Raw genomic sequence first — 1,153,433 nt, 5'->3', positions numbered from 1 at the left:
ATGACAGTCTCTTCTGCTCCCAACAAACAGATAAATAAGGAAGACCATTTAAATGTATACAGAGTAGGGAAAAACAAGGAAGAAGCAGATGGTCGGAACATTTCAATGGCAGCTGGCTCTCTGTTTCACTCTTGCACTCTTTCTGTCCCTTGCTGGGAATAAGGAGGCTTTATAAAGAACCAAAGTTGCTTTCTCTAGAGCTGATTCAACTCAGAGGGGAGAGGGGGACACAGGGGAAACCATAAATAGATGCAGCTGTCCAATTCCTCAGGTCTGTCCCTGGGAGAATATTTACTTAGCTCCAAGGAAACAATTTTATTTGGCAGATCATGGTTTTAAAATTTCTTGCATCTGAACGCTAACATTTCCTCTAACTAACTGCCCTGTAACTTTAATAATGTGGCTTTTAGATAGCATTTTCTGTGGCTACTAGCTTGCCTGAAATTTACCTAGCCTGATACAAGCCTAGCTCACACCACATCTTAAAATGTTTAGCATCTTAAAAAAAGAAAATCCATTTCATTAAATAAGAAATGTTTGTTCAGTGTGGGCCTATAAGAAGTCATCTAGGGAGAAAGAAAGGAGAGAGGGGAAACAGGTATACACTGAGCTCTGATGTTCACCAAACGGCCAACTTTACAGTTACCAGTGGAGCGCTGGAGCTTCCTGATGTCCTGCCATTTTCATTTAATCAAGTTCCAGCTGTAGGGACAATGCCCTTCTTTCAAGCTCAATGCAGCACTTTGTCAACTGGGCCCTAAGGCAACATTCTGGGGCCATGATGTCTCAAAGATTGTCTGAAAAGGGCTCTAGAGGCTTCAGATGCAGAATGTGACTGGACCAGGGGCGGCTGCATATCCATTTCCTCATATCCATCCACCTGTGAATTTCAAGATCCACCTTACAGGCTCCTCTCCATTCATCCAAATGAAGATAATCTTGGCTCCTCCTATTCATTAAATATTCCCAGACATGCTAGACATCCCTCCTGGCTCACCTAAGATGCCAGTGTAAATGGCTCTCCAGGGCAGCCAAAGGCCACATCCATATGCCCTGGGAATGGAAATTCCATACATACTCTATATACAAAGACCAGCAACTTTCCAGGCAACAACCCTGACTTGGTCAGACGCTATTAATGGTAATGCCACTCTCCATCTTTCCTCCTAATCTCAGTAATGAAGGTACAAACCAAGTAAATGTCAAGTATCTTCTTAGAAGAGGTTTGAAGTTGCTTACAAATAGGAAGACTATTTTACTCCAGTTGTCCCTGAATCATTATTAATAGCACCTCCTTTACCCTTAAAAGTGTCACCATTTCAGTGATAAAATATGTAAGTACCATGTTTTTAGAAGAGTCACCATCATGGAGGTTATTACTTCAGAAACCGTATCATCCCTCACATTAACGTAGACAAAAATTATGTTGCTATAACAAAGAAACCCTAAAATACAATGGTTTAAAGAATAGAGAGATTTCTTTTTTCTCATCTAGTAGTCCTGAGACTAACTGTCTAGATTGTTATTCCACCATCTCTTAGGGGATTGAATTTGTCTACATGCTTGAATCTGGGTTGTAGTTTGGGTTTCAGCTCAAAGGAGGGGGAAAAGGAGTATGAAGGAGAGCATGCCCAAAGGTGGAAGGCCCAGAACCAAAAGCAGCACACATCATTTCTGCTGACAAGAACCTAGTTACAGGGCCATGGCTAGTGTCTGAGCCTAAGTTTCCTTGAAAGCAAAGCCTGCAGAAAATCCTTTTGTGCTATTTTATTCGGGAGTGCAGTGCCAAGAAGCAGAAGTGAGGAAAAAACAGAATGCAGTGACAAAGGAGTGAAAGCAAATATGAGGGTGCATTATGGAGCTGGCCAACTCTTGGTATCAAGTGTGACCATTTGTTCCTGTGGGACCATCTTTTGGGAGGTCATGTGAACCGTTGGAGAAGAATTTATTCACTGGCTTCCATTTCTTGCTGGTGAAGGGTTCAGAGGCATTAAATCCCCTGAAGTTTTAAGTTGTGTGTCTTTCCTTCCTTCCTTCCATCCATTCATCAATCCAACCAACACAATTTTATAGTATAACAGTTCTATGAGTTTGGATCAATGTATACAATTGAGTAACCACCACCATAAAGATAAGAAACAGTTCTTGATGATACGATAAATAAGATAAGATCTTTATGATAAGATAAAAATTCCTTTTAACTCATTGTAGTCTACCCCTCCTCTCACCTCAGCTGCTGGCAACCAGTGGTCTCAATTCTCTCCCTGTGTTTGGCCTTCTTTAGAATGTCACATAATTGGAATTGCACTGTGTGTAGCCTTGGACTCTGGCTCCTTTCATTTCACATAATGTATTTGATACTCATCCGTGTTGTTGCATGTATCAACTTACTCTTTTTTATTGCTGAGTAGGATTCCGTAATATGGATGTAGCACAGTTTGATGATCCATTCATGAGTAGGAAGACATCCAGGAAGGATCCAGTTTTGGATCCTTCTGAATAAAGATGCTATAAATATTCACATACATGTTTTTGTATGAACAGGTTTTCATTTCTCTTGTAAACCCCACAACAGTCCTTTGAGTTAGATATTAATGTCACTATAATACAGATGAAAGAACAGGGTCTCAGGAAAGTTAAGTAACTGACCCAGTGTCACATAGCTAGTTGAGTGGTGGAAACTGATTTGAATCCAAGTGTCTCAAGCTCATGGTATTTGAGAAAAAGACACATAAACAAACAGTTACATTACAGATAAACAAATGTACAATAAGTTATATAATAATACAAAATAAGTGCTAAGAAAATACAATGGAATCTGAGAAAAGTGTGCCTAACCCTTTTCCTTGGAGATGATTGTGGAAGTCTCCAGGGTGGACCTAAAATTCTGCGTCTTAAAGCATGAGCAGGTGTTCTCTAAGGGGGCAAGACAGTGGAAGGGCTAGAATGTCAAGTGTCCAGGGACGGGGCCTTAGTTTTGTTGTCTGCTACCTCCCAAGCACCTGGAACAGTATCTTGCATATAGTAGGCACTCAGTAAATGTTTCTTGAATGAATGAATGAATTTCAGGCAAAAGGCATAGCATATGTGAGAGCAGAATGCTTGGTTTGCCTTGAGTCCCCTCGCCTGGTACTGAGTCTCTCCTTCATGTGTGAGAGACATTTTCCAGCTGCTTCTCATGGAGGCCTTTGCAGAAATCTTGACATGAGTTTTAAATTTCCAGCTGTCCAGTGGCCACACCCTGCACTCTGAGCTCTGGGAGTCAAGAGTCTTTATCTCCAACAAGCCCCTTTCAACAAGCCAGGCTTTGACCTCTGTGAGCTGCCCCACTGTGCAAACAAAACAGAGATGTGAAACTTTGGAGGCGCTTATCTTCCCGTGTTCTGCCAACTCCTTGCACGTCACGGATTCTGCTCCTTGTCTCTAAGGCACCAGCTCAGGTTCTGGCCAAAGAAGGCTAAAGCCCATGGAGTTGCAGGTCCAAGGGGAGAGAAAAGGGAAAGACAAGCTATTGTTCCGGAAGCTCGTGCAAGCTGCACTGGGTGTCAGGAAGGCAGGTGGAGAGGCTCTGTCCTTTTTCTTTCTTTATTACAAAAGTACTACTCACTATGACAGAAATTTTGAAAACATATAAATCAAGAGAAGAGTCTGAAATTATCTCCATCCCAACAATGAAAGAGAAGCAGTTAACATTATCAGAATAGATACTTTTGTGTTTTCCAGGGACGTACACAGGCACACACGACAGAATGATACGTGTAGCCTGTGTCCTCACGTAATGCATTACGAGGAACATTTTGCATCATCATTAATTATTTGTCTACCGATTCATTTTAAATACCTGCATTTTGTTCAAAATTTGGCTTAACCAATTGTTAGGATAATTTTCATTTAAATACTTTGTTTTCAGAAAAAAAGATTGTTATGTGGTACTTAAGAGAATGGACTTTGGTGTGGTTTCGAGTGTTGTCTTCCAGCACTCTCTGGCTGCATAACCTTGGGCAAGGGACTTACTTCTGTTGTCCCATCAGTAAGATGAGGATGATAAGGGTCCCTACTTTACAGATCTCTTGCAGGGAGCCAAGGAGATGATTTGTGTGAAATACTTAGCGTGGTACCCACCACACAGGAAACCCTCCATACAATTTAGTTATAATTATTGGTATAAAAAAATAGAGAAAAACATAAAATTTAAAAATCACCTGCAATCCTACCACCCAGAGATAATCAGTGGTAATCGTGTCATATTACACTTGTGCTCCTGTAACCAGCGTATTGCAGGCATCTTTTCCTGCCAAGTAGTATTGTTCTGTAGTCTATATACCATCTTTTTTAATGACTGCAGTGTTCCATGCAGACATGCCAGGATATATTCTTGATGGAGAAGAAAATAAAGTTAAGCCCAGCAGTACAGAAGCCCTGGGTTACATGCCTGGCCCAATCCTCACTGTGCACATTTCACAACACCAGCTAAGAATAATCTCACCAAAAACTCAACTCTGAGGAGTCAGGAAGGATCTGAGAACACACATGTGTCCCAGTTTCCTAATCGGAGCTGACCTTGATTGTTCCAGGACATCACCCTTCACCTGCATACTCTGCTATTGGCGCTCAGAAGAGTGAAATGGGAAACAGCCAAATTCCCCTGGTGGCTCCTGCTGACTCAGCAAACAGGGTACTCCAGGAGGGAGGGTTCATGGCCCTCTGGCCTAGGAGGAGTTCAGGCTCTGCTGAGATTCACAGCCTCTTGGGGGCCAGTTAGGGGGGTGGGCATGTTTACACTGCCTCAGAGACCAAACAGCTGGCGAAATTGTAACTCCTTTCATTTTCCCCTGCTGCCTTAAAAAGAAATTTGACTATGTCACACAAAGAAGTTTCTTTTTCTCGTTCTTTTTCCTTTCCATCTTTCTTTCTTTCCTTCTACTTTTTTCATTTTTGTCTTTCCCTCTCTTTTTAAATTCCCTGCTCTCTCCTTCCCTTTTTCTCTCTCTTTCTCCTTTTTCTTCCTTCCAACTTCCATGACGAAGTACTTTTGAGGGAAAGTTTAAAAAAAGATAAATCCTTTACTTTCAGAGCTGGAAGGATTTTGAGGGGCGGGGGGGGGGGGGGCAAAGATTATTTGCAGCTGAAAGAACTGATGAAATAAATGGGCCAAAGGACTCTTTCTTATTCAGGCAAAATGTCCATGGAAAGTACTGAAAGGGCCGAACTTTATGGTGACCTTAGCAAATATATTTTTGGAAAAAGAAGCTTGGAGTTTGGTTTCTACCCAGGCCCAGGCCTCTCTGGTACTCTGTCCCAGCCCCGCCAGCTGGAGAGTCCTCTCCTGCAATCAAAGGAAGTGGAACTAAATACAGGGGTGGCTAAACCCCTAACTGTTGGTCATCTCCCAATCTGATAACTATCAGTTCTACATTCTCTTTCGAGTCATTGATCAATATATTGCACGAGATAAAGACTCGTGGTCTGCAATTAAAGCCTTCATTTCCATCCCTATTTATTTATTAGGAAGGCAATATAGAGTAGTACTTAAAAGCACAAATCCCAACTTGGTTATTTACATACTGGATGTCTTCAAGAATATGACAGCCTCTCTAAGCCTCTGTTTCTCCATCTCTAAAAATGGGAATAACAACGACACCCGTCTGGCAAGGCTGTGTGTGCAGGGGTTTGGCAGAGTACCTGCTCCAGGGGTTTGTAGCCATTGGTAGTTATTATGAATAATTCAATTAGCTGTGAATCCAACTCATCAAATTATCATCTAGCCCGCGCTTTCTACGAGGAAAAGCACACATCTGTTTATCAAATGTTCTTGCTGGAATTGAAGTACATAAAGTCTGGAATATTTATTGATCTATCAAAAATAAAGTATTAATAGAGGAAATAAAGTTAGGCCAGTATGACTTGGACTTATGCAAGCTTTCCGCCATTTCTGGCTGAGCTGTCTTTCCTAAATGTTCGTAAAGGGTGTGTTTAATAATTGGGTTCTGAATGGTAGATCCATTGCCTTCTAGTTTTTGGAACCCACATTTTTCTCATTTTTGAAAACTAGAATAACATATTCTTGTCTCCGGTTCCCTGGCCTTGCTCCCAGCCTCTGATTTCTCTAAGATTGCTGACAGTGGCTTTGTAAACCACATCTGCAAGTCCTTTCTATATTCTAGAATTTAATCCAACTTGAACTCATTAAATGTCTAGTTTCCCTCTTATTATCTCTTGTGCTATCTTGGGCTTCAATTTTCTCTTTAAAAACATGTTTCTTTAAATATATATATAAAAGTAATACATGTTCATGGCTGAAAATTTCCAAAATATGGTTAAGCAAAATGAAGAGGACAGAAGTCATAGTAATCCTAGCATGCAGAGGTAATAATGGTGCTTCCTGATTTAAGATAACACCGTCTAGAATTTTTTGGGTAGAAATTGATACGCATGCTGTTGGATCAATAAAGCATGAAGATTTCTCCATATAATTCTCTTTCTATAACCTTATTTTTAACGTTAGCATAGGGCCTCAGTGCGGTAACGTGAGAGAATTTTTCCTGAGCTCAGCCCCATGGAGCATTTTGGCTTTTCAGCTATTTGCTGTGTTGTCAATGTTACAGTCACTATTTCAGTAAAAGGAACAGGCGCTCAGTAAATACTTGCTGACGTCCTTAAGTAAGGAGGCTCCAGAGGCATGAGAATGTGGACTACAGAGTTAGAGTGCTGGGTCCTGAGGCTTCTCATCGCTATGCTAGATGGCCGACCTCAGGCAAATCTCCCTATTCTTCAGGGACTGACTTTTCCTTCTGAGAATTCTCTCCCATTAAAGGAAACAGACAGTGGCTCCTGGAATGGGCTCTAGTGAGGGTTAAATGTGACCCTGAATATAATGCCTATAGCACAGTGCTTGGCTCTTAAGGAGTGTCTAAAAAATGGGAGCTATTGTGGTTAATGTTATTTTTTGTTATAAGATCCTGTATAGTTCAAGGTCTGTATACTTTGAAAGTAAAGATGTTGTTAGAGGTCAATGAGTCCTTTAATTCAGGGATTTACATTTAAAGCTCAATGCAAAGCGAGTAGAATCCAATAGCGCCCTGTAAATAATATCAGCATGAGGCCTCATGTGGAGGCAACCATTTTATATGGAACAGTCAATTCTGCTGTGGTGGGACACAGACGTCCCTAAAAATTGCCATGCTTGCAAAGTAGTGCAATAAATGCCACAGGGCTTGTGGGAAGTGGCGTTATGGCAGTGGTTCTCAACCACAAAATCTCATGTAATTTTGCCTCTCTCCCCAGGGGGCATTTGGCAATGTCTAGAAACACTTTTGGGGACAGAGAGGAGGAGGTGCTACTGGCATCTAGTGGGTGAGGCCAGGGTTGTTGCTAAACATTCTGTGATGCACAGACAGCCGCACAGCTCAGGATCATCCAGCCTCAAATACCAATAGTGCCAAGGTTGAGAAACCCTGGGTTAGGGGCACAACACTAAAAATTTGTCACTGACACATTAAAAAAAAAGGATAGGAATCTGATTAAAAAAACGGTAACACAGTTTTATCTATGTTAAATGGTTAAGAAATGCATAAATACTGCATAAATGTTGCACTTTACATTGAAAAAAGACCTGGCGTTGCTTGTAGAAATAGGTGTTGGAAGGGTTTCAGCTTACGAGCAATTTTGAAGTGGTGGAGGCAGGGTTATCTGAAATTGGAAGGAAAGTTCTAGCAACAGATGTGGATGGTGTGGCTCGTAACACCGGTGGTGAACTGAGTAGTTGGTGAATGTTTGAGAGGGGTCTGTGTGTGTGCATTTTGCATATTCGCATGCAGCCCAGTTCAGCTGCATGCAGCTTACGGCTCATTGAATGTTTCTCACAGATGAAATTGCACACAAACCAACATGAAATTCAGTTATGCCCACCTCGTTCCCTAATATATCAGAACAAATCCATGTGTTGAAAATGCCTTATAGCAGAACTGACTGTACATATTCAATTGCACTGAATTGACTAAAATTATAATTCACAGCAACGATTCTCAAAAGTGTGACAGACTTCATTATCAAAGAGACTTTTAATTTCTAGAAATTACCTAACAGAAATGTTCCAGAGAAACAACTAGAGTCCTGTTTAGACGAAACCCATTCACATGCTGATGTATAGCGTAAGACTTTTCTGTGACCTGGTAAGTGGCCCATACTATTTATAACAAAGTCTGTTTAAAATCTTGTATAATGCTGAAATATATGAGTGAAATTATATGATATGTGGTATTTGCTTCAAAATAATCCAGGTGGGGACAGTGAGTGATGAGGCTAAGAGGAAACAGGATTGGCCATGAGTTCATAAATGAAATTAGGAGATGGGAACATGGGGCACGTTTATAATATTCTCCCTAATTTTGTATAATAAAAAGAAAAAGAATAGTTAGTTTAAACATTATGCATAAGCAGTGCATTTGCAAGCAGGTTCATGTAACTATTGGTTTTTAAGAGGCGGTACTGCTCCTTTTCAACATAGGGTTCATGCATAGCTGTTGTAATGAAATATCATGTTGAAAAGATGGGCCGTACTGAAGGTATGTAAAGCACGCTTACTTTCCACAGTTTCCAAAGGACCAGCTCTTATAAGTAAAGTATGATGATTAGTAAAATCAGGTGTCAAAAGGAGAAAATTAACACTCAAGTCAAGGTCAGTGACCAGGACCAACTGCTTGGAGTGGTGTTTCACAAGCTGGGAATATGAGAAGTGCTAACAGGGAGGTGAGACTGCGAGCCAGGGCTCTGTGTGGATTCGCCCTGTGTGAAACCTGACTCACTGGGTACCCTGGAGGTTAAGAGCATGGGCGGGACTTTGAGTCTGACCTCGCTGGCTGAGGAGGCCTGGTTCCACCAAGTGACCTTGGGCAAGTTAATCTAATCACTCTGAGAAATTTTGTTTACCTTCAAGTTTGTGAAAACTGGATTCTCTTTGCGAAATTGAAAAAAAAAAAGAGCAAGATTTAAGAAACAACAACATGGATGCCTGTGACAATAAAGGCACATCAGAAGAGACTTGCAGAAGCTCCTAAGCAATTTTGAGTCCCTCTTTGGAGGATCTGATGAAAATTAGAAGTACTCTCTCCTGAAAAATGCGCATATGAATTCACAAAAACATTTGCATGCAATGTCTGGAGGGTCACAGACCCCTTAACATCCATCCAGGGCTCTCGGTTAAGAACCTGGATGAGACGCTGCACGGACCTTCAGTCTAGAAGCCAAGGGGTGGAGACAGGTTAAATATGTTCCTGCGACTGCAGCTGCCCCTCCCCACCTATTTCTCCTACCTGAATTTCTCCTCCACTCTCCAAATTCTACCCCATTCTTCAAAGTCCTTCACTCTCAGGGAGCCTTTCTTAGCCAGTGCTATCTATAGAAACTTCTCCTCTGAACTCACAGTAAGGAAATTATCAGTGCTGCTATTTTGGCTCTTTGGATACTTCTCTCCAGATACCTGTATCTGCATGTGCATGTGTGCGTGCGTGTATGTATGTGTGTGTGTGTACATGTGTTGTCTGTCTAACTAGATTGCAAGCAACTTGAGAACAACACCGTTTATCACCTTCCTGGTATATTTTCCCAGAACCAACCATGTAGAAAACTAACAAACAGCCATGTGGTTTGAAAGTAGGTACTCATGAAATACGTATTCAATGAATGAATGAGTCTATTACTCCTTTCCCTAATACTTTAAGCTTAGCTCTCTCTGCTTCTATCTGGATCAGCTTTTCCTTAGGACTTCCCAGCAAACTCCCATTTATGTTTTGAATCTCAGCTCGGAATCTTCAGGAAAGTCCTCTGCCCTCTACTTTCTACCTCTTTTGCCTCCCTCTCTCCATGGCATCGCCTCCAGAAGACCTCTACCATGGACCTACATGCAGCGCACCATACGGCAGTGATTCCCCATGGGTGGTCTGTGCACTGCTGGGGCAAGTGTGAGGCATACTGGGTACGCGGTACAAGGAGGAACACGTTTACTTGCTTATGTGTTGATTTTAATAAGCGTTTATGACAATGTAATATATCAGACCCATCACTTCACAGAGTGCATTGATTAGGATGAGGCTAAGTAAAAAAGAAAGACAGAAAGTAGGTTTAAAGAAAGGTAGTAAGCAAGTGATAGTCCTCTTGCTTTGGTTTTATGGCAAAATTTGTGAAGCTGGGGTGAGTTCCTTCAGTCAGTGTTTTCTGAGCACCAGGCTGGCATTTGGAAAAAGCAGGTGTATTGTAACAGAGGTGTCTTTGTGTCCAACTCCCTTCCTAGGAGGCAGCTCTTAAGAGGGCAGGGCTGTGGCTCAGGGATGGTTGACTGAATTGAGTCATATACGAGGGAATTTAAGAATTCTCTACCAGCGTCAGCCTTGCCCTCCTCAAAGCACTATTTCATCTGCTCCCTGGAATAGAGGGAAAGCAGGAAGATGGGAAGGAAGATCTCAGCTCCTCTTTCCTCCAACACGTCCCCAAGTGGTCCACATAGACCATTTGAGGAGCCTATCCTAATCTAATCCCAGCAGATGCCTTCCTTTGCTTGTGTCTTCTGCCCATGAAAGCCTACTTAGGCATGAACAAAGAGCTTTCTTTGCCTTTAACAGAATTAACCAAGGGCCCTCAGAGTCTCTTCACCATAAAGACTAGTTTCGCCCACCTAGGAACAATGATTATCACCTGGGTTACTGAAAGAGCGGAAAAGCAAAACACGAAAATTGCACAGAGGAAGAACTTAGTCAAGCAGCACCTGCCAGAAAAGACTGGAGGGTTGAATGGAGGGCGAGGTTCCACAGGGCTCTTCCCCAGGGAGGCTGCCGAAACTTCCAAATTCTGAAGGTCTTTGTGTAAGAGGTGAGGGGGTGTGGTGGACCAAGTGAGTTGTGGCTGGCGAACAAAGAAAGGAAAAGGGAAAGGCTGCGCTTCCACTTTTCAAGGTAACATAGTTGAGAGAATCCAAGACTGAATTGGCTCTAATCACTGGTGATTCATTTTGAGAAAATCACAAAGGGCCTCTTTCCCTCCAGTTTCCGCTTTAGGGATTTCCCAGGCTAAGAGGGCAGCCCAGTTTGAGTCACTGAATTTAAGAAACCAAGAAATGATAACATGAAACAGATCAACTACACTCCTAAGGACTGTTAACCCTGTGTTTACAAGAATTCCTTTAACAATAATTTATCTGCAATCAAATCTGGGTTCTTGTTAAGTCTATTTCCTATGAGACTCATGCTTGCTTTTTTTGCACTATATCTTCCCAGTTTGTGTGAATGGTCAAAGGTTCACCTAGTAAAAACGACAAGTTGAAATTACAATCTATTATGTTTGCTGCTCATAACCAGGTATCATAAGGAGCATCTCTCCTTCTTGATGGAGAGTCTTTAATAGAAAGATTTCAACGGAGCAATAATATAATCTCACTTTTATTTGACTGAAAATAACCATTTTTGAATGCCTAGTGAATTCTATGCACTTTACATACGTTTTTTCCTTTATGTCTCACAAGAATCTAGTAAGATAGGTAATATATCCTTATTGAACTGTGAAGAAAACTAAAAACTAGAAAAGCTAAGTGATTGGTCCACGACCACCCAGCTAATAAGTGGCAGAGTTAAGATACAAACCTCAGGTTTTATGTCTCCCAAATGATATGTCTTTCCACTTCCCTTATCACCTTTCTAGAAACTCTATAGAGAAAGGACTTAAAAAAAGCAAAAAGGAATGGGATTTAGTACAACAGTCAAGTAAAACATGATTTATCACAAATATCCATAACATATGCCATATCTCTTGCTCTGAAGAAATTGAACAACCAGTCAGCCCCCAGGAGTCCCCTTAGGCATGTGCCCTAATATCTCCTGTTCATCCCCCAGTCAGATACCCTCAAGCCACGTCAACATCGCAATATTTATTTTATGAATGCTTGGGAAGATGGGGCGTGATCATTTATGGGACATGCGTTTTTTTTTTTTTAAACTAGTGAATTCCTGGTATTTGTGAGCACCAAGAGCACAGTGCTCAGCAATCACTCATTTTCATGAGGATCTGAGGTTCTGAAAAGAAAGTTTCATCATGACTGTGGATTCTCCATTGTCATTTCCAATTCTAGGAGTATCTTCTCTTACTATGAAATAACTGAACAACCAGAGTCAGTATAGATGTAGAGAGAGCAAAAGAGCTGACATCTCTAAAAGGAGCAGAAGATTAGAGAGAATAAGGGGAAGGCCAGTCTTTCATGGCCAGAGTTCATGACTCTTAGCCATACCCAGACCTGGTCGCCACGATGCGCCAACTGAAATACTCATGCCATCGTGTGGCTTTTATTTTCTAAGTATTGGTTTCAATGCTTAATGATAATCCATGGGGTATCATCTTCCCAGAAACAACCTCCTTATTCATGGACTGTCTGAAATTGATTGTTCAATTTAGCAGTGATAAAAATAAAATACAAGGGTTTTACACTTCTTAATTACCAGAGAGGAGAGTAACTCCAAGTTCCAGGCGCCAAGTCAGGCCTGAACGATGTTTCCTTACAAGTCCCAATCACATTTGTCCTGATTGCCCTCTTGGAGAGAGTTCTGCTTAGGAATTTTTAACTTTTCACTTTACACTGTGCTGCCACGCATGCATTTCTAGCCGCACTTATCCCCAGGCTAAATATCAGGGTAACGACTGCCCTTTGGTGATGTTGTCCAGACCCTCTTAAGCCCACTCTCACACTCTGCGGCATTCTTGTAGGCTGCTGGAAAAAACTGGAGCTGGCCAGGCTTATAAAAACTGAGGAATTTGCTTCCTCCTTAAAGATCCCATCACTTTAGCATTCTCTCCCTGGGAGGTTTTGCATTCCTTGGATCCCCCAACTCTCCAAGCATAGTCTTGAGGCTATAGCTTATGTTTGAGTTGAATTGAATCAAGATACCAAGGACACATCTTGTTATTATTCCCATTTATAGATGGTGAAACTAAGACCAATAGGTTAAAATCATTTGCCTGGTGTTTCAAATCTAATTGAACATAAGTGGTCAGGTTGGTACCGGATGAAATTCAAGGCTTAAATAAAGAGTGTTTTAGTGGTTGTCAGAGATACATTTTGGGAAGATGGATAAAGTTGGATGCTACATACCTAATGTATCAGGAGGAGCAAATGAAAGGGGATGGGGTACCAAAAGAGGGTGGAGCGGTGGAGGAGCCATGGGAGGACCTCTTGGAGTCAGGGACTATTAATAGCCAAGGAAGCGAAAGTTGTTTTTGCCGTTAGTAGTTGAATTTGAGCTCTTAAGAGTGAGGGCTCACACTATCACTTATTATGAGGAGCCTAGAGGAAGATACTTAAATTTCTCTTTGTCCCAGTTTTCTCATTTCTTAAAAGTACAAACACCACCATGTACCTCACAAGTTTGTTATATGGAAGAAATTAGATAATCGAGATCAGGGTTTCTCAACAGTGGCATTATTGGCATTTTGCGCTGGCTAATTCTTTATTGGGTGTGGGAGTGAGGCTGTCTTGTGCAGTGTAGGATGTTCAGTAGCATCCCTGGCCTCCCACTAGATGCCAGTACTATATGCCATACTCCCAGTCATGACAATCAGAAATGTCTTGACATTGCCAAATGGGCCTTGGGAGGCAAAATTGCCCTCAGTTAAGAACCATAGATCTAGACAAAGGCCTTAGTATACCGTAGGCATTCAGCCAGTACTTAACAAATCTTATTATGATGGTTCACTCCCCTGTCTGCTCTTTCTTCCTTTCCAAGATGTCTTTTCTTTGACCTCTTCCAAAAATCTCCATGTCTTCTATCCTATCACTTGCATTTAAAACCACCTCTGAGGAAGGAACCTGACAGCTGCATTTCCATTGGGAGTGTTTTCATTTTAATCTGGGTACAGTACCCTGAGCCAAGGACACCACCTTGAATGGGTTAAGTTTAGGCACCAGTGACCTGAGTGAGGCAAGTATTTTAAGGATGTTTCCTTCCTAACCTCTCAAAAGACAGTCTATGCAAATGAATATATATGTTACCCACTTGTAAGATGTGAATTAATGGCGCCCAAGGTGTTTTCTCTGGAACATTTGTTCTAAGGGATGGGAATAAGTGTTACGCAATGAGAGAGTTCAGTGGTTAAACAAAGTTGAGAAATTCTGGGTTGACTGAAATTAAACAGATCTCTTTACTTCTCAGGCTATCTCAGAGTCTTTAAGATGCTACTGTGCATCCTGATTATTCATGAAGAGATATGGTTTGTTACTTTTCACAAACTCATTTTTACATGGCACCAATTTTTGTAGGCCAGGGTTCAGCAAAATATAGCCTTGGGCTAAACCTGATCTACCGCCTATTTTTATAAATAAAATTTTGTTGGAACACAGCCTCGCCCATTCATTTACATGTTGTCTATGACGGCTTGCATACTACATCAGTAATTTGAATAGTTGTGACAGAGACCATTTGGCCTACCAAGCCTAAATTCTTCACTATCTGGCTTTATAAAGGAACAGTTTGTTGACCCCTAATGCAGGCTGAGTGGTCTGTGGGATATGTGCTGGGAAACACTAATTTAGAGAACCTCTGGTTTGGAAAAGATTTTAAAGGTCACCTAGCTCACTTGTGGCAGCGTGACTTCACAAGGACAGATCGTTCAGAGTCACCTGGGGAGCTTGTTAAAAGTCAGATTCCTGGGACCCTGTCCTGACCCAAAGAACCAGAATGTTTAGGGGGAAGGCCGAGGAATTGGGGTTTAACCAAACCACCCACCACTTCTTATGCACAGCTAAGTTCAGTGCCCCTGATCTAATCTGACTGCCACCCTAGTACTTGAATCTCCCCAATACCCTTGGCCTCCTTCATACCTCCAAAGGTGGGGAACTCACTACTTCCCAAACAGTGCGTTCTACTCTTAGCCTGGAATAATTATCAGAATGTTCTATATATTGGACACAAATATGTCCTGTAGGAATGTCTACCAATTGGCTTTCATTTCCCTTCACTCCCACTTATTGCCAGCTGTGGAGTGTATTTAAGCAGAAAGGTAGAGGGCAAAGAGGCCCAAAGAAATCTACATTGTTTTCTTCCTTAGATCTAGTATTCCTCAGGAAGCCTTCTCGGGCCTCTGCAGACGGAATTCAGCACCTCCTGCCCTGTACTCTCCAAGTGCACTGCAGGTTCCTCTGTTTGTACATTCTCCACATTTCTGCAATTTATTGTTGTGGTCAAAAGCACAGGCATTTGATGAAGTCAGATAAACCTGAGGTGCTCTCCCAGCCAGTCACTCCCTGGTGGTGGGCCCTTGGGTGAGTGACTTTACCTTAGGCCTCCATTTTCTTATCTGTAAAAAGGGTACGATAATAGTGCCTACCTGGGGATAGTTGTGAAGCTTAAATATCACAGGAACAGGTTCCTCAGAGCTGGTTCACACGTAAGGGCTCAAGGAGAGGATGAGGTTGATATGTCCCCCACTGGGTGGTGAACTTCGCCAGGAAAGGGACAAACCATAACTTATCTTCCTTTGAATCCCCAGTGCCCATCACACAATAAATGCCTAAAAAGAAAAGATTTACTAAAGGAATGATTAAATACTGAAAGAAGGCAGACAAGACAGTGGTCAAGAGCAAGGGGACTGGAAGCTCCTCTGTCTGGTTTCAAATCCCTTTAGCACCTGTTCCTTCATGTGTGGTCTTAAGGAAAGAGCTTGATTTCTCTAAGTTCTAGCTTACTCCTGGGTCAAATGGAGTCCTTCCCAGGGTAGTTGTGAATATTAAATAAAATCATGCAGGCAAAGCACTTAGCACATAACAAAAACTCAATAAGGGCTATAATTATAATAATTATTACTGCTATCATTTTTATTATCCCCTCAGCATGCCCCGGTGGTTGCTGGGATAAGAGGCTCGCCTGGAAAAGATGTCTTTGCTCATGGCGATGTCTTATCTCTGGGTTCTTTTTCTTCCTATCGTTAGATCCCATGGGAAATGCACAGCCAGGGAGACAGCTTGGAATTTGGGACAAGGCTAATGGAGGCCCGTGCAAATCTATCCTAGAATTATACATATAGTAAATCCTGTGGCTACACTAGACTGTGCAGGGTTAACTTTTCCCTCAATGCCATAAACCAGACACCCCTCCCCCCCCAACTGTTTGTAGCATGTTAGGTGCAGATTTAATTAAACTCCTAAACAAGGAAACGACAGTACCCAAAGGAGATGGAGGAATGTCTTGTGTCCAAACCAAATAAAGGAGAAACCATAAATACCGGGGCTCTGAGACATCAACATTTATACTCAGAAGGCTCTTCTTACTGCTAAACCTGACTCTTTAATCCCTCAGAGATTTGCCCTTGATTATCTCCCTCTGAGTTGAGGCTAATGGACAAACATGAGCACCTGGAGCTTTTACCACAACTGCTTGTAAAGAGGTCAAATAAGTTGAATGTTGAATGTCCTACTCTGCTCTGTGAGCTGGAGTAGGCCCTGGGGGCAAAAAATAGACACACACAATTCTTGCCCTATGGAGCTCATAGTCCAGTGGGGGAGATAGACATCAACCACAGAATCACATTGATAACTAAAATTAAAATGAATACTGTTCTGAAGTAAAGATTCAGGGCACTTTGAGATCATATGATGGTTGTCTACAAGGAAGATGGGGAAATCTTCCTTTGGAAGCTAATAAGATCAATGGAGATCTGTTGAACTGGCAGGAGTTTAGATAAAGGGGACAAGGGATTGGTTTGGAGAATGATGCCAGCAGAAGGAACAGTATGTGTGAAGGCCCTGTCACAGGAGGGAAGAAAGCATGTCAGAGGAACTGAAAGGAAGCCTGCTTAGTTATAAGAGCAAAGAACATAGTACAAAATGAAGCTGGAGAGGAGAGGGAGGCCAGATTATGGTGACGCGTAGCCACCCTAAACAAATATGGTCTTTATTGTAAGAGCAGAGAGAAGCCATTGAAATATTATAAGCAGTGGATTGATGAAATTTGCATTTGAAAAAGATCGGAAAAGACTAGATTGAAAAGACCAGTTGGGAGGCTGTTACAGTTGTGAGACTAGATTGAAGAGACCGGTTGGCAAGAGATGGTAGTGGCATGGAGCAGTGTGACAGGGAGTGAAAGCGAAGAGAGGTGGACAACAGACCAAAGAGATAAAACTGAGATGAGAAAACAACACTTTACATTTGAAAGTAGGAAATGCGTAGCTCCATTCTTCTAAAAAATAACAGGGGAATTTATAAGCCTCCAAGTTAGAAAACAGAAGGTTATTCAGTCTTATTGGGCAATACTAATGACATTTACAAATCCATACTGATACATTACAAACTTAGCTTAAAAACTATTTGTGAAATTTTTGATAAGGGTACCAAGACCACTCAAGGGGGAAAGGACAGTCTTTTCAACAATGCACCTACCAGTGGTGCTAGGGAAATCTGGATATCCACATGCAAGAGAATGAAGCTGGACCTTTACTTAACACCATATATGAACATTGACTCAAATTGTATCAAAGACCTAAATGTAAAACCTAAAACTATAAAACTCTTAGAAGAAAACAGGGCAAAAGATTTACAACATTGGATTTGGCAATGATTTCTTGGATATGACACCAAAGGCACAAGTGACAACCAAAAAAATAGACAAATTGGACTTTATGAAAATTAGAAAATTTTGTGCATCAAAAGACACTATCAGCAAAATAAAAAGGCAACTCACAGAATGGGAGAAAATATTATCAAATCATATTTAATAAAGGATAAATACACAAAATATACAGAGAACTACTGAAACTCAACAATGAAAAAACCTGATTCAAAATTGGGCAAAGGACTCAAATAGACACTTCTCCAAAGAAGATATACAGGTAACCAATAAGCACATGAAAAGATCTTCAGTATCACTAATCATTAGGGAAATGCAAATCAAAAGTACAATGAGATACTATCTCACACCCATTAGGATGGCTACTATCAAATAATCAGAAAATAACGTGTTGGTGAGGATGTGGAGAAATTGGAACCCTTGTGCACTGTTGGTGGGAAGGTAAAATGGTACAGCCGCTGTGGAAAACAGTGTGGTGGGTCCTCAAAAAATTAAAAATAGAATTACCATGTGATCCAGCAATTCCACTTTTGGTTATATACCCAACAGAATTGAAAGCAGAGTCTCGAAGAGACATTTATATACCCATGTTCATAGCAGCATTATTCCCAATAGCTATGAAAGCAACCCAAGTGTCCATTGACAGATGAATGGATAAACACAATGTGGTATATTCATGCAATTGAATATTATTCAGCCTTAAGAAGGAAGGAAATTCTGACACATACTACAACGTGGATGAAATTTGAGGACCTTATTCTAGGTGAAATAAGCTAGTCACAAAAAGACAAATACTGTATGATTCTACTTATATGAGGTACTTAGAATAGTCAAAATCATAGAAACGAGAATGTAGAGTGGCGGTTGCCAGGGCCTAGGGGGAAGGGAAAATGGGATATTATTGTTCAGTGGGCATAGAGTTTCAGTTTTACAAGTTGAAAAGAGTTCTAGAGATGGATGGTCGTGATGGTAGCACAACATTATGAATGTATTTAATACCACTGAACTTTACACTTAAAAATGGCTAATATGGTAAATTTTATGTTATGTGTATTTTATCAAAATAAAAACAAATCAAGGAATAAAATCTGGCACAAACTCAAGGATTCACTGTGAAGGGCACAAAATGGAGCTTTACTGCCTATGCTCTGGCTATTGGAATATATAATTCCATGATAAAAATTCCAAGTTAAGGGGCCAGCCCAGTGGCATAGCAGTTAAGTGTAGGTGCTCTGCTTTGGTGGCCCAGGGTTTGCCAGTTTGGATCCTGGGTGTGGACGTACACACTGCTTATCAACCCTTGCTGTGGGAGGTGTCCCACATATAAAGTAGAGGAAGATGGGCACAGATGTTACCTCAGGGCCAATCTTCCTCAGCAAAAAGAGGAGGGTTGGTGGTGGATGTTAGCTCAGGGCTAATCTTCCTCAAAAAAAAGAGAAAGCTACAGTAACGTAGAGGGTTTAACATTAGCATCAGAATCAGAAGATCGTGGGTTCAAATCCCAGCTCAGCCACTTCCTGGCAAGTGACTAATAATACCTTCATCCTGACCCTCAGTTTTCTCATCAGGACAGTGAGAATGATGAACCCGGCCTTGTAGGGTTATTGTGTGGTAAGGATTAAATGTTGATCATGTGTGTAAGTTGCCTAGGACTAAGCCTGGTCTACATATGTGTTAGCTCTTATCTTCATCAATGAAACACTGCCCAGTAGGAACAGACACAGAGAAAGATGAAGGTGATTTCTTTGAAGATCGGCAAGTTGTACCCTGTCTCCATTCCTAGCAGAATAGAAGATCATCTTCAACAAGGGCTGGTGGATTTAGAATCACAGGAGTAGAGAAACGTCTCAGAAGCCAAGAGATAGGGCAATGTGTTTCAAACTTTTGGATCACAAACCTCAGAAAGAAATACATTATATGCTGTGAGCCAGTAACACACTCCACCAGCTTCCATTTAATTTGGTTCTGTTTCATTTTTTAAAAAAAATTCTGGTCATGACTCACCAGTGATCTGACCCTCGGGTCACGACCCACGGTTTGAAAAACACTGGGTTAGGAAATTCATATGCAAGTCCTTCCAAGAAGCCTTCCTGGAACACCCTCGCCCCACGGAGGTTGTTCCCACACTTGAATTTCTTGTAAGATACCAGGCTGTGCCTCACCATGTATTCATAACTCCTCTCTTAGTCGCCTAAATACATTCCCTATTGCTGTGTCCTTCCTACTCCATGATCTCAGTCTCCCTTCATTACTTTACTTCCAGGAAACCTGATTTAAGAAGCTGGGACAGTTTAACATACATTTATGGTGGTTGAGGCAGGGGCAGGTGGCCAGGGAAACGAGCATCTATTCAAATTAACTGGCATTGGCCAGGCACCAGCTCTGTACCTTACACCGTGCGATGTTTAAGAAGTGGATGGGGCTCTTCCAGATTCCCAAAGCCGTCAAGGCTGAGCCTGAGTTCAGCGTATGGGAGCAGAGCACACAACCTTCAATGGGAGCCTCTGAGGGCTCCTGAACAGACATGTGGCATGATCAGAACTTTGTCCTGTGTGGAGGAAGCTTCCTCAGCAATAGAACAGGACCCTATTGCTTAAAAACAGAGAAATGGCACCGATGTCTTTGCCAGGCTCAGCTTTCTGAAATAGCTATTTGCACTGAAAATTTACCCCCATGTGTGAAGTGTACCAAGAATCAGGTGACAACTCTATGCAGGTGCTTAATTCCTATAGGCTTGAAAAGGAATTGATCTTGTTTCTGCGTGGCCGTTTAAGCTTAGAATGGGCATTGAAGACTGAGCAGCTGGGAGACCAGTCCATTGGTGAGTTCATAGGAGCCCTGCCAAGGTAGAGAACAGTGGGCTTGTTAGGAGGAGACAGAATTGGATTCCCACATTGCCTCTACCAGCTTATAACCTGCTTGACTATGAATATGTTTCTTTACTTCTCTGAACTTCTGTTTCCTCACTGGAAAATGGACTAATAATAATACCTATAGAATAGAGTTGTCAGGAACATTAAATGAGATAATGTAAATAAAGTCCCCGTACAGTCCCAGGCGTGTCATAAGCCTTTAATAAACGTGAGCCAGAGTTAGTATTTTTCAACACTTAACACGGCATAATTGAGGGAAAAAAGGCAATCACCTAACACAGCTTTTCTTCCATCAAGCCAAAAGGACATAGTTTCCTAGTGAGAAAAGGTGGGTAAGTTAGGCCTTGATTATACCTGGAGTAGTGAGAGATTTTATCTCAGGCGCCGCTGTGTTACAGTAATACGCAAACGCTACTTAGCTAAGGATCACCTGTTACCACTGCAGATGCTGTCATTTGGCTCCTGGGCCTGCTGCTTTGTAGGAGGATGCCTCTGACATCAGCCCCCTACCCCTGGGGGGACCTCCCCAGGCTTAGAAGACTTCAGCCAGCCTCAGAAGCTTTTAGGAAGGAAGTTTTGGAAGATCCTTTCTGGAGGTCTGAGGTATCTGCTCTCCCCTGTCCTCCCCTGGCTTTCCCACACCAGCCACAAGCCCTCCCTGCTCCACTGGGAAAGCACGCCGCTGGGCCACAGCCTGTTCCAACTCCAACCAACTCCCGAGGCCTTCATCCTCCTTGTGGACTTGATCATCCACAAATGGTATCTATAGAAACTTTAGATTGGATTCATTAGGATATCATATTCCCAGACCTGCCAAGTATTCATTATATTCACATACTTAGACTGCAACAGAACTGCTTTTTACATGGAAAACAGAGACAAAGGGATTTCAACACTTGTCCTTGAGTCGGGAGTGAACTAAGAATAATGGTTAACGTTTTCTTTCTGAAAAGTTTTAACATCTCTTACTCCATACTATTGACTCTGTCACATGTGTGTTTAATTAGCTAAACGTACAATGCCTCTGTGTTTTCAGACTGCAATTTTGTATACATCTGGCTTGATAAGGCGGCTGTAGGTTTTATTTATTTGGAATCTCTGATCTTCACTCACAGTAGCCTTAAGTTTCCTTTTATGGTAGACAATAGATTTTGAAATTAAATAATTAAGGCTGTATTGCCGAGAAGAAGTAGCTCCATTTATATGGATGGACTAATTTCCAAAAGTATTGTCCACTGAACCAAAAAGGAAGTGATCCACACCTCTAAAAGTCATTAAAGGGGCAGTCATTGCCTTGGACACATTATGTACTCAAATACTCACCCAGAGCTGATAATGCACTGAAAGGTGAACTAAATTCCAGAAAACGTGGTGAAATAATTTGATGGTTAAGAACATAGGAAAATAATAGAGTTATTGGAAATGATAGTGTGAATATTTGCACAGTAATATGTACTGCACAAAATGTTTTTATCCAATTGATTATTCATTCTTACAGTCAACATTTATTAATTGTCTGTGATGTGTCATCAATTTGCTAGACACTCTCATATTCATAATTTGTGAGTAATCCCAGGTGTGCTCTGCTTTAACCAAAACTTATGCATAAAAGTCTGAAGTGGTGGAACAGATATAGTGAGATCTAAACAAAAGTATATTATTGCATTCTTAAAACAACAATGGAAACTTTAAAATGTCTCCATTTACAAACATTAAAACTACACACATTTTGGGGGACTGTAGACTCTAAGATTAAGGGGCAAAGGGCATGGGCTTTGGAGTCAGAAATACTTAGTTTGAAATCCTTGAAATTAATTTAAACCTCAGCTTTGTTATCTGTAACTTTTGGAAGATATCAGTACCTATACAAAGGATGTGGTCAAGTACACGTGAATTAACTCAGCCAAGTTCATAGCACAAACACAGGGTAAGCTCCCAATATCTATATATTATAACTTCTATGTAATATAAGGTTTTTATTTGTGTGGCATATAAAATGAATTATTTCTCAATAATTGAAATAACTATATATTTCAAATATATGAGTTTGTTCTATTACTTATAATGTTTAAGAAGAATAGTTACATCTAGGAATAAGCTTGATAGGGAATATGCCAGCATCAATTATTTGAATTTTTGTGTTTTCAGAAGTCGCATCCCCTGAATAAAATCATTTTAATACTAACCTTATTTTCTTGGGCCACTTTTATCTTTCTCACTTGCTAAGCACCCGTGATGTGTGTTTGGGGTCTACAGAACCTCTGTGAGATAGAATCCCTGCTGTCACAGAGTTTACCTGCTAGGAAGACAAGATGTAGTTGAAAAGGAATCTTTTGGAATGAGGACTATTTGTGTCATTAAACTTTCCAGAAAGAAGGCAAGTTCATTTATTCCTCTCTTCATGGAGGAATTTTTTTCCTCCTTTATTTCTCTCTTTTACCCATTGAGCAGTGGTTTTAATGGGAAAAAAATACTCACACATTTTCTTAAATACTTAAGCATTTTCTTGTACTTTCAAGTGCGGTTGAGACTTTCATTTTTGAACAGAAAGCAAAGCTGAGAGGTCCTCTTACTGAGGTGGTTTAGGAAGTCCATAATCATTTTAACAGTAATATTATTTATTAGGTACCTACTGAGGGCTGGGCTCTTTGTAGGTGTTTTCACATTTAATCCAGAAAATAAGGATGGATTGTTACCTCCATTTCACCTCTATGGCCAATGAGGCTTAGAAATGCTTAGTATCTTGCACAAAGAAAAGGAGGCAAGGCCCAGATTTAAACCCAGGAGTGTCTGTTTTTCTGATATTACTCCTTAGCTCAACTCAAGAATATGTAATGCTGTTGAATGCAAATGTCTACTCTTTTCGAACATCTTCCCTGTTATCCTTTTTTCAATGGGTAAAGTTCTAGTGACTATTGTGTGACCTTTGAACCACAATCCCCTCACTTCCAATCTCTGGCAGACATTGCTAATGAAACTGGAGTTAGCCTCAGAATCCCTCTCAACACAGCATTCCAAAGCAGTCATTCTCAACCAGTTGACCATAATTAAAACTCAAAATCTGTGTGATGTCTCTCCCATAGCACCTTGTTAATGACTCTATTAATAGTGCATATTATACTATATTTTAATTATTTGCTTCCCTTTTAGTCTTATCTTTTATTTTAGTTGTGAGACTTCAATGACAGGACCATTCATCTTCCCAAATCCAGCATCTTCTACACAGTCTACCCCATAACACAGTAGGCACCCAGTAGAAGTTTTGTTGGATAAAATATAAATAAATACTGTTAGTTTAAACCTATTTGACTACCAAATGCTAAAATATGTTTTTGGTTAATAATTACAATGGCTAACATTTATTGAGCGTTTATTATTTGCCACATACTGAGCTAAGGTATTCACATATGTTAATTTGTTTAACTAAAACAATGATCCCACAAGATAAATATATTATCCCCATTTTATAAATAATGATACTGAAATACAGAGAACTTAAATGATTTGTACAAGGTCACAGGACTCAACCCAGGTATTCTGACCCCCAAACCCATACTTTTTTTTTAATTGAGTTCATAATAGTTGACATCAATGTGAGATTTCAGTTGTACATTATTTCTTGATTGTCACCACATAAGTGCTCCCCTTCACCCCCTTTGCTCCATTACCCGCCTTCCCCTGGTAACCACTGAACTGTTTCCTTTGTCCCAGTACTTGTTTCTATTTCACATATGAGTGAAATCATCTGGTGTTTGTCTTTCTCAGACTGACTTATTTTGCTTAGCATAATTCCCTCCAGGTCCTTCCATGTTATTGCAAATGGGGTGAATTTGTCTTTTTTTCTGGCTGAGTAGTATTCCATTGTATATATATATATATACCATATCTTCTTTATCCAATCATCGGTCGATGGACACTTGGGTTGCTTCCATGTCTTGGCTATTGTGAATAGTGTTGCAATGAACACAGGGGTCCATATGTTACTTTGGATTGTTGATTTCAAATTGTTTGGGTAGATACCCAGCAGTGGGATAACTGGGTCATATGGTAGTTCTAGTTTTGGTTTTTTGAGGAATCTCCATACTGTTTTCCATAGTGGTTCCACCAGTTTGCATTGCTACCAGCAGTGTGTGAGGGTTCCCTTCTCTCCACACCCTCTCCAAAATTTATTTTTAGTCTTAGTGATTATAGCCATTTTAACAGGTGTAAGGTAGTATCTTAGTGTAGTTTTGATTTGCATTTCCCTGATGATTAGTGATGTTGAACATCTTTTCATGTGTTTATTGGCCATCTGTATTTCTTCTTTGGAAAAATGTTTGTTCATCTCCTCTGCCCACTTTTTGATTGGATTGCTTGCTTTCTTATTGTTCATTTGTGTGAGTTCCTTATGTATTATGGAGATTAATTTCTTGTCAGATATATGATTTGCAAATATTCTCTCCCAGTTGGTGGGTTGTCTCTTTGTTTTGATCCTAGATTCTTTTGTGTTGCAGAAGATCTTTAGTCTGATGAATTCCCACTTGCCAAACCCATATTTTTAACCTGGTTATAGCAGAAAGCCCATCTAAAATGTACTGTTTTATCTCACAGAACATTCATATTACTGTACGACTGTCCATTACTACCTTTCAGGAACTTTGCCAGATGATCCCTGAGCTCTATTTCAAAACTTTCCCAGATAATCAAGTATCTCTCATTGTTCCTCTTCAGGTCTCCCCCCTACCCCCTTCCCCACCAAAAGACTTGTGAATTAATGGATGAGAAATGGATTAAGGTCCTGGAGAAGTCTGTCTCTCCCTTTCTAATTCCTTACCACCAGAACCATTTCAGGGCCTACTCTGTGCTGAAGACAGGTGCTATGGGGCGCAAAGATGAGTAAGACTTGTTCCCCAACATCAGAGTACTCACAGTATGGTGGAGAGGCAGCCACCTAATGACAATGGGGCTCTTATTGAGAGAAGCAGGTAATGCCATGGATGAGTGAGGAAGAGACACTCAGCTTTGCCTAAGAGAATCTTGAATGCTGAAAGGAACTCATCCAGAATCCAGAAGCAAAGGGAAAGAAGGGCATACCACAGAGAATATATGCAATGTTGTGCTGTAGAGTTGAAATCCAGGCATTTCAGGGACCTGACTTTGACTTCAAAATCCTTGGACTGTACCTTTTGTCCCTCTCAAAATGGTTTGGGACCTTCCAAGTGGAACTCCATTCAGTTTGCCCTGGAACTCCAGAGTTCTAGGTATTGAGCCTACCATTGAACATATGCTTCCTACACCAACACGTGGAAATATTTGTCTATTTATTTATTATTTTAATGCAGCGATTGATCATGGTTGTTGAAGAGGATCATGAGTGTTTGAGGATTTCAGCGCATCTTTTATATACCCTGAGGGTCCACCTTCTGAAATCAATGAATGCCGCACGAGTCTATTCTTTCAGAACCGAGACCTTCAAAAAGAGGCACATAACTTCCCCAATTTCCTATGAAAGACATTATTCAAGTGTCCTCAAGTGACAGATGGTCTAATAATCTGTAAAAACGTGCTCCTTACACTCTGAGGTCAGCTCTGTTTTACTTAAGAGTTTTCACTCACACAAGTACCATCTGGAGCCCACGTCCTCTATCTTAAGCTTCAAATAAATCCTAATTTACCTCAGAAATGTTTGCCAAGAGTCTGCTTGCTAGAAAAATTACGAGTTTTTCCTCTTTGAGTCATGCTTTTGCAATAGATGACACCTAGTAGGTATTTAATTAATGACTGTCCATTGGGGTACGCTTTAGGATGCTACAAAAGGTACCTGTTGGGAACAAAGATCAGGGAACTTCAGCTAAAGTTCTTTTTTTTTTTTTGGTGGGGGTTGCAGGTCTAGCAAGATTACACAATTTTCTTTTAGCTGGAGCATCCTAATCCTAATTAAAGTTGCATGTGCTACATTAACATTCTGACTCAATGCTGCTAAAGTTTCTTTGCCAAACATCTTTTCAGCTCTCAGATTTGAAAGTCTGGGGCACATTTTGATCTGATGATGTATATATATAGAAGAAGAATGGATGGATGCTTGAAGATGAACTTCAGATCCTGAAGGGATCATGTGATATTGTGTTCCTTGAAAAGCCTGAGGAATGCTTTTGTTGGGTCTACCCCACGGCATGTTGGTGGCATGTTTGTGGCTAACACCTTGCAAAGGGGAAACAAGGTCTTGGTGCTCATGCTTTCCCTCTGGGACAAAAACCAAGGTGCATATAGGATTTCATGAATAATTCCAAGGTGTTATGCAAGCCCAGTTCTGGGTCCAATGCACTCTGGAAAATGGCTTAACAGTTTCAAGCTAAGCCACTGAGAAAAGGAAGGAAGTGAATCTAGCCACTCATTTTGTGCCAGCCATTTGACCCACACGTGCTCTGAGCACTGGTTTGCTTGCCAGGACTGGAAATGGACCACTCCTGTGCTTTCGCATCGACTTCCCTCTGAGAGCAGGAAAGCATCCCTTTCCTCCTTAAAGTGGACCCGGATGCAGAGTCAACTAGTTTTAAGTCTTTGTCAAGCTTGATGAATAGTCTTTTAAGTCAATTCCTGGTAGGAGGTGGGTCCTATGTATATAATTTTTTATTATTTTAGAAATAGGAACATGAGTAATTCCTAAGTTTTGGGCCAGGAAGAAAATCTGGAACTTTACCAGGTTTTTCTTTTTATCTTTTAGGAGAACAATTATGAAAGCTTTTTAATAAGTTTATTTAGAAAAACATCCATAATTCTATTATCTAACAATGTTTTTACCATTTTCATTTTTAAAAATCTAATCTTCTAAATAAATATTGTAAAAAATGAAAGTGGGATAATGGTGTATAAAATTTTGCCGAATGCATTTTCTTACTAAAAGCTTATGATCATTTTCCTATATACTTAATTTCTAAATATTTTCAAAAACTTGATATTCAAATGTCACCTAATAATCCACAGAATCCTCTTTGAGAAACACGGTATAAAATCAAACCAGGAAATATATCATGACAGTTAATAGGGAAGGCTGCGGTAAGAAAGACCTGAGTTTGAGTCCTTGTTCTCCCACTAACCAACTGAATTAGCATGAACAATACGTCATTAATGTCGTAACATTTATTGAGCACCTGCTATGTAACAGGCACTTTGCTAAGGCCTTACATATATGAATTTCACTTAATTCTAGAACCCCATATGGCTGGTACTATTATTATTCCTACTTTGCAGAAGATGATACAGAGGCTAAGGAATGTTTATTACTTAAGCTTACAAAGCGAATACATGAACTTGATCTGGCCTGTGTCCACTTCACCGGACCGGGTTCCCAGCTTCTCCTCTAGCTGTTGGAGATCTGGTCCCTCTGATCTAATGCCTGGCTACTTCTCACTCCCAGCCTTAGCACCACCTCCAACGCTCATCTCTCCTCTTCACTCTTCATGTCTCCCGCTAAATGCCACCTGCTCCAGGGTACCTTCCTGGTACCCCATTACACACCTTCTTGGCAGCCTACATTTTCATTTAGAGCACTTACGGGATTAATTCTTTTTGTAACTGTGGGTTCAGTACATATCCATCTCCCCTGCTAGATTGGGGCTCCAAGATGCCTTGACATCTGTATCCCACCCCACAGTGTGACTAATTGACTCATTACTGACACATCACTCTCAATTCTTTAACCATCAATATAGTCAGTTCCCATCAGCTCATTTCTAATCCTGTGGCTTTCAGAGTGACAAAGAGATAATGAAACTGCTAAGTTACATTGTAGGACTTTGAGTGAGTAACCTTGGGAAGGAAGGGGTTTTGAAAGCCTTTTCCATTCCGTGTTTCTTTTAGAACAGAAGCTTGAATCTGTACACACCATTTTTGCCAAGGAAGGATGTGGATGTCTGTGGAGGGAGTGCTATTGCATTCACACCACTTTTTCAGCAACATGAGGCTGTAAGCCTATAGAATTGTCACCAAATAAAAATTTTAATATGCCAGGTCTCAGCCACAGAGCTTCTCCTGCCATGGGGAGTCAGGATGGAGGAGTAGAATAAGTGACCGTAAAGTGTGTTGTTCTCAGGCTCACTGATTCCGCACACTTCCTTGTGCAAAGGGGCACCATTGCCTCAGTCTCCATGGCCAAATAAATAAAGGAAACGCTGCAGCAAAGCTTGTCTTGAAATTCACAGTACACATTAGCACTTTAGAGAAGCCGAGAGGTCCTGCAGAGAAAAAAAAATCTATTTAACTTTGTTCAGTTCCTAAGTTTATTTGGCTGTGTTGAGCCACAGAATGCTGTCTTGGATTAGATTGCACCAAAAGCAGATCCCGAGATAAGGATTTAACTGCAAGAAGTCTTATTTGGGAGGTGAATTTATAGTAAGCACCAGGAGGGGAGAGGAGAAGTGAGATTGGAAAGGGAAGGCAGACAATCCAGGGTGAATTAATGAGCAGATTTACCTCTGTAGGCAACTGGGACTCAAGCTTGTTGGGGCCCGACGAAAAGAACACGTCTCAGAGTTGACCCGTCTCAGGAGTGAGGAAGCTGGGTATTTATCCACAAACTCTCATCAGTCATCAATTGAGGGCTGCTTCTGGGGTCACTAGCTCTCTGGCACTTCCAGCCTGCCCTGCATGGCATCCAGAGAATGACCTCAGGCAAAGAGTAGCAATGCTTGCAATAGCGCAATGTTCTTGTGCATAGGAACTGTGAGTGCCAAGGAGGATGGGACTTACAATGTGTGTCACACAGTTGTCTCCCGCTACCTTTTTATTTTTCATGCAGGGTACTGATTAATACCTGGCAGAAGTAGTACTTGAGGAACAAAATTTGGAAAACAGAACGCCTAAGACATTCAGACAGTTCAGTGAATTGCAAGAAGCTATCGTTTAGCTGGACACACAAAGCCAGTGCTGTTCTATAGCTGGTAAAATTCCAGAGGGAATTCCTGTAAATGCCACCAAATATCAAACATATAAATCTCAAGGCTCAGCAGAAATAGCCTTGGAAAATCATAACTTATGAGATGCTACATCAAAGCGCCTTCTAAGGATCCAAACTTAGAATCAGGTTCTAACTTGGTCTGTCTGTGAAAGAGAAAAGTCATCTTTCCCACAGCCAAGGGCACAAGGCATGGCATATTGTGTCCTATGGGTGGTAATGATGGGCTACATCCACAATAGGCTAGAGGTTGTCATATTGAGACATAGACACAAACAAAGACATAGGGATCCGAGGACCCCACTCTTATGAACATCTTACATTCTAGCAAAGTCAGACAATACAATATCAATAAACCAACAGAGGAAATAATGTAGGTGGTGGTGAGGGTTATGAAGACATCAAACAGGACAATGGGAGAAAGAGTGGCTGGGGGAGAATTACTTTGGGTTGACTGATCCAGAATGGCGTCTTTGAGGAGGTGAAATATGAGCTGACACCTCCTTGATTCAATGAACAGAAACAAGGGCATTTCAGGAGGAAGACAAAGCAAGTGCAAAGATCCTGAGATGGGAATAGATTGGAGTATTTGAGGACTCGAAAGAGGTACTTGGAGTACCATGAATGAGTGGTGGAGTGTGACTAGAAAAGGCTGACAAGGAATGCTGCAGCTGGAACTTGTCGGGTGAAGATTTGGTATATTTTCCTGTCCATTTCTTTGTCCTTGAGGAAATAGCCTCGAAAAACATCAGAGAACATTTCCTGAGTACCACATGATGCTCCCATGTTCCTAGATTTCTGAGAAACCTAAGGAAATTCATGGAGTTGTGTCTCCAGGCAGCCATCCTAATGGTCTCATCTGATTCTTCAGCACCTTCCACCAACATGTCAAGTGGCCTCACAAAATAAAACCAGTTCCTAAAAATTGAATGTCACCCTGCTCTTTAAAGGCTTTGTGCCCCAGTCCCAAAAATGCAATAATGTAAAGAAACAGGGCACAGTGTTGTAGGACCCAGTTCTTGTTGGAAGGACATCTGCTGAGTCTACACCATCTGATGTCACTGGGGGGGCCTCAATCCCGCCCCTCCAGGTGTCCTCCAGGGTGGCACCCTTCCGGATGCCATTCATTGACTCTAAAGGAAGGATTTCTAGTGGTGCAGCCACAAGGCTTGCGCAGTCCTGGCCACTGAGGATGATATTGGAGGGGCTGTCTCAGGAGGGTACTCAGTCTTGTATGGTAGGAGAAGGCTGATTCTTCACTCACCGGCAGGTGAGAGTCAGGTGACAAGAGGGAAGAAGAGGTCAGCTCTTGGCCTTTGGGGGCAGGGACATCACAGCAGAGGGCTCTGCCATTCAGTGGAGCATCATCTAGGAGCCTGGACAAATCTCAATTCTATTTCACAAGTGGTTATTGGGCGCCTGATGTATGCTGAGAAGTGTGTTCCTACAGTGTGAGTAAGGCACAGGCCCTGCTGCCCTCAAGGTGCTGTCTCGTAGCAGAAAGAAACACTGACCACTCCTGGTCATCCCAGGCGAATGAAATCAGTATCAAAAGGGACATTCAAACAGAGAACTTCAGGAGAGTGAGGGGAAGAGAAATGAATGAGCTCACTGGCTCTGTCTGGCTTGATGGCGGTTAATTGGGCCAACCAGGTGCATGCAGGACTATATATTTTTGTCACACTTGTGAGTTGGGCTTTGTTAAGCTGAGGAAGAGATGACAGTATGTAAGGTGACAGAGCACTATTGTCAAGAGACATGGGAAGTGAGCGGGACAGGAAAACAGCTCACGAAGAAATGAACAATAGCCTCTTGTCCCTCAGAATAATAACAGATCTGAGGGCTGGTGTTTGGACGTCCTCCCAGAGAGTTTTCTCTCTCTCATCCTCGCTACCTTTGCCTTTTGCTTCTACTGTTCCCTCTGCATCTGGGTCCTTCTCTCAGAATCTTGTTTTTAACATGCCCCTAGACAGACGCCCTGTTTGGGTGTGAAGATCAACGCTTACACTTACGCTTACCTTGGGCAGATGGTTCCACCTGTGTGCCTCAGTTTCCTCCTCTGTAATAGGTGGATGTTAATAGTACCTGCCTAATGCGGATTTTGCGAGGATTAAATGAGTTAACACACATAGACAGAACGGTGCTATTGGCATTGTTTGGCTAGGGTGATGATCTCTGGTCCCACTACCCATGGCCAGGGTAGCAGCCTCTCCTGGACAAACTGGCTACTTACCAGTGTCCATTTCCTTGGAAGGCAGCTAGGGACATTAGAAGCGTAAGGTCTCCTGGGTGCTAGGGACCTTTTCAGTTCCTTTCCTCTACATCACAGTATGTTTCAAAATAAATTTTAAAATTTTTAAATCTTATCACAAAGTAATATAGTTTCATTAAAATTATTTAGAAAAGAAACAGTCCAACAGAAAGCAAATGAGAATCACAGAGTAGAGGATGTGATTTTTATCTGCCTACATCCCCACCTTGGGGGAACCAGCTCTCGCAACTGCACAGTAATCCTGCTCAATCCATGTGGTTCGCATGGAGCTGACGCAGCCGCAGGCGTGGTTCAGTGGACCAGGCTGACTCTCCTCTGGGACTTCTGCTGGAGCTACAGAAAGATGCTTTTTTCTTCTGGGACCCAGGAGACATATGATTAATATGTTTGAAGCTTATGATGGTGAAAAATAGAGAAGATTCTAGCAGATTCTAGCTTTCTAGATGGAGAGAAAGAAGGGTGGGAAGTGAAAGATCCCCGGTGACAGTTTGAGGACCTGGATCCAGTGGTGCCTGAAAGTATATAACTTCTACATATGGGCCAAAAAGTTATATGAGCCAATATGCTTCTTATATTTTTTTCACTTAAACTAGTTTCAGCTGAGATTGTTACTTGTAAGTTAAATAGTTTTGACCAACCATCCAGAATTAACCATATTTCCATTTGTGTATATATCCTTCCAGTCTTTTTTTCCCTCCTTATTCTCTCTGCATAGTTTGTACAAAATGAAAATGGGCCTTAATCTACAAATTTAAATACTTTTTTCCTTCCTGATCCTGTTATAAAACTTACCATCTGTGATTAGCCTCCGAGTCTTTTTGAGAGAGGATAGAGGAACTTCTGCTGCCCCCAGCCCTGTTGCCCTTCTGCCCCCAGGAAGGTATTTCAGAGGGCAGGGGGCTATCCCATGACATCCACAAATTGGCAGTTCCTTCCCACGCTCAGTTCCATACCCCTGTGCTGGAGACCATCAGCTCTGATAGAGACTTTGGCCTTAGGTCAACTTGGACTCCTGCCTGGTCTTTCAAAGCTCTTTCCTTTTAAAGTCTCCAAACCCAGCATTTTCCATGATCATCTTACTGCCTCTTTTTTTTTTTAAGTGGAAAGAAATTCAAGGATGAGCATATTGTATATTAATGGTGGTCTAGAGACATGCAGCATTGGCAATAGTTTCAGGAATCCAAAAAGAGATGCACAGAATACGTTCCACTGCCAAATAACCATTTGGAGTATAATTGAAAATTGAAAATGCTGTAATAACATGAGAGGAATTATACCTGTGATTCCTAAGAAAATCTGAGGTGAAGTGGTCTTTGCTTTATAATTAGCAGGATGAGATAATATAAGTTCCAGAACATTTGCTGGCAATTATGGTGCTTGCTTGCCCTGCTTATAGCTCAAAAATAACAGCAAAGTTTGTTTTGCTAATCTCTCCCCTGGATTTGTGAATTATTTGTTTTTATTATCTTAAAGATAAACTGGAAAGAAAAATCCAAGGCAGGGGCAATTTTTATAAGACAGAACACTCAATTGTCTTTGGATGTGGATGCCACGCTTAATTTAATAAAAACCAAAGCAGACCATGTTGGAAGCTCTAATGGAGGAATGTGTTTATAATGAGGGAAGTGCCACAGGTCAGAAAACAAACATGGGCTTTGAAACCAAGGATGATGGTCCTACCCGCTCTTCCTTATTTTGTGGGGTGATTCTGAGGTAGTCACATCACCTTCCTGGATTCTGACTTCCCTCCTCTGCCTAGTGGTGGCCATCGTACCTGCTCTGCCCACCTCAGAGGCTGTGAAGAACAAAGGAGATAGCATGCTTTAGCCTATTTAGATTTTTTATAAATATAAAAAATTATAACATTATTATAATATTCAGGTAGTGTTCTCTAGAATTTATAGAGTGCTCCTACACTAACAGATGGTGTTATTGTTATAATTCCTAGCCATCTTCTCCACTTTATAGATCACTGATCCCAGCTGTTTGAGGAGTGAAAAGAGATTCAGTTTTCGAGTCAGACAGTTACGGATTTGAATCTCAGCTCTGGCTGTGGGACCTTAGGCAAGTTACTGACCTCTCTGGTCTTGGATACATCCTCTGTGCAATGGGAATGAGACCTAGCTGCCCGAAACCTTTCTGGGAGATATCAAATACACATACCTTTATTACAGTAAGCAATAATACTTAAATATTAGGATCCAATAGACTGATAGATGAGTGCACCAATGACAATGACATCATCATAGGTCTCATTTTTAGACCACTTTCTCTGCCTTGAGTGCCATTCCAAAACCTTCACATGTATTAACCCACAGACGCTCACAACAGTCTAAGAGGAAAAGGCTGTCATTCTCCCTTTATGGATGAGGAGACTGAGCCAAGTAGGGGTGAAGTATCTTGCCCAAGGCTATCCAGCTAAGAAGTGGCCCAGCCAGGATTTGGAGCAGGAAGTCTGGCCCCAGCGCCTGCCCCTGTAACCTTTATGCTGCATTGTCTCTCTAATTGCTCACACTCAGTGAGTGCTCACTCTGTGAGCATTGCTCTATTGCTCGTCTAAATCATTTACATTTATTAACTCAATACTTTCTGCAAACCTCCCTTAGACTTATTGTTTAGTTTAAAGAAAATGATGCCCAGTTAAGTTTAATTTTCAGACAAATGACAAATATTTTTTAATTCTAAGTATAACCCGTGCATTAATCGGGATGTACTTATACTAATACTGTTTACCTGAAATTTAAGTTAAAATTTAACTGAGCATCCTATATGTTATCTGGCAACCCTACCCTTAGATGAGGTGGGAACTAATCTAGTTCCAAGTACTGAGTGGACCTCAGAAAATAGTCACTCCTACCATTATTGTTATTTTCAGGTCATTTTGACATTTGTTTTCAATTGTTCCTCTAGCCCAACTGAAATCAGAAGCTATATGCCTGAAGAGAATAATAATTATGTATGTTCGTAAAACCTTAAAATAAGGGTGCCTCTCTAACTCTTTTACCAAAATTATCTAAATGGAACCTCAGGACAATCTTGTAAAGTAAATGTTATGTCCATTTAGTAATGAGAAAACTGAGTCTCAGAGCCATTAAATAATTTTCCCAAGGACACACAAATAAAAAACTGAGTGGGGCATCCCATTCTGGTCCCTAGGGTATGAAGTGATGATTTTATATATCAGGGTTTATAATGAAAAAATAGGTGGGAGTTTGGAGACTAGCCCCAATTTCTATTAATAGAAGGACACATGTGAAACTCAAGTCACAGTCACCTAGAGCAGTAAAACCAGTCAGCAGCAAAAGAAAAAGCAGAGGGAGAAAGCATCTTCAAAATCACTATTAAATTTCACAGTAGGATCATCACACATACTTCCTTTTTTCCTTGGCCTCAGTGATATTTCTGTGATGCCACATCCCTCAGTGATATGTCTGGGTCGTTTCCATTTATTGAGAAATTTCAACATGCCGGATACCTTGATAAGAACTTTACCATTCCAAAAAATAACCAAGAGGTAAAATTCCCATAGTATGTATGGGAAAACTGAAGCTCTGAAAATTAAGCACAAGGTTTAACTTCTAGCTAGAAAGTGATAAAGCTGAGCCTGCACCCCATCTTCTATTACTTCACAATCTATTCTTATGACAAATACATGGTACACGTGCTACCCTGCTCTCTTCCATGCTCATTGCAGGCATTACTAATCGATCATTGAGCTCCTTCCCCTTGAACTTGGAAATGACCACAGAGTCCTTCTATATACACGTTACTCTGGGCAGCCACTACTGGTCAATAATCACTGATATTCAATGTCATATCTATTAGCTACCCCTGGATCACTTCTTTCTGCTGACTACTTTTATCTTAATGGTTGTGGTGAAAACAAGAGTCAACTCTGCATGCTGTGTGATGAATGCTACTTTACACAGACTGTTTGGTAACTCCCAGAAATGGAATTCATCTGAGATGTGATGGTTCAGAGGCTGCAGCCCAACTGCCACTTATGAAGAGAGAGAGGATGCCAAGGGAAGAGCCCAGGGCTCTCTGCCACTGAGCTGATTGTGAAGCCACCATTTCCACAGTCTTGATGCTGCTGTGATGGTCTGCTGCTTCCCACAGGAGGAAAACTGCACTCTACTTGGCGCCAACTGCGAGGCCTAGAACTCCACCTCCTCTCTGAAGGACCGGGTTTCATTCTCAGATAGCATGCTCTCACAGGCGTAATGACTGGTTTGAGGCTGGGAGTGCCCTGGGATCATGACACGGTACAGATTTAGGAGAGCAACAGGTCATTACCCTAGCTTCCCAGTCGGTAAACCAAACCCAGTTGGTTCACTTCTTCATATCCCCAGTTTCCTCACTATCCCCTCCTCTAGCGCACATATAATGATGCTTTTCTTCTTTCTCTTTCTTGGGAGAAGGATTTAAGAACTGTGTGGACACACCCAAGACATTGTTGGTGAAAGTTCAGGATGAGACTATGATCCCAGTTAGGAATGAGCAGAATCATAATTAGAATAGAAGGGAGGAAAAAAAGGGAACATTATTCTTTAAATATGCCTATTTCTAAGATAATAGAACTTGTAGACTTCACGAACAGGACCTCCAAATTGTATTGAGCCCCAGCTTTCCACCACCTGTGTTGAAATCAGCATAGAACCAGTTTATCAGGGTCAAAATACACCTTGAGGGAATGGAAATGCTATTCAGAGTCCACAAATAATGCAGGGATGTAGCAAGCTTACGAAGGTGGTCAGAGGGTATGGTAATTGGAGGGGGGTACGCACCAGAGGAAAGGGAAACAAGTCAAGGTCTAGAGCAGACAGCCAGTGCAGGAAGGCAGCAAGTTTGAAGGAATTACTACCATGTACCGTTATGACAGTGAGTTGGATTTGTAAACACTGACATGGATAGTAGCTCAGAGTTTAGACTCTAAAGCCCAACTCTGATGATTGAATCCCAGCTTACCTTGTGCCTGCTGTGAGGTCTCAGTCAAGTCACTTATGTTCTCTAAGTCTCAATTTCCCCAACTATAAAATGGGGACAATAGCACTTGTCTCAGTGCTGTTTTGAGAATTCTGTGAGATAATTCATGTGAAATGCTTAGCACAGAGTCTGGCACCTAAATAACTCAATACACTTAAGATATTGCTATTATCTAAAGATATCCACATTATATTATTGAGATTTTTTAAAGTTGCATAATATTGTTTATTAAATTATCCCGTTTATACAAAACATTTTCTTTATACATATGTACTTATTCACCAAAGGAAAAAAAACATAAAAGCTTTGAAAGATGTAGATGAAAAACTGATAACCATAGGGACAAAATGATTTTTTCTGCTTTATATATGTCTATGTAATTTGGTATTTATCTTTACGACTGTGTATTATTTTTATAAGAAAATAAAGATAAAACCATAAAAAATAAATTAAGTGACTTCCTACTCTGAAGCTTGGGGTATAATGTGGGCTCTAAAAGAGACCAAGGTGGCCACAACATCCTTAACAAAAAAGCAGATATTCTCTACCAAGGCAAGCCTTAAGGTCAAGAAAATATGACTGCTTACGAAAAAGAATGAAAATGAACAGGAGGATGGGAAGTGCTCAGTAATACAAAATGGACGAAAGGTGCAGGGTGTGAGGTGGCAACATGACATCTAGTATTCTTCATGCCAAGACTAGATGTCACTCACCTTCCACCATTTCTAATGGAATAAGGTGCTTTGTGTTGTCTTCCATGAAGGTAAAGTTTATTCCTCTGTCCTTGGCTGTGTCTGGACGACACATCATGGGGTTGAAGTTTGGAAAAGTAGAAATGTATCTTGAAGGGACATTTCAGAGCCTATTCGCCAAGTGAAAGAAAGATTTGTATCCACCTTTGACTGAAGTATTCTGAGCATTAGAAAATAATTGTGAAAAATATAAAGATGAGCCTGCTGATTGGATTGACGTTTTTGAAACAGGCAATTAATCCAAGAAGCTGATTTCAATTGAACAGAGAGGGAATAAGGAATTTGGGCATTACTCTTGTTGCAATGAGTACTCAAAGTGTGATTTTTCAACTAATATTTGACGAGCGAAAATAGCTTTCTTGCCTTTCTTTTAGAGAGGATGTTGACGAGGTATGAAGCATCTGAAAGCTCCATTGTATTTCAGCTTCTGCCTGGGTCAATGAAACCATGAGCTTAGTGTTCTTAAGTAACTCGGGGGCTGGAACATCCACTTGCCAGGTGGCTGGTCCACATGGCTACAAGATAGTGTTGGCAGAGGCCTCAGTTCCTTTCCACATGTGCCTTTCCACAGGGCTGCTTGTGCGTCCTCCAGTATGGTGGCTGGATTTGCTTAAAACAAGTTATCCAAGAGACTAAAGCAGGAGCTACAAAGCCTTTGATGACCTAGCCTCAAAGTCACACACTAGCCTTGGAAGTCAGCATAGGCCAGCCCTGATTCACTGTGGGAGGCAAATATACAAGAGGAGTGAATAAGAGGAGGTGAGGATTATTGGGGGCCATTTTGAAGGCTGGCTGTCATAGGCACCAATACACACTGATCATTTTTAGAGCCCATTGGAAGCAATGTTGGACAGAGATGATACTCTTGACAGAGGTTATCAAAGCCCGGGTTAAGGGTTGGAAGTTTTGAATAATCACAAGACCAGACGGTGAGGCAGAGGATGGACAATTTGACCTCTAAAGTATATCTGGGCTCTAGTTTGGACCCATTTCCTAGTTATTTCTAAGCACGAGACGCTCTGCCCCAGGATTAAACAGAACATCAGTGAATGATTGATTCCTTCAACAAAATATTTATAGAGTACCTGCTATGCGTCAGATACAGCGCTGGGCCCTATAGCTACCCCTATCTAACAGTGCCTGTCCCAATGAACACTAGAAATACCTGCCTGAGTAGTGAATTACAGTTTTTCATATGAAAAATCATAGGATGCCATGAGGACTAAAATTAGCCAGGCAGTGTCAGGGAAGTGATATTAAACTGAGAAATAATGAGTAGGAGATGTCCAGAGAGATGGGAGTGAGGAGGGAGTTGAAGGTAGAGGGAACAGCATGTACCAAGGCCACGACGGAGGAACATGATAGGGTTACTCTGCATCCTCAACTGCCTCACCTGCACTTCGGAAGTTACTGATAACTGTGATTCTCTTGACTCGGTGCTTGATTATTGGGAGAAAAGTCTTCATCATTTAATACCCAATTATATCTTCTTTCACTTCTGGGTAAAGACATGCAAGTTGTTTTCCAGACACCCAAAGCATCAAGGCAAAGTTGTGGGGTACATCCTAGGAGAGGAAAACTTCTCATACATCTCATAGAATAGGAAAAATGTCAGAATTAGAAAATATAACTGAGAATTTTATTGCTTTTACTCTGGTTCCTTTCAATGCCTGAAATTAAACCAAGCAGTTCAAGAAATATTGTGAAGTAGCTGTTTAAATCTCATGACCATTGGCACCATAGCCATAAACACAGGCAAATCTTTCCAAGAGGATGCTCAGCTATTTATATGGATGATCAACTTCATTCTTTTTCTATGCTCTGAAATAACTGCAGATATAAAAATCATAAATGAACAAAAGCAAAACCATGTAATGGTCCCTTTAAGATAAAACTGGCAGTGTGTAACTAGCAATTACTGACTGTTCCAGAAATGACATTCTGTGTTCTGCAGTAAGAAGGAGAGTGTTTTTGTGTGTGTTTTCTTCCCTCCCAATCGGTTACAACAATGAGTCACCTTTACCTGCAAAGCTAGACATGTAGATTCGCTTCTTGTGCCAGAAAGGCAAGATGCTAGTTGGCTGGGATTTAAAATGAGAAGGGTAAAAATGTTTAATTTACAGATGTAATTAAACATGAAAGCTTCCAGGGAGGAAAACCTGTCCCCCAACCCCTATTCCTCACTTTTTAAAATGTCCCTATTGATCTTCATTCCAAAGAGGCTGTATACATTACAGAACTAAATTTTTTTTTTTTGAGGAAGATTAGCCCTGAGCTAACATCCGTGCTCGTCTTCCTCTACTTTATATGTGGGACGCCTGCCACAGTGTGGCTTGACAAGCGGTGTGTAGGTCCGCACCCGAGATCCAAACTGGGAGCCCCAGGCTGCCGCAGTGGAACGTATGAACTTAACCGCTGCACCACCAGGCTGACCCCTTACAGAACTAATTTTAAATGATTTGTGTGAAGCATCAATTTGCCCCAAATCAGAAAGATTGTGTAATGAGGACTGGTACAGACACAACTCCCAAGTTCTGTGTGACCAGATCGCACCCCTAAAGGGAACTTATTTAAACCTCTTTATATAAAGTCTGTCTCTTGTGCCCATCTATCTTTGGCCGCCATGAGGCACAGAGCAGGTGAGGTAGTGGAAACATAAGCTCAGAGGCTTCCTAAGAATATGATGCTTACGAACAATGTACACCAGGCCTGAGTTACCTTCTAAGACAACCCCTCTCTCCAGCCCTTTTCCCCAAAACAAGGTCTCCCCAGCCAAGAAACCTGACTCTTATTTTCATAATGCTTCAGGCATGCATAGCAAAGAGCCGCTCTTTCTGCCCCTATAGTTTAGACAAGACCCCTCCATCTGAGCTGAAAAGTTAGAATTTCACCTCTTTGTCTTTGTGAAACTGAGTAGTCAGAAAGAAAACAAGAGGGTAAATTCATACTACATCTTTCCAAAAATAAAGAAAAGAGTGAGTGATAAATGTGAGCACGTGATTTTAAAAAAGATCTCTCTATGAAGCTAATATAGATATAAGTGTGTATGTATTTCAGGCTGCCCATTGGGTTTTCTGGGCGTGGATGGATTCCCTTATGACTTACTCCAAGATCTCTTTAGTGGCTGCGTGTTCGACTCTAATTATGTTTCAAGTCCTGAAGCCCAATTTTCTCAATTTTAATGAAATGTGTCCAAATGTGACTCCCATGACTAAGCGACAAAGGAAGGATATGCTCTTGGATATTGGAGGTGGTGATCAGACGACAATAAGCCAACAGCGTTATAGCATAAAGCTGAAAGTAGGCAGCGGGTGGAGAGGGGGGATGGGAGGGGAGGTTTGAACGCCAAATTAACAGGAAGCACTCTTTTTTTTTGCATAGGAACCAAACGAGTCTGTTTTCTAAGAATAAGGGAGACATTTTGACTATTAGTGGGAGAGTTTTCAGTTTCTCTAAAGGAATTTTCAGGGGCATGTTGTTCAGCAGCAAATATTACCTAAATAAGACTGTTTGTCTAGAAGACCAGACTGTTTTTAATTCTGTGTTCTGCACTATGAGTACCAGTATTCCAACAGTGATAAGAAGTCAAGTACATTCATTGTTTCAGTATCTCTGCTTTCAGGGTTGCTGTCTTGAGGACAGATAGTCACAGTGGACAAAGGCAGATGCTTTCAAAGAGACATTCATCTTTGAGTCTGCTTGTATATCTCCTGTATACCACCCACAAAAAGACTTCTATTCTCTTTTTACTTTGCTGTTAAATTTTCCTAATATCTTCATGCTTCAGCACCAGCTTCTTCATCTTTACTTTCACAGAGAGTTTTATAATTTCTCAAATTCATTCCCATAGAGAAGACAATGACATCCAGAAAGACACTATGAACGTGTCCTCCTGTCTGCTCAGCACACCTTCCTTCATCAGAAAAGAATCCACTTTAATTTGGGAAATAGTCCTTCCCTAGCTTTTGGTTCTAACCTTCTAACTGGAGTTGCCAATCAATTTAGCCCACCTACCTGTTTACAAGATGAGCATGTGACCCAGCTGGACCAATCATCATGCCGCACCTGTGATTGGCCTGAGAGATCCACTCGTGATGAACTTAAGCCAATAAGAGTCCTGTCTGGAGTTGGTACAGAGGCACTCCATTGACTCTGCTGATGAAACTGGGAAGAAGTGAGCCTGGAAGCTGTCATCACACCTGCCTCTGGCCATGGGAGGAAGCTGATTGAAGAAATGGAGCCAACACTCAAAAAGAGGTAGAACCCAGAGAGGGAGTGAGCAGATTTTGAGACCCATGTCTGGCATTGTTCATTCAGCTCTTCATTCAGATATGGGAGCTACCCAAGATTCTTCCAACTAATCCCCCTCTTTTACTCCTTTGGTAGTTCAGATTGGGTTTCTGTCACTTCCTGATGAATGCGGGTTCTAACTGCATCGAGAAGCACTTTGTGCAGTAGTCTGCACAGAGTAGGCCCCTAGTGTATGTGGGTAAATTAAAGGACAACTGTTTTTTGGGTTTTTTTTAAACAAATGAACTTCAGAAAGCAGAAGAGGGAATTTTAAATTGGATGACTGTCTGATTTCTATTGTTATTATTAGCACTAACAGTGATATTATGTCAGGTCTACTAATATTTCAGGTCTTACTGTGTGAAGTGATTAAAAGTATAGACCAGTGCAGTCCAAAGGAAATATACTTGAGCCTCATATACAATTTTAAATCTTCTAGGAGCCACATTTTAAAAAGTAAAAAGAAACAGGTGAAATTACTCTTAATATTCTATTTTATTTAACCCAATATATCAAAAACTTATAATTTTATCATATAATCAATGTAAAAATTATTAATGGGACATTTTAACATGCTTTTATTTTTTGTGCTAAGTGTTCAAAATCCAGTGTGTATTTGACACTCATAATACATTTCAGTTTGGACTAGCCACAGTTCAAGTGCTCAATAGCCATATGTGGTTTGTGGCTACTGTATTGGACAGCACAGTCATATTCCCTGATTTTAATACTCATTCCTTGACTAACTGGTTCTGTGACTTTGGGAGACGTATCTGATTTATTTGAGCCTCAGTTTCCTCACCTGTCAGATGGGGATGATAATCATCCCTCCATCATAGGGTGGATAAAGATATAGAGATAAGTGGGTTGGATGAAGTTCCTGCCCACAATGAGCTATATTCTAGTCGGGAGCATGGACAACTTACTGGTATAAATATAGGTAAACAGAATAGTGTCAGAAAGTGCTAGAAGACAATTTAACAGGCTATTGAGATGGCAAGTAATTATGCAGGGGATGGAGAGAAAGGGGCTGCTTAGAGAGGGTTATCAGGGTGAGCCTCTCTAAGAAGGTGATCAGTTACCTGCAAGCCCAACAGTGAAACAGAGCCAGTCACATCACCATCCAAGGTAGGAGGCCAGGAGCCATGTTCCGGGAACCCCCAAATTGTCTTCCAGACAGAAATAAATATCATGGCAAAGACTCCTGTGCTATAACCCATATGCCAGCAGACAGCACCAAGTCATTCTCTAAGTTTCAGTGTGATGAAATGCGGGCAACAGCTGGTTAGTGTCCTGCATGCTTTTCTCAGGCAGCCCCTGCATCTGTTCCACCCCCCTCAAGAAAGAATTAAAGGCAAAACAAACTCCACTGACAGAAGGAGGTGCGGGCCTTGGTGGCATGAAAACAGTCAAAGCGAGGTAATTGCAGGCTCTCTGGGTTTACAATAGGCTCTTACAGGTGCCATGGGGCAACCCCGACAGATCTTCCTCACGAGCGTGGGGTTTCGGGACTATCCTGAGCTTGTGAGGTCCTGCAGAGACTCACTCTCTGGGCGGTGCACCTCTTGCCTTTGCTGCTGCCAAGTTGTCCTGGCTCAGGGCTGGGCCCGCTGCCGGCTGTCTTGTTTTTATTCCCTTTGCCTGTTTCTCTTTGAAAGCAAATTGCCTCCCCGGGCTGTTTATGACATGTCTCAGGCAGCTGGCCTGGCAGCCTCTAGGGTGGTTTTGGGTTTGCCATGCAGGTAAGAAAGCTTGAGAAGGTTAGCTGCTTCTTACATCAACGAAGCGTTCAGAAAAGGGTTTGTGCCAAGCCATTGCTCAGCGCCTTATGTACATCAGCTCCTTTCATCCTCCGCAAAACAACCCCGAGAGACAGATATTACCACCCACAATTTGCAGTAGAGGAAACTGAGGCTCAGAAAGTTTAAATCATTTCCCCAAAGCTACCTAGCAATGAAGCCATGACTCCAAACTCTTTGCTATTTCTCCTGCTCTGTGCTGAATGAGAACCGTTTATGCTGGAGAGAGGGGAAGTACATAGAGCGAACTATGAGTCTTTCACGGGTAAGAAACTCAAACAAAGGAAGAACTCTGATTCTACTCAGACTCTGACTTCACACGCCCAGGTCACTGCGTGAGGATTTTTCATTTTGTTCCCAAGTCTCCTCCAAAGACTACAGATAATGCGAAGAAAAGACACTTCAAGGGCATAGGGAGTGCATCACTGGGAACAGAATCCAGAGAAAGGGAAGAAAGAATTTGGATGTACTGCACAGCCAGATGCTGAATTCATTAATAGAGGCCTTTAGGAGAGTTTTTAGAAGCACAGGATCATAAGATCGGGACCAAAATTCTAACAAGAAATAGAAAGCAAAACCAGATTGCATGATGCATCCTCGAAAGGTCATACTTCCCACCTGCAGCAGTAATTGCAGTTTAAATTTAGTCCCATCATACAGGGACTATACATACACCCCTGGAGGCCTTGATACCTACCCTTTCTATCCCAGCTTACTCACACTGCTTCCTTGTCAGCTTCAATGCTTTCTTTTTCCTTATCGTCTTTGGTTATCATTGATCTCCCTGACACACTTGACAATGCCTGTCACTCCCCCTTCTCAATACTGTATCCTTTCCCGCCTTCTGTGACATCATATAACAGTGTTTTAATTCTATATTGCTGTGTAACAAATTAACACAAACTGATTGGCTTAAAACAACACATGTTGCTTTTTTTTCCCTTTTGTTTTGGTGAGGAAGATTGGCCCTTAGCTAATATCTGTTGCCGATCTTCCTCTTTTTGCTTGAGGAAGATTGTCACTGAGCTAACATCTATGCCAGTCTTCCTCTATTTTGTTTGTGGGACACCACCACAGCATAGCTTGATGAGCGGTATGTAGGTCCACACCTGGGTTCCGAAACCAAGAACCCTGGGCCACTCAATCAGAGCACGTGAACTTAACCGCTACACTGGCCCTGTGACACACATTTCTCATCTCACAGTTTCTGAGTGTCAGGAAGCCAGGCACAGCTTGAAGAGGTCCTTTATTTCAGGGTCTCCCACAGGCTACAATCCAGGTGCTGGTCAGAGCCCTGGTTCTCCCACCTGGGGCTGGATCTGCTTCTGTGCTCACTCAGGGGTTGCTGGCAGGCTGCAGTTTCGTGGAGGGTTAGATGGAGGCCTTCAGCTGATCCTTGAAGGCAGCCCTCAGTTCCTTCCTATATGAGCCTCTCCATAGGGAGCTTCCTGAGAGCAAGTGAGAGAGCAACCACAAGACGGAAGTAACGGTCTTCTATAACCCAATCATGAAAGTGACATCTCAATACTTTTGCTGTATTCTATTTGTTAGAAGGAAGTCACCAGATCCAGCCTATACACAAAGGGAGAGGATTGCACAGGGCTGTGAATACCAGGAGGTGGGGACTGTTGGCGGCCATTTTAGAAATCTACCTACCACAAAAATCACGTACAACCTCTCCATTTATACCTATACCTGATACACCTAAAGGTCCGGTAGATGATGGCCATGTGTAACATTACATTCTCCTGTTCTCCTGCCTCTTCCACATCCCCAGGACGATGGAACAATTATTACGCCATTGGACACAAGAAACTTAAGGATCCCTCCTCCACCTGACGTCATACACACACTTTTTCCCCCCACTGGGAAGCCAGAGTAATCTTTCTAAAACCCAAATTTGATCATGTCACCTCCTGTTCAAGACCTTTCAATGGGTCCCCAATGTCCTTAACATGTCCTTATCATGGCTTTAGAGGCCCTGCCTGTCGAACCCAGACTTACTCCTCTAAGCTCATTTCTCTCCACATCCCCTCTCTCCTTTTATGTTTCAGCCATGCTTATTTTCTTTTATTTCTTTAAACTTGCCATTCTCTCTCCCTTTTCCAGGCCATTGCTGAAAATACTCCCTCACTTCAAGCCTTTGTACCTCCAGAAAAGGGGGAGTCCCTCTGATCTAGAACCTTTGTGAGGGCAGAGATTATGCCAACTAGTTTATCACCTCCTCCTCAGAACCCAGCAGAGCACATGATGGCAGACGACAGTCATGGGGTAAAGACCATACTCTATGGAAGATGGTAGCAGCGGTTTAGTTCGCCCTGACATCACTCTGTAGGCAGAGGGGCCATGGGACTTGTGGGGTACAGGATTTGCTTCTCAACACTGCCCCCTGAACTCTACCTCATCCAGGAATGCCCTCTTTCAAAACAGAAAGAAGTGACATCATACCTTCAGGGCAGCAAAATGCTTGAAGCAGCATATATATCGAGTGCTTTTGTATTGGGGGTTCCTGACAAGTGTTTATGAATGAATGAATGACTTAAGGGATCCAAATACAAAGAATACCCGTTAATCTTGCAAATGACATTAGCCAACATTCATTAAATACTTGTGATATGTCACGGTCAATGCTAGGCATTTCCCATAAAGTAGTCCCTCATTTAATGCTTACACCAGCATTATGAGTAAACGTAATTATTCTTATTTCATGAATGAGGAAGATGAGGCTCAAGGAGGCAGTTACTTGTCCACAGTCATACAGATAAAAGTAAACTGAACTGGGGCAAAATAATGATAATGACAGCTACTGTTAACTAAGCCTTTACTCCAAGCCAAACTCTACCAGTACTTAATATGAGTGCTCTTAATGCTCCTAGCAACCCAATATAATGCATACTATCATTATCCCTAAATTAGAGGAAAAGAAACTGAGGTTTAGGAAATCTAAGAAGACTGCCTCTGTTACACAGCTAGAAAGAGGCAGCACTGGGATTGACTTTTGTCATTACATACTTTCTTACGCTGCTTTTTAATAAAGAACTTCATTTCCAAATATGAAAAATATAAGTGAATATGTTAAGACTATAAGCTGATAATAGTTGCCCAGATTAGCCCCTTTTTTTCCCCTAAGGAAAAAGGCTGCTGTAAATGTTTAAGAGGCTCAAAATCATCACTTTAAGAAAAACATGAAACATATCTTACAGTGAGTTTTAGGTCTACTTGGTAGAGAAATCAAGATTAATTTAAAACCAAACATTAATATGCTACTCACCAGCATGCTATTCAAGAAAAGAAAAATACGTCAATATATAAGAAAGTGAAACGTCTTATTTCCTATTGTCTTGAAAACAATTACTAAAATGTAATCGAGGATTTCCTTTCTCCAGCCTGGCTTCTCACTTGTACCCTAAAGGTGATGGCACAGACAGTCACTATGGGGATATCATGACCTACTCTTGTGGCTTTCTAGTGTCATGTCTCTTCCCTCCCCAGCACTGAGATTTGAACCCAGGCCTGCCTGGTGCCCAAATTTATGCTATTACAACCACACACACCACCTCTCCAGGCCGCGGTATCGACCACAAAGCATGGGGAAAATTTGTCCCTCAAATTCCAAGATGTTTGAAAGCTGTTGGGTGCTTGCGCAAGGAAAGGCCACAAACTGTCTGGATTCCAAAGTAATTATACCAGGCTCCTCCGAGGCCTTGCTGGGTAACTCAGCGGGAAGGTTTCCCAAGGTTTCATGGAGTCCAGCGGTTTTAAAAGCAGACTGATAATCAGAATCAGCTGGAAGGTCCATAAAATACATATTCCCAGGGGCCGTCCCAGACCCATAAACTCATAATCTCCAGGCCCAGGGCTTAAGAATCTGATTCAAGAAGCTTCTCCAGGGTTCTGATGGCCAGCCAGATGGAGCTGCCAGTTTGCCCCATTCCACGAAGCCCCCCAACTTTGCCACCTCCCCCTTTATAAACTCTGAAGGAGGCTACCCCATTGCCAACTGGTGATTAAGAATAAGCAAGTTCAGGCTGAAGAATAGCAGGAAGATTTTCTATTTCGTTGGAGAGATTTATCATTTACCTACCCTGTCACATGTCAGGTTCGACAGCCTATTTCATTTGATTTAATCAAAACGCATATTCTTTTCGAGACACCACTTATAAACTCCCTTTCAGAACATTAAGTATACAATGATGATGATGATATCTATAGCCATTTATGGGGCACCTACTATGCGCTTTATATATGTTATCTCTAATCTCAGCAATTCTACAAGGTACATTTTATTCTCCCCCATTTGCACATAAAGAAACCAAGGCTCAGTGAGGTGAATTAACTTGTCTCAACCTGTCTATCCAGCAAATGGCAGAACCAGGATGTGAATCCAGATCCTTTTAACTCCAGAGCCCAAAGTCCTTCCACTCCCCACTAGCTTTGTCAACTTGGGCAAGCACTTAACCTCTCAATGCCTTAATTTCTCCACCTGTGCAAAGAAGGAAATAAAAAAGTACATAACTCACAGTCTTGTTGCTTAGATTAAAAGAAATAATTTATGTAAAACTCTTAGCACAGTAATATTAGATATTACAATAGTTGTTTTTTATGCCAAGGTTTCTCAAACATCTCTTGGAAAGCGCTGGTCCCCTCTAAGTAAAAAGTTGCAGATAATTTCAGCGTGTGCTGCAAGCTATGTCTGCCTCTCAGCAACTCTCAATGCTTATTAGCACGTTAAGGACTCTGAGAAGTTCCACGGGAAAGAATCCAGTTTCACTTTACCCCAAGCTGGAAGATATATATATATTTAAATCACTTAATTTTCACCTAATATTTTGGTCCTACCAAGAAGGAAAGAGCCTTTTACGCCCGATTTGGAATGGAATTGCTTTGACAATCTCATCCTCCACTAGCGCTTGGAAAAGGCCCTACTGGAAGAACATACCATTAAGAACTTGCTTTGATACTGGCGGCTAATCCCATGGCCCAGCTTGACATTGTCTCTTAGCAACGTCCTGTCCTTTTCCCCTTTTCATTCTTGTGCCTGTAACGACACTTCCTCTCCTCTGGTTTCTCTTCAGCCTCCGGCTTTCACGGCCCCTTAAGCCTCATTTACACAGAGAGAAGCAGGAGCTGAAGGCCCCGTGCGCATATTTATGTTAATAGTACTAAAGGGAGGAACAGCCTGTTCTGGGGGCTGCTTTCCAACTGTCACATAAATCAGTCAGAAAAAAAAAGTTACTATTTTCACAAAGACACTGCCAGAGTGGAGCAGCAGGTCTTGGCAAGGCTTCATCCCCCCCCCCCCTTGTCCCCTTAAGTGCGTCGCCCTCAGTCGTCAGGAAGGAGGGGATGAAGGATTTCATAGACAGACGCAGAGGATTTCCAAGTCAGAAGGGACCTTTGAGATCATCTAGTGCTAAATCACATGGAAACTTCTAGTAAATACCTAAGCCTGGGTCCTTTCCCCAGAGATTCTGGTGCTGTTGTTTGGAGGTGGGGCACATGAAGGATTTTTAAAGCTTTCCCGGGGACTCTAATGCGCAATGAGGGCTGGAAGTCCCGATGTAGTCACAGCCCCACAAAGAGACAGGACCAGGGAATACGAGGCGTCCCTTAGATCACACAGGGAGTTAGTGATGTGGCAGAGCCCCGACCCCTGGCTGTGTTTTCTTCCACAATGTCGCTAGGTTCTGAGGGCTAGCTGCAGAAATACTAGACAGTGGTATTGTTAGGGTTGTGCATCCAAATCACTTGGGGAGCTCTTTTAAACTTGCTTTCACCCACCCTGCTCCACCTGGACCAGCTAATCCCAGAATCTCTTGGTGAAACGCTACAACACAGCTTTTGAAAAAGCCCTCAGTGGCAATTTAGACATGTATCTCAGTCTAAAAACACCAGCCGGATGGGAAGATCACCTGTTTTGGAATTAGAAAAACTAGGGTTCAAAACTGGTTAAACATTAACTGTGGTTCTTTGGACAAGTTGTGGGAACTCTCTAAGCCTCAGTTTCTTCATCCGCAAAATGAGGTTACACACTGACTCACCCATTCTTCAATTTCGTAATTCAAAGTCACTTCGCTTTGGAAGTCATGGCTGAGCTTTCAGACAAGGCCAGTCACCTACCCTCCCAGGATATGATCCCACAGAGAACACTCTAAACTTCTCGTTTGTAACAGTGACCACAATTTGTTGATAGAGCAGTATGAGGCTTAATACGTGGTTTTTGAATGAATGAATAAGTAGTTAATAATGATGTAATATATATCAATATTATTCACTCTCAGTCTCGACCACCAGTATTTAAGTTCAATGAGATGAGGCGTTGAGCTGCTTTGTTCACTGTTGCATCCAGAGTGCCTGTGTGAGGCTAGCGCTCAGTAAACTTTAGTTAAACAAATGGCTGAAAAAAGTTACTAATATATATGAAGCACCTGGCACAAAGTAAACATGCAACAAATGTTAGCTGTTATAATAATTGTCTTCAGATAGGCCCAGTGTCTTGCCCAAAGACACACAGCGGAACTGAAACCTGAACTTGTCCTGGACTGCCAGTCTCATTTTTAATCCGTCACATCCGTCTGCCTTAAGATTTTCATATTGGGTGTGGTGGGCGGAGTCTAGGAAAAAGTGGCAGTGTCTTGCCCACTAGAATGAGCTGGAAACCCAACTGGTTCTTGCACATTCCAGCCTCCACTGATGCCATCCATGTGCATTCACACACATCTGCAGACAACAATGACTGTTGGTATGGAGCTCCGTCATCTTCTCTTAGAAGAGCTTTGGATCATAAACTCCTTGAGGGTAGTAACTGTAGTTTTGGCTCCCACCACAAGATAGACCCGCAGGAACTCTACTGTTTGCTAATGGCAGGCCTGTGGTTGCAGCACTGTCTTGATCCCAGCACCAGTCAAACCATATACGTGATGGGGCCAAACACCTGTGATGATTTCCAGATTTCCCCACTGGCCATCATGCTGTCTGTGATTCGGGGGAAGTTGGTGACTGGACAGGCACAGAGAGGAGATGGAATTCACATTATTGGCTACTTAAGCATACATTGAGAAGGGAGTTCAGAATAAGCCTAAGGGTGGGTGTTTCTGGGAATGACTCTGGATGATCCCTTGTCTCTGTCTACACTAGCATGGAAATCAAGAGCTTCATAATTTTTCATCTTAACAGCTTTCATTTAGTGAGAAGTTATTGTGCCCCAGAGCTATGCCAAGTGCTTCACAGACATAATCTCATTTAATTCTCTTGACTCGGAGGGGTTGAAATCATCAGTGTCTGTATCTTTCAGAGGAGAAAACTAAGGCTGAGAGTAATTTGCTACAGATCACAAACACCAGTACGAGCCAAGACCAGCACTGGAAGCGGGCCTAACTGATGATTCCAGGGCCTCGATTCATTCAACAAATATTTATTGAGCACTACTCTGTGTCATGTTGTTTTCTAGTTGCAAAGAATATATTACAGACAAAGGTCCATGTCCTGATGGGACTTAGGTTCTGCCAGGAGGAGACAAACCATAAATAATAAATCTAAACACAATGTAGATTATGTAGTCTGTTAGAAAGTGATAATGCTATGGAAAAAAATAGGGCAGTGAAGAAAGGATGGGGAGTGGGTTGGAGGTGTGTGTTGGGGGGGCGATCTGCGATACAGGTTTGCAGTTTTAAATAGGGTGAACAGGACAGGCCTCAGTGATAAAGTCACATTTGAGAAAAGGCCGAAAGACTTTAAAAAGGTCCAGGTGATGCTCTGTCCTGACATCTGTGCTAATTCTGCCCCTAACGTGATGGGTGGATGAATGGGTGAATGCAACTACCACAGATGAAGCACCTGCTATGTCTCAAGTGCTGTGCTAAGCGCTTTATCCACCTTTCTCACTGAATCCTCACAAGAACCCTATAAGAATAATAGCATCTCCATTTGTCAGATGGGAAAACTGAGAATCAGAAAGGATAAAAAATATTGTCCAAAATGATTCAGTTAGTAAGTGATGGGGCTGGGATTTCACCTCAGCTCCTCCACCTCCAGAGCCCCTGCTCTTTTGACTACCATGATGCTGAGGAAGAGTGTGGGGCGGCCGGGGGGCTGTGAGCAGGGAGGCGCAGTGTTGAGCCCGTCTCTGACTTGGGAAAGTCACCTGCATCACTGCCCTCAGGGGCAGGGCTGCTCTGAGGCTGGGTGCTTTTCTGGTGGTCCTAGGTGTTCACAGCTGTAGGTGGCATGGCTGACCTGTGGTGTTCTCTCCATGTTGCGTCTCCCTTGTATGTCCTCATGTTCTTACACATGATTTTGAAATCTATTTCTTTGGTAGTCAGAGCAGACAGATGTAGAGAAGCAGTTCCTGAAGAGCTTTGGCATTTGCAAATGTCAGCAGATGCATGGTTTGTGAAAGCGCCCAGGAGGGCTGCTCTTTCACGGAGGAACAGTGACACCCCAGGCACGAGAGGCCAGAGGCTAAGCATCTTTCTAGGATGCTTTTGGAGGAACTGCAGATAAACTTGATAGAGTCTTGTTCTTGACTTGGCAAGTGTGGCTCTCAGGAATGACCTCCTGATCTCATTTGCTCACACTGCAGTTTCTCCTTCCCAAGCAGATTAGGAGCCCAGTGGTCTAAGAGGACTTTACTTGTGGAAAGCAGGTCTACCTGGCCTACGAAATATGGATCTTCCTTAACTTAGGATGAGATTTTATCCCAAGATACTCATCATAAGTTGAAAATATCCTAAGTCGGAAATGCATTTAGGACACCTAACTTATTCCACCATCACAGCTTAGCCTAGCCTACATTAAACGTACGCAGAACACTTACATTAGCCTATAGTTGGGCAAAATCATCTAATGCAAAGCCTGTTTTATAATAAAGTGTTGAATATCTCATGTAATTTATTGAATACTGTACTAAAAGTGAAAGACAGAGTGGTGGTGTGGGTACAGAATGGTTGTCAGCGTATCTGGTGTTTGCCTTCGTGATTGCGTGGCTGACTGCTGCCCAGCATCATGAGAGAGCATCATACTGGAGAGCAGTACTGCATATTGCTAGCCCCGGAAAAGATCAAAATTCAAAATGTGAAGGACAGTTTCTACTGACTGTATATTGCTTTTGCATCTTGTAAAGTTGAAAAATTGTAAGTCGAACCGTCGTAAGTTGGGGACCGTCTGTATTCTGTCCCCCTCCAGCCTCAGGAGGATAGCAATGCAGTCATATCAAATGACAGCCACTTGGAAGTGTGTGAGCAAAAGAGGTGGGTCCCTTGAGTGACTTTGGTCACTCAATAACAAACCTGCCAAGACAGCGAGGCCTGAATTTGAAGTGAGTAATGCGTGAGCACTTTGAAAAGTTAGGAGCATCATAGAAAAACACTTTGGCCATAATGACAAAGAAGAGGAAGAGGAGAAGGATGCCAAAATCCTCTTTCTGGGCAGCCCAGAGTTTCACAGCCTTGGTCTACCCTTTGACCCCAAGCCCAGCCCCAAAACATAGATTCTGTCCTTTGCACCCCCCCCTCCCTGTACACAAAGATATTCAACATTTATATGTAACGATGACAACTAATATGTTAATACATTTTTCAGTTTTGAAAACACAGCTGATGGGCATTGGGTTGTTTAAGCACATTCAAGCGACAAAACAACCCAGTTAATGGGATGTGGTGATTTAAATCTCTTTTTGCAAAGGAGGAAACTGAGGGAACAGACTTTCAGTGACTTGGCAAGGTCAGAGCTGGCGAGTGATGGGAATATAACTTAAGCCCAGGTGTCCTGAGTCAAACGCTCATGCTTTCTCCCCAACGAGGAAATGGTGTTTGGTACCAGATTCATTCAGAACAGGAACAGCATATTCACACTCTACCTGTCTGTCTCTTCTTACTCAGGGTCTCCACTGTTCTCTCTCTTCTCTCTCTCCCCACCCCCCCAACTTGCATTCAAGTTTACTCCAGGGTAAAATGTGCAAAAAAAGCTTCATTATAAGGTGATGTCACCTACAACATGATCCTGTGGCAGAGACCCCAAGAGAGGCAAGGTAATGAGACCTTAGTAAATTACTCCAGAGCCCTGAGCTGGCTGCATGCCCTGGTGCCTCACAGCAGGTAAAATTCTCATTAGGAGCAGCAGCTAGGATGGCATCCCATGACAGTGTAGGCTCCCGCAGAGGCAGAGATGATCCGGGTCACACAGAGTCAAGGCCAAACCCCTAGTCCCCTTCCTGGTGGGCCCTTTACATTCATCACACTTTGTTGCATTTGCTTGCCCAATGCCTATGGCCCCACTTGGCTGAGCTGTATAGGGCAGGGACTGTATTTGCCTTATTAACCACTGTCCCCTTGGTCCTTTGCACACTGTCAGGCATTGGGTAAGCCCTCACGAATATGTGGGAGATAAATGAATGAATGAAGGATTGATGGAATAACAGTAGTTTCATATGTCATTCTTCTCAGGAAAACTTGCATTTTGAAAGAAGATTCCAATCAAGGATGCATCTTGACCTCATTAGAATTTTCACATGGAAGGAATTACACATGGAAAGCCCATTCTGGAGTGAGTATGATGATAAGTGCATCTTTCTGGCATTTCTCAAAGAGTATCCAGCAGATGCTTTGGCATTAAATCAGTCTCATTACCCAAACCAAGAATGGTCAGACCTCAAAGAACAGGAACTTTGGGGAAGCTGAGAAAAAAGGCAGCTGGGGTTTGACTTCATTCCACTCAGATGTCCTCTCTCTGAGCCTCTGGTTATTCTATCCTGAACACGAGACAAACGTACAGAGTACAGAGGTCCGGAGTCACAGCCTAGAAGGCCAGGTTCTTGTGGGACAATAAAAATCTGAATCAACTGCTGGCCCTGCTGGGTCTGTCTGTTATTGGAATTAAGTCCCTCTTTTCATTTTATTCAAACTAAAGAAACTTTCTGGCAGGGTGTCAGGTTTCAAACAGAAATGTCAGCCAGGGGCTCACAAGGCCAAGGTCTGAGCAAACTTGAATCCATTTATGCTTTGGGTAAAAATTGATATGGAATTTAGTGGTCTGGTGGGTCCATTTGTTAAACGCTCCTCATTTGCATATCCTGAACTAAAAACCTGCAAGGAGCTGTGTATAAAATCAACATCAGAGGCCAATGTGACTTCTTCTACGCAAAGTGAGTGCACACCTGTAGATGAGCTGTGAAGGGCATCCTGTAGTGATTTTCTTCGCCAGTATAAAAAAAAAGAAAAGAACTTGGACATGTTCTAAGCTCAGATTCAAACCTCGATCTGTGCTCCAATCAAAACTAACACTATGATAATAATAATCATCATCTTTATTCATTATATAATCAAAATATTGAATATGCCAGACTCTGGGTTGTACACCTTACATTTATTGATCACTTAATCCTGTTGATGATTCCACGAAGTAGGTTTTATTATTTGTTCTATTTGATAGAAAATGGAGCAGAGGAACAGAGGTTTAGGAATATGCCCCAGCTTGCAAGCCAGCAAAGACCAGGACTGAAAGCTGGATAATTCACCTCCAAAACCTCTGCCCTAATGCTGGTCAAGGGACTGGTCGGATAATGGCTCCAACATGCAGAAATATAAATAAGATGCTCGTTCTAGGTTTAGTTGGAATTTCATACCCAATACAGCATTTCTCAGAACTCAGCCTCCATTCTATGGCAAAGATAGGTAAGCTGCATAGTACAACTTGGTTTATTCCTTCAAGTTTCCGGTAAAAAGAGAAAGCACTAGGATAATTAACTGGAAAATTCAGTATCCAAATGCTTTTGCTTTGTACCGATACACTGGACAGGTCAAGATTCCCCCCGTTCCCTGGGATGCTGAAGAAATTTTTACATCACTTCTTTGCACTCTTAGCAATTGAGCGGGGGATACAACCAGCGATTGTCTAGGATTCTACAGCCACGAAGATGAGAATAAAGAACAGCTTGGCCGTAGAAGATGCCCTGATGGGGGTTTGGCACTAAATGGTTCACTCCTACACACTTGCTCTTTGCTGCAGGCTTGAATCAAAGCCGAACCTAATGAACAAATATATGAAAAGATAGCCAACTCCAGCAACATGGATGGGAATGCAAGCTTAATGACATTGTTCACTTATCATTTTGGCAAAAACTTCTGAGTTTGATAATATCAATCACAGGAAAGATGAGGGAGCAGGTACTTTCTGCTGATGAAAGTGTGAATTGGAATGACCATCTTGGAAGGCATTTGGAAATATTAAAAACATATACCACCTGTGAGCCAGCAAGTCTATTTCTTGGTACCTACTTCCAGGAAATACTTATGCACATTCACAAGAATATTCATCGCAGCATCATTTGTGGCATCAAAAAATTAGAGATAACCAAAATATAATATATTCATGTCACGGAATGTGAAACAGCTTATAAAAAGGTGGATCTCTATGTACTGAGAATAAAAAATGCTTAAGACACATATTGTTCGTTTAAAAAATCCACACACGTGGTATCCTTCAATTATATAAACATACACACACAAAACCAATGTATAGAAAAAAGGAATGGAAAAATCCACATCGAACTCAGAGATGAGATTACCCCTGGGGAAGTTCCAGGGACGGGGAGCAACGGTCACAGGAACCATCCATCATTCATTCATTCAACAAACATTGTTTAGCACCTTCCAGGCCAGGCACTGATGCTGTTTTGTGATCAAGAAAACAGATAAAATCCTTGCAACCGGGACACTTACATCCAAAATGATTGTTTTGTTAGGTATGTTTATAGAACAAGGATGTATTTATATATTACTTACGTAATTAAAAAGAAATAAAAATAAAAGCAAATTTAAGAAAAACTCACATTTTTATATTAACAAAATGTCAAGTGACTGTTTATTTTAGCTTTTGAGAGTACTTGCAAGTAATCCCAAACCATAAATGTTGTCTTGCTAACTGCCACGTGGCTACTGTAATTCTGTAAACAGTCCCCTTTGGACGGCTGGCACAGACAGAGGTGCAGTGACAATCTCTCATAGCACAAAGACTTGTGCACAGCTGGTTCATTCATTCTGTTAACTTTTTTTTGGAGCATCAGTGGGCAAAAAGTATGAGGAAACCCCAATTTGATTATTCATATATTTACCGAAAGACACATATAGGAATGGTCTTAGCAGCACTATTTGTAACAACCCCAAACTGGAAACTACCGAAATGTCTATCAATAGTTGAAAATATAAAGAATTTACTGTATTCACACAAAAGAGTATGATACAGCAATGAAAATCAATGTATTAAAATGCAGCAATGTGAGGGGCTGGCCCAGTGGCATAATGGTTAAGTTTGTGCTCTGCTTCAGCGGCCCAGGGTTCACCAGTTTGGATCCCAGGTGCAGACCTAGCACCACTTATCAAGCCATGCTGTGGCAGGCATCCTACATATAAAATAGAGGAAGATGGGCACAGATGTTAGCTCAGGGCCAATCTTCCTCAAAAAAAAAATAAATAAATAAATAATAAAAATTTTAAAAAATGTAGCAATGTGGATGAATCTCACCGAGAGAGTGTTCAGTGAAGGCAGCCTGATACAAGAGTAATACACTATACAATTCCATTCATATGACATCAATAACAGCAAAAATAACACGTGATGCTAGAAGACGGGATGGTGATTTCCCTCGGGAGGGGGCAGTAGCTGGGTACATATGGAGGCTTTGGGGCATACTAGAGATGTGCATTTCTTGCTCTGGGTGCTGGTTAGATGAGTGTGCTTAGCTTATGCAAATTTGTTGAGTTTTATAGTTATGATTTGTGACTTTTTTGTAGGTATGTTCTACTTCCATCAAAAGCTGACAAAAAACAGAATTAGAACGTAAAACCCTGGAATCCAGTCCGTGTTGTTTAAACCTCATCTTTGGCAAGACACATGCCTTCTCCAGGCTTAAGTTTTAGCATCTATAAAATGGGAGAGGGATTTGCTAGCTGATCTGTAAGGGACCCTTCCAGCTTTATGGTTCTGTGTACAACCTCTTCCTTCCAACATCCCATTTCTGAAGCAATGAAAAAAATAGAGAATGAGCCTTGGGCCATTGGGTTTGCTATCCGAATTTGTAGAAGGCTTACAATATCACGTATGTCCCGTTTTCGGGCATTTGTTGTAAATTAAAGACAATCAATGGACAAGGCAAATTCTGTCTTCCAGGAAAATGCACGTAGTTAATTCTTTCCCAAAGTGTTCACGGGATAAGTGTGAATGCGCCAAATGCTGCTTCTGCCAAGCCTCTTCCTGTCATGCCAGTTCATAGACCCTGCCATGGGAGAGTCAGCAATTGCAGAGGCGGGGCTGTTCCTGGTCGGAAGGAGGCAGCTACTGTGCTCACTACTGACTGCTGTTTGAATAGGCACTTCCTCTCCGAGGGGAGTTGGTTCATAATTTTCCTCTTCCGCTACTGGAAGTCCTTGAATGGCAACATCACAGCTTGTACCCATTCACAACAGGAAAGTTGGACATCCGCAGACAGTCTTGGCACGAGAATCTAGTCCTGTGTGTCAGCTTCTATATTAGAAGCAGGAAAATGATTTCTATAGTGTAGACCATGCTGTAATCTTCACACAAGGTGTTGGGCTCCAGGCGGGGAACCTTTTCCTATTTATCCAAGCCTCACAGACATTTGCAAGGCAGGGACCCCCAGGAAAGCAACACTTTAAGGCCGCAAACAAACACATTGTGTTCACTCTATTTAACCTCAAGGAAAGGAAAGGTGCATTGGGAGCAGGAGACAACCTCTGGTGAGCAAGCTCATTGTAGGGGTGTTATCCTGTTTAGGAGAGCTGGGCCTCATGCGAAGGGTTGGTTCTCACAGAATGCTGAAGTTAGCAGCTGAAAATAGGCACAAAATCTAATAGGGATCTTTGGTCATCTAGATTGGTTCTTCTCAAATGATCAGAGGTGAATGACAAGTTTTTTTGTTTCATTTCTAATCATTCACTAGTCAATACATTTTTTAAAATATAATAAAAATGAGTGACTAAGAATGGAACAAAGAGGCAAAATACAAGCCCTAATTTTTTTTTGTTTTTACCTGAGGAAGATTTGCCCTGAGCTTACATCTGTTGCCAATCTTCCTCATTTTGCTTGAGGAAGATCTGCCCTGAGCTAACACCTGTGCCAATCTTCCTCTATTTTGTATGTGGGTCGCCTCAATAGCATGGCCACTGATGAGTGGTGTAGGTCCACACCCAAGAGCCGAACCCAGGCCACTGAAGCAGAGTGCATCGAACTTAACCACTAGGCCATGAGGCTGACCCTCAAGCCCCAGTTTTTAAGTATTAGTTTCAACAGACATTATTCTGTTGACTGGCTATAAAAGTTCATAAATGCTTCTTCTTGATCTCAGTGCTGGTCAAATAGACGTGTTTAGTTTATGAAAATTTGTTGAGCTGTATGCAGTGTCTGCACACACTCACTGTGAACTGATGGCAGTCTGTGAATTTTAGGAACACTGCTCGCTGGAGGCTGTGTCACTCTCCCAAGAGCACTCTTCTTTGGGAATAAATAGAGTAAACACAATGTCCAAAGTAGAGGAAGGAACCAGGGGACAGGATATTGTGATGAAGATGGAGATTCAAGATAGGAGGATGGAAGAAGAGGTAAAAAGTAGATTTCTCTCAGAAATCAAGATTTGAATGATGAAGCCATTTTTGCTGAGGGTGGGAGGAACCTGCTGTTTTCATAGAAGTAGGACCTACGGATGTTAGTAAATCATCAGATTAGTTATGTAGAAGGAGGCAAGAGATCTCTGCTCATTGTGTTCAGTCAATCCAGATGCTAATCTGCAGCTAGGCACCACGTGAGATATTAAGTTCTCATTCAGGTCAACCTGGGGACACAGGGCAGGTAAAGCGTCACTTCTTTCCTCATTTCCTATGCAGGAATTGCAGCCGGAAAACCGATTTTTACAAAATCACTTTTCCTATTTCACCAAATACCAAATATAAGACCTCATGTCAATATAATAGCAGTTAACGATTCTTGAAAGCAACTTTGGAATTAGGGGCAATTACAACAAAATATTAGGAGAATGAGTTGTAAAACGATTTATTTAAAGTCACAGGAATAATTTCTCCCCGAAGCAAGACAGCCATTCTTGTATTGTTCTGGTACTTTGGAAAAGAGACAGATTTAAGTAGGTAAGACAAAAGACTGAAATTCTACAAGCATTTTCGTTTCCAGTCCAAGACAGCTGCTGGGTGATATCACCGAGTGTGAGAACAGCCATGCATGGAGGGAATTACCAGATGAAAAGCAAGCAAACCCGATATGGGGTGTGTAAACGTGCTTTCTCAGTCTCTTTTGATTTTCCTGATAGATAGACACACCTAAAAGTGAAGTTACATATGTGGATGTTTATATGAAGCATGAAGGACACAAGAAAGGGTCTGAGACATGAAAAAGGTGGAGGAAGATAAACATTTCAAGATTCAGATCATATTGCTGCTCAATTCAGAGAGTCTCTAAGGAAATAGCTAGAAGGGCGATTCAACTCTCAGCTTCCTTCCAAGGAATGACGAGTTTGCTGCAAGCGCAGGAAGTGCCAGAAAAATGCCAACTTGTGTCACCCTAACATCTTTCTTAAGGCTGAACGTGGACTTCGGAAATGTAAACTTTTGGCTATAGTGAGCACAGGCCGCCCGGAGGGGTTGATATTAGGTTCTTCAGAAGGACTGAGGGAAATCTGAGAGGAGATCAAATTAGACGCTCACTAATTAGAAAATGTACCGACACCAGAGTTTGATTTGCAACGAGTGGCAGCGTCAAGTTTTCCCTGGCACCTGAGGTGAACGGAGAAAAATGAAATCTCTGAAAACGCATTTGGGAATGATTTCACTGGAGACAGACAGAGACAGCAACTGCTGGAGGGAAGAAGAGAGGACGACAGACAAACCAAAGGGAGATTCTGTAATGGAGAAGACCTGCCGTGCAAATAGAAAAAGAAAGGTCTAACTTTCCTGCCTCAGACCAAACAGCTTTCAAAGGCCACCTTCCTCCTAGTGGGTGGAGTAAAGTTGCTTAGAAAAACCACCAATGCATTATACATCTTTAAAACTCTCCTTTCTGGGTTTATAATTTTCAAAGAGGCAGCTTCCTGCAAACTTAAGTAATGAATGTAAGATGATGCTCCTTTTGGGGGTTGTAAAGACAATCTAAGAACAAGTCATTTCAGAGTAACAAACTTCACAGCCGGAGAGCATTTCCATTGTCTGACGCACTTACCCTTGAAACGTACATTCTTTCACTCTTACCTGGTTGGGTCATTATTTTACTTACCTCATCAGGGAAATCACTGTTTAAAAACCGAATATAAACGGCGAAATAGTTTTCTACTTATCTTTTCCAAGATAATGGCTTCCCTCCCCCACTTCCCGCCAGAGAATGGTTAGGCCCATGTAGGTGATGAATTGCTCCAAAGAGTCTGACAGTCCCAGAGAGAGGAACAAGCGTAAAAATAACCAGCTGATTACCAATAGGGAGCAAATTGGCCACTTGAGAATTCAGTGGCTAGAATGACAAATGAGAAAACGAAAATCCTCATCAAGAGACTAAACTTTCTGATTAGTCCAAGTGCTGATGATCGCTTTCCGTGCCTCTCCCTCCCTGCTGTGTGATGATTTACATCTGATTGGACATCATTCTATATTGGGGGCAGTCATTTCTAAAAGGGTGTTTGGAAGACTTTGAAGTACTTAATTATAACCAGGAGGCATTTGGAGCCAGAGCGGTGAAATGGAAGATGCTCTGTCTTGGGCTGTGGAATGTTCATTTATAGAAGGAGCCCATGTCTGGTTGGTTTGGTCTGGTTTTTCATTCCATCACCCCATAAGGCAGCCTTCCAAGGTTTTCTGGACTCTGGAAGAAAATAAAAATGAGAGTATTCTTGGCCAAGGGATCCACATTCAAGGCAAATTCAAAGATTTCAATATGTGGATAGATTGAGTTTTCTGTTAATAGTCAACTACTAAAAATAAAAGTAATTTGGAAATCCTTTGAAGGGAGGCCCCTTTTACTAGCCTCATTTGAACAAATCCATCAAGTGAGGGAGGGTATATAGTGAACCATTGACATGCTAGCTGTCCTCAGAAAAGCTTAAATATATCAGCCGTCTAAGTCAAATATGCATGAAGAGAGAAAACAGGACCCAAACTGGGCATAGCCATAGAGCTATAGGAATTAAGAGGAGAAAGAAGGGGATTTTAAGTTAGGTAATCAAGATAAAATTCAAGGAGGAATGGTGATAGATATGACCAAGGATTTGAAAGATGAATAGAACTGTAGTAAATTTCTGGGTGAGAATTGCTTGAATGAATAATACTTATTATTATTTTAATGATTTGGTACAGATTGAATAGAATGATTTGCTGTGAGGAAAGGGGTCCGCAAAGATGAGTCTGGACGTAAGTTTCCCATGTATGAACGGGCTTTCAACACCAGGCAGAGAATTGGGTTAGGTCTTGGGAGCACTGGAAGAACATTAAGGGTTCTGTGTAGAGTGAGAACTGTTTTAGAGGTCTGTTATCTTCATATAATGAAAAGAAAAGCAAAAGAGTATTCTCTGGAACTTCACCAACAGGTCAGATCGGTTGGTAAGATCGCCATTTGATTCTTCTTCAGTTTTAACACCTGTGCCATGAGAAGAAGAATGAACTAGCACAGTGCCTGGCACATGGAAGGACTGAACAAATACTGCTAAAAGGATGAATGAAGCTGGAGTTATTTAGACCCAGAGTACTGTTATTTCTTAGAACAGTTGAGGAAGACCTGAGGTTACCTCAGCCCTCTCAAGTGGCAGCAATGAATAATTTGAAGAGGAGCAGGTTAGGAGTTATATGAACCTGGGCATTTAACGTCAACTTCCTAGGTCTGCATTTCCTCACGTGAAAAGGCAAAGGTAAGTTTTATGAATGGGCTCTAATTGCAGGAAGTTTTTTGTTTGTGTATTTTTTGGGTGAGAGATGCCATGTATAGCTTGTGTTGGATGCTCAGAGGAGTCTATGATCCAAGACAAGGTTAAGAAACTGTGGATTATGTTCCTTTTAAACTATAAGTGGCTGTGATTCTGAGAGTCTGAGGATGATTTTCCTTCTTGGAAGGACAGTTGGAACATCTGACACCACAGCTCTGCCAATTTTGTCACCTTGTAGGAGGCCTGTGGCTGATTGGTTTGACTGAAATTAGGAGGAAAGGATTTTGTTCCTAACTGTCAAGCCAGCCTTAGATTCCCCAGCAATTTAAGGAGCATTATTGATCTAATCAGCCATGCTGGGCTGTAATTGACTGTCGAAAGAGATGAATCATTGAAAGTCACTGGCTCCCATCAGAGTGTGACATTGGCAATATGTAACCTCGGACACAGCCCTTTTTTTGAAGAATTATATTTTTTTGCTCTACTTTCTTTCTTTACAATGGCCTCCATCATAAGGTTATTGGGAAGAATAACTAGTTAATGATGCAGGAAAAGCATTTGGAAAGATGGTATACTTTTGCTCTTAAGGCTATTGTTCAAAACAATATGCAATAAAATTTTTGTTGAATGGGCACACTCAGTAGTCGCTCTGATTTGAGGACTTGTCAATAATGATATGATGCTGACCAGAGGAAACATGAGCAGTTAAAGAAAATGTTAGCGTTCCCCAAAAGCTAGTGTCAGTTTAAAATTCCAGCCTCAAAAGCTAGTTCTGGCAACTTATAATGAGGCAGGGCTTCTATTAATGATTTTTGGCTTAATGTATTAATGAATAGAGATCTGAGGGATAAAGGACTTACAATGTAATAAGGAAAACTCAAGAAAAGATTGGGCTCTAATCAAAATAAATTGTGGTTTTAGATTGATTTTAATGAATTCAACTCTGTTTCCGTTTATTTATATCAAAAAGAAATGGATTTTGGTAAGCTGATTCATGTCATTGAAAAACAATAATGGATATTATATTTTAATGTAGTAATAACCTGCAAATGCCAACTTAGAAGAAGAAACCATAATCAGGCAAGAATGGATATTCTTGGGAGAAAAAATTTTTGCCTATAAATGTCAGCAAATTTATTGTCTCTTTTTGAATAGTATCCTTCAGGTTTAATTGACAGGCTGTTCAGAACCATCAAAAAAAACCCCTAAAATGGTGATGTTATGCATAATAGCGCTGAAGTTTATTATGATTACCTTTTCTTTCTGTTTTTCCTCCCTCTCAGTTTCTTTTATTGTCTAAGTAATAATGATGTTCTTTACTCTTCGTTAGGCAACCTAAACTGAGAGGAGAAACTTTCCTCCAAGAAAGTGCATCAAGTCCAGTTTTCTTCACTTATGGAGTTCTGTGAAGAATACTGTCAAATAATGAGTCAAGAGCACTCTTTTGAGCACCTAACTCTTCTAGATTTGTCCATATCTTAACATTTTTAACTCTTTTCAGCATGAAAGCAGAAAACTTCTACTCGCACTATAGCTTTCTTTCTTTCACTTCAAAATTTTTTTTTAAAAAGTACCTAGCACCACCCAGATCAATCTTCCCCTAAGCATAGTAACTATTTCCAGTTGCCCGGAAATGAAACCTATGGGTTAACTCTGGAGCCTGGTGCAATACCATAAGACACTGTAGGGTATACATAACAAAATGTTTAGCTCAACTCCCATGGTATCAGCAGTAGGAAGTGCCCAATAAAAACTTCTAAAGTAAAGCTGAAAAATGATTTCAAACATTTTCTTCTATTCTGTAGATCGTCTTTTTAATTTCTTGATAATGGCCTTCAATGTACAAAAATCTTTAATCTTTATTAAGCCAAATTTATCTATTTTTTCTTTTGTTGCTCATGCTTTTCATAGCAAATCAAAGAATCTACCGCCTAAATGAGGTCATGGAGATTTACTTCTATGCTTTATTCTAATAGCTATATAGTTTTAGCTCTTATATTTAGGTTGTTGATCATTTTTAGTTAATTTTTATGTATGGAGCGAGACAGGGGTCCAACTTCATTCTTTTGCATATGCTTATTCATCCATTTCAGCACCATTTGTTGAAAAGGGTATTTTTACCCCATTAAATGGTCTTTGTACCCTGGTTGAAAATCAGTTCGCCAGAGATATTTGGGTTTATTTCTGAACCCCCAGTTCTTTTCCATTGGTCTACATGTCTATCCTTATGCCAGTAGCACACTGTTTTGATTACTGTAACTTTGTAGTAAGTTTGGAAATCAGAAAATGTGCCTTCCAACTTTGTTTTACTTTTCAATATTGTTTTTGTCTATTTGGGGTCCCTTGCAATTCCATATAAATTTGAGGATTGGCTTTTCCATTTCTGCAAAAAGACTATTGGAGTTCTGATAGGGATGCACTGAATTTGTAGGTTGTTTGGGGGAATATTGTCATCTTAACAACATTAACTCTTCTGATCCATGAACACAGAATTTCTTCCCATTTAATCAGACCTTTAATTTCTTTCAGCAATGTTTTACAGTTTTCAATGTGCAAGTCTTTCACCTCCTTGGATAAGTTTATTCCTAGGTATTTTATTCCTTTGGATGCTATTGTAAATGTAATTCTTTTCTTAATTTCCTTTTCAGATTGCTCATTGCTGGTATGTAGGAACATATCCAATTTTTCTATGTAATTATAAACTCAGCAACTTTGCTGAATTTCTTTATTAGGTCTAGTATTTTTTTTTATATGTGTGTATTCTTTGGGATTTTCTACATATAGAATTATGTCATGTGCAAATAGCAATAGTTTTACTTTTTCCTTTCTGATATAGATGCATTTTATTTTTTATCTTGCCTAATTGCTCTGGCTAGGACTTCTAGTACAATATGGAACAGCAATATTGAAACCTGCATCCTTGTCTTTTCCTGATCTTAGGGGAAAAACTCACAGTCTTTCACCACTGAGTCTGATGCTGGCCACAGAGTTTTAGTACATGCCCTTTGTCATGTTAAGAAAGTTTCATTCTATTCTGAGTTTATGAATATTTTTTGTCATGAAAAGGATGTTGATGGTCAAATGCTTTTTCTGCATCTATTGAGATAATGTGGTTCTATTCCTTAATTTTCTCAATATGATGTATCACACTGATTTTTTTGTGTGTGTTAAACCACTCTGGCATTCCTGGGATAAATCCCACTTGGTCATGGTATGTAATCCTTTTCAGTGTGCTGTTGCATTTGGCTTGCTAGTATTTTGTTGAGGTTGTTTACATCTATATTTATAAGAAATATTGGCCTATAGTTTTCTTTTCTTGTGGTATCTTTGTCTGGTTTTGGCATCAGAGTAATACTGGCCTCATAAAATGTGTTAAGAAGTATTCTCTCTTTTTCTAATTTTTGGAAGAGTTTGAGGAGGACTGGTGACTTCTTCTTTAACGTTTTGTGGAATTCACCAGTGGAGCCCTAGGGTCCTGGACTTTGCTTTGTCGAGAGGTCTTGGATTACTGATTCAAACTCTACTTATTCTAGGCCTGTTGAGATTTGGTATGCCTTCTTGAGTCAGTTTTGGTAATTTGTGTGATTTTAGAAGTTTCTCCATTTCATCTAGGTTATCTCATATGTTGGATTACAATTGTTCATAGTAGTCTCTTATAATCCGTTTATTTCCATAAGGTCAGTAGTAATATCTTCACTTTTATTTATTTTAGTTATTTGTATTTCTCTTTTTTCTTAGTATAGCTAAAGGTCATCAATTTTGTTGATTTGTTCAATGAATAGACTATTGGTTTCAATGATTCTCTCTATTTTCTATTCTCTATTTCATTTATCTCTGCTCTAATCTTTATTATTTCCTTCCTTCTGCTGCCTTTGGGCTTAGTTTGCTCTTCATTTTCTACTTCCTTAAGAAGCTAAGTTAGGTCATTGGTGTGAGATCTTTCTTTGTTTTTAATGTACGCTTGTAGAGCTCTAAATTTCCCTCTGAGCACTGCTTTCTCTGCATCCTATAAGTTTTGATGTGTTATGTTTTCATTTTCATTTGTCTCAAAATATTTTTTTCAAAATATTTTCTACTTTCCCTAGTGATTTAATCTTCAACTCAATGATTATGTAAGAGTATGTTGTTCAATTCCCACACACTTGTGAATTTTCCAGTTTTCTTTCTGTTATTGATTTCTAACTATATCCCATTGTAGTTGGAGAAGATATTTTGTATTATTTCAGCATTTTTCAATTTATTGAGAATTGTTTTATGGCCCCAAATATGGTCTATTCTGGAGAACGTTCCATGTGCACTGGAGAAGAATGTGCATTCTGCTGATGTTGAGTTGAGTGATCTTTATTTGTCTATTAATTCTACTTGGTTTATAGTGTTGTTCTAGTCCTCTATTTCCTTATTGGTCTTCTGTCTAGATGTTCTGTCCCTTATGGAAAGCAGAGTATTAAAGTCTTCAACTACTATTGTAGAACTATTTCTCCCTTCAATTCTGTCAATATTTGCTTCATATATTTTGGGACTCTGTTCTTTTGTGTATATGTATATGTTTTGCAATAATTATTATATCTTCTTGATGAGTTTACCATTTTATCTTTACATATGTCCTTCTTTATCTCTTGTAACAATTTTTGGCTTAATATCTATTTTGTCTGGTACTAGTATAACAACCCCAGCTCTCTTTTGGTTACTGTTTGCATGGGATATTTTTTTCATTTTTTTACTTTCAACCTATTTGTGTCTTTGGGTTTAAAGTGAGTTTCTTGTCAACAGCATATAGGTGGAACATTTTAAAAAATCCATTCTATCTCTGTTTTTTCATTGGTTAGTTTAATCCATTTACATTTAAAATTATTACTGATAATGAAGGACTTAGTTCTACCATTTTGCTGCTTATTTTCCGTATGTGATATCATTTTTGTTCCTCAGCTCCTCCAATACCGCCTTCGTTTGTGTTTGAATGATTTTTTTCTAGTGTACCATTTTGAATCCTTCTTCATTTCCTTTCCTGTATAATTTTTAGTTATTTTCTTAGCAGTTACCATGGGGATTACAGTTAACACCATAAATTTATAGCAATCTACCTTAAATTGATACCAACTTAGCATCAATAGCATACATTAACTCTGGTCCTATCCAGTCCTCCACCTCACCTTTGTTATTATCGTCACAAATTACATCTTTGTATATTATGTGCCCATTAACATAGATTTATATTATTATCTTATGCCTCTGTCTTTTAAATCACATTTGAAACAAAAAAAGGAGTGACAAAACAAAAAAGCAATAAGACCAGCTTTTGTGTAGTTACCTTTACTGTGATAGAACTGTACCTGTAGGATTCCCTTTAGCATTTCTTATAGGGCAGGTCTAACAGTGAAGACCTTCCTTAGCTTTTATCTTGGAATGTCTTAATTTCTCCTTCATTTTTAAGAGATAGTTTTATCAGATATAGAGCTCTTGGTTGACATATTTTTTTCTTTCAGAATTATAATTATATCATCTCACTGCCTTCTGGCCGCATGGTTTCAGAGGAGAAATGGGCTGTTAATCTTATTGGGGATCTCTTGTGTGTGATGAGTCACTTCTCCCTTGCTACTTTCAAGATTCTTTGTCTTGGCTTTTGACAGCTTGATGAGAATGTTTCTTGGTGTGGATCTCTCTGAGTTTATTCTGCTTGGAGTTTTTTGAGTTTCTTATATGTGTATATATTAAGTATTTCATCAAATTTAGGAATTTTTCTGTTGTTATTTCTTCAAATATTTTTTCTGCTCCTTTCTCTCTCTCTTCTCCTTCTGGGTTTCCATAAGGCATATGTTGGTATTCTTGATGATGTCCTAAAGGACTCTTGGGCTTTGTTCATTTTTCTTCCTTATTTTTTCTTTCTGCTCCTCAGATTGTGTAATTTCAATTGCCTTATCTTTGAGTTTGCAGATTTTTTCTTCTGCCTGCTTAAATCTGCCATTGAACATCTTTGGTTAATTTTTCACTTCAACTTTTGTACTTTTCAGCATTTCTATTCAGTTCCTTTAAAAATTTCTGTCTCTTCATTGATATTCCCTACTTGTTCCTACATTGTCCTCCTCATTTCCTTCAGGTATTCATCCATGGATTCCTACAGCTCTTTACATATGTTAATACAGCTAATTTAAAGTCTTGTCTTGTATGTCCAATGTCTGGGCTTCCTCAGAGATATTTTCCATCAGGTTTTTTCCCCTGTGAATGGGACACATTTCTTATTTTTTGTGTGCTCTGTAATTTTTTATCAAGAACTGGACATTTTCAATATCATAATGCGGTCACTCTGGGAATCAGAGTCTCCTTCCCTAAGGATCGCTGATGTAGATTGTAGAGGGGTGTAGTCATTTGTTTGTTTAGAAACTTCTCTGAACTATTTTTGCAAGGACTATCTTCCTTGTCATATGTGGTCCCTCCTTGGTCTGTGTTCTGTTATCTCAGCAGTCAGCTAGTGGCCTGACAGAGAATTCCTGGAATGCATGTATCCAACAAAGAAAGAAAGAAAGAGAAAAGCAGTCTGTTCTTCTAATTTCCCCTGACAGATGCTGCCAGGGAAGCTGCCTCAGTCTCAGAGGGTTGAAACAGTGGCCAACTCCTGCATTGGTCCCTCAGTGATCTGTCACTTGTTGCAGGGCTGGGGAATGAAGAATGGTAGTTTCTCTGTGACATGTGAAATTCACCAAAACTCACCAGCCTCTAACTTCATTAAGCACCTCCCAGATACTTCCAGAGTTTGACTAGACTCCAGATTTCCAAAATAGTTGATTCTGGCTAGTTTTTTTTTTTTTTTCATTGGCATGGCTGATTCCTGGAGTTTCCTCCTCCATCATCTTTCATGAAACCATTTCACCATCTTTCATGACATCATTTTCATGACTACAGTGTAGTTTACAATTACCTTTACTGACACTCCTTGCTTTTTTGTGTAGATTCAAATTACTGTCTGATGTCACTTCTTTTCAGCCTAAAAAACTTCCCTTAGCATTTCTTGTAAGGCAGATCTGCTATCAACAAATTCTCTCAGCTTTTGTTAATCTAGGAATGTATTTATTTTGCCTTCATCATTCAGATTGCACAATCTCTATTGATCTATCTTCATGTTTGCTAATCCTTTTCATCTGCCAGATAAACTCTACTTTTGAGCTCCTCTAGTGAATTTTTCATTTCTGTTATTGAACTTTTCAACTCCAGAATTTCTATTTGGCTTATTTTTATAATTTCTGTTTCTTTATTGATATTCTTTGTTGGGAGAGACACTGTCCTCATATCTCACTTCAATTCTTTAGACATGCTCTTCTTTAGTACTTTGTATTTATAACTGCTTTAAAGTCTTTGTCCACTAAGTCCAACATCTGAGTTCCTTCAAAATAATTACTATTACCTATGTTTTTCCCATTGTATAGGCCACATTTTTCTGCTTTCTTTTGTTGAAAACTGGACTTTTTAGATAATATATTGTAGTATCTCTGGATATTGATTCCAGGTCTGCCCCTGCCCCCAGGGGTTGATATTGTTGCTGTTGTTTTCCATATCATTGATTTATTTGTTTAGTTACTTGGCTGAACTAACTCTGTGAAGTCTCTTTCCCTCCAGTGTGCAGTCTCTGGTGTCCCTCCTCTTATTTTTCTTCTTGATTTTGCCTTTTAGCCTGGCTAGTTAGGGGTCACTCATGGATTACCATAAGCCACTTATTGGTCAAAAGTTATGCTTAAGCCCTTTTGGCAATTAGATTTTTCTCTTCTCCACTGGATGTATGAGTAGCGTAGAGGCTGCTTTCACAGGTAAAGGAGTTTACATTTGGCCCCCTGTTCATCCAGGGACTAACAGCTTTGATTTTCACTCCCCACCCACTCCTGAGAGAGTGCGGCCTTGGGCACACAAGGTCTTCCAGACTGCTAAGGATTTTGTGGTTTTATTTTTAAACCTAGCTTCTTAAGAGTTGCTCCTGGGTAAGAGTAGCTTATTGTCCGGCTAGTGTTTAGTTAGAGGCTGTCTTTAAGGCCCTAGTGCCAGTTTCAGTTTGCACCCTTTTTGATAGATCTATGTGCAACTTAGGAAATGTTTTCAAGTCTGCCCCGTGTCCTCTTCTTATTGCTCCTGAGTGGATGCAGTCATTCACTTGTGTACAGCCTTTCCAACCCCCAAGGTTGACTGTGAACCCTGAAGGGCTGTTTTTGGTTGTCTTTTCCCATGGTTCTCTCTACTAAACTTCTGATTGCTCTGCTGTTTTACTTATTGCTACCAATATTGTGGAGCTATAAGCATCCTCTTAGTTGCTCTCCACCAAGGTTGCCATTGTTTTTGACAACAGCCTAGGCATGGAATTCACCATGCTTTATTCCAAATAAAGTCACTCTCCTCAGGCAGAGCTGTAGTAGCTGCTTTCTCCCTGGGCTAAAGCTCTGTGACACTGCACAAGAGCTTAGGATGCAGACAGAGGCCCACTTCTCCTGGAGTGACACCCCTACTCTATGAGCAGGCACTGGGGAGGGAAGGGTGGTGGCTCATGTTCTTCTAGGCTTGATCTTCTTGGTATGGGACTCCTGCCCTACCAGGAAGCTGCTAAAGGATGATTAGAGTTCAACACTGTTGCCCTGCCACATCTAGCATAGCTTCTGTCCCACAAGAGGGGGCTAGGTGGAGGAACAGAACCCCAGTCCCCTCTGAATAGAGCTTCTGCAACATGGGGCTTTTGCGGGAGGATGAAAATTGCCGGCAGCCTGCCCCTTCCATGGTGATTCCATAAGATGTAGCTGGGAGGGGAGTGTCATGGCTCAAATGTCACAGATGCTCCCTCTTCTTATTGAGATTTAGTAAATTTACTTGAATGAATATTTCTCCACTTGCTGTATGCCCCTAGGAAAATTTCAAGAGAATAATTATAATTTTCTCTTGTTAAATGGTTGTTTTGTTGAGCATAGTTTGCTGTGTTCCTCACTCCATTATTCCAGAAGTTGGTCTCCTATCCTATTTCTTAAGTATCATCTATGAGCTAATGATGTCCATGGGCTTATCTCTAGCCCAACCTTTCATCTGGATACCAGACTTCCATACCTGGCAGACTACTTGTCATCAAGTAGTTTTGGTTTTTCTTCCTCAAAAAGATTCTCTACAGGTCTTCTCTATTTCAGTAAATGAAACTACCATCGAGCTAGTTAATCAAGTCAAAAATCTGAGCATCAGCCTGGATGCCTCCCTCTTATCAACCACATATAATCCATCAGCAAGTCTCGCTGGTTCTGTCTGTCAAATATATCTAGAAACTGCTCATTTCTCTTCACTTCCATGCCTACTGCCTGAATCTAAGTCATTCCCCTGTCCTGGTCTGTTAAAATAGCCTTCTAATGGTCTCCACTTTCATTCCTGTTTCTTCTCTAATTTGTGCCTCACACAGCTCCCAAGGAGATCATTTTATATATAATATCAATATATTTCCCCTGGCACATTCTCTTTACCACTGGTTTCAGCCCTGTATGAACTGACTGCTCTTTACCTCTCCTTCCAGCTTTATCTGGAGCCCTACCCTTGCCTTCTCTGTTACAGTCACACTGTCCTCCTTCATAGCGCTCTTTCCTCTGCCCGGGGCTCTCTCTCCTTCTCGCTTTGCATGGCTGCCATTTCTCTTCTTTTTTCTAGCTTAAATGTCATCTCCCCTGAGAAGCTTTCTAGGTAGCTTTTCCTCTCTTATTCTCTGTTGCTTCATCTCATCCATTTCCTTTGCAGTTCTTGACATAGTTTTGTAATTATTAATTTGTATAATGATTTATTGTCTGCTGCTCCCACTAAATGGTAAATTCCAGGAGAGCAGGAACCATACTTGCTTTGTTCATCACTCTGTAATAAATACCTACTACTAATAGTAAGAACTCTGTCTTACCAAGCACTGAATATGTGCCAAGAACTGTTTTAAGATACACATAAATATAAATGTATATATATATATACACACACACAGATATATACGCATACACATATATATACTCATATATATACCTACACACAAGTGCATATATTTATATACATATATACACACGTACATACATACACAAACACACACTCATTTAATTCTCACAACAACTCTATGAGATAATTTTACTGTGTTCATTTTATAGCTGATTGAAGCACAAGGAGGTTAAGTGACTTGCGCAAGGTCACACAGTGAGTGAGCAGCTGCAGCCGCTGCTCCAGTCTGTGCCTTTAGACTTTTCAGCCGCTTCTCAGTGCAGTGCCAGGAACAAAGTCAGTGCTCAGTTAATATTTGTGGAATGAACGAAGGAGTGAATACAATGAAGATGCTATCATCCCCTAAAGCAGGGCTGTAGAACAGAGCTTTCGCAGATGATGGAAAGGGTGTACGTCTGTGCTGTTCTCTACGGCGGTCACTAGTCACATGAGGCTGCTGAGCACTTGAAATGTGGCTATTGTGACTCAGGAATTAAATTTTTCATTTTATTTAATTTCAATTAATTTAAATTTAAATAGCTACGTGTGGCTACTGACTACCACATTGGACAGTGCAGTCTAAGACTTCTGTGAGGTGGTATCACTTTTGATGTCTTCGAGTTTATGCAGCCTTGATGAATTTAACTCGGAAGATGGAACACAAAATTCCCTTCTGCATTTCTCTTTTCCCTAGCGCCTTCCGCCCCCGGTTTTTCAAACATCCTTCATCCTCCCACTTTACTTCATTCCAGCCTGTAGAACCAAGCCTCCTTGCTCATGTGCAGCTCCAGTAAAGCCATTTTCCCACCTCCTCAGTGGTGGCCTAAACAGTCCTCTGAAAGTATTTAGCGAGTCAACAGACATTTAGAGCCTGATGGATGGAGCACTGGCCCAGTCCTGGGGAGGGGGCGAGGAGACAGAGACATAAAGACAATTAGACAAGGTCCCTGTCCAATAGTGAAGTGGGGCTTAGACTGATAAACTCACACATAGTAAGGCTTCCATCAAGTGGGTGCAGTGGGGCAAAGGCTGACTATCTATCTAGGGTTGCAAGCTCAGGGGTCCAGGATGGCACTCTGGAGGGTCCACTTTGAAAAAATGACTGTAAAATGACACTGATTCCACTTCCTCCTGGACCACAAGAATAAATGGATGGAGCCAGGTTTGCTTTCAAAATCAAGCTCATGATGGACCTGAGAAAGTTTTACGGATGTCTAGAAAGAGACCACTGGCCCCGATGGAGAGAACTGCTGTTATATTTCACCCCGATGGCTGGGGCTGATCGGAGGAGCTTGACCCAGTTCTTGGAACACCACCCCACCTTTTATGGAGAGAGAAATAATTAAAGAAATAGTGGATAAAAACCAGACTGAGACCCAAATATCAAAGAAAAAGAGGAAGAAGGAAAAAAATGGTGCATATTAATTGTCCAACTTGTGGGCAATATTACTCATATTCTAAACAATATCCAATAATTGGGGTAGTGAAATGCATTTCTTTCCTCCCACTATTTGCATATTTGGAATCTCACTTACGCTATATGTAGGTTAGAACAAAAAGATGTTGCTTTGTTTGGATTTTGCGTCTTCTGTGGAATCCATTAGAAAGCAATGTGCTTTTGTGTGTCAAAGAGCAGAAAGGCTCCACTTCCTTTTTTCAAAAGGATTTGGGCAGAAGTCTGACTACTGTATTTATTCTGCGCAGCTCTCCTTTTGCTTACTAGCTGTGCTGGTTGTAGATGCCATAAAAAAGCAGTGAATTTCCTCACCACAAAGAATGTCCTATCTTAGGATGTATCTTACAGAATCATGATTCTGAAAGTGAAATTTTTAGTCACCTAAATGTCACTCTATAAATAGGAAGCGTTTAAACACGTAGAGATACCCAGATGATGCCTCGCTGCTTCAGTTTTCATCCACGTATCTATGACCACTGCACGCGTGGAGTGACTGTTTGTTTCATTTTTCACAAACTTCCTCAGTTTTACTCTTTTCAAATAAAAGTAGTTCATTAAATGAAAAATCAAATGAGATTTCACTGTGAGGGCTTTTCAACACTTTTCTTATAAATTACATCGCAGGTCAGAACATCAAAATACAAACAAACAGAAAAGAACTAGATCAACTGTCCCCGTCTACTCTGGACTCATGGAAATGATGCCTAAGAAATTAACTTCCTACTGGGGAGTTAACGCCACACTTTCCCAAAGTGTGTTCCTGAGAATACTAGTTCCGTGAATTGTGCCACAAAGAAAGCATTCCATGGCGAGTGCGCTAAGCCCATTTGGCCATAAAAAATGCTTGAATTGTTTTCATAAATATTTCCAGCCTTCAGGTATACCCTCCACCGCGCATTCCCACTGCCAAATAAGAAGTCCAATGCAAGCAAAGATTAAACCACATTCCTCCAAACACGCATATGTAATAGCAAATAAACACAAAAAATGGAAATGCATATTGTTCTTATGAGCTCTGGGCAGTCCCAGTCTGCCTTTAGGGTCTTGCATTAGCCTCTTGCATAAAATGTTCACTTTGCCTAAGACACGCTGAGACCACCATCTTTAGGTGGCTGGGCCAGCTGAGTGTAGGACCATGTCTAGTGACAGAGCCCTCCATGAAGTGGGGGTGTAGGATGTTCAGATCCAGAGAGCTGAGGTGAATAGCTTCCCCAGTTCACACACTCTATTTGTAGAAGGATGATGGGGCCACGCAAGCGTTCTAGCCCATAACATATCTGAATGCCACTAATTTTAACAATTAAAAAGCATTTCTATTTCCCTTTTGCAAATTAACAAAACCCATGGTGGAAATTACAATAGCGATATTCAGAAATGTCTGAGTAACTACCCCTGAGGTTGGATTCTTGCTCAGCGTGCCTCAAATGCTAATTTTTCTTCCTGGGAAGGCTAACAGTAGTTTAGACATGCATGTGCTCACATATAAAACATTACCCTGTTTATGTTAAATGCTTACTGAAGTGAATCACAACATTGATCTAATAATGGATGCTTGGGTAAGTTTGAAAAGCCTCTTATGAATTCGCAGAACTCAGAGACATGCTAAAGTTTCTGATAAGTCCTGCAAAAAGGGAACTTTGGCTAAATTTTAAAAATTCAACCTATTTGGCCTTGGAAGTGTCAGACACGTGCATCTGAGGAAAATCCTGATTCTGTGTTCCAAAGACACCTACTTATCTAAACTTTGTTTCCAAGGTGGATTCTGAATAAGAACTGATGTTAGATGTCATTCCAAATCCAGCCAATTCTTTATGTGTGAAGAAATGGACATTCTGACTCATAAATCATTGTCTCGTGAGTCTAATGTGCAAGGATCTGCCCCTTAGAGTCTAATATCCTCTGCCTAACAGGATAAAACTGAATTTTTGGATCAGCAAAATTCACAGGTCATAGCAACCCTTCACTGAGGTCGTAGTATAGAATACACCAGGAAGGTGCTATGATAAGAAGATGACATCTATCGTTTAATTGACTCCTTTCAATAATAGACAAACGACATATTACCACCATCCTTTTATAGAAGAGGAAATTGAACCTGTGAAACCTAAAGAAGTTTCTAAAATCATTGACCAATGAAGTAGCAGCATTAGCATTCAAATACAGAGCAGGCCATCATGCTGGCAGCTTTGAGACCAGACTCCACACCTGTAGCCAGCCGCTTGGGTTCCACCTCCTCCAAGTCTGGGCTGCAGCAGCATACCAGTTGCCCTTAGCCAGAGCCGGCTTTGTGGTTGTGCAGTCTGTGCAATTGCACAGGGCCCCGTGCTTGGTTTAGTGCTTTGCTCTTGCTGTCTTGAAATTCTTAATAACTTTTGAACAAGGAGCCCTCCGTTTTTATTTCACACTGAGCTTCGCAGATTACATAGCCAGCGCTGTCCATAGCGCAGAAGCTATAATTGACTCGCGATTTAACAGCTGCATAGAATGCAATTGCTACCTAGTCTGCAGGAAAGTCCTGGAAGCTAATTTTGGAACATATTGTCCAGTCTTAGGTTATGAAAAAAGATTTTGCCTTATTACAATTCTAGTAGAAATAGGTAAGCCAATTTTTAGTCTATTAATTTCCCTGGGAAGAATTTAAAAATGAAATATCTACCACTTAAAGTTTAGTTAGGTGATGGCGTCAAAAAATAAAAGGGGAAATACTATTGCATGATAATTGAGGAACACTAAGCGTGAAATGGATTGGGTTCTAATGGGGTGCCATTGGTCCTGGCCAATGACTGGTGGGACCTGGTGTGGCACAGCACGTTGTGTGGTGTGGCATAGATGTCAAAAGCAATGGCTGTGGAGCCAAACTACCCGGGCTTAACTCTCAGCTTTGTCACCAACTTACTGGATGGCCACAGCAAGTGTCTTCCCCTCTCTGAACTTTGGTTTCCTGATTCTAAAATGGAGACGGTATTTATCTCAGGAAGGTTGTATGAGGATTAAATAAAGAAGAGAATGAAAACCTGTAAAATGCTTAACACAAAGCGTGGCACTTAGTAAGTACTCAATAGGTCTTAGTTATTAATGCTTTTCATCTCAGGTGCTATCTTAGAGTCATTTCTCAGAAATTCTCAAAGCACCGCCCATATCTAGTATCTAGCAATTAGAAGGCATACAATATATATTCAATGAACAATTAAATTTAAAAACAGCAAGTGGTACACCTATTAGAATGGCCAAAATCCAGATACTGACACCACTAAATGCTGGCGAGGATGCGGAGCAATAGGAACTCTCATTCATTGCTGGTGGGAGTGCAAAATGGTACAGCCACTTTGGAAGACAGTTTGGTGGTTTCTTACAAAACTAAAGGTGCTGTCACCATAGGATCTAGCAATCACACTCCTTGGTATTGACTCAAAGGAGCTGAAAACTTATGCCCACAAGAAAACCTGCAAACGGATGTTTATCAGCTTTATTCCTAATTGCCAAAACTTGGAAGCAACCAAGATGTCCTTCAGTAGGTGAATGGATAGATAAACTGTGCTACAACTAGACAATGGAATATTATTCAGCATGAAAAAGAATGAGCTATCAAGCCATGAAAAGACATGGAGGAAACTTAAATGCATATTATTAAAGAAGCCAATTTGAAAAGGCTACATACTGTATGGTTTCAACTTGATGACATTCCGGAAAAGGCAAAGGAGACAATAAAAATTTTAGTGGTTTGCAGGATTTTGGGGGCAGGGGAGTAGTGGGGAGGGAGGCAGAGCACAGAGGATTTTTAGGATTTTTAGTGAAAATGCTCTGTATGATACCATAATGGTGGATACTTGTCCAAACACGTGGAATGTACAACGTCAAGAGTGAACCGTGGGGTCGGCCTGGTGGCGCAGCGGTTAAGTGTGCACGTTCCGCTTCTTGGCAGCCCAGCATTCGCCGGTTCGAATCCCAGGTGTGGACATGGCACCGCTTGGCACGCCATGCTGTGGTAGGCGTCCCACATACAAAGTAGAGGAAGATGGGCACAGATGTTAGCTCAGGGCCAGTCTTCCTCAGGGAAAAGAGGAGGATTGGCAGCAGTTAGCTCAGGGCTAAACTTCCTCAAAAAAAAAAAAAAAAAAGAGTGGACCATAATGTACCTCTGGACTCTGGGTGATAACAATGTGTCATTGTAGGTTCATCAATTGTAATAATTGTACCACTCTGTGGGGGACGTTGATAATGGGGGAGGCTATGCGTGGGTGGGGACGGGAGTATATGGGAAATCTTTGTGTCTTCCTCTCAATTTTACTGTGAACCTAAAAATGTTCTAAAAAATAAAGTTAGAAAAACCCAGCCAGTAGCCATGGATAATTTCTGAATAGCAGAACTAATCATCATATCAGACCTACATAGTACATCAGAGCTTGATAGACTGGCCTGATGTTCCCTCACCGTCCAGCTGTTCACCAAGGACAAGTCAGTTAACCTCACACTTCCTCAGTTTTCCCAACTGTAAAATGGGAATAATAACAGTACCTTCCCTGCAGAGTGTTTGGAGGAATGAATGGGGTCTGACACTTAGTGAATAGTCAATAAATGTTAATTCTTTTTCATAAACCCTGTAGGAGGCTCTGATGCACTGTGTTGAATGAAAATATACATTTTGGGGCCAGCCTGGTGGCGCAGCTGTTAAGTGCGCACGTTCTGCCTCTCAGCTGCCCCAGGTTCGCCGGTTCGGATCCGGGGTGTGGACATGGCGCCGCTTGGCAAAAGCCACGCTGTGGTAGGCATCCCACATATAAAGTAGAGGAAGATGGGCATGGATGTTAGCTCAGGACCAGTCTTCCTCAGCGAAAAGAGGAGGATTGGCAGTAGTTCTCTCAGAGCTAATCTTCCTCAAAAAAAAAAAAAAAAAGAAAATGTACATTTTATTAAAATCCCCTTTTTTGCTACTTGAGGCTGTTTCTAAACCTTGTGACATTCAGCTGTACATTAAGCACTCGTCAGTCTTGGAGCTCTTCCACTATCTGTGTAACTGCGAACCTTACCATGCTCAGTACATAACACACATGGTGTCACATCTTGTTTGACAAAGCAGATTGCTCCACACAAGGGTGGCAATTCTCATTTGCAAATTCATATCTAATTAGCTCTCTAAATGCAATTTGCAAATTGGATCCAAGCAAATCATTCCTGGCATTCTTTCTCTGGTGATAAGATGAACAGTGGGCCCATTCTGCAGTTCTCCAGAAATGCTGCATTTGGTGGGAAAGTTGTGACTACATGTTTCTCGGGAAATCCTAGAAGCAGCTCTTCCTGGCTGCCCACAGCTGTAGTCTTTGTCGTTCCATCCACAGTTATGAAAGGATTGCCAGAGTTTAGTGGCAAACTTACGGAAATTGAGGAGGCAAAAGAGAGCCAATGTAACTGAAAGAAAGTCTCCAAGTGATATTCAGTCACGTGGGGAGAGACATTCAGCAGCCAGAACTGAGACCTCACTGAAGTTCACGTGGTACAGGCAGAAAAAATAAAGAGTGGCCAAATGAACATCATTTGTGGGCAAGAGGCAGATCTTTTGTGGGTAGGTGACAATAGGTTTGGGGAAGAATTTCATTCTAGGAAAACTGGGCATAAGGAAGCAATGGGAAACAGAATCCTGACTCAGAGGAAAAGGATGAAAGGACATTTATTGCATTTCCCTGTCCAGCATCCATATGCTTTTGGTGGCAATGCCTCTTTTGCTATCAATACCTCAGTTTACTTTGGGGGGTCTTCTAATCTGTGCAATTCAGGTGCTGCTGACACCCGTCCCTCGTGGTGATGTGGGAGGGATAAATGACCCGGGTCCAGCCAGAGGGAATTTTCAGAGCTTTTGCTGAAACACTTTGGAAAATCACTTTCTTTCTGTTTGGATGCCAAGCTGGCGGGATATGAGGCTGGGGCTGCTGCCATCACCCAAAGGGGGAGCTTGCTTGAGAATAAAACCAACACAGAGGAATGAGAGTAAGGAGGTGAAGAGAGGTGGCTTCGCTGGGTCATTGATTGAGAATCTGCAATCATCCAGCCATGAATCCCCTGGACTTTTCAGTTTCAAGAGTCAGGGAATTCCCTTTTTGCCTAAGCCAGATTGAGTTAGTTTCTGTCACTTGCAACTGAAAAAAGTCTGACTCATTACCGAGTTAAAGGGGAAGTCTCACCTACTTAAAATATGTAGTACTTTTTCCTCTGCCACCAAGTAGCTTTAAAGTGATCTCTATGTTGGTCTGTGGTGGCCATATTTTCCCAGCCATTTCTCCCCCAAAAGAAAGATAACTGATCACACAAGAAGAATTTTACTCACAGAACAATGGAGCAGAATGTTTGAAGATCAGAACTATTCTGAAAACCTGGGACATGTGAAGAACATACACTTCCCGATAGTAACAATCACACAGTCTCGTTCCCCTGGTGACCTCCGGAGGCATGCATTTCAAACTCACATTCCTCCATTTAGAAATCAGGCTAAAAATATCTTCCCTACACTCTATGGGTAGAGACTGAAACACATTGCTCAAAGCTGTTGCACCACATACCTGCAGCAAACTCTAAGTTGGTTAGCCAATATCTGGACCGTGGAGAGAGAATCCCAGGGGAGAATTCAGCCCCGCACCCCTCCTGCCATAATGTCTGTTGGGAGTGACCCACCTCAGTAATTTCGTTCTTCAGTATCTCAGTAAGCACTTTACTATGCAAGGGTGACACACCTTATGCCATAGAAAGATTCTCCCGAGAGGCTGGGCAAACCCAAATTTGTTCACTCTAGTCTGATGGTCTTTACATTACACATGATCATTTCAGAGATAATCCATTTCCAATTCTTACGGATTGGAAGTTGGCAATGGACTCCTACCACTGTGCCTTCTGGTGTGACTGATGGAATCATTAGTTTGCTTTTGTAATCCAGAGGGCTCTCACTGGATTTAGCACTTCCTATGTACCAGGCACCATGTCAAACATTTTCCATGCATTGATCACTTAAATATTTACAAAACCTCATGACATAGGATCTATTGATGTCTCCAATTTACAAATAAGGAAACTGAGGCTCAAAGTAGTTGAGCAAAATCCCCAAGATCACACACTTAGTAAATGTTGGAGCCAGGGCTAAATTCAAGGGCCGTGCTCTCTACTCCCCATAATCCATGTTCTGAATGCCTACTGTATCCAGACTCTTATGAGAACTTTGGTATTTTATCTAGGAACATCAGTTTTCATTTTTATGACTCAAAAATATTTAATAAGAGAATTTGGAGATAATTGACTCGGCATAGGTGTAGCAGGAATACACAACAATGAGAGTTACTTAGCACCTTGCCTGTGCCAGGCACTGTGCTAGGCTTTGGGACTACAGCAGAAGACAAGAGAGACACAGTCTCTGGCCTCATGAAGCACGGACAGAGAAGCAATGATCAAGGAAGGCCCATGGTGTTGCAGGGGAAGCTGAGGGTTGGGAAGTCAGATACTTCCATTCTGGCATCCACTGTACTATGCTGCCAGCTGGCGATGGGCAGTTGGCAGAGCTGTTTGCCCTTTGTGGCTTCAGTTTTCCAATCAGTAAAACAGTTGGGTTGGACTAGATCATCCCCAACCCCTCCTCCAGACCTGGTGTTTGTTGAGTCTCAGGCTCTCTTCCTGGGTTCCCGAAGGGTAAGCTATGTAAGCAGACACATGTAAGCAGTCTCACAGGGAATTCTCATGTATGAATTGTGATTTGGACCCTGGTATTCAAAGCATTGGCAGGACTTTGGAGCTTATCAGAAATGCAGATCTTCGGTCCCACCTAAGATCCACCGAATCAGAATCTGCATTTTAGTGACATCCCTAGGTCATGTTTGGGTACACGTGCAGAAGGGTTCCTAGAAAGAGGCCAGTCGGGTTCATCTTAATACCATGCTCAATCTGAATACCAAAGAAACCACAGCAACCCCTTACCTATTTGTTATTAGCTTAACTTCTCTTATGGTCAGTTTTCTTAGCCAGCAGAGATCTTTAAGTGCTGCTCCTAAAAGCATCATCTGGAAGGGTGTTTTTCAAGTTAAGTTTGGCAGAGCCCTAGGCTTCAGTCCTCCAGGGCCACCCCCAGGTGGATTGTGCGAGGCAGTCTGGACTGAGCTGGCCTCCAGGCTACACACTCTACTTCGAACAGAGCTGCCCCGCTTTGATCAGTTTTAGAAATTGGGATTACAGCTTGAGTTCCTTCGAAAAGAGGGTTTTACTGCTTTTTAAGTTTTTTCTCAACCAACATTGTGCTCCACAGTGCTCCTCAACGACGCTGGTACATTCCCCATGTTACCCAAGAGATGGGCTTAGCAGAAAGAACCTGGCTCTGTTTTCCTGTATACTTCCCTCGGGGGCAGAGACGTGATCTTCAAAATGTCAAAACCCTCTCCTGTTCCCAGGAGGACTGTTAAGTTACTTTCCTATCCTACTTTAATATGCCCTGCCCAAGAAAGACACTAATGTGGAAAATTCTGAATTCAGCTGACACGCCATACCTAGTTTATCTTCTAACAGAAGCTCCATGTATCTTTTCTTACAAACCAAAATGTTCCCACCAGTCAATGGGAATTTGATCCTTAAGGTAAACATGAGCCATCCGTGTCTTTCTTCAGACCAAGTATTTTGGGGACATCTTTAGTGATTAGCATTGCTTGGCAGCCCTAGAGTTAGAGCGTCTCAGAATTTACTTAATAAAGAAGTCACAAGAGGCCTAGGAAAGTTTTATTAACACTTAATGAGTGGTTCTCAATTGGGATGCACATAATAATCACCTGGGGAGCTTTGAAAAATTGTGATGCCTAGGCCACACGCAAACAAATTATATCAGAATTTCTGGGAGTGGGACTCAGGCTTCAGTGAGAGTCTAGATGATTCCAATGTGCAGCTGAGGTTGAGAACCACGGACCAGTGCACTAGATCTGGGAGCACTGGAGACGCATGCTCACTGACCCTCCTCCTGCCTCTCTTGGTTCCCTCCTCCTGCGTCCACATGATCATTCTTTCATTCAGCAGCTATTTATTGGAAATCTGCTATGTTCTCATTTGAAGCTGGGAATCAGAAATTCCAAACTGCTGTCCTTGTGGAGCTAAGAGTACTTCAAACAATTTTTGTTTTTTTCAATTTTAGGTATGAATAGGTGCTATAAAGGAGATAAAAGAGGGTATTGGTGTAGCATGTAGACATAGCCTCTCTGAGAAGGTAACATCTGGGTTCTGGGTTGACATTTGAATTTTGGGAAGGACAGAGCCATAGGAAGAGCTGGGGAAGAAGCTCTTCAGCAGAAGGAATAATAAGTGCAAGTAATGGGAAGGAGCTCGGTAAATTGAAAGGACAGACAAAAAAGTCAGGGTGGCTGGAGAAAAGCAAATGAGGCATAAAGTTAAAGGAAATGAGATCACACTGGTAGCCAAGAACCAGATGGTGTAGAGCCTTATTGACCATAAAAAAAAGACAGTGGAAGAGATAATTTGATAAATAACTTTAACAGTGGGAAAATACCTACACGAAAGACCATACCAATCACATAAACAATGGCCTATATTCCAACACAATGCTTTTGAATTTTTTATTTTACTTTAGTTTTTGGCAAGGGGGAGACAGAGGTGGAACTGTTCCTTGGGGCCCATGTTAGAATTGCCTGGGAGAGGGGTGCATTCGAGCTGTGTGGCACACATTGTCCCTCTTCCCCATAGGTGCAATTCTCCTACACTCCACTAGGGATGTGACCCTCTACCCATAAGTGAGCGACTACTGCTATGAGAGGGGGCCACATCCAGTGGTAGTGAAAACCAGTGATGGGGGCCAGCCCCATGGCCGAGTGGTTAAGTTCATGCACTCTGCTTCAGCGGCCCAGGGTTTCACCAGTTCATATCCCAGGTGCGGACATGGCACCACTCATCAAGCCATGCTGAGGTGGCGTCCCACATAGCACAACCAGAAGGACCTACAACTAGCATATACAACTATGTACTGGGGGTCTTCGGGGAGAAGAAGAAGAAAAGAAAAAAGAAAACCAAGAATATGCACCCTCAGGATTTTCAGGTCTCTACCTGCAGTCCAGTTCTTTCATCCTAAACTTCAAACATTTGTACCCTCTAAATATCTCTATCAGGTTGTCCCGTAGCGCCTCAAACACAACATGATCAAAACTGACTCATCTGGGGCCGGCCCGGTGGCGCAGCAGTTAAGTGTGCATGTTCCAATTTGGATCCCAGGTGCAGACATGGCACCACTTGGCAAGCCATGCTGTGGTAGGCGTCCCACATATAAAGTAGAGGAAGATGGGGATGGATGTTAGCTCAGGGCGAGTCTTCCTCGGCACAAAGAGGATTATTGGCAGCAGATGTTAGCTCAGGGCTAATCTTCCTCAAAAAAAACCTGACTCATCTTTGTTTAAAAACAGACTGGTATCTCCTCCTATAATCTCTGTGCCAATTGGTATCAACAGACAGTGGTTGAGGCTGGATCATCTCATGGTTTCTTCTCTCACATATCTGTTGCCTAGTCTGGGATTGCCAGAATAGCTGGGTGGGAGGCAGTCAGGTCTCTTTATTCCCTTGTGGCTACCTTGGCCTTCACAGCATGTTGAAGGGTTGCAGGTTGGTTGGCAGCTGGTTTCTCCCTGAGTGTGTGTTCCAAAAGACAGGAAGCGGAAGCTGCCAGTCCATTAAGGCCTGGACCTGATAATAGTCACAGTACCACTTTTTCCATATCCTGCTCAAAGCAGTTTCTGAGCTCACCCAGATTCAAGGGCAGGAGTCACAGACTCACCTCTCAGTGGGAGGAAGGTTGATAAATTTGTGGCCATGTTCTGTCCACAATATATAAAAAATACACACACACAGTGTCTGGTACATACTAAATTATAATCTTTCAGATAGAATCTAGTATAATAGTAACTGAATGCTATCCTAATTACCTCCTCGTGATGTTCTCCAATTTTGTCATAAACTTAGTGGAAGATAGGATCAGCAAATGTGGGGGGAAAACAGGGAAAAAGTGACCAATATAAGCATTGAAAACAAACATTAACTTCCCTGTCAGAGGCATGAGTCACCCTCCATTTTTTGGGCACTGTGGGACTGCAGGAAGTTACTGTCATAATTCTTGCAATGCAACCATTGTGAAGTCACACAGAATAGAGGGTGACCAGGAAGACTCATCTCATTGCCAATACAGGGTGTTCTAAGTGCTGTTGTGTTAAAAGGTGGCACCATCAGCAGGGAACAGGATACACTAATGTGACAGTGAGTCACCGACTGAAATCATGACTTCTCAGGTTCTGATGCCTGCCAAGCTGGGAGCAATAAACTTTGTCACAGTGTCTCATCCCCTCCACGGAAAGATCAAAGAAGTTTCATCTGGGGGCATATATTAGGACAGGAGAGAACTTGGTGCCTCAACTATTTTTATATTAGAGTAATATTTGATTCTTTTTAAGGGCAAGAGGGATCCACAATTTTTCTTGAAATATATTAAGAGGAAAAAGTGAAAATGAGCCAACCTAAGCAAGTAGCATATTAGATTTGGAGACAATTCATTATGACCAAGTTGGGTTTATCCCAAGTAAGTAAGGCTAGTAGACATTAGAAAATATAATTGATGCAATTCATCACATTAATATATTGTGGTAGCCTGTCTCTAAAGATGGCCTCTTGGCATTCTATCCTTGTGTAGTCCCTCTGGCTCTGAATCTGGGCTGGTCTGTGACTTACTTTAAACTAACTGAATGTGGCAGAAGTGATGCTATGCCAATTCCAGGAATATACCTTAAGAAGGCCTGGCAGTTCCTGCTTTGCACTTTGGGCCGCCATGTGAGAACCCAGCTGCCCATGTAAGAACTCAGCTACCCAGCTGGAGAGACTTTGTAGAGACTACATGTAGAGGCCACAGAGAGAGAAAAAGACCCTGAGGCTACGTGGAGAAAGACAGGTCCAGCCATCCCAGCATCCCAGCCGCACTGGGACTTCCAGCCATCTCCACCAAGGTGCTAGACATGTAATGAGCATCTGGGACATTCCAAAGTCCAAGATGAGCTTCCAGATGACTCCAGCCCCTGGTACCATTTCACTGCAACTACCTGAGAGCACCAAAACAAGAGCAGCAGAAGAACCGCCTTGCTGAACCCTCCCAACCCACAGAGGTATAAGGGATAATAAAATGGAAGTTCTTATCCACTTAATGCTGGCCTGGTTTGTTACAAAATAATAGATAAATGAAACATTAGAAGAGAAAATTCGTAAGAGTTTCTCAAAGGATACAGAAATGCAGAAAAAGCTTTTGAAAAAAATCCTATATTCATTCATCATAAAAAAGAAAATCTTGTAGCAAACTAGGAATAGGAGGGACCTAACTCCTTTAATCTGATAAAGGAGATCTACAAAAACAACCCCATCCGTCATCATACCTGAAGGTGTGTTCCCACTTGGAGATCAAGAAAAAAACAAGTTGCCCACCATTGCCACTTCTAATCTGAATTATACTGAAGGTTCTAGTCAGTGCAGTGAGGCAAGAAAAAGAAAAGGCATAAGGATTAGAAAGGAAGAAACAAATTTGTCACTTAAAAATCATATGATTTTATATGTATGAAACCCAAAAGAAACCACAGATAAATTATTTGGATTAATGACAGAATTAAACATGTTTTCTAGACATAAGATTTATATAGAAAATCAGTTGTTCTACTGTATATGGCAAAAAAAAAAAATTTTAAAAAGATAGCATTCATAATAGCATCAAAATATGTAAAAATAAATCTAACAAAAGAGTTAAGACTTCTACTGAGTAAATTATAAAGTATTATTAATGGACAGTAAAGAAGACCTAAATAAATGGTCATAGATTGAGAGCCTTAATAGTGTAAAGATATAAATTCTCCGCCAATATAATCTCAATCAAATTTTCAAATTTTCAACAATAGGATAAGATGAATATAAAATGTATGTGGAATTTCAAAGGGTAAATAAGATGAATAAGAGCCAAGAAGAGCAACAACAATATGGATGGTGTGCCCCACCAGGGATCAAGAATTGCTGTGATGTTAGAATTAACTGTGGATCAGGGATGGGCAAACAGACCAGTAGAACAGAGCAGTGAGCCCAGAAATAGACCTATGCATGTAATATGTACTATGGGCATCTGGCATTTGCTATATGACAGAGGTACCATGGCAGTTTGGTAGGGAAAGGACAAATTTCAATAAATGTTGGTAGGACAATTGGGTGTCCATATATTTTTAAAAAAGAAGAAGAAGAAAACAAAATTATACCTCTACCTTATATCATATACAAAATTCCAATTAGTTTATAATCCAAATAGGAGAGGATAAACTATAAAACTTAGAAAATAGTGTAGAAGAATATTTTCATGAGTGTAGGGTAGATAAGTATGTCTTAAACAAAATACGAGGAACTATAAGGAAAAGGTTGTATCTTTCACCTCATTGAAAAAAACTTTATCAAAAGATGCTATTAAGAGAGTGAAAAGAAAAGCTATAAATTGGGGAAACATATATAACCAACAAAGGGCTTTGTTATTCAGAAGATATAAGAAAAACTCTCCCAAAACAGTAAGAAAAATATAGACAATAGAAAAAATCTGAAAAAGATTCAAGCCAAGAGAAAATCAAAATGAGCAATAAATTTATGAAATGTATTCAACCTCATTAATAATCTGACATATGCCAATAAAAACCAAAATGAAATACTATTGTACATCTACTTATAATAGATTGTACAACAGATTGACAACAAAATTTATACTCTGAAAATACCAAATGTTGGGAGAGGGTAGAACATTGGGCATCCTCATACAAAGCTGGTGTAAATAAGATAATCACCTATTTTGGTGTTATCTACTCAAGTTAAAGATATCTTTATCCCGTGATTCAATGATTTCGGTCTTGGAGTACACCTCAGAGAAGTGAGTGCACACGTGCCCTAGGATTATTGCAGGCTGTTAGTAGTGGTGCAAATCTGGATGTCTATCCTGAGTCGAATGAATAAATTATGGTATATTCATACAATGGGATGCCATGAAGCCATGTGCATGGACAGACTACATGGATAAATCTTACAAGCATACATTGAACCAAAAAAGTCAGAAGCAAAAATATGATTCCATTCCTACAAAAATTTAAAAACAGATATTTTGGGATATTCATTCATATTTGGTAAAATTCAAAAGAAAAGAAGGGAATCATAATGGTGGTTACCTCCAAGGAAGCCTCAGGAGTTGTGATGGGGTGAGGTTCATGGGCTGCTGGCAATGATCTTTTCCTAGCCCGGGGTGGTAATCATATCGGTATTCTTTTTTTTATTGTGGCAAAATATACATAATATAAAATTTACCATTTTAATCAATTTTTTCTCTTTTTTTGGTGAAGATTAGCCTTGAGCTAACATCTGTGCCAAACTTCCTCTATTTCGCATGTAGGATGCCACCACTGCATGCCTTGATGAAGGGTGCGTAGGTCCATGCCCGGGATCTGAACTCGCAAACCCAGGGCTGCGGAAGCTGAGCACAAACTTAACCATTATGCCACCGGGACGGCTCTCATTGTAACCATTTTTAAGTGTACAGTTCTGTGGCATTAAGTACATTCATATTGCTATGCAACCATTGCTGTTCATCTTTAGAAGTATTCAACGAACTGTAAAAATGTTTTACATACTTTTCTAGGGGTTTGTTATATCTCACAAGAAATGAGGTGAAAATAGTACAAAATCAAAGGTGTGTGTTAAAGATTTAGTTATAGAGGTGTTAACCATAACACTGTTGATAATAGGAAAAACAAATCTGAAACACTGAACCACTACTTTGGATTCCAGGAAGAGATGGATGAAATGCATCCTCACACACAGAACCACAGAAGGGAGTTCGTGCAGCCTCCCGCAGTGATATCATGGAAGAATATTTCACGGCATCTAAAGACAACTAAGGTGTATAGTAAGGTGGGAAAAGTTACTTATAATACATTATGCACAAATGTTCCAGTGTTTTAAAATAAACTGCAAATATTTAAGCACAGAAGACAACTGGGAGAAATACATTATAATGAGAACTATGATTCTGTTTGAGTGGTGGTTTTATGAGTGATTTTTGTTTTCTTCGATTTGCTCATTGGTATAGTTTCAATTTTGAGCCATGAATGTGGATTCCTTTTTGCGTGTGAGGAAGATTCACCCTGAGCTAAAATCCGTTGCCAAGCCTCCTCTTTTTTTTTTTTTTTTTGCTTGAGGAAGATTATTGCTGAGCTAACATCTGAGCCAAACTCCCTCTACTTTGTGTGTGGGATGCCTCTACAGCGTAGCTGATGAGTGGAATAGGTCCACACCGGGATCCAAACCCAGGAACCCTGGGCTGCTGAAGCGGAGCACACAAAACTAACCGCTCTGCCACGGGGCTGGTCCCCCTGGATTACTTTTTAAGGAAATAAAAAGGAGACAATACATTCCAGTGGGAAAACAACAACAATGACAACAAAAGCCTAGAGATCTCAAAACGAGAATAAGAAACCTGGTATTAGCTAGTAGGTCTATTTAGAAAACGCCTGGATTCCTATCAGATCCCATCAGTCCATTGGACTATAACTTTTCCCTGCCAGTTACCTTTTTCCGACCTGCTGCCCTTTTCCCGCAGTCCTAGCTCTGATAGTAAAATCAAATTCTCGCTGTCTGCTTTGGGAGCAAGTAGGGCAGTGGGAGGCAAGGTGATCCTCTGAGAACAGCCTGCTCCTGATTAAAAGGAAGTGAAAATCCTCCAAATGTTGCAGGGAGAGTTGATAGATCATCCTTCAGTTCTCCTCCATCTGGTCCACTGCCTCTTATGGAAACCAAGACAGGAAAAATGAAGTGACCCCAACACAGGAAATGAGGGTAGTCATTCGGAAAACATAGCACCAGCTCCCCGTAAAATGTTTAGGGTGGGGTGGGCAGTGAAACAAAGGGCACCAGTCATAGTGCTCATAACTGACTTCACACTGGGTAGGTAGGTACCTGAAGACACCAAATGATGGGTGAGTGCAGAGGTCTCCACAGTCAGTACACAAATATTCCCAATAACCAGGGTGGGTTCACCCTGTACATACCTATTAGCTCATCAGAATGGAATTCCCAACTGGTAAGCTGCGGTACAGTGGGTTTCCCCATGCTATTGATCTCCTCAGCCCCTGGCGCTGTGGCCTTCCGTCTGGGCCAGCACTTCATAAATTTATAGAAGAGAAGAATTCACAGAATATTTTATGGATGGTAAAGATAGTCAAAAAATATCAAGTGGAAAAAAATGTTACTGATCCATTATGTATATGTGTGGCACACAACTGCTATAATTTTTATTATACTTGTCTATGGGTGTCATGACATACAAAAGATTGGAAAGTATTGGAGGTATAGGTCATCCTCGCATTAAATAAAGTCTGAAGAAAAGAAGGGCTGGGGAGTGGGAGTGGGAGAGTGGCTTGCAGGTTGAGGTACTATTTTTCAGTGGAAGTCTAGTTATTATTAATAGGAGTGCTGTAAAATAGATGTACAGTGAATTTGGGAAAAGTCAAGTTAAATAAGAGTATACGTGGTTTCAGGAATTCCTTGGGTCTTTGACTAAAATGCATTGTGACTGTCAAAAAGTAGAAAGAGTATGGAGTTATTGTGCAAAATCTTTTTGACCATAGATATCATCAAAAGAATACACTTTGGAAATTGCTTCCATAAAGTGATCCTTCTCTTGCTGCTTTATCCACGCACGAGAGAGTGTGTGCTCTTCTTTTGCACGGGCTTCATTGCAGGTGTGATATAGAACAGGTTTGTCTCCACATAACGTTTCCATCCTCTCCCATCTGATGATATGGCTGTCCCACACTCATTTTTCCTTGTATTTATGACAAGTGATAAACCTGATAAAGCCCAAACTACTAACAAGTATCGGGGTTTTCATTAACCAGACTAATTTCAGGGTCTCTGCAGAATGACCCTCCAGAACTCGGAGGTAGTCTATTGCTGGAGCTGTTACTACTTTGCCAGAGAGTACACTTTGTCTTTGTTTTCAGTTTATTTTCTTTCCTGGAAGAAAGAAAACAAATGGGCTCAAAGAAACGAACAGAGGAATGTGTAGAAATGCCTTAAAAATGGCATCTCCATAACTTTGCCAAATAAATGAAGAACGAAGGCATAATTTATCTTTGTACACTTACATGCTTGTCACGCATAACTGTCATCCTATCGGGCACTCTTGATTCTCTTTGAAAATAATGGGATATAAATATCCAATCAGAGGGATTGTCCTATAGATGGAGTTTAGTCATGCTGTAATAAGGACTAAATTGGTTAAGAACATGGCTAAGAATTAGCCTTATAAAACAAAGTAGCCTTCTTTCTTCACTTTTTCTGAGCTCTCAGGTCGCCTTCTATTTTTCAGTAATGGAAACTCCAGCCATATGAGCAAAATTCAAATGAAGTAGACATGCCAAAAGAAATAGAACTTAGCACTTATTCTTTGCTCCTGCTTCTACTTGGAAGGTGTCTTTCCCCTAAGAAACACGTTTAAAAGGATATAAAAATGGCTTTCCATTTTTGGCCAGAAGCAGAAAATAAAAGACAATGGAGAAAAAATATTAGCTCAGCTTTTCCAGACTTGAAATAATGTGTGATTTTTGCTGTTTTTCCAACTTTTGAGACCAAGTCTGGTAGAATGCTTAATTCATTCAGCTGGTGAATCACCTTTCCTTTGTGGGAATAGTAATGCCAAGCTAAAATTTCTCCATATGAGGAAGGAAAACAAATTTAAATGCAGCAAAGCTGGGAGTATATTAGTAAACGGAATCATTCTGTCTCTAGTTCATTAATTCTCCCTTCGTTGTTTGGAGGGCCTGTGGGCTGTGCATCATTTAAATGGTACCTTAGGTGTTTCACTGAGACATAATTAAAATTGATGTTGTCGTCTGGCGTTTCCTTGTTCAATTTGTCTAACTCTTTGCAAATGGCAAAACAGAGGTCTTCATTATGACTTTGTCTTTTTTCAAGAAATTGTCCCAGATTTCCTTGAGGTGGTCTGGAAAACCATTTGGCCAACTGGTCACCAAGTTCTCTGCAGGGATTTCCTCAGCAATATATCCAAGCGGTCCATTTGAATGGACCTGCTGTGACAGGCAAGGCAGTACTCCCAAGACATTCTGTCTCATAGTTGAACAGCATTAGTGAATTTTAAAAAAATCTTCCTTATATTTATTTATTTCCTCAAAAGATCTGTATCAGGCTCGTGCTATGAACCTCCCATTGACATAAGGCTGATAGGCAACAGATCCCATCTCTTAGAGGAACTCACCGTTTAGCAGAAAGGGAGATACCAAGCTAGTAATTAATAATAACATGTAATGAGTGCATCAAGAGGAAGTAACCCGGGCTGTGGAGTTAACCTAGGGGTCAGGAAGGCCACCCTCCCTGAGGAAGCAAATTCAAGAAACCTCCTGAAGGATGCTGAGTGAAGATGGGGCTGAAAAGGGTACCAAGAGAAGGGAGAGACATGAGCTATAGATTATGGGAAATAAAAGAGTGGGGCACTCACTTTCTGTCTTTCACATTTTGGTCCAAGTTTCGCCTTGAGTTTTTACGTAGACTCAGACCACTTTCTCCTCACAGAAGACTATTAATAAGATTCTGTTTTCTACTGTTTCAATTCTTTTGTGTTTCTTCAGAATACAATGACTTAAAAATAAGAGCTATTATTTGTTGAGCATTCACTTTGTGCCAAGTCCATCGAATTCTCACAAAACCTCCTCTTTCATCCACATTTGAGGGAAACTGGGATTCAGAAGGTTACCCAGCCAGGTAATGGCTGAGCTAGGATTCAAAGCCAGATTGGATACATTTGAGTGCAATATTTTAACTGCTTTCCTGGGATTCTTCATGTTAAGATCTACAAACTGTCATCAAAACGATAGGAGCAGTGGGGGAGGGTGATGTTTGTTAAAAAGACAGATTCCCAGGGCTCACCCAGCTGTTGAGTATGACTCTCTGAGGATGTGGTCTGGGAATTTGCATTTTAACAAGTTTTCCAGGTGCTTCCCTTGCATTTGAGAATCACTGAACTTCATCCCAGTTCTAGGCATTTGTGAGAGAGAAGGTGGGGGGGGGGGGGGGGGGCGGGGCGAGGAGGAGGGAGGGAAAGATGGGGCAAGAGAGAGAAAGGAGACAGACTACTGCCAATGCAATTTACTGTATGCTTGTCCGTGTCCTTGGGATGCTCTTCTGGCCGTTTGATGAAATGCAACAACGCAAAATGGTTATGATTTTCAAACTGCAAATAATTTAGCCTAGCACACTGGCAAGATGTCTAGGCAAGGCTCAGAGAGCTGCTTATTCAGGCTTCGGCCAAGCTGTGAAAAGTGAGGCTTTTTCAGAGGAAGTGAGATAAGACAAAAACTTACAAAAACAAACATCCTGAGGCCGGTGTTCAAAAGGCCACTGGCAAAATCTATAGTCTAATGCGAAGTGAGCTAAACAAACACATTACTGAGCCATCCAGGAAACGTGAAGCAGATGCCTGGAAGCGGGATGTGTGTTTTCAACCTGGGTAGAAATATCCTGGGGAGTGATGATATGGAATCAGACACAAAGTTCAGATAAAAACAACAAGGGGGATTTGCAACAGGCAGTGTATCCAGGATGGACAGGGGATGCTCCAGTGAAGTGGTTCAGAGCAAGTTCAGGGTAGGAGGGAGACCAGTGCTCCAATCTCATTTAAAGCTGTCTGCCCAGGTTTCCGCCGCCTCATGGGATCCCCTGATGGTAACTACTTAACTGAAGAACGGCGGGAGAGACCCAGTGGCCAGGGCCAAAGGCTTAGAGCTTTTGGATGTTGAAAAGAATCTGGTGCTGCCTCCCCCTCCCATTATGTAATTTAAAATAAAAACAATACCAATTCAAAATCTGAACAAAGGTAGTTCACAGCAACAGTCGGAGTTTTCCTCTGAGACTAAGTCAGTGCTTTTTTGGAAATGGAAACTAGCAATTTCTGGCAAAACACGGTTTTTGTGCTTCACTGGTGCCCTTTACACAAGCTTAATTTGGAGAGAGAGCATTCACAAAGTGCTTGTCAACCTCCCTGGCATCAAGGAGGCACTCAGTGCTAGTTATTACTACTTTTAATAATAATAACATATGTTCCCCATTACACTTAATACGGCTTCCTTCCCTGTAAAAGAGTGCTAAGGCTCTCCCTTTTGTGGATGCATTTTTGCTAGTATTTTACTATTTGGCATTTTTTTAACCTGGCTCTGCAGAAATGAGGAAGCTGCCCCCAGCCCCCCTCTCCTCAGCGTCAGAGTTCAATTCTCTGACAGGTTTCCCAGAGTCCTTTCTTTCCTACACTTTCCCCGTCCCATCATGACATTTCATTAGTTATCATTTTTTGCTTGCTTTTAATTAAAGAAACACTATTTTCACTCTTCCTGGAATTGTCAACTGAATGCCATCTAACTCTTGACATTTATTTAGGAAACGTCATTTTGCAGAGTTTTTATAGCATGAATATTTGATAACTAGAGTAATTCAGGGATTTCTCCACGCACGGTCTCATTCCTCTTCTACTGTAAGATCATACCAGTCAGGTCAACCTTTACATTCATTATGACTCCATCACACTGAAATTTCAACTGCATTTTGGATTGACATAATCAGTAATAATTGGGAAAATTACAGTATATTTTAAGATAACCATACATATTTTTGTTATGCCTTGAAAAATTACATGTACTTTCTCAACAAAAAGCTTTTCCTTGGGAAGTGATTTCTTTTGCTACTGGCAATTTTTGAACATTGTAGTTGTCATGGTAATGTCTAATTATTATTACAAGTACATTGTTCCATATCTAGATCTGGGTATAGACAAGATATACTCCAGGGAAAAAAAAAGGACAGTGAAAACTCTTTGCCACTATTTCCTTTGTTAAAAAGTTGCATTCAGGTCATTTAATTCTACCCATGACATCAAGGATGTCTATTTTCATGAAAAGCTGGATTTACAGCAGGAAAATTGGCCCTTTCCTTCTGATGCCTAATGATTCGTGGTTGTTAGAGAACTCTTTCACAGAACAAAGCTGATTGGCTTTGTTGGTAGAGTTCGCATTCCACAGCATCTCTTAGGATCACCACAGGGGGCAGGGATTTAGGTCTTGGAAACTGTGTTTGGGCTCCAAGTTGTCCAGTCCAGTTTTCTGCAATCTCTGAGGGCAATTGTAAAAGTGCTAAAGAGGCAACCAGATGAGTGGAGGCCAGACACACGGCCCATGAGCCCATGACAAGACCCAGGGGGCACTGGGAGTCTCAGTTCTTAGTCATGAAGCACAGATGTCCCCTGGGAAGGGAAAAAGAGAAAAGTGGACCATAAAAAGGGTGACCAACAGGCACATAGAATGGTTTTAACTTTTAATAATTATATAGGCACGTTCTCTAAGTCAGTCTTGGGATAGCCCAGCTTTTCTGGCCTCAGAAGCATCTCATTGACTCACTGAGGGCTGTTAGAGGATTTCTCCTAATCACACTTACTCTTCTTACCTGAGTTCCTGATTCTCTCATTTAGGTCTGTACCTAAGGGCCAGTGTTCGGTCATCTTGGGGCAGATCATGTTTTAACACACTTAAGCTGAGCACCTACTGTACCTACTGTGTTCTAGGCCCGGGATTAGAATGACAAATACACCATGCCCTGAGTTCTACAAACGCCATCCATCAGGTTAATATTGGGGTGTAGGGAGAAGACTGTTGATATCGTAAGGTATATCCACAGTTCAGAAACTTTAAAGTAAGAAAAAAAGAGTATCTTAGAATCGGGTGCTTGTGGAATATTCAAGAAGGTAGTTGTAGTAACAATAAGGCTTTAAATCAGACTGATTTAGGTTTAAGTCGTAGATCCACCATGGATGGGTGAACATGAACAAGTTAATTAACCTCCTCATGCTTCATATTTCTCATCTTTAAATTGGGATAATGGAAACTCACAATTTTTTTGAGAGGATGAAAATAATGTGAGTAAAGCATCAATATTATCATCTTCATCACTGTCATTTTAAGATCTGAGCTAAAGATTCAAAATGTGATGGTTGTCAATGTACAGGGACTAGGTAAGGGAGTAAAATAGTGATTAAGAATTTGGCTGGCCCCGTGGCCAAGCGGTTAAGTTCGCACGCTCCGCTGCAGGTGGCCCAGTGTTTCGTTGGTTCGAATCCTGGGCGCAGACATGGCACTGCTCATCAAACCACGCTGAGGCAGTGTCCCACATGCCACAACTAGAAGGACCCACAATGAAGAATATAATACAACTATGTACCGGGGGGGCTTTGGGGAGAAAAAGAGAAAAAATGAAAAAATAAAAAATAATAAAAAAATCTTACAAAAAAAAAACCAAATAACCAGCTCAGGAAAAAAAAAAAAGGAATTTGGAACTTGATACCTGCATTTCAATCCAAGCTCTGCTGCTTCCTAGCTATGTAACCTGGGGCTTACTTAACCTCTCAAGGACTCAGTTTTCTTCTTGGTAAATGGGAATAACAATAACACTAATCTCCAATAGTTAATATAAGGATTAAATTAATGATTATACATAAAATTAGTAGCCTAATGCTTGGTATGTGGTAAATATTCAATGAATATTAGCAATTTTTCTTGTTATTTTTTCTTTTTTTGAGGAAGATTAGCCCTGAGCTAACCTCTGTTGCCAATCCTCCTGTTCTTGCAGAGGAAGGTTGGCCCTGAGCTAACATCTGTGCCCAGCTTCCTCTATTTTATATGTGAGATGCCACCACAGCATGGCTTGATAAGTGGTACATAGGTCCATGCTGGGATCTGAACTGGCAAACCCCCGGCCACTGAAGTGGAGTGCACGAACTTAACCACTAGGCCAGTGGGCTGGCCCCTCTTGTTATTATTTTACTATGCTTATTTGAAAATTTTTTTACTGTTGTAAAATATAAATAATATAAAATTTTACCATCTTAACCATTTTTAAGCATACAGTTCAGTGCATTTAGTACATTCACGTTGTTGTGTAATCATCACCACCATCCATCTCCAGAATTTTTTCATTTGTCCCAAACTGAAACTCTGCACTCATTAAGAAATCACTCTCCATCCCCCCTTTTCCAAGCCCCTGGTAACCACTGTTCTGTTTTCTGTCTCTGTGAATTTGACTATTCTAGGTACCTCATATAAGTGGAATCATACAATATTTGTCCTTTTGCATCTGGCTTAATTTACTTAGAATAATGTTTTCAAGGTTCAACCACGTTGTAGCATGTATCAGAATTTCTTTTCTTTTTAAGGCTGAATAACATTCTATTGTATGTATTTACAACATTTGTTTATCCTTTCATTCACCGATGGACATGTGGGTTGCTTCCACCTTTTGGCTATTGTGAATACTGCTGCTATGAACTTTGGTGTGTACAAAACTCATTAAAATACAGCATCAGGGAGCATGAGAGAGAAGCAGTGGGATGTGGAGAAAACCCTAGGGAGCCCCAACATTTAAAGGGCAGGCAAAGGAAAACCTGCTCCTTCAGGAAGTTAGATTCCTTTAAGGGTTTTTAAGTAGAGGGTGGGTTTGGTGTCATTCATGGGCTATTTGCAAAACCTGTCAAGGGTCTGATTTAGGACAGCGGCATTGTACACAGGGGAGAGCAAACATACATATATACCAAGGAAGTATCACAAAAAGAGATCATACCAGCAAGAACGGCCATAATCAGAACTTTACAGCCCCTTCAAGGATTTGCTGTCCTTAGGTGCTTCCAATGAGCCTCGCACTGTGCTAAATTCATTACATTATACCTTTAATCTTCTCTGCTCCTCCAAAGAGTACCATCCCCATCTAGCAGATGAGGAAACCGAGCATCATTATGTACCTGCTGTAATTTCACACAGCTAGCAAGTGGTCAAACCAGCATTTCACCCTGGGGTCTACCCCCTGCTAAAACATGGGTTCAAAAGCAATGTGCATGGTGCCAGTTCTGAACAAGGGGAGCATTCATTTCACATTCAGCAGACTCTTCTGAATCCTTGTCTCTGGCCTGATAATCTCTTGTCCTTAAGATATTTGCAGAGTCAAACGGGGTCCTTGGAGCATCTAATGGACTTGACACACTTACATTTATACATTCATATGTTTTTAGCTTGCCAGGGAAACCCAAACAACAGCTCAGCATCTGATTTCCCTGGTCTTTTCTTCACTGGATGTTCTAGTTATGCCTTAGGGATCACAGCATGGAAAAGCCATACAAAGGGTAGATGAGAGGCCAGGAATTTTCCCTGACCATAACCCTCTTCTGTTTCAGGTTCTATAAAAAAGGCAACTCAAGAAAGAAAATCACTTCTAACATCATTTGCTGCTTTCCAAAAATATGAATTCTTATGAATCAGATGTGTGGCACAATTGTGGCACACCACACAATTTACTACTTCAAGGGGGTCCCTGAAGTTCCACTTTCCTCCTGGGTGAGTTCTCACGCCTAATGGGAGAGACATAAGTAGCCCACACCCTGAATGTTTCCTTCTAGAAATACTTGACATGTGACAGATTTAGTGGTGACCCCTCAATAATTAAGGTGTTATAACATGTTGAAAAGCCATTTCGAGAGATTCACCAGGCAAAAATAATTTCCTTTCTATAAAATGGTTATAATTTTATAACCAGCTATAATTCTAACAGGATTGAAGTAACAATCAAACACTAGGATACAAGTAAATCTGTTTTGCATACTATGTATGTAAGAGGTTCTTATTATTTATATTAAAAATGAACTTGTTTTACCTTTGATGTTACGAAGTTGAAAGCACTTTGCATCAGAAAGCTATTGATGTCCCATGTCAAAATCTAAATTAAATATTTAGCTTTTCCTTGTAGCGTGCTTACACACCCAGGAAATTGGCACATGTGATTATGAGATTGAAGGAGTGATCTACAGCCGGGTTTCTCAACTTGACAACGATCACTACTGACATTTTGGTCCAGATAATTCTTTGTTGTGAGGGCTGTCCTGTGCATTGTTGGGTGTTTAGAAACATCTCTAGCCTTTGCCTGCCTTCACCCATGAGTCATGACAATCGAAAAGTGTCTAGACATTGCAATGTGCCTTGGGAGGCCAAATTGCCCGAGATTGAGAAACATGCTCTAGACGATGGAGTTGGAAAGGCTGGCATATCAGCGTGGGTGATAAATTGTATATGATTTTAGATCTTTCAGTGTTGTTTCTGCTTAATGGGACAAACTCATTTTAATCCTTCTCTTTGACAAATCTGAGAAATTGAATTGAAGGTTCTATAGTGCGCCACCGAATTATATGGCTGACTGCTGAGGCTTCTAGGGGATTAGCCACGCTTGGCTAAATTAGCATTTGGGATTATGTCAGCGTGGGGACCCAGAAATGAGCAAAAGTAAAAGCAAATGTGGTGGGGCTTTATTTCCTCTGTCCCAGATATTTTATATTTTTGGTATAAAAAAAGACAAATGGCCAACATTGCCCACACACCACTCAACATAACACACACACACACACACACACATACATACACACACAATTGCTAAAGCCCCCAAGATCCTGAGCTCTTGTCTTCTGGGTGAAACTGCAAGAATTCAGAGCCCATCATCAGACTACTAAGGAGTCATTTCTTTTTTCTTTTGAGAACAGAAAGTTTTACCAAGTTCTCAACCTCTGAGGAGAAGTTTATCGAAGTTTCTTGATGTTGCTACCTATTAAATAAGATGTCAAAATCCTTAGAGATTATCAGTTTCAGAGATACCTAAAATATAAAATATGTGTCATACTTGGCCCTTCAGTTACCCCTTTCTCTGAAAGGCCACCAAGGACTCTATAGTTTAATTTAGCCTTCAAATTAAAGGCAACAAAAATGTACAGTAAGTAATTCACCCAAGGTCATATAGATGGAAAATGGCAGACTAGGAAGTGAACAGCAGAGAGATTTTAAAGTCTCTTTTCCTAAGTTATTTTTCATCACTGTCTCCTAATTTCTATCTTTTTTTTGTTTTTTTTCTATTCTGCTTCCCTTAGCTTATTACTGAGCATTCTGTCAACACAGTGCTTGGCTCGTAATAGATGCTCAAGAAATATCTATTACTCACTGAAAGAATGACTCAAACCATAGATACCAAGGGAAATAAATCAAAGAATCTCCCATTGAAGATATTATTGGCCTCAGAAGAATATGGCATTGTGACCATTTGAAAGTAAAAGTGCTGATTGACATCACTTTAAATTCATGGCCACAGATTTCAAATGACTGTCCAACAGTGTCTGGCAATCCTACTGTATAGGACGTCCAATTCTCTACTTTCTCCAAAACAATAAATGAATATCCCTAGAAACTCCAAAGACATCTTTGATGGACAAACAAATTTACAAGTAATTGTTGGCCCAGCACATTTTTTAAAATGTCTGCTTTAGATGGAGCCTGTCCACAAGCAGTGGAACATGTAAGAGCCAATCGAAGGTCTCTACTGGAGCTTTAAAATTAGCAGCTCTTGAGCCTTCACATGCTGCCATTTGAAAACAGATGTCATGCCTTCCTTTCTTTTCAGATATTCCATGAACATATGCACAGAAATATGAGAAACTCATTACACTGGTTATTCTCTGCCTCCTCCATTCAACCTGTTGTCAAAGAAATGGAAAAGAGACCAAGGGCAAGTGCATTTCCTGATATCCTTGCCTGAAGAGCTCACTACCACGGCAACTACGTGCACTACACATCACATGCAAACACGTGCAAAACCCGAGAAGTTCAAGTATCTTGCATATTACTATAAGCACAGATATGGTGCTTTGGACGCTCGCAATCTCTGGCAATTGACAAAGCTCAATGCCGTAATAATGGCTTTCTGGCTTCACTCATTATAATTTCCCCTGAGAATGCTTAATGGAATTCATGCAATACAATCAGACTTATACAGACATTTCACATCCATGTCAGCTTTGACAGCGGTCCAGATGAGCACAGCCAATGACAAGGGAACAGATAAATAAACACATCTCATATTTGTTCCTCTGCCCTGCTGCTCTTGAACTACTGCAATCCCCTACTATCCTAATTTCCTGCTTCCACTGTATGTCCACCTTTCTCCTCCCCAAATAAGTGTGAACATTGCAGCTGGAGTGATATTTCTAAAATATAAATCCAGACCATGTCACCTCCCTGTTTAAAACTCTCCAGTGCCATTTCATTCTCTGGGACCATCTGGACCCTGCTTGAACCACCCTCCCACTGTCCGAGTACCGTCTCGCCATAAGCTCCAGTCAGCCCAAGCTCTTCTCTGTCTTATAAGAGCAGCCCCAGCCGGAGAAACTTGGCACCTGTCTCCTTCTGCCCATCTCCATTGAGATGGTACTTCTTTAGATGCATCTCCCCTAACGACATCATCTACATAGGTCTCCTCCTCCATTCTTCATCAGAGTACCCCAATTACATTCTTCACAGCAACGATCTCAGTTTGCAAATATTTGTTTATGAACAGTTGTGTTTACTTAGTTTCTTATCTCTTCACTTGAAGACTGTAAGAGATGGTATCTCTTTCACTCTCTGCTGTAGAGCAACTTTCTAACTGTGCCTGACATGGAGTAAGCGCAATAGTATTGTTTAAATGAACAAATATATACCGTTATAGACAGAGGATGGCACTTTGACAGGACACACTTCCCTGAGAACAGACCACATTTAAGCGTTCTGCCTGATGATTATATAGACCCATTTAGCATTCTTTGTCTTTTCTGCTCTGTCTTCTTGCCCTTTTATCAAGTTTTGGATTTACAGAAACTCAGGGTTTTCCAGTGTGGTAAGGCCCAAGGAAACCCCCAAACAGTCTATCACTTGTATTTCATTCCCAGATTTTTGACCCCTGTATATTTTAAGAGAAATTTAACCTTGATTCATTTATCATTGGTGAAACCTATTTCATCTAATTGCCCTCAATTTTTTAAAATCAAAACCTTCTTTTGCTGCCACAGGAAGTCATATTTTGTCAAGACTAGATGAACTTGAACCCGGAGAGGTTTGAATTCTACTGCAACCTCAAAAACCACAAAAATGGAAGATATTTGGAAAGTCAAATATGTCCTTGTGCCTCATCGATAGGGCCTAACATTTTGTTCATCTTGGGAAGATTTGTGTGTTACCAGTTTCACCCCTACCATAGTTTCTTGGTACAGACACGTGACGTTATGTGGGGACTCTGACTTTAGAAGGCAGTTTTCACAGCAACCTCTTTTAGCCTTTTGAGTTTCTAATGTAACCTTTGAAAACAGCTGGTCCAAATTCCATCTTGTCCCAGACCCACACAGACCTCCTCTGCATTATGTTCAGTTTGAGGACAAAGGAAGTCGAGGGAGGAGCACTGAGCAAGATGTGATTCAGCCAAGTGATTACAGCTGTTTGCAAGCAGCCACCCAGAATGCAGATTTTGTTGTTGTTTTGTTTTTTCAAAACCTTTAAATGACTTATGGATCTGTATACTTTTTAAAATTTTTTCAAAGCTGAAATAGAAACTTAACACTCCTGCCTGGTTTTCTACCCATTAAAATAAACCCTTGACATTCACGAAGGATGCCTCCCCATGACCTGGTTAATCCCAGAGACATGAAGACTCCTACAGCCATTCATTTCCCTCAGTGAGGTACACTACAATTTAATTACATAACGTGTGTGATACCGCCCCACTTTGAAGGAGAGTTGTATGTGGGCAGTATAGTTTAAGAGAAAAGAGATCCAGCCCTCAGTCTGGAGTCAGTCTTAGGTTTATACCTTAGTGCTTTCACCTATAAATTATTATTACCTTGACCTCAGTTTTGCCATCTGAAAAGCAGGGCTAAGTAATAGCAACTTACATGGTAGAGAGTTACTCTGAAGCTCAAATAAGTTAATCAGGTAAAGAGCTTAGCACAGGGCCTGGCTTATATTATATACTCAATAAAGAGAAGTCAGTATCATTATTGCTCTTTTTTCCCATCCTGAGCAAGGAATAGGTAACAGCAAAGCTCTCTGAGGTAGAACCTAGACATTTGATCAGGATCGTTCAGTAGGTAAGCACCCAGGGGTATGCATTAGCCTTGGCATGTACAATTCAAACTCCTCCCCAGCAAAATGGTGAGTGACTCCATGGCATGAATCACTCACCATTAGGGACTGCTTCCAAAGAGGCTAAACTGAAAGTGTCAAGTGTCTACTATTTTTTAAATTTTATGTCCTGGAATTTGAGATATGAAACTAATTAAAATTCAACTACATATGAAAATATTTTTCATCCAAAAATGAAGCATTTCCTTTAAAATCCCATGTTTGAAAAATACCAGAGGGAGGTATTCCCATACACTACCAGTGGGAATAGAAATAGAAATTGGTATAACCATTTTGGAAAATGGTACAAAAATATTTATTGAATTTTAAAGCCCTAGCCATTCTGCTTCTCTGTATTTAACACTAGAGAAATGCTTGCATCTAAGAAGACATATACAAAATATTCAGAATAGTGTGGTTTGCAGTAGTGAGAAACTGGAAACAACCAAAGGGTTCTTTCACATTTAAGTAAGAGAGGCTAATTCCCATAAGAGATAACCCTAAATAAATATTACAACAGATCAGCAATTTGATGTGGGGTTCATGGGCAGCCTATGTGATGACCAGTGGCCCAGCCTTCTTTCATCTTGTGACTTTGCCATCCCACAGGACCTTGGAATCTTCTGCTAAGTCCTTTGCATCTAGCTGGCATGTGGGGGATGAGAAAGGGCATGGAAGACTTCATGAGGTTTTAATAGATCAGGCCTGGAAGTAGCATACATCACTTCACTCCACAATCCACTGGTCAGATCTCAGTACCCTATCCGTACCTAATCATGATGTGGTCTAGATACAGGTTCAGGAAGAAAGGGAACCAGGACTTTCATGATCAACTACTTAGTTTCTGACACAAATACTACAAGAATATTAAAAGAATTAGGTAGATCCATTTATCCTACTATATGAGCCTGCCAAGACATACCATTGAGTGAAAAAAGAAGCAAGTCACATGTCATTGGATAGGTTCCCTGGGAAGCAGACTATGAGATGCAGTTTACTGCTCAGGATATTTATCAAGAAATATTCTTGCTATCGACATCTAAGGAAGCAGGATTGGGCAGGGCGAAAAGTTAAGCTGAGATGTAGCCGCAACAGCAGCCTCAGTCATCCCATGGAGATCTCTGAATCTAGAAAGCTTATTCTGAGTTGTCTCGAGTTGGCCAATGTAGCAAGACATTTATAGTCTTGCGTTAAACTTGTATAAGAACTTGCACACTGATATCAAAAGGAACGGAATCAGTTGTTGGATATTGGCTGCCTCTAGAAGGGGCAAGGCTGAGGGTGAAGTAGCTCTGCAACTAAAGTGGTCCCCGAAGGGGCTGAAGCTGAAGGCTGTCTGTTAACAGCATTCCCAGCTGAGGCAATGAGTCCTTCATTGAAGAGGGGTATGGGCAATGCATCACAGTGTCTACCACGTAACTAAACAATATAGATAGTCTATTATTACCGTAAAACAAAACCAACCGACATGCTTATTTTCTCTGACTAAATTTCTACATAAATACATAGAAAAAAAACCTGGATAAATTTAAAAAACTGTACATTTTATATAATAATAAACAGGTGTCAGGATTGTTGTGTTCCTTTTGAGAAAAGGAGGAAGGTCTGAAACTGAGGGAGAAGTTCTAATAAATCCTCAACCATATCTGTAATGCTTAATCTTTTTAAATAAAGAAAATGAGTTGATATTTTACTTATGTAATGGCAATTTAATAAAATTGCATTTGAGATATGCCTATTATACAAATAAATGTTATAAGGATATTGATCAAAACAATATTCTAAAAGGAGCAAGACTTTCCATTTCAAAAGCATCGAATGGAAATAGCTCTTCTTTATTCATTCACAGATTGATGGACTTGCCTTCTCTCTTCTTCCTCCCACAGCTTTTTGGCCTTTTTATTGCTCACTAACATCTCCATCAAAAGGTGACTGGGGTTGGGGGCGCTGGGTGTGGGGAGGAGAGGAAGGAAACTAGAATCAGCAATTTCCATTACTTACTAGCAACTCTGGTAAATAGGTTTAGTGGGGGAAATGCTGAAAATCAGATATTTGGATTATCTAAACCTGTCAACCATCCATGTTACACCCTCTTCCCATTAGCACAGACTCATGAGAATTGGCCATAATTGCATTTGCAGGGATGGCAACTGAAACAAGATTGTTTTCAATGATTATGTGGTTAAGATTAAACTAAGTTTTTTTCTCTTTCAAATGGCGTATCCTAACCGGGCATTTTGAGGAAAGAGACATTTCCTATTGTGTTCTCACCAGTTACACATCTACACATCTTTAGGATGAGATAGTTAATCTAGATAGACCAAGACAATTTCCTTGAAACTGAAAGGGCACTTTATCTTTTGTTTTGGTCTGGTAATAGAATAGTTTATTTGGGATGTCTAGGTAGCAAAAAAAGGGCATAATGTAATCAATAAAAAGACACATAGTAAATATTTGAATAAATATTTTTTGAACTTAATGGAATTCAGTATTTTTATAGTGTCAGTGTTATAACTCTGTCTTTAAAATCTCTGTTATGACTCTTCAGACACTGGGTTTTAACCAAACAACTCAGTCCAATGCAAAGATGAACAATTTTCTCTTGGAATTACAATGCTGTGTTGGAAAAAACTTGGGATAAAATGCAAAAGACTAGGATTTCAATTCCGATCACCACTTATTTCACTTAGTGATTTTGAGGCAAATCCCACAGACTCTGCCTCAGTTTGTTCAGCTATAAAATTAATATACAAGGGTAAATCCTATATTTAATGTTTTATGCATATGGTTGTATTTATGATTTTTACCCTGACCCTGGTATTAATGAGCTATAGAAGGGTTTCATTGGTATCAAATGAAACTGACTCTTGACTTAACCACATATTGGTTGTTCAATGTTAGGGAAGTTAAGTGGCTTCTGCAAGATTCTGTCTAGGTCTTCATTTGTACAATGGGGTTACATATAATTCATTTACCACTAGATTGCTGTGAAGGTCAAAAGTGAAAAAGCATAATGCTGTGCCTGGGCTATAGCAAGTCTATAATAAAAGGGAGTTATCCTCAAGTCTCCTCTATCCCTATAATAAGACCCACTCTGCTTTTCTCCTTTTCTAAGAAAAAATACACATTGTAAAATAAGCATTCTTCAAAGACAACTTGAAGACATCTGGGAATTCCAAAGGGTAAAAATTCCATGAGTTCATAGAAGCTTCCACTAATTCCACTGATCTAAAGACAAAAAGGAGAGAGTCAACTGTGTGCCCAAACTCATTTCTGATGATTTCTTCCATCCTACCCTTTCTGTCTCTGGGGGTGGTTGTACCTGTGAAAAACATCAAAGTTGTCAGGAACAGAGTCAGCTTTCAAGATTGGAATGTCAGAATAGAGTCTTCTTTTCCTCAGACTAGAAGAGGCTTGGTTGGGTAAGAGTTTCTAGGTCTGAAAGAAGACAGAGCTGGGATATAGGAACGGATACAGATAAACAACACAGACACTTTGAGAGAGTGATACATCAGGAGAGACTAAAATAGGGCAGGAACAAGATCATGAAGCAAGATGAGATAAGAAACCAAAGGACCTCGTCTATAAGCTCTAATGTGTGTTGCAACTAGAGGCTGACTACATCCTACAAAGTTCCAAATTACGTAATTGTAATGCATAATGGGCACTTTCTCATAAAAAGGAAAGATTTGTTTTCCCTTTTATGCCTGAAGTGAAAAGTGTGAGAAGTAGCCCCATTAGAAAGTACAAAGTGTCATCATGTGAGCTGGTATATTTCAGATGTGTTAGACTGAAGATTATAAAACTGGATTGATTTTACATAGAGAAAACCTTGTTTCTAAAGGTGTTGAGAGACAAGTTGGACACAGGTATTAAAATGCTCAGGTGGTGTCTTTTGTTGTGACTATAGATCATTAAATAATAGACAGTTGGGCACAGAGCCGAAGAAAGGGGTTCTATTCCTCACTAGAATGTAAGCTCCAAGAGGGCTTGTCTGTTTTGTTTGCTATTGTATTCCCAGTCCTAGAACATGCCTGGCCTTTCATAAGTGTTGAATTAATTAACCAACTATGAGGGCTTCAGAAGGAACCTGCACATCTGTGAAATGAAGGGGGTTGGATTAGACGTTCTCTAAGATGATTCTAGTTTTAAAATTTTATGGCTCTATCAGAAACTACAAATGAAAAATGGTCCTGACATTTTTCATCCCCACCTCGTTTGTCACTTCTTCATTCAATGCCTGTGTGATCTATTCCAGTGTGGCTACCTGTAGACAATACCCCTGGTGGGATACAAGATGGCTTCAGTCCATCTTCACTTCACTTTTTGTTTATTTTTAAAGTTATTTGCTTATGTTAATATGTATTAGAAAAATATGATTAGTTTCTCAACTCCATTTATGATAATGTTGTAGAGTTTACTTTTCAAATAAATTTAAGTTACAAGCAAGATAACGTAAAGAAAATATTTTAAGTAAATTATAATGTGAGTAATCCAGAGCAGAAATCACCAAGGTGGGACTCAAGCAACTGCTGTTTGGGAAATAGACATTTCCATCAATAATTATGGCATAAATCTTAAAACCTAAGTTTGATTAGTGCTCTCAAAGGGAATAAATCACATCTAAAGTAACCATAACATTTAGCTGGGAGCCCTTTAGCACTTTATCTCTGTTTGTGGTAAAATAACTGCCTTAATTGTACTTTTAAAAAATATGCTTCTTCTTCTTCTGGCTATGATGGTCTAACTGCTATTGAAGAGACTACCCACCATAAACAATTTGAAAACTGGAAAAAATACATGAAACCACTGTTTTCAGACAGTGGACAACAGGCAGCCCCAATTATGATCCTGAAAGAAATGAAACAAATAAGGTGAGGACATAATAGCCCCCAATTTTTTGCCTGCAGATCCTTTCCACATTGCCACTCAGGGAAGGAAAATCCAGGTAGAACATGGGAGCTTGCTGAAATGAGGAGACAAAGGTCAAAGATTGAGGAAGCTGAAGTAACTGGAATTTGCAGGGCAGAGTACTAGAAAGGAAGGGGACTGTAGAAAAAATTTCAAAAAATATGCATAAGGGTGCCTTTGAGTTTTGGGCTAATTATTAAGCTGTATAAGGCAAAACTCCACAGGGCAAATAATAATTACTGAGGAAAGAACAATAACTGAAAAACTATAAACTGAATGATATCTCCCATTAGGCTGACATAGATTCAAGTTCCAGCCAGCCAGAGTGGAGAAACATTATTGAACCCATGCAGCATTCAGTAGAGACCAGAGAATGTCCATGCCTCAGTAGTGATGCAAAATTATTCCTGGAATAAAGACTACTCTGTACCTTTCCTAACAAATCTTAAGAACAAGGCTCAAAAAGATTAAACTAGGGGCCAGCCTAGTGGTATAGTGATTAAGTTCGTGCACTCTACTTTGGCAGCCCAGAGTTCACAGGTTTGGATCCTGGGTGCAGATCTACAGACTGCTCATCAAGCCATGCTGTGGTGGCAACCAACATACAAAAACTAGAGGAATATTGGCACAGATGTTAGCTCAGGGCCAATCTTCCTCACACACACACACACACACAAAAAGATAAACTAATCTACACAAAATTTAAATGCTTGCCAGATCAAAAAACAACCCTCTTTAAAGGAACATAGTAAAATCCAGACATTCAACAAAGTAATGTCAACAATGCCCAGCATCCAATCAAAAATTACTAGACACCCAAAGAAATAGGAAAAACCTTTTCTCCATAATCAGGAGAAAAATTAGGGAACAGAAATCAATAAGTGACCAATAAGTGACAGAGAGGATGGAATTACCAGATAAGGACTTTAAAATAGCTATTGTAAATAGTTTCAGTATTTATTTTAAAAATGAATATAATAAGAGAAATGAAAACTCTCAAAAGTAAAGAACTAATGAAACTTTTAAAACAGGAAAATATAATATCTAAAGTGAAAATTTTACTTAATGTTTGTAATAGCAGTTTGATGATGCAGAAGAAATGTTAGTGAACTTGAACAGAACAGATTAGGGAAAAGATAGTCTTTAAAAAATCAGTACTGTAACAATCAGATGTCTGTACTAAAAAATATCAACTTTAAACTCTACTTCTACCACATACCAAAATAAACTAAAAACAGATCATAGAACTGAATGTAAAATCTAAAACTATAAAACTTTATGACCTTGAGTAAGCAAAGATGTCTTAGGACACAAAAAGTACTAACTATTAAAAAAACAAATTGGTAAATTGGGCATTATCAAAAGTAAAAGCTTTTGCTACTGACAAGACCATTAAAAAAAAAAGTCAAGTCAAAGATTGAAAGAAAATATTCATAATACACATCTTTAACATAAAATTGTATCCAGAATACAAAAGAGCTCATAACTCAATAATAAAAAGATGACCTTATTTTTAAAATGAGCAAAATATTTGAACATATACCTAACAAGAGAAAAAATATGATTGGTCAATAAACGCTAAAAGATATTTCACACCATAGTCACCATAGAAATGCAATTTCAAACCACAATAATACACCACTCTTTACCTACTAAAATGGATAAGGTGAAAAAAACCTGACATTACCAAGATTTGGCAAGGAAATAGATCTGAGAATGTTACACATTGGTGGTGGGAGTATAAAATGGTCTAAATAGCTTAGAACATAGTTTGGTAGTTTCCTATAAAGTTAAAGTTACCGTATAACCCATCACTTCATCTCCTAGGTATGAACCTAAAAATAATAAAAACAAATGTCTACACAGACTGCTTATATATGTGTATATAAATGTTCATTGATACATAGAATATGAATGAATCTCAAAAACATTTTGCTGAGTAAAAGTGGCCAAACACGGAGGAATACATATCACATGATTCCATTTGTATGAAGATCTAAAACAGGTAAATTTAGATTATATTGATAGAAATGTAATGACAGCTGGGGTTGGTTCGAGAGGTTGTCTCGGCAGGGGCAGAAAAGAGTATTTTAGTGTGTTGGAAATTTTCTTTCTTGACTTGGGTGATGGTTACCTGAGGATATGCATACATCAAAATTCATTGAACAGTACATTTAAAATGAGTACATTCATTCCGCTGTATGTAAATTATGCTTCAATAAATTTGATAATATATGTATATTTATACACTTATAGGGCAAAGTTATTATAGGTTTCTGCCTATACATCTTTTGTATCATATATGTTTTTGATATTTCTTTTTTATCAGATTTATGTTATGTCTCTCCTTTCTTACTCCTGGTAAGTTTCAGCCCCTGCCCCCATCACTGTGCATGACCAGCATAGACCAATACTGTAAGTGATAGCTATTGTCATATCTACAAATACCTTCAGTTATACAAAAAGAAAACTTCATAGACTGTTCCCAGTTAGGTGGCATACCCCTGAAAGGTTTATGGTATACCAACTGAGCCCCACAGATCTACAAACTTCTAGCTCATATTAATGCCACAATGCTTAAGCTAATTGTTCCTTATGCAGATCTTTAACGACTCTGCTTTTATTTTTTCCTTCTTCTAAGCACAACAAACTAAGGATGTTATCCTAAGTCTATGCTCCTGCATGCCATGCATTGGTGAAGGGAGGCAGGAAGAAGCTTGGAGTAAGATTCAACATGCTTTTCATGATCTGAAAGCCTCTTTGGACCAGAGATAACACAGACTGTGAATTTTGGTGCCAAAAACATCAGACTTTTGGTTTCAGCCCATGATTCAGAAGCTGAAAGTGTGTCAACTGGGTAATAGTATCCAGGAATAATTCAGTCCAATTGTCTTTGTAGAGTGATGGATAAAATGAATGTCAACGACATTAAACAGCCAGAAAACAAAAGTACGTTGTCAGCTAGCAACAATAAGAGAATCTTAACAGATGTGATTTATACCATTACTGTTGATGAAGTTAGTAACCTTTAGCAAGGAGACATAGAATCAATAGCTGCCTGAGAGTTTGCAGCTGCAGAAATTTAAGTGGGAATTGACCAGGAAGTCAAGTGTAAGAAGTGCTAGCAGAATATTTAACCAGAAGAAAAAAATTTAAGGTTAATTATAAATAAGTGACCAAAAATGTGCTATTAGAGTAATGATTCCTTCAATTTTGTAGAAAAACTGGACTAATGTTTCTTAAAATAGCAAATTTAGAGAATTATACATTGATGGATTCATAGAAAGGACTTTTGGGTATTTAAACTGTGGCTTTGAAAGTGCAACAGGGGAAAATATATTTTTAAAATTCAGTGCATGCACACCTATTTATCAGCGTACCGTCTATTTCTCTGCTTAGATTTTATGGTGTTATTGTTGAGTTGTTTATCATACAGGCTACTCAACTGGACCATGGTCCATTGATGTAGAGAGTTAATCAGCAGACTAGATAAGTGATAAGGCCTCAGAGAAGAAGCACAGAGAGCTCAACTCCAGCACAATGAGCTGTTAAGACCCTCGGGAATGTATAACTGTTAAACAAAACAAGAAGGCCAGATTGCTCAGTGAATTCTATGGGATCTAATGGGAATTTCAGAGTAAATTTATTTTTAAGATGTGTAGGAAGCTTAATAATGCAAAGTGCTTTTTCTATTCCAAAGCAAATCATCTCTCCACATCTTTTCATTACCACTGATCAGTTTGCCTAAAGGATTAGGAAGGGAAAGGAGGTACTCCAAGTAAAATGGTCCTTCTTATCTTTAAATTTTGCACTTAAAACTCCTTTCAGGGTCCAGCCCTGTGGCCGAGTGGTTAAGTTTGCGTGCTCCGCTTTGGTGGCCCAGGGTTTCACCGGTTTGGATCCTGGACGTGGACATGGCACCACTCATCAGGCCATGTTGAGGTGGCGTCCCACATGCCACAACCACAAGGACCCACGACTAAAATATACAACTATGTATCGGGGGGATTTGGGGAGAAAAAGCAAAAAAAAAAACCTTTCACAGTCTCTTACAAATCTATATCCTCTCTGCTGTCACCACTTAAGTGAATCTTTTGGCTTCAGGAAATTTAGGGGTGTTTAAGATGCTCACTTTTTACAGTAGTAAAACATCTCTACAAACAAGCAAAAAGCTCACCAAAATTAGAAGATGCCATCAAACTCACAAAACGATCAGGTAATTTTGAGTAACTTCAGGGCTTCATGCAGCAAAAGATGTGTTTATATCCGCAAACATTCCATATCCCTGTTTCAAGATGTTTATTTAAAAAGTGATCGTAAGTAAACCTTGACTTTTTACAACTTTGTGATATTTATCCCCTTTCTTACCCTTAGCAAATATATCACCTTGATGTCAGAGAGTTAATAGTATCCTGCGCATTTTAAAAACTAGTGACTATTTCATTTTAGACTCAAGGTCCAAAGACAATTGGATCTACCTCTGAATAAGAGAGTAACATTCCATAGAAGGCTGGCTTGCTTTTCATTGTCTTATTCAGAAACCACGAATAAGACATTGCATTCAAACAAAATGAAATTAAGAATGACTTTTATGAAAGAGCATAACATTTTTAACAGTGGCCTTTTTGACTTAGGAAGCTTTGACTGAGGGTTTGAACGCTTTGTTAAGCACATTAACTTTTTCTGTGGGACTACTCTATTGTTAGCTTCCTACATTTGTCCCAGTGATAATAGCAAGCACAAGGACAACTACTTTTTCCTCTGTTCAAGTCACCGTTCTAAGTCCTTTGCATGTAATGCCCTGGATTCTCTGAACAATCTTATGCATTAGTTATCATCATCTCCATTTTACAATTGAAGAAACTGAAGCACAAAGAATAATTAACTTGCCCGAGATCAAGAGCTTAGGAAGAGATGAAACAGGGGTTTCAGCTTTGCACAAACTAACGTTCCTAAATGTACAAGGAGCACAAAAGGAGCCCGTCCATGAAGCACCACCTGTGGATGTCCTTCAGCTGAAAATACCAGCCAGGTTGAAACAGCAAAAACCTAATTAATTGATGACTGGTAGGGTCAATATCTTTCTATGTCCAACTGGAGAACTGAAAAGATCTCTCTTATAGTTAGTCTCTGTGAATTTGTGGTAAAGAAGGACCAAATTCCAAAAGCAGAGCAGGGTACCTTTTGAAATATAAGAAGGAAATTTTAGAATCACTTTCTAGTGGTACCTCTTATGGCTGAAAAGTGATCTCCGTTAGAAAGCGACTTTAAAAAAATCAGCAACAGTTTAACTGCAGCTTAGTAAATGGTCAAAGATGATGGATTTTCTGCTCTGTTAGTATGGAGTGGGGCGTGGTGAATGTTTGCTAAGCAGATTGGCACTTTACATGTGGCATGGCAGGTTAGGTTAGGAATTATGTCCTTTCTATAAATTTGGAAGCTGAGGCTCAAAATGTGTTAAAAGTCACGCAGCTACTAGGTGGTAATGTTGGGGACTCATCTCCTGGTCTATCTGGTGAAAAACACTCTCACTCTTTCCACTGTCCTCTACTTTGAATCCCAAAACAGTAGCTCTAAACACAAATAAGAATAGATATCACTGTCCAAGATGAGTTTCAGTTGCCAGCTTATCTATTGAGATAGACATTTTGGCTTTGGAAAAGAAAATTACTGGTTAGTCTTTCACCTTCATTTCAATTTCTTCTCTTTCAGTTTATACATGAGATGATTACCTTAAAATTTTAATGTTTGCAAACTGATCAAATCTGATGATCTCAGATTAGCTATAGTATTTTCTGAACAAACAAGGGGTAGGAAGGGTGGGAAAATAACCCGACCTGGTTCTTGAGATCAGAGATGCTTAAAGGCATGTGTGAAAATCCCCCGGGGGAAAATATTCACTATTTTTTACCGTTTCAGCTCAGTTTCTGTTGCCTAATCATTTTCTTATCGCCAAAGATTGCATATTTACACAGGTGCTTCTCTGATTTAATTGTTTGGAAGCAGTCACTGGAAGCAAAGCTGTGTGACTCAGCTTTGGTGATGCGGTCCAGCTGGGGTCTGACAGGTAAATAATTACCACTAATCAAAGCCTCAGTGAATTCAGGTCCTTCAAAGTCAGATGTGGGGGAAGGGGGGTAGAGATTATAAATGAACTGTTAGGAATATCAGGAGAAATAAGAGCTGGGCAGTCTAGTGTTAGAGGCAAACAACAAAGAGAAGACTTAACAACAGTAAGACTCAGCGGATGCATGTGTTGTACTGCAAAGACCTCTAGCTGAGGCTCTGTTACTCCCCATTCAGCCATCGTTAGCTCCGTTACCTTAGGACCCTCTCCAGAAAACTGAGTCCAATGATGAGCCAGGTCCTTTTCAGTCCTCGCAGGCTATAATCTCATGATTCCATTACAGGGAATTCAGATTTCTTGACATGAAGAGAAAAAAAATTCTTTCTCTGTGTCAGTAAATATTGTTTAAAATAAAAATCAAGAATTAACACATTTTCTCGTTAAGAGCAAACCATATGCTCTGAGTGCTTATTACGTGAACAGACTTAGGTAGGAGGCTGTCCCTCCTCTGGGGCCACTGGATTTCAGCAGCGATTTCCATGGAGTTATTAGGAAGGATACCTTCCCCAAGGCCTGAGCCCCTCCATGATGCATTCATGAGCTTTGAGGACATTTGTTCAAAAGTCAGCCTGTAAGGCCGTAGAAAGCCTTTCCGCCTCTCTTGCAGGCCATTTTTCAGCTTCCTGGTAATGAACAAAACAGGTCTAATAATTTTCAATAAGATGCTCAGGAAATGTGTGGTGCGAGATGCAGCTTTCAAGCAGTTGACACAGAAATCTAGTTCAATCAGTGTTCAGAGCCATGCCTGAAGACACCTTTTGTGTTTTGGGACCAGCCAGGATAGCTGTATCAGCCACAAGGTGATATTTTGACTGGTTTTCATCAATTTGACTCAGGTGGGGTTTTTTGTTTTTGGTGTTTTTTTTTTTTTTTTTTTGTCTTTTTCTGCCTCTTGTAAAAGCATTTGGCTTCGAAGCAGGAAAAGAATTTTTTAGTTGTAACTGAAAGTACTCTCTTATTGTCTCTCATAAAATGTGGGTTGGAGGATCTACCTTATGGTTTGGCTCCTGGATAGAAGTAAGCAAGAGCCCAACAGCAGGAGAAAATATCAAATGACCACTTGAGTTTCTCTTCTTTAGTCTGAAATTGTGGTGTATACCCCTTGGCCCTGAGCAGAATTCCCACCAGGGCCTTGAATGTGGGGGTCTGGGAGAAACACATGCTCTCTTTTGTCAAAATAAGTACCCCAAATATCACAACCCCAAAGAAAAATACCAACATCTTAAGGAAATGGTTCTGACTTACTGAGGTCTTCTGAGATGCAATCCTGTGTGCTGACTCAGGGAAACTTAGGGCAACATGCTGAAAACATTTGCAGGCCTGGAAAATAACTGGTTTAATAAGTCAAGATGCTTTTAAGTTCCAAAAAAAATTACATAAAAACAAATAAACCTCCCTTTTCAAAAGTAATGTTGTGGGGTAAACTACTCCTGAAATGAAAAAACAAAGCTTGCGATCAAATGCAAATTCAGCTTTGTGAAACTCCTAAACAATTGACAAAGAACATCACCACCCCACATCCCCAGTGGACGAGTGGAAATATCTATTTCATGACTTCAAAATACTTAGATGAAAGTCAAATATTTAGTCAGTATCCCAGATGTATTTTCATCTGAGTGCCATATATCTCAGTACTCCCAAAGGGATTTTCCAAGTGTTCCATATTCCTGGATGATTTTATGATTTAAAAAAAAATTTTGTATTGCTATGCAGCAGACACTAGGATATAGACCAAGGTTTCTTAACCTCGGCACTATTAATACTTTGGGCTGGATAATTCTTTGCTGAGGGGCTGTCTGCATTGTAGGATGCTTCAAAGCATGTTTAGTCACTACTCATTAGATGCCAGTAGCACTCCTCCATTTGTGACAACCAAAAGTGTCTTCAGACATTGCTAAATATCTCCTCTGGGTGCAAAATTGCCACCAGTTAAGAACACACTTTACTTACTTTTGCTAATTCAATCCCAAATACACCCTATAAAGTAGGTGCTGTTGATATCCTCCTATTTCTTCATTGTTTATAAATAATGAGAATGTGGCTTAGAGTCAATTAAATGATCTGTTCAATTTCATAGTCTAGTATGTGGCAAAGGAAAGACTTCAACTGGATCTGCAAAGTTTATACTCTATCCTAAGACATGAACCCCCAGGATTTGAGTTGAATGATACTTTAGGTACTTTCGCTGTAGCCTAAGATTTCTAAAACTACAGAAATAAATAAATCAACACTTTCTTGAAAGAGAGTCGCAAAATAACTGTGTTCGAATTTTCTCCCAATTCAAAGACGTTCGTTGGAAGGCAGGGAATTACCACATAGTTAGCCATACCTGGATGTGGGCAGCTGAGACATATGTAATTGCTTCCGTTTGCTCCTTAACATTTGTTGGTTATTTCAGTTACTTGAACAGATAGATTAAAGAGTCTGCCAGCTTCACCTCAAAGCAGACTGCCACAACACTGATTGGCAACAACTACATTGTGACAATGGAAAGAGAATGGAATTTGGGAGTTGGGCACACCTAGGATTTTCTGCTCATTAGCTCTGGGAATTTTGGGAAATTGAGTAACTTCCTTGAGCTGCTGATTCCTTATCTGAAGAAGAAGGATAATCATAACTATCTTGCAAGGTGGTTGTAAGAAGTTAACAGGTGCAAAGCCCAGGACATAGAGTTTGGTATATAATAGATGGCAGCCATAATCATGATCCATTTAATGGTTGTGAGACAATGGAAATTTTTTATTTTCGCTGGGGAGTTGGTCAGGAATAGGGACTCGATAATATTTATTGAGTTTTACTGTATACCAAGCACTGTGCCAAGTGCTTTACCTGAATTATTTCATTTCATTCATGAAGTTCGTTGCCTACTGGTTATATTAGGTACCGCTTCTTTGGTTTGTTTACTTATCTGTCATCTGTCTCCTTCACTTACAGGAGAGCAAGGAGCATGTCTCTGTTATTCACTGTTGTAGCCCCAGTACCTCACACCCCAATCAATGCTTGTTGAATTAATAAATTAATGGCCTAGTGAAAGAAGAAAGATCCCCCTAGGAAGGATCTTTGACTCTCTTTTTCTACCACACACTGTTGATTCTTTCATGGCAGAATTTCTGGGATTCATCATTTCTCATCATTCCTACAGCCACGAGTCTGCTCCTTATCCTCACTGCCTTGAGTCTGAACTCTTGTGGCCACATCATAATTCTCATGTGGTTTCTAGCCTCTTCTCACTCCCACCCATGCTCCTCACTGCTGCCACAGGAATCTTCCTCATACATCCCCATCAATGAATTATTATCATTGACCAGGTCCAGGCCAGCATCTTCAACTCAAAATCAAAGACTTTCATGATTGATTCTAGCTTGCCCTAACCCATCTCATCTTCTACCATTTACTAATGTTATCATCTATTCTAGGGAAACCATTATCTGCTTGAACATTTTGGCACATGAACTTGAAGATCATCCTGCCACGTGTTTAGCATATAGTTTATTGAGTGCCTCCTTTGTATCAGGCACGATGTCATAGGTTTCCTTAGCTTCCTCCTCTAGGGATCATGAAATAGGTGAAATCCACAACTGTTAGTGTGCTACAACACAAAACGTGATTCCTGTCCTTTAGGGCTTAAAATGTAATTAAGGAGAAAACACCAAGACAATTGTAATACAATATCAATCAATTTGAAAAGAGTTGTAAAGAGTGCCAGGTAGGCACCTGGAAGTTTCTGTTACCCACACTTGTAAGGTTAGAGAAAGCTTCCCAGGAAAGAGAGGATATAACCTGACATCTGACACCTGAAAGATGAAGAAAGCTTTGCTAGGAAAAATAGTTTAGAGAGAATAGCATGTGCTAACCCTCCAGAAGGAGCAATATGGCTCATTTGATGAACTGAAAATAGTTGAGAATATCTGGAGAGCAGAGTGCAAAGGAGGGAGAGGAGAGGGGAGGGATGAGAAATGGTTGGAGAGGTGAGTGGTAATCCCAGATATGGGCTTGTAAGCCATTTCAACCCCACTCTCAAAACAATGGGGAATCACAAATGAATTTTAAGTAGGTTAATTGAAATGTTACTATTTGAGACTTTCAAAGGGGATGGCACTGCCAGGGGCACTTAAATCAAATGAGATACTTTCTTCCTTATCCTTATAAAATATAGCCTCATAAAGCAAGTCCATTTCCTGGCAGGAAAAGGGAATGTCAACTACAATGTAGCAAAACGGTTTTTGTCCCAGGAGTCTGGAAGAGATCTGAAAAGCCTACGTTCAGGTCTTTTCTGGGCTCTGTCAACAACTTCGGTGCTTCTCTGTGCCTCAGTTTCCTTGTCTGTCAAAGGATAGAAATTAACTGACTATATAATCTCCTAGGCCTCTCAGCTCCTTCCTCCTCTGAATCCTGGCCTCTTCAGATGGCCATTTTAAAGCCAAAAATTTGCTGAAAAGAACCTTCTGAGGAGCTCGTTAAAATCGTAGAAGCCCACACCTCATCCTCTGAAATGTAGATACTGCAGGTGTAAGGTGGGAGGGGGAATTTTTTTTAAAGTGCTGCAAATGAATCACGTATACTGATCCTTAGGCCAAACTTTTGAGAAACCCTGTGATAGAAGGATGAGTCCCTTCTTTTAAACAGAAAAGAGGCCTGGGGAGGCCCACTCTCTCAGGAATTGGCCCCTGAATAGCTAATCAAAAGGAGCCCCCAGTACCCAATTATACCTGCAGAATGTAGAAGCCAAATTAGAATAGATCATCTCATAGAACTGAAATGGACAGAGTAAATATCACCCCTTATTGATTTCGTGCTGTATGCCCTGCCGTGTGCCGGGTACTTGACACCCATCATCTCCTCCAATTGTCACAACCAGACGGACAGCATCGCCAGGTTCTAACGTTAAGGGGCTTAAACATGGAGAACGAGGCCAGTGGCATTTGTGGGTGAAAAGGAAGCATCGCCGAAGGGGACAGACTTTGGTTATCTTTTCTGGTTTCCCTTCATCTGGTCATTATGTTTCAACCACGTGTTGGACAGATTTACCCTTTGCTTTAGTGCTGCTTCCTCAACATCTTTTCATTTTAAGCGAAACAACCATCTTGTCAATATATTACCGTAATATGTGATTGAAAATATGCCACTCTTTGAGAATGTGCTCAAGGGAATCAATTTCCCATCTCCTTCCTGCCTTCCAGATATGCCATGAAGTAGGCAAGATCAAACTAAATGCGTCAAAGAATTCACCTATGGAAATCTTTGCAAGAAATAATCCATCAACCTGTGCGATAGTCAGGCTCTTAAAGCCAGGGTGACTCGCTGCATACAAAACCACAACTGATGTCGAATTCAAATCAGCCTAATACCAGGTACTCTCAAACAATGAAAGAAATGGAAGATAAGGAGAATTTGATTCAGAATTAACTGAGGAAATAGATGTTCTCGTATTAAGAACTGTTCCTCGTTATCACCATCAAAATATTCTTGTCATCAAGGAAGATGACACAGGAGCCTGAATAGGATTGATATATGAAGCTTTAAAGCAACATTTGCCTTGATTTTTAGTTTAAGGTCATCATGCCTCTTTCTGCTGCAAAGATTAGTTTCTAGAGGGAACTTATTCATCAATGTCCAGTACCAATTACATTGCCAGTGTAACCCCCATGGAGAAGAAGAAAGCTCCTATCTGAAATGATAAGGTGGCCTACTGAGGCAAAATGGACTCAGAGACAGACAAACCTGGATTGAAATCCTTGCTCCACCACTTTCTAGCCGTGTGTCTTTGGCAGGTTGAGAAACTTCTTGGAGCCTGGAGCCTGAACTTCCTCATTTATAATGGGAATAATAACCAGTACTCTGAAGATGTACCGTAAAAATGAGAGGTAACATGTAATATGCCTAGGACACAGCTTGATAAGAGAAGGCATTCCACAGACAATAACCATGATAATTGAGGGGCCTTCGAGTGAATTGGTTTCCTTGAGCTGGATCACAAATGCCACCATTCCCTCAAGACACGGGTCTGTTAAAAGTGAGTTTATGAACCTGCAAAGCTGTGCATTCTTTTACAGACACCCCTGAGACTCAGCCAAAAATAGGCTGCCACTTTCAAGAATCTCCACTGTAGTACAAAGCCTTCCTTAGAGTTTAGTAGCAGGCATTGTTCTAAGCAGGAATTTTCAACATTCTTATTGCCCAAAACCCCATGACACTGTGTTTCGAGACTCTTGTATATCAAACAGATGATACTTATTAAATAATAAACTTATTTTCCCACTCTTTATTACTTTAAGGCATAAATAATTTTCTCACATAGGTTTTGAATTGACATCATTCATTCATCAATAAGTATCTGTGGACTACAATGTGTTACATGCTGGGATTACAGTGTGGGCCAGGACTTGAACCTTGCTCACAGTTTGATGAGGAGACACACAAGTAAAGGACTGAAGAATGGCGAGAGATAGTCAAAGAAGAAGACATAGGAAGAATGCTTTGGGTAAAGGGAACAACACATGCAAGGCTTCAAGGTGAGAAATCAAGGTGAACTCCATAAAGGGAAGATTTGGAGTAGGGCTGAACGTGACCGTCGCAGTGTATTTAGTCCTACAATGCCTCATATTGGTCAAGTATTTGATTTCAGTTAGACTTATTGCACATTTCCTCCAGATCACTGGTACTTTCACAGACCCCGAAGAATTTCTAGAATCCCAACTGAGAATAATAAAGGGCTTTATGCCAAACGAATCCAAGCTAAGTTCCCAATTCCACAGTTGATGTCTACACAAACTGGAGGAGGCCACATATCGTCTTTGAGCCTCAATTTGAACATCTATGAGTGGAAGAATAATAGCTACCTTGTTGAGTAGTTGTGACCATTAAATATAATGATGATTCAGTTAAAGTACCTGATGTACGCCCTGACACATGGTAGGCGCTCAGTAAATCACAGCCATTAGCCATCACTGACAGCTGAAATCTGTACATTTCCAACTGGCAAACACTGATAAATTGCCTGTGGATCAAAACAAGGTATATCAAATTTACAGTTTTATGTTTTGGAGACCAAAATCTCTCATTGATAACAATCATACAATGATAATACTCGTTACTATTGAGTACTTACTCTGGGCCAGACATTGTGGGAAGTATTTATCTTAAATTCTTAATGAACACTTACAACCATCCTACGAGGTCATTTGAATTTCATGAAACACTGTTCCCATTTTCTACAAAAGAATAGAAAAAAGTTCATGAACTCAAATATATGTTGACATTTTGGATTAAACAAAGTTAAACAGGTTTATTTCCTTCAGAACTTCTCAGGAACTTTAATCTGACAATATGCATTATCAAATCCAAGATAGAGGAAAAGAGTCTAAAGCGTTTTCCAAATGTGTTTGACCATTAAATCCCTTTTTGGTAGGATGTATATTAAAATACCTTTTAAACCATACTTTGTGAAAGGCTAAAATAAGAATTATCAGCTCTGGGTCTCAGAGAAGTTAAGTAATTTGCCTGATGCCACACAATTAGCAAGCAGGATGTGCTATGATTTGAAACCAGATCTTTCCAACTCCAAAAACCACACTCTCAACCACAGAACAATTATTTTCAACATTGCCCCAATTCTTATAAACTGTTTAGGCTGCAAAAACCTGGGCTGCTGTTCTTAGCTCTCACAATTCTAGGTAGAATGGCCTCCTAAACAGGGCCACAGAAAACCTTAGGGTATCAAGTCAGGAGTCTGAGAGGATGGCAGTCAGCCCCTCTGCTGGGAAAAGGCAAAAAGGACCCCAGGACCAATTCTTTCCTGCTGTGGAGAGTTGCTAAGCCCTGGACACAGAGCTCAGCTGGACATCTACCTTTTTGCTTCCAATAGTACCCCGGGTACTTCCCCCATGTCTCAGGACTCATGCCCCACCTACAAGGCCCAATTCTTCTCCACACCTCTCCCTATTTTCATGGTGCTTAGTGACTGGTCACAGCTGGCCATTCCTTCGGCAAAGGCAACCGCAGCCCACCGCTGAGCATATTGCTCAATAACTCACTTAGCCCAAACCTAATAATCCCTCCACAAAACTCAGAGAATATGAAAAAGAATTACCCCATCCAGTTCCCTTGGCATTATGGGAACAGATGAGACTTTCATTGACTCCAGCAGTCCATGTGTTTGAAGGTCAAACAACACCTGGGTATTTCTTTGAAATAAACTAATTGAGCCAGGATGATTTAGAGTCAGTCTTGCTGAAAGCTCACTGGATCGCCAATGGTAAGGCAGGACCTGCTTTTGAAAACGCTGGATCCTCCAACCCCAGCTTTGTCAAATGGCAATGAATATTTGATGCTGTTCGAAGATTAAGACCTAGGCCAAACTGAGTAAAGAGAAAAAGAAAAGACTGCTTTCAAACTGCTGTGAAAAGGAGCCTTGGCCCCAGGTGTTCAGGGTGGTAAAGAAATCAGAGCCAGCCAAAGGAAAATCAGGCAGAGGGCCTAAAAAGGAAGAGTTCTCAGCCACCAGTGTGCATATAAAGCACCTGGGAAACATGTTAACAATGCAGCCTTCCCAGCTGGCTTTTCCCCTTTGTTTCCTCTTTAGCTGGTTTTCATGGAAACTCTGTTTATAAGAACAACACAGAATTAACACGTACAAAGACCAGTTTGATTCAGAATGGGAGAAAAACATAGACTTCACTTATTTGGTTTGCATCCCATGCCACCATGTACACCAGTTGGTTGGACTGGTTTGTGCCCAGGCAGCTTCTACGTGAGAGCCAAAGGTGGCCTTAGGGATGGAAAACTCCCTCCCTGCTTTGGCTTGGCCTTCCGGGTTCACAGACACGTAGGACCTGGTACTTCTCTGTAGCATTTATTGGCATTGTGGTGAAATATTTCCCCACTGGATTGTTAATATCTTTTTTCCCACTAGACTATCAATTCCATGAGGGTCACACCCCTTCTGGTCACTATCACATCCTTGGGACCTAGCACAGAACATTCAGGTCCTCCCTTATTATTTGCTGAGTAAATAAATGAATGACATTAGAAACCAATGACAAGGCTAATAAGAATTTTCTGGAGCCAATATATTTGGAGAAGAATAATTTTTGGAAAAAAAATTGAGACATTCCACAGGCATTGATTTTCATCTTATAATTAAAAAATGTACATTTTTGTCAAGAATTATGCTGTTTGGTTTTAGCCATGGTCAATCATTTTGACTGAGGGAGATTTTGGAAACTGGAATAATGATAATAACAGTGGAGTCATAATAATAATGATGGTCAAAGCTAACATTTATCAAGGACTTGTATGCCTTGGCCCTATGCTAGGTTTTGTCCATGTATTAGCTCATTTAATTGTCTCAACAAGCCCATGAGGTAGGTATCCCATTTTATAGAGTGAGGGGACCGGGAGCTGACCATGAGAATTCCAGTGGGTCTGTAAGGAAAAGATCATTCATTTGTGCATTCAGTCATTCAGCGAATATCTGAGCATGGCTCTATTCTAGTACTAAACACTGCAGACAGTAACAAGCAAAAACACACACTGTCCCAATTCTTTGGGAGTTTATAGTTTAGTAGAGGAGACAGATGTCAATCAATAACCATACGAATAAGAAAAAAATACAACTGTTTTAATCACTACGAAGGAGATTATGATCTATGGCATTAGGGGGAATTAGTTGTAGTCGGCTTTCTTGAGCTAAGACCTGAAGGAAGAATAGACATTAACCAAGGAAGGAGGAGAGGGGAAAGCTTTCAAGAAAGAGAGAAGAGCTGTTCAAAGGCCCTGTGGTAAAAGAAACATGATGCTACATGAGGGAATGAAAGAAAGCTATAGGAGGTTAGAATGGTGAGAGCAAGAGGCCATATATCAACAGAAAGGTAGGTGGGCTCTGGAGCAGTGGTTTTCAAATGTGAGTATGCACATTAGAATCATCTGGAGGACTTGCTAAAACAATCTGCTGGACTCCGTCCCCAAAGTTTCCAATTTATTAGATTTGGGGTGGAGTCCAAGACATCGCATTTTAAACGACACACCTGGGTGATGCTGATGCATTCTGAGATGACACTTTGAGAACCACTGCCCTAGACTATACAGCACTTGGTAGGCCAGAGTTTCAGGATTTCTGATTCTGTCCTAAGGAGAATGGAAAAGTACTGAAGGATCCTAACCATGGGGATGACATGACTCAATTTATATTTTCAAAAATGAAGTCACTCCAGACACAGAGTAAAGACTGTATGTAGGGAGGCTAGTGTGGATGCAGGTAGACCAATCAGAAGGTAAGTTGCAGCCATTCAGAAAAGAGATAATTGTGTCTTGGACTACAGTGATGACAGTGGAGATAGAGAGAAGTGGATGGATTTGAGAGAGATTCAGGAGGGTGATGAATATGAGGACTATGGGAGAGAACTGTTCCTTGGCTTCTGCTTCAGCAATTAGACAGTGATGCCCTTCACGGAGTGAAACCCTGGAAGAGGACCAGGCCTGGAGGAGAAGATCATGAGCTCAGTCTTGGCCTTGCTGAGTGTGAGGTACCTTTGAGGCATTCAAAAGATGGCAAGTAGACAGTTGATATATGGGTCTGGAGTTAAGTGGTGAGATCAAGACTGGAGATAAAAATTGTGAGTCATCTGAGAATATGTGTGATATGAAACCAGGGGGGTGGATGAGATCACCAGGGAGGGAAATTACAATAAGAGGAGCAGAGGGCCTCGGGGCTCCAACATTTAATGGCTGTGTAGAAGAAGATGAGCCTACAAAGGAAAGAGACAAGGAGTAATAGGACAAAAATCAGAGAGAATTGTGCCCTGAAGCCAGGAAAGGGCCGCAGGAGTAGGCAATACTGCAAGTGCTGCTCAGAAGTTCACTAAGATGAGGACTGAGGAATGTCCATTGAATTTAAGAAGGTGGAGCTGACCATGATGAGAACTAATTTGGCAAAGGGAGAGAGGACAGATGGGTAGTAGGCTATAGCTGAAGTTCGGGAGAGAGAGTGTTTCATTCCCAACCTTCACTTGGCAATATTTTCAATCTCCTCCCTCTCCAGTTATAGCCCAAACCTATTATTTCCCTTCCCCCTTTCTGCCAACTGAATCAAGTTACCTCTTTTCTTTTTTACCTCTTATTTTCTCTTCCTACCTCTCCAATTTGACTTCCAGTCCCATTACATTTTTATTAAATACTATGTCCACTTTTTATTTGTTGTACCAACTCATAGAATAATTGCAAAAATTTACCTGCTCTTTACAAGAAAGATCCCATCTTCTGTTTTTCATTAAAGGATATCTCAAGAATGCAAGGCCCTAGGTCCCATTCTTATTTCTCTCATTGGCCAGTTGCCTTTGGAGAATGGACAATCGTGGGGAGATTTGTTGGGTGGGCCAGTGGAAGGTAAAAGCAATGTAGAGTTAAAGATCACAGAAGCCCTTTACTTTTGTGAGGAGTCTATCTGAATGTCTGTGAGAAAAAAAAAAAAAAATTTCTGGCCCAGATCACTCCCAGTTCAACAGAACTTAGAGCTTGGGATTCAGAGCCACTTAGGTTAGGATGCAAACCTTGGCTCTGCGTCTTACCAACTGTGTAAACTTGCACAAGGTGCTCAGCCTCTCTGAGACTCATTTTTTCATCATGGAGATAATAAGCTTAAGGATATATATCTTAAAATATGGTTGTAGAGGATTAAGTGTTTGGCACAGTGCCTGACTCATGTTAAGCAATTAACACATTGTGATGGTGACTGTAGCGGACCAAGCAAACACAGAGAAAGATGAAAAGCAACCCTACAAGATGGTGTTATTTTCTGAAAGTTTCCTTAAATCCCAAGTATTTATTTGGGCTTTTCTAGACTAGCCCCTTTAAAAAACTTTTAAATACATTACACTTTTAAATTCATTCACTACGGATTGTGCCTTCTTCGATCAATTTTATATTCTTCCAAAAAAAAGAGCTTGTTGAAGTTGCTTTTTAAAATTAAATACTCCCAAGTTTTTACTGTTTAGCTTCTATTTAAATAAAAACAAGTAATGAGGTGGGTTATAAATCAAGGGGAAAATATATTAATTGAACTGGATGGTTTTGTTTACGGTTATGCAGATAAAACAAACATTTTTTTTAAAAAAAGTATGGCCTAATACATTTCCCTAGGGAAAAGAACCACAGCAGACAATGAAATGTATACCATTCATTCATTCATTCAACAAATCAGTTCTGAACATTTACTTGGTAAAAGGCCCTGGGCTAGGATCAAGACCAAAAGAACCAGATTTTGTTGTTTTTAAATTCCCATCCTGCCAGATACAGCTTTGACTCATTGTTTAAAGTAGAAATAGAGTCAACAGATTGGATGCCAAAAGGAAGCAAAGAGGTGTGATTTACCCATGGATTTTCTACAACTTGGACAAGAAAACCATTAAATTACTGCATTGAGCTTTCTACCTCAAGGTCATTAGCTACCTATTGCCAAGTTAACAGCAACAGAAATGTCATTCAGAAAAATTTCTCTATTTAGTAGCATCACTAATCAACTTATGTGAATAAAAATAGTAATAATGGTAATGAAGATGATGATGATGGTGATGGTGATGACGATGATGATGGAAACCTTTACCTTTAGTGTTTGAAAGAAGTGTACATGCTTACCTGTGTTACCTCTTTTACCCTGGTAAAAACCTCTTGGAGGGGACACTATTATTAACTCCACTTTATAGACAAGGAAACTGAAGCTAGGATGGGTTAAGAAATTTGTCTAAGTTCACAAAGCTGAAGTGGCAGAACTGAGATCTAAAACCATGTACTCCATGGTCTAAATCTCCTTTTAAAATTAACTTGCTCTTGGGTCTAAAACTAAAAAAACTTCTAGTTCTGGATTCTAAATATTCTACATCCTTATTTACCCTGGCCATTGACTCTTTGAAGCTCATAATGGTCCTCACAAATCAAGTGTGAAACTCCCTTTTCTACCCCTAGCACCTTTTTCTTTATTTTGAGCTGCTCTGCAAAGCAGCATGGGTACTCAGCTCATTTTTCATCTTCCAAAGCTAGTCTTCCCTACCACCTCTATAAGCAGGGGAGCCCCATCTAATTGGCCCTTGAGAGCTCTGTGCAAATTAATCACTCTGAATCCCGAAGCTCAGCAAACTTTCTCATTCTAACCCAAGTGTAACAACTATTTCTGGTACCAAAGGAATGCTTTCATGCATTACCATGAAGACCTTTGAGAATAGCCAAAAGGAAATGGCAGGACTGTTCTTAACTGTAAGGTCATCTAGTGCTGGTGGCCTGGGGACCTAAGGAAAAGGGATATTCTATCCTTGGGGTAAGATTTTCTAGCTATAAACTCGTTTTATTGTATTTATTGTTTTTTCAAGGACAGACTCATCTCCCTAAGGAACATTTTTTTACTTTCATGGGTCATTTGGAATTTTCACTGAGACACAACCCTAGTGAGTTAAGCTTCAGATTCCTGCACTGTTCAGGGGGTTACTTTCTTATCATATATATACATTTTTAAAAAATATTTTATTGAGATCACATTGGTTTATAACATTATCTAAATTTCAGGTGTATATCATTATATTTCAGCTTCTGTATAGACTACATCATGTTCACCACCAAAAGTCTTGTTTCCATCCATCACCGTACATACATGCCTCTTTACCCCTTTTGCCCTCCTCCCACCCCCTTCCCCTCTGGTAACCACCAATCTATTCATACATAAGATCTAGTCATTTCATGCTAAGGGCCTGTGCACTTTATGAAGTTCTGAAGCACAAAGATCCTACTTTCCATTCAGCATAAGTTGTTGTGTCTTTAAAACAAAGATATTCTTGGTTTCCATTTGAATAAACTATTTGGAGCACTTATTATATGCCAGCCTCTTTGCTGAAAGGTCATATATACCATTCCTTTTATAATTCTTGCAAGAACTGTTGGACATGAGAATTATTATTATTCTCATTTTATTGCTGAGAACATGGTTAAATAACTTGCTTAAAATGTTGACAATTTTTGAAGCTAGGTGATGGGTACATGAGAGTTTATTGTACTATTTTCTCTAATTTTATATATGTTTTAAATTTTTTATAATACAGTGTCCTTGCTGTTGCTTTTACATTAACTTCCCCAAAGGCGCCAGACTCACGAGTAGAGCCTGTGGTTTCAAACCCAAGTCTATTACTCTGCAAAGCCGAAGCTCTTAAACATGACTATCCTGTTGACTATCGGCCACTTGACAATGTTAGCCAACATCAAGCTGATGCCAAAACAACTTCCTAGAAAACCAAAAGCCAAAACAAAACAGGTCAGCCCATTTAATGTACTCAGCCACAGGCAACCATCCTAAACTGATTCTTGGATTGAAATTCCTGAGTGTATCACATTACAAAAAGCATTTCCTAGGTGAAAATGGCTGAGCGTTTTCTCAGACCAATCAAAGCTGCCTGCTCACCATAAATATGCTTTATTTATTTGTTTATTTATTTAGTATGCCATTTGTGGTATAAACAACCCCCTCTTAATGGGTATTGCAGACCCAAGAACAGCAAATATGGCATCTGGCTGCACTCCCAGCAGAAAATGAGCACCATATTTGCCATTTCCTGGTTATTTAGCCCTCAAGAGACAAACTCATCTCAATTAATGACCGGGGGATCTTTCAGACTGGGTCTAGATGATCCTTTTATTAAACACCCAGCAGCTATACATAGCTCATATTTCCATAACCAATCACTATTGATTTTATGGCTTCATTCTTTTGTTTCTTAAAGTGGTGTATAAAAATATGTTTGTTTGCTTAGTGAAAGCAGTAAGTTTATTTTCTCCTGGTAGATTTCTGTAAGCCCCCACAATACATCTGTCATACTCAGATATTGGGAAACCAGGCCTAGGATTCACCCTGGCACCAATTCTCCAAGAACATTCATGAACAACTTTTAGCTCCGACTGTTAGAGACTTTATCCCCAGGCCTTGCCATTTCATTATGTCCTTGAGGAAACATGAGATTTTGCCCTCTTGCCAAAGTTTGGTTTAAGTGGACCTCAGACTTGCCTGAGGGATGGTTTCTGGAGAAGCACGGAGTTCTGGGAAGCATCAACCACGTGTCAGGGGCTGGGGGAAGCATTATTCAGTTTGTAAAAAAAGAAAAAGAGACTCTGTAGAGCTTAAGAAGATAAACGGAAAAAAAAAAAAAGACTTGGGTTGCGTTCTTATCAGTAAAATGGCTTATTCAGACAAATCTTCTCAGTGGAGACCCCTCTGATGCTGTGGTTTCTGAACACGAGGGAAACATTTTGAGCCACTGACAATGCTGATAAAGCAGTCATACAACAGCCGTTTTCGTGGCCAAATCTGTTGTTTTGTAAATATTTATATCAAATACAAGTTATTTAAATATTGCAAAATATATTAAAAGGCCTATCTACCTCTTATTAAAATAGATGCCTGAAAATTGATATATTTCAGTAAATATTCTCTTGGCAATAGGGAGGGAAGATCAAAAGTTGAACAAAGGTTCTCTCCACTCCATACCCATCCCAGCCCCTGCCCCCACTCCCAGGGAATTTAAGCAAACGTGTCCTTGGAATTCTCAGGCTTGATGTCTTAATCCAGGAGTTTTTATGCTTATCAAACCTACATCCCCTTTCTATTACAAATATTTGATAACATAACCAACTTACACGCACAATTTGAAAAATATTAACATGATGACCACACTGTAATATAGAGGAGAAATAAAGAAAATTAATTTACAATAAAATAACATTTTAAAATATGTTTCAGGCATGATTATACTAAAAGATATACTAATGCTTGGTCCACTTTTAGCAAATCACTTTGGATTTAAGAAAAGTTAAAAGTACTCACAGAATGTGTCCATTCTTTCCCTTTCCGTTTCACATTTTGAAATGAGAACTAAATAAGTACATCCAGGTATGCATGCATAGAATTACCATGAGTACAACAGCTATAAACTCAAACTGATACTCAATCCCAAATTTTCACAAGTGGTATTGTCATCGGTGATACGATTTTCTGAAACGGTGAATAATGCTTGGTAAAACAATGAGAGTAATCAATTATAACCTACCCTCTGTAGTTGCATTCCTGGAAAATGTAATGATATCAGACCATTATCTATCTGTCTATCCAGCATCACCTATCTAGTCTAGGTTCTACATAAGATAATCATATGGGTTTTTCAACCAAATCAATGTCCAGCAGAATATTTGAAAGTCATACAGGACTCAGGAGAGTTTCCTATTTTGTGTATTCATCTCACACATTACAGGATGCCTAGCACTCCCAGACTCCATCCACTAATTGCCAGTATCATCTGCCTAATTATGACAACCTAAATCATCACCGTAGATTTTCCAAAATGCCTCCTGGTGGTAGTTCTCCCTTTGAGAACCAATGTCTAATGGAAACACCAATGCTTTGCTGAGCAATTTGTACTATGGTTCCCACAAGGGATGCCCTATCCTCACCTTCCTAGATAGATCCTTCATCGCTTTTAGAGCTCAATAAATTCATTCCCTCACCTCTGACCTGGCATGCCACTAACCCTTCTAGCTGGACCAGATTTTGCCGATCTCTGAATTCCCATTACACTGATTATTTCTGGTGTTCACATCAACAAGTATTATCAGCTAGCCCATGCTGATACTTGAAAGTTTCATATGAACATGTCTTATCCCTCCAGAATAACTGTAAATTCCTTAAAAGCAGTCTTTTCAGTATTTCTATTAACATAGTTCTGTAGAGGCACTTGTGGAATGAGGTTGAGTTAATAAGCTAAAAGTCTGAGCAAGTGGATTTTATACTTTCGGATTTGTGAAAATGCAAATTGGGAGCAATCCAGACTCTAACTCAATCTTCCAAGTCATTATTCCACCTGGATGTTATTCCCATAGTACAAATTCACTCTGATCCCAATTCGTGGTGCCTGACACTCTGACTCATACTCATTTTGAACTTATTTCTATGAGTCTCAGAAACCCATCCAACTACTTCTCTAACCCAATATATCTCAAACTGTGGTCTGTGAACACTACCTGTGTCAAAATCAACTTGAGATACTTGTTAAAAACAAAACAAAACAAAACAAACAAAACAGTACTGGGTGTCGTCCCCTGGAATCTACATTTTGAGAAACACTGCTCTGTATAATATACTTCCATTCAGTTAAGCTAATTCCTTCATCATGAAATCATTCATCCATGCTTTTTGAATGTGAACAGGGCTTTTACATTAAAGAGAGAATCCGGTCAAAATGGTAAGGCAGCCTCTCAGTCCTACCTTAAAATCCTACAGACTACAAATCTAATGAAAACCCAAGGTCAAGGAGTGGAATCATTTTGGCAGTTGACTTTTAGTGATACTGTCTAATTTATTTCAGGGTTTCAGCATTTGGCATTTTCTCATTCCATCAATATTTTCCTGATGTGATGCATTATTTTGCTAATCAAAACCTCTATTTCATTCCCCGATATACTCAAATATATATGTTTGAGAAAAATAAATTCACACTAAAAGTCCTTCAGGAGACAATTTCCTAGAGGGAAAAATCAAGAATGGGTAATTCCTTGCAATGCATTTCTTCCGCTGGATTTGAGACTCCAGGAGGGCAATGACCGTCTATTCTGTTTACCCCGTCCCCTCTTTCCTTCCTTGGGCCTGGCACATATTGGACAATTTATAATTTATAAGAATGAATGAATGAAACAGTCATATAAAAATATACTGACTGAAACACTCGACACTAATGACAAGTGGTCATTCATTCATTTCATAACTATTTGTGCATTTCCTACAGTGTGGATTTAGCTCTGTGAGACCACTGCTGCTGCTTGCAAGAAGTTAACCTTCCTGTAATCTTAACAGCTACATTTATGGAGTATTTCCTCTGTGTCAGATGCTGTGTTGAGTGTTTCACAGATATTATCTCATTTAGGCCTTATCAACCCCAAGGAGGCAAGTACTACTCTTCCTATTTTATAAGAAAACTAAAGTTTAGAGAAGTGAAGCATCTTTATACTTACAAGCAGAAGAAGCAGAATTCCAACTCACATCTGTCTGCCTCCAAAGTCTGTGCTCTTACTCACACCACCCTTCTGTTCCAAGTTGGGGTGATCTAAGATATGGGTACAATAAAAGCCAATGATCAGAGAGCTGGAGATCAGAGGGATGAACAGGATGAAGTGTGAAGGAGCTAACAATAACTGTGGAAGGGATGAGTTCAGAGCCAGAAGTGATGAAAGAAGGTGGCAATGGAGGTGTGGTGTTGAGATCACTCTTGGAAGGAGAGTGGGATGTATCAAATAAGAGAGGGTATGCTGGTGATGGAGACCAAGCAGGAGGCAGTACTGTGCCCCCTAAACAAACAGGTAGGGGTGGAAACCCCTGGGGAGGAAACAGAGTATATGATTCAAGAGCTTGTAGGAGATTCAGCTGGAAGCAAACACCACAGGGGAGCCCAAGCAGCAGCCTGAATGATGCCTCGTGAGTTTCCTTCAAACAACTCGCGTGCATCTCAAGCAAGCCTGTCTCCTTTTTTTCTAGCTCAGCTGACCAAACCCTGTGAGTCATGCCCTGGCTTCTCGCATCTGTTCTTGGCCAGTTGTCTGCAGCTACCCAAAATGAGGGCAGATGAAAGATGAAATTACCTATCTGAGTTTCACTGTAGGCTCGGCCAACTGCGATCATTGATTGGGAAATCTCTGGAATTCAGGCTCAGTTTGGAGAGTCACCAAGAAGTGGATTACAGCTACAGAGGGTTTACAGCCACAGAGAAGCGGATTATAGCTACAGAGCCCACCCCAGCACCATGGGCAGAAACAGCAGGATTTAAGGCCATGGCTAATAGAGGACTACCCTCTAGGTGAGCTGTGAAACATTCACCTCGTGGTCCTTGTCCCTTCTCTGAGTCTAGAGAGCCACTGATGCCATTTCTTCTCCTTGCCACCTCCCCATGAAGACATGGCCTCCAGCCTCCTTCCTCAGGCCTGTTTGTTTGAGAAACAAGAGTAGGAGGCTTAGTTCTTATGTTCGGAGTGTGTAGGAGTGTGCACCTCTGTCAAACTCGGTGCAACAAGGTGAATCCCTCACTCACCAAGAAGTGATACTTGTCCTCTAGTAAAAACCTCCAAACCAAATTTAACGCGATATGAAATGTTAAATACTTAGGGAAAAGTCACCAAACCTATATGTCAGGCCCAGTACTAGGTATTTTCTGCAGAACTGTCTTGTGTAATGACGATCACAACCCTATGAGGCCAGCTCTATGATCATCCCTGTTTACCGATGAGAAAACTGAGGCAGAGCAAGGATAAATACAGTCAGTTCTGCTATAATGCTGGTTTGGTCCAACATAATTGATACGTTAGGGAACAATTTGAGCCTAAGGTGAATTTGTGATTTTCATGTTTGTTTATGCTCAATTGTCACTGCAAGAAACACTGAGTGTGGGGCCGCCCCGTGGCCGAGTGGTTAAGTTCGCATGCTCTGCTGCGACAGCCCAGGGTTTCACTGCCTTGGATCCTGGATGGAGACCTAGCACCACTTATAAAGCCATGCTGAGGCAGCACCCCACATAGCACAACCAGAAGGACCACAACTAGAACATGCAACTACGTACTGGGGGGCTGTGGGGAGAATAAGGGAAAAAAAAGGATTGGCAACAGATGTTATCTCAGGTGCCAATGTTTAAAAAAAAAAAAGAAACACTGGGTGAATGCAGAAACTACTCAGCTGAATGGGCTGTGTGGAAATACGCAAGACACACATCTGTGCACACCTCAGACATCCATCATCCACCTCAGTTCACCACCGGTGTGAGGAGCCACACCACCCACATCGGATGCTACAACTTGCTGTCCCGTTTCAGATAACCCTGCTTCCACCAAGTCACAATAGCTCATAAGCTGCAGCTCTTCCAACACCCATTTCCATAAGCAATGCCAGGTCTTTTTCAAGGCAAAGTGCAGTATTTCTTGTCATATTTATGTATTTCCAAACTATTTAATAAGTGTAAACTGTCTACCCTTTATCAGACTCCTTTTTTAAAAAATGTATTACTGAATAGGTTTTGTGTGTTGTCTGCCTAGCCTCATTTCCCCATAAGCTCTGTGGTTTGTATTGCCAGATTTTTCAAAGCACAGTGCTTTTTAGGAATACATATGTTGTGCTATAGCATTACCATGTGTAACTTTTCTAAGGTCACATGGCTAAGTAATGACCCAGTAGAGATTCAAACACAATCTGCTAAGGAACCCAGCCTAGCTTCTTAACCCCTCTATTTTTCTGCTGTGACATATATGGTCTCTTCTAATCTTCATGGCAGCCTTAAGATGATCTTATAATTCCCATTTTACAGTCGAAGAAATTGAGATTCAGAAAGTAACTCGCCCAGGGAAAGCTTGGACCACATTAAACATAGGAGTAATTCTGAAACTCACACTCAGGTCTGTTTTTCCCTAAGTACTGACCCAGGTCAGGATTCCAGAAGTCTGTATAAATGGTAAGAGTTTGTGAAGAAGGGGTGATGCCACAGGCCTAAACAGGTCTTCACTGACAGATCACTAATTCAACTCTCCTTGACTAGGTCAGGAATAGATCCACAAAATTTGGAGCCATTATCTGAACTATTTATTTTTTCACTCACTTTTTTGTTGTTGGTATTCTTTGGTTCATCATTCTTTCCTCGAGTATTTATTGAGCAGTATAATGTTCTCTCTGTCTGAATGCTCTAATTCCAATACCTAACCTTTAGGTCTTATCTTAAGCATCATTCCCAAGGCTGCCTTCCATAATCTATGTCCCCCCAGGCCGGGTTAGAGGTTCCCTTATTAATAGCATCCTTTGTGGGTCCTCCCCAATCCTTACGACTAGTGAAGATGGCAGGATTATTTGTGAAGAGTTCTTCAATCGTCTTCCCCTATGTGATGGTAAGCTCAATAAGAGCAGACCATGGTTGTGTTTTTGTTCCTGTGTATCCCCAGCATGCAGTACCATACTACAAACATGGTAGATGCTCAATAAATACTTGACTGTTTTACGGATAACCTTGGACCTGGCACTGATATAGAAAGAAGCCCAGAGTACAGAGAACATCTTCAACCTAGACAGGCGCCTTTCCAACAATGAAAATTTTAAAGGTTATTGAAATTCTTGTGCTGGAAGGACAAGCACAGAGGACTGTAAAGAAAAAGTAGCTGACGGATAGAAAACTGATGCACAATGCCTTCTATAAACGGACCATGAAATCATCAGGTTCCTTGGTCTTTTATTTGTTTCTGGATGGAATCCCAGGCAGGGAAGATAACCTTCGCCTTGGAACAATGTGGCGCATCATATGTAAATGTAATGAGATGATGAATTATTCTGGTGTCATTATGCCCATGATTTATGGGGAGACATTATCTGCTAAAAGCCCGGGCTGAAAGAATATTGATTTCACTTTTACCGAGACAACTATTTAAAACTTTTTAAAGACAGCAAATGATTGTTTAAAAGACCAACTTCAAAAAGGCCAGTTTCAAACCATTTGGTGCGGAGGGGTGGGAGGAAGTAGAAACAGTGATGCAGCTACTTTAAGAGCCAGACAAAGTGAAGTCTTCTCCCTCTGTATTCTCCTGGCATACCTTGTACTTCTCCTTTGCAGCGATCGGATGCACTCACAGGATTTTGTACCAAATTCTGCTTTAGGACCACTGCTAGGTTCAAAGCTGAATTTTATTTTTTCTAGGCAGATAATTTTCTTTATCCTTTTCACCCCATTTATTTTGAAATCCAGAGGGAGCAGGTTGATGCTGTTCGGTAGCGTTGGGGGTGATGATGGTAGGGACTTTTCCTTTCTCCTTTAAATGAAACAACACAATTTTCTAAATCACATACTATCGTGCTGATAGTAAATTGCTTCCCTGAGAATGTAGGGAGAGCACACATGGTGAATTTTTAAGAAGGAGGAAATGGCAATATGGAATAGAATGATAGAATTGGGTCTATGCTAGTGAATTTGAGGAAATATTTTCTTGTACTCTATACCATCTGGTACTCTATGGCTGAGTTTTCTGTCACACAAAAGGAAGAATGTTAATATTTGTTGAGTACCTTCAACATGCCAGGCACTTTATAACCATATTTTATTTAATCCTCTCCACAAATTTTCAGGACAGCTCCTTTGTGTTCATCTATAGATAAGGCATCTGCGGCCTCGAAATGGTAAGTCGACGGTTACAACAACAGTTGACAGAGCCTGAGTGTGTACCCAGTGCTATTTGGTTCCTAAATCTCTTGCTCCTTCCAGGACCTTCTTTACATCTCAGTTCATAAGATCGGGTGTCCTCACCATGGAAGAAATTTTAGTCTTCAGACTATGTTGTTTCAAGTGTGGAGTTAGCAACCAAGTCTTTCTTTTTGTCTACCTGGTTAGTTAAACATAACTTTTATTCCTCATTTCCTCATAATGCTGGTCAGTTGAGACAGACAGATTAGATAGACATATAGATATATAGATAGACAGATATCATCAACTCATCACCTGTTGATCCTGTGGACTGAATGTTAATTCTTTTTTTTCTGGGTCAAACTTCTCTGCCATAAAATGAAAATCCTGAAGCTGTAGAGAATCTTAGAATCTATTTTAGGCTCCACAAATTGGTGATGTATGGGCTGAATATAACCGCAGGCATGGTTTTGGTTGTTGCAGCTATTCATTGGTCATTTTCTTTTACTTCTCTTATGTCTATAAACTTATGAGATATAATTCACATATGATACAATCACCCATTTAAAATGTACAATTCAATGGTTTTTAGTATATTCAGAGTTGTAGAACCACCACCACAGTTAACTTTAGAACATTTTAATCACTCCCAAAAGAAATCCATACAAATTAATAGTCACTCCCCATCCTCCACACCAAATCTCCTAGCCCTTGGCAATGACTAATCTAATTCTGTCTCTCTATATTTGCTGTTCTGGACATTTCATATAAATGGAATCATACAATGTATGGTCCATTTGTGACTGGCTTCTTTCACTTAGCACAATGTTTTCAAGGTTTATCCATGCTGTAGCATATTACTATTTCTTTTTATGATTCAATAATATTCCATAGTATGGATATATCACATTTTACTTATCCATTCATCAGTTGATGAACATTTGGATTGTTTCTACTTTGGGGCTATTATAAACAAGGCTGCTAGGAAGATTGGTGTACAAGTTTTTTTGTTTTTTGTTTTTTGTTTTTTGCTTGAGGAAGATTTGCCCTGAGCTAACGTACGTGACAACCTTCCTCTATTTTGCGTATGGGTCACTGCTGCCACAGCATGGCTGATGAGTCGTGTGGGTCCACGCACAGGATCTGAACCTGTGAACCTGGGCTGCTGATGTGGAGCACGCCAAACTCAACCACTATGCCCTGGGGCTGAGTTTTTGTGTGGACATATATTTTCATTTCTCTTGGGTATGTATCTAGGAGTGGAATTGCTAGATCATATAGTATAGTAACTCTAAGTTTAATCTTTTTAGGAACTGCCAGACTATTTTTCAAAATGTCTTCAAAATTTTAATTTCCCACCAGTAGTGTATGAGGATTCCTATTTCTCCATATCCTCGTCAACACTTATTATTACCTGGCCTTTTTATCATAGCCATCTTAATGAGTGTTAAATGATATCTCATTATGGTTTTCAATTGCATTTCCCTGATGGCTAAAGATCTTTGCATGTGCTTATTGGCCATTTGTGTATCTCCTTTGGAGAAATGTCTATTCAGATCCTATACCCATTGCTTAATTTGGTTGTCATTTTATTGCTGAGTTGTAAGAGTTCCTTATATAACATAGATGCAAGTCCCTTATCAGATATATGATTTACAATTATTTTCCCCCATTTTGTGGGTTGTCTTTTCTCTTTCTTGATGGTATCCTTTGAGTGCAAAAGTTTTTAATTATGATAAAGTCCAAGTTATCTATTTTTTTGTTGTTGCTTATACTTTTGGTGTCATATCTAGGAATACATTGCCTAACAAAGTCACAAATATTTACTCCTATATTTTCTTCTGAAAGTTTTATAGTTTTAGCTCTTATATTTAGGTCTGTGATCCATTTTGATTAATTTTTGTATGTCATGTGAGGAAGAGTCCCAACTTCACTCTTTTGCATGTGGATACCAAGTTGTCCCAGCTCCATTTGTTGAAAAGACTATTTTTACCTCCTTGAATTCTCCATGTCCCATTGTAGAAAATCAATTTACTGTAAATGTGAGGGTTTACATCTGGATTCTCAATTCCATTGATCGATCCATCCATCCATCTATCTATCTACCTATCTGTCTATCTATTCTTATGCTACTACCACACTGTCTTGATTACTAGCTTTGTAGTAAGTTTTTAAATTGGTATGAGTCCTCCAACTTTGTTCTTCCTTTTCAAAGTTGTTTTGCCTATTCTAGATCCCTTGAATTTCCATATAAATATTAGGAACATTTTGTCAATTTGTGCAAAAAACTAGCTTTTATTTTGAAAAGGACTGCATTGAGTCTGTGGATCAACTTGGGGAATATTGCCGTTTAAACAATATTAAGTCTTCCAACTCATGAATATGGAATGACATTCCATTTATTTATGTCTTTAATTTCTTTCAGCAATACGTAGTTTTCAGGGTAAGTCTGTACTTCTTTCATGAATTTATTCTTAAATATTTTATTCTTTCTGATGCTAATGTAAATGGAATTCATTTCTTAATGTCATTTTCACTTTTGCCATTGCTACTTTATAGCAATAGAATTGATTTTTGTATATTGATCTATGTCTTGCAAACTTGCTGAACTCTTTTATTAGTTTAATTTGTTTTTATTCTTTAGAGTATTCTAAATACAAGATCATGTCGTCTGCAAATAGAGATAGTTTAACTTCTTACTTTTTAATTTGGGTGCTTTTTATTTTTTTTCTTGCCTAATTTCCCTGACTAAACCTCAAGTATAATGTTGAATTTAAAGTGGCATAAGTGGACATTCTTGTCTTGTTCCTTACTGTAGGGGGAAAGCTTTCAGTCCTTTGCCTTTAGGTATAACATTAGCTATGGGTTCTTTGTAGATGCCCTTAGTCAGGAAGGAAGTTCCCTTGTATTCCTAGTTAACCGAGTGTTTTTGTCAGGAAGGGGTTTTGGATTTTGTCAAATGCTTTTCTGCATCTATTGAGATGATTGTATGTGTTCTGTCCTTGGTTTTATTAATATAGTATATTGCCTTAATGGATTTTGGGATATGAAACCAAACTTGCATTCCTGGGGTATAAATCCCACTTTGTTAAAATGTATACTCCTTATTTAATTTACTGGATTCAGTTTGCTAGTCCTTTATTGAGGATTTTGAGTCTCTGTTCATAAGAGATATTGGCTGTGGTTTTCTTTTCTTGTAATGTGATGGTTTTGGTGTCAGAGTAGCACTGGCCTCATGGATTGAGTTGGCAAATGTACCCTTCTCTTCTATTTTTTTGGACAGTTTGTGAAGAATTCGTATTAATTCTTTAAATTTTGCTAGAATTCTTTAGTGAAACCATACGGTCCTGGGCTTTTCTTCATGGGAATTCTTTTACTTACTAATTCAATTTCTCGTCATAAGTCTAATCAGATTTTCTATTTCTTCTTGAGTCAGTGTTGGTAGTTTGTAAATTTCCAGGAATTTGTCCATTTCATCGGGGTTATCTAATTTGTTGGCATACAGTTGTTCGTAATATTCTTTTGTAGTTATTTTTATTTCTGTAAAGTTATTAGTAGTCTCCCCTCTTTCATTCTTTGTCTAGTAGTTTGTGTTCTCTATATCTCTCTTTTTTCTTGGTCAGACTTGCTAAAGCCTTGTCAATTTTGTTGGTTTTTTTCTAAGAAGCCTGAGCAGTTGCATGGTCACCTTGGGATGACAGTCTTTTTAGCAGGGCTTTCTTTGTCTCTTTCTCTGATCTTTCTGTTAAAGTGTCCGCCTCTTGCGGCATCACACCCAGCTGTTCGGCTCTACTAATTGCTGACATAACTCTATTGTTTTGGCAATGTGGGGGAGCATAAATTGCTCCACAGTCTGATACAAATAAATTCAGATCCCTTTGCATATTCCTTTGGAGGAATATGGGTCCCTAATGAGTTTTTGGCACCACCACAGCAGCTTTGGACTGTAGCAAAACCTAATCCTAACTAATACACCATACTAGTTCCTTGACTGAGTGACTCATGGTCACCCAACCCCTCCCTTTGTACATGAGGCAATTGAAACATAGAGAATGGAAATAACTTGCCCAAGATTACTTCTAGTACAAAGAGTAGGATCCAGCACCGAGGTTTCCTAACTTCATATCTTTTCTCCATCACTTCATGTGAATTCAAGAAAGGCACCTTCATTTTAATATATTCCTGAGCCAAACCTGAACAAAAGTTAAAACTACTATGGCAGCTTGACTATAAAAATGGCTGTAAGTCTTCACTTCTCCCGGACTCAATGCCCTCTGCAAATTCACTTTGCAGCCCCTTACATGAAGAGGTAGAGTCCATTTCCTTATTGCTTAAGTGTGGGCTGGCATTGCAATTTTCTTTGGCCAATAAAATGTGGTGGAAGTGAGGGAGCTCCAGGTCTCAGCCCAGGCCTCAGTGGGCCTTGCGTCTTCCTCTTTCTCTTGGAACCTTGAAACTTGGAAACAAGTTTAGCATCACCTGCTGGAAGATAAAAGATACATGGTCCAGTCAATGCAGTACTTCAAGGCAAAAGCCAGACAACCACCAGGGATGTGAGTGAAGCCATCCTAGACCACCAGCCTCAGCCAACCTGCCAGCTGTCCATGAACACATGAGCAAGTCAGCCAAGATCAGCCAAACCTGGCTCACATCAGCAGAAACACCCAGCTGACCCATAGACTCTGAAGCAATAATAAATGGCTATTGTTCTAAGCTTCTGAGTTTGCCGGAGTTACTTTTTACAGTGCAATAGCTCATTGATAAAGCTGCCAAAAAAGAATAGCAACAAAATGTGTTATAAATATAAAATATAAACAGTCTACGGATTATATGCAGTTTTGAATTATCCTTACTTTTGACCTCATCTAAATGTGATATGCATAAACTGGTGGAATGTGAGATAATTTAAAAATAATATGTATAAACCTTTAAAATTTTAACAGCTATATATTTAAATCAATGTATATTAGAAAACACTGGTTTTCTATGAACAAGAGTCATATAAAGCTTTTGCCTTATATAAACTTTTTAAAGGAAAAAGTATCCCAACTTAAAGATATTAAGTAAACAATGGTACAAGTGGTAGGCAGAAATAGTAAAATGAGTGAAGTTGGAAAATAAATCCCTGGGTTTGGGAAACATTGTAGGAAGGCAAGTGACCTGAAGTGGGCTGTGGCATTTTAAGGATTAAACAAAGTGCTTACCTCAGCATTTGGCAATCCTTGGAGAACAGTGGCCCGAAGGAATTTACGTTCTAGGTGTGGGACTACAAAACTAGCATAAGGCATGTTAACGTGATGAAGAAAACAATTTTGTCAGGTAATTCCGTTTTGTACACCTAGCCCTATACCTGTATGTGGCGAGCATGTATACAGACATACCTTACTTAGTGTTTACACAGGGTCTTATCTGAGGATCTCATTAACCTTCACAGGCTTTAATTAAACCCCACAATACCACTGGTGAAACAGCTATTATTCTGGATGGGTAAATTGAGACACTCTTAATCAAGGCTCCTCAAAATGATGAGGCAATCTGCCTAAGGACAAGGAGGAAATGATTATCTAAGCTGTGAACAGAAGCTGCTAGTCTTTCTCTTAGGTTCCGACTCTCACCACTTAACCTCAGGGCCTGGGGGAGGAGAAAATTGCCTCTTTTTAACCGTTTCTTTGAGTAGTGTGAGATTGTCTCTCTCCCTGGGCCTTCCTCATATTAAAGAAAGAACAACTTGCTTGTCTTTTTTTCTGTTTTTAAGTCACAGATAAATAAGTTCTTTATTCCTTCCCATGGAGCGTATCCCAAACAAAGGGCTTTTTCAGAAGTGTTCTGGAATGATCTACCTGTTGCTTTAAGGCGAACACCAAGACTCTGCTTTTAGGGAGCATTTTAATCCTTTATCTTAAAAAGCTCTTTCAGTATAAAGAAGCTTGAAGCTGTGCATGTTCTGTGCTAGGGTTAATGATCCACGGCCAAGCGTTATCTTTGGCTCATTTAGACTTCCTGGAACCATGAGTTCAAATCCTGCCAGATCAGCTTGGGCCTTCATCCTTCCAAGTTAGGTAAATGGAGCAGAAGACAACTTACCATGCTGGATTTGTTGGTTAAGACTTTGGAAGCCAAGGGTTTAATTTAAAGGTTTGGGGCTGTTGGTTCTCTACAAAAAGCTCTTGACTTTACCTTGGATCAGTAGATCAAAGCTAAAGGCTGCTAGGTAAGCACCTCTCTAAAAGGACTAATAATATTTTCTTTTGGAAATTTTTGCCAGATTTTTTTAACAGAAGCTATACATGAATGTTGTCTAGGATAGCAGATAATTTCTCTTATGTTGTTTACCTTGCATTTAAACACAACACACACACACTTGAATTGTTCTTAATACATATGATTTATTTATTTATCTCTTTTGTTAAATGTTCGTGCTGACCTGGAACCAGTGACTCATGGTAGCTCGTAGGAAACAGTCACTAGAAGCCAATGGGAGTGTTAGGAAAAAGATGGTTTTGATTATGACCCTTCATGTCACTTTCATTGACTTTGGGGAAGTCTCTCAACTAATCTATATCTTAATGTCCTCATATAACCTGAGGATGATTATCACTGCCCATCTCACACAGCTGCTATGAACAGAATGCACCCGAAAGCATTTTGTGAGCTATGGAGAATTATGGAACTATAAAGGGTTAGTTATTCGTGTGATGATTGTTAGTACATTCATTACTTATATGTTAATGTACGCTGTCAAAATCTGTCTGAAAAAAAGTGTGTTACTTCTAAATAATCCAAACTCTTCCTCTAGTGTTTTATTCAGCACACTACTTTGATTGTGAGTAACCTTATGTTAAACTGTCTTAAACCAAAAAGGAAATTGCTTGGCTGGTAGTGGAGCCACATTCAGTGGTCAACAAGATATAACTAAAATAATGGAACTTTTAAGAGTTTTGCTATGTGTGTTAATAGCTTTGTAGTTATGTTTTTGAAAACTCTTTATCCATTATTGATACAACCTTCAGTACCTATGGGAGAAATGAAAGGATGTCTAAGATTTGCTTTAAAATACTCCAGCAAGAAAAAGAGAGGAAAGAAATGCCGGGGATAAGGAGGGATATATTGGTAAAATGTTGATAACTGGTAAACCTGCATGATGAGCATAAGTCAGAGTGGGAAGTTCATTATACTTATCTCTCTATTTTTATGTATATTTGAAAATATTCATAGTAGTAAGTTAAAATATAACATTTTTAAATGTCACCACCAGGCTTCAGTCACCACTTCTCCATCTTCAGCTCTTTCTTCCTCACTTGGCACTGTCCTCTCTGACGTGATCTCTCTCCTTTGGTGACAGGCATGGGATGCTCAAGCCGAGTAGTCTTTTGTTTTTGTTTTTCTTATTGAGGTCACATTGGTTTATAACATTATATAAATTTAGGGTGTACATAATTATATTTTGATTTCTGCGCAGATTACATTATGTTCACCACCCCAAGACTAATTACCATCCATCACCATACACATGTGCCTAATCACCCCTTCGTCATCCCCTCACCCCCCTTCCCCTCTGGGAACCACCAATTTATTCTCTCTATCTATGTTTGTTTGTTGTTGTTGTTGTTGTTTACCTTCCACATATGAATGAGATCATATGGTATTTGGCTTTCTCCATCTGACTTATTTCACTTAGCATAATACCCTCAAGGTCCACCGGTGTTGTCGCAAATGGTAAGATTTCATCTTCTTCATGGCTGAGTAGTATTCCATTGTATACATATGCCACATCTTCTTTATCCATTCATCCATTGATGGGTACTTAGGTTGTTTCCAAGTCTTGGCTATTGTGAATAATATTGCAATAAACACAGGGGTGGATATATCTTTTTGAATTAGTGTTTTCATATTCTTTGGATAAATACCCAGAAATGGAATAGCTGGATCATATGGTAGCTCTATTTTTAACTTTCTGAGGAAGCTCCACACTGTTTTCCATAGTGCCTACACCAATTCACATTCCCACCAGCAGCATACAAGTGTTCCTTTTCTCTACATTCTCTCCAACACTTATTTCTTGTCTTTTTAATAATAGCCATTCTTATGGATGTGATTTGCATTTCCCTAATAATTAATGATGTTGAACATCTTTTCATGTGCCTGTTGGCCACCTGTGTATCTCATTCTCAAGAAAAGATGGTGCCATTTTTTTCTCATTGCTCCAGTAAAACTCCCAGAAGAGTCTAATTTGGCTGACTTGGGCCACATTTCAATCTCTGAACTAATCATGGTGGCCAGGGACAGAAGTGTTCTGATGTGGTAGCCTAGAGAATGTAAGGCAGGATAGTGCAGTGGTTACATCAGGCTAGACAACCTGAGTCCAAATCCTGCCCCTGTCACTTACCATGACTGGACAAGTTATTTAATGTCTCTGCATCTCAGTTTTTTCATTTATAAAATAAGGATAATAAGAAAAGTACCTACCTCCTGCTGTCATTGTGGGGATTAAATAAGTTAGTACATATTAAGTGTTTAGAATGGTGACTGGAATATAGGGAATCTGTTAGTATTGATAAGAAATTTTCATATATGACAGCTATTCTGGTTTAAACCTGATTAGGCCTGAAATAAAGAAGCCTGACTTACAGCCTGTCCAATATACATTGTACATCTGCTTTAACCATTAAGATAAGGAAGCGTTAAACATTATCTCAAAGAAAAAGAATGCACTCTTTGAAGATAAGACTCTATGATGCCAGTAACGGTAATGTCAGTAGCAGTGCTCCTGAAGATAAGTTTCCTGTCATGTTGACCTGCTAATCTGTAACTAAATATCTCTTTGAAACTCTGATGGATATGTATCCTGGGTGGTTTGAAGTGTGTTCTTTCTTCTAAAAAGGTATAAAACTGTACTAAAAACCACACTTCTCTGGAACGTTGTCTTCCTTTGTGAAGACTGCCTTCCCGGGCTAGTCCTCAGCTTGGCACAAGTAAATCACCTTATTTCTCTTATCTATAGAATAGTTATTGGTTGTTTGCATTGACAATATTAAATAAATAAGAATATATCATTATCTGCCAATCCCTGTAGTGGTAAAGGTAAAGTCATTCCTATGAGAACCATGTGGGACTGGTTACCAGGAACAAAAGGAAGGCCAGTTTCCAGGATACGGGATCTGACAAAGCAGCTGGTCAGATAGAAGCCCTACAAATCCCACCATCGTATGCACATGCTTCAGTGCTCTAGCAAATCTTTTCTCCATAGAGAATTCAAAGATAAACTTCACTCTAAGTCTGGTAAAATGACTTCAAATTCCAAATTAGAAGGGTGTAAACTAAGGTCACTTTCCCAGATGTCACTTAAAACCCCTCCTAGAAGCATTCATTTACATTCAGACAGAGCATTCATTGACATTAGTCTTATCTATTATTAACTTGGGCTTTAATTTAACATTCTACTGGCTATTGATTCTTGACTTAGGAAATTGAAACTTCAAGTCCTCTGAAAAGCTCTTTAATTCAGACATTTGATTAATTCCAATAGTTTCACATCATCTTCTGCTGTGAACCCTGTCCTAGGTTTTAAGCATATTGAAGGAGAAGACTGCATTATTCATCATTTTTATTTTAGCATATCTGGCACAGAGCAGTCATTTATTGTAGACATATTAATGGGCTCTATGCCTGGCTCTGGGGATGCAATGGTCAATGAGAGAGATACAGCCTATGCATTTGTGGGCCATAGGTTTAGTAGACGAAAAGGAAATATTACAAAGTACTAAGAATCCAGTAGGGTGACCATTAGGCTGGAAGAATTCCAGAGACATGTGAGGATATCTCTTAGTCCAGGAGTCAGGAATACTCTCCCGTGAAGAGACGGTTAAGTGGAAATTTGAAGGAATTGATCTGGGGAAATGGATGGAGAAGACTCACTCCAGGCAGAATAAAGACATGTGTGAGAAGAACTTGAGGACTGGGAAGACCTGAAAGCAGCTGATGACAGTAATAGTGTACACTGTGGAAAGGAGACTGGCCAAAATATTCTATAAGCTTCCTCTGAACAAACTAGTATTTCACCAGGTCAGTCATGTCACACTACTTGGATAGAGGTCTTGATGTAAGGTTCCTTTCTCACCAAGCCTGGAACAACTTAGGTATAAACTACAAGTGCTGACCATGAGAACGTACCTCTCAGATCTCCTACTGCAGGGAGCACAGTTGGTCGTGGGTAATAGCATTTGAGCTTTGACCTGCCACTGCATTGCACTGAGGCTATTCTTTCCATTGGCTCCCAGTCAATGACTGAGCACAGCACGGGTACTGAGGCAGACCCATTCCTGGGAGACGGGTGCTCTTCTGATAGGCAACTGTGGCTCGAGGATTCCCCTTTAGCCATGCTGAAGAGCACTGCAGTGTAGACTCTTCCTACCCAGGCTTTTTCCCTTTCCTCTTGTCTCACAGGGTCAGACTTACATGCAGTCTGATGGCTCTCCCCACCTCCACCAGCTCCCTCGCAGTTTCCCTCACGGGCACTTCCCCCAGTAAAGTGCTTGCACATCTAATCTTGTCTTGGTGTCTGCTTTCAGAGGACCCAAACACTCCAGACAACCACATATGTATTTTATCCCGTAAAAGGAGATGGCACCAGCAGTTACAAATATTTTTTTCCTGTTAGCCAGTTAGCCATAGATATGGAATCCCAAAGAATATGTAATGAATTCTTTTCTTAAGGTAGAAGAAATAACCATGGTCCAAGTTGTAGAGGGTTTGTAACCCAAGAGATAGAGAGAGAGAGAAAGGGAGAGACAAGGAAAGATAGGTGACAGGGAGAGGGAGGAAATGAGGGGAAGGCAGGAAGGGAAGGAAAGGGAGAGGAAGCGTGGAGAGGCAAAAGGGGAGGAGTAGGACGGAGAGAGAGGGGAGCGGGACTCAAAAACAAAATAACTTTGGTGGAGGAAGGGGAGGGAGAAATATAATGCCTGTCCTTAATTCTGTTGGGGAAAAAAATCTCTTGTCCTGGGAAGACCCAGTCTTCTCTTTAAGAAGAAGCTTCCATCACTGTAACAGAAAGGAACTGATGTGATCACTTCAGTCTAGGACACAGAGAGGCAGTCTTACAGGAAAACGATATATAGGAGACAAGCCTACATATCATATAGATTTATAAATCCAAAGAGTCTAACTTTTGCAGCTTAAAATAACTGATTTTCTTTTTCTTTTTTTTTTTTTTTTGCCTTTATTTATTGGGAGGCCAGATCACCTGGGGACCTCTTTCACCCCCTTCCCTTTCAGGGTCCAAATATCCATCTCCAAAGACTGAGACGGGAAATGTGAGGGAGCTGAAAGCAATGACAGTCTATGCCTGACATCACACCCAAGAAGAGGTTAGACCTGGAGAAGTGGGTGTTGAGGATGTGACATCTGCACTGTTCACTGTGGTAGCCACTAGCCACCTGTGGCTATTTGCCTTTCAACTTAAAATGATTAAAATCAAATAAAACTTAAAAATCAGTTCTACAGGCACACTAGTGACATTTTTAGGACATAATAACCACATGTAGCTAGTAGCTGCCATATTGGAAAGCACACACAGAGAACATTTTCATCATCACAGAAAGTTCTATTGGAAAAAGCTGTGTTAAAGAGATGATGGTACAGTGAGGAAAGGAGCCAGGGGAGGGAAAAGTGAGGGTCCAGGGAAATCTTCCTCTCTGACAACTGGCTCTAGGGTTGGCCCCATGCCATGACCGGAGAGATGAACAGTTTAAATCGATTAGGAAAACCCCTCCCACACATTCAACCTGTCATGAGCTCTCTGTGAATTGGAGTATAGAACTTGAACCTTGAATTCAAATGTATTAAATATTCTTAAGTATTCCAAGTAGATCCTAAAAATAATTTTTTTTAAACTGATTGTGCCATGCTTTCCTTCTAGAACAGAGTTTCTTGACCTCGGCCCTCTTCACATTTTGGGATGGCTAATTCTTTCCTGTGGGAAACTATGCTGTGCATTTTAAGTTGTTAAGCAGCATCTCTGGCCTCTACCCACTAGATGCCAGTAGCATTCCTGCCTCCCCATTGTGACAAACATAATGTCCAATGTCCACTGGAGGGACAAATCACCCCCCTGTCGAGAACTCTTGATCTCGCATATGATATCTGTATCATATGGTGTCTGTTATATACTGATGTGGTCTTGGCCTGATCAAAAGGTAAGTGCTACCTCCTACCATGAGCCAATACTAAGCAGTGGACTCTGACTGACCTGGCAAAATAACACTTTGTTTAGAGGAAGCTCATACAATGATTTCGGCCGGGAGATGAGCTAACCTCAAAATAAGTACTTGAAGAGAGAAACCAGCCCCCAAATGCATGGTGTGTACCATGACTGGGATTGACTTAAGTAGGCTAAAGAAATCATGTAATTTTCTGTGTCTACAATCTGTAAGTAACCCACATGTGTGTTTCTTTTTTTGGTATCAAAAGCTAATTCTAGAATAAAATTCATGGTTACAGTCATTTTAAAGTGCATCCACACTGCCAAAAGTCTAAATAACTACATTTTTCACTCTAAAACTGGAAGGCACTAAATAATACACCACTATTTTTTAACCTAAAGATTTTCATACTCAATTCTAAGTCAAAAATATGTTTGCTGACATCTACGCTTTATGAAATAATTCCCGTGTGATAATTATGTACCTGGAGCAGAATTACCAATGCATTTGTCTTGAACGCTTAATATATTCTCTGGGAGGTGCCTTGAGAATTTTCAATTCTGTTGCTGCCAAGAGAAAGAGGTATTAACCATTCAGGATGAGACACTCACGTTCGATTCTGTGCATAAAGAAAATCACAACTAAGACTTTAAGACTTAAATAGATTTTTCTCCAGAGCCTACAATAGTCACTACTATTGAAAGACTGTAGATTCCTTGAGAATAGGGACTGTGCGTCTCGCCAGTACCTCTAATTGTGTCCTGCACGTATTAGGCACTCAGTAAATTATTTGTTCATGAGTAAGCTAGCTCAGAACTAACCCTCTGAAGATATTGCTATAAAACTTGAACCAGGATATGTCTCTTGATTCCCAACTGATTTTGTTTTCTAATGCAAGCAAGGTAAGAGGGATGATGGTTAACAGACTGTGTCACTTTGTATCCAAGAGCTCAAGTCTATTTTCAGCGTCCCTGCTCCACCCTTTTGTTATGTGTGAGGTGATCTGACTAGGTCCCTAATTTTTCTGAATTTCAATTTCCTTACTGATAAATTGAGACTAATAATGCCATATTATTTTGAGGTTTAAATGCGAAAATCTACACAAGGCTTTTAGCATACAGCCTGGCACATAAAAAGTGCTTTCTAAATGTTCACTATAACATATTTCTCCAATAGATCCAAAAGGGTTTTCCATTCTTTTTCAAAAATGATGGCTGCATTTCTTTAAATTATTAGTTATTATCTTTTGGAAGTCGAACTTCTCAACACTTAGCTTGAGAATTACAATAAATTTGGGGATCTGAGAAACAATGTTTTCTAAGTATTTATATATTATTTAGGAACAATTCCAGTGGCAATGAGAGGCCGCCTTTTTAGTAACAGTCTATTTATACCCTTAAAAAAAAAAGCAACCCATAACAAGTGTATGCTTAATGTTAAGAAGAGGTGGGGTGTAAGTGGTACGGCTTTATTAAGTATAGTAATTTAATAGTCCTGTTTAGGTTTGGAATTTACATTGCACTGAATTTATAGATCAATTGAGGAGGATTGATAAAGAGATGATACTGTCTTGCCATCTAAGAAGGTGATTTTTTATTCACTTAGGATTTCCTTACATCTTTCAATGATTTTTGAATTATTTTCAAAATTAGTTTTGAATTATTTCCAATTATTACTGAAAATTTAATTATTTTTCAAAATTAGTTTTTGTGGATTTGGGAGTGGAATATTATTATTGTTACTACATTTTCTAATTGACTAAAGCAGAAACAATAGATATGCTTTTGGATGTTGATCTTGTATCCTGTAAACTGGCTGAACTAATTACTGCTGAAGAGTTTGCAGATTCTCTTGTATTTGCAATGTTGACGTCATATGCAAATGAATAATAATTTTATGTCTTCCATTTTAATTTTTATATATTTTTTCTTGTCTTATTTGGCAAGAATGTCCACTTAATATTAAATGTAAATAATATCCAAGGGAAATATTTATTTATATTTTCCTTTGTTTAAAAAAATGCTTCTAGGGGCTGGCTCTGTGGCTGAGTGGTTAAGTTCACACGCTCCGCTGCGGCGGCCCAGGGTTCAGATCCTGGGCATGGACATGGCACCGCTCATCAGGCCACGTTGAGGTGGTGTCCCACATCCCACAACTAGAAGGACCTGCGACTAAGATATACAACCATTTACCCGGGGGGGAGGGGTGTTGGGAAATAGAGCAGGAAAAAAAAAGGTTGGCAACAGTTGTTAGCCCAGGTGCCAATCCTTAAAAAAAAGAAGGAAGATTGGCAACAGTTGTTAGCCTAGGTGCCAATCTTAAAAAAAAAAAAAATGCTTCTAATGTTTAACCATTAACTGTAGCGTTTGCTATAGATTTTTCAATTGCAAAGAATTCGTTTTTCTAGTACAAGTGGGCTTCATCACATCGTTGGATGCTTCCTTTAATTAATAAATAAATAAGCAGATTTCTGAGGACTTACACAGAAAACTTTAAGCAATGAACAGAGTTTTAGTTTAATAGTAGAAAAAAGGAGAAAATGATAGCTAAAAGGAAAGAGAAAGCATAAGAAATAGAAATGGCTACTTTGATGGAAAAAAAAATTAGTTTCTGTTGCTTTCCTAAGAGGTCAGTCTGGACTGATTCCTTCTCACTGAGTCATTCCAGGGTAATGAGCAGAGTTGGTAGGGTGCTGGGTATTGGGTGACATGCCTGTATTGCACTGTTTTGCCACTTTCAGTATTGTGAGACCACTATCGGTCCAAAATGTGGCAGCATACAAGAGATTTCTGGCTTGTTTTCTGTATCTACTAAGAAGCATGGCCTTATTCACTTGAGATCAACAAATTATTCTGTGTATCGAAAATTGCCAAAGAATTTAGGATATTTAATAAGTGATTCCCTATGACTTCTTCCCTTCATGTTTAGCCATAACTGCCAGATTATTTCCTAAGTGTGGGTCATGCTTACATTTGCCCATTCACCGCCCTGGCCTACCACACCCCATGGTGCTGCAGCCTGACCTACGTGTTGTAACTTTAGATTCCTTCCCTCTTTCAGCCTCAAATGGATCCTTAGAGCAATGGGGTGTTCCTGTATTTATCATTTTATAATTTTCAAACAAATATTCATAGTTGCCATTTAGGCATTCTTCTCTCTTCTAGACCCCCCAGCCCAATCCTTCATCCTCAAGCCTCAGAGGTCTCAGTGTCTGATTTCATGAAGATGGTAGCCAGCAGCCTTGTCCACATGTCAATGTTGTCTTCTCTTGTAGGAAGAAGGCCGTTCTTTCTCTTTGCTATCAGCCTTAGGGGTAAAATGAACCTCCGTGGCCCCTGGAAAGAATGTATTGCTCAGAATTCCTTCAGATAGAGAAACAGTTCAAGAAGGGCTGGACCTTCTGGGACCACTCAACATGGAAGCAAATCTTTTGGTTGTCACGTGCTAAGACATGGGTTTCTAGGATCGAGGAGCAAAGTAAGATTTTGATGGGCTGTTCCACGTGCCACTGAGTTGCCTCCCTCTCAGTTTATAGCATATATATTTTTTGTCGAAAAATATCACTTTTATTAGTTTTCAGATTTATTAGCATACAGTTACTCAGAATAACCCTTACAATGTTTGAAGTCACTATTCTAGCTTTAGTCTGCCCCCTTTTTTTCTCAATTTTGTTTTTGCGTGCCTTCCTTCTTTGTTACTCTGTTACTTGTCCTAGAAGGTTGTTCTTTCTTTGAAAAAGAAATTTCTAATAATATGAGTAATATATGGTTATGATAGAATTTTTTGTATAGAAAAGTATAAAGATATTAAAATCATTGGTAATAATAGTAGTAGGTAATATTTATCAAAGACTTAACATATGCCAGCTTCTGTGCTAAGTACTTTATATGCATTATCTTATTCTATATTTGCAACGAGTCAGGGATAACAGCCATTAATTTTGGCATACTTTCCTCCAGGCTTTTTTTAAAAAACAGACTTTGTTAGAACAGGTTTAGATTTATAGAAAAATTAAGGAGATAGCACAGGAAGTTCCCATATAATGTGAAGCCAGCTTCCCTTACTATTAACATCTTATACTAGTATGATACATTTGTTACAATTAATGAATCAATATTGATACTTTATTATTAACTAAGACCTACAGTTTATTTAGATTTCCTTAGTTATTACCTAATGTCCTTTTTCTGTTTCATCCATGTTACCACATACTAAATAATCAGGTCACTTAGGCTCCTCTTGGCTACAACAGTTTCTCAGATTTTCCTCGTTTTTAATGACCTTGACAGTTTTGAGGACTATTGGTCAGGTATATTATAGGATGCCCCTCAACTGGAATTTTCTGAGGTTTTCCTCTTTATAAGACAGGAGTAAGGATCTTTTCTAGAAACTGTTAATTGGAGTTGAATTGGATGAATTCTTTCCCTGCTAGTGAGACAATTGTATAGTCTTTCTCCTTCATCTGCTTCTGCAGCGGAGTACATGATCGGATTCCAAATGCTATCCTGTCTAGGGTCCTGAGATAAACATACTTCATCATAATGCATTTTTAAAACTGAGCCTATAATTTTCCTTTCTCATAGCATCCTTGTCTGGCTTTATTATTGTCTTTGGTCATGTTCCCTGGGAAGCAAACCCTGGGACAGAGATTTATGTGCGAGAAGCTTATTGGCTTCTTAGGATCGATTCCTATGGGGGTGAGGACAGGGGGAAGTGTGAAACGTGATGCAGCTGCAGTGGAGGCCTCAGGAATAGAACTAGGAGGGTCCTTCAAAGTTGTCCCAAATTAATTCAGTGAGGCCGGGCTCTTGTACCATCGCACCTGCTAGTCTTGGATGTGGGTTCCCAGGGCAATTCCTGGAAAGGAACTTAGCTGTGAGTGGTGGGCAGCCATCACTCCTAGCGGCTTGGGGAATGCATGCCTTGGTCCTCAAAAGGGGACCTGGGAAGTTTGCCCTACTATCCACTCCAGTAATCAAGAATATACTTTCCTCTAAACAAGATTTGAGGAGTTTCCCTTCTGTAGAGTGTTAAACAATTCATAGGAGCTAGAAGTTATCTGTTCTGTTGACAGTGTGGTAACACTTAACTTAGAAACCATCTGGGACATGAGTGCAGGTCGGGGGAGAGGTAAGGGTAGATAGATGTTTGGCTCCTAAATCAAGCGCTTAACAGCTTAATACGTCCTTTTTCCCTGCTCAAATCAGGGTTGGCGATTTATATTTTTTCTAGAGAAATATCAATTTTATTAAAGTTTTCAGATTTATTAGCATACAATTACTCAGAATAACCCTTACAGTATTTGAAGTCACTATTCTCTCTTTAGTTTGTCCTCTTTTCTTGTTGGTTTTGTTTTGCGTGCCCTCCTTCTTTGTTACTCAGTCTTGCCAGATGCTTGTCCATTTTGTTAATCTTTTCAAAGAACCATCCTTTGTTGTTGCAGAGCATCTCGATTGTTTGTTTTCTGTTCCATTAATGTTTACTCTTATCTTTACTAGTTTCTTCTTTCTTTGGGTTTACTCTGTTCTTTTTGCTAACTTGAGTTCTGGGCTCATTGCTTTTCTACTGTTTTTTGTTTTTAATATGTACATTTAAGGTTACAAAGTTCCCCTCTGAGCATTAATTTAGCTGCATTGCATATGTTTTGACTAAATGTAATAGAGATTTCAGTTGTCCTACAATTCCCATCCAACCTTCTTCCTTTCATGAAAATATACTCAATTTTTAGATTAGCATATGACTTCTCAACTAAGGATAATATTTCTCATCCTCTCTTGCAGCTGGGGTGGCTACATGTTGGGAATAGGTAGAGATTAGGGCTCCCAAGCATTTGTTCCAGGACTTTCTGAGGACTAGGTCCAATTTACAAGCAAAATGATTTACAGAAACTCCAGGGTGGTCAGCCATACAGACTGCCTAGTCAGCTTGGAGACCTATTTGTCAGGCTAGCAGAGTGTGGGAAAGGATACTAACTACAGACTCCAGGACTGCTGCAAGGAAGGTTGCAAAATGTAGATTTTTGCCTGGAAGCCATGTGTCCAACTAAAATTTGGGGAGTCCGTCACTGAAAAGCAAAGGGAAGAATGGATATTGGGAAACTATTGGCACTATCTGCCATAACTACCTACCAACATACAGGGGATGCAGCTGTGTGACCTTGCTTTGGACAATGCAGATGTGAGCAGAAGTGATACAGACACATTTCAGTTCCCGTCTTTAAAGAGAACAAGCATGCCCTCTCCTTTCCTTTTTCTCCTTCCCTACTGGCTGGAAGTCAGCATGATGGCTGGAGCTGGAAGTTATGTTGAACCTTGAGATGAAAAGAGCATGTTGAGGATGGTAGACCAACGAACTAAAAGGCTCTAAGAAAGACAGGACCTAGGTGGAGTCCTTTTGAAGAGCTTCCCTAGAGTTTTCCAGCCTGAGGAATGAGTGTCAAACCTGGCCATGGTGAGCCTCAGGAGCTGGTCATCAGGGCCTCTCAGCAGAAAGGCAGGGAAGGAATACAGCTAGGGGTGGTAGGCAAAGCAAAGTCTACCCTCACCTGCTGTTTTATTTTATCGTGTTTTTTACGGAAGAGTTATTTATATATTGCTTGCAAAATAAACGCTGATTTTAAAAATCTAAAAGAAATCAAAAGGAAAGAAAGATTTGAAAAGAAGCCGACATTGGTTACCCAAGAGATAAATGTGGCATCCTGGATGGTGGCATGGTCAGTGTTACAGGATGAGGTTTGAGGGCATCCACAATGTAGCAGAGCTCTGATATACCTGAATGCATCTTGCCTCCCCTCTTTCCAGCTTTGAAACCACGGAGAAGCCTCTGTTTCACCGAACCCATAGGACCATTCTGAGGTTTTAATGATATTGTAACTATGGAGTGCTTTATTGTGCATGGCATATAGCAAGTACTCAATTAGTGACAGCAATTCTTATTTCCAGAACATTATAGCACTTGCCTAGCTCTGGAATCCTCTCACTACCATTGTCTCAAGCCCATCAGTGTCCTTTCTCTTTTTTCCCCTCCCAACATAGAAGGACTTGACCCATTCTTGCCACCAAATTCTAACATGGTCATAAGATTTCTTAAGTTTAAGGATTCAGTTTCTAAAAAAATGTCAGAACCCTGTTTTATAGAAGCTTAAGGATCAAATTTTCATAAAACAAGTTTACATTGAATGACAAGTACCTGTGTCACGAGCATGTCATTGTTAATATTCGTTTCTATGGTGAACTACACTGAACGATAAGGCATTCAGACAAATAACCTGATGTCATGGAAAAGGGGATAAAAAGCCTTCTTTACTTATTAATTCTTGACTCCAAGTGCCCTTTGCACCTCTTGGCTCACCATTAGATCAGAGTAGTTATTATTATTACTGAAACATAAGGCTAACATTCCCATCATCACTGGGGTTAAAATTTGCATACTTCTGCATAATTCTCACGCACAGCTGCTTGTGTGCTTTGTCTTTCATCTTGGTTTGCTCAATTCATCTGGAATTTCTTAAAACGGGACTATTCAAAATAACAGTCTTGAAAGAACTGCAGGGGGAAAGTTGAGGTCAACATTTTAGCAGCATCCTTCACTTAAACAGTTTCAAAGCCTCTTGAAGACATGAGCAGTTTTGACTGAAAAGTCTAATATCAACCACATGGGCTCAATGATTGCAGGACAAATTTTTCATTGTATTATAAATCTGCCGGAAACAATAACAAAGGAGGTTGTCAATCTCTTCCTTACTTCTTGTTGGCATTTTGAAATTACCCTCTTTTCCTTCCTGATTTCCCAACAAAACAAGGGTATTCGGCATTGTCACAAGTTCTTATTTGTCAGTGATGTTCCTTTAATAAGCTGTTGAAACTTGTAGGCCAGATGAGAAGAAATCACATAAAAACTCAAGCCATTTTTAAAAATTAGGATAGACTAAAGGGACGAAATGACTTCCACTTAATAGGGGAAGCAAAAGAAACTGTTCAGCACCCATTATGCAAAACGAAGGAAATGCAGCATAACACAATAGTTTAAAAGGAAGGACATCCGAGTTTTAGTCTTGGCTTTGCCTATAACTTGATGCATTTCCTTCAGCATATCACTCAGATTTGCATTAGTCAGGCCTCTTGGTTTCAAGTGATGGAATCCAACCCGACTGGCAAAAGAACAGATAAAAGCAGAGGTAGAGCAGAGCCGATTAATTGGTTCACATAAAAAGTACAGGGGTATATTTGGTTCAGGTGTGGCTGGATCCAGGCACTTAAATGATGTCATTGAGAACATGTTTCTCCCTATCTGTCAGCTCCCTTTTCCTGTGGATTGGCTCCACTTTTGGGTAGGCTTTTCACATCCTATGGAAAGATGATTATGGGCAGTTCTAGCTTGTGTCTATCAGTTCAGCAATTCCAGTGGAAAGAAAACATTGCTTTCCACATCGTTTCCATTAAAGTCCCATGGTCTTTGGAGAACCCCTTTGGATCCTAGGCCCAACCCTGAACCAATGGAAAATGCAAATTGGCCAGGTCTAGGCTACATGCACAACACACCACGGAGAGTAAAATTTGGGAGGGGGCATTTGCTCATGGGAAAATCAGGGCACTCTTACTTGAAAAAGTGGGGAATGCATGATAAATGGTGGGCAGGCAGAAACAATACACTTCCTCTTCAATCTCTCCTGGATTTCAAAGTTCTCAATAAAATACAGAATTTAGAGTTGATGATATAAAGCTGTTTACTCTAAGATTCAAACTACAATATTTTTAAGAATCTTCTGAGAAAGAAGTTGCTGATTGAAATCCAATATTCATTCTCCTCCTCTACCTTTAATAATAGAACCCCCTAGGGGCTGGCCCAGTGGCGTAGTGGTTCGTGCTCTGCTTCAGCAGCCCAGAGTTCACAGTTTGGATCCCAGGCACAGACCTACACACCACTCATCAAGCCATGCTGTGACCACGTCCCACATACAAAATAGAGGAAGATTGGCACAGATGTTAGCTCAGGGACAATCTTCCTCAAGCAAAAAGTAGAAGATTGGCAACAGATGTTAGCTCAAAGCTGATTTTCCTCACCAAAAAAAAAAAAAAAACAGAACCCTCTAATTTGTGATAAGTGGGTAGCCGTCAGCAAAGGACTGTTAATTCCCATGCTCCCATGTAGCTAAGTGTGGCCGTGTCACTGAGGTGGTAGTCTGAATGATGGCCTCCTAATAACCAGGTCCTAATCTCTGGAACCTGTGAATATTCCCTTCCATGGTAACAGACTCTTTGCAAACGTGACTGAGTTAAGAATCTTGAGATGAGGAGATTATCCTGGATTATCCAGGTGGTTTCTAAAGGCAATCACCAGTTTCCTTACAAAATAGAGGCAGAGGGAGATTACATACAGAAGAGGAAAAGACAATGTGACCACACAAGCAGAGATCAGAGTGATGTAGTCCCATTCAAGGAATGCCGCCAGTCACCAGAAGCTGAAAGATGCACGAAGACTCTCCCCCAGAGCCTCCAGAAAGAGTGCAGCCATGTGGACATCGCAATTTGTGAGAGTATAAATTTCTGTTGTTCTAAATCACTGAATCTGTGGTAATTTGTTACAGCAGTCATAGGTAACTAATATAACTGAGTTCTGGCCAATAAAATACAAGCAGAAAGGGAGGTGTCCAGCTTCCTGCTCATGTCCTTCAAGGGAAAGGTGCTTGCCACCCTTCCTTGCTCTCCTCTATCCAGTTGGCTGCAATGCAGACACCGGGAGCCATCTTGTGCTCCGCCCATTATGTGAATAAGGGTAAGGTGCTAGGATGATAGAGCAACAGGCTAGAAGGAGCCTGACTCCCCAATATCCAGCCTGAAATCCCAATTTGAGAGAGAAATAAAATTCTATCTTGCGTAAGCCACTGTATTCTGGGGTCTCTTATTACAGCTAATCTATATCCTAATGAAATTACCATTTCTCCCTGCCATGAGACTGCACCAAAGACTTCCAACTCCAGGGAGTGTGATTAACCCAGAGGCTGCAGTCTGAAGTCCGCTATCACATTTGCACCCAGACCTCACTTCCCGCAAGCTGCCCCCACAATCTGGGTGTGACGGGGATACTAAGGCAGTCTCATTCCTGGGAGACATGGCACTCCTCCAACAGCCAATTTGGCCCCAGGCCTCCTCATTGGCTTTGCTGAACCTCCCTAGACAGCACAGCAGTCTAATATGCTTTCAGCCAACCTTCCTTCCCCCTCCCTTTGCTTGGGCAGATGGTTTTGCCATCTGATGGTGCTCCCAACCTTACCAGTTCCTTGCCCATTTTCTCTCACAGGTGTTTCCCCTAATTAAATCCTTGTTCATTTGATCCCATCTTAGAATCTGCTTCTTAAGCTAACACACTGTCTTTTCTCAAAAGTTCAAGAACAATGAGGTCCTCCGGCAAAGTAAGAAAAAATAAGAATCTTATCAAGTAGTGAAAGTATCTTGTCATAAACGAATTTACCCAAGGTAACTCTCTGTGAAACGAAGAAGATTTGGCCATCTTATACTTTACTTTCCCCAAACAACCTCTTGATTACTTCCAAATTCTCTCCTGCCACTTGGAAATAAATTTGGAGGGCAAAAGAATTTTCTCCCAAGATTTGGCAAACTGCATATTATTGACTATTCCAAATAACTGAATGAAAAGTAAAATTCCGTCCACTATCCAATTGCTTTGATTAAATATCAAACATCTGGATGGTTGATGGTAAGCAAGTAAAGGACTCAGGATGACTGAATTTTTCATTAATCTTTAGCCTGATTTAACTCAGTGTGGATGCAGTCCATTAGCTCTGAATTTCTGCATGTTTGTTCGTTTGTGCCTACATGGGTGCTAATCAAAGCCTGGAGGTACAAATGTCCACAACATATGAAGTCTTGTTTAACTCCCCCAATTAGAAGTCCTTGTTCTGTTCCATTTCAGTCTATTGTTTGCACCTTTAGTTGTAATTTATTTCTTTCTACTTGGGTTTGTCTCTTGGATTGTCATACTTTTTACTCCTTTTAGCAGTCCCATAGCTATTCTTCACATGTCTGTCTTCATCACACATTTGGTGAACTGAATCAAATGTGAGAGAGTCGGGAAATGGGGCGCATTAATATTGCTGGAGACAAACGCTTCTTCGATGGATTCTGGCGCAGGAGTTGGGAACATCCCTCCAGGAGTGGTTACTGGAAAGAGAAAATATGCCATTGAGGGCATCTTAGGGATGGAAATGTCTGCTCTTTACAAAGGCTTTGGACACAAAACCGAGCAGAGAAAATTGAGAACGATGAGTTCTAATCCTTCCACATGTGGTATACTTACAACTGTGCCAACTGAGGGAAGACTCTCAGAAGTGTGTCTTGTTCATTGTTGGGTGGAGGGCGGGAGGTGTGTATGTGCTGGGGAGGGAGAGTCATGCACTGCTTTTTTTAACTATTGTCAGACAAAACACAAAGTTTTTCTATTGCACTTCTGAAAACAGGTTAGATATCTCCTTTTAAATGATTACGATGGAGAACTGTTACTGACATAGCTCCCAACTAAACATTTGTTTAGGTCTCAAAGGTTTTTCTTTTTTTAATATTAAACTAAATACAATATCTGGTCATGGTAGTAATAAATTATTAGAAAAATAGTAAATTCTTAGAATATTGACATATTAGTCATATTAAACTGGGAGGTGGAAAGCAGAGTTCAATTTCTGGATTTGAGTCTGCCACAAACTAGCAATTCAACCTAGGATTAGTCATCTAAACTCTCTGAGACCTGGCAACCTTATCTGTACAAGTGAAAGAGTTGAAGTATTACAGAGGTTGAAAACAGGTGATTTATGGGCCAAGTGTTGCCTAAAGATGTTTTATCTTTGGCCAGTCAGCATTTTTCTAACTGAATTAGTTCCTTAAATATAACTCAAAGCATATTGCCAGGAAAAAAATAAATTTCTGGCTTCTTTTGAAAAATCAAAAGATATGACCAACCTCATCCTAGATTCCCAAATGGCAACCACTGGGCAAAGTCAATAGTCGCAAGTATACCTGGTCCACTTCACTCATTTATGCCTGACTATACTTGGCAGCCATTTGAGTGTGTGGCTCCTATGCTCCATGACCTGAAAGGCCCTTTCTAGCTCTAAAAGTTTATGAGCCTGGAATATAATTGAGAGTCTAGAAACAAACCCATATATTTATAGTTAATTGATTTTCAATAACTGTGTCAAGACAATTCAATGGGAAAATGATAGTCTTTTCAACAAATGGTGCTGGGACAACTTGATATCCACATACCACAGAATGAATTTGGACCCCTTCCTCACACCATACATAAAAATTAACTCGAAATGGATCCCAGACCTAGATATAGAGATGAAACTATAAAACCGCTAGAAGAAAATATAGGAGAAAATCTTCATGATCTTAGATTACACAAAGTTCTCTTAGATGTGATACCAAAAGCCCAAGTGACAAAAGGAAAACAGATAAATTGGACTTCATCAAAACTGAAGAAATTTTGTGCTTCAAAGGATACCATTAAGAGAATGAAAAAGACAACCCATAGAATGATAGAAAATATTTGAGAATCATATATCTGATAAAGGACTTGTATATGGAGTATATAGAGAACTCTTACAATGCAAGAATAAAATGACAACTCAATTAGAAAATGAGAAAAGTATCTGAATAGACATTTCTCCAAAGAAGATATACAAATAGCCAACAAGCAAATGAAAAGATGCTCAACATTATTAACTATCAGGGAAATGCAAAAGAAAATCATGATGAAATATGACTTCACATCCACTAAAATTGCTATAATCAAAAAGACAGATACTAACAAGTTTTGGCAACGATAACAAGAAATTGGAACCATCCTGTGCTGTTGGTAGGAATGTAAAATTTGCACCCACTTTGGAAACAGTCTGGCAGTTCTTCAAAAGACTAAGTTTTGAGTTATCATATGATCTAGCAATTCCACTATTAGATACATACCCAAAAGAAATGAAAATATATGTCCACATAAAAACTTGTACATGAATGTTTACTGTTAAATTATTCGCTATAGCCAAAAAGTGGAAACAACCAAATGCCCATCAACTGATTAATAAATAAACAAAATGTGATATGCAATGGAATATTATTTGGCAATAAAAAGGAATGAAGTACTGAAACATGCTACAACATGGATGAACCTTTAGAAAAGTACACTAAGTGAAAGAAAGACACAAAAAGCCATATATGATATGATTCCATTTATATGAAATGTCCAGAATAAGTAAATACATGGAACAAAAAGCAGATTAATGGTTGCCAGGTGTCTTAGGAGGAATAGAAAGTGACTGCTAATGGATGTGGGGTTTCTTTTTGGGGTGATGAAAATGTGAAATTAGAGAGTGGTGATGGTTGTACAACTTTGTGAATATGCTAAAAAAACACTGAATTGTATAGTTTAAAATGGTGGATCATATGGTATATGAATTATGTCTCAATTTTAAAAGTACATGAGCCTCCAGTAAGATCTAAATCTTCATCTCCATTATCCTTAACATTATCAATATCATCAAATTATTTTCCCCTGTCATAGGTTAACCAGTACGAGCTATCCACTTCAATTTTGCATGAAACAGTGAATTATGGCTAATGTTGGACTACATTTTACTTATGAAAGAATAAGCCTTGAGCCTCTCCTTTCAAAAAAAAGGAAACTTTGGGGAAATTTTTTTAAAAGATATATATTTTACTCCTCTTCTCAAGTTTAAAATTTTTTGTATTTTTTTCCTCAAACATCGTAACTCAATAGGACCACACAAAATATTTCTCCTCCTGTTTGCAGGCAGTTTCTGACAGGGAAGACAAGTCCTAATGATAAAGTGATTCATTTAAGTTTTAACATCCTTTTGTATAATTACTCTTAAGACTATGAGCTCATGGTCTCTTCTGAATTTAGGATCAAGCTGGGGTATCTGGAACATCACAGTACCTACAGAGGTTCATTTCAAGCCACCCACACCCCCCACCACAGTACTTAAACATTTGAGTAAAATGGCCAATTGTCTTGTAATGGGACTACAAAAAAAAATTAATCTCCTAATCTAAGGGGAGGTGTGAAGACAAGTGAATTATACCATCTCCCCATTATTTCTTCTTGACCAAGCACAAAAGGTAGTGAATTATTTAACAATATCTAACCAATCTGGAAAAAATTCAAGCATTAAAGGTGAAAACATGTTTGCCCTTAGAAAGGAGTTTATATGAGAGTGACCATGAATACAAATGTGTGCATATACAATAAGAAGTGGGAAAAAAATATGGTATTTTCTAAGTCAGCTACTGTTTGAATTGGTTGGACTAGAAGGAATGCAGCTTCTCTCCTTTGGCAGAAAGTTTTCCTTTGTTTAGAAAAACATCTTTATGAGTCTTCTCAACCCCCTAGCCTAGACAAGAGCAATCCAGAAAAAGAAGAATAAAGTTGATTTACCTAATAAAATAAAAACAATCCCTTAAATAGTAATTTCCCCAACGGCATTGGGCAAGGGGACTCCTTCAGATCCAGCCCTCTGCCCTGCTCTGCCCTGCTCTGCTCTGCTCTGCTCTGTGTTTGCCTGTCCTCTGTGGACAGCATTAAACAGAATCCATAGCCCTCTGGGTTCTGCCAGAAGGAGGTAACTGCCAAAGATTGGAGAGTGGGAGGAGGGCAAGGTCAGGGTGTTCATTCCACACGCTCTCTTCATGCTGGGCCTCTGGCTAGCAGGAGCTAGGCAATTCTCTTCTACCGGGCCTCTCTCCTTCAGGATTCCAGAGACTTCTCTACCCTTGTAACTTCAGTCCTAAGAGTGGCCACAGCTCCCTTTTGTCGCCAGCCACAGAGCGCTTCAATATACGGTCAGTTCTGCCCATAAGCGACATAAGTGTTCTTAAAAATCATCATGCTATGCGAAATTGTGCAATAGAAACCATGGGGCTTATGGGAAAATGGGGTTAGAGGCACACACACAAAAACTGCATCTGTGACATTTTTAAAAATATAGGAACCTAATAAAAAGTGTTATACTTGTTACATGATTGAGAGATACATAAATACAATAAATATTGCATTTTACCTGGAAAAATGTCCTTGGAGTTTGCTTGCAGAAGTAAGCTTCAGAAGGGCTGCAGCTGGTGAACTATTGTGAAGTGGAAACAGGAGATATTGTGAAATGGGAAGGGAAAGTTGTGCACAAGATGGGGACGGTGTGGCACATAGCAACCTGGTGAACTGAGGTGGATAGTGGATGTTTGGTGGAGAGACGTGCACATTTTGTGTATTCCTCCTCTGCTTGGTTCAACTAGGGGCAGATTTCTGTGTTCACCTAATGTTTCTCATGGATGAAATCACACACAGGCAAATGCTTAACGACGTTCAAATTCTTCACGAATACATCAATGGCATTGGAACAAATATGTGTTTTCAAAACAAGCGTTATAACAGAACTGACTGTACATAGTTCTTTTCCTTCTCCGGCCTATGACCTTATAAGTAAAGATCCACTCACTACATTCTTCTCAATGACCACATTTGACTATGTCCTCTGTTTCCTGTCAAAACACATGGAGAGAGAATCAGGGCAGTGTGGGGACAAGAGCTCTGGCAATATGTTGGGAATTCAGAACCTGAGGCTCCAGACAGCCTATAAGAAATTCCCATTGGAAGCAGTTGCCAAGGAACTATGAGAGAGAGTGATGAATCTTAATGAAATTCTAGTTGCTTTGTGTTCTATACTATCTTGCAGTCTCCGCCACAGCCTGCCCCACCTCCCAGCCCCTGTATATGCAACAGCTCTGTGTTAGTGGGGCTTTGGGGAATGAGAGGGGAGAAGAGTGCTGTGTGGGACATGAAGATGGGCAGAAAGGAGAGGGGTCACAATTGCTGAGAAAAAACAATTGAGACACAAACTCCTTTCCCCAGAATCAACCAAAGAAAGGTGATCTTTCGAAGGCACCAGGCAGTCCACGTTCTGCTAGTACGCATGTTCTGCTAAGTGTACTCCATTGATGGAGAATTGGATTCCACATACAGGAAAAGCAAATATGGCTTTCACTTCCACATTTTCCACCAAGAAAAGCTTCTCGACAATATTTTCCATTTCACAGGCACTTGTTCTGCAAGTAACAAAAATCTAGGAGTAAAAATACTCCATTTTTCCTCCCTTCAACAAGCATTTTTATTTTTTACCTGGGTCAGAACATAAATATAACCTAGTCTTTGCCCAAAAATATTGCATCAGCCATAGAAGCATACCCACATGAAGGGATTATTAATCCTCAAAAAAAACATGGCAGAATTTGATGAAAGCTGAAATGTATTTTCACAGATGGTTGTGCTATGGTGTATTTGATTTGAAAAATATTAAACAAAGCAATACCCCATTTCTGTTTTATTCCCTGAAAGCAATTATTGCATAAAAAGGTAGACAGGCAGGACACAGTTAACAAACAAAGACTAAAGGTCGTCATCGGCTTAGAAATGTTCTGCAAAATAAATGAGAGCCACTCGCCAATAATATAACTGTAAAACACAGAAATGAAAAATCTATATTGTGAACATACACATACTTACATCCTACAACACAGTTTGATGAAGCAAGAGATAAATGGTCCAACATTGATTGTTTTTACAGGAATATGACAACCCCCCAAAGAAGAGAAACAGAACGTCTCTCTCTTCACATAAAAAGCAAATTACAGATGAAAAAAAAATTCACTACTCTTAGAGAAAGATTCAATTAAAAGAATATGTCTGGCTTTGACAGGGCACATTCCAGGCATAGTGTATTTCCATAGAAGTTGGTCCTAAAGGAAAGATTTGAATGCTGCAAAAGCCTATGGAACTTTTCAAGCCTTGACATAATTTCTCAGTGAGTCTAAAGAAGGATTTCCGCCTCCTTAGCCCATATTTTTCCCTTAACTGATCCTACAAGGTGGTGTTATACTTTTGACAGTGTATTTCCTTTCTGAAAATCTCATTGTAGAATAGCTGCTTGGTAGATATTGAATAATAATTAATACTGCCTTATAGCAATACCACAACATACAGTGCTTTATCAAGGAGTGTGTGTGTATGTGAATGAGTGTGAATACACATGGTTAAATGGCAGGATGAAATTATGGAAGGGAAGACCAGAGGCATCTCATCATGTCCCATGCAATAGTGCAAGGACTTCACAAATGGCATTATTTAAACAGAAGGCAATTCTAACTCTGGGACATCCATTTCTATCTTCAGAAACATTAGGTGGGAGCTATTGTCTTTGTGTTGTTCAAAGATTGAAGCCAACACACAGAACCTCTGAAAGTCACAGGATTTTTGAGCCAAAACTTCTGCACACACTTTCCTCTGCCTTGTCACCGTTCATCCACTTTGTACAGAGTATCATTAAGGGTTTCTAGACATCATGTTCTGGATCTTGTTACAATGCTCAGAATGGCTGTCAGTGGACAGGAAAAGAGCTCCAATAGTCAGGCTTGAACTGTGCGAATAAATATACCCATTTGGGTGTTATCAAGCTGTTCCGTTTGTCTTATCATTTCATTCTTCAGCTGACATTGTGACCCTTGGAAAACCAAAGAAGGCATTTCTTCAGTTCTTTATCCTCGACCTCAGGGCAGCATGGGCTTTATTCTCTGTCCCCTCTTGCCCTTTGGAGATAATCGCCTACATTTTGGTGCCTATATTACATATGTTTCAACCTGTTCTCCAAACGGTAACTGTTTGGGATTAAAATAGTTCCTAAGAAGCATTTTCAGCCTTTCCTTGAACTCCTGCCAATGTGTGGCTCTGCACAGAAAGGAAAATGCTGAGCATTAAAAACAAAATGAGGATTAGTCAGAAGAGATAATAAATAGCACATTCCTACATGTGGCAGAACCAAAAAGAAAAAGGAAAAAAACAACTTGTTTGTATTTTAATGGTTTAACCATGACAACCATTCGAGGTTTTAGTAAAGGTACTAGAAATATAGGCCTGTGTCAAGGAGTTAGAAAAGATTGGTAAGAAGCTTTATCATGCAAATCATATCAAATCATCGATATTGTTTATGCAACCAGATTGAGAGTCCAGTTCAGTATTTGCACAATACATTAATTGCAATGCAAATATTAATCGAAGTAGTAAGTGATATAATAAATCATGACAAGGATGATAACAAAGCAAGGAGTTGGAATGAGGTCTGGAGGATCCAGTTCTGTCCATATTATGCTAATGAAGGGGCAGGGCAAACTCTATCCAGACCTTTGTCAGAGTCTGCGTGTTGGGGTGGAGAGTGGCTTGGCTGCCACTTGGGAAGAAAGAAGCGTAGTGGTGAAGTAATAACAAACACCACCACAACTAATGTAATCTTCAAAAAAACCAACCCTATGCAGTGGATGTGCTATTTCTAGCCCCATGTTACCGATGAGAAAATCAAGACATAAAGAGAGAGGTTAAGCAACTTGGCAAAGGTTACACAGTTGATAGACGGTGGAGTCAAGATTTCCACCGGAGCAGTAGAGCTCACAAGAATCCCTGCTCAAGCCCACACTCTCTTGTCTGTACGAAGGGGCTGGGAAAGCTGTGCCCTTTATACCATGTACCATGACAGGAGCAGGCGTTTAGCCAGTCGCTCATGCATTCCTTCACGCGCTCAACAGATACACCCTGAACACCTACTGTGTGCCTGGCATTAAAGCTAGAGACTGTGGTTTAATGATAAACAATCAGATGAGCTCTCTGCTCTTTTGGAATTTAGTCTGGTTGGGAAGGTTTGTGGAAAAACCCAGTCTGTCTACAGCGCTTGGAGGGAAACACACTAAAGTGGGTCTGGAAGTTTAACGTGCCTCAGAATTATCGAGTGCTTATTAAAAACACAATTGCTGGACCTCATCCCCACAGTTTCTGATTCAGTAGGTCTGTGTTTAGGCCCAAGAATTTGCATTTCTAACAAGTTCCCAGATGAACCTGATAACTGCTGGGCTAGGAGCTATACTTTGAGACCACTGTCGAAGGGTTATTTGGCTGAGGGAGAAATATTTCTTTCTGTTGTATTGTGCATCTGTTGGGGGTAATTCTGTTCTTAGGAAGAAAAGTCACTGACCTATATAAATATAATTTGAGGCCTGCCAGGAAGTATCTCTCCCCCTGCCTTAAAATGTCAACATGCTCCCCAGGATAACATATCTAGCCACCAACAGCCGTTCACAAACGGGATCTGACAGAATGAGACATAGATTAAGTAACTCTTGATACCACAGAGTTGAAAGGAAAAGTAAAATATGAGGCCAGAGTGTGATGTCTTGAGTACATTACTGAGGAATTGGAAGGTAACAGTTAAGATACCGACACTCTAAAGGGATGGGGGTGATACTGGGAAGAAGAGAACCACTGCAGGGGAATTTTTCACCCATTAATCCAAGAAAACCGTTTCATCGGTACAGATAATGATATACTATCATTTAATTGACATGATGATTAAAATTGCCTCCAATTTCCTAGGTCTAGTTTCAACAAACTCTGAGTATTTCTTCTCTACAAAAGGGGGATTTTCCAGATTCACGGCCTTCTTGTCTATTAGAAAGAACCATGGTGAGAGTGAAAGGAAGTATTGAGAAAGGACCAATTTCTTTGAAAACCATATGTAGATATAAATAGTAGCATTTTCTGTGAGCAGAACAATGATTGATATATATATACGATTTTCTTTTCGAGAAAGAGTTGATAGGTTAATGCTACAGGACAGGAGTGCTTCCATTGCGGAAAGGAGCAACACAAGTGTTGCCGTTTGGCTGACCTTCCTTCCAGATCAAGTAGAATGAATATCTAATATTGGGGATGCTATTTTTTTGTGCTCTGCAAACAGCCTTGTGCTAAAGGCATGAAGGAGCATAACTAGCTAGGTAAAAAAATATCCAACCTTAAAGACAAAAGCAAGTGATTTGGAAAGTCATTTATGAGTTGGTTATCTGTAATATCAGCTATCTGATTACCTAGGTAATTAATGGTTAGCTAGTTTTGTCAGTCACCAAATCTGACCTATACGTAGATCTAATGTGTTAGTCTTGCACATCTTACTCCTTGTTGTTGTACCTTTAAACGTTGAACTTGAATGGCTGAAATGGAGCATCTGCTCTTCTGTGTGCCCTCTGCTTTCCAATATCTTTTGCCTGAATTGTGTGGCACCTTTAAGTTACTGGCCAATCCCCTGGAGAGACTTGAGGTTTTGACCCCTGCTATGTAATTTACAAAATCACCCTTCAACTTTGGCACTACTTTCCTATTACTTCTAACTACCTCATATTTTTTCTTCATTTCATAGTGAAAGGACAGGTTTTTCCATAAGAATTTTAATTGTCCCTGGGTGAGTGATATACTACTATATGAAACTTTGGGAGGAAATAAGTTACTCAGTAAAAGTGCAGAATTACCTTGTTGCATGATTCATGGTATGGTCCAGATTGTTGATCTGTTCTTGATAGGCGTGGAAATTTTAAGCTGATTAAATGAAATATTAAAACTGGGAAGTATTTTGTATTTTAGCAAAATGGGCATCTTACCACGAGACATGAAATAGCCAGAGAATATATTAAGTTTTAGGAGGTTCAGAGTGGGCTTTTTTTAAAGGGAAAAAAAACACCGAGAAAGTTGAGAGAATGTGAAATGCCCCAAGGCATATTCATTTTCATTCTGTGATGAATAGGAAATATAGTGCAGTAAAAGCAGAATTAATGATTCAAAAACAGCTGGAGATATTGAAACAAATTAATCATCCTTACCTAACTCTTATAACTGGCAAAGGGGCAAAGTGGGGTTGAAAGCTGGCACCTAAAGGGACACAAAATGTTGACACTGAGAATCCGTGACCAGTCAGTTGCAGGCCATTCACACACAACTACAACAAAGCCTGTAAGTGGCAAATCTCACTCAGGAATAATTCTGGGGTGATGGCCACTCGGAATCACTGTGAAATCTGAAATGTGGACACTTTTAAAGGAGATGCAGCAGTATTGCTTTCAAGGGCAAAGTCTAATAGCAAACGATTCCCCCAGGCTGGAAAGGTCCTCCTGGACCTGCTAAGGGGTAAAATCATTACAGGCCAGGGACTGCCAGTCAAGTTGGATCAATCACTGTAAACAAGTTCATTTTTAAAAGCTAAACATAACCCCTGCTATCTTATCCATGCTGTTTATGTGACCATTTTCTTCAAAAATGGTAGAAAAGTTTATTTTAGCCCAAACTCTTTCTTGAGTGACAAATTTGACAAGATTGGCATCCAATGTATTCAAGTTGCCCAAAGATGTTAAAAGTTCTTACCTCACAATTGGGGAAAGGCTGAAAATTGAAACATGTATATATGTATGTGTGTGTGTATGTGTGTGTGTGTGTAAAACCTATCCTTGCCATCTTCTCTATTGCTATAAGTTTTTGATTGCATAGACTGAATTCTAGGAGGCAAGTCTGGCCTCCAACTGTTTGTTTTGTGGGTTTTCTTCTTGGGTGTCTAAGGAGGCTAAGGGCCTCGTGACCAGGGCCTATCCTCACTAATGAATTTGCTGGTGACTTTTGAGCTAATTGAGAACTCATCTGACAGCTCTGTTTTATATCATATGTATCCCGACATCTATTTTGGATGGGAGAACTGTATTCATGTCCAAACCTATTTCAACATCAACTTCTAACCAAAAAGCTGTCTTAATAGAATTTCCAAGACCAAATCACTTGTTTAATTCTATACCCAGTGACTTTCAAGAGTGGAGTGCCTATCAAAGAACACACTAATTCATGATGTTTGCAAATGTCTTCGTGTATTTGGTCGGGGTCAATGTACAAATGGCTTGCTCAGAGATTCTGGAGAAGAAGCCCTCCTGGGACTCTCTAAGGAGGAAAGGAAAGCACTTACCTCAAGTACATTCTCAGGACCAGGCCTTGAATGATAAGCTTTATGTTTGTAATATGTGAAATGTCGCCTTCTCACTGAGCTTTGCTGACCGCTCTATTTAAAATTACACTCCCTCCTACTTAATTTCCCTCCTTAGCATTTATCACTTTGCATCATAAAACTTACATGCTTTGTTAATTTTCTGTCTTATTCCTCCAGAATATAAGCTTCATGAGAGTAGGAATTTTGTCCACTTCTCATTGTTCTATCCCTGGTGCCTAGAACTCTGTCTGGCAGGTAGTAGATAGACAATACATCATTGTTGAATTAGTGAATGAATGATCAAATATAAACATCTATGGATGTAATCTCATTATCTTGTGTGCCAATGGACTCTGCAACAGAAAGACCTGGGCCGGAACCATAGTTCTGCCATTTACGATCTAAGTAGCTTTAGACAAGGGACAATCTCTTTGAGTCTCAGCTTCTTCATCCCTGAAAGGCAGATAATGATAGTTTCTTTGCCATAAGGTTGTAGTAATAACAAAAAAAGAACATTCCAAGACACACTTTGCCGTGATCTTTGGCACACTGTAGATGTTCTAAAAGTGATGGCTGTTATTATTGTTGTTGTCTTTATTCCTAAACCATAAACTAATGCAGAATAATCCAGCAAATAGGCAGAATTCCACACTTACATATTTCTTCCCCCATCTTTTCTAAGAGCTCTGACATAGGGCTAGGAAGAAATTGAATGGTGAAGAAGCTGCCTTTCTCTTGTTCATGTTTTGCAAAACCCTTTCTTGGGGTTGGGGAGTGGGGAGGGCCTCCTAGACGTGACCCCATGAAGGGCAGCGTGCAGCAGCTGGCCTGGCTGCTGCCAAGTTGTGTGCTTTGTAAATCAATAGGGCATTTGGGTCTCAGGCTATCCACTCTGTTACCTTCCTCAAGTCTTAAACACACTTTAAAAGCAATTATTTTGCTTCTAGCTTTGAGAAGGAGGACATGAAGAGAGGCCTGGCTGAGGCAAAGCTCATATTTCAAGGCATGTCAGGGACTGAGATCGATGACTTGCAGATAACAGTGGAAATGGATGTAAAACATAACCACAGGTAGACTCATGACCAGGCCCACACAGAGCTCTCCCCCTGCTCAGAATCAAGAGGAAAGGGAGCCACAACATTCAAAAACAGGAGCACAGAGTTTCAGAACGAAGGAAGGCTCAATAACACCTGATCTTCAGGGCTCCTGGAAATAATAGTAACGTCTTGGAATTGTGCTACACTGGGGTTTTATGAGCAGAGATGCATTCAAACACTGCCTACTTTCCTACATCTTGGTCTCTGTATTTAATTGCTTGATTAGAATTAACAGGAAAGACTACTTTTTAAAAGCACTTATTCTATGTCTAAGTGCATGTTTGGTCCTTGCAACAAGCTATTGAAATAGGAAATATTTGGTCATGTGCCCATTTCACAGGTAGGGGCTTAAAGAGATTAAATCACTTTTCTGTGATCATAAAGCTGGTAGCACAGTCAGAATTGCCACCTAGGTCTGCCTAATTCCAGCTCCTGCACCATTAAACACTCTGCTTTATGTCATAATACCGCAAACGAAACGAGGTCCCCCACGATGCTTTCAGAGCTCCCAGTACTTCTTCTCCATAGCACTAACCTTAATTTGTAAAGAAATATAAGCGTGTGATTACTTGCCTAATGCCTGACTCAGTGCTAGACAACATATCCTTTTTTTTTTCCTTTGGTATCACTGTATTTGCAGCACAGAGCACAGACCTAATTCATGACAGAAGCTCAGAAAATATCTGTTGAATAGCGAATAAATACAAAGTAGACATAAAATAAGATTTCAGTTTAAGATTGAAATTCATTTAGTTTTTTAAAAATAAATAAAAACACTCAAAACTCACTTATTCTTTGATTTTTTCACCCCTTCTAAGGATAAAATCAATGTGTAAGAGTTTCTAAGAATCCTTCACATAGTTATTCCACAATAACATGGAAAATTCAAACAATGTGTAATTTATCCATTTATTGCCTGATGCGTCTACTAAACAGCTGCCAGCATGTATCTATCTTGTATCCTCTTACCTCTTTTCATTCCTAGTTCTTAGAAGGCACTCTAATATTTGTGGAACAAATCAATCAAAAATACTGCTGATCAGCTGTTGCTGATATTTTAATAAAAGTAAAAATGCTGGCACATTACAACCATATATAAATCTTTTTCTGATCTGTGTGAATTTAGAGATTTTTCAGAGCAAGTTACTTTGTGGCCATTCAAGACACAACAGAACAATGTCAACCTAATTCAAGGAAGAAACTCTGTGGTCATGAACCCAGGCTAAAGAGAGAAAGCCTCGCTATTTTAGCTTGATTTTCCCAAACAAAGTTGGGAGGTAAACCACAGCTTCTGACCACGTATTTAGACATTTGGAAAACTGGCTGAAATTGCTTACATGTAAACAGCAAGAGATTAATACTGTGCTTTTGAAACTGACTTTCATGAGTTCTGTGAGATTTCACCACACAAAAGGCTAAAATGATTGTTCCCAGAAGTAAATAAAAGTAACGTAAAAATTTATCATATCCTTCATTTATCTTTCTCTCAGGAAAAAACAAAACAAAACAAAATGAAAAGCAAAAAGAATCTGAAAGGAAAGGAGTGGTGATGAAGCATAAAGATGGAGAAATGTGCTATCAAGCAGGAAGAAAAGCTTTCCAGTAAAATGCTGAATAAAAGATGGGAATACAACGTGAGAATCAAGAAATCTAAGAGACTGGATGCCGAAGCAGAGGAATGAAGCTCCCGGCTGGTGAGTCAAATGCTACAATAATCCAATTTTAATTATACGTGAGTCTCATCTCTGCTATTTGTTTAATTTCATTCTCCTCTGCAAATACAGAGACAGCTGTTTCCCTTTTGACACAATTATCTTTGTCTAGAAGCTTTCGAAATGTCCCTTTGAAAGGTTTGCAGAACTTACAAGAAGCCTGAACATATTAAGTGACAGATCTTTTGAATTTTAGACAAGGAAAGCATTTCACTCGATGTTTGAATATAAAAACCTTAAATCTAAAAGCCAGAGAATCAGGGACATTGAATAAAACACTGAGATTCAAAGTGGGATGAAGAGCAGCACTTATTTGATGTTGGAAGTCAACAACCTGATTATTAGTTTAATTATACTATGAGTGAAAAATTGACCCAAGGTGTCAACCCATTGGCTAACAAGCAACCAATCAGATTGTCGTTATTGAGAGTTTTAACAAAGATATTCAGAATCTATAGTCAATTGTTGATGGGCACTGGAACATAAAGTCAAGTAGAATTAGGACTAGTGGTCATGTTGTCCATGTCAGTCAACAGATAGAAAGAGAAAACTGAGGAAGTCAGTCAAGTGAGAAAAAAGACCCAAAGACACAAAAGGGGAAAAGACCATGAAGGAGACATAAAGACTGAATGTGTGGCTCCAGAGAGAGAGAGAGAAATATCTTCCATTCCTTTCAACTTTCCACCTCCTCTCTCATGAACACTTAGTATCCAAATTTGTGACAAACAAGTAATGGCCAATATTATTGAGCATATATCCAAGACATCGTCCATCCATTATTTCATTTCATATTCAAACAACCCTATGAAGTCAGAACTATTATTATTCCCATATTGTAGATGATAAAATTGAGTTTTACAGATTAAGTAATTTCCCACACAAGTCTCATATTAGTGACTGGGAGTCATATGATTATAACCCAATTCCATCTGATTCCAAAGCTCACACTCTTAAACCCAACTATACACTGCTTGTTGTATCCTTTAATTACCTTCCTCTTTACTTGAACAAGCTTGACAGTTTCTTTTATAGAAATCAGCCATCCCTGATTAAGACAGAAATAAAAATTCCAGACACTGGGCAAGGAGGGAGACCTCACTAGATACTGAGGTTGTGACATGGAGGCAATTCTGTCTCCATACCAACTATGGAGACAGTAGGAAGATCAATGGTTGCCAGGGGTAGTGGGTGGGAGGGATGAATAGGTGGAGTACACAGGATTTTTAGGTCAGGGAAACTATTCTGTACGATACTACAGTGGTGGCTATGTGTCATTATACATTGGTGTGAACCTATAGAATGTACAACACCAAGGGCGAACCCTGCTGTAAACTAGGGACTTAGAGTGGATAATGATATGTCAGTGTTGGTTGACTATAACAAATGTCCCACTTAGGTGGCAGGGGATGATAGTGTTGTAATGGAAGAGGTTGCGCATGTGTGGAGATGGGGTATGTGGGAAGTCTCTATGGTTCTCACTCAATTTTGCTGTGAACCTAAAAGCCCTCTAAAAAAGAAAGTTTACTAATTAAAAAAAATACTTTGGGATATAAGGATTCAGCTTTTAATATGTTTTTCTACCTCACTTTCCTCCTTTCCAGATTTTTACATTCGGCAAGTTGATTGGTATAAAACACACTTCTTGTTACACATAGTGTTCTGTTGTTCTCTCAAAACAGTGTTCTGACATTTTTTTTTAAATATGAAGTATTTTTTGTGATCATGTAATTTTTTAAACAGGGCAGGAGAAAGACAGGGAGAGAGTACGCTTTCAGTCACAAAGCAAATGAAGCCAAGGAAGGTGTATGCTTATGTTTACTACCAAGTAAATGTCAGAGGACAGTTACATTTGCCAAATTCTTTGCGTGTATATGTTTAAGGCTGTCCAGATGCATTAGATGAACACAGCATGATGATGGTCATACTCTCTGCTCTATATTTCACTTCTCCGCATTGGATCACCTGAATATAAATGAAGGTCAGAACATTCATTTAAATGCAGTACTGGGTGTGCTTTTGAACAAACTGTCTAAAGAATGTTCCTTTCCACACACTGGATTTTCCACCTCTTTTCTTTGGCTATGTAGGGTTTCTGTTGTAGAGAAATTTGAAGGAAGCTCAGTAGAGGGGAAAGAATATCCAATTTGATCCTGGAGTGGCCATTGGCTGGCTATGTGAGCCTGGGCCAGGCACTTGCCTAATGAAATTGAAAACCGTATTATTTACATCACAGGGTAAGGTAATAATAAGACTGTAACTGAGATAGAGATATAATGGGCTATCATTAGAGTCTTTAAATGTTTGTGGAAATCATTGGATGATAACAGAATTGTTTCAAGGAAGAGCCACTTTAAGCTCCACCTTAGCTGAAGGAAAAATTCAGTTATTTACTATGTGCACAGCACTTGCTTTCTCATATAATGATCTCTGCGAACTTACAATTGCACTTTGGGTCTTTTGATTCACAAGATAACAGAAGGTGCAGGATATCAAGATCTGAAGGTGACTGCAGAGAAAGGTGTTACCACTCTCTGCCTGCCTCAGGCCCCTGTGCAGATCTGGAACAAGTTCACTCAGCAAAGGAGAAGAGGATGGAGAGGGCGTGTTGCATTGCAGCTGGGTCCCCGCCGTACAAGAGGGTGCTGACTGGGAGCAAAGAAGAGGCGCTTTTCTCCTTTAACTGGGTAAAAATTATAGGTTCCTTGTTCCAATCTCACATTCCTTTAGTTTGTAACATCAGAGGCAAGTTTTTCATAAGCTGTGTAGAGACACATACACATTTACTGGTAGTAGTAAAAATTTGTAAAAGAATAATTTGAAAACAAATGAGACTTTCAAGAGAGAAGATGTAAGTATTCAATGTTCTCCTCCCTCCTAGCAGGTGAACAGCCTACTTCTAAGGAGGGATGCCCAACTTGAGAACATTTGTGATCATCAGCTTCTCGTGAAAGGAAATCAAGTCATAAAGCCAAGCCAGGGTGTCTCAGAACAAAGCAGAGAATTTTCTGGAGTTGGGGGTATGGGTGCATGGAGCTGAGGAGCAAATGCCAGAAGTCACATCCAATGACTGAGATCTTCCCAAAACGAGGAGCATTACATGGGCAGAGGGCATCAAGTCACAACGACAGAGTGGGCAGAGAAACCCAACAACAAATAAAGGGTATCATGGTGAGCAGACGGTTATTAACAGCATCTACAAGAGCCCATGCAGGTCTGCAGGCACTTGTAGCAATTTGGCATTAAAAGGTGCCAACAGGGTGGCCGGCCCCATGGCCGAGTGGTTAAGTTCACGCACTCCGCTTCGGCGGCCCAGGGTTTTGCTGGTTTGGATCCTGGGCACGGACATGGCACCACTCATCAGGCCTCGTTGAGGCAGCATCCCACATGCCACAACTAGAAGTACCCATAAGTAGAATATACAACTATGTACTGGGGGGATTTGGGGAGAAAAAGCAATAAAAACAAAAAAGATTGGCAACAGTTGTTAGCTCAGGTGCCAATCTTTAAAAAAAAAAAAAAAAGGTGCCAACAGGGAGGAGCAGAGAAACCTCAGGTCACCATATGGCACTCGGTGCCTCAGGGAGTGATAATACATGGAGTTAATGAGAGGTGGGGATAAAGATTAACTAAAGACTAACAAGACCATAGAATTTATTGCCCAAACAAGGCCAGGACAATTTGGGGAGTGAAAGTGGGGACTATGAATAATCATACCAGGCAACTCAGCACATAGGGGCTCTCCACCAAGAGCAAACAATGCTAGAGCTGAACGTTGGCTCTCATCAAGCCATTGAGGCTAAGGGTTCAGGCTGTGGAGTCAACTGCCTTGGTTCAAACACGAACACTGCTACTTACTGACTGTGTGATCTTGGGCAGGTTGTTTAACCTCTCTGTGCTGTGGGAAGCTGAGGCAGCTTTCCACATGCCACAACTAGAGGGACCCACAAGTAGAATACACAATTATGTACTGGGAGGATTTGGGAAGAAAAAGCAGAAAGAAAAAAATTTTTTTCTTGAAATAAAGTGAAATAACACTTCATGGAGTTGATAAACAAAAATCTCATTAATTGCAATGTCACTAATTAAAAAAAATTGTGTGGTTACTTGAACCAGTGTGAAGTAAAGTTATGCATACAAAATTTGTGATGATCATGCATGTAAGTATAAATTTCCAATAATCCAGATTACAGTTGGAAAAATTAAACTCTAGGAGGAAGAACTTTCTATGCCTTGTAGAATAAACCTTTCAATATTCATATGTAACTATTCTGCCATTTTATTAAAGCAGGAAACCTCAACATTGAGGCAGTCCTTTCGCTGGTTTCAGAGTACTGACTCCTTCTTTCATTTTGGCATTTCAGAACCTTGGTGTGATTTCCCACCATTTTTATTTTCTAGCCTCTTCAATTTATGAGCATTCACTCTGATCATACTAGTTACAATTCATCCCTGACAATGGATAGCAATTTATGAAACAATTATTGTATGCCAAATGGAATGCTAACTGCTTTATGTAAATTATTTCAATTAATCTTTGATGTTGGGACTATATCATCCCCATTTTACAGGGAAAGCAGTGAGGCCCAAGAAAAGTTTTCTAAGTCACCTGTGTATGTCATTGAGTAGGAATCAAACATAATTCAATCTTAACCAAACTCAGGCTCTTCAGTCCTACCATAGTAAGTGAACTAACTATACAATTAGAAGCAGTCTCTCTATCTCAGCCTGTTCACTATGAGCAAGACTAGATAGACTTGCACAAGTTTTAGCTATTTTTCTCCTTGACCAATACTTTTGGAATTACCAACATATATCTCTCCCCAGCTTTGTAATGCCCTCCAACCACACCCCTCCCCCACCAAATCTCACTATGGAAGGTTTTACTTAAAATCTGCTGTTCCCTCTAATAATAATTCCCCTGCTTTACAGAATGTTCTCTCCCTGGCCATAGAAACAAGGTATCTGTTTGATTTTAATCACTCTCCTTACAATCTCAGCTTAAGGGGACACAGGTAAAAACAAGAAAAGGAGTCAGCTGAAAAGACAAAGTTCTTGGCTCCAAATTAAAAACAATTCTGAACACTCCATATCTGAAAAACGTGCAAGCAATTCTTGGGAGGAACTTGGAAAAGAGCTTGCCTCTTACAGTAATATGTCAACTGTCAGCCTCTTAACACTGGAGTTTAAAGATACACACTGTTCTTGTTACGGAACACGTGTTCCTGAGGCGACATCTGCAGCAATTTATGACTCCTTCAAAATCAGTTGCTAATTTCACCTATGTTTGAAATCCAGAATTTATCTGTGTTTCGGGAGGCATATAAAATGATCTTAAATGAGATAATACGTGTAAAAGCCAGTGAAAAGCTAAAAGCTGCTTATACGTGCAAGTATGATTGTTATTGAAAGAGCATTAGTTATGTAATGCATGTCAATCCCTTACACAGTATTCTCCTGGAGAAATGTTACGCCTTTAAAACTATTCCAGTAAATCTCACTTTAAACGAAACACAGACAGACCTTATTTTCATATCTCTTGTTTTCATTCTCTGAGTGTTGACATATTTCAAACCAGTGAGTGAGTCGACGAGGTGTTCAAATGGAGCAGTGCGGTCTTCCCTCCAGAACACTGTCACCAGTTATCTGTAATACAGCTGACTAGGACACAAAATGCAGAAAATAACTCTTTATTATTACTTGTACAATCTTTTCAGCTCAGACTCCACTAATTTGAACATTTCAATTATTCAAACAAGTCTATGCTGAAGTTTTTCTTTCCGTTCTCTCTGATGAAATTGGTTGTTAAGCAAATGAAAGTATAAATAAAGAGTTCAGAAGAGAAAGTCAAAAATATTTTTTTAAGTTTTGAATACATCCCCGTGCAAAATAACAAGAACTGTAATGATTAAATATAGGTAATCATGTATTACCTAAAATTTCATCTCTTTAAGAGAATTTTTAGTGGTCGCCCTCAGGTTTACAATATACATACTTAATTAATCCATCTGCCTTCAAATAATATTATACTGCATCACATGGCATGCAAGATGGCATTTAAATTGGTTTCCTTATATAAATAGATCGAAATGAAAATACAGCTTGAGCTATAAAGCTTGACATTTCAGTCTATTTGCATTAATTCAGACTAACCATTCACTTTCCGTCTCTTTACTCTCAGTTTACTCTTAGATTTGGGGGTACTGGAAATGTTCTGTATCTTGATTTGGGTGATGGTTACATGGGTGAATATATATGAAAATTCATTGTGTACTTTATTACATGTATGTTATACTTCAATTTAAAAAATATGACGCACAGTCTGAGTCTTCATCATTGTTCCCCCAGAAGGCAGTACCACATTACAGAAAATATGGATGGCACATATTTTGAAGGCTGTCTGGGCTCTTTGTGTCAACACTCAGAGCTCAAGAGGCTAGAGTCTCTGTTGATTGGTTATTACCACTCTAATCCTAGAATGCCTTTTCATCCCAGCCAGCCAGTTTACAGATGCTGTCTATTGCTCAAAAAAGCCAGAGTCGCATGAAGGAAAAGGAATCTTAATCACTGAAACAATAACTTACAGCCCACATTACAGCTGGGGGATGGTAGCAGATATTTTGTATTCCAGTCAGGTGTGAAGAATGCCATCTTGTTAATGATGGGAAATCCCAGCAAACTGAGAATGATTCACATTCACTTATTCATCGAGCACTTACTGCATGCTTATTATGTGCCAGACTCTGTGCAGGAATACACAGTCATTATTCCTAGGAGCTCCCTGTATTTAAGGATATCCAAGCAATCGCAAGCCAGCAACATGGTAGATATATGACAGAGGGAATTGCAGAGTGCCATCACAGGGTAGGGTTTGGGCTCTCCTCCAGCTAGAGAACAGCAAAGGGCAGTGGAGATGGAAATCTTCTTGGAGCATATGAAGCATGATCATTGGAAATAGTATCAATCTAGTGCCAGAATTCATCATTCTCCTACTCTCTCCCTTCTAAACATACTTCTCTCCTGTCAGATTTACCTTACTTACACCATTATTCTTCCAGTTGCTAAAGCAAAAAATCTAGGAGCCCTGCTCGTCAACATGTGTATCAATAAAATGTCTGACTATTTTATTGACTGAATTATATCAATCATTGTCAAGCTAATTGTGCCATTTAAAATCATTTTTAAAGAAAAGACTCTCATCGAGTTGTTTCACTGGCCAGGTATACTTAGTATATAGGTGCAAATACTCTTTGAACTGAATTGGTTTTTAATCTAGGCCCAGTTGAACTCACTTCAGAGACAGGCTTACCCACCAGAGACATGGAAGCATGGCTGAGAATCTAAGATATGATTTCAACACATGATAAAGCAAGGCTGTTTCAACAGCGTGGGAGGTGCAATTCTCTAAACAGCCAACACCAGCTTTCCATATCACACTACCTGGCAAATCATTGTTTTCTTTTCAATAATCTTTGGCTTACCATCCTTAGGCAATGGGAAAAATTAAAAGGGAAACTTCGAGCCAGAAGGCTGGTGGAAATCCCCTAGTTTTCAATTCTGCTCTACTTGGATCCCCAAAATGATGTTTCAACAAATAAAGATGTCAGAGTGAAGGTAGACTCCAGAACTAGGAAAAAACCCATGATTAGATCTCCGATTAATCTCATGGCACTTCTTCCCCTTATGGATGCCTATGGAAAATGAAAAAAACAAAGGAAAAAAAAAAGAACCGTTGTTCTTTTTTAATTTGGGATTTGGGGCAAGAAATTAAATGCCAATAATTTGGGGTCTGTTTTTTACAAATTGAATGATACTTTAGAAATAAACTCTTACTCAACCCTTCCAATATAATTGATCACCTTTCCCTCAGTTGTCTGATTTTAAATGTATGTTAACAAGTGGTTGAATCCTTTCTCTAGGGCTTTGATAAGGGTACATACAGAAAAAAGAAAAAACAGGAGCAGTGATCCATGCCAGTCTCCAATGGTCTGAAAAGTTCCTAACTCAGTCCTAGAGAAAAGGCATAATATGATAGAGAATGGGGAATATGGGGCCAAAATCTAAGTCATATTCATGTATTTATGTAAATATTTAAGCGTGTGTATTAAGAAATTCAATATACCTTACTGAGTCCTTACCTTGTGACAGGTGCTATGCTAGGTGAACAATGGTGAGCAAGACAGATGCAGTTTCTTCCTTAATGGGTTTCAGAGTCTAGGAAGAAAATGAGAATATAATTAGATATGCAAATTACTGTATAATGTAAAGTGGATATGCTATGAGGAAACTGAATAATTGGATATATAAGACTGAAACTCAGAGGAGAGATTAATAATGGAGATGAAAAGTTGGGGGAATCAACATACCAGTGTTTTCCTAAGGCTACTAGAAAAACATTGCTAACCTAGGGTGAGGGAATAAATACAAGACACAGGGAACCAAAGAACACTATGATTTAGAGTGTGGCTCAGAGATGGAGAAACCAGCAAATAAGGCTAACTGAAAGACCTAGGAGAAGAATCAGGAAAGAGCCATAACACAGAAGGCAAGTCAGTGGTTCCTAGGAGTGAATATTAGAGTCAAATGGTGTGGAGAGGTCCAATGAAATTAGTACCTAAAGTGCATATTGAATTTGACAACATGGAAGTCACTAGTGACCTAAATAAGATCACTTTTAGTGGTGCAAAAAAGCAGAAACCAGATCAAAGCAAGCTGAAGAATAATGGGGATTGTCCAGGCCAAGTTGATAGAATGAACACACATCTGATTCGCTTCCTCCCAAAACTGCAGTAAGACTGCAATAAGGGGACTTTTTAAAAAAAGATACAAACCAAAAAAGATGGAGAGAACAGGAGAAAAGACAAAACTTTGGAAGCTTGAAAGCAGATGGATGAGTGGGAAATGGCTTAGCAGCCTCGGGAAAACTGAATTCCAAGCTAGTCATGAGGAAATATGAGCACAAACCAATTCATACCACAGAGTCTCCAACAGACAGAGGAATTAGCAGCAGCTGGTAACTCCAGAACAGAGGGGTTGGGGAGCTGACTAAAATGAAAAGGACTGCGTGAAAGTTGTTTGAAAAACAGATTCCTAGATTCCCTGTCCCATTTCACTTTGTTGTGTAACTGGCCCTCCTCTACCCTGCAGAAGTCTAGAGGGTTTTTCTCTATGGAAAATAAGAGAGAAATTCTCTGCATTAGTTGAGAATGTGAATGTTATACTAAAAACAAGGCAGATTAAATGACTATATGCATATTGAATGCTGAACAAGGTCATCCCCTGTCTTTCCCTGCTTGGCGTCAAGATCACAGGGATTCAGAACATCCTCCTTGAGGCCGGAGATAGGAAAAGGCTTCCCTGGGGAACTTGATCAAATCAAAGGAAAAGGATCTAAAGATATTTAAATTGAAGGTTCATCCCAAAATGACCCACCTGGATGCCCTGAAGTAGAGCTCAAAGTTAACAAGCCCCGGCCACATACACAGGTCATCTCATCAGTTCAGCAGTCCCACTCTTAATCATGGTCAAGAATCACTAGACGTATGGAAGACAAATATCATTATAAAAAACACGTATATATGTATATATAAAGAAACTTGGAAGACACTACACAGAAGTAAATTTCCAAAAAATTACCATTTTTAATACCTTCAAAATGGTAAAGGAAAGATATTGCTTTCATAAGCAAAACAAGATGTTCTTGAAAATTAAATACATGAAAACAAAAATGAAAAATTGTGTAGAAGAATTAGAAGATAAAATTAAGAAAATCACTCAGAAAGGAAAGCAAAAACATAAACAGAGGAAAAAAATAACAAAACTAGAAAAAAGTCCAGAAAGTCCAACTTTCAAGAAATAGGAGTGCCATAAAGAAAGAAAATAAAGCAGTAGAAATCATCAACAAAATAACTCAAGAGTTCCTAAAGGATATTAGTAACCAGATTGAAAGGGTCCACTAAGTACCCCAAATAAAAGATGAAAATAAACATACCACTGGGGATAAAGATGAGATGCTACAAAGTTTCAGAGAGAAAAGAAAAAACTAATAGGTCAGAAACAAAGGATCAGAAATCACAATGGTTTTGGATTTCTCAATGTGGCACTGGAAACAAGGAAAATGATTTTCAAACTAGAATTCTGTACTCAGCTAAGCTACCAATCAGTATGAGGATATAAGGATCATGGTTAAACATGCGTATGCTCCCAAAGAAAGTGCCTTCTGTGTAACTTTTCTTCAAAAGCTGCCAAAGGATGAGCTCCATCAAAAATGAGAAAATAAACTAAGCAAGAAGAAGAAATGGGTATGGGAGACTCAATCACAGGAGAGAGATGAAGGGGAGAATCCTGGGATGGCAGTGGGGTGAGATCCCAGAGTGACAGCCATGCAGCAGACACAGAAGGCTCTGAGTCCAGACTGGATCAGTGTGACTATGGAAACAGAAACCCTGAAGCTGCCATCTCTATGATACCCGCTGCCAGTTTATCCTGACCAAAGGATAGAATGCCTCAGATTCTTAAGTGTACTTGGCCAGAGTAAGAAACATGCTGATGAGTTCCTGTTCTCCGCGTTGTCCTTGCTGCCTGGATCAACTGAGGACATTCCGCCATCCAGGACAATTCTGCTCCGACATACTCTTCAAAGGGAGATCATGGTTCACTTAAAAGCAGAATATACAGAGTAGCCCAAATCTTTTGACCATATTTCTGCTGATGTCAGAAGCTGTTCCAAGTTCTCCGACTGTGGGGAGGTTTATGTTTTCCTGGTCCTCTCCTGCCCTTGCTCGCTTACTTCTCTAGAAGAGATTCTTAGAAATTTCAAGAAAGTTGAAGCCAGACTATGACTCAGAAATGCTGTTAAGCTTCTCTTCTCCTGAGTCCTTCCTGTAACAATGAAAATATTGTCCCTTTCTTGCATAGCCGAGCTTGTGTTTGCTTCTAAGTTTTTCAAAACCAACCAACAGGTTAATACATATAATGATGGGTAAGGAGATAATTAACACAAAACTTATAATACACTTTCTTTGGGAGTTGAGAAGGGGGCAGTGCTTAACTGAGGAAGGACGCAAAAGAGGATTCTAAGATGTGAATAGTATACTATTTCTTAAGTTGGAAAATGGATTTATGGGTATTCATGTTATTTTTATTCTTTAAACATATAAATACATTTTATGCACTCTTCTGAATATGTAAGATACATTTGAGAGTTTCAAAAATATTTTTTATCATAAAAAAAAGAAGAAAGAGAAATTGAGAACTGAAGTTATATGGTTTGCTTATGAAGGGAAACAAAGGAATGAGTTAGTAGCCACAGGAGAAGGTGGAGTCAGGAGAAGATTTTATTATGATGGGAGATTTGAGAGTATGTTTTTATGCTGAAGGGTTTATCTAACAGATAATTCAGAGATGGCAGGAAGCACCAGAGTGCCAAAGAGCCAAAGCCCATTGCTAACCTTCTTGCCTATTGCTTTGTAACATAAACACTCAACTATAGCCATTTGTTCCATTGTCCATAATCTATTTGATATATATATATATATTTTTTTTTTTTCTTTTTGAGGAAGGTTAGCCCTGAGCTAACATTCGCTGCTAATCCTCCTCTTTTTGCTGAGAAAGATTGGCCCTGAGCAAACATCCGTGCCCATCTTCCTCTACTTTATATGTGGGACACCTGCCACAGCATGGCTTGGTAAGCAGTGTGTAGGTCCATGCCCAGGATCAGAAGCGGCGAACCCCCGGCCTCCGAAGCAGAGTGCATGAACGTCACTGCTACACCACTGGGCTGGCCCCTTGAGAATGTTTTTAATACGTCACCCAATATATTGATGTATGGGTATAAATTAGATCTAATCTAGAACCTAGGGTCAGGTGATTAAACCTGAAGAATTCTAATCAGGTTAGTTAGCATTTGAAACACTCTAATCAGAAGTCCATAATCAAGCAGTTGTACAGCAAACGTTTCAAATATCTGTATCTAAAGTTGCATCAGAGGTTTCAAGAATCAGCATAACAGATGCTGGAAGTAATTTTTTCATTGGTGAAGTGAATGGTAGTCACGGAATGTAGTAGATTCAAAGTGCTATGCGGGAAATTTTACCCTTACAATAATGGGGCTTGACAATCTGGTGAACCCAGTAGCCTAACAATGCTTCTACAGAGGTGCCATTGGTGGTACGTAGGCCTCCATCATGGCTGTCTCTGTTCCCTGTTACGACCAGGTTAGTTAATCCTACCATCAGAGCATGGCCACATTTGTCTTAGAGTGGCCCTCTTGCTCAAGGTGCTATTTAGAGAACCTAAGACAACAGAGAGCAGAGTTAGCCACAGGATTACAAAAGCTTGGTAGTAAATGTTCATACAAGAGGCATAAATTGGTTTGAGCCTTGCTCTCGTTAATGGCATACCACATGATGGAAAAATTTGTATGTAGAGGAAGAGACATCCCCTTGCCACCCAGCCCTCGTTGTCAGAGACTACCAGTATTTACTGAATGATCTTGACAAATATGATTGAACAAACTAGGCCTATTTGAGACAATTGACCAGCTTACTCGCTGGATAAACAATGCTCAGACTCAACTTTCGTTTTGGATTCAAGCCTTTCCTTTACTACCTCCCTGCTCAAAATGTACTGTCTTCTCTTGTACACCAAGCCCACTCATCTTATTACATTATAGGAACCATTCAAATAATTAGATAACTCATATGGTAACACCTCCTGACAACTCAGCTGTGAGCGCCAAAATAGCAAGAATGCTGTCGTTCAATTTTTAAAATAATAATAACAAACCCACAACGAAGAATATACAACTATGTACCGGGGAGCTTTGGGGATAAAAAGGAAAAAATAAAATTAAAAAAAGTCTTTAAAATAATAATAACAATTACAATAAGAAGAATCAATCTCTGTCTCCCCCTCTCTCTCTCATGCTTACAATGTGTCAGGCACTGCTTTATGTGTTTAAGATAAATTAAGTCCTATAATCTTCACGGTAGCCCTAAGTGGCAGGTACCACCAACATTCACATTTTATAGAAGGGGAAACTGAGTCAAAGAATAGTTAGTAAGTTGTCCAAAGGGACACAGGTCACTTTGGTCATTCAAACCAAGGGAGTTGGGATCTAGAACCCAAACTCTTAACCACTATTGTGAGATTTCTAACTTGCAGAACTGTAGGATAGCAAATCTGTGCTGTTGGAAATCCATAAAGTTTGTCATTGTTACATCAATAATAGAAAACTAATACAACTATACTACCTCCACACCCATTCAAACCACAATTCTTTGCATACAATAAACTTTAAAAAGTGAATGAATGTGTATTTGTTGAATTTATTACAACTACCAAAAAGGACTTAAGAGCGCAAAAAACAAAAATATAGTTATTATAAAGAAAAATTATGTAAATGTGAACTTCAAATAAGTGGCAAGGCCACCAATCAGAGACAAGAGACCTTGATTCTGGACCTCGTTTTGTCTAGAAAAGCCTGCAAGACTTGAGTAAGTTTCTAATTTCTCTGGCTCTCAGCTTCTATGTTGAAGACTAAGGAAGTTGGACCAGGTCATCTTATACTTCTTTCTGGTATTAGAATGTCTTCCTAAATATATTTTCTTTCTTTCCATTTGCTTGGATCAAATAATAGTGTGCCCCAATATTTCCTCTGAGATAGCCAAAATATATCATTATGAGCAGGGCCAATAATCAGATTCATGATGAAAAGCACAAGGAAATACTCAAAGCTGAACTTAAGGACCACTGTCTCATATAAGCCTGAGGTTTCTTCCTTCTGCTTTAACTGATCCTGCTTAGTGGCTTGCCATTCATCACAGAAACTGATCACACAAACCACAAGGGCGTTGATCATATTTCTTGAGTCTATGCATTTGTATAACCTCATTGTCTCTACAGAGTGTACAGAATTTCTGACATCATCTTTTTCTCTGCTGAAAAATAATAGATGTTTACATAATACTAGTGATACTGGTCTTCTGATGGCCAGCTCAGTGGTTTACAGTTTCCAATAGAATATGCTTTTATGCATTGTTTTTCTAACAGTACTGTTACTGTAAAATATAATGGGAGAGTGTGCTGGGGAACAGAGCCCCAGAAGGGGGGGATAGAGAAGGGATGAGAGAGGAAGTAGAGGCTACGGTTGAGGGGGCTGGAAGTTGCTTGAAGCAATTTGGGCTGGTGTCCAAAATTGACAAAACCATTTAAATTTGGGGGGTTGTGCAGCTCCAACTAGAATTCAGTTGAGCTAATGAAAAAAAATATGACAACTAGATGCAGAAAACTGAGCAAGACAATCATTATGTGCAGAAGCTTAGAGCCCTCAGGACAAATTTCTGTTGCAAATCTTTGGGCAGACAACATAGTTTGGGCACAGGATACATGCCTCACAGCCAAGCAGAGTAGCCAACAACGGGCAGAACATCCAGACAAAGGGAACCCTTGCCAGTCATGTGGAATTCTTTTTTCAGCAAACAATGGGATTACACCCAATCTGAGTTGTGGAAAACACAGCCCAGACATTCTTCTTTCTTTGAGTATCTTAATATAATGAAGAGATAAGGATATGTGAAAGGGCAAAGAGGAGGAGAAAACTTTATGAGAGACACAAACATTGTTGGACGACTAGGCAGAAAAGAAACAAGGAATAACAGGGATTTTTGGAGACAGAGGCCTTGGGTACCAAAAGGAAGCAAACGTACAGGCTGGGAAGAAAAAGGAAAGAAAGACCAAGAAGAAGAGGAAGTGGGAGGAAATAAAAAGTGAGAAAGAAGCTTGTGGAGAAAGAGGAACAGAAAATAGAAAAAAAAAAAGTGAAAAGAGGAAAGTAAGCAGAAAAAGAAGAGAAGAGAAAGTAGAGGCCTGCCTTCCATCTTTTCAGTGATGCACATTAGCACATTGAGGACCTGTCTCTATATGTCTGATTCATCATTGCGTCTACTTTTTTTCTCACTTTTTCCCACACCAGAATGGGAAAAGAAAGGAGCTGACGGAGATGCTTCCAGGCTCCCCTTCACTTCCATGGTGAGGGGAACGCACAACGTGATTTTCTGTCCCACCAAAACAACAAAAAAATGGGGTCTCCACAAAAGATACTGTTATAAGACAGCATAAAATGGGGTCCCCCAAAAGGGAATCAGGGTGCTCTTAGGAAAGGCAAATGATGTTGGGCAACCAAAATACAATCAATGTCTGCAACAGAAATGATTCTCTGAGCTAGTCCTGTCTTGCACTGAACTCTAACCACTCACAACTTAGTGAAGGAGAGACATGTTTTACAGTCTGACATCTAAAATTATACACATTTATTGTAAAATGCATTTACAACTGATTAAATGGCAAATATTTACTTTGCAGACAGGTATATATTCAACATTTATCTTATACATGAAATTTGTCACTCTGTTAAGTAGTTGGTTATTAAAATGTCAAACTCTTGTTCCAAGACTATGCTTTTATAACTTTAGGATAATTACGTACTAACAAATATTGATGTCTAGAAATGCTAAGTGAAAAAATAAGCTGTAGATCAATATACATAATTTGATATTATTGAATTAAAAAAACCTATAATTGTAGATATATGTATTAGGTTATGATTGGTTTTTCTGTGGTAACTAATTAACCCTGAAATCTTAGTAATCAAAGACAATGGAGGTATGTTTGGCTCATGGTACATATATAGCACAGATGTGCAGGACAAGGAAGGAGCTCCAATCCATACAGCCACACAGAGACTCAGGCTGGCAGAGGTTCCACCACTTTGTATCTGCACTATTTGGAACATGGGGCCTCCTCAGTCTTTGCAATGAAGGAAGAAAGCTTGTGGAGAACTCATTCTACTATTATATGCATCAGCCCAGCAATGACACACGTTACTTCTATTTACAGCACATGAGCCTCAGCTAGTCTCATGGCTCATCTGAGCTTCCTAACGTTTAAAAGTTTTTAAATAAAAAGCAAATTCTACATTTGCTAGTAAATAAAAAGTATTTTTAAAACTGTTAATTGTGAGCTATTTTGAGATAATCCAGTTAAAATGAAATTGGTAAATAAGTGGTTAAAAAGCAACATACAAATAGTTTCCATCAATGGCTCGGCATCAAGAACAGGCATAGTTTCCAGGCATCAGCCAGGGCTCTGTATGATTTAGTGGCTGCTGTTTGATCAATGGCTGAAGTGATAGAGTGGAGAGCTTGCTGATTAAGTTCTCGGATAAAGCTATGTTAACTAAAACTTTGGGAGCTGTGATTAAGATCCAAACCAGCCTGTCAGAAGTGAGCAATGGCCAAGTGTGTGATGTGAGTGTACTTGGGAGTGAAGAATGAATCTCTGAAGATGGCAAGGGTCAGACAAAATTACTTTGGTGCCTCTGGGTTCAGTGTAACTCCCATGCCAGATGAATGTCTGGAATAAATGGGGCAGCTCCAAGAAACGTAGCACTACTCGGGCATTCCAAGTGTTAAGAAGAGACAGGAACATTCAGGGCTTCCTGTATTCAAAGTCATCAGGAAAAAAACAATTCCTGAATATGGTGGTCTGTGTCCAGCCACGTGCTACAGTGGCAAATAAAGCAGGCATCATCACTGTCTTCACAGAGCTCATAGTCTAACTACTTTGTTTAGATCCAAGCCTTCTCTCTCCCAGTACCTCGCTTGACTATTCTTTTAAGGCCTTGCTATTCAAAGCGTGGTCCAGGAACCAGCAGCAACAGACTCTCCTGGGAGCTTATTAGAAAAACCAAATCTGAGGCCCAATCCCAGACCCACTGAATCAGAATCTGTTTTTTTAACAAGGCTCCCCAGGTGGTTCATGTGAACATTCAAATGCGCAAAGCACAAGTCCAGGTTCTGTCCGCCTCCTGCACCCACTCTATGAAGGAGAAAGGCTCTTTAGATACTTAGCAGTTTCCTCGCCTTCAATTTTGCTTAAAATGGATAGACAAGAGAATTGAAAGAGATATGAGAGGCCAAGCAGAGATCCACAATGAAGAGATGAGCAGAGCGGGGAATGCAAAGAGAAAGTTTCAGGCAGGGTGAGTCTGTGGGAGACATTTGGGGAAATGTTGAGACAGGAAGGAGAGAGAGATGGAAGGAGGGCAGTCGTAAATAAATAGAGAGCACATTTGAAGAAGTATTGTTTGCAGTGTTAAATGGGTCTCCATCAGCCATTCTTTGAGAGACTTCAAAAAAGATTTAAATTTCTTCTTCACTATCTTTAGACATCATTACTGGTGATTCTTCTATGTGAAACCTGATGAGAGGGGGCTATTATGGCTCCTGGCTTTAGATGAATTACATATTTGTGGGCTTTCCTTGTGCTTTTCTAGCCAGGAGGGTAAAGGAAGGCAATAAAAATTCAAAATAACTCCCACAATCTAGAAATATGCAGTTACCATTCCATACCATTTCCAAAAAGGAAGGATTTTTTTTCATTATTTCACAGTGTTTTGTTGTCTTTCATCCCTCTTTGCACTAAATTATTTAATAACGCTAAATTAGAGCCAGATCCCCAAGTAGCTGTAATTTAGCAGTTACAATAGAGAGAGAGACAAGATAGATCCTTAAAGCTGGTTTTAGCTCTATTTATAAGGTTAGTGTGAATGAACTTGTGGAACTAAACTATCAGTAAGAATATTTCAGCCTTGGTTTTTAGCTAAGTGAATTGCTTCAGCATCAACAGCCATTGTTCTTCCTATGTACATAACAGAGTATTGATTTTGGAGCCTAAATGAGTGAAGGTGATAGTAGAAAAGGGAATTTATAAACCACATGGTAGAATATAATAACCCAGGCACTTGTGACTGCTGTCTATAATCTGCGCACTTCAATAAAACGATACAGTGAAAAAAAAAATCTGTTGTGAAAGATCTTTAAAGGTTATTGGAAATGAAGTGATGGTTTTCCTTGGAAAATAACTCTCATACTATTTTTTCAGATCAGGAAAAAAAATCAGAAACTCTTCCTGGCTCTTGTGCCCTTTTTGGTGCTTGTCTGATTTGAACTCAAGGTTGGGGATTCTTGTGAGAACAAAAAGAAAGGATTTTGTTTTAATTTAAGCATAGCCTTTGATGCTGCATTACCTACACGTGGTGACACACAATCCTGCTTGACTTATATTACCATGTATTTAACTTCAGAATAATTTCAAAGGTCTTCATGGAATTAGGTGCTCCTTCTCTCTGAGATGGTATTTAACTAGCCCATGGAAAGGGGCCTTTAAAACACACACACACACACACACACACACACACACACACATAAATACTGGATGGTGAGAAAAGTGCTGAACCTCATCAAAATATGGTACATGTAGCATGTAAGAGTTATTATCACTAATTGCTGGGGTGGATATCACTGAAGTCTTCTAGATAAAACAAAAAATGAGGGCAAGAGAGAGAAAGAAAGGGAGGTTGCTGATCTGAACGTGCTTTCCAAAGACCTTATCAAGGCTATAATATTTCAAGTGTTTCACAGGCTATAATTCAAACACAGTGAAGGCAAGAAATTGTTTGGGGTTGATGACTGCTCTCAAAGCTCACTATGTAAACCTCCAAGACATGAGCACCAGTTCCCTCAGTAGATTTAAATCCTCAGGCTGTGCTCCACTGTCAGTGTGTTTTCTGACTTGGGTGTCAGCATACGAACTCTAATTAAAGTTAATACACTAATCCCAGGTACTGATCTCCAATCCTTCAGCTACTAAATCCACTGCAGAAATTGGCCAAAAGTCAAGGCCAGGCAGTTTCAAGGTGAAATAAAATGCTGAGAGGTACAAGATCCTGTCCGTCTTCTGTTTAAGTGGTTTCTCATGGCTTTTGGGATTAAGGTCAAAATCTTTAGGATGAATTACATGATCCCATGCAACCTGGCAGCTCCCTAGCTCATGCTGCACCCCCTCCTCCCTTAGCTTACTATTCTTCAGCCGTCCTGGCTTTCTCCCACCATAGTGTCTTTGCCTGCATCACTACTCCTCACCCACTGTCTTTCTAACTCTCTCTCCATCCTTTAAGTTTCAGTATAAATGTCAAGACCTCAGGAGAAGTCTACCTTCAACATTCAAACTAGGCAACTAATTTGTTGCTTCTGTTATGTGACCCCATGAGACCTAAAGTTTTCCATGATAACATTCACCACAGCTACAGTTAAACTGCTTTATAAACAATTATTCTTTTTTTCTCTCTTTTTTTTTCTGAGCATGATTCACCCTGAGCTAACATCCATTGCCAATCTTCCTCTTTTTCTGCTTGAGGAAGATTAGCCCTGAGCTAACATCTGTGCCAATCTTCTTCTACTTTTTTTCTTTTTTATATGTGGGACACCACCACAGCATGGCTGGTGAGTGGAGTAGGTCTGTGCCCAGGACCTGAACCTACGAGCCCAGGCTGCCAAAGCAGAGCACATGGAACTTCAACTACTTGGCCAAGGGGCCAGGGACATGCAAGTATTCTTTTCAACTGCCTCTTCTCCTAGGCTTTAAATTCCATATTCCCATTGCTGTGTCTATCACACTCATACACAATGAACATTTGTTAACTGAATGAAAGAATAAAATGGAGACGAGATATGAGTTAGTCTCATAAACTACCTTATTCCTTTGTCCGTACATCTCTAAGAGCCCCTTTTGCCAACATTGTAATTTCTTTTTTTTTTTTTTAAGGATTGGCACCTGGGCTATCAACTGTTGCCAATCTTTTTTTTTTTTTTCCTGCTTTATCTCCCCAAAACCCCCCTGTACACAGTTGTATATCTTAATTGCAGGTCCTTCTAGTTGTGGGATATGGGACGCCGCCTCAACATGGCCTGACGAGTGGTGCCATGTCCGCGCCCAGGATCCGAACCCTGGGCCGCCGCAGCGGAGCGCACGAACTTAACCACTCAGCCACGGAGCCAGCCCCCGTAATTTCTTATTTTTGAATCTGTCTCCTCCATTTAATTGTATGACCTTTAGTCAAGAGTCTTTGTCTGGTTCATGTATAGCTGAGTGCCTGGCACACAGAAAGTAGCTCAAAAATAAACTGCTTGGAAAAGAATGGGAGGAAGACATGGACACAGAAGATGGATGACAAGAAGGAAGGAAAAATGATAGGGATGTGGTAGAAAGAGAAAATAATAAAGCGTAGAGTTTCTAAGGCCCCAAAACATGGTCATAATCTAGATAATTTTTACTAAGTCCTTAAAACAAGTTACATGAAATACAAGTACAAGAGCAAATTCATGATTAAAACCTTCCTTTGGAAGAAGAAAAGGCTTATGCAACCCTTTTGGAGTACAGGCCTGACAAATGTGGCATGCTGACAGCATATGATAAATAAGACTGATTAAAAAATTGTTTTTTACAAAGATAAACAGAAGGTTAAAATTCCTGGTGATAATACTCAAACTATTAATAATTTTGATTTCAGGTTAATACTTTCTTGGGGGAAGAAGAGAGGACTGCAGAGGGCATTCTAAATAGTTAGAAACCAATGTATGACCACTGATATTAATGATTCTTGGGAAAATTCATGATGTCACTTGCTTTGAACAATATGAGGACCAGCTGTAAGTGTATAGAATGAAGACTAATGACTAACTGTTCACATGCAAAACTCAGACTTGCTGAAGAGGACTTCTTAGGGAATACCAAATTGGTAGGTTAAATTGTTAGCTCATTTTAATTAAAAGTGTGAAAAGACATTGCATTTTGCAAGATGATATTCAGCCAGCTGTCAATTCTTAGCTGAAAGAAACTCACCCAAAGAGTTGTTATGGTGCCAGAGCTTTCAAATATATTTTGCAGGTATTTTACTGTTGATTCTTTATTTTTAAAAGATGTGTTCAAAGCATATTTCGCTATACTCAATACATGGTCCTCATCAGAAAGTCTCCGATCATCTCATAGTTTACACTTTTTATCTTTACTTACTTATCCAAGACAATACGTTTGTTCACTGTCCTCTTCTCAGAGGAGAGGAGTGTTACCAATATGTCCTACTTCCTTGGTGTTTTGGGTTTTTTTTATTCCCTGGTCATATACTTCTGTTGACCATCTTATGCTTTTTGGAGAAAAGAGGGCAAGTTGATGAAATCTCTTAGTAAGTACTTCATTCACCTTCAAGAAAAGATGTCAGAATATCTTGGTTGGGCAGTCTCTTAAGTCAACCCCAATGAGTTTCTGACATAATTAGTCAGATTTTTGCCCAAAACAGACACAAGCTAGCTGAACTCTGCATGTAGCAGCAGATGATACCAATGAGTTGGATTTGGAACAACGGTGAAAGTGGCCGCCTTTGAATCCTGGATCATTGGAGTGATATCCCACACAGAAGCTGGTAACCATAAATCAAGCAAGATTCCTCCCTTTCCCTCACCCTACCCTCTGTCCAGTCTAACTCCAATCTCATTAATTTTACTTCCAAAATACATTTGCACCCACTACCTAAGCTATTACGGTGGTCTCCTACCTGGGCTTCCAGCTTACATCCTTGGTCTCTTCGATCCATCCTCCACATGGCAGCCCAAGGGATCTTTCAAAGACACATATCTGATCATTTCACCCCCTTCAATGATTTTTCCCTGCACTTAGGAAAAGGAAAACTCTTTACCTTTACCTAAAATGTCTTGCCATCCTCTCCAAACTCATCTTGTATTACTGTCTATCAATCTTCTTCACATTTATTTTCATCTTAAAAGTTAACATTTATCAACACCATGTACTTGTTTACCCTGGTGTCCTCACTCATCCTGGGTTACTCACCTATGGTAAATGGCACTTATCTGCGTGAGACCCAACTCCTGTTGGCTTCAGAGGTCAGCGGAAGGAATTGGAATGTTATTTTAAACGAGAGGAGGAACCATTAGAGGGTCTTGGTTAAGGTATGATCTGATCTGATTTACATTTTTAAATAGTTCACTCTGGTTCTGTGTGGAGAATGAAATGTAAGGGGGCCAAAGTGACAGCAGGTGAGAACCAATGCCAAGCTCAGGGAGAGGAATACTTGGTTGTTGAACAAACAAATTAACAATGAGAATTAATAAACAGTAGAATAAAAGAATGAGTCAAAACCAGGGGTGACTTATAGCCTGGAGAAACTCACCCCATATCCATTTGTGACCCTTTCCCTCAGAAATCAGGACCACTGACCACTCCTGTTCTGGATGTCAGCTAGCCTTGTGCTCATATTTCAGACAAAGTGCATTTTATGATTAATCTTAATCCTCCTAACTTCCACAGAAGTAAATCATCTAAACATTTTACTCGGGGGAGGAGAGATGGTAAATGATCTCTCCAAACATCCCCTTTAAACTTCTCTCGATGAAAGCAAATTTCCAAACCCACACATTCAAGTGGAACTAAAAGATGGAAAACAAATGCCCTACTTCTGCCTGTGAGATCTCGGAGATGACCCACATGTCTGTCATCACTGAACAAAGGTTGTAGCATTCATGAGCTCTACCCTCATTCTTGCCTCCTCTTCCAGCTAACTATCATCCAGAAGCCAGACGTTGTCCAGACTAAAATATGAGATTGCTGTGGTCTCTTCCACCTGAGTCCTCGCATAGCTTCTTTTTCTTTTCTGAGCCTTGGTTTTTCACTCTTGACATGGATGCCTCTCCTTGATTTGCAAATCTCCTTCTGTGGTCTGTCTAAATGGCAAGTTTCTTTGATCTATAGCCCAGTCAAAGGTAGGATCTGTATTTCCAACATCCAGCACAGGCTGCCTCCCTGTTGACATTAATCTTCTGCCTTTGCCAGGTCTAGACAATAGGGGTCGGAGAGCGTTAATCTGAAGATTCACCAGACACAAAGCCATAAATCTGCCCGAGGGTAGGTAGACTTGCAGCATTTTCTATTTGCTCCTCTAAGAAGACTCTAGGCTCTGCCTGATCCTCCATTGCCTTTGCCCTGAAAGATTGAATTACTCACAACGTCAAAATTCAGTTTCTTCAGAGCATCTCATATCCAGCAAAGATGAGAAGGAGAACAAAAGTACCATCCATTCACTTCTGAAACTGAGTCAGAAAACCCAAGGGGAGACCTTGTAGAGATACGATATTTGAGTGTTTGAGATATTTTGTTTTCCAACAGAGTAAAGCAAGGGAGATGTTTCTCATTTTATACTCGTGTTCCTAATGAGCAATGCTGAAATTTATCTAATTGCAGTATCCGAGTGCTTTTTTTTTTTCTTAAATGTATGTTATGGTAAAAGTTCTTAATTAAAATCCACATTATAAGGTGTTCACAAGAGAATACTACCAGTAAGTTGGATATCTGCAGTACATTTTCACAAAATTCAATTGTTAAATAGTAAACCTGAAAAGTTTCCTGCACACAAAATGATAGATTAGGCAATTGTGCCTGCAAACTCAAAGGCATCATTATATCTTGTCTGCAAGCACAACTGATAAATGATTTCTCTTGCAAAGGGATTTTATATTTTTGTTTTGACTTTTGTTTCCCCTGAGATTAACTGGATTGTCAACGTGTGTGGCTATAGACTTTAAGATCATTTTTCTTCTTCTCTGTCTCTCTCTCTCTTCTTTTAGACAAAGAAATCTTGGACATACTAAATAAGTCACATCTTTTAACCCTTTCTACTTGTTCTGGCTTGAGAAAACTTCTGTCGTAGGATGCTCATTCTATGGACCGGTTGACAATTTGAGATAGCTTCCAGTGCTAGAGCTCCACAATTAGTAGGCAATTCCCTGTGTCAATCAAAGGAATTCTTTCTTGCACCTCTCCAGATAAAGTTTGGACTCCTTTATACTCTTGGGATCCTCTATATGTTGATATCACTTAAAAGGGATACCTTAATGTGTACAGAAAGAAATGTTTCATTTCATGTGCCAAGAATGAGTTGCTAGTAGCTTCTTAGAACTCTATGCTTAGAAGGATCCTGAGGGTACTTCCTTTCTTAATAGGAAAGAATGCCAAGATCATCAAGGCTGACTTCTATAGGAATGGGAAGTTCACAGGGGCACAAATTGCCTTTTCACAATCTGTTCCCTAATGTGTGTTTTATATCGACAGACTTTGTCTTGAACTGCCCACTTTGACCCATTACTTGCCAAAGTCTCTTAACCAAAGATTATTTTCCAGTTTATCTCTACATCAGGGAATAGACCCTGGACACTTACTTCAACCTCAACTTACCTGCAATGTGGCTTATTCTCTCTGCTTCAGTTTCCAGGCTAATTTTGTAAGTAGTTTGTATTAGAGTAAGTCTACGTGAGAATTTCATAATGAATTATGCTCCCCTGATAATATATTTACATTCTCATTCAAATTTGGGACTTTAAAAAACGTGAGGAAATGACTTTCCCCCATCCATATGCACCCAGAGTTGTGTGGCTCACTGCATCATACCAGAATGGTCAGTTCCACCTTATTAGGTCAGCCCTGGAAATGCATTCTGACTTTTTCTTTGCTCATGAAGGCAGTGCTCAAGAAAGTCTTGTAACCTCAGGATTAAGGCCCTATAAGAAGTGAACTGTAAACCTATGCACAAAACGGGCCAGCATCTTGTAAATATAGAGAAAAGATTTTGGTTGCAATTTTTGCTACTGTACACTTTGTTGATTAACACAAGCTCAGCATTCCACATTAAACACTCATGCAGATTTCAGCTCTTTTAAAAATTGGTAACCAAGAAACACAGCTTAAGAAACAAACTTCCTACACAAAAATAACCTGGGAGGAAGGGGAAAGAGTCACATGTAGTAAATACACATTTTAGTCAGCACTAAACATGAAACAGATTAATTATCCAGAAACAGACAAAATTGTCCTCTAAATTGTTCTTCTAGTGCACCGGCTGTCCATTGACTCATTATTAAATTATTTGCCAGTCAATGAATTTTCTTTTCTTCAAATGCTTTTTGAGCTGGAAGGAGTTGGCATTGATGAAAGGCTTTACGAAAGGAGAAAGGTTATATCCACACGATCCTGAATCAACTGGTTATAAAATTGAAAATTCTGTTGAACCACAAGGAAGTTTTCTCTATTCCTCTTGAGCTGGGTCTCTGAAACTCCAAAAGACATCTTGCTTGTGATATCTGAGTCTGGAAAGCAGCTTGCTAGTGTCTAAAAATGGACAGTATTTTTGAGTCTCCACACTGGATTATATTTCTCCCAATGAAGAGTAAAGTATTTGAACTTCTCTGTATCTCACCTGTGAAGTGGGGGCTGGAGGTGGTGGAAATTCTCTCACTTATTCTGAAAGCATGTGAGTAAGTTCTCTGTATTAGGTTTTACTAGGCTTAATACTACCGAGAGAGAGGGATAAATTATTCCTCTTGGCTGCTCTTAAGTTACCCTGGAATAAAAATCAGTTTGAATTTCTCTTCTGGTGAGTCAAAGGGGTAAAATTAAAAGAGTCAAAGCACTCCAATATGTCAACAATAAATTTCCTTCTTCACTGTAGATGTGTGAAGAGATCTCATACTTGCTAAAGGTATCAATGATGTTTTGCGTTTCTACAGCACTTTAGAGGTGCCTTGTAATTCTATACATATTATCTATATATAGCTATATGATTGACAGGTAGATAGATATATATTGTGTATCACTTTATTCTATACATGTGACCCAGGTATTCAGGCTGCGAATACTTTGTTCTTTCTATTCCACTACTGATTTACAAGGAAATATCCTCCTGTCTCTTGGATAATTTGCCTCCTTAAGAGAACAGATAATTTGCATGAGTGACCCTCAAGTAGGCAATAGCTAAAAATAAAAGCATAACCCAAGTCCTATGCTTTCAACGTCAGAAGAACAGAACAGGAACACACATGTATGACATCAGGACCCAAGTTTCATATAAAGCTGATTTCAGAAGAAGCACTCAGGGTGTGCATTAGTAAATCTTTTCTCTGGTTTTTAGACTCCACTGTCTTCCACACAGGATGTTTACCTCAGGTTAGCTTTGCTCCTGGTCGTGAAATGGCTGCTGCACAGTTCCATGCTTCATACGTGAATGAAACAAAATCTAGCAGAAAAAAAGACTGCCTCGTCCTGAACTAAAACAAGAGTCTTCTGACTCCAAGTCGGTGCTCTCACCATAAATCATCAAATTCCTTATTCAGGCCACAAACCACTGTTCCATGAAGTTCAAGACTTCTTAGCTCATTGTCCAAGTAACCTCCTCCTGGTTCCCTAGTACATATTAGGTAATGATGTTAACCTTGATAGAAAGAAGCAAACTCGATAAAGGAAAGGTGTGGCATGTTTTCCCATGACCCCGAGACAAGCCAGAGGTTTTGAATAAGAACCACAGTCCTAACAGGTATCCAAATGCACCTTCCAGGCCCTGGTTACAGAATCTTTCTGAGAACTCCTGCTCCTCAGAGAAGAGAGGAGGAAGTTAACAGGTTTCACTTTGTCCACGGGACAAGATTGCTTATACCGCCTCTGTTTCCCAATCTATCAAAAGAGCATCTGTCAGTCCCACTGAATGAGACAAAGTAATGCTGTGTTGCCGGGGAAAGGAGAAAACCAAGTCAAGAGAAGCAAACCATATACACCAACTGCTCTAAATGTGACCTCTAGTCCAATAACAAAAAGTCCTAAGTTCAGTGTGCTGAGGAAAGAGCATCCTTACTAATAGGTGAAGTACAACTTCTCTGTGGGAAAGGGCCCCCACAAATCATTGCTTTCTCTTCTCAAGTACCTATTAGACCCTTTCCAAAAGGTTAATCATCTTCACCATGGGGGACCGCCACTGTGCGAGTCTAAAATCTATGACTTGCAAATGGAGATTGGCAGGGTGAACCACAAGGTCTGTCATCTGCACTCACCTCTGGTCACTGGTTCAGATTCAGGGCAGTCTGCCCCTATGGCTGGGAGGTGAAATGAACACTTTGGTAACTGTCATGAGTGTGGGGGTGCAGGCTTAATGAGTTGGTGTTCCTTTGGACTTCTACTTGAGGTATTTGTATGTTAGAGGGTAATATTGGTATATTAGAAGACGTTTTGTGCAGACAAATCAAAGTCTGTAGGGACTGGTCTTAGAAAACCATCATAAATCCAGACCTTTACCTCCTATCCTTTTGCCCTGCCTAAATAGTGGAGAATGCCTCCTCTTATAACCATTTGCAACACCTCTGTGAGCAATCTTTTGCAAAATTTGTCATGCCGCAGTTTAACTGTCACTTCTTCAAAGAGATCTTCTTGAATCATTAATCTGAAGTAGCCATCCAATATTCTTTTCTTCACAGTGCTTATCTCCAAATAATTTTGCCTTCCATATGTTTACTACCTCTTTCCCTGCAAGAGAGTGTACACTCTGTGAGAACTGGAGCTTTATCTTTTGCACCAGCTAATTTGAGCTTGTCTGCTGGTCATACAAGATCCAAACTAACAGAGGCTTCAATAAGATAAAAACTTATTTCTCTCTCACATAGAAGAATCCAGAAATAAGCTGTCCAGGGCTGGTGACATGGCTCCAGATCTTTGAGGGCTCAGGCTTTCTGAATATTTTAAGTCTGCTGCCTTCAAAAGGCTTTCCTCTCAAGGTTCAGTCATGGCTTCTGTTTTCCAACCAGCAGGAAGGAAGACTAGGTGAAAAGAGGCAAGCTCCTCCTTATTTTAAATATACTTCCAACGTGTCATTGGCCTAAACCGAGTCACATGGTTTCATCTTCTGCAAGGGAGGCTGGGAAATGCGGACTTCATTTCTGAATAGGCCCAGCCAAAAAGCAGGGGTTCTAGTGTTAAAAAAGAGAAGGAAAACCAATGCCAGAGTGCAATCAGCAGTTTCATTCACATCTGTCTTATTTATTGCTCTATACCGAGGACCTGGCCAATGCTTGCCTATTAAAAAGGTTCAAAAGCCATTTATTGAATGAAAATGAGTGAATGAATGGCATTCCTTGGCTTATATACTCAAAGACTTCCCGTTGTTTGTAGGGTGAAGACTCAAAACCTTAACATGGCCTACAAAGACTTGTATGATCTGAATCCTATACACCTCTCCAGCCTTCCATTCTCCCACCATTCCCTCCCTCTTTTGGCTCCAGCTATGTTGACTTTCCTCAGTTCCTGGAACATTCCAGCATCTCTCCAGGTCACTATACATGCCATTTCCTTTACCTGAGATGTTCTTCCAAGTTCTGTTCATCTAAGTATTTCCTACACTTATCTTGTTTCTTTTCTATCCCCAATTCCTAGAAGAGTACCTAGGAAATAGGAGATGCCCAATAACTATTTCACGATAGAACTTAAACATGTTCTTCCTCAGAAACGGCTCTCTTACTCTCCAGACCAAATTGTGGTCCCTAATTTTATATTCCATAGCATCCTGAACTTTTCCTTTGTGATACTATGTACTCTTAAAGTTATTTACTTAATTATTTAGAAGTATTTATTAAATATCTGCCATTCTCCCTGTATAAAGATCCTAGAGGTAAAGGATTATATCAATCTCATCCTCTGCTATATCCCCAGAGCCTAGAAAAGTGTGTGGCACATAGTGGGTGCTTCATAAACACCTGTTGACTATGGATGAATGCCTAATTTGTGTAAGCTACTATATGAAGCTTCCGATGAATCAATTAAAATGACCATTCTTTGTTCTCATGGAGCTAATGTTCAAAGAAAGACACACAAGCATAAATGTACATTCAGAAAATACTATGCAATAATATTTGGTTGAATTAAACAGGCATTTAATGAGGACTTGTTTTTTACAAATGAATAAAATTATTGCCCCTCAAGGAGCTCACAGTCTAATAAGGAGAATGAATTGCTAATCATCTCACAGTGTCTATTTTCCACTTTTTCCCTTTAATAACATAATCTCCACCCACTCACCCAAGTGTCAGCAGGGCACATGGTTGCCTTGCTAGAGACTACTTTTTCCAGCCTCCCTATAATCAGGTATGAACATGTGATCAAATCTGGCCAATGGGATGTGAGCAGCAGTGATGTAGGCAATTTCTAGACTACCATCTTCTAAAGGAAGCTGTTTGCCCCTCTCCTTCCTTTTTTGCCATTTCAGGTGGCTAGGAGATTACAATAACTAAAGCCATTTCCTTGGGCCTGGAGATAGAAACTCCACATCGAGGATGGTGCAGCCACTCTGGACTGTTCATTGTTTGACTATTCTGTGAGAGACAAATAAAAACTTCCACCTTATTTCAGCCAATTGAGGTCTCTCTCTGTTACTGCAATTTAACTTATATGCAAATAGAGGGGGCAAACAAATACAGTACGGTATGTTAATGCAACAACAATAGAAGCATGAGATAGAATCTAATTTGCCAAGATATTAGTGTCTAAAGATGAAATTTTTGCATCATCTATATTACCTAAGTCACCCAGGAAGCATGGTAATAGTCAATGTCTCTCATGGCCTTTAAATGATTCATCAATTTAATTCCTCCAGAGTGTTGAGGAGGTCTGAACTACCTCCTGAACAAGGCATTAGACATCACTGTCCATGTTGGCGAAATCTCTGAAGTTATTCACCCATTTTTCCTCTTTGTTTTGCCTTCATACCCAGACTAATTTCATCCACTGCCTGTTTATGAGTGAAGCAACAGGGGTCTCACCTGTTGTATACACTTGAACTCATATAAGTGAGGTGGGCATATGATGGTCCTCCATGGAAGTGGCCTAGAGAACTTAGTGCTTAACTCTGTGTCTATGAAGTGGGGCATGTGATGCTTCAGATAAGAGCTTTGCAGATGCCACATGAAAGGAAAAAATAAATCTGTTCATATCTATAACAAGACATGAGATTCAAGATGTTTAGCTTACTGGATTTGCTAAGGATCCCCTTTGAGCCTGCTTCGGATGACTTTGTATATCCCATTACTCACGAGCAGCTCTCCAGAAGTTGTGATACATCTCAGCAGCCATGGTGACCAGTACACCTGCACTGGCTGTGTCCATGTATTTATGACACATGTAACATGCTGTGACACAGGCTTTGTCAAAAGCAGTAGACAGAAAATATTTCACATTGTCTACAATGAGCTACTTACAAGAATAACCTGTGAACTCCTGATTTATTAGGCAAGTTGACCTTATTTCAAACTCATTCTTGTAATAATAATTTTTTAAAACCCTCATGGAAATCAAATTATAATTCAGATGACGATGGGGGAATGAGCTATTTGGAAAAGCTTAGCGTGCCCCTGCCTTTGAAGGAAACAAAATGTTACCTAAATGGTAAGTATTTTAATTTTTCACTTTAGCACATCCAGTTGGCTTATAATAAGGGCTTACGGCCAGTGAATTCATGCCCTGCTCCAAATCTGCACTGGGGTGCATTTCATCTCAAAACAAAATCCCAGAGTCTATACCTCATTACACTTTTCTCCTGATAATTCATGAAGATGCGGTCAGGATAATATGAACTCCCTACATCAACAACCCAACTACCTCCCTGTGGTAGATTATCTGCAAAAATGGCCTCCCACCATCCTTCCTATCCCTGAAACACATGCCATTCCTCCCACCAAGAGGTGGAACCTATTTCGCATTTCCTTGGAACTGGGCTGGCCTCATGATTCTCTTCACCCAATAAAATGCAGCTAAAGTGATGCTGTGGGCCTTCTGGGCCTACACCTTAAGAGACTTGGCAGATTCTGCTTTTGCCTTCTTGGGATTTGGCCACCATGTAAAAAAGCTTGGGCTAGATTGTTGAACGATGAAAGACAGAAAGAGCAGGTCAGTCCATCCACTGTTGTTCCATCTTTTCCTAGCTCAGGCCCCAGACATGTGAATGAGGCCATCTTGTCTCCTCCGGCTCTAGTTAAGACCCTTCCCCAGCCCCTAGCCAGCACCACATGGAGCAGAGATGAGCCAACCATACCAAGCCCTGGTTAACTTGCAGAATTATGAGCAACTAAGTGGTTGTAGTTATTTTAAGCCACTAACTTGTGGGGTAGTTTATTATATAGCCATAGATAACTAAAACAGACAAGAAACCTGAAGCACAAAAGGCCACTACAGCTAGTTACATGGCAAAACTAGGATTTGAACCCAGGCAACCCAGCATCAGAAGCCACCCCTTTAACCACTATTCTATGTTGAGGGCTTGGATGTAAACAAAGAGCGAAGCAGAATGACAAGGTAGATCAAAACCACAGACTAAGAGGCAGGTACAAATAAAGGAAGGGAAGACAATAAACAAAACAAAAAAAGATCAGGCCAGGGATCCGAGGTAATGGAGTCAAGAAAAGGATATAGGAAACAGCATTGTTTTCAACATGTACTTTTGCCGTTTAACCCCTGTCTGAGGCAGGACACATTTACCTTGATCTTCCTGCACACATACTATCCCCTATGAGTCCTGCAGGAAAGACAGCAGTTAAGAGCTTGAACTCTGCATTAGGTATCTCCAGTCTCAACCCCCTTCATCTTAGTTCTGTGCTCCTTGTCCTATCACATAACATCTCTGAGCCTTAGTCTACCCATCTGTAAAATAGACACAATAATTTGGTCTAACTCATAATTTGTTGTAAGGAATAATTCAAATAGTATACTCTTGGTATAAATCTCAATAAATAAGAGTTAGTTTGATGGAAATGTACTCCATACTGTGGCCCAGAGACCTTCCTCCTTACATTTTTGGCATTGTACTTTGTTTGGTTTGGGTTCAAATCTTCCACATTCTATCTCCAAATCCAGGTGCAGTGTCAGCCACCAGATGTCTGTCCTCCCACACTGCTGTGGGCTGGTCCCTCCTTATTCACACACTGCTAAACTGCCATAGCTGTTGGGCCTATAAGTTCAGAAAACTATATTTTAAGCCCCCAATTGATTGCCAAATCTGAAATCCCCCTTTCCAACTCGGGAATCTCGTTTTGTATCTATTGCCACATTAAACAGTAAATAAATTACCCCCTGATCAAGGCAAGAGTTCTTTCAAAATGTCCTCCCCTTTCCTTTCTTCTTATCATCAATCTTTGTTGCTAGTCAGGTCATTTTTTTTAATGACTTCTAAGCTCTCTGCTTCTATGGGCTTCTGATACAGTCTGCTCTCTCTCTTAGCCTGTAACGCCCCAGTCCTCCCTCTTTTTTTCCATTATCTCAAATTCCCCAACCACTAGAGTGATACCAATAAGCCAACAACTCACTTGGCTGCCAGGCCTCTTCTAAGCACTCATTAATTGGGCTGGTTTGAGAGCAACATGCCTTACCACCAGATGCAATTCCTTTCCCTCACTTTTCATTTTCCAGGCAAGGTGCCTACACCTTGGAGTGGCGGTGATGGATTAGTTTTCACTTTAATTTATTCCAGCATGCATAAAGAAAGAATGAGGATCCAAATTCCCTTGATTAATGTACCAATCCACCCTGAGAGCTTTCATTTTTGCTTCTAATCATGTTTAGAAAGATTCGCCCATGGCGTGCAATATATGGTAGGCACCACATTTCGCTTGAGGCAATATTCTTTCCCTGAGTTTCTTCAGGCTCAGTGTGGGGCTTCACCCTCTGAGCTGGGGTGTCTTGAAAACCATCCCTCGCCTTAGTTCCACCTTGAGTTTTGCATCCCTGCCTTCTTCTTGGAATATCATGAGAAGCTTGACTTTTAAAAGAAACACAGGATGCACTCTAAGAGAAGCTGGCCCAATCAAATGAGAATGCCTTACATTTCCAGCAGGGAGAAACAATTCCTACATCATAAAGCATCAGTGGCTTCTACCAAAAATACTGGTAGCATTTCCAGAGGGTTTCCATAGAGACAGAAAGGAGATTTTACTCAGGAAAGGAAAGGGGAATGAAGTCCAATGACATTTACTCACTCCCTGAAAACTTGAAAAACAACAGATGAAAAGACAAATCAAAAGTCTCCTCACAAACCTATTTTCCTTAAATAAATGAGAGAGATGAAGGCCCAGAAAGAGCTAACCCAACCCTGCTAGCTATTAGAGAATAACAGGGAGATTCCATGAAAGCATCAGAAAAAAATGTGAAGATATTTTTGTTTCAAAGCCATTTTTCCATATTTTTATTACAAAGTATACAAAAATTATAGAGTAGGTCTGAGTTTGTGGAGGAAAAAGCTTTCTTTGTTCACAGAATGCCAGAAGAATAGATGATAAAAATGTGAGCGTTTTCCTTTCTTTGGGATCTAGTGCATTGAAAGTGGGAGGAGCAGAGAGGAAGAGCCAGGCAGAGGCTAGGAATCTGGTGATAGAAACATGGCAGCATCTGTCTAGTTGAAGACAACTTTGTTAGCAGCAACTTCACACTGGAGACACTCCCCTCACAGGGACTCTTATGTCCCCCTCACTCCCTTTCTACTGCCCTGGCCACGTGCAATTCCCCTCCTGCACCAGTGACCTTTTGATGCTTTGGGAACATTGTTCATATAGTCCCTCTTTTTGAATTCCCTTCCCTTCTGACTACTTTCTCTACCCCTCAGAATCCTATTTGTCCTACATAGCCTGTTCAAATGCATTCAGTATCTCCATGAAGACTCCTCCGGGGCATCTAGCTGCAATTTCTTGTTCCTTCATTGGAATCCCATCATCATCATCACAACTATCTCTCACTGAATGCTGGCTTTTGCGTTTTACTTTGTGTTCTGTTATTCAGCAAACATGTTATTCCAGATATTTGTCATGTGATTATTACTACTTGTTTGTTTGTGGTGGGTGTGAGGGATGAAGAGAGATGAAACTTGTGCTCTCAAGGAAACATCTATCAGAATGTCATAATCATAATAAAATAATAATTTAGTCATTGCAGCTACCCCATGGCTGATACATTTACTGCCCACTCAATCCACATTTCCCTGTCCTCTTGTTTTAGAGGGGGCTTTGTGGCTAATTCTGACAAATGGGCTGTGACCAGATGTGACATATATCTATTCCAAGCTGAAGCATTTAAGAGCTGAGGAATGATGATCCTCATTTCCCCAGCTCTATCTCCTTTTCCTGGAAGCCGTGCATTGAAGTGGCAATGTCACAAGATTGAGGTGACCTAGTTCACTGCTAAGACAGTGGATGGACAGTTGTTGCCCTGGGGAGCCACGTGACTCACATTAGACTTTATATAAATGAGAAATAAACCTTTGTTGGGTTGAGCACCTGAGTTTCGGGGGCATTTGTTAGTGCAGCACGGCCTATCCAAATGAATGCATACCTAAGAGACAAGTGTTCTTATCATCCTTGTTTCTAAAGGAGAAAACCAATGCACGGAGAGGAAAGCCATTTGCATGAGGTGGGAACAGAACCACATTCACTCATTTGCATGATCAGATCAAAACGAGACCAAAATAGCCAATTGGAAAAATGGAAAGCTAGCCAAAAAACTGATTACTGAGAGAAAACCACATTCACTAATATGGAGACTGTATTTACTATTAAGCTAAGCCTAAATGACACCCAAAAAAATCATAGAAGAAGGGAAAACGAAATCTTTCATAGAGATACATTGATTCGCTAGGTTGCCTCTCTCTCAATTTTTTTCTTTAATCATTAGGCTTTTTGCATGTATTCCATGCACATGCTATCTTAGCCTGTATATTGTGTCATGCTAGTAAAACTACTAGATTTTATATAAGAACATTTATTGATTGAAACATTCATTCATTATACATTGATTAAGTGTCCATAATATGCTGAGCACGCTGATAGCCACAGTTTGGCAATGAAAAACACAAGCATGATCTCTACCCTCATAGAGCTTACTTACTTTAGTAAGTTTAGGAGAGAAAAGAGAAGGTTATCAGATAAACACAGGAATGGGTGTGTAATTGAAGACAATGATCAATGCTTTGAAGAAAGGGAATGTAGTTCCACGAGAATACGTAACTACAGAACCTTACGTTCACTGGGCCCAGCAAAGTGTTCCTTGAGGATATGGAACCTGAAGAAAGATCTAGAAGACAAGTCAGAATTTAATATGGAGTCAGAGTGGGAAAAGAGGAGAGCATTGTAGACAGAAGGAACAGGAAGGATAAAGGCTCAATGCCAGGAAAGAGCAGTTTGAGGAACTGAGAGAAAGTCAATGTATCGAAGATTAGAGTATTTACAAAGAGATTATTGAAAGATGAGACTCAAAAGATAGGCAGAGATCAGATAATGGAGGGAATTTTAGGCCAGACTGGGGCAGTCCTCTACTTGTTTAGCACCCCACTTGTCTTGGGGCACAGAGCTTAAGGAGAGGATACTAACTCTTCTCTTAAAATCCTTTCTATCCTTCTTTCAATAAAAGAACACTTATTTTTTTGCTATGCACAAGGCACCCTGGAATAAAATCTACATTTCCTAGTCCCCTTTACTAGTTATAACCTTGACACTAAGGGGCTTATGGGATATAAACAAAAATGGTGTGTGCAACATTCAGGACGTTTTCTTAATGAAAGGAGGAGTGCTTTTTGCCAACCCTCACTCCTTTCTCTTTACTGTTGGTTAGAATACAAATGTAATGTCTGGAAGTGAGCAGCCATCTTGGATCATGAGATGTCTGTGAGAAAGGGAAATACATGTGACAGAAAAATAGGATAAAAGAAATCTTGTTCTCTGATGCCATACACTATCATGCCATTCCTGGATGAACTTCCTCTAGCTTCTTCAGGCATGAGAAAGAAATTTACTTCTACCTCCTTTAAGCCAATGCTATTTGAGGATTTTTTGGGTTATTTCCACTGAAAGGTAATCTAATTCAGTGCTGAGTATTAAATAAAGACTTACTAATCTCCTCTAAAATGTTATTGCACAATTTAGGAAATTGGCATAATCACAATTGGAAGATAAACATTCCATCAAGAATTCTAAGCCAGGAGAAAGTTTATTATATATTTTGAGTAAACTCTTTGAAAGTAAAAACCATATTTTCAGAAGACGAGCTGCATGACAAGTTAAGAGATGTGCGTTTAAAAGAGAACCACTTACAAGAAGACATTCTTCAAATCACTGGATAAGTGAGCAAGTCAGTTTCTTTCAAAACTAACTTGTAATGGGTGGAAAGAAATAAACATCTTCCAACAAACTGAGCAAGTCTGCTCAGACCATGGCAGCTAACAACCAGAGCAGTAGGCATCTTCTTTTATTTCTGTCTTTCCAATGACTAAGACGTTTTGTAAAAATCAAGCTTCTGTCTCTGTGTATAACATGGGACATGGCTAATCTGGAAATGAGAATGGGTGTTGTTCCAAACTCTTTATTATTTGCCTTCTATGCCCTATGTTTTCCTACCTGATAAACCCCATACAGAAAAAAAAGAACAGTACTAGACTTGAGTCAATGAACCCAGGAATTCGATCAGAAGATTGAACCATGGAGGATAGAAAGCACACACACCACTTAACACAAGAACACTGAGTAAGAGACATTTAGAAGAATTGCTGCCAGAGTTTTTAGATATCAGAAGCCTGGAGCATTTGAAGCCTCAACCTCTAGACATTGGGAAGATGGGCAGCATGCACACGACAAACACATTATTCCTTAACTTCTGAGGAGGTACCAGCATTAAACTGCTCAGCTAGGCATGAGCAAAGGTCAAACTTTTCTTCCATGCCTCCCAAGAAATATCCAAGTCTGTAAAAGGTGGAAATGATTGTGGGTTAAACAAACTATTTTGAAAGGCTCAGTGGTCTGGTTTAACGCTACATCAATCAATAAAAGTAAGAGCAGAAAGAGGCTCAGTGAACACAGAATCCAACTCAGCACTGACAATAGAGGAAATGATTGCGATGCAGAGAGAGGATGTCGTCACACAACTGGAGACTGCAGAGCTGGAGCCTCAGGAGGGCATTCTGCTGCTCAGCCTTCTCTCCACGGCATCATGCCATGCAGCGGTGCCCCCAGCCACACTGCTTTCATCTCTTCTACCGGGACTACCCATTGTGCAACATCAAGGTGTCCTCAGAAGCTCTGAAAACGAATGTGAGTGCAAAGTCATGCTGGCTTCTACTACCACCTTTCCCTGCCTCCTCCTGAACTTTTGGGAACGACTGTGTCCTGATACTTGCGTGGGCATGAGCGATGTGAGAGAAAGAACTGTCACCATTTACTGGCAGGCTCACAGCGGAGGGAATGGCTTTGCACGGGCCACAGCCTCCATGCTTCCTTCACTTAGCAAGTCCTGCCAGAGAAAGAGGAGAGAAATGGGATATCAGACCACTGCTCTTGCTATCCCCATTTTGCAGATGAGAAAACCAAGGAATAGAGGGACTAAAACACTCCCAGGATTCAAACCCAGGTCTCCTGATTTCCAAGCTAGTGCTCTTCCCATTATGATACTCTGCTTCCAAAAAATCTCAGTATAAAATTATCTAAAAATTCAGAAAAGTCCCCAATCCCAACAAAATAAAACAAGTTTCTCTTACAGGTTGAATTGTGTCCCCTCAAAAAGATATGTTGAAGTCCCAACCCCTAGTATCTCAGAATGTGACCTTATTTGGAAATAGGGTCCCTGTAGATGTAATTAGTTAAGATGATGTCATACTAGAGTGGAGTGGCCCCTAATCCAATATGACTATTGTCCTCATAAGAAGGAAGCCATCTGAACACAGAGACACAAAGGGTGAATGCCATGTGACGACAAGGTTTGGAGGGATGCATCTAAAAGCTAAGGATGCTAAAGACTGCCAAGCGAACCACTAGCAGTTAGGAAGAAGCAAGAAGAATTCTCCCCTACAAGTTTCAGAAGGAGCCTGAAAAATCCTTCTGGCCCTGTGGGCCTAGCCTCCAGAAGTGTGAGACAATAAATATCTGTTGTTCTAAACCACCCAATTTGTGGGAGCTTATTATGGCAGCCCTAGGGAATTAATACAGCTCCCATGTAGACAATTCATAAACAAAGGAAAAGCATAAACAGTTTGGTGTCTGGTAGAGAGACAAAAGCACCCATGTGGGATCACTTGGCCTCAGGCTGCAACTCCAATTCCTTGTATGACCTTGGGTAAATTACTTCCCTTCTCTTTGTCTCCATTTTAACAGCAATAAAGTAGAGATGGTAATAGTAGCTTCCTTGTAGTTTTAGGTAAAGATTAAATGAGGCTATGCATGTAAAAACACATAGCACATAATAAGGACTCAAAAACATTATCATCACCATTATTATTAATTTTTCAAGGCAGATTTAAACACAAGGAGAGAAAGAACCAGGGACTAATTCACAAACTTAACAGAACTCTCAATAATCAACCTTCTGTTCACAAATATTACAATTTGCCCAATAAGGTAGCTACTAGACACATGTGACTATTTACATTTAAATTAATAAAATGAAATGAAAACTTTAATTTGTCAGGTACACTAGCCACATTTCAAATGCTCAACAGCCGCATGTGGCTAGCGGCTACTATATTGGAGCGCAGACTAGAACATTTCTAGTATTACAGAAAGTTCATGTCACCACCCTCGCAGCTTTAAGGCCTAAGGTGGAGACTTTGCAGAGACAGAGGCCAAGATGTTAAGGGTGTGTTATTTTCCTCTTGGCTTATAAAGGATTTCCAATGCTGCATCAGTAAATGTCCATTTAAAAAAATATCTTTATCAGCAGTAAACATAAAGCCTGTTCTTATCATAACTTCAAATAGAAGGCATAGCTACCAAGACCTTTTCATCTATAGTTGGAGATGTTAGGAGCCATGAAATGGAAAGCGTATTAATCATGTGAATACCAGCATAAATAGCTTCCCTAGCAGTGTCCACAAAAATGGAAAAGGCTTTGGATTTTAGAAATAAAAATTGGTACAAACACATGTAAACCAAGCCCCAAACTTACTCCAGATTAAGAGAGGCCATTCTGGTATAACATGTTGACCACACAAATACATTTTTAAAGTTTAGCACCTGGGATAGATTAAAAACCACATGGGGAATTGTGGCCAGAGCAGAGTTTACGAGTCTCCAGTTAGATGTCACCTAAAATGCTTTGTTCACTGTTAATTGGCCTATCAAGAGGACATTATACAATGAACAGCTCAAGGGACATCCCATGATGTCTCCAATCTTCACACAATTTCTGGAAGGGGAAAGAGTATAATAAGCAAATCATTCTTGTTTCAATCAAGAGAGGGAAACCATAGTTCAAGGAAAAGAAAATCAAAATAGAGAAATAAAGTTCAGTTTCCTACTAATCAGAGAAGACATTGATAAGGATGATCGAATTCTTGGACAAAAGTCCAAAACTCTACAGAAGTCACTTAATCCCAAACATAAATGGGGGCAATAGTGTCATGGTGCTGCTGAGCAGACGTGTAGATAAATTAGAGTTTAGGTCCCTCTGAGCCTTTTATGGCAGGAGAAAGACCTGACCAATGGAAGTGATAAGGCATAGACATGTGTTGGAAATAAACCCAAAAGGGTCATTGTGGAAGCCCAGTGGCCTTTTCTTGTCCAGCCATGTCTTAGCTCATGGACACATCCCACCATCAAATGAGTTCCTAGGATGACAGAGGAGACCAGCCATGGGTGCCTGCCATAGTCACTCTGTCAAAATTTGTCCCGCCTCAGGAAATGATCACATCCCTTCAGTCAGCCACATCAACTATTAAGGATTCTCTAAGTTATCTTCTCTGTCTCATAAATGTCAGTGTGGGAGGTTGGAGGGTCTAGGGAGCAGGCAACAGTAAATTTCCTCCTGACACCACTATTCATAGAGCCTCCCTGAAAAGGAAAAAAAGAGACAAAGCAATAAGATTAATGAAAGAGAAAATGATCCACACAAAGGAAGGGGTCAGAGAAAGAACACCTGAAGAAAGAGCCTTTCTTAAGAAGGAGGAGCCCTCTCAATACAGATTCACCATTGCCTCTCTGACAGCTCAGAGAAATGGCAGTGAGTTCAACTTCATGGCCACAACCCACCAAAGCTCTGTATTCCTTTCTTATTACACCCACGTGTCACCCGGACAGATACAGTCACCTCCTTTCCTGAGAGGGTTTCTGCACATGGCAAGGTGGCCTCAAGTCAAAGGCATGCTGCAGGTAGGGGGACACACAGTACAACTCTTTGAGTTTATGAGGTCAGATCCTCAACTGGTCCTACCACCATTATATTACACAGAAGCTATCCTACCCCTGCTACGTGCACTGTTAAGAAACACAAGCTCTATATTGCATGATTTGTTTCTGGACACTGCCTCCCTACATAAAATGGGTTTGTTCTGCTACCTGAGCAACATATTCTAGCCTGTTCAACCAGCTAGAAAACATATGCTTTAAGATGGTGTATACATGTTGCAAGATTATGACTAAATTCAGTGATGAAGGTTGAGATTGGTAAAAGACAGTGGTATCAGAAAATGACTCCAAAGATCTTAAAACTCCTTAGTGGAAATTCTAAGAACAATGAATAGCCCAATAACCCATCAGAGCAACAGAGGTGGCTGTTTTTAATGGCATATTGGTGATAAGATCAGAAATAGGTGATAATCTAACTTAAAAGAGGTCTCAGTTTTAAGTCAACCTGGGCCCCTGTCTCAGAACTTCAGAAGCCACCTCTGGAGGTTCTCAACCCCCAGGTCTATCCCTGCTTTTTTGTCAATGTCTACATAGCCTGATGGCTTCCTGATCCCCACGAGAGGATATCCTGGAGACTATGTTTTGCTACTCTTAACCCTCATCTGCCTACATGTTATAAAGAGCAGAGCAACAACCAAACTTTGTTCAGCTGTGATCCACATGAAGGACAAAAATCGATGGATAGATCCAAGGATAAGCACAATTCACTAGCAATACTAACAAGATAATCCTAACAATAACAAAAATTACTGCATGCTCACTACATGCCTGGTACTATTCTAAGCAATTGACGTAATAACTCAGTTAATCCTCACAAAAACCATATGAAGGAGGTGCTATTATTATTTCTATTTGACTCATAAAGAAACTGAGCCACGGTGAAATTAAATAACTTGCCCAAGGTCACATATTCAGGCAGAAAGTTTCCAGATACTCCGCTCTTGACCACTAACTGTACCACTTGCCAAGGAACATAAATGTAACTGCATCCTTGTCTCTCCTTATAATAAATCACAACTAAATGCAAAGAGAGTGAGAGGTAGCATGAGAATGAGAACTTTAATTCACACAAAGATATTTTTAAAAAGGAAATTGTCTTCAGATGTTGGTACGGAGAAGCATAGATTAGTATCAAATAGCTTGAGAGACCACGTATACCTGTGTATCCCAGCTCTATGGTCAAGTTCAATGCAAGACATAGAGCAGAAGTTGCCAGTGAGAGCCTGTATGCAGGTTGTGAGTATAGATGTGCTGTTTAGCCCACATGATATTTCCAAGTTTTTAAAAAATGTGCTGCCAAAATGTGAAAGTTAAAATTTTTACATAAATATCCACATTTAAGACTTTTCTAAGAGAATCAAGGTTGTCAATGCTCCCTTAGGCAACACATCGTGAGAGGTAAAATGTGGGTTTGTCTTTTATATGGGGCATATGCTCTAGTTTGCCATACTCACCACCATTCCATATTGTCTTATGCCTGGCAACTTCTCTCATTTATATTTCCTACCAGGACATCATAAAACACTTGAGCATGTGGACCCTGATTTAGAAAAAAGGAGAAGTCATAGAGGAAAGGGTCTGAACGAAGTGGTGAAATAAAGGGATTCTAGCTCTAGCTGTGTGACTGTAACACTACCTCATACCCCATACATTCATTCTTTAAATGTGAGGTGAGGCTAGATACTGTTTAAGATTGGACAGGTTTTAAAACTCAGATAGGGAATTCAAGCAGGAAATGTGATGTCACAGCAGTGAGAAATGATGAGCTGGTCACTATTTCAAAGGCCATGTAGGACAGGCTTTTGCTGTGCACGGCATGAGAAAGAGAAGAAACGGCCTGGGCAAGTTAGATGGGACATTTGCCCACCTTTGGGGCATGAGAGGGAGTCCCCAGTGTTGCTTCTCACTGGTGTAGTTAGCATACTCTTCAAATAACAGAAAATAACTCTTCGTTTCATACTGCAACGTTCTAAGATTCTCAATTTCACCTTGGTATTCATAGGCGAATGGTTTTTTGCTTATTTACTCAAGTGTATATACACAAATTCATTAATTCATTCAATAAATGAGGACGGAGCTCTGGGAACTGTGCCGGGCACTATGATATAAATCTACAAGGTGAAATAGTAGGTAAATAGGAACTAAAGCACATTTTTCCCAGATGGCTGCCATTGTGGGGAAGGTTACTTGCAGTACCTGAAGGTCACTGGTAGTTAGCCACGAATGACTGAGGCCACCCTTCCCTGGGATGCATCCCCACTCTTCAGGGAAATGACTGATGCTTCACAAAATACGGAGGGTGACAGATTTTTATGGGAAAAGAAGAGTCAGAACTTCATGTTAAGATCAAACATAAGACAAAATCTGGAAGACTGAATAGATTCAGGAAGCAGAAAAAGAAAAGCAAAAATAGCAATGCTACAAAATCATGGGGAAGGCTTAGAGCCTCCTTGAGCTGTGGAAGCTTCAGCTTAAACATGATCTCATCAGAACACCAGGACCTCTCTAATGGTTGACCTAAGGTACCATTTTCTACCCAGGATGTCTGGACTGTGCAGCCTACATTCTGATTCCAATCTCTCAGTCCAAAACCATGCATGGAAAGGCCCTTCAGCCAAGTGTGCTTAAGAGACACATCTGCTCCATGCTCAGTCCCATTCCACACACAGGAAGGCGCTCATTTCCATCCTACTTCAAGGGGTCCCTTTGAATTTACAGCTCTGGGAGTACTATGGGAAGGTACACACAGTCCTCAGATGGAGGTAGAGAAAGGCCTTGTGGCTTGGGCCAGTGTTGTTCCCGCTACATAGTCACTCCTGTGTGTTCTTAGAGTACACTGAGTGAAGATTGCATTGTCAGTCACCGGAGCTCCTGGCGCAGGCCATGTGAAGTTACTAATTATGTGAGAGTGAGCACTGTGCCAATAAATGTTCTGACCCAGTGCTGCTTCTCTGGGCCATTTTACCTCCTAAGCAGATCTTAGGTGCCACCAAATCCCTTCTTCCCAGAGTCACAAGCTTTCAGCTCCATTCTCTGTGCTCTTCTTCCCATACACTACCACTCAACTACGCACCCCCCCCCCCGCCCCCCCCCCCCAATCCTATTTCCTTTCTTTGGCTCACTAGGAAATCATCACTGCCTTATTTAAAGCAGAAACTAAATTCAGCAAGCAAAAATTGTTTTCCATTCCCTTCAGGACAGGGTGAGCTTGGTCTTTAAATAATAGAATTCTTTAACTCCACTTCATGGAAATTAGAGGAAACATTTACTTGCCATCCTTCAGGAAGACACGTCATTCTCAGATGGGCTATGTCACCTCTTCCAAAGTAGCAGCAACAACAACAAAAAGCCTTTCATACTAAAACAAGTTGAACCTTTACCTACAATTGCATTTGTACATGTATGTAGCTTGCCCTCTGGCTAAGCTAATTAAATTAGAAGAAAGTGCTACTTTTTTTTAAGTTCTTTATTTTGTTGGAGCCCGGTAAAAACTTCAATATGGACCAACAACAGCTTCCTTATAAACTGGCCTGAGTTCACAGGCCTGGGAATAATCATAGGGTCAAAGCAATACCTTGAATTCAGATAAATCTGAATCCCAGTTCAGATTTCAATTTAGATGCTTAACAGTTAGGTGTCCTTGGGCAACTTACTTAACTTCTAGAAACTTCCAATTTCTAATCTAGAGAATGAGAGATAAAGCCTCCTTACTCTGCACGGCCCTAGGCAATACACCAAAGCTGATATAAGGACAAACACCCAGCACAGTGCCTGGCACAGAGTAGGGAAAGGGCACAAAAGTAATAGTAATGCCTTGGCATGATTAGACAGCAATTAAAACAAGCAGAGATGGCTCACATTTACCACATCCACATTTAATAGAGCGCCCAAAGAAAGACTGAGGCTTCAACTGTTGCCACAAACCATGTTTAAAAAAATAATTTTTGGAGGATAAAATAAAACCAAAGATATATCAAAAAATTCACAAAAACTAAATAAATGGAGAGATATTCCACATTCATGGACAGGAAAACTCAATATCGTCAAGATGTCAGTTCTTCCCAACTTGATCTATAGATTCAATGCAATCTCAATCAAAATCCTAGCAAGTTATTTTATGGATACTGACAAACCAATTCTAAAGTTTGTATGGAGAGGCAAAAGATGCAGAATAGCCAACAGAATGTTGCAGGAGAGGAACAAAGTTGGCAGACTGACACCACTTCACTTCAAGACTTACAATAAAGCAACAATAATCAAAACAGTGTCATATTGGTGAAAGAATCAACAAATAGATCAATGGAACAGAACAAAGAGCCCAGAAATATATCCACATAAACATAGTCAATTGCTCTTTGGAAAAGGAGTAAAGTAAAACAATGGAGCAAGGATAGTCTTTTCAAAAAATGGTGCTGGAACAACTGGACATTCACATGAAAGAAATGAATTTAGACGCAGACCTTACACCCTTCACAAAAATTAATTCATAATGGATCACAAATCTAAATGTAAAATGCTAAACTATAAAATTCCTAGAAGACAACATGGGAGAAAACCTAGATGACCTTGGGTGTTGTGATGGCTTTTTAGATACAACATCAAACACACGATCCATAAAAGAAATAATTGACAAGCTGGACTTCAATTAAAATTAAAAACTTCTGCTCTGCAAAAAGACTCTCAAGAGACTAAAAAGACAAGCCACAGACAGGGAGAAAATATTTGCAAAAGATACATTCGATAAATGACTGCTATCAAAAATTTACAAAAAGAAAAAAGGGGGTGCCGGCCCCATGGCCAAGTGGTTAAGTTTGCGTGCTCCACTTCGGCGGCCCAGGGTTCGGATCCTGGGGGTGGACATGGCACCGCTCATTAGGCCATGAGAGGTGGCGTCCCACGTGCCACAGCTGGAAGGACCCACAACTAGAATATACAACTATGTACTGGGGGGATTTGGGGAGAAAAAAGAAGGGAAAAAAAAAGAAGATTGGCAACAGTTGTTAGCTCAGATGCCAATCTTTAAAAAAAAAAAGTACAAAGAATTCTTAAAACTTAACAATAAGAAAACAGGCAAACTGATTAAAGAATGGGCCAAAGACTTTAACAGATAATTCATCAAAGAAGATATGTAGATGGAAAATCAGTATGTGGAAAGATGCTCCACATCATATGTCAGCAGGGAGACACAAATGAAAACAACTATGAGATACCACTGTCCATCCATTTGAATGGACAAAATCCAGAACACTGATAACACTAAATGCTGAGAAGAATGTGAAGAAACAGGAACCCTCCTTCACTGCTGGTGGGATAGCAACATAGCACAGCCACTTTGCAAGACAATTTGCTGGTTTCTTACAGAACTAAACATGCTCTTAGCACACAATCAAGCAGTTGTGCTCCTTGGTATTTATGCAAAGGAGTTGGAAACTTATGTCCACACAAAAACCTGCACATGGATGTTTATAGCAGCTTTATTCACAACTGTCAAAACTTGGAAGCCACCAAAATGTCCTTCAATACATGAATGGATAAACTGCGGTATAGCTAGATGAAGTGAGCTACGAAGAAGTAAGCTATGAAGCCATGAAAGGACATGAAGGAATTTCAAATGGGGGCAGGATAAGTAGGCAGGGGACAGATGACTTTTAAGGAAGGGAAAATACTCCATATGATATCATAATGATGATACATGTCATTATACATTTGTCTAAACACCAAGAGTAAACCATAATGTAAAGTACGGACTTTGGGTGATAATGCTGTGTCAGTGTGGGTTCATCAATCACAACAAACGCACCACTCTGGTGGGGGATGTTGATAATCGGGGAGGCTGTACATGTACAGGGACAGAGGGTAACTAGGATATCTTTGTGCCTTCCTCTCAATTTTACTCTGAACCTAAACTGCTCTAAAAAAATAAAGTCTTAATAAAAACAATTCAGTTATTGAACATAATGGATTCATTTGGCCAGTCTATATTTGATGTGGGGTCGGTGAGCTGAGGAGTCGAAAGAAAGATTTCTTAGACTCTTAAGATCTGGCAGTAGTGCTCTTTTATTTAGAGAATAGTATAGAATAGCATGGGGACAGGACCCATGGGCAGTCAGAGCTTCTGCTGCCGCTTCTGCTGCCCCTGCTGGCATGGGGACAGGACCCACAGGCAGGCAGAGCCACTGCTGCTGCCCCCGCTGGCATGGGGACAGGACCCACGGGCAGGCAGAGCCGCTGCTGCTGTCCCCGCTGGCATGGGGACAGGACCCACGGGCAGGCAGAGCCGCTGCTGCTGCCCCTGCTGGCATGGGGACAGGACCCACGGGCAGGCAGAGCAGCTGCTGCTGCCCCCGCTGGCATGGGGACAGGACCCACGGGCAGGCAGAGCCGCTGCTGCTGCCCCCGCTGGCATGGGGACAGGACCCATGGGCAGGCAGAGCTGGTGCATGGGGACAAGACCCATGGGCAGTCAGAGCTCCTGCTGCTGCCCTGAGTTGAGGGTTAGGGCTAAATTTAAGGCATAGGTATGTGAGTCATCTCTTTACGAAGACAAAGGAAAGAACACGAAAAAAAGTTAAAATGGTATCAGTGCAGGTGGGGTCTGGTCGTTGGGTGATCCCATGTCTTTTAGACAAGAATCAAATCGGATTAAGTAAAGGTCAGAAGCCACCACCCTAAATCAGTTACATGAGATTGCCAGACAGCAACCAACTTAAGTTCTTGCCTTCCCCATTAAGAGTTTCTAGAGATAAGGTCATCTCTCTTCTTCTTCCTGGTACAGAGAGGGAGGCACCTTTTACAGATAGAGATTTACCTTACAAATGTAAATGTGTCCCAACAAGGGCAAGTTCCATTCCCCAGATCCTCCTTCCCTGTCCCAGTTTATCAAAAGCAATCAGCCCAAAACAATCCCGATGCCAAAGAGTCGTATCTTGGGGTGGCCAATTTCAGGTCCCTACAAGCTCATCCCCCGCTTCCTTCACAAATGCAAATGTCTCTCAAAAGGGCAAGCAAAATTCCAGTCCTCGGAGCCTGCTTCTCATCTGTAGTTTTAAAAGTAACCAGCCTAAAATCCTCATCATATTGAGTAACTACTTTATACTAGATGAGGGCTAAGCACCGGGGTATAATGGCGAAAAAGGTTAGTTTCTGTTATCGTGGAGCTAGGGAAGACAGAGGTAGATAAACAAGTGCCAATATTAAATTGTGGTAGTGCTCAGAAAAGAAAAGGATGCTCTGGAAGCATATGCCTAACAATGCCCCCGTTGGGAAAAGCAGCTTTCCTGGAGGCTGGGCTGAGATCTGCAGTGCAAGGAGGAACTAGCAAGGGGGAGAAAATGGATAACAGCTACAGGTGTGGAGGTGAAAGCAAATGAGCCCTTTCAAAGGAAGGAAAGAAGTCAGGGAAGTCATAGAATGCACGGAGGCCAGCAGGAGTGTTTGGGTGCTGAGCGCAGATGGAGGCAGAGGGCCAGGCTCAGGAGAGAGGAGTTGTTTCCAAACGCAATGGAAGGCTATCCGAGATTGCAGCAGAAGAGCAGCTTATCTTTGGGTAGTGGGACCATGGAAGACATTTTCCCCCTAAATTTTTTGATTTTTTACAACTTCTATAATGAGCAAATACTGTTATGTAATTTAAAAAAATTTTTTAAATAGTTCACTTTAAAAAGAAACAAATACATTAAACCATACATTACATCAAATAGGCAACTTTGGAGAGGAGGTCAGTGATCATCACCAAGAAAGCAAACCCACAATTTAAAAATGGGAAAGGGGTAAACATAGCATCTTTGGCTCAATGGATCCAATCAAGAGATTTAGCTCAGCTGAGAGGCAGACCAGGCTCTAGACCCTTCAATATGAAGTTCTCAGAGAGTAGTATCTTGAAGATGTCAGAGAAACAAGCCAGAAGGAAGCTTACGTGGAAATCTCCTAGGTGGTTTTCAAACATTTTTAAGAAAAACCTTTTTTTTCTTTTTCAAATGCAATCTTAAACATAAAATAAGTAGAAGATTACTTGCAGGTTGAACAGGATGGGAAATGCGATAGGGAAACCCCCGTGTGATGACTTGCTCCCTTTTATTTGCTAAGGTTAATCCCTCCCCGAGAACTCCAGGCCAGGGCTCCTCAGAACAGTTTGAAATTTACCAACCCAGATTTGGAAGAAACTGCAGCCCACAGAGGGGAAGCAGAAGCTTTTAGCACTGGAAAGGATTTCCACAAGGATGTGGATTAGTACAGAGTGGGGGCAAGAACCCAGGCACGTGTTCTGCACTCATTCAGGCTTCCTCCACCCACAAATAAATAAATAAATAAATGCCAGAAATTAAGGTGTTCAAGTCAAAGAACTGGCATGCAGCCAGAGTAGGGCACATCGACATAGCCCTCCCTACCTCAGTTCCAAGGGCCCAGGCAAGTCTGCAGGAGGTCATACCCCACCCTCCAAAGGATCCTTCAGGCAGTTCTGTATATTAATTTGGATTCCAACTCATTGAGCTTAAACAACAACAACACAACAACAACAAAAGGGGGTCTTATTGACTTATTTAAAAGGCAAGGCTAAGGTCAGTTGTTCCTGGCATGGCTAGATCTCAAAAGGACTTTCTCACCATCTGGTGACTCAGCTTTCCTCTGGATTGCTGTACATTGAAGGCAGATCCTCTCCACCAACAGGGCCACTGACAACTCAGGGTTTAAGTTTCTTGATATCTAAGCTCCTAAAGACAAGTGCAACTCTTACTTGATAATTCCAGCCAGAGTCCTCAGAAACACTTTGATGGGCCTGATTTAGGACAGGTGCACACACAGCCCTGAAACAATCATTATGATCGGGGAAGCGTGATCTTTGGATTGGCCCAGCCTGAGTCTTGAGCCTCAAAGTAGAATCATCCCTATCTGGGAATTAGGGGTCCGTGGTTTCTAAATGGACGCTTGGGCTGCTGCTAAGGAAAGAGGCAGGAATGCCTGGCCAGCAAATGCAAGACATAGCCTTGACATTTCATGTCTATACCAGGTCATTTCCTACTTGCAGAAAGTGAGACTATTTATGCAAAAGGACACTCTCAGAGATACAGATGATACTACTTTTCTATTCACTGTTGCGAATAGTCAAATATTGCTTACAATCCTATTTGAATCAAGCCCCAACACAACTAGATTGTATCAACTAGAACTGAAATGAAATGAAGTCAGCTGAATTAAAAGATTTCTATGTTTTACCTGCAGTCAGATGAGTCCCAAACCATTTCTGAAAATGAAAATCCTAAGCCTGGTACTGGCATTTATTCCTTGTACCTACTACAGGTAACTAGAGAAAGAACGAGTATTTGAATGTGTATTATTAGATTTATTATATCCACCTTTAAGATAAAATAAAAGCATTTAAAAGTTCCAAACATGACATGAATTATTTTAACACCAAATTTTAAGAATGTTTATAAAGTCCACAGTCGAAAATCTTGTACATATATGTGTATATATATAAATCATCATAGAATTAATGGGTGTTTTCTTTAAGGCATACCATCTTTTCAGAGCACAGAAAAATACTTAGCATCTGCCTTTGCCTTCCCTGGACCGTGGGCATGGAGAATAAGGTCAGATGCATGTTTCAGAGCTTAGACATTTCAACTCTTCTACTCCTTGGGTTTCCAAAATAGCTCTCAAGTTTCTTCAAAGGTTTATTCACAAAACAGAGCTAAAACGTAATGAGAAAAGGCTGAAAGAAAAGCTCTAACCCAAGGACATCAGGTGGCGTGTGAGAAGCACTTTAATGACAAAGCTGAAATTGACATCTGTTAGCACCTTTCATAATGCCCCCTGGAAAACGCACTGAATCCATTTAACTCTTGGCATCCGACAAGAAGGGATTCTCCAGGTCCAGCAACTATTAGATCCTGTAAGTGTAAGCCACAGAGTGGCTCTGATGAGATAAAAACAAAAGAAAATGAGCCAAAATGAAACTCACTTCTCTTCTCTTTGCTTGTCCTACCCTGAAGGGAAAGATGACGAAATCCGAAATCCACACGGGCTAAAGTGCTACGCAAGCGAACCATGGGTAAGGGCCTCGGGTCAAACCAGGACAGGAGACTGACATCTGTTAATGTTTGGGGATAGTAACATTCTCCAGGGACCTTTAGAAACAATGCCAGCTTTGAAATAGTGCTGGTCACTTCCCCCCTTCCCCCCCATATACACATCATCCTTCAAAGTTTAATAATGAGAACCAAACCTCATGCCACACTTAACATGGCAACATAACCATTCCATGACTTTGCTATGGAGAATCTATTTTTTTAAAGTAAAAACTTTATCAAGTCAGTAGAATATAGGTTAAAAAATACACATGGTAAGTAAATTGAAGTATTGGGTGGCCTGAGGCTTAAAATTATATTTTCCCAAAACCAGTTTGGCAGAATCTTTATTCTCACTTGGATTACTCCTTCTATCCAGAGTAATCCAAGTAATGCAAAAGTGTGTAAACATGTTTCTTTTACCCACAGTGAAAGATGTCTGTGAGTACCTCTGCAGGGAGAATGAACTCAGGGGCAATACTGTGGAACACCAAGGAGACTTGTACCTTTATCTCAAGTCTTCAAGTCTTGTTCTTTTAGCTCATATTTTTTGAGGGCCTAATATGTGCCAGACGTTAGGAATACAGAGACGAGCAAAAGTTCCCCAGCGGGCGAGTCAGGGAGGTAAACACATAAATGATTTCAGTCCGTGTGACTACTGAGAGCAAGACATCAGCAAAGAGAGGGAAGCTAATTTAGCCAGGCAAAGGGGACATTATTCATGAAGGGTCACTGGGTAGGTAGCCTTTGACCTTTGAGAGTTAAGTAAGAATTCACCAGGTGGAAAGTGGTGTTGAGTGGAGGGGACAGAACAAAGAGTGGGGAGTATATTCTAAACTAGAGAAGTCAGATGGATTTTATCTCAAATCCCAACACTAATTGATTGGGAGTGGCTGCTCAAAGCATGGCAATGAAAAAGACTGTGAAGCTATGTGGCAGACGCTATTGAAGTCCCACTCTATAATCCACCCCGTAATCTACTCAATCCACCCCGAGTACATCTGTGGCCTCAGTGGACAGTTCTTTTACATGCTGACAGCCTCTCATTTTAACCACCTGTAGCTTTCTGCTTCTCTGAGAATTTTCTCTGATCCTTTCCTATCCCAAGGGCAAGCCTGAAAGCATTGAGGATTTAATATCCCCATGGGCAACCTTCATCCAATGAGGCATGAGAGCTGGTGGGAAAATATATAAGCTTCTCCATGCCTTGGTGCCTCAGTTTTCAGGCACATCTTACACAATCCTCAATATCTCTCCAATGAGATTGAGCCCAGTTGTCCACACTAACATACCCTTTATTGACTTTACCTTCTTCCTTGACTCATTTTCCTCACTCCCTCGTTTAACTTCCTAGGATTACCTTTCAAACATTACGCATTAGTTATCTATTGCTGCAGAACAAGTTATCCACAAAGTCATCAGCTTAAAACAACAAAAATTTGTTTTCTCTTGTACTTTCTATAGGTCAGGAAATGAAGAGAAGTTTAGCTGTGTGGTTCTGGCTCAGGGCACCTCATGAGGTTGGAGTCAGTTGAAGGCATGACTGAGGCTGGAGGATCCACTTCCAAGATGGCTCACTCAGATGACTGGCAAGGTGGTGCCAGCTGCTGGCAGGAAGCCTCACCATGTCAATTCTTCACAGAGTTGCTTGAAGGTCCTCACAACATGGCAGCTGTCTTTCACCAGAGGAAGGAATACGAGAAAGAGCAAGGAAGTGGTCACAATGTCTTTTATAACTTAACCTTAGAAGTCACACACTGTCACTTGTGCATTATTCTATTGGTCAAACAGGCCAGCCTCATGCAATATAGAATAGAAATACACAAGGGCATGGATGTACAAGGGAGGCTAGGTTCATTGGGGAACATCTTGGAGGCTGGCTACCACACTTTATTTTCGAGTGTAACAGGAAAGTTTTGTTCTGTTCCATTAGTGATGTCTGCCTTGAATGGGACGTGGGTGTGCTGTCGTGCATTCATGTGTACATGCATGCTAACGCTCCATTACCCTAAAATTCTTGTATTTAATCTCCAAAACTTTCAGAGATTAACAAAGGTCTGAAAACGCACCCCCATTTTAGATGTAATTGTCCCAAAATTAAGCCAACCCCAATTTCCTACTAATTTGTTCTTCATTTTGGTATTCCTGTTGCTGAGCAGGTCTGGGACAATACCTTTCCACTTCATATAGAGACATTTTCAGATCTTTCAGTTTATGACAATCCTAGACTACTTTGGTCACCAATACGAGTTCAAAATTATAAAGACATTGTTCTTTCTAATTTGTAATTTACATGCATTCTTTGGAAAAAACTAGTCACTGGGAAAAAGCAACAGAAAATCTAAATTATCCTTCAAGATTACCATATTCATATCCACATGGGAATTCCACAGTATAAATCAGATTTAAACAAACAAGTTCTGCCTCCAGATCCCTTAAAATCTATAAATGATATCAGATAATTCAGTTTGCAGATGACAGTTTAAAGCCTTCCTCTTTGTCCTCTTATGACAAACCCAAGATAAATATATCTAAAGTAGAATTATTGTCAAATGGACAAAGTGGTTCACCAGGAGAAACTTACACTTGATCTACGTTTCAGCCTCTCCTTGAAATAACTTGTCAATCCGTAAAATGAACAATATCCTTGGTTTGTTCCCATGGAATACTTAAAGTGCAATCTAATTTCACAGTTACATTTCCTCAGGTGTACAGCCTGATATCAAGATCACAGAAGCATGGAAAACTTAAGTTAGCAAACACAGAGCAAAATACAAATATCTAAGCATATGAACACCTAAAAACTCTCAAAGTTAAAACTGTTGAAATTTATGTGCCCTCTCTTTTTAATGATGCATCTGGTTATTTCCAACAGCAATTAAAAGCATCCCAGCAGGATATTATCCACTTATAACATATGCTTGTGCATCCAAGGGGCTGGGAATAAAATGTTAACATTAGAACATTAGAATAAAATGTGAGCATTAAATAAACAAAGATATTCACCTGGAAAGGAATAGAGCCAACCAACAAGAAATACAATGGAACAGTTTAGGTTTAAAGTCACCTTCACTGCCAAAAGGCTCACTCTTTTGTTGGTTATCATCTTCTATTATGACACTTGGTAGAAGAGTCTGAGTTCTTTTTCAAGGAGACACCAATCTCTTTTTTACCATTCTCTAAATTAGGGGGAAAAAAATGCTTAAACTCTGAGAGGTATAGGAGTTATTTAGGATGCCGGGAAGACAGATTTTAATTAATTTAATCACAGTGAAATCTCACAATCTAAAATAATTACCAGTACCTAGCCAACAAACTATTATCTGTTGAAGGTAATCAGTAGAGGGAGCCAGACTGGACAGTTAACAAACTAACAAAAGCCTTTTTATTGTTGTAGATTGAGAGCAGAATCATCAGGCCTGGATTATTCTGCCTTAACTTCCCTTTCTCTTTTTCTCTGCCAACCCACGCTCAGCGTAAAATGACCAAAGCAATTTGGCTTTATTTATGGGTGAATTCCATCTCCATATGGTGTCTGTGAAGAAATCCATTTTGTTTATCCAGTTCGTAACAGTGATACGTGATGATTACATTTTGTTTAATATATGTTTGCTGTGTTGCGAAATAGTTTGGCTCTCTTAAAAATGGAAGTTAGAAACTACTGAGTTCTGCCGAGTCATTCATCCAGAGAAGACCAGAGAGCGTTAATTGAGAACAGTTGTGGAATGCTTTTATCTTTTTTTAATAACAGCTTAATTGAGATAAAATTCACATACTATATAATTTATCCTTTTAAAACATACAATTCAGTGTTTTTTGCGTATTCACAAAGCTGTGCAACCATCACTACTATCTAATTCCAGAACATTTCATCATCCCCAAAAGAATCCCCATACCCTTTGAAAGTCATTCCCCAACACCTCCTCCACCCAGCCCCTGCACTAATCTATTCTATGTCTCTATAAATTTGCCTATGGACAATTCATATAAATGGAATGCTACCGTATGTGGCCTTTTGTGATGGATTTCTTTCACATAGTATAATGTTTTAAGGTTCATCCATGTTGTAGCATTCTATCGTGGTATTCACTCTTTTATGGCTGAGTAATATTCCATTGTATACATATACCACGCTTTGTTAATGCATTCATTAATTGATGCACTTTTGGCTGTTATGAATAATGCTGCTATGAACGTTTGAATAACATTTTTGTACGGACACGTGTTTTCAGTTATCTAGAGTATATACCTAAAGTTGGAATTTCTAGGCCATATGGTACCTCTGTGTTGAATTTTGAGGAACTGCCAAAACTTCTTCAAAGTAGCTGCACCATTTTACATTCCCACCAGCAAGAAATTTCTAATTCCTTATCCTCGCCAATATTGTTATTGTTTTCCTTTTTGATTATAGACATTCCAGTGGATGTAAAATGATATCTCATTGCAGTTTTGATTTGCATTTCCCTAATGACTAATGATGCCGAGCATGTTTTCATGTGCTTATTGACTATTTGAATATCTTTTTTTGAGAAAGTTCTATTCAAATCCTTTCTCCATTTTTAATTAGATTGTCTTTTTATTAGTGAGTTGTAAGAGTTCTTTATATATTCTGGATACTAGACTCTTATCAGATATATGATTTGCAAATATATTCTCCCATTATCTGTGTTGTCTTTTTATTTATTGACAATTTCTTTTAAAGCATGAAAGTTTTTAATTTTGATGATGTCCAATTTATCTATACTTTCTATGGTCACTTTTCTTGTCATTTCTAAAAAACCACGCCTAATCCAATGTCATAAAGATTTAGTTTAAGTTCTTACATTTAGGTGTATGATCTGTTGTAAGTTAATTTTTGTATATGATGTGAGGTAGGGATACAACTTGACTCTTGCATGTGGGTATCCAGCTGTTATACCAGCTGTGTTATCCAGCTGATATGCACCAGTTATTGAAAAGACCATGCTTTCTCTATTGAATTGTCTTAGCACTCTTGTCAAAAATCACTTAAACATAAATTTCAGGGGTTTTCTCTGGACTTTCAGTTCTAATCCATCAATCTGTCTGTCTATCCCTATGTCAGTATCATCTTGATTACTATAGGTTTGTAGTAACATTTGAAATTAGGAAGTGTGAATTCTCCAGCTTTGTTCTTCTTTTTCAAGATTTTTTTGGCTGTTTTGGATCCCTTACTTTTCCATATGAATTTCAGGATCACCTTGTCCATTTCTGCAAAGAAAGGCAGCTTGGATTTTGAAAGAGATTATGTTAAATCTCTAGATCACTTTGGGGAGTACTGCATCTTAACAGTATTAATTCTTTCAATCCATGGGCACAGGATATCTTTCCATTTATGTAGGTATTCTTTAGCTATGACATCTGTTAGTTTTCAGTCTACAAATCTCACTCTTATTTTGTTAAATTTATTCCTGAGTATTTTATTCTTTTTGATTCTATTGTAAATGGAATTGCTTTCTTAATTTCATTTTCAATTTATTTATTGCTAAATATGGAAATACAATTGATTTTTGTATACTGATCTTGTGTCCTGCAACCTTGCTGAACTTGCTGAACTAATAATTTTGGAGGGAATTCCTTAGAATTTTCTACATAGAATTTCTGTGGCTTTCTAGATTCCCAAGAAGACGTAAAAGACTTTCAAAGTCTCCTATGGACCTCCCATCCCTCAATTTTTCCTTTCAAGTTTTTTGGTCTACCTCTTGTTACCCCAAATGATAATCGTACCTCAGGCCACTGTAATGTTAAACAACTGGCACTGATTATTTCCAACAAATACCCTGGGGATAATGCTCTTCATACAGAGTAAGTTCTGAGTCAGGTTAAACAAGAACAAGCTCTGAGAATGGAACTTTTCAGCAAGGTTCCAGACAGGCCAAATAGTAGAAATTCTATACGGACTGGGCTTTAGAGGAGCTCCAAATCATTTTCCCCCTCCAAGGGCTCATAGGCTGCTGGTTGCCATAGCTATCAGAGTGCAAGGCTATTGATTGTTAATGCTACCAGAGCTGAGGAAGAGGATAGAATTACGGTATTTTAAAATGCCATATATCTTGCTGTACCTACTAAGATTCAGCCATTTTTCTTGAATAAACCCTCCTTAGATTGTTATAAACCTTTAGTTATTTTCCAGAGTTCCCAAAAAGATGACTTTGACAGTTTTTGCAAGTGTTCTCATCTCTTTTATGGAGGAGTAAAATTTTCGTGGTCTTTATTGCACCATTCCAGAAGTTAGTCCAATGCCTTTGTTTCTTGTATTTTTAGATTCCTACTCCAGAATTCTCAAAAGAGTGGTGAAAGATAAGAGGTGAGCCAGTTTCCTTGGAAAATGCATTTTATAGGAAGTGGGCAGGTGGACTAGTTGCCAATTCTAAAAAAATAACAAGGAAAAACTAATACGCCAATGAATCTAATGTATTGGAAATATATTTTTTTCAGTGACAACACTGAAACGTAGCTTCAGCATTGTATGTATAAACTTCTTTTCTCTTTGCTTACTATTAATTCAGTACCAAACAGAATTGAAAATAATATTTTCACAACACCAAGCATTCAAGCCCATAACTATACATCCTCTTAGTACTCACTAGTGAGAGTGAAGAGGGGAAATTCCCTATTTTTGTTACTTTTTTCCATGTGCAAAGGATGTCTCAACGCTGTGCTACCAAAATGAGACATGTTGTGGCAGCTACTAGAGATGAGGCAAAGTGCTGAGAAAATTAAACTCTTTCAGACTTGCCCTAAAAGACCTTAACCCTTTAGTGTGACAGCAGCATCTCAGGGATTGCCCACAAATTCATTGGAAGGGAAACAACAAATCCCACTGCTAATATCAATATATACATTATTGCAGTCTTGGATTATGTAGAGGTAAAACTTTTAAAAATATTTTTTTAGGATAGCACTTAATATCCAACTTTTAAGGTTATGTGGAATCTAAACATTTGTGGAAAGTGCTGAATGAAACAGCAATATTTCAATATAATTATTATATTTCATGATACACTATATAGCCACTGATCAGCTCCGGGAATCCATCCTTATCACTTCTGAAATTAGCAGAGAAAGGGTAGCAGGAATTATTCCCCTTCAGATATCTCCAGAGAGCAGCCCTTGCTCCTTCTAGATTTATAGCCCGGGCACCCAAACCAACAGCTGCTTCAGTATGATGGGAGCAAAGTGAGATTCTCAGCTTAGATACGGACAAGCACTGAGGCAGGGAAGGTGTACTATGTTCCTTTTTTGATTCGGCTAATTGCTGAATGACATTTTAATAAGCACCAGAGATAGCACAACCTGCTGTTTATGTTAAAATCAGCCCCAAGCTGCAGACAAGAATTTTAACTGTAGAATCCAGCAGGAACGCCCCGATACCAAGGTTGGGCAAAATGAAAACACCCTAATTGCTGCATATCTTTGAAGTCCATAACCAAGAGATAGGAAAACTTTCTCCCCTTCCTATAGGAAGAATCAGTTCCAAAGGCTGGAGCAAGGACAATTTCCCTACATGCTGTTAAAATCTCAATTAGAAATTTCAATTTGAAGATTCTGAGAGTTCTTTGCACTCATTTTATCTGAACTAACATTTTAGACAGTTGGTTTATGATCTTCCAGAAAACCTTGTTTCAAGATAAGCCCTTTCGTCTTTCAAATGGCTTTGGGGCATCTTTCTCAGTGCCAGGAACACAGCCATCCATTTCACAAATGATGACATTACTTGGCCTTCCTTTTACAAACATCCTTCCTATCCACAACAAAGCAGTGAATGTTTCAACAGCATCTGAGGCCTACAAATTGTCTCTGTAAATCTCCCCCACGAGGAAATCAATAGGTGTTTTCAGAAAGTCAAAGAGTTCTCCCATATACTAATAAGCTGAACACCTTGGGGAAAAAAAGTGTTGGAGGAGTTCACTTCTGTGATGAGTGTCTTATGATCATCCCTTGGCCTGTTTTTCTACCCTAAGATTGAACGCTGAGAGAAGACAATTTTCCTCCAAAACAGGCAAGGCAGTTGTTAGCCAATGTGACCTTGAACAAATCACCTAAGCCTTAGTCACTCTGATCTCCTTATATTCAAATGGGAATAACAGTACTTCCCTAAAGGGTTGTACTGAGGCATGAGTTTATGTAAAATGCCTGCCTCATGCCTGGCTCCTAGTCAATGCTCAATAAAAGGTAGCTCTGATGATGACAAGGATCAGATTGATGATGGCGCTGATTGATGATTGGCAAAAAAGATAATACCTATGATTAGGTGACATCAAGATTTAGCTCAGAAACTCCCTACTCTTTTGACCATCTCCTTTTTCCTTCCCTTACAATGTTCATTCCTCAACACTCAATGAGTCCAGATCCCCAGACAGAAAGAGAATATCAACAGTTGAATAAATTTAAACATCTGCAATTTAAAGAGGACTGCAAGAAAACAATGAGCAAAGTACTCAACAGGATGAATTCAGGTGCTGGAGCATCTGTCCAGAGCAACTTTTTGTGGCTAGCCAGGGAGGAAGGAAGGAATGAATGAGACTGAAACCGGCAAACAGCCATTGATGATTAAGTATCTAGGTACTAAAGTTCTTTTCCTTTTTGCAATAACTGATTATAGCTTTTAGCTGTGTAACACACCCATTGTTAACTGTGCCGTTTAGGCAGTATGCTATCTGACTCCCACTAGGCTCCTATAGATAACATCTCCCTGGAGCCTGGGTCACCATGGTAAGAGGTGTGTGAGCTGTTTTTCAGGAATTAGAACTCCTTGTCCACTTCAGGCCAGTTGAGACCACCAACTCATCAACTGGGCCCACACAGATGTCCAATAGGTGACCTTTTGACGTCAAGAAGCTAAAAACTCCACCCTGAGATCATGCTAACGCCGCCATTTTGTGAACAGGGGTCCTATGAAGAGGCGTGGAGTCTGACTACGCTTGCGCAGATCATCAATTACCGCACCTCTCCTCACCTCCAATCACCTCTCTCCACACTTCATACCACTTTGTCCCCCATCCCATAAATATCCCTGAGTCCCAATTTTCGGGGAAGCAAATTTGAGGCTCATGCTCTCGCTTCCTCACATGACTGCCTTGTGAGTAAACTCTCTCTGCTGCAACCTCGTCGTCTTGGTGTTTGGCTTTCTGGGCAGTGGGCAAAAACAAACCTGGTTCGGTAACAAGACCAAGTGAAAAGCAGAAGAAACAGAGCTCAGTTGAGAGCCTACCTGCAAGGATGGTGAAGTTAACTCATAGATATCACCACAGTGAGCAGCGTTGCTGGAAGAGCTGAGCCATGGAGACTTTCCCTAGTGTCGGAAGAGTCAACTATTAGACGAAGCAGCACGAACCCAGTCTTCCCTTCTTCCCCCAACCCTCCTCCTCTTAATTTTGCATATAGATTTGATTACTCAATTTAACTTTTTAGTCAATTAAAATATTTCTTCCCTGCACTAGGGTTATCCTATTTATTAGATGATAATAAAACTCATTTGAAAAACTAAAGAGAAGCATTTAATTCCAATTCATATAGGAAAGTGCATTTATAGATATTGTGAAGAAAAGTTAAGATCTGAACTTCTAAAATTTAAATTCCAAGCTTTTGGGGGGTGGGGGGATGGGCTTTGCTTCTGTTTGATTTGAAAGATATGGATATTGATGATCAAAACAAACTTTTTAAATTAGTCGATACAAGGAGGGCCAATCTGATATAGCAGTAATCATACAGAAGTTGCAGTCCAAAGATCTGGATGCAAATTCCACCTCTTGCTCTAATGCGCTGTGTTACTACTGTGAGAAAGTCCTTTAATTTCCCCAAACTCAGTTCTCTCACTTGTAAAATGAAAGTACTTGATAACCTATTTTCTTTTGTCCGTGTGTGTTTTAAAATCTTTATATGTGCCTATAAAAAAAGCGCAGGGGTATGTCAAGATAACAGCAACTTCCCCCTACTCGTTACCCAGAATTCTCACTGCTCAGAGGTAACTACATTTAACAGTTTGTATGCATCCGTATATACGCGACAAAGACATATATCTTACAAAATAAATGTCTACTATATCAACTATTAAACAATGCTTTTTATTTCTAACAATATTTCATGAACTTCATTTCAAGTGAGTCCAGGTAAATCTACTTCATCCTTTTTAAATGGTACATAACGTTACATTGTGCCATGGTTTATTTAACTTTTCATCCATTTGGAGATTAAGGTTGTTTCTATTTTTGGTTTTTAGCTGATACAAATAAGGCAGCAATGAACATTCTTGGACAAATATTTGTGTGCACTTAGGCTCATACGCCTGTTGACAATGGACGTTATAGAATGCTTCTAAGAAATTCATTTTTTTTTTTCTTCTTTCCTAACCATATTCTTTGGTCTAAAAACATGTTTTAGAGAACTGTAGCAAGTGATTCTGAACGACCTCTCTCTCTCTCATAAAGAAACTTGGATACAAATATAATGACATTTTACTGAAAATCTGACAGAAAGCCTGAAGAGGGGTTTTCAGAAGGTGTTATTTGATATCAGCAATAATGGGATCCAGTTTAATGTATCAAGCTGCTAAGAATTTTAAAGAAATATTTAGAGCTTGTTGAAGGAGAATAACACAAAGTAATGGCATAGTGGGGGCAGGGGAGAGAAGTTAATCACCTAAAGAAAATCATGCAGAGTTCAGCCGAGAAGAAAAATCTCCTTTCTGACTGACATAACCGAGCACAGAGAATAATTCAACTTCAAAGCCGAAACAAAAAAATTCACTACTCACCATAATTTCGGGGTAAAGATTGACAGTTTGCTACAAAAGTTAATCTCCTGATTCATGTTCAAGGCGTTGACTCAGTAGAATACCATCACTTATAGTATTGCCTAAGAACTAAGGAAATTTGCTTTTGGAGATTTTACAACTTCCTGTATTTAAGAACAAAGGTCCCTAAAAAAATGAGATGTCGTTTTAGCTGTTCACGCCTCTTTCAACTCAAATACTGCATATTACATCAAGTCGACAAAATACGGTAATTAAATCCAGTAAAATTTACTACAAAGGAAATGTAGAATATGATGGATGGCATATTCACCTGTTTCTGAAGGTGGAGTATCAAGTCAAAGAAGGGAAAGTCGGGTCAGAATGACATGGCCACCGTCTTATTTTCTTCCAACGATGCATGTATCCAACAGTGCCCGTTTACCTCTCACATGCTTTATTTGTACAGTGAGCATCCATCTTCATCTCAGAATGAAACACGTTTCCTAGATGTGAGGGAAGATTTTCAAGTTGATAAGTTATTTATGCATCAAAATTTTCTGAAAGGAATAAGAAAAGTGCAATGAGAAAATTACCAAACCCAAATCTTTGAATAGACACATAAATGCTTTTTTATCTTTTAAGGAAACTTCTTGAAAGGGGGTGAAATGAGTCCAAAAACTATTCTGGTTGGGCCAATCTCTCACCACAACTAGTGTGTTCTTTCTCTATGGCTGCATCACTGAGGAAGTTCTGAAAGTGGCATATTCAAAGAGCCTAGGGCTGATAATTTTACGAAAATTACAGTTTTTACTGCTCTGAAATTATTTATATTAATGCACTCTGAAGGAAGTCCTGAGTCTATAATAAGGCCGTATAACATGTAACTGAAACTGAAGTGTTTATGATTTCATAATATTCCGTCCTTACTTTTCCAGTATTATACTTGCAAATACTGAGAATACTTTTGGTATTGTAAAAGTATTCTAGAGGTTTTCAACATTTTCAGAGTTTCAGAACTATTCCTGTATGCGCAAAATTTCCAACATAGGGAAACGGGTATGTTTTCTATAAATCTCAGAGAAATGCTAATCTTAGGCAATAATGTTGCACTTGGAAATATGTCATTAAAGGAGGTTATATTCTACACAGCGCCCTCTTGAGAGAGAATTCTAGTCTAGATGTTTTCTGTTACCCACCTGACTTCCATTCACTCCTCTTTTGTACCCTGATTTTCCTTGTACCACCCTTTCCATAGTCTCCATACGGTGGTGTCCATCATCTCCATAGCTCGAGGGGTGGACATGTGATTCAAGTGTGACCAGTCACAGCATCACATCCCTGGCACCATAGTGATTAGTTCAGGGATGAACAAAAGAGCTCAATCCAGGCTGGGTAAAGCCAATGAGTTTCAACGCCAGGACTCTATTTTGGAAGAGAAACTTTCTATTTCCACGGGGCTTGCTTTTAAGTGATGCATACCTTCCCAAGCAAACCTTTTCTTATTCTGCTTTTGGCCTCACTCTCAACTTGCTAGAAGCTTTTAGAAAATGAAATCAACCTCAAACTTGAATATTTCACTCTTTTTTTTTGTTTTTCCTTGTTTTGATCATTTCTACCTCCTTCAGGTTGCTGATTTTTTTTTTTAATTTTGCTCTGGCCAATTCTCTCTATATCTTATTCTTTTAGAACCACAGTATCCAGGAACTAACTAGAAAATAGAAAAAAAATTTTTTTGCTTCAAATGGATCAGGATTTAGACACCATGTGGAATTCAGTTGGAGTGTTTCTTACATGTTCTTTGCAAAAATAATAAAATAAAAAATAAAACTACCACAATCAAAAAGCAGCCAACACAGCACTTTTCTTTTTTTCTTGAAGCTTGGCTGGGCATCCTGCAAAACAAAGCAATTTACTGGCAATGTGAAGTTCATGTGTCAGTTACAACTCTTTCACTTTTGTGGGGCTGAAAACTTGAACTGACTGAAGTTAAAGTAAGAAAGAGAGAAAAGAAAAGAGAGAAGCTATTAGCCCCTTTTTCAGAAATGTGTAGAGTAGAGGTTAGCTTTGGGATAAACTGGATTCAGGATCAAAATGATATTATCAGGACCCATTTTCCCTCCCTATCTCCCCTGTCTTCCACTATGTTGGCTTTATGGTCAGAATCCTCATGGTGACACTGAAAAATCAGGGCTCTAGTACCCCTTATAGCTAGAAAAAGAGAAGGCAAAGACAATCCATTCGTTAATTCATTTACTCCTGTTCTCTCCATGCAGTTGTTTTCTGCTTATAAATACATATCTGATCATGACATCCCTAAGATGGTGTCTCCAGATCACAAGTCTATATGGCTTTCCAACTCATCTCTCCAAAGTTAACTAAATCAATCAGTATGACTAATTGCAACAATTCTGGAGAGAGGCTCTGTTAGAAGCCATCTGTGTCTTCCTCTAGTCCAACCAAAGGAGCCATGAAAGTTACCTATTCTGAGCTGTAAGGCAGAGTCTCTAAGAAAGCAGAAGGGCAAAATAGGAAATGATAGACCTCTCAAGCACAACATAGTCTCGACCACAATACACACGCACATTTCAAAGCCACTTAGGGCCTTCCTGTTATGCCAACCTATTCTCCCATGTGGTATAGGAATGGACATGAAGTTAGACAACTCTCTCCATTCAGCCTAGGCAGAACTCCCACTTCCAGCCTCTCCCATGTGTTCCCAATGTGCAAACCCCCTCACAGACCACTGCAGTAGAGTCAGTAAATCTTTCAGAATACTCTAAACACAGACGAGTCCAGTAAAACCCTTGGCCAACTCCAGCTTGTTTGCTAACTAGTACCAGATATGCCAGATACAATAAGTTCAAATCTTGGCTCCATCAATTATTAGTTATGTCGTCCTAAGCTAGTCACTTAAGTTCTCATTGCCACATTTCTTGACTGTAAAATGTAACCTCCCTGATCTTTGTGGTCCTTCCTCCATAATATTCTGTGTGTCATGATTTTCCACAGCAGGCCTATTTGGTGGTATTCTCTTATACTTAAACCCCTATTATGCTCTAAGTTTTCTACTACCAATTAGCACCCAAATAAAAGACTCAAAAGAGCATCAGTGTGAAAACCTGAGTTCTCGACCCAGGCCTGACCCCAGTCGTTGTGCTGTCTTGAGGAGACGCTAAACTCGGCCCCCGATTTTCACCTATAAAATGAGGCAATTGGAGTAATTGTCTCCATGTTTCCTTCCAGTTTTATTCTAATAATACCTCTTAAGTGTAACAACTATTTTAAGACTGGAATTGAGGTAACTTAAACGTTAGCGTCATGGAAAAATTAAGATGCCTTTGTTAAATAAAGGAAATCCCAGGATGCTGTCAAATATGGAATTCTCTTGTATACTTGTGGCTAGAGAAAAAAACTTAAGAGAGCAACCTCTTAGCAAAGCTTCTGATAAACTCTGTGAGGTAATGTCCTGAGAGAATATTAAGATCCTGGAACCAACACAGCAGAAGGAAAGAGAATTCGCAGAACCCTTTCCCCTGTAATACGTTGCTGGTCTTTCGTGGGTCTGTATTTTTTCCCCCTCTTGATTCCATTTATTGGTTAACTACTAATAGTTTCCTTGGCCTCATAGTAAGCTCCATTTGTGATTTATAAAATGGATTCCAAAGCAATCTTTGTTTTGTTGCAGGTAGAAAATTGGCTTGCTGTACCTATGGCCTTTTGGGTTCAGAAGGAGACTTAACCTGAGCAGAATATTATGTCTGAGTAAGGAACCGAGCAGCCCCTGGGCCGCCACAGCCATATATCCATGGTATGCCAGGAAATAGGCTTTTGTTCAAGAATCATTTTCAAGTCACTGCCCAGGTCTCTCCACAGAAGCAAATGCCATTCTGTCAGGATTTTCTCTCTGACCTGTGCTTGAGCACACATTCCCCCACAGCATCAAACAATCTCCTGCAGAAGACTCCATCCTCAAACCATTTCATCAAAGATGTGAACAGATAACGCCGAGCTCCACAGCAGAACTAATTTTGAGTATGTGCCCTGTTTTGTGAACCTAATCACATCTTCCATATAAAAAGCAAGAAGCCAATTAGAGAGGCAAAATTCATACATGGGTATGAATGAGCATGATATCTGATGATCTAAAGAAATAAGGAGGGTGGAAAAACATTTGTTGAGCACTTACTACTGGCCAAGCTTTAAATGTCTTGTCAAATTAAATCCAAATAAGAACCCTGCAAGAGAATGGGGGCAGGCTTTCCTGCCCTTTTACAGGATTATAAAGCAACTTGCCCAAGGTCACTTAGCTAGGAAGTTGCTGAGCCAGGATCTGAACCCAGATCTGCTTGGCTTCAAAGCCTGTTTTTTTTTTTCTTTACCTCTAAAATGCCCGAATACCATTTGACATAATTGGGAGAGCATGTGCCTCATTTCCTAATTTAGATTCACACTGATGAATATTATATGAAGTTTCCTATATACCATGGCTTCTTTCTATAGCATTTTCATAATGCTCCAGGAAGCAAAATTTTTCTCCAAATGAGACTCAGAATTTTAATATCCTGCTCACTTGAAAAGGCTGATCACACTCTGCATTCAAAACAAAATAGCTCCCCCTACAGTTTTGGCTCCATCTACATCCTCAACTTTGTCAAAGAAGGCCAAGAACCCTCAGGTCAGATGCAGGAAGGAGGAGTTGTGTGTTTGACCCTTATTGATGGAAATAATTATTAGTCCATCTGCTTAGAGAGCATCAGCGGGTGCTACTCAGGACAGGGAGGTGTCCCTTTAGCATTTTCCTCACTCATGTCTTCATCTCAGCAGAATAAATCTGTAACTGCTAAGAGTCTTGTGCTGATTTTGACTGCCGCAAAAGTGTGCTTTCTGGAGGCTGAATTCCCTTCTGACTTCCAGCGCATAGCTGGCAAAGGCAGTCTGTCCGCCTTCCAAGTGCTGACATTCCTCGGTGACATCACAAGTCCCAGCTCTGCCTGGCACCCGCTGCCTCCCCAAAACTGTTGAGAACATCACAGAGCTGTGCGTCAGCATCCTGTCGAGACGCGGTACTAACGTGCTTTCCCATGGGGCCGCAACCAGGCAAATGCCACTGATGACGCAAGGGCTGCTGGGAACTTCTCTACAGTGTCATGGGTGCCAGGGAACATCACGAATTAGAAGTAGTCTAATGTCATTTGCTCTCATCCTTATCCCTTCCAACAGCAAGCTGTCTCCACTTCCGTTCGACTCCCTCTCCGAGGGCATTTCCCAGGGAATACGGGGGCTGAGGGTGGGAGACAGACCCTTCATGTATCCATGCAAAACTTACCTAGAGAATGAATGAAGTAAGATGGATAATCATCAGACCCCCCCCCCCCCCACACACACCTAACTGATAATGTTAAGGATTATTAAATGAGAAAATGCGGCTGAAAAGTGCCCTGTAAAATTGAAAGCATGTAAAAATAGTCATCACTGCCATGTAATGAGTTCTTCAAGTGAACTAACCACTGTGTTAACAAGTTTACATGTAATATTTCATTTAATCCTCAAAATAAGCTTATGAAGTCTGTTCTACTAATAGACCCATTTTACAGAAGAGGAAACTGAGATTTGGAGAAGTTAAATAATTTCACCAAGGTCATACAGGTATCAAAGTGCACAGCATGGAATGGAATCTATATCTGTTTGACTCCAAAGTCCATGTTCTTAGCACTCTGTGGTAACACTTCCCCCAAACAGAAATGCCAGTTGTTATGTAGCTATTTACGATGGAAAGTAAAATCGGATCCTAGGAATGATACTTAGATACCCAGATACTTGAGAAAACTGAAATTTTTAAATATGGCATGCTTTCCCCATAAAGTTGTCCTTTGCCTCCACAAATTGTCTCTTACCTTGATGACTGGACATGAGAGTTAATGTGTATAGAATGATTTGTGGCTTTTCCACATATGCCATTTTACTGGATCCTCCCAAGAATCTAGGAGAAACAGAGGGCAGGCATTACTATTATTCCTACTTCTACTTCCTAGAAAAAACAACTGAGATTTAAAGAGATTAAGTGACATGGCTAAGGCCCTATAGTTTCATAAGAAGAGTCTCCCAATTTCCAGTTTCCAGCTTTTTCTACTTCCCTGAGATACCTGGCTTGGGAACAAATGGTGACTTCAATCCTTCTACCTCCGACCCACAGCAAACCCAGTCCGTCAGACCTGCCTTCCTCCATCTCAACTAAAGATATGACTGTCCTTTCATCCAACACCTCTAACCAGGGACAGGATTAAGTCACTTATTTGCACTAATCCTCCCTGCCTACCCAGATTTGACAAGTGACTTCAGAAAATTCCCCAAGTTTTCTTGACCAGCTGAGAGGGATGAGCAATGGAGAGAATTACAAGGCAAGAGGGATGATTGGGAATGTGGCAGACTAAACATCTGGGGATGATATTGTCTAAACTGGTGAATTTATTTTAATCAAGTGGCTTAGTTCAAGCCATGATTAGCTCTCCCATGTTAATGGTATCAATGGAATGAGCTCCTAAAAGTTTCTGCTGCACCCTGTCTGGCCACTTGGATCCATTTTTCAGCAAAGCCAGTGCAATCTTACAAAAATGCAAGTCTCTTTCCAATTTGAAGCCTTTCAAATGCTTCCTAAGGCTTTTAGGATTAAGACACCAAATCCTTATAAAAACATATGACCCCAGCTTACCTGCCCAAATTCTCAGGTCACTCCCCCAGATGGTGTCTTTCCCTTCTGAGTCTTCATCCTGTCCTCTTTGCCCAGTGTACAGGAATTCTCTTTACAACCTCCCTGACGATAAGTCCCAACCTAGGCAGCCTGGCAAGATAGGCATTCCCTTGATAGACACACTGAATCATCATTTATCTGTTGAATCCTAATCAGCTCCTGGAGCCACAGAGATCTGGGCCCAAATCCCATTCTATATCACACTTGCTGCATGAGCTCTATCTCAGAGCCTCAGTTTCCTCATCTGAGAGATAGGCAACATCATAAAGTTGTAGCAGTTAAATGAGAACTTATGTAGAGTGTTCCAAATAGTCCCTTACACATCGTAAGTGTTTGATAAATATTAGTCATCATCATTATTATCATCATCACTTTCCCTCCATAACTTCTTCACTTGGCTACACTCCCCAAGTTTCCTCAACCAGTGCATAGTACTATAAACTATTTAAAAAATCAAGTCCCCACTTGACGGAGCCCAAGACCTTCTTATCTAGACAGAAAAGGTCCCGGATTATGACTAGAGGTTCCCTAGCCCTGCTGCCAAGTTTATGAGAAGTTTACTAACCAGGAACACAAGCCTGCTGCCACACCGCCTCCCAATAAGCCATGCCCACACCTCACGCCCATGCACACAGATCGAAGGGTAAATTAATTTCCCAGTTTAGTTGCTTTTGGAAATGGATTTCTAATTCAGCTTGAGTTTATAGTACATCAACCCTCTAAGTATATAGAGAATAGAAGAGAAGAGAGATGACAAGCTAAGACCAGGGGCAGCTGCACAAGAACTTCCTTTTTAACAGAAGGATAGAGAAATAAAATAAAATAAATAACGAAGGGAAAAAACCTGATGTAGTATTCTCATTTGTGTTTCAGGTTCACAGTGAAAAATCAATATGGTCTCTGTCTTTTCTTTCAAGAACTCAAATGCTTCCTACTTCAAAGCATATCTGCTTAGTTACTACCTTTCACAAAGACACAAAGTGAGACTTTAATTTGTGCAGGATGAACTGAATTTCCGAAATAAATATATGGGGTGTGTATATGAGAAGAATCTATGAATGCCAATGCAATGAAGCACACCGCCCTGCATTGATGCTGTGAGCACGTAATCGTGCTCAGCAGGATACGGGTAGACGCTACCACTATTTCATCATGCTCATGTTGACAATCTGAATACTGCACCAGATGTATCACGAAGAAGCATCATATTTTCTTTGTACCTACAGCCTCTCCTAACCATAAAGAAATGTTTAAAACAGGCAAGTGATAAAAACTGTGAGCTTGTACTTTTTTTACTCAAATGTAGCATAGTGACTACAGTGATGACACAGATCAGAGAATCAGAGAAAAGAAAGATCAATTTTTAGAGCATAAATTTACATAATTCAAAATCAACTTACCATCCAAGGAACCCAGCTCATCTTGCCTTATCACCTCAGAAGAGCAGCCGATTCAAGGCAAAGAGAGGAAATTAATTTCTCAATTCTCACTCACTTTACGACTCCCACTCCCTCCTCACACCATCAGGTCCCCATCAGGTTCTGCTCCAAGCAAATAGAGCTCAAGAGAAAGTTTACAGTAACACGTTCTCTCTCCACCTTCACGGCCTTTCTCCCTCATGACAGCCATCTACACTTTCTCTCCTCAAGGCACTCAGCACATTGCTGGATAAATCATTGGGACTCCTTTGGTTACAAATGACAGAAACTAAAATTAGTTAAGCTAAACTGGAATGTCTGGCTCAAATAGTGGAGAAGTGCAGAGGTAAGCTGGCCTTGGGGAGCCCAGTAACTTAGACAGTGTGACTACGTTTTACCATCTCCCTCCATCTCCCATCTCAGATTCTACTGATGTCCACCTTCTTTTCTACAGATTGGCTTCTTCCTAGTGGCCAGGTTGAGGGATGGAATGATAAAAGAAGCGTGAATCCAGATGACAGGCTAGCATCATCCCTGCTTAGTCACACCAGAGCCTCTCTATTCCATCATTTTGTTATATAAAATTTCAGGGAAGGAGTCTGACTGGCCTGAACTGGGTCATGTGCCCATCTTTGAAGCCATGGAAATGGGCAACTATGATTGACCAGGCCTACTGGAATGTGTGCCCATTCCTGTGGCCACAGGGCTATGTCCTGTGATTGGCAGCTCCCCAGAACCGCATGGAGCAGGAGAGGAGCAATTCCTACAAGAAGGAGATTGTTGTTCTGAGAAGGCGAATGGGAAGGCAAAAATAACATTCACTAGATCATCCCAGTAAGCCTTTATTTCCAGGATACTCACATACTCCGACTCTCTTTCACCTTAACCCAGGATCTCTGCTTCTCGTTAAATATTCCCTGTAACTGCCTTTATAAAGACAGACCTTTTGGATCCCACCTTAACACCCCATTTCAGCTCATTTTCATATTTAAATAAATTCATCCTAGCAACCAAAAGTAAATAAAAAGCAATTTAAATGTTTACTACAGTTTGATAAGGAAAAACGTCAACTTAAGAATTACTCTTCTCACGTCCAGAAAAATATTCTCTTACCAGGCATTCGCTCTTTCTCAGACTCCAAGATGCACAAAGGCAGCTCTCAGAGTCAGTTACCTGCCCTACTCCACCAACGACTGCTCTCCAAACCTGCCCTACTTTTCATTCCCCCCTTAATATTTCCGTTATTTTTCTCCTATCATCTGCTCTTTAGAGTAATTAGCCAGCATCTCCAGACTTCACCATTTACAGTGATGTATAATAAAGACCATGAAACTGGTGATCAAGACAGAACTCTATTTGGTGGGGCAAGAAATGCGGTGGAACCAAACTGGCAAAGTCAAGTTTTCCTTTAGCAGGTGTGGAGGGAGAGGTCTGTGAATATGCACATGTTGATATATTTTTCCTGCTATATCCCATTCACTTAAAGTCCAGACAGTTGGCAACAGCCACTCATTTCACAACCACGCAGGGTTACACAAAGCATGTAGCATACACCATGTTCTCATGAGATGTTACACGATAAAATGGCTTTGTATTCAAATAAATTTTGGAAGTGTTTCACAGTATAACCCTCCATTTGAGATTGATGATGTATCTTAAAGGTTCTTATAAATTCTGCAGTAAAAAAATGTATTTAATTTCTTTTACCAGGCACTTCAGAAATTAATTGGTTGATTAAACTCTTCAAGATAATACCTATTAAGAGTCTTTGGAATATACTTCGAAAATTATAACACCACGAGTTCGTGGATAATAACACCATTTTGGGGAGAATGTTTGCTTTTTCAGAAGACTCACCCAAATGACAAAGCCCTAATGGTGGAGATGTTGGGCACAGGGCTGGCCAGTGGGAGGTACTTGGAAGCAGGACCCTCTGATATCTCATCTTCCATTGCCTGTGTATGGCTTGGAATTGCTTTCCATACACCACTGCTGAGTTCCTGGGCACCATGGGTAAGAGAAGAATAATTCTGGTCCCACTGGAAGGCCTCCCACCCATTAAATCAGTTTAGTGCTCTTACAGCTGTGATTGCACCTGAGCTCATTAGCAGTTTCCTACAAAATGGACCAGGGGCTGTTTGTCAGTGTTTCAGCAACCTTTTCCAGGCTCCCCCGCTTTTTGGTCCTCTTGAACATGCACCCTCCATCTTGCCATTTCTGGTTGAGAACCTTTGGCTTCAGACTGGGTTTCTATCTCTCTGCCTACCCCCATTGATTTGATGTTTTGTTCCAGAGGTCTAGCTCCAATTCCAAATCTACTCTCATACCCCAAAACTTAGGTTAACCTTGCTCTATTAAACTCTGATTCCAGAATCCCAGCTCAGGGATAAACTTCTAAATCACTGCTGGTCTGCAAGGGAAAAGTAAAAGTTCCTCTCAATAAATTTTACCTCTTTCTTTTTTTGAATTTAGTTCTTCCTACTTGCTTGATAGTCATGTATATACACGACCTAAATCCCTTCTCTACCTCCTCCGAGATCTCAAGCTTCTTGAGGACAAAAACCTACTTTTTTCTGTATTCTTTGCAATGCCTGGGGAAAGTTGATTGCATGCAGTAAGCACTCAGTGAATGTTCACTGGCTCAATGACTAGGAGAATGAATTATCTTTTATATAGCATATGGAATTTTGCTTTTGAGGACCAAGAGAAAAGACAAAATATTTATAAATGCAATGGATAAAAGTAAGATAATGTTACCTCGTGTTAATTTAGAATTCCCTGATTCAAAAGCTGTGGTAATTGCCATAGTGTGGTGATTTTTCCCCCCCTCTCTCTACCTCCAGGTACATCCGGCAACGTCTGCACACATATTTCAACGTCACAACTGGGATGAGAGGAGCAAAGCTATTGGCATCCTGGGAAGCCAGGAATGCTGCTAAACATCTTACAGTGCATAGGACAGCCCCCCCACAACAAAGAATTACGTGACCCAAAATGTCAACAGTGCCACTACTAAGAAACCCTACCATAGAGGTCAAGCAAAAGCCCTCCTTTTCACTGCCCAATAACAAAAGCTTGCTAAAGAAATTAGTAGCCTAAAAAGACTGCAAGTAGAATTCAAGCTTTTTCGAGTGCTTAAAGTCACCTGATTTGCTTTCATCTAAGAGTGGTCTTCATTATTGTTATTATTATTCCACTCTGTAATCACCCAGAATGCTTTGCTCATGCTATGTGTTTGACCACTTGGTGAATTTAATTGCTTAAATGCTTTCTCTTCTTAGAGATGCTTTTGTCTATATTACAGGGTAGGAACTAAATTTAATTCCCTAGTCATAGGACAAATATTTACCACAAACAATAGCATTCCAACATTTTGAATCCCAAACTGCCAGAATGGCTTCTATAAAAGAAATTGTTAGCAGGAATGCTTGGTTGGTATTTAAAGACCCAATTTCTCATAAGCCAGACAGCACACACACAAATTACCGCTTTCTTCACTTGACAACTGCTGTTTTCATCTTGACACATCCACTTAAAAATTATTTCTGACAAGAATCTTAACAGCTTTAAATCAGCCTAATTAAAGGTAATATATTTTTGCTAGGAAAGTGTTTGAAATTATACAGTATTGCACAGTTCTCTTTTCAAATCAAGTTACTGAGTGCATTAGTAAGCGCCAAAAACACCTCCACTGACATATGGCCTTCTATCAAAGGGAAACAGTTCTAATATTCCTGTGGACGTTCCTAACTGCAAAGTTATAGGTGGCAAAAATGGTTGGAGAGTTTTTCTGTACTGGATCAGCACTTGGATCTCAAATATTACTTTATATAGACATGGTAGGCAGCTTCTGATAGGGTTCCCAGGGATCCCCACCTCCTGCCACCCACACCCTTGAGTAATCCCCTTCCCATGAGTATAAACGGGACCTGGTGACTCGCTTCTAACAAAAATAATAGAGTGCAGATGATGGGGTGTCATTTCCATGTTGAGGTTACAGAAGAGTCTGACCTCCATCCTGCCAGCTTTGTCTCTGTTGCTGACATTCTCTCATACTCTCTCGCTTCTTTGCTGCCGTGTTGTCAGTTAACCTATGGAGAGAACCACACAGCAAGAAACTGAGGGTGGTCAACAGCATATGAGGAAGTGAAACTCAGTCCAACAACCCACCAGGAACTGAATCCTGCCAACAAACACAGGAGTCACATTGGAAGCAAATCTTTCCCAGCTAAGCCTTGAGATATCTGCAACCCTGTGAGAGACCCAAAGCCAGAGGACCCAGCTAAGTTGCACCTGGATTCCTGATCCTTGGAATCTGTAAAATAATATGTTGTCATTTTCAGCTGCTAAGTTTTGGGGTAATTTGTTGTGCAGTAATAAATAGATAGCTAATATACTATATAACCTCCAGAACTTTATCTCTTTCTTTTAATCTCTTCATACATAAAAGACCCATATCTCCTATGCCTTGATGGACCAGGGCCTTATGAAAACTGGACTTCAAAGGTTCAGTTTTTCCCAAGTCTTAGAGCAAAATATAACAGCACAGTCAATTTGATATAATATATCCATCAAAGCTGTTGTTACAGGTCAGGTTCCCAGGAAGTAGACTGTGAGATGGAGATTATTACCACGAGAGAAGATTATTAGGGAATCCATTAAGATTGATGGTGATGGAGGGAGAGAAGGGAGCAGGATTGAGCAGAGGGAGAAGTTGGGTGATGATACAACCACAACAAAGGCCTCAGCCTTATCCAGAGTAGCATCTTTACACATAAAAGCCTAAAACTGGGAACAATCCAAAATTGCCCATCAACAAAGTAAATTCAGACAAGGAATACTATGTGGTAATAATAATGAACAAACTACTTTAAGCTCAACAATATGCATGACTTTCACAGACATAATATTGATCAAAAGAAATCAGACACCAAAGCGTAATTACTGTATGATTCCATTTATATGAAGTTCGGGAAATGACAAAACTAATCTATGGTGATAGAGGTCAGAATAGTGGTTTCCTCTTAGGGGAGAGGGGTTAGTGACTGGGAAGGGCCATGAGGGAAGCTTCAAGGGTGTGGGGCACTGGAAACATTCTGTCTTGATCTTGGTGGCTATTACATAAGAATAGACATATGTAAGAATTTCTCAAACTGTACACTGAGTTTTTGTGCAGTATAATGTATGCATGTTATGACTTCTTTTAAAGGGGAAAAATAACTGTTAGCCTAAACAAAACAACAAGTATCTCAACCAAATATGTTCATCTTCTTTGGCCGACAAGCTAAAGTTGCAGCCACTTTTTAAAATAAACTTTCACAGCTGTATGGCCATACGTATACCTCTACCTGTAACGTACAGGACACATGCACCAATACAAAGGGAAGACACTTGTATAATGACAACAGTCTTCTCTGGCCACTTTAATTGCACATACTTTTCATTTTCTCTGTTTTACCTCTTTGATTTTTTTCAAATGAACATTGATTCTTTTTTGTGTTAAGGGAAAGAGTGATTATGCCTTAAAAATGCATTGTAATTCATTGAAGAATGGGCTAAAAGAGGCTGAAAGTGAGGTTATACATGCTGTAATCATTTAGAGTCTGTGTCAAAGAGTGAGGTGAGGAGAGTGTCTTTTTCAGGACATGAGAGTGGAGATCAGTACAGAATGGTGATGGGGAAAAGGTGCCGTGTTAAAAACCAGCTGAAAATGACCCAAGCTGAAATGCGAGGCATTCAAATGGGAATGTCCACTTTGAAGGACCTCAGCATAACTGCTGACAACCAGTTAGGGATTTCTGGCAAGCAGCAAGCAGAGACAGTGAGGTTGTCTTTACAACATGGCTCTGATCTCCCAGAAGGCCAAGAGAGAGCCCAATCCTCTGACAATGACAGGGTCTCTCTGTGGAGGCAGCCGGGGATGCTGCACAGATGCAGACTAGACAGATGCAAAGCCAGAAAGCCTCTCAGTCATCTTCAGATGTCAGAGTAACCAGGATGCCAGCCCTGTTGCCTGGGAATACCCAGAGTAAGCCACAGTGACAGGTAGATAAGGAAGGGCGTGAATTTGTTAGATTCCAAAGACTTCTAGCCACTCTGCCCCAGTGCCTACTGAAAAATTTCACAAGGATCAGACTGTTCCCAGAACCCCTTATGGTGAAGTATCACGTTCTCTGCCAGGGCAACTCAGGATCAGGGATCCCCAGGGGCGGCCGAGGGAACACAGACATTTCCATGTAGAGTTTTTGTAATAGGGGGGAAAAGATTCTTTCTCTCACAAAGAAATACTGAAAGCTCAAAAAAAGAAAAGATTTAATTTCTTTATCACATAGTAGAAATAAAACAATAACAAAAATAATAATTTAGGAAAAACAATAACAAAAATAATAACTTAAGGATTTATATTTGTGGAAGGAACAGAGAGATAGGGTGGTGGCTGTGAAAAATGCCATTTGGCGTTGTAGAAGCAAAAATAGCCTTATGATTAAGAGCCCTAGTGCCGGTTGCATGGCCTTGGGCAATGTACCTCTCCATGCAGCAGCGTCCTCCTGTATAAAGTGCAGAGAATGATCACACCCATCTCATAGATTGTTGTGAGGAATAAGGTGAATAACATAAGTCATGCGCACTTAGTACAATGCCCGGCACTTAGCAAGCACTTAGCAATATATGTTACATGATACACATTCTTGTCACAATCCTCGCTACATATCTACACTTCTCTTTTGACATTTCATTCCCATTAAATTCTTAGTGTAAAGTCTTCTTTTCATGCCTCTTATTGTGTGCTCTTCTTTCTAAAATAGAGTCTAGCCTTATAAAAAATATATATGACAAGCCAACTGGAAGAAGGTCACAGTAAATGAAAGCAGTGTAGCACATTGCAAACCCAGACAGAAGCCTAGTTAAGACAATTATGCAAAGTTGGCTTACCTGTTTTTTCCCTTGGAGAAACATCAGAATCTTGACTCATAAAATCTGGTATGACCCATTTGTCTAAGTACCTACACATGAGAATACCCAGATGTGTTCTTTAATCACAAAACCAGAGAGGCTCACAGAACTAGATAGAATCCACATTCTATGAGGAAAGCCACATTGTATAAAACTGGTAATAAAAGAGACTAGTCTCTAGCCACTCCTCACTGAGGAATTGGTGATGACTTCTAAACAATGAAGTTGAAGAAACAGTTCTCAAACTTTGGTAACAGAGAAACTTTTTACTTTCTGTTTAGGTATTGGCTAGAAGCACAGTCTCATAGTTAGAAGGGTAGTCTTTGGCATCACAATACCTGGGGTTCTAAACCCAGCATCAATATTTGCTAGATGTGTGACTTCGGTGTCATTAACATCTCTGTGCCTCCATTCTGTTATCAGTACATTGGATTAATAGTCGTACCTGTCCCAGAAGATGATTGTAAGTATTAAACTTACTTACGATAAGGTAAAGCACTTTGCACACAGCAGGTAAATCTTTAGCTATTTTTATTAATTAATTCTTGAACAATGGATTTCCTTTATTAATTTTTTACTTATATTCACTTTAGAAATTTCAGAAAATCAATTACAAGAGAGAAAGACAAATTAAAAGAAAAACGAAAAATCTTCTGTTATCCAACCTCTCAGAGATAACCACTGTTAAGGTTTTAGAAATGTTTTCCTCCAGTATTTTTTTAATTTTTTAATTTTTCCTTCTTCTCCCCAAAGCCCCCCAGTATATAGTTGTATATTCTAGTTGTAGGGCATTCTAGTTGTGGCATGTGGGATGCCACCTCAGCGTGGCTTGATGAGCAGTGCCATGTCCACATCCAGGATCCAAACCTACAAAACCCTGGGCCACCAAAGCGGAGCACGTGAACTTAACAACTTGGCCACGGGGCTGGCCCCTCCAGTCTTCTTTTTAAATATACAATTTCAGAACTAAGACCAAAGTGTACATGGTATTTTATAACCTAATTTGTTTCCCCCAACCACCAGTTATTGAGGGAAAATGTCATATTTTACATTTAACCATACATAATGAAAAAGTCCTTGTCATTAAATATTCTTTTACAACATTATTATGCCTAACACAGAATATTGCATTGCCTCGAAGTAATTATTTAACCATTCCCCTATTACTGGATATTTTGAAGGTTTCCAAATTTTCACTAATTTTTTAAAGTGATTGACCATCCTTGGAGGTAAATGTTCACCAGATCTATGATCCTTTCCTTAAGAGACATACCTGGGAGTGGAGTTTCCCAATATCAAAAAGAATAAACATTATTAAAGCTTTTGGTGTATTCAGTGGATTTCTGTTGGAATGCATTATTCCTTCCAAAATGCTCTTTATAATTCTGGCTGGGAGTATGTGATGCTACAGTTGTTTGTCTCTAACCAACAGGATCTTTTTTCAGTTCCATTATGAAACCCACATTCTCTTCCGTGTGTCAATAGGAAGGGCTTTTCAAACTCCTTCCGAGAGAAAAGAATCCTTTCATGTTGCCTTTAAGTGGAATCGGATTATGGAAAAATATGAAACCCACAATACTTATTGTGCAACCTCTGGCAATAGCATCTCTAGATGTTGTCTTTCTCACTTGAAACTCAGTATTTTGTGTGTTTCACTGTTTACCAGTTTGGTGCTCAGCTGGAATGAAGAGCTTCAATTCCTCTTGACTATCTCTCCACTTTTTCCTTTTCCACTTTCTGGACTGGCATGTTAATTTTTTATAGGCCAAAAAAATTAAAAACATGAAATTCCCAAATGTCAACAAATTTATAAACTGGTTCACAAGTCAAATTTCCTCTAGTGGCTTCTCTTTACAATTAGAATAAATCTCGACCCTTTACACTGACATGCAAAACCACAGAAGACCGAGCTCCTGGCCAGCTCTCCAGCTGCACCGTTGCCTCTCTCTCTTTGCCTACCAAATTAGTCGCACTAAACATTCCTCAGGTCGTTTAACACTCCAAGGACATTCTGACACTAGAGTCCATGCGTGAACTTTTCCTAGTGCCTGGAAGGCTTCTTTGCTCCTTCTTGTCATTCAGATCACAGCTCAAATGACATCTCCTCATAGACCTTCCCTGGCCACTCAATCTTAAGATGGCTGTCATTCACTCTTTCTCATGTCACCCAATTTAATCTCTGCAACGCACTTGTCATTTTTCTGATCTAGAATAATATCAAAATCTTAATTGGCTTGTATCTCTTGGAAGTAGTGCCTGGCACATAGTAGGGGCTCAATAAATGTTTACTAGAAAATCTTGTTGAATGGATTATGAAAAAAAATTGCTTATTATATCTTGCTTGAAACTTCCAGCAAAAGTTGAGTTCTGGAAGGAGGGATGTTGTAACGACAATAAGGTGAACCTCTGTGAGAGGAAAATCTATGGTACAACTAGCCTTAGAAAAGTAATAATAAGCAGATCTACACATAATGGACAGGAGGAGAGAGGTTTAGGGACTTTGACAGAAAAACTTCCTTCTGATCCTCAAAAAGGAATGGAAGGAGAGACGGAACAGGAGCTAGTGCAGAAGAGAGGAAGGAAAGGAAGAAGGGGAGAAGGCAGGAAGGGCGAGAAGAAGGGATGGAGAAAAAGAGTGAATTCAAAGTAGTCCTTTGAAATGCTCTGTGGTTGAGATCTTACAGAGGCACAAGCCACATTTAACAGACCCACAGAAAACAAGAATGATGCATTATAGGGCCAGGCAACCAAGGAGAGTTTCAAGGAGGAATGTGAACTGAGCTTACAGATTTAGTAATGTTTTTTTACAACAGAAAAATAAGGAAAAGAGAAACATAGCAGAGCCTAAGCAAAGGCAAGTAGAAATAACAGTGCACAGCTGGTTCAGAGAAATGGAAATCATTTTGAGGGGCTGGTATATGAGGTACAGAGGGCGATGTGGAGGGAACCCTGACTGCTAGTACCTCCAGAGTGGACACATGCATGCCCCTGAGAGTGGTCTCAAGGCCTGGCCAGTTCTGACCTGCAGAAGAAGAGAGGCCTGCCATGTGCTCCCTCTTCTTCCTGGTTCCCCCTCTGATTTTTCTTTTTCTTGACATCTTTATTGAAATATAATATATAAAACATCCAATTCATCCATTTAAATCTACCCTTCAGTGGTTTTTAGCATATTCGCAGAGCGGTGCACCCATCACCTCTATCTAACTCCAGAACGTTTTTAACACTCCAAGGAAGAAACCCCACGCCCATTAGCAGTCAGCCCTTATCCCCACGCTCACCCCTGGGCAAACACGAATCTATGTTCTCTTTCTACAGATTTGCCTATTCTGGATATTTCATATAAAAGGAATACATGATCTTTTCTGACTAGCCTCTTTTATTTAGCATAATGTTTTCAACATTCATTCTTGTTGTAGTGTATATCAGTACTTCATTCCTTTTCGTAGCTGAATAATATTGCGTTGTATGTTTATACCACATTTCATATATCCATCATCAGTTGATGGACGTTTGTATTATTTCCACTGTTTGGCTATTATGAATAATACTGCTATAAACATTCATATACAAGAATTTCTGTGAGGGGCCAGCCCGGTGGCATAGTGGTTAAGTTTGTGTGCTCCACTTCGGCAGCCTGGGGTTCACTGGTTCAGATCCTGGGCACAGACCTACACACCACTCATCAAGCCATGCTGTGGCAGCATCCCACATAGAAGAACTAGAAGGACTTAAGGAATTATAACTAGGATATACAACTATGTACCAGGGCTTTGGGGAGAAAAAAAAAGAGGAAGATTGACAATGGACGTTAGCTTAGGGCCAATCTTCTTCACCAAAAGAAAAGAAAAGAAAAGAAAAAAGAATTTCTGTGAGTGTGTATTTTCATTTGTCCTGGGTATACACCCAGGAGTAGAATTGTTGGGTCATATGGTTAACTTTATCTTTAACCTTTTGAGGAATTCCCTATCTACTTTCCAAAGTGGCTGCACTACTTTACATCCTCATCAGCAATATATGAGGCACCAGTTCTTCTACATCCTTGTGAACACTTCCACATCTGTCACTTTGATTACAGTTTTCCTAGTCGATGTGCAGTGCCATCTCATTGTGCTATCGCATTGCAGTTTTGACTTGCCCTTCCCTAATGACTAATGAAGTTGGGCATCTTTCATTATGCTTATTGGCTATTCTATTCTGCCCAGTCTATTCTTCACGCGGTAGCAAAATTATAGCATTTAACCCCCGGCAGGTCTCAATACTCCCTTTCTTAAAACTTGTAAAGTTTCCTAAAACTTTACAAGACTGCCCCATTACACTTCAACTAAAATCTAAATCCCTCCCACAATATAGCGCCTGCATGATGTTACAACTTGCAATTATTTTACTGATTTGCAATTATTTTATAAATAATTTTAATTTACTAAAATAATTGATAATTATTTTCCTAATGTTTCTTTCTGGGGTATATGTCAATCTTCCCTGTTCAGAAGGGCAGAAATAAGGTCTGCCTGTCCTCCATGAATCCTCGTGTCAAGAACAATGCCTAGCATATGGTAAAACGAATGCTCACCAAATGCATGAATAATTAGGAAATTACAAAAACAAATCATTCCCCCAAAATATAGCTAGATAATGCACAGTACTATGTGAATGAAAAGTGACATAAGTGCGTGTCCTTCATTTATTTAGATGAAATAATAATGGTGTATTTACTTCTCTCATAAAAAAATATGCACTAGCTATTCTAGAAGTCAAGAATATAATGAAAGTAGACATACTTTTTGCAGTTAATTCACTTCAATCACAGTCTCTAAAGACTGTTGTCTGCTGTTGTGATATTTTCAACCAGCATAACTCGTATCCACGTGCTGTTTGCCACTCAGCAATGTAAAAAAAAAATAATGAATTAGTCAGACAACAGGCCTATTACCATTATGCAGATTTATAACGCAGACTTTATTGCATAGATTGGTATTGATGTGTTTATTCTGGTTCTGTTAACAATGAACGTGTAAGAGCCAAATGAAAGTGTCAGCAGCTCCAGCGAGAGTCTGTGTCTTAACACGTTCCATGGATATTGTGATTCTCCCACAAGGCAGCCTTTGTTCAATAAAACATAAACGTCATTTTGAACTATGCTGCGAGGTTTAAGTTTCTTTGGGGTTTTGAGGTTGGTATTGCCACACCCTAAGAAATTCATTTAAGGTAATTGGAAGTTAATAGAGAAAGAAATTATTCATGCAATATGTTACTAAAAATGAAAAACTATCAGTTTGATGGCTTGTGATCTTTTACATGGAAAGCAACTTCTTCCCTTTTCCTTTCTAAATCTGTGACTTTGTGGATTAAAAAGAAAACATAACAGGAAGTAGTTCCCACGTAAGCCTCACTGACCTCTTCCTCCGTACTTTTCTGTATATTCGTCCCCAAGAACTCATCTTGTTCTTCAGTTATATGAGCTTATCTCCTCCATCAACCCACTCTGTCTTATCTTGAAGCATCCACTTCTTTCCACCATCTCAGTCATCACCGGGTGTGGGACACTCATGTTTCTCCTGAACAACAGCAGCCACCATCTTACTGCTCCCCGCCTCCACTCGTGCCCCCCCGACCCCACCCTCCGCCCAGCAAGTCAGGTCATGTCACTGTCCATCATTATTGAATGAATGAATGGTTAACCCACGGGGGGGACGCAGCAATTCTAATAATCATCTTCTCATATGTATAAAGCATCTGTTCATATCCTCAAACCACACTTTGATGAGGGTGGGTGGGATTATTATTATTAACGTTGTTTCGATTTCACAGATGAAGAAACTATGATTAGGGCAGTGGGATGATGTGCTCAGGGTGACACAGTGAGTTTGGGCGCAGACGGAGCCGAGACTCTGACTTGGAGTTCCGAATTCCCAGTCCTGTGTTCTTTCCACGGCTTTTTGTTTCCTCTGCCTTCCCCCACCCCAACTCACACACACAGACATGCAGGCACACATGCATACACACACACACAACAATTTAAGTGAAATCTAGGGTGCCTAATCTGGTTTGAAGCAAATCTAAAAGCTATTTGTTTTTCTGTCTTCAGACAGAGAGAAGCTATTGCTTGCACATCTGCGATAGCAGATGTGTGCAAGTGTGAGATTATTTAATTTCCAAGATATAACCAATCATGCTGTCCCCAGAACCACCTGAGAAGAAAGTCCCAATCTCAGAACATGCACACAGCCCAAATTATCAAGACAGCCACTGAGATAAGAAAGCCATGATCTCCTCTCTCAAGAGGGGCCTCAAATTACTGTTCAGCTGAGTGTATCTAGAAAATGGGAAAGATTAGAATGCCCCTTGACACTTTTCTTCCTTTTGAGCAAGTTATTAAATGAGACAGAGCTCTTTGGGAGGCTTATTTTTCTTGTAGCTCACAGAAGGAACTTACAGCATGATGAAAGGACACTCTGATTAGGCAGGGCAAAGGAAACTAAAGCTGAGAGAGGAGACTGGAGAAAATTTAATAAAAAATAAGAAGGAGAGAATCATACAATATCTTCATACCAAAATACACATTTGAACAGGAGGCAGAGTATGACAGTGCCACAAGACTACTTCATTGTGCTACCTTATCTCTTATGAAGCATCTTAATCCCCTTTTTCATCCAGGACAAGAATGACACCCACATCCTCTGGAGAAGATGGTTAGGTGAGTATAAAGGAGAAAATACTTCGATGGGTGACTTGAAGAAGCTAGCTACCGGATGGTACATTTTCTGTAATGCTGATCAAAAAGTGAGCTCAGGAACTAATGGGAACTAAAGGGTAATCAGATGAACTTATCCCAGAACAAGGAGTCAAGCGCAAAAAAGAAAAGGGATGAATCAGGGCTTGAGTCACAAATACCTACGGAGTTGAAAGAGTCTTCCTCTTGACCACCCTCCTTGGTCCCGCCAGTATGCAGTGCCTCTTCCCTGTCCCTTTACAGCTTCTGCTTAATGAGTGCCACACCCCTCCCAGTTCAGTTTTTCTTTTTTCTCTTGCGTTCTGAGGAATTGTAAAGGGGTTGTAAAAACCAGCTTTCAGGTGCCTAGGTGAGTGACAGCAGTGACGCACTGATCTGCCAGGACCCTGTCTACACCCTGTCATATGTCATTGTCACACCGCACTCCCCACTTTCACAGTAAAAGGACATCTCTCTCTCTCAGTTATTTAAACCCTCAATTCTTGTGACTCCTTGGGACCTTCAAAAATGTTTATTCCCTCCTCCTGCAATGTTTTCTTTTTTTTCTCATCCTTCCTTAGGCCCCTGGCTTGACTCCGCCCTCTCTCCCCCTCCTGACCAGACCTGATTAATTCACTTTGTCTTATTCTCATGGTGTTTATCACAGGAGACAAAAATAGTTGATGAAATCATAATTATTTATTGTTTGTCTCTCCTGTTAGAACATGATCTAGTTTACCTACAACTGGAATCCCAGTGCTTAACTCATTGCCTGACACATAGTAAGTGCTCAGTAAAAATTTGTGGTTCCTTTTGATACCTGTCACCCTTCAAAACCTCCCCACTACATCATCTTGCCCAAGTTGTAGCTCAGTATATACTGACCAGAGGGAGGCAATTAGACGCTAATCACCAAGATACAGTAGGGCCACCCCCCCCCCAACAGAAACCCACCTCCCTGACATGTACGCCATCCCTCCTGCTGCATAGCCAGAAATCTAGGAGTCATTCTTGATACCTGTCTTTCCCTCACTCTCACATCTAACCCATGACCTATGACTGCCAATTTTATCTACTATCTATTGGCTCTGCCAACCACTCTCCAGGTCCTCTTCACCATACTGGTCCAAGCCACCATTCTCTCCCAGCAACAGCCTTCTCCTCTCTGGTCTCACTGCTTCCCTCTTGCTCCTTTCCCCTCCATTCACTTAACAGGCAGAATGTTCCTTGTGAAACATCTACCGTGCTACCTCACCGCCTTCCATGACTTCCCACTGTTCTTGGGATAAAGAACAAAAGATTTAATTGGTCTACAAGCCCTCATAGAAATGACCACTGTGCACCTCACCCACCTCAAACTGGAGCCAATTCCCTTTGTGTACAGCCACTCTGGCCATCTTACTGTCCTGTGGCCATGCCAAGCCTTGGTGTCTCATGACCTTGTGCTAATGCTCCCTCAGTCTTCAGTGCGCTCTCTCCCTCCCCCACCACATTAACCTCTACTCATTCTTCAGATTCCAGCTCAATCGTGCTGCTGGGGAGAGCCTTCTTTGACCACATTCCCTCCTGAGTCTAGAGCCAGTTCCTTTCCTTTACAGGGTTTAGATATGTTTCTAAATGTGTATAATTATGCATTCATTTGGTAAGATTGCTTGAGTAATGCCAGTCTTTTGTACCAGACTCTAAGGTCCTGGACAGCAGAGACTTGATATTTTAATGCTCACCATTATATCCTCAACATGTAACACAGTGCCTAGCACTAAATAGGCACTAGATAAACTTTTGTGGATGCATGGATGGATAAATAAATGAATAGTCTGAAGTGCCATTTGTCTATCATCTAAGCCAGGCACTACAAAATCTCCAGAGGGGCCAAGCAGACAGCATAAATGTGTGAATTATGCTGGAGGTTGGTAAAACGGAGCAGTAGAGAATGCATTGAAATTTAAAATTTTCTTGAAACCCTAGGTTGGCCAAACAAAACGTTTCTCCACTTTTTTGCAGCTTTTAATTTAGGCCTTTGAGGAGATTGTTCCAGGAAGCTCCTCTCTTCGGTCCCACCTACTCAGCCCTCAGGGAAGAAGGAGGGCTTTGTCGCTGACAGGTCATGAGCACAGATTCTGCCCCAAGACGTCTGCTTTCAGAACGCAAGTTCTGTTCACAAGGAACAAGGGGTATCCATACAAGTCCAAGTCCATGAAGAAGGCCATTCTGCAACCCAGAAGCCAGAGACTGGAGTTCCCACATCCACTTGTTCTGATTCATTTCATGAAGTTTAGATGACTAAAAGAGGTTTAAAACTTAAACATGTGGTATAACCTCAGCAATTCATTTGTTCAATTTTTTTTTTAAAAAAAAAGAATGAAAAAGTTAAATTTTGTAACAATAGTATGAACTCAAAAACATATCCTGGGAGCAAAAAGAGAATTGTGGCTTTGACATTCTGCCTTTTATCTTCATGGGAAAAGCAAAAGCTAAGCTGAAAAAAATGTTTCATTTTGGTAAACTCATAAGCTATTGCTTCCCCACAACTTTAAGTGATTTTTGCTGATCTGTGCCCTGACCACATAGAAATGTTCAAACAAAAACTCAAGGTCATTTTCACTTATCTTTCTTATTCTTTTCTACAAAGAAACCTCAATATATTCTAGGTTTACATATGATTTTATAAGATTTTTTCCCTTACAAATCTCTTTTCCTTTAGCTGCAAACCACCTGATTCTGATTTTCCTTTGCCATAAATCTGAATTTTTACATTTTATCTGGTATTCACAACAGATGGGCTATGAACCAAAAAATAATAATAATAATAATACAATGGGAGGAAAGAGAAGATAAAATTATTGGGCAAAAACTATACAGAAGATGAAACAACTCTCAGAGAGGATACAATGGGGACACAAGGGATAGCCTAACAACAATCAATCTGACAACTAACTTTAAATGGGGAAAAAAACATTTTCTTAATAAAACTATAAAGCCAGCTGTGTGCACCTTTAGTGTTGTTGCAATCCGGAAAGAGAGAGGATACCTTGGCATTACGTCAACCATATTTTCATGTCCTGCTATCAAGGATTTCTTCCCACCGCTGTCTCTATGCTCTCCAGCCATAAAAGAGGGCAACATCTTTAATGATGTGAAATCCACCAACTCCCGAATTCCCGACCCCCCACTGCATGTTTCCCTGAGACAAAACTCATCAGACATTTTTTACCAGCCTCGCAAGAAGATGTTATGGAAACCAATGTCCTTTCAAACCTGAGTCTAGTCCCTCCAAACATTCTAGGGGAAGGACAGGCGACAGCAGGATCAACTGAGTGAAGATGTGCCCACAAGTTTTAAAGTTAGGCTAAAATTTATGATTAAAGGCAGAAGAGCAATTTATACTATGATACAAAACATTTAAATAGGAAAATTTCAACTCATCGTATGTACTATGCCTACATGACGCCAAATAGTATACTTGAAAATCATACATTAAAACAGCTGTCTTCATGTTAGTGACTTGCTGTCCAATTTATATAGGGTCCCACTCCTGCAAAACTTTTCCGCTGTGTACTATTGTCTTATTTTTTAATCCCTTAGCAGAAATTCAAAAGCTGCCTTTATCTGATAGAAGAATTTCATCTCTCATGAGAAAAGCCACTGATAAAACTTGACTTTCAATCAAAACCAAAACTTCATTTCCAAAAACCTCTAGGACACAGCTTTCAGCAAACTTAGAAAAACATCCAAATGGGAGTTTTCGTTGTTGTTGTCAATTTTTAGAAGGATTTATCCCTTTTGTATTAAAAGCTCATTTGGTCACAAGTAACAGAAATTCATTGAGTCTCGCTTTGGGGTAGGGAATGAACAAGAATACACTGTGGAACTCAAGGGCAGGAAATAGCTCAGGAAGAATGGGATCCAAGAACGGGACAGCCAGTCTCTGAATCTCTTGATCTCTCTGCATAAGGTTCTGTCATCTCTGCATCTCTGTGCAGTCAGCTTCAGTCTTTTCTCTGTAGGACAGTTTTCTCTGCCACTCTAGGCACACATGACAAAAACTGGCCATTCCCACAACTGGAAAGATTGCAGGTCCTCTATTGAAATGATTAGACAGACTATCTTTCTTGTCTCTGAATTCCCAGGTGGAATTCAACTGCCAATCAGCTTTCAGCAGAGGGGCAAGTTTTCATAGTAGAACAATCTGGAACTACTCAGGCAAATTATATACATGCATTTCCTGTGACCTAGAGATTCTACTCCAAGGAAAATTTCACAAAGGTTCACAAAAGGACATGAATAAAGATGTTCTTTGTACACTATTGTGGTGGCAAGAAGTTGGGTTTCCCTTACTGGGAGAGGAGATTAGGTAAAATTCAGTGGATGTACATTACAGAGTATTATGCAGCAGTTAAAAGCAAAGGGCTACACGTAGCCACGTGAAAGATCTTTCTTGAGGGCACAGCTTTGTCACACACCATGTAAGCCTCATATGGACAGAACAGAAATCCCAGGGAGAAGGGATGCAGCAGGATGCTGGACTTACAGTTGCCCTATACCACAGTATTCCATGGAGAGATTTTCCTGGGCAAGAGTGCAGCCAGATGTATCATGGGCTGTGCTTCAAGAGGGAGATTCACCCATTCTTATAGGGCTTATGAGTTGCCTTGTATACAATGCCAAAACAGGCTGTGTGTGGGTGTTGACTATCAGGGGAGTTGCATGCCCATGCTGATAGCACGTGGAGAAATCTTTGGGAAATTGATTTCTCATCCCACTAGGAAAGGGGAGGAGCCCCCAATTCTAGCCAGCTTTTTCCAGTTAACTGGAGGAGAACACTGGATCCTGCAGTTATCATCCTATTGGTCACTGAAATTTTAAATGCACAGTGCTTAGTGAAAAAAGGTAGGAAATAGAAAAAATGTTTATAAAACAAGAAAGAGTACCATTTGTTTAAATGGGAGTGGGACATGTGCAAATGAAATGAAGTGAATGATGAACAAATAGAACAAAAGAGGATCGAGAGTTTGGAGGATGGTGGCGTAAGAGAATCCTGAACTCGCCTCCTCTCATGGACACAACGAACCTTCAACCACATGTAGAACAGTTCCCTCTGAGAGAGATCTGGAAACTGGATAAAAAGGGCCTCTACAACAAGGGACAACACAGAGATGGGTGGAAGAGGCAGAGATAAAGCCCTGCTGAAGAAAAAACCACATCCTAGCCGTGGTGCTTCATGGTTAGGAACAATCTCAAAGGTACGGAGCTTTCCCCAGAGGAGTAGGGGATTCGAGATCTGCATTAGGCACCTCAGCCCTTAGATCCAGCACAAGAGAGACAAGATCCCAAAATACCTGGCTTTGAAAACCAATGGGGAATACACCCAGGGAAACTATAGAACTTCATGGAAAGGAAAACCTGCTCTTAAAGAGCCCATGCACAGACTCACTCAACTTGGAAACCAGCACAAAAACACAAGATAGAAAAGTGCATAGCCCATTGGTAAAAGAAACCCATTTACTAAGCTGAGAGTGCATCCTAGAGAGGCAGGAGGAGGCAAGGCTCATCCTGCAGGGACTGAGACACTGTCAGCTGCCATTATTGTGACCTAGTCAGCTGTGCTAACACAGATGCTGGCAGGCACCATTGGAATCCTTTCTCTGGTCTGTTAGTGCTATGGGTCTGTCCTGCCCACTAGAGTACCCAATGCAGTCAAGAGCAACCTGGCAGTGCAGGCAGCCTGCCCCAATGACCTCCCCCACCCACCAGCAAGCCCCCAGCAGACTTCACCACAGGGCTTTACAAACAGCCACACAGGGCATCTGCCCTGCCTACCAATGCCTGACATGGTTGCACACAGCCAGCCCAGGGCCTGCCCCACCCATCAGTGCACCTGAGGCAGCCGTGCACCACAGGGCCAGGTAGCCAGCTTGTACCAGAGGCCTGCTCCATGCAAAGCTAACTGGCAACAGCTGTGTGCTCTGCAGCTAGCCTCACTGGAAGCCTGCCCCACCCACCAACACATCCAAGGCAGCTGAGTACTGCAGGGCCATGCAGCCAGCCACACTGGGGGCCTGCAGCAGTTGTGTACCCCCAGTCTTAGCAACCAACCACTCTGGGGACTTGACTCACTTACCAGCAAAACTGCAGTAGTTGTGCACTACCAGACCTCACAGCCAGTTATGCAAGGGGCTTGCCCTACCCAATAACATACCCATACAGCCACACATGGCCAAGCATCACAACCAACCAGCCCAGGGGCCAGTCCAGCCTACCTGTGCACCCGCAGCAAGAGCAACCCCACCACAACAAAAGTATATATGTAGCCCACACAGGGAACACCCCTGGAGCATTTGTCAAGGATGATGAGAAGGAAGCACACTGTTGGGCCCCAGAAGGCATCTCTTATATAAGGCCATGTTTCCAAAATTGGAAGACATAGCTAATCTTCAACAAAGAATTAGAAAATATAAAGAAGAACCAATCAGAGCTAAGAATACAATAATGGAAATGAAAAATTAACTAAAGGAAATCAACAGCAGAGTAGAGGACACAGAAGAAGGGATCAGTGATCTGGAAGACAAAGTAGAGGAAATCACTCAAGTTGAACAAAAAAAAGAAAAAAGAATTAAAAAGAATGAGGACATTCTAAGGGACCTCTGAGACAACAGCAAGCATACTAACATTCGCATTGTAGATGTCCCAAACAGAGAAGAGAGAAACAAAGGGGCAGAGAACTTATTTGAAGAAATAACAGCTGAAAACATGCCTAACCTGGGGAAGGAAACAGACAGCCAGGTACAGCAAGAAAAGAGAGTTATCAAACAAGATGAACCCAAAGAGGCCTACACTAAGACACACTAAAAGTAAAATGTCAAAAATTAAAGATAAAGAGATAATCCTAAAAGCTGCAAGAGAAAAGCAACAAATTACATACAAAGGAAACCCCATATGACAATCAGTGGACATTTCAGCAGAAACCTTATGGGCTAGAAGGGAGTGGCATGATATATTCAAAGGAAATATGCCGAAAGGGAGAAAACTATGACCAAAAATACTCTATCCAGCAAGGTTATCATTCAGAATGGAAAGAGAGAGAAAGAGTTTTGTAGACAAGCAAAAACTAAAGGAGTTCATCACCATTAAACCAACCTTACAAGAAATGTTAAAAGGACTTAGTTAAGAGGAAAAGAAAAGTCTACAAATAAAAATAAGAAAATTATCAAAGAAAAAATATTTCTGGTAAAGGCAAATATACAGTTAAGGTAGCAAATCAACCACCTATAAAGCTACTATGAAAGTCAAAAGAAAAAATACTAAACTGTCTATATGTAGGATAAAAAGTTAAGAGATATGCAAAAATAAAGATGTCAAATATGATGTCAAAAATTTAAAACATGGCAGGGGGCAGTAAAAGTGTAGGGCTTTTAGTAAGAGGTCAGACTTAAGAGACCATCAACTTAATATAGATTGCTATTTACATAGGTTATTATACATGAACCTCAGGCTAACCATAAACCAAAAGCCTATAATTAATATACAAAAAAAAATTTAGAAAGGAACCCAAACATAACACTAAAGAAAGCCATCAAATCACAAGGGAAGACAGCAAGAGAAGAAGAAATGAAGAGAGAACTGTAGAAATACCCACAATGGAAGTAACGAAAATGGCAGTAAGTACATACTTTTCAATAGCTAATTTAAATATAAATGAATTAAATGCTCCATTAAAAAGATATGGGGTGGCTGAATGGATAAAAAACCAAGACTTATATATATGCTCTATACAAGAGACACATTTCAGACATAAAGACACAAACTGAAAGTGAAGAGATAGAAAAAGATATTCCATGCAAATTAAAATGAAAAAAACCTGGGGTAGCAATATTTATATCAGATGAAATAGACTTTAAAACAAAAACTGTAACAAGACAAAGAAGGGTATTACATCATGATAAGGGATATAACACAGAAAAATCTATGCACTCAACATAGGAGCACCTAAATACAAAACGCAAATACTAACAGACATTAAAGGAGAAATTAATAGTAACACAATAATAGCAGGGGACTTTAACACTGTGCATAAATCAATGGATAGATCATTCAGACAGAAGATCAATAAAGAAACATTGGCCTTAAATGACACATTAAAACAGATGGACTTGATAGAGATAAACAGAACATTCCATACAAAAACTGCAGAACACACATTCTTTTTGAATGCACATGGAACGTTCTTCAGGATAGGTCACATATTAGACCACAAAACAAATCTCAATAAATTTAAGACGATTGAGTCTTTAAATTTAAGCATCTTTTCTGACCACAACTGTGTGAAACTAGAAATTAACTACAAGAAGAAAACTGGAAAATTCATAAATATGTGAAGATTAAACAAAATGCTACTGGACAACTATTGGATCAATGAAGAAATCAAAGGAGAAATCAAAAAATACCTAGAGACAAATGACAATGAAAATACAACATACCACAATCTATGGAATACAGCAAAAGCAATACTAAGAGGTAAGTTTACAGCAATACAGACCTACCTTAAGAAACAAGAAAAATTTCAAACAAACACTCTAACATTACACCTAAAGGAACTAGAAAAAGAAGAGGAAACAAAGCTCAAAATCAGTAGAAGGAAAGAAATAGTAAAAATCAAAGTGGAAATAAATAAAATAGAGACCAAAAAAACAACAGAAAAGATCGATGAAACTTTGGAAACAAAGAGCTGGTTTTTTGAAAAGATAAACAAAATTGACAAACTTCTAACTAGACTTACTAAGAAAAAAGAGAGAAGCCTCAAATAAATAAAATTAGAAACAAAAGAGGAGAAATTACAATGGATACCACAGAAACACAAAGGATTCTAAGAGAATACTATAAAAAGCTATACGCCAACAAATTGGATAATCTAGAAGAAATGGATATATTCTTGTAATTAAACCACCATCCAAAATGGAATCAAAAAGAGAGACTCTGAATAGATTGATCACTAGTAAAGAGATCAAAATAGTAATCAAAAACTTCCCCCCTAAAAAATTTCAGGACAAGACAACTTCCCTGGTAAATTCTAACAAACATTCAAAGATGTAATACCCATCCTTCTCAAATCTTTCAAAAGTTCGAAGAGGAGGGGGCTCTTCCTAACTCATTCTATGAGGCCATCATTACCCTCACACCAAAACAAGACAAGGACAACACAAAAGAAAGGACAAAGGATAAAAAAAGAAAATTACAGGCCAATATCTCTGATGAACATACAGGCAAAAATTCTCAACAAAATATTAGCAAATCAAATATAACAATACATTAAAAGGAGCATAAACCATGGTCAAGTGGGATTTATACCAGGGATGCAGGGACAGTTCAACACCCACAAGTCAATCAACATGATACACCACATTAACAAAATGAGGAATAAAAATCACATGATCTCAATAGATGCAGAGAAAGCATTCGACAAGATACAGCATCTATTTGTAACAAAAACTGAAGAAAATGGGTACAGAAGGAAAATGTCTCAACATAATAAAGGTCATATATGGCAAACTCACAGTTAACATCATACTCAGTGGTGAAAAACTGAAATCTATCCCTCTAAGAACAGGAAGAAGACAAGGATACTCACTCTCACCACTCTTATTCAACATAGTACTGAAAGTCTTAGCCAGAGCAATTAGGCAAGAAAAAGAAATAAAAGTTATCCAAATTGGAAAGGAAGAAGTAAAACTGGCAATATCTGCAGATGACATGATTTTATATATAGAAAATCCTGAAGAATCCACCAAAAACCATTAGAAATAATAAACGAGTACACTAAAGTTGCAGGGTACAAAATCAACCTACAAAAATCAGTTGTATTTCTACACACTAACAATGAACTAGCAGAGAGAGCAATCAAGAATACAATCCCATTTACAATAGCAACAAAAAGAATAAAATATCTAGCAATAGATTTAACCAAGGAGGTAAGATACCTGTTCACTGAAAACTATAAAAAATTGTTGAAAGAAATTGAAGAAAACTCAAAGAAATGGAAAGATATTCCATGCTCATGAATTGGACAAATTAACATAGTTAAAATGCCCATACCTCCTAGAGCTATCTACAGATTCAGTGCAATCCCTATCAAAGTCCCAAAAACATTTTTTATGAAAATAGAAAAAAGAACCCTAGTATTTATATGGTATAAAAAAAGACCGCAAATAGCCAAAGTAATCCCAAGAAAAAAGAACAAAGCTGGAGGCATCACTCCTTGATTGTAAAATATACTACAAAGCTATAGCAATCAAAACAGCATGGCACTGGCAGAAAAACAGACACACAGATCAGTGGACTAGAATTGAGAGCCCAGAAATAAAACCACATACGTATGGACAGCCAATTTTAGACAAAGGAGCCAAGAACATACAATGGAGAAAGGAAAATCTCTTCAGTAAATGGTACTGGAAAACTGGACAGCCACATGTAAAAAGAAATGAAAGTAGACCATTATCTTACACCATACACAAAAATTAACTCAAAAATGAATTAAAGACTTGAACGTAAGACCTGAAACCATAAAACTCCTAGAAGAAAACATAGGTAGTATGCTCTTTGACATCAGTCTTAGCCATATCTTTTTAACTATCACGTCTTCTCAGACAAAGGGAACAAAATAAAAAATAAACAAATGGGACTACGTCAAACTAAAAAGTTTCTGCACAGCAAAGGAAACCATCAACAAAACAAAAAACAACTCACCAATTGGGAGAAGATATTTGCAAATCATATATCTGATGAGGGAATAATATCCAAAATATATAAAGAACTCTTATAACTCAACAGCAAAACACCAAACAACCCAATTAAAAGATGGGTGGAGGATCTGAACAGACATTTTTGCAAAGAAGATGTTCAGATGGCCATAAGGCACATGAAAAGGTGTTCGACATCACTAATTATTAGGGAAGTACAAATCAAAACCAAAATGAGATATCACCTCATGCCTGTCAGAGTGACTATTATTAGAAAGACAAAAAGGGCCCAGCCCAGTGGCACAGTGGTTAAATTTGCACATTCCACTTTGGCAGCCTCAGGTTCACTGGTTTGGATCCCAGGTGTGGACCTACGCACCACTTGTCAAGCCATGCTGTGGCAGGCGTCCCACATATAAAGGAGAGGAAGATGGGCATGGATGTTAGCTCAGGGCCAGTCTTCCACAGCGAAAAAGAGGAGGATTGGTGGCAGATGTTAGCTCAGGGCTAATCTTCTTCTTCTTCAAAAAAAAAGTTAAAAAAAAAAAAAAAGACAGGAAATAACAAGCATTTGAGAGGATGTGGAGAAAAGGGAATTCTCGTACCCTGCTGGTGGGAATGCAAACTGGTGCAGCTACTATGAAAAACAGTATGGAGATCCTCAAAAAAATTTAAAAATAGAACTATCATACGATCCAGCTACTGGGTATTTATCCACTACTGGGTATTTTTCCAAAGACCATGAAAACATTAATTTGAAAAGATATACGCACCCCTATGTTCATGGCAGCATTACTCACAATAGCCAAGACCTGGAAACAACCTAAGTGCCCATCAACAGATGAATGGATAAAGATGTGGTACACAGACACAATGGAATACTACTCAGCCATCAAAAAGATGAAATCTTGCCATTTGCAGCAACCTGGATAGACTTTGAGAGTATTATGCTAAGCAAAATAAGTGAGATGGAGAAAGCCATGTACCACATGATTTCAGTCATAGGTGGAAGAGAAGAAAACAGCAACAGCAGAAAACACTTAGATACAGAGAACAGATGGGTGGTTACCAGGGGAAAGGGAGACTGAGGGAGACATAATGCGTAAAAGGGAACATGTGTATGGTGACCAATGGCAGCTAAGCTTTTGGTGGTGAATACGACGTAGTCTATACAGAAATCGAAATACAACGATGAACACCTGAAATTTATATAATGTTATACACCAATGTTACCTCAATTAAAAATTAATTTACAAAAGAACAAAAGAGCATCTTTCATGGAACAATGATGATAATGTGGCAACAACTGATGAGTACAATTAATTGAAGCCTTTCTACTGGAGGTGCAAAAACAGCAACAAACAAATTTTTAAAAATAAATAAATGAAAGACTTATATGGCTGTAATTTCAAAAGAGCTTGGGGTCTCAGGCTGAGAAGACAGCCTCAAAGCTATATACAAAAGTCTGTCACTAATCATTTGTAGAGACATTAAATACGGATGCTGAACCAGAAATGAAGGTTATTTTACAATGGAGCTAGAATGACCTTTAAATAACAGCCTATCTTTGCCACCAGGATATTTTCCACTTTCTGGTAGACTGCTAGGAAATAAGATTAACTCTTCCTTTCTTTGAAGGTGGTAGTGATGGTGATATCAAATATCCTCTTGACCTCAAAAATCACATAAATAACAGCTCAGCAATGTAATGCTTCATTGTTGTCAAGGAAAATCTTGTCCACGACCAGTTAAGCATTTGTAGAGAAAGAGGAAAAGAAAGTATCTGGCAAATATTTCATAAATCACTGCAGCTTGGAAATGTGTCTGAAGGCACACGGCATAAATTGACTTTGAGACTTCTGATCTTAAAGTCTTGAACGTGCTCAATATCCACAAGAACACATCTATTTCAACTCTCATCACTTTTTCAAATCAACTGGAAATAAGTCAAAAGTGGACACAAAGAATGTCTTTGACTAATGTGGACTAGTGCAACTTTCCCACATCAGAGGACAATTACACACTGATTTTTAACTATGAACTTTCAATTATACGCCAACTTATATTTCCAATTTTTGCCTTGTATCAACAGACCAAGATTGCCAGAGGGAAGGTTTCAGGGGGAAAAGTCCTGATTAGAGGCAAGTTAGGGCTGGAGGAGCAGTTGAAAACAAGTCTGCTCTTTTCCCCAGAACTTCTTGGGCTCTCAGAGATCGCAGATGTTTGGATCTGCAGGAGAGAGGCCCCTGGCCACCAACAGGCAAGTAGAAGGTCACTAGTTTCACGATGTGCACAATGTCATGGTGACCCCTCGCTTGGGTCTCAGGCTCCACAGTTTATAGTTTGGTTGTTAAGTGACCTCTGGGAGTTTATTGAGGACCATTGGTTCTCATTAGAAGGCATTTTTTTTAGCTCCAAGTTTTTTATAGTTCACCTCTAAAATTCTTCCAAAGGGCACTATGTTTATAAAACATCTCAACATCCAAGAACTTGGCTGAACCAAGGCAACCCTGGGAAGCAGGTAACATCTGGTTTTGTATTCTGAATCTATCAGCCTGCTGTCCAGTGCTGCTCTATTATTAAAACCTTCCCTCCCCAACTAGATAGCCAGTCATAGACCCTGTACTCTTAGTCCTCAAATACTCTTAACTGCTTCCTCCCCTCCCCTGACTTGGGTTTGTGCTAGCAGACTGTTGATAATAGGATGAATTCACAACATGAAAGAGTCAGTAGGTGCCAGTGTCTTAAGACCCAGATTCTCAAAGTTAGGGGTTTATTAATAAGCTGACCTGGTAGTAAGTAGCATCTATTCTGATAGCTCAGTGCTCGTGCCACATTGGTTGTTAAATACTTTAACAACGCCCTGAATGTGGCGTTTTTTAAAGCTGTATATACCATTCCTTCTCTTCTCTCCGGTTTCTTTCTTCCCTTACCCCGACTCAAGATTCTACCTCATGAATCAATGCCAAACTGACTTACTGTGACTGATGAAGGTGCGTGGTAATCTGCAGGGGTTTTGATTTGGAAAATGATGTCCAAGGACCAGAGCTTAAACGTTGCTGCAGTGGTTCTCAAGTTTTGTTGCAGATTAGAAAATCACGTAGGAGGGGCAGGCCCAGTGGTGAAACGGTTAAGTTCTCATGCTTTGGTGGCCTGGGGTTTGCTGGTTCGGATCCCGGGCACGGACGTATGCACCACTTATCAAGCCATGCCATGGCAGGAGTTCCACATATAAAATAGAGAAAGATGGGCAGAAATGTTAATTCAGGGCCAATCTTCCTCAGCAAAAAGAGGAGGATTGGTGGCAGGTGTTAGCTCAGGGCTAATCTCCCTCAAAACAACAAAAAAAAAGAAAATTATGTAGGAGAGTGTTTTTTAAATTCTGATGCCCAGTTCTACCCTAAATTAATTAAATTATATTTCCTAGTAGATATTGAATGGCATCAATATTTTGTTAAAGACTCTCCTGGTGATTCTAATATGCAACAAAGGTTGATAGCCACTAGGTTTGCTATTTCCAGATAGAAGATTATATCTGTGCTTTAGGGTCTACAATGCTTTAACTCAAAGGAAAATTTTACAAGGGAATTTTAGGTACTCTGAGTGAGCGGAAGAAATAGTTTGGATCCGTTTGGATATCACACAATGTAATCAGTTTCTTCTTCCATCTAGGCATGGGATGCTAGCATTGTGTCTTAAATTCTCATCTTTTTTAACCAACAGGGAAATCAGACTGGCTGAAGACTCTGGTGAGAGATGCTGCGGTACCCACTGGGGTGTGTCTGATGAAAGCCTTCTCTTGGCAGTTGTGTTCATGCACGGAAAAGCAGACTCCTTGATACTGTGCTGTTGAGCGTTGACATCAAAAAAAGAAAAACCAAACACCAAAACCTATATCCTTAAGACACTCTACTTCTTCATGCTTGATTTACTCCACTTAAGTTCAGTCCATGCTGGCATTTCTATATTAAATTGTTTTTCCCGCTGTCTTATATTTTAAAGCCCTTTGAGAAGTCTGACATTAAATTGGCCACACAATGGAAAAATTGGGAGAAGCAGACTCCCTCCCACCCTCTTTTGTTAGCATGATTGTTTTTGATTAAATCAAGTCCCAAATGAAAACCATAGGGGCCTTCCATCACAGACATCCATCATAAGCCATGTTGAAGGCATTCTCACAATCCTATTAGAAGCCCTACTCATGAGAACACAGAGAAACTTGCGTGGAAATTCTGATATCTCAGAAATATTTCTGGGGAGCGAGGCTGCAGATGGAGGTACAGGCAAGAGCCATTCAACTAAATGGCTCAAGATTAGAGAAATATCTCCCTAAAATAGCATTTTTTATTAGAGTTTTTCCAAAATGATATCACCACAAAATGCAAGTGGTTATTTAATGTCATATGGGTTCAGTGTTTCTTCTCTTCTCAGTTGCTTTTGTTTATAATTGTGAATATTTTCTCTCTTGATTTTGATGCCTCCATACCAAAGACCATACACCATACACCATACACAAAGTAATGTTTTTCCCCAGAGGGGATGGTGGTCAGAGGATCTTTATTTGACACAGAAACTGCCATATATTTTCCTAACCACCTGCAACAAAAATAATAAATGCAGCAATCTCTCATTCTGCTCACCACCGATGCTTACTGACAGTGCCTGTTAAAACGTTCAGCTTCTAGAATCTAGCTCTAGCTTCTTCATACAACTATCACTTAGTAAGTCTTACTATAGGCCAAGCATGATGTTCTCTGTTTTAAATCCATTTTCTTGTATAATCTGCAGCACAGATATTATTCCCCACATTTTACAAATGAAGAAACTGGGCTCAGAGTAGGTAAGTTACTGGTTCAAGGCCACACAGCTAGTAATTGACAGACCCAAAGAATGAAACTCCAGTTTGTCTCACTCCAAAACCTATTAGCTCTTAATGGCAACTCTATATTCCCTCATGAGACAGAGACTATTAAGCAAAATCTGAAAGCAAAAGCAAATGCACGCATATCTTCTGTCCTGAATCCTCCCAGGGCCATCTTGAAGGACACCGGGTGGAGGAGGGTGGGGTGGGAGGGGATCAGATCTTTCACGTAGAGCAGGTTTCTCCACCTCTCCCTATAGACATCTTGGGCTGGATAATTCCTTGTTGCAGGGGCTGTTCTGTGCATTGTCGGATGTTTAGCACCCTGGCCTCTACACATTAGATTCCAGGAGCAACCCTCTCCCAGTTGTGACAACCTAATACGACTCCAGACATTGTAAAATGTCTTCTAGGGGGCAAAATCACCACTGGTTGAGAACCAGCAGCGTAGACTAAAACAAGAATGGGGAGCCCTAGAACTGTGCTTGGGCAGCAGCCCTCCTCCACCCCATTCATTACCAAAAGACTCCAAATGAAAATTGGGACCCAAATAGAGTGAATCAGATCAAAGCGAACAGATGCTACCAGGAGAGCAGAGGGATTTGAGATTCCTCTAAAGCGCTTACGTGCCCATCAGACTGCCTGGATTGCAGTCTGCACCACTCCCCAAATCAGTGAATCATTACAGATAGCCCCTGTTCATTCTTCTAGGAGCCATCCTGTTGATGTCACCTTGCAATGTCTGGTTTATGTCGCACCGTGACAGATCTGCTTTGTGCTGAAGTCTACGTTTCCTATATCTCAAAAAGAGTACAGAAAATGGAGGCAGCAAGAGAGTTGGCAGGGGTGAAGTCTTGAGGTTAATGTATAAAATCTTACTACTAGTCTGGTTTCTTTCACAGCATAAAGCTTATTCCCATTCTACAAAATGTCCCTGTATAATATATTCCAAGGACTTTTGACCTAACATTATGCAAATCGCTGATTCCCCCCCAAGAAAACTAGGCAAAATAAGCCACAGAAAGTTTTTTCAATCTTGGGACATTAAGGCTTAAGTTAGAATCAAGACTCTGAGTGTCTCCGTGTAATGAATTTTAACCTGAGCATGAGGCTGTGTTGGCAAAACAGAGTAACTATGATACAGATTTAATTTATTTGTTGGTCTTGGCGCACTGATCTTCTTATCTCCCCAAGTGTTGGTCCTGGTGGAATTGCAGATACTTTCAACTTCAGTTCCAGGCGATACCTAAGATGAAGGCAAGCCATTTCGTTAACAGTTGATAACAAGTAAAAAGGGAGAGGGAAAAGGAATGTTCGAAGATTCCAAAGGCATTTTCTCCAGAGCAACTCTCTTACAAGTTCATCTGCAACTCATTTTCTGTTTCAAACAAGCTTAAGCTGGTGGGCTCTGCAGAATTACACACAACACTGAAAAGCTTTATAGCTCGGTCTTTTCAGGATCCTTTTGCCTCCTGCCATCGCTGGATATCAAAGAAGGTGTAGTCCCCTCGATGTCATGCAACAGGATGCTACTAGGTTGGCTGCCAGCCACTGGAGACCTGGAAATGATATTCACGCCACACGACACTTCTCTCTTGGCACTTTGGAGTCCCAAACTGAACCAATGGCATTATGTCTCTGCTAGAAATAACTCCAAGGGTTTTCCTCAAGTGAACTAGAACCCAGATACATGCTTGGCCTCGAAAGCTCTTCCTGCCACTGAGCGGAGCCGAGAGAACGAGTTATTTTAGGCAGAAGAACTTCCTTTGAGCTCAGGACAGCTCTGCCCCTGCCAGATGACTCAAGGGGTGAATCTGATTTTTCCTCCTCCTTGCTAATTTTCCTTCTGATGTCCAGGCCATGTGCGTGTCTCACAGACATTTTTACAAGTAGGAAAGCAAGGAAACAAGAAACAAAGCAGCTCCTTCTCTCACCCCACTCCTTGAAACATTCTTCTGTTAAATAAGTCTCATGGAACTAAAAAAATCATTGGCTGAAATCAGCACATCTGAAAACTTTTGACTTTTCTCTATTCAGGATCGTGCCATCCTTTGATTGTATCAATGACTGTGGGGTGGCAAGCTGTCATCCTGGTGCTTGGCGTTGAAGATGGTACATTGGGAGCACTCGATGCATGTGTACACCAGATAGATCCCAGGGTCCAGTATGGCCAGTCTTGTCAGAGTTCAGAGAACAGCAGTCAGTGGTACACAGTCCAAAAATCAAAAGGGAATTCAAGTACACAAATTCCTTACCTGGTTCCCCAAAGAAGCGCTAATTGAGGGGCCCCCTTACTGGTCTCCCTGTTTCCTCCATTACTCTACAGCAGTCTATTTTCTGTAAAGCAACCAGAATGATCACATGGAAATTAGGCCATTTTACCACTCTGCTTAGAACCATAAAATCCAAAGTCCTGGCCTGGCCTCCATGAGTTTTATCATGGCCTCCATGATCCGGCCCGTGAACAGCTGCCTCATAGATGTCATCTCCTACCTTTGCCCTCTCTGTGGCTCCAGGGCAGCCCTCTGCTTTCTTTCTTTTCTTTGAACACACAGAGAAAACTCCTGTCCTTAGATGGTTCAAATGTCCACTGACCAGAGAGGCCTTTATTGACCAACCAATAGAGCTCTCCCCCAGCATCCCACCCAGATTGTTCTCTATCTCCCTTACCCTTACTTTGTTTCTTGTCATATTAAACATTAACAGGCATATTTCTTATCTCATCCCTGAAAGGTCAACTCTGTAACAGCAGAGATTTTGTCAGTCTGATAGTCAAGGAAGGCTTCTCTGAGGAAGTGACATTTGAGCAAAGACCTCAATGACCCCCGCAATGACAGAAGGGATCAAGCTGAGGGGAGAGAGCTCCTATCATTACAGAAACACAGAGACTCTGAGACACGACTGGGCTTTGCAATTCTTAAAACCAACAAGGAAAAACATGTTCAATAATTTTAAAATATTGGCTTCTTTTCTTTCCAGAAAAAGACAAACTTCTCTTTCCAAAGCTGTATATTATATTGATAGAGTTAGGTGAAGGCTTTGTATTCTCATAGGTTTACAAATTCTCTCCTCTGAGCATGAGTCTCGATAGTAAGCTATTTGGGCCAATAAGTATTTAGTGAAAGAGAGAATGTCTGGGAAAAGGAAAGCCCTGACTGCTAATCCACCCCTCTTCTAGCCCCCAGGAAGATTCTTATCTGGACTTTTTAAATGCTTTCTCCCCCGTATAAGTCCATCTCTGACCCTTTTAGAAAATTGGAATTAAGCAAATGAGCTGTCATCTTGACCAGTATCAAAAAGACTAGTTTTCAGAACGAATAAGGTAAAGCCTAATTCTCTTAGAAAAGACATCCCAGAGCCTTTCCTCAGAGAGTCTAAGTGCTTACTCCAATGTTCTGTATTACTGGATGTATTTTCCTTTATTAGGGAGAGACAGGATTAGAGGTGTTATGAATCCTTAAAATGTATATGAGATACATGTACCAAAACTTAGCTTAGAGCAACGAATTATCTACAAGGTAACACCTTTGGGGTAGATAAGAGAACTGAGGCCAGGCATCTGTAATTCAATTACACCAAAAGATCTGAGGTGGTCATGTTTTTAAGAGGCTTTGACCTCTTTGTGTGCCTCTTAATAAGGAGCCATAGGGGATACCAGGCCCATCTATCACACAGCATACAGGAAAGAGCCTTAGAAACTATTTCACCCCGAGGTGATGGCTTAATCCGTTACCTCTCCCATAGACCTTTGCATTACAAGTGCATTTTGCTGAAAAACTTACTTAGCATCTGCTGTGAACCAGACCTTCTGTTCACTGATTAAACTTGTCATGTTTCAGTGATTCTTAATAGGATGAGGCTATTAGAATTAGGCTGGGGGCGTGGCATAAGTAGTTTGAAAAAAATATGTGTATTAATTCTATTATTTTCAGAATACAAACTGTAGAAATTAAAGCTCAAACAAAATCTTCTTGGCTAGTGGCCTTGTGCCAGTTGCCCTTAGATCTTGAACTTCACTGTTTCTGCTTCTTTTCTTTGTCCCTCACCCCTCAGGGTGGTCTGAGCTTCACGCAGGTGCTGTCTGGTTGCCCACTCCTAGTGGCTTCTCAGCCTCTCTTCCGTCACCCATATAACCAAATCTCTGTACAATATCCTCTCAGTTTTAAGTACAAAGAATATTTTATTTTTCTGATTGGCTCTCAGTTGATATAGAGACCACACATATCATGTCCAAGGTCATAGTTAAAACAGGTAGAGCCGGGAATGAAACTCAAGTCTGCATGTATTGAACACCCACACTCTTTCTACTCCTTCTTGCTGCTGGGATAAATTAACTCACTTAACAAATATTTATTGAGCTCCCACTGTCTGCTAGGCACTATAGTATGAAGTAGATAAATGAGATTCTGAAAGCAAAGGCTTGCAGCTGACAAAGACCTCAGAGGTGGCCCTAGCTTGGAGCCCATGTTTATAGAGGAAAAGCAGTAAGAGGATTCCCTTCCAAGTGTCAGCCTGGCTCATTGTTCTCCCTGCGTCTATGGCCCCATGGTCCAAAGAGCAACTCAGGCAGTGAGGGGATGCTTCATGGACCTCAATGCCCAATAAATGAATCCCAAGAATCTCCTAATTTTAGAAAATTACAATGTTCATTTACTATAACATCAGGAGAGGCAACTGCTCAGAGATGGTCAGAGGTATCTGAACTCCACAGTTCCCATCACCCAACTCACAAGTACATCCTGCCTGAGCTCACTGGTGTGCTCTCTTATTTGCTTGAGTCCCTTAAACCGTCCTCCACCCCATCTCCCCCTGGAATACACTGGCAGGGAGTTTGGCCTGAGAACAAGGTTGTCATAAAATTCATGTTTCCTTGTTGGTTATCTGTGTATTTTTTCTGGGAAAATGTCTGTTCAGATCCTCTGCCCATTTTTCAATTAGATTATTTGTTTTTTTATTATTGAGATATACGATTTGCAAATATCTTCTCCCAACTGGTAGGTTGTCTTTCTGTTTTGTTGATGGTTTCCTCAGCTATGCAGAAGCTTTTTAGTTTGAGGTAGTCCCACTTGTTTATTTTTTCTTTCATTTCCCTTGCTTGAGGAGACATGATATTCAAAAAGATACTGCTAAGACGAATGTCAAAGAGCATACTGCCTGTGTTTTCTCCTAGGAGTTTTATGGTTTCAGGTCTTAAATTCAAGTCTGTAATCCATTTTGAGTTAATTTTTTCATACAGCACAAGATAACAGTCTATTTTCATTTTTTTGCATGTGGCCATCCAGTTTTCCCAAGCAAAATTTACTAAAGAGACTTTCCTTTCTCCATTGTATGGGGGCTTGCCCCACCCAATGAAGTGCCCATCACAGGACACAAGGCCAAGCCTCACAACCAGCCATCCCAGGGGCCAGCCCAGCCTACCTAAGCACCCTCAGCAATAGCAACCCCACCACAAGACAAGTGTACATGTAGCCCACACAGGTGACACCCCTGGAGCATTTGGCATGGGTGATGAGAAGGAAGCACACTGTTGGGCCTCATAAGGTATCTCTTATATAAAACCATGTTTCCAAAATCAGGAGACATAGCTAATCTACCTAATACCTAGAAATAAGCACAAATAAGTAGGCAAAATGAGGAAACAAAGGAATATGTTTCAAATAAAGGAACAGGAAAAATCTTCAGGAAAAGAACTAAACAAAACAGAGATAGACAATGTACCTGATAAAGAGTACAAATTAATAGTCATAAGGATGTTCACTTCTCTGGGGAGAAGAATAGATGAATATAGTGAGAATTTCAACAAAGAATTAGAAAGTATAAAGAAGAACCAATCAGAGCTAAAAATACAATACTGGAAATGAAAAAGTCACTAGAGGAAATCAACAGCAGAGTAGAAGACACAGAAGAACAGATGAGCAATCTGGATGAAAGAGTATAGGAAATCACCCAAGCTGAACAGAAAAAAGAATTTAAAAGAATGAGGACGTCTAAGGGACCTCTGGGACTACAAGTGTATGAATATCCTCAGTATAAGTGTCCCAGAAGGAGAAGAGAGACAAAGGGACAGAGAACTTATTTGAAGAAATAATCACTGAAAACTTGCTTAACCTGTGGAAGGAAACAGCCATCCAGGTACAAGAAGCACAGAGAGAATGAAACAAGGTGAACTCAAAGAGGGCCACATCAAGATACATTATAATTACAATGTCAAAAATTAAAAATAAAGAGAGAATCCTAAAAGCTGCAAGAGAAAAGCAACAAGTTACATACAAATGACATTCCATAAGGCTATCAGCTGACTTTTCAGCAGAAACCTTACAGGCTTGAAGGGAGTGGCATGATATACTCAAAGAGCTAAAAAGAAAAAACCTAAACCAAGAATACACTCCCCAGCAAGGTCATCATTCAGAACGGAAGGAGAGATAGTGAGTTTTTGAAACAAGCAAAAAATACAGAGGAGTTTATCATCACTAAAACAGCCTTACAAGAAACGTTAAAGGGACTTATTTAAGTGGCGGGGCGGGGTGGGGGTGGGGGGGGGGGAGACCATGAATAGAAATAAGAAAATTATCAATGAAAACATATTCTTGGTAAAGGCAAACATACAGGAAAGGTAGTGGATCAACCAACTATGTAGGTAGCATGAAGATTAAAAGACAAAAGTACTAAAATCATCTACATCTATGATAAGAGGTTAAAAGATATGCAGAAATAAAAGAGGTAAAATATGATATCAAAAACATAAAATGGGAGGAAGTAAAAGTCCATGGCTTTTAGTAAGAGGTCCAACTTAAGAGACCATCAACTTAACACAGGTTGTTATATATGAACCTCATAGTAACCAAAAACCTATAATAAATACACACAAAATAAAGAGAAAGGAGCCCAAACATAACACAAATTGGTTCTGATCTTCAAAATTGTAATAAACACTCCTTAATGTTTCTTCCCAAGCTAGTTATGAGCAATCTGAGCACAAAGGCTAAGACTTGGAGTTTTCTTTGAGAAGCAGCTTGAATACTCCTCTCTCTTCCTATACCCTTCAATCCAAAGAATAGGAGCAAGGTCGGAAAGGACAAGTGTTTAACTCAGTGATGTCCATGAAAGGCATCTTACATGGGTGGGAGGCTGCTGTTTAGAACAGCTCTCAGGTCTCGTGGCTAGAAGCATGACACCATAGGTATTCACCTCCTGGAACTCCAAGGTAGAAATGGTCCTTGAAGCCATTTTGAAGTGGCTTGCTTGAATATATAATTCCACTGGATATAAATGTGACATGGGACATGATAGCCAAAAACTTGGCTTATTGGTCCCCATTATCAGATCCTCCAACTCTGATGGGAGAGTCCTTTCCTTCATACCTGCCCATAGGAATGATACACTTGTATTTTCTGTATCCTAGCCCCCTGCCTTGATAGATGGTTCTTAGTTGTGAACTACTGAGAACTTCCTATCTGGACTTAAATTATTTTTAGCAATTTTATCTGAAGCCCCAGGTTAGATATTGTGGTTATCTCCAAATATTCATTCCATTCCTCCCCCACAGGGAAGCAGATATACAGTTTGGGAAGATTGACCTCATGCCCAAGACTACTCCAGGTAAGTTGTACTGAGGTTTCCCAGTCTTTCACTTCCCCTGGGAGGCAGCCTGGTGGCTAAGAACACATGTTCTGGTGTCAGAGAGCCTGAGTTCTAAACCTAATTTTGCCTCTTACTCTCTCTGGGTTTTATTTTCTTCATCTTATCACATTGGGGATAATCATGGTACCCATTTTACATGCATGTTGCAAGGGTTAAATGAGACTTATCTGTGTAAAGTGCTTTTAACAGTGCATACAGTAGACATTCAAAACATGGCATAACATTGGAATATAATAGGGCTCAATACAAGGCAGCAAGTGTTATAATTATATTGGTGGCATCAAGGTTACCAGAAGAGTGAGTCCTTGCATTCATAAACCAAAAGAACAGAGAGTAACAAGGCACAAGGTTTCAAATGGGAGTGTACAAGTTGGGTGGAAAAGAGAGAGCTTGTCTGGGACCAATTGGCTTGTGTGTCCCACTGCTGGAATGATGATGGGACAAGGAAAACAAGCTAATAGGCCTTTTGAGTTATTCTTCCGCCATTGTCTAGAGATCTGATGATGTCATAACAAAGTCTTAGTCCTAAGGTCATAGCAACTCAGAAGTATCAAGCACAGTCCTCTAATTTTACAGATGGAAAAATGGAGGTCCAGCAAAGGTGAAATGACTTGGCTACAGTCATACAACTGGTTTGTGGTAGAAGTAGTGATGCAGTAAGATCTCATGTCAGCCAGGCCAGTATTTTTTACCCACCAGCCAGGAATCTAATTAGCTTTGATTATGATACTGCCATGAAAATGTTCAAGGTGTCATGAATTGCAAGTCAACTTTATGCATTAACAAACTCTGGTTTAAGTTTTTACTGTTAAGAAGGCAAATGTGACACCACGAGTTCCTTCCCATTAGTGAGAAGACAGAAAGCAAACATTATTATGCTAAAATTTCCAAACCGTTGAGTCATCAAAAAGAATGTACTCACATTAGGGCATCAGTCTATACATAAAACAGAGCTAACCACAGAACACAAACTGGGTACAAGCAGAATGGGGAAGGGTGGGATGTTGAATAACAAAAACGGTCTGAGCTAAACCAGAAGAACTAAAGGTGCTCTCACTGCCCCAGATTTACCATTTTGACCCTTACATCTGTCACGAGACTTGGGACACAAAGACCTACATTTCAACTCTCTTCCTCTTCTTAGCTATGTGACTGGAGCCAGTTGCTTGAACTCTCAGGGCTCCAGATTCTGCTTCTATAAACAGGAGATAATAACATCTGACTCACAGAGTTGTTTTCATGAGGCATTAGAGAGAAATTGTTGACAATGTCCAGGATAGTGCCTGGCCCGTGGCATTTGGCACTGCCTTTCCCAATCCAGGTATATCCAAAGATACTCATTTTCTGGAAAAGTAGTAATTACTTATTATGCAGCAGGTCTTTCCTAATTGGGCTCTTGTTATGTTTTGTTTTAATGACTTTTCCAAATTAAATAGAAAGCAAGGAGCTGGTTTAAATTACAGGGTCACCACAAAATAGCTGAGACTGTAGATATGACCTATTTTTAAGCTGCCACAGCATAATTGGGAATATTTTCTTTGTCTTGGGAAGAAGCCAGAGCTGGAAGCCTCCTTTCCTCTGCTTTGTGGGTCATACCAATCAAGGCAGCCACTTTGACAGCTCTGAGGCTGTGGCCCATGCCTGGGAGCTTCCTCTGACATTTCTGGGGCGCTCCCCCAGAAGGCTTCCTTAGCACCCTGCCCAGCATTATTGAAATTTCCTCTATCTAAATTAAAGCTCCAACCAGGTGATCATAAGTGCATTTATGATGCTACTGATGCAACCTCTAATGCCATCTGTTGGTGGTGGGTAGGGTTGATAGCCTTCTGGACCAGTGCATGGCTTTACTGGATTCTACAACAATCTGTGGCAAATTGTCTCCAAAGATGGTCGAAAACTCACCTTATAAGGAGTACTAAAGGAAGTTCACTAGGCTGAAAAAAAGGATTCCCAGAAGATAATTTGAATCCACACAAAAAACGAAGTACACACCAATAAAGGTAATTATGTGATTATAAAAGACAGTGTGAATACTTACTTCTTTTACTTTCTTCTCTTAACTAATTTAAAAAGTAACTTATCCAAAATATATATATAATTGTACTGTTAGGCCTATATCTTATAGAAGTATAGAATATTTGACAATAATAGCACAAAGGTAATGGGTTATGGCAAAGCTGGTATTGGAATAAAGAAATGACACCTGACGGTAGCTCAAATCCACAGAAACGAAAAAAACTAGAAATGGCAAATAAGAAAGTTAATATAACAAACTCTATAAATGTATACTTGTCTCCTTTTTTCTCTCAAGTTTGTTTATAGACATAAAATTACATAAAACAATAATTATAACAATGTATTGCTGGGTTTGTGACATATGTAGGTGCAATATGTGTAACAATAATAGCACAAAAATTAGAAGATGGAATAGAGCTATATAGGAATAATGTCTCTTTATCTCTCTGGAATTAAATCTGTACAAATCTGAAGTCGATTCTGATAAGTTCAGATGTATGTCATAAGCCCTAGAGTAACAACTAAGAAAATAACTAAAACAAATATATAGCAAAAAGATCATTAAGAAATTAAAATGTTTAACTATAAAATATTCACTTAATGCAAAAGACAGGAGTAAAGGAAGAATAGAAAAACAAGAAAGCCATGCACTATATAGAAAATAAAAAGTAAAATGGCACACATAAATCCAACTATATATTAATAACATTAAATGTAAATGAATCAAGCAATCCAATTAAAAGGCAGAGATTGTCAGACAAGATACAAAACCAAGATCCAACTGTATACTGTCTATAGGAGATACACTTTAAATTCAAAGACACAAATATACAGAAAGAAAAATGATGAAATAAAGACATGCCTGGGACTGGCCCAGTGGGGTAGTGGTTAGGTTTGTGCGCTCCACTTTGGTGGTCCAGGGTTTGCAGGATTGGATCCCAGGTGCAGACCTACACACTACTCATCAAGCCATGCTGTGGTGGTGTCCCACATACAAAAAAATAGAGGAAGATTGGCACAGATGTTAGCTCAGGGCCAATCTGCCTCACCAAAAAAAAAAAAAGATGTGCCATGCAAACAGCAACCATGAAAAAGCAGGAGTAGCTATACTAATATAAGCCAAAATATATTTTAAAACAAAAAATGTTATTAGAGATAAAGAGGGATATTTTATAACAGCAAAAGTCAGTCAATTAGGGAGATATAATAGTTATAAACATCTATGCACCTAAAAACAGAGGCCCAAAATACATGAAGAAAAACAGAAAGAATTGAAAGGAGTAATAGACAATTCAACAATAATAGTTGGGACCTCAATACTTCACTTTCAATAATGGATATAAGTAGGATATCAATGAGGAAATAGAAGATTTGAACAACACGATAAACTAGTAGACTTGACAGACATCTACAAAACCAACCAACCACAGGAAAACACATTCATCTCAAGGACACATAGAACACTCTCCAGGATAGACCATATGCTAGGCCATAAAACAAACCCCGATAAATTTAAAAGGATTGAAATAATACACAGTATGTTGTCTGACCACAATGGGATGAAATTAGAAATCAATAACAGAAGGAAATTTTGGAAATTCAAAAATATGTGGGAATTAAAGAACCTACTCCTGAATAAACAAATGGACCAAAGAAGAAACCACAAGTGAAATTAGAAAATACTTTGTGATGAATGAAAATGAAAACACAATACACCAAAACTCATGGGATGCAGCAAAAGCAGTGGTTAGAGGGAAATTTCGAGCTGTAAATGACCACATTAAAAAATAAAAATATATAAAACATAAACTTCCACCTTAAGACACTAGGGGGAAAAGAAAGAATAAAATAATCCCAAAGCAAGCAGAAAGCAGGAAATAATAAAGATTAGAGCAGAAATCATAAAATAGAGAATAAAAAAACAGTAAAGAAAATCAACAAAACCAAAGACAAGCCACCAATAATTCCTCCTTCCCTGTACCCACAAGTAGATCTTCAGATGGGAATCTATTTCTCTTCCCTTTGAATCTGGACTGTCATTGTAACTTGCAGTTAACCAATCAAATATGGCAGAAATGTCACTTAAAGAGGCTACCATACTACGTAAGTCCAGGCTAGCCTGCAGTGAGGGAAGCCTCATGGAGAAGTGAGAGGACACAAGGTGAAAAAGCAAGGCTTTCTAACCATCAGCCGGCACTGAGACCTCAGACATGTGAGACAGGACTTCTGGAGCCTTAGAGCCCAGCTCAGCCACCAGCTGAGTGGAATATCATGAGCTATCCAGCCAACACCATGTGGAGCAAAAGAACCACTCAGCCAACTGACAGAACTGTAAGAAATAACACATGGTTGTCTTAACCACTAAGTAATATATAACTGAAAACAGTTTTTAAGTTTAAAGCTCATAAGTAGAGAAACTTCTGGCATAGTAAATGTTGGCTGAATCTCAATGTTATGTCTCTATAATGTTGACAATAGAAGCACCAGATCTTCTGGTCCAGTGGTCTTCAGCCTCCCATAAATGAAGCCAGATGAAAGTTAAGTTTCTTTGGTTGAAGCAAAGATGGTGGTGAAGAGCCACCCAGAAACCCACCTGTTTGACCTCTCTAATTACCCCTCAGAGGTTTCCCACCGCCAAAACCTTTGAATAACCAAATACTAACACCACTTGAAGCCCCATGATTTACGACGATGCTGTGATTTTACAGACAAGGCACAGGGGAGAGGGAGCTGCTCAAGTCATACAAAAAGTTACTGGCTGACTTGCAACCAAAAAGTCAGGTCTCCTAAATTTCATGCAGGGTTTTTCTGAAAACTACTTCATCTTGTGCTCACTTTTTGGACTACTTCTGACTGTTACAGGCCAGATAGAATATAGCAGTTAAGACGTTAACTTCCGAGCCACATTCCCTTGCCAGCTCTGTGACCTTAACTTCTCCCAGCAGCAGAGACCGACACTGAGTCCCTGGCATGGCAACATCCCCTGGGGTGATAAGCCAGTTACCTGGTGGCAGGTTGATTACATTGAACCACTTCCATCATGGAAGGGGTAGTGTTTTGTTCTTACTAGGCTAGACACCCACTCTGAATACAGATTTCCCTTCCCTGAACTCAGTACTTCTGCCAAAAATACTATCTGTGGATGTATAGAATGCTTTATCCACATTCACGTTATTCCACACAGCATTGCTTCTGATCAAGGAGCTCATTTCAAAGCAAATGAAGTGTGGCGATGGGCCCGTGCTTCTGGAATTTACTGGTCATGCCATGATACCCACCATCCTGAAGTGACTGGCTTGATAAAAAGGTGGAATGGCTTTTTGAAGACTCAGTTTCAGTGCCAGCTAAGCAGCAGTGCCTTGCAGGGCTGGGAAAAAGTTCTCTAGGAGGCTATATATGCTGAGTCAGCATCCAATATACAGTACAGTTTCTCCCATAGCCAAGATTGATAGGTCCAGGAATCAAAAGAGGATCCACTGGCAATATACCCCTAGTGATCTACTAGCGAAATTTTTGCTTCCTTTTCCTTCAGCCTTATCCTCTGCAGATCTAGAGGTCTTAGTTCCAGAGGGAGGAATGCTTCCACCAGGAGACACACCAATGATTCCATTGAACTGAGAGTTAAGACTGCTGCCCAGCCACTTTGGGCTCCTCATGCCTCTGAATCAACATGCAAAGAAAGGAGTTACTGTGCTGGCTGGGGTGATTGATCCTGATTACCAAGGAGAAACTGGACTGCCACTCCACAATGGAGGCAAGGAAGAGGATGTCTGAAATACAGGAGGTGGAGATCTCTTAGGGTGCCTCCTAGTACTCTTCTGCTTTGTGATTAAAGTCAATGGAAAAACTACAACGCAATTCAGGCAGGACCACTATGACCAAGACCCTTCCGGAGTGAAGGTTTGGGTCACCCCACCAGGTGAAAAACCACAACCGGCTGAGGTGGTTGCTGAGGACAAGGGCACAAGGAGTGAATAGTGAAGAAAAGCAGTTATAAATACCAGTTATGACCATGAGACCAGTTACGGAAACAAGGATTGTAATTGTCATGCATATTTTCACATTTTGTTACAAATGTGTATGTATGTGTGTGTGTGTGTGTATATTAAGCAAATACCTTTTCTTCTCTCTCTTCTTCCTTCCTCATATAACATAAGTTGTATTAACTTTATGTCACAGTATTTAAGTTACAGCATCTTAAGGAACAGGGAACACCACCCAAGGATTTGCACCCTCTTCTGGGGAAAGTATGTGCGTGTTTTTGGTTGTTAGCAGGAAAATTGTATCATGTTAGGCAGAAGTACGACCTTGTTATTCTCTTTATTTGGAGACTGTGTGGTTTAAGAGGATGTGTATAGGTGCAAGCTTAAAAGGGTTGGACTGTGATGTCTAATTTTTTGTGTCAACTTGGCCAGCCCATGGTACCCAATTTTTGGTCCAACAGCAGTCTGGATGCTGTTGTGAAGTTATTTTTCATACATGCTTAATATTTAAATCAGTCAACTCTGAGTAAAGCAGATTACCCTCCAGAACGTTGGGCGGGCCTCATCCAATCAGCTGAAGGACTTAAGAGAAAGACAGAAATCCTCTGAGGAAGAAGGAATTCAGCCTCCAGACTGCCATTGGCCTCAAGCTGCAACATCTAGCCTTTCAGCCTGTCCCGCAGATTTTGGACTTACCAGCCTGCAAAGTTGTGTGAGCCAGTTCCTTAAAATAAATCTTTCTCTGTCTCTCTCTCATCTCTCTGTCTCTCCTCTCCAAGTAAAATATATGCATATACATTATATATATTCTCTTATCATTCTGTTTCTCTGGTGAATGCTGACTGATAGAAACACTACATAAGTGTATACTATTATATTATTATGATGTACTTTATTATTTTAGGTATCTTAATACACCATCTCAATTTTCCTTTAGACTATTACATCTACTCCTATCTATGGAACACTTCAAATCACATTAGCAGTATCAATCTCTCTTTAGTAAAATGTAAGACCTTGAGAACAAAAACTGTTTTATCCACCTTCATATTCCCATGGCAAAGAGAGATAATCAATAAATATTTTTGAATGAATGGATGAAAAAAATTCTGCCACTTGCTCTTAGCTCATGTCACATTTGTCTGATCAATTCTTTCAACATAACTGATGGCTAAACTGTGGTTATGCTAAAGGAAAGAAAGATTGAAAGCAACTATTTCAGTGAGGAGTCACTTATCATAGGATCCATAACTGTCTTATCATTCTTTAGCTATCATCTGTTAGCTAAAATTTCCCAAAAGATCTTAATCATAACACCAAAAGAATCCATTCAAGTTTCCAAAGTCATTGCTACAATGTAAACTGTCTCCTGGCTGAAAGTGCTTAAGAAATATGATACTATGCTTTGAAGAAATGTGAACAGCTCTCAAGACTTCATGACTACTCAAAACCAGAGAGGCAGAAAGAAGCCAGAACCCAATAATGCTCAGTTCATCATCCTTCTTTAACTGGATCGTGTGGAATCCGCATGGTGAGCATTTAACCTACTGCAACTGGGTTATCTATTCTCAGTAGCTTGTTCTATCTTCCAATTTTAGCATATTTGCTGAATTGGTGCAAACCGAAAGACAAGCAATATATCCAGAATAATCAGCATGCACTTCCATGAGTTAATGAGAGTCAGTTGCTGGAATTTCAACAGGAATAGTCTTTTAACTATCATTATAATTAATAATAATAAAGATAAGTAATTTTCTAACCAGTAAGAGTGAAATCACTCAACACTCGAAATTGACACTTATTCTCAGTCAGGATTATAGGCTTAACTTTTTAGCTGATCGGGAATCGAACAATTCTTGTCACTTTGAGGAAATGAGCTTCAGGATTTGGGAAATTTGGTTCATAATGAATCACAGAATTCCAAAGTCTCAGAAAGTCAGAGCTATGAAAATTATCTACATTCACTCTCTTTAGAAGAGGTTGATACGCATAGACGTGGAAATACGCCCAAGATATATTGTCAAGTTGAAAACAATAAATTGTAAGATGATACACATGATATCAATTTTTCACAAACATTACAACCACAAAAGTGGAAACAAATAGAAAATATGTTTTCTGGAAAAATATGTCTTCTCCAAAATAAAAAAAAAATAGAATAACACGTATTCTGAATAAATCCAGAAGAATGTACATTAAAATATTGACATTGATTATTTCTGAGGGAATAAAGTTGTGTAATGATTACAAAAACAACCCCAATTATTTCCTCTTTCTGTATGTTTGCTGCTCGCAATATAATTTTGTATCTCTTCCCACCAAAATGTGGAGTCAATTTCTCCTCTCCTTGAATCCTGGCTGGCCTTGTGACTTGCTTTGGCCAATAGAAGCAGCAGAAGTAACAGTGTGCCAGTTGCAAATCTAAGCCTCAAAAGCCCTCTGCTTGCTCTTGTAGAGCCATGCTCAGCCACCATGAGAATAAGCCCCAGACTAGCCCGCTGTGTGATAAGACAGGCATAGTCCAGACATCCCCACTGCTGCACTTGACAGCCAGTCCCACCAGATTTGCAAATGAGGCCATCCTACACCAGTCAGCCCCCAGCCAAAATACTCGCTGACCACAGACACATAAGTAACCTCAAGTGTGATCTTCTACGGTTGGAGCCGATCAGCAGAAACACCCAACTAACATTTAGAGTCATGAGCCATAATAAACACATTATTTCAAGCCACCAAATTTGGTTGTGATTTGTTATGCAGCAATAATTAACTGAAACAACCTAACAATCTTTTTCTATAATGTTATAATTTTACGATGAGCATATATTGCTTTTTAAATCAGAAAGCAAAATAAAGATTTTAAAAATATCTAACCCTTTAAAGAGAAGAAACATAAAGCGCTGAAGAGGAATTGCATGATTGGTTAGAATTCTGGCCGCAAGCAACAAAAACCTAATTCAAATTTTAGGTAAATCAGCCAACTTACTAATTCACAGGACTCCGAGGCCCTAGAGTATCTCCAGTTTTAGTAATGGATGAATTTAGGTGATCAAATCATATTTGTCTGGAATATGTTTTTCTCTTCTTTTACATTTCTTCTCATTTGGCTTCATTTTCAGACAGGTGCTCCTCATAGTGAGAAGTTGGCCATCTACAGGTTTAGCAGCCTCCTACCTAAAAGAGAATTCTCCTTTCCTAAAAGCTCTGGCAAAGCTTCAGGATTCACTCTAACTGCCCCATTGTGGGTCATATGCCTATCTCTCATTCAATCACTGTTTCCTTATTGGCCAGGCCTGTTCATATCTCATCCCCAAATCAGGGATGTACGTAGAGATTACCCCAAGAAGGAGAAAGGGGGAATTTGACAGGGGGGAAAAAACAGAGGCTCACAACACCCAAGGACACAGAACTAGTAAGTGGCCAAGTTGGAACCAACTTCCAGGTCTTCCGATTCCCAGCACAGCCCTCGAAAATGCCGATCCATACCCTGGTATCGTATGGTATATTCTTCTTTGCCCTTACACTCTTCCTCTATCTGGCAAGCAGTTTAAAAGAATTATGAAATGTGGTGCTGCTGTGAAACCTCATGACAAAATACTGTGCTTTCACACATTGAAGTAAAGTAGCCATAGCCCCTTATTGGGAAGCGACAAAACTTACATACATTCATTCAATAACTATCTTGTAGCCACCAATACATGCTCTATCAACATATAAATGAAAAGCAGTACAGACACCCTAAAACGGGGTTAAGTTTAATTATCATCTCACAACCCATCTGTTTTGCAAACCCTCCCAAGTAGAGTGGAAAAGATGTCTTATCTCACAGAAGCATACAGAGGCCATCATTTAATACAGGAGATAAGCTGAGGCTTTAAAAATAAAAGCTTTAAAGAGGCTTTGACTATGCTCACATAACCTTCATGTCTTTCTGCTGCAGTTTCAAAATATTGACATCACATTTGCCACAGCCTCTCTTAGCCAAGCCTCCTGACCCACTACAAAGTCAAAGAAAATTAAGACCCAGAGAGAGAAACCAACATGTTCAGGTTCACTGTTTGACTAGATGTCTGTCAGCTCTGATCATCCAGGAGTGGAAAGGATTCTGACCCACAAAGTGGGAGGCAGAGACATTTTTCTTCCACATATATTGATATCACATAGACAAAGCTGGTACACGTTGGAAAATATTTGATGTTCTCACCAGCCCCAAATAAATGTCCTTCTCTGATTCATTCGGTAATTAATCACAGACTGCCATGTGGCATTTCTTCTTTCTCTGGTTATTTTGAACTGGGAATTTAATCTTTATACTTTACTTTTCTAATGTTTGCTGTACTCCAATTAGATTCAGTGCCTTGGGGGCAGGGACTCTGTATTAAGCCAGTGAAGACCAGTAGATTGCTCACTGCATGCCAGTTCCAGTCAATTGCTGGTAATTGGCGGGACGTTGGGAAGTGTGATGCCAGGGCTCTGTAGAAAAGAGGGCTGAAGTCGTTGGTAATGCCTGCCGTGGGGCTCACACGGTGGGGAGTGGGTGACCCCAAGTTGGCCAGGCCCTTGACACCTTGCAACCCTCACCCCCAGCTCCCTTCCCATTTGACCCCACAGCTATGTATCTTTCACTTAACATTAGTCTGTATTCTTTATCCAGGATTCCAACATCTGTATGGGCATGGATGAAAAAAGTTAGGTCAGTATCCAATGTATACGCAGATATTCCTTTTAAAAATCAATTTCTTTTGTTTCCTGATCAGAAAGTTATCGTGTGCTTTGTGTAGTAAATTTAGAAAATAAAGGGAAGATTACAATAAATATAATAAAATACATAAAAATGATTGTAATTATGTCATCCAGGGATAACCACTGATATTTTTTGAGTGTTCCTTCCCAATCAATGTATTTTTCTATTTGGGTTCCCCTCAAATTTGGTCTATATTTTTTAGTAGTTTTATCACTTAGCATTGTATCTTGAACATTTTAAATGTCATCATTCCCCCCACAAAATGCGTTTACTCCAAATAATATTCCTTTGTGTAGATTTTCATATGTTGATTTTCAATTTATTTAGGCTTTATTTGTATTAAAGTATATTGGTTTTGATAATTTAGATAACTATTTATAGCTTTCGTAAGAGAAGTTGCAATTCTCACTGTATTATTACAGTAACTGAAACATTTTCAGGGGTTCTGCTTCCAAACTGGAAAAATATCCTGAATTCATACTCAGCCAAGATAAGAGTTGGAAACACAAATGCTCTTATAAGGAGAGGAGAATAATAGTTAGGTTGTGTGTTTCTATTAGAATATAATCTGGAAGCAAATTGCATCTTTTTTTCTGACGGAACTAAGAATTTACACTAAAGCCATCTGGTTATCTTTTTATTTTTTTCCTTAATTGTTTCTAGAGTCTCCACATCCTTGAAGCCAAGGGGTGAAGAATCATATTATCAGCAGAGAATTTCATTAACCTCATGGCAGGTAACACAGTCCTTACATTTCAATCAGGGAATTTGCCACAGAAACTGTGCTTGGCGATAGATCAGGGAGAAAGAAGAGCCAGTAAGAGCCAGAACATTCTAACAAACATCATCCAAGGTAGGTCACTTGTAGACATTCTTATTATTTCATAAACTTAAAAAGAAACTTTAAACTATTATTAGTGTTTTTTTAAGTTACTTAATGTTGATCTACATTACCAGTTTTTAAATTTAACTGTGCATAATAATTACCTGGGGGGGGGGCGGTGTTAAAAATTCAGATTCCTAGGCTTTACTCCAAACCTACTAAATCAGAATCTTGGAGTAGAAAGAAGGAAGCCAGAGAATTTGTATTGTAAAAAGTTCTCCAGGTGATTCTGATACAACTTATGGGAAACCACTGTCTCAAAACAAATAAGTGTAATTGAGAATCTCAGTCAATAACCTGTTATTTGGTCTGCTTGCTTTGATGTCAAACAAACTGAATAACTTATCCTGACAAAATAGAGGGGTCCCCCCCAAGCCAAGTAATACATATTAAGCATTAATATTGTGTTCATCTATGTCTTCAACCAATGGGTTATTTCTTTCACTAGCAAACCATAGGGCTCTGATAACTAGTCCTCCACACACATCCCAGAAGTTTCCATAAACTCCTCAGCAGCCAATTGGCACATCTAGCAAACAAGGAATACCGAAGATTATTATCGTGTTGATATAGTTCCAGCCAAGAGCAAAGAAAATTGACATTTTAGTTGGCCTGAATGGTTTTAGGATGGGAAAATATACCACATCTGGTTGACATTTTGAAATACCAAAAATAAGTGAAGGATCTTCATTCACTACTCTCTGCACGTGAATCCCTAGCTGGGTTTTGGTTTGCTGAGAAAGAAAAGTATTTCCTCACTTAAGAAACTCATAGAGTAATGAAGAGAACAGAATTTATTCCAAATAACAGGGGAAGAACATAAGTCACTTCATAATCAAAGGCTAGATTGTGAGGGAAGCATCCTAAGTACCAGAGGAATTTGGTGAAGAGAAAAACTATATGAGGTTTGGTCTGTATAATTACATTAGCCTTGCAGATGGCAACTTGCCTGCAATTGAGTACTTTCTCATGATCTTTATTTTAAATGTCTCATTATAATACCGTCTCTGGAGCCTGAATGGGTTAACCATTTTTGTCGGCTGATATATTTGGGGAACTTTGCGGAAAACCTGATTTCAACCATAAATCAATCAGTTAAAACTCTCAACATAAAATCCATTTAAAGAAGCAATTGTAATTCACTCTCTTTCTGCCTGTACTATGATAATTTTTCACCCCAGGAATCCAATTGTGAATTGTCCAAAAGAGGTCGCTTTCAGAATAGTTTGTCACATATAATAGAGAGGAGACTTTGATCAGTTGCAGGCAGCCAGCATCGTTTCCCTACGTCATTTTGGAAGAAAATTTTTGTTTTAATGTAATGGAAACATTAGCATTTGGAAAACAAACTCTGCTGAACACTGCTATGAATATAAATAGACTAAATACTAAATATAACTTCAGTATATTTTTGTTACAAAAAAGAATTTTTATGCCTATAATTCCACCAACCAGAAAGAATTGGTGTATAACCTTCCAAAGTTTTTCCTAGCATATCACATGCACACACACACACACACACACGTAGATATATATGTATTGCATCTGTGATAAAAAGATGAACTCTTGCCATTTTCGACAACATGGATGGACCTTGAGAGTACTATGCTAAGTGAAATAAGTCAGATGGAGAAAGGCAATTACTGTATGATTTCACTCATATGTGGAAGATTAAAAAACAATGACAACAGACAAACACATAGATGAGGAGAATAGATTGGTGGTTACCAAAGGAGAAGTGGATGGGGAGAGGGTGAGAGGGTGAAAGTGTGAAAGGGGCACATATGTACAGTGACAGATGACAACTAGACTTCTGGTGGTGAACACGATGCAGTCTATACAGAAGTCAAAATGTAATGATATACACCTGAAATTTATATATCATTATGAACCAATGTTACCTAGATAAAAAAAAAGATTAAGAATAAATGTAAAATTGCACACATTTTTATAAATAAGAAATCATGCTATACATATACTTTGTAATGTTTTTCTTACTCTACATGTGAACATATTTTTCCCATATCAAAAATGTTCATCTACAATACCACTTTTAAAGGCTAACTTGAATTCTACTATACAGATCTGCAAAAACTTATTCAACCAATTCCACATTGATAAACATTTAAACTTTTTTCATAAATTGTTTGCTATTGTATAAAACACAATCCCGAACATCAAAAAGACAAATATTTTTACCAGTCATGATTACATTCTCAGGATAAATTTCTTGATGTGGAATTTGGGGGCCAAGTGTGTGTTCGTGTTACATATAATACCAAGTGTTCCTGGCCCTAGCCCAGACCAGAACCATTTGCCTGAGTTCTTTGCATGAGAGAAGTAACTATAAGACAAGCCAATATTCTCTAAGTAATGCGTATCTCCTGTCCTAGCACACATTGTAGTGCTAAACACATTACTCAACTGAAAGACCGCCTCCCCATCACAGGCCAGGCTGGGGAAGGTCAATGAGGTGAAGCACCGGGCACATTCCATGCATTCATTCCATAAGCGTGTATTAAACACGTCCTTTGTGCAAGGCACCGTGTTTGGTGCTGGCAATTCAAAGTCTACTGACCAGCATTCTGAACAGAGATCATCACAGATTCCCATACATAATCCTAGAAGGATGTGATATATGCTGTGTGAGAGTCACATGCAGGGTGACCTGAAAACACAAAGGACAAGGTGACAGGCTCTACCAGAGTAGTCAGAGTCACAGATCATAAGAAGGTCCCTATTCTGAGCCTAAAGAGAGAGCAGAAGTTTTCCAGGTAAACAAGCACACAGGGGAAGGACATTACAGACAGAGGGAACAGATATGCAAAGGCTCAGAAGTCTGAGTGGGAATGGTATGTTCTGGGAAATGGCAAGAAGATTATGTCTACAATAAGAAAGGCTAGATCCCAGCCATCAATAGGACATGAGATTGGAAATGTGGCCTAGGTCAGACCTCAAAGGCCCCTAAATGCCACGTTAAGGACTTACGGTACCAAAAGACTTTTGAGAAATCTTTTTCTGAGAAAAAAAATTTTGAGAAGGAGATTTTTCGTCTTTAAAGACATGATCTGGGGCTGGCCCCATGGCTGAGTGGTTAAGTTCGCACACTCTGCTTTGCCGGTCCAGGGTTTCGCCGGTTCAGATCCTGGGCGTGGACATGGCAGCACTCATCACACCATGCTGAGGCAGCATCCCACATACCACAACTAGAAGGACCCACAACTAAAAATACACAACTATGTACTGGGGGGCTTTGGGGAGAATAAGGAAAAATAAAATCTTTTAAAGACACCATCTCCTTTGACCAATGAAGGGTTAAACATAAGACTTTGGAGTCACCTTATGCTGGAGATAATATCTATTTCACAGGATTGTTGAGACAATTAAAGAAGTTGACATTTGTAAAGAACTCAGCACAATGCCTGAGCTATGCTCTGCACTCAATAGATAGATGCAGCAATAATAGGCATAATGTATTATTATTCATCCTCACAGCAACCATTTGAAGAAAGCATGAGCAGAAAGGAAGTTTGCAAGGACTAAAGGACTTGCCTAAATTCCAACGAGTAGTTAGTGGAGAAGCTTGAACTCAACATCGAGTTTTGTGACTCTAAGTCCAGTGCTCCCTTTTTTTAACATGACGATGTGTTGCCTTCCCAATGTCCTAATTGGCCAGCACATTTTCTCCTGAAACTCGGCCCAGATGGAGCAAAATAGAAGCCCTCTAAAAGACCCTCTCTCTAACCTCTCCAGGGAAGCAAGGCTAAGAGAAAAAACAGAGATGGGCTAACCAGTAGCCTGGTTGAAAACAACAACATCAATAAAAAAAAAGGCTACACGGCAACAACAACAACAGTATTAATAATCGCTAGTTTTTATTGAGACTATACTAGGGGCCCGGTACCACACTTTACACACATTATACCATGTAACAATTCCCCAAATTAAGCACTATTCTACAGACCAACAAACTGAGGATCAGAGAGGTTAAACGACTTGTCCAAAGCTACAAAAATAGTAAGTGGTACAGTCAAACATGAGCCACATCATTCCTAAGCCAGTACTTGTATCCCCTGTAAACATTTTCTCCCAACAATCAAGATGGCACACTTCTTCAACAAAAAAAGACAATTCTACATCTTAACAGAAGCCATCATCAGCTTTGACACAGGCTTTTTCCAAAGCTGATGCTTCTGTATTGGTCCCAGAAATCACTAGCTTCTTAGGCCACAGAGTGACCCTGGCATGTTGCCATTTTGTCTCTTGCAGAAAGACAATCTCCCATATGAAAGGTTACATCGGGAAAAGGCTCTTCACTTCCATCATGGGCTGATAGTAACATCTGCAGCTGAGTATCCTCACCTGGCAGTGTGTCTAAGGCTGGTGATTAACGGAAGGGGAGAGTGACATTTACCAAATCAGGTTGTATCCTCCATGCAGAGGAATGAGGAGCCCAGTAAACGGAGTGATTCACTGAACCTGCTTTGGCAATCTGTGAAGACTTTATTCCAGACGCACAGTAGGGAAAAACATACTTAAATCTTGCCCACAGAGCTCTCCGGGAATGAAATCTATCATATCACTGTAGGAGGAGAGAGAGAAATCAGCTCTGCAATTGTGTGCTGCGTCCAGCGACCAGTCACTGCTGTCAATATTCAAACTTCCCCTGGATGCATAATGAGACGCTACCAGCAATGCCTGCGCATGCAACACAGTACTGGCCAATGAGCAGAGGACGCTCCCCGGGGCAGTGAGCAGCTTTGCTGTAGTAGGAAACAGCCTCAGTGCACAACAGACGAGAGGAGGGCTTGCTTTAAAGGCAGGATGCTTTTTATTCTCTTCCTTTAAAAGAGGGAGAACACACTGCATCCATCTTCCCTCGTGGTAGCTGTTATCTCCCTAAACTGACTGCAAGCTTGCCATGTGGTCCAGCCTCCTCTGCAGTGGAGGTGGGTCAAATGCATGGTGGTATCATTGTTGGGGGAGACAGGAAAGCTTCGGTAACTCCTTACTGCCTCATCCCCTTCCCTAACCTTATTGCCAACTTAATAATATGAGTCCTAATCTTTGTTGAGCCGTCACTATGTGCCAGGCACTGTGCTAGGTTTTTTTAGTCTATAAACTAATCTAATTTGTAAAACAACCCTCCAAAGTGGGAACTATTATTATCCCTATTTTACACATGAGGTTTTTAGTAACTTGCCTGGGGTCACTCAAGTCAGGAGCAGCTTTGCCAGGTTTATATAGAGCCTTATAACCTAACCACTAGGCTCTACCATCTCAAGTGCCTACCCTTGGTTCTGCCCTTGAAGGTCATTGCTAAATTACCATTTGTCCAGAAAGGGTGATACTGAGTCATTTTTTACTTCCCAGTTCATTTCCTTCATACTATTTATCACAGTGTGGACATATCTTATTTCCTCTTTGCATACTTATTATTGTTCTGTTTGCTCTGATAGACCATAAGCTCCAAGAGAGACAGAGATCTTACGTGTCATGTTCGCCAATGACTCACTAGCACTTAAAACCATGCCTAGCATGTGCAAGACTTTCATTACATTTATTTGTTGAATGAATGGTTTGTCATTAATACCCTCCATTTTAAGTGGGTATATGGGTCATGAGCTTCTCCAAGGCAGGGCCCAGGTTTCATGCATTTCCATGCTCTATTGTCTAATTCAGGACCCTGCTCATAGTGAGCATGGAGTTAATGCTCATTGCCATGTGGTAGCGCTTTAAGAGCAGATATCTGCTTTTTGGAGCAGATAGACCTGAGCTTAATCACTCACTAACTGTGTGACTTTGAGAAAGTTACTTAAACAATCCGTGCCACCACTGTTGCAACATCTATAAAATAACAAGATGATGGAGAAGATTAAATGATAAAAATGCTGGCACCTAACTGTGTCCTAACATTAGTCGTTAAGTTCTTTATCTTCTGTGTCTGGAGTAATGTCAAGCACATAGTACAGGATCAAAAAACGTTTGCTGAATGATTAGAGGGGAAAAATCAGTGTTCCAGGAGGTAGGGTTCCTGAGAGCTCCCAGTCCCTGTGGCCAAGAGCATGCCATACAGGGCTGTGGATGAGCTTAGCCTACTGTAGTTAGTTGAACAGTGGTCTCCTCTCTCCCAAATTCATGTCCACCCAGAACCTCAGAATGTGACCTGTCTGGAAATGGGGTCTTTGCAGATGTAATTAGTTAAGGATCTCAAGATAAAAACCACCCTGGATTCAAGGTGGCCCTTCTTCCTTTTAAGAGGAGGAGAGGACACAAGGGGTAAGGCCTTGTCAAGAGGCAGTGGCAGAGATTGGAGTTAGGAACCCCTGGAGCCATCAGAAGCTGGAACAGGCAAGAATTCTCCTCTAGAGCCTTCGTAAGGAGTGTAGCCCTGCTGACACCTGGATTTCAAACTTCCGGCCTCCAGAACTACAACAGAATACACTTCTGTTGTTTTGAGTTATCCAGTTTGTAGTAATTTTTTATGGCAACTCTAGGAAATTAATACAGTGGTGAATATAGATGTTATTTGAGAGTATAGCTTAACCTAAAACAAATAACTAAAAACAGAACAACTGCAAATGGCCCCTAATCGAAGCAATTCAGAGAGGAAGCAATTCCTCTCTGGGAGCAAGCTTAATGAATGAAAGTCTTAATTCATAGATAAGATGAATTGGAGAGTGAGGACCTTCTCAAAATGATTCATCATGGGATCTTCCTACAGAACAAGATTCAATTTAGCAAAATGCGTTTACCCGCAAATTTTCATCCCACACTTAGTGAGCAATATAAGACACAATTATAAAAACGACTGTCCTGTGGCCAGCCCCGTGTCCGAGTGGTTGGGTTCACGTGCTCTGCTTTGGCAGCCCAGTGTTTCACCGGTTCGAATCCTAGGCGCGGACATGGCACTGCTCATCAGGCCACGCTGAGGCAGCATCCCACGTACCACAACTAGAAGGACCCATAACTAAAATATATACAACTTTGTACTGGGGGACTTTGGGGAGAAAAGGAAAAATAAAATTAAAAAAAAACACTGTCCTTAAATCAATCAGAGTCCTTTTCTTCATTGACAAAATGAGAGATCCTGCTTATTTACCAGACTTCACCCTTTGTGGCCTTTTATTTTTAAGTAAATTATTTCATTAAAGTGTAACATACATACAGAAAAGAGCCCTACATATATAAGTGTGTGGCTCAATGAATTTTTACAAATTGTTCACACTCAAATAATCAGGTAAGAAATAGAATGTGACTAACCTTCTAGAAGCCTCTCTCCTGCCTCCTCCCAGGGACTACCCCAACCACCATGAAAGGTAGCCACTACATTGACCTACATCTCTGATCAGACTGGTCTGTTTTGAGTATTATATAACGGAATCACACAATATTTACTCTATGTCTGCTTGTTTTGCCCAACATTACATCTCTGAGATTCATCCATGTTGTTGCATGCAAGGTAGTTTGTTCTTTTGTATTTCTGTGCAAATATAACACAATTTATTTATCCATTCTGTTGATAAAATTTGGGTTGATTCCAATTTTGTGGCTATTAAAAATAGTGCTTCTATGAACATTCTTATATCTGCCTTTCAGTGTATAGATGAACACATTTCTTTAGGGTACTCAACACATTAGTGTTGAATTACTAGGTTATTAGATATGCATACATACATTCAGCTTTCTGACATACAGTCAATTTTAGTTGTGTTTTTTGGTCGATGTGTTTTGTGGTATTTCATTGTGGTTTTAATTTGCATTTCTATGGTAATTAATGATGTTGGGCATCTTTCAAATACTTTCAAATATTTATTGTCCATTTGTTTATCCTCCTTTGTGAAGTGCCTGAACAAGTTTGACCACTTAACAAAAAAAATTAGGTTGCCATCTCTAACATATTTTTAGTTTTAGGTTTCCCACATAAGTATTTTACAGAGATCGTGGGATAAACATTTTAGCTGGCCGAGTACTATAAACAACAGGCCGACAACAGGAATTCTATTTCGCTATGTGGTTAGACTACCTCCCTTTGTTGTTAGACAAACAAAAGCCTTGAGAAAACACAGGGCAGCTGAGTCCTGAGGCTAGAGGTCCAATTTCTGCCACAAAACTGGAGATACTGCAGCAAACATGCTGTGGAATTTTCCCAGGAGCCAGTTGGAGAGTATTTTAAATCCTTAATTTCCAAGTCAGCAGCCACGTCTCCCTTCTCATAAGTAATTTGAATGCAGCACAAATGATTCCAGGTCCTTGTAACCAAACTGATTCAGGACCTCCGAGATACCCATCCTTTTCTTAGCACGGGGAGATCTCATCCATCAGTGATTGTGTTGTCTTGGTAAGCAGAGGTGAGGTTTTTCCAACATCAAGCCCCGCAATGTTCATCTATGTCCTTTCTTTTCCTAGTAGGGCAGTTGATTCTCTTTGTAATTTTCACTTCGCTTTTTGAGAAAATATTTTGTTATAATAAGTATGATTGGTTGGCTTAGATCTGGTTTCTGTCCATACTGATGCTCAGTCTGTTCGTCACTGGAATGATCACTTTGAACTAGTTTGTCTTTGTTGATGGTAAAATGATATAATTTTCCAGGATTAAGGCTGTGTAAACAGTACCTAGAATAGTAGTTTGAGTTCTCTTGAAGAGAGAAGAAACTTTTATACTCAATAGAGAGATCATGGTTCCTATTGGCATTTCAGACCTTGAGCCTAGAGGCAGCAATACAGGAAAACCCTGGGGAAAAAATCTGTAGAATTGAAAATGCAGTCCTCAGGCATTTTTATTAGGAGAGTTTCCCAAATACCATTTTGAAATGTTACCTGAGACACTCCAGAGCAGACTCAGTCTCAGGGGAAGCTAGAGGTAAATCAGGAAGGTCAGATTTTTGCCACTTACCAAGCTATTTCCAACAATGACAGACGTAAGTTTCTACCTGGGGTTTCTACCCTGAATCTAGCGCTAGAGCTCAAAACCAAAACTGGTGACAAATAGCTTTGCTGGTTCTGCGTCCAAATATATCCTAATGAAATAATAAAGGACACGCACAAAGATTTGCAGGCAAGGATGATCATATCAGTATTATTTATAGTGGTAACATATTGCCAATTACCTAAATATTAAACAATAAAAGATGGGAGTTATATATGATCTTTTCCTTATTTTTGCTTATGTTTTCCTTCCATTTTTCCACAAAAATATGGATTTCCTGTTTAATGAAAATGTATTTTTCAAAATTAAAGGATATTGAAAATCAAATGAGATAAAGAAAAGAATATAGGAGAGCAATTACAAAAAAGTATTTTATAATCTTTGAAACAGAGCTTTAGGGTCAGGCTGGGCTTCCAACTTGAAGCAATTTCTTTTAGGAAAGGAGAATAATGAGATGATAGTAGATGAGGCAGCTGGTTCTTGCATAGACTCCTGTTTGACAGAAAACAGTAACAATAGATTTGTCCTTGGGGCTAGTGATAGTTACCGCTTAAGTGTTATTAGATGTCAGGCCATGTGCCAGACGTGATGGTTATGTGTCTCACTTAATTTGGGCAAAGATGTGATGCAGGCACATTTCATGATCAACACATCCCCCCTGCAACTCCACCCTTCCTATCGACACTCCCCCATCCTCCCTCCCCGCCCGCCCTCCCGCCCCCCGTCTCTACTCTCTGCCCTACTTCCAACCCTTTGAGTTAGGGATTGGGTGCCACCACGCTCACTTCCCGCTCACCAGAATTATTACCTAATCTCTGCTATTCATTTGAAGCCTTCTGGACCTTCTCTCCTGCCCCACAGTCGTGTTAAGTAGAGCAAAGTCATTCATTCATTCATTCATTCATTCTTCCATTCAACATTGAGTCAAGACCCAAACCCAGGCAAGCCAGCTCCAGAATCACGCTCTTCGCCTCTCTGCTCTACCAGCCTTGGCACACACCCAAGCTTTGATCTACAAAGACATAGGTTCAAATCCCCATGCTTCCAATTTCTAGCTAGCTGGGGCCCTGGGCAAATCACTAAGCGTCCAAGGCCACAGTGCCCTTATTTGTAAAACAGAGTTTACTGAAGGTAACTGTTTCATAGGCTTACTGTGAGGGGTAAATTAAATAAGACAGTGTAGCCACAGCTCTTGCCCAAAGCCTGGCATATGGACAATTCAGTTAGATTGATTATAATCAAACTGAAATATTGGTCCATCAAATAAGGTTTCTAAAAAAAATTTATGAAGTGTTAATTGCAACATTTGGAAAGTGTCTGAAAATGAACCCCGTAAATGGAGCCATTTGGTAAGTATATAAATACAGAGTTTCTGTTGAGGTCAATTTGTCCCCCATCATCCCAAATTATCATTTTATAAAGGGCTAATTGAGGCCCTTCTGTTCTGGGAAGTAAGCGTCTCTTCTAGTAAACTTTTCTCTGACATGCCTCTCTCTGAGGTGTAATCCTCTGGTCTCCTTGATTCCTCCCAATAAGTTTTAAAATGGGATTATGTTATCTCATCATATTCAAAAATTTGGCACAGTATTTGAAACAAGGAAGGACTCTCTGAGATTCTCTCTCCTGGTGTTTCTCAATTTTTAATGTGCACACAAATCATCTGGGGTTCTTATTAAATACGATGCAGCTTCTGATCCAGTAGACCTGGGGGTGGGCCTGAGATGCCGCATTTCTAGGAAACTCCCCCATGATGTGATGCTGCTGGTCTAAGGATCACACCTTGAGGAGCAGAGCAACACAGCTCCAGTTCTCAAATGTCCCCATTCATTTGAATCAACCCAGAGCTGCTAAAATCCTGATGCCTGGTCCTCAGCCCCAGAGATTCTGATTTCACTAATGTGAGGTACAGCCTGGGCAGTGGATGTTTTCCTTGTTAGTAGCTATACATACAAGATTTTTAGGAAATGGTAGCACATTTTTATTGAAGCATTCATGGATCATAAGTGCACGGATTATACTGTGATCCCCAGAACAATAGATGTGTACATACAGCCCAGATTGCTTTCTGTTAGGTAAAATCCCCACTCTAGGACAACTACTATTTATTGGCTATTTACCATGTACCAAGTACTTTGCTAGAAGACACATACATTTCACTTGGCTCTAAAACAATCTTCTAGGGTGGGTATCATTATATTCATTTCACATTTGACGCTCGAAAACTTTAGTGATTGCCCAAGCTAACACCATCAGTGAGAGGCAAAGCTGGGATTCAGAACCAAGTCTATCTGATGGCAGGATTTGGCAAAGTGTGTGTTTTTGATTTGAGGTATTAGGTGTTTACTTGAGGTGTAGCCTCATTGAGGTATATTTGACATACAATAAACTGCACGTATTTAAAGGTTTAATGAGTTTTGAAATATGTCTACATCTGTGAAATCATTATGACAATCAAGAAAATGACTCTGTCTCCCCTAAAAGCTTCTCATGCCCCTTTGTCATCCCTCTCTCTCTGTCCCCACTCTACATGCAGGCAACTACCATCTTTCTGTCACTATACTTTGGTTTGCATTTTCTAGAGTTTCATAGAAATGGAATCATAGACTGTGTCCCTTTTTTGGCTGCTTTCTTTTACTCAGCATATCGATTTTTTTTTCCTCAGCATACTGATTTTAAGATTCATCCATGTTGTTGGGTGTATCAGTGGTTCACTCCTTTTTATTGCTGAGTAATATTTCATTGTATGGATATACCACAATTTGTTTATCCATTCACTTGTTGATGAACATTTTAATTGTTTCCAGTTTGAGACTATTACAAATAACACTGTGATGAGCATTCAAGTAATATCTTTGTGTGAATATATGCTTTCACTTCTCATGGATGAATACTGAGGAGTGAAATGGCTAGGTCATATGTTAACTGTATTTAACTTTTTGAGGAACTGCCAGATTGCATTCCAAAGTGGTTGCACCATTTTACATTCTCAACAGCAGTGTATGAGAGTTCCAGTTGCTGCATATTCTTGCCAACACTTTGTATGGGTCAGTCTGTTTTTGTTTTTGTTTTTATTTTGGTGAGGAAGATTGGCCCTGAAGTAACATCTGTTGTCAATCTTCCTCTTTTTGCTTAAGGAAGATTGTCCCTCAGCTGACATCTGTGCCAGTCTTCCTCTGTTTTGTATGCGGGACGCCACCACAGCGTGGCTTGATGAACAGTGTGTAGGTCCACACCCGGGATCCGGCCCACAAACCCTAGGCCACCAAAGCAGAGGAAGCAAATTTAACCACTTTGCCACCAGGCCAGCCCCTAGGTTAGTCTTTTTAATTTTAACAATTCCTATGTATATGTAGTGATATCTCATTGTGGCTTTAATTTGCATTTCCCCAGTGACCAATGATGCTGAGCATCTTTTCATGTGCTTATTTCAAGTGCAGGCTTTTACATTCAGCATCACTGTTTCCCAAACAAATACAATATGATTCTTTTTAAATGAAAAAGTAAAATCACAGTAATCCCCAAACTTCACTTAAATAACTTTTGTAGTGATATTTATTTCTATTATAATATTAACAAAATACTGATATAAAACCAGGCAAACACTTCTTATAAATTGTACATGACTAGAAAAAATTAAACCCAGACAAAACTAAAAATTCACACTAATATAAATAATAATGTAAGAAATGATGATGTTTTCTGACTTTATATCACCACTTGCAAATTTACTTGAGTCGTTCATGCAGTACCCCATGATAGTATGTGGTCTTCCTGTGGCGGGAATTCATAATGTATGTGTACGATCTGCCTTCACTCTTTAGCCTGTGACAATCAAAGTAGTTCTTCCTGGCTCCAACACAGTCATAAACACCAATGCAAATGTGGGCACTGGCCTTGCGTGGCAATACTTGGTTACAAGGAGAACCAGATGATTCAGAACATGCTTGTACTGTTTTTGTTAGATTTTCGTCAAAATGAAAAACACAATATTGAAATACCCTCGTAGCAAACAAGTCATCCTCTAAAGACAAGGCTGTGAATTCCATGCTTTGGCACACACCTTAGTTAGAAAAGCTCCATGCTATGGTATGGTGTCTTGTGCTATCTTCGCTTGAACACACATGCCCCTGCACCCTGTATCCAATACTCTTTGCACTGTCCCATAGTACTAATGGCTCTTCCAACAATTTATATTTCATTCTCTCACTTGATTCCCCCCCTCAAAACTCTGCAAGGAAGGCAGAGCATCTCCCTTAATTGCAGATGAGGAAACTGAGGCTGACAACGCTAGAGGAGCCCTCCCATAGTCACATAACAGAACCTGGTGGAGTCAAGACTAAAGCCGGTTCTTCCAAGTCTAACTAAACATCTTTTTTCCTACATCACATGACTTCCCTGACATTATTACTAGAAGAAACATTCTGGAGAACATACAAACCTGGGACTTTTTTAATAGCTCTTCTTATGATCAAACAACCAAATGTTTTCCACCCATTTCATTTCCGCTAATCCAAAACAGACTCAGTGCCCTTTCCCCTACAATTCATGTCTATTTTTCTTTATTTTTCTCTTTATCCCCTTCAATAGGAAACACAAAGTCCCGGGCACACAACTGGGTATGACACAATCCAGCTGCCACCCACCATGTGGCTACTGCCCATCATGTGAAAACAGGGACCCCTTCCTCTCTCATTTCCACAGACCAAACCCTGGTGTTTTTATAATCACGTCAGCTTTCAGTATCCTCAGCACATTCACAAATGTCATTAAGGATGCCACATTTCTTTTCCAGGTGGAACTTTTCAAATAAAGCTCTAAAAACAATTACAAAGCCATGACATCTGCCATTCATTGAGCTTTGTTTCACACCAGGCATTATGCTAAAAACTCGCACGTGCCTCATCTCCATGCCATGTCCTATGAGGCAGATACTATCTTACTCCCATTTTGGAGACAGTGAAATGAGTTGAGAGAGTGCCAGTGTTACACAGCTAATAACTAATGAAGCCAAGTATCAAACCCTAGTCATTTAAGTACCAGTAACGCATGCGTTTCATCACTATGCTAAGGATACCTCTGAAAAGCCAATCCCAGTCTCCTCTTGCTGTAAGAAATAGTTCCTTTCTCTGAAAATTCATAACCCTTCAACTCTATCTCACTTGCCCTACTTAGTGCTTCTGACCTAGCTCTATCTTGATTTGTGAACTGTGCCCAACTCTCCCAGAGAGTCTCATTCAGGACTTAGCACACTGCCATACCTGTAACACACTTTTAGTAAATGTCTATTCATTTTTTTGGCTCGTTGGCTAGACGGGTAGGTGGGTGGATGGAGAGGACCCAGTTGCTTTCATCTCCCCAGTATCCTTATTTCTGGAACTGGCACCCACCACCATTGCCAACCATTCCATGAGTGGTTAACCATGGTGTCCACTCCCTTCCCTGATCACATGAGCAAAATTATTCCCAAATTTCCCTGCATTAGCAACTAACCCAGAAGGGGCAGTTGATCCAACACACTCCTTCCCTGTAGTCATATCTGGACACAGGTATAGAGAAGTACCTCTTCCTTCCGAATGGCTTAACTGTGACAATGTGACTTTGGAATAGTCAGAGCTCATTTTTTCCTCACTTTCAGGAGAGAACCTGTGTGTAGGATGAGGGAAACATCATTTGAACCTATGTATTCAGCCAGTCATGCCTGAAGCCTGAACCCCCACAAGACTTACCTGTTAAATGAGCCATGTTTGGCTTATACTCATTTGAGTATCAGCCATTTCCAATTTCAAGTGTCCTGAAAAATACAAGAAAATAAAGGCCTAGTTAAGCACAGTTTTATTTATGTAAATTATAACTAGTTGTACTATTATTATAATGAAATTGCTGATAGTTGCTGCTATCGTGAAATTGCTCACCTAAATGAAAAGTCCAGAAATAAAACTGATTTCAGGGTAGACTCAAACAACACCATGAAGGACCTGGTTCCTCTCTGTCTCTTCAGTTTGATTCCTCTCTTGTTGCTTTTACCCTCAGGCTTCACATGGTGGGCCCTTGGTGGTTCTAAGCTCTCTCTTCACGGATACATAATGGATGCAGCAGTTCCGGCATAAACGACTCATGCTACATCATCCAGAGAAAGAAGAAGAGTATCTTCTTGTAGTTTCTATAAGACGGCTTGGTAGAAGTGAGGCTGCCAATCTTCCACAATCACGTGATTAGAAATGGGAAGTCTACATTCCCCAAAGTAAAACCCGTGTATTTGACCACAATGAGAAGGCAGGACTCACACACATACACACACACACACACACACACATACATACACACAAAGTAAGAGAGACAGACAGACAGAGACAGAGCAAGAAGAGAACAAGTAAGGCAAAAATTAACCATTGTTGAATCTAAGTGTAGAAGGTATATGGATGCTCACTTCAGTGTATTATTTTTCAACAATTCTATGTCTGTAATTTTCATGATAATGATTTGGTGGAAAAAAGAAGGTATGGAGGTCGTTAGCGCTGTTCACCAAGTATTTTTAGTTCTTTGCCTTCAGGATATGTGGTGAGTTTACACGTCCCAGATTCTTTGAATTTAGAGGTGGACAAGTAAGTTGCTTTGCCCTATGAGATGGGAGCTACTGTCACTTCTGGAAGCTTCATAGGCCCATTTGTGATTCTCTCTGTTCCCATCCCACTGCTGCAGTAATCAAGGAAGCATATATGGAGATGAAACCTCCCTCACCTGGGTCTCTGAGAGACTCTTTGAGAACAACCCCCAGACAAACCACAATGGACGTGAACCTAAGCAAGAAATAAACCTTTCTTATTATGTATCACTATGATCTGGGGCTTGTTTGTTACAGCAGTGACACCTAGATCATCTTGGCTGATACAGAATAGATGATGCGCAGGAAAAACTATATTCCACCCTCTAAAAACAAGACATTTTAACCATAAAGTTTTAACTCTTAAATAGGAGCTTCCAAGCACATGCTCAGAGGAGACTAAAAATATTGATTTTGTTGCTGTTTCAAATGATCAATTAAACTATGACCCAACACTAAAACACAATGTGTTCACTCTTTTAAGATATCTGTGCTGTCAAATAATATTGGAAGACAATTTCAATTGCTATATTTCCTTCTTTTCTATCCACCAAGAATGCATCCCAGAATGATGTCAGAACACCAGCCAGCAGCTCTGCAAAATGCTACAATCTGTCCTATTAGCAGATTGCTCATGACTCAGTAGCAGCGATACGAGCAGCCAGCACGTTGTAAGGCAGATCACTGCCCATTCAATCTAACTGTGAGACAAAGAAAAGGGGCAAATGTACCTGGCCGTTAGGAAGTTTCTGAGAAGTTATAATAGGCAAGTGGAATTAGAGTGAATTCACCAGTAATATCAACCAGAGAAGCAGATGACTTCTCTTCACTACTTGGAAGAAATCTTCCTTAACTACTCAAAACCCTTTGCACCAATTCCGCAAGCATTACCTTTTGTGGCAAGCAGCATTTGGTGGGTCAGTATTGGATTTTGTTTCAAGTGGTTTAAGTGACCTCTCCAAAGAGAAATCATTGAAAAGTGAAGTCACCTGGAGTCCAAACTCAACATGGAAAAAAATTCGCTGAGAACAGAGAACGAACAGGTAAATGGCCTGATGGATAGGTCTGTATGTGGGGGCCAGAAAGGATCAGAGAATTTAGGGGTAATGATGGCTCTGTGTTAGCTGCAGCATGGGAGTGGCTCTCAGGCACCTTTGAGGCCCTTCCTGCTGTGCTACCGCTCTGCAACTTCTTCAGCAGCCTGTACAAAACCTTCACATTTGTCTAAATTGGCTTAACAGCCATCTGGTCTCAGGCAAGTTATCTAAAACCTCCAAGCCTCAGTTTTCCCATATATAAAATAGGATTAAGGCTGTTGTAAAGATTCAATGAAATCGAAATGTAAAGTGCTTAGCAAGGCCTGACATATAGGAAGAGCTCAATAAATGTTAGTTGCTGTAATTATAATTTTTACATCTTCCTTGGAAGGACTTTGTGTTTCTTTCTGTGTGTTGGCTAGCTTTTTCCTTTCTAACTCTTCAAGGGCTCAAGTCATTATTTTTCTTTCTTTTTGATTCAAGAACATGGAACTATGTACCAGGCACTTTCCTCAAAGGTTGGTGACAATGATGAATGAGACAGATTTTCTTGTCCCCAGTAGACAATACACAGAATGTAATGTGATCAGAATGTAATGCAAAAATGGGCCATGGCACCATGGAGCAGGGGCACCTGAGTCCACCTGGGATCCGTGGTCCTACCCTGAGAAGGTGATATCTCAATGGCATCCTCTCCCCAGGCCCAGCTCCATCCCCAAAGGGACCTGCAAACACCACTCCATAGATGTTAGGAAACTAGAGCAAAACTCCCCTCCCAGCCTGGAGTGCTGTGAAAACCAGCCTAAAGAAAAGATCTTCAGGAGGCAGGGGTGACCTAGACGCTAGGGCACTGGGCCTGGGGTGCTTGAGACAGGCATGTTTCCAGGGTTTTCTTGCTCGTTTATTGAAGATATTCATACCAAAACCCATAAAGATAAGGCTTCCATTCCACTAGACATTTCTCATTGCATGCTTGTGTCATATAGCTTCATTTGACAGTCTCCCTGCATTTTGAATCTGAATTTATTGTTTCACCAAAACATGTACACTATATTAGCATGACCATACATTTTGATTTGGCTGCTTTATCCTATTCTATCCCTGTTGTCCTAGTGTAATTATTAATAACATTCTTGTTCACTTTCAAATGTATCTCAGTGGAATGATAAATTACAATTTTACAAGCAACCTAATTTTAGTAAATCTCTCTAAAATTAAAAAAAAAAAAGTTTAAGGGTATTCTGATGCTGCCAATACCTTAAAATTACAAGAGTTCAACTCATCTTCAATATCATTCATATGATAGATTGACAGAATCATAATGATAATAAAATTATTTACCATTTATTCAAAAGCAACTACGCTAGTCATTATGCTAGCGACCTTCCTCGTCTTATTTCACACATACTCTTTATAGTTTCATTTATGACCAGCTTCTATAGTTGCGGAAATGAAGTGCAAGACAGGGAAGGGGCTTGCTGAGGAATCATTAAGGAGCAAGCAGAAGTAGGCTGCAGAGGGAAGATAAAGTCATGGTATCAGGAGGGAATGGGGAAGATACTAGAAGAAGAAGAGGCAAGCAAATAGGGATAAAGCAGAGACAACGAGGTCTGCTTAGTTCAAGGCCCGTCATCCTCCTTGACTAGCACCTTACAGAAGTTGAAACACTAATGCTTCTTGGCTTTGCAGCTTGAATCAAACATTCAGCTGCCCAGTTGCTTAAGTGAAGCCCTGAAGTTCGCCAACCCTAGAAGACCGAGATACAAACCTTAGCAATGATAAAGTTTCTTCTTATCTCAAGTATCCATCTCTCCTGCTCCCACCCCAGCTTTTCCTTGGCCTTGCGCCATCTCTCTAGAGCTCCCTAGAGCAATATCAAATTTTAAAGGTAAGCGTGACTTTTAAAATCCAAGGGTCATTACAAATGGATTCAAGAGTTGTCATGGGCTGCAAAATTCCTGATATGGCTCAGTTGCTGAGGACTAATTTCCTCTCTCTACTCAGATTAGTCTACTGGCTAATACCATGAAGCATGTGGATCTGATCACCGGGAGATGGGTTCCGATCTCTCCTCTTGCGTTATTCACATTCTCGCTGCCACTAGCACGAGTCTCATTTCTATCATGATTAATCTAATCCCTCCGTTTCCACAACTAATCACATCTTCATAAAGTTAAATTTAATGTAATTTGACGTAACACTGCCCTCTTGTGCCTTACCACATGAGGGGCCTTTTTGGGGAAAGATTTATCTTTAATTAAAAATAAAGTTTATAATTTCAGCACCTTATTGAACACTATGCTGGGGAGAGGAGAGGAAATTTTTTGTCTCCCGTCATCATTTGTCTTAGTCTTTTGTTACATTGGTTTCCATCATTGATAATTGCTGGCCAAGGAAATCATCTCTAAGGGCAGACTTTAACATAAATCCACATGTGATTATTTTAAGTAGCACATGGACGGAAATAGCAAACAATGAATCCAGGTTGCCCAGGAATGAGGAGTGCAGGAGAAACTGAGTAAGAAATCAGGAAATGAACAGAATGTTATTAAATAGACTTGCCACAGCTGGCTTAGTGATTTCAATAGGCTTGCTTAATGGGAAAAACAATCATAGAGAGCCCTTTAATTGCTTTTCTGCTGAGTTCCTTTCCACATCTCCATGTTTGCAGAGATTAATTAGGAGTTCCAATCACAACCTAAAACTAAACTCAGTAAGACAGATCAGAGAATTAAAAAAAAAAAAAAAATGGTGGCATGCTCTGGAGACTTCTGAGCAGCATGTCTTATACAATTGATGGTCAGTGGTTCCAGTTTGCAAAAGATTATTTGCAAGGAATAAATAATATAAGGGCAGAACATAACATCAAATAACTCACAAATTGCCACTTTTTGAGTCTTATCCTCAGCTCAAAAACTGGGTCTTAGTATTTTTCTCTTGATTAGCCACTACTCAGCACTCTGGGCAAGAAATAATGGGGGGGAAAATGATCCAGAAAACCTTGGATGTGGTATAAATCACCGAAGCAGGAAGGACGCAGCCAAGCTGACCGCAAAGATGAGGTGAAACAGACAGGGACGGGAACCGCAGAAACACCTCTGCGGGCGAGCCTTGTGTTCTTCTGGGGACAGAGCTTCTGAGAACTGTTCCATTTCCATTTGGTTCTCTAACTCCAGCGGCCATCTCTGTGATGATCCAGAAGATGGATGCTTTGGCCCGTGATAGATGTCTGAGGATTGGGTACAGCGTATGGGTGCCTAAAAAGCCAGTCTCTGTGGGTCTTTTCCCCTCCCTTATTCATGCCCTTTTAGGCCAGGCTTTGCTTTCTAACGAACTCTTTTTACCAAGTCCAGAAGTTCCAGATTTGCCTAAGGCTCTGGACTTCCCCTTGTCTTGAACTATCAAGAAGCCTGCTTTCCCTTTATCTTCTATTCTCATTTTGTTGTTCTTGTTTTAAGTATTGCACCCAGCTGGTCTGTTGTTTCACACAGAGTCCATCAGGGTTCCACTGACAGACAGGCAGCAGTGCTCCAGGAAGTTTTGCTAAGCTCATCTCACCTCGTTTAGTGGGTGAGACAGGTCCCTCTGAGGAACTTTCTCTCTCCCTAAGGAAGGGGCCCCTAATGGTGAGCAGGGGAAGGGGAAGAGGAAAGGGGAAAGACAGGAGGTTCTTTTCTAAGGGAGGCACAACAAAGGTGAAAATCAGAACAAAAGAAGGAGCTCAATGTGTTGGGAGGATTTAAAAACATAGTTAAAATCAAACAAGCAGGAGGGAGACAGTGTCATATGATGAGACCAGGAAGACCCGTTTTGTGCCACTTTTCGGGAGACACTAAGAACTTTTATCATCATAATAATGTCAGGCTCCCCTTTCTTGATCCTTGGTTCCTGTTCTCTCGAAGCACACAAAGTTCTGCACCCAGCAACTCCCTCCACCCATCAAAACTACATCTCAACCACACAGCTGACAGAATGTTCCCTTCCCAGGGAGAAGTCACTCCAAAAGCTTGATGAGTCACAGTAGTGCCTGAGCCTTGGCGGACTACAGAGCCCACAGAATCTGTAGACAGCCTGAGTTCACATCCAGGGCTTCACTCTGACCTTCAGTTTCCTCATCTGTAAAGAGAAAATATTACCAGTACCTTCTTCACAAGGCTTTTGAGAGGGTTTAATGAGATGGTAAAAGTAAAGCACTTAGTACAGGGCTTAGCGTGTCATAGAGGAGTAGTCTCAGCTTTCATTTGCATTTTGATCATGGGACCAAGCTTTAGGCAGAAGGAATAAATCCCAGCGGCATTTGGGGCAAGATGTCAAAAGTCAGCTGGAAAAGGAGTCATGTGCAAATCTCCAACTTGGCACATTGAAGGGCTGGGTTTACTCTCTCATAAAGCAAAGTGGGAGACACTTCATAAACCATGTAGCCTGCCTTGGACAGAAAGGACAGTATTTCTGTTGTGGGGGGGGGCACTGATAGTGTTTCCTTTTTTTTCAGACTGGCTTACATTTACTAATCTTTTGGTATTAAACATGAAAGGCTCTTGCAATAAGAAAGCATGATTTGGGGCCGGACCAGTGGTGCAGCAGTTAAGTGCACATGTTCCGCTTCAGCGGCCTGGGGTTCGCTGGTTCCAATCCCGGGTGCGGACATGGCACCGCTTGGCACACCATGCTGTAGTAGGCATCCAACATATAAAGCGGAGGAAGATGAGGATGGATTTTAGCTCAGGGCCAGCCTTCCTCAGCAAAAAGAGGAGGATTGACAGCACTTAGCTCAGGGCTAATCTTCCTAAAAAAAAAAAAAAGCATGATTTTATAATTTAAATTTAAAAATTCATTCTTCAATGGAGTTTTTATGAGCATGGATACTTGCAATTTTTTCTTTAAGAATTTTGCACCAAATTTTGGATATTAAAGTCATTTCCCTCCCTTTACCATATATTATGGTCATTTTTCCTTTGCAGTAGTCTTTATTACTATTAAGTGTAAGGTAATAATCATATTTGCCAAATAAATCATTACCTAGTATGTATATAGCAGTGATTTAGAGTGTATGTGCGTTGGAATGGGAGAAGGGATAGGGAGGGGGGCAAAGACTGATGAGTTTTAAATCCGGAAAAGAAGAGTCATACCCACAGTTGACTACTTCACAAAGTGGGAAAGAATTGGTGCCATCAGAGGTAGGGACCAGGGGTTCTTAGCCTTCAATATGCGTCAGAATCACTTGTGGAGTTTTAAAAAATTGCAGATGCCTCTGCCCCACCCCTAGGGATCCTGATTCCATCTGTCTGGGGCAAGGCCCTGAGTGTGACGTTTCAAAGGCCCCTCAGGTGGTTCCGATGTGTGGCCAAGCTGGAGAACAACCAGTCCAGCTAGACAGGTGTGGGGAGTCGGAAAATATGAGGTTATTTGCCCTTGGAAAGAAGGAGAGAGTGGCTTGAGAGAAGAGACAGCATTTTCCACGTCAGTAGTTGTGAGACGAATGCCAGTATAACACATGTGATGTCATCTATATACCCAGACCCAAATAGGCGCATAATTATTGGTCAGTCTTAACTAAAGAACCAGATAGGCATGGTAACCACTCCACGTCAGATATGAGAGATTCTCAAGAAAAACAACCAAACACAAATGTGCAAGGATGCATTTGATAGTCCACCAAGCAAGGGTAAAGCACTGCTTGAAGGAAAACAGAAAGGACTTAAAACTGTTAGAAGTTTGGAATTAGTACAACCCTGTCGTTCTAGAACTACAAAATGGTAGAGTGAAAAAGCACATTCTGTGGTTATTGGAAATGTTGCTTTCAGCCTTTCAGCTGAGAAGAGAAAAGGGGACAGATGGATGATGTGAACGTGGCAGCAATACTGACTACCATGCAGTGTCTTCCTTGAGGATCGCAAAGCAAAAGAGGGAGGGAGCTCTGATTGCTTCTCTAAGGCTTCTGCTTTGCTGAGAAGATGAGGAAATAGGAGGAGACAGCCCAAACTCCACCATTAAAAACACTCTGTTTCTGTCTCTTTCCATTGTGCCTCCATCACACTTCTCTCTGTGTTGGAAGGTACTGGAATGGCAATAGGCATCTTTGGGATTGGGCTGAAGTTGGAGATACATTTGGTTTGGATTTAGTGGGATGTATTTATGTGGATCACTGTCATTTCCATGTAGTAACAGGAAGGTACAGGACCAGAGGTCGTATCCCGAAATAAACTTGTCCTATACTACCCTACACCTCAAACACACAGAAAAAAAAAAAAATGAAATGTATAGAGCCAGAGTCTCATACACAGAAAATTCTTTTAACTGTTAGGTTTTCCCAAATTTCATGACAATTCTAAAAATCTATAATATTGTCAAAAATTTTGTGTCAAGCTGAAACTAACTTTTATAAACCACAAATAATAAAAATTAAATTTTGATCAAATATGTTAGAGAAAAGACTGACTTATCTTTCTATTCTCTCCTTAAAAACAATATTATACATTTATATGAAAACGAGGTCCACTATAGAGACATATCAGGCAGTTGACTAATAAAAGTATATTGTTATTTTCCAGATTTTGTGTGATGTTTTTGATATTTGTCAGCTTTTTGAAATCTATAATTTGTTGTGATTTCTTTTCTCATTCTAAAAAAAAGAAGTCTGTGTTTACATCACTAGAATTTTTGCCTCTCCTGAAATTTGGAAAAGAAGCATCCAGGTGAACCTTCTAAATGTTGCAAGTATGCATCTAGTCGCTAATCTTAGGAGAGCAAGAAATGCTGTTTCTTTATTTATTTAAATCAAACTATCTGATTCCCAGTACCCAGCTTGCCATGGGATCAGGAAATCCTCAGTCATTGTTGGTGTTTCTGCCCTCCCATGGCTGTGCCAAGGTCCTAGGGTCTTAACCAACCCCAAGCATAGAGGAGGATGGGGGATGCTTTGTACATCTGTTAGAGCATCTGTGGCACATTGCTTCTAGGGAGAGGTTCCATAACTGCCGTGCTATCCTGAGGACATGGGAATGTTAGACTAGTCCTGGAGCCCTTGAGCTTATGGTCCTGTTCCTGGGTTCCCTGGGTAGACATCACCCCTCCCCAACCCAAAGCCACAGCCTTAGATGGCTCTGCTAATTTCAGCCCCCACTGAGCTTCATCATCTTTAGGCATGTCCCAGTTCCGAGAAATATTCCCTTATTTTCTATCCTTGACCTCAAACGTTCTCCCTCTGTCCTACAAGCTTGGATCCTTAGTCCCATCTCTTCTACAAGCTTAGGATTTTCAAAAAGGCAAGAACAGTGTTGTCTTCAGGCAACTTTAGCTCTCAGTCTAGGGGGAAAAAATACTGAGTTAAAGGAAATATCAAGAGCCTGGCTACTTCTTGGGACAGAGAGAAGAGGGAAATACATGGAGAATATTGACCAAAAAAATATTTAAATAGTATCTCAAATTTAAAGAACAAATCTGACCACAGCATTCCCTAAACTACATCTTTTCAGTGGCCATCCATCACCTAGTAGATAAACCATCTAACCACCATTGACAAGACCATTTATGATATTTCCTCTGACCAATAAACTCTGTGGAAGTGCTTTACAAACTTTAATGTGCAACAAATTGCCTGAGGGTCTTGTTAAAATGCGGATTCTGATTCAGAAGGTCTGGAGTGGGCTCTTCGATTCTGCACTTCTAACAAACTCCTAAGTGATGCCAAGGTTCCTACTTCAAGGACCACACTTTGAGTAGGAAGGGACCACAGCTTTCTCTTCTGAGCGTCTTGCACATAAAACCCTTCCCACCACATCACACAATGCCATTGCTTCTTGGTGGATTATGGGAGAACCATCTGCCTCAGAATTACATAGGGCCTTTTCTTTAAAATGCTGGTTTCCTAGATCTCACCCTAGATTTACTGCTTCAGAATCTCTGTGGTGGGTCCTGGTTTCTGCATTTTTTTTATTGAGGTAACATTGGTTTATAACATTATATAAATTTCAGGTGTACATCATTATATAATGTAGACCAATGTCTTACACCATACACAAAAATAAACTCAAAATGGATTAAAGACTTGAATGTAAAACCTGAAACCATAAAACGTCAAAAAGAAAATGTAGGCAGTACACTCTTTGACGTTGTTCCTAGCACTGTCTGTTTGATATCATGTCTCACCAGGCAAAGGAAACAAAAGAAAAAATAAACAAATGGGACTACATCAAACTAAAAAGTTTCTGCACAGCAAAGGAAACCATCAACAAACGAAAAGACAACCTACCAATTGGGAGAAGATATTTGCAAATCATATATCTGACAAGGGGTTAATATCCAAAATATATAAAGAACTCATACAACTCAACAACAAAAACAAACAACCCAATTTAAAAATTGGCAAAGGATCTGAACAGTCATTTTTCCAGAGAAGATACACAGATGACCAACAGGCATGTGAAAAGATGTTCGACATCACTAATTATCAGGGAAACGGAAATCAAAACCATAATGAGATATCGCCTTATACCTGTCAGAAGGGCTGTAATTAACAAGACAGGAAATAACAAGTGTTGGAGAGGATGTCGAGAAAGGGCAACACTTACTGCTAGTGGGAATGCAAACTGGTGCAGCCACTATGGAAAACAGTATGGAGATTCCTCAAAACAGTAAGAATAGAACTACCATATGATCCAGCTATTCTACTTCTGGGTATTTATCCTGGGATCTGCATTTTAACAAGCTCCCCTAGCGACCCTTTTGCTTCGTAACATTTAGGAGCCTTTGCTCTGGCTTTACCGAATGATTAATTACTCAGTTTTCCTAAGGTAACTTTCACTTTCCTGCCCCCAGGTCTTTGCATGATATACTGGAGCCTCCCATGTCATCACCGAGCATCATTTTCCACCTCCTGTCTGTACATTTTACCTGGACTATTCCTATTAACCTTTCAGAAGCCGTCTTGGCCCACTGCCAATCTGGAGTGAGTACACTTCTGTGCTGTTTTCAAGCATTTTTTATCATTTATACACCATGGACATTACTCAGTGCCAAGGATGGATAAATGGATAGATAGATGGATGGATAGATAGATGACAGATAGATAGATAGATAGATAGATAGACAGACAGACAGACAATGAATGAATCAAGGGCAGATCTGTCTTTTGATCCAGACACACAGGGAAGTTTTGCTTGAATGAAATTCTTAAGAGTTGCTTAAAGTAGATTTAATGAAATGCATGATGACAAAGTCACTGTGCACACTCATTAAAAACTCACTAACAAATGTCAAGTGTCTCTTCCTCCCAGGAAGGGCACTATGCCCTCTATTTTGCCCTCCATCCATGCTAAAGAGGTGACGATATAATGTGTTCTTAAAAATCCACTTGAGAGCATTTTCTTCCACCTCCTATGCATGCACTTTTATTCAATCTTATGTCATCCACAAAGCACATCTCAGTTTCTAGCACCATAGCTGCTGTTTTACAAGTGAAATTACAGCAACAAGATCAGCTGGACTTTAGTAAGCATTTTTTACAATCCAGGGACTTTATTGATCACTTTTACTTTAAATATCTCTTATAAACTACATAAAACCTAACATATGCTCCTAAATAATATTGTATTGTGTTCAGCTACAAAGTGCTCAAGACTACAAAACGAGGAAACTGAGGTTAAGGTCAAGTCAGCTACCCAAGGTCAAACAGTTTGGTACCCAGAACTGTCTAACCCCAGAGGCAATACTTTTAACCTGTACATCACAGTACCTCCCAGAGAGCATGCTTTGGTCACGCATGGGCACATCATTCGAAGGATTTGGAACGTTCGTTTGGATAGAACTTTGGATTTATTGCCATTTCACTGGAGGACCATTGGGAATTTTCATCACTGCAAACTCTTTGAAAGAGGAATCTTCATATTACATCCCAGGAGGTAAATCACTCCACTTAGCCCCAACTCCCATCCAGACCTCTGGGATTCTCACCCTCCTGGATAGTCTTATGTTTCCACACTTCCATGTCTTATGTTATTAAAGCAAAGGAGGAAAGCCAATAGGTGTCTTGTGTTTAGTAAATGGTCAGTAAACTAACCAAAGAATTCCACAAAGCCTACCGTCTCCCCCAGCATCAAGGTGTTTTTTTCCTAGTATTATTTGCAATTTCTGGAAGGATGATGCTTTCAGGTATAGTTTCTAGGTCTGGCCTCTAAAATGTCCTGCTTGATCCTCCACATTTTTTCTCTTTCTCCATCTGAAGGCTGGATCTTGCCAGGGTGATTGTGAAGCCATGTTCAAGATGACAGGGCTACAGCATAGAAGAAGCCAAAGTCCTTGGATAGTAGAAGCCTGCATTTCCACAGAACGATTACATGAATAAGCAATATTGAATAATATTGTATTGTGTTCAGCCACAGAGAGCTCAGGACTAGTTTGTTATACCATGTTATGGACTGAATGTTTGTGTCCTCCTCACATTCATACGTTGAAGTCTAATCCCCAATGTGATGGTGTTTGGATCCCAATGTGGGGCCTTTGGTAGGTAATTAGATCATGGCGGTGGAGCCCTTATAAGCAGAAGCCAGAGAGCTAGCCCTCTCTCTTTCCACCATGTGAGGATACAATGAGAAATCAGCAGTCTGCAACCAGAAGAGGGCCCTCAACAGAACCCAACCATGCTGCACCCTCAACTTGAACTTACAAACTCTATAACTGTGAGAAATAAATTTCTGTTGTTTTTCAGCCACACAGTCTGTGCTATTTTGTTACTGCAGCCTGAGCAGACTAAGACATAGCACATGGCATTACTTACCACACTGATGAATACAACCAAATTCCTTGAGCAGCGAATCAACCTCTGTTGAGCTAATACTTTCCTTAACCTTTAAGGCCATTTGGGGCAAGATCTTTTGTTACTTTCAGCCCAAAGCATCTTAACAGAGAAACTCATGTCTCCACAGCTTCTGCTTTCATACTTATATAAACAAACCCATGAAGAAGTTCACAGAACCAAGCCCAGGATCCTCTCTGTTTAAGAAGATTATCAAAGTATATACAAAATTTGTTAAGACTCTCCAAGTGTGGTCTGCCTTCTAATCCTTCCATGTGATTTTGTGCCCCCCTATTGGCAAGATCTCCTTCTGTGCTTATTTCTTCTGGATGAATCAAGTGAATTCTCCTAACCAGCATCCTCTTCTAGCCATCCAGGGAACATATAGCAATGTGGGTTTTTGCAGTAGGAATTCTAGAATCTCTCTCTAGATAAACCTATTGATCAGAACTTCTTGAGTAGTTCCCTCAGATCAAGAAGTAAACTAGATTTTCTTCTGAGTCTTATTTTCTCTGCTCTTGGTTCAGTGCGCCGCCCCCCCGCGCCCCCCCACTTAGGAGGAGGGCCTTTGAACGTCACTACCTTCCTTCCTTTATGGCACACTTTTATCCACCAATGGATGAAGGGCCACAAGCTTGGCCTTTCCCTATTGCAGGTGTTCCAACCTTCTCAGCCTGGTGGCTCCATTGTCCCACCTGGGACTGGTGTGTCCATTGATCTACCCACACTCCAAGACCTCCCAGACTACCTCAGCTGGTCTTCCTGCAGCTCCCACAGGATATGCAAATACAGAACACATAGAGAGGAAATAAAATATTCCCAACAAGCAGAGTTACAGGTCTAAGGATAGGTATGGCAAGTATCTACATATTCCCTCTCCTTATGGTGTTTTCCCTTATAAAGTGAAATACTTTTTCTGAGCTCCAAAGCCCTGCTTGAAACTCCTCATCCTTAGTCCCTTCCCACATTAGAGCCCACCACTTCCTCCTTTATGAATCCTATTATGTACCTACTGTCCTTTGGCGTGCTCACTGATGCAGCAGGGTACAGAGGTTAGGAGCTTGGACTCTGGAGCCAGACTACCTTGGCTTGATTCCTAGTTCTATCACTTACTGGCTATGTAACCTTGGACAAGTAACCTCTCTGAGCCTCAGTCTCCTCATCTGCAGACGAGGATAATAATAGTAGTACTGGCTTCATATGGTACAAGTGACTACTACTGAGGAAATTCAATTAACATGATTAGAAGAGCACCAGGAACAGAGTAAGTGCTCAATAAATACACATGTAGCTCTTTGTACATCTGTGTCAGCTTTTTCTTAGATTACAAGCTCCTTGAGATAAAGAACAAAATCTTATTCACCTTTGTATTCCCAGTGGCCCTAAGGAATGCTCAGTCTGTGTTGGTTGAATGAATGAATGAGAAATAAGTACTTGAATGAATTTCCTGGTGTGTCTATGGAAATTAAGCAATTATTTGGAGACTGTCCCTCTGAAAAATACAGTTTTATAGACAGAGAATTCCAGTCTTTGTGTCATCTGTCATAACCCAAGCCAAGCTTGATTTAGTTTTCTCTGTACCAGTGAGCTTTCTGATGGCTTTTCTGCTTCCACCCCCACCCTCAACCCCACCCATCCCCTGGCCTGGGTGAAAACACCCTGCCTATCCAACCACAAGGGAAAGGTTGAGTACATTAAATCATACTAGGAGGCCATTAAAAATATGGCTTAGAGTGTAGACAACGTAGAGGAGAAAATTAGCATAATCGAGGACAGACAGGCTGAATGGTGCCAGACAGAGGAAGAAAGAGAACTAAGAATTAAAAAAAATGAGGAAAATCTCTGAGAGATAATGGATTCAATGAGGAGTAAGAACATAAGGATCATAGGAATTCCCGAGAATATGGAAAAGGAAAATGGAGCAGAAAGTGTGCTTAACGAAATTATTGAAGAGAACTTCCCAAATCTAGGGATCAATGGAGAAATGTGTGTAGAGGAGGGTTTTAGATCTCCTAGATTTGTCAATGTAAAAAGACCTACCGCAAGGCACATAGTAGTAAAGTTGGCAAATAGGAATGATAAGGAGAGAATACTCAGGGAAGTAAGGAAAAAAAAGAGAATAACCTATAAAGGAGCCCCTATCAGACTGTCAGCGGATTTCTCTACAGAAACCCTACAAGCTAGGAGAGAATGGAGTGATATATTCAAAGCTTTAAAGGATAAAAACCTTCAGCCAAGAATACTCTATCCAGCAAGAATTTCCTTCAGATATGAGGGAGAAATTAAATCTTTTCCAGACAAACAAAAGTTAAGGGAATTTGTAACTAAAAGCCCTCCATTACAAGAAATCCTCAAGAAGGCTCTCATACTTGAAAAAAGAAAAAAGGGAGAAAGGGGAAACAATCCACAGACTAGGGAGACCGATGGATAGAACCAGAACAGGATAGCAAATATTCAACTATAGCATCAGGGTAAAAGTAAGGAAACTACCAAAACAAGGACGATCTTAGCATTCTAACTACAAATTAATAAGACGAGTTGGAATAAAAAATGAAAATAATTATTTAGGAGGGGAAGAGCAAAGGGTCTAAATCAGTATTGGTCAAGTAGGTAAGAGACCACCAGAGAATAGACTATATTATACACGAGATTCTAAATACAAACTTCAAGGTAGACACTAAAATAAAGTACAGAACAGAGTCACAAATCATAGATAAGGAAAAATCTAAGAAACCCAGCATAAGAAATTACAGTATTAAATGGGTAGTCTAAAGCACACAGGAAAAGAAACACAGGAAAACAAGATAATGAGTGACAGATTGACAGCATTAAGTCCACATGCATCAGTAATCACTCTCAATGTGAACGGATTGAACTCTCCAATAAAAAGACAGAGAGTGGCAAAATGGATTAAAGAACACGATCCAACAATTTGTTGCCTCCAGGAAACACACCTCAGCCCCAAGGACAAACACAGACTCAGGGTGAAGGGGTGGAAGACAATACTTCAAGCAAATAGCAAGGAAAAAAGGCAGGTGTTGCAATTCTCATATCAGACCAAGTGGATTTCAAAATAAGACAGGTAAAGAGAGACACAGAGGGACAATATATACTGATCAAAGGGACACTTCATCAAGAAGAAACAACGCTTATAAATATCTATGCACCCAACACAGGAGCACCAAGATTCATAAAGCAACTATTAACAGACCTAAAGGAAGATGTTAAAAACAACACAATAATAGTAGGGGACCTCAACACCCCACTCACATCAATGGACAGATCATCCAGACAGAAAATTAACAAGGAAATAGTGGAGCTGAATGAAAAACCAAAACAATTGGACTTAATAGACATATATAGATCACTCCACCCTGAAAGAGCTGAATACACATTCTTCTCAAGTGCACATGGAACATTCTCTAGGATAGACCATATGTTGGGAAACAAGGCAAGCCTCTACAAATTTAAAAAAATTGAAATAATAACAAGCATCTTCTCAGATCATAGTGCTATAAGGCTAGAAATTAATTACAGGAAAAAAGCTGAGAAAGGCACAAAGATGTGGAGACTAAACAACACACTACTGAACAAGCAATGGATCATTGAAGAAATTAAAGAAATCAAAAAATACCTGGAAACAAATGAAAATGATAGCATGCCATACCAACTCATATGGGATACAGCAAAAGCTGTATTAAGAGGAAAATTCATCACAATACAGGCACATCTTAACAAACAAGAAAAATCCCAAATAAGCAACCTTAAAGCACACCTAACTAAACTAGAGAAAAAAGAACAAATGAAGCCCAAAGTCAGCAGAAGGAGAGAAATAATAAAAATCAGAGCAGAAATAAATACTATTGAAATGAAAAAGGCAGTAGAAAGGATCAATGAGACAAAGAGCTGGTTTTTGGAGAAGATAAATAAAATTGACAAACCACTAGCCAGACTTACAAAGAAAAAAAGGGAGAAAGCTCAAATAAACAAAATCAGAAATGAGCAAGGAGAAATAACAACAGACTCTGCAGAAATACAACAGATTATAAGAGAATACTACAAAAAACTCTATGCCAACAGAATGGATAACCTAGAGGAAATGGATAAATTCTTGGACTCCTACAATCTCCCAAAGCTCACTCAAGAAGAGGCAGACAATTTGAACAGACCAATCACAAGGAAAGAGATTGAAACAGCAATCAAAAACATCCCAAAGAATAAAACCCCAGGACCAGATGGCTTTCCTGGGGAATTCTATCAAACTTTCAGAGAGGATTTAATACTTATCCTTTTCAAGCTATTCCAAAAAATTAGGGAAGATGGAACACTTCCTAACACATTCTATGAGGCCAACATCACGCTGATACCAAAATCTGACAAGGACACCACGAAAAAAGAGAACTACAGGCCAATATCACTGATGAACATAGATGCAAAAATTCTAAACAAAATTTTGGCAACCAGAATTCAGCAATTCATCAAAAGAATCATACATCAGGATCAGGTGGGATTCATACCAGGGACACAGGGATGGTTCAACATCTGCAAATCAATCAACGTCATACACCACATCAACAAACTGTTGAATAAAAACCACATGATCATCTCAATAGATGCAGAGAAGGCATTTGACAAGATCCAACAGCCATTTATGATAAAAACTCTGAACAAAATGGGCATAGAAGGAAACTACCTCAACATAATAAAGGCCATATATGACAAACCCATAGCCAACATCATACTCAATGGGCAAAAACTGAACCCCATCCCCCTGAAAACAGGAACGAGACAAGGATGCCCTCTGTCACCACTCTTATTTAACATAGTACTGGAGGTCCTGGCCAGAGCAATCAGGCAAGAAAAAGGAATAAAAGGAATGCAAATAGGGAGGGAAGAAGTGAAACTCTCGCTGTTTGCAGACGACATGATCTTATATATAGAAAACCCCAAAGAATCCATTGGAAAACTGTTAGAAGTAATCAACAACTACAGCAAAGTTGCAGGGTATAAAATCAATTTGCATAAATCAGTAGCATTTCTATACTCCAGTAATGAACCAACAGAAAAAGAACTCAAGAATACAATACAATTCACAATTGCAACAAAAAGAATAAAATACCTTGGGGTAAATTTAACGAAGGAAGTGAAGGACCTATATAATGAAAATTACAAGGCCTTTCTGAGAGAATTGGACGACGACATAAGGAGATGGAAAGACATTCCATGCACATGGATTGGAAGAATAAACATAGTTAAAATGTCCATTCTACCTAAAGCAATCTACAGATTCAACACCATCCCAATCAGAATCCCAATGACATTCTTTACAGAATTAGAACAAAGAATCCTAAAATTCATATGGGGCAACAAAAGACCCCGAATTGCTAAAGCAATCCTGAGAAAAAAGAACAAAATGGGAGGCATCACAATCCCTGACTTCAAAACATACTACAAAGCTACAGTAATCATAACAGCATGGTACTGGTACAAAAACAGGTGCACAGGTCAATGGAACAGAATTGAAAGCCCAGAAATAAAACCACACATCTACGGACAGCTTATCTTTGACAAAGGAGCTGAGGGCATACAATGGAGAAAAGAAAGTCTTTTCAACAAATGGTGCTGGGAAAACTGGAAAGCCACATGTAAAAGAATGAAAATTGACCTTTCTTTTTCACCATTCACCAAAATAAACTCAAAATGGATTAAAGACCTAAAGGTGAGACCTGAAACCATAAGGCTTCTGGAAGAAAACGTAGGCAGTACACTCTTTGCCATCAGTATTAAAAGGATCTTTTCAGACACCATGCCTTCTCAGAGAAGGGAAACAATAGAAAGAATAAACAAATGGGACTTCATCAGATTAAAGAGCTTCTTCAAGGCAAATGAAAACAGGACTGAAACAAAAAAACAACCCACTAACTGGGAAAAAATATTTGCAAGTCATATATCTGACAAAGGCTTAATATCCATAATATATAAAGAACTCTCGCAACTCAACCACAAAACATCAAACAAACCAATCAAAAAATGGGTGGGAGACATGAACAGACATTTCTCCAAAGAAGATATACTGATGGCCAATAGGCACATGAAAAGATGCTCATCATCACTGATCATCAGGGAAATGCAAATCAAAACTACACTAAGATATCACCTTACACCCGTTAGAATGACAAAAATATCTAAAACTAATAGCAACAAATGTTGGAGAGGTTGCAGAGAAAAAGGAACCCTCATACACTGCTGGTGGGAATGCAAACTGGTGCAGCCACTATGGAAAACAGCATGGAGATTCCTCAAAAAACTAAAAATAGAACTACCATACGATCCAGCCATCCCACTACTGGGTATTTATCCAAAGAGCTTGAAGTCAGCAATCCCAAAAGTCCTGTGCACCCCAATGTTTATTGCAGCACTGTTTACAATAGCCAAGACGTGGAAGCAACCTAAGTGTCCATCAACAGACGAATGGATAAAGAAGATGTGGTACATATATACAATGGAATACTACTCAGCTGCAAAACAGAGCAAAATCATTCCATTTGCAATAACATGGATGGAACTTGAGAGAATTATGTTAAGTGAAATAAGCCAGCGAGAGAAAGATAATCTGTGTATGACTCCATTCATGTGAGGAATTTAAAATTATGGACCAAGAACAGTTTAGTGGATACCAGGGGAAAGGTGGGGTGGGGGGTGGGCACAAAAGGTGAAGTGGTGCACCTACAACATGACTGAAAAACATTAATGTACAATTGAAATTTCACAAGATTGTAACCTATCAATAACTCAATAAAAAAAATTGGAAAAAAAATAATAAATAAATAAATAAATAAATAAATAAGATTCAAACATTTGATGATAGCCAATAGACCTAAGGGTCTCCTCCCTGGCATAAAACCTGAATATAAAAATATTAAAAAGCAGACTATATAAAAAAAAAAATATGGCTTAGATATTTCATCCTTCTACAGAAAGATGTTTGTATAAAGTGTTAAATGATCAAATTAGGTTATAAAACTGTATTGTAGAATTCCCATTTTGGCAAAATATATCTTTCATATACTAAATGTCTAGACCTGTGGTTTTTACCTGCACATTAAACCTTAAAAAATGATACCTGCCCAGGCCCACTCCAGACCACTTGAATCAGAATCTCTGGCCGTGAGGTACAGGCGTTGGTCTTCCTTAAAAGTTCCCCAAGTGATTCTAAAGACATAAACTGACATGTTGTCAGTGGCTGTCCTGCCTGGTGGGATTGTTCGTGTTCTTATTTTCCTCTCTTTGCTTATCTTTTTTTTCCTTCCTATTAGTACATCTTGCTTTTGTCGTAAGAAAAAAGTCCCATATACACTCAAAGTAGAGGTGGGGAGGAGGGTAGAGTTGAAGCAATTTTACCATCAGCTAGCCCCTTACTAGAAGGCAGAGAGCTGTAGCCCTTGCACATTGTATTGTTTCAATTGCTATTCCACGGGAACTCACAGGAGCGGCCAGGGGCACAAACGCACCATTGTCCTGCAGACTGGTGCCAACCAGGGGAGAGATAATTAAATGATAAGCTGCGCCACTCTAAAACACTAGCCTCGTTTTTGACATTTAGTAACATCCTTGTTAGTTAAAGCCCAGCTTTATCTGTCAACTGCCATCAGACCTTCACCAAAAGAAGACACAGTGAGCACAGGAGTCTGCTGATAGTCCAAAAGGTTGTCTAAGATGAGACAGACACCAATGGCCACTATACAGACAAGTAAATCCAACCCTCTCCCGTGCACAGAATTTGAAAATAATCTCTGAGTTGTCTCAAGATTTCAAGATAATCATAAATTTAGGTAGCCATATTTCGGTGGAGAGGGAGATCTGAGAAAGCCCACCTACAACAAGTGCAGGGCCTGGGGCAAGAGTACAAATGGAGGTCCGCATGCTGTCTGTGTTGTAAGTCAAGCTAACAACCTGTTAAATAAAAGGAGACTAAAGAGACATGACAACCAAATGGAACGTGTGATCCGGGATTAGATCTGTTTCCTCTAACGGACATGGATGGAACAATTGACAAAACTTGAATGTGGGCTGCAGATTAAAGGATAGTCATTTATTAATGTTAATTTCCTGACGTTGATGGTTGCATTGTAGTTATAGAGGAGAATGGTCTTGTTTAGTCAAGTATGCTCTAAAGTATTGGGAGGTGATTGGGCACTATATTTGCAACTTACTCTCAAGTGGTTCAAGAGGGAAAAACAGTTGCTTGCACTGTTTCTTCAACTTTTCTGTGAGATACAAATTTAAACACTGTTTTTGAGTCACCCTCATCCCGAAATTCCACTATTATTGACATTACTAGTTCTCTCCACTGGAAGAAAGCATTATCTTCTCTTGACTCCTCTTCTTAAACTACTAATACTCCTGGGGGAGATTAATGGATTCTTTTATCTATTATTCATTCATTCAATAAAATTTTACCCATCTATTCAGTAGATTTTTTAGCACCTACTATGTGTCAGGGACTGTATTACACAGTAGGGATATGTTGGTGAGCAAAATTAGTCTTGATCCTAGCCCTCATAGGCTTTTGATCTAGTGAAGAAGACACAAGTTAATCCAAAACTCACACAAACAACTATAAAATTCCACTCATGACAAATATTGCAAGGAAATATGTGACACTAAAACAGAATCCAATAGAGGAATTAACCTAGTTAGTTTGTTTGGGGCACTGAAGATAAAAGGGTGAACGCAGTGCTATATTTACTTTTTAGTAGCTCATAGCATGTTAAAGGAAAAAACACAAAATAGCTTATAGATGCGATGTCTAATAAGAGTGATATGAAAATATACGTTGGGAGCTCAAAGGAGGGTTTATCTTAATGTAAAGATTAGGTCATGGAATAGTACCATGATCCAAATCTTGAAAAATGAGTAGTCAGGAAAGTGTACCCACATCCAAGAGATTCATGTGAACAAAGGTAATGTGGGTAGTGGGAGGCAGGGAAGCAAGCTCTTTAAGAGGCAGGTAAACATCATTGTGCCTTCCACACAGACCCTCTGAGAAAGAATGATGGATCTGTGGCTGCAAAGGCAGGTTAGGATGGGATTGAGAAGGATCTAAAATTTGGCCTTTTTTTCTAGGCAATGTAGAGCCACTAAAAGTTTGTAACTAGAGTTACATGGCCACTTCTTTCTTTGAAAGGTAATTTCACTCAACCACAGAATTGGGATGCCAAAATGTTAAATAAACAAATGAATGGATAAAGGAGTCTTACACCTAAACAGCTGACTTGTTGAAAAGACTCCTGAGAAAAGCACAAGATATATTCTAACATTTACCGCTGGTGTGCACCCCAGTTTTACATAACACAACCTCATTTACCAAATGCCTACTCTTCTACCGCAAAGGGCTGAATTGTCCAGACTCCCACCCACAAGGAACTCCAGTTCATGCCTGAAGCAAGTCTCTCAGAATCCCTGCCACAAAGCTTTTACCAATAAAATGTAAATTGCTGTGGGAAATAAGACTTTACGGTCTCTTATGGTCATTTTTACAAAGATGTTTTCTAATTATAAATACAGGAGGGCGCATACAAAATATGTTAATTCGCATGAGTCAAAACTCTACGTTGCAAGTAACAGCAACCCAACTCAAGCTAATATAAGCAAAAGGAAATGTATAGGATCATATAACTGAGGGATCAAAAGGTTAACAGACATAGGCATAGTTTGATCCAGAGGTTCGAGCACAATGAAAGGAATTCTGTATCTCCCTCCATTCTTACATATTTCCGAATCTGTTCGTCTTCATTTCCAGATAGGCCCTCTCTTCATAGAGGCAAACCATCACCAGCAGCTCCCATTTATATCCTGCATGTGTAGGATTCTCAGCAGTAAAAACAGCCTCTTTTCACAGCTTTGGCACAAGAGCCTCAAGGAAGACTCTTACAGAACTAAAACAGATCAAGTGCGCATCTGTAAAGCAATCAGAGTGTCTACGGGGAGAGGTTAGTCTAATTGGCAGATCTGAGTCAGTGTCTACCACTGAGGGAATTGTTTCCTTACAGAAAAAAATTTTAAAAAATTTATTTCCAGAAGAAACAGGATAATGTGGCACCAGGCAAATATAACCAACAGATGTAGTCAATTTTGAAGATTGGCTCATGCGTCTCCACTCCAGCTCCCTTGTAGCATGCCCTAATGGATGCTAGAGGCTGGAAAGATAAAACCTACCTATCCCAGACTCCCTCACAGCTCAGGTTTGCACAGGGCAGTTTCTTCCAGCAGATACACTCATACAAAATTTAGCAGCTTATGTTGAGTATTCTGGCAAGTGCATTCACGGGAGCATTTTCCTGTGACAATTATAGAAGGTCTCCAGCTTCATGGGTAGCAAGAAAAAGAATTCAGGTCATCTAATTTGCTGGTAAGGGTCAAGGCTGAGGCAATCTGGTCTGGGAGCCCACAGCTGTGGTGGTGGCTTTCTAATCATCTCAGAGGTTGCAGTTCCTTTGGTAAACCACTTCTGACATCTAGTTTTGAAGACCTTCCATAAAAGTACAGCCTGAAGCCTGTTCCTTCCGTCCTTCTAAGAATTTTATAAGCCCCTAAATCTCTGTATATTTAATCTCTTTCTAATAAAATCAGGTAGATTATTTCCTGTTATCTGAAACTGGACCGTAACAAATACAGTTATCCACTATAATTTTTGAATAATGCTCTACAAACAAAAACTTTCTTCTGAATTCTTTACATAAATAATGGAATCATGGAATCCAGCTTAGTGGAGCTATTTCTATGCCTGCCATGAGCTCATCCTATTACTGCTGGGCCCCAGCAGTTTGAGACATACTTTTTTATTCTGACAGAATTCACCAATTTTCTCTTCATCTGTATCTAATTTGCTGTTAATTTCATCTTTTTTGTTTTCTGCTTGAGGAAGATTAGCCCGAAGCTAACATTTGTGTCAATCATCCTCTACTTTATATGTGGGTTGCTGCCACAGCGTGTCTAACCAGTGGTGTAGGTCCATGCCCAGGATCCAAACCCACAAACCCAGGCCACCTAAGTGGAGTGCACTGAACTTAACCACTAGGCCACAGGGCTGGCCCCTAAATTCATCTTTTAAGATGTTAGTTTTTGTTACTGTAGTTTTCAATCTTCGTACTTCTATTTGGTTCTTTTTAAAATCCATTGTCACTTTTCCAGTTTGCTGAAAAAATGTTTAATTTTTCAAGAATATTTATTTAAAAACATGTTTGCTCTTTCCAACATCGGGTAGGGCCTATCTCTATTGTCTGTCTGTGTTCAGTCATGTGTAGTCCCCTTGTGTGCCTGGTTATCTGTGGATATAAATGTATTTGCCCATAAATGTATTTTAAAAAGTATTTCAGAAATAATTTCAGAACTCAAATCACGTTACCTTCTTCCAAAGAGAATTTTTCGTTTACTTTTGTTAGACAACTAGGGGCATTAGGAATCTGGAATCACCTCTCTCCAATTTCAGGAACTACCCAGACAATTCAAAGATGGGCTGTAGACTCTAAGAGGCCAGATTTGCTCCTGGTTCACCTTTTCTAAGTATGGAGTAGCCCTTTATGTTTCCAAGCCAACATATAGGGCTTTTGCTAGGTGGGTCCTGAACTCCAACTTTTAACCCCCTAGACCCGTGAGACTGTCAAAACCAGTGCTCGGTCCTCAGCTGCCTCTTCCAGAATCAGCAAGTGCACCCAGAATGAAAGCAGCCAAAAATGCTGGTTTCACCTCTCTAGAGTGCTCCTATCTCCTGCATCTTGGCCCAATAATTTCTTATAACCTAACTAGCTCTCTAAAACCTTCAAACAGATTTTTTTACATATAATATTTTGTCCAGATTTCTGGTTGTTATCAGTGGGAGAATTGTTCCAAATTACAAAATCTGCCACAATTGAGGGGCATTTTACTTTTCCTGAATCCAGAGACAGCTTTTCAAACTCAGCCTAACTCAGATTATACAGAGGTTCAACAGAAAATTAGAAACTTGTATAGAATATTCCAACTATTTTATCCAAAGCGGTAGAAAATCAGCCTGGGGACACTTAAAGGATGAACCAATCATTTTTTCTTTTTTTTTTTAAGATTTTATTTTTCCTTTTTTCTCCTAAAGTCCCCCAGTACATAGTTGTGTTTTTCGTCGTGGGTCCTTCTGGTTTTGGCATGTGGGATGCTGCCTCAGCATGGCCTGATGAGCGGTGCCATGTCCGCACCCACCATTCGAACCGGCAAATCCCTGGGCCACTGAAAGAGAGCGCGCGAACTTAACCACTCGGCCACGGGGCTGGCCCCAACCAATCATTTTGAAGAACTTAATGGCCAAGAACTTTTGTCTTCCTTCAAACAGTGACTGAAAACTCTCTTGTCAAAAAGCATTCTTCTCGTGGTAAAACAGGCAGTTTTCACACAAGGCTGCTGCTAGGAATGACTTCATTACCGACAACTGCTCTGCTTTCTCCTCACTCCTAACAAGCTGAGAGATTCTAGAATGCTTCTCCCAGGAAGCTTCTTTTTTTTTTTTTAGTAATATTTCATTTTTAGTTGGCAGGGCAGAAAAGATGTGTTTTTGGTGAAAATAATTTCCTCTCAGTAAGTAAAAATAAAAGTAAGGAAGGGGCTTGACTCAGATATGTTTCAAAAGAATGTAAGTTTTAAAGATATAAGAGACTATCATCTTGTATATGTCTTGCTTTGGCATTTGCAAGAAACACTCCTCCAGAGAAACTCATGTCTACTTTTAATACTTATCAACATCAGACCTGGTCACAGCCTGAATCTCTTAACAGTCACTTGAGAAATTATTTGCTTCTCTCATGTTGCTGAGGTATGACAATCACGGAGCTTAAAGCCATTTGAGAGGTGACAAATCTTGAAATAGCACCGAGGGAAGCCCCAGATTTTCTGGTTTTGCTTTATGAGCAAAATTTTTCATTCCATTCTATAAGAAATAGAGTCCCTCCAGGCTGTTCCTCTGGTAGACAGATTCATTATTGCTAGAAATCAGAGAGCGGTTCCCACAAAATGCTAAGGGCTGTGGTGTTGATTGTATTTATTAAGCAATCAAGGATAAAATATTGGTTGCAATGTTTCAGAAATCACACAAAATGATCCATGGGAGGCAATAACTTTTAACAGGTGGGGGGCGGGCTAGAGAGACTGGTCATGAGAGTTGCCTAGAAAAAAGAGAGTTATTATTTGTTGTTAATGAGAAGCCCTGTAAATTATTGACATGAAGGTGATATACTGAGCAACAAGACATAGTCAAAGGACCAAGAAATTAAAAGTCATATAAAATGAATGTCAGAGAACATAAAAATCTAAGCCTTTGAAGGTTAGTTTTTCCATATGGATGTATGTAATAGAAAAAATGAGTTTTTCCCACAAAAGTGGAATAGAAGTGAGCTCAACGCCCAGTTGTCACTTACTAGTTGTATGAGTTTGAGCACATTTCACAGTCACTCTACACCTCAGTTTGAACATCTCTAAAATGGGGTTAATAATGATTGCCATCCTCACAGGCCAGTTGCATATGAAGAACTTAGAGCAGTCTTTGGCATGGAGTAAGCAATCAATATTGTTATTGTTGATATTACCACATTATTCTTAAGCTAGCTTGCCGTGAAATCCAAAGTACAAAAGACAGAATGAAGTGGTCCCCCGACAAACTGATATTAGTCAAGGAGAAAGAAAGTACACTGTTTTAAGATAGATTTTGGGGCATTATGATAAAACATCCTTAAATCAAAATCCACTACTCGTGATCCGGAAGTGTAAAGGAAAATGCCTCGCTGACATGTCCCTTTGAACTGCTGATTTTAAAAAGTTCTTTTAAACAAATAAAATAGTGGAAAGTAGATTATATGGACTGAACATGACCAACTTCAACAGAAATGGGAGTATAGGTACATGGTCACTATACAAAGGTGACTCTACTCTCAGCCTTGCTTAAGACAATAAACTATGTTCACCTTGGCACAGAGCTTTTTGTAAAAGTAACTGTCTGGGTTCTCCTCCTGTTTCTCTGACATTTCCAGCTCCACATGGTTGGCAAAGTCTTCTACATCCATTTGTCTCTTAATTTGTGTTGTTCCCAAGAGTGGTGGTGGCTTACTCTGCTGGATAAGATGTACCAGTCAGATCCCTTCACTTGCACATGGCAGGACCTCACCTTGATTTGGGTTGGCTAAAAAGGGTATTATTGTTCATGTAACTAAAAAGGCTAAGGGGTCTATGGTGTTAGCACAGTGGAATCCAGCTTCTCAGCTGATATCCATCTGGAATCAGTTTTTGTCATGTCTCAACTGTGTTTTCCAAGTTGGTGGCTAGCTCTCCTCACAGCAGCAAGTTGACCACCAGATGCTGATCTGCTTAGCAACACCAGCAGAAAGAGAGGAAGCTCCCTTTTCTAATATATCCATCATATATCTTGGGGCTGACTCTTAACTTGGGTCCTGTGCCCATCATTGTACCAATCACTGTGCCAAGGGGGAAGAGAATACATTTAGCCAGATCTTGATTACATGTCCATCCCAGATAATAGGAAGTGGGAATCAGTCCCCTCCAAACTACCAGTCTGAGTGCAGCGGGTACAGGAACCCAAAAAGAAGAGATGTGTTCAGTCAGCAGAAGAGATTCTGTGCAGGCAGAATAACAATTATTGTGTACATCAGGTGTTCCCTGATCTGGCGCCACCCTCCACTCCCACCCCTCTGGACACTCCCTGCCAGTGAAACCTAATGGATAGCCTTCCTCATCTCCATCCCTTCATAAGGGTAATTCTCATTCATCCTGTAAGATTCTGCTGAGTTATTACTTCCTCCAAGAAGTCTTCCCTGCCTATTCATGTCACCATAACACCAGGATGGATCAGGAGCCCCAACAATCCTATGATTCCCTTTGCTTCTCTCTATTGTGGTACTTACACATTTATACACCCGTCTCTGCCCCTCAACTAAACTCCTTGAGCACAGGGACTGACTCAATTTCATATCCCTTGAGTTTAGCTCGGGATCTTACATACAGTAGACATTCAGGTTTTGTTGAGTGAATGAATTAATAAAAGAAATTTCAACATAAGTTCAGATAAATAATTACACACACACAGGTGATATTCAAAAGAGTTAACCCTTAAATTCACAGACCAATCGGAAAAGATACTGGCTGTAGGATTGGGGCAGGAGCATAAAGGCACCCTCCAAGGGCCAAGTGTTGCCACTTCAGCTGCTGGATCGAGGGGAGACTGAAGAGCACTCAAGGGCATCAGCTATTTACCAAGTGCTATGGAAATATTTCAATATTTCATTGGCTTCCATAGTTGTACTGGTGCATACTTGGTGCTTACCAGCTGTGTATATGTTTGTGTGTATTTATATGTACAATATAGTTAATATACGTATGTATGTATGAAATATAAGATTTCCATCAGTCTGCATCTTACACATTCTCTTTTCCAAAAACTTCCAATAGTATCCAGGCAGGTATCCAGATTTCCAAGAAATGTATCTTTGCCTGGAGAGATACTATTACTCTCTTTCCCATTAAACTTTCCATCAAAGAAGCATCTGCTCTGACCTCATCTCCCAAAGCAACAGTCCCTGAAAGATCCTTTGAGATGGCTCAAAGATGATGCTTGTCTTAGTGGCACTTCCCCCTCTTGTAAGCAATCTAGTCATACTCATAGCTGTCCCCCAAACTCACATTCATTTCCCAAGAGGGTTCAAAACCCTCCTCTAAAAAGAACAGACATTAGGATTCTCAAGTGATCGAAAGGCAACTAGGGTTTGGGAAACCTTCAGGGAAGCTAATTTTGCATTCACAAAGGAGGCAACAGTGGTCAGGTCCTGCCAGTGGGTGAATTTACAACATATAATTCTTTCAGAATGAGATATGCAAATTAAATCAATTAAATCCTGGCTGTGCTTGGCCATTCTAATGCGCACACTCATCGCCACATTAATTGAAACAGCACTGAAGGAGTCTTAAATTCAGGGTAATAAGTTGTGTCTGAGATAATCAACAGGCAATGCATTCATATTAGGACTGAGTAGGAAGCACTGATTCTAAATCGTTCAGGAATCCAGCACTGCATGAGAGAGAGGCTAGTCAGGTGGTGCCGATAAGCAAAAAGGAGCTCCGTTTTTCAATTCTATTGGCAAGAGGCACAACTTACTCAGTAGAGGGGCTATTTTTTTTCCTCTGGACACTGAGAAGGCATGAGGGTGAGGAAGAGCAGTCACCAAGACCTTGACTTAGCAAGAGCTGAAAGGAAAGAAATTTCAGAATAAAAGGGCCAATAACTAGAATTCAAGCCAGAAAATGTCTCTACCACAAAGCAGTAGTAGCTCAAGACAGAATCCTGGTGTTATCCTGGATTCCTCCTATTCTAACGATTCCTCTCCATCAGCCAATCCAATACTAGATGCTTTTCCTGTCTCCTAATTATACCCTTAATCCATCAGCCTCTCCTGACCAATGCTGGCACCACCACAACCCTAGACCAAGGCATTACCATGTCTCTAATTGCTCCCTCACTGGTTTCCCTGATTCCACTTTTGTTTCCCCTCAATCTATTCTCCTTGTAGAAGCCTTAGTGGCTTTTATAAAAATCTGATCATATTACTCCTTGCCTTAAAATCCCTCAATGGTTTCCTATTGCACTTCGAGTAAAATCCAAACTTCGCATCATGATCTAGTTGGCCAAGCATAACGTTTCCCTTCCTGCCTCTAACCATGTCTGGGTGCCCAGTCTCCCCACTCCAGCTCCACTATCCTTCTCCACTTACTAATTATAGCCACAGTGGCCACCTTTCAGTTCTTCAAATATACCAAGCTCTTTCCTTCCAGTCCTGTTTCTTCTGCCTGGAATATTCTTCCCTAATCCCTCCAGCCTCATCCCTAACCTCTCTGTGCGACTGGCTCCTTCTGATCTTACTGGTGTCACCCTGAATATGACCTCCTCAGTGAGCCCTTCTCTGACTATCATACTCAGAGAACGTTCCTTTCCTACTCCAAAGTCCAACACCGTGCAACACCACCCCCACAAAAAGAAAGTTTGATACCTCTAGGGTTTCCTCATTATTCCCTTTAGCTTGTTTCAAGAGACTGAGAAACAGAAACCCCAATTTTGACCCTGGCCATCTCAAGCCTGTCAATACTGCTGCGGTAGTGGTGGGAGATCTACTCCTGCTGACATCCATTTCCTCGATCAGCAGGCACGCTCCAAAAGGGGCAGCGTGCGGATGGCGGGGGACCCACTTGAACTGATTTGTCTTCAATCCAGTCAACAAGGCAAGGCAATTTAATCTCACATTTAGTACCTCTTGCTTTGCTAAGTGCATTCTAACAGAGTTTTAATGATCTAACCCAGGGAGCACTCTATCTACATATAAGTTGATTGGTTGAGAACTTTGATTTCCCCACTGGAGACCTCACTATTAATCCATGATTTATTAAGCTATTAGTCAAAGATTTCAACATCTCAAACATGTTGTCATTAATATTTAAGCTACCCTCTTATCTCTCACTCTTCTCTTCCACTTCTTGGAATGACTTCTAGGGGCTGCCACCTCTGGGTATCTGGCCCAAGACACACTGGCATCCCCATCTTACCTCATGTTCTGAATACACCATTTAGCCTTGAATTCTGAATTATCCAAAGAGCCTTTGACAGAATTGCCACCATAGTCTTAACCAACTTCTATACTTCTTAATCTACTTCCACCATCTTGGCCTAGTAAGGCCTTTTAATATGCCTCATGGCCACTTCCTGTTTTTTCAACTGATTAGCCTAACCCACTTAATCAGATCCATCCTCTGCAAACTCACTCATTTTTGCAAATACGTTCAAGAATATGATGCAAAAGAGGTATATACAATGGACGCCACCACTCTGCCAAACATGGTACATCAAACTGCTCATTTTGTATAGTTGTTTTTAAATGCTTGTTTTTTTGTTAAGGAAGTTTGGTCCTGAGCTAACATCTGTTGCCAATCTCCCCCTTTTTTGTATGTGGGACACCTCCACAGCATGGCTTGATGAGCAGTGCTAGGTCAGCACCCAGGAACCAAACCCACAAACCCTAGGCCACCAAAGCAGAGCACTCAAACTTAACCACTATGCCACAGGGCCAGCCCCTAAATGCATTTTTTAAAACAGACTCTTACCTTTTTTTATCCTTCTCTGGGGTTAAAGAAGAGAAGTCTAGGAGGAGCTAATAATCAACTTATTATTAACACTGTCATATCCTGTTAAAAAGCTACTTTCTTCATACTAATACTAGTATAGATAATAAGCAGTATCCCAGAATTTAGCGTTCCTTCTTTCCTCTTTCTCTTTTTCTGTTTATTTCTTTAATTGGTCAAAATTCCTAGTTTCAAGAAACCAAAACCAACTCTCAATGTTTGGAGATAAAACGGAGTTCATTGGGAGAAATCGGAAACTCACAAAATCAACCAGAATTCAAGAATGAGGATTAGGAAATGTTAAAGAACCACAGGACATTGGGAAGTTGGGTTTCAGGAATATTTTGGCCAGTTACTACTGTCACAAATCTTAAATGACAACCATGCCTAAGTGAATGCTAATGGACCATTTCCTTTGTGGCCTTTGCTCAAGATTGTAAGTCCTTGGTGAGAGAATATGACGGGCTGAGCCAGCTCATGTGTATATGCTCTAGCAACCAGGCAACATGGAGACGGGGAATCAGCCCCAAGAGTAGACGGTGTGGTGTACTGCCAGCTCCTTCCTTCAGGACCCAGGCCCTCACCTCCCAGCTGCTGAAGATGTCGCCTGCTGATGGCTCACAGATGAATTCTTCCCCAGGAATCATCTCCCACTAGGAGGAGCTGCCTCACCAAGGGCACATCCATTCCTTGGGGAAGCCTGCATTCAATGCGTGGCTGATACAGGGACACAAAGGCCTAATGCCTGTGCCTCAATTTGGGACATCTCTGAAGGACCATCCCAGATTCAGAGCTCTTTGTGGGGTTGGCTGACGTCTCTATGCAAACTACATCACAGTTCCAGCTTCATCCTCTGCACAGCCCTGCTTTCCTCACTCCCTTACAGGTATTGTTCCTAAGAGTACACCCCAGTGAATCACCTACAAGCAAATGTCTGCCTCAGGACGCGTCTTCAACCTTTGACAGCCCCCCTCCATTTCCTAAAAAGAGCTATACACAATCGGAGAGTCTATCATAAAGAAGACAGAGCTTGGATACTGGGTAACCAAATAGAATGGCATATGTTCACTACATGTCCAAACACTTTTAGATTAAACTAGTGTCTAATCTAACTGCTATGGATTATAGTTTGCAATTTATAGTCCTGTTTCTAAAATCCTGGAAAATTCCTATCAAGTCAGATGAGTTTCCTTACACTCCCCTGATCCCCTCCATTGCCCATTCTTCCTCCTATATCGCACTCTTTCCTATATCTGTATCTATATATTTCTATATCTCTCTATATGTCTATCTCTGTCTCTAGAGATGATGATGGAGATGGAGATGACAATGGAGACAGAGATGGAGATGGAGACAGAGATGGAGATGGAGACAGAGATACCGAAAGCCATTTTACTTGTCTGTCCTCATGCTCTTCTCCCTTCTTGGGATTCCTTCTTCCTTTCTCGCCCTGCCAGTATAAATCCTACCTATTCTTGTTTATAAAACCAATCCCTCACATTTGAAAAGCATTTAGATATTTCATAGTACTTTAATATACTCTAAGCAATTTGATCTCACAAAATTACCACAAAGAAAGCAGACCAGACATTATTATCACCATTTTACCCATGGGGAGACCTGTTCTGGAGATGTGAGATAACTCATCCAGACTCATTCCTCCAGCACATCCTTTGAGAATCCTCCAACCTACTTCGACCCTGCTCTAAGCTACTGTAGTAATTATAGTTTGTACACTAAATTTGATCCAGAGTGTCAGGTATCATTCTCCTGATATTTCTTGCGTGGATGTGTTTCATTTCTGTCTAGCATTCCCTTCCTCCAACCATCCCTTCTCTGCCCCGGGCTACATATAAGCTCCCTGAGGGTCTGCTCAGCTGGAGCACAGCATCCAGCATGGTAAATGGTTAGACACCCAGGGACCAACCTTGGCGTTGGCACTTCTTCGGCTATTGACCTTGAACAAGTTGTTTAACCCTCTGAGCCTTAGATTTCTCATCTATAAAAGGACGAATGCCTACTTTGCAAAATCATTGTGAGAATTAAATGAAATAAGGCATTTGGAAAAACTTATATCATCAGTCACACAGTGGGCGCTTAATAAGGGATCATTTTTCCTTCATTTGCACTTTCACAGTGTTGGGCACACCAAGGTTATTTAATGAATATTTATTAATTTGCTGTTAAAAGAAATTATGGACATGATCATAATAGGAAGAAAAGGTATGTAAAGAAATAGGCAATGGTCTTGAAAACAGTTACTAAAAATGTGTTTAGTGTCTACTTCACACAAGCCCAAATATTTATTTCAGTCACATCATCTTTTACAAAACACCAGCTAACTCCTCTGCCTTTCCACCAACCGTTCATCCAAACAACGGCACACATTTGTGCCTGTATCCTCGTTACAGACCATCACAGTCCATTAACACATATTGCATTGTACATATTACTGAAACACAGTGTTTTATAAACCAGGAACCACTCTCATTTAAAAAATTTGGTAACTTCACCCCAAAGAACAGGTGATTATCCAACGTCACACAGTCAAAAAGTTGCAGAATGGGAGCTAAAATCCAGATTTTGTGAGTCTGAAACCAGTATCTTTTCCTCTAGTCCACAAGTAGACAGTGTTATTTTATAACCAGGTTGCCTTTTTCTCAGACCCATGGTCAAAACTCTAAGTTGTACATCAAAAAAGATGAGATTCATGCTAGTTTCATTTTAGCAAAGGTTCAAAGTCATTTGGTTGCCAGAAATAGATACCCACTCAGGATGCCTTAAATGAGAAGAGTTTTTTGTTTTTGTTTTTGTTTTTGTTTTTGTTTTAAGAATCAGGAGTATCTTATGGAATCTCAAGGCTGTTGAGAAACTGAGAACTAGACAGGCTAACTCAAACCAAGGAAGCTATTTTCTCTGCCTCGTTCATCTCTGTTATTCACTGCCACATTGTCTCCTGCTCTATCACTTCTGCCTCTCTCCCTACATGTACACATTCTTCTCAGACTCAGTTATCTCTGCTTCTTCATAACCATGATCAAGACGCAACTGCTTGAATGCCTTATATTGCTTCCCAGTTCCAATGCCGCGAACTAACTCACAATCGTCTCTGTGTCCCGGTTCCAAATCCCCAGGTGAGAACATCTGCTTGACTGAGCCCAACCAATGGAAAGACCCACTTTACTCAGGTGTCTATCCTCATCCAATCTGCTGGAGTCATGGAAGAGTGTAGTTATGTAACATACTCATGACTGCAGGATGCTTCTTTGTGTGTGGAAAGGGACAATTTCTCAGAGAAGGAGCAGCCCAAAAGTAGCTACTAGAATAACCTTGGATGTTAAAATGACCACCTGTATTAATCATCTGGCTCCTCCCAAACATCTCAATGATGGGCCTCTCCATTGATGCATTGTGACAATCAATCCAAAAAGAGACGTGAACTCTGATAGTGCCACAGTCCTGAGAGCGCACCACTCAGATCTCCCTTTAAGAGAGACACTGGCATCTCAAGGAGATATTTGCACATCCATGTTCATTGTAGCATTATTCACAATAGCCAAGAGGTGGAAGCAATCTAAATGTCCATCAATAGATGAATGAATAAAAAAATGTGGTATATATGTACAATGGAATATTAGCCTTAAAATAGAATGAAACTCTGACACATGCTATGACATGCATGAACCTTGATGACATTATGCAAAGTGAAATAAGTCAGTGACCAAAAGACAAATACCGTATGATTCCACTTATATGAGGTATCTAGAGTAGTAAAATTGTGATTGCCAGGAGCTAGGGGAGGGGAAAAAGGAGAGATGTTCAGTGGATACAGAGTTTCAGTTTTGTAGTTTTGCAAGATGAAAATGTCTTAGAGATCTCTTGTACAACAATGTGCACTGGTTAACACCATTGTATACTTAAAAATGATTAAGATGGTAAATTTTATGTGTTTTTGACCACAATAAAGAAAGAAGGAGAGACTGACTCACAGGGAGTGCAGTTAGCTGTCAGTCACCACCTGTAGGTGCCTTCAGAATCTGCTTCAGTTTTCAGCAGAGGCCACCCAGTTCCCAGGCAGATCCCAGCCAATGACAGAGCACAATGATGGCAGAGGACTCCCCAACACTGGATGCCTCTCCAGGTCATCTTTGCACCAGAGCTCCCTTTGGGCTGGCCAAGACTTTCTCAGAGCTGTTCTACATTCTGAGGCTCTTCCTCCTTCCTTTCCCCTTACTTTCATCAGTGTCAGCCTGCCTCACAGTCTGAAGGTTTTCCCTGCCTACTCTTGCTCCCTTTCTATCTTTCACAGGCATTATCCCCAATAAATTTTAAACTTCTACCTCTATCTTGGCATCTGCTTCCCAAGGAGCTACCTGTCATAGGTCACTAAAATTGCACACAAACAATTTTTCCCACACACCCAGGAGAGAAAAGTATGTGCAAGTGCATGCATACCCATGGTTAAGGATGCTACATGAAGAAGCCCCTCTGAAATCTAACCTGACCCCCCGCCCAGAGAGCTTTAGCTCTCCTCTATTCCCATGGTATCTCTCATAACTCCATTATCACACTTAGCCATTGTGTCATAGCTGACACAAGTCCATGATCCCACTCTGAATATCCTCCTTGAAGACTAAGGGCACACCCCATCTATTTCTGTATCCCCAGCACCTGTCATGGTGCCTGGCAGATAGAGATGCTTGGAGAAATGTTTGAAGAAGGAAAGAAGAAAGGGCAGAAGGGAGAGTGTGAAGGAGGAAGGGTTAAGAGACAGAAACCATTTTTGGTACATCTGAGCACATGGTTGATGTCCAAAAATGCTCACCCCCAGACTGCATGTATACAGTAGTCTGCTCCTTCCTGTCATCCACCCAAGAGTCCACAAACATATATACTGAATGTTTACTGTGTGCCAGATGGAGGAAGAATGTCTCCACATGTGGCCTCTGTCCTGAGCACCAAGACACAGTGGCATTTGAGTCTACTGCAGTCGACTGGTATTCATGTTTTCCTCAGCACTATTTGGTCAACAAAACATCCCGTACACACCGCTGATTTTGACACATGCGAGGAAGGGTGAGGGTCCTCACTTGGGAAAATGGACATTGAGGTCACTGTTGGTTCTCCCAGGATGGTACAGGGAAACATTCCACTTGATGCATTAGTCATTTTCAAGGATAGCCTGAGTTTTCTCTTCACTAATTATGTTGACCTTTCTAGAGGCAAAGATTTACACTGTGAATATATTACCTGTTTCAAAAAGTCATCTGTTTGTAAATGAAATGGTGCCGTGGTGCCTGGGGAGATGGGCCGACATGAGCATTCCTTCCATTTGGAAGATTTTACCGCATTTAAGGCGTTAAAAACAATTACCCCAACCATTATAAAATCTTGGGACTTTTTTAAAGAACAAATACTACTAAATATAGCCCAATTTTAGCTCCATCTTTAAAATTTGTTTTGCTGACTCATCCTTGCTTTGGGTAGATTTCTAAGTTCCAGAGGAGAGTGACCAGTAAGTGACAGAGATTGCTTCAGTTCGGTGTCCCTTAGCAACCATAATTTCACTTTCCTGTTGCCATAACAACTATAGTTTGAACATCAAGGTCATCAAGCCCACAGAGCCTCTCTTAGGAAGCTGAGTCTTTCACACTCTCTAGACTTCTCTTCTGTTTGCTCTCACAGGAGATGTTTTATAGAAAATGACATTTGCTTCTCCCTTCCTCCACTCCACCATACTTTAGAAAGCAATCTATTTAAATAAACAAGATAATCCATAATAAAGTGGATGCAAAGACCTTACGTTGTAGATTAATAGAGTCACTGTAATCTGACATTTAAACTGTGCTATATCTTCAAACTGTTCCGTTTTAAAAGAATGGAGAGACCATATGGCAATGGGAAGTAGCTTGAAATTCTGAAAGCCTTGGGTACCAGTGTGACATTTGTCACGATTCTTAGCATTCACTTAGGTCCTCTAGCTCATAGTTTCTGGAAAAATGAAGAGGCCGAATTTGATGATCTCCACGTTCCCCTTCAGTTCTCACATTCTGGGAACCCACATTTCAATAGGTCACATTTTGCAAAGGCTTGCTTTTAAGTGGCAAATTGAAGTTAGTCCAAGCAGAGGCAGGCTTGTCCACCTCTCATGAAACAACCGGCTTCGTGGAACAAAGGCAAAAGGGCCCTCTCCATCTGAGCTTTTGTGCTCATTCGTAAGTGTGCGTGGTAGAGCCGGCGCTCCCGAAATGTTGAATCACCACGAATAATTACGCAGCAGGGGAACTTCCCCTTCTTTGCGTTCTCTTAAGAATTATAAATAGTCGACATTAAAAATGACTCTTCGCCTCAGCTCTCACCCAAAATTCAGAGGAACTAGCTAGATATTAGCATTTGGAGATAGTATAATTTCATAGCTCTATTAAGGCAGACAAATAAATCTCCCAGCAAAACTGATTCTACTTTTGGGGAAAGAAAGGTCTACTTAGGCTCCTGCATGAGTAAGTGATCCTTAGCACATTCCTCGCTAGATAAACTCCACTTGCCAAGCTTTCCAAGTGATCATTGTTAACCACAACCACCTTCTGACATCTGCACTGCTGATCTCACAACGGGTTTCAATGTGTATCAAATAAATTTGATTCTGGACACGTGCATTTTGCTCATTTATTGACCCAAAGACTTCGCTTTTTTTCCCTTTACTTTGTGTTGAGTTTTTTATTTAAAAAATATTTCACTAGTTGAGAATAGTTCTTATGCTATTGTGCCTTTTTCTATTTGCCAAAGTGTTTATGACATTGTTATATGTTTTCCTTTTCTTTTTTTCCAAAAAGCAGTACTAGCTGGGGTTAATGTTTGAAATTATCATCTTCCCCCTTTCTGGTTCTGCCAATCCCTACTGAAATAGAAGTCTTAATGCTTACTAATCACGGCCTTCTCCCCCTGCCAACATGTACACCTTGAGAAGTTGCCAGGAGAAATAAGGTACCAAGAAGCCCACTTACATAGTTGGAAACTTTTCCCTTTGGGAAAAGGAAGAACATTGCAAGAAAGAAAGGCTGCTTCCTTGTTGCCCTTGTTTCATCTATGCTTTCTCAGGAGGAAAAAAATGACACAGTAAAGGAGGCAGGACACCTGGAAACTCATCAGTGATTTCCTCCTGAGGGCATGGAGATCTGAGTAGTGTGTTCAGTAGAATTCGAAGATGACAGACGCACAGCAAATGATAAATTCCTTATAAAACTGCTAATTAAAAAAATGGTGCCTGGCACATAGTGGGAACATAACAAATATTTCTAGAATGAATACATGAATCTCAATATCAGTAATCAGCATGTCCTGAGTGGAAGTAGAATAATGTTGCAACAATGAAGAATTAAGTCAAATTCATCCACTCATGGATGATCCACATAATTATATCCCACATTTACAATTTATATGGCATTTTTGCCTTTCAGCGCTCTGCTACACACTTTCACTGGTACTCACAACATCCCAATGAACAGAAAGTTTTCCTACTCCCATTTTATAGGTAAAGAAACTGAGACAGACATTATATAACTTACTGGAAATTCATGTAGGTAAACGGCTACAGAACTGGGGTTTAAATTTAGTTCTCCTGACTATCAGCCCAGTGGCTTTACTCTAAAGGTGGAAGTTTTTATACAAAGTGGGATGAATTTGGAATTAGAATTCCTGACCTATAAAATACAGTTGTGGAGCAGTTTTTTGTGTTTTTTTTTTTTTTTTTTAACAAAGGCATCAGTTAGGATTCCTGGCTGCAAGCAAGATAAACCAACTGTAACTGCCTTTAGCGAGAAGGACTAGTTGGAAAAAGATAAATGGCTCAGTATCAATGGGCAGCTAGAAAGTAGGTTCTAGGAGTGGCAAGGGCTCTGGGGACCAATTTGCTGGAAGCAGGAAGCACGGTAACTCCCTCTCTTCAAAAACAGTCTGGTCAGAACATTGCACGTGACACCGCTGTTACTGCTGCCATTGCCACCAATGGCCATGAAAATTCCTCCAAACATTTTCTTTGTGCTTATATCACTAGATCAAGATTAAAGTTCCAGCAGAGAGTGTCTGATTGGCTGAGCTCAAGTCACACATCTGCCTCCTAGCTCTTTCAGGTAGAGGACGTAGAGGAAAGAGCAGGCAGAAGAGGAATCCGCTTTCCCATTCTCCATCCCCTCCGGGCTTCTGTAGCAGGATGCTGGTACATGGAAGCCCATGTCCAATGGAGGAGGGGTAATACTCCAGGAAAAAAAAGCTGTAGCTTTAGGAAGATGAATGATTACTGAACCAGTGAAAGTCAAGTGCTTGCTCTTTCAGGCTATAGATGAATATATTATCTGAAAGAATTTTACTAGGAATTTAAAGCCTGAATGTAGAGAGCTGGGCCGCCTACCATCACTAGGACCCTTCTTGGGGTCCCTGGGGTAACTTAGTGAACATAGAAGCTAGTGGGACACATAGAATCCTAGAAACCCTGGTTGACTTTGTGAGATACGCTGGCATCATGGGGGGAGACATCTTAAGTCCTGCTTCAAAAAGCACGCTTCGTGGGGCTGGCCCCATGGCCGAGCGGTTAAGTTCGCGCGCTCCGCTGCAGGCGGCCCAGTGTTTTGTTGGTTCGAATCCTGGGTGTAGACATGGCACTGCTCATCAAACCACGCTCAGGCGGCGTCCCACATGCCACAACTAGAAGGACCGACAACGAAGAATATACAACTATGTACCGGGGGGCTTTGGGGAGAAAAAGGAAAAAATAAAATCTTTAAAAAAAAAAAAAAAAAGCACGCTTCGTGTTGGTTAAGCCCTGCTCCACAGTGCAGTGTCTTTCATAATGCTCTCCCAGTTCACTAGGCTCCTCTTCACCATAATAAGCCACAGCTCCTAACTACAGTGGGGTTCTTAGTAGGAAAAAGGGGGAGAGTAAGCTGGCACCAGTAATTTTTGCCTTCGCTTTGAAGTTTACCATTGTGGGCCTCAGTTTGTGATCTAGAGAGTCCTTCCAGTCAATTAGCTCCTCTTTCTAAGACAGTTTCTACATCTTCAGAACACATGGCTCTGGTGAGACTTACCACATCTTCCCTTGATCTTGGGACAGACATGACCAAACCCTGGACAACTCAGATAATCCCTCCTCCTGGAAATAGTGCTTGGTTCAGGACATGGGCCCGTTATCCAAGTTAGGCCAATGATATTCAAGCCTACTACTTGGGATGGAAGAATCTAGAAAAAGTATCTTTTTTACACTGTGATGACTAAATTGTGAGGATGCCATCCTGCAGCCAGGGGCAGTCTATTTACCACAAGGTAAAAGCCTAAGAGTGAAGATAATAGAGAGAAGCACAGCTGAGAAGTGGAGAAAAGCAGATTTTGATCCTCAGTGTTTGAGCAGTTGAATGCAGCCATCCCTGCACCCAGTCCTGAATCTACACGTGAGTTTTCAATTATGTGAGTCAATAATTCCTTCTTCGTAATTGAGTCCATTTGAGTCATATTTCTTCCATGCTTGCTCTCCACAAATATAAGAACAATAAATCCATCCATTCATTCAGCAAATATTTATTGAGTGCCAAGTGCTCTGATAGGTACTGGGGATACCGTAATGTGCAAAACAGACATGGACTCTGCAGTCTGGGGGTGGAAAGAGACACTAGTCAAGCCAACACACAGATAAATATGCTTTGGAAAATTGTGATGAGTGCTGAGAAGGAAAATATAGAGCGGTAGCAGACTGCGAAGAAGCCTGTGTGACCTCTGCCTGGACACAAAAGAGATTATGAAATGTCTACAAGTAAAAGAGAATGTCGATGTTAGAGAGAAACAAAAAGTCATCTTCAAGAGAGACCAAGAGAAGTAACAGGCAGATCAAACCAGCTAGAGAACACAGTTTCACTCCAATTTTGAGTATCCCTCTTCTTTAAAAAAAAAAAAACATTATGGTAAAAACACTCAACATGAGATTTACCCTCTTAACAAATTTTTAAGTGCCCAATACAGTATTGTGAACTGTAGGCACAATGTTGAGCAGCAGATCTCTAGAACTTATCCTGCATAACTGAAATTTTATACCTGTTGAACAGCAACTCCCCGTTCCCCGCTCCAGCCCCTGGCAACCACCATTCTACTCTCTGTTTCTGTGAGTTTGACTAGTTTGGACACCTCGTAAGTGGAACCATGCAATATTTGTCCCTCTGTGACTGACTTATTTCACTTAGCCTAATGTCCTCCAGGTTCCTCCATCACATATGGCAGGATTTCTTCTTTTTAAGGCTGAATAATATTCTACTGTATGTATATACCACATTTTCTTTATGCATTCATCCATGATGGGCATTCATGTTGTTTCCACCTTTGGCTCCTGTGAATAGTGCTGCAATGAACGTGGGAGTGCAGATATCTCTTCGAGACCCTAATTTCAATTCTTTTGGATCTTTTTTAAGTTTCCTCAACCTAGACCATGAATATAGAGCTGAGAAGAAAAAGTAAGACCTCCGAGCAAGGAATACAGTCTTGTTTAACTCTGGAATATAGTCTAAACTCCAAATGAAGAAATTTCACAGAGAAAATCCTAAGCGAACCCAAATCTAGGGTCACTTTGTTTTCAATGAAGGACTCCGCGAGCATCTCTTATTTCACCAGCATTGGGCTAGGCCCTCAGGGAGGCAAAGGAGAACAATAAAACACTCTCATTGTCCTCAAGAGGCTCACAGTGTTTGTACAGAAGAAACAATAAGAGTAGTCAGTTATCCAGGGGCACAGTTGTGTGAAGCAGGCAAACCATGTTCAAGGACAGTGATTCTCAGCAGAAAGGAAGGAGATGCTTGATAGTTGGAAAAGCATTCAATAACACAAAAACATAAGCCTTTATTAAACATGTTTGTGGCTGGTACAGATACAGAGAAGACAGTAAAAAGTATTGAGGCAACGTGGGTTTTAAAAAGGTCTAGAAATTCTTCATCTAGTGAAGAGGTACAGGGCAGGTACAGCAGCAATAGAAGGTGGCACTTGTTAGGTACAGGGGCTTTGGGGTCAGATGGATCAGGGTTCAAATCCCAGCACTGCCACTCACCAGCTGTGAGGAAAGGGACTCTGGGGCATAGGACTTCCCCTTTCTGTGTATCAGACCTAATTAAACAATCGAGATAATAACATTGCCTCCTTTAGGCATTGTGATGACGAGATGAGATAATTATTGGAAAGGCCTTTTTATTGTCTGGTATACAGTAAATAATAACTTAGCTATTATCATTACTATCACTGTTCTGGGCTTTGATGGATGGGGAAGGTGTGGATAGATTTGCCTCTTAGACTAACATTGACTTAATAGCTAATAACAATAGTTAATTTGTAGAGAGTATTGATTGCATGCCAGGCATGGGCTGAGCTCTTCTCACATTCATCCTCACTCATAGCACAACAGGGAGAGTACCCATTATTACCCCCGTCTAGCAGGTGTCAGCACTGAAGTCCAGAGAAGTTAAGTTACTAGTCTAGGCTCACACAGCCTGAAGCAGTAAAGCAGGGATTAACTCTACACAATCTGACTCAAAGTGTCCCCACTTTACCCCTATGCAGCACTGCTTAAGGCAGGCTCTGGAGCCCAACCAATCCTCAGAACTTCCTACAGAGATTTTTTTTCCAAAGACTTATCTCAGGGCCCACACTCAAGTCTTCCATTCAGTATGTCTGGTGGGGGTCCTAGGAATCAGTATGCCTAAAGCTCCCCAGGGGATTCTGAAGATCAAAAGAATTTAGAAACCCCAGCCTTCGAGGACCGTGACTCTGATGACCCTGGCAGGAAGTTAACTGTAGCTGCCTCCTCACCCCCCAGCCTCCAGAATAGAGAGTACAACATCTCCCACCAATGTCAAAGAATCGTTTTCCTGCAGTACTAACTCATTTGGGACCAGTTATAACTCAGCAGGCAGGGACTCATTCCAGGTGCCAATTCCTTACATCAAATCAAGAGCTTTCTTTGCACAGACTTAAGGGCCACTCAAACATTAATTTCAGGTCTATTATAAATCACAGGTTGAAGCTTGTGCCCACAGCCCTTTAGAATATCTTGAGCTTTACAGACTGATGAAGTCTGTGACCCAGCTCTCCTTCAATTTGCCCCACTCCCTCCCAGAATGTTAGGCTTCCCATTAATGACCGTCCCTGGTCCCCCAGATCATGGTCAGGCACCAGCCTCTCAATCACTGTCAAGGAGATAGCAAACATTCTCCATGTGATTCAGAGCCAAAAGGTCCCACTGTAAGTCTCTGGCAGGCTCAAAGCAGAGGAGTTAACTGCTTAAGTGGTCTTGTTATAGGCTTGGCACAGACTCACAACAAGTAAAAGCTCTATTTTATTTTCTGGGAACATTTAGAATGAACTTTGCTCTCAGCTGGCCGCCTAACCAAGACTGGAAGTTGTTCCCTATAGTCTGTAAAAACCACCAGACCTGAAGGCTGTATAAATGTGGCTGTCAGCTCAGTCTAAACGAAGCTGTCACTTTCACTCTATGATTCCAACAAGTCATGAAAGACGTGCGGTACCCATACCCATGGATTAATAACACAGGCACATATATCCAACAGCATCCAAAGTCAATGGGCACCAAGTCAATGTTTAATCCAGGCCAGGAGTTTATATGCAGCGGAACCATTCAGCTGCTAAACTCTTTCCCCCTTTTTAGTGTGATATCCCAGCAGTCATTGCTGCCGCCTGCAGCAGCAATAAACCTTGTTTAGACAAGTGTTTGAAGCACATTGTTCGCACAACAATGGAAAGAGAGACACACTGAGCAAAACCTCCGGTGCTTTGACTGATGTGTGATACAGCCTAAAGTGACATACTATAAAATATTTAGTTGAAACAATGCACATAGCTGGAGCTCTTATGCAAATGTAAACACTGGCACCTACATAACGATTTCTTCATTATCTGCTGGTGGTTTTTCTGCACTATTGCTTTTGTTCCATCCTTCTCAATAGAGTACTTTGGGGGGCATCCTTCACTGACTTTCATGTATTTTTAACATAGACTTTTAACTCTATTAAAGATTAAAAGATTTTTAACTCTATTCAAGAAGTCTCGGGGCATGTCCTTTAAAATCCCCAAAACCTTGCTTTCTGCACAAGGAAGATATCAGGGTAAACAATGCTATTTGATGGCAATTTACTTCAATCTGTGAAACGGATCTTTCACGATGTAAATGGACAAGCGAAAAACTGACCTGCCTTCCAGATCACCCCGTCCCCACCCTCAGCCCTGGAATGTGTATTTAAAACATATTCTAAGCATGTTAAATAGCCCATCCCTGAATTCCAGATGACCAAGCAAACCATGAAATGAAAGGTAAGCAGGTGAACTTGGGGCATGTCTACACTAAGATTTTTCTATCCCTATTTCTGATTTCTCTCTATAAATGTGTTCAATATAACCATGCACTATTTCTGTGTCCTAAAATTTATACTTTTGTGCCACTGGGGAAATTTATTCTCTTTTAGTATGTGTTATTTCCATATTTTTACAATCTATTCTCTGCCTCTATTTTTCTTGGTTAATGACATTCGAAATTCACTTTGCCGAACCTGTTTAATTCTCAGTGTCACAGTGATTAAACACATTCAAGTGACAAACTTGTTTTAAGTATAGCCTTTGTGATGGAGACACAGCCTCTACTCACAAAAAACTAAAATCAAAATAAGGCATGCATCTCAATCTTTCCTCATTGTTCCAAAGGAACAATATGCCCTTCACAACGGTCACCAAATCATCATTTGATAACACATTTTCTAAAATGCTGTGGCAACCTCCTGGTTTGTATTGTTTGTTTATCTGTTTGGACTACTTAAAGGCAACAACAATCCCTGAGTTAGAGGCAAAGTTAGTCATGGGATCTAAAACCAGAATAATAGAGAGAGAGAAAGGAAAATAAATCTTAGTGGACAATTGGTGGTAGTTTCCCATGATTCTTCCCATGCCTTTCTTAACAGCCTTGCATTTACATTTGGAGATCCACGTGGTTCTAGGAAGCTGACTCCACCCCAAACTCCAGCAGGGGAGCATGAGACCTCCTCTGAGCCAATCCACACGTTATGTCCTCCTGGTCAGTGATTGGTTCAGGAGTAGGTAGGTATCTAAAAGAAGGATGTGGCTGTGAATGGGACGGAGACCCAAAATTAACAGTGACTTAAACAAGATCAATGTTTATTTCTCTATCATATAAAACTCAAGCTGGTATGATGACTCTGCTCTGTAGAGACATCAGGGGCCTGAGTTCCTTCTGTCTTGTTGCTCTTCCTTTCCTAGAGTTCTGCTTTTGTCTGCATGGTCCCATGATTGCTTACAACTAAGAAAGCTCCCATGTTTCCTCTTCTTTACTTTAGAGGCAAACACCAAAATTGCACACGGTACTTTCACTTATATCTCATTGGCTAGAACTCAGTCAAATGACCACAATAGCAGCAAAGGAAGGTAGAAAATAGAGTCTTTTTTCAGGCATGTATGTGCCCAGCTAAAATTCTATTAGCAGGAAAGAAGGGGAGAATAAATACTATATAAACTATTCCAGCTCCTCATGTTTTGGCTTGGAATCCAGGAAAATAGGTGTATATCTTCCCCCTGGATGCATGATTTGCTCAAGTGGGAACTTGAGTAACAGCAGCAATTTTTGAAACCACAAGGAAATCAACATGAGGATGAAGCTGACACACAGAAGAGGGCAAAATCAAGAGAATCTCAGAGAAAAGTATCTAGACATCTAATGATGCCATAAAACTCTGGATCAAACCACATCTGGCTCTATCTCCAGACTTTTCGCCTATATCAGCTAGTAAATTCTCCATATTTCCTGGAACAACTTGAATTGAGATTTTCCTATTTTCGATCAAAACATCCTAAGATATAGAATGAGAAAGGAACAGAGAAAGAGATAGGGAGAAACACTGCAAGAAATACCGAAAGATGCCTAATAGCCATTAACCCAAAATCTTGACAAAAGTCAAGAGTCTTGAAGGATGTAAACTATTTAAAACAAAGCAGCTGAATATTACCGAAAGCAGGGAAAGATCCAAATATTACCAAAACTTCTTAGAATAAAGAATAGATGACAAAAAATAGCCAAGAAGTATAATGTTTTAATTCTTTCCAAAACTGTTAGTGTGGCTCGAACCCTACTGTCACATCACACTTTGCTCCACCCCCTTCCATAAAAGAGAGTTTGTTGGGTGAGATAATGCCTTGAATATAAAAGCCTCATTAGGTTAGCAATTATTCTAGATCAAAGCCTTGGATAGATGTTCCTGGCCTTGATTCTTCAACAAATTCTATTTGTTGGTCATGAGAGGCCTTAAAAACTAACTTTACAACTTCCTAAGTATGTAGTCTAAGGCTCCTTTAACTCTTGGCCCTGATGACAAGACTTAACAATTACAACCCTTCTGGCCTTTATTTTTCCCTAAGATTGTCATCATGAAGTTATTACTCAAAACTTACAATATAAATGCAGAAGAAATAGGCACAACGTTTAGGAAACTATGAAAGGAGTTTGTTTTTTCTATAAGATAACTCAAGGTTGACTAAGATGATATGTTTGAATAAAAAGGAAATTTAAGAGATGAGAAAATATAAGATGGAAGAGATTATATTCTTCACAGTCACAAATAAATGAGAGGTAGAGGTGAAATTAGAATTCAGATATACTTGTGAAATAGACATCCCACTCAAAATTCCTTTCATTTTATCGTTCTCTAGACTGAGAAGACATAGACAGTAGAGGTAAGTACTGACAGAAATATGGTTTAAAATTGGTATTCTCCTACTGCAAAAGGTCATTCAAATTCAAAAACAAAAGCCAGACATTCCAGTAGATGTTTTCATATATTATTTTGCAGGTGAGACAGACGGGGGAGGGAGCAAGACTGTCAGAGTGCAGATTATGCAGCAGGACATTCACTCATTCATTCCACAAATATTGATTGCTGCTACTACATGCAGTAAACTGCTCTGGGCGCGGAGGATACAGTATGATATAAAACAGACAAGAAACCTCTGTCCTCAAAGCCCTTATGTAGTGATAAGGGCTAAGAAGAAAAAGTTGCAAGGGGACTAGGGCAGTCTGTGATAGCAAGGGAGGGCTGTCAGTTTTCAGTAATGTAGGCAGGGAAAGACCCTCTGAGAAAGTGACCGTATCGGTTGTCTATTGCTCAACTGTAATTGCATAACAAATTGCCCCAAAACTTTGCATCTTAAATCAATAAACATTTATTGTCTCACCATTTCTGTGGATCAGGAATTCAAGAGCAGCTTAGCTGGGTGGTTCTGACTCAGGGTCTCTCATGAAGTTGCAGTCAAGCTGTCACCTGGGGCTAGAGGCACCTGAGCCTCACCTGAGGCTAAAGCATCTGCTTCCACGGTGGTTGGCAGGCTGCAGCTCCTTGCTGTGTGGACTTCTCTATAAGTTTTTGAGAGTCCTCACAACATGGCGGTTAGCTTCTCCCAGAATAAGTGATGAGAGAGGGAGGAGAGCACCTAAAATGGAAGCCATGGTTTTTTATAACCTAATTCCAGAAGTGACATACCATTTTGCTGTATGCTCTCAGTCACACAGATTAAACCTGGAACACTGTGGGAGGTCACCTCACAAGAAGTGACCATCAGGAGGTCTGAATCGCTGAGTGCCTTTTGGGAGGCTGGCTAACACTGACATTGAGCAAATAGCTGAAAGAGGTAAGTTCAAAGTCACATAACTTCAGACAAGACACTTAACTTTCGTAAATTTCAGTTTTTTCCCATATACACCAGAAATTTTTTAAATATCTACGCTGTCGTCATGTTGAGAAGACTTAGATAATACACGTAAATTTCTTTAACTCAGTGCCTGGCATCCCATAAATGAGCAGTACATGTTAGCTATTACTACCATTATCATCACTGTTGATGTAATTGTCTTTATCATGTTCATTTTACAGATGAGGAAACTGAGGCTTTAGAATTTAAATGCTCACTGATGGTCATACTCCTGAAACAGATGATAATTACATTCAAGCTTTCTGAACCCAACAGCTTCTCTCTTTATTTCATTGTGTCCCCTCATAGATACCATGGGAAGGATGAATAAAAGAGTTTTGAAGATTAATCCAAAGCAGCAATTAGAAAAATTAGAATTATATGAGGGGATAAAGGCAAAAGAAGATTCAAAATCTACCCCATTGTCAATAACCAAACAAGGCTGTCAGGAGTGCTTTTGACTTAAAGTAATAGAAAACCTAATTCTCTGTGGCTTAAACAAGAAGTATGAAGGTAGCTAATCGCTAGCTCTGATTCTGACGGTTACCTTTTGGCTTTTCATCTTCATGCTTGTGACCTCATAGTTACAAATTGACCTCTGTAGCTACTGGCATCACATTCACAGTTAAGGACGAGTGAAGGGTAGAAGCCAAAGCTCTGCTTTCAAAGATGCTCTGCGGGCTTTCATTTATACCTAATTCGTAGAACGGTGTCCCTGGCTATGCTAGTACAAGGGTAGGTAGCAAAGGGATAGCTTAAACCAGTCCTGATCCACCCCCAGGCCCAGACACATTTTTGCCCAGATAAAGTCTAGGTTCTGATTTGGAATAAAAAAAAGTGTATGTCTTTCTTAGGTTCTGCCACAGTCAGGTGGACTCCCCCACAGAGAAGTATCCATAAAACATGGTCGTTTGTCCCACATTTACCAGGTTAAATCCATCCAAAGTGAAATACTTTCATGACAACTGGGAAGAGTTATCATAATTTACTAGCTTCTAGGTCAGAGATATAAAAATTGCACATGAGCCCTTGGGTAAACAGGCACTTGCCCATTGGAAGCACTTAACCTTGTTTATATGGTCTCTCAGAGGCAGATAAGAGAAGTCTGGCTTCATCTGGATGAAGGCTCTTAAAGGGAACCAACCAATAAAGCCACTGGGCAACTCAACCAGGGTATACTTTTACTGCCCCCACATTTCTAACCTTGCTTCCCCTCACCACACTGCCCAGGGTGTCATTCCGTGGTAATTCAGGATACCACTTCCTGCTCTCAGGAGCTAGCAACAAATGTTCTCAGGATTCTGAATCACAGATATCATGCACATCAACATCTAGCACGGAACAAATCACTTTTTTCATTGTTTTTCAAATTTGATGCCTTTTGTAACTATTTTCCATTCTTTGTGGGGCCAGAGAGATCACAGAGATACATTCTACACTGGAAACATTATCAAAAGCTAACAAAAGTACCAGACAGACTATAAGAAAAAATGAGCCTTTTTCTCCAATTATTAAATGAAATCACGATGCAGAGGACTTTTCAAATTAATTCAGAGAAAGCAGATGAGTTTTTTTAAAAAGTCCTTGCCATTGAAGTCACGAGGTGGTGTGTATATTAGAAAGAGCAAAGAGCATCAGAATGCCTGAATTCTAAACCCTGTTTGTCTAGCTATAAGGCCCAAAGCATGGTGCAATTCAGCTGTGTTAAGGCTGAGATATTTTCTACCAACACCACAAGTTTGGATGGCGGGCATGGGATTTACTAAAAAGAAATGATATTTTGTGTGGAAGTGCTAAGTAGCTACATTTTATTGGGTGACAAATTTGTGAAAGATGCTACAACACACACTTTACCCTCATTTCATTTGAGCCCAATCTACACGGTAGATACTGTTGTCACTATTTTAGAGTTGAGGGAATTGGGGACCAGAAGAGCTAAACTGACTCAGTCTTGACTATATGGACAGAAAATCATAGAGCTAGGATTTAAATTTGGATCTGTATGGCTCTTCCCACCACGGGATTACTATCTTCAATTGAGAATCTCACACACACACAAGGATGCAGTGACTGTACTTACATTCTCTAGTCTTGTCTACTTTCCGAAACATCTCACTGTCCTTCAGATCTACCCAAGATAATATTTTAGAATCTTTAACAAAACCCACAACTTGTTCTAGTAGCTCTGCCCTCTTCCCACAAATCCATTATTTTAAGACACACACACCCCCCTATATACACAAACACAGGCCATTTTGAATCTTACAGTTTGGGGTGAACTATCAGAAGATAAATAAAGTGACTTAGAAGAAATTGAAAAAAAACATGAAAGGAATAAAATTGCTGAAGCTACAAAACTTTTAGAAGCTAATAATCTTGGGACAGAGAAGTTTATTGACATTTTGGATAGATATAGAAAATCAAAGAGATGGGAATTATGAGGAGAAAATGATTCTGCCTTTTAAAAATAAGAGGAAGAAAAAAGAGCAGCATAAGCTAGGGAAATAATTATAATGGGATATATTTAGTCTCAGAAAAAGTTCTTTGATAACCAGAAAACACTACATTATAAAGTTAGAGATTTAATACTCATAAGCCCATTACAGATAGAATCTTTACCATGCTGGAAATAATTGAAAAACAGTCACGCATTTGACCACTTTATGGCTTCTTTGATTTCTCCAGGCCATTTGAAGAGTTGAATTCTGGAAAAGATTTGAAAACTGGGCATACCAACCCTGACCAGCTAATTGCCAATGAAGAAGAATGAATTACTCTGCAATTATATTAAAGGTGAAAGAGGTCCCAGGGAACAATTCTAACAAAAAATGGACTGACATGGGATAAAAGCTTGATTAGTGACAGCCATGACTATTAAGATGTTGAGCTTGAGTTCAAAGGAAGGACAAGAGCAACTTTATGTTTGACAATCTTTAGACAAGGTCACCACCCTCCACCAAGTGTATGCCAACTTATTCAGGTATGACATTCCCTTTCATACATCCTTTCTTCACCCACCAAAGTTTAAAAAATGCTATCAGATTTGTTTACCACGACTTGTAGAGGATTTATCCTTAAGCTTTTGCATCCAAGTCATTAGTTCGGCCATTGTCAAGTAACAGATAAATTGATGACAGGGCAGCATAGATAGACTCATTCTCCTGGAGTTGTAGGTGGCTAGCCACCTTATGGAACTCATTAATCCCACAAGGGATAGAGCTTGAAAATAGAGATAGATTACAAGCAGGTTTTGACAATTCTTGGATGACAGATCATAATGGGTTATTAAGAAGAAAGAGGTCCAACAATTATCCATTGAGCCTCTACTAGGGTTACCACATAAAATACAGCACACCAAATTACATTTGAGTTTTAGGTAAACAATGAATAATATTTTAGTATAAGTAAGTCCCATGAGTATTTGAGCCATTCTTATACTTAAAAATGTATTGTTTAACTGAAATTCAAATGTAACCGATCATCCTGATTTGTCTGTTTGTTTGGCTTGTTTAGCGGCTTGTTTTTGCTAAATATGGCAACCCTAGTCTCTATTGGTGTAGAGTTTCAACTCACATGAGGCTAGTTCCTTAGTTGGTAAGTGAGAAAAAAATTGCCTGTCTTAAAAATTATCACAGGCAAGTCTCTTCAATCACTCAAAGTCAAGTCTACTTGATTTTATACCATTGTACATCTCTCAATAATTCCAAACAGACCATTTTCCCTTAGTGTTGAAAAGTTCTCCGTTGCATACCAAATGAAGTCTTTGGATTATATTTATGGGCCATGCTGTATAAAAAATAGATATATTACCTGTCTTTTAAATTAAAGTTTACGTTTATCAAAATAATATAGGTTTTGGTTTTAAAAATGCCAAATAGTACACTTACTGACATGATGAAAATTGACATTCCTCTGCCCAACCTCTCCGCATACTTCAGACCAATTCCCCATAGGCAGCAAACACTCAACTCTTCTAGCTGCTTTCCTTAATATTTACTTCCATATTTACAAACAAAAACACTATACTATTGTTTCTTACCCATTTTAGACATTAGCTGCACATTTTATATTACTTCTGAGCCAATCGTATACTATGACCATGACTTCTTCCTTGGACAATCCTTCATTTTTCCTGGAATCAATCATTGCCTTGGATCTTTTGGTTTGATTGTTTGTTTTTTGCCTGATTTTCTAAACACAAACTGTTAGTGTTTCCCGAATGCTCCAACAGCTCTGCCACACCTATGAATAATATTTTCCATTTACTCAAACATATCAGTTGCAATTATTCCCTTCCCCAGAGATCTCCCTCCCCAGAGCTTTCTACCCACTTTGATCCATTCTGGACCCCCCTTGCTAGACCTGCTATTCGACTAACATTCTAGGTCTTTTCCTTTGCAATTCTCCCGTGTGGAGTGACTTTTCCTGAATTCCATGCTTTCGCTGTTGCTATTTACCCAATTGTTTAAAGGAACGTACCCTCCAGAATCTTTCTGGGGAAGGCTGCCCTGAAAGTAAGTATTTTGAGTCCTTGCAAGTATGATAATGTCATTTGTCTATTCTTAGTTGAGGTGCGGAGTAGAATTTTAGCTTGAAAATAAGTTTCACTCAGGATCTTGTTGCTCCTCTGCTTCTCGTTTCCAGGGTTGCTGAGGGTGAGAAACCTGATGCCGTCCTGACTCCCGATACTTTATATGGGACGTATTCTTTTTCCTTCTTGAAGCTTTTAGAACTCACCCTTCAATCTTTGGGTTCTGAAACATCAAGATGATGTGTTTTTATGTGGGTCTGATCTCATCCATAGGGCTGGGGTCTTGTATTCGTTTCCTGGGGCTGCTGTAACTAAATACCAAAAGCTGAGTGGCTTAAAGCAACAGAAATTTAATCTCTCACAGTTCCGGAAGCTAGAAGTCTGAAATCAAGGTGTCAACAGCTTGGTTCCTTCTGGATGCTCTGAGGGATAATTAGTTCCATGCCTCTCTTCTGGCTTCTGGAGGTCTCTAGAAATCCTTGCATTCCTTGGCTTATCGCTGTATCACTCCAATTTCTGCCTCTGTCGTCATATGGCCTTCTTTCTTGTGTGTCCTCTCTGTGTCTCTATATGGCCTTTTTTTTAAAATTATTCCTCTTCTCCCCAAAGCCCCCAATACGTAGTCATATATTCTAGTTGTGAGTGCCTCTGGCTGTGCTCTGTAGGACACCGCCTCAGTATGGCCTGACGAGTGCTGCCATGTCCATGCCCAGGATCCAAACCGGCAAAACCCAGGGCTGCCAAAGCAGAGCATGCGAACTTAACCACTCAGCCACGGGGCCAGCCCATCTATACGGCCTTCTTATAAGAACACCAGTCATTGGATTTAGGGCCCACTCTAACCTGGTATGACTTCATCTTAGCTTAACTAATTACAGCTTTGAAGACTGTATTTCCAAATGAAGCCGCATTCTGACGTTCTGGGTGAGCATAAATTTGGGTGGGAACACTATTCAACCCCAACAGTGCTCATGGGTCCCTTTCATTTTGGAACTCCCCTCCTTCATTTCCAGATGTTTTTCTTAATTAATTGACGTTTTCCTTCCCTCTCTATTCTATAGTTTTGTTCTCTGAAATTTCCATTATTTGTACCTGGACCTCCTAGAATCATCCTCTAAGTTTCTCATCTTTTCTCTGTTGTCTGTTTCTTTTCTTTTCTTTTTTGTTATGCTCTTCTACGGAACTTTTAATCTGAACTTTTGTTTCCATTTCATTTCAGCATTTAATTTCCAAATCTTTTCTCTTTCTCAGATTTTCCCTTTTTCATAACCCCTGTCATATCACAGATGCAATATCTTCTAATATCTCAAGGGATATTAGTTACTGGTTGTTGTTTCTGCATTGTTATGGTTTTTAAGCTTTCTTTGGTTCTTGTCTTCCAGGAAGATGAACATGTCTCTCTCTTTCAAGTTGAAGGCTTTCCTCACATTCGTGATGATTCTTTGCTGTCCTTACTGAAAAATGAGATACTAAAAAAGCAAATTGGAATCTCTACATGTATGAATGGAGTTGCTTAATGGAAGAGTTGCACTGCAGGGTGATGACACAACAAGCCACATCTCACATCTGATTTCTCCAGAAAATAAATATCCCGTCTCTTGTCAAGGGTGGATAGGGAAGGGGAGTCTATCAGCTGAGCAGGGTGGAAGAGGGAATCTGGGCCCTAATAGCACTATATTTTTTTTCCAACCAATTTCTCTGTTTCTTCGCCCCTATTCATCATCTCTGCCCTTGTTAACAGCTTGTTGGATAAATACAGAGTTAAAAAGAAGTTACTATTTTTTAGGGCTTAGTGTGTACCAGCCACTTTAGCCGATTTAAGAAAGTTCCATTTGAGGCTGCCATCAACCAAGTCTTCTCATCAAACAGTGCTTTTTGAATGATGATAAGAACAACTCAAAACATCCTACCTTATATGATGCGAAACGGAAGAGATGGCGTTTGCTAATAGTCCATCAAAGCTGCACTGGAGAATTCTAGAACAGGAATGGGGTGAGGATGCAGTGGTAAATGGAGTTGAGAAATCCTTAAATGGCTAGGGATACAATACCAGTTCAGAAATAATATTGGTATTAGACTATAGAGAGCTAAGGACAATGGCAGGTGATATGTGGGAAGGATGGAGATTACCATGCGCAGGACTCTAGTGGTTAAGAACAAGGATTTGAGTTTGAGTTCTAGCTTTCATGTCTCCTCACCAACTCTGGCTTCAATTTCTGTCTTTGGTTGAATTCTCCATTATTGCTCTGAATCTCTCCCTTGCTTGTGCTTTTCTGGAGTCAGGCCATGGTGAATACCACCCCAGTGCCTTCACTCCACAGAGTACCCCAGACAGAAGATAATATATGAGCTTCTCTACAGATGGTTTAGAAAAGAGTGATGGGGCAGTAGTGGAGAGATGGGTACTCACAGCACTTTCAGAAAGATTGACTAAAGATTGGCTTTTGGCCATCGTGGTTTTTTTTAAATCTCTCTCTGCAATGCCACTGGCTCTTAGCTTATCTCTAGCTAATTTGCTGGCTAGCTCTCTTTCCTCCAGAGCCCCCTCTGCCTCTTTCCATGCTTGCTCCTGGGAGCTCTCAGATTCTTATTTTATTATGAGCAAAATTTAGTTTTCTTTGTTTCAATTTTCTACCTTAAGGAACTGTACAGAGACCATCATTTTGTTGATAAATGGCCTATTAATGTATTTTGCTAAGCAAAAGGTTATCTGACCCAGAAAGGAATGTTGCCACCCCTTACAGAGACAGATGTGGCTACACGTTTTATCAGTAAAGAATAGTTCTGTTTTTCTCCCACCTTCATATTGTACGGTCGCATTTTTATGAATAAATATGTGTGTATGCACATACACATCTTCACACTTCATATACAGACCAGTGTGTGTATATATTATAAATATATATATATATATATATGACACATACAAACTTACATGCATGTATAGAGAGAGAAAAAGAGAAATTTGGAATGGTTTTTACCAAAACTCTTAATAATGGGTAAGAGATGATATCTCTGGGAAGTATGATGAAAGAAGAGCTTTGGTTTTCTCTATTTTTACAGGGACCTATTACTCAAATAATGAGAAAATAAAAGCAAAACTATCTTCATTTAGAAAAACAAAGTAAATTGAGTGTGTGTCAGATAAGTAAGAAATATAAAACGTCTAAATAGAACCACAGAGAATTTAAAGAAAAAGATATTTATAATAGGGAGGGCAGTGAGCCATAATCTTAAAAAACTCATTAAACAGAGGATAACACATCTTATGTAACATTCCCATAACAAAACAGAGGTCCTAAGTGCATTTCATGAAGCATGAAAAAAATACAGCTAAAGGTTAATGAAAAGCCAAAGTGAAGGAAGTTAGTTATAAGACCCACAAAATCTGTGCAATCTGGAATTGCATTCATACTAAGGAAGTGGGCGGCTCATACTTCCCTTCCCAATTTACCTCCTCATGGATATCTCTGGTTTTTCTACCAGATTAATCCAGCTCGGATCACTTTCTTTATGGAAACATGTTAAACAAGTTAAGTAAATTAGCCAATTTGGTTGGTTTTATAGAAAATGATGATTACGTATGCAATCCCACATCCAGTAGAGGCCCAAATTTCATTGCAGTGGTTACCATATGCTCACTCGATTTCCCCTTAACACTCTGAAATTGATGGTACCATTGGAAAAATATATGGATCCCAAGAAGGTAGAAATAATCTCAACGTTAAAAGAAAGAAAAAGAATAGGGCACAAGTCAAATAAAGGAAAAAAAATCCTGAACTTCTTAGTTTTTTCTGATTATAAAAGGAAAAAATTATTAAAGATGATTCTTTAAAAAGTCAATGAGGTGACAATAGCAAAAGAGGTTGTTTGGACTAGCTCTCCCACTGAAAATGACTAAAACTGCTGCGTTAAACGTTTTTAATCTTTTTAACAGCACCAAACAGCTGACAAAATAGAAAGGAAATAACAAATAAGCACTAAAATAAGAAAGGTAAATGGAAAACTTCATAGTTTCTTTAGCTCTGAAGCCATTTGCCAATCTGGAAGAAACAAAACTACGTTTTTGATGCCCTTATGAGATGCCGGAAACAAAAGTTAAAGCATGGGGCCCATTCAGTGTTGTGTGTCTGGTAAACCACCTCCCATGTGCCTTAAGCTGACATCTCAAAGGGCTCCAGCATCTGGGAAAGGATAAACCAGGAGTATAGCTGCTCCCCTTTTTCCACCCTAGAAGTTTTCAGAGAGCTATACCTTGGCTCTGAGCAGAGAAGGAGAAAGAGAATGAAGGAGAAAACAAAGAGATTTGTCCCTGACAGAATAGAAACCATGGATAGACTTTCTCAAGGATTTACAGCCCCAATTTGGCAGCATCTAGGTGGTCCAAAATATATAAGCTATGATTTTAACTTAAACTAGTTCTTCAGTCATCAGGACTCTCTCCCCAGCCCTGTCACCCTCACACACACATATACAAATAGTGTTTAAGGGCAGTGAACAGCACAAAGATAAGAAGTACATAAGGAAGTAATATACCACGAGTGAGAACCAGCAGAAATAGACACTGAAATATTCAGATATTGCAATGATGAGATATGGATTATAAAAACACTATGCTTCTATGTTTAATGAAACAAAAGATAAATTTGAAGATAAATGAAGGATATAGGAAATTACAAAAATTGTTACAGCTGACTTGAAAAAGATCCAAACTGAATTTGAAAAAATAAAAATACAATAACAAAAATTTAAAACTTACCATACGGCTTGGGCAGCAGATCACATAAAGAGAGAATAAGTGAGCTGGAAGAGAGAATAGAAGACACTTATACAGAATGCACCGCACAGAACAAACAACTGGAAAAGAAAGAGAGGCTTAGGAGAGGCCTGGGCCGTAATAGGTGTTCAACACATATTTTTTGAGTGTTCTTAAAACTGAAGACACACATTTTACTGATGAGATTATTGTCTGGCTTCAGATGTGAACTGGCTTTTCTAGATTGGGGCTTGAAGAGGATCCTGGAAAAGGACTATCAATTTCAGTGACTGCAACTGGAAAAATCGATAGGATCAACAGACATTTCCTGAGAGCTTACTAATGGCCAAACACTGAGCTAAGCATCAAGTTAAAAATATATACATCACGCATAAAATATGTGTTCTTTTTTTGTAAGAACATGAATTTCATAAGAGTTTTGTAAGGGCAAGATGGACCTGATTTCTAACCTGATTCTTCTACTTGCCTGCTGTGCAATTTTAGACAACTTATGTAAAATCTGTCTGAAGCTCATTTCCTCAATTTGTAAAATGGAGACAAGAGAATCAAAAGAGACAATGTACAGAAGGCAATGGCAGTGTGCATGGCATATAGTAGATGCTCAGGAAATGTAACTGCTTGCCTCATTAAGTAAAATCATTTCTGATGCACTGAGCTTGGAGAAACTTATGTATAATATTTAATTTTAAATTGATTGTGAATCCACTTAATCTCCAAAGCCAATGAAGCACTGAAATTTATCTTTTGATTTTGACATGGTTACCTAACAATTTGTGGAGAATATTGCTAGTGCCGTCCCCAATATCCATCTCTCTTCCTAACAGAACCCAAAATTTATTTGTGACAGTAGCATGTTGAGCTAATGCTTTACTTCCCCGACCCTCAGAAGCCAGGAGTGTCCATGTGGTATAAATCTGGTCAATGAGGAATTAGCTAGGCTGCCGCATGAGGCTCCCCACAAGCCCCTTTGGCCTTTTGCCCCTCCATCTCTTTCCTGCCTGGAATGCAGATGCAACTCTTAGATGTGCGACAGCTGCCTTGTGAGCAGGAGAACAAAGCCATACAAAGAGGCAAAGAAGGAAGATAGAGCGAGCCTGAGTCTTTGATCCCTGGGCTGCCATGTCGACCTAGCACTGCCTACTCCCAGACTACTTCTCATGTGAGACAAATAGATCTGTTACTCATTTAAGTTTTATAGGTTTTTTTCATTACAAGCTGTATTAGTCAGGGTTCTCCAGAGAAACAGAACCAACAGGATGTATATACCAATAGATACATGGATAGATAGATAGATTTATTATAAGGCGTTGGCTCACGTGATTAAGGAGGCTAAGAAGCCGCCAGGTCTGCAGTCAGCAAGCTGGAGATGAAGGAGAATCAGTGGTGTGAGTCTAGTCCACGTCCAAAGGCCTGAGAACCAGCCAAAGGTAGAAACTCCAGTCCAAAAGCCAGCAGGCTTGAGACCTAAGAAGAGCCAAGGTTTCAATTCAAGTCTGAAGGCAGGAAAAGACCAATGTCCCAGCTCTGCACTCAAGCAGGAGGAGTTCCCCTTCATCACAGGAAGCTCAGCCTTTTCCTTGTATTCAGGCCTTCACCTGATTGGATGAGGGCGGGCACATTAGGGAGGGCAATCTGCTTTAGTGAGCCCCCGAAGTCAAATATTAATCTCATCAAGAAAACACACTCACAGACACACCGGAATGATGTTTGACCAAATATCTGGCCACCTTGTGGCCCAGTCAAGTGGACACATAAAATTAACCATCACATAAACATTCAGACACAATCCTGATACACCAGTCTGGACCACCTCACAGCACGTATAAAAGAAAATCCAATCCTTCATTTAAGAATTTTCTTTTAATGAGGTGTCCCCTCCCTCTACAATTTTACTTTTAGAAAGTCCACAGAAAGGGTAGTAAAACATGAACACAAATATTAAGAGAGTTAAGAAAAGTGAAGGAAATGAGCTACCACGGCTTAAAATGTTAACTGGCCCTCAAAGAATAGGAATAGTAAAAGTCTTGGGAATAGGTGGAGAAAACACTGCCAGCCCCTTCCCCAAGGGGTCCGTCACAATTGCTCCCAAAGGAACCTTGAAATCTCCGGTGCTCAACCCAGAAAATGAGACATGAGCCACAGGTTCCACCCCTGGCCCCAAGAGAACAGAACCATGCACCTCGTCAGCGTTACAAAAGCACTTATGATGTAAAATTCAATGTTCTTTTTGACCGTTTTCCCTGATACTTTTGAATTTGTGTGTAACGAGCATATAAAGCACATATTTATTTATACATTAAAAGTGGTTTCATGAGCTCAAAGGAAAGGTCCTAACTTACATGTGACACTTAGTCATTCAGTTACTTGTTGGGTAAATTATTGAGTGAATTCTAAGTGTCAGGCTCTGAGGACACAAAGCCAGGCACTTTGTCAAGAGGTTTAAGGAAGCAGCTCTGTCCTCTAAGAGTTAATAATCTAGTATAAACACTGATATACATGGAAATACCTCATGACACAAAATGAAAGGATTAATCCAGGACATTCTCAGACAGTAAGTATTTATGTCACAGACAAATTAGCTTAGCATTGAAGCTGATGTTTGCAAAGAAGAGTAATTGGAAATGTAATGAAATGTGTTTCCGAGTAAACTTCCATTCCTGGTCTAGCTGAGCAACCTTGGGCAAATTGCAGAGCCTCTCTGAGCCTCATTCTCCTACTGAGGAAAACAAAGATAATATCTAACATTGCAGATTCTCTGACGATTAAATAACAGCTTATAAAATACATAACACAGTGCCCAGCATGGAGCGATTGGAAAGTGATGTTAATAGCTGCTTCTGAAATTATGACAAGTGCCTGAACAATATTACTCCCACTAGACAAGTAAAATTTTGCGTACTACACGTACGTGTGATTTTCACAGACTTAGCTTTCTTCTACCAAAGAGTTAGCATCTCTGAACTATCTCTAGTGACTCAGTTCTCATCAAGGCAAAATGTTTTGTTTAGGCAAATAGTATGGAAAGAAACCAAATTAAGGGATTCTTTAAATGTTTTTGCCAGTCATGGAATTAGCTCTATGTGTTTTGTGTTATCAACCGCTGGTCTCCTGAAATCCCTTAGTCACTTCACCTTCTCTTTAAAATGAGCAATTCTAGATAGCTGAACATTATATTCCAGATTCTTTTTTTAATGCATTCACATTTCTGTTTAACATAATGGTTTTATGCATTTGTTTACTCATTCATTAAAAACACAGTTTGAGCACCTGCTAAGAGATAGGCACTGTTCTGAGTTTAACGTGTTAAATAATATCACCAAGACAGACACAATTCCCAATCCCAGGTGCCTTAGTCAAGATTGCTGTTCCATCCATGGTCCAAAATATTTTCCTAGATCCTTTCATATCATGGACTTTCCTGGCCAATCATTGTAAAATTTCATCCCTTAAAGATGATCCATAAGTACCCACTGTACTCCCATCTTTATTTCTAGCCTACAATTCATCAAGACTATTTGAATTTCCACTTTTACTCGCTAATCCACAGTGTTTTGTGTTAGTGGGTCCCAGGCTAAACAGAAGTATTGATGCTTAACGTTGATGGTTGGAAAACTGCTCATGTCAAGGTTTGATTGAACAATAAGTCACTCCTCTGACACAAATGAGGTCTTAATGCAATGTGATGATGACACATGAAAAGGAGGCTTTCTGGTAAATTCTTTAGAGTTTTCATCAACTCGGCAGGTAGGAGAGATTGAATATTTGCTCAAAGCATGTGTTTATCAGCGACATATGCACTAAGACGTAAGCTATCATTTTTCCAAGCAAGATTTTCAACTCAACTACTTTCATGTTACAAGACATTAAAGGCACTGAACATTCACTGTGTGAATTATAGCCATTTACTGCTTGGGGAACCAGTGGGTAATTCTCTGCACATCAAAAGATGTTGTCACCAAATTTTCCATCTCTCTCTTGACATTAATGCTGGCCTTGGCTGATTCCCCCATGAAAGACTAGCATAATGTCTTTTGAAATGACCTTTTTTGCCTTATGTAACATTCACAGACCAGGTATTCAGAAAAACCTTAGCATATTTCTGGGAAGAGTCGAAACCATGTTTTGTTTTAGATGTTCCTCCTCTTATTCATGGAGAGATGAGATAAATACATTTCTAAAAGTTCAGCAAAACTTTTTCAGAAATTCAACAAAAACTCCTGGTAAGTTGAGAGATAGATATTCCTTCCAGGCCAGCAGCGCTGTCCCAGACAACTGCTTAACAAATGGTGGCACAAGGTCTATATTGATGTCCTTTCTGAATCGCCTAATTCATACCCAGGAAGTAACTCACCCAGTGGGGCCTTGTCGCTTTGTTTAATCATCCACTAGCCCCTTCTTAGCCCAATCTGATGATAGAGCACATTATTGGCGCCCCACTGCTGGTCAGCAGGTAGGAGCGCCCCGGGGTACTCACAGGCTTGGAAATTCTCTGCCTTTCACTCTGCTTGTCCTGCTTGTCTGTGGGTCTCCACAACAGTCTGAATGATTGACTCTCTCTCTCTGTGTCTATCTTTATCTCTGATTCTTTCTTCCTCCCTAACTCTCTCTCTCTGTCACTATGTGGGTCTCTCTATCTCTGCCTCTCTCTGGTTGCATGTCTCTCTCTTTTTATTCCTCTGTTTATGTATCTCTTTCTGTCTCTCTCTTATTCTCTGTTTCTCTGTCTCTCTCTGAGCGTCCCTGTGTGTGTGTGCCATTCTCTCTCTTTCTGTCTCTCTCTCATATGCATGTGCATGCATACACATACAGCCAATGGCATAACTGTTTTACCTTTATTATTAACCCCAATAGACTGTTACATGTCTCCCACACTATTACAGGGAAAAGCAAGTTTCCATGCAGAGATATTTTATACGTTATTAGAAAACAAAATTCTAATACAAGCAGAAGGCAATTCTTCATTATCCTCTACATGCAGGATTTGACATGAGGACCCAAACATGTAATGAAGCTCCTTCTTGTCACTTAATCAGTAGTCCAAACTATCCCTAAAGTGATCCTCAAATCCACAGGTACATCTCTCATTGGGTATAGACTGAATAAGTCATATATTTATATTTGAATTTACTATTTTTTTTCAAATACACACAATTCAAAGTTTCTTAATGTAGAATCCACAGATGTCCACAGTGGGGGTTCATTAACCCCCCTGAAACTGCATATAATTTTCTACCTAAAAGCATTTTTCAAGAGAAAAATTCAAAGCTTTCAATAAGACTCCCAAAGGAGTCCTCATGACAAACACACACACAAGGTTTAATCACCAATGAGGTTGTCATTTTCAAAAAATTATAAATTCATTGTGAAGATTTTCCTTTGGGTCAGTATATGCCTTATCAAACAAGGGATGCTAACAGGCACACATCCACCATCATACGGAAGTTCACAAAATGTTTTTACAATTAAAACAGAGCAAATCAGTTTTAGAGACTTATAAATTCGGCCTACAGGGAAATTTTTCACTTGGCACTGCTGTCGTTTTTTAATCATTTCTATACTATTTGAGAACTATTTATGACATAGTCCAAATGAGCTCCATCTCCATAAATTTTTACCTTCCTGAATATTTCCACAAGAATCTTTTCTAATACAGCTCTTTAAACAGACTCTCACAGGAGAGGATAAAGACATGATGCATTAGCAAGTAGTACATTCTATTCCCTACAATTAGTCCCACAGAGGAGTTGTGTTAGAGAAAAGGTTGAAAAGGTTACCTCTTGTCTTGCTTCTCAATGCAGGATGAGTTTGTGTATCTGGCTTCAACTCACAAAATAAAGAAACTATAGAAAATGGTCAAGGTTAATTCAATGGAGATACTTCACTTTAAATACAATTGTCATTTCATTTCTAAAACACTTCTAAAAGGAAATGATTGCTTGGGAAATGAGTACCTGAGCAGAGAATTGAAAACAAAAACGGGTTTCTTAGCAAAGATGCTGGCCTCAGGAAGCAACATAAGACTAAGGACGGAAATGTTGTTCAGTAAGTTCCACAATGCCAAAAGGGCAGATCTCTCAAATTGGCCTTCAAGGTTCTCTAGACTATAGCACTAAACTTCAGATCCATCGTTCCCTCCAATATTCTTCAACAGCCAGTTTATCTCTTTCCTTCCCCCTTGAACCCAATATTCTAATAACCCTCCATTTCTTTGCTACAGTGGCAGACAGACTACATGATCCCCAGCATGCCTGGTATTCACATCTGTGTATCATCCTATCTCCTTGAATGTGTGCTTTCAACCAATAGAATATACCAAAGAGGATGGAATGTTACTCCCATGATTATATTATGTTATATAAAGCTCCATATTGCTGGCAGATTCATTCTGGCATTCCTCTCTCTCTCTCTCTCTCTTTCTCTTTCTCTTTCTCTCTCTCTCCATTGCTCACTTTAAAGAACCCTACAGCCCCAAGGGAAAAAATGCTGCCAACAACTCAATGGAACTTGGAAGTAGATTGTTCCCCAGTTGAGCCTCTGATAAGAACCCTGCCCCGGTCAACACCTTGATTGTAGCCTTGTGAGATCCTGAGCAGAGAACCAAATCAGGCTGTGCCCGAATTTCTGACCAACAGAAACTGTGAGATAATAAAATGTGTGTTGTTTTAAGCTGCTAAGTTTGTTACACAGCAAAGAAAACTAATACAGTTAGAACTGTGCTATCTTTCTAGGATGCTTTCACTCCTTTGAAATCCTGTCCCTTGTCAAGAATCAGATCCAAAATTTCTCCTTCATCTTTTTCTAACCTAAAAGCTCACAATTTATCCCAAGGCTTCTCTCGCTGTTTGCTTTTCAGCCTCTTCCCAATACTCGTTTTCCCACATGGGTGAGTCTTGGCCTTGATGTCTCACAGGGATTTCTCTGCATGTTTCCACGTGGATCACTGTGACTTCAAATATACATCTATATAATCTACTCCCTCCGCCGGATAAGTTCTTCACGGCTTTTGTGGTCCCGCTTCCTTGGACCCATCACTTCTCCTTTTCTTACCCCTCAGCTCTCTTCCTCTCTCCACAACAAAGGTAATCCCTAGTATCTCCCTGAACTTTAGTGAGACCCCAGCTCTAGACTTGTGGCCTGGTTTCTTCCTGACTCTGAATCCAAGCTGATTTCCCCAGCCAACCAAGCCCTCTCTCACAAGCTTGAGAGAAGGTGTCAGGGCTTGATTATGAATTTTCCCATCAGTGGGCACAGCTCTCTAATCAACTCAACAAGGCCCTCACCACTGGTATTCTGGAGCAAACAGCTGTGAGACCAGCCTCTCATCGGGCACCTGGCCACCTTTTTAAAAATTCAGTGCTCAGATGCAGGAAAAGATGAGCCCATGTTTGAGTCCACATTCAGGTCACGACAGATCTACCTGCACCTAATAAACATCAGGTAAGTGTAGCGCTAGCCTCCAATCCCCACAAGATATTATTCAGTTCGTATTAGGAAGGGTGGAAGTATAAACTGGGGAAGTCTTTTTGCAGGGCAATTTGGAGTGTCTGTCAAAATATACAATTTTATACACTTTGACCAAGCAGTTCCATTCATATTAATATCATAGAAAAATATCCTCACAGGTGCACAAAAAGACAGTACAAGGCAATTCAATGGAGCATGGTTATTAGAGTAAAAATTTGGAAAAATTTTGAAGATTAATGAAATATACTGTGATATATCCATATAGTCATACTATGGGATGATATTCAACAGTTAAAAAGAATGCTGGGATTTTGCTTCTAGGAAAAGGGCATAGACATATTTTTACTATTCCTCCTGCTACATATAACTAAAAACTCTGTACATTATTTGTAATACAAACAGTAGAAAACTCTGAAAGAGGGATCTGTGATCAAAAGAACGACATGGTAGTAAATGCCCTGGGTTTTCTTTTTGCCTTATATATCCCAGAATTGGAGTTAAAGAAGTCAACAACCCAAGCCATACGTGAACGTTTACAACATTTCTAATGGCCCCAAATTGGAAACAACCAACATGTCCTTCAATGGGTGAAAAAGTTAAATAAAACTTTGGTACGTCCATACTATGGAATACTACTCAGCAGTAAAAAGGAACTAACTATCAATACATAAAACAACACAAATGAATGTTCAGAGCATTATGCTGAGTGAAAGGAGTCAATCTGAGAAGGTTAAATACTGTAATATGCCATTTATATACCTTCTTGAAATCACAAAATTGTAGAAATGCAGAACAGATGAGCAGTTGCATGGCTTAAGGAGGGGTGGCGGGGGAGGGAAGTAGGTGCAGCTATAAAAGGGCAACATGAGGGGTCTTATGTGATGGAAGTGTTCTATATTTTGACTGTAGCAATGTCAACATTTTGGTTTTGTACTTTAGTTTTATAAGATCTTACCACTGGGTGATGCTTGTGAAAGGATCTCTGTATTTTTTCTGTGTGTGAATCTACAGTTATCTCAATAAAAAGTTTGTTTTTTTAAAAAAGATTGGCCCCTGAGCTAACAACTGTTGCCAATCTTCTTTTTCTTTTTTTCCCTTCTCCCCAAAGCCCCCCAGTGTATGGTTGTGTATTCTAGTTGTGAGTGCCTCTGGTTGTGCTATGTGGGACGCTGCCTCAGCACGGCCTGATGAGGAGTGCCATGTCCATACCCGGGATCTGAACCAGCAAAACCCTGGGCCGCTGAAGCAGAGTGCAAGAACTTAACCCCTTGGCCACGGGCCAGCCTCTAATTTTTTTAAAAAGGAAATATTGTCTCTAAGATCTCTGAGATGTATTGTTCAAAAAGATTAAGCTGTGGAACATTCCCCACAGTATGACCCCATTTGTGCTAACAATATTAACTAAGCTTTATGGAGACCTACTGGGGGGCAGGCACTGTTCCAAGCTCTTTGCCTACATTCACTCACTTAATCCTCACTATAAGGGTGATTTTTACTTTGTATTAATTGACTGTTTACAATGAGAGTATACACATTGCTTATGCATTCAGAAAATCCAAAATAATAACAATTTAAGGACGTATCCTTTTGGCTTGGAATTTAAAATCTTTTATGGCCAAAGCCCCTTGCAACATAGTCCAGCGCTCAAAGTACTTCAGGGCAACCATTACCCCCAGGAACTCTTCCAGGCCCCTTCTCAGGACATACAAGTTGTCTTAAGGGTTTGGCCTCCGCCTGGTCCCAGCCTCAACTCCTGCCTCTCTTTCCACAAACTCTTATGCCTCAAACTACTTGCCATGCACTGTCACATCACTGTGCCCTTGGTCATGCTGTTTCCTGCTCCAGGAATGTCTTTCCATCGCATTTCCATACTCATGCTCCACAGCCGACATATAACGTCAAACCTCCCTCCAGACCGTACTCTCCATGATTGGATGGATCATTTCTTACTCACTCTTTTCTCAGTGAGTCCTCACAGCAACCCTCTGTAAGAGAGTCATTTACTATCCCCCTTTTACAGGTAAGGAAACTCTGATTAAGAACTCATTCAAGATGTATCAGTTATCTATTGCTGCATAACAAATTACCTCAAAAGTTAGCAACTTAAGACGATAATATTTATCACTCACAGTTTCTGTGTGTCAGAAATCTGGGCACCAATGAATCTCTGGCCCACATTCTCTCGGTTGCCAGGGCTGTGGTCTCATATCAAAGTTTAACCAGGGAAGGGTCTGCTTCCAGCTCACTCGTGTTGGTGGTGGGAATAGGTTCTTTGTAGGCTGTTGCACTGAGGGCCTCAGGTCTCCACTGACTATTGGCTAGAAACTGTACTCAGTTCCGTGCGATATGGGCCTCTCCCTAGGGTGGCTCAGAGTGGCAGCTTGCTTCATCAGGGGAGCAAGTAAGAGGAGTCAAAGAGAGAACATGCAAGCAAGAAAAAAAGCCACAGCCTTTTAAAACCTAACCTTGGAAGGGCTACACTTTTGCTACATTTTACTTGTTAAAGCAGGTCGCTGGGTCTAGCTCTTACTCATGCAATAGGATTACACAAGGGTATGAACACCAAGAGACAGGGATCCAAGGGAGCCACTTTAGAGGCTGCCTATACACAAGGGTACACAGCTACCAAGGGGCAGAACACAGATATGCATAAATATTTCCAGTATTTCTACACTGATGCATAGTATCTTTTATCTGCCTGTGTACATGGCTAGTGTTCTCTGTCTTGCCATATGCATCCTTATAATAAATATGTATTAGGCACCTACAATGTGCCAGGCACTGTCTTGGGTGCTGAGGGACAACAGGGAACAAACAAAAAACCCAAAAAGTGTAAATTATATCAGATGATAAACAAGATAAGAGAATAAAGATAGATGTTGAGAAAGGTAATGGTCAAAGAAGGCCTCTCTGAGGAGTAACATGAAGGGAGAGAGGGAGCAAACCATGCAGAGATGTAAGGGAAGAGAGTTCCAAGCAGAAGAAACAGCAAATACAAAGTCTCTAAGTTGGGACTATGCCTGCTGTGCTCAAGGAACAGAAAGGAGGCCAGGGAGGTGCAAGGGAAGTGAACAGGAGGGAGAGAAGGTCAGTGGGGTTGGCAAGGCCTTGCAGATCGGGGGAAGAACTTTGGTGTTTTACTTTAAGTGTGTTGGGAAGCCGTTGGAGGGTTAAAAAGGTTTCTTTTCAAGACCAAGTCATGTAGTGAGAGACCACAGTATTTTTTGAGCCTCTTTCTGACCCTCACCATTGTCCTGACTTTAACAGTTTTTCTTTTATCTGTTTCAAAGGAAGGAGAATTTACACATCGTCAGCACATGACACACCCACGCAGCATGGTACCGAGTTTCTTTGCACCGAAGCCTTAGTCCTTTTTCTCCTCTTGGCTTCACGGGGGAGGTCAACAGCAAGTTGCCAACAAAATAGCAAAGAGATTTTTTGCCTCTTTTTTTCCTAAGCGAAACTCCTGATTTTTCTCTGAACAAACACTATCCAGTTTGACTAAGAACACATAAACACTAGCCAAAACAAAGTCCAAAGCCCCGCCAGATGAAAACAAAGCTGAGCCATCTAGAGCACCTGTGTAAGCAAACACTCCCACACCGGCCAGTGTGCACACAGGGAGTCCCTGCAGTTTAAAGTGGCTTCGTGTTATATATAAGTTTCTAGAACTATACTTCTTGGCTCATCCTCTCCTTCAGATTTGAGGTAAGCAGATTGATAGCTCTGATGATCTGCAGGGCAAGTATAAAGCCGGGTTTCTCAGCCTTGGCACTGTTGACATTTTGGCCTGCACAGTTCTTTGCTGTGGGGGCTGACGTGTACACTGTCAGATGTTTAATTGCATCCCTGGCCTCCACTCACCAGATGCCAGTAGCACCTTCCCAGTGCGACAGCCAAAAATGTCTGCAGACATTGCCAAATGTCTGTGGGAGAGCAAAATTGCCCCAGTTGAGAACAGTTTCCATAAAAGCTCAGGTATGTGCCCTTGGGGAAGTTATAACCTTCTTTGGCTCTCAGTTATTGACCTAGGCTGTGGGATGAACATTATCCTACATGCCTAACGATAGGAAGTTGGATGATATGGTTCCCTGAGATCTCCGTCCACAAATCCACGCTTATGTGAATCTGTCATACTCAATGAAACCAGTACATTAGATTGAGAGCAACCATATGAAACTCTGAGCTCCTTGAGGGCCAGAATGGAATCTTACACAGCTCAGTGTACTAGTGTCTAACCCAGTGAGTGACATGCAGTAGGTTCTCAATAAATACTGACTAAGTTATTATTAAATATTATCCATAATATTCTTCTCAGGATTGGCACTACTAGACCTCTTGTACACAGCACATAGTAGGTTCTTAATAAATGCTAAACAGTGTTATTTAATGTGGTGAGGTTACCTTAAAATCAGGTCCTTTGTTAATTCAAAAATGTTCAAGTTAACCAACTTTGTTGATCATTGACAATGATCCAAGTACTGGACAAATGGATATGAACGGAACATGGCTCCTGCCCTTCAGAGAATCGTGCTACAATGGCATAAGTGAGCCCCACATCACGTGAGATTCCACTCTACAATGAAAGATGTTAGAATCAGGATGACAGTGTTTCAAGGATAACTCTGCATTGTTCTGGCAATCTTTCCCTGGTATGTATTTCCAGGGTAAGGAATTGCAGAGAATTGAAGCATATTCATACAATCAGCTATGTTTTATAGAAATTAAGTCATTTCTTGGTTAACTCTTCAGGAAATGGATCACATATTTCCCCACCTTCCTAACTGAATCACGTGCATAAGTGAATCCAGCAATGGTTTCATTTTGAGTGCCAACTTTGACATCTATTGGCATCCAAGAGAACTATATTAAGAATGATTCTGAGGCCACATTCAAGCCCACATTCAATGTCTGCCATGGATCCAGCATGAAGAAATGGTAGCTCACTTCCAAGAATTGACCATCTCTCACTTAACCTCTTCTTAATAAGTCAAGATTACATTGTAAATATACATATGTACATTGTAAATAAAAACTTCATCAATTGACTTGCTTGGGCCAAAATCCTTCAAATCATCCTGGACTCCTCTTTTACTCTTGTAGGCCACATCCAAATTGTCAGCAAAGGCTAATGGCTCTACTATTAACATATATCCCCCTCCACTCCTTCCACCCTGGTTCAAGTCACCACTGTCTGTTTCCATCGCTGACTACTCTTCTTTCCACAATACCCATCCAACCACTATTTCTTGAATCTTCCAGGAACTGTCTCAACTCAGGACTTTTGAGCTTCTAGTTCCCTCTATCTGGCATGCTCTTTCACCAGGTAACTTTACAACTTGATCCCTCACCTCTTCCACCATTTCAATGAGGCCTTCCCCAGCCTTCCTACTTACAATTGCAACCTCCACATCCTCCCCTTCTCTCTACCTCTTTTCCCTGATTTGTACATATCACTCATCATCACTTGACATCCTATATATTTTTATTGCTTATTTATTTAGTGTAGACATCCCTCCACTGAAATATATGCTGCCTAAGACAATGATTTCTCTCCATTTCATTCACTGTTTATATCCTCAGCACCTGGAACAGGACGAGCACATGGTAGCAGCTTAAAAAATATTTATCAAATGAAGAGTGGATAAACAAATGGATGATCAGGGCTATAATTCAGTGATAGTCAGCTATTGTTGGTACTTCAGGAGCCTCTTTGTCCCTACACTAAATGACATTATATATAATACTTTGGTTACTTCACTATAGCCAAAGGGTCTGTTTGAGCTTCACTTTCTAATATAGTAACTACCATGCACTTGCGGCTGTTTAGATTTAAATTTACACTAATGAAAATTAAGTAAAATGAAAAATTCAGTTCCTCAGTCACGTTCGCTATATTTCAAGTGCTACATATGCTGGCAGCTACCATATTGGATAGGACAGATATAGAACATTTCCATCATTGCAGAAAGTTCTATTGGCCAGCACTGGTCTGAAACATTCACTCTGACTACCCAAAAGTAATTACTATAATTAATCTGCTAATTTAAGAGAGCAACTAAATCAGTTTGTTAAAACTATATACGTGCAAGAGCAAAGTGAGTTTCAATCAGGGCCTGAAGAATTCTCCTATGAGATTGTGTGCCTGGGCTTTTTGACCTATACTTTGTCCCTCAGAATCTTTTCTTCCTGTATTTTGGCTTTTCATTGCTGTTCCAAAGTGATGGGTTTGCTGGGTAGACGGCCTGTAGATAAGTGAGTTGCTACAGTGTCACCTCACCACATAAAAAATTGCCTCCATAACTCAGAACTCTATTTTGCCAGTCTTCGAAGATGAAGGACACATGACCACATGACACAACTGTCAGAGATAAAGGTGGAGTAGGATAAGATTCTCTTTGAGCCTGGGGTCAGAAGAGGGGTAAGTGGATAGTAAGAGAGGAAGTAGACCAATTATGAAGATGGGCAGACAGAACATTACGACATCAATGGTAGTTGACATTCATATTGTGGGATAAACAAGTAGAGGAACATGTGTACATTTATTATTTACAGCTTGAGGATTCTTGGCAACCCAGGAAAAAAAGGTACGTGAATCTGAATGTCCGTTATCAGCTTTTATTTCAGTAGGTCATGGGACCCGCAAACTCTTCATCATTGATCCCTCACACACATGTTCCCTCTAATGCTCTTTAAATAATCCAGCCAAGCCATCTACAGAGGTCAGGAAAGGCAAACTTCCCTGGAAAGGAAACATTTTCCCCTGCCTGCCTTCAGCTCTCTCCTCTCCTGAGGACAAACAGATCTGTCACTGCTGCAGGGAAGTCCCTACTTCAACGCTTGTAACTGTCACCTTCACCAACAACCTCAGTCTCTCACCCTCTTCTTGCTTAATTACAAACTGCTTTCAGGTCCACCTAAGGAACTGTACCTACCCCTGATTGACAACAAGCCTTGAGATCCCTCAAGGCTAAGATCAGAGGTTGAGTTCGAATGAGCTACCAGTATAATCTGACCTAATTTTAACCCTGCTAAATAACTAAAGGATAAAAACTAAGAAAACTTCTAAAAAAGAAACTCAAGTTATCTTTAAATTTGCAATTAAAGTTATTTATTTGGAAAACATGCCATGTTGTATCCCCCTCTTTCTTCCAGTCTGAGGAATACTTTTGTTATTTCATAGCCAAAATGTTCCTATCATTTTCTGAAGGCCAAAATTTTAACATGGTGGCCTGTCACTGTTTAATATTTGTTTCATGAATAATACGATTGCATCCTAATTTCATTTCATGGTTAATTGGTTCGTCCTTTATCTGCGCCTCAATTCCATATTTTAGAAAGCTGGCCAGTGGATCTTTGAGGATTCTGAATAAATCCTGTTCACCTGTTGTGTTCCCCATGATACCTCACAGAGAATCTGACCATGAATTGGTGTGGAATTCTTGAATGAATGTATGAATGAATGAATGAATGTAGAGTAAGTGGGTGAAGGAGTCATCACAGGGGTTTGTTAAATGGCCAATCCTGGCCTGTGTGTCTTCCTTGGAGAATGCTCTCAGATCCTGAAGCACATATACCAATGGGGCTTGATTATCGTGCAGAATAAGCTGGCTTGCCCCAGCTCAGGAGTAATTGGGAGCAGATGAAGGAGAGATACTATGAGAATACTGGAATGCAACACAGCTTTCATATAATAATAAGGACCCAGCTAGACACCGTGTTCCTGAATGGGTAAAAAGAACAAAGTCTCTTTGGACTTTACCCACTTCTTTCAGGCAAAGAGTATTTGCAATAAGCAGAATGTACCAGGGAAAAAAGACAACAAGAGAGTGCTCCCTTTAAGTCACATCCTGGCACCTGGATAATCTTGGCTGAGATGGCTCGCAGTCACGCCTCTGTTGGTTTCTAGATGGCACAGTGAAATGCAGTCTGGCTCTAACTTAGCAGGTTACCATGCCAATGCCAAAGTGGCTAAGTATCAGAGACCCTGGAAAGAAAAAGTAGAGTCTGAGGAATGCGCATGGTCTCTGAAGCCAGACTCCTTGCTCTGCCACTTACTAGGTCATACTTGGCCGTGAGACCCAGCCAAGTTACTGAATACCTCTGTGCTTCAGTTTTCTCATATGAAAACTGGAGAGAATAATTGTACCTACTTCGTAGGGCTGGTGTACAGATTGAACAAGTTGATAAATACAAAGCACTGAGAATAGCGCCAGGAATGTAGTCAGTCATCAAAAAGGGATTGATGCTATGATGACAATGCCAATGATGATGATGTTGGGAATTCCCATTCTAGGACATAGCTTGTTATATGGACAGATCTGGATTGTGTTCATAATCCACATGTCCTATTACACATTACAGATCAAGGGGTTTCACGTATTTCCACTTAAGTACCCACATGTGAGACGATTCTGCAGCACAGATGTTCTGGGCCATCACCATGAAAGTGGAAGGCAGCAGAACATAGTGCTTATGAGTCAGACTGGCATGAGCTCAAACCCCAGCTAAATCACCTATTATCTATGCAGCATGGACAAATTAGTCAATCTCATTCAGTTTCCTCTTCTCCAAAATAGAGATAGAAGCAGTGCCTATTTTCCTAGTATGCCAAGCAGATGAAATAAAACACCGCTTGTAAACTTCTTAGTCTTTGGTGCAGAGGAAGTATTCAACAGAAGGTAGCTGTCATAACTCAGGCTTTTGGTTAAGATGCTGGTGGGGAACATCGACCTGTTTCTTTGATTCACAGTACTTTGATTCAAAGAATCATCAACACTCTGAGCTGGAAGGGGCCTCCAGGATCCTTTACCTCATGCTTCTTCCTTTACAGATGAGAAAATCTGAGGCCTAGAGAAGGGAAGTCACTTGCCCAACTCACCTATCTGGCTAGAGGAAGAACTGGAGTTGGAAAATAGTTCTCTTTACTTCCTGGCCTGAGGCTCTTTTAGCAACGCTGAACTGACCCTATGCGTGACCACAGTCTTCCTCATTCTCAGACACAGTTTTCTTCACCATTTCTCCCTGTAGCAGCTGCTATCAGTGCCCCATCATTATCCCTGAGTACTTGTTGCTCAACTTATGGTTTCTGTGTCTGGTGGAACATCTCTGAGGATGTTCCACACTGTCTCCCAGGCATTCACCCCCAGGGACTGCGCCGTGGTTGCCCCCAGAGGTAGCCTGCTCACTAACACACCTTGTGTTGGCTTCCTTACTTTTCCTGTCTCACTTCCTTGTCACCTTCCCAGTGCTTCCTGAGATCAACATCCAAATAAACTACCTGCACTCAATGGCTTGCCTTGTGGTCGGCCTCTGGAGAAACACAACCTAAGACACAAATAGGATGATTGTTTTGAAGAGGGGGGAAAATGGAGGAATAAAATAACAGGAAAAAATTAGTACAAAATAAAACACTTTTCTTGAAGAGTATACAAATACAATCAGGGCATCACAAAGAATTGAATCAGAAAGTATAAAACAGGGGCTGGCCCCGTGGCCGAGCGGTTAAGTTCGCGCGCTCCGCTGCAGGTGGCCCAGTGTTTCGTTGGTTGGAATCCTGGGCGCAGACATGGCACTGCTCATCAAACCATGCTGAGGCAGCGTCCCATATGCCACAACTAGAAGGACCCACAACAAAGAATATACAACTATGTACTGGGGGGCTTTGGGGAGAAAAAGGAAAAAATGAAATAAAATCTTTAAAAAAAAGAAAGTATAAAACAGTCATTGGGAGCTACAAAGACTAGACAACCTCAAGTTCAAGTACCCGGCATGTCTCTGGGTCAGACTGTCAGTCAATGGCAGAGTAACTGCACCCCTTCTGGTGATAGACCGGCAGCACACACAGCACCTCTCTCCATCAGCAAGTACCCATTACTCTGCCAACACATAAAATATCCTTTCTGTTTTCCTTCCCCCCTAAAAACCTCCCTCTCTTCATGTATTCCTCAGATGTACATTCCTAACCTCAGGAAACCCAACACCACATTTGCCTTCCCCAACACACGAGCAGCCAGGGAAATCTTTCTGATTGTTTCTGAGCTCAACCTTTAGAGCCAGGAAAACTGGTTCAACTCCAGCCTCCAGTGCCACCACTACATAGAATAAGCTATTTCACCATTATGAGCTCCAGTTTTCTCACCTGTAAAATGGGGGCACTAATACCTGTCTCAAATAATGTTGTGATGATGCAACAACACAATGTCTGTAATACATATACTGGCGTATGGGAAGAGCTTGGCAGGTGGAAGCAGCAAAGAAGCTGTGCTGCTGTTGTTGTTGTTGTTGTTGTTGTTGTTGTAGTTACATAATGGCCTCACTCATTCCCACTGTCATGACCTCTGGAGATTCTTTCAGATGTGGCAGGTTCTCTTCAGCGAAGGATGACAGAAGCAAGCCTTCCTCCTTTTACATCATGAAACACTCATTTGGAGTCTTTCTTTGAGCCACTGAGGGAGGAGGGAAATAGTTCTCTACAAATAGAGACAGCACACTGACAAACCTGAAGGGAAGAGGCCTTGGGAACAGAACCAAAGACTATGGAAAACCCAAGACAAAAGCTATTGTGACAAAGTTTAAAGCTTCCTGCAAAAATGATGCATGGTTCTCCGCTTCTAATTTAAGGTTCACAGCAGCTTGCTGGAGATCTTGAAGAAATGACGTCATTTCTCCTTAGTTGTCATTGTAATCAGGACAAAGTCAAACTAACACAGGAAATTCAACAGGGAGATGAACAGTACGATATCTGTTTCAAAATATGATCGCCACACAGTCGGAATGCTTCCGTTTTGCATTGAGAGGAGGAAGTATTATTTGTAATCCTGCAGAAGCCCGTCTAATATAATGAGCATGGGATAGCAAAACAAACTAACTACTTCTGTCTGAGGGTGGGCCAACACTGTAACTGATAGACCCTAAAACGCATAGTAGCACAAACCCACTAAAAGTTTATATCTTACTTTATAACTGTTCTGGGTAGGTAACCAGGGTGCAGGGGGTCCTGCCTATGAAGTTATTTGGGAACCCAGCCTGGCAGAGGCTCTACCAACTTCAACACATGACCTCCATGGATGCCTGGGAATTGTCTCCATTTGATCCAGCTGGCAGAAAACAGAGCCTGGAGGAATGTATGTGACAGGCTCATGGGCCAGTGCTGAAGTGGTGCTCATGGCTTCTGCCCAAGTTCCATTGGCTAGAACTCCATTTCATGGTCTCACAGTACTTGAAGGCAAGAAGATACAAAAGTTGGTATGCAGTCCACAGTTTTTTCCACAAACTCCAGATTATGATTCAAGAGCCATGACTTTGAGACCTAACTACCAACTAGCTGTGAGAAAGCAATTCAACATCTCCGAGTCAAAATGAGAGATGCGGATGGTTTTTACAATGTGGAAGGAGGTGTCGAAAGTCTCCTGAGTGAATTTCTCAAACTACACAGTGAGATTCCAGTATGGCTTCTCTAGCTCTACCCACCAAGTGAGATTCCAATATGGCGCCACAGGAGTGTGTCACTGGTTGAGAATCCCTGGAGTTGGGCTCCCAGCACTGATGGTGGTGAGTGGCATCAGAGGTTGCAGAGGTGGAAATAAGCTGGCATTAGCGGTTCCCTAAGGTTGCTTCCAGCTCTGACTTCCAACAATACTCTTGCATATAAAAACAATTTGGCAGTTATTTCCCCTAACAACATATCAGTTGCTGTAGAGGAGAGTAGAAGCTGTGGTTTGTGCTTGTCCAGCATGTTTTTCTCTTTGTCTTTTTCTGGTCACAGAACACAAATCTCTGAAGCTGACATTGAATGCAAGCAGAACTTAGGTAGGAAGGAGGGAGACAGATCCCTGAGGACATTATTTGAGAACCTAGATTCAAATGTACTGAAAGACAACAAATGTCCGGACTTCCCAGGATCATGAACCAATAGCTTTTGTTTTTGACTTGTACTCTCTTGAATTGGATTTCTGTCATTAGCAAACCAAGAGTACTAACTAACCCAAGTTCTTTATCATAAATAAACTAGGACTAACAAAAACATAACTTGAACATAAAATGAGTTCATCGGAAGGGTCTTAGGATAAATCACAGAGGCAAAGGAAGAACATAACAACCAGAGAAGCTTGGGGGACAGCAACGCCAGCTGCTCCCTCACTTTCTTCCTGGGATATTGTCAAAACATGACTTAGCTCCAGATGCCTTCCATCTATAAGTACCACTGTTTGAGCCTTCAAATGCGTTGGAGAAAAATTCTGATTGGCTCCATCTGGGTAAGAAGTCTCCACTCTTAGACAAGTATATCTCAACCTTGGCACCATTGACATTTTGGTCTGGATAAGTCTTTGCTATGGTGGCCTGTCCTGTGCATTGTATGGAGTTTAGAAACATCTTGAACCCTACTTACTAAATGCCGGTAGCACCTGCTCCAGACATTGTCCAAAGTCCCCTGTAGGGCAAAATCATCCCTGGCTGAGAGTTATTGCCTTAGACTGATCAGCTATAACTGGGAGTAGGTAACACCAACACAGCCATTGGGAGATTTGGGGTGAACTGGGCAGCCATCCTAGTTTATGTCTGCTAAAGAGATTTCTACCTTAAACTTCAAACTCCTGTCTTCTGGACATATCCAACTAGATATCATAAAACCAAAAACCAATGCAGAGTTTCATCTTGGACCTGCTCCTTCTCTTGTTTTTGCTATCTTGACAAATAGTAAAACCATCTACCCAGTCACTCAAGCTAGAACATGAGTCTCACCTCAGCTTCTTTGTCTCTCCCACCAGATTTCCATGTCAACAAACTGTCCAGTGTGTCTCACAATCCTCTTTTCGTTGCATCTCAGTGGTCACATTCCTAGATGTGGCCCACATCATTTTTAGCTGGATGTTGACAACAGCTTGCTAGCCGAGCTCTCTACCATCACTCCTCTTTGCTATCTGCCTTCCAGTCAACAGAAGGATCTCCCCAGAATTAGATTTTGTCCTGGCACTCCTGTGCCCAAAAGGTTGTGTGCTCTTATTTCTGTAAGTGACCAGTCCAACTTTCTAGATTGGTATATAATGTCATTCCCTATCTTGCCTCAGATTCTTTTTCTCTGTTTTACTTTCCTTTCCTCTCCCTTCTCTATTCTTTGTATTTTAGCCACACCAAAAAGAAAAATCAATATTTCCAAAGATATGCCATGCTTCTGTAATGCCTTTATACAGACTACTGTTCTTCCTTGCAACAGACTTTCCTTGTCCTCCAAATAAACTTCTCATCCTCAAGGATCTTTGGGACCCTGTCCACCACATTCTCAAAAAGAGTCACTTGTGCCCTTGTCTATGTCCTTGCAACACTTTATGCTCTGTCCACTATAACACTTAGTAGAGTTGGACTGACTGACTTACCCGTCCATCTTCCCCTCGAATTGATAGCTTCTCCAGTCAGTGGTGCCATCTACCCAGCACCTAATAGAGTACTGGACATCTAGCAGACACCCAGAAAAGTTTTCCTAAATGGGTTTGTCCATTGAAAGTTTAGGCTATTACTGCAAGGGCAGCGTAAAATTGGTAAGCCCATGGGCTCTGGAATCAGAAAGAGCCACGTTCCGGGGTGGCTTTTCCACACCTGCTGTGTGGTACTAGACAAGTTCTCCTGGCTCCCTATATCCGTTTCCTCATCTGTCATGTGGGGATAGACACACCCAGTGCTGCCTAGGATTGTTATGAAGCTCATTAAATAAGGGTTAAATAAGGTCGCCTCTGTTGAGCACTTACCCCATTGCCTTTGCATATTAGCTGCCATTATTCTCACTATCACCACCAATATTATCCATTCCTACTCTGCCAAAAGGCATTCAGGTCCTCCGTTGAAAAGCCATTACTGACTACAAGTTGGAAGAGAGCCAGAAAAAACTAACCAGAGTTGAAGGGATGTGGCCTGGTGACATTATCCAATACAAGCTGTGCAGGCAGTAGTTTAATGAGGCTGAACATCAGCATAATGCCAGACTGTTCCAAGGCTCAGGACATCAGAGCAGCCCTCATACTGTAGTGGGGAGTCCTTGGGGAGGGTAAATCTGGCTTTAATCTCCTACCTGTCAAACCTTAGGCAAATTGCTTCTAGGTCTCAGTGTTCTCACCTACAAATTGGGCACAAAATTATCATCTACACCTTCCAGGGCTATGGGGAACTATAAACGAGACATTATATTGTCATATTGCAAAGTCAGTTGTAATCATTCTTCATCAATCAGGTGTCCAGCAGAATGGGCTGGGCTGAGCGATTCAACCACATGCAAGACCAGAGCGCTCACAGAAGCAGGCTAGAAACTTGATCTACCACTCAAATAATTTAGCACGCACAAGGCCACGAGGCTGACGGGATCCACATTAGTGTACACACTAAAAAGACACCTTGGATTCTTTAAAGAGTGGTATTTCAGAGCCCAGAGAGGGGAAGCTTGAGACCCAAGGTTATAAGTAGGTAGTGGAAGAAACCTGACTAGAACCTAATCGTGGACTGTCTCTCAATGGAAACAGAGGCCCTGGAGTTGTAACAGAGAGCAAATATTCCACTTAAGATTTTCAGTAAAAATACAAATATCCCCTACTATGTGTCAATCACTTTATTCAAAACTATACACACTCTATTCTTAATTCTTCCCCAAATTCTAAAATGGTAGGTATTCTAAATCCCATTTTGTGGGGGAAACTGATGCCCAGAGAGGCTCAGTGATTTGGCCTGGGTCACACAGCTTATACACAATAGAGTAAAATTTGAACAATGCCTCCCTCCAAAGCTTGAATTCTTTCCACTCTGCAACATTCTGCCTTATGTTCAAGATACATTACCACTTTGAAACATTAATTGCCTTAGTCACTTTCTCCCGGGCTTGGTTAATTTAAATTTTGCAGCCAACACAACAGCTGCTCAAACGTGATTCAAAGGACTCCAGGGCTTCTCTCAAGTTGAAGACCTCGGAGGGATTATGGAGGAGGAACAAATGCAGTTTGTCTCCTAAGAAAGAGGTAATCCAGACTAAGCGAGACTGGAACCAGGCTCGTCTACAGGCTACTTTCCCAGCCAGAGCCCTGGGAGGTCAAGGTTGACAGGAAATCCCAAATGAGAAACTGAAGTGCTCAGCTGCACACCAAGAGGGTTGCCAAGAAATTAATTCATTAAAGAACAAGCTTCGGTGCCATGAAAAGCACACAGCTTTCGATAAGGGCAGAAATGAAGCTCATGGCCAAAAGTCTGGGGACCTCCTTGCAAGGAGGAAGTGGCATCCTTCATTTTGCAACATCGGTGGTGTCCAGCTGGGGGCTCCCTTTAACAGCTGGCTCTCCCAGGTCAAGATCATTTCCATGGTTACAATGGATATTTATTCAGCATCAAAAATGAGTAGTCAGTGTGCATGTATCTGTGTGTGTGTGTGCATGTGTGGACCAGGGGAGCAGAGGTGGAATTGAGGAAAACCTACAGAAATAGGCAGAGCCGAAAATGAAAATGTCCAGTGTTAAAATATAGAAATGCCAAGTCTTTGAGACACGAAATTTGAAGGGATGTGGCCATTTTAAGGTACAGAAAGTCAAGAAGGGAAAATAAATGACTTTTTTTTAACCTCATCCCTTTTGCAAGAACAAAGGACACTCACTATGTTATGTTCATAGAAAAGAGGCAGGAATTCATGCTGTCTTTAAATTAGGATAATCACTTCGAGTCTTCCTCTGTTACTGCCAAGTTGGTGCCGAAGGAGACTGGTAATTTTGTCTGGGAGGGAAAAGCTACAGAGAACTTGAGGTGAAGCAAGCAATTAATCCAATATTGACAGTGAGGTTTGCTGGCTGATAGACTGACAGCTCATGTGTGATCTGGCTCCTGGCTGCCTAGCAGTTCCACTTCCCTCGTATCAGCCATTTTTGGACGAGGAAGAGAAATCAGAGAGGTACAAGAAATAAGCTTTTGTCAAGGGGTCAGAGGATCTGGGTTTCAATGGATCTAGAATTTCTACATGGGAAGGACTTGCAATAGGGTGTGGGGAGTGTGGAAAATTGGAAGGAGAAAGCTGAGAAAATTATCTTAAAGCTGCATTTGCATCACTAGCACAAAGCTTTTCCTTGGACTATACGAGTCTGTGCAGTTGATTAAATTTGCTTCTTACTAGCCATGTGTGATGTTGGACAAGTTACTTAACGTGGCCAAGCCTCAGAGATCTATCAACATTTATTGAAGACCTACTATGTGCCAGGCATTGTCCTAGTCACTGAAGAACCAGTGGTGAAGCAGACAAAACTCCTGCCCTCAGGGAACTTACATTCAAGTTGGGCTAAGAGACAACAAACAGAAGGATATACTCTGATTCCAGGTAGGGCTAAGCTGGATAAGAGAATGAGGAGTAAATTGGTTTAGAAGAGGGAAAAAGCTGTTTCGGAAAGAGTGTGTCAAAGACTGTCTCTGAGGAGAAAACACCTGAGCAGAGAACTGAGTAGGGCAGGGCTTCTCATCCTCGGCACTGCTACCTTTGGGGCTGGATAATTCCTCGTGATGGGAGCTGTCCTGTGTAACATAGGATATTTAGCAGCATCCCTGCCTTCGACCCACTAGATGCCAGTAGCACCCTTCTCATCTGTGACAACCAAATATGTCCCCAGACATCTGACACATGTCCTCTGTGGAGCAAAATTGTCCCGGTTGAGGACCACTGGAGAAGCATAAGGGGGAAAGCAATGCAGCTGCTCCAGGGTGGAGTCTCCCAGGCAGAAGGAAGAGCACATGCAAAGGCACGTGAGAGGTGGGAATAAGCAGGTGGTTTGGAAGAACAAGAGGGAGTTTTGAAGGCTAGACTACCGAAGTCAGAGAGGAAGAAAGTGGTTGGAAGTGAAGTCAGAGAAGTAGTGAGCGGCTAAATCACGCAGGACCTTCGAGATGGCAGTGAGGTTTGGAATTTGAGTGGCAAAAGCAACTATTGGAAGGTTTGAGCAGGGAAAGGATTTGACCTGATTTACATCTTGGAAAGATTATTCTGTCTGCTGTGGGGAGAACTATAGACAAGAAGCAATGGGACCGCGTATAGATGCTCAGGCAACTAAGGAGTGATGCTGGTGCCAGAGACTGTGGTGATGGCAACAAGGATATAGGGAAGTTATCAGATTTTGGTTTCATGTTGATGGAAGAACTGCCAGAATTTGATGATGTATTGGATGGGAGAAATAAGGGGACCAGAAGCCAAAGAAGTTCCTAGTTTGAGGTGTAAACGTTTGGGTGGACCTGCTGCCATTACACCAGGCTGGGAACCAATAGCACCTGGACATGCTGACTTTGACACGCCTCTCCAGCATTTAGGTGGGGGTTTCTGCAATGCTTGGCACATAGCAATATTTTCATACCAAAATGGAATAGTTGATAGGAAGAATTATTTGAGTATTTGGGATCCATCACCCATGAGAAGGTGAGTTAATCTTCACGACTCTCCTGTATTTATTAGACAGTAAATCAGTGGCAGAGTTAATTGGAACCAATCTCTTTACAATATTTTTCTCTATGGTTTCTTACGCTCCAAAAAAAGTTGCGCTCCAAGGAGAAAGATGACAGACTCTGAGAGGCTGACTACAGTGAAAAGTGATTTTCAAGGAGTTTAAGGATGACATTTATATTTAGAACAAGCTGGGCTCCCTGTTGTTGAGTGGAGAAATTGCTATTGGTCACTAATTAAATACATCCCTGCTGTTTCTCTCCGTGGAGCGTGCTGCATGCATGTGTCCACGTGAAAAGCACCTCCATCCCAAGTGGGTGGCTGCCATTTGGAACATCTACCTCTGCAACTTCAGCTTTTTGCTTCTTTGAGATTGTTGTTTTCTCTGCCCTCGCCGTCTTAGTCCATATGGCACATCTTTTCCAATTATTAGCACAAGGAACTTTAGTTTTAGATTCTCTGGATTGGCAAACTTTTTCTATAACGGGCCAGAAAGTACATATTTTAGATTTTGCAGGCCACCCAGTCTCTGTCAAAATTATACAACCTTACCATCGTGGCACAAAAGCGACCACAGATGATATGCAAACAAATAAGTGTGACTGTGTTCCAGTTTATGTTATTTACAAAATCTGGCCACGAGTGGGATTTGGTGCCTGGGATGAAATTTGCCCAGCTCTGCTATGTGGGATTAATCTCTTTGAGATGGCACCCAAATCATCTGTAGAGTGACTTCCATGTGTACAATATAGCCTGTATTAAGACAGTCATTCAGAAAACAGCCTCCTAATCTGCTGAAAATCTGTAGTAACACATATAGACAGTATTTTTATCTTTTCTTTTTAAGTCTTATGTTAGGAAACTCATTCATTTGTAATTATAATAGGAGAGATATTTGGTATCATATCAGCTATATCTATTACTACAATGAAGCTATACAATAAATCACCCCAAAAGTTAGTCTCTTAAAATGGTAACCATCTATCATTTCTCCAAAGTCTATGGATCATCTAGATGGTTCTGCTAATTGGGTCTGGTTTGCTGATCTTGCCTGGGCCTGCTCAAGCGTCTGCAGTCAGCTGGTATGTTGGCTGGGCCTGGCTGGTCTTGGATGGCCTTCACTAGGATGATTTGGTTCTGCTCCACGTGGTCTCTCATCCTCCAGAACACTGTCCAGGGCTGATTCTCACAGCATGGCTGGAGTCTGAGCATGAGCAAGATCCATTATGCAAGAGAGCAAGCGAAGTGTGCAAGACCTCTTGAGACTTAGGCTCCACACTGTTGTGCCATCATTTCTACTACATTCTTTTGGCTAAAGCAAGTCACAAAGCTGGCCCAGAATCATATTGAAATGGAAGCATAAACTTTCAGGTCAAAAGGAATGAATACAGAGAGACCATTAATTGGGGTCATCAATGCAGCTGGTCTACCACTGTGGCCACTCCAATGCCACTTCATTACAGGCACGCTTTGTCAGGATTGCAACACCTCATGGCATCACTTAAGCAGGGGAAGAGTGGGAGAAATCAGATTCTTTGAAAATCTGTGTTCCAATATGTCAAATTTTTAGAATAGCTGAAAGATGGCATTGTTTATTTTCCTCTATTTAACCATGTTTAAGAGAAGTATTTCATAATTTCAGGGGTGATGGTCATAGGATATACTTTTCCCCAAAAGTCAGGACTTAGAGACAAGAAGTCTTAAGACGTAAAATAGCACCAAAATCCTCTGCTGGATGGGCAAACTAAAGGGAAAACTCCAGAAAACAAAAAGCCTGTCAGGAAACCAAAACACAGAGCATTGTGTTCCCCACCCCTTCATCCAGACAGTCCCCCTGTGGGCACAGGATGCTTTTTATTTGGCCGCCTGAGTGGTTTGGACAAAAATCTTCCACCAGGAAATCAAATCAAAGATGTTTCATTTCCTTTGTAGCAAACTCCATGGGAACTATATTCATTCAAACCCTTTGGTTGCAAGTAACAGAAACCAACTTGAGCTAGCTAAAGCTTTTTTTTTCTTTTTTTTAAGCTTTATAAGGATATAGGTTGTCTCTCAGAACACAAGGACAGAGATGCGGCTGAGCTTCAGGAAGAGGTGGAAAATTAGCCAGAAACCAAGATAGTGCTCTCATTCTCTCCTCTGTTCTTACTTTATTTCTCTACCTGTGCAGATTAGCTTTTTCTGTTACTTAGCCCACGTGCTAGAAAAAAGGCGTGGAAATGACTGTCCCATTGTTCTCGTGTTTTATTTTTCTCGGCTTAGGCTGAACTAGAGTGTCTAAGTCCTAACGCCATCTTCCTGAGAGACTGGATCCTATTGGCCCAGCTTGGGTCACACAGCCACTCTGGTCCGACCATCTATGACCAGGGTTAGAGACTATGCACATGGTTCCCAGGGCTCCAAGTTTTGTGGGTGAAGGGGGCACTTAAGGAGTTGTTGGGAGCTGCAGAGGCATATCCCAAAAGCGCTTATGACAGCAATTCTCCCCAGCTTTAGGAACAAAGAGGAATTCATAAGAATAAGAAGGAAGAAAAGCAGTCAATCTTGTGATATCATTCAAACCCTCTCACCTGTACAGTCATCAATTCTTTATGTTTTCCTATTCATCGGGCACAAATGGCTGTTAATGATCTAACACTGAGAAAAGACTACTAAGAGTTTACTACTCTCTTAGTTTGGGTGGCCCTAGTAGCAGACCCTGAGTTAAGGATTTGAGGCAAATAGCTTATTTGGGAGGTGATTCCAGGAAACGCCAATACAGAAGTAAGAAAACTAGACAGAGACCAGAAGGAACCAATAAATGGTGAGTTAACAAGAGAATTACTATTGTGGGCAACTGACGCTTAATCTTGCTGGGGAAATGAAAAACAGTGTAGGTTGTCCGCCCAAGCCTTGTTGAGGATGCTAGGGTTGGGATGTTGAATTCCCTGGCACTGCCAGCCTGCTGCTTACATGATAAGAACCAACTCTACTGGCCAAAGAAAGCTCACAGGCTTCATAACTCAGGTTCTGGCCATTGGCAGTCCAGCTGGTGTGCACTGAAACAGTTTCCTGCCATAACCAGCAAGGCGAGCAGGTGTGAAGAAGTAGGGAGGGGCCACCCAGGCAGAGAAGGGACAAGATCTGACCTACTTCTAAAAAGGCCCACACTGGAAGTGGGGTAAGCATGGAAGCAGTGAGACCGACCAGAAAGCCATTACATTAGTCCAGGCTCAAGAGGCTGGTATCTTGAAAGAGCATTATTGGTGAGGATGGGGAGAAGTGGTTGACAGCTGGTAAGAGTTATAAGGAAGAGTCCACAGGAATTACTAAGGGATTAGAAAGTGACAAGGATGAGTCCGAGGTGGGTTTTTTGTTTTGTTTTTGTTCGGTTTTGCTTTGTCTTTTTTGGCCTTGAATGAGTAGAATTTTGTTAGGAAGGCATCCCAGGCCAAGCAGCAGTCAAGGTGGAGGCAAGTGCCAGGACATGATGCCTTCCAAGACTGGGTGCCTGCGGGCTCTGATGGTGAGGGAGCTGCCGGAAGGTTAGATCGGGGTCTTATTCCAAGGGGCACACACTGCCTGGTCCTCAGCAATGAGTGGCCACTGGAAACTTTTACAGGGAAGAGTGACATGATCAGCTGTGTGTTTTATAAGGTTATTTTGGCAAATCATGGAAATCAGATTATCAGAGGAAAGAGTGTTGAGGCCAAGGGATCCAGTTACAAGAAGTTGAAAGAAGGAGAGGAAGAGGGCAGACGTGACACAGAACTATTGGCAAAGAAGCAAGAGGGAAGGATTTAAGAAGCATGTCAAGATTGCAGAGGAAGAGTGAAAAAAGCTAGTGATTAGATTTGGGGCTGGAAGAGAAAGAACTGGGTCAAAGAAGGCTGAGGTTTACCGCTGGGTTGACATGGAGGATGGCAAAGCTCTTCCCTGAGCTAAGGGATGCAGGCAGAGAGGCAATTTAAAGAGGAACCACTTTATCTTCCGTAGGGTTGCCAGACAAGATGCAGGAGGCCCAGTCATGTTTGAATTTCAGATAAACAACAAATTATATTTTTAGGATAAGCACTGCCCATACAATTCTTGGAGCATGTTTATATTAAAAAGTGATTCATTGGTTATCTGAAATTCAAATGGAATGGAGCCTTCCGTATTTTCACTTGCTAAATTGGCAGGCCTGCTCTTTGCACGTGCTGAATTCGAGGCGTCTGTGGGCCAGGGAGCAGGTGGAGACATACGTCTCACTGAGGAACGGGGTTGCAGCTAGAAGTACAGACCTGAGAATCACCTACAGAGGATGATTCACACCACACTTGGCTGTGCTTTGGAATCACCTAGAAAGCTTAAAAAAAAATAAAAATAAAAGCACTGATGATCAGAGATTCTGTATTAACTAGTCTATGGTGCAATCTGGCACCAGGATATTTAAAAGCTCCCCTAGGTGACTCCAGTATGCAGCAAAGTCTAGGAACCACTGATATAAGCCATGGAAATAGACAAAATCACCCAAGTAGAAAAGAAGGCCCAAGATGGTTCCCTGGGGAGCCATCAGCCTATAATGGGTACATAGGGACAGGGAGACAGCAACCGGGGCAGTGGAGAATACAGGTCCGGGAGGGAGGAAGGAAACACCTGAGGCAAAGGTGGAGCGTCAAGGAGGGAGCTGTGTTCAGTGCTGCAGAAACACAGGAGAAGGACAGCAGGAAAGGACCGCTGGGACAGGTGGCCTTTGTGGGCTCAGGGTGTCATACAGTCAATGTGGAAGCCAATTGGAGGGGCTGAGGAGCATGAGAGGTGAGCAAGTGAACTCATCAATGGACTTGTTGATATTTGGAGTCAAATCCTTGCTTTCCTGTCTCTTTACCTAAAGAGAAAATACCACCTTTCCTCCTAGGTCTGCCCAGGGGACAAAAGCCAGATGGAAAAAGGTGCAGTGAAGTTTCTTTTAGCTTGAGGTCTGGAAAGAATACAACACTGACTGTGAAACAATCCAGCATCATTGCTTCCCAGCTCCATGACCATGGTTGCAATAGCAGCCTCTGGGAGCCTCAGTTACCACATCCATAAATCGGGGATAAGCGTGCCTATCTCAATAGGTGCATGAGGATTGGATGGAGTGTGCAGCTCCCAGGACAGGGCCTGGCACATGTTAGCTTCAATTTTTTCCAAACTACAAAAGGTTATAGAAATACATGATGATGATGACAATGACAATGGTGATGGTTATAAGGGGAAAAGGAAACAAGCAAATTCCAAAGGGGTTAAAAGATAATCTACACAGAAAATAAAGATTTCCCTAATATGGGTTGTGGTTTACTTGAGAGAGTTTTAGCAGTCTCCTCATGATGCTTTCCTCTTGGCGGGGGAGCGTGGGTAGGGAGGAGGAGGGAAGAGACGGAATGAATGAATGAATGAATATGAATGAGAGAACACACCATTTCTCTAATTTACTTATTGGTGTTTCAGAGGTAATACCTCGAAGTCTTCCATCACTACTAAGATATTTTAATTTCCCTTGGGGATGTTTTTTCTCTTCATCTCACCGCTAAAAGAGAATCTGAAAACAGCCATTACAAATGAGGTTTGCATCTTTCCACTGTGGGCCACTCCTGCTCCTTCCAGTATCCTTCCTCCCAGCGAATTTACTGCTCAGGCAAGTGAGCAGGCAGGCAGGATCAAAGCCACTTGCGATGGCTGAAAAGTGCCTAATATGCCTAATTAAAGTGGTTAGGACTCAAAGCGGGTTTTTTTTTTTTTTATCACTAAAGCACCTTACAAAAGTTAACTTATTCATCCTCATAACACCTTCTGAAGCATGTATTATTATTTAACTCACGGTGAAGCTTCCATTGGTGGCTGAAATTTAAATCAAGGCCATTTTATGGTGAGAAGTAATCCACCTGAATATGTGACCAAACTTAGGTTGGCTATAGATGTCACAAACTGTTCTTCAAGAATCCTGTGTGTTATGACTAGGACATGTAATAGACTATTTCAGTGGTAATCTGAAAAAAATTAAAGGGAATTGTTTACTGAGATATCCACTGTTTCAAAGAAACATTCAAATCAGCAATTTTGGAGGAATGCAGGCTTATTTAAAAATGACATCTGCAAAATTAAGATGTCAATATTGTTTGAAATTATTTCCCTGGCTACAAGGCCCCAGCAAATTTCCATCATTTGGCCTAGAGCAGCTTTGCTCAATCTCTGCACTACAGACATTTTTGGCTGGCAATTGTTTGTTGGGGGAACTGTCCTGTGCATTCAGGACACTTAGCAGCTTCCCTTGCCTCCACCCACTAGATGCCAGCAGCACCCCATCCTGCTCCTCCCCTAGCTGTGACAATCAAAATGTCTCCAGACATTGCTAATTGTTCCCTGGAAGGCAAAACTGCCCTTGGGTGAGAACTTACTGGCTGAGATGAGAGGTCAAAGTATTTCTCTCCAATATTGCACACATCCAGACAGTCCTTGTAAATTTACAAGGAAAAATAGGTTTTTTTCTTCTTTTTTTTTTTTTTGGTCTTCCCTGATCTAAATGAAGTCTTTGATCTAAATGAAGACAGAATTCCAGATTTTCTCATGGTATAGGGGACTTGTGTGCATGCACACAGATGGTTCCTAACGGATGCACAGAGTGGTGAATGTTGCATTTTGGTAACTGGATGCAAATCCCCCTGGACAACTCTGTCTGGGTAGCAGCTGGAAACTGAGCTGGGGGTGTCTCCTTGTGGCCTGGAGCCTTTTCAGTCTTCCCAGGTTTCCCACTGGCAATGCTAATTTTCAAGGAAGGCTTACAGCCCACACAGGACATTTCTGGTCTCGCGTGCCTCCTCCAACTTTGTATCCTCAAATGCCAGATTCTCCCACTTTCTTAGCAGGGAGAGAAGAAGCTGAAAACTCCGTGGGTTCGTGAGAATGAATAATTGGATAGCAACCTTTTAGAAATCAATCTCTCGCTTCTCTATGCCTCCCCATCTCCATTCTCTCTCCCTTGCCTTCCCACACTTCCCAGAGGCGAAGGAAATCTTGGTCTCTTTTAGACCAGGGGAACAAAATCATGCTATAGTTAAGCTTAAAAAAATTGTAAAGGAGTTTAAGCCATGGCAGATAAAGTTAAAGGGATTAAATAAATCCATACTATATGTGATGGCCTGAATTGTGTGCTCCTAAAATCCATATGTTGAAGCCCTAACCCCTGATGTGACTGTATTTGGATATAGGGCCTTTACAGAGATAAAGTCCAGTGAAGTCAAAGGGACTTTGACTGAATCAGAAAGGACTGGTGTCCTTGTAAGAAGGGAAAGAGACACCAGGAGTGTGCGTGCACAAGGGAATGATCATGTAAAGATACCGTAAGAAGGCAGCCGTCTGCAAGCCAGGAAGAGAGCCCTCACCAGAAACCACCCCTGGCGCCTTGATCTTGACTTCTAGGCTTCAGAACTGCAAGAAAATAAATTGCTGCTGTTTAAGCCCCCCAGCCCGTGGTATTCTGTTATGGCAGCCTGAGCAGACTAAAACACTGTAAAACGCTATTCAGTAGTTTAAAAAAAAGGCACAAGAATACTCACTAACCTGGTAAAATCTACAAGATGTATTCACTGCTGAACAATATGTACCTTATCATTCACTTGTCACTTTAGGACCCCCCACACAAAAACTATCTGTATATATGCTTTAATGCACTTGCACATATCTAGTGATGTGCTTGGCAGAAGAGCCCCAATTTGACCACAGTGGCTAGCTCTGGGGAAAGACTGGGATTTGGGAAGGGTGTGATCAAGAGCTCTTATCTTACTATTTGAATTTTGTTTTTAACAAAGCAAATGTAGTATGTATTACTTGTATCATAAAGCAAATTCCAAAATTAAGGTTTGGTCTCACCTGCTTTTCCCAATCTTTTCAAAGCCTGAATCGTGTTCTCAGCGATGCCCACACCTGGCCCCTCCTAAAAGTAGCCTAAAATCATAGAGAATGCGGAATTCTTTCTGTTCTAAATTCTATAAACGGACCAGGCCATGTCCCAACATGTAACCTTCCATGACATCATGGAGGAGGGACACAAAGGAACAACACCTTCCTCAAAATCCAAGTTAAAGTTCATCAATAAGAAGGACAATAAAGACGTTTTCATTCTCTAGGCATGCGCCTTTGGGATTTCTCATTCAATTCATTTCCATGGAATTCAGGAAAACATAGAAAAAAATTTTTTAACAAAAACGAAGCATAAAACAAAAACACTCCAGACAAAATACACCAAAGTAATAAAAATAAACCCCCATGAAATAGATTTCTAAGATAAAACAGAAATAGGTTGAGGGGAAAAGACATCATAAGCCAGACGGGGGATTTCATGGGGTTCATGACATTGCTCAATAACTTTGCCCATCTATCTACAGGAAATGTTTCCCGGTGTTACAAGTTTCCAATAAGACCAGCCTGTTAAAAGAAAGTGACTGGCAGCGAAGGTACTCCCAGACCAAGCATGCTTTCAATAACCCAGATGTCGGCTCTTGCAGGAAGAGTACATAAAATATCTGCTCCTTTGTTAAAGGGACACCAACACATGATTTTCCCTTCACGTATTTGTGGTTAGGAATTTAGTAGGTTTTAGGATTATAGAGATGTTGAATGTGGCCTGTTCTTACTGCTATTCGTTGTGAGAGAGATTTCACAAATTGGAGGGGGGCACTTGGTCCCCTGTAAATTGCTCCTTTGGTCTCTCTTTTCTCTCCCAATGGGAACAGGCAGTGGGTCTCTCTCCCTAAGGCTCACGTTCCAGGTCTTACTTCTATCTTTTCCTCCCTTGCTATGCTAGATCTTTAGTCCCAGGGGTCTTCGCCTCACTCCTGGAAATAAGCTCCACTCCCTTTGCCATGAGGCCTTTACCCAGGTCTCGCTTTCTCCTTGGAAAGTCCTTCTGCCCCCAAGTCTTCTTTCTTTGCACCATCCAGCCTGACTCCTCCTCTTACAGACACTCATGGGCACCACATATAACTCCATGGTTCTTACCACAGTCTAACTCCATTATTTAATGTCTGTCTGTTCCACTAGACTCTAAACCTCAGGGAGGCTGGGGCTTTCATTGCATTTATTTGACACTGAGTGCTCAGCACTATACCTGGAAAACAGTCCTCAGTACATACTTCCTAACAAACTGCTTTGAACTAAGCTGTACTTTCAGGAGATAATGGAAGGAGTTTCAGTAAACTAAGACATAATTTCCAAGGTTAAGTGGAGAATCCGCCTCATAAAATTCCTTCTAGAAGGAGTGGTCATAGGGAAGGCTGTCAAATTGATGGGGTGGAAAGGCAGATGAAACTTTCACTGGTCTTGCCACATTCAGCAGCCAGGGAAAGAAGGATATGGCCTAGTTCTAGATTTCAGGACTATTCCAAATGGATTCTTGAGTTTCCCCTTGTTCCTGAGTTAGGGCTAGTCACGTCAGTGGTGGAATCTGCACCACTGGCCTGGACCAATGTTACAGTCTCTTATGTTAGTATCAGAGATCCCAGGTAAGTTTCATTTATTTCCAACAGTATTTTCCCATGAATTTTGTTCTCCTTAAATTTTAAGGCATGTATGTTGTTTTGGTCATAGGAATGTTACACTCCACTTATTCAGCCACGACATAATTGCTTTTCAGCCCCAAAGTTGCCTACTAAAAGTAGTTGTGGGGGGAAAAAAGCATCATAAGAAACTTGGAACAATTTGTTAGAAAATAATCTTTCATCTTCATGGCTGCTAACTGCTAGTTATTCAATATTCTCTCTCTCTCTCGTTAGGTTTTAACATACCACATGTCCCATTTAATAAGAGCATTAAAAAATTTCTCAAATGAATTTAAGTGAAATTACTCTCGCTAAATCTTGGTTTAAATGATGGTGCTCTGATCTCTTCTTGTTGAGAATGTAAAAGTCTCTCAATTATCCTTATTAATGAATAAGTTTAGTGGTGACAGGAATATTAAACAGAATTCACAATTGATACATAAATGCGCATTACCTTTATATTTGGCTAATAACTCCCTGGAATTCGGAAGGCTTCTTAGTTTAATTTGGGAAAATAATCTCTAACCATCTTTCCTTTGAGCTGCTGCTATATTGCAAACCAAAAAAGGCAACAGTGGACACTATGATGAAGAAAGAAGCAAAACACACCCATCTGATCCCAGAGTTTATGAGGTTAATGCAAATGAAGGGTGTAATAACTGCCTATTAGAATCACCTGGGACCTTTAAAAAACCCAGGCCACACCCCAGGCTAATTACATCAGGATCTCTGGGCGTGGGCCCAGGCATCAGCATTCTTAAAACTCCCAGGTGATTCCAGTGTGCAGCTAAGGCTATGAGCTGTTGGTTTAGCAGCTATGCTGTGCTGGGTAACTCTCATCTGATGAGATAAAGGTCTGCAGCCTGCAAGCACTTTGCTAAAAACAGCTGTTTGCAATGAAAGTACACACAGTCTCAATAATATCAGTGTCACCAGAAATAAAAAAGAACTAGGAGTTACAATATATCCCTTCAAAAGTACTTAAACCAAACCACTCAAGGGTACCAAGTTTTACACATAAGGTTGGTCGCTGCAGCATGTTTTGGTAATCCAAAAGTAACTAGTTAAATAAGTGGTCAATTTCAGAATATGAAACTACTAAGAGAGAGTAGAATAATTCTATTTATTGAGCGCCTACTATGGGCACTCACTGTAAACAGGATCCTGTTCCAGGAACTTGGAATTCATCAGAGTTCAGGACAACAATCCTTGTCCTTATGAAGCTTACATTCTAGACAAGGCCAGCTACATCATTTGTGAGGCCCAGTGCAACTGAAAATGTGATGCTCCTTGCTCAAAAATTACTAAAATTTCAAGATGGTGACAGCAGAGCATTAAACCAAGCACAGGGCCTCCTAAGTGCAGGGCCCCATGTGACAGCACAGGTTACCCGGCCATAAAGCCAGCCCAGATTCTAGAGGAGGGAGACTGGTGATGAACAATAAAGATAATAAGCACATATATTACACAGCACGTTAGACGTGGTAAGTGCTGTGGAGGGGCAAAGAGTAGAACAAAGGGAAACCCAGGTGCAATTTTAAATAGGGTGCTCGGGGGGCCACATTGCAGGAGTGCCATCTGAGCAAAGATTTGAAGGAAGCAAGGGAGTCTGCGGGAATATTTGAGACAAGAGCTTTCCAGGCAGGAGGACTGGCTTGAGCAAAGGCCCTAAGTAAGGCTGGCAGGTGCCTGGAGTGCAGCTGGAGCAGAACTGGTGAGGATGCAGCAGAGAGAAAGGAGAGACCGGATCACGGAGGGCCTTAGAGCCAACTGCAAGGACTCTGACCTTCCACTTGACATTTTAAAGGAATCGCTCTGGCTGCTGTGCAAAGAGTCAGATAGAAAATGAGAATAAAGGATGTACATGAGATTATATATATAAATATATATATACACACACACACACATATATTCTAACATGGAAAGTTTTCCACAATATATATAAGATAAAGGTACAGTCCATAAAGTAGTGTGTACTTAATGGCCCATTTTTTTTTATAAGAAAATCCCAAACTATATATATAAGTAGAAAAGATCATAAATGTCACAAACCAAGCTGTTAATAATAGTTACTCCTGTGGATTGGGACTGACAAGTGGTAAGGAACAATGTCACATTTTACTTTACTCTCCTGACATACTTCAATATTTTATTATAAGTATAAATTAGGATTGTAAATATTAAAAAAACCCACTGCTTTTCAGAGTAGAATATCATGGGAGGAGCAGTTTTTCTCTCAACACGCAAATATGGGGAATGTCTGAAAAGACTAGATAACACTTCATTGGGCTTCTTTAGCTTGAAGAAAATGTGGTTAATCTCAAAAAAAAAAAAGCCATGAAAACAAGATTACAAGGTTTGAAACCAGGATCTGAAAAAAAATGGTAGCGGGTTGGGGATTTGTAAACCTGCAGAAAATCAGGTAGAATAGTAAATGATTGACTTTATCTAACACCAGTAATCAGGTACAAAGTGTTTTGCGTGTATTAACAAAGGGATAGGAAAGAGGAGGTAGGATTTAGGTTGGAAAGAAAATGAATTCTTGTAATAAGAGGATGATAAACATGGGCCTGTAGACTTTTCAGCTATGAGAAATCCCGCCTTACTGAGGATGGTTTTTCATGATAAGGGTTGCTGCCTGGATTTGCACTAGTGCCTTCCTGGACTCACTCCCGCCCTCCTCTAATCTGCTCTCCTGCTGTTCTGAAGCCATCTTTCTCAAGCTCAAACCTGAGCTGGTCACCACCCCCTCCCCCAGCACACACACAGCTCACCAGGGCCCTGCTCAACTCTTCAGTGGTCTCCCGTTACTTTCAAGTTTACAGTGCAGAACAAGCCTGGCCTGGCCTTCATGGTGTGATCCATTTCTGACCATGCTCTCTCCTTGGCCTCAGGCTGTACTTTCCTCTCTTTCACCAGTTAACTCCTTCTTTTACTCCTGGAATTATCACCTTCCTCAGTCTGGCTAAATCCCCTATTAATTACTCTCAGAGTTCCCTGATCTTCTGCTTGGTAGGTGGTTTATATGTATTTGATTACATTTGATTGTTTGTCTTCCTCCACCAGACTGCAAGCTCTTGAGACCAGGAAGCAGGTATTTCTAATCCCACCATGTATCTGGCACAGAGTCAGTCCTCAATGTGTTGAAAGAATGAGTAATTGAGTAAGAAGCCTTGCCTATTATACGTGTAACAATTAGCAGCCTTTCTGAGCTATTCTCCCTTCAACTCTATGATCCTATGAGATCAAAGTGACTTTATTCCCTGAAGAATAAATATACTTAAAAGGACAGTGCTTATTGGTATGGTGTTTACAGTTCCACACTGTGCAGACTAACTTGCTATTTCCTCCAGGGACGTGACAACGAAGACTTTTCAGTTGGGCGGAAAGGTGATACCGTAAACGGTAGCAGTCATGTGCAATACTTGAGTATTTACTATTAATACGGCCTTGCTTATATTCATTTACTTTCAAAAAGATCTTGCTTGTGCTTTGGATCCAACGGTCACCTAACGTCTGCACCATGAAACCATTCTGCGTCTGCTCCTGATGATGAGCACAACGCAAAAGACATCATTGGGTGGAATTGGTCAAAAATTTTTCACGGAAGGCCCACTCCTGCAAAATACCCCAAGTAATTTTGTTGGAAAGGGCCCAGCTTTGTCATTTCCTTTCTCAGAAGCTTACAAGCTTCTGAAACGTGTATTCCAAGAGCACTAGAATCTTACCGTGCTGAACACCCACGGTGCTGATGATGTTGCCTGATTATAAAAAAAAAAATCACCTGAAGGAAATTGAAAGGGCTCTTCTTTTCACGATCAATGCAGACCATCAAAGGTGGTCTCGCACGCCCACCAGCAGGAAAAACCCTGACAGCAATAATTGAGTCTCAGTACGTTCTTTTTAGTGTGGCTATTTATGGCAGGCAAAGAATTCCTGCGACATAAGGGTTTTACAAATAGCTTCAATTGTCAGTTAAGCCAGGGGCCATTTCTAGATGCCATCTTTAACAAAACAGATACTAGGAAAGTGAGCAGTGTCCACAATTACCATGTAGGTGACAAAATAAAGCAAAATACAGCAAAAGAGATGGATTCTAGGAAGACCTACTATTAAACACAACACCCTTTTGGATGCCCAGGAATTTAGGTTCTACAGGAAAACACTAACTACTAAGTCATACAAAGGAACAATCCGGAAACTACATGAAGGAAATTGGAAAGTCATTGGAAACTACATGATCATCAAGACATGCGTTAAACTCACTCACTGGTTAACCTTTTCATCTAGTATGACTAGTTAGGAGTATGTCTAACTCCACACACCTCTCTATCTCTGAAAGTTATGCTTTCTATTTTCACCTTAACTTTCACAGCACAGCATTTTGGTTTCATATTTCAAAACACTGGTAAGTGTAATTACCCCTGTGAAGCAGCATCAGTCACACTGTCCGTTAGCTTTACAATTAAAACAGAAGGCCTTCTTCCCCATTTTAACAGAGTGAGAAAATATTTCTTCATTTTGATTGGAAAATAAACCAGGACAATGAAAAAGAAAATATTGATTGCTATGCAGAAAATTCTCCTCAAAAAAAAAATTTAGTCTTTTACTGAAGATTTTTCTGATTGTCAGAGGTGTGCTAAGCATTTTGCATTTATGTTGCCCACTCCATGAGGTATGCCTCTTTAAAGATGAGTAAACTGAGGCTTAAAAAAAGGTTAAGGAACGGGCCCAAGATCACACAGTTAGGAAGTGATGAAGCTCTTGGCTTGGTAGGTTTTGCTTTATTACCAGGGTTTCATCCCATGCATGCAGCTCAAACTTTCATGTGCACTCAGATTAGCTGGGGATCTTGTTAAATGCACGTTCTGACTCGGTAGGTCTAGGGGTGGGATCTGAGACTCTGCATTTCTAATATGCTCCCCAGTGGTGATGAGCCAGCTGGTCCATGGACCACACTTTGAGTAACAAGACACTATACTACTGAAAAACCATAATTCCTTCTCTTTCAACAGAATAGTATGATACTTCATCAAGTTGGGAGCCAGACACTCACTTGATTACTTGACCCTGATATATTTGAGACAACACGAAGACAAGAAAGATATCAACCCAGAAGCAATAGTGGTTATGGAATGCATACATTTCCATGTATTTTTACAGTAAAAATGCATTAAAAAATCTTTCACAAAAGAAACTTAAAAAATACAAGTAGGGTGTTGAGTTCTCCCCCCAACATTCTTTCAGGCATCAACTGTGTAATGGGTGGGAGGGGAATTCCTCAATGGTTTGATTTAATCATACAAAATACTCATCCATCATCTTTCATCAAGACATTTACATGAAGTGGGGGATTAGGGAAAGTAGGCTCACAAGAATCAGTCTCCAATTTAAGGTTACAGTAGTTCAGAGAAAACTCTATCTTTCTGCTTAATGCATAGTCCCTGTACAGTACAATATTTCCAAAGCAAATCTGATGCGTGGCAATCAGATGAAACTGCCACACCAAAAGTCTTCAAGGACTGAGCCAAGCCCAGATGAGTAGCACATAGATTTTAAAATGTCAAATATCCTCTCTGACAACAAGAAAGACGTCAAGATGTTAACTTCACGATGTACTCCAAAAATCCACCTTGATTTCATTTATCTAAAACTCTGGACCACAATGAGAGCATCGATCATTTAACATCACAGATTTTGCTAAAAACAGTGAGACAATTCCTAGCAGTGAAGCCGTGAGAATAAAATCCCCAAGTCGGCTCTTAGGAAATCAATGAAAAAGAACATCATTATTCAGTTGTATTCTCTCTCAGCCTTACTACTACAGCTCCACGTATGCTTTGTATGGAAAACTTGAATAACAAAAATAGCCGTCACAGACTTCCTCCTTTTTTAGCTATAGAATGTACATTGTGTCTGTTCCAGGAAAGGAACTTGCTTTGTGCATGTCCAGACAACTACAGCTACTCATTCTAATGTTATGTATAAACCCATAAGTCAAATAAAGCTATGAACGATGTAATATTTATATATGCATAGTGTTTTATAAAAAGATTGGCCCACATACTGCTTTTCATCAATACAGAAAGAGCATTAAGTCCATAGCACACTGCAAGAAATGAGTGAAGAACAGAGAACGCCAACAAGTGCTCAATAACTCACTAGCAGGCTCACCACGGAGGAAATGAGGATATGCAAACCAACTAAAGCTTTAGAGAATCACTTATATAGTCTCCCATTTTAAAACAGCTTTACATACCTGATTTAGTTTACATTAAAATATATCCCAATGAATCAATTTGTTCCATATTCAGAAATATAAACACATATCACATTTCTCACAGCTAAATTTTTTGTCATAAATTCTCTTTTATACAAGAAAAAAAGGCAACAGTTGTTTTTTTTTTTTTAAACAGGCTCTATTAATTACAATTTTTAACTCTGTACACACAATGATTGGCTGGTTTTCTCCGTTTGCTTTTTTTTCCTTTTTCCTTTTTTTTTTTTTAAACAGTACCATGAGAACAACAGTGATTGACTTGCAAAGTTTTGTGTCTGTATGGAAAATGCAAAACAGTACTACAGAAATACACAATGCACTGTAAGCAGCGGTTTGCTGTAGTGGTCCAACAGGTACAAGCAAACGTTTTGGCTCAGCTAGGCAGTAATCCATTTCAACCACATCCCGGGGCTACAGCCGACCCAACCACACCTCCTGCGGGATTGCAAAAGAAGGAGTCTTTTTAAAAAGACAAATCACTCCGTTTTGTTCTGCTGTCCAAAGACTCAAAGGACAGGGTCATGAGGGCAGAGGTTTGCCAACTAGATCTAGAACCACTGGGATTGCATCCTTCTTTCCCCTTCAATCATCATGGAGACTTTTATTATGGATTCAAAGGGAAATTGGCATTTCTAAGAATAAGCATCCCCAACCCTCACTTCTTTAAATATCAATAGAGAGGTATCTTCCACTACAGCTCATTCCCTCCTCCTCAGTTTGGCAAAGGGCAACCTGGGGCTTATGCTAACAAGGGGGAACATACTTTCCATATTGGGGATTCTTCCGGCTCCCTCACATTGGGCACACTGTCCCTCATTCCATCTACTATTCGGTCTCAAATCAGACAAGATAACATAGAAGATACGCGTTGTCCATTCCTTCTAGTAGTTGAGCAAAGCTGTGATGGCACTGCCTTAATGAGATCTTATTAGATGTTGGTGATGCTAATGAACCTAACCAACTGTGCTTGGGCTGCATTTGGGTAACGGAGGCCAACTTTCTCCTCTGCGCCTTTAGGCGACGAGGGAGAGTACCAACTATTTTCTAAACCGTCTATAACTCAAGAAGCTAACATTGCTTTGTGCTGTGTAGTTTAGCTATAAATATCCTTCATTTGCAATAGTAGTCTCTTCACACAGTTTGCTTAATTTTAGGATCATTGACAATCCTAACCCATCCCAAAGAGTCCTCAGCTTTCACAAATAGAACTTTTGCCTTTTTGCTCCTTTTCTTTTTTAAGAAAAACTCCTAAGTACAGTACAGCACTACATCACTACATAACAGTCTACATCAAATTAAACTTAGTAATTTCCCTTACGTAGAGAAAATGATCAACAGCCCCATTTAACCAGGAGAGAAAAAGATTGCCCCAAAAAGGGAACAATTCTTGACAATTCTACAGTTTATGTAGAAACAAAATTTATATCCCTTTGGGGCAGCATTTGGCAAATAATTTCCAAAAAAGTATGCATTTAAAAATACTTTCTTTAATATTATACATCAGGCACAACACTTTTCATATATATTTTTTTCTTATAAGATTTCAAATCATAAAATGTTTGTTGCTATTCATAGGATTATCAGGTGTCAGATGCTTCATTAGGTAAGAAACTAAATTATTTCAAGTTTGTGACCTTCCTTTTAGAACCTTTGACACGGTAAAGGTTGGAATGTGATTCAGAGTCTCAGATACTGAGGTCGGTGCTACATTCTTTATAAGGTCGCCTTCTCTGCTCCGGGGGATGTCTGGAACTTCTGCCGGCATCCTGTTTCAGACTCGTCTCTTCCCTTTCTCGGTGGCTGACTTTGTCCTCTCTGTTCCTTTTCTCAAGTGACCGCTCTCGCCTCCGCTCGGGGGACCTTGCTCGCCTCCGGTCAGTTGATTTTGCTCTCCTTTCAGGCGAGCTCCCTCTCCTTCGCTCTGGAGACCTTCTCTGATCCAAGAGTCTTTCGAGAGACCTCCTCCGACGGCTGGGAGAGCTGTCTCTTCTGCGGGTCGGTGACCGCTCTCGCCTCCTCTCAGGAGAAATCTCTCTTCTCTTCTCATGCTTCTCCCTCCTCTCCAAAGTATTGTCAGCACTCCGGGTGCCTTCCCTCCGCTTCTCTGGAGATCTCCTCTTGGGGCCATTGGTCACCATCCGCTCAGGCTGTGCATCTCTTCGTCCCTCCAGTGCCCGGTCCTTGGGTCGGCATGCCCCACTGTCGGGTTTTCTAGAAGTTCCATTCCATGTGTGATGTTCATTGGGTTGTCTGTTATACTCTCTGCTGCTTTTTGGATCTTTCACGTGTGCCCGCTTTTCCCCATGTTGTGATGATTTGTGAAGATCGGGTGGATAACTGGACTCCAATGATGGATGCTGTCGGCGGTCGGATGGCCCGGCCCTCACTTCCGGAACACCTTGTGGACCGGCGGGGGGGCCGTTCCGGTCGCTGCTGGGGTCTGCGGGGAAAATAAATGAGAGCAACAGTTTGGTACAAAGGACCTTCAGCTCCTGTCCCCACTCCCACACCTGAGATCTCATTAGTCACAACACACACACAACTGTTAAAAGCAGTCAGAATCAAAGCCAACTGAATCTTGGTTAAGTATAACCGCAACTAGTTAGGGTTAAAAACTAGTGTTTGTGGCTTTCAGGATCTAGCCTACTGTTCTCTATACTCAAGACATGGATCATTAAAGAACTTATAACATCAGTCATGACTTACTTTAGTCTTTAAGGACACAACACAAATAGTCTGTCTAGAAGTATCAAAACTTCCTCGCCTTAACTACCCCTTGTTTTTCTTTTCCCAGCCACCCACCCTTCTCTGCGGCCCACCCCTCCTCCAGCCCCATGAAAAAAAATATTCTTTCCTTTAAAAGATACTTGTTTTGATTTGCTTAAAAATAATCTAGTCTATTTACTTGGAGGAACATGAGGGAACTTTCTGGGGGAATGGAAATAGTCTACGTCTTGATCTGGATGGTGATTAAATGGGTGTACACGATGGTAAAAATTCACTGCACTGTATACTAAGGCTTTATGCATTTTCCTCTATTCAAAATATACTTCTATTTAAAAAAAATCACCCAGAGAGGTGGGCAAAGGGGATTACAGAAGCAACATGTTGGCCAGATGTTGATAATTTAGTAGTTGGCCAATGTGATGTATGTGCGGGTCCATGAAACATTCTCTCTACCTTTGTGCATGTAATTCAACTATTTTTTCTAATTTTGTGTAAGTTTAAGGAGCTCTTTTTAAAATGTGGAATCTTCTGACAGATAAAAGGGAGTGGAAGGGAGGTTATCAGGTACACATTTGACAATTAGATGGGGTTCACATAAAGTCTTCAAGTTTAGAGGCACTTTTCTTTATGCTACACAAAGCAGCCATAATTACATCTATGAGCTGTGCAGATGCTGGACTGCTTCTTACAAGATATCTACAGATTTAAAAGCAAGGCAGCTTTTTGGGCTCCTATTTATTATTAAACTATTTGAAATGACACTGAAAATGTTTATGTAGCATCTTGAATTTACGAAAGCTCTTTTCAAAACAGGGATGCCAACAAGTCATACACTTTATACCATTGCAGGCAAGGCACCTGAAATGACGTGCTGCAGCGTGGAGCACAAAACAGGGTGACAGTCACAGCGTGAAGGAGGTGTGAAGTGGGTGCTCTTTAAGGATCTTTCATGGGGCAACAAAATCAACATTAAGCAATTAATCTGTTTCATGAATGATCTCCCAAAACCTTGGGTGGGTTTAACTAAAGCAGGAATATAGCCCAGAGCAGGGGTCGGCAAACTTTTTCTGTAAAAGGCCAAAGAGTAAATATTTTTGGCTTTAAGGATCACACAGTTTGTTACAACTGCTCAACTCTGCCACTGTAGTGTAAATGCAGCCTTAGACAACACAGAAAAGAAATGGGCGTGGCTATGTGCTAATAAAACTTTACTTACAAAAACAGGCTGTGGACAGGGTGTGGCCTGTGCTGTGGTTTGCCAAGAGATAAGGGTCCAGCAGTAAACCTCATCTTCCTGGCTAGCCAAGCCCTATCTGCCTGGGTGAGAGCTCTGTGATAAGAGCTTTATTCTTTCTGAATGCTGGCTACTAAAATTAACACAAACAGGTTCTTACAAGGTCTTCTTAAGATTCGGGTGAAAGAAGGTACTTAGATCACTATCATAAGTCTAACCCGGGGGTGTCTTACACCTACTTTTAAGATAAGGGACAGCAAGACTTCAACAGGGTCAGCAGTGTACTTACAATTCAAAGAACGCAGGGTGCTCAGAATGAATTGCCAAACATATCAAAATAGAGCTAAGCAGAAGCAATGAGGAAATTAGGCCACAGCACAGAAACACCTAGTATTGATTGAGCTACAAACCGTAGTTTGATTATGGCCCATAAGGTAGAAGCAAGCCTCCCCGAGCTTTTCATTTCTCATACATGCAGCGATATTAGGAGGTATCATCGCTGTAGAAGGGAGGGCCCAGCACCAAGAACAGTCAGAGAGAAAGAGAAAGAGAGAAAGAGAAAAAGTTGAACGTTTAGATTCCCTATAACAACGAGGAAAGAAAAAAAAATCTGCATTTGTTAACATAGGGCAAAGAGAGTTTATTTGTCCAGTCAGACAGTCTAAGGCAACACTCAAATAAGGCTGCAGAGACCGCAATCAGAAGAGTGACGTTTCAGACAGCCATAGAAGGTGACTCGAGAACCCAGACAATGGATGCATCCTTTTATCTTTCTTTTTTTTTTTTTTCAAACAACTGGAACAATGACAGGCTGGCATAGGAGAGCATTAACAATAAACAACAAAAGAACAAAGTTCCCTCCCTCCCTCCCCGCACCCCCCCCCCGAAGACCGTGGCAGTTAAATTAAGTACAAAAAACTCATTACAAAAATAGCCTCACAGAGAAGCAGGTTCCAATCAAGTAAGAAAAATATTGGAACTTAACATATTATAACCCATTTGTGACTCTAATCAATAGAATTAGAGAGATTTAGTCCAAATGACACATGGAGACATTACAGCAGCACAACTCTGGCATGTTCAAACCTTCTTGGAAAACCAAGTATTTAAATGATCTTTATTTTTAGCCCAAAGAACATTTGTTAGTGTTGGATTTTCATCCTCAGTGCAACAGACATAGGTTTTGAGAAGGTACACAGGTTACTGACGATGACTCTCAAATGAAATATCACATCCGACAGAAGCATAGGGAAGACAGAAAAGGGAGACAATGTTACACAGTTTCAGTGGCATCGATACACCTATCAGAGGTTTAGTACAGTGCACAGCTGCAACATATTAATGTAGTCAAAACACCTCCCTGTGGTTGGTCATGTCTTAAGGGGCCTCATCTGATACCCACCCACCCCCCACCTTGGGCCCCTCATATTTTGCACCTGTATGAATGTCCAACACCTGGGAAGGCTGTCCTTCAAAGGAGTTATCTTTCTCCTTCAGCTGCATCTGAATTAAGAATCTCGTCAAATCCAAAATGCAACTGGATTTGTGCAGAATGACTTTCAAAAAAGAGGGTGATAACAGATAAATCCCTAATAAAGGGGACCAACGTATATGGGGACCATTCAATCACAGTTTCTATAGAAACTTTTGTAGACCTTTGGTTGGGAAGAAAAGCCCTACATCTAGGGCATAGCTTTTTTTAAAATTTTAATTTTAAACAAGAATTCTCAAATAAATAGGACATCATTATTATAATATACAATATTTTGCCATCAGAACACTAAGCTAGGTAAAGATCATTGCTGTTTACTCAAATCACGTCCATAGGTATGACAAAGGAAGTCTATGTATAACCTGGCTTTCCCCATAGGAAAGGTAAAGTAACATGCTTCCCTCATGATGAGCACTGGGAATCTAGTTCATCCTTTATCATTTAAAAACATATGGCTAATAATCAACAGTTTTGTTTGTTTTATAGTAGTGGGCTCAGGTGGTCTGATTTGGGGGAGCGACCAGTGACGGGATGCAGAAGTATTGTATACAGTGTAAAGCAGGTGAGCAAGGCCCCCAAATCATCTCAAAAGCTCACGCCTCTTAAATAAAGACATCAAGTAACCAAAAAAGAAAGCAAAAGAATTGTGCCTCAATATATCACTCAGGAAACCTGCTTTCCTGCTTCTTAAAAGGAGTATAGTCATTTTGTGCTAACAAGTGGATCTGAGAAACAGTTTGGCACAGTTCAAACAAACATTCCTTCGCTCTTGGTCGGACTAGACAAAATGTTCTCTCTGATTATCAGAAAGGGGGCTATAAAGATCTCGTCTTAGCCATGCCCCAGTCCACGTAAGCAAGCAAAAGGATGAAATGTGTAGAGATTTCAGAACAAGCGAGGCAAATAATCATATGGTGCGAGAGGCTGGTAAGACACTGGTGAATAGGGGAAACAAAAAGACTTTCCTGCTGCAGTTCTGGAGACAAAGTCATGGAGTCATGCCAGGGAAGGAAGGAATGTTTTCATAGTTTGACCCACCATATTCTGGTACCGAGCCATCTCCTCGCTTCAGAAACAGACGCACCCTGCGGCCACCATTCTTAATCAGTTCTATAGCCCGAGAATGCTTCATGTTTTTGGTGGTCTCCCCATTGATCTCTAAAATTTCATCACCAATCTGCCAAAGCAAGAGAGACCAAAGTGAGAAGATCACAAAAGGGTTTCACCAGCCATTGCGGTGCTTTATGATTTAAAATTCTTTCATTTATTGATTCACCAAATATTTATTGAGCATCTTCCAGAAAATCTATTGCTTAAGATGCCGCAGAGAAAAAAACAAAGCCCTCTCCCCTCATGGAGATGACATTCTAATGGAAGAAAGACAAGTAAATCAGAAAAATACATACATGCTAGCTAGTATAAGCTAAGGAAAAAAATCCAGCAGTATGGGGAATATTAATTGTGGAGGGAAGGAGGATGTGGTAGGCAGCTTTCAGGATGGCCCCCATGAGCCCTACCTCCTTGTGCTTACATCCTGTCTAATCACCTTCCCTTTTGAATGTGGGCTGAAATTAGTGACTTGCTTCTCATAAACAGAATATGGCAAATGTGATGAGAAGTCAGTTCAAAGATAAGGTTACACAATAATTTTGGCTTCTGTCTTACTTGCCCTCTTTTGTTCTCTCACCTATTCACTCTGAAGCATGCTTGTGAGCTGCCCTACAGAGTTCATGATAGGAAATGAGGGCGGGCCTGGGCCAACAGCCCAAGAGGCACTGAATCCTGCCAACAACACTGTGTGTGAGCTTAGAAGCAAATCCTTCCCCAGGTGAGCCTTCAGATGACACCACGATCCCAGCTGATAAGCTGACTGCAGCATTTCCTGTGTGTCAGCTACTATTCTAGGCACTGGAGATTAAGGAGTAAACAAGACACGTCAGATCCTTGCTCTCAAGGAGCTTATCTTCTAGAAGGCAGAAAAGGAAAAGCACTGGCTTTGGAGTCTAAGGTCTTGAATGTAAGTCCTATCACTTGTTAGCTAAGTGATCTTGTTCAAGTCTTCTAAGTTCTTGGAGTTCACATCCTCATCTGTAGAAGGGGATGATAACTACCCATGTTTACCAAGCTGAGGGGGTCAAATCGGATAATACATGTCAATGTGTCCTGTGAACTATACAGCACTATACAAACTATAATGATAATGGTATTTCATTCAATCGGAAACTATTTTAAGTGAGTAAAGACACATTTATGGTCTACTTTCTCAATTAAAAAAAGTTCATTAAAAGATTCAATCTGAAGAAACTTAAAAGTCAAGGTTGTGTCTTAAGTACAAGTATTAAGTTCCTTCCCCACACTTGGTACTTTTTTCCTCTTTCTGCTCTGGACCAATTTCATTCACTTTTTTCCTTTCCTGACCTGACCATATTGATTTCTTTTAATTCACTGCAAATTGCTCCCTATGTGTACGTCTCAATCTATGTGACCTATCTATAATGAGCAGAAGATTTTTCTTTTTTTCATCATCTAATCTGCCCAGGAGAGCAACACATTTGTACACAGTAACAGATACCTAAACAGAGCAGAATGGACTTTTGCTGTTTGTATATTTAAAATTTGCAGCTTTGGCTACTACAGAGCCACCTTGAATACGCACGCCATGGAGTAGCTGGCCCTCTGCTGAGGCAGAGCTGACTCGCTCCTGAGAGCAGGGTAATGACTGGCGACTAGCTAGAGACTGAATGGCGTTCACCGCCCAGAACCTACAGAACTACACAGCTTTCCTGCTCTCTAAGCATCCTGATACACCCAGGAATTCCTATGAAGTGATGTGCCTGCCTCAGGAGATGATGTACAAGAACTATGAAAAGGGGATTCAGAAAATACCTACTTTAATAAATTTATAAGTAATTTTAATCCTTCATTTAACCCCAAAGAGTTGGAAGGTCTCACCTAACCTTCGCAGCTACAGATAACTATGCTTTAGGGAGAACTTTATGCTACGGTGGGAGGCATGCATTTAGGGCACCCTGAAGCTGTAGAAAATGCTATTCTCATGAACATGACGGTTACAGCCATTTAATGTCAAAAAGTCACTGCAGACAATTTATTTACATCTATTCCAGACTCCTCTTCCTACTTACCCTCATCTTTCCACACCTTTCTGCAGGACCATCCTCTGCTAAGCGCAGAACATAGAGGTCCATGTTATACTCTCGGCCCCCTCGAAGACTGAAGCCAAATCCCTTGGCTCCTCTTTCCAGTTCCACAGTGTAAAAATCTTGCTCCTATTGAAAGAAATTAAATGCAATCATTCTGGGAGAGCTTATAGCCACACGATTTCTCTCCATCTTTTCCCAAACATTCTCTATTATGCTGATTTGACAAAAAGACACAGTATCCCCCTCTTAGTGATTCTCAATTGTTTATTAATATTCATTAACCTTAGAAGTTTGGAGATCCAGAATTTGAAAACATTCATGAGTGTGCCTACAGACTGCACACCAACATGCATATACTAAAATTTAATCAGTGAGGCTGCAATTAGTATTTGCAGCAGGAAAATTCTTCATTACAGGATACCATCCTGCACATTGCTGGATGTTCAGCTTCCCTGCCCTACCCCCAGAAAACGCCAGCAGTGCCCATCATTTGGATATCAGCAACAATCTCCACACATCTGGGGAGTGGTTCATAGAGTAGAGGTGAGTAGAATCATGAATGGATTACTGAGGGCTCTGAGAAGGCCAGTATAAAATGAACCTATGTAACTTCACACCATCCAACATTTCCCAAATTTGCTTCACCTGCTATTATTTGCGCACCCTCTATTACTACTCTGCGGGACAGGTACTCAGCTCTACGTGTCTCACCTGAAATTCAAGTCTGAGAAACACCTTAACAAAAAGACATTTTCCTGGCATAAATACGTTTATGAATACCATGAGTAGATGTTAGCTGTTTTGTTCCGTCTCTGATCACCAAACCTTGAGACAATGATGGCTTTTTATTTTGTTTGTTTTTCCCCCTAGAAAAGGATATCTAGGAATATTCTTCAAAGGTAGCAAAAATAAAATGTCATTTCCTAGACAACCAAATGTGAGTACGTATTTAGTATATTCCCTCACAAAAGGTTATTTATTTTAATTGAGTGTACTGTATAAAAGCTATCTTGTAAAATAGCTTCAGAAAGTTGGAAGGAAATGTACAAAAGCAAACAGAGAGAAAAGAGAAATGGTCCTCACCTGTGTTGCCTGGGGTGCTTTGAACTCAAACTGAGATTCCGGCTTTGGTTTGGTGGTACTCCTGCCAAAGCAAGAGAAGTTACTGTAAGAGCAACCCAGGAGAAACTCAGACAGAATCAAGGATGAGTATCGTCATGCCAGGAGTCACCTTTTTCCCTTTAAGTTAACAAAAAAAAACCAAAGCCATGTCTGACCTGGTCTCCTGGGGCCCCTGCTGAGAAGGGGTGTGTGTGGTGGTGATGGTGGCAATCTTCTCCGCATTGGTCAGCAAAGTGGCATTCGAAGACTCTGCAGGGTGAGACAGAGCATAATGAAATGAGGGCCCCAGAGAAGACATCATCAAACTAGGAGGTATGCCAAAGTCCCAAATTTGAATGACAAGTCTGGCTTCCCTGTCACCGTTTCAGGCAGTTCTGACTTGAATTTCTAAACAATTAAGAGTCTAAAGAACCATTCTAAGATCTTCTATGATGTGAGCCATGTATCTCCATAACCCTCCTCCCAACGAGACATCCCCACAAATGAAATAGAGTTTGTCTAAGAAAATGCCACTCTAAACTTGTAGCCAAGGTAGATGTCTCTCACTCCTCCCCCGCCACTTAGAAACAGGAGTCCCTTCCAAACACTGCACCACACCAGTACTACTACTCAGAATTTTATAGGCTGATAATAAATGTCTCTGCTAACGTTCCCGCAATTTATCAGCAATATTTCGTGAGTCTGCTTGATTTCCTCATGTGAATATTAAAATCAGAAGTGTGCTAACATCTTGTTAAATATACACACACCATCTACTTTCTTCCCCATTGCTTTTAAAGAAGCACAATCAAAAATGTGGAATTCTTGACAGGTCTCTTCTAGTATCACTCATGAAAAATTAATTTTAAAACTTGCATTAGCTAGAGTCAGAGTTTGTAAATATAAGTTGTATAAATCGTGAAGCCACCCTAATGTAATGAATATGATTATATTCTTATGTAAATTGACTTTCTTCCCCACTAACCACATTCATAAGCAACTTCATTAATCTCTAGTAGTTTGGAGATCTAGAATTTGAAAATACTCATGAGCATGCCCATAGACTGCACACCAACATGCATATATTAAAATTTAATCATTCATATAGTAATGGTTTTATGTTCTTTTATTAATTATCTCTCCATCAAGATCAAGGCAGATAGCAAGCAACTATGAGCAAGTTGCCCTTTTAATATTTATTTTTAGGTTGACTGTTTGAAACCTGGCATAAATTTTCTAATCATGAAAATGCTAAATGTGGTTAGGTTCTAAGATTAGCCTATAAATGCTCATTTAATTCATAGTGTGCTATGAAGTCTAGAAGTTTCTAGGAGTCCTATGGTTCACAGTAGGCATTCTAATGTTTGTTGAATACATGTATCTACCCACTACGTATAACAGAGTTTCTATGGGAAAAAATGTTAAGTGTTCCTAACTGGGATACCTGGAATCCATCTCTGTCCAGGGCAGTCCAGGGTGATAAGACATCCCACAAATTTCAGTTACTTGTAGTGTATCTTCCACTTTAATTTCCTAAGGATATCACTTAGCTTGGGTCGGGCTTCCTTTTATTTTAATTTCATTACACATAGCTCTTAAAAGCATGGGCCTGAGATTCAGACCGGGGTTCAAATCCCTCTTCCCCTGCCTCATTTCCTCATCTGATAGGAGGGGATGGTGACAGGAATTCCCTTCTCTTGGATAAAAGTGTAGGAAACGTCTAGCGTAGTACCTGACCTAGAGAGAGCACTTAACACAGATTGACTGCACCACGGCCCTTGCTACTACTCGTGCATTTTATTACTGTTGGAACTTGTCTAAGTTATTGAAACTTTGCAAAATGAGAAAGTTGAAATATGATTTTAACAGTCTATATGCCAGCAATAAAGCCCATGGTTCTTATAGCTAAGGCACAAGATTAATTAGAAAACGTAACTAGATCAAGTGAACTGTAATGTGAATCCAATTCCTGCTTTAGGACCACGTTTCCCACAATCTGTTTTACCAAATGTTTCTACAGATTCTGAGGGAAAAGGAACCTGTGGTCAATGAAGGGTGAGAAATAATAGGTGAAACAGAAGGAAATGTTTGTGAGTGTGTGTGTTTTGTTTTTCCCCTGGACTCCTCAGAGCCTTGACTATGCCAATAGGCCTTGTGACCCTCCAAGCAGGGGACCTGGTGCTTCTCAAGATAGGTGGTTGCGAGGTCATATTCTTGAGTCAGACCATCTGGCTTTGCATTCTAGGCTCTGCAATTTACTGGCTGGGATTTAAGCAAAGTTACTTTAAACTTTCTATGCCTCAGTTTCTTCCTCTGCATGTGGCAGATAAGCAGTATCTAACAAAATGGGTGCAAAGATTCTCTGAGAGGACAGTGTTTGGGATTGCACCTGGCACATAAGAACTGCTCAAAAATGATTAGCATATTTTTTATTGGTAGCATGTACTATTTTTATCACAATATTAAAAGCATATTATTAGTACATTTTTATGATTGCAGTTAACTGGCACAACCAAGGCGATAAATTTAAGTGATATTTCATAAAGTATGCCCACTGTGTCAGCACAAAGGGCTTAGAGACTGCACAGCCTGTCATTATGATTTGCCAGAAGTTTCCTAAACCCATGTATTGGTCCTTTAAAAAAACTTCAGATTGTTCAATGTAATTAATTTTATGGAGATGGCTCTGGGAAATCACAAGACTGTTTGGGCCATGGGGAAATCATAATCAGGATACCAAAAAGAACGTTTCTTTGTAATTAAAGTGATTGTAATGACTTAACTGGGCAGAGTTTCCCCTCCTTGAGTGTTCTTGTGTGTTTTTGGTAGCCAGAGTTTTCTAGGAAGATCAGATTCCATTTTCAAACAATTTTTATATTTCTGCTGCTTTCATGATTTGATATGACAGGTAATCACCAATACACATAGAAATAGAATTCTTTTATTAATTTCCCTCCTACTCTTCACTTGCTATTTTTCACATATTTATATGTAAATCTGTTTTGAGTTGAAGCTTAACTTTAAGCATTTTAAAAATGAACATGTAACATGAAAATACCCTATTTCAGGTCCCTGAACTTTCCTCCTTTCATTGTTTTCCTTAATCTATGAACAACCACCATTTCTTGATCATTCATGACATGCCAAACACTTTGCTAAGTGCACTACCACATGCACTGTTTCATTTAATTCTTACAACTCAGTGAAATAAGTGGAATTATTACCCCCATTTTACAGATGGAGACACTGAGGCTTAGAAAAGCTAAGTAACACGTCCCAAGCCATCCGGAGAGTAAGTAGAGGCACTGGGAATTAAACTCAGCGCCTGCTTAACAATTAACTTTTAGTCTTACCCTGTTTACAAGGGAATTATGTGTCGGTATCAAGGAATCATATCTAATTGGTATGTTCCTTTCAAATAAGCAGTGCTTTTATTTTACTGCACAAATACCACCAACTTCACTAAGCACTGTCACAGATTAACTAAAATACAAAATACCCTGCTTTCACTGTATGTGCTGAAGTTCTAATTTTTTAAAATACAGACATGGAGCCCATTATTACAAATTTATAGCTCTATCTCAAAGCAAAATTTGCCCCATATGACAGAAAAAACAAGAAGAAGGGCCGGATGTAAAGAGCATAATCCAGCAGTGGTATTATGAATGGATATCAACGTATTTGACTTTTAAAACTCAAAGGCAGATGGAGAGATTGGCTGTTTCTATGATAAATTCCAGAAAGTGCCCTACATCCTTTATTAAACAGTGCTTACACCTATTTTAGCTCCCCCAGAGGAATGAACACGGATAGGACTACACTTTCCATAGCAATCGTGTATCAAGAAAAGCACAGCCCAGCTCTCAAGGCGCTGTCACAGTGCTGTGCTAAATCAGGGCACTAACTTCTGACAGGAGCTTCTATCTTGGGTTTCAACATATCTCCGTGACAAGTGATTACAATTCTAACCTTGCGTCCATGTTAATATCCTTAGCCTCCCTTACAGAATCCACACTACAAAGCCAAGCAAATCAACAAAGGATACAATCATTCCTCTCATAAATATTTTAACACCTAAACACATATGTAATAAATACCTGAAGGAGGCGTTTGGAAATTTGAATCCCATAAATATTTGACAAGTTTGGGGAGATGTTTTAAATGTGTATGGTTGAAACCTTGTTCCTTTTGCCCGAATATATGCTATTACATCCACAGAGCCTTAGATTAAGAAACTTAAATTTGTACTATTCTATGCCTTGGCCAAGGAAATAGCAACGTCTGTGTTGCCAAGCCCTACCTCCCACACAAGCAAATGCTTCGATTCAGAAATGTGAGGTACAAATTTAAGACCATAATTTAAATAATACATTTTTAAGTTCATAAATATTTTCATTATCTTGAACTTGATTCAATTTCATGGTTCCTTGTTAGCCTGGCTCAGTCAGGGTCTGCCCCATCTGATTCAAGTCTCCCTCCTGCCCAGACTTCACAGGGTATTTCTATACAACACAGGTGATAGGCAGCATGTGTGATGTGACTTGTAAAATTTCAAGTTCAAATTTAATATGTTCAGCTATTCTCTGGACCTTTCTGTGCTGCCATTATATATTTACTATCCTTTGCCTATATCTCATAGGAGAAGAGGTTCTGCCCTCACTTTACCTCCCACCCTGGTCCAAAAAATGGTAAAAACCAAGATGCTGAAGACTCCCTTGATCCAGTCCTGTCCAAGATCTGGGAAGGTAGGCTTTCAAACAACACAATAATGCCAAATAAAGGAGAGTCCTATTTTGGAGCTTTTGTTGAAGGGGTTTGGCAGAGAAAGAGCGAAATGGGAGACGTGGAGTGAGGGAAACTATAGATCAAGATAAGTGAAGATGGAGAAAGAATGAGGTGACCGATGACAAGAAAAAAGAATTAGGCAGCGTAGGGGGCCGGCCCCATGGCCGAGTGGTTGGGTTCGCGTGCTCCACTTCAGCGGCCCAGGGTTTTGCCGGTTCGGATCCCAGGTGCGGACATGGCACCACTCATCAGGCCATGCTGAGGCAGCATCCCACATAGCACAACCAGGGGTGCTCACAACTAGAATATACAACTGTGTACCGGGGGGCTTTGAGGAAAAAAGAAAATAAGATTGGCAATAGATGTTAGCTCAGGTGCCAATCTTAAAAAAAAAAAAAAAAGAAGAAGAATTAGGCAGCACAAACTAGATAAAACAGTGGATTCAGACTGGGATTCCAAGCACTGCCCAACCAAGAGAGTATCTTCCTGAATCAGTGCCTCCTAGAATTTCTGAGAACAGTACTCTAGACAAGATGGATTTAAGAGCTTAGAAACCATTCTTATTAAGAACTTCAGTCTCTTTGTGAGGACCACGTAACAAAGTGTCTTTGGGCTACTTGCTGAATTAAACATTAGAGAAAAAAATCCGAAGGAGACCAGAGGTCCCTAACACAGAGAGAGCACCTCCCTTTTACCCTACAATCTGTCATGTCCAACATGCTTTCAGAGAGAGCAAGTGGATCTAGCATGATTTTCTCTTTTTCAAATTGTAATGGTCACTCTGTCTTCTATCTGTTGGCAAAATCCTCCTGGATCCCTCCAGCATCTCTCTAGAAATCTAACTCTCCTGCCTCAACTCTAATTTTCAAGACGGCAATTTTTGGCTCCATTTAAAAGATGAGCATCACAAATCCACCCTCTGCCGGACTTCATTCCCTTCACCTGGCCTTCAAAAATTACAAAGTAACTGATGAAGAGTTTTATTATCATGGCAATGAATTCCTGAAATACCTTGGGATAAAATCACATCCTCAGCAGCACATCAATCCTTAACTACGCTGTACCAACTTTAATGTTCACTTTCTTCCAACCAAGATTGTGTGTGATATGTCTATTTGACTTTTATATTTATGAAGTAGTGAAGTTCAAAAAGTGTCTTTTTATTGACAACTGTTATTGGGTAATCCACCTTGCATTACATTTTTTGGCGTTCAGGTTTTCCAAAAATATTTTCTACTTCCTTAAATTAAGTCAACACCTAGTACATGCACAGTAGTATAAGTCGCTTCTTCATATTTATGTCTTTCGTGATTTCAGACTCTTTTCTAAGCCCCTCCCTCAAGAACTGCTTTCTTTCCTTTCTTCCTTTTATTTCTTATTCCCACATTAAGACTGACCAATATAGATCCAGCAAGCCAATTCCTACATCCAGTTCTGTTGGGTTAGTTTTTTGAAATCTCTCCATGGCATGTAGATAAATGTGTCTAAATTTATATACTACATTTGGCTCTCTCAACCATTTCTCACTTAATTTTTCTGGCTTCTTTCATCTTTTCCATTAGGAACCTATGTTCTATCACCTTGTGAACACTTTCCTAAACTGTAATAGCTTTCCGGAGTGGTGAACTGGTGGAATGGACTCCAGACCAGATGGTAAATTACTAACCGTGCATTGGAGGCAGGCTGGAGTAGACTATCATTCAAGCAGCTATTTTCCCCTCCACATTTGGTATGGAGTATTTCTGGTGTCGAGAAAGTTCTCCGTTCTTGGAACCAACAATTTTCAAATATTTATTGTTTGGTTTTGGACTTACTTTTTCTGAAAGGCACAGCTGACACCACTCATACTTTCAACGAATAAGGCTCACTTTCTAACAGTTAGTATATACAAATATTCATTTGATGAATTACTTTCAGATAAAATTTCTGATTTTCGTATTTTACAGATCAATGGCATAGAATTTTTATCACACCATCTCCACAAACCACATTTTCCTACTGAAAAATACTGACTTTTAGAATATATATTTTATTTTATTACATACATAGCAAGAATGAAAAAAAGACACTGAAACATTTTGGGATAAGTGTCTGTATCACTTTCCACCCAAGGGCAAAGTCTGCCTAGAAGAGAAGAGAGTCAATATCCAGGACTTAATTCTCTGAGGAATCTATATTTAGTGACATCAGGGTATCAACTTCGTTTGTATTAAACATGAACAATACGATGAGTATCGATATTTTTTGCCGTCTAACTTTTTATTGTGAAGGGCTGTCCTGTGTACTGCAGGATGTTTAGAAGCATCCCTGGCCTCTACTCACTAGATGCCATTAGCATTCACTCCAGACAATGCCAAATGTCCCCTGCAGGTCAGAATCACCACTGGTGTAAAAGAACCAAATATCTGAATTTAACCAAACAAACCAGAATACGACTAGTTTAATGTAGATATAAACCTATCAAAAATACAGAGATTTAATTCTTTCTTCACCCACATGCAAAGATTAGGGACAAACCCTACAACTCTCCCAGTAAATAAAAAAACTTGATACAGTCATTTATGCTAAAAAGACATAGTACTGGCTCTATGTTGTCATCACGTAGGTTTTATGATGTCACCATGTTATACAGTTAAATTTTAGGGATTGTTTAAAAAAATCATTAGTGATTTCCAGACAGAACATCAGGGGATCTTTACCACCTATATTCAAACTATTTTATTGTTTTAAAGATGAGGGCACCAAAACCAAAATGAATTGGGGAAAGTGGAAGATTTTCTGAAATGTTTCTTTCTGCCACAAGACAGGGTCACTGGGCTAGAGGATTAAGTAAAGAGGGTGAGGTAAGGTTTAGTAACAAGAGCTCACATTTGTTGGATGGGTATGTTCAGTTAGGGATGAATAAGGCTGCCTCTAAATCAACACTAATCAATTACATGAACACTAATTATAAAGAGAGAGACAGACAGAGAGAAAGATATAGAAAGAGACAGAGATAGAGAGAGACACAATAGATATACTTTACCATCCCCAGGAATGATGCGGAGGGTAACTGTGTTTCCCGCTTCCTTGATTAGGTTGACAATGTCTGAATGGGACTTGTTGGTGATGGAACATCCATTTACTGCCAAGATCCGGTCTCCTACTTTCAGCTTGCCACATCGGTCAGCAGGGCTCCCCTCAATAATCCGACCTATTTTGTGAGGCATAGCCACACATGCATTGCCTGCTTTGATATTGAGTTTTAATTTTTTTTTTTTAAGTTACGTGGGAATATAGTGAAGGGAGGAGAAAAAGGGTTGAAAAGGGAAAGAGAAGGTTAAGTGTTAATTAATTAAAGCATTAAGCAAATGTTATTAAAGGAGGGCTCTGCGCCGATGGTCAAAACATTGGCAATATTCAGGGCGTCTGTGTAAGAAGCTACTGCCCTGAAATGATAGCTCATTGCTGCAGTCCTTTCCTGATTCAAAATGAAAGGAAAACCCCAGCTTCCTGCCTTAAATCAATTACAAAATTTGGGATATTTAGCAACTTCAAAGATTCTCAAGAGCCCAAAAATAACTCGCCGTTGGCTTACTTTGGGACTGCAAATGTGAACTCCAGAGCTGGGATGGATGCTTTTATGCATTTTGTGTTCATGTCACTTCATTTTTTGCCAGCTGTTATTTAAGCTTCTGCCAATGTTTTGTTCTTTCTCCATTTAGAAAAATAATCACTGGGTGTCTGGTGAGGCATGAGACTCTGTAGCACCAAAAATTCAATCTGAAAACACCTAATGGACAAACACTTAGACTTTCTGCCTTCTATCCCGAATGATGGAAGCTTTAGAAAAAGGGCACAATTACAAGAGACGAGTCAAGAAAGCACCAACTTTGACACCTATTTTTCCTTTTACGACCTTCGCTCAATCAGCCTATTTCATGTGTTTTCAGGGCAGGGCCCAAATAGCTCACTAGCTCAGAAATCCTCCTCTTTCCTTACAAAAATCCCCTCAAAGGAATATGAACATCTAGTGCCTCCTTTGGCTGAGGACAGCGATCCAAAGCTAAGTTCCATTCATTCTTCAACCCTTTTCCTTTAATAATTTCCTTTCTCGTTATTAGCTACTACACAGCTACAACATGAAAAGCCAGGAAAACTGCTTTTGAAAAGAAAGGTTTATTGTGCACTTTGAGGCATTCCATGTCACAACCAAGAGCATGCTACCTTCTAGAGAGAAGTGTAAAATTGGCTTTGAGGCCTGACATAGGGTTTCCAGCTAATTGTTTACTGAGTTTCAAAGCTTCTCGTGCCTTTGCACCTATTTTGAGAATCTGTCTTTCTGAGGACTGTGAAGATAGTTATGCAGTTGAACCACCGTTTGGACAGGGTGACAAAATTAACATGGGAGACATTGAAACTAATTGAGTAGGTGCTTTCATTATAATTTGGACCTTGGGGATAAAATGAGCTATAATTTCTTTGAATTTCAGCATATTTGCCTGAGTTTGTAACACTGGATGTAATCTCAAAGTAAAAGAATTTTTAACAAGGAAGTTAAACAGTCTTTTGAAATCTAATAGGCAGGTGTGGTGAAAAGCTTCCATACTCAATTCAAGGTCTTGATGAAGTTCAGCCCATGCCCAAATACAACTGGCATGAGAAAGTGATCAAACAGCAGGTATGAGATAAGCTCTGCATAGCTTGGAATAGAAGTCTCATGCAAGGTATTAGAGAAAATTTAATTTGTTCATTGTAAGAGCCAGAGGAACACAATCAAAGACCAAATTGTTAGTGAAGACATTCAATATTCATTAAATAACACACAGCCTCCCACCTGCCATATTTTCTGTTTCATTCTAGACAGTGAAATTGAGAATTCCGAAATCCTGAGAACATCACAGGGTACATGAGGATGGTCAGATTGTGGATCTGAAGAAATAACTTTGGATTTCTCTGCCCCCTCTGCCTTTCTTTTTAACTTAAGCAAAAAAGTCTCCAAAATTAATTTAAAAACAAAAAAACCTTGCCTTGATGTCGTCACCCATCCATGACATGCAGTGATAACTTTATTAATGCAGCTCACAAAAGCGCTGTTAGTAATGGGTGTTTGTTACTGCAGCCACACATGCATAGACCTGGCTGACTCCCTGTCTCCTAACGAACGAACCTCAGGGGAAAATAGTTTTAGCAGGAAGCAACACACCAAGACTAAATGGAGATAAAGGGAGTTCTACTGGATTAGAAAGCTAAAGGGATGGAACACGCCTAGCTGATGTTAGCCAGCAAGTGACCTGGGCTACTGGTCATCAGACTCCTTAAGGATAAACCACTTGGGGATAGAGCTGAGGTAAATTTCAAAGTCTGTACAGCCCTTCCCTATCTCTCATCCTATTTCATATTAATTAACAAACGTGTTTGGGGAATAACAAATGACTTTTTATCTAATTAAGAAGGAGCACATTTTTGGAGTATATATTTTATAACCCATCCTAAGAGGAAATAGATTTATAGATTATTAGTTCCTGGAATCATCTGGGTTCCTATTTGTCTCTGCTGGTGCACCCAGCAGGGAGCTAACATTCTGAGAGGGTGGCAATTGCATTTCTTCATACTCTGCTGAAACCCCCAACATCTGGATGAGACAGAAAATCACCCCTGCTAGACTTGAAGGGCAGTAAAGACAAATGGTTCTTGACTCAGACTTTAACCAGATTCTTAACCAGGCAACAGTAAAAATATTATTTAAAATTAAAATTTAAAAACTTTAGATGGGGATAAAGTAGAGAAAGGACATAGATAAGGTGGAAAGGGCATTTCATGTAATATTTTTACTCCCTACACCCCCGTTTTTCCCTAGGCATTTTTAAAACCATATGCTTCTTTTAAAAACTCTTAGATCTTCTGAGGCTACTGCTATTAATGATATCCTATTCAGGATCCTGCAAAAGGCTTTCTCTGGCAAGAATTTCTCAGACTGTACGCTGTATTCAGGGGGTTGCTCTGCAAATTTCACGTTTGCTTAAAGTTGTGTGCATGTGAACAAGCATTCAGAACGGAAACTGAAGGGTTAAAAAAAAAAACAAAACCCTAACCTTCAGGAGGGGAAAAGCTACCAAATAAACTCCATCCCCAATTAAGACTTTAATTACCTGAAGCGAAAAGCATGAATGCATTTCTGTTAATGAGATTTTGGCCTTCTTTCACTTGCAATAGAACACTCCCCAGCATCCTAGGAAACACTAGGGAAAAGAATTGTCAACACTCACCGAAAGTCGTGCCCGCCTCGGGCCTGCTCACCGACGACACGATGACGAAGCCGAAGCCCTCGTTCTCCCCGCGCCGGATCTCCACGTCGTAGGGCTGCACCACGGTGCTCACCACACCGCTGCCACCGCCTCCGCCGCTGCCGATGCCGCTGGTGCTGCCACTGCCCGAGCTCACCGTGTTCAAGGAATTCTGGCTGCCCTGCGGGGTGCGCTTCTCCTCGGTCAGTGAGGCCGGCTGGTTGCTACTGTGATGAGATGAGGCTGGCGAGGGCACCTCGTTCTCTGTTTTGGGGACTGTATCAGAGATGCACCTCTCAGTTACCTGAATTTGCAAAAAACATGCCCTGCCACCCCTTCCTGCTTCTCCCTGCAACTCCACTATGTGCAAGAAATCAAGAGATGAACTGAGGTGAGACAGGACCTGGCCTCACAGAACTGAGATACAGTATAGGAATCTAAAACAGCTTCTCTTGATAAGTATTTACCTTTCAGTGTCTACTGACATCGTCCCGTGGGCAAACACCCAAAAAGTCACCTGAATTGTGTATCATTTATAACATACTGTATATATATATATCAACATCTACACTCAGGCTTAAGTCTGCAGCAAGCTCTGCCCTCTCCAAAATCTTGCCTGGTGCACAAGTCAAAGGAAAACGTACAGGAAGTAAGTGTAGGTGTGGTCTATACAAACGATGACCGCCATCTTTGCCTCAGAGATAGAGCCTTAGGCCGCACGTTCATATTGTCATAACCCTCAAGTCACATTTCTGCTCAGCTTTCCAAATAGCTTTGCTTTTGATTTTTTTTCCATCAGGCAAGAGACTGTAAGTTGACTTTACCATTAAGGCTGCCACATTGTGGGATTTGTGACACCTGTCAGAGGTATACCTTGTTTCTCTTCCTAGCTTCCAGATGTCAATTATCTACTCTGATCACACAACTAGATACATTAGCCTTCCTTAGAATTCTAGTTTTATTAAATTCCAGTTTTATTGCTTTATCCAGTGACAGGGTAAAGCACTCCTAAATAGCCACAGTAATAGGTGGGACCAAGTTAGGTTTCATGGAAAAAGCAAAACGTTTCCAAGTTTGGATAAGACAATATTTATTCCTAAAAACTTCTCCCTTCATAGATTTCTTTTTTATTGTAGTAAAATATCCAGAACATAAAATATACTTTTTTAACCATTTTTAAGTGTGTAGTTCAGTGGTATTAAGTATAGTCACACTCTTGTGCAACTATCACCACCATCCATCTCCAGAACTTTTTCATCTTCCCAAACTGAAAGTCAGTACCCATGAAACACTAAACATTTCCCCTCCTCCAGCCACTGGCAACCACTATTCTATTTTCTGTCTCTATGAATTTGACAACACTAGCTACTTTATGTAAGTGGAATCATATAATATTTCTCCTTTTGTGACTGGCTTATTTCACTTAGTCTAATGTTTTTTCAATAGATTAATATGCCGTTGACCCAGAGCTAAAAACTCAAAATATTTAAGATTTTAAAAATAAATCTGAAACAAAAAATCACATTGTTCCAGAATTTTTATTTGCGCCAGTGAAGTCAAAGTTTTCATCTCATCTCAAAAGCCATTGCTAACTGACTGCTATTGGCTGCATGAAATACAATGTTGAGAGAGGGTCGGAGGCCAGAAATGAGCTCTAGGGTCATAATCCACGACTAATTAACACTGTTTTCCATGGCTGCAGTAGGCAGGACTCTCACACTGGAATCTGATATATTAACTCTGTAATTAATTATATACCATTTAAATGACTTATACGAGTTTTTTATTTTAACAAGGTGCCAGTTAATTTTATCTGATAAGTATCTGTTTCACTAATATTAATGCTATGGAGAATTCACAGTATTTCATGTCATACTTCTTCAGTAGTTCAACTGATACAACACTTAATCTGCTTCTTCTGCATTGTGGGTTCCATCTTGAATATTTTGAGGTGGGGGCTGCAGACAAAGGTGAACCACCATTATGTGTGCTTGCAAGAGGCTGCAGAGTGAATGGAAAGGACAGACGTTTACACAATGAGCTGTCTCACAATGGCAGTCTGTAAATCATGATTCCCAAGAATGACAAGGAAGAAATGCTAAAATCTGAAAGCAGTTGGAAGAAGGAGGGAATTTCTGAGAGTTTCACAGAGGAAGGTTAAATTTAAGTTGGGCCTGAAAGAATATACAGTATTTTGAGAACTCAAGTACTTGGAAGCTTGCAGGCAGGAGGAAGGAATCAGAGATGACCCAGAACTGGCCAGCTCTACAACTTTCTTGTAGAAGAAAAACAAATCTCAGTTTAATACATATGACAGTCAACAAGCAAGTAAGGTATCAATAACTATTTTATGAGCTTATTTTGTAACACAAACTTAATTTTTGTTTTTTAATTTGAAGCTACAATTTTTCTGACTGTCATAATGACCTCTTTTATTGAGAAATATCATCCAATGAAGAAGGTGACTAAGTTCTGGCTGGCAAGGAGATGGGGGAAAGTAACATATATTCAACTAGTCCTCTTCTAAAAACCTCTGCTGAACATGCACCAATGGCACACTAAAGTACTTTTGAATGACAGGTGTTGTGCAGGGTTTGAGAGGAGCAAACCATCTGGAAATTCTGAGCTTAATCACATTTGAAAACATTTGCTAAAATAGATGCTTGGAGAGGCGGACACAGGACAGGGGTCTTCTCTGTGCATGAAGTGACAATGCACTGTCTGAAGGAATGAATGAAAAACGTACCCGCAAATACCACTTTGCGCCGCACTGTGAGGTTGACGTGGCCTTGCTTGGCAGCTTGTTGCATAAGCTGGACCACAAGCTGGTGTGATTTTCCAATTACTGGTGTCCCATCCACACAGATTAATTCATCCCCAGACCTCAGGCGGCCGTCTGTATCAGCAGCACCCAATGGGACAATGTGACCAATATAAATCTGTTGAGCAATTGGATCATGGATGAAACATTAACCTTTTGGTTTACTATTATACTGATGGCCTTCACATCTCTTAGAACAACTCCATTCATTCATTCATGTCTGCATTCATGCCACAAACATTTATTAAGCACCCACTAGGTACCAGGCATTGTGCTAGGTGCTACAACAGTTCTTAAATGGTGGAAAAAGTAACTATTTCTTGTTTGGTTCCTTGACATTTATCTGTGATCTGGTGTGACTCATTCTTTTTCCCCTTTGCAGAAATAAATCACTACTTTTCTTTAAAGGGCCGGCACTGTGGATAGCAATACGGAATGCACAATAAATATTGTTAAATCAAAGAATGAATCAAGCAAAGTCGTTTGACATCTCCATTTCTGCATTCTTTTAGCACCTGCTTGCAGAGCAGTCTTTATATTTAGGGTCTTGTGTTATATTTACCATTCACTAAACTTTAGCTAATATATTTGTGCTTTCCTTCCCTTCTCAGTAGATAATACATGCTATAACTACCTTTACATGGCATTTATAGTTTATGAAGAACTTTGACAAAAGGCTAGTTAAGAATATGAACCCTGGAGACAGACCCTTTCCAGTCCCTCCATTTACTAACTCAGTGAGCTTGACCCAGTTAATTAACCTTTCTGTAGCTTTATTTTATGATTTGAAAAATGGAGATAAATTCATAGATTTGATGGCTAAATGAGAGAATGTACGTTAAAAGCCATTAGCACAGCATCTGGCACATAGGAAGCACTAAATAAATAACAGCTATTATTATTATGAGGGAATTAACAATACTTATCTTTAGTTCTCTTTTCTTCTTTCAAAAGAATTCTGTGATGTTACACTAAATTTATTCTAAAGGCACTTAAAGGTTAGTGCCTCCTGACCCTTGTCCAGGGTTCTTTCTCTACTTTTATAAAGACAGTGGTCCTACTTTCTCTAATCTCTCATAATGCCTTGTGGAGTCCTCTCTACACACTAGCTACTCAATATACAAAGCCAACTATCTGCCCACAGATTTAAAAGAACTGGCCAGAAGGATCAGGCCGCTGTTTTTCTTAGTTGATGCCTATCCCTATTCTGATTTTTGGTTCTGTTTTCTTTGACGGAGAGCTCCAGATCCTGCAGCACCACTTTTCACAAACACACATTTTTTAGAAAGGATTTAGTCCCTTCTTTCTCAAGATACAAGGAGCTCTACAAAATCCAAGGAATAAGCCCTCTGGCTGGAGATGAAATAGTACTACACCTAGCTGGACTCAAATCTTGGTGATTTGTCACTGCTGACAATTTGCTTTGAAGTCTTAGAAAACGGCATTGGAGGGAGAGGCAGACAAGAGACTCACAGGTTCCCCCGGTTCATTTCCACCCAGAATCCTAAATCCAAATCCAGTCTCTTTTCTCCAGAGGAAGATGTCCTGTTCTTGGTAATCTGGAACTGCAGAGAGGGGAAAAAGAAGAGAGAGATTATTTCTCAGATACAAGTAATCATACTGCTATGGTGAACACACTGACAGGACTAGTACTGATGATGTTTGACCAGATGACAGATTTCCAGCACAGACAAGGAAACAAAATAATCTGGACAAGTGAAACAAAAGAGGGCACTGGGTGAAAGTAAACAGTGCAAAGAGTCATTGAGCCTAAGTTTTTTCAAAGGACTAATCACTGTTTGATAATTTTTAATCAAGTCCAAGCCATTATCCCTGACTAAGCCAGAAGTCAGTGTTGACCTCTCTTCTCAGTATTGTTGCAAGGGGAATTAAGTAAATTAAAATTATCATGCATTGCACCACAATGTGGGTGTCCATATCCAAGAAGAGAGCTCATGTGAAGTCACAGTGACCTCTGAAGCAGAGGCTGACTCTGAGGATGTAGAAGTCCTCTTAAGTCATCTGATGCTATATCAAGTAGAGAATGAAAGAAAACAGCTTAGGTTAAGAAGAGTTTTCAGGGGCTGGCCCCATGGCCGAGTGGTTAAGTTCATGCACTCTGCTTCGGCGGCCCAGGGTTTCTCTGGTTCAGATCCTGGGCGCGGACATGGCACCGCTCATCAAGCCATGCTGAGGCGGCATCTCACACGCCACAACTAGAAGGACCCACAACTAAAATATACAACTATGTACTGGGGGGACTTGGGGAGAAAAAAAGCAAGAAAAAAAAAAAAAGAAGATTGGCAACAGTTGTTAGCTCGGGTGCCAATCTTTTTTTTTTTTTTTTTTTTAAAAAAGTGTTTTCCATTTTTTTTAAAAAAATCACTTTTTCTCTTATAATCAAGACCAGCAATGCGAATAATTTGATGTTAGATCATTTTTGCCAAAAAAGTTACTCTAAACATCCTAATATTTCCAGATTTACTAAATTGACTATGATTTTAGTACCATTACCAGAAAGCAGCCAGCCTTCCCTATCCTTGAAACCAATGATGACAACAAAAATGTTCTGTATCAATGAACCACATTTCAATGCTAAAATGACTGACTGTTTTACTGGAGAGTTTGCCTATAATATTTCAAAATTATAAGTATTAATTTATTATCCAGTAACTTGATATTTTACTTTTAAAACTCAGTAATGGTCCAGGGCTTTAAAATAAAAATCTCATTTTTTAAAAGAAAAGTAATTTCCACAAGAAAATGCTTACTGTACATAAAATTGTTCTTTATACCACCCTGTTAACTAAGGTAATAAAAAGCGGCTATTTCTATTTAATTCTTATTTAATATTTTAATGTATACATAGTGTGTTTTATGGTCTCTAAAATGACATCTATTTAAAAAGAAAAAATATAGTTTAGTGGCAATGAATCCTAAAGGAGATTTTCAAATACTGTTCTGCAGACTTTCTGGTTCATTTAATTAATTGGATTTTGGGCTGAAGGAGTGTGTAGGCCTGAGAATTTAATTCTTGTCTTCTCAAATTTTGTACAATGGGATAGGGAAGAAGAAGGCGGTTGTTTAGATTTCTAGTTGGCGAGAGATAGCCCTTTTTAGTGACTCACCCACAAGCTTACAATGTACAGTGAATGAGTATGCCAAGAGAGAGGAAAGAAACTAAACGAACAGGTAAGTAGAATCCAGAGGAGTTTGAATGTGATATTTTTGCTTGAGCTATCTTAACGCCATGGCTTTAAATGGTGTTTTTTATCCAATGCTCTTTTAAAAATAATTGCTGAGGTTAAGCTGCAAGACGCTATGGAATATGGAGTTAAACTACATTATAGGACTCTCATAAACAATTTGAGAATGATATTTTCTTGAGCACACTAAGGTAACAATATTTTCTTTCTGTTCGAGTAGCTGGCTAAAGGGTATTTGCAGTAATAGCCTCATTGAAACAACAAATTAAATCAAGTTGGGTCTCCATCTTCGGTTCACTCAAGCAGGAGGATTATTACCAAAATAGACCACGGATGCTTTCCAGCCAGCACTAGGTTCCTGGCAGAGTCTGCCTGAAGTCTGCTGAGCCTTTCTGTGAACAAGGAAAGAGCCTTTGCAGAGACTTCCAGCCCAGACCCATTTTTCTCAGCATCATTTAACACAGGAACACTTGCCCATCCTACAGTGACACCAAATGTAGCAAGTTTCTGCCTTATATTGCTCATTTAGGTATAAGCTAACATAATATGGGTGGTTGCGGCCAACAGACTTAGGCTTATCATACAGTTTAGTCCATAGAAAGAAAGCATTTGTTTCTCTCTGAGAATCAATGGGAAAATGGCAAATTTATGTAAAGAGCTTCTTGTTGAAAAAGAAGATGCCCAATGACACTGAGGATGTTGAAGATGCCAGTGATGCGCCAGGAAAACACAGACACAGACACGATACACCAAAACACAGACAAGTTACAAAGAAAGTCTTTTGGCACCTTAACTTTGGCATTTTAACGATTCTACTCTTCCACCAACCAAATGCCACGTATACAAGAATATACTTCAGTGATAAATCAGTCCTGCTACATATTACAGAATTATAGAATTTCTCTCTTGTGTGTTCTGCTGCCACTTCTTCCCAGGGGCAATGAGGTTTCTAAACGACTCCCCCAAAATACTTTGTTCTCTTATTTCAGGCAGATTTTATTAGAATTAAATTTTAGGAGGCAGCAGGGTAGAACCATCTTTCTGATATCAATATCACTTTTTCTTTTGAGTGAAGCTAAATCAAAAACAGCTAAGAAAATCTTGTCTAGCTTTCTTCATTTTTAAGCCCTTGCATTGGGGACAGTCTCAGCAGTTAATCTCCTGTGGTAATGCCAATGACAACTCAACAGAGCGGTCAAAAGACTTCCTTTGATAATTAGGAAGAATGGAATCACCAGGTTCGCAGAGAAAACTCTTGGTATTTCCATTATGACAGACACACGTTTCTAGACTTGGTGAAAACACACCTATCATTTTCTATTTCACATTGTCTTTGGTCTACGCTTGGTCAACAAAAACACCAAAACACTTCCTTCATGGTATTTCTCTTTGTGAGTTTTCCCCCAGCCTCCCAGACCAATGGGAACATCAAACAGGATGAATAATAATGGAGAAATAAAAGTTTTCAGCAGATCCTTACTCTGACATTCTCCAAAATTCGTGGAATTGATTTCTCTTTCTCTTTCACCCTTGCTCAATCCCGACGCAGGCGAAGGTGACATAGCTGGAATATTAATTTCACAATTTTGCAAAGCTTAATGTATGTGCTTTCTCTTAGTTCATTTTAATTTAGTTTTGATTGATAAGGAATGAGCAGTTAAGCTTTCACAGTAAAGGTCATGGCTGCTGTGGATTTTAAAAGACTATAGTTTGATTCTGTTTTTCTTTTTCATTGTGCTTTTCTAGTCAAAAAGCTAGAATTTACAATTGTACCACTGAGAATTTCATAGAATTACCATTACCATCTTAGACTCTTCAAATTTAATTATACCCTAAAGTACACATTCTTGTATGACTTTGTTTTAATCATGTCATGAACTTTAGGTTTGTTGAAACTCTTCTTTCTTTTTGAAAAAAATTAAGTATACTTTTGTCACTGCCATACTACAGCATTTATTTAAAAGAGTTTCAAGTTTCTGACGGAATTCATTCTTGTGCTAATATCTGTTCAGATGAATTCTAGGCAGTTCAACTGGAATAGTCTTTTATTTAGAGACACAAATCATCAGATCTGGACAAGATCTGAACAAACACACATATAAGAACTGTCATAACAGCACTTAAAATCTAGATGTACACTGAAGCTCTTTAAACTCCCTATGATAAAGGAGCCCATTCACCAACTCCAAATTTGTAAACATGTCCCTCCTGAGCAGGATAGGTTTACAACATTGGTTAATATGACAGCTTTGACATTTTCTCGTTCCAAAGGATTTTGTGAACAAAGTTTCAACTGCAAGCTTTAGACTTTTTTTCTAGCAAACACTGATTGGATACTAGGCTGGTCCTCCTGAACATTCACTAATAAGATTGCATCAACATCATTTTTAAAGACATGTGCACAATTGGTATGTTACCTAGAGAAAATACAAAAGGGGCAACATGGCTTTTAAGGGACTTTCATGCTTGCGTTTGTTTTTAATTAAGCATTTAAGCCCTTCAAAGGAATTTATTAACATATCTGCCATTCAGATGGATTCATTTTGACACTGCTGTTTTGACAGATGGCTCTACCAAGAATACAGTATTTTGCACAGCATTTAGACCATGTGAAGGAATTTGATCAGAGATTGTGTTAATCTTAACACTGCTCTTCACAATAAAATGAAGTTAAGAAAGTACATTTTCAAAACAAAAAGGGAATAAAATAGTTCAATGAAGGTGCTACTGCTGACTTCAATTTTCCTGGAATACTTTGCTCATTTTAATATGTCTTGTGGGGAGGGATAGGGAATCACTTCTAACAAGGCTACCCTTTTTTTTTTCCCCAAAAGACAAAATTAAAAAACAACCTAAGCGAACGGCAGAAACTGATCTGGGGTAAAGCAAAATACTGATTAAAAGACAAGATTGACGTAGGTTCATTTGTAGGTACTGTGAAAGAAGAAAATCTGTGACAGATACTGAATAATTACCATTGGGGGGAAGTCTCATCATTATCCTCATTTAGTAGTGAGGAAGAAATCCACGTGAATCTTAACATCAATTAGGTTGCTACAATCACTAATTACAGAGCCTCCAATCGCCAAGAAGAACTTGATGCTCATTTGTGCTGCTAAATCCTATTCCTTGCATGTTAAGGGAAAGTGAAGGCACAAAACTGGCCCTGTTCCAAATTGTCTGACCGCCACCCGAGCAATCTTGATGCTTCAACAAGCAGCTGACTATAGCAAGAATACATATTTTTCTTATTTTTTTTCTGAAGAAAACTTTTTAAAAAGTTTTATTAAATACCAAATTCTCAAGAAATTTTGCTTCCATGAAGGTAAAAAATGGCATTTGAACTAGAGCCTCCTATTAAACGTTGTTAGTGCCGTCAAGCCTGACTCCTAGCAACCTGTGTACAGCAGAGCAGAAGTCTATCCGGTCTTTTTGCGCCATCCTCTCCACCTTCCAGTGCTGTATCAGACAATGCTCCACTGCTGTTCACAGGGTTTTCACAGCAATGTTTTTGGAAGTGGGTGGCCAGGTCCTTCTTCCTAGTCTGTCTTAGTCTGGAAGCTCTGCTGAAACCTGTCCACCATGGGTGACCCTGCTGGTTTCTGAAATACTGGTGGCATAGCTTTCAGCATCACAGCAACAGGCAGCTGCCACAGTATGACCACCTACTGACAGGTTGGGGGGGGGGGCTTCCCTGACCAGGAAAAGAACCCAGGTGGCAGTGTTGAGAGCGCCCAATCTTAACCACTAGACCACGAGGCCTAACCTATTAAACGGATGCATTAGAATTGTCTGTTAATCCATCATGCACCCCTATCACTTCAGAACATGACTTATCACAAAAAGTCATACATGGGAAGCTCAGTCATAAATGTGTGCTATACTGAGAAAAGCAGGGGCAAGTCAATAAAGGAGTAGCTCAACATCCACTGAGATTGGGCCATTGATTGGAGGAGCTGCACGGTTAGAGAGAACTGTGAAAGGACTGAAGAAATACTCCTCTCTGGAAAACACTTCTTCAATGAGATCACTATAGTGAGTGAGAAGACACAGTGAGAACAGACCCCCAGTTCACACTTAGCAACTACTGCTTATGAGGGGTGTTCCAGACGGAACTTCATTTCCTTTGGCCTGGAGTCAGGCATCCTCTTGGGACCTTTCTAGTCCAGGGACCAAATAAATCCCTTCTCAAATTATCTGGCTTTTGTCAGCGTAGTGAACCCTTGGCCAAAACAGTTTATTTAATTCCTCACACTGCTACAGTAAGGAGGCAAGATATCTCTCCCTTGAGGAGGAAAAGGGTGGAGAGACCCCTGAGTGACTTCTAAAATTTGATAGTCAGCAAGTCTCCAACTGGCCTTGTGCCCCCACCTCCTAACTGCTGAACTGCACCCAGTACTGTGGCCAACTTTCCTTCTCAGAGATGCTGGCCTCAGTCCCCTGTTCTGTTTGGGTCACAGAGGAGTTGCTTCAGCCAGCAGAGGAAATGCTTCATAGCCAAGTCCGAGTGGGTGGGCGAGAGGCTGGAGCACCTCCCACCACCTCTGTGCCATGACTCTCCATGGAGCTTTGCCTGAGAGAGAACCACAACTGTGGCTATAGACGAAACCTCTGCTGAGGGGGGCAGGGACAAAGAGGATGGCAAGACGATTCTCTTCTCTCTTGCGGTTTTCATTAGGCCCTTCACCAAACTTGGTCTCCTCCCTCATTAAACATTCTCTCCTATCCCTTGACAAAAAGAGAAAATGAAGTGCATGTCCTGCCTTGTTGCTTCATCCTGACCCATCACGCTCATGACTGAAAACGTCAGTAAGAGCAACAGCCAAAAAAGGGCCCGTTCGCATCTCATATGATTAAAGCATTTTAGGAACTTTCATTGGTAATGGTAAGATAAATGAGTATTATTTATGGTGAATCATCTTTGGAAATCATTTCTTAATAAAAAGTAAGAAATTAAACATGAAGGCAATATTAATCTTAGGTTTATAAGAGCCAAAAAGTTACGATGTACGCCATCACTAGTTAATATTTATGGAAAAGGTAAAGCCAAAGGAACATATTTAACCACAGTATCAATAATTAAAGCACAAACCACAAACTGCTTGTTTTTTTCTCTTTAAGGGGAATATTTAGAGAGACTAATAATGGTAAAAAAAAAAAATTGCCAGTATCCTTAAAATCTAAGAGTCCTCTAAGAAAGCATTTAATTTCTTCTCATTACTCATGCAATCCAAACCAATCATATTTATGTTCTATTGTATATCAGAGCTGTTTCACAAGAGCATGTCACAATCTCCACGTGGTGAAAAATTAATGAGACAGCAGCTCTTATCTTCTACTTCTTTTAACTGAAGGGAAAAATAAATCCATTTTTATCCAGGCCTTTTATGTGATGACTATCCATCTCTACCCCCTCCCCAAAGTGAAGACATAATGGAGCCCCCAAGAATAGCCAACAGATGCTATCGCTGCTGTGGGAAGCTTTCACCTCTCCCCTTGATTCACCTCAATCCAGTTTACACAATGGAAACCAATTTTCAGTAAGCCTCAAGAGAAAGTTGGAGCCCTGGGGAGGGGTCTTGGGAAGACAGGAGCCAGGGTGCTACTCACGTCGGTTTTCATACATGCTCCTGGACTGGGCCCAGATTTTAAAAGGATCTGGTTTTTTCTGCCCAGAGCTGTCGGTTTGGTCAGGAGCTGGAGCCTCTGCAGGAGGTGGGTACTCGGGGAGCACCTGTGTGCCGTGGCTTGGGGACGCCGTGTGCAGGCTTCGGTGGCTGGAGACACTGTGCTGAGAACTATTCTGGCTGTCTTTTCTTTCCAGTGGTTGCTGAAAGTAAGCAAGAGAGAGGGGCAAGAAGAGATTATTACTGGGTCTCTGAGTGGGTGTTTTCCACCGCTTGTCTTTGCTCAGCTCTTCTGCACACATACACATAAATATATCAACAACACTGTGGCCTCCACCTTTCTCCAGCTAATGCTGAATGCAGATAAATCCCCAGGTGATTGGCAGACAGGGAGAGGGGCGGGCCAGATGGAAAGACATAATCACAAACCATACTGCTCTCTGGGCTGTAGCAGAAAACAAATCCAATTTTCATCATATGTTCTCGGCTAAGACTCTGGGGCTGTTTATTACAAGAAGTATCAGTTTAATATCCTCATTTTTTGGTTGATGTTGTTTTAAAAGGTCCTGGGGCGAGGGTAGAAGTGGGGAGAATGTAGGAGACTGTTGTAATTATTTCTGTGAGAGAGGATGGTGGCTTGGACTAGGGTACAAGGCCAGAGATGGACGGAAGTGGTCAGATTTTGGATATACCCTGATGGTAGAGCCAACAGGATTTGCTCATAGGTCCTATGGAAGGTGAGTGAGAAAGGAATCAAGGATGACTTCAAAGTTTGGGCCTCATCCAAATGAAAGACTGCAGTAGCCATTTACTGATATGGCAGAGAGAAAGGGGATAATTATTTGGGCCTGTGCAGTTAGAAGAGAGTTCAGTTCTGGGCTTATAAATTTGAGCTGCCTATTAGACATCCAACTGGAGATGGCCAGTAAACAATTAAGTACGTAGGTTTGAAGTTCAGGGGAGAGATACAAGAAGTATCAGTTTAACATCCTCATTTTTTGACAAAATACATGACACGAAATACTATGAGGTTTAAATGTAAGGCTATAATATCCAGAAGAAATACAATCAGGGCTAAAAACGTTCGTTGGGACTCTACGTCTTGCATCTTTCAATAATAAAATACTCAACTCTTATCTAAGGATTTTCCATCAGTTCTTCTAGACTATAAGAAAAAGGAATCAGATATTTTAAAAATCATGCTAGCATTATATGTGCACTTGTACTCCTAAGTATATAAATAACTATTATATGAAGAGCTTTCATAATCCTTAGCCAATCAATTTTGCAGGCATCACATTTCACCTCTTGATCTCCTGACACTACTGTTGGTTGAAAACCAAGATCGAACCTTATATATGGGTTGACCTCAGGGAGTCAGCCTTGTTAGATTTGTAACTTGTCCAATGTCCAAGTAGTATTCAAAGGGAAAGAGTTTCATTTAAATTTCAGTAGAATAAGCAGGTTCCTGTTTCTTAAAACTCACTCAGCAAAAGACCCTTCCCATTTTATGAAATGCTCTTTGTTTGAATGGTGATTCAACAAAGAGCAAAAACTAATGGGAGAAAAAATATTGGGTGTGATATAAAATAATTTCAGTTATTTTCTCCAGTAAAAGACTGTGGTAAGCCCAGGTGTTTAGTTTCCCCCATTCAAAACAATCCTGGAGTCTTGCCTCTCACAAACAGAAGCTATGTCTCTACACTTATCTGCTTAAAAGCATCATAAACGGGTAGAGGATAGCAAGGGCCCTCTCTGTCCTCTCTTACAGATCCTTATAGCTTTTTAAGTAGTTTATAAGATCTTTGACCCAGAGCATCTCAGTTTGCTAAAGTTCTTAACAGCATCAAAATCTTCCCCTTGGTCTTACAATCAATCCTATCAAAACTGTTGTTCCTTGCTCTCTCCTCAGGTATCCCCCATCTTTCATTCCTTATCTCAATGGAAATTTCCAAGGTCCCTTTCATTTAAATCTCAGGTCCCTCTATACTCTCTCTCTTTATATTCCTTGCTTTGAAATTGTATCTAAAGAAGCTCAAGGAGGACAAAAACTTCATCTGCCCTTGACTATTACAGACTACAGATCTAAATATAGGTTTTGGCAAGGATTCAAAGTTGAGGAAAATTGGGCATGTATTTCATGAAGGTAAGATAGACCATTTAAAATTATACTTGGTGTGCCTGTGGGAGAAATTTGAGGACCATGCTTTAGACTGGCAAAGAGGTCTTGGTAAAACTGTACAAGAGGCTTAATTCACTCAGACTCAAGAGGACAACAAACTCTAGTGAAGATGCCAGGAAAACACACTGATGTCTGGGGAGGGACAAACACTACCCTTAGCCCATGTCACCATTGTTCCCTTTTGAGGATAAAGTGCTCAGCTCAGACATGGATGGATCAGCATTCCAAAGACCTGGAATAGAACCTGGTTCTACCAACTTCCAAGTGTCCCCCCCAACAGTAAATTTTGCTCTCAGGGTCAGCCATCTGATTCCTGCCCAGAGAAGGTCAATACCTGCCTTCTTGCTTCCCCTGGAGACATGCTGAAGATTTTCAGAGTCAGAAAATGCTAATGACAGATACAATCCCCATTCCCTTTTGCATGTGCATGGGAGTTTGTTTTTCTCTTCACTGTGGTCTTTACAGGCATCTGGATTATAAATGAGCATATGCATCGGCTCATTTTGGGTGTGTACACACACTAGCATAAGCACAAAAAAGTTGGAATCAGGGTGGGTTTTCCCCCTCTTATACTTTACTGCATTGCCTATTTTTCATTTTTATAATGCACAGAGAATGCTTTTTATAATTGAGACAAAATTTAAAGCTATTTTCATTTTGAAATGAACTTTGGTAAGGAGAATTAATGAGAACTGCTATTTTCTATTTTTACACTTGGGTAGTGTTTCGTTTTTGTTCTCCTCTCAGGAAGGAGAGAAAAGATATTTTAAATGTAAAAGCAAATAATTCCCAATAGATAAAGGACCTCCGAGTTTACCCTGAGACTTGTATTCCCTCCCTTCAAGTGCTGGCCCTTTCTGGGTTCCTCAAATGAGTAGCAAATGCCAGATTGTGGGGTCAGTCCATGGACACTAGAGTCATGTCACAGTTAAAGTCCATCTTTGACCCTGGAAGCTCCAGTCTCCTCGTGTTGAGACTACGCTTCACAAAACCTCCCTGAGACCTAGGGTGAGCTGCATGGCAGGATTACCGGAAGGAAACATCACACTCTTCTTCCTCTCCTGGGGTTCCTTGGAGTCCCTGGGAAGCCAACTTTAACCTCTTCCACTCACTCCCTCTTCCTGAACTGGAGGAAAATATCTTTCAGGCAACCCTGCCCCAAAGACAGTCTGATAAAAGGGCTGCACCTTTCTCCTACAGAGAATGCACATGTGCTTTGACACACATACCCACAAATGCATGCACAGGCATTCTCATCTCACCTCCCGGATTTCTAAGATTCTTTGATGGCTGTCCCAGTGTACAAATCTCTGACACGGAAGACCTGGAAATCTTGAGTTTAACTGAAGAGACAGCTGTGCCATAACCAGAGTGGGCAAATGAAGTCTACTGGAAGTGGCATGGGCCATTCTTCAAATTTTAATACCCTTTCTCACCTCCCCAATAAATGACTCATTTAGGTCCAATTTAATGCAATTTAAAATGACAAATGCAATCTGGAATGAGTCTGCAAAACTGCCTCTCAATCAAACTGCACCTCTGCATCCCTTTCAAGTGTCATCTAAACTTTGTTCCTAAATTTGGAAAATAAAAGGAAAGCAGCATCTTGAGAATGTGCTCTAAAAACTGCCACCACTAAACTCTCACTAAATGGCATATTCTAAACCACACTAATGGGCTAAATACACAGTAATCTGGAAACTTTTTGGATTTCCCCCGATAAGATTTAACCTCACTTTAAGTTTCCTTTCAAGTTCTTGTTGGCACTCCGGACTTGTCTTTTATCTAGTTACAGCCCAGAATTGTCCAGGAGAAAAGCCATGTTTATATATTTCTTAAATTAAAGTCAACCTGTAGCCGCTTCAGTAGTCTGGTTGATCTCCCAGAAGACCTGGGTCATGAGAACAAATTCACTTCTGAACTAGTTAGAGCCCAGGATCAGATTTGCATCTAATGTGATTGTCTTTCACCTCATCTTTCTAGGTGAGAAACTGGCCAAAGACAAGTATCTATCATTAAAGATATACTTTCAAGTCTGTTAAAGTAACTCTATGCATACTAAGAATATGGATGGAGGAAATACCTAGTACACCAATGACACAACATCCAGCTAGGCTCCCTTGAGTAAACTACTTATTCACTTATCTAATCAACACATACTAATCACCTACTGTGAGCCAGATTCTGAGGGATACAATGTATTAGGAAGAAAGGGATAGTGCCTGAGGTCTTGGAATGGATACCTGAGTGTGTATCTAGGTGTGTGTATATGCACGTATGTGTATAAAGGCATATTAACCACACAATCAGAATAGATTGATAACAACGTACTGCAATGTCCTCTAGACAGATGGTAAGGAGAGGCCTCTGGAAAAACACTCCATTAATGGAAGCAGCTTGTGCTAAGTCTTCAAAGCAAAAATGAGCTTGGATTGTTTGAAGACAGGCAAAAGGGTAGTGTGCACAGCGAGGGAGTAGGGTGGTCTGAGATGAACTTGGGGACCAAATAATGCAAGGGCCTCATGGGCTACTTTAAGGAGTCTGGGTTTCATTCTTAGTTCGGGGGAGCAGGAATCCTTTAATGAATTTAAAGCAGGGATGTGCCAGGAGCCAATTTACTTCCAGAAAGTTTGGCCTCACTAGTAGGTGGAGAATGGGTTGGTGGGGATAGGAGTGAAAGCAGAGAGCCAGTCAGGAGGCTACTGAGCAGTCCACGTGAGGGATCCGAGGTGGTTTATACTAGGAGAGTAGTAGAGATGAAGGAAAGGGACTAGTAAAGTCAAAAGGCATTTTGGCGCCAGACTCAATAGGCACTGCTGACAGACTCAACGGGGGAGACGAGGAGGAAGAGGAGATCTCAGAAACATGGATATCCACCTCCCAGTTCTCCAGCTTGACCAACTGGTTGGAAAGGGGAGCCACATATCGAGATGGATATTTCCAGTGCCAGCTGTTGTCACTATGCTGGTATTTTTTGAATCAAGATTTTTATTTCTGAATATCAAATCAGAGCCAACTAGGAGGAAAGAAATGGGCTCAATTTTGAAAACTCCATAAAAGTCCTTAGCCACACACTATGGGTGAATTCGTGTCATTTACCAACCTCCCTAGAACGAATGGTTCCCTTACTACTGACAGGCAAGGGAAATAGGGAAGATGCAATGGTTTTTATAAATGGAAACAGGAAAATAAATCAGCTCATCAGTATTTCACAGAATGATTTCAAAACAGAGGTACTTATAAAGTGAGCTGAAAATATTTACTTGGAAGAGCAAATGAATACAGACAGCACTTAGGAGCTTAAATGATGAAGAGAATTCATGTGGCTCAAAAATGACAAATCGATCCATTTTAAAGCAAAATTATTTACAGTTCACTTATCTGCCAAGACTGAAGGCCACTGCAGCAATTTACACGGACAACAGGAAAAACTCCAAGTGCTAATGAGATAGTAGGCCAATGTCATTAAAGGTTGTGCGAAAATCAGAGACTCAAATACAAGGCAAAGCAGAGGATGGTCCTTCTTTTGGTCTCTTTCTTTTATCATTTATGGGTCTAAGGCAAACGATTTCTTCCCAAAAGGCAGGCAAGAGGAGTTAATGGAAAAGAGAAGGAAGGTATTGATTGGATGTGAAAATGAATTTTGGTTCACACTGAATGTTTTAAAGAAATCTAACACAATAGCAAAGTCCATTTTCTAAAGCTCCAAAGGGGTGAGGATTGAGCTGCTGTGAGAAGCGAGAGGCAAGGACCTGCTTAAGTAATCCTGCTCCTTCGCCCATCTGCTACTCTCACTGCTTCTCCCTGTAGCATGGAGGAGCTTTGATGGGTTGTACTACTGCCCTGGTTGTTGGACAAGTGGTATGGGGAAAAGAAGGAAACTAGGTACTGAGACAACTAGGAGAGTCTGAGAAAGAGCCAGGGGACATAAGACTGGAGTTTTCAGGCCAGGGTCACTCACTGTGTACATTATCGAAGATCTCTCCTTCACATCTCTTAATGACTAGTTGTCAGCAATGTCCTTAAGATCCCTTCCAGGGCAAAGAAACAGAGGACAATGGACTAGCAACCTGTCACTATTGCTACCTTTTGGCTTGCTACGAGGTTTCCTACAAAAAGGTTGTTGAAGAGACTGCCCTGCCCCCTGTTCAGTGTGCCCTCTATGGAAACTTGGAGAACTTTTTAGTAACTGGGAAAATTTTGTCTTTTTAGTTAACATGGTATGCTCTCTTTGATCTGACTGTTAACAGCTAAGTAAATAACGCGGTTTCCTATGTTGCTCAGGCTGCTGGGGAACTCCGAAAGATTCCACAGCTCAATCATAGCACCTAACTCAATCTTGGGTCTTTTATATGGCTTTGTACAACTACTTAACTTTGGTTATTATAATTAAGAGCTGAATGATTTTCATTATGTGTGCACTTGGTTCTATATTATATTTCTGCTTTGTTAACTTTTGGAAGCATATGCTCATCAGACTTTAAGCCCCATGAGGAGGGTCTGTATAGATCTGCCCATTTGTGTGGTTATTGCTTGTCTCCTCCCAGTTCCATGAGGACAGGAATGTTTTCTGTTTTAGTTCCATTGTATACTGGCAGTGGCTCTGGCGCACAGGGATACTCAATAAATAGTTGTTGAAGGAACAAATGCATAAAGATTTTTGGTGATTTGTGACAATGAATCCTTTTTTTGAAAGGAGCAATCAATAAATCATTTGTTTGTAAGTTCCAGGAAGGTGCTGTGACCATCTTATTTATTATAGTATTTCCGGTACCTTCCGCCAAACCTGACACTTAGTAGGTTCTCAATACTACTTCACTAAATAAATGAATGGATGGATGCATGCATGCATGGCTGGATGAGTGGGTAAAAGATGAATGTACAGATGGATGAATGGATAGATGATGGATGGTTAGATGGACAGATGGACAGATGAAGGAAGGGAGAAAGAGAAGGAATGGCTGGGAAGCGAATTAGTGAGAAAACAGGTGAATATGGACTTAAAATTCAGGGTTTGGTATGATATTTAAACTCTCACAGACAAAATCCTTATGTGTTATTTAGACCAAGAGTCTCAGTTAAATAAGTTTCAAGCCAGGATGATTAAATTGGGCCACGGAATCAGCTTCCCAGTGAAGTCTAAAACCTGACAGCAAATATGTCTTATTTTTGTCTCTGCCGTTTGGCAGAAAAATCCCTGATGTTGTGGATGTCCAGATATCAAATTAATAAAATTTCATTAAGACACTGCCATTGTCTCCAATGAGTATTAAACCATATATTCAACATTTAAACTAAATCTCGTAGGTGAAATTGCTTATTAAAAGTAAGCTATCCAGGCTATCCAGGAGGCGAAACAAGATCAAAAAGATAAGTCCTCCTGTTCTAATAAAAACCCAACTACTTAATTATTAAGAACATTATTTTGAAAAAAGGTGTGAGGGCGAAAGGAAGCTGTCAGTCACATGACCAAGCCAATAATGTCAGGAGCCTCTAGGAAAAAAGAAAAACCACGGCCTTAGGTAAAGAGAGTATAGTCACAGAGCTGATAGTAAATCTTAGCGTATCACAGGCCAGGCACAATCAGTGTGCATTTCATTACGTAGCCTGCATAACTGACCTTATCTGCCATCATGTGAATGGCTTTCTGGAGCCATGATGTCCAGCTTCCCCATGGATTCCCTCCGACCCCACGAGAAAAATCCCATAATCATCTGTCTCTTTGGCAGGACATCATCAACATCCAAACTGGGAAAGGGAAACAGCTTTCAACCCACCTGTACAGAGCTCCCACTGATCACAGATGTTAGCAAAGCTCCTCTGGCAACAGCAGACCTTGGCAGATATCCCCCAAATTTTGTACAGCAGCTTCCAGAGCGTGCCAACAATGCTGTGAAACCCATCATCCCTGTCCTGGCACAGAAATCAGGGCAGGACCAGCCCCAAGCTGGGGGCTCATTCTTTCCTAACCCAGCAACACATCAGTCTCTTAGCTTGTGGTAATTAAGAGCCAGCAGACTGTGGGCAAAGCAGTTAAGAGAGCTTTTTTTCTAGGAATGCAGCCTGAGTAATTGGCTTGCTGCTTGCTAATGACATGACTTCTACAAAAATAAACTGTCATAGGGAATTCTCTTAACTGACTTGGTGAATGCAGGCTCTCTACCTGTCTGATACCCTGTGAGTTCAGCAGGGAATTCCAAAATACTTTGGGGAAGAAGAGATGCAAATGAATCTCCAAAAATCCTCCTGCACAGTTAAGTTTAAATGGGATGCAAAACAAAAAAAGACACCTTGCTACCTGATGTCATGCTGCCTCCACAAAACTGCCCTCTCTCCCCCTGTATGCTCCTTGTCAAGACTCCATTCCACGTGGAGTGTGTAAAATAAGTCCACGCATCACAGAGCATGGTTGGGGATGGGGAAGAAAAAAGGATGGTTCCCTCTAATTCAAGGCTCATGTGACACATCTTCTAGATTTGATTCTATTTTTCTAAAGGCTGAATAGGTTTCTGACTATGACCCAGGGATGGGGAGACACGTGCATGCATGTGAGAACACACACACACACACACACACACACACACACACACACACAAACACACACACAGGTTTTAGCATCTCTGTGGTTCCAACATGGGCTCCGACCAGCACTTTTCTGCCTGGATCTTAACACAAACTGACAAGGAAGGAGCCCTGAAGTCACATGTTCCAATCACCATGGCACTATGCCATTGGAATCACATCAATTATTGCAGACTTTCTCTTTGGAGAACTTAGATGTGGGGCTTCAGAATGCAGGAAGCTCCCTCTTTCATCTTAATAAACTTCTGCCTCTCACAGCCAGGCTTGGAGACAGGTGGAAGGAATTCAGCTGCAGCACCATGAGCTGCAAAGTTTTAAAGGTTCTCCCTTCCTGGATGGCAGAAGGCTGCAGATTTTCCCTCGCCCAAATATTCAAGCCACATGGTAGTACCCCTCTCTATCCCAATGTTAATGAATTGGGAAGCCTCTTCCACCCGGATCAATTTCACAGGCATCCGAGTTCCAGATTTTGAGTTTTTAAGTAGCATTTTAATCTGTTGCCAGTGCCCCAGGAGCAGAACCTCACACTACCAAACAAAACACTACAGCCTCTAAGCTATTAGCTAACATGTCAACTAGGTGATGCATCTTCAGGGAAACCAGATTAGAAAGGACAGCAAAACATTGATTTCTTTTTTTTTTTTTAAAGAATCCTATACCTGCAGCATAATGCTGCTAACGCTGGCAAAACAACAAAGGACATTTCCACAGCAAGGAAATGTCTTATTCTTAGGGCTGGGGCACTGAACATTGTTCCATGTGAGCATGGACACCTATACAGGGCATAGCCATTCTTCCTTAAACCTACAGGCTTTTAAATTTTGTGAACAGTTCATCATCCAGTGGACAAGAAAGCTCAAGGAGAGAATCTACTCATGCGAACGGCTGGAAACACCAGTTGACAGCAATGCTACCCGGTTAGCAGGTGGAGTTTTTTTTTTTTTTTTTCCCCTCCCAAAGGAAACAATAGCATTTGTATCAAGTTAAAACATCTAAGAAACTCATCTATTTGAATGAGAGTTGTGATGCATTTACATAGAGAAGATTCCAACCATGAATTCTTTCTCCTGGCTCCTGCAGCCTGCCCACAAATCACTAGACAGTTCAAGACAAACCCAAATACCTTCTATAGCAAACAGATCCCCAGAACTCAATATAAGGAGCCCCCGTCCAGTTTCCCCCATCCACTCTAAAACACATTTAGTGAAGTCAAGCCAGACCGCGTCCCCTCCCACCACCTGCCCCCCTGCCCCCAAACAAGCACTAAGTAACTGACAAGTCCTTACCGACTTTGGGCTCTTCTTGGGAACGGGCAGCCCTGGAAAAAATGCAACAAGGAGGGGAGAGGGGAAGAAATCATTAGCATATAAATGTTACCTTTTCCTTAAAGAATAATCCCCAGGTGTTTCATGGCAACCTAGCCATCTGCAGAGTTATGTCAGATTTCTCCCCTAGCATCGGAGTTACCAGGCTGTTCATATCGAATCAAAGCAGAGGGAGGAGGAGAGCGAGAGGCAGGAGATCTATCTGCATTAGCTATGCTGACTTGTACTGCAGCAGCCTGGAGGCTGGGAAAAGAAATTCACAGACCTCAGCGGCCTGGGAAATTGAACACTTGGACAGAATCTCAAATGCTCTTCTGGATTAAGAGAGACTTAACTTACAATTAAGTCCAGGATATTTCCTTTCCACCCGATCCACTTGTCAATTGAAGCGGACCAATCAGGAGAGAGGAAGGGGTGTATATTTAGTTTCAGAGGAGTACATGGTTAAAATTAAAATTTTTTCCTTTTTTTGGTCTTTTCTTTCTTTTTTTCTCTCTGCCTTTCAGGAGAGGGAATGCCTTCTTTATTTGGATGAGCCAAACACCAAAACAAAGACAGATGCTCTTTTGCCAGCACAGAACACAAATCCAAGTCCGTCTAGGACCCACTCCGGATCCTCGGCACACCTCTCAATACCTGTCAGTCATCCAAGCAAACTCCTATTCAGCTTGGACTCGAGCTGGGACTAGACCCTTAAGGGGAGAGCAGGTCGTTTGGGAGTGAAAAAGAGAAATTTCACAGAGCCGAGAGAAAAACATAATAATGGAGAAAGAGAAAAGGCAGAGGAGACAGAGGTGGTCTCTGAACCTGGCTGGCTCTTCCAAAATCCTGTCCTTAGTGGGAGGGTGAGAGCTGGAAGGGACTCTGATCTCCTCACTTCTAGGAAAGTCAGCAGTGATTAAGGGCAGGCTTATGGGAAATCTACCACCAGGGGAGTGCAGCAAAGGAGGGCTAGAATGGAAAATAAAACCACATATTGGTATTTCAAAAGTAATCGTTTCTGCAAGCTGCCCTTTCATTTTCAATTTTTAAAATTTCTTATTTGAGCAAAGGTCAGAATGCAAAACGCAGATTCCATCTGTATTAGGCACAAAAGATACACTTAGGAGCTCATGATTTTGCACTGAAAACTTCAACCTTTTTTAGACAGTGATCCCTATATGTAGGGTGATGATTTCAACTCTTTTGGAAGGGGCTTGTCAAACCATGAGCCTTGCTAAGTTCAGCGCAAGTCACGCGAGGCCATGGAAGTGGGTGGGTAGGAGGAAGCCACCCAGAGGAGCACGGCAGAAGTGCCCAGTGCAAGGAGCCATGATAGGAATTCCTTGTCCTCAAAGGCATAGGGGCAGTTTTCTGGCAGAGCTCATCAGAGCTTCAGAACGAGGTCACTGCGGTCTGGCAGAGTGGCTCTCAGACTTCAGAGTGTAGAAGGAGCACTTGGCAGCTTGTTAAAAACGCAGAATCCCTGGGCTTCACCCTCAGGGGCCCAGGAATCTGCAGTATGAGCAAATATTCCAGGAGATTCTGATGCGGACCACATTTAAGGAAACTATGATATGGTAGAAAGAGTATTTACCCATTCAAGTCAGGCAACCTTCAGGAAGTTGCTTTAGAGCCCTTTATGCCTCAGTTTCTCAATTTATGAAATAGAGATAATAAGCCTCACTTCACCAGATGCTTGTGATAATTAAACAGCAAAATCTTTAAAAGCCTTGTACTTGGCACAGAGTAGGCCCTCAAATGTCCACCCCTTTCACCTTCCTGTGCTAATTCACACCATTCAGAAAGGCAGTGGTTATGGTTATCTTACTGTAACTAGGGAAAATCATTTGCTAAGCATGTGAAAATATAAAAAATATTGTAGAGGAAATATTTTACCAATGGATGAGAATAACTGTGTTGAGCAATTTAGATATGTCATTATTCTCAAAAACAATTATGAGGTGCTTTTATTTGTTCATTAATGTGATTCCCTTAAGGAATTTTATCAAGTTATATTAGTGTGAGTCATTGTATTCAGTTCAAAATTATACAATATTACATTCACACTTTTCCCTAATTCAGACCGACCTTCTTGGTTATCTGGAATAAGCAATGTTTTACTGTAGTTAGCTTCTATTAGGCTTGACTTCACCCAGGATCCCAATGATCTTCTACAAAAATCTGTAAAGAATCCCCAATTAAGCAGGAAAGGAGTCAAGGAAAATGGCTTCAATCCACACTCTGCTAATCCTTTATAAGACTCTGACCATCCTCAAGTCCCTATCCCTTAAGATTTTCATATATAAAATAAAGGGCACTTTCCATTCTCTATCATAAGAAACACGCGCACACACATTCAAAGGTGCATGTACAAAGATGTGCACTGCAGCACTGATAGTACAAAGGAAACCCAGAAACGACTAGATGTTCTAAATAAGCTGTGGGACAGCCAACTTATAAAGCAGTCTGCAGAGGTTGAAAGGAATGAGCTTTCTGTTTGGGTAACAACATGGATAATCTCCACATCATAATGTTGAGTGAAAACGACACGCTGCAGAATGACAGGTACAGGAGGAGACGGGGATTAAACATACTCAAACACACTCACGGCATCTACCCTCCATGACTGTCTACACCAAACTGAGAAGTGGGATATTTCTGGGGGGACAAGGAGGACCAGAGATCAGAGGGGTTAATTTCAGCAGATTTTAGCCTTAATCTAGAATTCCTTTTCAAGAACACCATTTTCACATCTTGCTGAGGCAATAAAATATTAATTTAAAAACAAACATTAATTAACTAACAGCCCTTCCGTTAATTGTACAAAGCCAACCAGTCTGAAGCACATGGGGGTCATCAGTTATAGTCTGTTTCCTCTGAGGAAGCAGTCCATGGAACATTCTAAAAGATCTCAGCTCAACTGACACAATGTTTTATTTTACAACAAATAAAAACTTCTTTGAATTTAAAGAGGGATTTGTTCCTCTTGGCTAGCCAGTTGCTGAAAACCTTCTTTTTATATAAAAAGCCATACCTTTTACAGGAGCCAAAAGTGGCCAGAAATTAGTATTTAAAAAGTAAAAAAAATCAGGAGACTCCACTTCACCGTTTTTTTTTTTAAAAAAAGAAATCAGATTTGTTTTAGGTCTATATACTCATTAAATCAAAATCTAATGAATATGAATGCTGGAACAAAACTCCTGATTACAATTCATAATTTACTTTAGCCAAAACTACTCAGATGTATTAAAAACAGCATGGAGACCTAATGGAAAACACTCAAAAAAGGTCACTGTTAGGCAGAGTTCTCCAAGACTTAGAAATCAGAGGATGTGGCTCTTGTCTAGCTAGAGTTGACTGCAAGGCTATCCATACTGGATAGGTGACAGAAAGCAACAGGATCCCACACTTCATGGCACATCAGTGGTCTTCCTTAGGACAAGTGCACACTTTGTGTTCCCAGTGACAGCAGGAAGCGTGTGTTTATAAACTGTATCACATATTACATATGAGGCATATGGGCAGAAACAGCACCATCTTACTGAGCTCGTCTGTTCCCTTCAGGGAAAGGAAGGGCAACTTTGAGAAGAAGCAGAAGAAAGAGTCCACAGATGGCACCATCTGCTCTTAGAGCCTAGAAGGTGACAAAGGCTCTTCAGAGGGATCCCAGAAAACTTTTACAGGGAAGTACACATTCAAAGTATGAGTCTTAAGTGTGATATAGAGAAGTGGGAAAAGCTTGCGACCTGAATTTCTAAAGTTCTCAATGAAAAAGGTGTCCCTTTGGAGAAAACAACTGGCAAATTCTCTGCCAGTGACTCGGGTTGACCAATTAACACGAGGGGGAGGAATCTCTATCCTTTTAAATAACAAGGTCATAAACTACGCTACTGAACAGGTTCTCATGTAACTAAATGACAAATGTTATTCTTGGTGAAATTTTATAATGGTTGTACACAAAAATTTATACGAAAAAAGTAAATATGTAACAGAATACACACAGATTTGGAAACAAGGACTAGGAAGGTTATACACCAAAACAAGTGTGTTCTTCGGCTCAGGGGATCTTGGATGCCTTTATTACCTCTTTTAGTATCTTCAAGAAAAGCTTTATTTATTTAAGAACACATACATACACACACACACAGATACCACAGTAAACCAAAGTCTGTACTGCCTTTTTAAGTAAGATGAAAGCAGCAAATTTCAGAACATTTTATTGCACTTTTAAATCTCTAGAGCCATCACTAACCTCTACATCCTTCCAGAGTTGCTTACTTTTTCCCCAAAATGAATATATACATATACAGTTTCTTTAAGCACTCTGTTGAGATTAAGACTTCTGTTTGTTCTACTGACTAAAGGGCAATGGGAAAGACTTGGAGAGCTAGCTCAGCTAGCAGGGGAAGCCAAACAGAAGCCAAGCACTACCAATTCCGCACTGAGTTCAACAAAACTTGAGTTGCTAGGAAAGAGACTGGACTTCCCTGGACCAAATTCTTTCTAGGTTTAAAGCAAGTGAGAATGTCAATCAACCTTTCTAACCGAAAGAATAGAGAAAAATTGTGCAAAGGACTTTGAAGGGGTGAATCCTAATGTCAGTGTCATATGCAAAATAGGTCTTCAAATAATAAAAATGTATTATGTCATCATGATATTCATTCCCCTCTGCACTTGGTTTCTAGATTTGAGCATTTTAATACAAACATTTTGGTTTCCTCTTCAGTGTTCTAACAAACATTATGTTGCTAATCAATGTCATTGAACACATGGGATTGTTTAGAGTTTTGCAAAGGAAAATGTTGCATTAGAACTGGTGTCCTGGATCTGAATCAGGCATTGCAATGTGCAAGGAGCAGGGAACTGTTATATATATTTAGAGAAAGAAAGAGACACACAGTTAGGTAGTTCGTGGAGACCACTGAAAGCTATGGAAAAGAGAAGGCTCAGAACCTGCTCTTATGTTCCAAAGAGTTAGTAAGACTGCTCCTGAGCACATTTTCATCTCAGACCCCACCAGCTTTGTCTCTTATTCTAAAATCTATCAATACATAATCCTAACTGTAGGACCCAAAAATTATAGCTGACTTTAACTCAGTTAACCCATCATTAGGAGTCTGTATTAAGGAAATAATCAGAGAGTCTCACAAAGATTTATATAAAAAGATGTTCAACACAGTATTACATAAAGAAGATAAAAATTGAAAACAATCTGAACTTCCAAAAACAGAGGACTGAGCAAACATATTGTCATACCAACAAGATAAAAAATTACAAATCCATTAAAAATGCGCACGATCAAGAATATTTAGTGGCAAGGAAAAATAGAAATGATATAAGACGTGAAAAGCAGGATAAAAACTGCACATAGAATATAAGCTCATTGTTAAAAAATAGATATATGTATATATCACACACATAGATCATACACCCAAAGACTAGAAGGCAAGGCATTAAAACATTGTTTCTGAATGCTAGGATTAACAGGTGATTCATATTCTTATTTTCAGTATTTTCCAAGTTTTCTAGATTTTTCCTATAATACAGCTATAATCATAAAGCACCAAGCATCACCGAAGGTCGCAGCTGCACTGTGTGTGCTTGGACAATGGTATGTACCTATTGGCTTCAGTGCAGTGCTAGATAAAAAATAACTGGAGTTTGTTCTAGCTCTGTCTTGGCTCAATGACTGCCATTTCTACTCAAGTGTCTGTGCTGCTAAATTACTGGGCCATGGCCTTGATTGAAAATGGGAGAAAAAGCTGCTTGAGCCTCTCTCAAGCAAAGCTACACAAAAACACAATTTTGCATATAATTTCAAGGAGTCTCTGAAGCCTTGGCCAGTGACCTTGAGAAGCCCATTTGACTGGGGCCTACGATCCTCAGGTTAAATCATACTTGTCCAACCACATGGCTCTGGTGTTAGATCCAATGCCTAGGGTGAGGCTACCTTCAGCTAAGTTTGTGCCTCTAAAAAGGACAGCAGGTATAAAGTTTCATTGCTTGCTTCTCCTTCCTCTTTCTTGGGAAGATTTAAAGAGCACATCGAAAAAAATTTTGATGAGAGAAACTGCATTAAAGAACACACCAGAATACTAACAGTTATCAGCAAAAATGCTGCTGCATGAAAAGATAATGAGCCTAGTAGGTAACGCTTTTACTGGGGAGGGGGGATTAGTATGATGATGAATCAGAATACTAAGAGATCAAGGAGGTACAGATGTGGAGGGATGCAGGAAAGACAGAGTGAGAAAATCTGAGATTTCCCCGGCAACACGGAATTGATGGTTATTTGTCTGCAAACCAGTGGCTCTAAACAATTAACATTAATGACCAGTAACCCTTCTCAAGAAAGCCATCTGCATCACTCTCTGCCAGCCAGTTTTTTGTTTGTTTAATACAGAATATATAAACCATGAAATAAATTTAAACTGCCCTCACCTTACCGATAAAATGCTAAGGACAGTCCAGAAAACCGGAAAAGGAAGGTACACTCATCAGCCCTAACATTTTCCACTGAGGGCAGGAGGGAAAACAAGGAAAAATCACTCACTCATTTAACCAAACTGTGCTGAGGGATACTATGTGCCAGGAGCTGGCATTAAATAAAGCAATGAACGAGACCCACAAGGACCTGTTTTCACAGTGCTCACATTCCGTAGGGCAACAGAGAATAAACAATTTAGCAAATAATTTCAGAGTGATAACTTGAGTGATGAAAATGAAGCAGGATAATGGAACAGGCCATGTTGGGATGCACAGCTACTTTATACTGGGTGGTCAAACACGTCTTTCTTGAAGAGACAGTATTTGAGCTAAGACCTGAAGCATGCGAAGGAACCAGCCATGTGACTATTCATCCATACAAGATTTATTGAGCTCTGCCATATGCTTAGGGAAGCATTACTGAAGAGACAAAGGTAAATCAGACATGGCGCTGACCTGGACGAGTTCATCGTCTGTCTTAAAGAGAAAGAAGCAAAGTGACGGTTATAATTCAGTGTGGTCAGTGCTAAGTGCCATGACAGAAGAAAGCACTGTTGCTCTTGGGAGCAGGTGAAAAGAAAGGTAATCCAATGTGAAGAAGAGGGCAGAAGGGATGAGCTGAACGCTGAAGGAGGGCCAGCATTTAATCACGGGGTCAAGGGGCTGGGAGCAAGAGGCAGTGATTGATGCTTGACTGAATAATGATTATGACCTTTTTTAAAGCTCAATCAGTGTGTCAGCATAAACTCAAGGCCAAGTTTAAACTAGAGTACATTCTCACTGAAGGACCTTACAAACACTATATATCACAAAATTGAATCCATAAAACAAAATGAAAAATAGTTCTAGCTTAGACACATTTGATTTTTTTCTCCTTCCTCTGGCCAAATACCATCATCAACCCTGTGGTGTAATTTTTCAATGCAAATATGATACCAGCCGCCAAGAACAGGAGCATCAGACCCAATGTCTCCAAAAAGATGAAGACATTCTTTCCTTTGGGGACCTAATAACAGTCATTATGAAATATTATGGCCATCATAATTTAGAGAGATGGTTGGACTTCAGATGTCTGGAATAAGTAGGTCCCAATGCTATGTCAGTTGGCATTTGTTAAGAAGATTAAGAATATAGTTGTACAGCTTTACAGCTACGGAGAAACCTGCTTCAATTACACAGTACATATAGCCGAATAAATATGTCCCAAAGAGAAATAAATGGCTTGCAAGGCTGGTGATTGCTAATGGTTTACAGAGCCTTTCACCTCAAAGTCATAAGCCTTGAACTGGCACAGGTGAGGAGAGACCTGAAGTCATTAATACTTTGGGCTGCTCAAAAACCTACGTAAGATGGATGGATTGTCATCATGCAATTCCTAAGAGAGAAATGGTCACTTCAGAAAAGGTGTCACTGAAATAACATAGATAGTCTTGTTGTGGACTCCCAAGAACACCCTGAAAGGTGAAAAACTTGGCTTCTCATTTGTAAAAAAAGAATCTTCAAAAGCAAGGGCTGATGCAAAAGTAACAAGAACTGAGAGCTTGCCTGTGACAAACGTTTATTCTTCATAACTGCTGTCTGATTTAATTTCTAATATCATCCCTATTTTAAAGATGAGAAAATTGAGACACTGATGATTAAGTAACATGGCCAAGGTCACACAGTCAGGTGAGCAGCTGAAAGGAGATTTGGTCTAATGCCAAGCTTGTGCTTTTAAACACTGAACTATACAGTCGCAAAGGCGCTTAATCCACTTTGGATCATAGCCCACTATGAAGGGATTAAAACAACAGTGTTTGTACGTACAAAATGCATTCATAGAAAACTTTGCATACAGCTTCACAGACTACATAGATATCAACCTATAGGTCAATTGGTCAAGGTATCTTGGATCCATAATTGTGAGGTGAACTAAGGAAAAGAGTTTCCTTTCTACAGATATCATGGGAGTCTAGGTGTAGTCAGTCAAGGTCTCAACATGTCTCTGAGAATCTACTCCAAGTCAAAGTACCTAAATCATTGATCATTCAAGGCTACATACGCTAAAAATATAAGACAAGTCTGAACTGGGGGCAGGGAAGCAAGTCTCTAAAGCTACACATGTAACAGGTGGGCTGGGCACCAAGCCCTATGAAATACAGTTTCAAAAGTGGGTAGGAGCTTTTTCTAGCTTGCAAATGTATTCTGACACTACCTGACTAACAAGATTTTTTTAAAAAATTGGGAGTAGGGAAAAAGATGGAGTGAGTCAGAAGGAGAGTGAGTTATGGCTTCTTCTCTCCAGAAGGGGAAAGAAAAAAAATCGTCAAGTTACAAAGACCACTAATTTGTCATGATGTACCATGAGGCCAATTTTTCTTCTCCAGGGAATATCACCATCAAGAGCTACTTTTTAAGGGTAGAATTAAGCCAGTTTCTCAAATGGTTCCAGGAAATCTCTCTAACTCTGTGTGGGTTGGAAATATTTGTAATTAGGCTGTTTAGGCATAGGGTCTTGCCTCACTCCATAAATGCTTCCACCTCTGAGGAAGACTTCCTAACTGCCCGACTGACAGCTTCACCCTTCTACCGCCTATATTTCCAGTCTGAATTGCTCACTGTGCAAATGCTTACGAGATGACCCTGCTACCCATTCCCCTTATTGACAGCCTATAGAAATTTCTCTGGACTAGGAGACTACTTCTGGCCTGGAAGCTCCAAGGCAGTTCCTCCAAAGTTGAAAGTTTGATTTTTAGCTGCATAGGATGTATGGGGGGGATTATTAAACAATAGCTCAAAATAGTTCATTGAAAGAAAACACCAAAAAGGATTCCTTTTCTGGGTTGGAAAAACAGGATGCTGTGTGGGCCCTTATTTTAAGGTCACTGGCTGCAAAGGGAAACCTATCCCTGTAATTGGTGCTGAGAAGCTTGTAGGTTAAAAAAATATATGCCAGGATCCCTGACTTTTAGGTTGACTCTTATCTTGGCTGCTTATTTTTAGCAATGCTAAGTTAGGCACAGGACCAAACAAGAGATCTAGGACAGTATCCCAAATTTTATCCCTACAGGACACCAAACTCCTAAAATTTAAGCACCCTCTTGAGGCTGCTTTATCTCTCCCACCACATACATTTCCAAAACGTATCCTGGATCCATCCATGTGAGTCCATCTCCACTGCCACCACTTTTTCTCGCCTAGATGACTACAAAAGCCTAAAAACTGATCTCTGCTTTATTCTTCATCCCCGTTCATCCATTATCCACACAGAAGCCAGAGACATCTTTCTACAGCATAAATCAGGTTATATGGTCTCCCAGCTCCATGTCCCTGTGGCTTCCCAACACAGTTTCGATGAAACACCAGCCCTTTTCCGTGTCCACAAAGCCCTCTGTGATCTGACCCTGCTTGCCTCTTTAACTTTATTTCCACTCCTCTTCCCCTTGCCCATCTGCTCCAGCCAGACTGGCGCTCTCCACTTCTGGGCTAATTCCTTTCATTCCTCTAGGCATTTTCACTGGCTGTACCCTCTGCCTGGAACACCCTGCCTGCAGATCCACGTGTGGGTGTCTTCTCGTCACTCAGGGCTCTCCTCCAACATCACTTCTTCAGAGAAGCCATCCAGGGATCCAGGCCATCAGCAGATCTGAAGTGACCTTTCTTGTCACACTTTATTTACACAGCCCAGTTTCTTTGTTTTCATAGACCCTATGACTCTCTAAAATTATTTTGTTTATTGTTTATATTGTTTATTGTTATCATTTACTACGTAAATGTCATATCAATGTACATATCAATTACTATGTAAGTGTGATCATTTACTAGTCCCCAGCCCTAGAACATTATCTGGTCCCGTTCAATAAACATCCTGCCAATGAACGCGTGAGCGAGCGGAGCTCATGAAGTGCGTTCGTGTGGTAAGGGCTGTAGGAAGAGCTGATGAGGCGAAGGGGAGGGGCGGCTTGGCCTTTCTTTTGATCACCCTCATCACTGCTGTGACTGCTTAACAGCTCTTGATCCTTGGGCTGCTCTTTGATTTACTAGTGAGCTGCCAGGCTCGGCTCCACTCACCGCTGCCTCCCTCCGTGCAGAGAGCAAGGTTCTGCTGTGCCACCTTGCGTTCTAAATTCCCATCACAACGGATGGCTCATGTCTCAGAATTAACGGAAGCCTCATAAAGAAATCCAAACCCTACAGCTCCTAGCCCCCAGCAAAGGGATATGTTCTCAGGGACTCTGTGAGAGTCTAAATAATTCTTCAGTTAAGGATATCTTCAAGTCTTTCCTTTGAAAAGCACCTTTTATGACAATACTGAGTGAAAAGGTTTCAAATACCTCGCCCTTCCCCACAAAAAGCAAGCAAAGACTGAAGAAAAAGATATTTCAGTTCCTTTTCTTCAGCCAAATCCATGAATCTCTTGAGTAGTTTTAACAGCCTTATTTGTGTGACAATCACTTTTCTACCAAAACGTACTTCTGCAAAATTGGAGGGAAATCTTCCCGTTTGCTCTGTAAGGGCATCTATTATTTGGCCATTTCAATTAACTTTATCATCAAACTGCTTAATTGCGACTGAAGCCACCCCTGGCACCATAACAAACTCTACTCTAATCTCTTAAATTTAGGAAATCATATTAGCCTTAGAAAGCATAGGTCGTGGTTAACAACGGCAGGCAATCCAACTTGGAAGTCTTGCAGCACTGCATTATTCAAAGCGTCTGGAGTCAGACCTAAAGAGCCATTTACTGAAGGGTCAGGTTTTTCCAGAGAGCAAAGGACAGATGATGAGCAGCCTCATTCGTCTCCCATGGAGATATTAAATGTCTTCAAAATCCTCTTGCTGAAACAATATCTGAACTGGTCTAAGTGATTATGTGAATTAGAGAGGAAAAAAAGCTGTTTCCTTGACTTTGTCAATTTCTAATGAATTGCTCGCCCATATAGCTATTGGAAGCAGCCGAAACTCATGCTCTGTTCAACTATAAGATTTCAGGTTTCAGTGAGTCAATACTCATTTTGCCAATTGGATTTGCTTAAGGCAGAATATGGGAATCAGTTTCACCCACACACCCCCCAACACACACACTGTCCCACTCAGGACGAATCTCAATTAGAAATAACTTTTATAGGTCAAGTACATTTAAGACGCAGGGAAAATTCAAGAACTGCAAGGCCATTTAATCTGGGAACAAGATGTATCATAGGGCACTGCCTTGCAGGAGTACTTTGCATTTATGACAGAGAACAGTAAGTAACAGAAATTCACACTGGAAATGAAATACATGCTTACTCAGTAAGCATTTACAGTGATGAAGACACTCAACAAGTTTGTCACTGCGGAGAACAAATGCCAGGAGCCTTTGCTTCCTCTCCTGTCTGATTCTGGCTGTTTCCTGTTGCATCTTTCTTGGTAAATAAGGCTCTAATCAGGCTTAGAGTCGACACAGATGGAGAACTTAATGCAAGCAAACATACTGGAAATGGATTTTTTAAAGCTGTCATAAAGTTTTTGAGGTTGCTTTTTACATACTAGAAATCAGCCCTGGATATTTAAATATCCACGCGCGGTCCATCCAATTTTTCTCTCGCTTTTGCATTTAACATGCTCAGAACAAAAGAATTCATGAAAGAGTCTGACCAGTATGGGTAGTATTATGTAAAGGCAACACATAGGAGACTTATGAATCTATCCCTGGTCTGAACCCAACCTCAGCTTCCCCCTATGTACATAAGGGTCCGTGGAAACAATGGTCAGAGGGGGAGTCCCCATTGCCTTTCCCATAGTTGGGATTCCAGATCCCCACTCACATATGATTTCAGTGCATACTCTCTCCTGTCCCACCCATCCTTCCCAACTTCCTGAAGGCCTTCTTTCCTGCAGCAGCAATTTCTAGATTTTAGATTTCATGGACCAGCAAATTTTCATAAAATAGATTTGAGCAAGTAACCACAATTCACCAATTCCTTATTTTGAACACTAAGAACATTATAAAGGGGGAGACAAGTAACGATCAACTACCATTCCATAACTAAAAGTGTATTTCAGCAGAAAAAAAGAATGGGAACATAAAATCTGTAAACGAGAGTCCTCCACCGTGGAAAAACTTAACTTCATGAAGAAGCTGCTACTCTGTCCTGATCTTTCTCGTTTCACTGTCTACTGAAAATCATGCCACCACACACTAGAAAGAATATATCTCCTGCCACCTTCTCCCTTGAGGCTCCTCCTTTTTGCCTTCCCTTATCTTTTCTCTATCCCAGAAAATTATTCCAGAAGTATTGAAAACACTAGGACCACCTGAGCATCTCCTCCACCTCCTTCTCTTAAGCCCCATTCAGGCTGACAGAGCAGTAAACCCTTCATCAGGACAGGGTGGTTCTGCAGGTACGATAAGCCCTCCTCTTGTTCCATCCTCAGTACAGTGCTGAGGAAGGCACAGTTCCACTCATATTTCAGATGACAATGTGGGAGGCTCAGGGACATTGCCCATGGCTGGCCCAGGCTGCACTGCTAGCTAGTGGCAGAGAGGAGGACTGAAGGGAGATGGTGACAACTGGCCAAGTCGCTACTTCCATTACTGAGCCTATGCAGAAGCAATGACTGCGAAGAAATGGGGAATAGTCAGATGAAATTTCTTCCATCCAAGTACCACAAAAATTAAACCATAAAGTGATTTCATTTGCACCTAAAAAAAAACCCAACAGAACACAGCATTTCCAATAAGCAAAAACAAGACGGGTGTTAAAGAGGTGATAGCAGTGGTTCTCAATCAAGGTTGATGTTGCCCTTCAGGGGACACAGGCCATGCGTGAACACAATGTTGGATATTACCAGTGGGGAGAAGAGGAGGGGGCTACTGGCATCTAGTAGGTAGAGGCCAGGGATGCTGCTAAATATCCTATGATGCACAGGTCAGCCCCCACAGCAAAGAATTATCCAGTCCATGATATCAATAGTGCCTAGCTTGAGAAACTCTGAGATAAAAAACAACTGTCTCTTCCTCCTTCAATCACCACAGTCTTAAGTCAAAGCTGCTACATAAACTACTAACAAACTACGTAAACAAAGAATCCTATTAATTCATGGGCAGTGCTGGTATTTTTTTAATGCAATCATTTCCCACTTTGGTAAATAGTACCTATGGCAAAAGGAACCACAGAGAATAATTTTTAATTTAGAAAAAACATAAATATCTAAAGGAGCATAGACCTAATTCCAATTATTTCCAGATGATTTTAAAAAACTGATTAGTATTTATGCAACTATAAGAAAGCTATTTTAAATACAGCTTTTTAGATAGGTACATCACGCCCAGGCCCCTGAACATGTCAGCTGTCAAAATAAAGGTCTAATAAAAACCCAGGTTGCTGAACGAGGTGAGCTGATAGCCAACAGCAGGGGCAGAAAGGGCCTCCCTCTATTACAGAGTCTTATAATTGGTCCACGCTGCAGTGTCCTAGCTATTCTGACTGCTTCCTCTATGATACAGTGAAAAAGGATCTTCTGAACTTTGCCTCAAATATGAAAATCACAAAAATAGTATATTAGATTATTTCACAGCAAAGGTAATATACCAAATGAGATTTCTAGAAAAAGAATTAGCACAAGAAAATGGGGAGGATGTGATTAACCACACTGTATTTTAGATGTTTGCTTGCATGTCACTCATGTATAATGAGAGATTAAGACAGTGCTGAAATTCGTTGAATGAAAGAAGGAATGCATAGCGTTTACTGCATATGGTGAGAAAGAAAGAACACTGAGAACATTAGAAACACGAAAAGGAACAGGAGTATGAAATAAACCCAGGTAACAGCTCGGCACAAAAAAGGCATGTTGCCAGTGGAAACAGCACTCCTAAGGACCCAATGCTATTTTCAAAGACATTAAGATTCTACCAACGAGATTTCTGAACCAAAAAGGATTATGTTCACAAAGAAGGGACATGATTAATATCTGAGCAGGAATACAAATAGGGGAAATACCAGGCAAGGGATAAGGTGGGGAACGTTTCTAAATCTGCAGGTGGCAATGCAAAGACAGTCTCAATAAAAATCATGGAAACACTTAACTCCAGATGGTGGTAAAGAATGTGTGATTTAATTTGAGGCAAATGAAGGAAGGTGGAAAAAGATTACACAGGGCAAACTCTGCCTCAGATAACAGTTTTGAAAATCTTCAGAACTGAAAAATGCTTAGAATAGAGGTGAGGAAGATATCTCTTTCAACAAGGAACTCAATGGAGTAACGTCGCAAAATTATTATAAGAAAAGGGAGAAGCTATCATAATACTCTCCCTCATCGCAGAGACTTTTCACATGGGAGACACCATCCAAAGAAGCTGATAATTAACACATTAATTTTCATATGGAACCAAAGTAAAGGTAGAAAATAAAAGTATATAAAAGTATACAAATTAAAAGTATATAAATAAAAAGAATGGGAAAGTAGCACTTCCTGGAATTTGGAGATGATAATGATAAAAAGAAACTCCTAGGAAATGGGTCCAGAGCAGGTGTACAAACCTCCCTTAGTGCCTTCACACATGCTGTCTTTGGGTCTCAAACTCAGCTGTCTGAGCAATGGGCAGCTAACGTACAAAAGTGTGCCAGCCTAGAGGGAAGACAGAAGAATGGCAGGACTGTGGCACATTGGAATTGTTGGTGCCAACTAAATGCATTTAAATTTAAGAATATTTTCTAAAGAGACTACTAAAAGATACATGAGTGGGTCATGCCAAACACTGCATGGACCACCAGTTTGTAACTCCAAATCCTTCTTATGCTTCAAAGCTCGAGTCTAGTTGTTCTCAGTAAAGGGCAATTTTACCTCCCAGGGGCTCGTTTGTCAACGTCTAGAGACATTTTTTGTTGCCACAATTTGGGGGGTGAGGGGCAAGTATGTAACTGGCAGCTACTGGGTAGAGACCAGGGATGCTGTTAAATACCCTACAATGCACGGCACAGACCCCGGAAAACAAGAATAATTATCCGGCCCAAAAGGTCAATAGTGCTAAGACTGACACAATCAGCTCTAGTCTCATGTCATTCAAAAAGGCTCCACCATCACCCCTCGTCCTCCCTGATTTGCTGCTTGTCCAAATCTGCACCGCACAGATTCAGACTACATGTAACTGCCGGTAAAATTCACGTGTTCGTCTTGGGTCTCCCTCACTAGGTTCTGAGAACCCTGTCTTCTCTCTCCTTCTCCTAGAGCTATGTACACAGAAAGTGTTCAGTCCTTGGTGAAGACCAAGAATGGGTCGACTGGGAAGGGGTGTCACAAATATTATTAGAGCTATGAAATTAAATAGAAAAGAAAAACAGCTAGAGCATAACCTCAATTGATTCTACCAACAGAAAACCTCAAACATACAGCAATTTCAATAGTGTACTTTTAGGAGAAAAAAAACCGATCAAATCTAGTCCCATTTTCTGCATAGGTTACATATACTGTCCCAAAGGCCACCGCCTCCTCTAGGATGTTGGGTCCTGTCCCCTGCCCCTTCTTAAAAATCTCACTCCTGCAATGATTTCCTTTCTCCCCAGCATCTCCAGTTTCTGTCTTCTGAGTTATTTCTGTCAGCATACAAGAATGCTGCAGTATCTCCCGTCTTAAAAACCAAACTAGGGGCCGGCCCCATGGCCAAGTGGTTAAGTTCATGCCCTCCGCTTCAGCAGCCCAGGGTTTCGCCGGTTCGAATCCTGGGCACGGACATGGCACTGTTCGTCAGGCCACGCTGAGGAGGCGTCCCACATGCCACAACTAGAAGGACCCACAACTGAAAATACACAACTATGTGCCCAGGGGGCTTTGGGAAGAAAAAAGGAAAAACAACATCTTTTAAAAAAAACCAAACCAAACCAAACTCTCTCTTTTGAATTAGCCCCCTCCAGCTAGGAGAACTGGCTCTTTTCTCCATTCCACTTTACAGAGAAACTCTTAAACAACTTGTCCAAATCCCTATCCCACTTCTGGCTTTCACCCACACTCCAGGCTGCTGCGTTTGCACACTTCACAGACCGTGTTCTTGGAGGCGACGAATGCCATCGGCAATGTTTCCATTCTCCTATGCCTCCACTCCTTGATGCCACCAGTGCGGCTAGAGCCTCCTGGAGACACTTTCTTCTCTTGGATTTGGAATACCACGTTCCCTGTTCTTTCTCGTGTTTGCACTAGCTGTTCCATCTTGATTTCCTTTACTCTGAATGGTATATGTCCTAGGGTTCTGTCTTGGCTCCTTCTCTTCTTTCTGCTCTTTCCCTAAGTAATTTCATTCAGCCCCATGGGTCTAAATACCCGTGAATATGGCCCACAATGAGAAATATACTTTGTAAAACGTTCATGTACATATACGTGTCTCTATGTATTTATGGGTATATACACAAAGTAAAGGTTTCATGAAAAAGTACTTATCTTTACCAAGTTTGAGGTACTCTGATTGCTTCTATTCTGTTTTACTTTTGAGAAAAACAGTGGTTGTAGCCCAATACATTGGTTTCATGGCCTAGTAATGGGTCACAGCTCACAGCCTGTAGCACACTCATTGACAAGATAATGGCTTATAAATGCCTGTCTCCTGCCCTAACCTCGCCACCACTGAACCCCAGGACCCAGACATCTGTCTATGTTTCTGATCCACTTGGATGTCGGATTCACTTGCATGGACATTTCACAATTAACGTGTCTGAGAAGGGACCTTGATTCCAGGGTTCAAGGCCCACTCACTCCTACCTCAGTATCCACATCTTAACAAATGGCCCCTCTGTCTATCCAACTGCCCAGGCCAAAAATACAGGGGTCAATTTTTGCCTCCTCCCTTTTCCTTTCCTTCTTCAGCAGAGGTCAACATTATAGCCTGTGGACCAAATAATGTTTTCTCGGAACACAACCAATCCATTTGCTCAGCTATCGTCTGCTACACGGGCAGAGGAGAGTGGTGGTGGCAGAGACCAATATGGCCCACAAAGCTAAAATATTTACCATCTGGCCCTTTTCAGAAAGAGTTTGCTCACGCCTATTCTGCAGTCAACCTAACGAGTCCTGTTGACTCTCCTATACACATCCCCAATCCCCCTGACTTTCCTCCATCTCCACTGTTATCACTCTAGCCCAAAATGCCAACACCACTCTCGGTCTACTACAACAGCCCTAATAGGTCTTCCCACTTCACATCTGCTCCTCTAAAATATATTCTTCAAACATATGACTGTCTTAAAATATCAATGAGATCTTGTCTCGTCGCTGCTTAAAACTGGATCTCACACTGAAAATGAAATTTGAACTACTGATCCTGGTCTCGAGTCTCTGAACTCCATCACCACTCTCCTTCTTCATCTTTTGTCACTCGCAATGGCCTTTGTTCTATTTCTTTCTCAGGGTCTTTGCATTTACTGTGCCTTCTTCACTTCCGCTCACTTCACCTGGTTTTATTTTCTTCCTAGCACTTCTCTCTGGCTGATGGCTTCTTGTTCACCTGTTTATTTCTGCCCTTCCTGAACTCCTTCCTCTAGAATAAAAGTTTCATGAGATCAGGGGCTTGGTGGTTTTCTTTGCAGATGATTCTGCTCCATTTCCCAGTACCTGGACAATGCCTTGCACACAACGGTGACGAATTTGTCCCCCCTCAAAAAGGGAAAACAAAGCAACTGTTTTACATTCAAATTCAGACCTGTAAGTAGCACAGAATGATAATTCCACAGCCTGCTAGCCAGGCCAATAATTCTAACTTGAAATTCCTACACTCATCCAGAAAGGAGAGAGGATGTCACCACTCCTTAATGAGAATTATAAATCACACACATATTTATAGTAAATAATGCACAAAAGCAAATAATTTGGTGCGTTAACTTTACCTTTAAGGAGCATAACACATTCCCTTACAGAAAAAAAAAAAGGCAGAAGTTTTAGGTGTGCCAACCACTTGGCATTATGAATATAACAGGAATATACCTCAAACTGTCCAATCTAGTCTAAAACTGCATATAAATGTTAGAAAAAGTAAGTGCAGCCTGCTCAGGTTTGAAAATGATAAAACCAAAAATCCCTTAAAAATTTTTAAGAGAAAAACCAGAGTTCCTTAAGATGCTGAAGGTGAGGGATAATTTTTATCCATGATATAATGGAAGACGGAACCAAAATAGAGACATTTTTATATTTATCTCATCTCTTGCTATAAGTCATCTCAAATACAAATATGCCCTAACAGTCTATAAAGAATTCTCAAATAAAATCTTTGGAAACTTTAAACCAAGGCAATAAACCAAAATAGCAACTTAAAACTGCATTAATAATAAAGGCCAGAAGGCTCCTTACTAGCAAATGCAAATACCGTCCTATTTAGCACCGTGGAAGTGCTAGAAGTTTGCTAATTTTAACTTGAACAACTTGTAACAGCTAGAAGATATGAAGCAGCACACTGGACTTGACAAGGGGACTTGATTTGCAAAATTATTAGAAAAACTAAGCAGCATAGGTAAGCAGGGAGGTCAACTAGTTTGAGAAACCGAATCAGATAAATATGCCAAGAGACTTCAACATCTTCCTTTTTAAACAGAGCTCTGACCAACTGTAAGTTGCTGACAGCTCATGTGGCAGATTATACATTATTTTATGTATTAGAATGAAAGGTGAATTTTTCTTGTGTTTTAAAGTTTCTTGTCCTTTTTGGATTAAAGAGACTTTACCCTAATAAAATACTTCAAGTTAAGCTCCTTAAACATCAGTCCAATGCAAAAGATGAGCTCCTTCCTGGCCAGGTGGAGGCCCTGGGACCTGTTAACCCTTGATGAGGCCGTCCCACGGTGGGGACAGAGCAGACTGCCTCAAGGGCTAATACGTTACAAGTCTTTTAAGTTCTCTGAGTCTCAATTCCTTGTGATCCCCTAACATCTAGTTAATACGCATAAAGAGCTTAGAGCAGTGCCTACACATGGAAAGAATTCCACAAATAGGACCTATTATTATTATCTGTATAAAAAGAAATCCATTCACCATGAAGTTGCCTTCCATTCCATATTCTTCTTCTATTCAAAGGCATAAAACTAAGAGAAAGAGTAAAATAAAGGATATTCAACATCTCACTCGCGAGGGTAAAATGATCACAATCTCCAGAGCAGCGCTGTGCAACAGGACTTTCTCGTAGGATGGAAATGTTCTCTAGCTGCACTGTCCAGTATGGTAGCCACTAGCCACATGTGGCTACTGAGCACTGTAAATGGGGTCAGTTGCATCAAGGAACTGAATTTGAATTTGTATTTAATTTTAATTAATTAAATAGCCACATGTGGCTAGTAGCTACTGTACTGGACGCTGGAGAACATGCTTAATTGGACCGATATGATTCACTGACATGATTTCCCAGTATCTTGGCCTCTAGACATGCTCATCAAGGCATTTCCCCATGATCTGGAGCAGTCGGCGACACAGAGCGTGGGCTTTGCAGGCAAACAGCCCTAGGTTGGGATTCAGGCTCTGTCACTTTTTCACTTTGTGATTTTGAGATGGTCAATCTCCCAATGCCTTTGTTCTCAGCTATAATGATAGTGCTCACCTCAGAAAGTTCTTTCCAGGATTAGTGTTTATGAAAACAAAGGGCTTGGCATCAACTCCTATTTTTCATTCTACATATATGATTTTCTGAATTCCTACAACGCGCCAGCCACGACCTGAAATGGTGGGAATAAAGCAATGGTTGAGACCAAGGCCCTGCTCTCATGGAGATCACAAATAAGTATCAGTGCCTGGATGGAGAAGGACAGAGCAGAAAGTGATAGCAGTGGATCTACTTTATTTCCTGTGGAGTGGTCAGAGCAGGCTTCTTGGAGGAAAGGACTTTTGAGAAGCCTGAAGGACACACACAGACAGCCCTGTGGCTATCTGGGAGAAGAAAAATACAGACAGAGAGAAAGAATGAGTGCAAGGCCCTGATGCAGGACTTCAGAATTTACTCTGAATGATGGGAAGCCATTTTGACACGAGGAGTGACTTGATCCAATTGACTTTAAATCACTCTAGTGGGAGAATGGACTGTAGGAAGCATTTAGACCTGTTGCAAGGCCACTGCAAGGCCAGGAGCCATATGATGGATGGCAGGGGGCTGGGCAAGAGGTGGGAGGTAGACGGAGCCTGGGCATACTGAGAAGGGAGAGCCGATGAATTTGCTGATGTGAATATACAGAACTCCATCACTATTAGGATATCACTCTGCAAGCAACCTGAATTCCTGTTCGGAGGCCCTGCTGCTCAATTTGAGAGATTCTGGCAGTCAAACGCTTAAGTGGTGCAATTTGCAATTCATTCTCCAGTCCAAGACCAGAGGGCAAAAAGAAGAGGGGCGCCTGATCACCCGGGTTTAACTCTCTGGTGCACAGCTCACCGCGGTCCTAATTATGGTTTTGCATCATTTCAGAAGGAAAAAAAGCACACAGAAAGAAGATCTAATGCTAATGATGGGCTTGCATGATGAGATTAGATATTGCTCTCCCTATTTGGATCAATGATGATTTAATAAACTAAATACCATTAGTAAATTTTGATGAAAATTAAGTGGCATCAATTTGCCCATGGACTTCAGACCTTATTCATTGCTTCACAAGTAAGATATACTCCTCGACAGTTACGGTATTGGAGTTTCATATCCATAAGCCAAGAAGCTGCATAGCATAGCGGTTAAGAGCCCAGTCTCTGGAACTGGAATTCTCAGGTTCAAATCCTGGCTTCACCACTAACCAGCTGTGTGATTCTGGGCAAGTCACTGAACTTCTCCAGGCCTCAGCATCCCCTTCTCTAACAGGGAACTAAGATATTACTTACCTCAGAGGGCTCTTTTGATTATGATATATAAAGTGTTTAGAATCAACTATGCCTGGAGCATTGTGGAAGTGTTTATTTTTATTACAAGTGGCTTAAGCAAGGAAGAGTAAAATATGCTTTCCCAGCCAAACCAGAAATTTCCCTTTTGCTTTATTCTAAGCAAATTTAGCTGTGGAGTTTCAACAACTAAAACAAAAACAATTTCTTCAATTTTTTTCGTAGCATAGGGACTAACAATCACTGCCTTCATTCCCCAGAGGGTCTACTGAGAATCATAGCGCCAAGTGGTAAACTGGTAGCTGCGCCAACGCAGCCACAAAGGGGTGTTGAGAGGTTCTATCTACGTGTGTGTGTGTGTGGTGGGGTGTTGCTTGTACTATGGTGAAAAACCTGGCACACAGTAAGTACTCAATCCCTGATAGTAGTAACATTATCATTACCATCACCACCACCATTGTCATATCTAATTTTTGCCTTTTAACATCTCTTTATCATCTTTCTAAAGTTATGAAATATGACTATAAAGCCAGAGGATTAATTTTCTATTGCGACTTGTGAAGCACGTTTAACTTATTCAGCGAGTACCTACTAAGACTTTACCACATGCCAGGTTCCCCGGGAGGGACCAGAGATACAAGCATAAAAGTTGGACCAAGTCTTGCCCTCCAGGAATCCTAACATTTCATTACGATACAATCAGATCCTGAAATTACTTAGTGACCTGACAAAAGCATTCAGTAGACAGTTTGTGCAAACCGGAAAGCAAAACATCAGTCTGTTACTGTTGTGATCAGCAGAAGCCATGAGGAGATGGTGCTCAAAGTGGGCATCTCCAAGATCAAGTGCTCCCTTTGATTCTCCTTATGTGAAGTAGAAAAACGTAGAATTTGGGATCCGAAATGGACCTTAGGGAAGACTGAGAAATCTGTTGCTTATAAAGTAGACTCTAAAAGGAGACTATTACTCAGAAATGAAAATAACTATTTAGTTTTATAAATTTATTTTCCCCCAAGTTACATATCATATAATCAAAATTAGAAGAGTTCACGAGGTCAGGAGCCTAACATTGGTTGCAACTCTGACCGCACATCAGAATCACCAGTGGAGCGTAAAAGAAAAAAAAAAAAAATAGATGCCTGGCAGTCATGCACTGAAATTAAGACACTGTTGGTCCAGGCTAGACCTTTTTTTTTTTTTTTAAATAAAAAGCTACTCCTACCCAGTTGCTTCTGATATTAGTCAGTGTCAGTAAAATATCACTGATTTATCATATGACTACTTCTATGTCAGGAATTAGCATAAATGCTACCTTATTTCATCTACATCACGCACATGCAAAGTAAGCATTATTATTCCCATTTTTTCAGATAACTCGCCTAAGGTCACAGTAAAGGCAGGAGCTGGCACTTAAACTTGCGTCATCTGGCTCTAGAATCTTCTGGTCTTTCCTCTACACATCAATGAGGTCATTCTTTTTTTTTGTTTTTGAGGAAGATTAGCCTTGAGCTAACATCTGCTGCCAATCCTCCTCTTTTTGCTGAGGAAGACTGGCCCTGAGCTAACATCCATCCCCATCTTCCTCTACTCTATACGTGGGACTCCTACCACAGCATGGCTTGCCAAGTGGTGCCATGTCCGCACCCGGGTTCAGAACCAGCGAACCCCAGGCTGCCAAAGCAGAACGTGCACACTTAACTGCTGCGTCACCAGGCCGGCCCCCAATGAGGTCATTCTTTGCAGAAAATTAGAGCCAGAAGGAGTCACCCTAAAGATGATCTGGTTCAAAACTTTCATTTTATTTTTTTTGATAAAAAAATGAGTCTCAGGACAAGAGTAGTAACCTGGTCAGAGATACAGGGCAGCTAAGGGCAGAGACTGAACTAGAGGTGGGCTCCCAACATCCCTAGTTCAGTTTTATTTTCAATACACGATTTCTGTCAAAAGCAAAACACACATTCTCCACTTTCATAAAGTACTGCTGCATCTTCTCTTGAAACGGAGTATTCTAACTCAACCCAAAACTGCATCTTAAAGAGTGTCCCCACCTACTAATTGGTGTGAATTAGCCAAATATATCAAATATTTTACACAGAGGAGCATGCGTAGTTATGCTACATATAATTCCTTTTTTTAAAAGGTAAAAAAAAATCCTTTATGGGACAAATTCTATATCTTTTGTAAATTTTTTTTAAGAAAACTATTTTTTGAAAATAGTGATCACCTTCTCACATGATTTTCCAAACACCTCAAAAAAGTCTCTAGACTCACACTGGCGTCAGGTGACAGGCCATCTGAATGCAAATGCTATGTAAAAAATAAAAAAATAAAAAGCATTCTCCTGACTGGACAGCAGAGGGAGAAGGAGGAAAGGACATGCCACGGGAAGATGCGGATCCAGGAACTGGAAGAAGGCGCTGCCTCTTACAGAACTTCACTGACAGACCAGCAGGCAGGGATATGTTTACGGAAAAGAGACTTGGAAACAAATCAGTAATGGTTCCAGCCGCCAGGGCGCGTGGGTGGACACCCCAGCAACTCCAAGCCTGACCCAGGTAACGATCTGACTCCAGAAATTGACAAATGACATTTCAACCTGTTTGATTTCCAGGTTGTGGGGGATGAGGGGTGTTTTCAGACGGGGAGCATGAAAAATGCTAAAAAACAAAATGTACCTGATCTTGAAAAAACAAATATCAAAAATAAGCTTGAGAGATCAAGAACTAAAACAGAACAGAAACACAGTCAGTTCTGCCCCCAAAGGAGAAATGTCAGTTCTTTAAAGCATTGAAAGACTCACCCTTGAGACTGGAATTCTTAAATCAAGAAGAGTGTGGATTTAAGGAGTTTATCAATCTGTTCGCTAGAAGTGATGACAGAAATGAGATGTATTAGAAAGAAGCAGTGAAGTGGCCGTTTACCTTCTCATTTAACCTGGCTGTTGTCTTTGTTGCTTCATCAAATCTTCTCATTTACACCCCATCATACAGGAGGGATGATTAAAATGTCAGCCCCGATTCAAAGAACTGATGTATGGCAGAAACAAATATATTCATACGCTTTCTAGAAAGATTAATAGTAGCTGGTGCTAGCCTGCCAAATGCACATGTACAAACTTTCTATCCTATACATAAATCAAACACAAGGCATATGGTGTATTTTAAAGACTGCTGATGTTACAGTGATTTTAAATTACTCAGGTTCTGGAATAAACTATGTAGATGTTGACTAATGTGGCAATATATTCTGGATCTGCCTATATTAATTTAATGTTATAAAATGTAACATGGTATCAACCAAAAGAAGGTCTTAGAAATTAAGGAGAGAGAATAAACACATTTGAAATCAAGGGGTATGTTTCTAGACATCAGCTGTTTGCTAGTTTGGGCAAATTCACTACAATATGGTTCCAGTAATCGTGTAAATTAGTAGATTGTAATGAGACTTTATTTTTTGATTCACTCAAAAGTGAATTAATGGAAAAGAAAAACTCAACACATTGATAAAAGAAATGAAGGAGCAAATAAATGAAGTAGGAGAGAAAGGTGGTTTGGGACTTTCAAATGAGCAGCGGCTGAATCAGAGACGCTCCTGATGTACCCGGAACGACTTAAAAGTTTCCAAGTTGTCAGCCACAAAAACCAGCAATTATGCAAAAATCAGGGTTATTCAGAGTTAAGTTGGGCAGAGCACTGGATTAGAAACCACATAGTTGAGGTGAACTTTTCAGTCCTGCGGGCTGGCACCTTCCTACCTTTCGGGGAAGTGGTAAAAATGAGATGAGAGGTGCGTGCTGGTATGAAAACTGCTTTTTGTGAATTGCTAACTTGTCTATAAGTGCCAGGTATCATTATCATTATCATCATCATCATCCTCATCCTCATCCACATCCTCATCCTTACACTCAAGTAACTTCCTAGTACAGCTCGGTCACTGTTTAAAAAACAATTACCTGTACAGTCAAGTGATCTAGGTACAAGAAGAGACTTCAAAATTGTATCGGTGGAAATAACATTTTTAAAAATAAAATCTGCACAATGGCTTTTAGGAATGAATGAACCCTGTTCAAGAAGGGTTGACTGAGCATTTCGATCCACACCATTGCTCTGAATTTTGGATTTCCTTCCAACAACTCCAATCATTTTGATCACAGAACACACAGCTTCATGAGAGCATGAGAACACGGCTGCTATGACATAAACGAGCTCCTCTGTTGCCACAGAACCAAGGAGAGATGAAAGTTTGGTTCCTGATCTCTTTTCAGAGGGTCAGAATATGCCATGCATGAAACAAATCATGTTGGCAAGGATCAGGGAACAATCAATCTCACACTCATTATGTGAGATGATCCGTCAAGACTAGTCACAAATACATATCCGGGAGCAAGACATTCCAACGTTGTGACAAATGTTTCTCAGTGTGAGGTCCTGGGAGTTCTGGTGGGGCAGGGGGTGGCGGGTGCAGGGAAGGGAAAGAAGGAAGCCAAGTGTCTCAAGATTTAGAATACCTCACTTCCCTGAGACCCATAACCCCTTCATTAAAATGTAGGTATGTTGAGATATGTTTTTTAAGATGACTGTGGAGCTATTTGTTCCTGTCAAGTGTAGATAATCATATACATATTCATTCATTCATACATTCATTCAATACCTATTCATTCATGAATGCCTAGCAGGAGTCAAGTAATGTCTTAAATCCTAGGGTTACAGCTGTCAGCAAGTAGGCACAGGCCCTGGCTCTGTGGATTTTATAATCTAGTGAAAGAGAGAGAGCAACAAAGAAAAATAAATAAATACACAAAACAATGACTTGTGACAATAGTAATAATTGTGCTACCAGCTCTGAAGAAACGGGGTGATGCAGCAGAGTGTACACGGAGGTGTTGGGGGCTATTTAAGATAAGTGATCAGAGAAGCCCCCTCTCAGGAGGAGACTTGAATGAGACTGAGCCAGCCAAGTAAGAGCTGGGAAAAGAGCATCCCAAGCAGAGGGAACAGGAAGTGCAAAGGCCCTGAGACAGGAAAAGGCTAGGAGCGCTGAAGGCACTTCGGAAAAGAAGCCAGGTAGCTAAAGCATAGCAAGGAGAGGAGTGTGAGATGAGGTTGGAAGAGTGGTCGAGTTTTCTTTTTTTTTGCACGCACACTGTGCAGCCAGGGTCCGGGAGACTTAAAGGATACAGGTTTAGAAATCTTAATGGTTTGTAAAAGGCAGAATCTGATTTACATTTAAAATTATCACGCTAGCCATGCGTGTGTAACTTAATGTATAAACACAACCCTAAAAAGGCTGGCATTTGGAGAAATCAAAAGGCATTTTGAATGCATTTCCAAATATTTAAACAAAAACGATCTTCAAGGAGTAGACATTTAAAAAGCCCCAAATAGCCATCTGAAGTCCAGTAAGCTAAACAATGGAATGTGGTTTAAAAAATCAAAGAACAAAATAAACCTCGTACCTCCTCGTTGCACCAACAATGTGACCTCACTTCCCTTCGGACATTCAATCAGCATATCCACAACTTGGTTGTGAGTCAGTGCCTGCACGTTCTTCTTATTAACTTCCACTATAAGATCCCCTTCTTTCAGGCCTCGGCACCTTGGACTGTCAACAATCTGTTTCACCCTTTGGCCGCCACCACCAGGACTGTCTGCGATGGTAAAACCAAAGCCCATCGGCCCTTTGACTATATGAACAGTTATGAGTTCCGGCTGAGTGGCTATGGAGGAAGCCAAAGAGACAGTGTCATTGGGGTAACCATGGGAACCATTCGAAGCCACGTCAGCCGGGCTGCTTGGCCTGGCATCCTTCATGCCGTTGACTTTGCCTGTTTTACTACTGTGACTAGCTGGCGAATCGTAGGTCTCTTGCCCATTCACAATAATTGGTTCTTTATCCAAAATGGCCACCGAGGTCACTAAACTCGTATTGGGGTCATCTGGGTCAAAAGGCAATGGATAACCTCGGCAGAGTTCAAGGTCCACACTGGCACCAATGGGAATGGACTGAAAGATTTTCACAACTTGCGCATGTGTGTGTCCCAAAACACAGGTGTCGTTCACACTGACAATTACATCTCCTGCAAAAGGTAAGAGTTTGGGGGTTACAAAAAACACAGTATCCAGAAAAGTTATATCCATATTATAATATAAAGTCCTACCAATAGGAAGTTGAACTGCAACTGGATTTGGGGGTAGTATCATAGGGCACAAAGAAACTGCTTCTATTACTTATTTTAACCGCTAATAAGGCATTCTTTTAGCATCTAGTGTCTTCCCTGATAAAGAAAGTATAATGATCATTGAAAGAACACTAGGGCTTTATTCTAAAATAAATTCTCACTGCAGAAATCCGTTTATTCAAATAGATCTACATTTTTAGTAAATTACTACTTTATGTACTCAACAGCACCCTAACAGTTCCCCAAAGTTAAAATGGCCTCAAAGTTTTCAACTATACCAGGGGATACATTTATGTAGCAAAGGAATCTTGCTCATTTCCAAACTTATTAAAGGACATTTATAAAGTTGTGAAATCAAGATGCTGTTTGGTCTTGTTCAGATGCCAGGTAGAAGTCTCACCACACAGGACACGCTAAGGCCCTGTGGTGTCTCTACCTGTTTCCATCTTGCCGTCCAACGCGGCGGGACCATCGAGGACCAAGCTCTTGATCTGCAGAAACTCGTCAGGTTCATCCCCTCCAACAACCGTGAAGCCAAAGCCACGACTGCTTTTCCGCAGCTTTGTGTGAATGAACTTGCCTTTCAACTCAGAAGGGTTTCGTGTAAAAAAGGGTTTGCCTGGATTAAAACGAGAAAAGTACAAGGAATGTCAACACGAGTCGAAAGATGAATTAAATAAGAAATGACACAACTTACAGATAACTCTCCAAGTGCCTGAGCTGGGGCATTTGTGCATATAGGTGTCTTAAGAAGGTGCTCTCTTGATTTCAGGAATAAGGGTGATCCTAAGCCCCTGGGTTCAAGGAGGGTGATAAGGTGCATAAAGCCTGTCAGCATGAAGCTCTAAAAGAAAATATAAGCAAAGGATGGAATTGGTGTCCATCGGCTGACACACTTCCCTGGCGTCAGTTCATGTAATTTGACAGCAATTGAGCTGCCATGAGATCCTGCACAGAAAATGGAGTGGGTCTGTGTTTTGTGTCTTTTGTTTTGTTATAGTTTATATTTTATAATATGGCCTCCAATGTGGTGCCTTGGGCTTAGCTTCCACTTGTGAAACCAATTCAGCAAAAACTTCAGCTTGTAACCAAACAGAAAACTCATTGTGAAAATACACAGATATTACTAGGAAAACATATTATAGTCACAAAGAATAATTTGATAAAAATGCAGAATCACTACTTTCAGAATTAATAGTCATAACTTTACTTTGAACTGAATTCTAAATTCAACTGATTTTTCCTGTTAATTTGCATCTTTTAACCATCTATGAAATAGCCCAGGCATGTCCACTGCTAAAATTTATTATTTAAAAAAAACTTACGACATGTGTCTTAGGACACTTAAAAAAAACTAAACTAAACTAAATAGTCACTAACAAAAGCCATACAGCACCAAATTCGGCTGTCATTTAAAATAAACAGATAGCCAGCTAGCTAAATAACTTCCAAACATGCTACCAAAGGTTTTATTGTGTTTTCTTGATAACATTCACAAATAAAATTTTGTACACAAACCAAAAATTTTACTTTGGCTTTTATTAAGTGGGCACTTCTCTGTAATTGAGAAACTCACTAGAATCTCTCCAGTTATCCTAAATACCGTACATAATTCATGCTCAGACTCTCAACTCTCCTAATTATACTTCCTATCTCCTGCCCTTGCCATAGCTTCTCCACCTGCCCTATTTCTTTTCTATCAAAAATGTTATAAAAAAAAAAATCCAGGAGAAAAAGTCTCCATACCCCCCTGCACTAGAGCCTGGCACCCAGGAAGGAAAGTTATTTTTGGTTAACTATATCTCAAAGGCTTTTGTAAAAGGTCTCTGGGCACACATACAATTTTTAATTGCATATTTCAAAAATTTCTGACTCTTAAAAAGGCTCTTTTAAATTGCCTAGAGTCACAGGTCTGCTCACCAATCGCCTCCTCTGGTCTAATGCAGTCAGTCCCAAGGCAGGCTGAAAGTCTGACAAACTACAGGCCAGTCACCACGGCTAAAGAAAGGCAAGACCTAGCAGGATTCACCACGCAAAGGCACCAGGCACCAAGCCAAGGCACCAGGACGGTGATGTCAGCTGCAGTCGGGGCTTAGGGGGAGACAGCAGCCACAGCAATTATCAGATGGAAAACTGAGGACAGGTGAGACTTGACTTTGGGAGGTGTGTGAATGGTCTACATTCTTGAGGCTGAGGCTGTTAGGAAGTCTGAGGAGCTTCAGGGCAAGCACATCTCAGTTACGCAGAGACATCGACACCCGTCACCTTCTCAGTGAGGTTTCCTTGGCCACCTTTAAAAACTGCAATACCTCCTCCAACATCCCCAATCCCCCTTTCCCACTTTATTTTTGTCACCATCCAATACAGCAGACATCTGACTTATTCGTTTGCTGTTTTGTCTCATCCTCCCCCATTTCCACACAAGGGGGCGCTGCACTGCACACATCTACTAGAATGTAAGCCCCACGAGGATTCCTGCTTGCATATGGAGAGAGCAGAATACTGGCCATTTCATTCTTATGGGCTCCAAAAACTTACAACGAATGACTGAACAACAGCCTAAAGAATGAGATTTAACATGTCTTTGAGAAGGCTGGAAAGAGGTGGTTGGGTATTTAAGCTTTTTACCCTTATTACAGGCAAACTGAGAAAATGTGCCTGGCGGTTTATCTGACTAAATTTCTTTAAAGCCATTAGCATATTTGCGCTTAGAATGTTTTCAACTTAACAGAGACACGAGTAGAGCTTTGAAATTACACCAGTGACTTCCTTTTTTAAAGCTTAACTAGGGAGGGAAGATCAGAAGGTTTCCCATTTATGCACATTTTATTACGTTTTATGTATGAGTGGGTCATCAGTTAATGTAGCTATTGAAAAGAACTGCTTGTCTCCCCACAAGCAGTGGAATTGGAGCTCTCTGCTGCAGCCCTGTGGTGCATGTAATTTTCTAAGAGATCCTAGTCAGTTGACAGCTGTCAGATCTGGTTATGTATGAGAATCACTGGAGTAGCTTTTTAAAATGTACAAATTTCTAGGGTCTACCCTAGACTCAATCAATAAGGATTTCCTGGGTTTTGGCCCCAAAAATCTGCTCTTGAACAATCCACAGGTGCTTGTGTCCCTGACAGGTTGGCACTATTCTTAGCACTAGCGTTTAACTACTCAGACCAGTGCTGTACAACAGCATTTTCTGTGACAAAGGAAATGCTCTATATCTGCACTGTCCAATATGGCAGCCACTAGTCACACGTAGTTCTTCAGCCCTTGAAATGGAGCCAGCAGGACTAAAGAACTGAATTTTTAATTGTAATTAATTAAAATGTAAATGGCAACATGTAGCCAGTGGTATCCAGACTGGATGGCACAGACTTAGACTATGCAATGAGGTCCCCCACAAAAAACAAAACGACAAAAAGGCTTTAGCCAGAAGTTAAACTATTCCTCACGACAATGAAGTTTTTAAATCTGCGCTCTACTGGCTGTGTGGCCTTGGGCAAGTCACCAAACCTCTCTCTGCCTGAGTGTCGCAGGTGTAAACGGAGATAATGATGGTACCAACCTCACATGACAGTTGTAAGGAATAACTGTGACAGATCACACAGGTAAAGGAATTAGCGAGGTGCTTGGCCCATAGTAAGAGTTCAATAAATGGGAGTTGTTGTTCTGAGTGACAGTGGTAGTGCAGCGGGTGTGAAGGAGGGAGAGCTGCAAAGTGTCTCTCTGAGCTTAAGGTGGAAGCTGGGGAGTTTTCCTAATAGCAAAGCTCTTTGTAAATTATCATTTGCTGGGATGAGAAGTACGCTCTTGGTCAGAACGAAGTGTAGTTGAGCGGTAAACTTAGCAAAACTCATAGCAAACAATCTAACCAAGTGAGCTATAGAGCTTCTTCCTGACAGTACTATCAGGAGCGAGATCAAGATACTCCGGCAGCAGGCAGGTAATCGGAGGTGGTGTAAGCAATGATGATAAAGTCCAGGTTAACATTTCCCACAGTCATAGCTTGGAGTCAATGGGCATGGATTCTAAACTGGCTTGCCTGGCACTGATCCTATTCCAAAGACGATGACTGTGTTTGAAAGGTGAGGATCAACACGGAGACTGCACAGGAGAAGGGCTCTAAGAATAATAAGTAGTTCCTGGGAGGGTTCAGGGAGCCTGAAGATTCCCAAAATGCCAGGGGACCCAAGAGGGCTGAAGAAGAAAAGAAAAAAGAAAAAACACCTAGAAAAGGAGGAGACAGAATCTAAGATGAAGCCCCTAATGCAGATAAATACCATCCAGACTCTTAACTCAGTTGGTGCACTTAAGGATTTAGTGCTTACGACCTGAACCTTGAAAGCTTTAATTGATTTAATCTCTAAGATAATTCTTCGAGGAAGTTTGGCTGGTTATCATGCCTGCACGTATGCACGTGTACATATGTACTCTGTTTTCACTCAACAGTAAATTTCAGAAGCTAGAACTAAAGGGATTATGTCTAGATTGGAGATCCTACAGGGAAAAAGCAGTCTGCTGCTCCATGGGCTTTAAAATGTAAAGAGGAAACTACTGTTAAATAACTGGGCACTAATTATAAACTGTTAAATTTCTATAAATGAGAAGTATAAGATGGAAAGAGTGAATGTGACAGGGGAATTTAGCAAAACTTCAGATGAGTTGGAGTTAGGAAAATAAGGAGTGAAAGCAAAACGGAGCTGCACACAGAAGGAAGAGCATATGCAAAGGCTCTGACGTGGTCCACAGTTTCACCAGTTCGAGGAACTGAAAAGAAGGTTGGTATAGCTAACTTAACAGTGAGGGGGCAAATAAGATGACACGAGGCTGCAGAAGGGATTTTATATTTAAAAATATGAAGGAGGCCACAATCATGTTGTTATTAGTTAATATGTAGTTGTTAATATGTAGTTAATATGTGTTGTTAATATCTAGTTAATATGTTCTTTTAAAGTATGCTTTTTTTTTTGTTGAGGAAGATTGGCCCTGAGCTAACATAGGTTGCCAATCTTCCTCTTTTTTATTTTCCCCCTCCCCAAAGCCCCAGTACATAGTAGTATATCCTAGTTGTAGGTCATTATAGCTCTTCTATGTGTGATGCTGCCACAGCATGGCTTGATGAGCAATGCATAGGTCTGCGCCCTGGATCCAAACCAGAGAACGCGAGGCCGCCAAAGCAGAGCACGCAAACTTCACCACGCAGCCACGGGGCGGGCCCAAGTTAATATGTTATTATCTACTACGTTCTATCTTTATTAAAGCCATTATCACCATAAAAAAAGTACATCCAAGCCAGAAGAAATTATTTTACATCAATTGATAGTAATACAAATCTCATGACGATATCAACTAGCAGGGAAACAATGTCTTTTTATGAAAATTATAATGGAGGAATCAAAATTAGGGAAAGGAATTATTCTCCTTATCTTTTTATGTCTAATACAGTTATATCTCTTTAAAAATGTAAAGAGGAGGATAACAAACTTTTACAGCTGTTTCTGTACCACAAACATTCATTCCCCAACTCTATCAAATACAATGCTTGTTCTATTTTTCTTACTTAAGAGAAAAAAACCAAACCAAAAAACAAAAACCCTCAAAACTTCCTCTGTCATTTAAGAGTAATGGGGCCTGGAAGCAGCAAGATCCTGGAGTTTCCAATTTTCAAGCCTGAACCTCACTAGGGAGCTCACACTATTTGTGAATATAAATAAGTGAGACCCAGTGAAAGGTTGTAAAACATGCATAAATGTCAAAACTGCAGTAAGAATAGGGGATGAGAATTTAAAACTCAGTATCAAACCATCTTACATTTATAGGAAAATTTTGGTCAAGTGCAAACATGTTGACTAGAATCTTGAAATATCTAATTCTGAGTTTTCAATTTCTCTTATTTAACACAATACTAAATATCTGTGGTCTCAAAATCAATGGTTTGCAACTCTGGGATGGTTTTGCCTCCCAGGGGCACTTTGGTTGTCACAATAGGGGCAAGGGTGCTTCTGGCACCTAGTGGGTAGAGGCAAGGGATGCTGCTGAACATCCTACAAGGCACGGGGCAGCCCCACAACAAAGAATTATCTGGCCCAAAATCTCAACTGTGCTGAGGTTGAAAAACCCTGGTTTAAATTGATCGTTATGACAAGCAGTCATTATTTTTAGAGCATTACAAATAGCTAAGGAAATTCATACAGAAAAGTTTCTAATCTTTTTGACAAGTCTGATTAACAATACATTTAGAATTTCTATAATTACCGTTTTTACTATCAAAGGAATGAGTCGGGAGTTACAAGATTCCACTTTTTTAAGTATCTTTAAAAACATTAGATTTTTGAGCTAAAACTATGATGCAATTATAAAAAACACTTTACCCTGAAGCGGAGCTTCTCTGGCTGGCTCCGGATTGCTTGGGGGGTGGTTTGGAATTACAGGAGGCACAAGCGATGAATGGTCTTCTGTCCATTCTGTAAGAAAGAGAAGAAACAGTTTACTCATTTTACTTTAAATGGCTGGTTGACTTACTAGGATTCACCTTCTCTTAATTATAAAACTACTCAAATCAATAAAACCAGAGGCAGAGAACTTAAATTAAAAAGAAATTGGTATCTGACCCCACTCCATGTTAAGAATATCAAGATATTTCTCTCTGTCTCTCTCTTCTAAGACCTCTGGGGAAAGAAATATTGTGATATAACCAATAAATCTCCAGTTCTCTCTGGCTGGAGAGTTCAAAGTGAGACCAAGTAAAAAACATCAGGAAAGATACAGAGTCAACCACAGCCAGCCCAATAAGGGAGACACTTCTCTAATGCAACTGGGACATGGGCTGGGCTGCTGAAGCCTCTTTGTCTAAGGTGGTGAAGGAGGATTTCAGCAATTTGCTAAGGTGCTATTTCCTATCATCTCTGAAATCCAAATGGGACTCATTACCAATACTCCTGGGTCCTAACTATAGTCTTATTCACTTTGAAGCCCAGAAATAACTCACAGTGAGTGACCCCTGAGATGTATGCTAGAGTGCCTTTGCAGCTCAGCTAACATATTCGATTGGACACTCACATTCAATGGTACACTTGCACTCCCCAAACTATACTTTGTAACACTACCAAGTTTTACCAGCTCAGGAGAAATATTTAAAAGAACATTTTCTTTAAAATAGAAAAGAGATTAAGATAGAAAGGAGAACGTTTCATGAGGTGAATACATACACACACGCAATCACACATAACATACATGCTCACTCTAAAATATAGTCTATGGCAATGGTTGGCAAACTATGGCCAACCAGCCAAAATGGGCCCAATCCCTTTTTTGCGCAACTTGTGAACTAAGAATGGTGTTTACCTTTTTAAATGGTTGGAAAAAAAATAAAAAGAAGAATATTTCATGACACATGAAAACTATGTGAAGTTCAAATTTCAGTGTCCATACATAATGTTTTATTGGAACACAGTCATTCCTATTTGGTTACATATTGTTGACAGCTGTTTTCATACTACAAGGAGAAAGATGAGTAGTTATTACAGAGACCGTATGAACAGCAAGTCCTACTATATTTACTATCTGGCCACTTACAGAAAAAGTTTTTCAGCTTCCATTCTATAGCCTATATTTATTATATTCAACGTTATAATATGAGAAGTGTTATATTTGATATTCATATATTTGATATTCACATTATAGTGAGGGGGTTGTGAGCCTATTATTTTAAAAGATTGCCAAGAAAAACTAGAAAAACTTAAGCATCTATTAATTAAAAGATGGCTAAATGAAGTGGAGAGATTCATAAAATGGAATATTATACAGCCATTAAAAACCGTAAGGTAAATCTATATTAACCAGCTTTGAAATCCATGCAAGAAATATATTTAAGTGAGAAAAAAAAGTCACAAAACTAATATATATAAAAATTATGATCTGGTTTTTATTAAAATATGCATATTTTGTACATCCCTAGAAGTTTTCTGCACAGTGTTTATTGCTGAAGATGGGATGGGAGTAAGCAGGGGAGAGTTTAATGTTCTACATTCCTGAATTATTCATATTTTTACAAAGAGCATGAATTAACTTGTAATTTTTTAAAAAGCATTCAAAATTACCAGCTTTTTCTCATTCTTACATGTAATGTTCCTAAAATTAAAAGTCAGTTTCACACCCAGTAACTCCTCTTAACATGCTAAAAGTGGTTTGGACTTGGACACCTGTTGCTGTGCAAATGCTGCTGGGACAAGAGAATTCACCACCAGAAAGTTCCCTAAACTTATGACGGCTCCTTTCTAAATTAAAGTGGAGACTGGAATCCCTTTGAATTGGGTCCCCCACTTTAGCTGTCTGGGTTCTGGGCAGGGAGAACTCTAGCAGAAGCTCTGTATTCCTCCCGCAAGGAGATCAAGTTCCCAGCACGGCAGGAGAAGGATGTGATCGTCATGGAGGCCTCTTCCGACCACACGGGGGTGTGAGCGCCCAGGCTTCGCCTCGCTCCTCCGCCCACAGATCAAGAGAAAGCCAACCTTCTGGCTGCTGCTGTTGCTGTTGCTGCTGCTGCTGCTGCTGCTCAATCTGCTTCTTCCGTTTGGCTTCTAAAACCGGGTTCTCATATTGTGTCTTCCTGTTGATGTGGCTGAAGCAGAAGGCAGACAGTGTTCAGTTAGGAAACATTTCATCCCATGAGCAAAATGCCAATCAGGCTACGTCCCATGATTAGAACTGAGCAGAGCAGTTGGTCTGAGATGTTGACTATCTTGTGTCAAAATGTGCAGTTAGAAAGAAGAAATAAAAACGCATGGTTTCCACTATTGACTTCTTGTATGTACCAAGAATTGTGCTACCAGTTTTACACGCATTTTATTTTAAAATCCTCAATAAATGCCAGGAGGTAGGTCCTATTTATATTCATCTTTTATGGATAAGGAAAGTAAATTTCTGAGCAGTTAAGTAATAACTCACCTAACATAATGTAGCTAGTAAATAGTAAAGAGGCAAGCAAGCTCGGGTCTGTCTGCTCTCAAATCCCAGGATTTTAACCACTGACTCACTCAAATGTCTAAGGAATCACCTGACAGGGGACTGCTTTAATTCACCAAGAATTAGATTGTAGAATTATTAAAAAATGAGATTAAAGTGGAGACGTGATGTTGTCTGTAACATTTAATGCAAAAACTGCTGTGTAACTTTCTACAACAGAGTCTGCAGAAGCATGAGCACTCATCCAAATGACGCAACGAAAACAAGGACTCCAGCAACATCTGTCAACTACTGTGATCAATAGACATGGAGGCAGGATTAAAAGTATATGCCTTAGGCAAAAAGACTCCAAATGCAGCTAACCTAAGCAAATGTGATGTGCTCAAAGTGACAAAGACCCAGATACTTCAGATGGCTCCAAAACTAATAAGGCTATGGCAAAACAAAACTACACATACATACGTGTACATCCGGACATATAAATATATATTTTTTTGCCATAGCCTGTATGTATATGTATATACACACACATCATACAAACATACACACACAAGCATATGCATATTCACAGATGTATTTTTTTCTTCATCAAAATCATACTTCATTAGAAGTTTTGGAACATACCTATTATGTGATTATTTAGAACTTGAAATATTTTTTAAAGCCAGGCTTTATGTTTTAAAGCCAGGCTTGTCAAATAGGGTGGACTAACTTATTACCCTTAACTCCTGTTATAGGACTACGTGTTTATTTCCTAATTCTTATAGGCAATTTCATGCTAAGAAATAGTCTAAGAGAACAGGCATGTGGATCTGAAAAGACATAGGAAGGAGAAGTATATAGTAAGATAACACGCTTCTCAAACCAAGTCTCTCATCCATCAAAGCTGTCGTCACTTGTTCCTTTTCTCTCTTAAGGCACAAATTATTTGAGGGAGACTTAAAATGAGCCCCAAAAAGGCAGAAACCCCACTGTACATCTGTGAGAAAGAGGATCTGCAGAGCACACAACAGAATTTTATATGATGAGGGTCAAAGAAATGCCTGAGCTTGCCTTTCTGAAGTCCCAAATCATCAATCCTTCTTGTCAGGTCAAGAGGTGGTAACATGAGTATTGGCCAAGGACACTTGCTAAACTGGACTCATAATTTTTTTTTAAAGATTGACACCTGAGGTAACATCTGTTGCCAATCTTCCTTCTTTTTTTTTTTCCTTCTTCTTCTTCCCAAAGCCCCCTAGTACATAGTTGTATATTCTAGTTATAGGTTCTTCTGGCTGTGCTATGTGGGACGCCACTTCAACAAGGCTTTTTTTTCTTTTTTCTTTTCTTTGGAGGAAGATTAGCCCTAACATCTGCCGCCAATCCTCCTGTTTTTGCTGAGGAAGATTGGCCCTGAGCTAACATCTGTGCCCATCTTCCTCTACTTTTTTATATGTGGGACACCTGCTACAGCATGGCTTGATAAGCAGTGCATAGGTCCGCACCTGGGATCCAAACTGGTGAATCCTGGGCTGCCAAAGTGGAACATACAAACTTAACCACTGTGCCACCAGGCTGGCCCCTCAGCATGGCTTGATGAGTGTTGCCATGTCCGTGGCCCAGGATCTGTACTGGTGAAACCCTGGGCCACTGAAGTGGAGCACGTGAACTTAACCACTTTTCTATGGGGCCAGCTCCTCATAATTTTTTATAATAAGATGCTGAGCACTTTACGGCCTGGCATTTTTGCATCATATATTCTTATCACCAGGATATTACACAAGTGACTTTTCATTGCCAGCATCGCGAGGGATAGAAAGCTTGCCAGTTATCTTCACTGTGGCAGGTGGGATTATGATAATAGAATATTCATATGGTATTTGTTTCTTTCAAAAGGATCTTTTATTAGTTATTTCTCATTTTTCTCAGAGGAAATGATATAGAGCGTATTTTTTCAGTGTTTAATCTCTTGAGTTTCTTTTATTTTTTTTTAGTATCATCCTACCAACAGATGGTTCTGATGAAAGGCCAAAGTGTGTGCCCAATGCTAGACTAAGGTACATAATAAAGAGGTCATGATAAGGGTTTGAGACACTTAAAGATGGAGAACAGGAGCCATGTCTATGGTCCTCAGGCAAGGGAGAGGCAAACAGGCATAGAAAATCTTGCAACTTAGGCTAGTTCTCAATTTCCTTCTTAATCTTGCCAGTATTTCATACATTATTAACATGTGTCTGATCCTTTTAGAAAGTCTGAAGTAATAAATAAGTAATTACTGAGAAGTTCAGACATTGGCAGGGCAAAATACACAAAACAGGTCTTCCTCCTAAAGATAAACAATGCGTATTCATCTGGTCTACGGAATCCTTGCTTTGCTCATTCATTCACTGATTCACCCATTCATTCAACTAACACTTATTAAGAACCTGCCATACACCAGGACAATTTTGGGCCTTGGTAATACAGTGGTAAACAAAAGACATGGATCGTGCCCTCGCGAACTGTATAATTTACCATCTTCAAATTCACTTAATATTTTCTCATTCGTTGAAATATACATATGTATTTTCTTTACAAAATCAGTATTACATTATTATTTAGTTTGTACATTATAATGGTGGCAAATTCTGTTCAGAATAAATGTACATAATCACAGAGGGGTGCAAACTAAATGGTGGATTAAGAGGCACTTACTCTACATAGTAGATACCATAGACAGGGTCTTCAATCTTTTCCCAACCAGCAGGCAGTTCTGAAAAGTGAAAGAATATTTAGAGGAAGAAGAGCATATCCGTCAAGGGCCTAGGGATTTTCAACACTTGAGTTAGGCAAAAAGAGAAAGACTCATAAAGATGCGTTAAATCCAATTAAAACTGCATATCCTAACAAAAAAAAAGTGAGAATTATTTTTATGAGTGTATTTTTCTACATGAAGAGCAATTCTTTACTGATATTTTGTGCAAGCAAATAAAACAATAAAATGCAGCTTAGGTGTCTTCCTTCTAAATGAACTATTAAATTTTAATGGAAATATAGTTAAAATTTGCTTTGAATACCTAGCTCCTATCTTAAATATTTACCATTTTCGCATTTTCTTTCTAGACTACCTTACCATACAAGCAAAAATGGATGAAAATTAATTTTTTTTTTCATTTTCAATACAATAGTGCTGTTTTGGCTCTACTTGGAATAAAATAAAATTTGCATCTTGTTTTTTCTTTGTTCCTAACTGAAATGCTACCAACTATATAAAAATCCCCACATGGAGTTGGGTTTTTGAAACGCACCCACCGATCACTCGATTGCTACATTTTGACAGGCCCATTTTCACCAGCACTTTGCCTACGAAAGCAGAAACACAGGTCCTGCATTCTGAGAACTCACTACCTAAAGCGGAAGATTTTATTCCTTCAAATGTGGTGGAAAAATGGCATTGAGGGATATATGTGCCTTTCTGAAAACTCAACTGTGCTCTACTGGGCTTTACCTCATAAGGTTTTGTATCAAAGGTCAGAACGTTATTAACTAGTTGACAGTAAGTTCTGTTATAACAGGAACCTATTGTAAAAAAGCCCACTGTACCAGATAATTTGAGTTGGTGAAAGAAGCAACTAGGTTGTGTTTCATGTCATTAAACAGTTCTTTTAGGCAGAGCAGCAATTAACAATTTCAAAGCCACTCTGATATGTACGTAGTTAAGGCAAGCTTGCATAATACCATACTGCAAAGTGAATCATTATTCCTAGAAGTAACTATTAAGACCACCTTGAATGGAATATTACAAACACTTGAAATATCACTTACTTTTAAATACTAGATTTTTTAAATTCCAGGAACCATGTGGTCACTATTTTCACATAGTGACAGTTTCATTGGGGCATACGGCTTACATATGCCACGAACAGTCCCACACTGAAATGAAGTCACGTGCATGCACCCAAACACACACAGGCTTAACTACTCAAAGTTTATGTTTTGCTCAGATTTGGCTGCACATCAAGAAACATTAATTTCATGGATTTTGCTCCACATGTTATTTGTTTGCAAACAAAAAGACAAGTTTTCTCCCTTTTCTTCTAATTTTTTTTTTTAAAACATGTAGCAGGTTTTAAAGAAGTCTTTGAATTCTGAGAGACATAAGCTACTAAAATGCAAGACAGGTCCAATTTGCAGTCGTTGATACAACGTGGCACTTTTATACGCAGAGTCTTGTGGACTGATGCAAATCAAATGCCTGGGAAACGGTTTCCCCTTACAAAGCTGGAAATTACCATTTAAATGAAAGCGAACCAGGAAAATATTTCCAAAGAGCTGGGAAATCAAAGATTAAGAAAATGCAAATTGGTGCACAGTCATCTTTGTTCTGGCATGGGGCAGAAGAATGGGTGGGTGTGAGGGACCACATTATATTTAATGAACCAAATCTCCAACCTTAAATATTTGGCCGGATTATTTTTAGATAAAATTAGGAAAATATTAAGAATTCAATTCATTCCATTATTAATTTGTCAAACATTTATTGAGCGCCTACTGTCTGCCTGTGGGTGTACTAGGCACCAGAGACACAAAGATAATTACAAGTGCACCATCTGAGCAGACAATTCAAACACAGCATGCTAAGTGGTTTGAGAGAGGTCCGAGGAGGGTACAAGAAAAGAAGACACCTTTGACTTTGTCCCGTCACCTGGTCAGTCACTTACGTTCTAGAGTTGAGAAATGAGGTCAGTCAACCGGTATTTCTGGAGATTTGTAAATTAAAACACATCTTCCAGAACAGATCGGTAAACTCCAGAAATTTTCCAGTTTTTCAAGCTAAAACTCATTTAAAATTGAAAAGATAGATCTCTCACTTCCAATGTGGTGATTAACTTAATAACAGGAATTAGCCTCCTAATGCTTAAAATAGAAATGGGTCATGGATTTAAAAAAGGAAGATATTTGTCCTCAAAGTTGCCATTTGGTTCTAAAAACTGAAAATGGCAGAAAATATTGAAGCCCAGAAAATGATAACATTACAATTTTTTTAAACACTGAAGATGCCTGAAGAGCCACCCTACTATGTTTTAACAACTGTTGGACGTTAGACCAGACTGTACAACCTGTCACACCATTTCAGGCCGCTAAGACCCTGTGGGGGCTGCCCAGATCTGGGATTAAACCTGAGCTCTACCATTCCATAAGTCTGGTGTTGGTCTAGTTACTTAACATCTCAGAACCACATGTTTCTCCTGGATTTACCTCAAAGGCTGACTATAGATTAAATGAGGATGCTTGTGAAAATTTTGCACAGCACCGGGCACACAAGCTCAATAAATGGCAACTGTTCTAGGAAAGCACAAAAGGAATAGGACGGATTTACATAGCCTGCTTTCTTACTGTTCCTGCCTCTGAAAATCTCATGCTGTACTCATCATCCTCACTGAAGCAAATACGGAGCAGTGAAGTGTCCTAAATTCTTTAAACCAAAGATTTGTCAACACACAGACTGAAAGTCATATTCACAACTGTGACTTAGTTTGGGTTGGGAGGGGACCTCATGTCCTTGTCTCTACCTCTCCTAATTGGGTTCAGCACATGAATACCTTATAATTCCAAAAGAAGGTTCTGCAAGTGCTTTTTGATTCTGGGGAGGTGTCTGCAGAGAGTGTGATAAATTCTGCAAAGCAAAAGTACATAATGGAGCTACTGACCCACCTCAAACAACAGAGTTCAGAAATGACAACTCTATAATCAAATGATCTGTGTCCAACATCCAAGCCAACCGCCCCCGCCTCCCAGAGGCAGATTACAGAGAGGGTTTCCTTGTTACATCTGGAACCATATTGTTCACCGAAAACCTGACAGTTGCTATTGTTTGAAATTAGGACCCTCTTATTAAGAAAATGGGCAGTCGGCTTGTCAATAGAATGTGGAGTGAACACAACAGAAAACTGTGTGTGTGTGTGTGTGTGTGTGTGTGTGAATGTGCGTACACATCACTCTTTCCACAGTAGACATGTGCAGGCAAAAATCAAGAATCCTATCTCTAGTCTACCTACAAGGACACATTTCTATAGTACACATATTCCTGCCTTGTCCAATATTAAAGGCAAAAAGTACCATAAGGAATGTATTGAAAAATCCAACAAGAGGGAATTAGTTAATAAATAATACAACTGGTAAAAACAATAATATGTGATGACCACAGCGACAAATATTGAGAGACATTCTCATTAAGTCTCCTCACAACCACAATGGGAGCTCCTCCTTCAGGCTTTCTGTATAGATACGGAAAGAGAAGCCAAGAGAAGGTGAATGATTTGTCCAAAGTCATACAGCCAGGAAGTGGGAGTGCCAGGATATGAAGCCAGGCAGCCTGATCTGACCCCAGAGACAGCTCCACCACTTCACCAAACCATCACCCAGAATTATGGCTTTGACCATGAGAAGGGATACCATGCAGCCATTAAAACTTACTTTTTGCAGTCTTTAACAACATAGCAAAATGTCCACAATGTTACAGTTACATGGGGAAAAGAACAATACAGAAACTTTTCTCTTAAAACTTTCAACATTCAAACTTCCATAGCCCTATGCACAGCTGTATTATCTCCACCAGCTGCCCACAGATGGCAGTGGTCACTCACATATAATAGGCAGGTAGCAAGACTTGAATCACTTGGTTCAACAAATGATTGAGGCACTAATTTTGTGTCTGGAAAACCTAGTTCTGTCTTTTTCAATTACTTCATCTAATATCACTGGATTGAGAAATTTTTTTTGATAAAATTAGTTTCAAATGGTTCTATTACACAGGTTGAACCTCAAGTCATTCCGACCACAATGACCACAAGGCCAACGTATTAAACATCTTTAAAAATAGATCTATCAATAGTTATCGAACATTGCTGGCATATCCATCAATTACAACATGATACGTCCCAAACATTAAGAAAAATAGAGTTAAATTCTATTATATCATAACACTAGTCAACCATGACTGATTATCTTTTTGTGCATAATAAAAAATAAAATGACAACAATAATCTGCATTAAATATTTATATTTTCAGTTCTTAAAGCAATCTCAAAAATGCTATGCTGACTGAATAAACTCAGGACAGTTCCATCCATATTGATCTTAAACAACCTTCTGGTTAATTTTCAATCAGCCAAGGCTTTCATGTGCAATTTAGTCGAAACTTGTGCTTTCCCATCTACCCTTCTGCAGATGCATCAGATGAAATGCGAACTAATTTTAATATTGTTAAAAGCTGAACATAAAACATTTAACTTAGCAGGGCACATAACTTAATATATTCCAACAGCAAAGATAAAAGAGTTTGGCATTATCTGCTCATGTAAAATATTTCTAAACTGTAATAGCTAGAGTAGACAAGACCTGATTTACATTGATATACACACTCTAAGGAAAATGGCACATAGAAACCTTGCATCTGGTTTTCAAGCCATTCACTACAGTTACAAGTCAACATGTGGCCTGCGACTTAAGAACAACTCAATGCTAAGACTTAACTATTCAATTAATCATTGAAATTGTTGGATTGTCGTTACTCCCACAAAGATCTCTAAATTAGTCTGGTGGGTTTTGTTTTGCTTTTTTGTATTCCCCATGTAAACACCCACACCAAATGAACACAGAAATAGGCCAAGATAGGTTATATGGGAGTCCAAGCAACACAGCAAGTATCTGTCTCCTTGGTTTTTTCTTACTCTTCAATTTATAAGACTACCTAGCACCAATTTTCTAAATCTCATTCTAGTCTCAATTCGCTCAGACTTCTTTGTAGACACAATTTATTACAACTCTGCGTGATGCCTGCAGTCAGACACATGGGTTGTAAGATTGACCTTTCAGGGATAAGCAGGAATGAAAATCATAAATGGAGAAGCACAAACTAAAGAAACCAAGAGATTAAGCAATTCACCGGAGACAAAACCATTTAGGCAATCATGCAGCAGTAGCCGGCTGGGAGGGTTTACCTAGTTCACTGTCCAGCTCCTCGGTGTGGACCCCTTCTTCTCCAAAGGAATAGCAGGAATGAGACAGAAAAGAGAGAAAGAAAAATTCAGACACCAGCACCAAGAAAGAAACTCCCCTCAGAAAAACAGCAGCAAACACATCACTCTGTTTTGTCCTTACCTGCATTGTGGCTTATTTCATTGGCTTGGCTAGTAAACTCAAGACCTCAGTGTAAATCACAAGACAGGAAGAGCTGATACTGGCAACATAATTATACGGCTCATTTCCTTGCACGTCAAAAGAGGGTTTGATTGGTTGTAAAAGATGACAAATACCTTTGCGGTTTCAATGTTCTTAAGTGGGAACACTTAAAACAGACCTTATTTCGAGCAAACAAAGATGTTAGATCTTTCAATATTAGTCCTTTCAATCCTTCAATAATCCTCCAATTAGTGAGGCAATTATACTCACAATTAAAGCATTACTTAACTTATAAGTAATACTGCTGCCTGAAAAATGGAAGGTAAGGTGAAATCGAGAATGCAGATTGTAAAATGAGTTACACATCAATGCTTTTCGATAGGAGTTAGAAAGATGAGTTATGTCATGATGATGTACATTAGGGAAGCAAGGCTCAAAGGCTGCCCTGAAAGGAGTATTAGTGGCCAGAGTTTACTTTATATAAGATTTATAAGTCAAACAGCTCAGAAATATTAGAATGAAAATGTTCTCAATAATTTCAATGAGCAAAACAAGTCAAGATCTTTCCCAGTCTTGATCTCCTCTTGCTAACATCTTATTATTACCGAGAAGAGAACACAGGACAGCATACAAATCATTTCATTCATTAAGTCTCTCCAACTACAGAGCGGGTGGCTGTCCCCTCCACTGTGAGCTCCAAGAACACAGGGATCAAGCCTGTTTTCACTACCACAATATGTTCAGTGACTAGTCTAGTTTTTGGTACATGGTAGATACTAAATATTTCTCAAATGAATGAATGAATGAATCAATTAATCAACAATTGACTTTAGTAACCAACATGGCCCTATCCATCTTGTAAACTCTTCATTTAAAAACTAGCCAACGGCCAACACCAAGTTTTGACACTAGCATTTTTTCTTAAAAAGGAAATCTGATTTACATAAAATCTTCATTCATTTCTTTAATAATTATTTAATGAGACCTACTATGTGCCAGTCACTGTTCTAGGTGACAGAGATATTAAAATGAGCACAATCAGACACATCTCTACCCTTTTGGAGGAGGAGACAAGTCCAAAGCTCACATAAGTGAAAATAAAACTGAAACTATGATAAGCTCTCTAGAGTAAGACACATAATAGAATGAACTAATCATATCTGGGGGCAAGGTCACAGAAAAGTCCCTGAACTGCAATCTGAAGGTTACGCAAAATTTAATAGAAAGACTTAGAGTGAAAAATGACTAGAATTTAAGTTCTCCAAGAGCAGAGCTTTTTGTTTGCTGTGTTCATTAATACATCTGAAGTCCCTAGAACACATGTGAAACAGAGAAGACATTCAATAACTATTTGTGTAATCTAAGAGTATTCTAAGAGAGAACTGCATCTCTAAATGTCATGGCGCAGGAACAAGTGGGGATGAAGGGCAGAGAGTGGGGAGCAGCAGAGTAAGATAAGCTGGAGAGGTTGAAACACACAGGGCTTGGAGAGGCAACATGAGGACTGGCATTTACTGAGCAGACTGACAGCACCATTGAATAGGGCTTGTCGGGTAGTCAGTGATAAACAATCACATTTACATTTTAAAAGACTGTTCTGAGTGCAGGGTAAGAAGGAGAGGGGCAAGAGCCTAGGTGGGAGATGAGCATGACCTGGACTAGGACGGTAGAGGTGGTGAGGAAAATGGTGGATGGATTCCAGAGATGTATGGGAGGTAAAGTGAACTCAGCTGGACATGGGTTAGAAATGGGGGTGAAGAAAAGTAACAGGTCAAAGGAGACTCTTAAAAATGCATGGATTTACCCAAAACTGAGATAGGGAACACTTACAGAAGACCAGATTTGGGCAGGGGGAGATCCTTAGTTGTGTTTTAATCATATCGAGTTTGAAGTCTCTTTGAGACAAACAGTGTGATTAACCAGGCAGATCAACTCTGGCCTATAGCTCAAAGGCAGGGTGGCAAGGCTTCTGATTGAACTAGATACACAGAAATGACAAAAGGAGTTGTACACTGAAGATCAAAATCCCAAACTAGTTTCTTACTTTTTTGAGATAGGAAATATAAAATATAAAATTTTTACAGTAAGTATGATGCTATACTGTTACATTCCATGTGCATATGACCTATAGAAAGAAATACAGGAACAATATTGTGGCCAAGAATGTTATTCTTCTTTGTGTCATCATATAAACAACACAGGGCAGCTTTGTGTTAACTGGCAATTGAAAATACGGGTATGGGAACTGATACTTGTCATAGTGGTATAATCTGGTTATATATTTATACTATTTGTGTACACAGGCACACAGACATACATATAACTTCTACTAAAAATAGAATATATGAATTCTAATGTTGAAGGGATAATTACTGAACTAACTGTGTTTGGTATGAATACATACTTGTGCCAAAGGAAATAACATTAACACCAATAATGAGAATCTAAAAATTAACTAGATTTGGTAACAAAACCATTTAGTAATTCTACTCAATACTTTTACTACATTCACAGTTTTTCTCAGTAAAACCTACTGGAGTCTTCTATGATCTATAAAATTATATTAACAGGCATTTTCATACATTCCCAGTCTAACTATAATGGATACTGACAGTGAAGATCCTATGGTAATAAGAGTGCCTAACTTACCTTCAAAATCATCAGGCACCAAATACAGAGTAAATTTTGTTCTATGAAATTTTATGGCTAAATGTATTTTATGTTCTGATCTTTGAAAATTGGTTACCTATGTATTATATATTAAACAGGTACTTGAATAATCAGGACAGTCCATTATCCTATAACCATGCAAAATAATGCAGCTGACTACACCCGTGCCATTCCTTCTTTAGGAACAGGGCTAAGCAACCAAAACAAAATGTGTCTCAGTCACGCCTCTTCAGTCAGAAGATTTGTGTTTCCACGTGAAGTGAACACACAATTCTATGCTCATTTCATATAATCTGCAATCCATGTATAACAGAAGGATCTTGAAGAACAACGTTTTGACAGTATTATACTCTACAAGCTTACATTTTCAAACAAATCTCAAGTTTATATATACAACAATTCTGCCCCATAGGATAAATTAATAAAGTTTCACCAGCTTACAATAAAATATGCATCCAATAATTATACCACTAATTCAAATGCCAGAAATGAATAATGAATAGCAAAGCGAACCATTTCCCTTTTAATTCGTCCATGTCGGAAAGTAATTTTGGTAGAACTTGGGATAGATTTCAGTGTACTGAAAAGGAACATATTTGCTCTGTCTTAACTTTTTTTTCATTTTGGAAAAGTAATTAGAAATCCCAAAGCCTTGAAATAAACTTCTTTTAATCGTAACTCTTAGAGCCAGTTGATTCTTTTCAGAGATTAATGGGGAGAGTGGGGCTAGGGGTAACACCTCAGTCTTTCTTGGAAGAATACATTTTTCATATATTTAGGATGTAGTCTACGTTACACAGAGATTCCCCAACAAGTCAAGATCTGCTTTCCCTATTCCAAGACTGGGGAAACAACATAGTCACGAAATACGTAGAGTTCAAGAAAAGCTCCTAATTTTGTCCTCTAAGACTTTCATAATATAGGGTTAGGGTCCAACAGGGAAGTTACTGGGGCATCGCTGGTTTCTATCTTCCTAGAGACTTTCTAGAGTTCTCTCCAAGTTCTGGAAGGTGGAGGTTGGATCTTCATTTGAATAGTTTCTGACTGCGCTAAAGTTCTGTTTCTAATGGAGATATTAGTATGCTCTGCCTTTACGTGTGAACAAATCATTCGTTTAAAAACAATTCTACCGATTTTCCTCCTGCTTTTGGAAACCACAATACATTTACTAGAAACTGGATTACCTTTTAAAAACTCATTGTTAAAAGATGGTTGACCTTGCTACAACTTTTTAAAATTTGCACGTGTGAACAAGCCCCCAATTCACTAGAACCAAGACCTTCCTAGCCCCTTACCATCATCTTCACACTCTTCCAGAGGCTTCTGCTGCTTGTTCAGGCACCGAGGGTCTAACCAAGATGTTGTTTTTGTATTATGGCTGCAATCCAGAAACAAAAACAAGGAATTTGTTTGAAAAGAAAATAAGCACAAAGCCCAATGACAGAAGAATTATATATTCTTGAACATTTGCTCTTTGACCAAAGCAAAGATATTTTTCAACAGCAACCCAGACCAGAAGAAAGCCTGAGTTTGGAATTATAAAATGGCTTGCAAAGGATCTTAGGTAGGCTTTTTACTTACCTAAGAAATAATCATTCCATTATGGAGAGCTTAAAATGTAATACCAGTTTTATTTTTGAAAAATGAGTTCCAAATGACACTGCTTATCTATATCACCTACCCTTGTCTAGACTTACTTTAGGCTTGGTATTTGCCAAAGAGCAAAGGCCAATTTATTTTAAATTTGTTTATGACTTAAATCTTGGATGCTGGAATTCACAAAGAAGGCTGCTATTTCACTCCTTAGATTACACAAGAATTCTCACGACAGTATGAAACTACCTCAATTCATGCAAGTGGCTCAAAGCTGTTAAGACATATGATTAGAGTCCTTCCTAAATTTTGCTTCAGACATAGTGAAGGCAATCAAAAATTACCTATCATAAATAGAACCTGGGCCAAGAAACAGAGAAGCTAAACATGTCACCCAATTTTCTTCTGGAAGGTACGGCCTAACTCTACATGAAGTGTTCCAACAGACACTGACTGGGCCCTTAAAGGTCTGAAAGTTTACAGAGCATTCCCAAGAATCTATATTGCCCTTCAGTCATGTTAGAAATGTCACAAGAATGACTGGAAGAATTGCCCCATAGCAGGTAAATACACGGGGACAAAGTTCTGCACGAGCTCCCAGTCCACGCTATGCAAGCTAAATAGGAGAGACAAAGAGCTACAAGTCTAGTCGTTCTAGCTGCAAACCAGAAAGGAAAACAAGAAACTAAAAAAAAAATTTTTTTTGCAGGTCAAGTAGTAACCTAAATTTTTCTGGAAGTCTGAAGTTTAGGTTGTAAATACATTGCAAAAATTGTCACAGTTCTTTATTTTAGATTTGAATCTTATTAATTGTTGAAAAATCATGGCTTAACTGAAAAACAGAATGTGCAAAGGCATACACACATTATCTCAACTCTGTTAAAAGAAAAACAAACAAACAAATGAAAGGCAACATAGTAACAACTATCACCACCAATGCTACTTATTTGTCCAGTTACAGCTACCAGAATTTGTTCTTTTATATGTATCAGTTTATTTAATCCTTACAATAACTCTATGAAGAGTGTCATTAGTAGTCAAATTTTTACTCCCCATAAAACAGATGAGAAAACAACAGAGAGGTGAAAAAATTTGCCCAAGGACACTCTGTTGACACATGGCAGAACTGGGAACCAAACTGAGGGAGTCTAACATTAGAACCTACGGTCAGCACTATTCACACAGTAAGATAGTAAAAATGGTGAGTACTGGGAGGGAAGATTATGTATGATTTTTTTTAAAATACTTTTTTTATTTTGAGATAATTGTAGATTCACATGCAGTTATAAGAAAGAACACAGAGAGATCCCACATGTCCTTTACCCAGATTCCACCAATACTAACATCTTGTAAAACTACATAGTACGACGTCACAACTAGGACATTGATAAATAGTCACGATACAAAACAATTTCATCATCACAAGGATCCTTCACGCCCTTTGGTAGCCGCACTTGGTTCCCTTCCAACCTCTTTTTCCAAAAGCCATTTTTAACTCCTGCCAACCACTAATCTGTTTTCCATTTGTATAATTTTGTCATTTCAAAAGTATTACTTAAATGAAATCATACAATACGTAATCTTTTGAGATTGGCATTTTTCATTCAGCAGAATTCTCATACAGGCTGTTGCAGGTATCAATAATTAATTCTTTTTACTGCTGAATAGTATTCCATGGCATGGATGTACCACAGTTTAACCAATGAAGGGACATCTGGGTTGTCTCCAGTTTTTGGTTATTTGAAATAAATCCATAAACATTCACATACAGGTTTTTGTGCCAACATAAGTGTTCACTTCTCTGTCCAAATGTGCAATTCCTGGGTGGTATGCAAGTTGCTTGTTTAGCTTGTTAAGAAACTATCAAACTATCTTCTAGAATGCCATGCAATTTTACATATCTACTAGCAATGTATGAGTGATCCAGTTTCTCTGCATCTGTGCCATCATTTAGTGTTGTTAACTATTTTTTTATTTTAGCCATCCTCATAGGCGTGAAATGATATATCATTGTGGTTTTAACTGGTATTTCCCCAACGGTTAATGATGTTGAACATTGTTTCACGTGCTTATATGCCATGTGCATATCCTCTTCAGTGAAATGTTTGTTCATGTCTTTAGCTCATTTTCCACTTGGATGATTTGGTTTTTTTACTGTTGAGTATTAACAATTCTTTATATATTCTAGATACCAACACTTTGTTAGGTACAGGGGTTGCAAATATTTTCTGCCAGTCTGTAGCTTGTATTTTCATCCTCTTATGAGGGTCTTTGGTGAAGCAAATGTTTTTCATTTTAATAAAGATGAATTTATCAATTATTTCTTTTAGAGATATTTTTAATGTCAAGTCTAAGAACTCTTTGCCTATTCCAAGATCTCAAATATTTCCCCGTTTTTCTCCTAAAAGTTTTATTTCTTTATGTTTTTACACCTAAGTCTGTGATGATCTATTTTGACTTAATTTTTTTTTTTTGCATAATGTGTGAGGTTTCGGGTGAGGTTATTTGCTTCTGGCTATGCACTTGCTCCAGCACCATTTTACTGAAAAGTCTATCTTACCTGCATTGAAATGCTTTTTCATTTTTGTTGAAAATCAGCCAGACACATTTGTGAGTCTGATTCTGGGTTCCATTGATCTGTGTCTATTTCTTCATCAATACCACACAGCCTTTATGACTGTGGCTATTTAACAAGTCTTGATATTGGACAGACTTATTACTCTGACTTTATTCTTCTTTTTCAAAATTGTTTTAGCTATTCTACTTCCTTTGCCTTTCCACATAAATTTTAGAATAAACTTGTGTATATCTACAAAAGAAAGTCATTGAGATTTTGACAGGAATTGCATTAAACTCTTATATCCATCTAGGGAGCACTGACATCTTCACTATATCAATCATAGTCTTTCAATCTGTGAATAGAGTCTGCCTCTCCACTTATTTAGACTTTCTCTGATTTCATTCAGCAGTGTTTTGTAGTTTATGGCATACAAAGTCCTGTACATGTTTTACTAGATCTATACCTAAAGGGTACTCCTTTTTTGAAGTAAATGTGAATTGTATTTTATTTTGAATTTTTTGTCCATGTGTTCATTGCTAATATATAGTTATACAATTGCTATTTGTATACTTATCTTTTATCTTGCTGAACTCACTTCTTGAATTCTTTTTGTATTTGTTTTGTGATTTTCTATAAAGATAGTCATGTAATCTGCAAAGACGGGTACTTTTATTCCTTCCTTTTCACTCTGTATGTCTTTTATTTCTTTTTCTTGCTTTATTATCCTGGCTAGAACTTCAAGCATGATGTTAAATAAGAGTGGTGAGAGCTAATATCCTTGGCTTGTTCTCAATCTTGTAGAGAAAGTACTTTCTTTCAACATTAAGTATAATGTTAGCTGTAGGGTTTTTGTAGACATTCTTCAAGTCAAGAAAATTCCCCTCAATTCTTACTTTTCTGAGAATTTTTAGCATGAATGAGTGCTGAATTTTGTCAAACGCTTTTAGTGTACTGATGAATATGATGTGATTTTTTTCTTCAGTCTCTTAATATGGTGGATTACATTGATTAATTTTTCGAATATTAAGTCAGTCTTGATCCCTGGAATAATTCCCACTTGGTCATGCTGTATACAATTCTTTTATTATATTGCTGAAAGCTATTTGCTAATATTTTATTACAGATTACTGATCTATATTCATGAGGATATTGCTCTGCAGTTTCCTTTTTTCTTGTTATTGTCCTTGTTTGTTTTTGGTAACAGGATAACACTAACTTCATAAAAATAAGTGGGCAGTGTTCTTGCTCTTCTACTTTCAGGAAGAGATTACACAGAAATAGTGTTAATTCTTCTTTGAATCGTTCTCCAGTGAAAGCATCTGATTCTGGAGATTTCTTTTCCAGGAGTTTTTAAATGACAAGTTTATTTTCCTTAATAGTTACAGGGCTATGTAAATTCCATACCATTGAGTTCCATACCAATTCTGTTCCATACTGGATGAACTGTGGTAGTTTGTGCTTCTTGAGGAATCGGTCTGTTTCATCTAAGTTGTCAAATTTATGTGTGCATACTTGACGGCAGCATTCTCATCTTTTTGATGTCTTCAGGGTCTGCAGTGATTCCTTGTTTAATTCCTAATATTAGTAATTTGGGACTTTTCTCAACTTTTCTTTGTCAGTCTTGCTAGAGGTTCTTCAATTTTATTAATCTTTTGAAGAATCAGCTGTTTGTTTCACTAATTTTCTTCACTGTTTTTGTTTCAATTTCACTGATTTCTGTACTTTCTTTCTTTCTGTCTAATTACCTCAAATGTAATTTGCTCTTCTTTTTCTAGGTTCTTGAGTTGGGAGCTGACATTGTTGATTTGCAACTTTTCCTCTTTTCTAATATATGTGTTTAGTGCTATAAATTTACCTCTTATCACTGCTTTGGCTGTGTCCCACCCTTTTGAATATGCTGTATTTTCATTTTCATTCAGTTCAATTTTTTAAAAAAAATTTCCCATAAGGGGCTGGCCCAGTGGTTAAGGTCATGCACTCTGCTTCAGAGGCCCAGGGTTTCACCAGTTCGAATCCTGGGTGCAGACATGGCACCGCTCATCAAGCCATGCTGAGGTGGCATCCCACATGCCACAACTAGATGGACCCACAACTAAAAATACACAACCATGTACTGGGGGGCTATGGGAGAAAAAGGAAAAATAAAATCTTTAAAAAAAAAAATTTCCCTTGAGACTTTTGCTTGACCTGTGAATTATTTAGAAGTGAGTTGTTCAGTTTCTAAGTGTTTGGAGATTTTCCTACTTTATTTGATATTAATATGCAACTCTTGCTTTCTTCTGATTAATGTTTCAAGATATATTTTTTCTCAGACTTTTACTTTCAATTCACCAATATTGTCTTATGTGAAGTAAGTTTTGTAGAAAGCACAAAGTTGGGTCATATTTTTTAGTCTCTTCGCCAGTCTCTCTCTTAACACCTGTATTGAGTTAAATTCATTTAATGTAATTATTGATATCTTAGGGTTTAAGTCTTTCATTTTGTACTTTATTCTGTTTGTTCTGTTTTTTTCCACCATGTGAGGACACAGTGAGAAGATGGTTATGTATGAACTAGAAGTGGGTCCTCATCAGATATGAATCTGCTGGTGCCTTGATCTTGAACTACCCAGCATCCAGAACTGTGAGAAATAAATGTTTATTATTTAAGCCACCCAGTTTATGCTATTTTTGTTACTAAAATACTATATTATTTTAGCCCGAAGATGATACAGTATATGTGTATGTTTATGTATGTTTATGTATGTATGTATGTGTTTATATATCTCCATCCATATCCCTTTACCTACCTTCATTTATAATAAAATTGTCTTAAATGCTTTCCCTACATACATTTAGAAGCATATCAGACAGTGTCATAACTTTTACTTCAACTTTCAAGTCTAATTAAAAACTCAAGAACAAGAGAAAATTTATTCTATTTACCTGTACTTTTACTCTTTCCATTGTTCTTTCTTCCTGATAGTCCAAGATTACTTCTTTTATATTTTTCTTTTTGTTTACAGGATATCCTTTAGCCATTTATTTAGAACAGGCCTGCTGGTGACAAATTCTCTTGGTTTTCCTTCATCTAATAATATCTTGATTTCTTCTTCATTTTTATGGGATATAGAATTCTGGGTTGATTCTTCTTTTCTTTCAGGACCTGAAAAATGCTGTGTCACTTCCTTCTGGTCTCCAGGGCTTCTGATGAGAAATACGTTGTCATTTGAACTGTTTCATCCATATAAGCAATGTGTCATTTCTCTCATTGTTTTTAAGATTTTCCTTTGTCTTCAGTTTTCAGAAGTTTGACTATGATGTGTCTTGGTGTAGTTTTCTTTGGGTTTATCCTGTTTGGGTTCATTATGCTTCCCTGTAGGTTTATTTCTTTGGCCAAATTTGAAGAATTTGTTCTTCAAGTGCTTTTTCAGCTCTACCTACTTCCTCTTCTCCTGGGACTCCAAAAGAAGCTCTGTTCTTTTTAAGTCAACTTTCTCTCTGTTGTTCAGATTGGGTAATTTCTATTTTCCATCTTCAAGTTTATTGATTCTTTCTCTCTCCCCTCCATCCTGCTGCTGAATCCACCTACTGAGCTTTTTATTTTGATTCTTGTATTTTTCAGTTCTAAACTTTCCATTTTTTATATCTTCTATTGCTCTGCTGAGACTTTTTTTTACTGAAGCTTTCTATTTTTCTACTTGTTTTAAGCACGTTTATAATCATTCATTGAAACACTTTTATGATGGCTGCTTCAAAATCTTTATCAGATCATTCTAACACCTCTGCCATCTTGGTGTTGGCATCTACTGATTGTCTTTTTTCCCTCAATTTGAGATTTTCCTGGTTCTTGGTGTAACAGGTGATTTTTAAAAATTAAAACCTGGACATCTTGGGTATTACGTTATAGCACTTCGGATCTTATTTAAACCTTCTATTTTAGCTGGCTTTTCCTGACACTACTCCAGCAGGGGAAGCGGTGGTACCACCTGTTATTTCTCAGTGGAGGTAGAAGTTCAGAGTCCCCACTTGGCCTTCATTGACACCCAAGGGGACGAGGAGCTTCTTGGTACTGCTGAGTGGGGATGGGAGTTCCAGGTGCCCCCTCGGCCTCCACTGATACCAGCTTGGCTGGGAGGGGCAGGAGTGCCTCATTACTGCTCCCAACTTGGCTCGCACTGACTCCACAGGGAGGGAAGGAGGCTCTTTATTACTAGATGGTGGTGAAAATACTGACTCTGACACTACTCCAGCAGGAAGAGGGAAGCTGCCTCATTACTGCCAGGTCAGGGTGGAAGTCCAGCCTTCCCACTACATGGTCTCTTGAATCCACATGGAGATTGGGCAAGTACTCACTACTGCCTTGGTACAATCAAAGTCCCAGCTCTCTTCTGAGCCTTTTTTAACGCTACCCTGGCAAAGAGGTTTGGGCTTCCAGTTACAGCCTATAGAGGTGGAGGACTAGGCTTCCCACTTGATCTTTGCTGGCAGGGGTGGGAACACAGGTTTTTCTGTGCTGTTACTGGAGCCAGCGGTCATCGACTAAAAGTGTTCTGTCCTGTAGGATGTCCCATTCCAGGTCCTCTAGCTAGAGAAGGCTTTTTTTTGTCTCCACCTGTTGGTTTTTCTGGGTTACTGGCTTCTTCAGCTCTAAGTCTGGGATATACGAGGTAAAAGGAAAACTCAGGGAACTCGTCACCTGTCATTCCTTTGATCCCAAGCTCCCTAGCAAATCTGCCTTAATTATTCCTGCTCTCAAAGTCTTCCTACGTTTATTTTCTATATAATGCCCAGGATTTGTAAGTCTGTGCTTGATTTTTAATGTTCTTTTAAAATTTCACTATGTCTTAGATTTCCCATAAACTGCAACACTAAAATACACACATATACATAAAACAAGGTAGATCTGATTCTACAGAAATTTAACTTGCTATTCAACGTAAGACACTCTAAGATGAAGTTCTTCAGAATAAAGGACACCTGAAAATTCATTAAGCATGAAATATAATTTAGGCTAAAATATAAATGGTGTGTATCTAATCACTTAATATCTACCGAATTTGATAGCTGCAAACCAAATCCCATAGTTGTCGTACACTTTTGTATAATTTTTCTACTAAACATTAGGCCAATGAAACATTAGCCTAGCATCAGTTAAAAGTTAAATTAGATTACGAAAAGTAAGCAAACCCCTGTACTGTCCTACACATCAGCCAGAGTCTTGGGGGCTAGTATTTCACTAACCATCCAAATAATCAACTTGCTTCTGTCAAATTATCAAGTCAGTCTTGAGCAAAATTATCGGTACATCCTTTTCCGAGAATTTGAGTTTCACACATTACTTTGTATCAGGAATGCCTGTTATGCTTTCCTTTTCCCAACACAAGTCTCCCTTACTAATAGACATAATTTCAAAGGTAATTTATTGCAAAAGCTAAGTACAAAATCTTGAGCTCATAGTTGACATCCATTTTTTATAACAACGCTTAAACTCCTCTGTAATAACGAAAGAGGATGATGATGAAAATGGTAACAGTAATAATAATGCCCACTGATTAGTACTAGCTCAGGTACTTTACATCCATTATCCCAGTTAATTCTCATGACAATCTGACAGGGTAGGTATGATTCATAATATTCATGTCCTTTACAGATATGGAAAATTGAGATGCAACATGGTAAACTCAAGTTCCCAAGGTCACATAACTACTAAGTGGTGGAAACAATGACTTTTCAGGTGAGCTCTTAACCACTAAACTTCCCTGATTCAAAAGAAAAGACTACACCTTCCAACCCTGTCTTTAATATGCATTTGCTGTAAACATGAACATAGAAACGTGGGTTGTCCCCTTCTTCTGGCTGGAAAAGAACACACAAGCACTAGTTCTCTTATCTCAGATTTCCTAGGTAGGTTCTGAAAGAGTGTGTTCTGAGACCCAAGCCTTTCCCTTACTCCCATGTCTTTAGAAAAGTTATGTTTTCTTATCTTCACTGATTTTTCTAATTACAAAGCATATGCTGAGATATATATTTAAATGGAATTATATATTCAAACCACACAGAAATGTATAATGTGGTTAGAAAATAAATTCCTTACTTAACTTAAACTCAAGTGTTAATAGATACTTCCAGAATTTTTCTATATAGAGAGCTATATCTACATATTCATAGAAACTAATGTACACATATAGTACAGAGCACAGGTTTGCATATATCCATATATTTTACAACAGTGAGACACTTCATATATTGTTCTGCAATGCCCTCTTTTGTTACTGTTCACTGAACAGCAGAACTTCAATCAATTTGAGTATAAGAGATTCATCTGTTTTTGTTTATTTTACAGTTTAGGCATTTTCTGTTTTAGTGATACATAAAACTATGGTGAATCTTAATAGAGTCAAAGTACAGCAATTTCAAAATTGACTATTGTTGGTTAAGAAATCATATTATCTTAGATTTTCTAGAATGGTTTCAATCGTATATATTTTTTTCCTTTTCAGTAAAGGTTATTTATTAAATGTTTAACTATATAGAATTTAAGTTTTATAATTTTGAAAGACTTTACACATGTATATATTTTCAAACTTCAATCCACACACTTTGCACCATGTAAAAAAAACAAAAAATGGATCAAAAAAAAGAAATATAAATAAAAAAAGAAATATAGCAGAAAATTACTGCTTTATTACTTTGGGTTAGGTAAAGATTTCTTAGCTACTACACTAAAAGCACAATTCACAAACGAAAAAAATTAATAAATTAGACTCCATCAAAATTATGAACTTCTGGCCCTTCAAACGACACAATTAAGAGAGTAAAAACAAAACCCACACTCGGAGAAAATGTCTGCAAATCACAAATATGATAAAGGAATTGTATCCAGAATAAATGAAGAACTCTTAAAGCTCAATAAAAAGAAAACTGAAACCCAATTAAGAAAGAAAGAGCAAGGATTTACCTATTAACGGCTAAATATATTCTTTACATATTATACTATAATTTATATATACACCCTAATTTAACTAACCCTTTAGGGAAATTAACAACCCTATGCTTCCTCAAGTTTTCCAGACTCAATGATTAGGATGCTATGCTAATTGTTTTTTTTTGTTTTTAAACAAAGCTTGTTAAATTGTATAAGAGAATCAGTGTGTGATCAATCCTTTTAGATTTAATTTACATCTGTAACTGCTAGAGAGAGGGAGGGAAGGAGATGAAAGAAAGGGAGAAATTGAGGTAGAAATAATGGTATACTTTACTCTATAAAATAGACTTCTCCATTTTCGGTATAGGCCATCTCCCAGTTTTCAGGTAGAGGACCTAAATTATCCTCTGCAGAAAGAGGTAGGTATTGAGGGAACTTCTGAGAAGGGTCCGTGATGGGAGCAGCGATGAGGCTACTATTCACAGGTGGTAGCGCTGTTTCTTGGAGAGTGTGCTCTTCTTGGTCACCAGAATCGGCTGTTTAATTATGAGGAGAGAGAGAGGGAAAAAAAATCATCCATCATAGCCCAAACCAGGGAGTTCACAACTGTAAGCATCTATATTCTTAAAAGCCCTCGTCCTTTCCCAATTGCTGACCACTGACTATATTCTGTTTTATTTAGATGAAAGTTCTTTTAATAGAAAGCACCACAATGATGGACCAAATTTATTTTACCTAAAAAGAAAGAAGAGAAAAATATCCTTAAATAATGCATTGCTGACACTTTTGGGAATGTCAAAGAAGAAACAAATCCATAACTCAAATCCTAAAGTCTCTTAAACTAAGAAGCCATCAAAACACAGACTGAGTTGCACAAATCAGAGGTATCACTTGATTTCATGACTCAGAAGACTTGGGGGCAAGAAGAAAGTCCACACTGAAAACACAGATATAAGGGCGTTATTGTCCATTTTGCATAAGCTATTGAAAATATTTTTGGTAGACACTGGCAAAGATCAAAGACTGACAAATAAAGCTGGAAAGTATACAAAAATTTAGAATATGGTGACAGTTATACCAGTGAGTCAGATGTGAGCCTCTTTTGGAAACATGAGGTGAATGTTTCTGTGAAAACCAAGACAGTTCCCCCTAGAACAGTATTATGTAGGTGGACTGATTTGATTTGTGTCTTAAAAGAAGGCTCTAAGTACATAAGTCTCCTTGCCTTCTTATTAACTAGAAACAAGAGGTGATGTCATCGAAATATCCACAAACAGCATTGTTGACATTCTGGTTGAATTTTTATAGAAGCCAATGATATTAAATGTCAGTCTCCATGGGGCTTTAAAATGTAATAATCAGGGGATATAGTTATTTTCTATCTCCCAGAGTAATTCTCCTGTAGACATTTCTGATTTACTGAAAGCAGACTGAGGAATAATAACATGTTGATTTCAAATCTTTTCTCTGATGAGTAGTTCCCAATGACACACATGAGAATGAAGGTAATCCAAAAGTTGGATGGAGGACATGTCACACCTATTAAACAAGCACCTCCACCAAAATTCCACCACCATTGAGGAGGTTGCCTGTGTTCTTTCCCTGACCCGTACCTATCCCGCCTTCTTCTGGTACCACTACTCAGATCTTCCTTTGGAAATCACCCCCTCCATACCAGGTCCATGCAGTCCAGGTAGGGATTGACTTAACCCCACTCCAAGCTTATGCGGTGGGCCCAAGTTGCATTCCTATCACTCTTGCCTTTGTGATTGGATCAGGCATATGATCCAAGGCAAACCAATGAATGTCAGGCATGGAAGTGTTTGCTGGAACCATCAAGCAAGAGGTGGCCTCTTGATACTGAAGTTATTAAGCTGACAGGTTCTCATGCTGTAGGGGCTGGTGACCATCTTGAGACAGCTTGGCAAGACCTGCCTGGGAATTAAGCCCACATAGACGGAAGCAAACATGAAAGATAGAGAAAGGCTAATATCCCCAATTGAACCTCTGATTTCCTCTCCCAAGAACAGTTCTGTCTCTGTGCATCCTATTGGCTTTCTTGGCGTAAGACAGGAATCTGAAGAAGACAATCAGGTGCCACTTGGCTTTCTCTTTTGGGCAGAAACTAATGATCAGACTGACTTTAGCAATAATGACCTGGGCCCAGAAGTTTTTCTTTGATGCCAGAATTTCAACTGGGGATTTTATGGGGTCAGATTTCCTGAGGTGTGGCTTCTAGAGGCAGACATTTATAGTAGTTAGAAACAGGAAAAGCATCAAGACCTATAGTCAACTACCCCTACTTTGTTGTTGCTTTCTACCAAGAAATCTACTTAATAAATGGAGGACAAATAAAGGCATACATGCTTGTTGGGGACCATCCAGTCAGCCTGGCAGAACTATTTAACTGCACATTACCCTCAAGGTCCTCTGTTTCTGTGACCACATTTATTTTTCAGGTTATATCCAGATTTGCTATTCCTATTTGTTGAAAGATCAAGATATTAAAGTATTAGCTATTTTTAAAAGAAATATTGACCTTTTGTCATAATCTGCTTTCATATCAGTGAGGACTACCCATAAATGGATAAAATGTGTAAGTGCATGAAACCAGCTGATTTCAAAAAAAGTACATATTTTAAAAGATGGCCAATTTCTCCTAGATATTGCAACTATGGGTCAGCCACTGGCCTAATCCATTCTCATTAAGAAAATGGAGGGGCCAGCCAGGTGGCACAGTGGTTAAGCTCGCATGCTCCACTTCGGCGGCCTGGGGTTCACGGGTTCAGATTCCCAAGCACAGACCTAGCACCACTCATCAAGCCATGCTGTGGTAACATCTCACACAAAATAGGGGAAGACTGGCACAGACATTAGCTCAGCGACAATCTTCCTCAAGCAAAAAGAGGAACCAGGCCTCCTCCTTCTTTATCCACTGCTTCTTACAGAAGGGTTGGGCTACTGTTATGACAATAAAGCCATCAAAACTTTTTTAACTGTCATCTTGAAGAATTTTAGGCTTTTGAGTTTAATGAAAGAGAAAACCTCAGAGAGGCCCATACAGGCTGTAGAAAGCATTCAATTAACACAAACTTTTTCCTAAACATTCTATTAGACTTAGTAACACAAAGGGGAAAATACAGAGTTTACTAATTTCTTCTTTATTGGGGCCGAGTCAAAACAAGCAATGTCCGAAGTGTGGTGATATCAGAAAAGGCCAGTATGACAGAGGAAGATCTCATATGCTGCATATACATATACAGCAATAACACTAATATTTAAGTATAGGAAAAACAGAAGAAACAAGATGTTCTTCAAAGTCACAGCATCATAGACTGGAATTACTCACGTCTTAACACAGTTGTTAGATTTTGACTTGCTGTAAGTTCAAACCCTCATACTGAAAAATATTCTTGAATGGTTGTAGGTCACTGCACCAACCCAAGGAACATACGTTATAGCTTCTGTGAATGAGGCTCCCTGGAATTGTGCAATACCCAACCTGGATGGCCTTACCCAGAGACCTTGTCCTTGAAGACCCCTTCATAAAATACAGCATACCTAAGCTTGCAGGTAGATAGCCCTGAATGTATATATAAAGATATAATACAATCAGTAATATATACTATTTAACATAGAATGCATTTGCAAGATATAATCTTAGAGTATTTACTATTTTTCCATCTTTCTCTCTTTTAGGGCGTATAGTAAAATGTGCATAAGTTAAGTGAACACATGATCTATTTCCACTGTAGCTCTCCTTACAAAGGTGGGAGATAAAATGATGCTGCTAGCCTTCCATATAGCATCAACTGATATTAAACTGTTAAGCAAATTCTCATATTTCTCTTTATAAGAAATCAGCTATAAATATGGAGCAGTGGCAAGGCCAAGAAATAAATAAATGAAAGGCAAATACTCTTATACATATATCATTTTGGAGAGAAACAAACAATGCTGATTATTCTTGGTTCCCTTCCACAGACATTTCCCTCCAGCCCTTTAAGATATTTGAGTGAAGTTAAACAGTCTTGCAAAGAGGCATGAAGAACAGACTAGTGAAAAGACCACCTCTTCCCCAAGCATTGTGTGGTCACAGTTTGAATTCTGGTGAGCCTTCAGAATTCCTCTTGTGAATAGAAATGTCATAACTCTTTGCAAGGCCATGTCGGGGGATGAGGGTCTGGTCTTTACCTGTAAAGCTACTGCTCATTTCAGGAACGTCATCCTCCTCCTCATTCTCCGCAGGGACTATGCCAGCATTTTGCATATCATTGTAGGACTTGGTTCGCTTTGGGGTGGACTGCTTGGAGCCAGACTGAAGGCTTTGCAAGGCATCCGTCGTGATCACTTTCCCACTGACTGGCTGGCTAGGAGGTTTGGGTGTCCCATAATAGTTTCCTAGGTGATGGAGAGACACATTTGCATGTTTCAGAAAGAATACTTTGTTTTTTTCAAGTCTTCACATCCAAATCTCTCAGCACATTAAAAACAAAATCTAAACTGGAAAGCCAGAACAAACTGTATTTTACTTCTGGAATGGGCTAGAAAAGATGGCATTCCTACCCAGCTAGACATGGTGATTTCAGAAGCAAGGAGGAAAGCTGCATTGTTTTGGTTCAAAGAACCTACTAGAGCTAAAAACAAAGGCTGCTGTGCTGAATAGCAAAACTTCATCCTCGTTATATTTGAATTTCAATTGGTCACCTTTTTACAAATATGCACCAGCATAATGCTGAATCCAATTTAGAGTGAGTCTCATACAAAACAAAAAAATTAATTATTGCTGGCACCCTTACAGGCCCACAAAGTTGAGGTCACCTTCCTTTAATAAGGGGACTCCTCAACAGCGTACCAGGGCAATATTTAAGAAGGAGAACAGTGAACACCACGTGGCGCCTCTTTAAGTGAATGGCAGGCTTGACTCTCAGGGTCATGCGGGGTGGCAACAAACGTTTGCCAAGTTTTAACAGAAAACTCTGTGTTAACAGTGGCATGGTACCCCTTATGAGTAACCCTGTTAGTAATTACTCATGTTCACTTTCAGCCACTTTTTCCCAAAGTTTGGCTCAGGTCTGATGATAGTATGCTAAGTGACTCTGAGCAGTACCTGGATGGATTTTTACATTTTAATTTTTTATTTTAATTAGTGCATATATATTTTAAATGCACTAGAAAAACATAACTAGTAAGTTATGGTAGTAATATAAAGTCAATTTCAAAAAAATTAAGTGAGGACCAAACCGGTGCATAGTGGTTGAGTTCACATGCTCCATTATGGCAGCCCAGGGTTCACGGGTTTGGATCCTGGGCATGGACCTACACACCACTCACCAAGCCATGCTGTGGCGGCAACCCACATACAAAATAGAGGAAGATGGCACAGATGTTAGCTCAGCGACAATCTTCCTCAACCAAAAGAGGAGGATTGGCAACAGATGTTAGCTCAGGGACAATCTTCCTCACACACACACACACACACACAATTTAGTGAAAAAGCAATATTTTTTAAATTGACTTTTCTTTTTAATCTTAAAGTTTTGTTAAAAAAGAAATAACAGGCCCAAAATGGAGTCACTTGGGCTAAGCCCCAGGACAGCAAAACCAAGACTTAATATCTAACCTAACTGCAGTTTCATCCTCTCCTAGGATTATGACCTTTAACCAGTCAATCTGAAATTACATGACCAGCACTATCAAGGTCATGTACATGACAGACCCCTGCCCTTCCCCTAAAGGAAGGTGCCCTTGCCTGAAACAATACTTTCTTTTTTTTATGACTTCCTTGTCCCATACTCTTTTCGCCTTTAAAATTCTTCCATTTTGTACAGCTCCTTGGAGCTCCTTTCTGTTTGCTGGATGGGATGCTGCTCAGTTCATGAATCATTGACTGAAGCCAGTTAGATCTTCAAACTTACTCGATTGAATTCTGTTTTTTAACAGATTAAAAGGCAGCTACATATGAAAGACTAATCAACTGAATAAATCACAGCAATGGTAGTGATGAGTTTCCTTTTGAAAACAAGTTAAAAAGCAAGTTAGTTTACAGAAAACTTCAAGCAAATAATAGACTTTACATTCAGATATGGAAAAAAATCATGAAGGTGATTCATGAATGACCAAAGTTTGAAAAATACAGCTTATAATCAATAATATTCACTGACTACATGATAAAAAAATCAATATTATAATGCTATTGATCCATTTCACCATTTCACATCTTTAAGAATAAGCCCAGAAAGATAAATCATACTGAGCCCTTCAATAAATCCTAAGCAACGTGCGCACTTCTATGTCTAATACAGTAGAATTTGTAAATACTAAGTCCTCTACATGCTGTTTTTTCCCAAGGCTCTCATCCCATTGGCTAACCTCAGCTTACAATTACATAAAACACACATTTTATGATACAAGCACACAAGTGAAAAGGAGACAGTAAGGTGCTGCTCTGCATGAGACACAGAGGTGATGAATTTGTTTCTGTCAGCCTTTATCTTTATAAATAAAATTTTGTATTAATACTATTTCTTTTAAGATACTTTCTTGAGTCACCAAAATTATGAACGTACACACCCACTTTCTTTGAGAGTGATGTAACTGTGTGTGTCATCAGTGGAACTCTAAACACACAAATTAAGAGGAGCAGCAGACTGGGACCAGCCCGGTAGTGTAGTGGTTAAGTTCACACGCTCTGCTTCGGCGGCCTGGGGTTTGTCGGTTCAGGTCCCAGGCACAGACCTACACACCACTTGTCAAGCCACGCTGTGGTGGCATCCCACATACAAAATAGAGGAAGATTGGCACAGATGTTAGCTCAGTGACAATATTCCTCAAGCAAAAATAAAAAGAGGAAGACTGGCAATGGGTGTTAGCTCAGGGCTGATCTTCCTCACAAAAAAAAAAAAGAAGAGTAGCAGACTAAAGGGGACTGTGTTTGAAGGTGAAGGACACTAGACAGAAATCCGAGAAGAACATTCTGGTGGCTGGTACTCAACTCAATCATTACAATTCTTTCGCAGAAGGTGATATATCAATCTCTTCAAAAAACTTCTATCAGGTTTCCCACTTAACGGTACAAGAACTGAGCAGAACCAGCCAGAAGAAGGCATACCATGTGTGTTTAAAGGGGCCAATTTATGTGCAAGGAAGAATTAGTACACATATGAACCAAGATTCATCTTGCCTTTCCACAAAGGTTACCTTAAAGGATGTCCATGCATTCACTGAAGTTGAGACTAGGCTACCTATTGACTTGTTCATTGAGTGAAGGCTATTAGCAAAGTTTAGGAAGGTAAAACAGCTAACAATTTAAAAAATAATCTTCACAGTGAACAAAAAATAGAAACAAAGCTCTACTGAATTTAATTTTAATTCCTTCTGTTCACTATTATTCCGAAACATCATGTACATTTTGAGTTAGAAGTTACACTAAGACCAACGTCTACAAATAATAATCTTCCACTGAAAGATGTGACTAAAGCATGGGATCCTTTACTCAGAATTTTATAATTTTACAATCGTATCACTCATTTTCAGGGCCACTGAACCAAAATTCATAAAACCACTGTCATTTAAAAATCAATTAGAACTTAAACATCCTCAGTTTATGAAAGAAATAAACGTCTGAAAAATAAAAGCTATGCCTAAATTTGACAAACGTGTGTGGATTTTCCTCAGTTTTCAAGTTCACAGTCTTTCTTAAGTTAATAAATGATGAGATTTCTCAATGCAACTACAAACTCCCCTAAAAAAGAATCCACTTATTCATTCTTGTTGCTGTTTCCGGAAATTAGTTTAAGATTGATTGGAGACAGATACAACACATACATCAGGTTGAAGCATATGTAATTGCTGTTGTGGAAGACAAGCTGTTGAATATCAGCAGCTTCATCTGGGTTAATCTAACGTGGAGGCATTAGCAGCACTCAGCACCCCGCAGTGGTAGACAGCCCAGGGTTCAAATCCCAGCTTTACCGCTAATTGGTTTGCGACCTTGGGCAAGTCATTTAGCCATTTTTTAAAGTCTTTGTCCTCTTCTGTGAAATCGGGATTCTAGGAGTACCTAGTTTCTACCCAGAGTATCTGTCACGAGGATAAAATGAGACGGTCCATTTAAAGTCTTTAGCCCATGCTAAAGTCTGCCACTACAGCGAGGCTTGATAAATGTTACTTAACGTTGATAGTGTATGTTTCTAATCTTCAAAACCAGGCTCATTACACCTTGTTGGGAGGATTAATGAGAGAATGTGTCTGAAGTGCTTGCCAAGTGGTAACCGAGTGCTATTCCTTTAAAGGAACAGCAAGCACACCTGCCAAAGACCAAATAACCTTGGACAAGTTTCTGACACTCAGGCCAATTATTTTCTCTGTGAAATGGGAATGGTAGCACCAGCCCTAGCGACCTCACGGGATTATCGCGAAGATCAAATTACACAACTTTCTTAAAGGTACCCTGTAAACTATGAGGTGCTGTAAATATGAGACAGTGTTATTATTCAAATCTCTCCAGCATTTCTTATTTCCCATACTGCCTACAACCTTCACAGAAAAGCTTCTACTTAGTGGTCTTCTAACTGCAGAGGGTTCAACTTTCCTTTGCAGATATGGGGTTTTTTTTTCACATATTTAAAAAATTAACTTGAATGAGTGACCAACATTTAAAGACTGAATGTTTCCGATTAAAATCTGGATATACTGGGAAGGGCTGCTTGACAAACCGTAATGTCTGGTTCCTTGGATTCTGTCCCTTACAGGCAAGGTCGATGACAAGTATGGGACCAAAGACAATTCACCAGGAAGACACTCACTGAATTAACTCTTTCTGCAGAGAAGTTTTTGCTCCTACCCTTGGTCTGCCCCAGCCCTTGTGAGACCAACACGTTGGCCTCAAACTAGGAGAGTGCTGTGAGGTTGTTGCAATGCAAAAGCATGGGCAGATAAAGCGGCATGGACACAGTGAAGGATCTAAGAAAACCTAAAACTTCAAACAATCCTTAAAAACTCACAGATTGGTCTTTGAGTAAATTGATTTGGGGTGAAACTGGTTTTGGTCCCTGAGCTTTTGGCCGCTGGGCTTATGCTGTGATCCCATGTTGTCTTTACCACGCAACAATGGGCAAGATGGGTCTTGCACTCCCCCGTCTGCCACAGTGACCCCGGATCTCCACTGCCTCTGCCCACTCTATTCACTCCCTCACTCCACCTGGCCCCCCAGGCACGTGAGGGCATGACTCCTGCCTTCCGAAAACTCTCCACCTTATCAATAGTTTCCACTCTGGTCATAATCAGGCAAGCCTAGCCATGGCAGAAACACAAACCTTACAGAGAGTATGCAGAAGAGAAACGGATCATTTAATGGTATTAAATAAAAATCATTTGAAGAATTATAAATGATTAAAAAATTAATTTGGGTTATGAATTGGCAGGCTGCACATTTTCTAGGAGTTATGAACCCAACTGTCCCACAGTCCCCACATTACTCAACACATCCTTCTTGTGGGGGCCCGGCTCACTCCCAAGTGAGAATGTGCGTGTCTCTGCTTCTATTTTCAGAACTGGCTCTTCGATGAAATTCAACAGGGATGGTGGCTAGGGGGCGGAGGGGCAGGGGAAGACGTAAGAGGAAGCCACTGCTGGTCGTAATTAACAGGCACAATCTTTGGCCATGACCAAGCCAAAGAAAATATTTTCTGACACACATTTAAAAATTAATGGGACTGCAAATCAATTTTTAGAGCTTGATAAAATATTTAAGGAGGACAGTAACCCTGAGTTTTAAGCCAGAATGAATCAAGTCTATGCAGCCTCTCACTTTGTACAAATTTAGTATTCATTCATTCATTCCCTTTCAGAGAAACTATTTTAAGCCAGGCACTACGCCAGACACTAGAAATAAAGTGTAAAAAGGTGACTAAAACATGATCTTCACAAACGTTCTGCATGGTATACGTTGGTTTTCTTAAACTTTGTGCAAACAATAAAGTTACATTAAATGGAGAATCTGATTCAGTAGGTCATAGCGGGGCCTGAGATTCTGAATTTCTAACAGGTACTCAGGTGATGCTGATGCTCATGCTGATGGTCCAGGGGCCACGCTTTGTGTAGCAAAAATAAACGAGTCAGAGAAAACCATTCCTCTTTTGTAGGTGAGGAGCACGGAGGCCCGGAGCAGCAGAAATGCCTTCCTTAGGGTCGCTTGTCTAATCCAGGGTAAACAGGACTCAGGCCCTTTGTCCCTCATCCCATGCTTCTTTCATATTTTGTATGGGGGCGGGGGTAGGGGAGACTCATCTATCTTCTTCCTACAAGACAAGCTTTTGAAAATAAGAAGGAAAACAGGAAGGTAATGACCACAAATGGCTAGGAATCCAGAGCATACATTCTCAGTGGGCCAATATCACCCCAAGGGGCAAAAACAGTTGGGATTTTTTTGCGTGTGTGGGAGTGGCTGAAAAAACCTTACTCTTTTTATGTAAAGCACAGATGTATGTATAGTACCTAAGTACACAGACATCCAGCATGTCTGTTTTTGCTTTGGCCTCAAGGTCGCACATGACTGAGCCTTGTCAACTCTGCACTCACGTTTTACAGCAACTCTCTCCTTGCTCTTTCTATTCTAATCCCTTTCTTTCAGCCCCCCATGCAACTGTGGCCCCCTCATCTCACAGCTCTTGCACTACTCTTCCCTCTGTTTAACACTCTTCCCTTTGCTTCTTGTCCCATTATTGCCCGCTCATCCTCAAGGATTGTGTCTCTGACCTCACAAAGTAGATAAAAGCTGCCCTTCTATGTTCTCAGGGAACCATGTACCTCTCCTTCCCAACACCGTTTGCTATATTTGTCAGACTGTTTGATTCATCAATAACTATCTTACCTCTAGACTATAAGCTCCATGTCGGCAAGGACCACATTTGTTTTTGTGTACCACTGCATCCCCAGACCTAAATATGGTGCCAGGCACACACTGTCACTCAATAATTCTTTCCGGAATGAGTAAATGAACAAGTAGAGACAATACACATGAATTCCAGTCTGGGATCCTCCTCAATACCTATATTGTGGATCCAGTTTTTAATAGCATGACTCATGGCAGTTTCTTTCCAGTCTACCAATTATATTTGAATATATCAGATCTGCATCACTTCACTTTGCCACTTGCTTGCTCAACACATGATGGTATCATTCATAAAACTCCCATCACTTTCCTTTCCTTTTCTTTTTCCTACCTGCTCCACCCTACACAACTATGATTTATATACACAGGACAATAAGCCATTGTCCTATAATTGCTAGTGCCATTTGGCTTTGAATATAAGACCAAAGAGGGCAGCATACGCTAATAGCTTTGAGCAAGGTAAGGGTTCTCTCTCTTTCCAGCCTCAGTTCCCATGGTATAAAGCAAAGATAAGAAAAGTATCCATCTAATAGGGTTTTAGCGGAGATTAAATTAGATAATGTATCTAAAGTATTCAGCACTGTGCATGGCACAATATTAGCATGTAATGAACCCTAGTAGTCTTAAATGTTGCCTGATGTTGTAGGTAGATAAAAGCTCTAAAAGGTAGAAGAGGGTATCATCAAAATATATATTCAGGGGGCCAGCCCAGTGACACAGTGGTTCAGTTCGCATGTTCCACTTTGGCAGCCCAGGGTTCACCAGTTCAGATCCCGGGTGCAGACCTACGCACCACTTACCAAGCCATGCTATGGTAGGCGTCCCACATATAAAGTAGAGGAAGATGGGCACGGATGTTAGCTCAGGGCCAGTCTTCCTCAGAAAAAAAAGGAGGATTAGAGGCAGAGGTTAGCTCAGGGCTAATATTCCTCAAAAAAAAGAAAAGAAAAGAAAAGAAAATACATATATTCAAAGAACAACATTAACAAAGTTACTTTTATTCTGTACCTATCATAGGTCACTACCCATACATTCACTTACTCTAGTCTTTATTAACAATTCTACAGAAAAAAGGCATCAATATTCCCATTTTCAGATGAAGAAACAGATTCACACAATGCATAAGTGATGATTAGCATTTAAACACAGATTTGTCTGTCTCCAACATCTATGCTCTCAACTCCAGGAAATTTTGGGGATCTCTGAGCAGGGAACTAAGCAAAACTTCCCTGTCCCCAGCCTCCTCATGTTCATACACAGAGGAACAGCCAATTGCAGCACAGATTCCCTTTGGTTACTTTCATTATCAACAGAGAACATTCCATGGTGGTGTTTGCCAAAAGAGCTTATCACAACAGACGGCCTCCAAGGCCTGCCAAAGAGAAGGACTCCAGACGGTCTCGTTTTCCTCAATGACAAACAAGAACTCTCTTCACCCTGCTTTATCTCTGTGTCCCCAAAAAGTATACCCTTGGCAGCTGCTTTTTTGCAGACCTTCTAGGAAGCAAAACAATAACATTATTGAATGCTGACATCCCCCTTCCTAATTAACATGCAGAAATATGCAACCCATAATTCCAATTTGAAATGTCACCCTGGCACTGCACTTCCATGCTGAGGGAAAACCTTTGCAATGCTCCAAGTGTATAATCAGCCTCTTCTACCCAGAGGCATTTGTAAAACAAGCATGTTTGGACCCCACCCCCACTGAATAGTTCATCCCTTGTAAACTCTCTCCTAGAGAAGTCCCAAGGGCTGGCTGAGGCAGCAACCTGTCTTGCTGAGTGAAAATGTCAACAGAAAAAAAAAGGAAGGCAAGACAAAAGGGACATGTGCTGATTTATTTCAAGCACCACATCAAATGCCACAATTAGTTCAATGCCACCATTAGGAAGTTGGGCCAAGAAGGAAAAAGATGTTTATTCTTCTTTGCCTTACCTTGCCTTGATGTTGATTCTGTCTAGAGACAGAATAAGGAGTTTGTTCAAATTCCAAAGCAAAGATCAATTACAAGCTCCACTAATAACTTCTATGCTTTGTGGGGGATGATAGTTCGGTTCCTTAAATAGCCAGGAAAGGACTCTGTTAGAACAGACACAGCTCTCAGGAGTACAGCTGGTGGGTGGTGGAAAGTTTTGTCACGGAGCCCCCGCCCCCTCCAGCAAACCTGGCCTCCTCCAGAGTTTCTTATCTCAGCAAATGGTAGCAGCATCTATGCAGTTTTGTAAGACAGAAACTAGGAGTCATCCTAGGAGGATTATCATCACCTGCATCTGCGCCGCCTCCTTACAATAACCATTACCAAGTCCAGCTTTTTCATCACGTAAGTATCTCTAGATTCAGCAGACTTATCACCACCACCACCATCAGCAATGCAGTCTAAAGCTAACTCCAGCTAGGGTTGCCAGAGAAAATGCAAGACTGCGTGTTCTGTATTTTTATTTGCTAAATCTAGCAACAACCATCAGAGACCATCTCAATTCTACTTTCACAGGGGAAGCTTTTCCCAACTCTACAGAGATAAACTCTCCCCATCCTATGGTCTCTTTTATACATCCTAACACAAGTACTGTTGAATATTTATTTCTGTGATTATTTGAATAATGTGTCTTGTGCGCTAGACTATAAGACTCACAAAGACAGCAAGCATATCTGGTTTTGCTAAGTATTTTATCTTTAATGCATTAACAAATGAATGAATAAACCAGTAACAGAGTCTATAAAAGAAGTATCCACTTCCAGGCAGCAGACACGGGAAATACTGGCATCCCTGTCTTGCCTGTGACATGACCTGGGTGATGGGCATTTGGCCAGGTTTTTTCCCCAATTCCATTTACTTTCTTAGACCAGCCTCTCTATGGATCTCAGTTCTATCTTCCAAATAGATGAGCTCGACTACATTTCTAGCTTTAAAATCCTACAATTCTGCAATTCTAAACTCCAAACAAATGTTGGACCTGAAAGAATATTCTGAAGGTTACCAGGCCTTGAGGTTTTATTGGTTTGCTCTACTTGTCTGTCACATCACATGACACTGAATTCAGCCTCAAAAGAAGATCACCCCTCCTCCGAAGTAACATCCTCTTTGGGAGGACTCAAAATTATGCTTTTCAAAGAAGTTTCTCTCTTAAAGATGTTCTCAGCATTGTGAAGTTGGCTGGGTGGGAAGGGAAGGGTCTTCTTGAATAGGTCCTCACCCTTCCTTGCAAAAGCTTTCCAAGAGCTTTCTAGAGTTCATTTCTAGAATGAAAACTTTTCATTCTAGAACTGCCCTGTAAAATATGGCAGCCACCAGACACAAGTGACTATTTAATTTAGTTTAAATCAAATTAAATTTAAAAATCAGTTTCTCAGTCACAATAACCACCTATGGCTAGTGGTAGCCATGTTGGACAGCTCAGAACACTAAACATTTGTATCACTGAAGAAATTCTATTAGATAACATTGGTTCTAAAGGAAGCAGGGCACAGTTCCTTGCCCCTCATTCTCTAGGACCAACGTTTTGACTTTCCTTTGGTTCATCACACTCAACTCTCTTTGGATTCAGGCCTCGTTGCCAGTGCTGACTTCTAAACTGCAATACTGTCCCCTCAGCTTCTCATCTGAAATCCTCTGAGAAGCTTCAGTTCAAATGTCACTTCTTCATGGGGACCTCCTCTGACGAGAGATGAGATGTAGTATCTTTACTATATGCTTTTCTGGAGCACCCAGAAGTTCCCTTCTCAGAACACTCATCACTTCTCTTGAAATTGCTTAAAGTTAACTTGCCTTCCAAGACTGACGGACTGTAGTCAAACCCTGGAGCCGGACAGCCTGGGTTTGAACCCCAGCTCTATCTCTGCCTCAGCATGTGAACTTACAAAAGATAACTGTCATCTCCAGGTCTCCCATTCCTCTTCCATAAAAGGAGGTTAAACTGTATCCACCTCAGAGGACTGTCGGGTAATCAAGTGAGTTGGTGCATATAATACACTTTGAAGAGTACCCAGCACACAGGATACACTAGACAAGTGTTGGCAAAAATAACTAACTCAAGCAGAGCTGTTTTAGTCTTCTATCCTGGACGTTATACCCCGTGCCTGCCTCGGGACAATGTCTGAACCAAAGTAAATGCTTAATAAACATTTGTTGAAACACCGTATTTGCAGAGAAGGGCTTGCTTTAAAACTGCACTGCCAGAAAAGTACTCTAAAGATATATTCAAAACAGTGTAGCGAGATATTAGCACAGGGACGCTCATTGCAGCATTGTTTATAAAACACCAGAAAAAGAGGGAGTGGAGAGGATCCCAAATGTCCCTCTGCAGGGGACTTGTTAAATAAGTTACATATATTCATACACTGCGACACTGTGCAGCATTTATAAAGAATGAGGTGGGGGGCCGGCCCGGTGGCCAAATGGTTAAGTTCGCGTGCTCCGCTTCAGCGGCCCAGGGTTACGCCAGTTCGGATCCTGGGCGCGGACATGCCACCGCTCATCAAGCCATGCTGAGCTGGCATCCCACATGCCACAACTAGAAGGACCCACAACTAAAAATACACAACTATGTACCAGGAGGCTTTGGGGAGAAAAAGGAAAAATAAAATCTTTAGGAAAAAAAAAAAGAAAAGAATGAGGTGGAACTGTATGGGTTAATGTGAAAAGATCTCCAAGATATGCTAAGTGCAAAAGGCAAGAACAGACTGAAATAAACAAGAACACATATGTACATGCTGTTTATGTGTAAGTTTTCCGCATCTTTGCACTTGATCCTTTAACAGCAGTTCCCTATGGGGAAGAGGGGAAGTAATTTGGACTTAAATATGTTTATATCCTTTACTATAGGAAGTCTTCCATCATGCACATTTATTACATATTTTTATTTAAAAATGTTTAAAGAGTCTTGCTTTAAAGAGTGTTCTGTGTAGTTGTGGCACATTTTTCCTCTCTAGAACCAGGACAGGCCGAGAGAAAAAAAAATTGAGCAGGGAAAAAAGATGGTGAGTACCTGGGAAGTAGATGAAGATATTTTACTGGCAAATCCACTGGTTTACTGACTAATAATAGAAGGGGGAGGGAATCCACTAGGGTGGCCATCTCAGCCCAGTCGTGTGTGTAAATATAAGAGCTAACGCTGATTGAGAGCTTACATGTGTCAGACGCTGTGCTCAGCCCTTTCCAATTATTGTCTCATTTAATCCTACCTGTGAGGAAGCACTATTATTATCCTCATTTTACCGAAGGGAAAATGGAGACACGGAGCATTAAGCAACTTGCCGGAGGGCACACAGCTCAGCAGCAGAGGGGCTAAGACTCAAACTCAGGCAGCGCCACAGCCTGCATGCTTGTTAAGTGTCCAGCAGACAGCAGCACCGTCGAGGGATTGGTCCAGGGGAGGCAAAGACAGAGGAAGCTCTCTAAAGATCTATCCAACCCTACTCCTGTGACAGTATCTGGCATTTCATAAAAATTCTATTTTGCTTTCAGCTTATTAGAGTCAACATGATATACTCCAGTCGGTTCCAAAAAAGTATGAGCTGTCTCGTATGGTAGGGAAATTACGCAGCTGAAAGGTCAAAGGCTAAAGAACACTGCACAGTCAAATAGCCAAACAATGGAATGGATTAATGCTGGGCCCAAGGAAATTGCAACTCGAAAATAACCAAGAGACATTCACAGAAAAGGCACTTTTATAGAAGACGATCAGAAATTTTCCCAAAAACTTTTCCCTGTTGCTACCCAGCAGGCAGTTCGGTGAAAGTATTAAGGGGTTATTTCTGCAACTTTTTGGTTACATCCAGGATATTCTTCTTAGGGTTTTCAGGAAAGAGTGTGAGACCTGAAAGTCAAACTGAGCTGGGTTTGCTTCTTGGCTCTAGCATTCTAGAACCAGTTGTACAACCTTGAAAAAGTTCCTAGATGCTATTTGGCCTCAGCATCCCCATCTAAAAATTGGGTGATAATAGCTACCTCTGTCAGAGCAATAAAATTAAATGGGAAAACAAAATGACTCCACCTATATATCACTTGGAACATAAACATCTCAATAAACTGAGTTCATTTTTCTTTTTCCCAAATTGTTGGCTAAGTCACATGCTTCTCCTTTTCAACCCAATAATCTTTGGCTTTGCACAACCACTCCCACACTTGCCCTATCCCAAAATGCCAATGGATGTTTTTTATATTCTGAGATTCAAGCTCCCCAGATGGGCATAATAATTGATTTCAGATAAGGACAATTCACTTTCTGCTAACCAAAGAGGATTCATACTTGATCTATCCTCAGCCACTTAAATTTTTAACTAGATTCACATCTACATGACAACATGTTGAAGAAGCTCCTGGCACATCCACTTAGCCCCCCTCTCGTCCCTCACCTCACTCCCAGGCCTTCAGGAATCATCCTTGCTTGAGCATTCTCAGATCCCCTCCCAGCCCAGCAAGCACTGGTCAGACCCCAACACCTCAAGGAAACTAAGACAACTGATAATAAGCAATACTCAAAGGAAATATTCCTGAATTCACAATCAGGAATTTGATTAGCATCCAAAACATCTAAACACTGTCTAACGTATATTTACAATTTGGAAATCAGCAGTAGGTACAAAGATAACACTCTTCCCCTTCTCTCTCCAAAGAATATCAAACCAGAATCAGATCTCTAAGATTTATGATCTTCTCTTAACTGTCGGCCAATGCCTGGAACAGGAGATATTATCACATCAAAGCTATAAAGTTCCTAATAAAATAATAGCCTACTCTGTATTTACCCTTTGTTTTTAAGCCTAATCTTGAAAATGCCCCTGTGATCATCCAATAAATCTAAATTTTGAGAGTTTATAAAGAGTTACATATAACATAATAACTGGACCAAGTTAATAATTTGACCTAGTTAATATTATACCCCTTCTATCTCATCAAATAATAACACTCCGAACAGTAATCAAGTTATAATACTGTTTTCAGGAAATGTAATTTTAATTTTTTCTCCACATTTGGCTTTGAGCTTGCAGTCCCATTTGTGAGATCTCATCCTATAGATACATTTTCACCTGTGTGAAATGTCCATGTTACTCCATGCAGTAGTGTTTTGAGTATTTAAAATTGAAAATGACCCAAATGTTTATCTGCAGGGAATCAGTTAAATAAATTATGGTATGCCCAGACAAAGAGATTACACAGCCACTTAAAAAAGAAAGCAAGAAGGGCTCTATTATTGAACTGCAAAGACTTGTAAGACATACTATTAAATAAAAGAGCAAGATACCAAACAGCCTGTGTTGTATACTACCTTTTGTGTAAAACAGGGAAGAAATAAAAAAAAGTGTATATATACATACACACATGCATGTTTGTATTTACGTAAAGAAATTTGAGAGGAGTGTATTATATGCTCAAAAAATACATTAAAAAACAATTAGTGGTAAAAATGACATTCCAGTCCTTCGAGATTAAAACACTATCTAGAAGATCATAGTTTGTGGCTGACCATGATTCTTTTTCCTCTTCTAATACCATACATGCCCACATACACACATATATTTAGATTAATAAAGGAGAAAACTCCTAGAGAAAAAGAGCTCCACAAAGCCTTCTTCCATGTATTTTATTATTATTAATCACATTAAGGTGAACTGCAGTCTCCTATAGTTGTTAAGACCTCACTAGCCCCCAAAATGTTTTTGCCTCAATGGCCCTGGATCCCCTGAAGTACCCAAGAGAAAGGCATCCTCAAGGCTACCATACAGATAAGCTCACCTTCATAGGTGCCAACTTCCAGAAGAGTCCCACTCTGCTCAAGGTCCAAGAACTCCTTCACAGTCAGAAAGTTATAGTCCACGCCAGGCACTTCTCCTTCTCTTGGAGATCGGGTTGTGCCTGCAGGAGACAAGACAAAGGCACAACAAATCATCAGTCCACTAAAACAGGAAGCTCCGCATCCAGGTGTAATTAAAATAACCTGTTCAGTAAGCTGGAGTACCTAAGACTGCACACCTACCCGCCCGGATAGGGACCTGGGAAAGCCAACTTATTTCTAACAGAATAGCATCCTCACTTCCACTCTTCAGGGGCCTGGGACCCTCAAAGAGGAGAAAGAGAAAACAAAGTACAGCTAGGTAACTCGAGGAGAGCTTTATCATTTTAAAAATGCACTGAATGAAAATGGTGAACTGGATTTTATACAGACAACATTCACAATCAGCAGCTTTTATGACTCCAGTAAATACTAAAAAGTTATCCTCCTTAAGCTCAGAGCCTAAGGGGTTTATATTTTTATCACAAGCTTCGAAATTCTTGGGTTCCGCAGTACATCCGGCAAGTTCCAATGTAGTAAGCCCTTTGAAGAAAATGACACTGACTGCATAAACACATCACTAGAGCATTCCAATTGCCCAAGATCTGTGGTTGGATATCTCCCAGGTATTAAAATGCTGCGGCTCTCCATGTAATTAATATGTTTGGTAAAAAGAGGCCACCCATTAAGTTCTGACTAGAGAGAAAGGACACTGCATTTGTTAGGAAATTCTCCAATTAATCTGGTCATTCTCTCAATGACTAATAAATAAAACAATTCTTCTTAAGAAATACTATAGGGCCTCTAGAGTATTTAAGTAACCCAGCTCAGGTGCCGGGCTGTAGAGCTATCATTTTAGCCCAATCTCAACCAAAAGTGTGGAAGCAACGTGGAAGGAATGTGGTTTACACATAAATCAAGAAAAGAAAATAAGCCAAGAAGCAATTATGTAGTGCGTACTAGGAACCTATGTTAAATATTATGGGAGACCAAAAAAAGAGTAAAATACATGATTTCTGCTCCTATATTCAAGTTAGGAGATACGATTAACTTGGCTCATTTTGCAAGGCACCATTATGTATGGTGCCTTAAGATTAATGTTGACCTATATAATGAGCAGGGATTTTTCTGTATTCCTAGGAACTTAATAATCGGGGATTTCCCCCTATTCCTAGGAAATTTAAAGCAATTAAATAGCCAACTGTATGAACCTAGCGGCTCTAATGTTCCCAGCACAGTGCAGTCTCTCTGCTCACCTGCCCATGGGAACGATCGTGGCCAAACACCTACAGTGGAGACCCAGAATTCTAAGTCAAAAAACTTAACACCTAGTGCATATTTTACTCAGCGTAAATACATTTTAAATGAACCCAATTTTTCTAATATCTGAAATCAGAGGTTTTAAACAGCTGCCAATTGTCCATAAAACAGTTGTTTTACAAATGTTTGCTTACCACGCCCAGCATACTGGGGCTTTCTGGTAAAGAAGCCTGCTTGTGTAGATCTGGAAGTCTACGCTTGTACTATTTCCTAATTTGTTGCCACTTCTGGCTCCCCTGACAGATGGTGACAAGCTTCTGAGGTAATTCACAATTTTTAAATTTATATCTCCAGGGTCAGGCACACAGTAGGTACTCTGGAAACATAAAGAGTACCATATACTTCTGATGAACAGGTGTCTGGAGCGGGAATGATGGGTTCACGGTTTGGCTTCCCAACTTGTGGTCTTGGGCACGTTCCTCAGGTTCTGTTATTTCTTAGTTTCCTCATCTGCAAACTAGGGATAACAACAGTACCTACACTATAGGTTTGTTGTGGGTATTGAATGAGATAAACCTTTTAGAAGGCCTAGCTCAATAGTCATTGGTACATATTACAGTTTATATTATCGTTAGAATGAAACGAGTTGATAGAATATTATAGTTCAAGTGATATATATATATATCACTACATGGATCATTATATGTTTAATCTTTTGAATAAATATTTATAGAGGCCCCAGTACACACCAGGCACCAATTTAGGCACTGGGGAAAGACTGGTAAGCAAGATAAAGCTCCCACCCTAATGGAATTTATATTTTACTATGAAAGATAGAAAATAAAGATATATGTGAATACAGCATATAATTTCAGATGGAAATAATTCTCCCATAGGAAACCTGGGTGAAAGGACTAGAAAGCATCTCAGAGCGACAGGAGCTAAAGGCTTGAAAGTGTTTGGAGGAAGGAAGCGCGGTGGGGAGCAGGGAAGCTATTTTAGATGGGCGATTAGGAAAAGCCTGGCTAAGGAGGTGCCATCTACATTGAGAGCCATGCAAAGGTGATGGGAAAAGCACTGTAGGCAGAGGAAAGGCCAAGGGCTTTGACGTAGGAACAGGCTTGACATGTTGGAGGAAGGGCAAAAAAGGCCAGAGCAGTTGTTCAGAGCAAAGGACAAGAGGTTAGAAATGAGAGCAACGGGCCAGCTGATGTAGGCCACAGACAACACGTCATATTTTGTTCTAAGGATGATAGGAAGCCACTAGAGGGTTGTGAGCAGGGTCGTGACATGATTCATTTTTAAAAGATCACTGAGTTTTACAGAGACCAGGCTATGGGCAGAGTGTAAGGGGAAGTGGGCAAGACAGAAGCAAGGAGACCAGTCAAGTGGCTATGACAGCGTCCAGGGGAGAGAGAATCAGGCACGGACAAGAACAGCAGGACGTAGGAAGTAAGAAGCAGTCAGATTTCTATCACGAATCGTGAATATCTTCAAACAGCTGTTAACACAGTCCACAGGAGAGACAAGTTAAAAGTGTGCCAACTCCTCAGGCCATGCTAGGTCTGTATTTTGAAGCCAGAACGTGCTGATGGAGAGGATGTAGTGAGTAAGAAAAACAGAAGAATAAAGACTGACATCTTATTCTTTGACCTGGGCCAATGGGTTGTCCCATTTACAGAGATCAAGAAGACTTTTGGACATGTAATGTTTGAGATGCCTATTAGACACCTAAGTGTAGAGAGCTGTGGACAGTTGACCACATAAATCTGAAGAGCAGAGTGGAGGTTGGGACATAAACTTGGGAGTGATCAGTAAACCACCAGCCTTTGAAGGCAAGAGACAGAAAGGATCATTTAGGGAGAGAGTGTGCAGAAAAAGAAGACAAGAAATTTGGGTTGAACACTAAAACCTTGTAATTTTTAGAAACTGAGAAAAAGAGGAAGATCCTCAAAGGAGACTGAGAAGCAGCAGTCAGCAAGGCAGGACCAAAGGAGGCGGGTGTGATGTCTTGGAGCCAAGTGAAAAAGCTGTTCAGCCGGCTACTTGGAAAACACAAACAGTCGACATCATATTGGGAAATCCCAATGCAGGCAAGAATAGAATCTCTTTGAAACTTGCTGTGAAAGGATCTGTCTTAAATATGCTCTAGACGGCAACTCTCATACTGGGTCTCTGCACCAAAATTCCATTAACTGAATCCATCTCCACCCATAAAAAGATGAGCATAAATAAAACCAAACAAAAGACTGTTGGGTTTTGAAAGTCTTCTAAAACCAGACAACGTTCGGTTTTTCCTCCTTCTGTAGCCATCTTATCTTTGCCATTTTTTTCAACCAGGATTTTAGAACCAATTTGTCAGATTTACTTTAAAGACAACAATAACCCCTGGGTGTTAAGTTCCTGAAAGGATTCAAAATAATCAAGAACTTCAAAAATGCTACGTTTTAGATGAAAAATGAAACTAGCAGATTTCCCATGTGAATAAATATGGCCTTTGAGCTGCAGGGGAAGGGGGTAGGGGGAGGGTACATCTCCACCCACAAAACCTTCAGGGTTTATTACCAGCCAGAACCTTTCCACTCTGCAGGCGAGCAGGAGGTTCACTCCCGGTTATCCTCTGAGCAACCCGCCCTGGGTCCGGGCCAACAGGACCAGGCTCCATTCAGTGACGCAAGGGAGAAAAGGGCCTGGGAGGGGACCCCGCCTCCTCTTTTCTTCTAGTAGAATGACAGGCTGCCGGCTGGACACACGCCTGGCAGATGGCATTTCAAAGGGTTTTCAGGAGCCATCTGGGGTGGGTACAATTATTACAAACCACACTTCTAACAAAGCCAGAAGGGTTACTTCCTGGCAGAAGAGAAGTAAAACAAATTCTATCATGTTTCTCAGGGACAGCATATTAAAAAAAAAAAAAAAAATCAGCAGGCTGACAAACTGGGGTTTCTACAGCTTACAACACAGCCTTCCGCTTGTCTAGTTAGAAATGAGGCCAAGAGTATCTTGCAGTTATTAGCTTTAAACAAATAAACACAGTGCCCACCTCCTCACCTTCAAAAAGACAAAAAAGACAGAGATTATCAAACACTACGAAAAGAATGATAGCTTCCATTTATTGGATGCTTACTTATGTCCCAGGCAAGGTGTTAAGCACTTAACCAATACTATTGTGTTTAATCTTCATAAGATCAGCAGAAGTAAGGATTATTATACTCATTTTATTGATGAGGAAGCTGATATTCAGAGAAGTAAAGTAACCCGCCGAAGGTCACATAACCAGTGAGGGAGAGCTGTGATTCGGATGAAGACAGCCTGACTTTAGCATCTCTTATTCTAAACCATCAATGTCCAACAGATCTTTCTGCCTTGATGGAAATGTTCCATATCTGTGCTAACATGGTCGCCACTAGCCACACGTGGTTACTGCTAAGTGGCTAGTGTGACTGAGGAACCAAATTTAAAATTTTATCCAACTTTAATTATATTAAATTTAAATAGCCACATGTGGCTAGTGGCAACAGGGTTGGCCAGTGCAGCTCTAAACCATGAGAGTATCTGAGTTGCCTGCATTGCACAATGTCCATACAATGCCCCCAAAGCATATCTAGCTCTCAAGATAATAACAAGAAACATGCTTGCATTCAACAGCAGACATCTTGCACTCACTCAGGAAAAATTTCCTTTTAAAAACCCCTATATGCTTTGAAAAACGATCCAGTCAAACTCTGTTTTGTACTAAAAATTGTTTGGTTCCTACTGGCTATGGTTTCTCAGAAAAACATTTCCTTAGATATTTGTGACAGCATGGTTTTAGCAAAAAAAAAAAAGGACCAAAACAAAAGCAGTCTTTCAAAACAAAAAATTGAGTGCCCATGAACACGGGAATGACTGAATGAAACATGGCAGATCCACCCTCAGGAAAATGTTTTTACCATGTGAAGAACTGTGAGATCTACATGCAGTTATCAGAAGGCATGCCTATGATGTACAGTTGAGTGACACCAACAAGTTACAGAATAATATGTAAAATATTACTGCATTATTGTACAACACAAAAAGAAGCCCTATGGATGCTGTACGTTTTATGAGTTAAAACATAGTTAACTGGATAGAATAATACTAAACCCTTAACAGTGGTACCCTCAGGAGAGTGGCTTCAGAAACGGGAAGTGACAAAATGACTGTTTCTTTAAATAGCTCTCACACTCTGAATTGTACCAATAGGTATGTAGTTGTTGGGCATTTTATAAATTGTATGAAATAACTATTTAAGGAATCTCGAAAGATCTGATTCTTGAGCATCCTTTCAAATATCTCCAATATTAACTTAGTCCTCGCAAAAACATGCAAAAGCATATAGGCTCCAAGTGAATCAAACAAACAGGTGCCAAGGTTTCCCATCTCATAGAAAGCCAGCATCAACATCAACAACACTTGCCTTTAGCTATAAATAGGAATATACTACAAATAAAGTTGAGGAGAAGGTGGTACTATTTTTCTCCCTGATTTTGTTTTTTAAACCTCAAACTGCTCATCATTTAAACAGAGTCCTTTTTAAGTGGCAAAATACCTACACTTAGGTATTTGTACCACAGTAGTGAATATAACCCTTTCTGCCACCAGATCATAACTTAACAAATTAATCTGTGCTATGCCCTACTGCATGTCTCAGTATGAATCAGCAATGCCCCCAAAAGTTCGCCCCTTAAAGCTTGAGTGGCTGCTTGCTTCTCATGCACATTTTATGGTTCATAAACTTTTAGTGTACTTGGCTTAAGTGACCCTTGCTGGGGAAATCAGAAAGTCACCTTTCTTAGCAAACTCCATGGCTACAGAAAAGAAACTGGATCCGGAGCTCATCTGCTCCCTTCTTACTCGAGACATTCTCTTGAAATATCCAGTTGAAGCAGGAAAAAAAAAAAAATCCTAGTGATGAGACACTGATATGCCATTTCCTCCTGCTACGTGTTCCCAACACCATCAGATTTCGAGGGAAGCCGTCACTCAGCAGCTGTCCTGAGTCTCAAGGCCAGATTGCTAATAGAAGAATCATGACCCTACTAAGATTAAATTATTAATACTCAATGGCATCACCTGCTGTTAAATTAATCTGGGTCTTGCTTATCAAAATCTAACACCACCACTTCAAAAAAAATTGTAGTCACCTTCACTGCCTCCATGTTGAACAAAGATCATTTCCTATAATAAAACGATTGTTTACATTGCTTGAAATTGGCTAGATATCCAGGACAGCCTCACGCTGTTCACTCTTCAGTTGATGGAGATGGAGCACAGTTGAATGTGTTGTTCCCACAAATTCATCCAGTTACCTACCATCACACAATTTTTGCCATATTTCAGGACCAGCAATACTATTTACTCATTTTCCCTTCAAATCAAACTGCTTTTTAAAAAACTTAAACACATTCACATAAAAAGGAAATGCTTAACCATGACACACCTATTAGAATAGTTTTAAAAAATTCTTACAATATCAAATGCTGGCAAAAAAGGAGCAACTGGAACTCTCATACAATGTTGGTAAGGATACAAAATGGTACAGCCATTGGGAAAAGAATTTTGGCAGTTTGTTACAATGTTAAATATAAATTTACCATATGATCCAACAATCACACTCCTAAATACTTATGCTAGAGAAATGAAAGCTTATGTTCACACAAAAACCTATATACAAATGTTTATAGTGGCTTTATGCATAATCATCCAAAACTGGAAACAAATCCAAATGTCCTTCAACTGGTGAATGGATACACTGTAGTACATCCCTACAATGAACACCACTCCACAAAATCCTAGATGCACATAAGTACCCGAAAGAATGTCAAATATACTGTGCCAAGTGAAAGCAAAGCCAGGCTCAAAAGGCTACACACTGCATATGATTCCACTTACATAATATTCTACAAAAGGCAAAACTACAATAGGGATGGAGAATAAACCAGTGGTTGCCAGATGGGGTTGGACTTGACTACAAAGAGACAGCACAGGGGAATGAGGGGAGGGGAAAGGGAGGAGAGAACTGTTCTGTATTCTGATCGTGATGGTGGTTGAACACCTATGCATTTCTCAAAACTTCCAGAACTGTATGCCACGAGGATGAATTTTACAGTTTATAATTTTTTTTAAAGGAAACATTTAGCATTACCTCAAATGAAGAATCAGTTGCATCCTGTCATAAATAGTAAGTAAAAGTAAAGGCAATAAAAATAAAATAAAGCCATTTCATTTTATCTAGAGCCTAAGGCTCCAAGCCTGAGGTCTGCATTCTCTTATTACCAATGGGAGATTGACAAACATTAGAAAGGTGTTAGAGACCTGCTAGCATCAGACTGAGACTTGCTCCTTAACATAATTATAAAAATTAGAAAGAAAATCATCTGCTCACTACTGGATTAAATGTTCAAGTAGCATCTAAAACACTGTCCCAAATCACCTCATGCTGTCTTAAAATTGTTTTGAGAACCATTAGAACTAGGCCTCTAACACCTGGGAAAACATCAGGACAGAGGTTAGAGGCTTGAGTTTTAAAGTCGGAAAAACCTAGTTTCAAAGTCCAATTCCACCACCTCACTCTCTACAGAATTTAGATTGCTGACCTCTGTAGGTCTCAGTTTCCTCACGTACAGGTGAAGATGAAAATAATAAAAATAAAATAATTAAAATTTTTAACTGGAAGTAACAAAAATATCCATACTCAGGGTTCTGTGTTAACACCAAATGAGACAACACCTATGCAGATCCCATCACAGAGTCTAGCATGTAGTAATAAGTATCCGAAACAAAGAGTAGTTGATATTCAGCTGACTGATTTGGCTGGCTTGGAAACTGGGCTGTGAATTTCAAGAACACTCTTGGAAATACAGCCATGAAGAAAAATCTCTATGCTTATGATGTAGATATATTACAGATTATTTTGTATTCACACAAAATATCATCAACATCAAACGTGAATCATTCTTTGGGTTCTGGCCTTCAGTTAATGCAAGCTTCTTTATTCTGGCTAGGAGTTTACCTGCCTATTTTACTATTTCAATCCTCTCTGTTTCAAAATAAAAATAGGGGGAATGTGTGTCCTACAGCTAAGCAATCTTTATGTTTTCACCCTGTAGAAAAAAGTCCTGACTCCTTGGCTCTGATTCATGATCTTGTCTTCTTTTCACCATCCGAGAAGTACAAATCTCACAGCATGTGCCATTGCAAACTTTTTCTATGAGTAGATGCCTTTTCCTTAGGGAGCCAGACCAATCACAAGAAGGATGTACATCTCCTTACTCCTAAAGCAGAGATTCGGAAACGACATGTCCACAAATACTGACCACACCTTTACGTGATTCACAGACTTAAAACACTAGTGACTTTTCTATGGTGCCTTCAACGCAGCAGCAGGCACCCAAACGTGGAGCCACTAGAATGTGTACTGCACGCTATCTTCCTGAATTTTTTAATAAAAAGCACTCACCCTTACCAAAGCTTTTGTATCACGAATAGTGATGGTGACTAGTTAGCACCAGTTAACATGAAGTATCCACAGGGATCTAAGGACAGAAGACCAATAGACCTTTTCTTGTAAGAAACACGCATATGTTTAAAACAAGTCCATCTAGCTTCTTGCTTGTATCCTTTCAAACCTACATTCCTTGCGAAAGGGGATTTAAGCAGATTTTCTATAATTGTGGGGCATATTGGAAACAAACAGAAGCACTAAAGGAAAGGGAAAGAAGAGCTAGAGACAGAGGAAGCACAGGCTAGGCCATAATATATGACTGCTATAAGTATCTCCTGATTAAGGAATACTGAGCAATAATAATATTAACAGCTACTGTTTATTGAGCATTTACTACGTGCCAGGGAATTGCTAAGTACTTCACAGACGATCCTGATGCTTGGCTGAGAGTAAAGTAGTTTGACTTTATTGGGCTCCTGGTTCTGGGGCTTTCAGGCTCAGACTGAATTACACCACCAGCTTTCCTGGTGCTCCAGTATGCAGGGGGCAGGTTGTAAGATTCCTAGGCTTCCATAATTGCGTGAGTCAATTCCTCTAATAAATCTCTCTCTCTCTCTCCCCTCGCACATACACACACATATATATTCTATTGGTTCCGTTTCTCTGGAGAACTCTGACGAAAACACAGGGTAAACTGATCCCTTCAAGGAGCACCATTTTAACTAACTGGCCATTCCCCCTCTCCAAACACCCCAACCATCATAACAAAGGTCAGAAACAGTATCTTCATCTTTCTATCCTGGATCATAATACAGAATACTCAGTAATTATGTCTTGAATGGAATACTGCCAGGCTACTCAACAGTGGGTGTGGAAAGATAATTATTTCATGCCAGCCACAACTCGCATGCTTGGGATCAGAAGACCCTTTCAGGTTCCATCCTGCATGTAGGAACATGTGTGATGAAGGCACAGGAATCTCGTTAACAGATCACACCTAAAACACTTGAAATAAATAAGGACTTGGCATTTATTCCATTGTGCTGATGATTTGGAAAAGCGGCTTAGATTTCAGAGATAGGAAGCATCAGACCTGGATTTCATGATCTTGCTTCTAGCTCTTCTCTCTACAACTGTGACTCGGGATGAAGAGTAAGAAGTTGTGAGTGCCAGATCCAAGTGAACCACACCAAGTCAAAGGCAGTTCTACAGGAACGGTTTTTTCTTGCAGGTCAGTTGTCCTTTGTTACTTACGATAAGTTTGAACATGTTACTTTTCAAGGAGATCTTCACAATGCCAAGGGTAAATGTGGACCCTGTGCTGAGTGAATCACATTATGATACAAAAAAGAGGGTCTATATTTGCCTACAGAAGGCTTTGGCAAGCAACTGGCTCCTAATAACAAATGAAGGCAGCAACTTAAAAAGGAACGAACTGGTAAGAGAAGAATCAGGTTCTAGTTCCAGCTGTGCCATTAAATTAATTACGTCATTGACCTTAGGCAATTCCTTTTTTAGGCACTCAATGTCCATCTGTAAAACAGTACGGTAACCACTGCCCTGATTTTATCACAGAATGATTATGAGATAACAATTCCTGCACAAGCATACAAAGTGGTTGGCAAATTTAAGGCATTTAAAAGTTTTGTGCATAATAAAAATCCGTATTTAGGCCAAGATTTACTCTTTATAAGCATTATCTCATTTAATGCTTCTAACAACCCAATAAAATAGGTACTATTATTATTCCCATGTCACAGATGACAAAATGTGCACAGAGAGATTAGATGACTTGCCAAAAATTACAGAGCTGGTAAGTGGCAATGCCAGGATTTGAACCCAGGATTTTAATGCCACAGAGCAGTGAAAGCTCCTGAACACAAAGAAGGGGGATGGGGTCAGCTGAGTCTCCACAGCTCTTCACCTGAGCATGAGTAAGTCATCACCTGTCCTCACCAAAGAAAGACAGCAGGCAGTGATGGAGCTGAGTGTGAGGGAGAATGCCCCTCCCCCACAACTTCCCTGATCCGAAACCCACTTCTGAGGAAGTCTTACTGCCTCTTAACCAGAAGAATGAGGTAAATCAGGCAAGAATCCATTGACTAGAAAAGTCAAGTAATAACTTGAACCTGAATATTAACCACTCTTCATCTTTTATGCGGGGGAGGGAGCTTTGGCACATACAAACTCATGGAAACCCTGCATTCATTAAAAACAGGAAAGTGAAAATTCTCAAGCTGTCATTGATTCATTTCAAACATTCAGCATTCAGGAAATAAAGGATAAAGAATCTCCAACACTAATTACACGCTTATCAAAAATCAACTTTTGAGGATTATCTTAAGGCATTTTTGTTCAGAAAGGAATGCGGCAATTCAGTAATGCCACATCCTAGTACTAAAGGCTGTCTATGATAAAAGGGGATTAGATCAGACAGACTTTCACCATTATGACAGGTAAGACTTCCACTTTCTCTGAATTAATGACAGCAATTGTTTGCGTAAAATGCAATGAACTAATTCCAACAACTTGAACCAGATAATTTCAAAAGCATGAAAGAAAATGATTATTTTGGTGAAAAGCTATAATTAATTAAGAATGTCAAATTTCCACAAATTAGGTGACTTTGTAAGCCCAATGTTGAATATTTCTAATATTTGGCAGCTTTCTTTCTTTAGTTAATGAAATAAAATTAAGAGTGACTGCTAATGGGTATACGGCTTCTTTTGAGGGTAATGAAAATGTTCTAAAATTAGATAGTTAAAATGGTTGCTCAGTTCTAGGAATATAATAAAAACCACTACTGAGATGCAGACATAAATAGAAAGACATCTCTGTCCTCAAGCATATTACAATTTAGTACGGTTTTTTTACATTTCCACGAGTAATATATGAAGTATAAGCATATTACAATTTAGTAGGGTTTTTTTACATTTCCACGAGTAATATATGAAGTATAATCATTCTTCAACAATCTAATAATTGCTTCCATGAGTCCTCCCGACACACAAACCAAGAGCAAGTGTGAGATCAGAAATCACTGACCAGGTTACGTCATTTTCCTAATAATTATAGGGGCCTGGAGTTCACCCATAATGGCAGTATAGGGAAATCGTTATAAAATCTAAAATCAGACTTGGTCAGTTCAAATTCTAGCTCTGATATTTACAAACTATGCAGCCACAGACAAGTTAAACATTTGGGGCCTTGGTTTCCTCATCTCTAAAATGGGAATTTATAATACCTGCAACAGAAGGTTGTATAAGGATTACATAGGATGATACATGTAAGATGCTTAGCCTGGTCATAATATGCATTCAATAAACATTGGCCATAACAACAAAAGCATCGTCACCATTACTATCACCACCACCACCACACTCTGCTTTTAAAGGGAAATGTTTGTGAAAGAAAGAAAAGAACCTAGCTACTGACCATTTATTATACTGCTATCAGGAAACACCAGTTTTCTATACATAATGCCTAATTCAATTCTCCCAAGAGAGGTACTTTTTTACTACCTTCACAAAATTTCCCATCCTTAATCACCATTTTTCAAAGCCTCTCACACAAACATATACAACTCACAACCACAACTCTTTGGATTATCTTTTGATAAGAAATCACAAGTCAACATATTCTTGTTGTGTTATTTTAGTTAATTATTTGTCATTAAGTGCTAGCATCTATCTATAAGAAAATGTCTATTTATTGGAATACACTATCTGAATTGGAGAACCTCAAGTCCCCTATTCCATGTTACATTTTATTCTTCATATGATTAACTCATTCTAATTGAAATAATGTAATATTTACTTATTGAACAAATACTAAATGACTGGATAGAGAGAAATCAATTTATATCTAGTACCAACACAGAGCAATTATAAGAGCAATTCAAGATGGACATAAGAAAAAAGGAGTTAGTGTTGATTTAATAAATACATTGGTTCTCAGTTGACCTAGGTGTGATAGTTCTCGAAGCCTTCTCAAGTGTACAGCCAAATATTTATCACCGCGTACATTTTATTTTGGCTCCCATCAAGTATAGGTACTGATATGTCAAAGTAAACAAAAGGGAATATTGTATAAAGGGATATAATACGCTGAAAGAATAAAGAGGAGTTGGGTACAACAGTAAGCCTATACCAAAGATTATCACTGTACTACTTATGTGTTTCCTTACTGAAACACGTAGGAGTATGGCCTTTATAGTATGAGAGAAAACATAGTGGGATCAGTAAAATTTACAGGATTCTATTTCAGCACAGTGTTGAAGAGTTACTGCGTGAAGATCATAAAAATGATGATCTTTTCCCATTTTTAACATATACTTTTTTCCTCCTTTTTTTTTTAAGAACAGCATTCACCTTGAAAAAGCTTCACTGGCACCAAAATCTCTAACATTCAAAAAGTGTCTTATGAGCAAAGACTGAGAAACATGAGCATTTGAACATCACTAAAGTATGGGTTCCCAAGCACATGAATTCACTCTTGAGACTGCTATTGTTCATAAGCCTCTTAAGGCTTTTCCCCCATGAATGATGACATCAGCAGATTCCTAGAAACCCGAATTACCGCCTTGACTTCCCCCTACCCTAGGACCATCCATTACCTTATCTAATGCTTGCCAATTATCTCTGTAACTCTAAGCCACAATCCAAAAAAATATGGACTTGGAGCAACTGCAAAATGATCTAGACCCAGCTGATTAACTATTATTACCCTCATTTCGATTAGTTCACTTCTCAATGAGCAATTACATTCTCACATTATGTGGTACTTCACTTGCCACAACTATGGTTCATTTTATGTTATATACTACACTTTCTAGATAGGTGAGTCCTATAAATCATTATTTTTCACTGTGACTGTTAAGCGAAATTAAGTAGCTTTTAAAGGTGAAATTAAGAAAAAAAAAAACTACTAATGCTTCTAAACATCTGCCTGGAAAATGTAGACCATGATGAAGAGAAGTCTGTGCTGATGTGATAAACTGAACAGCCGGTCTTTGCCCACACTGACTTTTAAAAGAATTATTTCATTAGAATACTATAGAAGGTATTAAAGGTATTATTAGAAAATGAGCGGTCAAGTTTTTAAAAGGCAAAATCAACTAGAAATCTTTATTATTATAAATTAGTCGGAATAACTATTACATAAAAACAATAAATTATTCTACATCTAATAGAAATCGGTCCTTTTCAAACAAGCCTTATTTCAGAGATGTGAGGTGAGTGAGTGCATTGCCTTCTAAGACAGCCACATCATTTTAAGGCTACAGGATTCTCATTAACCCAAAAATGCAAATTATGCCCTTGTCATCTACACAAACTGGACCTGATGTGAGTCCAGATAAAAATCAAATCAAGGGTCAAATCAATGACAACTTATTGGAGACCGAAATTTTTAAATCGGGTCATTAAAAGCTAACAATATCTTAGTTGTGACATATGAACAATCTATTCTTAGAAAAAAATGGAGTGGTTTTATTTGTCTTTATTTTTTTTTTACACATATTAATTAAATGTCATATCACACAATGCTTACTGGTTCTCACTCTTGGGTTTCATCTAATTCGTCATCCCTGTCAAGAGCGCCTGCTGATCAAGGGCAAAGAGAGGGTAGAGACAATCTTTATTTCCCCGATTTGGCAGCAGGGTATGACTGCCATTAGCTTCCTGTCAGCAGGTGAAGTCCTGGCGATGTGATAGATGGTGCTGGAGCTCTTACAAGGAGTTTCCACCAGATACCTGCCTCTTAACCTATTTACCCAGCAGTTACACGCTCATCTTCTAGGAAACCCACATTTTTGCCCAGAGGGGAACAAAGAGTCAAAGTCCTTACTAAATACAGAAGCTACAGCCATGGCCTTCCACAGGCCTGGCTTCTCCAAACAAAACCCAAAAAAGGTTATTTAAATGAGCCAGCTGGGAAATTCAGAAAGCTGCTTCTAATCTCAACGTGTAATACATGTTACACCTGAAAAGAGTCAGAGGAGATTAAAGCTATCCATTTTAATAGTTAGCAACTTTACAAAATTTTGAGCAAGAAATCTTTTGTTTTACATACATAAAACAGGGAATGAGACATTTAAGAGAAAAGAAGTGGTTTTCTAACCCTTAAATGAGCACCAATGTCAATTAATGACAAGTACACCAAAATAAATGGAAATGGTAAACAAAAAATTCACAAAACAGGTTCTAATTAAATTTGAGTGGAAGTGGCTAACTTTAAAATCAATAAGCTTTAATCTCTCGTTTCTCTCTTCAGACATAAAAAGCACATGCTGTAGTGTGTCCCCAGCAGAGGCCCTTCACACCTGGCAGTAGTAGTTGGTTCCAGGCCACAGCTCCCCAGAACCAGCCTCATCCCATCTAATAGGGACCAGCACCCACGGGGCAGCACCACCTCCTCAAAGGTCTGAGCTCTCAGCCACTAGGGCCCCTCCCCTGAGCCTCCGGAGGCGAACAACCCCAACCTCCTCTTTTGGATCCTCCAACCTGAGGAGTGCAAGCTGCTTCATGATGTTACTGTCTTTGTGTTGAGAACTCAGAGCGCTCCTTCAGCTTTTTCAGACCTCCAACGCCAATTCCCTATGATACCTTAGAGTCCCTCTGTTGAAATACCTAGTATGGTTTTTGTTTTCCTGATTGGACCCTGACTCATATATTATAAGATATTACAATATATTTTTAGATTCTAAGCAACATTTAGAATATATCTTCTTACACTAGAGTGTCAGCTCCATGAGAAGAGGGGGTTTTGTCTGTCTTGTTACTGCTGCATCCCCAGCATCTGGAATAGTATCTGGTGAGTGGTAGGTGCGGAAGAAACATTAGTTGAATGAGTGTATTCCTCTAGTTAGTAGCTTAAAACTAACCAGAAGATACTGTCTAGGTATCAGCCTTAAGCCCATCTTGTACCCAACACCTTCCCGACTTCACCTAAAGCAGGTCCTCCCTAATTCTTCTTCACAGACCACTGCATATTTCCTTCATAACAATTTTCAGAATCTGTAACAACATCTATCTGTACACTTGTTGTCTTTCTCTTTCACCATGATATTAACACCATAAGGACTAAGGTTATATAGTCTATCCCACTATAACCTCAGTGCTAGCACAGACCAGGCATGCAGTATTTGCACAATTATTTGTTAAAAGAAAGGTACACTGGGGCTTAGATAACTTCACAAGACAGTAAGCCCTTTGAATGTTTCCAAAAAGAACTGGTAGGAGGAGACGAGAATTAGCAGCGACCTCAATGGGAGCCCGCACTCTGGAATTCCTCAATGTGATTTGGAATTCGAAATGGCTGTTTGTTAAGCCAGACTTAATCTCATAGCATTTTGAGATATTAAGTTATATTCATAAATTAAAATACTTGACGAATGTTAATACCATGAAAAAATCAAAACCTGTGTTGAAATCAAGTTCTTCCATGAATTCAATAAATATTCACTAAATACCTACTAGGTGCCAGGTATTGTTCAAGGGACTGCGATACATACAGCAAAAACAAAAATCAAAGTCTCTGTCCTCATGAAACTTACATTCTAATGGGTGGAGATGCACAATAAATAAGCTAATAAATATGTAACATGTCACTCAGCATAATGGAGAAAAAGTAGAGTAAGAGTGATAGGAAATTCTGGGTGGTGGAAATGGCATCACAATTTTCCATAGTCGGGAATGCCTTGCTGAGAAGGTAAAATATGTACAGAGATCTAAAGGAAGTGAGGGCAGGAGACAGTAAAACGCTAGATCAGAGAGATGATGAAGACAACACAGGGAGGTGCAGGCCACCACAAAGACTTCAGTTCTTACTCAGAATAAGATGGGAAGCCATTGGAGGGTTTTCACCAGAGGAGGGTCATGAGGTTTTACAGACTTTAAAGACATCAGTCCATCTACTAGGGTGAGAATAAACTCCATGACGGACTAGAGTAGAAAAAGGAACAATAGTTTAGAGGATATTGCAGTAATTGAAATAATAGATTATAATAGGATAAGAGAGCCACTAATAACTCCCATTAAAACATGGAGTCCAATTCTCTCCCCTTGAATCTGAATCTGCTTAGCAACCTGCTTGACCAAGAGACTTGCTTGACCAAGAGAATATGGAGGAAGGGGCACTGTGTTATTCTCAGGCCAGTCAGAATTCTTGCAGCTTATGATTTGGTCTCTTAGAACATAACAGCCATGCTAGGGGGAAGAGACCCCTGTGGAGAGGAAGTGAAGTTCAAACCCAACAGTCCCAGCTGAGCTCTCGGTATAGCCAACACAACTCTGCAGCCACATAAGTCGGCCCCCTTAGAAGCAAACCCTCCAGTTCCACTTGAACCACCCCAGCCTACTCTTAGCAGAGTAGACACAAGCCGCCCCACTGAGCCCTAGCCTAACTGCAGATTCATGAACAAAATAAATACTTGTTACCGTTTTTCAGCAACTAAGTTTTGGAGTGGGTCGTGACCCAGCAATAAATAACCAAAATAGAATTCATGGGGGCTTGGACCAGCACAAAGGAAAAAGTAAGCTCCTTAGCACTTATTTGGGAGACATTATATTAATCTGGTTAAGAACCTGGGCTTTGGAGTCAGAAGGACTTGTATTTGAACTCAGCTATGCCACCTCACAGGTGACCCTAGGGAAATTAATTGATTTTTCTCAACTTCTGTTCTCTCATCTGTAAATGGGATTAAAAGAAAAGGGCCTAGTTCCTTGAGATATTGTGATGTTACATTGGGATAACGTATGTAAAATACTTTGCCAGTGTCTGACACATAATGAGTACTCTTTAAAAGAAAAAAAGTAAGCTAGCAAAAGGATTGATTTTCCACCTTTTTAAAAATGGCAGTATACAATTGAACATTTTCAAAATGGAAACTTCTGTGGCATGACTCCCAATTTCCATTACATTAAGAGCCCAGATGCAAAAAGAATTGGTCCCAGGGGAATTACTGATCACAGTGAACTACCCATCTTCTAAGCATGAACTGTGTTTATTAAGACTTCATATGATTATCTGCCAAACTGCCTTTCAGAAGCCCCTCATGACTGGGGCAGCGTGGTGCGAATGGAAGAAGCTAAGTAAATAGTACCAACTCTCAGCATAATACCTTTCCTAAATTTTAAAACCATCACATCTGTTTTGGCACAGATGTTAGACAACTCAGCAGAGAGCAAACTATTATGACACCAATTTATGAGACTTCACAAATTCATAAAAGAAAGAACATGATTTTATCATTGCATCCAAAATCTTACTGCTGATAATTAGTGCAAACTCCTTAATAAAACCCTACATATGAGATGTAACATCTACCACAGACAGCACAAGAGACTTCAAACAGAAAGATCACTTTACCACTTTATTAACCTGGGCTTGATAACAGATCGCTGTTTGAGATATTCACATCCCATTTCCACTTTATTACAGAGATTACACCGAATAGAGAGCTGATTTTAACAGTAAAAGTCTTTCTGTGGCATTTAGCCAGAAGCAATAAAATTCTGACCTAACAGCTATAGCAAAATAGAGAAACCTACTGCCATATATCTCTATATTGAACAACCAGCCTTCAAGACACATAGTTGGAAGGACGCTGGAAAGGAATATTGCTTAAAAAATATCAATAGCCCGCGATTTAGGAGCAAATACAACAGATGTTTCGAATTGGTTTAATAAATATTTAAATACGTGCACCGACATGCCATTAGTTTGTGAAATACAGATTTCAGAAAATATTGACTTGAGGCCTGTACTACTTACCGAGTAAATACACAGTACAATGAATATTCATGAACAATGAAAATTCACTGTTTTAATGTAAATATGCATACCTGAGTTCTTGAGTGATTGAGCTTCCTATTTGGTGGTGGTTAGATTATGATAAATGTTCTACTTCTTACCATATGTTAATGACTAATTTAAGGCACAAGAGCTTTATGAAAAGTCAAGTTCTCATTTTAAACTGCAAAATGTTGAAATGCATTAGAAACTCATTACAGACTAACAGTCATAAAACTTTTCATTTTACAAAGAAGCCGCCATTTATCTGCTGAAGCAGAAACCAAAATTTTGTTATTTTTAAAAACTTGTACCGGCTGTTAAATTTAGTGCTTATTTCAACAGGATTTAATGTATCTGGGATGTGTTCCTCTATCATTTCCATTATTCTTCTTTATAGCTACATAAGCTTAAGGTAGCAATGGGTTCCCAAACCCCCCTTTATTGCAGTAGCAATAAAGAGAACATACTGTTACAGAGGAAGAAAAAGCCCAAACAGAATTTCATCCCTCCTCCACTCTCACAATGGTCTTTGCCAAGAACTACGCTTTCTCCCACAGCATGGTCTGCAAATGTTAACATATTTTCAGCAATAAAGAGATCTGACTCAAGCAATTTTGGAAAGCACTAGGTTTAATCCAATTAAACAGAATTCTTTACTGCAAGACTTCTTCAAAATCTTTAATATGCTAATACTCATTGAGAGTTTCCAAAAAGGATAAACTATGCTTTGTTTACCCAACACTTTCTTCATTGGGCATTTCACAGGACTAGGGTTTCTTGGCACACACACTTTGGGAAACAACAACACAGGCTGGTGAAGTTTGAGTACATTTTCTCTAATCCTATAGGCAATTTACTCATGTTTTTTGAAGGACTCAGTATCAAGAAAAGATTCCTATTCTTATTTTCTCCACCACATAAGGTCAAGTGTAGGATGAAATCTCACAATGATTTATGCGATAGGGCATACCTTCTTGACCCAGGAGACAACAGCAAATACAAACCTAATTACATCATTCACCTGTTGGAAGTCCTCCAATGGCTTCCCAAAGTCTACAAGATAAAACTCAAATTCTGTAGAGTTCTTGAATGTTTTTCCATGACCTATTCCTGCTTTCATCCCCAGTCATATCTGTTAGGACTCAGGACCTCAGTTCTGGTGCTTCTGGCTGCCCACAACCCCCTCCCAAGTAAATACTCCAAAGACAGAGAAGTCTTGGCTAATTTAACTGAATGTGTCATGTACCATGACTGTCTACACTTGGAGACTTGACGCCTATTATTCCTCTATCAGAAAACAGTCCACCATTTCCTGCTGGATGTTCTTTGGCTATAGGCTCAGCTTAGACATCAGTTCTTCCAGGAGACCTTGCCTGGTACACAAAGGATGGACTGGGCATCGTTACTATGGGTTCTCAAAGCATCCACTCCTTCCTCACACCAAGACTTACTACCATTGAAATGACCTGTTTCCTTGTTTCCTCAACCAACGTATCTATTCCCTGGGTGCTAATTACAAGGTCTGGGCACACATATCAGGTCTAGTAAAGAGTCCTTTACACCACAATCAATCAGTAAAGTATACGTAGTCACTCAGAATGTATGACAGCCCACAATAGCCACTAAACAAATTGTTGCTGAACCAATGCATGCTCTGTTTTATGTCAAGAGTAGAAAATTCTACTTCACATGCTAGGGATGTTTAATGAGACAACGCTCTAGTCTACATCACTGTGAAGGTCCGAGAGAGGGTTAGAGTGCAATCACTATAAACGCCATTTCACGTGGGCAAACTTAATGAGTGAAGTCAGAAGGGACAGTGGGAAAAGAAAAACAAGAACATGAGAGAAAAAAGCAAGGTGAAGAGTGCTGCTGTTTCTCCATTTAAATGAACTTCTGTCCTGAGTGAACAGGACATGGGGAGCTGCTCTCTTACTGGTCGCTGCTCCATGTGCATCTCAAAGTGAGCATCTTACCCCATGGAGCATTAGACACTGCACAAATTAAGAGAATTTCAAGGAAGACCTTGACCTTAAACAATTTTGCTTATCTTATGTGCTTGAAAATGGACTCGTTTGTAAGTTAGGACTCGACTGCACAAACATTCTAAGAAAGAATTCTTCTTTCAGTGCTGGCAAGAACTGGAAATAGTGGGTAGAACTAAAATGCAAACACAAATTAGCCACAGGAGCTAAAATAGCCCTTCCATAATTTTGTGTCATTCAAGATAACAAGCATAACTACTTCCAGAGTGTACATCTTGGGAGCTCTTGCTACAGAAGAGTTGATGATATATATCCTCTTACTTCTGACACCAACAGAAATTCAGATTTAAAGATCACATAAAACACAGCCTTCAAGTTACTACAGTGGCTGTTACAAAGTAAATGTTCAATGAAACTTAGAGACAGGAAGGAAGGAAATGAGAGAGGGAGAGAAGGAAAAAGGGAGGAAGGGAAAGAAGAAAGGAAAGTTGGTTTTGGTCTCTGGGATAGTTCTGTTATTCCACAGCAATTTTTTACAACTAAAATTGTAATCTACACTCTCAAACCACAAAGCTCGGTATACAATAGAAATAGATAAACACTGCCCAGTGGAAAATATCCGGCGTGTTCTATCTGGAAACAATGGAATCTCTTACAGATTCCAAAAGAAGAAAGACAAAGTGCCACAGGTAAGGCAGAAGTGCTCATTTCTAATGAGCAGCTCATAAAATTGCTGGAGAATTCTAAGAGACAATAAAGTAAGTTTCTTTTGCACAAGGCTTGGCATTTTGTAGGACGTAATAAATATTAGTCTCTAGCTCTATTACTCTGTTTTTGCACATAGAAAAGTGAGAGGCATTTAGGATGGATTGTCTTTTGTTCAATTTCTAGAGCAAACACTGAAGCATATCAGAGCATCATTCAGTTCCACAGTTGGCCATGACAGAAGGGAATGGGATCAGGTCAAACAGGGACATAGAAAAACTGAATAAATGCTGCCTGCTCCACAGAGTGTCAACACATCCTGCTCTCCTGGTCTGCTGCGTGAGTGTGGAAACAAGCAAGCAGTATTGAAGTGTGTAGTCCTTACTATAGAACAAAGCTGAGCCAAACAACAGATCACAACAGGTGGATATTTGATGAATCAGGCAATGCAGAACTCCTGTGGTCACTTGCATTCGAACTCTCTCAGATCCATGGGACTCTCTCTGGAGGTCAGAGCTCATCCATAAGGTTTTGGCTGTGATCCAGAAAAATGTAATAGGAAAACTGGCAAAGCTCCCAGCCCAGCCCATTAATAATCTGCAAACTGTGCGCCCTTCAGATCAAGCACTCAAGACCACAGGTCTTGGAGGTGCAGCCTCACACATGTCTTCCAGAAACAATTATTTTAAAATAGAGGTTCGTTTGTGCTGTTTGCTATAAATGGTTCTCCTCTCCCCTCACCCCAATCTCCCTCAGCCATAATTTTAAACATCTACCTGCAGCTGCACCTCTAGATTCAAATTTAAACATTCTCATCTCCCTATGATGAGTCCATGGTCCTCTTCCAGCTCACTGCCATCAATCAACAAGTTCCCCAGATGCAGCCATCCCTCTGCCCTGACGTCAAAGCTGCCTCACTTGTGGAAAACCTTCCCGGGAAAATTCCAATGTACCGAACAGAATACCTTCCTCAAATCAGTAGTCCAATCGATACCTTCATAAACCCCAACAACCCTCAGTAGGTTTGCCCCCCGCCTCTTCTCCCCTGGAGTATTTACAACCAAGCATATTATCTGCTGTACTGAGGTAATCCACAGAGAAATAACTGGCTAATCTTTGGATTGCTTTGAGAATCTGTAGAACTAAGATAAACTCATGATACTCAAAGGTTTCATTTGCACCATAGGATCAACAGTAACCTGAGAAATGTAAATACTAAGTTTAGAGTATTGAGTTTTCAAGTCTACCAAAGTAGCTTCGAGGAAGATAAAATGACATCGTAACTTAAAACATTTACTACCGTCTGGAATAAGCTTATATACTCCACTGCATTATCTTTTGAGATTAATATGGAGTATTCCAATCACAGATACAAAGAAGCTCTGATTTGTAAAACTTTATGAAAAAGCAAAAGGAGAACAAAAAAATTATCTTGTAGATTAATAATAGAGTAATAGAGTAGAACGTGCCTAATTCTTAACATCCTCAGGTTCAATGATGAAAATCCAATTCGTCATTACACAGATATTTACTGAGCAGCTATATGTTCAATCACCCCACCCGATGTAAGAGATGAAAAAGACATGGTCTCCTGTCCTCACCATGTTCACTTCCCTGGGAACCCTCAGTGACTTCACTGAATCTGAACCAGGGAGAGACGAGTTTTTAGAAAATGTGTAAAGAAAAAGGCTTCCTAACCTTTACAAAAACAACAAAGAATCTTTTGTTACATATAAGCAGTTTTTTAAAGAGTTAATCTTACATTCTCCATTTTCATCATAATTGACATTACCATCATTAATTAGACCTTCAAGTTAGTAATATCTATTGTGCTTTTCACTCGAATGACAGGAAGGGATAGTTGGTTCTTTTTCTTTTTTTTTTTTGCTGCCCTCCCTGATGTTCAGTTCACCGTGAAGGTGTTGTTGATATCGTTGCCATATTTTACCAAAATGGATGCTCAAATTAAGGTAACTTGGGAAGTTATTGCCTGTAAAACAAATGAGGCGTCACTGAAATGGCTACTTCTTGCTTGTATATCATTTGAAACTTAGCAAAGTCAGGGAGATGAGTCCCACGAGTGTACCTCTAGTAGAAGCTCCAGCTCTTACTAGCAACGCAGGTTACACAGTAATTATGCTACCAAGCTGTCCAGAATTCCTTATCTGCATGCGAATTAGTTCACATGTGCTACAGCTGCTATTACGACAGTATTAAAACAAGAATTTGATAATGCAACTGTCCTCTTTATGGAAACACAGTTCAATTACTCTAATAACACACTGCATATACCTGCGACTGCTCACCCACTGAAAAGCCTAATTCCCTCCTCACATGCCCAGACTCTGCATCTGACCCACCTCTGCATGGCTTTAAACAAATACACGAACAGCCAAGAGGGGAATTTCCGGGCAACCTTCTACAGAGCCAACTCCTTCAATGCCGTGATGGGAGTGCTCCCTCAACTGACAATATGGGTAATCAGTGATTACATATTCCCCCAATCTTCTAAAGGTTAAAAAATTAAACAGCCATCAAACCCACAGCTGTTTGCTCCTAGCTTTGCCATCAATCATTACTATTAAGTCCTGGGACTTTCAAAGGCCACCAGGAGTAGCCTTTGAGAAAGAAAAAAAGAATATCAAGTCCTTAATACCTGGCCTAAGATACATCCACAAAACTAAGAATGCAGGCTTGAAACCCTTTAGAACGGTCATTCTATTTCAGGAAGGCTAACATTCACTCCTTCCTCTGATGATTTTCAAGATTTTTCAAATAGCCATCCTAAATCATTGCTTTTAGGCTTAAACTGCAGAGAAGTAAGTACTCCTTGGTCACATCAGCGGCCCCCTCCCGAGGAAGCCAAGTCCCAGCCAGCAGTCCTGGCATTTCCACAGCTCGCTGAGCTTGGGATATTAAAATGAAGACACGTAGCAGATCTAATATCTAGATCTAGATATTCACAATATTGTTTTCAAAGTTAATTACACTTCAGAGAGATTATAAGTACCAACTGGCAATTTTACAAAAAAGTGGGGAATATTGATCTTCATGTAAATTAAAGTTATTTTTATAGACTGCCTTTTTTGGTTGACTGAAAGAATACAAAGACTTTAAGAGGACCATAAATTAATCTAAAACTGCTTATTAATTCCTTCTTGCCCCACTTTTATCATTTGCATTAAGGAAGAACTGAAACACCTTGAAACGTAGGTGGCTTGAAACTTAGACTTTTTAAAACTAACAGAAATATCGTATTTTCACATCACATTTCTTTTACTCCATGTCAATCGATACAGATTCATCTAACAGCACAAAACGTTTCCTCAGAACTGATTTTTTCAAAGTAGTATGATTGCCATCCAACACTGTGCTACTTTACAAAGCTGAAGTCCTCTGTCCATTCATTGACCAGATCCAGCACATACACCATGGTGGGGCCAGGGGCCAGAGCCTGAGGTCACCATGGATGAACAAGGAGGACTGCCAGTCACCATAGAGCTGAACATCCAAGGAATCTGGCACTCACAGAGACTGCACCTCTCTCTGCGAGGCACTGGACAGGTTACAGAACGGCCTGCACCTCAATTTCTGAATCTGCAACATGGAGAAAATGCTCTCCACCACAAAGGGCTGTTGCAATTACTTAAACTTGATAACCTAGTTAAACACTTTGCACAAGGCCTGGGAGAGAGCAAATGCACAGTAAATGTCAACTCACATTTCTTTTCCCTCTTCCCAACGTAAAACTTCACCACTAGACGAAGACATTACTTTTAGCTATTCAAAATATTGCCATTAATTAAAGTCTAATTAGAATGCATTCTTTCCTAAAAATAAAAAAAGAAACCCCGGATTCTGCTCCCATTTTAAAAGTAGAAGGTTTTGAATACATATTTTCATAGTGGTAAAAGACACAAAACATAAAATTCACCACTGAACCATTTTAAACTGTACAATTCAGCGCCATTTAGTACATTCGCCATGTTGTGCAACCATCACCACTATCTAGTTCCAAAACATTTTCACCACCCCAGATGGGAACTCCATACCCAGTAAGCATTCACACCTATTTTCCTCTCCCCTGACCTCCTGGCAACTACTATGGATTCACTTATTCTGGATATTTCACATAAATGGAACCATACAATACACGGCCTTTTGTGTCTGCCTTCTTTCATTTAGTGTAATGTTTTCAAGGTTCCTTCATGTTGTAGCATGCATCAGGACTTCATTCCTTTTCATGGCTGAATAATACTGTTATATGGATATATCATATTTTGTTGATCCACTCATCAGTTGATGGACATCTGGGTTCTTTCCGCCTCTTGGCTATTGTAAATAGTGTGCAGCCATGAACATTCATGTATAAGTTTTTGTTTGAACATCTGTTTTCAATTATTTTGAGTATACACCTAGGAGCAAGACTAGGTTTTGAATATTTTAAACACATATATACACATATTATCATAGATAGATACATACATAAAACACAAACATAGACACACATTCATATAACATACACACATATAATATATCCACAGATAGAATTACTAGGTATTCAGACTAAACACACACATACACATAGTGTGCAACTTCTGCAGTAAGCCTTTGCTATACTTGTTTGGTTAAGGCCTTTCCTGTTCCTTTCTCCATCATTAGCTGATTTTGACACACTCCCACCTTTACATTTGTAATCTCTTAAATGACTTTATGACCTCTCCATACCCCACCCTCTTATATAGTACCCATATATCCAAGAGAGTGCCTAGCTCGCATTAGGTGCTCAGTAAGTGTTTGCTGAATGAATGAATGAAGCAGTGCCTTGCAGATAGCAAAGATACAGTGAGTACCTGAGGGAAAATCAGCTCCATAATCATATCCAAGGTTAAAATAGAGAAGAGCATCCTTTAATGTTCAGAGTACCTTCAATGTTACTTACTCAACACCTGTCACCAATGTCACCCATGTTGTTGAACGGCAAGTGTTAGCACAGACCTTGATTTCTCTTTTCATCACAAAATTCCCATATAGCACAGTGGTTAAAAATATAGATTTGGGGGCCAGCCCGGTGGCGCAGCGGTTGAGTGCGCATGTTGCACTTCGGTGGCCCAGGATTCGCCGGTTCGGATCCCGGGTGTGGACATGACACTGCTTGGCAAACTATGCTGTGTTCTCACATATAAAGTGGAGGAAGATGGGCACGGTTATTAGCTCAGGGCCAGTCTTCCTCAGCAAAAAGAGGAGGATTGGCAGCAGATGTTAGCTCAGGGCTAATCTTCCTCAAAAACAAAAAAAAAAGATTTGGAGACAAACAGCCCAGTGTTGGAATGTCCACTGGCCATGTTATTGTTTGCAGTTCCCATAAGCCTTTATTGCCCCTCTAAAAAGTAAAGATAATAATCCCATGCTTTTATGTTGCTGTGAGAATTGAATGATGTAATTCATGTGAAGTACTTGACAAAATACCTGGCACATAGGTAGTGCAATCAAGGGTACCTCTTACCATTAATTAAGTAGGTTCCAAGCATGCACTAAATCTCTCTTCTCACTCTAAACCCTCTTACAGCATGCCAAAATCTCTGGGAAAATCAACTCCAGCTGCTCCAATCCAGACCCATGGCTCTACATTTATCTACGGGTGAATCTCAAACTTATAGCTAGAGTTTCAGTCTGAGCTACCTACTTGCCTATTATCCAACTGTGTACACGAAATCTCCGCTTAGATCTCTAAGGACGGCTTAGAATTAACATAGTGCATGCCCAAGATATTATTACTAGGGGAGGCAGGGGAAGGGTACACAGGAACTTCTGTACTGTGTTCGAAACTTTACACATCTTAAACTATTTCAAAATTAAAAGTTATTAATAATACTAAAATTAACATGGCCAAAACTGAACTACTAGAGATTTGCTCTCCAGCCCCAATTTCCCATCCATCTCAGTAAATGAACAACGCACCCAACGGCTCAGGGGAGGCGCTTAGGTGTCACCCTCCAGTGATACAGAGCAACATTAAGAGCATATGCCCTGGGGTCAGATTGCAGGGTCTGAATCATGATGTTGCTTCAGTTTCCCGCCACGTGACCTTGGGCATGTTACTTGACCTTCCCATACTTCAGTTTCCTCATCTGTAAAATGAGAATAATAGCACCTATGGCACAGAATTATTATGAAGAGTCAGCGAGTAAGTCAATTTAAATTAACTCATTAAATGAGTGAATCAATACACTAAAGTGCTTCAAATGGGGCACAGTGCATTGCAAGTTTTTTTCAGTAAATAGCAATTATTATTTTCCCTTTGCCTTACACCCACACCCAATACGTACTCTAAACCTGACCTCTTCTCGCTCTCAACAATTTTAGTATAACTCATCACCACCATCAATTCCCATAAATCTGCACAGCCTCCCACCACATGTCTCTGTTCCCACTCTTGCACTCCTACAGTTCATTTTCCATAATTGTCAGAGTAAACTTTCTAAAACCTAAATCAAATCATCTTATCTTCTACTCCAATGGTTCCTCATTGAGAGCAAAATTTTTAAAAAGAAATCCTAACAAAGGTCGCAAAAGTCCTGTATTATCTCATGCCTGCTTTCCTCTCTGACTTCATCTGCCTCCACTCTCTTTTCACTAATCATCAGCCACAATGGCTCTGAACAGGACAAAGCTTTAGCACTTGCTGTTTGTGGCAAGGATTGCTTCCTGACCTCCAACATCCATTCTCCTATTATTCCTTAGTAATAAACTCCCAATTTCTCATGACCACACAACGTCCTAGAACACAGGCTACATTTCCAGCCTGTCTTGTGGTGAGATATAGCTAGGGGACTACATTCTAGCCAATGGAATCTAAGTAGAAATATTATGTGCAGCTTTCAGGAAAAGACCTGAAATCAAGAAGGCACATCTCTCTTTTAGCACTTGGGCAGACTGATAATGCAAATATGGCGCCCAGGGTTGGACAGCCATTTTGGAGCATGAGGTTGGAAAAATGCAAAGCAATGAGATAGAAAGAGCCCAAAGCTGTGGAGGGCAAAGCAAGAGCACAGAAGGAATCTGGGTCCAGATGAGAATCACACTGCATCATCAGCTCTAGGTTATTGCCCTCTGTATTGCTAATGTGAGGGAGAAATAGACAATGCACGTCTATCTGGTTTAAAATACTTTAAGTTCTCTCCCCACTTCACTGTAGAATGATTTTCCCCACAGATCCCTGCATGGCTGCCTTTTTCTCATCGGTCAAGTCTCCTCTCAACTGGCACCACCTTAGGGCACCTTCCCTGACCACCTTGGTTCAGTCTTCCCTCTCCCCAGTGTCTCCACCCTACGCTCCCACTCTATGCCTTCTTCTTTGTTGCACTCAATAACACAAGAAATTATTTATTTACTTCTTTAACGTCTGTCTCCTTTCATCAAAGGTAAGCTTTTTGAGGGTCCTCTGTACACCCCTCCCCAGCATTCAGAACAGCTCCTGGCTTGCAAAAGTAATGAAATACATATCTTTTGACTGGCTGACCTAGGATATATGTAAACGACCTAGTTTTGTGTTCCCCCCAAATACTGGGTTCCTTTCTTTCTCATCTCAAATGAGTGGATTTAATTCAGCTGAACATTTATTGAGCACCTACTGGGTGGTGACACTGTGGTAGACACTGGAGAAACAAAGATAAATGAGGCATGGTCACTGCCCCCCGGGGCTTCATAGTGTGACAATAATGTATTCCACATTTCTTAGCATACATTTAATATTGGAGGAGTAAATAGTAAGCTGACGGTAACTTTTGCTCTGTGTATACTCAGAAAGAAGTTTAGACTTCACCCATTGTTTTTTCATTTCCAGATCTAGTTTTGAAACACACCACAATCATTACGTTAGTGTTTTGACTATCACAAAATGTGGACATCTTCCAAAGCACAGTTTCAAAATGTCACTAAACACCCAATTACTGAAAAATTCTATCATTGCACCATCCTCCCTTCAAAATCACTTTCCAGAATTCAGACCTTGATTATCCCCCGAGAACAGTTAACAAGTAGGATTCTACCAAGTCTTTTTAACAACACCCAATGTTCCCACAAGAGGTAACTCCAAATAATCTCCAGCATAAAAACATTTGTGCATTTGAATAAGGAATTATTCATGTGGTTAAGATTGTTATTTGGTTTAATTCTACTTAAGGTGGAAGCCTTGAAAATTAAACCTGCAAAGTCTTGTGAAACCATTACACATATGATCTCTATCCAATCCAAAATTCTCCACTATCATCTAAGATCACTTGTGAAAGCTTGCATCACTTGGATAAATTCTAGGCTTGGAATGTTCTATAAAAAGCATGATCACTAATGGTTCTATTTCCAGATTGTGTTATAATATGGAATACAATATAAAAGACCAACTTAATATTAGATAATAATTTAGAGTTAAAAGGTACTGTTGGCTAAGAGTATGGGATTGGAAGGAGAAAGATCAAGAGTCTGAAACTGGCCTAAGCCATGTGACTTGGGCAAGTGTCTTAATAACCATTCCAAGCCTCAGTTCCACAAGCACCAATGTGACAAATAAACGAGATGAGGAAATGAGATCACGGTGCCTGACATAAATGCTGACTGTGATGTCAGTGAGAACAATAACAAGGATGACAAGAGAGTCAGCATTTGAACCCAGGTCTGGCTGCCTCCAAACTGCGATCTCAATTCACTATTTCTCGTTCAGTTTTTTCATTCCTCGTTGCCAATCTACAGCATCTAGAGGCAGCATCAGCTCTGATTTTTAAGATGCAAAAGCTGCAAAGCTTTGCAGGGGGATGGGGACATGTTCAACCCCATCACCATGGCAGGTAATTTGTGCAGCAAAAAGGACAGAGAGGGAATAGAGGGGAAGTGCCAACTCTCCATGTAGGGGACAAGACATCATATGGGCCTGCAATTAGGGAGGAAGAAGATTGCCAAGGGCAAAAATAACCCTGGCAAAATGCAGTGCGGCTGGGTAGGAGATGTCAGCCCAGGTCAGCTTTTTCTTGGCGGTATTCTTATTCTCCAAGAGATTTTACTGTCACTCCCTTACCATGGATTTGAAAAGGACTTGAAAGATGAGAAGGAAGTCTGATGATAGTGGATATTTCTAAGGCTAAGTCATTAAAACAATTTTCCCCTTTCCTAAAAGCCTGGTGCATGAACAACTCTTCAAAGGGAAGAAGTGCTTCAAGAAAAGATCATTGTTAACTTTGAGGAAGCTTAACAACCTCACTCTCCTCTCCTGTAAAAAAAGGCAGATGAACTAGATGAGACGGCTTGTCTCTCAGAGCTCTGAAATAAGCTCCTGAGTGCAAAGAGCAAGAAACAGTAAAGGGAGAGGAAGAAGGAAGCTATGTGGATTCATCCTGCGGGTCCCGATGAGAGAAGTTTATGTTCAGAGGAAAAGGGAGGGAACACTGAAACAGCATCCTTAAGGATGCGCTTAGACCTCAACTGTATTTGTATAAGTATACAGGTATGTTTCACACGAGGAAAACAATGAACAGTAATCTATCAAATCCAGAAAGTAAACCAAATGTTCACTTTCTTTCTATTTTAATGGAATGAAACTATCAATGACATTCAAATACCATGACTCATTGAGCTGAAAGCTATTTTATGCATTTGACTACGAGGGACGATTCAAACAAAAACAGCTAAGGCCTGTATTTGGCAAAGCGAAAATTAATATTTCTTAAAATAGAGAGCAGTTAGGTAATCTTGATCTTAATTATGACATGTCAATATTTTTTCCTTGACAGCTTATAGTCAAAATCACCCTTGATTGCTGCCTCTCTGGTTAAATAGCAGCTGAGGAAGCTGGCTTGGATTCAAGGACCATGTTGGATTAAAAAAAAAGTACACAATAAGCGCTAGAATCACACCCACTTGGTGAGATGCTCACACCATGAGGGGCACATGGAAACTGAAAATAAAGTAAAAGGGTTGACTCGAGCCTTAACTCCTCTGCACTATGAAGCCTCTACCCACTGTATTGGACTGTATTATTCATGTTTTTCCTTATATACTGTTGATTTTGTGTGTGATACATACTCATGTCTCAATATATATTATTATTCTTGTTCTCATAGGATCTTCCCTAATCAGCTATAAGTTCTGTGACAGCAGGGTTCATTTCTGTATAATAATTCCTAGCACGTTGTAGATTCCTAGCTTCTAGGGACACCCACATAGAAGTTTCTCAAGAACCTTGTATTGGATAATGTGAATTAAAAAAAAAGTGACCTGTTAATAAAACATATATATATATATATATATATATATATATATATATATATATATTTAAAGCCATGAAAATACTGCTTCAGCTCTCCCTTCCTAGTGATTTCTACAAAAAAAGATAATGAGCTTTCTGGTAGAACCCCCTATAACAGTTACGAAGGTAAAATGAAGCAGAAAGAATTCCAGGGTTTTTTCAAGGGAGCCAATCCTTTTAATTGTGTGGAGAATTTATATTGGGAATGTACCGTTTCTAGTCTCCATTCTCATTTTATTGCAACCAGCTCCCAGCTCCTGAGATCAGCACATGACCCTGACCTAGCTAATTGGCGGAGTCTTTTCTCTACCCAAAGTATTTGGTCACACGGCCCAAGTTAATCCAACTGGACTCAATCTCAGGACTCTGGCTGTAACCATTAAGAAAAAGAAATTCACGTTTCACGAAGGTTGCTAAGCTGCAAGGATGGGAGGCTTAAGTTGCTAGAAACAATTCCAATCCCACCAGAGATGAGCCTGTGAATAAAACCAGCACAGCAGAGGGCAGAGCTGAGACACAACAACAGATTCATGACAACAACCTTTGGGTATCTGGATTCAGTCATGTCTGAAGGCAGATAAGTTTTTGGACTTTTCCATTAGATTAGCCAATAAAGAGTCAGTTTGAGTTCAGATTCTGACTACGGTAATGGGGAAGGAGCTAAGTGAAACAGGATCTAAATAAAACGTGGGTGTTACTGAGGATTAGCATAGGTTTGCAAGATTCAGATCCTTCATAATAAATCCCAATCTATTTTCTCTAACCTCATCTGCCATCCTCCACCATTTGAATCCATGCATTTAAATAACAGATGCACTCCACTATCTATGGCCCATGAATAGACCATGTACATTTATGCCAACATGCATTTGCTCATGATATTACGTCTCCCGATGAGATCCTTCCTCCTTTCTCTTCATGGCAAACTCCTATTGATAGTGCAAAGCCCACTTTCCCATGGCAGCCACGCCAAACACTCATAACCAAAAACAACCACTCCCTTTCTCCAAGCTCCCTTTGCATTTTCCCCACAATTTATGGCATCTTATCACATTTGCTACATTGGATTACTGGATTAGTGCATTTGTCTCTCTCCTTGCTCAAACAGCCCATACTTAAGAACTATAACTTATTCAGTTTTGTCTCCCCATAGTTTAATGTTCAATAAACAACTGTCGGAAGGAGAAAGAGATGAAAGAGGGACAGAGAAAAAAATATTTTCTGAACAAGAGTCTCTAGCACCTCAATACACCTTGTAACAAAAGCAAAAATCAAAAGATCAGTATTGGATTCAAATAGCTCCAAAATAACTTTCCAATCTTTCAATTTAGGCTGAAGAATCACTAGATTATGACATGAATACAGAGGAAACAATCACTGTTAAACTAATAGTCAAATTAGGATTCCATGTTCTCCCAAAACTCTTGAAAAGAATACATTTAAAGAGACAGAGAATGAAGTTACTGCTCTGTTAACTGGAAGCACTATTGTTTCTCTCGCTCTGCCATTTTCCCTAACCTACAGGTTGGAGCATAAGGATGAAACCAGAGGGCAGAATTATGGGAATCGGGAATACAATGGCCTTAAGACCTCCAAATTCTCAATATAGTCAATAAAATGCCTCAGCTAAGAATAACACTTTAACTGGGATAGACTCAATGGGAAATTCCTTGGCCAAACGAAAAGGTACACATCACACTTTCAGTGCAGTGAAGAAAGACCGATCTCTCTCTTTCTCATCCAAAAACATTTGTCTTGTGTGTTAAGCATTTTCTGAAAGAAATACATATATCCAGAAATCCCTTATAGGTCGATTCACACCAAGGTAGGCTGGGTTTAACTGCAAGATTAACAAAGCTCTTGGAAATCTGGAAAATAAAATGTTAGGGCTATCAAAAGCAGCATGTAATTGAGCTGAAAAATTAATTACAACCTCAATGTAACTCTCTTCAATTGCTAAGATCCGCTAGACACTGTACTATCATTCGACTCTCACAGAGCAAGATTCCTGTCAGAACCAGACAGATGTGAAGGGCAGCAGTCAGACCCAGAGCAGCCACTTCCTCTCCACTTGGTCCTCAATATTTTTCTTTTACGAAACAAGACACACATACCAACTACTGTCAAAGAGAAAACTCTTCCCCATGATATTGCCAAGGGGCCATCTGAAATGGATACCCCCATTCTCTAGGGAACATGAACAACAACAACAAAAAATGCCTGTGTCCTTTTAACCTGCATCCGCATGTGTGATCGTGGGCCAAAGCATATGTACTCAATAACGGGGGTGTAAGGAAACACATGTTAAATAACTCACTGCAGCCCCACTCGGATGAAAAGTAGACCAAGCCTTTCCATGCTATTCCTAGACACAAAGGGAGCTGGCTTCCTTTGCACTTTAGCAGACTGTGTACAACTAGTTAGCATATGAAGAGAGGCCCATGCCTGTACCCACTTTCTGGAAACAAAAGCAGCCTGTCATCAATATAAATACAGTTTACATACCAACGGTTTCTAATTAACCTTTCACCAGTAGTTTTGACCACAAGTGCCTTTTCCTTCTTAGTCTCAGGAACACAGGGAAGGACCAGCTCTAGACTTCTCAGCCTTCGCCAATGATGGGCTTCAAGGGCCCATAAATTCAACCAAGTCTGGAGGTGAGTATCAGCCCTTCCTCAGGAACTATGTGAACTCAGGCCAGTAACTTAACCTCTCTCGTTTCCCATACGCTTACTTCCATAGAAAAGGCCTAACAGCTATCTCCTAAGAGCAGTGGGAATATTAGATTAAAATAACATGTGGAAAGTGCTCGTCACTGAGATGGGCTCAAAGGGAGAGTCACAAACCACACACAGTGACAAGTGGTTGTTAGATCTCCAGCCACATCTAAGCTATGATGAATATTCTGTATCAACAATCAAAACCAATAAATAGGAGAAGACTTCTTAATTTACATTAGCCTTCCTGGACCACTCTATCCAAATAACCACAAACCCCTTTACTCTGTCTTCCTCACCCTGCTTCATTATTTGCTGAGATAACAGCATGTATCGCTCCCTGGCATTTTACATTTATTTGGGGTTTATTTTCTGTATCCACTCTCCATAATATAAGCTTGGCTAAGTTCACCGCTATGCCCCCAGTGCCCATAACAGTGCCTGGCCAAAAGGAGGCCCTCAATAAAATTTAGAGAATTGACACAATGAATATAAATCAAAAAACGTACGGGGTTTTAAATTTTTATATTTGTTTTTGGGAGACAGCTGTATTTTATTTAAAGGATTTTTAATATTGCAGGCTGCTTTAAGTCTGAAACAGGATTATCATCTGTTTAGGACACAAATGTTTACTGGACAGCATATTTCACAAACCTGCCTGCTTGGTGCCAAGGAAGAGGCAATGATTAATCAGATTCTGCCCTTAAAGATGTTTTAGAAGAATACAGCTCACACACACTGGGGTGCATCAATGCACAGTACATTAATTCCTCCTTCACTGGAAACTGCCCCTCTCTCTTCTTCCACATGGTGACAGCAAATGCAGTCAAGCTGGTAAAATGCAACCGCCAGGCTGCTGTGTGAGGGAAGGAGGCGGCAGATGTGCAGAGCAGCAGAGACGCTGACACAGGACTTCAGCGCTCCCTATGGCGCAACAAGCCCCGATTCCCAACTGTCACTGAATCTCTGGATAGCACAAGTACCAATCTTTTTTTTTAAAATAAATAATTAGGCAACACATATGAAAAACTTTTTTTTTTTAAAGGAACATCAGCCCTGAGCTAACATCTGCTGCCAATCCTCCTCTTTTTACTGAGGAAGACTGGCCCTGAGCTAACATCTGTGCCCATCTTCCTCTACTTTATATGTGGGATGCCTACCACAGCATGGCATGCCAGGCGGTGTCACGTCTGCACCTGGGATCCAAACCAGCCAACCCCGGGCCGCCGAAGCAGAACGTGTGAACTTAACCACTGTGCCACCAGGCCAGCCCCTGGAAAACTTTTTTAAGGTATGTACTTTTCTAGGGAAATCCTCAAAAAACAGAAATCTAAACATACATTAAAACATGAAGATGTTTATCAGAGCTAGTTAAATAGGAAAAACTGATTTTTTTTGGGGGGGGGTCTGTGTGTCAGGAAGATTAGCCCTGAGTTAACGCCTGTTGCCAATCTTCCTTTCTTTTGCTTGAGGAAGACTGTCCCTGAGCTAACATCTGTGCCAATCTTCCTCTATTTTGTATGTGGGATGCTGCCTCAGCATGCTTGATGAGCGGTGTGTAGATCTGTGCCCAGGATCCAAACCCACAAACCCTGGGCCGCCAAAGCGAAGGACACAAACCTAACCACTACGCCATGGGGCTGGCCCTGATCAACTTATATAGGATCATTACTGAGCAACTTTCTAGTCTCATGGGACACGATACCATTTAACAATTAAAAATATGTATTTGAGGGAAATCAAATTTTATAAGGAAATAGTCATGATACATCAAATGAAAGAAGCAGGATACAAAACTACATATACAGGATAATCCTAATTATCTATGTCATGTGTGTGTGCATAGTGTGTATATGTGTGTGTGTGTATGTGTGTATAAATGGAGAGAGGGATGTAGATGTATATAAAGGAAATTTACCTGCATGTTCACAATGATTATTCTTGGATTGTGGAATTAGGAAGAATTTTTCTTTTATTCTTGGTACCTTTCTGTACTTGTCAGATTCTCTAGAATGAGTAATTACTATTTTACAGACAAGATGCTGTATTTTACTTTAAAATATTACTCAAAGGCTCTGGAAAGTCCTTCTGTTTATAAACAACTAAATTGCAAATGCTTCAAAGACCATCAGGAACATACTGGTAGTTGAACAAACAGTTTATTACTCATTGCAACAGAGAGAGTGCAGAATACGGGGAATTGCGGGGTGGCTCAACAGAGGGGACTGCAAAGGGCTCTTATAGGATTTGGGCATGTGTCAGGTGGCTTTAAGTGATCTGAGGGAGGGTTCAAGGAAGCAGGTTTTTGTTCTGGTCTGGATGCTGCTAAGAAGTGGAGCTAAATCTTATCTAGAATGCAAGAGGAATGAAGCAACTGTACAACTAGAATTGCAAAAATAAACAAGCGACAGTCAGTCATATCCGTCAAGATGGGAGGATGTTTGGTCATTTTTGTGGTCCGGACAATTTTTATATTTTTTTCTTTGTGAAGACATGATGACAGGCGCTCTTGTCCTGATCCATCACCAATGCTTAACTGATAGCGGTGGGCCAGCTCCAGAATGTCAAGGAATATACGTGCTGTTAGAAATACTGAGGAATAAGTAGTGTGATTAGTGTTCTCTCTGATAATAAACATAATGCAAACCCGATAGCGTTATTTTGTGGATTAAGGACTACACGTGAGTGTAACTTACAACTTACAAAGTGCCATACACATGTTAACAGGTTGCTAACATCTTCACCATAATTGTCATCTACAATCAATCTCTTCTAGGACATAAGGATCAGTGTCTTTTTGGAAGGCTGCCACAGAAACTGTGCATTACGTTCAGTTTACCAAGATGGTTAAGGATAGAAATTAAGACCCAAATCTTAGAAATGGACACATACTAAAATTTTAGACCCAACTTTTAAAATATATATTTCTTCCTAACTAACATGTCATTATGAATCCATAAGAAAGAACAGCGTAACAACTATCACAAAACATGGTACCTTAAAAAGAAACTTAAGAATTGAAAGAAAAAGTGGGCAAAGGTAAAGTGGCATAATGTGGGCAACAAACTTTCAAGGGTTCAGCCAAAACAAAACAAAAAAAGAGAAAGCAAATACCAGATATTATTAGCGTTTGGGGTATATGTGATATTAAAAAGATAACGTTCAAAAAAGGTATATACACAGAACTCTAAACAGTTTCCTCCTATATTCTCCCGGGTCATCCTGCACTTTGGAGACTACCCCGCTAATGGACCTACACGAGAGGTCAGAATTCTGGAAGTGCATGTAAAATGCTTCTCAAAGACTAGGAAGTACCCATCTTGAAGCAAAAATGGCTTACTTTGAGACTTGCCCTTATTGCTATGAAGTTATAAACTCTTAGGTGACTCATACTCTACCCATCCATTCATTTGAAAGTATCTATGGAGTTCCTGAGAGGGACCATGCTCCATATAAGGCATGGGAGGTCCACGGAGAATGCTCCAATGGACAACAGTAGGGTCTCCTTCATGAGCGCTCTCATAGGCAGGATGATGCACCACTTACTATATAGGAATTCCATCTAGACACCTTGACACCCCCAACCAAAAAGATCCATGCTTATCATCCTATCAAAGGGTTGCAGGTATTTTAACAAGGCAAAGAGATTAAACAGCCTATAGTAAAGGGTAATGAGAAGGCTGAGATACACAGAATAAAAATTAAGTCCAAATTCAGAGGAACCAGATCCTCTGAACTTTTTTGTTTTTAATTAGTCCATGGTACAAAAAACCAACCAACCTCCCTTCCATGCCCAGCCCTCCAGTCCTTCCCCAGACTGCCATTGTTTTCTACACACAGGCACACACGCGTGAAGTAGTTCCCTCTCATCCATGGTTTCACTTGCAGTGGTTTCAGCTACCCGCGGTCAACGCAGTCCAAAAATATTAAATGGAAAATTTCAGAAATAATTCATAAGTTTTAAATTGCATACTGTTCTGAATAGTGTGGTCAAATCTCACACTGTCTTGCTCCCTCCCACCCGGGACGTGAATCATCCCTTTGTCCAGCATATCCAAGCTGTATATACTACCCGCCCACTGGTCACTAAGTAGCCTGTTATTAGATGACTGTCATGGTATCACAGTGCTTGTGTTCAAGTAACTCTTATTTGACGTCACATTGGCCCCAAAGGGCAAGAAGAGTGATGCTGGTAATTCAGATCTGCCAAAGAGAAGCTGTAAAGTGCTTTCATTAAGTGAAAAGGCCAAAGTTCTTGACTTAATAAAAGAAAAAAAATCATATGCAGTGGTTGCCATGATCTAAGATAAATTTTACTATAGTATATTGTTATAATTGTTCTACTTTTATTATATGGTGTCGTTAATCTCTTACCATGCCTAATTTATAAATTAAACTTTATCAGAGTTATGTATGTACAGTTTTTACCTGTACATAAATATACATATATACAGGGTTTTGTACTATCCATGGTTTCAGGAACCCAGCGGGAGTCTTGGAACATATCCTCCAAGAATAAGGGGAACTACTGTATTCGCTCATTTAAAAACATACATGGCAATGAACTATAGACACAGTTCAACACCTCACTTTGACTCAGAGCAATATTTACTCATTCATTCAATTATTTATTGAGCAATCATTAAGTGGTAAATGCTCTAGGAAGTGCTAAAGAAGTAATCAAAACAGACGAAATTCTTGAGCTCATGGAGTTGACATCTCCGTGCATATACAACATGTCATTATTTCAGGTACTGTATATTCCCCTCATTGTAAGTATATGCTACAATTTCTTTAACTGGTCCCTCACTGATGGGTATTTAGGTTGTTTTCCAGTTAACACATTCTTTTTTTATAAACGTTGGTCTTAAAGCATCCTCTTCATTTATAAATATTTTGGCCAAACACTAAACAGCTGTTTAAAACTTTTTATACCACGTCAACATTGTATTTTGAAAACGTTTCATTCAATGACTTCTCACTTACCAACATCTCTAAAACCGTTATCAGAGAAGATACTCACTCCAGAATTGTTTAAGATTTTGGTTGATTATTTGTAACAGTTTAGCAGAATATGCTACAGCTTTTAAGAGTCTATGAAGAAAGTAAATGTCATAGTCAACTCATTTTTTTCCCCTTGCAACTGTTAGGTGTGGTGCTAATTCTTCCAGCTGGTTTTCAGAACAGTTTTAAAATTAACTTTGAAGTTTCCCCACCCCTTAAAAGTCGAGTGATTGCTTTGCCAAGAGAAACAGAGCTCTTAGTGAACAAGTCAGAATTCACGAAGTTCTTATAATTTCAAATGTAGACGTTCTGGACTGTGTGTGTATGTCCACACAGACACACGCATGCATGCAAACACGAGTGTGGGTGTACATGTGTGCAAGCAAACTTTTTAAGCTAAGATTTGTAGAGGATCTATGATGCATTGCAGCCCAAGGAGTGATGTTGTACCATACTAATCCAGGTATTACAGAATAAAAAGAAATCCAATATAGGAATCTATACTGATTTACAAAAAAATAAAGCCAAGAGCAATATTTCTTGAGCACTGCGTGCGTCGGGCCCCGTGCTGTTTTAAGCACATCTTTTTATTTGGGTACAGAACAACCCACTTTACAGATGTGAAAACTGAGGATTAGAGAGGTTTAGGTATTTTGCCAAGTTCATTCAGCCCCTAAGTGATAGAATTGAACATAAATCCAGACAGCCTCTGCTTTAAAATCTCTAACTGATTATGGCATTGTGTTCCTGCAACTATAAAATACATCTAACAATAACTTTATAAATTATGTGCTAGGCATTTTATACCCATTACTGTACAACATACGACATAGGATTTGCACAGGTTAACTCACAAATTCTGTAAACGTTGGATCCAAGATTCAACCCACAGCTATCTGATCCTATAGTTACTGTTCTTTTACCCCCCTCCTGGTATCCCCAGAATAATGGAGAAGTTCTACTGTCCACCTTCTGCAAAGAGGCAGGGTTAAGAACACGAGCACTGAGTGACACTGACCAGATTCAATCACAGCACAGCCAGGTGGTTGCTGTGGACACTGCACACGTTAATCTCCCCGTGCTTCTGCTTATCTGTCAACTGGGGATTCTTGGTGGCTCTATGTAACTAAGAGCATAACATTTGTAAAGAGCCGAGAACAGTATCAGCCCTGTGCTTAGGCACTCCATATAGCCCACTGTTGTGGTTATACTGCCCATATTCATTCTATAATAGAGCTACAATCACATATGTTCTATCCCACATCCAAACCACCACAAGACCACCTCAGGGCACAGCCTGGGGTTGAAATGCACCAGATGCTGTAGAAAAGCGTTGTTATTAGGAGAAAATTAAAGACAACATTCAACTGAGGAGTAACTGGAGTAATTGAGAAACTCCCAAACTCCTATCCAAGAGGTCCTCAAGCAAAGGTCTCTAAGAATGCCCCAACCCAGACCAGAATTCATACAGCCACTGATGTGGATCCGGTTTGCTCTGGAGGAAGAAACTCTGCTCACAGCAGACAGGCATGGTTGCCAAGAGTTGCATTTCCTGTGAGTGGGCAGGGAAGCCATGGAAACTAGAGCCATGGGGTATTTAGGGGCATCCCAGGTGAAATGGAGCTGTCACAGCCTCAGAGCAACCTTTTGCCCAGAGATGAAAATTCCAAATAGGGGAGGAGATGGGACAGCTGACAGACAGCAAGCCGAGATGGTCTGGGGAGCCCTACCATCCCTCATTCTGTGTTGGGGACCTCCAGAGCTCGGGGAAGGTGGGAGAAAGACGGCTCTACAACGGGGCTCTGCACAAAAGGGCCTCCTATTTTTCAGTCCCTCTCCATTTTCTCCAGCTGAGCCCAGTTTTACGCAAACAACACTCTTAAAGAAGCTCAAAATATCGGCTACTGGAGAAGTAGGGAGAGAGAGGGGGAAGGCGGGGAGCCAACAGTTCATTAAGTGGCAGCAAGCCAGGGAAGTGGAGACGGCGGGAATGGGAGGCAGCGAGGGGGAAGGGACCCTGATTCGGAACGCACTGGAGGCAAAGCAAAGCATCCTCCAGAAGACCCTAGTCCCTAAAGCAGCGCGAGCCTGGAGAAGACCGGCCGCTCCCGGATCCTTCCACCTGCCCCTCCGCGGCAGCCAAGGCTGTCCCCGCGCGCCGGCCTTGCCGCTCAGCTGTGCGGGCGGAGATGCTTGCCCAGAAAACATGGCTGGCTGGAGCATCCGCGATGCGCGCGCGACGCGTGGGACCGTTTCGGTGAGGGATGCAGCCAGCGCCCGCCGGCTGCGAGAGGTCGGAGGTGGGGAACTTGAATACCCGGGCTGGAGGCAAGTGCAGCGCGTTCCAGCTGCTCCCTGGCGCTCCCTTCCTCCCTCCCCTTTTCCCTCCTTTCCTTTTCTCCTCTTTTCGTCTTCCCTGCTTCCCTTCTTCCTCATCTCTGCCCAGCCTCCTTCCTGCCTCCCTGACCCCCGCCTCTCCCCTCCTCCTGCTGTCACATCCAAGCCCAAGGACAAAACCCGCCCGCCCGCGCGCGGTTACCTGCGGTCTCCAAGCGGCCGCGAGGTCCGCCTCGGTCACTGCCGGAGCCCAGGCGCGCACTCAGCCGCCGCCCGCCTCATCCTCGCGCATCTGAGCGGCCCTGGCGGCAGCTGCTCCTTTTATGGGGCCCGCAGGCAGAGGCACTGCCCAGGCGTCCCCAGCCCGCTCACTCGGGCAGCAGCGGCGTCAATGCGCGCTATTCACACTCAGGGACCGCTGCTGGGTCCCCTGGGAGTGCGCGGTCTCCCGCCCACCCCTATGCACATGGCCTGGGGTGGGGGTGGGAGTATGGGGAGATAAACATGGCTTTCAGGGCACCCAGCGCGGGAGGGGGGGTTGTCACATGGTCCCAGCTCAGGGTAGCCAGGGAAATATGGGCCCACTATGAGTTGCTACAATGTTGGAAATGGATGTGGAGATGCGGGCCAAACAGGAGAGTCAGATTTACTTTAAAATACAGCAGGAGTAAAGCTGAACCTTCCATCACCATTACCATCATCATCAGCATTATTTTACTTATAATAATTATTCAATAGCACCTGTCATTTTGCTTAGTGATTACTATAAGCCAAAAATATTCTGTACTGATGCAGATCATGTTTAAAGCACTGTGCCGGTATTCCAGTCCACCACCCCCATTTTGGTTAACACAAATCCAATTCTATCTCCAATCTTCTGGAAACCTATATTGGCTCCAACCCATAGAATAAAAGCTAACCACCTTAGTTTAGCATTCAAGGTCCCTTAAAAATCTATCCTGGCTCTACTCTCCAACCCCAAAGCTGATGCATCTCACCCTCATGCAACCCTAGGAAGGGTAACTACTTGTTTTCCCTTTGAAAGATGAGAAAGATGAGACTCAGAGAGGTTAAGTAACTGCTAAAAGTCACTCAGCTAAGAAGTGCTTGGAGCAATGTCCCAAGTCAGTCCAAGTTTAAAGTCCTGGATCTTGGTCTCCCCCTGCTACTGCCTTTTGTAAACTTTTAAGGCCAAGAGGGCATGCCTTTTGAATTCTGGAAGATATTTCACCTCTTCTTTAGCAAGAATAAAACCTAAAAAAACTGGACTCCCTGGGCCAAGAAAAAATAAAAGTCCCAGAGAGCCCCCTTTGAACCTGTCACCTCAGACCAGCTCTTTCTTTGATTCATGTAGGATTTTAGCTATAATATCAGGTGGACCTTGGCAATAGTGAGTGGGGCATTCATGGGAAATAATCCATTTGACTCCATTGCGATTGGCCCCTAGCATGCTCACATCACTACCCAGGACAGCAAATCATATCCTGAGGAGGAAGCCAAAAATCAATTATTTGATATACTTTACATACTGTTAAAATGATTTTTCCATGTGAATTATGGAAGCAGAGGACGATAAAATCCACACTGCGGGTCTGAAGCAGGCCTCCCCTCAAGGGTGTAGAGATGTATTAGCCAAAAGAGCTGCCCAGGTGTCTTTTTTAGCAGCCACATGGGAAAGATTTGGCAAGAGGAGTTCCCCCAAGCAAAGCTGCTATCATTTCCCTATGTGGAGCTCATCAGAGGACTAGATAAGCCTGATTCTGATAAGACGCAGAAAAGGTGTGTCTAAGTTAGGAACTCCAAGAAGAAGTGGGCGGGGGCGGTGGTGAATGACTCATGTTGAAGGGAAAGTGATTTTCAATTTTGAATAATTATATTAGGTCATTCATTGTGCGGAATGGAGCGTGTGTAGTACGAGCAGCGTTCCTGCTCAGAGGGTTCTCAAAGTCTGAGTGTGAGGAGACAGAAAGCCTGTAATCAGAAGCCTGAAGCACCCAGCTCTCCATGAAGAGGACTGGAGTAGAGCCTGCCCCAGGTAACAGGGCTCTGAGTGTGCGGGTGCCTGAGTCCCCATTTCCCAACATCACCATCCAATTACCATGGTTACCATCTAACGCCGAGTCTTCTAAGCTTCAAGGGAGTGGGAAAAGAGGAATTAAAAGCAAAGGGAAACAAAAAAGCCACTTTACAGGACCCTAAAAAATGTGACTTAAAGAGATATTTGAACCCACATCCAAAAGAAGCTTGTGTCTCACGTGGGGGTGGGAGACTGGCTTTTCCTTTGAAGCAGCCAGAAAAATTCCTGACCACTCTCAGATTCTGAGCTACACCACCTCTCCTTTCATTTGTGCTTGTGGTAGATTTTCTTAGAAGCACTCTCAGTGTTGCCGGGAAATGCCACTGGGAACAGGAAAATGAGGACTTTGAGGGTGACGTCACCATCCTTTTGTCTATCTCCACTCATATATATGAAAATGGGCTTCTTTTGAACCAATCTAGCCTTTTTTGGGACTAGATCCTCTGAATGAATTACTTTGGGAAGGGCCTGTGAAAACTGAAATTTGCATTTGCCTGTAGGGGGTAGTTTGGCAAATCTAACAATTCTGTAGCCACTCCTGAACATTCAACGTATCTCAAGCAGATGCATGTGTGTGATCCTTGGTAAGGATTATGAGATGAATTCCCAGGTTTTACGTAATATGCTGACCAATTCATGTCTCCTGCTATGAAAATTTCTTAGGGAGAGAAACTGTATCCTAATACAACTTGGGGTTTTTGCTCATCTGTCCGGTGCAATAATACATCTCAGGAAGGTTTGGTCCCCACCTCAAACATAAATAGCAGTTCTTGATACTCGATTGAAGGAGAAAAGAGAAAAGAAGACACCTTCATTGTATTTCACTTGATTGCATTACCACCATTCTATCTCAAACAGTAATAGTGGTTGTTGTTCTGCCTCCCCCCACCCCCCAGCTCCTCCAAATGGATGGAAAATGAAGTCTCATTTAATCTATCAGCTGTGCATGGTATAACAATATTAATTCATACGTTTTGGAGTTTGAGTAGCTAGAGGCAGTTTCGACATCAAATTCAACTGGCCACACAGAACTTATTTTCTCTGTGGTAGGTATGAGTCTTGTCCTGCATTTTGGTGGTTGGCGTTTATTTTTTTTTGTTTTCTTTTTTTTTTTTTAAAGATTGGCACCTGGGCTAACAACTGTTGCCAGTCTTTTTTTTTTTTTTTTCTGCTTTATCTCCCCAACGCCCCTGTACACAGTTGTATATCTTAGTTGCATGTCCTTCTAGTTGTGGGATGTGGGACACCGCCTCAACGTGGGCTGACGAGTGGTGCCATGTCCACGCCCAAGATCCGAACCCTGGGCAGCCGCAGCGGAGCGTGCAATCTTAACCACTTGGCCATGGAGCCGGCCAGTGTTTATTTTTTTTAAGTGCAAACATCATGGCCCTAACATCAAACAGAATTAATTCAATTTGGCTTTGAAATTTTTTTCTTAAAATATAACATCCTTTTCCCTTTATTCATTCAACATATTTGTGGAGTGCTTCCTATGTGTTGCATTGTTCTGGGCCCTGGAGATGCAACAGTGGACAGACAAAAGGCCCTGGCCTTCATGGGATTATACACCTGTGCTGACCAGAATCCTAACACCAGGACTGCAGTTGTACCCAGAGCTAACTCACAATTATTAACCTTAATCATGGGGTAAGATAACAGGAAATTCCAATGAATAAATAAGCCTAGAAAAGATTTCCTTGGTTGTAGGATATGCTATGTATTCTTTCTCTCGACTTTCTAATTGGTTTTTAATATGCATGAGGCTACAAACTGACAGAGATGATCTAATTTAGACCTTGGAATCTGGAGTCTACCTGTCCTGGGAGGACATCCCCAGTCCACACTCGCTCTGTAACCTTGAGCAAGTTACTCCAGTCTGCTAATTCTCAGTTTCTTCATTTGTACTTTTTAATGGGGATAATAAGAATACTTTCCTCAAGGCAGTATTGTAAAATTAAATGAGATAATATAGGAAAATCATTTGGCCTAGATCAGTGTTTTTCAACCTTTTTTCATTATCCCTCCCACCCGTGAGCTTTTTTGGGTTTTCTCCCACAATCCATCCCCCTCAATGAATTATTTTTTGAGAAATAAGAAAAGTCTTTATTAATTAATTTAAAATAACAATAGTAAACCCATTGCATGATAACATAAAGAACATATTTTTATGAAAAATAACTATATTCTCCAAAACAAAACATTTATTGAGAAGCATGGCATTGCTTTACATTTTTTGCAAATGTCTGGCAAAGAAACTTTTATACTCTGTTATATTAAAATCCATTGGTCTGTCTTGCACTTTGAATGGATCTATTATCCTGCATGTTTGTTTAGGTACTGCAGACATATCTATACTTACTCATAAAAAGAGTAAAATTTCCTCCCCCCACCATCCCCGCCCCAAGAACCAATGTTTGCCCCCTTAGGGATGACATCACTCCCCACTGAGCAGGCAAGGCCTAAGGTCTGGCACATAGTGCTTGCTAAATCCTAGAAAATATAATTGTAATAAGAAAAATAAAATAAATATAAGACCTGATGCCCCCAGACTAGGGAAGGATGCAAAGTCTGGTGAAAAGATGACAAGAAGCACATCAGCCCTGCCACCCAAGAAGCCAAAGCCAGAATCCAGTGGCACAGGAGGCAGCACGTGGTGGGGGGGTGGGGGTGGGGGTTGTTGAGACTGAATCAAGACTACCTTCTTGCTGATGAGAAAAAAGGCAAGACCCAGAGCAGCCGGGCAGCTGGACAAGCAGCGATTACAACTCTTAACCAGTCAGCTAAGGCCACCCATCACTTGCATGTGCAAAGAAGGACTAAGACAACACCAAAGTGCTCCAGGATAGATACCTTTGCACACAGTTCTCCTTGCCTGAAAAATCCTCTTTAGATCTTTCTCTCCATCCATGTCCTACCCCTCCATCAAGTCCACCACAAGTCCCACTTCCTTCATAAAGTCTTTTCCAGCACAAAGTCTTATCCAGCCTTCAGTCATCAGACAAACCTAAATTGAAGGACATGCTACAAAATAACTGACCACAGCTCTTCCTCAAAAATGTCAAAGTCCTAAAAGACAAGGAAAGACTGAGGAACTCTCTCAGACTGGGGGAGACATGACAACTAAACGCAATGCGGGATGCTAGACTGGATCCTGAAACAGAAAAACGACATTAGTGGAAAAAAATGGTGAAATCCAAATAGTCCTTCGTTTAGTTAATAGTATTGTGCCAATGTTAATTTCCTGGTTTTGATCACTGTACCATGGTTATGTAAGATGTTAATATAAGGAGAAGCTGGGTGGAGAATATATGGGAACTCTCCATACCCTTTTTGCAACTTTTCTCCAAGTCTAAATTATTTTGAAATAAAAAGTTAAAAAAATAAACCCACACGGTAATTTGCTCACTCATTCTTGCAATAAGTGTGTCATGAAGGCTTATCCTATGGCTAGGTCCTTCCAGAAGCTTAGGAATCAGCAATGAACCAAACAGATGAAAATCCCTAACATACAGATATCATTATATTCTAGAGATTTTGCTCCTCGTCAGAATAGCTATGGGGAAATACCTACGGGCCTTGTCTACTAGTGCCATGCCTCATTTCATATGCTGTTGTCATGTCCCCATAGCAGGAGTGTAAGTTGCTCATGGGCAGAGTATGGCTGATGTTCTCTGCCTTTCATTCAAGGGAATGGATGGGAGGGGAGAGCTCTTAAGTCCATTGCCTGGCATGTAACACATGCTTAGAATAGTGTTTGGTTCTAGAGTAAATCTTTGATGAGTGAAAAGAGGTGCCATTTAAGAAAATATGAAAGCCCTTGACACAGAGCCCAGCACAAAATCGGTGTTCAATTAACATATTTCTTGCCTAGAATACAAGAATGATCAGTTGTTGGTCCCCTTAAACTCTCAAATGCTAAATTTTATGACGTCACACTGAATTCTTTGACAAGTAAGAGTGTATGTGTGTTTGTGTGTGTGTTAGAGAGAGAAAGATTGTATGAGAGAGAGTTTAGTGAATTCTTTTTGGAGATAGTGAGAAAGTGAAACAGAGACCTGAACTAATACATCCTGATGGATCCTAACACTTTAAAAAATAAATTAAGCTGAGACTTAAAAGATTTCAATAACTTGCTTTAAAAGACAAGGATAAGCAAAAGGGAAACACCAAGAGTCCTCTGTCCTAGTTTGCCAGACTTTAACTACTCACACATAAATTAAAACAAAACCGGTCAGATGGCTCTAAAAATGCAGTGTGCTTTTGTGAATCATTTTTCTTGGCAAAGACCTCCCTGCTCATCCCATACCTGAACCACCTGACATATTTACTCACTACCTGCAATGATATCTCTAAGTTCAGAGTCCGTTCTGTCATGTATTCCATATACCTGGTCCTCTTCCAGAGTTCACTCTATTAGTGAATGTTACTTCCATCCATCCCATTCTAGAAGCCAGAATGTCAGCAATCATCCTGAATAACCCCTTCCCTGCAGCTCTAAGTTCTGAAAAATGTTCCTCCTAAACGTATTTCACATCCATCCACTACTATATCTACTGCCAATATTCTCATCCACCATGATCTTTAGCCTGGAGAACTCTACAGCATCCAAACTGGCTTCCCTACCTATAATCCATTCTGCTCACAGCAGGCAGAGAGTTTTTAAAAAAGAGTAAATCTGATTATGTCATTCACCAGCTTAAGTCTCCAAAGAACAAAATCCTTAATGTGACCTGAAAGGACATGTATGGTCTGGTTCCTGCCAAGCTCTTCAGCATCATCTCTCAGCACATGAGTCTAGCTCTTTTTGCTCTATCCACACTGGCCCTCATTCACTGTTTGAAAACATATCATTCTCTGACCACCCAGGACAGGTCTCTACCAAATCACCCCCATGCCACCAACTCATCCTTTGTATCTCAGATTGAAAAGCACCTTCTCAGAAAAGCCCTCCAACAACCCCCACACTCAGTGAGTTGGTGGCCTCCAAGATGACCATTAATGATGCCCACTTCCTGGTATTCAGACTCTTGTGTATTCGCCACCCACAGTGCACCAGTGTGACCAAGAGAATGTAGAAGTGATGGTATATGTCACTTTCAAGGTTAGGTTATAAGACATAACCACTTCTATCTTGGTCATGTGTACACTCTCTGCTCCCTTTTGGACTATTTGCTCTAGGGAAAGCCAGCTGTCATGTGAGCAGGCCAGAACTGAAGCCGCCTGCCCAGAGCCATGTAAGCAATCTTCAAAGTACACTCTTCAGCCTCAGTCAACCTTTAGGATGACTGGAGCCCCAACCAACAGCTTGGCTGCATCCTCATCAGAATCCTTGAACCAGGACCACCCAGTTATACCACTCCTAGATTCCTAACCCTCAGAAACTGTGTGAGATTACATGTTTCTGGTTTTAAATTGCTAAGTTAGAGGGTAATTTCCCTTTTTTTTCTCCCCAAATCCCCTTAGTATATAGTTGTATATTTTTTTTAGTTGTGGGTCCCTCTAGATGTGGCATGTGGGACGCCGCCTCAGCGTGGCCTGATGACCTGTGCCATGTCGGTGCCCAGGATCCAAACTGGCGAAACCCTGGGCTGCCTAAATGGAGCACGTGAACTTAACCACTCGGCCACGGGGCCTTAGGGGGTAATTTCTTATACAGCAATAGATAATGAATACAGTTGGTTAAACGTTACTGTCATACCCTCTCCAAAGAACCTACCTTATTCCTCTCCTTTCTTCTGCATATCCTATTTAGTAATTATATATTTATTGAAGTAAATTGATCAATGTCAGTCTCCTCATCAGTTTTGTCTGTCCATCTCACCATGGTATTTCCAGAACTTTGAACCAGGCACAAAGTGGACCCTCAAAGACAAGAGGTGATTTAAATTTTCATAGACTAACACCTAAAAGGCTTTGTTCAATAACGTAATCACCTTGCTAAATTTGTTTTTGGCAGGAAGTCACCATACGTAATATGAGCCATAAAATTAGTCAGTAATTAATGAGATGGTCATGTAGACAAGTCCCCCAACCACAGCCTCATTCACCATTAATGTCACTCTGCAGCATGCCTTCAACAGGGAACACCTGGTGCCAAACCCAAGAGTCTATTAATAACAATAAAATAGCATCTGATCCAGGTCACCAGATTGTAGTCTCTCTCCTGTCACTGTCTTGCAGATCTATGGAAGTCCAGGACACTAATAGGCTTTCTCACCCTTGAAGGATAATTATCATTGTTCTCCACATTAAATATAATGTCATCCTAAGAACTAGAGGTGGATGCTGTCAAAGCCCAACCAGGAAACCAAGTGCCCCTGTTTGTGTCTAATAGTTTCTATTTTGAATTGGTTGATTTTCATTCTTCACAGTTGACAACCATTTTGTTGGCCTCCCCTCTGTAACATTAAGACTGTTGGTCACAAGTGGAATCATTTTCTAAGTAAAATACAGTCTTAGTACCACGAAGAGATTTGACAGACCCTCAACACACAATGTTATTCAAAGCTGGTCAACAGATTTTATTTTCCCCGTGCATCATTCCCTCTGAGCCACTTCTCCAAATTCAATTCTTGTGGTTAGAGAAAGCCCACCTTTCACTTTCAAGAAACAAAGGAGCAAAGGGTTGGCCATCACTTCCAATGGGTTGACTGTAGAAGCAAGTGTTGTCGAGCCTTGCTTGAATATACATTTTCAATGGGAATGCGTGCTTAAAAGAAAATCAGATTTAGGACCCCATCCTGATATATTCAGTCAGAATTTCCAGAGGAGCCTAAGAATCTGCATTTTAAACCTGTAACTCGAGCAATGGACTACATTATCAGACATAAAAGCTCATATGTGACCTAAAATCACTTCCACTACAATGGGCTATGAGCTTACATATGCACATATTTGCTCTAATACAAATGATAGAAAACTGAGGAGAACGATGAACATTCCAAAGCAAAAAACTTTAGGAAATTCATTCTCACATACTACTACGCTGCTAGATTAGGCTTCTCACAAAGCAGCGGAAAGGATGAAATTATACACACCCCGCACACTCGATAGCTCAAATCCTTTTCAGAATAGGTGGGACTAAAAAATAAAGTCATGTAACAATAAAAATAATAATACTCATCTTGGAGTTCACTTTCCTCAGTGAACTCACAAATAAGGAACCAACTTTAATATCTCCTTAAGACTATCTCCTTCAGAAGGGGAGCATTTGAGGGAAATTACCAGAAGATTTTTTTATGCCACTTATTACTATAAAAAATAAATCGTGTTCCAAAGCAGAGGACTGAATAATCTTTACACTTTTCTTAGCCCTTCTTTCTTATTCTATCAGGGGTCATAAAGAAGCAGCTGTTTTTTACCCCACCCCAACTTCCAACATACTTTGAACAATGCTTTCTGAAAATCTGAGGAACACTTCCATGTGATCGGCTGATTCTACAATGTTTTCAGTTTCCAAAATGTAAATTATCTACGTGAAAATATTTGTCTACATTGTGCTTTACATTTTTAAATTGACTTTTACTTTAATTTTTTTTCCTTTGCTCTCTGTTGAAATATCTCTAATATTCCTGTGGTGCTTGCTTAGTGTATGCCAGGTGCCACACTATGTGATTAATTGGTTCTTTTACTCTACCCCAAACCCTCACAAAGAAAGGAGTTTTCCCTTTTTCTACATCAGAAAATAGAGGCTCAAAGAGTTTAGAAAACACGTCTAAGTTCACATGGCCCAATGGTGATGAACAAGAATTTAAAACAAATTTGAATGATCTAGCAATCCCATTTCTGGGTATATATCCAAAAGAAATGAAATGAATATCCCAAAGAGACATCTTCACTTCCATGTTTATTGCAGCATTATTCACAATAGCCAAAATATGCACGCGCGCACACACACACACCATACACACACAATGGAATATTATTCAGCCATAAAAAGGAAGGAAATTCTGCCATTTGCAACATGGATGAAACTGGAGAACTTTATGCTAAATGAAATAAGCCAAACACAAAAAGACAAAAAGTATATGATCTCATCTATATGTGGAATCTAAAAAAGTCAAGCTCATAGAAGCAGAGAGGAGAACAGTGGTTGCCAGGGGCTGAGGGGTGGGCAAAATGAGGAGATGTTGGTCAAAGGGTACAAACTTTCGGTTATAAAATGAGTAAGTTCTGGGGATCTAATGTACAGCATGGTGACTATACTTAATAAAACTGTATTGTATACTTGAAATTTGGTAAGAGAGTAGGTCTTTTTTAAATATTGTCACCACACACACACAAAGGTAACTATGTGAGGTGATGGCTGTGTTAATTAACTTGATTGTGGTCATCATTTCAAAATGTATATGTATATTAAATCATCACATGGTACACCTTAAATACATACAATTTTTATTTGTCAAATATACCTCAGTAAAGCTGGAAAAAAGTAAAAATAAAACAAATCTGACTTCAAAGCTTTTTTGGCAAAATACAAAACTCCATATATATAGAATAAAAATCGTTAATATCTTCCCATTGTAGCATTAAAAATACTGGTTTAAGACAAATATATAGGGATTCTCTGGCACATGTCAGTGTTGACTTTTTTTACTTCAGAGAAAGGGACACATTATTGCCACTACATCAGTCTCAAATTACAAGTGTCCATTAGGATGGTGCAAGGAAAAATGTACTCCTATCACCTATTCTATCCTTTAATAAGGAGAGACTAGAACTGCTAGAGCAAATTCTAAAGACAGCTTTGGAGGCTAAAGAAGCCAGTCACCTGCAATTAATTTAATAGGATTAGAGGAAAAGTGAATTGTTTCCTATCCCCCATGTTACCAGATATGGAAAGATGGACACATAAAAGAAACAGCACTGCGAAGGAAAAAGCAAAGACACCAAGTGAAACCCATGTGCTACAAAGCCACAGTGATGAGTTGTGCCCACGCAGGAGAGTTTCCTGCTGTGGTACCCACTAAAGACAGGAGAGCCACGTGGCAAATCTTCAAACCCTTGCTAAGTCTGGGATGAAGACCGCTCGCTGATTAATCCAGGTGGGAAGTGCTAAAATTGCTGATCTGAGCATCAAAGAAGGTGATCCATGAAGATAAATTTTTGCATCAGTACAAATGAAGCCCACTTTTTGAAAATGCTCAAGCCAGTACATCTGCCTCCAGGAATTCTTATCAACACAACACAACCAGAATGGCAGATATGTAAAGAAAAGATAAAAACAAGCTGTTCAAGGCACTGTCAAGCTGTCAAGTGTTAGAGCTAGTGCTTTCCCTATTTTTTTTAACGGACTCTGTACCTGAAGGTGTTATGGAGACTTTGTACCTCTAGGTGGAAAAAGCTTTTACGGATCTTCAAACACTGCTACGAAAACTTGGAATATATAACAATGATATTTTTTTCTATCAACAGCTTTTCCCTCTGTGGCAGAGCTTTGAGTTATGGAGAACAGATCATGTTACTGAAGTATTTTGAGAGCTTTTTTTCCCTTCCATACTGGTATTTGCTCCCTCATCCTCAGCACTAGGGTACCCAGTGAGAGTATCTATGGCCGAGACAAATGAAAAATAAAGACACTAGCCAGACTAAGGTGGAGGATACTAGCAAAGGTTTAAGCCTTAAGGAACTGTCCATAAACTAAGAAGAATTCAAAAAATTCTACTTTACATATTTTTACAAAGGAAAAAACTACCACACAGAAAAAAATCTAAACTCAAGAGGCAAAATTCAAGGATGTGCTTGGTTTGAGGTCAAAGGACCCTGAGATGCTCAAGAACAAGCTCTGGGGGGTCCATTAACCCCCTGAAATCATAGGTGAATTTTAGGAATATGCCCTCATGGGCAGTGTTTATTCAAGAGGGTTGATTGATTTTATCCTATTATAAAAGACACCTGACACCCCTCAACATTAAGAATTAAGTTCTGGTTTCCTCTAGAAAAGACCCAGAATCTTAGGATATTCAAACTGACAGGGCCTTTACACATAATGTATATCAATTCTCTCATTCTACACATGAGAAAACTGCGACACATAAATGTGATGTTTACTACCTTCACTTAAAAAAGATTAAAATATGAGTTACTCACTTTTTAAATCAAGCCACTGCTATACAAAACTTTAGTAATACATTTAGACAGACTCAGTTAAAACACCCCTGAGCAGATATACCCACCTCAACTGTAACAAGCAATTCGTGTGTATTTAACATATTTTCTAGAAAATAAAACTGTAAAGCATACCATGTTTAACCAAATCTAAGGTAACAATTCTAATTTATGAATCAATAAGGCAGAAAAAATACTGCCAAGCGAATGACAACATGCCCTTGATAGCAGAATGCATTTCAATTTCTGAAATGTTAAAAAACTACGCATCTTAGATTTGATGAAATATGATATTGCAAAAAAGTAATGCCTTGATTTATGGCTCGTGAAAGAATCGAATGTGGTAAACTTCCTTTCGTAATAATTAATAGGTAAGAAAGAACCTATGCAACATTTCATACAGTAAAAGTCCTCTTTCCAACACGTTTGAGAACAGCGTACAATGAGTTAATCAAAAGAGCTGCACAAAAGAAGAAATTATATAAAATCATTCGTGCATACTTAAAGTATCTTATTTGAACACACAGTGTTCATTCTTTCACCCATCTTTTAAAGTAGACTGAGAACTTTTTTGAACCTCTGTTCCCTGTTTAGGATTCTAGAGGGTCTTTCTTGATATAAACTATACTTCTAATTTAGAGTCTATAATTTCCAACATGGGTTCATTTGAAATGAAGTGATAATGTAAAGACACTTGCAAAGCAATGCGAATGCTTTAGAATTTTTTATGACTTCTCTTTCTAGTTTACAGTCCTTCCTACACCTAATGTAACAACAATTTTTAAGCAACCAACCTTTATCAAGTCTTCCTAAAGAATTCAAATAAGTTTTCAAGGAAACAGCAGCTCTCTCTTTTTTCTCCTCTTATATTTCATGGGTTTATGTAATATTTAGTTAAATTACATTATTAGTAACAATATAATAGCTATAAGCAGGCTTGGGAGTAAACAACAGACTATTGGAAAGCACGTTAACTCATAGTGGGAAGAGCAGCTTTCGAGGTGGCACCCACTGATTCTTGCCTCCAAGCATTCAAGCTCCTGTGTAGGCCCCCTTCCCACATTAAATAGGGTTGACCTAATATTGCAGAAACGATGGAGTGTGATTTCTGAGGTTAGGTCATAAAAGACATTACAACTTTCAATTGGCTCGCTCTGTCATCTTTCACTCAAGGGAAGCCAGCTGCCCTGTCATAAAGTCACTTAAGCATCGCTACAGAGAAGTCCACATGGCCTCCTGCCAACAACCAGCAGGAACGAACCAGGCATATGAATGAGTCACCTTGGAAGTAGATCATCCCCGAGTCAAGCCTTTTGAAGCCCACAGCAACCTGGGCTGACATCTACTGAGATCTCATGAGACGCCCGGGCCTAGAACCACCCAGCTAGGGCCACTTTAAGATTCCTGATCCACAGAAACCATATGAGGTAACTCATTGTTTTAAACCACTAAGTTTGGGGATAGTTTGTCACACGGAAGTGATAACTAATACAGAAGCCTACTAGCCAATGTGGGCAGTCAGCAAGCTGAGGGCATCTTTCAGAATGGAGAACAAGTTGGTTAAGTGGAGGTTTGTTAAGAGAGGTTCTCTGGATTTCTGCACTACTGAAGGCTACCAAATATCCCTTTACATGTGAGGCTGTTGTCTCCTTTCCTAATTCCCCAGTGAGGTACTAAACCAAAGATGACTAATAAGTTAAGGGAGTATGATAATGGCACCAGTAAGCAACAGGGTTGGGCTAAAGAAAAGTGAGCCCTGTACACAAATGCAAGTTGGAAGGAAGTGGGTATGGGAAAAATCACACCTACCCTGTACTTGCAGCCTTCGTGACGGCAAACCAGGGCCCACAGCCAGACATGCCACCTTAACACCTACAAGTGGCTTCCAGCCAAGAACCTCAATCCCATCTGCTTTCCTCTCTTGTACCGCATCACACCCCAAAGGTCTACAACAGGGAGCGATCAGCCCTTGGAATAGTCAGGCTCGAAGGAGTGGGTCTCTGAAGCCCATATACAAATCCGCTTCATAACAAAACAAAATCAGGGGCAGAATTAACAAGGAAAAAGTGATCCAGAAAATACCTACATTTCAAAACATCCAATCCAGTCTATCTTCGTAAGGAAAGAAAATCAATTAGCAGAAACTATTGACATTTTATTGAAATCCCCTTTTTATGAAATACAAAAGTAGGCTAAGGTATTTTATAAGCATGTGTTAGGTGAAGCAGGCTTTTAAGACCTCAAAATTCACAGAAGGGCAAGGGTGAGTTCTGAATGGCAAAAACAGAAATAGATGCCATGGTTCTCACGTGTCCTGAATATACTTTATTTCTTATACTTACAAAGGCAATATTATCACTACAATTCCACAGATAAGGAAAGAGGTCATCAAGATGAAGAATTTAACCAAAATCACATAGTCAGCCTGACTTCAGTGCACCTATTTTTTCTGCTAGACATCACGAAGGGGCAGCCAATGCATAGATGCATCTCTACTTGACCTTTCTCCCTTTGGCACTGGTCAAAGCAGAGGCATTGGAGCTGCTCTCTCTAGGATGGTGGTGGATGCCCTCTATCTGCCAACTTCACCAGGTGAAAGGAGGGTAGAGAGGTTGCAGGGAGAACTGAAGTGGAAAATCAGAGCTGAACTCCAGCTCAAAATGAGGAGCCTAATTTTGGTAAAAACACAGATAATTCGCCCTTTAGTTTCTTGGCCTCTGGAACTGAAATCACTCAGCCAGCACAGAAGGTAGAATCAAGAATTGAATTCAAAACTCAGCCCTGCCTCTTATAAGCTGTGTGATGTTAGGTAAGTCAGATGAGACCAACATCATCAGGTTGTCATAAAGATTAAATGAGAATGTATATAAAGTAGTTGTAAACAGCAAGCACCCATTACACAGATGGTACTGATCACTAATATTATTGGTGCTTACATGCATAAGTTTTATAATCATTCCAACCTGGATATGAACTCAGACTCAGCCACTTACTAGCTGGGTAATCTTGGGCGAAGTACTCCACTTCCCTAAGACCCAATGTTTTCATCAGTAAAATGGGGTTAACAATAGTGCCATCTCATTGGGTTGTTATAAGGAGTTGTTATAAATTCAAGACAAATATTGCTAACAACTAATGGTTACTGAATGCTTACTTATATCAGACCATTATGCCAAGCCTTTATATTCATATTCTTTATCACGGTGATAAGCCTTCATAGTCCTTATCTTCTCACCTAATAAGGTAGATACTAGTGGCACTCGGGAAGTACTTAATAAATGCAGCTTCCAGCAACAGCACACATGATAAGTAAACACTCCTCCAAGTGGAGGCTGGGCTCCGGGTGAATAAAATGTTGGCCTTTGATGGACAAATGGACAGCACAGCTCCTGCATTTACCCTTTTCCATTCCTTCCCTCCGATCAAAACCTCCTTCCTGACTAGGTCATTAAAAACCAATTGGAATAAAGTGCAGGGCTGGCAAGTAACCTCATGAATTCTGGACCAGCTCCCCTGCCTTACACAAGGCTACAAAAATAGGTAACAAATCTTTTAAGAAAAAAAAAGGCAGAACAAATCTATTTTAAAAATTCCTTCCTTCCTTTTACATCACAATGTGCTTCACAACGGCCCTGATTTCAATATTTCCACTGCCATATTCTGCCCCTGCTTCTGGCCTCCTTCCACATCGAATTCTGATTTTTCTTGTTCGCTGAATAGATCTAACCAAGGCAAAGAGACAATTAGATGGCATAAAAATGAATGAATTTTTTTTTAAAAATCCCTTATAAATAACTGTCTACAGAAATCTTGAAATAACTGTGGATAAGAATTGTCATCCAATTTACAATACTAACAACATGAAGACCAAAATTTAAAAAATTGTGGGCCATGCAATGGCTATTCCAGAGTCCCCTGGGAAATTAAAAACAGTCACAGCCTCGCCTCATGTTCAATAGCAACTTAAAGATTTATTTGCTTAACATTTTGATGGCCTAACAGTATTTCTAACCTTCAGCTGAGGTCTTTAGCAGAGGGAATACTTGTCAAAACTGCTCTTAGATGCCCTCACTAATGTTTTATCATCATTAAATGCCTGTGAGAGAATAAGTTTACCAGTCCCTCACTGCCAATCAACTCATCAATGGCAGAAACATAGCATGTTTCCAAAGGCTTCAGACCAAGTGGGACAACTTAAAAACAGAGATGAGCCAGCAGGGAAGTACTGGTTCCCCAGAGCACGTAAAAACGATAGACCTTCAGTCAAGGCCAGCGCAAGTGCCAAGATATTGTGGAGATTGTCTAGTTCTTCCTAAACCTGGATAGGCACCAACACAAGCCCACATGCACCTGTGCATACATGCAGACACATACACACATGTGCGTGCACAGCAATTCATTAACAGGTTAAACACATCTCTAGTGACAAATGAGCAAGAAAAAAGCGTGCAAGATGTAAGACACCTTTTTCTCTTTTTTCTTATTATCAGATGCTGTGACCCATATCACATGCAGGCTACCTGGTAGTAGAAAATAAACATTTTTATTAATGGCCTATCATATCATTCCTTGCTGTTAAACCACAATATAGCGTGCCAGTACCAATTAGAAAATATGTAGGAACACTCGTGGACAAAAATTATTTCACAAGACTAGAAGTAGTTTAAAAAAAAAGCACGCAGTGGCCATTTGCATTCATGATTGTTAGGTCAAAGAGTTTGGGTTGATTTAACATCTCAGATCCTCATCTTCTTTGGCCTGACAATGTGGTTCAGTTTGGGCAAGACTATTCTCATTAAGAAACATTTATGGAACAAGTGGGGCATGCAGCAACTAAGAGAAAGTCTGTCACACAGTGGATTCAGAGGGAGCCCTTGCCAATTATGTGGCAGTTACAGGAACTCGAAGAGAAAAATGTCAGAACATTTTAAGTAGAAAGAAAAATAAAAAGCAATTTTGGTTATTATAGGCACACATGTTACATATCGACATATAGCATCTATATACATACAGAAAAAAGACAGGAGGAATGTAAACCTCAGGTCATTAACAGTGACTAAGTAGTGGGGTTCACAGTGATTTTTATTTCCCCCATTTTGCTGCTCTGTATTTTGTTTCCCCAGTTAACACAAATGATCTCTGCAATAGTTACCTTAACTGCAAACAGCAGCAAAGGCAAAAGTACACACTTCATACTAATAACCTGGGGAAATGTGTTTCCAGAGTTATCCAAGGCTTTGGCTAATGAGACATGTTAACTCAGAGGTCAGTTTTCTCAAGTCAATGTTACTGGGTTTTTGTTGGTTTGTTTTGGAATGTCGATCATATGCTGGTGCTCAAGAGTTTAGGCATTTAGCAAAATCAACCCAAAGTATCAGATAGATAGATTTAATTAGCAGTGCTTCTCTAAAAGCAGGCAAAATGGACAGCACCTCTGAGATGTCAGAAGAGGACCAGGAGGCTTATGACTTTTTTTTTTTTTTTTTGAGGAAGATTAACCCTGAGTTAACTGCTGCCAATCCTCCTCTTTTTGCTGAGGAAGATTGGCCCTGAGCTAACATCTGTGCCCATCTTCCTCTACTTTATATTTGGGACGCCTGCCACAGCATGGCTTTGCCAAGTGGTGCCATGTCCGCACCAGGGATCTGAACCGGTGAACCCGGGGCCGCCGAAGTAGAACATGCGTACTTAACCACTGTGCCACCCGGCTGGCCCCAGCTTATGACTTTTGAGGCTTCTAGTACAAACTGTCCAAAAATGGTTATAAAAATTGTGGTTTATCTTTAGACATATTAAGATAAAATATTAAAAAAATACTATATCACAAATTAAAATCTTGCAAATGTATCTACACAGCTATATTTCAACCTTCATTTGGAGATAACACCAAAAGCTAAATTCGAGGCCATTCCTGCTCCCTCCACAGCCACCTTGACTGTGCAAAGTGTGAAAAGGAATGCCCTGCCCCTCTCCAAAGAAGAGAAAATGCCTCTACAGAAGGGCAGCTACTAAAATTAAAAAACTAAAAATTTTAAATGTGCTACTACTAAAAGCATTTGGTGGAAAGGTCTATAATTGTGTCCTTCACCATTTCATCAAATCTAACTGACTAATTAAAGAAGGAGAGGAGGAGGAAGCAGCAAGCACTCTTCATACACTACCGTAACATGTCCCACTGGTATGTTATATTCACGTTTAATTGAGGCTGAACACGACTCTAGCAAATCTCTTTAGCAACTAAACATTTCCTTCAAAGGGATGTCTGGATATAAATCCTGACATCAGCATCCATGTCAACACCAACACAGAAACCTTTAAAAACACCATCCTAAGGAAACCTATTTACCAGGAAAAAGACACAACCAGAGGGACAATTAACGTGAAAGACTACCACAGGGCCAAACATCCACCTAAGACCAACTCTTTATAAATTCTTCACACATCTGGATGAGTGGCAGGCAAGTGTACCTTTCAGTAGCGAAGCAGGAAGTGTTTCACCATCTCATTCCCCCCTCCCCCCGCTCCCCAGTTCAGATCCCAAGCTTTGCAGCAACAAAAATAAAATAATTTTTGACTGGGAAAACATGCGTTTTTTTTTTCCTTTTGGTGGTTCACAGTAGCTTAGAGAAGCCTTGTTATTATATCCAACCAAGCAATCCGGGTGAAGCCATGTTATGGTTTCTTAGGTAAATCCTTAACCATAATCAAGTCAGGGCACAGAATGGAGTCATGTCTGTGAAACGCGGAGTCAGGGAGCCACCGCGCATGAGCAGGGAGCTCTGACTTGATGGCCCGTGCTCCGCTCAGGTTGGGTGATTTGCCAATAGATGTAATTTCTCCAGCAGCGTACTGGATAATAGGGACCGCACAACTCAGGTCTGAAATATATTCATTCATTCTGCTCCTGTTTAGCACCTGCTTTGGGCAAACTCTGTGCAAGGTGCTATATATTGGTTCCCAAGAGAGAAGAACCACTGCCAAGTTTGCATTTGGATTTTAATCACAGTGAGTAAGAAATATAAGTGCAGGATGCCTTGAAAAGTCTCTGATAATGCTCCATCAATTTCACTTGTAGAATGAGCCAAGCCTTTAAGTAGGAGGGCTGTCCAATTAGTGTGAGTTCCAGGGTTACTTTATCCTTGGCGCTTCCAAGCTTTCTAGGACCTATAGCAATGAGTTAACAATATCCATGTGTAATTTTTATTATTCATATAAGGCAACTGACACAAAATGGCAGCCCATGTGCTAAATCCAGCCAGCTGAGAAATTTTTTGTCTGGCTCACACAGTGCTTTCAGTTGTTTTTTAAAATTAGTTGCCAAGCAACCCAAGTGTCCAGGGATGGATGACTGGATAAACAAAATGTGGACTATACATTCAATGGAATATTATTCAGCCTTAAAAAGGAGGAAACTTCTGACACACGCTACCATATGGATGAACTTTGAAGACAATATGCTAAGTGAAATAAGCCTAACACAAAAACACAAATATTGTATGATTCCATTTATATGAGGCACCTTGACAGTAGTCAAATTCATAGAGACAGAACGTAGAATGGTGGTTGCCAAGGGCTGTGGGGAGGGGGAAATTGAGAGTTGTATAATGGGTGGAGAGTTTCAGTTTTGCAAGATGAAAAGAGTTCTAGAGATTCATCTACAATGGTGTGAGTGTATTTCACACTGCTGTACATTCAGTGTGAATGTAATATGACTTAAGTGTATGCTTAATGATTAAGATGGTAAATTTTATGTTACATGTATTTTAACACCATTAAAAATAATTAGTTGCCAATAGTTAGAAATTGGGATAAGTCACAGAAAAAAAATCCAGACTTCTAGCTTGTCTTAAACAAAGGAGATGATCTGGCAACACGGGGCCCGCACTGCTGCCTAGCATGGATGGCTGGAGCAGAGTAACGATGTTCCCTTTATGTGCTCCAGGGCTCCCAAGTCCCTACCATCCCTGCTGTCAATGTGCACTGTATGTTTCATTTATTTATGTCAGGAGTTCCCAATAGGGGCTGTGCAGAGTGCTTGTGTGTATGAATTATGACTCCTACACCCAGTTCTAGCCAGAGCACCTTATCAAAACCCATAAGAGCTGCGTGTGCCCAGAGAAGCACACCACATCTTATCAGAACGAGTATATTAGGGTTGCCTGATTTACGAACTCACAAAGCCTAAAACTACATGGACGGAAGTAAGAGAGCCAGTATGTGCAAGAGCTCTAACTAAGACTGATATATTGGCACTCACTAAAGATGAAAAGCCCTGAGCTCAATGGCACGCACTCACACTGCAGGGATGAATGCAGCCCTCCACTCTCCTAGCACCGGAAGGTCCAGTCTCTGAGCAGAGGTGCTGGACCTTGCTCTGGCCAGAGCCCTCATCTCAGAGTCAATTCAGAGTGATGGCCTCGGTGGCCACTGGCAACACAAAGATCCTTCTCCTTCTCTGTGGTGACTAATGGACCCCTACAGACACCCACCTACAGACAATATCCTGTAGCCTGCTAACCCCCAGCCCCAAGGAATGTGTGTGTGGCATGTATTAATAGGAGGATTTAGCTTAGGAAGATTCATTTTATGTTGGACAAACTTTTGTTGAATTGAATATTTCTATAATAATAGAAGTCACTTGGAAAGGTTACTTCGGAGCAGTTTCCATATTACTTTACATCTAATCACAGGGCGTGAATATAAAGTGGTTTGCAGGTCTTAGACCGTATAGATTTGACAGAAGGGCAATGCCTACCCAGCCCGGCCTTCCTCCTCCAGCAGGAAGCCGTTAGACAAAGTGTGGATATGATTTTTGTTGTCACATGATGAAGGGTGGGCGATACTAACATTTAACATCCTAGGGCAGGGATGTTAAATGATCTCCGATACTTGTGACAGTATCACGCAATGGAACTGTGCTACCCAAATGGTCAATAAGGTCTTCAAATTAAAGAAAGAGAAAATCACGCTGGCACCTGTAGGCCTTTCAACATGTGAGCCAGGATATGGAACTAGTACACCGATGTCAGGATACCAGAGCTCAAGTCCAATGCCAGGCTGCTCATATGAACACCTTGCGTCCACCTGCAAGCCTATAACCCTTCTGAACCTCAGTTTCAACATCTGTAAAATGAGGCTAGTGACCCCCGCCTGCCTTCAAAGTTTTCTGGAGGTTCAGATAAAACATGCACATCACAGAGTTTTTTAACTGTAAAGCAAAGGACACATTTAAAGTTTATTAAAAAAATAAACTGTGGAAATAACCCAAATGTCTATCAATGGAATGGATAAAAAAAAAAGTGATATATTTTTCAGGCCCCCAAAAGGAAAGAAATTCTGACACATGCTGGAAAGGATGAACCTTGAAAACATTATGCTAAGTGGAATAAGCGAGATAGAAAGGACAAGTATTATATAATTTCACTTATATACCTTGAATAGTCAAATTCACAGAGATAGAAAGGAGAAAGGTAGCTACCAGCAGCTGGGGGAAAGAGGGAACATGGAAGTGTTTAATGAGCACATAGTGTCAGTTTGGGAAGATGAAAAAGTTCCATAGATAGATGCTGGTAGTGGCTGCACAACAGTGTGAACGTACTTGCAACTGAATCGTACACTTAAAAATGATTAAAGTGCTAAATTTCATTATGTATATTTAACCACAATCTAAAAAGTTAAAAAAATAAGCTTCCTCATTTACAAAAGTGAATATATATATGTTCATTGTGTAATCAGAAAATGCAGACAAGTAAAAGAAAATATAAATCCTTCCACAACTCAGACACAACCACTCTCATTATTTTGATTGATATCATTCGAGGATTTTTTCTTTTAAGGATCCTTTAAGGTTAAAAATGTTCAAGAAAACCTTATCAGGTGAATGTTGACTCCTATACTATTTTTACTGAAATAGTTGGGACAAGGCAAGGAGGAATTTGCAGCATTAGAAGGAGGGTGAGGGGCAATACACCCTTCTCAACAGCTAGGTGAGCTCTGTTCATTTCTGTAATGCTTCTTAAGGAATACATGTTTAATCAGATCAGATTATAAATACAACAGTGAAAGAAAAACGTTATAAATTGATTAGAAATGAAGAGTTGTACTAAAAAATAAGGAATACCAAACATCAGGAAATATTCTCTATCTGTAAAGCTTCTAAATCAGATCAAACACACTGAAATGTTTACAAATGAAATTATATGATGTCCAGGATGTGCTTCAAAATAATCCGGTGGCGGGGGAGTCCACTGGAACGGAGGCACAGACGAAACGAGATTGGCCAAGAGTTGATCATTGGTATAACTAAGTGATGGGTCTATCTAGATTTTACCATTCTTTCTAGTTTGGGGCGGTAGGGGTGGGGGGGGTGGCAGGACAGAATAAGCAATGCATAGAGACTAAACAACTATTTTTCCCACTACCCCACTCTATTTCTAGCTGTCTAGTTGTTTTAAGTCTCAAAAAACTCAATGGTCCAAGAGAATACGAAAATTTAAAAAAAGCCAGCAAAACCAAATTATCAACTATTGAATAATAAATTCAATGCTGCCATCTGTATCTGTAGAAAAGTGGGTCTAAATGTTTTTAAGAATCAGATGCATTTACTGATTTTGTTACCTTGAAGAGAGCAGGCAGAAAGGTCATCTCTTTTTCCAGAAACCTATAAACCAGTTTGCTCTTTATTGTTTTTCATTAAAATTTTAAACAGGAAATATGTTCCGGCAAATGAAAAACCCAAATGCACCTGCCGACATTAGGGATTAATTGCTTGGAAAATTCCATTATAAAAATTGCAGTGGTTGAAACTAAGGGGCATTTTTTCCTCCTTTACTCAACTGTATGCGAGTTACTTTGTATAACTTTCTATCAAGGCAATACAAATATATAATAGAAATTTTCCCTTAAATTTTGTATTTTGGAAAACATAGATGAAAGTAAGTGTTCTTTAAATGGTTTTTAAAATTATGAATACATATAATGAAGGGATATCACGCAAAGAAAATTGTGTAGTGTTATTTTGAATCGCTAGCTAAAATTTCAGAAGACTTTTTTTTTAAGGTATGCTTCTTATTTTCTTTTCTTTTTTTTTGATGAGGGAGATTGGCCCTGAGCTAACATCTGTTGCCAATCTTCCTCTTTTTTTCTTTTTTCTCCCCAAAGCCGCAGTACATAGTTGTTGGTCATTCTAGTTCTTCTTTGTGGGATGCTGCCACAGCACCACAGCTTAATGAGCAGTGTGTAGGTCCCGGCCCAGGATCCAAACTGGGGGCCCCTGGGCTGCTGAAGCAGAGCATGCAAACTTAACCACTATGCCACGGGACTGGCCCCCAAGAAGACTTTATTAATTAGACCTCTCTACTTAATAAGTTTAATAAATGTACCTTGCAAAAGCACATAATGATTACTAGGATATACCATAGGATTATGAAAAAAAAAAGCCATAACCAACCAACTTTTTAAAGTAATTCTTAGGGTTCTTTCTTACATATCGTAGGTCAAAGAATACAGCAAAGTGTATTTGGATTTCAAAAGGCATTTGGTAGGGTTTTCTTATTATATCCTTGATAAGGGAGGAGCCATAGGTGACTGGACACCTACATTCAAAGAGTATTGACTGATGGATCAATTTTGAGAGATGTCACCAATCTCCAGAGTTGACTGCCTTCCCATTCAGTGATGTGTGTATATCTTAAACGAAAATACAAATAGCATGCTGATCAAAAATAGCTCTAAGATAGTGCTGATAATTTGATACATAAAAGGAGTATTTAAAATCATTTTGTCAGGGGCCTGCCCTGTGGCACAGCGGGGCGCATGTTCTGCTTCTCGGTGGCCTGGGGCTCGCCAGTTCAGATCCCAGGTGTGGACATGGCACCGCTTGGCATACCATGCTGTGGTAGGCGTCCCACATATAAAGTAGAGGAAGATGGGCATGGATGTTAGCTCAGGGCCAGTCTTCCTCGGCAAAAATAGGAGGATTGGCAGTAGTTAGCTCAGGGCTAATCTTTCTCAATAAAATAAAATAATAAAAATAAATAAATAAATAAATAAAATCATTTTGTCAGTTTAGACAAATGTAGCCAACCTCACAAAAAAGATTAAAAAATAAAAGTCCTATTCTTTGGGTGGGTAAAAAGAAAAAATATAGTACACATGCACGAATGAAAAAGAAACATTGAGGAGAAAAGGAAAGGAAGGAATTATCCTTTAACAGAGAAGTAATGTGAAAAACAAGGAAGGAACTCATCCTATTTAATTTTGACTGACAAGAATGAGGCAGATCAGATTGGTTTATAATACTGATCTCTTAATATGTAGTAGGCACCATTCTCCTTACCTTACAAGTAATATCTCATCAATGCCACTCTACAAAGAGGATACCATCATTATCCCATCTTTATAGATAAGCAAATTAAGACTGAGAGAGGTTAAACAATGGTCCAGGGTCACATGACTTTAAATGAAGAGAGCTGGATCTGCATCCCAGGCTAAGAAAGCAGGTCATGCAAACATCAGAAGCTAAGAACAAGCTAAAGGTGTCAGAGAGAGAGAAGGAAAGCCAATGTGCATGGGATGAAATCAGGGGAAGCTGGACAACCAGCTGGGGAGTTACTGCTGACCACTCCAGTGGAGAAGTGAAGACTACAAGGCCACGAACATAACCACTCCTTCAGAGTGGTTAAGCAGAGGCAAGGAACACCTGTCAAACATGGAGACAGGGCTTAGGCATTGAATGTAAAGTTGAACCTGGAGTTCTTTGATCCTATAAATAGTAGCAGCATTAGTAGTAGTAGAGGAGAGGAGCACTTACTGAAAATGCTCTATATGCTCGTTTCTTTACATTATTCTTTATCCTTATAAAAATATTGTTCATTAGGTCTTATGTCCATTTTAAACACAGAGAAATCAAAGGCCCATAGCAAGTCGGTCAACAGGACCAGGATTCAAGGTCAAATCTGTCTAGTTAGAAAAACCCATGACTACTGCACTACTTTCCCTCCAAAAGGGGCAACCAGACGATAGGAACATTTGTTTTGATCAGCAGTTTCAGGAAGGATGAAACTCTGGCCAAAACCAGACTGTTTTTCTCCAACTTACACAGTTCCCAGAGGTTTAGCCTATCCATGAATTTCAATTTAGGCTTGCACATTTTTTCACAATTAAAAACAAAGCCACACATGTTACAGATACAAGAAGGAAAAGTTAACTGTCCTATCCCATCCTCCAATCACATGCCCAAAATAACTAATGTTAACATCCTGGTGGTATGTTCACTCCTTTCATACGAAACTATATAAACATAGCCAAAGGGTTTGTTTCTTCTCATCAGAGCTGAACTGTACATATTGCACAATATCTCACATGAAAATTGATATAAAAACTCTAAATAAAATATTAACAAATCAAATCCAACAATAAATAAAAAGGATAATAAATCATGACCAAGTAGAGTTTATCCCAGTAAGACAAGATTGGTTTAACATGAGAAAAATCTATCAATATAATTTGCCATAATTAATAAACTTAAAAAGAAATACCATATGATCCTCTCAATAGACACACAAAAAGCATTTGACAAATTCCAACATCAATTTCTGATTAAAACAACTCTCAGCAAACTATAAACAGTATGGAACTTCTTCAACCTGATAAAGGGAATCTATGAGACACCTACAGCTAACATCATCCTTAATAGTGAGAGAGTGAATGCTTTCCCCCTAAGAGTAGGAACAAGACGAGAATATCTGCTCTCCCCATTTCTATTCAACATTTTACTAGAGATCCTGGCCAGTGCAATAAAGCAAGGAATGGAAATGAAAGGCATCCGGACTGGAAAAGGAAGATGTAAAACTATATTTTTTTCTCAGGTAGCACAATTATTTCTGTCAGGGGTTGGCAAACTACAATGTTTTTATAAAGAAAGTTTTATCGGCACACAGTCATGCCCACTCACTCATGCACGGTCCGTGGCTGCTTTCCCCCTACAATGGGCAGTTGAGTCGTTGCCACAGAGACCACATGGCCCACAAGACTAAAATATTTACTATCTGGCTTTTTAAGAAAAAGTTTGTTGACTCTTGACCTAAATAGAAAATTTGATAAAATCTACAATAAAACTATGAGAATAGGCAAATTTAGCAACATTGCAATTTAGCAAATTAAGTTTTCTTTTTGCAAATTTAATTTTCTTTAAGTACATACCTTTCTCCCACCCTCGCCCATTCTGGGGAGGAACAGAAACCTACCTCCTGCCCCCATCCATTTGGGCGATTACACATATAAAGCCTGAGATGGTGAGGATGAAGTATAAAAATGCTATTTACAAAGGGGAAGAAGGTACCTCTTGCTACTTTAGCGTTCAGACACCCCCATCCCCAAGCCCCTTTTGCTTCTTTAGAAAAAGTCCCTTGGAATCAATCTGAGTGCAAATCAAGCCCTTCCTCTAGAGGGGCAGCTAAACCCCAACATGGCTAGGAAGCTCTGAGACACATAAATGATGTGACTGATTATATATAATGTTAATATACAAAAATCAATTCTATTTCTACATACTTGCAATTTTCAATCAAAAGTTTAAATTTTAAAATATTATTTCTTTTTTTTTTTAGAGATTTTAGTTTTTTCCTTTTTCTCCCCAAAGCCCCCCGGTACATAGTTGTATATTCTTCGTTGTGGGTCCTTCTAGTTGTGGCATGTGGGATGCTGCCTCAGCGTGTTTTGATGAGCAGTGCCATGTCCACACCCAGGATTCAAACCAACGAAACACTGGGCCGCCTGCAGCAGAGCGTGCAAACTTAACCACTCGGCCACGGGGCCAGCCCCTAAAATACTATTTCTAATAGCATCAAAAAATTAAAAAGGGCACAAAATTAGGAGATAAATCTGACTAAAGATGTGAATAACTTGTATAAAAACTATCAAAATTTATTGTGAGAAATTTAAAAAGATGTACCCTGTTCATGGTCAATATTTTTAAAATGTCAATTCTCCTCCAAATTGAGCTATATCTATATATTCATTGCAATCCCAACCAAAATCCCACCATACTTTTTTGTAGAAATAGACAAACTCTCCCATCAATCAAGTAACAATTATTAATAACCCATTCAACAATAATTTGTACGCATCGTAACACTAGCCCTCTGGATATTCAGCTCAGGGCACTAGGACAATCAATATAGTGACACTGGTGTCATAATGTATGTGACATACTAACATGAAACTGGTAATGATCCACAGCAATCCCATGCAGACATTGCTAATCAATTACTGCACTCTTCCTCTCTAAGCATGGATATAGGATTCCAGTTCTACTAGCTTGGAGCTAGTACAAAAGATGAACCCTCTTTGCCATTCCAGAGATCTAGTGGATGCTGCTGATTGAGGAAGGTAAATACTCTTCTACCTTCATCTTTTTGCCTAGCTTTCTCTGTGCTATTTTACAGCTTTGCCAAACTCAAGGGAAATGGGTTTTGTATTGCTACCTATATTTAGTCTTGCATTTAAATATGTTTACATAATATTCTTCTTTAAGAACCAATATAGGATTCATATATTCCAGAAACCCTCCTATGGACTAAGCCCATGTCATTTTAAGTTTGACTTTCTCCAAATCCTTTCAACACTAGATTCTGTGATAGACAATGCCATACTTAGTTATCTGCTGCTGGAGTTATTCTCTGAGCCTCATGCTTCTCACCTGTAAAATGGTGAAACTGATCTCCAGATTGCAGAGTTGTTTTGAGAACTAGAGATGATGTATGGTTACCAGCAGGATGTAAGCTCTACAAACACTGGGATTTTGTCTCGTTTGTGCCCCACTGTAACCCCAGCATCTGGCATAAATGCTAAGCACATAGGAAGCATTCACTAAATAGTTATTAAATAAATGAATATGTAAATAGTCTTTTACATATCATGGCATATAAAAACAAGTTCGATTCATGCACACAGTTAATATTCTATAAGAACTGAGCTTCTTGAGGACAGTTATTCTGGGAGCTCTTTTTGTCCCCTGGAATCATATTTTACGCATGGCTTCTAAAGTTAGAAATTAAGGCAAATATTATGAACAGAGCTGGACTAGGGTGAAACGAATGAGGCATAATCCTAGGTTGCAAATTTTAAGGAAGTATGAAAAAAACCTGAGTAATTGAGAGAAATGGTATTTTCATGCAATGTTTTTAAAAATCAAAATGAATGCAAAAAGTCCATGATAGGGGCCAGCTCAGTGGCATAGTGGTTAAGTTTGTGTGCTCTGCTTTGGCGGCTTGGGGTTCACGGGTTCAGATCCTAGGCACAGACATACACATTGCTCATCAAGCCATGCTGTGGCGGTATCCCACATACAAAGTAGAGAAAGAGGGGCTGGCCCCGTGGCACAGTGGTTAAGTGCGTACATTCTCTTTCATTGGCCCGGGGTTCACCGGTTTGGATCCCTGGTGCAGACATGGCACCACTTGGCAAGCCATGCTGTGGTAGGCGTCCCACATATAAAGTAGAAGAAGATGGGCACGGATGTGAGCTCAGGGCCAGTCTCCCTCAGCAAAAAGAGGAGGATTGGCAGCAGATGTTAGCTTAGGGCTAATCTTCCTTAAAAAAAAAAAAGCAAAGTAGAGGAAGATTGGCACAGATGTTAGCTCAGGGCCAATCTTCCTCACCAAAGAAAACAAAAACAAAAAAGTCCATGATGAACAAAGTGTCAGTTTTAAATAAAGATGAGTTAAAACAGTGCCATGCGGAGCCATACTGAAGCCTGAGGCAAAAGGAAAAGAAATCAGTAACACTGACCCTATCTTTATTTAAAATAAATTTGATTTTTAAAAAATATTGCATTAAAATATTATTTCTCTTGATTACTAAGTTTTTTAGCACTCCCGAGGTGCCCAAGGTGAATGCCTCACTCCACCCTAATCCCTGCCCTGCTTAACAGTCAAAATTGCTTAAAAAATTCCCTAGACTGTCCACAAAATATAATATTCTACTCTCAATAAATTCAACTCAGTCAGCTTGTCTCCAGCGTTGAAACAGCTCACCGTTTCTCTGGGTGAGCCCTGGATGAAGACGCTGGCCTACATTTAATGAGCCATGCTACATCCAAAATGTGTGTCTTTAACCAGCAGTCACACTCAGTGGAGGGAGGTGCTGATGCTATGGGAGGCTCCTGGCAATGGAGAACAGCAGAATCGTGTCTCCCATGTCACCCTTTCTCCAGGCACAGCTCCTGAGGCAGGTGGACCCACCTACACTGTTTTATTTGTCTATCTTCATTCTTGTTTGTGTTCTTTCTCTCCCTCTCCTTCCTTCTTGGTCTTTGTCTCTCTATGTCTCTGTCTCTCTCTCTCTGACACACACACACTCATTCACACACACATATTTGCCTGTGGACTCTGAATGCACAATAAATAAATTATGTGACTCTACTGGAAATGCAGTACTGCCTGCCCCTTGGCTCCACCCAGCATACCTGCTTGTTGACCGACTGACACTGTCCTCAGGAGCCTCAGTTCCTGAGGCTCCCAAGAATCACAGTGATTTCCTCAGGCCGCCGAGACAAAAGGCGACTCTGGCAGCCATGCGATGTGTTCCTTTTGCTTTCCTTAAGTACCCATACCATGTTGCTTCCTACAAATTCACAGTTTTATCCTGAGATGAAATCGCACCATTTCTGCCAGGAATCACACACGGAAACATGGTTCTGTTTTGTTTCTGGACATACTGTATTTGATAAAATTAGAAGGAAGTCACCATATCAACATTTTCACACAAGAAGAAAGGGGAAAAAAGAGGAAAGTAAAACTCAACCAGCTATGAGATCCAGTACAGAGAAGATATGAGGTTCCAAATCTTGAGGTATAAAATATCCTCTCCTATTTCTCTTTGTTCCTACTGACGGCATCTAGCCAGTCACCAACTAATATAAGAACGGGATGCCAATTCTATTAAACATATTTAAACTGACATGGAGAGTCAGTCACAGGGTAAAAGGGAATCTCCCTGGTCCAAGTCTGTGAGTGAGAACAGATATTTCCTGCAAACTCTCTGAAATCTGCTCCATTTTGGAGGTCACTGATACAAAATATGGGCTTGGCACTGGGCCGCCCATAGCAGAAGGGAAGTTGGATAATTACATTCATGTAAATATTCATGAGATGGATATTCTTGAAGTCAAATCAGGCATTGTCCAGCACCACCAATGTGCAAATCCTGGAGTCACAGAGTATCAGATTCCACCAGTCCTTCCCAGGTACTTTCCAGATGAGGTAACAGAGGTTTAGCAAGGCCAGGTGACTTGTCTTAAGGGATACTGACATCAGGTAAGACCCTCCACCCAAGCTTCTGCCAAGGAACCATGATATTTTCTGCTGCCCTGTGGTAGAACCATTTGAGCCCAAGGGTGGCACACGTTCAGGCCTTATATAGTCCCTCCCCATGGTGAGCGCAGTCAGACCCCTCTCCCCATTACTACAAGATAGGCCACATTACATGAGTGGCTTCAGAACTGCAGTCACGAGTCACACAGTCACAAATGCCCACTCTTCTAAGACCATAACAGGGAGAAATGTGGATGGAGAGAGATTCATAAAAAACTCACTCAGTACTGGGGCATAAAAAGGCCAATGAAACTGGACAAGTTTATTTGCATTCTTTCTTTCTTAATTAATGTATCCTTTTTCTAATTACAAAACCATAATGATTACACAGGCTATTTTTGCCTGAAGTTGCAAAGCCTTCTTCTGTATTGTTCACTGGTGTATCCCCAGTCCAGGTCTGAATCTAACATAGACTAAACATTTCCTGAATAAATTAAATATATATATATATATATATATATATATATATTTGTTCATTGAGAAAATCCTAAGAACATGGAAAAATGTTTAAAATGAAGTAAAACTCTCCAATCAATTCACAACACAAAGATAGTGGCTCTTTCATTTTCAGATATTCTGTTAAGAACGTATTCTATACACGTACATACAAGTTTTCAATCTAATTTGAGATTAGACCATATATAGAATTTTGTATCCTACTTTTTTTTGCCAACTAACATTATATCTTGCTTTTAATTTTAGCTTTCCCTTCAGTTCTCTCTTTGTCAACTCAAGCGCATTAGCAGCTAAAGGCACCAGAAATGAGTAAATCAACACACAGTGAGCCAAAGTCAAACACCAAAAGTTCTTTCTGGAGTTAAACAACTTGGGTGGAATAAAATGAGTCTGTCTGAACCAGCTCTTCCTTACTCCTAACACAGGTCATTTTTTCCATTAACAAGTCAAGCAAACATCAGGACCATTATAGTCATAGTGAACCTTGTGGTATTCTCTGCACAGAAAGGAGTATATCTTTCTACCAAAGAACGGATAAAGAAGTGAACTGAAGGACAATAGAAAAGATGTGCAGACAACAACCTTGGGTATCAGATTACTCAACCACCTCTAATGCCTAGACATTGAGAAGTGGTTCCTATAAGAATCACAGATTTTTTTCCAACTATTTTGTTATGCACACACTGGTTTCTAAACGTTAATTGTGCGTTTCAATTCAGCAGACTAGCCCACTAATATCTCTGCTTGGATCTCTAATAAAGGGGACTCAAAATGTTCAAAGTTGAACAATAATGTTTCCCTTCAAACCTGCAACCTGCTCCATCTGAGTAAATGATTCTAGCTTTCCTCTGGGCTCAGGGCAAAAATCATGATATCATCCTTTTCTCCCTCTCTCTCTCTCACGCCTCCCACCAAACCTCTACCTTCAGCATCGACCCAGAATCTGACCACTTCCTACGCACCCTGGGCAAGTGCCCATCGCTGCTCACCTTGACAGCTGCATGAACCTCCCAGATGGTCTTCCTGCATCCAAACTTGCCTCTCTACAGTCTCATATCCACAGAGCATCCAGAGTTGTCCTTTAAATATTAGGGTAACAAAAGGGCAGCATGAGGGAGTTTTCTGGAGTAACAGAATGACTGACTCTGTATCTTGACTGTGATAGTGGTTACATAATTGCATGCATTTGTTAAAGCTCATAGAACTGTATACCAATAAAGGGTAATTTTACTGTAGCTTTAAAAAAGTTAAACCAAAAATGTAAGTCAGACCACAGAAGTTCTCTGCTCAAACACCTGTATTGTAAAAGGGAAGTCTGCACATGATCTGATTCCCTATTACCTCTCTGACTTTACCTTCAAATACTTTCTCCTCTTGACACTTGGGTCCAGGCACACTGGCTGCCCCCCTGCTGCTTCTCAAACAAGTTAGGTGTGCTCCTGCCTAAGGCGTGACTTTGCACTGGCGGTACCCTTTACCTCGAATGTGTCCTGCCCACCCTATCCCCCCAAATATTTGCAAGGTTAATGCCCTCCATTCCATCCTCTTGCACAAATGTCACCTTCCCAATTAGGCTCCTTTTAAAGTTGCCACCTATCCCTCATCAGCATTCCCAATATCCTGACCTTGCTCTCACTGTCCTTTTCCTTTCACAGTCTTTTATCAATTTCATACATACCATATAACTCACTCACTTATATTTTGTGGCCATTGTCTGACTCCCCATTATCCACACCCGGATGCAATCTTAGCTCCTTGAGAACAATCATCTTTCTTCTGTTCACCAAATATATCCCCAACACTTAGAAAAGTTCCTAGAACAGAGTAGGTATTTCATAAATACCTGTTGAATAAATGAACAGACACAGTTGGTGCCTACTATGTGAGGCACTGCACCAGCCCCTGTGGTAGATTCAAAATGTCACATGACACTTATTCTGTTAAATAAATGCAGTGGGCTACATAATCCCCAAGTCCCCCTCTAGCTCACAAATTCATTCCAAAGGAGTGTTTTCAACTATATAATAGTCTCCACCAGAATATAAGCTCTTTGGCAGCAGGGATGTTAGTCTGCTTTCTTGCTGCTGCATCCCCGGCCCTAGAACAGTGTGTGGCACATAGTAGGCACTCTGTATTTACGGAAAGAGTGAGCTCACTGTGGAGAAGAAACACAGCTCTTGCTTGTCTTCAGTTTCTGATTCTACTCAGCACATAGAAGGAACACGAGGCACAGAGGAGGGGGTCAGCCCTGGGTAAGCTCAGACTAGTCTCCTAATGACCTGTTCAAAAAATTCTTGGAATATTAGCAAAGGGGGTGATTTTAAACATGCCGCAGAAGCACTTAACTTTAGGTGTTAGCCCTCTGGAATTCCTATTATGCACATCACATCAGAGACAGGCTCACTGATGTTGACGTACATGAGGATTCTGAGCACAAGAACGAGGTCAAATAAGACTCCTGTGGAAAGCAAGATTCTCCAGAGAAATTGCTGGGTTTTCCTTCGCATTCTGACCTTTTTACCTCATTTCTCTAACTTGAACTTCACACCAGGGCCGACGTGAGCCCAAATACCTAGGGAAGGAACCTCTGCCATCATCTATCCCAAGCCCCTCTGAATTCCCAGAATCCTCAAAGCCTTTGCTTCCATGAACATGAATTTTCCAAAGATGGATACACCTCATTAGCAAATGGACCTTGCCATGACATATGACTTTAACTTCTACAACCATCGTCACACTCAGTCTTTCAGCATTGTCCAGTAAAGACATAATGTGAACCACAGGTGTAACTTTAAATTACATACATAACATTAAAAAGAAGTAAGAGACATAAGTGAAATTAAGTTAATAATGTATTTACTCTAAGCCAATATATCCAAACTACTATAATTTCAAAATGAAATCAATACAAAAATTATTAATGAGACACTTTACCTTCTTTTTTCATATTAAGTCCTCAAAATTTGGTGTATATTTATTTTACACTGATGGTACATGTCAGTTTAGACTGGCTGTATTAGAAATGCTCCAGTAGTCACATATGGCTCATGGCCACCATATTGGACAGCAGAAGTCTAGATGTTAAGCTCCTTCTCTTTCAAGATGCTGTTGTTGCTCTCAGATTCGTACCATTTAAAGATCTTATAACTGATTTTAAAATGCCTTCTAACCTATAATGACATCACTTTCACTATTCTTAGCTTCAAAACATGCTTCTTGCAAGGCAGTTAAATGAGACGGCGTCACAGTAGGAAGGGCTGCTATGCATGGCAGAACCAGCCTGTCTCTGTTATTCCCAAATAACATGTGTGTTTCTCTGACCTCTAACCGGAACCCATCTCACTGAATTCCAATGACTTCCTTCAGTTTCTTTTAGTGGTCTTTCTTATTGATGACAGAGCAAGTGTGTGCTAACAGCAAGGGTTTTTGAAACAGCTATGCCAACAACAACAACAACAAAAAGATAAACTAAACAGCAACAGAAAGGAGGCTGGAAGTAGGAGAAAGTTCAAGTGCATTTACCTTTTCATTATTACATCCCTGTAGACCAGCTCTTGGTGTTCTAATAGGTACAATGAAGATGAGGCTTAAGAAGAACAGGGCTCTTTAAGGACTCAAAGAAATGTTCTAACGGAGTTTTTAACGATGAGGAACTAAAAACACATTCAGGTTAGGCGGTTATTCACCTGGTGAGAGAGTTGCTTTGAAAAACTGTATCAAGAAGAGTTCTGTCATTTTCTCCTTGAAGATGAGATATTGCTTCTACTAGCCTCTCAAAGGTGAAAGGAATTACTAGAATACGAAACGCAGTTCGGATTCAGAGAATCTTCCACAGCAACAGTGGTGTGAAGTTTGTAGCTAGATGGAACATAAAATAATTAACACATCACTCAGTCTTCAGACTCTGACATTCATGACCCCTATTTCCATTTCCCATGGCCTCAAAAAGCTCGTTTTACAAGAGAAAGCAAACTGGTTTCAAGTTAAAGTTCTCCCTTTTGGTGGAAGGTTGGTTTCAAGTATTGCTCAGCCTAGAATGAGGTATTCTGGCCCAGTTCTAACAGCTGACTCAGCAGACACCAGCTGGAACAATGGTTTTTTAGGAGACCAATCCTGGAATTGGTGAGGCTCTGAAAGTACCCTGCCAAAGTCAGCGATTTCTTAAAATCTGGGTCACATTATTGGAACTCAGATGCTATATGTACAGGCTCAGTTTCCTGGAGAAAGGAAAAGACCAACCTATAATACACCCACTATCCTAAAAACAGCCGAGATATAATTGACAGCAACCTCCAGTAGAATTGAGGGATAAGCAGTGGTTGACACAGGGCTGGGAAGCCACTGATTTACACTGCAATTACTTGCAGATATCACATTCAAGTGGAAAAGAAACCTAAGAACAAGTCATGGGTCATGGCCCTTTGGGCCTCTTTTTTTTTTTAAGATTTTATTTTTCCTATTTCTCCCCAAAGCACCCCAGTACATAGTTGTGTATTTTTAGTTGTGGGTCTTTCTAGTCGTGGCATGTGGGATGCCACCTCAGCATGGCCTGACAAGCGGTGCCATGTACACGCCGAAGATCTGAACCAGTGAAATCTCAGGCCGCCGAAGCAGAGCGCGTGAACTTAACCACTTGGCCACGGGGCCTGGCCCCCTTTTTGGCCTTTGAAAAACCATGTAAAAGCAAAGAGAAGAAGGAGGAAAGCACATGGCATGACAAATGCCTTATGCCTTCCCTAAAAATAAATTTGAAGATGATGGATAAAAAGATATCAATGACTACAGCACAAAAATAAAAGGAAAATGTAATAAAGGTACAACTCAAGAAATACTCCTAGATTCAGGACAGGGCCTCACAAAACTCTATCCGTGATATTCTTGGTGAGTCAAGCACAAACAGTACTCATTCTTTTCTTCATACATTTATTCATTCAACCAGTTCACTCAAGCCTTGTATGCACTGGGTACTATCCTAGACACTGGCACTACAATGGGAAACTGACAAGGACCTGCCTTCACAGACCCTACACATCCATTGTGGGGAAGGCAGACATGGCTCCATAATTTCACCTGAGTCAGTAATACTGGTAATATTTGTAATAAGAATGATCATTTAGCAAATGCCTACTATGTGTTGGGTTCTATACAAGGTACTCATTTAATTCTAACAACCATCAGCAATTAAGTATTAAGACCATTTTATAGATGAGGTAACTGTGTCTTACAGAGGTCAAATGATTTGCCAAGGTCATCCAGATAGCCAATGACAGAATCAGGATGTACGTCTAGACTTGTCTGACTCCTATTATAAGCTTAATGTTTGAAAATAAGCTGTTTGTAAATAAGGTTTGAAAATATCATCTTGGTATTTTAAACAAATCAGGCAGGATAGCAGGATTGAGTGATTGTGCATTCCAATAAAATCTGTGACTGAAAAAACCCCAATTTAAAACACAGATAAAGGATATGAACAGACACTTCACCACAGAAGACACGTGGATGGCAAATAAGCACAGGAAAATACATTCGACATCTTGAACCATTTGGAAAATACAAGTTAAAATCACACTGAAATACCATCACACTATTCGAAGGTCTAAGAAAAAAAAAATTTTTTTTTTTTTTTAATTTGAAATACCAAGTGCTGGTGAAGATGCAGAGCAACTGGAACTCTTCTGTGTTGCCAAAGGAGAATGCAAAATGGTATAGCTGTTTTGGAAATGAGTTTGACAGTTTCCTATAAAGTTAAACATTCTTACCATACAACCCAGTGATCTCACTCCTAAGTATTTACCCAAGCAAACTGAAAACCTACATTCACACAAAGACCTGTCCAGTACACACTTGACTCTTTCCTTGGGGCTCTGAGCCTATTCTCTAGCTTTTGTTGGAAGGTCTTTTAGTGACTTTATTAATATCCCCCCAAACTGGAAACAATTCAACTATCCTTCAACTAGTGGATGGATGAACACACTGTGATCCATCCAGACAAGGGGATGCTATGGTGCAATATGAAGGAACAAATGAATGTTACATGTGGCAACATGGGTGAACCAGAAATCCATCTTATCAAGTGAAAGAAGCTAAATCCAAAAGCTTCATACTGTATGATCTCATTTATATGACATTCAGAAAAAAGCAAAATTCTTAGGAACAGAAAATAGATGTGGTTGCCTGGAGGTGGGGGAGGGGGTTGACAACAAAAGGGCTGCAGGAAAGAATTTTGGGGTGACAGAATTATTCTGTATCTTGAATGAAGTGGTGGTTACAGGCCTGGATGCATTTGTCAAAACTCAGAGAAGTGTATAGCAAAAAGAGTTCATTTTATTGTAAGTAAATTCAAAACGTGAATGAAAGTCACTTCAAAAAATTGTGATTTTAACCTGAGAAATTAAACACCTCTCACAGATACATTAAAATACTTAAAACTCATCTAGATTAAAGCCATCTCCAACTGCAAGAAGTTTTCTTAATGACAAAATGTTGGAACATACATATTTTCAAACTGGCAAGTAAGAGATTTTTTTTCTTTTTTTTTTTTAACACCTTCTCTCTGGTTGGCAAGCGGAACAGATCGCTCCAACACCTTCACTCTGCATGCTGGCAAATGCGAACACAGTGCAGGGTAGCTTCTGGGATGGGGGCGGGGGGGGAGCGGTGCAGGTTTCTCTCCAGCCTGTAATAAGTCACAAAATCTGCTACAGCTAATGTTTGTCTTTACAGAGGAGAAAGCGCCAATAAGCTGTAATTTTCCAAAGGCTTGCTGGTTTCCCATTCAGGAAGATGCACTATAGGAATAATTTGGTCAATTGCCCAGGGAGTTTCTATCCTAATCTACTGCTGGGTAAGTGCTTTGCTATCAAAGTTGTGGTTAAAGTCCTTTTGACATATTTTGTCACTCCCCAATAAGATATCCTTGGCCCAAAAGTCTCCCCTTAGCTTGCTGCTCTTTTCCTGTCACTGGAATATTATCCACGCCCTCCATCCCACTTTTTTGCATGACATATTATAACACAAAGACACCAAACGGAAGCACTCAATCAGAGTAATTTTACGAATTACTCTCTAGTTTAACACTTTCTCTCTGGTTGGCAAGCTGGAAAGAAGCTCACCTTGGCAGTGCTGTGAGAGCGATACATCTGGATCTCAATTCTCCAGCGCACATTTGGCTCTCTCCCTGGGGCTGGAGAGCCTATTTTCTTGCTTTCCTTAGAGACTCCTTTCATGAACAGCCCCAAAGCTCTGGCTCATCTGCCTACCAAAGACTCGCTAAAAACCCATATTACAAGCAATTCAAAGCATGAAATGAAAATTGATGCTTTCAACTTGGGTAACGACAGAAATGGGAAGCTGCCAGAGACTCTGTGTTCCTTTATTTTCCATGTTAGTTTTCAAGAATACAGATACCAGCATGTTATATGAGAAAAGAACGTGGACCGGGGCAAAGCATGCCTCCCTAAATTTGACCCCATTAAGGCAGAGCTTGCACAGGAAAAGACAAGTCTGGTAGAGTTGTATTAATAGCAAAAAGAAAAGCTTCAGACTCGACACTCACCAGAACAAAGATGATAAGCAACTCCCTGTGTATAAAAGTTCATTAAAACAGTGAATTACTATGCTCTTGACTGGGAATCAAGTCACGTTTTTCAATCTGGACAGTACAGATGAAAGCCTCCCCACTCGACTGGTGAGAGAGGCAGTTCAAGTTCTATGTCCACACAGTTTAAACATCTGTGAAATAAGAGGGTTGAGCAAGAATAAAATCTCAGAGTTCTCTTGCAATATTATGCTCTATACTTTTAGGAATTAGAAAAGCAGAGAGGGCAACATATTGTCTGTTTTCCTCTACTAAAATATAAATTCCATGAGAGCAATCCTTGTACCCTTGGTATCTAGCAAAGAGCCTGGCATATATAATATGCTCAATAAATTTTTGTTGAATGACCGAATGAATGATTTCAGACTCAGGGTAAGTTTGCTTTGCTCCATCATTTGACTATCAGGTTCTGTAATTCAGAAATACTTACACACCTAAGTTGTGGTTTCATGGTAGACCCCAAACATGGATGAGACACTGAACTTACACTTGCACTTGTATTCTACATAGGAAAATAAGAATTGTTTGCTTGAGAAGAGAACCAGGCAGGCAGTAAAATAAATCCACTAATGCTATACAATGGTTCATAGCAGGGAGAGGTCACAGGGCACAGTGCATAGCTTGTAGTCTGCAGAGAAGGCCTCCCCAAGTACATGGACATGAAGTCTTGGCTGGTTAAGAAATATGAAAAGTGGCGGAGATGGGCATTCATTTCAAAAATAGGCTATTAAATTGGGCAGCAGGATAAGGTGCTTCTGGACTTTTATGCATTAACAAGATACTATGAAAACAGGTCCAAACTTAAACTTGCAATTTGGACACCCACTTATCGTATGTCACCTGCACCCCTCCCAAGCTCATTTATCGCATACTCTGCTAAACATCTCCATTCAGATGCCCCTTATGGCCTGGTCACTCTTCCCAGGACCCTGTATGCCATCTTGGACTCCTCCCTCTCCCTTGCATCTCCTGTTCCATCGCTCACTAAGTCCTCTCAGTTCTCTCTCCTGAACACCTCTTGGGTCTCTCCCCTCCTCCTTTGCGTTAACTTCAGCTTTTACTTTGACCATAGCTTTCCTGTTGGCCCCTCTCCATTAATGTCATCCCCTAAATCAAGGGTCAACAAACTCTTTGTGTAAAGGCCCAGATAATAAATAGTTTAGGCTTCAGAGGCCATATAGTCTCTGCCTCAATTACTGAACACTGCCATTGGAACACAAAAGCAGCTATAAACAATACATAAACAAGTGATTGTGCCCCAACAAAACTTTTTTAACAAAAACAGGCAGCAGGTCGAATTTTGCCTCAGGACCACAGTTTGATGATCCTGGCCTTAGATGGCTGCCAGAGTGGTTTACAAAAAGTACAAATAGGACCATGTTATTCTCCTGCCTAAACTCTTCTAAGACTCCCATTGCCCTCAGGATAAGTTCCAGGCTCCTTAGCAGGACAGATAGGGACTACAGTGTCTCTCCCTCTGCCTGTCCCTTACAACTCTTACCACTGCACATTCAACAATCAATGACTTGATGCTTCCCAGAAATGCCAGCCTCTCATGCCATGATTTGCACATGTTTGGGTATCCTTCCTGGAATGTCTCCACTTGTCCATCTGGGAAACTCTTGTCCAGCCTTCAAACCCACAACCAATGCCTCTTCCATAAAACATTCCCTCACCTGAATTCTGGATGAAGTCAAGCCAATCTCTCTATTCCCCAAGGACCTTTACATTCTTTTATAGCCCATGTGACATTGGACTGTCATTGGGCATATATGTGTCTCCCACCAGCACCAATTCCATTGGACCCTCCATCAGGGTAAAGGCTGTGTTTTGTACGTCTTTGTGTCCTCCAGACTTAGCAAAATATCTAGCAGATAGCTGGGTCATAGCAACTGTTTGTTTCACTAATTAGTAAAAACATCACAAAAATTCCAACTTGCTGCTCATTTGACCTTGTATAACTTTAAAGAAATCTGAATTCTCAAGACTCTAACTACCACGGTTATACCAATGATCTTAATTCAATACTTGCTATTAAAAGTTATCCAAATGTCAGAATGAACTCTTCTTTCTCAGGATGGTATAATTCAAAATTTCCCCTCTTAAAGGAGATGTACTTTAAAACTGCTACTTAGCTGTCTCCCCATTAGTCTTTAATTAGCTGCTTGAACAATGCTGAATACGTTCCCTCCTTTCGCAGAGAGCTAAGTCCTCAAGCAATTAGTTTGTCCTACTCAATATGACCTGTATCGCCATTGTTCCCATAACGGCAAACCTTCACAGAGCAGGGAAAATTCCTCTGTCTTCCAGAAGCTGGACAGAGCCTCTGAGGCCAGAGGACACAGGAGCTTGTAGTAAAGATGATAAAAAATCTTTCACCTACCAAAGTGGCAAAACTTTAAAGGACTATACTGAGTTTTGGCAAAGACGAAGGGAAATGAATACTCATATACACATTGATGGGAATGTAAATTATACAATTCTTTTGAGAGAGTAATTTGGAAGTACTTTCTTTTTTTTTTTTTTCTTCCCAAAGCCTCCCAATACCTAGCTGTATATTCTAGTTGTGAGGGCCTCTGGTCATGCTATGTGGGACGCCGCCTCAGCATGGCCTGATGAGTGGTGCCATGTCTGCACCCAGCATCCGAACTGGCCAAACCCGGGCCAGAGCGCATGAACTCAACCACTTGGCCACGGGGCCGGTCCCTGGAAGTACTTTCTAATCCTAAAATGCATACCCTCTTAAACTCAGTGATGCCACTTTTAGGAGTTTAACCTATATAAAGATTCACAATTGGACACCCAGCTCTATGTTCAAGGATGTCCCTTTCAGCATTGTTTCTAGCTTTCAAAAACTGGGGAATGATGACCTAAATCATGGTACAACAAGGTTTTCCATGAACGCTACACTCTGTGCCCGGTGCCTTCCTGAGAGTCCACGTCTATGTCTCATAGACATCTCAAACTCTCTAAGTGCAAAATGAAACTCCACATCTTAAACCAAAAGATAACTCACCCCCAGCTTTCCCCACCCAGCAAATGGCAGCTCCATCTTTCCAGTTGTCAGGTTTAAAAACAACCTGGCGTCATTCTCAACTCTTCTTGCTTTCTCCCAGCCCTCATCTAATCCATCAGACAATTCTTTGAGGTATACTTTCAAAATATATGCAACCACTTCTCACACCACCTCTACTACTACTGCTTTGGTCTGGCCACCATCGTCTTGCACCAGGATTTCAGTAACAGCTTCCTACTTGTGCTCTCTGCTTCCACTCCTCCAAATATCCTTAACACATTACCTAAAGTGAGACTTTTCAACTGTTAATTGAGGCCAGTCATTATCCCAGTCAAGATCCTGCAATGGCTCCCACTTCACTGAGTAAAGTGGATAAATGGTCTAAAATGTCGGGCATGATCAATCTGCTCTCCCTTACACTCTGACCTCTCCTCCCACACTTCCATCCATTGCTTTGTCTATTCCAGCCATTCTGACCTCCCTGCTCTTCCTCAGACAACGTAAGCACCACTTCAGCCACACAGCATTTGCACTTCGCCCAGATACACACATGGCTCCTTCCTTCACTCATTCAAATTTCTGCTTAAATCCTATTTTCCCAATGAGGTCTATCCAGACAGCCCTCTTTAAAATTACAACATGCCCCATCACCACAGTCTTGACCACCTTACTCTGCCCTGCTGCTCCCCACCCCATATCACTTACCACCTCCTAATATACTAAATAAGTAAATTATTTTGTGTATCTACTGTTTATTGTCTGTCTCCCAGACTAGAACATAAATCCCATGAGGGATCTTGTATCTGTTTTGCTTGATAATATCCAAAGCACCTGGAGCAGTTCCTAGCACATAAAGGTGGCTAAATAAATATTTGCTGAATGAATAAATATATCTTAGAGCTTTTCAGAGAACAAAATGAACCAGCCTTACCAAATAGCCACCTAATCAATGTAGGTTCCATTATTATTAGAAAGAGTGAAGTAGGCATACACTTACTGATGTGGATGTTGCCTATTTGTAACGGCAATGAGAAACACCAAGCTGGACTTGTGTTCAAAGAGTTACTACAGCATTGTTCCTAATACTGCAAAAAGGAAACGATCTAAAAATCTCTCCATGCAGGTAATGGTTAACTAGTTTATACCAACCTCCACCCACCCCCACGCTTTGAACATCAGGGAGTTTTTTTACCAAGAATTAGGTAGAAATATTTGTATTATCATATTAAGATGTCAATTTCAAGTGGGAAAAAAGTGACTTACTGACGGGACAGGATGTAGAGTATGATACCATTTTGTTTGAAAGAAAAAAAGCTGTGTGTGTATACACTAATGCAGAAAGGTTTAGAGGAGACATCAAATTTTTACAGACACATAATAGTTACTTCTGAGGATTGGGACGGGGAGGGGGAGAGAATGAGGACTAGCGTGCATATTTATACTGTCCTGTTCCCTTGTACTTGACTTTTTTGCAAGCAATCAAGCAAACTTCAGTTTTGCCAACCACAGTAATTTTCAGGACCCAACTTCTCACAGCTGAAAGATTTCATTTTAACTAATCATTTCAACCTTATTCCCTATTCCCTGATCTTATTAGGACTAAATTAACATGGATTCTAATACAAGCTCCAAGAGGGGAGGGGGATTTTTGTCTGTTCTGTTCACTGCACTATCCCCAATACCTTAAAAGTGGCTGGCACATAGTAGGCGTGCAAATATTTATAAAAGTAAGTTTGTTCTAATATGAAATCACCTCCAGGCAAACACATAAGCAGTAAATGAGAGAGTGCAAAAAGGTACGAAAAGAAATGGCAAAGGCCTCTGTAATCTAGAATAATAAGCCTCATAAAAAGGAGTTAAATGTTTTAGACTTTTTAGCTTGCCTTTTAGGTCTCTATCTGCAATCATTATGTATTTTTAAAGCAACTCTCTTTGGCAATGCTCCACAATTAATTAGAAAATTACAGCACTTACTGTCTTATAGGCAAGTTATTTCATATGGTTGTTGTCAAATTTGCAGATTCCCACTGATCTAATCTTTACTATGGCAAAGAAATATACCCAGTGCGGTGATTCAGACCCAGGGCCTACAAGAGGGAGAAAGGTGGTAGGAAAGGATGATTCTTTAATCAGGAGAACGACATCAACTTTTAAGATCAGTTAAACAGTGGGAGAAATCTACATGCTTTTTTATTTCCAATAGAACTACAGGATAAACTAATGGGTTTGTGGGAAAACGTATGTGTTATTAAATACAAGAGGAAAACCATGTTTCCTTTTGCCATTTTTAAAATGATTTTTCACGGAGTTGTACTTTTTGCCCTGTTGTGGTAATAGCAACTCCACTCTAGGAAACAGCTCAAAGTTCTTAACAATGACTGTCAAAGTTCCTGATGTATCCACTCATCCAAGTATTTACTGAACACATATTATGTGCTAAACACCGAGCTTAGAACTGGGCTAGAGAGAGAGAAGCAGCAAAACCTCCACAAACAAAAGTGTGAAGCCTCATAAAATGGAGTTAAATGCACTATACTTTTCTGCTGCCCTTTCAGGTCAGATAACAACAAACATGAAAGCTTTAAAAATCTTTACGTTCAAGAATGTTCAGCCTAGCGATTCATTTTTAAGCCCAAGACCTCCCCTTTACTCTCATGCTTAAGATCTTCTCAAACATCCTAGTAAAAGTTAAGTAATGTTTTTCCCCATTCTGTTTGTACTCTCAAATCTGACAGCCTATTGAAACTTGACGGGATGTCAACTTCATTGGAAGGAGTAAAAATCAGCAACAGCAGCTCAAGAACGGTATCAGGAAAGAAAAAAAAAAGATATGTAGACAGCATTCAGTCATCAACTCACAGGCTATTGGAGAGTGAAAGGATTTAGTGCCATTTTTATCAATATAGAGTCACATATCAAATAGGTTTACCAATGAAAAACGGCACATCACACTATTCAGGGGCACTGTTTGGGCCTCATCCTGGCTGTGGGCACCCTAAATTTACCATGTAGACGTGCTGGAGGCCAACAATGGCAGAAACTTGTCATCAAGACCTGGTAAGCAAGGGAAGGCCAGCAAAATCTTTGTCATTAGTGTTTATAATACTTCAAAAACCTAAAAGTCATCCAGATCCGATCTGCTGTCAGACACAGCCGTCAGCAGAGTGACTGAATTAACGGTTGGCATTGCTGCCTTTTCTTCCCACCAGACTTCTCAAAAAATGCTATGACAGCTTTTCTGGTGCCAGAGGGTGTCAGTATGACTGCAAGGGATGTGCTTACATTCAAATATTTGGGGTCTGATTATCAACATGAGAAACATTAAAAAAAAAAATCGAAGAAACAAACATGCTGAGAAAATGGTGATTACCAAACTAACTGAATTTTGCCATGAAAATATAGTTGCGAAGAAAAAAATACTTGGGGTGTTTTGATGGGGGAATCTTTTGATTTAGCTTTTTCTAGTACTATCATCTCTATATTTACTTTTAACTTTAGAAATGTTTTACCTTTAGTTATAGGTGTCTCCCAAATTCTTTTCCCTATAGCAACTCTAATAAGCCAGCATCCTGGGTCTACATACTTATTGGGATCATTAAATAGGCAAACTCAGTAGGTATCACATCACCTGCTTTATATGACACAGCAGAGGGTCAACAGAAATTACAATTTTTCAATAACTGGTGTCAATTAATCACAGTGGTTGGCTCCTTTCTGAATATGGAGATCTCATTCCCTCTCTCCTCTTTTTCCTCTCCTCTAACCAACATCCATATATCAAGAGTGAATGGAAAACAGTGGGGAGAGGAGTTGTTCCTCATCAGAAGCCTTTACTAGATGCGTCTTAGTAATATCAGCTATAGCCATGGCTTCTATGGTGCCTTTAATGCATATGTATAGTTGCTGTTATTATACATAAGAATGTCAAAGATCTACAGCTGTTTATCATAAAAACAGTCCTATGTACTGGAAAAAATATAGTGGTTCAAGGAGGTTCTTTTTGTTAATGAAACTGTTATCTGCAAGTTTTTAGAAAACATAGGGTCAATGGGTTGGTAGCGCCTGCAGACACACCATGGACCACATCACCAATTGCTTCTTCTGGCCACAGTTAATTTAAAAGGGAGTGAGGGTCTGGTCTCCGCCGGGGAGGTCTCATAATAAACACAACTGCCTGTGCTTTTGCTCAGCCAGGAACAGCAGGTGAGACTCAGGCTAAAGGCAATAAGAGACCCATTCAAGAGCCACAATTAAGTGACAAGAAAAACAAACTGATGCCATTTCTCTTTATTACAAGCACAATAAATCCAAATACCAAAACTCAAACTTTTTTTAAATGCTGCCACAGAAATACAACTTGAAGTATGCAGCCTAAGAAAGAAACTCCATAGGGATGCAAACTAGTAACCTTTAGTACTTAACTTGGTGGGGTGGGGGTTGGGGTTAGAGACGAGCGTCCCTGGCAGGATCATCTCCCTGTGCCCCGTGCCCTTTCCCAAAATCAAGAGTAAAGGCATTGGGAGGAAAGAGCAGACTGCTTCTGTTTGCTCAGTTGAGAAATGGAGGAATTAAGTCTCTGTTGATACCATTAATCTGCTAAAGCTTTCAACAGCACTAAAATTCATTGGCAAGTGATGAGCTGTGTTTTGTTGATGAGTTACAGTGCAAGTTGAATCATGAAAAGAACCTAAGGGTATAGCCAATCAATACTTGAGGGCTTCCAAAGTTATCACAGAATGCCAATTTTCAGACGGTAATAGTCTTACGGATGATAAAGACAAGCTTTTCTCAACTAAGAAATACATTTCTTTTCCCATGAGAAAGACAATATGTTATTCTTGGGGTTACCAAGTACATATACATGGGTTCACGTACATTGTATATATACCCACACTTAAATATTTTTAATATAAAAAAAGCCATAATGCCCTCATGCAAAAGCTTTGAGTTTTATCTGAATCCCCAACAAATATGTCTGAACCTTTTAAAAGCATTGACTCCTTGTTCAAGAGAAGTAAGACAACAGACAACAGCAAAACCCAGCAAGGGTTATTTAGGCCAGCATACACTCATAAGGAGTCTCCTAAATAATTCTCAATTGATAGAGCCCTGAGCATGGTAAACTCTAGGAAAGAGGAAAAGACACTACATACCTAATTCCTATAGATAAGCTACACATACCCTCACGTAATTTGGCTTAGGCACAAACCCACTCCCTTTATGTGTGTGAGACAAAGTCTATGTACCAACACCATGGACATGACAGCTTCCTTGCACCAGGTACCCAGGTCAAGTTAGACTTAGGACTTGGGAAGAGAAGGGAGGGCTAGACTTCCTGCCCCTTTAAAAATCACCCAGCCTTTCTGGCTCGGCCCATTCACTTACAAGAACCAGACAGGGAGAATAGCCTTTCAGCTTCCAAGCACTCAACACGCCAGACTAGATTCCGCTTTCTATTTTCTGGATGCCCACAGACATGCATATCTTACCTAGATAAGACAGAGCTCTGATATACACATGTTAATTTCCAGGAAGCAAAACTTAAAAAGCCTTCTGCACATACATTGTTTCTTTTTGAAACAGGAAAACCGGAGGGGGGGGGGGGTCGCAGCTTTTTCCTTCTTTATTTTCCCGGGAGCTTGCAAAGCCTTCCAAAGTGCAAAGGCATTTGCCCACCGAGCCTGGGCAAGCAGCTCTCCCTCTCCCCCGCCTTTCCCAGCCTGGGCGCCGGAACAATGCTGCAACATACATTTACCAACACCTGCTGGAGCTTATTAATATGCACGGAGACGTATTGATTTTTCCCCCCTCCCTTCCCCTACCCTCCACACTGAGCAGGCTTTCATCTCCTCCTTTACCATCCATGAGGAACTCATTTCGCCGCCCTCCCTCCCCCTCCGCCTCCCACTCCCAGTCCCCATTCAGCCAAGCCCCTCGCTCCAAAAGCCCAGGCTGACGAGCACACTTTGGAATGCACTTCATTAAAATTTAGCTGCCCGATTCCAACCTGCAATGCGGAGGAGGCAATACAAAGCGCGCGCCACACTTCCTCCAGCATCCCCTTCAAAAGCCCCATTGTTCGCCAGGCATCTGCTCCAGAGCCCGGCCTCTCCCTACCCAATGACCCCTGATTTTTTTTTTTCTCCCTCCTCCCCCCCACCCTACCCGTCCAAACGGGCCTGCCCGGTGAATTAAAACGCAGCCGCAGCCATCTGGCCCTCCCAAGCTGGCCCGGTTTCTCCCCGCCCCTCCTCCCTGGTCCACACACCACACACGGCATCTTCACCTCCATGGATGTTCCCACAACCCAAGCGCAAACCTCGGGCGGCAGGACGCCTCTGCCACCGCCTGCCTGTCCCTAGGCTTCCTCCAGTGGCGGAGCGTTCAAATCCAGAGGTGGGCAGGGAGCGGTGGCTGGGGTGGTGAGGGGGCGATCATGGACCACTTGTACTTGCCTGTAAACCCCAGCCCAATCGCCAAGATTAATCCTTCCCTTTGTGAGCCTGAAAGAGCCTCCCACCACGCTGGTCCTCGGCTCTGCAGAAGCTGTAAAGAGAGGCGGGGGTGGGGAGGTGGGATCCGAACCCCTTCCTAGGCGAGCTGGGGGCGCCTGGGCCACCTGACCACAAGAGCAGTGTTGCGAGGGAAGAAGGCTCTGGCGGCAGGAGCAGCTGACGGTGCGAGAAGGGAGAGAAGATGCCCAAGCTTGCGCCTTTTATATTACTGGCGACATTTCTAACACATGACAACAATTTCCATCTGTATTTAAGCGGAGAGTGTGAAAAAAGAGCATTACATCACAGAGCCCGGGTTCCTAGAGGCTGCCGGATATCTAGGCCAGGGGGATTAGGGCCGCACCTGCGGAGCGGGCGGGAGCTGAGCGAGGCGGGCACTGCCTCTCCCGCCAGGCATGGCAGGTCCCCAACGCCCGCGTGGTCCTGGGGGGAGCCGCTGGCCAAGGAAAGGCGGGAAATAGGGCTGCTCCATTTACAAGATGCAGGAGGCTGAGGGGATGGGTGTTTGGGTAGGAGAAGGAGGGGGAAGGTGGCCACTCTTTCTCTTGCTTAGGGATGCAAGCCTGATTCCTAAGAGCAAGGGGGAGCAGGCTTCCAAATGCCTTAAGGTGGGACCCACTTCTGCTCTTTTGCCTCTTCCCCAACTCTGAGGAAATTTCAAAGGTAATAACTCTCATATTTGAAATAACAGCTCTCCTTGGTGTTAAAATAAAGGTGGATGGAGAGGCTTAGAATATTAATTTGAAGAAGGCACTTTCAAGGAACAGACACTTCAAGAATTAAGGGTAGAATCTGGTTCAGACTCAAGCTGTTTCTTTACTGCTTATCTGTGTCATTCAAAGTCACTCTTTAAAAGAATCTGTAAGAGCCCGGAGGTATTATCTCCATTCTGTTTCTAAGGAGACATCCCTTCCCTACTCTCCCATCCACCTTAGTAAGAAAACTTTATGAAGAGACCTCTGGCTTTGGAGAGGTAAATTTTCTCTACTGTGCAATGGTCAGAAGCCACTCGTCATAAGGCAAAGAACGAACGCCCACGGACTCTCAAAGGAGGCAGTCAGTCCACTGCTGCCTTTCCCTAACCTAAGTGCTACAGCGTTATGTGCAGCCATCCTCCAGGAATCCATTACAATTTGGACATGAGGAGATAAAGGGGCTGGAAGATGCTCTGAGGTGAAGAATGACAAGAAAACAGGAAAAGTAGAGGAAGGAAGCAAGGGATATTTCTCCCTGTGGGGGGTAGGGAGGAGGACAGTGCAGAATCTAGATTCAAAATGGGGGGAGGACCAGCTTTCAAGTGATGGGAAAGCAGTGTTAAAGATGAGGGAGAAAAAGGTGACAGGGCAGCTAAGCCTTCAAATAACAAGGTAACAGAGATCTTTCCCTGGAGTGCAATATCCGCTGGATTTCACAGCAGAGGAGAAAACAAAATGTGTTCCTTCCCATTTGCTACTCAGTAAACAGTCTGTCCGTCTGAATAATCCAGGGTGCGGAAGGACTGCATTTCTAATGCTCCTTGTCCTGGTCACTCACGCTAGTCAAAAGACTCGCCTCCGAAGTCAGACTCACTGGATTCTAACCCTGTCTCTCCACTTCACTGCTGTGTGAGTGCAAATAAGTTACTTGCCAGGGCTGTGCCTGTCCCTCCATGTGTAAAAAGTGGAACGTGTTCTGAGCATAATACATGCCAGGGGCCGAGCACAGTCACCATACAAAAAAGGTGCTCACTAAATGTCACCTCTGATTACTAGCATATCATCATGACTTTATTTCTCTGTAAAATATCCCCCAAAAATGCAAGCCCCCATCCTCTGTTCTTGCAGGGACCTGCAAACTGGAACAGCTCCCAGGGTTTCAGTTAGCGAAATGCATACCCCGGATGTCACTCGACCTGTCAGAAAAAGTAAACGAGATGCCTTCAAAGAAAAACAGATCTGTTTGCCTTGTTGTTGTTTCACGTCTACTTTTAGGAAGGCGACAAGGCCTTAAGAGCTGAATGTGAAGTATCAGCTTACATTTTTGATTTGAGAGAAACAATAAACTTAAGGGAATAATTTCTTGATCAACCATGTACATAATACATGTGAGCACTTACATCATTTCCCCTCTCAATCTTCATCAAAAAAGAGAAGAGAAAAAGGAAAGCAGATTCTGCATAAAACTTTCAAAAGCCTTTAGCCACAACCTAATGCTGAAAAATGGAATTTGTATTTTATTAGTTTTCCACAAGAAAATGATTGTGCGGTACAAATTAAATTGCTCTTTCACAAGGAAGCTCCATAGAGACTACACCGAAGGGAACAAAAATACAAAAGCCATTCTCTTTATGAAAGAAAGAAGGGAACTTTTATTCAATAACTATTCAAGGATGTAGCTTTCTAATCTTCAATATGGGGAGAAAAATAGCCCTCATTTGGTTTGGAAATATCCCTAGCAATAATGAATTATTCTCAATCATAGCTCCAAAGACCAGTTTTCTCTATGTATAAGTGAAGCACAAGAAAAAGATTCCATGAAAATCTACTTGGTTATCAGAGTACACACTTGATCTTAAAATTGAGGCTCTGTGAGCTTGTGTGGTCTCCAGCAAAAGCCAGGAGAGATGCTTAATTGCATTTCTTCTGAATTCTCTTTTGTCACACACACAAAATTAAAACCAACAGATCCTGGGCTAGGCTTCCTTCATGGGTGCTTGACTGCTAAATCTTAAGGTTGAGCAATGCAGTGTCTTGAGGGCACAGTTTAGAGTGGCAATGAAGTGTAGGCACTATATTAGCAATTTTTAACAAACAACTATGTGAAAAGGGCCAAGAATTTCCTTCAGTGAACACATTCAAAGCAATTAGAGAAATGATTAAGAATCAGACCAATTAAATATTACGGAAAAGTGACCACTTGGGAGGCAGTAAAGTGCAGTGGTTATAAGAGTGGGATCTGGGGCCAGACTAGCTGGGTTCAAAATCCACCTCTGATTCTTGGTGTGAATCATTGGGTAAGAGACTTTAACCTGCAACACCTCCACTTTCTCTTATCTGTAAAATGGGAATAAAGAGTTCTGGCCTCATAGGATTGCTATGGCAACTAAGTGAGTAAATACTGGGCAAGGAACTTAGATGAGTTCCTGGCACAGAGAAAAGTGCTCAGTAGTGTTAGTTATCACTGCCACCTCAATCCCTGCTAACTCGCAGGTGGGGATTTCCTCTAAAAGCTTAGTCTGCAAATGCCTTTCCACAAATGTTTATTGAGCACATACCAAGTACCCAGCACTGTTGGATGTAATAAAGAGGTCTAATACATCAATAGGGTTGGAAAAAAGCCTTTATGAGTTAGTATTTTTTAATAGAAATGTCCTTTGGATAAAATTATATTGACATAATACAGGTCACATTCACGGAGTAAAATGCAATAAAAATAGAAATTAGAAAAAAGGGCAAAAATTAACAATAATAAGATAAAATATGTGGGATGTACCCAAATTCCTACACAGAAGGAAATTATAGCCTTAAATGCATTTATTAGAGAATAACAGAGATAGACAATAAATGAATTATGCTTTCTACTCATGAAGCTATAAAAGTAAACATGAAGTAAACTAAATTTAAAAAAGTGGACAAGTCAGCAAATAGTGCAGAGACAATTGGATATTCACATATAAATGAATGAAGTTGGAAACCTACTTCATACTATACACAAAAATTAACTCAAAAGGGATCACAGACCTACATGTAAGACTTAAAACTATAAAACTCTCAGAAGAAAAACACAGGAGTAAAAATGACCTTGGGTTAGACAATGACACCAAAAACACAGGCAACAAAAGAAAAAAATAGATAAATTATATGACATCAAAATCTAACGGTTTTATGCTGAAAAAAATACTACCAATAAAGTGAAATCACAATCCACAGGATGGAAGAGAATATTCGTGAATCATATATCTGATAAGGGATTTGTATCTAGAATATACATGTAAAGACTTACAACTCAACAATAAAAGACAAATACAATTGAAAAATGGGCAAAGGACTTGAAGAGACATTTCTCCAAACACAATACACAGGTGGCCAAAAAGCATATGAGAAGACGTGCAACATCATTGGGCATTAGGGGAAGGCAAATGAAAACCAAAATGAGATACCACTTCATACTCACCAGGATGGCGATCATTAAAAAGTCAAATATTGGCGAGGACTAGCAACTCTACTCTTAGGTATATAGCTAAGAGAAATGAAAACATATGTCCACACAAAAACTTGTACATGAATGTTCCTAGAAACATTATTCATAGTAGTCAAAAAGTGGAAACAACCCAAATGTCCATCAACTAAGAAACGAATAAACAATATGGTATATCTATACAATGGAATATTATTTAGCAATAAAAAGAGATGAAGTACTGGTACCTGCTACAACACAAATGACCCTTGAAAACATTATGCTAAGTTAAGGAAGCCTGACACAAAATGCTACATACTGCATGATTCTATTGATACGAAATATCCAGAACAAGCAAATTTATAGGAAGAAAGTAGATTAGTAGTTACCTAGAACTATGGGAATTGGGGGGAAATGAGGTATGACTATTAATGGGTACAGGATTCTTTTAGGGGTGATGAAAACATTCTAAAATAACACTGTGGTGACAGTTGTACAACCTTGTGAATGCACTAAAAAACAGTGAATTTTTAAAAATGAGTGAATTGTATCATATGTGAATTATATTCCATAAGTTGTTTTTAAAATGTAGAAAGAGGGAATAATAAAATTAAGGTAGAAATATAGATCAGTAACTGTAGGCAATAAAGAAAAACAATCAAGAGAAAAAGCTATTTCTATGAAAGAACTTTATAATAAAATTGAAAAGCCTTTGACAAATATGACAAATGGGTGGGGGAAGGAGAAATCACAGTTTCTTTAGAACAAGAAAGGAGTCATTACAAATATACAAGAGATTTCTTTTCATGCATAAGAGAATACCATGTACAACTTTATACCAGTTAACTTCAAAATCTAGAAAGAATGCATCATTTTCTAGGGTAATAAATTAATGAAACTACCTGAAGAAGCTGTAGGAATCCTGAGTAGAGCAATGACTGTAACTAAAATGAAACCAAGTTAAAGAATGAGTGCCTCTCTCCCTTTTCCCAGCTTCTATTTGGAAAAAACATGTCCCAGGCCAGAAGGTTTTATTGATAGATTTTACCAAGCCTTCAAAGAAGAATTTGGCACCCTTTATGTTAATCAAAACACACATTCTCTCTCTACTATATACTATCTGTTTTCTATAGGTTCATACATATGTATGAATGATTAGAAAAAGATCTCGGAGGAATATTTTAAAATGATGATCTATGGTTACCTTTGGGGAAGAGGAAAGAAGAAAGCATGAGGGTGGGATAGTCAAAGAGGATATTGAAATTCACTGTGATGCTTTTATTTTTAATTAAAAAATTCATATGTATTGCTTACATAATAGAAAAATTGATAATTATTTGGAATGAAAAAATTAGTCACTGATGATTTGGAAAAAATGTTCTGTCTGGTTGACTGAACCATGGAGAGAAGGTGAGAGGGAGGCATTATTGCCACCTAATGGCAACGTCTTCTAATTGTAGGCAAAAATCTCTAAGAACTAAAGTCTAAATACTTAATTTGCAAGCCTCAAGACAAAGTTAGAGCAGAAGTAACAAATAGGAACAGCCTTGTAATTTTTATAATACCAAAATTTTCTTAGTTCTAAGCTGTCATTAATTATAAGATACATCTTTGAAATAATATCTTTCGGGGAAAAAAGAAAACTACTACATTAAATATGTATATCTATATTCAACAACATTCAAATGCAGAAAAAATATATATCCGAGAACAAAGAAATAAAGTTATATGAACAAGGGAGACACTGATAAAAGTGAAAAACGGTCTCAAATACTAACATTTTAAGCCATGTTGTTTAGATTTTACAACAAAGTTATGCCTGAAAAATGATGTTTAGTTAGATATTGACATTAGTTTATAATGATTATTTTAAAAATAGCAAATTTTTGGTTATTAAGGAAAATATTGTTGGTTAGGAAAGAAAACAAAAGTGCCTCAATATATCTGATGCTATTTATTTATTTGTGAAGAAGATTGGCCCTGAGCTAACATCTCTTGCCAACCTTCCTCTTTTTGCTTGAGGAAGATTGTCACTGAGCTAACATCTGTGCCAATCTTCCTCTATTTCTTCTGGGATGTCCCCATAGCATGACTTGACAAGCAGTGCTAGGTCTGTGCCCAGGATCCAAACCTGCAAACCTGGGGCCACCAAAGCGGAGCGCATGAACTTAACTACTACACCACCGGGCTGGCCCCTCTGATGCTTTTTAAATTGACCAAGGGGCCTGAATATAACATAAAACAGAAGATTGATATTGAAGTTGCTATTGTTAATTTTTTTCGTGGCTTATGGAATATGATGACTTTCCTATGTCAAAGACAAATGATAAATCACTTCACTTTGGGTATTTATATACCCAAAACGATGGGTATTTTCCTTATAACCTTTGATTTCCACTATAAAAAAGAAAAAAGGCCAGCTTGAGATGCTATTTTCCAGCTAGATTTTAACTTAGATTGCCAAGAAATGTGAGGAAGTGATCTCTTCATGAAGAAACGACTCCATTGACAATTCTCTGGCTTTTGTCAGTCAACTGGGGAACTAAACACCAAATGGGGAATAAACAGAATTCCTATGGCTGTAAATTTCAACAAGAAATGGGAACAGAATAGACATGGAACATTTACCTTAAAGTGTCACTATTCTAGCATTACTTCTCTTCAAGGTGTGAAAGATGACCATCTTCTTAGATGGTAGTCAAATGAACATTTTTATAGGTTTTCCAAGACAATGGAGCAAAAGCAAGCTTCCAGCTGTTATGCCCGAAAATGGCTCATACAATACAAATATGCAATTCAAGATAGCTAATGAGAGAAGAATGATTCTGCAATGGCACTATCAAAGATGAAAGTTCCAGGAACTTCAGACTTTTACTGCACAAGAGATATTGTCAAAATTGACTCTTTAAATTTGTATGACTAGATCTCTCTACAAATGACCTGTTTTACGAGACCACATCCCTCTGTCTTTAAAACTGTGCAACCTACATTGAACCTACAGTATCATCTTGTCTTTGACTCTCACTGGCTTCGGGACACAAATTAGGACTCAAAAGTATATTCACCATGTGCATGTTAGAACTTCTCGCTACCCTCATATACCAACCAAATGGGTTTCTGAATAAATCTATCACAATGAATAAATAAAAGGGGCATGAAGTACAGATTTGATACGTGCCAGGGAGTGTGATGTGAAAGGCAACTGTGTTCTTGATGGCCACGTACCACTGGAGGGAATGCTCATCCTGGAGATATACAAAGACTCAGCGATGGAGAGCCCAAGAGTTGGCAATAAAAGAAAAACTAGCCCTTGTAGGCCAACTAGACCCTTGTAGGGGTGCCTCCTACCTTTAGAGCATGCTGAAGAGCTTTCAGCAGATCAGAGTTAATGAGGAGGAGAGAACAAGTAAGTCTACAATATGCACCTACCATGTGAATATGCCCATCAGGGTGCCTCATGTTAGTAAAATATAAATTGTCCAACTTGGCCTCGATGATGGGTTAGTTATATAACAGATTTATCTCAACTGTAATTGCTGTAATAAACATCAAGTATTTTGGTCGCAGAATTACAGAGACCAAACTCTGCAATAAAGCCTATTTTCACCCACAACACAGAGAAGAAGTCTAGCAGGTCCTCCGATGTAGCAGGGTGGTTAAATTGAAAAGACCCTTTCCTCCTCCTCTGCCTCACTCCACTCTGCTCACTAAATAGTTGTCATGGAAATAGACATAGAGTGTGCATTTCTACTCATCAGATAATATAGGTACCTAAGGCAAGTTCCAGTAACTGCCTGTGCCCCTACTATGATTGTTTCTGTTCTGATTCTATATATTTTAGAGATATATAATCACAGTAACATAACTCATCGGAATATGGTTTGGGATGCCCAGGTCATCTCCAGCACACATGAATCTAGTGTACAAATGACATCCTACACCGGTTCCTACTAGATCAGAGGATTCTTTGCTCCTTTCTGACCTTCCCACCTCCTGTGCAGGTCACACTACTCCCTGAAACTGCTATTGCCTCTGCCTCTGAGCAGCTTTTCACTTGGGCTGGCAACATGTCTGTTAAAAGAAGTAGTATCTTCAACATCATCACCACCAGTATCTCCCAGATGGGAAGTGCTTATTGACCAAGCATGCGCAAGGCCTCACACAACTCTTTAAGGGAGGTATTGTCCTTCCCATTTTGCAAATGAGGAAACTAAGTCTCAGAGAAGCTAACTCACAAGGGAGGAAGAGGAAATAAAAGACAAACTCCCCACCACTACCCAGGGCAGGTAGATTTATTTATTTTTTTTAAAGATTGGCACCTGAGCTAACATCTGTGGTCAATCTTCTTTTTTTGTCTTCTTCTCTCCAAAGTCCCCCAGTACATAGTTGTATATTCTAGTTGTAGGTCCTTCTGGTTGTGCTATGTGGGACGCCACCTCAGCATGGCTTGATGAGCAGTGCCAGGTCTGCGCCCAGGATCTGAACTCACGTAACCCTGGGCCACCGAAGCAGAGCACGCAAACTTAGCCACTCGGCCACCAGGCCAGCCCCTGGTAGATTTCTTTAATTGAGTCCTATCTACATTTTCTCTTGTTCTCTCCTTTTCAGAACCTCTATTCTGGTTCTCATTTGTCCCAGTTGCAAGGACAAAATTCTCAGAAGAATAAGTATGACTTCTAGTGTTTCTTTGTAAGAAAGCAGTCACTTTGGCCTATGGTGTAAATGCGCGTGGCCACTGTCTTTCCTTTTGTACTACGAGTATAAGAAAGAGAAGAGGACATAGTGAAAGAGAAGACAGAAAAAAATACTCGAGTGTCTTAATGGGCTGTCCCTCTGATATGAAAATGGAATTTTTTTTTTATTTAGATGCTATTCACCCATGCCTTCTTTGTGCTTGGAACTATGCTTGGTGATTAACATAAACTTCTCCACACTATTCTCACCACAATCTATAAAGCAACTATTCCTGGCCCCATCCTATAGATGAAGCTCAAAAAGGTTAGGCAACCTGTCCAAGCACAGCTAATAAGCAGCAGAGCTGGAATTTAAAACCCAGCTCTGTCTACAAATCAGCAAGAAAAAGACAAACAACTCAATTAAAAGGAAAAACGGGAAAAGACTTGGACAGGAACTTCACAAAAAAGGATATCCAAATAGACAATAAGCATTAGAAAAGGTGCTCACTATCATTCTACGCCAGGAAAATGCAAATTAAAATCGTAATGAGATACTACCCTACATCCACCAGGATGATGCAAAATCAACAAGACTGACAATAGTGAATGTTGGTGAGGATGTGGAGCAATTGGAACTCACGCACAGTGTAGGTGTGAGTGCAAATTGGTGCAATCACTTTGGAAACTGTTTGGCACTATCTGTTACAGCTCAACATATGCCTCCCCTGTGGTACAGCAATCCTACTCCCAGGTGGGAATTGAGTACATCTGTCCACTTGTCTAAGAATGTTCTTAGCATTAGCTAAAAGCTGGAGACAATTCAAATCAGCAGAAGAATGGATAAATAGTTCATGGTATATTCATACAATGTAAGACGACAAAGCAATAAAAAAAAAGGTCAAACTGCTCTACATGCAAACAATATCGAAGAATCTCACAGAAGTAATGTTAGCAGAAGTTAGGAAAAAAGAATACCTATTGTATGATTTCATTTATATGAAATTCAAGAACATGCAAAATTAATCTAGGGTGTAGTCAGAATCATGGTTACCTCTGGGAGGGAGGGGAAGTATTCAATGGAAGGAGACAAGAGAGAGCCTGCTAGAATGCTCAAAGTGTTGTGTGTATTGATCTGGGTAATGGTTATATGAATGTACATGTGTGTACGTGTATATGCTTGCTTGTGCAGGTGTGTGTGTAGAAATTCATTAAGCTATGCATTCAAGATTTATATAACTTATTATATGTATTTTATACCTTAATTAAAAAAAATTGGGTTCTCTTAGAACCCAAATGTGCCTAGCTCCTGTTAACTGTCATAACTGTTATGCTACACTGCCAGAGTCTGGAACAAGGGGAAGAAATGGATCAGTCTGTAGTGGAAGGAAAGGAAAGAAAGAGAAAGGGAAGGAAATGGAGGGAGGGAAGGAGAGTAGGAGGGAGGAAATAAAGGAAGGGAGAAAGAAGGTTGATGTGCCAGGCCAGGCCTCTAAAGCATATAATATGAATTCAGAACAAAACAACAAGTATTACATCAACAAGTTATTTTTTTTCAACTACTCAATGTTCCTCAGAGACACCATATTTTTTAGTTATATCTGACAGTTTGTTTCTTAATTTGTAAATGATCCACATCTACAGGGAACTAAGAAGGCACAAAATTCCTTCACAAGATCCCAGACTGCGGTGGATTTGCCTGGAGTGTCTAATTTAACGTAATGCAGGATGCTGAATGCCCACCTTTCAAAAGGTGGCCAATGGGAGGACCAGACTGAGCAGCAAACATGAAATTCAATCAAACCTGCATTAGCCACAAAATTCTATCCACTGGGGAAAAAAACACGAAGATCTCCAGAATTGGCAGCAGCCACACAGGCAACACTGTCAGAACTTAGGCTGAATTTCCTTTGAGAGATGGAAATAAGAAATGTGTAACCCTCAAATCAACTGACGATGAAAACTAGAATACAGCAGTTGTAACTCCTAACAATCCTGTAAGGTCTGCCTGTAATGATCCTATCTTATGAGATGGGAAAGGAGAAAAATGTCAAGTTCATCTATGTACAGCAATGATTAGAAAGCCAAAGTAATAAATCTTTGACACGTCAGCAGCTTGCTGACCTTGAAAATGACTTCTTTTCTAGTATCACCAAATTTTGTCTCACTTTTCAAAGCAAAGCACTTAAGACAACAGTATTGCCCCACTTCTAACAGACAGGTCATGAGAGAGGAGAAACACCCCACTGGAAATATGGTAACTTCAGAAGAAATGGCCCAAAGAATACAGTTTTCCTTCTTATGACAGGAATGATGAGATGTACAATGAGAGGGATGTGCCCTGGGAAGACTGGGGTTCCAGTAGGGCCCATCTTGCTTGTTTTGATAGTCCCTAGCTAACTGTACCTACCCTGCTTAGGCTTCGTCCTTTAACAAGCAACTGAACCTGGATCTGAAACAGCCAAGCGCTGGTCCGAAGGAGTCATCATCGCATTGCGTCCCACACAGACTGAGGTTGCTGAGGAGGGGAAGGGGCAAGAAGGTCACTTGACCCAGGTCTCCTGTTCATGAAGGGCCTCAAATTTAGACTTTTGTTGTTCTCTTCAAATAAAGTTATATCTACAGTTACAAAGATACACTAAAAGGAATGAAAGATATTTAAACTTGGGGTCTATTGTTAGATAACACTGCCTTTAGCGTACCTTGAATTAATATTTTACACATCTTGCAATTAGTGAATAGCACAATTAAACTGCATTGCTATGTGTATGTTAAAAGCATTAATTAAATGCGAACATTAAAACCATGTCCTCACTTTTGCTTCAGCATTGGTTTTTGTTGTTGTTTTTAAATATTTCAGGGGACTCAAAAACAGAAGTGGTCACTCAATGCCTAAGAGGTCCTAAGGAGTGGGCACCATCCGTAGGACTACATTATCTTGGGACTGGGCCTTGGAGATTAGGATGCTTAATGTGCCTTTCATACCCCCTAATAAACAGATTCCTTTTTAAAGAGGAATTAGACCTACAGATATTAAGTAGAGTCACTTGCCCAAGGTCACACGAGTAGATGTTTCCCAATTTCCCCTGGGAAAGAGGTTCCACTGCATTTTCTTTTGCCTTTCCTTTGGTGTTTATTTCACTTCCTGGTCACATTGATTGATTGGTCTCAAGACTAGGCTTGGTGCCCATTCTTGTACATCATATAGTCCTGGGCTCAACCCATGATGGGATTTACCTCACTCTGTTATACCTCCCTCTTGTGTGTCCTCCCCACTATACTGGGAACTCCCTGAGAGCAGGAAATGTAACAGCTTACCCCTAAATGCTGAACAGCTAATACTGTGACCAGCTCACAGTGGTGTTCAATACGTGTTTGTTGAATGGACAGATAAATCAAATAAGTGAAGAAGAGCTGGATGAGTAGATGGATCAACTGATTGATGGAAGGAAAAATGAAAGTAATAACAGTTACTACCCAATAAGATCCAATTTTAGTACTGTCTCCATCATTTAACTAGCTGAATCAAGAATGGAGAGACCTTGTAACTGGATTGGATTAGGCTTCTGGTGATCAAGGATCCAAAGGATATTATCCTCATTGGAGTAAGGCACCACTTCACCATATTTCCACAGTTGAGATACGTACCTCCCAAATGAATGGCGATTTGATTCTCTTATAGGCTTAATGTCTAGCTGAGTATCTGCTACTGGAACTCAGCCACTCCATAAAGCTGTACAGTCAGGGTGCTGCCCACCACCAAAGGTACCATTCACATAGATTATAAACTGAATAGTGCCCCCTGGAGTTGTATAATGTGGTGGCATTGAGAGAATCTAAGAGTGGGAAGTAAATGTATTGGAGATAATAACAAAAGACATGGCTCCCCTCACCCAAGAAAAGGAATATGTTTAACTAGTGATTCTTTTTCCCTTTTTGTCCCCCAGATTTTCTCTAGAGCTATAGGCAGTATAGAGCAGTAGGCAGTAGGCACTGCCTAGAGCAGTAGGCAGTGTGAGCCACTGGTTAAGAGGGAAACTTCTAGGGGCTGGCCCCATGGCGTAGTGGTTAAATTCGGCACACTCTACTTCAGCAGCCCAGGTTCGCAGGCTTGGATCCTGGGCGCAGACCTATACCACTTGTCAGCCATGCTGTGGCAGTAACCCACATATAAAATAGAGGAAGATTGGCACAGATGTTAGCTCAGGACAACTATTCCTCAGAAAAAGAAAAAAAATAAAAAAAAAAAAAGAGGGAAACTTCTGGAACAACAGCATAGCTTTACTGCTTATTAGCTGTGAAATCTTGAGCAAGTTATTTTTTTTGTTCCTCAGTTTCCTTGAACATGGAAAGTAATAGCATCTACATCAAAGACTATTGTGAGGATGAAAAGAGTTATTACGCTAATATAGAATAAAACCTAGCACATGGCAAGTGCTCAATATGTGTTCATAATGATAATTGTTATTTTTTATATTCATCTAGAATCCCATTAGCAGATATTTAGGATCCATTTAAAATAATTTTCCTAACTTATATTCTAAATATATTCAGTATGTATATATGTATCTATACATATAGATGACGCATACACAGTCTGAGCAAACAAAATGTAGTGGTTCCTAGTGGGAGCTTGAGTATCCATCTTGACTGCCTAGGTTCCCATCCTATTCCACAGTTGTGAGTCTAGTCACTTAACCTCACTAAGCCTCAGTTTCTCATCTGTAAATGAGAATAACTACTTACTTCATAGGATTTCTACAAGGATTACATGAGAAACTATAATTAAAACACTTAGCATATACTTGGTATTTCATGTTAGATTTTTATTTTCATGTGTGCACAATGTCTTTCAGGCTAGTCTCTCTCTATTTTAATTGACAGGATCTATCACAGTACCAACAAAATTTCAATTCTAGGCTAAAAACACTGATATCAATAAGGGGGAAAAACAAAAATACAACACATTTAATCCCCTTTTCCAAAAACTAAATTGGTTGCTTTTTAATTTTTTTTGGTTTGGTATGGGATTATCTTTAAAATACTTTATTGGGAAAGAATTTGAAACTTACAGAAAGTTGCTAGAATAAGAGTAGTAGAAAGAATGCTGTAATACTATTTACCTAGATTCACCTATTATTAACATTTTAACTCCTGGCTTGTTACTTGTTCTCTCTTTCCCTCTCCCAACACGTAATGTATTTTTAACCATTTTTAATGTTTTGTAGCCTTTCAAGAGTGAGTTGTGGTTACCATGGCCCTTTACCCCTAAATACATTAGAATGTATTTCCTAAAAATAGGGAGGTATAATTGGTTAATTTTAAATGCAATAGGAAGATATGTCACTGAGTGGTTAATAAGCCTACTTTATTCATATTATGGTTGAAATAACACAAGTGACATTTTCTTGCTGTTCAACTTTAAGGTAATCATTTGGGGTAGCTCATTTCATAAGGACCTTAGGTAAGCCCATCAGAGCATAATTGGTGAATTATCCTTACTTGGATCTTAGCATAAATGTACATAATCCATTAGAGAAGCCAGAAAATTTATTTGTGCATATTTTTATTGAACACATTTGATACAAGGAGATTTCTTTAAAAATATATTGTACTTCATTCTCTTGACTTAAATGATTCTCGGGAAGCTAAACTTTGGCAAAATATTTTCTTAAAAATAAATAATAGATGGTAAGGATACTGTGAAAACTTCCATGTCCCTACATAAATCGCTGTGGAAATTGCTTTATAATTGCAACAAATTTTGATGAATAATGTCAGCTAAAATTATAAAGCAATTAAATAAATTAACATGGCTGCCAAATAGATATATTAGTATCCTACACCCAGCCAAGGACTAATCCATATGTTATTAAGAGAAGACTCTTTTTTAAATTCAATATGTTAATTTAAAACAAGAGTCTTTAAGGTGACTGCACCCAGAGAAATAAACTAAGAGTTTGAACTCTTGGAGGCAGTTACAAGTGGGTTTGAGTCCGGGTCCCATCATTATTAAACTGTGCATCCTGGAATGAGCCATGTACCTAAGCTCTCCATACCTCAACGTCACACTCATAATACAGGGATAATAACACTTTGCCTCTCAGGGTTTGGAGAGGTTAAAAGAGACGAAACTTGTAAATCACTTAGCACAGTGCTTGGTAGATACAGTAAGCACTCAATGAATGGCAGATGTTATTATTAAGCAGTGAGGTTGGTCTAACATGTTTTCATAAGAAGATTATAAATTACATCAATTCTCATTAAACTTAACTCTAAAGTCCTAGGGCTTTCCCTTCTTCTACACCCCCCGAGAACCTAAGAACAAAGAACACCAGCCAAACCATGTTTATATGAATCCGTTAACAGACACATACAAATCAAGTCCAGTGTTAGGAGCTTTTTAAGTTTCCAGTTTTTCTTTCCTTTTTTCTCCAATATGACTCCAGCCACTTAGCAAATATACAGTGGAAATTATGGTTAACAATGTATAATAAGAAATACAAAGAAAAAGAACATTGGGGAATTAGCTGATGCTGGGAATATGCAGAGAATGTGCTGTTTCAAGCAGGCCTATTATTGGCAAAATCATCCAATTATTAATCCTCACTGTGTTCTCACCTGGCATTTAATGTTGGGTTGTTTCTCAACAAATGTTGGAAAATCTAAGTTGCTTGTTCCCCCCCAAAAAGAATTATATAAAGCGTCTATAAAGCGTAAAAAACACAATCATACAAATAAGGCCCAAAGCCTAATGAGAACTTGAAAAGAGAAAAGGAAGAATGCTGGGCTTGAGAAGTCATGTTAAAAAGGGATGGGAAAGGGGGAAAGGAAGAAAGAAGCTTGATCTAAATAGAGGACCTTTAACTCATGAAGTGCCATGCTCACTACTCAGTGCTTAGGTACTTCCAACAAATGTCAATAAAGGTAAGGAGTAAATGGAGCCCCAGAAAGCCTGAGTTACTGCCCAAGCCAACAGAATGGCTAAGCAGTAGAAACTACCAGCCTCTCCAGTCCGCCATACCTGAAAACCCATCACACCTGAATGTTCTAGCCCCAAGGAGAAGAGGAAGTGTTTGATTCAGGAATGTCCAAGTCCTTCTATGAACTCACCGATGGGGTAACCCCCTTCTCCTTGGTAAGAAGTAACAGATACCACACTAGTGGCTTCAGTGCTCCTAGGGGCACTGTAGAAATGAGAAGTGCTGTTTTGTTTTGGGTTGACCCTGATGGGGTGTGCTCCTGACATTTATCAGGTGGGTGTTACCAGAAGAACCAAGAATCTTCCTACTTCCCTCAAGACCTTTCAATGCCCCACCAGACATTCACATGGATGAAAATTTGTTTATAGTTATCTGAGCCCAGACTCAACTCCAAATTACATCTAAACAAAAAGTATTTTATTCTAATCCCATTATTTTTTCATTTGATACAAAACTCCTTACTAGACTTTTGTGTTACTTGGTGAAACACAAACCATATTCCCAGCTTATAGTTGGTGGACTAGGAAATTATGTATAGGAAGAGATACAGCAGGGGCTGGCCCCGTGGCCCAGTGGTTAAGTTCGCGCGCTCCGCTGCAAGCGGCCCAGTGTTTTGTTGGTTCGAATCCTGGGCGCGGACATGGCACTGCTCATCAAACCACGCTGAGGCAGCGTCCCACATGCCACAACTAGAAGACCCACAACGAAGAATATACAACTATGTACTGGGGAGCTTTGGGGAGAAAAAGGAAAAAATAAAATCTTTAAAAAAAAAAAAAAAGAAGAGATACAGCAAGCAAAGGGGAAAATCCCCTTAATACGGAAAATCTTGTATTTAAAGTGTTTTCTAGTTATATAATACTGTGTTAAACACTATAAAAAGTACAAAAATAATTCAAAAGCCTAAGAATTCATCCCTACCCAAGAACACGCTTTGTTGCCAAGACATCCCATTATATAGGGTGTTTCTAGCAGCACCACATTTAAAGTCATCTGTTAAAACAACATATTATGTAGGATGGAGAACCCTATACCACAATAGGAACCACTCACTTCTTTGTTCTCATTCTTGGCTTCTTTAAGGACAACCCAAGAGGAAACCAATGCAGAACAAATAAGTTTTGATGGAGAAGGAAGGAAAGGTCAGGGGAAGGCAGTAAGTGGATGGGTCAGCACGTAGAAGTCCCCAGACCACAGACAAACCAAGGGGCACATGGGAAAATACTGTATTCATGCGTAGAAGGGAAGGGGAGAGAGAGTTGAGAACTGATGGAGAAGTGATGAGACAAATACTGATTGCATTATAGGCAACAAACATTTGTGATTGAATAGAAAAGAGGCAAGGATTAGGAGCCCAATGGGCTCAAGTTCAGATCATTAATAGTCTGTGTGTCCTCGATGAGGCCAGAGTCCGAGACAACATATATACGAGCATCACGGGAGGGTACCTAGTACACAGTAAGAATCCAAAAACTAGAGAACTATTATTATTGTTACTTCACAGTTCTGCAAAAGGCTAGGCTTTTTTTTTCTTTTTTCTTTTAACAGGCTAGGCTTTTTTTTTTATTGAGTTAATGATAGGTTACAATCTTGTGAAATTTCAGTCGTACATTAATGTTTGTCATTCGTGTTGTAGGTGCACCACTTCACCCTTTGTGCCCACCCCCCACACCACCTTTCCCCTGGTAGCCGCTAATCTGTTCTCTTTGTCCACATTTTTAAATTCCTCATATGAGTGGAGTCATACAGAGATTGTCCTTCTCTAACTGGCTTATTTCACTTAACATAATTCCCTCAAGGTCCATCCATGTTATTGCAAATGGGACGATTTTGTTCTGTTTTACAGCTGAGTAGTATTCCATTGTATATATATACCACATCTTCTTAATCCATTCATCTGTTGATGGGCACTTAGGTTGCTTCCATGTCTTGGCTATTGTAAATAATGCTGCAATGAACATTGGGGTGCATAGGACTTTTGGAATTGCTGACTTCAAGATCTTTGGATAGATACCCAGTAGTGGAATAGCTGGGTCATGTGGTAGTTCTATTTTTAATTTTTTGAGGAATCTCCATACTGTTTTCCATAGTGGCTGCACTAGTTTGCATTCCCACCAGCAGTGTATGAGGGTTCCTTTTTCTCCGCAACCTCTCCAACATTTGTTACTATTAGTTTTAGATATTTTTGTCATTCTAACGGGTGTAAGGTGATATCTTAGTGTAGTTTTGATTTGCATTTCCCAGATGATCAGCGATGATGAGCATCTTTTCATGTGCCTATTGGCCATCAGTATATCTTCTTTGGAAAAATGTCTGTTCATGTCTCCAGCCCATTCTTTGATTGGGTTGTTTGATGTTTTGTCATTGAGTTGTGAGAGTTCTTTATATATCATGGATATTAAGCCTTTGTCAGATATATGACTTGCAAATATTTTTTCCCAGTTAGTGGGTTGTTTTTTTGTTTCAATCCTGTTTTCTTTTGCCTTGAAGAAGCTCTTTAGTCTGATGAAGTCCCATTTGTTTATTCTTTCTATTGTTTCCCTTCTCTGAGAAGGCATGGTGTCTGAAAAGATCCTTTTAATACTGATGGCAAAGAGTGTACTGCCTACATTTTCTTCCAGAAGTCTTATGGTTTCAGGTCTCACCTTTAGGTCTTTGATCCATTTTGAGTTTATTTTGGTGAATGGTGAAAAAGAATGGTCAATTTTCATTCTTTTACATGTGGCTTTCCAGTTTTCCCAGCACCATTTGTTGAAAAGACTTTCTTTTCTCCATTGTATGCCCTCAGCTCCTTTGTCAAAGATAAGCTGTCCATAGATGTGTGGTTTTATTTCTGGGCTTTCAATTCTGCTCCATTGATATGTGCACCTGTTTTTGTACCAGTACCATGCTGTTTTGATTACTGTAGCTTTGTAGTATGTTTTGAAGTCAGGGATTGTGATGACTCCTGTTTTGTTCTTTTTTCTCAGGACTGCTTTAGCAATTCGGGGTCTTTTGTTGCCCCATATGAATTTTAGGATTCTTTGTTCTAATTCTGTGAAGAATGTCATTGGGATTCTGATTGGAATAGCATTGAATCTGTAGATTGCTTTAGGTAGAACGGACATTTTAACTATGTTTATTCTTCCAATCCATGTACATGGAATGTCTTTCCATCTCCTTATGTTGTCGTCCAATTCTCTCAGAAAGGCCTTGTGATTTTCATTATATAGGTCCTTCACTTCCTTAGTTAAATTTACCCCAAGGTGTTTTATTCTTTTTGTTGCGATTGTGAATGGTATTGTGTTCTTGAGTACTTTTTCTGTTAGTTCATTGTTAGAATATAGAAATGCTACTGATTTATGCAAAGTTATTTTATACCCTGCAACTTTGCTGTAGTTGTTGATTACTTCTAAGAGTTTTCCATTGGATTCTTTGGGGTTTTCTCTATATAAGATCATGTCGTTTGCAAACAGTGAGAGTTTCACTTCTTCCCTCCCTATTTGCATTCCTTTTATTCCTTTTTCTTGCCTGATTGCTCTGGCCAGGACCTCCAGTACTATGTTAAATAAGAGTGGTGACAGAGGGCATCCTTGTCTCGTTCCTGTTTTCAGGGGGATGGCACTCAGTTTTTGCCCATTGAGTATGGTGTTGGCTGTGGGTTTGTCATATATGGCCTTTATTATGTTGAGGTAGTTCCCTTCTATGCCCATTTTGTTCAGAGTTTTTATCATTAATGTCTGTTGGATCTTGTCAAATCCTTTCTCTGCATCTATTGAGATGATCATGTGGTTTTTATTCCTCAGTTTGTTGATGTGGTGTATCACGTTGATTGATTTGCGGATGTTGAACCATCCCTGTGTCCCTGGTATGAATCCCACCTGATCATGATGTATGATCCTTTTGATGAATTGCTGAATTCTGGTTGCCAAAATTTTGTTTAGAATTTTTGCATCTATGTTCATCAGTGATATGGGCCTGTAGTTCTCTTTTTTCGTGGTGTCCTTGTCAGGATTTGGTAGCAGCGTGATGTTGGCCTCATTGAATGTGTTAGGAAGTGTTCCAGCCTGCCTAATTTTTTGGAATAGCTTGAAAAGGATAGGTATTAAGTCATCTCTGAAAGCTTGGTAGAATTCCCCAGGAAAGCCCTCTGGTCCTGGGGTTTTATTCTTTGGGATGTTTTTGATTGCTGTTTCAATCTCTTTCCTTGTGATTGGTCTGTTCAAATTGTCTGCTTCTTCGTGAGTGAGCTTTGGGAGATTGTAAGAGTCCAAGAATTTATCCATTTCCTCTAGGTTATCCATTTTGTTGGCATATAGTTTTTCGTAGTATTCTCTTATAGTTCATTGTATTTCTGCAGAGTCTGTTGTTATTTCGCCTCTTTCATTTCTGATTTTGTTTATTTGAGCTTTCTCCCTTTTTTTCTTTGTAAGTCTGGCTAGGGGTTTCTCAATTTTATTTATCTTCTCAAAGAACCAGCTCTTTGTTTCATTGATCCTTTCTACCACCTTTTTCATTTCAATAGCATTTATTTCTGCTCTGATTTTTATTATTTCTCTCCTTCTGCTGACTTTGGGCTTTACTTGTTCTTCTTTCTCTAGTTCAGTTAGGTGTAGTTTAAGATTACTTATTTGGGATTTTTCTTGTTTGTTAAGATGTGCCTGTATTGTGATGAATTTTCCTCTTAATACAGCTTTTACTGTATCCCATATGAGTTGGTATGGCATGTTATCATTTTCATTTGTTTCCAGGTATTTTTTGATTTCTTCTTTAATTTCTTCAATGATTCATTGCTTGTTCAGTAGCGTATTGTTTAGTCTCCACATCCTTGTGCCTTTCTTGGCTTTTTTCTTGTAATTAATTTTTAGCCTTACAGCATTATGATTGGAGAAGATGCTTGTTATTATTTCAATTTTTTTAAATTTGTAGAGGCTTGCCTTGTTTCCCAACATATGGTCTATCCTTGAGAATGTTCCATGTGCACTTGAGAAGAATGTGTATTCTACTGTTTTAGCATGAAGTGATCTATATATGTCTATTAAATCCAATTGTTTTACTGTTTCGTTTAGCTCCACTATTTCCTTGTTGATTTTCTGTCTGGATGATCTGTCCATTGATGTGAGTCAGGTATTGAGGTCCCCTTCTATTACTGTGTTGTTTTTAACATCTTCCTTTAGGTCTGTTAATAGTTGCTTTATGAACTTTGGTGCTCCTATGTTGGGTGCATAGATATTTATAAGCATTATTTCTTCTTGATGAAGTATCCCTTTGGTCATTATATATTGTTGCTCTGTGTCTCTCTTTACCTGCCTTATTTTGAAATCCGTTTTTTGTGATATAAGAATTGCAACACCTGCTTTCTTCTGCTTGCTATTAGCTTGAAGTGTTGTCCTCCACCCCTTCACTCTGATCCTGTGTTTGTCCTTGGAGCTGAGCTGTGTTTCCTGGAGGCAACAAATTGTTGGATCTTGTTCTTTAATCCATTTTGCCACTCGGTGTCTTTTTATTGGAGAGTCCAATCCATTTACATTGAGGGTGATTATTGATGCATGTGGACATAATGCTGTCAATCTGTTGCTCATTATCTCGATTTCCTGCATTACCTTTGTTTCTCGTCCTGTGTGCTTTAGCCTACCCATTGACTACTGCAATTTCTTATGCTGGGTTTCTCAGATTTTTCCTTATTTATGTTTTGTGGCTCTGTTCTGTTTTTTAGTTTAGTGGGTACCCTGAAGTTTGTATTTAGAATTTCATGTATAATATAGTCTATTCTCTGGTGGTCTCTTACTTACTTGGCCTAGACTAATTTAGTCCCTTTGTTCTTCCGCTCCTAAATTATTATTTTCATTTCTTATTCCAACTCGTGTTATGAGTTTGTAGTTAGAGTGATAAGATCATCTTTGCTTTGGTAGTTTCTTTACCTTTATCCTAATGCTATAGTTGAATATTTGATATCTTATTCTGGTTCTATCTATCTGTCTCCCTACTCTGTGGTTTGTGACCCCTTTCTCCCTTTTTTTTTGAGGTATGAGAGCCTTCTTGAGGATTGCTTGTAGTGGAGGACTTATGGTTACAAATTCCCTTAACTTTTGTTTATCTGGAAAAGATTTAATTTCTCCCCCATATCTGAAGGATATTCTTGCTGGACAGAGTATTCTTGGCTGAAGATTTTTATCTTTTAAAGTTTTGAATATGTCACTCCATTCTCTCCTAGCTTGTAAGGTTTCTGTAGAGAAATCCGCTGAAAGTCTGATAGGAGTTCCTTTGTAGGTTATTTTCTTCTGTCTTGCTGCCCTGAGTATTCTTTCTTTGTCTTTCATTTTTGCCATTTTTACTACTATATGCCTTGTAGTAGGTCTTTTTACATTGACAAATCTAGGAGATCTGAAAGCTTCCTCTACACACATTTCTCCCTCAATCCCTAGATTTGGGAATTTCTCTTCTATAACTTCATCAAGCACACTTTCTGCTCCATTTTCCTTTTCCACATTCTCAGGAATTCCTATGATCCTTAAATTCTTTCTCCTCATTGAATCTGCTATCTCTTGGAGATTTTCCTCATTCTTTTTAATTGTTAGTTCTCTTTCTTCCTCTGTCTGGAGCCATTCAGCCTGTCTATCTTCGATTATGCTAATTTGCTCCTCTATGGTGTCTACATGGGGATTCAGGGAATCCGTATTCTGTTTTATCTGGTCCATTGTTTTTCATCTCTAGTAATTCTGTTTTATTCTTCTTTATAACTTCAATCTCTTTTGTGAAGTAACTCCAGAACTCGTTGGCTTGTTTCTCTTTCTACCTCATTGAGTTTTTTGATTATAGCTACTCTGAACTCATTTTCACTTAGTTTACCTATTTCCATGTCCTCAGGACTTAATTCTGTGTTTTTATTGTTTTCCTTCTGGTCTGGAGCTTTCATAAATTGCTGAATGGTAGAGGAGCGGTTTTTACACATGATGGTAGAATTCGGTTGCAGTTACAGCCTGTTGCCTCTAGATGGGGGTCAAGGGCCCTGCGTTCTGGGCTCTCTGCCTTCCGGCAAGATGGCGGCACCCAGCACGGTTTTCCAGGGCGGGGAGGGGCAGTTTCTCTCACACACGATCTGGATTCAGATCAGCTCTGTTCTCTGGACTCCCGGGGCCCTGGCTTTATGGGGTCCCCACGCACAGAAGCTTTCCCCTGTCAGCAGGTTTCCACTGTACCAGCAGCAGGAGTCCTGTACAATCCCCCAGTCGTGCAGCCCCTCCCCCGTTCCTTCCTGCACCCACGGCAGCGATCCCCGTCTCTAGCGGAGGGAGCTAAGTTCTCTCCTACCCTGTTTCAGCTCCTCCAAGGCCGGCAGCAGCCTCTCCGTCCTCCGTCGTCTTGGTGCTGTAGGTCTCTGACATTCTGGCATTAGGTTTATTAGCTGAAATTCAGTTTTTCCAATCCTTTGTTGTAGTTTGGAGGGGAGAGAGTCCCAGGTCAGCTCACCCCGCCATTTTGCTCCACCTCCAAAAGCCAACAGGCTAGCCTTTTTAAAGGCCAAAGCAATCTTTTATTTTAGATAGCTCTTACTTTGGTCAGAAGACACGGGCAATAATCACAGGGAGAAAGTTTCCATCAACTTTTATCTGACCAAGAGGATCAATTTATGCTTTCAAAACATGTCTAGTGTATAAATTACGACCTGAAGCATTCTACTTGTGTCAAACACAACCTGAACATAGAGATGCACATTCCAGGAGAGGAGCAATTTTCCAACATCCAGTTCTTTATCTTGGCCTCTTGCTGATAAACTGGTCTAGTTCATATCATCAGCTCTAATTGCAGAACAGGTTGATTCTAGGCAAGCAGCACTGGAAACAGCTGTGCATAAGAGAAACTAATAGGTTCAAATAATTTCAAAGATAATTTATGTCCTTGACATCACAGTCACAACAATAAACAATGCCAACTGTTAGCAGATGCCAACATGCCTATTTGAATAGGGCACTTCTACAAATAAAGACCAGAATCATCTATGTTTACCACATCAAATTCAAATTTCCTTGTAGATCAAACATGTTTAATCCTTTTGTAAACTCCTTTAAGTCAATGATCAATGCCTCTTACACAGGTTACAATCATCTCAGTATCAGCGAGAGCCTTGATCAACAAAGTGTTAAGCTACAGAACAAAACTGACTTATCCTTTCCTCTTTCAGATGACTTTGCTTGAAAAGAAAGATAAGTTCCTGAGCGTTGCGCCCAGAGAAGACAGGAGGGATGGGAGGGGTGGTGTTCAGCATTCCAGAGAACCAGGACTCCTGGATGAGCTATATCTCTCTTTGACAGCAGCAGTATAGTAAATGACAAGCCCTGTCAGGTAACGCATTTATCTTCACGGAGAAAGCGGCCATTCCAAAGCAAGAATCTCAGATGTTGTCACATCAGCTAGGACGAGAAGTCATAAAGCAGAAAGCTACCATGGCAGGAGGTACAGCGCTATCTAGATTGTAATTAGGAGGAGCTGTGAATGGGCATAGCCACTCCAAGCTCATGGGAGCCTCGACTTTCTTCCTCTGCACTTGGATTACCAGCCAAGTAATCAGTGGAGCCTTTATCGGCCATCTCGGAGCTCAAGCCTCTGAGCTGCCTTTTATGCTGAAAGCTTCATGGCAAGAGCAGCCCTGCTGTTTCTCCCAAATGTTAAATACCCAAGAAAAAAAGATAACAAGAAAAACAAAGAGCACTTATATCCATTTCTTCATTTGTTCATTCATTCAACAATTATTTATTCTGTGGTCCAGGCACTAAGCTAGGTGTGGGCTGGTCACTGAGGTAGAGACAGTCCCCCAGCTGAGATTAGTTAGATTCTAACAGGACAGACAGACACACAGCAGGCACTGCAACCAGTCACAGTATGTGCTTGAAAGGGGTCAGAGAGGGTGACTCTGGGAGCAGTGAAGAGGGCAATGGGTCCAATCTATGGAGGCCTTTCTGGAGGAAGTGGCATCTGCGTTAAAGCTTAAAAGGCTGTGAACTGGTCAGATGGAAAGGTAGGGAAACAGGAAGAAATAGTATGTACCCAATTACAAGAAGATACCAGGTGCGTGTGGGGAATAGATAAAGTTCGTATGACTGAAGCACTGAGGGGGACAGGGTTGGGAATATAAACAGAATTTGAGGGGCAGGAGACAGGAATATTATCCAGATGCTTCCGAGGAATGAGAGAAGTGAGCAACATGGGTGACATTCATATGCATTTCAAATCCATTTATTTCAAGGTGGTTTTCCACAGGTATTCTAAGAAGAGATCAAATGAAAAATAAGACAAATTGAGATATCCCAAGAGAATCTTGTAATGATTTTTTAAAAGCTGAATAATCATTAAGCAATTATTAAAATTCTATTGTACATACCAGCAAGTTACTTGAAAATCAGAGAGAAAATATTTATTTTTAAGGTATGGTGCCTTACAGAGCCCCCACCCCAAGACATAAAACCTCATGATGTTAAAAAGCTAAAACTATAAAATTCAGTGGTGAGAAACTTTTTTCTTTTCTCTTTCACTCTCAGTGGTCCGTGTTACACTGCTTTAATCACACCACTTTTAATGACATCCAGCACAAAAATTAGAACTGCTTTAACCCTGACCATGCTACTTGCTAACTGTGTGACCCTAAGCGACCTATAACCTCTGAGCCTCTGGTTCCTCCTGTGGACCCATCTTGTAGGGTTGCTGGCAGTATTTGGGGAGGCAGTGCTTGAGGGAGGTATTTCTATTTCCATTTTACTGAAGAGTAAATGAGACTCATGGAGGCGCCATGACTTGCGCCAGGCACACAGCTACGGAACACCCTCAGGCTTCACACCAGGGCTTCTGACTCATTCCACATCTAGTTCTCTTTCCTGTCATAATTTTTCTTTTGGGTGGTGACTTTTCTATGGTAAATATAATTAAATTTCAACTACGATGACCTTTTTCACAAAGTAGAAATAATAAAGGTTTTTGAATGAAGGCAAAATAAAAGGGGAGTGGAGAAGAAGATGAAGTGTAGCAAAAATAGCCCTGGATGAGCACTATAAATGGGTGAATTGTACGGCGTGTGAATTATATCTCAATAAAGTCATTAAAAATAAAAAAAATTGAGGGGCTGGCCCCGTGGCCGAGTGGTTAAGTTCGCGCGCTCTGCTGCAGGCGGCCCAGTGTTTCGTTGGTTCGAGTCCTGGGCGCGGACATGGCACTGCTCGTCAGACCACGCTGAGGCAGCGTCCCACATGCCACAACTAGAAGAACCCACAACGAAGAATACACAACTATGTACCGGGGGGCTTTGGGGAGAAAAATGAAAAAATAAAATCTTTAAAAAAAAAAAAATTCATTGTCTTTAAAATAAATAAATAAATAAAATTGAAATAGCACTAGATGAGAAGTGAGTAACATGGTATTTAGAAGGGGTATGATTTCAAGGAAGTTACATTTATTGCTTCATTTCTTACCTGTAAAATAGGGACGCTACTACCTGCATTGTCTTTGCCAAGGAATTATAGCAAAATAGAATTCTACGTGGTACAATACATCATGGCGCTCATAAGGCTTTACTACACTCTGATGATACCAAAAAGAACTTGAGAACAAAGGGGTTTTCTTTGTTAACATCTAATGACACATGAGGCTCCTAAAATGTATAGGAAAAGAAGTCTACCCCAGCTCGCAAGCACCTGTTCATGAGGTCATCCCTTCTCAAAATACTGAAGTCACTGAAACAGCAGCAGCAGGAAGTTCTGGAAAATACAGATTACATGAGCTTGTTTCCCTGTGGCACAGTTACAGCATCATCGGGAGGATCCACTCTCCAAATCAAGGGCTTCCCAATGCATTAGCACGACAGGTTGGGAGGGACGTCTGGTTTACCAGTCACATGGGTCAAAGAATCAAAATAAACACAAATGTGGCTGGAGTCATCCAAGCCTATAACAGAATCCCAAGTCACCCCTGGTCTGCTCATGTTCAAAGGCGCACACGCTGCGCCAGACTCGGAAACAGACCGCTTCTGAATTTCCTTCTCATTTTATGAAGCAAACGTAAAATAAAATGTTACTTGTTTTCTCTTGCAGTAGGAAGACCATTTCCACATTCCAAGTTCCTGACTGACTGGCTTCACAGAAATGAAACATCAATACCAAAAGCTTTACACAAGCAAAGACAAAACATGATTTTCCACTGTTTTTAAAAGGCTGAGGTCATTTTTGCCCCATTTCCTACATAGTGGTAAGCTTAAAATCAAGCCATTTAGCTTGCAGTCAGGTCCAATAAATCAGTGGAAAAAATAAATGGGAAAGCATGCCAAAATGTAACCATAGTAACACCACAGATGCGTCAAGAAATGCTGTGCTCATTTACTTCATTCCCCATTTCTTAAATTGGAATCTAAGTATGGGAAAAATTATACAGAGAACAATCATGATTCTGCAGTTACTGAATTCTGCAAAATTGCATTCAACCTGCTGGACTAGAAGTAGAGAGGCAGCTATGGTATAGCTACAGAAACAGGCCCGGAAGGCTTAAGAGTCCAAAAGACCTGGATCTGCCACTTCTTAGTTTCTTGATCTTCCTGTGACTCTGTTTCCTCACCTGTAAAATGGGTATTAAAAATCCCAACCTTGGGGCTGGCCTGGTGGTATAGTGGTTAAGTTTGCGTGCTCTGCTTTGGCAGCCTGGGATTCACAGGTTCAGATCCTGGGCATGGACCAAGCACTGCTCATCAAGATTGGCAACAGATGTTAGCTCAGGGCCAATCTTCCTCACACACACACATAAAAAAATCCCAACTTAAAAACACGTAAAAAAATCCCAAGAAGAGTTATTCTAAGAGTAAAACCAGTGAGTATATCAGAGGCAAGGCAACAGTGGACTTAGGAGGCCTAAAGCCCTGGTCACCTTCAGCCTTGTTTTGATGGGTGTACTTTAGTGCCTTGGTTTCTTGATCTATAAAAACAGAATAACTCCTACCTCACTCAGGTGACTAACATTAGGAGTAATTATTAATCCAAGTGTAAGAAATTATGATCAGGATATCATTAGTGTTATAGTTTTCAATTCAAATGCTGAAAGACCAAAAGAAGTGAGGGCCAGAGATTCACATTAATATTATCACACATTTTCTCTGTGAAATGCAGCTCTGCCACTCAGCAGAAAGAGGCAACCCTGGGCACTAACCCAAGTTACTTGCAGTCAACCTCTCTTCCTCTTGGCACCTTGGTCTTATTAATAAGTAAAATGGAGGGTAGGGGGCTATGTTAGAATATGATCTCTAAGGGTCCCAGTCTAGACTTACAGTCTAAGTCCTTGCAGATCTATTGCATGCCTTGGATTAGTTCTGTTTATTATCTTGGACTACTATCAGAAAACATCAGCACTTTAGCACATCGCTAGCAATATATTATTTTTTAAAGAAAAACATTTATAGCAAACAAATCACACCAATAAGCAGGGCACTTTGAACTTCAAATTATTCTTCCTTTCTTTTGCTGGTTAAAAAATGATACTTCTAAAAAAAGTGTTTAAACTTTGAAGGACAGGGTAGTAGCGAGGAGAAAAGAAAACTTCTAAGCAATAAAATCAGAATCATTCTTTCTTCTTATTTTGAATGAAATTAAACAATTGTATGTCTTCCCAGGATTCCTACCTTATGATTTAGCTGTATAGGAATGTAGTTTGGTAAAGCATAGTATCACTTCTCTACAACTGAGCTGCCAATTTATGTACCCCGAGGACCGACTGACTTCCTTCTTTCCCTTAACACGAAAACCTTGCTTCCATAGTCCCTCTGTTCTATGTCTTGCTTTCTCAGATTTGGTCTGATCTAATAGTTCTGGGGCGTTGGGTTTTTTTGTGTGTGTGTATGTGAGGGAGATTGGCCCTGAGCTAACATCTGTTGCCAATCTTCCTCTTTTTGCTTGAGGAAGATGTCACTGAGCTAACACCTGTGCCAATCTTCCTTTATTTTGTATGTGAGATGCTGCCACAGCATGGCTTGATGAGTGGAGTGTAGGTCCACACCCGAGATCTGAACCTGCAAACCCCAGGCCACTGAAGTGGCGCATGCAAACTTAACCACTACGCCACTGGGCCAGCCCCAGGGCTTTGGATTTTTTAATCTGTTCAAACAAAATTACACATGAAATCCTGGTTTATGAGTCTGATAAAGTTGGCTGAATGGAGAAGGAGGAGGAGGAAGAGAGTCCACTGAGACATTCCCTTTGCTGAGCGACTGTTAGGGACCCACTGACCTCCACAGAGGTCAGTCTGAAGGCCCCTGGCCTGGCAACTCCATTAATAACAATGGGTTAACATTTATGGAGGCTTACACCATGCCAATACTGTACAAAATGCATTTATGTACTTGATCCCATTTACTCCTCATAACAGTCCTATAATGTTAGTATGACTGAGATGTCCTTTTCACTGATTGGAAAACAGACCTTACAGAGGACAAATAATTTGCCCGGCATTACAAACTAAGAAGTGGCAGAGCTGGAACTCAAAAGCCAAGTAATTCATCTTGTGCTATGCTGATTGTCCCACTGTCGATTATGATTCCCTAGACTTACAGAGTCTCTAAGTGAGCAAGCCACCAAGTGTTCCAGAACCAGTTGTTGAGCTCTTCTTTATTCCCTCAACTTTTCCCCCACCCAGCCAGCAGTAAGATGCTCAAACTGGCTACTTACAAGGCACAGCATGGCGGTAAAGGTTGTCCCTTATGGTCTGCTGGAGCTCATGATCAGGAGACCCTTTCTGGAACCGCTGATTGAGAAAATGTCGCAGGTCCTTGTTCAGCTTTCCTCCTGCAGGAAATACATAAAACAGACAGAACGTATCAACGTCAGGGCTTCCTTAAGACGGAGCAGCCTGAGATCTGTGTGCAGGAAAGCCACATGAAGCCATTCTAGTCAGCCACTTCAGTCACTAGGAGGACTTATTTTAGGTTTCCCTCTGCAGGGGAAAAAGCAAGTAAGAATGTAATAAAGATAAAATGGTATTGAAATAGCATTAATTTGGGGGTCCCATTTCATATAATACTAGAAGGCTAAAATAACAAAGAATTTAAACTAGGCTATTACATTTAAAATATGTGCCATATACACTTGCAGATTCTATTAGCAAGAGAGTAAATGACTAAAACCTTAAAGAGGACAATCTAGCAATAGCTGACGAATTATAAAATGTTCTTTGCCCAGGGATCCAATTGGTAGAAATTTACCCTATGCATATACTTGCAAAAGTCTGCCAAAATCTCAGTCCTGTTTATTGCAGTATTTTTGTAACAGCAAATAAATAAAAATGAAAACAAAAAACTTGGAAACAATTACCAAGGATCAACTAAGTAAAGCATAGTTCACCCATCTAATAACTATTCTGTGAAAGCTAGATCTTCATGTGTTGATAATGTGGGAAAATATGTGGAATAGTGGATAGTGTCTGATCCCTTTTGTGTAAAAAGGAATAAAGAAAAGGAGAGACCATGTATTAATGGAAAGAATCATTATGGAAGGAAGAAAGCTTTAACAAGTTTCCTTTAGGGAAAAGGACTTGAGCTCGGGAAATAAAGGAGGAGATGTCATTCTTCATTACATAGACAGATAAAGATACATGTCTTACTATCCAGCGTTGATTTACAAACAGTAGATACATTGCCTTTTTTATTATTGTTGTTGTTCAAGCAATAATTACCTGGGTGAGTCTATGTGTTTCTGTCTTCATAATTCTCTACACTTAACAAAACAAAAGCTAAAAAAAATTATACTGTTACAAAAATGTGTCATAGAAAGGAGAAGGTAAGTAAATGTTTGTTTAGATTACAAACACAAATTATAGTCTATAGGATCAGCAGAAGGCTTGTAGATCAACCTAGCTAACATTCATTCTTAATGGAGAAAGATGCTTCAGTGACAGCTAAAAATAACAAGGCTAAGATTGTCCTTCCATTTTTAGACAAGATAAAAATTAGGTAAGAGCATTTGTAGCCTTAGAGAAACAACGCTGAAATGCCATATCCATGTGAGCCACAAAATTCATGTCTTCAGATGATAACTTCCCGATGGTCAAAAAGAGTAAATCATGAAGATGACAGGGATGGTTAACATGACGAAATGCCCTACCTAGGGCAGGAAACTACTGAATCTTATTCTAATATTATGTTCAAAACAAGATTTCCTGCTATAGTTGATCATTTTAAAATAGACTAACGAAATCTGATTTGAACTATTTTATTCTAGTTGTATTATACCCGCAGTTTCAAGTGGCCAAAAGGAAAATACCCATATTCAAGTCAATCTTAGGTGATTCAATAAACATTCAATTATTCATCAAATATTTATTGAATAAAGAAGACAAACACCTACACACTACACTCACTCCTCCCTAAAATGGACACAAGGTTTGAAGAGAGAGTTCACAAAAGAATATATACAACTGGCCATTAAGCACATGAAAAGATATTCAATGTCATTAATTATCAGAGGAAGCTAAACTAAAACCACAATAAGATCCCACTATGAACCTACTAGAATGGCAAAAATTAAAAAGACTGACCATATCAAGTGTTAGCAAGATTGTGGAGCAACAGGAACTTGTATACACTGCTAGTGCATACACCAGTGCTGGTGGTCTAGTGGTTAAGATTCGGAGCTCTCACCACCACAGCCCAGGTTTGCTCCCTGGTCAAGGAACAACACAAACCATCTGTCAGTTATACTGTGGCAGCTGCGTGTTGCTGTGATGCAAATACAAGCGGGGGCACCCATGGTGGACAAGTTATAGCAGAGCTTCCAGACTCAGACAGACTAGGAAGAAGGACCCGGCCACCCACTTCCCACTGGCCATGAAAACCCTATGAGAAGCAGTGGAGCACTGTCTGATACAGCATCAGAAGGCGAGGGGATGGTGCAAACAGACCAGGCAGGTTCCACTCTGCTGGACACAGGGTCGCTAGGAGTCAGAATCTACTCAACAGCACTAACAACAACAAGGTGGGGATATAAAGTAGTTCATCCTCTTGGGAAAACAATTTGGCAGTATCTTATAAAGTTAAACCTTCACTAACCAAATGACCCAACAATTCTATTCTTATTTACAAAAGAGAAATGAAAACAAGTCCACACACACATGCAAAAACACGTAGATGAATCTTCACAGCAACTTTAGTCATTATATAGTAGCCCAAAATTGGAAAGAACCCAAATGTCTATCAACAGGTGAATGAATAAACAAACTGTATTATATTCAAACAATAGGATGCTACACAACAATTAAAAGGAACAAACTAAAACATACAGTAATACTGATGAATCATAAACACATAATGCTAGGCAAAAGAAGCTAGACATAAAAGAGAACATACTGTATGATTCCATTTATTTAAAAAGTTTTAGGTCAGCCTAAATTAATCTATAGTGACAGAAAGCAGTTCAGTGGTTATCTGGGACTGAGGGTAGATAGAGACTGACTGCAAATGGGCACAAGGGAATTAAGATCTATGGAGTGTACCAATGTCAATTTCCTGGCTTTGCAATTGTACAATAGTTATGCAAGATGTTACCACTAGGGGAAACTGGGTGAAGGGTACATGGGACCTCTGTACTCTTTTTTACAACTTCCTGCATCCCTACAATGATTTTAAAATAGAAAGTTTTTTAAAAGGGAGAGCATAAGGGAACTTTCTGGAGGAGATACCAACAGAGCATATCTTGATTATGATAGTGGTAACACAGGGTTATACACTTGTCAAAACTTTCGGAATTCTACAGGTAAATGGGTGCATTTTAAAGTATGTAAATTATACTGTAATGAAATCTTCAAAAGTTTGAAATATACATAATTATTGAATGACTATGTGGTAGGCACTGTTCTAAATGCTTAGTTCTCAAATTCCATTAAAGTTGAACTGAAAGAAGAACAGAATAAATCCTGGTGTTAAGACATACAGGCCTGGGTTTAAATCCTGGCTCCACTGTTATTAGCAGGTGAGCCCAAGCACTTTGCTCAATCTCTCAACCTTACTTTTCTCACCTGCAAAAATAGAGCACTGAAATAACAGTAGCTCCATCACAAGATTGTTGTGAGGATTAAATGAGATTTGGACAGTGCTCAGCAAAGAGAAGGCACTCAATGAAAGACGGAAATTATCACATTAGAATTTAGAGGGGACAGTTTGAGGTGAGTGGGGAAAGAACTGAGGTTAGTCCAATGATGGACTGTTACTCGTTTTAAAAACGCACATAGACACAAAACCATTCTATTGTCTCACAAATAGTCAGAAACAAAATACAGACCTAGGGAAATTTGGATTACTGGATATTTCCAGAGTTTCTGGAAGCGAATAAAATTCTACTTGTGCTAACATGGTCTGGACATATGTAAACTGGTTAACAAACATTTTGGGTGTACTTAATATATTCCAGGCACTGTGCCAGAGTTGAAGTTCAGAAAATGAAACCAACTCGTAAATCACTGATATTAGTAGTCACACCCACCAACTGTACCTCTAGGCATAAGCACCGTGGAATTTGACCAAAAGGGTAACAATGTTTATCAGCAAAATCTCCATTGCCTAGAGTCTAGGGTTTTATCTATATTCTCCTTAGGAGACCACAGTTCAAGACATTAAAAAGACAATGACAGTTATCATTTAAGCTATGAGCAGCAAAGATGTCTATGGGATCCGAAGGTACTACTCGAGTCAAAAGCAAAATTTCAAGGAAGATTCAGGATATAGTTATCTCTTTATTCTATATCTAACATAGGTTCACACATCCTTATGGATCACAAGCAGCATGGATCAAGATAAACTATGGATTGGAAGGCATTCTTAAGACACAGACACTCTTGGTTTACACTTGAGCTTTACATTAAAACTAGCCAAGATAGCTAAAGTTTATGATCATCAAACTAAAACCGCTCTCAACTGCGGATGTGCAAAAGGGCAGGGTTAACAATGCTGCCGGTTAACATTTACTCTGTGTTCCGTGACATTTGTAAGCGAAAAGCCTCAACCTTCGCATTACATTAAGAATACTATACTTTTTGGCATCTAATCTCAAATTAATTGGCAATTATTCAGGGGACATGTCTATAAATCTTCTCCTAATTGTCAAGGGCAGTGAGCCAATGAAATAATAAGTTGCAAGAGAGAGTGTGTCACAGCATCTTCACTTTTTTTGAAATTTGAGATTTGTTTTGCAAATGGAAAAGAGAACATGGGTCAGGAATACGTGGAACTTTTTTCCAAGAAAAGGATTCAGAGCTTATTTTAAGACAATTTTATAATTTAAATGGGAAAAATGGAGCTTAGAATGTCCTAGACTTGTCATTATTTTTCATTTCCATATCTATATATCTGGAATTCTGTGTCTTTTAAACAACACATCTCTACTTTTTTTCATTTACCTTGGTTTACAGAAATTTAACCATGTCAATCAATGTAATTTTTGTTAATTATTTTAAAAGTTGTATAATATTCCATTTAAAAAATATACTGAAATTTATTTCCTCTTCATAATAAATTAGGCTATTTCCAATGTTTTTGACAATACAACCATGCTGCAGTAAATGTCACTGTCATGCCTTTTTCTTTTTTAAACAAATGTGTGGATTTTCTTTTCTTCTAGACTATCTCAACCTGGAAATGGACATAGATATCTTCAACTTACGTCAACATTGCTAAATTCTCCAAAATGGTGGTGCCAACTTACCTTTCCAACACCAGTTTTGGAGGTCCTGTTTCCCCACACTTGCTATTATTAGGGTATCGGGGTCCCCGAGACCACTCCCAGATTTGATGCCTCACTAGGAAGATTCACAGGACTCTGTATATAGTTGTACTTATAGCTATGATTTATTACCACAGAAGGGTACAAAGCAAAATCAGCAAAGAGAAAAGGCTAATGGGGCAACAAATGGGGCAAGCAAACCGGTAGAAGTTTCCAAGAGTCCTCTCCCAGTGGAGTCACACCTTTAATTCCCCATGCAACAAGTTGTGACAACACGTGTGAAATGTTGTCCACAAGGGAAGCTCATTAGACACTCCAGGCCCAAAGTTTTATTATGAGCTCGTCACATAGGCATGAAACAAAACTCCAGACTCTCAGAAGGAAAGTATAAACCACATCTTTTGCACGAACAGTTAAGGCTTAGTCAGCCACTCTTATCGTTTCTGGGAATGGAAAGAACCTTCCTGAAATGCAAGTTGCAAGATTCCGGCCAAGAGCCAACTTGGTAAGCAGGCCTTCAAACTAATAGTCATCAACTCTTTTCTGCACAATCTATCTTTTAAATATCTTCCTAATAAAGATAAAATGGTATCTTGGTGTTATACTCATTTACAATTATTGATTACTAGTGGAATCGAGGAATCTCTCTTTTTTTTTGTCTTTTATGTTTTCTCTTCCGTAACCTGCCAGTTTATATTCTTGGTGCATTTTCTGAACAAACTGTCTTGTTATTCTTGATGAGATTTTCTTTATATATTCTGGATATGATTCATTTATCAATTATTCATGTTGTAAATTTTGAATGTCATTACTTAAACATGAAATGATCCCCAAACATAATGGAATTGTGTTGTTTCTCCAACTTTTCCTCTCCCACGCTAGATAGTTTTCTGCCAGCTCAACCAGAAGCATCATTTTCCAAGTGATGGACTATTGGAGGAGTCTGCTTGGTCTGATCTCCACCTCCCAGGATTTAAATCCTAAGGGAGAATGCTAGTCAGGAGAAATAATCTTCATGGTCAAGAAACTAGGTTTCCAGAGAGAACATTTTTGAGTCCTCTGAAGTCATCCATTTCTGACCGAGAAGCCAAAACACAACTCTGTGTCATACGAGCTCCAGAACATCCACCCCTAGAAGGCAAATAATAGTGTTTCAGCACAACTAGAATTTAAACTTTAATACATATCAAATTTTCAGTGCCTAGGAAAACTTGCAAAAAGATATTAAAATAATCACACTTCCAGGTGATTCTGCTTTAGCACAGAATTTCTTCAAGGAATGATTATAGTTGCAGGAATGATATATTTATGAAGGCAACACAATGGTTTGTACTTCAGTGCAGTACGCTATTAAAGTAAAAGAATGTACCCTTTCAGCTGTTTAGATTTATAAAGGAGAGTTTTTTTCACACAAAATTATAAATTGAAATACAAATTAATTAGTTTTATAGTGGCTTACACTTAGAATCTGAAATACAGTGAAATGAGCTTTGTCTGAAAAACGTTTGTTATTTGTTTCTTTCTAATACATGTTTTCTAACATTTTTCTTACTGGAAAAAAAGTTAATTATTGAGGAGTTAGTGTTTAATGGGTACAGAGTTTCAGTTGAGAAAGAGGAAAAAGTTCTGGAGATGGATGGTGGTGATGGTTGCACAACAATGTGAATCTACTTAATGCCAGAGAACTGTACACTTAAAAACGGTTAAAATGGTAAATTTTGTTTTATGTATATTTTACCACAATAAAAAAGTAATATAGATTAACTACAGGATTTGAAAATTCACAAAAGTACAGCAAAGAAAGTTAACCTGTAAATTCATTTGTTATCACCAACATTTTGGTACTGGATATCCTGTGTATGCACACACTCACATATACACTTAGAACACACTTAGAGACTTGAGGACAGTCATTCACTCACTCAACAAATATTTATTAAGGCCCTCAGTCAGATACTCTGTGGGCACTGAAGATACAACACGACAACACAGAGTTCCTGCACAGGGACTGACACGCCTGTTTTAGGAAGGATGGATGTCGCTGGCCTCCAGGCAGAGGTAATTGTTAAGATGAGAACTGAAAGGAAGACAAGAAGCTGGTTAGCCCTGCAAGTGTGGGGGAAAGATCACCGTAGGCAGAGGGAACAGCACGTGCAAAAGTTTCGGAAGTAGACGAGAGGTTGGCCTGTTAGAGAAACAGCAGGAAGCTCAGGCAAGCGTGGCACAGAATGAGGTTAAAAAGAGAAGACGAGGCCAGATAACTTGGTGCGTTGCAGGCCAGGATAAGGAGTTTGCATTTTATCCTCTGCTCAGTGGGAACTACTGAAGGGATTTTGGTCAGGGAGGTGGAAAGGGCTGGTCTAAATTTTGAGATTAGCTTTGCAGCTGTGTATTGTCAACAGTAGAGGCAGGTGAAAGGATGAAGCCAAAGGAGCTGACTACACACGACCTGAAGTGGCCTGGACGAAGGAAATGGCTGGGAAAGGAGGCAGGAGGGGACTGAAAGGAGATAATTTAAAGCTGGAACTGATAGGGTTTGCCGACGTGATGGAGGAAGATGCTAAATGCAAGGGAGGAGTCAAAAATATAGTTTTAATAGCTACATAGTATTTTACCTTATCATTCCATCACAAACTATTTAACCATTACCAATTATTAAGCTCATGAATTGTTTCCACTGTGATTATCTTCCTTGTACAAAATCTCTATTTCTGATTATTTTCTCGAGATCCTTGAAGTGGAAATATTGGAACAAGAAGCACATAAAAATGTTTAAGCCTCTTGATACAAATTCCCTCCAAAAAATTGTATCAGCTTCTCTTTATCCAGCTTGATTTTAAATGGCTCCAGAGTAGCGGTGTTAATTTGTCATAATAGTATCAGTTTCATGTTAATAGACATTTAAATGTCTTCCCTTTTTATAAAAATTACTATAAACAATGCTATAATGAAAAACCTTGAATACGAATTTTTGCTGAAATTTCCTAGAAGAGGAATTGTAATGAGTAATAAACATTATATTTTAAAGATTCATGATATATATTGACAAACTGCTTTCGAGATAAGTTATACCAGTTTCTACTGAAGTCTGGAAGAAATACAATATCACTAACCTGACAATTACAGTATCAAAATGAGAATGATTTTTCCCCTTTTAACTTTGTGATTTTTAAAATTTTCCACCAATAATTCAAATCGATGGGACACTGTATTAGAGAAGCAACATGGATGATAAAACTAAGTTTCTTTTCATTTTGAGAAAATGTTGGTTCCAGTGAGAAAATTAATTTGGAGAATGGCCAGTTGAGAAACAATGAATGAATTCCATTATCATATGTATTTAAGTAAAAAAATAAAGACAAAGTAAACAACCCCTTGCTTCTAAAAAAAAACCCACACAAATTATGAATACTCAGTGTGCCAGTTCCTTATAGAATTACTTCCAAGCCACCTTCTCCCAAGCACTGGTCTAGATCAGGGGTCAGCAAATGTTTCTGTAAGGGCCTTGGGCCAGATAGTACACATTTTCCAGGTTTGGGAGCCCATCTGGACTCTGTCCAACTATTCAACTCTGCCTTTGTAGTATGCAAACAAGGTTCTTTTCCAGTGAAATTTTATTTATAGAAAGAGGCAGTGGAGTTGGCCCACAGGCCTTAGCATGCTAACTCCTGCCCTGGATGTTGGCCCATCATCCCCAGGTGAGCAATTCTCCTTATGCAATTCTTTGGGGAAAGATGGAGGGTATTCATTGTCTCCACGTTAGCCTAAGCTGCATCACCCAGAAACTTGTTGATGTGCAAATTATTGCTCCACCCAAGAGTTGCTGAATTAGAAACTCTGAGGGTGAGGTTCAACAATCCATGGTATAACAAGCCTTGCGGGTGATTCTAAGACATGCTGGAGTTTATGAACCAGGGGTCTGAGCCACAGCAAAGTCCCCTAACAAAATGTGGGGAGCTAGGCTCGGAGAATGAGCCTATTTCCTTATTTCTCATATATGTTCCCATCTCTCAAAAACCTTAAGTGCTGCCAATCCACGACTGCGCTAATAATAACACCTTATAATAAACAGGCACAGCACAAACGACTCCAGGCAGGTAGTACTTCATCAGACATGCGGAGATTGAATCCATCGCCTACTGGGACAAAGACAGTTGTTCTTTCAGTCATGTTTCTGCAGAACTTAAAGAAAAAGAAAAAGAAAAATGTGTGGTGTGTCTGCGCTGTGAAATAGAGGCTGCGGTGCAGATTTATGTATGCTGATGAACCTCTAGAAACTACTGTTTACATTTAACTCCCCACCTGGACAAGCACGAAACAGTTTGCTAGCACTTCAGGACACCACTTTATTATTATTTCCTGCCTGCCTTCTCTTTCTTTTCCTCCCGGTGAAACTATTTCTAACAAATTTCAATCCCACAGTGAGAAGAAACCGGAATTAAACACGGAAAGAAAAGCAAGGTTTAAACTCCATCATCTCTATTTTTTCATTATTTCCAGCTTTTTGTGCTTCTTATATTTATTCTAGATAGACTAGGATAGTAAATCTGTAAAATAAATAAATAAATAAAGATTTATATAGAGAAAACAGAAAGATAATGTGGCCTGTTGGCAAAGTAACATAGCAGATATGAGTTTATGTACAGCGCAACCAACCAACTACATGAAATCACCAAAAGCTGAAGTCAGATGTCTCTACACTCAGAACCTTGAGTGTAATCTGAAGACGTGTGCATACCCTTCAAGAAGACACTAAATTCTTTTTTTATTTTTTGCTGAGGAAGATTTGCCCTGAGCTAACATCTGTACCAATCTTCCTCTATTTTGTATGTGGATGGCTGCCACAGCATGGCTGATGAGTGGTGTAGGTCCACGCCCATGATCCGAACCCATGAACCCAGGCCACCAAAGCAGAGTGCGCTGAATTTAACCACTACACCACGGGGCCAGTCCCTAGAAGACATTAAATTCTTAAAAAGACACTGCTTTGGGATCTAACAGAACTCTGCTCAGGTGACCTGCTGGACTCGAGTGATGACAGCGAACATTTCTTGAGCACTTTCTACAGGCTAGGCACAGTGCTGGGTAATAACTTTACAATCCCCACTCCAATCCAATGAGGTTGGTTCTATTTTCAGTCCAATGTTACAAAAGAATAAACCAAGGCTCACAGATTGCCCCATCACCCAGGAAACATGGCAAAATGGAAATATGTGTAAATATAGAGAGATGAAATGGGTATGTCAAGATATTACTAGCTGGTCAATCTTGGTGACGGGACTATATATTATGCTGTTCTTTCAATAGCAGTCTGGGTTTGAAATTTCTCAAAATAGAAGAGTAAAATAAAATTATTTTTCTAAAGCAGTTACATTCACCATGCCACCAGAAAACATCTATGTAACCTCAATATAAAAACCAAAGACTCATATCCCATCTAAACTACCACATTATAAAGCTGTCCCAATATCCTCTTAGATGCCCAACATGCATAGAAAATGAGAAGGTGACATCTGAACGGCACTGGTTTCTCGAGAACACTCAGCCGGTGAGTATAAGCAGTGTTCCTTCCCAGGAACCAGCACCTGTACTCTTGGGTCTCAGGACACTGCTGATAAGTTTTAAGATGTTTTAAGTGCTTTTATGCAAATGCAAACTGAGATCCTATTGGCATTCCACAGCCTGGAACATCCATAGTAATTAACGCAGCTGTTACTCTACCCTCCCAACCTCACCCCAATTTATTCTCAGACAGGAATGGACAATCTGGGTCACAAACTGTATTCTAGTGTGGTCTGATATCATTCCCACAACAGTAGGCTGGGGCCAGAGTTCCAGGGGCTCTGATCTGTACTGGGAAATCTCATACAAACAGGGTTACAGTAGAGCACATCACTCCAATTTCTGCTGGATGATGAGAACAGAGAGCACCAGCGATAGCCACATCATTTGATGGGTCTGGAAAAGATGAGACAATTTCTCATCAGCAGAGCACCCTTATGAGTCTATTCTTGGCACAGAGGCCCTCTTTAAATATCTTTCAAAACGGGAAACAAAAGATAGAATCACAGTATCTGGTCTTGATACCAGCTCAACACAAGGTTGACATAAGGGAAGCCATATTGTAGAAAAGAAACCATATTGTAACTTTGAATGACCTCTGACGACTAACTCAGCTGGATATATACCTCCAAGAGATCTAACTGCTCTGTAGATTTTATGACCTCTGCTTATGTATGTACCCCCCAGGTGCAACAAGATGATAACTTTGTTCTTTTGAGTTCCTTAGGAATGTGATGACCCCCAGACAGAGAGTCTATCTGGTGTGGCCACTCCCAGTCTGTGACACCAGAAAGTCCACATTCCTAACTCCCTCCCCTATAACCTAATGGCCTATATAACTGCTTCAAGATTCTGTGCCCCGTTAAGATTGTTCTTTAGGACATTAGTCCCCCCATCTTCCGATGTGCTAGCTTATGGCTTAATAAAATGCCCTTTCTCTGCCACCATCTTGCCTCTTGACAATTGGCTTTTGTCTTGTGGCAAGCAGATCGTGCCCTTTGTGTGGTAACAGTCCCAGACAGGAGAAAATGGACAGCAAAACATCTCAAGCATGAGCAAGATCCTGGAGCAGAGGAAGGCAAAATTTTTCTGTAAGTTCAGATAGTAAATATTTTAGTCTTTGCCGGTTGTAAGGTCTATGTTCCCACTACTCAACTCTGCTTTTTTAGCAGGAAGTCAGCCATAGACAATATGTAAATAACTGTGCATGGCTGTGTTCTAATAAAACTTTATTACAAAAGCAGACAGTGGGCTAGATTTGGCCCACAAGCTGTAGTTTGCCACCCCCTGTTCTAGGGCATTATGTCTGTCTCAAAAACATGCTACCTCCTCCTAAGATTGCCAGGGGTGTGCCTGTTTGCACATCTGTGTGTGTAAACCATTCCCTTAGAAAAGTGGAAGTGGGAAGGTCAGCTATGGGTTTGCACTGATGGGGCTTTCACAAAAGTGCTCAATAGCTTAAAAATACTAGATAATTTCACACATTTAAAAACCTGGAGAGGGGCTGGCCTCATGGCCGAGTGGTTAAGTTCGCGTGCTCCGCTGCAGGCGGCCCAGTGTTTCGTTGGTTCGAATCCTGGGCGCGGACATGGCACTGCTTGTCAAACCACGCTGAGGCAGCGTCCCACATGCCACAACTAGAAGGACTCACAACGAAGAATGTACAACTATGTACCGGGGGGCTTTGGGGAGAAAAAGGAAAAAATAAAATCTTTAAAAACCTGGAGAGCATCAGAGAAATTTGTCAAATGACTCCTGGAATAAAATCTGTTACTGGTGTCAATCTCCAGTTTAAACAAATATGTAGGATAGAAAAATTCATACATTATAAATACAAATTTTCTGTTGATTAACAATTTGATGCTTTATCATACATTGCTTTTATGAAAATTATATTTCACTCAATCCTTATAAAACCCAGTGACAAAGGTCGTTTTATTCCCTCTTTAAAACTGATGAAGAAAGCGAGACACCCAGTGCGGAAGTGATCAGATGCAGGGTTAGAACTCAGATGTTCTAATTCCGAAGTTCTTTGCTTTCCCCTCTCCACTTTTGTGACTCCAAATAAGGTGTTTACTCAGCAGTGAAGAGTGAAACTCCATTTTGTTAAAACTATACACTGATAGTCTTCAAAATTATCAAGGTCATGGAAAAACAAGGAAAGATTAAGAACCTGGTAAAGACTAGAGTTGTCTAAGAAGATATGTCAACTAAACACATCACAGTGTCCTGCACTGGATCCAGGAAGCTAGTAGAAAAAAAACACAAACAACTGGGAAATGTGAGTTAAGACTGGAGTTAATAGTCATGTACCAACTTTAACGTCTTATTTTGGACAAATGTGCCATGGTTACGCAAGATGTTAGCATTAGGGAAAATTAGGAGAAGGAGATTCAGGAACTCTCTGTACTATCTTCGCAACTTTTTTGCATCTAAAATATTCCAAAATAGAGTATATTTATTAAAAAAAATTATATAGTGCACCTACTATGTGAATGTGGCTATGTGCAGGGTTCTTGGGCCATTTTATATGTTGCAAAGTTACTAACATAAGAATTCTTACAGCAATTCATCTCTCTGGATTGACCACAGCCCTCATTTTCAGAGACTGCGGTCAGGATACCTGGTTAAAGAATCCTTGGGAGAGATAGTTCTTACTTCATAGGCTGATCATCAGATATTTCTAATCTCCATAATTTCATAAGCGATTATCATTTTCACACTCTACTGTTTTCATTCCATCTCACTGTAGTCTTTTAGCTGCTATTCAAAAGTGATTATAAATAATGGGGCTATAAAAGCCATTCAATAATTAGGACAGTCACTGGCCATATGCCTACCTTGACAATGGAAGGTGATTTATGTAAAAAAAACCAGCACATCTGCCAGCCTGGCTTCCCCTTGGACGGAGTCTCCAGTTGCACATTAACATTGCTCTTAATAGCCATCTTTTTCTTGACTAGACAACAGAGTGGCAAACCAAAGGGCTACAGCTTTTTAAATTTTATATACAAGGAAAGAAAAACAAACTCAATAAACGATTTTCTGTCTTTCCATTTCACATATCCAGAGAACAGGAGGGAAGGCACAGAACTCAATAAACTAGATCAGGTCAAAGGCCTGGCCTTTGTCATAGAATGGGAAAGACCTAAATGAAATCCCTAAATGAAATTTTAGGACAAAAGTTGACCTAATCTCATCTCCTCAACACGCAAGCCTTCAACATACACAAGCTTAAGCACATGGCATGATTCACCAAGTGTTTCTCAACAGGAACACCACTGGCATCTTGCGCAGGACAGTTCTTTGCTGTTGTGGGTTTACTCTCTGGACATCAGAATCCCTGTTCGTGGCAGCTCCAAATAAACACCTGAAGTGCTCCCCAGTCATTGTGACAACCCTACTGAGCAGTCCCACTCAAAGGGATAGTAAATGAATAGCAGTCAGGGACAGTTATTACTTAACTGTTGAATGTTCTGTTCTTTTTTTTTTTTTTCAAGAGCATATTAGAAAAGAACAGTACAAAAAGGCCCATAGTGGGGATGATTCCAGACTGCTAAGATTATATTTGCTATGCATGTGGTTACATAAACATACTTGTCTTCTAGAATGGGGTTGCTGACCAGAAGGTACAGAGCTTGGAGCCGAGAGCAGAGGTTTGAGCTAATCTTCACACTGGCTTGCAGAGGCCTCTCGGACAAGTCTCTCTATAGAAGCCCCCTCCACTGGTGTCTATCCCATTGCTCTGGTTTATTGTGTTCACAGCCGTTACCATTCTTTTAAATAACTTATTTTCCTTTTTCTCGTTTATTATCTATTGCCCACCACCCCCTCACCATGAGAGTTTCCTATGAGAGCTGAGACTCTCTCAGCTTAGAGGAGGAGTTGACATACACTCAGTGACTGACTAAATGAATGGATGAAGGATGATAGTACTAATTAAAATAATACAAGCAGTGGCTAAACCAGAACCAGATAGACCTATGTTCCCATCCTGATTTGCCATCTGCTACTTCTGTGTTCCTGGGCAAGTCCCTTATTCACTCTGGGTCTCAGATGATGATTTTCACATCAGGAAAATGGGGATAATGATAGTACCTACCCAAAAGGGCTGTCATGAGCAATAAAAGAGAACACACAACACAATGCTCAATAAATGTTAGCTACCCTCCCCCTCAGCATGTCACCTGAAAGTAACATATTTCAAAAACACCTTTCATGGAATTCTGTTTGTGCTCAAGGAGAGAAATTTTTTTGAAGATTCCTGATTGCAACTAGATTTATAAACAAACAAGTTAAACAACCCAGCCTTTCCATATCGCTAGTCTGCAAAGTAATTAAACCCTGTGTGTTATCACCAAACTGCTTTCACACACTCACTTCTGTTCATTTGTAGTTCACTGTAGAGCGGAAAGTGTGCAAAGAGACAGGATTTCCAGGTTTGTGTGAACTGTAACGACAGAGCAGTTTCAAACAACTGCCCTCTGCCATTTAGCCCAGCACCAGATGTCAGGGAATCTGGCATTCATTTTTTATGTCACTATTTATTTCTATCTTCTTCATATGTATTATATTGTTTATTCATTATTTTAATTTGGATCACCCTGATGACTAATGATGTTAAGAATCTTGTCATGTGCTAATGGAATGCCTATTCATTTGTGAAGTTTCCGTTCAAATTGTTTGCCAATTTTTCTAGATTGTCTTCTTAATATTGACTTGTAAGAGCTCCTTTTACATCCTGGATACCAGTCCTTTGTCAGAAATATATTTTGCAAATATCTTCTCCCAGTCTGTGGCTTGTCTACTCACTTTCTTGATGATGTCTTTTGATGAGTGGGAGTTCTGACTGTTGATGAAGTTTAATTTATCAATTTTTAGGGTTATATTTTTCTCTATTATTCTTTTGTTACAGACGAGTCAGAAAACAGCATATGAAGTAGAAAGAAGAATTCTGGGAAAGAGTCAGGAGACCTGGATTTGAGACCTAAATGCGTGTCATATTTGTGATTAGGAAAGCCATTTGTGATGGTTAATTTTATGTGTCAACTTGACTGGGCTACAGAGTGCCAAGATATTTGGCCAAATATTATTCTGCATCTTTCTCTGAGAATGTTTTTGGATGAGTTTAACATTTAAACATACAGTGAGTAAAGCAGATCACCCTTCCCATTGTGGGTGAGCCTTGCCCAATCAGTTGAAGGCCTGGATAGGCCATAATGACTGACCCTCCCACAAGTAAGAGGGAATTCCCCCTACCTGAGCCTTCAAAGTGGGACATGGGCTTTTCCCTGTCTTTGGACTCAAACTGAACCATTGGCTCTTTCTGAGTCTCAAGCCTGCCAGCCTTCAGACTGGAATTTACACCATCAGCTCTCCTGGTTTTCCAGGCCCTCGGACTCCCGACAAGAAGCATACCATCAGCGTTCCTGGGTCTCTAGATTGCCACCTGCAGATCTTGGAACTTGTCAGCCTCCATAATTGTATAAGCCTGTTTCTTTTAATGAATCTCTTTCAATATACATACATCGTATTGGTTCTGTTTCTCTGGAGAATCCTGACTAATACATCATCTACCTCTTCCAGCTCCAACTCAGCATGGAGCATTCTAATAGGTGCTTAATGAATGCTGCTGGAATCTCTAATAAATTGGCTTAGTTCATATATCTGTAAACGAATAGGTTGGATTCACAATCCCAGAGGTCTCTCCCATGCTAAAAATCTGATTCTTATCTTGGTCTCACCTTTCCATTCCAACAACGCCTTCCCCCTCGGGTGTCCTCTTCCAAAATTAATTCGGCTATGCCTCTCAGAAAGAGTGACAAAGCGCCCTCCTGGCTAATCAGTTCAGCGGTAATTCTAACAGGCCCCTGCTACATTTAAACCTGTTCTGCCTTGCTTGGCCCCACTTTGTGGAAGCAATGCTAAGGAGCTCAAATCGTGCCAAGTTGTTTGAGTGTTTACTCACAGTAGGGGTTGTAGCAGCTGAATTCTCTTAGTTTCTCCTCTAAATACATTGCTTATATACAGGACATGGTTACCCCACTTCTAAAACAACATTTTAAAACTGCAACAAAGATGCCAAATAAGCCAATAAACCCAAGTACTGATGGCCACTATTAGGCAAGCAAGTCCTTGACACTCCAGAGTCACCAAAACATAGAAGTGGTTCCAACATTTGTCAGAGGAACAAACTGAAACATGTCAACACCTCGGCCTTCGGGAACCTGTGATGCCTTCTTTCTCATTGCTTGATTTCAGACCAGTCCTTATGAGAGAGAGATTTATCTTTAGAAATTCAAGTGACCTTAAATAAATTTTGTGATGCCTTTTGAGACCAGCCTACATCCTAGGGAGATGCCTAACCACCACTGAGAATTCTTGCTTTATAATAAGCCTTTAAAAAAAAAAAAGAAAGAAAGAAAATTAGGCGATGGTGATTGAAAGTTCCAGTGAGAACCTGAAGGAATTCAGTTCACTGGGCTTCCCCTGCATGGCTCTAAGAGCAAAAGCAGAGAGCTGCTCTCTCCATGGGTCTTAGAATGTCTAGCAACAGGGAACCAGCCAGGCTTACTCAGAATTTAAATGGTAACTGGACATTACTTCAAAGGGATAGGTCTGAACCTTGCTGAATGTTGAATCACCTGGGAAGCACCTAAAATAACACCAGTGCCTAGGCACCCACCTCAGACCAATTAAGTAAGAATCTATAGGGAGGGACCAGGCATTTGGTTTTTTGGTTTTTTGTTTTTTTGCATCTCACCTAGTGATTCCAGTGTGTAGCCAGGGTTCTAAGCCTAGCCTACTTCTCTGATCCTGAATTTTCAGTGGATTCACTAATTGTAAAAACGTCGACGCAGACCCTTCTGTTTAGAGAGCATCGTATAGGATCTCCTAAGATGAAGCACCCTGAGCTTCGAAGGAGAAATACAAGACTGAACCAGGGGTAGGGTGGGATTGATGGGACTGAAGAACATCAGGGGGGAAGGGAGCTAAGAAAACTTCTAACACCTTCTCAGAGTCACAGCCCTGGGAATTTAAACTGGGTTTCTGCCTGCCCTAACTAGGGAAGAAAACTCAAATTAGCTGAGTCGAAAATTCGTCTCAAAGGATCAGGGGACTCCAGGTGACCTGTACTTTGATGTCTCTCGCTGCAGCTCAGCCACACTTTTCTCTTTCACACCAATTCCTGAAAAAAGTCATAAGTTACTTGTATTTAGTTTGAAGAACACACATCAAATGTAAAGGGTGGGATAGGGGCTGAGGGACCACGGTTCCCGCCTGGCTGTAATGGACAACAAAGAGCAAGGTGAGAAAGGGCGGGCTGAGAGGACAAATGCAGGGCTTTCCCACGCTGAAACAATAATACTGATGTCTTACAAGTGGCACAGGCTGACTGCTAAAGATGAAGAAAGCACCAAAACATTTAGGGAGAGCTAGAGAAGATGAAAGAATAGAAGCCTCCTTGAAATTAAACACAACTCAGATGTGACTGCTGTGAATCGGGTAATTATTCTGTTGATGTTCTACACTCAAGCTAACACTGAACCATATGCTGCCTCAAAAGGTTTCTTCAAGTACCAACACCAGGTGATGCTTTCAGCCACTCCCAGATCCTGATCGAGCCTTGCAGTGCTCAGAGGAACAATCGGTTTCCTTTAAAGACATATTATTCCACCACTGGTCAAAGATACAGGAGCTACGACAGTCGTGTCCTCTCTCCAAAAGACTCTCAGAGAATGAGTGAGAAAAGGCTTCAAAAATTTCCCATGGGCAAACAAAAAATAGTTAAGCCTAGCAGAAAACCCCTTCTTCATCCAGGTACCAACATTTTCCAAAAGTATTTTCACACTGGCTTACCCAGCCATCTACCCTATCTATAACCTTGATATGCAGACTTTATTTATATATACTGAAATGACACTGGTATCTTAAAAGTTCAAGTAAAATGAAATTATGAAAATAAAGCAGTTATACTTTCCTTCCTTTTTCTTGTTAAAAGGAGGCTAGTTTAACATTTGCTTTTTCCCCCATAATTGGAAAGATTCTGGAAAAAGAAAATGAAGTCAAACAAGCTTGAGCAAAGAATAGCTAAAAAAGTAGTCCCATATACGAAAGAACAACAATTAAAGAATAAAAGCTCCATCTCTCATTTGATAGGTATTACCTGCCTGGAAATTAAAACATACTTTGTGCTATCTCCAGAGAAGATTTCTGTTCCAAAACGAGGGTCTAATGTTTGAACCGTGCAAGCCAAATCAGCTTGACGAAACAGAAGGCTCTGCTAAGCTTTAGCAGAACAAGCCCTAACATAATAAGCCAAGGAACACATTTGACAAAACAGAAGTAGAAAAATATTTTCAAAATCAGTTCTTGGCTTAAATACAGCATTTGGCACCTCAAGTAAACACAGAGAAGAAGAATGAACATGGTGGCATCACGTGACTTTCTGCACTGCAGCAGGCCAGATGGTGGGGCAGGTTATTCATTTCTCAGCTCCTTACCCTCTTGGCCCTTCCATTAGTGACTTCCTGGTTCAGGATCCCTTAGAGGGGCTGGAAAGAAAAGAACTGAACAAATGCGCATGACCAGTTTTCTTAGTAAATATTATCTCCTTTAAAACCATGCTGATAGCAAACATCTCATGCCAACTCAACCCAGCTCTCATTGTTAAATGTTCTCAATTATAAAGGCAAATCAATGTCTCACCTGCTGTCTATAAACAGTAAAGGGTAACACTTCCTATTCTGGGAAGATGGGGCAGACATATGTAAGTATAACAACAGACCTTGGATGTCACCATAAAACAAAGAGGGAGTCTCTGAAACACAAGCAGAAGAAGGCAGACCAGCTAGTAACCTCAGGAAAGACCTCAGCATGGAGGTGAGTTCCATGGGTTTTCTTTATGCCTCATATATCCCACAACTGGGGCTGAAGAAGCCAACAATGGGTAAATGCCAACACATGCAGACAAAATAAATCCAACAAAAGCCTGCTCTCTCTAGCTAAAGAACCAGGAAAGAGATAGACTGGTAAGACAGAAAACTTTTAGATAATAACTGTTCCACTCCAACAAAACACCACAGGAAAAAAAACTATGGTCACACCACCACCCAATCCAGAAATGACCACTAGGGAGGCTAGACTTCCACCCTCTCCAGGCTATAATGGGATAGCCCAACATCTCCTCCTCATGCCAGGGTGATGTCAGAGAACACTGAGTAGAGAGACAAAATTTTCAACCCATTGGGCTAAAATGAGCTCTACCCCTTTCCTCCCTTTCCTCCCCATATGTGGAGACCCCATGGGAAGGCACAACTCCTGCCCCACCCAACAGCAATAAGAAGCCATCCTCCCCCACAAATCAAGCGTCAATGGAAGAAGAGTGAAGACCCTTGACTTCTAGCCAGTCCTGGAAGTAACAAAGTGTCCCCACTCTTCCCCTGCCAAAGCAGGGTCAAACCAAATCATGTAAAACATAAAGTTTAAATAAGATTCTGAGCCTCATAACATAGTATCCAAAATGTCCAGATTTTAATTGAAAATCACTCATCATAACAAGAACCAGAAAAATCTCAACCAGGATAAAAAAGACAATCAATAGATACCAACACTGAGATAACAGAGATGTTAGAATTATCTGACAAAGATTTAAAACATTCATTATAAAAATTATTCAAGGACACATATGAAACAAATGAAAAAGTATGAAGTCTCAACCAAGTAATAGAAGATAGACAAGTAAAATATAAATTTTAGAATCATAAATTACAATCAGTGGAATATAAAAGACTTAAAGGATAGCCTCAATAGCATAATGGAGGGGGGGACAGAGGAAAGAATCAGTCAATCTGAAGCTAAAACATTAGAAATGATCAAATCTGAAAAAATGACTGGGACAGAAAAAGGGCCTCAGAGACCTGTGAGACTATAACAAAAAAATCTAACATTTGTGTCAAGCTGGATTTCTGAGGGAAAAGAGAAAGAGGGCAGGATTAAAAACGTATTTGAAGAAAAACTTGACTGAAAACTTCCCAAATTTAGCAAAAGACATAAACATAGATTCAAGAAGGTAAGCAAACCCAAAACAGAATAAAGTTTTAAAAATCCACAACAAAACACATTATCATCAAATGTTTGAAAAACTAAAGAAAAAATCTTGAAAGCAGTGAGAAAAATGACACCTTATCTAAAGGAAAAAATAATTAAAATGACAGTGGATTTTTCACCAGAAACTATCAAGACCTGAAAGTAAGTACAACACTTTTCAACTGCTAGAAAAAAAGAACTGTCAACCCAGAATTCTATCCAGTGAAAATATTCTTCAGGAATGAAAAGGAAATCAAGACATTCTCAGATGAAGGAAAATTAAGAAATTTTGTTGACAGAAGACCTACCCTAAAAGGATGGCTAAAGAAGTTCTCTAAATAGAAAAGAAATTAGAAAAGTAGGAATTTTGAAATAAGAGAAAAAATAATGGAAAGAGCAAAAGTATGGATAAATACAATATATTTTGCTACTCTCCTTGAGTTTTCTAAATTAGGTTTGAAGGTCAAAACAAAAAGTATGACACTGTCTGATGTTCTAAGTGTACAAAGAGTAAATATTTAAGACAATGGTATTATAATCAGGGATGTAAAGGGAGGTAAGGTTTCAACAATTCACTCACTTGAACTGGTAAAATGACAACAATAGTAGACTGTGATAAGTTATGTATATATAACGTAATACCTAGAGCAATCAAGGGCTATAAAAAGAGACACACTTAAAAACATTAAGGATAATCAAAATAGAATGCTAAAAAGGGTTCGAATAGCCCACAGGAAGGCAGGAAAAGAAAAAAACTAATAAGAGAATAAACAGAAAAGAAAAAAATAACAAAATGATAGACAAGCTCTAAAATGTCAAAAATTACATTACATGTAAATGGTCCAAATACATCAATTAAAAGACAGATGTCAGCGAAGTAGATTTAAAAACATAACCAAACTATTCTATCTATAAGAAACTCACTTCAAATATAATACTATAGGTAGGTTGAAAGCAAAAGGGTGGAAAAAAGATATATCATGCAAATATTAACCAAAAGAAAGCTGGACTACTATATTAATATCAGATACCACTTTAGACCAAAGAAAGTCAACACAGAGAGAAACATTATGTAATGATAAAAGGGTCAAACTACCAAGAAGACTGAGCAATCCTAAAGGTATATGCATCAAACAAGAGCTACAGAATGCATGAAGCAAAAAACTGACAGAACTGAGAGGAGAAAAAAACAAATTCAGAATTATAGTTGGAGACTTCATCCTTGTCTCAACAATTGATAGATTTAGAAAATCAGGAAGATGTCGAAAAACACCTTCAAACAAAGGATGTAACAGACATTTATATAACACTTTATCTAGCAACAGCAGAATACACATTCTTTTCAAGTGCCCACAGGACATATACCATGATAAGCCATATTGTGGATGATAATACAAGCCTCAACAAATTTTAAAGAATTGAAATTATCAGAGTGTATTCCCTAACCACAAGAGAATCAAACTAGAAATCAACAACAACAACAAAAAAGATAAAAGGAAAACTTCCAAACACTTAGAAACTAACAATACACTTATTAAAAACAGACAAACAAAAAGTAAAACCACCATGGGTCAGAGAGAAAATCTCAAAGGAAATAAACATTGAACTGAATAAAAATAAAAATACTACATATTAAGATTTGTGAGACACAGCTAAAACAGTGCCAAGAGGAAAATTTATAGCACTAACTGTATATTAGAGAAGAAGAAAAGTTTCAAATCAATTATTTCAGTTATTACCCCAAGAACCTACAAAAAGAACAGCAAAATAAACCCAACAAGGAGAAGGAAATGATAAGAGCAGACATTGAAAGGATAAGCAAATACTATGAACAAATCTACAGAGGTATATTTGACAACTTAGATTGAATGAACAAATACCTTGAAAAACAGAAACTACCACAACTCACCCAATATGAAATACATGATTTGGATGGCCTTAGAACTATTAAGAAAATTGAGATGGCAAATTAAAAACCCAAAAAGGAAATCTCCTAGCCCACACTGCTTCACTGGAGAATCCTATCAAATGTTTAATGTTTAACATGTCTAAATGATTAAATACATAAAGAATTAACACCAGTTCTACATAATCTCTTCTAGAAAAATGAAGACGAATGAACAATTTTTTCCTCTCTTTTTCTGGTGAGGAAGATTGGTCTGTTGCCACTCTTTTGCCAATCTTCCTCTTTTTGCTGCATAAAATTGGCCCTGAGCTAATGTCTGTGCCAATTCTTCTATTTTGTACGTGTGATGCTGCCACAGCATGACTTGATGAGCAGTGCATAGGTCCACACCCAGGATCCTGCAAACCCCAGGCTGTGGAGGTGGAGCACACGAACTTAACCACTATGCCACCAGGCTGGCCCCAAGAAGGTACATTTCCCTATTTATTTTATGAAGCTTGTACTACCCAGATACCACCACAAACAAAAACAAAGTACCAAAATAGGAAACCATAGACCAACATCTCTCATGAACTTAGAGATGCAAAAACTCTCAAAGAAAATTTAGCAAATTGAATCCAGCAATATATAAAAACAACTATACATCATAACCAAGTGGAGTTTATTCCAGGGATGGAAGTTTGGTTATATATTTGAATCTCAATCACTGTATTCCACAATATTAATATTCTAAAGAAGAAAAATCACATGATCATATCAACTGATTTAAAATTATTTGATAAAATTCAACACCCATTCATGACAAAGACTCTCAGAAAATTTTTAATAGAAGAGAACTTCTTCAAATTGATAAAGAACACCTACAAAAACCCACAATTACATTATATTTAATGGTGGAAAGCTACACACTTTTTCCCCTAAGGTCAGGAACAATGCAAGGCTATCACTACTCTTATTCAACAAAGCACTGGAAGTTCTGGCAAAAGTGCTAGCAAAAAAAGACAGGAAAGGAAAGAGAAGCATACAGATCAGAAAGGAAGAAATAAAATTGTCCTTAATTGCAGATGGTATCATTGTCTACATAGAAAATCCCAAGGAATCTATTTTTAAAAATCCAAAAAATCAATTGTATTTCTATATACTAGCAACAGACACAATGAAATTTAAACTATCTTATGTGCCACAGGATGTTCTGGTCAATGATGGACCACATATTTGACGGTGGTCCTGTAAGATCAGTACTATATAGCATAGGCGTATAGTAGGCTATACCAACTAGGTTTGTGGAAGTACACTCTACGATGTTCGCACAATGACAAAATTGCCTAATGATGCATTTCTCAGAACATATCCTCATCACTAAGTGATGCATGACTATATAATTTACAAGTGCTCAAAAAAAGATGGGACCCTTATGTGTAAATCTAACAAATCATACAGGACTCATTTGATGAAAACTATATAATGGTGATGAAATACATCAAAGAAGACCTAACTAAATGGCCATACATACCATATTCATGGATTGGAAGCATCAACATAGTAAAGATAGCAATTCTCCTCAATTGCCATAGGTTTAATGTAATTCCTATCAAAACTCCATGAAAGGTTTTTGTAGACACAGATAAGATTATTCCAAAACTCATATGGAAAGTCAAAGAAACTAGAATAGCAAAAATCTTTTGAAAAAGAAGAATAAAGTTGGAGGTATGAGTTTACTTAATTTCAAGATTTAGTATATAGCTATAGTATTCAAGATTGTATGGTATGGATGGAGGGCTAGACACACAGATCAATGGGACAGAATATAGAACCCAGAAACAGATCTACACAAAATGCCCGATTTTTCACAAAGGTACAAAAGCAATTCAATGAAGAAAGGATAACCCTTCAACAAATTGTGATGGAACAACTGGACATCCATGCGAAAAAAGACAAACCTCAACTAAAACCGTCACACCTTATACAAAAATTAACCCAAAATGGATGACAGACTTAAATGTAAAATATTCACAAAAAAAGAAAGAAAGAAAGAAAAGCTTTTGGTATCTAGATCCAGACAAAGTGTTGTTAGACTTGACATTAAAAATCACAATCCATAAAAGGAAAACTTAGTAAACTGGGCTTCATCAAAATTAACAACTTTTTTTCTGCAAAAGACCATTAAGAAGATGACAAGACTGGGAGAAAATATTTGAAACCCCATATCTGACAAAGGACAGTAGCTATAAGAGATAAAGAACTCTCACTACTTAACAGTAAAACAACAACAATAACAAATAACACAAGTGGAAAATAGGAAAAGATATGAACAAACATCAAATATGAACATTTCACCAAAGAAGATATGCAGATGGCAAATAAGCACATGAAAAGATAGTCAACATCATTAGAGATTAGAGAAATGCAAATTAAAGCCACAATGAGATGGCACTACAGACTATCAGAGTGGCTAAAATAATCACAACACCTAATGCTGGCTAGGATACAGAGAAAATGGATCACTCACACCCTGCTGGTAGGAATGCAAAATGATAGATAACAACTACTCTGGAAAACTAGGGCAATTTCTCAGATACCTCACTATGCAACTATCATATGACTCAGCAACTGTACTCCTGGACGTTTATTCCAGCAAAATGAAAATATCATGCTGAAACAAACACCTGTGCACAAAACTTTATAGCAGCTTTACTTGCAATAGCCAAAACAATGGAAACAACTCAGACTTCCTTCACCGGGTGAACGGTTAAACAAACTGTGGAAAATCCATACCATGGAACATTACTCAGTGATAAAAACCAGGAACCATTGATACATGCAACAACACAGATGAATCTCCAGAGGATTACAGTGAGTGGAAAATGCCAATCTCAAATGCTTACTTTCTGTCTGATACCATTGACATAACATTCTTGACAAGAGGCAGGAAGAGGCAAGGACGAGATTCTCCCCCAAACGTCCTGGAGGGACTATGTCCCTGCCAACAACTTGATTTCTGGTTTCTGACCTCCAGAACTATGAGAAAAGAAATGTCCGTGGCTTTAAGCCACCACGTTTGTGGTAATTTGTTACAACAGCCACAGGAAACTTATACACCAGCCATATCAGCAGCCCCTGGGAACTTGCTGGGAATCCAGATTCTCGGGTCCTGGCCCAGGTGTAGTGAATCAGAATCAGCATTTAAACAACGTGCCAAGGTAACAAGAAGGCAATTAAAGTCTGAGATGCTGATATAAACTTCCACACAGTTCTCATTAATTTATCATAGCAATGACTTTGTGCCAACATGGACAGCATTTATGATAGCAACTTCTGTAAAATAAGTAGGGTCCACATTTGAAAATGCATACTGTTAGTGTGATTTTTATGTGCGTGCATTCAGGAAAGGTCTGGATGGAAATAAGCAAAACATAAGAATAGCTCTTTGGGGCTTGGGGGAATTGTGATTTGCTCTCCCCTCACACCCCTACTTTGTTTGCAATATTTCTTATAATTCTGCTCATTTGTTTTGCGATTTTTTTTTTTGCTGAGAAAGATTTGCCCTGAGCTAACATCCGTGCCAATCTTCCTCTGTTTTTCAGTATATGGGCCACCAGCACAGCACGGCCACTAACAGAGCAGTGAAAGTCCATGCCCAGGAATTGAACCCGGGCCGCCAAAGCAGAGCACACTGAACTTAACCAGTAGGCCACTGGGGCTGGCCCTGTTTTATAATAACTTTTAAGGCCAATATAGGCTTATATGGGGATTGACATTTGCCCTTTTTGCTTGCTGCTCTCCTAGGATCATGATGACCTGTTGGAATAAACTCCCACACAACAGGCTTACCCAGGATCATTAACAACCAGGCCTACAAGGGCCCTGGGTTTTAGCCAGTTCAAATACCTGCAAGGAGAACAAAACAAAATAGTGGTCCAGAGGATTCTCTTTTGAAGGAACACCCAAAGCAGCTCAAACACGCTCTGCAGTTAAGGTTCAAGCAGCCAATATAGTCACATTCCCTGTATGTCCAAAGTCCTTGGGTCTACAGTTGCTTTGGGATGCAAATCTGGCAGCGAGAGCCCCAGGAAACGCTCACTGCCCTGATTGTGATGGTGGTTAGCAGTACCCCTGAACACTGTGGGCTGTATATTTGTACAGTAAGCCCACTCTTCCAGCCACAGGGAATAAGCATCCACGAGTCAATGAAATTAATTGACTGCTCATCGGTGAGTCAACTTCTAAATTCTTTGCTTCCTTCTTTTTCCCATTACAGGCAGACATGCCTGGCATGCCATTCCTGCAAATGGTACCAAGAAAACACCACCAGATTTTGAGAGAATCAAAGAGATAATCTTTTGCACATATTTGAAAGCAACAATATGCTTTACTCGGCCTCAAAGTTAGCTTTTCAAATGATTTGAACTCAAAGCCAACTTCTCCCCCCATCTTAAAATGACTACATTTTAGGTAAACTTTGCAGCTCATCTTTAGAGAATGTACTGCTCCTGTTCAAACGTGTCGTGGGAATATTTATATGTAAACATCTAAAAACCTATCTTCTTTAACTATTACACTGAGGGGGGAAAAAAAGCACTTTAATTAAAGGGATAATGCTAGGTTGAATAAACAAAACAATAACTACTTCCAAACTTCAACAATTATTTATGTACATGCCATCCAAAATGAAAACTAAATGAGTTTTATTGTTTCTAGACTAGTCACACACATGCTATGAAGTCATTATTTAAATATTTTTAAACTCTGATTATCAAAGGGTAGATAAATAAACACTTCTAAGAAAAATTGTTTTCACTTCTAAATATGAAGTCGCTTGCTATTCTTTAAAAATTTCAAGAAGAAAGTAGGATTCGTAGTTATTCAAAGTGAGTAAAAAAGGGGAGAAAAAACACCTGCAAAAAATAAAATATTACTTTAATTCAGGGCTCTCAACTTTAGCACTGTTGACACATGGAGCCAGATAAGTCTTTGTTGTCAGGGGCTGTGCTGTCCGTTGTAGGATATTTAGCAGCAATCCTGGCCTCTACCCACTAGATGCCAGATGCCAGTACTCATTTCCCACCACCTGTGAAAACCAAAAACATCTCTAGATGTTGACAAATGTCTCCTGGGGAATAAACTGTCCTTAGCTGAGAACCAGTGCTTTAACTTCAGCAATAGGGCAGCCCAGTTGAATCCTCAGATGTAACTGAACTCTCTCTTGGCCTCTGTGGGTTTATTGGTTGCCAACCCAACAGAATGACTGTCACCATTCAGCATTCTATGACTACATTTTAGGAATCATCCAAGTATTAGTATATTTCATGCAATGCAAAGCCATAAAGAGGTCTTAGCTTTACAGTGACTGAAATAATGGTGGGGTTAAGTAGCCACTGGTTTTCTAGAGACTGAAGGTATAATCCTGAAGGCTGAAGCCAATGACCAAAGTTACTATGAGGCATACCTAAGATACTCACTATGCCCAAAAATGTGAGCAAGCAAGCTGTAGTCCTAGCCTAAGTTACCATCTAAAACTTGAACCTCTAGGGCCAGCCCTGTGGCCTAGTGGTTAAGTTCAGCATGCTCTGCTTCAGTGGCCCGGGTTCAATTCCTGGGCACAAACCTACACCTCTCGTCAGTGGCCATGCTGTGGCAGTGACCCACATACAAAATACAGGACGATTGGCATAGATGTTAGCTCAGGGTGAATCTTCAAGCAAAAAAAAAAAAAAAAAAATATATATATATATATATATATACACACACACACACACACACACACATATATGAACCTGTATTAGCCCAAACTGTGGGAGCCCAGGAAATACGAGTAGTCAAGAGAAGTCCACCAAGTAAGCTAACTCATCCAGCAATCATCCAGGAGTCATCTGTGGTTTCAAAATAATCTCAATTGGGGTAAGCAACCCTGTACGTTATTTTTAAGTTTCTTTCCCAATGGAAATCTGCATTAAACTCACAACTTGTGGAGGAGGAAAGAGCACCTTCTTGTACCTGGACGTCATCTTTGACTCCCTCCAACTTCCATATCCCTCACATCACATCAATTGCCCAGTTCTCCCAAGTCCAGCTCTTGTGTATGTCTTGAACAGGTCCACTTCTTCCCATCACACCTTTCGTGGCTGGACTCTTACAGAAGCCTCCTAACCAATCACCCAGCTTCCAGTTTTGGCCTCTTCCATGGGACAGAAAGCAATCTTTCAAAAGCACGAAACTGACTGCCTTTCTCCAGCTTGTATTCCTTCACGGGCTTCCCAACGTGTGTATATGAAATCCAAACACCTTTAAGCCTCTGTATTACCTGGACCATGATTTAACGTGAGGTGGGGGTGGGGAGGGACACAGAAAATACCATGTGCCACAGAATCACATCTTTTGCAGGACTTGGTACTAAAAGTGTTTAAGAAGCCAGAATCATTGATAACCCAAATTACATCTGAAAATCCCCCTAAACTGCCAGGACCTGGACCTTTGAAAACTCCAAGGCCAAGAATCAACCTTTCTAGTCTCTCTTTGAATTTCTATTCTGCCTTTCCTCCCTGAGACAGTGAGAGGGAGATAGGCCAAGGTTAGTTTAAATCTGGCAGGAGTGGAAGTTGAAAGTTACGTTAGTGGTAAACATTATTTATAACGTGACTTCAGTACATAAAACACAGTTCCAACTGTGTTCAAAATATACATACACATACGTGTTATATTCCCACGGGGTGAGAGGAGGAAGGGGGGCCGTTACCTAGAGAGTTATATGCAAGGCAAATGAACTAGAAAGAACTACAGCCATGTGTTCACAAGAGGATCTCTGGATGGTGAGATCAGAGATGATTAATTTGATTCTCAATGCTTTCCTGTAGTTTCTCAATAATGGAATAAATAAGCAAAAGTTCTAAAAGTTTATTTAAAAAGTCTTTTATATAGCACTAGATATAGAACAGGTGGCAAAGGTAGCATCAAATTGTTTAAAATGCAAAGTTTTATCGCTTGTCCTTATTCTTCTAAGCTGCAGATCTTTGTGCTCAGATAACGCAGCAAAGAATGGAAACTGAGGTCATTTGGTGCTTTCACAAGTTATACCAATCAATCATCTCTAAGGTTTTTAGCATACACACAGAAAGATACACAAAATTGAGGGCATAAAATTTCCAGTGAAATTGCTAAATGGCTGCAGTAGAATATGAGAGTATGTGTTAGAGGTGTGGAGGGCTGTGGAATGCTGACCATCTGGAACGTAAACAAAGGGAGAAGTCCAGTTTTGAAGTATGGCCACCTTATAATCATCAGTGAAAAGGTTCCCAGCCACTTTCAAACCACAGGTTCCATGAATATTAAAAGCTTCCAATTCACAGCTTCAGTCCACTCACACTACTGAGTCTCTGTGTGTGTGTGCCAGTGACACAAGTAGCGACTGTCTATTTTTTGCAGTGAAGAATATCTTTTTCATTATTGGTATGGTGATATGCCAATTTGCCAAAGTTTACCTACTCTTACCTCTAATTACCCAAAGGCCATAGTATGACTCTTGGTTAGGGCAGGAAATGAACATTTGTGTAGGGACCAACCACCGCTCTTCTTCTTTCTGCCTGCTGCACTGCTTTTCCTAAATTTCTGAGTGTCGGGCCTCAAGTTTAAGTATACAAGCTACACTGACTTTATCGCCCAGTTGCTTTAGAAGTGTAAAATCTTAAGAATAAATTGCATGTGGGGTGATTATATGTACTTTGCAATTGTCAAATAAATTTAAACATGAAAATGCCTGTTGCTATTACTTCATTTCTTACATATCAATTTCAAAAGGTGAAAATTGTCTCCTGCCTTGGAGCAGCAATTCCAGTTGCAATCATTACAAGAGCCTTTATAAGCTCCCTTTATTTTCCTACCAGTGTGAAGGCCAGTGGGGGGCGGGAGTGGTGCCTCACTCAACTCTGTCATTCTAACAGTATGATGACTGGGAGTACAGACACAGAAAGAAGAGAGGGGGGAAAAAACAGCATCTCACCACCTGTAGTCCCAGATGGCACTGGAAGACACTTCACTGAAAACCCATAAAGGCTTAAAAAAATATAAAGCAATGCACTAATTAAAAGGAAAAATCTACATCCAGCCATACAGAGTTATGGTACAGATTATTACATACACAGTCAACTGTGACTTCTGAAATAGAAGCAAGTCAAACTCCAGCAAAACACAGATGAGAAAATAAAGAGCTCTCTGTTCCTCCCACCACTGATGGCACAATGGAATTCATACAGATTTAGTAGTTCAAAGCGTTTTTCCATTTTGCTCATTTTGACATGTAGAGGAGAATGCTGAGTTGTCATCAACCATCACCACAAGGACTACAATTTATTACAGGACTTTGCTAAATGCTGACGTACATTATTCAATTCAACCTTCACCCTCTAAAATGGGAACTATCATTATCTCTGTTGTAGACGTGAGAAACTGAAGCACAGACACGTTGAGACAGTTGCCCAAGTTCACACAGCTTAGTAAGAGGTAGAAATTGGATTTGAACTTAGGCAGTTGAATTCCAGTGTTCACACTCTTTTAAACTCAGTGTGAAAAGTCATGTTATTTAACAAAGAAATAACCTTCCCAGGTTTGGGGGGGTTTTTTTGAGTGTCTTTTCAAAGCTTGGCTGTACTTTATCTAAAATGTTATGGAATATAAAAGAGGCTAACAGAATTAAGATAACCATCAAAGGTAAAAGGACATTGTAATCTTTTAGTATAAATTCTTATTCCAGGGGAAAATGAAGAAAGGCTATCTAACAAAAGATGGGAATAAATGAAAGAATATCTACTGAATTCCACACCAAACATAGGATACCTCAGGAGGTATCAAAAAAGAGACACAATAGCAAACATGATGATAATAAGAATAAGGGTAAAGACATCAGTTGTTAATATTTATGGAATGCTTACTAACTACCAAGTATCGGGCTAAGAATTGCAAATGCATCCCTACCTTCAAACCCCACAGCATCTACTGGAGGTAAGTACCAATATCTCCATTTTAAAGAGAAGGAAACAGAGGCAGAGGCAGACGAAGGCTCCAGCCCAAGGTGTACAGAAAGTGTGGAGCTGGGATTAAAACTCCGCAGCCTATGCTGACACTGCCTCCCAGGTAGGACAAATAGAAAACATGCCTTTGAATTAAGAGGGGTGGGGAAAAGTGTCCTCTGTATTGTATATACAAAAGGTGTATGCAGGTAGCTATTTAGGGAGCAAACTGTTCTTATTTCCCAAATGAACACCTCTGTTAAAGGGAACAATAATTTGGATCCCCAAGCAACTGAGGCATGGCAGTGCAGTAAAACCCGCCCTGCTTCAACAGCCTGGCTCAACTTTGGTTTCTATAAAAATCTCTACTTGGCTGCATCCTAATCAGCCTGAGCTTCGTGCAGCCAAAATCTGGTAGCAATGAAACTTGCTCCCAAGTCTGGAGCAAAGCCCAATAAAAATCAAACCGCTTTGCATAATCACCCCCAATAGAAGTGACAGCGCTAAGACCTTGGTTTACATCTGGAGTCTGCTACTGGGATGGGCACATATATTCTCTGAGTGTAATTTCCTCATCTATCAAATTAGCATAACAATACCTTCCTGAGAGGGTCATCATTAATCGAGATGACACGTGTAAAATGCTTGGCACCACGTATGGTATATTTATCCATGAATCACTAAGTATTCATATAGAAAATAACCTGGGGGTTAACATTAATTCAGCATGCTAGGACTTTCAAATGACATGGAAGCCACACTAAGGAAAATCACTGACTTTATCACATGTTCCCTGGGGAAAGAGATTTAATGCTGAAAAGAAGAAATTGTGTTAAGAAAGTGAAATGAGGGTTGGTTTGTTAAAATTAACTCATTCAGATTTTTGGCTCAAAATCACTTACAAAACCTTTCTCCTGGGCTCTAGAGAACTGTACAGTTCCCTTTATAAATACCACTGTTGACTTTTAAAATAAGGACATGAAGGACCAAATATTAATACATCAGTTCACGAACGAAAGCTCCAATTCGCTATTCAGTTAAAACCCAGTGGTCAGGTAAAACAGTACTATTTTAACAATCAAGTTTAATTTTAAAAAGATTTTTACCTTCTCTGTTCTCCGATACCATCAAAAGCATCAAGATTCCAGCTTGCTGGTAACCAAATTAAGGTACTGAACAAACGAACTCTGAAGGACAGCTCTTTTCAAAAGTAAACGTGCCTGCTTCTCCATCATGGAGGGATTTAGTTAAAAGGCTGATTCTGGTTCCCTAGGACTGAGGAGAGCCCTGAAAGTCTGCATTTCTAACAAGCTCCCAGGTGTTGCCAACGCTGCGGGTCCATGGACCACACTTTGAGTAGCAAGGCTGTGGGACACAAGTCATGGATCTCTCTCTCTCTTTCTCTTTTTTAAAATCCAGCTTTGATTTTTTATTTTTTTTATCAGCCCACAAGCCACTTTTCGTCCTCCTATCTCAGCAGAAGTTTCTGTACAATGTCAAAACCAAATAAAATACCTACAAAGCACAAACTTGTGCTGGTCTAAATCTGAGGATTTTCTTGCCCTGAACTTTGATGTAACTACCTCAAGATGAAGACACAGTCAATACTAGGAATCAACAGAACTTATATCCACACCTCCTTTCTTCAAGGATTAACGTAGCTGCTCCCTTTTTACTGCTTCACGCCAGTCATTTACATTCATCTAATCCCAACCACCACTAGCTAAGTCCTATTTTTATCCTTATTTTGTAGAAGAGGAAAGTGAGGCTCAGCCAGAAAAAATAACCTGCCTAATGGCACCCAGATAGGAAATACACAGTCTGACTCCCAAGTCCGTGCTCATAACCGCTATGTTATAATGTACAATAATCCCAGAACTTCCAACTCTGCTTCTGGAGAAAATGGCACCAAACCACTCCCTGCATCCTACTGATGTCGGCCCGGGGTTCAACGGTTCCCATCCCCTGAATCTCTGATGAGTGAATGGTGAAGGAAGTAGGTCCCTAGGGTTTGGCTGCAGTTTCCCCATGTGCTGGATCAAGCCCATCATTTACAGCCTGTCCACAGTGCTACTGAAAAATACAAATTATAAACTGGCCACACAGAAATCACTCATATATCCAATTTAACCAGTATTTACAAAATGACTCCTCTAAGCAGTGTTGTGGGGTAAATACAAGAGAGAGAAGGTGTAGTTTCAGCCTCCAAGGGAACCCAAAGGTGAGCTAAGACTTCATTGATTTCATTTATTCATTCCACAAATGTTCACTAAGTGACGGTCCCATGTCACCCACTCTGTAGGGTGCTAAGGCCATGAAGGTAAAGACATCAGACAAGGGCTTCAGCCTCTCTGAGTTCATGGTCAAGCAGTAGAGATAGACAGTAAATGTACGATTATACAAATAATCACAATTGTGGGGAGTGCTACAAGGGTCAAGTACAAGATGCTCCGGGAGACTTGGCCTTGTCTAGGGGCACAGACAATACATCCTAGAGAACTCAAGGTCAAGAGAAACACTCAAACACCCACATCTATTAACCTTTTTCTCTTTTGCTCTAGCTACACAAAGTGTCCCCTGACAACTCTGAAATCAACACATTCATGGAGAACAAAGAACACTATTGTCTTTTGAAAGTTTCCAGATCTCATTAGAGGAAAAAAGGCCAGATTTCTGCTCTTATCGTGTGATTACTTCAAACCATGATTAAAATCACAGAAAGCTAGAGTGTCAAAAAGTTTTCTGACATCTGTCTTCTAATGATTCTTTTCACTTTCAGATTAAACAAATCTTGCTGTAATGGAACAAGATGAACAGAGAACATCATCTCCATGGGAGGCCACAATGTCTAGTCTTCCTTAATAAGCTATTACAACATGATGGAATCATCCATACAATGCCGAAGAACCAATTACTACTAGAATTTAATTCTGGGAATAAGACTGGTAGGAAGAAAAGCATCAAGTTCAAACAAAAATACACTCATCACGCTGACACCTCATGGGCACATCAAATAAACACTAAACTACACCCCAGGACTCTAGCCTGAATACTCATTTCCTGAAGTAAATTAGGCACCCTTCAGGACACAGAACCATCTTTCCTGACATCAGTTTAGAGCTCTAGAAAATAAAAAATAAATTGAAAAGCCAAATGCATATTCTTATGAACATTTGCTCACCAGATGGTATGCAACCAAATTAACTGTGGGTAGATATCTCCCCAGGGGGTAGAACTAGCCTTTTCCATCCCTAGTTTAGAATCTAGAATGAGTGGGGAGAAAAGCAAATGTCAATGGATCCCTCCATTACCATATGTAAATTACAGAATAAATTATTTCCTGTCAACAAGATGAATTCTGCATGTTGTTTTGGAAGTGGCATCTTATTAAACACACAAGTCATTTTCATAATTAAAGAAGAGCAAATTCAGCAGAAAACAACCATTTAAAATAACGTCTTGGTTTTTCCAGGAAAAAAAAGGCTAATTAATATTCTAAAATATATGGTGCAACATAAACCACAGCAACACATCAATAATCAACAGACCCTGCTGGGTAAGGGTTAAAACTGGACTCGGGTCAAGACATTTGAGTCGGTATCCTCACTCCGCCCCTTCCAAGCTGGGAGACCTTGGGCAAGCGGCTTCTCATCTCTGAGCCTCAGCTTCCTCATTTGAAAATAGTGGATGATAGATTTGCTGCACCATGATGTATATAAAGTTCATAGCCTGGCACTTGGCACTAGTAATTGTAACCTGTTATTACTATTGTTTTACTCATTTTTGTTTTTACTTACTATTTACCAAGAAAGTAGGGCCACTGACATACTGAAAACAAACAACAGAATAATCAAGAACTCAACTACAAATTCAGGATGGAAGCTCAATCAGAACAAATTAAAAGGTGAATGAAAGGGGAGGGGGGGGAATCAGATTGGGTTCACTCCCCAACCTCCCCACCCCCATAACAAGTAGGACCTATTCAGTCCATGAAGAAGCCAAATTGTTTACATCTGACATTCAAATGAGCAGCCTAGCCTGGTTCTACAAGAAAAAGTACTTGTCTAAATTAGGGATCAACAAACTTTTTCTGTAAAGGGCCAGACAGTAATTCTTTTAGGCTTTGCAGACCATACGGACTCTGCAGCAACGACTCCATTCAGCTGTTTGGGGTGAAAGCAGCCATGGCCAATGTGTAGACGAATAGACACGGCTGTGTTCCAGTAAAACTTTACTGAAACAAGGGTAGTTTACCAATCCCTGATCTAAAGAGAAGTTTGAGATGTCAGTAGGGTAGGTATACTTTTGTTTGTTGTTTTTCTAGCTGTTGGTTCTGTGCATTTCCTGAGACGGGATCCATCACCAGTTGAAGGGTAGGGAATGAGTGGTGGAGCACAAGGTGGGGCACTGGGCAGAGCACTGAAGAATCTGCTCCAAAGAAGGGCACCTACCTGTCCCCAGCATATACTGGGAGTCAAATAAATATGTCCATGATGTTTTATTTCTTTAAAAAAGAGCAAAAAGGTAACAGAGTGAGACTGAAGCAGAGATACGAATATGAATTTAAGAGAGCAAAAGGCCAACATCTGTGAAATCTGGGAAGTGGGAATCTGAGTGTTGGTTATCTACGCTTCCTAAACTACCAAAGGGCAAGGACCAGGGTTTTAAATTTCCACACTGCTGCAGACGGATGCTTTTGTATATACAACAGAAACATCACAGCATTGGCCAATTACTATAAAAACAACTAAACTCTTACTCCTACTTGTTTTTACTGGCCTGCTTGTGGACTGATAACAGCTTGCAGACTGGCACTAGTCCACAGGCCACACTTTTCTATTTCCCTTATGTAGGAAATATGGCACAATTGGAATTTTTAAAATAATAAAATCAGAAGGGAAGAGAAAGTCAAAGACTGAATCTTAAAATTTGGAGGTCATGAAGCCAAACTGCAGACATGCCAAACCAAAGGGCTGAGTGCCATACAGCTTCCTTCATTCAACAGGTATCTATTGAGGGCCCACTGCGAAGCCAGGCCAGTGCCAGGGTTCAGGAGGGTGAGACGTCACAGTGCCTGCCCTCGGAGTTCTCAGCTTACTTCAGGGCTTTTCACCCTTGGCACTACTGACGTTTTGAGCTGGAGAGTTCTTTGCTGTGGGCAGCTGTCCTGTGCACTGCAGGATGCTTAGCAGCACCCTAGACTCTACTCACTTGATGCTAGTGCATGTCCCCCAGTTGTGACGATCAAAAATATCTCCAGAAATTGCCAAATGTCCTCTGAGGATCAAAATCATTCCCATCATGAACCGCTGGCACTAAAGCAAAGGAATGATAAGTATAGTTAACAGGAACCATAATATGCCAAGTGATGCAGAAGAGGCTTGAACCCCAAAATGTTAAATCCTCATGGAAAAATAATGTCCATTATAAAATGTAAATCTCAACTACGTGATAGTTATGATCATCAGGAAAATGGTAGATTGCATTAACATGGCTCCATGATATGGCAACAGTTCCTAACTGTATTGAGCTTCAGAACTGACCAAAGTCTGTCAACTATGGTATGTCATGGCATGCTCAAAACAGCCCTGCCAAGTAATTATCACAGTATGCATTGCCTGGAAGAGAAAACAGAAATCCAGAGAAATTAAGCCACTTGCATAAAGTGGCCCTAGTAGACACTGCGCCCAGGTTTACTGTCCCCAAGTCTAATATCATTATCACCACCAATAACCAAAAGGTAACATTTATAGAGTGAGCATGTATATACGTAAACTATTCTTCTAAGATAGTTAACTCATTTAATGCTCATTACGACCCTATGAGGTAGCATCTGATATTGCCACTTTTACAGACAAAAAACTGAGGCTAAGAGAAATTAAATACCTTGTCCAAGGCCACACCACTCTTAAGTTGCGGAAGAGGGATTTGAATTATACCACACCAGTGGTTCCCCAACCTAGCCTCACGTGGAGAAATACAATCAAGTCTAACTACTCATGAAGTACGTATTTGTGAATTCACCTACTCACTAAAATGTATTTCTTTTTTTTTAAATTTTTTTCCAGTTTTACTGAGATATAATTGCTATATAACATTGTATAAGTTTAAGGTGCACAATATAACGATTTAATATACCTAGTGATTGCAAAATGATTACCTCACTAAGTTTATTTAACATTGTCACCTCACATAGTTACAATTGTTTCACTAAAATGTATTTCTAACCCCCAAACCAACATTTGTGGCACTTTTGTGGTCATTCACAGACCCGCGCAGACTGGTGAGAGATTTTCGTTGACCTTAGAGCATGTTAGGAGCAGAGATCAAACAGGGCAACACTCTGCCTCTTGTTTCAGCTCTCAAAGTATAAACAAGCGTCCTTTTCATGGTCTATTTAGTGCCATGTTTTCGCATTTTTGTGCTTTTTTCCGGTGATTTCTCTATTTAAAGCGACCCCCATGTCTAGTGCTAAAGCATTGTCTAAGCTTCCTAAGTGCAAGAAGGCTGTGATGTGGCTTCTAGAGAAAATTCAAGTTAGATAAGCTTCATTCAGGCATGCATGATAGTGCCGTTGGCCCTGAGGTCAAGGTTAATGAATCAACAGTAAGGCACATCCAGAAAAGGGATGAGAAAATTCACCAACCTGTACATGAGGCTGCTCCAGAAAATGCTAAAAGCCACATCTTTAGTGTGTGATGAAGATATGGAAAAAATAGGAAGGTGGTGAAATTTGTGGACTCTTGAGACAACCACCGATTAAAAAAAAAGCATAGTGAATAGTGTTGTTGGGAAACTGAAAGCCAAAGAAATTGATGGTCACATTACCCAGGGTCAGGAACATGTTAAATCTGTCTCATCTATGGTTTTATTATAAAGAAATACCACATATATAATTTGCAAGAAATACATATTAAATAAAGTGCCTGAAACAGGAATACAACACAAGATTATGTATTGAGCATCTGATGAAAATGCTGTGACCAGAAGCTCGTAGGAACCTAACCCTTTCCCTCCCCTAGGAGAAAAGCCTCAGTATTTCCTAATTCAGCATGCATGGCAACTCCACAGAACATAACCACTGCGAATTACAAGCACTGACTGGACCTGGACCACTCAGAAATTACATATTCCTGGGCTTCACGCTGCAGCTCCTGAATTAAAATTTTCAGCAGTGGGGCCCAGAAATTTGAATGTTTTAAAGTCCTTCATCCACAGACCTGTGTCTATGAATCACTGTCACACAGGATGCTCTCTACCAAAATTTAACTGTTCACCCTAGCTTTTGGCATCACCTTGAATTTGATCTGTATGGCATAGAGAGTGGCCTATAGTCACACAGGGCTCATGCTGTGAAATTATATGGTTTATATCTTTGCTTGCAGGCAACAATTTCCCTAAACCATTAAGGAAAAAAAAAAATCAAACACGTTCCATAGGGTCATTCAAAAAGTAACCCCATTCAAAATTCTAGACAGAAGTCCACACGCTGAGGCAGAAGACTTTCTGTACCAACCATAGTTACACAGACTCCTGTTGATCAATACACAGCAGGTGCTCGTCGTTGGCTCCCTGTCACGCTCAGCAAATTTTAATTTCTCACCTCTTTAACAACTTTCCTTTTGTATGTGTTTACCATGTACTATTATATCAGTAACCAGAGCAATGTATGAATAGCATTGAAAGATAATCAGAGACACTGCCAAGATAATCAGAGACACCATAAACAGGGCCTTGGAAACATACTTTCTTAAGAGAATGATGACTGACTCCAGGTCAGATCTTAGGGTCATCCTCAAATGTCCAACAATTTTTATCTCTAATACAGAATTCCCCAGAGGCTGTTCTGCTGAACACAAGTCACATAAAACACTTTGAGAAGAAAGAATTCTATAGCAGGTGCATCTAGAAAATGCTGGATAAAACCTTGTAGACACTCAATCACATATTAGTGTAATAAAAGCTCTGAGAAGCCCTGAAGGGAAGATAGGAATGAAATATGTCTAAAATATGTTTCAATGAGCAGTTCCCAGACTTAGCTGACGATGGATTTCTTTCAAACATCTATAAATTCCAGGGAACAATGTTGAGAAATGTTATCTGAATATCTTGGTGGCAGAGGCCAGAGAGAAGGATAAAACAATCCACCACTAAGGGCCCCTTCAATGCTCCGATGGATCCTCTATCACTCCGCACTCTCCTTTCTTCAATATAAGGATTCACCACAGATCAATCTCTATACATCTTTGGACCCTTCAGAAACTCAACAGCTGCACATCTGCTGCATGACCACAGTTAAGGGCCACCATTAGGAAGACATGAGCACTGGGCTTCACTCCTTTTTTCTGCATGACAATATCCATCCCACACTAGATGATATGACCCAGGTTAAGCCTTTTAGAAATACCTACAATTATTCTATTGGGAGAGATGAGTGTGAGAAAAAAATGTTCTCATACAATAAAAATGGCAGTGTTCTGTTTATTCATAGTAAGTCAAAATGCCTTCCTTCTTCCTAGAATAAGAACAGAGGAGGGGCCAGCCCCGTGGCCGAGTGGTTAAATTCACACGCTCTGCTTCGGCAGCCCAGGGTTTCGCTAGTTCAGATCCTACGCGCGGACATGGCACTTCTCATCAGGCCACGCTGAGGTGGCAACCCACATGGCAAAACCAGAGGCACTCACAATTAGAATATACAATTATGTACTGGGTGGCTTTAGGGAGAATTAAAAAAAAAAAAAGATGGGCAACAGTTGTTAGCTCAGGTGCCAATCTTTCAAAAACAAACAAAAAAAAGAACAGAGGAGAAAAGTCTTCAAATTAAGACATTTTCATTTTCAAAAGGCCTTTATCTAAATTATTTGGTGACATTAGAGGGGGGTCCATGAAGAAGGGTGCAATGGGCTAGCCCTTGAGGGAAAATTAAAAAATGCACAAGTGAGACTAGAATATGTGGGTATTTGTGAGGGGGTGGGCTAGAGGGGGGAGAAGAAGGTTTCAATGTGGTTTAAATAGAATGATCAAATGTAATGCAGAGAAGAGTGTGGTTCATCAGAATTCCACGGTGGCCAATTCCTGTGAGAAAAGCAGCCAGAAGGTAAAACTTAATTATACTTTCTGAGGCCATCAGAGACATTCTTGCCTGAGGAGTGTGATGTGAGCTTGGCACTGACTGGGGAAGGAAGGATAGCACGTGTGGGAGAAAAGAATGAGCATCTTTTCAAAAGTAACTCCAAACTCTTGAGGAAAATTGTTTTCTGAGAGTATAATGGTGACGTGAAGAGTATGAACTCTGAACCCAGGCTGCCTGGGTTCCCCATCCCAACTCTGCCATCTACTGGCTGTCTGACCCCGTCAGGTTAGTTGCTTAAAATCTCTGTGCTCAGTTTTCACATCTGCAAAATGGGGGCGACAGTGGTACATCTACCTCCAAAGGGTTGACACAAGGTTTAAATGAACTGACACACTTAAAGCACGTAGCACAGCACCTGGCACACACAACTGTTACAGTTGTGTACTGAAGCTGGCTTGTACGGGCTCACAAGAGCCAAATCTTTTCCCAACTCTGTGTTCAGTGACATCAGTCATCCCCGCCAAAACTAGAGTCAGCTGTTAAACATTTACCAGCTCATCATATATTTATACATACACACACATACACGTGTATATTGGTACATACATACATGTGCATGCATATATATATATATATCTACACACATTAGTGTTTACCATCGTTGTTATTATCATTACTAAGATTTTTAAAATATGACTCAAGCAGAGATTGGGTCATTTTAGTTCTTGCCTTTTATACCGGTTACATGGAAATTTTGAGGTTGCCCCCAAATCCTCAACCCAACAACAAATACTTATGGAGTGCCAGCAACACGTCTGGCACAGCCGTAGTCATCATGGGCTATAGAAGAGGCATGACCAAGGTCTTTGCCCATCAGGAGTTCACAACCTAGCTTAAGATTTTTTGCAAAGATAAGGCCATGCGTAAAACCCAAACTCACAGCATTACCCCTACCTCACCACCCTTATTCACCTCTCACAGGATTAAAGGAAGAGTCAGCAGGAATCTGGCACCAAGGAGTCAGTGAGCCCCCTGGGATCCTTTCCAGCACTGAGCACTGCTGGAGCTTATCTGCTTTCACTCCTTCCCTTCCCAGCAACGCCAGTTATCACCACCGTTAATGTGATAAATACAGCCCCTGCCCTGAGGCCGTGCATAGTTGCTATTCATCACTCCTACTAGATATATATGGAAAAACAGCCCTGGTATACAGACACACACACACAGACACACACTCACACTTTTCAATTTAATAAAAATCAACAAGCCTGTATTAAACCCCTATAATGTGCCAAGGGGCTTTTTGTAACTTTCCACATTTGGAGGTTATTCATTCACTGTTTTAGCTGTCTTATGATGTATCAAAACTAAAAGTCACTCACTGTAATGATAGTTAATCATAAAACCTAATGTTTATTGAGAATTTACTATCATCCACGCATTCTCTTAAGCAGTTTACATTACTCCTCACAACCATGTGCACTATTCTGTTAATCTCCCCATTTTACAGATGGGAAAACTGAGCCTCCAGAGATTAAATAAACTGCCTAGGGTCCCAGAGCTGGTAAGAACTAAAATTCGATCTGGAGTTTGGCAGACTCTAGAGCCTGTGTTAGTAATCACTGTAAATCAGGTACTTCTCAAACTTGGCACTATCGGCATTTGGGGCTGGGTAATTCCTTTCTGTGCATTACTATGCATTGTAGGTGTTTAGCAGCCTCTCTTGCCTCCACCAACTAGATACCAGGAGCAATTCCCATTTCTGACAATTAAAAGTGTCTCCAGTAAGAACCAAACTCACCTAAAAGAGTGTGCCAAGTGTCCCCTGTGGGCCAAAATCAGTCTTCGTTGAGAACCACTGCTGTAAATTAAGAGAAATAGAGTAGAGGAATTCCTAAATCTGGCTACATATTAGAAATACATAGGGGATACTTCTGAAAATAAGATTAAAAATGAAGATAACAGACCCTACCACTGATTCAGAGAATCAGAATTTCTAGGGATCCAGCATAATAGTTCAGAAAAAATTTTAAGAGGAGACATCTGCCACCAATTAGTTATGTCATCCTGGGAAGCTACCTGCCCTCTCTGTGCCTCAAATCCCTATCTATAAATTGAGTGGACAGAGCTAGACTGTGTGTAAGAATCCATTCTGTGAACTCACCTGATACCCATCGCTTTACTCCTTGACAGGCTTCCATCCTACATTGCACATAGTTGGTCAAATCCCCAAAGGAAAAAAGTTTCTACAACTCCCATCTTCATATAACTATGACATAATCTGGCCAAAGACCAATTGCTTGAGAGAAATACAATCTATCTATTCATCATAAACACTAAGCCAGGGCAGAATCATTGCTTAAAAAAGGCTTGCTTCCACCTCACGTCTGAGGAAGGCAAAAATTTAACCCCAAATTAGAAATACATCTTTCCATGATGCCAAGTGTCTGCTGCATCCCTCAGGAAAATAATCCCCCAAACCAGTATTGCTATAAACCATATTCACCAGAAATCTTTGACTTAAAGTGACACTGGGAAATGTACTCAGGCTTTTGGATTCACAAAATGTGTTCATGTCATTTATATAACAAAATCCAAAAGAAAAAGTGGGGATCATCTACACTATAGATGTGTAGGCTTTAGTCTGAAAATCCAAGACCCTATGCCCAACCCAACAAAATTCATTCCATGACAAAAAAGTATTTTAGAGAATCCAACCATCAGAGCTACAGTATCTGTATATACCAATAAAGTCCAAAAGGAGAAAATTGCTAATGGACTATACCAACAGCTTAAAAAGAAGCCATTTTTTCTTTGCTTTTCCCCATTTGTCAATAATCTGCAGGTTATCTCAGTTTAGGTCACTTGTACTTATACACCCATGTGTAGAAATGGAATGAAAGTGGTTACATTTGAATGTGTCTGGGGTTTTAAAAGTAAAAACAACAAAACTATTCTTCAAGTAGGAGGGAAAAAAAGTCCCTTCAAGAATGTTGTATAGAAGGGAATCTGTAGGGGAGAGAGAGAAGGGGGCAGAGTTCCTGATTATAACACCATGATCCAGTCTTCTGCCCAGCAATTGCATGTTATCAATTAATTAAGAGATTATCAGATACCACTAAATCAATCTACTAGAAACTGATCTCACAGAAACAGATTTGTAGCTATACTTTCAAATGCATTCTTTCAAATATGTACCCGTAGTACACTCTATCAAAGGCAGGCCTTACTCAAGATGAAAGTGTTGAAATTATTCCATCTTTCTTGGCGAGTACGGAATTACAGAAGAAGCAAATCAATTTATCTTAACTGATATGCCACTAGGCCATGATCAAGTATGAAAAATTGCTTTCTTCTATCCCAGCTTCTCAGTTGATGTGTTAGACAGGTTCTGAAAAGATGAGTGTTAAAAAATACTTGTTCCCAAACCCACAAGGGCATCACCTAAGCAACCACTACCGCCATCTGTGGTGGTCGGCAGAGTTGCACTTTTGCTCTGGCTTGTATGTTTCTTTGTTAACAGGGATCAAGGCTCCTTAACTGAAGATTTACATACGGAGGAGCATCTTTATATTATTCTTAATGGTATAGTGCAGAAATTCTTAAACATTTCTCCTAGCGTACCCCTTACATGGCCAGACACCAAATGAATTCCCTGTAGTGACCTGGAAGTAAAGCCTAAAGGAACTCCCTCAAATTTCCTTACGTCTCATATTTTGTCTCAAAATTATATGCAAATTTTGTGCTGTACATCAGAGAAATCCATGTCTCCTTCTATGGAAAAATATTTAAGATTATTTACAGTTCGACTGCTTACGTTTTATCAACAAATATTCAGGTTAAATTCAGGATTCATTTGGGCTACCATATTTAGCCCCTGGTTATCTATACATAACCCTGGATATTTACAATCTCCAAAAATACTCTTGTTCCAATTTGGGAAGAACATGCATGAACTCAAGTTCAGCTCTCTGCCACAGCCTGCTGTGTGCTCATGCTGAGCCTCGGTTGCCTAATCTGTAAATGTAAGGCTCTTGGACAGGATCTCTACAGGTGCTGCCAGCTCTCAGAAACAGCGGCCATCAGCTCTCCGAACACAAGCCTCACTCCTCTCTCTCTACCAGTGAGCCCTAGAGCACATTCTTCTAAGATGTGGGCACAGGCAAATGTAATAGTTGTATTATTTTATGTAATATATAACTAAACTAATAAATGTTATAGACTGGCATTTTCTATTTCATCTATATTCCTAAAAGCTCATGTACTCAAACCAGCAAAATAAAAGCTTCCCCTCCCATTCTTCTCATTAGCAAAATGGGGAAATGCCTTACATGTGAGGTCACTCCATACCTAAACATACACTGTAACTCAGTGAGGCTAGGCCTAGAATTCAAGGCTGGGGCAAAAGGTGACACCAAAAACATAAGCAATGACCATGTCAAAAGGCATCTCAGAATGATGTTAAGATCCAAAACATACAAAGAACTCTTAAAACTCAATAATAGGAAAACAATCCAATTAAAAATGGCCAAAGACCTTAACACATGCCTTACCAAAGAAGATACACAGATGGAAAGTAAACATATGAAAAGATGCTCCATATCATATATTCTCAGGGAAATGTAAATTAAAACAAGATACTACTACACACCGATTAGAAGGACCAAAATCTGGAACATTGACAACACCAAATGCTGGTGAGGATATGGAGCAACAGGAACTCTCATTCATTGCTGGTGGGATTGAAAATTGGTACAGCGACTCTGGAAGACATTTTGGTGGTTTCTTTTAAAACTAAACATACCCTTACCTTACAATCCAGCAATCGTGCTCCTTGGTATTTACTGAAAGGAGTCAAAAACATATCCACACAAAAACCTGCACACGGATGTTTACAGTAGCTTTATTCATAACTGCCAAAATTTGGAAGTAACCAAGATGTCCTTCAGGAGGTGAATGGATAAAGAAACTGTGGAACATCCAGACAATGGGATATTCTTCAGCACTAAAAAGTGCTGAATCTACCAAGGCACGAAAAGACATGAAGGAACCTTAAATGCATATGATTAAGTAAAAGTGACCAATCTGAAAAAGCTGCATACTATATGATTCCAACTCTATGACATTCTGGAAAAGGCAAAAGTGTGAAAATAACAAAAAGATAAGTGGTTGCCAGGGGCTGGGGGAGGGGGAGGAATGAACAGGTGGAGCATAGAGGATTTTTAGGGCAGTAAAAATACTCTATTTGATACTGTAATGATGGATATATGACATTATACATTTGTCCAAACTCATTAATGTACAGTGCCAAGAACGAACCTTAATGTAAACTATGGACTTTAGGTGATCATGATGTGCCAATGTAGGCTCATCAATCATAACAAATGGACCACTCTGGTGGGAGATGTTGATGACAAATAAAAATGGCAAGCAGTAGGATATATTGGAGAATATGAGGAAGCCATTTGGTATAAACCTAATTCGGCTTGACTTTGTTTTTTCCAAAAGGGCCTGACTGTGGCCGTTGAGCACGCATTGCACATCTGCTTTAAAACATTTACTATGGCAAGAACAAATGGCCTTAAGATAAAGGTGCAACTTCCCCCCACATTGGCATTTCCTTAAGGATAAGCGTCTTTCCTTAGGCTAGTAACTGACTGCTGTGCTCACCTTTGACCACCCAGCTCACCTGTGACCACCCGGCTCCAGACAACAGACCTGCCACCCTGCTGTGTCCACTGAGACAGCAGACCTATCTGCTGTTTCCATCAATCGCTGTACCGGCAGAGCAGTCTTGCGACTACTGTAAAAGGGACATTTCAATCCTATGTGAAACATCCTCTCTGGGGGTATATAACCACTCTGTGCACCCCACTTCTTCGATGCCCTTTCTTCTTTCGGGAAGAAAGGCCCCGGGCATGGTCCTCAGATTTCAGCTCAGAATAAAGTCACCCAAATTTTCATTTATAGATTGCTTATGGATTATTTTCGTCGACATGATGATGGGTGAGGTTATACATGTGGGTGGGTGGAGGGAAACGGGAAATCTCTGTATCTTCCTCTCAATTTTGCTGTGAACCTAAAACTGTTCTAAAAAATTTAAGTCTTCAAAAATACATATAAATATATACTTTAAAAAAATGATTTTAAGTAGCTTAGATTTCCCCACTTGGTGGCCTGCGGATTTTTCACTCTGACATGCTCAACAGGATAAGGCACCAGCATAGAAAAGCTGATCACAGCCTAATCAACATGAGGCCTTCAGTTAAGATTCTTGCAAACACCAAAGAATGCAAGTCCGCAAATGTATTTTCAAGAAGAAAACCAGTCATTTTCATTCTTCCCTGTGATCACAGACATTCCCAATCCCTTGAGATGCCCGTGAGACTCCATAAATGGGAACTAGATTTTCAAGAAAAAGGCCAAAGTGTCGGAGGCTGTGTATCATAAGAATACCCCTTCTCTCCCTCTTTTACTGACGCAATTCAGCTTTCTCTAGTTTCTAGCAGCAGCTATTTCCAAGACTTTACAATCTCAGGCAAGTTTCAACACTGCCGTTCCCCTAGAGTCCCCCCCCCAAAAAAACACAAAAAAACCTTCCAGTGTGCCCTTCACCTTCTCAATATTCCCCCTCCAGCCCAGCTCCAGGTGTTCTCTGGTTTGAGGCTGCCCACCATGCAACCTGCTGTATAATTCAGAATCTGGTGCACTTCCCAGTCACATGAGTAGTCGACATCTGTACTAGAGCTAAAGCTTCAAGCGATTAATCAGTTGCAAATCAAATATTAAAAATGAGGATTAATCTCATTACTGTAGCCCGAAAGATGCTGCACTGTGTTAATACATAAACTTCAAACTTCCTGTAGACATTGTCAAGTTGAGTCCTCAATTTGCTTTTGTTCCCGGTTCCTCTTAGAAAGGAGGAGGAGGAGAGCTCCACTGATATTCTAAGGCTGCACTATGCAAGTATTCAAGCAGCCAGCTCTGCTGTATCTCATAAGACAAAAGAGTTAGAAATTAGAGGGGGAGATACATTCTGACCTGATGCTTTCTGCTCTCCCTAAAGAACCTTCAACCACACTGTCAGTCTCCACCACATTGTGTGGGCACTGAGATTCCTGAGGCCAAATAAGAATAAAATTATGATACTCATGGAATTGTGTGATGGAAGGGTAGATGAAAAGCTCCATATGTTTAGAGTTTTCAGTATAATTTAAAACAGCAATGTATTGGCCTTAAAAACAGAACCCCTGTGGCCTCTAAACCAAGGATAATGGAAGATGCGAGCTTAGAATAAATCAGTTGGGAAAGTGGAAGTCATCAGTGTCAAAGTAATTTCTGCCAAAGCATAAATGGTAATGTAAACACGGGGAAAAAATGCCAGAAAAATACTACTTTAAAGTTTACTAATAGTACATTATAGAAGACATATAAAAGCTACGTATTACAGAACTTGGAAAAAATATATAAAGATGAACTCATACAAAACTGTGAATTCAATGGTGTTATTAAAAACAAAAACAAACAAAAGGCAAACCTACCATGGACCAAGTAGGGCTTAATCCAAAAATTCAAGGAGAGTACAATAGAAAGATCTACTGAGGTCGTTCATTACAATGGCGGAACATCATGAATTTCAACTGTATAACTGAGCTCAAAACAAAACAAAAGAAATCAACAACAATAACAAATCCGAGAACAACTGCCTTTGATAAAAGATGATTCCGTTACAGAAGCCAACCATTTCATAAGGGTTCAATCAAAGAAACAATGATCTATCCCAATACTGTAGGAAAATCTGGCTGACCTGTTCTTGAAAAGACTAGAGCAGAAACGGGGACAATTTAATGGATTTTCAAAGGTAATTTGGCGGTATTCAATTTTCACCTTGTTTGATGACTTAAGCCCTCTACATATCAATAGATTGGAGGAGAAAAACCATATGGCTCCCTCCGCATACAGTGTAAAGAAAGCATTTGATAAAATTGAGCACATATTCTTGACATGCTTTTAGTAAAGCACAAGGATATTTGTTGCATTACATTTAATAGTAAATTTTGGAAAGAACCCAGATATGCACCTATCTGAGAGAAGTTACAAAATTATGGTATATCTATGCAAAGAAATTCTGCGTAACTATTAAAAAAGAATGAGACACATACACCCACACACAATAATGACAGGGAAGATGCAAACTAAAGGACAGAACGGAAACTATAATTGCATTTTTATAAAAGCTATACCATGTACACATATATGTTTCTATATCTAAAGTAAAAAGCATGAAAATACAAACATCAAATTATTAATAGTGGTTAGCCCAGGGGAAAGAAATTGGACCAGAGGTTTTCTTTTTTTACTTGATAAATTTCTGAAATCTTAGATTTTTTAACAAGCATATTTCTCTTGTAATTAAAAAATACATAAATCTGGAGGCTAAGGGAAAAAAAGATCTTGAATTAAAGACACAGAATTGGAACCAGCCCAGAGAGGTCATCTAGAAAAGGCTACGTCCACCATCTCCATCAAGGGAGACACTCTTTTTATGAAGACTCTAGGGAAAGAGATGGCAGAGCTCCTGAATAATCCAGTCAATTGTTATACAACCTGAACAGGGAAAAAATCCTTCCTTTTATCTACTCCCTTCTCCTCATTCTCAGCTCAGAGCCCAGTCTTTTTGTTCTTTCCTCAGGAGCTACAGAAAACAGATGGTCACACCCTCTTTTGAATTTGTCAATGAATCACACAAAACCAACAGTGTTTTTCTGGAGGGACAATATTGTGCTCGACAATGCAGAATGACATATCCCAGTTTGCTCCTCGCACAGAAACTTACCAGACTTCATTACTAATAAGCCAGTCAAAGGGATTTTACCAGATGTATTTAATTTAATTCAACAAGTATTAATTCAGTGTCTCCCATGCACTTGGTATCTTGTTATGAGCTGTGGAGGGCCCTTTAGAAATTTAAAATTTCATGGTGGGGAGGGAGATAAATGATAAGAAGGAGTACACAATTCAGGGTAGTTTAAGTAGGAGAATGCACTCATATATTATTATTATTATTATTATTATTATTATTATTATTATTATTATTAAAGCATAAACAAGATCTTTAGAGTTGAGACTAGACTAACCAGGGTGAGAAGAGAGAACTTTTATGACTTTTTAAAAGTTTACTATTTTATTTTCTCTTCCTTTCTAAAATTTTTTTGATATTTATTGTTTGCCAGCAAGGTCGGATAAGCCTAGGAAAGGAGAGCACTGAAGGTCAGGCCAGTACACACAGAAAGGTGGAGGCAGGAAGACTAAGAAAGAGGCTTCGGCAGTCATCAGGCATCCAGTGATGATTGCTAGGTTTGAAGGTAGTGACCTCGACATATTGAAAACTACGTGACCTGGCTTCATGACAGACTAGCAAGGTTTGGGCCTCAGTGACAAAAGGAGATGTTCCTGTAACTGACGGAAACAGTGAAAACAAATGTTGAATTTGAGAAGGATGCTTAAGGTAAGGTAGAAGAAACCATGACAGCACGTGGAAACAGGAAGGCAATTTTTAAAAGTCAAAATTGGACCCAGATTTATCACTTAGGAGAGAGCATCGCCACTTGGCTTTCCCTCTTCATTTCAACACCTTACAGCTTTCTGCAGTTAGCATGCAAGTTTGGCGGTAACTTCTCTACTTTCTCTTATTCTTTTGTATTCACAGCAAAAGTTACAACTCTTCAAATGCCAAGAGCCCCACCTCCGCCTAATTCAAATCCACAAAGGAATGCACTAAAGAACAGACATCAGGGCACATGCTGCATAGAAGGACAAAGATTCAACACCCTGTTCATCATTCGTAGGCTGTGTGTGTTTCCTTCAATTAAAAAATTAGCTACTCATTCTACAAAATGGTAGTATTTTTGCATATTCTTTAAGAATCCACCTTGCGGACCAAGAAATTAAATTAAACTTCTTTGTTAACAAAATAAAAGCGAATGTTATTTGAGATCAGGTAACAACATAATGGGACTAGGGAAACACACAAAAGTCCTCTGGTCCGAAGTGGAGGGAATGGACAATCGACACTTTTTCATGTACACTCTATGTTCTTGAACTTTATGAAGACTCGAGGAAGAGCAATCATATTTGGTTACACTGACTCTAACCCAGAGCTTGTCGTGCTAAATGCAGGAAGCTCAGTGCCATCTCTTTTCTTTCTGTTGCTCATCAGTGCTGTTCTTTTCAGATTTTCTCAGCCTGTTGTGCTAACACTATCTGAACAAGAAAACTGTCAGTTGGTGTAACATCTCTCTCCTAACCCTGAAACTCAATAGGCTTCTGAAAATCTGCAAAATTCCACACATACTTGCTCTTTGAATTTTCAGAATCTGTGACTCATTTCAACTTATCCTTTTTATTTCTAAGATAGTTGTTTTCTATCCTCACTGACACCTAAATGAATAATTAAGAACCATCCAATCTTCCAACGTGAATAATGACCTAAGTGGTGACAGAACTCTCTTTTATTTCCATGTTCCACTTGCTTAGCTTTTCCTCCTGAATGATGTTGTTTAATTTCTCGTCAGCTAAAGATATCTTCGGCCTAACAAAGCAATTTTCCCCTGGAGTGTGTCATTCCTTCAGGGAAGCTTTTCTGTTTACCTGCCTACATCCTTTAGCTCAAAGACATGAATGTGCTATACTCAACCGTCTCAAATAGTTTGCAGTGGCATCGTGTTTGATACACGAATTACAGAGAGTGAGCCCGGCCTTACAATCTAATGCACAGCGATTACTTCATCTTAGGATCGTCCCTGAACAAGGATCCATGGTGAGAAGATCTGTAGTGGATGCTTCCCTGGGGATTCTTTGTTAAATCTAACCATTTCCTTACCAGCATTCTCATGCCTAATGAAAGCGCCCCCTGAGCCAATCAGAAAACTCATCAAAAAGAAGGGAGAACAAGTCCAAAGCCTAGGACCACAAAGAGGGAATTTCCTTCAGAAGGAAATGTTACCTGTACAGGTGACTCAAGGCCCACAACTGAGTGATGTCTCCACTCTTGGTGAGCAGTTCCCAAACCCCACTGTCTTCCCACAAAGGTGGGAAGAACATCACAAGAAACTGTTAATAATCAAGTGTTCAGGCTTTTTTCTATTTTTCAAGTTATTTTCTATTTTTTCTAGAAACTAGAATGAATTGGGGGCATGTTTATAAAAAACATACTCTCAAGTCTGCATTCTAATATGTCTTCTTGAGTATATCAGAAATGTGTGAATTTATAACTAAAATGTCAAATGTTGCAGACGGTCCTTATTTATGTAAGAATGAAGAGTAACAAACCCTTCCTAACTAAGATCTCAACTTAATTTTTTTTCCTTCTAAAATGACACTTTTTGAGATATATAAACTGCTGGTATCATTACTTAAATGCTTAAAATACTGCTAAAAATTCTATACCATAAAAGGGTAGAGACAATGATGCTGCCCTAATCTGGTTTTGCCCTGGGAATGTATCATCGTGTCACACGTTCCTTAGAGGCAGAAGAGACAGGAGGCAAGCGTGGCTTTTAAGAAAACCCTTCATTTTTCCCATCTTCACACAACTCTCCAGAAAGAAGAGTATTGCAATGGTTGGAGAGAGCAAAGGATGTTTTAGTGGTCTCCAAGACTGGGTGGGGTTTCATTCTGTTCATCAGAAGTTGAGTGCATGGGCTGTGGAATCTTGCCTATCTCCCTGGTTTCCATGAGGCTCTTGGGCAGTGGCAGGGTGAAGGCTGCTATAGGACAAGGCATGCCCAGATGATTCTAATATTCTGGGCTTCCTTCTTCTCTCGATGAAGTGGGATGTAGGCAGCCAGAGCCTAGCTCCCTACTTGATCCCAAAGCTTTCTCCCTTCCCCATATAGGAAAGAAAGCAATGGCATCCTCTGCGAAAAGGCTTTACATCTCACACCATTTTTCTTTGTACACTTTCTAATTTTTCCATGAAATTAGCTAGAATAGGTCTGCAGGTGGATCCCCATGCCTTATCCCAAACTCACCTCAGCTAAGACGTACCAGTGGACAGCAGGGCAACTCTCCACCAAGCATTAAGGCACAGTCTCACGTTGTCATTCCTTCCTTCCTTTTAATTTGTCTCTGATTTGAGTGTGCTAAGACTATAGTGACCATATGATTTATCATCCAAACAGGAACACTCTTGAGAGTGAAAGGGAGTACTTAAAATAACTATACTGAAAGAACCAGGGATATATGCTAGGAACGTGGCAGGCAAACCAGGAAATTACGGTATGAGTTTTTCTCACAAAGGAGTGGAAAAATTGAATGTTCAAGTTTGGGCTTTGGGAAGGATGAAGGATTGGTTTTGGTCTACGCTTGCTTTTAAACCATTCTGTCTTATTGACAGGGCTCAGGAAAGGAGTTCTCCACAAGTCCATAGGTCCAGATCTGCAGGGGGGCCTGGGGACAAAGCACCTGTTTTCTTGTACTTTGATTCATCATCTGTGCATAAGCGTTTCAGGGACTTTGAGAACAGAGCTTAGGTACTCCTTGGTCTACTGGCTAAAACACTATCATAGACACTTACAAGCATCCAATCCATTATTTACGACACTAAGGATAATTCTAAATCATTTTTCCCCTGAATTTATTTCTTCTCTCTTCCAAGGCCTGGGTCTTACTCAGAGACCAAAATCTAGAAAGATCTGCCCCAAACAAACTATTCCCTCAGAAGCCCTGAAAAGTAACAAAGGACCTATATGACTCTGATAGGTAAAGTCATTATTTTATCCTGCCATCATTTTTGAATGTGAGTTATATCTTTTTCACTCTAAAGGAACAACCCAAACATTGTTAAGAAAAAGACTTTTCTTATGTTTATACATCCAACTGGGACAGACATTACAATTTACACTATCATTTTGCTGTCACACGGTTTAGAAACATTCTCCAAAGAAGATAACCCCAAAAAAACTTTCTGTTTAAATAAACACTGGCAGACCCTCTGCGTTTATATTTATGCTCAAGAGCACTGAGACTCCAACACAAAGTCATCTTGCCTTTGAACAGAACACTCTTAGATGGCTAGTGGGTAATTTCCGTCTCTTCATCCCCAATCCCAAACCTGAACAAAACAAAAAGAACTACAGAACTAAATGCCCAAGTGAGCAGGTGATGCAGAAGAAGAACAAGTCCATGGCAAGGTGGCTAAGAGTGTGGCAGGTTTGAGTGAACATGAATAAAATCTTCACATCCACAATTTTAATTTATAGGGCATTCAGAGAAAAAAAGAAAGACAAGATTTCCCTGGGAAAGGGAAAATGCTCCCTTAGTAAAACAAAATATTCTCTGGAGGGAAAACTGGAAAATGAGTCCAGGGGTGAAAATGAGCATCATGGACAGGCATCAAAACCAGAAAGGAGGACCAGTCACTGCAAACAGTCCAACTCCAGACTAGCTAAAGCAATCCCGACAAAGAAGAATAAAGTGGGAGAATCGCTCTACCCAATATTAAGGTTTATTATATAGCTAAAATAATCAAGACAGTGTGGCATTGGCAGAGGGATGGACATACAAATCAATGGAATGTAATATGGAACCCAGAAATAGACCTACACAAGTATGCCTCACTGATTTTTGACAAAGGTGCAAAAAATATTCATTGGAGGAAGGATAGTCTTTTCAACAAATGATGCTAGAACAAGTAGACATCCATAAGCAAAAAGTGAATATTGACCTAAACCTCATATCTCCTACAAAAATCTACTCAAGATGGATCATGGACTTAAATGTAAAATGTAAAACTATAAATTTTAGAAAAAAATGTAGGAAAAATCTTTTGGATCTAGGGCTAGTGTTATTGGAGTCACTAGGCTTTGACACCAAAGGCATGGTATGTAAAAGGCAAACTCATAATTTGAACCTCTCAAAATTAAAAACTTTTACTCTGTGAAAGCCCATATAAAGAGAATAGAAAAGATAACCTACAGACTGGGAAGAAATATTTACAAATCACATACATGACAAAGGACTAGAGTCTAGAACATATAAAGGAACTCTCAAATTTCTAATTAAAAATAATACAACTAGGGGCTGGCCTGGTGCCATAGTAGTTAAGTTTGTGTGCTCTGCTTTGTTAGCCCGGGGTTCACAGGTTCGGATCCCAGGCATGGGCGTAACACCACTCATCACGCCATGCTGTGGTGGTGTCCCACATAAAACAGAGCAAGATTGGCACAGATGTTAGCTCAGCAACAATCTTCCTCAAGCAAAAAGAGGAGGATTGGCAACAGATGTTAGCTCAGGGCCAATCTTGCTCAGACACACAAAAAAAATCCAATTAGAAAATGGGCAAAAGACCTGAACAGACATCTGACTGAAGAGGACATGTAGATGGTAAGCACAGGAAAAGATGTGCAATGTTATTAGGCATTTGGGAAATGCAAATTCAAACTACAATGAAATCACTTCACACCTAGTAGAATAGATAAAATGAAAATTGTGACAACATCCTATACTGGTAAGAATGTGAAAAAACTGGATTACGCTCATACTGCTGGTGAGAATGTAAAATGATACAGCCACTCTGGAAAATAGCTTGTCAGTTTCTTGTAAAACTAAACAGTTGACCAGCAATTGCACTATTGTTCATTTATTACAGAAAAAAAGGAAAACTTTTATTCAAAAAGAAAAAAAAAAAAAAAAACAAAGAAATCTGTACGCAAGTGTTCACAGCAGCTTTATTTGTCAAAAACTGGACTCAGCCAAGATGTCTTTCAACAGGTGAGTGGTTAAGCAAATGGTGTTTTATATATATCACGATATACTTCTCAGCAATTAAAAAAGGACAGACCATTGATACTTGCAACAAGTTGGATGAATCTGCATAGAATTATGCTGAGTGAAAAAAGCCAATCCCAAAAGATTAATATGCATTAACTCTATTAACATAAGATTTTTGAAATAACAAAATCTTAGAAACTTGAGGAGTGGTGGTGGTTAGGGGTTAGAAGTGGAGGCAGGATGGAGGTGGGCATGGCTGTAAAGTGGCAACGGGAGTGATCCTTGTGATGCTGGAACTCTTCAGTATCTTAACCGTGGAAGTGAACACACAAACCTATACAAGTGATAAAATTGTATAAAACTAAATAATTCCACACAAATGAGCGCAAGTAAAACTGGAGAAATCTGAATCAGATCAGTAAATTGTATCAATGTCAATACCTTGGATGCTAATTTATACCACAGTTTTGCAAAATGTTACATTGGGGGAGACTGGGCAAAGTACACAAGGGATCTCGCCGTATTATTTCATGAAATGGCATGTGAGTCCACAATTATCTCAAAAATTTCTATTAATGAAAATAAGTGCTAAAAAGCGAAGCATCCTTAAGTTGCATACTTCATAAGATTAAGTGAAAATACTACCATAACAAACTAGTGGAATTATTCTAATTTTGTTAAAATGTGAGCACATGCTTGAATATTTCTGCATCAAAACAAGCTTAGAGGCTGGTCCGGTGGTACAGTAGTTAAGTTCATGTACTCTGCTTTGGCAGCCTGGAGCTTGCGGGTTCGGATCCCAGGCACAGATCTACACGCAGCTCGTTAAGATACACTGTGGTGGCATCCCACATACAAAATAGCGGAAGATTGGCACAGATGTTAGCTCAGGGACGATCTTCCTCAAGCAAAAGGAGTAAGACTGGCAACAGATGTTAGCTCTGGGCCAACCTTCCTCACCAAAAAAAAAGATTAGGAGGAATTACTTGTCAGTGGTTGTTATTTCTGGGTGGTGGGATTATGCATACTGTTTGTTTTTTAATTTTTTCTCAAATTTTTAATTTATATTTCAAATAGTCCACAATGAATATTTTGTTCTTACATTCCAGTGCCTTTAAAAACTCAATAACAAAAGGAGAAGAAAATCCTTATCATACATATTTTTCATCAAGCACAATATCAAAGAATGTAGCTTGTCTGAGGGTTAAAATATTTTAAGTTTGGGGCCGAGTGGTTAAGTTCGCACACTCCACTTCAGCAGCCCAGGGTTTCGCTGGTTCAGATCCTGAGCGCGGACACGGCACCACTTGTCAGGCCATGCTGAGGCGGCATTCCACGTACCACAACTAGCAGGACCCACAGCTAAAAATATACAACTGTGTACTGGGGGGCTTTGGGGAGAAAAAGGAAAAATAAAATATCTGAAATATTTTAAGTTAACAAGCTATTTGAGGCAGTAATGTTGAATTTAGAAATGATAATCCTTTGAATATAAATGCCCCTTGTGATGCAACTAATAAAACCCACTATATATTCGAACTTTGATTCAGTCAATCTCATCTTTCCTACTGTAGAACTAGGCTTTCTGTAGATCTGTAAGGTGCCAATGTAGATCTTCAGAGGATCATGCTGTCCTGAATCAGTGCTCTCCAGCCTTTCTGGTGTCAGGAGAATAGTAACGGGCTCTGACACTGGAAACACAGGGCCTCTGGGAGAGGTAGAAACCAAGCTGGAAAAACAGAACTCAGTCTGTGGTTACCAGGAAGTTACGCTTGCTTATTTTTTTTTCCCCCAAAATTATCCTCATTTGTTTCAGATTCTTCACAGGCCTCCATTTAACACCCTCTCGCAACACAGTGCAAAACAAATCTGTCAGCTGCAAATATGGCCATGGCAACTTTTTCCCCAATTACTAGGGTAACAAAATGAACAGCAGAGAAAACACCTCCGAAAAGAATGTACCACTGCCTGTCATGTGCTGTGCGATGACTGCGACTCTCGACTTTCTCTGCGCCGGGGCTTGTGGGACAATTTCCCTAAATAACCAATAGGCAGTCACATCACCCCTATGAAACTCCCTATGGCCTATTTCCACTTATTGGTCTTTGGGTTCAGAGGTTCTCAACAGATGGTGCCTCCTCCTATGAGGCATCTTGGAAATCTGTGGGGGTGTTTTCTGAATACAGAGAGCAAGGAAGCTGTCACAGCAATTGGGAGGCAAAACTGGATTTGGTGGGCAGGGCGTCTCAAAGAACTGTGCAATGGCACGCAGCCTTAGGACTGCCCCACTGGGCAGTAAATGCAATGCCAAGTATCTGAGCCTAGAACCCTCCTCCAGTTCACATAAATGCAAAGCATGACTGTTACAGTGTTAATATACACTGAATGCAGAATTATGTAAAATGAGAAGAAATTGCTACTTTGCTTTGTTTGGAACTTCCTAAGGGTTGTTTACCATTTCAGAAAATTGCACCATCAACAGCACCGTTGCTTCTAGTTTTCAGTAGTCCCTTCAACGTATCTGCTGCAGTGGATTTTACAGCTGAGCATTCAAAGTGAGTCTGTGTATAGGTGCAAGCATCTGATACTTCATTACGTCCTCTCAATGTAGAGTCCACGGTGGTACGGGCATCACCTGGGAGTTTTTTAGAAATGCAGAATCTCAGGCCCCACACCCGAGCTGCTGAACCAGGACCTGCATTTTTAACAAGATTCCCAAGGGATGCACTGCTCTAGAGAAATCGTGCCGAAGCATATATCACATATACGGCAATATGCACCATTTACTATAAATAACTTCCCTTTTATTTTTATCTTCTATAGTTAGTTAGGTCACTATATGACTTTTAAGATTTAGGTCTATTAAGGGACGCATTATCTACTAATTCATTTTAGGATAATAAAGGGAACACTAAAAATATTTATTATAAAACAGGGAGTCACTGAGTTGAAAACTCCTGAATAAGAAACTACCCATTGCCAGCGCTGTTTGGAGTTTTGTTTTCCTACATTATCCTTACCTCTGGAAAAAGAGTTGAAGTGCAGCTGACTACAAGACAGACAAAGGTGAATTTTCCTCAACTATGATTTTTGTGCCCCAAATTGTCCTCATTGAGGCAATGTGATTCTACGTCACTAAAATGTGGCATCTAATGCAATTCGCCACTCACAGACAGAAACATTTGAAAACACACAATCCCCCTGAGACCCAGACATCAACCACTTTAAGACAAAATAAATGCTCCATAGACACTTCCTTCCAACAGTCTGATTACTCGATAAACCCTTCCACCCACTGCTTCTCACGAGGAAGTACGCCTTCACTTTGATCACAGAAAGTTTTGTTTAGAACTGAAGTAAAGATGAGATTGGATTTCCCCAGGATACAACAAAATGGACCTGGGTTCCAGTTTCCCAACTGCCAAATTGTCCTATCAGCAGATCCAATGCATTTCATCTTCAAATTCACACTCAGCACCTTCTCTCCTCACTCTTCTTTTCCCTCTTTGCTCCCTTATTTCAGTTAATGACCACCCCTCCCCAGCCCCCAAAAAACCATGCCAATCTCCTAATTCTAAAACAACTAAAAAAATCATTGCTAATTAACTATGCACCAGGCCATGGTGACACCAAGACAAGAGAGACATAGTCCCCTTGGTGGAGAAGCTCACAGACAAGGAAGCCTCATAGTCTAGTCACATCATCTGGAATATTTAAATTCATCCTTGGATCCTCCCTCACTCGCTTCCCTCACTGAATCAGTTGTCAAGACCTGTTGATTTTATTTTTGTGATATCTCTTCCATTTGTTTACATTATCTAACAAACTTAATTAGCTGCAGCCTCACTAACTAGAAGCTCAATTAACTGAAATCTTTATCATTCGACTTATGGGAAAAGAGGTTTTCACAAGCAAACAAACTAAAGACAGGCATGTGGGATACCTGCCATATTTTTATTTTTACCTGCTAGGCATACATTTCTGCTTCTTTGGGCCACAGCACCTTCATTTTCTTCTGGGGGTCCATATCCCATTTTCCTTCCCTGGCTCAGGGCATGGGGGTTCAATGGGGTTGATCCTACCACTCGGTGTAAGCGATGACATACAATCCAGCTCTGCCTATCACAGGGTTGGGAGCGGGTGCGAAGAAGGGAGTCACAGGACCCAAACCAGGCCAACGAGATTTAAATCTGCGACTCAAATGGCAAAGTAAGTTCAATGTCCCCTGCAAATGGTAAGTGAGTAGACATCCTGCAGTCCATGCGCTCACACAGGCAAAGCTCTTTGAGAATCAAATGGTTAGACAGGAAGAGAAAATCCAGCAGACGGGGTGAGGATGAAGCCTGATGACACGCTCTTAGTTGATAAACCCCTCTCCTGATACCTTCACACTATCTTTTGCTAATGCCAGTTGGACTAAGCTTTCTGACACTTACAACAAAAAATACAGATGCTTTGAATTGTTTTTTTTTTAAATTCTTGAGTTTAGTAAAAAACTTACAGTCAGATCTATAAAACTTTAACCATTATAATGGTCTATGTTAAAAATTGATATTTGGAATGATGTCTATGAAATACCAAGATATAATACTATGATATCCTGAAGGGCAAAAGACAAAATTCTGATAAATATACCCCACTTAGCAAAGCAGCAAAATATGTGAACTAATTTTAGACTGTCCAGAGAGATCATTCTCAGAGTGTTTCTCAGGACACTAGTCCCTTAAGAAAAAAAGAGTTTTGGGGGCAAATGGATATGAAAGTCTGCATAGTATATTCCCCACTTGGAAAATCACAAGGTATATTAGCATATTAAGAGCTCTGTGAAGTTCTGTATTTAAGACACTTGTTTTCCAGCATTCTCTGACCACATAAGTTTCTTTTATTATTATAATTTTATTTATTCATTTCTAGCAAAACCCAGTAACATTACACCAGGGAAACACTGCACTCAAGAGCCTACCAGCTCCAGCTGAAGCACACCCTTATGTTTGTTCTCCCAGTTTGCTGCTGTATTGATAAAAATGTAACAACCTTGATTTTTAAAATCTAACAGAATTTAAATCCCACTATCACAGCATTTCCCAAGACGATACTCTTCCAGAAGTTATGCTGTCAGCATCACCTTACATTTCTCAATTTTGTTTTTGAGACTACTGTGGTTACGTGTACTTATAAGTGAGCAAAAAGAAAAAGGTTTGGGTAACTGGACCGAAACCATCCCAGAAAAGAGGTGCCTAAACCAATTCCAATCTAATTAGTTTCTCATAGAAGCTAAAACTCTCCTTTATACAACCAAATAGCTATTATTAAATCAAAGTGCTGCATTTAGCACAGAATAAAATTCAGGTTGTAGCTAATCACTCCAGTGTCAAAATTGAAATCTTCTGTATTTGTGATTTAATTACATGACTCTAACACCATTGGAGCTGAATCAAGCAGACAAGTATAGGCAAATGAGATTTTTTTTTTTTTAAACGTGACCTGAACATTCCTAAATGAGACATACTAACTTAGGGACAGGGAAACATGGAACTCCAGGAATAAGGTGAATGTTAGAACATGCAATACAAATGCATGTTTTAAGTGTTGTTGTTTTTTTGAGGAAGATCAGCCCTGAGCTAACATCTACTGCCAATCCTCCTGTTTTTGCTGAGGAAGACTGGCCCTGAGCTAACATCCATGCCCATCTTCCTCTACTTTATATGTGGGATGCCTGCCACAGCATAGCTTGCCAAGTGGTGCCACGTCGACACCTGGGATCCGAACTGGCGAACCCCGGGCTGCCAAAGTGGAACATGTGAACTTAACCACTGTACCACTGGGCCAGCCCCCATTTTAAGTGTTTCAATGGTCAACAAAGTATGGTATCATTTATTCATACCTGTATGCATACTCATTCATTTAACATATATTTATTGATGGCCTACTCTGAGCTAAGTGCTATGCTAGATGATGTGGATAGAGTTGTGAGCAAAATCAGACTTCTTCCCTTCCCTCATGGGGGCTGAAGTGTGCCCCCAGCCCCAATCCTGCCAAATTTATATGTTGAAGTCCTAACCCCCAGTATCTCAGAATGTGCCCATATTTGGAGATAGGGTCTTCAAAGGAGTAACTATGTTAAAATGAGGTCATCAGTATGGGCCCAAATCCAATATGACTGATGTCCTTCTAAGAAGAGGAAATTAGAACACAGACACGCGCAGAGGCAAGACCATGTGAAGACACAGAAAAAACATGGCCATCTAAAAACCAAGTAATGCAGCCTCAGAAGAAACCAACCCTGTTGACACCTTGATCTTGGACTTCCAGCCTCTAGGATTGTGAGAAAATAAATTTCTGTGGTTTAAGCCACTCAGTCTGTGATGCTTTGTTACGTCAGCTCTAGCAAACTAATACACTCATACAGCTTAAACTCTATTTGGAGAGACAGTCCTTGATCAAGTAATCACACAAAGAAAACCAGACCTGTAGCTCTGACTTGGTGCACTGAGATCCAAGAAGAGGTGCTGTAACAGAGGACAGTGATCTGGTAGGGGAGATGAAGGAGGTCATCTCGGCGAAAGTGACACGAACTGAAATGGGAAGGAGAGGAGTCAACAAAGTGATAAGGGATGGGATGTGCATTCTAGGCGGAGGAACCGCCATGCACAAAGGACCTGTGGAAAAGAAGATGAGGGACCAAAGGTAAGCACTGTAGTTGGGGAGCAGAAAGCAAGGAGGTGTGGTAGGAGATACATGGCTGACAAGACAATCAGAGGCCAAGCTGTAGTGTTTAAGACAAGGAAGGAGGTATTATTAAGACCATATTCCAAGGGTCTGAGAACTTGGGTGGAAAAAATTACATTCTTATTTTCACTAACCTGTAATTAAAAGTCAGCACCTCCTTCAATTGTGAATGTAGGCTACAAACTGTGATAGTACTATATCAATATCAGCAATGTCTTCAGCAATAGAAATTAGAAATATTTTCATACCATGTTACGGTTCTTACAGACACCTTGAAATTCATTTGTGTCCATCACTACTTTGAAATTATGGAGTTGTTATGCCTGGCTCTAGATCTAGTTATTTAATGCATTTAAAGAAGCTCATACATTATTTCCATGATCCATATACTACAAAGTTATTAAAAATATTTTGCTAACAGTATTTAAATATAATTATTTCCTTTGTAATATAATGTTATTTTATTCAGTTAAAAATAGTATTCTGAGATGGTTTCCATAGGTTTTACCAGATTGCCAGAAGGGTCCAGGCACAAAAAGTTTAGAAACGCTTAAGAACCTCATTTTGTCTTTATTGTAACATTAATTATCAGCTGTATCACTTGGGCAAGTTTTTTAACATCTCTGAGCCTCGGTTCCCTCATCTGTAAAATGGGGATTTATAACACTGTCTGTGCAATACAGAGGATCAAATGAGTTAATACCCATACAATTCTTATAACAGTGCCAGGATTTAGTAATGCTTAATGAAGGGCAGATATTGTTTTTATTATTGATAAGAATCCACTGTGGTGTTTTAAGTAGAGGGAGTAACACGATGGTCAGATTTATACTTTGAAAGAGCATTCTGGCTCCAATGTAGAGAATGCCTGAAAGGGGTCAGAGAGGAGACCAAAATAGGAGAGGACTAGAGCAGTGCTGCATTTGAAGACTTTTCTAATCTAATATGAAACTTTTTAGTAGAGGACACCATTCTTTAAATCAGATCTTAAGTAGAAACCAGTACATAAGTCAGATAAAATCAGAGCCACTCTGAGTAAGTTGGGTGTGGGAGCCCGTCACATCAGCTCAGCATTTCTCTTATTTTCTGGAAAGTCAAGTCCAATACATTTATAAGAAACTCCTGTATCTACAATTTCATTCATTCATTCATTCATTCATTCATTCAACGTGAGGAAGACTGGCCCTGAACTAACATCATTGCCAATCTTCCTCTGTCTACTTGAGGAAGACTGTCCCCGAGCTAACATCTATGGCAATCTTCCTTTATTTTGTATGTGGGACGCCACCACAGCATGGCTTGATGAGCAGTGTGTAGGGCAGTACCCAGGATCCAAACCTTGTGAACCCCGAGTTGCCGAAGTGGAGCATGCGAACTTAAGCGCTACACCACCAGGCTGGCCCTACAATGACCATAATTTGAAAACTGTTCATAGTTATCTTCTAATAGGACATGCTGAAACTGCCAAAACTGTTAAGTAATCCCAGGTTCTTATAAACTGTAGGATCAGCTATTTCTCAGTTTGCCTGCATGTTAAGTTTCAGTAGAGATTCATTCATTTATTCAAAAGTATGTGTTGAGTGCTACTCTGTGCCAGGCACTATTCTAGACACTGGGATACAGTTGCACTTACAGCATTAAGTGAAAAATCTGAGGGCAGGTAAGATAGAAAATAAACAAAATAAGAGAAACATATAGGTAGATGATATATATGTTTATATATCTTCATGATATAGATTAACATCCACATGGCCATGAAATTGTAAATGATGACAAGCATATCTTACTTCTTGGCAACATGGCCTAATATTAATGACAGTCTAGACCAGTGCCCTGAATTTCATGCACCTGATACTCTTCTCTTCTGTCATAACACTCACTGCTTTTTATTTCCTCAATGCACATCCCTATTTGCTTATCCTATCTTTATTTTAGATGCCCTCCAACAGTGATATCTAATCTTTATTTCTTCTATTTTCCCTCTTCTCCTAATATTTTTTGTGTGCTTGGTATTCTTTGGACAAACTCCACCTCTCTTTTCAACTTCCTGGCCAAGCAATGAGCTCAGCATCTCCTGCTGAAGTGGCATAGCAGATAGCTCCACCTTCAATCCAGCTGCAGTGTTCTTTTTGGAAGACCATCCGATGGGTCATCATTTCCCCAAACTCTGATCCCCAGCCTAGAGGATGAAAATCTTATTTAAATTACTAGGTACAAGGGGATCACGTGGGAAAGGAAGTACGCTCTATGAAAGGAGGGACTCCATCTGTGTTGTTCACTGTTGCATGCCCAGGATTCAAAAGGGCATTTGGTAAAAGTGGTACTCAAGGTTGAAGAGAAGGATAGATGGAAAAACAGACAAATGGACAGACGGAAGGATGGATGGATGGAAGGATGGCTGGATGGAAGGATGGCTGGATGGCTGGATTGGTGGGTGGATGGACTGTTGGATGGATGGAAGGAAGGAAAAAATGGAAGAAGAGGGAAGTAGGAAGGAACATTCTGAGAAAAACCAGATATTGAGGGAAAAGTAGAACACAGAAAATGAAGTTTATTATTTGAGAGGAGGAATAAAAGCCTACTGTGGCTTTGACTTACCCTACGTAGTTGTTTTTTGTTTTTTAAGATTTTATTTTTTTCCTTTTTCTCCCCAAAGCCCCCCGGTACATAGTTGTATATTCTTCGTTATGGGTCCTTCTAGTTGTGGCATGTGGGACGCTGCCTCAGTGTGGTTTGATGAGCAGTGCCATGTCCACGCCCAGGATTCGAACCGACGAAACACTGGGCCGCCAGCAGCCCTATCTAGTTTTATATAACCCACATAAACTCTATGAGATTACTTGAGAGAATGAGATCCATATAACCCTATGATACCCAAGTACCATCATCAAGATCATCTTCACACCATCCCCATTTTATAGACATGGGCGCTGAGACTCTAAAATGTTAAGAGACTTTCCTAAGATCAGGCAACCTTTAAATACAGAGTGAAGACTTGGAGCTTTGTCTTCACTGACCCACACTACTAGGTTCCAAGGCACCTGGAGCACAAAAAATAACACAAATTAGCCATGTTTTCAAGAAAGCCAAGTGAAATTCTGAAAACACTGAAAATGAGAAGTGGAGGGAATGCCCATAAACATAATTTCCTGGAGGATCTTTTTTCAACTCATTTGAAATGTCTACTTCCCTATCACCAAAGGGGAATCAAGTGAGTCTTCCTGGAGGGACCAAAGAAGGCCTGATCCAACAGGACTAGCAAATGCTCATATTCATTGAATGGGATGCCCATATTCAGAGCACTTACAGGAGGAAAATAATGGGTAAAAAAAAATAAAACGAGACTTTTTTTATCAGCAGAAAAACAATAAAGATGAAAATTAGTTCCGTGAAATGGAGCCAGATAACTAAACAAACAGAAAAGAAGAGGCATTAAAGATCTGACATCCTATACTCTATAATATCTTCAAATTTCCTTTTTTTTTAAAGTTAAATCTAAAGAGTAGCAACTGTAATTACTTCCTTTATATAAACACTTACTGTGTGCCATGTATTGACCTAAGCAGTGTGTCCTTAAGTGACTCACTGAACCTTTCCACGGCTTGGTTTCCTTAATGGGAATGTGGGGAACTACTGTCTATGTCACCAGGCTATCATGAGGATTAACTGAAATGGTGTACATAAAGTGCTTTGGAAAATGCCTGGTAGGTAGTAAGTGCTCAAAACATGAACTGTTCTCATCATCGCTACCCTAGTTCATCCTCTCAGCAACCCAATATGGTGGATTCAATCAACTCCACTTTACAGAAGAGTAAACCAAAGCTTGGTGAGCCATCCTCAGGGGCTGGGGAGAAAAAGGGCTCACCGTAAAGTCCTTTAGTCAAGACCATTGCTGACAACATTGACAATTGACTCTGGCTAACCTTCTGCTCTTGCCCAACCACACCTGGAAACTTTTATGCTGCAAATAGCAGGTGCCCTGAGACATTTCTTTTGTACACAAGGATGCTTGTGCTCAAGGGGAAATTCAGTAAATTAGATGGGCATTTATTACAAAAAAAAATTATGAAGAGGGAAGAAGATCCTCAAACTAATAAGCTTCTTAATACATAAATGCCATGTGAAATCCATTCTCATATATTCCCCCAGACAATACTCTTCAATGTAAGTATCTGGTAAGATGAAAAAAAGAGGATAAGAGACAACTACATTAGAGAAAGGAAGATGAAATGGAAATGAGTGCAGGAGAAGAGAGGTATCTTGGGTGGGGGAGTGTTAAAAGAAAGCCCAGAACTGAGTCAGGCATCACTTCCATCAAATGATGCAGGGACTTGCCAGGCATGTCACAGGGAGAGTGCTGCAGAGCTCACACTCTGCATGGACCATAAGGATACTTGTGAACTAAGAGAAAACAGGAAAAGCGCCCCAGACACACTCCCCTTCAGTTCATCCTGCTGCGAGTACCTTGTACCTACTGTTCCCCTGCTTCAAACACCCTTCCCTTGTTATTTAAATGATCGACTCTTCATTTCTCAGGTCTCAATCATGTCATGTTTCTTCACAGCACTTATAATCTGAAATTATCAAGTTTATTCCCTCATGAACTTTTTATTGTCTGCCTCACAACCTCACAATGCTCTATACTGTTGATGAATGAATGAATCTGCGGCAGATGCCTAGACCTCTTCTAAGGATAGATAAGGCATTGGAAAGCCATTTGATATATGAACTGTTGGGACAGATATAAAGAGATCTCATTTCATGTGCAGACTCCAAGAGCTCAGTTCTAGCTGCACGCTGTGTGGGGAAGTCATCCCAATCAATATCCCACCACTGGGAAAGGGCTCTGTGATTGATTTGTGATATCTGCCATGAGTGTGGCAACAAGTACATCAGTGTTTTACTCCTCCTACATCACCTAGGATGCTTTCTGTGTTTCCACTTTCTACAAGCAGCTAGACTGCTTCTCCTTCCAAAGCTAAGGCAGATTCCATCACTGCACTTCTCAAATCCCTCCAATGACACTCCTTCTCAGTCAGAATAAAATCCAATGGCCATTCATCATCTATCTCCTCTCACACCCAATGGGTTCCAACTGCACTGGCCTCCTTGCTGTTCTTCAAACACAGCAAGGACACTTCTGCCTCCCTGTCGTGGAAGCATTTTTCTCCATCAGAAACACCCTCCTCCCCCAAATATCCACAGGCACAGACCCCTTACTTCCTACAGGTTCAACTATCACATTATCCAGGCAGACTCCTTTGCTTGCCTGATATAAAATAGCCCTCCCTCACAATCACGTTCTATAATTTCACCACTTTCTATAATTTCATCCATTTTGTTATTCTTTATGACATTTTCTACTTGACACGGATTTATTTATTGTCTGTTTCCTCCCTCCACCCCTGCCTGAGCCCTATCCAATACGTAACCCCCATTAAGAAAGGAATTTATGCTCTTTATTCACGGAGTATCCCCAACACTTAGAATAATACTTGGTACATAAGGAGTCCCCAGTAAATATCTGTTGAATGAATGAATAAATGAATTTCTACTGATAATTAGAATGACTAAAGCCTATTCTCATCTAAAGAACAGCTTATCTACCCATTAAAACATGTCTATATAAGCCTCATCTTACTATCCTCCTGCCAAATACTATAAGCCCAATTTCTCAATTTGAAGCAACTGTGGTGAAAAGCCAACTAGAAATACACATTTGGAATCTCAGCAAAAAGCAATGTATCTCATAATGAAACACATGTAGTAAAAAAACAAGACAGGGACAAGCTCTTCCGTGTAACCCCTTATAAATTTCCCCTAAAGCAGTGGTTCTCATAATGTGGTCCCTGGACTCAGCATCAGAACCCCTGGGTACTTGTTAGAAATGCAGATTCTTGGGCCCTACCCCAGACACTTTGAATCAAAAACTTTGAAGGCAGGGACCCAGAAATCTGTGTTTTTACAAGCCCTGCAAAGGATTCTGATGCAACTCAAGTTTGAGGATTACTGCCCTGAAGGAAGAGGTGAGATTTTAGAAATTTATTTTAACTAGGCACAATTTTACTTATTTGGCTTGTAAATGAAAAACACGATTCCTCATAAGGTAAGTGAGCTAGCCCTTAAATAATAAACAGCACATTTTATCCTATCATCTTAATGGAACTGTCATTTTGGCTGGCAGTTGTACACAAATAGATCTAATGTTTTAAATATTTTTTTAAACCAAGGTTTGCATTCCACAGCCGCCCTCGATCTACTTATCAATAAACCCAAACCACCACATCTAATTTCATCCTAATGTTGAGATCGTTTCCGGTAGCAGTTCTGATAATTAGCAGGAATCAGAAAATTAAAAAATTACTCTAAAACGTCATATAAGAAATCCTCGAAGGATAGAAAACGTGACTATCTAACAGGTCCATGTCCAGAAATTTCACAAAATGTCTTTACCCGAAGCTGTTTCTTTAATTGCTTCTAATGAAGGCAATGCATGTGTTAATTAAATATTAAGTGCAAATGTGAGTTGTTAGAAGATGCAGCACACCTCTCAAGATCACCACTGTGCTCTCCTCACTCCCCAAGCCCAGAGAACATGGAGGGTGGGGTCCCCCAATCACTTCATCAAGACCCCAATCACTTAATCAACAGCCTCTTCTTAACGCACTGGAGCCACCACCAAGGCGCTCATTACCAAATTTTGGAGGCAAAAATTATGCCCACAATACAGCTCGAGGACGGTTGACATAAACAAGTTAGCAATACTAATTGCTGGCCCTGTGCTAAGCACTATTTACGTACCTACATGCTGTTTAATTTTCATAACAGTTCTATGAAGTTTATACTTCTCCCCAGTTACAAATGAAGAAACGGAGGTCCCAATAGACAAAGTAACTTATCTAAAATTGCACAATTCATAAGAATAAAGCCTGAACTTGAAGTAGCTTTCAACACACGACTCACTTTTTATTTTTATTTTTTTATCACATATATGGCTCCCTTGAGCTTCTGAGACAGGCCCCAAATAAAGGCACTTTTACTCTAAGACTGAGAAAGATGTCACTAGCAAGGGCTTGAATACAAACTTCGTTTGCCAAGAAATGGTCTCTGGTGAGCCCAGGTTTTTTCCCCTTTTTTCTTTATTGATGCTCTGAATCACAGCTGTAAATTTCTAACAAGAAGATATATGAATCACAGTCAATATGAGCAAAAGAATAAAAGAGAGGGGAGAATATTAAGAAATGGCTGCACTGGTAGCTCTGATAAAATTTTAATTTGAACATTTTCTGAAACCAGATTTCAGTTTATCAAGCGCTATGCAAATTATATGCAAATCCCACACAATGCCTGCATATATTCCCCATGCATGCCTGTCATTTTTTTGCCCTCCCAAGGATGTGGCCCTTGGGAAATCCGAGTAGAAACAACGGAGCTCTGATCGCCCTCTTGGCTCAGTGCTCTAGATGGAACATTTGCTGCAGTGGAGATGACAAATCTGAGGGAGGTTTCTGATCGGTATTCGGTACATATGTTCACGAGCGAGCCCACTGCTCTCCTACAATAGCAGCATTAAATCCAAATGTCAAGAAGAATTTGTATACAAATATTTTTTAAGTGTCAGTTTCAAAGGGTTCAGCCCAGTTACAGGCAGACTTTCACCACCCTGCTTCTTTAAAAATCAACACACGCATGAGACAAACCACTTCTTGGGCGTACTCATCAGGCAAAAAGGGTTTTCACAGTTGAACTCAATGCCTTTGCAATGAGAACTACAACGGAAACCAAGGAAAGTCCAATGCCACCATAGCCTTTCAGGTGACTGTTGTAATTTATCATAGGGCAATCTGCAGGGGACCCCAGGAGACATCTCACACATGGCATGCTCCTCCCACTCGCTAGAATTACCAAGGCCTCTCCTGTTCGGCCTTTCATTGGTCTTTAACTGTTCTTGATTCTCCTACGTCTTCCGCTTTGCATCCTTCAGGGCTTAACTTAAATGTCCCCTCCTCTAAGAGGCCTTCCATAGCTAAGGAGAACTACTCAATTATTTTCTATCAGAGTACTTCAACCACCTGTAATTATTTTATTTATTTTATCTATATATCTCTTCCAGATCTGAACTCCTTGAAGGCAGGGACTTTGTCTGTCTTGGCAACCAGGCTATCTCTAAAGCTTTGGTCTTTAACGCATGCTTGTCAAATAAAGGAATAAATTAGCTGCTCCCTGTTTTTTTTAAACTTCCATTCCTAAAAGCTGGGGCTTAACATATGGAGGTGAAAAACTTTCTTCCTTAGATCTCTGAGATGCAGGGCTGCCCCCCCGCTAAGAATGATGGAAGGTACTTGCCTTCATCAAATACTTTCAAGCAGAATCTGGAGCAGGGACACTGAGAGGAGGGGTCCAGGAGAGACAGCCCACCCTCCAAGTTCAGGAGCTCCACGCTGCATTTGACAATCTGCCTTATTCAGCTTCAAGGCATGATGTGCTTCTCCCTACTGTTTCCGCAGAGGGTGGCTGGCATTCAGTCTTTGCTGCTGTATGTGCTGCACGACTACTGAACCAGAAGATGAGCAAATCTGACAGCTGCTCCAATGCTGAGTGAGTTTAACTAGAGTAATGCACACCAGCAGGGCATTCGCTCAACCCAAGAGTGGGGTATAAGTGAGGACTCACGACTGTTGAGTCAATTATCTATTCAAATGCTAGCAAGACTGCCCTGGACAACTTTTCCCACTGATTAAAATAAAGACCCAATGAAAACTTATCTAAGAAAATTTAAATACACTCCTGGTGCCCTTTCTCATTTCATTAGATGCACTGCCCTTAGGCGATTCTATCCAAACCCAAGGCTTCAATTACTATCTCTATGCTGATGAGTCTTCCAGGCTGGACCTTCCTCCTGAGCTCCTCCCATATAGCCAACTGCACTTGGACAGTGCTACCTGGATATCTTGCAGGTATCTCAAACTCAAAATACGCAAAACTTGCCTAAGGTCATAGTAATAGAAAGTGGCGGGTTAATTTCAGGTTTAGATGATACCAAAGATTATACACAGTCTTTCCCCCTTGTTGATGGAGATGCCTGTAGGAGAGTGGGACAGAGGGTGTGACTGTACTGATTTGCTTGGGTAAATGAACCTCAGGGAAATGAGTTCTAGATGGGTATTGGCAATGAACACTGCCAATAAAATGCTACCTAGCCTCCCACTGACCCAGGAATTGTTAACTTCAGTGTTAGCTGGGGATTTCTTAGATGTTGATGGGCTTAGAGAAATTCTCTTGCCCAGAATTCAGTGAGTTTTCTGGGAAGCTAGTACAATCTGAACAGCCCTTTATTGCTTACTTTAAGAGTCTCAGTTAATGAAGTACTTCCCAGTACAGGTGGTGAGGAGGGGTGGAAGAAGGAAGGGGGTCACCAATCCACTGTTCTCTAATAATCCTCATAGGAAAATCCCATTTCTTGAACAACATTCTATGAGTCCAGCTGGCTAAGTGTTCTGCCTCATTTCTTTTATGTTTTAGTTCACCAACACGAGTAGGCTTAGTTAGTCCCACCCCTGAATGGAACTCTATCGTCCTTAGGAGACACAGTTCACTTGCAGTTTGTTTCCAAGCTTCAACTCTTTCCAATTTTCTTAGACACAGTTGTCACCAGTCGAGCACCAGCCCCAGGTATCAGCTCAGCTGACTTGCCCAGGGACAGCCAACCATCCTTCCCAGCGGGAGGCTCAAATCAGACTGGCGGTCCTACATTGCCTCCTTTCCACACACTTCCTTGGGATTTTTTGAACATTACCACTTGCCAGGCTTCTCCTGACCTTCAACTTCTCTGTTTCCAATTATCTTTGTCCAGACAGATTATTTTTAATTGGATTTTCTTCTCATCTGACTTGGCACCAAGAACTTGTATCAATAGAGTCAATGGGGCTTATGCGGTTTTTAAATTTAGGAATGCTATTGTAGATCACTTTTGTTTTTTCCACAGTTATTTTAATCAGTTCCTGAGAATTTCTGTGCATCTGAATGCATGACCGTGTAAAGACTCATTTTTTAGATTTTTTTTTAATGGCACAAGTAGCATGACAGTGTTAACACTTTGTAGAGATGCACCTGTAAGGTGAGCTAAGTATTTCTCCTCCATTTTACTCATGCACTAGATCCCATCTCATTCCATTCTGCAAAAGATGTGCACTGCAAGCTATTTCTCATAATTACCTACCCATCCCAATAATCTCTATTTTCCCTCTAGACTCAAAACATAGCTTTCTACTGCTGTACAAACTCCTCAGCGGCTTTCCCAACTCCCTGATCAATTAAAAATGGCTCTGCCTGGCTGAATTTTTGGAGACCTTTGCTGAAGTTAAGGATCAGTCACAATGCATCTCAAATTACTTTCACACATATTCTGGGTAGGACACTGACGTGCAGAATTTCAGGAGATTTTATAAAAACTCTCATTCTTGCGGTGTTAAGTCAAGCTATGTTCTTATCAAGGTCTATTTGAAGTAAGAGAAAATGATTTCTAGGCTTACATTTGGATAATAAAGTGTTATTTTAAGTAATTTAATTTTTTAGAATGTGTTAGCTTAACTGAATATTTTTTCTGCTCTATGAAATTTCGCAAAATAGTTAGCATTCAGGGGCATACCAAGGCCAGCTCTGAGGTACTTTAGGAATTTACCAAAATTCTAATTAAAGAGAGAGAATGTCTTGGTAAACCCCTAAAAGGAACAAAACCAACTATGCACCTAATCCCTTACAAAGTAATTGTGTGCATACACTGAATTCTACACTTTCTAATGGTTAATTTTATGTTATGTGAATTTTAGCTCAATTTAAAAAAAAGAAATCAAGGTGCAAAGTCAGTCTAAACAACCTCTAATGTCGATGCTTCTTAATTCACATGGGGATCAGCCTATAATTATCATATTCAATCACAGAACCTCTAATTTATGGCTTTGAGTAATTCTCCAAAGCTAAGTCATAATAGATCTTGGACATCTTCGCATCTTCCTAGATGATTAGACTTTAACTTGTCTCATTCCAAAGATTACTTGAGTGTGAAAAAGGAATTTCAAAATCAGATGACTACTGACCTTAGAGCTCACTGATATGAAACAAAATTTCAGTTTCTTGTTCCGACAGGGCTAATGTATAGGTTTGGAACTGTGTGTCCTCTCAATACGGAATGTAATGGGATGTTAGCACTGATATTCTTACTGATTAGCAAAGGAAGATTCTTATGATGGAGACATTATTTCCTTACGTGCAGTATATTTCTGTGGAAATTGTCGTTTTTGCATAAATTATCCTGAGTCCACAATTAGCAAATTACTCCCTAAAAACACAAACTCTGATTGTGTTTGTAAGGATATACCTTTCAATACGTTCTATTCAATAGTTCAGTAGGTCCAAACTAAGTTCTCCAATTTATTTTTTTTCTAATAGATGAAACAAAAATATTAGCACTTTTTTACATTTCGTCAAGAAAACCATTAGCAGATGGTACATAGGCAAGTTTAAATTTCACCTTGCTTTGCAGGTGAGTTTTAAAACAAAATGATATGAACTTTACCAAACTGATGCCTCTGTCTGAAAGGATCAAAATTTATATTTTCCAAAAAAATGTTCTGAAATTGCAAACCATGGTAACTGTCAAGATGAATGAGCTAATTCTAAGTAGGATTTTTAAAAGCCTCATGGGAATATTTAGTGACTGTTCCAGAAAGAATAAGGAGCCATACCAAAGCCTCTCTCTTCCCTGAAATCACCCAGGCTCCACGCACTGATTCAACGGATGTGCACTGAGCACTTCCCAGGTGCCAAGCACAGTGCCAGAAATGGAGAAAGTGTCAAAAATGAGCCAAGGTCCCCTCTTTCAATGAACTTGGAAACAGAGAGCATTTTAACAGAATCTGCCAAAGGGTAAGGGCAGAGGAAGGCTGGGATGTTAGGAGGGTACCCGGTACAGCTTGAGCAGAGTGAAAGATGATGAGGATCCAGGCATACGAGGAGAAGGGAAAGATTCAGGAAGAGGAAAATGGAAATGCAAAGATCCTAAGACAAAGTCAGTCTGACAGCACCATGGCCTTTCTGCTGACGACAGTATAACGGATGGGCAGGTTGGGGGAGCAACCAGAGATGGAACTGAAAAAGCAGGAAGAGGCCAGATAGCACAGGGCCCTGTTGGCCACGGTAATATGTTTCTGTATTTTATTTAAATTTCAACAGAAGACACTGAAGGCCTTTACTCAGGATGCTCAATTTGCTTTAAATCCAGTCTTATAATTCCATCCTCATGAGGCATAAACAAAAAATTTCCATACCAAAACCACCTGTGAGTTTCATTCATCATTTCAAGTGAATCGCTGTCTCAGCGTGGCAGTAGGATAAACTGAAGACTTGGCAAAGGATTTGGGGAGATGACAGCTCATTGATCAAACATGAATGTTTTTGCCGCAGTTACTGTAGATGGTGTAGGAACTTCTATCCCCAAAGCGTGACCAAACCTTAGATGTAGGAAACTTTTCTTCAGTGCTGATTGGCAGGGCTCCTAAGGTGTAACTTTCAAGCTAAACCTGCCATTACACTCTTCCAAATTAAATATTTCACTACTCAAATGCTTCAGGGGTGATGCTATGCCACATGGAAGCACTTTGTAAATAATCAAAATATGCAGTCAAGATGGCAAAGCATCCCTGGAGAGGAGAGAGTTATTAAGCCACAAAGATAAAAGACATTTCACCAGCTATGGGTTTCAAATTTCCCTCTCAAGTTTCTTTCTCAGTAAAGCCTTTAAGCTACATCAATAGCTGAAACAGAAGAAAGCAAGTCAATAAAATATTGACAATTAGAAGGCCTGTATAAACCCAAAGTTATGGCCATGCCAACCTGGGGCTGTGACTGTGTGTGAAGAATATAAAACCAAATAGAGGGGCCCACTCTGTAGTGTAGTGGTTAAGTTCGGCGCGCTCCGCTTCAGCAGCCCAGGTTTGCAGGTTCGGATCCCAGGCACGGACCTAAACCACTTGTCAGCCATGCTGTGGCAGCAATCCACATACAAAATAGAGGGAGATGGGGACAGATGTTAGCTCAGGGCTAATCTTCAAGCAAAAAAAAAAAAAAAAAAAAAAAAGAGGCAGATTGGCAACAGATGTTCGCTCAGGGTGAATCTTCTTCAGCAAAAAGAAAAAAAAAACAGAGCATCAATGTATACATATAAACAGAGCATTTTGTCATCAAAGACTATGAAATTGGACATAGTTCTACATATGTCTTATTTATCAAAATAATCAATCCTATAAATGTAACCTATTTCTGTAAGTTGAAAAATAATCTTTAGAACCAGCCTGACAAAATCAATATCTCTCCCACAACTAAACTTTCTCCAGCGTGAGGCTCAAGATTGCTCCAACCACACTTACAGAGGAGATTCAACCTGGCTTGTCCCCCCTTTAAAAAAAATCAATCCTATTTAAGTATGGAAATGGTTAAAAAAAAAAAAAAAAAGCAATAAGGTGAACAAAGCCTATACAGAGAAGCTAGTGAGGGCCAGAAGAGGAGGAGGGCCAGCTTTCATTGGGTAAGTATCCTCTGGCAATTAAAAGTGAGGAGTCTGGGCAGAGCTCTCTGTCCTGTGGAAAGAGAATGAATTCAGAAAGGTGGTCGTGGTTGTTCACTGATGGAGGTAAGAGCCCTAACACAGATGGGAGTAAAGAGAGACTGGCGAGAGATGCCACTTTCTCCTTAATCCAGAAAAGCTTTATTTTCTTAAAAATGAATTTGGGAACAAGTACTCAATCACTTCCTCTAATTAGGGCTTAAGTAAACAATGAGGTTGGCAAGTGGGTTATTGGTAGTGGGAAGAAGAGAAAAAAAAGGAAGATAAATTGAGGAAGAAGGAAGGGAGGAGAGAAGAGTAGAAGGATGTGAGCAGAAGAGAAGGCAAAAGAAGAAAGGAGAGAGAGGAAGAAAGAAAGGATAGACAGAAGACAGCATTCCATTTCTTTTGGCAGCTTCCAAAGAGACCTTGCCGTCCATCTCAAGGAGCTCTTCCCTTGTTTTCTCTACTTCCCCATCAAATGCCAAGGTATCTGAAGGATATGAGGAGTAAAGAAGGGGGGTAAATCCAGCCAAGCAGGGAACAATAATTTCCAGCTTCCTCACCCTCTCTCTTTCTCAATGCCGTACAGGTTCCGTTGGCCTTAGAGGGGGAAATCTGAGGTTTCATAAGAGCTAATAAATTGTTCTAATTTAACTAGACCCCAGAAGATGGGACAGTCTCACACACTCCAGCTTTGGCATGAGAAAAATTAAGTTGAAAACTAGTCAGTCACTTTCAAATCAAGCTGGATGGATATATATATTACATACACATGTTATATATATAATAGATCTCTCCTCCCTTTTGTGGACAGAAATGTGCTCTGCATTCACATCACTATCTCTCAGTTTTTTCCAAGTATGAAAAAGGATGGGGAAAAAAATGTGCAGCCCGACACATTTCTTAAACCAATCTCCAAGGCAGAGGCGGTTAGCGACATACCAGAAATGAAAACCTTCTAACTCTTTGTTTCCAGTCCCATGCATAGCATACTAGAGTACAGAGTCCTCAGAAATTTTCAGAAAACTTCTCTCTGAAGCTGTGTCTTTTGCCAAGTCTCTGTCTTTAAAACTGAATTGATTCATCCTCACTGAACACTTCTGAGGGCTCTCTCCATCTTGAAGAATTACTGAAAGAACCAGATTGGAGGACAAAATATTTAAACCTCTTTTAGAAACATCATAGATGAGTTTTGGGAAAAAGAAGATGCAACATTACACACAAAGGAAAAACACCAGCAGTCTTCCTGCATTTCTTTGCCAACATGAGCTTTTAGCAAGACCAGATGTATGTAATACCTTCCTTTCCGTATCATATCTGTTAGAGATGTGTTTAAGCATGCTGACACCCAGTTTTGCCACCTCAGTCAGCATAGAAGAAGAATGCTCATTTCACGTGTTGCATGAAACCGGGTAAAAATTCAAGATACGTTTTTGTCCAGCGATTTGAAAAGAATCTGAATAGGCTCTAATGTACTTATGGCACTAGCCTCTATATGAATTGAAACACGAACTATAACTGGTGTAAATCAGGCCTTGCTTAATACACTCTTGCCTGGAAGGATCTGGTGTGCTGTAAGTTACGAGGAATAACTGTGTCCAAAACCAGTGACCTTATGATCAAAGCTCCCCGAAAAGCCTACTTGATGAGAAAATAGTGAACTGTGGCACATAAAAGCCTAAGTTTTTAGCTTCTAAAAGCTCTCTTTTATAGATCACCTCGTCATTAAAGAAAGTGTGTTAAGAAGTTATTCCCTGAAATTTCACAGGCCCTTGAGGCTTCGTTTAGAAAAGCAAAATACTGCAGGAGGGAGACACAGAAGGCATAATTTAAAAGACATAGGCTTACACGGGGTAAGTTTAGAAGACTCCTGATTCTGACTATCATTTTTCCCCTTACATTTCTAGAGCTCTTAGTAGTTTCTAGATTTTTCTCAACACTATTACCTCTTTTGAAGCCCCACATCCTATGAAGCAGACAATGCAGACAAATATGATTACTCTCATTTCACATATGAAGAAACTGACTTTTAGACAGACTAGTTTGCCCAGGGATCACATAACTAACCAAGGATAGAAGCAAAACTTGAACCAGTGTCTTCTAATTTCCAACCATGCACTTCTTTCAACCAAGCACTTCTTAACTAACAGCTCCATCTAGAAACCACCTTGAATAAGGACACGTTCCAAGACCCCCAGTGGATGCCTGAAACCATGGATAGTACCGAACACCTATATGTACTATGTTTTTTCCCATACACACATACCTATAATAAAGTTTAACTTATAAATTAGTCACAGTAAGAGATTAACAATAACTAACAATAAAATAGAACAATTATAACAATATACTGTAATAAAAGTTACCACAGATCTTAGCGACCTCGGCGTATGTTTTTTCTTCTTCTTTATTAACTTGAGAACTTTCACCTTTTCTCTTAAAGGAAGCATTTTTTGGCTTCTCTTTGGCATATCCAGATTACCAGCATCCCTACTCTTGGGCTTTCGGGCCGTTATTAAGTAAAATAAGGGTTACTTGAACACAAGCAACTGTGATACCGTGAAAGTCAATGTGATAACCAAGACGGCTACTAAGTGACTAATGAGTATGTAGCATATACAGCGTGGATGCACTGGACAAAGGGATGATTCACGTCCCTGGTGGGACGGAGCAGGATGGCTCGAGGTTTCATCATGCTACTCAGAACGGCACCCAATTTAAAACTTAGGAATTATTTATTTCTGGAATTTTCCATTTAATATTTTTGGACCACAGTTGAACACAGGTAACTAAAACCATGGAAAGCAAAACCATGGATAAGGGGCGACTACTGTATGTTCTCCCTAGACGTCCAGGGACACAGACTTTCTTGAGTCCTACCTCCCTACCATCACTCTAACTGTTGCTTTTTCTCTTTGCTCATTCTCATTACTCTATCACCTAAATATGGTGTGATGGTTAATTTTATGTGTCAACTTGACTGGACTAAGGGATGCCGAGGTAGCTGATAAAACATTATTTCTGGGTGTGTCTATGAGGGTGTTTCTGGAAGAGATTAGCATTTGACTCTGTAGACTGAGTAAAGAGATCTGCCCTCACCAAGGTGGGCAGGCATCATCCAATTCACTGAGGGTCTGACTAGAAAAAAAGGCAGAGGAAGGGCGAATTCCCTCTCTCTTTCCTGAGCCGGGATGTCCATCCTCTCCTGCCCTTGGGCATCCACGCTCCTGGTTCTTGGGCCTTTGGACTCTGGGACTTACACCAGTGGCCTCCAGGTTCTCAGGCCTTTGGCCTCAGACTGGGAGTTATGCCAAGAGCTCCCCTAGTTCTCAGATCCTTGGGTTCAAACTGAGTACCACCACCAAGCTTTCCTGGTTCTCCAGCTTGCAGACAGCAGACCGTGGAACTTCTCAGCCTCCATAACCACATGAGCCAACTCCTGTAATAAATCTCCTCATATATATACAGTCGTGCATCACTTAACGACAGGGAAACATTCTGAGAAATGCATCATTAGGCGATTTTGTCATTATGCAAACATCATAGAGTATACTTCGAGGCTATATGGCATAGTGATTGCTCCTAGGCTAGCAAACCTGTATAGCATGTTACTGTACTGTAGGCAATTATAATACAATGGTAAGTATTTGTGTATCTAAACATATCTAAGCATAGAAAAGGTACAGTAAAAATACGGTGGAAAAGATAAAATATGATACACCTGTATGGGGTACTACCATGAATGGAGCCTGCAGGACTGGAAGTTGCTCTGCGTCAGTGAGTGAGTGAGTGGTGAGCGAATGTGATAGTCTAGGACATTACCGTACACTGCTGTAGACTCTAAATACTGTACACTTAGGCTATGCCAAATTTATAAAAAATATTTTTCTTCAATAAATTAACCTTAGCTTGCTCTAACTCTTTCACTTTATAAACTTTTTAGTTTGTTTTACTTTTTTTTTTTATTAATGTTATGATAGATTACAACTTGTGAGATTTCAGTTGTACATTATTGTTAGTCATGTTGTGGGTACACCTCTTCCCCCTTTGTGCCCTCCCCCCACCCCCCCCTTTTCCCTGGTAACCACCGATCAGATCTCCTTGTCAATATATTAACTTCCACCTATGAGTGGATTCATATAGAGTTCGTCTTTCTCTGACTGGCTTATTTTGCTTAACACAATACCCTCGAGGTCCATCCACGTTGCTGCGAATGGGCCAATTTTGTCTTTTTTTATGGCGGAGTAGTATTCCATTGTGTATATATACCATATCTTCTTTACCCAATCATCAGTTTCTGGGCATGTAGGTTGGTTCCACGTCTTGGCTATTGTAAATAATGCTGCGATGAACATAGGGGTGCAAGGGACTCTTGGGATTTCTGATTTCAGGTTCTTAGGATAGATAGCCAGTAATGGGATGGCTGGGTCATAGGGTATTTCTATTTTTAACTTTTTGAGAAATCTCCATACTGTTTTCCATAGTGGCTGTACCAGTTTGCATTCCCACCAACAGTGTATGAGGGTTCCTTTTTCTCCACAACCTCTCCAACATTTGTCGCTCTTGGTTTGGGATGTTTTTGCCAATCTAACAGGTGTAAGGTGATATCTTAGTGTAGTTTTGATTTGCATTTCCCTGATGATTAGCGATGATGAACATCTTTTCATGTGTCTATTGGCCATATTCATATCTTCTTTTGAGAAATGTCTGTTCATGTCCTCTGCCCATTTTTTTGATCGGGTTGTTTGTTTTTTTGTTGTTAAGCCGTGTGAGTTCTTTGTATATTATGGAGATTAACCCTTTGTCAGATAAGTGGCTTGTAAATATTTTTTCCCAATTAGTGAGCTGTTTTTTTCTTAGTTTGTTTTACTTTTTGACTCTTGTAATAACACATAGCTTAAAACACAAACACATTTGCAGTTGTACAAAAGTATTTTCTTTATATCCTTATCATATAAGCTTTCTTCTACTTTTAAATTTTTTTTATTTTTATTTTTTTACATTTTAAACTTTTTTCTTAAAAACTAAGACACAAACACACATATTAGCCAAGGACTACACAGGGTCAAGATCATCAATATCCCTGTCTTTCACGTGTTTTCAAACTTTTAAAGGGGCTTGTTGAGGTCTACAAAAGCTTCTGCTGAACTCTTGACTGTGAATTTTCTCGGGAGGTTTTTCTTCTTTTTCTTCTCCTGCATCAGTTTCCTTTTCTCTCACCTCTTCTTCAGTGACGTGTTCCTGTTCCAGTTCCAACAACTCCTCATTGGTCAATTCCTCAGGAACACTTCTGGGAGCTCTTCAATGTCATTCTCATCCATCCCCACGTTAAAGCTGTTTGCTGTCTCAACCACAGCCTTGTGGATTTCTGCAACCTCTGCATCCTTGGCAAATCCTTTGAAGTCATGGGTGAACCTCTTGAGTGTCTTCTTCCAGATGCCATTCATATACTCCTTGGCGACATCACCCTAACCCCAAGCAAGATTCTTGATGCAGTCACAGATGTTGTTATCCTCCCAAAATTGCATCATTGTCTTCTCAGTGTCTTCCTCAGTTGCAGTAATAGCCTTGGCAAAGTCCTCCTCAGGTAATAGGCCTTAAAAGCTGCTAAAATTCCTTGATCCATTGGTTGGATCAAAGAGGTGGTGTTTGGAGGGAGAAACACCACTTTGATGTTGGGATGAAGATCACCAATAAAGGGAGGATGTCCAGAGCATTATCAACAATAAGCAAAGTCTTGAAAGGTCTGTCATTCTCCAAACAATACTTCTCCATTTCACTGGCACAGTAATTCAGAAGGATATCTTGGAAGAGGAGCTGTGTCATCCATCCATGCCTTCTTATTGCTCCTGTAGTACACTGGCAGTGTGTACTTACTGAAGTGCTTGAAGGCCCTGGGGTTCTCACTGTGCCAGATCACAAAGGGTTTCAATTTGTAGCCTGCAACATTGCCCCCAAGCAAGACTGTTATCTTGTCCTTAAAAGCCTTGAAACTTGGCATTGCCTTGACCTCCTTAAGGATGAAAGTCCTTTCAGGGATCCATTTCCAGAACAGGGAGTTTCACCCATATTGAATATTTGCTCTGGCAAGTAATTTCCCTCCACAATCAGCTTATCTAGAGTTTCCAAAAATTCTTCAGCTGCCCTCACATCAGCACTCACAGACTCACCGCTCACTTTCACATTATGTAATGAATAATGATTCTTGAATCATTTAAACTACCCAGAGCTAGCAGTAAATTCAACATCGTAGTTGAGTCCAGCCTTTCCTTTCAACATCACGAACAAACTTTTTGCTTTGGCCGTGATCATCATGGGCCGAGAGGGATACACTTCTGTGTCTGGTCTTCAATCCAGGTCATTAGAAGTTTCTCCATGGGGCCGGCCCCGTGGCCCAGTGGTTAAGTTCACGTGCTCTACTTCAGCGGCCCAGGGTTTTGCTGGTTTGGATCCTGGGCTCGGACATGGCACCGCTCGTCAGGCCACATTGAGGTGGCGTCCCACATGCCACAACTAGAAGGACCCACAACTAAAATACACAACTACGTATTGGGGGATTTGGGGAGAAAAAGCAGAGAAAAAAAAAAAAAGATTGGCAACAGTTGTTAGCTCAGGTCCCAATTTTCAAAACAAAAACAAAAACAGCCCTTCTGAAAAAAAGAAGTTTTCCATGTCTGATATAGGCCCTTCTCGAATTTTTGTTAGTCTTGTGGCCTTCAATAAAGCAGATCCTTTAAATAGCTTCCTCACTTTATTCTTGCTCTTCAGTATTGCAGCTATGGTGGGGTGGGACATGCCTGACTGGCGAGCAATGACCATCAGTGGTTTTCCATTTTCATAGTCCTTAATCACTGTTAATTTGGTTTCCCAGTCAATCACTCAATGTGGCCACTTACTGGCAACACTAACAGTGGATTTTGTACTCTTAGGGGTCATGATAAACAAAACAATGAAAGATTAAATCAAGCTCAAGAGAAAGTGATGCAATCAAGAAATGCATTAAACACAAGATCTATGAGGCTGCTGCTAGCATAAGATGGTATACTGTTTTACAGTAAACTTTTGTTTATAAGTAGAAAGAGTACACTCTAAAATAACAATAAGAAGTATAGTATAGTGACATAGTAACCAGTAACAGTAATTTGTTATCATTATTAAGTATTACCTGCTGTGCATAATTGTATTGCTATACTTTTATACAACTGGCTGTGCAGTAGGTCTGTTTACACCAGCATCACCACAAACACATGAGTAAAGCCTTGCGCTTGATGTTACAATGGATACGGCATCATCTTACGGGACCATCATCATATACACGGTCCATCAGTGACGGAAATGTCATTATGCAGCCTGTGACTGTCTATCTGTACATCCTACGGATTCTGTTTCTCTGGAGAACCCGGACTAATATATATGGACCTTTTCTCTTTTGCTCTTTCTTTTTATACTCATTCCACCTGATGTTCTCATCATTTTCATGCCCTCTATGTAGATGATTTTTAAATCTATTGGTTCCAATCTATACTTTGAAGTCCAGTACCAAACATTCATTCACCAAACACCAACTATATTCTTCATACAGTGTTAGGTTTCAGGGATGATACTATGAATGAGAGAATAAAAGTTCCTGCCCTCATGGAGCTTCCAATCTACCAGTGGAGAAACAATTATTAGTGAGAAACAATTACTATAAACTCCATAATGTCACTACCATTGGACATAACAGATTCTTTATGAGTGTACTGCCAGGATCAATCTGATAATGGCTTCCAGAGGAAGTGAGGTTGAAGTCTGGCAGCCAGACTTCTTTGAGTATACTTTACTTTGTAGACTCTCCTTTGAAACCATGTAAACATTTTATTTAAATATAAGACACAATTAAATTAAACAGCAGCCGCTAAAGACAGAGACTATCCCAAATAATTGAAAACTTGGTCATTTGAAGTTTATATCCATAGCAAGATATATCTACAGACAAAAAGACCTGCAAAAACACTTTAAATAGTCAAATCCCTATTAGGAGCTTAACTTTGTCCCCCTAAAATTCCTTTGTTGAAGTTCTAACCCCCCGTACCTCAGAATGTGACTGTATCTGGAGACAGGGCCTTTAAAGAGGTAATTAAGGTAAAATGAGGTCATGTCAGCGGCCCATAATCCAAGATGACTGGTGTTCCTTATAAAAAGAAAAGATTAGGACACACGTGTGTGCACAGAGGACAGACCACGTGAGGACACAGCAAGAAAGCAGCCTTCTACAAGACAAGGAGAGGCTTCAGAAGAAACCAAACCTGCTGCCCGATTTGGACTTGATCTTAGACTGCTACCCTCCAGAACTGTGAGAAAATAAATTTGGGCTGTTTAAGCCCCCTAGTCTAAGGTATTTGGTTACGGCAGCCGGAGCAAACTAATACAATCCCCCTACTGAAGACTCTCAGAATATGTCCCCTTCGTGGCCCTTACCACACTGCAATTCACCTTCTATGTCTGTGATTTTAGATTGAAGTCTGTCTCCCAGGATATAAATTCCATGAGGACAGAAGGAGGTCATGTTGCTCCAAAGTGCCCAGCACATAGTTGGCACTTGTAGCAGTTTAAAAACACCACCTAAAAATTCTTTGACACTCCTTCCATTTAAAGATAGGGTCTGTCCCCTCCCCTTTAACATGGGCTCTTGGACAACATGACCACCCGAACATGGCAGAAGCAATGCTGTGCCAGTTTTGAGGCTGAGAGCTTAACAGACTTCCAGTTCCTCTCTCCCGAAAACCCAATCTTGGACCCCAGACAGAATGCTGTGAGGAAACCAGGCTGTGTAGAGAGACCATGAGCATGTGTTATGGCTGACAGTCCCAGCTGAGGTCCCAACTAACAGCCAGCATCAACTGCCAAACGTGGGAGTTAGGAACTGCTCAAGATGAATCCACTGGCAGCTCCCATCTGAAATGCAACCACATGAGAGACTACGAGCAAGAACAACCCCCCAAACCATGAGAGAGAATAAAAAGTTGTTGTTTTAAGCCACTATGTTTTGAGATGGTTTGTTATGTAGCAAAAGATTACTTGAACAGCACTCTATAAATATTTGCTCAATGAAATTCTTTCTAGGATATCTCCACAAATTTTGTCCATAAGTGCTTTGGGATGTCTCTGGGAACCTTAGCAGGTGGGCATCACCCTACCTTTATTCTCTCATTAGCAGATTTGCCATCTAAATATGCATTCAGGAAAATCATAGTCAGAGAAGTAATCTTTACCCTTAACTTTTGACCCCTAATACAGGCAAATCTCTCAAAAATGGAATAAGGAGAGAAAGTTTCACAGCTTTTCAGGGACCCATTCCTTCTACTCATAGCCAGTCTCTGTCCATGTCATTGGCTGCGGACACTGCTGTTTGTGGTCATAAAAGATTCTGGTGACTTCCCACTGCAGCATCAGCCTCCTTCTGTTTCTTCTCCCTGCCACACCAGCCCTATCAAAGCTGCAACCATCACCATGGAAACTAGCCGGGGAAGAAACTCCACATTCTTGGTCAAACCCTCTATGCTGTCAGCCACAGGGAGTTCTGGAAAGAGAGGCTTGTATTTAAGTAAAAATGGTTATCTCTGCTTCTGAGAGGCACCCATTGCTTTCTCCCACTGTTTTCTCCCTATCAAGCTGCAAAACTGATTTAAAAAAATAAAAATAAATGAAACTCTTTCATTGCTAACTGACTTCCAAAATAATATTGACTGTCTACCTTGTGGGAACTATTAAAACAAGCCAGATAGAAGCCAAAGCCCCAAGGATTTTTGAGCATTGGGCTGATTCCACCGCTAATTGAGAAGAGCAGAGATTAATAATACTTAAGTAGAAGGCTTCAGAGCCAGACAAACTTCACTTTGAGTCCTGACTCCATTACTAAGCAGCTGGGCAAGTCTTTCACTCTTTTGTATATTCACTCAACAAATAGTTTTTGTACACTTACTAGGTCATGGGCACTTTGCTAAATATTGAGAAAACCTTTAGGATACAACAGACACAGTGCTGAAATGTTCACCCCGAGCCCATCACACAGCCCAGACACTAATCTAGCTGCTGGGAAAACAAACGTGGACAAAATAAAGTCTTTGACTTTAAAGAGCTTTCACTCTAGTGGTGGAGACAGAGAAAAAGATAAATAAAATGACATATTGTCATAAAAGCCATAAAAGAGACATACAAGGGGCTAATAATAGAGTCTCACTTGGGGCCTGCCCTGTGGCCAAGTGGTTAAGTTCACACGCTCTGCTTCAGCAGCCCAGGGTTTCACGGGTTCAGATCCTGGGCACGGACCTGGTACTGGTCATCAAATCATGCTGAGGCGGCATCCCACAAAGCCAGGACTTACAACTAAAATATACAACTATGTACTTGGGGGCTTTGGGGAGAAGAAGAAGGAAAAAGATTGGCAACAGTTGTTAGCTCAGGTGCCAATCTTTAAAAAAAAACAAAAAAACAGTCTCACTTTAGGGCAGTGGTCAGAGCAGGCAACATTGTTTAAACTCTGCCAGTCCTAGCTTGCCTATCTGTAAACAGGCATACTACCACACTGGGTTGTTGCAAGGATTCAAATTAACCCACGTGAAAGCATGTGCACCGTGCTTGGAGTGCAGCAATGTTCAATAAATGGCAGCTAGTATTATCATTAATATGACATACAAAAATACCTTGGGTGACTCTTAGGAATGGCAGTACACCATGGGCCCTGAGCCATGAGTGTTCACGCAAAGAATGCTAAACCCTGTCTGCTCTTTGCCTGAGCCATCGCTCAGGGCTGTGTTTGCAGTGAGCAATCTTGAGGGATAAGGTCATGTCTCCCTCCAGGGCAAAAAGCAGGTTTGCCATAAAAGAGGCGGATTCCCCAAGCTCAGGGTTTCTCGGCTGCAGCTGCAGAGCAAACTCAGTATGCACAGTAACCACCTAGGCCCCTTGACGTCACTCCCTTGGGATTTGGGGAGCTTGGAAAGCCAACACAAACATGATGCTCACATTGCCTCTGTGCTCTATGTGACTAACTCCTTTATCTCTGATCCAAGGATCTCATGTTTTCTGACACCATGCATGAAACTGTAATATGCGAACTTACTAGGTTGTGTGTCAGGTAAAATCCCAGATTCTGACAGCGTGCTTCAAGAATCACCAGTGAGGGGCCGGCCCCGTGGCCGAGCGGTTAAGTTTGCGCGCTCTGCTTCAGCAGCCCAGGGTTTCACTGGTTCGAATCCTGGGCATGGACATGGCACCGCTCATCAAGCCATGCTGAGGCTGCGTCCCACGTACCACAACTGGAAGGACTCACAACTAAAAATACACAACTATGTACTGGGGGGCTTTGGGGAGAAAAAGGAAAAAAATAAAATCTTTAAAAAAAAAGAATCACCACTGATCCTTAACTTAGTTTCCTACAGATAAGTCCTCAGTCACTTCCTCTCTGCCATAGCAATCTCTTTTAATGACATTTCTTAGGTACTATCAACATGAACTACACATACACTACACCAATCTACATCATCCCATATTCCTGTATACCACCACCACCCCACTGAGCCTGGCATCTCCTTTTGTTCCTCACCACTGGAGAACATTACAGGTATTAATGATGGTGTTTTGTTCTTCCAGAAAGTCAAGAAAGAGGAGGGGCCACAGACACAGTTTGGATTCAGCCCACAGGATGGTGACAAAGATATAAGATGACAGAAAGAGAGAGAGAGATGCCCAAAGAATCATAAAAGCTAAGACAGAGGAAAATTTGCAAATATGGTATAGCAGATAGATCTGCTTTCAAAATGGAGACCTATCTAGGAGGAAAAATGATCTCAGACAAGTAAATTTTAATCAGCAAAGCCTTGCAAAAAGGCATTTTTGTCAAGGGCATAAGACTTTTATCAGACGATAAAAATGGTGTATAACAATCTTCTGTAACCCAAGTAAAAGTAAAAAATGCACAGGCAGCAATTATAATTTGTGCAGGGTCATAAAGGTTTTCTTGGTCCCCCTCTAACATTTTCTTCCTGCTTTCCAGGCCAATTTTTTTTTTTTAAGAGCAAAGGTGTAAGTTGAATTTGCTAACTCTTGTTATATATGGCAAAGGCTTAGAATTTGAAATGCATTTTTAATTAAGTATCCTGCTAGGAAGCTTGGAAATTCCAATTGGACCAGCATTTGTCTATTTCACCTCAACTGCAAAAAGCAACACAGCTTTCCTCTCTCATTACCACTTACTCCTAGGAGTCATGTGCACATTCCAGGGAATGAAATAGCAGGTACACAGAGACACGTACATACATGAACCACAATTTCAGACACACATTTTGTGTGTCTAAAAAAGAAACCAGTTGGAGAAAGGAAGTAGATTTATCACTTCTCCCAGGCACTAGCCATGTTGTGGAATTATTTCACATCAAAGATAATTACATCAATGAAATATTTAGTGCACTCGTTATAAGAAAACACTCCATTTCATAACCAAGATTTCATGCTGCTTAAGTGAAAAAGCAGGAAGAGGTTAGGTTGCAGAATCCATTCGTTTTGGATTTGTAAATTTAGTAAACTAAAGCCAGGGTAGCCCCTATATCAGCTCACGTGTCCTTTGGACCATCAGAGATGCTGGAAGTGGTTGCGAAGGTAGAGCTTTGAAAAATTCCATATTACAATTAAAGGTATGTGAGAGTCAGGTCTCTCTGTTCTCTACGGCCTTTTAAAAAAGATCGGATTCCAAGAGAGCATTTGCTAAACTCAACCTTTGAGTTTAATTAAAGGCATCCTCTGGTACTCACCTTTGGGGCTGATGTATCAGACGCCATCTACCCAGGAGTGAGGTACTACATCAGAAGCAGCACCAGCCTGAGAATCTGGGCGAGTTTTCTGATGATGCAGAGGCATCACAGGGACTGCTGGATATGCTACGGGCCAGTGAATTGTAATCTCAAAGGGATTTGTGTAATCTCCCTGTCAGAAAACTCCACAGACTCCAGAACACGCAAGGCTGGGAATATAAAAATATTTCATCTTGGGGCCAGCCTGGTGATGCAGCCTGGTGATGCAGAACGTTGTGCTTCGGTCGCCCGGGTTTCACTGGGTCAGATCCCAGGTGCAGACGTGGTAGCGCTCAGCAAGCCATGCTGTGCCAGGCATCCCACATATAAAGTAGTGGAAGATAGGCAAGGATGTTAGCTCAGGGCCAGTCTTCCTCAGCAAAAAGAGGACAATTGGCAGCAGATTAAGCTCAGGGCTAATCTCCCTCAAAAAAAAAAATTTCATCTTGAGAAACTGCTCTGAGAAGGAAAATAAAAATAATAAATTCTTCTCCCAGGGCTGATTTATCGGTCACTTACCTCAATGGGCAATGAACAAAAAACAAAGGGAAGGGAGGGCAGCAATTAGGCCAACAAAAGACAGACTATCTTATTTCGCAGAGTGGTAGGAACAGTGGGGAAGTGCCACCTGACTCTGAAATCCCCAGCTCTTTAAAATCACTTAATTGCTTCTCTTTGCAAGGAATGTTCACTTCCTTTCTCTGCATTCTCTCTCCCAGAGCCCTGCCTAACAATTCATGCGGTAGAGTTTCTAAGAACTCTTCTCACAGAACCCAAGACAAATGGAAAGAATAAACCCACATTCAAAGAGTCCGCATGCAGGGACCACTGTGTACCAGGCTTTGAGTTAGGTGTTGGGGTTAAAAAAAAAACCTGATTCTATAAATTGGTGCATGATTTAGAAAGGTTTTTGCACACTAGGTCTAAAACATTCTACTGTTAACTCTTGGTTGCAGTAACTGAAAGTCATGTCAAACTAGTTCAAGCAAAACAGAAATTTATCAGTGCATGTGGCAGGCAGAATAATGGCCCTCCAAAGATGTCCATGTCCTACTCTCTGAAATTGTGAATACGTTACCTTACACGGTGAAAGGGACTTTGCAGATTTGATTAAGTGAAGGACGTCAAGATGGGGAGGCTATTCTGGATTATCTATATGGGCCAATCTAATCACATGAATTCTTAAAAGATGAGAACCTTTTCTGGCTTAAGCCAAAGACATGCGATAGAAGAAGGGTCATATAGATGGCTGCAATAGAAAACTAATACAGCGCAAACTAAAAAGTCTAAGAGTTGTCTTCACACCCTGTCAGACCCAGTTGCTTCAATCAGTAGTTCTCAACTGGAGACAATTCTGTCCCTCAAAGGACATTTGGCAATGCCTGGAAACATGTCTGATTATCACAACTGAGGCTATATGGATGGAGCTATCGGCCGCTAGTGGGTAGAGGCCAGGGATGCTGTTAAATATCCTACGGTGCATACGGTGCATGAGACAGCCCCCTATAGCAAAGAATTATCCAGCCCAAAACATCAATTGTGCTCTGTCTTAAGCAATGTAATACTGACACCCTTTCTCTATATGTCTCAGCTCTGCTTGGCTTTATTCTCAGGTAAGATCTCCCCACGTGGTAGCGATGTGGCTGCACACAGCTTCAAGCCCACAACTTTCAATCTCAGAAATTCCTTCTTTGATAGGTCTGGCAAAAGTCCTTGGGTTGATTCTGACTGGTCCAGCTTGGATCACTCCCTAAGTCCTGAACTAATCACAGTGGCTATGAGGATGCAGCACTATGTTCATCGGCCAAGCTGGGTCACAAGCCCTCCCCTAGGGCCAAAAGGGATGAGTCAGCTCCACAGTAGGTTGTGTCAGCCAAGCGGACAAAGAGTTATTTTGGAGAGTCTTATGAACACTGTATAAAAGCATCTCCCATGCACAGGTATCTACTTCCACACCTCTACTTGGGACTCCAAAATCATCGGTCTATGACTCTAACTTCTCATCAAGGTGTTCTTCAAGAGGTTACAATGACATACAACTGATAAGCTGTGTCATCTGATGTTAATGTGACATGACTTTGGTCAACACAGAATATCTTTTTAAGAATTCTGTGCTCAGGTACTTTAACAATAGAAGGAAGCTCTACAGTATTGCCGGAAGCATTGTGGCTGGATCTAAAAGATAGCTTTCTAAAATGACGAAAAAAGGATCACTGTGAGAACTTGATGCAATTCTCTTCACGATACATGTTTCTAGAACAAGAGGGAGATGAACCAGTCTTTGATCAGGAGACAGGAGACAGTATCGATAGATGACAGAAACAGAAATGAATTCAGTGCCTCAATCCAAACCCTATAATGTTGAGTCTTTATCTTTTCTTTTCTTTTCTTTTTGGTGAGGAAGAGTGGCTCTGAGCTAACATCCGTGCCAATCTTCCTCTATTTTGTATGTGGGACACTGCCACAGCACAGTTTGACGAGCGGTGTACAGGTCCACACCTGAGATCCGAACCTGTGAACCCCAGCTGCCAAAGCAGAGCACATGAACTAAACACTACACCAGTGGGCGACCCTGCTTTATCTTTTCAAATCACTTCTCCTATCACTCTTCTTTTCTCTGCAAAGCATAGGCAGTTCACTTTAGTTAAGTACTAGTAAGCCGCCCTGACTTTAAATTCCTTCACATTTCATAACTCTGGTATAAATAGTGGCCTGTGATCAAGAATGATGTAGATTTCTGAGGTCAAATTATTACAAGATTTGCATACAAACACGGTAGAGGAACCTAGAAATTGATATAGCACTATGGAGGACAACATAAACAGTGAAATAAATAAAATCCTCTTTTTTTCATATGAATCTCCCAGAAACAATATATTGGTCATGTTTGGATTCACATTTCCCAAGTCGGGTATCACTAGGTATGCTTTATAAGTTTCTATCTGTTCTTTCAAACAGGGCCACAGTATTTTTCCTTCCTTTGTTTGTTTCTCCTTCCTTCCAAAAACCACTAAGAGAAATGTCAACCCCTTCTCCCTGCCCTCTCTCTGCTCCTCATCCCATCCTCTATGCTGCCTTTCAGAATCTCCACCCAGCAGCACAGAGCCCCACAAAGAAAACGACACAAAGCAAATGCCCTAAACCGCTGAACTCTAAACATGGTTTTCAAAAATCCTTTGAAAAATAACTTTAAACCAAAACATTATATATTCATAAGAGAAACATCAGAAAACACAGATAGATACAGAGATCCACAAAGAGTAGTATAGCATACATAAAGATAACCAATATAAACATATTGTTATACATTTGATCAAACTGTGCATATACGCATGTGTGTATGTACATATACATACATATATATAAAATACATACAATCATATACATACATTTGGGCCTACTGTATATAATCCCATTTTTGTAAAACAGATATTATACTATATTTAATATATATTAAATAGTTTTAATGAACAATGAAATGTTAGGTACTGCTTTATAACTTATTTTTTATAATGTACACTACACATTGCGAACACTGTTCGCAATATTCATCTATGACTCACTAATATATATTATTTCATTAGAGTCACCAAAATTTAACTACTTAAGCACTTATTCTAATATATTTAGGTTTTTGCTAATTTTATGACAGTAGCGTCAAATTTTAAAATGTTACTACTCAGATAGGCAAAACTAAATGCAGCCCCCTAACTTTCTATAGTTTACTTAGCTTTCCTTAAGAGTTGTCACCCCCACCCGTGGGTGAGTAGCAGTAATTTATTGTTCACAGTCTTCCAATTTCTTCCAGTCTAAATGAGGTTCTTGGGTAAAGCGATCAGAATATAAGTTCCACGAAGGCAGGGATTTTGCCAGCTTCATTTACTGCTGTATCACCAGCATGTAGAGCAGTGCCTGGCACAGGTAAGTGCTTAATAAATAGGTTTTCAATGAAAGAATCCATGTCCTCCGTGAGAAGGCCACCTCTGGCCCCCTCGTTTCCTCCTATGGCTGCTAATCCCCAAGAGGACATCCAGATGCACGGGAGGCTTATGCAGTCTTGAGGCAGTGGGGAGCGGCGCCCTGGGCAGGTCCCTGGGTCCTCTGCTCCCTGCTGGAAAGCACCTTATCTACCAGGTTCCCCATGTTCTACAGGCAGTGGACACTGAAGTCAGCCCCTGGTGACTTAGCTCAGCTCTCCAAGCTCACACTGCGCCCTGCATCCCCTTTCCCATGTCCATTCTACCACAACTCTCAAATTCTGATGAACCACTTCTTTGGGCCTTGGTCCTATCCTCTAACCAACCCCTGACAGCCTATCTAGCCTGTACCCTCTAGGATGTCACCTCACGGTCACTAACGCATCCCCTATGGCAAATCCACTGGTTCTCTCCTCAGGACCTTCTAACATCCCCCAAGGAATACACCAAAACTTCCCTTTCACACCAGGTGGGAGCCCAGACAGCTCAGGACTGACAGGATCTCGCAGGCCTTCTCTCTGCCTAAGCCCGGTGTGCTGCTATTCTTGTTATGCTGCTGCCAACCTGTCTTGGCATAGGGTGACCTTGCACTGTGGCCTTCCTAGGGTTCCAGGGACAGTGAGGCCAAAAATCTTACTGCTTTTAGCTAAGATGTCCACCAGTACCCCAAACACTCAATCAGCAGATTTCTGACTTTGGAGGTAGGATAACACACATATACATATTGATGGCCCGCCCCTTCCATCTTTCTTCTCCTTTCCCACACTCTACTGGGCCTGTTGGGTTGAGCTCCATCTCACTCCACCTCTTCTGTGGCAGGGATTTCCCTTACTTACAATTAACCATCCAAACTGGAATGCATTTGAGAGTGAAAGGGGTGGTATTGATAATTAGGCCAGGACAAGGAGCATGAACTGGAGCTGTCGGAGGCTAGCTGGTAAGTGTGTTCACTCTAGTCACACTGAACCTGACACTCAAGCGGGCGGGGCCTAGCTCTGGATATGGTAATGGAGGCTTAAGGGACTTAGAAAGCACACAAAAATTGCCTTTCTGCTTTAATGAGGAGGAAGGGGGTCACATACACAGAAATAGAAAAGAGAAAAGCATATTAATATACTTAAAATGATTAGCCCACTTATTTCTGCTATTCTAAACAATGTAGCAATGAACACATGCAATTAAATCATTGCATACTTGTTCAGTGATTTTCTTATGCTTTTCTTTCTATTTTTGGTGCTATCCATCTTGCACCTACCTTTTTTTTTGGAGAGGAAGACTGGCCCTGAGCTAACATCTGTTGCCAATCATCTTCTTCTTTTTTTTTCCTCCCCAAAGCCCCAGTGTATATGCTAGCTGTAGGTCATTCTAGTTCTTCTATGTGGGATGCCGCCACAGCATGGCCTGATGAATGGTGTGTAGGTCCATGCCCAAGATCCGAACCAGCGAACCCCAGGCCACCACAGTGGAGCACACAAACTTAACCACTAGGTCATGGGGCCAGCCCCCTGCTTTTCTTTTAAATGAAGTGGGCTTACAAAGAATTGAAGATTACTAGAGAGGATGATTGCAAAAAGAAAAAGAAAACAACCATGTTGAAAGTCTGCTAAACAACCTGTAATTTCCTACTTGCCACAGAATCTCTCAGCTATGGGCTTTTGCCCATGCTGTTTCTTCTTCCTGGAATGCCCTCTGGCCATCTCCCTCCACTGTGAAGCCTTTGGAGACTCTCCTCCACCAATCTTCCTACTCATGATCAGTTGCTCCCTCCACAGTATTCTCCCGTGTTCCCACATAATCAGCGTCCTTTCCACCGGTTAAGAACTGAGTCAATCAACTTGTGCAATGATCTTGAGAGGCAGGGAGCGAATCCCCATTTTGCAGATGAGGAAGCTGAACTTAGTAAGTGGTGGCACACATATTCTAAGTACAAGGCTTACTCATCATCTACCTTACCTAGCCTTTTTGTTGTTGCTCTTGCTTGTTTTTGATTTTTAAGGATTAAATGATGCATTGAATGTAAAAGCTCTTGGAAACAGTTGAGGAGCCAGATAACAACGAATTCTTTCTACCAGGATGTTAAACTCTTTGATAATAAAGACTAGATGTCACTTAAATTCCAAAATGTTAGCATGATACGAAAAGCCTCAAGAAATTCTTAATAAACGTTAGCAGAAGTCTCACTGAGCAAACACAATTCAGTCCTCCATATGCCCACATTTGTGGAAAGGAACAAGAGCGTCACCACGTAAGTTTCCAGCCATTCTGTTTCTAGAATTGGATACTTGCGGGGAAAAAACACTTGAGTGGTATCTTTGAATTTTACAGATATAGGAAGTAGGTATCCATTGTTCTAAAGGAAGGTTCTAACTGAGAATTTGGAGCTCAAAGACCCCTGAGCGGGAATAACGATATTAGGACATCCCTGAAGGACTGAGGCTGTCTACACTGTGGTCACAGGTCAGAAAACGCTATCAGGGAGACCCAAGGGAAAACCTACCTTAGAGTCTGGACAAGCGACCAGTGCTCAACTCAACAAAACCTTGATGGACTGAGAGGAGGGACAGTATAGGATAGAGTATGGCTGGTAGTGCAACCCCTGTGGCCTTGTGAATATACCGTGGGGAGGAAATGTGTCAGTGTGTGCACTGTGTGCATGTGTGTGTGTAACAAAGAGCTACATCACCAAAAACTTTAATACTGGACCTATATAAAGAACATCCAGCATCTGGTATTCCCCAAAGTGGCTCAAAAAGAAAGCTGAGGGGTGGGCCAGTGGCACAGTGATTAAGTTCGCACGCTCTGCTTCAGCGGCTCGGGGTTCGCTGGTTTGGATCCCAGGCACGGATCTACACACCACTCCTCAAGCCATGCTGTGGCAGGCGTCCCACATATAAAATAGAGGAAGATGGGCACAGATATTAGCTCAGGGCCAGTCTTCCTCAGCAAAAAGAGGAGGATTGGCGGCAGATGTTAGCTCAGGGCTAATCTTCCTCAAAAAAAACAAAAACAAAAACAGAAAGCTGAGAATCTCCAGAAGGCAGAAACAACAGCAGGGGACATATCTTGGCACCTCAGTCTGTGGAAACTCCTCAAGCAGCAATTCTGAAAGTTTGAGGACCCCTTTACACTCCTCAAATTTATTCTACTAGACCCTTTTGCCCGCTCACAGCATTTCTCATGAGGGAGACTGGATTCTACAGGTGTTAGGTTTAGTAGCATACCCAGTAATTTCAGCCATGATACGTAAACAAACTGGGATCTATGCCTCTTCAACACACACCTCCTCTTTAAACAGTGATTTCTCATTAATGTTAGGAAGTTAACAACAACAACAAAAGATAACCAAATTAGTAATTGTGACATGTAAAATTCACATCACAACCACAGTTTTGGTGGAGAACTTACGCTAAAGTGAGAGTAATGAAATCTTAATCACATAGGAGGGCCTCATTAGAGCCTCGAGTATTTCATCTCTAGTGAGATGCAGTGTGAGCATCAGAGAACTTTGTGTGAAAATTAGCATGTTTTTGGATTAGAAAAAGTGAGAATTTGCTAGGTGTACCTGTAAACATACATATACTAAAAATCCCATCACTTGCAGACACACCATTATTTCAAACAAAGCAATTTGATACTCCAAGCAAAGCACCAACAATTATAAACCTGCACAAATAGGTTCAGTTAGCCTGAACACTGTGTTTCTTTAAAAAGACAATACACGTTTTAGAGCTTTCTTCCACAGCAACCAGACTTTCTAAAAGCACATGTGTTTGTACATAAACTCACTCACACTGTCCTGTCAAAATCATGATGTAGCAGTGGAGAGGGATGCTAAGAGAAGTGGTTACCATAGGAACAGAAAAATCGCCACCACACTGGAGACATCTAAGTGATTCTGTCTCATCGCTCAGGTTCCTGCCAGAATGACTTGCTTCAGTATCCTTCAGCTGCCCAGAGAAAAGTCTTTTAGGCACAGGACTCTGATTGTTCTGAATCACCTAAGTATGGCCACAACTACAGAGTCTTTGGGTAGGAAATTTACTGCATATCTGGCTCAGAAGATCAATCGGTGCCGCCCACTAGAGTGTAGGCTACCTGAAAGGAGGGATGTTGTCCTGTTCTGTTCTTTGCTGAATCTCTGTTATCAAGAATAATGCCTGGCTCACACTGGAGGCTCAATAAATATTTGTTAAAGAAACTGAATGAATGAATGATCACTATGAAAAACACAGCACTAATGAAAACCACAGCGCAAATCTCCATACTTTATTTTAAAATCACAAGGCCCAGGATTTGGATCGAAAGAATTCAGTTTTTCAATCTGCTCAGAAGAACTCCAAATAAGATTCCTGTGCAACCTAGTTCAACTCTTTATACCTTCCAGTTATCAAGAAGTCATTCGACTGAGACTGGATAGTACAACGATTAAGTGCATGGACTCTGGAACCATAATGCCTGGGTTTGAATCCGGGCTCTACCACTGCGTGACTTGAAGGGATCACTTAATCCAATGTCTTAACCCAGTGCTCCAATCCAGTGTCTCCAACCAAAAAAAGATGGTCATAAGACCACATCTCAAATCTTAGATATTATAATTGAGCACACATTACAGATAAAAAGATGAATAAAAACATCCTAAGTTCTTGTTACAGCACCACCCGCGTGGCATTATATATCTTGTTATATGTCTAACTCCTCCCACCTGAAGGCAGAAGAACATTCACCAGAGAGCTCTTCTATTGTCTCAACTCTGCAGAAGCTGGTATACATTTTCCCACAGTTGGGAAGTGGATTTAGAAACTCCACCAAATCTTTGCAGATCATACCACAATGAATAGATTTAAACATCCATCAGCTATTCAGAAACGAACGCTGAAAAGCAAATACGTGTGCTAACTTTATGATCCTCTCTGGCACAGCACAGAAAAGAAGGAAGCAAGAGACTTCAGTGAGACCAAGCTAGAGGGGCTGAAAGACAAAAATGAGTGACTCTCCTCCTTTACTCTCTGGCCAGACCCTGGAATGAGTGGCAACACATTTCATTCCAGCCAAGTGAAAACTGGAAGCAGCACAGCGTTGGCCAATGGTCATAGTCAAAAGATCTGGAGGTTAGGGGGCTGGCCAGGTGGCACAGTGGTTAAGTTGGCATGCTCTGCTTTGGCAGCCTGGGGTTCACTGGTTTGGATCCCAGGCACAGACCTACGCATCACTCCTCAAGCCATGCTATGGCAGGTGTCTCACATATAAAGTAGAGGAAGAATGGGTACAGATGTTAGCTCAAGGCCAATTTTCCTCAGCACAAAGAGGAGGATTGGTGGCAAATGTTAGCTCAGGGCTAATCTTCTTCAGGGGGAGGAAAAAAAAAGATCTGGAGGTTAGGATTTGGAGACTCTCCAAGCTAGTTGCTGCAAAATTAGAAAAGTCTGTGCATAATGGGAAAAATGTGGGAACTCAACCTCTCAAAAAACTTGATTCCAGGTAACTTAATTAGTCATAAAAGTAAAGGAAAGAAAAAAAAAAGAAACTATTATTTAAAAGGTTAATAGTCTAGTTGCTTTTCAAATATTTTCTGAAGCCAGCTGAGCAGGGGAAAAGTGATTTATATGAACATATTCTTGGCAAAGAGAGTATAGTAGAGAAATATAAAATAATGCAAAGACTTGTTGAGATTAAATGAATTACTGCTACATATGAATCTGTCTTTTTTAAAGAAGCTATCCAGTATAAAGTAGACATAGTCTTGTGGTTGGTTAGATTTACACTTCCATCTTACTTAAACTATGCCACCTGGAGAATAAAATAATTCAATGCTTTTCATATAAAACACCTCGGCTTAATATTTCACAATGAGAAACCTTGCTTTTGAATTAAATTACACCAAAATGGGAGCGTAGGAGAACAGAATATTGAGAGTATGGGATGCTAACCATCCAATCTGGTAAAGACATTGAGTCTCTGACACTGGATAACTACTGCAATGTACATTTTCCTGCAACTGGAAAGCGGATTTAGAAATGCTACCAAATCTTCGATAATCATACCACATGGCAGGCTCTGTCAGGCACCGAGTTTCTGCAGCATTCACAAAGCCTAGATAACTCTGAACATGCCATTCTTAGTTCACAGATGTTATTTTGAAAACAGCCAGAAAGAACTATGGTCTTCTATAAACACCGAGCTGAAAGATGGCCATAAATACTCCAGGCCACCATCCATAAGGGTGCTATTGAGCACAGTTTTCAAGCAGGGTTCCTGGAAATACTGACGCCCTCAGTCTTCAAGGGGCCTGGACAGGGACTTGGGCAGCTGAGGGCCCCAGAATGGTCTCATCCTATATGCATATTGTTAGGGCTCTAAATTCCCTGCAAAAGTTCACGCAACGTCACCACTGCCTATTTCAGCCATGACATGCAAAAGGTGGGAGGCAGATGGAGAGGACGTGTTTCCACACAACGTTGCAGGAGTTTGGAAGAAACCAAAGTACACAAGAATCGAGAAGATTCTAGCCAAATAATTATAGTAAATAGTGAGACAAAGTAATAGAAATTTCTTCACTGCAGGACCTTGAAAAATTCTTTAATATGCTAAAGGAATGATACTGCTGTATTTCACTAACTTATTTGACATCATACTCATTTTAATGGAGCTTCTTCAGGATTAAGAATACATAGAATGCAGTTCAGGAATCACTGCTTTAAGCATTTAACTTGTGTTACCTGATGAAGGGGCTTCAACAAGCATTTGAGTTACATCTGAATTATTTTTTAAAAAACAAATTTTAAAACTGGGGGGGGGGGGGGGTTATTCCAGATGGAATTCCCAATAAGGTAGATGATTTATGATAAAAAGGACTGAATATGATCTGGGAGAAGTGAATGATAATATATTTGGATAGCCTAAATTAATTCTGCCATTTTACTTCTAAAATATTCCAGGTATATTGGTAGATCATTTGTTTCTTTTCCCTTCTTTCATTCAAAGAGTATTTCTGACTGCCTACTATGTGCTCTAAGCATTGGGGAATCCAGACTCCCTTATGGAGACAGATAAGATGAATAAACAAGGTAGGAGAAGTGGAAATTCCATTTTCACAGAAGGAGGACAGCCAATAGAAATGTTGATATATAAAATAAATTCAGAAGTGAAATTATGTTATGCTTTTAAGTGTGACGTATCAACCTGGGTAATGGGATAGAGAAAGACTGGGGGTGGGGGAAGGCAGCGCCACATTAGACTGGATGAGTGTAGAAGGCTACTACTCTAAGGAGGTGACTTAGGAGCCGAGTCCAGGACTATGAGAAGAAGCCAGCCAAAGATCCTGGAAAAGAGACTTCCTTACCAGGCAAACAACAGATAGAAATGCTTTGAGACAGAAATGAGCTCAGAGGAGATGAGGAACAGAATAATTGCAGCTAAAGCACAGGAGAGGGAGAAGCTGGTAAAAGATGAGTGGAGACCAGGGCGGAAACAGATCATGTGGGACCCCAGAGCCCTTGGTAAGGAATCTGGATATTCCTCTAAGGGAAGCTACTCGGCAGTTTTAAGCAGGAAAATGCGATGACATGATTTCTGTTGTCAAAAAACGGGTGCTGCCGTGTAGGAAACAGCAGGGTGAAAGGCTAAAAGCAACGAAGTGGAGTAATTCACACCTACACGTGGTAGGTTACCTCCTCCAACCTCAGGGCCTAATATTCCAGATCCTGGAGGAATGAGTCAAACTTGATATTCACCCAGCTAAGGGATGAACAGACATTCTGTCACACAGCTGCGATTCACCCTCCAAACAGTATTGTCAGAGGAGACACAGTCATCCCCAAGAAACGATGCAAAGGAAAAAATGCATTTGCTCTAATATCATTTTGTCTAGGGCACCATTACTCCTAACAATCCTCTTCTGAAGTTTAGCTTAAAGAAAAAAAGAACTCAAGGATAAAACTTTCTAGCTACGTAAGCATTATTCCTCTAGCAGAACTCAAGTGTGTATCGAAGCCAATTATTTTTTAAAATAGTAAGGCTTTACCTTGATTCTTAATCAATACCCATGTGACATCTTCTCACAAAATGATAATTTAGCATATTTAGTAACTCTAGAGATTTAAAAAAATGACATACACTAAAACCTGATTAATTCTGACCCTTTTAAATCAAATTTTGTAAAAACTTGGACCTGGGTAATCTAAATCTATATTCTGTTTTATCCAATAAAAAAAATTCTGTTCTAGAAGTTAGCAATTAACAAACAAGGGGGGGGGGGCAGCAGTATTCACTGAAAACATCGAACTATATAGAAATATATTTTTATAGAAGCAACATACTAATTACAAAGTGCTTATCTACTCTTTATAGCAGGCCAGCTAAAAATCTCTATTACATTGTATAGCCTACTTTGAGGTCACTTACACCTATATATTAGCAAACAAATGTATTCATTTAAAAATATCTCCTAGTTGAAAGTTTTCAGTAATTCTAGCTAGCCTTGTAATATAGCTAGTACAAAAGTTTGAGGTTGGTTTGAACCACATGAAATCAGTGTGTTTCAACATTCTGGGTATAACATCATAATAGATAAATAATATAAAACAGACATATTTTATCCAGTCCCTTGTAGCTTTGGTTTTATCTGAATTTCTAAGTGGATGAAGCTCCAGCCATGCAGGTTTAGAAATGATGCTGAATCTAACCCAGAGAGGAGCCATTGCTAACTTTGTTTTATCGAAACATTACAGTAACTGCCCAGCAAGGTCAAATTCCTTGAGCAAACCTGTGCTTGCCCTCTCTGGAACCCATCTTTGAGGCTCCCATCCCTACTGAAAGTAAACTCTACCCCCTGACCTTTCCCGCTGCTCTGGGAAACCAGCCATAACCAGAGTCTCCTGAGAAAACCTCTGAATCAGTCTACTGTAAACACAGTACTGCAGTCTAAGCAGCAGACTGAACAAGATTTTCAAATAAGCGGTTAGCAACAAAAGACAGCAACACCAAAATCACCATGTAATGCAATCCTGCTAGCTCTGATCTTCAGTTATACAGTAGTACAGGATGATTCAATTAAATAAGAAATGCCGGATTATTTTCTTTCTGTTGCCAAACACTTTGGGGCCTCATGTTCAATTACAAATTAGAACTTGGCCACATATACCAAGAGTCTAATTGCGTTTCTCAACATCTGTCTTTCATTCTAGGCCAAAAGAAAATAATATTTACAGAATAGCAGATTGAGACAAAATATACTGCTATCTTTTCATCTAGTTGAATTGGTGAACATTTCCATTACATAATTTGCCTTTCTGGTGGTATATTAGTTAGGAATGCTTTTGGCTGCAAATAAGAGAATCCCTGAATAACAGTGGCTTAAGTAACTAGTGGTTTATTTTTCTCATAGAAATCTTGAGGGAAGTGGTCTCTGAGGTTGATTCAGCTATTCAACGATGCTGTCAAAGACACTTTTCTTCTTCTGTATTTCCAAGCAACATATCCATATTCAAAACAAGAAGCAAGAGAGGCAAAAGGATTTATCTTCATGGATGTGTGTCATTTTTATTCAGGAAGGGAATTTCTCCCCCTTCCCCTTATGCCTCATTGGCCAGCGATGGGTCACATGTACAACTCTAGACCAGCCACTGTTGAAGCAGGATGGGCTGATCAGACTGGCTTAGATCAATCATAAGTCATCAAGTATGACTGAGGTCAGGCCTCCTTTGCCTGAGACCAAGTAATTGTGCTGACTAAACACAACATCAGGGTACTGCTGGTAGGAACAAGGAGGAGATAGCTGCTGGGTAAGCCAGGGCAGTAGCCTATCCCACAAGTGTTTCATAGAGTGGAAGTATCTATGAATAAACAAACAAACGGCCGTGAAAGGAGAAAACTAACAGCACATCTTCTGTTTCCTCTAAAGCCTGAGTATTGTGGGAAGCTGAAGCGTCGTCAGAGCTGTAGAAGAAAAGGAGTTATTGTCTAACTCTCCTCCTTGGAATTTTTGGGTTTTGTTTTTAATAAGAGAGATGGTCATCTTTCACTGGAAAGAAACAGGATGAATCAAGTCACCTCTGGAAATACCTTCCAACCTCAAAATTCAGTGACTGGGTAACTCAAAGGGTAACCAAAGTGCAATAGGCTATTTCATCCACTGGAAGGCGATTTGAATGTCCATTTTAAATGTACAACACATACCCCAATGATAGAATGGCTGGTATATCAAGAAAAGGTAGAACTTACAAATACGTTCATGAAGGAAGTCTGTCCTGAGAGTATTATAGCTCCAAAGGCAATAGGAGGATGTTTGTTTGCCACGTCAGACACACAGACAAGTAATTTCCACGTTATAGCTAAAAACACCATCACACAGCCAAACTTAACATTTGGCTGCAGTCCGGCTAAAATTGAATTCCAGCAGTATATAAAGAAATTTATATTATCATGCATAAATTAGCAATCTTTAGTGCTTTAAATAGTAAATGGTACTTTTAAAGACTCAGTCAATAAGCAAACTGCGCATATTTATCCCCAGGAATCAAGGATTGATACTAAGATGAACATTAAATGTTGTTAGCAGACAAAACGGGAATGTAAGGTGTAATCTGCATTCTTGCTAAATTTACAAGGACAGGGCAGAATGAGTCTCCAAATTTTAGAAACTGCCAAATCTAATATTATTGGCAGCGATTATTTGGGGTTCAGGTATAATATTCAGATGATAATAAAATGTCACAAACAATTTTAAGTCTTGTGAAAATTTTTTTCCTTTAGACTGCTTCTTGCTAGAAAATAACCCTGTGAATCAATTACGCAAATTAGCTCTTGCTAACCTGTTCAGGAATAAAATGAACTCAGTCTTGGCCTAAAGACAAGGCCACAAACCCAAGAGAGAATAGAGAATCCAGAGAGGAAAAGCTCCCACCTCTATTTTCAGTGTTCCTATGCTGAGATTATAGTCCAGTTATTCGGCACTTGCCAGCCACACAAAACACATCTGCAGGCCGTATTTGGCTACTCTGATTGATTTAAAAGACACAAAAACTTGCACAGACTTTGTACACACACAGTTCTTATTTGATTGATTCCTAGGGACAATAATAAACAATAACTGGCAGAGAAAACAACTTTTATCCCGCTTCCCACATCTTCCAAGAACTCCCTGTACTCCCAGGATTTGCCATGCGGGGAAGACAGGGGGAAGAAAAGGTTTCTGAATTACTGCAAACCAGTACCCCTGCCCCAGACTGGAACATCAAGCTGCTCTTTATTGCCCTCTGGAGGATGTCAATATTACAGCAGGAAAAGAAGAAACCAGACTGCTGAAGCGTTCACATCATCGCACACTCATTACTCATTTATTTCTGATGACTTAGAAAACAAGAATGTGAAATTGATTTAAAATAAGGATTTCTTGCATACAACATTAAGAACTCTTTTGAGACTTGGGTTTTTACATTTCGACTATCCTGCCACAGATTGTACATCTCAATTAAGCATAATTAGCCCATTACCCCATCCCCCTGGGTCTGGTCCAGTACCTGGAATTTACCCATCCAGTAACAGAAGGTGCTTGACTATATACTCTCTAAAAAGTTTCTCTAAGTTCTAAAAAACTAGGACTCAGTGATTCTTGAATTCATTGATTAGAAACTCAAATGAGAGAAATAAGCTAGGTATAGAAAACATTAGGGAATGGTGAGGACTGTGGCAAATGGGAGCTCTCATGCCCCGTGAGGATGTCTACTTAGTTCTTGCTGATTATGTGAGCCCAGGGTTGCAAGATCAACTGATTTTAAAAACAAAAAAAGCCAAAAAAATTTTTATGTAAAATCTCCATATTTCAGATGTTTAAATTACTCCAAAACACTGGGAAAAATAAATCATGACAACAGATTGGATTTAGTCTACCAGAGTAGACATCTCTGCTATAAGATCATCTGTCAATGGCAACTGCAAACCAAGAGAAAAATAAGAGAAAGAAAACTCATTCATCTCTCCCACAATGAGATTCATCCTATCAAAAAACCATCTGGTTTATAGGGACAGATGTAGCAGACGTGGTAATTTGAAGACTGCTTAAATCTTCAGCCAGTCCCTTCGCTGGGTGTTTCATCTTAATTTTGAAACAAAGTAGCTTTCTATGGCATATTAAGGCAAAAATAAATCACTCCAATAGTCTGGGCTATTTCTTCCCCTGCTGGCTCAGTCCAAAAGCACAGAAGACAAAGAGTCAGATGGACACTGCCAAGGAGGAAATGGAGGCAACGGAACAGCCTGCACGTCACCACTGCTGTTATTAACCCTCTGCCGGGGAAGAGCAAGGCAGGTCTGTTTGAACAAAGAAGTTCCAGCCTTAATTCCTACTGTTACTTTTCCCCATCTTGAGTCAGATTAAAACTCCAATCTACTCTTCCTATCGGCATAATGGCCCTTCCTGACATTCATTTATCTTTTTCAAAAATAAGTACAATACTCTCAGTCTATTTTCTCTAAAGCTGACAGATCGGGGAATATAGAACAGATTCAGCAAATGAGGACCAGTTGGCAAGATGCCCATTCATTTTCATTTTCGGGTTAAATACATTGTCTTATCTATATAACCTTTACTATTATTAGTCAAATCTCTATATCAGCAGCATTAAAAACTCCTTAGTGACAGTTCCCAACTCAAATATATGACATTTGAAGATTTTTGAAGGAAGGAGAGTTTCTAAAATCTAATAAGACCCAATCCCTTTGGATATATTTATGCATTTATTAGAAATTCGGGGGGGGGTGCACTAAATCCAGTATCATATCTAGATTAACAGTTCTGGAAAAGAGAGTGACAGAGCAAGAGAGAGGAGAGAGAGGGAACAATTCCTAAAATTATCCTACGGATCATTAGAATTCAATTAGAGTTCCTCTCTACATATTAAAGAATGTACGTACCTGTACATAGAATTTACGTGAAAATGTGGCCAAATCTTTGTTGATCATTTAATAAATTATTCCTGAAGAAGATACAAAGTTAAATTTAACGACCTATGGATGTCATTTAACCCCCAAAGATTTCTTCAGATCCCTATTGGAATTGTGATATATTCCAAGTATTTGATTTTTTTGCTTGAAAATGAATAAATAAGAGCCATGCAGACTCCTTTGTTTAAAATTTCACTGTATCGATTGCTGTCTGCAAGTGTGCTAATAATAGGCAAGTGGAAGCAGAATTTATGTTTTGTTTTGGTCCCTCATTTTAAAAGTGGATAAAGCCTATTTTTAATTCTGTTAAAGGACAGGAGGTAGATAGAAAATATAAATATTGGAAGTGACGCCTAAGGTTATGTAACACAGAGCAGCACAGGGGCCAATAAGAAGTGTTGGATGGGTGGGATTACACGGACTTGCTGTATGGTGTGGACCTTATAAATCAGAGTGGTCAGTAATGCTGTCAAAGGGTCAAGGACGCTCTGAAGACTCCACTGATGCTCAGACAGCACAGAATGTGGTATCCACAGTTCTTGCTAGGGACCATTCCAACCCAGTGAAAACTCTCAGAGCTGGTGTAAAAACGAAACCCCCAGGCCCCAGAGCAGCAAATCAATGGTAATTATCATCAATAGCATACGAAAGACAAAAAAATGCAACACATGGTGACCAAGGAGGCCCCACAATTAAAGATCTCTCCTCTGCTAATTCTCATTTACAACAAAACAAATTAGATATTTCAACACAAGTAGTTTAACAATGATGGCTGCCACCATCCATTAAATGTTTAGAATGTGCCAGGCCCTGTGCCAAGCACTTTAGAGCCACTGTGCCCTCAGAGTGTCTTTATGAGGCTTCATAGTCAGATTTCATGAGGCCCATGGAGAAAAGATGGTCCAATCAAGGTCACACCACCAGTAAGTACTTAAGCTGCAAACAGAACCCACATCTTTACCTCCAAAGCCACTATTCTTATCTAAGATGCTCTAACAATTAAAATTCCTAAACAAAGAATTTTCAGGAATAATTCTGATATTTTTAAAAGTAAATTCAGAGAGAAAATGCTTGGTTATCCACCTCTCATTTTCTGTTCCCATCATTCAACCTTCTTATGGTTTTATATGGGTCTCACCACAAGAGGACTTTCATTTCTATCATTCTATCTCAAACCCTTAAGAAAAGTTCCCAGAAACAGCAGCAGCCTCTCCCATCTGGAATTTGCCAGTGGTGATTTTTAGATCAATAGACCTCCAGGTGACAAGAATAGAGCTCCTATTTAATAGAACACTATTAATTTCAAACACAATGTCATTCACCAAATATTACGAACACTTGTGGTTCCCTAGTGACCATTTCCCAGATTCCCAGCCAGAAGTGATTGTCAATATTATTGACTTCAAGCCTTTTAAAATGGATCCATGGATGGATGGGTGGATGGATGAATAGATGGATGAACAGATAGACAGATCAGCACCAAAATTAATAATAAAAGCAACTTCTTCAGGTAAGAGACAAGTCAATCTTTGAAATGAATTCATTTATTCACCAAGTATGCCTTAAGTTAGAATGCAGCAATGTGCTAGTCACCAGGGATCCAACAGGACACAAGACAATTGTGTAATATGGCTCCAATTGTATAATTGCTCCAGAAAGAGTAAGCAGAGAGTGTTGTGGGAGCGTAGCAAGAGGGAGCTACAACCCTGCCCTGAGGACACCACGGGCACCTTCCTTCACAGGGGGCAAATGTCTATAGTGCCAGGTAAGTAACATCAATGAGCTGTGGGATTTGAATGCCTGGTGTATGGGCTTCGGCCACTCACTCCTCACTCCTGACCAACTGCTACCACATATTGCCAGCCCTTCCGACTCTTCTGAAGGCAGGAAAAGAAGATTTTAGATGAATAGGTGGCTGAGGTCAGATCATAAAGGCCCGGGTCAGTCATGTCAAATTAGAACCAATGAAAAGTTTCCAACAAGAAGTGAGGTCATCCGATTCCACTTTATCACATCACTCAGGCTACATGTGGCACATGAGTCGGAAGGAGGTGAAGGTGGAAGTCTGAAGTTTCACTTAACCGATTATTGAAAACACACACCCCTGCTCACATCCGATTAGCCCATGAAACCAGCCTCAATAGGCCTCCTAAAAAGATTTTGCATTCCTTTACAATTTTCTAACTTAAAAAGGAAAAACTTATTGTAAGCAATCGGGCTTTCAAAAGCTCTCCAGTTTTCTTTCCTCTTTGTCCCAATGGCTTTAGGCCACCTTTCTCACTACAGTACTAAAGTGTCCAAATCACAGGTTTACACTGAAATTAGCACTCATCCTATCGATATCCTCTGAGAAGACTTGTAATGGTCTTTGTGCGCTAGTCTATCCAAAGCCTCTGATAGGAAGGTACACTCAGTGCACACAGGTACTCCCATCTTCACACACACACAACCAAACATACACACACAAAACCAGCAACCCATATTCCTATTTCTGCCAGGGAACACCATGGATGAGCTTCCACTGGGGGTGCCTTTTAGGTTTTTATGACAATCAAATGATAACGACACTAACGACTGATAATGACATTAATAATATTTTCTGAGTGCCAGACATTGTGCCAAGTACATTAAGTACATTACCCTAATATTTCATTTAATCCTCACATGAATCCTAGGAGGTTAGTACAATTACGATGCCCATTGTACAGGTAGAGAGAAATGCTTAGAGGTTCATGAGCTTGCCAAAGGTCACGCACTCAGTAAATTAAGATACTGAGATCTGAACCTGGAGAGCCTGATGCCAACCCCTGTGTTTCTAAATGCCACGCCCACTATATCCAATGTAAGAACAAGAAAGGCCGTTCTTCAAAGGCGTCTGTTATGATGTATCAATAACAAAATAATAGCAGCATCGGTCATTATATATGGAGCATTTATGATGCATCAGGTACCACATCAAATATTTGACATCATCTCAATTAATTTTACAAGATGATTCTCAGAATCTCTGTGCCTATGTTTTGAGACAATGGATGCATTTTTTTCCTTTGACAAAAATCCAGCACACTCCAGAAGATGCTTCTCATTCAGTAAATCTGTTTTTATAGAGAGAAAGTAAGGGCTGCAGAGCCTGACACATCAGGGTGTGACTTGTGGCTGCACTGAGAATTTGTCAAGCAGACTTCGGTACGTTCTGTGGTCTCTGAGCCTCTCTGTCCTCAACCATGAAATGAAGATTCCAGTCTCCTTTCCCAGAACTCTTCAGAGGATTACATAAAATACCATGTGTGAGTGAACGAGTGTGTGCTCTGCCCAGTACATGGCATGGTGAGTGCACAACAGCTGACCATTATCTTCTTCAAGAGAAGACCTACCACCAAACCATTTCATGTGCTCTCGTGCTCTTAATGAATTCCACTCTATACGAACTGTCTAAGATTCATTACCTGATCTCCACTGGATTCTGCTGAGCTGGTAAACTCTGTCCTCGCATCTACCAAACCTATAGCATTTGTCATACAGTCAGAATGCAGAAAACAGGCTTAAGAAGCTGCTGTTCATTGAAGAAACCTGCTGATCGACAAGATGTCTGGGAAATGTTTGTAAACAAACTCTGAAACATCTGCCCACATAAAAGTCTGCAGACAGACATGAAAATTAGCTTTTGAAGAAAGAGGGTAAATGGGAGGTGGAGTAAAATAAGCTTTATTTCATCAATTGCTGAAAAAACAAATCCTATGTGCCTTCTATATACAAAGATATCTGAACATATTCCTGGATGCTAAATACACATAGGCATACACACATGATTCATACCATCCTATTATTACTGCTCCAATCTTCTTGAGGTCACATGTTAAAATAAACAATACATCTTTATTCCCGTATGATAATATTCGTATCCTAGTGTAAAAAGTTCTATCCTTTCAAAATTCATTCATTCATTCAACTGCATATCAAGTTTCTACTATGTGCCTGGTACTATACAATGAGGAGATAATCTAGAAGATTCCTAAGAGTTTGTCCATCTCGTTCTTCAAATTCCACCATCCCCCTTCTAAATCAACCATGAAAAATGTTTCTAAAGTAGTCCTAGTCTCTGCCAGTATTAGAAAAAAGTCTAAAAAACATTCCCACCAGTCTCATTAAGGCTCTTGTTAAAATAAGTATTTTTTCTGAACCTAGGGCACCTTTAGTACACATTTATTTTCTTGCATTGGTTCTCAAATCTTGAGTGGGATATATTTTAATATGAGAAAAGAAAGTCTGGGGAAAACTAATTTACACGTAAGAAGGACACACATTCACCAAGACACTGTTATTGTCTGCGCGCTTTGTCTTTCTACTTCTTAAAAAATGAGACTTCGCACTCCTTCATCAGAATTCTAGTAAGGGGATGAACTTGGGTTTTTTTTAACAACTCTTTCAAATTGTTCATTATATTACAAATCAGTTTTTAGGAGAGGTCAAAAGCATCTTGAGCATCCACTGACAAAGAAAAGAAGGAGAGCTGACTTTGGAAAATGATTACAACAGTTTGTTCAAGGCCAGCTTACTTTCAGACAGTTTTCGAGTATCAGAATTAAATGCCCTGTAACAGAGTATTTTAGGAGCAGAGGAACGGTGCAGAATCACAGATCATCCAGCCCAGTGTCTCCCAAAATACAACGCGCAGAACTAGTTTGTGTGAGTCTGATGAGGTGACTCCACTCCCCCATTCTGGCTTCCCCTCTTCCAGACGGCCCAGAGAGTGACGGACACACAGTGAGTGCTCAAGAACTATCTGCCGAATGGATGAAATGGAGAAGCCAGCATAAACAGGAACAGGCTAAGCAGGATCATGGTAGCACCTGGGCTTTAATGAATGTGTCTGATTAGAATGAAATCTTATGCAGCTGACAGTATTGATGCAAAGGTTCCAACGGTATGGAAAAAGGACTTCTAAAAGAAGGCTCAATTAAAGAAAGTAAGATGTAGAATTTCTTGTACTATATGACCTTAACTTCCGTGATAAGAAAGACTCTTAGGAAATATGTTAAAAATTTTTAAAGTAAGGAAAATGTGCCCAAGTGTTAACAGTGAAATCTCTGAGGGGTGGGATTATGGCTAATTTCTTAATTTTTAAAAATTGTGGTAAAATATACATAACATAAAATTAGCCATATTTAAGTAGATAATTGGGTGACATTAATTACATTCACAATGTTGTGCAACCATCACCACTATCTATTTATAAAACTTTTTCAATTATATCTCAATAAAACTGAAGAAAAAACCCCTTTTCCTCACCTCAAACAGAAATTCTGTAACTATTAAACAACAATTCCACATCCCCTCTCTCCTCCCAACTCCTGGTAACCTGTAGTCTACTTTCAGTATCTATGAATTTGTGCATTCTAGAGATTTCATATAAGTAGAATCATATATTATTGGTCTTGTTGTATCTGCATCCTTTCAGTTAGCATTACATTTTCAAGGTTTATCTACAACTGATATTTTTTAAAAATATATTTTTGTATATGTCAGGTTTTTTTTTTTTTACAATGGAAATGTTGTATATAGGAAATCATTAGGCTTTGTGTTTTAAATAATGAGGGAGATAGAGTGACGCAGAAGAGAAAGGGAAGTCATTCCAAGCAGAAAGAATAGGGCTGGCAAGAAAGATGCAGAGGGCAGATGGTGCACAGAACAGAGTCTCCACAATGATGTGGGGAGGGGTGCTAATGATCAGCGGTCAGTAAGTCAGACTGCTACTCTGAAATCAGCCTAACAGTGAATAATGTAACCCAGAGTATCTTGCAAAGCTCTTACCTCAAGATCCGCTCCACTGACAGGAGCACAGAGCATACTACTTACAACGGAAGCCCTAATTTTGCAGGTGAGCATATTTTGCATGATTAGGCAGGTTACAACCAAATACAAGAAGACAGCATCTGTCACGTTCCTTAGGAAACCAGGCAGAACCAAATGTAATTCCTTACCTGAAAAACATAAACACATAACACGTATTAAAATTCAATTGGCATAACGTTACGTCTTTCTTAGTAGTTTAAGCCACATGTTTAATCAATTATTTCTTCTTCTCACGGAAGGCTGGCAATGGCAAGTGGATATTGAATTTGTAATTCAATGCACCTTTTTTTCCTGATTCTAGACTACTTTGAGGTTTTGGTAAATACTCCTAATGGAAGTATATGAAATCACGATCAAACATAAGTCAGAGTTGACAGCAATTGTTAACAGTATAGTTAGTTATTTCCAGGACAAATCATCACATAATCAAACGGACCCTCAACACCCGCTTGAAATCCCATCCAACTCTGAATCCACCCATTCACCCAGCACAACATCTACTGAACACGAACTATGCTTGTTGATGATACACAGAGAAAAAGCATGATTCTCGCCGTCAAGGACTTTACAACCTGATGTAGAAATAAATTATGTTCAAGCCTCTCCCTCTTGACTAGTAAATTGTTGGAAAATAACTATATTATTTTCCACTTCTTCAGATTCCTGAGAATTCCTAAGACCCTTTCAGAGGACCTACAAGTTCAAAACCACTTCCTAACAATATTAACACCTATATGCCCTTTCCACTCTCATTTTCTCATACATATACAGTGGTGTTTTCCAGAGGCTATGTGACTAGCGACATCACAACAGACTGAAGGCAGAAACAATCACAAGAATCTAGCTGCCTTGTATTACACCTGACCATAAAGAGACTGGCAAAAATGTAAACAAATGCTATTGATATATTTTTTTAATTTCTGTTTTAATTACTAAAAAGGTAAATATACAAGAAACAAAAGCTCTTCTGTGCGCTCAAATATATTTATGAGTTGAAAGGAGTAAACTGTGGACTTGAGTTAAATAATATATTGATATGGGTTCATCAATGGTAACAAAAGTAGACACTAACACAAGATGTTAATGAGAGAAACAGTGGGGTGAAAGAAGAAAGATATATGGGAAATCTATGTACTTTGTGCACTTTTTCTGTAAACTTAAAACTGCTCTTAAAACTAAAGTCTATTTTTAAAAAGAGAGAAAATACAAAAGAATGCGGAGATCAAAAAGTTTGAGAACCAATGACCTATAGAAAAGCAGAAATGAAGCTACTGAGGGAGGTGGGCAGAGAAACCAGTGGGCAGAACGTTGGGTAACCGCAACGAGGACTAAGGTGTGGCTCCAAAGCCAGCTTTTAAAAAGATGATGCTTCACAGCATTACCGCCAGAAACAGGACTTTTCTCTCAGAAAATGCTGACAACTAAGAAAGACTAAGAAGAGAATGTAAGTCTCAGAGACAAGCTACAAGCAAGGGCTGCATGTACCTCTGTAGTAGAATTTAGACCTCAAGACTTTTTAGGTTTGCTCTTATCCAGATTAGGAGAATCAAGATTTTCTTGTTGTTTTAATATATACCACGTTACTCTAAAATTGTCCTCAAACAGTAAGGGAGAGGAGTGGAACTTAGCCAGCCCACGTCCACTAAAGTTACCTTCTCTTGTGGCAAAGGGAAGGAGACTAAAACTGTGAGTACAGGGACATTTTGATACTCAAGTTCAAGTCTTCTGGAGATGATTCACACAAAGCCCAGAGCAGAGTATGAGCCTTTAGATCTTCTAACCCTCTCCTGATTAGAGTTTTTAAAAACTGACCAGTAACCCCTAGAGAGTGTAGGATACAAGGGAAATGCAATTAGGTATCTTTTCAGACAGAGGATGATATAAATTTGTAGCTGCTACTGTGTACTGCTACACAGTACATTCTTTCTTTCAACTGATATTAATTAAACACCTACTATGTGCCAGACCTGACATCAAGGACCTGGTGATCGACTGGAGGAACTGATTAAGAAAGAAAAAGACCACAATTATAGAGTTTGATACACGTTAGGAGAAAGATAAAGAAAGGATGCTATGGGTGCCCAGAGGACGGACACAAGGAACATGTCTTTCTAGAGGACATGCTGTCAAAATAGAGGCCTAGTAGGCAAGGAATATGTGGCCAGGTTGGGAATAAAAGATGGCATGCACATCAATGTTGAGAGTGGGATGCCACATGTGCAAAGGGGCAGAAGCAACACAAGATCCCAAAGCAGCCCTGGGAAGAAGGACAAACCAGAGGCAGAGGAGTAGATAGGGGTGACGATGGCAGTCCAGATGGTATCCTCATCTAGGCCAGTAGCAGCGGGCTGAGAGAAGTAGATGGGTTCAGAGATATTTTGGAATAGTATAGATGGGGCTGTAGGAATAACTGGATGCGTAGAATGAAAGAGAGGAACACACCATAAACAGCCAATACTCTACAGTGGGAGAGTTGATAGGCTTCTAAGACATGGTCACGTAAGAGTGGAAGGTGCTCAACAGCAGCCAGCAAACCTTACTGAAGGTGGCAGTGAAGATTAAATGAAAGAATACCCAATGCCTGTAAGTGCCTAATAAATACAATTAATAATAGCTGTTGTTACTACCATTATCATAGCTATCCTTAAAACTGAGCATCAAACTAATAACTAAGATGAATTTGATTCTGTTCTATGTAAAACATGACCAAAACCAGCTGTAAAACTGATTTCCTGTTGACCAGTCATCTGTTATGAGAGTGAAGTTGAAGGTTATATCCAGTAAGAGGTGAGGTTACTGAATCAAATGTTGGCCAAGCAGACAAAGGCCTCAAGTTATATTCTGGAATCCTTACTGTAAAATATAAGTTCTGTTCTAAGCCTCCTCAGGCAAGGTCCAGGTGATACAGACAGAGCATACTCTTTCCACCTGCTCCATAACCTTGGAGGGAATAGTTAAACTCAAAATGATGATGCAATGGGAGACGGGGTCAGGAAGGATGCAGCACAAATGAAGAAAATCCAGCCTCCTGGAGGCCAAGGCAGGCAGAACAGGAAGGGGTCCAGAGGTTGCTGAAGCTGGGACACCCGCCACAAATTAAAATCAGAAAGTTGAAGCCCGCAAGCAAATGCCACAACAAGAAGAATGGGTAATCGGCAAAATGATGGTCAGGGACCACAAAACAACCATCTTGTAATTCTGCTCAGTGTGCTGATGGAAGTAGGGACAGAAATCTGGAGAGCCTGAAAGGAGCTCAAGAGGGAGGTACACATAGAACAAGGGGGCTGGGAAAATGGGCTGTTAAAAAGGGGCTGAGGAACTAGGATTTATAAATAGCTGTTAGAAAGGGATCCTTGATACTGCTTCTCACGTAAGAGATGCGTCTCCCGCTAAGAGAAAATCTGACATTAACAATCAAATTAACAAACTAGATGAATAAGAGAATGACTTCATCAAGTTTATAAAAGACCTCACAACACAGGTCCTCTAAATTGAGATTTATTTGACAAATACTGGTTTATACACATTTCAGAAACCTCTGCAATGTAATTAGTGACTTTGAGAACCAGAATTAGTTTAAGATCTGCGACGCAAATCTGAATTTCTCCAAATGTGGTCAATGAACAGCCTGCATCTCTCTCACTTGAAGTACATGTGAAAAATGCATATTTTAGGACCCAAATTCAGATCCGTTCCATGAGAATCTTTGGATCTCAGGAATGCGAATTTTTCACAAGCTCCCCTAAGATATTTTACATACACTGAAATTTGAAAGTCACCAGAGAAAAACAAGATCTTGAAGGAAGGGGTCTTACATACCCAACTTTTCTCAATCAACACAAGAAATAAAGTACTACTTGGAATTTTTGTAGCCAAAGAAAGAATTTACAACAGAACATGTCATCAGACATTGAAATGAGTTACCAAAGAAGCTTGTAACAACCTCTGAAGCTTCCTTTATATAAGATGTGGTAGGCAAGTTATTTACCTGAGCCTCAGTTTCCTCATCTTTAAAATGAGATTAAAAACAAGGTCATAAATCTGTTATGAGGATTGACCCAGCTAATACAATTACTATGTGCCTAGTGCCTGGCACAGAGAAAGTGCCCAATGGGTACCAGCTATGATTATTTGGATAAAACACCTGATTAAAATAGTGTAGCTAGTCTTGCATTGAAAAGAGAAGAGTGTCAGTTCCATTGCTGCCTGCCCTAATTAGTTCAGAGACTCTGAAACAAGAGGAGAATCCTTCAGTCGGTGGCTTCTCAAGACGAAAGAAAGAAACTGTCCTGCCCCCTGCTGGGCAATGGAGTATTAACAGAGAGAGAAAGAAGAGAAATGTTGGTAGCATCAGAGCCAGGCCACAGTGTTTTCATTGTGTGGCAGGGTCAGCTTCAAAGAGCAAACAGTGTCTCTCTTTGTCTACTTTGATGTCTCTTTTCAATCTAAGATTATGATGCCGCACTGACCTTCGGAGAAAAGGGCACTGTTTTACACGGTTCTGATAAGCTGCTTTCTAAAAAAAACAGCTTCTAGACACTGGCAGTACCTCTAACCAAGAGGACGAGACGATGATCGTGTCATTTAAGAGCGGCCTCAGGAAAGAGAGACAGATGACAAAGGCAGTTTCCAAATGTCACTAAAAAGTGGTCTTTGCAAATATCACCACGTCAAATGTGGGTAGTATACGTGTAAGGATATATGTACGTGTGTGTGCTTTTGTATATGCGTGTGCATCTTACACGTACTTTTTCATCCAACTGAAATACATGAAAATTCTACGCTTAAGTTCATGTAACACTTTCATAGTTTATAATATACATAATATTTAGAGGCACAAGACTTGATCGTTAACCAATTTTTAAAAATTTCCTTCTTTATTCTGTTCAATCTTTTACAAGTACAGAATTCCTTACGGAAGAATTTTTAAAAGGTATTTATCTTTAAAGGGTATTTATCTAATTTTTAAAAGGTATAATCCTCTAAAAGGTATATAACTTTAAATATTCTTAAAGGTATTTATCTTTAAGGCACTTAAAAGTATCTTTAAGACTCAAAACTCAGGTTTTGGGGCTGGCCCAGTGGTGCAGCGGTTAAGTTCGCATGTTCTGCTTCTCAGCAGCCCGGGGTTCGCAGGTTTGGATCCCGCGTGTGGACATGGCACCGCTTAGCAAAAGCCATGCTGTGGTAGGCAGCCCACATATAAAGTACAGGACGATGGGCATGGTGTTAGCTCAGGGCCAGTCTTCCTCAGCAAAAAGAGGAGGATTGGCAGATGTTAGCTCAGGGCTAATCTTCCTCAAAACAAATAAACAAAACCCTCAGATTTTGTCATTTACTTTAATGCAATGTTAGGCAAGTCTCTTAACCTCTTTAAGCTTCAATTTTCTTTTGTAAGATGGAGACACGCCTGCTCAGGTTTCTTGCGAGGAGTAAATGAAATAATGTCTGGGAAAGAGCTTCACAAAGGATAACCAATCACATAAACGTACTTTACAGTCAAAATGAATCACGTAATTAATCCAAAACGGTTGCTCTCCACAAAATTTAGAAATAGTCTTGCAAAGTTGCAACCACAACACCAAAGCCTTGATTCTTAAGGTACTAAGACCCAAGCTACTCAGGGGATGGCGCCATGCACGCATCTATCTTTGGTTGCGGACACAGCCTTGATGTATCCCGCTGTGATGACAAAGACTCTCTCCCTGACCAAACTTCAGCTGGGCTCCCCGAAGCCCCCTCCTTGATTAGGCCTCGATCATGGTCCCCATCTTGTCTTTGGCCTGCCGAGCCCCATTTTAGCAAAGAATCCTACTAACTCATCCCCCCAACCTTGATATTTGATCACCTTGACCCGCCTTCAGTCAGAGTAACGTTAAGTCAGTTTAGCAAGAACTAAAAACGAGTGTTTGCGAGCTATAGGGAAGTGTTTGCAAACGCGCACACACTCAGCGGAGTCTGTGGGGCCTACACTGTCCAGACTCACTGGAATCTGTGGCAGCCCAGACACAGGGCCATCATTGCCTGGGGAGAAAAACCAAGGGAAGGTACTAATGTGAAGCACTCGTGTGTGTATTACCCATTGAACCTTCACAGAAAACCTTTGAACTAGGTGTTAAAATAATTAAACAAGGAGCCTATTAGACTGAGGTGGCTTGAAAGCCTTTGCCTATGTAAGCTATCCAAAACCAAAGGCTGCAATGCCTCAAGGTTAAGAAATCGAAACCAAAGACCAACCAATCACAAACAGCGCATGAGGCTTTCCTAAATAAGGTAACTGCTTAATTAAGCTACAGTCAACCAAGTAATTTCCTTGCTTTGCTTCCACCTCTTCTCTGTGAAAGTCTCTCCCCTAGCTCCTGTTGGTGGAGCACTCCTAACCAGTTCCAGATTGGCTAGGCCCAAATTGAATTGATTTGGGCTCAAATAAAATTTTAACTTTTTTTTTTGGTGAGGAAGAGTGGCCCTGAGCTACTCTGTGCCAATCTTCCTCTATTTTTTGTATACGGGACACCACCACAGCATGGCTTGATGAGCGGGGTGTAGGTCCACGCTGGGGATCCGAAGCTGTGAACCCCAGGCCACCGAAGCACAGAGTGCAAACTCAACCACTATACCACTGGGCCGGCCCCAAAATCTTAACATTTTTAATACACCTCAGTCTATCTTTTAACATAGGTATGACTATTATCCCCATTTTATTTGTGAAATAACTAATACCTAGAAAAGTCAAGTAATTTCTACCAAGTATACAGCTAGCAAGTGGGAGAGCCTGGAATCAAACCAAGGCAGGTGGATTCTGAAGCTCATTCTTTTCACAATGATACAAAATTGACTCCCTGGGAGCAATATTTGGGAGAAAGGAGGAAAAGGAAAATTAAAATTCCAGAAAAAGCAAAGGGGCCCAGAACTAGAGAACCACCCAACCCCAACCTCATAGGCATAGAAACTGGTCACACGGATATGGGCACTATTTGAATGGACATTTAAAGTCTAAAAGAAACTAATAAGTTAGTTACATTGTAATGTTACGTTGTAATGTTAGTTACAATCACACAAAGTCTTTCTCCCTGTTCTTTGAATATTTCTCCCAGAGAACTTTCTTTTCCTCCCTACTCCATTTGCTGTTCACAAGAAATCTATCCAATGATAGCTACTGCTATAACACAGCAACTTTTACCAATTATTTTAAAGCATAAAAGCTAAACTTGTATTTCCTCCTTATCATTGAGAGACAGAATTTTGATCATCACCACAAAGAGGGAATCAAGCAACTATGCCAGGATCTGATGTAAAAACAATGGCGCATTAAAAATTAATTTCCATCCTCATTCAAGTGACAGTTGCAAGAAGGAAAAAAAATTAAGAGCTAATTAGCGATGAAATGAAAAAAACTAACTATTTAAAGCTTATATCAAAGACATTAATATTCAGGGCACACAAAAACAAATTCGCCCAATTTTATGCTCACTCGTTTTGGTCCTCAGATTTTTTACCCTCATCATCATTTTTCAAGAGCATGAAAGCTACTTCACAAGCTTCCAAAACAAGCATTTTACTAGATGTGTTTCATGATGCACTTTTTGATGCTGTTGTCTACTTTTAGATCAATGCCATTGTGAAAGGCAATGCCTCAAGGAAAACAGTTTTGTGTAAACCAGTGTTTTTCTTCCCAAAGGCAGTGTTAGTTCCAGGCAGCTGAAAGAAGTGAAACTTTGGAGAAGCCCCACCGGGCTTCAAATTCTTTATTCTCATTCTCTGAAACCAAACATGCCAAGTTACAGATAAACATATGGCAAATTCCTCGTCAACCAATTTCTATAGTATCTTGGAGGCTAAATCTAAGTGGAGTATATATTATCAGTTGATCATGGTTTTGCATGTTTAAAAAAAGAGGATCAACCATATAAAGAAAGGAGAGAGGGCCGGCCTGGTGGCGCAGCGGTTAAGTGCGCACGTTCCGCTTCTCAGCGGCCCGGGGTTCACAGGTTCAGATCCCAGGTGCGGACATGGCACCACTTGGCAAAAGCCATGCTGTGGTACGCATCCCATGTATAAAGTAGAGAAAGATGGGCACGGATGTTAGCTCAGGGCCAGTCTTCCTCAGAAAAAAGAAGAGGATTGGCAGTAGTTAGCTCAGGGCTAATCTTCCTCAAAAAAAAAAATAAGAAAGAAAGAAAGAAAGAGGAAAAGGGACCAGTTAAGTACCTATTACACTCCAAAACAAGTGTATTTACATTCTCTCAATTTTTTTTCAAACACTTCCCCCACTCCCAGCTTCTGGGAACCACCAATTTATACTATGTTTCCATAAGTTCAGTTTTTTTGGTCCCACATATAATATTTGTCTTTGTCTGACTTATTTCACTTAGCACAATGCCCTCAAGGTCCATCCATGTTGTCACAAATGGTGGGATTTCCTTCTTTTTTTTATTGCTGAATAGTATTCCATTGTATATATACCTATACCACATTTTCTTTATCCTTTCATCCATCAATGGACACTTAGGTTGTTTCTGTGTCTTGGCTGTTGTAAATAATGCTGCAATGAACACAGGGGTGCAGATATCAAGATTATGATTTTGTTTCCTTCAGATATATACCCAGAACTGGGATTGCTAGATCATATGTTAACTATTTTGAATTTTTTGAAGAACCTCCACACTGTTTTCCACAGTGGCTGCACCAATGTGCACATTATCTCAATTAATGCTTACAACAATTCACACAAGGAGGTAGTTATCTCCTTTTGACAATTAAAGAGAAAGAGCTTAGAAAAATTAAGTAACTCTGGCCAGGTTCATGGTCATTTCTGCCCAGGTCCAGCCCATACTCTTTGCCCTAAACCTATGGTCTCTGAAATTGGCATGTCTGCACAAGCACGTGGGAGTTTGTTTGAAATAAAAATCACCATTTTGTGTAGAGTCATAGAAGAGGCACGGAAAGAGTGTGGGTGGTATTAAATTAATTTCTTCCAGACAGTCTGTGATGGGATTCAGTGTGAGGTGGTAGGAATTTACATATAGGCATATAAAATGAACGTCTTCTAAGAAAATTTAAATGAGACCCAAGGATACAATTATATATATTTATGGCCTACAGGAAGGTTAGTGTAATGCTTTAATATTTCCTCGTATGAATAATGAAGTTAACTTACCACAATCAAGTAAGTCTAAAAAAAATATTAAGGCAACAGCTATTCTGCAAAGTTACCATAATTATTAAAATAAAACCTCATTAACCCCGTGCCAACTTATTTCAGATAGTACCAATTCAAGAAAATTGTTACCCCGGAGGCAACTTTACGCATTATTATGCTGTAATACAAATAATGAATCATTTGAACATGGATAATTCAAAACCTGTCATTTCTGATCTCTTACATTTTAAATTCATATAGTTTTACCATTATCACTTCTCCACTTGTGAATAAGCTCTCCCTTTAAATCTTTCCCCATTTGCTGAAAAGAAAATGGACAATCTGATGTAGTTTTCTACTATTGAACCCTTGAGAAAAAAAGGAGTTACAGTGGAGGCTGCATCCCACTGGGAGAACTTGATCTGTTGGGAAGAAATTGTGTACCTTTTTGTGCAGCATAACGAAGAAACTGAAATGATGCTGGCTTGATGGTGTGAATGAGACCAAAGGTCTCATTTGAGAGGAGAGAGCTCTGAGAAACTAGAGAAAATCGAAGCCGGAAGATTGCAGTGAGAGTTGTCACATAGTCAGTAACTCTGGACCACCTTCAATATCTCATACAAACATGAGTAAAGGTCCATATTCTTGTTGGGACCATGTTTCTTTAAATGCAACACTACCATAGGGCTGGACAGCATGAGCAGGACCTTATGAACATTACACGTTCATCCAGCCTCCAGCATCTGCTGTCAGCAGAGGCCTCTTCGACAGCAACCCTTTCATGAGCACCTCTGGACATCCTGAGATATGTCCTTTGCCCACTGTACACACTCCAAAGTGAATTATGATGGCATAGTGTCTTGCTGCAAACTACATTTGTGAAAAATTATAGTCATATTCCCAAGTGACACATTCTAGGCCATTGGTAGAAGTTCTTATCTTCAATACAGAGTACTCAGAAAACAGTGCTAAAATGAAAACTATACACACTGTCTACACTTCAGCCTTAACTAAAACAAAATAACACCCACATACACAAACACACCATCACACAAATAGGACACTTAACTCTATTATCTACGCTTGATGAAAAACAGAATTCCTTTGGTAATAAGGAACTTACATCTGAACCGATACATGGAAGGCCAAATTTGAAAGCATTTCAGTTCAAGCCAAAAAACTCTTAAACCATAATGAAATAATTCTATTTCAGACACTTAAGAAGATATACTTCAGAATCTCATAATGTGTCATAGCTTGGGGTTGTTACCTTTTTTGAATGCAAAGTTTATAAAATCATTTAAAAGCCCTTCTCAAATTATGTAGATTTCCACTTGCTATTTTTTACCAGTAACTTGGAGAGAAAAATATATTTGATTGTCTATGTTGATTCTTTTAATCTTCACTGAGTCTGAATTCACAATAAGTATTGATTTATAATCATTTGAGAAGACCCAAGCTGGGGGTGAGGCAGAGGGCATTTACAGAAAAGAGATTTTCTGAAACATGAAAACAAAGAGACTCTACTGTAGCTATTTAACCAGTTGTTGTTGTTTTTTTAAATGTAGCGTAAATTAAATTTCTATAAATAAAACCATATTCTCCTAGTGACTGAAACCATCTTCTCAAAAGTGTTTCACATTATGCAGGGGCAAATAACTACTTCATTTTAGGTTTCTCTGCCACCTGATCCATAAAAAGGAACTCTAAAATGAATTATTATAGAAATTAAAAACAGGGAAGAAAAGAAAAAAATACTCATTTCTGCTTTCTCTGGTTTACAAGTTGAGACTTTCATCTTTTGGTATAGAAAGCAAGACACATTTGAATTTTAACTAAATGAATCACCTAATTTCCTTTGAAAAATAAAGATAGACATTCTGCTCCAGGGAGGTACTTAAGAGCATTTCCTCTCTTACCAGAAACTTCTCTCAGAAAGAGCTAACGTGAGAGGCCCATTTCTGTGCTGTCTCAGCAGCTTACACACACAGAGCTTGAAGGCACCTGAAATCCTAGAGCCTAATTAAGTGGGTTCTAACCCAAAAAAAGGCACTTGCTGACTTCAAGAGTGTACTCACTCTCGAGGAGCTAAATCTCCTAGTCCTAGCTGAGTCTCTCAGAGAGGCACAGAAAAGGCTGCCTAAAAACTGGAATTGCTGGGCCGGCCCAGTGACACAGTGGTTAAGTTCGCACGTTCCGCTTCGGCGGCCTGGGGTTCACTGGTTCGGATCCCGGGTGCAGACAGGGCACCGCTTGGCAAGCCACGCTGTGGGAGGTGTCCCACATACGAAGTAGAGGAAAATGGGCATGGATCTTAGCTCAGGGCCGGTCTTCCTCAGCATAAGAGGAGGATTGGCAGATGTTAGCTCAGGGCTAATCTTCCTCAAAAAAAAAAGGAATTGCTGAACCAGTCACCTTCCCATGTTAAGAAAATAAAGTAGAGCATGGAAGGGGGGGGGGGAGGGGAGGGGGGAGGGGGGAGGGGGAGGGGAGGCAGAATAAGACATAAACCAAACTAAGAGAAGGGAGAGAAAGAAGGCTTATTTGATGCTTCCTGCTATTGATTTTATCATATTCAAAAGTTTCCAAATATTAGCCAGACTCTTACTGCTTTTTCCTTTTAATCACATGGAGCTCATACCTAAGAAAGGCATTCTTGAAATACCTGGGGAAAAAAATCCTCTTTGGTCAGCAGTGGGTCAGATTTTGTAAATGGTCCACGTGGATCCATTATCACATCGTACCCAGCCTGTAGACTATTTATTTTTAAGTGAATTATTTGCCAATATATAATCTCAGAGCAATGGTTCTCAACTGGCAGTGATATTGCCCCCCAACAAGGGACATCTGGCAATGTATGGAGACATTTGTGGTTGTCACAACCAGAGGGATGTCGATGGTGTCTAAGGAGTGGAGGCCAAGGATATTGCCACACATCCAACAACGCACAGACTCCCCCCAACAGGAAGTATCCAGCCTAAAACGTCTACAGTGTCAAGGTCGAGAAACCCTGTCCCGGAGAAACCAACCACAGCATTTCTATTGCCTTCATTCTTGAGAGCAAGTGTTTCTCAAAAGGGTAAACTTTCTGACTCCAAGCTCTTCATTGACTCCAACGAATCCCTCCAAGAAGTCCAAAAATAGGCAAATATTTACTTACTTCCCACATTTAAAAAATAAGACATTCAATGAACATAGATGCTTGTGAATGTCAGCAGAATTCACATTTTAAATCTAACACTTGCGAGCTTTCTTACACATTACCTCAAACATATATACCCCTTACCACGGCCCCAAAAGAAGTGCGATGCCCATTGTGAAAAAAAGGACACTGAGCTTGAGAGAAGTAAAGCAATATGTCTGGATTTTCCCACTGGGTGCACAGGAGAGCAGGGAATTGAATCTCGTCCCTAATTTTGGTGTACTTCCTCCTACTACAATGATGCTCCCCTCCAGGATAGTTTTGTAAATATGAAACTGAGCTGCTAAAATTGTAACCATCCTCATGAACACCAAACATTCACAGATGTTATAAACCTGTGCAAGTCTCAGTTTCCTGCCCTGGAAAATGGCACTACCCTGTGAGGAGTCAGTGAGATAATGCTCCTTCGTCTTTACGTAGCACAAATGAGCTCTCAAGAAGAATGAGCAGCTGCTGTTGAAATTCTTGTTAGTGGGATCCCAGGCCAATGTGTGTAATTATAGCAGAATAATATTTGAGCAAGCAACCAAACTGTTAGGAGAGGAAAGCCAACACAAGAAGCATCTATTGTAAAATACCATCAGAGCAAGGAGCAGAAAGCGAGGGGCGGGGGGCTGCTGTCAGGTTATATGGCCACAGAGTAGAACAAACAGAAGTCTTCAGCATTCGCCTCTATTTCCTTTTCAGCTATAGAAGGCACAAAAGAAAGGTCCTGGTTTCAAAGTCATGGGACAAAGCTATGGTTAACAAATGGATGGAGCTCTTCGTCCAGTAAAACTGATTGATCCTACATCTCCTTGATAAAAGGGACAGCGAACAGGTGAAACAGACTCAAATTAGAGCTCATTTTTATGTGACTGGGGTGGCACTGAAAGTAAAACTCAAGGTCCTAGAATTAGACAGCCTGGATTCAAATCTCATTTCTACCGCTTACTAGCTCTGGCCAGTAGAAAGTTACATAACGGTTCCAAATTTCAGTTTCCTTGGCAAAACCGGAGATTATAACAGTACCTCCTCCATAGGATAGTTTTGAGATTCAAATGGTACAATGCATGTAAAACTCTTAACACAGGGTCTGGCATACTGTACATGGAGAATAAATGTTAACTATCACTATTGTTGTCTCTTCTGTTACCATCAACATCATCCATAATGCCCAGCTCTAAGCCTAGCTCCCAGCAGGCTCCCAGAGAATGCCTTCTGATTAATAATTGTTAACATTTAATAATTGTTTACTATGTGCCAGACACTGTTCTACGAACAAGTTACTATTATTATCCCCTTTCAAAAAGGAAGAAACTGGGCACCAGAGAGGTTAGGAAACCTGCCCAAGATCACACAGGAAGGAGCAGAGCCGAAATTTGAGCCCAGGCTGTCAGGCTGCAGAGCCTATGTCCTCAGCTTGCAAACAACACTGTCTTATAATGGAAGAAAAGGGAAAGAGAAGAAGGTCGAGAAATTTCTCATGAAGGTAAATCTCAACATATGAAATCCATCTCGAAACTAGGGAAAGAAACCTCATGCTTGAGCTGGTCTGTCAAAGAGAAGCTTCTTGGAAACAGTTCTTTGAAATAAGAGGTAGAGGGAGGTAGGAAATGTCTTTGAGCGCAGTGAGCTTGTGTGCCATTTAAACCTATTGAGTGGATAGACAGACGCCCTCAAGACAGACTCAGGGTTCCTGATCCCTGAAACAGGCATGTGTCAGACGGAGCCTTTCCACATGACAGGGGTGCAAAATAATGGATGTGATTTGAAACCCTGGACTCATCTCGACTCGCACCGGGCAAGTCCAATTCCCAGAGTGTCCCTCTGATGTAGAAGGTAGAAGACGGTATGTTTGCAGGAAAACAGCATGCAGACATCGCTTCACAGCCATACAGCTTCACCATCTGATCTCAACCTCAATTCAGAGAATAATTATTCAACGCGAGATGGTAACGGGAGACTCCTGTAAGCGGAGTCTACTTAAGAACAGTTAGATATTTCTATGAAGAAAAAGCATATTTCCAATAGACCTAGGAGTAGTCTTGTCAAGTAAGACTCTATAGAGCGACAGCAAAATACCAAATTCCAACATTGTTAAGCCATTTCCTTTAGTAATTACACGAGATTTCACTTCTAACCTCTCAAAAGGCTTTTATGTCTGTCTCTTTTCTAGTGGCAAAGGCAGAGAGGTTAAGAGGAGAGAGCCATTTTGTTTCAAACGAGTGGCAAACTGAATGCACAATGCCGCAAAAGCAGCCTTTATGCTGTCCACCAGCCCGCTCCTCATTAAGCAGCAGGGAATGAGCCCGGAATGCACAATTTCATGGTAATCACGGAAAACAGATGCGCATGATGGCTGCAGGTAAAGCTGATTGTTCCTGCCTCTCAGTACCACTTGGTAGGGGATGCGATCTGTTTCATCTCCACTCCCTTCTTCAAGGATTGCTGAGCTTCCAAGTGTTTGTGAAAACAAGTCAGGTGTGGGGGATGGTGCTGCCAGACATGAAAAATGGTCTTGACATGACGAAGAGCTGCATTTTCCATCTTATTCTTAAATGGGCCTAGATAGACACAACACGAGGACTGCTTAACCCCTTAGGATCTGTGCCTCAATAGAGTAGACTGGGATAGGAGCCCCGAGTGTTTCACGAGGCCAACAGGGCAGTGCTGGGAACCGTGCCCTTTTTCTTACAGTAACTCACTATCGTTTATCCAGTGCTCATCAAACCCCAGAACAATTGCATTTCAACAGGTAAAAACCACTTCAAATACCCAGGTCCCTTCAGGCAGGCAATCCCTGAACAATCACAGCTCAAGTGGTTCCACTTTTCCCGCTCCAACAAGAACCACGAATGTGTCCTGGGAGACGGCTCCGACTGGCAGCTCCTTGAGCATCCATTTCTCCCTTCTCTCAATCGGAAATTCTGTACAGTAGGTGCAGACCTCTGACGATGGAAAAGAGACACATGCAGCAGAGGCGACTCCCGAGACACCTATTCATTCTACAAAAACTAGCCTCTTTTAGGAAAGTCTCATTACTCTATGGCAGATGGACAGGAGAGTTACGGAGAGTGGGAGGGGAAAAACCAGGAAGCAAAAATGCACAGCTCTCAGAAGGAGGCCGTCATTATTTGACTTTACAATAATCCCAAGAAAAGAGTGAATCACTCATTGCTCATTTATTCATTCACTGGAGAATCATGAGCAGGGCTCTGGGGAACCCAGAATGTTATCAGTAACAATAATGACTTTGTTTCCATTTGTTCCTTTGGTTACATCATGTCTGATGTGTTTGTCGTGGACCAGGCCCTGTGCTAAGTGCTTTACACATTTTTCTCATTTAATCCTTACAACCACTCATTGAAATAGGCACTACTCTTTCCTCCCATTTTACAGAAGAGGAAACTGAGGTCCTGAAAGGCTAAATATCTCACCCAAGGTCACATAGCTGGTAAGTAGCTTGAGATAGGATTTAACCTCTCATCTGGACTGAGAAACACAGCAGCACTCTCTGTATGGTATTAACGTATGCATCACTGCGCCACCTCCAGAACGTGGTCTAAATGCAGGCATAATTGTTCGCATAAGGAGATTCACTGCAGCACAATTTGGAATCAGAAAAATAGAAACACATACTCCCCAAAGGAAGGGTGATTCAACAAATGATGGTAGAGCCACACAATGGAATATATGCAGTCACCACAAAGGAAAACACAGAGCTAAGTGAGGTGATGACCACAACAACAACATTTATATAGTACTCTCTACTTGTCAAATCCTCACAACAAGATTTCACCACTGAGCCAAGAATGCGGCAGAAAAATGGACACCTAACCATCAAAGAAATTATAGGAACTAAATTAAGTCAACCAAAGAGTGAGGTTGGGTTTCATAAAGGGGCTGTGTCCCTAGGTACACAATGCATACTTTTCATCATGGAGGTCAACGGATGGCCCTCCAAATGGGTCCTCAGACCTACAGAACTTAGAACTAACATTACCTGACTTCTCTGTTCCACTTAAAAAGTATAATATACGAGATCAACGCCCACAGAGTAAAAATATTCGGCAAATACGATGAATCCCATTTATAGACTTCGTGTTAGGGAATGGACTGATACCAAAAGGAAAGGCTATCCAACCCCAAGCAGGACTGCCATTAGGCGGCTTGATTTTTATTGGAGATAGTGCCAAATATTTGACTCTGTCTCAACAACTGGTGCTGATGGTGACAACTATAAATTTACAAATATTTGAGTGCTCATTAGACACAAGAGTCTCATTAGTGCTGTTAATCTTAAAAAGTGTATATTTTAACTTTATTTGATATAATAAAGAAAATGGAATTTTAAAATATTTAAGTAATTTACCCAAAGTCATTCAGCTAAAGAGTTGAAAGAGTCAAGATTCGAGCCCAGGGCCTCCTAACACCAAATCCATTAAGCTGGAGTGTCTTTCCTCCATCTTTAAGTTGCCTTGACAAGTTGCCTGGAGAAGTTTTGAGACTTGGTCTTTAGAAATACTCAGTCAGAGGCTAGATAGCCTTTTGGAATTAATTTTGTAGAGAATTTAATCACTGGCTGAGGAATCTCGGTGATTCCTTACCTTTGAAATTAATTCATTTTTTCCATATGCAAGTCAATGGACAATCTTCAAGATGGGCTGACATTTTCAGATTTTCTGTCTTTCTCAACCTTGTTTCTAATAAGTGAGGCAACAATTCTTCCCATACAATATTCACATTTCTGCAAAATCTGCCTAAATTGTCAATGTGTACATGACCCTTCTAATATAACCAAAATATTTGCTGCCCTTAACTGAATAATTTGATTTGACCACCCTAACCCTCACTCCCATCTGTGGTTGTATTCTTGCTACTTATTACGTTGAGATAATAGGTAGGGCTGAACTACGCCTAACATTTTCCTTCTTGTTTAATTAACAACTATCGATATTTGCATTTGCCTTCCTAACATATTTAGTACTAATTAAACCTCACAGATTTAGCACGGCTCTTTCCACAAGGCACAGCACAAGTCAACAAATTAATCCTCAGAAAACTTCATTTGGGTAAGTGGGGGCTACCTGCTTCCGCTCAGAAGTAGGGATTTTAATAAGCTTTGGTTGCATTCAATGTAGTATATTATCTAGAAGAAGGGAGAAGTCTGGTGTGCAATATTTAAATTACACTCAAGGTATTGTGATCCATTCTGGGCCCACATTTTAAGAGGGACACACACTGAACTGTGTCCAGAGAAGATGTGCATGAAACAGTTTTGAAATCAGGTTGAAAGAGATTCTCTGGTTGCCTCAAGCAGTAGAGTGTTAAGTACATTTCTAAAACAATGTTCTTTAAGTTAGCTCAAAACATGAGTTTAACGGGATACACCAAAAAAAAAAGGTGAGGGGAGTCTTATAGTCAAATAGTTGGAAATCATGTTACGCATCATATCTTTCTCTTGGAGTTTAAAAAATACTAATACTCTAATGAATATGTTTAGGGACTAAATACTAAAGTGGTTTTTTTTGCTGGCTGACATCTGTGATCTAATCCCAGTTACACCAGCGTTGGCAACTACTGATCACCAGCAAGAGCTTCAAGACACCAGAAAATGACAGAGTGGAGAGCTCTTGATAAAATGGAAAGCATGGGGAATGTGGCCAGCTGAAGTCAAAGAAAAATCTTCATCACAGCCATTACTGTGATGGAGGCACAGAAAACACTCTTGCCTGGAGGTGGAGATGCCCAGGTTCTAGGCCTATCTTGGCTGGTAACAGACCACCATCTTGGACAAGTCACATCTCCCTCTGTGAGTTTCAGTTTCTCTCTTTTCTCTTCTATGAGCGTTTGGTCTAGATCATCCAGCAGGGATGGCAGAATCATGGCAGGCAAAATCAATGGGTGCAAATGATCTGTTCGGCCAGCACGAACTCTTCAGATCTCCACAGTTCCTACCTCTCCATCTTATCAATAATCACCTATTCACACATCTAACTTTCTTATCTGATGCTTGGGTGATCCCTAAGCTCTATAATATTTCTTCCTGATGCAAAAATATATATGCTTTCCCTTTCTGAATCACCCATAGTTTTGTTTGTTTTCTAATAAAGACTTTCTTCAAAGCATTTTCAAAATTCTTGTCATCCTAAATTGGAGGATATTTTTACAAAATGTGGGAAGCACAAGGTCATCCACTTCTACCAAGGAAACTACAGCCTGGAATGTAGCTCTGACAAGAGAATTAGGCGAGCATCCTTTTCCTACTGGAAATCTTTTAAACAAACTGCAGAAAAAAAAATTAAGGACATTGGTTCCACCAGATCAAACTCAAGAACTGGTAAAATAAAGGTCACTTGCCTCAATCAAATTTTTTAATCTTTTTTTTTTTTTTTTTTTGCTTTACTAAAGTGCGTGCACACACACACACATATACCAAACTACTGAAATAACAGCAGAAAGTTAAACGCTTCCTGAAAAACTAATCACTCCTGTAGAGTTCACATAATAAAGAAGGCTGTGGGGTAGAATGACTTTATTTACATCTATTAAATAAATGATGAAGATGAAATGCAGCCATACAGGCCCATCTTTTCCAGTTAAGGTAGAGCACCGGAGTGCGCGTTTGAACCCTCCTCGAGTTTAATTTTTAACATCTCTGCTTTAGACAACTCTACAGTGGCATTACTTTAAAGAAATCATTAATGTTTTAAAAAGATAAAAACTGTGCCTCATAGAGAATAATATTTTCCCCCCTTAACTCCAGGGACAAGGCAGATTTTCCAGTGCCATCTTACTGTAGCCCACTGGGATTCTGAGAAAGCATATTTATCCAAACTTAGCGCTAAGAACTCCTTGAAACTCAAAACCAGCAAATAGCCTCTTGATAATTTGAATCGATGTATGCCAGTTTTAAAGCCAACGACTCCTTAAAAAGAAGCAGTGCCTTGGAAAAAAAATTTGCAAAACTTGAATTCACTATTTGTTTCATCACGGAAGAAAAGAAATAGGAAAATACTCGCTAAAGGCTGTCAATCTTTTTTCTGATCACAAAAGTAATATTAGTAAGCAAGGCCAAATGATGATTCTAGGCGTATATAATCCTAAGATACGGTGTATAGAGAGGTCTTCATTTATTTCCTTTAGATCTTTTTACAAAAATGGGCTCACATTGTAGATGCTCTTGGTTTTGCTGCTCAAAGCACACTAGCATCCCAGGGAGCTTATTCAAAACACACAATTGCAGCCCCCACCCCAGGTGCAAGCTGCATTTTAAGAATATTCCAAGGGGATTCATATGCAAATGAAAGTGGAAGGAGCCCTGGGTAGTGAACAAGATGTGGTCTACACAGAAGTTGAAAAATAATGATGTATGCCTGAAATTTACATCATGTTATAAACCAACGTTACCTCCAAATTTAATTGAATAAAAAAAATCCTCATTGGTGAAATGAGGCATAATTATTGTTCCTACATCCAAGGGTTAAAAAAAAAAAAGAAAGAAAGTTGAAGAAGCCCTGGGCTGTAGCATGATTCTTAAAGCACCACTCCCTATTATTCTTTGGTGAGAAGATACAGACCGGATGTTGATAAGACATATCTCTGGACACCAAGGAAATAAGGATGCGCCTTGTTTTAAATGTGCAGTTACCATCTCTAGATATCAGTGCATTTTAAAAAACAGCATGCTCCGCTTTTTTTTAGAGCACATCCACAGAGCACCTCCACATTTTTTAGAGCACATCCAGTATCCATGCATTGTTGTAAAAACAAAGCACAATGAGAAGACTGAGTACCAAACCGCTGGAAGCAATTACCTAAGCTCATTATCCATCTCATTTCATCTTAGTGCAGTAGGTTTCATATCCCTGTTTGACATGTGAGGAAACTGAGGCAGAATGAGGTTAAAAGGCCCCTTCAAGTTCAGGTTTTGGGAGTTGGAGGGCGTTTGGGAACAGCTTCCCCACGTCACATCGCTTCTCCAATAAAGTAGCTTGAACATCACCAATGAGATGGCCACTCCTGTCACAACCTCTAACCAAAGTCACTGTATCCAACAGGGTCCTTGGGCAAAGATGTTGATGTCCGAAATTCACCGTGAAAGTCTCAACTTGCAGATTTATGTGCCACCTGGGAGACTGCTGTCGTGGGCCCATGACACTACTACAGCTCCCATGCACCTTATTACACAGGACACAAGGCAGGGGAAGGAGGCAGAAGAAAATACATCACGGAGCAAACTGCTCTCTGTGCTGACCACGGGTTCATTCTAATCTCCTGCCTACAGAAATGCAACCCCCGGGACCAGACCTTTGAAGCCATTCAACTTGTCCTAGGGACTCTGTACCTGCTCCAGTTCCAAAGACTGCATCCTGGGAAACTGTAATCAGGATTCCCAATCCTCGTATCAAACTTGGCCAAGCACCATTAGAAGTATGTCAAATGCTAACATGCACTCATCTCTGCCCTTTTAGTTACTATAGGACGTCACTTGGTAAATTTAACCTCTGATCCATCGTGTCAGGTGTAAAAAAAAACCATAAAGCTGGGAGAAAACCTGCTGATTAGTTCTTGTCCTGATCCATCAGCTCTTGACAGGGGCAAGCCACTCCATGTGCCTCAGTTTGCTCTTGGGTAAAAGATACCCATTTAGCTGAAGTGTTTCTCAGAATGTGGTTCACTTCCCTTGGAGGCCTGGAGAAGGGAGTATGAAAGATGCTTTTAATAGGTAATAAACATTAGAAAAATATCAGTGGTTTGTATAGAGATGTATTTTCTTTTTATAGTAAATTGTTTTATCTTTAAGGAAGTAAATTTAAGGAATATTATTAAGCAAATAGCAGCTCAGACGGTATGTGAAAGAGGGGGAAAAAAAACCGAAAGGTGGTTCTCAATCTTTTCAGATGGCAAAGCACTTGGAGGTGAGCATTTCTTCACAGAACATGGGGAACTATTGAGATATTCTAGTTCATCAAAAATACAAGGAAAAATTTTATAACTATGAATACAAAATCAGGACTATCAGATTACATATCTGCAATTTAACAAACAACACTGGCTATCAAAATAAGGTATAACTAGCCTTCTTCAACTGTGTTGGTTGACGGTTATTTGCTGTTCGCTTATATTGTTTTATTTTCTGTTAGCATTCAAAAGTAAATCAGCTAGAGTAAGCACCAAAAATTTAAAAAACTTTGGTGAAAGAAAAAGCTTAATGGTTTTTTATTCAATAAGACTGTTATTATTTTACTGTACGTTAGCCAAAATCATGAATGCCCAGCACTGCTTGCAGCACGCTATGAGAATCAGTGGCCAGATGGTGTCTCAGGTCCACTTTATGATTCTGTATCATGCAAGATCTTAATTTATGGCTGTCAATATTTTAAAAGAATGCAACCTACTAAGCCAAATTCCTTCTCTGTAGGGGTCAATTTCCTCTTTCCTTACCAAAATAAAGACTTCATGATTTTACTTTTTAATTCTATATTCAAAGGTCTACCCATTAGTATTGTCAGACTTTCAGGAAAACCCTTTTCTTCCTTGTCTCTTCTGCCCAGACTCCATGGGACTTGGGTATAGGTGTCCATCATGGGAACCCTGCCATTCCTGCCACAGGCCTGGGCACGGGACTCAGGGTGGCCAATCAACCCTGGTGTAAGCCTGGGACCCGACTGAGCCAACTGAGTTCTATTCAGAGAAGGATAATGACGCTAGAAGGGAGGGGAGCCTCCTTCCTTCTGATCACTAGGTATGAGAATGAGGTAAGCCAGGAGCAGTCTTGTGGAGAACACCATTCTGAAATTGACGCGAATCTCAGAGGAAGCAAATAGGGAGCAGAGAAAAGAATGCTGAGGAGTCCTGGATAAAGCCTCACAGACCAGGAGCCAGCAAACTTCAGAGGAACGAGCGGTGGCATTTGTAAATCACTCTTCGGGACAAGACATGTTTTTAGGGACCTGAGTTTGTGACCCAGCTCCTCATTACTGAACAGGCTGCTGAGGATTTCCTGCCTTCAAGGATGACAGAAAAGATGCATAGAAAGCAAGTGACAACATGAGAATTTAGGGATGGCAAACAGTGTGAGGACATGGGAACTGGAAAGTCATGGAGTCTGCAGAACTGGGTTAAGATATAGACTCTGCCTCATACCAGCCATGGCCTCCCTACTTGGAAACAGTTATTGGATCTTTCAGGGCCTAGTTTCCTCATCTGTTAAATGGGGAAACTCTACCATCCTGGCAGGGCTGTTGTAAGAAATAAATGAAACCATATGTATGCGGTTTTCAGAAAAGTACCTGGCACAGGGTAGTTCTCCATAAATATTTTACCCCTATAAAATGTGAAGTTAAAGAAAAAATATGAACTCCCAAGTTCTCGCCAACCCTGAATCACTGTGACCCAGGAATAAAATATTAAAACAACAACCAGCACCTCCAAAAGATTAATGACCTAAGTGGGGGGGGGGGGGGGGGGTGGAATCATTGGCAGATAAATGCAGAATATTCTGGCACCAGGTCTAGCAACATCATTGTGATTGTTTAAAGTCAGCCACTGACTTGGAAAGTTCCACTGGCTGTGGCGCTGGTAGACAGTCCCTGGAATTCTAAGTAATAATCACCTCGGAATTTGCTCTCTGATCTAGAAGTTCACAAGGCTGCCTTCCGGAGAATACGGTGAATTCAGAAGGAAAATATAACTGTATTCTAATTTGCCTTTCTCAGGTCTCAGATTGCTTGACTAGGCTGGTTAGGCCTTAATTATACTTAAGTCATTAATTTTAATGACATTTTTGTAATTAGATACAAAGATTAGAATTTCTATATCCCATTGTACTTTCCTTTTAATACAAATTACTTGTGGTTGCTGAATGAGTTACCAATTAGAATAATTTCTTCCAAAGAGCAAAGAGGAAGAAGAACGCACAGGAAGAGAGAAAATTCCAAAGAATAAATAGCTCTGTTGCAGAAATTACACTCTACAGAATCCCATAATGTAACCAACCCAATAATTAAGTGGCATATGGACATTTGTTTTCATAGCCCCAGATTCTCTAGCTAGTAAACAAAAGTAAAAAATTGATATGCAACAACATTTTATTCTAAAGTTGGATGAAATGTATAATCCTGGCTGAACCACAATTCTGGTTTTGACAATCACATAGCAGTGCTGAGCAGGGTGAAATGTTGGTTATCATCTTTGACGTTGCTTTCAAAGGCACAGAAGATGCTAATCACAATATCACTGTTGCCTCTATGATCGGTCATTTTTTTTCACCCATGAATTTATTGAAAATGTATTTGAAATGAGCACAATTTTTGTCCTGCAATGCTTCTGGGATAATTAGTTTCTGAAGTCCAAATCTGTTCTATATTTAAAGTCTTCTTGAGACAAAAGGTTCCTTCTTATTTTTGAATACCCAAGTTTTGGTGGGAAAGGACTCATAATAAGTACTCACATACTTTCACTCAGAACCCCATTGGCATGTGTCCCCTAAAAATTCAGAGTCCACCAAGCTACTTTTTATTTACATGGTCTCTGGGTGCACTGTGCATCCTTCTTTACCTTGACATTCGTCTGCTCCGCTAAGAGACATAGCATTTGGTGATGAATAACTACATGGAACTTAAAGATCACAAGTGGTTTTAGGTAAGAGACAGTCAAGAAATCCAACCAAAGAATTAACTAGTACTGAGAAGATACTCTGTGCCTGACAAAGGTTCCCGAGATACACTGCTCGCCTAGGGCAGCAGGAAGACAATACTAAGAATTCAGCCTTTGGAACAAGACAGGTCTGGGTTTGATTTCTGCCTCCACTATTGATGAGCTCTATAAGTCAATTACTTCATCCCTCTAAGCTTTAGTTTGCTCATCTATAAAATCACGATAAAAATATTACCATCAGCACAGGATTGCAGTGAAAACTTAATAAAGAAGTAGATGAAGTTCATAGTGCCCGGCATATAGTAAGAGATCAATAATATTAGCTATAATTTTATCATTATCATTCTTATCATCCAAAAGAGCCATATTAACATAACATAAATATAGACTTATTAATCTCAAATGCATTTTTTTCATTCTAAGTTTTCTGAAATCTTGGGATAAAATAAACTTTCTCCTTTTCTCCTCTACCCTGTAAAAATGCTGCTGCTTACTTTGGTGAACAGTGATAAATGTTAAAATAGAGAGCATCTTAGAATAAAGAAAACAGTCTACATGGAATGGACATGCAGAGAAAACACCTGCAATAATCTACACCGAAGTATTCACTGTGGCTATAAGGAGTGCTAAGACTACAGGTCTTTTCAACAGCACTTTCTAATTGTTGTTTGATGAATATACATTACTTCTGAAATAAAGAAATTAGGGGCTGGCCCCCTGCCCAAGTGGTTAAGTTTGCGCGCTCCGCTTCGGCAGCCCAGGTTTTCGTCGGTTCGAATCCTGGGCGCAGACATGGCACCGCTCATCAAGCCATGCTGAGGCAGCGTCCCACATGCCACAGCTAGAAGGATCCACAACTAGAATATACAACTACGTACCAGGGGCCTTTGGGGAGAAAAAGGAAACATAAAATCTTTTAAAAAAAGAAATTAAAATGTGTTTCCATAAAAGAAATAAAACATAAACTATCGACTTACAGTGTGTTCAAAATCTAGTCAAATATACTATGTGAATGCATATTTTCTGTTACCCTTACTATCCAGTTTGCAATTTTTACCAGTTCCTTGAAATATACTCATTACTCTCTCTTCTCCACAGGTGGTACAGAAGGAATAAAAGAAATCAATGCAGCCTTCTTCCCTACTTGCTGCATGAAACACTACTGGCATTAGACAGCTGGGTTTTTATGGCTTCTGAATGTTTTACCTTCCATTAATTAAACCCTACTTTCTGTTTTTTTAAAAAGCCACTCAAACATTAACGTCAAAAAAAAGTGATGAGGTAAAAGAATGGAAGATCTCTTTCCAAAAATTGTTTCAAGGTCTCTTAGTTCCAGAAAACACAATTTTTAAAACGTTAACCCTTCTTTAACATTTAACATTCTTTAACACACTAAAAAAGGTCTCCTTGTCAAATATATTAGATCATCAGTTGGACATTAGTTTTGTAAAGGCTGATTCCTAAATTATAATAGAACACATCTGGGGTGATTTTCTGACTCTCCTCGAATATTTGGTTTTCTTGGCAGCTGCAGGAAATCTCTGGGCAGACACACCACTACAATAATTAATGCCAGCTTTCAGGCATCATAATGAAAAAAAAAAATTCATGACAGCAACAAGAAACGGTACCCTCCCCCAGCCAAATAACCACGGATTTAATGTAAAACATGAATCCACAGGGCCTCTAGCCTAGAGCAGCTGAAAGACATTTGTGTGATTCCTGAACAAAGAGTAATTTGATCTCTTCCATCAGACCTTTTCTGCATCTCAGCCACTTTTGTTTCTGCCCATCATTGGCTGCTTCATTCATACTCTGGTTACGTCTGTGCTGAACAGTGCTCCTGATTTCTACCACTGGTTCCAGCAAGGCCTTTACTTTCCCCTTGCTCTTAATCTTCCCACAGTCCCTGAAGGGCATCATGGTCTAGCATAGTGTCTGGAACATCCTAGATGCTCCAGAAAAAGGCTGTGGGTATATGGACTGGGCAGCGAAGCAGTGGGAAAGGATCACGAACGTATGAACAAAAAGCAAACGTCAAAAACTAAAAGACTTCCCTCACTCTAAAATCACTTCATTTATAAAAGCAAATATTCTACTTTTTAGAAGCAAACATAAAGATAATATGCTCACTAGCTGTGGGACATTAGGGAAATTCCCTAGCCTTGGTGCTTCGGTTTCCTTTCTGCAAAATGGAGATAGTAACAGTCCCCGCTTAGGGGGTTGTCATGAGGATTAAATTAGTGACCGTTATGTAACGTACTTAGCAGAGTGACTGGAAGAGAATAAATGCTACAAGTCAAGAGAAAATAAACATCAAGACCATTATCACTATTTTATTAAAACACAGGGGCCATGGTTGACATAAATACCAAATGGACTTGAAAAATATGTTCAGCCTCCTGAAAGATGAGGAACAAATGCACAAATCCTGCTTGTTTGATTGCAGTGTTATATAATCTCTTGGCCTCTGTGTAAACAATTTTTTTTTTGAGGAAGATTAGCCCTATGCCAACTGCTGCCAATCCTCCTCTTTTTGCTGAGGAAGACTGGCCCTGAGCTAACATCCATGCCCATCTTCCTCTACTTTATATGTGGGACGCCTACCACAGCATGGCTTGCCAAGCAGTGCCATGTCAGCACCCGACATCAGAACTGGCGAACCCCGGGCCGCCGAAGCAGAATGTGCGTACTTAACCACTGTGCCACTGGGCCGGCCCCTGTAAACAATTTTTAAATGGAGATGATGACAACATTTCCCCTCTCGTGGGTTTTTTTGTGAACGCTAAATAATACATACAAAGAACTTAGCAAGATGCCTGGTGCATAGTAAACAATACACTTTAGCCAATACTATTATAGTGCTATTTGAGAATCTGCTAACATCATGATTAAATAGGTATACGCAATAATTTATAGGTTGTGTATCATTTATTCATGCATCTAATACCCATTGAGCATATACATATTAAGCAATTTTAGATATACCATATCCTATGAAGTCTCACAATAGCCATCTGAGACGCAGTTTATAGCACTAAATTCATTAAAACACACATACATGTTAATCTAAAAAGAAAAACCTTTTGAGAACTGTAGGAAGGGATAAAAGAAAGATGACATTTGTTGAACGCCCAGCACATTCCAGGCCCCCACATAGGGTCCTTTACATAAACGAGCAAATTTACTCCTCACTGCTCACCAAGAAGAGCGATACCGTTGCCTCACCTGCACAGGTGAGGAAAGAGAGCAGTTAAACCACTTGCCCAAACCACTCAAATTCACAGTTAGAATTCAAACTCAGATCTACTCAACCTTATGCCCATCTCATTAAAATATGCTACATAGAAAACTACAAAGATGAATACAGCCAAGCGGTCAAAATTTACCTTCACTTTTAAACAGTCAAAATTTATTTTTAACTTTTAAAAAGACAACTCTCATCTCAGTTCAAGTTGCTATTAAGTTCCCAAAGATTCCAAAAATATTCCAAAGGGAGGAGGGGTGCCCCCAGGACACACTGTCAATGTCCAGAGACATGAATGGTTGTCACAACCAGGAAGGTGCTACTGGCATCTAGTGGGTAGAGGACAGGGATGCTGCTAAACATCCTATGATGCACAGAACAGTTCCCACGGCAATGGATTATCCAGTAGAAAATGTCAATGGGCGGAGGTTTAAAGAAAACCCTGTATTAATGAATGAAATGAAAATTTTTGACTTTCCAAAAACTTGTACTTGCTCGGTCATGCTCTAGAATTCCACGGGAATAACCGCTTGGCACGCTCATTTTTTCTCCACTATTAAGTTGATGCTTCAGCACACATTACTGCCAATATGACCTCTTCCATCACACCCTGGGCGCAGCCAGCATTCACGCTGGCAGCCCTCTTCTCCACGCAAATGTGAACAAATGGACTGATGCTGGTTTCAAGTTGACACAGAGGTCCCCAGTTAGCTTCTGGAAGGGCTCAATTCAAGGTAAGGAGAGTCAGAGAGTGGGTTCTTTCAGATGCCATACATTGTCCACTCAACTTTTTCCAAATATAATACATCTTCAATCCAGCAACGCGGTCCTCTTTGCCTGTGTTTTCTGGCATACAGAACTGTGAAATGATTTAAAGTTAAACTTTGGAAAGGTAAAGTTGAATCTGCTTTCTTAGGCAGGAATTGCACAGTCACTTGATAGATTTACCCCCTAATTTGATAGCCTCTGCCCCTTCCCAGAAAAATTCAACTTAAGATTTATGAGTCTACTTGGCTGAATAGTTCTCCTGTGGGAATACAAGCCTTTTTCTAAGTCACAGTCTAATGAATTTTATTCACACCAAAGAGGAAAAGATCTTTATTCCTTAAGGTCTCCAAAAAAGATCTACCTTTTGAAAATGACAAGTATGTTGTTAAGCCAAGGCAGTAGCAAGTAACTATAACCATTTTCTTACTAGCTAGATCTGTTATCGATTACATGTGAAGAGAGCGTGAATTGTCATGCAAATCACAGCGTTTAAAAAGGGGGGGAGATGACAGCTGGAACACATTTGACAGACTTGAAAAAGGGATGGCGCTGCTTGAGACAATGCTGTCATCTTCATGTGTAATGAGGAAGAAGGAAGGCAGTTTACTCAAGGCTATCACCACCAACCAGGCCAGCAGGAAGGCAAAATACTTCCCCTATCAAACACACACAGATTCATTTAAATCAACAGTTAATTCTAAAGTTACTACCTTGCCCTCAAGACTTGCAAAAGTACTGAAGAAGATTGAAAGTCGAATTCTACAACCACAATGCTAAGGAGACTCAGAGGATGAATCACCAGATCCGAAACTAGTGAAAGAAGAGTGGGGAGGGCTCATTTGCACATTTCTTCACGGAAAGTTTTAATACTCACACTCAAGATTACACAGGGTCAGAAAGTGCTTATAGCTGAATTAAAGTTTCCTCTTTGAGGGAAGAATCCAGTTTTGAAAAAGATTCTCACATTTAAAATAAACCATTACTTTCATCAATTGGAGGAGTAAACCCATTGTCTATTTTAAGAGTAAGAGTGGATTTGTTTGTAAAAACTTAGAAAAATTACGGAAGGATGGGCAACAAATTATCAACAGTGGTTCACAGAAGAGGGCTGACAAGAGAGGAGGAGAAGAATCCAGGCCTCATGGTGCAGAAGGAGGAATGAGCACTGTCTATTTTATACCTGCCAAGGGCTATGACTACAGGTGATTTTTTACTTTTTCAGTATTTTTCAATTTTTTATGTTTCAGTACTTCCACATTGTCTTTTAAAAAGTTCGGGAAAAAACCAGAATAGTGGCTACAAACAGCATCCTGAAACGCAAATATTGGTACCTCATAAGATATGGCACAGCATTCACTGAGCACTTTTATGTGCAAGGCACTACGGTAGGGGCTTCCTCTGATCATCTGAGTTTGATTGCTTCATCTTCACAACTGCCTTTTCTACCCCGATCAGGGAATGGAGGAGGTTTTTTTTTTAACTAACTAGTTTGTTTCACAGAAATAGGTTCATTGAAAGAATTATTCTATAAATTATCTAGCAATTGCAGCTTTTCAAAGACCAAGGATATACTGAAATTGACTGGACATTAGACTCCTATTATAGATAATTCAATTTCATCTCATGACTGACAAGCTGTTACAGGATCATAGCAGCTTCAGGGCCAATATTGACAATGTCTATAGTAAAAATAAGTATCACGAAAGGTCTTGCTAACAGTTTTAGCTCAATTCTGATGAATCTCCATCACCCTGCCCCTCTGGAGCTACAAAAACACAGGTTACATAGCTTTCCTGAAGTCACAGGGACAGGAGGAGGCTGAACCATCTGACTGGAGAGCCCCTCACTGCAAACACGAGACCATTCTGTAAAAACAGAGACACATGAAAAGAGCACTCTCCTGGGCAGCCTGGTAGATCACACGGTCACGTAGTTTGGGATGGGGTGCATTTCATGTGAGATCATCACACATCTTAAGTCAAGATCCCCTGACTATCAAAGGGAAGTACTCTGCAATCCTAGCTGGCAGAAGCAATCATTAGGAAGGGTGGGAGGCAGAATAATGGCCCCCAAGCATATGCACCTCCTAACACCCAAAACCTGTGGATGTGTTACAAGGCAAAGGAGAATAAATAAAGGTGCTAATCATTGTGGCCTAAAAATAGGGAGATGAGCCTAGGTTATCCAGGTGGGCCTAATCTAGTCACCAGGGACGGGAGAAGCACAAAAGAAGAATCAGAGGGAGCTGCGACTATGGAAGAAAGACACAGAAAGATGCAACGTTGCTGGCTCTGAAGTTGGAAGAGGAAAGGACCCTCTGGAAGTTGGAAAAGTCAAGGAAACTGATTCTCCCTTCATGCCTTCAAGAAGGAACGCAGCTCCACTGACACCTTGATTTCAGCCCAGTGGGACCCGTGTCCAACCTCTGACTGCTGCAGAACTGTAATAAATAATAAACTGCTATGTTTTAAGACACTAAGTTTGTGGTAATTTGTTACAGCTGTAAAAAGGAAACTAATACAGGGAGTAACTAGTGAGTCTTTTTCTAACCCTCTTGGAATAAGGAAGAATACAAACTATTTAAAAAAGAATTACATGAGGGGTTTTTTTTTCTTTTAGAAACAAAAACCCACAAGTTAGATGAAATGTTCGTTTTATTATGATTGTTTTCCTCAAAATATCTGCCTTCCAAAGTAATTGATATTTACTATAGTAGTTTGGGGTATAACCTCAATAGTCTGAGGGGCTTTATTTCAGTAGAGTTGATCGGTTTTCAGGTTCAATAACCATAACAACTAACATTTATGAGGGTTTGCCATGTTCCAGGTATAAATATTATCTCGTTAAGTCTTCACAACAACCTATAAGGCAGATACTATGGCTACTGCGCCACTGGTAAAAAGTGATTTAATGGATCATAAGCCTTAATGTAAGAGCCAAAACTATAAAACTCTTAAAAGAAGCCATAGAAGTAAATTTCATGACCTTGAGTTAAGCAATGGTTTCTTGGATTCAACCAAAAGCATAAGCAACTAAAGAAAAGAACAGATAGACTGGACTACATCAAAATTAAAAACTTTTGGTTTATAAACAACACAATCAAGAAAGTGAAAAGACAACCCACAGAATGGGAAAAGTATTTGTTAATCATGTATCTGATAAGGATCCATTATCCAGAATATATTAAAAAAAACTCTTAGAGCTCAACAATAAAAAAACAGCCAATTAAAAAAATGGGTCAAGAATTTTGATAGACATTTCTTCAAAGGAGATACACAAGTGGCTAATAAGCACATAAGATGCTCAACATCATTACACATTAGGGAAATGTGAATCAAAAACACAATGAGATACCACTTCACACCCACTAGCATGAATGAAATCAAAAAAGCACAAAAACAAGTAGTGGTGAAGATGTGGAGAAAGTGGAACCCTCTTGGGTCAGCCACTTTGAAAAACAGTGCAGTAGTTCTTTAAAAAGTTAAACATAGACTTACCACATGACCTAGCAATTCCACTCCTGGGTATATACATAAAAGGATTGATAACATACGCACACACAGAAACTTATATACGAACACTCATAGCAGCCTTATTCATAATAGAAAAAACTGAAGAGGCCAGCCTGGTGGCGTAGTGGTTAACTTCATAGACTTTGCTTCAGTGGCCGGGGTTCAGGGGTTTGGATCCTGAGCGTGGACCTACACAGTACTCATTAAGCCATGCTGTGGCAGTGTCCCACCTACAAAATAGAGGAAGACTGGCACAGATGTTAGCTCAGCAAAAACCTTCCTCAAGCAAAAAGAGGAAGATTGGCAAGAGATGTTCACTCAGGGCCAATCTTCCTCACCAAAAAAAAAAAGGGGGGGGGGGTGGAAACAACTCAGAAGTCCATCAACTGATGAATGGATAAATAAAATGTGGTATATCCATACAATGGAATATTATTTGGCAATAAAAAGTAATAAAGTACTGATACATGTTAAAACATGGATGAACCTGAAAACAAGATAAGTGAAAGTAGCCAGTCACCACATATTGTAAGATTCTATTTACATGAAATGTCCCAAATAGGCAAACTGAAACAAACAGAAAGCAGACTTGTAGTTCCCTGAGACTTGGGGTTTGGGGGTGGATTGAGCAGGGAGTGACTACAAATGGGTACAAGATTCCTTTTGAAGAGGACAAAAATGTTCTAATATGAGACTGTGGCAATGGTTGCACAATCCCGTGAATCTATTAAAAACACTGAATTATAAATGTTACATGGATGAATTGTATGGTATATTAATTGCATCTCAATAAAGCTGTTTACAATGTGATTTAACTTCTGACTCCATAGGTACACGTGAATACTATATAGTTTTTACATAAAGAAGCAGATATTTGAGAAATGATTGTAAAACAGCCATGTCCACCACAAGAGGGCGCTTTCTTCATAGCTACAGAAGGAGGAGATTCTAAATGACCTGGTAATATTTACCACTTTGATCTCATTCTTCTCTTTGTGGGGGTTGGGAGTAGGGTAATATATGCTTCATCCAATACATTTAAGCCAGCAGTGTAATCAAAGTTGGTGACAGGTTGAGAAAATCATGGCTTAAAACACAGATTAAAAAGCCAGTGTTTAAACTTCTTAATAATAGAGAAATCATGGATGACAGTGCATTGAACTCATTTCTATCCCATCTAGTCATACAACAGATTATACAAAGTTATTTATTTAGCATAGAATTCATTGAGAGAATAGAAATCATTACAAGAAATGAAACATGTTATAAATAACTTGGTCTCTGGTTATTTGCTGTTTCCAGCCCCCAAAACAATTCCTGGTATAAGTGGAACTCAATTAATATTTATTAAATGAACCACATAAATGAATAAATGGGTGAAATCCACACTTCTTAAATTTCAGAAAAAAATTTCATCTACCATACCTTAGAACCAGAACAAAATAGTACCCTTAACTCATACCACAAATAAATAAGACATTAGTCATTTCACTGAATAAATCTCTCTGAAACAAGTTCAGAGACATTCTGTGGTGTTAAATATAGTACTTTTGGCCAAGAAGTCCTTTAATATTGACTGACCCACCTCTCTCAATGTGTCATCTTTGATCTTCCTATTTAAAGTTCTTCAATCAATGCACCTCTTAATAAACCACAAGCACAGAACATTTCATTAGTAGAAACCACATTCCTCTCCGTCCATCTCATATTTCAGATGGTCTAACATCAGAATAGTGTCTGGAGCAATCATAATACCTGCCCTATTTCCTCCCCAGAAGCCACGTTCAGTTGCAAAAATTCTATTTCACTAAGCTCAGCCGCAATAAAAATTAGGCATGATTTTAGATAGATTTTTCACTGGGGTTTAACAAATAGATGAAGAATAAGCTGTTGCAGACACAGGCCCCAGTCACCTTTAAGGCACCTTGAGTTCATCAGACACTGGAGTATTTTCATAGCAACACATTCTACAAGAAAGCAGATCACCAAATGATAAACTCAACTTGAAAAGTCTTCCTCTGCCATTTTTTAGTGAACAGTCTAGTGTCAAAACAAAGATGTTATGTTTAGCTGGTTCTAGGCAGCCCAGAAACTTTGAATAGAATGCCAAAACACATTGTACTTCAGCAACAAGGGAATAACTCTCACACATCATTCATTTATATACCTAAATATTACTCCCTGTAACTAGGGACTGTATCAGGTACATGGTGATATGACAGCAAATAGGGCACCTGCCCTGCCCTCTGGGAGCACACAGCTGGGTAGACCAGATGGACAAATATAAATGAGCAACAACAAGAGAGTGTGGAACGTCAGCGTCGGCACATGGTGTTATGGGACACAGAGGTTGTACTCCTAATTTAACCCAGAGTGGTTAGTAGTAACTATAAATGGATGTGATAATACAGCTAAAAGTTATGAACATGGAGCTAGCCATTGAAATAAGTAGTAAAAGCACCTCAGGCAGAAAGAAAAGCCCGTGCAAAAGCCTGGAAGCAGGATAGCTGAGCAAATTCAAGAAATAAGAGAGAGTTCAGCATGGTTGAAACCAAGTACGCAACAAAGACTAACAGGGGTTGAGGAGGTAAGCACAGGCCAATCATGAAAAGAGTTTATTTAGTCTTGATCCTCAGGGAGCCATCCCTGCAATGGCCTGCAAATCTAGGACTGTATTTTTCCTTTCTCCCACATTTTCTAGACCTGTCTAAATTTCCTTGAGGTCACAGTAGAAATCTTATAAAGTAATTAACACATGTTATCACTCAACTGTACCCACATAAGTTCACAGGAAACAACTGCACGAACTTCTCCAAAAGCCCATTTGGGCAGGATTCATAAGCTCATGTATGTTAAAAACACGTTAAAGTTTTACAAAGAGTTTTCAAATGCAGTTTGTCTTAGAAATCACACAACCATCCCATGAAGTAAGTGTTCTCAACCCAATCTTACAAATAATATTACTGAGGTTCAGAAAAGAGAACGGACTAGCCAAGGTCGTGAACTCAGTAACAGGACTTGGACCCCAGCTCTGATCTGTCTTATTCCAAAGATCATTTATCTGCTACTGTAACAGCTGCTTCCCTCTGGAAGCAAGTTGCTAGTATGTACATAAGTTATGACTACTTTTCCCTATGCATTTTAGACGAGTCATGTCAAACTCTTTTAGGGAGCTGCTTTTCCAGTTTCCTCTGCCTAAGTTCACTTCTGACAGGCCCTATTGCCAGCTGCATCCCAGAGGTCTATGGACTGCTAAGACAGACTTACAAGTCTGGTTTGCACTTAAGACCCTCTGCAACAATAAAATCAACTCTATAGTAGCTCTCGCTAAATTACTTCCAGTTTGCATTTTTCTTTGTATTGCTACCCAGGCCATATGAAGCATCTCGAAGCAAATTAATAAAAGCCAGTAGGTGGACTACTGAGGTACATCAGTCCTATAGTCTTCTTCCCTCCCCTCCATTCCCAAAGGATGCTTAACCTTCCTCAGCCAGGAGCTCCTGCAAGCTGCAACAAAAGCCCTTGAAAGTCATATCAGGGCGGCCAAGAGATTGGCACAGATGCTGAAATTCCCTCCCATTTTGTAGAGTCACAAGTCACAGAACATTTGGCTTAGCTATAAGACCCCTCAATTTCGCAAATTATTGACTATCATTTAATCCTTCAACCAATCCTGAGAGGTTTAATTAAGTAATTCCCATTTGACACTTGAGGCAGACGATTATCAGAAAGACTGGTTAACTTAAAGTCAACTAGCCAGTGTGAGGAAAATTCAGAAATCAACCCCAAATCTGTGTGTCCAAACTTACCGAGCCACTTCTGTCAATTTGTATTAAAGGGGGCTCCGCGCTCAAATCTCTCAGGCCACTACGGAAAACCTTTTTCTTATGTGGCCCAAGAAAGTACCCTCTGGGCCCATGAAACATTAAGTGATGGGAGGGAAACACCTCAAGAGGCTGCTTCAGCCAGGGCCTCACTCCTCCCAGGGTCCTATTGCCACACTTAGGGAGCCAAAATTGGTGAGAACTATGTGGAACTTATGGAGGACTTTCCAAATGAAAAAAAAAAAAATCACAAATCTTGCTTTGAAAAAGTTCTTGAACAATATACAACCTCAATAATTTGGACAAATTTTCCAGTTTTTGTGCTATTTTCCACAAAAAGGAAGCATCTTGCACACAAACAAAAATTTTCAAGTCCTTGAGATGATGTTCTCACCCCAAGCATTCAGAATAAGAAACATTATTATAAGAACAATCATATGTAATCTTTGTTAATGTAACAAATATATTGCATGTCTTTCTGAACTTGCAGGCCTAAAGATGACCAACGGAAAGATTCTTCTTCTTAAAAAGCAAACAAGTATTTGGGAAGAAAACCAGTTCTATTATTTCCGAAGAGCCAAAGCAAGCTTATGCTTACCCTAATTTCACCAAACAAATCCAACATTTAAAAATCAGGATACTATATTCAAAATGAAGAACAACTATGAGACCACTGGACCACCATAAAGAAAAAGGAAAAAAAGGTAACATAATTGTTATCTTACTGTCTTCTTAATTACAGCAAATCACATAATTGGGGAGGTGGGGGGGAAGGAAAAGGACAAGGAAGCTTACTGAGGCCTCCTTGCAAAATATTTGCCCAGCACAGCTCTGCCTAAGTCATTTACTAACTCAGACTCATTGAGTTTTTTATCCAACCCCTTTGAAGTCTAGTAATGGGTCCATTCTTTTAACAAAAAGCCAAGTTGGGTGGCCATTTTAAGGGTTAATGCTCTAGAATGGTTAGGCAGAAGACAAGACCGTCAGACAAAATATATGGCCTACTTTTCCCAAAACACAGAGTTAGATCTTGATAGGAAAACATTTTACTATTAAAACAAATCTCGATAGGATAACATTTTACTATTTACTACCAAATCAACTATAGGATAAAAAATGTTAAGCTTAAGCTAATAAAGTGGGGAGATGGTAGCCTAGACTCAAAGCATCATGACACTTGAACCTAACAATCTCAGCCTCCTGGGGAACACAGTAGAGCCTTTCAAGTCTACAGCGGTAAGAGATTGGTGTAGTAACAGAATGTTCAGATCAACACACTTTATACACGCAATCCTTTTGCAGTGGACACCCCTCACACTGCCTGCCATCCATTCCTCCATTGCTATCAACTTCTCCTCACTCCAAAGCTGCTGATGATTGACGTAGACCCAGCCTCCATGTGAGGAGCACATGATCTCCCCCATCAAAGCTGAATAACCCAAGCTGGACTCATCAGAGACTCTCTCCAGGTATTTAGAATTGAGACACAAATTCTAGGTATCAGTTGTGGCCCTGTTGCTGAAATGTCCTATTTAGCCAGGGCTGCCATGGCCATTTTTCCACCATGTACACGTGAAAACAGAGAAAGTGGGATTGTAGAGGAAGGAAGAAGAAGAAAGGAAATAAGAAAATCAAGGAAAGACAAAGTAGGATGCTGGTTACTGAATTTCTACCAACCAGGTCAAGTCCCCCTGAAGCCCAGCTCTATTCTTTGCTCTTGGGTTCTAGGGGCTATCCTTGTGTCCTTCAATAATTTTCTTTTTGGGCTTCAGCTCATTTGAATAGGTTTATTTTCTCATTGTAACACCCTTTGGTTTGATACTTCCACTTCACTTCAAGGAATTCCACCTTGATGTATCATTTTCTCAAGAAAAGGCTAAAATACTAATACATATACGTATCAAGTACGTTCACTGGGGTGTTACAATAACAAAAGTTAGGCAGCAACGTAAATGACAAGCTGCACAGGATTGGATAAATAAACTATGATTCACATATTCAGATACTTTTCCATCTCCTGTGGGCATTGCTGCAGACATTGGGCTCAGCTGTGAACAAAGTCAGGCCTCTACCTTCAGGAAGCCTTTATCCTAGTGATGCTTCACTACATCCTAGTGATTCATGACAGCAGTTCAAAAGCACATTGTTGAAATATATTAAAATTAGAAAATATTTAAAGGTCATTAAGCAGAAGAAGCTTACAAATGAGAATTTCTGAAAATTATCACTGGATATATAATTACATATTTTAAACAGAGAAGGGAGAGGAGGGAGGGAGGAGACCAACAGGAGGAAGAAGGAAATTGGAAAGGAGAGGGGAAGAGATGGAGGATTTGCCATCCTTCCTCCCAAATTAAATTAACAACAATGTAAAAGATTTTATGGGTGGGGGCTGGCCCCATGGCCGAGTGGTTAAGTTCGCGCGCTCTGATGCAGGCAGCCCAGTGTTTCGTTGGTTCGAATCCTGGGCGCGGACATGGCACTGCTCGTCAGACCACGCTGAGGCAGCGTCCCACATGCCACAACTAGAAGAACCCACAACGAAGAATATACAACTATGTATCGGGGGGCTTTGGGGAGAAAAAGGAAATAATAAAATCTTTAAAAAAAAAAAAAAAAGATTTTATGGGTGGCTTATGAGTAATGTTTGCTCTCTCTTTCGTGCTTTTCCACCTGTCATGTTTTCTACATTGAAAATATATTACTTTCATAGTAGGAAAGCAAATCCTATAAGAATATATGAATTACCTTTCTTTAAGGCCTTGGTAACAGTGCAGTTTGAGCAGAACCACAAGCAACACAACTGCCAATGGATGCCTTTCCAAAACAGTGTTCTCAGCTTCACTCCAATCCTCTTAAATCAGAACCTCTGCGGTGAGGCCCTAGAATCTGCATTTTCAGTCTCTCTCAGAGAATTCCCAAGCACATCAAAAGAAGAGAACTATAGCATTTGAGTTTGAAAAACTGGTTAATATAAGGGTAAATCCTGACCTTAATGATTTGTTTAGGTAACCAGCTAAGTTGAATAGTTTCTTTTCTTGCTAGGAAACCCCTTGAACACTGTGTCTGGGGAAACCAAGCTTAGAGAGAAGGGACTTCGGAAGGAGGATCAGGGACTCAAAGCGACAATTGCTGGCAGGGCTTGATCTCCTTCAGTTGGATGGGGACCATTAGGCACTCTGGGGCTCAGCTGAAGGAAAAAGCCAGTGTAGCTAGGATAGGTGGAATATGGCATGAATCTATCTGTGACCATCTTTAATGAAATTACTCAGGCCCTGGCAAGGGGTAAATGATTAATTTATAAATTGGTTAATTGTGCATAATGGTAGCTAATGAAAAGTGCTCTCACCCACAGAGCCTGAGGGAACTGAACCAATTGCCTTCAACTGTGAATCCCAGAATCTCAGAATGCTAGAGGTGGGACAATCTTAGAAATTATCCAAACCCCTACCTTTGACTGATAAGAAAAGCAATATTACTGAGGCATGGGCTGTGAGCTCCACTGTTCAAAGTATTTTTCCACCATGAAAAGAGACTGCAGATAAGTGAGGGAATTAGACTAACCACTTAGCTAACTTCAAGGGGTTAGACTATGAATCTGGGGTGGTATCTAGAGGAGATCATGATGAAAACGTTCGAAGAAACTACCAGACCAACTGCCCGCTGGGTGAAGCAGCTAGAGACCTGACTGTGTGGGAGGACCACCTTTCCAGGGCAGTCAGCCCCGGGGTTCCTCCCCTCAGTTGGTCTTCTCTACACTCTAAAGGAGAATCTAGTTACGGGAAAGATAAAGAAAATATATTACACAGACATATTTCTCTACTGATACCACGTACACAAAAGCAATTCCATTTTCTGCCATTTGAAGCTGGTACTTCGTGAACACAGCTGATGCTTAAAGTTTCTCTTGGCTGAAAAGTTATTCAACCTTCTCCTCAGATGGATGATGTGGTCCCGTGAACTTGCAGACTCTAGTCAAACCTCTTCCCTTCTCCTTGAAGCGAGATGGCCACAGTACCTGGGATTTATGGCACTCCCAATAATACGAAACATGACTTGAGTCCCAAGTCCTTATCCTCCTGAACCACACCCTAAAGCTAGAAGATAACAGTAACAGTAAAAGATGAGATGAAAGCCACGGCCAGAATATCTGAAATGGCCAAAAGCACCATCCACAGAAGAAAAAAAACTGATAAATTGGACCTAACAAAATTAAAAACTTTTGCTCTGTGGAAAGAGGATAAAAAGACAAGCAACCAGGGCCAGCCCGGTGGCACAGTGGTTAAGTTCGCACGTTCCGCTTCTCCGCAGCCTGGGCTTCGCCGGTTTGGATCCCGGGTGCAGACACAGCACCGCTTGGCAAAAGCCATGATGTGGTAGGCGTCCCACATATAAAGTAGAGGAAGATGGGCATGGATGTTAGCTCAGAGCCAGTCTTCCTCAGCAAAAAGAGGAGGATTGGCATTAGTTAGCTCAGGGCTGATCATCCTCAAAAAAAAAAAAAAATGCAGCAGCAGCTACCGACTAGGAGGAAATATTTGCAAATCACGTTCTGACAAAGGACTAGGATCTAGAATATATAAGGAACACTCAAAACTCAGAGACTCCTTTTCCTCAGCTGGGGTCATGGTACTTAGTCCTCTGAGGAAGCTAAGGCCACCTTGAGGTGAGGCCCTCACTTCATAATCTCCCTACAGCAAACATCTCCGAGCTCACCTGCGTCAACCTGGCCCTCACGATGCACTTTTCTGTTAGATGTTTGGTCACTGAACAAAGAATATGGAGGGAGAAGGGGCACACGGCCTCCCATAGGGGTTGGTCTCTGACCTCACTGAAATCTATGTGGAGCAAGACAACTATTAGTAAGTTAAGCTTTGCCATGAAATAGAATTCAGGTATTTTTATTCATTCAATTTAAATCTTTTATAATGTCTAAACCATACGACTAATAGTTACACTGATTCTGATGCTTTAACCAGGAGATTGGCACCTTATCTGTAATAAAGTGCCAGATAGTAAATATTTTAGGCACTGTGGGCTATGTACTCTCTACCCTAACCCCTCAATTCTGCTGTTGCACTGAGAAAGCAGCGTTGGATTATACATAAACAAATGAGAATGCCTGTCTTCCAATAAAATTTTATTTATAAAACAGGCTGTGGGGCAGATTTGGCCTGAGGGCCATAGTTTGAGGGCCCCTCCTCTAGTTGTTGCCAACAAAATTTCGGGCATTTTTCATTCTTCCTTCCACCTTTTCAGGGCGTCATCTTGGAGTAAACCTAATGTCTTTAAAAAAAAAAAAAAGGCAAAACGTCACTTGCTGTTCATCTGGAAAATTCTGGCTATGCCTTGGGAGTTATGATTATTTGTTACTCACCGAAGCTTACGTGATTCTTTGCTGGTAATTTTTGAAATTAAAACCCTGAGTCTCTGAGATACAAGCCAAACCTAATCAGTTTGGACAAAACAAGCCATTACCCAGCTTCAATGGTCTCTCAAGTTTTCAAAAAAAAAGAGGGAGACAGATAAACACGGTGGTGCAGTCAACACTAAGGAAGCCTCTGAGGAAGTTTTAACAGGAACAATGCATCTTGACAGAATCTAGAAATAACTGCCTTATTCCAGAAAAGTGTTTTAATTACTCCCATATATGTATGGCGATTGCTGCTTCTGAGTAAACAGATTTAAAATGAAAAACAAAGAAAACAGAAACTCAGTGTCTGTAAATATTAACATTTTAACCAATACTAACATTCAGGATTTTTGAAGAGTCCAGAACAGAGACAGAGAACATAATAGGTGTTTACTGGAATTTATTCAGCACGTTGGGAAATCATGTCACAACTGCAGTGCTATGACCAAGGGCATCCTTGGATTGGATGAACCCATAATGCTTATTTACGGGCAGCATAGTTCTTGAGCTACAGCTCTTGAAAGGGATATAACACGCCTGCACACACCTTCAATTCTCTCTCTTAAAATCATAGCCACAGAAGCTTTAAACAATGACCTTCATCACCCATCCCTGTCCTTCTACCTCACAGGAAACAAGTCATCAGAACCCATGGAGCAGACGTCATTCTGAAACGTACATCAAAATGCCACTCTGGAGTTCCAAAGACAGACTTCAGTGCAGGACTCAGGTCAAGATGGGCGTAGAGCTGCTGCTGCTCTTGCCTCTTTACCATGGCGTCACAAGAATGCCTTAGGTTTCTTTAAACTCTATAGACTCATGCTAACAGCAGCCAAGATGAATATTCCCAAGATCCACGGCAACCCTCCCTGTGAACTAAAGCTTCCTTGAATCAAAAGAATTTCCAGAAATGCTGCAGACATACTAAAAGTGTGGTTCACGAATCAGTTAACTGTAGTTTTAAATGGATATCGAAACCCATATTTTAAAGCATATCTTTTGACCAGTGTTTCAAGAATCTTTGGAAACACTGCAGAGTATTGTCCATTTTCCTCCCAGATTAAGAACTGTACCCAATGCTTTACATTTAAATGTTCTTCAGTTGAAAAGATGTCTTGTAGTTAAAAAAAAAAGTGAGCATATTATTTGAATGTACAACTAACATACTGTTCAAAAATAATTTTATACTATGTTTCCCGATTTTTTTTGACACCTTGAACGAAGATTCGGGCTGCCTAATTCCAGGTCTACCACTTACTCAGTTGAGTGATCTCAGATGTGTTACCCGATCTCCCAGTACTTCAATTTCCTCATCTGTAAATGGAGACCGTCCCATCTAGGGTTCTAGGGGGGAAGAGATGACAATGCATGGAAGGCATTTAGAGTAATGCCTGGCAGATAATCTGTTCTTTTGTTTGGCCCTGTAAGCTTCATCAAGTACACAATGCCTGGCATATAACCAACCCTCACTTAAGTAATGCCTGGCAGAAACCCCTTAGTAAGTGCTAGCCATCATCATCATCTTTTTCTCCTTCATCGTTAATTTTCAGTCCTCCCATTTAAAGGTGCCATGACAGTTTAATGCACGAGTAGGTAAAATTTGGGGGGTAAAGCATTAAATATTAAATATAATCAACTCTTCATTACCTCACAGTATTTTATTTAAAACTAAAGGCTGCCCTTTAGTAATTCTGAATGTATTTCTTATCCCCAGAGGAAATAGAGGAAAACTTGAGAAAAGGCTAGACCTGGGGTGTGAGCTAGCCCAATTCACCACTATCACAGTCTCCTCCGGATCACCCAGAGAATACCCCAGCAAACAGGAGCTCAGCGGGAAAACTATGAACCACTTCAAATGATTTGAAATGCATCCATTGAGATATGCACTCCCACCAAGGGAAATTTGTTTTTTAATTAGGGGAAAATTTGTCATACAAGAAACTGGCAAAATTGTTATCTCTGGGAAGGAGAAATAATAAAAAATAAAAAATAAAAAGTAAAAATGTATCCATTCCTATGGTTTCCAAATGTTTCAATGTTCTTAGATTCTACCAGGAATTCTCGGCATTTTACTCAGGTATTTACTTCCTTTGTCTTAGAATGAATCTATTTGTGACATAGTTTTTTTGTTTTCTCTTGGACGTGAGAGGTTGGATGAATTAGATGACCCCAGGCAAATCTCTCCGGAAGTTCTTACTTAGCTCTTCTTCTCAGTCACCCTACATGTATTAGCAAACTGCCAAGCAAAAGCGGTTTCTATTTTAGATGTTTATGAAAATGAAAGATAAGGAACAACTCTGGGTAAAGTTCTTCTGGGCTAACACCATGGATCTGAAGTTTCCAATGGAATATTCATTTTTGAAATGGCAAGGAACCATCACAGAAAGTCAGGGGGGAAAAAAGAGATTTCAAAAACAGCAGGTGTTTAATGTCCAGTTACACAGAAACACTGATGCAGATAATACCAATGGCTTGAGTGTTTCCAGATCTAATATTGTATATTCAAAGGACTGATTAAAAAGAAAGACATTTTTAAAAACCAAACATCCAAAGCTTTGAACTGCTAAAAGTAGCTAGGTCTTGAGATCAGATGCAAAGTCATAACATTCTAGAAAAACACCAGGTCGTTTAGATCTTAGATTCCATTAAGATGACTACCAAATTAGGAGAAAAATCTTTGCACTCGGATCGCTTAGCCGAAGTAGCATCTTAAGCAAACTTGGCTGGAGAAAGCTCCACATTATCAAGGTCTGAGGAAGATCTCTACATATCTAGGTATCCATCTGGTTGGCAGCCCGCCTCCCTTTCCAAACACTCTCCCACCCACCACTTATCCTCCACTCTAGCCTGGTGGCTCCCAACTTTTCCAAATATGCAGACAGGTCTTAAAGATTAGCAAAACCTAACATGACAGTCATTATATTTTTAATATCTTTTGGTTAAGAAAATAAAAACAATCAAGAAATTCACTAAAAGAGTTCCTATTTTATTAACACCAAAAACATCTGCATTCATTTAAAAATAGAGTCATTCAATTAAAATTTATGTGAGCTCCAACGATGTGCCAGGCATTGTTCGCAGAGCTGGAGATACAAATTCTGGCTCTGGAAAACTCTCTTTCCTCCTCCCTTCTTCCCCATCCTTCCCTTCTCCTCCCCTGCCTCTCAGCAGAGGTCTGAACAAAATGATTACTTCCGATAGGGGAATTCTAAATTCTATCTGGTTCAGGGAGGGAAGAGAAGGAGATGAAGGCAATTTCTTCTTTGTCTTTGGGGTCTTAATTTTTGACTACATGTATGCATTCATGAATTACTCATGTAACTAAAAATAAAGGGAGGGAGTAAAGCATTTGTGTAAGAGATGTCTAGAAAAATTTAAAAGTTCTTTGCAATTACTTTAAGGCCCCATAAGAATATGAGATACTACCCAACTCCACCCTGCATGCTGGGATTAGAAACCAATGGCTCTACCCAATTGTTCATATCAATGTCAATTAGTAAACTGGCGGCAACTCTCAGCAAAGACCATCTTTCTTTTGTTTATCCCTGTAACCTCCATCAAGTACACAATGCCTGGCATACAACCAACCCTCGCTTAAGTAGTTATTCAGTGGCTGATTGGAAGAATGGAGAACTGAAGAAAACTTAGTCTCATGCCTCAAGTATTGAATAAATAATTTTATTTACATGTTTATGGGCTATAAATAAAAGATACACTAAGGAAATATTCAGATGTGACAGAATGTGATCCTCGAAATTCTCATCTTAAAATTGTTCCCTTTAAGAAACCTTGTGCAATCCATCACTTGAGAATGTCAGACGGCAAAATAATTTGCTAAGGAGATTTTACAAAGGATGAATACCTCACACCTTCTCTTACACAGGAATGATAACCTGAGTGTTTCGAAAAAATTTCTAACTAAGGTCCATAAAGACTACTTAAACCTTTACGAGAATAATGATAAATTAACAAGAATTTAGCACAAACTGTTTGAAGCATCTCTAAAATCCACACTCCATCTCTCCCTGGGACAACTCCAAGAACATTCAAGTCCCATTTATAACATTCAAGAAGTTCAAAAAACAAACATCTGTCTTAGTGACGTAGAAGCCCAGAGAAGTATCACACCATTAGCTCCTCAACACAGCCTGGCACAGACTCTGCCTGGCACAGGACACAAATAAGAAAGGCAGCAAGTTCTAAAGAATTCATCATTTTGCAAAACAGAGCATTTTTCAGATGGCTTAGTAAAGGGGACACAATTATGCTAGAACATCAAAATGGAGCAAAGGGTTCCAGATGATGTCACTGACTGGTGTGGACAATTTATGCACATCAGGGTTTCTCAACCTTGACACTATTAACACTTGGGACCAGATCATTCTTTTCAATGGGGGGCTGTTCTGGGCATTCTAGGATATTTAACAGCTCCCTGGTCTCTGCCCACTAGATGCCAGCAGCTCAGCCCTCAAGTAGTGACAACCAAAACACATCTCCAGACATTCCCAATGTTCCCTGGGGAGTGAAACAGTCCCTGGCTGAGAATCACTGATTTATAATAATGACACAGATGATGATGATGATGACAGTAACAACAGCAACAATAATAAGAAAACAATTTCCACCTATTCTGTATTCTACATTAGATGTGGTACTGAGGACTTTACATACACTTTATTCTGTAAAGCAACCCTGAGATAAGTACTATAATTTTCCACATTTTAGAGATACAGAAACTGAGGCTCAGAAAAGTTGAATGTCCTGTTCAAGGACACACAGTTAGTAAGAGGCTGACCAGGGGTTAACATCTAGGTCTAACTTTTAAATTTATAATTTTAACCACCATGCTATCCAGTGCCATCTCCACACAGAGAATCATGAGAGTGGTCTTTGAACACAGCACCAGGCTATTCCAAACAGAGGTAAACAAAGAACATGGTACCCTAAGGATACAACGGATGACGTCTAGTGGCAGTTGAAGCACACCACCACTGGACAGGGAACTCTCACCGTAGTCTCTATTAACAACATATGCTTTACATATGATCGCAATAATCCTCAGAGCAACCTCTCAAGATAGATACCAGTATTCTCATGTTACAGGTAAGAAAACTGAGTCTAGAGAGATTGAATAAATTATCCAAGGTCATAGAGTTGGCTTTCCCAATGGAGCCAAGATTTAAAATGAGATGGGTCTGACAACTGAGCCTCAGTTGTTTGGAATACAATCATTTTATGGGTTGAGGAACAAAAATAATGTAAACAGGCAGTAACTGACATAGGTTAAATACCCTTGGTCCCACTGTGTATTGAGACCTTCCAAAGACCAGCCGAACTCTAGCCTCATGTACCAACCACCTCACAAATTGGGGACTGTTCCAGTCTCCTGTCACTCTGGACTTATTCAGGTCCTATATGGGTCTTGGCTTTTTATATCTCATTTTAAGTAGAACCAGATTTTTTTTGTAAGTGAATTCTTCCTTTACAAGAATATTAACTTCACAGCTGAAGGAACATGAACAATATGTCTCCTGGATAATCCAAAGGGGGACAGAAAGAAACAAAGGGAGATTTATGGTGGGAAAATGAGAGCAATACCCAGGGTGGGAATAATCTAAAGTACAGATAGTTAATCTGAGAGAAATATTTGGATATTGGGAATTCCAAAGGAGTAGTGAGCCCATTATTATGGTCCAGAAGGGCCCATGGGCTGTTATTAAGAAACGCATTTACATTGAAATACTATGCTACACACACATACACACACCAGAGCAGTGTAAAAATACTGTTTGAGGTTTCACATAGCACTCCCATCACAGACAGCGATGATATGCTCTCATAGCTGGGATAATTGACCACGCTGGGACCCTAAGCTTGTTTCCGGACACTTCAGCAGCTCAAATGTAGAAAATAAATTCGAATTTAAGGCCATTAGGATACAGTAACAATGTCACCATTTCCAAGGGGAGGTTAAATAAGTAGGTGAGAGAATTTTATATAAACCTTTGCCAGCATCCCAGAAACTCTGTTCTCAGATGTCATCCATTTTAAGTTCCCTCGCAATATGGAAATAATAGAGCTGACGCAAGTCAGACAACTGGAGGCAATAAAGGTGGAAGAGAGGAGACATCAACAGGGTGGGAAAGAGCAATTTGAATTAGGGGTCTTTCAGAAGCACTTTGCACTGAGCTGTTCACTTTATTCTGCTCAGTCCCACCATGCTGCAGAAATCTTGATCAAAAGAACCCTTTCAGCTGTGACATAAAACCCAATCCAAACTGAAGATCAGACACTCATCTGCTGGCCTAGTCACATGCCCAGCGCTGGAGTCCAGAAGCCAGGAAAAGAGGGAGGAAAAGTGGTGCCTAGTTACCAAAGTAAAAGGGAATGGATGTTATGCAGACAAAAATAGATATACTGCACATTCAGGTCAGTTGTCATGTACATGTAATAGTGAATACTGCACAGTTCCTCTTTCTAGAAGGGCTCACAGTCAGTCTTCAAAACTCACCTAGGCTCCTTTCCTTTCTACTGTCTTAATACACAGCCCCATTTTGAATGCCTCTCCCACAACCCTCTCATACTTCTCCTGTGTGCAAATTCATGTTCTCTCTCTCCACCCCCCATTCCTCCCTCTTTCATGCATGCACACACACACACACACACACACACACACACACAAACACACACCTCTCTATCACCTATCATTTTCCTTCATTTCTGGATCTCCTCTTTCCCCAGGTAGCTTATGATTTCATCCACGGCAAAACATGAGCCAGCACATGAATTCATTCATCAAAAGCTGCCAACAACATCCTTGTCTGTAACGTCCCATGTCAGTAAAGTTACTTCAACTTGAAGGCATGCATGCTAATGGTAGGATGTCAGATACTGTGGCACTTCTGGGAAGACCAAGAGGACCTTCCTTCTCAACGGCCTACACATCATGCCACGGAGACAGACTGCCTCTGAAGTATACCCAGTAGGTGGCCCCTCTCTTCTAGCCAACCTCCACCCAATACACCTAAAAGGCTGAGAAGTGTGCCAGTAATGCCTCTACCCGGAAAAGTAATACTTCCAAAAGGTTATTTCAAGACAGACTGTTAAATGAAACATGAGTAATTCCATTAGAGTGTTGATTAGGAACACAAGTCAGAAACCGCTCCAGACAAGAAACTAGCAACCACAACAACAAATGGAAAATGAACTCCAACTTGGCTCCCCAGAGAGAATCGAATGAACTAATGGGTATTTTCCTTCTCTAATTTCTGAGGATCCAGCAGAGGCTCCATCCCTGTCAGTGCTGTTAGGGAGCTGGTCTCGAGGAAGATGACGGCAGCCCTCTGTTGCAGCTCTGACATCCCTCTACCAGCCAAAGGGGGAGAGCCCAATATCTACATAAGGCAAGGAGGAGATGTCTCCACTATCACGAAACATAGGCAATGCAAATTCAAATCCTGCTCCTCTGATCCTTAAACGACGCATACACATACACCAATACGTACAATGACACACAACAATGTGGTTAATCAAACTGAAGAATAACTCACAAATCACGTTACCACTTGAAGGATATATTTGCCTTCTTAATAACTTCACTAAATATTTGCTAACGTTATTTTCTTATGTATACAGATTTTTTTTAAACGTCAACCTCGAGATCTGCCCTCCACTTTCAACAGTATCCCCCTGTGCACTGACTTTCTCAACTCATGCCTCCAAATGCGGTCACAAGACAGCCCATACGCCCAGAGCTTTATATGAAACTCAAATCTCTGGCATGGAGACCTTCTACTGACACACACCTCGGCCAGCCTGACAGTCATAAGTCTCCTCACTTTCTTTCCTCCCTCCAGAGAAAGTGAGATGCTGCCTTTGCTGTGATCCCACCGTCCCTTGTACCTCTCATTCCCATATGTCTTTGCTTGTTGCCATTATCTGTCTTCTATCCCAAAAGTGGACTATGAATCACACAGACTAGTTAAAAAATAAAATTCACCATCTACCAGGCTCTCATGACCCAGGCTCATTTGTATCACAATCTGTCTTGCTCATTATGACCCAGTAATGAGACTGCCCTTCCCCACCTGGAACGGTCTTTGCCCAACTCTTTCCACTCTTCCAGTCTCAATCCCAAGAGTTACCTCATCAGAGAAGGCTTTTTCATGACCTGAAAATAGTTGTATGGAAAACAGCCCTGTTGCCTCCGCAGGTCCCCTGACTCTCAATTTCCACATCCTATTTATGTCCCTAATGGCACGATACACCTTGAAATTGCATTTGCTTTGTTACTCATGTATCTCTTCAGTCTCCCTCCGCTGCCACAAGACTATACTATATTTCCGCAAGGCTCCAGGCAGTATCCTCACTACTTTGCAAGTACCTGGCAGAGAGTAGGCACTTAATACATATTTCTTGAGGTAATTAATCCATTGGTCTAAACAAAGGATTGATGAATAATTTAACAATAGCCACATATTGTCTTAGTCAGCTGTAGTTGTCATAACAAAATACCATAGACTGGGTGGCTTAAACAACAGAAATTTATGTCTCACGGTTCTGAAGACTGGGGAGTCTAAGATCAAGGTGCCGACTGATCTGATTCCTGGTGAGGGCTCCCTTCCTGGCTTAGAGATGGCCACTTCTCGCTCTGTCCTCACATGGTGGAGAGAGAGAGAGCTCTGATCTCTCTCTTCTGATAAGGACACTAACCCCATCAAGTGGACCCCAGCTCATGACTTCATCTACATCTAATTAGCTCTCAAAGGTTCCACCTCCAAATACCATCACGTTGGGGGTTAAGGCTTCACATATGAAGTTGGAAGCGACACAGACATTCAATCCAGAATGCATATGGACAAAGGAAAGAAAGCTTTTCTTTTCAATGGATAATCAATTTTTAGCTTCTGGAAACTAACTGTATAAAATGTTCTACAATATTACAGTATGTGTACAAGAAAGCAAAAGGTTGCCATACATACTTTATTATGTATCTCCACGCAGTTTTACAAAACAACCTTTGCATCTTGGCCTCTCAGTATTTATTGAGCATCTATTCTATTGTTATGATAACTTGTTCCCTCAGTCTTATCATTCAGCCCCTACTGACATGAACAATGCAGATTACATTTGCTAACATTGCCTGGTTAGAGACTAGGACATTAGTGCTTAGATCCTGAGTTGCTTTTTTCTTATTATATTGGACATCTTTCGGACTGTCTGCCAAGCCCAGAAGCCATCCCTCTTCTGGGGAAGCTTCCTGCCAGATCTCCATGGGGAGCCCTACGCAGCCATATTTGGCCTGGGGATCCAAGTTCCACTCATTGGCCAAGAGCAGTCATCTGACCCAATCTTGGCAAAGCAGAATGTCTTTCCAGGGAATGTGGAACTGTGACAGAGAGCCAGCTAGTCAGTCTCTGTGGGTGGCTGAAACTGTAGAAGTTGCTAAGGGTTATTCATGTTTTCTTCCACATGAAAGTTGCTCTGCAGAGAAAGAGAATGTAGCAAAAACAAAAAAAAAAAGCAGAGACAAGAGGGAGAGATAAAGTCCTGACTGCTTTTCAAGTCCAGAATCCAGCCCATTCCCAAATACCAACTCATTCTTGACCTGAGTGGCATGAGACCCTCCCGTATAATAAAGACTCCCTCTTTTTCTTCTTTTATTTAAGCTGGCTTCATTGCTGGGTAGTTCATTGATTTTATGTTCTAATTTCCTGAGAATATGAATATCTTTTGTATATTTACATACACATGCATATATACACACATACACGGCTATAAACACAAAAGTAGTTCTTTTTGTGCAAATTTCCACAGAAACTCTGAGGGAGGGGAAGTAATTTCATGATCTCTGAATTAATCCAGCTTGAAACTAATCTGTGTATCTCTGTAACTTAAAGCCAAGCTATCTAAAGAGCTTTCAGGAAACATATTTTCCTAGACAAATGATATTTGTTATGTGTGAGGGAAAATAATAATGTCCGACCAAGCTGGCCATTATCATCACATTTCTGACTTAGCATAGGTGCAAGATAAAAAAAAGTTAGCACAAAGCGGGTGTTCTAGAAATGTTAAGTTCTGTCATTGCTGCTATTATTATTATTATAATTATTATTATTATTTACCTGCCTCTGACCCCATGCTCTCCAGCAGGGCTGGCAAAGTGCAGGCACACATTGCTGTGACTCTAAATTCATAAAAACATCTTCTCTGAGCAAGGATTGAATAAAATTACAGGATAATTATAAGAATTAGCAATGACACTTGGCATTTCAAAGGAATTCCAGGTGATATGAAATTAATGACACAAAATAACTGGTTAAAATTGGTTTACATTTTTTAAAAGAAAGAAATGTGAATTTATATTTATTTATTAAAGAGAAACAATGCCAAAGATACATAGTCACAATGGCATTTGAGAAAATGAAAGCATCTTCATCCTTCTGCAATAATTCAGAAGGAGTGAGAGGTCAGCACGGCATTTATGCATATGGCGGACTGCTTTCTAAGCTATCCTCTCTCCAGCTCACCAAGCCTCACACCCCTGTTCCTCTCAGCAACTTCAAGGACCTAGCATGAGCTGGGCAAGAACTGTAACAGCTGAAGGTCCTTTTATTGCTCACTATCCACCTGCTGCAAGAAGTCCTCCAGGGAAGCATGACTATTCCTAGGCAAAAGCTGAGGGAAAGCAATTTGGGGAGAAAGAAGGGAAAAGGGAAATAGGAAGGTGACGAGAATTCATGATCACCTTCACTAACAATCAAACAAATCAAATGGAAACAGTGAGATTCTATGTAAGGCCTATCAAACTGGAAATGAGTCAGAAAAAATATATACATATAGTGATAGTGGGCATATAGAGAAAGAGCAGACTCAGACTTGACCGTTTCAATCTTTCTGGAGGGAGTCTTGGCAAGGTGCATGTCTTTAAAATATGCATCTTTTTGACCCAGCAGTTCCACTTCTAGAAACATATCCTAAAGAAATAATCAGAAAGATGCAGAGTGCTTAGGGTACACAGGTATTCAATGGTCTTATAATAGGGAGAAATGGCACCAATCTAAAGGTCCCATAATAGTGCAGTGCTTCCTTGAAATACAGCACATATATTTAAGACCAGGGTTCTTCAAACTTTGTTCTGAAATGCTCAAGGAGTTGCTGATGTATCTAAAGGCCCCCTGCAGCAGTGACCAGGGAATTCGTGGGGGGGGGGGGGGGGGCTCTTCCCCATTCATCTCAGACCGAACCTGCATTATATGTTAGCCATCCTCCTAAAATTATGTGTAATAAAGGATTCTACTACATAAGAAACAAAGAATGGTTAGATACTAAGGACTATTATGCAAATGTTATAAATCACATTATATAAAGAGATATACACACTAAAAAGAGAGGTTAGCTCCCCAAATATCCTGTAGGTTTCAGTGAACGGTGTCTTTAGTACTTACTAGTTAAAGGCACAGATTTTCCTGCAATACATCAGCTTAATAAATTCTTAATGACAGTGTAACCTTCTTTTAATTTCATCTGCAATAAGACAATAATGATAAAATCTCGCTCTGAAGATAGTGATGAAACTTAATTAGGATGATGCATGTAAAAGTTTTTACCTCAATGTCTGGTACACAATACTCCATAATGGAAGATTTTTGATATATATTAAGCTAAAGTTTAGAACTTCACATTTCACCAGTATTTATCCCTTACTTCCCATTGATGTAGCAATGAAACCATCATGAGCTCACTCATCCAAGAAGGCATCCATGAAACCAAGGCTTTCATACGGTCAAAAATTACTTCTCTTGCACAAAGGACTCAAATCTTGAACTGTACAGGTAATGTTTTCAGCTACAGAAGCAAGCACTTTGTTTCTTAAGAAAATGCATATCCTCACTAACAACCCCAACAGGTCACTTTCTGCCATAAGCACAGGACTACTCAAAGAACTCTCAGAGCATCACAGAATGTTACAGAAGCCTTTTATGGAGAAAAGCATGGCCGTTGTGCTTTTACATCTTTGAGAAACGGTGATAATTCAGGCTTCACTTCTATAGTAATTTGATTTGATCATTTTAAAACACAGACATAAAATGGTTCATTTATATAACCAGTCGCTAAGAGTCTTGGCATTTTAATAGGCAGCTTATGAAAACATACCTTTTGAAAGAAAATACTAATGTCTACAGAGAGGAAAAGGATGGATGAAGCTCATAAAATTTAAGTGCATTTGAGTTTTGACTTGGGAAAGCTGCAAGATCATCCACTTGGCAAACTCAACCCACAGGTCCACTCATATATGACTAAAGCCTACCTAGTGCAGTTCCCAGCCAGTTGTCACCATGAGAGCCCCCGTCTAAAGGGTGCCAGGAGCCAGCAGCGAACAGTAGAGTAGATATCTGCCCTTCTGTCATAACCTCTCGTCCAACCTCATGGAAGTCTCAATGATTCAAGGAACTAGAAAGAAGTTTTTCTCCTCAAAGTCTGACAAATCTGGGCCTGGTGGTCTGGGATTAAGATGCTCTAGCCTAATCCAAGCCAGGGCCAACAACTGGTTGTTGACTACCCTAAGAATGGAGGTACTACCAGCCGCAGTCTTTTCTCAAGAAAGGACACCTGCCAAGGGCATTCAGATTCAACCCTGCTTAATAATTCTACAGTGTTAACCAAGAAAGCAGAGCAAGAAACTTCTGGTAGATACAGCAGACTCTATAGAAGCTTTCTTGCCCCCAAATGTTTCCCCACTCACTTGACAAGGGTGCCTAAATCCCCACCTTGATTTGCCATTGGGTAAGAGTAAGGAGAATATTTAAAAGTTCCCTGACAGGGAAGGGCAAAATCCATGAAGACAAATCATACGGTACTATTTTTATAAGACTTTTATATTATAAAATATGCTTTATAATATACTTTTAAATATTTTAAAATTATAAAATATATTACATTATAAAATATATTAATATTTATTAAGGGCTTATGTGCCAGGGACTGTCACAGTATTTCATATAGCTTATCTTAATTAATCCTCACATGCTTCAAGGCAAGTACTATTATTATCTACATTTTACTCATGAAGTAACAAAAGCTTACATTAATTAAGTAATTGGCCAAAAGTCACTCAAGCTAGGCAGGGGTAGAACCCAGGTTCACTTGAGTCTCAATGCTGAACATTGTATTCTACTGTCTCTCTATAAGCAGGTTCCAAGGGGCATTTGGTCAAAGAAAGAGAGGGGCACCAAGTTCAAGGGGCACTGATTTGTACATTAAAAGACAAAACGTTATTGCCTAGAATAGTGGTGCTAAATGTTAGCTGCTGACTGGAATCAGGGATGGAATTTTTTTAAATGCTGGTGCCTGGGCCCCATCCTCACCCCTATTCTGACTCTAATTGGTTGATTCTATTCTATTCTGATTCTTAAAAAGTGGAATTTTTAAACACTCCCCAAGTGATTTTTACGTACAGTCAACATTAGAAACCATCATCTGGAAGGATTTGGGGTAGAAGTTAAACATTAATAGAAGAAGCTAAGTGATCAAATGAGGTTTCAGAAATCTCGAGAGCAGGCTGTCCAGTAAAACTCCCTTCAGTGATGGAATGTTCTATAATCTATGCTGTCCAACATGGTAGCCATTAGCTACAATGGCAAGTGTGACCAAGGAACTGAATTTTAAATTTTATCTAATTTCAATTAATTTAAACTTAAGTAGCCACATGAGGATAGTGGCTACTGTATTGGACAGCACAGCTCCAGGGGTCTATCAATATACCTCAACGTGCTAATTGGTTTGAAACGGGTAGAAGGATAATGACTGTAAGCAAAGAGGCAAAGCAAATGAGCTCTTACTGTCCATATCAGTTATTTAACAGGACTGATTTTCCAAAAGGGAGTTTTGTTAACGATTCAGATGCTCTGAGTAGCTAGTAGGAAAAACACAATGAATGCCATTGAAAATATGTCAAATATGCTCAGCCAAACATGCTTTGAGGACACAACTCTTCAAGATCGTTCTCAATTTGCTCTGTATAAAGCAAGTACCAACTGCTAGCCATGGCCATTATAAACACCATATCATAACGATAATGCACTGAAATGAAGAGAATTTAGGAGATGAACAATGGTGCATATTCCTATCTTTGGTACCTTCTCCAAGGCTTTAAATATATAGTCAAAGGGCTAATTAATGATTTAATGATAGAGTAATCACAAATACATTTCTCTAATATCTTGCATATTGTAGCTAATCATATATGAGGAATATACGGGCTTAGGCATAAGTTATAGTCTACAAAAATTAACAATACATATCACTTTTATTCTAATAAGAATTTTTAATATTAAGTATATAGCACGCCTGCATGTCGGCTATTAAATATTCCTTAATTTGAACTACAAGACTACATGTCAGTGGACTAATTCCAGAGATATGTATATTCCCCTTAATTTTGCCATTAAAGACATGCTATTTAAACAGCCTCAGATTATTTGTATTTTGCATATCAGATGTTGACATAATTTATATCTGAATTAAATTTAATTTAGACATGCTTTGCAGTAAATTATACTTAGCTAATGGTATGTGTGAATGCCTCCATAGTTTAAAATGATTTATTACATCCTGAATGGCGCTTATAAAAAGGAAATGTCATCTATGGTTCTACATGTACCTTTACAATGCAGTAATACTAAAACTTGGGCATGGTACCAATCGAGAAGAAAACAAGAGCTTCAACTGGTAAACTAAATTGTTTGGAGATAAAACCCAAAAACCTTATTGATAACATCTCATTAACTCAGTAATATATTGGAATTTCCTCCCACTCTCTGAAATGGAGCCAGGGTAACAACTGAGTGGCTATTAGAAAAGAGAGGAGGAGGAGGATCAATGACACCGAAAATGTGCCAAATGTGCTCAGTTTGTCAGTTGCTTTGAGGACACAGCTCTTTTGGACCATTCCTATTCCACTTTATATCATCTAAGTAACAACTACTGCTCTGGCCTTGGTAAATGCCATTTTTATGACAGTAATGAAAAGGAAGAGTTTGCCTATGTTTTTAAGCTAATGACATAGCGAATGTAATAGAACAAGACACAATGGTCTAATAAAAAAGAAAAGCAAATCCTAAAAGAAATTTCGACTATGATAATGGCCTAAAACAGTCATTTCCGATGCAAGAGACCATGATATCTCCTAATTGTTCCTTTCTAGCTACATAGTGAAAGCCGAAAGACGTCACACGTTAACTACAGTCAATGAACAACTCAGTGAAATGATGAGTCTCTCTCTCTTAACTTTGCTTTTCAAATAAATTTTTTTTTAACTGTAGCCTTTTTTTTTTAACACAATATTCTCTATTATTCAAACACTGCCTTGGTCTAGAAAACATTTGTTAATTAATCCTCCGTGGGTTATATTAGATATTTTTCTACCAAAGCATTCACTGCACTACTTTGTCGTTAGTCTGTACATCTATCTCCAATATTTAACTCAACAAACATTCATTGAGGCTCCCTTTGGAAGCACCATACCAGATGCTGGAGATCTGATAATAAACACGATAAGTTTTGCAGTCTGATTGAACAATATGTAGATTTACAGCTGAATAAGAGCTGATAAGTGTCATAAGGGGAGTTAGCACAGGGTGTTGTCAGAACATACATGTAGAAAGGGGGTTCCAGTCCAGACATGGGAGTGAGAAAAGGCTTTCCAGAAGATATGACCCAAAATGCGAATCTAAGCTGGCCAGCAGAAGCAGCAAAGGGGCAGAGGGTAAGGAAAGTTACAAGCATCGCTGGTCCAAGAATTAGCATGTACAACAGCTCGGTGGTGGGCAAAGCAATGCATGAAGAGGAAGTCAATGTTCAGTATGCTCAAGGGGAGGGGAGTAAGTTCAAGATGAGGCCAGGGAATGAGCAGGATATCTTGTTAAGCAGTTTTGAGTTTTATCCTGAGAGCATGGTGGAGCCAGATTTTAGATTTATTGGACAACTGTTCTGGCAGCCTTGGAGAGAGGAGACTGGAATGTGGAGGAAGCCAGAATGCAGAAGACTCCTGCAGACTGCCTCCCAGAACGCAGTTTAACGGGGCTCAAAGCAAGATCAATAATGTTGATTCAATTTAATTCATGCTGGAAGACATATCCATTTACCTGTTCACTCAGAAAAAATATATAGCTCTATCACTCTTTACTAACAATGCATATACTTCCTCAACAATAGAATATGGAATTTGAGCTGTTTTATAATTACTGAATTCGTTTGCCCTAAATTTTATGCACTCTACCTCCTTCCCACCACCTTCACACTGGTCATCCTAGTCATCAGTGGAAATGTTGCATAGTGACAGGTCACAGTTAGAGATAGAGAAATCTTCCCCTGAACGGAGTTAACTCATTTTTTTTACAACGTTGATTCCATCAATGTGATAGAGTCCACCCCAGCATTAAAAAAAGCAAAGTTGAAGAATAAAGGCTATTTGGGTAACCATTCAGAAATTGTTGAGCATTATTATGGATCAGAACATTAAGCAAATACATTGCATTCACACAGGTATATATCTCAAGAAGTATCCCACTGGACCACCCTGGGCATCATCCCAGCCATTTATTAATCAGCTGACTGACCTTTAAACGGACTTACTAGAATATCCGAAAATTAGCATCCAAACAGAAACAAATCTTTACTGCTGCACAAGCAAGTGTTTCTAAGTGAGAAAAAAAACCACCACACTTGAAGCTAGTGTTATTTACGGCAGCCATTTTTTCCCTGCCTTTCAGCTTGTACTGCATAAAATTACCATTTTCTGAGATCCTCAGAGATGAGTCCCTGGTGCTTAAAGCCACAAATGGGAACAGTTTTAGAAGCCTGCTCATTAACATTTGAGATTTCTCCGGGACTTTTTTGCTGTTTACAGCCAATCTGTGGTGATCACATCCCATTTCCAGTTACAGCAGTGACGTCATTCTCCATGTCAAGGGGCCAATGTAGAAAGGCACTGATGGGGTAGAGATCTCCTTTGTTTAAGTCAAGGAGTACAGCTTCCACTCTAATTCAGAAACATCTTCATCAGGGGTCCTTAATCTTTGGGTTCATGAGCCTATAGTGTCATGCCTCCATAGAATCACAAAATCCTGAATGCAATTTCTGAAGCCCATTCCTGGACCCCTAAATGCAACTAGATCACTTAGGATTCTTTGGGTTCCAAGAAACAGGAAATCTAAGTCAAACTAACCCAAGTCACCCCACACCCAAGAACTCTATTGTCTTACATAAATAACACGACTAACGTTATTTAATAACATGGCACCACTTGAGTCGGAAGGTACAGTTTGCATCATCAAGACTGATTCTCAAGATCCATGTGGTAGTAACATAGCGGCCAGCTGCTCCAGGCCAACACCATCCCATGTTCAAGTCTGAAGGAAAGAAGACAGTATCTGTTTTCCCATTGCACCAAAAAACCTCACAGTATTAGCTCTTATTGTTTCTGATTAGGTCACAGGCCCATCTCTGAATCAATCACTATAGCCAAGGGGACGTGACTCTCTGTTTGCCCAAATCTTGTGCCACATGCCCACCCCAGGAGCTGGCAGTCAAATCAGCAGAGGAAGGGGTAGCGGTGGTTCAAAGCAAATCTAAGAGGCTTTAGCTGGAAGACAGGGAAGTGAGTGCTGGTTATGAACTTCTATCTACACACTGAATCTAGCAGATGAAACTGTTGCATCAGAATCTTAGAATCACAGAATCTCAGAACTCAAGGAAACAAACATAGTAATCTAGACCAGTGGTTCTCAAAGTGTGGACCAGGCCCTTGGGGGATCCTGAGACCTTCCGTAGACTTGCCAGGACTGGGTCATTCCCCTGCACTGTTTCAGGCACTGAGGAGTCCTATACTTTAGTCACAGTGCATACATTTATGATTGGTGTCCCCAACCCAAACTATAAGCTCCATGTGGACAACACCCATGTCAGGACCACTCTCCACTGTTTACCTTACACGTGGTATGCTTCCTGGAAGTCAACCAGTGTTTATTTATTTATTTTTTTTTTTAAGATTGGCACCTGAGCTAATAACTGTTGCCAATCTTCTTTTTTTTTCTTTCTGCTTTTTCTCCCCAAATCTCCCCAGTACATAGTTGTATATTTTAGTTGTAGGTCCTTCTAGTTGTGGCATGTGGGATGCCACCTCAGCATGGCCTGATGAGTGGTGCCATGTCTGCACCCAGGATCCAAACCCGTGAAGCCCTGGGCCACCGCAGCGGAGCACACGAACTTAACCACTCGGCCACAGGGTGGGCCCCTAACCAGTGTTTCTTGAATGAAAAATGGAATAAATTACAACACTACTGTAACACTTAGATATTTCCTTGGATCTTTATTTGCAAATGCTCTTTCTTATCAAGTTAACCAAGGATTTTCTCAATCCAAGCTTCTTGGAGGCCAAAGATGTAATGTAATAAGTAAAGAGGCCTGATTCTTATCCACCAACATGGAGCTCGAACAGATATCATTACAGGGAATGGAAATCATTCAGAATCTACAGTAAAGGCAAAACCAAAAGAAGCAACATAATCATATTATAATCAGTCATTAATTTACTTGGGCAAAGGGCTTTCTTGGTGCCCCTGTGACTTAACATATGCAGATTGGGGCAAAATTTAAGACAAGCAGCTAAGACCCAAGAGAGGGCAAAGAGTTAGATGGTGCATGATGGTGAGGAGACTCAAACCCTAACAAGGCATGCTCCAGGGTAATGACGGCTTAGATAAGCTAATAAACCCTGAGACAAATATTCTTTCTTAGAATTTCTTTTCTACATTGCAAGGTGACCAGCCCCACCTGACCAAAGCACTCCATTTCTCATTCACACAAAGAAGGAAAATAGTAAGTGTCTATACGCACCCACCAACTAAAGGGAAATACAGAGAGCAGAGGAACATATAAACGGACACCACAGGGAAGGGATCAGCTAATCCACACCATGGGAAACTATAGGACAAATGACCCAGTTTCTTCAAAACTAAATTGCAGAGAGGGGGAGACGGGGAGGAGGAGGGAAGGGAACTTAGATGAAAAGAAACATAAAAGACCAATCAAACACTTGTAATACATGAACTTTATTTAGGTCTTTATTCAAACAAAGAGAAATAAATATTTTAGGGCATTTCACAATTAGTCATTTGAACACCCACTGGATATTTGATGACTAAGGTATTATAGTTAACTTTTTTAACTTTAAGATTTTTAAATTACTTAAAAAAATCCTTTTCTCTTAGAAGCACATATTGAAATATATATGAAGTGGTATAATATCTACAAATTGCTTCAAAATAAAAATAGGAAAGAGGATAGAATTAAGGAGAGCTCTTGGGGGTGAATGGTGGCACTCTAGGATTCATTATATTATTCTACATACTCTTTCTATGTTTCATTTTATTTTCTGGAGACAAGAAGGAACATAGGTTCCACAAAGGCAGGGGTCTTAGCTATCTTGTTCTCTGTTATATTCCTAGGCCCCAGCACAGTTCCTGATAGAGAAGGGGCTCAGTAAATATTTGTCAAATGAAGAAGAGGGCATTCCCACTGGTGCATATTATTCATTTAGTTCATATTATTCATTCCACTAGTCCAAGGCTAGTGGCAGCACTGTTAAGCGTAATATAAGCTCAATAAAACCTTTCCCAGCAGTTGCTACTGACATACACACTGCATACACTGCTGTTGTCAGCAGCATCTCTTTATTCTCCTCCTGTCACTACTGTTATGCCTAGGTGGCCTCTCCTGCAGTACTGATAGCTTAGTCCATGATCTCCATTTTTATGGCAATGAAAGAATAGTGAGAAAAATTCTAAAAGCACCTCCCGCTTTTTTTTTTTTTTTGAACAATGGCTATTTACTGAGCCTGTACTATGTGCCAGAACTAATCTACATACGGCGGATGCTTCCTGGCGTTTACATTTTTAATGATGAACACAAGCCTGGCACACCCCTTCTCCAATTTCACCATGAGAGACAGCAGTGCATGCTGGGCTCTAGAATTTGGAAGATGAGGTATGAATCCTGGTTTTGCAACGTACAAGATGGTGGGAGTTAGATGAATTATTTAAACTCTCTTCCACTCTGTGCCCTCATGGGTAAATGAAGAACATTTAAAACTACTTCCTAGAGTCAGCATTAGAGGAAAACATAAAGTGCTTATCACAATGCCTAGTACAAAACAGTGAATAAAGTTACTTTTTTCCCTCGGAAAATTTAAAGAATTTGTTTTAATTAAAAGACAATTAAAAGTTATTCGGCCAAGCCATCCATGTCTAGCCACCACCCCTACATATTTGGAACTTGATTGATGATTTTGGGAATCTCTGCCCTGCCCAACCCTTAGAGGAGAGATGTAACCAACTGCCAGAGCTGCAGATGTGCAAATAGTGGGGCTTGTTTGCACATCACATCTGGACTCCTTTCGAACTCGTTGGTGGCCAAGGATGCTTGCTGCATGTGGTAAATGACCATATCCCACTGCACGGATGGAAGAAAACAAGGGGCCCAGAAAATCTAGATGCCCTCGGTTAATTCCCAAACTTCAAGCTGTTAAAAAACATGACCAGGGATGGAGACCTCAAGAAAGCTGCATGAACAATCCAAATGGGTGTTGAAAGGGTTTTGCGTAGGTTCACTATCTTCAAAAATAAATCCATCCCTTAGCTGACCCAACCTCCTTCCACCACTAATGGATTCATGCACAAAGAAATGGACATAGTAGCCGTCATTTCCTCCTGAAAGTGGCTTCTTAAATACTCTTCACTTCTAACATAGCATTTAGAGCTTGGGGTTTTTATTCAGAAAGGCAATATTACTAGAAGCCATGGTCTTTCTCTTGCCTATCAATAATTTAACCTCTTACTAAGTTATAGGAAACAGCTGCTTGCTAGAAAATGCCATATTACTTTCCATCTTAACTTCTTTTGCTCCCACATACCAATGAATCCAGGAGAATATTCAAACATATTTTAAGATTAATTGGATACTATTTACAGATGCTCCCTGAGAGAAGTATGATCTGTACTTCCTACTTCAAACCATCAAACATACACCCACACACATCCTAAGGTAAGCTATTTATGAAGTAAAGAAGAGGAGAAAGTAATATCTTCAAAAAGCACAAAGACACAGAAAGAGAATTAACCACTCTTAAAGGGCAAATTGGTTCAAGATGTTTTAAAAGATCATCTTTGAAAAACCTAAGCCTGAGGTTAGTTTTGGGAAAACTAAGAGAAATAGTGAAAAGAAAAGAGCTTATAGCTTATCAATTAACATTTTAGCCAATGGTACCTCCCTTTTTTTCCCCCTAGCTGACAAGGGCTCTTATCAGGTTTAAAATCAGTCTAGCATTTAACCAAATGAAGAACTCTCTTCTTTAAAAATCAATTGTTCAAAACTTTAACCTTAGCAGTGGGGTGCTGAGGCTGGCTTCTATTGGCTCACAAGAGTAGCAACTCTTCCCAACTTCATGTTCAGTGACTTCATATTGGTAGCATGAAATCAGCCATGATGGATATATTTACACCATGGAAATCAGCAAGTGCTACAAATCAGGGCTCTTTTTCCCCCAGAGAACTAGTTGTTAAACACTTACCAGCACACTATTGAAGCTAACTGTCCACCAAAAAGGGACTAGTGAAACAAATTACTGCACAATTACACAATGGACTTCGAAAACATCTTGAAAGGTAATATATGATTAAATATTTATTAATGAAGAAAGATGTCCACAATATTTTTAAGTTAAAATTACATACAATTTTAAAATTATAAACATATATACACACATATATATTTTAATATGTATGATCCCATTTTAGTAAGATAAACACACACACACATATAGGAAAAAAATCAGAAAAGTATACACCAAAATGATTTAAAAAATTATCAGTGGATGGAAAGATTATGAGTAAGTCCTAATTTCTTCATCTACTTTTCTGAATTTTCCAAAGTTTTTGGAACGAAGAGCTATGATTTCATAATGGGTAGGGGACCACAATAAAACTTAAATAAAAAGAAATTAACATTATTATACTAGCACAGGCATATGCATTTCAGTGCTAGCATCATGACCTACTTATATCTGAAGGTGACTAGGATAAGTAGAGGGGAGCATTATTTTTAAAACATGTGCTGAAATAGATTAGGTATCAGAGTTCTGTGTAAATTCTCAAAACCTGTTTTTGCCTAAATGAGCCTTTATCTGCTTCTGGGCTAATTAAGTATGGTTACTCAGTCTAATAATTGAGAAGAAGATTTTTCTTAGTGACCTTTCCTATCATTACATACACTGGTCTACGTCATTTGATACTTGGTACATTTTGTGCTCAACTCAGAAGACCAGACCAACCTGACATTTATCAGTGTGGATTTTTTTTTGAATTCTCTCCCTGTCTAATTACCCTAAGCATACTGTATTGCGATGTCAACAGTTTTGCCATTAAGATGTTCTAACAATCTCAGATCCTCGAGAAACTCTTTGCAGTAAGTTTTGAAGATATAAAACATGGCCAACTTCACATTTCAAACATCAGTTTGTTCCAAACACCTTTTAAACACATTATCATTGATAACATTAGTGAATGGAATAAGAGTCTTTAAAAATGAATAAGAGGAAATTAATCAATTCTATTAGCACTGCCCTTAGCAACATTCTTCAATTTCTCCTTACATTACCTGACTCGCTCTTATCTGATAGAAATTCGTGCTGCCACCATCCTCTCCCCACATCCTACTCCCTAACGAGGCTTCCTACTTTTCGAGGTTCAGCATCTCCCTTGGGGGTTCACTTTCCATATTCCAGGGTAAGTGCCTGATTAAAAGGCTTATAAAATGGAGATTTGATTATTCTTTTTTTTTTTTAAGATTTTTATTTCCCCTTTTTCTCTCCAAAGCCCCCCTATTACATAGCTGTGTATTTTTAGTTGTGGGTCCTTCTGGTTGTGCTATGTGGGACATCACCTCAGCGTGGCTAGATGAGCTGTGCCACGTCCGCACCCAGGATTCAAACCGGCAAAACCCTGGGCTGCCAAAGCGGAGCGCGCGAACTTAGGCACTCGGCCACGGGGCTGGCCCCAGATTTGATTATTCTTACGCAAGTTTCTCAGACTTGTCTTGTTTTTCATGACTTTGACAGTTTTGAAGAGTATTGGTCAGGTATTTTGCAGAATCCTCAATTTGGGTTTGTTTGATGTTTTCCTCATGATTAGCCTAGGGTTGCAAGTTTTTGGAAAGAATATCAAAGGGTGAGATGCCCATCTCATCACACCATATTAGGGGTACATGATGTCAACACGGCTTAACACTGGTGATGTTGACCTTGATCAATTAGTTAAGGCTGCATCTGGCAGGTTTCTATATTGTACAGTCACTATTTTTCATTCCCCATGTTCCATTCTTTGGAGGCGAGTCACTAAATCCATGCCACACTTCAGGAGGCAAATTAAGCCACCCCTTCTGGAGGTGAAAATATCAACCAAGAGTATTTGGAATTCTTCTGTAAGAAAGATTTCTTTCTTCTTCCCAGTTATTTATCTAACCCATCATTTATTGCTATCATTGTGGATTCACAGATATTCATTTTATTCTTTGGGCTATCACCCAGCACTATGTTTATTTTCTTGCTATTTATGTTTTCAGCCTGCACAAGTTTTTGGAGAAATTGAGATCAAGGATTTTCTCATCAGCTATGTTAGATAGAAATATTTATCTTAAAGTTGTGTTTTCCCAGCTTCAATGGTTGCTTCACAGTTCTAAGATTCTGAGATTTGCTGTACAAATGTATGCCATGTCAGGGCCACCACATTGCATAGCCCCAGGGGGTAGTGACAACCAAAAAATAAATAAATAAAAATTAAGGATTTCTTTTATTCAGTCCCAAGAAATCGGGGCTGGTTATAAATCTAAATCTTCACCACTAACTACTGGGTAACTCTCCTTTTTTGTTCCTTCCTGTATTCCATTCTTCTCCCAGATCCAAGGGCAAAACAATAATATTCCTGACAAAGAGCCTAAGAGATGTGTCAGACTTTAGAAAGTTAATGTTGAATTGGGAGTTGGGACAGTGGGCAGGGAAGAGAATGACTACTTCCATTTACTGATCACTTCACTATATGCCAGACAAAATGCAAAGATATTATTTTTTTTAAAAATCTCTCAATCCTCAAAAATCCCTTTAGGAGACAATATTATCATCTGGAACTTACTCAGCAAAATGAGATAATGCCAAAGTCACACACAGCAAGTTAGTTAACTATGGAGTCAAAGCACCCTTGCTCCAAAGCCCTTTCTCTTAAGCACCATACTCCTCTCCCACCAAGCAGGCCAGGGTCCAAACCTGAAAATGCCTTTGACCTAGGATGGCTGAGTCAAGGGGGTCAAACACAGACGTGTCAGGTGCATCTTTACTTCAAGCCCTATTTATCTACATTCCCTCCACCACACACTAAATTTCTAATTCTCAAGCTATGCACTCTTGGCATGGAGGAAGTTACATAAGATTGCTGAGATAATTATTACACAGACAGATAAGCTTTCTCGTGTCTCACTTCAGTCCTCAGAAGTATAGTTCTACTTGCATTTATGTAACATTTAAGTTATTTTCCCATCAAATCTTTCCCAATTGCCTGCAGTCAATTAAAAAAAAGGGTTATATGTAAAAATATAACAGGACTTTACATCTATCATGACAATGGTGAGTCTTAAATCCATCCAAAAAATTCCCTGAGCACTTCCATCCAGATAAGCCACTCATTCATACAAAGTGCATATTCAACTAGAGTTGGTTTCATAATATATTAATTAACACAGCTTCATTCTGCAGTGACAAGAGCCCATCTGCTTTCTTGGCAGTGGAGAAGAGACTGATTTCAAGGCAGCTTAAGGGAGACCTGAGCCTGCAATGTTTCTATCTCCACATTAAACTGAAAGTTCTCATCTAGCTCTGCTTTTCACTGTTAACTCAGCACATCTTAACAGATTTCTTCAACAGGCCAGAGGAGGGCCATTTAGTCAACAAGTTCCATCCCAAGATGGGTGAACACCCAGCACCAGCATCACAGGCTAACTCTGAAGCTGAACTTCCCAGGAGGGAGAAGGCCCATCCCACAATGATAAGATTTCTCACCACCAAAACTAAAAGTAAACACTTCTCTACAGCTAACCCCAGTTTCTGGATTGTTGTTCTCTGGGATACTGTAATCTCAAATCTATGGGTGGATTTCTTTAAACGGCTCTTTTTAAGTTAGTACTAAGACGGGGCACTAGAAGAACGGGGGCAAGCACTACAGATGTGGCTGGGTGGTTAATGACTAATGCTCTGCCCTCCAAATCCCAAGGGCAGAAATCTAAGCAAATTAACATAGTTTCAAGTTTTAAAGTCAAGATAGGCTGTGGTAGGCAGAATAATGGCCCCCTAAAGATGTCTACATCCTAAACCCCAGTGACCATGATACCTCACATTGTGAAAGGACTTTGCAGATATGATAAAGGCTATGGACCTTGAGATGGGGAGATTATGCTGGATTATCGAGTGGGTCCAATCTAACCACATGAGTCCTTAAAAGCTGAGAACCTTTCCTGGTCAGAGAGATGGGACAGAAGGAGGAGGAGAGATTCCAAGAGCAAAAGGAACTCAATCTGCTGTTGTTGGCTTCAAAGACAGAAGATGATGGCCACTAGCTAAGGAAGATGGGTGGCCTCTAGAAGCTGACAATGGTTCTTAGTTGGCAGTCAGCAAGAAAATGGGGGATCTCATCACTACAATCACAGTGAATTGAATTTTGCCAACAACCCAAATAAGCAAGGAAACAGATCTCCCCCTATGGCCTCCAGAAGGGAATGCAGCCCTGCTGACACCCTGATTTTAGCCCAGTGAGACCGTGTCAGACTTCTGACCTGCAGAAATATAAAATAAACTTGTGTTGTTGTAAGACACTAAGTTTGTGTAGTCTCAATGTTATGTCAGCAATACATAACTAATGTATAGGCTCAGGCAGAATGAATCCAATTTCTGAACATCTTCTTAGGCTCTCAGCCTTTAAAATTAAAAGAAACCAGTTACATGATATATTGTTTACAAATGTTCTTCAGTTAGTGAGAATTGCTGCAGAAGCACATTTGCAACATCCAAGACTGTTGCTGGTGTTAGGCAACGTCTCTGAGAGATTTTTACTACTGAGATAGTAAATCATCGCAGACCATTCGGAAAGGCAAAGATAATTAACTCTGATCAGTAATTTCAAGTTTTTTCAAGTATGAGGAGCTTTATATGATGGCAAAAAATGGCATGGACCCCACATGAACAGTTATGCTTTCCGGAGTGTGGACTGATAAAATACATAATCCCCCAAATCTACTCTGGATTCATCAATGCCCATAAATGAATCGGTGTCTTATTAATCGGTATCTTACAAATCATCTACATATAGGTGAAAAACTGTATTCTAAACACACGTGAGACAATTATTTATGCAGACAAAGCCTGGTACACACATGGATGCAAAGATCCTTCTGGGTCCTGACCACCAGCACTGCCCAAACCCAGAATACCAAAACCAGTATGATGAACTAAATATCACCATTAGGGTCTTGGCACATACGGCATCAGGGCGTACCTGTGTTTGGGGCATCACAATTTTTCTAATTTCTATCTTAAGGATGAGTCTGATTTTTTTTAATAATCACAAACCCACCTCAGGCTATTCACATACTGCTAAAGCCACACAAGGAAAAAATATTATAAAAGGAATGATTAAAAAAAAAAAAAGAGTTCACTTCCAAATAAAGACCTGAGGTGTAGTTGGCATGTTTCAGTTTATCACTAACCCATGATTGGTTCGATCATGGTGCTGGTGAAAGCTCTCTTGGAAAACATAAGCTTTAAAAAAGGAAAGGGATTCAGTTATTTTTCCAGATATTAAACCACAGATAAGCAGTACTTGGAGAACATGCTGCCACACACGTTTTCTCTCAGCAAACACTACTTCCGTCCAGACTTTGTATCAGACACCTTACCAATAACAGGCTCCTGGCAGCCACCACCAAATGATTAAGCAACGCTGACTTACATTTGTGATCAATTTCCAATATGGTTTATGGTTAACAGTATTATACTATGAAATCTATTAAAAATAATCCATGTGATTAAACAGTGGAATATTTGCCCAAAGCTTGTCAAGTTTGCAATACCCTCAACTCAATATTATGGGTAAGTGAAATATAAAGAGATGGCAATACCTCCATTGTTTATCATTATTCCTAATTGTGTCATCTGGTGATAACAAATGAAGAGGTTTACAGTATTAAATTGAAACAAAAAAGCATGTAAAACTGGACAGGATGGTATTGGATGGTTTTAGGAAGGTTATATATGGTATACACTAGCGTGGCATTTAGACTGTGCTAATAATCAACTGTGCATCTTTAGGCAAGTAATTGGACCTCTCTGAGCTTAAGTGATCCTCCCCCTCATTAGTGAAACAAAGAGCGGCTCTGCATTTGATTCTGCACTCTAGACTCATGGATGCTATTGGACTAGCAGTGTCCCTAACCATGACCTTTGGTTCCTAATGATACTCCTCCTGTGTAACATCAAGCTAGAAGTCAATCCGCTGCTCTGAACGCTGCCCCTGATTTAATGGACAACCTTGAGCAAGTGTGGCTTCCCCAGCAAGCCTCAGCTTCTCCTCTGTTAAAAGCCTGCTTCTTCTAATTATGAGGAAGAATAGGGCAACCTAGGGAGAAATTTCTATATAATCCAAGTAGAATTACTGTTTACAAAAACTAAAACAAGCACGGGCTAAAACTCAAACCTAGTGAGTTCAATTTCCTTTATACTTTTAAGAATGGGGTGTGTGGAGGGGAAAAGTATAGAGATAAAGCATTTCATTGTAACCAAGTACTGTTGGACTTGACCATTCTTTTTCCAAAGTACACAAAATAGAACACTTAATCCATAAAATAGATTTGAAGATTGGCCTGCAACCCTTGACAGCTGGCATGAAACCACAATAAAGAATGCCAAGTTTTTGAACAAAAAAAAGCACAGAACTAAATGACTCCTGGTCTTAAGATTCGGGTAGGAAAGCCAAAGCAAAACAAAGCAAAATTCCACAAAGATTTTTGGCAAGAGAGAATTTGAAAAGCACCTACTGGAGAAAACCTACTTGCATGAATAAGAGTTTTGATAAAATGTCCACATTGACTTCAAAAAAAGAAAGAAAAGAAAGATGGAAGATATTCAAGGTCTTTACTGCAATTTGAAATCGAAAAAGGCAAATCTGAAACTTGCCACCACATACGTGGGACACAAGGTTACAGTGAAGAGAATATCATCAGAATTCTAATTGACATGCTTTATGTACTCCTCAACTTAGTGATGGTAAGTAATAATTGTGGGGACCTTGCTTTTAATATTGCACCAATACTCTCTTGAGAGTCTTCACATTGTAATTTATTAAGAAGTCTTTAACATTTTGTTATCATCACTCTGGGGGGCCTTTTGGTCTCTGATGTTCCCAACCATCCCTCTTTCTGAGAGCACTTCTCTGTTGTCTGCCCATAGACAAATGTTTAATAGTGGCTGGAAACGGAACAACAGCACAGCCATCAGAATAAATCACACTGCAGATCCACTAACCACTACATTTAATTGGCAGAATTGATGTCTCCCCAATAACTGCCTGCAAATGCAGCTGGTTCTATACAGGCCTCATGTCTTATAATTCGGCTAAGCCCTTTAAAAATTATGCCAAGGGAGGTGCTAAGAGAGATTACTCAAAACAATGAGACTTTCAGTGTGCTTCTAGCATATATAATAAAACTAAACACATCGAGAATGAAACTCCTAGGGATGGGGAAAATACATAAAAATAAAAAGCTTACAGGCAATTCTTCATAATCAAACTGCTAGCACTTCTCTGAACGGGTGTTTTTCCATGCCTATCTGCTTTGCAAGTATACCCTGCCTGCTGGCTCCACCTTTATCAGGTGAACAGTCACTCATTCTCTGAGGCTCCTGGGTGAAGCTGGGTGCCCCCTCTCTCTGCCCCAAAAGCACCCAGCCCAGAACTACTATTCCAGCAATTACCATGTATTTTGTAGCTGTTAATTTTTCTGACCATCTCTTTCAGAAGATCAGAGCTTCTTGTTGATTTCTACATCTCCACAGTCCAACCCTACCCCAGACACACGAGACACAATTAACATTTACATGCAATGACTATCAATCAGGCAAAGCATTTGCCTTAAATCTAACCATCGAGGTCTCCATCTACTTTGATGGAAATGGCACACCACTACGGATACTGTTGAGTTTTCAAGTCTGATTATTATTATTATGCACTGTGGGGGAGGCCTGAACCCTACTCAGTGCTGTCACTCAGTATATGATTGTGTCAAGGGAACAGATTAAACGTGTATTATAACTATTTTTTGTTAAAATCTTCACAATAACTCTAAAGTGGTACTTTTGTCATTCCCACCCTTATGGGTGAGGTAACTAGGATTTTGGAGGGTTAATTAATTTTCCAGTATCTCCCAACAAAATATCAGTCATAGAGCAAAGACTGGAAACTAGATCAAATTTCCAACACTCTATGCTTTTCGACCTCTCCCACTTACCCACCAGCATATGGACAACTCCAATTTAAAACAGAAAGACTAAAAAAGTTGAGGATAACCTTTCACTCAATGTACATGTGTATGTTCAAATATCTATTTAACAAGGTAACCACTATTTGGTGTTCATTAACTTATTCGCAAGTTTTTGCTATCCTATATAAAAGGCAATATTCATTTTTAAATTTCAGACTTAGTCAGATTTTTATTTCATTATTACAACCATCTTTAGGGAACTACAAGCCTTTTTCCATGAGTTAAGTTTTCAGGCTTCTGAATGCTTCTAAGCATATTCAATCTATTTCAACCCAAGCTCCCATAAGAGTTTCCTTAGTTGGGTAAACAAACATATGAAACTAAAGGTTAGCTAAACAGAGAGAAGCTAGTTCTCTTTGTTTCATTTGCATGCAGAAAAGAGTTTATTTCCTGATTTTCGCAAGATCCCTAGTGGCTTTCTGTAGTAATGAGAATATCTTTAGATAGCTAGTGTACATGGCTACCTGGGTGATAGAAATCTACAGTTCATTCAACAAATTCTTCCTCAGCACCTACTGCCCTAGGGGCCAGGGAAACCACGGTGAACACAACACACCTAATTCCTACTTTTCTGGAGCTGATATTCTTGTACATAACACTGGCTGCTAAGTAAATAAACAAAAAAGGTAACTTGAGGGGGCCTGCCTCGTGGACGAGTGGTTAAGTTCACATGCTCTGCTTTGGCAGCCCAGGGTTCACCAGTTCAGATCCCAGGCACGGACCTAGCACTGCTCATCAGGCCATGCTAGGGCGGCATCCCACATGCCACAACCAGAGGCACTCAAAACTAGAGCATACAACTATGTACTGGGGGACTCTGGGAAGAAGGAAAAAAAAAAAAAAAGATTGGCAACAGATGTCAGCTCAGGTGCCAATCTTTAAAAAAAAATGGGTAACTTGAGATAATAAACGCTAAGAAGAAAACAACACTGATACACAAGTTGGAAGGGAGGGCTGGAGACAAGAAGATGGTAGAGATAAAGGGCCTGTGCAGAGGTTACTTTAGATAGGGTAATTATAGAAGTTTCTAAGATGGTGTTGAATTTAGAGCTCAGAATGAATAAAGCAGCAGAAAATCTGAGGGAAGAACATTCTAGACAGAAATCTGAAATGGTATGAATGGGCTTAATATGTTCAAGGAACAATACAGGAAGCCCAAGCAGGTGAAGCTTTCTTTCTCTTACTGATTTCCACTTTGATTCCACTGTGGTAGAAGAACATACTCTATATGATTTCAATTGTCTTAAATTTAGTGAGGTTTCATGTGAGGGGATGGACTATAATTAGTTTTTGGGTGGTGAACATGATGTAATCTACACAGAAGTCGAAATATATTACAATGTACATCTGAAAGCTATATAATGTTATAATCCAAAGTTACTGCAATAAAAAAACTAAATTAAAAAAAAGTTTAGTGAGGCTTGTTTTATGGCTCAGATATGCTATCTCTTGATATGATCTGTGGGTGCTTGAAAAGAAGGTACATTCTACTTTTGTTGGATGGAGTAACATAAATGCCCATTAGATCCTGATGGTTCATAGTGTGGAGTTCTTCAATATCTTTGCTGATATTCTCTCAATTGTTGAGATAGAGGTGTTGAAGTTTCCAACTATAATTATAGATGTGTCTATTTCTCCTTTCATCTCTATCAGTTTTTGCTTCACACAGTTTGCAGCTCTGTTGTTTGGTGCATAGACCTGTAAAAGTGCTATATCAACTTGGTAGAATGACCCTTTTATCATTATAAAATGTCCCTCACTGTCTCTGACTATTGTATTTGCTCTAAAGTCTGCTTTATCTGATATTAATATAGCCACCTTTGCTTTCTTTTGATAAATCTTTCCACAATACATCTTTTTCCATCCTTTTACATTGAACCTGCCTATGTCATTTTATTTGAAGTGAGTTTATGAAGATAGCATATAGTTGGGTCATGTTTTCAGTCCACTTTGCCAGTCTTTAAACTGGTGTACTTAGACCATCTACATTTAATGCAATTATTGATGTGGTATAGGCTTAATTCTACCATTTAATTTTTGGTTTCTATTTGTTCTCTGTTTTCTTTTCTCTCGTCTTTTTCCTCCCTTGCTGTGGGTTACTTGAACATTTTTCTAGAGTTTCATTTTGATTCATCTATAGTATTTTTGAGTGTCTCTCTTTGGTACAATATTGACTTTTTTTTTTTTTTGGCCAGTGATGTATTATGTGCTAGATGTTATATAGTTGCTTTACTCACATCAAGGAAACAAGTGACCACAGTTCTATCATAAGGATTTAAATTCATAGGTTCAGATGTGTCTAGCAAGAAGAGAATATAGTGTCAGAAAGGCCTCTTAATAGCAATGACAAACGTACCAGCAAGTTAATTTATATCAAGCAATTGATAAAGACTCACTTTTCAACCCAAAGCCAATGCATTTTCTAATTCCATCAATCTACATTTCCTGAATTTCTGATTCTTACCACTTTAATAAACAGAACTAATAAGTATGATGAAGGCCATTCTTGGCAAGCCAATATTTGAAAATAGATAATTGTGTACAAGAAATTAATAACTCTGGTGTATTTACTTTCATTGCCAAATAATATTTGTATTAACATTCCATTTTTATCGTGAAATCCAAGAAATCTGAACTATTTAAATGTAAATGAGAACATTCTCATTTTACACTAAGTATTTACAGGCCATTATTTGGCTGATTTAATGATTTATATTTATAACTTTAGCATCCACTGCACCATATATAGACTCTCCTGCTCCGTGGTTGAAACCAGAATGGAGCCCTTCTGTTCAACTGCCCCGTCTCTCCCTTGCAGATTACATTAAGCTTCTTGTTTATTCCTGCTATAATTATAAAACTGGTATCACGGCGAAATGATGAGGGTAAAAGAAGTCTACATCACTGCAAACAATCCGGGTGCTGCCTGCTCAACCTGAGAACCCAGTATCAGGACACTTAGTTTAGTAGCTTCTGCCATGTCACCCACATCACCTCAAGCACATATTGCTGTGGTCTACCAGTTCAAAGCTGCCTTAAAAAGGATGTGCAACCCAGGATAGCAGCGAGGCACGCCTAGTCTCAAGTAACAGGCAAAAGGTATCACATATAACATCACAAAGTCAAAGAAAGATGATATTTTCGTCGGAAAATCTGAAAACTTTGCTCCATACATACAGGAGAGATTACAACCAGGAGAGTGAACAGCTCTACCCACTGATAGGCTGGATGGTAACAAAGAAACTAACCTAATTCTACAGGCAGAGTGCAATGCTCGGGCAGTTTTTCTGGTTTCTGAAAGGATCTCTAAAACACAGAGATATTGAAGACCATTGGCTTAGTGACAGGGATGGCAAAGAAAGGACAAAGATAAGGAAGTTCAAGACGAAGAGGGAATCAGATAGGTTTCCTCACGAAGCCCTAAGATATCTCAGCTCCATGGAGACAGGTGGGATACAGGAGCCAATTCCCGCTAGAAATAAGCCTAGGCAAAATGTAGTTTCCAAGGCAGATGTGTGCCTCCCTGGCCCTGCCACCTCCATCCTGGGCCCTGTCTGTTGTCTCTGTAGCAGCTGGCTGAACAGTCCCTCAGGCCAACACCAGCTGTTGCTGCCGTGCCTGCTAAGGGAAGATAGGGCACAATATTGAAACAGGAAGAGCGGGGTAAAATGCAACAACCTCTCAGAGGGAGGAAGGGCTCCTGGATTTCTTCCAGCCACATTCTCCAATGGCCACACACCTGCAAAGTCAGACCCCCAGTATATCTGTGCCTCCAGCTCACGACAAGGGAACACCACAACCTTCATCCTCCGCGTGTACAAAATATGCAGCCACTGCAACCAGCTGCTCACCCAAGATGCACCCAAGCTCCAGCCAAGTTCCTGCTGCTTGGTAACTGTGATCATTTTCCCTATGGGATAAAAACCACATATAAATGTAAAGCACAGAGTAACTCAAACCTATCATTCTCTTTCCCTTCTGCTATACTTTTTTCTCCTTTAGATTCACAGGAAGGGTTTTTTATCAGCATTCTAATCTACAGTTGAGCTGCTCTGCTCATCTATCATGTCCTGTCTCATTTTACTATCTAGTTCCTTAAAGGCATACCCCCAAATCTCACACTTCCTTAGGGTTTCTCAAACTCAGACTACTGCCATTTGGGCTGGATCACTTTTTACTGTGGCGGCTATGCAGTGCACTATAGGATGGTTAGCAGCATCCCTGGCCTCTACCAGTAGCCCCTCACTCCCCCTCACCAGCTGTGACAATCAAAAATTTCTGCAGACAATACAAAACATGCCTGGGGGAGCGGGGGAACAGGGTCCTTACATTTGGGGAACAAATGATCCATATTACAACTGGCCCAAAATGAGCCAACTCAAAACGCCTGAGGGACATTGGGGGCTCATTTCAAAACAGAATCATTATCTAGTTTGAAAATACAGAGACAAAGGAAGTCACTCTCAGTAAGGAAATATTTAAATAATTAAATATTGAAACATTTAAATATCAGTGTGAGCATCTGTATCATTCCACCTTTCCACTCCCTGCTCCAGACCTCCCCCCACAGAAATGTTTCACCTCAATCAAATTTTATTGCCATTTCTCTAACATCAAAACAGATGTCACAGCCCTGAGTTACGGAGCTGTTTCCTAGAGAGCAGGAAGCAGTTGATTTTTCCCTCCTGGGTGTCTTAAGAGACAGCAAATAAACAATACCACCTTTTGCCACACCACAATTTACACTCTAATAAGAGAGGAAATATAAAAGGTTATGTAATCAAGTGAACAAATTCACACCTGTTTTCTCCTCTTTATTTAGTTCTGTCTCCCTTGAACTTTATAACGTAGAGTTTTAACCTGATATTGTTTCCTGCTGAGAAATATTTGGACTATGGCAAAGTGCTTCTCTGTAATTCCTTCTTTCCTTCCTTCTAGCAAGCTTCAGAGCCCACGGGCTTCCTGGGGGCAAAATCATGGTGACCAACTGTTACTGATTGAGCTCCATACACAGCTTACTTTTCTCTGCTTACTCTCGGACCATGAAGTATGGGACTCACAATGGGAGATAGTGCCTTCTTTGTTAAACTGTTCTCTGTCTCCTCATCACGAATGAAGATTGAAACACGTCTCCTCTAGCAAGGAAACCCTTGACACTTCTGTGGCAGGTAGCCACGACAATGGCTCTCAATGATCATCACCTCCTCTTGGTATTCATGTCCTTGAATAATCCTCTCCTCACTAGTGTGGGATAGACTTACTGACTCACTTCTAACCAAGAGAATAGGGAAGAAGTGATGAGATGTCATTTCCAAGATAAGGTTATAAAAAGGCTGTCTCTTCTGTCTTAGGTTTTCTTTCTCTCTCATTCTCTCAGGGATCCTTCTCTCTGGGAGAACTCAGGTGGCATATTATGCAGCCGCTGTGTGGAGAGGTCCATGTGATAAGGGACCAAGGCCTGCCAACACGAGACTGATCTTGAAAGAAGAGTCCCCTACCACCCCAACCAAGCTTTAGATGACACTACAGCCCCAGCTGACAGTTTGACTGCAAGCTCATCAGAAACCTTGAGCCCAAGATACCAAGTTAAGCCATGCTCAGATTACTGACCCATAGAAGCTGTCAAATATGAAATGCTTACTATTGTGAGCTGATAAATTTGGGGATAATTTGTTACAGAGCAGTAGATAACTAATACACCTTCCCAGCTAGAGACTTCTACCGCTGAGATAAGAATTAGTCACTTGCCATTTAACTCATTTGTTTTCAAAGAATCTCTGATTCCAGAGGACCCCCTCACTCCAGCTCCCCTCATTAGGTTGCTTAGGGAAATAAGTCATCACCATGACTTCAACCATGTGGAATGTTTTTCATGCTGAAGCAACCAAAATACAATGGGAGTAAGAGAAAGTAAGGCTCAAATTTTTGGTCTGTTTTGAACCCTTTTCTCAGAGGAGCTCAAAGAAAAGAGAGTTTCAGGGTCAAAAATGTTTGGGGTGGGGGCCAGCCCGGTGGCACAGCAGTTAAGTGTGCACGTTCTGCTTCGGTGGGCCAGGGTTCGCCAGTTCGGATCCCAGGTGAGGACATGGCATGGCTTGGCACGCCATGCTGTGGTAGGCATCCCACATATAAAGTAGAGGAATATGGGCAGGGATGTGCGCTCAGGGCCAGTCTTCCTCAGCAAAAAGAGGAGGATTGGCAGCAGTTAGCTCAGGGCTAATCTTCCTCACAAAAAAAATAGTTTGGGGGACACAAGCTATGCCCTCTTCTTAGAGAACCCTAAGGTTTCTTAGTATATTAAATGCTCTGAGAAATCCTGCAAAGGAACTCTGCTTGACTTTAATACACTCTCCACACACACAAGTATCTCCTGTTAAGATCCTGCCAAACTAACATTCTGAATGACATACTTTGAGGAACAGGGTCCAGAGCAACAGTTGTCAAAGTGCAGTTTGAAAAGTAAGTGAAAACCTCATTTCCACAAGTCTTGGGTCTTATTTCATACAGTGTTTCCCAATACAGATCAGATCCTACTCCAAAAGCATGAAAATCAAATTTTGATTGAAAGATACTGATTATCTTTTACCAATCTTTCTCTAAAGGACAGGTCAGGGGGCCATGAGCCCACTCTCACTTCAGATTCAAGGTTAGGGAGACATTAGCCTTCCATGTGACCATGCATAAATTTGCTCAACTCTTTTTCTTTCTTCTGCCAAATGAAATCCTTGGGAACACATAGTGCAGTAGTTAAGATGATGGGCCTTGGAGTAACGTTGAACTTGATTGCTGGCTCCATCACTTACTATACGTGTCAATTGACTTTGTTGAGCTTTACCATCTTTATCTGTAAAATAGGGATAATAATACCTACCTCAGTGGATTAGATAATTGATCTTTCATTTTGGCACAGTGTCTGGCACAGAGTAGGCACTCAGTAAATGCCACCTACTGCTACTGTTATCCTCCAATGCATCAGATCTTAAATTAGTCAATTTACATTTCTAACAGAAGCCCAACATCTCAACATGTTTCAACCACATCATTCACAACTGCATAGCTTTCTTCTTGCTAAGCCTCTGCACTTCTCAATATCATTCAAGATTCCACCCAATTCCACCGGCCTTATGGTGTAGCAGACAGACTAACATGAAGAGCCTATCAGATTATTTTGTCCTTCTTACCTAGTTCGCAGATGAAAAGTAGGTAGATGGCTGGGCTAAAAAAGCTTAATTCTTCCTTCATAAAATTTGGGGATTGGAGCTACAAGCCAACAGTAACATTGTCACACTTAGCACTTCATTTGGCCAGTTCAGAACCCATGGAAACTGACTTGGTGCGTGGGCACACACACAGCGCAAAGGAATGGGAGATGAGGCAGCTATAAATGCAGCATCCGCCAGCCCCATGCTAACACTGACAGAAGGCAGTGGTTATGTAAAAGTGTTATTTTCAAGACGCTCACTAGAATCTTTAAAGTTGACTAGGGGCTGTCTGAAAACTAGTGTCATTCTGGGACGTAAGCCCTGATGTAATGTGGTCTCAAGAGAACAACCGCTGGAAAGGGAAATTTCACCCCAGAATCTACAACAGGGCAAATCTGGAGCAAGGTTGAGACACCAGATGCAGCTTGGCCTTTAAGTGACCTCAGTAAGTTACTTAAGCCCTCTAAGCAACATTTCCTCATTTGTCAAATGGGGTCATGGTCTGGATCTTCTACGTTGTTAGAATTAAAGGATGCTCCGCCACCAACGGCACAGTAGAGCAGGGAATATGAGATGGGGCCTCTGGCTCCATGAGGGTCCTTATATTAATCCCAAGTAGCAACTGGCTCAAAGTACCAACATTCACAGCCACCAATATGTTTTGCGCATTTATTCCACAAAAACACACGTTTCATGTTTTTAGCCTCATAACGACCCTGAAGTAGGTTCTATTATTATCCTCACGACAGATGGGGTAACTGTAGGCTTGGGAGGTGAGCAACTTTATCCAAGGCAGCTAGGAAATGGTGGAGCTAGGATTCAAATCCAGGCAGTTTGACTGCAGGGCCTGAGGTCCTAGCCATTATACCACATTGCCTCCCTGAGGAAGCATTTAATACATATTTGTGAAAGGATGGATGGGTTGACAAATACAATTATCTAGTCTTTTCATCCTCTAGGGCTTTTTCTTTTTCAAATAAAAGGAGAAAACGCTGATTTGTTCTCCCTGCAGATTACAAAGAGTAGCAGCATCTTACTAAACCAAGCACATTTGTTCATACTGATCGTAAGACAATTATTTCCTGAACCAAATTTTTACTACCCTAAGGGTAGGTACTTATTTAATAAACACTGCCACATAATGAAATGACTGTGCAAAAAGCAACAGCTGATCACTACTGGCAATTTTTTCTTTGTAAATACAAAAATCCTATCAGCTAAAAGACTGTAGCATGACAAATCACAGACCAGGAGACACAGCCACAAGGATTTAAAGCTCAAGAATTTCAATGTACTTAATAACATTAAATCTGAGGCAGATGGCTGAATGCCTTAAGAAATCCCAAATTGTTAAGGGTCTCCGGGATGGAATTCCTTAACTGGGTTTGTATTTCTTCCCTATGGACCAGCAGATGCCTGGCACCACCTGGTGGCTCTTTTTTCCCCTAAAATCTAAGACCCTCCAAGGCATAAAACTAAGATCTGGACAACGCTCTTGCGATCAAAGTTATCCACGTAAGAAAGCAGGCAATCTTTAATTTATATTTTACTCATATAAGTCTAATGAAAGTGTTGAACAAATTTAGTTTTTATCCATAGAGAGAGATTCTTATCTCTAAAGCAGTCTCTTAAATATAGGAGTTGAAGAGACATATACAAATTCGAAATCCACAAGTCTCATGCCCAACATAGTCCGAACACTCCTGAATTTACAGAGCATGGGGAACCACCCACATCATTCATCCGTTCACTTGTTCATTCACTCATTCATGCTGAGGATGGAGAGATGATTTCATATAAGTTAAATGTGCTTTTGATAATGCAGCTCCACTGGGTACCGGGCTCTTCACCATTTTACAGATGAAGATCCTGAGGCTCAGTCTAAACCAGGCACTTGTCCCAGAACTAGTAACAACTACGAAGTAGCAGAGCTGGGATTTAAATGCAGTTTTACCAGTCCCCATAGTTCTCACTGCTGTGCTATGATTTGCTTCATCTTATAACCATGATGTTGATTAATCGTAACATATTTGCATGAAAATAGAAGAGTTCTAAGGAACTTTTAAACCCTATTAACTAACCACAGTTATGCTGAAATTTCCCTTCTCTAGCAATCCCGGTAAGCCAAGGCGCAGTTGTCCTGGACACAGAACAGGTGCTCAAACACTTGCTGATTAGTTTAAGAGTTCAGTTGACCTCGGGTAGCTCTGAAGAACTAACTACCCCTCCCCCATAGAAGTACAAAAGAGATATCCAGAGGTTAAGAAATACTCGAAAGATAGGAATGACATTTGCCAAATTTATAGCCAGTGTCAACAAGGAGAAACAAGTCAGAAGAAATCCATTTTGTCTGATCATGTGTCTCTGGGTTACTGGAAGTATGGTGGGAACTGTGTGTTATCCTGAAAGAAACATCAAGTAGAAGAAAACCAAATGGGAAACAGATGGGAGAATTAAAGAAGCGGGCTAAACGAAGCGAAGTGACCTAGAATGTTTCATACCCTGTGCTGGTTCTGGACAATCTTAATAAAATGCTCAGATTGACATCCTACGAGCTGGGAATCCACTCCAGCACTTAAGTACATTTACTCTTCACCCCATGGAGCCATTATAGCTCAGCTTAAGATAATACAACACTTAGAAAGAGCTGACAGTCAATCTTTAACTAAAATGAACTGAAAATAACCTCAGGCACAGTTTGCACAAAGAAAATGATTTTTTTTGGTAGAGTTACCCAACTGATGTTGTATCCAATTTTCTTTTTTGTGTTTTTCTCTAAGCTGAGAGTTTTCATCAAAGGGAAGAAATTTACCTTATAATTTATTAAGAGACAGAAAAATCTGTAGTGAGGAAGGGAGGAATGGCAGCAGTACTGCAAAGTGGTTAGAAGCTTGGGTGCTCCACCCAGACAGTCCTGAGTTTCAGCCCGGCCATCTCTAAGCTGAATGCTCTTGGTCAAGTTACTTAAACTTAGCCTCAGCTTCCTCATCTTGAGCGGAGAAGACTTCCTGCTGCGGTAACATCAGAGCAGCTCCCCAAATATTTCTGGCCCTTTACCCTTGAGGACATGCAAGGGTTCCACTTCCTGGCCTCCTCTTTTATGGGTGCGTGGGGGCATGCGATTACTTCTGGCCCAAGAGTTTGTCTGTAGAAGTGAGTTGTATCACTTCCAGTCCAAACACTTACCTGTAGGTTTAAGACCATCCAGAGCCTTCTTTTCCCTTTGTACAGCAACCATCAAGGTTGGAAAGATGGCCTCTCTGTCAATCTGAGTAACCATGATGAGCAGGTCCCCCATCCAACCCCTGAGCCATTTGATGTACATGTACCCTGAGCTAGAAACAAGCCTCCATTTAAAAAAAAAAAAAAAAACCTCAAGATTTGGGGGCTGGTTGTGTCCGTTACTGCAGACATTACTGACAAGAGACTACTTCATAAGCTGGCTGTAAGAAGTAAATGAAATAAGGCTGTTAAGATGCCTGTAAGTATTCAATGAATTATGGGGTTTTTTTGGTAAAGAAGCACTTCTCCTAGACAGGTACAAAACGGTTAAATGGTATCCCAGAAGTATACTGAAGGTATATTTTTTCTTCACACCTAATAAGGAACTTAACAGAACTAAAATATAAATCAACAAAATTTTCTCCTTTCCTTCTCTCCAGGTTCCACTAAAGATTTGATGCTGATGTTTGGGAATCTATAAAAATTTAACCCCAAAGAAACCAGCTCTCCCTCTCTAGATTCAGCTTCAAACTAGAGAATTTCTCTGCAATGCAGATAAATAAGTCACTTCACTAGTTTGATACAAAGTATGAATTCATACGTAAAAGTAATTTATTAACTATGCGGTATTAGGGTTCAGAGCCATATCATATTTTTCTCCTAAATAACTGATATTAGAAGTGAAATAAAATATCACCAGCCTAACTCATTTGTATACCCTGTTTCTTTATAGAAATAATGCTAATTTAAGTGTAACTACTTGGGGAATGTTCTAAGAATTTGAACCAGTGTGTTTGTACTGTGCTCTACGTTGTGGTAAACGTAGACCCCTTCCAATTCCAGTGTGCAAGCTAGGACGACCAATTAGTCCCATCTCCCCTGAGACTTACTTTCCTGCAAACCTGGGAAACTGGTCAGTCCCAGGCAAACCACTACAGTCCAGGACTGTCTAGCTTTTCAGAAAGCCCTGCAACCCAGGAACACCCTCATCCCAGGACAAACCAGGGTGGTTGGTCACCCTAATGCAAAGACATCCTTGTAGCATCAAATAAGCAAGACACATCTTCCTGGAGTGTAAAGATAAAAAAGAGGGACATTACATCATCTAAAAGAGTTTTACATTAAAGCAAAGATATGTAATAGAATACAATATAAACTCTGGATGAACTTTTAGGAAAAAACTCAAGCTACCAATGTAATGTGGAGCTTTATGTCCTCTATTTTTACAGGGTAGAAAAGATTGATAAGCAAGCTTGTAGAAAAGCCACCCACACAGACACACCTAGTTCACTCCCTTCCTCACTTGCTGCATGAGCTTAGATCAGGCATTTAACCCCTCCAGGTCTCAGTCCTGGTTCCTTATTTAAAAACACCCCCAAGGGCCAGCCCCGTGGCTGAGCGGGGCACATGTGCATTCCTTGCACATACTCTGCTTTGGCAGCATGGGTTTGCAGGTTCAGATCCCGGCACGGACCTACTCCACTCATCAGCCATGATGTGGAGGCATCCCACATACAAAAAAATAGAGGAAGTTTGGCACAGATGTTAGCTTAGGGACAATCTTCCTCAATCAAAAATAAAAAATCCCCTTTAGAAGGCAGGGGTTTTCTTTGTCGGCTACTGTGTGCCTGGTACCTGGAATGATGATTGGCACACAGTATATGCTCACTCTATGGTGTTCAACTAAATATGTGGCTAAATCTCTAAGCCAGGGATAAACTAATATCCATGTTAGGATCTGTGAAACTATCAAAGATGATCATATATGTGAAAATGCCTTGCATATTAATAAGGGCTATATGAAAGTGATTACTATTTTTACAAATCTCTTTATTACCTTATTTTCTCCCATTCAGTGACTTACAGATATTACATTGTTGTCTTATTTGGATTTTGATGGGTAGTGGCGATGGAGTGAAAACTTGTAAACTTAAGTCGGGGAAAAATCTGTTAGGCAAAGTTTTATATGTGTATATATATACTTACATGGTCACATATGTCTGGGAATATTTTCTAAAATATACTATATTGGCAGAAACCAAATGTTTATACTCAGTAATATAAACAAAGTTTAATCAAAAAAGTCTGAAGATGTATGCATCATAAGGAAGAAGAGACGGTACAGTTTTGATCTACAAGAGGAGGAGGAACAGAGAAGAATTTGAGAGGAATGTGGATGAAGGCCAAAAGCTGAGATCATCTGGGGAAGGGTTGGAAGTAGGGATAAAAGATAAAATGTTGAGCTGGGGTGGGAGGGCTCAAGAGTACCGTGGGCCCCAGGTAAGCCTGCCATTCTTCCAGCTGGTGGGGTTACCACCAACCAGCCGAAACATCAAGTGTTCGTGGATCAATACTACCTAATCGGCCCTCCTTTTTAGCCCTACCATAAGGAAGAAATCCTGGTCACGGTTATTCTGGTGGCTTCCATGAGGTGCCAGAAGCAGCACATTGTCTGAGATGGGCTCTCTACTCCTAGCCAGCATCAGACTTTAGCCTGGCCAGAAAGGGAAGAAGAGGATAGCAAGCAACAGATTTTTCTTTTTACTATTGCCTCAACATTGTGTTTAGGATGGTGGATCAAAATGTGAACCCCTACCTAATAGATAAAAACAAACACTAAACATGTGTGTACACATACATGTCCGTTACCATTTAAAAAAAATGTTAGAAGACATGTCTGACACCCATATTTAAGTAATTGGCAAAGTATTAGAAAATATTTGTGGTTGCTACTCTGAGCCACACCAACAGCATCCTTTGTTGATTCATAACTCAAGATTCAAAACGAAGTCTTTTGAGATTTATGACAATTTCTAGATAGCCCAACTGTAAACATTACCTTGCTTGTGTGATAAGAATAGTTCTGCAAGTGCATGTTTAATGCATTGATAAGGGAGTTCCTGGGAGAGTCAAGAACTTGGCTCATTCTTCTAAGCATACCCTGTGCTGATAAAATTTTTAACACAAATTCCATCTCTCAAATGCCTCAGTATCAAAAGTCTAAAACACATGCCACACTTTTCTCAGGGGCTGGGAAGTTCCAATGTATCAAACCCTTATCCATTTCTCTGCTCTGCCCACACTGCCCTCCCCATTAACTTAATATGAGAGAAACATACAATGAATTTCTGCATCAATAAATAAACCTTAAGATGTGTCCAAAAAGGACAGCTGGATGACAAGGAAACAAAAGCAGACTCTATCTACACAAGATCATATTTTATTAAATTGTCTTAAAATGCTTTGCTTGATGCATTTTGTAACTAACGCTAAAAGCTGAAACTTTCCTGGGAGAAAATGGTCTTCTGAATCAAGAATCTTCAGAAGTGCCCCTGAAAAAAATGTGGGTTGGTTGTGCGAAAATTCTAAACATTTAAAAAAAATTTTTTTTAAGCAAAGAGAAGCAAAGAAACAAACACAACACACTTTCTCTTTTTCATTCAAGAATTTTGCCATTCCAGTAATTTAGATAGTGCCTTGTACAGACAAAACATCTTTGAACGAACGAATGAATGAGTGAATGATATGCATCCATCTCTCCACTCTCAAAAAGCTCAGGAATTCTTAAGCTAGCAGTTCCACAATCAATCACCATTTCCATATAATTTATATAAAGAGCCCACTAGATAAATAAAAGTGGCTTCAAAGGACAGACTTAGAAGAACCATCTTTTCTGCAAAACGGGTAACTTTCAAATATATTCACAGAAAAGCTCAAAGCTAGTTCTACAAACACCACTGAAGGAAGTCCTATTTGGGGAAATTTGCATAAAAAGTCCTACCAGATGGTGTTCAGCCAAGTGGGTTTTGCAAATGAGGCACGTACCTAAAAACAAAGCTGGGCTCTGCCAACTAAATGGGTTGCTGTGTCACCCGGCTGCTGTGTCACAGAGCTGCTCTGTCACCTGGTTTGTCTGGTCCCACCAGGACCCGCAGGTCCCAAACACCTCCCTGGGTCACACTATTAAAAAGGCAAATACCCACAAAAAGCCCACAACTGAAGGAGAAGTGCGGCACCTCGGAGATGCGAACAGCATTCTCTGATCGGGCTGCAGACTCAAATGTCTGCAGGGACCAGGAAGGTAACACAAATAAACACATCTGCTGGGTATTATACAAGAGAGGATGGTGCGGACTGCAGCTGGAGAGGGTATGCTAGACCTGACGGATAAAAATTAATATTTAAACCCTGAGCTGACAAAACAAAATCTGCCCAAATCCATGGGGTGTGAGTTTACAACTGCTAAAATGAAAATATAAACATGAGGTTGTGACAGGCTGCAAGGGGCTCTCCAATACTCATTGTTCTCTTAGTGCTTGTGGATGGAAGCCCAGTTTCCTGGGGAGGCAATGTGTCCAGCTAAAAGACTACATGTCCCAGCCTCCCTTGCAGTGAGGGGTAACCAATGAGGTGTCAGTAGAGCTATTATGTGGAACTTCCAGAAAAGTTCCTTAAAAGAAGACAGACAGCTGTCATATGATCTGAGCCTCCTTCTCAACCTTCTCACTTCTTTCTGCCTTGAACTCGATGCATGAGCCTCACCTGAGGTGAGGACAAGAGACTGACCTAGAATAAAGAAGAAAAAGGTGACACTGTGATGCACCTTAGATGCCCTGGATCATCTTCCCCTGGACTTTCCATTACCTGGGAGCAAAGTAAGTCGTGTTTACGCTATTATTTTAGAGTCTCTGCATTATCATCCCAACACAATTCCTAACTGATACCAAGCCCACAGTGCTTCTAAGATCAATCAGAATATTGACATAAAAGTAAGCAATGAGGACAGAGTGAAAAGGAGTCCAGCCGAGTGGCTTTGGAATCTTAGATATGGATGTGACCACTGGCTCTGCTACATGCCAAGGAGGTGATTCGCCTTGGGCAAGCTCCTTAACTTGGCAAGTCTCAGCTTTCCCATGAGAACTGTAGTAGTACCTACCTCCCAGGACGATGCAAGGACTGCATTGAATTGTTTACCTGAAGCACTTTTAGCACCCTAGCCAGCATACAGGATGTGCTCAATAAAAGATGCCAATGAGAGTGGGAACCCATGTGAGTCCAAAAGATAGAAAATGGCTTGTGAAATGTTTGCTTTGAGACCTGCAGGCAAGAGATCAACAGCACTGAAGAAGTGGGAGGAAATGTAATTAAATAAATGAAGTCAGAAGGGGGCAGATGGCACATATAAACTGAAGGGGAACAGAATATGCCACCTCAAATGTACCACTTTGGCATGTGGATTATTTTGAGCCAACGGCAAGGAAGACCCAGCAGAGTCAAGAAAAACTTTTACCTTTCCCTTAACTGCCTAAAAGAATTGAGATAGGAGGCCTGGCCCAGAAAGAGAGCTATTACCAGAGGTAACTTTTTATCTGGAAGACTTACCTGAATGGCAGGGCAAACATCTGATTATCAAACATCAGCTCTTCTTATTTTCCTAGGAATCGCCTTCCTCCCCTTTGAAGCCAGAGGCCCCTATCCCATTCCTTAGCTCAGGAAGGCATGTAAACCTCAATTACCTGACTGCCTTTGAGTCTCATATTTTTATGGGGCTCCCATACATACAAAATTAAATTTGTTTTTCTCCTGTTAATCTGTTTTATGTCAATTTAATTATTAGATCAGCCAAAGAAACAAGAAGAAAAATTTTTCTACCCTGACAAAACTTATAAGAACGGAAGACTGGATAGCCATTACCCACAATGGGGACATCAGCTTGAGTGAGGAAAAGAAGGACAGTGCTAAACCAAGCACATGTACAATGAAACCCCTTCATCCATTTATCCATGCATATCTCCTCACTCATTCTTTCACTCGCTCATGCAACAGATAGTCACCAGGAGCTTCTCATGGGCCGGGTACCCCTGGTTCAGCACTGAAAACTTGACAGTGAGTGCTCATGCATGTGCACATGTGCACACACACACGCACACACACACACACTGCTCTTCCGGAGCTTACCATCCCTAGTGTTGTTCAATGCAATTTTCTGCGATGATGGAAATATTTTAGATCTGCATCGCCCTTTATGGTAGCCACGTGTGGTTATAGAGCACTTGAAACACGGCTATTGCGACTGAGGGATTGGGGTTCTTTAAATTGTGTTTCATTTTCATTAATTTACATTTCAATGTAAATAGTCACATGGGGCTCACGGCTACCACATAGGATACTGCAGGTCTCGGCAGAGTGTCTAGGATATGGTCCTCAGACTGGGGAGAAGAGAAGGAAAAGCAAGGGAATGAAAGACCCCAGAGGAATGAGGGACTTACCTCAACACCCTCCCATATACTTATAAATTTACATACCAATTAAAAAGCTCATGTGTCCAACTTTTCCATTCCTACCTCTCCCCACCCTGTAACATACCCTCCCAGGTGGCAGAAGTTAAAAATGAATGGCAGATGGTGACAAACATTCAAGGTTCTATTTGACAAAGTGTGTCCCAGATCCCTGAGTCAATGAACTCAGGCTCCCAAGCCAATTTAGTCCAAACTGCATGCTGCCTTATGCTGTTTCCTTCCCCTACACCCCTGCATGGAGAATGACAAGGTCACCTCACACAAGGTGACACAAATGCTGCAGTACTACAGAAAACAATGAGTCTAAAAGAATACATCAGGCTTTGTTCCCCTCCATTCTGACATATTTTGGATGAGTAGGCGAGGACGGCATGTACTAAACCTCCATGTCAACAGCACTTTTTCAAGAGGTCAGCTTGTCCCCACGATATTGTTGCCTGGGGTACAGGAGTAGTGAGCTGATGGTCTCAGCCCCCTCTGCAGAGCTGGAATGGTTCTCCTCACTGCAGCCAGCAGCACAAAGGAACAGTACCTTCTCTTTCTTTTCAGATGTTGCAGTGCATGACCCAGTTTACAGAACGCCTAATGGAAGGAGAACTGAAATCACCCATGAGGCCAGACTTCCTTTTCTCATAACAAATGACATATTAGAAGTCGTCAGCCAGCCTACCGAAAACACAGGAATCACATGAAAACCAGTCCAACCTTACTGTCCTGTTCACTTGACAGGAATCAGCTAGCCCAAACAGAGGTAATGGGGCTTAGCGGGGATCATGGCCATTGCACATGCACAGAGTACACCTGGCAGAAGAGCAGCCCTTCTTTCTCAATGGGAGTTGGCCTTTGTTCATAAGGTCAGTTGCTAGAGTCATGGTCAGTAGCATTCAGAACAGGAAATAGAGTTAGTCTTTATGAGGACTGGCAAGCAGTTTCCTGGAGGGAGGTAACATGAGAGTACTGCACAAAACCTAAAACTTAGATTTTACGAACCATAAAATAAAAAACGACGCCAAGTATCCATGATTTCAGATATATCCTATTTTTTGCATTTTAACAACTTTTAAAAAATGGTGTAATTCTCTGTATGACTCCAGTCATAGGTGGAAGTTACCATATAGACAAAGAGAACTGATCGGTGGTTACCAGGGGAAAGGGGGCGTGGGGGGAGGGCACAAAGGGTGAAGTGGTGTACGTACAACATGACTAACAATAAAGTACAACTGAAATTTCACAAGGTTGTAAACTGTCATAATCTTAATTAAAAAATAAAAAAATAAATGGTGTAATTATCACCCTATGATCATTTGCAAATCAGAAAGCTTTCATAGCTATTCTCTAATTGATAACTGTTAATCCTTGCATTACTCCAGCCAGAGCAGATATCACTGTCGCCCATTCATATGGGAGAAAACAAGAGTTGAGGGGCCTGCCCATCATACAATTCAGAGCCCAGTGGCTCTGACATCCCATGGGGGTATTTGTTGTATCATATTGTGAGAAGTTGGTCAGCAAGGCTGCGATTCTTAGCTCTTTTGCCCAGTAATTCCCTCAAGGAGGAACCTGAAAGACAGCAGATATGCCAGCCCAAACTATGCCTCTTTGGCATAGGATTATCTTGAGCTGATTATTTTTTTTATTTTTATTTTTTTTAAAGATTTTATTTTTTTTCCTTTTTCTCCCCAAAGCCCCCCGGTACATAGTTGTATATTCTTCGTTGTGGGTCCTTCTAGTTGTGGTATGTGGGACACTGCCTCAGCATGGTTTGATGAGCAGTGCCATGTCCCCGCCCAGGATTCAAACCAATGAAACACTGGGCCGCCTGCAGCAAAGCGCTCAAACTTAACCACTCGGCCATGGGGCCAGCCCCTTGAGCTGGTTATTTTTAAGAAATAGGAGAAGCTCTGAAAACCAAGTGGAAGTCACCCTTTTGTAAGAGACATTTACATTTATAAGGGAAATCTTCATTTATAAGGGTGTCTCCCTCTCTGTACCAGGAAGAGGTGAATGACTCCAAATCTCTAGAAACTCTTAAGGTGTGGACTTAAATCTGCATAACAACCTTACCCTTGTTTACTGTGCTTTACCTGGTAACCTCCCATAACTGGCCTTCCCACACCTGCAACATCTTTCTTTTGTCTTTAACTAGAGATGGTGTTTAAGTTGGTGGCTTGGGCTGTTTCGGGGAGTTACTCAGTTTTCCTGGGCATCTCCCATGTACACAGGAGGTATACATGTTATTCAACTTCTGTTTGTTCTTCTCTTATTAATCTGTTATTGGCGGGGGGGTGGGGGTGGTCTCAGCAAAGAACCTAGAAGAGTAGAGGTAAAATCTTTTTTCCTTCCCTAGGAACCTAACAAAAGTATAAACCTGAGATGTTGCCTTTCATGAAATCCTGAAAACTGCTGTGCACCAGGAAGCCAGTTAGGTGGCGCTACAGTCTGTCACCCACATAGATGGGACTGATACAGGTGGATCCTGCTTTACCTGTATTCTATTTTTTTCAGGGAGGGACGCATTGAAAACATGCTTTAGGCATTTAAAAGGAGAGAGGAAGGGAAGGAGGGAGAGAACAAATTGGCCTAGGTACACATTTTGGTGATTAAGTAAAGATTCATGAAAACCTAGTGTTTTCAACAGTATTAATTCTAAACTGGTGATAACACATACAATATTTTAATAATGGACTAAGCATAAATGTGATCATTACCACTGAACAAAAATTCAAGACAAACAGAAGCTTCCAGGTGACTTCAGAAAGAACTCATTGCTCCCCATTGACATAATATGAAGTGATGTTATAATTTATAGACCTAAACAGCGTGATTAAGAAAAAGTACCATGCCTCACACCTATGACACAAGCCAGTTGTTATGGAGACAATACATCAATGGGTCTCTGCTGCATTCGACTAATTTTTAATCTTGTAGATTTGTGATTCTGCTTGGCTGGGTAACGCCATTAATAAATTTGAAAAGATGAGACCCAGGATTTTCAAAGTTCTAATAAGGATAACTAAATCTTTGCTTCTTCCCAGCAGGAATTGAAAATTCCTTTACCTTCAACTCTAGTTTACTCTTTATCTCTTCATGGGATATAATTGTAAATATCTCTGTCTTTTGGGAAGAGGGAAAGCGGCGGGGGATAAAATTATGACCCTGAACCTTGGCTTTTTTAAAAGCCCCAAGGGTTTCAGAGCTCTTCTCAGCTCTGAAAGAAACTGTTCATCTATGACAACACAGGGTGAAACAACACTGCAATTTTCAAGAATTATTTTATGCAAATATATAATCTCCAACTGCATAAAAATTGACATAGTAATCAATCAAATCCTATTTTCTCGTATGACGATCTCAGAGTTAATTCATCTTCACTTCTGAATGAACTAATACCAAGTTTCTCTGCATCCACCGCAAATACAACTGGGATCTTCAAACTTAAGAGCAAGAAATTCTTACCATGAGCAGCAAAGGGCAAGAAGAAGGAGGGATCAGTCAAATGTTGAATGTCTGCTATGTGTCAACTGTTGTGCTGTGTGCTTTAAATATGTGATTTTATTTAGTCCTTATATCAGAACTGTAGACAACCATACTGACAGAGCCATCTTTACAGATGGAGATGAACCGTGGATGGAGGACAAGGAGGAAATCACAGAGCTGGGCAGCGTGAGTGCTGATGTACCTGGCCCTGCAGCCCATACGCTTCCCCTCCATCCGCACTAACCCAAAAGAAGAAGTCCTTGGCGGAAGCCACAAGGATCTCTGGTACATTTCTAACAGGAGCTGTGGGGATTTGCCGTGGTGATGGCATCCTCATGCAGGTGCCACAGGGAAAGTCCCTCTAGGATTCTGTTACCAGCTTGGCCTCCCTAAGGCAGCTAGTTCCATTGAAAGGAATCCTCCTGGGCAAGCAGCAGGATGTGTGTGTGTGGTCGGCTAACATGAGCAGTGTCCCTCTTCTTCCATTAACGTCACCTCCTTTGAGAAGGGAGACGGTCCTTCATAGATTTACACTGGGTTTGACTTGACAAATATATTCTTTGAGATATTTCAAAGTAACAAAAAAAATCATTACTTTTCCCTCAGTTTCTCATTCCTTCCAAAGTAACAAACAGAATTCAGATAAGAGGGGCATAGGTTGTCCTTTTAATGAAGGTCCTTATTTCGGAGGAGGTAAGAGGGTCGGCCATAGCATGCTTTGTGACCATGCGGCCAGGGTCACCCTCAAATTTAAGGGTGACAGAAAGCAAGCTCTCCTTGCTCTACTCTTTCAGCTGCAGGGAGGCAAGGAGCCAGCAATGTCCACTTTATGCTGCTCCTGGTTGCGAAAGATTTCTCCCACACACTGTCTTCCTTATCAGTGGTCACAGAGTAGAAATCTGGGGACTGAACACAGCCCCTGGAGGTATCTTGTTTGCCAACATGACGGTTTTTTTAATGGAGTTAGCAGATTCTAAGACCAGGTGTGAACCCACCACCCCACCAGTTCTGACCAATTCTGACTCAGCCAGGCCAGTGTCACTCTTTTGTCACCTCCATAGCCCCTAGACACTTTTGTGTTTGCAACCCAAGTTTTGTATATTCAGAGGAAAAAATAACAAAACAACTCATCTCCACAAAAATTATGCTCCCCCATCCTAACCCCTCCTGTATAAAAGCCCCAGAAACTGAGGATGCAAATACCCTAATAGAGGAAACAGACTCCAGAAGAGGTCATTAGAAAGAAATAAGGAGAGTTAACTGCACAGCATGAACAGAGAGAGAAAACCGCCTCAGCCCCGTAAGTTAGAGAAAGTTCCATGACAAGGGGCCCTCTGACCTCGATCTTCAAGGTGAATGCAAGCTTGAAGAGGGGACGGGCACCCTGACAGAAAGACACTCACACAATGAAGAAGAAAATGACTCAGTGGCTGACTCACAGGGACTGTGCCTCCATTGTCCCATCTAAAATGTGTTTCTAACTTCCCTTTAACACCCAACACAGAGCAACCAATAAAAATCCTTATAAAGCAGCTTGTCGAGATGTTAACAGGCGTGTGCAGTCCATGGACTAAATCAGGGCCAGGCGTTGTGAGATGGCAGATCTGGAAGAACGGGTGAGGACTCTTGCACAAAAAGTCACACCGAACATGCCCTGCCTCTCTAATTGACAGCACCAGGCTCCTACAGCAGACATCTTGCTCATCTTTGATTCCTCTCTTTTCCTTATGTCTAATGAGGTGCTGCCCACCTCATTTCAGACATGGTTCTTTTGCTCACCTTCTCTCCCTCTTGCATTCCCAGAAATACAGTACTGCCTGGCAAGAGGCCATCAGTCGTAGTCAAGAGCTCAGGCGCTGGACTAAGACCAGCCTGGGTCTGAACCCTGGTTTTTCCAGTTCACAGCAAGTTATCCCCCAGGCTCAGTTTTTTCTTCTATAAAATGGGGAAACAACAGTACCTATCTCATAGGGTTGATGCTTATGAAGTACTTAACAGCTCCTGCCTCATAATGAGTCCTCATTATACGTCAGCCTTCATTACTCATGCCTCCACAATGAGCCCTTTTCCCTGTCTCTGTGTTTCCCCTCTAGATCATTCTCAGTACCTCCACTATCACAATTAACTTGTCAAAAACAATGCAGCAGGGTCTGCTACTCCATTCCTCTTCCTCCCGTGCAAGACACCTAGACTCCATTCCCAGCGCCCCATGCAGCTGGGTGGGGCCTTGTAACTGAGTTCTAGCCAGTGAAAATGTACACAGAAGTGACAGGAGACCATTTCTACATTTGGCTGATAAAAACCTATATGATACTCCATGTTCTTTTCTCTTCCACCAGCTTGTTGCAGATATGCATAGTGACACAGAAGCTCCACGTTTAAGACGGCAGACCCAAGAAACAGAAGAGCCTGGGGCCCTGAATCACACTGGGAGGAGAGCCACCTGCCAATTAGAAACACCCCTTTTGGACATGATGTGAAGAAGAAATTAATTTCTATGATGCAAAGCCACAGAGGTTCTGGAGTATATCTGTTACAGGAGCTAACATTATCCTAACACAGTCAATCTGATTAAATTACTGTCCCCACTACCTACAGAATGAAACTTGACCTTCCTAGCATGGCATTCAAGGTCTCTCCCAATCCAGGCCCACTACTCTCCTAGCCCATTTCCCACCAACAAGCCAAAACATACCCAGTTCTTTCCATAAGTACAAGCATCACCAGGCCTCTTCAATCCTTGAAATCTTTGCTGTTAGAGTTCCTTCTATGAGAAAGCCCCAAATCCATTAACATTTGACATAAATTCAAGGATTAGTTCACTTACTACCTCTTCTAAGAAGTCCATGTGGAGCTGGTCGCCATGTCCCCGGCTCCCGGAATAGATAGAACAGACTAGGTTCACTCCTTTACTCCAGGAGAAGTGCTTATGATGTTATACAGCTAATGCCCCTCTATTTTCACACCTACTATGTGTGCTTCTGGGGGCAGAGGTTAAGAGCTCTTCAACTTCACCTTCTCAACCTTTAATACACTAGCTGGCATGAGTAGAGACTTGGTAAATGTCACATGAGAAAATTCAAAACTGCATGAAGGAATAACGGCATATTCCAGCTATCATTAGGTAGTATGCCTGGGTGTGTGGCTATCTGGTCTCAACATCCCAAAAGTGAGCGCACTTCCTCAGTGTAATTCTTTGGCAGGTCAACTACCTTTGTCAGCAGCCTAGTCTGCGATTTGCAAATTTGGAGCACTGAATACCAGGGAGCCAGATGAAATTGTTGGTAAATTCAAGCTAATCCATTCCACTGCTAGACCAAGAGCTCAAAGCCTCTAATCCTTCCATCAAAATGGATGAGACGGATAAAAATTGGCAATAATCTAAATGACCCCATTTACCTCAGTAGAGCTAGGAAAAAAATACCCTCAAAACAATTTGTTACATAATTTATGACATATCCATAAATGGAATATTACACAGCTATAAGAATGGACACTGTCCCCTCTTTTCCCATCCCAATTCCACCTCTCTTAGTCCTGGGATTGCAACTGTAATGACAGTTCCCCAGGAGTCGGGTACCCTCTGCTATATATCCACCAAGTAACTTCCATTCAGAGTTCCCTCACATTCATTGGCATCATTATTTGATTACTGTCTGTCTCTCCCACTCATATTAAGTAAATGACAGTGGAAAGAATGTTTCTTTTTTCATTTTTAAATAGGTTAGTGAATGAATAAATGAACATTCAACAGAACGCTGACATGAAAAAATAATACACTTGTGAATGAAAAAAATTAGGTTACATAAAGCACGTTCAGCATATCCCTTCTTGTGAAGGAAAAATATTATACCCAATTTCCAACACACACACACACACACACACATATATACTGAGGAACCTCTGGAAGGTTCTTCACCAAAATGTCAGCAATGGATTTTTCTAGCCAAGGTTAAAAGATCTGTGTAGGGTGATCATGACCCCATTCAGAAGATTCTAGGCTCTTCTTTCCCCGTGGTGCAGTCCAGGGTAGTTTCCCCAAGCGATGGATGGAATGGGCAACTTCCGCGAGCAGGTGGAAGAGGTGGCCTGCTTCCCTGCTTGGCTTGCCAATCTCAAAAACAGCAGCTGTGATGGGAAAGGACTGTGTGGACTGTCCGGGCCATGCATCAGCCACAGCGCGATGGCAGAGCCCATGGCACATGTCAAGTGGCTAGACCAGCCACCTCCAGCATGGCACAGCTAGGTACACATCAGAATTGGGAAAAACAGCACTTTCCATCCCAGTTTCCCAGCCTGCGCCAGTTCACTATGGAGAGGAGAAGATGAAGAATGGAAGAAGCGAAAGTCCTCTGTGTCCTTACCCTGCCACTTGCTTCCTGGCTGTTTGGGGGAGAAGGAGGTGCTTTTTTCATGGCTATTCGCTGGAAATATTGGACTAATGTGAAAGTCCTGCCTATGCACCCTGTCACTGTTCAAATCCAAACTACACTCACAAAACAGACATTTTACTGAGGCTGCAGAATAAGGGAAATCAAGATTTTTATAGGGAATGTTGGCAGCGACAAAGGAATATATGCAACTGTTCACCATCATCATAACGGTAGACACAGTAGCTCTTCATTTCAATACTTTAGATAAGTACATCTGTAATTTTGCCATACACATTTATACAAACGTATACACATAACCACATACATGCACATATAGAGGGCATATACAATATATGGAAATGTTTATAAAAAATCAGAAGTAAGGGAAACTGAGCCAGCATAAACTCATATTCTTTGCCAATTGATGGTACAATTTTCTCCTGGAAATTTGTCAAATAAATAATCTAAGACATATGCCAATACGAATACTTGGAAACATCCTAAAGAGTAACTAGTTAAAGAAATTATGGTACATCAAAAAAGGGGGCACTTTGCAAACTTTTAAAACCACAAATGTAGCTGCTGACATGGAATAATGTCCATGATACATTACTGAGAGGAAAACAGGTTTAGAAATACAATATTTTGTTTGATTCAATTTTTGTAATGTAAACATATACTTAATATGTATAAACATACACTATATATTAAAATATAAATATAATGTAGGCTATAAAAATATGAAATATTAAAAATGAAGGTTTATTACAGATGGAGAGAGTAGTTGTGGTTGGTAGGGATTATTGATATTGGCTCTCTTCAAATTTTTTCCTGTATTTTCTATTTTTTTCTTTAAAAATGAAATGTGCAAATTTTTTTTTTTTTTTTTTTTTGTAAAAGAGGTGGGAACAAAGAAAGGAAACTACAGGAAAAAGGAAGAGAGAGCCCCAGGCTGGGATTTAGAAAAGTCAGTTGAGAGACCAGGTCATGTCAGAATAACCTGAATAAGTTGGGGTTTGGAACCAAAGAACTAAAGAGACGCAGCATCTCATTTACATATATAGAGCCAAGACAGTATTTCCAGTGTGGGCACTGCCCACTAAACCTTTCCTACATCCCCCACCTTCTCCCTCAAGGCATCTAAACTTTACTGCTTTCTAAGATTGATTGTTTTCTAAGGCTAGAGTATTGCCATGTTTATCAAATAAACCAGAAACACAACACAACTCAGGGTTGTTCACCAAGTGTGGAAGAGGCCAGGCAGACAGCACATAAGGAGAAGAGGGAGAGGCATTATGGAGCAGTTGATGGTGGGGACTGTGGCCAACCAGCAGGCTGAGCGACCACTCAACTGCCACTGGGTGTGCTGGGCAGGACATAAGCCCAGCCACGTCCATCCATCTTCAGATCTTTTTAAGGAGAAGCTGAAAACTCAGATATCTGGGAAATCTCCCAATATTTTAAGTGTCCACTACTATATGAGTGCATCCTTAGATGAGTTAACTTAACCTCTCTCTTAGTCTCTCCTCATCTATAAACTGGAGATAATAACAATATCTATCTCACAGAGTCATTGTGACATTTAAATGACTTAATCCATAGAAAGTGCTTAGTAAGTTACCTGGCCCAAGGTAAGCACTCAGTGTTTATCACCATCCAATCACCAGCGCCCAGAGGCCACCCCTGAACTCCAAACTACCACTATCTGACTGCTAGGAGCTCCCCGAAGGCAGGGCCTCTGCCTCCACTAGCTTTGTTCACCAGACCCCCGGCACGGTGGCTGGCACACTGCGAGCAGCAATGTTTTCTGAATACATGAAGCAATCATGGAGTAATACCTACAGAGCTAAGGTCCACAAAGCCCTCTTACATCACCAGCCCAAACCCACCTAACCTCAAAGGATGTTGAGGAGGCTGCACAGAAAGCAGCCTCCCTGTAGGCTGCCCCCAACCCTGGCCCAAGGACCTGTGCCCTTTACTTGTGCTTTCTGAATTTCACGTTGGGTTGGAGACTCACGACATGGCAAGTCTGGGGAGGACAGAACAGATGGCAGTCCCAGGGGTGACTCCTCGTAACTGCTGATCTATCAGGATCCACAAGTCACTCCTCCCTGCCCTGTCATTTGTTCACCAGTCCGCCCGCTGAGAAAAATCCCTGTGAGTTCTCTTGGTCCATATGCTGTTCTGGAAAGTTGGTCCTGTGTCGAGAGAAGGAAATGAGAATGCCAGTGCCTTCCTACCACAGGCCTCTCTCCTAGCGTAGGCTCGGCGGTGTTCCTGAGACTAACTGTTTTCTCAGCCATCCTGCCAGCCAGCCCTATCTTAGGGCAAAACCTCAAATGATCCCGCCAACGAGGATGGATAATAATGATCACTGTTGTGACAATACGCATCAGACTCCACACTAAACACTGTCAACAATCCTTACACCAGCCTTACAACAATCCTTTGAGTTAAGTAATAATATTCCTATTTTACAGAAGAGGAAAGCAAATTTCAAAGAGGTGAAGAAACATGCCAAGCTCAGATTCAAAAGGTCGTCTGACTCTGAAGACCAGGCCCTTAATCACTTCACCACTTAACCTCAAATAGAGTCTCAGTGCTCTAGAAGAGAGCCTCAGAGTCTCCGTGAGTCAGTCACATAACGCGTGCTCGGCATCTATCTTTACAAGAGTTACTGACATCCCATCCTTCCTCCTCTGAAATCCACTGGAAATCTGTCTGCACCATTCCCTGGGCACCTAATTATTTCCTGGGGGCTAACTGATCTCCTCGAAAAACTGTAAGCCATTAGGGCACACGGATGATAGGATGAACCATTCCTGCCTCACTCAGCTCAGCGAAGACTTGTTATATGAGTTCTTAAACCCTTGTAGCTAGATTACAGGACAGAGTGGTCTTTTTTCAATATTTTGCATATCTCACTGAATTCTTGACTTCCCCGTGAAGTCCACCCTGACTGTTCCATTTAATACCATAGTCTGCTAAGCCCTGGGCATTTTCAATCCCCTGACCTTGCTCTGCATTTTCTTTTTTCTACAGCCCTTATCAACTTCTGCACTTCCTAATTTACTAACTGATAACGTTTATTATCCATCCTACCCTACCTGCCCACCCTCAGCAGAACACACGCCACCCAAGGGCAAGACTCTGTCTGTGTTTTAACTGATGTATTCCAAGTGTCTACAACAGAGCCTGGCACATAGTAGGCATGCAATAAATATTTATAACTGCACTAAACTGAAATCAAGATTCTTACTGCTTGGTGTCTCGCATTCCTTGTCTGCAATTAAATGGTTCTAGTACTGCCTACTTTATACATAAGAATGAAAATGAGAGGGTGAGAGACATGTGTGGAGCATGTGGTAGACTGCAGGGCACACCATAAGCATTCAATACATCTTGCCTATGCTTTAACCCAGAAAATGAAATCTGCATTGTATTCTGTATCCGGCTTCACAGATCGAGCCATTGATTGCTACCCTTACAATGGATCAAGTTGTTCCTGAGGTTGGGAAAGCCATTCTTCATTAAATGCAATTCCTCTTAGAAAGTGCTATTTATTCAACCAAGGATGATGAGCATTTATTTCTACTCTAGACAGAAGCCTTTAATGTTGACAAATGTCTGTAATGATCAGTAAACAAACACGGGAGGGGTAGGGACTGGACTTAATTTAGTAGGCTGCCTGAGCACTGGGATACTTTTTTTTTCTTTTAATTCCCAGGACCCAAGGTCAATTCAATACTGGAGTAGCAGGCCTGGGCCTTCAATGACCCTTCAGTTTCATTCTAAATGAATGAGGAGAACTGTTCAAATGGTAGAGAAAACCTTTGGAGCAATTAGTTATTCACATTCTGATCTCCTCAAAAGACCTTGATCTCCTAGAGGGTAAGGGCATTGTCTTAATGCATCTTTACATCCCCTGGCCAGCAGCATGACTGGACCAAAGTAGTAACTCATTGAAATTAGGAGGAGAGGAGGGGAGGAGGGAGGGAAAAAGGAATGAGCCAGAAAAGGAGAGAGTATGGCCCAGTAGGGAAGCAGACAGAAGGGAGGGAGGGACAGAGGGTTGAAGGGACACAGTAAGAAGGGGAGGGGAAGAGAGAAGGGGAAAAGACGACTGTGTTAGTAGTAAGACTTGTACTTTTAGTAAAGAAATAAGAAAAAAAATAAAGAAAGACTATGGTCTTTATGCTTTTATTTGTTCCTATAGGTATGAAAAGATAGTCAACCTGACAACACTGGATGTCTGGGTGGGGCTGAGGGAGAGTTGAGATTGGAGGGGAAAGGAGAATGCATTAACTTTTTTTTCATGCACCTCTGTAGTGTCTGACTTTCTCCAAATTGGGATTGTGTGACAGCAGCAGAGCCACCCCTCTGAGAACACAGCACTGATGAGAACACAGCACCAAAAGAGGAGAATGTGGGAACTGCTGAGGGGAAAAGGGAGAAAAAGTAATTATGGAATCCTGAGTACTTCCCAGGAGGCAAGTACCAGATCTTTGGGGGCAGACAGAAGGTGGCGTGAGGCCAGTACAGCCCAAAACATGGCAGATGGAGTGAGGAAGAGAGAAAGGAACACGGAAGGCATTTTACCTGGGACCAGACTCAGGGATCAGACTTCAGAAGGAGCAGGCTAGAGGACCTCAGGAAGAAGTAGGGGTGAGTGGGCATCCAGATTATTCATCATCACCTCGATTCAAAGTTTTCTAGTCAATGCTAGGAAAGAAACTCAAAACCTTGCCCTGGAGATAAGGCTGAATATTACAGAAAGAGAACTGCCAACTTTCTTTTCTCTTTCACTCCATACAGTCACTGTCCCTTCTTGGACTACTCCAGAAAACCCTGGATGAATCATTAGTTAGTAGTTGATCCTGCCTGTATGAACAGTAGTTCTCCATTTGTCCATGTCTATAAACAAGGACATTCTCTTTCATGTCCGTCTGCCTCTCACCGTCTCTGCAATCAATTCACTGGTGTCATCCTATCAGAGTTCTCACTCTACTAACTTAGCAGCTGTGTGACCTGGGGGCATGTTACTGAACCTCTCAGACCTTCAGTTTCCTAACTGGGAAAATAACAGTGCATAACTCATAAGGTTGTTGTAAAGATTAAATGAGACAATTACATTAGCACAGTAACTAGCACATAGAAAGCTCTCAATAAATAGAAGCTGTTACTTTTAGGAAATGCCTCATATACTGCTCACAGTTACTCTATGATACAAGGACTTACAATTCATTCCATTTTACAGGTGAAGAAAATGTATCTCAGAATGAAGAAAGTTTCCTGAAGTTAAATAGCTAGTAAATGGCAGAGCTAGAATTTGAATCCAGATTGAATACTGTCTCCAAATCATTCTCACCACTTTCTTCACTATCTTCCTTTAATATACATTACCCCAACTCCTATCCCTTTCTTCCTTCATCAATTTTTCTTTCTCTTTCATGCCCCTGAACTACACATACTTGAGGCCAAAAACACATACTCTGAGCCACAGAGCTCAGAGGGAGATGTAAACAGAAGAGGATCAAAAATCAGAACCCATTTGGCAGTGTCTTCTAATGCCAAAGCATACCTACCATCCAATCCAGCACTTCCATATCTACATAAATACATAAAAGAAATGAATGCTTATATCTACCCAAACACCCAGACAAGAATAAACACATTTTTATTGAAAATAGCCAAATTAAAAGCTACCCAGATGCTTATGAATAGAAGAATGAATAAATCTATTATAGTATGTTCATACAATGGAATATTACACAAGCAATAATAAATGAACTATAAATAAATAAATAAATAATAAGCGATACACACAACAAAAAGAACATATCTCAGATACATTATATTGAACAGGCATAAAAGAGCACATACTAGAGTTTTTATTTATTTGAATGAGAGCAAGAGCAAGCAAAACAAACGTATGGTAAGAGAAGGCAAAAGAACAGTGACCTCTTTGCGAAGGGAGCCTGAGTGCGAAAGAGCACGAGGGAACCTCCGGGGGGGTTTGCAGGGCTCCACAACCTGACCTGGATGATGGCTACACAAAAATATACAGGTTAAAAGGTCACCAACCTGTATTTAATACTACTGCACTTTATGTATTCTAAATTTCAATAACAAAGGGCAATAGTAACAAAAAAGATCAAAATCCATTTCACTGCAGAGGTCTCCTGGGTTCTGGGGCGGTGGCCAAGATGGCGGACTTTGGTGCTGTCCACAGGCAAAGTGCTGACTTGTCTCTTGGCTGAGACCTGAGACAACCTCGTTTGCGGGAATGGTAATGGTGTAGATCAGGGCACATCCAATGGAGTCACAGCCAACTGCATCTTCTGCTCTCTGCATCTTTTGGCCCCACAGCAAGCTCCCAGGGCTGCAGAGGTCTGCAGCAAAAGCCGAAGCACAGCTCATTCAGAGCTGGGCTGCTTGTGCTTATTCTACATCATATTCTTTTGGTAACCTTCAAAATTACTTCCTATTTGATATTTTCTGGCACATCTGATATGATACTTTGGTTCTCTATCTTCCCCTTATTTGACCTGGAATGCATCCCTCTAAGATGTTTGTTCCATCTGGTCACAAAAGTTTCAGACAAAGGTAATTGTTAGAACCCATTCATTTTATTATAAGGGACATTATTACATTAGTCACCCACACTTTGTGAGAGAGATGGATAGCATGATCATATGTTTAAAACCCCTCTAGATCTGACTTTTGACACAAATGCCAAGACAATACAATGGAAAAAGAAGAGTCTTTTCAACATTGGTGCTGGGAAATTTCATATCTACAGGCAAAAGAATGAAGTTGGGACCCCTTATTCACATCACACGCAAAAATTAACTCAAAATGAATCACAGACCTAAATATAAGACCTAAAACTATAAAACTCTTAGAAGAAGACATGGGAGTAAATCTTCATGTCCTTGAGTTAGACAAAGTGTCCTTGGATATGAACCAAAAGCACTAACACGAAAGAAAAAAATAGATAAAACTTCTGTGCCTCAAATGATACCATCAGGAAAGTAAAAATGCCCCAAAGAATGGGAGAAAATATTTGCAAGTGACACAACCAAAGGGGACTTGTGTCCATAACATATAAAGAACTGTTACAACTCAATAACAGAAATAACACAATTTAAAAATGGGGAAATTGGGGCCAGCCCAGTGGCATAGTGGTTAAGTTTGCGCACTCCACTTCAGTGGCCCAAGGTTTGCAGGTTTGGAACCCAGGCACAGACCTAGACAGTGTTCATCAAACCATGCTGTGGTGGCATCTCACATATAACGTAGAGGAAGACTGGCAGAGATGTTAGCTCAGGGACAATCTTCCTTACAAAAAAAAAAAAAAACCATACAGGATATGCAGTTAAATTTGAATTTCACATTATTGACAAAAATTAAAAAAAAAAATGGGGAAAGCAGCTGAATAGATATTTCTTCAAAGAAGATATACAAATGGCCAATAACCACAGAAAAAGATGCTCAATATCATTAGCCACCAGGGAAATACAAACCAAAACCACAATAAGATACCACTTCACACACCTGAGATAACAACATACGTTGGTAACGATGTGAAGAAACTGGAACCTTCATATGCTGCTCGCAGGAACATACAATAGTGCAGCTGCTTTGGAAAACAACCTAATAATTCCTCAAAAAGTTAAACCAGAGTTTCTATATGAGCCAGCAATTCCACTCCTAGGTAATTCCCCAAGACAAATGAAAACATATGTCCACACGAAAACTTGCACATGGATATTCATAACAGCAGTACTCATAATGACCAAAAAGTGGAAACAACGAAAATGTCTGCCAACTGATGAATGGATAGACAAAAATGTGTATCTATATAATGGAATATTATTTAGCCATAAAAAGGAAGGGAGTACTGACACATGCTACAACACAGATGAATCTTGAAAACATTATGTTATGTTAAACTAGTCACAAAAGACCTCATATTGCAGGTTCCACCTGTATGAAATGTCCAGAACAGGCTAATATATAGAGACAGAAAGCAGATTAGTAGTTGCCTAGGGCTGGAGGGGGTAGGGACATGACAGCCAAAGGGGACAGAATTTCTTTTGGACATGATAAAAATGTTGATAAGACAGATTTTGGTGATGGCTGCACAACTCTGTGAATATATTAAAACTATTGAATTATAAACTTTACATGGGCAAACTGTATGATATTAGAATTGTATCTCAATAAAACTGTTACATGTTTTTAAAAAGAAAGAAATTAGGAAAATGGAGACGAAATGGCTATGACATTAAACAATACAAAAAACCCACAGGGTACTAAGGCTGTATTAGCAAATTCAAAGAAGATATGACTGTGACTCAAGTGAGAGGTGCACGGATCCAATTCTGGCTCTACCCCTTTCTACCAACTAGCCCCGTGACCTTGGTAAAGACGCATGCCTACCCTGGGTCTCACTGTAAAATGAAGGGTTATGTCTCAGTTCTCTTCCATCTCTAACATTTCCTGATTCTTAACGATGCTTTACAGATTAGTGATCACAGTATAACATGACGAAGAAGAGGAGACAGATAAAGAATAACAGTAACTAATACTGACTGAGGTCTTATTTCATGCGACTGCATTAAATATATTAGCTCATTAAATTCTCAAAATAACTCTGTGAGATAGATAATATTATCCCTATTCCACAGATGAAGAAGTGTGGCTGAGAAGGGTTAAGACACTTTCCTTTCAAGAGTATTACAAAGGGAAATTCCAGGGTGACAACTGTGGAATGGACACAGAAAACACTGAATCCAGATTACGGCAGGAGGACAGAAAACATGAGAGAGGACTCCAAGAATTTTTTTTTTAAAGGAGGTGATGGATTCTTCGATTGCTGTCTAAATATGGAGGGAAATATCAGAAGAAACAGCTTACAGAGTTAAAGATGGTACCCTCTGAGAGGTCCCATTGAAGGGGGGGTGATATTAGGATTCATATTTTTTGTTATAAATATTAAAATACTTTTTGAACTTCTTAAAATTATCTACATTTTGATCTTTTAAAATAAAAATTAAGTAAAAACAAAACAAAAAACCTCACCCAAGTTTGAGCTGGGATTCAAACGCAGATCTGAATCCAAAATCCATGCTGTAATCAACACACTCTGTGGCCTAACATATGGGACCTTTTTCCCTATGGGATTTATAACAAATACTCTTGGAGATGTCTTAGAAAACATCTTTATACAAATTAAGTCCTTCTTGACATAATCACTGATAGGAGTTAATGCATTCCACAGAAGAGATGAGACCCTTCACAGCTCTACACCCTCTCTACCAACACTTAATTAGGATGAGTCACACTGGTAATTAGGCAGAGCAATCAACACTGGCAGCCTCCCCGTAAGTATGAACAGCTCTCAAAAGCCTGCAGATATTTAAATGTGTTTTTCTCCACTTCCACCCAGGGGGACAGGTTCCCCAGAGATGACCTCAGCTTGCATCCAGCTGCAGAGAGCAGTCCGCATCCTTGGAGAAAGTATCTTAGCCCTCAGGCGCATAATCAGTAAGCCGAGAAGAAAGTGGAGAAATATTTTCCCTCCAAAACGGTCACCTGGATATTTCATTTAAGGAATGTTCAGAAGCTGTCCGGTCATCAGAAAAGAACATGACCAGCTGAGGAAGAGCACAGCCCATAACAAAAGAGGACCATGGTACATCACAAAACCACTCCAGCTTGGATGAAATCCTCACGTGACAAGTGTTCAGACTTCAAGTCAACAGTTTGGATATAAGAATATAGGTCCATTCCTTAGTTGCCCAAATAAAGAAAAAATAAATTATGATTCTTTCCATCCTCAACTAAGTATGTAGCATACCCTGAGATTAGAAAGAAGAAATAAAAATAAAGGACAAGTGACACCAGAGACAAAATGGATAGGTTTCCCACCATGATTGCATACTACGTTTGTGACAGTTTAAATATTGCATTTGGCTTCAATGCTGCCAGCTGTTTACAAATAGCCCACAGCCCTGCTCCTGATCACAGCCCAAAGGGGGGCTGCCTGGATTGATTTAATGACCAGCTCTGACCAGAAGCTGCCTCCAATTTATCTCCGCAACAGGGTGGAGGAAGGAGCTAGAGGCGGGCACTGGTTTTTGCATTGAGCAGTTCCCTCCTCCAAGGCTTCATCATTGGCCCTCTCCAAGCTGCTTTCACCTGCCCCCGTTAGCCAGAGCCCCTCCAGCCGGGAGCTGGAGTGATCCAAGTCAATACAAATCTTGCTTTGGAATGGCTTCCATGCCATCAATCCACCTTAAAAAAAAAAAAAAAAAAAAGCTCCTCAGTAAACAAGAGTATCCCCACCAGGCAGGCCCAGGCCTAATTGGGGGTGAGTCAGCTCATCAATGCACAGGAGACTTTGGCTGAAAGCTCCGAACATTTCTCAACTTGTTGATGCAAAGCCAGAAATTAAGGTGGAAGCAGAGAGTGAATAGAAGCAATTTAAGTTCACTGGGAGTCCTAGGATTGACAGTAAATCTCCCGAAAAGCAATCATTCTCCATTAGTTTTAAGGACACTGGAATACCAGACACACCTCCAGCTACAGCAGGCAGAATTTCAAGATGGGCGGAAAGGTTCTGTGCAGAGAAGTCAGAGCTACGAAGAAGCAGGTCTCCTTGAGGATGAAAGCCCAGCTTGTGCTTGTGTTATTACAGTCTGAATAAATGTTACAAGGCACTAACCGACCTCATGCTCAAAGCTAAGTGACAGCACATGTTAGAACAACCTTGGGCAACCAGAGTGCCTGTGTCCCAATCCCAGCTCCCCTGCACACTGACTGTGTGTCCACAGGCAAAATTCTTAACCTCTCTGTGCTCAGAATCATCTGTAAATTGAGAAGAATAATGATTCCTACAACTCAAAAGGGAGTTAAAAGGTTTGAAGTAGACAGTCTGGATAAAATGTCTAGTACAGGTAAGGAGTCAACATCCTTTTATGGTTTTTATTCCCGTTTTAGATAAGGAAACCAGCCTCAGAAGGGATCACAAATTTGCCTGAAGTTACACAACTGGTAAGTGTCAGAACCGAGTCTGATGGACTCCAGAGCTCACACTCATGCAACTTAGTACAATCTCTCCTCTCTCCTACACTCTTCCCCTTATCATTCCCAAGGGATATGTGAGATCAGCCACTGGTTTGCCTACGTGATAAAAAATCTTGGAAGAAAAACTAAAATTTCCTTTAAAACCCATATTGTGGTAATAATAACAGTAGAAGTGGTGGTGGTGGTGGTGGTGGTGGTGGTTGTCATCGTAGTAGTAATGACCCTTGGCGTGCCATTGTAGGCTAAGGTGTGTATACACAACATCTCATCTCTCCTGTGAGGAGAGACTCCACCTGTCACAGTTCAGCTAAAATATCAGAGATTTGGAAGTGGTGGCACAGAAAGAGAGCTATGTGTTAGCAGGACAAATATGAACAAGAAATATTGCTGAATGGTCCCTAAACAAGCATCTTTATGACAGATGGGGTGAGAGGATCAGCATATCAAATGCCCAAGTTACAAAAGTAAGCATTACACACCTCACATTTGAGGAGCTGATGAAGGACTGACAGCCGCAGATGACAGGTCGTCACTGAACCATCACAGCAGCAAAGGCACCGAAGAAACAGCCTTAATTTCTCTCCAATAGAGAAAATCACAGTGAAGTCACTGCACTGAGGGTAAATTTCAAAGAAATAGTTGTAACCTCCCAAAACAAACAAAAAAAAGCCATGAGGATAGTACTCTTGGCCAGGGACACATCTCAACACATTACTGTTATCCTCATCTGTATTTTCAGGGGAAACGAAACGTCTCTGGGTCTGCTTTTAGCTCCTCCTCTGCACCCTCATGTCTATAGGACAGAATTGAGTCTTGTTCAAAGCTCTATATCCAGTATCTAGAACAGGACCCGGCACATAACAGGTAGATAAATATTCGCTGAATGCATAAATGACATATCTAAATCTCTTAAAGGACAAGCACTAAGGACTCAGTAAATAAATGGTACCTGATTATCATTGTTTTCAATTTTTCTCTACAGAAGGATCAATCTACTTCTTTGGAACCCCACAATGTACACACCTTAAATGCAAAGTTCAGGGGCCGGCCCAGTGGCTCAGTGGTTAAGTGCGCATGTTCAGCTTCGGCGGCCCGGGGTTCGCTGGTTTGGATCCCGGGTGCGCACATGGCACCACTTGGCAAGCCGTGCAGTGGTAGGCGTCCCACATATAAAGTAGAGGAAGATGGGCATGGATGTTAGCTCAGGGCCAGTCCTCCTCGGCAGAAAGAGGAGGATTGGCAGCAGTTAGCTCAGGGCTAATCTTTCTCAAAAAAAAAAAAGCAAAGTTCACACTCAGTGAGTGCTTCATGAATAAACAAAGAAAAAAGATGAACATTTGCCATTAACTATTTCACAAACAGATCCCTGCCATCATAAACGAGGACTTAAATCAAACCAGAATCATACACACACAGACACACACACAAACTCTGTAATTTACTGTGTGTACTGAACATTTCCTTCCTATAGAAGACAGAAGAATCCACACAGTAGAAAAGGTAATTAACCAGACAGCAACATTCTTTTCACAACCTGGAAGCTCATCAGGGTTCACTTCTCTCTTCTAACCAGAAAGCAAATTTCCTTGAGGACAAAAAGCGAAGAAGGGATAAATCCAAGACTGCTACTTCCAGTTGGCCAGAAAAAGAGATGAATATTGGGGCTGGCCCCGTGGCCGAGTGGTTAAGTTCGCGTGCTCCGCTGCAGGCGGCCCAGTGTTTCGTTGGTTCGAATCCTGGGCCCGGACATGGCACTGCTCATCAAACCACGCTGAGGCAGCATCCCACATGCCACAACTAGAAGGACCCACAACGAAGAATATACAACTATGTACCGGGGGACTTTGGGGAGAAAAAGGAAAAAAAATAAAATCTTTAAAAAAAAAAAAGAGATGAATATTAAAGATGAGATTTTATTAAAGATGAGATTTTCTTTACAAAAGAAGTTATTAGACTTCTTTTGAGGGGATGGGTAATAACGTTTTAACAAAAAGGAGATACTTCCCCCATACTAATTTTTCTGTTTCTTACTCACCCCTACTCCCTACCTTCATTAAAAAAATCATACCATTTTATAACTACAAGAAACATCAAAGATTATCTAATGATCAAACTTCTCATTTTACCGATGGAGAGACAGCAGAGAGGTCGCAATCCTGTTTCATGAGAAACAAAAAAATAATTTAATTAAAACAAACTATCTTTAGACCTGTAAAGGCCATTAACACCCCTGTAAATATCTGCAGTTTTGTCTCCATTTCTGCCTTAATCCTTTCTTCATACCCTCAGCTTCCACTTTTCTTATCATTTGACATCTCTCCTGGGAACTCAGGCACAAGAAGGTATTTCAGCAGCTGCAGGTCACAAGACCCAGCATTCTACAGCCACAGGTAGGAAATTATACAGACCAAGACTAGACCAATGAGGAAAATGTGGTTGCTTGCCACAGTATTCCCCTAAATCAAGTAGGTCCAACCCAGCCTGATGAAGCCCTGGCTTCTATGCCTGGAGTGATCCAACCAGAGCCCAAGAGGTTGTGGCCCCACCACATACTCTGTGATCTAACCTGCTCATCTCATCTATCAAACTAAAACCAGAGACACCCTAAATCATGTTCCCAGTCAACAATCCACAAAGAGGGCAGTAACACATCCTTAATTCCTTACTGGCATTGTCTGTGGTTCCCAGAAAGAAAGGGAACAACAGAAAAGCTCATTTCTCACATGAGTCAGACAATGATCAAAGACAAAGTGGTATCCATAGAATTTTAGAGTTTTAGAGAACAAGGTGTCCTTCGAGGTCATGTGCAACACCCTTCTGTGACACATAAACTTAAGTCCAGAGCAGTGAGCAACGTCCCCCAGATGAGCAGTAGCAAACTGAGGTCTCCTGATTCCCAACCCTATGATCTTTCTACCACCCTGGCTGAAGAGAGATTATATGAGTGGTCCAGGGCTGCTTATACACACATAAGCATGATACAACTGATATTTGTCATGCTTTGGAACCTTCCTCCCTCCCTAAATAAGTTTGTCCTTCAAGGCCAAATTCAATGTCATCTCCTCTGTAAGGTCTACTTTGTCTTTCTCCAGCCCAGCTGAGATCAATCACTCTTTATTCCATGTCATCCACTCAGCCCTTTCCTTGACCTGCCAATTAACCCTTAGTTCAGTTGATCCTGTAACAAATTTTTTTTTTAAAGATTTTATTTTTTTTCCTTTTTCTCCCCAAAGCCCCCCGGTACATAGTTGTATATTCTTCGTTGTGGGTCCTTCTAGTTGCGGCAAGTGGGACGCCGCCTCAGCGTGGCTTGACGAGCAGTGCCATGTCCGCGCCCAGGATTCCAACCAACAAAACACTGGGCCGCCTGCAGCGGAGCGCATGAACTTAACCACTCAGCCACGGGGCCAGCCCCTATCCTGTAACAAATTTTTGCATTCACCACTTGTCTCTTCCTCTGTACTGGAAGCTCCTTGATGGCAGGCTTCATCTTTCTACTCCCCCATTCACCCCCAAACCCTGCACATTTGTACGTATTCATTAAAATGTTAATTTATCCAACATCTACTAAGCTCCATACATGCCATACATTGCACTGGGGATGTATCAATGACCAAGACAGAAACTGACCTGCCCATACGCAGTCTTCCCTCTTAAAAAGGAAGAGTCACATTAAAGAATTAATTCTTCAAATAATACTGATGGGTATTATGAGATTATGCCTCTTTTTTTCTAGTTTATTTCAATAGTACTGCCTGATGAGGAAAAAAATGTACCGTAGTTAAGTGTGTAGGAATGTTTAGAGTAAGTAACAAGTAAGGGAAATGCTCCTTGTGAGAGGTTCTCCATGTGGACATGCATATTTGGTAAGATTTTGTATGTTTTGTAGCCAGAAGTAGAATGTATTCAATCCAAAGATTTTGATGACCATGACTCCACCAACAAGAAAAATAGGTTTTGGGCAGTAGAATCAATAGGAATGATTAAAGGTCAAGTTTTGACATGTTGATGACCCAAAATGGGGGGAAAAACTGGAATGGGATTTTGGAGGAAATTCTTAAAGAACACGACTAAGGTCAAATGAGTAAGGATCAGAGTAGTGAATAAGGGAAGGGTTCCCCAAAGAAGAGTTTTAAGCTGAGACCTAAACCATGACTAAGACTAAGATAGGTGGGTTGAGGAGGATGGGAGCCAGAAAAAGGTGTGGATCCTCCCAGGTGGAAAGAACAGCAGATTTTTATCAAGAATGAAGTCAAGATTATGAATAACCAGCACACTATAGGCATCCAAATGTTGTAAAAGAAACCCATTTTTAGGTTCCTTCATCTCTTCATCTTTTTCTACCACTATAGTCTACATAGGGCAGCCTAATGCTTCCTGGCAGATGTAGCAATTCCCCCAAAATACGATTTCAAACAGATTTAGTTTCCCAGCAAGCATCAAACATAAATTTAAAATCACTCTCTTGTCTTAAAGGACAAGATGGTCTTAGGGTAGAAACTGCACAGAAGGAGTTGGAAAACAAGTTTTAAAGCCACTTTTGTTGTTAATTTACCAGGTGGCCTTTGGCAAGTGAATAAACAACCTTCTGTTTTCAATTCTGTGTCTGTAAAATGATTATCCAGAATGACCCTGTTTTTTTAAAAACACTGAAATTTTATGAGAACTGCCAGGATGTACCTCTGAAAGTGCTTTAAAATAATTCAGAAACATACCCAATTCAAAAAATTGTTTAAAAGTGTTTAAAAGTATTTAAAAGTTCTTTGGCCTTTTGTTGCAGAGGAATTTTATTCCAAGAAATTATGCCTCTTTTTTTCTAGTTTATTCCAAGAGATTATGTCTTTCTTTTCTAGTTTAAAATCTCTGCTAGAGTATTTACATTAATTAGAAAAATAATACAGGGCCCAATTTTCAATCCACGCAATAAGTAAAAACTCGAAAGTAGACACACTACTGGCCAAATAGCCCAGGTCCCATGTGTTAGCACTTCAATAGCACAGAGGTAACAAGAGGAGCACTGAGCTAATCTTTGAAAATGGCAGACCTCAATCAGGATGCTCCCTCCACCATCTCACCAGCTAAGGAGCATGACTTTGGGCTTTAACCTTTCCAAGACTCATTTTCCCCATGTGGAAAATGAAGCTCAAGACTGCCTTAGGTGACAGCTGTTGCAGAGACTCAATTCTCTAATATATTAACAAAACAGTACAGTACATGGCACACGCCAGATGCTCAACAAGTGATAATCAAACTTAACCTTCGAAACTAGAACAAGGTAGGCCACTTTGATGACCTATGACTACTGATTAACTAACTACCCAATACATGCATAGTTCTCACTGTGCCAGTATAATAGTCAAGACAAAGAATAATATTCAAAACCCTCAACACATATTAACTCATTTAATACCCCAATAGCCATATGTACTATCTTAGCCCCCATTTTACAGATGAAGAAATTATGGCAGTGAGAGGTAAGTAATTTACTGGAGGGAACAACTGGTCAACCACGCAGCTGTGCTTCAGAGCCTGTGCTCTTCACCACGATGCTACACTGCTCTTCTACAGAAAGAGGGAGCCACTTTATATTCCTGAGCATGGGAATAGTATTATCAAAGTAATTTCTTAGGAAAAGTATTCTGACCATATCAACAAAGTTAATTGAAAGGAGGAGAGTAAAATCAGGGAAACCAGGTAAGCCTATTAGAGTAATCCAGAGGAAAGGGAATATGATAGCAAAGAAAACAAACATCAGTGGAACCAACTTTCCTAAGACTCACCAGACTCAGACACATGATGTAAAACATCTGGGGAAATCAAGTCTGGCTGCCTTTCTGAGGAAACTAGGTCCTTTGACCAACCTCTAACCTAGACTGTTCTATTATCAAGCTTCCTCCAAGATCTTAGGAGAAAAAAAATGGGAGGTGGAGGCAGGGAATAAAGCTGCTCTTCTTGGCCAATGGCTATGAACAGCCATTTCACAGTGTGAACATGAGATTGTCTCTAAAGTGTAGTGAAGAATTCAGAAGCATCCAGAGTCCAAGCTAGGGGGTCTGGTTGTGATCCTAGGAAGTGAGGACCAGCATGTGGGTGTAACAAGCTCATCTCATATTTGTAATAAGCTCATCAAATGATTGTACTTAGCCTTAAGAAAGTGTAGGTCTACAGGAGACTGTGTCCTCCAATGTATGGTGGAGGGCCTCAGCTCTCAGTGTCTTTCTGAATTCATCCAAGTACTATTTCTAGTGGGTGAGGTAGGTGGGAGAGGAAGCTCAAAATTCCTTTTCTCAGCGAAGTAGGTGGTGGCCAAAAAGGCATGAGACCCTCTGGAAATCCAGCAGACAAAAGGGCCTTAGGTTGGCAGAGCCCATCCAAGCAGTGTCAAGAGGAGGTCAGGTTTCTAACACAGATTATACAATTAACACACCTTATTCACCAAGCAACCTTCTGGTCGGGGAAACTCCTGACTCCCCATGTGGCTTGCCAACAGGGAACAAGTGCATTAAAATGGGACAATAAGCATTCTATCCTGACGGTTGATTTTCTTTTTAAAAATTCATAGACGATCATTCTAATCTGTTGATCATTCTCTGTGAGGACAATTAATATGAGTTTGCTCCTAGCAGCTGGGTAAATACCCCGTGGAGGCCCCCTGGCTGCTATACCTTCTTCCCTTGTATCACCGTGAGATGTACAACATTTCAGACAGGTTTCTTGCATTAGCACCAGAAACCAACTCGGGCTAACTTAAAAGAAAAAAGAAAAGGAAGTGTATGATGTGGCCACAAAATAAAAGAAAAAGCTGAAGAAACAGCTTTAGGAAGGTTCAGAACCAAGACAACTTTAAAGATCTAGGCAGGAGGAGCTAGCAGTCTCTTCTCATCTCTAGGTGAATAGTTTTTACATCACTCAGTTCCATAATTTACTTCCGGAAGAGTGTGTCTTATTGGCTTAGCTTAAGTCACATGTTCTCCCATCAGAAGGCAGAGAACCTTGGTTGACCACCCCATTAAGAGTGAACGAGATATTCCACAGTGGAATAAAAAGGGGAGGAAGAGGGAAAGGAAAGAAAGAATGAGAAGAGAAAATGTGCACGGAATCCCTCCACGCAGAAAATGCACAAGTTTATCTCACAAGCAACCAGGGAGCCCAGAACAGCCAAGCACACCACTGTTTATCTTCCCAACTTCTTTAACATTCCAGTTATTGAGTGGGTCAAGCTACACTAAAAAGGCTGAAGTCTAGGTCTGGAAATACAACAGACTCTCGTGAGAAGAATATAGTTAAAACGCACACAATAAAAAATGAGCCAGAAAGTCAGCAGAAGTCATAAAAAAGGATTCAGGTATTTCATTACACAATCTTTATTGAAGATGGATTTAGAAATAATGCTACAAAAAAATAACCATGCAGAAGTTGCACTAGCAATTTCTTGTCTAAAAGAAGTAAATCTAGTAATTCTGAAATGTGACTTTTAAGAATAAACAAGAATATCTCTTTTACAAGTGAAGTAGCTCATAGTACGGAAGAATTTAATACTTGTTAGACAAATAATTCTGTGCAAAAAGTATAACAAAGGCTTATTTCTGGAATTCCACTGGAACTGGCAATTTGCTCTAATATTCTGCTGATGAAAGACCACCCAGTTTAAACAGAATGAGTCAATAACTGAGTTACTAATATTCACACATTTCAAAAGATATTCTTTGGGAGAGATTTGTTGCTTTAAACACTGGCCTCAGAATTCCAGGACTGCCACTGTTCTAACCCTCTACAGGGTCTTATTTCCTGTCTCCCACCCTCAGACAGATGGAGAAAGGACGCCTGCAACAATAACAATGGTTTATCTTGGGGTTTATGTGTACATGAATTGCCTGTGGGCACTTAGTAAAATGTGACTCCCCCAAATAAACTATTGGGGCCAGTACATGTCCTGTTCAGGAGGAAATAAGCTTTTCAGTCTTTGTTCCCCATTCTTCCAAAAAGAAAGAAGAAACAAATTCTTTAAGAATTGTTCCCTAAACAGGAAAAAAAAAATCAGAAGGAAAGAAACGGGATTCTAGAAGAAAAGCAAGATAGGGAAAAGAACGAGAATGAAAAGAGGAAGATAAATAGAAGACGCCAACCAGAAGTGATATTAAAGGGATCTAAAGGAGATGGCCAACTAATCTGATTCCTGAATGCACAACATAACAGAAAGAAATACAAGCCCAAATAAAGCTACCAACATCCTCTCCCCACCTCCCTGCCATGCGCTGCCTATCCTTAGATACAACAGGGAGCTAATGACAGAACATACAGAACATGAGGTATCTAAGTGCAGGCTCATTACCAATATGAAAGGATAAACGGTACCACATGGAGTGGAAGCATAAAAGGAGAACTTGACTATACTACCACCTACAAACACACAAAATGGGTGAACAATGAACCACAAGTACTTCCCTCAAATACAAGAGGACAGAGTTTCACAGTATGGCATAAAATTAAGGAAGAGAAAAGAAATTTTATGACAATTTGAATCAACTTCCTCACTATTAAAATACTGAACTATCAAAGACTAATTTTGCTATCAGATTAACAAAGATTAAAGTGACAGATAAAACTCCAGGGTTGGGCAGAATATGAGGAAATTTGTATTAATATGATGTGTATCAAAAACCTTAATAAAGTATAAACCCCATTGCCAAGCAATTCTGTATGTAATACTCACCTCGAGGAAATATTCAGACACCATATAACATTGTATATATAGAGATTCATCACAGAATTGTTTTAAAAAGTTCAGAGACAACCTAAATATTCACAATAGCGCTCATTAAATAAGTTATAAAACATCCATAAAATGAACATCTGGATAGCGATCAAAATAGTGTTTTACACATATTGTGAACATCATTCCCTAACAAAGATAGACCATGTGGGGAAAAAATTTAGGCTATGAAATAGTTAAAATCTATGGGACAGATGTTCATGTAATTGTAGGTGGTATATGTATACGTATGTATATTACATGTATGTGTGTGTATTACATGTATATGTGTGCAGAGACACATATACATACACATTCATAAATATATATATATATATATATATATATAAAATGCTATTTAAAAACCAAATGTTGTATGGTAATTATGCTTGAGTAGAAGTATTATAGCTTTATTTATCCATATTTTCTAAAGTTGGCAAATAAGTTTGATAAATTAAAGCAAACATAACTTTCCAAGGATAAGTGCCATACTTACACATAGGTTAGAACTGTCATGGGTCAACCTTTTATCAGATTGAGAAATGAACTATTATACTTCAAATCTCCCTATTTTACATGGTTTCATTACCTAATACAATCTTCCTTCACCACCTACTCTGCAGAGAATATGTATGAGTAAAGGTCCCATTATTAGCAAAATGTTATGTAATATTTTTGAGAGTCACACTACATAAATGGATGAAAACAAAGAAAAAACTTAAATAGAAGATTATTTTTTTAACTTACATTTGGTACCTCAACGGGATTTTTCACTTAATCTCAAATAAGTGTTTATGTCTCAAGATTCCTTTTGAACAAAATGATAAAGTCAAATTCTTCAGCAAAGACTGTGAGTTGCCTCCTAAAATGCATTCTTCCTTTCCTCCTAATTCTCAGCTGAGCATATGGCTGCCCTAATTAAAGTCTTCCTTTGCATCTGGTTATGGCCATATGAACGAGGTCTGGCTAATAAGATGGGAGCAGAAGTGAAATGCATAATTTCCAAGATATGTCTGTGAAGAGAAGAGACCTGCCCCTCCCCTTGTCGCCTTCCCACTAGCAGGAATGCCAAGGAGGACAATACTCTGAAAATGGCAGAGCAATAAATAAGATGGAACCCAAGCTCCCAACCCCACAGAACCACCACTTAGCCCTCGAGTATTACAGGGTGGGACTGTTACATTAGACAGAAATGAACTTCTAAGATATTGAAGCCACTATTATTTGGGGGCATCTGCTAATGCAGCCAAATCTATGTCTTGGCTAATACACAGAAAACTTGAATACAATGGAATCAACCAGTAATTTAATTTCTCCAACCTGATCTTACACATCTCTTCCTCAAAAAATATTTCAGAATGGGTATACGCCACTTGTCACTTCTTAATCATTTATGAAAACAGAGTACCCAGTCAACATCAAGAGCTTCTACATAAACACATAAAATACTAGATGTAGTTACAATAAAATACTGATTAAGGATAGTCTAAATTGAAAGCGAGATTTTCAGACAAGAGTAAAATAAGTATATCTGCCATCTAGATAAAAAAATTCCAAAGATAATATACATATTTTATATGTATAAAAAAAATTGAAAAACTACATTTCAAATTGGTTACCTCTAGTGGATTGGAATTTGAGGCTGGGGACAAAGGGAGATAACATGGAAAATGTAGTTTTCTTCTGTATATACCTAAGATTTATTAGAATTTTTCACTAAACATGTACTATTTTAATAATATTAAAAAACTACAAAAACAAAGCATATATTAGAACTCTGTAAGTTACAGTGGAACAAAAAAAGGCAAGGGCAGGGGGAGGCAATGGAATTTCCATTTACAAATAAAACCACAGCCTTCTGAATTCAATGAAGTAAATATATAAACTTGTAACATCTACTGTACATAAAAAACTATAGCACACCATAAATCTTAAATCTATTTCTTTAACTTCCTTGCCTTCAACGGATACCACAATTCCTCTTAGACAGAGACAGTAAATAGAAAAAAAGAAAACTCATGAAAAATTAAAGAGACAGAAAAATAAACATTCTCTGTCTGGTTAAGACATTAATAAACTCGCAATCACAGGATACCACTGGCATCTAAGGCACAGTGTTTTCAATTTGGATGTTAAGTCAGCTCATCTTTCGGCCATTTCAATCAATTGCCGAAGGTTATCAAGGTTATGAGGATGTAGTACTAAACTTAGACAATGACACACTATTCAATGCAAAGTACTTATTCTACATAAGAACAGCATAGCTACACTACACTGAATGATAATGCACATCGAACACACATTAACATCATACACACTGCATGTTAGCAACCATTAGAGCCTGGTTAATATAGTTTCAATAACTGACTATACCATTCAGGCTGCCATTAGTTCAATATATATTGTATTTCTTGAAGAACCTACCATCAAACTAACACTTCTTTATATCAGTAACACCTAATCTTTATAAAAAGTACCCAGTTGATTAGCTAAATCACATTCTCATTACCCACTACCCAACCCCATGGTAAAAGAGCAGCCACATAACTTTCTGTGAAAGCATCAACTTTGAGTATTCCTAGAAAGGAATGCTCCTAATCTTCATGGGACTGACAATCTAAGGAGCCATAGTAAGCAACTAGAATCCATCTCAACAACTTTAGAAAAGCCCTAGGGTATTCGAAGAGAGGTGGAGAAAGGAAAGACTGTATCGTTCATCTTCAGGGCCAGGACCAAGGAAAGTATTGAGCATAGAGCAGGGACTTAGTATACATCTAATGCTGGCAACCCAAGCATTCAAGAGACCCATTATAACCCTCAAGGTCCAAATGAACTCTTATGAGGCTAAGTTGTGAAGAAAAAAATGTTGGCATACATTGCAAGTTACTACTGGCAGAAGTTAAGAAAATAAAATTATTCAGGTAGTAAATGGCATAAAATTTCTAATATCAATGAAAGCAGTTTTAAAACCTACCCAAACTGGAAAATTGATTCACAAGAGTCTTAAATACACACTTAAACATACACACAGATATTAAATTTTAAAATGATAAAACAATATCCTTTATTAAAAAAAGTTCAGAAATAAAATACTGATTATAAAGAACTAAAAGCCTTTGATTTACTTATTCCAAAAGAAACAAGAAACCATAAAGATTGCCCAAGATGTTCAAAGACATTCCAATCCAACGCTCCCAGAAACTTGTGGGTCACAAAATCTGAGAGATAGAAAACCACTATTCCAAGAGGTTTTGGATTCCATATGTAACCAAGAATTAGATGTATACTAAATAAATAACATGATTAAAATATACATATTACATATATACAAACACATACACACATATATACATACGTAACAGATGTAATATTATATGGATGCAATATCCAAAACTAACAGATTCTGAAAGTACAACTAATACTAAGTAAGTGTCTGAAATTTTTTTTGAAATATAGACTAAAAAATTCAGAACCATCACTCTCCTCTGGAATGGTCTTTCAATTGACCTAGATAATACAATGCCTGATAAATGGAGAGAGTAACTGAATCAGCCCTAGGTCAGAGGGAGATGGCCAAATTAACTAAGCAAAGAGAACAATCATCTGATATGCATTTGAAAATGTGTGAAAGGAGAAGAGAAAGATCCCCATCAGTTTATAAAGGCATGAACTCCCTTGTGTTTCTAGGAGTCTTTTAGAGATCCAGTTACTTCTGTGGGTTTTGGATCAGCATAGACCTTTCTCCTCTGGGCTCAGCAATAACACTCAACATTTTCAGTCCTGAGTCATAATTGTCTGTCCTCTCAGCTATTTAGCTGCACAATGAGCCAGGGTGATGACTATTCTCGAATACCATCAGGGACTTTCAACAAATTCTAAGCTTATGCCAACCAAGTTTTAAACGTGTGATGCAGAGGAGTAACCCTCACCAGGGAACTGCAACTAGAAACAGCTATCCACGTTTCAACGTCAGGACAACACAAGAATTTAACTTGAAAGGACTCAAAATAACAACAACAACAATGCAAAAATTAATGTTTCCTTAATTTTTTAAATTAATATAATTATATATGCTTATTTATATATAATTATATGATTTATATTATAATATAATTTTAATAATTATTATATATAATGTAATGAATTTAATTTAGTTAATAAGGAAAAGAAAAATAATAGCCATCACCATCTATGGAGAGTTATGGTACTAGGTAAATTTACACATATTAACCCAACAGGGCTATAGGCTCCAAACCACTTCTGAGCTCTCCATTTTTTAACACATGCCCTGGAATCAACAAAATAGGCACCGTTCTATTTCCCATGCAATCAGAGGGAAACAAAGGTGTAGATTATTCACAAGTCACTTGACAGCAATTATTGGAGTACCAACCTTCTGAATTTCATCTCACTTAAGCTGGTATTAAAATGAATTTACAGAGCCAGCCCCAGCGGCTTAGTGGTTAACTTCAGCACACTCTACTTCAGCGCCCAGGGTTCAGTTCCCAGGCACAGACCTAAAACATTCATCTGTCAGTGACCATGCTGTGGTGGTGGCTAACACACAAAAAAAGAGGAAGACTGGTAGTAGATGTTAGCTCAGGGCAAATCTTCCTCAGCAAAAAAATGAATCAATACTTGAGTTATAGCAAAAAATGGTCAGAAATAGCTAAGTAAAATGAAATGTGTGAAGAGTTAATAAATTCACATTGGTACTAAAAAATATTTTGTGAGCCAACCCTGATGGCCTAGTGGTTAAAGTTCCACACGCTCCACTTTGGCAGCCCGGGTTCCGTTCCCGGACGCAGAACCACACCACCTGTCTGTCAGTAGCTGAGCTGTGGCAGCAGCTCACTTAGAAGAACTAGAAGGACTTACAACTAGAATATACAACTATGTACTGGGGCTTTGGGGAGGGGAAAAAAAGAGAGAGAGAGGAAGATTGGTAACAGATCTTTCCCAACAAAAAAATATTTACGTATTTTGTTACTCATTTTCCAAGTAATATGCTGTCAATAAAACAAAACAATTTTGAACAATTCATACCATCACATTTATATTTTCTAATAACTTAGTGGAAGGGTATGAGAAATACCTCCCTGAATTTCAACCAACAAGTTGAGGAAAAGAAACCCAGAGAAATATAAACCTCAAGATGAAATCTCCGTATTCTGATCAGACCTTGTAAGATGCAAGTGAAGGAACAGAGGCAAGGTTAGCCATGGAGACTTCAGTTTTAGTAAACATCCAGCAATGCTTCCATCTATTCATTCACATGTATGATGTACAAGTCATATAAGGTACATGCATATGAATTACTATATATCAATATGTACTGAGCATCTATGATGTGTCATGTGTGGATATAAATATGAAGGAAGCCATACCTACTCTCAAAGAACTCATAGTCAGGGTATGGGTGATGGAAAATAAAGTAGACAAGCTTTAAGAAAGATATATGTGGTATATAATTGGAACACAAAATGAGGTACCTAACCTGGGGGAAAGAGGATGTGGGTGGATTGGAACAGGTCATCAGGTAAGGCTTCCTACAGGAGGTATCACCTGAGCTGACACGAAGAGCATGAGTAGAATGCAAATCTAGTAGCATATGTTCACATGGTTATGTATGGGGATGTCCACATGTGCATACGGATGTTCACTGCAACGTTCTTTATAAAAGCCAAATGTGAAAATAAGCTTCATAGCCTTCAGTAGATTGTAATCTGAATGCCCATCTCATGCTGTTCATAGAAGAAAATAAAAGTTGGCAACTGTGTCAGTCCCCAGCCTTCACTGACATTTAAAATTTACTATATGCCCCCTAATACACACACACACACACACACACACAAAGATCAGAAGTAAGACCTATACATTCAACTTCAACAAATTTGCATCTGAACAAGGCCCAGCATGGATCTAAGGACCAATATTTGAAAACTAACTTCCCAAAGGACCAAAGACTTATAAGAACATTATAACCTTAACACTGTCTTGAACCCAAACTCTATTTTAGAAGGACAAGCAGGATCACAGAGCCAAGAATTTAAGAGCTGAAAGAATCACGAGCTATCAGCCCATCCATTCAAGGACTGTGCACACTGAGGACCACTATAGTTACATAATTCGTCCAAGGCCATTCATACAGCTGAATGAACTATGATCTGGAACTACAACCCGGATCTCAGTTTTAGAACTAACCCAACAAGCTACACTGATTGAACTCCTCTCAATATATTTGTTAACAGGTAGCTGAAACACTACAAATAATTAACTTGGAAAGAACATAGAATGGAATTTTTCACCTTATTTGTTCAGACAACAAACTCTATTATAATGCATTTATAACTTTTAAACATTGACTTGTTCTTTAAAAAATGAGGCAAATAATTATAATGGCAACAAATAATTTATTAAGCTCCTATTGTAAATCTAGCAATATGACAGGCCCTAGCATCCACCATTGGCCAACCATGGAATTAGGCCTTAGGTAAATACAATCAATAACACCATTAAAGCACAAATTTCAAATCTATATAAAGACAGAGTAAAATAAACATAAGAGAAGCCTAGGCAAGTACAGCATTAAGAAGCAATAAATTAAAATGTTAGGTTAAGTAACAGAATTACTCATTGCTTTATAATTATACATAATACCAGGGTTACATTTCCTGATAGGTAGAAGAAGACGATGTGATGCACGATGTAACTAAAGATGACAAAAGTGACCATACTTCAAAGCATTCAGCAACATAGTTTACAAAGATCTCATGCACACACAGCCCTATGAAGTTGGAAGACTTCAATACAAACCCATGTTCCTCTAATTCAAACTTGTGTCAAGTAACCAGTTATAAGAGGATTATACATAAGAGGATACACACACTCACAATTACTCTAAATAGATACTTTATATAGAAAATTCATTATAGCTACTCATTATATAGAAAACAGTGTTGTAATAAAAATCAGCAGTTCTCCTTAATCTAATTATCATGTAACACACAACATGAAGACTACAGTCACAACCAGATGAGGTGCCAGTGGGTAAACCCCCTCCGGATGACCCTACCTGCAAAGCAATTTTTCTTTAGTTATATTAGAGAAAACAATGTCTTGATCCGTGGTCCTCCTAACTCTCAAAAGGCTTGGTTGGTTGGAAAGAAATGCATTAACTTGGTTACAATAGCCAATACTCCAGAAAAGAAAGAAAAAAGCAAATAGTCCGTATGTTTAACTTTTTGATGAATGTAAAATAATAGCAGAAACAGATTTCATTTAACAGGTTTATCAACATTTGTAGGCATCCTCTGGCTTATTTTTCAGGAACTGTCAAGAACTACTGAAGTAAATTTAAAGAACGTCGTAAATTAAAAGCACTTATTGAAAACATTAAATTAATTACCACAGGTATAATTACCATAGCAGCTACCATTTATTTTCTTAAGTCTTAACTAATGGGCGTTACATGCATCTTCTTAGTGTCTCCCAGACCGGCCTAACCATAAAACGTACGTGGGGCATTTAAAAACCACAGAATCCCTGCAAATTCTCATTCAGTCGCTCTGGGATGGGGCCCAGAATTTTAACAAATGGTTTAGGGTGATTCCGATGATCAGGAAAGTTTGGGGAACAGTGTGTTATCTCATGAAATCCTCCTAATAACTCTAGGAAGTAGGAACCACTGTTAGACTCGTTTGACAGCTGAGGAAACCGAGGCTTAGCGAGATCACAAAGCTACCCAAGGGTTAGAGGCAGAAATAAACACAGATGTGCGAGCTCAGACCAGCAGCTCTTCGCCTGGAAGCAAAACTACAATGGCCAAGCTCCTCTTTCCTCCTGTAACACAACAGAGAAGGACACTAACCAACGCAAGTTCAGGAACAGCGAAGATTTAGTGACACACTGTTCTTTTCTTATTATCTGCCTCCAAGTACCTAAGAAAACACCACCAATAAATGCCTCCAATGCAGCTCTTGGTACATAATGTAAATAAAATAAGATTTCCTTCCTACTTGCCATTCTTCAATCCTTGTTCTATCGACATCCTATATGGGAGTATTGACGCCTCCTACCAGCAACTGAAGTCTCCCCGACATAAACAATCTTAGTAAAATATATAAAATAAATGTTTGGCAGATATTAGTAACAGATTTATTTTAAATTTTTCTCTTATTTTTTTCATTTCATCAAAATTACATTCAAACTTTGATATCCAAAAGCCACACTAGTTTCTTGCCTAGAGAAGGGAAGTTAAACAAAATTTGCATAACAACTTTAAAAATCATAATACAATTAACATAAATCTCTTGATACATTCTCAAACTCCAACAACATGGTTTAATAGAAAATAATGACAACTAACATTTATTGAGCATCTCACAAGTATTAAATCACTAATTCTCATAATAAGTCTAGAAGGAGGTACTATTAGCCCCATTTATAGCTAAGAAAACAAACAGAAAGAAGTTAAATATCTTTTAACCCAAGGTCACATAGCCATTAGGTGGTGGAGACAGTACTCAAACCTAGAAAGAGAATTACTGTTTCATTTGACTCTCATAATATACGTGTTCTAGTTATCTACTGCTACATAACAAATCAGCCCAAAACATCATGGCTTAAGACAACAACAGGTCTTAAAAGTTCTCATCACAAGAAAAAAAAATTTATAACTATAAATGATTACAAATGTTAACTAGTCTTATGATGGTGATCATTTCACAATATATGCATATATGGACTATATCAAAATAATATTGTACACCTGAAAATAATATAATGTTATATGTAAATTATATACCTGAAAATAATATATTGTTATATGTCAATTACACCTTAAAAAAAAGAGACAACAATAATTTTATCTTTCACAATTTCTGTGAGTCAGGATTTTGCACAGAGCACGATGCAAATGTCTCTGCTCCTTGATGCCTGGGGCTTCCACTGAGATGACCGAGGGTGACTCAACAGGCAGGAGCTAGACTCACCCAGGACCTCAGGTGGGGCTGTCTACTGGAACATGGAGAGTGGCCAGGTGTTCCATGTGGCTGCTTGAGCTTTCTCACAGCTTGCTGGCTGGATTCCAAAATCAAATGTCCCAAGACAATCAGGTGGAAGCCATATCACTTTTTATGACCCTATCTTGGAATTCTCATAGCTCCACTTCCACCATAATCAAAGAGATTCCCCCTTGATTCAAACAGAAGGAGCATAGACACCACCAGGTCCTACCTCCCCCAAGGAAGGAGTGTCCAAGTCACACGGTAAGAGAGTATGTGGAATGGGAGCTATCACTGGAGTTAATTTCTGACACAATCCCTAACCGACAACAAATACTAAGATTCCTAACCAGTAGTGAAAAAACTGAGTTTTAAAGAGGCTATGTGACTTGCTCAAGGTCACACAATTAATAAACGTGATCCTAAGATGCTAAAACAGGCCTGTGCGGCTCCAAATCCTGTGCGATTTCCATTACACCGTACTTGTACAACATGCCATCGAAACTGTGCTGTTCTTTGGCGAAAGCTAGGACCCATGCATGTTTTTAAAAAAAGAAAGACAGAAAAGTAAACAATCCCATGGAAATTCTGCTAAAAGAGTTTCCAAATACGAATTACCAGATTTTGTAAAGCCAGAAACTGGAAATCTTTAAAGTATTCTTAGACTTAGCAATGATCTTGAATGCCAGCATTGATTTGTTTTTAATTGAGGATTAGTATAAGAGAAGAGAAATAAAACGCCAAGAACATTCTGCAAAGAGAGCACTTAAGAAGAACCAGAACCACCTAGGTCAGTGGTGCAAACCATCCAATAATGCCTAAGTAAGACATACCCCGGCAACACAATGAACCCAATGAGCCACAAACTCCATCTGATGTCAAGCCCAAAAGAGGAGTTCTGTCATCACCATCAACAACCTTGAGAGTGCCAATCCCAGCTATGAGTGTCTCTTCTGGCATGGGAAATTTCACAACACATCATTAATGCAGGCTGAGGCCGCTTGCATCATCCAGATTTATTACCTTATGAAAACCTGCAATGTGAATGTTTACTGTTGTCATGGAACCTTCACATGAGGTCAAAATAACACACACCCATCATTGTGACATTTCCAAACAGAACTGAACGATAACAAGGATCGGAAATGGAGAAGCTTAATAATGTTATTTATTAAAACAAATCAAGACATCTCTTTTGTAGATATCTGTGATGTTCATAGGGGATTTAGCAATATGTGTGGGGTATTGCATAACTTGACAATAAATCCATCATCCCTTTATTTCACCAGTGAGTTGAGCAAAATGCCAGGCATAAAGGTGACTGTATGTCTTCAACAACTGTGTCTTACAAGTGGGCAGTGTCAGCACTTGCTTCCTAGATAGATTCATAGCAAGAACAACAGGGAAAATGCCATATTTAAAAATCTAGTACCTCTTTTTCATTCCCTTTTCTCTCCACCCAATGCCTTGACCAAGACATTAAAGAAGACGACATGTGAAATACACACAGTATTTGCTGGTCTGGGTTTGATCAAGTGACATATTGAGGGTTCAGAATCAAACTGTCACCTCAGAGTCAGAGGCCAGAATTCTCAAAATTACTATCATTCATTCCAGAAGGCAAGGCCGAGCAGACACTATCTTTGTCTTCAAACAGTAATCCAATTTCGTCTTTCAAAACCCCTACAAAGAATCTTTATATGATTAATGACCATCTATCTTGCAGCTTTATCAAAGAGAATAAGTTAATCTAAATTAATTATAGTTAAAGTGCCAGGTGCACAGTTAACATCAAAACAAAGTCATCTAGATGGTGAAGCCTCATCCAACATTAGGCCAAATCATCCTCTGTATTAACGTTGAAAACGATCCCTATTTATGCCATCAATACACTTCTAAAAACTTTTATCCTCTGAAAAGATTCATCAGTAGTCAAACTATAATTGGCATTAAGCCCAAAAGAATATCCAACCATTGCAATTAATATCTCCCTGGAAACCAATTAATTATTCAACATTCCTTAGCTGTCAAGAAGCCCAGAGGTACCTGGTTATTCTGCAATGGAAACACTTGCCTGGCGCTCCTCCAACATGCAGAGCGATACAGACTCACATCCATTGCATTCCTACAACACTGGAGCAGGGGTGCTCAAAGAGGATCAGTAACACCCAACAGCCTGGCCGAGGAAGCCCCAGACACATCACATCTCTACTAGTTGTGGTATTTTTCTCCCCAAAGGAGGTGGCCAAAAGGCAAATGTTGCAACAGACCTCGAATTTAAACACGAGTAACATACTTAGCCAAGAAATAAAACTGAGGTCCCAGTCAAAACTGAAACTATCAAGATGTTTAATAATAATAATAATAATATCAACAGTAGTCACAATAATAAGAGCACAACCATGTCCAGTGCTGATGGGAAGGTTATCAATACAGGATAATTTGGTTATACATGATTCCAAAAAAAACCTTAGAATCATCAAAATCTTGGACTCAGCAATTCTGCATCCACGAAGTTCTTCCAGGAAAATCATTAATCTGTTGGGCAAAGATTTAGCTACAAGGATGTTCATCACAGACTTGTTTCAAATGTAAAAAACTGGAAACAACCAAGATACCCGACAATAAGGCAATAGTTATATGTATATAATATGTCCACATAAAGGTCATACTAAGCAAACCTTAAAAATGACAGTAAAATCATGAGGGGTTTTTTGACAAAGCAAAATGCTCATGACATTAGGAAGTGAAAATTCAAGTAGCAACACGTATACATGTCAAAATAAAATTTAATTTTATACACACATACACAGTACATCTAGAATAACATATCCCCAAAGAATAAAACTGGTTATATTTGATTGGTGGAATTACAGGTGATATTTTCAGATCTGTTCTAATATTTCTGTAATAAACATGTACCACTCTTTTGCATTAGAAAATTCATGGAAAGCATTTAAGCATTTCACCAACATTCTACCACATGGAATACTTTTAAAGACACACTGTTTTCAGAGAAGATAGATATTTGCTTCCTAAAATTAACTTGTAGACCAAATCCAAACATTTAACTCAAGATAACGCCATAAATAGCTCTTCTCTCTGTAGAATTCTTAAGAATAAATGCTTGAGATAAGACTGACCACGAGCCAGAGTCTGATATACCAGTCAGTCTAATGATTCTTTCTACGAAATCCCTGCTCAAAAGGACTCTATTCAGTTTATCTATTTTTGCCAGGTGTTTTCACCTGGAAATCCAACCTTAACTATGCCACAAAGGATCAAATCCTTATTCTTCCCAAATACTAGTCCATTGAAAACTTTAAATAAAAAGGTGAGGAGAAGGGTGAGGACAAAGCACTGTTTTTACACCTTAAGGAAAAGCAACAATCTAGAAGAGCTTAGTGTGGCATCATATGACGTAGGCATTTACTTATAAAAATCAAACACACATTTGTATATATGTATTCATGTATGTGTGTGTGCATAATTATACATACATACACATACGACAAAAACAGAAAGATAAGCTGAAATTCAAATTGTTGATAAGTACAGAAAACAGGAGTAAGTTGATAGCTCACTCATTTCTACAGTTCATTTCAGCAAAAGTTCCCATTACTATTTTGAAACACTTATTATATAAAGTCCTTCAAAATATACTGACCCAGAACAACAAATAAAAACAACAGAGTCAGTGACAAAGCAATATATTATAAACAGATGTCTTTCAGAAACAGAAAATGCTTTTACACTGTCAAATCCACATGGAGAGGATTCTGCGCCACAAAAACAGCCATCAGAGGCAGGAAGTTCATAATTACTCACGTCCATTTTCTCTCTATAATTCTTACTAATAAAATGTACCTTTATGATGTTTCATCTGAAGAAACCAGGCTTATCATGAAATGAAAACAGATCACAGGAAGTCAGAGGAGGAATGTCAACCTCAGGAAAAAAGGGGTCCTTTCAGAGGCACTGACAGATGATGGGAATGTCACCCATGCCAAAAACTACCATCCCTTTTGACATGACTGGGTTAAAACACCTTCTAGACAACAATACCAGAGGAATAAAACGAAGAGGGGTGGAAACAGAAGGAGCAATTACAAGCTGTCCTCATTTTTTATGCTGGAAACTTAATTTATAGCAAGGACATTGGCACCAACGTTAATTCTCCAAACATACACCAAAGACCCCCTGAGATTTTTAATACAATTTGTAATATACTTCAGCTAACTTGCTTATATTTTGAATTAGACTTGCAAAGGGGGATTAAAGTGAACTGGATTAAGGAATGCAAATCAAACCAAACTCTCCCTGATGCATTAATTTTCCATCCAATGAAGTCTTGGTCAAGTTCAAAGTGAGAGTGCTAAAATGGCCCTAGGTCCATGGAAATCCACATCGTGTTTCCAAAGAGAAAGGGACAGAAATGTTTTTCACACATCTTGCAGTTAATCACTCGTATGCTTAGATCAAAGAGAATAAATAAAGTTCCAAAAGGAATTCAGATCAGCTTTCATGTTATCATATGTCCCATGATTATAATTACCTGGACCAAAAATACAATGAGCTTCCTATCCTCCTGGGAAATGATGCACTTGTCTCTGGGACGAGTGATGGGCAGTCCACATTCAATCATCAAGCCTTGGTTATTACTGCAAGGACACATGCAGTTTCTTACGTATCTTATCTTTCTTATGTCATGCCTCTCTGAATTCATTAACTATTTAAAATCACACCCACCACCCAGGACACACAAGGTAGAAAGCAAACATCACTAACCAACCTTCAAAATAACTTTATTCACTACAACGAACATGATGGATAAGAAGTGGATAGAAAACATACAGTTAAAATTGGGAGGATGTAGTAAAGATATGGACGAAAGTAAAGTAAGTCATGTATTAGTTGTCTAGTATTAGACCTGAAACAGGGCTTAGCATACAGTAGGCACTCAAATGTTCACTTAGTAATAATATCCTAGACACAATTACTTTGCCATATCTGTCCAACACCATGCATATAAATACTCACCACTATTTGACTAGGTTCTGATGAAGTTGGAGTCGGGATGGGGAGGCAGTTAACAAGAAGTCTAATAAACAAGCATAAAATCCAACTGTGGTGAACACCATTGGGTGGCCAGGCAAACACACTGGTCCCCCACTTTTCTAGCCATTGCCATACCCCTATCTATTGGTTTCAACAGACACACTTCCAGCTACCACATCCGCATGGAACTCCATGACACTGGCCACAGGTTATAGATACAGACCCTTACAGACCAATCAGACAGAGCCCTTCTCCCTAGAATTCACAACAAGGACCAACAGATTCCAGCCTCAGTCTGGCTGAGCCTGTGAGAGGAAGAAATATATGCTAGGAGCTGAGGGCAGCCAGGCTCTGGGATGGAAGGCAGAGGAGTCTCTTTTTAAGAGAAGACTAGAAAAACAAAGCAAGAACATATCAAGGAGGAAAGGACGGACACCTGTAGAAAAAACAGATCAAGATCAAAGTCCTGAGTCTCAGCGTGTTCCTAAGGCTTGACTACATCCCTTACCTTGGGTATCCCTCAGGTACCTTCCACCCTTAACATATATACCCTCTGTTTATCTTTGCTCAAGAGGATATGGAACTTGCAACTTGAGTCCTACGCAAAAGACTGTCTAAGAAAAATAATCAACAGACAAGAAAGAAAAAGATGAGGCTGCGGGGAGGAGAGCAAATAACCCAGGGTGGCCCCTGAACAGATGAGGAATCCACCACACAGGGCCAGGACAGAGCCACGAGAGCTCGGAGAAAGTGTGTGAGTTACAGTTCTGTTCGTCCTCTGCGGAATAGTGAGAGGAGCATAGTGACTAAATTGGCTACAGATATCAGCGTTGTTTTTACAATGTTTTAGTATCTGTGAATACCACATTCTTTTCCTTTCTTGTACAGTCTTGTTTGAAACTCTGGCAAAATGCTGCACAGGGAAAGCAACTGGAAGTTGGCTGAGAAGAAGTTCTGTGATTTCAATTAAAAACATTCTCTCACTCGCCGCTTGCTACCGCTGTGGAAAATAAAAAACCGGAATGGCAAGGACTTTTTCCTATTGAAAAATATTTCTGTTAAACTTCAGAATGGTGAAAATCATTTATCTACATACACAAATAACTTCTGCTCAAGCTATACCAGGGCTCTCGTCCAACCCCCAGTTTCTGGGAAAACAGTAAATTTTGTATAGACTAAGTCTACTGTTCACTTTTCCTAAGAGACCTCCACGAATTTGCATTTATATATCCAAGAATGCCTAAAAACTCCCACATAGGCCTGCTATCCCAGAGTTCCAGTAACTATCATTTTTACTATCATTTTACATGCTCCTTCTGCTTCAGAAGATACCTACCAGGTTTAAAAATTCATTATTATTAAAAAAACACCACTTTCACCACACAAAAAGAACCACCAAGACTGTTCTCCCCCAAAAGACAACACACTTCTTAATCTTCCCCCATGATACTAAAGAGTACAACAATAAAATCTCTTTGTGAGAGTTCTTCGATATGAATGAATGATAACTTCAAATACAGCAATAGTGAGGAATAAATATCTGGATTTCCTTCTGCTTCCTGAACAATCTTACAGGTTGGTATGTTAGTACTATACAAACAGAAGGGAGGAGAGAGAGCTCTGCTGCATCTCTGAGCTTCCTCTTCCCAGAGAACATTCTCCTGCCTCCAGGGGATCTAACCAGGAGAGAAGCCCCAGACTGCCACCAGTGTCTATGGAAGCCCAACTTCAAAGAGTGGAACAAAAACAAAAAGAGCCAAGATGGCTCCTTCACAATGAAATTCCAAGCAATGCAGGAAGACAGCAGCCCACAGACACTGACTTCAGAAGGCAGGGATAGCTCCAGGCCCTGGAATATGTAAAAGTAAAGCCCCATCTGGAGTCATTCATTCCCGCAGGAAGCATGCACAGCCCTGCCGGAGTCACCAGCAGGAGGGCTGAGTTTTAGCTGTGAAGAAACAGACCGAGTTCGGGCTCTCTTACCTGTACCAGCCTGCGGCTCCCTCCCCCTTATTCCAATTTGGGAGAGGCTGTCAGGGCTCTTCTAGCAACTCTGCAAGGAGGAAGGGGGCGGGGCCGCCTGAGTTCCTGTGCATACCTGAGTGCAGGGAACTGAGCATGCTCCCCACCGGGGGAAGCCCTAGGGCCAGCATGCACGCCCTCATCCCAAGCTGGAGAGTAAGACCAGATCAGCTTCATTGACCTTGTCACATTACCATTAACCTTAGGAAACGTGAGAGAAAACTAAAATTGCTCTAAAGAGCATCAGAAATTAAAGATCAAAGGGAGAGAACAAAAGAGGTCGTGGGTGTCACTAAACAGCTGCAACAAGGCCATAGGGCCTATCAGGTAAAAGGAGCTGCGGAATTTGTCCACATTCAGCCAGGGGTTGTCACTTGATGTCTTAAGGTGGTGCAGGAGCAGTGGTAAGAGCTCAGGCTTTGGGACCTGGGTTTGTATCCTGATGACGCCGGTTCCTAGATGGGTGTGACCTTGGGCAAGTCACTTCTCTCTAGGGTGCAGCTTCCTCATATACAAAATAAGGATAATTGCAGTGCCTACCTCCCAGGGTGGAGCAAGAATTAAGAGAGTACATGTACATACATACACACACACACACACACACACACACACACACACACACACACACCCTTCCCCCAGAAATCAGTTTCCTTGAGAGGAAAGAAGGTACTTTACAAAAGGTTTTGGGTTTAATTCTCTGCTGGTTGGTTTGCCTTAATCAAAGTTCCTAAGGCACCTTTTATAAATGGCCCAGTTTTTGATTCGCCTAAAATCAGGCCCAGAAAATAACTTTAAATTCCTTGAAACCACGTAAATCTAGTGAATTGGGAAGGAGTACAGAATATTTAATCTTTGGGCAAGTCATCTGGATTGTGCAATAACTTTTTGATTCAGCTCTCACTTTTCCAACTAATTCCAGACAGGGCAGAAACGCTGTCACATTGACGGCTGGTTATTCTACAAAATTTGCAGCAAAGAGCCAGTGAGGGCCGGAGTGACCTACATCGACCAACCCCACTTTACTTTCTATTTTGCCTGCTTGGCCTGAAATCAGTCTCAGGATTAGAAGGGACAATAAGGCCACCCAACCTCAAGGCCCTTCTCACCTACCACGTCTCCAAAGCCTCTAAGATGTCAACCTGGGTGATGGAAACTCACCGCCTCCTTGAGCCCTCCAATGGTGACTGCTGCCCTTAGAACAAAATCCGAACCCCTTGGCATGGCCTTCAGGGTCCTGGGCTCTGGCCTCTGCTGCCCTTCCCAACTCAGTTCCCACCACTCTCCATGGGCCCACCCTCATCCAATACCCCGAGCTTCACCTACTTCTAGGACTTTTGTTCTCACTACCCCTCAGCCCAGGATGTCCTTTCTCTGTTACTCTCACTTGCCAGGTCTTAGACCACCCTGCCTAATATAGGCTGCCTACCCATTCAGTTCACAGCCTATTTACAACCTCCCCACCCCTACTGGACTGGAAGTTCCTCAAGGGCAGGGCCAGGTATGCAGATCCCCATGGAGAGAAAGCAACTGGCACATGATAAAGGTAAACAGGCAGATAAGGTAGTGACCTCCTCTGGTGGCTGCCCATCTTCTCTCTGGACAGCATATGGAGACAAAGCTTAAGCAGGTAACAAGAAAAGAAAAGGCCTCTCCTTGGAGACTTTCCATCTTCTATGGAAATGAACAAGTGTTCACAAACATCTCAGCAAAACGCCAGGGGATCTCAACCTTGACGCCACATTACAATAAGAAGGGGAGCTTTAAAAAGTATTTTGAGAAAATACTGATGCCTGGGTTATATTCCCAGGGGATTTCATTAAAAGCTCCCCCAGTTGCATTTATTCTGCAGCCAGGTTTGAAAGCCACTGGTTTAGAATACTGCTTCTCCAACTATTTGTGGGGGAGGACCAGTTCTTTCTTATTTCCAAAGTATAAAAATACAATAAAGATGAATTACTAGAAAAATTAAAAGAAAACGCATACAAAATACAAGGCTCAATTTTTTTTTATTATTAAGCTCAACAGATGTACAATTGCTCTGTGAAATTAATATTAAACGGCTAAGTGCTTACTCTCAATTTCTGTATTTATACCATTATACACCAGTAACAAAAACACAGTTTGCACCCCAGCCTGGGTCTACAGAGCATGTTTGGAGCAGTAGCACCCAGAGGGTAGAGAAAAAGGACAAAATGTTGTCTCACAAATGAGTTAAGGACTTCACACCCTTCAAATTATACCACGCAGCAGTAAACGGCTGTATATCTACACAAGAGAGCATGCCGCAATCATCAGGACAGACCTGTCATCTGACAGATTTTTGTGGCCCTCTGGGTATAAGAAAGAGCTCTCTGAGTGTTTCTAGAACCTGAAATAACGACATTTCTGGGATGGTTTATGCACAATTAAAGTATTTCCTTTTTAAAAACATAATCTTGCTTTTGTTCTCTTTTTTTGAATGTCTCTGTATTTGAACACGTGTTTTGCATTATCTAATAATGTAGAGGTGCGTCATTCTTCTCCCTGAAAACATGCTGTTATCATGAAGGCACATGTTGAAAATGACACCAGGATGGGAGAGATGGAGGCGGGTCAGAAGAGCAAGTGAACGCTTCATGAAGGAAGGATGGAGCCTGGAGTCATCAGGATTAGACAGGCCGATAGAAGCAAGGAAGGATTTCAGCCCAGTTTGAAGCAAGAAGGCTGGCTAGCTGTTGCACAAAGGCTGGGCCATAGCAAGGAAGAGATGTGGTAGACAGATATCTTCTCTGAGAGGGGACCATTTCCCAGGCTCCTGGGGCCATTCCTACCCTCCTCAGGATCCACAAAAGTCAGCGCTTTCATTAAACTCTCCAGGGAAATACCAAAGACAAAGAAAAGTTTAAGCATGATCTAAGCCAAAGTCCATGGTCATCCCAGTAAGTTTCAAAAAGAAGAACTTGATAATGTACTTCTGCACCTGAACCATGGCGAGAAAAAATGAGATTTCCCTACTGTCCCTAGCATTAATCCACAAACTCAGTGTGAAAAATCTTGCCTCTTGTTTACTTGAATCAAAACAAAACAACAACACACAAAAAAACCACTGAAAGAAGTTTCACTTGGTGAAGGTTAAGGATTTTTAAAAAGAAAAAGCTCCACTACAAAAATAACATTAGCTCTCTCTACTGCCTAAAGAGAGCCCTTAATTAGATTTTTCCAATTGCTAAGAATATTACTACCCAAAGTCCTATAGATTGTCAGTGACCGAACTCAACTCAGGTCGCTGGTGCCAAACCCTTCGAAGGTCACCACCCGCAAAGCACGTTCACTCCCACTGCCTTCCCTTCCTACATCTTATGACAACTCAGCCAGTCAAGCTTTGGCTATTGAAATATAAGCAAATTTGAAAGCAAAGAGGATACATTAAAAGCAAAGGCACACACTGGTTTAAATTCTAGAACACTCTGCTCTCTAGAAATGGCCAACGGAAAGGCTTGACATTTTTCAGGTTGAACTCTTCAGCAGACCTGGTGTTTCACGTTGCCCAGCCCTGAATCCTCATTTCGAGTCACCACGAATCCTCCAGGTAACTTCACTCGAATGTCCTTTGAGCCTGTTTCAAGCTATTCCTTCTCTACCCTAGCAAAACTTCCTCAAACATCCAGGGGCTTTTTCTGACTTGTTCCTGACTCAGGGCCTTGACACTTGCCATTCTCTCTGCAGGGAATACTCCTGTCCCCAGGGTCCATATGCCTGGCTTAGCCCTATATTTGTGTCTCAACTCAAACGTCACCTCCTCCAAGAGACCTACTAGGACTACCCTATCACATGTTCCCCGACTCTGTCACCCTCTATTGGCTTCGCCTGTTTTACTTTCCTTCTAGTGTTTATCACTATCTGAGATTCTTATTTATGCAAACTCCACACAGCACAACTTTAAAAGAGAGAGAAAGAAATCAAAGTTAACACAGGATAAACCAGATGCCACACATATCATACACAAACATGCCCTGAAGGAACAATCCTTGTAAATAAATTCAAAATAACAGAGGGCACCAAATATTGAGTATTTTGCTAGTCCGCATACAGCACACAATAAGAAACACTCGAAGGTGGTACACGCAGATAATTTCCAGCAAACGACAAACACCAATGTCCTCTTCCTTCCGCTTCACACTCTTCCCTCTGCCAATACTGCCCACGACAATCCTTAACGTTTCCAAAACAAAAAGCTCTTTAACTGTGTTAGCAAATTATCTCCCGTGTTGCTCCCACTATGCAATGTTGGGTTACTAAAATCAGCTTAGAAAAACCTGATAACGAAGCTGTCCGAGGTAAAGTAGATGAGGACTACCTGGCCAACTTCCCCCTCCAAAATACTTGCAACAGTCTTTTCAACAGACTGCTCAGGGCAGCTTTCCGGCGTCCTTACCATTAGAGGACAGATGCTCTTGGTCATCAGCCCTGACAACCATTCACAGGCCTCTCATTTCCGTCCACAATACAGTGGGGCTGAAACTCAAAAGTCTGCTCACTCTCAGTATGCTATGCTGATGTAGATCAATTTTTTTAATAAAAGTGGTAAGTTTATGGGTTTAAAATATAGAGGATGACTTCCAGCGATGATAAAATAACCCATTTTCTAGGCATGGCCTTTTATATTGCCAACCCCGTGCACAACTGGGAATCAAAGTGTGACTATTTCCAAGGAATATATGTGAATGGTTATTATGGGATGCTTTCTGCTCACAGTGCCTCCATCCCCCCGCCATGAGGCTACCCTCAAATTTATTCACATGCATAAAATCTCTCTTCCTGCACTGACACCATCAGTGAAGGGCTAGTGTCAAAATTATTTTCTACAGCCCACCTCTTCTCAAAGTAGCTGCTGTCGGCTTTACTTCAGAGATTTGGGGATTCCAAGCAAAATAAACAAACCCAGATAATATCTATACAACACTACTTCATAACAATACGTATGTGATTGGAAATTATACAGAATAGCTGAATATAAAACTATTTTTAAGTAGTTTTGGCTATTAAACTAAAGACTTCAGGAGTACCTTTGTTAAGAGATGGACATAACTGGGAATGTCAAATTTGGGAGGAGAATTTTTATCTCCTATGGAAAGAATATACCAGTTATTTCAAAGCAAATATGTGAAAAATGACAATAAATACAATATGCTGACAATATACAAGGCTGTCAATTGCACATTCCAGAGGAAAAACAAACAACCAATAAAATACGTCATCATTTGTGTCTTTCTTGTTTATGTACTAATCAAAGTGGTTACTAGGGCAGCACTGGGCTAAAAACTATTATGATGGGGACATGGAGGTATGTCATAGCTAGGGAAAACGATAAACTAATCTGAGAAAGGAGTCAGTGATACTTTTTAAAGAACCATTTCTTTAAAATATCTCGCTGTAAAAACCAGAAGTAACCCTCAACTTCCATCAAAATCCTACAATGGCTTCCCATTACCCTCAGGACTTAACCCCAAATTAACCTCTCAACTTTACTTCCCAAAATCCTCCAGACACACAGGGCTTGATCTAATCAAATCTCTGCTCTTCATCTATGCAACATCATGGAAGGATTTCTACATTGAGGTCTCTTTCGTACGTAGTGGACTTTGGCTCTCCAGCATCCATTTCTCCTGCTCCTGGTCAGGAGCAATCCAGTTTGTTGAAGAAAAATACCCTTTCTCTCCTGGCCTGTGGTTTAGTGAGACCACTAGTCAAGGTGCTCTGTGTGGGCATTTTACTCAAGCTGGGCCATTTGGACATTAGTTCATGGCATTTGAATATTGAGCAGAAAAAGACTGAAAATGGTTGAGTTGACTCATCCTCCAGATGTCAACAGAGATGGTGCATCAGTTCCCTCCATCCAGCAGCCCCAGAGCTGCCAACTTTCCATCTTTCTGATTCCATTTTTCAGGTGATCTCAGATGCTATAAGCTACTCCATGTCTCTATAGTTTGTTTGTAATAAATTTATTTTTTGCTTAAAGTGGATTCAGGGTAGATTTTCTGGTGCTTGCAACCCAAAGTCATTCTTGGTACTGAAACCCAGTTCCTGAAAATTTTCAAGCCCCTCAAAGCCACCCCCGCCCCGCAACACACTCACTTTGACCCTCTCTCCTCAAAACTTTTATATGTCCTATCATATATTCTCATTTTTTATTTACCCTGCTTCTCCAAATAAAATACAAAAGCATAACATTATAGCCCACCGACTTATGATTTTCCAGCAATAAATTTGCCCCTAGAAGGTGATACAATTTTTCATGTACCATTACTAAGTGCTTACTATGTATATGGCACTGTGCTAAGTGGCTTCCCATTCGTTATCGCATTTAATCCCCACAAAATATAGTGTTAGTCCATTGCACAGAAGAGCACACCAAGGCTGAAAGAGATTAACTTGCCCAAGGGCACACATATACAGCTACTAAACCCTCAAAAGCCTAAATTCTAATGGGTGGAGGGAGAGGCAAGGGGGGCAAAGATGGGTATGCAAATAATTATATCTTCGGAATTTTTATTTTGTTAACTAGCTACTGATGACCAAACTCCTATCTTCTTTTGGGTTTGTAGAGAAAAATTCTGCCATCTGAATGTCCATGCATCCAGTCTTGAAAACTACTTAGAGTTAAACAGAACAATCCATTACTTTGGCTAAACAAAAATATTAAACCCTGTCTTCTTACAAAACAGTTCTGCTCCTTAAATCATATATACACCATGTCCTTAAACTTTGGGGTTGGCTTCTCAGCTGCTCTGAGAAAATCAAGGCAGGGGTGAGGAGACGGAACAGCAGGAGGAGAGAGTGGGAAGAACACAGGCCGGGATTAAAAATTAGCTACAAGTGGATAATTCACATATGGATCCCTAAGATTCAGACATGGTTAAAAACAGCTCACATCTGGTTTTATTTGGGCTCCCTGTTTTTTCTAATAAACAAGTGCCAAAAACAGAAATTCTAACCTTGGGCTTAAAAAAAATTAGGTAACATAAAGGTATTTTTCAAGTCACACACAAAGTAGGGTTAGTTTCGGACCTGGCAACCTGCAGCTGGAAACCCTAATTCACTGAATTTACTCACCAACTCTCTCTGAGCAAGTGACTTAATCTCTTAGGACCAGTTTCCTTCATAAGATGGGGAAATACGTTTTTTGCGGTTACTTTACTAGATTATTATGAGAATCAAAAGAAAGCATTTATGTGGGAAAGACTTACCACTGCGACCAGATATTAACAAATACGTCCAGAGGAGGTAGAGGGGCCCTCTGCCACTACATTTAGACAAGTTTGTCCAACGTCTTAAACTGCAGCAGCAGCTACAAGTCACCAAAATAGAGAAGCACAGTCCCTGAATCATGCAATCCACCAGACATCACGAAGAATGGCATAAGTTTTTATCTAGTAGGATCATTTTAAATACTACCAAGCCATGGAGTTCAATTTCTCATTAATGGTTGTTTCACATTTGGCAAACTTGCATCTCACGAAATAAATCCATTTAAGTGAAATTGTAACTACGTCCCCACCCTTCCCCGCACCCCCCTGCCAAAAATCTAAGACATCGTTCCATGCTTTTAGGCAATTTCTACAGAGAGGCAATCTCAAAGTATGTCTGCAGAAAGCTAATAGGGACAGTTCGTTTTAAAGGACAGAGAAGTGGTGTACAGAAAGGACAGATTCTGTCTTTTCTGAGGGAGTTCCCTGGTCAGCTAAGTTTGGGAAACACTGTGTTAGGCAAAACAAAGTATGGTCCTTGAATAGAGTACTGACCTGTTATGCATTTCAAATCCATAAGTAGGTTTTGGAATAAAAAGCATTTCCCAAACTTATTTGTACAGTGCATCCTACGGGCAAGTGTTCCATGGGAAACATACTGAATGCATTTAAAAATGGAAAAACATGGAACAGAAATTCCTTCAAAATAGACTGCCTTTTGAGAAGGCAATGTACATAAATAGTAGCGTGGGGAGTTCTACACTGACCCGGTGTCCCAGGTTCTCTGCCCTCTATTCAAGAAGTCTCCTAAAGCTCTCAAATATTCTTGAGAGTTTAGTAGATGCTCACATGAGGCCAGAATGTAATTTGTCTAAAGCTGGAGAGTCAATCAGGAAAGAAGAAAGGGAGGAAGGAAAGGAAAATAAAAAAAGAATCACAGACTCTCATTTTTCTCCTAATGTTTATGAACAACTAACGCGCTTTCATGTTTTCCTTCAATAGATTTAGCCTTATGATAAAAATCACCTCAGGGCACAGTATTATAATGGACCAAACATCAGTCCTCAGGAGATGCACCATATGACTCCGTCCACAGGTCAGCAGACAGATGCCCAGCAAACATTAACGAGATGGGGAATTCTACCAACAAAGGGCCTTCTGTGAAAAATGTTAAAAGTGAATTGGTAATAAATTCAACTCATTGTTTTATACTGAGTAATGTAAATACCAGCAATGTTTATGTCAGGGCAAAAATCTATTTGTTAATGTTAATTAATCTGAACCCACAGAAGAACACATCCTAACTGGAATACTTCCTGCTTTAATGGTTTCCGCAATCACAAATTCCAATACGATCAGGGCCATGCAGGTAACCTTAATGAGTGAAGCAGGCAGGGCCCCAGGAAATGGGGAGTTATGGGGACTAAGGGGGAACTTGAGAGTACAAGCCGGGCCTTAAGGCATTCATGCTCAATTCAATTAAAACACAGTGCTGATTCCCCTCCTTCTTCCCCTCTCCAAATCAAAACAGGTGCAGTCCCAATTCTGCCCACAGGCTAGTTTAAGACCTCTGGGAGAGCCACCATCCTTAAGAGGATTTAAACTAACTCTTCTATACATGTGTAACAAGCACATTAAACTTACAAATCACCAAGTTGAGAACAGAGTGTCCACCCAGATGTGTCAAATAAATTTGCTTATGGTGGATGAATATTTGCAAGGTGTACGTACAAATATAATAGACTTTCAATGCTGTACAACTGAGTTGAAAACCTTACAGTAACCTGCTGAGCAACCGTGGGCAAGGTACGTCACCTCTCTGAGCCTCACTTCCCCATCTATAAAATGAAGATGATAATACCAGCCCCTCTGGGTAGTAGTGAAGGTTACAGAGGATACATTTGTAACACTCTTGGCATACTGTAGGCACTCAATTAAATAGTAGTTAATAATATTTATTACAAAGTATACTCCAGTTACTATTACAAGTGATGTAGAATAATTCAGGTGGGATAGAGTGAATTTCATAGGCAAACTATTAGGTAAACGATGTTGATCAGTCACATAGAAGAAGCTACTAATTTTGTGGCCAGTCTCAGCCACTTTCCAGAAGTCATGAAAAGATGCTGTTGCCATCTCATGGAAATGCTCAGAGCCCAGAGGAGATTAAAAAAACACCGGTACCACTCAAATCTGAACAACAGCTTGTACACTATTAGCATTAATTCTGTTAAATATTTTTAAACACTCACATTAAAAGTGCAAATCTAAACACACACAGGATGCTAACACACAGCTCCCTGCCAAACATCTTGCAGTGCACAGTCATCTGCCCTCCATAATTCATCCCAATTAAATGTTACTATTCTCACCTCAGCTTCCAGCAGATGATCGGCATACTCACCCTTTTTTAGACACTGAATGCTCTCCCCTAAAGAAAATTTAAATTCCAATTTGTTGGGTCTTTCTTCCTTTTTTTTAATCCCTAGAGAAATCGGCCTGGGAAGAGGAAAAATGATGAAGTAATAACACACAGGTGCTTCCTACCTAATTAAAAGAGAAGGTTACAGCTGCACTGCTAGTGACTCAACCCTGTGGGCTCTCCACGTGTACCCTTCAAGCGGCACGTAGCTCCATCAAGAGCCATATTCCATATGCTTTCCTGCAAACTGCCTCCTCTTAGCTTGATAAAATGATGACTATCAGGTAACTAATGGCATTTTCTGCTTCCTGGCTTTCCTCCCTATGGACATCTCAGTTCATTTGTGTTTCTTTAATTCTAAAAATAATTAAGTAACCTTGAAGCAAGAGGCTCAGAGCTTAGTAAATCAAGCTTTGATTCATATTGAATCAAAGTATACTGTCAGTTGAAAAAAGTTAGATGCGAAATTATGTATGTTATCATTTGTGCCATATATATAATTTATTTACTTATTTATTTAGGGTACGTGCACATACACATACACACACACACACACACACACACTCTCTCTCTCTCTCTCTCACACACCCTATCATTGCCTCCAGGAAAACCCACTGATGGAGCTGAGGGGGAAGCCAGCTGAGTGGGGCAGGAACTACACTTCATTGTATACCCTTTTTGTCTTTTGAAAATTGCACACCTGATGTATATATTAACGGTCCTAAAATTTTATTTTTTTTTTTAAGATTTTTAAATTTTTTTTCCTTTTTCTCCCCAAAGCCCCCCGGTACATAGTTGTATATTCTTAGCTGTGGGTCCTTCTAGTTGTGGCTGAAATTTTACTTTTGACTTTTTTCCATTTATCTGGACTGCCAGGTGTTTTCTTACATTTCAAGTTACTAACATCAAAAGTGTTTAATCTGTCTCGACTTCTTAAACGTATCCCTGGATATTTGAAAGATATACAACAGGCCATTAACTCTAAAGATGAGGAATTACCTGGGGCTAAAGATTTTGCTTTGTTCTCCTTCTGCAATATTATCGCTTTTAAAATTAAAAAATAAAATAAAATAAAAAGCTACACAAAGGAACAACGAGATACCACTACACATCCATGAGAATGGCCAAAATCCTGAACACTGACAACACCAAATGCTAGCGAGGATGTGGAGCGCAGAAACTCTCAACCATTCTGGTGGGAATGGAAAATGGTATGGTGACCCTAGAAGACATTTTGGCAGCTTCTTACAAAACTAAACATAGTCTTACCATACAATCGGGCTTCTTGGTATTTACCCAACGAAGCTGAAAGATTTAGATCCACACAAAAACCTACACAGGGATGTTAATAGCAGCTTTATTTACAACTGTAAAAACTTGGAGGCAATGAAGATGTCATTCAGTAGGTGAATGGGTAAATAAACTGTGATACACCCAGACAATGGAATACTATGCAGCACTAAAAAGAAATGAGCTATCAAGCCATGAGAAAACATGGAGGAACCTTAAATGCATATGACTACGTGAAAGAAGCCAATCTGAAAAGGCTCCATACTGTATGATTCCAATTATATAACATTCTGAAAAAGGCAAAACTATGGAAACAGTACAAAGATCAGTGGTTGCCAGGGGTTGGGAGGGGGGGAGAGATGAAAAGGTGGAGCAAAGAGAATTTTTAGAGCAGTGAAAATACTCTATATGATACCATAATGGTGGATACACAAAATTATACATTTGTCCAAACCCACAGAATGTACAACATCAAGAGTGAAACCAGGAGCCAGCCCGGTGGCGTAGTGGTTAAGTTCACGTGCTCTGCTTTGGCAGCCTGGGGTTCGTGGGTTTAAAAAAAGAAGCTATGCAAAAAATATCAGACTGAGACTGAATTAATTTTTTTTTCTTTTGAGGAAGATTATCCCTGAGCTAACATCTGCTGCCAATCCTCCTCTTTTTGCTGAGGAAGACTGGCCCTGAGCTCACATCTGTGCCCATCTTCATCTACTTTATATGTGGGACGCCTACCACAGCATGGCTTGCCAAGCAGTGCCATGTCCGCACCCGGGATCCAATCCGGGGAAACCCAGGCCGCAGAAGCAGAACGTTTGAACTTAACTGCTGCGCCACTGGGCCAGCCCGAGACTGAATTAATTTTATGGTTACAAAGAGAATGGCTATATACTGAGGTAGGGACAGAATCATTACAAATGTATTAAATGCCCAGAAGGACACCTGTAATTTAAACAGGAACTTAAATAATTATATCAGGTTAATTTTATGCACTCTTTACTTTTGCTTATCTTAATTAAAAATCTGGGGTTGAAAACTTTCACCTACACATTGTTCTCTTTTGAGGATCTGTAGAAATAACCAGCTCCACAACATGCTTCAACTGATCCCTTTTGGCAACAAATGAGTTGTTTTCATCCTATTGCTTGGTGGCTTCAACATGTCCGCTTAGAATTAACATTTGCTTAAAATCAGAATATTTACAATATTTTTCTCCTCTTCAAATTATCCCACCAACAAATAAATGCAAGATAAGGAGAATGCTTATACAAAGTGTTGGAGAGGTAAACTGTATCCCAGAGAGATCTGTTTTTCTTAAGGAAAGATAACAATCCTCATTTTGCAAAAAGCAAAACAACCAAAACAAAATGAAAACTAGCTGAAAGGGTATCAAATTTGAGCCCCATACTATTCTGGCAGACAACAGCAGCAGCCTACTGGGGCTCTCACTGCACAGCAAATCAGGTAATATGGTAAACGTTGATTTGAGGAGACTATCAGTTTTCATGACCGTTGCTCAACAGAATTTCATCAGCTTTTCCTCTAGAGAAGAGTGAATTAATTTCACCGAATTTGAGTGAGATTTTTTTCCACCCAGGAGATGAAATGCTGACTTCTCGTTCTGAAATTATGCATGTAAAAACAACTTGATTTTCCATTTCTTAACTCCCAAAATGCTTACACAAGAGAAAGCATCCAGGAGGAAACTTGGATATATTCTCATTGATATTCATTCATTCGTTCATTTTCTTCCCCTCTCTACCTCTGTCTCCGTCTCTCTCTCTCTCTCTATCCCCTACCCCTCTCTCATTGTGCCAAGTTATAAAAAGGCAGTTTTCCCCCAAATGAAGCTTTGTTAACAATGACCATTAAATACTGCTGGAATAACTTTCCTCATACACCCTCCTAGCCTCCTAGCTAATACCCAGCTACTGCTTTGAATACCAAATCTCTACTTTTTAGCCAAATATCCTAGACCTTCAATCATCTTGCCCCTTTCAACTTTTTGCAATCATATCCCATTAGTCAACTTGAAATTCCTGGAAAATCAGGAATGACAGAGATCTAAGTGGTCACCTGATCCACCTTCTAATCCAGTGTGTGAGCCCACTCATAACTTCTGCTTGGAATGACCCAGACTGGGCTTGGAGAGCTCATATGTCTATGAACGAACCCCCTCTCTTGGCAGCCACATCTCATTTTAGGGCATTTTGTCTGTCACCATTTACTCCCATAGTCCCGCTCACATCTCTTAGGGCCGCACAGAACAGACGGAACTTCTCTTACACATACCAGCCTGCCACCCATTTAAAATGTTAGTCTCCACCTTCATTCTGCTGTATTATTTTCTTCCAGCTAAATGTCTCAGACCGTGCCCTCATTTTCTCTAAGACCTCTGTGACAGTCATTAAAGATTGTGATATTCAAGAACAAGTGGTTCTAAAATTACCTTCCTTTTAGTTTTAAGCTGTGTGGAACAAAACATATTGGATCTTCAATGAAATTCTGACAGTCACATACAAACACCATATGAATTTCTACTCCTGACCCATGTCTTTTTAAAGTTATAATACATAGGTCAGGTAAAAACCCAATCTCTCTTCTCTTAGATTCAATCTCCTCAAGGTACTCCATATTCATAAAATTCATTCTCTCCTGGGACTTAAATATTTTTAAAACAATGCAGTATAATTAAATTTAGTCCATTTTGCCCCTTCTCAAAGAGATTCTTAACAACATTTATTAAATTACACATTTCAGGAGAAAATGAAAATTAACTTCTAATTGAATTATCCCTCATGATTATTTATACATGGGTTTTAATTTACATTACAACATTTACATTTGTTGAGTACAAAATGGAATTGGGATGCAATTTTACACTTATAATCTACTCCACTGCCAAACTAAGTTCAGTTCAAATTATAATTGCACAGAAAATGCAAACATATGATTTTGACTTTTATTACCATTTCAACCCACTGCAGAAATTTTTTAATGTGGTTTTGCCAAGTTGGAAGAACCCTACCACATAATATTTGCTCAAGCCAATGTGCAATCAGAAAAATCTGATTTGAAAAGACAATTTTCTTAACTCAGCCTGTGTTTTACCATTGACTTACAACTTTCTTAAAACCCTTACCACCATATTGGAATAACCTCCAGTCAACACAGAGGCAATTACTTTTCTTGTAATCCATTCCTCCTCAAGGAGTGACCATTCCATTCAATCAATCAAAGAAGAATCAAGGAAAATGATTGATAATTGGCTGTAACTTACTAATAAAAGTTAAAGAAGCACAGAAGAAAATCGGTAAAAAAAAAATTAGAAAATATCTTTGGTTCAGTTAGATATGAAGGAAAGGAATCATAAGAAAAATGTATTAAATGCTTTTACCATGTGCTGGCTATGTATTACACTGTTTATCTGCAACATCTCATTCAATCTCGAAAACCTCCCAAGATACAGGTACTATTACTAGTTCCTTTTTACAGAAATTGAGATTCTAAGAGATGACATGCACAAGGTCACATAAAGAACAGTAGAGCCTAGACCTAAAGTCATAGGCTAGCAGCCAAGGAAAGAGGTGAATCCTGGTGTACGAGTTGAACAGTGTCCACATCCCCCCAAAATTCGTGTCCATCTGGAACCTCAGTTGACTTTATTTAGAAACAGGATCTTTGCAGATATTATTTAAGATGAGGTCATCTGGATTAGGGCGGGCCCTAAATCCAATATGACTGATGTCCTTATAAGAAGAGAGAACTCTCAGATGTACAGAGGAAAGACAGCCATTAGGAGAGGGAGGCAGAAATTGGAATGATGTGGCTACAAACCAAGGAATGCCAAGGACCACCAGAGGCTAGGAAGAGAGAAGAAAGGGTTCTTCCCCAGAGCCTTGAGAGGGAGCACAGACCTAGACACAACTTGATCGCAGACTTCTAGCTTCCAGAACTGTGAGAGGATACATTTCTGTTGTTTTCAGCCACCCAGTTAGCGGTACTTTGTTATGGTAGCCCCAGGAAACCGTTACACCTGGGGAGAGAATGTAATGATTCAAGGTAGCACTCCATGCCAAAGAAAATCTGTGAACAGAGAGACAGTAATAGGAACTTGCAGGTCAGAAGATTGCCAGATTAGTGCTAAATAAGAACCACTGGAGTATTTCCAGCCCCTTCCAACAGTCACTGGAAGCCCAAGCTTGCAACTAGTCTATAACGAGCTGTGGTAGCACTGCACATTATAGGAAAACACAACATTTTTTCTTGATAGCAAGAACATCTGGTTCTGCCAAGCACAAGAGAGTCACAACAGAAGGGATTTGCAAAATACAGCCTCCCTAAGGGCTGAGAAGTGCTTAGATAAAACTTAATTATTCCACGCCAGCCTGCAAGTTTGATTCTAATATCCCAGGTTCATGTGCCCCAGGTAAAAGATTTCTAATTCTTCAAAGCTTGCTCCATTCCATTTGCATTCATCTGCCCACCTATGCAAGTAATTGTTAAGCCTGCATTCAATAAACATCATAAAGAGCCTACTAGGTACCCGGCACTTTGTCCTTAGAGATACAGTGGTAAATATGACAAATATAGGCCCACCTCTTAGGGAGTTTACCCTCTGGCAAGAATGAGAGACATTCAACAAGTCATTTTAACTGTGATGAAAATTACCAAGGAGACATGAAGGATGTTATAGGGAATATGAGATGAGGCTGGTCAGTCATGTGCAGCTCTAAAGGCTGTGCACTGCACAAGGGCACCTAGCCAAGGAATATACGAGAGCTAAAGTGTAGCCCTCTCTGTATGGACAGCCTGACCAAAAGAGTGTTATTTTCTTATTATTACAAAGAAGGAACTGGAACTAGCATCAGCCCTGAGGCTACAGAGGACAAGGGCCAGATCTTACAGGCAGCATTAATGAATTTGGATTTTACATTAAGAGTAATGGGAAATAATTGAAGAGTTTTCTAAGTATTAGGCTCAGCTGTCTGGGGGGGCCGAGGCAGTAATTTACCCAATATGATTTCATCACTTGTGTAATACTGAAATAATTCAAGGAAATGTATAAATAATTGAACCTAAGACCATCTGTAAAAATGCCTTTTTGGCTCTTTACCAATTGACATGCATTTAAAACCTTGATGAAAAATGTAGCTTTTCTCATTCTTTTAACTTAAGGAGGATTTAAATGGTTTATTAATCAGGTGCTCTTTCAATTGACTAAAGTAGGCTCACAGGCTCTATTCAAACCTGTCTTCTCTGTCCACATATCAAGTTCTTGCCTTCAAGAGACCCTACTAACGTGCTCAAATGAAAAAGGGTCGGTCTGCAGAAACGGGATCCATTCGCCCCATCCAGGAGATTGTAAAGCTGGAAAAATAAATGTGTCACTTTAACATATATGAGACCGGCTTCAAGAATTTCTAGCATCACATCAAGCAAGAATATCACTGGGAAACAAATCTATATACCATGTGAGTTCTAAGAGAAGTCATCATTTCCTGGGCAGAAACCAGGATGCTTAGTAACACGAGGTCTGAGTGAGGCCAGCCTACATCCAAAATTATCTACATGTGCATCAGTTTGCTTAAAGCATGACAGCAGGTTTCCCATTGCTTGAATCACACAAGGTGCATCACAAAACCTATCTCTGGTCCGATAAATTTAGGAAATCACACATCCTATGCTCCACGCTTCCATTTCCTCCTACATCAAATATGAATAAAGAGATGCACCAAAAAAAAGGCCATTGTGAGGATTTACAAGTTAATACATGTGAGATGCTCAGACTTGTGCCTGGGACATAGTAAGTGCTTAATAAAAGTTAACTGTTATTATTTTCATTTTTAGAGCATCATGATGGATTTCTGCACATAAAATCCTCCGAGAAGACGTGCAGTAGATAAATCTGCTGAGCTTTATGTATTCCAGTCTTTCCCAAACTTGTCTGGCCACAGGATCCTTTTATCTCCCCATAAAACCCTGTCTATCACCAGAAGGGCTCAAGTCCTCTAGAGCTCCCCATGCGATATGCTGCTCTGAGCCTGTGTCTCTGCCTTCTTTACTTCCACTGCTCATCCAGTAATCCAGGAGATTTTACTTATAATTTAAGCCATGAGATGGCAGAAGGAGAAAAAGCAGACCCATGTTTAACTTACCTTTAAATTTCCAGTGCCTCATCTATTGAATCGTCCTTGATATCTCTTTCGGAATTTAATTCCAAAGTAATAAAAGCCCTCAGTCCAGGTGGTGTTTTTATGTATTATTTATACATAAGAAATTGGCTGAAAGGTCAAATGAAATGACAATAAAGGGCACCTTGCCCAGACTTAGTGTGACAAAGCCCACCCTGACCCAACAAGGACAATTATAAACAACCCAGGGCCGGGGAAAACACAATTCCTCAGTTCAGAGCTGGGAGAAAAACAACGGGAACTTTGTTCATATTATTAACACCATACAGCTTATTCCTTTTTCTATTTACATAACCTAGAAAACTAAGTAACACTCCTTTAACAACCAGAACATGTTGGTTCAACTGATAAAAATAAAGAAGTTCATCCGCTTAAAAAAATATATAGTAATAATAATAGTTCATACCTATATAGCCGTAACTATCCTTAATGCATTAACTCATTTAATTTTCACAACTACCCTTTGCAGTAAATATTTTTATCCCCATTTTTCAGAGGAGCAAACTGAGACACCAGGCATTAAACACCTTACCCCAGATCACACAACTAGTAAAAGAGGGATCCAAATCAAGAGAGTTTGGCCCCAGAGTGCATGCTCATGACCACTATTCACATACATGATTATGATGAGATATTTTTCAGTTTGAAAATGTTATTACTTATTTTACAACCTGTGCTCTTAAAAGGATTTATGTCCACTTCTGACACTGTAGCATTATTTGGAGAAATATTAACCAAACTTCAAACATTGAAGAACCACCTTCATAATGTGTCATTCAAAAACCCCATTATTTATTTCATATTTCTTTAAATGAACACATTATTTGACGTGAATAGATTTAACTTGAAAGGAAATTTTACTTCATTATTGTGAGAGGAAAACCAGTATCATCTATTCTAAGTGAAAGGTAGCCCTGAAGAGAAATATCATGTAGGTAGAAGAATGTTATTAATTTCTAGTTGGAAACTTTCATCTACAGGGTCCAAGACTGAAGTTCTCTCTCTCTCTTTCTGTCTTCTCTTCTCTGAAAAGGTAGGTCAGCAAGTGCTAAAAGGTATTACAGACTCACTGGCACCAAAACGAGGCTGTCTCCTCAACACAGCCACACCCACTGAAGGTGAACTGCAAGGGGAGCGAACGTCGCATTGGAAGATTCGACGCCATTTAATGCCAATCCCCTCACGTACTGTGGGTGGTCCCACACTTTGGAAAACACTCCTTCCAGGAGCATTAAGAACTAGAGGTGTCACAAATGCAGATTTATTTGCCAATAAATCAAGTTGCCCCTGTAGGTTTTTTACATAATGAGAAACCACAGAGATAAACGTAAAGGACTGCTTCTAGGTTCACTCAATCTATGGTAAAATGTATGATGAGGAGAAGCTGGCTGGGCTGGCAGGTGTTCCTGTGGAAAGGGACTTGTGGTTTAGGCTGACCACAAGATCAACACCAGCCAAGAATGTGACACGGGTCCAAGGAGAGAGAAGGGCCTCTTAGGCGGCATTCCTAACCAAGGGACCAAACCAAGAGAAGGAAGGGAGCCCTGTCTGCACTGTGAGCCAGGCAGACCACCCCTGGAGCTCAAGAAACACAACTACTTAGCACAGTGTGTCCTTTTCAGAAAAGGCAATCAGCAATGGTGAAAGGTCTGAAAATTAAACCATTTGAGGAATATTATCACCTTACTTGAAATTGCAACCCAAGTCCCTCAGTATATTCTATTTTTCTCATAGCATTTTCACGTCCTAACATACAACACTCATTGCTTTCACGTCAATTTGTTGTCCATCTCCCTCCAGGAAGATGAAGATATTTTACAGTTTTGTTCACTGATGCGCCCGTAGTGCGTAGAACCATGCCTGACACATCACAGATGCTCAGTAAGCTGAACGAATTAATGCGTTATTTCATAAGAATTGTGGATGCTTTCAAGTGGAAAAGAGAAAGCTTAGATGAAATGCTATTAACTTTTAAACATTTGAACAATTATCTGTATTTTACAGTGATTACAAGTGCAGACTCTGGAATCATAAAGACCTGGGTTTGAATCTCAGATCTGAAACTTGTAAGCGACTACACTCAGAGTGTTTGGATAACCTCAGTTTTCACAGAGATAACTAAAGAAATTGAGAACCCAAGCATTTGGGATTAGAGACTGTATTAAAATGAGGAGAGTAACAGCACCTATTTCCCAGTGTTGTGGTGGTGCTTACATAAGATAATGTGTGTAAAATTAGAGCTTTTAAAATTCCTGACCTACAGTAAGATCCCAATGAAGCATTATCCATCCTCATTTACGGTTATTATGTTATCAATCATGCTACTTTACTGTGTATGGAACTCAGAGGTGGCAGGAGCCACCTGTATTAACACCAAAGAGCCAACTGTATGCAATTCTTCCCATCTGTATGTTCAGTGCCTTTACATTAGTCACTTAATATTGACCTTGGTGGAAGTATTTACACAATGGAAATTGGCAAACACTACAACTCACTGCTCCCTGCCCGGGGCAGGCTGTTAACCATTAACCAGCACACTGTTGATTACACTTGAGAACAGAATTAGGGGCAACTGCAACACAAGGACCAACTGACAAGTGAGAGAGTTATTCAAATTGGAACCAGTAGCATGTTTAAACAGAAACTGCATGACATCATTTCTCAGGAGCATAAGAGATGTAATCAATGCACTGTTTTCCCACTGGACTCAACTATTCTGTGGGGGCAGGACTACAACTGTGCATATCTCTGCATCTCCCCACACTGCCACAGTGGTAACCATGCTGCATATTGTGGCTGTATTCAACTCTTTCCTTCCACCTCAAGATTCTAAAATTCCATAATATACATCAAACTACAGTAGGTCTAATTTCCACAGTTCTAATTGTGGCTTTAATCTTTTAAAACCCATCTTTCAAATAAAAACGCAACAGCAATGGGAGCTGTTACAGAAGGAAAACCACACCTTGTAGTGTTCTTATCATTCCAGCCTGCAGGCAAAACAATGAAATCATTTCTGTTCTTCAAAAGGACCCTGAAAATGACTGAAACAGTTTTAATTAATGATGTAATTAGCATGAGCTTTCAGGGATACAAAGATAATGGGTGGGTGGGAAACAAGAGGTTATCATTGATGCTTTTCAAAGTATTCAATGAAAAAAGCCTGTGACAATGAACATGTTTCTAGAGCATGTGTCCTCCAACCTATCTACACTTCATTCATTCTTGCTCCTGAATCTAACTCAAAATCCATTTCATACAGTATCCTCTCTCAAACTTACAAAAATCCCACCATCACACAGAGAACAAGTTGGAATCCAAAGATCTATAACAAGAATTCATTGCAATCCACGTAAGATACTGGACAATTCTACCTTGAGTAAATGAGACACTTTCATGCTGCAAAAGCTATAAAAGTGAAAAACTAAAAGAAATCCCCACAAACAAGGTACCACAAACCACAAACCACAAACCAGGGGACCTCAGTACAAATCAACTCATGGTAATAATTCAGGGTGAGAAGCTGAAGGCATCAAAGGGCTGTAAATTGAGAAGAGAGCTGGATCAGAAATCCTAGGTTCTAGTCCATTCTTTGATGTACTAACAGTTATGTGACTTTGGGCAAGCAATTAGACCAAGTTGTTGTCTCCTTCACCAGCAAAAGGGGAAAACACTGGAAAGTACTTGCCTATGAACCTCACACCTTTCCTACAAGGGTAAATCACTTAAAGTGTATCAACTTAAGTTCTTTAAAAACAAACTCTGCATAACAAACAATCATATTTGTATCTAAAGTAAGCCTCGAGTTGTCCCAGTTGTGTTTTGGTCTTTACTACTAGCTTCTCCAAGCTGGATGGACTCAGTATTTATAAAAAAGACCACTTGCATTCTTGTGTTCTCTTCAACTTCTTTTCAAGTTATATTACAAGGTAAAAAAAAATATGCATTATTCCCCAGGGCACATAGAAATCTGCCATTATGTATGGACTTGAACCCAATTCTGGGTAATGCACAGAGAAAATCTCCACATGTATGTTCTTACAATTGACTTTCATTGCACTAAACCTAGAGTTTGTGTATATATGCACACACACAGAAAAGCCTTATGACACAAACGGAACCACATGTCTAAAATACCCCTCCACACTGGAATACCATTATATATAAAAATACTTCATTGAAACTTGGAGTTGCCAAATATTCCAGGAAATAAACCACAGAGATAAATCAAGATATTGAGAACCTAAGCAATTTGGAATGGAAAGAAACTTCATTCAATTACCTAACTTTTTGTGGACACAAATGCTTAGAAACATTGCAAAAGATTTCACTATTTTTATTTTTCAGGAAAGAAAACCTCAAACTTGCACTTTTTGATCTGATTTGCACGTCATTTTCTTGCTCAATTTCTCTTCCGTTCTGCTTAAAACAATGCAGAGAAGGACTTGTTGGAGATCTGTGGATTATGCTGTATTCAAATGACTTCATTATGTTGTTCAAGGAGGAAGTATTTCAGACATCCTGACCCTAAATCCTATGTGGCAAATAAGAGCATCAGAGCTGCCACGTGTCTTCAGCCCAAATTCCAAGGCAATGCTTGAGTTTACACTGACTGGAAGAAGACGACCTGTTCTTCCTCTCTTTCCTTTCATGAATGCATGTTTACAGCCTATGATCTGCAATAGGAAAGAACACTGCTTTCTTTAGAGATGTCATGAAAGTACCTTATCAATATAATCTTTGATTTTGGCTCTTAGGATGTGCAATAAGCTTGTATTTTATCCCAAAATACTAAAGCTCTTGCTAGTGAAAGGTATAACCCAGGATCTAAGTGGGAATGAGGAAGAGGGAATGAGGCAAATTACATTCAGGGTTTGATCACAGATTGCTGCTTTGTAGAACAATGGGTTGAGAATTTCCGGCCTCATAAAGCTTAGATAATACATTCTGTTTTCTAAAACTTGTTCTCTCCACTGGTAGCAGATAACTTTGAAGCCTCTGTCTGTCCCACAGCCTCCTTCTTTAGAACATAATCTCCCCCTTTAGCATCTCCTCTCAACATCCACACACCATCAACAGGAATGTGCTCCTGGCAGCCCTCCACAACCCCCTGGTAATGGCTGACTGGCTCAGGAATGGACCTCTGACTGAAGCTCTCATCAAATTCTCTCTTTTGAGGAAACCAGAACACAGAGCCTCTGTGTAACTAAAACTGCCACATAATAAATTAGGGACCCAAAGGGCTTCCAAATTCCACCTTGTAGATGGAAAATCAGAGAAAGAGCATCTGGAGGGAAAGATATTCAGAGCAAAGAAGAGAGAAAGCAAAAGTTCTCACAACTTTCTATTCCAGTTCCAGAGCCTTCCTGAGGCCCTACTCCATCCTTACTCTGGGGTCCCCTGAGATATTCCTTTTTCTATATAAGAAATTCTCCTTCCTGTTTATGCTGTTATTTACAACCAAAGCAGATTCATAACTAAGTTTTAGATAAAGTGCTATGCTATACTACCCCATACCAGACTTCATTTACTTAACATTTCTATCTGTTCAGAGTTTTAATCTTGTGAGGTATGAATGATGCGAAAGCTGACACAATCCCACCTACTTCTAAGTAGCACCTAACCAAATGCTCCTTTGAAAACTGGGCATCCAGGAAAGGTTACAGTTGCGCTTCTCTCAATAACTAGTTATACTGTGTAAACACTAACCACCAGGAGGATCTTTTCCAGGGCTAATTTCAGTTAATCCAGTTGTAGACAAAGGCCATGTTCATTTCTTGGAGTCCAGAGAATACAAAATGGCTGATATATTAGTTCTCTATTTCTGTGAAAGAAATTACTCCAAAGTGTAATAGCCTAAAACAACCATAAACATTTATTGTCTCACACAATTTCTGTGGGTCAGGAATTGGAAGCAGTTTAGCTCGGTGGTTCTGGTTTAGAGTCGCTCACGTGGTGGCAGTCAAGATGTTGGCCAGGGCTAAGTCATCTGAAGACTTGAGGGAGACTAGAAGATCTGCCTGTAAGATGCTTATTCACATGGCTGTTAGCAAGAGACCTGGGTTCCTCAGCACGCGGACCATTCCAAAAAGCTGCTTGCATATCCTAATACGGCGGCTGGCTTATCCCAGAGCAAGTGATCAGAAAACGCAAAGCGGACGTCACAGTGTCTTATATGACCTCACCTCGGGAGTGACACACTGTCATTTCCACCATGTTTTATTGGCTCAAATGTCAGTCCTATTTGGTGTGGAAGGGGACTATACAACACACGAATACTACAAGGAGGCAACAATTATTGAGAGGGGGAGGGGGTCTCGAAGGCTGGCTACCACAACTGGCTGCATTAGAATATATATTCATTGAAACTCTTAACACTAAACATAGTGCTCAGAGTAAAAGAAAAAAGAAGGAAGACATCTTGGATGAGACAGTGTTTATTAATTATTTATGACAGTATGCACTGTGAAGGAAATAAATGGGGTATAAAACATGCTTCTACTCCTTCAAAGAGTTGAATCTAGGTGAGAAGCTGAGACTTGCACATGAAATAATTAGAGAGCAATTAGGGTGACAAACTGATTCTAAATGCAATATAGATTCAGAAAAGGAAGAAATAATAGGGTGGCTGAGCTATCAGAAAGTCTTTCTCCACTCTTTACAAACAAAGGCTTAGCTTAAGTTAGCATCTTTAACCACCTATTTTATAGACTATAGGTAGGACTTCTTCCAACCATTCATTTGATGTTAGCAAGTGATTTAACAGGTCTAATGGCTCAGTAAGTCTAAGAAAAAGGCTTCCAACCTAATTATAAAACCAAGCTTTCTTCTATTGTGCTATTTCTTTGAGGTCAGATTGCTGGGCTGGGTTGAGCAGAAAAGGTGAAAAAAGAAAAAAAAAAACGGGGGGGGGGGGAGGGAGGGATATTCCAAAAGGGAACATCAAAACCATCTTGTGAGCAAACACCAATAAGGAATCTGCACCAATCTGATCTGCGTTCCACAAGCATTTATTTAACACCAGCTATTATAAGCCAGTCACTGGGCTGCGTATAGAACATGCAGTAAGAACAAGACGGACACCAGGCCTACCTCCTACGGTTTTCAGTTTATCAGGAAAGACAAAAAATTAAGAATTCTAATAAAGGAATGATGAGAGCTACTATGACAAGGAAAGCAAAGGAAATTATTAGATCACAGAGGAGGAATTATATTTCCCTAAATCTAGGTTACTGGCAAGGAATGGCACTCTTATTAAACAACAATGAGGCTTTTGTATGTGGTAGGAGTTAGCTGGAAAAATAGGCAAGAAAGAATATTCCAAGTAGAGAGAAATACACGTTTTAAGGCCAAAACTGGGAGAACTAGGTGAGTTTAAGAACTGAAAGGAGTTAGAGACTAGAATGTACAGCAGAGGGGCAAGTGGAAAGAGCAGAGAAGGGTTTGGCAGACTGAATTCTATGCAGCAAATCCCATCAAGAGGCGGGGTCTGTTTCCTCACCCTTAGAATTCTGGCTGGCCTTGGACATGCTTTGACCAATGAAACGTGGTAAAGGCGACTGTGTGACCACTATAGCTTGAGCCTCAAGGGACCTGCCACGTCACCTTCACTCTTTTGGAATGTTGCCCTTAAACCACCAGGTAAAGAAGTCAGTCCAGCCTAACGAAGGAAAAGAGACCACGTGGAAAAGAACCAAGATGTCCAGTGGACAGCCAGTACCAAAGACCAGACACATAAAGGAGACCACATTGACCATCTGGCTCCATCACTCTTCCAGTTGAACACAGCAGAGAGCGAACCCAGGTCAAACCCGCCCAAGAACCATCTGGCGAACCCAAAAAAATCATGTGAAATAACGAATTACTGAGGTTTTTTTTAAGCCACTAAGCTTTTGGGGGTTTTGTTAGGCATCAAACAGAAAGAGGCCAGAGGCCAGAATCATGCAGGACCAGGTTAAGGACTTGCACCTTCATCTTGAAATCAATGGAGAGCCATGGGAGGGTTTTAATTGAGAACGGAGTAACACAATCCATTAGCACTACAGACACAGAGCCTAGAGCAAAAGCTTTCCAAGGGCCTAAAAATCTTGTAAACGTGGTGGGAGAAAGGGGATGAATTAAGAAATACAAAACGAAAATGGCAGGGAGCAGCCCTGTGGCCGATTGGTTAACTTTGCGCACTCCACTTGGATGGCTCAGGGTTTCGCCAGTTCAGATCCTGAGCACAGACATGGCACCACTCATCAGGCCATGCTGAGGCAGCATCCCACATAGCAGAACCAGAAGGACCTACAACTAGAATATACACCTATGTACTGGGGGGCTTTGGGGAGAAGAAGGAGGAAAAAAAACAAGATTGGCAGCAGAAGTCGGCTCAGGTACCAATCTTTAAAAAAAAAAAAAGAAAGAAAATGGCATAATCAGAATTCATCCGTATTTCATTAGATGCCTGCAATCCACAGCAAGTCACCTGCAAATCAATTCTTACGTAGTTACATATATTATTTTTCACCTGGGAGGTGAGTACATTTTATTTGATTAATCATGGAGGGGGGTCTCTTCCAAGTACCTTGTTCCTTGACTGTCCTTAAATGGCAACAGTGGAAACAGAAGAGCTCAGAAGCAAGGCTAGCAAGCGGACAAAAAGGCTTATCACGCCAAGGTGTTGATCCATTAGTAGAGCAAAGAAAACATTATTATTTGCCTTGCAGGCCAAAAACAAAATAAAGAAAACTCAGCAACATTTGAGTCAAACTGCTAAAAAGAAAATCTCTACCAAACGTTCTCTACAGACAGCATCTTTCACTCTGATGATGAGCAAGTTTGCATAGTTTACTAAAAGCAAAGCCTATACCAGTGTGGGTATACCAGAGAGAGAACCTCATCAGGGTAGTAAACCAACGAGAGAGGAAGGCGATATTCTTGAATCTAAATTCCAAAAGCAAGTTATTACCGTTTGAGATTTCAAAGAGCTGTCAGAAGAATGGCAGCCAGACAAATACCTTGAAAATGCTTTCAGCCAATTTGCAGACCTGGGCCTGCCCCTCCCTGTCACATCTCCCTTGCCCTTTTCCCTCAAATTTCCAAGGCTCGCCAGCTTTGTATGTTTTGAATGGCAGGGCACAGTGTTCAGTGAGGAAATCCCCTTCTTCCCCAGCTGGCTCACCAGGAAATTGTTTGGAAGTCAGCTTTTTCCTGGAGGTGGCCTGACTGCCCATGGGGAGCTGAGAGCACTCTCCTGGCCGGACCATTCGTGGACGATGGGCTGAACACATGGCCACAGGCAGCCTCTGCAGTGTGAGGCATCTGCGTGTATGTCTGCTTGCTATATGGCCTCCTTTGGATAAGCACAACCCACAACTCACTATCCCTCACCTGCCAAATAGAATTTTTAAGCCACAGTTTTTATTTTATTTATTTTTTTACTTCCAACTTAACATCTGACAAACAGGAGAGCTATTTCAAAGGGTGATGTTTCTTTCAAAGAAAGGGGAAGAGATAGATAATGAAATTACATCAAAATTAAATAAGATTTTTACCTAAAAGACATTCTTCTTCTGTGAGATGATTACTTTAGACCAAAAGAGTTATAAAATAGGTAATGTCAGGCTATTAGTCAATTTACTGAAAAATAAAATACGGTGGGCCGGCCCAGTGGCGCAGCGGTTAAGTTCGCACGTTCCGCTTCTCGGCGGCCCGGGGTTCGCTGGTTCGGATCCCGGGTGCGGACATGGCACTGCTTGGCAGCCATGCTGTGGTAGGCGTCCCACGTATAAACTAGAGGAAGATGGGCACGGATGTTAGCTCAGAGCCAGGCTTCCTCAGCAAAAAGAGGAGGACTGGCAGTAGTTAGCTGAGGGCTAATCTTCCTCCAAAAAAATAAAATAAAATAAAAAAAATAAAATACGGCAATTCTTTTATTTGTTATTTAATTTTATTTATGTACTTAGCTTTTCTTTTTTTTTTTAGAAAAAAGAGCCGTTGTCAGAATCAAAAGAAGATGGACAAAAAATACTTTTCTAAGAAGTATATTCCATATTAAATGTCAATATGATCCTCCTTTCTCTCAAGTTCAAATACATACAAGGAAGACAAACTTCAAGCTACCGAGAATTTTTTTCAATTATCTAAGTTACAAATACAAACAGAACTGCCATGAGAAATAAAGAACTTGATAAGTGGAAAGGGGCAATGACATTCAATTTAGTTAATCAAAGTGTTAGGCGGCAAATTGTTCAACATGCTTCCTTAACAAAGGCTCTGTTCTCACTCACCTGCTCAAGGTGATTCAAGTACCACATAGAGGCTGGGAGTGGACAAGACAATCGACCTCTGAAATGTCCCCTACAGTCTTATGATGGCATTGCTAAAAATGACAACCTCCCCACTAGTCACATTCAGTGAGACTTGATAATTTTTCCCTTTCTCCATTTAGACAGGACAATTTCAAGCCCAGAATAAAATAAATTAAAATAAAATGTCAAACATACAACCCTCTGAATGCAGACTGCTTGTAATGAACGTAAGTGGGACATCCTAATTATGCAAGGCCTCGAGATTTACTTGTTCTTTGGTGTAACAGTGACATAAGACTTATTTATAGTTTTCCTGAGACTCATTAAACATTTCCTGAAGTGAGACACATCGCTGAAATCATTTTATTGTGGTAGGCTGGCAGAGCCCAAGGGGAAATCGGTTCTCAAAGACAACATGAAGGTTCTGCCTGCTGTCTTAGGGGTGAGGGGGCAAGCTATGGAGGATGGAGCCATTGTAGGTAAACAGCAAGAACTCTCTCCTGCTGTTATATTCTGCGCTGTTTAACTCATTAATTGAGGAGACTCTAAGCTGCTAAGACTAAGCACTAGCATTAGTAATTCTTTTGTGACCACCTATCAAATCATTTCATTATAACTATGTAGCTAAAGAGAAAAACACAAACCAGTTTACTTTAACACAAATCAGGCCCAGAATGGGCTCCTCAGATCATCAATGAGATACACTGTTTTGAACTTACTGTGGCTGCAGAGTTGGACATAAAGTGTTTTTATTTATCCTCCCCTCCTTTTTTTTAATTGCCTTTTTCAAATCCTGCAGGTTTCCACATTTCTATTATTATGGCCAGGAAGACCAAGATAATAGCAAAATGTATCATCTTTATTTTTCTTTAAACATACAGACTACATTTTACCACCAAGATCATTATTTCATATTCTTTTGTGTTTACACTGTGGGGAAAAAAAATCAATAACCAGAAAGATCACCAATGCTAATTCTGGACAAATTACAAACAGCTAAATGTACACCACTACAATTCATCTTGAATGACTCACAGACTGAATAATGTAAAAGCATCCCAAAGAAACACCGTCAAATGGTCTTAAAAATAATTCATTTTCCAACTTCAGAGAAAATATTTCTATGGTGACTGCTAAATTATGAGTCCCTCTAAATTATTAAGTAGGAGTGACATGGACCATATAAAACACCAACTCCTACTTCCCCATCACTCAGACCAGCCCCTCTGATCTTCCCTGAAATATGTCATCTGCATCTAAGACCCTTCAAGAAAGGAAAGGCTGATTGATTTGGGGAGTCAAAAGACTTAAGCAGTCACGGTATCAAGTACTTTGGGGCTAATGAGGATTTGGAAGCAAAGCTGACATTCCTCATATTCTTTGAACATTAGTAAGCACATTGTGGCCACTTGATAAATAGTCGTTCATGATATTACTAAGTTTCTGGATCATTTTATAGTCTCTGGAGATGAAAGAAGACTAAAATGAGAAAGAAGAGTCTTAAGTGACTAAAATGAAAAAATCAGAGAAGAATCTTAAAATATCAGTGTGGTCGAGGCTGTGAGATGTCCGTTGTCTGTAACACCCCTTGTACGTTAGTAACAGAACTTCCACCTCATTGGCAACCAAGCACCAGGAGCTGGGCTGGGCAACCATCACGGAGGGAAGGTCTTCAAGCACCAGAGTCATGCTCAGGAAGGACTTCTCCAAACCTCACTTCTCTTTATCACAAGCAAAGCAGAGCTCACAAGAAAAGAGACACTAGGAACACCCACTCAAAGGATTCACTATTTACACTACACTTCCACAAAGAATTAGGGAATCCAGTTACTTTACTACTGAGATTCTTTCCTCATCTTTAAAAACGGTAACATCTTGAATTTTATTGGATATTATGAGTAAGCAAAATAATATATGCAAAATGTTTATCACACTGCCCAACGTAGGGACAATCTAAAATGTATTAACTATGATTTACTTTGTTTATAGTACATGTTTCCGCAAAAGATCTCTCAATGTCTCAAAAACTCTAAACCTGGAACAGCCCCCTCTTATTCCAAAGTTCAACGATTGGAGACACTCTAAGAAGTACCACAATTTTCCTGGCAGCTGACACCATCTTCTACCTCTTCTCTCCACTGCAACACTGCTCCCAAAAATTTGTGATTGGATATGAAACTATATCCAAGAAAAAGATTTTAATGGAATCAAGGTGCAAAGAATTGGAATTCTATTGCCCCCAGTTAAAACCAAGATGGTTCACTAACACTGAATTGCATCGAATTGCTCCCAAGCCACCTTTCTCAGCCTTTCTTGGCACTATTTACATCTGTGGCTACAGAATTCTTTGTTCTGGGGAACTGTACCGTGTATTGTAGAATGTTTAAGCAGCATTCCTGGTCTCTACCCTCTAGGTGCCAACAGCACCCTCCCAGTTGTGACAACCAAATATGTGCCCAGATATTGCCAAATGTCCCCTGGGGACAACACTGACCCGATTGAGAACCACTGCTACTATACCACCACTGAAATGAGAACCACAACTCTTAAGTCTGAAGCTCTTGGGTTTGGCTTCTCTCATAAGAGAATAAAATAACCTCTTCAGAAATAAAAAGTGTTTCCCAATGGCTTTGAGGCATTAAAGGAAGAATATTAACTTTCTTAGAGAGTTCCACTTTGCTTTGTAGAGGAGGGGGGAAAAGATCTTTTCCTTCTACCCTTCCCAGTTCTCAGCTGGGGCTCTGAATCAAAAGGTAGACTAACCAGAGAAAAGTATACAAATTTATTTAATACGTTTTACATGACACAGGAGCCTTCATAAGGAAATGATAACCCAAAGAAGTAGTTAAACCTGAGTGTTTTTTTATACTAGGTTTGATAAAGAGTAGAAAGTTGTGGAAAAATGTGATAGCACAGAGAATATGGGGGAACCTTAGCAAGTCCTGCTCGTTCCTCTCCATGCCCCTCCATCTTCGGAGACAATGATGCTCCTTTCCTCCAGGTATAGGGAAGGCACCGCTCACAGAGAGTCACAAGACCTGCTATGGGGAAAGTCAGAGATTCCTTCCTGCAAATGCCATTTCTAAAACTCCTTCAGCTTAAAATAATCAACAAGCCAAGGTGTCATATTTTGGGGTAGTGTGTCCTGAACCCCGTCACCTTCCTCACTTGTGGCTGGGAGCCTCATCACTCAGCATGTCGCTTTATACATAGTACAATTCCTGAGAAGTGTTACTTTTACAAACGGTTTATACTATCTGCAGGAAGACAGGTACAAAACCAACAAAAGGTGCAATCCTGACACTAGTGAAATACTCAGTTATAAAACAAAAATATTCCTCACTGAGGATGACTGGCCTTCACATGTGGTGGCCAGAAACTGGAGAGCAATATCTGAAGAAGTGTTATTCATCTTCTGCAGAACTGTCATATTTTAATAGCCCTCAAACAGACAGATGATCATTCTAGGGTCTGAACATAATTTTCTTTGTCCCTCAACCCCATTACTAAGGGGCCAGAAAGAACATTTGGCATGATACCAACTCTAATATAATATGGTTAGCTTCTCTTTTTGGATTTTAATTACCATTATTAAATATGAGGTCAAAGTTATACATACTATTACTGTCATTTTATGATTTACAGTTAATTATATAGAATGCTAGCAAAAGCCTCACTTTTCTCACCTATAAAATGGGGATAATAATAGCATAAGGTTGTTCTGAGGATCAAAGTAATTAATATTTGTAAAATGCTCACAATCATGTTGGTACGTAGTGAGTACTACGTAAGTGCTTATTAAATAAATAAAATTAATATTGCCCTGTTATTTGAAAATGAAATTATAATGTTTATGCTTGCATTCTTCAGGTCAAATTGGCTGTATTTTTGTCTTGTTTTGTTTTTCTTTTGGTGGGAGGATATGCAGAAACAGTGTTTTAAAATGTCCCTTTCTGTCTCTGAACTCTCAGAACACACTCACACCTTGGAAAAAAAAAACATTTCAGGAAACAATATCCTAATATACGTGATGTACTAATTGTGTGCGTGTGTACGTGTATTTGTGTACATGTATATATACATTCTGGCTGCAATCCACTATATGGATTTCACTACCAAACCATCATGAATCTTGTCCTACAATTTGAATAACATCGCTTTAGATGAGTATTCCCCAAAGAGTGTCCTGTAGAAAAGTAAAAGTTATCAGGAAATATTAAAGAGTTCTGTGGTCAAATAAGTTTAGGAAATTGCATAGCCCAATGACACTACAAGTCTAAAGACACTCTACAATTAAGAAATGCAGGGGCCAGCCCCGTGGCCGAGGGGTTAAGTTCACATGCTCTGCTTCAGCAGCCCAGGGTTTCGCCGGTTCAGATCCTGGGCGTGGACCTAGCACTGCTCATCAAGCCACGCTGAGGTGGTGTCCCACATGCCACAACTAGAAGGACCCACAACTAAAATATACAACTATGTACTGGGGGACTTTGGAGAGAAGAAGGAAAAATAAAAATAAATAAAATAAAATAAAATAAAAAATAAAAATAAAAGTGAGTTAAAAAAAAAAAAGAAATGCATCAGGGGCCAGCCCAGTGGCATAGTGGTTAAGTTCGGGCGCTCTGCTTCAGCAGCCCAGGGTTCACCAGTTTGGATCCTGGGCGCAGAGCTATACACAGCTCATCAAGCCATGCTGTGGTGGCATCCCACACAGAAGAACTACAAGGACTTACAACTATGATACACAACTATGTACTGGGGCTTTGGGAGAAAAAAAAAAAAGCAAGACTGGCAACAGATGTTAGCTCAGGGCCAATCTTCCTCACCAAAGAGCATACCTTAAAAAAAAAGAAAGAAAAGAAAAGAAATGCATCAATTCTTTAGAACTCAAAGACTCCAAACTTATTTGTGAACTTGAAACCTTTCTTCTTGCATTATAACAAATTAGCATCACATAGATTGAGGAATCACAGCTAAGTTTTATATTTCTCAAATGAAAAAGAAGAGTGTGGTTCCCAGGGAGAAACATCCATCTTAACTCAGTTTAAAAGTAACTAAACCTGTGCTTAACTCAAGGGAGGGGCTTAGGAATCCTGCTCAACTCCACTAAACACTCATGCTATTTCTTAGTATCATTTAATGAAAAGTGACCCTGAATTGCTTTTCCCTTAAAAAGGAATGTCCTAGTTAAGGAAATAAGATAGCAGAGACTGAAAGTGCAATACAAATGCTAATAGCTTTCAAAAGTTTTTTTTTTTTTTATTGACTCATTCATCCATTTATTCATTCATCTAGTCAATAAATATTTATGTGCCACATGCTATACTAAGTGCCAGAAATATATATGTATTTTTCTTGAGGGGAGTTGAAATTTTTTCCAGTTTTATTAAGATATAATTGACATAAAACATTGTATTAGTTTAAGGTATACAACATAATGATTTGATATATGTTATATTGCAAGATGATTCCCACAATAAGTTAACATCCATCAACTCACATAGTCAGAAAACATTTTTTAACCAGTCTTTTAAACAAATAATTAAATAAAAAATTTAAAACCATGAAAGGAGCCCTTTGGATATTATATTTGCTGTCTACAAGAAACTCCCAGAAAGTTCGCAAAAAGAAAAGATACATACCTAAATTATTACTCTTTGTAGCATTAAATAATAAGGGACAATTTCGGGGGGGGGATCCAACAGTAGGGAAGTGGTTAGGTAATGCAATAGCCCCCCCTCATTCATAGTTTCACTTTCCGCAGTTTCCATTACCCCCCAGTCAACCATGGTCTGAAAATATTAAACGGAAAATTTCAGAAATAAACAATTCATAGGCTTTAAATTGTGCACCATTCTGAGTAGCTGATGAAATCTTGCGCCAGTCGGCTCTGTCCCGCCCAGGACGTGAATCATCCCTTTGTCCAGCATATCGACGCCATATACACTACCCGCTTTTTAGCCACTTAGTAGCCATCTCAGTTATAAGATAACTGTCACGCTATCGCAGTGCTTGGGTTCAAGTAACTCTTATTTTACTTAATAATGGCCCCAAAGTGCAAGAGTAGTGATGCTGGCAATTCACATATGCCAAAGAGAAGCCATAAAGTGCTTCCTTTAAGAGAAAACGCGAAAGTTCTTGACTTAATAAGGAAAGAAAAAAAATCATATGTGTAACTTGCTATGATATATGGTAACTTTTATTACAGCATACTCTTATAATTATTATATTTTATTATTAGTTACTTTAATCTCTTACTATGCCTAATTTATAAATTAAACTTTATCATAGGGATGTATGTATAGGAAAAAACATAGTATATAGGGCCAGCCCCGTGGCCAAGTGGGTAAGTTTGCATGCTTTGCTTTGGTGGCCCAGGGTTTCGCTGGTTCAGATCCTGGACGTGGACCCAGCACCACTCATCAAGCCACGCTGAGGCAGCGTCCCACATAAAGCAACTAGAAGAACCTGGAACTAGAATATACAACTATGTACTGGGGAGCTTTGGGGAGAGGAAGAAGAAAGAAAGAAAGAAAAAAAAAGATTGGCAACAGATGTTAGCTCAGATGCCAATCTTAAAAAAGAAAAAACATAGCATATAGAGGGTTCAGCACCATCTGGGATTTCAGGCATCCACTAGGGGTCTTGGAATGTATCCCCCACTGATAAGGGGGAACTTCTGTAAAGAGAGTGCCAATTTTGTTGGATAACATCAAAATGTCTAACAACTGAGTAAATATTCATTATATAATATTGACATTCATTCATTATATTGGGGATATGCATTATATAATATAGCTGTGGGGAGCTGGGGAGTGTGGAATAGAAAATAAGAACTAAAATCTCCATGTTACAATATATACAAAAAGTAACAAGGAAACTGAAAATTGGTATGTTAGGGCAGCGGTTCTCAAAGTGGAAGGCAACGTGAATCTCCTGGGGGAGCTGACCTTAAAATGCAGATTCTCGGGCTTCTCTCCCAGACATTCTGATGCTTAAGGCCTAGAGGGTGCCTGAGCATCCGCATTTGTAATGACCACCCAGGAGCTTCTGAGGCCAGTGGTCTGTGGACCAGACATTCTTTCAATGAAAATTTATTGGGTACCCAAGATATACCAATTTCTGCTCGAGGGGCTAAAACAGAGCAGTGAATAAAGCTACACTTGAGAAACAAGCATTAGGGTGGTATTTTTTTAATTCCTTAAAACTAAAATAGTGTTTCTCAAATAAATTCGAAGAAACGATTGAAGAGCCAAAATTTCCCTATCGTCTAACTTAATTTCTACATAAGAGAAAAAACAAGAGGCAGCTCCCCAGGGCTGACCTAAGGTGAGCCAATGGTGTGGACACTGGAAGAGAGTGGAGTTCACTGGCCACAGAGGGCTAGCAGCCACCTGGACAAGGCTCTATAGACGAGGCCCTAGCACTTCCTGCCAGTCCTGGGTGCCTGCCCAGGGAAGTAAGGGCGATGACTGGAAATCAGAAAGGGTGGTGATAGAGAGCAAACAAAAAATGTGTTACCTCACTTCTCAAGCAGCACAAGTTACGGAACTTTTAGAAACCGCAAGTTGTCCTCTGCCACTTTCTGGCTGTGGATGCTGACCTCTGAACTCTGTGCCAGGTCAAATTTACTCCCTGCCTTTTCTTCATTTTATCATTTACTCCCAGATTTGGAATATTAAAACTTCCCGAGAACCTGTTTTGGTCTTTTTTTTTTTCCCCCTTTGGGTACAAATTTCAGGAAGCTTCTCCAGGTTAGAGAAAAACAGAGCCAAGGGTGGAATAAAATTCAGCAGGGGCGGGAGCAGCCACCAATGGGGCAACTCAATCCTATTTGTCTTGGCAAGACATTCAATAAGCTGTTGGTTATGTCATTTGCCCACAAGTAGGCAGGCCTCACTGTTTTGCAGTCATCCATCTCCCAAAAACGGTACCCTAACACCACACACACAAACACACACACACACAGAGCAGCAGCGTCTCACCCCCACCTCCCTCATACCCCCCACTTCAGCCTGCTTTGACTCCAGAAGAAGCAGGGCCAGGAACAAGGGAAGGAAAACCAGAAAAGATACAATCCACGTGGAAAAAAACATTAAGAATTTTAAACACTAAAATATTTTTTCACCTACAGTGTAAGAAAGTACAGGAAAAAGTAGATAGCTGAAGAATTTTACCCAGTAAATGAGTTTATACAACACACTGTTGAAGTTAAATCTAAAATGACAAAACCGTGAAAGCTAAGCAGTACCCAAAATTCCACTGCTGAAGTGTTTCATCTCAGGTATTTTATCTGAATTAATTTCAATTTACAGCTAAATGTCGAGGAAAATTGGTTCATTCTCTATATTGAGTTACGTGTGTGGTGCCCTAAGGCCTTTAAGCCCCAAGTAACTTATAAATAAATAACATTTTATCCTGATTGTTATGTAAAATAATTCCCCAGCTTTTGCTTCCTGCAGTCCCTAAAGGAAACAGGATCCTAATGTTGCAAAGAGCATTAGATCTATAAGCCATAGCTGACAGTTCCTGAAACCACACCAACAAAATGCTAAGATAACAGGCCTCTGTCCTCTTATATTCATGGTCATATCTGTACGAACTCTGAGATTCAAATTTGGAAAACCCGAAATAGTACTGCAAGATCTAACTATCCCCTAAATATAATTAAGAACCTAGAAAAATCCTATGATCAACCTAAAATAGGGGAATGAGGAGAATAAACAGCAGCATTTTTCTAAAATCTAGCACAAGATAAATCATAAAGATTAAAAATCCCACATACTGAGCCAGCCCTAATGGCCTGCTGGTTAAAGTTTGGCACACTCTGCTTCAGCGGCCTGGGTTGGGTTCCTGGGCATGGAACCATGCTACTCATCTGTCAGTAGCCATGCTGTGAAGGAGACTCACATAGAAGAACTAGAAGGACTTACAACTAGAACATACAACTAGGTACTGGGCTTTGGGGAGGAAAAAAAAGAGAGAGGAAGATTGGCAAACAGATGTTAGCTCAGGGCAAATCTTCCCCAGCAAAAAAAATAATAATAATAATAATAATCCTATATATGGTAAAATCATCAAATGACTACATTGAGACAAGCTATCATGAAGTTATTACAAGCAAATTATACTAATTATAAATTGCACATTTCTGGGGCCGGCCCGGTGGTGCAGTGATTAAGTTCGCATGTTATGCTTCTCAGCAGCCCAGGGTTTGCTGGTTCGGACCCCGGGTGTGGACATGGCACTGCTTAGCAAAAGCCATGCTGTGGTAGGCATCCCTCATATAAAGTAGAGGAAGGTGGGCATGGATGTTAGCTCAGGGCCAGTCTTCCTCAGCCATAAGAGGAGGATTAGCAGTAGTTAGCTCAGGGCTAAGCTTCCTCAAAAAAAAAAAAAAAAAAATTGCACATTTCTGATTAACTGTTGAAGGCTTTTAAGGGAAAGCTTTAATCAGTAATACCTTTTTAAAAATACTTTGCGATGTGTGCTCTGACAGTGTTGAACTTTATCTGAGCCCTGTGCTTGAGGAACGGAGTCCTGTTCAAGACATGTGCCCTCCCTTTTGTGAGCCTTTGTGCTCAGAGAAAGGGCTAAAGGCAAAGGACCACTCTGCCCTGGAATATTCTGAGATAAGACCCACCCCCACTCTTCCTCAGTGATTCCCTTGTTTTACATAACCCCAAGCTTTCTCTTTGTGCTTTAAGACTTTTCCCATTAAGGAAAGTTCCCTCTATTGCCACAGTCTGAATAAAATGCCCCTGTGTATTTGCTCTTTCATTGTAGCAGATTCTCAACTGCCCAAGTAGAGCTTATGGTAACTTTGAAATGGGAATCAAAGTCACTTGGCCGACCTCACTAAATTACAGTTTGCGTTAGACCCAGAAACCCAAAAATTCTTGGAAAGTTCAGTAGGGTTCAGTAACTCAAAAAAAGCCAAAATCCATGTTTGAATTTTGGAAATCTTTCCTTTAAAAGATAAGGGCACGATTCAAATTGGCTCAGCTTATTGGGTATATTCCTAAAACAAATCACTATGTCACAGCGAAGACATCTATCCATAACCCACTGGTTTAAAAAGCCACATATGCCTAAAAATAATATTAAAGCAACTGCTTATATTACTTAAAATTTAAATTGCTTGAAATTGTTTTAACAATTTAAAACCTGTTTTGATTTTAGCCTCATAAAATCTCTTAGCAGTCATTTAGGAAACAAATTCTACAGGGATGAAGATGATGCTACAGATACACTCTCCATGAATCACGCAGCTCAATTTTACGTCCCAAAGCAAAATGACTGAACTGAATCATCCACAGTCTCCTTCAACTGCCCAGGAACCAACGTTAGAAGAGAGGAGAGCACAGAGAATGAAGCACAGAGAAAAAGATATTTGAAGAAGGCAAGTGTCACTCCAAGTTTGTCCTCACCAGACTTATCACTTCAAAGCATTTACCCCTTCCTGAGCGTGTTTCCATTGCAGCCTTGACATTGAGCTATAAATTTCTATTCCCTCCACTCATTAAAATGCAAGTGTGCACATGTCATCTCAGATCCGTGCCCAACACCTGCATAATAAACGTAAGCAAGCTCTGTGTCCATTGTGTTGGTCACTATATTCTAGAATAGTGCCTGTCACATAGTAAGCACCCACTAAACATTTGTTGAATGAATCAATAAATGCCAACTGCTATTTCTGTTGTTGTTGCTACTACTTGGCTAGAAATTGCTAAGCTTCTGTTAGATGTAGAATTTAAAAAAACAAAATAGAATCCACTGACAAATGTACCTTGTGTGTCAATCACCATTTAGACTTGTCCAAGATTACTCCTTCATTTCACCAAGACTACAACTCCTCAAGAGCAGGAAATGTACCTTTTATTCTCTTTCAGAAGCCACAGCACAGTCCAACATGCACACAGGCCCGGCATTCAGCTGAGGTATGAGACACGCGTCCAAGGTTTCTAAGGCCCACAAGCGGTCAACATTCTCACAAACACGCCATATACACCAGGAGTGACTCATGGGCAGCACTCGCTTACTGACAGTATCTGAATGCCCTCCCTATCTACATAACCCCCAACTATTTAAACTTTCATGTCTCGGAAACAGTAAACCGGATCAGGACTAGCAACTTCATTGGTTCACAATTTTTTCACAGCTTGTCAATTTGAAGCAAAAGAAATGAAAAAGCCATATTCAGTATCAAAAATTAGACACACAAGTTAGGATACGGAAGTAGAGCTCAATCGCCCAAGGAGCTACTGAGTACTGGCTGAAATCACCTAGCTTAACTTCAGAGACTCATTCCTGGAAGGGAAAAGACATTTCTAGCAACTTTAGCCAGTGAGGCAAGAATGGAGCCCCGCTGAACCTTCATGATAAAGGTCCTCCATGTGGCTTTGCATATCCTCTCAAGCCCCCAAAAGACTGAGAACACCAAGCTTGCACCTGCCCTAACTGGTGAATGAGAGTTAAAGAAAGCAGGCTGTGAATCCAGGAACCAAGGTAAAAGATTCAATTGAGTCCTGCAAGACACTACAGGGAGAGAGGGCGAATAAAAGTACTAAGAATTCACATGTAAAGTAAATTCCATTATTATGCCAAAGGATTGCTCAAGCAAAAAAAATTAGAACCATTCCTCTCCAAGAATTTGTAAATCCCTCTTCAACCAGTTGCAATGGAAATTACAAAATTCCACCCCCTACTGATCTGCGAAAGCCACCACTTAAATGGAAATGCCTCCCTGGAGTCACACAAGCCCCAGCCAGAGCTGTGCATTCTGTGTTGTCACTGCTGAAGGGGGGTCTACTCCAGACAGGCACAGGGCTGGGGAGACCTTAAGGAGAGGGTCTCAGCAAGCACTTGCTCCACTAAACAAAGGAACAAAAGAGCATGCGCTGTCCTAAAGACGTGTCGCCAAATGCCTCCTCCCAGAGGGTTCTGTGTCCAGTTAGACTTCAGAGCCAGGCTGTCTAATGTGGTAACCAGAGGCCACGTGCAGGCCTGAGTACTCGTAAGGCACCGTATGCCTGAGGAACTGAATTTTAAATTTTATTTCATCTCCATTGTCTATCTCCATCTCCACTGTCATTAAATTTAAACGACAATGCAGTTAATGCAAAACGTTTCATTGTATTTGGACCTGAATCTACTTTTTTTTTTTTTGAGGAAGATTAGCCCTGAGCTAACTACTGCCAATCCTCCTCTTTTTGCTGGGGAAGACTGGCCCTGAGCTAACATCCATGCCCATCTTCTTCTACTTTATATGTGGGACGCCTACCACAGCATGGCTTTTGCCAAGCAGTGCCATGTCTGCACCCAGGATCCAAACCAGCGAACCCAGGGCCGCCGAGAAGCGGAACGTGCTAACTTAACCACTGCACCACCGGGCTAGCCACTCCAAGTAAAATCTTAAAAAATATATATATATATACATATATATATACACACACACACACACACACACACACACACACACAGATCAAGTATTTCCAATGAAACTGTAGTATCCAAATTGAGATGTAAGGCTACACACCTGATTTTAAAGACTTGGTATGAAGAAAAAAATGTAAAATATCTCATTAGTAACTTAATATTGACTGCCTGTTGAAATAAGATTTTGAATTGATTCAGTTGAATAGAATCATTATTAAAATTAATTTGACTAATTTAATTAATTTATCAATTAAAATATATTTCATTTATTAAAATAAAATTATATTAGTAATATTCATTAAACCTTTTCTATTTTACTTTTTATAGTAGCTACTAGAAAAATTTTAATTACATGTGGTTCACATTATATTTATATTAGACAGCACCACTCTAGAGATTCAAATCAGCTTAAACTTTCAGCTTTAAAATTCTCTCTTCATCCTTGTTGTGCCTGGACTCCTTTGGCAGTCGGATGAAGTCTATAGGCCCTTCTCAAAATGATGCTCATAAATGAATAAAGCAAAATGTTTAAGACTACAGAGGAAACCAATTGTACTGAAATACAGTTAACAAAAGACTTTAAATTTATAATTATGATTTTCTTAATTAAGGCACAGAATAACAAATACATAGTGATGAGTCTAATAACTAGTATAATTTCTAAGCAGAGATAAGCATAAAGAAAACTGCAGTGTCATATTAAAACAGCTGAGATTTCTACCAATGACAAAGTCATGGGTACTGTTTACACTGCTGTGGTTTGTTGCCTATGGTCATAATTGAAGGAAATGCTCAAGTTCATTTGGGGGGAGGGAAAATGTGGATGTAATTTTTACTCTCCCCAAATGTATGGATCCTGTGATTTTTATCCACAGACCCCCTTGGGGATTGGAGAATCATGTTAAGAATGCTGTTTTAATACCTGGCAAGTTCCTGAGTCTGTTTGTCACAGATGACCCCCATCCTTAGGATGTCATTTTACCTCGGCTCATTCCTGTTAATTTGGAGTTCATGACTCACAATTCCTGTTTTTGACCACAACCAAACCAATATTATAAGGAAGCACTTGTACTTGTTTTTTTCCGATACTTTTGCTCTCCAAAGGGAACAGGAAGAGCGGTAAGGAATGTATATTTAAAAGGAAAAAAAAATCTTAACTACATACCAAAAAACAATTCTTTTGATCTAATGATTAATCTGTGTGTCAGAATATTCAGCAACCAGAAAGACTAAATAAATTTCAGTGGCACTTCATATAATTGTACCAAGTACTTCCCGGTTTATTTTTGTTGACAACACATCTACAACACTTACTGTGTGCTAGTACTGTTCTAAAGACTGCAAATAATAACTCCTTAATCCTTAATATAACCCCATGGGTTCAGTACTATTATACAGATGAGAAAACTGAGGCTCCGAGAAAGGTTAGGTCACTCGGCCAAGGACACATGGCTGGGCTTCCTATGGAGACCAGCTGCCTATGGTGTTTTCAAGGAGAGAGCAATATCAAACAACGGAACCTCAAGACTCATTACAAATAAGTAAAGGTTTTTGCTGCCTTCATTCCCTGCTTCTAAATCACTTGCTGAAAAATTAAACCTCGATGAGGTAAGGAAGGCCACCTTTACCCCTTCTGGCCTATTCACATGCACGTTGCAAAATTAAACCAAACGCCTCTCTTTGTGTTGAAAAATAAAGCTCCTCAGTATCTTAGGGCAGCAAATGCTGGGCCTGGCATTTTTTTTCCACTCTTATCTTAGATATGTTCCAGAAGAATCTAGGCCCAGTGATAAGCCAAGTTTCGACTTCACCACACCAGCTTGAGAGAGATTACACACACAGTCGGAACTCAACCAGACAGAGAAGGACACAGAAACCTCGGTTCCTCAGGGTCCAGTCCCTGTTGACACTGTTGCCAGGGCCAAGCAAACTCTGCCCGGGTCAGGAGCTCAGCAGTGAGGTTTCATCAGCAAAACCAGCCCTACAGGTGTACCCAGGGAGGCAGGTGTACAATGCCACATTCTTTCCTCCTGTGAACAAATGAAGGATTGTCTCCATGCTGTGCCAGGCTCCCAGGGCCAGATAAACCTCTCTCACACAATCATCTCAACACAGAAACATTTCAGCCAGCTGCCTCTTTATAACACCAAATAAAATGGTCTGGAACGCCAACACTAAAAGAAAGACGCAGATAATGTAAAAATAACGTTTATCTAGAAAGACAATGCTTGTCAGGTAAAACGTAACCACAGCAAGAATCTTTAGGGCAGATACGATCAATAAATATTTGCGGCTCCGAAAACCTACTGCTACCTTTGAAAAGGTTTCTTGGACTAACTTAAAAACTTCATCTTGGCTGTGTGAACTGCCATCCCCTTTCTGAAATGATAGAGTCCCACTGGTAGCTATAACATTAAGTAAAATGACTTCATTTCCTCCAGAGAAATATTTTTACCTCAATCCCTACACTCCAGCACTCAAATACACAAGACTCCAATATCAGGGGGCAAAAAGTCAGGCTTAATAGGCCTGGATCATTCTCAGATTAACAACCTTCAGGGAATAATCCTATAAGAAAATATTTTCAAGATTTTGGGTAATAACATTTTTGGGCCAGATGAAATTTGTTAGAGTTTGCACTTTTGTTTCTAAAAACCTCTGAAGTCATTTGTTTCCCACAGTTTTTCTCAGAAGCTACTTTGTGGGAAAGAAAGCCAGTTCCTAGGCAGTAAGCCAGCTAGAACTGGGTTGCTCTGAAAGCAAGCCAGCCCCCGCCAAGGCTGGGCTAAATGGCCAGCTCTTGCCAAGGTGGTTAATTTTTTACTGAGGTCAAGCTATAGGTACTGACATGGAAAAATGTTTGTGACATAGCATATCATAAAACAGGCTAGACATGCAGAGTGAATGGCAGGATCCCAGGTTTGTTTCTTCAAACTATGTAGAAAGAGTTACACCCAACTACAAAATGGTTATCTCTAGAGAGAAGAATGAGGAGTTTGGGTACACTGTTCAGAGAGGCAGTGGGAAAATAGCAATATTGTAATTAAGGACACAAATTCCAGAACTCAACTACCTACAGTTCAAATCACAGCTCTGCCACTGATCACCTGAGTAATCTTAGTCAAGTTACTTAAACACTCTCTGCCTCAGCGTCCTCCTCTGTAAATTACAGCCCACGACCCATAGAGCTGCTGTAAGGATTAATGAATTGCTGTATGCCAAATACGTTAGGGAAGCGCAGCTGCTATTATTTTTGCAATTCTCACATTTTACTTCGTAACGTCTGTCATTTTTAACCTACCCCTCATAACAAATGGTAGGATTATTGCCTCCATAGAGAGAGGAAAGAATTGAGGCTTAGAGAAATTAAGGCACTTGCCCCAAATCATGCAGCTAATAAGAGACTACACGGAGGGATGCACACCTGTAGTGTAAATTCAGAGCCCAGCTGTGTCCACCTCTCTTCTCTGGCTTTTCTTTCCTTCCTTACTTTCTCTTAAAAAGGAAAGAGAAGAGGGCAGTCAAGAAAACATATTAGGTATATACTTTTTTAAACTAATAAAAATAACCTTAACTAATTAAAAATGAAATTCCACCAGGTCAAACTCTCAGAAGCTGTGAGATAAGAGGCTACTCCCCTCCTAACCTCCTGGGCTGGCTTGCACCCCAATTCCCGCTAAGCCTTGCCAGGCAGAGCAAATGAAGCGGAGTAAGGCCACATAACCCACATAACTTCTCCACTTTTTCCTCCTTGAAATGTCTCCCAATTTCCCTCGAAAGAAAAACTTACCTTGTGGTTCTTATTTTTCTGTACTGTACTTTTTCATTTCTGGAATCACTACGCTTCTCTTTCGAACATCTGAATGACAACCACTGATCTTTTAAAATGCCACCCCTCGGTCACGGTGCAATGGTGGAAAAGCTAAAAACACCCCCACCAGGCTGCCAGTCACAATATTTACCAGTGCTGGAGTGTTTTGTTTGTTTTCGGTGGAGGATGCAGAGAGTCGACAAAGGAAAAACAAAACAACTCTGCGTCAAAACACAAGCTGAAGACGATTTCCTTCTCCGCTGCCCTTGTGTCAACCACACACAAATACAGGGCAGCCCCGGGCTGGAGGAGTGTTTATAGTCCTGCTGAGCCATAAACATGCCATGCTACAAAACAACACACAGAGCCACCAGCACATCAAACAAACAAGGTGGTTCCAGAAAGGATATACTGGGTTTTGACGTCTAATGCTCTGAATGAAATAACTTTGTTTCCTCTAAAAAAAGATAAACTAAAATAAATATAGGAGTGCACCAAAGCAATGTAGCTCGCCACTTCTTCCTGTGACTCACAACAACCTCATAACTTCTTTTTCACAAGGACTATGAGCCAGGAACTATGTGCTTGTTGGTGGACTGATTCATATACTCTTCCTACCAACTCCGTGAGGAATTTAACATTATTCTCATTTTGCAGATGAGGAGACTGAGGCTCACAAAGGTTAAATAACTGTGTAGGTTCACACAGTTTCCCACCGGCTTTGGACCCTGGTCTGTCAGATTCTGGGGACTGAGCTCTAAGAAGGCTGCTCCACATTCAGTGAAGGCCTCAAACAGTCACACTGCAGCCCTTACCTTATGGTTTAAGCTAACCTCACACAGGGCTCTGGGCTCCAAACCTCAGCCTCATTTCTTTTCAACAAAACGCCAGACACCATAACAATCAATTTAAAACACTTAAAGTAGGCATACTTTTAAATGGCTGAAATTTAAAAAGTTGCCAATACCAAGCACTGGTGAGAATGGTAAGCAACAGAAACTCATACACTACTGCCGGTGGGAATGTACACTGGAGCAAGCACCTTGGAACGGGGTTTGGAATTATCTACTGGAATTAGATAAATGCATACTCTGTGACCCAACCATCCAATTCCACTCCAGGGTACACCTCAAAGAAATGCGAGTACATTTCATGTGTACCAAAAGCCATGGATGGCCATAACAATAGTAACATTACTCATAATTATTTCCCAAATTACAAGCAACGCAAACGTCATCAAAAGTAGAATACGTGAGAAAACTGTTGGTGTCTTCATGCTATAACACTATACAAAAACAAAAATGAATGAACTATAGCTATAGGCAACACGGACAAACCTCAAGCGTAACATTGAGGCATTGAAGCCAAGTGCAAAAGAATACACACTGAACGAATCCATTGACACAAAATTCCAAAACAAGCAAAACTCATCAGTGGGAACAGAGGTCGGGTGAGCAGTCACCTGTGAGGAGGAGGTAGTGAGCCCAAGAGGGGGCTTCTTGGTTGTTGCTGTGTTCTAGTTCTAGACTGAGATGGTGTTACCAGATGGATTGACTTTTGGATAACTCATCAACTGGACACTTATAATTTATGTGACTCTCTTTCAAATTACCTCTCACACCCTCTCCTCCAAAAGAACAGGCAAGGAAATTCATAAAACCTTGAAATCTAAACCAAGTTTTTAAGACTTGCACAGGAAAAAACAGGTACAGCATAAGACATTCTAAACCTGGCTCAATATTCTTAACATGCGGGAACAACTCTATGGAGAAATCACTTCGACACTGTTTATAAACTACGTTTGTATTCAATAAAGACCTGCTTATTATGGCATCAAAGACACATACATGCAATCCTTCTGAGAAGAGGTGTACACGCACATGCCTAGGGTTTGAAAGTAGAACCCTCCTGTCGCAATAATAACGAAGTCATTTACTATTTTGGCATAAAACACCCTGAACCAGAGTAAAAAAATGAGCATTCTCTGTAGCAGCTACTAAGGGAAGCGAGGGCTAGCCTGGTCTTCTATGTCCTCCTCAGCATGGTAGCCTTACTTCTAACAGATCTACAGAAGGCAGTAGGGTTCTCCATGATATGGCCCATATATTTGAGCTAAAAAACTAATGCCCATGGTCCTAGTGAGGAAAAATATTCATTTTGTCCCTTGGCCAGGAAAGAAAGAACTCCAGTGCTTCTCACATCTGCCAAAGCACAAATAAGGTTTCAAACTCATCAGAAGCTCCTGAGGGCATGGTAGCTCCAAGACACAGACCCTGGGATTCTCAGCTAGCTTGTTTCTCCAGCCCCTTCATTTGGTTAACTCTCAAAAATATTTCGGACTCACCTCAAGCTCACTGCTTCCAAGCGTTCCCAGGCCTCCCCTTCCCCGGTATTGGGTCCCTTCATCTTCTGTTCCCTAAGAATGTTGTTCCTTTCCTGTCAGCCCTTTACTCACATTGTCATTATAGCCTTAAGCACCATTATTTGGTTCACCACAAAGATCATCACTTTTCTGCCCACCTTTGATTCCCCAGGGCAAAGCATAATGTCTGTGCATAATAGGTGCTTGACACAGCCTTAATGGACAAATGGATAAATTTTTTCTCAGTACCAACAACAGTAGAGGAAAATATCTTTCTGTTCTCAATCAACACAATCGCAACCCAGTACATTTTAGGGGTGATCTAAACACACTCCAGATGGGTTTTTAGACAGTCAAGATGATTCTCCTTTGAGCCTGGATTCCCTGAGAGGAAAAGCTAGCAGAAAAGCTTGCCTAGATAAGGAGAAAGTAATGTCTAGACAATTCTGCTTTAGGCTCTGCTGGGAAAATCTCCAGCTATTTCACTGAATCTCCTATAACCAAGTCATAGTTCACATTTCACAGATTCTTCTCGAGGGTTTTTTTTCTTCTTCTTCTTCTTCTTCTTCTCCTCCCCAAAGCCCCCCAGTACACGGTTGTATATTCTAGTTGCAGGTCCTTCTGGTTGTGCTATGTGGGATGCCACCTCAGCATGGCCTGATGAGTGGTGCCAGGCCCGCATCCAGGATCTGAAATGGTGAAACCCCGGGCAACTGATAAGGAGCACACGACCACGGGGAGGCCCCAACCTCACGCAGGTTTTGACATCTTTGGAGAAGAGAGCTGGGGGAAGGATGGGCAGACATCTGTCTTTAGAGTGGTTTCTAACAAACTGACAAGTATAGAAAACTAGGATGTCACTGGTCCCTAAGGCTGTCAAACCAAAAGGAGTTCTGTCCTATGGAGTGAGTCCAAAGGAGTGAAAAAGTGCCTAATCATGATCTAATTACAATATTTTATCCTGATATCAGAGGGGAAAATCACCTGCGTTTGAAGCTGGAATTGCGGATCTCATTGTCCACACAAATATACACAAGATTGCCCTTGAGCAGAACTATGCAAGGAGGTAGGTTCTTAGTACCCTTCACCCATTTCAATTCTCCCACTTCGCCCCTTTTAATTTTCCCACCTTTGTTTCCATATAATTTCCCCATCCTTCCTCCTATATAGCTGCAAGGAGAAAAATTCTGAGAATGAGTTTAAATGCTCCAGTTGCAAGCATTCCTCCCTTGTCTATTAATAACCCGCACTGTTACTGACTTTCTGTACCTTGTCTCTAAGCTATAAGCTTTCGGTGGGCAGGGATTCATCTGTCTTTTCCGTGCTATACACAGCACAGAGCATAGACCAGCCTGACATGGCACGCATGCAGATATTGACAGGCTAGAAGGATGAACTAGGTTCCTTTTATGCCTTGAAATAACATGAAATCCCAGAACAACCTTTTGAATCTCCATGACACCATGTTTCTAGGGACAAGGAGGGGTAGGGTTATTCCTGTTTCCACGTGGTATACCTCTGCATCAGGCTACTTCCACTTGCTGAGGTGCATCAGAGGTAGGACAAACAGACAGGAAACTAGCTGGTGTCTGTCCAGTCAAAAAAATTATTCAACACAAATCTGTAGAAATAAAAGTCACCTTGAGCTTGGTACTACTTACCCAGCATGCATTTCCCCTTACCTCTTTGAATTCAGCCCATCCCTGCCTGGGTGGTAGCTGCCATTGCTATTTTTATTTTTAACTCAAGCTTCTTAAGCAACACTGAACATGCATAAGTGAACTGTACACTGTCAGCAATGAATAATTGACTAAGATCTTGAAGATTCCTTATGTAAATTAAGAAAAAATATAAAACTAAAAAATTCATTGAAAAACAATTTGTGCATTCTCATGGCTGGCTATAACAGCAGAAATACCTTTATATCCGTGGTATGCTAACTATCTTGGGAAATAATATTAAAATAGAGACCGTTCAGAGATACCAATGAGATAAGGAAGGTCTAGTGCCTAGATGGTGCCTTAAAAGGCACTCTATGGAGAACAGGTATCTTCATTTCCAATACAGTCAAGAGCTGAACTGATAATAAAGAACTACATCCATTCGTGTCATTTTACATGTTCCAAAAAACAAACTTTCCAATAAAGACAGGCTCCATTCTCTTTCCCCTTGACCTTCCTGTCAGGCTTCCCTTAATAAAGTTTCTGCCTGATAAACATCATGAATGTTCCATTGTGCTGAGAAGAAAGAAGCTTACATCAAATTGCTTGGTTAGAGCTAAGAGCTTGGGAGCCACCTGAGCAATCAGCTAAGTTATTTTGAGAAGGTTATTTCTCCAATTGGGACAGTTTTCATGATCTGACTTGGCAGAATATTCACCAAGAGGTTGTTTCTCTTCTACTATCTTTCTCATAGAAGTAGTTTCAGGATAAGAAGTAGGCTTGTTTGTTCTCATGGACACTACTCGGAAATACATTATTCAAGTGTATTTCAGTTTTTCCAGGAGTTATACACCTGCACACATACATACACACAAAATAAATGTACTTTCCAATTCAGTTGCTTAGGAAGATGATCTTTGTTACATCAAAATGTCAATTAAAAAGTCACGACACAATGGGCAGAGAAATTAGGGTTCATCTCTTCAGCAGGCAAAAAAAAAAAAGAATGCTAAAAGATTATCAGGGGTTTTTTTAATGCTGTGTATAAAATAATGAAGTAATTTCTTCCAAGAGTTCTGTTGTTAAAATAATGACAACCTAATGTAGAATGGGCAGGTCATAACTTTTCCATAATAACTATTTTATAATTTTACGAAGAACCCTATGCCAAGCCCAAACATGCACTATTTTATTTAAATCTCACAACAATCCTAAATGAGAGGGAAAAGAATTCCACAAGGACAGAGCTTTACCTGCTTTTTTCACCTATTTATCTCAAGATCTGGCACTGTGCCAGGCATACAGTAGGTATTTAAGAAAAATTGTTGACTGAAGGTCAACATTTTTTCATCTGTTAGACAAATGTAGCTCATAAAACTTAAGCAACGTGTCTGAGACCAGGAGGCTGGCAAGTGGCTAAGCTAGGCTTCCAATGAAAGGCAGTGGGATGTTTGCATCCTGGCATGTAACCCCTCTGTGAGTCTGGGCCTTCCCATATCACTTTTAAGAGTATTAACATTAATCCTTATCACATCACATCTCTGAAAGACAGCTAGGAGACACCATCCTGCAGACTGAGAAACGAACACAATTTTCACCCATCAACCAAGTAACTCCCCTGCCCATGTCTTTCACTACCCTTTCACTGTCTCTTTCACAGAGTACCTCTGCCCCTAGTAACTACCTCGGAGTCAGCGATCCATGGGGGAACCTAAAGACCACCAGGACCTGAGAGAAGCCCCACCACTGACCTGCTGATATCACAGTCCCTCACAGCTGGAGGAAGTCACTTCCATAACGCTATCAAAATCAGACTTTGGGAGCAGGAAGAAGGGAGAGGGAGAGGCTCACCTGAAATCACCCTGACATCTCAAATGGGCCTCATCTCCCTGGGTGAAGGAGTCAAAGAAAGAAGTCTTCACAGAGCAGGGGCACGAGTCACTGGCTGCTCTCTTACCAAGAGATACAGAGAAAGAAGTCCCTTTCATATACCCAAAAATCTCTCAATCTTTCTCTCTCAATTTCAGTCTCTCTCATTTGCTCCCATTCTCAAGGCTCCATGAACTGCCAATAAGTTCTCTTTCCAAGGTAAGGATCTTGCCCGTACCTTCTCCCTCCTTTCCAAACTTCAGGTTTTTCAGAGCTAACGCAGCTCAGACAGATTTTTCGAGCAGCTGCACACCTTTATCTCTCTAAACAGAATCCCCAAGAATCATGCAAATCCTCAGGCTTATCCTGGATTCAATTTCAGGGAACTCCCTAAGGATACCCTTTTTTGAGGTTCCTCTGCCTCATGAAGCCACCCCAAGTCTAATAGATAGATATATAGTACCCATTTCTTGGATGTCCAGCCACATATAAAATGCAAAGAATTTCAATGAGAAGTTGGAAATATCTGCATCCAACTCACCTATTCTGGGTGCTGATGATACCAAGGACTGTTTCATGGAAACAAGTATGCTTGGCCAAAGCCCCAGGGCATAATTAGCCTTGCTCTGAAACCTTCCAAAGAGGCCAGAATCTACTACATGTCTTTTTCTTAGCCAAGAAACAGATGCAGGGTGTAAACGATTTTCCACTGAGCATCTTTGAAACAGATGCAACTATCTGAAAAATGTTCCTTCTGCCCAGAGCATCCACTGTCAGTGGAGACTGGATAGACAACCATGAGGATCATTTAGTGTTTTAAAAAAACTACCATCATTTGCATCCCCATTCTCATGATTTTTGCCACATCTGAGTACCATTCTACTATTCCATCTTAGCTTTCAAAAAAGAAAAAAGAGCTTCTTTTTATGTAATTAAATGTATTTTAAATGGAAACTTTATATCACCTCTATAAGTAGACATACAGAATCACAAAAATGTCATAAAAATTAGGTAACTCTAAAAGCAAATACAATGAAAGCAAATGATGTCATCAAAAACGATGGCCTTTCAATTAGAAAAGGAGATTAGCAAATGTTAAGGGGTGTTAAAGATATATTAGTACCTAGAATTAATGGGAAAGGGGGAAAGGATTGAATCTGAATTGAGGCAGGAACTCCAGTAAGAAGACAAAAGGCAAGGGCTGTATTTCAACCTCCTCTTTACTCCCTAAGGCATATGCAGAACACAGCTTACTGTGGACTACTTAGAGAAGTAAGATGCTATCGAGGCCACAACTTTCACGGTAAAGTGACCAACTGGGGCATGGCTTCTCAAAATGTCCAGGACTGGGAGACAGTCAATAGCCATATTTATTTCTATTTTCTACCCTTCTTTCCAAAAAAGATTTTGGACAGCAAACTAAGAGTAATTTTCTAGTATCTGAGATGTTACAACAGTTGACAAATGATGGTAATGCCAAAACACCCCAGGGTAATTGCTATCCAGCTAGGTCAGCGAGCTCCCAACAGCAAGAGGACTGAATTGGAAATGCTAATGCGAAGGAAAGTATTTTAACCAGATACAAAAAATAGCAAGGTATTCATTCTCCTGTAAGATTGACCTTTGATAGCTGAAAGTCACACAAAGTGATAAGAACTTGGCTACCTGTATCTCTTTCCCAGAGTTCAGATGAACATTTTTTCCAACCATAGAAATCTCTGCCACCTTATACTATCCTGAAATTCCTCTATCTTGTGATTAAAACAGAAAGGGCAAAGCCTGACCATTGAAGAGTGATAGATTTGTGATTAAATTCCAGTGCTGCCACTTACTATGTCTCAGTTTGCTCATTGGCAAATGGGATTAATCTGCTTAAGATTGGTTTGAGGATCAAATGATGCAACATACATAAAATGTCTTGCACAGTATTAGGCACAAAGTTACTTCCCCCTAAAATCCATGAAATCTATTAGATTAGCAAAAGAAAAAAAATCTATGAAATAAAAATTAATTTAGCACTGACTTTATGGCATGTACTAAATGGTTAAGATGTTATAGCCTCTGTTCTAAGTGGTGAACATGTATGGATTCATTTCATCTCACAAAACCCATGAATCAGCACTATTATTATTTCCATTTTACAGATAAGAACACTGAGGCACAAAGAGGTTTAGTACCTTGCTGGAGGTCAAAAGGTTAGTAAACGGCAGAGCCAGGATTCAAACCCATGCCATCTGGCTCCATAGCTCACCCTCCTAACCACCAGTGCCGTGATGACTGAAATGCCAGAGAAATACCACAAAAAGAGCCCCAAATGATGAACAGATGGACAGCTACACAATAAAACTAGTAAAATGTTCATGGAAGAATCTATTAGCAGGCATACGGGTGTTCACTATAAAATTCTTCCAACTTTACTATATGTTTAAAATTTTTCATAATAAAACATTGGGAGGAGAGAGGAAGAGCCCAGAATGTCATTTCCTGCTCAAAAATGGAAGAGCACTAAAGAGAGGATTTGCCAATAATGTCATGGTGAAAGGATTCAAGAAAAAAAGGTGTCCCAGTTAAACTCTATAGGCTACAGAATCAAGTTACAGATTACCCCAATTGGGGTCAAAGACTGGGAAAGACAGAGAAACAAGTGGGATGGAAACCTGGGTCCCCTGCCAGCCTAGCTGGAGAAACCATCTCCCCATTGAAAGCGTTAATGGAAATGCCAGGCCCACGCAGTCATCTGGAAACTGTTTCTTGACACTGTACATGCAAACAGATACTGCTTGTTCTGAAATGGCAAAGAATGCAGTGGTCCCACCATGCCTATCTTTAAGTACTGGCAAGCACCCAAGACAAGTGAACAGATTCCGACCTCTCGGGCGCTACAGATGAGTACCAGCTCTTAAAAGCCTCTCAGGGAGTGAAGAGAGGAAAGGCGGAGGAAGGGAATTTCACCCAGACAGAGCTGAGCCAGCAATTAAAGGGGGTACTCTAGCGGCACTGCACAGCCCCACCAGGGAGGAGATTCCAGCGGTGCTCACAAAGGGGTCAGGTTTGTATCTTTCAAGACTGCTCCCAAGATTTGTGTTCTACATACTTTGATGACATAAACCGTTCAACAGAAGGCCTCTCAACTTTAGAGTGGGTCTGGGGATAGGAAAGGAAGTTGGAGAGAGAAATGGGACGGAAAAGATGGTACAGAAATAAGGGGATGAAATTTTAGGCATGTCCAAACACAGCTGGCAAAGGTAGAAAATGGTGCATCTTTTTAGAAGGGCAACCTGGCAAAATGTAGTAAAATGATAAAATGTACCTACCTTTTGAACCAAAAAGTCCACTGCTGGAATTTTACTTCATAAAAACAATTATATGTCCATAAAGATCAAGGTACTTGGATTTATTACTTATTGTAGCATTATCTGTAAAAATAAAAGGCTGGAAAGAACACTAATGCTCATCAGCAGGGGACTGGTTAAATGAATTATGCATGGACACTGACACGAAGGTGAACTCCAAGCCACTGAAAAGAATGAAGCCAGTCTCGGTGCTAATGGAAAAAGAGCTTTGAAGTAGAATTGCAAATATTAACCGAAAATACTAAGGAGCAGAAACCAACATATACGTATCATCAAAAAATACACAGAATATGTGTGTGTGTGTATATACATTCCATATATTCTCTTTCTCTCTCAGTATATATATATGTACATACACAGTCATGTGCCGCATAACAACACTTGGGTCAACAACAGACGGCATATACGATGGTGGTCCCATACGATCAGTACCATATAGCCTAGGTGTGTAGTAGGCTATACTATCTAGGTTTGTGTAAGTACACTCTAGGATGTTCCCACAATGATGAAATCACCTAGCTACACATTTCTCAGAACGTGTCCCCATCATTAAGTGACATGACTATGTGTATAAGGAGCAGAAACTGATATATACATGTCACCAAAAAAAACCCCTGCATGTGCATGTGTGTATATATGTATATCTGTGTATATGTATGTATATGTGTGTGTGTGTATATATATAGATATACTGAGAAAGAGAGACTGTGTATATAGAGAGAGACTCTATGTATTTTTTTAAAAGCAGAGAGGGAAAGGGAAGAGGAAAACGAATATGCTTGTATATGTATAAACAATTTCCAGAAGAAGCAGCCATTAAAGGTGGTTGCATCTGGGAGAACTGGAGAAGTCAGGGGATCGGAGACTTTTCACTCTGTACCCTTTTGTACTGCTGGAACTTTTTATTCCACATATCTACTCTTTTTTCACTTTAAATAAAAGTAAATACATATGGATATTCCAAATCAGAACACTGCAATGATATTTTTTATATAGCTTCACAGTATATTTATTACATTGTTGATGAATTCATACTAAATTATTTTCTAGGGGGCTGTGGCAATTAGTGACATCTTAAAATACTTTGCCTTTGCATAGGACTTTACAGTTCCCTGTCATATGCATTAACTCCTCCTGATTAAAATCTCCAGGACAAAAATGTGTCACTGCCAGGGGGCCGGCCCAGTGGCCGAGTGGTTAAAATTCCACAAGCTCTGCTTCAGCCCAGGTTGATAAGTTCAGATCCCAGGCGTGGACCTACACCACTCATCAGCCACACTGTGGAGGCAACCCACACACAAAGTAGAGGAAGACTGGCACAGATGTTAGCTCACAGTGAATTTTCCTCACCAAAAAAAAAACAAAAAAGTGTCACTCCCATGGATATTCTGTCAAGGATTTCTTGAGTAATAAAATCAGTCTTGGGCTGTTTTTTGTTTTTGTTTTTGTTTTTGTTTTACTTCTTATTAAGATTATGATAGTTTACAACCTTGTGAAATTTCAGTTGTACATTATCATCAGTCATGTTGTAGGTGCACCACTTCACCCTTTGTGCCCACCTCTATCCCCCCTTTCCCCTGGTAACCACCAATCAGTTCTCTTTGTCTATATGTTTAACTTCCACCTATGAGTGGAGTCATACAGAGTTCATCTTTCTCTATCTGGCTTATTTCACTTAACATAATACCTTCAAGGTCCATCCATGTTTTATCCTTTTTTATGGCTGAGCAGTATTCCATTGTATATATATACCATATCTTCTTTATCCAATCATCAGTTGATGGGCATTTAGGTTGCTTCCACATCCTGGCTATTGTAAATAACGCTGCGATGAACATAGGGGTGCATGGGCCTTTTGGAATTGCTGATTTCAAGTTCTTTAGATAGATGCCCAGTAGTGGGATGGCTGGGTCATATGGTATTTCTATTTTTAATTTTTCGAGAAATCTCCATACTGTTTTCCATAGTGGCTGTACCAGTTTGCATTCCCACCAACAGTGTACAAGGGTTCCTTTTTCTCCACAACCTGTCCAACATTTGCCACTATTTGTTTTGGTTATTTTTGTTGGGCTGTTCATTTTTGGAAACCATGTAATTTACAGTTTCCAAGTGGTTAAAACTCAATCTTCTTTAAAAATCATGGATCTACCTTTAATTACATATAGATCTTTCAGTCCACACAGGTGATACAATGAAGAAAATCCTCCTATGCTACCTCTGCACGCTGAGAGGGTAAGAGTTTGAAAAGGCATTTTACTGATGCCTTTTGGTTTCCAGTAAAAATATGCTGGACTAAGATCATTACCATCCAAGAGGCCACAAGTAAAATATGATGAGGCCCCATTGTTTGTTTGTTTTTTAAAATAATATTTGAGGGGCCAGCCCCACGGCCGAGTGGTTAAGTTCGTGTGCTCTGCTTCGGCAACCCAGAGTATCACAAGTTCAGATCCTGGGCACGGACCTAGCACCACTCATTAGGCCATGCGAGGCAGCATCCCACATAGCAGAACTAGAAGGACCTACAACTAGAATACACAACTATGTACTGGGGGGCTTTGGGGAGAAGAAGAAAAAAAAAATATTGGCAACAGATGTTAGCTCAGGTGCCAATCTTTAAAATAATATTTGATTCATAGGAATGTACCAGTTCATTTGGAATTTAGTCATAACATTTCTGTGAGCTTGCTGCAACTGAATGCCTACTATGTGTTAGATATTTCACAGGACTACCTTAAATGTAATGCCCAAGTTACACAAGACATAACCAAAAGAAGGAACTGCTAAATAACTTGTTGTATTAGGAACATTTAGCAAAAGGCTAAAATCCAATTCAAAATAATTCAAGTGAAAGTGTAAAAGTTACATAACACTGAGGTCCTTCACAGAACCCAAGCAAAGGAGAGGCTGGTCTCGAAATAAAGAACTGGAGACTCGAACCCAGTCAGTAGTCTCTCCATCTCTGTGGCCTCATTTTCTGTCAGTGCACACCAACTTCTTCCACATGCTGGAAAACATGGCTCTCAGTTCCCAGTCCTTATCTGTAACCGTCTCACCAGAAGCAGGAACATATCTCAAGCTCGGAATTATTGGCATTTGGGGCAACATAGTTCTTTGCTGTGGGGGGCTGTCCTGCACATTGCAGGATGTTTAGCAGCATCCCTGGCCTTTACCCATTAGATGAGATGCCAGTAGCACTTCACTCTCCCCCCAAGCTGTGACAATCAAAACACTGCCAAATGCCTCCTGGGGGTAAAATTGCCAGTGATCTAGAGAAACTGCACTGCTTGCTCAGTTTACCTTCCTAAGTGCTGAAGAAGGGCTCTTATTGGCTGGCTCGTTGTTAAAAATTGGCTGAATAAACTATGATAAGCCTGCGCTCACAACATGAACCCTTGATAGGCTTGTGGTTTAAGAGGAGAGTTTCCAGGAGAGAGCTGTCACTCTACCACAGCTATGTGGCTTTCCTTAAATGCTAAGTCATGGCTGTTCAGTACAGTAACCACTAGCCACATACTACTATTAATCACTTGAAATGCAGCTACTACCACTGAGGAACAGCACTTTAAATTTTTATTTCACTTTAACATATATAAACAGCCACATGAACTACTGGCTAACAAATGGGACAGCACAACTCTAAGTATTGAGAGATTTTAAGTTCCTTCAGAACTGCTGGCACATAGTAGGTGCTTAGTAAGTACCTGTTAAATTAATGAGTAAATAAATGGACAAGGTTAGACCCAGGATCTGGGATGGAAACGATTACTAGACAAAGTCAGATGGCTCCAGCCATAGGGAAAATGGGAACTCAGCAACAAAGAATCAGGAAAGTAGAAGTAACCCAAGTGTCCACTGACAGATGAGTGGATAAACAAAATGTGGCATATACATGTAATGGAATATTATTCAGCCCTAAAAAGGAAGGCAATTTTGACACATGCTACAACGTGGATGACCCTTGAAAACATTATGCTAAGTGAAATAAGCCATCACAAAAGGATAAATATGGTATGATTCTACTTTTATAAGAATTCACAGAGACAGAAAGCAGAATGGTGGTCTCCAGGGCCTGGGGGAGGGGGAAATAAGGAGTTAGTGTTTAATGGGTACAGAGTTTCAGTCTGAAAAGACGAAAAAGCTCTGGAATTGGATGATGGTGATGGTTGCACAACAATGTGAATGTAATTAATTCCACAAAAAAGAACTATACATTTAGAAATGGTTAAAATGGCAATTTTTACATTACATATATTTTACTACAATTGAAAGAGAGACAGAGAATGAATGAACCAGGAAAGCTTAATACAGTATGGTAGACTGAACCATTGCTCATGATTCTTCATGCCATCCCATACTAAAACTATACATCCATGCCCTTTGCCATGTAACTTTGCAGTTCCTTCCATTATGGATGAAATATACCTCTTTGTACCATCAGTGTAGGGTTTGGTCATGCAGTCTACTTTGGCCAATGGAATGTGTCTGGGCATGGCATGACACAAGCAGAGGCCTCAAACGTGTTTTGAGGTCTGGCTTGCCCTCTTAAACCCTGGTGATTCACCATGAGAAGAATATATCAGAGTAGCTGCTAGTCAGAGAAGAAAGAGGACAGAAACAGAACAGACCCAAACCAAACCCCACACTCTGGAGGCCAAGAGCAGCCAATCCACAGCCTGTGACTGAGAGAAAGACATCCTTGTTGATGTAAGCTATTAGTCTGGGGGGCAGTATGTGACATATGTTTATAGCAAGAGCTACCTTGGTACAATGAGTTTCAATGGTCATGTCTTTGCCACCAAGATTATCACCAAAGAATAATGAATACTCGATACAAGGGTACTTAAGGATCAGCTGCATTCTAGAATTATAAATATTTCAGCTCTTTTAAATATAATGCCTTGAACTGTGAACTTTTACCAATCACTATTTAGAAGGCCCTCTAGGCCTCAGAGCCTTGAAGAAGGGGGTTTCAATGGAGAATTGTGCTTCACTCCTTAAAGGTCTGTGGCTTATGGTTTTAAGTGGTATTGAACCTGAGGAAAACAAATCCTGACACCTCTCATAACTCATTATCATCCCAAGAGACCATCTGATTTTAAAAGAATCCAATTTGAAATGCTCCCTGAAGCACTGCAGGCCTCACTCAGCATTCTCTTTCTAAAATTTCTCTTTTCAGCAATCTCTGGCCATCACTCTGAGCTGGCAGCCAACATACTCAACTATCTGAGACCCTTCACCCAGGGAGGAAATAAAATTCGCATCCAAGTCAAGCACATGTTTTTCTGCAATTCAAAGAAACCAAACCATGAACAACTGGAGGGCTCACAGGAGCCCTGTCATCATCCACAAAGATCTGTAAAGCAGACTCAGGCGCACCATGACTTCCACAAGACCCAGATGCTTCCTGCAACCTGCTGGGAGGAGGCCTTCCCACCTTCTTGCCTGATGTGCTCCCCTGGGCTTTAACCAGCTCCACACCCTATTCCAGCTTCCCTTCACCTCTGTCTGCATCAAGTGACCGAGGAGGAGGAGGAATGGTTTGGGTTTTTTTCCTCAAGGAGTAAAGTTCTTACCCTGCTACGCCCCAAGCTCAGTATAGCTTCCTCTTGGGCACACTCACTAATCAGCGGCACCCAGTAAAAAGAAGCAGAAGGAAAATCCAAGGGTAAGTGGGAAAAGACTCTATCCAGGGGGTGAGAGGGATAACACCAGGGAAAAGACTGATTCTCTGGACCAGAGGGAACGTATTAAGTCAAGGCTTTCTCAGGCCCATCCCTAATTCTCCCACCTCACATGGCAGAGCAGCTCCCATCCCTCATTTGTAAAACTGACAGGGACATAAGGCAGCAGACAGGAAGAACACACACATGACCAGCAGAGAAAGAAGTAGAAGGGAGAAGATCATTAAAAGAGAGATTTATGACATAAAGCCATTGTTTCCCATTCAAATTGTTAACTACTGTAAAAAAGAGCAGAAAATCTAAATACTTTAGAAAGAAGCTGACTGAAAGATGAAATTTTGCTGGCAATTTTAAGCATTTTCTGATGCAATAATGTTCCATATGCATATGACATACACATTTGTTTCTTCTTTTATTTAAATCCTAAGTTAGTTAAGCAGGTATTCCTTTTAACTTAGTTTCTATTGTGTAACCTCCTGGGCAGTCAGCACCGTCTGACCTTGCCCTGGCTAGAAGCGTTTTGTTCTCTCATTTTTATTTGAAGTTTCTATTCAGCCTGAAATCTCATGTATTCCTGCTAAAACCATTATGATCCCTCCGAAGGGTTAGGATTGGGTGTGATAGGCTGCTAATGATGAGGAGGATGATGAAGAGGAGGAGAAGGAAAAAGAAAAAAATCAAGAAAAGTGACCCTATATTCAACTATTAACGGTCAACATTTATTAAGTATGTATATGCATATACTTAATCCTCAGAACGACATAAAAGCATGTTAACATTACCCTAATTTTATATGCAGGAAAGTAAGACCCTGACTAAGGTCACACATCTGGTAAACAGTGGGGCTTGGATTAAAGCCAGGGCCGATTAATTCAAGTCCTGTTCTCTGAACAACTTCCCTTGTGCACTGCCCTCCAGGTGGGTGCCAAATACAGCTTTGTGAAGGCAAAAAGTCCTGGGCTCATTCTCCTCCCAGGAGACACTAGTCCATGCATCTCAGCCCCCTCTCTTAACAGTATCAAAATTTAACGAGATCAAGTAAATTTTCATGAGACCTCTGACATCTTTTTTTTTTTCAACTTCAGCACCTTTATGGGGAAGTACCAGAAAGTTCCTTTGGGTTGCACAGAATTTGACAAAATACCCCATTTAAGCCCTGACTCTTGCAGCTGCCATGATATTCTGATACAAATTTGGCCAAACCATGCTTTAAGGGCTCTGTTGACATACAGCAAAAAGTGCAACTGAATGTCTCCTGGCAAAACTATAAACTCCTGAAACACATAGCATGGTGTATCACTGTATATCAGTACATTGCACAAGAGCACACAAGCATACACAGTTATATATGGCAGAGTAGCTAAAACCTTGAGGTCTGAGTTTAAAACTCACCTCCAACTCATTGATTTGACTTTGTGCTAATTAACTGTTCTAAACCTTAGTTTCATTACTCATAAAATAGGGATAATAATTATAATACCTTATAAGGATTAACAGAAGAAATATACTTAAATTGCTTAACACAGAATCTGGCATAGAGAAAGCACTCCATCAATATTAGTATTTACTATTATGTATTCATTCAGCTAAATCAGATTTTCTTTCTCAAATTCCTTACTACCTTTTTATTTTTGGAACAATGCATACAGTCAGGGAAAAATGTAAACAATGCATATAAAGAATCCACTTAAAGCATTATACAACTTATAAATACTGATGCCATAAAACATATTTTGCATTAATTGCATCTAAAATTCATTTTTATAGTGTAAACCAAATATGATTTAAATTATTTATTGTTCCCTATTCTAAATTAGCATAAAGAACATAAAAAAGGAAAGATACTGAAAAATAAGAACTTTAAATATTTATTTACTTTTAAACTTCAAACTTAATCCTAGGAAAGTGGCAAGGCAGAATTCAACTAAGTTTTGCTGGAGAAAACTAGGCATTTTGCTCCTGAAGAACATGGATTGTGGCATTCATTTTAGCATCCTCTTCACCAAGCACAGTTCCTGGGACAGAGTAGGTCCTCAAATGTTGGATTGAAAGCATAGAGAGTGAGTGGGATGGATGGAAGGATGGATGGATGAATGGATGGATGGATGGATGGAGGGAAGGAGGGATGGAGTGGGTGAGTGGGTGGATGGATGGATAAAGTGGGTGGATGGGTGGGTGAGTGGGTGGATAAAGTGGGTAGGTAGGTGGGTAGATGGATGGATAAAGTGGGTGAGTGGGGGGATGGATGGATGAATGGGTAGATGGGTGGGTAGATAAATCAACCAACCTTATGTTATCAATTTGTATTGGTTATCTGGTTAACTATTATTGTGCAACAAACTACCCCTAACTTATTGGCTTCAAACAAGAAACATTTATTATCTCATAGTTTCTGTGGGGCAGGAACCCCAGTGTGGCTTTGCTGGGTGGTTCTGGGTCAGGATCTCTCACACCCTTGCAGTCAAATTGTGAGCGGGACTGCAGTCATCTGCAGCCTGACTAGGTCTGGAGGATACTCTTCCAAGCACACTCAGATGGCTGTTGGCAGGGGGCTGCAGTTCCTCACCACATGGGCCTCTCCAGAGGGCTGCTCACAACATGCTTTCCCCCAGAGTGAGGGACCCAAGTGAGAGGAAGAGAAAAGAATGCCCAGGACAGAAGGCAGATTTTTATAACATAATCCCAGAAGTGACCTACCATCACTTCTACCATCACTCTCCTGTTCATCACACAGACCAGCCCTGACAGTGCAGGAGAAGACTACAAAGAGCATGAGCACAAGGAATCACTGGGGGACATCTTGGAGGCCGGAAAGTTAGAAATCACGAAATTTTCTAAATCCTGGAGCCAAGCTCAGACAGTGACAAATTAACATAGCACCATAGGCAGAGATATTTTTGCACAGTTGCAAAAACTTATACAAATCATTCATACTACGTTGCAAAGATAAAAAGGGAAATATCTATAAAGAAGAAAAAGTAACTATCCATGAGAAACGTCAACTTTGATTTTCTTCCTGATCCAAAAATGACTGAAATGCTCTTGCTGCTTAACTTTCAATTCATAGTAATCGTGATTTCATTCTAAAAATTCAGGACTTGACTCAGCAAACACACCAGTTCCAGAAGGCAAATTAGCAAAATCACATCTCTCTCTTTCTGGAGCCCAGGCTAAACTTAAGTGAAAAAAGAGTTTAGAGTACAAAATGGTCTGTCATCTCTAGCCCTCATATAGATTACATTACATTTTATGTAAGGCATAAAATAGAAGGAACCACTTTTCTAGAATGCCTTATTAACCAAGTCTGAATTGGAAGATGAGTTTTACCTCACTAAAAGCTTTACAGTGATCTACGCTTCTTCACCCATAATCAAAAGCCACTCACACCTGGACTAAAATTAAGCCATAACCTGCAGATGTTGACTCTCCTGATTTTGAGCTCTTCCACGACTGGATCAAGCCCTTGGGTATCCTTATTTGGCACATTCTTCCTCATTTTACGTTTCCACGTTTCCAGAGGATGGGGGCAGTGGCCAGCATGTATGAATACAAAGCACTTCAAATTACATTTTTAAGCTGAAACTAAGAAGAAACAAATGCCAGGCAGAACTCAGTTGCCACTGAATGATGGAGCAGGTCTTTACACCAAAGGGCAGTCTTTATTTATGGCTGCTGCCTATGGGAGTGCCTTCAAAATTGCCCTTTGCAGGTGTTTCCTCATAGTTCTACTCTGAGCGCTAAGAAGCCAGAAGCAACTTGTGAACTCCACCGTGTCTCTCTGTGTGGACTGTCATTCCTTGCTGCCCCTGCTTAGCCAGCCCATATTTGACACTAGAGGATACTGTAAGAGCTGCTGAGTCATAAGGTATTCACAAATAATGCAAATCATCACCAACACCTTCAAATGATGGAATTTATTGTACACAACTACTTTTTAAACAGAGTTGAGGGGGTTGTTAAAATGTAGGCTATGCAAAATTTATTTAAAAGACCTTTCTCACTGATGAGTTTATTGATGTACAAAAAAACTTTTGATCATGTTCTAGAGTTAATTACTCTTGCATTTGACTTTGTTCTTCTTCTGAACCAAACTCAATTACACACAAGAATCAATCAAAACGCACTTAGCTTAAAGGACAGGTAAATCGTGAAAAGGCATTATAAGTTGTATGGTGTGATCCCAAATTAGCAGAAGCTTTATTACCTGCCCTAATACAAATCACACACTTTCACACTTGCTTTGTTCAAAACAAACAACAGGCAGAAGGCATCCTCAATTTCAAAACACCTTCATTCTCAGCGGTATCTCTTACAGGTATTTTCAAGCAGAAATCGTTTGAATAGTTCAAGTTAACAAGAAATGGAAATCTCTCCACAAGGCAATCTTTCAAATTCTAATTCCAGGAAACCAAAATGTCAATTAAAGCACTTAACCTTGGGCCTCTTTAGTGATGTTCAATACCTATTTATAAATGATGGTGGCATTATAGGGTTTCCTTCCATTTAATTTGTGCTTTAGGCATCTCAGCATTGAAATGGAAACCCAAGGTCATTGTGGAGTCTAACTCTGTCGTTCCCTGACACCCCCCACCACCATGGCACACTTGGGCGGTTGTCAACATCATCTTCTCCAGCGTCATCGTCACCCACAGCCTGCGGGCACTCCACTTGACTTCATCCTGAGAGCACATTCAGGTACAGGATCCAGAGTAGTTTTTTCAAAACCAGATCATGTCACTGCTCAGCTGAAAACCCACCTCCCTTACAACAAAATCCAAGTTTATCTCCAAGGCCTACAAAGCTCTACACCATCTGGCCGCTGCCTCATCTTTGAACCATCTCCCATTTATGTGCCACTTGAGCCACACTGGTCTTCTAGCTCCTCCTCAAACTTACTGAGTTCTTTTCTGCCTCAGGGCCTTTGCTGATGCTGTTCCCTTTGCACCCAGATCATCATGAGGCAGACTCCTCAGAATCCAGGCCCTGTCTCAAATACCAGCTTCTCGGGGAGGCCCTTCCTGACCACCCTATCTAATATTGCATCCCCCATTATTCCTTATCACTAGCTGTTACTTTTGTCTGCATTTATTCATTAACATGCCTATTATCTATCATATGGGGACACACAAGAAGGTAAGCTCTCGGGGCTGGCCCCATGGCCGAATGGTTAAGTTCACGTGCTCTGCTTCAGTGGCCCAGGGTTTCGCTGGTTCAGACCCTGGGAGCAGACATGGCACCACTCACCAGGCTATGCTGAGGCGGTGTCACACATAGCGCAATCAGAAGGACCCACAACTAGCACATAAAACTATGTACTTGGGGGCTTGGGGAAAAGAAGGAAAAAAAAGAGAAGAAGAAGGTAAGCGCTCTAGTAAGAGCAGTTAGCAAAAACTAAGGCTTATACTGCACATACGACTTACTAGGTGGCAGGCACAGTTCTAAGCACCTTAGATCTCACAACAACCCGGTAAGGCAGGTAATAACATTAGCCTCATCTCACAAATGAGAATACTAATGCACACAGAGGTTAAGTAATTTGTCCTACACACAGCTACTTAGTAAAGCTGGGATTCAAATCCAGAAGTGCGTGGCTCTAGAATCCATGCTCTTAATCATCACATCCTGCTTCCTCCCCATCAGGGCAGAGACCTTCTCCGTGCTGCTCACATCTGAATGCTTGGAAGACAGGGCAAGAGGAAGGGGGCTAACTCACCTCCTACCCCAGGGCAACTTCCTTCCCTCCAGATACCCCAAATACCTCCAACTCAGGGATCCTATCCTCCATGCCCACCAATGTACTCAGTTTCTTCACTGAAAGCGTAATCCGAAATCATACAACACGGGTGACTCAGGTCTATACCTCCCTCTTCACTCACAGGGCAATGACTGTGAGGATCCAGAAGCCTCTCTTCCTTCATTCAAAGAGCCCAAATACCCATTTCACTCACTCGCTGTTTTCTTTAATTCCAGAAAAAGGAGTCTAGTTAGAGAGAACAGCCACAGCGACACACAGAGATCTCAAGATCTCTGGAACAATAAATGAGAATTGAGCATTAAGCCCAGTCCAATTTTTGCACAGTAATTTATCAAACAAGGCATAAGCTCAGCCTACAAGTCCTTCCTGCTACTCCAGCTTCCATTTGGGCCATAATATTTCTGTCTTCAAGAGATCACATTCCCAAGGTTGGGACGTAGCCTGTTGCGTAATTAAAAGGCCATCCAACGAAAACCCTTCTAACGGGTTAAGTTGGGTTTCCTTCAGGAGCAGTTGGCTGAAAGCTCACTGAGACATGTGGTTTCAGCTGTTCTTACTCTTCAGGGTAGTGCTATTCTTCCTGAAAGCAACGTAGCCCAGCAACCCGGAGGAAACCTGATTAACTTCGTTGGAGATGTGCTTGTAAAACTCACAGCTCTCTTCACTTCAGGGAATTTTAATGGCCTACCTCTGTTTCCCTACAGCCTTAAAATATCCAGAAAAATATGAGCAAACTTTGATGCTTCTCTGGAACGTGCTTTCTCTTTCCCTGTTTCTCATTTTGTTCTCAGAATGCAGGTCAGCATTAGGAACTGGGAGCTATACCTCACCACTCGAAAGAATAGCTATGTTGATAAACTTGATGATATGGACTCCAAAGGAGTTCTTAATAAGTGAACAGCTTATGTGATAATAGGACCTGCCAATTACTCTAATATCTGCAGCAGTCTAGTTCAGATGGTTCTAGCACCAGGCCATGAGACCAAGGATACAGAATCAGTCTCCTTATAAACTGTGAGCTCAGCAATATTCCAGGATTCAGGTGCACCCTTGGCCCCAGAGAATCATCTCAAAAGTATGTGTTGATGACTCAAGAGGAACTGGCCTACAGACTGGGTCAGTACAAAGTGATCACCATTCTTAAAAAAGCCACCAAGCCCTTGGCCCTGGGGAACCACCAGGACTGGGATGAGAGTGATCAGTGAGGTAGGGGCATACAAGTGCAGGGTTGGATCCCGATTTTATTAAAAATGTGTTATTTTGTCCATCATGAATCTTTTCATTAGTTCTGAGTTTTTAAATAGTGCAGCCACTACTATTAACCTTCATTATTGGGGCTGTTGGCACCCCTTACATTTTGCACCCAAGGCCAGTGCCTCAGCTGCCTCATCCTTGTCCCTTCCCAGTATTCCATCCCTACAGACTAATTGCTTATATCTTGAGCTTCTTATGCCAGTTGACTTACTCATCTCTGCTCTGTAATTTGATTTAATCCTCAAAACCACCTTCTGAAGTAGGTGCTGCTGTCATCTCCATTTTACTCAGGATACGAAAGCACAAGTCAGGTGGCATCACTGGCCTGAGGTTGCAGACTAGTAACAGCAGGAAGTCCACGGGCTTTACCCCCAAAGCAGCCACAGTGGAATTTGTAGCTGTACAGGTATTCCTTGACAGGTAAGCTTAAAACCCCTTCCTTAACTGCATTGTCTACCTTCACCTAAAAGAAAGTGCAGCCCATGAATACAACATAATTCTCAAAGTATCAGCCCAAAAATAGCTTGAAAGAAGAAACAGCTTGTTGGACTATCACAAGCTAAACCTAAGTAATTTAACACTTATCCTTAAAAGAATATTTAAAACAAACAAGATTCTAAGGTTCCAACTGACATTTCAAATATGATTACTGAACCACAGGAGAAAACAATCTCAGTTCTCCCATCTGAACCAGAATCAAACTTGCAGAAATCCTGGTGAGGCATGCACATGCCTTAGAAACAGAAATCAACTGCATCAAAGGTGAAAGGCCCAGGGATGCGTGCACGTGCAGCCGAGAAACATCAAAGCAAGAGCTAATTTTAGGGGCGGCTGGCCTGTTCGAATTCCTTTACCTTAATTACACACTTCTGCTAACAGAACTTAGAGATTGGCCCTGATTCAGATGCAAGAGACAAATTCAGATGCACACCCCAACTCATCTATGGATAAAATTAGTATAGGTTGTAAATGTATTTATAGAATCTATTTCTTCAGCGGAACTTAAGGACCTCTGCAAATATTAACTCTTCTACTAAGAAAAGCCATCACTTTTTAAAAGTTAATTTAATATGGGTAAAATCTGGACCACATCAATAGAAAAAAACATCAGATATCATGAATAGCATACAGGTTTCATTTCATGTGCCAATTCCAATAAATGGAGAATAACTTTGCAAGCAGATCTATGTTTGCGGGGCAAAGGTGCCAGGATTGATCAGCTAGTCTCCCATGGGCATGGGAAAGCAATGACCACATAGATCTATTTGTTCCCCCTATCTTAAACCCTTGCCCCTGAGGTGAATATCCAAAAGCCAATGAAGGATAGGGAATCTATCAACTAGGCTAGAAGTCTTTACAAATATCTGCAGCATTTAATATATTCTTCTTGACTAACAGTTCTAAATCAAGTCATGGAGCATGTTCAAAATGGGCACTATTTTAATTATTTTAGTTTAAATATCTCAGTTTTCCATTTTGAGTTCTCTTCAATTTTCTGCAATGCTGCTATACTTTCACCTGAACTCAGAGATGCAAAAACTTTGAGCCAAATTGGGTCTATCCCAACTCAGTCTGAACTCACAGCCCTCTTGTGACCACAGCCCACATTGTTCTGAAACAATATGACATTTCCTCCAAATAGGTAGCTAGTAAATAAACAATCAAATACTGGAAATGAAGTTTATTTTAGCTTCTCAAAGTACCAAGGGAAAAATGGCAAGGGATTCGTACTTGAAACAGTCTATTAGTCTTTACTCACTTAAATAATCTTCAATTCCATTGAACCCTTTGGAATGCGACATGTAAAGGAATTTTCAATGGGACAGACAGATATGCATTTCCAACTTTTCCCAACTGTTTATCATGTATATTTCCAACGAGGAAGAGCCTGCATATCAACCAGTTCCAACTAACCCCTGAGCAGAGCCTTGCACATGACCAAAATGACCAGGCTACCAAACCGGCCACTGCGAACATTTTGGCCATTCTTAGAAGAGATTAAATTCATGAACAAAGTCTCAGCTTAAACGCTATCTCCTTCAGATCCTTGACCTGCCACCCCCATTCAGATGATGTAAGAACAACTGTCACATGTTCCTGAAACACTCTGACCTCCACCAATACTCAGCATGCTTCTAGTTACATGCTCAGGGTAAGAGAATGGGTATCTAATTTATCACGAAACTGGAGAGGCTGAAAGAGCCTTTCAAAAGTCACACATACTAAATAAACGAGGAAAGGGGGTGGCCATCAGTACCCGAAAGTCAGGTTGCAAGGGCTACTGCAGAGAACTAACTGGACTCAGGTAGAAGGCCTGGGGCCTCAGCCCTACTCTAAACCTAACCTGGGGCAAGAACCTCAATTATCTGTCCTCAAGTTGCTCCATCAACGAAACAAAGGTAAAAGCTCCCCTCCTCTCCAGGACACATTATTCTGAGAATAAAATGGTATTATACTTTGAAAAAACTATTTAAAAAAAGGAAGTGGGGGGGCTGGCCTGGTGGCATAGTGGTTAACTTCACACACGCCACTTCAGAGGCCCAGGGTTCGTGGGTTCAGATCCTGGGCACGGACATATACATCTCTCATCAAGCCATGCTATGGCAGTGTCCCACATACAAAATAGAGGAAGATTGCCACAGATGTTAGCTCAGCGATAATCTTCCTCAAGCAAAAAGAGGAAAATTGGCAACAGATGTTAGCTCAGGCCAATCATCCTCACAAAACAAAACAAAACAAAAAAGGTGGCTATAAACATGCAGACTGGCCATTACAATTCCATTAAGCATTCCCATCCCAGTATAAACAGAATTTTTAAAAACTAAATAAATATTAAGTTCAAGGATCCATGAAGGCAAAGACCACCTCTTTCTATTAACCACCAGATTCCCAGTACCCAGCACACTGCCTTTTAAGAAGACACTCAATTAATATTTGAGAAATGAAGAAGCAAGTGAATGAAAGGATGAGGATAATAATAATAGTGATAAAAAACAACAATAACAAAAATAATGGCAATGTACTAAGTACTTACTGGATGCCAGATACTATTCAAAATACTTGATATGCAGTAACTCATTTAAACCTCCCACCAACTTATAAACCGTACCTATGGTCCTTACCTCCCAGGGCCAGTACCATCACGACTCCCATTTTACAATCCAGAAAGCTGAGACAAAGAGAGGTTAGGTAATCTGGCAAAGTTATCCATGTAGGAAGTGGCTGCTCCCAACCAACGTTTCCGTCCACTCTAGGAGTGCTGAGTGATCACAGGAGCAAGGGCATGAGGGAATAACGAGAGGATAATTGGGAGGAAGAGGAGGATAAGGGAGGAGAGGGAAGGGACTTATTGAAAAGACTGGCCACCAAACCCTTCAATTTGATTTTTTTTAAAAAACACAATACTTATCTCAGAAAAAGGTATTTAGAGAAAAGCATTCAAATTTGGAAGCATGCTATCTAAATCTCATAGTCCACTCAAATTCTTTTAATCCAAATTATGTGAGCAAATTTTAAAAGACAGAAAAGTCCAGAGTTGCAAAGCTCACCAGTGGTTTTAAAGTCATTTCACGGAGACCTAGAGAACCGCACTGTACTCTACATTATTTGGATAAAAGGACTTCATTTAATTTTCACAACTTCAAAGAGGAGTACAAGTAAACAACGGTCCATAAATCAGTAACTACTGAAGCAGAAAGCAGACGAGAGAATAAATAGTAAGTCCACATAATAAAGAAAAGGGAAGCAAATATTTATGTCAGAAAGAAACCAAGTTTTTCCTTTTGATGTATCCTGGATTTTTCCTCTTCTCTAAGATACCCCATACATTAAAATATCCATGTTCCTTGCTGTTAAAAATTTATTTTAAATTTTTATAAGACAGAAGTTGCACTCTCGGGGCCCTTCATGAGGGCTTCTGAGAGCTTTCAGGCCGGGGCCTCTCCATCACAGAGGGCTTCAACTTGAGACTTCCAGCACTGTCTCAGACCGAGCTTAGAGATACAGTGACCATAACCTACTGACTGGATTGAAATTATACTACAGTGAATACAACTTTACACAGGAGCCCCATTACCAGACCACACATCCTCCGAGACATTGACAATTAATATTTTCATGGAACTGTAATTATCCAATAATGGCAGTCACTCCACGTGGCATATTATGTATGTATTAAAAGCCCAAATTTATTAGGCATAAATATTTAAAATATACCATCATTTTTATAGTCGTGTTTTGGCATTTCTTCCCTTTATGAATGCCCCGTGGAAGTTGCTCGCATAGCTCTTGACCTCTGCCCTCGGCTGGGGATGAAGCAGCTCACTCTCGAGGAGAAGACAAGTACCAGAACAGGAGTCTGCCTTTCTTCACAAAGCTGCACCTTGCATATAAAGATCTAGCACAAGACAAGGAGCACGTGGCTTGCCCAAGTGGAGCCTAGAGGTAAGCAGAGGGCAGGAATTAAACCCCATGCCGGTCTCAGGCTGAAGCAGTCATGGAAAGCCTCTCCCAAAGTCAAGACTTCACAAAGCCACTAGGAAGGGGCCAGATGCCCAAGGGACTGGGCCAAGAGGTGCCGACACTTGTCTTCAGATTAAATCCAGCTCCAGCCAAAATAGCACTGCAGGAAAAAATCCCTTTCTTAGCTTATTTTAAATTACATAACTAAGATCTCCACTCCTGCAAGGTCAGGAGGTACTGCACGGCGGTGGTGTTTAAAGACCTTGGAGTCTGAAGGCAGACAGAAGCCTCCACGTACAAGACCCGGGGCAAAGGCTAAGCTATACGTAAAATACATATATACCACCTTTTGAGCACTTAGTACATACGGGATCTTATGCAATATTTACAAGCAGTCTGTAAGGAGGTTATCATCATCCTGATTTTATAGATGATCACATTGAAGCTCAAAGCGGCTAAGTAGTTTGGCCAACATCAGTGAGATACTTAGTGAAGAAGCCAAGATAAGGACCGGAAGTCAGCCTAACTCCAAGATCATCCTCCTAATGGCCCTATTTTACCAAATCCCCCCAAAGCCAAACTATGGGCCGTAAGGGTCACCTACCTGCTACAGCAACACTGTCCATTCAGTGATGGCTGAAATGTCTGTGGCCAACCTCTCCACTATAGTAACCACCAGCTATATGGCTACAGAGCTTTTGAAATGTGGCTAGTGTGACAAAGGAAGTAAATTTATAATTTTATTTCAATTCACTTAATTGTAATTATCTAAATTTAAATAGCACATACATAGGACAGGGTAAACTCTAGAGCACATGGATGATGCAGGGCTCAGGCAGCACTAATAAGTGAGCACTCAAACTCTCGGGCCAGTGCTCTTCCCACAGTATCAAGCACTCATCATTTAACCAGTCTGAACCTCAGTATTCATTATCAACTCTGTGCTAAGTCACAAGGTTTTCCACGTGCTTTTTTTTCTTCATATACCCACGTACTGTATTATAACAGTCCATGAAAATGTGGCTCAGAGAGGGTAAGTAATTTGCTCCTGTCACACAGCTAATAAGAGGCAGGAGCCAGGATTCAAAACATTTACCTTCTGACTCCTTTCTTTAAAGCTGGACCTTAGCTGCCACCACCATTTACTTGCAGCAAATGAGGAAAATTCCTTTCCCAATTACCTCATAGTGTTAAAAGGATGAAATGAGATCATGGATCTGAAAATGCACTGAAGACACTAAGACAGGTGTAAGTTATTATCTGGATACTTTTTCAAGAGTTTGAAAAGCAAAACCAAAAGCCTCTCAACTTTTCAGCTTATTAATGGGGACTTATGATATTCCAATCAAATAAGAAACCTAAGTCAGTAAGGAATGAAAATATCCTGGAACCTCTCCAAGTCACTCAAATCTACACTCGTCTCAAAATTCAAGGTATTCGTTAATGTCTGTGAGATCTCATTTTTTTTCAGCCTATGCTTCCCAGCAACCAGAGCATCCAGCTATTTTCAAGTTGAAGGTTAAACCAGGCATAACTGTGCTCTTGACAGTGTCAACAAGTGGCCATAGTAAAAGGGGGATCCAGACAGCACCCTAAATCCAGTGGGAGATGGGGAGGGCAGATGTCTCTCATCTGCTGCAAAGCAAGTTTTCTACCAACAACGTGAAAAAGTGCAACTTCCAGGACTCTACCCACAAATGAGGGCAAATCCAGAGCTAACTCACTATCGTAAAAACAAAATAAACACATTAAGATACAGTGAAAAGGAGCCTAACCTCTAGACACCGTAATCAGACCAGCTTGTGTTTTCTGTTTCAGTTGTAATTAGCAGCCGCAGTTGAGTTCGAGCATTAAGGCGAGCCCAGCTGTCCCATTCTGAGGCCTATGAGCAGTCCAAGAGTAAAATATGGGGTAGCTTCTAAAATTATAATTGGCAAGAAGTCATTTTTTAAAATCATCACAGCGAATGTGAAATACATTCTGCTCAAATTCTTCCTACCCTATTTTTTATCTTCCCCTAGCCTTGTTAATTAATAATAGTTATAGGCCATAATACCCTCAAGAAAGTTGAGAGAGCATCTTAGAAATATATTTTCTCATTTAACCCTCATTCAACTCTGAGAGATACACACAGTAGAGATTAGTCTCTCCATTGGACAGTCGACTTAAGTAAGGCTCAGAAAGATGTAGTCAATCGCCTGCCATCCCCAAGTTAATAACAGGTGGCAGAACTGAGCCTAGAAACCAAACCTGCCCACTTTCACTCCAATGTCATATCACAAAATTAGGCATTTAAAATGTTCCCTATACTGAACCTATTCAGAGCATCATAATTACTTCTGTATAACCAGTAAGTCTTGAAAATGGCAGTTTTCAGAGGGTTATTATGGACATAATGTAAAACATGGATTAAAACAGGCAGAGACAAAAGATAGTAAGAATATTTGATCATATTCTGGGCTGTTTTTCAATTTGGGCTGCACATTAGACTCACCTAAGAAACCTTCTAGAAAACTTCTTTATACCTGTATCCCATTCCTAGAAATTTTGACCTAACTGGTGAAGCTTGAAACATAGGGTATTTTAAATATCTTTCTATTGAATCTAATGTAATGCTTCAGCTGAGAACCACTGCTATAGGGCAAAGGTTGGTACCAACAGTGCATGGGCAAGAAGTGGTATGTGAAATGATTCTGCGATACCAGATACAATTTTTTTAAAAAAATGTTAAAAGTTGTGTGTTCATTTTAATGAGGATTTGGAAAAAGTTAGTTAACTTGAAGTCAAGTTCTACAGCTTGCTCCAAGTACTATAAATACCCGGTGGGTGTTCAATAAGCATTCTACCATGGCAGGAATGGAAAAGTTAAAGATTAAGGATGTTATTGAGGTTAGACCAACATCAAAATCAACTGCTTAGGCTTGGTTCCCTTAGAGAGATCTACGAGTCCCTTGAGGATGACGCCACCTTCCATGGCTGTCTGCCAAAGAATGGCCCCACAGTAAGGGCGACTCCTTATTCAGCCGAAGCTTCTAAAATGGTATGAGCATAGCTGTCCGGCACATACTTGAGTTTCATTCTTCAAATTCACTTCCTGCCATGGTGCCATGTTAATACAAGGTAACTGATTAACACGAACTCAGTATAATATAACGCTCCTGAAGCCCAAGTGTGGTAATTGGATCACTTGCTCAGAGATGGCTCTAGAAAGAGAATTCCAACTATAAAAGCTTAGTTATCTTCGGTCATATTTGCCGATGTGTGGAAGAAGAATTTAGATGTATACAGATGTAGAAATAAATAACAGTGGAAAGCATTTTGAGAAAATTATTTCCTTTCTAATTCTCTTTCAACCCTTCAGATTTTGGATCTCAGAAGGTCACAGTTTGGCACTATAGGGGATTTTTTGACCTAACCTGGGTAACTGCACTCTTTTAATGAAGTGACAACAGGACTTAGGCTCAGAAGCTTGTATTTATGTGTGTGTTATATTCATGGCAAATAGTGCAGGATTCCACTTATGAGTACAATATAAAGTTTGCTCCTACAATACATTTATTTTATTTTTTAAAGATTGGCCCTGAGCTAACACCTGTTGCCAATCTTCCTTTCTTTTTTCTTCTCCCCACAGCCCCACAGCCCTTCTAGTTGCAGGTCCCTCTAGTTCTGCTATGTGGGAAGCCACTTCAGCATGGCCTGAGGAAGAGTGCCAGGTCCACGCCCAGGATCCAAACCAGCAAAACCCTGGGCCATCAAAGTAGAGTGCACAAACTTAACCACTTGGCCATGGGACCAACATCCATTTATTTGTTTGAGGTGAATCATTTATAGAAAAACAGGTCAATAGTACAGTAATAATATGTAAATATGGCAAAAATTATGAAGGTGGTTTCCAAGTGACTCACGTTTGAGGACTTCGGCTTCAGAGCTCATGTTTTAGTGTTCTTCAATGGTATTACACAAGTGTTTCTCTCCAGCTTCAGTGTGTATTTATGAAATGTAGGTGCTGGAAATACAGAACTAGAACCTCACTTTTTCTCGTTCCCAGGAAACCGAAGAAATAGCTTGGATGAGCTAATCTTAGCACACTGTCTCCTGGCCTGCTTCTGATGCAATGAAATTCAAATATTTACCAACCACTACTACATTTAAGACTTTGCCCTGACCTATCAAATATGAGTTTTGGGGTAGACTCATTTCTTGCTTAGGTTCTTTCTTAAATCACACGTTGATATCAGTTTAAAAAATAAGCCCTATGCCATCAGAAAGAAGTTTGCAGGAGGATGGCACAGAAGGTGTTAGGTGCCAGAGAGATGTGTGGTTTAATCATGGGCAAGTTAATTAATCCCAGGAAACCTGCACATCCTCACGAAGCTGTAAGAGGATTAAATGAAATAATGCACAGAAGGTGCCTCGTACACTAACTGACGTATAATAGGCACTTCATAAATGTCAGCTCTCTTTCTCTTTCTTGAATAACACAGCCAGCTATGCAGTTAAGGAAACAGTACCTCACCAATGTCCTGACAAAGACATTCATTCCATAAGTAATTTAGGACACGTATTTGCCCTCCTTCCCCAGGTGCCTGAGTATTATCCTTCATTCTCTGTAATGAAATAATATGGATTGAGTGCAGTTTGTACTAGAGAAAATCTGAGCCAAAAATAGTGAAAAGCTTGGGGATCAAAGTTCATTTTGTTAGTAGTAGTTGCGTCTGACTAAAAGTAGCACTTTTCCTTTAATATTCATCACTTTGCCTTCCCTTCAATACCAGGACCATCTAACCAAAACGTTCCAACTACCATCCTTAGCACAGGTTTAGGGAGCCAAGGCATCACTTGGGGATCTTGTTAAAATGCAGATTCTCATCTCACAGGTCTGGGAAGGGGACTGAGATTCTGTATTTAATAAGCTCCCAGGAGATGCTGAAGCTGCTAGTCGTCCACAGGCCACATTTTAAGTAGCAAAACCCTGAAGACCACCAACACCTTCCAGATCCAGCGAGAACAAGAGAAGGAAGGGCACAGATCTTAACAGGTTTTCACAAATTCCCTTCTCTTTCCAAGAGTCTGGCCATCATTTCAGCATTATTTCCACATGTTCCAGGCGGGGAACAAAATGTCTAACAGAACATCCCATTTAATGGAGAACCATTGCAACAGGCCTTATGGAGTTGGTTATAATGACACATTACTAATTTGCTTACTTCACATGATTTTACCAGCCACCCATCTGATGTCAGTTTCCCCACTGACGCTTCAAACTGACAGCTCTGCCTGTTATTCTGCAGGGTGTGGCCTTACAGAACTCACGTAGCCAGAGGCTGGTGAGTCCCTGTAGGAATCCACAGGCAATTAGAAGAACCAGCAAGCCCTTACCGAACACCTATTGACCAAGAATAATTTACATCCAAATAGACGTCACACATTAGCCATTCATTCACCAAATGCTCTGGGGACACTAAGTGTGTGCTAAGCACCATTCTAGGTTCCACAGACTGAACTCAAACACTTGTTCACCACTGTGGCCTTCACACCCTTAGTAGACACTTCACTTTTCTTCAATCAAATTGAATGAAGTTTGATCACAACAAGCCTGAGTTAGGCAGTTCAAATATTAACTCCTTAGACCCTGTGCCACATCATCTTAAATAATTTTCAGACTCCATGAGGTAAACATTATCTGTAGTTAAGAGAGCACACACACATACACAGCTTGGGGTAGTTAAGTAAATTTCTCGCAAGTAACACAGCGAGTAAATGCCCACTCCTTAGAAATGGAACAAAATCCCACGTGATTACAGAATCCATGCTCTTAATCTCCAGTCTGTGCTCCCTCCTCAGAGGAGAAAAGCAATTCTCTGCCTGCCCTTAAGAAGTTTATCATCCCATGAAAAAGAGGAAACAAACCCACAGCTGGGAAGCAGTTAAACAAATATAAAATGGTAAATGGTAAGCCAAAGTGAACACTTGCAACACAAAATGCTCTAGAACTCAGCATTCAGTGAGAAACCCATTGCCCTTTTCGAAAGACTTTTATCGTGGAAAAATTTATCTGTCTGTCTTCCTACCAACACACTAAGCTCCCTGAGGCAGAGAGACCAGCCCAGGCACCAGCCCACACTTGGTACTAACTAAATACCTCCTGAATGCATTTGTTTCAATTATATTTTTCATACCAAACTCTCCAAAACTTAGTGGCTTAGAATAAACAACCACCATTTCATTATTTCTCACAATTCTCTCAATTTGGAATTTGGGCAGCGAACAGCAGGATGTTCTGTCTCTGCTCCCTGTGATATCTGTTGGGGCTGGAGCATCCAAGATGCCTTCTACACTCACAAGTCTAGGGTCCCAGCTAGAATGGCTTAAACAGCCGAGGCTGACTGCAAATGCTTACAAAGGGTTAAGTAGTCAGCTGCTCAATGTGAGGGACAGAGTCCTCAGACAGGAAGCTCCTCCACCAACGGATAAGCCTCTTGGGGGCGAGACCATTGTCATGTTCCCCACTGATCCCCACCTCGCACTCACTGGACAAACACGGAAGGAACCGTGACCCATCGATGAGTCACTTAGCTTTGGCTTCTCCCTGGTGCAGACAGACAACAAGAAACACATTTCCATAAAGTTGCTGAGATCAGCAGCAACATAAATAACAAATGCAATATGGTCTCAGGATGGATTTGCTACCTGATGGTGCCTGTCCGGAGGGGTTCAGCAATAGCCAAGACACAACAATAAGTCATTAGTAGGTAAGTGGCTTGAGTTGTCCCAAAATGGGGACGCTGAGAAATAATAAGAGACACATAGATTTGGTCCCACTGAAAGCTCAAATGAATTTTTAAATGACATAGCTCATAGAAACAAGAGGACACACTCTTTTCACCCGTTTTCCCTATTGGGATTTATAGCTCCCTTAAAGGATTTTCGAGATAGGGGTCCCAAAGTGGGTCATCAGGCCCCAAACAATGAATTCAAATCCTACTCCAACTATAGACAGGGGAGGCAGGGGAAGGAAGGAACCAGCAAGCACATTCCTAAAACAGCCTACTTAACAACCTCCCATAATCTCTTCCAGCTGAGAGTACACTCTCAGCTGGGCCCCTCTATTCCCATTTGAAACTATTCAGGTGCGTTCGCTTCCACAGGACTTAATGTCTGCCTAAATCCATGCTCTGGGAATCCTAGAAACAGATTCTTTCAGACAAAAGTTTGTGCACCGACTTACAAGGTTCTTCTTCTGCTTTCTAAAAAGATAACCAGAGTTCTAAGAATTTGGGCCCCAGAGCATACAGGTGTGGATTAGAATCAAGGACCCACCACTCATTAGCTAGATAACCCTGGGCAACTACGGAACTTCTCTGAGCCTCAGTTTCCTCATCTATGATATGGGAATAATTACAGCACCCACCTCATAGGGTGGTTAGGAGGATAAAAAAAAAAATGATATCATGTCTCTTAAGCATTTCACCCAGGACATGGCCCCTAATAAGCTCTCAATAATCGCTAGCTACTATTATAACTTGGCTTTTTATACTGCACCTAACCCTAAATTAACAGTGAGACACTTCATTTTTTTTAAGTCTCATAATTCTACCCCATTCAAGTCAAACTGAATTAAAAATATACACCAAAAACTTAAAAAGGGATACAGGCACAGCTGCCAAATGGCAAGTAAGAAGCCGTAATTTTCCATCATTGGAATATATTTAGTGATAACTATAAATGAAAAACTAAGAAAAAAAAAATCCCCAACGGCAAGTCACTCTCCCCGTCTGACAGTCTGAAAACCAAAAATGAAGTTGGACTTCCGCTAGGTTTGCTCCTTTCCACTCCCGTCTGTCAAGGTTGGGTGGAGAACTCCCACATTTCCTGTTCTGAGCCGGGAGCTCTCTGCCAGGTAAAGCAAGAGACATTCTAGCTTGTGTTGGACAGCTGGGACCATTGGAGGGCTGGGAACTCAGGAAGCTTTCTACTATTCTTTCTGGGCTATTTCCGATGGTAGCAGCACCCTGAACTGTGAGAGGGCCCCAGCCAGACAGGGTAAAAAGTTCAATCACCATATGACTAGCATATCTGTATCTCAACCAGCAAGTCTTGTTTGGCCCTACACAGGATCAAATCACGTCATCTCCAACATACACACCTTGTTAGGTGTTCTACTCCCGATTTCTCACAGCTGGAAAGGAACTAGCCTGCTGGCTCCTCAATTTGCTCAGAGGAGGCAGACATTTAATTGGGATATACATGGTTCTTTAGATTTTCTTCCGCAGATTATGTTGCCTCCAGCACTGTACACTCCCTAGAGAAGCGTTTCTGATCTAGAGAGTACTTAAAAATGTGTATTTGTACACACCTCTGCCTTGATGGACAGGGTCTGGCAGTCAACTTCCTTACTTACGCTGACTAGCATGTGTGAAACTTTATACAAGATCCAAACCACTAAAACCTCCTCCAACTTATCCACAGACCAAAGTTCAGATCTGCCAAGATTTACAAAACTACAGCAATGTCACACTAGCAAGAAAAGAACACCAGCCCTAAAGAATTCAATAAAAGTGACAAAATATAATATATATGACCACATTTCATCCAGTCATATGGTACCACATCACCATGTCCATCATCTGAAATTATCTTGTTCAACCATTTGCTATTGTGTTTACTGTCTTTTCCCTCCACCCCATGCCCTCCAAAACAAGAACGTAAGATCCATGAGAGGAAGGGCTTTATCAACCTTGTTCACCATTGTAACTCTAGTCTCATAAGAAATGGTAAATAGTAGTCATGGTGGATTAGATTACTTTTTGGCAAATATTCTCTGCCTCCTCCAGCCTTTACAAGAGGAACATACTTCACTGACTTGCTTTGGATATGTGCTGAAATGGCAATGTCATGTCAGTTCCAAGACCAGGCTTCATCATCTATGCCTGTTCCTACTTGCCCCACTAGGAGCTTTGATTTTTGCCACAAGAAGAACCTGCCCCAGATAACCAACCGTGACCCACTCCAGCATGGGCCTCAGAATGAGGCAGATAGAAAAGAGCTCCTCAGCTAACCTGCAGACCTGGGAGTGTGAGAAGAAATACTTCATGCTCAATGCCACCGTTTCGATGATTTGTTACACAGCATTCTTGTGCCAACAGATAACTGATACAGCAGGTTCTCAACAAATCTGTTTAGTTATTAACAAATTAACAAACGAATTAATAAAAAATTTCACTTATCCTTAGTACTTCCAAAAATCCATTAATTGTAACAATTCTACAACACATCAAGTGTTAAGCCTGGTTTTTGCTTTGGAATACACACTTTTGTGTAATAAAGAATACATATTCAGAAATCGAGACTTAAGAGACCAAGACTGATCTGTTTGGCCTTCCTTATTTAACTGAAGCCAAAAGATAATGACCACTTCTTTCATTTGTAAATTATACTCTGAAACCATTGATGGGTTATTTTTTTTTACCCTCTCCTCTCCTAAAATGCTGGTGAAAGCTTTAAGCTCATAAGATACCAATTTTTATAGGATAGTATTCCTTCCATCTAGTGCAAAAAGCCTTGAAGCTCATAAAATTGAGGCTGTAAACTTTTAAGGCATATAGCTTAGGGTTATCATTGTAGGGTTAGTGTTGATGTATTTCCATTACCCGAAACATTTAATGGAAGTAGTTTTACAGTTCACTTACATATTGTATTTACAATTAATTCATTTCTTAGCAGAGAATAGAATCACATTTAAATGGGAGTAAAACCATGTTACATTTTATGAGTACCTTCTCATTTCGACCCTTCATCACTTAAGTCAATGACTATAAAAGAATCCGTTTTTAATGAAATTACAATTTGGGGCAGGCAGAGTGGAGAATAGACAGAAACGGGATAGGACCAATAAAATCTGAGACCAATGATTCTCATCTATGGTATTGATATGCTTAATTTGAATGTGCCAAGCACATGAAATTTCATATGTACAGATGGTTATAATCTATCAATGCCTTCAACCACTCCAAGTGTAAAAAAATATAGAAGTACCACCTAACAGAGAATCCAGGCCTTCTGGAGAATATGGTGAAATACTTGGTGAATAAAACAAGTCTATTTTAACATATATTTTAATGAGCTAAAACTCAGATTAATTCAAAATGCTTTCCAGGCCACCTTGGGGAGTCTATCATTTTTTCTATATCAGAAAGGTCAAATCACCCTTTGATACATGGCAGTAATGTTGGTTTATTCCCTTCTATATTACCAAGTTTCTAGGTTCCCTTTTAAGCCATGAGAAGACATACCAGCGGTCCACAATCTTCTTGCCATCAAGAACTGATTGCATCATGTTTCACAAATACAGCCCAGTTGTGAGAAACCTGTGCTCCCCACTGCACTTATGAACTAATGAGTAACTTATCCACCCCCCAGATAGCCAGTGTAACCAAGAGAGTTGAGATAATTCCATCTAAAAGTAAAGAAACTTGACATTTTAGTTAACCTAGGTCATCATATCTTTAGAAAATGTACTCTTACCAACCTGGGCAAATGGCCCGTCCCATGCCAAATCGTACCTGAAAATATCAGAGGTTTTCTCTTTTAATAATGAGAAAAACTTGAGAGTTCTCCCCTCTCAAAGGCCTTTTAAGGACTCCAAAGAGACTCAGGAAACCATGTGGGAGCCAAAGTTCAGTTTTGTTTTTTAGGGTTTTTTTTTTTTTCCAAGGAAGATTAGCCCTGAGCTAACTGCTGCCAATCCTCCTCTTTTTGCTGAGGAAGATGGCCCTGAGCTCACATCTGTGCCCACCTTCCTCTATTTTATATGTGGGATGCCTGCCATTGCATGGCTTGATGAGCAGTGTGTAGGTCTGTGTCTGGGATCCAAACCAGCAACCATAGGGCGCTGAAGCAGAGTGTACAAACTTAACCGCTGCACCACCAGGCCAGCCCCCAAAGTTCAGTTTTAATCCCTATTTCCCCTTCTCTTTCTTCCTCTCCTGATTAAATCTTGTTATTAAAATAAAAGTAGGTTTAAAAAAAAACCCAATATGACTGAGGCAAAAACATTCCCTGATGCTTCTACCCTGGCTATTTATCCAGAGTAAGTAACAGCACATGACGGGCCTTAGGGGCAATGAAACCTAAGACCATCCAAAGGCACCAGACACAATAAAAGGTGCTCCAAACCCGAGTATTTCAATAAGGAAGCCGGTGGGCTGACAACTTGACTTAACCCCTGTGCCTGCTCCAGTGGGACAGGACTTAGCACAGGGGCGGGGCCCGCAGTGGGCACTTAACGAATGTTTATTCCCTGTCATCGACAGGGCAATACCCTGTCTCGTGGGCTAACCCTTCCATAGCAGGTTTTTATAAAAGGACAGCAATGGGGCCAGCCCCATGGCACAGTGGCTAAGTTCGGCATGCTCTGCTTTGGGGGCTTGGGTTCGTGGGTTCAGATCCCAGGTGCAGACCTACACACCACTTGTCAGCCATGCTATGGCAGTGACCCACATATAAAGTGGAGGAAGACTGGCACAGATGTTGGCCCAGGGATAATCTTCCTCAAGCAAAAAAAAAAAAAAAAAAAGGCAGATTGGCAACAGATGTTAGCTCAAGGCTACTCTTCCTCAGCAAAAAAAAAAGGACAGCAGCTATTTATTATGTATTCTCAGTCCACCAACCTTAATGACAATCCACTGCACACTCAGCCCTGTCTAAAGTGCTTCATACCCTTTATTTCATTTAATCATCCCAGTGATCCAGTGAGCAAAAAGGAATTGAGGCTCAAGGGTTGCAGTCAGCATGTCGTAAGACATGAAGATACCTTGTTCTGGTGCTGGAGATGATGAAATGAAGAAGATGGAATTACTTTCTTCAAGGAATCTGCTACCAAATAGAGGAGACAGAAAGGTTTTCAGGGGCTGGCCCCGTGGCCGAGTGGTTAAGTTTGCGAGCTCCGCTGCAGGCGGCCCAGTGTTTCGTTGGTTCGAATCCTGGGCGCAGACATGGCACTGCTCATCAAACCACACTGAGGCAGCGTCCCACATGCCACAACTAGAAGGACCCACAACAAAGAATATAATATAACTATGCACTGGGGGGCTTTGGGGAGAAAAAGGAAAACAATAAAATGTTAAGAAAAAAAAAAAAAAGAAAGGTTTTCAGACAATAATTGAACACAGTAAGAACTAAGAAGCTAGTACAGGGTGTCCAGAGAAGGCCCCTAATCTGGCATTCAGGGGTGGAGGTTTCCAAGGCCACAGTATTGGAGCTCAGTCTTAAAGGACAAGCATGGGTTGGTTTGATTGGGATAGGGGAAAAAGGGGAAGACAAACTTCCAGGAAGAAATCACCTCCCTGGGACTTTCAAAAAAGAAAAATTTGAAATAAACTTCGAATATTCAAAAGTGATGTATAACATCAAAAAATTATTGTGATTTTTCTGTGCCAGGCATTGTCATGAATGCTTCACAGGCAGGATCTCTCTTATTCCTCACAATTAAAGGAGGTAGGTCATATAACTATTCCCATTTTACAGACGGGAAAACTGGGATTCAGAGAGGTTAAGTAATAGGCACGTAAGTGATTAGATTCTATTCCTACATAATGCAGAAACTTACATAATGAGGGCCTTAAAGATTGCTCCTACCTGCCCTTCAGATTTTGCTTTGTGTCCAGTTCATAATAATGTGTCTGCCTAATCAAAAACAAGTAGTCTGAGGAACAATGGCAAATTTTGGATATATCTGTGCCAATTTTAATGAAATAATTGCTTGCCCACAGGCCAAGCTGTGAAAGCCCTGAGACAATGATGGACACTGAGAGCTCTCATGTACATAAAACAAAAACCAACCTCTAGGATGACTGCTAAGGTCCAAATCTCCCCCTAGCCTCTATACTTGTTCCCAACAGAGGGCTCCGGGTTGATAAACCACTTCCTGCCTGACGTCTTCTAAGCCCCAGGGTGCTCAGACCCTCTGAAGCCATCTGACACGGTTTGCTGCCTCTGTTTCAGAGTGTGTCTCATAAACAAAAACCCGGCCAGCACAGGAATCTCTTGCCTGTAAAAGGACTCGCATTAGTTCCCAGACTCAGACACATTAACTTCAATAATTAGCTCAGAAATAAAGCATTTTTAATTAGCATTTTTGGAAACAAAGGGCAAATTCGCAGAAAAGAGAAAATATGTTTGGATGGGGGAGTGGCATCTCACTATGTTAAAAGTCTCTACAGTAAAGAATTCCCTAGGCTACCAATTTTAATCACTGGATGTTTTGTTTCCTTTTAATGCAAATATACCGAAGACAACACTACAACCCCAATTTTATTGGTAAGGATATAGGTCTTAGGCAAGAACAGAGCCAATTTTGAAGACATTTTGGAGGGAAAAAGATCTGTGATTTTTCCAAAATGACTCGAGACTACTTAAGACTCATCTGCCCCACATGGACTCTTTTTCAAAAGTGGTGCTTCTGATTCACTACACTTCAAAGCTGGCCTCTGATATATTCCGGTACAACTGGCACAGGAAGGGTCATTTGCCCAGGTCGGTAAATTACATCTAATGATTGAGAATAACAGGAGAACCAGTACAGGGCTGGAACTGACAATAACCATACATACAGAGGCAGTATTAGATCTATAACCATATATTCATATTCAGATATTACGCAAAACTTTTCCTTGAACGACTTTGACCTGTCCGCCATGAACATGTGGAAGAAGAAGAAATGATAACTTTGATATCTGTAAATCGATGAAGATGAACAAGACACTTGGTGTCAAACTGTAAAGCCCTTTTTTTTCCCCTTGAACAGCAGCATCATAGGAAGGCCATAAACTCAAATCCAAACCCTTACTTCCCTTCCATCCCCTCTCCTTTCTCATCAGCCATTTGCACTGTGCATGAAGACAAGGACACACCACAGCAATGGCGATCTAGCCACAGTGTAATAGAAAGTGTAGATTTGGTTTGTGGGCTCTTAAGGTTAAAAGGGAGTAGGAATGAGAGAAAACTATTACATTACAGAAAAGGGTGAAATCTATTGTCCTATTGTTTGTTTCTCTCACTCAGAGAGACATAATTTTTTAAATGTACTTATATATATATTTACTAGGAAAGAAAGGAATGCATTAGTTCCCAGGGCATCTCCTATGAACGCAATATTTACTAGGAAAGAAAGGAATGCATTAGTTCCCAGGGCATCTCCTATGAACGCAAAGAGCCTTTGCTGACACACAGCCCAGCTTGAAGCCACTCCTGCCTGAAGGACAGTGTGGAAAAGACAGGAAAAGTGCTGGCCTGAGAGCCAAGAGGCCAGAACCCCAGTCTGAGCTCTGCCTCATCTTACCTGTGTGACCTCATGCAAATCACTTCTCTCAGGGCATGGGTTTCTGTAAGATAAAGTAATGGATGAGGTGACCACTAAGGTCCCTTCCAGCCCTGAGACTCTTTACCAGAAAATGCTCTTCTACCAAATATGTCAAATCTGGTTTAGAAAAATCATCATGCATAGGAAGCTTTGAAGGAAGATAACAACTCAAAACCAGGAACTTAGGGATGCCAGGAAACCAAATACATAAGTTCCAAGTTAGGGAGAAGCTTCAACTGTTTTTAAGGCTAACCTGGTAAATGTCTGGAACAAATTCTCACTTTTTTGTTTGAACAGTACCAAGAGAAGGTGACTACATCACAATAATCTACCTCTACCCTCTTTTTAAGCTGGCAATGGTATTTCCCTTATATTTGGGAGGCAATCTAAAACAATTCATACAGTGATGCTTCATGATCCCAAAAAAACAAATGTAGGGGGAAAAAATCCCACTCAGATTTCGTTTGAAGGGAATGCCTTTTTCTAGTCTCTCTCTCTCTCTCTGGTTACTAAGACTCCAGAACAAACCACCCTAAGACTTTGTGGTACAAAACCATCATTTTATTATGCTCCCAGTTTCCAGGGTTCAGGAATTCAGACGGAGCACAGTGGGGAGAGTTGTACTCCACAGTGTCTAGGTCCTCAGCTGAGGGTGACTTTACAGATGGGAGCTGGAATATCTGGAAGTATCTTCATTCACAAGTCTGGAGGCTGACATGAGCTATCGGCTAGAACACCTACACATGGCCTCCCCATGTGGTCTCTCTGTGTAGGCTAGTTTGGGCTTCCTCATGGCATGGTGGCTGGGTTCCAAAAGTAAGCATCCCAAGAGAGCAAAGCAGAAGCACATGGCATTGTTATGGTCTTGCCTCAAAAGTCCCAGTATGACTTCTATCATACTGTTTGTCAAGACAGTCACAAAGGTCTGCCCAGGTTCAAGAGGAGGGGATACAGATGCCCCCTCCTCACTCTATGGAAGGAAAGTCAAGGTCACGTTATAAGATGAGTACGTGGGATGGGACACAGTTTTGCCGCCATCTTTGGAAAATGCAATCTGCCGTGCTGACAGACTACTGACAGATGAATCCCACAAACAAGATAAGTACAAAAATCTGGGTCTCAAGCACCTTTGACTACTGCAGATTTAAAGCAAACACTTTGCTAGGCGAAAGATCACAGCCAAGAGCTAGAAGAGCAGGATTTTAGCTACATCAACTTGCCTTTGAAGCCATGATTACAAACATGGTCCTGGTAACAATTAGAAGGGTCCTTGACATATATTACATACCTTTGCTGTTTTATGACATCTTGGTTCCTTCTGTATCCCATTGACATTTGATTTAAACGTACAAGAGTATTAAAACGTGCTGAATTATAATTCCAAAGTTCAGATGACACTGAGATGAAATCCATGAAACTATGAATTCATCATGTTAAATAGATTTTTCTATTTTTAATGGAATACAGAGAGCAGCTGTTTATAAAGCAGCCCCGTACGCAAAGCCATGGGTTAGGTTTAATTTGGAACTGATATGACCTACAGATCTTTGGATATGTTGCAAGGGAGACCTCAGTCTTCAATAATGCAGCACCTCACAGAAGTTCTGCTCCTGGGGACAGCAGGGAAGGGAAGGCAGAGGAGATGATTGACATTGAGTATCCCACGATTTTCAGTGTCTTTTTCCCATTCTTAAACCTAAAAATCATACTTCAGCCTCTTCTTCTGTTTTAAGGATGTAACGGACCCACCCTTTAGGTTTCTAGTTCCATCACTAACCAGGACCACCATCACTATCAGATATTAAGTTAATATCTTTATTTTATGTGTCCCACTCCTTATTGTTCAATAAGCAATATTCATAGTCTCTTTGCCTCTCCTCACCTGCTAAGGAAATCTTTGGCATTTCCCACGCAGCACTGGGCCCATTCCTAAATCTTTCACCCCTTCCCCTTGTGTCTTACTACATATATTGAGGCAATCAGTGTGTGTGAGTGGAGAAGGGGAAAGCAAAGGGAGATAAATAAGAAAAGGGCAGCTGGAGGACAAAGAAAAAGAGAGGGAAGAAGAGACGAAGAGGAAAGGCAGCATGACGTCAGGGAGAGATCTGGTGGAAAATAAGGAACACACAATGAAGAAAGCTTCAAAGCATCTACCCAGGACCAAGAATTGGATTGAAGACAAATAGGCAAGATGGAAGGGAATCACCTGAGTTCCTCTAAATGTTCTTCAAGAGACATAAGATTGAAATCACTGACTACTGTTGGCCCCCGGAGCCTATTTCTTTGGATGAGATATTGCGCCAAGAGTCAGTCACGTGGATCTCTGGATTTCCTTGGGTTTCATACAGCTGATAAAAACGAGGCTCAGAGAGGTAAGCAATTGGTAAAGTGACAACTCAATTCTGCCTGTCACTAAAGTTTGTGATTTACCACAATATCACATAGCCAGGTAAACAGAAATCTATACCAATTAATTTCACTATTATCATCAATTGCGCATGAGGATTAGCTATTCACCAGGCCAGAACCAGCAACCAGGATGGAAGCATTTGTCTTGTTACTATACAAATAATGTCAGCAAATGAGAATTAACTCAGGAGAGGCTGAAAAATTATTACTGCCAGTGGTGGATGCGAAATAAAAGGAATTCCCACCTTCTAACATAGAAAATTGCCAAGGATTTTATTTGGAGTTTTCAAGTCTTAAAAATGACACATAAAGTCAAGTAATTTTTTAATGGCAATACAAACATATACACATATATACATATATATGTGTTTATACAGAGCTACATATATGTAAATTTTTGGGTATATATGTATGTGTGTGTATGTATGCCTAAGTCAAACTAGAATGATTTACTTTCAGCAAAGGCTAAACCCTAGGCAAAGTTGAAGTACAGCTTTTTTGTTGTTGTTTAGACTCTAACCATCCCTTGGTACCAGAACTTAAAGAAGTTTCTAATGATGTCACATATTATACTGTTTAAAGAGTATGACATAAACATATCTGAACACACAGACACATAAATATTATTGCAGAAGGTAATTATGAGTTTTTAAATTTTGCCCTGGTTTGCTTTTAGCTCAGCAGTCTTATCCTTAAAGAGCATGAACTCCATGTGAACTGTACCGAGTTCAACTCGGCTCAGGGCACAGCGCAAGAGGCCAGCTCCCACGATGCTGGGAAGGGAGTAAGGCCATGGTCCTGCCATGGTAGAAGTTTATCAGTTCTATCTGGTTACCTCTTTTAAGCCCCAGGTCACAGTGGCGTTCCCCTTTCCCAATGATTCACTGTCTCCTTTCCTATATTACTAATTAACAGGCAAGAACCAAGTGCAAACAAGACTATTAGGAAAACAAGAAGCAGAAAAGCTGGGTCACACACTCGGAACAGAATGGGTGCCTGGGAAATCAGGCATTGCCACCAAACCCTCTGACACAACATGTCACCCACACAGTCCAAGCCTGATGGGGAGGAGGAGAGTGGAAGAAGAAACTCAACAGCGTAAATGTGCAAGGATAAGAACAAGGGTGGAAGTGCTGAGGAGAAATTCCTTAATTGCTTCCTAAAGAGCTGTTGTCAGTAAGGTCTGTTATTGCTGAGTTGTTTCAGAGGAAACATTTTAGGACCAATTATCAAGGATGCTGGAACAGTAACATGAATAAGCGTGATACAAAAGAGAAAATATACTGCAGACAAGAAAAAAAAGAGAACTAAATGTGACAAGCCACAGCATACTCATTTCGATGTATTTACTACATTTTCCTCAGAAGCAGGTTAGAGATGCCCAACCTGAACACACTGAATCCGAATCTACATCCCCAGGTAATTCATATGCATGTCCAAGGTGTGGATTAACTATGCTGGGCCCTACACCATCTGGCGAATTCAGAGGGGTCAGTCTTGCCCTCATCTCTTCCTTCATTTAGTCTCCAAAATGTGAGCACCCACTATGTGCAGGCACCGTTCCCAGCAGGGACTGTGGCTATAGTGGAGATGTAAAAAACAGTGACACTCCAGGCCTGCCTGCAGCTTAGAATTGAGCCCTGGGGAAACAAACACGATTCATACACTCACAAACACACATATAAGTATAACTACGTGAGGAGTGCTGCAAAAGGGAAGCATGTGGTCTTACAAGAGCATAAAACAAGGCGATCAGACCCTGGCAGGGCCGGTTCCCTGGAAAAACTGAAGACAGAATTGAGACCCAAGAATAACTAGGTATGGAGGGGAGGGAACAGTATCCAGCTAGAGAGGAAAGGCATAAGGCCCCAAGACGTGAAGGTACACCGCACATTAAAGAAACTATAAGGGAACAGCATGTGCAGAATGAGACTGGCAAGGAGGCGGGGACCAGACCAAGCAGGCTCTTGTAGATCCATGAAGGATTTGATTCTAAGAATAGAGGGAACCCCCTCTGTTTTAAAGTTTTAAGCAGGTTATGCCAGATTATGCCAGATTAGAAAAAAGAGGGTGAAGTAACGTGGACAGATCCCAGGGATTTTTACTAAGGAAGTAATAGGACTCAGATCCCAGACAACCCTGTTTGTACAATTTACCTTGCCTCCCTTTTGACTCTGGGCTATATCCTGCCTCCCACCGACCCCACAAGACAACCTGAGCCTCTCTGCTAACCAAGAAATAAACAAGAAGTGCCCCAATGCTAAAGCAAAAAGAACATATATACATAGCTTGTGAGTAAGCCTGGGCGGCCACCCCAGGACATTGAAGGGACCGTTGAGAGTCGTACCTAAGACTCTTAGAAGTAAGGAAAATCTGAATTCAGACTTGATTCTACCACTGACTACCTGGACAAGCCTCCATCTACTCAAAGGGCCTCATAACGCCTACATCACAAAAGTACTTGAATTAAACAAGGTAGAGTCTACAAAACCCTGAGCACGGCACTTAACACACAGTAGGTGTTCAATGAAAGATGTATTATCTTTACATGCCACTGTGGTTCTCAACCTGGTCTCATGAGCACATTAACTCTTGAAGCTAAAATAAATTGTTTCTTTATTAAAAAGTAATCATCACTGGCATGTAGCAAACGCTTAGACACAATGCTAAGCCCCCCCTCACATTTATTATTTCATTAAGTCATCACAGTAACTCTCTGAAGTGGGTACTGGTATTAACCCCATTTTACAATGAAGCACAAGAGGGTAAGTAGCCTGCTCAGGCATGAAGTGTGAGTCCAGGTTCAAGCAGGCTTTGTGACTCCTTGGGGCTCCTAGGGGCATAACCCTACCCAAGAAGTTGGCAATGGACAAAGGGCTCTCCCTCTCACCCGTGAGCTCCTTGAAGCATGGGACTCTAATCAGCATGATGTTCACTGATGCCCAACAAGGCCTGGTGCACTCAAATTCTCGCTGAGTGAAAGCGTGAGTGGAGGAAGCTGCCCACTAAAAGAATCCTACACTGACCAGGGGTGGAGGCACGTGAATGGTAAGAAAGACAGGTGGACTTCCTAGGAATGCCATACTTACACCTTTCTGGTAAAGAGCAGCTTTCTCTGGCTTGGCTGAACTCTAGTCTTAGTAGGCCAACTACCTGAAAATCCCTAAGGACTGAGTTTTGGTAAAATGTAACTTCCCCTTCAGAATTTCCTGTTTGGGGTGTTTGAGGGAATTGCCTCATCCCTGCTTTATTTCAACCATGAAGTGAACTGCCTTTATGTCCCAATTTTTTGCACATCACTGCTGCCACCAACTTGGTATTTACAAAACACCTCTGCCCTCAGGATTTCCAGGCAGGGATGAAAGCATAGAGGAAGTATTTCACAGCTAGTCCCATTCTAGGGCTGCAGGGGGTGTGCAGAACGCCAGCCAGCTGTAAGCAAAGGACTGAGACTTGAAAGCTTTCTCAGAGGACGCCAAGTGTTACCTGTGGCATTTAGACGGTAAGGAGCCGGGTAGGTCAAGCACTTCCCCAGGGAATTGGAGGGGCACCAATTTACTCAAACTCATCCCTGGCTGGGGTACATAATAGAGGGCTAGAGTTGTGACTTTTATTCCAGCTGATGATTCATTTAGGACAAACAATTTTCCCTTTGTGAAAGATGACATGAGTAGAGCCACATTAAAATAGAGCTGGAACAGCCTTTTCAGAGGAATTGCCTCGCATGTCTTGTTTTCTTTATCTTCCAAACTCTGGGGGGTTTTTTTGTTGTTGTTCTGCTTTTTTCTCCCCAAATCTCCCCAGTACATAGTTGTATATATTTTTTTAGTTGTGGGTCCTTTAGTTGGGGCATGTGGGACGCCGGCTCAGTGTGGCCTCACGAGTGGTGCCATGTCTGTGCCTAGGATCCGAACCCGTGAAACCCTGTGCCGCCGAAGAGGAGTGCACAAACTTAACCACTTGGCCATGGGGCCGGCCCCTTCTTTATCTTCCAAATTTGACCGAACACCAACATTCCAAGAAGTCAGTAAGGACCAGCAGACCCTGTTTATATGGACTGGTAAAACTGGACTTTACTGATGACTAAATCTCAACCATCTATGAAGGACAAACCTAGCCTTACCTCATCTGGCACCAATGAACACTTCTTTAATACTACTCACCTCATCCTCCCTTTTTCCCATAAAAACCATAAGCCCTTCTCTTGTAATGGGGACACTATTTTGTTTTCTACCTGAATCTGTGCTCCCCGAATGGTAATTCTTTTATCCCAAATAAGTGCTTTTCCTCTTAAACTGGTTTCTCTTTTTGTAGGTTGACACTTTCAACCCCATGACAAAAAGTATGCTGGAGAAGGCCAATTCAGCAGCAGAAGTAAAACCATAGGGGAAACACAAGGGACTGCCCAAGGTATTGCTTTCTGTGGCAACTAACACTGCAACAGTCCCACGGCAGCAAAAGTAGAGGCTGGCAATAGACCTGAATAGTCGTTAAGGAGAAATGTGTGCCATAAAGGCCAAACACCACTGAATAATTTCACCAAATGCTCTAAGCAGCACTTTTAAAGCGTCTTGCTATAACTCTGAATGGAGTCATATGAAATTCCTAACATGAGCCTTCTTGCTTATGGCACATCCCTAACTGACCAGGGCAAAGAAGAACAGAGGATGAGCGAGATTAATAAACTAAGAAACGTTTTCCTAGTTCAACATTTTCAACCATTCAACATTTTGACCCGAGGCAATAACGGACTAACAGGATTTTTGGCTACTTTTTTCTCCTTCCCCAGGTAATAAACAAAAACGAAAAGCAAAGAAAATTAGACTAGAAGAGTATTCAAACTGGCAAGACTAAGAGTCTCGATTTGCCTGACTCTTCTTAACCCTTGATTTGTCTGGATCCTACGATGTGCTTCAATTTGGGTGTGGTATAGTCATTCTCACCAGGGAGTATTCTGGCCCCCAGGGGACTTGTAACAATCTCTAAAGACATTTATCAGTTACTATAACTTGGGGGGGTGGGGGAGCGTTTACTGGCATCTAATGGGTAGAGGCCAAGGATATGGCTAAATGTCTTACAATACCCACCCCAGACCCCAACCACAAAGAATTGTCCAGCTGCAAGTGTCAAGAGGGCTGAGGTTGAGAAACTCCAGTGGAGTGGAGTGAGCACTAAAATTCCAAATCAAAGGAGCCCCATGTGAATCCCAAGTACCTTGGGCAGGTTTTCTGAGCCATGGTTTCCATATGTATAAAATGAGGCTAATAATACTCTTCAAGACTTTTGGCAAAGAATAAAGAGGATGACAGATGACAAATCACCTAGCACCGTGCCTGGCACATCAAAGGTGCCCGTGATGTCTGGTAAATCTGAATCACTGCTATTTTTTAACTGCAGCTATTTCCCACCCAGCCCCATTTCCTCTAGGATTTTAATGGGAAGCAAAGAAAAGAGGAACCCAGCCAACTCTAAAGCCCACTCTAGGTCAACAGTTTGCATGTAGCTCATTTAATAATTTTGATTCCTATTGTGTCTAAATTTATGTTTGAGGAACCTGGGGGTGGAAAGGCGACAATTTTTACATTTTTTTTAAAGGTGTGTTGTTTTTTCAAAGGATAATTCCAATTCAATGACCTAGGAGCCAAATGAAAGAAGGAAATGCAAAAATCCCCAGTAGGTCTTTGAGAAAGCCACAAGAAACATGCTAATAAGCCCTTTTCCCAGACAATGAATATCTTCAATGAGTTAACTGAAGACTTACTTAAGTAGAACAAAGCAGAAGCCCAGATATCAGACAAAAAGAAAAAAAAGAACTTCTCCCTTAGTAATGACCATGCATGGCGGCTCGGCGGAGAACCACGACATGATGTATTAGGGCCACAATCCTCCATTTACCTTACAGAAATCCTGCTTGCCTGCTGTAAACTACACCAACAAGTCACATGTGTAACAGCCAGTTTCCTGTTGCTCTTGCCCAAATTCCAATCCTCAGAGGAAGGCAGGGTAACCATACAACTCATCATCCAAGCCAAGACACTGATGACCAAAAGACGCGCTATGAATAATTACACCAGGACAACAGGTGTAAACCAGATATTTCTCAAACAAACTGGGACATATAACCACCCTAGTCAGAGGGAGCCATGGGTAACAGTTCCCCATTGTTCTAGACCTTTTTATTTTTAAGGCACACACAAACGCACCCACCCAGGTCAGTGGTGAACAAGTTACACGAATGGCATCATCCCACAGATGCTGTTCTGTCTTTTGTGGGTTTTTTTTATTTAACATATGATATGTTTATATGTCAGGGCACAGAGATTGACCTCATTTTTTTAACTGACTGTAGAATATGCCCTGGCAGGGAGGTGCCATCATTTTTCAATCACCCACAACACACGTAAGTCGACTTCTAATTTTTGTCATTACGAGCAATGCCATAGAGAACATAGCCCCACATACATCTTTTAGGAGTTTGAGTATTCAGGAGAATAAGCTTCTAGTGTGAAGATGCCAGGTCAAAATGTTTCCATTTTTGATGAGTTCTTCTCAAATGCTCTCCAAAAAGGCTGTCAAGTCATATCAAGACCACCAGTTAATGAACACTTCTGAATTTCTGCCAAGCTGATAAAGAGAGCATACTCTCTCTCTCACTCCATTATTTCCTTATATGTTCTCTCAACTCCAGACAGTCTGGGCCGTGGGCCTGCTTGGAATTTTCCTGCCTCTAGGCCTTTGCTCCTACTGTTCCCTCCACTTAGAATAACATTCCACCTCACCTCTATAAATAACCTACTAATGACAAATACAACCTCCTGATATGGCCTGTCCTGAGCCTGATCAACTAGATGATGTCTTCCCGTCATCTTTTCCTCCCGGGAATGCCCACAGCACTGTTTATTCCCTCCTACTGCAGCCCCACCCCCTAACCTGAATCAGAGTCCACAATTACCCCCTAAATCATGGGGACTCAAGAGACAAGCGTCTACAGGCATGCGCAGGCACGGAGTCACAGACCTAACCTGCCCCATTTTCCCTATCTGTAAAATGGGCATTTAAAATAGTACCTACCCCAAGTACCTATATTTTCCTATAATACTGAAAATTATATGAGCAATGTACAGAAAGCGCTTAACATAGAAGAGGAAATAAAGAAATTCTAACAATTTAATTTATTACTGTTTAATAGCAGAATTGATCCTCTGAGGGCATGCTTCATTCAACTGAGTCCTATGGAATCCAGCACAATAATTTGCACACAGAAATAATACAGCATACGTATTTGCTGAATGGAGTCCTTAATCACTGTTGCTCACTGGATCAAATAATAATAATAATGGTAGTTAGTAAGTATTGAGCACTTACTCTGTAGTTGGCACTCTGATGAATATTTCTCATTTAATCCTCACAATGAATTCTATGAGGTAGGTCTTTACAGATAAGAAAAGTGAAGTTTGAAGAGGTTATAAATCTCACCCAAAGCCAGAGGTAGACAGGAGGTTGAGATCCACAGTTGCCTGACTACCGAGTCTATACCCTTAACAGTCCCAGAGTCTGTGCCCTTAAGCTGTAGCCCACACTGCATCAAATATCACTTAGAGAGAGAAGTCAACAGAGTCCCAAGATCTCCTAGTCTTACTCACAGATTCATTCATAGAATATAAATACCTTTATAAACTTAGTGCAGTCACTATTCAGGCCCCCCTATACCATAGTCACCCAACCATCCACCAGATCTCCCCTCCAATGAAACCAAATATTTACTTTAAAAATCAAATGAGCACAGAAGGTGGGGACAGATAAATGATCTTACAGAGGAGGAATACCAGGTCTCCATGGCAAGGCTCAACTGAGGTTTCTTCCAGTCCAGTGGATCCTGGACCTGACCCACACTGTAGCCTACAGGTCCAAGTACATATTCATAGGGCTCCACTGCAGTACGCTACCCTGAGATAGGACACAGGGCTGGGCACTGTGACAGTTTTGGGAACAATTCAAAAGTGAGCCTTACACGATCACCATGTCAGGATCTTCTAGCCCAACAATGGATTACTACAGATCCTTGGGCCACGGAGCCCTCACTACACTGTAGAAGCAGAGATCCCATGTCCTTATGACAGCTGGTTGGGCTCAGTAGACATGCAATTAACTGTTCAGTGAATTCCAGAAATTTCTCCTCACTTTTATAAATATGGCATTCCGCTCGTTCTACAGATGAAGAAATTGAAGCACAGGTATTAGTAAGTAGCAGGATCCTGGGTCACTTGAAAAGTAGAAATAAAATAAGACAGCCAGTAAGCGCAGTGTTTTCCCCACAACAGTCACACTGATTTGTTGCTCCGTGTGCAGGGCTTCTCCTAATTGCCCCCGGCATACATTGGATGGCCTTTCTTGGTTTGGAAAAGGTATAAACGGAAAGACATAATGCGCATGTACTAATTGATAAATGAAGACAGCTGCGGTAAATCAAAATCAGCTCAGGATGTGGCATCAAAGACCTGGATAGAAAGCTCTGGCTCCGCCGACCCAGGAGAAGTTCATTTCCTCTTCAATAACTAAAGATGCAGCCAACCACCGCCCAGCGCTTGTAAGAGCACCCATCATTCCTGGACCTGAGCACCTGGTTTGTATCCGGCTCTGCCATTAACAGCAGTGGCAGAGAATACGTTCACTTCTCAGAGCGTCAATAGCTTCTTCTGTCAAATGGGAGTGATCACAGAGCTGTTGAAGGAGTAAATGCATTGATACAGAGCACTTACAACAAAGCATGGCATACAATAAGGGCTACAAAGTTTACTGGAAAATGCCTACATGTACTTGCTATCCTTCTGTCTTTAGACCAATCATTCTAGAATTCTAAAGACTCAGGAATCATTTACTTGCTCTATCATCATTTGTAGCTTCCTACAGAGCGGTGACTAAATTCAGACTTCAAGCAAGAGATCTAATGGCAATAACATGAAGACATAAAGATAGTGTACTCAGAATGCGTTTCTATCAAATCCGCTCCATATTTGGTCCAACAAATTCAGTTCCACAAAATCTAAGAGGAGGTAGTAGTGCCAGGAAAGAAGATAAAAACCCAGAGTGTTAAACAGAAGTGTTTTGAGTCAACTACGCAATCAGTTCAGCGCCTCCACAAACCTAAAATCAAAAGTTATCAGATTCAAAAGAGGAAAACTGACAAACTTAATATCATAATAACTATCATTTATTAAACGTTGCCTATGCTCTCCGTCCCACGCTGAGAGCTTCAGTCAACATTCCGTGTAACCCCTGTAGCAACCATACAAGGTGCGTGTTCTTATTGTCACCGCTTCACAGAAGTAAAAGCAGTACCCTAAGTCACATGGCAAGTGAGCAGTGGGACTGGATTTGAACTGGACTACTGAAAGGCAAAGCTTGTGAGGGTAACTACTAGACTGCGGTCTCCAACCCAGAAAGGTGGAATATTAGCCAGGTCAAACCTGATGGTGGGACTGAAGCCCCTAAGACCAGATGAGAAACATGCACACTCTTAGCAGACTGCTGTAAGTGCCAGAGATGACAAGAAAGGACAGCTGGCAAAACTCTACCCGGGAAATACACTCCCCATCCTCAGAGCCAGATACATGAGGCAAGCGGTGCTCCTGATAGACCTGGGAAGCTCAGGAAAGGCTGAGAAGGGAAGAAAAGCAGAAGGGAGGGCCAAGACATCAAGAAAATCTAACTAAACCTGCTTCTGAGGGCAGTAAGAAGACCAAAGTCAAACAGAAAAAGATGGAAACAATGCAAATGTCCATTGACAGATGAATGGATAAACACAATGTGATATATCCATACAATGGAATATTATTCAGCCTTTAAAAGGAAGGAAATTATGACACACACTTTAACATAGAAGAACCTTGAAGACCTTACACTAAGTGAAACAAGCCAAACACAAAAGGACAGATACCACATGATTCCACTTATATGAGGTACCTAGAGTAGTCAGATTTATGGAGACAGAAAGTAGAAGGGTAGTTGCCAGGAGCTGGGGAAGCAGGCAGGATGGGGAGTTAGTATTTAATGGGTACAGAGTTTTAGTTTGGGAAGATGAAAAAGTTCTGGCAATGGATGGTGGGGATGGTTGCACAATAATGTGAATGTACTTAATGTCACTGAACTGTATATTTAAAATATGGTTAAAATGGTAAATTGGATGTTATGTATATTTTATCACAATATTTTTTTTTTAAGTCTAATAGAACCTTGTGAAGTCCATAAGTGCAAGCTGCATCCCTGGAACCACATCTGAGGAAAAGTCTGTGTTCTCAGTGCTGGAAGATGCAGGTACTGTGTCTGCACCCATGCAGGGTGCACCTGCACACGCACAAACAGAAATCTGAGCTACGGTGGATCAGGCTTCCCGCACACCTACCCGCCGAGGCACAGATGTCTCCTTTCCCTCAGAGGGCACAAGGACCATGGCCTGCCCGAGGACAAGGCAGGGCACCTGGCTTCCAGCCTTCCTCAGACCACGCTCTGGAAGGTTCCATGCCCTGAATTGACAGAATAGTGTGGTGCAGTCTGAAGTGGATCCCACATGTACCACAAGGCAATAATGCTATCCTGGTGAAAGCCTGGAGCATTTCCAAGGTGGAGGAAACCCATCACTATCACTTACTCAGCTGGGTACCCTGGGGCAAGTAACAACTTCTCAAGCCTTAGAGTCCTGACCTCGACAATGGGAGGATGGTACACACACTTCTCAGCTCACGCTGGGGATTAAAGACCATGCACATGTGGCCCTCACCCGACAAGCACTAACCCTAGTTCTGCTATAGTTGGCATCGCTGGTATTAGTCTTCTCTCCTCGGTCTTCACTCCCATCCTTGAAGCCCCATAGGCAGATGATATGACCAGCTACGGAGGTGAGGCCTGGAAGGCTTCCCAACTTTGACAAGAAAGAAAGATTGTCAGTCACACATGAGGAAGCAGGAGAAAGCCATTAGAGTAGGCAAACAGTGAGGATGCGGGAACCAGCATGATAAAAGAAAAAGCAAACATCTTTACTCCTCTCTGGGAGTTAATATCTGTAAATTGCTTTGTTATCTTGGATTCATTTATTTTTCCTCCTTTTATCTTGGTCAGAGATGGGGTCCCTAATTATTGCTGGCTGTACTATATACACACACATACAAACACACACACAAACAACCACGAGACAAAGATAAGGTTAGGACACTTTTGTGTTTGTGTGTGTGCGCGCCTGTGCACGCAAATGTGCATGTACGCACATTTGATGTTGCTGTATTTTACAAGCCTACAAGAAAATATCTTTACTACTCCCCCATACACACACAAACACACACACAAGCAGCCCCTGTATATTTTCACATTTTTAACTTTCAGCTACCACACTCATGCGATGTAAAAGCTATTTTACTCCAAAGACTGTACACCTGGTTAACAGCATTTGGCCATGCTCTCTTTCCCTAAAAATGACATCCCCCTCTCCACCTCCTAACCATGGTACTCACAGCCAGGATTTGAACCCAATCTGCAATTCCAAAACTCTTTAAGCACTAAGCCGTGTGGCCTCCAGCCAGGCACTATCATCGTCATCGTCGTCATCGTCGTCATCGTCATCATCATCATCATCATAATCATCGAATCGCTGTTTTCTACAGATGAGGAAACTGAAGCACAGAAGGTAGACTGCCCAAGGTCACAGAGCTGGTAAGGGGTGGAGCTGGAATTGAAACCAGTGCAGCCAAATGCACCCACTAAGCTTTCTTCCTTCACATGGATCACTGCCCCTTGTGGCCCGGGTTCCAAGTGTACCTGCTACAGCCTTTGGTGGCCACTGATGGGGCTGGTGACCTTCTTTGCATCCACTTGCATTGAGTGCTCAGGGTCTTAATCAGCCAACTCGAGCTCAGTCTCTCACCTCACTCAGCTCAGTAAGGGTTGGGCCTGGTTACTTATCTCCCATTCTCCGCTTTCAAGTCATTACTTGTCAAGTTTTGCCAGCAGACTGAAAACTTGTTTGCTCATCTCCCACTCTGCCCTTTGGGAATCCACAGTGTCTCTCCAGAGTCTCCAGCACTGTTGAAAGCTTCTAATTAATTCTCATATCCTTCCCGAGCCATTTCCATATCTGAAAGCACTTAACTACCCGAGGAGGAAGCCATTCGGGTTGATTCATTCATTCATTCATTCACTCACTCATTCAACAAACGTTTCTGCTGCTCACCTGCCAGGTGCCAGGTACTGCCTAGCCATTAAGAATAGTACAGTATATGACTCAGATTCCTGTTCTCAAGGTAATTACACTGCAGTGGGACAGATAATAAACAAAAGGGCTAATTTCATGTGGTGATGAGTGCTAAGACGAAAATAAAGTAGAGTGATGAAGTGGTGAGCAAGTAGAAAGCGGAAGGTTCTATGAGAAGGGAACACTTAAGACTGGACCAGGGTTTCTAAATCTTGGTACTAGCGGTATTTGGGGCCAGGTAATCCTTTGTCATGGGGGATTGTCCTGTGCATTGTAGGATGTTTAGCAGCATCCCTGGTCTCTATTCGCAATATGCCAGCAGACCCTTGCCTGTTATAACAACAAACTGTCTTCAGACATTGCCAAATGTCCCCTGGTGGGGGGAAGCAAAACTGCTCCCAGTTGACAACCAGTGGTCTTGAATAATATTTAACAGCATGCGCTCGAGTTAGAACCACATTAGAATTGCTGCTTATTAGCTGTTGAGTTGAGGCAAATTACTTAACCTAAGATTCAGTTTTTTCATCATAAAATTGGTAAAATAATATCTACCTCTGAAGTTAATGCGTAGAAAAATAAGACAATGTCTGTTGTTATGGGCTGAATGTTTGTGTCCCCCAAAATTGATACATTGAAGTCCTAACCTCCAGTGCAGCTATATTTGGAGAAGTGACCCCTAAGGAAGTAATTAAGGTTAAATGAGGTCATAAGGGTGGGGCCCTGATCTAATAGGATTAATGCCCTTGTAAGAAAAGACACCAAAAGTAATAGGCAGTCATCTGCAAGGCCGGAAAAGAGCCCTCACCAGAAATCAGAATTTGCTGGCACCTTGATCATAGATTTCTAGCCCAGAACTGTGAGAAAATAAATGTCTGTTGTTTAAACCACCCAGTCTGTGGTATTTGGTTATGGCAGCCCAAGAGACTAACATAGATTTTCTGTAAAAAGCCTAATACAGGGGTACAATAACAAAGGGTCAATAAACAACCCATCAGCCAATGAACTCATATCCCCAAGGAGTCCACTCTTCCCTCATCTATACTCAATTACAATTGAATTTTCCGTGGCGTCTGTCTAATTTGACTCCCTCTAAATCCACCATCACTCACCCTGGGGGTAGGTGCAAGAATCAGACATCGACTGGCTACTCTACCCAGCATCCATTCCATGGCTTCTCTCTTCTTAACAGCACCTAGGTGTTCCTTAGGGAACCATGTCTCTCCTACTCTAACAGCCACAGGGCCCAGATGAGGACTGACCTCGCCCTCACCGCAAGTAGACAATGATTTACTTAAGACGCAACGACTGGTTTAGAGATTACAGATGGAAGACACTTGGCATATAGCATCTGACATTCCTCTGGGCCTCTCTCTCCCTGGCTGTAAATAAGCAGGCATGTCACCCCTTTGCCACAGTCACCCATCTGCAAACAAGAGAAGCCATCCTGAAGCCAAAGCAAGCACAGTGAAGAGAGCAGCACTGAGCGAATTAAGGCTGTCCCTTACAACATCTAAGTTGTGTCCACATAGGTGGTGAGTATGGGCTGGAATTCTAGCCCAGACTCTACTCATTAGAAACTACCTACCCCCAGCTCTCACATTTAACAAGCATCAACGGAAAGTGTCACTCCAGCCTCTTCTTGGAGAAGCTGGATGTGACACCAAAGAACTGTGACTATCCTCACCATTTGACATGGCATTGTCTCCTGCACTACTCAATCTGGTAGACACTAGCCACATATGTCTTAGAGTTTAATTTAAATTAATTATATGTAAGTAAAATGAAAATTTTCATTTTCATTTTCATAATGTGGCTAATGAAGTACAGCCACACTAGCCACATTACAAGTACACAATCTCCACACGTGACTAGTGAGTAAAATACTGGACAGTGTAGATAAAGAACATTTCCATCATCACAGAAAGTTCTAGTGGATAGTGCTGTGTTTCCTCCAGAGTTCCTTTTCTATTTTAAAAAGGCAGATGTGGCTGAGGAAGTCTCTAAATTAACAGACTAATGCTAGGATCCTAAAGCAAGAAAATTACCTTCCACATATACATACGCACACACCAGGACTTGCCACCCTAGAAGAACCAGTAGCTCAAATAACTAGTCTTTCTATTCTTGACTTCCTCCCCCAAACAGAGTTCATTCAAGTGTAGAGCAGGGTTTGTTACCATCATTTCTTAGGTAACTGGAACTGAAAAGGCAAGTATTTTAGAGCCCAGAGTCTCAAACTTTAAACTTCCCACAGTCAGCCAGAATTTTTTTTAAATGCTGTGGATTCACAGGGCCCACCACCTAGGACTCTGATTCCACAGGTCTGAGCTGGGGCCTAGTGATCACCATAGTTAATAAACACCCTGCATGATTCTGGGTCAGTGGCCGTTTTGTGGACCACTCTTTGGAGTTGGGGCATCAGGACTCTGCTGGGCAGGAAGACATCAGTCAGGATCACTCACAAAGTCACCCCCAGATGCCCAAAGCTTGAAAACTCTCCCAGGTAATTCTGATGCACTTTCCATTCACCTAAACCCAATTTGTGGGCCCCTGTTTCCAAAGCTGATCATTTTCTCCAAGCAGCTCTGCCTGCAATCTGTTAGCAGCCAAGGGGTGAACACAAGTGCGTGGTAACAGGTGCACACGGCCGCAAATTTCCCCCACAGCCTTCTCAGAATGTCTCTGTTCCCTCAGGAATCCCAGCGCAGGGTGACTCACCATGTTTTATTAAACCCCATGGATTGGCTCCTTTCACAAAAAAGACTCCAATAGTAACAACCAGCTATCATATTCCCATTAATGCCTCTCACAATCATCTTTCTTTCAGATAATTAGTTCACATAGAATAGCTTGCGCTTACATTTTTAGCTAAAACATCTCAGAAAAAGATTCACATTGCTTAAGAAAGCCGGGGCCTTTCTTCCTTACGGCAATATTTCCCCCAGGCTTAGAGAGACAGAAATAGGCAACAGCTACATGAATTTTTCCTTTGCTGGGCATCCTATTTCCCTGACTTTTCTCTTATAAATAACGATATCTGTACAATATATCAATATTGAGACAACACACTATGCTCTCTAACGTGTCTTCACTTGCACTGTGGAGGTGCTGTGACCGGGCACTGTGCAGGATTCACTGTGGCTAGACTCCTCTCTTCAACAAAGACCAAAGCTCACGAATTTTATCAAGGCTCACCTGGCCAAAAACACCATGGAATATAAACTTTTCCTGCAATATCTCATCCTCGAGTATTTTAAAGTACAACAGAAGCCAAATGTCATGCCAACTTGGGGAATTCTGGGTGCCCTAAAGTGGTTATCATAATGAAGGAAGTGGATCAGAGCATACAGTGGGCAAACCTGAAAACTCTCCTTAGTTTTGTCTCACATCCAAAGTCCTGGGTTACATGTAGACAACCCTATCTAACATTGGAATTCCTAGACAGCCTATTGGAATGTTCTTACTCTGATACAGGTATGGAGAGAGGGAAGGGGATGAGGGAAAAGAAAGAAAAGAAACACAGTCCAAATCCAAACCTAGCAAAATCTGAACTCCATGTTGGCTTTTGCTGCCAACTTTATAGTTTTCATTTTACAGAGGCCCTTCCTTGTTTGGCTTCTTGGGAGAAAAACTGCATTGACTAAACTTCTAGTCTGAATTACCTGAGTGCCTTTCCCCATCCTAGCGCTACAGACCTGGTGCCCAACATGAATTATGAAACACAGAACAATCCATTACTCAGGCAGGAAAGCAAGAAGGGCTGCACTGATTTCCAAAAAACAAAATTCTACCCTAAAATGCTGGCCCTGAAGAACAGATGCCCCCTGGTCTTAGAGGTTAATCGTGTTCTAAAGCATCCGCTCTTGGAGTAAAGGTTAGCATCCTGATTTATCTGTAGAATGTCCAAACAAGTCGCGTTATTAAGGACTTTCCTGCTAGATTTAAAACCTCCCTAAGACATATACATAAAATTCATTCTTTTTTTTATTTCTAAGGCTACACATTTCACAGTAAAATGACCTCAGAGTAGAGAATATATACTGTTCCCAGTACATATTCATATAAATATCATCAAGATGACATTTTGCACCCAGTTCTAAGACTCAGCAGACCAGGAGGCTGAGACAAAATATTCTAAGAATTATAATTCTAAGAATTATGTTAAAATATACCCTCTCCCCAGCTCCTCACAATTAGAATGGGGGATGCCATTACCAGGTGGGCCTCAAATAAACTTACATGGACCAGAGTGAAAAAGTGGACCACTTCTGGAACTTATTACTCACTTCATCACACGTTTATTGACCCTCACTGCAAGCTGGTCACCATCCTGGGCCCTGAGAATACAGACAAGAGTAAGAAATGGGATTCCTGAAGAGATGAGGTGTGAGAGACATCTAGTGAGAGAGACAAATACAAAACAAGAGGTTGCAAGCTTGTCGCATCAGGACCAAATAAGGCTCCCAGATGTGTTTTGTTTGATTCATCCAAGCTTTTGAGAGAACCTTGAACCAACATTTTTAAATTGGCAAAGCTCATTTTTTTAACAAACTCAAGCTTCTGGATTCTCTTGAAAACTTGAAGAATCTGGCAACACTGGACTAGTGTTCCCACATGAGAGTAACAGGGTGAAGCTGAGTGGCAACTGCTCCCTTTGAAAAGACATGCCCTTCCAGTTGACCACAGTTCCCACCACTCCCTAATGTCTTTTAAAATACCTACTCAATACCATCGTCAAAGCATGGTTTAATATATTGGAGAACATCCAAAAATTGATCCCACAGCCCTTGAAATGGTAAAGCAGATCTATATGCAGTGTAGAAAAAACAGTCCATGATATATTGTTAGGCCCAAAGAAAAATCCCACAGAAACAACGTGTGTTGTATTATCCAATTTTCATAAGAAAAAGACCCTTCGAAAAAAATCTACCAAAAAGAAAAATGTGTGTGTGTATCTATATATGTAAGGGTCTGGATAAAAACAGTGTTAACACATGCATTTCTCTGAGGTGGGATTATGGACAATGCGGATACAGTTTCCTTTCATATTCACATCTTTCTGAATTGCACACATTGTTTAAATGAAGAAAAAAATTAAATTTCACCAGGAAAAAAACATAAGCTGTGGAAGCACAGACCAACTATGGATAGTGATTGACAGTCATACCAGGTCACAATACTATTTGAGTTTTTAAAAGATTAGAAACCAAAATCTAGATGCCTATGCTTTCTTTAAAAAACAAAAAACAAAAAACAAAAAAACACACATGACTCCAACACCAAAGAAAGTTTTTTTTTCAACTTCATCTTGAGTTTTGAATTCTTAACCAAGTCACACAGACTTAAACAGGCTGATAGTTGGAGGAGGAAATGAACATGCTCTCTCTATCAGATGTAAATTCTAACACTTGGCCAAGAATCCAGGTGGTAAAATACTGACTCTATTTAAATCAGGCCACAGCGATGCCTTCCGTGGCCGCATTACATAGGCAATAGGCTCAATGGCTGCACACATCTGGTCAGAATAAAGGCTCTCTAAGACCTTCAACACAATTAATTCAATATTTTCTCTACAGTTCAAAATGCTACAACAACTGGCAGACAACCATCTGAAATCGGCACAGAAAAGTCAGACATATGGCTAAGTATATTTAATATGCCTTAAAAATAAGCCACGGATTTTCTAGCCAACAAGATCTTAGCAAGGATTTTTTTTTTTTATTTAGTTACAAGTTATGCCAACTCGTTACCCTCAAAAGAATTCAATTCAACAGATATTTCTTGAACACCTACAGAGGGCAGAGATGACAGGGAGATATAAAACAGGAATGCTGCCTTCAAGAATTCACGAAACACATAACCCAGGACAGGAGACAGACAGGCGAATCTAGAATTACAAGACACTATTGTGACTCTTGAAATCATGTGTGTGGAGAAAAAAAGAGAGTACAGAGGAAGAAGGAACCAACGGTGTCGGTGAGAGAGAACAGGGAAAACAGAAGGCCAGGAAGCAGAATTGCTTGAAGATACATAGCAGCAGGCTCTGTGTTCTGGCCGCTAAACACTTACGGAATCCATTTTTATTTTCAGGACTATCTTCACTGGGGTCACCAGGCCTGTTGTGCTGTCTTAGGTAGCAATGGTACAGCCTAAAAGAGGTGCATCCACGTTGAGCCTCACAGTAAAAGAACATGGGGCTTCAGCCTACGGAGTCAGTACACTTCCAGTGCAGAAACCTAGGAACTGAATGTTGGAACCAGGCAGAGCTGAGCTTGAATCTCACCTGTGTCAGCCGCCTGGGGGCCAGGATAAAGTACTTGACCTCTCCAGCTAATTTTCTCAGGGCTAACATGAGAATGACATCATCTACCCAGGTAACCCCCTAACCTGGGTGTCAGTGACACATCAGAAGATCAATAAATAACAGTCATGATTAGTTTATCACTCCTAATTCTGATTCCCAGTCTCAACCACAGAGTTATACCCTAAAGCAAAGTTTCTCAATGTCAGCCTTATTGCCATTTGGGGCTGCGTAAACGCTCTGTTGTGGGGCTGTATTGTGCATCGTAGGATGTTCAGCAGCATCCCTGGCCTCTATTCCCTAAATGCCAGTAGCACACCCAAATCCTGTGTCGTGACAACCAAAAATGTTTCCAGGCATTGCCAAAGGTCCCCTGGGGAGCAAAATCACCCCTGGTTGAGAACCCCTGCTCCAGAGAAACTCTCTATGGGTCTCCATTTCTCAACTGAAAATGATCGCAGCTGCTTATACAGGTATTTCAGTAAGTGGCATTTATGTGCCAAGCAGAACACTAAGCGTTTGCATACATTTTCTCATTACATCTTCACAAACACCCTATGAGGTGGATATTATTGCCATTTTCAACTGGGAGAACCAAGGTTCTGGGAGGTTGACGTGCCCATGGTCACTCAGCTGGAAAGTGGCAGAGCCTGGATTTGAACACAACCGGTCTGACTCCAAACCGTTATACCGCCAAGCCCCCCAGCCTCCCCAGCCATTCCTGATGTGGGAGCCCAGGTATCGTGCAAGGATGATCAGAGGACCTCAGGGTCCAGTTCTCAAGGATCATCCTTGCTGGTAGTGGCCTGCCCAGGACCCCAGGAAACAGGGAGAGGACTTGTCCTCCCTCTGCGCCTTACTGCAATCTGGGCCCTGATGACAGTCATTAGAATCAATTTATCACCAGTGCCAACATGGGAGAAGTTCAGGCAGCTCAGACCTCCACCGACACACGACGCAGTCTAGAGGTTTCCTTCTTACTTGTCTGCACTAATCCAGTCTCAGAGTTTTAAAAAAGCAGCATCTGAATCATGCAGAAAAATGAAGAGTTTCTTCTAGACTTGAAAAGCTCTCCAGGGAACTGTGCACCACAATCTCCATCTCTCAAGAGATTCTTCTCTCTCCAGTGTTTTCAAACGGGGAACATTCAAACAATAACAGATGCCAACATTTTTGAGCACTCGCTACATGCCAGGCCCTGTGCCTTGTGGTTTACCAAATCTCATTTTATTCCTCCATCAACCCAGGAAGTAGGCATCATTATCTCCATTTTCAGAAGGGGAAACAGTAGCACTAAAAGGTGAAGTATCTTACCCTGATTCACCCAGCTAATAAGCTGAAAAGCCTGGCTGCTAATCCAGGCGAGCCTGAGCCCAAAACCTGTGAATCTGCAACACATCAATAAATCGCTATTTGTGGATTATCTTACGGACAGCGCTGCAGTCCTGCTAACACATAGAGGGGAATAATTTTGAAACATGGCTCATAATCAGGGCATAATCGCCTTTTAATTGCACCATGATGCCACTGTCCATAAAAGAGAGCTTCGAGTCTTGTTTCACAATGGACTAAAAGATTAGCCTTATTGTGGAAAACATAACTGCCTCCCATTAAAGGCGTACACAAATGCCTCCTCTGGCAATAATGGTGGGGTTGACACCTTAGCCAGGAGAATGTAATTCTCTTATGTAACTCAGTCTCACAACACTGGAGATGGTAACAGAAAAGTCTACGCACACAGCTGACAGTGCCCAGAACGACCTCTCACAGTCCACGTGAGGCTGACAGAGTTTGCTATGTTCCCTGACACACTCAGCCCAGTGCTGCCCCAAACCCGTAATACAAAGACCAATTGAAACAGGCCAGCAATGCTCATTGTCTTCAAGAATATTCCTAGGTCAATCAGCTAAGCTCTGTTTAGCCCCAGTCATAGACTGCAAATGTTATAAACCTTATCAAGTTGTTTTGCTTTTTGCTGAGGAAAATTCACCCTCAGCTAACATCCGCTGCCAATCTTCCTCTTTTTGTATGTGAGCTGCTGCCACAGCACAGCCACTAACAGATAAGTGATGCAGTCCGAACCCGGGCTGCCGAAGTGGAGTGCCCTGAACTTAACCACTAGGCCGCTGGTGATAAGGCCCAAAACCTTATCAAGTTTAATGTGATCTATCACACATTAGTACCTACACTTCCAATTTCAAATACTAGAATTTTCACAGGCAACTGAGCTCGGGAGAGATTTATTCCAGTTCTAACTTGGACAGTGGATGTTCAACAAATACTTCAGCAACTGTTTTGCACCAAGCACTGTCCTCAGTACTGGGGATGGAGCAGTGAATAGTCCTACACCATATCCCTGCCCTCTTGGAGCTTATATTCTATCTAGAAGCAGAGACAAAACAAGGAACTCACTGATTTTGAAATGATCTACAGACCACAGAGTAAAACAAAGCAGAGAAGGGGAAGAGGGAATGACAAGTGGCAGTGGAGTTATGCTTTTAAATAATGTGATCAGAGGAGGTGTCACTGAGAAGGTGACATTTGGGAAAGACATGAAGGTCATGAGGGAGCAAGCCTTCCCGATGTCTAGGTGGCAGGCCACGGATGGGGAGAGAGAAGAAATGTCCCAACCAGATCATGGGGGTCCTTGTGAGTCACTGTAAGGACCTGAGTTTTCACTCTGAGATAGGGACTCCAGAAATGATAATAAGTAACAGATTACTCCCTTCTTGAATTGCTTGGCTATAAAAAGAGAAGACTATTATTTAATCATGAAAGACAGGGTTCAAATGACATCTTCTAATTTTGCTAGATGCCTCCAGAAAGGTTGACATCAGAACACACTGGACCCTCCACAGGACACTTTACTGTAAAGCAGAAGTCCATATGATAGGCGTGTCCTTGATGTCCACGGGGGTTCAGCTGTAGAAACACCACAATTCACAATTAATACCATATCAATGCAGATATCCATAGGGGTGCAGGACAGCAAAGCTCCAGTGTTCACTAGGGATTTTTCAAGGTTATAGATCTCACATATGAGCTGCATAAAGACAGGCAGGAACGCAGTAACCTACTTTTTTAGGATGTGAATGTCAGCCCTTAACGAATTTGACAGCCTTTATTCTCAGTGTATACAAAATCAGTATATCCTGTTACACATATATACAAACTCAAGGAAGGGACCACTAACATCAGACACTAGTGTTTTGCATTAAATAACCATCGTTTATAAAGCAACATCCTTCATGTAAACCCTTGTGGTAAGGAGATGTCAGAATGTTTTCTCTTATAAACCACTTAATTCCCCTCAGTGGATATCATCAATTCTGCCATCCGAAACTAGCTAGGTAATGAATGCCAACACGTGGAGTGAGCCAACTGTATGCCGCTGCATCATAAGGTCAAGTTAATCTATTTTTAAATAACACAGCCATTAGCAAAGGGTGGCCACTGGAAACAATGGACAAGTTGGGTTGCCTGTCCTTGCATTATTTTTTGTAAAAGCTGTGGAATATTCCATAGGGTAACCTAAAAATATCCTTTGGAGAGTGGTCTTTTGGCACCAAGAACAAAAACAGATTGGTTTTTGGAAGTTTAAGTTAAAGGGAAAAAAAAGACATATAAACACAAAGCACAATTTAAGAGCAGGAGAGGACAAAAATCAGACTGTTTTCTGTAGCAAAGATCTGATTTGCTGTTGGCTGGGAAAACTGTACACAGGGACAATTCTACAAGAAAACGGAGGTAAAGTGTCATTCTTATGGATGGTGACATAGAGCAGGTCTCACATCAACAGAAAACAGAAAAGTCCCTCATCATCCTGCCTGTTAAACATCTGAAATTTCACTTCTGAAAGTCTAGTCAGAGTCAACAGGCAGAAATACTCAAAAATAATTCATTAAGCCTTGTCGGTCATATATTTATTTATAGCTCAGTATAAATTATTAGACAAGGGAAATCAGCTGATTGGAAGATCCGGTGATGAGAAAATGAACATATTAGGATCCTAAATGAGAAGAAATAAAAGACGAATAAGGAGAAAAGGGGGAAAGATGTTGTGGACGGCCTAGTCTGCACTTCTTCTGAGTAAGAAGTGACAATGGAAAACCCATTCACACATCAAACAAATTTTTGTGAGCACCTATGATTTGCTGGGTACTATTTTAGGCCCTGGGAAACAGAGAGGCAAACAAGTGAGATAAGCTTCTTGCTTGCATGGACCTTACATTCTAGCGGGAGGGGAGACAGACAAGAAGAAGAAGAAACAGAAGACAATGTGAAATTGTGACAAGGCTATGAAGACACAAAACAGGATGAGGGGATGGCACATAACTCAGGGAGCTATCTTATATGGGGTCAATGGCATGCTGGGACCAGCTCTTAGTGGCTCTGGAGAACCGATTATATGCATCTCTTCCCAACTCCAGCGATGCTACAAAATCAGGGTCTTCCCTCTGCCAGAGCCGGTTGTTAAGCTTTAGCAGAACACCACTTGATGAGGCGCTCAGTGAACGTCTCTCTGAAGAGACACTAAGGAGAGGAATCAATCTTGTGACCACCTGGGGGGAAAGAAAAAGCAAACCCAGAGACCCTGAAACAGAACTCTCGGGAAACCAAGAACGACAAGGTGCTGTGTTTTAAAATGATAACAGAATTATTTTGTCACAGAGCTGTTGTAATATATCCCAACTGGTCAAAATAAACACACAACATCAAAACAAAACACAAAAGGGCACAAAGAACTATATTGAATTGTATGTGGTCATAATTCCCTCTTTACGGTGAGCGGAAGGGTCTGGAGGCGGTGTTGTGGTTTTTAAATTGCGTCCTATTTATTGTCTCCATTCTGTCTATAAAAAAGTAGAGGGATAGTTTCAGTTCCTGGGTAATTTGCAAAACCACAAAATTCACCTACAAAAATATGTAGGCATGACCTATAATATTACCAGTTTGGGAAACTACAATCACACCATTTTAAAATCTTGGAGTCTGGGTTATTCATGGAATCGCAGCATTTTATGAGTGCAAAGGACCTGAAGAGGCACATCCACTTATTTTTGGCATGAAGAAATTTAGGCCCAAAGAGGATGACTTGCCGAAGATGACAGCACTAGCTGGCAGAGCTTGTTCTGGAACCCAGGTCACCTGCCTCGTTTGACATCAGATTCTCAATGTCAGTTTATACCCTAGGGCAGTGGTTCTCAAAAGGAGCATGCATCAGAATCACCTGAGGGCTCACCCCACAGGCTCCACCTGCTGAGTTTCGGAATCAGTAGGGCTGGGAATCTGCATGTCTAACCAGTTCCCAGGTGAGGCTGACACCACCAGTATGGGGACCCTACTTTGAGACCCACTGTCCCAGGAATTAGGAGTATGGGTTTTGTTATCCAACATGGCTGAGGTCCAGCTCTGCTTCTGCCACTTGTATGACCCTTGGAAAAGCCACCCAAATTCTCCGGACCTCAGTTTCTGATATCTGACTCCAGCTGTGAGGAATAAAGAACAACATGCCCATAAAGCTCTAGTCATCCAAGGGCCTGGCACATTCTAAAGTAAGCGCTTAATCAGTACTAGCTACATCTTAGAGCAATCTAATTCACTAGAATGGCTAAAATCCAAAAGATAGACAAGATCAAAGACTGGCAAAGAGGTGGAGCAACTGGAACATTATAGCAGCTTTGTTCATAATAAAAATGATAAACAGTCCAAATGTCCACTGACAAGCAAAAAATATAAACAAACTGGTATTTGTATACAATGGAATACTACTCAACAATAAAAAAGAACGATACACACAACAATATGACATCTCCAAAATATTTTGAGTGAAAAAACCCAGACACAAAGGAGTACATGCTGCATTATTTCATTTATGTGAATTTCAGTAATAGACAAGACTAACCCACCATAAAAGAAATCAAACAGCCTCTGACTTTGGAGGAGGTGGGGGGAACTGACCGGAAGAGGACATGAGGGAAATTTCTGGGGTACGGAAATGTTCTACATCTTGATTTAGATGAAGATAACACGAGCGTGTGCATTTGTCAAAACTCATCAAACTGTATACTTAAGATCTGTGCATTTTACTATAGGCAGGTATATACTTAAGTATATATTTATGCTTTATTATATATGTAAAATAACAAATATACGTATATGTAAATTTTTTAGGCACTTTGTGACCAAAAAACTGTCTTCTCCATTTAAAATGAACCCACTGCAACCTGGTAGATACATTTAGCTTAATTCCATCACAATCCAGTCCTGCTTCATATAATACCATTTGCTACAGACTATTTTGGTCTGTGCAACTTTCCAGAGAGCTGCCGTGAAATAGAAACAGCAGAATTGTCTCCCACAAGAAGACCGTGACATTTCCGTACAGACAACACCCAGAGTGACCCATGTCCCTGGGAGTGGCTAGCTTAGGGTAAGACAACACAAAAGTAACATTTTCCTCTACCAAGCACCAAGTATGAGCCTATCCAACAGGATCAAAACACACTAATAAGACATAGTAAGAGCAATTCTGTCGTATAAGTTAAATCATATTCTCGACGTGAAAGAGGGAACAGAAAACTGGTGAAATCCTTTCTAGTGCCATCTTTCTGTAATGAAGATGTCAGAAGAGATAATCTCCTGGTTAATTATTACATAAATAGTAGCGTTCAGATTGTAGTGGATTCCAGGCCATTCGAGTGTCCCCATCCACATCTTCATTCTATCCTATTACAAGGAGAACAGGTAGATTTACACACACACGCCTGCTATGAACATTCCTGTGCAGCAAACAGAATGGTTCTGGGGAAAGGGAGAGAAGATCTGGAGACATTACAGTTTCCCTCAAACCCAGAGGCATCTGATTCCAAACTCACCTGATTATCTGACCAACCTTCCTAAACCCCATGATGAGGCAGAGCTGGGACAAGGCCTCCCTGATCTCCCTGATGGAGGTGGTTCGGCCACATCAGCATCTTGCAAGTGAAAACAAGCCCCCATACAGGACCCATTAGACACCAGTAGACTCCCCACCAGAGAGGCAGGAACCCCTACCTGCCCTTCCTCCAGGCCTTTCTCCAAAATGCCCCTAAACTGAGAACTGTAGATGACCCTATCAAACGCTTTGACACAGTATTTTCTCTATAGTTCTATCAAGTCCTAATAATCCAGGTACTGGCATTAAATTTATAACCCAGGTTCCCAACACCAAAAGCTAGATTTAGAAATAAATAACTGCTCAAATTCAGTTTAAACGTAACAATAATAGTTCATCTTTATTGAGCACTTACCATGTGCCAGGCTCTGTTCTGCACACCTTCCATTTATTAGCTTATTTATTACCCCCAGGAGAGCCAGTTTACAGATGAGGACATTCTTAGGTGAGGCAAGGTGTTGGACAAAGCACAGCCTGGGGGGACGTGCCATGATTGAGGCACAGCCTCTCCCAACAATGAGTATACCACCTTGGATGGAAATGAGGGGATGGACCTAACTCACTGTTCAGAGTAAGTAAAAAGCTACAAGGTACATATTTAGGAGGAGGAGGAAGGATTTGCTTATCCTGGCGGGATGCTGGAGGGCTTCTTGGAGGAGGTGTCCAAGTGGAAGATGAGGACATAAATGGAAGGAGCTTTCTTTAACTGTCAACTCCTCTGCTCCCAAATCTACCAAAAGGCCCAATTATTGCCCCTGCCCACTCCTCTGTTTCATCCAGAACAAGCCTGTTTCCAGGAGAGGACCAGCTCAGCCTAGCCCAGCCCTCCTTTCCTTTGACACATTCCTCCAGCTGCTGCTGCCCTTCCGGGCCTGCAGGCACATATGGGAACTTTTCACCACGCTCAACTTTGCCACCTTCTCTGGGGCTTTCATGGGGGAGAACCTGCATCACAACCCTTGGTCCTACAAGTGATCCCTTTAATGGAATCGAGTCCTTCTCTGTTGGATTGACATAAGGACAGCCTCTCGCCTGCACCAAACTGACATGTAAGGGACTCCTCACCACCAGCAGCCACCAAAGAGGTCATCACCCCGCCACAAGCTTCTGAGAGAGGAATTGGCTTCCACTCCCTCCTCACAAGTCAGCCCCTCCAATCCCCCAGGGGCACCCCCCACCTCCTCCTCCTCAGTCTTAAGGCTCTGCAGCAAGGGCTCAAACCCTCACTTTCGGTATCTGTGTGACCTTGGGCAAGTAACTCAACCAACCTCAGTCCCAGTTTCCCTATCTGTAATATGGGCTCTATAAAAACAACTGGCTCTCAGGATTGCGAATCAGAACAAGATAGCGCAAGTAAAGCATTTTACGCAGAGCCTGCCACGCAGCAAGCTAACCAAGAATAGCAGCTATCATTATCAATAATGGCGAGTGATGGTGGTGGCGGCATAAACTTGCGCTTGATTTGCGCTAAAGAGAGAAATACCCCCTCTCTCCCCACCCCCCACGCCTGGGGCTGGGCCACAAGGTGGAGACACATGCGTCATCCAGCTGTAAGGTGAATGCAAGATCTTCAGGCGGCAGGACTTAGGAACCACCAGGCAGTCAGGCCCCAACCCACCTGGAGCAGGGCAAGGTGAAGCCGATTTTCTGGTGTAGGAGGTTCTATAACTAAACCCCCTCTCCTCGTTCATACCCATTCTCCAGGTCTGGAAACAGACAAGTGGCAAAAGCACGCAGCAGCTGCGCCTGGCTGCACCACTCCCCCAGGGAGCCAGCAGAGCGCCCACCTCTGCCCCTGCCTCAGTTCCCCCGACTCTTCTCCAGGCGCAGCGGCGCTACACTTGGTGGCTGAGATAACAGGTTGGCAAACCAGGCCTGAGAAACATCTCCCGCTTCCCTGCGCAAACCCAACCCCCTCTTCCCAACGCAGGTGGGCAAACAACCCACAACCTCGCAACAACTCTGTGTATTTCACCATGACAGGGCGCGTGGCCTCAACTTCCCCTCTTCGCTGCGCTCGGAGGAGGAAAGCGGGAAATCGAGATGGGGTGGAGGGAGGCACTCCAAAGGCCGCTCCCCTTTTCTGGGGGCGCCTCCCGGAGGCGCGTCCCGTCCTACCTTGTCTGACGGCTTTGAAGGTGACGGCCTCCTTGCAGCTGTCGATGACTCCCAGCACGTCATAGCGGGGCAAGCCGGACACCCGGATCCCCTGCACCTCCAGAAGCAGCTCCCCCTCGCCCAGTCTCGGGCCCTCGCCGCCGCCGGGGAGCCCCGCCGCCGCCGCCGCCACCGCTCCGACATACGGAAACTCCCCGTTCTCCGCGCCCCCGAGCACCGTCACCCCAAGCTCGCCCTGGGGTCCCCGCTTCACGGTGCATTCGTGAACCTTGCTAGTCCAGTGGTTCTTCTTCTGGATCACTTTCGACATGATGAGTTACACCCCTCCTCCCCCCCCCAAAAAATAATCAGAAAATGAGAGACAGGTGCCCCCCACAGCACAAGCCCCCAAGCCTCCGCTGGTTCATGGGAGAGACATCTCCCCTCAAATAAGGCAACGGGAGAGAGAAACTTGGCAGCCTCGCTCCCCTGCACACACTCGCGCACTCAAGCCATCATAAAACAAACTTTCTGGGCTTCCCCGCGAGCCCTGCACAAGCGCCCGCGAGCTTTGTTTGCATTCCGGTGCCTCTAGGTCCACGTTCCGGCGCCCGACCGTGCTCTCCGGGACCAGAGTCCACTCTGCGCCGCTCGGGTTATTTTTTTCCTTCCTTCCTTTCTTTCTTGCCTCTTAGAAACGCGGTGTCCTCTTTGCCTCCCGCCTGGCTCGCCTTTCCTCGCTGGCGGGCTGTTCCTGAGGGTGAGGGAAGCCCTTCCAGCCAGTTGCTGGGAGCCCTGGAGACGCGGTTGCGGAGCGGGGGTGGAGGGGGACGGGAGGGAAGTGCCCGCGGCCCCTTTAAGCAGATACAAAGGCTCGGCTTGTTTTGTTACAGTTCATTCTATTCCGCGCCGCCGAGCGCGGCGGCCGGCGAGAGGAGACGCGCGCGCATGCGCCCCGCGGCCGCCTGCCGGCCGGCCCGCCCCACCCCTCCTTCCCGAAGGGAGAGATTCCAATGTGATTCCCGTTGGGTCCTAGAACCGACCGTCAGGAGAAAGCAGCTTACCCCCTTTCATACACCCCTTTTATTCCTCCCTCTTTTCTTTCAGTGTCCTCGCCTCTGCAAATCCCTTTGCGGATAGGGGAACACGCTCGTGTTTTACTCCAACTGTTTGAAACTTTTGATACACGGGCGATCTGGCGTTGGCATTTTAAAACCATTTCAAACAGGTGGGGGTTGGGGAGGCTCGCACACTCACTCTCGCGCTCACACTCACGCACACAGGCACGCACTCACGCCGGCCTAAGCCTCCTAACCGCCCTCGGCCAGTGGCTGGCCTCGCTGTCGGTCACCAGCCCGGCTTGTCCGCCGCTCCGCGCCACATTCCCCTCTAACACCCCTGAGCCTGACCCGGAGGCGCGCGCCTGCTCTGAGCCTGCCGGTTCGGGTCCTGGAACCGGGTCAGCCAGTATCTCTACGATCCTGGGGAGAGGGGCAGTGGGGGTCCCCTGGGCCCCCCAACTGGGATCCCTATTAGCGTCACACGTTCCCACACACACATGTCCTCACCCTTAAACTTTGGGGCCAACTTTTTAGGACCATGGAAAACTATAGGCGAGGGAAAGAAACCAAAAGGCTAGAGGGAGGTCGGGTCTTCAACCCAAAAGGGATCTGGCTTTTTAACTGCCCTTCCAGCAAAGACTTCTGGAGCCAGTCATCTGTCCCGGGCTCCAGTTCCTGGCTGAGCCAGGAAGCCTTGGGACCCGCTGGGGCCAGGAGATAAGGATCACCCCCGGGTCTGGGATCTGCACCCGCGGGGGCGTGGGCGTGGGCGCGGCAGCCACCTCGGAATTCGCAACCCGGGGGTGGGTGTAGAGAGAGCCTACACCTCCGGCGCCGGCCCGGGGCTGGGGTAGAGCAAGTGTCTGTCCCGGCGAGGTTGCGGAACGAGCTCGGGGGCTGCGGAGCGAAAAAATATCCTGCATCGGGAAGGCTGCCCTCCCCAAATACTCCCCAAATCGGCCTGGGCGGTAGTCTCTCAAGCAATTTCTTTTCCTTAGTGATTTATAACTTGTTTGTTCATCTTTGGTCACAGGAGAGATTCCAAGTGCTAAATAAGGGAGGTAAGTGGAAGGGACTCAGAAAGGACGCCATGCCGCAGCAGTGGGGGTTAAGAGCTGGCCTCTGGGGTTTAGAGTCCCCCTGGTCCACTCTCGTGTGACCTTGAGCAAGCTCCGTGACCCCACAGAGCCTCGATTTCTCCCCTGGTGAGTGAATATAACAATACTTCACAAGGTTCTTGCGAGTGTTACATGGGAGAACACTTGTAAAGTGCCCAGCTTGTAAAATGAATCCTTGTAAAGTGGCATATAATAACTTACATGATTATTAGTAGTCGTAGTATTTAGAAAGAGCATTAGGAAATCATTTGGGGTTTCAAGTTAGATGATGATGATAATTATAATTCATTCTCACCTTTCTAAAGCTTAAAATATATAGCCATACATTTAAATATTTTTAAAGCGCTGTTTGTAGGTTGCTAGTCTAAGCTAATAAAAACAAGAGAAGACTGTTGATGCTTCTCTCTTGGGATATCCAGAACTGAAAATCTCGTTGCCTTGTAGTGTTTGTGAAAGAAGGAAGTGGCCAGTTTTCTTTGGTTCTTCTTGGGGAGGAAAACATCATATCCAGCCTATTTTCTCAGAAGTGATCAGTGTGTTTCAAGCTTGACTGGATCAAAACGAATGGAAGCTTCAAAACTTTTATTCTCAAGCCAACACAAATCCGGCCAATCAGAATTTCAGGGGGGGGCTGTTATCATCTACCTTTTTAAAGTTCCCTTTAAGTGGTCCTGGTACCCAGTGTTGAGGACCACAGGTCTACCATCTTGATTCGTGAGCATTTTTTATGTCACAGATCCTTTTGGAGAATAAACCTGTGGTCCACATCTTCCTGTAGAATGTAAGCTCCACGAGGGCAGGGAACTTTGGCAGTTTGGTTTACTGATGTATTCCCAGTTCCTAGAACAGTGCCTGGTACCTAGTTAATACTCAAGTATTTGCTGAATGATCTTCCCACAAAAATGCACATTTTTTGCATACCACCTTAGAATGGAGTCACGGATTCCCCTACAAATCACTAGTAAACTTAATCTTGAGTGTTTCCCCGCTCTATATCCTAGTAGTCTGATTGCTTGTCAAGAATTCCCCCACCTGCCTAGAATCAATGGTTCGCCAGCTCCCCTCTCAACTCTCACTCCCACCTGGAGGAGTCCAGAGGTTGGGCCACACCAAGTGTTTTGTGATTCCTCCCATGGCAGCAACACCGTCTCCCCACTCCCTGATTCCAGGTGTCTCTGAAGCTGAGAGGGGAAAGAATTTGGAATGTAGCACACTTCAGACTTTAGATATTGAACAGCCCCAAGAAAAAAAGGGATACCTGAGGGTACAGAGGGCGGGATGGAGAGCAGTATAGAGAGACATACTGTAATCCAGGAACATAAAAGCAATAATTGGAACCTCCAAAGCAGCTAAGACCACCAATTTCCAGGCACTAAGTTTGGGATGTTCTCACTCTCTGCTCCTCCCCTGACCCTTTCTGTCTCCTCTGTTTCACCTGGTCCAGTTCCTGTGTTCCAGACTGGAAGCAACTTCAGGGCAGAAATCATATCTATCCTATCCAACTTTTGAATCCTTTGCACCTAAACCCATGCTTTGGGTGGAGTGTGCACCATACACACTTGTTGAATGAATACGTGAACGCATTGATTAAGTGTGATGTTAAATTGTGTGATATGTGACCTTTGACACAAAGTCTACTCAGATTTGCTGCCTAGAACCCAGGTGTTTATAGATTGTTTCCCTGCAATAGCTTATAGTTACCTCATCTTGAAGGAGATTTTTCCCGAGTAGAGGTAAAGTGGGATCCTAGTGTCATGGCTTCTCTCACTTATGCTATGACTTTGGCAAGGCATCCCACTGGGGAAAATAATGCCATAAAATACCTAGTTTTGAGGCTTATCGTGTGTGTCAGGGTAGTTATATGCTTCATTTAATCATCACAACTACCATGTGAAGTACGTATGACCTTGATTTGACGTGAATGACCTTGATTTTACAATTCAAGATTCAAGGAAAGTGAAGCCAGGGAAGTAAAGAAACTTGCTCAAGAGCTTGGAAGTGAGAAAGCTTGGATGGGAACCCAGAAGCACGACCCAAAGCCCACGCTCAGAACCACTGTGCTATGCGGGTGTAGGATGTGGCCATCTGCCATTTAGCATATTTGGGTAACAATGTTGTTTTTTTGGCTCCTGAATCTGCCACATAGTGTGTGCACAATAATTAAGCACCCTCCTCTCTCTACCCTTTCATCTGAAAGGATACAGTGTTCCACTCTGGAATCCAGTCTCCTGTTCCCTGTCTGTGGGCTCTGACAATCGAACGATTTACTGGAATGTAAAGAGGATTAATTTGCAAACATTTCTAAAGTGTTTGGAGATCCGTGGGTTATGGTACAGGTGACGTGCCAAATGTCCTTATACTGTTATTGCATAAGCATTTGCACAATGAACTCTTAATAAACACTGTAGGCTCTGATGAGAAGTAAACCATAACACAATAAACTCTGCACAAATTAAGATCCTATTTTCCTATAGCTCATTCCACTAAAGGGAAGAAAAAAAACACAAGTATAAAATGTGCATTTCTTCTCTTTCTCCCAAATACATTTCTTCCCGAAGCTTTCCCATTGTGATTAAAGAAATTTATCATTGCAGTCTGAAGTGGTATTTTACCGAAAATGTGAGGATGGGAAATAAGTTGGTCAGCTGTGAGGAAAAGGAAGACACATAAATTGGTTATTTCTTAATTTCTGAGGAATGCCATCAAGAGGCATATATTATAGATGTCAATATATAAATACTTTGTATTCCATAAGGTAAACTACTCCAGACTGGTAACCAACGGTTACAGAACTGAGCAGAAGACCAACGGGGAGGTTGAAGCCATTAGTTGAGATAGAAAGTAAATGGCAGTGAGGGCCATTTTCCTACTCATCTCCCAGAGGCACTTTTGTGATTCATTTGATAACTTGTTCTTTTCCTCACAAGGAGGAGGATGGGTGGTTTTCTCTGACCATAGTATTCCTCCCTTTAGTACTTTCACCTAGGCAAGAATAAATACGATGTTAATTCTGATGACATTTCAAGACCTCTCTTGTGAAGTATTATTTTAAGACCCCAGAGCTGCAACTCCAGGAAGAAAGTTAAAATCCTTGCTATTGCTCTGGTTCACTTCCAACAGAAAAATGAATACTGGTAACTGAAAGATTTGAAATTTGATGTTGGGTCTGAAGAACCAAGAGAAACCCAAGAATTTATCATGGGAATCTCTCTTAAAATTTCCAAATGGTTCAGCAGTATAAAACACTAAGTATCGACAATTATCATGTCATTTTGCATAATTCCACTGAAAATACGCCTGATGGTATTTTTAATTTTCTTGAGAACAGGATGTTTGCATTTTCTTGATGACAGACATTTGTATCTCTTTTATTCCATGTCCTACCAACTCTATGAAACCATAGTAATCCGAACATGATAGATGCTTAAACAATACAGGGTTTTATTATTGAAAGTGTTTGCTCTATTTCTTCTTTCTTATTATGTATCTTTAACAATTTACTGCACCAAAACAAACTGAATGAGAGAGGAGGAAAGTACACGTTGAAACATAGGGTGGAATGCCCATATTTTTAAAAAATACCCTAGTAATAAAAGTTTTTGCAGAACAATTTAAAAAATAGATAAGTAAAAAGGCAGCATTAAATTAAGTCATTCAAAATTCTGTTACCAAGAGATAACTACTTCTTACATTTGGGTGTATCTCCCCCTGGACTTTGGTCAATACAGATATGCACACACACAGTCTACCCTCTTAAGTTCTCTTTATCTCTTTTCATTTTGGATTTATAGTTAATTTGTGGAATAAGATAATCCTTTTTATCCTTTTTCACTCACCAATATATTATCAATTTCCTATTTGTAATCATACACCTATATTTGTCACTTTCAATGGCTCAACAATATTCCATTCTTTAAATATTCCAAAATGTGTTTAACCAATGCCCTATTCATGATCATTTAGGATTCTGAAGGGGACTAAAGTAATTATTTGTATTAGGATGTTTTTGTTGCCAGTTGAACTAGTTTAAGCAAAAAAAGGAAATTATTATCCTACATTTCTGGCAAGACCAGAGGTGAGACTAGTTTTCAGCATGGCTAGATGAGCAGGCTCAAGCGATGCCCTCAGCTTCCTCTCTCTCCATCTCTTGGTTCTGCTTTCCTCTATTGCCTTCATCCTCTCCTACTACATACAGATTGGCCTTCTCCAGACAGCCAGGAAAGAGCCACAAGCAGCTTACATCATCCAGGTTTAGCAACCCCAGAAGAAAGGAGATTTTCAGTAACAGATGGGAAAAGCAATCAGAGAAATTTCAGTCTATATTAAAGCTTTCAGTTTCAATTGCTGCCTACTTTTCAGTGGCTTTGACAATAAACGCAAGTGCGTCACAAACATCCTCAGCTGCCTGATGAAGCCTGGCAGAGGGTGTGTGGACTTGGTCTACGCAGGGAAAGCTACCTAGGAGGGTTTCTCTGCAGGTTCTTATCATGGTCTCCCTTTTCTACAGTTGACTAAAAGTTCCAAGAATTCAAATGGAGTGGGAGTTTGATTTTAGTCAAAGCTGCAGTGGTTACCCACATTTTGGCAGATGTTTTGAAGATATCCTGAAGCTGGCAACAGTGCAGGATGGAACCCTTTACAAAGGAAGCCAGTCAAGACTTATACTTGTTTAATTCACATGGTTTGTTAAACTACATAACATCAATTTCAAATGTTCTGAAATGAGTCTTAAGTTTCTCTGACGCCAAACTGAAAAGGAGATTTAATATTCTAAGATGACACGTGACAGTTGGTAGATTGTTTTCATTCATTTGTACGTTCAACGAATGTTGATTAAATGCTTATTTTGTCAATGCCTAGTAGGTACTCATAGTACTGACTAAAAGTCACACTTTTTTTTTTCTTTGCCAGAGGAAGTTTACCTCCTAGTTGGAGACTCAGACAAGAAAACAAACCAGTCCAATAGTATTTGGTAAGTTCCCTGACAGGGAACCCAGGGTGATCCTGGAGGACATCTCATTACAGAGGAATGTAATTTGTAAGCGTGGTTTCAGAAATTAAGGTGCCATTATTAGGAGAACTTCTTGCCTCCTCGCCCTCTAATTTATTTTAATAGTATTTTAAGAAGTGAAAGATGAAGTCCAGTTTTATGATCACATTATGGTACTCAAAGGTGTGTTTTATAGAGCCATTCATAGAGTTCCCAGATGGTTACAGTCGCCCACAGTGTGAATATGTGGTGCCATAAAGCACAACTCTGTCTTGCCACAAAGCTGATCCAGCAAACGCTAGTTAGGGTTTTGGAAAATGACTCAGGATAAGGAAGCAATCTGGAATCTGAGCAACCTTGCTCCTTGAACTGTGCCATCTTTGGAAAATTGTTCCCCATAAAATCTTGTGACCAGATGAATGAGAACCCAGAAAATGTATTATTCACTTTCCAGATTTAGCACGTTCCTAGAATTTTAAACTCATTTTTATGGACTGTTGCCCAGGTGAGGGGAGGCTTAGCCAAACCCAGAGTGGTTACGAGCAACAAGCCCCAGAGAGTCAGTGCCCAAATTTGGAGTCTTTCTATCCTGAACATTTCTGACATTCCTGGCTGAGAAATTCAGCATGCCTGGCTTCGGGTACCCCAAGGATTTTACATGCAGCAGAGAACTGCTGAATTAAGCTAAGTGGTGGAAGACACTGCAGTTTTAATTATTAAGTTAGCCCTCTGCTTTAGTGAATGCACAAGCTGGCATATGCTTGGGAATGTTTCTGCTTCCAAACTCACAGCATCTGCATTTTTCAGATGTTTGACCTTGATCTTGTGACCTTTCCTCTAGAATCCTGAGACTGCTGGGAACACTCACAGCTGAGTGATGGGAGCAAAAACCAGAGAGATAGCAATTCTTTTTTTGTTTTCTTTTTTCCACTTGAATCCTAGGTTAACCTATTTCAGACTAGTCTCAACTTCCCCTTTAGTTACTAATTTTATTTTAACATATCATCTCAGTGTGACTTTACTTTTTGAATTGACACCGATGAAGCCTAAAACTATTAAAGGTATGTGATCCACTTGCTAAGGCAAGCTAGTGTTTCTTGACACTGCTCTCCAGATAACTGAAACTCTTCTCTAGGTTACTGTTTTCAAACTTTTTTGATCACTGTTAAGAATAAGAAATGAACATAGTTTCACTATCCAGCACACATACACATATATACATATGATTGGAACACAAGTTTCATGAAACCGTATTTATCCTTTCTGTGTCTGGGTTATGGCCCACAGCAAATCTATTCCTTAATCTTTCTCTGTATGACCAACGAGCTAAGAATGGTTTTACGTTTTTAAATGGTTGAAAAACAACTCAAAAGAAGAATGACATTTATATTGAGACATATTTATAATATGTCATACACTGTTCTAAATCTTTGCATTTATTGTCTCATTAAATATTTGCAATAACTTGTCTTCATCTTAATCAAAATCATGACCGTAATAGAAATGGTGGTTACCATTTTTTGAGCGAGGGCTCATTGTGCCAGGCACTTTGGTAAATGCTTTAGATGATGCATTTATTTAATCCTCTCTACTCTATGAGGCAGGGAGTATTAATATCCCCATTTTAGAGATGAGGAAACAGAGCCTTGACAAGGGTGTGTAACTTGCACAGGGCCACATACCTCGGAAGTGGCAGTTGGGATTTGATACTAGGTTTCTCTGCTTCCAGACCTATGATTTTGATGACTGTTCACCTTTGCAGCTTCTTGCCCACAACTTGACACATAGCATGGGCCCTATCCATATTTGAAGAATGAATGAATGCGTGCATGAATGAATTAATGATGCAGAGATACAATGATGGTCTCTCATGGACCCAGACCAAACATGGGAACACAGACAAATTAGGTGATTGCTCTGTGCTTTAAAAAGCAAACAAACACGGTAAATGTCTCATTTATTGAGTGCCAAACACTGCATGTAAGTGCTTTCAATATGTTTTCTTATTTGATCCTCATAATGACAGTATGAAGTAGATGCTATCCCTATTTTATAGAAGAAGAGACTGAGGTTCAAAGAGGTTAAGTACCTTGCCTAAGATGACGCAACTAGTATTTAGATCTGTGTGGCTAAGACCATGTTCTTAATCACTGTGCTATGTGCCTCCATTTATTCACTTCTAATGTCACTGTAATACTATCTATCCCATGGTTTTGTAGGCAAAATAAACAGTATATCAGAGGCTTCAATACTAACTGTAATGTTTCCCAATGACATATTTATCAAAAACTTCAAAACCCAAGGTGGAAGAAGTAGAGGAGACACGGAAATGCCTTCCAGTACATTTGACATAGAGATCGTGTTATTAAAATATTGTTTTATAATCTTTGCTAGTTTTCTGCAAATCTAAAACTCTTCTAAAATTAAAAGTTTATTTAAAAAAAACTCTGAAACACATGAAAAGATGTTTAACATCATTAGTCATTAGAGAAATGCAAATCAAAACCACAATGAGATACCACTATACACCCACTAGGATGGGTATCATTTTTTTTTAATAGAAAATAACAAATATTGATTCAGATGTGAAGAAATTGGAACCCTTATATAGTACTGATGTAACAGACTGTAACATGACACAGACACTGTGGAAAACAGTTTGGTGGTTCCTCAATAAGTTAAACATAGAATTGCTATGTGACCCAGCAATTTCACTCATAGGTATATATACCCAAAAGAATTGAAAACAGGTATACAAACAAAAATTTGTGCATGAATGTTCAGAGCAGCAATATTTGCAATAGCTAAAGGTGGAAACAACCTGATTGTCCATCAACAGATGAATGTATAAACAAACTCTGATTATCCATACAATGGAATATTATTCAGCTATAAAAAGGAATGAACTAGTGATATATGCTGTAACATGGAGAAACCTTGAAAATATGATGTTAAGTGAAAGAAGTTGCATGCAAAGACCACATATTGTATGATCCCATTTATCTGAAATGTCCAGAATAGTCAGATCTGTAGAGACAGGAAATAAATTAGTGGTTACCTGGAGCTGTGGGGCAGAGGAAGAGTGAGCTGCTTCATGGATAGGGGATTTCTTTTTGGAGTGATGAAAATATTCCGGACCTAAATAGTGGTGATGGTCGCACAACATTGTGAATGTACTAAATGCCACTGAATTGTATACTTTAAAATGGTTACAATGGTGAACTTTACATTATGTGAATTTTACCTAAATTTAAAAAAAAACCTCTGACACCATTAAAAATTGTGATATACTGAAATAATATAGAATGTGCTGGGATATACAATAAATAACGTATAAGGGAAAAAAATATTACATGAAATACCAGTGCTCAGTACAGCATCTTGTTTAAGAGCATGGATTTTCATAACTGCCAGCTCTAGAACCAAGGCCCTGCACTGTCGCCTAATAGCTAGATGTCCTCAGGCAAGTTTTATAACCTGTCTGAGACTCACTGTCCTCATTCATAAACTGAGTATTATTGCTGTTAGTTCTGATGAAATACTTTTTGCATAGTTGTCCCTTAGCCTAACAATGATGATGATGATGATTAATATATGCCTCATTCTTTTTTCCCTTGTATATGAATTGAGTGTTGCTAATCTGCCTAGTGATCATTACATTAAAAGCAAAGTGATTTGGGTTTAGGGAGATAACAATCATTTTTGTCTCCATATGGGACTTTCTATACCCAGGAAAAGTATCCTGTGAACAGGTCTTTAAAGTAGTTTCCAAAGGAGTATAGCAATCGACTATAACTATTATACAGGGTCATGTTGAAATTTAAGCTAAATTGCTATTACTAAAATTTCTAGGCCGGTCTCAATCTGTTACCAAGTAAGAACAGTTATGGAATCTAGGAGTTGATGGGAAAGACTTTATTAAGAAAAAAGATATCTACTTCTCCTTCCTTTCCCCTTGAGGATAACTAAGCTGGCACCATGAATATCAAGACTGCTATTTCTTCTTGCATTTGCATATGGCATCCTCCCAGGTAATTTATGGAGCAAATCCTGACACAGCTCCAGAAGAAACTGTATAGCTCCTTTAGTATCATTAGTAACTAAAAGGCCAAAACGTTTAAAGAGGCAGAGAAAATTCATCTCCCGAAGGATTCAGACACAAGACTCTCTGCTCCCTACTGTATAGGATTCCTCCACCCACACAGCCCAGCCTTCCTAAGTAAGAGAGTGACACTTCTAGAACCCTGCCCTCTAACCCCTGATCCTTTTCCTCTCGGGCTCTCTTGGGAGTTGAGGAACGCTGGAAAATAGCTGCAGGGTTTGGCTTCCAGTTGGTCAACCCTGATGCTAATTTCTCTATGGGACATTTTCAATCTCTGTTCTTGGCAAGAAACTGCAGGACAATGAAAGCTGCCGGCTGAGTGAGTGTATGTGGAAGAGTATAGGGTGAGTCAGATGGATATCTGGGGAATGAAGGGTTTCACAGAATTCCCATGCTGCTCGTACATTCTAGTCTTACCAACAACTGTAACAAAGTTTGAGTGACCTTTGACCTATTGGATTAATACAATCAAAATGGCTGAAACCCTCTTTCTTACTTTATATACCTTACGTGACTCCTCCAACTGGGTTAAATGCCCTATATTTGTTTTGGTTCACCTATACTTCTTCATTCAGGCATTCATTCATTCAAAAATACTTACTGAGTGCCTACTATGTGCCAATGATTTGCTAAGCACCAGGTATTGATTCAGCCTTTCACTGAATAAATATTTATTGAGCATCTAATACCTGCTGGGCATTGGAGCTACGAGGGAAAAAGTAGTCAACTAAATGGACACAGGTCTGTTCTCCTGGAGGTTACATTTTAGAGAGCAAAACTCAAATGAGAAAATACAGGGGCCAGCCTGGTGGCTAAGTTCACATGCTCCTCTTTGGTGGCCCAGGGTTCGTGGGTTCGGATCCCAGGCATGGACCTGCACCACTGCCCATCAAGCCATGCTGTGCCTGCATCCCACATGCGAAGCAGAGGAAGATTGGCACAGATGTTAGCTCAGGGGCAGTCTTCCTCAAGCAAAAAGAGAAAGATTGGCAACAGATGTTAGCTCAGGGCCAATCCTCCTTACCAAAAAAAAAGGAAACTATGGAGTCTTTGATAGCATATGTGCTATGGAGGAAGGTAAAAAAAGGAATTGTGGTGCCAGAGTAGGGATTGCTATTATGTTTAAGGGGGTCAGGGAAGGCCCCATGACTAAGTAACATATTTGAGCAGAGACCTGAAGGAAGTCAGAGAGGGGATTAAGTGGCTTTCTGGGAAATAGTGTTCCAGGAAGAAGGAAAAGCAAGGGCAAATGCCCTGAGGCAGGAGTGTGCTCAGTGTGGCATGGAAATACAAAACTGAAAGCAATGGACAATGCTCTTAACTTCATGGAGCATAGAGTCTGGTTGGGGAGACAGACAGTAATCAAATATCTCCCAAATAGATGTCTAATTCTGAAGGGTCTGTGTGCCAGAAGCAAACACAGATGAGGCTGGAAGACCCAATGAGAACACCTGATTGAATCTGAGGGAAAGATTCCCTTAGGAAATGAGGTTTAGACAGAAATCCAAAGAAGAAGGAGAGGTTAATATGGTCAAGGGGAATGAGACTGTGGGGATTAAGGAGGGTATTTCCTGTAAAGAGAACAGCGTGTGTTCAAAGGGGTGGAAAGGAACAGGGCTAGTTGTAAGAAATGTAAAATCCAGGCGTCCACCTTGCAGAGAATGAGGGGGAAAGCATCTTTGATAAGTTGGAAGATGAACAGAGGACAAGACGCACAGGGTCTCTGAAGTTTATATTTACTTAACTGTTTAAATAAGCATGTTTTCTGTCTGCCTTCCCAGGGGGCCTGGGACCCCATCTTGTTCGCCAGCTCCTACCCCGAGTGAGGTCCACAGCAAGGGCACAGTTTGTGTTTATGGGCTGGTTGGCCGGCAGTCTAACATCTCAAGCAACCTAACCACCATCTGAAAGTCTCCTAGTGAAGCCGCAGCTTGCGTTTTGCGAGTCATTGGCTCTGCCAGATTCTGGGCTTAGAAAAGGCCAGCACACTTGGCAGTATTCAAAGCTGTGATTTCTGTTTCAAAACCATCGACAAAAGCTGACCATGATCACGGAGAACTTCTCCTCCTGAGAAGCGGAGTCCAAATGGCACCTTTCTACCTTAGTCACGCAGAGAGGGGGCGGCGTTCTCATCTGGGCTTGGCAATACAGCGCTTCTTGGAGGGGTGCTCATTTGCACAGTGTTAAAGAGTAAACCTGTCAGACAGGAGACAATATTGTTCTTTTATTCTGAGAACATGTGTGACGTTACCTAAGATACCTGTTGCCTACCCAGGAGACTGATTGCTGAGGCATCGTCACTGTGAGAAAAAAAAATAGTGTAACATAACTCTGGGACAAAATGCAGAGATTTAGGCAAGTCCTCATTTTTGTAAGCCTGAAGATCGATCTTTTGGGGGCAATTCCTCCTATTTGTCTTCTGGCACTGGTGTAATAGACAACGCGTTTCTCCTCAGCCTCCACTTCCCCCTTCTCTCTTTCCCAACAGCCCTCATCTTCCGCTTGAAGATGCCTGTGGTTCCGGGGGAATGGATTCTGTTCTCCCCAGGGCAGAGGCAGGTAACCCAGCTGCAGCCTAGAGGCCCGTTCTGTTCACCTGGCCACGGTCACGAATTCAGGGCTGCACAGGTGACCCTGGTTGGTTCCTTGGAGTGAACCTCGGGCATTGCACTTGGAATGCTGGGACGGATGCTCCCTTCAGTCTGGACTGTGTGGTGCTGTTGCAGATACAGGGCCTGCGACAGCAGTGGCTGTTTTTGCCACCAGCAGAGTGCACCAGCCTGGGGCCAGGGCTTCTTCTGAAGAGGCCGGAATTGAGAGAATTGAAGGGAAAGAGTGGTGGAGCCCAAAAAACATTGGGAACCTCGGAATCAAATCGCACCTCAATCCTGCCCTGCTTCTGGAATCTTCCATTCAGTAAGTCCATACATTCTGTTTATTGTTTAAGTTGAGACGTCTGCAATTGGTGGTCAAATCGTTCTAGATACTGGGGATGATGGAAATCCAGAAAGAATTTTTTGTCCTCTAAAAATATAGCAGCATATATAGGAAAGCAGAATGCGGGTGGAATTGCTCCAAGATCCATCTTTTCTTAATTTTTTAAGTAAAATCTTCCAGGAGTTAATGCCTTAAATATATTAATGAAATTCTGAGTAAGTAAGTAAAAATGCATGTGTTTTTGTTTAAGATGCCAAGAGCAGGCAGGGGTATACAATGAGCAGAGGCTCTCCATCCCACTCTTCTTGATTCCCCTCCCAAAGGCAACGTTTTACCTACTTTACACAATTTCTTACGTATACTTCTAAGATATTCTGTACATAGATCCCCCTTTTAATTTACGTAAATGGCGCTACACACAGTCAGCCCCTTTTTATGCTTAGAAATATATCTCAGAAGTTGCTCCATATTAGAAAATATTTAAGTTGCTTCTTAAATATGGCAACATAGCTTGGAATTTTTCATTCTTCATTTCACTGCTACCTGCAAACAATGGCCAGTAAATTAGTTTAATCAGGGAAATGAAGCAACAGTAGTAAATACCTTCACAGACTTATAAAAGAATTCATTTAAAATTATTAAACAGCTCCAAACTATCCCATGTTTTGGTTCTGTAATTTATTTAATCAAGCTACCATAGAGGGTCATTTAGGCCATAACCTTTAGCAAACTTATACAAAGCTGCAACAACGTTGCTGTGTATGCTTCTTTGTTTGAAAGCTGTATAAGATGTTTTAAACAACAGTCTAAAGATAGGTTATTGAACCGAAAGATTTAAATTTGGGACCCTGAGTAAAAGAATTCAAAAATTGATTCTTGTAGCTGTTGTTTTGTGTTTTTGGGGGGCATTTAACCCTCTGTTTTCCTACAAATAGATGGATTCCTTTTTCTCATTCATTTATCCATCCACTTATTTATCCAACAAATATTTATTTGGCACTTACTATGTGCCAGGGAATATTCTGGGTGCTGACCCTTATCTCAAGGGCCTAACATTACATGTTCGTTTGAGAAAAAGGTAATAGGTCCAATGACTATCCAGTCCTCTGTGGTTATTTAGACACACTAGTATATAAGGGACTTTGTAACAGCTTTCCAGTTATTGTGGGGCCAGCCCAGCGGCATAGTGGTTAAGTTCGTGTGCTGCACTTTGGCAGTCTTGTGTTTGCAGGTTCAGATCCCAGGTGCAGACCTACACACCACTCATCAAGCCAAGCTGTAGCAGCATCCCACATACAAAATAGAGGAAGATGGGCACAGATGTTAACTCAGGGACAATCTTCCTCAAGCAAAAAGAGGAAGACTGGCAACAGCTCTTAGCTCAGGGCCAATCTTCCTCACCCCAAAATAAAAAATAAATAAAAATACAGTTATTTCAGTACACACAACACAGTCTTGGATCTGTCTTAGAAGGGGTCATTTCTATGCTAGATCATTCAATATTTCTAAGTGAAAAAAGCACGGGACCTAGAACCCCTTTCTAGGGGAGCCTTCCCCGTGATCCCTTCCTGCAAGAAACAGCTCCACCCGTTCATCAAGCATCAGTGCCCACACTGGTTCCCTGCAACCGTAACTCTCTGCCCATGGCTGATTGGACCAGGGATGGGCATGGGACCTAAGGACAGCCACTTTATAAGTAGCCTGACTCCAGAGCTTTGTCCAATAGGAATAATGGTAACAACATTCCACCAATCAGATCCTCTCCTTGAATGGAGATACAGAGAAAACAGAATACATGTCAGCTAAGGAAGCAACATCAAAGGAGAGTGGTAGCTGAGTCATGTAACAGTTGAAACCCTGTGGTCAAGGTTTTCAGACCCAGTGACTACCCAGTAGTAACCAGCTCAGGGATCCAGCTGCCTCACTTCAAGGGCAATTATTCTCAAACTTGAGCATGCAGTAGAATCACCTGGAGGGCCTGTTGAGACGCAGATGCTCATCCTACGCCTGAGTTTCTGATTCAGTAGCTCCCGAGGGGGTGGTGTGGGGGGAGAAAATTTGAATTTCTAACAAGTTCCTTGCTGGTGCTGATGCTGGTGATCCAAGGACCACACTTTGAGAACCACTGCTCTAGAGAAATCTTCCATCCATTCAAGTCTCTGTGAAGTACTGTGGTTCCTATTCTTACCGTTGGGTCTAAGTGTTCCTTTTCCTGGGTCCCTATGAGGTCATTCTTCCGCAGAGCTGCAATTTTTGGTTGCCTTATTTTTCTGCAGGTCCATGTAACATCTCCACATGATTTGAGCTAATCTGAGCGAGTCCTTACCACAAAAGCAGCCCAAGAAATACAGCGTAGTAATAAGTATCACTTATTGAGCCCTTTGTTCAGATAGAAGGCATTCAATAAATGATAACTAGATGGTCTCTCTGGAATTGCAGTCTTATAAATATTTTATCTCTAAATTCATGATTGCAATATTGTTTATTTTGTATTTTTCTTTTGAAAAATGTTTAATTTCCTCTTGATTCTTACCATCAAGTATACAAGAACCAATTTTGGCTCAGCATTTGCAGTTTTTTCTACAGTTGCAATGTTCTGTTCCATCATATCCTCAAAAATATTAAAATTCTGAGAAAAGAATTGCTAATAAAATGGGACTGAACACTTCCTGTAGCCTACATACACTGTTCCTGACAAATTAGTGTTATTAAAATATCTTACGTATGAGGAAATTTGTGATCACATTTGTTACAAACAGAAGTAGAAAGATGTGCTAGAACTTCCTTTCTATCGGACCCCATCTTTATGATCTCAGGGCTCATCATTTATTTTCTGTTTATGTCTTTCGTCAAACTTTAAAATGGAGTATTTATTATACGATTATTTCTTGTGTTTCTCCTCCGCTGGACTTGGAGCTTCCCGAGATCAGTGACTGAGTCTATTTGCCCACTGATTTTGTCTCAGTGGCTAACACATGGCAGGTGCTCAATAAATATTAGTGGACATTATGGACTAAATGTGTCCGCCCTAAATCCTAACTCCCATGGAATTCGGAGGTGGACACTTTGGTGACTAGGGAGGTGACTAGGTCAGGAGAGCGGAGCCCTCTTGAGTGGGATTAGTGACCTTATAAAAGGGACCCCAGAGAGCTCTCTCCCCTCTCTCTGTGCTGTGAAATCAGAGCCCAAAGAGGGTCCTCACCAGAACCTGACCGGGCTGGCACCTGGTCTCAGGCTTCTAGGCTCCAGAAGTGTGAGAAATAAATTTCTGTTGTTTATAAGCCACCCAATCTATGGTACTTTGTCATGGCAGCCTGAGCAGAGTAAGACAGTGGAATTGAACTTATCTGGTGATGCTCTTATTAAAATATACTAAGGCAAGATTAGTTTGTATAATAAAAATAACATGAAAATAAAGTAAAATAATAAATTGAAAACAAATAGCCCATTTAGTAAGCAGGTGAAAAGAAGGGAAAAGCGGCATGGGTAGGAATTTCTTTCTTTCTTTCTTTCTTTCTTTCTTTCTTTCTTTCTTTCTTTCTTTCTTATTTTTTAAAGGAAGATTAGCCCTGAGCTAACATCTGCTGCCAATTCTCCTCTTTTTGCTGAGGAAGACTGGCCCTGAGCTAACATCCATGCCCATCTTCCTCTGCTTTCTATGTGGGATGCCTACTACAGCATGGCTTGCCAAGCGGCGCCATGTCCGCACCCGGGATCCGAACTGGTGAACCCGGGGCCACTGAAGCAGAACGTGCGAACTTAACCACTGCACCACCGGGCCAGCCCCTAGGAATTTCTTTATTCTTCATTCCACTGATAGGAACCCTACCTGTGGCCAAGGGCAAGTGAATTAGTTTGTTTAATCGGTGAAATGAGGTGACCATCCTCACAGGCTTCTGAGGAGACGATTCTTTTAAAATGGCTGTGCTCCACGTACTGTAAGAGAAATGTAAGAGAACCCATAATAAAAATGACAGCCCGATACACCGAAATGGCCCCTTTCATCTCAAGACCTTGAGGCATTTTGAAAATGATAATTATCTCTGACATCATCCCCTCTGAGGTAAGAATTATTTTCCCCATTTATTACTGAGCTTACATAAAATTATTTCTCCCAAAGTCCCAAGTCATGACTGCTCTTTGAATCCCTCACCTCCTGAGATATGTGTAAGTCAGCACATAAATCACATTGTTAGAGAAAAACTTTAAATCAGGGCAAAGTTATGTTTGAGCTATAAAGAGACTGTGTGTGTTATTTATGTATGTATCAAGAGGCTAAGCTCATTAGGGATTTCAGATTTCAAGTAAAAATTCTCCAGTGATGAGTGGAAACAGGAATGGACTGAAAAAAATTTCAAGACAGAAACTGTTCAGTTCCACGTCATATTTTAATGACATTTTCAATATTTGGATGGCCTAAGAGATGAATTGACTTCAAAACACGGTCTGAAATTGCAGGTGACCTGGAGCCAAAATCAAGAATATCTGACCAAGCATACATTCTCAGAGGAATGATAATAAAATCCTAGACTGGGAGAATGTTTCATTTTATTGCCCAAATCCATAGAAATTCACCATGGCGGATCAAACTTTTAATATCTGGTCACAACAGGACATCATTCTTAACGATACCCAGCTGCAGAGAGTATGTGCTTGGAATTCTCATCCCTACCTTGGTATGATTAGGGATCGTACATTTTAAAGTTATAAAACTTTAAACTTTTATTTGCAAATAATTACAAGTGGCAAGAAAAATCACAAGGACAGTACAAAAAACTCCCCATGCTCTTTACTTGGATTCACCAATAGTTAACAGTTTTCCCTATTTACCCGGTCATTTGTCATATATAAATTTTTTTCCCAAAGCCATTAGCAATTAAGTTTCATTCATCATGCCACCTTACCGTTGAATTCTTCAGTGTGTATTTCTTAAGAACAAGGACATCCTCTTACATAACTGTGCTACAGTTACCTACTTTAGGTAATTAAACATTGATCAATACTTTTACTTACTGTCCATATTTCTATTTTATTGACTGATCCAATAAGGACCTTTACTGCATTTTTTTCCTCCAGTATGGGATTCAGACCAAGATTGGGTGTTACATTTCGTTATGATGTCTCCTTTAATTTCGATCAATTTTTCAGCCTTTCTTTGTCTTTTGTGACAATAAAATCTTTGAAGAACACAAGTGCATTTTTAAATAGATTACAAAAAATTTTTTTTGAGAAATGTAGGCATTTTGGTTGTTATTGTTCTCCAATTAACAACTTTTGATGGTAACTACAAAAAAAAGGAGAGATGAGAATTGCGTAGTTTCTAATTCAGTACTGTCAGTGACGTCCATGACAAATCCGTCCACATGGAATGTGTTAAAGCTGAGCCTGCCCAATAAATGTCCTTGAAAGTGCCTTTTCTTCCCCCTCCAAACGTGCATGTTCCACGTGAGTGAGGCCATGGATGAGTCTTGTTGGTGATTTTATCCTCGTCATCTAACACAATAGGCTGGCAGTCAGTAGAGTTCTGTTGAATAAATGACCACGAAGGCGAAGAGGAGGTATACTCAGATGGTAAATGGCAGCATCTCCTTTTTTTTTCCTTTTCATCACCTCAAAGTAATGACAAGGCACAAAATCATTGAGCAGGTACGAAAACCTTCCCCTTCTTGGGAAAGTAGGTTTTCCCAGGAGGCATCAAGCTTACTCCTGCAAAGAATACTTTGTTTTCTCCTCCGATGCTTAAAATCCACTGAGATGGTGTGTGTTCTATTATCTTTAACGGTCACTACATACGATTTTCTTCTTTTCTTTCTCCGCACTTTGGGTTACCAAAAACTCATTAACTTGAATTCTGCTAAGTTGAAATGTGTGGATGAGTTTTTAGTAAATTCTCTCATCTGGACAAGCAAATTTTTACAAAATAAACAGATGTGGGGTGCCCATTTAGTCTACTTAATGGAATCAATAGTGCTTTGCTCAGGCATCATTTGTATACGAGTGATGAGTTCATTGCAAATGGCTGTATAATATCACTGAGTTGCCAAATTAAGGGGACAATTACTGTGTTTCTGTTTACTTGTTCTAAGCCCCACACAACCATGGTTCAACCACAGAGGAGGTGACCGATACTCAGAGAGGAAGAACAAGCCTAGGGTCACACAGCTAGTAAGGGACTCAGCTGGGATTTGAATCCAGATCTCTTAAGTTCTGCATTGGTTGGGCTAGACTGTGAAAGGTCCTTACGGTTCTGAACCCCTGGTAGGCAGACTAAGTATGCTCAGGCACCAGCAAGGCAATTTCACCAAAAAGAATATTTTGAGAAAGAATTAAATATATGCTATTTGAAAAAAAATCAACAGTCTGGTAATTGTGGGGAAAAGTGGAACTTCGGCCTTCTTTTCTCTTATTTTAGGGTTGTTTTTATTTTGAAACACCGGGCAGGGTAAGGCAGGTAGCCACCATAGTCTCTGCGGTCCTCAGAGCTGCCTACAGTTCTAACTCCAGCCCTGGGTCCTTTAAAAGTAATAAAATGGCATTTCACTTAAAAATGTTCTTTTGATTACTTTGGAGAAAGCTTCCCTCACATTGAGTTAATGAGCTTTTCCTGCAAAATACAGTTGTGAGAGACTTTGCTTTTGAATTACCCAGCTCAGAGCACATTTTGAGCAGTTAGAGACAGCCCCTGAAATAAAAGGAATCGCCTGATAGAAAACACGCGCGTGCACACATGCGCGCGCGCGCACACACAGACACACAGACACACACACACACACACACACACACAAAGAAAACACACATTTCTGTCTAGAGGGAGTTAACAGTGGAGATTTCAGGGTAGCATGACTTTCTGACTTTTCATTGTTTATATTTAGTCAGCTAGGGATTAAATTCTTTCTTCATATTCTGATAAAGTGCCCTTCTGAATACTTAATAGCCCACTCTACTCATAATTGATTTTTGTTTCTTTAAATTTTTTGTTTATTTGTTTTTTACTGGGGGCCATGAGGGGATAAATCGTGGGAAGGGTCTGTTAGGCACAGGAAAGGAATTATTGACTTCCTTAAAGGCAGACTTGAAATGGTCCATCTACTCATATTCTGAATGCTCCTTTTATATCCATGATTTAGACTGTTCAGAAGTATGATTGATTTCTTTAGGTTATATGTATTTTCTCCTACTTGTAATGGCCTCAAAAATTATGGGAAAGAAAAGACAGAAACCTCCTTTTGCTCTTTACATAAACAGATGAATGAATGCTGTATAGTAAACACGTGCATATTTATAATGGGGTTGGGATTGTCCTAACTCGCTGGCTGGCGGACAGGCCAAGTCGTAATAGTAACAACACTGACATTTCCTAAGCAGTTGCTATTTGTGGGCGCTGAGGGAAGCACTTAGCTTTGGCTTAATCCTACCTCAAATCTAGAGGCAGTGACTGTTATTATTAGTTTTGCAGATGAAGATAATGAGGCTCAGAAAAGTTACGGATGAGCGAAAGTCCCACAGCTAATGATCCCATTCAATCTGACTCTAGAGGCTACGCTTCGTTTTAGACAAATCCCACTGGCCGTTGTCAAGAGGGTGAATTGGAAGGACACTGAATGGATTCAGGAAACAAGAGAAGGAACTGTTAGAGTAGTCCAGGTAAGAGGTGATGGTAGGCAGGACTAGAATTTTGAGGGTGAAAATAGAGGGAAGTAGATGGAGATGGTCAGATTTGGGTGATGGATTCAACAGCAATATGTGGGATAGGGCAGTTTTAAGGATCAGTCTGGGTTTTTCCCTGACACGGCAGGTAGGTGGTAGACAAGCAGCTCTAGAGGAAAAGATCCATCATACCTTAGTCATTCTGACTCCTTGTTAGAGGAAAGCCAGTCAGAATCAATGGAAAGCTGAATGATGAAACATTTTAAAGGAAGCAGTTTCATTATGTCCAGGAAATAGAACCAGGCTATAAAATTATTCCCTGTCCTGCCCTGAGCACTTGTTTAGTAAAGAATTAGAAATCGTTTGCAATTCACCAATGAGTTGGACTGAAGTGGTGCTTCTCAAGCGTTTGAAGGTGATTAAACGCAGTTAGTTTTTCTAAGCAGCTTAAATGTTCCCTCTGGAAATCTTGTTAAACTCTTCATTTGCTTCTCAAATTCTTTCTCTTTAAAAAAAAAAAAAAGGAAAATATAAACTTCGGTTGAGCCTCTGTCCCAATTAATGAGGCTTGACTCAGTTAGGAAATATTGACCAGCTGCGTTAGCCTGTGTCTTCCTTGGCCATCCATAGAAGCTCCTTTCACTAGGCTCTGAAACCTTAGCTGGTGTTAGTGATTATTTTAATGACTGCTCCAGTTAGTATTTTGCATTCTGCCAAATAGATTGATGGGGTGGGATAAGGGGCAGAGTCTCAGAGCCTACCTTGCCTGGGAAACAAACCCCGGATCATGGCACTACAAAGTGGTGGAAATGTTTCCTCCAACATCTGTTGAATACCTACACATGCCAGGCTTCCACAGACGCTATCTTCTTTAGTCCTAACAGCCACCAGACATGGAATATTTCCTTCTGTCCAATTTGCAAATGATAGAACCAAAACTTTAAACCTGGGTATCCAACTGCCTGCTGATCATCTTGACCTGTCCATTCCATGAGCAACAGCCCAAACAATTTGTTCTGTTCCTGACCTCCTCCTCCAATTGGTGTCAGCGGCATCGATCCATGATTAGAAATCTAGACTCATTCTTGATTCCTCCTTCTCCCTCTCCGTTTTTTTTTTTTTACCTTGTATATCCTGTAAATTGCCAAATCTTCATGGTTTCACTCCTACATATTTCTGTATTAATTTTTTAAATTCTCAATATTAGTTTCCGATGGCTACTATAACAAATAACCACAAATATAGTGGCTTAAAACAACACAAATTTATTCTCTTACAATTTTGGAGGCCAGAAATCAGAAACGGGTCTTATGATCTAAAATCAAAGTGTCAGTAGGGCTGGTTCCTTCTAGAGACTTCAGGGCAGAATCCATTTCCTCATCTTTTCTGGTTTCTGGAAGCCACCTGCATTCATTGACTTATGGCTTCTTCCTCTTCCGCAGTTAAATCTCCCCATCCTTCCCTCGTATAAGGATATTGTGATTACATTTAGGGACCACCCAGATAATCCAGGATAATCTCTCCATCTCAAGATCCTTAATCACATCTGCCAAGTCCTTTCTGCCAGGGCAGGTACCATTCACAGGCTCGAGGGACTAGGGCATGGAGGTCTTGGGGGGCTCTCTGTCATCCCTCCAGTCCTAGCTCGCTCTGTCCTCATCTCTCACCTCCTAGCTGGTCTCCTTGTCTTTAATTTAGTCCGTCCTCCCTCCCTGCTATCCATGACTTAGAGAGGTGGTTCCCAAAAAGCAGGTCCATAAACTGGACCCCAGGGCAGGTTGTTAAAAATCCAGGGACTCTACCCCTGGAATTCTGATTCAGAAAGTCTAGAGGGTCTATATTTTATAAGTCTACCATCATATTGATTTAAATAAGTAAATAAACAAGCCAAGCTTTATACGTTGATGACAGCCCCCAAATTTCTAAATATGGGAAACCCAGGATAGGCGTTTGTCTTGGGAGTAACCCCCTAGGGAACTTCCCTGAGACTGTGTTTGCACAGCAAGCGTACTGATTTTGCATTGATTGCATGTTACAGATCAATGAAAATCACAAAGTTTTATAAAGATTTTTTAATGCAGGGGCTGGCCTGGTGACACAGTGGTTAAGTGCACACATTCCTTTTCAGCGGCCCAGGGTTCGCCGGCTTGGGTCCCGGGTTAGGACACGGCACTGCTTGGCAAGTCATGCTGTGGTAGGCGTCCTACATATAAAGTAGAGGAAGACGGGCATGGATGTTAGCTCAGGGCCAGTCTTCCTCAGCAAAAAGAGGAGGATTGATAGCAGTTAGCTCAGGGCTAATCTTCCTCAAAAAAAAAAAAAAAAGATTTTTTAATGCAGATATTACATTAATTTTTTAAAAAACTGTTTTTACATTAGCAGTAGCTTTATGGGGTTGATTGAGGTTATAGGATGGGGAGTGGTGCTAAAACCTTCCTTCTCCATCCCACACCTTATCACCCTACTGTTCTTCCAGGTCATTCTGAGGCCCAGTGAGTTTGGGAACCTCTGATTCTGACCATAAACTACTTGAGGACAGGGGATGTATCTTGTTCTCTATTTAATCCCCATCTCTTAGGACAGAGGCACATAGTCAGCATTCAGTTAATGTATACTAATGAACGATTCAATGAATTAATGAGTAAATTAATGGAATGAATACTAGTACAAAAGAGTTTGTTGAGTTGTTACTAAATGACAACCTACTTTGATGAGAAACTGAGGCAAGGGATTAAAGGATCTGTTGGGAGCAGCAGAAACAACCAGGTTGTTCAGAGGTCAAGGCAAGCGTTTGCTGTTGGAAAGTCTTACTAATGCTGGTTAGTGGTGATGCACGTTTAGAGCAAACACAAACACTCCTGGGAAGTGGAAAGCCAAGCAGATATATGTTATTTGAGTATGTCTGGATATGGGATACACAGTTAATAGCTAACACCTATACAGCACTTATTACGGGCTGGGCAATGTTCTAAACACTGTGTATGTATTGGCATATATGTGCATCATCTCATTAAATTTTCACAAGGACCTCAGTATCTCACAAAAACTCTCTTTTCCAATGATGAAAGGGTATGGTTAAATAACTTGCCCATGGTCACACAGCTGGAGAATGGATTCAAACCCAAGCACCCTGGCTCCAGGGTTCTCACCCACTGTGCTGTAATGCCCAGAGGTCTGTGCTGTGTCCCTGGGTGAGATACAGGAGGGATGGAAGAATAGGCCCTCAATGCATGGTCTGGTTTGGTAGAAAGGACACAAACTCAGACAACATGCTGAGACTATGAGGAATAATTTAATGCAAATATACTTGTTCCCCGAAGTCTTAAGAACTTAAGGAAGGCAAGTGACTTGTCCAAGATCATGCTAGTAAATGTCACAGCTGAGACTAGAATCCATGTGTCTGAGACCAAATCAAAATACTTTGACATGTGATGAGGCTTTCTAAATTAGGTGCCAAGGGGAGGTATAGCAAAGGCATTTTAATCTCAGGTTAAGAAAGGCCTGGCCTTATTATTTTTTAAATTTCTATTGTACAATTCAGTGATTTATATTAAATTTACTGAGTTGTAGAGCTATCACCAAAATCTAATTTTAGAACGTTCTCATCACCCCAGTAAGATCCCTCATTCCCATTTACAGTGAATTTCTGTTTTACCTCCAGCTATAGGCAACCACTAATCTACTTTCTGTCTCTATAGATTTGCTTTTTCCAGACATTTAACATAAATAGAATCATAAAAAATGTGATCTTTTCTGTTGGCTTCTTGCATTTAGCATAATGTTATTTAGGTTCATCCATGGCGTAGTATCTATCAGTACTTTTTTCCTTTTTATGGCTGAATAATATTCCATTATGGCTACACCACATTTTGTTTATCCATTTGCCAGTTGACAAATCTTTGGATGTTTTCCACTTTTCAGTTCTTATGAATTATGTTGCTATGAACATTCCCGAACAAGGTTTTGTGTGGACATATGTTTTCATTTCTCTTGGGCACATGCCTAGAAATGGAATTGCTCAGTTGTATGGTGACTTTGTTTGCTTTTTCTTGTGTTTAGTTTTTAAGAAACTCTGGCCTGACATTTAAGTCAAGATCTGAAGGCTGAAAAAAGAAAGAACCAAGGGAGAGGAAAGGGACAGTGTTCTAGGCAGTGGGAAAAGCACCAGTTTCTTTGTTCCATATGTGGTACCCAGAAAGCAATAATTATTGTATTTTGTATCTTAAACTTAAGGAAAAAGAGTGTTATCAAAGGAAAACTGTCAGTTTCTTGAAGGTGATAAACGTGTGTGCATCACAGCAAGGTTGACTTTTCTTAGTTTTAATTAAACTATTCTATGAGCAATCACTAAAAAGACAGACAGAAAACCACCCAAACTAACTTAAAAAACAAAAAAAAGCAAGCAAACAAGAAACAAAGCTGTGGCCTTGATAATCTGGTATGAGAAAGACATATGCCGAAAGAGGGTCCACGCTACTCCTTAAATTCTGCTATTTTCTGTTTTTTTTCAGCCAGTTAATCTCCTCACATGCATAGCAATAATATTTGCAGAGTTGGAGAGCCACAGCTCTGTTTGCATTGCTGCCCAGAAGACAAATGGTGTTCAGGAAAATAATCATACCCAAGCCATCTTTCTCCAATATGCTTTCTTCCTTTTTGTAAGATTTAGTCGAAGTTGTTCTGTGTGCATGTGTGTTTTCCCTCTCCGTGTGCCTTTTATTGCAAGACAGAGCAAGTATTCGTGACTCCAGCAGTTCAGCCAATCGGGTGAGCACACTACACATTGGTTAATCCAAGGTGACCTGCAGGTTTAAACTTTGTTTGCAAAGTCAGCTGCAGTACAAGCATGGAGGCAATTATGACATTACAAACCACGGACATAAAGTTGGAGAGATGATTTCTAAAAGGCCCGAAGAGAGTTTTTACTTCTTAGGCTTATGACCAGAAGTTCATGGCACATTAAGTTTTCCATTTGAAAGCTAAGAGAATCCCTTGCCACAGGTTCTAACTTCTAAAAGAGATTGGAGAGAGAAAATGTCAGGATTTCTCTTCGCGAAAAGTATTCTCCAAGTGTAGTGACAGAATGCCAGGTTTCTCTCTGTCGTTTAAGTAGGAGGTAGAAATTGGCGGTATATGTGGATAGAGGTCAACAGTGGCCATTTTTTCATTATCTACAAAAATTCTTACCCCTAACTTTTGGAAATGGGCCCTTCATTTTCCTTTGTGAAGCAATGCCATTCTCTTGTTCCCATAGTTCGGTTAATCTAACACCATCACTATGCCCCAAGGGTAGCCACATGATCCAGACTCAACCAATTGGAGCAAAGCATATCCCTAGTCTCCATGATGGGTTCAGGAATGGGCATGTGACCCAAGCTGGAATAATCAGAAGCCTAAAGCTTTTGATGAAATAATCAAGAAAGAGGTTCCTCTTTCCTTTGGGTTGTTAGGCTGGAAGAATTTAAGCTTAGAGCTGCTAATGAATATCTTCTCTGGCTGCAAGGAGGGATCCTGTCTGTTCCAGGAAAGAATGGAGCCAATAGAGGGGAAAGTAGAACCCAGAGATGGAGGAAGACATGTTACCATGCCATCGTCTCAGCATCCAGAGCCAGCTATGCTGAAACCAACACAGCCCTTGGACTAGTCCACTGTTCGAACCAACAATTTCTTGTGTGTGTGTTGAGTGGAGGGAGAATTCTGATAAATGAAATAAAAAAAATTGTGACTGGCTTAGGGGCCACCGAAAGTTGTGTTTAGTACTATAAGACAATGGACTTTCTCTCTATCTTAACCCCAACTCTGAATCAACACAGGAATTCCAAAATAGCCTCAGCACATATAGATGGTTTCAGCAGATTTTTCTTTATCTGTGCATAGGTGCCATACATAAAAATCTCAGCATGATAAAACTGGAAGAATCCCAGGTTTGGGACCTAAAAATGTGAAGTGACTGTCCCGGAGCCATGTGTTGTGGTATAACTGAAGTGTCCTGGTGTCTGAGTCTCCCGTTCTCTTTTACAATCTATTAGTGAAATGCATTTCAAAATTTAAGATCCTACACATAAATGGGTTGTAAAATCAACATATTGGGTAGTGACCATCTTTTAAGAATAAGTGAAATTGAATAGAATACATCAGAATACATCACATATAATAAGGGTAAGTAATATTTTATGAAGTTTTATTTCAGTTATATATGAAAATAAATATATATCCACATATACATAGATATCAATGTAGTGAGTCTGACATGAATTATGTACTTCTTTTGAAGAGAAATTTGAAAGCCTCTTTAGTGCATGCTTAGATTTCTTTTATGAGCATGTTTTCATCTGAAAGGGAAGAAATATTTTTCATAACAGGAAAGGGTCACCTGGCATCCCAGTCAAGCTAGCCCTTTCTGGATGGCATAGATTCTAACAAAGCTCTCAGCCTGAGTTATGAACACATTTTCTCTGTTTGTCTTCCACATCGCTGAGCTACCAGTAATAAGAGCATTCTTTTGGAATGCTTTTGGAATTCTTTGGGGGATGAAAGTGCTGCATAAAATCAAGTCTGGTCTGTTTATGGATGTAATTCCCTGTGCCCAGAGTTCAGGACAAGCACTGCGGTCTGAATTACACTGCATCTGATTCTCATTAACTGCCCATGATTTCCCTGCTGGATCCGGCTTCTCTGCCCTCTCTGAATGACTGTGCACACGGCTGGCTTCCGCAGATTGCTCAGTCCCAGTCATCTGCAATCGAGTTCGCTGTTCTGTTATAACCCACGCTGCAATTCGAGTGGACCCGTATCAGGAGTGTTTTAGACATAAAAATTCTGTCTAATGATTAAAGGAACTCCCTGAACTAAATGCTGCTGACTTTACAGAGTTTATTACCAAACACTGTGGAGAAGGGGGAGATTTGATTTCCCAGGCCTGGAGAAAGAAAACTGGACAATAAATGTTTATTACCAAAACTTGGACAGCAAACAAGGCCTATCTCGATCCCTTTTTAGTAATAAAAGGGCATTGCAGACTTTTTCTTAACCTAATAAATACTTCTGTCGTGCCTGCTATGTACCAGGCATGTTCTCAATGCTAAATAATTATTAACTCATGCAATCTTCATAACAAGTCAGTCAGGGTGGGCCAAATTATGCTGCAGTAACAAACAACTCCCAAATTTCAGTTTAAAGCTACAAGTCTTTCAACTGGGAGAAAAATAGTTGCAAACCGTGTATCCGACAAGCGGTTAATCTCCAAAATATATAAAGAATTCATACAACTCAACAACATAAAAACAGACAACCCGATCAAAAAATGGGTAGAGGATATGAGCAGACATTTTCCCAAAGAAGATATACAGATGGCCAACAGGCACATGAAAAGATATTCAACATAGCTAATTATTAGGGAAATGCAAATCAAAACTACGATGAACTGTCACCTTACACCTGTTAGAATGGCTATAATTACCAAGACAAAAAACAGCAAATGTTGGAGAGGATGTGGAGAAAAGGGAACCCTCATGCACTGCTGGTGGGAACGCAAACTGTTGCAGCCATGATGGAAAACAGTATGGAGATTTCTCAAAAAATTAAAAATGGAAATACCATATGATCCAGCTATCCTACTACTAGGTATTTATCCAATGAACTTGACATCAACAATGCAAAGAGACTTATGTCCCTGCTATGTTCATTGCAGCATTATTCACAATAGCCAAGATATGGAAGCAACCCAAGTGTCCTTTGACTGATGAACAGATAAAGAAGATGCACTATATATATATATAATAGAATACTACTCAGCCATAAAAAAATACAAAATTGTCCCATTTGCAACAACATGGGTGGACCTTGATGGTATTATGTTAAGTGAAATAAGCCACACAGAGAAAGACAAACACTGTATGGTTTCACTCATTTGTGGAAGATAAACAAATGCACAGACAAAGAGAATGGATTAGTGGTTACCAGAGGGGAAAGGAGTTGGGGGGTGGGCATAAGGGGTAAAGGGGCACATACATATGGTGACTGACAAATAATAATGTACAAGTGAAGTTTCACAATGATATAAACTATTACGACCTCAATAAAATAAACATTTTTTTAAGAAACCCTACAGGTGTTTATTTCTGCCTCACACTTGTGTCTTCCTTGGTTTGGTGGATGTGGGGGCTCCTCTCGGTGTTGTCCCCTGTGGCAGAGGAGGGAGAGTAGCACTGGTTCTTAAAGACTTCTACCTGGAAGTGACACACCCCTCCTGCTCACTTTTCATTGGCTAAAGCAAGTCATAGGCCTCAACTAACTTCAGGAGGACTAGGAAGTGCTATCCTCTCCCATTTCTGGAAGGAAGAGAAGGAGACATATTTATTGAACAATACGAGTGACTACTGCAACCGTTCTGTGAAGAATGTGCTTTTACTATTCCTATCCTACAGATGAGAAAACTAAAGCACAGAGTTTATGTAACTTGCCCTAGGCCACAAAACTAGTAAAAGGAGTTGGGTTACCAGGTTTAGCAAATAAAAATACAGGACGCTCAGTTAAATTGGACTTTCAGGCAAACAACAAACCATTTTTTAAGTACAAACATGTCTCATATGCAGATTTGGGACATAGTTTTGCTAAAAATTTATTTTATTGTTCATATGAAATTTAAATTTAACTGAGCGTCCTGTATTTTATCTGGCAACTCTAAAATGGAGCTGTCAGGATTTGAACCCAAGTACTCTGGCTCCAGAGATGAATATTGCGTTCAGTACCATTCTCTTGCTTTTGTGACTTTCTATTGTTGTTCCTCTGTCAATGTTGATTTAAGACTTGTTCCCAGTGCTGGCCCAGTGGCGCAGCAGTTAAGTGAGCACGTTCCAATTTGGCGGCCAAGGGTTCGCTGGTTTGGATCCTGGGTGCGGACATGGCACCACTTGGCATGCCATGCTGTGGTAGGCGTGCCACATATAAAGTAGAGGAAGATGGGCATGGATGTGAGCTCAGGGCCAGTCTTCCTCAGCAAAAAGAGGAGAATTGGCAGCAGATGTTAGCTCAGGGCTAATCTTCCTCAAAAAAAAAAGCTTTTGCCAAAAAAAAAAAAAAGACTTGTTCCCTAAGCATATGAGTAAGGCTGAAAGTAAATTCTTCTCTAAATTTGAAGCAAAGACTTCTCTGTCAAGAGAAAAAGTATTCTGGAAGTGTTTTCTCACCGATAGTTTACTGAAGAGTTCTGGGAGCTGGCAGGGTGTCGGGGCTGGTGATCTGCCCCCTAATATTTCTTAGCTAATGGAAGGGGAAATGTGGGGCAGATAATCAAAATGGCAGTTAATCCCCCCAAACTTTCCTCTGTGACTTTGAAATGTGGAGTATTTGCCTTTCAAACTACGAAGGACTTAAGCTGGTAATGAAATTAGTTTGCATTCTCTGACCACAATAATTGAGGGTACAGGCTCGAGGAGTTGGGTTCACACGGGTGGTAGACAGCGGGCGTAGGATCTTACAAGTGTGTGGATGTGAGCTTGAGAGGGGAGTATGAAGCCAGCCTGACTCCAGATTTTTCAGATACTTTCCCACAAGGTGGATAGTTGACATGCAAATAATCGTGTTGACCATAATAATAGCCGATGCGTGATTAACATTCAATAAATACTTATTAATTGCCTGACACAGAGCCTGGCGTGTAATGGCAATTAAATATTTGTTGAAGCAATGACTATTTGATAACCCTAAGACAGATGCCATTATTTGCACTATTTTGCAAATGAGGAATTGGAAGTTTCGAGAGGCTAAGTGACCATGCATTAAAGTGAGGCCACGCTCTGAGAGCTCTAGGTCCAGGCAAGGATATGATTTACCAAAAGGATGGTTTTGCAGAGCTCCCTGTTACTATCCCCTTTGATTTGAGTTGGCCTTCTGAGGCCTTGTAGGAAACAGCTGAACCCGGTGACTCATCGCCGCCATCAGGAATAACGACAGCAAACATTTAGGAAGAGCTGATTAGTATGCCTGGGGCCTTGGATAAAAAGACAACCAAGTACAGAGATTAGCCTTTCTTTGCCACTAAGTGGCCTGGGTTTCACAGTCCTAACTCCTGCCAAAGGGGACAAAAATCTTTCCCTAGGCGAGGTTTTAAAGCAGAGTATTTCTTGTGGTTTGATGATCCCACTAACAGAACAGTAGGCCCCCCTTATCCTGGGGGGATACACAGACACGTTCCCAGACCCCCAGTGGATGCCTAAGATGTTGGATAGTACCAAACCCTATATATGCTATGTTCTTTCCTATACCTACATACCTATGATGAAGCTTAATTTATAAATTAGGCACAGTAAGAGATTAACAACAATAACTAACAATAAAATAGAACAATTATGATAATATATTGCAATAAAAGTTACCGTAGATGTTAGCAACCTCAGCATGTGATTTTTTTTGTTGCCTTAAGTGGAGAAGTTTCACCTTTTCATTTAAAGGAAGCACTTTATGGCTTCTCTTTGGCGTATCTGAACTGCCAGCATCACTACTCTTGCTCTTTGGAGCCATTATTAAGTAAAATAAGAGTTACTTGGGGGGCTGGCCCCATGGCTGAGTGGTTAAGTTCTTGCGTTCCACTTCAGTAGCCCAGGGTTTCGTCAGTTCGGATCTTTGGCACGGACATGGTACCGCTTGTTGTCAGGCCATGTTGAGGCAGCGTCTCACATGTCACAACTGGAAGGACCCACAACTAAAACGTACAACTACGTGTTGGGGGGATTTGGGGAGAAAAGCAAGAAAAAAAAAAAAGAAGATTGGCAACAGTTAGCTCAGGTACCAATCTTTTTAAAAAAAGAGTTACTTGAACACAAGCACTGCAATACTACGATCTGATAACCCAGAGGGCTACTAAGTAACTAACAGGTGTGTAGCGTATACAGCGTGGATACACTCGACGAAGGGATGATTCACATCCAGGACGGGATGGAGTGAGATTTCATCACGCTACTCAGAACGGTGAGCACTTTAAAATTTATGAATTGTTTGTTTCTGGAACTTTCCATTTAATGTTTTCAGACCACAGTTGATGGAGGGTAAATGAAAGCTGGGAAAGCAAAACCAGGGGTAAGGGAGGACTACTATACCTTTCTTTAAATCTTGTCCTGCAGAGTCAAGTGGTCTTGTCTCTGAGCGTTCTTTGTTCTAGGAATAGCTGCTATGTGTGAAAACACTATCGTGCTTTGTTCTAATTTTGCTACCTGGCTTGTAGTTCAAAGAAACTACCTTCTCAGTGAGGCCTGTTAGACTAATTTCAGATCTGAGCAGTGGAGAGTCCTTGGTATCTTCCTCCTGTGTGCCTTGGTGCATGAGCAGGGACAAGGAAAGGAAATACAAGTCTGAAGAAGTTGTTCTCAATCAGGAAGCTACTCAATGTTGATGTGTTCCGTAGACTACTTAACACATTTGAGGTAGGCACTAGGAGCATGTCAAGAAGCTGGACGTACAGATCTCAAAGACTTTTTTTTAAGGGTCTGGACAACAATCATTGTTTTATTCCAGCACCTAGCACAGTAGCGGATATATATTCCTTAAATTTTGTAGTTTTGGTTTTTTTCCCCAAAGACTTTGTCTAACAGAAAATAACATTCAGCATTAATTTCTATTGAGATTACTTACTGTTATTTAGTCATTACTACATCCCAGGTGTTGTCCCGTGTTCTTTATTGTGATCATGTTTTATAACCCTCAAAACAGCCTTGTGGAATATTGCTAGTAGGTGTACAGCAGTGTACAGGTTCCTTTTGCCTGACGTGTGATTATGCCAATCACTGAGATGACTAGTTTGCAGCAGAGAAAAGGCTTAATTCACAAGGCAGCCAAGTGAGGAGACAGGAGAACCAACCTCAGATCTACCTCCCCGAAAAAGTGAGGATTAGGGATATTTATGGGCTAAGGGGGCAGGGTAGTCTGAAGTGTGGGAATAGATGATTGGAGGAGAGAAGTGAGGTAATTGATGACCTGCGCAAGTGTAGTCAAGTTTCATGGCTCTTCATAGGACACATGTTCACAAAATGGCGGCATCACCATGATCTGAGGGGAGAGTTTTCAACTCCTTGATGTCAAAGGGTCACCTATCAGTCATCAGCGTAGGCCCAGTTGATGAGTCGGTAGTCTTTTTTTTAATCTTTTTAAAAATTCATTCATTTAATTCTTTGACTAGATATTCCATGGGGTTCAAAAGTCAGAGTATAGACATTACACAGTGAAACATCTCCCTTACTGAGTATGGCCTGGTTTACTTAACCATTCTCCTATTGAACATTTAGTTTCCTTCTGCTATTTTTACTATTATAAATAATAATAATAATATTTTTTTATCGAGGTAATGTTGGTTTAGAACATTATATAATGAGTCAGTAGTCTTTTTTTTTTCAGATTTTATTTTTACTATTTCTCCCCAAAGCCCCCCAGTACATAGTTGTGTATTTTTCATTGTGGGTCCTTCTAGTTGTGGCATATAGGATGCCGCCTCAGCGTGGCTTGATGAGCAGTGTCATGTCTGCACTCAGGATTCAAACCAATGAAACCCTGGGCCACTGAAGCGGAGAGTGAGAACTTAACCACTCAGCCACGGGGCCAGCCCCCTTAGTCAGTAGTCTTAACCAGCCAGAATTGGACAAAGAGTCAACTCTCAGTTCCTGAAAAACTTACGCACCTGTTACCATGGTGACCCAAGCATCAGAGACGTTATCTCAAGGGTGGGTTTTAGTAACACATTAACTAACTACTTTTGCAAATAGACAACTAACTGAGTATGAAATTGGCCCCCAGTTTCAAAGCCACTTTGGAAAACTGTTTGGTATTATCTCCCAAGCTGAACATATGCATACCTTATTCCCTAGCAATTCCGTTCCTTGGTAAATACCCAACACAGATGTGTACTACATGTGTGCTTACCAAAAGATGTGTTCTGGAGTGTTCATAGCAACACTGTTAGTAATAGCCCCAAAATAGAAACTACCCAAATGTCCATCAACTTTTAAATGGGTAAATAAATTGTGGTATATTCACACTTGCAGCAATGCAAGTGAGCCATCTGCAACTACATACAGACGAATGAGTGTATTTCACAAACATAGTATTGAAGAAGCCAGACACAAGAGCCATACTCTATGATTACATTTTTAGAAAGTTTAAAAATAGGTAAAACTCCTGTGTTAGACATCAGATAGTGGTTTCTCTGAGAGGATGATGCGGTAGGCAGAATTCTAAGGTGGTCACATGATCTCTGCTGGCAGTGTTACTCCATTGTATAATCCCTGCCCCTTGAGTACAGGTGGAACCTATGATTTGATGGGATATTTCTCCTGTAATTAAGGTCCCTAGTCACCCAGGAGATTATTCTGGTGGGCCTGACCTTATCAGGGGAGCTCTCTAGAGCATTTAGAGGTCAGGGAGACAAAATACTGCTGGCCTGAAAAACCGACAGTGTGGACTGCCTGTAGGGGTCACATGGCAAGAACTGTGGGTAGCCTGTAGGAGCTGAGTGTGGTCTCTGGCCAATAGCTAGTAAGAAAATAGGGACCTCAGCTATACAGCTATAAGGAATTGAATTCTGCCAATGACCTGAATGAGCTCGAGCTTCATATGAGACAACAAGCCTTGGCTGACACCTCGATTGTCACCTTGAGACCTGAGCAGAAGATCTAGCTAAGTCATGCCCAGACGCCTGACCTACGGAAACTGAGATAAGAAATTTGTGTCTTCTTCAGCCACTGTTTGCTTAGAAAGCTAAAACAGATGAAAGGGACTGGAAGGGAGCTCCCGGGGCACTGAGTGTTCTATTTCCTGATCTAGGTGATGGTTACATGAGTATATTTTTAATTCGTGAAGATTCCTTGTGCTTTGTACTTAGGATGTGTGCACTTTTCTCTATGTGTAATATACTTGATACAAAGTATGCATATAATATTATGAAGTATTCCTAAAATTATGGTACAATCTTATGTGGTAACTTGAATATTATGATCTCTGTTTTATAGTTGAGGAAATGGAAGCCCAGAGACATGCAAATCCAGGTACACCTGATTACACTGTGCTACGATGTCTACACTGCAGCCTGTCCCTCTTGTTGATGGTCAAGGAAATAAAAATATCCCCTTGGTGGTGCAAATGCACACACAAAAAAAAGGGAGTAACTCTTTACAATGAATCAGACCTTTGAGATGTGTCATTTTAATTATTCAGGGAACCTTGATAACACTTCTAGTCATTCTCTAGTTATGCAGCAAATGATCTCTGATAAGTGTGGCCTTTTATTGCTGTCTCACTGCCACTCCTTTCAGAGACCAGCAAAACTTGTAGCTACTGATGATTCTGACTTTTGACCCCTCCTGTCAGCAACTGGGAATGAAAGTAGAGATAAGGTTGAGAGGTAAGAGTTCTCCCAAGGTGTGTGTGTTCCCTTAGAGCAGCAGTTTCTTTAAACAAGCAAACCAAGACCCAACAACTGTCTTTTAAAGATGACCAATATAATATACAATCATTTTAACAGAATCAAGCAACTGCAGAAATTAAAAACCCTGTAAATTAAAGGCTCTCCTCCTAAAAATAGCCATAACCACTGTTAACTCTTGGGCATGTCTTTCCCTTTTTTTTTTTTTTTTAATGATGTAACTATCTGTTTGAAATAAAAAAGCAAATGGAATGTTACCAAAGCACAGAATTGGCTATCCTATTATTATGCAGAATGACAGCACATGAATATCGAAAACTACACTGTCCAATACAGTAGCCACGAGCCACATTGAGATGTCCTATGGAAAATACACAAAGGATTTCGAAGACTTAGAAATGAAAGATCACAAATATCTCAGTGGTATTATATCAATTGTATGTTAAAATTATAATCTTTTGGATATATTGGGTTAAATAAAATATATTACTACTAGAATAAAATTTTCTCTGTGGCTCATATTATATTTCCATCAGATGGGCTAATCAAGCATATTGTAGGTCCTCACAAAAGATACCTACAAAGGAAAAAATGGGTTTTAATTCAATGGCATCATTTTTTTCTTAATAATCTTTTTCTCATTATAAATGTATCATAATGTAGTAAAAAAAATCAGAAATACAGAAAAGAATAAATTAGAAAGCAAAAGCTCTCTCATAATCTGAATTACCATTTTTGTTAACATTATGGCTTATACTTGTACAAACTGCATATACACATACATTTTACATATAGTCTGTTCTATAAACATTTTTTTCAGTAAATCTGTCATGGCCTTCTTTCCATAATAATGTACAGGTGGGTATTTCAATATACGAATGTACCACGAGATTAATATTCTATATGATACATTTTTCATAGGGAAAAAAATTAAAATGTCACCTACTATAATTCTAATAGTACTTCCATCATTAATTCATTGCAATTTTATGATGTTAGCTCTTGAAGGAGTACCTAGATATTAGTAGGCGCTCGATTGCTGTAAATAACTGAATTGGAAGAAACATTCAATGCCATCCACTCAATCTTTAGGTTAGTAGGACTTGCACCATTTTATTAGAAATATAAAACCATTGTGTATTCAGGAAACATGCTTCAGTCTACGAATATACACCTCTGGGGATTTAAGACTCTTAGCGTAACATGCTATACTGTACAGTTCTTCGTGAGATTAAAAAAAAGGCAAAATGTCACCTACTGGAGCACAAAGGAAATATCCTTAGACAGGCTTGACTAGTTTTTCCTGGAGTTTGGAGGGCCTAGAACCAGACCTACACGGAAAAGCCCAAAAACGAGTGTCTGAGGGACCATCCCTCCTGGCAGCATATAGAGTGGGCTGTGGACCAAGACTGTGGATGCCCCATCGGCTTTGGTAACCTTGTTTGAATCTCTTTAAAGAATTCCACTCTGAAGAAGAGGGCAGCCAGATGTGACGGTGTGGGCTGTACCACCAGAGCAGGCCAGCAGGGGACACAGAAGCTGTTGGGGAGAGTGCACTAACTAAGGAAATAGGGCACTTCCAGAAGTCCCAGTTTTTTGGCCGGGGGTGGGGTGGGGTGGGAGGAGACAGTGAGTCTCTAAAGAACATAAAACTGCCCCAAAGGGAAGGAGCCAGTGTTTGAGATTTTATGTCACCAGTTCAGTAAGACCGTATTGTCCCCTTCTGTAAGCTCTTTTTCCTCCCCCTGCTCCAACGCTGTGGGGCCCAGGAGTAGCCAAGAGTGGTTAGAATTGGAGGCAGAACAAAGAGAGAAACAACTGATCATTTTGCTTTCCCATCTGGGGTTAGATTTGAGCTACTGGGGAGAAAAGTTTGAATTGGATGAGAAAATGAAGTTTTGATATTCAAACCACATTGGACATTTTTGTGCCTGAAAATGAGATTGTTAATATTTGAATATTCCTGAACAAGTCATGGGATCTGCCCTAGATGTTTACTTGGGTTAGGGGAGAAAAACACTGCAGAGAAGATTTGAAGATAGCAATGGGGGAAATGATTTTGCTTCCTTTTGTATCTTGTCAAGTCCAATTCATTTAGTTAGTTTAAATTAAACTAATTTCTCCCATAAACAGTTTCTCCCGTTAATCTTTATTCCTGTGTAAACAGTATCTCACTTTTTAACAGCCTGTGATAACCCGATTGACAAAACGATCGTATGTGACTCGTTAGTTTGGGATCCGGTAAAAATTCTCTACTAGAACCACATGGTTCTGTTTTGAATAAACAGGACTATTCCATGGATCAGCAGCATCAGTGCCACGTGGGAGCTGTTAGAAATGGAGACTGACAGGCTCCATCCCAAACCTACATCATGTGACTCTATAGTTTAACAAGATCCCCAGGTGATTCAGTTTGAGAAGCATTGATTAGAGAACTCAGTATGTTTTAGATTATCAGCCAGACAGGGAATTGCTCTTTTTTTTGTTGAGGAAGATTAGCCCTGAGCTAACATCTGCTGCCAGTCCTCCTCTTTTGCTGAGGAAGACTGGCCCTGAGCTAACATCCATGCCCATCTTCCTCTATTTTATATGTGGGTTGCCTCCTACGGCATGGCTTGACAAGCAGTGCGTAGGTCCTCCTTACCTGGGATCCAAACCAGCGAACCCTGGGGTTCCAAAGAGGAACATGTGAAATTAACCGCTGTGCCACTGGGCCAGCCCCAGGAATTGCTCATTTTGATCTCAGGGTTGTGGGATGCACAGTTAGAAGGAGCTTAGAATTATGAGACCTGACCCTAACTGTGTTACCCTGAGCAAATCATTTCTAGGACTCTGCTTCTGCTTTCTCAGAGTTGTTTAATCAGATAAATGGTAAGGTCCCGTCTGGCTGTGACATTCTGTAATTCTAATAAATTTCAGTTGAAGCGAAAAATAAAAGCCCAGTCGAAATTTAATAAACACTGTAATAAACTGATTAAAGACTCAGTGCAGCTTTACCATGTCATTGTGTAACTGTGATGGGAAGTATTGTCCATGCATCCAAGCTCATCACACAGTCCTTTGTGTTAGCCCAAATGAAAAGTAATTTCCTGTTTAATAACAATTACCTCTTCTTCAATGAGGATGCATAGCTGACGGGAAAAGTAGATTATTGCTAAAACAAAATGATGTTTAGAGCAGCAAGCTGCCAGGAGCTTCTGTATCATTTGTATTGAAATGGTTAGTAAATTCTTTATTTGAAAAACAGAGCTAATTGGGATCATTTGGGTATGTAAGGATTTCTTTTAAAGAAATGAGGGATACTCAGTTGAAAAATAAAACAAAACCACACCCACACAAAACAAACTCATAGTTGACCTTCTGAATACAAGCCATGTGTTGGTGTAGATATAGGATCTGTACTTCGGAACGTTTCAGATGCATCCTTGACTCACTGTGGGACCGTGGCAACATCTCTTTGCTCTTCTGTGGTTCACATCTGTTATCTCAAAAGTGACTGGATTGGACTATTCCATCCTGCATGTTAATTGCTGCTCCTTAATAGAGGGTACCTGGAACTTAGAGCTGTGCAGTACAGCAGGACGCAAGCAAGCTCAGTGGAAACGAGCTGATCGGTTAGTAATGTCTGCTGTGGGCAAGGAAACAGCTGGTGAGAAAGTAAGTTCCATTTGTTTGCAAATTCCTGGGCTAGAGGCTTTCTGAGGACATTGACTATTTTAAATCTCTCCTCCTGAAAACATCTATAAAAAGGTCCTATTATAGGATAAAATGAAGGAGAAATAGACTGATTACTAGGTTTACTATTGCTGTTTTGGCGTCTTTCAAAGGCTTGAAGTATGTCTTTCTGTTCTTGATAGCAACATGCAGAACAAGCTCTGAGGAAAAGAAAAATGTGCCTGGATTTAAGAGAAATTCAGTGTGAGATATCTGATGGGTTGAAAGTGATTTATGAAATGAGTCCTCTGTTTTGTTAGAATATAGATTGTTGTTCCATTCGGGGCCCTTTATATGAAACAGATGCCCAATCTATAAATCAGACACCCTGCAGTAAGGGAGATGGCATTTTTGTATAAATTATTGTGGATCCAGGAAGTAAAAGCATGGATGAACAAATGTTTTTTGGCTTCTTGGCATAGAAGTCATTTTATCAGTCATCTGTCTGGGGCGATCCTTCCCCCCATTTTTGCTCTGGAATTGGTGATGACGAAAGAGTTGAAAGTTCTGTGGAGAAACCTGTTCTTTGACCTAACAAGTCAGGTCTCAGGTTTATCATGACGGGGTGGATAAGTGCCTCTTTCGCGGCCTGTTGAGAGAGCACTGCTGTTGCATCTGGGTTTCAGTTTCAAATGTAAATCCTCCAAAGGAAGCGGGATTAAAATATTCTGTAGGCTTCAGAGAAGGATACATCTCTAGTTTTCTTTTTTACTTTTAGGTCATTGAGTTCTCACTTCACTGGTCTACTTTCTACTTCCCATTTAAAGAAAGAAAATGTCATTGTTTTCATGTCATTCCTTGATTCTGTGATAGCTTTTGATAGTCAACTAATCATCGTTCTCTCTGCACTTGAAAGCAGCAAGCTTATTCACTTATTCATTAGATCAGTAAAAAAGTATGCATTTAACTCCCTGACTGGGAGTAAGCCACGTGGCTGGCACCCAGGTTACTGTGCTACATAAGACATGCCCCATCTTCGAGATTTACAGCCCAGCACAGGGCCATAAATATATTCAAAATGGCAGAGAATTCAAATATGGGTTCTAACTGATTTTGGAAGTCCTTATTCATTTTAGAAGATGTTAATTATTTTCATTTTGGTTTTATTATTTGAGTTGGTAATATATTCACATGGTTCAAAAATCAAAATGAAGTCAGAAGAAGTCTTATTCTAACTCCTGACCCCACATACCCAATTTCCCGCCCTTCACTGCTGTACATAACCACTCGCATTAATTTCTTGGGTAGCCTTCTAGTGTTTTCCTTTGTGCAGATATAGGCAAGTACAAATATATTCTTCTTTTCTCCTTTTTTACACAGAGATTAGGATACTACATGGATTGTTTTGCAACCTGCCTTTTGCACTTCATAGTTTTCAAGAGATGTTTCCACGGGGCGTAGAGAACTGCATTCTTTTGTTCATAGCTGTGTAATATTGTGGAGAAGTACCGTGGTTTATTTCTCTGCTCCTCTCTGCATGGACACTTGGGTATTTCCAGCCTCTTGCTCACACACGCACACAACTCTGCAATCAAGTGGGGTTTATCTGTCACTTTACTTCATGCTGGTTTAAGGATAGCTGTAAAAAAAACTCTCAGGAGTGAAATTGCTGAGTCAAAAAGTAAATGCATTTATAATTTCAGTAGTGATCGCCGGCGAGCTCCCCAAAGGGTTGTACCATTTTGTACTCTTGCCAGCAATGTACCAGAGTGCCTAATTCCACTATTTATTTCAGGACGTTTTAAAATTTTTGAATTGGATTTTTGCCAACTTGATAGGTGAAAAATGATATCCCTGTATAGTTTTGACTTGCATTTTTGTTATTATAAATGAGGTCAGACATCTTTTCATATGGGTAAGAGCCATTTATATTTATTTTTCTATGAGCTGTTCATGTTACTTGCTCATATTTTCTATTGCCTTGTTTGTATTTTTTTTTTCACAATTTCTCAGTGCAAACTTTACTCTTATTCACAAACGTTTATTCTAAGGATCTGAGCTAAGTCCTCTTTATATGTGCTATACTCATTTAATCCTTACAGCAAGCCTGGGAGTTGGGTATTGCCATCTCATTTTACAAACGAGCAAACTGAGATTCAGAACAGTTAGGTTACTGACCTCAGGCCACACAGCTGGTAAGAAGCAAATCTGATGTTCAGATGCAAGTTTATCTTGCTCCTTAAGTCTTTTCTTCTACTTCTTCTTTTTTTTTTTTTGAGGAAGATTAGTCCTGAACTAACTGCTGCCAATCCTCCTGTTTTTGCTGAGGAAGACTGGCCCTGAGCTAACATCCGTGACCGTCTTCCCCCAGTTTACATGTGGGACGCCTGCCACAGCATGGCTTGACAAGCTGGTGCGTAGTTCAGCGGACAGGATCCAAACCCAGTGAACTCCAGGTTTCCAAAGTGGAACGTGTCAACTCAACCGCTGTACCACCAGGCCTGCCCCCTAAAGTCTTTTCTTTTTTTTTTTTTTTAAAGATTTTATTTTTTCCTTTTTCTCCCCAAAGCCCCCCGGTACATAGTTGTGTATTCTTCGTTGTGGGTTCTTCTAGTTGTGGCATGTGGGACGCTGCCTCAGCGTGGTCTGATGAGCAGTGCCGTGTCCGCGCCCAGGATTCGAACTAACGAAACACTGGACCGCCTGCAGCGGAGCGCGCGAACTTAACCACTCGGCCACGGGGCCAGCCCCCTAAAGTCTTTTCTTTTAATCAACCAGTATTACTATTTTTTCTTAGGTAGAGACCAGAGTTAACTAATTCAAACTGGCTTTCATTTCCCACGCACAGAGGAGAGTTTTGCTGAGATCGTGCTGGGTGGCATGTGGAAGCCCAGCTGGGATTAGAAACATGCCATGCATAATCTACCCAGTGAATAATCCACAGGGAGATTGATTGTACCTCCCCCCAGGAAAGCCTTGCCACCATGCAACTGAAGCCAAGAGGAAACAGAAATGACAAGTGGCTGAAATTATACAGGAAAAGCATCACACTGAGTCAGGCATCAAAGTGTGTGTGGCCACTGTGAACCAAGCACAGAAACCAAACTTTACCAAGCGTGGCTTCCTATTAGGAGCCAAGAAAAGTGTCTAATATCACAGCCCCTTCTTCCCCTGCTGTCTTAAAGGAGGCTTTGGGGAAACCTGGGTTATGGGCAGTGTCTGAAATCCCTCGCTTAGTTCTTTTTCAGACAGTGTGGGCCAGCACCTGGAGGCTCAGGCCTTCTTGGAAAGGATGGTTTCCCTTTCCAGATGTCCTCTCTGTTTAAAGTTGCTCGTGTTGCAGATGAAAAATAGAGCTGGCCCCCAAAAGAAAAAAATAGAGATAAAACTGTGGTTCATTTATGGCATTTGACAAATTTGCAAGATTCGGTGAAAGCGCCTTACCAAATGATTAAAACCCCAGGTTCTCCCCCAAGAGAATAAGTGCATGAGAACAGTATATTCTTTGCTGAATAATGTAATCACTGCAATTTTCTGCCAGTTCAAAAATATAGCCAAGATGCCCTTTTTCATTCTATTTAACAATTCCATTCTAAAAGCCATCTACCTTACGGGAAGTTTCCCCATTTTCTTTCACTTTAGTTTGTTTTGACTCTGTAAAATATGAATCCAGTGGATTTCAACTTCATTAAAGCTACAATCATGTTTTTAAGCAAGATAGCAGGTGTGGGCAAGGCTGTGGGCTAAGAAGATTCAAGAGACGTCTCCTGATATACAGACTGATGACTCACACAGGAGGGAAGTCTGAACGGGTTTGGTTTTGCTGAGCGTTTAATGAAAGTTTTCATTAGGATACAGAGGTCTAGCATCTCCCCTGAATGTTGAGAAGTGGAAAAAATCCTGGAAACAGATTTTTACTGTTATTCCCAATGCTTCGGCTTGATGTCCTAGGAGAGCTGGGATAATATAGGCAGGAAGATCCTTGAACTGTAGCCACACCATAGAGCAGAGGGTGGCAAGCTTTTCTGTAAAGGGCCAGACCAGATAGTAAATATTTAAGGTTTTAAGGTCTCTATCACACCTGCTCAGCTCTGTCATTGTAGAGCAAAAGCAGCCATAGATGACACATACATGAACAGCCAGGGCCTTGTGCCAATAAAACTTCATTTTAAAAAGACTGAGGGGTTGGCCCAGTGGCACAGCGATTAAGTTCGCACGTTCTGCTTCTCGGCAGCCAGGGGTTCGCCGGTTCGGATCCCGGGTGCGGACATGGCACTGCTTGGCACGCCATGCTGTGGCAGGTGTCCCAAATATAAAGTAGAGGAAGATGGGCATGGATGTTAGCTCAGGGCCAGTCTTCCTCAGCAAAAAGAGGAGGATTGGCAGTAGTTAGCTCAGGGCTAATCTTCCTCAAAAAAAAAAATAAGTGAGCATTGGGCAGGACTTGACGTGAGAGCCGCATCTAAGCTTGCCGTAGAGCAAAGCAGGAGCGTATTCTTCCCTAGGTGGGGAATCCTGCTCTGGGCAGTACCCTCAAGTCATAAGAATTTGCAAACATAATTGACTCCAGCCACAAAGTTAGAACTAGACACTACTGAGAGGACCATGGAGGAGGGTCTTCCAGCAATTCTTTATTTTCCTCGTTCTTTTTGCTTTTGGGTCCTTTTATTCATAAGCCATTTATTTAGTACTGCCTCCATCCCTGTCATGAGCCTCTGTCTTTTCAGTTTACTTTCTCTACTTTCCTGCTGACCGAAGAGATGGTGTGGGGGAAGGGGCACAAGTTTGGGCTTGAGGCTCACTCACGCCTGGATTTCAGTTTTGGCTTACACTTATTTAAGAAGCTGCTTAACTACTGGGATTGTGCTTGTCTTTCAAATGAGGCTTGAGGTAGATAATCCATAAAGTTACGGTGATGTTCATAAATGAGTATGAATGAAGCTTCATAAATTAGTACTCAGAAAGTACTAATAAGTATACAAAATAGGTCAAAATTATTACTAGTCAGTAGTCTCTGGCATTCTCTCTACTTTTATGAATCAAATTCAAGATTTCTTCCAGACTTCCATTGTTGGTAAGGTTGGAAGCAGAAAAGTACTCAGAAGAGAATAAGTAATTGTTTTGGTTACTATTAAGTTTAGGTGCGAGTACCAAAACGCAAAATAGCATTGGCTTGGACAAGAGAAGCTGGTGCGGCACGTCCCCTAGGATCGAGGCCCCTTCCATCTTGTGTTTCCCACTTCCATGTCATTGTCCAATGTGGCTGCTCTGTCTCTGTCAGCAGTTAAGCAATGCGGAGGGGGGTGGGGCAGAAAGGACGAGAGCAGGAGCCTTTGCAAAAATCGACTGGTGGCTCCCTCGGGGACTCTCCATCATGTAAGCCTGCTTTACCTTCTCCACTAGCTCTAGTCATCTTGTGTCTGTGTTTACGTGTTTCCTGTCTGTTTCCTCCCAACAGAACATAAGCTTCAGGAGTTTGGGAACTTTGTCTTACTTGCCACCGTGTCCCACCATACCTGATGCAATGGCTGGCGCGAGGTAGATGCACATTAAATATCTCTGGAATGAATTCCAGAGTCAAATTATTTCACTTTGACAAACTGAAAGGATTAATCTTTGTACCCCTCAGAGTGCTTTATAGATCATAGGTCCTCGGTACAAATACCTGGAGTGAACACTTGAACAGTGACCAGAATATCAGTCAGCTTGGATTAGTGCCAGGAAGTAATATTTGTTAACAATGATTACATGCTGAAGAATGGCAGCAGGTGGTGGTAGTAGTGTCAGTCATAGCCATCTCATTTAATGATAAGGAAACTGAACTTAGGGAAGTTAAATAACATGCCCAAGGTCATACCACTGAAAACAATAGACTTGACCCAGGTGTATCAGATTTTAAGGTCTGTCGTTTTCAACACCAGATTGTATCATCTACAGAGGAGAGTGCTAAACTATGTGGATAGATTGAGATGATTTCAGGATTCCTGGACTAATTGGAGCGAGAGATGATTCAGGTGCAATAGAGCAGTCTCTAATTTGTGTGGCAAGAGATACAAAGCAGCACTTTGCGAAGGAATTACTTAGTCATTGTCCATTGACTCGACAATGCCTCTGTCTGAACTCACCCTATTATCTTATTATGATTAGTGATAGGCGTTCAACTTAAATGAAAGGGAAAGTTAATGAAGTGGAGCCCAAAAGTTAGCAAAAGGAGAAAAATAAATCAAGCTGATAAAAAGCTAAACTTGAAGACATTTCCCCAACATTTAAAGTCACATTTCTAATTTTTAAAAAAAAATTTTTTAAAAGATTTTATTTTTCCTTCTTTTCCCCAAAGACCCCCACTACATAGTTGTATATTTTAGTTGTGGGTCCTTCTAGTTGTGGTATGTGGGACGCTGCCTCAGCATGGCCTGCCTGATGAGCGGTGCTGGGTCCTCACCCAGGATCCAAACCGGTGAAACCCTGGGTCACCAGAGCAGAGTGTGCGAATCCAACCACTCAGCCATGGGGCCGGCCCCTGAAGTCACATTTCTTTATAGAGGGAGAAGTGTCCAAACTTTTCTTTGATTAGGCTTTTTTTTTTGACAGCGTGCAGCTAAAAATCATGACCATAATACAGATTTTAACAACTATAACTATAAAATGAATTGAAATTCATTTTTTTAAAAATACAAGTCAAAATCTTCCTGTTTGAGGCAGTGTGGGAGAGCAGGAAACATCCAGAACTTAGAAGTCTGGCTTTGACATGCTGGCTTTGCTAGTTTCTGCCTGAGTAGCCCATGTCTTCTCACTTCTCTGAGACTTGGTTTCTTTATCTTTAAAAAAAGGGGGAGATGAGCACTAAAATCCGCCTTCACTAGTCTGTCATGAAGTATCTGTGAAATAAAAAGTCACCTTATGGGGCCATCCTGGTGGCGTAGTGGTTAGGTTCACACGCTCTGCTTTGGCAACCCAGGGTTTGCTAGTTCAGATCCTAGGCATGGACCTAGCACCGCTCATCAAGCCATGCTGAGGTGGCATCCCACATAGAAGAACTAGAAGAATTAGATGGACGTACGACTAGGATATACAGCTATGTACTGGGGCTTTGGAGAGGAAAAAAAAGAAGAAGCTTGGCAACAGATGTTAGCTCAGGGCCAATCATCCTCAGCAAAAAAAAACCCCAAAGAAAAGCATAAGTTAAAAAAATGATATTATATTAAAAAAATCATCTCACATAGTGTCAATTATAAGCACCCTTGAAATGCTGAAGTGGGCTGTGAATTTGACATCTGATGTGTCTCCTGGGGACTTGCTATATTCATTGCAAGCACCATGATGATAAATAGTATATTTCTGGATTTTTTTTTTTTTGAGGAAGATTAGCCCTGAGCTAACATCTGCTGCCAATCCTCCTCTTTTTGCTGAGGAAGACTGGCCCTGGGCTAACATCCATGCCCATCTTCCTCTACTTTATATGTGGGATACCTGCCACAGCATGGCCTGCTTAGCAGTGCTATGTCCACACCTGGGATCCGAACCCACGAACCTCAGCTACGGAAGCAGAATCTGTGCACTTAACCACTGTGCCACTGGGCCAGCCCCTATTTCTGGATTTTTACTGCGAGCCTAGTCCAATGCAAATCACTCAGCTTGCTCATCAGTTTTACTAGATCAAAGCTGATTTGGTGTTTTTTTTTTAAAGATTTAAAGATTTTATTTTTTTCCTTTATCTCCCCAAAGCCCCCCAGTACATAGTTGTATATTCTTAGTTGTGGGTCCTTCTACTTGTGGCATGTGGGATGCTGCCTCAGCATGGCTTGATGGGCGGTGCCGTGTCCATGTCCAGGATCCGAACCGGCAAAACCCTGGACTGCTGAAGCAGAGTGCGTGAACTTAACCACTTGGCCATGGGGCAGCCCCCTGATTTTTTTTAACACTTTTTTTTAAAATTGAGGAATATCATACCTACCGCAGAGCACACATATGTTAAACATACTGCTCAGTGAAATGTACATATGTATGCACCCACGTACCCCCAACTCAGATCAACACAGAGAATATTTCCAGTACCCCAGGTTTCCTCACACCCTGCTTGGTTGATACCTCCCCCAAGTAGCCAATATTCTTTTACTTATTTTTTTTTTCCTTTTCCTTTTGAAATAATTTCAGCTCACAAAAAAATTGCAAAAGTAGGACAAAGAATTCCTGCCTACCCTTCACCTGCCTTTCCCAAGCATTAACGTATTTCCTAATCTCAGGACAATTATCAAAACCTGGAAATTAACATCGATACAATACTATTAACTATGCTACAGGTCTTATCTCCATTATTCCACTAACGTTCTTTTTCTGGTCCAGGATCCAAGCCAGGTTCACACATTGCATCCTGTTGTCATGTCTCTCCAGTCTACCCCAATCTGGGACAGTTCCTCCATCTTTCCTGTCTCATGACATTTTAAGAGAGACTGGTCCATTATTTTGTATAATGTCCCTCAGTGTAGGTTTGTGTGATGTTTCCTCATGATTAAATTCAGGTTATGCATTTTTGGCAAGTATGCCATAGAAATGTTGTGCTCTTCTTAGTGCTTTTTGTCTGTGGATACATGATAATGTCTCATTATTAGTGATATTAGTCTTAATCATATGATGAAGGTGCTGTCTGCCAAATTTCTTAACTGTAAAGTTATTATTTTCCCCTTTTAGATTAATAAATATCTTGGTGGGAAATATTTTGAGACCATGCAAATATCTTGTTACTCATCATCCATTTACCCACTAATTTTAGCATCCACTATTACTGTTTGCCAATGGTGTTTTTCTATTTTTATCATTTCTTCTACATTTATGAATTGGAAGTCTGCTGTAAGGAAAAGCTATCTTTTCTCCCCGATTTATTTCTTTACCGAATTATTTATTAATATCAGTCAGTACTCATGGAGGTTTTTTCTATGCATTAGAATTCATGGCTATCAGTCTTTATTTTATTGGTCATATTGTTCCAGTTTTGAGCATTGGAAGTGCCTTCATGCTGGCCTCTGTGTCCTTTAAACATGCCCCGTCATCTTTTTGAGCAGTTTCTTACTTTCTGGAACCATAAGATTTTCCAAGCTCGTCTTGTGCTTTCCCTGTCCCAGCCCCGGAATCAACCATTCCTTTAAGAAGTCCTGGTTCCTCTTGTTGAGGAATGGCATAGAGACCACAGTCTGGCAATTACATGTGCTCATTGCCACTGGAATGTCATTGTTTTCACTGCTTCTGGATCCTCTCAGCAGAACACGCTAGGAAATATATCTGTGTATACTAACACACACACACACATACATCTACATTTATCTCTACATCTGTCTTCATGTGTGTGTGTGTGTGTGTGTGTGTACATGCCGTGGTTTCATACTGATAACTCCAATTTCAATCCAACACTATAGAGTTTATTCTAGGCTTCCTCCTTTGCATATTTGTAACTCTTTTCTCCGACACTGAGCAACCCTTATCTCATCCATGACATATTCACTAACTTGCTCAATCCTTGAATACACGTAAGATGGCTTCAGAATTGCTAACCCATATCCCTGTTTAAAACAATTCTTTAGTGTTACAACATGCAGTAAAAGTACTGTTTCCAAAGTTATTCAGTTGCAATCCTGAGTTCATTTGTTACTGTTTGTATTCCGTTTGGGTTCCCCCCACATCCCAGTTGATTTCAATTATGTAGTTTTTGTGTGTGTGTGTGTGAGAATGCAAAACATTAACATGGTTCTAAAATCCAGAACTGTGTTCAGTAGTGTCACTCCCCTTGCATCTCCTCCACCCCATTCCTACCCATCTCCTCAAGGGAGCCATTTTCATTAGTTTCCATTTACCTTCCCTGTGTTTCTTTTTGTACAAGAGAGAGATGTGTTTTCTTACATCGCCTTATTTCTTACATGAAAGTTGGCATAGTACAGATATTCGTTTGTGCTTTGCCTTTTTCACTGAAAACAAACTCTGGAAATCACTTTATATCAGTTCATTGAGACCTTCCTCATTCCTTTTTTTACAGCAGCACAGCACTGCGTCGTGTGGGTGTACCTTGTTTATTCAACTGCTCTCCTGTGTGCGGGCACATAGGGCATTGCCAATATTTTGCAATTACACACACTACTGTGATCAATAACTTGTGTGTACGTATTTTTGTATTATTGGAAATTTAGCTTCAGTGTAAATTCCTAGAACTGGGATTTCTGGGTCCACAGGTGAGCGCGTATGTAGTTGTTTAGATATTTCCAAATTCTTCTCCATGGGACTTGTACCAGGGTGTGTTCCCACCAGCAATGTATGAGCGCTCCCATTTTCCTCACAATCTTGCTAACAGAATGAGTTGTCACCATTTTCAATCTTCACATAGTGACAGGTAGGAAATGGTGTTTCAATATTTTAGTTTATATTTATTTAATTATCTAATTAGGAGGGCGTTTGAACATCTTTTCATAAGTGTAGGGGCCATTTATATATATATTTATTTGGATGTGTGTGTGTGGTCTGTTCATGTGTGTTTCTCCTTCTTTTGTCAGGTTTTTAAGCCAGTTTTTAGATGTTCTTTTTTTTTGGAAGATCAGCCCTGAGCTAACTGCTGCCAATCCTACTCTTTTTTTTTGCTAAGGAAGACTAGCCCTGAGCTAACATCCATGCCCATCTTCCTCTACTTTATATGTGGGACACTTGCCACAGCATGGCGTGCCAAGCAGTGCTATGTCTGCACCTGGGATCTGAACCGGCGAACCCCAGGCCGCCGAAGCAGAACATGCGCACTTAACCGCTGCACCAGCACTTCAGCCCCTAGATGTTCTTCATGTTTTAGAGGTATTAGTCATTGTGATATATGTTGTAAACATTTTCTCCCAGTTTGTCAGTTGTCTTTTCACTTTGTTTATAGTGTTTCTTGGCTGTGAAAATTTTTAAATGTTTATGCAGTCAAATTTATCAGTCTTTTATTGCCTCTGGATTTTCGAGTCATTGTTAGAAATCCTTTCCTTACATTGAGGTTAATGAGGAATTCACTCATGTTTTCTTCTAGTACTTGTACAGTCTGATTTTTATTTCGTTTTTCCATTTTCCATTTGGCTCTCTAATCCATTGGGAGTTTATTCGTGTGTGTGTGTGTGTGTGTGTGTGTGTGTGTGTGGTGTGAGGGATGCATTTAATTTAATTTTATCTTTTACAATTGGTTACCCAATTATCTCAGCATCATGTGTTAAAAATCTATCTCTTGCCTTAGTGATGTGAGATGCCACCTTTATTGTATGCTAAAGTCTCACATACTTGAGCCTATTATTTGAGGGCTTTCTATTCTTTACCACAGGTCTATGTGACTTTTCATTTGCAAGTAACATACTGTTTTAATTATAAAGTCTATTCATCTGGTAGAGAAAGCCCACACTCAAAGTTTTCTTTTCCAGTGTGTGTAATAACTATTCTGACTTCTCTCACTATAGTGTAATTTTGCCTGTTTTTGGTCTTCATGTGAATTGAATCATACAGGGTGTATTATTTTGTGTCTGACTTCTTTCATTTAATCTTACATCTGTGAGATGCATCCATGTAGTTGGAAGTATCAGAAACTTGTTTATTTTCATTACTGTGTAGTAGTATTCTTTTGTATGCCTGTGCCACAATTTCTTTATCTATTTTTCTGTTGATGGCATTTGAGTTGTTTCCACTTTGGACTGTTGGGAAGAAAGCTGCTGCGGACATTCATATGAATGTCCATGCACACATGTCTTTGGAATCCTTAGGAGTGAAACTGCTAGGTCATGGAATAAGTGTATGTTTAGCTTTAATAAATACTACCAAACAGTTTTTCAAGGTATTTTTACAAATTTATGCTCCTACCAGCAATGTGTGAGATTTCCAGTTGCTCCACAGCCTTGTCAGCACTTGATATTGTCAGTTTTTTAAGTTACCTTAAAAGAAACAAAAATGAAAACCTTGCATGACATAAATCCTTCTTCTTGAGATTCAAGAGTCATTTCCAAAGCAAGGAACATCCTGGAAAGAAAAAAGCACACACACAGCAGGCCCCATTTTCCAACACACTTAACAAGTTACTCATGGCAGTGATGAAGAATTCAGTTTTGTAGAAAAGTATTAAAAAACAGTTATTAGACTAGATTCAGTGTAGCAGACAGTTTGTCATCTGCTCAAAAGCCATTTCCTGTCTTCCTCCTTACTGGCTGGACTTCAGTTTTGTTTAGCACCCATCCTTCTGGGAAGATGAACCTACCTTCAGCTTGAGGAGGAATCCTGATTAATTGAAGCTAATCATGGTTTTCCTATTCCTTTCACCAGTAATTAGCTGAGGAATGAGCACACAGCTCAGGTCTAGCCAATGAAAAATGGGGAAAGCTCTACTGAAGGAGAGGAAGGCTCCTAGGAAAGTTTCCTTACTGTTAAGAAAAAGATTCCAGAAGAAATGGTCCCTGTTTGCCCTTGAATATGATACATGGAACTGCAACAGCCATCTGACTGCCAGGCTAACAACTAAGGACTTTCATGAAAGAATTACAGGAATTGGAGACGGAGGCTTAGATATATGTCCTGGAACCTGCCCTATCCAAGCTTACATGAAGTAATAAATTCATTTATTGTTTAAGGCCATTTGGGCTAGGGTTTTCTTTTACTGGCCACTATACCTAATAACCCTGATATTGGATTGTGTTAGAATAAAAGGGAAAATAGTGTTCTTACTCATCCCTTATAAATATGTATGGCAACCTTCTCTTTGTTCTAGAGCAGTGGTTCTCAATCTTTAGCGTACATTAGAATTGCCTGGAAGGCTTAGTTAAAAAGGCTGCTGGAATCCACTGCAAGAGTTTCTGATTCAGTATGTCTAGGGTAGGGTCAAGAACTTGCATTTTCCCAAGTGATACTGATGGGACCACACTTTGAGAAGCACTGTTCTTGAATATAGATACCATCTTAATGTATTTAGAAACACGCATTTCAAAAGCTCAGATCTTTCATGGACTTTTTTTCATGTCAATGAAAACAAATCTTTATCATCATTTTGAGTGACAGCCTAGTATTACATTCAGTGGATATACCAGAATTTGCAAAACAATGTTACTATTAATAGATACTGCTGTTATTTGGGATTTTTATACTATTACATCAACATGAAAAGTCCTATCATAAACATCATTTTATAGTAATCCTGACTATTTAGTGATTTCCTTAATGTAAATTCCTAGAAGTAGAATTGCTGATCAAAGGGAGATATTTGGGTTTTTCCCCTTCTTATATTATCTTCCTAACTCCTCTAGTCTCTGCTTCCAAATAAATTGTCCTTAGGTCTAGGTATTTTGCCAGAGGACTTTTGGATGATCCTGTCTCAGCAGGCCAAGACTCTGTCATTTGCCTTGCAGTGGTCTTTCTTTCATGTTAGAAGAGTGGGACACCAAAGACCATGGCACTGCCGGGCGCAGGCTCTTCCATTCCTAAGAGTTAATTTAGTAATTTTTACCAGGGGAAGTGAATGGAAGCCTGAGAGCTTCTTAAGTCTCTCTATCTTTCTCTATATCATGAGAATGTGAGCAAGGTTTCTATCTTTGTCATATTTTTATTTGAGAATAAAGGAAACCAACTGCTCAATGCTCCAAAGATCAATGCTTGCGTTTGGATGTCCTCTGTCGATCATCTCAGACATAAAAGAAGGTCACCCTGCAGGTGGATGACCCTGCTGGGTCCAAGTTATGGCTGTGATGCTTGACCATGGAAGCATTTCTTCTCAGATGAATCTGCCCTCCTAAGTCAGAGTAGCATCCTTAGTTCAGCCAGGATGTTTAAGTGTAATTCAACGGAAGAGTGTTCACCAGAAGAAAGCTGGCAAGTAAAATGCAGATAATATCTGATTATTACTGGTCTTGACTTGAGTTCTTTAGAAAGTAGAGCCTGAGGCAAATATTGAGGCAACTAATACATTTTCATTTTAAATGTAGAAGTTAATTTCTCACTCACTTAACAACCCAGTGATGAATGGTCCAGTACTAGCATGGCAGCTCAGCCATCATTTGTAGCCTCCAAAACTGTTTGAATTGTTGCTACTTCCCAGCCAGTGGGGAGTATGGTGATGAAGAGAGAGAGAAAGAAAGACAGAGGGAGAGAGGAAAGAGAGGGAAGGAGGTATATATTCAGTTGTTTTTAAGGACAAGACATAGAATTTGTATATACTACTTCTGCTCACATCCCATTTGCAAGAACTTGGTCAAATAGCCACACCCAACTCCAAGGGTTTTGTCTCTAGCTGTGCAGCCCTGTGTAAGGCACTAAAAGGTTGATTGGGGAGACTCAAAACCAGGGAGGTGATAGCAAGCGGAAAAGTGAAGCGAGGCAAGGAAAGATGTGAAGCAATGTGATGCTTTGCATTATGAGCCAGTCATGAAGAAACGTGTGGACCTGGAAGGAGTCCATGGAAGAGGAAAAGGAAGGGGAATTTATCTGTTCTTCTCCCTCCTGGCTCCTGTTTCCCATTGATCAAGGTTGACCCTCATGAGGAGCAAATTCTCCTCTCTTCCTGTTGTACAATCCAACCCCTTGGCAACTGCTCAGGAAGCAGATCCCTTGCCCCGGAAGTGGAACAATGACCCCATGTGAATGAGGCACTAATCAGGAAAGAGGAAGAGGCAGTTTGGAGAATCTGAGAAGGTGTATAAGATCTGTGTTTCAATACATTCCTTAATGTCATTTGGAGTGGTAAATAAAAGGGACTTTGTTGTAAAGTGTTCTAACTGAAGTTTATCTCTAGAGTTCTGAGCCTGTTGCTCAGTGCCTTACAAAATGAACTAATAGATCAGAGGCTGGTAGAGAGAAGGGAGTCTCCCTTTATCTTTGGCCAAGAACTCTCCTAACATAGGGATGCTTTTGTCAGGCATCTCAAAACCTAAAGGACGGTGTCCTCCTCCTGCTCTCCCCCCATGGATGTCAATTAGGATACTATGAGAGGTTGTCATTCCTCCTCTCCTCCCTCCCTTCCTCATTCCTCCCTCCTTTCCATCTTTCCAGTAGATTTATGTGTCATTACTTTTGTTTTGATAAGAAGTTTAAACTCCTTCATGGCATTTTTCCTGGAGAACAAGTAGTGTGCAAACCGACCATTCCAAGTGGCATAGAATGTGGACTGCCAGCCAACCAAATTAGTATATACTTTGGATTGTCTTTGACTGAGCTTGACACGTTTGTTTACTGTGAATCTATGAATTTAGAAAATCAACTAAATCAAAACAGAGCCAAAAGCCTCCTCTCCAGTGAGAAACAGGCTCAGTGGATTTTGAAACTCCTAACTCTGTTTTCCAAGGATCTTTAAAAACAGAAATCTGATCATATTGGTACAAATGTTTTTTAAGGGGCAGAATGCTCAGTGGTTAAGCCCACTTACTCCAGAACCTGAAGGACTGGAATTATCTCAGTGACCTCGGGTATGTTACCAAATATTTAAACTCTTTGCTTTATTTTCTGCATAATGGGGATTATAGCAGTATCTAGTGTTATAATAGTATCTGTTATTGTACTAGTGTCTACCTCACAAGAATCTTGTGAGAGCAAAATGAGATGAAATATGTCAAGTTCCTGGCACATAATATGCTCTCAATAAATGGCAGAAGCCATCGTGGTGGTGGTCATCATCATCATCAACATCATCATTTTATTGTATGGTTCACTATTATTCCAGTTGTTGATGCATTGTTCCCTATTGTTGACATTTGGAGTTTTTTAGTGACCCTTCTTTCGTAAAGGGATAATGGCAGTTCTCATAAGACGTGAGACTGTGCAGGATGGTGCTTGCAGTGTCAGTCCTTTGATCACTGGTTTGTGACTGACTATACTACCACCATGTAAACTTCCTCTAAAAGTCATTTTAGCTCTCATATCAAAGGACAAGTGTGGTTACCTCAAGTTTATTTCCCAATGTCTTGTTACGAAGCCTTATACATAGTGCTTGGGAATTGTTGAAAACCCTGTGGAGATTCCAGGTCTCACCTGCACGCTGAAAGATTCTCCTTGTCCATTGGAGCTTTCTGATGCTCTGGCTTAAAAGGGTCGCATCTAACCTTCAAATTCCACCCTTTATCTTACTGAAAAACAAAACAAAACAAAAGAAAATCTCCTACCTCATGTTAATAGAGTTTGTTGGGGCAGTAATCCTGTGGAATTGCTAATTGTTGGCAGACATCATTAATCAATATGATTATACTTGGCCTGGGGTGATTCACCAGATATAAAGTCTGTTCATTGGTTTCTAACAGAAACCAAGGGCTTATCCAATAAATTCTGCAGCTGTGGAACTGAGCATATTAGGGCTCTCCCTTCATATTTTGGAGCATATTTCACTGCAGTGTCTCCCCACCCCTCCACCTCAAGATAGATGTATTATGGAGGGAGTGTACATCCCGTAAAGTAAAGAGTCATATTTTCTTGAGTCAGCAATTCTTAGCCGCAAAGACAGTGATTCATTTGGTCAATGCCAGCTTCCAAATAAGATGGACAAAAAGAAAGAGCATTGGGAAGATTCATCCGTAGACTCTCTCTTACCATTTCTCCAGTAGGCCTACTTTTATAAAACACTTGCGTTCCAGAATCAGCATCATTGCGTATGACCTTCTAACTCTCCACCCTCAAAGAAGACAAGGGTGAAACCAGAGTGAGTCCTATGAAAAGGATCGTGAGGAAGGTGAGGATTGAGAAGTAGACAGTTGTGGAGAAATGGCTTCTGTTGACCTCTCTGACCACTCCACTTGACTCAGTTCTTCTCCCTCCCTCGGGTCCAACCACACTCGTCTCCTTACACTTCCTCAAATATGCAAGTTCTTTGATGGTGACCTAGAGCTCTTCCCCCTGGGTCTTCTCATAGCTGGCTCTTTCTCAGCTCAGTGGCCACTTCTTCAGAGAGGCTTCCCCAATCACCTAGCCAAAAGGAGTCCCTCACCTCATCTCAACACTATTCTTTCAGCACCTACCCTTGTTTTATTGTTTTCTTAATCCATTATACCATCTGAAATTAAGGCTTTTTTCATTTACTAGCTTGTTTATTGTATGTCCTTTCCCATCTAGAACATTAGGCCTGTGAGAGCAAGAACCTCACTTGACTTGTTCTTCAGTCTATTCCCAGCTTCTAGAAGAGACCATGGTTCTTAGTAGGTGCAAAGAGCACTTGACATGGGGTCAGTTGATTTGGGTGGCATTGCCAGCACTTTGTGACCTTGGCTGGTTCACTCATCTTCCTGAGCCTTATTCCCTCATCTGTAAAATGGGAGTAATAATACCTACTTCACAAAGTACTTCTGAAGATCATTGAAACAATGATCTTGAAAATATTTTATAAGCCTTGATTATTACATATGGCAAAGATACCAGGGCTTCCTAAAAGAGTTTGATAAGTGAATGAATGAATGATAAGTAAATGAATGAAATGAATGAACAAAATCTCATGGTACCGAGAAGGAGGACTCTTACCATTTGAAACAGATAAAATTTAAGATGCAAAATAAAAAGTATGGAACTTAATACCTCAAAAAATTACATCATGGGGCCAGCCCCGTGGCCAAGTGGTTAAGTTCACACATTCTGCTTCGGCATCCCAGGGTCTTTCCGGTTCAGATCCTGGGTGTGGACATGGCACAAGTCATCAGGCCATGCTGAGGTGGCATCCCACATGCCACATCTAGAAGGACCCACAACTAGAATATACAACTATGTACCGGGGGCATTTGGGGAGAAGAAGGAAAAAAAAATTATACCAATTGACTGTACAGATTCTAGAATTTTATAGCAGGAAGAGATGTCAAAATATAGTCAAGTGATTTTTAGACTTGGCTTCTGGAGTCCTGAGGTCTTCTGGGAGGACCCTTGGAGTCTCACTGTGGTAGAGAGAAGGGGAGGCTGAGTTAACGGGAATCGTGCCCCTCTTTGCCTAATTCACTCAGATCAGCTCTGTTTTCGTGCTTTTCACATTGTGTCAGAAGTGAGTTATCTATTGCTCAATACCCATCCCCTACTTCTTCCTTCCTACACCCTGATTTTGTGTGCAGTAGCAATGTGCTCAACTTCAAGCTGTGGAGTATGATCCTTCATGACAATCCTGTCCCTTCATTTCTCAGTCTTGCTGGCAGCTATGGATTGGCATATAACCCAATTTTGGCCCGTGAAACCTAAGAAGTCCCTGATGCTGAAGTTTTGGGGAAACTTTGATTTCCTTATTAAAAAGGGACATATGTGGCAGGTACTGAGCTTCCCTTTCTTCCTTCCTCCTCCCTTCAATGCCAACATCATGTCTGCTACGACATCAGCAATCTTGTGACCATGTGGCCATAAGCATGATGAGAATGCCTGGAATCACAGAAACGTTAAATCTGACCTTAATAAGCCACTGAACCAATTCCAGCAAACATCTGGCCCCAGAATTCTTGCCATGTGATGAAAGGAACCCGCTATTGTCTAAGCTACTTCAGTTGGGTTTTTGTCACTTGCATCCAAAAAAGCATTCCTAACAGATGTACCCACATTGTGCTTCCAGATAAGATTCCAAGGATTCCGGAGGCTAAAAAGAATTTGAGATATCGTGGTCTTGTCCCATCTTTTCATTTGAAAGATAAGGAAACAGTTTTAATTGTCAATTGCTGTGTAACAAACTACCTCAAAACTTAGCGGCTTAAAACAACAGCCTCTTTGTTATCTCTTACCATTTTGTGAGCTGGCTGGGCTCAGCCAGGCAGTTCCTCTGCTTCTTGTGATGTCTGCTGGGGCTACAGTTGTCTGGGGGCTCAGGGGCTCACTTGTCTAATGCCTTGACGTGAGCAGCTGGAAGCTGGGCTCTGCTGCCACACGGGGCCTCTCTCTTTCCCTGTAGCCTGGAGCCCCTGCCTGTTCGTGTGACCTCTCCATGTAACCTCTCCGTTTGGTCCCCTTAGCCGGGTAGCTGGACTTCTTACATGGTACCCCAGGGCTCCCCAGAGCACGAAATTAGAAGCCACCAGGCCTTCTTCAGGCTTAGGCCGGGGCCTGAAAAAGTGTTGTATTTGCCTATTCTATTGGTTCCAAGGAGTCACAGAGACATTTAGATTCAACAGTAGAGGACTACACAAGGGTGTGAATACCAAGAAGCATGTTTTATTAGGGGCACTCTTGACAGATTAGCTACTGAAGAAACTGAGATCCAGACTGTGAAAGCTGGTTGTCTAAGCGACTAGAGTCATGACTATTTAATTTAGAAGATCATTGAAGGGATGAGAGATCCAAGGTGGGATGGAGAGGGGGTGGGGAAGGAGAGAAGGTACTCGGGGAAAGAGAGCAGGGTTTTTCAACCTCAGCAGTCTTGACATTTGGGGCCAGATAGTTCTTTGCTGTGGGGACTGTCCTGTGCATTGTAGGATGTTTCACAGCATCCCTGGCCTTTGCCTACTAGATGCCAGTAGCACTTCCCCTCCAACTGTAACTACAAAAAATGTCTCCAGACATTGCCAAATGTCCCCCGGAGACAAAAGAGCCCCATGTGAGAACAACGGCCCTAGGCTTAGGAGTGTTTGGAAGTTCTGTTTCTTCACAGAAGCCCGGCTGGGCTGGGGAACCTGATCTCACATGTGGGCCAGTGGAGCATATATAAACTCTTAAGTTCTTCCAGTGGGAAATGACTCTCTGTAATAGGAAAAGATGGGATAATCAATTTCACGCTCTGGGCTGCTTCTTCTAGGTGGAGCCTTTACTTTAGATAAAGGCTTTTGACTTTCTGCTATAAGTTCACCAAGGAATACTTTTAAGATTGTGCCCCCAAGTAAAACCTGAACTGGTCACCTTCTTCACTGTCAGTACCTAGTACTAAGCAATTCCTTTACTGTTTTCCCTTTTTCCTTTACCAAAAGTTGTCCACAAATAAGTACGTGGATTTTAAAGCCGTGGGATTGGGTGAGATCAGCTAGTGAAATAGGCAGATGAAGAAAGAAGAAAAGATGGTGACCTAGGCCAGGATCCATCCAACATTTAGAGTTGGGTAGAAAAGGAAGAAAATCAGAAAAAATGTTCATACGAATACACTCTCACACACACACGTACAGACACATATACAAATATATACATATGTATGTATCTGTATTTTCCTATTCAATTGGAGACCAATTGAATATATAAAGGAAGAAGGAAGAATCTAAAATAATTCTGACTCACACTTAGATAAGGCAAGGGAATGGATCTTGTCACTGCTGAGTCTGGACTTGTCACTGCCCCCTCTAGAATATGCGAGGGCGTATTCATGAGCTCCACGAAACTTGCCTGCCTTTTCATCTTGTGTCTACAGTGCCTGGAAAGGTGCATGGCGTGCCGTAGGTGCTCACGACATGTTTGCAGAATGAATGGGTGTCTGTGCTGTGAGGCAAAGCACTTTGGCATGGAGAGCGAGATGACTTGGGTGATAGGTGCCAGCCCGTGTGATGTCACTGCAACAGGCTGCCCAAATTCTCTTTACCTAGAGGGGCCTCCTCCTTCCAGCAGCTGCAAGCATTGGCTTCATCCAGGCGAGAGATGGTGGTGATTTGGACCAGGATATTGTCAGTAGAGGTGTTAGAAGGGATTGCATTCTGGATTGTATTGTTTATATTTTTGGTTTTCTGTCTGTTACGATTTGACATCTGACAAAAACATTTCTGGCTGAGGAGAGACCACCCCTCTCAGGGCTAGCCAATTCTTAGAGATAGGAAAGAGCTCAGCATGACTTCGATATGGAAACTAACCAATGCAGAGCCATCCCTCCTTTCTGGGTCCCTGCACCCCAGGAGGCCACGTTCCTCTACCTTAATTATTGCAGGGTCAGGCAACTAGGGCCCACCTTCATAGCTTAAAGCCAAAGCAATTAATCAAACTAGCCAGTCCTCAACTATTTACCCTGCCCTGACTTGCTTTCCAGCAGAAACACCAGTAAAGGCTCTGACCTGGATTTTCCCCTTCTTCCTCCTGATGAAAACTTGGTGTTTGTCACATGGCCCTGTGTGGCGTGCCGTGCCTCCTGCTTCCAGGACTGTGAGTGTATCAGACTTTGTTTTCCTGAACCTCTCTTGCGTCTCTTCTTCCCACCATCTGTAACTGACCATCACATAAAAGAACACAGACCATGGATACATTTTGATGGTAGAGCCAATAGGGTTTCCTGGTGGGTAGGATGCGGGAAGTGAGACAGAGAGGAGGCAAGGATGAATCCAAGGTTTGCCAGGGCAATGGGAGAGAGGAAGTTGAAATTTGCTGAGATATGGAAGACTGCATGTAGGACAAGTCCGGGGTGAAGTCGAGGAACGGGAATGAAGTTTGGCCATCTTAGCTTCAACATCTCTATTAGACATCCCAGAGGAGAAATTGAGTAGGTAGCTGAATAAGTAAGTCTGGAGTTCCAGAGAAAGGTCTGAGCTATAGGTATAGCTTGAGAGTTACTGGTATAGAGATGATGGTTAAAGCCACGGGACTGAAAGAAATCACCAAGAGAGTGAGTATTTAGAGAAGAGCAGAGGACCGAGGACTGAGCCCCAGGACCACCAAACTCTAAAGTTAAAAGTTGGTTCCAGTGGTTCTCTAAGGTTCATTTCCATTGTCTTATTCTATAATCATCATGGGGCTAGAAATTTCTCAGTCTTTTCCCAAATCTGCAAATTCAATGTATTCCTTTTAATAATTCATCATTTTGATCAAATTGTTACTGTTCCGATTTTCAATTGCTACATAACAAACTTCACCAAAACATGATGACATAAAACAATAATATTTATTATGACATAATTTATTATGACATAAAATAATAATATTTTCTTATATCTCATGATTTTGTAGGTGCAGGATGTAGGCTGCGCTGGGCAGGACTGACTGATTTTTCTGAGCCATTTGGGGAAGCTGGAGATCTGTTGTGCGTCTTCAGCTGGTGGTTGAGTTCATATGTTCCTTGAGGAGAGATGTAAACTGACTCTTGCAGCCAAGCATGTAAGAGCAGATGAAAAGAAGTTAAACTATATTTTGCAAGAAGAGAAGTTTGGGCATTCCTGGAGAGAAGACTTCAGTCTTTTCAGCCCCTAGGGCTGTTAGAGAAGTGAGGGGAAATGCCCAGGAGTTTGGTAAATTGCAGCATAAATAGGAAGAGACAACTTTACTAGTTTACAGAGGAAACAGAATCCCATTGGAGCGTGGGGCTTCCTCTAGCTCATCACTCTCATTTCATCTGATAATTGAGCCCTGACCTCATGAACTATGCATCCTTGTGCTGGAAGCTGCTGTCCTACACACTTCTCAGGGAATACTTTCCAGACTTCTCCAGACGGAAGTGGTTGCTTCTTCTGCTGTGCTCCTGCAGTGTTTTGCACCCACAGGAGGTTCTCATTATCTGAGGAAAACTGGCACAAGATAAAGACTCCAAGTGAGGAGCGAACTTCAGGGCGTAGTATGGATGTGTGCTTGGGCTGAGGGCAGGTTTAATGGGAATTGACCTTGAAAGAAAAGGAAAATAAACTTATAAAAAGAAATAGTTTCTTACTCAATAAAATGTTATTTCTGATTGCAACTACATGCAAGAGGTGAAGAATAAATCAAGTGTTTATTGTTTTGTTTGCAGAAAATTTTAATAAACAAAATTTTATGATAGGGACCAGCTGCAGTGGCCTAGTGGTTAAGTTCAGCGTGCTTCGCATCGGGGGCCCAGGTTTGGTCCCCTGGCGTGGACCTACACTGCTCTGTTAGTGGCCATGCTGTGCTGGTGGCCCACATACTAAAAAATAAGGGAAGATTGGCATGGATGTTAGCTCAGAGCGAATCTTCCTTGGGGGGAAAAATTATGATAAATGGCATGACAGGCCATCCTTTATTCGAGTCACTTTTTTTGCCTAATAAAAAAAAGAGGAGTTTTGAATTTATATATATGGACACCTATGTATGTGTTTGTGTGTATGTGTGTATATATATATATATGTATAATCTAGAGCTTCAATATTTTAAACTTTTTAAATCTATAATATACCTACAGAAAAGTGCACAAGTCATAAGTGTATAGCTCAATGAATGTTCATTTTCATAAACTGTTCACACCCAGGCAGTCTGCACCCAGTTCCAGAAACAGAACATTGCCAGCACCTGGATGTTCCTCTTTTGCCCAAATCCAGTTCTTATCTGCCCTTCCCTCTCAACTAATATCTCTTCTGACTTCTAACAGCATAGATGAGTTTTGCTTGTTCTTGAACTTCACCTAAATGGAATTACAGTTTGTATCTGGCTTTCTTTTTTCCATAGTACGTCTGTGAGATTTATATGTGTTGTTGTTTGCAGTCATTTATTTATTCTCATTACTGTGTATTCCATAGTATGTATATAACAAAATGTATCCGTTCCACCACTGATGGATCTTTGGGAAGTTTCCAGTTTGAGGCTCTTAGGGAAACATTTTAGTACATGAGTTTTGGTAACACAAGTATCCATTTCAGTTGGGTCATGATGTAGTTGTTCTTGCCTCTGAATCTAACTTGGTCATATCTGTTCAAAATTGTTGCTTCAACAACATTTTGGACATTGTTGGAACTATACATGTTGGGCTTAATTGATGTTTGATATACTTTACGAAAGAGTATACAATGATTCAGCATTGAAATGAAAAATTAGATCCACAGTTTTTGTGGATTCAGAAACAGAGTAGCAGAGTGCAAATGATGTTATTGAAACAAATATTTGTCAAGGGAGATATATGTCGATTCTCCTAAATGTTGGTGGAGGGAGCTAAGAAGACAGATCTCCTCAAGGAGATGAAGCTGCCAATTATACTCGAGTTCATGCTGTTTCTCAGATATGTGCAAAAGCACCTCCCCTCACACATCAAGCCATGTAGCTGAAGGAAGGAGAAATGGCCAAATTCCTTGAAATGGATGAGAGAAATTTCAAAGCAAGAAGCTGGTATGTCTTATTTATGTGTCACACAGGACTGTCATTAAGGCCTTGTGTCATAGTTTAATTGGCAGCATTTTTATTCTTCCTTTATGTAGCTAAAATGGTGTCTTATATTTGATGAAATACGGTAATTAGAATGCTAATAGTAAGGCTGTAATTTATTGATCCAAGCATAGTACTCAGCAATTTACAAACATTCTCTCATTTAATTTGATCTTCACAGCAGCACTATGTGGTAGGTAATATTTTTAGTCCTGGATAAATTAGGTACCCTGTGCAAAGCTCCACTGATAGTGATGGAACCAGGGCTCAAACCCAGGTATATGTAACTTAACGCTGACTCTACTCAGTGCTGGGAGGTCTGAGGTTTTCCAGCTGCTCTGCTTGGAGGATAAATTCAACTGAGGTGAGGAGGGACAGGAAGATCATTTTGGCATTGTGTCTAGGCCATAGACACTTCGGCTTTAACAGCCATAAAGCTAACACTCTGCTCCAAGCTGTCATCATCTATTACCTGTATTACTTGTAATGAGTTCTTGATAAGTCTCCCTGCTTCCGATACTATAATCTGTTCTCGACACAGCAGCTAGAGTGAGCATTTAAAACATAAGTCAGAGCACGTCATCCCTCTACCGCAAACCTCCAATGGCTTCCCATCTCCTTGGGGCAGAAGCTAAGGTCTACGGGCCGGCAGGCCTTGTGCCACATGACCTGGTGTTACTCTCTGACTTTCTCTCTTATCACTCCCCGCCCCCTCCCTCCTGCAGCCACAGCAATACTGGCCTCCTTACATGCCCAAACTCAGGGGCTGTCTCAGTTTGTCTCCCCCCTGGAGCAGACTAGACACAAAGATTGAGTGTAAATCATTTATTTGGGAAGCAAAGGAAATACCTGTAGGACATTGGGATGGGAGATAGGAAGAGGGAGACTCCTAATAATGGTGTGCTGCTGAGCCAGCTACCACTGTGGGAGAGTGATCTCCATTCCACTGGAAAATTCTGGGAGCCCCTAGAACATGCACCTCTGCATTAGCCCTCCCAAGAGGCACAGGGGCTGGGGTGTTGATACACCAACTCTCTCCTGTCCCTGGTGGACGTTAATCTCAATATTGACAGCCAGCAGTGTGTGTGTGTGTGGGCAGAGCAGGCTCCAGTGCTCAGAGAAAGCCCTCAGGCAAAAAAGGTGAAGGTGCTGGTCAGGCTGGCACTCAAATGGTAAAGCCTGAGGCATATGGGGTCTTCCCTGAAAGTATCCACTACAGAGCCATGCATTTGCTGTTCCTCTGCCTAGAACACTCTTCGCTCGGATAGCCACAAATTACTCTTTCCAGTCTATGCTCAAATGACTCCTCAGGGACACTTTTTCTGATCACCTTCTTTAAATTGTCCCCCAACTTCTAACATACACACATATAGTCATGTGCTGCATAACGACATTTCGGTCTATGACAGACTGCATATATGACCATATATGACGGTGGCCCCCTAAGATTAGTACCATATAGCCTAGGTGTGTAGTAGGCTATACCGTCTAGGTTTGTGTAAGTCAGTCTATCATGTTTGCACAACAGCGAAATCCCCTAACAACATATTTCTTACAACAAATCCTCGTCGTTAAACAACACGACTGTATCTTATTTATTGTCTTTCTTTCCCCACTAAATAGAGGCACCACAAGGGCAAGAATTCTGGTCTGTTATGTTTGTTGCTTTATTTTCAATACCTAGCATGGTGTCTGGTACATAGTAGGAGTTCAATAAATATTAAATGAATGAATGAAAGTTCATTTTAAAAAAATCTCTGTCTTCTGTGTCTATTTGTCAATTGATTTATAATCCTTAAAGATGAAAAATGTGATTGGCATCTACAAATGCCAGCATCTGCCTCTTAGGAACTGATTATGGATGGACTTAGGTGGCCTTCCTTCTCTCTCTCCCATAAATGTTGAACATCTACCACGAGCCAGGCACTGCTCAAAGTACTAGGAATACTGCTACGTATCGGCTAGGAATGACTTTTGGCAGGAAGTGATAGAATCATCAAAAGCAATGGCTTAACCAAGTAAAGGTTTTACCTTTCTCATGTAATTAGAAGTCTAGACATACGCAGTCCAGCGCTCATACGGTGGCTCCAAGGGGCCATCGGGGATTCTGTCTGCTTCTACCTTCTTCTTGTCATCCCCGGCTTGTTGCCCCAACTCCTGCAGTGTCTGCATTCCAGGCAGGAAGGGGAAAATGGCAAAGGGAAAACGTGTGTTCCAGAGGATTCCTCACTCTGTGATCGTGCATTCCTGCAAAGCTCCACCTGACAATTCCTGCTTCTGTCTTCTTACCCATCTCTTGGCCGCCTAGCAGCAAGGGAGCTGAGAAACGTAGCATTGTTTTGTTAGTTTGTTTTCTTTGGTGGGCTACTTGCTTCTGTAAACACCATTGGGAAGAGGGGTACAATTAAATGCATCCTTGAGTAAGCGACTAGCAATACCTGCTGCCACGAGACCAATAAGAGCCATGTTCTCCTGAAGCTGTCATCGTAGTGCAGGCAAACAGAAAGACAGAAAGCACACACAACAGTCATGACTACATATGTACTCACGACTACATACATACCCCCTTTGCAAAAAATGCCAGATACCACGAGTGCTGTGCAAAGCGGTAAGATAAGGGAAGGAGTTACAGTGACTGAGGCTCCTTGTTACACCTAGAAGTCAGGGACATGACACTGGAGCTGAATCCTGAATGACGAAACAGAGGCAACCTTTCCAAGATCAACTACAATTTTACTGATCCGTCGTTGGTTCTAATTTAATTTGGGACAAGAAGTCGGTATAATCATGTCTGCCTAGTTCTATAAAATCCAGCTTTCAAGATGTAGAATAAATCATCCTTGTTTTTCCTGATCATGCTCTCAGAGCCATGAGGAGGCCTTATCTCCTTCTGATGCTGTTTTTCCTCCTCTCCTCTGTTTTACACATAGAGCAAAAAGGACATTGTTCCTTGACAATAATGGTAAATGATCATGGACTGAAGGGTTGGGAGGGAGTTTGGGGTTTTTTTAAAGCCTGGCAAAGCCTAATGCCAGAAAAAATATTTCAGGGAAATAAGCCAGATGTGGGCAATTTATAAAAGACGGAGTAATTCTAGAGAAATTCTGTTCAACTGGTAAGCCAGTCTGGTGACTGCAGGTATTATTAAAGAAGATGCATTGTGAGAGCTCGGTGTCGTGGCTTCAAGAGGCTGGCTGTGGCACTGGGCAAAACTCTGTCCATGCGTTACTTTCTCGTTCACACAAAGTCTTAGAAAGGCTCTCAAGTGCTCACGTATTGCAAGTCAGTTCTTACATAGAAATGCGATTTTTACATCTAGAGGGTTTGCTGGCCACAATAAGGAGTTCAAAAGTTAGTGGATTTCTTTTTTCTGGAGTCTCTGCTGATGTATGGTCTCTTGCTGCTGGTTCTTTCCTCCCAGCATTTTAATGCTATAATTAGTAATCCTTTATTTAATATGTGCTATAGATGGAAACACCTTTGTGCAAGTTGATAACTATGGCTCCTAAAAACCCTGGCTAGACCAAAATCAGCAGGTGCCTGCAAATCCCCTTTCAAGGGAATCAACAGGCAGGAGGGTGGGAAAATGTCAGCGAACACTGTGGCTATAACACTACCTTCCATTACAATTACCAGTGCCTTTTTATGCTTCATATATTCAAACATTTAAAATGTTTCCAGTTGCGTTTCATCTTTAGGTTGCAGTTTGGTGGTACTGTTTTTCCCCTTTTCCTTTAAAAATGAAATACTCTTTCACCTCAGATATTTCCAAGATTGCATGGATGATTCAGCACTTCTACAAAACTGCCTCATCCAGATGATTTTTCATTCTTTATCTTAATATTTTGGTATTGTGTAAATGCTGCCTCAGTGGAAAATTTTCCTTTTCTTCTTCTTTTTCTTCTTCTTTTTTTTAGCTGAGGAAGATTTGCCTTAAGCTAACATCCATTGTCAATCTTCCTTTTTTTTGCTTGAGGAAAATTAGCCCTGAGCTAACGTCTGTGCCAATCTTCTTCTATTTTGTATGTGGGGCATGGCTGACAAGTAGCGTAGGTCTACGCCCAGGATCCAAACCCATGAACCTGGGTTGCCGAAGTGGAGCACGCTGACCTTAACCACTATGCCACAGGGCCAGCCCCGGAAAATTTTTCTTTTTAATTGTAAGAAATCTGTATTATAATGGATTCAGACATGTTAATGTCTTTATTATACATAACTCTCTTTTTTCGTAATGATGGTCTTCATAGAGTCCCTGCCGTTTATTCTGTTGCTCTTGCAACTGCTGATAAAACTCTCTGTTCTTAATTTCTGATTTCCATAAACTGTTCATACAATAATTCCACTTATGGAATAAACATCTAAGATGAAAGATTTTGATAACCGAAATTGTTTTAAGATGCTCCTTGAATGGTTTAAATGAACTGGTACATTAATACAAAGGAATTCTTCGCAATGATTAGCAACCATGTTCTTAAAATATTTAATAAGAAAATGGTGTTAATGTTATGTTGAATAAAAATAAGGAAGATAGAGAATAATGTAATTACTGGATGATTCTAATTTTGTGAGATGCATAAAAAAACTGGAAAACAATATGTAAGTAGTAGCCACCATATGGTGGGAATTTGAGGAATCTTTACTTATTTTGCATTTTCCTGCATAGTTTGAATTATTTTTACAATAAACATGGAAAATAAATTTCAAAAGGAATACGAATTTATTTTTCAGTGGGGAAGCAATGCATGAAGGAGAATGAAATTGGCTTAGGAAGTCAACAGATGTGAGTTCAAATCCAACTGACCATTTAGTACATATGCAATCTACACCTCTCTAAGCTTCGATGTCTGTCATCTCTAAGCCTAGGAGAGGGAAGAGTGATTCTCAAGAGCCATGCCTTTTTTCAGTAAATATAAAGACGAAGGATTGAAATAATAGTTGTTGGAATCATGATGAGAAGATATTAGAGGAATCTTGTGAAAAAGCAAGACCACAAGATGAGGTATGTAGAGAAGGTGGCCAAAGTGAAGACTTGATGACATTCATGGTCCCCAAACAACCATCAAGACAGGCTCACCATCCCTGTTTTCAGACGGCTTCTAGAACCTCCTTCTACAAGACGGGAATGAAAATGCATACTACATACAGAGTGTGAGAAGAAGCCAGTGAAATATACTACACATTGCAGGCTCTCAGTTAGAATTGCTATATCCTAGTGTTTGCTTTGGTCACCCGCCATTGGAAGGAATGATGGGCTAGAACGTTAAAATTACCATTTGTGCTGAGAAGGCAGCTTTAGGTATTTAGAAGTCTATTTTAGCAGACTTCCCTCCAGTTGGAAAACAAAACAGGGATAACTAGCTTCACTTTGTCTCTTTATCTCTTTCCATTTAAACACAGATATATCCTGTTGTGATAACCTTTGACACTTTATTACATGGCCAGGGTAAATAACAACTGCCCCTATTTTGTAATGTCATTCCTGGTTAAACAGCGCCATTAATTACTGAACATAAAAGTTGAAGTTTTTGTGAATAGAAGGAAATGTCATTGGATTCCTTTGCTTTGTTCACTAAATTTATTTGAAAGCTTGGGTGGTTTGAGTGGCTAAGAGAGAGTCATTGACTTGTTGGTCTGTCACTGAGAACTGCCATTATACTGACAATAATTTCCAGCCAATTTGGGGGCAGTGGTGAAATGTTAAGTGACATACAGAGTTTCACTGGAAATCTGAGTTTGAGTTACAATGAAATTAAGAAATCAATTTCTAGACGCTCTCAAGCTACCTTAATTGCTTAGAAAATGCACCTTGAGTTACCTCTTTTATTGTATAAAATGACACTCCTTGTTATTAAAACAGTGTTTAATAACTTGCAAAGGAATGAGTTAAAAATCATTCTGGGGACTGGCCAGGTGACACAGTGGGTAAGTGCACATGTTCCAACTCGGCGGCCTGGGTTTTGCCAGTTTGGATCCTGGGTGTGGACGTGGCACCGCTTGGCAAGCCATGCTGTGGTAGGTGTCTCACATATAAAATAGAGGAAGATGGGCATGGATGTTAGCTCAGGGCCAGTCTTCCTCAGCAAAAAGAGGAGGATTGGCAGCAGATGTTAGCTCAGGGCTAATCTTCCTCAAAAAAAAAAAAAAAATCATTCTGTAGGTCACTTTGAAGAAAGTTGGAGAAATTGTTTTACCATCAATTTCTGTATTGATGAGGACATTGAATTAAAGCTTTTATCATCTTTCATCTTTGATAGTGTCATTCTTTGTCAGCATTTTTTTTTTTTTTTGAGGAAGATTGGCCCTGAGCTAACATCTGTTGCCATTCCTCCTCTTCTTTTTTTTCCTCCCCAAAACTCCAGTACATAGTTGTGTGTCCTAGTTGTAGGTCATTCTAGTTCTTCCATGTGGGATGCCACCACAGCATGGCTTGACAAGTGGTGTGTAGGTCCATGCCCAGGATCTGAACCGGCGAACCCCAGGCCACCAAAGCTGAGTGGGTGAACTTAACCACTTGGCCACAGGGCCAGCCCCCAAGTATTTCTTAAATAAAGAAAAGGCTAGGTTTATGTCATTCAAATTTACTGAAAATTGTTTTCATTTTGTTTTTCTATTATCAACTCATTTTTTTTCTTAACTTACATTTTAATTTCAGAAATGTTTTATTTCTGTTTCAGGTTGATTTTCAATTTACTCCTAATCTTTTTGAAACTTAGTAAAATTTAAACAAACATTGTTACCTGCCAGATGATCAGATCGTATAATTTTAGAATTGGAAGGGGCCTTTTCTGTTCCATCTTTCCCATTAGAAGATTACTACAGAATCATTGATGTTGGTGATATTTTAAATGCAAACAATTTTTTTCTACTTGATCTATTTTGTATTATAAATCTGCTATTTTCGAAAATGGTGTTAACTTCTGCAGATCAGCTCTTGACATAAGCTTAAGGAAAAATTTAAGACTTTGGAATAAACAAAAGAGATTATTGGATATTCTTTTGGTGGATACTGAAGTCTCTGGGGATTATGCACTCCTACTCTGATATGTACCTTTGCCTTTAACTAAGCTATTTTGCAAGTGGGTTGAGACAAAAGTTAACTTGAAAACTGTTTTACTATAAATTTCTGTATTGACCTAAATAATTCAGAAGTTGATGAGAAAACTGTAGTAATGCAAATAATTCATATCTGTAGACATGCAAAGAGATTCTGTCCTGTGGATAGTCAATTGATTTCCCTCTCCCATTGTGGAAGAAGACAGTTTTTTGTCCATTTGTAAATTTCAGGTTTCCCGTTCATGGGAATGTAAGTGTCTGCTCTGTGACTTCTCCTTTGAGTGAGTTGTCACATTTCACTAATTCTCACTGATGATGGATTAAATAAAATATTTACCAGGTGTTCATTTTATATCTATATGACAGTCATGATTTTACCTTTTCGGGAAAATTATCTTTTAATCTAAGATATTGTACAAATGACCATTGCATAATGGGAAACCACTCATCCTTCTCCCTAGGTTTATAGATGAAGACATTGAAGCTCGGAGAAACTCAGGGTATATGTGTAATCAATTGCTGAGCTGGATTTGAATCTACATCTATTCGGTGGTTCCTAAACTGATATTCTTTCTATCTCATTGCACTATCTCCTTATTGAGAAATACATTTTATTCTTTAAAAAAATTGCCTTTAGTTTCACATTCCAGTTGATGCTGATGTTTCCAAAGTAATTACTTCTTATCCCAAAAAATGGATACTCCTATAATCTTGAGATTCATGGTGGCGGAATTTGATTTATAGAGTCATTGACCTAAGCTTTGTTTTTCTAACTGCTAGGTTTCTTTGTTCTACTTTGGCTGGGATATTGCTCTTGGCTTTGCATAAAGTAGTACCATATTTCTCAAAGCCTTAGTTGGTATCATTTCAGGTATGTGTTAAACTGCATACAGAGCCACTCCCTTTCAGGACTTGTTCAGACCTTCTGATTATGTCAAGAAGAAAGCCTCAGGAAGGTGGTAGTGCACCTTTAACATCTCTCATACTTGTTACTCTCCCTCTTATAATGAAGGGAGAGCTTCAGAGCCTCCCCAGCAATAGTATATATATATTTTTGTTTTTATTGTGCTCATTTAATGGTTTTCTTTTATTTATGGAAAATAATTCTGTTTTGCATTTACAGTAGTAGTACAGTAGTAGTAGTAATAAAGTTTCTTTTAAAATAAATTTCAGTTAAAATAGGTTGAGATAAAGAAAAGCATTGGAGGCCAGCCCTGTGGCCGAGTGGTTAAGTTCGCGGGCTCCACTTTGGCAGCCGGCGGTTTCACCGGTTCAGATCCTGGGTGCAGACATGGCACTGCTCATCAGGCCATGCTGAGGCGGCGTCCCACATAGCACAACCAGAGGCTCTCACAACTAGGATATACAACTATGTACTGAGAGGCTTTGGGGAGAAGAAAAACAAAACAAGAAACACAAAAAACAAGATTGGCAACAGATGTTAGCTCAGGTGCCAATCTTTAGGAAAAAAAAAAAAGAAAAGCAATAATTAAATAACTCTGGTAATAGTTATGAGCTAGGAGATGGCAAAAATTATGACTCAATGATGACTCAAATTTGGGAAAGAGGAGGACATTTGGAGGTGAAAATCCAGCACTGTTCCAGTCAGTCGTGTAATATAGTTCAGTGGCCCTGGGTCACTTACCTATAGGAATCTATCTGTCAAACTGAGGCTACTACTGGCTACCTCATAGAGTCATTGTGACAAGGAAGTAAGATGACATGTGTGACAATAAGCTGCTTGAGGGCACAGAGAGTTTCTAATTTATCTTTTTATCCCTCAGCTTCTAATACAGTCGCTCGCACATAGGACTCAGGAAGAGTTCATTTCCTTCTTCTGTGCTGCTATTTAGGGTGGTCACGTGAATATTTCCTATGGTATTATAGAGTATTACATATATAAATACATAAAATATTCACAAGCATTTACAATCTTTTTCATTTCCCTGTGATTATCAATGCTGTATACAATGTATACATTTGAAATATAGAAATACACAATGAAGCAAGAAAAAAATTATCCTTCAAATCCCACCCGCCTATACACACATCACACTTCAAAGGCAACCACTCTCAATTTGACAAACTTCTGTTTTTTCCTGTGATTTAAAAAAAAAGCCTCTTTGGGGCTGGCCCGGTGGTGCGGCTGTTAAGTGTACAGGTTCCACTTGGGTGGCCCCGGGTTCGCCGGTTCGGGTGCCGGGTGCAGACATGGCACTGCCTGGTAAGCCATGCTGTAGTAGGCGTCCCACATATAAAGTAGAGGAAGATGGGCATGGATGTTCGCTCAGGGCCAGTCTTCCTCAGCAAAAAGAGGAGGATTGGCAGCAGTTAGTTCAGGGCTAATCTTCCTCAAAAAACAAAACAACAAAAAACCTCTTTAAGACTTGAGATACTATATCTATACTATATAGACAGTTTGGTAACCTGTTATTTTCACTTAACATTAGATCATAGGCCTTTTTCCTTGCCTTCAAAATTCCTTCCTTCAACTTGATTTTTAACGTCTGACCCACACTGGGGCTTTCCTTTCCCATCCATCGTGGGATCTGCCAACAGAATATCAACTGTGAACTCTTCAGAAAAAGGTTCCCAAACGCCCAATCAGACACTTTGAGTGGGGGGAACAGGGCTGTTTTGGGGACAGGGTAGGGAAAGAGACGGAGATGAAGGGAGGAGAGTAGGGAAGAAAGCATGGGAGACGGCTTCCCCTTCACGAATTGAAGAGGTGCTGAGTAAGGTGCTGGTTGCCTTGGTGAAGCTTGGATCCCACCCATTAATCTTGCGCTCCCCCTGCTGGCTTCCCCGAACACATCCACTGCGTGATGAACGCGAGCGGAGACTACAGCGCCGAGCCCCTTGAAATCACCTGTGATGGACAAAAAAGAAAAACAGCCACCCTCTGTGCAGTTTTTATAAGATCAAAGTTTACATCAACATTGATGGATTGATTGCTTGTGCTTATTCAGTTGAAACAAATTATAATCCGCGACCCCCTCCCCCTCCCCCGCCCCATTCTCTTTTCCTCTGCCCCAGGGGAAAGAAATTCTAAAGGTCTCAGCTTTTCTTTTCAAGATTCTTATTATTCTCCTGCCAGGTCTCCGGTGATCTCGTTCATGGTTTCTCTTAACTGTATTTTGCTGGTGGCTTTCTCTCCTTTTTCACCGTCTATGCCCCGCCCCCCATGCCGGGGCCATTTGTGAATCAAAAAGTAATGGTAAAACCCAGCCTTTGCCTTGCAAAGCAGAACTGCGACAGCTCCTCTAATTATGCAGCCTCTTATTTCTCCATTTGTGTTTAATTCAAAGCTGTAAAAAGCTTTTCAAAATAGGTGTACGCTCTACTTGACAGTTGTGATAAAACAATGCCTCCAATAAAGAGAAAGCGAGACACATTTGCAATTTCCTTTTCCATAATTTATAGTGATTTAGCTCCCCCCACCAGGAGATAAGAATTTCTTTGGGAACAATTTTCTTTTAATAGCACCATCTGAAGCAGCAAACATTTCTTTTGCAGTCATTAGAGCTCCTAGCCTACAAAATAGTGACTGCGGATTGAATGAGGATTTAGAGAGAGGCTGCCTGTATCACATAAATAAACAATGAGGGCCCAGCCATTTCATTACAGAACTTGGACAAGCATTACAGATGGTCAGCTGCAGCATTACGCATGCATAACCTATTTAAAAGACAACATTATAGGGTCAGAAGCCTTAATGTACTCAATGCCATTCATTTACTCTACTTGAGTTACTTCTTTTACGCTAAGCACCAAAGCCGTGGGTCAGGCAAATTATTGCAGGCAGTAATGCTGACTGATGAGCGGATAAGGGAATTGTTGAATGATGAGAGGACACATACTAAATTAGCTTAAGGATTTATGGCTCCAAGTTTAACTTAATAGATGTTATTTGCAACTGACCCTTCTCAATGAGTTGCAAGTGACAAAAAAGAAGAGAAAAAACCCAACTCAAATTCATTTCAGCAAACATGAAAAAGTAATTTATCATATTATTGGTTCATGTAAGTGAGAGGTTCAGAGCTTCAGGCATAGCTGGTTCTAGATGCTCAAGTAGGATTGTCAGGTCTGTTCTCTTCCACGTTGGCTTCATTTACAGCATGCCGTCACTGCTGGTGTTCACTGATGCTCCAACCCAATGGAAACAGATTCTTTGTTTTAACTGTCAACAAATAAAAGGTGTAAATTGCAAGAGAAGCAAAAAGTTTATTTGGGGCCTCAAGAATTGCAATTCGGAGAGACATATTTGAACAGAAACTCAAATGTGCTCTGATTATAGGAGAGGGACTCAGGGTTTTTATGAGGAAAAAGGAGGAAGATGAGACAAGTTGTGTTAAGGAAGAGTCCATGGTGCTAGATGAGGAAGCCTAGCTTTGTCCTTCATAGACTGGCTTGAGATTCGGTCATGAGGCAAAAGGCTAGACTTGTACTTCATTGATTGGTTAGCGATTCAGTCATCGGCAACATCCAGTTTCATCAGTCCTTACAAATAGGATATTCTTGTCCTCACTGACTTCTTGGAATGTTGGCAGTTTGGTTCAGTTTGGAAAATAAAGAAAACAAGACATACAAGGCAATTCTTCTGAAATGGATGCTCCAGCTCTCATGTCATCTTTCGCATAATCATTCTAGCAAAAAATCAGGGGTTATATCTCTTTTGAGCAGGTTAGGGTACATGCATTTTCTGAACCACGCATTGTGTCCAAAAGGATGGAATGTGTTGACTGAGTCAGGTGCCCATCCTGTGAGCCATGAGTGTGTGTAGGGCTGGGGAGGGGGGAGGTGGGGAGTTTGTGGATAGCATCACCAAAACAACTAGATGAGAGGAGATGAGTGCCCCCCAAAGAAAATCTACATGCTAATAGTAGAAGATGGAGGGATGGATGCCAAGTAGGCAAAATGAGATGTCTAATCCTTCAACCAACACAATTTAGAAAGGAGCAATCACTAGAACCTTCAGATGAGTTCATTTAGCACACAGGATGGACCCTGCAGTAAACACGGGAAAAGGTCCTCAAGTCTGTTTATTTGTCTGAGGTTTCAGTTCCAAATTAAGTTTATTAGTAGGATGAACTAGCAAGTGTTTTTCGTAAGTAAAAACAATCTTACTGTCATCTTTTATATGCTACCACTCAATGTGTGCCTGCTTTTAAGTTTCCCATTCTCTCAAATGACAGAAGAAAGTCTTATTGTATCATGGTCCTCAGTCTGTTGAATTAAACAAAATGTGTGGCAGCTCTTCTAAGAATCATGGAGCTGAAAGGGTCAAGTGAACATGGAAAGTATGGTTGAACTAACAGGTTCCAGACTGCTAAGCCCCTGTCACTGCTTTAGAACTGTTTCTTTCTTTTAACTTGTACTCGGGGCCATTTATTTGTGGTTACTCTGGTGGTGCCATAGTCTCTCTGGAATTTCTTGCTAGTCAACAGGCTGTAATACTGAAAGGAACTATTGTTACACTTGAGTATAAAAACAGGACACACACACACAGATGACTACGTATAAAAGCGATGAAATCTGAATGAGATAGATGGATTGTGTCAATGTCATTTTCCTGGTTGTGATATTAAGCATAGTTTTGCAAGGTCTTACCATTGGGGGACACTAGTGAGGGGGACAGAGGATCTCTCGTATGATTTTTTACAACTGCATATGCATCTAGAATTATCACAAAAAGTTTTTTTAATAAAAATAGCATAAGACCAAAAACCAAAAATGACAACCAAAAAAACCATAATAGGGTTGGCATTACAATGATAACAACATCCTGTGTCATCTTGATGGAAGCAAATATTTAGAAATGTTTTTTGAAATAATGGAGTGAGTGTGTCCTTATCTTCAGACTCAAAAGCTTTGGATTGAAATTGTTGAAGCCTAGAGTTAATAATACTCTGGACTTAAGTTGTGAAAAGAGTTCTAAGAAAAGTTCTGTGACCATGTATTCATTCAACAAATATTTACTTATTTTTTTCAGTTTTCTTTCTTTAAAAATTGAGGTAAAATACACATAACATAAAATTAATCATTTTAAAATATAAAATTAACCATTTTAAAGTGAACAATTCAGCTGCATTTAGTATGTTCATAATGTAGTGCAACCACCATCTCTATTCAGTTCCAACCATTTTCAACACCCCAAATGAAACCCCATCCACGTTAAGCAGTTAATTTCTATCTCCCCTCCCTCCTCTGCCCCTCCAGCCTCTGGCAACCACCAATCTGCTTCCCATCCTTACAGATTTACCTTTTCTGGGTATTTCATATGCATGGAATCATACAGTATGTGACCTCTTGCATCTGACTTCTCTTACTTAGCATAACAATTTGCTAAGGAAAATGTTCATCCACATTGTAGCATGCATCAGAACTTCATTCCTTTTCATGGCGGAGTCACATTCTGTTGTGTGGATATAATACATTTTGTTTATCCATTCATCAGTTGGTGGACATTTGGGTTGTTTCTACCTGTTGGTTATTGTGAATAGTGCTGCTATAACGTTTATATATAAGTATTTGTTTGAGCATCTGTTTTCAATTCTTTGGGGTGTATACCTAGCAGTGAAATTTCTGGGTCACGTGATAATCCTGTATTTAACTCAGCAGATATGTACTGAGCACCCACCGTATTCCCCGGAGTGTTCTAAGTGCTGATAACCCAATGCTGAGTCAAAGAGAGAAGATCCTTGCTCTCCCGGTGCCTGTATTCTAATAGCAAAGAGACAATGAACAGTAAGCAGGAGTGGTATATAATTTGTGGTGCAAAATGAAAATGCAGGTCTCCTTGGTATAAAATTAAGAATTTCAAGATGGCAACAGCAGAGCATTGAACACATGGAGGGCCCTTCTGAGCATGGGGCCCTTGAAGCCTGCACGCGTCATTCACCCTGAAGCTGCCCCTGACAATAAGAACATAAATACGGTAATTTCAGGTGCCAAGCACCCACAAGTACACAGAATGTAACATGACAGAGAACAACTGGAAATGGGCGAGCTCCTTTGGATGGGTGATTGGGAAATGCCTCTCTGAGAAAGTCGTATTCAAGCTGAGATCTGGATGATAAAGAGGAACCAGCTATATCGAGATTGAGGGGCAGAGCAATCAAGGAGAGAGAACTGTTGGAGCCAAACCTGCAAGGAGGGAGCTAGCTCATGTGGTTGAGGAACCAAAACAACAAAACAAGGCCGGTGTGGCTGGAGGCTGCTTATCTTTAGCCTGCGTCTAAGTGTGCTTTCTAACCCTAAGATCCTTGAAGAAGGCACCCAAGCTTTTACATTTCTAATCAATAAAACTTTGAGCCTGTTCTTTGGAATGAAGCCAGTGAAACTGTCTTGGTAACCTCGGGCTCTGGACCCACAGTCTCGGTGAGCAGGACATGGCATACTGGTGTTCCCGTGTCCTTCCCAGGTGGGCCCCAGATTTTGCTTACTGTGTAAAATTTATTCTGCTTCAACTGAGAGTGCATATTATCTGTAGGAATGCAGAGCTGAGGGACGGCTGAATGTGGTGTGTGTGGAGTACAGTTTGGTGTTAATAAATGATAAGCATATCATAATGTCAACACAATGCCAAAGACTGTCTGCTAGAATATACAGAGAACGTGGGTTTCTGAGAGCAGAGTCCTGGAAGCAGAGGAGGCTGAACAGAGGCCAAGGGAAAAGAAGGATTTCTGTGCACACTCTCATGGATACCACCAGAAATTATTAAACTAGGGTAGACACTGCATTGCAATCATTGTGGACTGTTTTAGTGTCTTTTAATTTCTTTAAGCCTGCCTTCAAAAGCTTTAATATTCATAAAGTTCTGGGCCTGGAAAAATGTGGAGAACATGACTCCAGACAACATTTACAAGGACTGTATAGGTGAAAGAGTCAGACATCCGGCTGACCTAGCCGTTCTCTTTGCAGCTAGGGAAGGCCCAGCCCAAGAAGTAGGGTTTACACCCAAGCCAAGATTTTTCTGGAGCTGTTAGGGCAGTGGTGGGTGAGTCAGAGAGATGATGCAGTCCAGAAGGACTCTCTTGGGAATTACTGTAAAATCAATGGTTTAGAAAACTGAATTAATGGCGCTGGAGGCTATCTATTAGCAAGTAGAGAAAAATCTATATTTGCTATGTCTTCCCTAAGCAGTATTAGAAACTATGAGAGAGGAGCAATGAATATCATCTGAAAGGAGAAAGATACCAGATGAGAGAAATGATTGAGTGGGTGCCTGAATGCTCCATAAGGTTTGCATGAGTAAATGTTTCCCACTTCTTTTTGGTGGATAAACACTTTATCTTGGATCGTTCTGAATGACTTGGATCTATAAATGTGGTCATATTCATTTTAAAGAACGCTGTCTTAGTCAGTTGGGGCTGCTATGAGAAACCACCATAGACTGGCTAGCTTAAACAGAAAACATTTATTTCTCATAGTTTTGGAGGCTGGAATTCTGAGATAAGGGTGTTGGCATGGTACGGTTCTGGTGAGGGCCATCTTCTGGGCTGCAGACTGCCGACTTGTCATTGCATCCTCATATGGCAGAAAGAGAGAGAGAGAGCTCTCAGGGGTCCTTTTTATGAGGACACTAATCCCATTCATGAGGGCTCTACCTTCATGAACTAATTACCTCCCAAAGGCCACCACCAATACCATCATATTGACAGTTAGAATTTCAACATATGAATTTGGGGGGACAGAAGCTATCCATTGCAGACCATATCAAATTCTGAAATGGCCTTCATATTTATGGCATCAGTGGAACTGCCAATCGGAGAGAACAGTATTTGTGAGTGGTTTCAGCCGTACCTGGGGAGCCAGTTATAAGACAATTCCTGGCAGGACAGAGTCCCAAATCCTTCTGGCTTCTTTAACAGGCATTGCTGAATCAGCATTCCATTCAGATTGTGCAACATATAACTTTTGTGTTTTTAAAAAATACTCATCATCACTTGGCAAATTTTTTTTTCTTTCAAAGTAAAGTACCTAGGGAAAAAGTTATATTCTCATTTAGAGCTAAATATAACATCTCCAGATGAAAATAGAAATTAGAAAATGTTCCATCTCATTTCAATTCTCTGGGCTTTTTTCTCTACTATGATAGCAGAAGACATTCTCTGAAAACCTGTCAAGTCAAAAATATTCCCCACGTTTATGTTTCCTGGCCTGAGTAAAACTTGAAAGTTAAGTTACTTCTTTAAAAGAGAGAACTCTGAAAATAATTATTTTCTAATAGTTTTGAAAAAAGTGAAGTAATAATCATAATAACAATGTTTACAGATATACAGTTTTTGTATGATTGAAGTTTAATCTGGAAACTTTAGCTTCCTATTACCTGTTTTAACAGGAAAGGTAGACTATTTTTACACATTTTTTACTTTTGAGAATTTTCCATTTAAAACCCTAATAATCATTCCACTTTTGTTTAAAAAAAAAACCTGTATATATATATTTACATGCAAAGAATAAAATATGGAAGGATATATTCCAAAATATAAGCAATCATCATATCTAGGGGTAAAATCAAGAGTGATTTTTCTTTTCTTTTTTAAAAGATTTTATTTTTCCTTTTTCTCCCCAAAGCCCCCTGGTACATAGTTGTATATTTTCAGTTGTGGGTCCTTCTAGTTGTGGCATGTGGGATGCCACCTCGGCGTGGCCTGATGAGTGGTGCCATGTCTGCGCCCAGGATCCAAACTGGCGAAACCCCAGGCCGCTGAAGCAGAGTGCGCAAACTTAACCACTTGGCCAAGGGCTGGCCCCTTGTGTGATTTTTCTTTTCTTTTTTTGTATTTTAAATTTTTTTCTACAATGACTTGTATCATTTGTATGATATGAGGGGGAAAGAGAAAGCCAATGTAGGTAAATTATGGGTGAGAGTCTTGGCTAGAAACAAATGGCATGTTCAAGGGTTTAAGCAAGGAGAGTGGAATCTAGTTTAATCACTTTGTGCGGAGGAGTGAGCAGGATTAAGGCACCAGCAGGGCAGGATGAAGCACCCAAGGACTAGCCCAGTGGGAAGCTGTTCCCTCACTCTTACAAAAGGCCGGAGGGAGGGGACATGATTGCAGAGCCTGGAGAGAGCTTGAGACTGACAGGACCTTGGCAAGGCAGAGACTGAGTCGGGGGAGATAATTACGTAGCCTCTCTTTCTTCCCCTGATCTGAACCCAGGCGAGGCACTCCTAAGAGGTTGATCTCAAGACACAGAGCAGGGGAGAGAGCAGAGGATAGTGGACGCACTGGAGCACATTAAGACATTTGCACAGGCAACTATGTGAGAGAGACACATCGTCTGCCATGGGCTACATCTCTTGTATGTTTCCACCATTTTAAAAAAATTATTTTCCTTTTTATGCATTATGATGTTCTTTTTTGGCTCCTCATGGAATTGAAACAAACTGTGTATGTCTATATCAGAGACCATTCTCTCAATATAGGAGCATTAGGAGTTGAGTAGAGTTTAACCATCATTTGTTAAGGATATACATGATAGACATCAGTTAATTTTTTTGTCTTTCCTTCATTCCTTCAGGGGAACTTTTTGTCCCCAACGCTATGTGATGGAGGCATTAATCAAGGGTACCCATTTCCTTTGCCATGTGGTGGGCATGTGACTCAGGCTGGCCAAACAGTATGCTCCATCTTCCTGGATATGAGGGTAAATGGATATAGGACCCTGTTGGGGCCACTCAGAGTCCTTTTCCAAGGACTGGTATGGACACTGGGAAATAAAGGATCTTTCTCCTTCTAAAATCAGGAACTCTAAAGACTAAATCTGGACTTCTGAGCAGCTACCTTTTCCACCATGTAGAGAGCCATTTGGTGAATGCTGGCCACGTGGAGGAAAAGAGGATGAAAAGACAGAGAAAGAATACAAATTCCTGATGACTTCATTCAACCACCTGAACCCTGCAATGCCTGAAGCTAGCAAAAGCCCTGGACAGGGGTTGGCCTGGTTGCGTAGTGGTTAAGTGCGCACGTTCTGCTTCAGTGGCCCGGGGTTCACCAGTTTGGATCCCGGAAGCATACATGGCACTGCTTGGCACACCATGCTGTGGTAGGCATCCCGTGTATAAAGGAGAGGAAGATGGGCATGGATGTTCGCTCAGGGACAGTCTTCCTCAGTGAAAAGAGGAGGATTGGCAGCAGTTAGCTCAGGACTAATCTTCCTCAAAAAAAAAAAAAGGCCCTGGACAGCTCCATTTTATGTTTAAACGTTCTTCTCTGCTTCTGTTACTTCAAGGTCTATTTCTCACACTTGAAACTGAAAGAGTCCTGAGTAATAGAGTCTCCTGTGAGGAGGACCAGGGTGATAACAACTACGGGCATTGCACTCTAATGTATGTTATTTTCATTTATTCCTAGGATAACCCTTTGAGGAAAATAAGACCATTATTGCCATTTTCCCAGTGAACAAACTGAGATATAGAGATGTTAAGTAACTTGCTAATGACACTAAGGGACTACATTGTCATTCAAATCCTAGCTGACTCAACTGCAAAACGCATGCTCTTAATGAAATAACTATGTAATTTACCAGCTGGGCCAGGATACTTTTATAACAACACTGGAATAGTAGACACAAACCAGGACTGTCCAGACGAACTGGGGTCACCTAGTTCTTCACCATTTCACTGTGTCTCTTCTGGTCCCTGCTTTGCTGTTGAGGACACTGAGATGCGGACAGGTTAAATAACCTATCCAAGGTCACGTGCTAGCACATGTTCAAGCCGCACAGCTGGGGAGGAGGATTAGGGAAGGTGACAACCAGCCCCAACTGTGTCTAGTCTGTGAGCCAACGTGAGACTTTTCAAGGTTCATAGCCTCCTCATTCACAGATCAATACCAAGGCACAGGAGATCGAAGCTGGGGCTATGACAAAGGCTGGTCTCCAAGTCTCCAAACCAGAGGAACTTGATGCACAAAGGTGAATTTATTAAAGGGTAGTTATTGAGCTGCTAGAACAACAAAAGTATAAACTTTAAAAAATGTATGATATAGCACCTTGAGAACTTGAGACTGTATCAGAAACTTCGAGATAGTAGTAAATGAGAACATCTCCTTTTCTCCATCCACTCAGAAAACCATCTGGATTATTCAGGAGTTATTTGGACATTATTTAATAGACCCTGTGTTTTAGATTGCAGTAACTGGGGGTGAGAACCAGCAGCTCATATTATCTTTCCTTTGGGATCCCTTTTGGGTGTGAGTATGTTTGTGTATGTGTGTGTGTGTTATGTACGTGTCTGTGTGTGCACGTGTGTGTGTGTGTGTATGGGGTGGGTGAAATGTGGCATGTGCTATGTACTTACACAGTCACCTGTCTAATACAATACTAGGAAGCAGGCACTATTATTATCCTATTTTACAGATGAGGAAACTGAGGCTTACTGTGGTTAAGGAACCCAGGCTAGAGCATTCATCCAACAGGTATTTATTACATCCTTCTTTGGGCCAGGGTGTGTGGTGGAGTGCTGAGTGCGAGGTGCTGATGATGTCACCTGTAGTCACTGTCATTGTGGCACTCACAGCGAAGAAGGTGTAGAAACTGGTTCACTCCAAGTCAGCCTGACCCACTGCTCCATTCTGCCTGTCGGCCCCAAATAAGAAGCGTGGTGTGAACCTGCTAAGCTATGCTGGTCTGCTCTGCTGGGTTGTGAGGAAAGAGGGGACGACAAGAGCAAAAGGTGTTGGGAGAAGGGCTCAGGTGCACAATGCTCAAACGATAAGCTGTGCCATGCTGGAAAGCACTATATTTAAAATGCACCGGTGACGTTCTGCACAGCAAAGGAAATGATCAACAGAGTGAAAAGGCTTCCTACAGAATGGGAGGAAATATTTGCAAACCGTATATCTGATAAGGAGTTAATCTCCAAATTATATAAGGAACTCCTACAACTCAATAGCAAAAAAACTAATAACCTGATTAAATGGTTAAGGACTTGAATAAACATTTCTCCAAAGAAGACAAAAAATGACCAAGAGGAATGTGAAAAAATGCTCAACATTTCTAATCACCAGGAAAACACAAGTCAAAACCACAATGAGATATCACCTCACGCCTGTCAGGATGGTTATTATCAAAAAAGATGTGTTGGTGAGGATGTGGAACCTTTGATACTGTTGGTGGGAAGGCAAAATGGTGGAGCCACTGTGGAAAACAATATGGAGGTTCCTCAAAAAATTAAAAATAGAACTACTATATGATCCAACAATCCCATTTCTAGATATTTAACCAAAAAAAATGCAATCAAGATCTCAAAGAGATACTAGCATTCCCGTGTTTATTATAGTGTTATTCACAATAGCCAAATTTTGGAAACAACCTAAATGCCCATTGACAGATGAACGGATAAAGAAAACGTGGTATGTACTTCAATGGAATACTATTCCGTCTTAAAAAAGAAAGAAATTCTGCAACACACAACAACATGGATGAAGCTTGAGGACATTAAGCTAAGTGAAATAAGCCAGTCACAGAAAGACAAATAGTACACGATTCTGCTTATTTGAGGTATCTAAAATAGTCAAATTTGTAGAATCAATGAGTGGAATGGTGGTTGCCAGGGGCTGGGGGGAGGGGGCAAGCGAGGATTACTAATCAACTGGCATCAAGTTTCGTGAAGGAAGATGAATAAGCTCTAGAGATCTGCTCTGCCACATTGTCAACCCAGAGTCAACAATGTGCATCGTGCACTTAAAAATTTGTTCAAAGGGTAGATCTCATGGTAAGTGTTCTTACCACACACACAAAAAATTAAAATAAAATGAAATGCACCAGTGGCTTCCTGTTAGTTTGAGGATTAGGGAAAAAATTCCCTAACATGGATTTGAAAGTGTTATAAAGTCTGGCTGGCCCTTGGCCACCCCGCCAAGCTCCTCATGAACCTCTCCCTTCCCAGCTCAGCTCTGCAGCCAGGCTCCCTGTCCTCTGGCAGCTCATTGAGTTCACCCTACTTCTTCCCATATGCAAGGCCTTGTGCATCCTCTTTTCCTTCTGCCTTGGGGATTCTCCTCTTTACCTGTCCCACCCTTCAGATCTCCTCGGGGCAGCCTTGCCTGGCCACCCGGATCAGATAAAATCTTCCCCATGGGCCTGTGTACGTCTGCAGGGTGGCACTTATATAATTGGCACCTTAACATTTGTGTTATTAAGTAATGCTTGTTTTCTCAAAAAGACAGCTTCTTAAGGATGGACACTGCCTCCTCTCTTCTTTGCTCATTTTTTAATATTTTTGTTAGTTTTTTAAAATTTATAAATGTAGCACTAAGTACATATTTGTTGAATGAGCAAAAGAATGAACGAACGGATGAAATTGAGGTGTTGCCAAGTACAAAACAGGGCATCTAACCAAGTTGGAGAAGCCAAGTAACCGTGTCTGGTTTTTGCTTATCATTGTCTCCCTATCTCCTAGTCTAGTGCTTGAGAGATGAGTTATCTAAGCCAGTGCTTCTAAAACTTTAATATTCATATGAGTCACTCTGGGATCTTGTTACCATGCAGCTTCTGATTCAGTAGATCTGGAGAGGAGCCTGAGATTATGCATTTCTAATAAATTCCTAGGTGATGTTGAGCCTGCTGGCCTAAGGACCACACTTTGAGGTGCAAAGCTCTAAGCAATATAATTTAATTGTAAGTGGACTTGCAGCTGATACATCAGTTAGGATGCTTTCGGTTGTAAAGTAACAGAAAACCCAGCTCAAACTGGCTTTCTTAAAAAATAAAGATGATTTATTTTGTTATGTAACTGAAGAGGACAGTGACCGGGTGGAATTCAGGTACAATTGGATCAAGGTTTCAGCTCCATTTCTCTATGATTCTCTTGGTGCTGCCCTCCTCTGGGTGCCCTTCCCATCTTTTGGTTGACTTCCTTGATGGTGGCAAAATGACTGCAGTTTTTCAGCTGTCATATCTCTATATTGCACCATCCAGTAGAAAAGAGATTATCTGTTCCCTTAGCTATCAGGAAAAATTCTATTTTTAACTCTGATTTGACCAACTTAGGCTATATGTGGGATGAGGTGGGAGGAATTTATAATGTAACTGGCTGAAGTTGTCCATTTGTTGGCTTCAGAGGAGGTGGCTCATGTTGTCCTACCTGCATACCTGGTCCTGATGCTACGTAGGTGCTCAAATATTCCCATGCATGTGGTTTGAGGGTTTATACCTTCCATGAAGTCACAAACATACGTGGACCCTTGCCTCCCAGCGTCTACCTAGAGCAGTGGCTCTCAACTCCGGCACATTAGAATTACTTGGGAAACTTAAAAAATACAAGTGCTTAGCTTCTACAAGTGAGTTTCAAATAAGTTTCTTGGGGTAAGGTCCAATAATCCAAGTTTTCCAAGGATCCCTCAGTGATTCTAGTGTGTAGCCAGGGTTGGAAACCACTTTCCTAGAGCAGTGCTTCTCAGTGGCGGGAAGGCAGAGGATTTTGCCCCCAGGGACATTTGTCAATGCTTAGGGCCATTTTTGGTTGTCATAACTGGAGGGTAGCTATTACTGGTATCTAGAGGGATGGCACTATACATATTAAATGCACAGGACCACCCCCCTCCCTCAAACAAAAATACCTGCTCACATGTCCATAGTACCGATGTTGAGAACCATTGACCTAGAGGGACAAGAGGTTAGAACCAATGATTTATTTGCAGCGTATTTTGGCACATGGGTAGGGGAACATATAGTATAGAAGAGTGGTTTTCAAGTTTTATTGTACTTAAGAATTAGCAGGAGTGCTTGTTTGAAACAAAGCTTCCTGGGCCCCGTGCCCTGAGGTATTCATTCATCCAGCCTGGAGCGGGGCCCAGTCACCTGGACGTTTATTCTGATACCATTGATTTGAATGCAGGTGTGCCACAGACCACGCTTTGAGAAACAGTTACAGAATGCGCTGACTTACATTTCACATTGTGCTCTCAGATACGAACCCAAGCTCAGTCCAGAAATAGTCTCCTGAAAAGTGGCATCTGGGGCCGGGAATGCAAGTCTCCTGGTGGAATTTCAGGTACCCGCAGTGGACGGGGAGATCTGGGGGGTTGCTGAGGCCCTGGCAGCACCTCTCATTGCTCCTTGCTGGGCGGGGTCTTATTAAGTCAAATGAAAACCCCAGCTAGTTCACGATCTCATCTTCCTCTGAGGAAAGATTGTCTGAAGACAGGGTTACGGCTTCCAAGGTACTGACAGAGCTCTGGGGGTTTTCTTGACATTCGTTTTTATAGCTCTGAGGAGGTTATTTCTATCCTTTCTGTCAGTAATGTGAGATAAATAGGGAGGAAAATGAGATCCCCCAGGAGTGTACAGTTTATTTGAGTCCTTTAACGTCATTGTGATGAGCCCAGTCGGAGCTCTCAGAGTACTGTGACCAGGCTTTTCTCACTGCAGTGTTGTCTCCCTGTGGTGTCTGAACAGAAAGCCCAGGTACCAGACCCTGGCTGCCCGGGAGATTGGGAGACAGGACTCCAGGCCTCACCAACTTCAGCCGTCCGCCCTGCCCCCCAGGGGGCCCCCGGGCCCCCTCAGAGATCCAGCACTCCAAATAGCCCCGCATTGCTGCGGCTTCAGCAGAGAGAGCTGACTAAATGCCTCTTTCCCTTGGCTGCTTGCATTGTTTGGCAGAGTTTATCCTAAAAATAGCACAGCTGAGTCCCGCCTGGATGCCTTCTGCCTTCAGTTTTGCAGGGTTGTACAGCGTGTGTGGTTCCTCCACACTTGCCGCCTCACGGAAGAGGCAAGATTATGTAGGAGGAGGAAAAGGAAGAACACTGGGCTTTGCAGACAGAAGACAGCAGTTAAATTCTTGCTCTGCCTCAAACCAGCCTCGTGGACTTCGGATAAATCCCTTAACCCTCATGGCGCTCAGTTTTACAAACTTGCCTATAAAGTGGGCATCTTGTAAGACCAATCTCAAGGGCTCAATCTGAGGAGGAAATCAGATGAAATATGTATCAGCTCTTCAGTAAAGAACAATGTGAGGGTTCCCCTTTCTGAGCAGACTGTGGTCCCCGTAATATTGATGATAACTTACGTGTCTTTGTATAGCCCAGCCCCGTTCCTGGTACAGACCAGGCAGTGTGTGATGCAAGGTTAAAGTCTCTATTTCTCTTCTTGTCTTTATTTGATTAATGGCTGTCTCCCCACCAGAATTCCATAAGGGCAAGGATGTTGTCTACTTTTTGCATAGCTGTCTGCTTCTATCTTCTAGCCCAGTGCCCAGCTCAATACATATTTGTTGAGTAAGTGAATAAGTGAATGAATGAAAAGTGAATTCAAGTCAACAAGCTTTGGAGGATGCCTCCCATGTGCTAGGGTTTTGTAGTCCGGAAATGTTTGTGAGCCAGAAATAGAAACCCAACCAAACTAATGTGAACTGAAAGACATAACCAAGGCTGGAAGTAGAGCCAGGCCTTGAGGGACTAGAAATCAGCAAGTTCACCTGCCTGGGCTGTCTCTCCCTCTCTCTCCCTCCCTCCTCTCTCATCTCCTCACTTCCTCTCCGCGGTTAGTTTGACATATTCTCTTTATCTGCACAGTGGCTTCTTCTGCTTTGATCACACTTAGGGCCAGAGCACTCCAGCCTCTCACTTAAAGCACCAATTCTTATTAACCAGTTTCTAGGTCCCATACCCAAATTTCCAAGACAGAAACGATGAATGTTTTAGCTTAGAAAAGGAGTCTACCGTAGGTCCAATTAGCTATGATGCCATGAGGCTGTGTGTGTGTGTGTGTGTGTGTGTGTGTGTGTGGGAGGTCCTCTGACCTACCCCCCACTATGCAGGGGCCCCAGACACAGAGGCTCAGAGCGAGGGCATGGAGAGGTTCTCCCAGAGGAGAATCATTGGTAGAGGCCTGTCTAGAACACAGGCACCGTGCTTAGTGGTGGGGGGAGCACCATTCACTCATTCCAGAAATATTCACTAGATGCCTACTATGGGCCAGGCACTCTTCCAGGTGCTGATGGTACCAAACCAGGTTCATTTTTGCCCGTCGCCACGAAAGCCAAACACTGAGATGACAAGATTGCACCAGAGAGAGCATTTAATCACAAGGCAGCCAAGTGAGGAAATGGGAGAACGAGTCTCAAATCCACCTCCCTGAAATGGGGACTTAGGGATATTTATGGGGTAGGGGAGCAAGGTGGTCTGCAGTGTGGAGATAGATTATTGGAGGTGAGGTAATTGATGATCTTCACAAGCATAGTCAGACTCCATGGCTCTTCACAGGACACATGTTCACACAATGGTGACGTTAGCATAACCTGAGGGTGGAGTTTTTAGCCTCTTGATATCAAAAGGTCACTTATCAGACATCTGCACAGGCCCAGTTGATGAGTTGGCGGTCTCAACTGGCCTGAACTGAACAAGGGGTCCGAACTCCTGAAAAACAGCTCACACACCCATTAGCATGGTGACCCTGGCACCAGGGAGAGGTTATCTATTGGAACCTGGTGGGAGTCAGACAGTATATTGCTTAAGCAGCACAGTTAACGGTGAGCGGGTGAACAGCTAAAAGCTATAATCAGTAATTAAAAAAATGAAAAAAAAAACTTTAGTTCCTAGCTACTTAATCATCAGTGGCTAACTGTTTGCTGGTTTCACTGGGGCTGCAGCAATGAACCATGCCCTCCTGAAACCCTCATTCTACAATACAGACACCTCTACGTTACAGCAATCAGCAAGAGCAGGATAACTTCAGAGAGTGGTGAGTGCATGGAGAAATGGGCAAGATGACATACGGTGATGGGGCAAGGGGTGGGAAGGTTATTTTCAATTGCCATTTAGAGTGTTTCTGTCATATGGCCCAAAATACTAAAAACAGTGCCATCACCTGATTGTTGTGTTTATAAAGAAGGAAGTAAGAGTAGAGTCCAGAATGTTCCTTGCAATTCTCCCTCTGCTTGTCATGATGTAGGGGACAACTGGGGGCAAAGCCTCTAGCTTGGGCCGGATTAAGGACAACTAGGCCCTGGAGTCACCCTCTCTCTTTTTCAGAACATGTTAAAGCTGCTCTAAGTGCCTCAGGACATACCACATTCCGAGAGCCACCTGCCTCTGATTGATTAGGGGGCCTGCCTAATGCAGGCTGCAGGGGAAGAGAGGTCACCTGCTCACCTCAACTTCAGGCCTCTTGGACTTCCTCCAACAGTCTTCCATAGAAAGGATGCAACAAAGGCAGGGCTGTTCCCTAGTCATCCTCAGAAATATCAACAACTAAAGCTGACTGAATGCTTAACACATGCTAGGCAGTGAACTCCTCTGGTCACCAATTCCAACGTATGGGGGCTCCCTACACTACCAAGCAATTCTCAGATACCAGTTGGGTGTCCTGTCCTACAATTCAACTCAGTTCTGATACTATCTACCCAGAGAAAGCATCAGATTCCATAGGTTAAGAGCTCAGTGCCACAAGACTGCCTTCCACTTCAGGTGCCAATCCCAAGTCCGGGTTGTCACCTGTGCTTCTGACTGACCAGCCATAGATTGGAGGTTCCCAAGACCCTCTCCTTGATTTGATTAATTTGCTAGAGAGGGTCACAGAACTCAGAGAAACATTTTACTTACTAGATTACGAGTTTATTATGAAAGGATATAACTCTGGAACAGCCAGATGGGAAAGATGTTTAGGGCAAGGTCGGCGGAAGAGGCGTTCAGCTTCCAGGCTTTCTTGGAGTGCACCACTCTCCCAGCATCTGCACATGCTCACCACCCCGGAAGCTCTCCAAACCCCCTCCTTTTGGGGTTTTATGGATGCTTCATTACATAGGCATGATTGATCAAATCATTGGCCATTGGTGATTCTTTCAACCCCTAGCCCCTCTCCCCTCCTCAGAGGCCAGAGAGTGGGACTGAAAATTTGACCATCTAATCACATGGTTGATTCCCCTGGCAACCGGCCCCCCAACCTTCGGTGTGATCTTAAAGTCACATTGTTAACATAATGAAAGACATCTTTGTCACTCTCTTCACTTAGGAAATTCCAAGGATTTTAGGACCTCTGTGGCAGAAATGGGGACCAAATATATATTTCTTACTATAAATTACAATATCACAGCAATGTTCTAAAAGCTCTACATGTATGAAATTATTTAATTTCTACAATTATACTATGAGGTAGGTACTATAATCCCCATTTTATAGTTGAGGAAATCAAGGCACAGAAAGCTCATATAACTTATTCAAAGTCATGTGGTAGAAATGGACTTCAGTCTAGGCATTCCAGCTCCCAAATCCATGCTTTTTATGAATAATGCCTGGTCCCAGCTGGCTTAGACCCCTATCTCTGGCTTACCTCAAAGTAAGTATTGAACAACTAAATGACTAGATCATGCTTTCTATTTCCATCGAATTTTCTACTAAATAAGTGCCGTGTGCATGTCCAATATCTTTCAAAGCTCCTATTCAACTACAGAAAAGGAGAGTGAAAACCTTGGATTTCAGGTCAAATGCAGAATGATTTTATTTTTTGCAACTCTTTCATCAAACTATTACAGTCTGACACCCATTGAGGGGAGAAGGTATTGTATTATACTTGTCTTCAGAGACAAGATTGGTTCCAGAGATTGCTCCATGACTGTGGAGAGTGAGGGCAAAGTATTGAAATACTTCAGCTAGAATGCAACTCCACAGGGGAGTTCAGGCATCAGCAAGGAGGTGGGGAAGTATTTGGGGGCAGCACAGCTTTTTGATGCTTCCAACTAACAGCAATCCTCAGTACATGTAATGGAATGCATCTGCTGAGCCCAAGTCTGATTTTACTAGAAGGAATTAGAAAGCTGGTGATTCTTTTTTTCCCCCCGTTTCTTACGTAAGAAAAAATTTTTAAATTGAGATCTAATTCACATACCATAAAATTAACCTTTTAAAGTCTAGCATATTCACAGAGTGGTACAACCATCACCATTATCTAATTCCAGAATATTCTCTTCACTTCAAAAAGACACTCCATACCCATTAGCAGTCATGCTTCATTCCCCACTTCCCTTAACCCATGGCAACTACCAGTTTACTTTCTGTCTCTGTGGATTTCTCTATTCTAGACATTTCACGTAAATGGAATCAGACACTATGGGGTCTTTGTGTCTGGCTTCTTTCACTCAGCACAATGTGTTTAAGGTTCACATTGAGGACGTATCTGTACTTCATTCCTTTTTATAGCTTAATAATATTCTATTGTATGGATATACCTCATTTTATTTATTCATTCATCCATTGAGGGGCATTTAGATTGCTTTCATTTTTTGGCAATAATAAATAATGTTATCAAGTTTGCGTGTGAACGTTTGTTTTTAATTCCCTTGAGTACATACCTAGGTGGTATTGTTCCTCTTTTTGGTTATAGCCTAGTGATTCTTGTAGGTATTTGGTGCACAAACTGTTATATAAGGTGGCTTTTGCTTTATTGGCTGGAGGAAAGTAAGGATTTATTTACCTACTTATATGTGGAGAGGCAAGGGGAGAGGGGAGAGATGAGGAAGCTGAGGAAGCTTATCTAATGAATTGGTCTTGAGTCTCAAGGAAGAAAGGTATAGTTAAGAGCCCAAGAAGTTCCTAAAAGCCCTGGTGAGACTGTGCACCAGCAAGATACTTTGGGACTCAAGGGACCAGGTTCAACAGCATGGGACCTTTTCCCCATATTGATGCTGGAATGTAGTATGGCAAGGAGGGGGCGCTGAGGGACATGAGCACAGCAGTGGCATAGCTGCCACATGTTCATAGGGCATTGGGGAGGAAGAAGAGTCTTGGAGCCCTCAAATAACTGGTGGGCAGTGGCTTCCACAAGAAGGCTAGGATGCAAGAACGTACTGTGACATGGTGAAACTCAAGTCCTGCCTTAGGATGTAAGAGTCAGCACGATTTGGAGGTGAACCTTTGACCCACAGGCTGGCAAACACTGGGACCATGTACATATGTCTCTACCTCCAACGCCTTGTGCAAACCCGAGTCTTTTTATCTTTTGCCTTCTGGGGAATTCCAGGCCTGACAAGTATAAGTAGCTTTAAGCCTAATGAAGAAAGGGAAGATAGAAGCATCCGTGACCTTTTAAATCCTCATTTTTCTACTCAGCCTGGTGTTTCTCTTTACTGTTTTACAGACTGGAAGAAAATAGATTTTGTGCCGTGTAAATTATTTTGAGTTTATGATCTCCAGCGAGAGAGCCAGAGCTGATTCCTCAGAGGATGTTTTACGTCCATCCATTAGCATGAGTTCCTCATTGATGAACCAATAAAGCATGCCCTGCTTGAGCCTTGTAATGGAATCTCCTAATTCATAATTAATATTCAGGTAGAGTGCCACCACATTAATCTGATTTCCCAACTGTAGTAATCGGTGTTTAATTTCTATTTTATTAGCCAGGATTGGCAAATCTTGGGAGATTCTGGTTCCAGGCGTTTACTCTAAGAGGCTTTTTGCATCCTTCATTGTTTCTAAGTTAAAGATACCTTTCGGTAAACAAGCAAGTCCTTCACGCCTTAACATTCTGGGCGCTTTAAACTTTAAGAAGCCCTTCCACGGTCTCATTTGGACCCCATGTCCACTCTGGAAGGTAGGATGAGGTAGGTATCCTGAAGCCCTGTCTTGACTCACGAGGAAACTGAGGCTTGCAAAGGGTCGTAAGTGGCAAAAAATGAGTCTTGACCGTGATTCTCTCAACTCTACACAAGTCCTGTGGTGCATTTATCAAATGTTAATAATGAAACTTGGAAGGTGGTTTTATTGACTTGATTTGTCAAATCAGTTCTGTCTTCCATTTCTCCACCACCCCAAAAAGCCAATGGGTAAAAATATACTGCTTCAGAAGCTAATGCTTGGAGCCAAAACACTGTCAGGATGACTGATCAGTTCAGTTAAAATAACATAAACTTCTGCCCACGCAAAATAATTTTAAAAATCAGACGCAAATGTTTAAGGGGATACATTTATTCCCATTACACTTGGCCTCTCTTCCCCTCCAATACCGTAAAGTGAATTACTCTTCATGCACGATAATCTGTGACAAACTAGAATCGACATAATGGTTAATAAACTATTATGAAAATCAATAGTAATTAAAGGGAACACTTGGCTGACAAAGTTGACAGAATTGAATGTATTCACGAGCTCTTAATTTTCTTCTTTCCCCTAATTGCTCCCTCTGGCTGTTGCAGATTTCAATCGTTTGTTATTCAAATATCAAAAAAGGTGATCTAGCCTGGGTATTCCTGGGTGATTTCAATTATGAAAAGCATACATTGGGATTCTGTTTTTTAAAGGAAATTCTCTAATCTTGGACTTATTCCTTTAAACTCTGTCAATTTGCCCTGATTGATGGTTACATGAAAGTGGCGAGCAGTTGCTTTATAAATGGACCGGGGCTGCAGCAGGAGGAACCAAGTTTAGATATTTGACAGTTTCCTGATTGTGGATCCCTAAATACACAAAGAATCTTTTCTCTTCCATCTTCCCCTCCCACCATCTTTGACCCGGACTCCCATGGGGAATGTGATATAGAAATGGCAAGACACAGAACCAAGATAAATAATGAAAAATCCACCAGAAATTTTTCTCTGACTACTAATAATTCTAGGACCAAATTTGGAGAACATTTGAAATCTGTGACTTCAGAGGTCTAGTGAGGTATAGATGTTTTTATTATAAGTTAATAAATTTAGGCAAACTAACTAGGAAAATGCTGCTCAAAGCCATGTCTTTTCTTCAATGAGAGTTTTTGTTTGCTGAAATTATCTGGATAATTGACATATTTTTTCATTCCTATCCATCCATTCATCTTTGAAAAATGTACTGCATGCCTTCTACATGCCTACAGGCATCCAGGTAGGTCTTGATGGTACAGAGACACACAATCCCTGACCTGAAGACCTTCAGTCGTCCACTCCTCAAGCCATCCCATCAACCCACACACACTCATGGACTAAGGAGACAGAACATAAAAAGGAGACAATTCCATGTTATAGGTGTTTGGGGAAAAAAATAAAAGATGGTGTGGGAAGGTCATGACTGGTATCTTGGAATTCATGGAAAGCTTCCTAGGGTATATTAGTTTTCTAGGGTTGCCAGATAAGAAAGTACCACAGACTGGGTGGTTTAAACAACAGAAATTTATTTCCTCCTAGCTCTGGAGGCTGGACGTCCAAGATCAAGGTGTGAGCAGGGTTGATTTCTTCTGAGGCCTCTCTCCTTGGCTTGTAGACAGCCATATTCACATGGTCTTCCCTCTGTGTCTGTCTGTGTCCTGATCTCTTCTTTTTTTAAAAGATTGGCACCTGAGTTAACATCTGTTGCCAATCTTTTGTTTTTCTTCTTCTTCTTCTCGCCAAGGTTCCCAGTACATAGTTGTATATTCTAGTTGTAGGCCCCTCTGGTTGTGCTATGCAGGACGCCGCCTCAGCATGGCCTGATGTGCGGTGCCATGTCTGTGCCCAGGATCCGAACTGGCGAAACCCTGGGCCACCGAAGCGGAGCACACGGACTTAATCACTTGGCCACGGGGCTGGCCCCATAATCTCTTCTTACAAGGACACTAGTCCTATTGGATTAGGGTGCACCTATTTGACCTCATTTCACCTTAATTATCACTTTAAAGGCCCCATCTCCAAACACATTCTGAGGTACCAAGAGTTAGGGCTTGAACATATGAATTTGAGGGGGGATGCAATTCAGCCCATAACACAGGGGAAGTGACTTTTAAACTGGGACTTGAAGAAAAAGTAGGTTTTAGTCAGTTCAAGAGCTGGGGAAGAGGAAGAACATTCTGTGCCAAAGGCACTCATGTATCAAGGCCTGAAAATGAGAGAAAGTGGCACATGCAACAAACCGTGAGTACTTTAGGATGGCTAAAGCCTAGATGTGACATGGAAAGCAACAAGATTTTTTTGGGGGGTGTAGTGAGGAAGATTGGCCCTGAGCTAAAATCATCATCTTTTTTTTTTCTTCTCTCCAAAGCCCAGTACATAGTTGTGTATTCTGGTTGGAACTCATTCTGGTTCCTCCATGTGGGACGCCACCACAGCATGACCTGATGCCGTATGTAGGTCCATGCCTGGGATCCGAACTGGTGAATCCTGGGCCACTGAAGCAGAGTGCGTGAACTTAACCACTCGGCCATGGGGCCAGCCCCCAAAAGCAACAAAATTTGACCCTGGAGCATGAGAAGGCCTAGACCGTGGAGGTCCTTGCCATCTAAGGTAAGGTTGAGACAATGGGGCACATGGAGGAATTTTAAGCGAGAGACTGAGGATCAGATTTATATTAATCTGATATCAAAAAACCACTGATGTGTACATGAATGCACAGCACGAGACTGGCATAAGCAGTCAACAGGCTGTTCACCTTTCCTAGACAGACATAAGTTGTGGAGGTGATGGGGATAATGATGCTCCTTGCATATGTAGATGCAGATATGAAAGCTCTTTACGGACGTTCCTGTTTAAGCCTCACAAATTAACCCTGACTCATAGCTGAGAAATCCACAGCTCAGAGAGATGGAGGGGCCTGCCTAATGCAAGTCAGAAAACTAGCATGTGGAGAGCCTGGACTGGAACTCTGGCCTTTCCACCTCTTTCCTCCGGGCTCTTTCTAGGAAATCGCCTCCTTTCTGGGAGGTGAACGGCATTCTTCAGCCTCTCTTCCATTTCTTTGTGGTCTACTCAACATCCTTGTTAAAATGCTCACTCTTTTAAGGCGGAAAAAAAGCTGTCATTTGAGAGGCATTTACTGCCATAATTACAACCACCATTTGGTGAAGCTGAGTGAGAAAACCCCAGTGACTTAAAAGACAAACCACACTCCATATCCCACAGTCTGTCAGGGGCCAGCTTTCGACAGAAAACAGTTTGATGTTAACTTTTCTGTTGTATTCTCAAAAGAGAGAGGCACCTTGCAGGCAACCACTCTGATACATTGATATATATTTCTCACAATTGTGCTATGTTTTTTCAACCACTTTTATGTGCTATCTTCTGATTTCCCCCTGCCCCCACCCCATCCATTATCAAAACCTTTGCCCCAAAGGACTACAGCCTCCCTGGACTCTCTGGGTACCATTAGCAAGATCACATTTCTTTCTTTTCATCTTTGTCATCTGGCCCTTTGTGGTATCTGGGACTGTTTTGTCTAAGACACAGACCAAGAAATTTTTCTCATTATGCTCCAATAACTTCTACAGACCAGAAAGGAATAGAAGAGGAGATGGTAGTGGTTATCGCTGAGCCCTGCCAACCTGAGACAGAACTGAGATTTCCACAGTGCCCACCTCCCGCCTCTTCCTTTGTCTTTATGGTCCCATCTCACCCTCTCAATGTACCCATTGTCTCCAAGGCCTCTCTGCCTTGACCAGAGTCTGACTGAACCCCGTGTTTAATCTGAGGTTTTACATAAGCAATTTATGCTGGAAATTACTATCCTAAGAATCATTCATTTAGACCAGTTGTTCTCAACCAGGAGTGATTTTTGTCCCACAGGGCACATTTGGAAATGTCTGAGAACATTTTTGTTAGTCACAACTTGGGGAAAGAGGTGTTAGTAATATCTAGTGGGTAGAGGCCAGGGATGCTGCTAAACATCCTACGGTGTATAGGACACCCCGGCAAAACAAAGAATTATCTGGCCCCAAATCTCAATAGTGCTGAGGTTGAGAAACCGTGATCTAAACAACGAATACTTAAGACTGCATCGTATGCCAGGCTTTATTGTAGAAATAAGGGATTTTGTAATAAACAGACATTTTTTCCCTCTAGAAGTTCACTGTCTAGAGGGGGGTATATATAATTTAGAATGTTTTCATCTGCAAGTAACAAAATTCCCAAAGAATGGCTTAAAGGTAGTTTTCATTTTCTGATGTAGCAAAAAATCTGGAAGTAGGTTGTTTTAGGATTGGATGACTGAGCAACTCAACAAGGTCAGATATCTGAGTCAGCTTCTCCAGAATATTTTGCTTTCCTCTCATGGTTGCAAAATGGCTGCCACAGTTCCAGTCTTACCAGACAACCCCCAAGGCAGGATGGATGAAAGGCATAAGGAATCTCCTCTGATGCATCCATTTTTTTCTTCACGTTCCTTTGCTTTTTATTTGTGAGGAAGATTGTTGCTGGGCTAACATCTGTGCCAATCTTCCTCTATTTTACGTGGGATGCCACCACAGCATGGCCTGATGAGTGGTGCTAGGTCCGCACCCAGGATCTGAACCCATGAACCCTGGGCCACCAAAGTGGAGCACATGAAACTTAACCACTGTGCTACTGGGCCGGCCCTCCACTTTTTTCTTATGAGGGAGAAAAACCTTTCCAGAAGCTCCCCAATACCCAGGAGGCTTTCTCTTACATCCTTCATGCCAGAATTAGGACACCTAGCTGTTCCTAAACCGTTCAGGGAAAGTTGGCAATGGGATTAAACATCACTGACTTAGACTAGGATTTAGCAAACTTTTTCCATGTAGCAAATATTTTAGGCTTTGTCTACAATCCATGATCTGTGTTACACATTCTTCTTCTTTTAATTTTTACAAGCTTTAAAAATGTTAAAACTATTCTTAGCTCCTGGGCTGTACAAAAACAGACCAAGGACCACAGTTTGCTGATCCCTGGAAAAAATGCTTTCCAATAGCAGAATAAAATCAGGGTTCTGTTAGCAAGGAGAATGGGGATAATGGCTGTTGGTAGGCAGACAACTGCGTCTGCCACAGAAAGGCATGCAAGTAAAAGGTAATTATAATACAGTGGGACAAGTGCTATGATAAGAATGCATAAAAAAGGCTGTGGTAGCCAGCCTGCAAAATGGCTCCCAATCATCCATGCCTCCTAGGATTCATACCCTTGTATCAGGTTGGTTTTGGGCTAATGGAAGTGACATTAGAGTCTATGACTTTAGAGGCCAGGTCATAAAAGATATTGCCACTTCTAACTCAGTCTCTTGAAGAGCCCATTCTGGGGGAAGCCAGCTGCCACATCATGAGAACACTCAAGCAGGCTGTTGAGAGGCCCACATGGTGAGCAGCTGAGCCTTTCCACCCACAACCAGCACCAGCTTGCCAGCCATGAGAATAAGCCACCTTGGAAGCAGCTCCTCCAGCCCCAGACAAGCCTTCGGTTGACTGAAGCTCAGCCTGATATCTTGACTGTAAACTCATGACAGACCTCGAGCCAGAACTTCTCAGCTATGCTGCTTCTGAATCCTGACCCACAGGAACTGTAAGATAATACATATTTATTGTTCTAAGTCCCTTAGTCTTGGGGTGGTTTGTTATGCAGCCATAGATAACTAATACATAAGGGTCTAGGAGGCATGGCAACACCCTCATCTCAAGACCCTTGGAATGGAATTTTCAGATATTAGTGAGACAGTAAGGTGTGGTGGCAGTAGAATAAACTGTCTATTGTAATATAGGCTCAGTTCCTTTTTCTCTGAGGTATTAAATGACTAATCTGGGGCTGGCCCCATGGCCGAGTGGTTAAGTTGGTGCACTCTGCTTTGGTGGCCCAAGGTTTTGCCGATTCAGATCCTGGACGCAGACATGGCACTGCTCAGACAGGCCATGCTGAGGTGGCATCCCACATAGCAGAACTAGAAGGACCTAGAACTAGAATATACAACTATGTACTAGGGGAACTTTGGGGAGAGGAAAATAAAAAAGATTGGTCACAGACGTTAGCTCAGGTGCCAATCTTTTAAAAAAAAAGTTACAAATCAAAGTTTAAAACTAAAAAAAACCCCAACTTACTTTTTTACCCCCATCCATTTTGAAAACGAAAACGCAGAGTAACCCACAGCACCAGGAGAGGCTGGACGGGAGCGCAATTGTCTGACATCAGGCAAAGCAACTCTACGTGGAGTGGTGGTTCAGAACCAAGGACAGTAGCCTACACACCTCTACCACTTCCCCCACAGAAAATTTGGGGCTTGATATGCATTTTCTGGCATCCATTCTCCGATATATAAAATTAGAGGAGTTGAATCATATGCTATTTAAAACTCAGCTCTAATCTGTAAATTCATGATTCCGGGCTATTTGCACTGCTCTCAAATCCCTGTCAAACACCTTCAGTTTCTGCCAAGGCAGAAGGTCAGTCTTGTCTATCACATGGACATGGCGCTGAAGGTGATATACTGAACTCGCATCAATTTACCAAGAAAAAGAGGACAAGCAAAGGCACTAATTTATTTTTCTTTCTTCGGCTTACATTTACTGCTGCTTGCTCTCATTTGCCAAGCCCTGCAGGGGATAAAGGAGGGAAGTCACAGATTCTTTCTTCAAAAAGTCTGCAGTCTAGAGGGGAAATGACAGGGACTCAGATAACTCTCCTGACTGCATTTCCCCCTCCTCCTTTATATACACACTGTACTCGTCTCCCTAAATAAGACTGGCTCTCAGAGAAGGATCTTATAACAGACATTTTTGCTTTAATGTGAGTTTAATTCACTGTGTTACTGTGCACTTTAAACCTCACCTATCTTACAGAATGGAAGGTTTAACCTTCTGTTAAACAAATTTGAGGCCATCATTAACAGACATTTTTTAATTTGGTCAAGTCCACCATTAACATTTTTTCATCTGCAAAACGGGGCTAACAATATTGGCACTGCCTATTTATAGCTTTTGTCAGCTTAGCACCCCTCTTTCCATTGCTGAAATGGTACCCCCGACCCTAATTCTGTGTGGCTCTGGTTGGACTGTCAATCACATCCAGTGCCTGGCCAATGACGGTATATTGTTCATAGAGACTGGTTCAGGGGATGGGTACATGGCCAAAGCAGAGCCACTTAGAATCTCTCCACACGATCTGATTTCCACTTCATCTGGAATTGCAATCTACAAGGATGATGTAAGCTTTAGCTGCCTGTAGGAAGCCATCTACAATAGGAAAAGATGACACTAACATGTTAAAAAAAAAAAAATGAAGCCAGGATACGAGAGGGAAGGAGAAAGAGAGAATGAGGGAGACTAATGAGAGAGGTAGAGAGCAAGGCAGTTTGGCCTCTGGATCTAGCCAGGCCTGAATGCAGCACATTTTAGATAAGCCAATACATTCCCTTTAATGCTTATGCACATTTAAGACATGTTTCTTTCACTTACAACCTGAAAGAATCCTAACTAACATGCTAACTATAAGAGTTACTATGAGGACCAACCAAAATATTCGAAAGCCCTTTGTCAAACCCAAAATATAAAAACTGTAGTAATGTTCTCTGGAGCTAACCCTTTAATCTCTCCAGATGTCTCTAAGTGCATAGTAAATATTACCCCACTCAATTCTGTCCTGCAGCCTTGATGCTCTGATGGTGGGGCAAACCTTCAATTTTCCTTCCTTTGATATTAAGCTAATGTGTTTCCCTTATTAAATTTCCCAGTGAACTGAATACTACCCTTAAAGATCTCTGTGTTCCTTCAGTATGAGTTAAAATGCATAGCTACTCAAAGTTAAATGCAACCAGCTTCTTGGATTACTTTATAACCGGAACCTTAAGGGAACTGCTGCTCCCTTGATGTTTTGCATAAATTGCAGTGAAATGGCTGCTGCCGTTTGGAGTGATCGAATCCTTCACCATCCACGGCCCTTGATTTCATCTGCACTAAGATGAATCCATTACAGTCGCATTCCTGAAATTCTGAGGCAGGACAAAAACTTTTGCAGATGTTTTCTCAAATTACTTTCTTTTTCTCTCTGGCCCTTTAGAAAGCTTTATCTTGAGGAAGTCCTTTGGAGCCTGGAAATTATAGTCCGAACTGTAATTAGTCTCACTTTTTTCTCCAAACTTGAAATATCTCTTCTGGAAACATGGGACTTTGCCTTTTCTGCACTAGGCACATATCTGGAATATAATTTGGAGATGCTGAAGATTTAACTGCTGAAGTGAAAGCAGGAACTGAAGTGGGGTCTGGAGGTTTGGTGGATCTGAGCTTCGAGCTGAGAGAGGTGGTTTTGGGCCCTCAGGAAGCCATCTGGCTCAGCAATTCTTAAAAATTGATCTATAGCCCATAGGTCATCCTGATAAAGTATTTAATAACGGAAAAAATGCCAGTCCTTTCTTGAATTTTTACAGGGGCTTTCGGTTTCCTAGATTTTCATTATTACACACAGAGTCTCTTTCTAAAACCCTGTTAAATAGTTAAGTAGTTATTAATGCTTATTCAAGTTTGATATCCAGAAACTAAAATTAGTGCACTATTAGAGTTACTGAGGCCTCAAACTCAGTGTTAATTTGCTATGTGCCAGCTACGCTGGTCCTGTCTTTGTCCCTCAGTAGGACCAAATTCATTATCTACGCAGGGCCTTTGCACTAGCTATTTCCTCTGCCTTGGAATGCAGTGTCTTAGTTCTTCACAGATTTGGCTCCATCTTGCCATCTAGGTATCAGCTCAAATGACTCCTCAGGGATGCCCTCCCTGTCCACCTCATTAAATAGCCACCCACCAGCCACTCTTGGTTACCTTGACCTGTTTTGTTTCGTATGTTGCATTTTGTGCTTATTGTCAGTCTCACTTCTGGAATTTCAGCTCCATGAGAACAAAGCCTTTGTTCATCTCTTTCACATCTATATCACCAACTTCTAGAAACTATGCCAAATGCAGGGTGGACACTCAATAAATATTTGCTGGATGAAAAAATCTGGCTTCCATGTGACTTTACTCACTGGCGTGCAGATATAAGATTTCTACTGGACGCTGGGAATGGGGGCACAGGTGGACTCTGGGGTTTTTGCTGCACTAAAAAATGACTGCAGGCTTTTAAAAAGTTTAGAATCACTAATCAAAAAGAAGAGTTCTTCACCTGGAATTCACAGATGGGTTCTAGAAGTCTGTGAACCCTCCAAAGTTTTAGGCATATTTTGGGAAGAAGGGCAATAATGTTCCTCATGTCCCCAGTGCGATAGGCAGTACTGGCCGAGGCCACCTTGCTGCTAATCTAGACTGAGTCCAGCCCAATTCTGCCGCACCAAAGCATAGGCCTGGGCAACCAGCCTTTCTGCCTTTCCAGCTTGGGCACCCTGCCTTCAAATTCTGAGCAAGTTGCATATCAAGTACTTTTATTGGCCTTTATGGTTTTTTTATTGATCACATATAAAACAAATATTTAAAAGTGCTGAAGTTCCTAAGACATTTGTGTCAGGAAGTGCACAAACAGAGCAGAAAATGTGTTTTGAAAACTTTGATAATTTCTCTGTTGCCCAAAACTCTCCATGGTTTTACACCTCCAGTATGACTGAAGCATTTCAACACAGTGTGCTTCTGCTGTCAATCTTGTGTATGTCTAAGATTTCACGCTCTGAAGTCAGTTGGATTTCTGTTCGAATGCAGACCCAACCACTCTGTGTCACCATGCACAGGCTACTGTCACTGGACCTCAATTTCAGCATCAAAAAATGGGTGCACTAGCCTTGCAGGACTGTGATGAGGAGCACATGGTACTATATGCCGAACAGTGTTCTGGCTACTTTATGTATATTAACTCAGTAATATAACATAATATAATCCTCAGAAGAATCTGTGAGGTAGGTCATTTAAAAATCATTGACATTTTACAGTCTGGGAAACTAAGGCACAGAGGAATTAAGTAACTTGACCAAAGCCACACAGCTATTAAACGTCCCTGCAGCATTCAAACTGCTTTTCCATACATATACAATCCCGGAGTGCCTGACACACAGTGGGCATGACACACAGCCTCTGGAGTTGTCAGAATGACTACATGGGGCGATGAGTATAGCAAATGAAGCCCAGCGCAGAGCCAGCATTTAATAGATGTGATTGTTTCACTGAAAGCCATCCTTCACGTTGGAATAGGTGGAGCAGAGGTACCCCCAAACGTAGCCCAGCTCCTGAAGACATGATGAACATTTTATTTTTGTGGATCAGAATGTAGTACGGGTAAACCCAGCTTGGACTGTGAAGTCTTTGTAAAACATTTCTCCCTGTCCTCGGTGACATGGACAAATGCAGCCCAACTGTGATGTGCCGTATTCAGATGTAGCAGCAGCAGAGTGCTCTCATCTGGTTTTGTGGCATGAATTTGATTATGGTCCTGGCTGCTTGGTCTGGTCAGTTTCTCTAGTCATTCCAGCAATTGTCTGGTTTACTCAGTATCGTTTTAATAACCCCTCCCCCCCACTGTATTTTTGTTAAACACGTGCTATCGCTTGTAACTAAGGACTCCGAGATTTTGATTTCATTTGCTCATCAAATATTTATAGAGCAGCTCCGATGGGACAGGCACTGGAGATACAGGGGGAACCACATGGAAAACATTCAGCTCTCATGGAGCTTATGTGAAAGGAGCCCCCTCCTCCTTTAGTCCCTTCCTGTAAGTCGTGGTTCTGCTATGTAGGTTTCCCCAGCGCCTTCCGCCTTTTCTAGGTGACACAGTTTTAGTCTCATCACCATCCCGGTTGCCCTCCTCTGATGCTCTATAGGTTGATGGAGTATGAGGACTCTTACACAGCAAGTGCTAGAAACGCAATCAAATTGGATTAAGTAAAAAAAAATTATTGGCTTGGGAAACTGAAAATTCTAGGGTGAGCCAACTTCAGGGAAACTGGTCAGAGGCTCTGAATTTGCGTTGTAGGGCTGCCATAACAAAGTATTACATCCTGGCTGGCTTAAACAACAGATATTTATTGTCTCAGTTTTGGAGGCCAGAAGTCCAAGACCAAGGTGTGGGCAGGGATGGTTTCTTCTGAGGCTGGAGAGAGAATCTGTTCCATGCCTCTTTCCTAGGCTTTGGGGATTTGCTGGCAATCTTTGGCACTCCTTGGAATGAGCCTGCTTAAAATATTAAGTGGCAGAGAACACACAGGATGCCCCTGTTCAGTATTCCACAAAATGAGACATTTAATTCTTCTATGCTAGAAAGTTCCTGGCTGATGAACAGCTCTCCCCAGAAAACTCAGGGTCTCCCCAAACTCCTCATCAAACAGAAGCAGTAGTTCGGGAAGTTGTACCTAAGTTACAGAGCCCAGAGCACCCACATCGCCTGACTTTAGCATTTATATCCACATTTCCATTTTGAATCAAACTTCCTGGAACCTCACTCACTCATGTGACAAGGCTCTCATAAGAAAAGACACTATGCTTTGAGCACTTATTAATATTCACTATTACTTCCAAATGAAGACCAAAATGAGATGCTGTTGTCAGGCTTAGGAAAACGCATTGTGAAAAGTCATCAAATATTGCCATGCAGAAGATGCCACTTAGAGCTTTAAAGGTAGAGTCGGTACATTTCGGTCTACCTAGTGTCGCACTTTAGTTAATCCAGAAAGTGAGTAGAATTGCATGTGGATTTATATGTTAAGCGAAGCACAACTGATCCACTGAGCATACAGGTTATTTGCAAACCTGGCTTTTGAATCATAATAGACCTGGTTGTAATCCCAGCTCCAGCTGTTTTACTCTCTGGGAAAGTAAGTGAACTGCTCCAAGCAACAATTTCCTCATTACAATAAGGAAATAAATATACCTGGCTCATAGGGGAGTTCTGAGGATTAAATAGGTGAACCTGTGAAATCATATGGCATAATGGCACTTGTCTATAGATGCGCTCAGCCACATGGCAACCACTGTGAAGTTAAAAAATTTTTTTTTCCTTTAGTAACTAGAAAACCATAAGTCTAAGTGATCCTTTTACTTGAACATGATGTTTATATAAATGGAATCTTGGAAGAACCACACCTGGTTAATTTTTTTTAACCTTGGAAGAGATACCCTCTCAAGTTGCAAAGGGAATGCTTCATTGTGTATTTAGTCTGTAGTATAAGAATAAGTTACATCTCTAAGTAATTGTTTTGAAAAGCCATCTCTGCATACATACAGTAGAGAGTTCTTTAAGAAAAAAAAACTGGAGCAAATATTCTGGCATCTTTCATCGAACCTGAGAAACGTGTTGAGATGTTGCATAAGCATAAAGGACTAGGAATGATGAATGCTTTTACAGCCAGAAGGGGAAAACATGGAGAGAGTTTGTGGATGGTGGCATCCTTTACAAGTGACAGTCCTTGTTCCCTATAATATGCTGCTCTAATATAAATTCAGAGGATGCCTTGGAGCCTAGTAAATCAAAAATACATTTGAACCTTATTGATTAAATAAAAAAAATCAAATTAGTCTTCTCCTGAAACCTATTTGCAGTGACAGGGTATTACCTGAAATTTGAGACTATTGAGGGAAAAAATGCCAGCCAAAAACAGCGTGTTAGAGTTTAAAAGGTCTCAGATTTTTGTACTTACTTGACTCACCATTTCAAAGTCTAACATCAGATTATAACTAACCAATAAAATAAATGGTATTATTATGGACAGGAATCAAAACACCTTCTATTGTCCTTTTTCTTAAGGAACCCCTCAAAATTTTGTAGGATCTGATAAGGATGTCACTTATGGTTGCCTTAATTGGAGAAGGAATGATAGGTGGTAAGATGGAGTGAGGGGGAAGATGCTGAAAAATCTACTGCCTACCCATAAAGCATGAAAGGGAAGAAGTGTCTCGTCTCTTTTTGTACCAGATAACTGAGCCTATTATCCCAATGATTAATGACCTTCTTAGATCTCTTTCTAGCCCTATAATTTTGTAATTCCAAGAATAAAGTCTCTCTAGTTATGGAGACAATTAAGGTAAGGTTCACACTTAGGCAAAAGTGAGATTTCGGCCGGAGTCATCCAGACAATTACTATAATCCTCTGCTTCCCTTTGGCATTGGAAGCCTGGCATGTTTAATCAAAAGAAAGGCCCTCTTGATTGAGTGAAGGGACAGTTAACTGGGTTCACTAAGAACTGCAAAAACCCTGGGGACCACAGGGAATGTCAGCTGATGTGGTCTCTGCCTTGCAGAATTTTGGAAGTGCTGACATAGCTGGACAGAACACAGTAGGCTGTCTTTTAGGTTTGGGCACTCTTAGTGATAATGGCAAGTAACAAGAAGGCTCTGAACAAAGAAGTTTTTCCAAAGACCACTGGAATAAACTGCCGTTGCACCTAAGGAGAATCACAGCGGACCGCCCGCAAAATTGTAAAGAGACAGAAACTCTTTTTCGGCCACAACTCACAACACTTCCTAGTTTCACTTTCTTCCCCTTTGGGCTACAACCCTTCCTTGCCAGCATCTCTTCTCCCCTCCACCTCAGGCTGAATGAATCCCCACTGTTGCTTTTTGCCCGACGTAGAACCTATGCTACAGACCCCTTTATTTCTCAGGATGTACTCATCCTCTGTCCTATGATTGCACAGGGAATGCGAATGAGGGAGACCAATGAGTGAGCTGGATGGTGTATGAAACCCTCTCAGGTTATGGACTCATCCCTTGCAGAGTAATGCTGAGTAAAGCTGGTAATTTAGGCATGAGGTGCGGTCAACAGTTTTTAATGTATTTACTGAGCTGGCGTTTTAGAAATAGCTGTGGCTCACCCCCTTTAACTGCAGTCTAGTACAGGCCAGGGAGGAAGATATTGTTGACTTTCTCACACTACCGGGCAGCTGCTCTTTTATTCTAGTTATGGGAAAGAAAGGCATAAAGTGGTAACGTGATGGATTAAACAGAATTAATTTTTGTTTGTTTGGGGGCTTCAAGAGATGGGTGACTTCAGCGGCCGGCCCCATGGCCGAGTGGTTAAGTTCGCACACTCCACTTCAACGGCCCAGGGTTTCGCTGGTTTGGATCCTGGGTGCAGACACAGCACTGCTCATCAGGCCATGTTGAGGTGGCATCCCACATGCCACAACTAGAAGGACCCACAACTAGAATATACAACTATGTACTGGGGGGATTTGGGGAGAAAAAGCAATAAAAAAAAAGAGAGAGATGGGTGACTTCAAAGATGGTGACCCCTTGTTTGGAATTTTCCAACTGAGACAGCTCTTGAGAATTGGAAAACTTGCTTTTCCTGTCATTTGTTGAATTTGAGGAAGCAGGGCGGGCCTACTCTGTGTAGTTAAATCAGATTCAATTGTAAGGAAGAGGTCCCACCATTAGCTGTTGTCCAGCCTTTATGGCCCCAGCTGGAGGCCAGGACTCAGATGGCCCAACAGTTCGAGGTGAGCTCAGATCCACCCTGGTCCACATCCCCCTGAAGTGTGTACTTTGTATCCTCTTGTTCTGCTTTGGAGCCTTTCCTGATGCCCTCATGGTTCACGGAAGTTACCACCCAAAAGCACGGGAGAAGCTAATGCCCTGGCAGTCATCTTCAACCAATGAGGAAGAGGAGCGTGCAGATGACTATTCCATTCTCCCTTACTTTAGACAGATAATTCTGGGCAGCATATTCGTATACTTCTCAAGAGGTCCTGTTGGAATTGAGGCCCACTGGCCCCACCCACTGGCAGTTTTGGTAAGGTACATTTACACTGGCTTCCTTACCCTCAGCTTCCTGACTCTTGCTTCCTAGGAATCTCCTGATAGACTAATTGCACCCAAATCCTTGTCTTAGGAGTTCCCAAAGAGAGACGTTGAGGAAGTGGCATTCTCTTATAATATTCTGTAAAGTGTTGGGACTAGAGGTATCTCTCAATTACTTTGACTTATTAAAGTTATGAAATGTCTTATCCTGGTAATTAAAGTAAAAACGTAAATTGTTAAAAAATTAACAAATATTTTAAAATGTCAGCAACATAGGAAGAAAGTCTTCAAGAAAGCATAGTCCGAATGAAAAATTAAGTTGAAGAATGAAACACTAAGATGTTTATATAATTCTTTAAAGACATACAAAGCAACATCTTAAGTAATTGATGGTTATGTTTATTTGTGGCCAAAGGATATACTCCAATTCATGGTGTTGGTCACCTCTGGGGAGGCAGACAGGAAAATGGAACTTGCAAGGGCCATAGAGAGGATTTCAACTTTATCTATAACTTCTATCATGTATTAAAAAAATATATTTGGAGAAAAGTTAACAAAATGTTAACATTTGTTCATTTCAGTTGGGAAGTACACATTTATTTTTTTTTCTAGTATGTATTTAAAATTTTTCCCAAATTAAATAAAAAGCTAAAGCTGTTTTAAATGCTTTCTAAGAAAATTCAGTGAATTTGAAGCTTTGAAAAAGAAATAAGATGACCAAATAAACTCAGCTTCAAGCAATAAACAATATTGCGAATTTGATGTATAATCCTCCAGATGTTTTTTTCTTTTCTTTTCTTTTTGAGGAGGATTAGCCCTGAGCTAACATCTACCACCAATCCTCTTTTTGTTGAGGAAGACTGGCCCTTAGCTAACATCCATGTCCATCCTCCTCCACTTTATATGTGGGACACCTGCCACAGCATGGCTTGCCAAGCGGTGCGTAGGTCTGCACCCGGGATCCGAACCAGCAAATCCCAGGTTGCCAAAGCGGAACATGCGGACTTAACTGCTGTGCCACCGGATCGGCCCCCAGATGTTTTTTTCTACGTTAATATTTGTTGACTTGAAATGCAACCATTAGTCTTGCTGTCGATAGAAGCCCAGGGAGGAAGAATTGGTAACACAGAAATTTTTAAAATATATTAATTTCTTTCCCAGAAAAATGTGAGATTAGCATTAAGAATAAATGCAGGATGTGACTTATTTCTCAGTGACATAGACAAGGTTCCCAAAGTAAAGCATGTTTGTTCTTGCCCTAGAGGGCAGAACAGCCAATCCAGTATTTTTATTGGGAATAAATCAAGTTCAACCATATGTCTATCTTTCCTCTACCATCCATCTATAAAAACTATAACACCAGCTTTATTCTATCTTTCATAAGAACTTCCGGTTACTGAGCTATTTTTTCCCTATGATTACAAATAGCCTTCATTAAATTTGCAAACTAAATTTACAGTTTGGAGTCTCATGCATGGCTGCAACTTGGTATTATTCAGTATTATTTTTTATTAATATAAGTGTTGGGAGACAAGAGAACATTTTGATAAATACTCATGAAATATGCCAGATCGATGCATATTTAGAGTATCTATTTGCACAAAGCAATGACATGAACATATGGCTCACAAGTTCTGAAGCCTGATACTGTTAGATAGATTGATGCTGGTAATTTATCATGTGCCGCTAGGAGTAGAGAGATGAATTGTAAAACCCTCTAATGGCGTCTGGCATCCAGGCAACAAACCTTTCTGGCCTTTCTCTCTTTACTCTCGGACTCATCAGTATCTCTGTGAAGTAAGATTCAAGGATGAAGTCAATATGAAAATTTTTCTCTAAGTTTTAAGAAACAGATTGGGAGGGCTTGGTTATAAGCAGACTCAAACGGAAAACGCTACAGGGATAAAACCACAATTTATTTTCCTCTGGGTTTTTTAAAAAAAGGACTCGCAGCTTTGCATGCTGCAAATCTTTCTTTCTCTTTGTTTCCCTTCTCCCCTCACCCTCACCCCATGGGAACCAGGAATAATAGTTTTTAATGGCCTAGGAGAAGGGGTGGGGGTGGAGGAGGATGCTGCTAAGCCCTGGAAGTGATTTGAAAACTCTTGACTCGCCAGCGCCAGAAACTATAAATAGGAACGCTTGGCAAAGGGGAAGAAGGGCCAGACCGTTCACTTTTTCAGAATGCTCTCAAGCAGGAATGTTTCAAATATTTTGCACAAAATCCACTTCATTCCTTTAGAGCAGAGCTGCTTGGCATTACAGGAGAGCAGTTATCTGGGCAGGACTCAGAGCTGAAGAATTTTGCTTCGGTGGCTGCTGTTGATCTTATGAGATTTTAAAAATCCCTCCATCGGGGGAAAAAGTCGAGAAATGATTTTTTGGAGTAATTGTCTATTCCATGTCTGTTGTGGACTGAATTGTGTCTCCCCTAAATTCATACATTGAAACACTACCCCCCCCTCCAAATGTGACTGTATTTTGAGACAGGGCCTTTAGGGAGGTGATTAACATTAAATGGGGTCATAATGGTGAGGCCCCAATCCTACAGGACTGGTGTCCTTCCTAAGAAAAAGACACCAGAGATCCCACTCTGTCTCTATACATACAGAGAAAAGGCATGTGAAGACCCAGAAAGACGGTGGCCGTCTACAAGCCAAGAGCAGAGCCCTCACCAGAAACCGCCCTCCTGGCACATTTATCTTGGACGTCTAGCCTCCCAAACGGTGAGAGAATGAATTTCTGTTGTTTAAGCCACTTGGTCTGTGGTATTCTGTTATGGCAGCCCAGGCTGACTAATGCAATGTCATTCAACACTGGGATGCAGGTTTCATTTCACTTGGGTATGTTAAACAGCACTGGATACACATTAAGGTCCGAGAGGTGGCAGAGTAGTTAAGATAATTGGCTGCTGAACGCTGGCAGGCCTGGTTCCAATCCCAGTTGACCGCTTATAGGTGTGTGATCTCCAGCCAATTACCGTCCCTCTGTATGTTTCTTCATCTGTAGAAGAGGAATAATAGTTTATACCTGCAAAATTGTCATCAGGTTAAATGCTTTAATGTATGTAAGAGCGAGCATGTCACAGTGGCTGGTAAATAGCACTCTACAATATGCTAGCTCCCACAATGATGCTGAGGGCCTCATTTGTTTACAGCATTTTCAGTTTACAAAGTACTTCCATATATATCATTACATTTGATTTTTATAACAATCTTATGAGATTAGTTGGGAAGGAAATATTACACCCACTCGAGGGAAGAGGAAAACAAAATTCAGAGAGCCCTAGAAACTTGCCCAAGCTTAAATTTCTAATAAATCTAATAAATCAAGCAGAGCCAGGCTTCAAATTAAGCTCCCTGACTCCAAATTCTGTGCTTTCCTCACTAAATTTGCTGTCTCTCTGAATTCCTCCCTTATCCCCTCATTCCCCATTTTTGTCTTCTTTTCTTTTCATCAAACATGTATCAAGTTTCATGTTCCAGGCATTTCCCCTTTTTTCCCTGGATCTCCGTGTTTCTTTTCTCTTTATTCATTTTGACTCGGATGCTATGTGTGTGTGCGTGTGCATGCCTGCCTGGGAGCACACCTGTGTGCCCACGTGTGCATCCTGCGCTGTCATTCTCATTGGGGATGACCCTCTGCCTGTGTCTCTTTTCCTTACCTGCCAGTTTTTTAGCTTAAAGAAGTCAGTACTCAGTTTTCAAGGACATATTATAAATAGAGCCTTAACAGCACTCTCTTTTCTTATCTGAAAACTGACACCAAGCACAGGCAACCAGGACAAAAAGAAAGAGAACAGCGTCAGTGGTAGAGCAGATAATCAATATCTTTAAATGATATGAGAGCAGAGATTCCCAAAAGGGAGGTGTGAGACCTGAAAATGACAGCCTGAGAAAGCTTGCTGGGCTCTCCAGAGGAGTGAGGGATAGGGTGTTGTTTGAAAGAGCAGAGTTCATGTTACAATTTTTATATTTGGAAAAATGTCAAAAATATCTTATTCTCATAGCACAAACTACAGAAATTCAAGCTCTGCAGAGTCTTCTTGACCCCTGAAGCTGTGTAGGAGTTGCAGCAGGTCTCAACAGGACAGGAGGGGGCTCTAAATTGTGAAGTGAGGTCATTACCCTGCATGTTTGGCCATTTGGGACACGAATTTAAAAAGCTGAGCACCACTTCTGCAGAGTTTTCAGAAGAGAAGTAGAATCTAAAAGTTGGAAGGAGTCAGTGCCTGAAAGGTTCCCACAGAGTTTGAAAAGACCAGCAAATCCAACTCCCCTATTTTACACGTGAGGCAGCCGTGGGGCAGAGAGAAGTCACTGGCACGAGGGTTAATGGGTAGAGCCGGAAGTGCTCCGCCCAGCACTTGTTTCACCCTGCAGGTGGGGGGTATCCTGAAAGACTAGGGAGCCGCCAAGCAGTCATTATCTAATTCTAATAGCGAATTAAAATGTGCCTGAAGGAGGCTGGGACCCATTTCAGGGCACTGGCTCACCGGGGCTGAAGGAAGAGATTGCAAGAGCTGCAGGAACCCAAAAACAGATTACCCTGCTGTTCTAGACAGGTTCTAAGAGTCCATCGCTCTTCAGGCTCTTCAGGTCTTTCCAAAGACCTGAAGTAGTACATTGAACAGTAAAGGATGTGGAGGATCATGAAGCAGCTATTGGCTTTCTGTGCAAATAAATAATGACCTCTAAGGAGTAGGGTTTTTTATCTATCCTACACAACAAACCACCCCAAAAGTGATGGTGACCCTCACACTTACCTTGACCTGACCTTTAGCCTGATGCTGAACCTAATTCTTCCTCTGACCTAAATCTGCCTCTGCTCTTCACCATGTCCCTGAACCTGATACCCTGACCTTCATCAAGACCCTGACCCTGATTTTGAGCCTCATGTTGAAATGTCCCCTCAGCTTGATTCTTACTCTGATTTTCACTCTGACACAGAACATGACCTAGTCCTTAACCCAGTTCCTGATACTACCATAACTCTTCAGTTGATGCTTACTCACACTCTGACTCTGATCTTGACCTTGACACTGACTGATTCTCACCTTCACCCTCACATTGAACTTATCCTATACACTGACCTTCACCCTGAGGCTGACCCTACAGTCACCCTGAATCTGATCCTAATCTTGACCCTGAAACTTACCTGACTCCAACCTTCACTCTGACCATGATCCTGAATCTGACTCTCACCCTGACCCTCGCCATGTCCCTGAACATGACTGTGGCTCTCATACTGACCTTGACCCTTATCCTGATGATAACCCTGAACCTTGTCCTCACATTCCCTCTGGATCTGACCCTAATCCTCACCCTGATGCTCATAAAGACTTACATGCTGAACCTCCCCCTCACCAAGATCCTGACCCTGACCCAGACGCTCAATGTGACTCTCTTCCTGACTGAACTCTGACCCTTAACTTGAACCTCACACTGACTCTTACCATAACCCTGAGCCTGACCCTGAATTTGACTCTCATGCTGACCCTACCTTTATCCTGACCCTTACTCTCACTCTGTTCCTGAACCTTACTTTTTTTTTTATTGGTACAGTTTTTTTAATTGAAGTATAACTGACATATAATATCTTAGTTTCAGGTGTACAGTGTAATCATTTGATATTTGTATATATTGCGAAATGATCACCACAATAAGTCTAGTTAACATCTATCACCATATATAGTTACAAAATTTTTTCCTTATGATGAGAACTTTTAAGATCTACTCTCTTAGCAACTTTCAAATATGCAGTACAGTATGATTAACTATAGTCACCATGCTGTACATTACATCCCCATGACTTATTTATTTTATAACTGGAAGTTTGTAGCTTTTGACGCCCCCTTTACTCATTTCATCTACTCCCCACCCCCACCTCTGGTAACCACCAATCTGTTCTCTGTATCTATGAGCTTGGTTTTTGTTGTTGTTTCTGTTTTTTAGATTCCACATATCAGTGAGAACGTATGGTATTGTGTCTTTCTCCTAAACCTTACTTTGAACCTGACACTCATCTGACCTTGACCCTGACGCTGACCCTTACTCACACTCTACCCAGACTCTTATCCTGATTCAGATCCTTATACGCCCTATCACTCTGACACTCACCTTCATCCTTACTCTGACTCTGATTTTGACCAATACCTTTACTGTGACCCTCACTCTAACTTTCTCATTGACCTTGAACCTGACCCTAAATCTTACCCTCACTCTGACTCTAACATTGACTCTGAACCTCACCCTGAACTTCACCCTTCACAAGACCCTGATCCATACCCTGGCCATGACTGAAACACTGAATCTGACCCTCATCCTCACTCCCACCACAATTCTGATGCTCACCTTGACCCTTACTCTTACCTTGACCTTGTCCCTAACCCTAAAACTGACCCTGACATTGAACCTCGCCTTAAACCTCATCCTAACTCTGACACTTAGACCATCCCACCCTCACCATGACCCTGACGAACATATGACCCAGACCCTAACCCTGACCATCCCCCTAACATGAACTTTGACTCAACCCTGACCCAGACCATGACCCTACCACACAGACTTGAACTTCATCCTCACCCTTAACTTCACCTGAATCCTGACATTCATCCTTATCTTGATCATGATCTTCACCTTTACCCTGACCCTCACTATGACTCTCAGAAAGACCCTGCTATTCATAGTGATAATCACTTGATTCTACCCTGTCCCTAACCTTTACCCTAACCTTGATATTGACCCTCAATCTGATCCTTACCATGAAACTCACTCCATCATGACCCTGACCGTTACCCTTTGACTGAAGCAGACCCTTACCCTCACAAAGACCTCACCTCACCCTCCTGATTCTCACCTTGAATTTACTCTGAACTATACCTTCAACTAAACCCTCACTCTGAACCTCACCCTGACCTTGACTTTTATTTCTTCATCATGACCCTAAGACTATCTCTGACCCTGATTATCACCCTGACATTGACTTTGACCTCCTCACCCCTCAAAAGTTACTGTGAACTTGAACTTGAACCTGACCTGACCCACACTCAGACCCTGATCATGACCCTAACCAACAGCTTGACCTTGACCCTGATCTGGACTCTCACTTTATACTGACTGAAACTCTCACAAAGACCTCAACATTCACACTGATCATCAACCTAACTCTGTCCTTTCTAAAAAAATTGTGGTGAAATACATACAATATTTACTGTCTTAACCATTTTTAATTGTACAGTTCAGGAGTGTTAAGAACATTCACATTGTGCAATCAATCTCCAGAACTCTTTTCATTTTGCAAAACTGAAACTCTGTACCCATTAAACAGGAACTCCCCGTTTCCTCCTCCCCCAGTGCCTGGCAAACACCCTTCTACTCTCTATGAATCTGACTACTCTAGGTACCTCATATAAATGAAATCACACAGTATTTGTTTTTTGTGACTGGCTTATTTCAAATACTTAGCATAATGTCCTCAAGGTTCATCTACATTGTAGTATGTGACAGGATTTCCTTCATTTTAAGGCTGAATAATATTCCATTGAATGTATATGCTACATTTTGTTTATCTTTTCCTCTGTTGATGCACTTTTGGGTTGCTTCTACCTGTTGGTTATTGTGAGTAATGCCGCTATGAACATGGATGTATAAGCGTTTCTTTGAGATCCTATTTTCAATTCTTTTGAGTATAAACCCAGAAGTGGGATTGCTGGATCAAATGGTAATTTTTAATTTTTTGAAGGACTGCCATACTGTTTTCTACAGCATCTGTGACCCTGACTTTGATGCTGACCCTTACCTGACCCTCTCCTTCATCCTGACATTGGTCCTGGCCCTTAACCTGATCTTTAACCTAAACTTCACCCTGAACCTTACCAGGCCATGTCCTTCATCCTGACCTTAACATTTATCCTCACCCTAGTCCTGAGCCTGAACTTCACCCTGAACCTGATCATCATGCTGACTCTAATCGTGTCAATGTCATTGACTTTCACCATGTCCCTAAACTGTACCCAGAGCCTGACCGTGACCATTACCATCAACTTCACACTATCCCTGACTCTGACTCAGTATCTCATATGTACCCTGACTTTCACATGCCTCTGGCTATGACTTAAACACTGAAGTTTATCCTCAGCCTATACCTAAACTTGAACTGGACTTTTACTTTGACCCTTACCCTGAACCTGACCTCAACCTGACCTTTACCCTGAACATGACTTTCACCTTCACATTCACCTTGACACTTACCCTCACTCCAACCCTAAACCTGACTCTGACTCTAAGCTGATCCCAATCCTCACATAGAACATGACAATGACCCTCACCATGACCCTGTCCATGACTGACCCTGATGCTCATCCTGACATTGACTCTGATTCTCACCCTCACAATAACCTGGATACTGACCAAGACCCTAATCTTTACCTGACCCTATTCTTCACCCCATCAACCTGATACTTGCATACAACCTGATATGCAATACAGTATGATTAACTAAAGTCACCATGCTGTAAATTACATCCCCATGACTTATTTATTTTATAACTGGAAGTTTGTACCTTTTGACCCCCCTTTACCCACTTCATCTACTCCCCATCCCCACCGCTGGTAACCACCAATCTGTTCTCTGTATCTATGAGCTTGGTTTTTTGTTACTGATACTTACACTGGTCTGTTACCTGAACTGACCCTAACTATGACACTGACACTATATCTCACCATGTTCCTAATCTTGATCATGACTCTCATACTAACCCTGATTTTCACCCTCATCAAGACCCTGGCATTCTGCTGACCCTCATCATCATGTTGATACTACCCTGACCCTGACTCTAAACTGGACGCTGAATCTGACCCTCAACTTGTCCCTAGCCATTACTTTCATCCTCTCCATTGAACTTCAAGCTAAATCTGACCATGATGACACCTAGAAAGAGACTCTACTACTAACTAACCCTACTCCTGAACCTGACCTTCAACTTGACCCTGATTTTTACCCTAATTGTCACCCTGACCAACACCCTGACACTGATCTTGAACCTTACCTGACCCTGACCATCACCGTGAACAATGCCCTTCAACATGATCCTTACCCTAAACCTGACCATCAATTTGAACTTCATCATCAATCTCACCCTGACCGTAAATATGAAACCAACTGTGACCCTCACCATGTCCCTGAACCTGACACTGACTGAACTTGATGCTGACTGTAACCCTGACCCACACCTTCATGCTCACTGTGACCCTGATCTTCACACTGAACCTGACACTCAGGCTGACTTTGACCCTGACTTTAACTATGACCTTCAGCAAGACTCTGATAGCCACACTGGCCTTAACCTTGACTGTGTCCCTGATCTTGCCTAAGAACTTTAAGCTCACCCTGTTCCTTACTCTCTACCTGACCCTGACCCTACCATGACCCTGGCCCTCATTGTCACCTTGATCTTGATCCTGACACTGAAGTTGACCAAAATATGGACACTATTCTCACAATGACCCTGATCTTCAGTTTCACCCTGAACATTGCCTGACCATAATCTTAACCTTGACACTGACCCTGATCCTCACCTTGATACTTCTCTAACCTTTAACCTGAAACTGTCTTTCAGTCTGACCCTGAATCTGATCTTGAGTGTGACTCTCACCTTCACCCTGACCCTCACCTGAATGTGATTCTGAGCTTGATCTCAAACTTTATACTGACCCGGACTCTCACCCTGAAGTGGACCTTTATGTTGACTCTTATCCTCACCCTGAACCTGACCCACATCTAGGTCTCATCTTTACCCTGACCCTGATTTGACCATTTCTCTGAGTCCAACCCACATCCTGACATTCACTCCTACGATGAACCTCATCCAGATCTGGTGATGACCCGCATGAAGACCCTGATATTCACACTATTATCCCGACTCTACCCTCACCCTTGCTCTGAACTTCACCCTGAACCTTAATTGACCCAGACCATCTGCCTAATCTTTACTCGGAAAACCTCTCCCTAAATCTCTCCCTAACTCTGACCCCAAATGTAATGATGACATTATCACTGACTCTCATCCTTTCACATAACTGAACCCTAAACATAACCCTCACACTCACACACACTCTGAATCTGACCTTACCCTGTTCCCTACTCTCACTTTCCTGATACCCTGACCCTCACCCTAATCCTTTTCTGAACTTATACTAAACCTTATCCTTACCCTGACCCTAATCCTGAGCTTCACATTGACCTGAGCTGACCTGACACTGACCCTCAACGTGACCCTCCTCTTCACATTCTCCCTGACCATCTCCTCGAACTGACTCTGATATCACCCTAAAACTAGCTCTGACTTTCCCACCCTCAAGCCTTACCTGAACGTGATTCTCAACTTGCCCCTACTTTTAACCTGACTTTGATGATCATCCTACATTGAAAATGTTGATCTTGACCCAGACACTACTCTCACACTGACCCAGATCCTAAACTTGACCCTGAACCTTACCTGATCCTAACCTTTAGCCCTTCACCATGTCCCTCAAGCTGACATCGACCTTGACCATCAAGCTACCCCTTACCCTGACTGCCCACCTCTTTCTGACTGTGACTTGACCTTAATCCTCACTCTGATCCTGACCTTCACTCTGAATCTGACCATCTCCCTGAACTTCACCCTTATTCTCACCATGTCTGTAACTTTGACCCTTACCCACACGTACATACAGAACCTCCCCTCCATCATATAATGATGCTGATTCTGCACTTGACCCTGACCTTCAGCCTCATACTGACCTTACTCTGACTTTAATCCTAACTCTCACACTTACCATGATCCAGACCCTCACCTTGACACTGCACTTGACTTTGACTGTCATTTTAGTCAGAATCTCATACTTACATTCATCTGACTCTGACCCTGATGACAGGTCTGACATTGATTCCAACCTCACCTTTATCTTTAACTTAAATCTCACTCCAACCTTGACCATGACTGTCACTCTGACACTCATCACGATCCTGAACCTCACATGATACTAACCCAGACCTCCCCGGCCCCTGAAATTGACTTTTACCTTAACTGTCACCCTGACTATGAACTAGATGTTGACCTGGTGCTGAGACTCATCCTGACAATGACCCTTACACTGACGCAATGAGCCTGACCCTTACTTTGACTGTCACCCTAATCTTGACCCTCATCTCCAGACTGACTTGACTCTGCAGCTGAATCTGATCCTGAACATCACCATGACCTATCCCAGATTCTAACTGTCACCCTCACCCAAACCTATCCCTCACCACATGCCTCACGCTGGCCCTCACGCTGACCCAGATCCTTATGCTGACTCTGACTCTCACCATTACCATGACTTTGACCCTGACTTAGAACCTTACCCTCAGGGGCCTCTTGACTCTATTTGACCCTGAAACTCAACTGACCCTGAATTTCACCACCAACCTGATCCTATCTCACACCATCACCTTGATGCTGACTCTAACTTGTACCCTCAGCCTTAGTTTGACCCTCACCATGTCCCTGAAGCTGCTCCTCACCTCCTCCTGACTCTATCCCTCATCACGATCCTGATGCTGGCTCTCACCTGCAACCTCAAACTTACTCAGACTAAGACCCTCACCTTCACCATGTCCCTGATCTTGCACTTGACTTTGACCCCCACTGGGAACCTGAACCTCAATTTCAACATGACTGTCAACCTGATTCTCACCCTGATGTTCACCTTAACACCGAATCTGACTCTCACTCCTACCTTGACACTTGCCCTAATAGTGGCCTTCACTTTTGCCCTGTCTCTGAGGCTGACCCTGACCCTGAGAACTATGTATAATTCCAAACTAGTGTTGAGCGTTTTCAAGTATGCTGCTTCGATTTGTGTTAATATGGTTTACCTCAAAGAAGAAAGTGCAGTTGAGAAGAATGTGTGGTTCTCGTTGATTTGCCTCAGACAAATCATGGGTTAATGCTAGCAGTCAATAATAATTTTCTTTAGAAACCAATGCCTGATTTCTTCTTTACTGCTACTCTGTTCACAAAAATATGATTTTCAACGAGATTTGCTTTAACTTACAATGAGAAGTTAATGTGGAAAACAATGTGCAAATCTGAATTCATTTTCACATATCTGGCTCAGATTCCTCTTGTTCTAACTCATAGGAAGAAAATGCAGTGGAGATGAATGTGAGTTTTTGAGGGTTTTTTTGGTCATATAAATCTTACATACCTCTCCGTGTAGGCAAACAGAGGTAGAATGGAGAAAAATCTGTATTAGTGCAAAGAAAGTCAGTCTCAGACATTTCTCTCAAAAGACACTCCTTAGTGCTTCTTCAAGTAAACTGAGATGGACACAAGCATAGGATGAATGCGTGTCATTCATCTCAAAGGCACAGCCTTACTGCGAGGCACAGCAAATGAGGAAGAGTCTAAGCAGTAGCAGTGATAAGAATGTTTATTAGTATAAACAAGCTCAGTGTCAGACAGCCCTCTCAAAAATAACTCCTTACTGCTTCTCAAAGTAAAGCAAGATAAATATAAGGAGAGCAAAACACATTTCAAAGGCACATTCTTATTAAAAAGAAAAACATAGATAAAAATACACTGTTTACTAAACATAATACACCCTTTGTTCTTATACTGTCTGTGGATTAACAAAATATGCAAATACCTTTGGATAGTAATAGATGTATGTTTGTATTTGCCTTATCAAAGCTTTTAATGAGGTAAACACTCATAAAAAATTACCTGGGTTGTTTTTAACCTTCTCTCCTCTAGATGTCTCTTATGTCTAGAGAAAAAAGAAAAAAATGATTAATTAAAGAAATTATTTGGCATAGATAGTTCATTGTACTAGGAACAAACTGGCCAAGAGATATAGGTATATGTGTAAGATGTGATTTTCTGTTTATTTTTAAAAGTTGTGCAGTTCAAGAGTCGGCCCCGTGGCCACGTGGTTGGGTTTGTGTACTCCACTTGGGTGGCCTGGGGTTTTGCTGGTTCAGATCCTGGGCGCGGACATGGCACCGCTCGTCAAGCCACACTGAGGCGGCATCCCACATGCCACAACCAGAAGGACCCACAACTGAAATATACAACTATGTACTGGGGGGATTTGCGGAGAAAACAGGAAAAAAAAAAGATTGGCAACAGTTGTTAGCTCAGGTTCCAATCTTTTAAAAAAAAACCGTGAAGTTCATTCAAACATCATAAATTTAAGAGGATATATCATTTTATTTAGTATACTGACAATTTATTTTAAAGTTATGGTTTAAAACTTAAAATTATTACCTATTTATATGTTTTATATCTGTGTATGCCTTGATGCATACAAAAAAGGCATATATCCTTTACTACAATTTGTTACTTAAGTAATATACCAAAAGAGTAAAATTAGAATTTGGGCCTTGTGTGTAAAATGACTTGTTATTTTGGCCCAGATCAATAGAAGTTCCTTTTTGTCACCAATTGTTAACTATTGGTTAACTATTAATGCTCAGGCTTTTTGCATACTCTTCAACTATTTTCTTAGCAATTCCCTTGGATAGCCTTGATCTAATTTTATGTGCTCAAAGTTAAAAATGCTATCACAGAGTTAAATTCACCTTTAGACATAGACAGCATCCAGAAATTAAATCAGTTCAGATGACAAGCATAATTGTCCTCACCTCTGGCTTGCCAGCTCACAAAAAATAAAAGTGCAAATATTTAAACTGATGGTAAATGTGCTTTTGGAGCAGTCCACAAACTTGGAATCATATAGAAACAAAGGTGTTTCTAACCTTGAAACAACCTATACAAGCTGGACGATACATTGAAGAATTTTTAGATACTTTGCTATTATCTAAGAAAATAGCTATAATAAACATAAAAGGTCAAAGGTGAAGACCTAGAATTGCACAGTAAGGCTTTGGCTGACCACTATGCTAAACAAACAGTGTTAACCTAGGTAAATACTCTTACAATCACCCAGGCAAGAACAGTCTGGGAGAAATTCAAAGAGGCTGTGATTAACTGTCAGAGACAAGTCCCTAATCCAACTTAGGTGGTCATTACATCTCAGGATGGCTGACTGATTACACCAAAACACTTGAAAATGGCGTTTAACTAAATTCTTCATGATATTACCCATAAAGCAAAGATAAATCAGCAACAATACAAAACCAACACGGGTGGAGTAATTTTAGATGCAGATGCCACGGATGTCTCCAAAGCAAGTCTTATCTGCCAACCACACAACCTTGATGAAAATGGTCAAGGTGAGTCACGGACAGGAACCAAGGCCGAGAGGGCCCTTTAAGCATCTCCAAATGGACTTCATACAAATACTTTTTGCAATCAATTAGAAATATGTTCTGTTCATTGTGTACTTATTCTCAGGGTGCATGAAGTTTTTCCTTGCTGGAGAGCTATGCTCACACCTGGGGAAAGGGACTGGGGTTGGCTTGGTTGTTTTTCCACCTGGGGAACTCCCACTTACCTCTCTAATGACAGAAACACTCATTTTAATAGTACTGCGATTAAGTACTTTTACACAGAAACTTCACTGTCCTTATCATCTACAAGTCCTCAAGAACAATAGAATCAATGAAATTTTAAAACTAAAAGTAACAAAGCTTTCAGAAATTCTTGAACTCCCATCGCCTAAACCACCATTATCTTTCAAATCTGTAAGTTCAACATTTTCTGGGACCCACACATTTTCTCCTTGTTCTGCAAGGGCGAAACTTTCTTAAAGTGACAAGTGGTTGGACCCTGCTTCTGGTCCACTTCCCCCTTGGGGGCAGGGAGAGAGCTGCAAGATCTCTCTGCTCTTCCCAACCCACCTCCTTTGCCAGGGACCCAGTGACAGATAGCAAGTTTTACTGTACCCAGCATCCTTTTGCAATTTAATTCTTTTGGCCATAAGTCACCCTCCCACTAGGGCGCAACACATGCTCTCGGGCACGCAGTTCTGCCACCTTGGCAAAGTTTGCAGAGAGGAGCCCCTGCTCCTTGCACACTGTATCCAGAACCTGGGGGGTCAGGACTCACTGATGCTGGGAAACGCCTGGGGCGATCCCCTTGACCATGTCAAGTGCTGACCTTTGGAGAAAAGCCCTCTGTCCGACTATTAAGCATGCTCCGACTATCCCAGGTATGTAGACGGCCAAATTGTGGTTCGAGGGGGGCTAATGCAAGGGAGCCCAGGGCCGGGGAGCCCTGGGCAGCCTCAGGAGTGCCTGCTGCGGCCGCGCGGCGAGGATTGGGGTTAGCGGGGAAATCTATTGCATGCCCGTTTTCTCAAAAGGAGCAACGACACAGAGGAAGGGTCGGGGCTCAGATAAAAATCCTATTCCGGCCACCTGTTTCTTCAAGAAAGTGGCCTGCGCCGGGCGAGCGTCTGAAGAGGGTTTTGTGCGGAGCCCTGAGCTCACGCGCTCAGCCTCGCCACCTGCTGGTGATGTTCATACTTTAGGGGTGAGTTAAAATCTGTGACGGCATTTTAAAATACGAACAAATAAAATTAGGTCAGAGCTATCCGAGGGAATCTCAAAAGAATGGTTGAAGGGTATGCTAAAAGCATTGAGAATTAACAGTAATTTGGTGACAAAAGGAACCTCTGTTTATCTGGGCATAAAATAACTCACTAATTTTACGAGAGACCTAAATTCTAATTTACTCCTTTGGCAAATTCCTTGTAACAAATTGTAGTGAAGAATTTATTGACATACATTTATTTGTATGCATTTAGGCATACGTAGATATACAGATATGTAAATAGATGATAATCTAAAGTTTCTGACTATAGCTTTAAAATACAATTATCCTATGCATAGTCCTGTATATCTCTGCAATCCTTACACCTAGTATAACCAACATTTGTATTAATTAGTATCTTTAAAGTAATCAACACTTTCTTTTTTTCTCTAGATGTAAAAGACACCCAGAGGACAGAAAGTTTAATCTAGCTTTTTAAAAAAAATAAGCATTTATCTCCTATTATCGTAAAATTTTGATAAGGCAAAACCAAAATATTCTAACCTTGGCCAAGCTGACTCCACAGGTCCTGTGCCCATGTGTGTATTTGACTGGCCAATGCCATTGAGTCAAAGACTCCTGGGAACATACCTGTGATTGAGTAGATTGGGCTTATTACTGGTTGCAATGAGGGAGAATGAACACCACTGGGAGCCATAGAGTGTCTCAGTAAGAGGGTGTGAGAAAGTACCTATTATAGAATTTGCTGGTTTGTTGGGTGATTTGGGGACGGTCTAAGGAAGTAAGGGTTTGCTCTAGGTTGGGTGTTAGAAAGTGGGGCCAATTTTATGATTGGAGTGTGGATACACAAACATGTAATTAGGTTATAATTTTGTTTTTAACTGTAATCTAAAATATAATTTAATAGTGTATTAAATAAAACAATATATATCATATTAAATTTATTATGTGAGTGAAGTACAACTTTTTAAAATAAATATAAAATCAAGTAGAAGCTCTCTCTGTAATTCTTGTATCCAGTATAGTCAACTGTCTACATTAATTATCTTTAATCAAAGTAATCATTCTTTTCTTTCTTTTTCTGTAGACATAAGTGACACCTAGAGGATGAAAAGTTAAAAAACCATCCAGGTAATTTTTTTTTTTTTTTAGGAAGATTAACCCTGAGCTAACTGCTGCCAATCCTCCTCTTTTTTTGCTGAGGAAGACTGGCTCTGAGCTAACATCCGTGTCCATCTTCCTCTACTTTATATGTGGGACGCCTACTACAGCATGGCTTGCCAAGCCGTGCCATGTCTGCACCCAGAATCCGAACCGGCGAACTTCAGTCCGCCAAAGCAGAACGTGAGCACTTAACCGCTGCGCCACGAGGCCGGCCCCAAGCTAGGTAATTTTTTATGAGTATTATCTCATGTTAGTTAAAAACTTTGAGGCAGCAAATAAAAACATATATGTATTATCATCCCAATTCAGTTTCATATTTTAATTCACTGATATCTTAAGAAATAAGGGGTCAATTAAAATTGTGGTTTGTAGACAGTGTTTTATATCTTTCTTTAAGTAAGAATGTGCCTTTGAACTAGATGTGTTTTGCTGTCCTTCTGTTTATCTCAGTTTAAGGTGCAATAAGGACTTTCTTATGAAAGGAATGTCTAAGGCTGAGCCAGTTTGTACCTTATCAGTTGTTTTCAAAACTCCTTCTTGTTTGCCTAAACTGAGACATGCAAGATGTGTGTGAGGAAAAAACCAAAAATGGAACTCAGAAACTACTTCATCTCAATTGCTCTTTCTTCCTGTGAGTTAGAACGAGATGAGGGTAATCTGTGCCGTATATATGAAAATGAGCTTATATTCACACATTGTTCTCAACAGTAACTTCTTATTGGGAGGCAAAGCAAATACAGTTGAAAGTTGTATGTGTGTGTACAGACAAGAAGTAAAGAATAAATCAAGCTCAGAATTAGGTATTTGTCTCTAAAGAAAATTCTGAATGGCTGTTAGACTTAACTGAGTGGAACCCATACTTTATCCGAGGCAAATCAATGAGAACGACACGTGCTTCTCAACTGCACATTCTTACTTTGAAGTAGACCATATTAACACAAATCAAAGCAGCATAACTGAAAATACATCATACAAGTATAAGCAAGTTCAGAATTATACATTCTCAAAGTACATTCTCATCGTGAGTTACAGGGAGTCTAGATGATACTAGAGTGTAAGTGTACAAGATTGCATGTTCAAACTCAACTTGGTGATGGCAAGGCTCACATCAGGGCCAGGATTGTGATAGGGGTCAGGGTCAGTATTAAGCTCAGTGTTGGGCTCTGGTTAGGGTCAGGGTATTGATCAGATATTTCAATGGTGATAGGTAGGTGTCAGGTTCAGGATGAGGGTAGGGTTCAGGTCAGGGTCAGGGCCAAGCTTTATATCGGGGAGAGGGTTGTGGACAGGCTGAGGGTCAGGGTCAGGGTTAACGTCACGGTGAAGGTGAGCTTCAGGGTCACTGTAAAGGTCAGGATCAGTGTCAGAGTCAGGATCAGGGTCAAAGTGAGTGTCAGGGTCAAAATAAGTGTCACAGTCAGTGAAGGGTTTATTGTCAGAGTGAGGGTCAAGGGACAGTCAGGTACAGTGTCAGGATTAGTGTGAGAGTGAGGGTAGAGGTCAGAATCAGAGTGAGGGTGAGTATACTGTTACGATCAGCGTCAGAGTGACAGTCAGCGTCAGGTTGAGAATCAAAGTCACTCTTAGGGTCATTGTGAGAGTCAAGAGCAGAGTGAGGGCCAAGTAAGGGTCCAATATGGATGAGGCTTGCTGTCAGTTTCAGAAACAGGGTGAATGTTAAAATCCAGGACAAGGTGAGAATGTGGGGTCATTGTTTAGGGGACAGTCAGGGTGTTGGTCAGAGTCGGGTTGAGGGTCAGGGTCAGGTTTGGCATCAGTGTGAGATAAGAGTCAAGGTATGATCAGGGTCAGGGTAGAGTGAGGGTCAGTCAAGCCCAGGGTGAGGGTTGTATAAGGGTCAGGGTCAGCATCAGGTCAAGATCTGGGAACTGGTCAGATTAAGTGTCAAGTAAGGTACAAGCAGGGGTGGGGAGGTCAGAGACAGTCTTAGGGTTAGAGCCAGACTGAGGATAAGGGTCATGGAAAGGGTGAAGGTGAGGGTCATGGTCAAGGTGAAGGTCAGATTATGATAAGGGTAAGGGTCACGCTGAGGGTCAGTATCAAGTCAGCTCAGGATCAGGGTCAAGATCAGGGTGATGATCAGGTTCAGGTGAGGGTCAAAGTACAGATCACAGTCAGGGAAAGAGTCAGAGTCACAATAACTGTGACGGGAGACAGCCCAGTGGTGTAGTGGTTGAGTTCGCATGCTCTGCTTCTGTGGCCCAGGGTTTGTGGGTTCAGATCCCGGGTGTGGATCTACACATCACTCATCAAGCAATGCTGTGGTGGCATCCCACATACAAAGTGGAGGAAGATTGGCACAGATGTTAGCTCTAGGACAATCTTCTTCAAGCAAAAAGAGGAAGATTGGCAACAAATGTTATCTCAGGGCCAATATTTCTCAAACACACACACAAACACACACGTACACACACACCAAAGTGTGAGGGGAGAGTCAAGGTAAGGGTCAGTGTCAAAATGTGAAAGTAAAGGGGGAGCTGGCCCGGTGGCGTAGTGGTTAAGTCCGTGCACTCCACTTCAGCAGCCAGGGGTTTGCAGGTTCGGATCCCGGGTACTGCCATAGCACCACTTGTCAAGCCACACTGTGGCAGCATCCCACATGAAATAGAGGAAGGTTGGCAACAGATGTTAGCTCATGGCCAGTCTTCCTCACACACACATACACACATACAAAGTGAAAGTAAGGATGTGAGTATCAGAGTGAGGCTCAGATTCAGCTTCAGGGTTAGCAATAAGGCAAAAGTGAGAGTCAATATCAGGGTGAAGGTCAGGGACAAGGACTAGGACAAGTAAAAGGTCGAGCTGAGAGTGAGAGTCAGGGTCAAATGTAGGATCAGGGACATTGTGAGGGTCAGAGTAAAGTTGACAGTGTGGTTGACTGTCAGTGTCAGGGTAATGGTAAGGCACAGAGTCCAGATAAGGGTGAAGGTCAGGTGAGTTTTAACATCAAGTGCAAGGTCAGGATGAATGTGATGGTAAAGTTCTAGGTTAGGATCAGGTCATGGTAATGGTGAGGGGTCAGTGTGAGGTGTCAGGTGCACAATGAGTGTCAGAGTCAGATTCAGGGTAAAGGTCCGTGTCAGGTCCGTGTGAGGGTAGGTATCAGGGATATAGTGAAGGACAAGGTCAGGGTGAGGGTGAGGATATCAGGGTTAGCTCACGGTGAAGTTCAGGGTCAGGTTTATATATTATTTAATATAATGGTCAGCACCAAGATGAGTGTTATGAGAGTCAGGGTCATTGTGAGTTTAAGGGTAAGGGTCAGGATAAGTCTCAGGGTCAGGTTTAGGGTCAGATCAACATCAGATTGAGGGTTAGAATCAATATCAGGGGAGGATCAGGTTTAGGGTTGAGATCAGGTTCAGGTTAAGGATAAGGGTGAGGGTTGGGATCATTGTCAAAGTGAGCAACAGAGTCAAGGTCAGTGTGAGGGTAGGTTTCAGACTTGGATGAGGCTCAGAGTCAGATGCAGGGTGAAGTTGAGTGTCTGGGTTAGGCAGAGGGTAAGAGGGGCCAGAGTCAGGTTGAGTGTCAATGTCAGGTTCATAGTCCAAGATAAGGTCAGTGTGAGACTGCAGATCAGGGTCAGGGTCAAGTGCAGGATGGGTTATTGTGAGATGAGGAGGAGATTCTGAGTCAGTGTATGTGTGAGGGCAATGGTTAAGGTTATAGAAATGGTCAATTTGAGAATTAAGTTCAGGGAGAAGAAGAGGGTCAGATTTAGGGTAAAGGTGATGTCGGAGTCAGCCTAGGGTCAAGGTCAGGTGATGGTCACGGACAAGGTTAAAGTCAGAGACAGAGTGATTGTCAGCCTCAGGATAAGGGTGAGTGTATATTCAGGGAAGGTGTCAGCTTGATAGTCAGGGTCAGGTTGAGAGTCAAGGACAGAGTCAGTGTCATGGTGAAAGTCAGAGTGAAGATTAGGGTCCAGTAAAGTCCAGAGTCAAGTTCAGGATCAGGGTCAATGTGAGTGTAGTATCTGGGTCAGGGTCAGCTTCAGGATCAGCGTTAAGGTCAGGATGTTTTCAGGATAGGGTGATAATCAAGGTCAGGTTCTGGGCATGATCAGAGCCAGGGTGATCCTCAAGCTGAACCTGACACTCAACCTGAATTTGAATTTGAACCTCACCATGTCTGTGAACATGACTCTGACCCTAATTGTGACTCTCATTCTCATCAAGATACGCAGTTCACATTGACTCTCACCCTGACCTTGACCTTGAACCTTAGAGTCACCCTTACTCTCACTTTCACCGTGATCTGACCCTTATCCTGATACTAATCCTGACATGACCCTTACCCTGACTCTGCCCTAATCCTCGTCTTAACCCCAACTCTGACACTTAACGTGGCCCTTGACCTGACCATGGCCTTCACTTGACACCTTGACCCTCACCTAGACTCTGACATTCATGCCGAATCTGATCCTCACTCGCACACTTTTTCTGAGCTGACTATTACCCTACACCTCACCCTCTCTCTGTCCCTTACCTTCACTCTATGATGACCCTCATGCCCACTGACTCTCACCATGACCCTGACCCTGATCCTAAACATAGCTGACATTTACATTCACATTGACTGTAAACCTGACTCTGACCCTCAATTGACCCTGACACTAAGCCTAAGTTAGACTCTGATCCTCATACTCACACAATACAGAACCTGAATATTAACCTTACCCTGACCCTGATCCTGACACTGTGACTCTGTCTCTGCTGCTCACACTTATCCTGACTCTGATTCTCACTCTCACTTTCAGGTTAATGAAGTAGACCTGGAACTTGACTTGACCTATCCTTCACCCTAACACTGACCTTGACACTCAACCTTATGCCCACTATAGTCCTTATTCTGGACCTGTCCTCACTCTGACCTTCACCCTCGCCATGAAATTGACCCTAAACCTCATTATCTCCCTAACTCTGCCCCTGACCCCTAACCTCACCCTGAACCAGACTTTTACCCTGACCCTGATTCTGACCCTCGCCCTGAACCTGCCCTGTACCTGACACTCACCCTACCCTGCCCTGATTTACCCTGGATACTACCCTGCACTGATCCAATGGTCCTGATTGTGACCTTCACCATGACCCTGGCATTCATGCAGACCTTCGTGCAGACTCTGACCTTGAACCTGAGACTGAACCTTACCCTGACCCTGACGATGATCTTCCCCTTCCCCTGACACTATCCTCATACTGACCCTGACTATCATCCTGATCCTGATCCTGAATCAGATTTTGAAACTGACCCTTCCCTGTCCCTGACCCTCACGTTCACCATCTTAAAGAACCTGCCTCTCAAATGGACTCTGATGTCACCCTGACACCATCTCTGACCTCTCCACCCATCAGAAGCTACACTGAAATTGACCTTCGACCTGACCCTAACACTGACCCTGATCTAATCCCCGACCCATATTAACAAACTGAACTCGACTCTGAAGTTGTTCTCCTTAACCTTTATACTTCTCTCACTTTGACCTGTCCCTGAAACCTACCCCACACTGACCCTCACCCTGACCCTGAGCCTTCACCTAATTCTGAAACCATAAACTCCCCTGACCCACACCAGGATCTTCACCCTTCCCTTAACCTGATCTGACTCTCACCCCGAACCTTACCCTGAAGTTTATAGTTTCCCTGCCCCTCATGTGAGTATGACCTTGACCCTTGCCTCAAACCTTACAATCACCCTGACTCTCACCCTGAACCAAACCTTTGCCCTGACTCTGATTCTGACCCTCACCCTGAACCTGGCCTCTACCCGACGCTCACCCTACCCTACCCTGATTTGCCCTGTATACTACCCTGACACTGATCCACATCCTGAACTTGACCCTGAACCTTACCAGAACCCAACCTTCACCCTGACCTTCGGCATGACCTTGACTCTTACCTTGATACTCAACCTGATCCTTTCCCTGAGATGTACACTCACCCTTACTCTGACCATTATTTCTTTCTGACTCTGACCCTATCCATGGCCATCACCTGACCTTGACCCTCACTCTGACCACTCATGCTGAATTGGACTCTGTCCTTCTCCTGAACTTCACCCTCACCCTTACTCTCACCATGTCTACAACTTTGATCTTTACTCACACATGTGCACTAACCCAGAACCACCCCTCATCTCAAAATGACTATGCATCTAGCATTGACCCTGACCTTCAACCTCATACTCACCTAATCTATCACCATGAGCCTGGTGTCTACCCTCACTCTGACCCTGACTTTCTTTCTCTCACCCAGAACATCTTCACCCTGCACTTGACTCTGATCCTCACCATAGTTTGAACCACGTCCTCATGTGAGCTTGACTCTGACCCTGACAGTCATCTCAACGCTGATTCCAACTCTCACCCTTATTCTTAAGCTGATCCTGACTCTGAGGCTTATCTGACATTGCTGGTCACCTGATACTCACTCGATCCTGACCCAGATCCTTCCTGACTCTGAGTTTGAAGTTCATCTTGCTCCTGCCCCTGATGTTGATCTGACATACCCACATATACCCTGACCCTTACTTTGACCCTCACCTTGAATTTCACCCTCACACTGAAGTTGACCCTGACTTTGAATCTGAACCTTACTTTAAACTTCACCATGACTGAAACCTGACACTTGCCCTCATGCTTATCCAGACCCTACCCTATTCCTCACTATGTCCCCTGACATCCACCCTCATACTGACCCTGACACTGAACTTCACCCCAAATTTGACTTTGACCCTGATGTGTACCTGACTTTCACAGTGACTCTCAACATTACCATGACCTTAACCCTGAGCTAGAATTTTACCCTCATGCTCACCCTGATCCTGCACTTGACCCCAAAACTCACCTGACACTAATGGTAACCCTCATCCTGACCCTATTCCTCACGATGATCCTGATGCTGATCGTCATGTGCACCCTCAGCCTCATTCTGATCCAGACCCTCACCTTCACTGTGTTCCTGATACTTCACTCGACTCTGACCCACATCCTGATTTGGACTCTGATGCTTACACTGACATTTAACCTATCCTTAATGCTCATCCTTACTATGAACCAGACCTTGGTCCTGAACCTAATATTAACACTTACCCTTACTTTCACAATGGCACACTTTGACACTGACCCTTACCTTGATTCTCCCTTCCCCCTGACCCTTACACTCATTTTGATCCTGACCTTCTTACTGTGATCTTACCTTGAACTTGATCATTATCCTGATCTTGATCCTGACCCTGGAGCTGACTTGACACTGACCCTCAATGTAGCCCTCACTCTTACCATGACTCTGACTTTCACCTTGACCATGGCCCTGAATTGGACCCTGAACATGCCCCTCACCTGATCTTTTTATTTGTCCTCATTCTTCTCATAATCCTTACCCTCAAACCTGACTCTGACCCTGATGTCACTCTGACACTGTCTCTGACTCCCGTACCCCTTCTACCATACCCTGTACTTGACACTGACCTTGACCCTGCCTCTGACCATCACTCTGAACCTGACCAACACCCTGACTTTAACCCTGACACTTACTCTCACCCTGACATTACCCTCATCCTGAACCTGACTCTTACCCTACCTTTTCCCTGATCCTTACCATGACCCTGAGAATGAACTAAATCATGTATTAACCCTTACTTCACACTGACACTAAACCTGACCTTGACTCTCACCCTGACTCTGACCCTCATCCCTACCCTGAACAGTGACCCTTATCCCAAAGCTGACCCTCACTCTCACTTTGACTCTGATCCTAACCTTCATCCCAACTCTGAAACCAACCTTGAACATTATCCACACCTGACTCTTACTTGACCCTCACTGTGATCCTGACTCTCACCATGATCCTGACAGTTACTTTGATCCTGAACCTGACCCTGTCCCTGACCATTGCACCAACATTGACCCTGAAAGGTACACTCCTTCTCACCCTGACCTTCACCCTCGTTCTGATGCTGACCCGGAACCTGTACCTGACCCTTCTCCACCTTCATCCTGACACTAAAGCCTTTACTGACCCAGATCCTAACCCTGATGTTGATCTTCACCCTGACCCTGATCTTCACCCTGACCCTGAATCTCATTTTCACCATCACATTGACTCTCACCCTCAACCTCACCCTATCATGACCCCGACCTTCATCATGACCCTGACCTGAACCTTACCCTCACCCTAAACCTGACCTTCACTATCATCCTGAAGTTGATCCTCATCCTGATTGGAGCCTCACAGTGACCCTGATCCTGACCTTCCTTCAACCACACCCTGACCCTGACATGGACCATCACCACAACACTGAGTTTGAGGATTAAATCTTCTTATATGTACACACACTCTAGTTTCATCTAGGCTTCTTGTAATTTGCAATGTGAACATACTTTTGAAGATGACGTATATTTACCAACTTGCTTACACGTGTACTGCTTATTTTCAAATATATGTGCTGCTTTGGTTCATGTTAATGTGGCCTAATACAATAAGGTAAAAAAAAAAAACCCACCAACGTGGGCCTGCCCAGTGGTGCAGCAGTTAAGTTTGCATGTTCAGCTTCGGTGGCCCAAGATTTGCCAGTTTGGATCCTGGGTGCAGACATGGCACCGCTTGGCAAGCCATGCTGTGGTAGGTGTCCCACATATAAAGTAGAGGAAGATGGGCACATATGTTAACTCAGGGCCAGTCTTCCTCAGCAAAAAGAGGAGGATTGGCAGCAGATGTTAGCTCAGTGCTAATCTTCCTCAAAAAAAAAAAAAAAAACCAAAAACCCACCAACAACAAATATATGGTGGCTGTTACTATTCTTATTTGTTACTATGGTAAATTATCCCAATTTAAGGGTTAAGAGTTAAGGCTTAAGTGTTAGAGGGCTGATTTTCCCAGGATTCCAGACTAATTCAAGCCCTCTAAAAGGGCCACCTAGCCGGCAAGGGAGACCGTTGTCATGCTTGGCCCCACCCACTGGTCATAGTCTTCACTGCCTTTTCCCTGGCAGGTGCAGGGTGGGGCAGGTCAGCTGGCAGGATGGTCCAGACATCGAGGAAGAGAGGGTGGCACAGGACACAAGAAGTCAGCTCCTGGCTCGTGGCTTGCCACTGTGGACCTAGGCACTATGCTCATTATAATGGATCCTGTAGCATCTTTTATTAAATAAAAGTTACTACAAAGATTATAAGTGGTGTTTAGTCTACAAATGCTCTTTCACAGAGAACGATAATACACACATCAGTCTTGCCTAACAAGAGCAAAGGAGATCAATGATCAGTGCACTTGCATGATCTCTCATAGGGGAAAAAACAAACAAACCTGTGCTTATGTTTTCAGGAGCTATTTAAAAAGCTATTTCTAAAAATTGGAAAATTGGCTTTACAGGCTGCAGAGCTATGCATCTTATAAAATCAAAACCAGAAATTACTTTTAGAGGTGGCATAAACCTTGGAGAATTCATATTAGATAAGGTTTCCATTGAACTTTCCTATAAGAAAATGTCACTGAACTAGTTTATGGCAATTGACAGAGTGGGGGGATAATACGTTATGACTACAGAGTGCTTCCTATGTGCCAGACACAGCCCAGGGTGCTATGGCCCCAAAGGGGTTAGGCTAGTGTAACCGTTAATCCAAAAAGACCCTGTTATGGGGCTGGCCCAGTGGCGTGGTGGTTAGGTTCGTGTGCTCAGCTTCTATGGTGGCCTGGGGTTTGTGGGTCCTTATGCCGAGTGCAGACGTACGTACCACACATGGCACCATGCTGCAGTGGCATCCCACATACAAAATGGAGGAAGACTGGCACAGATGTTAGCTCAGGGCCAATCCTTCTTAAGCAAAAAGAGGAAGATTGGCAACAGATGTTAGCTCGGGGCCAATCTTCCTCACCAAAAAAAGAAAGAAAGAAAAAGACCTGATATTTCTACTTTGTGGGCAATAACCCAGGAGTTCACTGGAGCAGCCAGAGGTCAGGGCAGAAGAAAGACAACTGATTGTTCATTGTTATAATCATATTTTCTTGACTGCACTCCTCTTTCCTTCTTACCAGAGGAAAGTCAGACCAATAAAAAACACAAGTCTAGGTATTAGGAAAAAGAGAAAGAAATGGTCATGACTTATTAAAAGAAAATAGAGTCGGGGCTGGCCCCATGGTCGAGTGGTTAAGTTCGCACGCTCCGCTGCAGGTGGCCCAGGGTTTCGTTGGTTCGAATCCTGGGCGCGGACATGGCACTGCTCATCAAACCATGCTGAGGCAGTGTCCCACATGCCACAACTAGAAGGACCCACAACGAAGAATATACAACTATGTACTGGGGGGCTTTGGGGAGAAAAAGGAAAAAATAAAATCTTTAAAAAAAAAGAAAATAGAGTCTTTTCTTGATCAAATAGAATCTGTTTTCAGTTTGCCAAGTGAGTTAACGTTTCTTAATCCTTCACTATAAATACTGTACCTGCACATTGCATGTAAGGAACTGCTCTTGTCATGTCATTTCTGAGTTGGTTTTAAGCCCCGTCGTCAACACGATGAAGGAATGTTTCTTACGTAGCTACAGGCATCATAGCCCTGAATGGACAAGGCAGATAGTTGTACTATTAAACTTCCAAAAGCTAAGAAACACAGCCCAATATAGAGGGTTTTATACTACATAGGACAGGAGAGTAAAAGCAGAAATGAATGAGAACTGCTGCACAGCTAAGAAAGCAGACGAGCTACCTACAAAAGCTCATTTAAGAAGGAAAAAATCTTATTGGCCAAGTTTACATCAATAAGGATAGTCAGGTGTCCTAAACTTGCTGGATCAGAAGAATCACCTGAGGGGCCGCCCAGTGGCGCAGCAGTTAAGTGTGCACGTTTCCCTTCTCGGCAGCCGGGGGTTCGCCAGTTCGGATCCCGGGTGCGGACATGGCACCGCTTGGGAAAAGCCATGCTGTGGCAGGCTTCCCACGTATAAAGCAGAGGAAGATGGGCATGGATGTTAGCTCAGGGTCAGTCTATAAAGTAGAGGAAGGTGGGCATGGATGTTAGCTCAGGGCTAGTCTATAAAGTAGAGGAAGATAGGCATGGATGTTAGCTCAGGGTCAGTCTTCCTCAGCAAAAAGAGGAGGATTGGCAGCAGTTAGCTCAGGGCTAAACTTCTGCAAAAAAAAAAAAGAAATAAAATAAAAAAGAATCACCTGAGAAAGCTGTTCCCCAGTCAGGACCCTCACGCCTTCCTCCTACAGTTTTAATTCACCTCATGCACGTCAGCAGCTTGAGAAAATCATGAAGAAATCCCATTTTAAAAAGAGAAAAGACACAAACGAAAGAAGGAATACTGGTAAGTTACCTGGGTTTTCTATTTAAATCCCTTTAGTAAGTGTTTGAGCGGCAGTCCTGAAGCTTCCATGATCATTCAGTCCCTGATAGTTTTCCATAAAAAAGGTTAGCATAGCATTTTGCTTTGTTCAATACCAAGGTTAAATTTACAATTAAAAATTATATACACTAAATTGTATTAAACTAAGTGACAGGATAGTGGATGTCTTCTTTTTTTTTTCTACACAAATCCCTGCAGTACATAGTTGTGTATTTTTCAGTTGTGAGTCCTTCTGGTTGTGGCATGTGGGACGCCGCCTCAGTGTGGCCTGACGAGTGGTGCCATGTCTGCGCCCAGGATCCGAACCAGTGAAACCCTGGGCTGCCGAAGCAGAGCACGCAAACTTAACCACTCAGCCACGGGGCCGGCCCCATGCATGTCTTCTTAAACAGTCTAGTTTTTTTTTTTTTTTTTTTTTTTTTAAAGATTTTATTTTTTCCTTTTTCTCCCCAAAGCCCCCCGGTACATAGTTGTGTATTCTTCGTTGTGGGTTCTTCTAGTTGTGGCATGTGGGACGCTGCCTCAGCGTGGTCTGATGAGCAGTGCCATGTCCGCGCCCAGGATTCGAACTGACGAAACACTGGGCCGCCTGCAGCGGAGCGCGCGAACTTAACCACTCGGCCACGGGGCCAGCCCCTTAAACAGTCTAGTTTTATAAAATTCTTACAATCATACAATTCATAAAGATCTAATATGTTAACTAAATTGTAATTTCTAGATTCTTAACTAACTGTAAAAACTTAGGCCTGGTTTAATTAATGTTAGCTTTAAATGCCTGTAATTTCGAAAAGAAAAAAATACAACTGCTGACTAAATATAATTTTAACTTTCCCTTATTTCTTAAAATGTCAGTAGATTAATAAAATATGAAAATGCTTTTGGGTGATAATACATGTATCTTTGGTTTTGCGTTTTCAAAATTTTTAAATAAGAGGAAATAAATGCTCATACAACATTACCAGGATGGTTTTTAACTTTCTGTTCTCTGTGTATGTAGAGAATAAAAGAAAAGATGGATTATTTTAAAGATGATGATTATTTGTGGTGTAGTTTAGAAGTAGTTCATTATTTCCAGAGCATTTAACAATTCTACTGTGGATTGATTACATTCTAGGGTCGGTTTGCTCAGCTGACACAGTGAACTCAGGCCCTCGTATTCCATGGTATTACTCTGAGTTCACCATATCCCACATTACCCTGTGATCATTACAAGGCAGAGAATGGAATTGAATCATCTTTGTATCCCCATACCTATTTAGCACCTGGCACATAGTAGGCAGGCAACACTTTGCAAAGAAGAGGGGAAAGGAATACTCTATCCAGTTTATTAACCTTCTCCTCTCTCAGAATTTTTATCAATAATGAGATAATTAACCTAATGACGTGTGTTAGAATTGCTGGCCTTATAGCTGGAAGCTTATCTGACAACATCAAGAATAGTTATTTGATGGACTATGCAGCCAAAAACCATACCGTTTACTCTTGGAGTTTCATTCTTTTGGATTTGCAGAGTTTTCTGTTTACAAAAGTACTCGTTAAAATGCTGATACCCCAGGAAAAGCAAGGACATTGTCTGTCTCATTCACCACTCTATCATGTCACTGAGGACATTGTCTTTTTTCATTACTATATTCCTAGGGTCAGAACAGAGGCTAGAGCATAGTAGTAGTTCAGTAAAGATTAGTTGAAGGCAGGGCTTTCTAGTACCAACTCTGATTGATGGCTGCTGGCAGCACCATTCTTTTTTTTTTTTTTTTTTTTGAGGAAGATTAACCCTTAGCTAACTACTGCCAATCCTCCTCTTTTTGCTGAGGAAGACTGGCCCTGAGCCAACATCCATGCCCATCTTCCTCTGCTTTATACGTGGGACACCTACCACAGCATGGCTTTTGCCAAGCGGTGCCATGTCCGCAACTGGGATCTGAACCAGCGAACCCCGGGCCACCAAGAAGCAGAATGTGGGAACTTAACTACTGCGCCACTGGGCCGGACCCCTTGCTAGCAGCACTTTGTTGGAAAGGAGTGTGATTGTGTTTCAGTGATAGATTAGCAATGTCTACCACGTGCGCAGTAAGGCAAAGTGAGGGCTTTTGTAACATCCGCCAGGAATGTGTTATACCACTCCTCTTGCCTTAGCCAGCAGCTGACCTTTTGGACAGTTAGCTGACTGCAAAGAGGAAGACTGTGGTACTAGGGTGAGAGGAAGAGTATTGACAAGGAGGACTAAAAGGACTCTGAGATGAAAATGAGAGTGCTGGAAAACAGATTCTGCTGCTTCCACGTTTGGCTGAGTACTTTGGTGGAAAAAGGAAGAATTTCAAGCTTTCTAGTTTGCTAGTTGTTTGTTTTATTTAGTTTTTCCACAAATTAAAAGATTAGGTTGTGCAACACAACAGTGTTTTAGCATTTCATTAACTGAATGAAGCTAGCGATGTGCAACGAAAAGGTTTTCATGTTTATTTATTGAGATTGTGCATGCACTGTGTTAATTTCACACTCTTTGCACATGTATTCTTCCTTGAATTGGAGAGAGGGAGAAAAGTCTTGCTGAGGCTCAGAGATAATGGAATGATTGTAAAGAACAAAGAAATGGATTTATAATTCCCTGTCCCCAGAGTCTTATATCTTTCTCTGGTTAGGAAGCAGGTGCATTCATAATTTTTCAAAGCTAGGTTATCTCCTGGCTTTGTGTCCAAGATGAGAATGAGGGTGTTTGCAGGTAATTTATTAAAAGCTTGAAGAGAATTTAAGGGGTGGAGGGAGACATTTCGTAGCATAATACAAAGGGTCTTATACTTCTCCCTAAAATCGCAATGTGAACTATGTCAATGCTGTAGAAAGCAGCATTCATTTGCACCTGGAATGGCACATGCTTGTGTTGCATTTGTGAGGGACAGTTGAATTTTCGGTCATGTTGTCACACGTGCAGTTTGTGGTATGAAAACTGCCTGCTTAACTCTTTCTTCTTGCTTCGCATCTGCCTGATCAGTGGAGGCAGCCCATTGCCACTGCGGAAGAATTATTTATTCATTCATTCATTCAACAAATATTCAACCCTGGGCCAGCACTCAAGTTACAGAATCAACTAAGGTCATTTGCTCCTAAGGGAACCTGTCTTAATTTGGGTTCCCTCTAAAAGACACCCTGAGACAAAGGCTTGGGTACAGGTAGTTTTTTTTGGGAAGAGACAATCCCTGGAAGCTCAAATGAGAAAGTGGCGAAAGTGAGACAGGAAAGGCGAAAAAGGTGATGGAATATGCATAAAACAGCAGGTTAGCGCTGTAGGCAACTAGAGCTCCATTTTCCTGGGGAACCTCTGAGGAACTGTGTGGATCATGCCTAAATCTCCCCATCAGAGTGAAGGCTGAGGCATTTTTTACTTATATATCTTGATTGTGCCTGCAAAGCCCCCATGGTGCAGGAGAGAGTGCTCAGGTAGAGGACAAGAGACACATATTCCTGAGGTGGGATATTGTCAGTGTGCCAGGGACTGTCTGCCACAGCTACAGGTGAACTCAGGTGAGCCAAGGCGATATGGGGCAGTGCATCAACAGCATCTACTGCAAAATCCTTGCTTTTTCTATGGCTGTATAGGTTGTGTACTGTGCAACTCCTGGGATTGCCACTTATTATAGACTGAATGGTAATCATTGTCTCCCAGAGCTGTGCAGTGAAAAATCTGCAAAACATTCACATGGCCTGCATTGTAATTGGCATTGCTTGGAGCCAAGCAGTGCACAATCTGCAAAGCTGTACACACAGTTTCTCTTATAAGAAAATCCTCCTATGAAAAGGTAGATATTATTTTTGGAAGAGTGAATAAATTATGTAAAGCTTTAGACAAAGGGCATTTCAGAATAAAAGAGACTTCGATTAATATATTTGCATCAGGCCAGGAATAGTTGCAGGTTCTAAATGGCAATCAGACTCATGAGACCCAGTAGGCTTTAACCTAATGCCATCTTTTTCTAGCTTTTTAGATGGATACAGGACCACGTGCACATCATCATTGAGAGGCCCAACTGCTACCTAAATTCTCAACTTTTTGGCCTTCCTCACCTATACAGGGCATGTACAGCTGCCGCACATACAAGGTATAAGTGTATCACCTTAGCACAGAGAGGCTGCAGCCTCAGTTTCCCACCAATCCTTTAGATCATGCTTGTCCAGTTCAAGGCTCTTCCATTCTCAGCACTGTCCCAACAATTAGGGGTTTTACAGCAAACAAGGCAGATGCAACCTTCCACATATATCTTAATCTGTCATTTCCAATGAGACTGAGAAGACTGACTCTGAACTTCTGTCAAAGGCTGATCTTTGTTCAGCCCAGAGCTTGGTGTTAACATTTTACTCCCAATATTCTACATGATTCTTTGATACATAAGAACACAATATGTATAAAACAATGTCCCTATCTCCAAATTCCTGCCCAAAGCAATTGAAAAATGCTCTAAATTTTCATGTAAACAAATGCATAGTTAAGACCAAGTTTGTTTTTATTATTATGAATGAGTCTCATTGTTAACTGTAGAATATTTGGGAATGAAGATAGGCATACAATATGTATTTTAGAAATGTATTTCTCAACTTCATTTTAAATCTTGATTATAAGTCCTGTCCCAATTTTCTTGTCTGACTATTTTAGAAGTTGAGGAGAAAGAGGTGGAAGAGAAAGGTGGCATGATAGATCATGTACTATTGCTGTTGGTCAATTGTTGAAACAGATAGATTATCAACATGGCAGAAGTAGTTCTGCCCTGAATTAAAAACTCATTATTTGCAAGAATAAAGTAAGCATTTGTGAGTACTTTTGTAAGCACAGTACTCTTGAAATACTTACTGAATGTAATACATATTGCATGGAAAAGACTTTACAATTAAAACACTATAGCACAACTACTGTGTTCCTGAGGGATTAGTCAACTGTATTCTCAATTCTTGAAACTTACGTTTAATCATTCTTTCTCCAGTTTTACTAAGATAAAAATCTAGGTTCTTCATTGGCTTTCTCATTTTATTTCTGCAAGCAACATATAATTTCATTGAAAATCATAATCACTTTTAAAAAGAGAGATGATTGCTTACTCTTGTGAAATGGCCAATCTATTGCCTAATGGGTCACAACAGAACTGATTTCTCATCGTCCTGGTTGGATTCAGCTGTGTTTCTGAGAGAGCTCATTTCTTGAAAGGAAATCACGTCAGGTCAATGGCAGTGAACTCTGGGAGAGGTGAGAATCAGGGAAATTAGGACACAGATTGCTATATGGATTCCACTTCTCTCTCGCCTGGAATGCATACTACGAATTGACATCCTTTGTTTTCCACTGTCAGAAATACAGGAGGAATAGTTTTCTGTGGGCAAGGACACCCTGAAGATTTCCTTTACAAACCTCTAGTATTGGTCTTTAGGAGTCTTGGATGTCTACTGAATCTTCCCAGTGCCCATCAGCTTTGTTACAGAACTAAAGATGCAACCATGTCATGTGGTCTCCTTGATTCCGTCCCTCCCCTCCCCTCTCCTTCTCTCCCTTCTTTCCTTCATTCCAACAATTGAGTGCATTCTATGTGTACTGAGTACATGGTGGTGAACTTGATAGACATTGTCCCTGTCTACATGGATTTTATAATCTAGTGGTAGAGACAGAAGTTAAACAGATGTGCACACAAACCTAGAATTACAAATTGCAATTAGTGCTTGGGAAAAAAGATGACATTATCGGAGAAAATTGGTCGGAGTAGTGTGATGTAGGGGAGAAGACAACCTCTGAGGAAACCACATTAAGCTCAGCCCTCAGTAAAGGTCACGTAAAAAGGAGAAATGTGGGAGTAGGGGTTGAACTGTACAAAGGACCTGAGCCTGAAGGTATGGACAAGATCAACTCATCCGAGGGACAAAACGTGGAGTGTTGCTAAAGCTTCATTAGCAAAGAAAGGTGACTCGTAGGCAACGAAGTTGAAGAAATAGTCAGGGGCCAGATCTCTAAGGCTAAAGATAAAAATATAAAACATTTGTTGAGAAATAAAACCTGAAAGAGGAACAAAGCTAAAAATCAACAGAGGTTGTGGGACTGCCCCTGGGTGACACATTACCCTGCAGGTGGTAACGTGTTCTCTTGTAATTATTTGGCAGAATGGTGGCCGTTTTGCAGAGTCAGCAGCATTGAATCTGAGAAATGACAACACAAAGGTATCAGCTTCCCTTTTTCAAGTGAGTTTTTGAACTCTAAGCGGGTTCACCTGGGGACAGATGATGGGGACAGATGAACATTAATCCATGTTCAGCCTGTAGCATTAAGCCTAGAGTGTTCATTTAGGACACATGCTGGTAGCTCAGAAGAATAAAAGGTTGTGCCCTTTTGAGTGGAGGACTGTTGTTTGACAGAAGGTAATAAAAAGAGCCCAGTGATGCAGAGCTCTTTGGAAGGTTTGCAACCAGGAAGGTATAAAATGGCAAACTGAGCCAGGAAAGGCGCCTAATGATGAGGGAGTTCGTGAATGGAAATTTGAAGAAATACCTAGCATTCTTTAAAAATTTTCCATTATCAGTGAATTCTCTGGGGCTACATGGCATGTAATAGAGCTCTTCTCTTATTGCTGTCTCCCCTCTCCCTCCGTCCGCCATCTTGCCTTATGAAGCAAAATGACGTTGAAGGATCAGGGCGCACTTTGATTACTGGTCGATTAAAGAATGTGTGTGTCAGCTTTTTTGTGAGACTGAGAAGCATTTCATCTTTGAAATAAAATACATTAAATGTGTTCCACCTCCTGTGAAGAAAGTGTCTTTTGTTTATGGTAGTAAAATATATGTAACGTAAAGAAGACCATTTTAAGTGTATCGCTCACTGGTATTAAGTACATTCACGTTGTTGTGCAACCATGACTACCATCCATCCCAAGAACTTTTTCATCTTCGCCAACTGGAACTCTATACCCATTTAACACTAAGTGACTGTTCCCCTCTCATCCCACCCTAGCCCCTGGTAACTACCATTCTACTTTCTGTCTGTGTGAATTTGACTACTCTGGGTACCTCTTATAAGCAGAATCATATGGTATTTGACCTTTTGTGACTGGCTTATTTCACTTAGCATAATGTCCTCAAGGTTCATCCGTGTTGTAATGTGTCAGAATTTCATTCCTTTTTAAGGCTGAAGAATATTCCGTTATATGTGTACACTACATTTTGTTTATCTAGTCATCTGTTCATAGACATTTGGGTTGGAGAAAAAGTGTCTTTTAAACATGGAGCAGGGATGTGTTCTTTTTCTTTTCTTACATTATCTTAATTTTCCTTTCTCTACTTCTCTTCTCTTTTTCTTTCCTTCTCTCCCTTTCTCTCTCCCTGGGTATGATGAGGATAGAATTTGACTAAAGGTTGTTACCACTGGGAATCGCAAAGAATAGTATAATGACTTTTAAAAAATGATTATAATAGACGTCATTTTTTAGAACAGTTTTAAGTTCACAGCAAAATTGAGCAAGAAGTACAGAGTTCTTATCTCCTCCCCGTACCACTCCTTCCCTCATCCTCTCTGACTATCAACATTCCCCACGAGGGTGGTGCATTTGTTACCATTGATAACCATACGCTGAAACATCATTATTATCCAAAATCCATAGTTTACATTAGGTAAAGGTATATTCTATGGGTTTGAACAAATGTATTATGACATGTATCCATCATTATAGTATCATACAAAATACTTTCACTGCCCTAAGAATCCTCTGTGCTCTGCCTGTTCATCCCTCCCTCCTCTAACCCCTGGCAGCCACTGATCTTCTTACTATCTCCATAGTTTTGCCTTTTCCAAAATGTCATGTAATTGGAATCATACAGTATGGAGCCTTTTCAGATTGGCTTCTTTCACTTAGTAACATGCGTTTAAGGTTACAACATGTCTTTTCCTGGCTTGTTTGTTTTTAGTGCTGAATAATATTCCATTGTCTGGTTGTAGCACAGTTTATTTATTTATCCATTCATCTACTGAAGGTCATCTTGGTTGCTTCCAAGTTTCGGCAATTATGAATAAAACCGCTATAAACATCCCTGTGCAGGTTTTTGTGTGGACATAAGTTTTCAGCTAATGTCAGTGCCTCCGCATTCGGTGAATACCAAGGAGTGCGATTCCGAGATCATATGTTAAGGCTATGTTTAGCTTTTTTAGAAAATGCAAAACTGTCTTCCAAGGTAGCAATGCCTTCCTTTTGAGTTTTGTTGTTTTTGTTTCAGAAACCAGGAGTCTGGGCTCAATTATAATACCCAAGTCACAGGGTGGTGATTTGGATTAAGTGAGAAAGTAAATAGCAAAATGGTCAGTCATGTACACAGGGTCTGACATAAAGAGGTTGCAATTTTTTTATTCATGCAGAGCTGCTCAGTGACCTGGGAATGGGGATATGGAGTCAAGAGAAGATTTTTATGACTGGTTCAGCCATTAAATTATGGCTTTTTAAGGCCTCAACCAAAGTGTTTTGCAGAGAAAGAGGAGGGGAGGGGGGATGTCTGAAGGAGTAGGTAATGTTTTAGACATCAAGGATAAATAAGACATTGGACAAGAGGCAGGTTTCTTAACCCAGCAGATTATAAGAATCATGGAACCAGTATAAAAAATGAAGTCCAGGGGTTGTCCCCGTGACTGAGTGGTTAAGTTTGTGTGCTCTGCTTCCATGGCCCGGGGTTCGCCAGTTCAGATCCTGGGTGCGGACCTACGCACCGCTCATCAAGCCATGCTGTGAAGGCATCCCACATAGAAGAACTAGAATGACCTACAACTAGGATATACAACTATGTATTGGGGCTTTGGGGAGAAGAAGAAAAAAGAGGAAGATTGGCAACAGATGTTAGCTCAGGGCCAATCATCCTAAAAAAAAAAAATGAAGTCAGAAGGGTAAGATGTTTATAAAGAAGAAAAGGCTATTATGGACACACAATAAGATTAATTTGAAGAACAATAGAAATTCTTATTTGTGCTCAACCAGGAGACTATGGTTTAATGGCAGACATTTTTGTTTAAATTTCCTATAATGGGAAGATCATGAACCCACTTTATGTTTTCCCATTATGTCCTGTACTGCAAAGAAAAAATAGCTTGTTTTGTCCTTGAATATAACAATAGATACTTGCTGAGAAAAATCATTTGCTGCTATAATCTGTGTCAGGTAAGTGTCACAAAAGTGACCTATAATTATTAGTTGCCGCTTCAAAAGAGGGGAGCAATTACAGCAAGGGCACTTCTGTGTTATAATTCAATGTGACAGGCTTGCCAAACTGATGGGCAGTAAATGCCCAAGGCACAAGGTTTTAGGATAATTTCTACATCCAATAGAGTGGAGATCTTTGTCAGAGAATATGAAAATTAGCTGAGCAAATTTCATCTTGATTATTATTACATATGTCTTGGAAACCTAGCCAGAGCTTCATATTAGGTCAAATATTGAACAAAACCCAATTATGGCAGATAATTGATTCACTCTTTAGGATGGTTTATGTCAACTTGCTCAAGGAAAAAGTTAAGAAATTAAGCAATGTCATGTGAGTGGCTGTCAGCTGGAAATAGGTCAGTAACAAAAGATTTATATGATGATATAGTTGAAGCCATAGTAATTATTCATTAGAAATGGCCAGTAGTGCAAAAAGAAAACAGGAAGGTCATTTTTCATTGTTATTTAACTTAAAAAAATTAACTATTTTATTGAGGTCATGTTAGCTTATAGCATTGTGTAATTTTAGGTGTACATTATTATATTTCAGTTTCTGTATAGACTGCGTTGTGTTCACCACCAATAGTCTAGTTTTTGTCTGTCCATACATATGTTAACCTCTTTTGTCCTGCCCGCAGTCTTGTTCCCCTCTGGTAACCACTAATCTGTTCTCCTTATCTATGAGTTTGTTTATCTTCCACATATGAGTGAAATCATAAGATGTTTGTCTTTCTGTGTCTGGCTTATTTTGCTTAACATAATACCCTCAAGGTCCATCCATGTTGTTGCAAATGACACAATTTTGTCCTTTTTGTGGCTGAGTAGTATTCCATTATATATATATATATATATACCACACCTTTATCCATTCATCTGTTGATGGGCACCTGGGTTGCTTCTATGTCTTAGCTGTTGTGTATAATGCTGTGACGAACATAGGGATGCATAAATCTCTTTGAATTGTTGATTTCATGTTCTTTGGATAAATATCCAGTAGTGGGATAGCTGGATTATATGGTATTTCTATTTTTAAATTTTTGAGAAATCTCCATACTGTTTTCCATAGTGGCTGCACCAGTTTGCATTCCCACCAGCAGTGTATGAGGGTTCCCTTTTCTCCACGTCCTCTCCAACATTTGTTATTTATTGTCTTGGTAATTATAGCCATTCTGACAGGTGTAAGGTGACATCTCATTGTAGTTTTTATTTGCATTTCCCTAATCATTAGTGATGTTTAACATCTTTCCTTTGCCTGTTGGCCACCTGTATATCTTCTTTAGAAAAATGTCTGTTCAGATCCCCTGCCCATTTTTTGATCAGGTTGTTTTTTGTTGTTGAGTAGCATGAGTTCTTCATATATTTTGGAAATTAACCCCTTGTCAGATATATGATTTGAAAAAATTTTCTCCTAAATGGTGGGTTGTCTTTTCATTTTGTTCTTGGTTTTCTTTGCCTTTGTAGTCTGCGGTAGTCCATTTGTTTATTTTTTCTTTTGTTTCTCTTGCCTGAGTAGACATGGTATTCTAAAAGATACTGCTGAGACCGATGTTGAAGAGTGTACTGCCTATATTTTCTTCAAGGAGTTTTATGGTTTCAGGTCTTACATTCAAGTCTTTAATCCACTTTGAGGTAATTTTTGCATATGGTGTAAGATAATGGTCTACTTTCATTCTTTTGCATGTGACTGTCCAGTTTTCGCAGCACCATTTATTGAAGAGAGTTTCTTTTCTCCATTGTATGTTCTTGGCTCCTTTGTCAAAGATTAGCTGTCCGTAGATGTTTGGTTTTATTTCTGGGCTTTCAAATCTGTTCCATTGATCTGTGTGTTTGGTTTTCTGCCACTACTGTGCTGTTTTGATTACTATAGCTTCGTAGTATATTTTGAAGTCAGGGATTGTGATACCTCCAGTTTTGTTCTTTTTTCTAAGGATTGCTTTGGGTATTTAGGGTCTTTTGTTGCTCCATATACATTTTAGGATCCTTTGTTCTATTTCTGTGAAGAATGTCATTGGGATTCTGATTGGAATTGCATTGAATCTGTAGATTGCTTTAGGGTACTATGGACATTTTAACTATGTTTATTCTTCAATCCATGAGCGTGGAATGTCTTTCCATTTCTTTATGTCTTCTTCCATTTCTTTCAGTAATGTCTTTTAGTTTTCAGTGCATAAGTCTTTCACCTCCTTGGTTAAATTTATTCCTAGGTTTTTTATTGCGACTGTAAATGGGATTGTAATCTTGAGTTCTCTTTCTGCTAGTTGATTATTAGTGTATAGAAATACAATTGATTTTTGCATGTTGATTTTGTACCCTACAACTTTGCTATAGTTGCTGATTATTTCTAATAGTTTTCTGGTGGATTCTTTAGGGTGTTTTATATATAGAATCATGTCATCTGCAAACAGTGAGAGTTTTACTTCTTCCTTTCCAATTTGGATACTTTTTATAGCTTTTTCTCGCCTAATTGCTCTGGCCAAAACTTCTGGTACTATGTTGAATAATAGTGGTCAGAGTGGGCATCCTTGTCTTGTTCCTGTCGGAAAGATAACTTTTAATGTACCCAAAGATAACCAGTCATCATACAGATTTTTTGTGTGTGCATTTGTAAATTATATATTGCCTCTAAGGTTGCCCCCAATGATTCCTGCTTCCTTGTATTCATGTCCTTGTTTAACCCCCTCCCTCTGAGTGTAGGCTGACAAAAGTGAAGGGATGTCACCTCAGAGATAAGGTTACAAAAGTCTGTGCCTTCCATCTTGGGTGTTCTCTCTTACTCTTTCCTGCTTGCTCACTCTAATGTAAGCCAGGGGCCATGTTGCAAGCTCCCATGTGGAAGGGCCCATGTGTCAAGGAACTGAGGGAGGTCTTTGAACCCCTCAGTCCAACATCCCATGAAGAACTGAATCCTGCCAACAACCATGTGAGTAAGCTTGGAAGTGGAGCCTCCCCTATTGGAGCCATCAGATGAGATTGCAGCTCTGACTGACAGCATGACTGCAGTCTCAGGAGAGACTTTGAGCCAGCTGTGCCTAGCTAGGCCACATCCAGATTTTGGACCCACAGATACTCTGAGATAGTAAATGTTTGTTGTTTTAAGATGCTAAGTGTTGGGGTAGTTTGTTATGTAGCAATAGATAATGTATATGTTTACAAAAATTGGATTATATTGTCTTTTGTCAGTCAGAGTTCAAACAGCAAATAGAGAACATCAACTGATGTTTTGAATAGAACTTTTGGGAGTGTTAAGAAAATCAGTAAGGTAGAAAGAGATGGCCAGGGCTGACAAGCGTGGGAAGTCATTATTGTCCCTAGACCTGAAGGAGAAAGGGAAGAAAAAGGTGTTACCAGAGGCCAAAGAGAGGGGAGCCCCAGCGGGGAGGCTGTCTTGTAGGAGCAGTATTGTAGAAGGACATAACTCTTGCCAGAATTGGGTCAAGGCAGGAAGGGAGCATAGAAGAAATACCCTGACCTCTTTCTCCCACCATCAGCAGATCTGCCTAGGACTTTCATTGGCCAAACCCAACTGGAAACCAGAGGGTCCTAGGGGGTCAACACCCTAGGACAGAGAACAAGGCAGAGAAAGTAGAGAACAGATCTGCTGGGGCATAAAAAGAAAAACCAGAATATGCAAATGTTTTCATATTTGCCATCATTCTATATGATTAAAGATTCTTCTACATCATGGTTTTAAATAGCTACTGTTGGGGAAGTGGGAGAATTCCCGCCTTTTCCTTAAGGTTCTTATGGCTGGTCAAATAATTAAAAAGGCAGGTTAGCAGGAGAAAATAAAACAAAATTTAATAGCATGTATACATGGGAGAAACTCAGGAGAAACTGAGTAACTCAGCCAACTGGCTGAGGCTGCCTGTTTAAGTATCTTCAGCTACAGACAAGGAGGACGTTTGGGGTAGTGATTTGGGGCTTCAAAGGGGAGGAAGGCAACTCACATGGAAATGGAAAAGCTAATGTTTGGTAAATAGAACTTTGATAAGAGTGGGCTTAGCAAGGATCCTCCCAGTCTACCGGAACCCAGAGTTATCCATGGTGATGGCCTGTCCTGGGGACAGGCCTTTATTTTAAATTTCTTTTAGGCAGCTAGCGCGGAAAGGTGAAATGTTCTTCCTGAGTCTGAGCCTTTATTGTCTTCAGCTTGAAATAATCCACATACCACAGTGGCACATCTTGGGGCAGGCCCCCCTGAACCCCATCACTACATACAGGTGCTATAATCAACTTATTTCAGTCACACACTGATGAACATTTTTCCTTATATAAAAATTTTCCTTTTGCTATGATAAACAGTGAAATGAATATCTTTATAGTAATATTTCTATGGATTAAAAAAAAATTCCTTAGAGTAAATGCAATAAGTAGAATAATGGAGGACAAAGGGTGCTTTTTTTTTTTTTTAAAGATTTTATTTTCTTCCTTTTTCCCCCAAAGCCCCCCAGTACATAGTTGTATATTCTTCGTTGTGGGTCCTTCTAGTTGTGGCATGTGGGATGCTGCCTCAGCGTGGTTTGGTGAGCAGTGCCACGTCCGCGTCCAGGATTCTAACCAACGAAACACTGGGCCACCTGCAGCGGAGCGCACAAACTTAACCACTTGGCCACGGGGCCAGCCCCACAAAGGGTGCTTTTTAGGTATACCTTCCCATTTTGCTCACCAGAAAAGTTGCTATGACTCTCCCTCTGGGAGGAAATCTTTGTCTATTTGATAAGTTAAAAAAATATGCTGTATTGTTGTTTTAATTTTCATTTTGGTGTTACTATTGAATTTAAAATATTTTCACATGTTCGTCAGCTACTTGTATTTCTTCCTTTGTGACCTTGGCCCATTTTCTGTATTGGTATTTCTATTTCTATTGGCAACTTTTTCTTAGTTATTTATAGAAGCTATTTACTACTAAGAATTCATTGTTGTCATATATGCTGCAAATACTTTTCCTAGTTTAAAAAATATTTCATGCATAGAACTTGTTTCTTTACCTGAAGAATTAAAGATTAAGAATTAAGATTAGTTAAGAATTAAGATTAAAATGTTCACTTTTTTCTTCTATTTTTTTTTTTTTTGAGAAAGATTGGCTGTGAGCTAACATCTGTTGCCAATTTTCCTGTTCTTTTCCCCTCCCAAAAGCCCCAGTATCTAGTTTTCTATCCTAGCTGTAAGTCACTCTAGTTCTTCTACGTGGGATGCTGCCACAGCATGGCTTGATGAGTGGTGTGTAGGTCCACACCCAGGATCCAGACCAACAAACCCTGGGCCGACAAAGCAGAATGTGCAAACTTATCCAGTCAGCCACGGGGCTGGCCCCTCTTCTGGTATTTTAATAGTTTAATTATGTGAAATAAGAATTTTAATCCATTTGGAACTGTTTTTGGAGGGAAAGTGTGAGACAGAGATGAAACCTTATTTTCTTCTAAATGGTTATCTGACTGTCCCAAAACCATTTACTGAAAGGACCATCTTTTTTTTTTCTGACTTGAAATGAAAACACAAAGCTACCACAAGACAAGTATAGCCTTGATTCTATTACTTAATGGAAAACTGGCCTGTAAAACAGGCCTATTACATTTTTCATTTGATGTCCTTTCTATTATATATATTCGCCATCCTTTGCAGATGGATTAAAATACTTCTGTGAATACTTTTATTGAAAATGATTTTAACTACTACTTTATTTTTCAGTCAAGATCAGTTACAGGAGCTTGGAGCTTAGGTCTAGTCCTGGCTGAAGATTATGTCCATTATTTCCCCTAAGTTAGACCTAACTTGTCTTTTGACGTATGTTTTTGACTTGCTAATTTTTACAAATATTATTAAGATTTTAGAATTTGTTTAAAAGTAAACTTGGCTTACAGTGGTAGATTTAATAGAGGACAACAGTATTGTTAGCATAATTTCACATGTTTAATGCAAATCAGTGCTTATCTATTCGTTTATTTTTCAAAAGCGAAGATTTGAGGACATACTCTGTATGCAGTGTGGTGACAATGACGATGCGTTGAAATACCCCACTTAAAAGGCACGTGCAAGTGGCAATGGATCTTTCTGCCACCTTTCTTTTTTTTTTTTTTTGGAGGAAGATTAGCCCTGACCTAACATTTGCTGCCAATACTCCTCTTTTTGCCGAGGAACACTGGCCCTGAGCTAACATCTGTGCCCATCTTCCTCCACTTTATATGTGGGATGCCTACCACAGCATGGTTTGCCAAGCCGTACCATGTCCACATCTTGGATCCGAACCAGCAAACCCCAGGCCACCGAAGAGGAACATGCGCACTTAATTGCTGTGCCACTGGGCTGGCCCCTCTGCCACATTTCTTAAAAAAGAGACCCAGGTCATATTTGCAGTATCTGTATTTCCTAAAGGGCTTCATGAAGCTTTGACCTTTGCATAAAAGGAGGGAATATAGCATCTCTTCTTGATTCTGAAAGGTACCTGATGAATTGTATTACCTTCCAGGTTACCAGAAAATGGCATTAACACAATTTCTCCTTACAAAGTTAAAGACAATTATTACATTGAAGAAGAAAAGAGTTTTTCCTTAATTTTAGATCAAAGGAAGTATTATGTCAAAATGAGAACCAACAGTCTGGGTTAAATTTTCTCTTAAGGGATGAGTTGTATCTAAAACTTCCAAGATCATTAGTAACTGGACATAACATCTGTTTTATCTTAGGAGGTTTAGTAGGATCTATCACAAACTGCTTATGCACCTTAATAATTTATCAACCTCTCATGCATAATGTTCAGAATCTATAGCATCAATAGGAAAATACTGAATAAATTTAACATTTTCTACATGCCAGGCACTGGGCTAAGTGCTTTGCATGCATGTATCATTCAATCATCACTATCTTGTGAGATAAATATGATTATATTTTAATCAACTTTATTGAGGTATAATTTACACATAGTAAAATAGATCCATTTAAATTGTGCAATTCAATGAATTTTGGTAATGTATACACCCAAGCAGTGGCCAGCACAATAATGATACAGAATATCTCTATCACTGCAAAATGTTCTTTTGTGCCTCTTTTGTAATCAATCCTTTGCTCTGACCCAAGCCCCTGGAAGCCACTGATCTGCTTTGTTACTATCATTAGTCTTTTCTAGAATTTCATATAAGTGGAATCACAAAGTATGTAGCTTTTTCATCTGGCGTTTTTGACATAGCATAATGCTTTGAGATTAATCCATGTTGTTTCATATGTCAGTAACTCATTTCTTTTTATTGCTGAGTAATATTCCATAGTATGGATGTACCACGAGATGTCTATCCATTCACCAGTTGATGGACATGGGATGTTTCCAGTTTTTGTCTATTATGGATAAAGCTGCTTTGAACAATAATGTAAAAGTCTTTGTATGGACACATGTTTTCATTTCTCTTGGGTAAATACCTAAGAGGGGCATTGGAAAGCTGTAGGAAAAAAAGAGGAAGCATTTGGGGAGGATTTAATTATAGGGGAAAAACACATATAAAAAAATAAGAGGGGTATTGGTTTTCATAGTGGTTGTACCATATTACATTCCCAACAGCATTGTATGAGAGTTCCAGTTGCTCTTCATCCTTGCCAACAACAATTGTAGCCACTCTAGTGAGCATATATTTATAGCTCATTGTGGTTTTCACTTGCATTAATCTGATGTGGTAATCAGTTTCCAAGATGGCACCCAGTCATCTTCACCTCCTGGTATTCATGGCTTTGTGGAGTCCAATCCCCTAATAAATAGGGATGACCTGTGTAACCAATGGGCTATTGCAGGAAAGACAACTGAGTGACTTCTGAGGCCAGGTCATAAAGGACATTGTAGTTTTTGTCTCATTCTCTCTTAGATCACTTACTGTAGGGAAAACCAACTGCCATATCATGAAGACACTCAAGCAACCCTGTGGAGAGGTCTATGTGGCCAGGAACTGAGGCTGCCTGCCAATAGTAACACTAATTTGCCAGTCATGGGAGTGAGCCATTTTGTAAGGGGATCCTCCAGTCCCAATCAAGTCTTCAAATATAGCCCAAGCTGATGCCTTGACTGCAACCTTATCAGAAAGACCCTGAGACTGAACTACTCTGCTAAGCCATTCCTGGATTCCCATCTACAGAAACTGTGTGAGGTAATAAAAATTTATTGTTGTTCTAAGTTTTGGGATAGTTTGTTACTCAGCAATAGATAACCAATACACATTTTGGTACTTGGAAATAGGGGGTTGCTATAACAAACATATAAACCATAGGAGTGGCTTTGGCACTAGGTAGTAGATGAAAGATGGAAGGACTTTGAGGGGAGTATTAGTGAAAGCCTACTGGTAAGAACCTTGATGGCCTTTGAGGAGGCTGCCAGTAAGACTTATAGGAAAGTGTGATAGGCAGAATTCTAAGATGACTCTCAAGATTCCTGACCCCTAATGTATATGTTTTGCATAATTGCTTCCCTTGAGTGTGAGTAGAACCTGTTAGTATGATGAGATATTACTGCCATGATTGTTGCATTATGTGGCAAAAGGGATTTTGCAGCTCTAATTAAAGTCCCTAACCATTTGACTCTGAGTTAATCAAAAGGGAGATTATCCTAGGTGGGCCTGACCTAGTCATACGAGCTCTTAAAAGGGACAAACAGGTAAGAGATTCTCCTGCTGGTCTCGAGGAAGTGAACTAGCATGTTTTGAGATGGCCTACAGAGGGTGCCTGAGGAGGGTGTGGTCAACAGGAGAGGATTAATATTCTGCAGGCAGCATAGGAAAGGTATTCTTGGTAGAGGGAGCAACATGGGTAGAAGGAGGAGGCTTGAAAGTCTGTCTTTCTGTGAGTAGTCCAGCCAGTGGGAAGAGTGACAGGAGACACCAGCTGAGAGGTGAGTACCATGCTAGGGAGCTGGACTACTTCACATGGGCAGCAAAAGGGAGTCATTTAAAGCAGGGAAGTGACATTACCATCATCTTTAGAAAGTGCTTCCCATGAGCCATGAACTAAATTAAGAACATACATACATTGTTTCATTTAATGTGTAATAGTACCAAATGAAGAAGTTACTGTCATTATCCCCATTTTACAAGGGAGGAAACTCAATCTTAGATAAATTATGCCCAAAGCTAGTAGGTGATAGTTCAGAATTTGAATCCCTAAAGGTATTCTGCGAATCATTTCTGGATCATCTCATCTTGAAGAGAATAAAGATTCTAGCAGTGGTATGAAAGATGGATTGACGAAAGGCTAGACAAGGAGCATGCTAAGGCTGTTGCAAGGATTTTGGGGAAAGATGATTAAGGGCACTAAGTAAAATTTCAAGCCTGGCTCTGCTAGGTTCTCTGTAGCTTTGGGTTGGCTACCTCCAGGAGCATCAGGATCCTCTGTAAAATGATGGTAATGGTGCTTACCTTACAAGGTTGTTGTGAGGCTTAAATTAGAAAATCTCTCTCAATCATCTATCACTACCTCTTAGATGTAGTTGGCTCTTAATATACAGAAATTTAGAAGGCATATGTTTAATAAATGTAAAGGTAGGTCTACACCAAGAAGCCCTTATTAAGTGCTTACTAAAGTCGACTTCGAAGTGTGCACACTGGTGAAGAAGTGTGAAGAAGACAAGCAAGTAAATAATTGAACAAATAAATAATTTTAAGTGCAATAACTGCCAGTAAGGAGAAGTGGAGGATGCCAAATTTTAGCTCGAGTAAGGAAACT

The 1,153,433-nt window shown here is 40.5% G+C and overlaps 1 protein-coding gene and 2 long non-coding RNA genes across 52 annotated transcripts; all 3 read right to left on the bottom strand.

Annotated features, from left to right (window-relative positions):
* Positions 1-28,425: 28,425 nt before the first annotated feature.
* On the bottom strand, positions 28,426-29,741 carry LOC138918023 (uncharacterized). The gene is made up of 2 exons (XR_011426827.1): positions 28,919-29,741; positions 28,426-28,680 (listed from the first exon to the last, which is right to left on the bottom strand). It is a non-coding gene; the product is annotated as an uncharacterized lncRNA (long non-coding RNA).
* A 3,515-nt stretch (positions 29,742-33,256) lies between these two features.
* Positions 33,257-35,247, bottom strand: LOC138918022 (uncharacterized). The gene is made up of 2 exons (XR_011426826.1): positions 35,044-35,247; positions 33,257-33,466 (listed from the first exon to the last, which is right to left on the bottom strand). It is a non-coding gene; the product is annotated as an uncharacterized lncRNA (long non-coding RNA).
* A 366,533-nt stretch (positions 35,248-401,780) lies between these two features.
* On the bottom strand, positions 401,781-999,271 carry MAGI1 (membrane associated guanylate kinase, WW and PDZ domain containing 1). 50 transcript variants are annotated; one of them, XM_023621197.2, is made up of 25 exons: positions 998,314-999,259; positions 641,568-641,684; positions 522,343-522,462; positions 507,905-508,111; positions 504,045-504,246; positions 493,947-494,029; positions 489,801-489,836; positions 484,513-484,570; positions 481,386-481,495; positions 479,247-479,339; positions 473,318-473,500; positions 472,159-472,779; positions 445,407-445,438; positions 435,340-435,559; positions 431,210-431,293; positions 427,997-428,088; positions 426,449-426,641; positions 423,685-423,978; positions 420,462-420,662; positions 412,828-412,921; positions 412,634-412,694; positions 411,533-411,676; positions 409,428-409,566; positions 407,308-407,396; positions 401,781-405,376 (listed from the first exon to the last, which is right to left on the bottom strand). In XM_023621197.2, exons 1-25 carry the CDS (start codon positions 998,621-998,623, stop codon positions 405,320-405,322), a joined length of 3,840 nt encoding a protein of 1,279 aa, XP_023476965.2. In that variant the 5' UTR covers positions 998,624-999,259; the 3' UTR covers positions 401,781-405,319. The 50 variants fall into 50 exon arrangements, with proteins under 50 accessions (XP_023476965.2, XP_023476964.2, XP_070094768.1 ...); XM_023621196.2 differs by having other exon boundaries at positions 489,801-489,839; positions 998,314-999,249; XM_070238667.1 differs by having other exon boundaries at positions 420,462-420,629; positions 489,801-489,839; positions 998,314-999,249.
* Positions 999,272-1,153,433: the final 154,162 nt, after the last annotated feature.

Source organism: Equus caballus, chromosome 16, assembly GCF_041296265.1.
Source record: "Equus caballus isolate H_3958 breed thoroughbred chromosome 16, TB-T2T, whole genome shotgun sequence".
Classification (NCBI taxonomy): domain Eukaryota; kingdom Metazoa; phylum Chordata; class Mammalia; order Perissodactyla; family Equidae; genus Equus; species Equus caballus.
This window is presented reverse-complemented; position numbering and strand designations above follow the sequence as displayed.

Bases quoted from the DNA above. Each gene is read 5' to 3' on its own strand.
- MAGI1 (XM_023621184.2), bottom strand. From the start codon at position 998,623: ATGTCGAAAGTGATCCAGAAGAAGAACCACTGGACTAGCAAGGTTCAC. The intron at 423,979-426,448 runs GTACGTTTTTCA...TCTCTGATACAG, and splicing joins GCGCAAAGTGGTATTTGCGG to TCCCCAAAACAGAGAACGAG. The intron at 412,922-420,461 runs GTAAAGTATATC...CTCACCCTGCAG, and splicing joins CCGCATCATTCCTGGGGATG to AGTCTTCGAATGCCACTTTG.